A 1,153,433-nucleotide genomic window follows, 5' to 3' on the forward strand; every position below is an offset into this window, starting at 1 on the left:
CACGGTGCACCTATAGAAGTTTTTGAGTGTATTTGTTGACATGCCAAATCTCTTCAAACTCCTAATAAAGTATAGCTGCTGTCTTGCCTTCTTTATAATTGCATCGATATGTTGGGACCAAGTTGGATCCTCAGATATCTTGACACCCAGGAACTCAAAACTGCTCATTCTCTCCACTTCTGATCACTCTATGAGGATTGGTATGTGTTCCTTTGTCTTACCCTTCCTGAAGTCCACAATCAGCTCTTTTGTCTTACTGACGTTGAGTGCCAGGTTGTTGCTGTGGCACTATTCCACTAGTTGGCATGTCACACTCCTGTATGCCCTCTCGTTGCCACCTGAGATTCTACCAACAATGGTTGCATCGTCAGCAAATTTGTAGATGGTGTTTGAGCTATGCCTAGCCACACAGTCACAGTCAAGCTTCGCTACCTGGAGAAAGTAACTGCCTTTGAGTCTGACGATCCCGGCCCGGGTGCTATGTAGCCTCCTCCCTGGTGGGACTGGAACATGCAGTCCATGAGCAGGGTGGGTAGGAACCTTCATGATGTTACTGGCCTTTTCCAAGCTCCTTTCTGCAAATATGCTCTTGATGGTGGGTAGGCTGTTGGCGGAGAGACGTTTGGCACTTTTGATTACACATTGCAGCGCCTTCCTGCCCACCACAGTGTCGTTTCTGAACCATGCAGTGATGCAGCATGTTAGGATGCTCTTAGCTGTACATCTGTAGATATATTGATGTGCACAGACAGCTCTCCAAAGTTCAAAGTAAATTTACTATCAAAGTACATATATGTCACCACATAAAACTTCTAAGATTCATTTGTGGATACTATAGAAAGAGTAAGTTTGCTGATGACACAAAAGTTGGGAGTGTTGTGGATAGTGTGGAGGGTTGTCAGAGGTTACAGCACAACATCAATAGAAAGCAGAACTGGGCTAAGAAAGGGCAGATGGAGTTCAACCCAGATCAGAATGAGGTGGTTCACTTTAGTAGGTCAAATATGATGGCAGAATATAGCATTAATGGTAAGATTCTTGGCAGTGTGAAGCATCAGCGAGATCTTGTGGTCCATGTCCATAGGCCACTCAAAGCTGCTGTGCAGCTTGACAATGTTGTTATGAAGGTGTATGGTGTGTTGGCATTCATCAACCATGGGATTGAGTTCAACAGCCATGAGGTAATGTTACAGCTATACAGGACCTTGGTTAGACCCCATTTGGAGTACTGTGTACAGTTCTGGTCACGTCACTACAGGAAGGATGTGGATACTATAGAGCATATATGTCAAACTCAAGGCCCGCGGGCCAAATCCGGCCCGTGGTGGAATTATCTTTGGCCCGCGAGATAATATCTAATTACTATTAAAGCTGGCTCCAGTAATCGAAGCGCCTATAGCGTATGATATGGCTAATGCTGAGTTTATTCAGGTACCAGGTTTTCAGGGTTTTTAGTGTTTATTCGGCAGTCTTGCTCAGCAGCCTTCTTCATAAGAAACGGAATTTGTAAAGTGAAACACTTTGTAGTTGTAGCAGAGACTGAGACACATGAGAGCAGGCTGAAAAAACGGAGGCAACGAAAGCTGCGTTCGCACGCGTCCGACTGATCCGGCCCGCATGAAGCTGCATTTTGCTCAATCCGGCCCGTGACCTAAAATGAGTTTGACACCCCTGCAGAGAGAGCGCAAGGGAGCTCTACAAGGATGTTGCCTGGATTGGAGGACATGCCTTATGAGAATAGGTTGAGTGAACTTGGGCTTTTCTCCTTGGAGTCACAGAGGATGAGAGGTGACCTGATAGAGGTGTATAAGATGATGAGAGGCATTGATCATTTGGATAGTCAGAAGCTTTTTCCCAGGGCTGAAATGGTGAACATGAGAGGGCATAGTTTTAAGGTGCTTGGAAGTAGGTACAGAGGGGATGTCAGAGGTATGTTTTTCACACAAAGTGTGGAACGCACTGCCAGCGACGGTGCTAGAAGCAGATACAATAGGGTCTTTTAAGAGACTCTTAGAAAGGTGCATGGAGCTTAGAAAAATAGAGGACTATGCATTAGGGAAATTCTAGGCAGTTTCTAGAGTGGGTTACATGGTCGGCACAACATTGTGGGCCAAAGGGCCTGTAATGTGCTGTAGATTTCTGTGTTCAGTGCTTTCTTGTAGGCATACTCAATAGATCCAAGAAACACAATAGAATCAATGAAAGACTGTGTCCAACAGGACGGTAAACACACAATGTGCAAAAGGCAACAAACTGCGCAAGTACAAAAGAAATTAGAAGAAATAATCAATAAATATCAAGAACATGAGATGAAGAGTCTTTGAATGTGAGTCCAAAGGTTGTGGGAACCGTTCTGTGATGGGGTGAGTGAAGTTATCCCTTCTGGTTCAAGAGCCTGATGGTTGAGGGGCAATAACTGCTCCTTCTACTGATGGCAGCAGCAAGATGACAGCATGGCCTGAATGATGGGGGTCCTTGGTGATGGATGCTGCTTTCCTGCGACAGCGCTCTATTCCTGCCAAGAACATTTGGTGTTTGGACATGCAGTCATGTGTAAGCAAACTGGACAGTGGGTAATGGGCTCAGCACACAGCCCTGGGGGGGGATGCATTCAATTTGAGGATGATGAGGAAGGAGGAGTGGCATATATGACAAACAAACTCTTCTCAGGCTTCAAGCGGATACATGTATCGATTATAACCAATGTTTCAATGACAAACTCTATCATCTTCATAGAAGTTTGCAGAGTTTGTCATCGAAATGTGGGTTATAATTTATATCTGTACCCAGCTCGAAGCCCAAGACAAGTTTGTTCATCTGCTAGTTGGTCCGTTCAAAACAGTCCTAAAGAATAGTGATTGCTTCATTGGGACTCATATAGATGGTCCTCTTGGCTGATTCCTCGATTTTCAGCAGTTCTCAGTATGCAGGGATTAACACTATGAAAATGTGGTCAGAGAGGTCATGATGAGAGCATGGGATGGCTTTGTAGGTATTGTGTTTGTGTAAACATGGTCCAATCTGTTTGTTCACCGAGTGGCCATGGTGATGTGTTGGTGAGATTTGGGTAGATTAACATGATTGAAGTCTCCTGTAATTATGAGGACACCATCTGGATGCTTGTTTTGCAGAGAGCCGATGACACCATAAAGCTCTCCGGACCAGGAGACAAGTGAAATAAATGAAAATAATAGCTCATCAGGTGCATTTGTCTCCCCAGCATCAAGGACATCTTCAAATGGTGGTGCCTCAAAGAGGCACCATCTATCATAACACTCAAGTAACACACAATAATTTAGGAAAATAAGAATTAAATCTACAAATGAATTATGCATAGATAAACAAAGTGCATAAATTAAATATTATAGGGTGATGTGTCTGTGCACAACTACATATTGATTAAATGAAAGCACACATGCAGTAGAGGGCTATGCACTAGGGATAAGTAGTTTATTTTAATTTACAGGATGTGGGTGTCACCAGCTAAGTCAGCATTTATTGGCCATCCCTAGTTGTCCTTTAGAAGGTGGTGGTGAGCTGCCTTCTTGAACCGCTGCAGTCCCTGTGCAAAAAAGATACCAGAAAATAGGGAGGGAGTGTTCACGGGTTGGTTCTTTGTCTATTGAAAAATCCGATGGAGGAGGGGAAGAAGCTGATCTAAAAATGTTGAACGTGTCTTCAGCCTCCCGTACCTCCTCCCTGGTGGTAGTAATGAGAAGGGGGCATGTCCTAGGTAATGGGGTACTACTGTGCTTTACACCTGTTCTGGACAAATGTTGTCTTGTTTGATGGTATAAATGTATATAGTTAAATGACAATAAACTTGACTTAACTTTGTTTGTATCAGGGCTGGCCATCCTTTCATTTGTATATTCTGGATTGCTGGACTGGTCCCATCAGGACAGACCTGAACTGCACAGATCATCCAGTTTTCACAATATTAACAGCTCATCCCACCAACAAAAGGCCTTAAGCGTCTGTTAAATGGCTCCATAATTTCACCCAAATAAACATTCCTGTTGTTTCCACACACCGCTCCCCCACCTTCTCTGTTCCTTAAGTTAACTTGCTTTCTCAGTTCTGATGAAGAGTCTTCAAACTGAAACATTAACTGTTTCTGCTGTGATCTTCCAGCTTTTCCTGTTTTTATTTCAGTCTTCCACCAACTAGTTTTGTTTCAGAATCAGAATCAGGTTTAATATCGCAAGTATAAATAGTGAAATTTGTCATTTTGTGACAGCAGTACAGTGCAATACATAAAAAGCTATGAAATATAATAATGTGTGTACACATATATATATATATACACACACATATTTCTCTAGAAAAGGTGTAAAGCACAGTAGTACACAAAACACTCCAGTAACACAATAATTTAACATAGAACATTTAGGAAAATAAGAATTAAATCTATAAATGAATTATGCACAGATAAACAAAGTGCATAAATTAAATATTATAGGGTGATGTATCTGTGTACATATCAATTAAATGAAAGCACGCATGCAGTAGATAGCTTTAACTGGTGGATTCACATTGCAGTGAGAGGGAGGGAGAGAACAGTGTGCATGCATAGACACAGATCAATATGTAGTGCTGCGGGGGGGCGGGTCATTGCTCTAAAAGAAATAGATCCATACATTACACTTCCTCCCCCTTTAGATTAATGCAATATAAAACTCTATACTGTATGTACAAAAAATTCTACTTCCCTTTCATAAACCCATATTCCAAATAAACATGCTTTCATAATAACAATCCATAACAACTTTACAGTTCTAAAGTTTCAGTCTTTTGGGTGGTGGTCTCTTTCTTTCAGGATAGTGTCTCTGGACCTGTGGTGTGACATCAGGTTTGGCAGCTGTCCTGTCAACGATAACGTTCCCATCATGCCTCAGGACCTGTGGAGTGGCATCGGGTTTGGTAGGTGTCTTGTCTAAGACAACGTTCTCAGTTTCCCGTGTCATGTTGCTGTCAATGACATGGTCAACACTGTGAGGTAAGTCCGGTGGGGGTAATATGTCCGCCTTGTTAGATGCAATCGATCTCGGTGTGCTCTTCAGTTGAGTAATCAGTATCTGGTCCACATGATGTCTCCATGTCTGATCTCTAACATCCACTGTGTACATCAGTGGTCCAGTTTCTGTAGCTATCCGACCAAGTGTCCCCTTGTCTTCTCGGTAATCATACAGTAGGACTTCCTATCCAATCACGAAGCTCCTTGCTGATTCACTTGGCAACTGGCTGAACTGTTTCTTCTGTACTTCCCTCCGGAGGTCTGGTTTCAGGAGGTCTATGCAAGATCTCAGATTCCTGCTCATGAACAGCATTCCAGGTGTTTTATTTGTTCCGATACACAAAAGGGAAGTTGTCCACCTTCTGCTATAGAGAAATGTCCTCCTTGTCCATCGCTTCAAAGGACTTCTAAAGATTTGGATAAACCTTTCAGCTAACTCATTTGTTGGGGGGGGGGGTGGTGAGGAGCTGAGTTGAAATGTCTGATGCCATTTGCCTTCATGAACAGTCGGAATTCTTCTCACATGTATTGTGGTCCGTTGTCACTCACAATTTGCTCTGGTAAGCCGATTCTGGTGAAGATAGTCCTCAGAGTGGAGACAGTCTTTGTTGAGGTGGTTCACCTCATTGGTATAAACTCTGACCACTTCGAATGAGCATCCACAGCAATCAGAAGCATGGAGTCCATGAATGGTCAATTTGCACTCTTTACCATGGTAATGACGGCCACTCCCAGGGGTGTAACGGTGCCTGTGGGGGCTCCATTTTGAATTATTTGGCTTCCCAAACAGCTTTTGGCCCAGTATTTGATCTGCTTTGTCTATTTCCTTCTTAACCACCTTGTCATTAGTATTAAGCAGCTGTGACAGCCTCCGGTTAGTGCCACCATTTGGCTGCAGTTGCCTGTTGATGCCACATCGAGAGCTTTGATTGAGTGCCAGTCCAGTTGGATTTTTCTCAACCATTCATGTCTGAAAAGTGCTGGCCCTCCACTTTTCAAAATATAAATCTCTAACTGCTGTGTTTGGCCCCCATACATCACACTTACCTTCAATTTGCCTTTGGGAGACACTTTATTGCCTGTGTAACTCTTCAGCATCACTGAGGTCTTCTCTAATGGTATCTTAGAAAACCGTCTGTTATAATCAGCCTCTGAAATTATAGACAAAGCTGACCCTGTGTCCCAATTCCATTTTCAGTTTTACATTGCACTCATCTATTGTGATCCATATTATTTTGTCACCTGTTTCTGTAATACTATGCAATTCTAGGCATGACAGCTCATCTTCGTCAGACTCGGTAGCGTCTGTTTAATATCTGGTCACTTTATGCATTTGCTCAGTTTCATGTGTGAAACTTTTCACCCTGTGTGTTTTTTCTCTTCGGTTGTGCTTTTTGTCTGACTTGCACACTCTGTCTGTGACCCCGTCTGTGACACTTCCTGCACGTTTTTTCCTAGAACCAACAGTCATTTGCATCATGGGAGGATTCGCCTCATTGAAAACATTTTTGGCTTCTTGCATCATTCAGGGACATTTTGTGCATTTCACATTCTAACCTCCTTTTCTGTAGTTCTGATGCATCTTTTGCTGCGGTCTCCGACGATATTGCAATGGTCGATGCCGAATCTAAGATTAGGTCTGTTTCAGACAATGCTTTGACTATGCACTCCACATACAAGCCTGTCCCTAATGCATCTGAAAGTCCATCTCTAAAGTCAAGTACTGGGAAAGTTTGCACAGCTCAGCAATGTATTCTGAAACATATTCATCCTTTGACTGGTTCCTTTTGTAAAATCCAAATCTCCCAACTATTACCAGCGGTTTAGGGCTCAAATGATTTTGTAAAATTGTAACAATTTCGTTGAACATCTGGCTTTTCAGGAGTTACTAGGTTGCATAAGATACTGTACATCCTTGGGTCCATTAAGCTAAGAAGTGTAGGGGCTTTCTTTTGCTTCTCTATGTTGTCCGCATTATGATACAGTTCTTCATATACAGCTCCCAGCCTTCACCTGCACTATCAAATTTGTCACTTTCCTGACTGAAGCCATCGCCACGTTATTTTCACTTTAAGTTCAGCGTGTCTTTCACTGTTACTATGCACTGCACTCACACGTTTGTTAGCATTTGTGACAGCTTTCTCTGTACAGTTTATCACTCGCTGTTCCGTCCTGTAACTGTGGGTGCAGTTCGTGATATTTTCTGACATCCAGGTTCATCCCCGTCACCAATTTGTTATGTCTGTGCACAACTACATATCGATTAAGTGAAAGCAAGCACATGGGAGATGGCTTTCACTGGGGTATTCACATTGCAGCGAGAGAGAGAGAAATCAATGCACGTGCGCAGACAACAGATTAATACATGATGTGGGGGGGGGGGGGTCATTGCTCTAAAAGAAATAGATTACATATTCTACATACATTACATAGGGTACAGTGCAAATTATCCATTAACACTCCAAATGTGATGAGGCAGGGAGTTCAGAAGCCTAATGGCCTGAGGGAAGAAGCTGTGTCCCATCCTTACCATTCTTGTCTTTATGCATCGTCGTCTCCTACCTGATGGTAGAAAGCTGGATGGGTGGATGGGTGGGATCCTTGGTAATACTAAGGGCCCTGTTGTGGTGAACTACATATACCTGTCTGGACACGCCCCTCTGCTGACTGCTCCTGTGGCTCCTCCCACAGACCCCCTGCTGACTGCTCCTGTGGCTCCTCCCACAGACCCCCTGCTGACTGCTCCTGTGGCTCCTCCCACAGACCCCCTGCTGACTGCTCCTGTGGCTCCTCCCACAGACCCCTGCTGACTGCTCCTGTGGCTCCTCCCACAGACCCCTGCTGACTGCTCCTGTGGCTCCTCCCACAGACCCCTGCTGACTGCTCCTGTGGCTCCTCCCACAGACCCCTGCTGACTGCTCCTGTGGCTCCTCCCACAGACCCCCTGCTGACTGCTCCTGTGGCTCCTCCCACAGACCCCTGCTGACTGCTCCTGTGGCTCCTCCCACAGACCCCCCGCTGACAGCTCCTGTGGCTCCTCCCACAGACTCCCTGCTGACTGCTCCTGTGGCTCCTCCCACAGACCCCTGCTGACTGCTCCTGTGGCTCCTCCCACAGACCCCTGCTGACTGCTCCTGTGGCTCCTCCCACAGACCCCCTGCGGACTGCTCCTGTGGCTCCTCCCACAGACCCCTGCTGACTGCTCCTGTGGCTCCTCCCACAGACCCCCTGCTGACTGCTCCTGTGGCTCCTCCCACAGACCCCCCCCCGCTGACTGCTCCTGTGGCTCCTCCCACAGACCCCTGCTGACTGCTCCTGTGGCTCCTCCCACAGACCACCCCCCTGCTGACTGCTCCTGTGGCTCCTCCCACTGACCCCTGTATAAAGGCGATTGGAGGCACTGCTCCCCCCCCTCAGTCTCCGAGATGCTGTGCTCTGTTTTGATGCGAATAAAAGCCTATCGTTCGCCTCCCATCTCCGAGAGTTATTGATGGTGCATCAACATTAGCAGCATTTTATTAGCTAAATTAGATAAATTGCTGCTATTTTATTAGCAGCAATTTTAAAACATGGAGAGCATTTTACGATCCGACAGATTGGATATTGACCCTCAATCTCCGGAAGCCAGCATCGCTTTTGAACTCTGGCTTGCATGCTACGAATCGTACCTGGAGGAGATTCGAATGACCGAGCCTGCCACGATGCACAGAGTTCTCCGCTCCAGGGTCAGTCCGCGGGTCTACTCCCTGATCAAGGACCTGCCGACCTACCAAGGGGCACTGGATGCCCTCAAAAGACAATACCTGCGGCCGGTGAACACCGTCTACGCAAGACATCACTTAGCGACATGGCAGCAGTGGGCCGGAGAGTCAAGCGCTGAGTTTGTCCGGGCCCTACAGACACTCGTGCGGGCCTGCGACTGCAGGGGACTGACGGCGGAACAGCATGCAGAGCTGCTAGTAAGAAAAGCCTTCGTTACGGGGATCAGGTCAGTGTACGTGCGCCAGCGGCTACTGGAACACGCCGTTCTTACCTTACATTTGGCGATCGAGCTGGCCGACACGCTGGAGGCTGCTCTGCACAAAGCTGACACTGTCCAGGCGCGCACTCTCCCACCGGCTTCGTGGACGCTGCAGTCCCCGCAACCCGCCGGCGAATCGACCTCGGCTGCTGCCAGTCGCGAGTCCGTGAAGTCCCCGCGACCCGCCGGCGAATCGACCTCGGCTGCTGCCAGTCGCGAGTCCGTGAAGTCCCCGCAACCCGCCGGCGAATCGACCTCGGCTGCTGCTGTCGTGGTTTCTCGTGCCCCACAAATGACCAGGAGACGCAGAAGATTCTTCAAGAAGGGTTAAACTTTAATTTGCAAATCAAAGCTGAGACAGTCATTGAGCTGGTTGCTGATTGCCCACCGATCCTTGTACATAGCATTTTTTATAGCAATCTCCTGGTTTAGTTGCATTAGCATATCCAATTGGTCTACAGTTGCGTATCACAAGTACATCCGCCACTATTGTTTCTACTGTTATGCCTGTGGCCCCCTCCTTTTTGAGAATCGCAGGATCGCTATTGATTTGGGTCAGGAGACCCAGGAAATGAGAGAGAGACACGCAGATTCCTCAATGTTTGGAATGTGTCCTGGGCCTCCGAGATACAAAGCCACGGAACAGGTCATTGTCTTTTGGAGACGGAATTGTGTATTGAGTACTGTACTTCACGGAAAGCCCTCAGGCAACGTGGGCTGGTTGGGGGGATGGCATCATTCCACCCTGATTGACATCTGAGACCCTGTGAGTCAGGATAAAAGAGGGTCTGTGGGAACAGCCCCTCACACGCACCAGGAGAAACGCTAGGAGTTCTGTGACAGCGTTTAATAGCAATAGCCGGTGGAGGGCCCACGTGTGTCCTTTCCTGTTGCCCCGGGATTGAGGCCCTACCACAGAAGGTGGCTTAGCTAAGGAAGAGATCACCACCGACGCCATTTCGAAGGATCGACATCATAAAACGGAAAACCGGGCAAGTTCTAAAAACCTCGTCTCTCTCTCCAACCAAAAGCTGCAGCTTGAATGAACTGAGTGACTTTTATATTTCCATCAGACAATACATTATCCCCTAGACAACGATAGAGCTATTTCTTATTGATTATTATTATACCCGCGCTTTTAGATTTAGTATTGACGACGTAGATTATCTGTATGTTTGTATTGATATTATTTTTGTGTATTTTATCAATAAATACTGTTAAAAATAGTACCATCAGACTTCAACAGACCTCCCTATCTTTGCTGGTAAGTCACCCAGTTACGGGGTATGTAACAATTGGGGTTCTTGTCTCAGGATTTGACACCAAATTGGGAGGCCAGTGAATCGGGCTTGTAAGTCCAAACTTGGATCTGGTTACGCGGGTAGCCAGATGGGAAACCAACAAAGATGGATGTGGGGGAATTTATAGAAAACCCGACTCTAGAGGCGCTAGAGGCGGCCACCAAATTGGACTTGATAAATCTGGCGAAAGGGCTAAACCTCGCAGAGGTGAGGTTGTCCATGAAAAAGCGGGAGGTGCGAAGGGCCATAACTCAGTATTATATTGGGAAGAATGTGTTTGCAGCTGAGGTATTGGAAAATATCCCTGAAAAGGTACCAGCTAGTGGGGTGGCTCAGTTGGAGTTGGAGAAATTAAGGTTGGAACATGAAATTAAGTTAAAGCAGCTGAGAAACAAAGGGAGCATGAGCTCCAGCTAAAAGAGTTAGCGGTGAAAAGGGAGCAGGACAGAGCTGAGAAGCAAAGAGAGCATGAAATTCAGGTAAAACAGCTGGAAGCAGCTGAGAAAGAGAAACAGAGGCAACATGACTTGGATATGGAGAAGTTAAGGCAAGAGCAAAGAGTTCAAGGGTCAGACCAAGAGGAGCGGTTTAATGTTAGTCGGGAGCTGAGGTTAGTACCTCCATTCGAGGAGACAGATGTTGATAGTTATTTCTTGCTTTTTGAAAAGGTGGCAGTGAATCAGAAGTGGCCCAAAGAGCAGTGGGTGGTGTTGTTACAAAGTGTGTTAAAGGGGAAGGCACAACGAGCATATGCGGCGTTGTCCATGGAGGAGGGAGAAGCGGAGAATTATGCCGAAGTAAAGGAGGCCATTCTCCGGATTTACGAATTGGTACCTGAGGCGTATAGACAAAAGTTCAGAAACTTAAAGAAAGGGTGGAATCAGACGTATACCGAGTTTGCCTATGAGAAGGGTGTGCTCTTGGATCGCTGGTGTACAGCAGAAATAGTGGAAGAGGATTTTTGGCGTCTCAGGGAGTTAATTCTGATTGAGGAATTTAAAAACGGTGTTTCGGAGGATATCCGGATGTATTTGAATGAGAAGCAGAATAAGTCCATCTCAGAATTTGCTAGGTTCGCAGATGAATATGCCCTAACCCACAAGACAAAGTTTTCCTCGAATAAAAGTTCCCAGAGAGACCGTGGGAACGATAGAGAAAGCCCGCCGGCTGAGGCAGAGGTCCCGCCGGGAGCTAGTGGTAAGGTTGGGGAGGAGAGGCAAGACGGCCAGAGATTTCCGGGCTTGCCCTGTTTTAATTGTGGAAAGGGGGGGCATATTGCATCTAGGTGCTTTGCTCCGAGGAAGGAGACAGGAAAAGGGAAAGCAGCCGTCCCTATTGGATGTGCCGTGGTAATCAGTAAATCGACAAGAGAGCCCCGGGTAGACAGAGTACGAGAAGGGTCTGAGACTTGTATGTCAAACGGAACCATGTCTGTGAGCGAGGGAGATACCCGAGTTCCAGTACGGATCTGGAGAGACACGGGCGCTGAACTATCATTGATCAGCAGTAAGGTACTAGATTTTGGTCGCAAGACGGGAATGGTAGCTGTGAAAGGAATAGGAAAAGGGACGGAAATGGTGCCTTGCATAGGATCATTATGGATTGTGAGCTGGTATCTGGACCAGTTGAAATGGGGGTGCGATCAGAATTCCCAAGAACTGACGCGGACGTCCTTCTGGGTAACGATTTAGCCGGTGGTAAGGTTTGGTCAGCAATGACGCTGATGAGCCGGCCGGTGAGCTTTGCGGTCCCGCCCCTAGTGTCCAAGATCTATCCCGCATGCGCGGTTACTCGCAGCATGTCGAGAAAGGCAGCTGAGAATGAGAGCAGTTTAAATCAGGTCAGTATCGATTTGGCTGAGACGTTTTTACCGACCCTGTACCACGAGGGGGGGGGGGAAACGGAGAATAGGAAAGTGAAAGAGAGTAAGGGAGAGGGGGTAGACCTGCCCTTAGCGAGGAGAAAAGTTCTAGAGGCACGAAATAAAGATGAGGAACAGATAGAGCTGTTAAAAGGTCCAGAGTTGGACATGGATGATCTGTCTGGTTTGGCAGAACTGTTTGAAGAAGTTGAAAATTCTAAAGGTGTTCCCGATAATGAAATGAGGGCAGTCCTAGATGAAAAGGATGCCCTTACCTTGAAGAAGTCTGCTGGGTTGGCAGATGAGGTTGTTGCAGCCCGTGGGGTTGAGTTTACCCCAGAAGGGAGTTGCCCAGAGAGTAGCTGGGAGAATCAGGGGAATTTAGAATTTGGACCAGGTACGGGTATTGAAAGCCTGGAAGGGGCAAATGTCCCGTTTGAGTGTGTCCAAGATGTGGATGCACGTGGTACTGAATCTAGTAATGGAGCTCAGAAAAAGTCTGAGGTATTTGATTCAGTTGAAAAGGAATGCAGTCCTTGTGGGTCAGATAGACTTGGTTCAGTGAAGAAAGGGTTAACCTTGTTAATAGTGGGAAGTGAGAGTTCCCAGGTGTTTGTGCTCGAAGGTGTGTTAAAAGTTAGTGGGGAGATGAATATTATTATTGAAGGAAAAGGGAAATATGTAGTTCCCAAATTGAATGAAGAAAATTTAAAGGCTGGACTGATATCAAAGGCAGCAACCAGGCTACAGAGACAATGGCGTGGTACCACAAAGCCTGTGAATCAATTACAGGTTGAGTTGGAAGGTAACGGGGCCCCACACGCTATTGTTATTCCAGAGTGTGGTGTGAAAAGGCAGAATTTGAAATGCTGTTTGAACAAAGAGGTTGAACTGAAAATTAATAGCCTGAAGGGTCCTGAAGAGAAAACTAGCCACTTGCGTAAAATTAAAGAATTGGGTGGAAATTCAGAAGATGGTCTAAGTTTGGAACACATTGTTGATAAAATAACTCCTATGGAAGGAGCGGACGAAAGCCTATTCCGCCAGGGTACCCAAGCTCCCCATGTGGGAATTAACCGGAAAAGAGGCAAGGGTTAATGGGGACGCCATTTTTAAATAGCAGAAGCTGGTTTTAAGGGATTTCGACAAAGCATGTGAACAATAAAAGACAACCCCCATGGAAGCCTGCCTGTTAAGTTTGAAAGCAACATAAAGATTAATATTTGCATGAACTTTTGTAGTATACCCGTAAGCTAAGATCACAACTCTTTAGTTTTTGTTGGCTAAAGAAAAATAAGACCTCACAATAGGTGGTTATTAAATTGGAGTCTGATGCTACAAGACTTTAGTAAGGTACAAGATGTTAAGATATTAAAGGAAGTGACAATGTAATCGGTAACCATCTAGATACTGAATTGAATGTATAACTGTATTACTCTGTAGAAAAAAAACTTTTGTATGGTGTTAGATTCTAAAATCCTGTAAGACTCTGTATTACTTCGTTTTTACCGATGGTAAAAACGCGTTGAAGAAAGGGGGTGTTACGCCTGTGGCCCCCTCCTTTTTGAGAATCGCAGGATCGCTATTGATTTGGGTCAGGAGACCCAGGAAATGAGAGAGAGACTCGCAGATTCCTCAATGTTTGGAATGTGTCCTGGGCCTCCAAGATACAAAGCCACGGAACAGGTCACTGTCTTTTGGAGACGGAATTGTGTATTGAGTACTGTACTTCACGGAAAGCCCTCAGGCAACGTGGGCTGGTTGGGGGGATGGCATCATTCCACCCTGATTGACATCTGAGACCCTGTGAGTCAGGATAAAAGAGGGTCTGTGGGAACAGCCCCACACACGCACCAGGAGAAACGCTAGGAGTTCTGTGACAGCGTTTAATAGCAATAGCCGGTGGAGGGCCCACGTGTGTCCTTTCCCGTTGCCCCGGGATTGAGGCCCTACCACAGAAGGCGGCTTAGCTAAGGAAGAGATCACCACTGACGCCATTTCGAAGGATCGACATCATAAAACGGAAAACTGGGCAAGTTCTAAAAACCTCGTCTCCCTCTCTAACCAAAAAGCTGCAGCTTGAATGAACTTGAGTGACTTTTATCTTTCCATCGGACAATACATTATCCCCTAGACAACAATAGAGCTATTTCTTATTGATTATTATTATACCCGCGCTTTTAGATTTAGTATTGACGACGTATATTATCTGTATGTTTGCATTGATATTATTTTTGTGTATTTTATCAATAAATACTGTTAAAAATAGTACCATCAGACTTCAACGGACCTCTCTATCTTTGCTGGTAAGTGACCCAGTTACGGGGTACGTAACACTACCCATTGACTTAATCCTGTTCTAATCTACATCTCTTAGCTACCTCTCATTAACACACCATTGTCTTCTACATTCTTAAGATTTCATTCTCCTACTAAATTGGATACATGCATAGCAAATAGCAAGTTCAAAGCTGACTACATAGTTTTGGTTACACAGCAAACAATGCAACTTTTATACTCCAATACTGCCAGTTGTGAGTCCGTGAAGTCCCCGCAACCTGCCGACAAGTTGACCACGGCTGCTGCCAGTCGCAAGTCCGCGCAGTGTTACTTCTGCGGACTCGAAAAGCTCCCCCGAAAACGCTGCCCGGCCCGAGAGCTACCTGCTCAAGCTGCGGAAAGAAGAGCCACTTCGCCAAGGCCTGTGTCCAAAACACGAGCGGGGTCAAGCAGCGCTGCGTGCAAGGCATGGGGATGGCTATCTTGGTCGCTGCCATCTTGCCTGCCCGCCGCATGCGAGGCATGGGGGCAGCCATCTTTGTCGGCACCACCTTGCCCCGCCTCCAACCCACGGGTGCTTACCGGGCACCAAGATGGCGATGCAACTCTGGCCTCCGTGACCCTCGACCAAAGCGCTCCATCAATAGGTTCACGCAGCTTGACGCATACCCCCTACCCCGCATCGCGAATATGGTCAATCAGATAGCTCAGTACAAGGTGTACTCGACCATAGACCTGAAATCCGCTTACCATCAGCTCCCCATCCACCTGGAGGACCACCCCTACACCGCCTTCGAGGCGGGCAGCAGGCTCTATCACTTCCTGCACGTCCCCTTTGGTGTCATGAATGGTGTCTCTGTCTTCCAGAGGGAAATGGACCGGATGGTGGACCAGTGTCAACTGAAGGCCATGTTCCCATATCTGGATAACATCACCATCTGCGGTCACGACTGGCAGGATCACGATGCCAACCTCCAACGATTTTTCCAAGCAACCAAAGCTCTTAACCTCACCTATAACAGGGACAAGTATGTGTTCGGAACCATCCGACTTGCTATCCTTGGGTATGTCGTGGAGAACGGGGTCATTAGCCCTGACCCCGACCGTATGCGACCCCTATTGGGACTCCCTCTTCCCACCACCCTCAGAGCCCTCAAACAGTGCCTGGGCTTCTTTTCCTATTACGCCCAATGGGTCCCTCACTACTCAGACAAGGCCTGCCCCCTGGTCAAGTCCACTGCATTAAAGGGGACATTGCCAAAGCAACGATGCATGTGGTGGATGAGACCATTCCCTTCCAAGTAGAGAGTGACGCCTCTGACTTCGCGCTGGCTGCTACCCTCAATCAGGCAGGAAGGCCGGTAGCATTCTTCTCTCATACCCTTCAGGGCCCTGAAATTCAGCACTCCGCGGTGGAGAAAGAAGCCCAGGCCATAGTGGAAGCGATTAGGCACTGGAGGCACTATCTCGCTGGCAAAAGGTTCACCTTGCTGACCGACCAGTGCTCAGTTGCTGTATCCAGAGATACCGGCCACGTGATAGACACACAACCACCTGGCTGGTCGGAGGACACACCACATGCCAATCAACATTTGGTCCCTCCCAACTAATCAATGCACACCTAAATTATTGGTCACCTTAATTGGATTATCTCGCCCAGCCCCATGCTATAAAAGGTGAGACATGTGCCTGGCTCGCTCTCTCTTACAGACCACCTCATTGAAGGTAAGTGCATTGATTTATGTTTGGGAAGGTCTATCGTTTGTCCTGGTAAGAGAGCCGCAGCTATCCAAGGTCAAGGGGGATAGCTGTTGTAGTGCTTTTCCCTTGTTCTTTGTTTGTGTAACCGTACCCTGTCCCCACACCGCTTCCTGTGTATTGTAGTTGCTTGCGTTGACCCGACTTCCCCTTGTAAATAAATTCCTTATTATTAAAACTGTGTGTGTCCAGGCCTCTACTGTTGAGACTCAAAGAACCAGTTATTTTCCATCACAACAGTTGCGTTCATGTTCAGCAACCAACAGTGGGGCAAAATCAAAAATGATAAAATTTTGAGGTTGAGAATGGAACTCTCCACCTACAACTATGACATCCTGTACTGGCCTGGAAGGCTCAATGAGCCCCCTGATGCCCTATCCCAGGAAGCAGGTGCCAGCACGCAGCTCGACCGTCTATACACCCTCCATGCAGATCTTTGCCACCCGGGGGTCAACTGACTTTACCATTTCGTGAAAGCCTGGAACCTGCCTTACTCCCTTGAGGAAATCAGGACGATGACCAGGGACTGCCAAGTCTGCGCTGAGTGCAAACTGCACTTCTACCGTCCTGAAAAGGCACAACTTATCAAGGCCACCTGCCCCTTTGAGCGACTGAGTGTTGACTTTAAGGACCCCCTTCCCTCCACGGACTGCAATGTCTACTTTCTCAACATAATCGATGAGTACTCACGATTCCCCTTTGCCATCCCCTGCCCTGATACCACTGCCACATCCGTCTTAAAAGCCCTGTGCCAGCTCTTCACTCTGTTCGGATATCACTGCTATATCCACAGTGATAGAGGGTCCTCGTTTATGAGTGACGAGCTGTGCCAGTACCTGCTGGCTAGGGGTATTGCTACTAGTAGGACCACGAGCTATAATCCCCGGGGGTATGGACAGGTGGAGAGGGAGAATGCCACTGTGTGGAAGGCCACACTCTTAGCCCTTAGGTCAAAGGGATTGCCGGTCTCTCGCTGGCAGGAGGTCCTCCCCGAGGCACTCCACTCCATCCGCTCCCTGTTATGCACGTCCACCAATGCCACCCCTCATGAGCGACTCTTTTCTTTTCCCAGGAAGTCTGCCACTGGGACCACCCTACCGGTTTGGCTGATGTCCCCAGGGAAAGTGCTGCTCTGGAAACATGCGAGGAGCAATAAATACTCCCCGATGGTCGAGAGTGTTCACCTACTACATGTGAACCCCCAGTATGCCTACATGGTTTTACCTGATGGGTGGGAGGACACGGTCTCCGTCCGCGACCTGGCACCCGCAGGAGCACCAGACCCCTACCCCGAACACTCCACGGTGACTATGAACCCTGTACCCACCGAGGTGTATACCCACGAGACACCGCGCACACCAAGCCCTACACAGACTCCTCACGACACTCCCATACCGGGCGCCATGCACACGCATGAGGGATTATTGACGCCTAATGGGCTGGCACCTCAAGTCAGGCCGGAGCCAGCACAACCACCGTCACCGGTGCAATCACCACCTGCACTGGTGCAATCACCACCGGTACTACGTAAATCGCAGCGACAGACTCGACCGCCTGATAGACTTGACCTGTAAATATACTTGTAAGAAACTTCTCCCCGTGGGGACTCTCTTTTAAAACAAAGGGGGGGTGAATGTGGTAAACTATGTTTACCTGTCTGGACACGCCCCTCTGCTGACTGCTCCTGTGGCTCCTCCCACAGACCCCTGGATAAAGGCGATTGGAGGCACTGCTCCCCCCTCAGTCTCCAAGATGCTGTGCTCCGTTTTGCTGCTAATAAAAGCCTATCGTTCGCCTCCCGTCTCCGAGAGTTATTGATGGTGCATCACCTGCGTACACGATGCTCCTGATAAATGTATCCTCTGGATGGTAGGGGAACCCCTGTGATCCTCTCTGCTGTCCTCACAGTCCTTTGCAGGAACGTCTGACCTGATGCATACCAGATGGAGACACAGCTTGTTAGGACACTCTCAGTGGTGCTCCTGTAACATTCAGTTAAGATGATGGGGAGAGGGTGGAGCCTCGCTTGCCTCGATCTCCTCAGGAAGTGGAAGCGCTGCTGTGCCTTCTTATTCAGAGAAGTTATATTGAGGGACCAGGTGAGGTAATGCATGATGTGAACACCCAGGGACTTGGTACACTAAATGTACACTAAATCTCCATGGAGGAGCCAAGTATGCGCAGGGAGGGTTGGTTCATCTACACCTTCCTAAAGTCCACAATCATTTCCTCCTCCTTCTTCATGTTCAGACTTAGGTTGTTGAAAAAAGCAAGTTATTTGAAGATCTCCAAATTCTCTTTCTCTATTCTGCATAAGGGTCTTCACTCTGAGATGTTACAAAATTATATGATTGAACACAATCAATATGGATTTGTTAAAGGGAAATTACACTCTTAAACTTTATTGAATTCTTTGAAGATATAGCTAGTAGAGTAGTTGAAGTGTATCTGGATTTTTGGAAAGCTTTCAATAAACTTCCATACATTAAGTTGTTGAACCAAGTTTGGACACATGAAATTGTGTGGGGGGAGGCAAATTAAGAAATTAAGGAGTCATTAACAGAGCTGCAAGAATCACAAATTGGTATGTGGTTACATATGTGTAGTCTGATAATAAATTCTAATCCAACTATGACCTTGCTGAATCCACAACTGCTTGTTAGGTTTCTACATTACAACAGAGGTCATATTTCAAAGATATTTCATGGCTGTAAAATGTTTTCAGAAATCCTGAATTTCCATTTGGGCCTAGATTTTTGATTTGGGCAAAGAAACCCCAAACCATCCCCTCAAAAAGGTAAATTCAAAGGTTTCAAAGGTACATTTAATGTCAGAGAAATGTATACAATGTACATCCTGAAATGCTTTTTCTTCGCAACCTTCCACGAAAACAGAGGAGTGTCCCAAAGAATGAACGACAGTTAAATGTTAGAACCCCAAAGTTCCCCCAGCTTCCCTCCCTCCCGTGCGTAAGCGGCAGCAAGCAACGATCCCCCCTCCCCCCACCGGCAAAAAAAAAGCATCGGCACCCACCACCGAGCACTCAATTGTGAGCAAAGCAACAGCAAAGACCCAGACTTGCAGTTACCCCAAAGACTTCACGTTTCACCCGGTATTTGACATACCACAGGCTCTCTCTCTCCCTAAGGGAGAAAGAGGTGTCTCCGTTTCATAGCGAGATGGGAGACATAAAAAACAACTCGCTGGTTTATGATGTTAAAAGTCCATTACGTCGCTTTTTTCAAGCTCTGTGCCCAAAGATCTCGAGTCTCTGGGCATACAGCCGTAGATTTCCTGACTCCCCCGACAACACACGGATCTCCTGCTGTGACACCGACCTTTGATCTGTCCGTCTCCAGAGCCCCAAGATCATAGGCCTCCAAAGTCGAGCCAAGCTCGTAGGCCGAGTCCTTGGCATGCCAAACAATAGCCAGTTATGAAACCCTGAGAGTGGGTCCCATTCCCGCAAAGAACGTTAGTCAGCGTGTAACTCCAGGTCAGGGTCATCTAAATAAACCTGAAAGTGAAAAATAGGGATATTAAAGATAGAACTGTTTCCGAAGCTGCAAGCAAAGGAGTCGCCGTTTAGCGCCGACATCACTTCGCTCTGCCTCTTGTGACTTTTTCCAGTGCCAATTGAGAAAGAGGGGGCTTAGCCTTCTGTTCCTCAGTTAAGCACTTCCTCCATTATGTTAAAGTGTCTTTTATTACCACATTTAAAAGGGACATTAGAAAGTCATTTTAAAATTGCATGGAGACATAAGCCCAGAGATTCTAATTTGGCAGATATGCTTCCAGAAGCCAGATAGGGTGGTCCAACAATCTACACATCTCTTCTGGCAACAGCTGATATCAATTCTGGGAAACACCCATTCTACATGGATTTCTGTCTTGTTATCACAAAGCATATTGGGGTGGTGAACAATTAAGTCATTCTGATTGTGAATTCTGGCTGTGAGCATAGTTGCCATTGGCAAACAGTAATGTAGACCTCAGCTATGGAAATTTTATGCATGAATCATGAGGTGGACATACAATACTTGTAGCATGCCAGCACAAAATATGTTGCCCAATTCCTCCTACATCAAAAGCTTGAGCAACTACTGAAGCAGGTCGCTTGTAGCTGTCATCTCAACCCAGCCCTACATTCATCTCTGGAGCATCTGAATAACAAAGACACCATACATCTGACTACAATTCAGTGACTTAGCTCTGCCTTCAATACCATGTCCAAACACACTCATAAACGTGGAACACAACACTTCCCATTACAACCAGATCTTTGACCTCCTGCTCAATCAGTAAGGGTAGGCAGCAACACCCCCATCATGATTATCTTGTCCACTGGTGCCTCTCAAGGCTCTGTCCTTGGCCTCCTGATAACAGTTGCGGGGCCAGACTCTGCTCCAGCTTCATCCACAAGTTATCAGAAGACAACACTGTAGTGGGCCAAATATCAAATGACAATGAGTCAGAGTACAGAGGGAGATAGAGAGCTTAGTGACATGGTGTCATAACAAGAACTTTTCCCTAATTGTCAGCAAAAGAGCCGGTCATTAACTTCAGGAAGAGAGGGGGTGTGTGCTAGTGCACAGAGTTTTGTTTATGTCAGTGCTGCTGAGTTTGAAATGTTTGAATGCTTCAAGTTCCGAGGTGTAAACATCACCAATAGGCCCAGGTCCAACCAACTTTCCTGACCATGCCATACACAAGAAAGTGCACCAAGAGATTCTGAATCCAAATCAGGTTTATTGTCACTGACATTAGTTGTGAAATTAATTGTTTGGTGGCAGCAGTACAGCACAGTGCAGGAAGAACAGATTAGTGTAAGTTACAATAAAAAATTAATAGTGGAAAAGAAGAATAGGGAGGTAGTGTTCATGGGACATTCAGAATTCGGATGGCAGAATCATAGAGCAATGCAGCACAGAGGCAGGCTCTTCAGCCCATCTTGTCCATGCTGAACTGTTATTCAGCCTAGTTCCATCGATCTGCACCTGGTCCATTGCCATCCATCCCCCTCCCATGCACGTACTTGAGCGAACTTCTCTTAAAGCTTGCCATCGAACCAGCATTCCAGCTTCCCTTGGCAACTCATTCTACATATGCACCATCCTCTGAATGAGGAAAATCCCCCTCAGGTTCTCCTTAAATGTTTCACCTTCAACCTTAACCTATCACCTCTAGTTCTCAGCTAACTTCAGTGGAAAAAACCCTGCTTGCAGTTATCTATAACCCTCATAATAAACCTCTATCAAATTTTCCCTCATTCTCCTATGCTCCAATGAAAAAGTCCTAACCTGTTCAAGCTTTCCTCATAACTCAGAGGGAGAAGCTGTTCCTAAAACATTGAGTGCGGGTCCACAGGCTCCTGTACCTCCTTTCTGATGGTAGTCATGTGAAGAGGACACGTCCCTGATAGTGTGGGACCTTAATGAGGTTAATGACCATTCTTGAGGCACCGTCTTTTGAAGACATCCTCAATGGTGAGGAGACTTGTGGCTGTGATGGAGCTGGCTTTGCCTACAACCCTCTGAAGCATCTGATGCCCAGGAAGTTAAGACTTTTAACCCTTTCCACCACAGTCCCGTCACTGAGGGTTGGTGTGTATTTTCCAGCTTCCCCTTCCTGAACTCCACAAAGGGTTCCTTGTTGATTGTAAGGTCATTGCCGTGACACCACTCTACCAACCCATCTACTTCACTCCTGTCTGCTTCCATGTCGCCATCTGAGATTCTGCCAACAACAGTGGTATCATCAGCAAATTTATTGGTGGTGTTTGAGCTGTGCCTAGCCGCACAGTCATGGGTGTAGAGAGAGTAGAGTACACCTCTATATCCTCAATTCAGCCTGACTCTGTTGACCCTCACCAACTGCTACAGATGCACTGCTTAAAGCATCCTATTTCATCACAGTTTGATATGCAATTGCTCTACCAGAGAATGCAAGAAGCTCCATGGAATTCTGAACACGGACTCCGTGAGCTCTATTTCCACATTTGCTGCCTTAGTAAACCAGCCAAAATAATCAAGGACTCCTTCCAGCCTACACGTCCTCTTGTCTCCCCACTTCTAATCGGCAGAAGATACAAAAACACAAAAGCATATGGCACCAGGCTCAAGGACATGGTCACAGTCTTTTTCCCAGGATTATGAAAGTCTGAAGCTAAAAGGGCGTAGATTTAAGGTGAGGGAAAAAAATTAAAAGGGAAACTGTTTTGCACAGAGGGTGAACAGAGGCAGTGGTAGAATTGGGTATGATTACATTCTTTAAAACAATTCCTTTTGTACAGGTAGATGGAGATAAAAGGTTTAGAGGGCCAAGTAAAAGCAAATGGATTAACTTGGGCATCTTGGTCAGATACGAGCTGGATGAAGGAGATGTTTCAGTATATAAATCCGTGAATCTGTAATATAATGCACAGTTGAGTCCAGGCATGCAGCTCAGTGATGTGTAACACATGACTAAATGCAACTCCGAGAGTCTTGGATCATCCTTGAGTTGTGCTGCCCAGGAATAACTGAGGAATATGTACCATTCAGGGCACCAAGGATAACTCCCCTGCACCTCATTTATACACTTCCTTCAAATAGTGTCACAGGTTCCATCTGAGGGGTAGATGGGGCCTCAGCCAGAAGGTGATACTCTGTGGCTTGTTAAATTGGGCAATGACATTGTTAAGTTGGTTTAGTGTTCTCACATGTAAGGAAGTACAATCAAAGCCTAGTTTTGCATGCCATCCATACAGGTCATTTCATCACATCAGTGCACCTAGGTAATAAAGGGGAGAAGCAATAACCATGCAGGATGTAGTGTTACGTTTACAGAGATAGTGCAGTGCAGGCAGACATGTTGATATTAAGGAAGAGGAGGAGTTGGAGTGGTTGGTGCGTGGAATGTACTGTCTGAGTCTGTGGTGGAGACTAGTGAAATTTAAGAGACTACTAGACAGGTGTATGGAGGAATTTAAGGTGGGGGGTTATATAGGAGGCAGGGTGTAAGTGTCAGCACAACATTGTGGGCCGAAAGGCCTATACTGTACTATGCTGTACTATTCTATGTTCTATGTTCTGTGACTCTCCATGTTTGATTTATCCAGTGCAACTTAAATCCGCTATCTCATTAAATTCAGCGAAATGGCAAAAAATGAATTAAATGTTTGATTAGAAACCACATTGTTAAATTTCTTAATAAATTTAACAAATAAATTGATAGCTTGTCTCATTGTGATTGAAAATTTGGCTGTGGGTTTGAAGATAAAAATATTTTCAGGAAGTATTTGAATTAAATCAATTTTGTTGGAATTTTTTCCAGACAGACTACAATATGTTAAATTATTGCTACAAACAGTGAAGGGGCAAGCGATGGCGAGGTGAGTTCAGAGGGTGAGTCAAGATGGTGTGTTACAGAATCGTTCCAGATGGAGTTCCAAAGCCCATACAGCTGGCCCAGCAGCAAAGCTGGATTGTTCTGGGCGCTGAAAGGAGAAGTCAGGGCATGGGCTGAGGAGATTTGGTGCTTGTACAACAGACCTGGGTGTGAGGTTGGATCATTCTGGGCACTGAGCTGATTTGAAGAGCTTGAGAATGGCTTCGGGCTGGGCGACGCAATCTGGGCCCGAAGCGAGTCACTGAGCAGTGTGGTCTAGGCCCGGAGCCTTTTGCTGCAGTGGTGCCTGGGTCCTAGTGCGAGGTACAATACGCTGTTCAGACAATTTAAGCGCCAGCCCAGATCGAAGGCGAGAGCCGATCTTCCTTGCTCTCCGCGATATCCTCTCCTCTCTCCAGAGCCTTTTGCTGTTCCGTCATTTGGCCCATTTAAATGCTAGCCCAGATACACTGAAAACATAGGGTGTTGGGATCCGGGGCGAAGTTCTCCGCTAAGGTCATTCATCTCTCTGTATGGCGCTGAGGCTATGAAGACTAGCCCAGCTGTTGTGCTCCGTGGCTGCTAATATGATGAACTGAAAAGCAAGGCTTTGGGCCTACCCTGGGCTGCCCTGGGGTTTGGATCTGAGGACACAATTTTTAGTTTGGATTGTTGTTGTTTGCTTCAATAGTTTGCATGAATTTTGTGTATTTCTTTCTTTCTCTTGTGCATTGGCTGTGGATCTTTTTTTTATTTTTTATTTTTTTTTCTTTAATTTTGCTCTTCTGGGTTTCTTGCTTTGTGGCTACCTGTGTGCAAACAAATCTCAAGGTTGTATAATTTATACATTCTTTGGTAATAAATATACATCAAACTTATGTTGAAATTTGTAGCATGGCTATAATTATGTCAAAGATTGAATCAAAAAGCAAATGTTTAAAAAGTTTGGTTTATGTGAATTCATGCTGTTGTGAAATAATAGAATAAATTTAAGTCACTCAGTTATGAACTCCAGTTTCAATGAAAAAAAAGCATAAGCAGAAGAGTAGAGTGCAAAGCTTTTAATAAGTACTTACCATCATCTTGTGTCAAACAATTCTGAAACAAATTTGAAAGGAATCACTCATAATTCCTATACCTGTGTAAGCAAACACTGTGGATGCTCTGTACCACCAACATCCCATAAATAACAAAGAACGCTCAGTTTTTGTTGCTAATAGATATTTTCAATGGGAAATCAGGAGAAAACTCTTCTGGTCTTTGGAGGTCTTTGGGATCTTTAACACATCTGCATAATCATAAGCCAGACAGATTCTGTGCTAAAATTTTAAGGTGTTTATAATTTTTTTTTTAAGTTCCAAGTAAATTTATTATCTAAGCACAATATGTCACCATATACTACCCTAAGGTTCATTCTCTTGCAGGTATTCACAGTAGGACAAAGACATACAATATAATCAATGAAAAACTACACACAAAGACTAACAAACAACGGATGTGCAAAAGAAGATAAACTGAGCAAATACAAATAATAATACATAAATACCAAATAAGTAATACTGATAAGTAAGTACACTGTAATACTATTATTGTACTTTTCTGTCATTTCCTGAAAATTGAAGTTGGTTAAAAAGATCGATTTCCTCCTAGCTATTCCCTGCACCTGTGTCTGTATCAACAGAGCTTCTTAATATTTTAATCATCATTGATCCCATTCTATTTTTAAAATATATCTACAAATTTCTCCTTTTGACTCAGTTTCAAAAAGTAGAAATTAAAGCCCAAAAATCTGGATGATTTCCCAAAGTTTTGAAGACCAATCCAATGCTTTCAAGGAAGGAAGTGCCATCAACAATGCCAGCATGTATTGTTCAATCCCCCATTACCGCTGACCTGAAGAGGCATATAAAAAGTAAACAGTGGAATTAATTGCTTCAAGGACATTAATGAAGGAAGTAGGTTTTATTTCGGTGATCTTGTAGCTTCGTGGATATTGTGACTGCTATCTGTTTTTGTTTGATTCCAAACTTTTAATAGCTTGAAATTGAATGGGGATGACCTGTTTGAGGGCCCTTCACTTGGAAGTGAGTTTTCATGGAAACTGACGTATGACGCACAATACATGATATTATATAGTCTAGTATCTAGGCAACAACTACCTGAAGTCCAGATTTTTGGCTGCTGGTCTTGTAATTTAACCACTACGTAACCATAATCACCGCTAAACTTGTCTTCTGGTCATCTGTGTGATTTTTGAGCGATATCCAATCTGCAGGCTGGAATTCAAATCAGCGATCCAAGGACACGGATTTAATCTTGAGCTTGGGCACTGTCTATAAAGACACAGGTGCACGAGAGTGTCCCCACAAAATTATTCAGAGTCTGTATGTACTGTATGAACTGTAAGTACTGTATGAACCGAGAGACCTGTAATCTTCTGAGAGTTAAGTCAGTGGTGTTTAGGACTGGTGATCCAGGTATGACCTCTTGAAGGCCATCTCGGATGCATGGAGGCAAACCCGGACTAAACTTGTGTCTTGGAGGGATGCTTGACAGCTGCAGCAGGGCTTGAATGCTATCACCTCCTACAAAGCAGGACCAAGCAACAACAAGAGCAACGAGATTTCCCTCCCAGGTGAGCTCAATTTACCTTATGTAACTTTTCTCGATGGGGCACAGAGGAATCTTCACGAATCCCCAGAGCCCCCGACGATCTTGTGATCTCAGTCTCTGAGGCCGACGTGAGAACATCCTTCAGGAGGGTGAACCCATGGAAAGCATCTGCCTGGATGGTGTACCTGAGTACTGAAGACTGTGCTCACTGAGATCCTTAACCTCTCGCTTGGGCAGTCGGAGGTACCCAGCTGCGTGAAACAGGCCTCACTCATGCTGGTACCAAAGAAGAACCTGCCTCAGTGACTATTCTCCAGTGGGACTTAGATCCACTGTGATGAAATGCTTCAAGGGGTTCATCATGAAACATACCAACTCATGCCTGAGGAGTGATTTGGATCCACTCCAATTTGCCTACCATCACAACAGGTCAACAGCAGATGCTATGTCATTGGCTCTTCACTCGGCTGTGGTACACCTGGACAATGCAAGCATCAGCGTCCTCTTCGTTCACTACAGCTCAGCATTCAACACTATCCTCCTTCAAAGCTCATCACTCAGCTACAAAACCTAAGCCTCGGTACTGTCCTGTGCAACCGGATCCCCAAATTACTCACTGGCAGACCCCACTTAGTATGAATTGGCAACAACATCTTGTCCACACTGACCATCAGCACAGGGGAACCACAGGGCTGCGCGCTCAGCCTCCCGATCTACTCATTCTATACTTACGATCTGGTGGCTACTTACGGCCCCCAACATCTTATTTAAGCTTGCTGATGACCGCATTGTTGTTGGCCAAATAAAAAGGTGGTGACAAATCGGCATTTAAGAGGGAGATTGAAAATCTGGTTGAGTGGTGCCACAACGACAGCCTTGCACTCAATGTCAGTAAAAACAAACAGCTGATAATCGACTACAAGAGGAAGAAGCCAATGTCCATGAGTCAGTCCTCATTAGGTAATCGAGTTGGAGAGGATCAGTAGCGTTAAATTCCTCGTCATTAACATAGCAGAGGATCCAGTCTCCCGGGGACTAGTGCCTAAATCTTAACACAAAGAAGGCACAACAGCTCCTCTACTTTCTTAGAAGTTTGCATAACTTTAGCATGTCACCAAAGACTTTGATAGTGGGAAGTATGCTAACTAGTTGCATCAATGCCCAGGAACGGATAAGGCTACAGGAAGTCATGGTCACAGCCCAGTTCATCACAGGCAAAACTCTCCCTACCTTTGAATACATTTAACATAGAGCGCTGCCACAAGAAAGCAGCGTCCATTATCAAAGACCCCCACCCATCCTGGCCATGCCCTCTTCTCACTACTACAATTGGGCAGGCAATACAGAAGCCTTAGGAACTTCAGCACCAGGTTCAGAAACAGGATCCTGAACCCTAATGAGTATCTTCAATCACTGCTGCTTTGAAGTGATTTTACGACCCTTCGAGGAATCTTTACAACTTCATTTCATAACTTGTCACACCAGACGGTCAGCCATTCTTGTCTGGCACGTGGTGTCAGGATTGGTCTCCTTTCGGATTAACCGGATCACGATATGAACATTCCTGACTCGACCCTTGTATTTTTTTACAAGGCCAAGTGGCTAGCTTGACGCTCAACCTGGCATGGACGGAAAGCATGCTTGGGCGTGGCCTGACTTGGATTCGAACTCGGGAACCTTCGCTCCGGAGTCCAGCACTGATGTCATTGCACCACCCGCCGGCTATCTTTACAACTCATGTTCACATTATGTTTGATTCGCACAGTTTGTCTTCTTTTGCACATCAATTGTTCATCAGTCTTTGCTGTTTATATGTAGTTTATCATAAATTCTATTTGTATTTCTTTTTTCCTCTGTAAATGCCTGAAAGAAAATGAATCTGACCATATACAGTACCGTGCAGGAGTTTTGGGCACATATTGTATCTCTAGCTGGGGTGCCTAAGACTGTTGCACAGTATTTGTCAACGTGGAACGGACAGCGAGTTTGTAAATCTGGCGGGACCAAAAGATGTTGGGAATGTTGAGGGCAGAATGCCGTGTGAGGGGTATGAGACAGGTGGCAGTGAAGGCGTGCCAGGGGCAGGGGGTGGCGTGGGTGTAGATGCACCATCTCTGAGACACCGGGCAAGCTCATTTGATTCCAAACAATTGGCTTATTGATCATTACAGAATGTCTCTCTGGTGCTTTCCACTTCCTCCCTTCTCCCTTCCATTTTTCCCAACAATGATTCCCCTCTCTCTGTCCCCTTCCCACTCTCAGTCCACATTAGAGACCCATATCAGAATCAGGTTTATCATCTCTCACATATGTCGTGAAATATGTTTATTTTTGTGGCATCCTAGCTATACATACAGTGGCATGCAAAAGTTTGGGCACCCCTGGTCAACATTTTTGTTACTGTGAATAGCTAAGCAAGTAAAAGATGACCTGATTTCCAAAAGACATAAAGTTAAAGATGACACATTTCTTTAATATCTTAAGCAAGATTACTTTTTTTTGTTTCCATCTTTTACAATTTCAAAATAACAAAGAAGGAAAAGGGAAAAAACTTTTGCTTCAGGCACCCAGTATGGTCAGTACTTAGTAACACCTCCTTTGGCAAGTATCATAGCTTGTAAATGCTTTCTGTAGCCAGCTAAGAGTCTCTCAATTCTTGTTTGGAGGATTTTCGCCCGTTCTTCCTTGAAAAAGGCTTCTAGTTCTGTGAGATTCTTGGGCCGTCTTGCATGCACTGTTCTTTTGAGATCTATCCACAGATTTTCGATGATGTTTAGGTCGGGGTAATTGTGAGGGCCATGGCAAAACCTTCAGCTTGCACCTCTTGAGGTAGTCCACTGTGGATTTTGAGGTGTGTTTAAGATTATTATCCTGTTGTAGAAGCCATCCTCTTTTTATCTTCAGCTTTCTTATGGACGGTGTGATGTTTGCTTCCAGAATTTGCTGGTATTTAATTGAATTCATTCTTCCCTCTACCAGTGAAATGTTCCCCGTGCCATTGGCTGCAACACAAGCCCAAAGCATGATTGATCCAGCCCCGTGCTTAACAGTTCGACAGGTGTTCTTTTCATGAAATTCTGCACCCTTTTCTCTCCAAACATACCTTTGCAAGGGCCAAACTGCCCCGGGCCATCAGAGGGGCAAAGCGTGCACACACCCAGCGAATCCACAGCCACTTCCAGGACAGCGGCGACACACGGTGCATGTGGAAGGGCATTCAGGACATCGCCAACTACAGGACAACATCACCTGACTATGTGGGTGATGCCTCTTTCCCAGATGCGCTGAATAACTTCTATGCTCGTTTTGAGGCGGAAAATGACGTGGCGGCAAGGAAGTCCACCCCTCCTCCAAATGACCAGGTGCTGTGTCTCACCATGGCCAATGTGAGAAGAACCCTGTGCAGGGTCAACCCACGGAAGGCGGCTGGACCAGACAACATTCCTGGTTGAGTGCTCAGAGGATGTGCAGACCAGCTAGCAGATGTTTTCACTGACATCTTCAACATCTCCCTGAGCAGAGCCACCTTTCCAACGTGCTTCAAGGCCACCACCATTGTCCCCGTGCCGAAGAAGTCTTCAGTGTCCTACCTAAATGACTACCGTCCCATTGCACTCACATCCGTCATCATGAAGTGTTTCCAGAGGCTCGTCATGAGGCATATCAAGACCCTGCTGCCCCCCTCACTGGCCCCCTGCAGTTCGCGTACTGTCCCAACCGCTCAACAGATGACGCCATTGCCATCACCCTCCACCTGGCCCTAACCCACCTGGACAAAAAAGACACATACGTTCGAATGCTGTTCATAGACTTCAGTTCAGCATTCATCACAATCATCCCTCAGAAACTGATTGGAAAGCTGAGCCTACTGGGCCTGAACAGCTCCCTCTGCAACTGGATACTAGACTTCCTGACTGGGAGACCTCAGTCAGTCCAGATCAGGAGCAGCATCTCCAACACCATCACACTGAGCACGGAGGCCCCCAGGGCTGTGTGCTCAGTCCACTGCTGTTCACTCTGCTGACCCACGACTGTGCTGCAACACACAGCTCGAACCATATCGTCAAATTCGCCGATGACACGACTGTGGTGGGTCTCATCAGCAAGAACGACGAGTCAGCATACAGAGAGGAGGTACAGCGGCTAACGGACTGGTGCAGAGCCAACAACCTGTCTCTTAATGTGAACAAAACAAAACAGATGGTTGTTCACTTCAGTAAGGCACGGAGCGACAATTCTCCGCTGAACATCGACGGCTCCTCGGTAGAGATTGTTAAAAGCACTGAATTTCTTGGTGTTCACCTGGTGGAGAATCTCACCTGGTCCCTCAACACCAGCTCCATAGCAAAGAAAGCCCAGCAGCATCTCTACTTTCTGCGAAGGCTGAGGAAAGTCCATCTCCTACCCACCCCCCCCCCCCCCCATCCTCACCACATTCCACAGAGGTTGCATTGAGAGCATCCTGAGCAGCTGCATCACTGCCTGGTTCGGAAATTGCACCATCTTGGATTGCAAGACCCTGCAGCGGATAGTGAGGTCAGCTGAGAAGATCATCGTGGTCTCTCTTCCTGCCATTACAGACATTTACACTACACGCTGCATCCGCAAAGCAAACAGCATTATGAAGGATCCCACACATCCCTCAAACAAACTCTTCTCCTTCCTACCATCTGGGAAAAGGCACCAAAGCATTCGGGCTCTCACAACCAGACTACGTAACAGTTTCTTCCCCCAAGCCATCAGACTCCTCAATATCCAGAGCCTGGACTGACACCAACTTTCTGCCCTCTACTGTGCCTATTGTCTTGTTTATTATTTATTGTAATGCCTGCACAGTTTTGTGCACTTTATGCTGTCCTGGGTAGGTCTGTAGTCTAGTGTAGTTTTTTTCTGTGTTGTTTTTACGTAGTTCAGTGTAGTTTTTGTACTATTTCATGTAGCACCATTGTCCTGACAAAAACGTTGTCTCGTTTTTACTGTGTACTGTACCAGCAGTTAAGGTCAAAATGACAATAAAAGGTGACTTGACCTGACCTGATTTGCTCATTGTGGCCAAAAAGTTCCATTTTAACTTCATCAGTCCACTGGACTTCTTTCCAAAATGCATCAGGCTTGTTTAGATGTTCCTTTGCAAACTTCTGATGCTGAATTTTGTGGAGAGGATACAGCAAAGGTTTTCTTCTGATGACTCTTCCATGAAGGTCATATTTGTGCAGGTGTCGTTGCACAGTAAAAGCAGTGCACCACCGCTCCAGGGTCTGCTAAATCTTCCTGAAGGTCTTTTGCAGTCAAACGGGGGTTTTCATTTGCCTTTCTAGCAATCCTACAAGCAATTCTCTTGGAAAGTTTTCTTCCAGACCTCAACTTGACCTCCATTGTTCGTGTTAACTGCCATTTCTTAATTACATTACGAACTGAGGAAACGGCTACCTGAAAATGCTTTGCTACCTTCTTATAGCCTTCTTCTGCTTTGTGGGCATCATTTATTTTAATTTTCAGAGTGCTAGGCAGCTGCTCAGAGGAGCCCATGGCTGCTGATTGTTGGGACAAGGTTTGAGGAGTCAGGGTATTTATAAAGCTTTGACATTTGCGTCACCTGGCCTTTCCTAACGATGATTGTGAACAAGCCATAGTCCTCACAAGCTAATTGAGGTCTGAGACCTTGATAAAAGTTATCTGAGAGCTCAAATCTCTTGGGGTGCCCAAACTTTTGCATGGTGCTCCTTTCCTTTTTTTTCCACTCTAAAATTGTACAAAACAAAAATAATACACTAATCTTGCTTAAAATGTTGAAAAGAAAGTTTCATCTTTAACTTTATGACTTTTGGAGATCAGTTCATCTTTACTCACTTAACTATTCACAGTAAAAGATACTTTGACCAGGGGTGCCCAAGTTTTTGCATGCCACTGTATGTGCTTAAGACAGTACTGTATATAATAACACATACATACTTTGATAATAAATTTACTTTGAACTGTCTGTGTAAGTTTGCATGTACTCGGTGTGACTGCATTGGATTCATCCAGTGGTTCCTTTTCCCACCCACATCCCAAGGATATGGAATTAGTAAACTGTCCACTTTAATTGACTTTGAATGCAGATTAAAGGAAAAACTAAACTCAGAGGATTAAATGGCGTATGTGAACAAACTGCAGGGGAGAAATGAACAAATACGATTGCTCGCCCAAGAGGAACCCGAGGCATGATATTCAGAACAGCCTCCTCAATCCATTATAGGTTTATCCCTAGAAATGGTACAGGATTTTCATGCATGATTAATGTAGCCCCTGACTGAAATTTAGGCAGAACTCTTCATGTGTTCTGCATCCTCATTTGATATCCTTGTGCAGACAACACCTCCCATGTGGTTCATTAGCTGTCTGCTTCAACAGCATTCTGCTTGAGTAATACTAATTAAAATTCATCTGAACCTTTCAAAGTTTGACGTACACCGTGTCCGCTAGAGGACCTGAACTCATCCGAAATCAGCAATGCGTTTTGCGATTATTAACAATGAATGATTCATTGGAGGGTGTGGCTTTCCTGCACTGGTGACCTTAGCTGAAGCACTAGGGTATTATGTGCTCAGAAGTGGTGGTTTTGTAGGTACTTGGAGAGCCATGGATGTCAGTGTTAGAAATATAGCCCTAAGAATTATGGATTAACTGCAAGAATAAGTGCAACGAGCCCCCACGAGTGTGCAGAATCAGTGGATGAATCCTCAAATCTAATTCAAAGTTCAGAGTGATTACTATCCTGAGATTCATTTTAATGCAGGCATTCATAGTAGAACAAAGAAATAAAATAGAATCAACATGAAAACTACACACAAGCAAAGAATGACAGACAATGAGCAAAAAAAGACAAACCGTGCAATAATAAAAAAATAATATTCTTTTGGCATAATAGTTTGGTCTTAACCTGATCTGGAAAGTTTACAAAAAAGAATTGAAATGACAGATTTTAGAAAACACTATGTATACTTGAACACGCTCATTTAACACTACCTAGTACAGAAGGAGGAAGAGGAATAACAGACAATTACACAGCAGTCAGGCAATACTTGTAAGGATATATTTTCATCAACGACAACAGGATTTAGCACTCCATGCAAGCATATGCAATCCTGATAAGAAGTACGCATCACGCTAAACTTAAAACAGAACACAACCTAGAAAAATGAAGAAATTATCACTATTGAATAAAAAGTTAACCAATAGACGAACATGGCCCTTCATTAAAGACATCCCCACGATCAGAGTCGATTAGGTGTCAACAAGGAAGCGTCAGACACCTGGCTCAAGAGTTGGAGACTTCTTCCCAGAAACTGAGGCATTGCCTCTGGCAATACAGGACCAGGTGGTTAACACAAACATTATCCAAGAAACATAATAAAAGACCAACAAATTTCAGATGACTAATGCAAACAATGCCAAGAAGAAACAGAAACAATCCAACACGTCACAGGATCCTGCACACAATCTGATTACTTACACAGATGCAATCAAGTAGCAAACATCATTCACCAAAATCTTGCTTTAAAATACAAACTCATAAAAGACACCATACCTTACTCTAAATACAAGCCTGATCCAGTTTTAGAGGCAGAGTCCTACAAATTATATTGCAACCAATCCATTAGTACAGATAGAACAATCCATAATAACTGGATGATCCATATCATACGGGATAAACAAGCAGGAACAACTTACTTAATAAATGTAGCCATTCCAAACACACAGAACATCCAGAAATCACTTGGTGAAAAACACCAGAAATAAGCTGAACTGAGAGGAAACTGAAAAACTATGGAACGTGAACAGGGTATACATTGTCCCAATAGTAATACCTATATCTACAACTGGTATCATCCCAAAGGCACTACACAATAACATTAAACAATTAGGCTGACACAGCAATATTTATATACTCCAGACAGCCACAATACTAAGCACCACTAGAATACTCTGAAAGCTCCTAGCAATTGAGAAATGAGTGTGCCCAAACCTCAGGTTTTACCAGCTTGAGCTGAGAAAAAGTAATTATAGATAGATAGACAGATAATACTGAGAACATTAATTTTAGAGTGCGGTAAACTATGTATACCTGTCTGGACACGCCCCTCTGCTGACTGCTCCTGTGGCTCCTCCCACAGACCCCTGTATAAAGGCGATTGGAAGCACTGCTCATCCCTCAGTCTCCAAGATGTCGTGGTCCCTTTTGCTGCTAATAAAAGCCTATCGTTCGCCTCCCGTCTCCGAGAGTTATTGATGGTGCATCATAGAGTCCTTGAAAGAGAGTCCATTGGTTGTGGAACAAGTTCAGAGTTAAGGTTAGTTATCCATGCTGGTTCAGGAGCCTGATGGTTGAAGGGTAATAACTGTTCTTGAACCTGGTGCTGTGGGACCTAAGGCTCCTGTACCTCCTTCCCAATTGCAGCAGTGAGAAAAGAGCATGGCCTGGATGGTGGGAACAGTTTTATCCTCCACTTTCTGGAGACCTTTGTAAGAACTCATACCTAACATTCATCCATTCACTTCATCCTGCTCATGGCAGGCCTTATGCCAAAACACACAAAGAATGCACATTATTCAATCATGACAATAACATTACCAAAGCACTTTGCTTGATATCCTTTGAACTACCTTGCAGGAAAGGATGGCACAGAGCATGATCTGACTACTGCTGAAGAGATGACATTCACAATAATGAAGATTGTTCAAGGCTGAAGCCTTGATTACTGATGAGACTAAATCCATTGAAGATGACTATACAGTCACTCAGAATCCCTCCTTCTATCATTTCACTATTTTCTCATCTCCAAATCTCCGATTATTGTGTAATGGGCGAGGGTATAACATAAGCACTTCCTACTTTCTTCTGTCCTTTCATTATCTTGCCTCTATTCACTTTCAGACACTCCAAAAACTACAGCCTTGCCTGGTTGTGGAGAAACAGTGAGGAGACAGTGCAAAAAACACTATCACTCAATTTCTCAATCACAGCTACTGGTTCTCACGTGCAACCTTGGACATCAGGTAAGTGGTATCACCTGTAATGCCTGTGCTTCAGAAATGAATGTGTCAGCTCAAAGATGGCGTTTTGCAGCTAGACGTATGAAGAGTTGTTAAATGTGTGAAACATCTAGAGTTTTCAACTGCTTTGACAGCTGGCTAAGCAGGGGGCAGATCTTGTAATCAGATTAGCCCACTGGAGAAAATAAACCTAGCATGGGCAGCTCACAACGGATCTACATTCTGCAGTATTATTAGTGGTAGCTGGCATACAGTTGGCAGGCTACATGCATTCTAAACAGTGGGCGTGTGAAAACTGGGCAACTTATACTGACCTGCTTTGGGAGCTACCTCCTGTTGTTAAGAGCTCGGTCTTATAGAGTCATAGAGCTATACAGCATGGAACCTGGCCCTTCAGCCCAACTCTCCCACACTATAAAGGTGGTGAACTGAGCTAGTCCTATTTGCTTGCATTTGGCTAACATTCCTTCAAACTCTTTCTATCCATGTTGTGCATTTTAAATCATTGTACTTGCCTCTATCAGTTCCTCTGGGAGCTCATTCCATATGCTCACCACTGTTGGATTGTGGTGTAGAATAGTTATTTTTCTTGTCGTTTAATTTTCTTATTCTTGGTATTTTTTTTAATATATCATCACCATTACACATGTAATTCTTCTTCTAGCCTGCTGGCAGTTAGGGCAGCAGTGAAAGTCCTCTATGTCTGTCTGTCCATACCGTCGCACACAGATATAGAAGGATTCGTCATTGCCGTTTCCATAGCTAATTTTTTTTGATCAGTCAGAATTGTTAGCCTTGAGCTGAAACCCCGACCTGGAGGACTGGTGGACCACTCTTAGCCTGTCCTTTACCCTTTGACCTGGGTGACCCTACCAAGAGCCAAAGCACAAGGCCCTGACTCCAGCCAACGTAGCTCTCCAGGTCACTGAGGCATGCATGTCTTCAAATCCTACAACAAGTTTGTGATCCACTTGGAGGATACATGCAATTGTTCAGTGAGATCTTCAACGGTTACAGTTGCCTCTATTTTTCTGGAAACTTCTTGATTTCAGTGGCAGGTGTCACATTACTTGAATCTAACAATTTTATTGGTTGACTGTTATCAAAGAAATTTCTAGAATCAGTTGTCCTGTACGAGAAGACCACACTACCTTCAGTCTCCTCTCTTTTCATTTTCTCTTGCAATACTTATTCTTCCTTGCTCTTGTAACACTTAATAAAATGATTCTTGACTTCCGAGGAATCTTTGTACCTCGGAAGGTCCTTCACCACCTTCCGGGTGAGAAACTTGCCAGTCAAATCCCTCTCACTTTAAACCTAGCTTGTCTAGTTTTGGACTAACCTGTCCTGGGGGAAAGACTAGAAACAGTTCTATGTCAGCAATCCTCAGAAGCAAGCAAATAGAAACTAACAAGTCACAATCCACATCTACGTTAATGACTAATTTCAACAAAATAAAGCATCTGAAAGGACTGAAGATTAAATAAATTTTAGCATCACGCTACAGTGATCATGTCACCTCTAATTAGAATTCGTGTTTTTCAATAGTACTCATATGACGTCTTATCCTCATTCAAAGGTAAATAGGTGCGGAGGAGACAGGAGAATGCTCCTAGCCATGGCAACTTGAAGCTGGAAGGATTTGTGTGCAGGCTTTATCTGCAATATACTGTGATTGGCTCTTATTTGAATTTAGTGAGAAATGAATACTGCTCAGTGGGTTGAAGCCAAACTTCCCTTTGGAACCTGGATGATCCTCCTGCTCCCCCCAGATGCACAAAATATTAGCTTTTCAGGTCTCTTCTGGTTCTGACATCTCTGGCATTTCTGGTTGGCTTGCAGCAAACTCACAATATCTGTGGGCAGGCCTCCAGTTAAAATAATAGTTGGTTCTCCACAATGTCAATAAGGTCAAGTCAGCAGTGGTTTCCAGCAATTGTCTATCCCATATGTTGAAAAGTGCAAACTAAAATCAGAAAGTGCCAGAAGAGCTGAGAGCCTCAGTGATTAATCCTTTACTGCTGTAATGGTCTGTCTACTCCGCCAGTTTCCGACAACAATCTGGGTTTTACTGGTGGCCAAATGAAATGAAAAGTGAGAGAGGAGGCAACTCACAGGTCCGTGAGAGAGATTTGAAAAGGAGCGCCCACAGGCTTTCTACATTTTTCTGGAGGCCCAATTGAATCGGGAGTGGGCGGAGGCAACTCACGGGTCCATGACTGAGATTTAAGGAGGAGTGTTCGCGGGCTGTTGGCATTCCTCTGGCAGCCCAACTGAATCGTGAACGAGAGAGAGGCAACTCGCAGGTCTGCAAATGCGATTTAAAAAAGGAAGCATTCGCAGGCTTTCGGTGTTTTCCGGTGGCCCAATCGATTCACAGTTCATTAGCAAGGGCAAATAAAAATAAGGTAGGGACCAGTGGGGCAGTGGGGAGGCTTTGGCTCGTCAGGCTTCAGTGAGGTACTTACCTGGATAGTTTCTTCTTCTTTCTTCACTCTTTGTCTGTAGGCGCATAGTCAGTGCAATGAGAATGGCTCCAGTGGCTGCGTCGTGTTCTTTGTGTGAGATGTGGGAATCCTGGGTAGTGGAGCCCAGAGGAGGGAAAAGATGGAATATGGAGGTTTTAGTAATGATTTTTCAAGAATCATTATATTCTGGTATGGTTCTGAAGGACTGGAAAATTACATATCACACTTTATCATTCTCCCACTCTTTAAGAAGGGGGCAAGGCAGAAGAAAGGAAATAATAGGCCAGTGCCTGACCTCATTGGTTGGGAAGATGTTGGATTTAATTGTGAAGAATGAGGTCTTGGGGTATTTGGAAGCTCTCGATAAAACAGGGCATAGTCAGCATGGTTTCTTTAAGGGAAAATCTTGCCTAACAAATCTGTTGGAATACTTTTGAGGAAATAACAAGCAGGATAGACAAAGGAGAATCACTGGATGCTCTTGGATTTTCAGAAGTCCTCTAAATGGGTGTCTGTCTTTCCCCTACACCTGTGTTCTGTAATTGCCAGCACATACCAAGGCATGTGAAAGCTTACAAGGAGGAGATATGTGAATGGGGTTGAGAGGGAAATGGATCAGCCACGATCAAATGGCGCAGCAGACTCGATGGGCTGAATGGCCTAATTCTGCTCCTATGTCTTATGGGGTTAAAAGTGCCAATGGACTCAAGAGGTTGCAGATGCTGGAATCTAGAGCAAAAGAGAACAAACTGCTAGAAGGTCTCAGCGAGTCAGGCAGCACCTGTGTTTCAGGGCTGAGAGTGCAGAGGGAACCAAGGGGCAGGCATCTTGTTGGTGAGAGGGATGAGTGGAAAAGGTGAAGAAGGAGAGCAGGAATATGTGAGCTAATGGTGTAGGGTAATGTAATTGGGAGAAATGTACTTAGTTCACAACCACCAACATTGAGTTGGGGTTTTGCTCTAAGAGACTGGTCTGATGTGATGACATTGTTTTGTAAGGATTTTTAAGACTGCTTTTGTGTTTAGATTTAGGAGTTCAATAAAATGTGTTATGGGTTTCATTAAACACAAATCGCCTCACTTTGTTTTATTTGCAAAACCTACAGTAGCAGTGGGAAGGGGAACCCAGGATTCCCAGAAAATGGAAAATTCAACGTGCATTTGGTACCATTGGGTGGTAGGCTACACAAGCAGAATTTGAGATGCTGTGTCTGTACAGGGAAGGGTGGCTGAGAAGGGAAGAATGAACTAAGGATTCGTGGATGGTTCTTGCGGTAAGCAGGAAGGGGAGGATGCGAGTGCTGGTAGGATCCCATAGGAAGTGGAGTAAATGGCAAAATGCCCCATGCAGAGGCTAGTAGAGGTTCCACCTATTACTTACCAGCCTCTTTCCGACCCCTCCTTCTCACTATGATACAGTCCCGATGCAGAGTCTCGACCCAAAATATCGACCTTTCCTTTGTCTCCACAGATGCTGCTTGACCTGTTGAGTTAATTGAGCAGTTTAATTTTGCCCTGAAGCTTTTACATTGCTATTCACTTAAATTAGCTTTAAAACAACCAATGGCCTGTGCTCTGGATAGTTGTACAAAAACACAAAGCAATAAACAAAGATACATTGTAGTTCTGGCATTCGCAGTGAATACACTGACAAGGTCAGGGTTTAATTCATTCAGCTGACAAAGTCCTCAGTTAACCTTCTAGTGATGAATACCATTCAGACTGCAGCTTGCCTCTGACACAGTAACAGTGCATACATAGGGCCTTTCATCACTTTCAGCTATCCCAATGTGCTTCACGGCCACTGAAGGACATTTGAAGTGTGATTGCTGTTGTATTCTAAAGAAAACAACATTCAATCTACACAAACTTTTCACAAACAATTGTGATGATGATAGAGAGAAAATTATTAGCCAAGGAACAATGTCTCTAGCACTTCTTCTAAGTAAGTCTTACAGATTTCTTTACATTCAGCTAACAAGACAGATGAGACCTCACTTTAACATCTCCAATGTTGGACTGCAATACCAGTGGGGATTTCTGTGTTCAAATCACTCTTACACCCACAAATTCTGAATCAGAAACAAAAACGCTTCGGCTCAAGACCCTTCATCAGGATTCCACCAAAAATGTTAACTGACCATTTCCCTTCCTAGGTGCTGCCTGACCCGTTAATTTCCTCCAGGATTTTGTATGTCACTCCACATTTCCAGCATCTGCAGTCTCTTGTATCTCTGTTAAAATAAAGACCTGGTCTTGTCACAGCTTGTTGAGAATGATAGTGGATAAATAAACAGCCAACTAGAGGACGAGGGGGTGAGGCTCACTAGCTGTGTGCAAAAGCTTTAGTAACGATGTTCAGCCAGAAGCAAATAGATGAAACATCTTGTTTTCTTCCAAAAATCACAATGTCACAGAAGGGAATCCTCAGGCAGTTAGATTCATTCCTGTGATATCAAGAAAGAACTGAGCGAACTGGATACAGCAAATGCCATGGGGCCAGAAAACTTCTAGGCTGTAGCACTTTAAGACCTGCACACCAGAACTAACCATGTCTCTAACCAAGTTGTTACAGCATTGTGAGAAAGCTGGTGTCTACTTAACAACATGGAAAAGTGTCAGATTTGTCCTTATTTGTTTATTATTTTTAATTTTATTTAGAAATACATCATAGCAACAAGCCCTTCTGGCTCAATGAGACTAGGCCACCCAATTTTACTCATGTGGCCAATTAATCTACTAACCTGTACATCTTTGGAAACCAGAGGACCCATATAGTCATGAGGAGAACATAACAAACTCCTTACAAGGAGCAGCAGGAATTGAACTCTGATTGTTTGCACTGCAATAGTGTTAATAGTTAACCACTATGTTACCACGTCACCACTACCAAAAAAAAACAGGATAAATCCAGTCTAATCAATGTGTTTTCAGACATCAAGAGAGTAATGCATGACGGATTTCACTGTGCTATCAATAAGTACACATTCGTCAAAATGCCATTTGGTTCCAAACCTCATTGCGATCTTGATCTGAATATGGACCAAAGACCCTAATTCCATGGATGACCTGAGAGTGACATCAAGGAAGCATATGATGATGAAGGCATCAAGCAGACCTGGCAAACTGAAGTCAATCAGAATTGACATCCTACCTGGCACAAGGGAAAGTGATTGTGATTGTTCCAGCCCCATAGCATTACCACAGTCAATCATTCCATCCCCATGACATTACCACAGGAATTGCACAGGGCAACGACTTTCTTCCATCATAAGGCCAGAATGGGAGCTTCACTGATTATTGTGTTATTCAACTTGCTGAATAACTCTTCTGAGAATTAAGCCTATACGCAGAAAAACCTAGCCAATATGCCAGCTTGTGTTTAGAATTTGCAGAAAAAAAAGTCTAATTTAAAAAAGAGTCAGGTAATAGCAACGAAGGAAAGCCCAGACACCAAGTCTTGACATTCAATAGCATAACCATTGCAAAGCTCCCCACCATCAACAACTTTGTAGTCATCATTGACCAGAAATTCACCTTGGCTTCTGCACGAATCCTCTGGCTACCAAAGCAGGGATGGGGCTAGAACCCCGTAAAGACCCTACAATCTTCCCACCATATATCAAGCCTAGTTCAGGAGAGTAATGGATTATTTCTCACTTGCCTGGATAAATACAGTTCCAACAAATATATATCGGCAAACCTTCATTGTCACTGGATCAAAGTAAATTTATTATCAAAGTACATATATGTCACCATATACTACCGTGACATTAATCTTGTGGGTACTCAGGGTAATCAGAAAGAAACGCAATAAAATCAATGAAAGACTGTTTACAACAAAGATGGACAAACAACCAATGTGCAAAAGATGACAAATTGTACAAACACAAAAAAGAGAATGGAAAACAAAATAATAATAATACAAAATAAGTAAGTAATCCATTGAGAACCTGAGTTGTAGAGTTCTTGAAAGCGAGCCCCTGGGTTGTGGAATTAGTTCAGTGTTGAGTGAGTGATGTTATCCCTTCTGGTTTAAAACTTCCACCTCCTTCCTATCAGAACTAAACACAATACTCTAAGTGCGGTCTAACCAGGGTTTTATAGAGCTTTAGCATTACCTCATGGCTCTATTCACCAGTTATTGCTGGAAGGTAGCTCCAATCTAACTGAAATTGATCTGTGTCCTTTTTCATCAATGACGTAGGCATAGGAACAGAACTAGGCCATTTGGTCCATCAAATCTACTTCACCATTCAATCATGGCTGATCCTTTATTCCCCTCCTCAGCCGCACTCCCCAGCCTTCTCCCCGCAACCTTAGAATACCGTGGCTAATCAAGAACATATCAATCTCCACCTTAAATACACCCAACAAACTGGCCTCCACATCTGCCTGTGGTAACAAATTCCACAAATTCACCAAGCTAAAGAAATTTCTCTTCATCTCAGTTTTAAATGGACACTCCTGTGTTCTGAGCCTGTGCCCTCTTGTCCTTGATTCCCCCACCATGGAAATCGTCCTTTCCACTTCTACTCTGTCTAGGCCTTTTAACATTTGAAACGTTTCAATGAGATTCTCCCCCCACCCCCATCCTTCTAAATTCCAGCGAGTACAGGCACAGAGTTATTAAATGTTCCTCATATGATAACGCTTTCATTTCCAGAATCATCCTGGTGAACCTCCTCTGAACCCTCCGCAATGCCAACACATCTTATTTTGGATAAGGAGCCCAAAACTGTTCACAATACTTAAGGTGAGGCCTCACCAGTGCCTAATAAAGCCTCAGCATCATATCCCTGTTCTTATAATCTGGACCTTTTTAAATGAATGCTAACTTTGCATTTGCCTTCCTCAGCAACGACCCAACTTGCACTTAGGGTGTTCTGCACAAGGATTCCCAAGTCCCTTTGCATCCCAGAGTTTTGGATTTTTTCCCATTTAGAAAATAGACTGCACATTTATTTCTTCTACCAAAGTGCATGACCATGCATTTTCCAATATTATATTTCGTTTGCCACTTTCTTGCCCATTCTCCTAATCTAGAACCTTTTGCAGCCTTCCTGCTTCCTCAATACTACCTTATCATCATCTGCAAACTTGGCAACAAAGCCATCTATTCCATCATCTAAATACAGCATAAAAAGAAGCTGTCCCAACATTGACCCCTATGGAACATCACTAGTCAATAGACAATAGACAGTAGGTGCAGGAGTAGGCCATTCGGCCCTTCTAGCCAGCACCGCCATTCACTGTGATCATGGCTGATCATACACAATCAGTACCCCGTTCCTGCCCTATCCCCATATCCCTTGACCCCGCTATCTATAAGAGCTCTATCTAACTCTCTCCTGAATGCATCCAGAGACTTGGCCTCCACTGCCTTCTGGGGCAGAGCATTCCACATATCCACCACTCTCTGGGTGAAAAAGTTTTTCCGCATCTCGGTTCTAAATGGCCTACCCCTTATTCTTAAACTGTGGCCTCTAGTTCTGGACTCACCCATCAGCGGGAACATGCCTCCTGCCTCCAGTGTGTCCAATCCCTTAATAATCTTATATATTTCAATCAGATCCCCTCTCATCCTTCTAAATTCCAGTGTATACAAGCCCAGTCGCCCCAATCTTTCGACATATGACAGTCCCGCCATTCCGGGAATTAACCTTGTGAACCTACGCTGCACTCCCTCAATAGCAAGAATGTCCTTCCTCGAAGTCACTGGTAGCCAACCAGAAAAGGATCCCTTTATTTCCACTTGGTGCCTCCTGCCAATTAGCCAAATGCTCTAACCATGCTAGTAACTTTCCTGTAATACCATTGGCTCTTAACCTAGTAAACAGCCTCATGTATGGCACCTTGTCAAAGGCCTTCTGACTGTCCAAATATACAACATCTACTACATCCCTTTATCTATCCTACTTGTAATTTCCTCAAGGATTTCCAACAGGCGCATCAGGCAAGATTTTCCCTAAAGAAAACCATGCTGATTTTGTCCTACCTTGTCCTGTGTCACAAAGTATGCCATAACCTCATCCATAACAAATAACTCCAACGTCTTCCCAACCACTGAGGTCAGGCTAACTGGTCTATAATTCCCTTTCTGCTACATCCCTCCTTTCTTAAAGAGTGGAGAAACATTGGCAATTTTCCAGTCCTCTGGAACCATGCCAGAGTCCAATGATTCTTGAAAGATCATTACTTATGCCGCCACAATCTCTAACGCTACCTCTTTCAGAACTCTAGGGTGCAGTTCATCTGGTCTGGGTGACTAATGCACCTTTAGGTCTTTCAGCTTTTTGAGCATCTTCTCTGTTGTAATAGTAACTGCACTCACTTCTTTTCCCTCACACCCTTCAACATCCGGCACACTGCTGGTGTCTTCCACAGTGAAGACTGACGCAAAACACTCACTTAGTTCATCTGCCATCCTTTTGTCACCCGTTATTATTTCTCCGGCCTCATTTTCTAGCTGTCCTATGTCCACTCTCGTCTCTCTTTTATTTTTTATGTACTTGAAAAAGCTTTTACTGTTCACCTTGATATTGTTTGCTAGCTCGCTTTCATATTTCTTCCTTTCCTTCCTAATGATTCTTTTAGTTGCAAAGAAATGTGTTCAGTCTGTCTCATTCAAAAGACTAACAACTTCAGAGCAAAATGAGCTTTCAGACTTAGCATTCTTTGTACACTATTGCCATGAATAGGAATCCAGATACAGAAGCTAATGGACTCCATTCATGTTTCTTTCAGATCTAATTTATCTCATTTACAGTGAAGATGGCACAAACATTCGGATTGCAAAGTGCAGACGCAGGGGTAGGATGTTAGGGCAGGGTACAGGTAGAGTTTTGAAACCACTCATTTTATGCTGCACCAGAACAATATCAGATGTGTGTTTTCTATACCACATTTCTTTGGCAATAGTTAGACAGTCTGGCAGCCACTTCTAACTGGCATTCTTGCTGAATTTTAATGAGGAGCCTAACGTCTGACTCCACGACCCTGGACAAAATGGGTAGAAGGATATGCCAAGCAAGCTCACTTTGTCTGCACACTTACCAGCAGTCTGCAAAAATACCAACTAAAATATGTCTGGAGTGTACTTATGCATTTGAGAGGAGAAAACTTGGAACAGAAGTCTAGAACTCACGTCCTGAATTGTTAAGGGATTTCAAGGTTAAAAGTAACCGTCACTTTTCTTGGAAAAGTAGTGTTGAAGAGCTTTTGGGTATTTCAATGTGACATTTCAAATGAAAAAAAAAACATATTTGTTACAGTTATGACAAAAATATGAACGAAAAATGTTTTCAATGAAAGCTAACACTACAGCTCAAAAATGGGCCATTTAGCCCATCTAGTGTGTGCTGAATTATTAATCTGCCTAGTCCCATCCACCTGCTCCTGGACCATAGCCCTCCACATCCCTGCCACCCATGTACCCGTCCAGATTTCTCTTAAATGTTGACATCAAACCTACATCCAACACATCTGCTAGCAGCTCGTTCCACCCCTTGAGTGAAGAAGTTCCCCCTTATGTTCCCCTTAAATATTTCATCTGTCACCCTTAATCCATGACCTCTAGTTTTAGTGTCACCCAACCTAATTGAGAAAAGCCTGCTTGCCTTTCCCCTATCTATATACCCCATTTAGTTGTTGTTCGGTTAATTATTTTCAGAATAGGTAATCAGGATCTTGTTTAACATGTTGTATGCAACTCTTTGAAAAGTATCATTATATTACTTATCTCTGTTTTGCGGACACAGTTGGTCAGCATTCAGTACTTGTACCTGGCATGTCAAACCCGCTGAATTCCTCCAACATTTTGTGTTGCTGTGGATTTTCAGCATTTGCTGATGCTCCGGTGTTTAATACTTGCATGAGATTGTCCTTGAGAAGGTGGTGGTGAGACACTCTCTGACCATTGCAGTTGTTTTAGACCATAAGACCTTAACACACAGAAGCAGCATTAGGCCATCGACTCTTCTCCACCATTTGATCATGGATGATTTATTATCCCTCTCAACTCCAATTATATTACAAATACATATTGTTAAGTCTAAAATTCCATGTTCTTGGCCTATCAATGCAAAGGAATTGCAATATACTTCCCATAAGTCTGCTATCTGCCTTGATAGTAGATGTTATGGGATTGTGAAGTGTTGGCAAAAGAGCACGGGAAGTCGCTGCAGTGTAGTTTGTAAATGGACTAAAATGAAGCTACAATGCATTGAATGGATATATAGGGTAAAGTTACAGACAAGCAAATTGCTTTGTCCTTAGTGATAATAGACCACTTCTCTATTGAAACTGCATATATCTATATAAGAATATATTCCATCTCAGTTTTGATATGCTTCATAGATTCCAAAAACACAATTTAACTTCACGAGGAAGTTCTATTCTTGTTGCTCTCTTTGCCTTGTGGCGCATCGGGTGGCAACGTGTCATTTCTTTTGCATCTGTCTGTTTTTTATAAGGCCAATTTGCTAGCTCGACATGCAACCCGGTACAGACAGAAAGCATTCAAGGAGCTGGCCGGACCTGAACCCGCGACCATTCACCACGAATTCCAGTGCGGATGCCACCACACCACCGGTCGCTATCATAAGTTTATTTTCCATTCATTTACTTGACTTTTTGTGCTATTCTTTAGTTTTATTAACAACAGCAAAAGGAAAATTTTGCAGATACTGAAAATCAGAAATGAAAACAGAAAACTCGGCTGGTCAGGCAGCAGCTGTGATTGGCCATTTCAGCTCAATCATCTTTCAGGAGAACGGTGAAAAGTTAAAGGTGAACATCTATGAAGCTGAAGAGAAGAGGTGGAGGAGGAGAGAATGAGAAGGGAAGTCTGTTTAAGGGGTGGAATGCATGAGAAATTAAATGACAGAGCAGTTGTAGCGTGAGGTGAAAGAGGTTGGTGGTAAAGAAATTAAATGTGTAAACGGAGGAAGCAGTAACAGTATTGGAAATTACTTAAGGAGGATACAGCAAATGAGGAAATCTAAATAAATTCAGTTGATATGTATGTGGAGCTGCTGAAGTTGGTGTTGTGCCTGGAAGACTGAACTGTGCCTCACCGCAGACCCTTGAATGAATGCTGACCTTTGTTGGCAGCGTGTTGGAGTTGAACGAAAGAGTAATTGGTCTGGGTTCTAAGTGGAACACAAAGGTGACAAGATGGAATCAAGTAAGAAGCTTTGAGTTGTTAGGAGGAAGAGGTAAAGGGATGAAGAAAAAGGAAGCTGATAGGATAGGATGGAGGACAACAGAAGAAAGGGAAGGAGGGTAAATTATTGTTTTGCCTGTTGGAAGTATTTGAAGAAAAGGAAGGAGGCAAAGGGGCAGGGTTTGCATTTCCTGAAATTATATAGAAGGAGGGGTGATAGTGGAAAAGAAGAATGAACCAAAACATCTCAGACAGAGGCATAAAATCAAACAGAAAATGCTGGAAATATTCATTAGGTCAAGCAACATCTTTGGCGATCTCTGACATCTGCATTCATACTAATGGATAATGCTGATAACGCTGAGTGCCTCACAGAACAGTTTGCATTATTCTAGTGGATATCGCTGTTGCAATTAAAATAAGTCATCTCAAGCCCAGCAATATAGTTCTGAAAGACAATTCCTCATGCCACCACATAATACAAAGCATTTGCAACTTAAGTGAACTGTTGCTTCATCTTTTAGCAAAATATTGCTGAAATTGTTGTGCGCCTAACAGCTTGCATAAATCTATTGGATCTCTGAGACTTGGAATGGGGCAGGAAGGTAATTGTGGTGCAGAGGGTTGGAACCATCACTTTATAACATTGGCGATCACTGATCAGGGTCCAATCTTTGCCATGTTTGTGAGGAGTTTGTGCGCTCTCCCCATGACTGCATGGGTTTCCTCTGGGTGCTCTGGTTTCCTCCCACATTCCAAAGAGGTACAGCTAGGGTTTGGGTTAGTGAGTTGTGGTTGTGCTACGTTGGCACTGGAAGCATAGCAATACTCGTGGATTTTCTGCAGCACGATCTTCAGTCTGTGTTGATCGTGGATGTAAATTGACACATTTTACTGTACGTTTCAGTGTGCATCTATGCGTCTGCTGGTAATGGATTGTATGAAATCCCACCTTCCAACCTCACTGGCCCCTTTCCAGTTTGTGTACTGCTCAAACCGGTCCAGTGAAGATCCCATAGCCTTGGCCCTCCATTCCATCCTGCCCCACCTAGAAAACAACGTTGTTCATCGACTTCAGCTCGGTGATTAGCACGGTCATCTCACAGAGGTTGGTGGGTAAACTGTCCTTGCTGGGTCTCATCATCTCTCTCTGTAACTGGAACTTGGACATCTTTGCAGGAAAGACCAATCTGTCCGATTTGGCAGCAACATCTCAAGCTGAGCACTTGTGCCCCCCCCCCACCCCACCACTCCCCTCCCACCCCAGGGTTGTGTGCTCAGTCCACTGCTGTTCACGTTGCTGACTCGCGGCTGCACTGCCAGATCCAGCCCAAACTGCATCGTCAAGTTCGCTGATGGTACAACACTGACTGGTCTCATTAGCAACAATCAATAGTGAGAGGAGGTAGAGAGGTTTGTCGAATGGTGCGAGAACAACAACCTGAGTCTCAATGTGGACGAGACAAAAGAGAAGACTGTGGACTTCAGGAAGGCTCAAGTCAACCATTCTCCATTGCACATCGATGGCTGTGCTGTGGAAAGAGGCAAGAGCACAAAGTTCTTTGGTGTGCACACAGTGGACTATATAACCTGGACCCACAAAACCTCCTCACTAGTCAAGAAGGCACAGCAGGGCCTACACTTCCTGAGGAGACTGAGGCATGCAAGACTCCCCAACCCCATTTTAACGAATTTTTACAGGAGCAGCATCGAGAATGTCCTGTCTGGCTGCATGATTGTGCGGTACGGAAGCTGCGAGGCATCTGGGCACAAGACCCTTCAGAGGATAGTAAAGGAGGCCAAAAGGATCACTGGGGTTGCCCCATCACCCCAGTTTATGACATTTACCAGGGCTGTCGCAGATGAAAAGACCAAAGCATCGTTGAGGATCCCTAGCACATATCCCAGTCTCTTTGATCCATCAGCGTAAGGAAGAAGGCACAGAAGCCTCAGGACATCAGGACTAGGGCAGCCAGACTGGGTAACAGTTTCTTCCTTCAGGCTGTGAGACTAATGAATACCTTGCCATCGCTGAGATCTCGTCACGAGGACAGAGAGTTGTTTACTGTTTACCTGTGCTGTGCTTTGCTAATGCATTTTGAATTATATTTATTCATATTTATAATATATTGGTTTCGGTGTTGTGTGTGATGTATGTTGTGTGGGTGTACCATGGTCTGGAGTAACATTGTTTCAAAGCAACACACACAAAATACTAGAGGGACTTAGAAGGCCAGGCAGCATCTATGGAAAAGAGTTAATAGTCAACAATTCGGGCCGAGATGCTTCATCAGGATTTCCAGCATCTGCAAATTTTCTCTTGTTTGTAACATTGTTTCAATTGGTTGTGTAATCAGACGACAATAACTTGACCTTGAACTTGAAGTTTTGATGTTTTGGTGGACAAGCTACAAATAAAGCTCCTTGTCATAATCGTTATGCCAATGACAACCTACATGGATGGCAAGAGAGAAGTTCAGCAGACCTGGGGCAGGTTTGCAAGGACAGGCATTGAAGACATCTAATACCTCTGAGCAGAGTGAACCATCACACGGCAGCCATCTGGATATCATTAATGATGTTTTATTTTAACCCAGAAATGACAAAGATTTAAAAATTTTCCATTGTAAAAAAGCATCATTATGATGTTGATATTGGATACCCATGGTAGGGGAAACCATGCAAACTCAAAAATACAACTGCAGATGCTGTGGATCAAAGACTACGTACACAACGCTGGAAGAACTCAGCAGATCAGGCAGCATCCGTGAGAAAAGAGTAGCCAACGTTTCGGGCCGAGACCCTTCATCAGGAATCCCAATGTTTCGGGCCGAGACCCTTCATCATGCAAACTCGTTTGGCTGCAGTACAGATATAGAAGGAAACATTCTCGCATCTTCTACTCAGGGCACTGGAGTTCATATAGGCCTGCTGGGGTCTTTGCAGGTTGGAACAATTTTGCAGATTACTAATATGTACAAGTTCAATTATCATTCAACCGTATATGAATATAGCCAAGCATTCTTCCTGGGCCAGGGTGCAAAACACATGATCAACAGCACATACTGTAGCACATGGTTACGGTTTCACTAAAACATGCAATCACACAAAAAAAAAATACAGCCCAAGTTCCTGATCCAGCTTGTTCTTCCACTGAACAAACACCAATGGGAGGGTCCAACACCTAACCCAGTACGGGTTCCAGTGTGCCCAACAGAGGCCCCTGCTCTCTCCCACCCTGCCTCAGCGTGCCTCTCCTGGACGGCTGCAAGAGGCAACCCTGCAGCTTCGGCCTAGTCCTCGCCACAACCCAGGCGATGCAGCTTCCCCGCCGTCAGGTCTCACCCATGACCCAGAGAACTCGACTTAAGGTATTCTGCATTATCAATGTCCAACAGAGTCTTGCAATCTGAATAAAGATGTCCAAGACAATCACTCACTCCGTTTGTTGGAACGCACACCATCTCGGCACAACAGTATTCAACAAGTCCAGGCAACAACCTAACAAACATACGCAATAAGTCCAGCTCCATCAATGTGGATCAACTCGCTGATGGGGTAGTCCAGCAGTGACTTGCAATTGTAGGAAAGACTTACAAAAATGAACAAATACACTTTTGATGGGACCCAGAGTGCGCCACCCAGTGTGTTTGAGTGCGCCACCATCTTACCAGATGAAAAGTGACTGGACGTTGAATGTCAGCAATTCATGATTTAATGAATCTAACATCTGGATCATGTCAATGGAGACAAAGAAGATTGATTTTGTTCCCTTCATTTATCTTAGATCAAGAAGAACTTATCCACAGTACCCTTGAATGGACAGAAGCACAATGGGCAGCACACTAGCCTAACTTAACACATTCTCGGATTCTTCAAGTGCATCAACTCTTCCTTTCACCAGCTCCAATGATTTTTCCTCCACAACGCTCTAGAACAGGAGTTCCCAACCTGGGATTGACGAAGCCCTTGATTAATGGTGTTGGTCCATGGCATAAAAACAGGTTGGGAAGCCCTACTCTGGAATGGAGAATTCAAGGGACTTACAATCCTCAGTAAAATGTGTGAAGAAGCAAATGATTTTCATGGCCACCCTACATTGCTTCTTCTGAAATGTAGAGAGCAGAGCAGGAAAAGGTAAAGTCAATGCTTTCTTGATTTGCTTTAATGCTCCTTCTGAAATATAGAGACCAGAGCAGGAACAAGTAAGGTCAGTGCTTTCTCGATTTGCTTGCAATGCATCTCTAAACGATATTACGCACAACCACCATTGAAGGGAGTGGATGTTTCAGAATCAGAATCAGGTTTCTTATCATGGGCATGTAACGTGAAATTTGTTAACTTAGCAGCAGCTTTTAATGCAATACATAATCTAGCAGAGGGAGAAAAAAATAATAAATAAAATAAAACATAATAATAAATAAACAAGTAAATCAATCACATATATTGAAAAGATTATTTAAAAAATTGCAAAAACAGAAATACCGTATATTAAAAAAGTGAGGTAGTGTCCAAAGCTTCAATGTCCATTTAGGAATCGGATGGCAGAGGGGAAGAAGCTGTTCCTGAATTGCTGAGTGTGTGCCTTCAGGCTTCTGTGTCTCCTACCTGGTCTTTAATAATAGACGCTGCCTTTCTGAGACACCACTCCCTGAAGATGTCCTGGGTGCTTTGTAGGCTAATGCCCAAGATGGAAATGACTAGATTTACAACCTTCTGCAGCTTCTTTCGGTTCTGTGCAGTAGCCCCTCCGTACCAGACAGTGATGTAGCCTGTCAGAATGCTCTCCATGGAACAACTATAGAAGTTTTTGAGTGTATTTGTTGACATGCCAAATCTCTTCAAACTCCTAATAAAGTATAGCTGCTGTCTTGCTTTCTTTATGGCTACATCGATATGTTGGGACCAGGTTAGATCCTCAGGGGTCTTGACACCCAGGAACTTGAAACTGCTCACTCTCTCCACTTCTTATCCCTATATGAGGATTGGTATGTGTTCCTTCGTCTTACCCTTCCTGAAGTCCACAATCAGCTCTTTCGTCTTACTGACATTGAGTGCCAGGTTGTTGCTGCAGCACCACTCCACTAGTTGGCATATCTCACTCCTGTACACCCTCTCGTCACCACCTGGGATTCTACCAACAATGGTTGTATCGTCAGCCAATTTTTAGATGGTATTTGAGCTAACGCTAGCCACACAGTCATGTGTATAGAGAGAGTAGAGCAGTGGGCTAAGCACACAACCCTGAGGTCCGCCAGTGTTGATCGTCAGCGAAGAGGATATGTTATCAACAATCCATACAGACTGTGGTCTTCTGGTTAGGAAGTCGAGGATCCAATTACAGAGGGAGGTATAGAGGCCCAGGTTCTGCAATTTCTCAATCAGGATTGTGGGAATGATGGTATTAAATGCTGAGCTATAGTCAATGAACAGCAGCCTGACGTAGGTGTTTGTGTTGTTTAAGTGGTCTAAAGCCATGTGAAGAGCCATGGATATTGCATCTGCTGTTGACCTATTGTGTTGATAAGCAAATTACAATGGGTCCAGGTCCTTGCTGAGGGAGGAGTTCAGTCTAGTCATGACCAACCTCTCAAAGCATTTCATCACTGTTGATGTGAGTGCTACCGGACAATAGTCGTTAAGGCAGCCCACATTATTCTTCTTTGGCACTGGTATAATTGTTGCCTTTTTGAAGCAAGTGGGAACTTCTGCCCATAGCAATGAGAGGTTGAAAATGTCCTTGAATACTCCCACTAGTTGGTTGGCACTGGTTTTCAGAGCCTTACCAGGTACTCCATCAGGACCTTCTGCCTTGTGAGCGTCCACTCTCTTTAAAGACAGTCTAACATCGGCCTCTGAGATGGAGATCACAGTGTCATCAGGTGCAGCAGGGATCTTCACAGCTGTAGTTGTGTTCTCCCTTTCAAAGCGTGCATTGAGTTCATCCAGTAGTGAAACATCGCTGCCATTCATACTACTAGGTTTAGCTTTATAGGAAGTGATGTCTTGCAGTCCCTGCCAGAGTTGCTGTGCATCCGATGTCATCTCCAACCTCGTTCGAAACTGTCCCGTCACCCTTGAAATAGCCCTCCGCAAATCATACCTGGTTTTCTGGTACAGACCTGGGTTGCCAGACTGGAATGCCACAGATCTAGCCTTCAGCAGATGACGTACCTCCTGGTTCATCCACGGCTTTTGGTTTGGGAATGTACAGTAAGCCTTTGTAGGCACACACTCATCCACACAGGTTTTAATGAAGTCGGTAACAATGGCAGCATACTAATCCAGATTTAATCCAATGTGATCAATATCAATCAGTTACTATGTTCTGAGTGGTTCGAAGTTCCTCGCATTTTTTTTTACTGCAGAAGCTTGTAAACATTCCAGAAGCTTTAAATGGCAAAAGATAAGGCACCCAGCATAGAGTATCCAACCTTTGTACTGATACTATTAATGATACTGTTGATCCAAATAAAAAGTATGAGTATTGGCCTCCAATGTTTTGGCAGTGTGGTGATTCAAAGTTCAGCATAAATTTATTATCAAAGTTCACATATGCCAGCATATATAACCCTAAGATTCATTTCCTGTGGGTAATCTCCGTAAATACAAAGAAACATTATACAGTCAATGAAAAGCTGCACGCAAGATAGAAAAATAAGCAGTTCAAAAGATAAACTGTGCAAATATAAAAAGAAAAACAATCAAACAAAATAATTATAAATAATTAAGCAATAAATATCAAGAACATGAGATAAAGTGTCCTTGAAAGTGAGTCTATAGGTTGTGGGAACGTTTCAGTGTTGGTTGAGTGAAGTTAGCTCCTCTTGTTCAAGAGCTTGAAGGCTGAGTGTTACTGAACTTGATGGTATGAGACAAGAAGCTCCTGTACCTTCTTCCTGCTGGCAGCAAGAAGAGAGCAGGACCTGAATGGTGAGGGTCCTTGATGATGGGTGCTCTGTTTCTGTAACTGTGCTTCTTGTAGATGTGCTCAATGGTGGGAGGGCTTTAATTGTGATGGCCTGGGCTGTAGCCACTACTTTTTATAGGCTTTCCTATTCAAGGGCACTGGTGTTTCCATACCAGGCCATGATGCAGCCAGTCAGTATAATCTCCACTGTACATCTATAAAAGTTTTAGATGGCATGCCAAATCTTTGCAAACTCCTATGAGAGTAGAGGCACAGGACAGATCCTCTTTAAAGTTGTTCATCCCCTCCACCTCTGATCTCTTGAAGATAATCTGTTCCTGTAGTCAATAATCAACTTATTGTTCTTGCTGACATTGAGTAAGAGGTTGTTGTCATGGCACTACTCAGCAAGCTTTTCAACCTTCCTCCTATATGCTGATTCGTCACCATCTCTGATTCAGCTCACGACAGTGTTGTTGTCAGCAAACGTAAGTATAGCATTGGAGCTATGCTGAGCCACACAGTCATAAGCATAAAGCGAGTAGAGCAGGGGGCCTGATCCAACAGCCTTGTGGTTCCACCTGTGCCAGTAGAGATTGTGGAGGAGATGTTGTTGTCAATCCAAACTGACAGGGGTCTGCAAGTGAGGAAATTGAGAATCCAATTGCACAAGGAGGTAACCAGACCTAGGTCTTGAAGGTTATTGATGACTTATGAGGGGATGAAAACATTGAAAACAGAACTGTAGTCAATGAAGACATCCTGATGTATGCACCTTTACTGTCCTGATGCTCCAGGGTTGAGTGAAGAGCCAATGAAATGGCATCTGCTGTGGACCTGTCATGATGGTAGACAAATTGGAGCAGATCCAAGTCCCTCCTCAGGCAGGGGTTGATATGTTTCATCACCAACCTCTCAAAGCACTTCATCGCAGTGGATGCAAGTGCTACTGGACGATAGTCATTGAGGCAGGTTACCACATTCTTCTTGGGCACTGGTATAATTGGGTGAGTTGTGTCACTATTATAGCTTGGGGCATTGGAGTTTGGAGTTCATTTCCAGTGTCATCTGTTCGGAGTCTTTGTATGTTCTCCCCATGGAATGCATGGATATCCCCAGGGTGCTCCAGTTTCCTCCTACTGTCCAAAAAAGTACCGAGTAGGTTAATTCCGCATTGTAAATTGTCCTGCCATTAGGTTAGGTTTAATCAGGGTTGTCAGGGTTACTGGGCTGCCGCAGCTTGAGGGCCAAAATGGCCTACTCCATGGTGTATCATTAAAATAAAATAAAAAATAATTGAAGCCTGCTTGGAGCAGGTGGGTACCCCAGACTGCCAAAGTGAAAGGTTGAAAATAACCATGAACACTCTTGCCAGTTGATCAGCACAGGTCTTCAGTACCAAGACAGGTACCCCCTCTGGGCCAGATGCTTCTATCTGTTCACCCTCCTGAAGGATGTTCTCACGTCAGCCTCAGAGACTGAAATCACAGGGTCATCAGGGGCCATCGGAGTCCGTCAAGATGCCTCCATGTTTTGTTGGTCAAAGTGAACAAAAAAGGGCATTGAGCTCATTTGGGAGTGAAACCTTGTCACACACGTCGCTTGGTTTTACTTTGTAGGAGGTGACAGCATTCGAGCCCTGCCACAGCTGTACAGCATCCTTCTATGACTCCAGTTCGGTTTGGATTGCCAATTCACCCATGAGATGACTTTGTGATCATCATACCTGGCCCGCTTGTGTTCTACTCGGTCGCCAGACGTGAACACTACCGAGGTGGCCCTCAGCAGATTGCGGATCTATTGGCTCATCTTGTTCTTTTTGGGGAAGACTCCAAATAATTTTGTAGGGACACACAGGTCAAGGGATCAAGAGTGCAAAAAGACAGCTACATCTGAGCACCATGAAGAGTTTAACATGAAACATCTTTTTGAATCAACAGTTCAGTCCCTCCAGTGTATCAAGAAGCCCTTGGATCTGACCGACATAACCAACGTGTCTGAGATTAGCCATATCTCCGTGAAACAGAGAATGCAGTAAACCCTCATTTTCCTCCAATACAACAATCTTGCCCTTAGGTCCTCTACCTTGATCCCTAGAGGCTTTAATTTGCTAACAAGGTACAGGGTAGAGGAAGCGTTACACCTGTTTTCGTCTGGCTTAGAGTCCTCTCTTCCAGCCATAGTGATGCACCTTTGTCCAGTTAAAGATGCTGTACTTGCACTGTTGAGAGTCGAGTCCACAGAATCTTTCAGGATATTGTGAAATCGCTGGCTCATTAATATGGTTTAAAGGTAAATTAATTAAAAGGAAACACAGGCAGTGATAGTAGTTCAGAAGAGGTATATCTAGAAGTTCTATGAGTAGTCCACAAAACATCACCTCCTGTAACTAGAATCATCTTGCCCACTTTTGGCATCTTTTGACACAAATGAGACCAATGAAGGTAAGAAATTTTTAATGAGGCTTTTGTTCATTCAAGGTGGCAGTGTAGCATTGAGATTACTGGTCACCTTTCATGCTAACTCTTAATGTTATCCACATTGTCATATACACTGAAACAAGTTTATTTATCAAGGGAGGAGTTGCGAAAGAGGTGGGACATTGTGGTATTGCTTATGAATAATGCTTTATGTTTGTCAGTTTGGCCAAGAATGTTTCCCAGTAAAACCCCTGAAGCATTATCGTGTAGCTTTGACAATTGGCCTCATCTATCCCATACCAGGTTGAAACACTTCCGTCACTTTAATGGTCACATTGGGTAGTGTTACAAAGCCCTCCCCACCAATGACCCACACCTACAAGGAGTGCTGCCACAAGAAAGCAGCATCCATCACCAAGGTTCAGTTCCAGTCAAGCACCTCTCAAGTCTTCACTATCCAGGCCATTCTCTCTTCCCGCAGCTGCCATTGGGGAGGATCTAGAGGAGATTTAGGTCCCATATCAGCAGGTTCAGGAAGTTATTGCCCTTCAACATCAGGCTTCTGAACCAGCATGGATAACTTCACTCACCTCAACACTGAACTGATTCCATAACTCCACAACTCACGGTTTCAGATTTATTTATTTACTTAGTAAACGCACTGTTTGTCTTCTTTTGTATGTTGGCTTTTCAATCTTTGTACGTGTGTAGATTTTCATTGCTTTGTCTTTCTTTGCTCTACTGTGAATGCCTGCAAGAAAATAAATTACAAGGTAGTATACGGTGACATATTCTGCTTTGGTAATAAATTTGCTTTGAACTTTGATCCTGATTTGTGATCATACCTGGCTAATTTTCTACTTTGTCAGGAAGATGCTGGATGTCAAAGAAACCACTATTGGTGGTGCAGGGCTCTTGAGCACGAGAGTCAGGACATTGTCACCATCCAATATCTTTGTTATGTCCACTGAGTTCTGTGACAGTTTTGCTTAACCACGGGATCTGATGATGGATGCTGCTTTTCTGAAACAGCATTTCATGGTTGGGAGTGCTTTACCTGTGATCCACTAGGACATGTCCACTACATTTTGTAGATTTTCCATTCAAGGGCATTGGTGTTTCCATTCCAGACCGTGATGCATATACTCTCCACTACACATCTACATAAGTTTGTCAAAGTTTTAGATGTCTTCTTCACGTTACAGCCATTGAGTACTAAAGCACTGAAACAGGCCCTACAAGCCATCTAGTCCATGCCAATTTGTTATTCTGTCTACTCCCATCTACCTGCACTGTCCTAGACCATTGCCCTCCATACCCCTCTCATCCATATACTCATCCAAACTTCTCTTAAATGTTGCAATTAAACCCGTATCCACCACTTCTAAGTGAAGAAGTTCCTTCTTAAATACTTCACTTTTCACCTTTAACCTCTGAACTCTAGTTCTAATCTCATCCATCTGCAGTGGAAATAGTCTGTCTGAATTTACCCTATTTATACCCCTCATAATATTTGTATATTAGCTCTATCAAATCTTCCCTCATTCTCTTACACTCCAAGGAAATAATGTCCTCACCTATTCTACCTTTCCCTATAAATCAGTCCTGGCAACATCCTTCTAAATTTTCTTTGCACTCTTTCAATCTTATTGATACATTTCATGTAGGCAGGTGACCAGAACTGTACGCAATACTCCAAATTTTGCATCACCAATGTCTTATATGACTTCATCATAGCATCCCAACTCCTGAACTCAGTACTTTATGACTGCCACTGTACCAAAACCTCTCTTTATGACCTTTATCTGCATGTGAGGCCACTTTCAGTGAGTTATGGATCTGCACTCACAGATCCCTTTGTTCTACCATTGTCCTTAATGTCCTACTGTTCACTCTGTACGCCCTACCACAGGTTTTCCTCCCAAAGCACAACACCTTCAAAGCCTTCACATGTTTCTTATAGTGCAGCAACCAAAACTATACACAACGCTCCAAACTGGCCTTAAGGTGTTAGATAGCAGCAAAATTACTTGCCAAGTTTTAAATTCTATGTCTTGATTTATGAAGGCAAGCATGCCTTACACCTTCTTTATCTGTGTTGCCACTTGCAGGGAGCAATTGACTTGCATCCCAACAATCCTCAGAACATCAAGGGTCTTGTCAATTACAGGCAAACCCCCAACTGTGCATTAGCTCCCTCCTGAGAATTCCGCATCACCTACTTTTCCCATAAGTTGGTGAGTACATAAGTTATTGGCGAGAGGTCTTTTGGTGCGAGTTGGGATATGGATGGCAGGGTTTTCCCTAACATCAATCCTATAGCACTACTGTATTTTACACTATTATTTAATTATACAAAATAAGAGGTAATCTTGTTCCTTGATGGAGTAATAAAGCAATTCTTATAAATATTAATGCAGTAGGTTTCTGCAAGCCCACACAATGATTCACCCACAAATCCAGGTTCAACAAATATCAAATTAAATAGTATTGGGAACTAGACACTATCAGAATGAAATTGCACCATATTATTGTATGGAATCCATTCTTTAGAATAAATAATTACCTTAACCATATCATAGAACATAGAATAGTACAGCACAGTACACCACCTGATCTGACCCTTAAACCCTGCCTTCCATATATCCCCCCACCTTACCATTGTGTACTTTTCCTGCAAGTCTCCGTTCACTGTAACACTTTGCATAATTAAACCAATTGAATGTGCATTGTATCCATTTGTTAAAGAATACTAGTTACATTCCCTTAACTAACTTCCCTGTCTTGGAAAAATTATTTTAAGAATTATTGAGGAATTTGTGCAAAGTTGGACTTCAATATGTCAGGTCTTCTGTAAGACAGGAAACACCTTTCATCTAGCATTTGTCCTCCCACACATAATCTTACACTAGCACAGATTAAACTCTAACATTATTTGTCCATCCAAATTTCAATTATCATTTGACAACCTTTCTCACTCCACCAATGTTTGTGTCATATGCAAACTTACTAATCTGAACTACCTACATTTCCATCCAAATAATTTACAAATAAGTGGTTCCCACCACTGATCTATGCAGAATCTTACTGGTCACATACCTCCAATTAGAAAGGCACCTCTCCGCCACTACTCTCTGACTTCTATGATCAAGCCAATTTTGTATCCAATTTCCCAAATCACTGCTGATTCCATGCAACTTAATTTTCTGGACCAATCTACTACAGCCCTGATGAAAGGGTCTTGGCCCAAAACATTGACTGTTTACTCTTTTGCATAGATGCTGCCTGACCTACTGAGTTCCTCCAGCATTTTGTATGTGTTGCTACTATGAAGGACCTTGTCAAATGCGTTAACTGAAATCCTCAGAGACAACATTCCCTGCCCTACCCTAATCAATCATCAAAAACTCTTATCAAATTTGTGATACATGACCTCTCCTACACAAAGTCATACTGCCTTTTCAGAATAAGTCCAAGCTTTAACAAATGTGAGTTAATCCTGTACAGAAGAATCTTCTCTAATAATTTCAATACCACATACATAAGGCCCACGGACCTATAATTTCCTACATTATGCCCGTTTTATTGTACAAACAACATTGGCTATCCTTTAGAATTCTGGAATCTTGCCTGTGACTATAATGGGTTCAAATATCTCTGTAAAGCCTACAACAATCTCATCTCTTGCTTTCCTGAATAACCTGGGATAGATTCCATCAGGACATGGGCATTAATCCACCTTAATAGTTTTCAAAACACCCAACACCTCCTTCTAAATATTGACATGTCCCAGATAATCTGCACGATCCCTTGCTTTCCTGATCTGACCATTATTCACATTCTTCTCTTTGATGAATACCAATGCAAAGCACCAATGTGGAACCTTGCCTTCTTCTTTGGTTGCACACCTAAAATTGCCTCCTTTCCCCCGCTAGTCACTTTCCCCTAACACATGTATGAAATACCTTGAGAACTTCTGAATCCTGCTCACCAAGGACATTTCATGATCCTTTTTAGACCTCCTAATACTTGCTTTATATTATTAAAAAGCCTTAACTGACTTCAGTTTCCTAGATCTTACATATGTGGTAGCTGAGCGAAGGGCGCTGAGTAGGCTACGGTCTATTATGGATAACTCTGAACATCCTCTACATGGCACCATCCAGAGACAGAGAAGCAGTTTCAGCAACAGGTTACTATCGATGCAATGCTCCTCAGACAGGATGAAGAGGTCAATACTCCCCAATGCCATTAGGCTTTACAATTCTACCGCCAGGACTTAAGAACTTTTTAAAAGCTATTATTAATGCTTTTTGAGATAGTGATTTAGATGCATATCATATTTTTACTGAGTTAAGTATTGTATGTAATTAGTTTTGCTACAACAAGTGTATGGGACATTGGAAAAAAGTTGAATTTCCCCATGGGGATGAATAAAGTATCTATCTATCTATCTATATGCTTTCTTTTATGTTTTAACTAAACATACAATATCACCTATCAGCCAACATTCCCAAATTTTGCCATCTTTAGCTTTCATCCTCATAGGACTATGCTGGCTTTGAACTCAAACCACAAATGACTTCCACACATCAGATGTGGATTTACCATCGTACAGCTGCTCTCAATCTACTTTCATCAGTTCCTGCTTAATACTATTGTAATTAGCCTTCCCTGGTTAAGCATTTTCACTACTCGACTGGTCTTATCCTCAGCTATAACTACCTTAAAATCTACAAAAACTATGATCACTGTTCTCAAAATGCTCCCCTATTGTAATCTCAATCATCTGTCCAAGGTCAGGGTCATTCGCCGATACAGAATCTACACTGGCCCCTTCATTAATTAGACTATCTACACATTATTTCAAGAAAACCTCCAAAATACACCCAACCACCTACCTCCCCACGCATGCACACAGGCCCTTTGGCCCAATGTTGCATGCCTACCAATAAGTCCATCTAAACTAGTCCTATCTGCCTATTTTAACTAAAGGATGATGTAATTTATCAAGTCCAGTTAAAACTCAATTAAAAAAAGTCTGAATTAAGAATGTTCTTTAGCAATTTTGGTTTGCTTTCTTGTTTGAGAGATTTATATATCTGAAAATGACTTTACAGAAACTTTGTAATCTTTAACTTTGTAAATTTTGTTTAAAAGGTTTTGTCAGTGGCAACACGTTGTCACTGTTTCTACATAAGGGGGAGAGAGAGAGAGAGATTACAGACAGTACTGTATTTTCATTGACACCCCTGTGGAAGACGGCACACAGTAGCACCAGTTCAGGTTAGCCAACAAATTAACTTTAAGAGCAAAGTTCTCCCAGTGTTCAAGAGTCAGAGTTAAAATAAGCAATACACTATTTAAAGGCTGAAATGAAAAGTGATTCATCACCCTGTGAGTAAAGTCTTTGGAATTCATTACAAAACATAACAATAGAAGCTCAGCCTATGCTTACATTGAAAACAACCCTTTTTTTTGTAAATTAGAAGAGTGAAAAGATAGTTGGAATAAGGATAGTTGTAAATGGTGTTGTTAACCGACAGCAGAATAGATTCAAGGGGCCAAATGGCCCACTTCCACGCTTACTTTGTAAGTCCTGTAAAACATCTGCCTTTCGACCAACTCCACTAAAAAGAAAATATGACATTTCCCTCACAGTTGCGTTTTTTCATTCATGTGGTTATAACTCGCTAAAAGTATGAATTGAGAAATTGCTATTTTTCCGGAGATGATCAATAATTCTCTCCCTCCACTTGCACTTTAAAAGCTCAAAATACATTGTATGAATAGCACGGTATCTGTAAATCTTTTAGCGGTTGGTCTTAATGTGAAAAAGCAACACGCACGTTTTGCTGTTTAACATGCATCAGTTTCCAGCTGGAAGAAGGGTCGCCAGCGCTAGACGCGATGCAATCTCCCGAGTCGGAGCACGCGTACGAGCGCGCTGTGGCCGTGACGCAACTCGAAGCCCTCGTTAGATTCATTGGTACTGGAGTGGATTAGTAATAGGTCAGAGGAATGCAGCCTCATGCAATGATGGCTGAAAAGAGCTGATTTCATTTCCAGGTGCACTCAAGCGTCATTTACGCACTGCGGCACACGGGAAGAAGGCGGGAAACTCTGTAGGGAGACAGACCGAAAAACGCATACATCCCGTCTCCAGCATCGATATGTTTAAAGTTATTGAGCATAAGTCGGTTGTTTGCGGGGGGGAAAAAATAGTTATTCTGTATTTCTGCTTTGCTTCACCTGAGAATGAGTGCTAAATGGTTTCTGTTTTGCAGTATTCCGTAATCTGTCACGCGATTAAGGATACCAAGGGTGCCCCGCGTTTGAAAGTGGGGCACAAAATAGCTGTGCAAGAGTTCCCAAAACAGCGTGGACATGCGCACCGACACCACCTCCCACCCGCTCCGGCCAAACCATCTCCCGGTCGCCTTAAACACGGGGAACCGAAAGCAAAAGAGAAACGCTCTCCCGCCACGTCCGCACTTCCCAGAGGAATAATCGGTTTCTAAATAAAGGAAAGCGCGCGCGCTAGCACTGAAACCCCGACCATCCTCCGCCACACTCAAATCCGCTAGGTTCCCAGTAATTAAAACGGAGGGGAGGGCGGGAAAGCGAGATGATTGACGGCAGGCGTCGGCAATGGACGGCCGCCGTTGGTGGGCGGGCGTGCGGCGCGGGGGAGGCGGGACTTCCGGCGCTAAGTTTGCCGGGCTCGCCCCTCCCCTGGTGCTGCCCGTCCCCTCCTCCTCCCTGTCGAGGCGAGCGATCGGACGACGAGTGCTTTTTAACCGGACCCGACTGGGATTAAACGGCCAAAGCCCGGCGTCGAGGCCTCTCTCTCTTTTTTTTTTGGTTTTGCGGTATCGGTAGCGGCGTAGCTCCAGGAGTCGGACTCGGAATTTGTGCGTGTGGCGTGTGTGAGAGGGAAGAGTTAGTGCGAGCCGTATCCAGGGCCCTGTCCTCCTCCTTGTTGTTTCCCCGCCGCCGCCGCCGGGGGCAGGGAAGACGCGCAGCGCACACGCTCTCTCGCACTGCATCAGCTTGGCAGTCCCAGGAAGTGCAGGCGAGACCGGCAGGCAGGTGAGAGAGGCCGCTTGGCCGGCGGGAAGGGAGGGGTGGCTGAGGGGGATTTGGACGTGGTGGAGGTGAGGGTGGGGGGGTATTTGTTAATGCGAGGGGGAGGGGGTGAGTGAGGATAGGGCCTGAGGCCCGGGTGCGGGCGGCGGGAGACATGGCGGTCGCCATATTTGCTGGCCGGCCTGCCTCTGGCCTTCACCGTCGAGTTCCCACTCCAGCCCTGGGGCCGGTGAGCCCGATCCACCGGCCTATGCCGTGGGTAGGCCTCGACTGGCGCAGGCCCTCCCCTCCAGTTTTGGCCTTCTACTCCCTTTGCATCTGCTTGATGGGGGTTTGGGGGGGGGGGGTTAAGGCTGAGTGGATGTTGGGAGTAGGTTGTGCAGTGAGCTGACGAAGAACATGTGCTTCCCTCCAATGAATGGCAAGAACTCGACTTCGCACACAAAAAAAGCAGAAGCGCCTTTGCCATGTGTGGCTCTTTTCATATATGTACTTTCCTGGAGGTTTCTGGCTGTGTGAATTACACGAATATTCCTCCATATGTTTGTAGATCCACCTAGCTCTCACTGCAACCCGAACGATTCTTCGTACTTTCGTCCCCATTGTGACCCCTTTCGATAAGTTCCAATTTCCTTTGGACAGCAGTTATTATTCCCCACTTTTACTTAACACATCCCCCCCACAGCCATCCTTTCTCTTCTGTGGGGGGGGGGGGTTAGAAATCCGACTAGGGTTGCTGGCTCGTTGAGTCTAGTGCGATTTAATGATTATTATGAGTCTGTAAAGGCCGCTTGTCAACTTGAGGGTATGAAGATTACCATTTTGCCCACTAAAAAAATGTCAGCGAGACTCGTAGCTGTGTCAGCTAACTACGAGACCGCACTGCGTCTGTAGTTGCCAGAGGCTTGCTGCGAAAAAACTTTTCAGGGATATTATGTAGGCTTTGGCCTACTAGAGTGTTTTACTCTTTCGTTTTAGACATCGAACACTAAAAGTGCCTTGAGCTTTTTGAGGAATACGTAATTACTGAACAAGACCTTGCTTTCTCTTCTCCCCCCATCCCGTTCGTCCGTAATAAACGCTCCAGTTATAGGCCCCCTAAAATGGACTTATCACATCACGACTTCCACTAAAATAATAATTGAATTGCACCAATGTTTCTCTGTTAGATGTACAATGCTCTAATTCTAATTGCAATTTTTCGTCTTCAAAGCGCTGCTTGATTTAAAGAGCTATTTACATTTAAACCTTTGAACTTTGTGCCGTTATGATTGTTGCTGGGTACCTCTGATTAAGAGTTATCTAAGGTTAATATTTTTGAGTGTACACCTAGATTACTTCAGTCTCTTGAGCAGGAGTAGCTGGTATTTTGTCATAAAATTACACAAACGGTGAAATTCTATTTAATAACTTCTGTTTGAATTGGTACAATTTTACTGCTGAAAAGGTGTTGAAATTAGTATATAAGCAAGCAGTTTGCAGGTCATTGTAAGGCAAGATTGAAGTTCAAGATGAATCTACAGGTATTGTTTTACTTGCAATGTACTGATTTAAAATGATAGAATCTGGTTATTTCACAAAAAGGTAATACAGTGTATTACTTCTATGTGCCCTATATTACTTCTATTGGGCTTCTATGTTGCCCAATTATCTAAAATTAATAAAATTCCTATTTAAGCAGTTTGGATTCTTAGTTTATTTTCATTGGAAATGCAAAGGCCATCAAGGGTCATTTTATGTAGAAATTAGCAATTGAAGGATTAGTGTGATGTATGCAGCATGCTTCTGGGGGAAAAGGGAAGAATGAAATGAGGAAGTATTGGTTACATGACAGGTTTTAAGACCATGATTGTATATTGAATGAATAAGGGAGGCAAGGATTGTGCTTGCAACAGACTGAGTTGAATTTCAAAATTGTTAAAAGGTGGGGCTAGAAAGGCAAACCATATTTTAGTAGCATTAAAGAGGCTGTGATGATTCTGGTTTCCCCTTTGTAGTCGCAATGAAAGGTTCCAGCCTGAAATGTCTGCTGTTTTTCAAGCTGAAAGTGCATTTAGATAAATAGAATTGAGGTTGCTTTTGCATCTTTCCCATTGTAAAATTCTTATCCAGGAACATTAACAATCAGAGACTAAACCCCATCGCTGGATTGGAGATATGATCATAATCTTGGCAAGAGGGTGGCTTTTGGCAAATAGCTGGAGTTTTTTGGGAGTAAACTTTAGAGTCTGCAATAATTGAGGAGAAAATTGTCTTCAAGCTGGGAGTAGACATCTCTGAAGTTTATAATATGGGCAGTGTTGTATGGAGGAGCTGAAAGTAAGGTTCTGATTCCTATCTTGAAGCTTGATCAAAGAACTGGATTCCTAGAGGCAGTGAGGGCTCAGTATTAAGTATATAGCAGAGATACTGATGTAATGAATGGATGTAAGATGTGTACAGCTGGAAGGGCTTTGAATTTGAAGAGGCAACAGTATATGGTTAAATTAGAGAATTATTTTGGCAGATCAAGTGTGGCCAAAGCAAAATTTAAGAGACAATTCACTGAAGTTGTGAGAAAGTTGGAGACATAGATGATGGGTTGAAGGAAGAGCTCCTGTAAAATTTAAGCAGCTTTCTTCATGTATTGTTGAAGTATTTAAAATGTAGGGTAACAAAACTGCAGGTGCTAGAAATGTGAAGTGAACACTAATTTTGGAAGTATTTTGGATGTCATGTAGAATCTATGGAGAGAAAAAACAGTGTTCACGTTTCTAGTTGACCTTTGGTTACAGGAATGATAAAAACTTGTTGAAATGTTAACTCTGTTCTTTCCATAGATGCTACATGTGATCTGAACCTCTTGCATTTTCTGTTTTTAACTTTGTTGTGGTGGTAACTATTTTTATAGTGTTATTAGTTATTTAATTAGATGCAAATATAATGGCTGAGTGTATTTGTAACAAGTACAAATCTGATAGTCTTAACTCTATACTTGAGAAAATTGACAATTACAAGATAATGTACTTTGGGGCTCAAACTGAGGAGTTTGTGAATTTGAGACAGCATTTGGTTGCTACAGGTCCAGTGTCAGAATATTCCCTTGCACAGCTCCTGTTCCAAGTTTATATAAGCCAAATGACAGTTTGTGGTGTTGAAATTCGATTTCAGATCCTTGGGCCAGGGAGAAATGGGCATTATTTTCATTACTGGTTTCAGATGTGCAAAATGTTAAATGAGGTCAAGACAAGTCATGATGCTGGTTAACTGGATTCTGTGAAAAAGAAATGAATGACTGATGTTCTGGAATGCTGCTAATACTTGCACTGTAGTTCTGTATCTTCTAGTGGGTTGGCTGTCATACAGATATTGTGTGTATTCAGATATTTATATTGAGTGAATTTACTCAGTTAGTCTGTAGTTCTTGGGGACTAAAATAATGCTTATGCAATGGCTTTGTTGACCCAGTTCTTGCATTTATGGTTCTAAAGATAATGATAGTTGAGAGAAGAATCTGGCTATTTGCCCCATGTCTGTTCTACATTGTTTCATGCCCAGGCCTCAAATATTTTTCATCTGATCTAAGCTCATTGCTACTGCCTTCTTGGATTGGTGATTATTGTACCATCAGGTTAAAGCAGAAATCAGGAACAACTGCATGAACGAGCATTTTTGCATGCTTGCAAACTAAACAAGCATTTGTTAAGAGCTGGACAGCACAGAAATAAGTCCTTTGGCTCAACTCCATGCTGATTGTGATGCATATCTACGCCATTTGCTTGTATCCCTCCACTCCTTTCCTATCCAAGTACTTGTCCAAATATTATTAAAAACTTTAATAGTACTTTACCATTTCTTTTGGTGTCTGTTCTATAACTGCTACCCTCTGAGATAAACTTGCCTTTCAGATCCTTAGATTTCTTCCTTTTCACTTTGAAACTGTTCTCATTTTCACCTGCTTCAGGAAAAAAGACACTCTACCTTGTCTATCCTCATTTTGAAGTTTTGAGGTTAAGTTCTATCTTCATTCTACTTGCATGCTTCTCCAAGTCACAATCACAAATGACAAACAACAATGGTCAGAGGCAGCACTGATCCCTGGCATATACCACTGGTTCCAAGCTTCCACCCAGACAGACACACCTCTACCACTACCTTATGCCCTGCGCTACATGGCCAACTTTGGATCCATTTTGCAACATCCCATGGATGCCATGTCCCCTAACTCTGGAGTTGTAAAAAGTCCTTCTAAAATTAATGTAAACAATGTCTTAAGTTACCATTTCAAAAAAAAATTAGATTTGTGAGACAGGATTTCCCATCCAAAAAGCCATGTTGACTTATCAGCTTCTTTATTTCTATGTGAAACATAAATCCTTTGGATTATGAATTTTAGAAAAAAATTCCAATATTTCTTTATTGTTGCAAAGCTTGCTAGTCTGTGGTTTCCTTGTTTGTCCCTATTGTCCTTCTTGAATAAGGGAATATTACCTACCCTCCAGTTTTTGGTAACTTCCTTGGGTAACAAGAGATGCAAAAAAATCTTAGCCTCAGCAATCTGTTCTTGCTTCCCAAAGAATTCGGTGTGCCCTGTTAGGCTCTGGGGAATTGTACATCTTAACATGTGCCAATATATCTAACACTTCCCCCTTTGCTGATAGAGATACATAAGCAAACCCCTCCTTAAACTCTCCATCTTCCACATCAACTCAGTGAATACACCTACTCTCCCCCCCCCAAAAAAAAAACTTTGTTTTTCCTTTGAGCAGTAGGTCACATTGACTTTTGCTGGGTCCTGCCTTTCGCTGTTGAGATTTGCCTCCCAATTTTTTAAATCTAAACTCTAGGTTCATCCATTTTCTATGAATTTGTCATTGATTCTAAAGGGTTCCTCCGCAGCCACTTTGACTACTTGCTCATCCTCCACTACTGCAACCCTTTAATTTCTTAAACTCTTCTGTAATTTGCCTACATATTTGGCAGAGTTCAAAGTTTATACAGCAACTTGAAAGGTTGCTTCACTTCTGCGATTAAAGGTTACAAGTCCATCTCAATGCTAATGCTCCCTTAAATTGCAAACTTTGTGAATAAAACTTTAGCAATGTTGGTGCTGCTCATTAGGGGTTAAAGTTAGGCTTATTGGCAATTCTGAAGTCTAACTACTTTGAAAATGTAAAATAGAGACATATGGCTTTGTCTTTATATTTCTTGGCTGATGTCATGATTAGTTTCAGTTGCAAAATTTGAGTTTTAGTTGTAATAAGGTGTGTAATGCTGGTTAAACTCAGCAGATCAGGCAGCATCCATGAAGAAGATCTTAGAAAGCCCTTAACTCCGAGTGGCGTCATCGGGACGTTATCCTGACGACATTTTTTTTAAGCAGGCTTTCTTATTTTTACAAGGCTGAGTTGCTAGCTCGATGCTCAACCCAGCATGGATGGAAAGCATGGAAGGGGGCCGGCTGCTTTTGAACTTGGGAACCTCGCTCCAAAGTCCGGTGCTGATGCCACCAGCATCCTAGGGGAAAAAATAAATAGTGGATATTTTGGGCTGAACTCTGTCAGGACTCAGATGTGTAGGCTCATACTCCACAAATGATAGAAAGTGGAGGCTGCAAAATTCATTCAACTTTTGAGCCCAATATGTGATTCAGAAGATCAGTGTTGATCTGTTTCAATGCTAGTTTCCTTTAAGCTATTTTCATATACAAACACCATGTTGTAATTTCCAGAAATCAGTTGGTCTTGTTTGTATCTACACAGTGACTGCTTCCAACTCTTTCCATCTCATCTCACTGTTCTCTTTATAGCACTGAAGCTAGAAGATCTTGTGTCCATCACAATATTACTTTTGAGATTCCTTAATCTAGATGAGGACACGTTCAGTAACCTTGCACTGAACGACAAATCCATCATCCCAGGTTCTGGTGAAACTTTACTACAATTGTATCCTTGGACAGGGAGTCCAGAACTACATGTGTTCCACATGTGGTCTTGCTATACCTCTCTAGAATTCGGGATAGACAGTTGGTTATGTAGCAGATAATCTGTTCTGACAAAATTCTCATCTAAGTGGTTGAAAGTAGATAAATGTCAACTCATAAACTTCAGTGTTTGTGCATCTGAGCATTTGTATGCTTGGGAAATCATGGAGTGTATTTATTTTAATATACTGGTATTTATTATATTCCCTTGTACCTTCTCTCTTCACCCCTTGAAAACTATACAAGTGTGAGGCTCACTTCCCATACGTGTTCTAAAGGCTGCAACATAAGGTTTGAGCCCCTTTTAATCTGCTAAACCTTGGTCCCTAATTTAGGTGTTGATCTTGATCTGGAAGAAATTAATAGTAAAGATGGAAATTTATAGATTGGGAAGTAGTTTAGTTCCATCTTTCCTTTGGGGATGGTAATGGATGAGAGGATCAAAGGTCACCTAGGATAAAGGTGAGTGGGCACTTAGTGATACACCGGGATTCCTTAAGCTTGAACTTCTGTAAGGTTTGTTTTTCCTTGAACTGTTTGCTGATGAGACTAAGGCAAAACTAGTGAGATCTGGTGTTTATATTTTGTGGAATGCTCTATGATCCATGGATGATTGATCCTTTCAAAGGAAACATTGGTAAATGTCACTGTTGAATTGGTACTGTAATTTGGTGATTGTAATGATTACTAAATTATACTGCTGGTGTTCATTGGACATTATGCCTCTTCCTGAACACTTGCAATGTCTAGATATGGTTACTGGGACACTGCTCATCTGCTGTAATGATTTGTATAGTAAAATAAATCAGATGTGGTCTGATTTGTGTTTGATATTATTGAGATGGAGGAAGGGGCAGGAGAAATGCATTTTTTATAGCATTTCACATATAAATGTGTTGTGTTCTGTTTTTATTTTAGCCTTTGAACAATCCACTGATAAAAAGGACATTCTAAGTTTAATTCTCTGACATCAAAAATTGTTTGGCAGCAATATTATACACGTTGCTCAGGACTGTAGAAGTACACATAGTGTATATGAGTCATGTTTACTCATTAACATTTGCTGAATTAGTGGCGAACCTGCCTTCCATGTTTGAATGCTCATTATTGGTGACACTGTGATAACAGCCATATCCATCTATATCAGGCAATGGATCACTGCTCACTCAGTCACCCAGTCTCCATGTGAAAACTTCTTTCAAATTGATCTTTTTAGGTGGTTTTACACTGCATAATTGTGCATGTGTGGAGTACTGTGTAATATGTTTCATGAATTACCAATTGGGTATAAGCTGTTTTGTACAGTGCCATCAAATTTATAATAGCACTTGTATTACTGTGAGCTGCCCTGAGGCTATATTGATAATCTCAAACTTCTAAATTACTGCATGTCGAGCATTTTGAATTCAATGTAAACAAAACAAATGAGCACCAACAGTATCTTAAAGATGCCTTGGTTCAGAGTGCTACTAGATTTACTGCATTCATACCATACTGAATATACACAGTTTGTTTAACAAAGTGCAAGTTGCTGCAGCATATTTAGAAAGCTTGATAAAATGAGTAACGTTACAGGGGAACAAATACAAAATTTTGATTGAATTTTAACAGGTGCAAAGCTATTGTCTTCCAATTATGGATCTCACAATTGACTTCTGGAATGATGGCTGGTAAATACAACTGATACATTTGTTCAGTTAAATGCTAACAAATGGAGACTCATTTTGCCCTACACTTGGACTTTTTAATGAGCAATGTTTTCATTTTGTATTACTGCAGCATACTTTAGGATTGATTGACTTCAGGTCAGGCTTCAGCGGTCCTTTGTTCTTGATTAACATAAATCACGGATAACTAATTGTGGATCTAAAACCATTGTTTACCCATGGTCTTTATCCGTCTACATAATTGTAAAAACTTTTCTCATTTTCTTCAATGATCTTCGTTTTGTCTTTGAATGATTGCAGCTTGAGGTAATGGATTTGAATTTATTTAAATCTTGTATCCATCACACAATATGAGGGAGTAAAAATCTTAATCATGACTCTGCATGTCTAATGGCTTGTAGAAATAAGCTGTCATGTAGCCTGTTGGCAAATGGTCATGTAGCCATCTGGCAAATAGTGCGGTACCATTTGCCAGATGGAAGCACCTGAAATAGTTTATGGTTAGAGTGAATGGTGCCCCCAATGATCTTCCAGAACTTCTTTATCCACCCACTGCTGTAAATACCCTCAGTGGAGGGAAGGTCTTGAGGATTTGGGAGCTCATGCCGAACTACTTCAGTCGCCTGAGGTGGACAAGATGCTGTTGTGCTTTTTTTTGACACAACTGGTGTGATGTTGATTGTCGCGAGCCTGTTTCCATTCCTCCTGTAATCCACGATCAGCTGTTTTGTTTTTTGGAAATTGAGCAAGAGACATTGTTCTGAATGATGTGTGTTCCTGACAAACTTGCAGCTAACTTTAGATGGTTGAACTTTTAAAACTGACTTGTGTAGAAATAAGCTATGTTGTATAAGGAAGTACAGCCATATTACTTGCCTGTGAAACCATGTGGCAGTTGGGAGGCCAGTTTATTAAATGTTGCATACTTAATGTTGGTGGCAGTGTGAAGAATGAATCCTTACCTGTAAATAATACTACTTCCAGTAATCTAGTGCAATGGATATTATTTCATCTAAATCAAGATTGTGCTCCAAGTGTAAGAACTGTTGTCAGTCTTCAGTTTCATAGAAGGTAATGTCCCAATGCAGAATTGCTTTTGAGTTTTGTTTTAGTTTTGCTGGTTTAATTTTAGTTAACTGGGTAAACTTTTGAGGCAGAGTGACATCTTGTATTTGGAATCGAGGGTGTTGTATAATTAGAGATGTAGACTCTGCCATGGAAATTGTGATAACTGAAAGAAGCAACAATTGCATATTGAAGATAAAAATGGATGTAATCTGATGTCTGGCATAATTACTTTGCCATAAATGCTATGGATGGCATAATATCAACATTTGGAGAAAACTGGAGTGTCCCCATTACTGTGGCTTGCAGTAAGTGACTGAGGCAGTAATCTGATTGCATATATTTGCTGTGGATAAAACCACATTTAACTGGAAATCCAGTTGAAAACTTAGCTTTCTCCCAGAGATGTTGAAATTTATTTTAAACATCCATCACAAGTTATCCAGAAATTTTGCTCAAGCTATTGTATTACTCTGTGGCTCAATAAAACCTTGTTGCAATGTGGCATCAACATCTTCACATTCTCCCCAAATTGATCCACCACCCTGTCTGGAGTATGTATCTCCTGTTCTCTGAACCAAAATTCCATATTGGTGTTCAGTTGTTTCAAATGATCAAGATCATCTTGCAATTCTATTTTAAGAGTGGCCAGTGAAGGAAATTGTATAAACTCATGACTACTGCTCAAAAGTTTAGTTCTCCAAGGAAAGTGGTAGCAGCCTCTTTGCATGATATGAGATTGCAGTTTTTTTTCTTGTGACTGCTAGTTTAATTCAGTTTTTCAAATATCTGACAGCTAAAGTATGTTGGACTTGGCATCAACAATTTCTCCAAGCTGCTTATCACTTGGAAATGCTACAGTACTATCAAGAAAAGTGAACTGAACTTCCTTTCGAAATGTGAAGTATCAGGGATTTAATGGGATTTGCAGTGGTAGACTTTATCCATTCTCACCTCTCTGTAGTTTAGCCATTTCAGGCAGATGACCCTACTGCAGTAACTGCAGCCTCTGTGTTATGTTTAATACGCAGGGGTCAGTGGAAGTCGAGCAGAACCAGTCTCCTGCATATTTACTGATTGCCCTTGCTGTAGACAGCACTCCCAATCTGCAGTTTCTGATCTGGGGTTGGATGTTGAATAAGGCTCAGTGGGTGTCCTTGCAGGGTGTGAATGGTGATTTGTGCATGGTCAAGCAGGAGCCGAGATAACAATTGACTTGCCACACCCCTCCTCTCCCCACACATACAGACTACACTGTTTTGCTGTCTCATTTGCATCACCTAGCATATTTTCCCATGAATTTCATCCAATTAAATTACATGTATTTATTTATAAAAGCACTATTTAATTAAAACAGTAAACTTATGGTCCATTCAGAAACTCCTGTGACCCCTAGTTTCTTTTTCACTTGTGCCCCCAAGGAAATACAGGAGGCCTTATGGCCCACGTTGAGAACCACCACTTTTGCAGAGGAGCAGTGAATGCACAGACTAGATGCTCAAGTGGTTGCTTGGATATTTTAGGACAAAACATTATTCTATTATCGTCTGAAAGTCTGGAGCATCTTAGTGACCTTTAATGTAAAATTTCTACGTGCCTACATCTCATTACAAGTTCTGCGTTGATAAAACTAGCCTGCCTGTAGTTAATATGCATCAAGCCAGAATTTTGGATTACACAGCAGGAGATAGGGTATATCATTTGATTTGTCAGATTTCCATTGGTGTAATAATCGCCGATAACTTAAGTCTTTAGGTTCCTCTTGGTGTGTTTGTGGGCTGAATAGTTCTAATTCCTCAGAAATCTTTATATGGCAGGGCACATCTAAATCGGTATATTGGTTTTTGTTGTCTCATGAGTCAATGCATACAAGTCTTTCACCTGATGCTATTCATGCAGATCAATTCATTACAGCGGTGAAGTGGTACAAAGGGAAGACGATGTTAGAAACTGTAGACAATCAAGCTGAAAGGTCATAAGGTGGATTGTGAGGCCAAGAGTCCATTTTATCATGTTAGGGAGTCATTTAATGGGATTGAAGTTGTCCTTGAGCATGGTTGTACATGCTTTCAGGCTTTTATATCTGCCTGATGGAAGAGGAACGAAGACAATATCTGGAATGATTGGGGTCTTAAGAATATACTTGGCTGCTTTTGGGGGTGGGTGGAGTACAAGCTAGGGACACTGTCTCCCATCACTCCATAATGTACTGGTTAGGCACAGGAGTACATTCAGCCAGAGACTCATTCCATCGAGATGCAACACTGAGCGTCATAAGAAGTCATTCCTGCCTGTGGCCATCAAGCTTCACAACTCCTCCCTCGGAATGTCAGACACCCTGAGCCAATAGGCTGGTCCTGGACTTATTTCCACTTGGCATGATTTACTTATTATTTATGGTTTTATATTGCTATATTTCTACACTATTCTTGGTGCGACTGTAACGAAACCCAATTTCCCTCGGGATCAATAAAGTATGTCTGTCTGTGATGGTGAAGCCAGGTATATGTGGGAGGGGGATGAAGTTGAGAAGCTGGGAGCTGATAGTTGGGAAAGGTAAAGTGCTGAAGAAGGAATCTGATAGAAGTGTTCACAGTAGAAAGGAAGCGAGCAGGGAGGTAATATGCAGGTGTGGAGAAGAGGCAAGTGGGGGCAGAGTTGGGAATTGATGAATGGGGAGGGGAAATATCACTGGAAGTTGGAGAAACTGATGTTCATGCCATCAGGTTGGAAGCTACCTAGATGGTGTATGAGGTCTTGCTGCTCAACATGAGTGACCTCATAGTGACAGTCAGAGACTAGACCAACACTTTGAAATGAGATTGAGATGAAAATGATTGCTTTCCATGTGTGTCCATGGTAATTCGAAGTGCTCTTGGAATTTTTGCCTTTTGCTTCTGGATTTTGTACATTTGCTTTGTTACTGAAGCAGCTAAAATGATTCTCTTGGTTTGGCTGGTTGCTCTATTTGACAGGCAGTATTACCTAGTTAAGCCTAAAGAATCGACTTGGATAGCATTTATGGATAAAATTCCATAGCCCAGGGATAAGGGTTTGGTACAGGAAGCTCTCCAGTGTATCTGAGGTGACTTGAATCTCAATGAAAGAGGATAATATCCATGTCTTCCAGAGTCAGAAGGATGCCTGGTAATTATAACTTCAGAGCTCCTTTCCATCGAGCTCTAGTGGATCCTGGATACATCTTTGTCATCCGTGAAGGTGTTCACAAGCTGGGCTTGCCCTTAGGGGGCAGGGCAATATTTTTCTTTAGTGTCTTTTGTCAAATCACCTCAATCTTTTTGATTTAATTACCTTACTTTAAGCTCCAGTAAATATTGACATCACTTGCTCAGTCACTGTATGTGATGGAATAAGCTGAAGGGGTATTTTCTAAAATTAGATTTTATAGAGACATGCAGCACAGGCTCTTGTGTTTGGTTCTGAGCAAATGTAAGAAAATAGTGAATTGTTTTAAAGGGATCCTGAAGAGATGTACCACTAGAATCAAGTTAGAGTGAATTCACTTGTATAGAGGGATCATAAAAAAAGTGACATGGTTCTTGGAGCAAAGTAGAATGTAAATTTGAGAGAAGTGTTGAAGCTTGTTTTGATAGAGTAAATGGGAAATTTATTTCTCCCACCCTGACCTTCCAAAACCCGAGTAACTTAAAAGTAGACACGTCTGGTAATGTTTAAGAAGAATTTTTGCACAAAGTTGTCGCTTTAATCTGGAATGGGCTATTGAGAGTGGATTAAAGTTAACAACAGTACTTTGTAATATGTAGATAAAAATGCAAATGAGATTTAATTCGAATAGTCTGAAATGTGAGATGGGTCAAGTGGGCTTCTCTGTATCCCGTGATGCAAGCTGCAAGGACTTGGATGTCCTGCAGTTAGATGTACTATTGCTCTGAAGTTAGCTGTAGGAGTTTATTATAGAATTCTAATCCACTGCAGTAGACTCCTGAAGCATATTTCTGTTGGTTGAATTAAAGGTTTATTAATACTTCATTAATCCAAAGTAGGCACCATATTCTTTATTAAGATGTCTGTAGCAATCTTGTAGATCCGAAGACTGTTTCAGCTTGTATGACATTTTATATGCTGCCTGGGGCCTTCTAAAAAAGCACTGTTAGTGGCTTATGTATTTTCAAAGTTTCCAGTGGCTCTGTATCACTGCTGAAGTTGAATTTTTTCACAGTTCTGAAATCTTTTAATTTTAAATTCTGCATCTACCTATTTTCTTCCTGCAGATTAACCAGTCTACTGTTGAATCTGCTACTTGTGAGGGGTAGTATGTTTAACAGGTTGGGTGAGCACTCGTACACATGCCTGGCAAAACAAAGATAGCCCTGGCTTTCTGTTAATTGGTTTCTTATTGCAGAAGACAAAACTAATCGTCCAGTCTACATGTTTTGTTTCCTATGTTGTCTTTGCCATTAGATACCCTTCAATTATCAGCTTGTCAGTTTAATTGAGTACTGAGAAGTTGTGGTGATTTTAAAAAAAATTATCTGTGCTACTTTTGAAATAGAATGCCAGCCTACTGACTTGCTCTGTGGCCCAGATTCTGAAAACCAGTGTGCATTCCAAAATTAAGATTTTTGTCACTGTGCAGTTTGAATATTTTGTCTAAATGGTAAAATCTGCTGGAATGAGGTAAGCATGTTTGGGGTTGTTGATATGTTTTGATTCATAACTGAAGTCTAATGGAGATGCTGTAGAATGAATTTCAGCCTTTTGTTTACTGCTCTCATTGCTATATTTAAGCATATGGTGTCTTTCTTAAATTTGTCTTTTTAAGTTTGATCCTGGAAAGCTGCTTATCTCATTGTCAAGTCATAGAACTCAACATCACAGAAATATGCCGTTCGGCCCATTTAGTCTGCTGGACTATTAATATGCCTAGTTCCATTGACGTTCCCACAGACCACAACCCTCCATACTCCTTCCATGTATCTATCCAGATATCTCAATTTTAAATCAAACCCACTTTCCTTGCACCTTGTTCCATACTCTTCCCACTGAGTGAAGAAGTTCCCATAAGCATTTTACCTTTCATCCTTACTTAACCCATGGCCTCTAGTTTTAATCTCATCCAAATATAGTGGAAAAAGCCTGTTTCCATTTACCCTATCAATACCCCTCATAATATTGTATACCTCTATCAAATCTTCCTTTATTCTTTTATGCTCTGGAGAATAAGGTTTCCCAATAATTCAGGTCCTCAAGTACTGGCAGCATCCTTGTAAACTTACTCTGTACCCTTTTCAATTTTATTGATACCTTTCCTTCGGTTGGGTGAACAGAACTGCGCACAGTACTCCAAATTAGGCCTCACATAACATCCTAAATTTCAAGACTTTGCTTTTAGAAGGCCAAAAGCTTTATGACCCTACCTACCTGTGACACCATATTAAAGGAATTGGAGACCTGTACTCACAGATTGTCTTGTACTGCAGTCTTCAGTGTCCTACCTCTCACCATTTAAGACCCCACCCTGGTTTATCTCTTCTCCCCCCCCCCCCCCACCCCCCACCCGTGCAACACTTCACACTTGTCTGCATTAAATTCTATCTGCCATTTTCAACCTTTTTCCCCACACATGCCTCCAATTAGGGAGGCAACTTCTACCACTGTGGCTTCTCCAGCAAGCCAATGCCTAATCCAATTTACTACCTCATCCTGAATACCAAGTGACAGGACCTTGTCAAAGACCTTGCTAATATCTACTGCCTGGCCTTAGTTAACTTTTCTGGTAACTTCCTCAAAACTATTAAGGTTATTTGACATGACCTACCACTCACAAAGCCATGTTGATTCACTCATCAATCTGTCCATCCAAATATTTATATCTGGTCCTTCAGAATACCTTTCTTAAAAAAAACATTAGTTATCCTCCAATCTTCTGGCACCTCACCTGTGGCTAAAGATATTTAAATATCTCTGCTAGGGTCCCTGCAATTTCTATACCAGCCTCCCATAGGAACATCTTAGCCCTGGGGATTCATCCATTCTAATTTGCCTCAAAATAGTTAACATCTACACCTCTGTAATCTGTATAATGTCCATGACCTCATGGATCATGAATGGTCCCTGCTTGTAAGGAGTTGGTAAATCTTCCCTGTGATCGTGTGGGCTTCCTCCAGGTTCTCCTGTTTCCTCCCAGAGTCCAAAGATTGATGAGTTAGTAGGTTAATTGGTCATTGTAAATTATCCTGTGATTAGACTAGGGTTAAACTGGGGGTTGCTGGGTGGTGTGGCTCGTAGGGCTGGAAGGGCCTATTCCACACTGTGTCGCAAAATAAAAAAAGTTTCAGGGAAGAAGAAAATAATTTGCATGCCAGGTGTCCAACGTCGTAAGAATTATTCATAAATGTTTCACACATAATGTTTAATGTAAAATATTATAATTAAACACCATTTTAGGAAACAATTCTTGTTTAATTCCAGCTATAAGTGCCGCACACTTGCAATCGTAAATGAATTACTTATTAAAATAATAGTTGAAGTTTGCCACAGCTAATTTGTAAATTTCTAATACAATGCTGCAGTTAGGAAAATAATTATTCTAATAATTTTAAATTATTAAACATAGATGATGCCTGTTTTGTTCCTGTTAACCCAAAAGCAGCAAATACCACAACTTGTGTCCTACAGTCATATTTTCCAGTGATAAAAGTGTAGCACAAGAACTATATCTCAGTATTTGCATCTATCAGTGCAAAAGAAAATCTGATTTGCCGAACCATCCCATTTCAATGGGGTAATGAGTATTTAAAAAAATATCCTGTCCTTAGCATTTTAAAGCCTGGATTGTGTTCTACCTGCTCCTTCAATCAGAATGTGATCCTCATCTCTTTTATTCTGATGTAGTCCTACTAAAATTGGGGTCAACTCTTAATTCATCACTTTAAGATGGCTTTTTGTTTTCTACAACATAAGATGACTTCATTTGCATACCATTACATTAGAAAAGAATTTATTAAAATTTTGTGGTTTTACTTGCTAAAAGGTAAGTCCAACTAATAAATCCTGTGCTCCCTTTTTTTCTTGAATGTAATGTTACCTCCTTGTGTGGTAGTGAATCATTTGCAGGCCATTCTAGTCCATCTCCCCACTTCCACTCCATTCTGTCTCATCTTCCACTGATGGTTAAGGCCAAACACAAACTAGATGAACAGCACCATGTATTCCATCTGTATCAGCCTGATGGCATGAACATTGAATTCCAGGCAATCAGCTTCCCCTTGTCCCTACCACTCAGCTTCTGATCTACTTGTATCCTCTTGCATACACTTTCTTTCCAACACACCCCTCCAAGCCATCACCCAGATTCTTTCCCATACTATCACCAACATTTGTCCCACTGGGTCCTCTCTCCTCACTCTACTCCAGCCTACCATACCTCTTTCTTTAGCAGATTTTGTTGTTTGCACTTCTTAGTTGCCTTCCAGCCTCTCTTGTTATCTCCACTTTTCCTCCTCCCTGACTTAATCTGCTAATAAGCTCCTCCTCATCTGTATCTACTTATCACTTGGCATCTGTCACTGCAGCCCTCTGCCTCACCTGGCTATCTGCTCAGTTCAGATTAAGGGTCTTGACCTAAAATGCTGACTGCCATTTCCCTCTAAAATGTGCTGCCTGACTCGCTGAATTGCTCCAGTAGCTTGCTTTTAGTTTTTCTGTGGTGAAAAATATTCTCAGTAGTCTTTGGCCATAATGTTGCTTCAACTTCCCTATTACTCATGAGCTGAACTCAGTAGCTTAGTCAGTGGCCTTGGACAAAGTAATTGATTAAGTTGTGGATGTAATGCAATCTAAATGAAAGTGACATTATTGGAACTGGAAGAGCTAGGTATTTATAACTGAATCAATTCTGATACAACTAGTAGCTTCATAGTTGAATGAGCTAGAATTGGTGTTGGCAATAATTTTAAGTCGCTTTTCCATACAAGTTTGATCTGCTATAAATGGCTTGAGGAACCACCATTATAATTTTCAGTGAAAGTTGTCAATTTATATCTGATTTTAAACAAAATTTTGGATGTTTACATCCAGAAATTCAGTTTCATTAATTGCAGATATACTGGAATTTTAGGTAGTCAAATCTGCACTTCAAACAGAATTCAAAAAAATCCAGTGTAGTTGCAAACAGAGCCATTGAGCACAATATTGCAAAACACTGTGCAAATTATTGTTTATTTTACATGTAGCTGCTGTCATATAAATAAACCTGACTAATTGTTGCAAAAGCCTTTTATTCATATGCATGAGCAATTCATTGGCTTTTGCTGTTGCTTCAGTGAGAGGTTGGAAAATCAAAATAAAACAGCAGATGCTGGAAATCTGAAATAAACACAGAAAATGCAGATGCACTGCAAAGCTGATGCCCAGTCTGTTTGGTTTCTCCAGTATAGAGGAGACTGTACTTTCAACACTGAATGTAGAACAAATGATTGGGGAAAAAATGCAAGTGAACTGTTGCCTCAAATGGACATAAGGCAAGATTCTTCATCCCACTGTTACTGACCTGTGTGTGCTTTCTGTGCTGTCACTACAAGGCCTTGTGCAAGTTGGAAGAGCATTACCCTTCAAGGCAAGTTCTGACCTTCTGATTTTCCCAATTTCTGGTCAGTCGCTTAGAGCAGAACCGACTAGCTCTGATACCAAGTTATCCAGTTGTGATAGTGACTCAGTTTTTTTTCTATTAATGCAGCTTGACCTACTGGGTGTTTCTCAGAGACTAAGGTTATGCAATATGCTGCATTGCATTATGTCCCTCTGGTTATCCCCATAGTCAGCTGACCTCTATCCTCCACAACAAATGTGGCTTTACCTTGCACCTGGTTATTCCTCTTCATACTTACTCTCTTCATCCCCTCCCCCAATTTTCTACTCATTTTCTCTTTCCCAGCTATGAAATGTCAGTGACCTGAACTGTTGCTATTCCTCTTTCCATAAATGCTGTCTGAACTGCTGAGTGTATTGTTTTCACTGAGATGAGGGAATTCCCTGCTATTTGTGGTACAGATGTTATATTTGTCCACTTAATCTTGTCGATCAGTTGACAAATCCAGGATTACACTGCAATGTATAGATTAGATCTGTGAAAATTGTTTCTCTTCATGATTCCCTACACTGGCTGTTCCATTTGTAGCCAGTTCAGATTTTACTTTTTAAAAAAAAAGGAAACTGGATGACACAAAGGTTGCAACGTAAAGTGGTTATTGCTGATTGCTTGGGTTCAATTCTATTTGCAACTCAGCAAACAAAGTAGTTACTTTGCTTTCAGGATAGGATAGTGCAAGAACTGAACCCAAGACTTACATTCACTGAAGTTTTAAGAAAATTGGGTAATTGAATGAAATATAAGGTCCTGAAGATTCTAACCAGGGTGGATGTGAAGAAGATGAGAATCCAGTGTTGGAAGTCACTTTTTAAAAGTAAGGTGTTGTCCATTGAAGAAAGGTGACATAAAATTTAAGTAATACACAGAATTATAAAGGAGCTCAGCAGGTTGGCAGCATCTTTGGAGAGGAATAAAGAGTCATTTTTTTGGGCTGAGACCCTTCACAACTGGAAAGGAAGGAAGAAGCTGGCTAAAGGTTAGTTTAAGTTGATTGTGGGGCTGTTTACCTGAACTGGCCACCTAATTTTTTTTTATTCTGCCAGTTAGCCAAATTCAAAGTTGATTTTGTTTCTCAGACTTGTACAGTTAGAGCTCCAGGTTCTAGTATAGGGAGCAAAAGGAAGTATATTTAACTTACGAAAAATGTTTGAATCCAGAAATACTCATGCAGATATTCACTAAGAACCTGCAAAATGTAAGTTGCATTGTTAGCATCATGTTCTCAATTCCAAACACGAGATTCTGCAGATGCTGGAAATCCAAAGCAACACACAAACAGCGGTGGAGGAACTCGGGTCAGGCAGCATATATGGAAAAGAATAAACATTCAGCATTTCAGGCCAAGACCCTTCTTCAGGACTGAGAAGGAAGGGGAAAGATGCCAGAATAAAAAGGTCAGGGAGGGGTAACGAGCTAGCTGGAAGGTAACAGGTGAAACCAGGTGGGTTGGAAAGGTCAAAGGCTAGAAAAAGAATATGGGGATGTATGAAAAATGGGTAGCTTGGGTGGTTAATGATTGGGTTGAGTTCTCTGATCTTGGCAGTTTACTTGCAAACATTTTATTACCATATGAGGAGACAGCAGTGCACTGTTAATTGTGTCCTGTGAATGCTAGGCCATTATATACAGTTGCAAGAAAAAGTCTATGGCTACATTCACACTAGACCGGATAATTTTGAAAACGTCGGTTTTGCGTAAAAACGATAGGTGTCCAAACTATGCATTTTAAAAAAAAAAATCTCTGTCCACATCGAAACGGATATTTCAGTGAATCTCCTCCTACTGGGCATGCGCAGGACACATCTACCGAAAACGAGCGACATGTTTGGTGTCAAATCTTGCTGTGAAAGATGGTGCGTGTTTGTTGTGTTACAGACTAGAAAATCTTAAACAACGGGCAGCTGTTGGCTCTCGCAGGAGGATTTAAAAATTAAAAAAAACAAATACTGAAGCATATGGAGCTCATGGACTGTATGACCCAGCTGACGACCAACTTTGAAAAACTGACTAACTCTGTTGCATTAATAAAGCCCCTTGTTAAATGTGTAAAACATGTCTGCATCAGTATTATCTTGTATTTCCATACAATGTTACACTAGGCTGTTACACATCTATTGTCAGACAAGTACTTGCATAAATAGGTAAACCACCTTCATATGAGCAAGAACAGAAAACAGGGCAAAGTGAGTATACTTATTTATTCAGTAAGTTATGGGTCAAAGTATTTGGTGAGTACATTTCTAATTCTTCTGGCTTCAGTCTTGTTGCCATCTGTTCTGAAATTGTTCAGTTGTGTTCAAGAAAACAATGAAATGGCGCGCTGCCGTCTGACAACATTTTCAGATTTCTCCGGTTACCCCATCCACACTGATCTGCCCAAGCGGCATTTTCAGAAATACACACCCTGGAAAATGTTTCTGAAAAGCTCTGGTTTCGGGGGACGAAAACGCCGTTTTAGTGTGGACGGAGGGTAAAAACAAAGAAAAAAGTCTTTGGTTACGGATTTATCTGGTGTAGTCTGGACGTAGCCTATGAATCCTTTGCAATTACATGGTTTTCTACATTAATTACTCTTCAAATGTAGTCTGATCTTCATGTAAGTCACAGTAATGGACAAACACAATCTCCCTAAACTAATAACACGCACACGCACACACATACACACCCCACCCCCTCTCTCTCTAGGTTAATACCTTCTACGAGAGCGATTTGCAGTTAGGTTCTAATCAATAAGGTCAGATTGAAGGTGTGAGTTGTAGAGGTGCCCTTCCCTAACCTTTTTTTAAAAAAAGGGCACAGTCAGATTACCGACAGACTGCTCCTAAGAAAGGTCTGCTTATGGGCATCATTCCTTGATCAAAGCAACTTTTAGAAGAATTGTAGAGGTTACAAAAGGCTACAAAGGCATTTCTAAAGACCTTAAGTGTTCATCAGTCCACATTAACAGAAATTGTCTACAATTGGAGGAAACTCAGTACTGAATTGAATTGACTTTATTCCTCATATATGAAGGATGTAAGTAATAAAAATCTTTGCATTACATCTGTCTAAATGTGCGATTTATAGTATTTTATAATAAATAGCGTGTACAACAGGACAGTCAATATAACATAGAAATAGAGTTGTTGGTGTAAATTAAGCAATCTAATGGCTGGGCAGAAGAAGCTATCCCAGAGCCTGTTGGTCCTGGTTTTTATGCTGCGGTACAGTCTCCCAGATGGTAGCAGCTGGATCAGTTTGTGGTTGGGGTGACTTGGGTCCCCAATGCGCCTTCAGGCCCTTTTTGCACACCTGTCTTTGTAAGTGGCCTGAATAGTGGGAAGTTCACATCTACAGATGCGCTGGGCTGGCTGCACCACCCTCTGCAGGGTTCTGAGATTGAGGGAAGTACAGTTCCCATACCAGGCAGTGATGCAGCTGGTCAGGATGCTCTCAATTGTGCCTGTGTGGAAAGATCTTGCTTCTTTAACCAAGCTGCTTTAACTTTCTGAGGTGAAAGAGGCGCTGTTGTGCCTTTTTCACCACACAGCTGGTATGTACAGACCATGTGAGATCCTTGGTGATGTTTATGCCGAGGACATTTAACTCTCAACTACTACCCTTCAGAAAAGCACTGTTCTTCATTATCTCACTTAATGCCATGATTTTGTTTGAGCAGGGAATATTGGGAACTCAGCAAACACAAATTAATGTGAATATTTTGTTTCTAAATATGATACTTGTCCACACAACCTGGACAGATTTCAGATGAAGATGGATAAGAGCACAAGACATTGGAGCAGAATTAGTGCATTTGGCTATTAGCAAGTAAGAAAGAGAGTGAGTGGTAGTGTGCAGGGATACGGCCTCTCACTATTGATAGAGAAAAAGATCTGTTGTCAGAACTAGCTGATGTATAATATCAGTCATTCAAATTGTTCAACTTTGAACCAGAAAGATTATTGGGCATTTACCTTCATTATTTATGACAAAAGCTGAGCCTAACAATTTCCCCTCACTAGCATTTGAGTGTGTACCAAAACTGTCTTGCTAACTTGTTCGGGCTACAAACATCCTGCTAGTTGCAGAATTTAACCTTTCAGCAATGTCTCAAGGGCCTGCACTACCACTGGGGTTTATCCTACAGTCAGAAAGTGGTATAAAGTCGGCCCTCCTTATCCGCGGGGGAATTGGCTCCGAGACCCCCCGCGGATACCAAACAACGTGGATGCTCAAGTCCCTTATTTAACCTGGCTCAGTGCAGTGTTCTTTAGGACCCAGTGGAACCCCAGCCCTTTTTTGACCTGTCTCAGTACCGTGGACATTATGAGCCAGCAGTGCAGCTCTGAATCTGCAGTGTTTCTGTTCATGAAAATAATCACGATTGAAAATAAGGTGGAAGTAATAAAGCGATCGGAAAGAGGTGAAACGCCATTGGTCATTGGAAAAGCGTTAGGCTACAGTCGATCAATGATCGGAACAATTTTAATGGAGCATGTGAAAGGCCCTGCCCCGATGAAAGCTACAGTTATTACTAAGCAACGCAGTGGTTTAATTATTGAAATATGTATGTTTCTTAAGTGTTTTATATGCATAGGAAGGTAAAATATGTACGAAATACTAAGAAAAACATTTGACTGCCGCTAAATAATACTGGATGTACCTGTTCCGACTTAAAGACGGACTCAGGAATGGAACTCATTCATAACCCGGGGACCACCTGTACTTTTAAGTCATTTCTAGATTACTTATAATACCTAATGCAATGTAAATGCTATGTAAATAGTTGTTATACTGTATTGTTTAGAAAATAATGACAAGAAAAAATAGTCTGTACATGCTCAAACGAGTGCTGGAGAGAGAACTTCCGGGTTTTCCTGATCCGCAGTTGGTTGAATCCGCATATGCGGAATCCGCGGATAAGGAGGGCTGACTGTCTTTTTTTTTGAAGAATAATGACATAATATCCAAATTGTAGACATGAGATCCAGTCAAATAGTCAAACTTGTTGGTTACCACTAGTGTTTCAGCAGAACTGTTCATTTTTTTATCCCTTTGTTTTCAAGTACGTGCACATCTAGTTAAATTTGCCTTATCTCCCTGCTTCATTAATTGATATCCTCCATATGTGACTACTTTGATCTTGCATATAATTGAAGTGGTAGTGAATGTCATGTTGGTTATCTCACTGCAAACCAACATGGGGAAGTCTGAAAGGACATGACATCTACAGCATCTGATTGGAACCAGTATAGTGGTGGTGTTGTGGGCAAGGTTGGGAAAGGAGGGTTAAATTTGATTTCTACCTGTTGAAAATGTATTTGTTAGCAGTGGCTATATGTACCCCATCTTGAAATGAACTCTGACTCTTGGGATAAAGATAAATTTTAGGTTTTGGCCATGTCAACATTGTAAATAAGGAAGATTGCAAATGTGTAGCAGTTCAAAACCAGACATCCTTTTGTTGATTTAAAAATAATAACCAGAGAATTGCATTCTGTAGCTCTTAACTCTGTGTCTTGGCATTTCCTTCGCTGAGAGTAACTATTATCAGTCTTGCTTAATAAGTGTAAAACAGCACTGCAGCCAAAAAGAAAATGGTACCAACCTGATCTAGCAACAAGATGTAACGATGCAGAATCAGCATGTTCTGTGCAAGATTGTAATCCCACAATGTATTTTGGATGAAATGTTTGCAGAGGTGTCAAGGCTGCTGTTGATCAGTTGGATGCTGAGAGGAAGTCCATCATAGTCATGTTCCAGGACATTTAAGGCACACTTAGCACACTTTGTTTTCATTTTGCTGGATCCACCTAAGCCTCTGAGCTATCTTAGCAAATTTGGTGCACATGCTGTCAGCAAAGGGCAGCACATTGGGTAGAGTAACACTTTAGGCCCTGTTGTGTACTTACTTCCCTCCAAGTCACTTTAATTGAAAGGTTTTGGTGCTTTTGTACACTATACAGTGGATTCTGGTTAATAGGGACACATTGCGATCCATATATTTTGGCCCAATTGGGTGCCTCACAATTACCCATTTTGGCTGCCTTAATTAGCCAAAGTTTCATGGAAATAGTTAAAGGTTTTAAAGATGAATTGCCATTTAACTGTACAACACATTATGTATTTTTTGAAATAAAGCACAAATTATAACATTACCAATATTACTGTTGTCTGTCATATCCGATGGCAGTAAATCTGTGATGGAGATTTTAAAGTGCCCTGGGGCACTTGAGTCTCTTGATCTCAGAAGTCTGGATCCAGAGGATAAGTAGGCATCACAACTGGTGTCCTCTTTGTTTGTAGTGGATGACATGGCTTTTTCTGTACCTCGTCATGCCCTTCATTCGACATTTAGTGTTGCAGAACCACCACCTTTGTCGTTGGATCTCTGTCAATCTCATCTGCCCAGTCTGCTGGAGTGGTCTTTGCATGCTAGGACTGGCAGGTCCCCGTCTTACTGGGGTATGAAACCTGCCAGCTGCCCTCACCTGGTTTAGCCCACTTGTCAAAGTGGTGCACCAGGATGTGGCTGCTGTCACATGTAAGCATCTATTTGAGGGCACAGGTGAGAACTGAAGGTCCATTGGGGGAGAAACACGATTATTGATAACCTTCACATTCTTCATAGTTTGTAACTTGTTGAAGTAGTGAAATCATTTAATTTTCACTCCTGTCTGTTTCTGGCATTTCCAAGTCTGAATACTTGAAAATGTAGTGAGTTAAAGTTGATTGTCCTGCTTATTTCTCCCCAGCTATCAGCGACAAAAATGGCTGCTTTTTGAAAACAAATTCACGCAACTGGTGCTATTTAAACTGTATTCACTCTAAGCACTGTGCAGTGTCCAACAGCCACATGACATGCACCTGACAGTAGTTAGAAAACGTTTCACATTTCCCCTGTCCCAATTAAGTGGCATATTGTCCCAAATAAAAGGGAGTCCTGGCTATTTTCTCAGTTTTTTGTTTTAGTCCCAAATAATTGCCTCAATTTTCATCGATAGCCCAAATAACCATAATTCAATGTATTCATTCAAATGGAATTTCTCCAGTGTATATCTTGTTCCCTAACAAGTACAGAACAATCTGTCCTATTATTGACTGGCTTGTATTTATTGATCAGCAGTACGATCAGCTGATAACAGTGACCTGCTTATGCACTAGAAGTATTTTGAAGTCCAGGTACATCTTAGTCAAATTCCAAAATCTTATAATGTTTGTAGGTTATGTGACTACACTGATAACTGGTTAGTTGTAATTTGCAACTAAGTTCAGAAGGTGTTTTTGGAGTTGGGCAATGAATGTTTGATGGTTTTGAAAATTGCTTTCATGAATGGTTTAAAAAAAAATCTACCCTTGGTCTATTAGATTGTTAATTTTGTAAGTTGTTCAGCAGTTACTTTCCCTGAATTTAATCAGCTTGTATTCTTGTATAGATTAGAAATGCCAAAGATCCTCAGCTGCTTTTGGCATCATACTCAATTCATTTGCACATGCTGCTTTAGCTCATAATGTGTGGCTTTTTATACAATTTTTCATGTATTCCACATGAGGATGACTGACTTGACACTAAAACTTTGTAGAACCATAGAACATTACAGCACAGAAACAGACCTTTTGGCCCTTCTTGGCTGTGCCAAACCATTTTTCTGCCTAACCTGCTGACCTGCACCTAGCCCATATCCCTCCATACACCTCTCAACCATGTACCTGTCCAAGTTTTTCTTAAATGTTAGAAGTGAGCCCTCATTTATCACTTCATCTGGCAGCTCATTCCACACTCCCACCACCCTCTGTGTGAAGAAGCCTCCACTAATGTTCCCTTTAAACTTTTCCCCCTTCACCCTTTAACCCATGTTCTCTGGGTTTTCTTTCTCCCCTAACCTTAGTGGATAAAGCCTGCTTGCCATCACTCTATCTATACCCATCATAATTTTGAATACCTCTGCCAAGTCTCCCCTCATTCTTCTACGCTCCAGGGAATAAAGTCCTAACCTATTCAACCTTTCTCTGTAACTCAGTTTCTCAAGTCCCAGCAACATCCTTGTAAACCTTCTGCACTTTTTCAACCTTTATTAATATCCTTCCTGTAATTCGGTGACCAGAACTGCACACAATACTCCAAATTTGGCCTCAACAATGCCTTATACAACCTCACCATAACACTCCAGCTCTTATACTCAGTACTTTGATTTATAAAGGCCAATGTACCAAAAGCTCTCTTAACTACCCCATCTACCTGTGTCACCACTTTTAGAGAATTTTGTATCTGTATTTCTAGATCCCTCTGTTCTACTGCACTCCTCAGTGCCCTACCATTTACTTTGTGTGTTCTACCTTGGTTTGTCCTTCCAAAGTGCAGTATCTCACACTTGTCCCTCTGCAAGCTTTGAAAACCTTCCTCACGGTCCACTACACTGCCAATCTTTGTATCATCAGCAAATTTGCTGATCCAATTTACTACATTATCATCCAGATCATTGATATAGATGACAAATAACAATGGACCCAGCACTGATCCCTGTGGCACACCACTAGTCACAGTCCTCCACTCAGAGAAGCAATCCTCCACTACCACTCTCTGACTTCTCCCATTGAGCCAATGTCTTATCCAATTTACTACCTCACCATGTATACCTAATGACTAAATCTTCCTAACTAACCTCCCATGCGGGACCTTGTCAAAGGCCTTACTGAAGTCCATGTAGACAACATCCACAGCCTTCCCTTCATCTACTTTCCTGGTAACCTCCTTGTAACTCTAATAGATTTGTTAAACATGACCTACCACACACACAAAGCCATGCTGACTTTTTCTAATAAGTCCCTGTCTATCCAAATACTTGTAGATCCTCCAACTGCTCCTCCAATTCTCGCTGACTATTGGGTGGTCTATAATACGACCCCATTAATGTGGTCATACCTTTCCTGTTTCTCAGCTCCACCCATATGGCCTCAGTAGACAAGCCCTCTAATCTGTCCTGCCTGAGCACTGCTATAACATTTTCCCTGACTAGCAATGCCAACCTCCCACCCTTCATCCCTCTGCCTCTATCACGTCTGAAACATTGGAACCCCGGGACATTAAGTTGCCAACCCTGCCCCTCCTGTAGCCAAGTTTCACTAATGGCTACAATGTTATAATTCCACGTGTCAATCCACGCTCTCAGCTCGTCAGCCTTCCCCACAATACTCCTCGCATTAAAATAGACACACCTCAGAAGATTATTACCACCACACACAACCCTTCTGTTTGTGACTTTGCATGAAACGATAGCATTTATTTTCACCCCCGCTGCACTATCTACCCTGGCACTCCCATCCGCCTGCAAATCTAGTTTAAACCCCCTCCCCCCCAATAGCACTAATAAACCTCCCTGCAAGGATATTGGTCCCCCTGTAGTTCAGGTGTAACCAGTCTTTCTTGTACAGGTCCCACCTGCCCCAGGGACCTGAAATTTCAGAAACCCTGCCCCATACACCAGTTCCTCAGCCACGAGTTCATCCTCCAGAATATCCTATTTTTACCCTTACTGGCACAGGTAACTATCATGAGATTACCACCCTCGAGGACCTGCTTTTTAACTTCCTACCAAGCTCTCTATACTCACTCCAGGACCTCCTCACTCTTTCTTCCTATGTCAGTGGTACCGATGTGTACCATGACATCTGGCTGATCACTCTCCCATTTCAGAATGCTGTGCATGCGATCAGAGACATCCCTGACCCTGGCACCCAAGAGGCAACAAACCATCTGGGAGTCTCTGTCACAACCACAGAATCCCCTGTCTGTACCTCTAACTATCGAGTCCCCTATCAGTACCGCTCTCCCCTTCTCTTCCCCCCCCCCCCCCGCACTGCAGAATTAGACTCAGTGCCTGAGATTTGGCTTCCGCGGCTTGTCCCGAGTAGGTCATCCCCCCCAACGGTACCCAAATCAGTATACTTGTTGTTGAGGGGAATGACCACAGAGGAGCCCTGGTCTGCCTGCCATTTTCCCTTCCCTCGCCTGATGGTAACGCAATTACCTGTGCGTTGTTCCTTTTGCATAACTGCCTCCCTGTAGCCACAATCGATAAACTCATTCTCCCGAATGATCTGGAGGTCATCCAGTTCCCTAACGCAGTTTGTTAGGAGCTGCAGCTGGATGCACTTCTTGCAGGTGTCGTCATCAGGGACACCCGGGGGGGGGGAGTCTCCCTGACTTCTCACATCCTGCAAGAGGAGCATTCCAGCATCCTGTATTTGCGAGTTTTTAAATTATATTACTGGTATTACTAATATACATGCAGTCTTTGGGTTATGCAGATGTTCAGTCCCTGAGAACTGTCTGTAAGCCAATTTTTCCCTCGGGGAGAAATACACGTTCCCTTCAGTTACCTACATTGTGTTGGTCAAAATATGCTGATTTCATCTGATGTTCACCCTAACATTACCTGTAAGTAAGCAAATGGAATCTGTACTGAATCCACTGAGTACTGAGCACCACAATACATTATAATTCTCAAATTTATTTTAAAAATGTGTGGCATAGTTTTCACAGTTGGAAGGGAACATAACCTTTCAAAATCAATTTATTGTCATTGACGTATACCATGAAATTTGTTTTGCGGCACCAGTACAGTCCATTGGATAAAATATACTATAAATTACAGCAAGAAATCTATCTAAGAATTAAGTTGTGCAATAATAGTGAATGAAGTAGCATTCATGGGTTCATTCTTTTCAGAAATCTGGCAGTGGGGATGGAATTGTACCTGAAATATTCTCGTCTTCAGGTTCCTGCACTGCCTCTGGTCGTAAGAGGGCATGTCCTGGGTAGTGGATCCTCAAGTACTGCAAAGGGTGGAGTAGAGGAGAATATTTTCATGTTTAAAATGACTGAAGAGTTTTTATATCACTGAATATTAATTTTATACTCTGATATTAAAACTATTCATAGAGGATTTGGCGAATGAACACACTGAATTCTTCTGTTGTGAGCAGCGCTTCATAGTTCTATAATTCAACCAGGGTACCTGCAGGATTTGTGAAAGTTTTAAATATAGCACCAAACATTTGCATCATTTCTATTTGAACAATTTATAAGAGGAACCTGTTTACAAACCCTAAATTGTTGCAACACAGTTACTTACACCTCCAGCTTTTAGTAGAATTAATGAAATTAGATGAAATCAGCATATTTTGACCAACACAATGTAGGTAACTGAAGAGTTCTGATTACTGTACAAAATATATGAAGACTGCTATAGTAGTTTGCAGCAGGTAATAGCTTATTGCTACATGATTTACCATTGTCTCCATTAATTTTGAATACTTTATATAATTTATTGGCAAGTTAAAATAATCCACTGCTCACCTAGTTCACTATAACCCTTTACCTTCAGGATTTTTCTGTTCTCCAGTCTTAATACCAGCAGCTTTATGTCACTGCTAATGTTCTATAGAATGCACTTGCTGTTTTATAGAAATGAAAACAAAATGGGATTTATTATTGCTTTGAATGGACTTGTAAACTTGAGAGAATTGCTCAATTGATGTTTTAAATTGCAGATTCTTTGACAAGCAAAATTCTCTCTACGGAGCCAGAAAGCAGACGGCTCATGACTTCTGACCAGGACACTAAAGTTGTGGCTGAACCGCAGGTGCAGCAAGTCCAAGAGGTTGTTGACAGTACCCCACTGGTAAGTTGCATGTGTTGGGAATTATCTTACATAAATCATTTGGATCTGTTTTTGTTGGATCAGTTAAAATTTTTGAGCTTGTGAAAACAGCATTAGCTAAAATCAGCTATGGTTTTGTCCTTTAAGTTGACTGTATGAATGTTATGAAAATGATATAATGACTAATAGCACATCAATATCTCAGATGCATTGGGGGAGATAAAGTGAAGCTTGCACCATTATCAGAACACTGTCCTTGGGCATCAAAGATCCAACCTGGCACTCCTCTGCAGCTTTGTGGGAGGTATCTATCTGATTATTATGAGCTGAGGCCTTGAATTTTCTCTGCCATTAGAGTTGCACTTGATAAACTGGCCAAATATCTATCCTTTACATAATACAAATATTAAAACATCTTTGAATGTTAGTTGCGGGAGCTAATTGATTGCTTTGTTTCTCTAAATTATAAAAGTAATCATGATTCAAAACACAGCTCTAATGCACTAAGGGTAACCTGATAAGACTTGCCAAAATAAAGTTCAAAATTTAGGAAAAAAATCTGAAGCTTGTTTTGCATGAGGCCTTAAACCTGAATTTTATTCTAGCTATGATGATGCAATACTTTATAGAAGGCTGTTACTAACTGGCCAAGTTTTTTTTAATTGAATTTACATTCCGATTGTAAATATTTACAAATCTTTTCAGGTGAGCATTCAGATTTTTTTTCCCCAAATGTATTCTTTTACCTGAAACATCAAACTGGAGCTCTTTCTGTTTCCCATCCTCCCTGCAATGAAGTTTCAAACATCAGAATGAAGACAAGTTTGAAGTGGGAAGTATTGAGGTGAAGGACGACTTTTATTTCCTCTGCCAATACCGTTGAATAGTTTGGAACCCTACTTTATACTAATATATAAAGTATTAGTGCAAAATTACATATTGGGCATGGACAAAGGGAGGTATTTTTATTGTACCTACAACTTAATTTGTATGGAAGCATTCTTGTGCTTTAAAGTAAGTCTTTGAAAATTGCTGAGAATGGAGATGAGGTAGTTAGCTGTGCACTTGGCATTGAACTAGAAGCCCTTTGTGAGACTCTGTTCCCTTGTTGCTTGAATATTGAAGTGTCCTTAAAATCATAGAAACATAGAAAACCTACAGCACAATACAGGCCTTTCGGCCCATAAAGTTAAGCCGAACATGTCCCTACCTGAGAAATTACAAGGCTTACCTATAGCCCTCTATTTTAATAAGCTTCATGTACCTATCCAAAACTCTCTTAAAAGACCCTATCGTATCAGCCTCCACCACCATTGCTAGCAGTCCATTCCACACACTCACCACACTCTGAGTAAAAAAAACTTACCCCTGACATCACCTCTGTACCTACTCTCCAGCACCTTGAACCTGTGTCCTCTTGTGGCAACCATTTCAGCCCTGGGGAAAAAGCCTCTGACTATCCACACGATCAATGCCTCTCATCATTTTATACACCTCTATCACATCACCTCTCATCCTCCGTCGCTCCAAGGAGAAAAAGCCGAGTTCACTCAATCTATTCTTATAAGGCATGCTCCCCAATCCAGGCAGCATCCTTGTAAATCTCCCGTGCACCCTTTCTACGGCTTCCATATCCTTCCTGTAGTGAGGTGACCAGAACTGAGCACAGCATTCCAAGTGGGGTCTGAACAGTGTTCTATATAGCTGCAACAATACTTCTCAGCTCCTAAATTCATTTCCACGGTTTATGAAGACCAATATACCGTACGCCTTCTTAACCTGCGCAGCTGCTTTGAGCATCCTATGGACTTGGACCCCAAGATCCCTCTGATCCTCCACACTGCCAAGAATCTTACCATTAATACTATATTCTGCCATCATATTTGACCTACCAAAATGAACCACTTCACACTTATCTGGGTTGAACTCCATCTGCCACTTCTCAGCCCAGTTTTGCATCCTATCAATGTCCCGCTGTAACCTCTAGTAGCCCTCCACACTATCCACAACACCTCCAACCTTAGTGTCATCAGCAAACTTGCTAACCCATCCCTCCACTTCCTCATCCAGGTCATTTATAAAAACCACGAAGGGTCCCAGAACAGATCCCTGAGGCACTCCACTGGTGACCAACCTCCATGCAGAATATGACCCCTCTACAACCACTCTTTGCCTTATGTGGGCAACTAGTTCTCAATCTACAAAGCAATGTCCCCTTGGATCCCATGCCTCCTTACTTTCTCAATAAGCCCTGCATGGGATACCTTATCAAATGCCTTGCTGAAATCCATATACACTACATCTTATGATCTTCCTTAATCAATAAGTTTAGTCACATCCTGAAAAAAACTAAATCAGGCTCGTAAGGCATGACCTGCCCTTGACAAAGCCATGCTGACTATTCCTAATCATATTATACCTCTGAAAATGTTCATAAATCCTGCCTCTCAGGATCTTCTCCATCAACTTACCACTGAAGTAAGACTCACTGGTCTAAAATTTCCTGGTCTATCTCTACTCCCTTTCTTGAATAAAGGAACAACATTCGCAACCCTCCAATCCTCTGGAACATCTCCCGTCCCTATTGATGATGCAAAGATCATCACCAGAGGCTCAGCAATCTCCATCCTTGGCTCCTACAGTAGCTTGGGGTACATCTCATCCGTGCCCGGTGACTTATCCAACTTGATGCTTTCCAAAAGCTTCAGCACATCCTCTTTCTTAATACCTACATGCTCAAGCTTTTCAATCTTCTGCAAGGAGTCATCACTATAATCACCAAGATCCTTTTCCATTGTGAATACTGAAGTAAAGTATTCATTAAGTATCTCTGCTATTTCCTCCGGTTTCATGCACACTTTCCCATTGTCACATTTGATAGGTCCTATTCTTTCATGTCTTATCCTCTTGCTTTTCATATACTTGTAGAATGCCTTGGGGCTTTCCTTAATCCTGCCCACCAAGGCCTTCTTATGGCTCCTTCTGACTCTCCTAATTTCCTCCTTAAGCTCCTTCCTGTCAGCCTTATAATCTTCTAGATCTCTAACGTTACCTAGCTCTCTGAACCTTTAGTAAGCTTTTTTTCTTGACCAGATTTATTACAGCCTTTGTACACCGCAGTTCCTGCACCCTGCCATAACTTCCCTGTCAAATTGTAACGTACCTTTGCAGAACTTCACACAAATATTCCCTGAACATTTGCCACATTTCTTCCGTACTTTTCATTGAGAACATCTGTTTCCAATTTAAGCTTCCAATTGAACCTGCCTGAACAGGTGGGATATTTAGCATAAACATCCATGGAAAAATTTGTAGTACAGTGCCTCAACTCTTTCAATACTATATTCAAATGTGAGATCTGGATGTTTTTGGCTGCCCTTGAACTTTCACAGAGCTGAATTAAAATTATAATAAAGGTTTAATTGATGCTTTATTTCTTAGAATTGCATTGAATTTATTGATCATATTTTAATATTACTGGAGTAACCATTTGCTTATCTAGATGGAGAAATGCATGGATTCTTGTTCCTTGTAGGTTAAATTTTAACTTTTGCCAATATGTTTGATTTTATGATCTCGGGCAGAAAGAAAATGAAAGCAGACACTACTTCCCAAGATAAAGCTGTATTTCTAACAGTTGTCTCCCAATGGTCATAGTGAATTAATGGTTATTTAAATCTGGTGTCCAAGTGTTGGTTAATTTCATCCTGCTTTTGATATTTGAAATCTTAAATCGTGTGGATTTACTTCTACAGTACTGTGCAAAAGTCTTTGGCACGTGTTGAAGAAATCTGCAATGTGAAGATGACTTCAAAAATGAAATGTTTCTAAATATCAAAAAAGACCATAAAGAGCAGTAAACAGTTTTTAAAAAAAATTCTAAAATTAATATTTGGTGTAATCACATTTTGCCCTTTAAAACTGCATCAAACCTCTTGGGTACACTGTCATCTAGTTCAATTTTTAAAAAAAAAATTAGCTGGTAGGCTGCTGCAAGCATCTTGGAGAACTTGCCACAGTTCTTCTCCAGACTTTGGCTGTTTGCTTGCTTCCAGAAAACTTTGATTTTGAAATCAAGGTTCTGTGGAGGCCATGCTATCTGTTGCAGAACTCCCTGTTCTTGTCGCTGAAGATTCTTTGACCATGACCTTGTGTTTGGGACTGATCGGGTGCCTCCCCGATGGCATTAGTGATGAATAAGAAACTGCTTGTAACTCTCAGCATTGAGGATTGCGTTAATTCTGACCAGACCACCAACTCCATTTGCTGAAATGCAGCCCAAAACCTGCAGGGAACCTCACTGTTGGCTGTAGATGCTCGTCATCTAAAGCTCTCCAGTTCTTCTATGGGCAAACTGCTTCACGTTTGAGACGTAATTCAAATTTTTACTCGTCATTACAAAGCATATATTGCCATTGTTCAGTACCCCAATACTTGTGCTTTTGTACGTAGGTGAGTCTCTTGGCATTACACTTCAGGAGGAATAGCTTTTTCTGGTGGCAACTCTTAATATGAAAGACTTCTTCTGACAAGACCTCTCCAGGCTAGAGAGGGGTGTACTTGGGTTCCAGTGGTTTGAGTTCAGAGCTGGTAGTAGTGCTGGACTTCTGATTCAGAGGAGTCGTCAGTTTGATGCATCTCTTGTCTGCTGCACTCAGTTTCCACTATATTTCTGGTCCTCGACCTTCTTCAGAAGTGCGTGAACAACGCATCTTGAGACCTCTGTCCACCACAAAATTTCTACTTGAGAGAGACCTGCAATGGATGTTACGGCCTTCACAGAGTTCTGATTTCAACATCAAAGCTGTCTGGGATTACTTGGAACAACTTGCTATCTGATTTTCTTATCAAACTGCATGACCGTGTACATAAGAGAATTGATGCCGTTTTACAGGCAAAGGGTGATTACACCAGATATTGATTTAGTTTTTCTTCTGTTTACTGCTCTTTAGGGTAGTTTTTGATATTTAGAAATATTTCATTAATTTTGAAAGCATCTACACCTTGCAAATTTTTTTACATGCGCCTAAGACTTTTGCACAATACTTAGAAGTAAATTCACATGATTTAAGACTAAATATCAGCAAGCCTTGTGTCTTGTTGCTATACTCTTGTCATAGTGTCAGAATTGATGATTTGAAGATTAAATTGTCACATCTGCCACACCCTCACATTTAGTTTAGTTGTCCATAAGACATGGGAGCGAAATTAGGCCATCCGGCCCATCGAGTCTTTTCTAATCCTTTTTTTCTCTCTTCCTCAACCCCAGTTCCCGGCCTTATCCCCGTAACCTCTGATGCCATCTCCAATCAAGAACCTATCAGTCTGTCTTAAATACACCCAATGACCTGGCCTCCCAGCTGCATGTGGCAACAAATTGCACAAATTCACCATCCTGGGGCTGTGCCCTCTTGTCCTCAACTCCCACCATGGGAAACATTCTTACCAGATCTACTCTGTCTAGACCTTTCTACATACAAGGCTATTCTGGATTTAGTGTGGTGTAATAAACAGGATTTGATAAGCGATCTTGAAGTAAAGGAGCCATTAGGAGGTAGTGACCATAATATGATAAGTTTTTAATCTGCAATTTGAGACGGATAAGGGCAGTTCAGAGGTGTCAGTGTTGCAGTTGAACAAAGGAGACTATGGAGCCATGAGGGAGGAGCTGGCCAAAGTTAAATGGACGGATATCCTAGCAGAAAAGACAGTGGAATAGCAATGGCAGGTATTCTTGGGAATAATGCACAAGGTGCAAAATCAGTTCATCCCCCAGAGAAGGAGGGATTCAAAGGGGGGAAAGGGGCCACAGTGGTTGACAAAGGAAGTCAGAGATTGCATAGCATTAAAAAAATACTATGACAGAGCGAAGGTGAATGGGAAGACAGATGATTGGGAAATTTTTAAGGAACAACAGAACTTAACTAAAAAGGCAATACGGGGAAAACAAATGAGGTACGAACGCAAGCAAGCCAGGAATATAAAGGAGGATAGCAAAAGCTTTTTTAGGTATGTGAAGAGAAAGAAGATAGTTAAGAACAATGTTGGGCCCTTGAAGAATGAATTGGGTGAAATTGTTATGGAAACAGAGAAATGGCAGAAGAATTTAATAAGTACTTTAGATCTGTCTTCACTAGGGAAGACACAAGCAATCTCCCAGATGTATGGATGGGCCAAGGACATAGGGTAACAGAGAAAATGAAACAGATTGACATTAGGAAGGAAACGGTGATGAGTAGACTGATGGGACTGAAGGCTGACAAATCCCCAGGTCCAGATGGTCTGCATCCTAGGGTACTAAAGCAGGTGGCCCCGGAAATTGCGGATGCATTGGTAATCATTTTCCAATGTTCCTTGGGTTCAGGATCAGTTCCTGAGGATTGGAGAATGGCTAATGTTATCCCACTTTTTAAGAAAGGAGGGAGGAAGAAAACAGAGAACTATCGTCCTGTCAGCCTAACATCAGTAGTGGGGAAGATGCTAGAGTCCATTATTAAAGACGAAATAGTGACATATCTAGATAGCAGTGATAGGATTGGGCCGAGCCAGCATGGATTCACCAAGGGCAAATCATGCTTGACTAACCTATTGGAGTTTTTCGAGGATGTAACCAGGAAGTTAGACAAGGGAGATCCAGTAGATGTAGTGTACCTTGATTTTCAGAAGGCATTTGATAAGGTCCCACATGGGAGATTGGTGGGTAAAATCAGAGCTCATGGCATTGGGGGGAAGATATTGACATGGATAGAAAACTGGTTGGCAGATAGAAAGCAAAGGGTAACGGTGAATGGGTGTTTCTCGGAATGGCAGGTGGTGACTAGTGGGGTGCCACAGGGCTCGGTATTGGGACCACAGCTGTTTAAGATTTACATCAACGATTTAGATGAAGGCATTGAGAATAACATCAGCAAGTTTGCTGATGATACTGAACTGGGTGGCAGTGTGACATGTGATGAGGATGTTAGGAGAATTCAGGGTGACTTGGATAGGCTGGGTGAGTGGGCAGATACTTGGCAGATGACGTTTAATGTGAATAAGTGTGAGGTTATCCACTTTGGGAGTAAGAACAGGAAGGCAGATTATTATCTGAACGGTGTAGAGTTAGGTAAGGGAGAAATACAAAGAGATCTCGGAGTCCTTGTTCATCAGTCACTGAAGGTGAATGAGCAAGTGCAGCAGGCAGTGAAGAAGGCTAATGAAATGTTGGCCTTTATTACAAAGGGAATTGAGTACAAGAGCAAGGAAATCCTTTTGCATTTGTACAGGGCCCTGGTGAGACCACACCTGGAGTATTGTGTACAGTTTTGGTCTCCAGGGTTAAGGAAGGACATCCTGGCTGTAGAGGAAGTGCAGCGTAGATTCACAAGGTTAATTCCTGGGATGTCCGGACTGTGTTACGCAGAGAGGTTAGAGAGACTGGGCTTGTACACGCTGGAATTAAGGAGATTGAGAGGGGATTTGATTGCAACATATAAGATTATTAAGGGATTGGACAAGATAGAGGCAGGAAATATGTTCCAGATGCTGGGAGAGTCCAGTACCAGAGGGCATGGTTTGAGAATAAGGGGTAGGTCATTTAGGACAGAGTTAAGGAAAAACTACTTCTCCCAGAGAGTTGTGGGGGTCTGGAATGCACTGCCTCGGAAGGCAGTGGAGGCCAATTCTCTGGATGCTTTCAAGAAGGAACTAGATAGGTATCTTATGGATAGAGGAATCAAGGGATATGGGGACAAGGCAGGAACCGGGTATTGATAGTAGATGATCAGCCATGATCTCAGAATGGCGGTGCAGGCTCGAAGGGCTGAATGGTCTACCTCTGCCTCTGTTGTCTATTTGAAAGGTGTCAATGAGATTTCTCTCTCTTCTCTCCCCCCCCCAATCCTTCTGAATTCCAGCAAGGACAGACCTAGAGCCATCAAATGTTCCTCGTATGATAACCCTTTCATTCCTGGACTCTCTCCAAAGCCAGCACATCTTTTCTAAGAAGAGGGGCTCAAGTGGTTCACAATACTCAAGATGAGGCCTCACCAGTGCCTTATAAAGCCTCAGCATCTCACCTTTGCTCTTGTATTCTAGACCTCTTGAAATGAATGCTAACAGGGCATTTGCCTTCTTCACCAGTGATTCGCCCTGCAAATTAACCTTTAGGGTGTTCTGCACAAGGACTCCCAAGTCCCTCTGTGTCTCATATTCCTGGATTTCTCCCCCATTTAGAAAATAGTCTGCATATTTATTTCTTTTACCAAAGTGCATGATCATGCATTTTCCAACATTGTATTTCATTTGCCACTTTTTTGCCCACTCTCCTAATTGAAGTCCTTCTGCATCCTATCTGTTTCCTTAACACTATCTGCCCCTCCACTAACCTTATCTGTAAAATTGGCAACAAAGCCATCTATTCCATCATCTAAATCATTTATATACAGCTTAAAAAGCGGTCCCAACACCGACCCCTGTGGAACACCACTAGTCACTGGCAACCAAGCAGAAAATGATAGTTTTATTCCCACTTGCTGCCTCCTACTAATCAGTCAATACTCTAACCATGTCAGTAACTTTCCTGTAATTCTGTGGGCTCTAGCTTGGTAAGCAGCCTTATGTGTGGCACCTTGTCAAAGGCTTTCTGAAAGTCCAAATATACAACATCCACTGAATACCCTTTATCTATCCTACTTATAATTTCATCCTACTTTTTTCTCAAAGAATTCCAGCAGGTTTTTCAGGTAGGATTTTCCCTGGAAAAATATCTTGCTGACTTTGTACTATTGTTTCCTGTGTCACCATGTACTCCACAACCTCATCTTTAACAATTGACTCTAACATCTTCCCAATCATGAGGTCACGCTAACTGGTCTATAATTTCCTTTCTACTGTCTTCTTCCTTTCTTAAGGAGTGGAATGACATTTGCAGTTTTCCAATCCTCTGGCACCATGCCAGATTTTTGAAAGTTCATTTCTAATACCACCATAATCTCTACTGCTACCTCTTTCAGAACCCTAGGTTGTAGTTCATCTGGTCCAGGTGACTTTAGGTCTTTTAGCTTTTTGAGCACCTTCTCACTTGTAATAGTAAATGCACCCACTTTTCTTTCTTCACACTACAACATCAGGCATACTGCTGATGTCTTCCACAGTGAAGACTGATGCAAAATACTCACTTAGTTCATCAACCATCTCCTTGGCCCCCATTATTATTTCTCCTGCCTCATTTTCTAGCGGTCCTATGTCCACTGTCATTTCTCTTTTATTTTTAACATACTTGAAAAAGTGTTTACTATTCACTTTGATATTATTTGCTAGTTTGCTTTCATATTTCATCTTTTCCTTTCTAATGATTTTAAGTTGCTCTGTAGGTTTGTTAAAACTTCCCAGTCCTCTATCTTCCCACTTGGTTGCATGCTCTTTCTTTTGCTTTTACAATAGTTTTAACTTGTCAGCTATGGTTATACTACTTTACCATTTGGATATTTCTTCATTTTTGTAATACATCTGTCCTGCATCTTCCTCATTTTTCCCAGAAACACACACCATTAGTGTTCTGTTGACATCCCTGCCAGCAGCAGCTTCCAATTTACTTTGGCCAGCTCCTCTCTCATACCACTGTAATTTCCCTTACTCCACTGAAATACTGCTATATCAGACTTTCTCCCTATCACATTTCAAGTTGAACTCAATCATATTGTGATCACTGGTTGCTAAGGGTACTTTTACCTTAAGCCCCCTAATTGCCTCTGGTTCATTACATAACATTCAATCTAGTATAGCTGATCTCCTAGTAGGCTCCCCTAATATTTTGATACTGTCTGTTGGTTGCAACTAAGTCCCATCACCTGCCTGTCCTTCCCAGCAGTCTGACTGCATGCTGTCTTTTGCTTTTTACCATCTGTCCTATCCTGAGTCTCAGCACTCCAGGTCCCACCCCCTGCCAAATTAGTTTAAACCTTCTCCAACAGCTCTAACAAACCTGCCTGTGAGAATACTGAATCCCTTCGGGTTCAGGTGCAATCCGTCACTTTTGAACAGGTCATACTTCCCCCAGAAGAGATTCCAATGACCCAAGAACCTGACCCCTGCACCAGCTTGTCAGCCACACATTTATCTGCCACATCATCCTGTTTCTCCCCTTATTGGCGTGTGGCACAGGCAGCAATTCAGAAATTTCTACCCTGGAGGTCCTGCTTCTGAACTTTTTATCTAGCTCTCTAAATTCTCTTTTCAGGTCCTCATTACTTTTCCTTCCTCTGTCATTGGTACCGATATTTACCAAGACATCTGGCTGCTCCCCTTCCCTCTACAAACTGGATGTGATCTGAGACATCCCTGACCCTGGCACCTGGGAGGCAACATGCCACCTGGGTGTCCGGTTCATGTCCACAGAATCTCCTGTCTGCCTGACTATTGAGTCCCCTATCCCTACCGCTCCCTTCTTTCTCTTTCCCTTCTGCACCACAGTCCCATGCTCAGTGCCTGTAACCGTGGCATTCTCCTGGGAGGTCATTCCCCACAAAAGTATCCAAAGCGGTATTATTGTTTTTTGAGTGGAATAGCCACAGAGTTGCTCTGCGCTAACTGCCTATTTCCGTTTCTCCTGACAATCAGCCAGCTACTCGCCTCCTGCAACTTCGGGGTGAATTCTTTCCTGTAACTTTAATCAATTTTCTCCTTGCTGTCCATACAAGCTGAAGCTCATCCAGTTGCTGCTCCAGATCCCTAATACGGTCTTCAAGGAGCTGCAGCTGGATGCGCTTCTTGCAGATGTAGTTACCCAGCAGACTCTGGGTCTCTCAGTTCTTCAGCATCTGGCACGAAGGTCACACCACAGTCATTTGAATGGTACAATAAGAGAGGGGGAAAAAGATCAAAAGGAAACCTTAACAGATGCTTTACACACTAAAGTTGCACTAGCAAACCTGTATGCCCCCAACTTTGATGATGTTAACTTTTTTGAACGGTTTTTTTCCTCACTACCAGACTTAAACTCATACTCTCTTATATTGGGTGGTGACTTTAACTGTTGGTTGGATCCTAAACTGGACCGATCGTCCTCTGTTACCAGACCACCTACCAAATCTGCCTTAGCTATTCAGTCGTTTCTCTCTAATTTTGGTATCTCTGATATATGGCGTTTCCTCCATCCTACGGAGAGAGATTATTCCTTTTTCTCACATGTTCACCATACCTTCACTAGAATTGACTATTTCCTACTCGATAACCAACTTATCCCATTTGCCCACACTTGTGACTTTCAGAGTATACTGATTTCTGACCATGCCCCAATTACCCACTCTCTGAACTTTCCCTCAGAGGAACAAACACTGGCGGTTCGATTCAACTTTATTATTGGATGATGATTTCGTAAAATTTATTAAAGACCAGATAACCTTCTATTTTAACACTAATACATCACCTGAAGTGCCATCCCAGATTGTCTGGGATGCCATGAAAGCATATTTGAGGGGTCAAATAATCTCTTACACAGCAAATCTCAATAGAAGATCCCGTGCAGATCGAGCAGACCTCATTAACCAGATTAAAGATGTGGATCAATTATATGCTCAAACTAAGAACCCTGAATTATACAAGAAGCGCGTTGAACTCCAAACTAAATTTAACCTTCTGTCCACTCAACCTGTCGAACGTCAACTTCTCGAAAGCAAGAGTCGTTTTTACATTCATGGGGATAAGTCTGGTAAATTCCTAGCCAATCAGCTGAGGCGTTCTAAAGCCAAACAACATATTACAAAGATCCGGAAGGAGAACGGAGACTTTACATCGGATCATTTAGAAATTAATGACGCATTTAAAATTTTTTATTCTCGGCTTTATTCCTCTGAATCCCTGAATGACAATATCCCTGTGGATCAATTTTTACAGAATCTGAATATCCCCTCACTTTCATCTGATTTCAAAGCCAAACTTAATGCGCCTATATCACTAGAAGAAATATCTTTTGCAATTTCTGCACTGTCCTCAGGGAAATCTCCTGGACCTGATGGGTTCCCTGTGGAATTTTATAAATCATTCTCCTCACTTCTTTCTCCTCAGTTACTTTCAGTATTATCTGACTCGTTTAACTACGGCAAATTGCCACCCTCTTTCAATGAGGCATCTATTATCCTTCTTTTAAAAAAGGGCAAAGACCCAACAGAGTGTTCCTCGTACAGGCCGATCTCTCTGCTCAATGTTGATGTAAAGATCTTAGCTAAAGTGTTGGCTCATAGATTAGAAACCGTTATTCCCTCCATTATCTCTGATGACCAAACAGGCTTTATTAAAAACAGTCTCCCTTTTTTTTAACATTCGGCGTCTATTTAATATTTTATACTCAGTTCCAACTGGGACTCCAGAATGTGTTATCTCCCTTGATGCGGAGAAAGCATTTGATCGTATAGAGTGGAACTACCTTTTTGCAGTCTTAGAAAAATTTGACCTCGGCCAAAGTTTCATCTCTTGGATCCAATTGCTGTACCTGTGTCCTACTGCTTCTGTTCTAACTAACTTTCAGAAATCCCAAGTATTCAATCTCAAACATGGCACCCGTCAGGGATGCCCCTTAAGTCCCTCTCTCTTTGATTTGGCTATAGAACCTCTGGCGATAGCATTTCAAAAATGTCCTGAACTGACCGGGATTTGGAGAGGGGGTGTTGAGCATCTCCCTCTATGCTGATGACCTACTACTCTTTCTCTCATATCCGTCTACATCCTTACCTCTAATGTTTTCACTTCTTGACCAGTTTAGCCAGATCTCTGGCTATAAACTCAACTTACATAAGACTGAACTTTTCCCAATTAATAAAGAAGCACAAGAACTAATATTTCGTGATCTCCCTTTTAAAGTAGTCCATAATCAATTTACTTATCTTGGAATTACAGTCACAAGGAAGTTTAAAGATCTCTTTCGTGAAAACTTTGTCAATCTTTCATATGCTACAAAACAGAGTCTGGTACAATGGTCATCTCTATCTATGTCCTTGGTAGGTCGTATCAATGTTGTCAAAATGTATGTTCTCCCCAAATTCTTATACTTATTTCAATCTATCCCAATTTTTATTCCTAAATCTTTTTTTGATTCCTTAGACTCTATTATTTTGTCATATCTGTGGCAGAATAAGCGCTCTAGAATTAATAAAATCCACCTCCAAAAATCTAAAAAAGAGGGTGGCATGGCTTTACCTAACTTTCGCTTATATTACTGGGCAGCTAATATACGTTGTGCTGCCTTCTGGTCTTTCTTCCACAGTCAACCTGAGTGCCCTAACTGGGTGGCAATGGAGTTGAGCTCCACTAAAGAATTATCTATATCTGCACTTCTTGGCTCTGCACTCCATAGCAGTCTGCCCAGATCAATAGCTAATCCTCTGGTTAGACACACTTTGCGTATATGGGCTCAGTTCAGGAAATGCTATGGTTTCCCGGGGTTTTCCATTTCTAGCCCTGTCGCACATAATCACCTTTTTTTACCTACCACGTTCGATTCAGCATTCCATGTTTGGTACAGGAAGGGCATTAGACATTTTGAAGATCTCTTCATTGATAACCGCTTCGCTTCTTTTCAACAGCTCTCTGTTAAGTTCAACCTGCCTAACGCTCACTTTTTCAGATATCTCCAAATCCGACACTTTACTGTTCCTTTAATTCCTAACTTTCCTGAAATGCCTGCGAAAAATGCTATGGACCTATTTCTCTCCATTAATCCACTAGGTAAAGGTTTAATTTCAATTATCCAAGATAAACTAGCAGCCTTACGATGGGCCCCTGTGGATAAAATTAAAATGGCCTGGGAGCAGGATTTAAATATCTCCTTATCCGAGGAGAACTGGGACTCAGTTCTCAAATCGGTTAACTCAACCTCTCTTTGTGCTCGCCATTGTCTCTTACAGTTTAAGATTGTTCATAGAGCCCATATGTCTAAATCTAAACTATCTCGACTCTACCCTGGCATTAGTCCGCTCTGTGATAAATGCAAGAGGGGCGTGGCCTCTCTCATCCATATGTACTGGCTCTGTCCTAGCTTGGAGAAATTCTGGAAAGATGTCTTCACTACATTATCGGGTATTCTGAATCAGCACCTAGAACCTAACCCCTTAATTGCTCTGTTCGGTTTTTGGGGCGAGACAGATTTATTTCTGGGTCCGACCAAATGCCGAATACTATCCTTTGCCTCTCTCCTGGCGAGACGCTTGATCCTCCTTAGATGGAGAGATGTTGCCCCGCCCACTCATGCGCAATGGCTTAACGACATTATGGCCTGCTTGGACCTCGAAAAAATTCATTATTCAGTTCTCAATTCGGATTTAAAGTTCCATAAGATCTGGGGGCCTTTTATCGAGTACTTTCATAACCTTCCTCTTGACTAGGGTTTTTTTTCCTTTTCGGTCCCTTGCTTTCAGCTCCCTTTTTTTTCTGGTAGTAGGCATTATTATTCTCTGTTGCTAAGTGTATTCACAGTCTGGGAGTTTGACTGTCCGGACTTATACTCTCTATATTGTGTGGTGGTTGGTCTGGAATTGTTGTTTTTTTTCTTGTGTTGTGGGGTTTGGGGAGGACACTAAGCTCACTTGTCTTTAATTTAGGTGCTTTTTTGTTAAATTCTCTTCCTCTGTAGCATATTGTTATTGTATGCTTAACCTTGCTCTGTATTAATGCTCCTCATTGGGATTTGGGGTTTTTAATTTTGTAAAATGTTCTGAAAAACTAATAATATATTTTTTTAAAAAAACAGATGCTTTACACGGAGCCAATGCCTCTTTTGAGCCTAAGTCCGTCACTTCTATCGCCACTGCTCCACTCCCAACAATGGCCATTCCACTTAACCCTTCTGTACTTTTTATTTAGTTTGTGGAGTTCTGTTGATGGGCTCCGTACAGTGGACGAATGTTCTCTTTTAAATAATTGCAGCCCATCTGCGAGAAACGTCTTGTCTCTTCTTCAAATTTGATTCTTAGAGCACCAGTTTCTGTTTCAGTTTATCAGTTTAGTTCATTCAAATCATTGTCATTGATCATTAGTGTTCTGTTTTATCTTTGTTTAATCATGCACTGATGACATATTCCTACAATGTTATTTGAAAAGTGGTTTATTATTGTTAATTTTAAGGTGCAGTACAACAATTTCTCTAACACTTTGTAAGATGTTTGGAAATCTAAAATGTGCTCTTTTATTGACTTAGTAATGCAGAAGGCATAAAATAAACAACATTTATAAGAAATCTAGAGGTCTAAGACTTGCACAGTACTATATCTAGATTATGAAAATGGAAATTATTTGGAATGCCAGCTGAGCAATGCTACAAGGCTTGAGTGACAGGGGCATATGAATCTTGAACTTGGTGTTAATTATAGCACATGAGTGTTCACTAGCCTGTGCTTTTACTGGACACCTGTTTTGCAGCAGATCCACCAAGGTATAGTCCGATTAGAGAGCAATACCGCAGCTGATTTTAGTTAATGCTTGTAAGTTCAGGGCTTTTGCAGTGACAGCTAAGCATGCTGTGCTACTTTACTAAAGAGATTGTTTGGCAGAGTTTTAAGGGGGTGGGGAAGAGACTAGTTTTGTCCAAAATGTTGAAATGAACATTAAAAAGTTAAGTGAATATTGGAAGCTGAATCCTGGAATAACCTTTAAAAGTATAACTGGAAATGAGGACAGGAATTAACAAGGTCAAATGGTAAGCTGCACTGCAGATTGCAAATTGAAGCAGAAATACAAAGGCTGTTTGAAAAGCAGGCATGTAATCTGGGTCTTATTAGCAACAAATTTTTAAAAAATAATCAGTGCCTGGTGCAAGTAAAATTGCTGCAAAGAAAGTTGAAGTTTTCTTGACATGTTAATTTGAATTGCAAACAAAATCCAAAGTGTATTGGCCTATGACAGAAATACTGTCTGGTAAAATTGAACAAGAGAACGTATTTGGTTGCCAGATATCCGCAAATTGTGCTTGCAGAGTGTAGCTCACCAATAGTCCATGTTATGTGGAGCACATGGTAGAAGTTCCATTTTGTAGTCAATCTTAGTTAAAGCTAAATAACAAAGTGAGGATATTTCTTGGATATTAGTTTCTATCTAGATCCAGAGAATTATGTGATATTTGTACAATTGATCTGGATATGAAACATGATGGAGCATCAGTTTTCTTTCATCTTCCATCTGCTTCAGATTTGGGTTGCTCAATTGACTGAAAGCCAAGCTGAATATGGCCTGGCGATGATCCTTAGACTTTTAAAGATATTGTGCTCTAAATGGAGCAATTGTTAGACTTTTAAAGATATTGTGCTCTAAATGGAGCAATTGTGAGAAATTATACTGTTGCAGGATTTAAAATACTGTATGGTTACCATACTGATGTGCAGAAAATGCTGTTATTTTGATTTCTGTAAGTAATGACAAATTTTGAAAGCTCCTGCTACACAGCCTGGATTTGGAATGGAGACTTGAGTATGGGTGATTACTGATTTGTAGATGCTCTGTTCTTTAATTGTTAAATTTTGTTTATTATAGATAATAATAATAATCTATGTGAAGCTACAGTGGAGTGACCTGTGTTCAATTTTGGTCTCTGTCCCTGTCCGTGTGGATTTGGCTCCATCTTCCTGTGCTATTTGTGTTTCCCGGGCACTCGGACTTCCTTGTGTGCCCCGAGAAATGTTGGTTGATTGTCATGTATTGCTCCAATTGTGTAGGTGATAGATCACATCACTAGGTGGAAACGAAATTATTTTACTGCAACGATTGCGATAATTTTGTGAGCTGCCATAGACTGTGGGTCAAAATAGCATCACGCTATAAGGAAATTAACCATATGGACATAAGATGGAGTCCTGCATGATTCTACTTTACACCCACAGATAGCATGTTACTCCAAAAGGATATGCTGAACCAAAATGTGTGCATCTTATTCAGCATTTGATTTGCAACATCTCTCAACCATTTTATTTCAGGAATGTGACAATTTTGTTAATGGAATACTTTGTATTATTAAGAACTTTATGGAGGTAAATGACTTAATTGGGGGATATTGGCTTCAGTACAAATGTCTAGAGTCATGCTAACTTTTTCAGTCCATCACCTGCAAAATTTGACAGATTGCAAATTATGTTGGAATTCTGAAAATGGCTGTATAGCAGCATGGTGGCATGAGAAATGGGGGGGAATATCTTTGGCCAGAAGGGGAAAAAATGAGGAATGCGACCAAATCATTCATCATTTTTCAGTGCTGGAGTGTTGCTGTCAGTGTTGAAAGGTAAACTAATTTATGGCCATGCAGTCAGCTTTACATCTAACTTAACATAAACAGCATTTCCCAGTAAAGAGAACTAAACTGAATTACAGCATAATTGTGCTGCTAAATCAGATCATGGATGTGATATTTTCCATACTGGCTGTTGGAAGATAGCTTGAGAGTATAACCGTTGAAGGGGTGGAGATTGAATCCTGTTCTGGTCTGAAGTTGGATGCTCAAATATATCAGTAATTCTACCACTGAGGCAGATGCTTAGGCAACAGTGAACAGAACAGAGTTCAGTGTGCATTGATGACGTATTGCAAAGTGAATTCAAATTGAATCTGCCCTGTGCATCCAAACAAAGTAGAATGTTGAAAACAATGTTTATACTGCTTTGGCTGCAATGTCTATTTTTAAGTATTGGGTGAACCCAGAATAATTTCCAGTAGCTGAAACAAATAGGCAAAAAAATGACAAGGTTGATTTTTGCTACCCATATTTTCCTAATTTTGGAGTATATTGGCATTTTGAAAGATAAAGGAAGTGTTATTTTCTTTTTGGGATTCAGAATCTTTCTAGTTATCTTTCATGTGCAATAAATACAGAATTGGGAAGTTGAGAAATGCTGCAGAATGTTCATCTGCAGATTAAGCATTTGACCAGCTTTGCAAGTAGCCTCACTTCTAATATTTTAATGTGGGGAAAAAATTCAAGGATATCAAGATGGTTGAAAGAGTGTGGAGAAAATTTATAGGATGTTGATGGAACTTGAGGACCTGAGTTAGGGAAAAGTTTAGTTTTTTTTCCCCTTGGAGTGTAGGAAAATGAGGGGAGATTTGACAGATATATAAAAATAAACTGAGGGGGAAAGATAGGGTAAATGTAAGCAGGCTTTTTCCACTGAGATTGTATGAGACAAGAAGTAGAGGTCATTGCTTCATTGTTGTTGCTCAAGATAATGAGATTGCGGTGCTACCCTAGTCAGTGCAAAAACAGATATTTACAATGCATGTGGTACAGCTTAAAAATAATTAACAGTCCATATCACTTAAAAGTCATTGGAAAGCTGGAGTGCAGCAGTATTCAGCTACACAACAGCCCTCAAGAAGAAACTGTTTTTCAATCTGGCTGTCTTGGATAAGATGTTTCTGTATCTTCTACCAGATGGCAGGAGATTGAACAGGATGTCCAGGATGGGATGGGTCTTTAATGGGGTTAAGAGCATGGTTCGAACAGAATTGTGGATCATCTCCTGGTCTGGTAGTGGAGTTCAAATGATGTGGTGATCCATCCCAATAGGTTGAGAGTAAAAGGTGAAATATTTAAAGGGAACACAAGGGGGAGTTTCACTCAGGGTGGTATGAGTGTGGAATGAGCTGACAGAAGTGGATGTGGGTTGGAATGTAACAGTTAAGAAATTCGAATAGGTGCATGAGGGAGTGGAGAGCTATGATCGATGGGACTAGACAGCATAAGTTTGGCACAGACTGGATAGGCTGAAAAACCTGTTTCTATGCTGTATTGAGATGCAAGTATTCATCCAGCTCTTGCCCTGGTACTAGAAAACTGAGCTACCTTTACTGGCACTTCAAAAGTTACAAATCATTGTTAACTGGAAAACTCAATAGTTCTGGAGATGGTCATTTTAATATATATCTTGTTTATGTGAGAAACCAAAAGATTGTCAGAAATCTTGTAAGGGAAAGATGGTTTGTCTGAGGTACAGAAGCTATGTGTGCATGGAAGTCATTGCAGTTAATGAGGGAGTAATTCAAATAGGGCAGTTGGAGAGGTGTAAGGTGACCATGATTATTAATCCTCAGACGTGATGCCCCACTTAAGTATGTATTTGAGCAATTTTGGTTACATGTGTTGTGCAGAATTCTATAATTTATCACAGGGATGTTATTACAATAAATTAATGAGACAATTAGGCATAGCAAATATTATCAAAAAGCTTTCTGAAGCAGCCTGTTTGGAGTTCTCATTCACTGAGACTGTGTATTCTTTCCCATCTTTGACTTGGTTAAATTTCTAAGTGACAGGGTCGGCACAGTAGATTAATAGTTAGCACAGCGCTTCACAGTCGGGTATCCTGGGTTCAATTCCCTACGCTGCCTGGAATGAGTTGTATCCATTCCCTACAACCACATGGGTTTCCTCTAGGTGCTCCGGTTTCCTCTTTCAGTCCAGAGACCAATCAGTCATTAATAATTGTCCCATAATTAGGCAAGGATTAAATTGGAAGATTGCAGGATCACTAGAAGGGCCTGTTTTGCACTGCAACTCAAATAATTTTTAAAAATTGCTTTGAGTTATGTATTTTTATATATAAAAAACTACGTACTGCTGCAGCTGAAGTCTGGCAGGAAAACTATGGCTCTAGAAGATTCAGGGAGTCTTGAAAATGCTGATGCAGATATTTACTTAAAGATTATCGTAGGCTGGTGCTGATTCTATAAGAAATAGACTAATTAAATCTGTACATAAAATTGAAAGGTCCATATGGATGCCTTCTGGCTAGGTGTGGATAGGGAGAAGAGAGAACATTGGGGAGGGGAACATCAATTTGAGGAATGAAATAGAAACAATAATATATTTAATCCCAGATGTTTTTCAATTGACTTGTGGCTAATGCAGGTACACCTTTTATTAAAATTGAGTAAGCCCTTGAGATTCTGTGGGTGAATGGTATGTACAACTAGTAAGTAGGAATAGGTGTGAAATGTTAAAAACAATGTTGTAAGATTAGCAGGTCAGACAGTGTTTGAGAATAAATCTCAGATTTTAAAAAAAAAACACCATCAGAATTGGTTAACTTTCATCTTTCAACTCAAATAGGCCAAATAGTCTTGTGCAATAAATTACGGGTTTTAAATTCAATTGGCAGATGAGTTAACTTTTGTGGTTTGAGTTTACTCGGGCCTTCTACTGTGTTTGGTCTGAAGTTGGATGACTTAAGCTTTTTTGGCCCCCAAACTAATAATCACTATTTTTACCTTGCGGGGTGCTGCTCATTGGGTTGATTTCAAAGTGTTAAGAATTGCAGTTTTGTAGACTGTCCAAAAATATTTGGCTCTTGAAGAAATTGTATTAACTAAAATTTAAATTTGATCATGTGATAGGTAATTTTACAATTGTCCGGGTGCTGATGAGGCCACACCTGAGTGTACAGTTTTGTTCCCATTTAGAAGAATGGGAATTAGTATTGAAAGTAAAGAACTTCAGGAAGCATGGCAGGGTAGATGCTGGGATTTTTCCACGTGAGAATCTCAAATGAGGGGACAAAGTAACGTGTGATTTGTCGTTTAAGATTGCAATACAAAGGAAGTTTGGTACTCTTTACTGCAGAAGGAGGGTAGAAGCTAGATTATTGTGGGCAATTAAGAAGGAAGCAGATGATTTTGAAAGTTCAGGAAATAGAGAACCATTGGCAGTTGGTACAAAGGAGATGATCTGGAGCAGATCCGGCAGGCATAATGAAAATGCATGGCAAGTGGCTTACTCATGCTGGTACTTTGTGTTCAGTTGAAATGTACTTTATATCTAATGTTGAAATATTTACAGATCTGTTCACTGAATGATGCACCAAGTCATCCTGTGGCATCTGTTGCCAAATGCTTTTATTTTGTATTACATTGTTTTCTGTGATCTGCTTTCCAGTTTCATGCTTAATTTAGTAGAAATTTATTTACTGTAACTTGTGTTTATCTTGGTTTTTGAGCAGTGCAAAACATACTTTTTAGATTTATAGTGCTCAAGTTTGGCTTGAAATTTCATTGTAACCACTGAGTTGGTTCTTCCTCAACACAGGTTTGCTGTTTGGAGTACTTGTTTGTATTTTCCATGTTGTGCTTGGAAATCCCAGTTCTTGATAAATTTCCAACCAAGTTTTTGGTCGCCCCTCCTCAAGTTTTGGTGTGTACATCTTTACTTGAAGATGTGTTCTATCTCAAGTATAAAGAATAAAATACAAAATGCTTGTTTTGACAGGAGTCTGTGAAGGTTTCAGAGTTGAATCCTAATGCCAAAGTATGGGCAAATCATGTGCTAGAACTGGATGCTGCTGCGAACAATGCCTGTGAAGTTTGGGAAGAGCAATTGGGGGCTCCTGAGGCTTGCCCAGAAGGTAATGGCTCATCTATTAGTACCTATACACATAACTAGCTGCTACCTGTTAGCAATAAAGCATGTCAAATTCAATTTGTCATGCTTGCAGTTGGTTTTGGCAGAGCAGAAATATAATGTACAAATTTTAGGAATTCTGAAACCATTGGCATTGTCTTCATTACCCCCATTCCCACACCCGTCTCCCTCTATCCTCATCCTCCAATTACCCAAGTGGGGCTGACCTCAAACTCAACTTGACCAACTGCATGTTCTAAGGAAAGATGTCCTCTTAATTTCTATCCTGTCAAGACTCCTCTTGCACCCAAGGACACAAGCATGGCCTTTATACCCTTCCTTTATAAAGTATTCTTTGGGTCAGTCTCGTAAAACTTTTGAATTGCTTCCAAGATATTAACACCCTTCAGATATGTAGACTGTATCTGTGCTGGTCCTTCAGAAATCTCATCAATGATGTACAAAAGTGTAACCTCTATATTAATTCCCTTGGCAATAAGAAATTATTTTTAGCTTTGCTACTTGCAAATATCCTTTAACAAATCGTGTACTGATCAGCTCGTGCTGAAACTCAAATTCCTGAGCTCTGTAATCTCTCTCCACTTAGATGTGTACAGAATAGTGGAATTAAATAGATAATTCTTCAGAGCAATTGTTCCCAATATGTAACCTTTGATGCACAATTTGGTAAATTGTAAATTTGGTAATTTGAGCATTTTGGAAAGATGTTTTGGGGTTCAGGAGCCAGAATTGTTATTGTTTTTGTTTTCATAGTTTAAGAAAATGTCTTTTCAATATCCTATTCCATTTGACAGGATTTGAAACCAATGGTGATGCTGGCAAATCATTTCAGAGTCCATCACAGGAGTCCTCTCTGACTGTTCCTTCCTCTGAACAAACTGATCTGGATGCTGTTACACTGCAGTGCTCTGAATCTTATTACTCAGAGTATGATGTTATGCATGGAACCAGACAAACAGGTAACAAAAGACACTGCAATTTCATTATTATCAATCTGATTCTCCTGAATTAATTGCTTTTAAGGTAAATTTCAACTTGTTTATTTTCCACTATCCCTTTTTTGGGGGAGAAAGAGCTGCAATCCGAATTCAATTATGATCTTTTTCATTTTATTGGCTCTGGACTTCCAAATTTCCAAGCCTGTTTTGGCTTGGTTTTTACTTTGAATGCATTGATCTCATTGTCTTTTATTTTGTGCTATTCATGTACACAATGTAGTTCTGTTTGAGCAAACTGGATAGGCCAAATGGCTTAATTTTACTCCTATATTTTATGGTCTTGTGGAATTGCATTCTTACCAGATTACAGTTCAAATTAAAACTTACAAGTTTTTGTGTTGGCACACTTGGCTGAATGAAATACAGCTGTATTTCAATGTTTGGAACTGTTTCAACTCCTTCTGATACTTCAAAGTGTTAAGCTGGTATTTTATTTGTATTTTATTGATTTTATTTAGAGATACAGCACAGATGGGCACTTCAGACCGTTTGATCCACACCACCTAACAGACCCTGATTTAACCCTAGCCTAATCATAGGACAATATATAATAACCAGTTAACCTAACTGGTACATCTTTGGATTGAGAAGAAACTGGAGCACCCAGAGAAAATCCACACGTTTCATAGTGGAACTCCTTGAACAATGCTGGCATTGAACCTTTGAACTCTGTCCTGAGCTGTAATGGATGCTGAATAAATGAGAAATAAAAGCCATTAGGCCCTTTTTGTCCCTAGTCTGCTGTTCATCAATATCATTGATCTTTCATTTCACCACACTTCAATCTCGTATCCCTTGATTCCCTTAATGTCTGCAAACCTGTAAATATTAGACAAACATATAGTTACTGATCTGACTCCTCAAAGGAAAAAAAAAGCCTTGGCTTGAATATCTGCCGACTTAGCTTGGGCCATAATGGCCAGTCCTTATTTTGAATTTATGGCCTTCATTCTAGACGCATAATTCTGCATCTAACCTCTCCAGTGCCATGAGAATTTTCAGTTCAGAAAAATTCTTATTGTTCAAAATGCAGAAGTACGCAAGTCTCATTCTGTTTAATTTTTGTACTGCAAGGGTAACATCCTTGAAATTATAGATCTCTGTACTATGCTCTCTAAAGGATATATAGTCAATAGACAGCGAGACCAGATCTGTACATTATTTAAGGTGTGCACTGTTCAGAAACTTGTATAATTGGAACAAGGCATATCTACTTAATACATTGTTTGTCTTCTGTTATGAGGGGCATGGTAACGTCGTAGTTTGCACAACACATTATCATACCAGTGACCTAGGTTCAATTCCTGCTGCTGTCTGTAAGGAGTTTGTATGTTTTTCCTGTAACTGTGTGGGTTTACTTTGGGTGCTCTGGTTTCCTCCCACAGTCCAAAGATGTATCAGTAGGTTAATTGGTCATTATAAATTGTCCCATGATTAGGCTAAGGTGGGTTGCTGGGCGGTGAGGCTTGAAGGACATAAGCCTAATGTTCCTCGCTGTATCTCAATAAGTAAATTGTGTGCTGTTGACTGTTAACTTTTCCTCTAATGGCTAATGCAAAATATCATGCAGTAGTCTGCTGATGAGTTAGTAAGTCTTTTTTAGATTATGCACTTCCCTTTTTGTTCAGAGCTGTATACTTGAAGGAATCTCTAATGTTCGATAGAAGATTAAACTCGCTCCAATTTATCTATGTAAGCTTTGCATTGGTGTGATTCTGAATTATTAAAATTTACTGGATATCATCTACATATCTGCTAATGTACTAGCTTTTAATGTCTTCTAGGAGGAGGAGATCAATCTCTTTTAGAAGCTCAGACAGTTGGTCAAGAAGACCTGAGGGAATTGCTGAAAAAGACTCTGGAGTTTTGCTTGTCTCGGTGAGTCCTTAATAGTAGCTTTTCAGTGTTTTAACTAAAGGATTTCATGCTCACTGCGTTTATCTCTGTACCTTTTTAAAAACATACACACACACACACACACAAAAACACACAAACACACAAACACACACACAAACACACCAGAATTCTACAGACTTTTTTCTTGGACTGGATAGTTTTACCAAATTAGGAATATAATTACTTCGTGAGTACCTTCAAACCCTCTGTACGCAGTAAGATGGAGTTTTCAGAATCTGTAAAGGTTTGCAGAAGTTCTATATTCAAAGCTTCAATTAATATTCTGTGCTCAAAGCAGTTATCCGCTATCTGCATATGTTTAATGTCTTTCATTGAATGGGACAAGTAGCAGTTAATATATTCAAACCAAAGAATATTCCTATCAATTAACCCTGGCCTCTTAAGTTTGCCCTTTCTCCTCAGGTGTGCTAGTTGCTTTTGAAATGAGTAAGTTATGCAGTTTTGAAAGAGTATTGAAACAACTTGTATGAAGAGCAGAGTTGATAAGCTAATGGGCCTGGCAAACTGACAAAAGAATTTATTTTTGCTTCAATATAAGTGGCAAAGGTACCGATAGAGGAAAATGGTGGAGGCAGATTGAAACATAGTATTGAAATGGAAACTAGCTCAGTGACTGAAAGGAAGGAATCTACAATGCTGTGAGGAATGGATCTGGGGACCAGGTTGTTGGACAGCCCTTGAACCCTTGTATAAAACCATATTGAGCTTGGTGGGACAACTTTCAAGTTGTAGCCATTCTGCTTTTGTGAATTGTTTCTTAAGTTTAAGATGTGAATATTGAAATGAGAACAAATTTACTGGTTTTCGTAATGTGTATTATTATTTTCTGCAGTGAAAATCTGGCCACTGACATGTACCTAGTATCCCAAATGGACAGTGATCAATATGTGCCAATACTGACTGTAGCAAATCTTGATCATGTGAAGAAACTGAGCACAGATGTGGACTTAATTATTGAAGTTTTGAGATGTAAGTATTGCTTTATTAAGTGGTTTTGAAAAACAAAAAATTGAAGAGTTGTTACTGAAGATGTATGTAATTCATTTAGCATTGCCTTTGGTCCAAGTCGATGAGAAGGGGGAGAAGGTCAGGCCAAATCAAAATCGCTGCATCGTTATTTTACGAGAAGTACCAGAGTCGACACCTATTGAGGTAAGAGCAGGGTTGCATCAGAATTCAACAACTACAAATCTTCAAACAATCAAAAAATAGGGTAAGGGGTTTATAAAACTGCATAATGTACAGATGGGATTAGTTTTAGATAGACCAGGTCCAAATGTTAAAGCCCTGAATTGGAGCAGGGCCAACTTTGAGTGATTAGGCGAAAAACCTGTCAACTCTTAAAATGTACGTTCATCTCCCTAGAATTGGGTAAAATGAGTATTACCACTTTTATGAAATTCTTGAGCAATAGTAGCATCCTATTTGCATATTTAGAATTCTGTTTTTGAACAGAAGTCTAAGCAGCTAGCTAGTTTGCATGGAATAGTTTGATAACGAGCTATCTGCTTTTCTCCCCCCCCCCCCCCCCCCAGGAAGTCGAAGCACTCTTTAAAGGAGAAAATTTCCCAAAATTCATGAGTTGTGAATTTGCTTACAATGACAATTGGTTTATTACCTTTGAATCAGAAGCTGACGCACAACAGGTAAAATCAAATTTGCAATAAGAATTTTTAGATTTGTCAATTGCAAAATTATTCTTTGTATGATGGTCTGGGAATTGCTATGGTCTTAAAAATAGCTTTGTATTTAAGCTGCTGCATATTACACACGACCCTTACTACTTGTCCTTTGTTTAAGGTGGGCCCAGATTGAAAGCCTGACTGGTAACTTTAAGTATTGTGCAGCCTGTGTCTGATTTGGTTTGTTCCATAGATGTGATTTTGCACTAATTCAAAGAAGCTGCAGCTAAAAGAAGGCAGTGCCAAATTGGTGCAGTAGAGGGCGACTTGGGCCTGAGATTGAAGTGCACTGTGGCTGCCTAATGATTGATTGTTAGTACAGGATGGTTGAAATGAGTGGTCTTTAATTTATCGGGAGTAATTTTAATGAGAAATTTTAATAAGTAAATGGCAAACTTTGTTATTAAAGCAGTAACTATTATTTTGAAGATTTTTGCAAATTAAACTCATTATTGGAACATGTAGGTTAAAATTCTGAGCAGATCATTGAGGTTGATCATTTTTATGTAGAAATTGTGAAATTTTAAAATTATGCTGCTTGTTGAATCCCTTTCCTTTTAAGGAGACGTAGATTTTACTCACATCTTCAAAGAAAATGTATACGTTGTTAAATTGTTCCCTGCTGATTTCTGTGATTATATTTGAACTTACTTAGCCTTGACCATTAAAGGATTTGATATCTATGCTTTCAGCAGTTTGTTTGCTTTAGTGTTTGCTATACTGTCAGCTTTCATTTCTAAATAGAAAGCCACTTGAATTTTGCCACCACATGAAATAGTATTCTTTCTGAGCATGCATTGTCAACTGAAAAATTTATATCTTCAGCTTGAACATCAATTCTATGTCCTTATAAGGAGTAACTATCTGTGTTCTGACCTGTTTGTTTTGGTCAGGCATACAGATACCTTCGAGAAGAAGTAAAAACCTTTCAAGGGAAGCCCATCAAGGTAAGTGTTTCATACTCACTTAGTTTTCTCTTGTCAGTAATGTGAAATACCCACTTGACTTTGGACCTTTATTTTGTAGGCAAGGATAAAAGCAAAGCCAATGGCTATCAACACTTTTCTACCAAAGAATGGTTACAGACCTCTTGACATGAACCTATACACTCAGCAGAGGTACACATCATTTTATGTGCCTCCTATCTACAGCCCTCAGCAGCAGTTTCCACTTTACAGCCTTCTTGCTCCACAGTCTTGGTCTACAACCCACAGCTACCTGGATCCAACACTGGTAAGCATGATCCATTTGGAAACTCAAAGTATGTGTATGCTATTTGACTTACTAATCTTTTGGAATTTCTTTGAAATTATTTTGGTTTTACAGAAGTATATTCACTCCTTGCAAAGTGTGACCTTTGGCTTTTACAAACTTCATTAATATTTTGGAATAGTCAGAAACCATTTGGATCTCTTAGAATTTCTATAGGAAGCAAAGGCATGTGCTTGGTTTTATTTCGAACCTGTGGCGACCCACTTTCTGCGCAGGCGAACCGGCTCACAAATAGCCAGCGCGCGGGGGGAGACTTTGGTAATGCACCTCTGATGTCGTTTCCGCCTGGAGAGGGCGGGCGCTAGGGATTAAATGCCAGCGCTGTGTGTAGCACATCGCTACAAGCCAATCATTTGTCAGTGGTCAGAACTGCACTTTTTGACTTTGCATTTGAGAGAAAAGGGTTTTTCCTCATTTTGTTTCATTTAAAAAAAAAATCCCCCAAGCTGTTAGGCAGCTTCATTTCACTTCTATTTCATTTTCTTCCATTGGGTGTAGAAGAATTGAAATAAGCTCAGGAGTGACAGTGGCTGGCATTTCTTGGGATAGAAAGTAGCTCAAGTTTCCCTAATTTTTGGCTATTGGCTGTCCCCTTTGCCAGCTGTGTAGAACATTAAATAAGCTTCCAAAGATAGGAACATAAAATTAGTGAAAATCTGACACTTTGATTATGCCCTACCTTGAGCCCCATTTTCCTGCATTTTCCCCATATCCCTTGCTCCAGAAATCTACAGATGTTTTGAATGAACCCACTGAGCTCGGATGGAAGATACCAAAATTCATCCATGCTCTGAGACCCGTGATCAATGACTCATCCCTGGCAATGTCGTCCTCATCCACGCTTTTGAGCTCTGAAGAATTTTGTAACTTTCAATGACATTGCCTCTCAACCTTCTACGTATATGCTCAGCCCGTCTCTCTTTGTACAGTACTTATATGTTTATATATAGTTTGGAGTATGGAAATTCAAATTGGTGTTCTGGGGAAGTCTCATGACGGCCCAATGTGGTCATAGCAAAATGCATCTTTAGTCTTGTAGCAAAGGAAGATAACTTCTGGTTTAAGATGGCGCTAGTGATGCTCAGTGACTGCTTGCTGCTGGCAAAGGAAGAAAACAACTAAATATTACGTAAATCACTTTTTCTGATGAATGATCACTGCAGACTTTAAACTAACTTCCCTGTTGGAGTTGAGCTTTTGAACCACCTGTATAACCTGACATTTTTGTGGTGGGAACTGAAGTCTCAAAGGTGCAGGACAGTTGCGGCGTGTTATGTGCGTGCTGAATCAAGGCGGCGGAGAGCAAGTAAAGAGCTAGTGTTTGGCTGTTTGATCTCGGAGGCAATACTGAGTCAAGGCGGCAAGACGTAGACCTGGGCCTGGGCAAGACGAAAGGCTCAAGGCTTGATTTTAAGCATTGAGCTGAATTGGAAAAGTTGGTTACAGGCCTAATTGAGAACATATCAAAGTGACAGGGCCCAGGTCCCAGAGCAGGGAATGACTTGAAGTTTGAACAATTTAAGCATTGGGCCAGATTGAAAAGGTCAGTGCATCGGGGCTGGAGATGCCGGATGGGCCACTTCAACCCTGGCTCTACAAGTTTTACTCAACTGCACTGAACTTTAGCTCACTGCTCCGCAAGGTTTACTCATCTCTACGCTGAATTGTGGCTATGGCTTGCAACTATCACAGTGTGGACTGCCTTTTGGGAAATTCAGATCTGAATATTGTTTGCTTTTATTGTTGGCATTTTTTTTTTTGCTCTGCACGTTGGGTGTTTGGTCTTTTATCTTTTTAATGAGCTGTTTTGTAGCGGCCTGTAAGAAGACCAATCTCAAGGTTGAATAAAGTAGGCATACTTCATGGCTCCAACAGAATTGAAAACACACTGAACCACAAATCACAGCCTAAAAGTGCTGATTATTTTAAATGGCCATTGGAATCTCAAAGCAAACAGTAAAAAAGCCACAGTCAGTAAAAAGACCTAGGAAGCAAGTTATTTAGTAGTAGAAATTTTTGCCCAGAAAAGGAAAATCCACACAGTTGGTGAGAATCTAATAATACCAGCATGTAAAATTATACTGGGTAAAATGCTAGGACAAGATGCAGTTTGAGAAATTGAAGAGGTTTCGCGCACAATAATGATGACTGGCTCTTTACTTGCAAAGTTCAGGAGGGAAGAGGAGTCCTCAGGAGAGACAGTACGGTCATTGGTGACTGTAGAGGCCAATTCTGGAGCAGCAGAGACACGGAAACAGCTGCTATGTGGGCATTTGGGTAGTAGGATCCTTCCTGCATCTCCTTTTCAGCAGTCGCTTTTCTGGATGCCTCAAAGTTCTTGGCTGCTCCGTGGATCAGTATTCTCCAGCAGTCTCTGTCACTAGCCAGTTGCTGCCACTCTGTGACCCCTATTTGCCTGAGAGCTGCTCCTTAAGTTGGTCTTTGTACCTCTTTTACGGGGCACCACGATCACTCTTGCCCTGAGAGAGTTCTCCATAGAGTAGTGTTTTGGTAACCTGGAGTTGTCCGTGTGAGATACGTCGCCTGAGCGGCAGAGTGGCTTCAGTGCTTGGAAGTTGAACTTTCTCCCGGACCTTGTTGGAGACACGATTCTGCCGGTTGATAGCTGTGATGGAGTGGAGGCAGTGCTGATGGAAGCACTTGAGCAGCTGGATTTGCTTGCGTTACAAGGCCCAGCCTTTGGAGCCGTGTAGCAGTGTTGTGATGACGGCAACCCTGTACATCTGGATTTTTGTGGATGGATGCAGCTGATGGTTCTTCCGCACACGTTTCTGGAGGCGCCATAAGGCACTACTAGCTCTGGCGAGTCAATTGTCAATGTCCCTTACTACTGTAGTGTTGTTGGAGATGACACTGCGCAGGTAGGTGAACTACTCAACTGTGACGAGAGGGTGGTCACCAATGGTGATCTGAGGTGGGTTGTAAATGCCTTTAGGGTTCTTCTGATGGAGGATCATTGTTTTATTCAGACTGACTGTTAACCTGAAAGCCCTGGCAGCCTTGGTGAACTTTGACTGCAGACTGCAGCATGTCCTCTGTGCATGAGAAGAGCACAGTTGTCCACATATAGTAGCTTGCGAATGGGCCTTTGCATGGTTTTTGTTCAGGTGAAAAGGCAGCCACCCTCAAACAATACCCAAGTCGGCATATTGATATGTCACATGATGCTGAAGAGGTTTATTGTGATAAACTGAAAAGCAACAGCTTCTCTATCCAGGTTGATGAGTCAACATATTTCACCAATTAATGTCATGTTTTAGCATTTGTAAGATTTGTAAATCATGGCGAAATTCAAAACTTTTTCTGTTGCGAAGAGCTGCGCAGAACAAGCAAAGGCCAAGATGCATTTAATGTTTTGTCTTCATATCTGGAAACAAAAGGTCTGTCTTGGAGGAACTGTGTTGGCATCTGTACTGATGGTGTCCCATCAGTGGTTGGCCCCATGAGAGGTTTTGTTTCTCCTCTTTAAAAAAAGAGGGAAAAGTCCTGACAGTGTCACAACACATTGCTTTCTTCACTGAGAGGTGCTGATGTTCTGGATGATGCCTCAAAAATGGTTACCTTTATTAACAAAGACCAGTTCACTGGAGCATTTTTTAAAATATTGGGAAACCTGGGCAAAAGAGTACACCAGTCTCCTACCACATATAGAAATCATGTGAATAGCAGAGGAAGAGTTCTCAACAGGGTGCCTGAGCACTAAGGTGTATTGCAGGAGTACTTTCAGGGAAATAGGCCAGGTTTTGCTGAGTGCTTTGAAGATGAAGAATGGCTGTAGAAACTAGCTTGCTTAGCAGACATTTTTCATCATGTGAACCAGTTGAATAAGTCTGAAAAATTCATGGATTTGAAAGGAAACTGATTCTTTAGAAAAAGCATGTTGCAAAAAGAAATCTACTGCTGCTTGGGCTTGAGAGTGAGAAAGGATAAGAAAGTCTTGAGCCTTATTGAAAAATACTTGGAAGAACAGCAGAACAAAACTGAACAGTATTGTCCTCCTGTTCAACTCAAGTGAGGGGCCCTTTCTCTGAATCTTCTGCTCAACCTGAGAACTTCTCTTTGAGAGAAGAGGAAGAACTTTGAGATGCAGTCTGATTGTGCACTCGAGGTGAGAGTTACTGACCTGCCCATGGACAAGTTCTGGATTTCTTTAAAAGAAGAGTATCCTGCCATTCAAGGGAAAAGCATTGGGCATTTTGCTGCTGCTTTCAACTTGCATATGTGAGCGAGCTCTTTCTTATTTAACAAGCATCAAGAGCAAGGACAGAGATTGTCTCATTTCATTTGAAGGTGAAATCAATATGTGCTTACCTCAAATTCAACACAGAATTGAGCATTTCTGCAGCAAAAAAGACACAGGTTTCAAATGTTTGAGCCTGATCATGTCAGTTAGTAAGAAACTGTTTCTTTGGTTTTGTATAAAATTGTTTTAAGCCATCTTTTCATTCATATTGCTTTGGCTTGTGGTTTTTAGTAACTTTATTCAACATTGTCAAGAAATTTTTGTTGTAAATAGCATTAATTATTAAACACCCTTCATTTAAATTAAATCTATGGAGCCTATCTTTAGAAAAAATAAATTCAATTTTGGCTGAAGCCGGTTACTTAACAGAAATTTATTATTTTTGCCTTGTGAGTTTTTTTCCAAGAAAGGTAAGATGAGTTCAACTAGTTTTTCAAGAAAGGTTGGCTAAAAATTCATTCTCTACTCAAAAGAGCCTTGGCACTTATTTTCGGATGATTATTATATTCACAAATTGCTGATCACACTAATGTATAGTGAGCTGTAGATATAATAATTTTTACACTGGGGTTCCCTGAGACTTGAAAATTATTTCAAGGGTTTTTCTGGGGCAAAAAGTTTGAGAAAGGTTGTGCTAGACCATAATACACAGGCAGAATCAGGCCATTCAGCCCCTTGAGTCCGTTTTGTCATTCCATCATCTCATTTCTTGCCCCCCTCAACCCCATTCTCCTGTCTTATTCCCCCATAACCATTGACGCCCTGACTAATCAAGAACCCATCAAATATTAGCTTTAAATGTACCTGTTGACTTGGCCTTCACAACCACCTTGGCAAGAAATTCCACAGGTTTTTGTTGCCAAGAAATTCCTCCTTGCTCTATTCTAAAGGGGCTCCCCTCTATTCTGAGACTGTGCCCTCTAGTCCTAAACTCCCCCACTATAAGAAACATCCTCTCCACATCCATTCTGTCTCGGCTTTTCAATATTTGGTGAGATCCCCTCATTCTTCTAAACTCCAGTGAGTACAGGCCCAGAACCATTCATTCCTGGAATCAAATTTTTTTTGTAGGCTAATGGTGAAACTAGACCAAGACTAGAATATTGTGTTAGAAATAAAAAGATTTGCCTTTGAAAATGCCAGTGTTTTGAATGGACTTTCCGAATCTGGTTTAATATTGGCATATGTCGTGAAATACATTGTTATGCTGCAGCAGTACATTATAAAAAGTTATAAATTACAATAAGAAATATACACACAAAATTAAAAAAAAATTGAGATAGTGCACATTGGTTCATTGATTTTTCAAAAATTTGGCAGTGGGGAAGAAGCTGTTCCTAAAACGTAAATTGTGTATTGCCAGGCTCCTGCACCACCACCTTGAAAAAAGGCATGTGATGGAGGTCCTGATAATGTTGTGTCTCTCATCAACCATCTGATCTTTCATTCCTGTATGCCGCCTCACCACTATCTGAAATTCTGCCAATAGTTGTTTCCTTGGCAAATTAATTGATGGTGTTTGAGTGTGCCGCGCTACAGTCATGGGTGTAGAGAGAGAATAGAGCTTTGGGAAAGTGCACATCCCTGAGGTGCACCAGTGTGGAATGTCAATGAGGAGGAAATGTTATTTCCTATCTGCACTGACTGATCTCCTGGTGAGGATGTAAAGGATTCAGTTGCAGAGGGAGGTATAGAGGCCCTGGATTTGGAGATTGTTGAGTAGAACTGACAGTATGATTGTGTTGAACACTGAGCTATAGTCAATAAACAGCAGCCTAATGCAGTTATTGCTATTGTCCAGGTGATCCAAGACTGAGTGGAGAGCCAGTGAGATTCTTAAAATGAAATATAGATGTTTGTAATTTAGTTATTATTTATCCCATATTTGTGTTTTACATCCAATCTATCTTGTTTAAATGCATTGAATTTACTAAATATCTTCAATTTGTTTGATAGGTGTCTCCATTCCCAAACGCTGGCTTCATAAATGGATTTACTGCAGCCCCAAACTTCAAAACCGCTACAGCCCCTTTGACCTCACTCAGACAATATAACCCTAGAAACAGGTAAGATTTTAAAAATATTTTCCTTCAAAATGCAAAATTAAGATAAGTATAGCATGTGATAGAAATAGATGTGCTGGTAAAAGCCTGGTAGTGATATCGAGAACTGCAGATGGAAAGTGGGTTGCGTGGGGCAAAAACAAAATGGAGAGAAACTAGTGCTCCTTGCCTTTTGCCAACTTTATTCCCCAGTCATTTTGGATTTGCAAGGTTACATCAATCTTTTTATTTTTATATATATATATATATATATATATATGCGCAGCAATATATTTGAATTGGGACCATGGGTAGAATACTTCACCCCTCAAGCCTACTCTGCAATTTAACAAGATGTGGCTGATCTAATTGTAACCTTGCATATCTGTATTCCTCTGTCATTTATTTGAAGACTGTTTCCACTCCCATGGAGGAAGACAATTCCAACAAAATTTTGCCTTAGCTGTCTTAAATGAGATGCACTCTTCCAGTTGTAGATTTTCCCACAAGGAAGCATTTTGTCAATACACACCCTGACAAGGTTCATGATTTTGTTTCAAACTTCTAAGTTCCAAGAAATACAAACCAAACCTGTCCTACCATGTAAGTCATTCTGCCTTTTCCTGTCTTCAGTGGTTTAATATTTGTTCTTAAATAAGGTCACCAATAATTTGCACAGATGTGGTCTTGCCCAGTTCGCTATGTAAATAACATAACAACATCTCTACTAAAGCCTGCAATTCCACCCCCCCCCGGCAATAATCAGTATTATTCTGGATGTTGTAATTATTGCCAACATGCTCAGCTTTTGATCATGCTCTAAAGTCCCCATTCCCCCCCCCGCAATCCACCTGATCATCCTGCTTTGCAATCTGAGCGTTCAGAAAATTTTATGTTACTGCCAAAGTGAATAAAGCTAGTACTTTACCATATTATTCTCAATTTGTCAGATCTTTGCAGTACTCTTATTAATTTTGTTTCAACAGCAAATTTACCGGTCTTTTATTTAGAATCATTGTCATTAAGCACAAAACAGGCCCTTTAGCCCACCTGGTGCATGCTGGCAAAGATCCCTAACTAAGCTCGTCCCATTTGCCCATGTTTGACTCGTATTACTCAAATATTTACTATCATGTATCTGTCCAAGTACTTAATTTTGTTAGTGTACCTGCTTCAACCATTTTCTTCAGCAACTTATTCCATAGACTAACCATTCCCTGGGTGAAAAAGTTGCCCTTTAAGTTCCTCACTCTAAAGCAATGCCCTCTCTTTATTCATTTCCAAATCCAGGGGGAAAAACTGCATTAACGCAATGTCCCTACATGATCATAGACACCTGCTTAAGATTGCCTTTCATTCTCCTGCACTCCAACGAAGACAGCTTAACTCAATCCCTTATCCCAGCAATATCCTTCTAAATCACCTCTGCGGTTGTTTGAGCTTTATGACATGAACCTAATTAATATAACTTGTGAAAAATTGAGGTCCAGCACTGATGTGTGTGGCACCCTTTTTTTTTTGCATCGTCCCGGCCAGGAAAAGACTTTCACATGTGGCTACTCTGGCTTTCTCACATGAAAACTATCTCCCATTCATACCAAAATTTTACTACTTGCACATTCTCTATTGTCGATATTGAAATAGTGTACATCACACAGCTGGGAAATGGTGTCTAATTTCCCCTAGTGAGTCTGCACTAATCAAGTACCCATTAAACTAGAACTATTTTATTCCTCTCACATTCCTTGTGTTTCCCTAGATTTAAACACACTTGGAAGAGAAAGTGTGTGCCCTGCAGCATTTTGAAATGTACAAGAAAATCCAATTTTGTTCACAGCGATTAATTTATTGATATACAGTGTGGAATAAGCCCTTCCTGCCCTTTAAGCTGCACCAGCTAGCAACCCTAGCCTAATCATGGGAGAACTTTACAATGACCAATTAACCCACCTACCAGTATGTCTTTGGACTGTTGGAGGAAGCAGGAGTATCCGGAGGAAATCCACGCAAACATAGGGAGAACTCTTTACAGTTACGTCCAAACTCATTACAAACTTAAAACAAAACTTAAACTTAAAACTAAAGTATATTGAACAGAGTGCTTGCTTGCAAAATTTGTGAAGTGTAAAGTTCCATTTTACGAAATCAGTAACCATTTTGAAGTGTTGCTGTCATTTCTGGAGTTTGCCCCATTTGAAGCTTTATTTTCATGGTTACTTATGTTCCTCTCCTAGTTAATTTGGAATCTTAAGTTGGTATTTAAGCACAAAAAAATCAATAGTGACCACTGTATTTGTATTTTGATAAAAGTAATGTGCGTGTAATATGCTCATTATGGCTACTCGGCTCCCAGTGCATTTTGTCCTTTAAAGATCCTTCTAGAAATTAATTATTATTTGAAATTGTGATGGCTTCAGATCCTATCCTGAACTCCTGGAGGTTTCTGGTTCAGTTTTCCTGTAATACACTAATATCATTCATAGGCTCACACATTATTTGACCTGATATTTTTGATTTGATGTCAGAAGTTGAATACAAGACCTTGGGAAATTAGATGGTTCAACAACTTTTTATATGACTAGCAAAATTGCAATGTATCTAACTCTGCTTTTGTGAAAGTAGTAGTTTTCATAGAATACCTATAAAAAGTATTTACCTGCCCCACAAGTTTTCATCTTTTATTTTTCAACATTGAATCACAGTGGATTTAATTTAGCTTTTTTGACACTGATCAACAGAAAGACACTTCCCATGTCAAAGTGAAAATATCTCTACAAAGTGATCTAAAATTACAACTATAAAGCACAAAATAATTGATTGCATAAGTATTCACCCCCTTTAATATGACACACCAAATCATCACTGGTGCAGCTAATTGGTTTTAGAAGTCACACCAAAGTCTGTATGTATGTATGTATAAGGCAGAGGTTGATAGATTATTGATTGTACATGGTATTAAGTGATAGGGGAGAAGCCAGGAGATTGGGACTGAGGGGAAAATCGATTCAACCATGATGAAATGGGAGAGAAGAGTCAATAAGCCAAATGGCCTAATTCTATCCCTATATCTTCTGGTCTTATAGTTATAATTAGTTAAATGGAGATCACCTGTGTGCTGTCAAGGTGTTTCAGTTGATTGTAGTAAAAATAGACCTGTATCTAGAAGGTCTACCTGCTGGTGAGTCAGTATCCTGACAATAACTACACCATGAAGACAAAGGAACACTCACAAGTAATTCTGCAAAAAGGTTATTGAAGAACAAGTCAGGAGATGGCTACAAGAAATTTTCCAAGTCACTGAATATCCCTTGGAGTACAAAGTCAGTCATCAAGAAGTGGAAAGAATATGGCACAGCTGTATATCTGCCTAGAGCAGACTGTCATCAAAAACTGAGTAACCATGCAAGAAGGGGACTAGTAAGGGAGGCCACTAAGAGACCTATGACAACTTCGAGGGAGTTACAAGCTACAGTGGCTGAGATGAGAGGGACTGCGCACACAACTGTTGCTTCACCAGTCTGAGCTTTACGAGAGAGTGGCAAAGAGAAAGCCACTGTTGGGGGCAGTGGGGGGTGGTGAGCTCACATGAAATCTCTGCCAGACTTTGCCAGAAAGCATGTGGGAGACTCTGAAGTCAGCTGGAAGAAGGTTCTATGGTCTGATGAAACCAAAATTGAGCTTTTTGGCTATCAGACTAAAAGCTATGTTTGGCATAAGCCAAACCCTGTATATCAAAAACACACCATCCTTAACATGATGCATGGTGCTGTGGGGATGCTTCATTGCAGCAGGCCCTGGAAGGCCTGTGAAGGTAGAGGGTAAAATGAATGCAGCAAACTACAGGGAAATTCTGAGGGAAAACCTGATACAGTTTGTAAGAGAACTGTGACTTGGGAGAAGTTATGTTTTCCAGCAAGACAGTGATCCCAAGCATAAAGCCAAAGCTACACAGGAATGTCTTAAAAACAGATAATGTCCTGGATTGGTCAAGTCAGACTCCAGACCTCAACCCAATTGAGAATTGTGGCTTCACGATCCCTATACAGTCTTACAGAGCTTAAGCAAATTTGTTAAGAAATGGGAAACATTAGTGTCCAGATGCACAAAGCTGTTAGAAATCTATCCACAGAAACTCAAGGCTGTAATTGCTGCCAAAGGTGTAACTACTAAATACAGACGTGAAGGGGCCGAGCAATTGTGCAGTCAATTATTTTGTTTAATAATTGTTAATGAATTTAGACCAATTTGTAGAAATTAGTTTCACTTTGACATGAAAGAGTCTTTTCTGTTGATCAGTCTCAAAAAAGCCAAATTAAATCCACTGTGATTCAATGTTGTAAAACAAAACATGTAAACTCCCAAGGAGGGTGAATAATTTTTATAGACACTCTTAACATCCAGGTATGTCATGTGGCCGAATTATTGGCTGCCAAGTTGTATCTAGGACTCTTAATCTGTTCTTTTAGTTGTATTAGTCCCTGCAAATGAAAGGAGGCCAACTAGTTTCAAGTAGATCTATTAACCTACTGTGCAAATTTTGAAGCAGGAAGCTATTAAACATAACGTTTTAGGATGTTTGCGGGTATGACAAATATGGTAGCTCGAAGCAAAGCCAACTCTACTGTCCCAGCTGAAAAATTAAGAGACAATTGGTAATATAATTTAGAGACATAACCTGAGCAGGAACTGCTTTAGTCTGCAGATGATCATTCTGAAAGAGAATGAATGCATCTCCTTTCAGCAGTTATCATATGGGCTGGAAATTAAGTGACCCCAAAGAAGCACGTTGGAATGACAGGCAAGGATACATTTAGACTATTGGAAGTTCAACTGTGCGCACCAGCTATTTGACCTACTGGGATGGCCTGAGCTGGCATATATGATAAATGCATTGCTTTTTAAATATATAATATGCACTTAAGTGTGCATGCCAAATCCGCAGTGATTTTTAAAACCCAAAGAAAATTAATTACAACAATTTTCTTGATCTGTCGTATATTCATGGGTTCTTCAAGTGGAAGAAATCTGCTCTTTATTTTCCAGCATTGTTTACAACTGTGTAAGCTCAGTTTGCATAATTACATATTCTGATTTAGGGTTTCAAATCAACCAGACAGTGTCACACCGTGGATAGATTGTTGCCACTACCAACTACCCCACCTTGGATGGGCTGTGCATGAACCTATAATATTGCTGTATTTAAATATTTGACATGTGCAGAGGTTGCAGATTACTCTGATTCAGTTGAAGGTTTTGATTGCTTGTATTCCACTGCAGGATTGGGTTGACTTTTCGAAGGCAGTTGAATTCCTTTGGAGTTTTGCATTCAAGTCTCTTTAGCTGATTGCGAATTTAAGTTTAATTGAGGGTATTCCTTTATGCCAGGTGCTTTTTCAGCCTGTTTCTGACAGTATATTATGCAAAAGATTTGGCCTTGATCATCCTATTGCCAATCATGTCCATGATAGGTTTGTGTTTGGAATGGTTGGTGATGGAATAATAGCCAGGACGTATGTAGGAGCATGGAAGTGAACCATTGACCATCTCCATTGATCCCCAAAGATGAAGTTTTCTGTGATGAATCCTCCTGGTCATCCAGTGTTGTAAGACCCACAGTTGTACTATCACTGTAGACGAATGATTAGTTATTAAATATTCTGCCTTTCATTATGTGGTCTGAAAACCAGTAAGATCACATATTCTAATAAATCACCATACATTGAATTTGTGATCAGGAACCACAGCAAATCTCATCTCCGCCCCACATTGCCGAGCGCAGATCGTGGACCAGGACTATTAGAGAGCCCAACGATATTTAATTTTTCGACGGATCGTCTATTGAACGGTGTACGAAGTCCTCAGATGCGACCGGCCGGGCCTAATAGGACACGGATCCATAGCAATGCAGCTTATAATAAGAGAGATTTTGGAATTGCCAGGTCAGCGGAACAAATCAATGCTGATTCATCACCCAGCATGGGTCGAGGAAGGTGAGTTTGATTAACCAAAGTAAGGAAGCATAACTATCAAATTGACCCCCATTTTATTTGTTTCAAACATGTGTTAGTCAGACAAAAAATATAGATATTCCTTAACCAGGAATGCTGAACATCCTCCAGGTCAGCCTATACTGCCACCTTGTCCTTTTTCATTTTTACCCTGTAATTAGCAAATAATGATTATGCTCCACGCACATTGCAATTTGAATTCATAGCCAAGAAGGGATCACAGATGTTTGAATTTCAACATTGTTTGAATTTTAAAACAATTGTTTGTAGCAGTGTCTCAACTGATAGGCATTGTTAAACAAAGCAAGCCTTAAAGGTAGACTGTTATGAATTGGCATGTGGAAACCGATATTTATGTCTGAATAATTAAGATTTTATGGATTTCTTTTTCCAGGAAGAATTCGTATGGATACAGGAAGAAAAGAGAAGACAAGTTCACGGTATGATTTTTTTCTTCAGTATTTGAAGTTTTTTTGATTGCCTTAGTTGGTTAGACAGGATGCTTGTTTGTGCCAGCTGGAATTTGATCTTGTGTAACTTGTCTATCCTATCTGACATGTTGAAGCTAAAGGGGTGGGAAATTATTTGAGAGCATTAATATAATGTTGTCTGCAGTTTGCCATGCCAGAGATTCATCATAAATGGTTTGTTGTGTGATCCAACCATGCTAAATATGGATTTTTTAAAAATTGGTCTCATGCAAGTTGTGTTGTCACATGGACAGGCTCCTTGTAATTAACTGCTTCCTTTGATTTGACTTTGGTCCAATGAGAGTAAACCCTACATGTTTATTTGATCTGCACATTTGGACAATCAAGTGTCCAGCTTTCCCTCCGAAGTTCTTGCTGTTGGTATGTTCACATCTGGCTGCACCTTTTGCTATTTATGGTTGCCATAACATGCAATCGGTCATTGAAAAAAGCCTGTAACAAGGGACTGACCAGATAGGAGTGAAGCTGGCATGGATGTCTGGTGGTATTTCATACAATTTGAATGAATACGTTGGGTTAACCATATAGGGTCAAACACGTTAATATATTTGGGCATTTAACCAATACTGCCTTGATAGCAAAGAATGATTGTGAAAGAACCACTTGATTCTCTGCACCCCATTTTCCTTTCCCCTGTTGCTTGTAGCCTTGCCTGCAGCTGGTTAAGCTCTCTACTCATGATCCTCTATTTAAACTTCATATCTCCATATCTTTAACATCTTTAAAATAAAGCCTTTGCTAAAGCATTTGGTCACCTCTTTGCTATGTGTTTTCATGCACATTTCCAATTAGCTGATGATTCAATTGTGGACATCTGGATATTTCACAATATGCTACTAAAGAGCTATATAATCTAATCTGTTGATAAAGTGACATCATTCTACTCAGCACATTCCTTATTCCAAAACATTGGCGAGAGGACTCTAATCCTAAGTGAGACATTATCCAGTTCATTTTCAGCTAATAGCTGAAAACGTGAGAGCATCACGTAGGTGCTTTTTTTCACCCCACACAACTTACTCTGATACATTCTGACCTTCACTAGCAAAAGTTATTTTCTCTGCTAGGAAAATCAGAATTGGGCTTATTACCTAATATATGTCATGAAGTTTTACTGAAAATACAAGACTTGGGGAAAAAAATTGCTGTAAGTTACAAAACTAAAATATTGCAAAAGATGGATAATGAGGTGATGTTCAGGAGTTCATGGATTGTTCTGGAATCTTGATGGGAAAGAGGCTTTTCCTATAATGAGTCTGGGTCTTCAGGCTCTTGCACCTTCTCCCCAATGGTGGTACAGTAGTGGGAATCGGGGCCTGACTCAGAACGAGTGGATCTTAAATGCTGGATGCTGCTCCCTCTTAGAAGTCTTCCTGTGTAAGGAAAAGATGTGATCACAATGGAACTGGTCAAATCTATGATTTTTCGAAGCTTCCTGTGACTGCATTGGATGCTCCATACAAGATGTGATGCAACTGTTCAGAATCCTCTCCACTGTACCTCTATAGGAATTCACAAGAATCTCTGGTGACAGAGCAAATATCTTCAAACTCCTATGAAGTAGAGGTATTAGCATGCTTTGTTCACAATTATATCAATGGGTTGGGCCCAGGAGCTTGAAGCTGCTCACCCTTTCCACTGCTGACTTCAGGAGGACTGCTAGATGTTCTGATTTCCCCTTTATGAAGTCCACAATCAATCCTTGGCCTTACTGATAGCAAGGTTGTTGCACCACAGCTCAACTCACCTAGCTCCTTTTATGCCTCCTCTCAAAATATGTATGCCCCTCCTGAACATTTTTGGTGTATGGGTATCCTTTCATTAATCTTGTGTGCCATTTGCTAACTTGAATAAGGTTGTCCCTGATTTTAAATATTCTACTGTCAAGGTAAGCCATGGTTCTTTTATGCCTCCATCTATTGGTGCAATTTTTTGACATTATATTCTCAAATTCTTGTAGTTTAAACAGTTGCTTCAGTATCAGACATGTACAACATAAGCATTGCAGCCTGTTTTTCAAATGTTCATAGTAATAGTGTTGCAAGACTTTTAGCCCATCTGTTTCATGCTGACCACAGCATCCCCTTGTCTAGTCCCACTTATGTGTTCAGCCCATAACTCTCTAATTACCTCCCCTCCATATGCCTTCTCAAATGTTTAACTGCTATTGTACCTGCCTTGACCACTTTCTCTGGCAGGTGACTGTAGTTAGCTCCCAGGTGTCTTAATCTCTTCCTCCCTTTTATCTGTGCCCTGTAGTGTTGAATGCTGGGGAAAAAGACTATGACCATCCTCCTTGTGTTAGCCAAGGAGAGAGAGTTTTAATTCCACTGTCCAGATGGTCAATACAACCTTGCCCATGTCCCCTAAAAGTCACAATTTGCCCAATGTTAACTTTTGCACATTATATATAAAACATATATTGTTTACACTCTGCTGAGAGAACTTGGTCTTTGTTTCACCTTGGTGACTCAGTTTTATTAACTGAACATTCCTTGTAATCTCAGCCTAGCTCGTCTTTTATAGCCACACATCCCTGTCCTATTCAGCCATGATTTTGTCTTCCCATTTCATGATTTAATTAAAGCACCTGCTATTCGTTGTTCTTTGACTTGGATATAAGTCTGTACACATTTGTAGTACTTAATCTTCCACTTTTCCTTTGTAAGGTTTGATTAAAGTTCATAAGTGCATTTTTTATTTGATTAAATCAATCTAGGATGTTGCCATGTTATTGCACGTAATTAGATTCTCGGATGACAACACATGAAAAAAATCAGAATCTTGTGCTTCGGTTGCCATCTGCTTTTATGACAAATTTTTGTTACAAATTATTTTAAAATTGGATATGTTGGGTAGTTTAATGGCCTCAAGTGCTTAACAATTCTTTGATTTGGTTTGATATCAATGATCAGTTATCAGCTCTTCTGGCAACATTGAATGTAGACTGGATGTTAACTGAATTATCCAGATTTTGACAAAGTTGCATCCTATGGAAGACCATATTGTGAACTTAGCTGTACCTGTTGATAGTTATTGAACATCCAAATGATACTGACCTTGAATCAAATTTGCACTTCATCTTGATTACTCAATTTAATTCCAGGTACTAGAGGTAAAAGCACAATAAACTTAAGACAAAGGTGTCTCACTTCCTGTGCATTTATCAAGATAATCTGATAGGAATCTGGACAATTTTAATTATAGAATGTTGTACTTCAACTTTAAAGCCTGGCAGACCTGTAACATAAGCCATTTAATCGTCATTTTGTGCAGTACTTGGCTAGGCTGAACCAAAGTCTCATATTTATTCCATGTTGTAAGAAATTCCATGTACTAGCAGTTAGAAGCATGTTTAAATTATTGCTGTGTTTTCACGCGTCATCCGCACTGCTGTCTATTTCCAAGGCTGTGGATTCCATCTTGGGTGTTACTTGTGAGGTTTGTGTATTTCTTCATGTGTTTCCTCTGATCTACTAAAACATGCAAATTAATTGGCTCGGTGCAGGAAATAGCAGAAGGAATCAAAGGTGAAATATGTTGCAGAGAAATGAGATCTGAGTGAGCCAAGTAGTTGGCTCCTGCATTGAGGATGAGTAACAGTCACATTGTTAAATGACTTTTTTTTTGGCTTAAAAACCTCCTTTCTATACAAGGATGAAAAAACTGAAGCCCTTTAACAGCTATTGTCTCCGAGGGGGTATCAGAAGCCCAATCAATCTTTTTCCTTGAGGCTAGATACTGGGCATAACCAGTTAAGGAATTGTCCTCAATGTACATTTGCTTTATTCTCGGTCTTGCAACTTCTTTAAATCTCACTGGTTCTTCCAGCGTATTGTGACTCTTCAGGGTTTGTAGGAATAAGCTAAGTTAAATAAAATTCAAATAGTTCTACCAGGCTTAGCCCTTTTTCCCATTGTAGGACATCATTGCCCATTTCTGTAAGTAACAAAATGGCATCCTGAACCACTGCTAAGTACTTGAAGATGCTCCCACACTGTCTAGCACTTGGTGCCAAACTGAATCATAATGCCATTATTTTCAAGATCATCATGGAGAAGGGTAGGTCTGCTCCTTTGGTTGAGATTCTAAATTGGAGAAAAGTCAATTATAATGTCGTCAGAAAGCATCTGGCAAGTATGAATTGAGACAAGTTGTTTTCTGGCAAAAGACTACTTAGTAAGTGGAAGGTCTTCAAAAATGAAATTTTGGGAGTACAGTTTTGCATGTTCCTGACACAATAAAAGGCACGGATAACAGGTTTAGTGAGGCCCTGGTTAAGAAAAAAAGGCACATAACTGGTATAGGCAGGAGGAAGCAAATGAGGTAGATACTTGAGTATAGGAATGCAGGAGGGTTAAAAGAAGGCACGTTTCCTTTGGCAGTCAAGATGAAGGAGAATCCTAAGGGCTTCTGTAGATATTAAGAGCAACAGAATAGCAAGGGACAAAACTGGTCCTCTGGAAATCAGTGGTCATCTATAGTGATGGAAGTGATCTTAAATAAATGTTTTGCATCTGTACTCAGGAGATGGAAACATTCTATAGAAGTGAGGCAAAGCAGCAGGGAGTTCATGGACTGTATACAAATTACAGAAGATGGGATATTCGTTGTCTTGAGTCAAATTAGGGTGGATGAATCCCCAGACCCCGACAGTGTTCTATGATTGTAACTCTTCCTTGATGAATGGAAATTGCTGTTAAGCCAGAAGTACTTTATGGTTGTATGAGATAAATAGCATCTTTCAAATAAGTGAAATGAAGCATTGAGAATGAAATTGCAAAATCCTTTTGCTAAGTAAAACAAAGTAAGCAAAACACTGAAAATATGGAGCACATTTACTGAATAGTTCCACCATGGAATGAGGTAGAGCAGAGGGTTGGTAGTCAGTCATCAGAAGGAAGGAAAGTGAAACCAAAATCTGTAACTTTACAGCATACCCACTTTTTGTGGGGGTGGGGCACAGATAATTTAAAAATGCAATATGTAGAATAATTTCTGCACATGGAGAATTCACAAACTTTTTTTTACTACTTTAGTATTTTGTTGAAACCTTGTTAGAGAAGGATGGCTAAATATATCAGTCACACTTGAGTTCCTGATGAAGGTTTCAGTTTGAACGTCAACTGTTTACTCTTCCATAGATGCTGCCTGGCCTGCTGAATTTATTTTGTGTGTTGAATTCCTTTCTGGTTTCAACCTCTCTGTTGCTTTGGACAGAAAAATAGTAGTGGATTTCTGGAGGATCTAAGATAAATAATGCTGCAGGGAGGAGGATTATGCACTGATTTTGAGCTACTGTTTAATTGAAATTTTAACATTATTTCTCAGTAAAACATTATCAAACAGATGATCTGGTCAGTTTATTGTGAGACCTTGCACAGAACCAATTGGTGTCCATTTCCTATTAGTAGCAGTTACTGCACTTGTAATTCCAAGGTGGAGCAGAACTTTAACGTATCATAGCATATCTCCTGAGGTTGATGCAAAATGACTATTAATCCCTTAGTGCGATTTGCATTCAGTTAGATCTTGTTTTGTAAAATTTTAGGTATTTTGCTCAGTTACACATAAAAGCAACACATGTCTGTGTTGGCCATCAAATACATCTAATCCTATTTACCACATTTGGTCCATCACCTTTTCTGACTTTATTACACATACTCCCCTAGATATTAAAACATTGCAGCCACCTCTCGGACTCTGTGTTCCAGATTACAACCACTGTCTGGGTGAAAAAGCTCTTCCTCAGCCTCTGAATTTCTGTGACCCAATGCAATGTCTTGTAGTTTTCTGATAGTATACTGTCTATCGTATCTATATCTGTTATTTATTTGTATTCCTTTATCAGGTCACTTCTAAGTGCTTTTTGAAAAACTCATGACAAGTAATAGGGTATTGTTTGCAATTTGAACATGTACAATGTTTTTTTTCTTGATCTGATTTTAAGGCTTCATTTCTTGAGCAGTTTGTATCAGGACCAGTTTTAATTCATGATATTTTGGGGACAGGTGCTTATTATAACTAAATTTTATTTTGGCAGAGATCCCAGACACAGTCCCCTCCTCCACCAAAGCCGCCATCACCCAACTTTGAACTAGGATTGTCCAACTTTCCTCCTTTGCCTGGTGCTGCAGGCAATCTGAAGACTGAAGAAGTTCTTGAGAACAGACTGTCCAATGTCAAAGTAATTCCAAAAGAGAAGACACAGATAGTACAGGTATTGTGGTAGTTCTGTTTCTCTGGAGCATTTGTATTGAGGTGATTTGTACATGTTTAAAAGCAAGAACAAGTTCAAAAGTCAGTTTTTCAAGTTTTGTAGAGCAGTTAAGTAATGGTAACTTTAATAAACACAGCAGTAACAAATGTTATAATGACGTTTGACTCTGAGGAGCTGAAATTACAGGTTATTGAATATTCTAGAATTGGAAAAAGGAAAAGTGGGTTGGCATTTTCAGTCAGGGAAAGCATCCATGTAGTGATGAGTAATGAGATGCGTGCAGGGCATTGACCTGGAATTCGGTTGGAGGAAATGAATAACTTGGGAAAGATGGACGGGTATGGCCTGTAGCACTCAAGTCTTGCTGGAGAACAAAGCATAAATTGGGAACTATCAAAGGCAGGAATTCTAATTAATCAAGGCTGATGTTAGTCTGCATGTATATTTGACTAATCGTACAATTCTTAGAGCCATACATTGTGGAAGTTACCTGGGACTAAGCTATTTTAGTTATTCATGTAGTAAGTGGAATTTACAAGACTCCTTACAATAAGGATGGCTATAGGGAATAGTGATCACAGATTGGTAAAATTCCAAAAGTAGCATCAGGATGAATATATCTGGTCTGAAACCAGTGTTCTAAGACATTATAAAGGTATGAAGGAAGCATAAAGTTTAAAATGGCTTGGGAAAATAGCCCAAAGCAAAGGTCAATTAACAAACAGCGGCTGGTACTATGGCAGCGATGTCCCAGCGCTCAGCCGAAATTTATCCCAATCAGAAAGAGGGACTCTAATTTAGGAATTTTTCAGGAACAAGCTGTAAGGGATTTCAAAACTTGAAGGGAGAAAATTGAGTCTGGATTGGCAATTAATAGTGGGGAAAAAAACAGCGAATGTTTCTGTATGTAGAAAAATGAAGAAGGGAGTGAGAGTAAATGTCACTCCCAAAGAGTGACACTGGGGAATTAAGAGCAGGAAACGAAGAAATGGTCGATAATTTAAGCCAATACCTTGAATTAGTATTCATGGTGGAAGACATGACAAAAGTGGATCAGTTTGAAATGGGTGAGAATAATTTAAAGGTGAAAAACTAATGGATATAAAGGTAGACATGTTGCCAGAGCCCAATGCTTTGCAGACTAGTGCCTCTAAGTGGCTGTAGACATAGTAGAACAATTAATTGAAGTTCTGCGAGTAGTATTTTTTCCTTTATAAATGGACTCTAGAAAGATCATCACTTAAGTTTATATTCCAGTCTAAAATTAGTTTTAAGAATTTGCACCATTATTGATGCATCTTTGCTATTATTAGCTATACAGCTTGGAAACAGACACTTCATCTTTACTCGGCCTTGCTGACCAAGTTGTCTACCTGAATTGGTCTCAATTGTCTATTTTTAGCTTGTGTCCCTCTAAACTTTTTCCTATACATGTACTTGTCCAAATATTTTTTTTTAACCGTGCAATTGTCCATATACTTTGTCAGGCAGCTCTGCCCCATGTTTGAACAGGTTGACCCCTTGGGTCCCTTTTTAAAAATTTTCCCCTCTCACCTTGCAGCTAGTTGAATACACCTCTATGTTGAGAGACAGACCATTTAGTTTGTACCCATCTTGAACCTCCATACCTCTATAGTCACTACATTGCCTCTTGCACTTCAGGGAGAAAAGCCGCAGTCTATCCGGTATCCCCTCAAAATCAATCTATCCCGTTCTGGTAACATCTTTCAATCTTTACTAGAATCTTCAGCTTACTTACATCTGCTCTGTAGATAAGTGACCAGAATTGTACACAATAATCCAATGGTGATCTTGCCAATGTCTTTGTACAGTTGTAACAGGACGTCCTAACTTTTGTATTCAGTGCCCTGATGGATGAAGGGAATGATTCCAAATGCCTTAATTATTCTCTATCTTTGTCGTCACTTTCAAAAAAAAATGTGCTTTTACTCTAGGTCTGTCTGTTCTACCTCACATTCCAGGACCCTGTATTTTAGTGTAAGAATCCTGCTGTAATTTTACTTCAAATGCAACCCTTCATTTATCAGTTAAATTTCTTGTGCCATTAGTTCATCCAATTTCCCAGTTTGTTTTAGAGACATTTAATTTTAGATGACTTTCCTTGTTCAGTATTAATATTTTGGTTCACACACTAACTTGTTAACCATACAAATTTCATTCTTATCCAAATCATGAATATGGATGATGAGCAACAATGGACCCAGCACTGATCCTTGTTGCACAATGCTGGTCACAGGCCTCCAGTCTGAGATAAACAGCTTTCCTCTATAAACCTTTAACTCTAACCACCAAGCCAGTATTGTATCCAGTTAGCTAGTTCATCCTAGATACCATGTGATCTCCCCTTCCAGACCAGCTTCTATGTCAAAGGCATTGCTGCAGTCTATGTAAATAATGTCTACTGTCCTGCCTTTATCAATCTTCTGGGCACCCTTAGCAAAAAAAAATCTGAAGCCATGCTGATCCTTAATCAGACCCTGACTTTCCAAACTTAGGTGGATCCTGTCTCTCAGTTGCCCCCTGTGTTAACTTTCCCATCACTGCTGTAAGGCTGACTGACCTTTAATTGTCTGACTTGTCCTTGCAGCCCTTCATGAATAAGGGCACAATATTAGCCTCCCTCCAGTTTTCTAATGATCATCAAATATCATTGGTAGTAGTGATACAAAATCTTTGCCAGAACCCCAGAATGTCCCAGGATACCTTTGGTCAGTCCCCAGGAATTTATCCACCTTTGTGCATTAAATAGAACATAGAACAGTGTAGCACAGTACAGGCCCTATGGCCCACAGTGTTGTGCCGATCCTCAAACCCTGCCTCCCATATAAACCCCCACCTTAAATTCCTCCATGTTAAGACCACAAACACCTCTTATAATGTGAAGGTGTTCTAAGACATTGCTGTTCTCTTCCTTGAATTCCCCAGCTTCTCTAACTGTTACGGTAAATACAGACAACTATTCATTTAAGGCCTTGCCTGTCTCCCATGGCTTTTCATATAGATGGTCAATTTGATCTGTGGAAAGCTCTGCCTCAGAAGGCAGTGGAGGCCATTTCTCTGGATGCTTTCAAGAAAGAGTTAGAGCTTTTAAAGATGGCGAAGTCGAGGGATATGGGGAGAAGGCAGGAACGGGGTACTGATTGTGGAAGATCAGCCATGATCACTATGAATGGCGGTGCTGGCTCGAAGGGCTGAATGGCCTACTGCACCTATTGTCTATATTCTATTGTCTATTGATCCTTATGAGCTCTGTGGTCCCTAGCTACCCTTCTTACTCTCAATAATCTCTTGGTTTTCCCCTTGATCTCTGGCAAATTAGTTATCTGGCATCTTCCTTTTGCCTTTCATCCTCAAGTGCACTCCTGCATGTTTTGTACTTGAGATATTCATTGGATCACAGTTGCTTACACCTGACATTTGCTTCCTTTTTCCTGACCAGAGCCCCAATATTCCTTGTGAATCTGCGTTCCCTAATCCTGTCAGCTTTGCCATTCACTCTGACAGAAACATAAACTGAACTTCCCTGTGACACTTTTAAAAAGCAAGTATTCCTTTACCTGCAAACAGCTTCTCCCAATCAGCTTTTGCAAGTTCCTGTCTAATGCTATGAAAATTATCCTTGCCCAATAACTCCACCATAAAGACAATTTTGTATATCCATTCTAAACCTAAAAGTTGGTCATTGGTCCTAAAGTGCTCCCCCACTGATGAATCAATTGCCTAGCTTCATTTCCTTGAGTGTTATTCTCCCTCTAATAGGGCCGCCAACACATTGTTCAAATTTCCTGGATGCATTCTGGGTGCTAAGGCGAGTGCTGATGGTTGCAGGCCACAACCACAGTCAGTTCAGCACTGAAATAAGTAAACCTCACAGAATTGTGAGCTGAACACTGATTTGCCCTATACCCTTGGCCTTGATTCCTTGATCAAATTGGTCATTGTAAATTTAAAAAAAGTAAGCAAAAACATGGAACATGAACTGCAGTGTCCCCGAAATTGAGTCCACAGCTGCAGGGCAACATGTGCTCCCAAACCTAGCAGTGTGGGTTCCACAACTTCTGCAACAGTAGTAGAGAGAAAAGAGACCGGTCAAACACAGGCTTGCGGCACTGAGCGCTTTTGTCTTTTCTGCTGTCAGCCTTGACAATTTTAATTTCTTTGTTTTAATTGGCACCAAGTAACTATCAGGCTGTGAAGCTGTGTCAACCCCCAGCATTGGCCACCTCGGCTGTGCTTGCACTCAGTCTAGTTCACAGAATTCCCCAGGAGATTTCAAACTGGCCAGGTTGTTTAGTCCATTCAATTACAAAAGGATCTGCCATGATTGAATGGTAGAGCAGACTTGATGGGCCAAATGGCTTAATTCTACTCCTAGGTCTTGTGGACTTGCAGTGATCACAGTTAAGAAAAAGTATATTTATTAGAGTATCTCGTAGTTTTGTGAGCTGTCTGCAAAATGTCACCGTTAGTAGCTGGTGCCATTTTGACCCATGTGCAATGGGATAAAGGAACAGAGGTTTATTGCAAGTCATAGTGCAGTTCTGTTGTGTCAAAAGTTGTGTGCCTGTCACTGCCAGCATTGAATGCAGGAAAACCACATTTTGCAGTCAGTTTTTTCCCCCCACATTTTATTCCAGTCTGAGAATAAATGTTATTACATTATTTAAACACATTGAGAAAGTTTTAAAGATGGTCAATGTCAAAAATACTGAGCTGAATTGTAGCTAAGCAATTATCTGTCATTATGTAATCAGAGCAAGGGGAAGGTTTGGTATTGCAGAAAACAATGTTGTATGGGGCACATTTAGAATATGACGAGAAGATGGGGCAGGAATGGAAAGTAAAATAGCAGTTTTTTAGAAACAGTTCTGTAGGAAACTGAAAGCTTTAAGAATATTAAGAGAAGCTACACTATCGAAGTCCATGAGATACTAAAATAAGTTGCTGTCTACTTTTTTGCGGTTGAGGGAAATAAAGGAAGTGCTCTTGAGGTCTGCCTAATATTTATTCCTCAAACAACATTACATGAAACAATGGGCTTGTGATTGTTCATATTCAAAAATAATTGTGCTCAGTATTTTAGTTGCCAGCAGAAAGATGAGTTGCATAGTTGCTTGACTGTTGCTGTTTAACTACAGGAAGTAGTCTCCTACTTCCTGCAACAGCTATTTTGTGCCTAACTGAGATTTTCTGTCTTTTTAAAGAGTATAAATGTTGATGCAAGTACCAACACTATTCCTTCGGGAATACCTAGGGAGACGTTACCATCCATATCTCCAGCTGCACCGCCAGTGAGTTCAAAGGCCTCCCCTTCACCACCTCATTCTCCAGAAATTCAGTAAGTTATTTAATTCCTCTGAAGTAGTACTGATCATTCTCGAAGCAAATATTGTTCATATACCTTTATGGACGGTTAAATACACTTGAGCATAATCAAAAAGAGCTACACTAACAGAAATTATTGGAAATGTGTTGGTATCTCTTGTAGAATTTGATACACGTGAAAGAAATTGGTTGGGCATCATAACATTGAATGCTGTATTTTAGTAACCTACATAGTTCTTCCTTCTGAAAGATGCTAATTGATGTCTTTGCTCACAATATGACCTAATGTGCTAGCTACTTGAATTTTTCTGTGGACCATTAATTCTCAAAGTTGTACTGTCACCTAAAGTCTGTACAGAATGAGGTTAATGCTTAAAAAGTCCAGAAATACCTGTACATCTCCATTTTATTCCGGTGTTTGGAAAACTGTAATATGTAAGCTGTGTATTGGACTTGGTGTTGAAAGAGAGAAATTAGTTAATCAAATATGCATCATGTTTTTATGGATCTTCCTAATGATTCATTCTCTTGGTATCTACTCCATCATAAAGCTGAGAATTCAACTTTGTTATTTTCTCAGCTGGAGAAAACAGTTCTGGATAACATGCCTTGTTAATGTGTGAATATCAGGTTTATCTGCTTAGATAATGCTTTTAACTCTTCACGATACTAAGCAGTTCTGCTTAGTTGTGTATCTAGCCACCATTCTATCATTCTTAATTTAATTGTAAAATCCCTCCTAACTATGACTGGAGGCAGGTAGCTGAGAGTTAAGTCACACTCCAGGGAACAGCATAACAATTTCAGCCGGCTGTCAGTGGAAGCACTGAGGGAATAAATCACTGCTGGACGTACTTTATGCCTTTTAGATGAGACAAGTGAAGACTGTCTCTTTCCCACCTGGATGTAAGATCCCTGGTTCTGAAGAAAAGCAGAGTTATCCCCTGAGAGACTGAGAGAACGTTTCGCTGAACACCTACGCTCTGTCCGCCAGAGAAAGCAGGATCTCCCAGTGGCCAGACATTTTAATTCCACGTCCCATTCCCATTCCCATTCTGATATGTCTATCCATGGCTGCCTCTACTGTCAAGATGAAGTCACACTCAGGTTGGAGGAGCAGCACCACCGGCTGGGTAGCCTCCAACCTGATGGCATGAACATTGATTTCTCTAACTTCCGTTAATGCCCCTCCTCCCCTTCTTACCCCATCCCTGTTATATTTAGCTTCTTCCCCCCTCTTTTTTCTCTCTCTCTCTCTGCCCATCACTCTGCCTGTTCTCCATCTCCCTCTGGTGCTCTCAGCTTCATCCCACCCCCTCCGGTCTTCTCCTATCATTTTGAATTTCCCCCTCCCCCTCCTACTTTCAAATCTCTTATTATCTTTCCTTTCAGTTAGTCCTGACGAAGGCTCTTGGCCCAAAACGTCAACAGCGCTTCTTCCTATAGATGCTGCCTGGCCTGCTGTGTTTGCTGTGTTCCACCAGCATTTTGTGTGTGTTGTTATCCCTATTGGCCTGTCTAATATTTATTCTTTGATAAACCGCTGTAGTGGGGGACACAGGGAAGAACATCTGCTCATTACTTTATGGTTGCTTTCCTACACTTCAAAAATGCAGAAATGAATTTCAAATGCTATAAAACACATACAAGATCATGGAAGGTGAGGTGATGTAAGATTGGTTATTCATAAGTTTGTAGAGCAATATATGAAGTTTAAATTTTTCATTGAGCAGATGATATTGTTCAAATTAGCCAGCTTATTTGAATCAGAATCAGGTTTATTATCACGGGCATGTGTTGTGAAATTTGTTTACTTAGCAGCAGTAGTTCAATGCAATACATAATATAGAAGGAAAAAACAAAATAATAAGTAAATCAATTCCAGTATACATATATTGAATAGATTAAAAATCTTGCAAAGAATGGAAATAATATATACTAAAACAGTGAGGTGGTGTCCAAGGGTTCAATGTCCATTTAGGAATCAAATGGTAGAGAAGTATTTTTATATACAGTATAAATGAAAGCTCCTGCTTGATATTTCTCTCTTCCGTATCAACTCCCTGCACTCTGATCCCTGAACATTCCCTTCCTTGCAAGAACTTTTGTCACTTTGTATGCATCATTTTTGTTATTGGTTTAATAGTTCCTGGTCTTTTGGTAATTTTTTATCCCAATTATAGTGGCTTAGTTGCAGCTGAGCATGAAATAGCTGCTTACGTATCTGCCATTGTCCAGATACTAAACTATCTTTAACCTATTTTCTCAGTTCACTGGAGACAACTCTTCATAACTTTATTATTACCTTGATTTAAATTCAGGCCACTAATAACGGACCAGAGATATTCTTCCTCATATAGTATCTGGAATTTTAGAATGTTGTGATCACTACACCCTACAAGACCTATTAACATTTCTCTAAAATATTCCTTGCAGGTCCTGTAATATGATCATAAATTTACCTACCACACCACCCTTGCCAATTTTATTAGTCATGTTAAAATCACCCATCATAAATTGCAATTCCCTTCAAACATGCCATTTGCTCCATTTATACTTTGTCTGTTTGTAAGGTTATAGATCATCTGCCCAAATCCCTAACTATGTTCTGGTCTCCAGTTCCACATTTTGGCTGCGGCACTGTTTCCTTGTTCCCTCTCAACGTTTGAAATACAATGGTGCAGGGCAGCGTTTAGAGTTGATCAGAGTTGTTACTGGCTCACAGACCCTGCAGTGAAAAACACTGACCTATCAGGCAGGAACATAGTGTAATGTTTCAACTGAATTTCAGTAGTTCGAGCAGTACTGTGCTGGAGATTAGATTACTTTTTGTTAATCATTGAGTGGACTTTAATCTAAAACTTCATGCAGACACAGTTGCATTACTCATGGCTGTCTTTAGTAGCTTGATTAGTGTCTTGCCTACCTCATGCATCATTCTTTATTGAATCAAGAAATGGTTTTGTTTTGTATTCTGCAGTGGTCAGATTTTGGCCTGCATGAGCTGCAGTAGTTTCGATAGGGAAAGCATTTGTGGTTATTATTGAAACTAAAATGTGTTATTTGTTTTTGTAGTGAAATGAAGAATCAAGAAACCAAGCAGAGAGAGACACAGACTCCATTAGAAAGACTGACCACACCTCTTTCCACTGCAAGTAAATCAGTACAAGTCAATGGTGCAGCCACAGTAAGTGTCCCAGAAAAAGGAAGTTAATATTTTGCATCATTGTACATTCTAGGATTCAGATTCAGTTTCAGTTTGTCATTTAGAAACCACAAATGCAATGCAGTTAAAAAATGAGACAACGTTCCTTCAGAATGATATCACAAAAGCATATGACAAAACAGACTACACCAGAAAATCCACATAACGTTTGGCAATCCCCAATCCAGAGTCCGGAGAGGCTGCTGCGTATTAGTATCGCGCTACCATCTTAGCGCATTCCCCAGAAAGGAGCTCCAAATCCACCAGACAAAACAAGACCAAAAACTAAAGCTACAAGACCTGCACAAAACCACATAGTTACAACAGTGCAAACAATAGCATAATTGATTACAAAAAAACAGACCATGGGCACAGTAAAAATAGTCCAAAGATGTTAAAGGACTATAAGTTCAAAAGAAATCACCACACAGTTTCCACAAGTCCCCAGGGTCCTGACAGACTCTCCATCCCACACCGGCAGCAGAAGGGAATACCCCGCTATGGACTTCCATGGCGCCGCCCGTCTCAGCCTCGCAGACACAGCATACAATGAAAGCTCCGTCAAGCCCAGCCTTGCAGACGCAGCACACACCGAAAGCGACCTGACCACAGCGGACTCCGAGTCCGTTGAACCTCCAAGCCGACGACCATCCCCTCCAACACAGCTTCTCCGAGCACCATCCTCTGCTGAGCGTATTAAGACGGCCCCACGAACGGCCATTGGCAACGCGACCCCAAGGACTGTGGGCCTGTTCTTCCCAGCAGAGTCCCGGACCTCACAGCAGCAGCAGCAACGAAGAAGGTCTTCCTGGAGATTTCCCGATGTTCCTCCGTGCTCCCACGTCCGTTTTCAATCAATTATGATTGCGTACATTCTTAAAAATTTGCAATTTATTCTGTTCTGAGGTGTTTCTAATATTAGGAATGATTGTACATTGGCAAAATGAAGCATAGCATTCTGATAGTCTTATTGAAACCATAAGATATAGGAGCAGAATTAGGCCATTTGACCCATTCGAGTCTGCTCTGCCATTCAATCATGGCTGATCCTTTCTCCCCCCTCACCCCTGTAACCTTTGTTGCTGTGTCCAATCAAGAAACTATCAAGTTCTGCCATAAGTACACCCAGCTGTCTGAGAGGAGCTGGTGAATTCACCACCCTCTGGCTAAAGAAATTTCTCAACATCTGTTTTAAATGAACACCTCTCTATCCTGAGGCTGCACCCTCTTGTCCTTGATTTCCCCCACCATAGGAAACATCCTTTCCAAATCTACTCTTTCTAGGCCTTTCAACTTACGAAAGGTTTCAATAAAATCCTCCCCCCCCCCCCCCCCCCCATCCTTCTGAATTCCAGCGAATACAGACCCAGAGCCATCAAACATTCCTTGTATGATAACCCTTTCATTCCCGGAATCATCCTTGTGAACTTCCAATACCAGCACATCCTTTCTTAGATGAGGAGCCCAAAACTGTTTCCAGCATTCAAGGTGAGGCCTCACCAGTGAGTTACAAAGCCTCAACATAACATCTCTGCTCTAGTATACTAGACCTCTTGAAATGAATGTGAACATGGCATTTGCCTTCCTCACCGCCGACTCCACCTGCAAGATAACCTTTGGGGTGTTCTGCACAAGGACTCCCAAGTTGCTTTGCATCTTAGATTTTTGAATTTTCTCCCCTTGTAGAAAATAGTCTGCACATTTATTTCTACTACCAAAGTGCATGACCATGCATTTTCCAACATTGTATTTCATTTGCCACTTTCTTGTCCATTCTCCTAATCTAAGTCCTTCTTCAGCCTTCCTGGTTCCTCAACACTATCTGTCCCTCCACCAATCTTTGTATCATCTGAAAACTTGGCAGTAAAGCGATCTATTCCATCATCTAAATCATTGATATGCAACATAAAAAGAAGCAGTCCCAACACAGACCCCTGAGGTCATGCAGTCAATAGACTGCATGCATTACACAGTTCTGACTCCAGCACAAAAATGGCAATGCAAAATGTAATCAGAATTGCCCCACGTTTCCTTAATGGTTTTGACAGGATTTTGCTTAAGACTTTGAAAACCTTGCATTATAAACAATACTGTGGAGGTTTAACTTGATATTTGGAAATTTTAAAATTAAAGCAATCTTTCAATGAGTGCTATCTTCCTGATTACAGCCCTTCAGCCCATCTGTCTCTGCCTATATGGGCAAGTCACCCATATAGTTATTTTCAAAGGTAAAGCTTAAAGTACATACGTCACCATATGCAACCGTGAGATTTATTTTCTTGTAGGCATACCAAATAAATCTGCATTAGAATCAGTGAAATACCACACGAACTTGGGCATTCAACCAGCGTGCGAAAGACAATAAGCTGTGCAAATACAAAAATAAATAAAATAGTAATAAATATTGAGAACATGAGATGGAGTCCTTGAAACTGAGTCCAAAGGTTGTTGGAGCAAGTGAAGTTATCCCCTTTGGCTTAAGAGCTTGATTGTTGAGAGGTAATAACTGTTCCTGAACCTGACAGAATCTTGAGACTCCTGTACACCTTCCTGATGGCAACAACAAGAAGAGCATCTCCTGGGTGGTGGTGTCCATAATGAATTGCACTACTCTTCCACAACAATGTTTCATGTAGATGTGCTCAATGGTGGGGAGGTAAAAGGGGCAAGCAGTAACAGAGCGTAATGTTACAGTTAGAGGAAGTGCAGTGCAGGTGGGCAATAGGTGTAAGAGACATGAGGTAGATTGAGGTCAAGAGTTCATCTTTGGCATAGAGAAGAAAGATCTATTCAAGAATCATAACAATGGGGTAGAAGCTGTCCCTGGTGCTGTGTTTTCAAGCTGTTGTATCTTTCCAATGGGAAGGGGGGGGAGAAGAGAATGTCAGGGGTGGGAGGAATCTTTGAATATACTGGCTGCTTTTCTGAGGCAGTGAGAGGTTCTGAAGAGACAGTGGAGGGGGAGTCTTGTTTCCATGATGGATTGTTGACAGCTCTCAAGAAAATTCAGGAATTAAATTATAGAACAGTGCAAGTGTAGTTTATCCATCTTTGGAAATGGCAATATAAGCATTAAAACTGGTACTGAGGGAGCTTGCACTATATTTTGGGATGAATTGTATAGATGGTACTCCTGGTGAGCTAACTTTCTCTCAGATTTGTACTTCAGGTGCCTACAATGAATACAGAAGGCACCTATATTGTGAAATAGACTGTTAATCCTATTGTAAACAATATGAACCTTCATGGTCTACCTGCGTGCAGTGAAGTCTTGCAATTGCCATAAATTAGAGCCTTGGACATGTTTTAATCACATCTAATGCCCACTTCTGTGACTGCTGTAATATTCTTCAATAGTAGGTATTTCCACCAACTTTCAAGCTGTGAACTGGTGTGAATCTTCCTTCCGTCATTTTTCTGCACAAAATAGTGCTGGAAATGGTCATTAGGTCAGGCCACATCTGTGCAAAAAAAAAGGTTAACGTTTCAGGTTGGAGCAGAGAAAAAAGAAACTTGTTAATCTGCTGGAGTGAGGTGAGGGAGTATCTTGGGCAGTACTGAAGTAAACAATGTGGATAAACTACATGAGATCATCTGATCAATGAGTGGATGGGAGCAGTTGAAGCTTGAAAATTTAGACAGAATTTAGGGGTTTGAAATGCAGAGAAGGATGATTGTAGGCTGGGAATGTATTTCATTTCCATAAGGGTGGAGGCAGAAAGAGAACAGGCTCAACTATTAACATGGATGATTGATAAAGGCAGAATTCAAGTTACTTCAACTGCTGCAAGATGCCCAGGCAAATGATTAGGTGGTGGTGGTGTTTCTCCAGCTTGCATTGGACTTCGTTACAACGGTATATCCCACCCTGACTCATCTCTGACCTAATGGGTCAGAGTGGGATGTGAACTCAAGTAATGAGCAGCAGGAAGCTTGCGGTCAATTCAGGCAACACAAGTCCATCCTACTTCACCTGAATTACCTGCGTATTTTCGATATGGCACTGGATCAATGGAAGGCAAGCCTGTTTTGGAATCCCATACAAAAGTATCATTCACTTTTTAAGAGGTGCCCTGAATGAATTATATTTGAAATTTATGAATTTAAAGAATGATTTGGAAAAGTCGTAAAATTTCTTTTTCAAATTGGTTTGTACTCGGAAGAGTCTTTTTCTCAGAGGTACATTAAGCTGCACTCGGACATCTAGAGCTAAGCAAATTTGACATTGCTATTGAAACATGCTGACAGTTTGAAATAACCTCTTCTGGCGCACATGGATATGATTGGGACCTAATGGTCATGATTGATCATGTCAATAAAACTGCACATTTTTTTTTAAGAGCACAAAATTGAAATGCAACTTGTTATTCCTCTGTTAGAGAGATTTAAATTGTTGCATCTTGGCCCGTAACGTCAACTGTACTATTTCCCATAGATGCTGCTTGGCCTGCTGAGTTCCACCAGCATTTGTCTAAATTGAGCATTTTACGAAACTGCCCAATTTAGACAGACATGTTTTAAGTAGTATATTCTGAATTAGAAGTAGGCAAGTATCATGGACATGGTTAAGCTTAGTTTCTGAGGGTGGGGTGGGGAGCTTAAGTGACATACTGGATATTTATGATGTGGTTTGAACCCATGTTCTGAATTGGGAGTTATCATGCTGTTTCTGATAAAAGGTCCCATGAAGGAATATTCAGAATGTTTTGAATGCAATGGGCAATTTGAGATTTGTCATTGAATCAGTGAACAAGATTGTGCAATAAATATTAAGCGTCCAACAGCTACTTTGTAAATCATAATTGAGGAAATGGATGTGTGCATTACAGATTTGTTTAGGAATGTGTTTATTCAGGAAGACATTAGCAGCATACAAAATTTGCACACCATGTTGAGATTTGAAGAGAAATTTAACTTTTGTTAGTATCCTTTTCATGTTGGCATAGCTCTCAGGTGATATTCTCCCTAGAGTTAAGTCAGAAGATCAACCTAATTTTTTAAGTTGAACACACGTTCTTGTTCACAAATGCAAGGAATGCTGTATCAATAAAATGGAAATAATGTCTTCAAATTTCAGCATGGTGTGGGTGTTTCATTTCTGGCAATTATAATTGTAAATTAAAAACCATCTTTTGGATGAAAGACCTTAAATTAAGGCCCCATTTGATTTTTCAATATAAATGATTCCATGATATGCAACATGAAACAGCCATAGGTGTCTTGATTAATTTTCTTCATAAACATGAATTTTTTAAATTTCTGTGATCTAACTATTATAAAATTAAGCATGACAGTAGCTTTTGCAGTTCAAATCGGCTCTAATTTACTCTGAAATTGAAATGAGAAAATGTCCTGAATCACTGCAAGTTCTCCGCATGAGTTTTAAGTTGTTCAAAACATGGCACCGTGGTATCGTAATGGTTAGCGTGACACTATTACAGCAGCTCCAGAGTTCAGTTTGGGTGCCATTCTAGAGGAAGTCTGTACACCCTCTCCGTGGGCTGCATGGATTTTCCCTAGGTACTCCAGTTTCCTTCCGCTGTCCAACGACCTTACGGGTATGTTAATTGGTAAAGTGTCCTGTGATATTTAGGTTAGGGTTAATCAAATTTGTCAGGAGTTGCTGGGGAAGAGCCAGAAGGGCCCACTCAGTGATTTATTACTAAATAAATATCAATAAATGTTTGTTTTCCCTGTGAGAAATTACCACCATAAATAATGCAAGCTCTTGAGATAATTGATTTCTTTGTAATTTAACAGGAACTTCGAAAGCCTAGTTACGCAGAGATATGCCAGAGAAGTGCTAAAGAATCTTTAACACTACAACCACAGAAGGAGCAGAAACCCAACACTGCAGTCAACAACAAAGATGACAAAAAAGCTCCGGAAGAACCAGTTGATAAAGAGTCTAAACACAAAGACCTACCTGTTGGAAAAACAAACCCAGGAAAGCCCAGAGAGCAGCGAAGACAATCGGGTCGAAGAACACCCCCTCAGGGCATCAACAAGCGTACAAATAAAGAGCAGCATACTCCCCCAAAATCACCCAACTGAAGGTGCAGAAATTGTGGCATTGGTTAAAGGGGCTGGTCTGTTCAAGTGTAATTCCCCCTCCCCTCCCCAGGTCTCCCAATCAGAGCACAGAGGTTGTTGAAATAATGGGGTTGCTGGAAAAGTGGTTGAAGGCAACAAAAGCACTTTTTTATTGGGAGTGAGAGTGTAATACTACTTGCCTTAGGGTGCCACTTTTCAAAATTTGGTGAAACATTGTGTAATGTCTACTGTAATTTAATCTCTTGCTCAATAATAGATTGGGAAAAGAATTTTTTAACTAATTGAAGGCAGGGGGAGTGAATGGAACCATGATCAGCAAACTGGCTTGAACATTATGCTGCGGGCCAGAACGTGGTCTTTTATGTTATGTGTGGTTTGTTTTCTGTAATTATACAGGGATAAAATATGGGGAGCAGTAGACGTTGGGTCTGCTTTCATGGTGTTAAGCAGTGTTGCAGGTGGTTTTTCTATTCCACAAATCTATTTAGTGCAGAATGTGATCAGTGTGCGAGTGCTGACATAGAAAAAAATATTTTTTTGTTTCTACATAGAGGCTAGTGGCTTGAAGTACAAAAAAAATCTCAAACCAGTTAGGCATTTGTGGGAATTAATTGGAGTAATAACCTGGATGGTAGATTTTAACAGGGAATAAAAAGCTGTTGAATTTTTCTTTTCTGTTATGGCTGAGTTTCCATTGTTCTTGACGCTTGAGTTTACTTTTGCACTAAGCGGGCAGTTGATCTTTGGACAAGAGTAGGCTACTGTCTAATGTGTAACACATAGTGATTATGAATCACTGCAAAAGACTGGTTTGTGTACCTCTGTGCTCTAACATAGGTGATGACATTTGTTTATTTTTAATGCTCTTTTTCCAAGTGCTTTTTTAAAAAAAGAAACTGAACTCCCAGTCAATACACTGGCATCTTTCTAATTTGGTACTTGCGGAGTACTTGAAATGGGGTGAGAATTAAAGTTTGGAGTGGAATTCCCCAGAATTTTCATGTTTTTGTCTTGCCAGTTTTTTTTCTAATAGCGATTCATCTCTGCTGTGTGTAAAATATTAGATTAGTTGCTGAGTTTTTTTTTTAAAGAAAATATAATGTTGAAGGACGAGTGCACTGAGTCTACTGCCTTCTACTAATATTGCAGGTGATATGTGGATGCTTCTTGTTTTGCTACACAGGAGTATTGGCTTTTTAAATTCCTATGGCTAGTGGTCATAGTAATCCAGACTAACTTAACTGCTTCCAAAGAGAGCAGTACAGCACTAGGCACAAATTTGCTAGTCATAGGAGAAAATGGGTAAGTTATTCCATAAAGGTTATTATTATTTCAACAACTGTGTTCTTTTCATGGTATAAATTAATTTCCATCCAGTGTCAAAATGAGAAACTTGAATTTCATTTTAAACTTGAAAATGACTTTGCCTTAACTTTTGTACGAGACAGATTTAGATGTTGCTATAACTGACCCAGAGGGTTGGAATGGGCAAGATAAGGTTACTCAGTTACATCTACTGTCACTAGTCTTACTGGGTAAATCAGATGTGTGCAAGCTAGCAGTAAATAGCATTTTTTTGTAATATAATTTATGAAAGATCTTAAAAGTTGGGATCCTTTTTTCAGATTGTTAAAAACCCTGTAAATGCAAAGATAGTCAATACTGTATTAAACTTGTGCACTTGGAAGTGTGTGCTTTGCTTGTACAGTTGTAAATAATCAGAACATATAAAAGGTACCTTTAAAAACTGATATAAAATATTGATATTGTTAGCATATCCTCAATGTTGCTGTTGAGCTGGATGTAGCAAAAATTAAGTGTTGTAGTCTGGATTTTTTTTCCTGGTGTGTTAAACTGATCCTGTGCTCACTGCTAAAGGGGAAGTTGGGGAAAATCAGCAGTAAGGTAAATGGCCTTTTAATTATCTTTCCTTTCAATTTCCTCCACCCATTCCCCTAAAAACTAATTGAGCAGGTTCTAAAGAATGACCTGGTAATTTGCATCATTATTTTGAATCATTAACATCTCAGGTAACAGTTTAAAAATGCACACGCCAAACAAGCTGAAATTATGTACGGACTTAAATTTTATATAATCGTGAGGTAGAAAATAATTGAAACATTTGTGCCATTACATTTTCTTTTGCTGAGCGTGCTCTTTCCCCTGGGGTCGGTGTGTGCAGCAGTTTGACAATTTGTGTAGGGTTAAAGTCAACTGTGGGTGAATTTGCTTGGCTGCTGAAAGTACGGTGATCAACGGCTGCATCCAGTGAGAACTGCTCAATAACACAACCAATTCATTATCTTGTAGCCAACTGGTACATTTTTATTGTGATGTTCAGCATCCTGCTATAAGTGTGAGTGCACTATTAATTATTTGCTGTTTTTTTTTAGTAAAGGGCACACAATTACTTGATTTCTGTTACCAGAGCATGGAGTTTGATCATATCTGATTAGACAGTTGTAGTGGATACTGTTATTTTCATAACAGCAGCTGAAATTGAATTATCTGTCACGGTTATGGAGGCTTGCTGTGTTCACACACACAGGTGTAAACGTGAGCGAGGCAGGATAATCTCATGTGGATAAAGCACTAAAACTTAGTAAATCCACCAACATGAATTTGTGTTGCACCTCAATAAAGTTAGATGAAGATATCAATACCACATGATGTATTGTGAATGCCACAATAGTACTGTTCAATTGATATGTCACTGAGCTGTTAACAATATTTGTTGCAGCCAATCATAATGACCCCTTTTGTCTGTCTGCATGTAGTGCAGTTTATAAATGCAGGAGATGGCCATGATGATGCCTGTTGCTGTATTTACTTCAGCTTGTTGCAATTTTGTGTACTGTAACCAATTACACTAACAGTGGACAATTGAAGGGGAGGTAATGGCAGAACCTGCTTTGGAGGATAAATATTGGAAGCATTGAGGGTTTTTTGTTTTGTCTTAAAATGCTGCAATACAAACTGGAATCAAGCTTACATGTAAACTATTGGTAATTTAATTTTTCTTTGTGTCATACAATGCAAAACTGTCTCATTTGAAAATGTAGCTTCTGAAAATAAATTGAGTTAGCAATTGTAAAATCAATTTCCTGTGTTAGTGTTCTCTGCAATATGAATGGTATTGATCTCTATAATGCAACTATTCTATTTCATGCTATCTTATAATATAAATATGATGTTGTAAAAATGACATGCATTTTTAGTTACTTCTGCTACTTTAGGTTTACATTACATAGAGCAAAATGGACTGTGGTAATTTAGCACCCAAAGAACACTGAGTTGTGTGCATTAAATGCACACTAAAGTTCTTAAGCTTTAAAATTGACTGTATTAAATAATGGGACTTATGCCATAGTAACAAATGGTGATGGAAGGTAAATCTGGACCACTACTTCAAGCAGCCTAGGACAAAGCAAAACTGAAGGCATCTTTTGGACTATTCATGTAAATTTGTGTTTTAGCTAATTAACATTTGAATCTCAAGATTGAAGTTTGAAATAAGAATCATTTCAGCAAATTGAGAGAAGTTATTCTAGCGAAAGTTTATCAATTTCATTATATGGAGAATATGATGGGCAATATATCGCATACTTTTTCCAAATATCAAATTCAAACCGGTTTCTTGAATGCTGTTTTGCTTGACTATATTTCTAACTTGGAATTGAGTTGAATTTTTGTTCAATGGTCCAATTAAATATGGTGTGCTTAGACTGGCACATGTGTTGTACTAAATAATTAAATGTTTAATGTATGACTAAAATGGTCTCTTTCATCCTCCACTTAATTATTGAATTTTGTTCCCAAGAAAAATTGATAGGTCTGGTTTTATTATAACTTAATCATGTTCCTTGCAACGTTGTATCATGTTTGAATTGGGGGTTTCTCTTTTTTGGCTCATTGTTGTGAAAATAAAAATTGATGGGTTTGCCTATATGTTGTGCTTTCCACATTGGGCTCACTCATGTTTCTCCTCCCACCCAACTCACTAGGGTTTTAGTCACACAAGTGTTTGAGAATTTAATAACAGCTTGATCTTGGAATCCTCATGAATGCCCACTTGTCCTTTTAAATTGTGATTTAACTGGCTTGGCTGAATTGAACAGTAAGATTGGTTAATTAAAAGATTGCATAGGAATCATGGAAGCCCTTCTGTAGAAACAAAACCAAACTTGAAGCAACTACATAGCATAGCAAAGCAGGCCACTCCAGTAAATTCTTCAATCTATCCTCTTAATTGTTTTCAGTCACAACTCCATCTTTCTCCCATTTTCTTGAAACCTGATGTAGGAAAAGAACGTTTTCTAAATTGAGCTTTCAGTGAGAGAAGCAAGCTTACTGCTCTAAGCCAAGCAGAGATTCAATGGGTCATAGTTTAATTTTTTTTGCTTCAGTTGACTTTTCATTAAATATTAGAAGACCTGGTTGTCACCCTGTCTTGTGCAGTCAGTGAAGTAAATCAAAATTTAGATGTGCAAGTTAGTAAATAAAACTACTTCTAAGCAGGGTTTTCACCCTGATGTGCTGCTAAGGCAAGGAATTGACCTCTGAGTAAGCTTGTTGGCTGTTTCAAAAATAAACATGTGTATATGCAGGATCAGCCGTTTGTATGTCCACATGCACAATGTTACATTACTTTAGCACCAAGTTAGGAATCTGCATCTTTTTGTAATTGGGTCTCTGGATTTTTGGAGCTAAACTTGACAGGTCTGTCTATTGGTGAAATGGGTGTAAATGCACTGAGCTGACCTGCCCAGGCAGAGTACAAGTTGCTGTGGCTTGTGGCTACCTCATGATTTTTGTTCCCAGGAATAATTGAATAAAGTGCACAAACACTGTTTTTGTACACTTGCATACTGTCAAACACTGACTAGAAATGGTCAGTATAAGTGGGTGAAGATTTTATAAACTTATTCGCATCAACCTTTGGGTCTCTTTTATTTAAGAGTGGATCTTCAAGTTTTAATAATGTAGATGTAAATCGACTTGTCATAAGGGTTAGCATTTTAATTCTAGCAATATGCCAGCTGTAAGTCATCTTTAAATCATAGAAGATTGCTTAACTAGAAAATGACTGCATTTCACGTTGGCATCCCATTGTGTTTTCTAAAATGCATTGAGGGTTTATGACTTCAAACTTGGATGGCAAATTCTGGATATCTGCAAAACTTGGGTAACTGGTTAGCCAAGTAACTTGGATAGTTGATGGAGTCAACTGGTAGGGCTGTTGCCTCTCAGCTCCAGCAATATGGGCTCAATCCTGACTTCCAGTGACAGCTTTGTGGAATTTGCATGTTATCCCTGTGACTGCTGTTGGGTTCCCCACACAGGCATTCTAGTTTGCTCCCACATCCCACAGATGTTGGATTAGTAAGTTAGTTATGGTAAACGACCACTGATGTACAAGTGAGTGGTTGAAAATGTGGAGAGAATACAATGGGTGCTTGGTGGCTGGCACAAATTTCCATGCTTTGGCAATTATTTGTGGGAAGTGAACAATGTCTCTCATAGTCTAACTACCCACACCTACAAAATAAAGGTGATTTATCACAGCCAGTTAACCTTCTGGCCAACATATCTTTGGGATTTGGGGAAATCCAGAGGAAGCCCATACAGCTACAAGGAGAATGTGCAAACACCACAGAGATTGAGTTGGAGGTCTTTGGACACGAGGTGGCAGCTCTTTTGGCTGTACCATCTGTTCTGCCTTTTGATTGAGGTTCAAAGAATCCAGGAAAAAAATCTATGCAGAGACAACTGGGAACTCACAGTCGAAAGTCCAGGAGGAACCCTGTTGTGGAAGGAATTATTTCAGTAGTTAGTGTTCAAATTACACTTATAAGCAACCAGAAACTTGATTTATCATCAATATTGTATTTGTAGCCCATCTCTTTATCGAGTAATCCTATAAACTTGGCTGCTTAGTGCAACTGAATACCCTTCCAAAGCGCCCTAGCATTGGGTAATCATGTCCTCAAGCTAATGCTGACTTTTTGTTTATATTTAGAGATGCAGCATGGAGTAGGACCTGGCCTTCGAGCCACGCTGCCCCACCAAATTACAACCACCATGGGGGAAATCTACAATGACCAATTAACCATCAGGTATATCTTTGGATTGTGGGGAGGAAACTGGAGGACTCGGAGGAAGTCTGTGCACTCCATGTTGAGGATGTACAGGGACTCCTTACAGAAACGCACTAGAATTGAACTCCGTAATGCCCCTGGCTGTAATAGCGTCGCATTAACTGCTGCTCAAATGACTTCTATAAATTTGTCGATTTACATCACCATTGTTAGTATAATCTCAAGATGGTGATAAGGTGGTATACAGGAGTGAGATAAATCAGCTGCTTAAGTGGTGTCACAATAACAACCTCACACTCAGTGCCAGGAAGATCAGGGAAATGATTACCCTTCAATCCTCATTAAGGGGGTTAGCGGGTGAAAGGGTGAACAGCTTTCAGTTCTTGAGTGTCAACATCTCAGTATCTTTCCTGGGCCCAATATGCAGCTACTCTACTCCATTAGGATTTTGTGATGATTTGAAAAGATTTTTTTTTAAATTCTGTAGATGTATAATGAATAGCATTCTGACTGGTTGAAGCAGCACCTTGTACAGAGACTCCAATGTACTTGATCACAAGACTGTAGAGGGTGCAACCTGCTTACACCATTGAGGATATCTTCAAGAGGCCCAGCTTCAAGAAGTGGCATCCATCATTAAGAACCCTCACCATCTGGGACAGGTCTGCTTGTTCCTACATTTGGGGAAGGTACAGCAGCCTGAGACCCACATACAAACATTCAGGAACATCTTCCACTCCAGCATCAGATTATTAAATAGTCCATGAGTGCTGCCTCATTCCTTTAGTTTTACACTATTGTAATAGATCTTTGTCCTTGCACAATACTGCTGCAGCAAAACAACACATTTCCCGACATGTCTGTGATAAGTGATTCATATAGATAACCCTCAGCTTGTGCATAACAATTTGAAACCAACAATTTATTTTACAACAACAAAGTAGGTATCACTGTGTTTTTAACTTATTTTACAAGCTTTGAAGCAGATATGCTACTTTTTAAAACTCTACTCTTTTGGTGTACCCTGTTAATTGAAATATTTATCAATATAATTGTATTAATATAATAGCAACATAACTGTTCTTGCAGTTATAAATTGAATAACTTTTGGGTCAAAATTCCCAAGTTTCAACATGCTGGTAGAACTGACTCCAAGATGTTATCTTCCTTGGTGAGCCAGTAGGGGGTGCTCAGAGTGCACCAAGATCTCAGGCAATAACTATTCTAAAGAAGGCATTTTTCTAATGCAAGAGGTTTCATTGCAAACTTTCAGCTCCTTCCTATTTCATATTCATTAAATCATTTTTATTAATCCAATCTAGGATGCTTTTTCAGGCTGCCAAACTGATGGTCATTTTTTTTTGGTGTCCATTCTCTGTACAGGTTCCTCAACAATCACTATTGGCAGGCTGCTAGGTCACTTGCAGATGGAGAGAGACACCAGCCAATCTGAGTTTGGCACCAGCTTATTCAACATGTTTTGCAGCCAGCCTTTGGTTGGGGATCAGTAAAGATCAGAGGAGGATTATAGCATCCCTAGTGACAACTGTGGAGTCATAGAATCCCACAACATAGAAAGAGGCCAATCATCCCACAGTAACACACATGTTGGAGGACCTGAACAGTTCAGGCAGTATCCATGGAGGGGAATAAGCAGTCGATATGCCAATTCATCCTGATAAGTCCACATTGACTTGCAAATACATGTCTTATTAATTACTTTTAACTCTCGACGTACTTGAGTTCACTACCTCCATTCACCTACACAGGCAATTTGCCCACCTACCCATACATCTTAGGGATATGGGAAGAAATTGGAGCACCTGGAGCAAACCCAAGGAAAAGGAGGAAGAATATGGAGAACTCTCCTGGATAGTACCTAAGGTGAGCATGGAAGCTGACTTGCCAGAGCTGAGGAACAGTTCTACTCACTCAGATACTGTGCTGCCAAATGTCGTCTCCAAAATAGGGCTTAATGCTTTTGGGTATGCTTACCTATTCAATCAAATGAATATATGAGGAAACTGCACTAACAGTCTCTCAAAGTGAAATAATAACCAATAATATAATACCAAAAGCTGTTGCCATAACGTTTGTGGTTCCCACTTGTCAAACACTACAGAATATCAGCTGAAATTTGTATTTTTAGTACTTTGCACACTTTTTGGAGGAAGCTGGAAAGTTAATGTCATTCCAGATGTAAAACTAGATGCACACAGGCAAGGTTGACTTATAAAAGGAAAGGAAATTAATTCTTGTCAACCATTTTCTCACCCTGAACTGGCAATGGCGATTGCAAAGTCCATGTAGGAAATTAGTTATTAATAACTCCACACAAATGGTTGACTTAACATTCTTTCAGTTTAAAAGAATGTTTTGAAAATACCAAACAAGCTGAAAATTTATCAACATCAGTTTGTTCAATATTTTCAAGACTTGTAAGTTGACCCTTCTCACCTGCCTGTCATCTCCCTCTGGTGCCCTCCTTCCCTTTCTCCATGATCCATTCTCCTCTCCTATCAGATTCCTTCTTTAGCCCTTTGTCTTTTCCATCTATCACTTCCCAATTTCTCATTCCACCTCATCTGGCATCACCTATCATCTTCTAGCTATCCTTGCACTCTCCGCCTTTTTATTCTGGAGTCTCCTTCCTTGCCAGTCCTGATGAAGGGTCTCAGCCTAAAACATTGTTTATTCCTCTCCATGGATGCTGCCTGACTGCGGGGTTCGTCCAGCATTTTGTATGTGTTACTTTGGATTTCTAGCATCTGCAGAACCTCTTGTGTTTATTTAGGTTTATTAAATGACTCTACAGATATTTTCAACCTGTTAATCTGAGCAAGTCCTCAATGTCCCTCTCCATCCAAGTAAAAGGACAAGACTGTACAGCTATTCTTTGCATCCTTCCCTGTGGACATCAACGACAGTAATGCCCCCTGACAGTAATTCTTGTTTTGCAAGGGTCAGTGAGTTTCTGGTAGTATGGTTATGCCCTTGTATTCCAAATTCAATTGTTCAATTCCTTTCCCAGGACTAGGATGGTATTTCAGTTCATTGTCCAGGGAGTGTTGTGCCCTCTGACATTGTGTTTGGAACTAAACAGAGGTCCTCCCTATTCTTCAAATAATGTAGTATATGATGCTATTTGCCGAAGAGATGGCAGTACTTTGCCCTAGCCAATATTGATCATTGTTTTAACACCTGCAACAGATAACTTGGTATTTTATCTCAATGCTATTCATGGAACAGTGTCTAAACAATATTTCCCATATTACAACAGAGCTAACATGTAATGAAGTGCTTGGGGGCCATAGTTATTTTGTACAGTTACTCATTGTAAGAAATATACCATGATACTTTACAACAATTTGAAAGTCCAAATGTCATGCTGAACTACAAGATTTAATAGGTGATAAACTTAGGCTGGTTGAGGTCACCTGCTCTGAGGAAAGGTGATTCAGGATGCTGTACCAGAGAGTGGAAAGAAAGGATAGTTGCAAAATGTCTGGGGCTTGACCTGTCAAGTTGAGGTTGCAATGGTGAAGTTAAAATCCCATTGTCTTTGGAATGAAGAATGTTCACTCCAGAGCACCGGGTCACTGACCAGCAGCCAGAACAAGCCCCATTGAGTTCTACCCTCTTGACTATGGGCAAGCCAATTCTGATTCCAAATAGTGAAATCACCATGGTTTCCATGCATCTTAATTTACTGGTGAGCCTCCCATGAGGGACCTTGTCAAACGCCTTACTAAAATCCATGTAGACTGTTGTGACTGGTCTGAGTCACTGGAGATACTGAATCTGATGATATAAAGGTCTTTATTCATTATGACAAGCAGATATTCTGGAGGCCCTCTCAGTGGAGTATCCCAAACATCAGATTTTTGTACCCTTAAGATCAAAGATAACAGGAGGTGATTCAATACACTTTCAATAGTTACACTGACATTGCTTACTTCAACACTGAGTCTGACAAAGCTTCCTTTGAGTTGCATATCTACGGTGGGAGATACCTCGATGTTCAAATGTGTCTGGGACAAAGAAATTGTAAATGCATGTCGGTATTTATGTATTTATGCACATTCTATTCCATACCTGTACTTCTAACTATTTTTATATAATTCTGTATCTTTATAATTGAATGTTGTTATGTTGCGCCAACACCTAAATTCTCAGTGTATGTAAATGTACAGTAGATAGTAAATAAAGTTGATCCTTGTTCCTTCACACTGTTCTAAAGGCTTCTGTTGACAGAGATCCCAGACGTCCAAAATAAATGTTGTTGGGGCTGATTCAGAGTACACAAATATCTTAACCATTGGTTGATCAGCTATACCTGGGGTTATGTTTGATGTACTAACAAAGTTAGTCTGGTCCGCAAGCTTGCTTGGACTCGGTCACAATATTGCAAAGTAATGTTGCCTGCAATAAATCAGGCCAATAAACATAACCCCATTGTCTTACATTCAGTTGATGCATTCAAGAATGGGCACTTCACTTTGCAAACCCCCTGCTGTGGGCCAGCGGTCTGTACTTTATAGACAATGATAGCACAGCTGTCCTCTTCAAACTGGTTACAGCTTGCAATTTACATTAAGAACTGAAGGGTGGTTCTTGTTTGAATTAACATCTGTATTCATGTAATCAAGTCAAGTCAACTTTTATTGTCGTTTCGACCATAACTGCTGGTACAGTGCATAGTAAAAATGAGACGTTTTTCAGGACCATGGTTTACATGACACAGTACAAAAAACGAGACTGAACTACGTAATTAAAAAAAAACAGAGAAAGCTACACTAGACTACAGACCTACACTGGACTGCATAAAGTGCACAAAAACAGTGCAGGCATTACAATAAATAATAAACCGGACAGTAGGGCAAGGTGTCAGTCCAGGCTTCAAGTGTTGAGGAGTCTGATAGCTTGGGGGAAGAAACTGTTACATAGTCTGGTCGTGAGAGCCCAAATGCTTCGGAGCCTTTTCCCAGATGGCAAGAGGGAAAAGAGATTGTATGAGGGGTGCGTGGGGTCCTTCATAATGCTGTTTCCTTTGCAGATGCAGCGTGTAGTGTAAATGTCCGTGATGGCGGGAAGAGAGACCCCAATGATCTTCTCAGCTGACCTCACTATCCGCTGCAGAGTCTTGCGATCCAAGATGGTGCAATTTCTGAACCAGGCAGTGATGCAGTTGCTCAGGATGTAATTCCATAACTACAGAATGTTCCGCAACTTGGACAATATCCATGGCTCTACTTCATCAATCACCCTTTATCACCTCTTTTGAGAAGCTCAGTCAAGTTAGGAAAACATAACTTGCCCTGCACAAAGCCACATTGACTGTCCCTGTTTTGGCAATGATCTTCCAATTGCTTAAAATTCCTATCCCTAAAATCTCTCTCCACTATATTCCCTTAATTTTAATCTTTACCTTTCCCTACTGTTGATGTGAGACTCGTCAGTCTACAGTTTCCAACATTTATCCCTGTTTTCCATTAGCTACTTGACAGTACTTCAGGGCTGGAGAGGGAACAAAGATATTGGTCAGGCCCCAGAAATCTCTTCCCTCAATCACCTGTTGTAGATCCCATCAGATCCTGGAGACTTGTCCACCTTCATGTTACTAAAATGCCCCTTCTCCCCACACTACCTCTTGTATCTCCAAATAGCCAAGCAAATTGGCATGCTTCACTCTGATGTCCTGGTCCTCCACATCTTTCTCCCTGGTACTGATGCAAAGTAATCATTTTAGGGTCTCATCTACATCTGGCTCCAAGCACACGCAACAGCTTACAGCACCAACGATCGGGTTTCAATTACTGACCTTGTCTGTAATGAATAATACATGTCTGTAATGTACGCTCTTCTCATAGCCGTTTGGGCTTCCTCCAGTTGCTCCACATTCCAGATGCATGTGGGTTAGGGTTAGTAAGTTGTGGGCATGTTAGTGCCAGAAGCATGGTGATACTTGTGAGCTGCCCTGGCACCTATTTGGACTGTTATTAAGAGAGATTTCACTGCAAGTTTTGACATACATGTAACAAAGCTCGTCTCCTTTATCCTATCTGCTCCCAAGTTATCCTCCTGCTCTTGATGTATGTATAGAATGTCTTCAGATTAAAGATTGTTTAATGTCATTTCCAGTGCACGTGTTGTAAAGGAGGCAATGCAGGACAAAAATGTTAAACGCAATAAACATAAACACGTAAGCTAAGTTTATATGCATTGATTGTGCATCTATAAAGTGACACTGGGCACAGTAGTGTCAGTACATAATGTGACAGGAAATGATAAAGTAGTGGTGGGGGTGGAGGGCTGGGTTAGTGGGTAGAGGTGTTGATCAGCCTTACTGATTGGACAAAGTACCTGTCTTTGAGCCTGGTGGTCCTGGCGTGGATGCTAATGTAGCCTCTTCCCTGATGGGAGTGGGACAAACAGTCCATGAGTAAGGTGGGTGGGATCCTTTATGACTTCACTGGCTCTTTTCCGGCACCTATCTGTGTAGCATGTCTGTGATGGCAGGTAGGCTGGTGCCAGTGAACATAGAATAGTACAGCACAGTAGAGGCCCTTTAGCCCACAATGTTGTGCCGACCCTTAAACCCTGCCTCCCATATAGCCCCCCACCTTAAATTCCTCCATATACCTGTCTAATAGTCTCTTAAATTTACTAGTGTATCTGCCTCCACCACAGACTCAGGCAGTGCATTCCACGCACAACCACTCTCAGAGTAAAAAACCTTCTAATATCCCCCTTGAACTTTCCACCCTTACCTTAAAACCATATCCTCTTGTATTGAGCAGTGGTGCCCTGGGGAAGAGGTGCTGGCTGCCTACTCTATCTATTCCTCTTAATATCTTTTATACCTCTATCACGTCTCCTCTCATCCTCCTCCTCTTCCACATCCTTCCTATAGTGAGGCGACAAGAAATGGACACAGTACTCAAGTGTGGCCTAACCAGAGGTTTATAGAGCTGCATCCTTACTTCATGACTCTTAAACTCTATCCCCCGACTTATGAAAGTTAACACCCCATAAGCTTTCGTAACTACCCTATCTACCTGTGAGGCAACTTTCAGGGATCTGTGGACATGTACCCTATGTACGAGGACATAAAGATCCTAGCCAAAGGCTCAACAATCTCTTCCCTTGCCTCATGGAGCAGCCTGGGAAATATTCCGTCAGGCCCCGGCAACTTATCTGTCCTAATGTATTTTAACAATTCCAACACCACCTCTCTCTCTCTTAATATCAACATGCTCCAGAACATCAACCTCACTCATATTGTCCTCATTGTCATCAAGTTCCCTCTCGCTGGTGAATACCAAAGAGAAGTATTCATTGAGGACCTCGCTTACTTCCACAGCCTCCAGGCACAACTTCCCACCTTTATCTCTAATTGGTCCTACCTTCACTGCTGTCATCCTTTTGTTCTTAACATAATTGAAGTATGCCTTGGGGTTTTCCTTTACCTTACTCACCAAGGCCTTCTCATGCCCCCTTCTTGCTCTCCTGAGCTCCTTAAGCTCTTTTATTGCTACCCTATATTCCTCAATAGCCCCATCTGATCATAAACCTCATGTATGCTGCCTTCTTCCATCTGACTAGATTTTCCACCTCACTTGTCACCCATGGTTCCTTCACCCTACCATTCTTTATCTTCCTCACTGGGACAAATTTATCCCTAACATCCTGCAAGAGATCCTTAAACATTGACCACATATCCATAGTACATTTCCCTGCAAAAACATCATCCCAATTCACACCCGTGAGTTCTAGCCTTATAGCTTCATAATTTGCCCTCTCCCAATTTAAAAAAAAATTCCTGTCCTCTCTGATTCTATCCGTTTCCATGATAATGCTAAAGGTCAGGGAGCAGTGGTCACTGTCCCCCAGATGCTCACCCACTGAGAGATCTGTGACCTGACCTAGTTTGTTACCTAATACTAGATCTAGTATGGCATTCCCCCTAGTTGGCCTGTCAACATACTGTGATAGGAATCTGTCCTGCACACACTTGACTAATTCTGCCCTGTCTAACCCATTGGAACTAATCAGGTGCCAATCAATATTAGGGAAGTTAAAGTCACCCATGATAACAACCCTGTTATTTTTGCACCTTTCCAAAATCTGCCTCCCAATCTGCTCCTCGGTATCTCTGCTGCTACCAGGGGGCCTGTAGAATACTCCCAGTAGAGTAACTGCTCCCTTCCTGTTCCTGACTTCCACCCATACTGACTCAAAAGAGGATCCTGCTACATTACCCACCCTTTCTGTAGCTGTAATAGTATCCCTGACCAGTAATGCCACCCCTCCTCCCCTTCCCTCCCCCCCCCCCCATCCCTTTTAAAGCACTGAAATCCAGGAATATTGAGAATCCATTCCTGCCCTGGTGCCAGCCAAGTCTCTGTAATGGCCACTACATCATAATTCCATGTATGTATCCAAGCTCTCAGTTCATCACCTTTGTTACTGATGCTGTTTGCATTGAAGTACTTGCACTTTACCCTTCTACCTTACTACATTTACACCCTTTATTCTGCTTCTCTTTCCTCAAAGCCTCTCTATATGTTAGATCTGGCTTTACTCCATGCACCTCTTCCACTGCTTTTTCGCTCCGGGTCCCGTCTCCCTTGCAAATTAGTTCAAACCCTCCCGAACCATGCTAGCAAACCTACCTGCAAGGCTATTGCTCCCCCTTGAGTTCAGGTGCAACCCATCCAATCTGTACAGGTCCCACCTTCCCCAGAAGAGATCCCAATGGTCGAAAAATCTAAAACCCTGCCCTCTGCACAAACTCCTCAGCCACGTATTCAACTGCCATCTCCTCCAGTTCTTACCATCACTATCATATAGCACTGGCAGCAATCCTGAGAACGCCACCCTTGAGGTCCTGTTCTTCAGCCTTCTGCCTAGTTCTCGAAACTCGCACTTCAGGACCTCAACTATCCAGAAGCGCTGGACAGTTTTGAATACCCTTTGTGAACCCTTCCTGTCCACCCCAGCACAGTGGAGTTTCTGTACCATGCAGTGCCGTGGTATGCTGTGAAGCTCTCTCTGCAGCATTACTGTAGAATAACACGAGCTCAGATGTGCGTAGCCCAGCTCTCTGCAGCCTCCTCCGAAAGTAGAGCGTTCTAGGTTGTGTGGGACCATGAGAGGTTGTGCACTCCCAGGAATTTGAAATTGCTTGTAGTTTCTACTGCTGTGCTGCTGATGTAAAGAGGGGTGTGATAGTGACAGTTGTTTACATGATTGTATTTAAAATGCACGGGATCAATAGTGATTTGGGCATTTGGATTTAGAATTGACTTGCCCATAGAAAACAAGGAAGAACTCACAGTGGAAAGCACAGTCCCAACAGTCACACAGAGAACAAGGCACATATTGCACATACAGTATAAGATGTCAGTAAAATAGTCAGACAAAAACATAGTCAAAATGATGAATCCATGAATGTTACAGCACGCTGCAGTCGAACACAATACAGCCTGTATTCTGCTGAGTGAACACTGGAGGGCAGCACTGTCTGTGGATCACATTAACTCGGACGCCTCTCACCTGCGTGACATTAAACAGGCGACACCACAGCTTGAGGCCTAGTCCTCAAGCCACACGGCTCCCCCACAGCCCGCCAAAAAAATCAGTGAATTGGACTTGCAGCATTCCACATTAACAACATCCAAACTGACCCTACTGGGCCTGAACACCTCCCTCTGCAACTGGATACTAGACTTCCTGACTGGGAGACCTCAGTCAGTCCGGACGGATCAGGAGCAGCATCTCCAACACCATCACACTGAGCACGGAGGCCCCCCCCCAGGGCTGTGTGCTCAGTCCACTGCTGTTCACTCTGCTGACCCACGACTGTGCTGCAACACACAGCTCGAATCACGTCATCAAGTTCGCCGATGACACCACCGTGGTGGGTCTCATCAGCAAGAACGATGAGTCAGCGTACAGAGAGGAGGTGCAGCGGCTAACAGACTGGTGCAGAGCCAACAACCTGTCTCTGAATGTGAACAAAACAAAACAGATGGTTGTTGACTTCAGGAGGGCATGGAGCGACCACTCGCCACTGAACATCGATGACTCCTCAGTAGAGATCGTTAAGAGCACCAAATCTCTTGGTGTTCACCTGGCGGAGAATCTCACCTGGTCCCTCAACACCAGCTCCATAGCAAAGGAAGCCCAGCAACGTCTCTACTTTCTGCGAAGGCTGAGGAAAGTCCATCTCCCACCCTCCATCCTCATCACATTCCACAGAGCTTGTATTGAGAGCATCCTGAGCAGCTGCATCACTGCCTCGTTCAGAAATTGCACCATCTCGGATTGCAAGACCCTGCAGTAGATAGTGAGGTCAGCTGAGAAGATCATTGGGGTCTCTCTTCCTGCCAATACAAACATATACACCACACACTGCATCTGCAAAGCAAACAGCATTATGAAGGACCCCACACACCCCCTCATACAAACTCTTCTCCCTCCTGCCATCTGGGAAAAGGCACCAAAGCATTTGGGCTCTCATGACCAGCCTATGTAACAGTTTCTTCCCCCAAGCTATCAGACTCCTCAATACCCAAAGCCTGGACTGACACCTTACTGCCCTATTGTCTTGTTTATTATTTATTGTAATGCCTGCACTGTTTGGTGCACTTTATGCAGTCCTGGGTAGGTCTGCAGTCTAGTGTTTTTTTTTTGTATTGTTTCATGTAGCACCATGGTCCTGAAAAACATTGTCTCATTTTTACTGTGTACTGTACCAGCAGTTATGGTTGAAATGACAATAAAAAGCGATTTGACTTGATCCATTTTTCCTCTCAATCCCATTCTGCTGCTTCCCCCAGTATTCCTTTATGCCCTGGCTAATAAAGAATATATCAACCTCTGCCTTAAATATACATAAACACTTGGCCTCCACAGCTGCCTGTGGCAAAGAATTCCACAGATTCACCACTCTCTGGCTAAAGAATTTCTTTTTCATCTCTGTTCTAACAGGACACCCTTCTATTCTGAGGTTGTGTCTTCTGGTCTTAGACTCTCCCACCACAGGAAACAACCTCTCCACATTCACTCTATCAAGGTCTTTCAACATTTGATAGGTTTCAACGAGGTCACCCCTCATTCTTCTTAATTCTAGTGAATACAGACCCAGAGCCATCAGATATTCTTCATATGACAAGCCATTCAATCCTGGTATCATTTTCAAGAACCTCCTTTGAACCCTCTCCAGTTTCAAAACATCTTTTCTAAGACAAGGGGTCCAAAACTGCTCACAATACTCCAACTGAAGCCTCACCAGCGCTCAACATCACATCCTTGCTTTTATAGTCTAGTCCTCTTGAAATGAATGCTAATATTGTATTTACCTTCCTCACCACTGACCTGCAAATTAATCGGAATCCTGCACAAGGACTCCCAAATCCTTTGCACTGCAGTTTTTTTGTAATTTCTCTCAATTTAGTAAGTAGCCAACCCTTTCATTTTTCTACCAAAGTGAATGACTATACACTTCCCAACACTATATTCCACCTGCCATTTTTTTTGCTCATTCTCTTAATCCAAGTCTTTCTGTAGCCTCTCTACTTACCTGTGCCTCCACCTATCTTCATATCATCTGCAAGCTTTGCAAAAAAGGCATCAATATTATCATCCAAATCATTGACATATAATGTAAAAAGAAGTGGTCCCAACAAGGGCCCCTGTGGAACACCACTAGTCACTGACAGCCAGGCAGAAAAGGCTGTTTTCCTCCTGCCAATCAGCCATTGCTTTATCCATGCTAGAATCTTTCCTGTAGTACCACGGGTTCATAGTTCGCTACGCAGCCTCGTGTGGCACCTTGTGAGAGGCCTTCTGAAAATCCAAGGGTCCTGTCGAGGGGTGTCTGCCCGAAACATTGACTGTTGACTCTTTTCCATAGATTATTGCATTCAATTCTGATTGCCCTGATACGAGAAGGATGTTCAGTGTTTGGAGAACGTACAGAAGAAGTTTAACAGGATTAGAGGGCATGTGCTGTTAGGAGAGATTAGTCAAAAAGTCTTGCTTTCTCTGAAACAGCAGAGACTTGAGGGATGATCTGATAGAATCAGTTTTACTACAACTGTATTGTATGATGTGAAATATGTTTTGTGGTAATAGTACAGTGTGTAGACAAAATTACTATGAAGTACATCATAAAAAGAACAAAAAAATGAGGTGGTATTCATTCGGAAACTGATGATGGAGGGGAAGAAGCGGTTTATGAGTTTTAGAAGCATAGTTAGAGTAGGCAGCCAGTCTGTCTTCCCCTGAGTTGAAATGCCTAATACCTCAAGGCATAGGATAAGGCTGAGTGTTTAGCCACTGCTCTATTTGCATTTTCCTTCTGACTGTGAGGCTAAGCACAGCTCCAATGCCATTTGGCTGCTGTCCTTGGCTGAATCAAAGGTGACGAATCAGCATATGAGGGGAGATTGAAAATCTAGCTGAGTGGTGCCACAACAGTCTCTCACTTGATGTCAGTAAGACCACGGAACTGATTATTGGCTTCAGGAGGAGGAAACCAGAGATCCATGAACCAGTCCTCATTGGGGGATCAGAGGTGGAGACTTTGAATTCCTTGGTGTTACCATTTCAAAGAACTTGTCCTGAATCCAGCAATTATGGTCAAAGATAGTGGTCTACTTCCTGAGAAGTTCGCAAAGATTTGGCATCTCACCTGAAACTTTGACAAACTTCTATGCAGTGGACTAGTTGTATCCTGGCCAGCTATGGAAATACCAACGCCTTTGGACGGAAAAGCCTACAAGAAAGTAGTGGAAACAACCCAGTTCATCGTGGGTAAAGCTCTCCCCACCATTGAACACACCTACATGGAACACTGTCGCAGGAAAGCAGCACCCATCATCAAGGACCCCCACCATCCAGACCATGCTCTCTTCTCACAGCTACCATCAGGAAGAAGGTGCAGGAGCCTCAGGACCCACATCACCAAGTTCAGGAACAGTTATTACCCCTCAACCACCAGGCTCTTGAACCAGTCTGGATAACTCCATTCAAATTCACTCACCCCATCACTGAACTGTTCCCACAACCCATCCACTCACATTCAAGGGCTCTTCATGACATGTTCTCAATACTTATGGTTTATTTCTTTATTATTATTATTATTTAGGTTTTTTCTATTTGCAGAATTTGTTGTTTTTTGCATATTGGTTGTTTGTCCATCTTGTTGTGTGTGGTCTTTCAATGATTCGATTGTGTTTCTTTGTATTTACTGTGAATGCCTACAAGAAAATGAATCTTGGGATTGTATATGGTAAGACGTATGCACTTTGATAATAACTTTTCTTTAAAATTTCAACTTTAAGATGAGAGGGGGTAAGTTTCAGGGAGATGTGTTGGACAGAGTAGTGGGTGCTTGGAATACCTGGGTGATGATGAAGACAAATACGACAGTTCGAGTTCAAGTTTAATGTCATTCAACCATTCCTGAATACCCATGAATACAGCCAGATGAAACAGTGTTCGTCTGGGGCCAAGGTGCAAAACACAGTACCGACAGTCACACACAGCACAAGGCATTTATAACACATATATAATAGCAGTAAGTGTACAATCACAGAAAAAATGTAATATAGCCCAATCCCTGAGTGTTAGGTCCTGCAGATTGATGGTGCGTGATATTGTCGGCAAGAACAAGACTGCAGCCGAACGCAATCCGGCTTGTTTTCCACCGAGCGAACACTGGAGAGCAGCACCACAGGAAGGGCCAGTCCCGAATCCAGCATGGATGGTGTGTTATACCACCTCGGGCACCTTCTCTCCTGTGCGGCTACAACAGACAATGCCACGCCGTGAGGCCTAGTCCGCAACATGATCAAGGCCACGAAGCCACCCCCACCCCCCCCACAACATCGCCAGTCTTGCCTATAAGCCAGTGAATCGGACTTGATGATTTCCACATTACCAATGTCCACCAGCATCTTGCGACCACAAGCAAAACACCCGGGACAATCACACGCCGTTGGAGTGCACACCAACTTGGACACCTCTCTGTAGCAGGCAGCAACGTGGTCCACGCCAAATCCAGCTCCCCTGCTGATTGGGTAGACCTGCAGTACTTAAAGCCAAAGGTCAAATGTCCATTTTAATGTCAGAGAAATGTATATGGTATACATCCTGAAATGCTTTTACTTCGCAAAACATCCGCGAAAACAGAGAAGTGCCCCACAGAATGAATGACAGTTAAATGAGAGAACCCCAAGTCCCCCCCACAGCTCCCCCCTCCTGCGCATAGCAGCAGCGAGCAACAATCCTCCTCTCCCCCCACCAGCAAAAAACAGCGCATTGGTAGCATCACTGAGCCCACACGTGTGCTAAGCAATAGCAAAGACACAGACCAAAGTTACCCCAAAGGTTTCACATTTCATCTGAGATTCGACAAACCACAGGTTCTCTCTCTCTCCCTAATAAGGGAGAGGGAGGTGTCCCTCCATTTTCACAGCGAGCGGGAGGCAAAACAACAACCTGCTAGTTTACGATGTTAAAAGTCTGTTTCGTCGCTTTTTTTGAGCTCTGCATCCGAAGATTACAAAGACCTTCAGTCTTCGGGCCCACAGCGAAAGACTTTTTGTCCTCCCCGACGACACAACGAGTCTCCTGCCGTGACACCGACCCTCAATCCACCCGTCTCCAGAGCCCCACGATCTTAGGCTTCCGATCACGACCAAGACTCTCAGGCCAAACCCTTGGCACGTTGAATAACAGCCAGTCGTGGAACCCCGAGAACGGGTCCCATTCCTGCAAAGAACCGAAGCCTGTGTGTAACTCCAGGTCAGGGTCTTCAAAAGAACCCTGAGAGGGAAAAATAAAGACATTATAAAGGAGGAACTGTTTCTGAAGATGAAAGCCAAGGAGTCGCTTTTCGGTGCCATCATCCCTCCTGTTCCAGCAGTATCTGCAACTGTAAAAATAAAATTTTTAAAAAGACAATAAAAGACAACCTGGAGAGGCTGCTGCGAGTGAGCGCACTGCCATCTTAGTGGAAGAGCTGCTCAACAGGCTCTTTGACAGGTACATGAATCTGTCAGAACTGCGAGGATATGAACATATTGTTGGCAGAAGAGATTCATCTGGTTGGGCATTTGATTGCTAATTTAATTATTTTGCCACAACATGACAGACGGGTTCCTTAAGCTGGTTTGCTCATCACATAGAGAGCTGGGACCATGGTTGACCCTGCCCAGCGGAGGGCCTCATTGTAGGCTGAAGCCTGTGCTGTTCTGTTTTACCTTCTATGTTCCCCACCACCGTCTGACTGGTTTCAAATGTAACCCAGCAACCTGCACATTATGGAGTTAATCTGAAATGTCTGCCGGAAATTATCGAAGAAATTAATTTAGTAAATGTTTGCTTCATTATACCTTCACTCTGAAAGCAAACTGCTGACCTTCCACTAATGAACTGAGTGGCAATGTTTAATTGATGACATTTCCTTTTGGTTGCCTCAGGCTTGGTTGAACTTGTACTGCGACTGAAGTCATTCTGGCGATGAAGTGTGTGTCACAGCTGATCTGCATTAGCTTGGTGAACCGGATATGCGTATGAAGTTGTACATCTTGTCACGGTGCCCGACTGGAAGGCTGCACTTACACAGTGTCGTGTCTGCGTTGTGTGGCTCACAGGAACTGAGGCATCGCTGTCTGAAACCTGCATGTCGATTCCACGGCAGTTACCCGTGCGGCTTCGACACATGCCTGACCTTGTACAGTCTTGCACTCTGCTCCTCCTTGCAAATTCCCTAATTCGTAAAGCGTTTAGTCAGTATTAATGATGCAAAACTTTTTATGTCTGCTGAGCAAGGCATCCTTGATTTGCAGAATAAACGACAAGGTTGTTTGATCTCTTGATATGGTTGCCACTGGTAACATTTCTTTTATAGCACACACGATGTTGCCATACGAATGGGGTGGGTCCTTTGGTAGAACTACGTATGTTGCACGGATCACAGTCAGATGCATGACGAGTGGGGCAGGGTTTGCATGTCATTGCTTCCTATGAAACGAAACCTAACAGCAATAATGGATGGAAGAACTCAGCAGGTCAGGCAGGATCTATGGAGAGCAATAAACTGATAATGTTTCGGGCTGATATCCTTCATTGGGCATCAATGGCTGTGGTACTTCACTCCCAGATGAGCTCAACCTTTTATGCACGCCTCGAAAGAGAGAATAAAACGACATCTGTGCAAATCAGATAAGTGTGAGGTGGTTCATTTCGGTAGGTCAAATATGATGGCAGAATATAGAATTAATGGTAAGACTCTTGGCAGAGATGCCAGGATTAAGTTTTTTATGCAGAGAGTGCTGAGTGAGTGGAATGGGCTACCAGCAGTGGTGATGGAGGCAGAAACAGTAGTGTCTTTTAAGAGACTCCTGGATGGATACATGGGGCTTAGGAAAATAGAGGGCTATGGATATGCCTAGGTAATTTCTAAGGTTTCGACACAGCTTTGTGGGCTGAAGGGCCTGTATTATGCTTCTATGTTTCTATGAACTGCTTTTCCCAAAGAGTGGTGAACCTGTGGAATTACTGCCCAATGAAGCAGTGGAGGTTACCTCAGTAAATATATTTAAGACAAGGTTGGATAGATTTTTGGATAGTAGGGGAATTAAGAGTTAATAGGAAAAAGCTGGCAGGTGGAGATGAGTTCTTATGAGACCACAGTTAGTCGGGGTTAGTGATAACTTCTCTTCTGCTGACAGCACAGTTGCTTCTTAAGGATGTGAGTTTCTTCCTCTCCATCATCAGCTTTCTGAATGGTTCATGAACACGACCTCACTATTCCTCCAGTCCACTATTTATTTATCTAAAGTTTTATAGAATTTTTTTTCCACGTTTTGCATTGTACTACACAAGACAACAAATTTCACGACCTTTGTCAGAGGTTATAAACCTGATTCTGAATCTGAAACAGTGGTGGGGACACCATGACCGGCGATAAGAGAAATGCAGAAATCTGTCCAATTAGGAGCGGTGCCTGTCTTTGGCTGATAGAGTTCCCCTTATTTAACTTCCAATTTAAGTCAAAAAGAGCCGGAAAACACCAATGCCCAGGAATGGGAAGGGCCGCAGGAAGTGGTGGATCACAGGGAACACCATTCAGCACATTTACACAGAGAACTGCCACGAGAAAGTAGCATCCATCATCAAAGCCCCCCCCCCCACCCAGGCCATTCCTGCTTCTCGCTACTACCATCAACAGGAGGGACAGAAGCCTTAGGTCCCACACCACCAGGTTCAGGGTCTCAGCCTGAAACATCGACGCATTATTTCTTTCCATAGGAGCTGCCTGACCTACCGAGTTGCTCCAGCATTTTGTTTTTGCTACCCTACAAAATGTTTTTGCTCCTGAATCGGTGTGGAGAACCTCATTCTCCACAACTCTGAACTGGTTCTACAACCTACAGACTCTCTTTCAAGGACTCCTGACAAACTCAAGTACTAAGTATTATTTTTTATTTGCACAGTTTGTCTTTCGCACATTTGCTTTAGTCAGTCTTGTTCTATTTATAAAAACACAAAATGCTGGCAGAACTCAGCAGGCCAGACAGCATCTATGGGAGGAGGTAGGGACACTTCACTCCTGATGAAGGGTTTCGGCCCGAAACGTCATCACTACCTCCTCCTATAGATGCTGTCTGGCCTGCTGAGTTCTGCCAGCATTTTGTGTTTTTATTTATTTCTAGCATCTGCAGATTCACTCGTCTTGCTCTATTTATGTGTAGTTTATTGTAAATTCTGTTGTGTTTCTTTTTTCCCTAAAACTGCCTACAGGTAAATGAATCTGAAGGTAATATGTGGTAACATATACGTTCTTTGGTAATAAATTAACTTTGAATTGTGAACTTTGAACTCTTCATGTTGCATTATGAATAACGCACGCATAAACTTTAGTGGAGAGTTTCATTTAGTTTGCTGGATGGATGAGATGTGTTAGTTGTTATCAATGTTTGCAAGCCACTCCCATTTTTCATATAGTCCTTGCTGAAAAGTGTTATCATGGTTTGATGTTCAAAGTCTGTGCTATTCAAGGATATTTTTCACATAAACATCCAATACAAACTGCAGGAAGATACTTTTTTACATTTGCAACATGTTCAATTTTGTCATTTAAAAAAAATTGGATAGGTATATGGACAAGAAAGGAATGGAGGGTTATAGGTTGGTGGGACTAGGTAAGTGTAAGCGTTCGGCATGGACTAGAAGGGCCAAGATGGCCTGTTTCCGTGCTGTAATTGTTATATGGTTATATACAGTAAATAGATATTTAACGTTTTTAAAAAATATCTTTGTCTTGTAACAATGATATTGTAGCCATCTTGAAAGAGGGCTTTTGAGGTGATGCAAATGTCAAAATGTTTTATCTAATTAAGTCTATATTTTCCTTACTATCATAACGTGGCACCATTCACTGCCTGTGCCAGTATTATACTGTAAGTATTATTTCTTAGTAACACCAGAATATTTGTCCATTACTTAAGATTAGTCTTTCTACTTAGAAAGAATATATTTTTCAGGAAGTTGAAATGTTACAATTATTTGAATAAATATTAATCAAAGATGGTTGTAAAATGATGACAGAGGTATATAAAAATAAATGCTGCTTTCTAAAAACCTTGTTTTAAAATTTATCCCTACAGCCTACTAATTGGCAATGTGTGGTTTGTGAATAAAATATCTGAAAAGTTTGTTGTTTCTCTCTCTACAGGTTCTCACTGACCTGGGATTTCTAACGATTTTTGTTTCAGATATGCAGCATCTGAATGTTTTAAAAAATTGAATTTGTGGAGCTTTGTTCTTTTTATGATACATTGAATAGTTGCCTATCTCGGCAAGTGACCCTCTTATCAGTTTAACTGCTAAAGACTATAACATCATAGTTTTGGTTTCTGGAATGGATTGGAACCCGTAACCACCTATTTTAGAAAGATTCAGTCATTGTCTAGTCTACTCCTGCTCCTTTATAGGTGGTGTCTTTCCCAGTTGTCAGTGGGCATAAGGGGTTCGATGAGACCATGCTTATTGTAGAGGCAAAATAAAATCAAGGCGTTCAGACTAAAACATAACACACAGTGCAGGCTATCGGCCCATGATGTTGTGCCAACTGTAAGATCACTCTAACGCTTCCCTCCCGTATAGCCCTCCATTTTTCTATCAACAATGCATCTATCTAAGAGTCACTTAAATGGCCCTAATGTATTTGCCTCTACCATCACCCTTAACAGCATATACCTTGCACTCACCACTCTTCATGAAAAAAGACTTATCTCTGGCATCTCCCCCATACTTTCCTCTAATCACCTTAAAATTATATCCCCTCATATTAGCCATTTCCACCCCTAGGGAAAAGGTCTCTGGCTGTCCACTCTGTCTATGCCCCTTATCATCATGCACACTTCTATCAAGTCACCCCTCATCCTTCTTTGCTCCAAAAAGAAAAGCCTACCTCACTCAACCTATTCCCTCAACATACGAGGGGTGATTGATAAGTTCATGGCCTAAGGTAGAAGGAGTCAATTTTAGAAAACCTGGCACGTTTATTTTTCACCCTCCCCTGGTGTTGCCACCATGTCCTCGTGGACCTCCTTGGGTGACAAGCCCTTGAGACCGAGGTAGCGGATGACTGCACAAAGGCCGATGTTGTCCATTTTCTCAGACAGTGCTTACTTGCAATTTTCAATTATCTGAAACAGAAATACCACAAAAGTTATTAACTTCAAACTTTCTGCATAATCATTCAAAGAGTTGAACTGCACGTGCATGTTACGAGAGTTATATAACGCATCTCCTTCTACCCTAGGCCACAAACTTATCACTCACCCCTGCTGTGGACACTTTCTGGAGGTCCAAGACGCTGAATTCTACAAAGAAGGAATCCGTATGCTCCACAACCGCTGGACTAAGTGCGTAAGTGTAGGAGGGAACTATGTTGAAAAATAAATGCGCCAGGTTTTCTAAAATTGACTCCTTCTACCTTAGGCCATGAACTTATCAATCACCCTTAGTAGCCTCAAGATTAGGGGGAGTAAATTTAGGTCGGAGATGAGGAAGAACTGCTTTTCCCAAACAGTGGTGAACCGGTGGAATTCTATGCCCAATGAAGCAGTGGAGACTATAAGACAAGGTTGGGTAGATTTTTGCATAGTAAGGGAATTAAGAGTTCAGAGGAAAAGGCAATTAGGTGGAGATGAGTCCATGGCCAAATCAGCCATCATCTTATTTAATGGCAGACAGGTTTGCCAGGCCAGATAGCCTACTCCTGCTTCTATTTCTTATGCTGTTATGTTCCCATAAAACATATTCTCTAATCCAGGCAGCATCCAGATAAATCTCCTCTTCACCCTCTCTAAAGCTTCCACACCCTACCTATAATGTGATGACCAGAACTGAACACAAACTTCCAAGTGTGATCTAACCAGGGTTTTATAGGGCTGCAACATTATGTTGGGGATCTTGAACTCGTTCCCCCGATGAATGAAAGCCAACATACTGTATGCCTTCTTGACAAATCTATTGACTTGTACGGCAACCTTGAGGGATCTGTGGGCATGGACCTCAAGATCTCTGTGTCCCACCACACTGGTAAGATTCCTGCCATTAACCCTGTACTCTGCCTTCAAATGTGACCTTCCAAAGTGAATCAATTCACACTTTTCAGGGTTGAACTCTATCTGCCACTTTTCAGCCCAGCTCTGCATCCTATCAATGTCCCATTGTAATCCTCGACAATGTCCTACACTATCCACAACACCACCAATCTTTCTGTCTTCTGCCATCTGCAAACCTACTAACTCGTTTTCATCCAAGTCATTTATAAAAATCACAGGAGTTGAGAGAAGCGCAGGATTGATAGCTCAGGAGAATAGTTCAGAATGTCTCTGTGACTGTCCGCCCAAGCATTATTTCCCCATGTTTATGTACTTTTAATGAACATACAGGATCAAACAAAACAGATATCATTTGCTTATTTAATCATTTCCCCATGTCCTTGCACCAGAGGTATTAATCTAATCAATGTCTCTGCTTTTCCTTAATCATATCAGTTGGTCCTGTCCTTATCTCATCCCTATCTAGGATATTACAAAGTTAATGTTAATCAGAGTAATCTGACAGTACCTGATCAAATATTCCAGGATGGTTTTTAGAGACATTTAATATTTAATTAACAGAGGTCTCTTACAAACCTCCCTTTCTTCCCTAGCACAATATGTTTCAAGATGTAGTTCCATCCAAAACCAAAGAGAAATTGCTTCTATTTCCACACCAACCCTTGAGTCTAACTCTTAGTTTTGCTAATTCCCCTTCTCCTTATTTGCTTCTACAGTTATCCTTATCACAGGATCTAATTAGACATGGAATTTGTTTGCAGCAGCAGTACAGAGCAAAGATATAACATTACAAGTTAAATTCGTGCAAAGGAAGGAAAAAAGAGTTTGTGTCCATGACCCTTCAGAAATCAGATGGAGGACTTGTTCCTGTATCATTGAGTGTAGGTCTGCAGGCTCCTATGCTTCCTTCCTGAGATGGAGGACATGTCATAGAGTCATAGAAAAACTACAGCACAGAAACTGGCCCATCCAGTCTGTGCTGAACTGCCCCGTGCTATCCACCTGCACTTGGATGATAGCTCTCCATACCCCTCCCATCCATATACCTATCCAACTTCTCTTGAACGTTGACATTGAAATTGCACCAACCACTTGTGCTGGCAGCTCATTCCACACTCTCTGAGTGAAAGAGTTTCCTCTCATGTTCCTCTTAAAAAATTCACCTTTCACCCTTAACCCATGACCTCTAGTTGTTGCCTCACCCAATCTCAGTGGAAAAAGCATGCTTGCATTTACCCCATCTAGGCACCCCGTAATTTTGCATTCCTCTATCGAATTTCCTCTCACTAATCTACATTCTGGGGAATAAATGTCCTAGATGGAAGCCCTAATGATATGATTTCTGGATCATTGGGACTTCTTTTGGGGCCGGTGTGACCTGTACAAAAAGGATGGGTTACACTTGAATCCTAGGGGGACAAATATCCTGGCAGGAAGGTTTAACAGAGCTGTTAGGGAGGGTTTAAACTAATTTGGCAGGGGGATGGGAACCGGAATGATGGAGCGGAGGAGAGGGAAAACAGAAATAGATCTAAGGTAGTGAGCAGTAAGGATGTCAGGAAGGACAGGCAGGTGATGGAGCAAATTTGCAGCCATTGGGATGAGTTGCAGTGCAATAAAGTTGCAGTGCAATCAATGCAAAAAGTACCAAATAATGGACTTAAGGTGTTATACTTAAATGTACGCAGCATAAGGAATAATGTGGATGATCTTGTTGTACAGCTACAGATTGGCAGGTATGATATTGTGGCCATCACTGAGACGTGGCTAAAGGATGCACATCTCTAGGAGTTGAACGTCCAAGGATACACGGTGTAACGGAAGGATAGGCAGGTAGGTAGAGGGGGTGGCATGGCTTTAATGGTAAGAAATGATATTAAATCATTAGAAAGAGTTGACATAGGATTGGAAGGTACAGAATCTTTATGGGTTGAACTAAGAAATCGCAGGGGTAAAAGAACCCTGATGGCAGTTATCTACAGGCCTCCAAACAGCTGCAGTGATATGGACTACAAATTACAACAGGAAATAGAAAAGGCTTGCCAGAAGGGCAGTGTTATGATAATTGTAGGGGATTTTAACATGCGAGTGGATTGGGAAAATCAGGTCGGCACTGGATCTCAAGAGAGAGAATTTGTACAATGTCTACGAGATGGCTTTTTAGAACAGCTTGTTGTTGAGCCCACTAGGGGATCGGCTGTACTGGATTGGGTATTGTGTAATGAACCAGAGGTGATTAGAGAGATGGAAGTGAAGGAACCCTTAGGAGGCAGTGATCACAACATGATTGAGTTCACTGTGAAATTTGAGAAAGAGAAGCCAAAATCCGATGTGTCGGTATTTCAGTGGAATAAAAGAAATTACAGTGGCATGAGAGAGGAACTGGCCAAGGGTGACTGGAAAGGACACTAGCGGGAAGGACGGCAGAGCAGCAGTGGCTGGAGTTTATGCGAGAAGTGAGGAAGGTGCAAGACAGATATATTCCAAAGAAGAGGAAATTTTCAAATGGGGAAACGGATGCAACCGTGGCTGACAAGAGAAGTCAAAGCCAAAGTAAAAGCAAAGCAGAGGGCATACAAGGAAGCAAAAAATTAGTGGGAAGAGAGAGGATTGGGAAGTTTTTAAAAGCTTACAAAAGGAAACTAAGAAGGTCATTAAGAGAGAAAAGATGAACTATGAAAGGAAGCTAGCAAATAATATCAAAGAGGATACTAAAAGCTTTTTCAAGTATATAAAGAGTAAAAGACAGGTGAGAGTAGATACAGGACCGATAGAAAATGATGCTGGAGAAATTGTAATGGGAGATAAGGAGATGGCGGAGGAACTGAACGAGTATTTTGCATCAGTCTTCACTGAGGAAGACATCAGCAATATACCGGACATTCAAGGGTGCCAGGGAAGAGAAATATGTGCAGTCACAATTACGACAGAGAAAGTACTCAGGAAGCTGAATAGTCTAAAGGTAGATAAATCTCCTGGACCAGATGGAATGCACCCTCGTGTTCTGAAGGAAGTAGCTGTGGAGATTGCGGAGGCATTAGCAATGATCTTTCAATAGATTCTGGCCTGGTTCCAGAGGACTGGAAGATTGCAAATGTCACTCTGCTATTTAAGAAGGGGGCAAGGAAGCAAAAAGGAAATTGTAAACCTGTTAGCTTGACATCGGTGGTTGGGAAGTTGTTGGAGTCGATTGTCAAGGATGAGGTTACGGAGTATCTGGAGGCATATGACAAAATGGGCAGAACTCAGCATGGTTTCCTTAAAGGAAAATCCTGCCTGACAAACCTAGTGCAATTTTTTGAGGAAATTACAAGTAGGCTAGACAAGGGAGATGCAGTGGATGTTGTGTATTTGGATTTTCAGAAGGCCTTTGACAAGGTGCACATGAGGCTGCTAAACAAGATAAGAGCCCATGGAATTACGGGAAAGTTGCATACGTGGATAGAGCGTTGGTTGATTGGCAGGAAACAGAGAGTGTGAATAAAGGGATCCCATTCTGGTTGGCTGCCAGTTACCAGTGGTGTTCCACAGGGGTCTGTGTTGGGGCCGCTTCTTTTTACGTTGTATATCAACAGTTTGGATTATGGAATAGATGGCTTTGTGGCTAAGTTTGCTGATGATACAAAGATAGGTGGAGGGGCCGGTAGTGCTGAGGAAACAGAGAGTCTCCAGAGAGACTTGGATAGATTGGGGGAATGGGCAAAGAAGTGGCAAATGAATTACAATGTTGGGAAGTGTATGGTCATGCACTTTGGTAGAAGAAATAAATGGGCAGACTATTATTTAAATGGGGAGAGAATTCAAAATTCTGAGACGCAATGGGACTTGGGAGTCCTTGTGCAGGATACCCTTAAGGTTAACCTCCAGGTTGAGTCGGTGGTGAAGAAGGCGAATGCAATGTTGGCATTCATTTCTAGAGGAATAGAGTATAGGAGCAGGGATGTGATGTTGAGTCTCTATAAGGCACTGGTAAGACCTCAATTGGAATACTGTGTGCAATTTTGGGCTCCTTATTTAAGAAAGGATGTGCTGACATTGGAGAGGGTTCAGAGAAGATTCACTAGAATGATTCCGAGAATGAGAGGGTTAACATTTGAGGAACGTTTGACTGCTCTTGAACTGTACTCCTTGGAGTTTAGAAGAATGAGGGGGGAACCTCATAGAAACATTTCGAATGTTGAAAGGCATGGACAGAGTGGATGTGGCAAAGTTGTTTCCCATGGTGGGGGAGTCTAGTACGAGAGGACATGACTCGAGGATTGCAGGGCGCCCATTCAGAACAGAGATGCAAAAAAAATTTTTTAGCCAGAGGATGGTGAATCTGTGGAATTTGTTGCCACGGGCGGCAGTGGAGGCCAAGTCATTGGGTGTATTTAAGGCAGAGATTGATAGGTATCTGAGTAGTCAGGGCATAAAAGGTTATGGTGAGAAGGCGGAGGAATGGGATTAAAGGGGAGATTGGATCAGCTCAGGATGAAATGGCGGAGCAGACTCAATGGGCCAAATGGCTGACTTCTGATCCTTTGTCTTATGGTTTTATGGTCTACTCTGCACAGTGGACAGTTCAGTCAGTCTTTTGTAGGTAATTCTGAGGTTGGCGTTGTGTCTCAGCCACTAAAGTCTGCCAGTACTTAATGTAATCTACATAGGCTTTTAGACCTATCTCTCAAGGATTTTGCTGTTCCTAAACAGTTAGTCTCTGCCCTTTAGGAGACGTGACTTATAGACAATAGACAATAGGTGCAGAAGTAGACCATTCGGCCCTTCGAGCCTGCACCGCCGTTCTGAGATCATAGCTGATCATCTACTATCAACACCCGGTTCCTGCCTTGTCCCCATATCCCTTGATTCCCCTATCCATAAGATACCTATCTAGCTCCTTCTTGAAAGCATCCAGAGAATTGGCCTCCACTGCCTTCCGAGGCAGTGCATTCCAGACCCCCACAACTCTCTGGGAGAAGAAGTTTTTCCTTAACTCTGTCCTAAATGACCTACCCCTTATTCTCAAACCATGCCCTCTGGTACTGGACTCTCCCAGCATCTGGAACATATTTTCTGCCTCTATCTTGTCCAATCCCTTAATAATCTTATATGTTGCAATCAGATCCCCTCTCAATCTCCTTAATTCCAGCGTGTACAAGCCCAGTCTCTCTAACCTCTCTGCGTAAGACAGTCCGGACATCCCAGGAATTAACCTTGTGAATCTACGCTGCACTTCCTCTACAGCCAGGATGTCCTTCCTTAACCCTGGAGACCAAAACTGTACACAATACTCCAGGTGTGGTCTCACCAGGGCCCTGTACAAATGCAAAAGGATTTCCTTGCTCTTGTACTCAATTCCCTTTGTAATAAAGGCCAACATTCCATTAGCCTTCTTCACTGCCTTCTGCACTTGCTCATTCACCTTCAGTGACTGATGAACAAGGACTCCTAGATCTCTTTGTATTTCTCCCTTACCTAACTCTACACCGTTCAGATAATAATCTACCTTCCTGTTCTTACTCCCAAAGTGGATAACCTCACACTTATTCACATTAAACGTCATCTGCCAAGTATCTGCCCACTCACCCAGCCTATCCTAGTCACCCTGAATTCTCCTAACATCCTCATCACATGTCACACTGCCACCCAGTTTAGTATCATCAGCAAACTTGCTGATGTTATTCTCAATGCCTTCATCTAAATCATTGATGTAAATCGTAAACAGCTGTGGTCCCAATACCGAGCCCTGTGGCACCCCACTAGTCACCACCTGCCATTCCAAGAAACACCCATTCACCGTTACCCTTTGCTTTCTTTCTGCCAACCAGTTTTCTATCCATGTCAATATCTTCCCCTCCCCCCCAATGCCATGAGTTCTGATTTTACCCACCAATCTCCTATGTGGGACCTTATCAAATGCTTTCTGAAAATCAAGGTACACTACATCCACTGGATCTCCCTTGTCTAACTTCCTGGTTACATCCTCGAAAAACTCCAATAGATTAGTCAAGCATGATTTGCCCTTGGTAAATCCATGCTGGCTCGTCCCAATCCTATCACTGCTATCTAGATATGCCACTATTTCATCTTTAATAATGGACTCTAACATCTTCCCCACTACTGATGTTAGGCTGACAGGATGATAGTTCTCTGTTTTCTTCCTCCCTCCTTTCTTAAAAAGTGGGATAATATTAGCCATTCTCCAATCCTCAGGAACTGATCCTGAATCTAAGGAACATTGGAAAATGAGTACCAATGCATCCGCAATTTCCGGGGCCACCTCCTTTAGTACCCTAGGATGCAGACCATCTGGGGATTTGTCAGCCTTCAGTCCCATCAGTCTACTCATCACCGTTTCCTTCCTAATGTCAATCTGTTTCATTTTCTCTGTTACCCTATGTCCTTGGCCCATCCATACATCTGGGAGATTGCTTGTGTCTTCCCTAGTGAAGACAGATCTAAAGTACTTATATGAGTCCTGACGAAGGGTCTCGGCCCGAAATGTCGACAGTGCTTCTCCCTATAGATGCTGCCTGGCCTGCTGTGTTCTACCAGCATTTTGTGTGTGTTGTTGTTTTATTAAATTTTTCTGCCATTTCTCTGTTTCCCATAACAATTTCACCCAATTCATTCTTCAAGGGCCCAACATTGTTCTTAACTATCTTCTTTCTCTTCACATACCTAAAAAAGCTTTTGCTATCCTCCTTTATATTCCTGGCTAGCTTGCGTTCATACCTCATTTTTTCTCCCCGTATTGCCTTTTTAGTTAAGTTCTGTTGTTCCTTAAAAATTTCCCAATCATCTGTCCTCCCACTCACCTTAGCTCTGTCATATTTCCTTTTTTTTAATGCTATGCAATCTCTGACTTCCTTTGTTAACCACTGTGGCCCCTTTCCCCCCTTTGAATCCTTCCTTCTCCGGGGGATGAACTGATTTTGCACCTTGTGCATTATTCCCAAGAATACCTGCCATTGCTGTTCCACTGTCTCTTCTGCTAGGATATCCGTCCAGTTAACTTTGGCCAGCTCCTCCCCCATGGCTCCATAGTCTCCTTTGTTCAACTGCAACACTGACACCTCCGATCTGCCCTTATCCGTCTCAAATTGCAGATAAAAACTTATCATATTATGGTCACTACCTCCTAATGGTTCCTTTACTTCAAGATCACTTATCAAATCCTGTTCATTACACAAGACTAAATCCAGAATAGCCTTGTCCCTGGTCAGCTCTCGTACAAGCTGTTCCAAGAATGCATCCCTTAGGCACTCTACAAACTCCCTATCCTGGGGTCCAGCACCAACCTGATTCTCCCAGTTCACCTGCATGTTGAAATCCCCCATAACTACTGCGACATTACCTTTGCCACATGCCAATGTTAACTCCCTATTCAACTTGCACCCAATATCCATGCTACTGTTTGGTGGCCTGTAGACAACACCCATTAGGGTCTTTTTGCCCTTACTGTTCCTCAGTTCTATCCACACAGACTCTACTTCTCCTGACCCTATGTCCCCCCTTGCAAAGGACTGAATCTCATTCCTCACCAACAGGGCCACCCCACCCCCTCTGCCCACATTTCTGTCCCTACGATAGCACGTATACCCTTGTACATTCATTTCCCAGGTCTGATCTCCCTGCAGCCATGTCTCCGTTATCCCAACAACATCATAGTTACCCATTCGCACCTGAGCTTCAAGCTCATCCGCCTTATTTCTGACACTTCGTGCATTCAGATATAGAATTTTTAGCCCATTTCTCCTCTCTCTGTTTAAATTGCTGCCTATTGTGCTTAACCCAGCTCCCTGAACTCCCTTCGGGCTATACGCCCCTTGAATTTTGTTGTCCTTTCTAAATTTACTTATTCTTTCTGCACATTTAACTCCATGTTCCGTCAGACCATCCCTCTGTACATGTTTCCTCCTTATCATTTGTTCCTCCTCACCTTTCTCTACTACACACTTAATATTCCGGAACTGTGTAGTCCTTACCTGTCCTTTATTCTTCATCTCGCTATCCTCTCTCACATTCTGGATCCCTGCCTCCTGCATACTGCTCATCAAATGTTGCTTCTGTTGTGATTGGTTCATTTAGAAACTGCCAGCTGCTTTTCCCATTGATTAGCTGCCTGGTGACCAGTTTCAAATGTCCCAGGTATAAAATAGCATGTGGAAGAGGCTTGCTCTCTCTTCCTTTGTCTAAGGCAAGCAGTGCACATAGCCATTGGGAAGGTATGCTCTGCACGTGCTTTAATTAATTATGATTGTTGAATATACAGCTTGGTGTTGTCTGTAACTTAGGGAACATGAATGTTTGGTTGAATTTTTGTTTTTAAATAAATGATTAGTATATTTATTTGCAGTCAATGTTTTCTGTCTCACTCGCCAGACCCGCGAACCTGATTCAATGTTACAGTCTCAAGAGACTTTCTCTATGGGTGGAGGTTCCCACTTGGAGAGTGTAACCAAAATTTCATGGCCTGAAGGCAGGAAGACAACTTCTCCGTTTGGTTTTGGAGTTGTGGTGAAATAAAGTTTACTAAATGTGATGGTAACTTTTTTGGATGGTTTAACACTGACGGAAAATTTCAAATATAAAATGCCAATGGGATTTGTGCTAAAGCTCTTTTTCTCTCTCTCTCTCCAGACACCTTATATAAACTACATTTTAGAAGAGCTTGATTAAAATGCCATAAAGGTAAATGTATGGTGTCCTGTTAAGTTCATTGCAAATTATTTTTAACTCTGATTTCTGCTTAAGCACAAGTGATAAGTAAAAATGAACAATTTTGAGATAAACAGCAGATTGTCTCAGAATCGATGGGGATGCAAGCTTGAAACCAGTATTGATGGCAGTTTGAGTTAACAAACCAGCACTTCTTCTCATTTTTGAATACAATTATGTAAGCTGTTGTACTTCAGCTTAAGGCAATTCAAGAGTTTGGCTCCTGTGTTTCCAGTTTCTCCACTTGACTGAAGTCCCACATCCTTGAGCCTTTCCGTTGCCTTCCCAAGGTCTTGGCATCCTGGTGAAAATGTGCTGCCCAGAATCGGACATAATACTCCAGCTGCAGCCTAACCAATGTTTTATAAAGGTTCAGTGTGACTTGTCTTTATACTTGCTTCCTCTATTAATGAAAGCAACGATTATTTTTATCCACAGGCTTAATTTGTTCTACCAAGCACCCTGCAGATCTGCTTCTGTAGCTGCTTTCAAATGGCACCATTTCCTTTGCCTGCCTTCTTTCTCCTCCCAAATGTAGCACTTTGTTAGTGGTCTGCATTAAAATGTTATCTGTCATGTGGCTGCCTACTTCAGTATTCACGCCAACTTTCCACATCACTGCCTTTTTGAGATGTCTTCTTTTATCCCTAACTATGGGCTTCCCTGGACCACAGTTGACAGGGCTGTCAACTATGTTTCCTCAATTTCCTGCACATTTGCTCTCACATCCTTGTCCACCCAGCCAGAATTCCCCACCAGCCCCACCCCCATTCATTTCCTTTCAGCATTATGAAGGGTTTGATGCCTTTGCAACGTCTTGGTTCCAATCTTCTGTCTCCATTGGAAAGACCCCTTCTCAAGCCTGTCTCCCAGGCAACCGGAGGAAATGCAGCGGCTGCTCTTCTGCACCTTCCCATCAGGGACCCAGTCTGACCTTCCAGGTGAGGCAGCGATCTACATGAACTTCTGGTTTAGTTACTGCCTGCTACGCCGCTGGCATTTAGGATAGTGCTAGTTCCATAACAATTGTGACCAGTCAGGGTTGTTAGCCCTGAGTTGAACCCTCGAACCTGGAGCAACAATGGACCACTCTTTGTCTGACCCTCTACCCTTTGACCTGTTTGGCATGGGTGACCCTACAAGGCCCTAATCCCGGCCAACGTAGCTCTCCGGGTCATTGAGGCACGCAAGCCTCCAAACCCTATGACCATGTTGTAGTTCTCTTGGAGCACTTCCAATTTTGATGCACTGCATTTGATCTTCACGATATGGAGGAATCAAATGCAGTCGAGTGGTTGCTTTCTCAGGCAGTCTGATAGGGTGATGATGAACTCCAGTTACCAGTTACTTTAATTCAATGTACCGCTTCCCCTCTGACCTCTCTATTTGGCCACCAATATTGTTTTATGGGTGGCAGGGTGGAGATTCGTATCTACCCGAGGTGGTGTAAGGTGCCCCTTCCCTCTGCTAGCCTGAAGGTCACCCCTGTGCAAGGTTGTAGCACCTGCTTAAACCCCCCCCCCCCCCTGATCAGGGCCATGTGAAGGGAACTGGTGGTGGATGGTCATGTTACAGCTGGTGCATATCACAAGCCCTGGTTATGCAACAACAGGGACCAGGCAGACAGCCTCCAAAGAGATAATGGCTGGAGACACCCGTTGTGAAAGGATACTGCCTGGAAGATAGATAGATAGATAGATAGATAGATAGATAGATACTTTATTCATCCCCATGGGGAAATTCAACATTTTTTCCAATGTCCCATACACTTGTTGTAGCAAAACTAATTACATACAATACTTAACTCAGTAATAATATGATATGCATCTAAATCACTAACTCAAAAAGCATTAATAATAGCTTTAAAAAAAGTTCTTAAGTCCTGGCAGTTGAATTGTAAAGCCTAATGGCATTGGGGAGTATTGACCTCTTCATCCTGTCTGAGGAGCATTGCATCGACAGTAACCTGTCGCTGAAACTGCTTCTCTGTCTCTGGATGGTGCTATGTAGAGGATGTTCAGGGTTTTCCATAATTGACCGTAGCCTACTCAGCGCCCTTCGCTCAGCTACCGATGTTAAACTCTCCAGTTTAAGAAGGCAATGGCAATCCACTTCTGTGAAAAAAAAATTTGCCAAGAACGATCGTGGTTATGAGACCATGATCGCTACCTCATATGACACGGCACATAATGATGATGAAGTTGTCTTAGTGATGTTTGGTGTAAGTTTCTGTTTCTTGAGCTTATCTTTCAGCTAGGCACATTGCATTTATAAAGATACAGCAAGGAAACCGGGCCTTCGGCCTACCAGCTCCATGACAACCATCAGTCACCTTCATTACACTAACCTGATCCTTCTTCATTCCCATATCCTAACTAACTCCCCCTCCCCCTGATACTACCAATTAACAGCGGCCAATTAATTTATTAACCCACATGGCCACAGAGGGCATGGAAAACCCACACCAACAGCACTGGAGGTCAGGATTGAACCCGGATCTCTGACACTGTGAGGCAGTTGTTCTAACAAAATATTTTTTCTTTCAATGTATGTTGGAAATCTGTTTTTTTTTTCCACTTTTCTCTTCTGTCTTGAATTGCTGGTATTGAAATAATATATCCTTTAATAACTCTGGGTTGGACTCGGTCACCTCTTTTCTCCATTCACTCAGATGTGCTGTTGAAAGTATCCTGACTGCTTGCATGATGGTCTGGTGTGGCTATTCAAATGCACAAGATCATAAGAAACTAGAGAGACTAGTGGATTCAGCCCGATGTTTCAGGGGCATAACCTCCCGGGAGTGAAAGGGTTAACATGCCGTACGAGCAGCATTTGAATACTCTGGGCTGTGCTCGCTGTGGAGTTTCTCCTAAGGGGTTGCTCTTAATGGAGAATGCCTGCGCGTGACTTTTTTTAACAAGGGGAGGCTGATGGCCGGGCAGTCACCACACGGTCCTTGACAGATCGGGGTCAGGGCCCAGTGGCGCGGAGTGCAAGACCCCTGGGGACCCTTCTCTGCTGCAGCCACCCTCTGTCACACTGCTGTTGTGATGTGTCGTCGGCTCCCACCAGCTCCACCACTGAGGCCTTGGTTGGATTGCTTTTTGTCTGGAGCCTCCCCTTGACCTTATCGCCATGGCTGGCCCTAGCAGGAGCTCAGCTCCAGCCGGCATCACCCCTTGGGATTTCAGGAACTCACAAGCCTCCCCACCATGACAAGGTGATGATCCTCATTCTGAATGTGAAGGGTGGAAAGACAATGGTGGATTGAAAGTGTGATTACCCTCCAACGACTATACTCCAATAATCGATGGAACTCCAAACAGTGGAAAATGTTCCCAGTGAAGATCATCAACGTCATCCATTATTTATTTGTGAGTAGGCAGATGAGGTGATTATTGGCTGGATTAGATTTGTTTTCTCAAAATTTAATGTAAATTTATTATCAAAGCACATATATCTCACAGTATACTACCCTGAGGTTCATTTTCTTCCAGGTACAAGGAAACGAGTTAGAATCAAAGAAAAATTGCACACAAAGATGAACAAACAACCAATGTGCAAAAGACGTCAAGTTGTACAAATACAAAAGAAAAACAAAATAATAATAATTCTACGCTCCCTGGAGCGTAGAAGAATGAGGGGAGATTTGATAGAAGTATATAAAATTATGATGGGTAAAGATAGAGTGAATGCAAGCAGGCTTTTTCCACTGAGGCTAGGGGAGAAAAAAACCAGAGGACATGGGTTAAGGGTGAAGGAGGAAAAGTTTAAAAGAACATTGGGGGGGGGGCTTCTTCACACAGAGAGTGGTGGGAGTGTGGAATGAGCTGCCAGATGAAGTGGTAAATGCGGGCTCACTTTTAACATTTAAGAAAATCTTGGACAGATACATGGATGAGAGGGGTATGGAGGGACATGGCCCAGGTGCAGGTCAGTGGGACTAGGCAGAAGAATGGTTTGGCACAGCCAAGAAGGGCCAAAAGGCCTGTTTCTGTGCTGTAATGCTCTATGGTTCCAAGTAATATTGAGAATATGCGATGTAGAGTCCTTGAAAGTGAGTCAATGGATTTATCCACTCTGATTCAAGAGTCTGATGGTTGAGAGGCATAATAACTGTTCCTTAACCTGGTGGAGTGGGACCTAAGTCTCCTCTACCTCCTTCCCGATGACAGCAGTGAGAAGGAGCATGTTCTGGATGGTGGGGGTCCTTGATGATGGATGCTACTTTCCTGTGCTCAGTGGTTAGGAAGGTCTTTCCTGTGATGGACTGGATTGTATCCACTGCTTTCTGTAGGCCATTCCATGCAAAGGTATTGGTGTTTCCAAACCAGGCCGTAATGTGACCAGTCAGGGTACTCTCCACCATGCATCTACAGAAGTCTGCCAAAGTTTTAGACGACATCTTCACAAACTTCTAAGAAAGTAGAGGCACTGCTGTGCTTGCTTCATAATTGCACTTACATGCTTTCCCCCAAGATAATAGTTCTGCACTTGTTTAATTTGGAGGAGGCAATGATGTCACAATAACACACCCTTGTGACCTGACCTCAGCAGCGTATGGTCACTGGAGTGTGAGAAAGGGCTTGGTGAAGCTGAGACTTGATGCGCAACATGAATCTGTTTTATTTCACAGTGAAGAAAGTGGAAAAATCCTGAATTAAACCAAAATATGTACTTTAGACCTGGAAATTTTAGCAAAATGGACAGGAGTGGATAAGTCTCGACTCCACATACCCTTTCACCATTTTGCTTTTCATTTTTATCTTCATGTCTCATCTACAAAATTAAATGCCTAAATTTTATCTGCTGGTGCTTTAACCAATCGGTTTGATCAATATGAAAGCAGTGGTGGTTCTTTCCTATTTACCCGCAGCATCCCTCTCATTGTCAGGCATATTTGGGAATTCAACTTGGTAAAGTGGAAGAAAAAGAAGACATGAAGCAAGCTGGATGATCGGTGTAAGGAAGCCATGATATGTTTCTGCAATAGCCCCAGGCTGTATGCAAAATGAGTCCAATGTGGTAACAGGTATCAAAGACACGAGAAAGAGTTATGACCAAACATGTACAAGTATCGTGATCAGATACCTTTAGTTCAATCGGCACAAAATGTGTTTATCCACCGTCTTACCGGAAAAAGATATCAAGTCACACACCCTGTCACTCACTGCTCTTGGTTAGACAAGCAGCCTTCTATATGTTTCAGCAAGACAATCGCAACCATTGCAGTTTAATTGGAAATCCAGTTGCTCATACACTTCAGTAATGTCTCCCTGCCAGGCTACACATTCGCCTGTGTTTCCCTGCTTCTAAAGGAAAGTGAGATCAGTAACTTTTCTGTTTCGGTGCATGTTCTTGGAAAATCCTCAAAAGAAAAGAGCAACTATTTGCTACAGTTAGAGGGGATGGAAGTGATTAACTGAAGATCAGAAGCAGAACTGGGTTTAACACCACTGGCAGAAGTTGAGAAACTTATTGTTTTGCAGCAGCAGTACAGTGCAATACATGCTAAACTATAAATTACAATAATATATAAAAATATTTAAAAATATAAAAATAAAATGAAATAAGTAGTGGAAAAAGAGAGCAAAAACTAGTGAGGTCATGTTCATGTGTTAATTCATTGGCCAATCAGAAATCTGATGGTGGGGGTGAAGCGGTTTCTATTATTTATTTAACCATCTATCCAGTTATCTGTCTATCTACCCATCTATCTACTCCCTCTATCTATCCATCTATCCATTCATTCATCCATCCATCCATTAATCTATTTACTTAGTGAAACAGTGCGCAGGAGACTCTTCGATCCATGCCTCAACCAGCAACGTATGACAACCTGATTAACCCTGACTTATTCACAGGACAATTTACAATGACCAATTAAGCCATCTGGTACGTCTTTGGGCAGTGCGAGGAAACCGGAGAAACCCACACATTCCACAGGGAGGACATGCTGAGACTCCTTACAGAACAGCACCGGAATTGAACTCCGAACTCCAGAATGCCCTGAGCTGTAATAGCGTCGCGATAACCTCTACGCTGTCGAAGCTGCTCGTGAAGCGCAGAGTGTGTGTCTTCAAGATCCCTGTACCTCCTCCCTGATGATAACAAAGGGAAGGGGGCATGTCCTGGGTGATGGGGTTCCTTAATGATGGATGCCACCTTTCTGGGGCATCATGTTTTGAAGACGTCCTCGATGCTGGGGAAGCTGGTGCCCATGATGGAGATGGATGAATTTACTTAGCTAGTAGAATGCAAACAATTGGGATAATTTTTGAACAACATTGGCAGAGCTCTGTGGGTTGGGTATCATCTGTAAGGAGAAAAGAAATGCCAACATTCTGGGTTGAACCCTTGTAGCTGGATAGTTTTATGAGATGGAGATATGTATAGACCAATGGAAAGCAAAATTGAGTGGGGGGGTGTATAATATCCCCTGTTACCCTATCTCCACATTGCCATGAATGGTCTCCAGATTCATCCACCACTCACTTACACACTTAGGGCAATCTGCATGTCTTCAGCACAGGGGTTCCCAACCTGGGGCCCCTGGGGCCCTCGGTTAATGGTAGGGGTCCATGGCACAAGAAAGGTTGGGAACACCTGCTTTAGGAAAACCCAAACCGTGTCAGGGTGAGCGTGCACCTGAGGTCCGGATCGAAACAGGACCATGAGCTGTGTGGTGCTGCCGACTTATTTCAACTGCTCTTTCTGACTTCCCTTTATTTTTTGCCCAGATCTGACAAATGGTTACCAGTTTCCCTATCTTCCTGTCAGTGAGAGAGAGAGAGAGTCTGTTGCACGCCGAACTGTTGGAATGAACAGTGGTTTTTGATGGGCTCAAGATCATGGTCTCTGTGGGAGCTTTACTATTGTTTACAAGGCGGATGGGTGGAGGGGCTGATGCTTTGTTGAGGCCAGTGGGGGGAATGGGAGGAGGGAGGGTTGATGCTTTGTTGAGGCCAGTGGGGGGAATGGGAGGAGGGAGGGTTGATGCTTTGTTGAGGCCAGTGGGGGGAATGGGAGGAGGGAGGGTTAATGCTTTGCTGAGGCCGGTGGGGGGAATGGGAGGAGGGAGGGTTGATGCTTTGTTGAGGCCAGTGGGGGGAATGGGAGGAGGGAGGGTTAATGCTTTGTTGAGGCCGGTGGGGGGAATGGGAGGAGGGAGGGTTGATGCTTTGTTGAGGCCGGTGGGGGGAATGGGAGGAGGGAGGGTTGATGCTTTGTTGAGGCCGGTGGGGGGAATGGGAGGAGGGAGGGTTGATGCTTTGTTGAGGCCAGTGGGGGGAATGGGAGGAGGGAGGGTTGATGCTTTGCTGCTGCTGGTGCGTGTGAGTGGGGAAGGGAAGGTCTTTGGGGTTCTAACATTTTCCTGTCATTCATTCTTTGGGATTTTTCTTGTTTCGGGGACATCTGCGGAGAGTAAGAATTTCAGACTGTATACTGTATACATTCTCTGATATTAAAGGGAACTATTCATCACACTGCCTGTTGCCGAAAGAAGTTTGCAGAACAGTTGTCTTCTGGAAATTTGGATCAACACAAATATCCTTATGCAGCACAGAATGACGTGAATTTAAAACTGGCAATATTTTAAAGTAAGCTGAGATGATTGTTGTGACTGCCGCTGATCTGAGTGGCGTGTAGGTACAGAGTTGCCCAAGCCACTGGACCACCTGTGTATACTGAATCTTCAAATAAAGCCATGATCATCAGTTGCTATGGCAATTTGCACGGCACTATGCATCACAGCAGTAAGCTATCAGGCATTGTGGCATTTACACCACAGCTTTACTGAGCTTTGGGGAGAAACTGTGACGTACAGTCAAAACACAGCCCAACTGGGACGAGGAGTTGGTCTACCCCAGCACTGATACAGTACGCACTGCCCCTGCTTGCTGACTGGGACCTGTGCCACTGTGAAAATACTTGGATGAAGATGCTTTGCTATTTGTAGCACCTCCCTAGTGATCTAGTTAAATTTCATTTGTAGTAGAACAAAGATCAAACTGGTGGAAACCATGTTTAATGCTTGGACTGAATGCAATTAATTAACAGCAGCTAAGCATTTAAATCACAGTGCAGAAGTACATCTATTTTAAGGAGATAATCCTGGTGTTTTGAATTCCCCTAGATCTGACTGATCCCCACTCAAATGAATTAACACATCTCCAGTCAGAATATTTGGCATGTTCTAAAATTAGACTCTGATCTAATCTATAAAGGGGAACATCAGCCACAAGTTCCCACCTATTATCTCCTTTAACCTGATCTGTAAGCACAGCCTTCGAATTTGCTCTGATAACTCTCTTGGAAAGTGTATAACATCGAATATGTCTGATAGATCAATTGTGACTCAAGAGTTGTTGCAAGAGCAATACAGGTAGACTTCCTTAATTTTTTACCTGCAATTTCTCCCATTTTTGTAGATGCCCTATAGAAAGCATTCTATCCAGATGCATTGTAGCTTGGTTCTACCCGAGACCACAAAAAACAGCATAGTTTATCAATATTCATGCATGAAGAACAGCATCTTGGTTGAGACATCAAAAAGAATTTGTTGAGTCTGGAGTGACTGTTCTCCATCAATAGAAGATCAGTAAGAAAGAGTAAACAGGAAAGGTGTGAGTGAAATGACTTGATTTTCTATTCCATGTGCACATTTGTGTGAAGTATATTTCTCTTAAATTTGCAGCTATTTCAGCAGGCTGCCTCTGTTGTCTTATACTTGTATAAGTGTAGGTTTCATGAGTGTGTTACATCCAAATTGTTTCTATTTTAATTGACTTTTACTTGTGTGTGGAGTTTTAATACGACAGAAAGTAAATAATTTTTAAAATTAAAGATGACCTGGAGCCATTAATGTCATGTTCTCAGAATATGTCACATGGAACAATAGACAGTTAACAGCTATAGCTTTCTTAGTACTTAGATTAAGCACTGAGTAGAATGCCCTGGGGAGGAAAGGGAAATGAAGTCAGCTTCTACTCTACTTACGCCACATGTCCAATGATAGAGCAAGTGTGGATGATATTTACTGCAAGGAACATGGAAGTATGATACCGGAAGGAAAAGCAGTCCATTAAAATGGAGAAAATAAATCAATCTTGACAATAGTTGCATTTTGCCCACTGTTCAGAAAAAAACCTTAATTAGAGAATTGTCAAGTACTGCACTTTCACTCTTTACAGGCGAATGACTTCCTTTTTTGTCTACTTCCATTTAGAGGCTGAAGAGGTGCAGCAGCTTATTCAAGACAATTTAAGCTTGATGATTTTCGTCAGAACTTTGGGTTTATACAGCTGAAGTATTAACCTTTGCTTTCTCCATTGACAGTTCTAGTTTTGGTCTTTCTATTAATGGGCAGACGCTGGCAAGCATTTTAGAACTGTTCCTTTACTCTTCCTTAAGTACTCCCATCATAATCGGACTTATTATCTCTGACTTGTATAACACAAAATTTGTTGCAGTATAGTGCATAGACAAAATCACCACAAATTATGGTACCCGTTGGTAGTGTAGCGTAGCGGTTAGCGTGACGCTATCACAGCTTGGGGTGTTGGAGTTCAATCACAGTGTCGTCTGTAAGGAGTTTGGAACTTCTCCCCAAGACCATGTGGCCTTTTTTTACTGGTGCTCTGGTTTCCTCCCACAGTCCAAAGACGTAGAGCTTTGTAGGTTAATTGGTCATTATAAATTGTCCTGTGACTAGGCTGGGATTGAGTCGGGGGTTGCTGGGCAGGGCAGCTTGAAGGGCCGGAAGGGCCAACTCTGTGTTGTATCTCTAAATCTAAAAGAAATTTTAATTCTGCAAAAAAGAGGAACGACGAGGTAGTGTTCATGAGTTCAAAGAGAGATAGAGATGCCTAAAGTGTTTGCCACAGTCTGACGCAGATACTTCACCATCACATCAGCATCTTTGATACTATTAAGCTCTGAAATGTTTGTCTTGAGAAGATGTTTTCAAGTTTCTGAAGGGGGTTGTCACTGTTCGGACATTCCAATATCCAGCAGACTTTGACCCTTTAAGTTGAACATATCTTGCTGTGTAGGGCCAGTTATTTTTCATATTGGAGAATGAGGCTAGGATTTTTCACCCATCTGCGCATGCACAATGTAAATCAATGACTATTGCCAAATGAACAGAATGGCTAATACAATTGTAGAATAGAGTTTGCACCAACAATACTAACAGCAGAATTCGTAACCATAAGACACAGGGGCAGAAACAGGCCATTCAGACAATTAAGTCTGCTCCACTATTCGGTCATGGCTGATTTATTATCCCTCTCAACCCCATTTTCTTGCCTTCCTGTAACCTTTGACGCTCTTACTAATCAAGAACCTGTCAACCTCTGCTTTAAATATACCCAATGACTTGGCCACCACAGCTGTCTGTGGCAATGAATTCCACAGACTGATCACCTTCTGGCTTAAGAAATTCCTCCTAACTGGGCATCCTTGTATTCAAAGGTCCTAGACTCCCCCACTATTGGAAACATCTCTCCAACTCTGTCCAGGCCTCATTGAGATTTCCACTCATTCTTCTAAACTCAGGCCCAGAGTCATCAAATGCTCCTCACATGTTAACCCTAGAACAAGTGATGCAAGGAAGTTTGGATGTCATTTTCATAACTTTTTCTGTTCTCACAGAAATATTTTTTTTACTGAGTAACACACACAAATTGCTGGAGGAACTCAGCAGGTGAGGCACCATCTAGGGAAAAGAGTAAACAGTAGATGTTTCGGGCCGATATCTTTCTTCAGTGCTGGGCATTCTCACCTTTGATAAAAGTGGTGAAAGATTATTGATTTGATAAGTACACATTAGGCTGTGCCGTTGGGTCTTGGAGGATAAGATTTTAGATCTGATCTTCGTCTGTGCCAATGTTTCAGCTAAAGTGATTGGAGCCATGGTTAAAACACTTTATCTGTCATACTTTGATTCCTTTGTCGTGTTTCTTAAACTTTTTATTTTGTAAATTTTATGTTAGAGATTCAGCATAGTAACAGGTCCTTCTGGCTCAGTGAGGTTGCCCCATCCAATTACATCCTTGTGTACAAATAACCTAATAACCTATACCTCTCTGTTATGTATATGGAGGTGGGGAGGGGGCAGAACCAGAGCACCCGTAGGAAACCCACACGGTCATGGGGAGAACGTACAAACTGAATACAGACAGTGGCAGAATTGAACCTGGGGCACTGGCGCAATAATAGCATTTTACTAACCGCTGTGGTACCGCGCCACTTTAACCTCGGGGGTGCGACTTATTAATTCAACACTGATTCTTAAATTGTTAATTCTGCTCCTCTCCCCCTTATTCACCAACATACTGAGTTTCATTCATTGTACAATTAGTTCTCAGTGCTGCTAGGATCTGCGTGTTAGCAAAAGCCCCTTGCACGTATAAGTTAATATGTCAACCAGTCAGGCCCTGCTGACAGTAATTGCAATGAATGTAGTTTTAATTACACTCGGGGGGGGGGGGGGGGGTTGGGGGAAGAAGTTCTTAATGTTTTAAGAAGTTCTTAATCCAAGAAAGGAAGCAACACTTAAAGCCTTTGGAAGGTTCCCTCCTCACTACATTCATGGTTCTCATGCTCTCTAGGGCAGTACTCTGAGATGCTGGACTCTGGGCTGTTTGCTCCATTATAGTTTAAGATGTGGAGATGGCAGGTAATCCATTTACATTGGAGGAGTACTAAAGCTGTTTAAAATGGGGAGATGACTAAATGCTGTGGTACAAGGAGATTTGGGGGTCCAGGTACACGAGACACCTAGCTAGCATAGCTTGTAATTAGGAAGTTAAACAGGATGACAATGTAGCGATGTCTTGTTACAGTTTTACAGGATGGTGGGTTATGCCTGGAGTAGCTTGTGCGGTTCTGGCCTCATTTAAGGAGGGACACATCGATTGTCTGTCAGTCTTTGCGTGTAGTTCTTCACTGATTCTGTTGTATTTCTTTGTTTGACTGGGAATGCCTGCAAGAAAATGAATCTCACGGTGACGTACACTCAGTGGCCATTTTATTAGGTTCCTCTGTAAACCTTCTTGTTAAGACCATAAGACAATAAGATATAGGGGAAGAATTAGGCCATTTGGCTCATTGAGTCTGCTCCGCCATTTCATTTTTCCTCTCAGCCCCAATCTCCTGCCCTCTTCCCATATCCCTTCGTGCCCTGACCAATCAAGAATCTATCAAATTCTGTCTTAATTATACATAAACACTTGGCCTCACAGCTGCATGTGGCAACAAATTCCACAGATTGCCATTCTCTGGTTAAAGAAATTCCTCTCATCTTCATTCTAAAAGGACACCTCTCTATCCTGAGGCTGTGTCCTCTGGTCTTCAACTCTCCCACCATAGGAAACATCCTATCCACATCCACTCTATCAAGGCCTTTCACCATTTGATAGGATTCAATGAGGTCACCCCCTCACTCTTCTGAATTCCAGTGAATACAGACCCAGAGCTATCAGATGCTCTTCATACGACAAGCCATTCAATCCTGGAATCATTTTCATGAACCTCCTTCGAACCCTCACCAGTTTCAGCACATCCTTTCTAAGATGAGGGGCCCAAACCTGTTTACAATACTCAAGGTGAGGCCTCACCAGTGCCTTATAAAGCCTCAGCATCACATTCCTACTCTTGTATTTTAGACCTCTTGAAATGAATGCTAACATGGCATTTGCCTTCCTCACCACCGACACAACCTGCAAGTTAACCTTCAGGGTGTTCTGCACAAAGACTCCCAGTCCCTTTGCATCTCAGATTGTTTGATTTTCTCCCCATTTAGAAAATATTCCACACATTTATTTCTACTACCAAAGTGTATGACCATGCAGTTTCCAACACTGTACAGTATTTCATTTCCCACTTTCTTGCCCGTTTTCCTATTCTTTCTAAGTCCTTCTGCATCCTACCTGTTTCTTCAACACCACCTGCCCCTCCACCAATCTTTGTATCATCTGCAAACTTGGCAACAAAGCCATCTATTCCATCTCTAAATCATTTATATACAGCATAAATAGAAGTGGTTTCAACACTGACCCCTGTAGAACACCACTAGTCACTGGCAACCAAGCAGAAAAGGATCCTTTTATTCCCACTTGCTGCCTCCTACCAATCAGCCAATGCTCTAATCTTGTCAGTAACTTTCCTGTAATACCATGGGCTCTTAACTTGGCAAGCAGCCTCATGTGTGGCACCTTGTCAAAGGCCTTCTGAAAATCCAAATATTCAACATCCACTGCATCCTCTTTATCTATCCTACTTGTAATCTCCTCAAAGAATTCCAACAGATTCGTCAGATAGGGTTTTCCCTGAAGGAAACCATGGTGACTTTGTACTATCTTGTCCTGTGTCACCAAGTATTCCATCACCTCATCCTTAACAATTGACTCTAACATCTTCCCTACCACTGAGGTTAGGCTAATTGGTCTATAATTTCCTTTCTGCTGCCTTCCTCCTTCCTTAAAGAGTGGAGTGCCATTTGCAATTCTCCAATCCTCTGGCACCATGCCAGAGTCCAATGATTTTTGAAAGATCATTTCTAATGCCACCACAATCTCTAACACTACCTCTTTCAGAACTCTAGGGTGCAGTTAATCTGGTCTGGGTGACTTATGTACCTTTAGGTCTTTCAGCTTTTTGAGCACCTTCTCTCTTGTAACAGTAACTGCACCCACTTCTCTTCCTTCACACACTACAACATCAGGCACACTGCCAGTGTCTTCCACAGTGAAGACTGACACAAAATACTCATTTAGTTCATCAGTCATCTCCTTGTCCCCCATTATTATTTCTCCTGCCTCATTTTCTAGCGGTCCTATATCCACTCTCATTTGACTTTTATTTTTAACGTACTTGAAAAAACTTCCACTATCCACTTTGATATTATTTGCTAACTTGCTTTCATATTACATCATTTCCCTTCTATTGATTTTTAGTTGCTCTCTGTAGTTTTTTAAAAACTTCCCAATCCTCTATCTTCCCACTAATTTTTGCTTTGTTGTATACCCTCTCTTTTGCTTTTACAATAGCTTTGACTTCCCTTGTCAGACACGGCTGTGTTATTTTACCATTTGAATATTTCTTCATTTTTGGAATATACATGTCCTACACCGTCCTCATTTCTCCCAGAAACACACACCATTGCTGCTCTGCTGACATCCCTGCCAGCAGCAGCTTCCAATTTACTTTGGCCAACTCTTCTCATACCACTGTAATTTCCCTTACTCCACTGAAATACTGTTACATCAGACTTTACTTTCTCCCTATCAAATTTCAAGTTTAACTCAATCATATTCTGATCACTGGTTCCTAAGGTTTCTTTTACCTTAAGTTCCCTTATCACCTCTGGTTCATTACATAACACCCAATCCAGTATAGCTGATTCCCTAGTAGGTTCAACAACAAACTGCTCTAGAAACCCATTTTCTAGGCATTCAACAAACTCACTCTATTACCAACCTGATTTTCCAAATTGATCTGCGTGTTAAAATCTCCCATGTTCTATTTCCTGTTGTAATCTGGTCTTATAATTTCACACATGACCCCTGACAAAAGTTTGAAAATGTCAAAATGGTCAAAAGGTCCAATTCACACAGAATTCTGGAGAAACTCAGCAGGCCAAGCAGCATCTATGGAAAAAAGGATAGTCAACTGGTTCCACACGGTAGACTTATTCAGAAAGTCAGAAGGCATGGGATCCGGGGAAGTTTGGCCAGGTGGATTCAGAATTGGCTTGCCTGCAGAAAGCAGAGGGTCGTGGTGGAGGGAGTATATTTGGATTGGAGGGTTGTGACTAGTGGTGTCCCAACAAGGATTGGTTCTGGGACCTATACATTTTGTGATTTTTATTAACGACCTGGATGTGGGGGTAGAAGGGTGGGTTGGCAAGTTTGCAGACGACACAAAGGTTGGTGGTGTTGTGGATAGTGTAGAGGATTGTCGAAGATTGTAAAGAGACATTGATAGGATGCGGAAGTGGGCTGAGAAGTGGCAGATGGAGTTCAACCCGGAGAAGTGTGAGGTGGTACACTTTGGAAGGACAAACTCCAAGGCAGAGTATAAAGTAAATGGCAGAATACTTGGTAGTGTGGAGGAGCAGAGGGATCTGGGGGTACATGTCCACAGATCCCTGAAAGTTGCCTCACAGGTAGATAGGGTGGTTAAGAAAGTTTATGGGGTGTTAGCTTTCCTAAGTCGAGGGATAGAGTTTAAGAGACGCGATGTAATGATGCAGCTGTATAAAACTCTGGTTAGGCCACACTTAGAGTACTGTGTCCATTTCTGGTGGCCTCACTATAGGAAGGATGTGGAAGCATTAGAAAGGGTACAGAGGAGATTTACCAGGATGCTGCCTGGTTTAGAGAGTATTCATTATGATCTCTTTGGAGAGAAGGAGGATGAGAGGAGACATGATAGAGGTATACAAGATATTAAGAGGAACAGACAAGAGTGGACAGCCAGCGCCTCTTCCCCAGGGCACCACTGCTCAGTACAAGAGGACATGGCTTTAAGGTAAGGGGAGGGAAGTTCAAGGGGGATATTAGAGGAAGGTTTTTCACTCAGTGGTTGGTGTGTGGAATGCACTGCCTGAGTCAGTGGTGGAGGCAGATACACTAGTGAAATTTAAGAGACTACTAGACAGGTATATGGCGGAATTTAAAGCGGGAGGCTATGTGGGAGGCAGGGTTTAAGGGTCTAAGGGTCTGCACAACATTGTGGGCGGTTCTATGTTCTAATGTTTTGGGGCAAAACGTCGAATGTACTTTTTTCCATAGCTGTTAGCTGGCCTGCTGAGTTCCTGCAGCATTTTGTGTGTGGTGCTTGGATTTCCAGCATCTGCAGATTTTCTGTTGTTTGTGAAAAGGTTCAGTTGTTGTTCAAATCAAACATCAAAATGGGTAAGAAATGTGACTGAAGTGACTTTGACTGTGGAATGATTGCTGGTGCCAGACAGGGTTGTTTGAGTGTCTCAGAAACTGGCAATCTCCCGAGATCTTCATGCTCATCAGTCTCTACAGTTCAGAGAGGATGGTGTGAAATTTTTTAAAAAAAATATCCAATGAGGGATAGTTGTGTGGGCAAAAATATCTTGTTAATGAGAGACATGAGAGGAGAATGGCCACCAGAGTGGTTCAAGCTGACAGGAAGGTGACAGTAACTCAAATAACCATGAGCGGAACAGTGGTATGCAGAAAAGCATCTCTGAACACACAACACATCGAACCTTGAAGAGAATGAACGTACACTCATTAACCACTTTATTAGGTACAGGAGGTACATTATTTAATAAACCCGCCACTCAATATACACGCACTTTGATAATAAATTTACATTGGACTTTCAAACTTTGTATTTCAGCTGTTTAGAGAAGAGCAACAAGGTTAACTTTCAGAAAAAAAAGGACTGTCCAATGAAGGAAGCTGAATAGGTTGGGCCAATAATCATTAACACTGGGGTGATCAGTCACTAACACTGGGGTTGCGAAGAATAATATATCATCTTTGTGAAATGTAAGATCTTGGGGACAGACAAAGCAGATGCTGGGAGGATATTTCCTTTCATAGATTATGGAGAGCCAGGATATTGATTCACAATAAGAAAATGTCCACTTCAATCAGAGGATTTCTTCTCTATAGGTTGTGATTCTCTACACCATTGGACAGTAGCGAATGAGTCATTAAAAATATTCAAAGCTGGGACAGATAGATTCAAGAGAATAGGGCAAAGTGTTCTGAAAAATAGGCGGCCAAGTGAGTCCTGAGGCCAAGATCAATAGATAGATCAACGGAAGAAGTGCTACACCTGCCCCCACACTTCTTCCCTCACCACCATCCCAGGCCCCAGACAGTCCTTTCAGGTGAGGCACCACTTCACCTGCGAGTCAACTGGGGTGATATACTGTATCCGGTTCTCCCGAAGTGGCCACTTATACATTGGGGAGACCCGCCACAGACTGGGAGACCGTTTCGCCGAACACCGGCGCTCGGTCCTCCAGCAGTGGCGGGATCTCCCTGTGGCCACACACTTCAATTCCACAGACCACTCCCACTCCGACATGTCTGTCCATGGCCTCCTCTACCGTCAAGATGAGGCCACATGCAGGTCGATGGAGCAATACCTTATCTCCCACCTAGGTAGCCTCCTACCTGCCGGCATGAACATCCAACTCACAGACCTCAGTTGATACCCCTGCCTACCCCCATCCCTATCTATTATTTTAGTCTGGTTCTCTTTCTCTCTCTTTTTTCCCCCCTCACTATAATCTCCCCTCAGCCCTACCTTTCTTTCTCTTTTATTTCCCATAATTCTCCACCTTCCCCCAGCCCATTACTTCCTAGCTCTCTATTTTATCCCTCCCCCCACTTCTTATCCCCCCCCTTGACCATCCCATGTTACTTCACTCCTGATGAAGGGTTTCGGCCCGAAACGTCGTCACTACCTCCTCCCATAGATGCTGTCTGGCCTGCTGAGTTCTGCCAGCATTTTGTGTTTTTATCAATAGATATTGTCTATGTCACTCAACTGTACATTCAACAGCAGGCTCGGGAAGGAAAATTCAATGCTTACTTTCGCATTTGGCCTGGAAACAGTTCCCTGATTGACCATCAAGAAGGCAGGTGCTGAATAATCATTGAGGTAAAAACCTATTAGACGGTTCAATGATCTGTAAATGTCCATATAAACTTTAACATCCCACTATGACCTGGAATGTGATGGTCAAAAAGCTTCGTCAGAGGACTGAGTTCAAGAGCTGTGAGGATATGTTCAGACCAGACTTGAAGTATTGTGCTCATTTCGGGTTAGGGCGGATGTGGAAGCTTTAGAGAGGGTGCAGAGGAGCTTCATTAGGACACTGCCTGGATTAGGGAATGCATCTTACAGGGAAGGTTGAGTGAGCTAGAGGCTATTCTCTTTTGAGCAAGGGAGTATGAGAGGCAATTTAACAGAGGTGTATAAAATCATGAGAGAGAGAGGCATAATTAGCATGGACAGCTAGTACCTTCTTCCCAGGTATTGGCAATGGCCAATAACAGAGAACTGTTTAAGGAGAGTGGAGTGAAGTGTGGGGGATGCCAGAGGTAGGGTTTTCCACATGGGTTTTCTCCAGGGCTCGGAATGCACTGCTGGGGGTGGTCGAACCATCTAAGAATGTAAGAGATTCTTAGATAGACACATAGATGTAAGAAAAATGGAGGGTTATTGGCCGTATGGGGGGGGGGGGGTGAGTAAGTTTATATAGATTGGTGCGACTCTGTGGGCTGAAGGGCCTGTGAAGTGCTGTGCTGCTGTTATGTTCTACGCTCAGGCACAATCTTCATTTCAAAGGTGTACGAGGCCCCAGTGTCAGAACGCTCCCAGTTAAGCAGCCTCACCCTGTGCTGTTAAGATGATCCTGACAGCAGGGAGTGAAAAATGGTTCTTGGCGTAATGGTGGGTGTTTGGGAGTTCCAGAGGCTGAGTCTGGAGAGAACGCACGGGTGGAGGGCAGCTGGGGTTTGGAGGAAGCCCGACGGTGATGTGTAACTTGCCGCCCCGCAGTGCCAAGGACTGACGGGTATTCAGTGCATGAATAGAGTGCCAAGGACAACCAGTGGGCACAGGGCCAACACTGACCTGGCAGGGCAAGGGTCCCAAAGCTGGAGGCAATACTCCAGCAGTAATCTCACCAACACTGAGTACAGACGTTATTTACTTCTATTCCTTCCATGTTGCAGAGGTGTTGAAGGCAAAGCTAATGCATGCTCAGCCTCTCTGCTGAGATCAGTTAGCGAGAGGCGGTTGAGCAAGGGAGGTGGGAATAATTCTGATAGTTGTTGGTCTGGATTTTAACTGCCAGTATGCTTCTGATGAGGAACCGTGCTGGTGAGTTAACATCTTGTTGGCAGATTGAGGCTCTGATCCTTTAGTTTGGCTTAAATTCCACTGAATGAAGAGTTTCCGTTTGCCAAAAGAGAAAGCTCTTTTTAAAAACCAATCAATCAACTTACAAAAATAATCGCCACCAAGTCATAAATCACAGGAATGGGCCCCTCTGCTCGTCTGGTCTGTGGCTTGTTTACAGATTTTAACAGGCCCTTCTGACCCAATGAGCCTGCACTACCCAATTACACCCATGAGACCAATTAACCTACTAACAGTGCGTCTTTGGAAGGTGGGAGGAGAGCGGAGCACACTGAGGAAGCTTACGTGGTCATGGTGAGAACATAAAAACAGCAGAATTGAGCCCAGGTCGCTGTCACTGCATTGGCAGTCTGATAACTGCCATGTTACTGTGTCATCACATGCTGTGACGTCATCCCCCACCCCCCCCAATCCCTCCAAACCTTTCCGATCCATGACATCAGCATCACTGTGTGGTATGACATGGGCAGTCATGGTCTCGTGACCATGTTTGCTCTTGGCAAACTGTTCGACAAAAGCAATTTGCCATTGCCTTCTTCTGGGCTGTGCGTGAGTGCAGCCATTATCAATGCTCTTCAGAGGTTGCCTGTCTGGCGTCAGTGGTCGCATAACCAGGACTTGTGAGGTGCACCAGCTGCTCGTACGACCATCCGCCACCTGCTCCTTTGGCTTCATGTGACCCTGACCTGGGGCTAAGCAGGTGCTACACCTCGCTCAAGAGTGATCTTCAGTCTAGTGGAAGGAAGGAGCACCTTATACCTCCTTTGGTAGAGCTGTTTCTCCACTCTGTCCTGTCACCTATCCTATCCATGAACCTGTCCAATCACATTTGAAATGCTGTTAATGTAGCTGCTCCAACCACTGCTTCTGGTAGCTCATTCCATATATCCATCACCCTCTCATGTGAAAAAGTTGTCCCCTGGACAACTATTAAATCTGCTTCCTCTCAGTCTATTTCCCCAACCCTGTGACAATATGTGCTGTCTTCTTTTGTACATTGGTTGTTTGTCAATCTTTGTTTGTGTGTAGTTTTTCATTGATTCTGTTGTGTTTCTTTGTTCTATTGTGAATGCCTGCAAAAAAATCAAGTTCAAGTTTATTGTCATCTGACTGTACATATTTACAACAAAATGAACAATGTTCCTCCAGTCCATGGTGTACTTACAAAACGTATACAGTATCACACACAGCACATCAAGCTAAATATTACCATAAATAAGTTAATAGAATATATTTCAAAATGCATGTAGTGCACAGCACAGGTGAATAATAAACATCAAACAGTATGGTAAACTGTAAACAGCTCACTGTCCTAGTGACAAGACCTCAGTGCTGGCAGGGTATTCAAAGAAGCTGTTACCCAGTCTGGCAGTCCTAGTCCTGTGCTCCTGCATCTCCTTCCTGCCAGTAGAGGGTCAAAGAGATTGTGGGATGAGTAGTAGTGATCCTCACCTAATCAGTAAACTCCAAGACCTGGGCCTCAATATCCCCTTGTGCAATTGGATCCTGGATTTCCTCACTTGCAGACCCCAGTCAGTTCGGATTGGCAAAAACATCCCTCCACAATCTCCATCAGCACAGAAGCACCACAGGGATGTGTACTTAACCCCTTCTCTACTCGCTTTACACCTATGGCTATGTGGCTAACTACAGCTCCAACACCAAATACAATTTTACTGATGACACCACTGTTGTGGGCTGTATCAAAGGGGGTGATGAATCACCATACAGGAGGGAGATTGAAAACTTGGCTGAGTGGTGTAATAACAACAACCTCTCACTCAATGTCAATAAGACCAAGGAAATGATTGTAGACTTCAGGAAAGGGAAACCAGAGGTCCATGAACTAGTATTCATTGGAGGATCAGAGGTGGAGAAGGTCAGTAACTTTAAATTCCTGGGTGTCACTATCCCAGAAGACCTAAACTGGACCCTTCATATAATTGTGAAGAATACATGACAGTGCCTCTACTTCTTCAGGAATCTGCGGAGATTTGGCATGTCATGAAAAACCTTGGCAAACTTCTATAGATGTGTGGTGGAAAGTGTGCTGACTGGTTGCATTACGGCCTGTTATGGAAACACCAATGCTTTTGAGCAGAAAATCCTACAACAGATAGTTGATTTGGCCCAGGACATCACGGGTAAAACCCTCCCAACAATTAAGCACATCAACTTGAAATGTTGCCTAGAAATGCACCATTCACCAGCAAAGATCCTCACCACCCAGGCTGTGCTCTTTCCTCGCTGCTGCATCAGGTAGAAGGTAGAAGAGCCTCAGGACTCACACCACCCGGTTCAAGAACTGTTACTACCCCTCAACCATCAGGCTCTTGAACAAAAGGGGAAAACTACACTCATTTGAGGAGTCTTTTACCTTGTTATTTCAAGCTCGTTATTTATTGCTATTTATTTATTATCTGAGTTTGCACAGTTTGCTTACAGTTTACAGTTCCTGATGTTTACAGTTTGCAGATCCTGTTTACTATTACTGTTCTATAGATTTGCTAAGTATGCCCTGAGAAAACAGAATCTCAGGGTTGTATGTGGTGACATGTATGTACTCTGATAATAAGTTTTACTTTGAACTTTGACAAAAAGGATCTCAGGGTTATATATTGTGATGTGGCGACCCACTTCCCAGCGCACTCGAATCGGCTCACAAAGCGGCGCGCGCCGGCATTGAGGCCGGTCCCAAAAAGGGCGCCAAGCCTGCTTCCCCAGCAAGGGGAAAACCCCGCGCGCAGGACAGGACTGCGAATACGCGCCCCCTACAGCATTCCCGCCTGGGGAGGGTGGGAACAGGAAGGCTTTAAAGCGAGGCCGTGAAGTTTGAATAAACCTCTTCTGCAACTGCAGCTCACCGACTACGTGTCGTTATTTCAGCGCTGCTTGTAGCACACCGCTACAGTGACATATATGTACTCTGATAATAAATTCACTTTGAACTTTGAACTTTGGACTGGGCCATTCAGACTGCTGTGTCGTTCGGTCATGGCTGATTTATTTTCCCACTCACCCTATTCTCCTGTCTTCTTCCCATAACTTACGATGGATTTTTACTAATCATGAACATATCAACCTCTGCTTTAAATATACCCAACGACTTGGCCTGTGATCATCAATTCCACAGGTTGACTACCCTCTAGCTAAAGAAATGCCTCCTCATCTCTGCTCTGAAGGGACGCTGACCATAAAACAGCTCAGAATCAGGTTTATTATCACTGACATATTTTGTGAACTTTGTTGCTTTGTGAGAGCAGTACAGGGCATGACATAAAAATCACTGTAAGTTACAAAATAAATCAATAGCGCAAAAGACAACTAACAAGGTGGGCTTTCGTGGACCATTCAGACCTCCGCTAAAGGTAAACACTTCTCCCTACCTACCACATTCAACTCCCTCAGAATTTTGCCTACTTCACTCAGGTTGCCCCTCCAGTAAAGTTCTAGAAAAATGCACAGAATTAGAAAGGGCATAAAATCGGATAAGTAGTGAAAATCTTTTGTCCTTAACAGAGGTGTATAAAGCTAGAGGACATAAGGGATAGAAGGGGATCTATGTAGCAGTGTTTTCACCCAGAGTGCAATTGGAATCTGGAATGCACCCTCTGAGGCTGCCGGAAGCAGCAACCCTTACAACAATTGGAAGTACGAAGGGTGATTGATAAGTTCATGGCCTAAGGTAGAAGGAGTCAATTTTAGAAAACCAGGCGCATTTATTTTTCAACATAGTCCCCTCTTACAGTTACAACTCAGTCCAGCGGTTGTGGAGCATACGGATCTTTATTTGTAGAAGTCGGCGTCTTGGACCTCCAGGTGGTCCACCGCAGGGGTGATTGATAAGTTTGTGGCCTAAAGTAGAAGGAAATGAGTTATTAACTTCAAACTTTCTGCATAATCACCCAAAGAGTTGAAATGCACGTGCATGTAACAAGAGCAGTATAACTCATCTCCTTCTACCTTAGGCCACAAACTTATAAATCACCCCTGCTGTGGACCACTTCTGGAGGTTCAAGATGCCGACTTCTACAAAGAAGGGATCCGTATGCTCCACGACCACTGGACTAAGTGTGTAAGTGTAGGAAAAATTAATGTACTAGGTTTTCTAAAATTGACTTAGGCCATGAACTTATCAATCACCCCTTGTATTTTGATCAGTCTTTGAATAATCAGCAGAAGATTGTGGGCTAAGCATGGACTCTGGGATTAGTATAGATGGGTACTCAGTGACTGGCATGGACAAGTTAAGCTGAAGGCCTATTTCTTATGCTGAATGATTCGATTATCATTCATCATAAATTAGATTATCCCGTAGCCAGCGCACCTCCATTGTGTTGAATCTCCTCTGCTCCAGTGCAAACACATCTTTTCAATAAAATGGTGACCACAACTGCACACAATGCTCCAGCTATTGCCTGACTAAATATTTCAAAAATTGCTCCAAAAACTTCTTGCTCATCTACTCAGAGCTCTGCTTTATGAAGGTAATTATTGCCAATGGCTTCTTCACCACACTTCAGCCATTGTTGGATGTGCACACTTCGTTTCACAGTGTTTTTCCTAGAGCCCTACCCAAGACTGGTGTAGAGAGTCAAAAATGATGGCCTGAATGTTGTGGGACAAACAACTCTGTGATTATCATTGCACAATATTTTCATCACAGTTCAGTCGAATTTAGAAGACCTCTAAATTTATAAAACCTCTTCGAACGCCCTGCGTTCTAATAACGTTGTGCTAACTGCTACAGCCTGAATAAAACCATATATATTTTCCTGCAATTACTACAGATTGGTTTCATCCCTCAATTATTTTCCAATAAGTTTTCTGCTCTTGGGGGGAAAAATCTTTTGTCATTAAGCTTGATTTGGGCTACTTGTGATCCTCTTCCCTAATCAATCAACTCTGCATCTATCCATTTTACAACACCAGCAATAACTGTGTGTATAATTGTATTACTATCGAAGTCCCATTGTAGAGTACTGCCTGCTCCTATACAGCACCATTAGTTACTTCCTTCCAGAGCAAACAGTTAGTCTTTATTACCACTCATTGTTTTCTGTAGGTCAGGTGTCAGTGCACTTTGACATTTGCCATCTTCCCCAGGAGTCCTAAACAGTCTTGATAAATCTTGAAGAGAAAAAAATTACATCTTCCAAAAATCCAAGTTAGCTACTATTTACTGAATTTCACTTATCATGGTGATTTAACTCCTGAATGAGTTCCATTAAATTTTCAGGATGTGATCTGTTATTTCTGAAATGGTACTGACTGTACTCTGATAGCTGTCCACTCTGCATGTTCATTTATACAATCCTGTAGAAAGCCTTCGAGCATTTTCTTCATGATATATTCTGTGAAACAATCCGTAAATAACAGATTCACGCCCTGCATCTCTTTGTTTTGAATAGTTACGTTATGTTTTAGTTTTAGTTGACATTATAATAGTAATTAAGAAGTTCAAGTATTAAATTGTTTCAATGTTTAAGGAGATAAGAAAATATATTAGATAATCAAAATCAGGTTGGTGTCCGATCGCAGGAGAGAGAATTTGTTGAATGCCTATTTGATGACTATTTAGAGCAGCTTGTGCTTGAACATAATTGTGGAAAGGCTGTCTTAGGTTGGGTGTTGTGTAATAACCCAGATCTTATTAGGGAGCTTAACGTAAAGAAACCCTTAGGAGGCAGTGATCATAATATGACTGAACTCATACTGCAATTTGCGACGGTGCAAAGCGTAAGTCACATGTATCCGTATCGTAATGGAATAAAAGGAATGACAGAAGCATGAGAGAGGCGCTTGCCCAGGTGGATTGGAGGAGGATACTGGCGGGGAGGACAGCAGAGCAGAGATGGCAGACGTTTCTGGGAATAGTTCACAAGGCGCAGGATAGAGATGTCCCACAGAGGAAGAAGTTCTCAAATGGCAGGGGTGGGCAACCGTGGCTGACAAGGGAAGTTAAGGACTGCATAAAAGCCAAGGAAAGGGCAAATAAGGTAGCAAAAGTGAGTGGGAAGTTGGATGATAGGGAAACTTTTAAAATCCAACAAAAGGCAACTAAAAAAAGCTATAAGGTAAAAGATGAAATTTCAGTGCAAACTAGCCAATAATATAAAGCAGGATACCAGAAGTTGTTTTCAGTTATATAAAGAGTAAAAGGGAGGTGAGAGTTGATATTGGACAACTGGAAAATGATGCTGGTGAGGTAGTAATGGGGGACAAAGAAATGGCAGTTGAACTTAATGGGTACTTTGCATCAGTTTTCAATGTGGAAGACACTATCAGTGTACCAGAGGTCTGTGAGTGTCAGGGAGCAGGAGTGAGTGCCAATGCTATTACAAAGGAAAAAGTGCTAGGCAAACTGAAAGGTCTTAAGGTGGATAAATCACCTGGGCCAGATGGACTAGATCCCAGAGTCCTGAGAGATGTCGCTAAAGAGATAACAGATGCATTGGTCATGGTTTTTCAAGAATCACTTGATTCTGGCTTGGTTCTGAAGGACTGGAAGATTGCAAATGTCACTCTGTCACTCTGTCACAATGGTTCTCTCAAGTGATGTTCTGTCTTAGTTTGGAGAAAACTAGAAGTCGAACCTTTGAATCTATGTTTGATTTTGAGAAAAGGTGGGGTTCATTTGCTCGTTACTACCATTTGAGTTCATTGTTAGATTTCCTCCACGATCTAATTGTAAATTTTGGTATAATTTTTTTTGCTGGCGGTTTGATGCTTATCTTTAGAAGCTTTTTGTATGATGCATGGCTCCGGGTTGAACATCCATTGGGTTCTTTTTTCTTCTCACTTTTTTCTTGCTTTAGTAGGGTTTTTTTCTTTTCTTCTCTTTCTTTTGTGTCGCCATATTTTTCAAACCTTAATATTGTTTTTTTTCTCTTTTGAGACATTGTAAGTGTTACTTACTTCGATGTACTCTTGTATTTTGGATAATAATAATAATAATAAAAAGATTTGAAAAGAAAGAAAGATTCTATTGTATTTCTTATATTTACTGTGATTGCCCACAAGATAATGAATGTAGGGTGACATAAATGTTCTTCGATCATAAATTTACTTTGAATCTGTGGAATTCATTGCCCCAGACAGTTCTGGAGGCCAAGTCATTGGGTATATTTAAAATGGAGTTTGGTAGGTTCTTGATTAGTCAGGGTATCAAAGATTACAGGGAGAATGCATGACAAAGGTGGCAGGGGAGAGTTTATTGCCCATTCTTGAGTCAGAGAACTCTGAAATAAAGCAATGCAGCAGACTTTATCATTGCAAATCAATGAGTTGTCCTGTTGTCTTCCTCTCGCTGTGAAAGGGTGACACCTCTCTGTCCCCTTACTAGTGAGAGAGAGAGAGCCTGTGGAATGTCGAATTGTTGGGTGAATGAGTACTGCAGATCATAGTCTTTCCTCTAGCTTGCCTGGTGGATGGAGAATGCTGATGCTTTTTTTTGCTGAAGTAAGTGGAGGTGGGGGGGGGTCATTGCTTTGCTGCAGTTTGTGTGTGGAAGTGGGGGCTTTGGGGTTCTAATGTTTTTACTGCCACTCATTCTTTAGGGCACTCTTCTGTTTTCGTGGTTGTGAAGAACAAAAACTTCAGGTTGCATGTTGTATACATTTATCTGAGATTGAACTATTATCTGACATTGAACTACTGAAGGGATTAAGGGGGATAATAAATCAGCCATGATTATAAGGTGGAGCAGATTCAATGGGCTGGAAGGCCTAATTCTGTTCCTAGGTTATATGGAATTATTAGTGTCATGTAAATGTGATGACCATTTACAACTCTATTCTCTATCCTGGACAGGCAATGGCAATATAATGCGTTCCTTGTTATTAAATTTACATTTTATCATTGACCTTGAGATCAACTGGACCAGTTACACAAATTCCAAACCTACAAGAGTGGATCAGAGACTGAATATTATGTGGTGAGTGACTTATCTCTTGGTATCTCAGAGCCTTTCCACCATCCAGCACAACTGGATCTTCTCCATTTGCCTGGATAAGATTAGATTAGATTAGCTTTATTAGCTACGTGTACATTGAAATACGTTATCTGTGTCAATGAGCAACACGGTGTGAGGATTGTGCTGGGGGCAGCCTGCATGTGTTGCCACGCTTCCAGTGTCAACATTGCATGCCCACAATTTCTAACCCTAGCCTGTACGTCTTTGGAATGTGGGAGGAAACCAGAGCACCCGGAGGAAATCCGCGCAGCCATGGGGAGAATGTATAAACTCTTTACAGACAGCGGTGGGACTTGAACTCCAGTGGTCACAAGCTCTGTGAAGCATTGTGCTAACCCCTTTGCCACCGTGCTGCCCCAGAACGAGTGCAATAAATGCAGCTCCTGAAGAACTGAAGATTTACAATGGCATCCAGGCCAAAGCTAGCCTTTGGAAGGTCTATTTGGTCAATCCAAATATTTATTCCCTCTAGGCACAGTAATTACATTGTACTTGATCTACAAAATGCACTGCAATTACTCATCCAGGCTCCTCGTACAACACATCCCAGACTAGTGACCTCTGCAATAAGGAGGACAAAGGGAGAAGGTCCACGGGATCTCTTCCTGCAGTCACCAGGGAGGTGGTATTGAGAAATTTGTTGGAACTGTTTCTGGGTCCAAACAGATTTTACCTTAAAATAAATGGCTTGTGAAATGGTTGATGTATTCGGTCCAATTTTCCGAAGTTCCCAGGGTTCAAAGGAAGTAGCTCCTTTGTTGAAAAGGTGAGGGAAACAGAAAGCAGGAAGCTCCAGGTCAGCTAGTTTAACCCTTCATAGGAGGGAAACAGAAGATACTGTTAAAGGCGTTATTACAGAGCACTTGGAAATAATTCAGGAAAAGTCAATATATTTCTGTAAAAGGGAAATCCGGTCTGATGAAGCAACTTGTGTTGAGGGAAAAGGGAAATGGTATATACACTCAGTGGCCACTTTATTAGCTACACCTGTACACCTGCTTGTTAATGCAAATATCTAATCAGCCAATCATGTGGCAGCGACACAATACATAAAAGCATGCAGACATGGTCAAGAGGTTCAGTTGTTGTTGAGGCCAAACATCAGAATCAGGAATAGATGTGACCAAAGTGACTTTGACCATGGAATGATTGTTAGTTCAATCCTGGGTGGTTTGAATGTCTCCTGGGATTTTCATGCACAACGTTCTCTAAACTTTACAGAGAATGATGCGAAAGACAAAAAAAAAACCATCCAGTGACTGGCAGTTCTGTGGGCAAAAACATCTTTTTAATTAGGGGGATCAAAAGAGAATGGCCAGTCTGGTTCAAGCTGATAGTAACTCAAATAATGACGTGTAACCCTCTCAACAGACTCGTATGCAAATTTGGCTTGATAGTTAACTCTGCTAACAGCCTCGTGACACAGCGGTGAGAAGGCCACTTTTCATAAGTACTATACGTCTGGGGTCAGTATGAATTGGTGTTCAACCATACAGGAAAGCTGGGATGTTCCAATTAACAGAACCTTGATTGAGTGAATGCTGTGTAAATACTGCCCATATACAATTACCGGTCACCAACAAGTGACAAATCATACAGCAGCATAAAATTATAAAGAATGTATATACACTAACTTCAGCTTTATCAAACAGTCACTAAGAGAAAGAAAAGAAATAAAAGGACTCATTACAGTTAGGCCAGTTTGCACATGACCATTGGAGCTCATCTTTTCCAAAATGTGGGTATAACCATTACTGACGGTCTTGACTTCTCACCTCCAATCACCAGTAGAACTTTCCATCTTGGACACCTTCATCTCGTGAAGCACTCTTTGCAATAGTCTTCCTGTCTGTCTTTTGGATCGAATCCTATGGGCTGTTTTCTTGACCTTTTCTTCTGCGCATCTCCTGCTAAAAGACCACAACCCCCACTACTGTCCAACGCAAAACTCTTTCCGCTCACTAGAACCTTCTCCCGGCCCCGCCTTCCTGATTGGCTGACACAACATTCCTAAGTTAAGCAACGTGTCTTCCTATCTTTAGCCAAAACCAAAACATTCTACCAGCAGCTCATGCTGTTTTTACAGAAAACTACTAAAATGAAACACCTCACAGCATAGAGTGGTGATCTGAACACCACACGTCACAAAGGCAGTGTGCAGAAGAGACTCTGAACATACAAGTCGAACCCTGGTGTGGATGGGCTACAGCAGTGGAAAATACACTCAGTGGCCACTTTGCTGGATATAAAAGGTACCTAGTAAAGTGGTCACTGAGTGTATATGTTATCTCGATTTCCGGATGGCATTCGTAAGACGTTGATCAAAGGTTTTTATGAAAAATAAAACCCTGCGATGTATAAATCAGCCTGAATATCAGGAAGCAGAACATGCAGCAATGTTTCTTTCTCCGGTTGGCAATATGTGCCGCAGAGATCATCAAAGCTGGATCCTCAACTTTTTACAAACGGCTTCAAAGTTCAAAGTAAATATGTCACCATGAGTTTCATTTTCTTGGGGGCATGCTCAATAAATCCATAATGGAATACTAACCATAACAGAATCAATGAAAGACTGCACCGCCATGGGTATTCAACCAGTGTGCGAAAGACAGCAACTTGTGCAAATGGAAAAAGAAATAATATTAATAAATAAAGAAGCAATAAGCATCAAGAACATGAGATGAAGAGTCCTTGACAGCGAGTCCATAGGTTGTGGGAATGTTTCAATGATGGGGCAAGTGAAGCTAAGTGAAGTGTATCCCCTTTGGTTCAAGAGTCTGATGGCTGAGGGGTAGTAACTAACTGTTCCCGAACCTGGTGGTGAGCATCCTAAGGCTCCTGTCCTTTCATCTGAAAGCATCAAAGGTATGCTTCCTGATGACATCAAGGAAGAGCCTATCGGTTTTATCCTTCTGATTATTCATAATTTTGTATGTCTGCAGAACTCAGAGCTGTTCATTTCTACCATGAAGTGTCAGGAAGAATCTTTGTTTTCCTTGATGTTCCTGCAATTATAGCAGTGACCCCATTGCAGAGATGAAAGAATTATGAACATATTAGCTTTTTGGAATGATGGAGGATGAGTGATGAGATTGTGAGAGGCATCGATAGATTGGACAGCCAGCAATTTTTTCCAAGGGCGGCAATAGCTAATACCAAAGGACATCCGTTTAAGGTGAGTGGGGAAGAGTTTCGACCTGCATTAGACGGTGGTAGAGGCTGATACAATAGGAATATTATAGGCACGTGGATGTTAGAAAAATGCAGGGTTATGAGCTTTGTAGGAGGGAAGGGTTAGTTCAATCATGGATTATGTATATATAGATTAGCATAACATTGCGGGTTGAAGAGCCAATATTGTCCTATGAATCTATATTGAATCCTTACTTAACTAGTAGTCGGTTTATTTGAATTGTAAATGTTAGAATAATCAGGAGATTTCCCCAGGCAATCTATTGAACCAAATAAAATTCAAATGGCAAAGTTTACTGGCCCCGGTTTAGAGCACTGCTCTAACTGTCAGGTTTAGTATTTTCTCTAAGTCACTTCTGCCAATGTTTATTTACAACAACATAAGGCAAAATGTAACAAAGATAACTATAAACCTTTTGAGTTCTTTGATGTCCAACAATAAGTGGAAAATGTTACACCATGAAGTTCTGATGCTGAAATAATGTTTTGATTCCAAACTGAGTGTCAATGTGATAGTTTTGTTTATCCCTGTCTGTGACCGATGGTTTGTTCTGGTCTACCTGTCTAAATTTGATTTCCAATCTTTTAAATTCTGAGAATCCAGCTGTCCAGTAACTGGTGCTGCCAGGTAAGCCTCAATTTACAGCTGATTGAGTTACAAATTTACATTATCATTCCATTGATGTTTTGAGCTACATGACTTAGATTTATTTATTAATTTTTATTTGTTTATGTAGAGATACAGCGTGGAACAGACTCAGCCCAAGAAGCTGCACTGCCTAGCAACCAAACTATTTAACCCTAGGCTAATCACAGGGCAATTTACAATCCACTGTAACCAATAGCATGCCATTTACAGGGTACACAACGCAACAAAATGCACATATTTTACCCATCGCTTTTGATTTACAAAATTACACTGAGAAAAACATTATTTTCAGGATTGCATCTCTTTTGGAAAGCAAAGAATGGCTGTAATTCTTTCCAAGAACAAATTTACACCAAATTCCAGTTTGAGAAATTTTCCTTCTGCCATTCTAAAGTGCAGTTCCCAAACTGCAATGATAGAAAAATGTTTCATTGGCCTATTTTGCTTGGACTTTTGTAATGTAAATGGTAACTAACAGAGCTAGAATCTTCAAGCTCCTTCCAACTCACACCACTTTCTTACTGACAAATTTGTGCAAAACCTTTGCATCAAAATTCTGGAATTTAACAAGTACCTCCAAGCAAGTCATTTATAAAAAATTATAAACTATTGACGCCCCATGACTGAACCCTGGGGCATGGCTAATAGTATTCCATTCATTAAAATAGAAGATTAATTGAATAAACTCTCAGTTATCTGTGCAACAATGTCCACTGATTAACTTCCACATTTCATAGAAACATAGAAAGCCTACAGCCCTTTGGCCCACAAAGCTGTGCCGAACATGTCCTTACCCTAGAAATACCCAGACATACCCATAGTTCTCTATTTTTCTAAGCTCCATGTATCCATCCAGGAGTCTCTTAATCATTTCCGCCTCCACCACCGCTGCTGGCAGCCCATTCCACACACTCACCACTCTGTTTCCATACTTAACGATTAACAGTAGCTATACTTCATATGTAATTTATTAACTATGGAGTATTTTAGAATGTGACGGATATTCACTGTCCTGGCAGGAGATCTCGTGTTTGCTAAGCTAGCTTTCTAAACAATAGCAGCTGCCACTGCTATTGATCAAAACCAGTTGTAAGTAAACTTCCAATCAACCGTCTGCTTAGTTTGTGGTTGTAAATGGAAAGCAGTCTTCAGTTCTTAAAATGGAAAGCCTGAAGTTAAAATAAAGTATTATCTATAGAAAAGGTATGAACATAGCTCTGTATATAGAAGATTGTCTGTGGAAACTTACTTCATCTGCTTTATTACTGCTCACGATGCAGTATAAAACAATGGACTTGGGTTTGTTTCAAAGTGACAGATTTGGGTTGTTTCAAAGAGACAAGCTGATTCTTAAGTTGTTTAGTTCAAGGAAGTTTGCAGAACAGATGGATAACATAATTTTTCATATCAATAAATGATTTGTTTATAGTTGGGAGTTTTATGCTAGCTTTACGGCATTAATTGTGAACTAGGAACATCAAGCTGAGCCCCATGTCTTCAAAGATGCTTTAGGACCATTTGTGTTAAAAGGATATCTGAGGAAATATCATATACATGTGAAGTCACCCTCGTGTGAGAAACTGCATACATGTAGAGAGTAGTTCAGGCTTATTAGGAATGGGATAAAGAACAGCCAGAAACATGAAGTGAGTGAGAATCCATTTCTCCAGCTTTGTTTTCTGCAACAGATGACTTGTTTTTTTCCATATTGTGGAACGTCTTTTTGGCTTAGAAGAATTGCACCTGTGTTTTGGAAATCCTTTGTCCTTTATGTTTAGGAAATGCTTTGAGCTTTAAAGTTCAAATACATTATTATCAAAGTATGTACACTGTATACAACCTTGAGATTCGTCTTCTTGCAGGCAGCCACAAAACAAAGAAACACAACAGAACCCATTAAAAAAACACGCATACACACCAAACACTGCCAAACATGCAATGTACAAAATAAAGAACAAATTGTGCAAACGATAAACAAGTAAACAAAATAATACACAGAACATGAACCACAGGATGTTGGAAATTGAGTCCACAGCTGCAGAACCAGTTCAGTGCTGAGGCGAGTGCCGATGGATGCAGGCCACAGCTGCAGAGTCAGTTCAGCGCCGAGGCGATTTACCCTCGCAGAGTAGTGAGCTGAACACTGATTTGTTCTTCACCCTCAGCCTTGATGTTTTGATCAAATTGCACAAATAGTAGCCAAGCCCTGCCCCTATTTTCTTGTGTACCCTATCAAGACCCGCAAATCAAATTGTCTGTTTCAGTGAGGTTCCTGCATTCAATTCTGGTCAATCCATTATAGGAAGGACGTGGAGGCTTTGAACTGGGTGCTACAGAAGAGATCTACCTTGATGCCACCAGGATTAGTGTGGTGCATGGCCAAGTGGTTAAGGCATTGGACTAGCAATCTGAAGGTCGTGAGTTCGAGCCCCAGCTGAGGCAGCATGTTGTGTCCTTGAGCAAGGTACTTAATTACACACTGCTCCAGTCTACCCAGCTGAAAATGGGTGCTGGCAAAATGCTGGGGATTAACCTTGCGATAGAATGCTGTCCTATCTGGAGGGGAGTCTCGTACTGTCAGTCGCTTCACACCATGGAAACGAGCATAAACTCTGGCCTAATGAGCCTATAAGGGTCGGGACAGACTTTAACTTTAACTAACCACCAGGATTAAAGAGCAGCTACTATAGGAAGAGATTGTGCAAACTAGGGTTGCTTTCTGGAACGGCAGAGGTTACGAGGAGACCTGAGAGAAGTTTATAAATTATAAAAGGCATAGACAGACAGTAGGGTTGAGGTGCCTAATACTAGAAGGCATGCACTTAAGGTGAGGGAGGTAAGTGGGAAAGCTTTACCAAGGATGTGTGGGGCAAGATTTATTTTACACAGAGTGTGGTGGAGCGCATTGCCAGGGATGGAGGCAGATATGATGTTCTTGGGTGTGTTAGTTGTTAATGCAAAGGCACATTTCACTGTATGTTTTAATGTACATTTGATAAATAAATCTGAATCTTAGACAGGCACATCAATGTGCAGAGAATAGAGGGATATGCACCATGTGCAGGCAGAAAGGATTAGTTTAATTACATGTCATTAGTTTAATTAGTTTGCCTGACATTGTGGGCTGAAGGGCCAGTTCCTGTGCGGCACTGTTTGAGGTTCTATTACCTCTCATTCCTCAAAACCAGTGGGTGCAGATTTATTCTGCTGATCTCTTGTCATAGGGCAATCCCTGATCACATTAGTCAATTTGGGCAACCATTTCTGCATTCCCTCTATTGCAAATATGACTTTCCTTACACAGTAAGATGAGACTTTCAAACAACATTCCAGCTGAAATCTCAATTAGGCCTCACAACCAAGTGGAGGACAAGTAGTACTGATCAGTAAAAAAACACGAAATGCTGGCAGAACTCAGCAGGCCAGACAGCATCGTGTTTTTAAAATTTATTTCCAGCATCTGCAGATTCACTCGTGTACTACTGATCAGTCTTCCTTCTAATCAGATATCACAGTGAAATCAGTTATACCACTTCACTTTATTAATGAATTTATAGTGACGCATTGAAGCTCCAACTGATGACTGAGATAATATCATTTGTTGATGAATACAGCATTTCTTAGGATGATAATCAGTTATGAAAATCACTGGCGCTAATTTGAAAAAAAGGCCACCACCAGCTCAGATTACCAGCCTCTCTTCTTCTCAGGTAGAAGATTACACTTGATTGTGGAAGATTTAAAACTCTATAAGGATCATCACTGATATGTTCGGTGATAGGGAAAAACTCTGCAATACTTTATCTCACACTTAGATCAAAGGCATTCTAATTCATTGTCTAAAACTAACTGGGCTGCATCATCGCATGGTATGGAGGAGCCACTGCACAGGATAGACATAAGCTGCAGAAAGTTGTAAACTCAGTCAGCTCCATCATGGGCACCAGCCTCCCCAGCATTCAAGACATCTTCAAGAAGTGATGCCTCAAAAAGGTGGCATCCATTATTATGACCCCCATTACCCAGAATATGCCCTCTTCTCATTGCTGCTATCTGGGAGGAGGTACAAGAGCCTGAAGGCACACACTCAACGATTCATGAACAGCTTATTCCCCTCTGCCATCAGATCTCTGAATGGACATTGAACCCATGAACAATACCTCACTACCTTTTTTGCACAATTTATGTAATTTAATGTTTATATATATAAAATTGTGAATTACAATACATATACTGTATACTATAATATACAATTATTATATATAATCATTAAATCAAATTAGTTGTGCAAAGAAAGTAGTGAAGTAGTGAGGTATTGTTCATGGGTTCAATGTCAATTAATTCACACACACACACACACACACACACACACACACACACACACACACACACACACACACACACACACACACACACACACACACACACAATGATTCACAACTATTATGTATTGCAATGTACTGCTGCTGCATAACACCAAATTTCACAACATATGCCGGTGATATTAAACCTGATTCAGAGTATGTATGTTCTTGCAACATTTCACCTGTGAATCTTGCCTCCTCTATTTCCCACTCTGGTCCCTTCCCTCACCTCATCTGCCTTTCACCTTCCACTGGGGCCCGCCTCCCTCATTTTCTCCTCTCCTGTCAGATTCCTTCATCTCCAGCCGTTTACCTGGCTCCACCTATCACCTGCTAGTTATCCTCCTTCCTCTCCCCCCACCTTTTTATTTTATGCTTCAAAGAGTTTTATTTTGCCATGATATGCAAACTTAACTTCCATATATCAAATGAGCAACAATTCTACATCATGGAAAGACTGCAACTCATGTAATTTTAGATTCACTTGACATTTAGTTGAGAACACAGGCAGTTATAGAAATAAAATATGATGATTCAATTGGTGAAAAAGCTTGTAATCCTAGAGGTATTTTTACGTCTTTTATTCCACAAATAACTCCCACCACCAGGTTCAGGAACAGTTATTACCCCTCAATCATCAGGCTCCTGAACCAGAGGGGATAACTTCACTTAACTTCACTTGCCCCATCAGTGAAATGTTCGCACAACCAATGGACTCACTGTCAAGGACTCTTCATCTCATGTTCTCCATATTCATTGCATATTTATTATTATATCTTTCTTTTTACATTTGCACAGTTTGTTGTGTTTTGCACACTGGTTGTGCGCCCAAGTTGGTGTGATCTTCCATTGGTTATAATATGATTTATTGAGTATGCCCACAAGAAAATGAATCTCAGGGTTGTATATGGTGACATACAGGTACTTTGATAATAAATTTACTTCAAACTTTTGTAATTAAAGGTCACTTCTTGTAACTAGTTTTGTTTACAGTGCTAATGTTTGAGAATTAAGATTAGTAGAACTTTGAAATATATCAGGGCCAAATAAATGTATAGGTTTTCAGAAAGCTCTGAAACTAACGTTTGCCCATTGGTTGAAAAAACATTAATCACATATGCATACAATCATAATGAGATCGCAAAGTGAATATGATTTGCAGAAGTTATTAACTCCATTGAAACAAAGAAGTCAATATAATAGGTTGGTATTTCAAGTGTATTTTGCAATAACTCAAAACAGGTCATTCTGATATTAGTTAGAATGCCAGTGAAAATGTTTTATGGGTTATTGGGCAACCTATCTTTGAAAAGATTTTGATAAGTTGGTGAAGCTTTATAAAAAGGTAATGGATGAGTCAGGGATTTGTGGCTGTAATCTGCAGTGGGGAGCTGAGAGAAATGAACAGTAATTGCTGAGGAATAAAACTGTAAAAAACATGATCTAATATTCTCAAATGATTCAAAGATTGCTTCCTGTAAGAATGGAATTAGTAGGCATAAAACTTAAAAAGTTTGTTCACAGATTTGACGGTAGTTGTCCATCCCCACTTCCTAATGAGAAGGTTCATGATGAGTCATTTGCTTCAGTCCCTGCCCCTTGCATGGCCCCCAGGGTTATGAGGCAGGGAATTAGAGGCAAAAACAGATAGAGATGCACAAGTGGACGTGCTACAAAATGGAGCATAGTCACATATTGTGTCACAAAATGGAGAACTGACTAGCTGCAGTGGGATTTAACCACATTCCACTGTATGGTCTCATAGACAGGTCTGATCAGCAATGAGACTGCATGAGCCGGATACATGACTTCACTAAATGCCTACGCATTGTTCTGGCTCACAGCATCGCAGGATGACCCAGAGTTGTCTACTTACTGAATGCAAGATGGTTAAACCTTCTCCTTTATATGTAACTAGACAGCCGGTTGGGTATCCATATTGTTATGCTATGTAATCAATTGTTAATCTTATTGGTGTATAGCTAGCTGAGGTTAAATTGGATAAAAGGTTTATGAATAATAGATGTTTCCTTTGTTTTGGACAACAGTCGTCGGGAAGACACATAGCTTTTTAACATAGGTGATAACATCGATACTTATTATAATAGTTAATGCAATAAACCTTTGTCACAAGAAAGAGACCTAGATCATTCAATCACTCAATTCCCCTATTTGTTCAATTATTTTCCTCAGTAATTTCAGTGCTTTAAAAAAAAATTAGAATGGCCTTTCGCTGCAGTGATGCCTGGGTCCTTGTGCGAGGTATGATATGCTATATGGATAATTAAAAGAATATATGGGAAAGACAGAGTGTGAAGATCGGAGGCGAGAACTGATTTTGCTCACTCTGTCGTGATGTTGACACCTCTCTCCATGGTGCTGAGGCTATGAAGACTGCCCAGGCTGCTGCGCTCTGTGTCTGCTAATATGGTGAACTGACACCGAGGCTTTGGGCCTACTTTCGGATTCAAGGACTCATTTTGCTTCAGAATGTTGTTGCTCATTTCTATTGTTTGCATGATCTGTGTTTTCTCCCCACTTTCTTAGTGAGTCGGGTGTTGGTCTTTATCTTTTTTTAATTGGGTTATTTTCGGGTTTCTTGCCTTGTGGCTACCTGTGAGCAAACAAATTTCAAGGTTGTATAATTTATACATTCTTTGATAATAACTGTACTTTGAAATCCTTTGAATAATTGTTTCACCTATTCTTGTCTTCCAAAGGCAGAAGAAACTTTGCAATTTTACATGTGTTTATGAAGATCACACTGTAGTCACTGTACTCCAATACAGGAAAGGCTTCTTCTGAGAAAATTCAGAATGGTATTTCACAGTGAAATTCTACGGACTTTAAAACAGTTCCCGTCGGCCAGAAGTCAGCAAATATAACTCCACTTATTAAAAAAAGGAGGGAGATAGAATAAAGAAAAACTCAGTCCAGTTAAACTGGCATCACTAGTAGGAAAAGGCTAGAATCTATTGTTAAGGAAGTGGCAACAATGCTTTGGAAAAAAATAGACTGTGCAGAGTCAAGATAGATTTATAAATGGTGTTTGTCATGTTTGAAAGACCTGTTTGAGTTTTTGAGGTTATAATTAGCAGAGTTGATGAGAGGAAGCCAGTGGATTTTGTGTATACTGGGGTTTGGTTACTGGACATTAAACACCGAACAGGAATTAAGGGGTTCTTAACAGTTTGTTGGGACTATAACTCATGGGGTGCAACAGTATTGAAGGCTGGGGTATCAACATTCCAGCCATCAAATTCTATCAATTTATACCAATGATTTAAGTGAAGGGACCACAGGTAATGCAGTATAACTCGATCTGGCACACTCAGGACTTCGATGCTACTGGACGGGCTATTGGATATTGGATATTGCTGCTATTAATATACCAAGACACATTTAATTTTTTTAAATTTTTGAAACGTTACACAATATTATGGTTGTTATCCAGTGAAGCTCTTGCGTTTATAAGGAACGGTGCGAAGAGTGTCATGGTGATTTTAAAAATATCACTGGAAATCAAGCCCAGATGAGTTTAAAGGGACTGGGGAAGTGGGGCCCTGATGAGTTTAAAGGTAGTGTTGGAGGTTGAAGTCGTGTTCATTGTCAGATGCTCAACGTTATGCACAAGTACCTGTATGCACAGATGCCATGAAAGACGTACCTGCCCCGGCATGACAAGCACGTACCGGGTATACTTTTGGTGTTTGGAATTTATATTCAGAAACTTTCAGTCCAGCCACCTGTATTTAAATATTAGTAGGGATTCTGCTATTTAAGATGTGCTATCATTGTATATTTAAATTTGCATAGTTACCTGTCTGTATTCAAAATGGTAATTATGGCTATTGAAAATGCAGTTAATCATTTATTGTTCTCGTGTGTTTAAGAAGTATAAAACATCGTATGAAGAGTAGGGAAATAGATTTTTATTATTGGTTTACTATTGTCACATGTACTGAGATACAGGGAAAAGCTTGTCTTGTACACTGTTCATAGAGATCGGATCATTACACCGTGTATTGAGGTGGTACAAGGTAAAACAGTAACAATGCAGAATTCAGTGCAACGGTCACAGAGAAAGTGCAGAGCAGGGTAGACAATAAGGTTCATCAATATAATGAGGTTGATTGTGGGGTCAGGAGTCCATCTAACCATACCAGGGAACTGTTCAACAGACTTAGAACATCAGGGTAGAAGCTGTCCTGAGCCCGATGGGACGTACTTTCAGATGGGGGAAGGAGAAGAGAGAATGTCCTGGCTGCTTTACTGAGGCAGCAAGAAGTATAGACGGAGACTATGGAGGGAAGGCTGGTTTCTGTGATATGCTGAAATGTGTCCACAACTCTCTGCAGTTCCGTGCATTCACGGACCAATCAGTTGTACTGAGCTGTGACGCATCCAGATAGTATGTCTTTTGTGGGGCAAGTAAATCAGACAAAGCAGACCTTTTCTACAATTGACAAATTCACTCAAAATCCTTCAGGAATTATGGTCAGATTTCAAAAGGAAGGGGAAATATCTGCAGATGTTGGAAATCCAGAGAAACACACACAAAATGCTGGGGGAGCTGTGCAGGTCAGGCAGCTTCTATGGAGAGGAATTGACGGTCGATATTTCCCCTTCCTTTCCAATCCTGAAGAAGGTTCTTGACCCAAAAAGTTGACTGTTTATTCCTCTCCATAGATGCTGCCTGACCTGCTGAGATACTCCTGCATTTGGTGTGTGATGCCTAGATATCTATCTGTTGGAACTTAACATTATTCTGTCCCAGTTTATTTTCCTTTGCTTTCAAACTATTTATTTTATTTTTGTATTTGTCTTCTCTAATTATTCCAGTAAAAACATGAGGATTAAAGCTGTTTTCTGTTGCTTGAACTCATTAACTGGGCAGTAAGATTCCGGAGTTTTAATTTTAATTCTGTAGGATTTCTAACCAGAAGTGCCAAACAGACGATCAAACCATGCCTCCTCCTGAGGTCCCCACCATCACAAAATCCAGTTTCCAGTTAACTCTACATGACATAAAGAAAAGGTAAGACCTCTTCAAACAGCAAAAGATCGGACCACATTCCTGCCAATATACAGAAGATCTGTGCGCTGGACGAGCTGTGGCCAAACTGCTCCTCCACAGTCAGAACACTGACACATAGCCCACAATATGGAAAGCTGCCCAGGTATATTGTATCTACAAAAATCAGAACAAATCCAGCCTGGATGAGCACTACCCTAACAGTTTACTCTCAATCATGAACTTTCAAAGATACTTATTCCCCAACAACCTATTCACTGATGTCCAGCTTGGATTTCACTGGGACTGCTCGCCTCAGACCTTATTGATCCAAATTGAGTCATAGATTCATAGAAAAGAACAGCAGGGGAACAGGCTATTTGGCCCATCTAGTCCATGCTGAAACCTTTTAAACTGTCCACTCCAATCAACCTGCACCGGGACCCTATCCCTCCATACCCCTACCATCCATGTACCTATCCAAACTTTGCTTAAATGTTGGAATTGAACTCGTGTGCACCACTTGTGCTGGCAGCTCATTCCACACTCTCATGACCCTCTGAGTGAAGAAGTTTCCCCTCGTGTTCCCCTTAAACTTTTCACCTTTCATCCAAAGTGAAAGGTCCCAAGAGATGAGAGCTGAGGTGCACGTGGCATCAATGCAGCACTTGGTTGATGTGACAGGTAGGAGCTACGATAAAACCAGTCAGTGGATATTGACGCTCACACAAGGGAAGATGGTTGTGTTGTCAGGAACTAGTCTCAGTCCCAGGACGTGGATCACTGCTGGAGTTCCTCAGGGCAGTGTCGTATGCACAGCCATCTTCAGCTGCTTCGCCAATGGCCCTTTCTCTACTGTAAGGTCAGAGTGGGGACGTCCACTATGGGATGATTCCACTCACAACTTCTCAACACATGTAAAAGCCCCACGTTTCACGCAGCCAAACCTCGGTAATATTCAGGCATGGTCTGGTAAATGGCCGGTAACGTGTGTGCCACAACAATACTAGGCAATGTCCATTTCTCCAAAGAGTGAATCTACCTTGATTTTCAACGCCATTACTACATTATGGAGTCCCACACCAACAACACCTTGGGGATCAAGATGACCAGAGACTCAACTGGACCAGCCACATAAAATCCCTGGCTGGTAGAGCAGGTCAGATACTGGGACTTGTGCAGCACCTCTTGGACCCCCAACATGTTTCCAACACGGGCATGACAATAAACATGATGGAATTCTCCCCACTTGCCTGAATCGTTGTTGTTCCAGCAACCTTCAGAAAGACTGATAGCAAGCAAGTCAAATAAAACTACCCTCAGTGGCCATTTTATTGGGAGCCGCCTGTACCTAATAAAGTGGCCACCGAGCGTACATTGTGTTCATGGTCTTCAGCCGCTGCAGCCCATCCACTTCAAGGGTCAACATGTGTGTTCAGAGATGCTCTTCTGCACACCACTGTTGTAAAGAGTGGTTATTTGAGTTACTGTCACCTACCTGTGAGTTTGAACCATTTTACCCATTTCCCTCTGACCTCGCTCGTTAACGAGGCACTTTTCCAACAGAACTGCCACTCACTGGTTTCTTAATTTTTGCATCATTCTCTGTAAACTCTAGAGAACGTTGTGGGTAAAAATCCCGGGAGATCAGCAGTTTCTGAGATACTCAGACCACCCTGTCTGTCACCAACAACCATTCTACAGCCCAAGGCACTTAGATCACATACATTCCTTTCCCCATTCCTGTCTTTGGTCTGAACAATGACTGAACCTCTGACGAATAGTCTCGGCCCAAAACACTGACTGTTCGTTTCCACGGATGCTGCCCGACCTGCTGAGTTCTTCCAGCGTGTTGTGCCTGTCGCTTTGACCCCAGCATCTGCAGAGTATATTGTGTTAATGACTGAACCTCTTGTTTGCTTTTACGCATTGAGTAGCTGCCACACGATTAGCTGATTAGATATGTACATTAACGAGCAGGTGTACCTAATAAAGTTACCAGTGAGTGTGTTTCTGAAATAGCATCTGCTCAATTCCGTACCCAGGGGATGAATTTATGCAGGAAACTATTGGACACAAATACAGTATAGAAACATTTAACAGTGCCACATCAGTGTCCTGCTCATTCACTCTATCTCATGTCGATGTCCGGGGCAAATTTAAGATCTTAACAACACATCCAGTGCAGAGCTTTCATTTAACTTCCGGAATCAGGAATGTAAGTGGAATTTCATTTAAGTTATTTTCTAAACAATGAAGGTATTAGGTTTCTCAAATCAACAATAACTGAAGAATTTCCAAGACCAATGGAGCAGGAAGTCTCTTAAAAAGAGAGTAATCAAAATGGAGCTCTCTCAATGCAAATTTTCACTGAGAGAAAAACTATTTCCCAGCCCAATGGCTTTAGGGAACTAATGGGATTTCCTTTAGAGGGCTTCATTATGAAGTTGGAATGATGGAAGGTTCTAGAAAGGCTGGAGAAGTTAAAGAAGGCAGTGAGGGAGTGAGAAAGGTCTGTATGAACCTGGTACTATGCCATATCTGCAACACTGACTCACTTAGGTAGTAATTATCTAGAACAACTGCCTTGAAGTTTGATGTTTTGAGCGACACGCCCAAAGTGCTGGAGGAATTCAGCAAGCTAGGCAGCATCATGGAAGGAAATAAATGGCTAATGTTTCAGGCCGAGGCCCTTCACAGGAACTGAAGAAGAACTCGGCCCAAGAATTTGACTGTTTCTCTCCACAGATGCTGCCTGACTTACCAAGTTCCTTCATCACTTTGCGCGTATTATTCAAAACTTCCAGCATCTGCAGGATCTCTGGCGTCGAGGCTTGAAGTTTGCAGAGAATCAGATGTAAATCAGTGGTTTCTACGGCGAGACTCAGAACTAATCTGCACTACTGAGAGCTGCAGTCAGGCTTATTCCTTTTCTCCACTGTTGGTTTCTGTATTTGTTTTCAGTATTCTGACCTCAGTTCCTCCCAGCTTGCACGATGATCATCCTGTTCCTGCATTTTAATGCAGCGGAGTTACACGTCTACTTGTATGAACACCATCCTGATCATTTGCAGACAGTGAAGCCAAATGCACACACATGTAATAAACACAAGCGGTTTTGCACATGCTGAAAACCTGATGATCGGTCTTGTTCATTAGTTCAATATTTCCACTTAATATCAGAGAATATATACAATATACAACCTGAAATTCTTGTTCTTCACAGACATCCACACAAAAAAACAGAACAGTGCTCCAAAGGGTGAGTGACAGTAAAAACTGTTAGAACTGCAAAGCCCCCCTATTCCCCCTCCCATGCAAAAGCAGTAGCAAGACAATCCCCACTTACTTCAGCACCCTCCACCCACCAAACAAGAAATTGCAAAGCCCCTAGAAAGACCATGACCTGCAGTACAAGAAAAACTAATCATTCACCCGACAATTCAACATACCACAGGTTCTCTCTCTCCCTAATAAAGGGGCAGAGGCGTCCCACTTTCACAGCCAGAGGGGAGACCAACAAAGACAAATAACTTGCTGATTATGGTATTAAAGTCTGCCACATCATCGTTTTCTCCCCTGAGTCCTCGGACTCAAAAATCGGCAACTAATTCTCCCCCCACCAACGAGAGAGAGAGAGATAGCACACAATTCGCTGAATACAGAGCCCCTGACAGCCAATCCGCTGTTCTGTGCCCTCCTGCAACGCTTCAGTTGGTGGCACTGGCACAGGGACTGCGAAGCCCTCGGAACACCGAAGGCACGCTTGTCTTCTAAGCCGCGTCCTTGGGATGTCAAAAAAATGTCCCCTCATTAGCCCCTGGGATCGGGTCCCAATGCCACAAGGAATCAGAGTTTGAGTGTAGTTCTAGGTCGGGGTTTTGACAGAACCCCATCCACCTTCAAAAGGAAAAAGAGAGATATTAAAGGTAGAAATTAAGCTGTTTCCGCAGGTGAGCTCGAAGGAGTCGCTGACAGGCGCTATCATAGCTTCATCCGCCCATCAAAGGCCTGAAAATGGTCTTGGCCCAAAATGCTGATGTTTATTCCTCTCTGGAGATACTGCCTGACCTGCCGAGTTCCTCCAGCACTTCGTGTTGCATGTACGTGTATGCACATATGCAAGTTACAAGAGGTCTAGGATGGTCTCCGGAAAGCCATCTCACGGGCAAAGTGGCGATTCTGGACTAAACTTGAATCAGCTGTGGCAGGGCTTGAATACTATCACCTTTTACAAGGTGAAATCAACTCACACAGGTTGATAGGGCTTTGCATCCAGGTGAGCCCAATACCTCTATGCTCACTTTGACCATCAAAACATGGAGGAACCATCACAAACTCCCACATCCCTGATGATTCTGTGATTTCAGACTCTGAGACTGATGTGAGAGCAACCTTCAGGAGGGTGAACCCACCAAAACTATCCAGCCCTGTTGGGGTACCTGCCCAAGTACTAAAGGCCTGTGTTGTTCAACTGGCTGGACTGTTCAGTGAGATCCTTAACCTCCCGCTTCAGCAGTCTGAGGTACCTACTTTCTTCAAGCAGGCTTCAATTATACTGGTTCCTAAAAAGAACATGGTAACCTGCCTCAATGACTATCATCCAGTAGCACTTAATTTTTAACAGGTTGGTGAAGAAACATATCAGCTCCTGCCTGAGAAGCAACTTGGATCTGCTCCAATTTGCATCCCCACACGGCATTCATTTCATGGGCTTGTCACTCAACCCTGGATCATCTGGGCAGCAAAGATTCATACTTGAGGACGCTCTTTATCGACTGCAACTTGACATTCAGTAATATCATCCCCTCAAGACTAATCAATAGGCTTCAAGACCTGGGCCTCAATACCCCCTTGTACAACTGGGTCCTCGATTTCCTCATTTGCAAATCCCAGTCAGTTTGGATTGGCCACATCTCCTCCACAATCACCAGCAGTACTGATGCACTACAAACCTGTGTCCCCAATGCCATGTTTAACTTTGCTGACAATATCGCTGTCATTGGCCAAATCAAAGGCGGTGATGAATCAGCATGTAGGAGGGAGATTGAAATTCTGGCTGAGTGGTGTCATAACAACAACCCCTCCCTGAGGCAACACACACAAAATTTTGCAGGAACTCAGCAGACCAGGCAGAACCTATTTAAAGGAGTAAACAGTTGATGTTTCGGGCTGTTTCCATAGAACCATATAATTACAGCACGGAAACAGGCCATCTCGGCCCTTCTAGTCCGTGCCGAACGCTTACTCTCACCTAGTCCCACCGACCTGCACTCAACCCATAATCCTCCATTCCTTTCCTGTCCATATTCCTATCCAATTTTACTTTAAATGACAATACCAAACCTGCCTCTACCACTTCTACTGGAAGCTCGTTCCACACAGCTACCACTCTCTGAGTAAAGAAATTCCCCCTTGTGTTACCCTTAAACTTTTGCCCCCTAACTCTCAACTCATGTCCTCTCATTTGAATCTCCCCTACTCTCAATGGAAAATATTTCAGCATCTGCAGATTTTCTCTTGTTTGTGATTGAAGCCCTTACCCGACGTCAGCATGACCAAGAAGCTGATTATTGATTTCAGGAGGAAGAAACCAGGTCCGTGAGCCAGTCCTCACTGGGGGAATCAGAGGTGGAGAGGGTCAACAGTTTACAGATCCTCGGTGTCATCATTTCAGAAGGGTCACATCGCGGAAGTGCGATTACAAAGAAAGCATGGCAGCACCTCTACTTCCTTAGGAGTTTCTGAAGGTTTGGTGTTTCATCTAAAACTTTGACAAACTTATATAGATGTGTGGTGAGGAGTATATTGGCTGGTGGCATCACAGCCTGGTATTTGAAACACCAATCCCTCGAACAGAAAATCCTACAAGAAGTACATGGGTAAATCTCTCCCCACTATTGAGCACATCTACATGGAGCGTTGTCACAGGAAAGCAGCGTCCTTCATCTGGGACCTCGAGCACTCCGGTCATGATCTTATCTTGCTGCTTCCATCAGGAGGAATGTACAGGAGCCTCAGAAATCACATCACCAGGTTCAGGAACAGCTATTACTCATCAACCATCAGGCTCCTGAACCAGTGTGGATAACTACCCAACTTCACTCACCCCATCACCGAAATGTTCCCACAACCTACTGACCCCACTTTCAAGGACTCTTCATCCTATGTCCTCAATACTTACTGTTTGTTTTTTTAAAATTTTGTACTTGCAGTTTGCTGTATTTCACACACCAGTTGTTTACCCAGTTGGTGCGATCATTCAGTGATTTTATTATGGTTATTGGGTTTATTGAGTATCCCAGCAAGAAAGTGAATCTTAGGGTTTTGTATGGTGACATGCATGCGCTTTGAAAATAAATTTACAAATAAAGAGAAAGAGGGTAGGACCACTCTAGGATAAAGAGGGAACATTTGCTTGGATGAGGAGAATGAGACTGAGGTCCTTAATGAGTATTTTACTTCCGTATTTACCAAGGAAAAGGACATGGAGGACCAGGAGATCAGTGTTGAATCTATAAATATGTTACAGGAGGAGTGTTAGGCCTACTAATGAGTAGTAAGTTCGATAAGACCCCAGGGCCGGATGCGATTTGCCCCAGGTTATGGAGGGAGGCAAGAGACGAGATTGCTGGGGCCTTGACCAGTATCTTTGTATCTCTCTAGGCACAGGCAAGGCCCTGGAGGACTGGCGAGTGGCTAATGTCGTACCTCCATTTAAGAAGGGAACAAGGGGAAATCCTGGAATCTATAGACCAGTGAGTCTCACGTCAGTAGAGAAATTGCTGAAGAAAATTCTTAGGGAGTGGATATATGAGCAATTGGAAACCCATGGTCTAATTAGGGAGAGCCAGCATGACTTTGTGCAGGACAAGTTGAGCCTTACCAACTTGATTGAGTTTTTTGACAAGGTGATGAGATAGATTGATGCAGATAGAGCAGTGGATGTTGTCTACATTGGTTTTCATATGTTTGACAAAGTTCCTCGTAAGAGGCTAATTCAGAAGATTAGGATGCATGGGGTCCACAGCGAATTGGATTCAGAACTGGCTGGTGTATAGAAGACAGAGGGTAGTGGTCGAAAGGTCTTACTTGAGCTGCATGTCTGTAATTAATGTTCTGCAGGGATCTGCGGTCTGTGAAGTGCATAAATGACGTGGTTGAAAATGTAGATAATGGGGGTTAGTAGGTTTACGGAAGATACCAAGATTGGAGGAGTTGTGGATAGTGTAGAAGACTGCCAAAGAAAACAGCACGATATAAGTCAGTTGCAGATATGGGCAGAGAAATGGCAGATGGAGCTTAACCCAAATAAATGTGAGGTGTTGCATCTTGGTAGGGCAAATGCAAGGAGACCGTACACTGTTCAGGGCAAGTTTATGGCTTCTTGTAGGTCGAGAAGGCTTACGGAATGCTTGCTTTTATTAGTGAAGGCATTGAGTTCTAAAGTCAAGAGGTTATGTTAGAACTTTATAGAACTCTGGTTAGGCCGTATCTGGATTGTTGCACATAGCAATGCTGAGGCTTTGGAGAGAGTGCAGAGGAGTTTACCAGGATGCTGCCTGGTTTAGAGTGCACGTGTTATCGTGAGAGGCCGGACAGACATGGGTTGTTTTTCCCTGGAGGCTGAGGGGAGTTCTGATCGAGGTTTATAAGATTATGAGAGGCATAGATAGAATAAACAGAGAGCATCTTTCTCTAAGGTAGAAATGTCTAATACTAGAGGACATACATTGAAGGTGAAAGGGGGTAGATTCAAAGGGGACGTGAAGGGTAAGTTTTTTGGTCAGAGAGGGGTAGATGTCTGGAATGCGTTGCCTAGGGTGGTGCTTTTAAGAGATGTTTAACTAGGCACATGAATATGAAGGAGATGGAGGGATAGAGGCATTGTGTAGGTAGGAGGGATTAGTTTTTGGAGGTTTTTTGATTTACTTTTTAGCTGGTTTGGTACAACATTGTGGGCCGAAGGGCCATTTTCTGTGCTGTACTATGTAAATTTACTTTGAACTTTAAACTTTGCTGCTGCAAGCAAGTTTTCCATTGTACTTCTACCTCACCATACTTATGCATTTGACAATAAACTCAACTTAATGTTTTGAGTCAGATAACCTTTTCCACGAGAAGAAAGAATATTTTTAATGTTGAAAATGTGCAATAAGTTTAAAATTGCTAATTATCCAAAATTAATCATTGAGTTGTGAAATTTACAATATAACTACATGGAATAAATATTGCTTCTCAAGCTAATGTTAAGCTCTGTTTCTCTGTCTCATTCAGCTTTTCCATGGGCCGCAAATATCAGCTTGATGTCCTTTCATTCTTTCTGCATGCAGGAAGTGCAAGAAACATCCTGGGAGATTAATCTTGTTTATGTTGTTAATGGAGCTATAAAAGTTATGGCACTGTTTATACTTTTAAATAGCAAAATTTGTATTCAGAGAAATGTGATTATTGTATTAATAGAATTTTAATGATGCTGTTCCTTTATGTGTTATAGTAAACCATAACTAAGTAGTTTTGATTTGAGCACGATTTAGTTTTTAACTCGTATAAGGGCCTCCTCAAACCAACCCATTTCAGAATCAGAATCAGGTTTAATATCATTGGCAATGTTGTGAAATTTGTTTATCTATTTAAATAAGTAGTACAAAATGAGAGGTATAAGATACTGAGGTAGTGTTTGTTGGTTCCTTGTCCATTCAGAAATCTAATGATGGAGGTGAAGAAGCTGTTCCTGAAACATTGAGTGTCTCTTCAGACTCCTGTACATCCTCCTTACTGGTAACAATAGAAAAATGAAAGGATTGGGAAGCTTTTAAAAACCATCAGAAGGCAACTAAAAAAAATGCATAAGCAGGGAATAGATTAAATATGAAAACAATAATATCAAAGAAGATAACAATTTTTTTCAGATATATAAAGAGTAAAAGAGAGCAAAAGTAGGTAATGGCCCACTGGAAAATGATGCTGGTAGTAATGGGGGACTAGGAAATGGCAGAGAAGCTGAGTAAGTATTTTGCCTTAGTCTTCACTGTGGAAGACACTAGCAGTATGCTGGAAGTTTGAAAGCGTCAGGGGGTGTTGCTATTACCAGGGAGAAGATGCTTGGGAAGCTGAAAGATCTGAAGGCAGGCAAGTCACCTTGACCAGATGGAACACATCCCAGGGTTCTGAAAGAGGTGGCTGAAGAGATTGTAGAGGCATTAGAAATGATCTTTCAAGGATCACTAGATTCTGGCATGGTTCTGGAGGACTGGAAAATTGCAAATGTCACTCCACTCTTTCAGGCAGAAGAAAGGAAAATATGGGCCAGTTAGCATGACCTCCGTGGTTGGGAAGATGCTGGAGTTAATTATTAAGGATGAGGTTTTGGGTAAAATAGGCCATAGTCAGCATGGTTTCCTCAAGGGAGAATCTTGCCTGACAAACCTGTTGGAATTCTTTGAGGAAATAACAAGCAGGATAGACCTTTGACAAGGTGCTGCACATAAGGCTCCTTAACAAGGTAAGAACCCATGGTATTACAGGAAAGATACCAGCATGGATAAAGTATTGGCTGTTTGGCAGGAGGCAAAGGGTGGGATTACAGGGAGCCTTTTCTGGTTGGCTGCCAGTGACTTATGGTGTTCTGCAGGGGTCGGTGTGGGGACCGCTTCTTGTTACGTTGTATGTCACTGATTTGGATAACAGAATTGATGGGTTTGTGGCCAAGTTTGTGGATGGTATGAAGATAGGTGAAGGTGTAGGAAGTGTTGAGGAATCAGGGTGTCTGCAGAAGGACTTAGACAGATTGGGAGATGGGCAAAGAAATGGTAGATGAAATATTGTGCAGGGCAGTGTATAGTCATGCTCTTCAGAAGAAGGAATAAAGGCATTGACTATATCCTAAATGGGGAGAAAATTCAAAAATCAGAGGTGCAAAGAGTCTTGGGAGTCCTCGTGCAGGATTTCCTAAAGGTTAACTTGCAGGTTGAGTGGGTGGTGAGGAAGACAAATGAAATGTTAGCATTCATTTCAAGGCAAATAGAATATAAGAACAAGGATGTAATGCTGAGCCTTTATGAAGCACTGGTGAGGCCTCAGGGAGTATTGTGAGCAGCTCTGGGCCCCTTTTCTAAGAAAGGGTATGTTCACATTGGAGAGGGTTGAAAGGACCTTTACAAAAATAATTCTGGGAACGAAAGGCTTATCATATGAGGAGCATTTGATGATTCTGGGCCAGTACTCACTGGAATTTAAAGAATGGGGGTGGATCTCATTGAAACCTATTGAACGTTGAGAAGCGTAGATATCACGGACATAGAGATGTTTCATATTATGGGGAAGTCTAGGACCAGAGAGGGCAGCCTCAGAATAGAGGGTTGCTCTATTTAGAATGGAAATGAAAAGACATTTCTTTAGCCAGAGAGTGCTGAATCTGTGGAATTCATTGCCACAGGCAGCTATGGGGTCCAGGTCATTGGGTGTATTTAAGATGGAGGCTGGTAAGTTCTTGATTAGTCAGGGTGTGATGGGTTATGCAGAGAAGGCAGGAGAAGGAATTAAGAGGGAATTGGAATGGCCATGATCAAATGATGGAGCAGACTTGATGTCCTGATTTTGCTCCCTTGTCTTATGTCCTGTGTGATGGGGGTCTTTAATGTTGAATGCTGCCTTTTTGAGGCATCATTCTTTTGAAAGTGTCCTGGAAGATGGGGAAGCTACGCCCATGACAATAGAGGCTGTTGTGCATGAAAATCCTAACAGATCAGCAATTTCTGAGATACTCAAACCACCACATCTGGCACCACGGTCAAAGTCGTTTTGATCACATTTCCTCCCCCACTCTGTTGTTTGGTCTGAACTACAACTGAATCTTTTGACCAGGTCTTCATTATTTTATGCATTTTGCTGCCACATGATTGGCTGATACTTGCATTAAAGAGCATGTGTACCTAATAAAATGGCTGCTGAGTATATAGAGTTGTGCAAAAATTATCTCATTCAATTTCTCATAAGTTGCAGGTATTCATGTTTTTTTTTGTGGCCTTTCCTTATAATTCAGTTGGGAAACAGTAAGGATTACTTGAACTAACCTGCCAGCAGGATCGAATCTTGCTGGAAGGGGCGTGTATTAACCATTTAGGATTGCCGATGAGCTGACGAGCTTGCTGAGTCATTTCAGAAGGCTGTTATAAGTCAACCCCACCATCCAGTCTGGAATCACATACACACCATCTCTACAAGACACAGGTGACCTCAGAACTAGTCACCATTACAAAATCTACTTTTAGTAATAGTGACGAGAAAACGGAAGATTTAATTAACTGAATTTTAAAGTCCCCGGTTGTCAGAGCGCGAATCGAACTCCAGACTTCAAAATCAATGACCCAGGTCCCTGGGTACTGGTCCACTAGACTATTCATACTGCTGTTGCACCCTTAAGTACCAAGTTAGACACTTTCTTCATTCTTTTGTGATTGGAACTGAAAGGGCCATTCAATTAAGAGTTTCCAAATAAAGCTCAGAGGTCATAACATAACAACTTTGGAATTGTATTTTACTAATTTGAAATATAATTTATTGTGGTATTGCTCACTGCTCTACATTGTCCATTCAACCGTCGATTTTACAGTCGCCTCTGAATTTCCTATAGGTTTCGCTTCAGTTGCTTTCTGCTCTCCGTGCTGCACTGGTATACAAGTTCCATTCTATCCTACAAGCTGTTTATTTCTGCATTCTGCACTTGAGCTGAAACCTGAGTTAGTACTTCAGTGCTGTTACATAGAAACATAGAAAACCTACCTCACAAAACAGGCCCTTCAGCCCACAATGCTGTGCCAAGCACGTACTTATTTTAGAAATTACCTAGGGTTACCCATAGCCCTCTATTTTTCTAAGCTCCATGTACCTATCCAGGAGTCTCTTAAAAGACTCTATCGTATCCATCTCCACCACTGTTGCCCGCAGCCCATTCCACACACTCACCACTCCCTGCATAAAAAAGCTTACCCCTGACATCTTCTCTGTACCTACTTCCAAACACCTTAAAACTGTGCCCCTTCATGTTAGCCATTTCAGCCCTGGAAAAAAGCCTCTGACTATCCACATGATCAATGCCCCTCATCATCTTATACACCCCTATCAGGTCACCTCTTATTCTCCGCCACTCCAAGGAGAAAAGGCCAAGTTCACTCAACCTATTCTTATAAGGCATGCTCCCCAATCCAGGCAACATCCTTGTAAATCTCCTCTGCACCCGTTCTATAGTTTCTACATCCTTCCTGTAGTGAGGCAACCAGAACTGAGCACAGTGCTCCAAGTGGGGTTTAACCAGAGTCCTATATGGCTGTAACATTCCCTCTCAGCTCTTAAACTCAATCCCACAGTTGATGAAGGCCAATGCACCGTTTGCCTTCTTAACCACAGAGTCAACCTGCACAGCAGCTTTGAGTGTCCTATGGACACGGACCCCAAGATCCCTCCGATCCTCCACACTGCTAAGAGTCTTACCATTAATAATATATTCTGCCATCATATTTGACCTACCAAAATAAACCACCTCACACTTATCTGGGTTGAACTCCATCTGCTACTTCTCAGCCCAGTTTTGCATCCTATCAATGTCCCACTTTAAACTCTGACAGCCCTCCACACTATCCACAACACCCTCAGCCTTTGTGTCATCAGCAAATTTACTAACCCATCCCTCCACTTCCTCATTCAGGTCACTTATAAAAATCACAAAGAGAAGGGGTCCCAGAACAGATCCCTGAGGCACCCCACTGGTGACCGACCTTCATGCAGAATATGACTCGTCTACAACCACTCTTTGCCTTCTGTGAGCAAGCCAGTTCTGGATCCACAAAGCAATGTCCCCTTGGATCCCATGCCTCCTTACTTGCTCAATAAGCCTTGCATGGGGTACGTTATCAAATGCCTTGCTGAAATCCATATACACTACATCTACTGCTCTACCTTCATCAATGTGTTGAGTCACATCCTCAAATAATTCAATCAGGCTCGTAAGGCTTTGACAAAGTCATGCTGACTATTCCTAATCATATTATGCCTCTCCAAATGTTCATAAATCCTGCCTCTCAGGATCTTTTCCATCAACTTACCAACCACTGAGGTAAGACTCACTGGTTTATAATTTCCTGGGCAATCTCTACTCCCTTTCTTGAACAAGGGAACAACATCTGTAACCCTCCAATCCTCCGGAACCTCTCCCGTCTCCACTGATAATGCAAAGATCATCGCCAGAGGCTCAACAATCTCCTCCCTCGTCTCCCACACTGGCCTGGGGTACATCTCGTCTGGTCCCAGAGACTTATCCAACTTGATGCTTTCCAAAAGCTGTTCTGTGGAAGTAATTGGTTAAGATGTTAAAACTGGGACTATGTTTGCATGGGTAGTTGGGCACCAAAAGATACCATTCAGAAAATAGTCCAGACCAACACTTATCCACTGCAGGACTCCCTTCCCCTCTGTGCAATGTGCATTGACAAGTATCCTCTCAGAATGCCATTATATTTGTTTCTTTATTTATTTTACTTTATTTAGAGACACAGCATGGAATAGGCCCTTTTGGCCCAATGAACTGCACTGTCCAGCAACCCACTTATTTAACCCCAACCTAATCACAGGATAATTTACAATGTCCAATTAACTTGTTCAACACGACCCCACCACTAAGTACATCTTTCCCTCTCTACCCCTCTCCGTTTTCCACAGGGATCATTCCCTCCGCGACTCCCTGGTCCGCACGTTCCTCCCCACGGATCTCCCACCTGGCACTTATCCCTGCAAGCGTAAGTGCTACACCTGTCCCTACACCTCCTCTCTTACCACCATTCAGGGCCCCAAACAGTCCTTCCAGGTGAGGCAACACTTCACTTGTGAATCTGCTGGTGTCACCTATTGCATCCAGTGCTCCCGGTGCGGCCTCCTCTACATCGGCGAGACCCCACACAGATTGGGGGACCGCTTCGTCGAGCACCTCCGCTCCGTCCGCCACAACAGACAGGATCTCCCAGTTGCCACCCACTTCAACTCTGCTTCACATTCCCATTCAGATATGTCCATACATGGCCTCCTCTACTGCCATGATGAGGCCAAACTCAGGTTGGAGGTGCAACCATCTGGGTAGTCTCCAGCCCCTTAGCATGAACTTTGATTTCTCCAAATTCCCGTAACTCCCTCCCCCTCCCTTCCCCCATCCCAGTTTCACTCTGCCTCCTCCTCCCCCAGCTGCCTATCACCTCCCTCATGGTTCCGCCTCCTTCTACTACCCATAGTGCTTTCCCCTTACATTCCTTCTTCACCTTTCCTGCCTCTCCCCTCCCTGCTTCCCTCCCCCACCCCTTGATCTTTCTCCTTACTGGTTTTTCACCTGGCACCTACCTGCCTTCTCCTTCCCACCCTCCCCCCCACCTTCTTTATAGGGCCCCTGCCCTTTCCCTCTTCAGCCCTGATGAAGGGTTTTGGCCCAAAACGTTGACTGTTTGTCTCTACGGATGCTGCCCGACCTGCTGAGTTCCTCCAGCATGATGTGCATGTTGCTTTGACCCCAGTATCTGCAGAGTATTTTGTGTCCACATTCTTCACCCCTGCTTAAAACATCAGTCACTGACTACCCCCTGACTCAGCCCTCCTCCCCCTCTCTCCTTCGTAGTGGTGATCTCCCCTCTCCTTTGTTGCAAAGTGAATGAGGTATGTTAAAGTGAATAGCAGAATTCCATAATTCTTTTCTTTCTGTGTTTGAAGAGTCAGCTTGGGAACTGAGAATGTAGGTTCCTGCCTGCAAATCACAGCTACAGTTCCGGGATAACCCATAAATATTAGTGTGAATCCAGTGAAATTTAGGCAAAGCAAGGAGATGAGATCTGAAAATTAAAAGGAAATAGGATAGTGACATAATCGTTTCAACCAAGGCCAACCAATGATTAACCAGTGATACATCATGCAGTGTAGAATGGCATTAACATGTTTTGCTGAGTAATCTTTAATCAAGGAAATGTGTAAACCAGTTGTGATGGGAACACAAGAGATTCTGCAGAGGCTGGAAATCCACGTAACTCACACACAAAATGCTGGAAGAACTCATGTCAGACAGCATCCATGAAGAGAAAGAATGAGCTGATGTTTTGGGTGGAAACCTTTCACCTGGACTCATCAGGTCCTTCAGCCTTTATCAGGACCTAATAAAACGCCATGGGAATTTTTGATAAAATAGAACTTGTTGTTTTTGTTGCTTCATAACCTACCTCATCTAAAGTAATAAACTTTTTGGAGTTAAGCTATGGCTGAGAGTGTATTGCCCCACCATACCTAGTAACACAACTAAGTTTCTAGGGCTGAGAAGGGCACGTACCTAGGAATAGTAGAAATCATAGAAATGTACAGTGGAGAAATAGGTTCTTCATTCTCCCTCATCTATGACAACCATGATTATCTCTCCATGCTAATCCCATTTGCCTGCAAAAAGCCCAAGTACTCCTTTTCTATCCATGTACCCATCTAAATGCCTTGAAATGTATTTGTACGGGTTAGCAGGTTAATTGGTCACATGGATGTAATTGGGGAGCATGAGCTCAATGGGTCAGAAGGGCCTTTTATGGTGCGGTACGTATCTCTAAATACAATGAAATTATAAAGAAATAGTCATCCTCAAAGTAATGAAAGAATGTGTACGTTAGCATATTGAGTATGAAGCAAGATATTTTCTGCCTGAGTACGAAGTTATATGTGTGAGGAAAAGGTAAAGATGAGATAAGATAAAGATGCAAATGTCTGTATGATAGGGCTTGTTATACCCTTGGCTCCAACTTCTGAAACCCTAGTTCCACAATCAAAACAAATTACGTCAGATTACTCAGCACCTTTAGACTCCACCTGCCCTTGCCAAAGCCTGGCCACTCTAACACTGGCCCACTCCAATAACTGCCATTGTTAGTTTCATCTTCTGCACTACTCACTTTGTTTGAGTGGGTCTGAATTGAAGAAATGATTGCTCAGCAATCCAATTGATTTTTCTATGTTTATGCGATGTGAGAAACGAAAATTATTGGAGTACTTAAACCTCGCTCATTCACGACCTATCTGCTTTTGTGGCCTTTCAAATAATAGAAAGTGGTGGATATGAGCTGATAAAGGGGTGTCAATGAGAAATGGGGCTTGATTCTAGAAGAGTGAGGAAAACACTTTCTCACTTTCATGCGGAAGAGAAACAATTCTATTCTGAAAGAGAAGGGTTCAGTTCACCTGGAACCTAGGTTAAGCTGTGTCTCCCCTGAAAATGAAACCATAAGAGATAAAGAGGCAGTGTGTTAGGAACAGATGAGAGAAAATGAAACACATTTCAGGGCGGGGAGGGTTTGTATAAACCTAAACAGACAAGGTATTGTGACAAAAAAGGCAGAGTAAATATCAAAGGCAAATAAAGATAGATTGTGCATGAAAAACATAAAGATAAAGAAAAACAATCTCCGGGAAAGTGCCTCAAGGTGGGAAAATGATAAGGGAAAGAGAGATAAGACACTATCAGCATTTGAAAGTTAGAGAGAAAGTACAAACTCCTCACAGACAATATATAGTGGCAGGTGAATACAGGTTATTGGTGCTCGAATAGCGTTAGGCTGACCATAATGCTATCGTGTTGCCCCGACCAGAATACGGTCACTCGTTTTGTCTTAAAATGGATCAATAACTTTAGCGGCAGATTAAAATAAGGTTACTGCTTCTGCTGAAGCAATGAAAAAATTGAAGCCAACTTTTAAAACCTTTGTTTTCTTTCGATTTCAGGGCTGATTGTCTGAAAAGAAATGGATCGCTGCTTTTTGCTCCAGCAAGCGCAATGTCTGCTGTCACACAGTGGTACACGCCTTAATCAACGCACAAAATGCTGGAGAAACTCAGCGGGTCAGGCAGCAGCTATGGAGGGAAATGCATAGCCGACGTTTCATCTGGACTGAAGTGTTTTGTGTTGCTCCCGTCTTTAATTTCTCCATCTATTTCTGTGTATGGAATGATCCGTTTGGTTGGCACGCAAACAAAACTGTTCCCCTTATCTCGGTGCCAGTGAAAATAGCAAATAAATCACCAGTTTGTACAATGGATAATTCTTTCTCAGGTGCATTGATAGATGCGGCCCTCACAAACGTACATGCAATTTCATTATACAGTATTTCGCTGACAGACACAAGCGTTTCCAGTAATCAACCAATACTCTCACGCATAGACAGACTGTGTCTTTCTCAGATATATTATCTTTCCTTACAGCTACGTTGTATCACTCTCCCATTCGGACGGGAGACAGCTAAATGGTATCATTGCCTCCGTCCGGAACATTGTATCGTACTCCCACGCAGTCACAGCACCCTTTTCACTGACATTGCTTCCTCATGCCCGATTCCGTGCGTCCTTCGCCCTCCGCACTCACTCGCCCCCTCTGGTGGCAGACTCGCTCTGCGTGAGCGCGCCCGGCGACCAGTCGCGTGTGGCGCTATCCCGGGAACGCGCGGGCGCGTGCTTTCACTCCCTCTCCCTCACACACACACACACACACACATACACACACAGACACATACAAGACAGAGTCGGAGCAGACATGGCGGTGGTGTGAAGTGGTGGAGATCCCCCCCCCTTCCTTTACCAACACTAGCACCCCTCCCCTTGTGCATAATATCATGCATCTCCTTTACCTCGCTGTAAAGTGCTGAAGTGTGGTTTCGACACAAAGAGAGAGAATGGCGGATCGCAGTATTGATAGTCTGGTCCTTCCTCTCGAGGTGAGGGCGAAGCTGGCCGAGCTGGATTTGGAATTATCCGAAGGTAAAAGCCGATATTTTCCCCCAACCTTTTTCTCCCTTCATGGGGGCTTCTCTTATTTGCTGCCACCGCGCTCTCTGTCTAAATCTGCCAGTCTTATCTCTTGTATTCAATGCTCACACCTTCACTTTGATTCTCTTACCCCCCCTCCCCTTGTTGCTGCACGATATATTAATGATACCGTGTTGCCTTTCAGCTGAAGCCGTGACACTTCATTGAAGGCGAAGGAGGTGAAAAAAAATAATATTGTCAGGGCTGGGCTTTGCCCTATTCCTCGGCTAACGGTTTTGCAGGATTTCTTTCCACTGATTTGCTGCTGTTGAGGCTGTTATTCCTCTTGGTTTTTGAAATAGGGAGAAGTCAAAATTGGCATTTTGTAAAATGCAACTCGTCGCGTCAAATCGTCTTGTTTTCCATTGGGTGTAACGATTAACAAGCACCAATTTGTCCGGCAAACTTGAGGTCGCAATATAAAAAAAAAATTTGAATTAAGAGGCGTGTTAATCAAGTGTGTGTGTGTTGTGTAATGCACAACAAAGAGATACTCGGTTTATGAATATATCCCAACTAGTACATTGGTGGCAGACGGTATAATTTGACTGTGATGGTGGGAGAGACGGCATAGTCCCGTACTTAACCTTACGTGATGAAAAGAGCTGAAAGTGGGAAGATAATTAGTGTCACTGTGTATTCTGAGGTCGATGTGGCATTCTATTGGGTTTGATGTTTGTATGTAACCTCAACAAATGACGAGTACAATTTTGATTTTTCAAATCAAACCAGCGACTCCCGTTGTCTCTCTGTGATACTTGGATAGCGGTACCTGTAACACATTGGGCGGCGGTGGGAAGGGAGGGGGCAAACCCCTTCCTTCCATTGAAAACAAATGTAATAAAATCTACGTTTCAGACCGACGGTTGCGAGCAGTGTCAGCTCATTAATACCTGTAGATTTTGAGATTTTCCCCGTCACCGCGGTGGATAGGCAGTTCGCTGAAGGCGGGTTCATCGTTCGGAGCCAGGGAGCACGTTCTCCCTTCGGTGGCTTTGTACACAGACTTCCGAAACAGGAATTAATAGAAACCAGCAGCCGGCGGCAGAGAAGCTTCTTTGCCGAATTGTTAGGGATCAAACTGGCAGTGGCGGAGAGACCGATCGCGTTTAACCCTTTGTGTCCTGTCTTTCTCAAACGATGAAGATGTGCACCATTCATTAATCACGTAGTCAAATCTAACAAACTCATCCGGTGGTTGTGAGCAATTCGAGCTGGTTTTAGTCTCTTTAAGACACATTCTGCTTGCTCACTTTTATTATAAACAAACTTGGTGTGTTTTGTAAGATTTGAGCTCCAAGCTGTTGACAATTTTCGAAGAAGTGTAAACGCGCCGGATGTTTTCCCCCTCTCTATTCGAAATCTGATACTTTAAACGACGCGCCGTTTATATCAAAGAGTAACGTTGTGATCTTTCCTGGAAAGTTCTTACGCTCACGTGCTTGTGCGAGGTTGTGTGTGTGTGTGTGTGTGTGTGTGTGTGTGTGTGTGTGTGTGTGTGTGTGTGTGTGTGTGTGTGTGTGTGTGTGTGTGTGTGTGTGTGTGTGTGTGTGTGTGTGTGTGTTGGGGAGGGGGGGTGCTTTTGTCGGGTCACTGTCGGTAACTTTTGGAGAAGCGGAGATCGGGAAGCAGGACTCTCTGATCCAAGTCTCCTTATGAGTTGTGTGGCGGTGTGTGTGTGTATGTGTGTGAATTTGTCATCGCATTGGATGGGATCCCACCAAACTATGTACTTGACGGTTGATTGGGCGCAAGTAGGAAATGAGAGGATACAAAATGTAGCGCTTTTTAAAAATCGTAAACGCGGAATCTCGTGACATAAAGTCGTTACAAGCGACAACCATCCTACGGGCTGATTAGTTGGCAGTTTGAAATTGTCCGTATCTGACCTCCACACTCGGTCTCCTCTCACTGACGGCGCAGATTTGGAATGTTATAGCTGTGGGCTGTATATCATGAAGGTTCTACATAGGCTGAACACTTGACTTTCAAGTGCACAGCTAATGGACGTTGGCATTGATTTTTCGTCCTCCTTTTCAGATTGTGCATTATAAAGTTATTGGAAGCGATTTAACCCTTTTGCAGCTGGGTTTGCAAGCAACATTGCTTACACGTCATGTACTATACGTCTGTTCCCATAATGAGTAATTACTTTTTTTTAAAAAAGCCAGCAACGATAACATCGTAGCCGAGCAGAAAATAAGTCCGGGCGTTGTGAACCAGGCACTAAAACGCAGCCGTTGAAATAGTGACTGTTTCAGAAGTGGGTTGTTATTGTCATGTGCACCAGGGTGCAGTGAAAAGCTTTTGTTTTGCGTGCCAGTATGGAGATCTTTTCACTATATTAGTATATCGAGATAATAAAAGGGGGATAAAAAACATTAGCAAAACAGAATATAGTGTTAAAAGTTAGGGAGAAAGAGCAGGCACAGCCGGGGGCATTGCGAGGCCGAGTATCCAGCCTGTCCTGCGATGTCCGTGTTTCAATGGAAGATGTTCTTAAACCTGGCGGGAGGTGCTTTCAGGCTTCTGTATTTTCCACTGGGGGTGAGGTTGTCCAGGGTGCGTGGGAGTCTTTGGCTGTATTGGTTATCTTTCCAAGACAAAGACCTTGTGAAAGACAAGATGGATTGCGTTCGTCTGCGGTGTGCCGACAACATCCCATTGACTCAGGGACTTGGGCTATATTGTTTTTGAGTGACTGTATATTTATTGCTATCTTATATGTGCTATCTCTGCCTTATGCTGTATAACTGTTGGCACTGGGTTTAGCTCTTTAGCCCTGGAGTAACGCTGTTTCGTTTGGCTGTATGCATGGGTATTCGTGTATGGTTGAATGACAATTAAACTTGAATGTGTGTGTTAAGCATGGGGGGAATAGGTAGTGTGAATGCAAACAGGCTTTTTATTCTGAGGTTGTCCGAGGTCACGGGTTAACGGTGAAAGGTGAAATGTTTAAGGGAAACATGGTGGGGGGGAACCTCTTCACTCAGACGGTGGTGAGTGTGCGGAACCAGCTGCTAGCGGAAGTGATGGATGCAGGTCGGATTTCAACATTTAAATTAAGTTTGGACAAGTACGTGGGTGAGAGGGGTTTCGAGGACTGTCACTCGGATGCAGGTCGATGGGACCAATAAAATCATTCCACGCATTTGCAGGGTGGATGGGCAGGGGTAGAGATTGCCCGGGGTGGGGGTGGGCTCTTTGACTATACAGTATTGTTTACTAAGGCAGTGAGAATGCAGCCAGAATAATATTTCGGCACCGACTGGATGGGCCGAAGGGCCTGTTTTTGTATGACGTGGAGAGAGGAGGCTAATCTTAGTAATTGTGCCGAGCCCCCAACTCTCATCAAGGTGAACATATGGACCTTTTGGCAGCTGAGCCAAGTGCACAGGTGAAGGAGGACAATGTTAAACTGGTGATTTGCTTTCAAAGTCGGGTATCCTTGACACAAGGATGCAGAGAAAACCAGGCTTGCCAGTAGGACTGGGAAAATCTCTGACCTGCCCTTAGAAATGAGAGAGCAGATAACAAAACAACAGGCACAGCCGTCTTGGGTTAGTAAATTCAACGTTTTGGAGGGGGGGGGGGGGGTTGCTTATTCCTGACCTGCACCAGTTGTGTTAGATTTAGTGCATTTGTTCAGCGGGTATATTAGTTGCTTCTCCAACTCCCTTCACATTCTAGGCTGGAAAGTTGAGGCTTTTTATTCCCCCTGGAGTGAAGGAGTCTGAGGGGTGAAGAAAGAGGGGGGATAAAACCACGAGGGGGTAGAAGAAGTGACCAGGCAAAGTTTCTTCCCCAGCGCAGAGGAGTCTAAAGCTGGAGAGCATAGGTCAGAGTGAGAAAGGAAAGATTTAAAAAGGGCTTTTTTTTCACACTGCAGGTGATGGGTATATGGAACAAGTTGCCAGAAGTGGCTGAGGCTGGAATAATTCTAATATTGAAAAGCCATTTGGCCGGTATACATTGACAGGGAAATTTGGAGGGTTATGGGGCAAATAGGGCCAGCTCAGCCTAGCATATGTGAGATGGGCTGAGGGGCCTGTTTACATGTGGTATAGTTTTGTGATGCTATGACACATTAACCACCATAATTTATGAATAATGTACAAGGATCAGAGTGAGGGGAACTCAGCATTACTCCCTGATGCTGGTCCTGTGGGCACGATGAATTGCCACTTTAGCACTCAGCATTTAGCATGGCTTGTTTCTGTATGAATAGGGGTGCCACTTGTTCTATCACACCTGCCCTTAACCTAAGTCTAACAAGGTTATAGAACCAGCTGAATATATATACATATTTGTATTCTTTGTTTAAATGTTTAGGAGTTTAGAAAATGGATAAGTCATATAAGCTTCTTTTGGAGAAGTTTGTTGAGTTTTATCAGTCTTTTTAATTCTTTACAGAAAAGTATTACAATTTCCTCGACTGAGAAAAATGGCCAACTATCTGTGTTTTGAGGTCATAGTGCCTTGTTATAATTTATCTTAGATTTGGGGTATTTTACTTTTAGTTTCCTCCTGCAGAAAACTGTTCTTTGAAAAAGATTAAATTTTAGAAGTGATTTATGAACGACTTTTGTTTTGTAATAAGTTGCTAATTTTCTCTTAATCCACTGGAGAGACTGTAGTTGCTTATTCTTCACTGTGGACCACTTCACACAACGGAATATCCTGGTTGTGCGTAACTCTCATATAATGACAATGGATTTTCCAATCTGCCGATGTCTCTCTCCTGCACTCTCACCCTCAGAGGTCACTTCGTGTTCTTGATGCCCCAGTGGACACTTCGTGTTCTTGATGCCCCAGTGGACACTTCGTGTTCTTGATGCCCCAGTGGACGGGTGTATCGTGAGGCATCATCAAAATGATCATGATTGTGAAGGCCAAGGGCCAAACCTCTGCACTAAGCTTCTTCTGATAGTCTTTGTCATAGCGATGATGGGCAGACGAACTGTTGCTGGTTCTGATATCTTTGGAGAAAGAAAGGGGAAAGATAATTGATAATTGAAAGATAATTGATCTTGCTGCCACATTTGTGTTTTTTAAAAAATATTACTCATCCCTCTTGTGTCTTCATCTACTTGCTATGTCAGTGACTTGGTTAGCCCTCCACCCTGAAACCTTCAAAAATTAATTCAAGACCATTACATTTTCCAAACTTGCACTGACTTCTTACTCATCCATACCCATTTTGCTCACGGATCAATATTGGCTACTGATCCACAAGTGGCTCTCAGTTTAGAATTCCCACCGGAGTTCAAATTCCTTCCCTCCTACCCTCCCCCGTGGCCTGGCTGTATAAACTTAAAGCGGAGAAGGATTCCTTGCCCATTGGTAGCTTGCCTTCTCCATTCTTGGTCATCAGCTTTGGAATATCTTCTTACATTAAGATCCCATTTTAAATGTGTCATAGAGCAATCCAGCATGGAAACTGGCCTTTCAGCTCATCTGTGCTGACCAAAGCACCCACCCCAACGAGCCCCATTTGCCTTTGTTTGCCCAATTCCCTCAAAGCCTCTTCTATTTCTTCTTCTTAACTCCTGCACTCCTACTGGGGCATAGGCCACCAACAGTAGCTCTCCGGAGTTCTCTGTCCCGGGCTGAAGATTGATCAGCCCTCTGGCTTAGGCTTTCACTGCACATACTCATACATCTTCCAGGTGAAGATCCTTCCTCTCTGGCACTTTATGGGATGGGATGCAATGCCAACCCTCCTCCCTTCACAACTGTCCTTGGCTGAATTCTTCTATCTATGCACCTGTCTAGATATTATTTAAACATTATAACTCTGGCAAACCTTTAGCTGCCACTCTAGACATCTATTCTTTTGTCCCTTTGCCCTTGTTGTTTGGCATGCGTCCTGATTCACTTCTTTATGTTACTGCCACCATGAAGTTGCTGGTGGTGGATTCTGAATAAGGACAGAATCGTGATTTTATTGTGGACAACAAATTCCAGAGATCCACTTGTTCAAGATTCCAGAAGAGTTGACAGAGGCTTTGGAGTCACAACAAATCATCTATGCCATCATCAGAGGAGATCAAAATAATAATGGAACGAAACCAAGCAGTGATTTCACATTAGAACCTTGCAATCCTTGTACTTTTTGCACAGTGTTCTAGGGATTCAACATTTGAAATGCTGTTATAATTGGTTACCGGCTGGATAATTGTGATCATGTACTGTGGATTCTCCCGAACTATTTTGGTTTGGGGAAATTAATAAATCTATTAATTCAGGCAAGATGTGCACTTGACAAAGCAGTTCAGATCACTCATTTATGACAATGACATAATTGCAATTTAAAGTTCATTAGGACTGTGCAATCAATGCAAATCAGTTCAGTCCTGGATAGGGATTTGAATTTAATTAAGCTGCATTCTTAAATATTAGTTTGGATGTTTGCACGTCAGGTTGCTGTTTCTCTTGGCCTTCTTATGCAACTCAGTTGAAGGAACAGAGAGAAACATAGATGTAAATTCGTACACCATCAGAAGCAAATCCATTTATGCAAAACTGTCACGTTGGCACAGGAGCTTTACATTGCATGTTCAAGCATCTAAAATTTGTAACCCGTTTTTCACGGCAATGGTGAAGAATTCTCATGGATCATTCTATAAATAGACACATGATAATCCAAATGAGGACCTTAATTTTGGTTATTCATACCCCCATTCAGGAATTGATCTCAATACAGATGAACCGGTTGCTGTTTACACGTGGTAAGGAGGAGTGAAAATATTAGGTTTAATATTTTGTTATTCAGGTACTGGCTGTCTGGGAGTCAACCTGGAATGTGAGCAGGTAGGGGCAGGGTTAAAACTGAACTGCCCCAGCATTGCGCCTGTTTATCTGAGAAATGGTACTCGAATTAAGAGTCAACATGATATTGGTTTTATTTTCACATGTGCAGTGTGCATGTGCAGTTTGTATCGATGCATTTGGCTCGGTAAAGCAACCACAAGAAGCCGCAGGGAGTTGTGGACACAGCACGGCTCATTATGGGAACCAGCTTCCCTTCTATGGACGCTGCCTACACATCTCATTGCCTCATTAAAATAGCTGGCATAATCAAAGAACTCACCTACCCCAGACTTCTCCCCTCTCCTATCCAGGAGAAAGTTCAAAGTTTGAAGTAAAGCTCTTATCAAAGTACGTACGTCACCATATACAACCCTGAGATTCATTCTTTTGCGGGCATGCACAATAAATCCGAGAGAACGCAACAGAATCATTGAAAATTCGGGATCCAACAGGACGGACAACCAACCAATGTTCAGGAGACGACAAACTGTGCAAGTACAAAAGACAATTGTAACAATAGTAACAAGCAAGCACTAGATATCGAGGACATGAGATGAAGAGCCTTTGGAAAGTGAGTCCATAGGGTTGTGGGAGCATTTCAATGATGGGGCGAGTGAAGTTAACACCTCTGATGGCTGAGGGATAACAGCTGTTTGTGAACCTGGTGGTGTGGGCCCTGAGCTCCTGTACCTTTTTCCTGATGGCAGCAGCGTGAAGTGAGCATGTCCTGGGTGGTGGAGCTCCCTGATGTTGGGTGTTGCTTTCCTGCGACAGTGCTCCAGTAGATGCGCTCAATGGTGGGGAGGGATTTACCCATTATGGACTGGGCTGTATCCACTACTTTTTGTACAATTTTCCATTCAAGGGCATTGGTATTTCCATACTAGACCATGATACAAGCAGTCAAAATGCTCTCCACCACACATCTATAGAAATTTGTCAAAGTTTGACAGATGTGCGGTGACAGTATATTGACTAGTTGCATCGTGGCTTGGTACAAAAGCCCAACAGCACATGTCACCTGGGTCACGGACAGCTTCTATCCCACTGTTATCAGACTCTTGAATGGACGTCTTGACTCTTGACCTCTCAGTCTATCTCGTTATGATCTTGCACTTTATTGTTTCCCTGCACTGGACTTTTTCGGTAGCTTTCACAATTTGTTCTGCGTTGTTATTGTTTTTCCCGATTCTAGTTGAATTCACTGTGCAATGATTTGATCTGAATGAACAATATGCAAGACAAGCTTGTTGCTGTGTACATGTGACAATAACATACCAATCATAAACAGTATATTTGATATCTCCTTCCCCCCTTCCCTCCTACCCCCCCCCCCCCACTACCTGTTACACCAGTGGTCCACTGGCAACTGGCGTTTAGGGCAGCAATGAAGGTCCTCTGTCTCTGGCAGTGTTCAGGGCTTCCTTCATCTTGTCAGTATCTCAGTTTGCATTACTGTCAGTCATGTAAGTTCCAGGTGGAGATTCATCACACTCGGATGTAGAAGCATTCTTCATTGCTGTAACAACTTTGTTTTACCCGGTCAGGGTTGTTAGCCCTGAGCTGAACCAGGAGGACCAGTAGACCACTCTTAGTCTGGCCTCTACCCTTTGACCTATTTGGCCTGGGTGACCCTACCAAGAGCCAAAGCATAAAGCCCAGACTCCAGTCAATGTAGCTCTCCAGGTCATTAAGGCACACAAGCCTTCACACCCAACGACGAGGGTAATGTTACAGCTATATAAGACCCTACTTGCAGTGCTGTGTTTAGTTCTGGTCACCTCATTACAGGAATGATGTGGACACTATAGAGAGAGCGCAGAGGAGATTTACAATTATTGGAGAGCATGCCTTATGAGAATGGGTTGAGTGAACTCGGCCTTTTCTCCTTGGAGCAACAGAGGATGAGAGGTGACCTGATAGAGGTGATGAGAGGCATTGATCGTGTGAATAGTCAGAGGCTTTTCCCCAGGGCTGAAATGAGGGAGCATAGTTTTAAAATGCATGGAAGTAGGTACAAGGGGGATGTCAGGGGTAAGTTTTTCACAGAGAGAGAGAGATGGGTATGTGGAATGCACTGCTGGTGGTGGTGGTGGTAGAGACGGATACAGTAGGGTCATTTAACAGACTCTTGGATAGGTACATGGAGCTTTGAAAAATAGAGGGCTATGTGGTAGGAAAATTCTAGGCAGGCTCCAGAGTAGATTAGCACAACATTGTGGACCAAAGGGCCTGTAATGTGCTGTAGATTTCCCATGTTTCTATGCTTCAAGTATTTGTAATAAATAAATCTGAATCCCAGCAGCCTGAAGAATCCAACTGGTGTGTCATGTGATCTGTGACATGAGCCCGTTAGCTGGGACCTAGCATCCTGTGGCTGCCTGAGCTTACATGATTGTGGTTGTAAAATCAGATGCAACTTTTTGTCGGAATCAACAGCTGTCAATAAATTCTTAAATTAGAATCTTCCCCCAGAAACTTGGCTTCTGTGCACTTTGTAATATCGAAAGAGACTGTGTACTATACAGAGTCTCTTTTGTTTATATAATCTATACATTCTTGTGGAATTAGACTTGTTCCACATGCAGGCCGACTGGAAATGGGCAGAAGTTCACCTTCGTGGATAATGCATAAACACTAAAGAGATGTCTAATCTCCTACCAATGATTAGAAATCTAATCACATTATACATCTAACTATACATTTAGATTAAAGAGGGCGCTTCTGTCGGGGAATTGCATCTCCTTTTTATTACACGTTGACCTTTTCATGCTCTGCACATTTTCCGGCTATTTGATTCATCAAGATTTATAGCAATTCTATGTGAACAGAATAAAATTTCCATATTCTTAATACTGCCCATCATTACATTTCAGTGCCAACGTTCCTGCACATCTTCAATCAGAGGTCTCTTGAAGTTTCTTGTAATTACAATGGATTTTAAATTCTTGAAGCTATATATGAGTTCATTTGAGGTGTCTTGATCAGTGAATAAACATTAATAGTAATTAATTTTTCTGTTTGGCAGCCTGTACTTCCATTCTTAGATGTTGCTTAATACTTAGCATTTTCTGTGTTACTCCAAATCTTCCAGTACACAGATAACTCTTCATTAAGATATCTCTAGGATTATTAGGAATAATTCGTGGTCTTCTGATGCTGTAGCCCATCCACATCAAGATTCAACGTGCCTGTGTGTCTTCTGCACACAACTGTTGTAACATGGGATCATTTGAGTTACTGTCACCTTCATGTCAGCTTGAACCAGTCAGGCCATTCTCCCCGACCTCTCTCATTAGCAAGGCATTTTCACCCACTGAACTGCTCACTGGATTTCTTTTTAGTTTTTCTCACCATTTTCTGTAGACTTTTGTGTTTGAAACTCCCAGGAGATTAGCAAAAACCATCCCGTCTGGCATCGGCAATCGTTCTGTGGTCAAGGTCACTAAGATGACATGTCTTCCCCCTTCTGATGCTTGGTCTGAAGCACACCTGAACCTCTTGACCATGTCTGCATGCTTTAATGCATTTGAATTGCTGCCACATGATTGGCTGATTAGATATTTGCATTAATGAGCAGGTGTAAAGGTGTATTTGATAAAGTGGCTACTGAGTGTATCAAGTTCAAGTTCAGTTTATTGTCATTCAAGAGTACACGTGTATATCACCAAGTGAAACAACATTCCTCTTGACCAAGTTGCACAACACAGTTCATATAACTCACAAACAGTAATATTGCCCCTGATAAATTAACAAATAATAAGGTGCATTTACAACACAAATATATACAGTAAGCACATTGGCTTAAGGTATCTGTAGGATTATCAGAAATAAGTTGTTCCCTTTTGTGGAAAAAACAACATTTAAAAATAATATTTGTACCTCGGCTATGTATATTTTGATTATATGATCCCTTGTCACTTCCTTTACTTAATCCAGTTTCAGCTTTCATGCCCTGACTAAATCTTGGATATGGATGCTGGAGCTTAGTCCTGATAAATGTATTGAAGGTATTTTTATGTATTAGTATGGTGAGTTAACTTTAATTCTGGGCCAGCAGAGTATCATGGGAGTCTTGTCGTCATGGGAGAAGTTGGGACACATGGAATAGGTTTGCCATATTTCCTGAAGAGAAACAGAAAGCTGCAGACTGTTGTGATTCTTGGAAGCAATGAGGTGAAGTGGGTGTACAGTTATTGGGAGAAAGAACCCCCATCATAAGAGCATCGAAGCAGGAGGACTTTGGTATCATTCACTCGATAAAACTTTAATCAGGATGAGGGGATTTTCTGTCCAGTGTGTTTTACAGTTAGTCAAGTTCCTGATTCAGCAATTGCATGAAAATGTGGATCACCATATGGTGTGCATTTAGAAGCTGGATTATTTGTTATTGGATTTAACTATTCCATTCAGATTTATTTTCTATTATTGTTAAAGTTTTCAAAAATGTAAGAATATTAATATTACCTGCATGCTCAAAATCATCCATTACTATTTGCATTTTTTAACTAGTCTGAGGTTTCCCGCTACATTCCCGTTAACCTAGCCCCAGAGTTACAATTGGGGATTGTGTGCTCAAAGGCAATTGGCAAGTAATGTGTCTGTACTGAGTTTCAGAATTCACTTTCTTAAAGGAAGAAGGATAGCTGGCATTGCAAACTCCTTATGGTCAACTCACTTCACTTGAAAGCATTTTAAAGTAGGTTTGAGGGTGTTTACCTGACCATTTATGAGAAGCCAAAGGGGGAAAAAAAAGGCCTGAACATAAAGATTAATTGACTGGGCTGGTTTGGGAGATGACAGTTGAAACATCTTGTTTTGTAATTGGAAGGTAATTCCTTTTTTGTAGACTCGGTGACAAGATGAGCTATGCGTTGTTTTGGTTCTTGGCCAAAGTTTTCATGGTGATGGAGATACACTTTCTTCCAAAACAATTTGCATTGAGTTGTTATGTGTCTGTGTCCTGCTAGAGATTGTCTAAGAAGACTGAACAAAACTTTTGTTCTGTTGAGCAGTCGTCCTCTCTGCATTACTGTACAGAGCTGAATCATGGACCAGGGACAGTAGGCACCTGAAAGCCCTGGACCAATATCACCAAATATCCTTGTGAAAAATTTTGAGTGTCAGCTGGAAGGACAGACACAGTAACACCAACATACTGGAGGAGGCCAACATGAACAACATCTCCACTGTGATAAAGCAACACCAACTCCAACCACAGCCACCACTTACTCTTGCCCACACGGTACCAGAATATGTGGATCCCAGATTGCACTCTACAGCCACCTGAGGACCTAACATTAGACAACACATCAGACTTTGAGTGATCGCACTGCTACAGACTGTTGTAAACTAGATTTCTTTGTCTCATCCTCTGCCATTTTCCTGGGTAGATTATAGAAGTTGAAGTTGACTCAATGATTGACTTTCAGATATAGAAAAACACAGGTTTCTATAATGCAAGTAAGTCAAATTCAAGTTCTTGTCATGCGTACAGGTGCAATGAAAAATTTGCTTGCAACTCCATCACACACACATACCACCGTATAAACAGCATTCACAAGAAAAACAAATTGTGCATAAATTATACACAATTTTTACAAGAAAATACAATTGGAGCAGATAAACAACATACAACTTAGAGCAAGGAGGTCATAGTGTTGCTAAGCAGTTGTCATTAGGGTTTTGTGATTCGGTTCAAGTAGGGAAGCAGGTGTTCTTGAACCTGGTGGTGTGGGACTTCAGGCCTCTGTAACCCCTGCCCGATGGGAGCTGTGAAAAGATGGCATGGCCCTGATGGTAGGCACCTTTAATCGTTAGAAATTATATTTTGTAAAGTTTGGAACTTTGTGTCTTGAGACCAGCGAATAAGTATCTACCTCCTCTTGGTTCGTGTTTTGTGGTCTTAGAGAAAACAGACCACACAGGCCGTGCAACATTTCAAACCGGTTTGTTCCTGCGCATCCAACAGATCTATTGACAGAGAAATACAGCTGTAACTGAAGTTGCCTCTAGCTAAAGGAACTTTAAGAACCTACTTTGCATACAAATAAATTGGAGAAGAGCGTAAATATTTTGTCAGGTTGTGAAAAAGGGTAAATTACATTGTGAATAACTTGACCTGTGTGCGGCCTGCACATTTTAGCTGTACTCTCAATTCCTCCCTCCAACTACACAACGAACTTTGAACAGACCCTGTCATGGTTTTAATCAAATTTTCTTCTAGTGGACATTTCCTTAATCCCCATCAATGTTCATCAATAAGGAGGTGTAAGAGTCTAAAGACACCCACTCAACATTTTAGGAACATCTTCCCCTCTGCCATCAGATTTCTGAATGTACCATGAGCCTCGCTATTTTGCTCTCTGTTCACACTTTGGTAACTTATAGTAATTTTTTATGCCTTGTACTTAGTCTTGCTCTTTCAAGCAACAAATTTCATGGCATATGTCAGTGATACATACTGATTCTGACTTTCCGTTGTTGCTAGGATGTCCAATTGTTTTGAGATTAATGGATAAGCAATTTTTTTGTGTAAAGCCTTCCCAAACAAAGTGCACTGAAATTCATTTGGCGGCCACAGGTTGCAAAATGGGCCCAGTGAACTTTGAAGCAGTTTGCTAGTGTTTTCGGTTCACAAACCAGGTAAGCTTGCATAAATGGAATGCCCTTAAGTAATCTGTGAGTCGATGTATATTTTGTTGGTAAGAGGTTGTATGTTTGTGTGTTCCATATGGCTGACCTGCTTATCATGCATATTAGTCACTGTGTCTGAAAGGCCTGCTGAGGAACTGGTTGTCAACATCTGCTAGAGTTGTGAGGCATTGGCCTACATGGTTCTCCCAGTGTGGCAACAGGAAGGGATTTCAGCTTCAGTTTAGGGAAGGGAAAATATTTCATTCTGTCATTTTTTTTCAGACTATGCCATGATTTGACTGCCGCTCAGTGCAGTGCTGGCCAATATACCATAAAACTGTTGAATAAGCACACTTTTTCTTAGGATCAGCGTGCTTTGCTAGAATAGCAGTTTGAAATGTGACGCCTCTGTTGGGCGTCTCACTGGATTGATTTGGTTATGTGAGAGCTCTAGAGCCACCTCAGTCTGCCTTTGAAGGTGTGAAGGTCAAATGGAAATGAAGCTGAATTTTTGCTGTTTTAATGACGTGTCTCTAATCCAAGCTGCAGGTTTCTCCCTTAATCCATGCAGCATTTTATGTGGCTGAAGTGCGTGTGTGTGTGTGTGTGTGTGTGTGTGTGTGTGTGTGTGTGTGTGTGTGTGTGTGTGTGTGTGTGTGTGTGTGTGTGTGTGTGTGTGTGTGTGTGTGTGTGTGTGTGTGTGTGTGTGTGTGTGTGTGTTAGTACAAGCAGGCTATGTGGTGAATAACACAATGTGTCAAATTGGTAGTTCCCTCTTTGACAGAACAATCTAATTGCTGATTTTTTCCAGGGCAAAAAAAAAATGCCCCAAGTGGTCATATATTTGGTTTCATCTGCACTGCATATCTGAAAACCAAAGATCGTCAACTGCCTCATCTTGTGTTTGTGATGGCAATCACTGCATTTCAGAAGAAATTCATTGGATGTAATCTTGGCAGTTTGTAAACTTTTCTCTCTTTTTCTCTCCTTGTGCTCAGACAGACTGATTATTGCCAAAGCAGCTTAATGTATCTATATATGGAATAGTACATTCTAGTTGGAACAGGCAAGATGCCTCTCTTTTTCACTGCATTTCCATTGCTTTTGAGTCACGTTGTTATCTATGTGCCATATATGGATAGTTTATCATTAATACCCCCTAAACTTGGAAAGCCCCTATTTTCTATAATTAATGCAAAAGCAAAATACTGTGGATTCTGTGAATCTGGATTATTTTCATTCATTTAATATTATTTTAGGATAGGCTTGAGAAGGCACTATTCATTGTTCATCCTTAGTTTGTGGCTGCAGTCCTTCTGATGCAGCTGGGTTGGATGGTGTGTTGGCCCAGCCATCCGTAGATGCGGCCCGGCCTGCTGAGTCTGTGTGTGTTACAGTCACGGTGCTCCACAGGGCTCTGTGGAGGTTGTAGGTTATGGGTTTGGGCTGGGCTGTGAGATTAGCCGGGGTGAGGAGCTGTAGAGCATGTGGTACACAGGGTGTCCACAGTGCCCTAGTGGTGGAGGGAATACCCATGGTGGTTGGAGTGCCTAACCACCTACTAATATAATCAGTAAAAACTGGATTTCTCTTGTTTTGACCTGCTGGCAGAATTCTGCTACAAGTTTAGAACATAAGCAATACAGGCCCTTCGGCCCGTGATGTGCCGACCTTTCCAGCTAATTCTAAGATCAATCTAACCCTTCCATCCTTCATTGCCCTCCATTTTTCTATCATCCATGGGCCTGTCTAAGAGTTTCTCAAATGCTCCCGGTGTATCTGCCTCAAGCACCACCCAGGATGTCCCATGCACCCACCACACTCTGTGTTTAAAATAAACTTACCTCTGACGTGACCTACAATACTTTTCTCCGGTCACCATAACATTTCAAGGCTCTGGGTATCTGCCTTCCCCAGTGGAAGAAATGCTCCCGCTATCTTTCTCATCGAATCCTGTCAAAGTTTTGAGGTCCGCTCAGACAGTTCTCTTTTCCGTGGAACAAACTCACTTCATCCTTCCCTAAGTCAACAGCCTCGAATCATTTGTTTCTCCCCCTGCATTTTGCAGTTACTTATTCTATAATGGCAACTTAAATCATACACCAGTGCTCCAAACATGGTGTGATACAAGCTTGCTATCATTTGTCTGTGAATAATTGTCAACTTTCACTGTGGAAGAATATTTATATGAAGCAATGTTGACCCTATTTTGATTTATAGATTAAACTCTCAAGGAGAGCTAGTTCAAAGTAAATTTATTAATAAGTACATATATGTTACCATGTACTACCTGAGATTAATTTTCTCGCAGGCATTCACAGTAGAACAAAGACATACTATAGTATTAGTAAGTGTCTGTTCCCATGAAATCTGCATGTATTAACTGCAAATAACCACAGAATGTGATTCTGTTAATCCATGTAAAATGCACTTTGAGAGTGTTACTGGTATTGATGTTGTAATTGGTCATGTCCATGCCGTTCCCTTTGGAAATTGAAGCTTAATTGTGGGGAAAAAAGATGGGAGCTTTTTAAATCAGTTAATGAAGCCCTATTTTTAGAAAACCAGATTTCAAAGCCAATTTCTCCACAGTTTAATTTGAGTCCGTAAAACAAAGGAGCAGAGTTAGGCAATTCAGCCCATCGAGTCTGCTCCATCATTACATCATGGCTGATTTATTATCCTCCTTAACCCCATTCTCCTGCCTTTCTTCTTGTATCCTTTGATGTCCTGACTAATCAAGAACCTATCAGCCTGAGCTTTAAACATACCCAGTGACTTGGCCTCCACTGCCACCTGTGGCAATGAATTCCACAGATTCACTACCCTCTGGCTAAAGAAATTCCTCCGCATTTCTGTTCTAAAATTGGATATTCCTCTTTCTGAGGCTGTGCCCTCTGGTCCTAATCTTCCCCATTATAGGAACCATTCTCTCTACATCCACTCTATCTGGGCCTTTCAATATTCAGAAGTTTTTAATGTGATTCCCCCCTCATTCTTCTAAGCTCTACTGAATACAGGCTCGGAGCCATAAAAAATGCTCCTCATATGTTAACCTTTTCATTCCTGGAATAATTCTTGTGAACCTCCTCTGGACCCTCTCCAATGCCAGCACATCTTTTCTTAGTTAAGAGGCCCAATTGCTGACAATACCCAAGTCTGACTGATGCCTTGTAAAGCCTCAGCATCTCATCCTTGCTCTTATATTCTAGTCCTCTCAAAGTAAATGCTAACATTGCATTTGCCTTCCTTACCACTGACTCAAGCTGCGAGTTTTAAGAAGTCCTGTACAGGATTTTAGGAGACCTGCTGAATGCTGAAAGTACTAGATAAGTCGGATGTGGAGAGGATGTTTCCTCTGGTGGGGTATCCAGAAGTAGAGGGCACAGACTCAAAATTGAGGGGCGACCTTTTAGAACAGAAGTAAGGAGGAAATTTCTTAGACAAAGAGTGGTGAATCTGTGGAATGCTCTGACACAGATAGTGGTGGAGGCCAAGTCCATGGGTATATTCAAAGCAGAAGTTGATAGTTGATTGGTCAGGACTTCAAGGGATATGGTGAGAGGGCAGGTGTATGGGGTTGAATGAGATCCAGAATCAGCCATGATGAAATGGCGGAGTGGACTCAATGGGCTGAATGGCCTAATTCTGCTCCTATGTCTTATGGACTTCCAAGTCCCTTTGCACCCATGATTTTTCTCCATTTAGAAAACAGTCTATACCTTTATTCCTTCTATCAAAGTGCATGACCATACACTTCCCGACACTGTATTCCATCTGCCAATTCTTTGCCCATTCTCCCAATCTGTCCAAGTCCTTCTGCAGACTCTCTGCTTCTTCAACACTACCTGCCCCTCCACCTATCTTCATACCATCAGCAATCTTGGCCACAAAGCCATATATTCCAAATCCAGATCATTGACATACAACATGAAAAAAGCAGTTCTAACCGTGCTAGAATCTTTACTGTAATACCATGGGCTGATATCTTGTTCAACAGCGTCATGTGTGGCATCTTGTCAAAGACCATCTGCAAACCCACTGACCTACCTTTGTATATCCTGCTTGTTACTTCCTCAAAGATTTCCCCTTAAGGAAACCATGCTGACTTCAGCCTTTTTTATCATATGCCTGCAAATAACCTCGAGACCTCATTCTTAAGAATGGACTCCAACATTTTCCCAACCACTGAAGTCAGGCTAACTGGCCTATAGTTTCCTTTCTTTTCCTTCCCTCCCTTCTTTTAAAGAGTGGAGTGGCGTTTTGCAATTTTCCAGTTCTCAGGAACCATTCCAGATTCCAGTGAGTCTTTAAAAATCATTATTACTGTCTGAGCAATCTCTTCAGCTACCTCTTTCGGAACCCTGGGATGTCGTACATTAGGTTCAGGTGCCTTATCTACCTTCAGACCTTTCAGCTTCCCAAGCACCTGGTCCTTAGTAATACTCACTTCTGCCCACTGACACTCTCCAATTTCTGGCACACTGCAAGTGTTCAAAGTTAAAAGTATATTTTCTTATCAAAGTACATGTGTGTCATCGGAGACTCATTGTCCTGTGGGCAGACTCTGCAAATTTATAGAACAGTAACTATAATAGGATCAATGAAAGTTCAGCCAGAGTGCAAGAAGACAACAAACTGTCCAAATTCAAATATAAATAAATAGCAATAAATAATAAGACCATGAGATAACAAGATAAAGAATCCTTGAAAGTGAGATCATTGTTTGTGGGAACGTCTCAATGGGTGGGGCGAGTGAGTGAAGTTATCCCCTTTGGTCAAGAGCCTGATGGTTGAGGGGTAGTAACTGTACTTGGTGGTGTGAGTACCTTCTACCTAATGGCAGCAGTGGGGATAATAAGAGCAGGCCTGGGTGGTGGGGATAATAAGAGCAGGCCTGGCCGGTGGGGATAATAAGAGCAGGCCTGGGTGGTGGGGATAATAAGAGCAGGCCTGGGCGGTGGGGATAATAAGAGCAGGCCTGGGCGGTGGGGATAATAAGAGCAGGCCTGGGTGGTGGGGATAATAAGAGCAGGCCTGGGCGGTGGGGATAATAAGAGCAGGCCTGGGTGGTGGGGATAATAAGAGCAGGCCTGGCCGGTGGGGATAATAAGAGCAGGCCTGGGCGGTGGGGATAATAAGAGCAGGCCTGGCCGGTGGGGATAATAAGAGCAGGCCTGGGCAGTGGGGATAATAAGAGCAGGCCTGGGTGGTGGGGATAATAAGAGCAGGCCTGGGTGGTGGGGATAATAAGAGCAGGCCTGGCCGGTGGGGATAATAAGAGCAGGCCTGGGCGGTGGGGATAATAAGAGCAGGCCTGGCCGGTGGGGATAATAAGAGCAGGCCTGGGCGGTGGGGATAATAAGAGCAGGCCTGGGCGGTGGGGATAATAAGAGCAGGCCTGGGTGGTGGGGATAATAAGAGCAGGCCTGGTCGGTGGGGATAATAAGAGCAGGCCTGGGCGGTGGGGATAATAAGAGCAGGCCTGGGTGGTGGGGATAATAAGAGCAGGCCTGGCCGGTGGGGATAATAAGAGCAGGCCTGGGCGGTGGGGATAATAAGAGCAGGCCTGGGTGGTGGGGATAATAAGAGCAGGCCTGGGCGGTGGGGCTAATAAGAGCAGGCCTGGGTGGTGGGGATAATAAGAGCAGGCCTGGGCGGTGGGGATAATAAGAGCAGGCCTGGGTGGTGGGGATAATAAGAGCAGGCCTGGGCGGTGGGGATAATAAGAGCAGGCCTGGGTGGTGGGGATAATAAGAGCAGGCCTGGCCGGTGGGGATAATCAGAGCAGGCCTGGGCGGATGTTGCTTTCATACAGTGGCATTTCATGCAGATGTGCCCCGTGGCTGGATGGGCTTGACTCGTGATGTACTGGGCCGAATCCACTACCTTTTGTAGGATTTTCCATTTAAAGACATTGGTGTTTTCATACCAGACCATGGTGCAGCCGATTAGTGCACTCTACACTGCACATCTATCATAGTTTGTCAAAGTTTTAAATGTCATGCCGAATCTCCGCGGACTTCTAAGGAAGTAGAGGGACAGCTGTGCTTTCTTCACCATTGCACTTGCGTGCTGGGCCCAGGACAGATCCTCTGAAATAGTAACACCCAGGAATTGCAAGTGGCTGACCCTCTCCACCTCCGTCCTACTGATGAGTAGGCCTCTGCTTTCCCTCTCCTGAAGTCTGTAATCAGTTCCTTAACATTGAGTGAGAAGTTGTTGCTGTGACACCACTCAGATAAATTTGCAATCTCCTTTCTGTATGCTGATTCTACAGCACCCTCGATTTGGCTCACAACAGCGGTCTCATCAGCTAACTTGTGTATGGTGTCGGAGCTGTGCTGAGCCACACAGTCATAAGTGTCAAGTGAGTAGAGCAGGGGGTTAAACACACAGCCCTGTGGTGCACCTGTACTGATGGAGGTTGTGGAGGAGATGCTGTTGCCAATCTGAACTGACTGGGGCCTACACGTGAGGAAATCCAGTATGCAATTGCACAAGGAACTAGGCAAGGAATGGTAGGCATTCCTTATTTTAGTGTAGCAGTGGTCTAGTATGTTGGGACCTCTGGTGCTACAGGTTATATGCTGGTGATAATTAGGCAGGGTTTTCTTCAAACACGCCTGGTTGAAGTCTCTGATTGTCATTTGAAATATGTTGGGATGAGCTATCTCTTGTCTGGAGATGGAATCGTGCAGCATCATGAGTGCTTGCTTATAGCCTGCTGCTTGTGGTATATAAGCTGCCATCAGTATCACGGACGAGAACTCCCAAGGAAAATAGAGTGGTCTGCATTTGACTGTCAGTGTCTTCCATAGTGAAGACTGATGCAAAACGCTTATTGTTCATTCGCCATTTCTTTCTCCTCCATTCCTACCACTCTATCATCTTCTTCCAGCAGTCCAATATCCACCCTCAACTCTCAGATATATATCTGAAAAAAGTTGCCTTCTGTTGATTTTTACAAGTTTCCCAATCCTCTAACTTCCCACGAAGTTTTGCTCTTTTATATGCCCTCTCTTTTGTTTTTATTCTGTCTTTGATTTCCCTCTTCAGCCATGGTTGCGTCAACCTTCCATTATAACCCAAAGATGAAGAAGCATTCTAAAGGGAGGATGATACAACTGTGGCTGAGGAGGAAAATCAAAGACAGAATGAAAGCAAAGGAGAGGAATGTATACCTCCTGTGTCTTCTAAATTGCTCCCAGAAAGTTCAGTCATTGCTGTTCTGCTGTCATCCCTACTAGTTTCCCCTTCTAATCAAATTTGGCCAGCTGCTCTCTCATGTCTCTGTAATTCCCTTTACTGCACTGTAAAACTGATACATCTGACTTTAGCTCCTCCCTCTCAAACTGCACGGTGAATTCTATCACATTATGATCAGGGTCCCTTAAGGGTTCTCTTACCTTAAGCTCCCTAATCAAACCTGGGGCTGGACCACAAGCTGTTTTAAAAAGCCATCTCATAGGCATTCTAGAAATTCAATTTCTTGGGATCCAGCACCAGCTTCATTTTCTTAATCTACCTACATATTGAAATCCCCCAGGACTATCGTAACATTGTCCTTTTTACCTGCCTTTTCTATTCCATTGTAAATTGTACCACACATTCCGACTACTGTTTGGGGGCCTGAATATAAATCCAAAGAGGGTCTTTTCTGACTTTGTAGTTTCTTAATTCTACCCACAAGGATTCTACATCCTTTATCACTTCTTTCCAGGGATTTGACATCGTTTTTCACTGACAGAACCCTGTCTCCTTCTGCCTGTCCTTTCGATACAAAGTGGATCCTTGCATGTAAAGCTCCCAACTATGATCTTCTTTCAGCCACAATTCAATGATGCCCACAATGCCCATCTTTAACTGTGCTACAAGATGACCTACCTGATTGTGTATACTACGTGCATTCAAATATAACACCGTCAATCCTATATTCATCGCCTTTTGCAATTCTTTCCCCATGTTACAACTCATCCCTCTGACTGCAAATTTGCCCTATTGTCTGTATGTTCTTCCTCACAGTCTCACTGCACACTGTATCTACAGTATACCATCCTCAGCCCTATCACTCTGATTCCCACCCCCCTGCCGAGTTAGTTTAAACCCTCCCTCACAGCTCTAGCAAACCTGCCCGCAAAGATACTGGTCCTTCTTGGGATAAGGTGCAACCCGACCTTTTTGTACAGGTCATACCTCCCCCAGAAGAGATCCCAATGCTCCAGAAATCTGAAACCCTATGCCCTGCACCACTTCCTCAGCCACACGTTCATCTGTACGATCATCCTACTCCTGCTCTGACTAGCACATGGCTCTAGGAGTAATCCTTGGAGGTCCTGCTCTTCAGCCTCCTCCCTATACTCACTGTCCAGGTCCCCTTCCCCCTTTCTGTCTATCTACCATGACCACTGTCTGCTCACCCTCCTTGAGAATATTCTGCAGCTGCTCTGAGGCCTCCTTGGCCCTTGATAGAGGCTGCACACTCCACCCTGGCAACGCTTTCTCAGCCACCGATTCTCCTGTCCATCCCCCTAACTATAGAGTCTTCTACCACTATTCCTCTGCCTGGCTTCATCCTTCCCTGCTGAGACTCAGAGCTGTCCTAGCTTTTGCCTCTGTGCCCTGGTAGGTCGTTTCCCCCTCCCCCAGCAGTATCCAAAGGGATATACTTGATGCTGAGTGGGTGAGGAGAATGGCCAGAATACCCTGCACTAACTGCTTACCCCTCTTCTTTCTGCTGGTGGTCACTCATCTATTATCTGATTCCTACTCATATGAGTCATTAATCATAAAGTAGACTCTCTTTAAAATTTCAATTAAAAGTACCTTTTGCTCTCTGTCATTTAATTGCACACGCGTTCAGTTGCCAAAAGCCTTTTGAGAAAAGGTGTTTTGCAGAGATTAAGTGTTGTGAAAGTGCCAACTTGCAGTTTAGGTAGAAGACATTGTTTTCTGATTTACGTTTCTGACTTTGTTCTGCTCTCTCAACCTTAAAGAGAATAGGTTGAATTAGATCTTTATTGGAGATGTTGCTGTGTAAATCAATGTCATATTTACATGTTGATTGGGGCCCTTCATTGGCTGGGGTTGATGATGGATGTGGTGTCCCAGCTGTCTACGTGATATGCAAGGCAGGGCATTACGATATGGAGAGCAAGCTGTTGCCCATGTAACGGGCTACCCTGCTCCATGCAGCTGGTGAATCCAAAGGAACGGCAGAGACTGATACAGTGGCACGCAGGAGTTGCCAGTTAACGTTGAACTCAGTGTAGGACTGCCTTGGGGACTCCAGCTCCAGATTTATCCTCGGGTTTACTCCCGAAGCCTTCCCCGTGAGTGAGTCTAGCCTCAAGGCAGTGGGGTTTTGTGATCAGAGTTTTCCTTCTCCTAGGTGGGCTGCCAACCATGGCTGACGAACCCCACCTGCCCGAAGAAGAAGTTCATACAATCATAAATCTATCATTGGGAATTGTTTCCTCACTTTAATTTTAATTGTGGCAATATGCAAATTAGAATTTGGCTAATAAACTTGTGTTAAACCTTTTGTAAATTAGTAATGCACCCTCAGCTTGGGGTAAGCAGACCACATGCAGATTTGAAGAGTGGCAAGATTGTGTTGAGGCATAAACAGCCGATTTTATTGGAAAATGCTCTATAAATGCAGGTAACCACCAGGGAGTATTTCTGAAAGGAGGTCATTTTAGCAATTATTCCTCAATTTAAGAGTGGAATTGCGAGGAATCTGCTCTTGTGTGGATTTATTCTGCAAATAAGGAAGGTAGGGCTCAATAACTAGTTTGTTATTAAAAATACTGTAAAGAAACAGCTTGAGTATATCATTTTCTGTTCATATCAGCTGAATTAAGAAGTATAAAATGGAAACAGTGCAGAGTGCACAATGTTGTAGTTGATGACCGACAAGTTGTATATTTTCTTAAATAACTATTTCTAAAGGGCATGAGGATCCTATAGAATAATGCCTTTATTAATTGTGCTTTATTGGAAGTATAAAAAATGGAAACTATTACATAGTTGTGCTAAGTCAAAACTTTTCAGATTCCACTCTTTTGCAGCAAGATGGATTGCAATGTAACTTGTGGGAAAAGTTTGTTAATATTTTTTGCGCACAGTGACCTGTCTAATATATCCTCTTTTGTTGCCGAATACTTCCTGGGAATTTTATTTCTAGATACTGTACTTAGATTCCAAGTAGCTGACTTAGGAGCAGTATGTTTTGTGCTCATCTTTGATGGTTTTTTTTTGCTTAGAATTCCAGGATTCCTCCCATTTAAGAGTTCTGAAAGAGAGTGTAGGTGCTCTCAGAATGTTGCATAGTGTTTAACGTAAGCTAGACATTTCATATAGGCTGTTTCTAACTTGTTGGCACTGGAACACTCATCAATGATTTTCAATGACTTTTAAGGAATTGATACAAACTTTTTTTTTAAAAAGTAGCATAGTTGAACTATCTTCAGAAAGATCAAAGGTACTTTGTGAATGAATAGAACATCAGTGCCAAAAAAAGTCTTATAAAAATGCAGTTTTGACCAGTTAACATTTAAAAAAAAAATCCTCAAATATAAACATAATTTCTCAAAAGATGTGGTTGCTTTTTAAAGTAATATACCCAACCCTGAAATTTAATGGTAAAAGTAAGCATTTCAGAGCAATGTCTTGCTATATTGGCAACCTGATAATCAGACAATCTGGTAAGCAGAGAACCTGATCTGTTATTGGAAAGTTACAGCTAAAGTTCAAACTTTAATTTGCCAGATTTAAGAACTAAAACTAGTGTAAAAAAAATTTAGCAGACCACATCTCCATTCGGGATATGGGTTTAATATTACATTGTGCCTTTGTATATAGTTCAGAGCTATTGATAGGACTGTATTAGCGATGGTGGAACTGTTCACTGACTGAACATAGTTGGCATTTTAGATCTGTTTAAAATTTAGAGGAAGTTTTTTTTTATTATTTTAACAGGATGTAGGTGGTGCTGGCAAAGTCAACATCTATTACCATATGCTGCAGAATATTCAAACTCATGACCTGTTCTGCAAGATATGTTTGGATGTTTCAGTGAAGTTTCCAGTTCCAGTCAAATGCTTCCTGCAGCATTTCACCCCCTGCCCTTCCCTCCCTTCCTTATCACAACTCCAGCCCCATTGAATGCTTAAAGTGGTAGATATGGGTGTGGAATGCTATTCGCTGTCAAATGGAGCTGGTGAGACTCTCAATTGCTTGTGATAGTTAATCTCTGGCACTCGTGACATGAGAATTACTACAAAATAATTATGTTGTCCAGGTCTTATTGTGAGTGGGCACCCTCTGCTTTATTTTGGACTGAGCTTCTGGCTCCTTAAGATTTTGGAAATAAACATGCTAGACAACTGGTGTACCTGTGGGTATGCAGGTAACTCTGGTGTCTATCGATATGATGGTGAGTGGTTGGCTGTGAATTCGGCCGCCTGGTTTGTTCCGTGGAGTTTGCCGGTTGCTGCTGCATTGCACAGTTATCCTTCATCTGAGAAGTTCCTCCCCTCGGCTCCTTATCCAGTTCACCTTTGAATTTGCATCTCTACTCCAACCAAACATCCAAATGGGGAAGGAATGTGATGGAAGTGACTTTGACCGTGGAATGATTGTTGGCGCCAGGTGGGAAGGTCTGAGTGTCTCGGAAACTGATGGTTGCCTTGGATTTTCACATGCAACCATCTCCAGAGTTTACAGAGGATGGTGAGGGAAACAGAAACCCTCACTGAGCGGCAGTTCTGTGGGCAAAAAACACCTCAATAATGGGAGGGGTCAGAGGAGAATGACCAGACTGGTTCAGGCTGTCAGGAAGGTGACAGTAACTCAAATAACCACATATTACAACAGTGGCGTGCCAAAGAGCATCTCTGAAAGCGTGGCATAATGGACCTTGAAGTGACCAGGCTGCAGTCCTGTACCGAATAAGGTGGCCACCGAGTGCATATCCTTACTTGGTTTCTTTTCCCAATGAGCCAAGTTGCTTCTTCTGTTTATCAGCTCTTTCCAAAAATTTCTCACTTAATATGAGCACCTCTATCACATCTCCATTTAAATTCTCCATGGTAAAGAGAACAACACAACCTTGAGGTACAAACTACTAAATCTCTTGGTGCATAACCAAGGCGTGGCTGACCTGACAAGTACTTATGATACCGAGGCCACAGCATGATGGTATGTCAGCCACAGTACTCAGCAATAGTGGTGCTGAAACAGAACCCTTCGGCGGCAAGACAGGAGTCAAACAGGGCAGCGTCATTACACCCACCCTATTTCCCTTCTTTATTGCTGCCATTCTTCACCTCGTTGGCCAAGACCTGCCTCAGGGAATCCCAATTGTGTTTCAGGCCAAGTTCAGTTCAAGGCCAAGAACAAGGTCAGTACCACCACTATCATGGAGCTTCATGGACAAAGGCATCACAGGACACTCTAAAGAAGACCTACAATGTACCCTGAATGCCTTCGCCAAGGCATGTAGAGCCTTGGGTCTTGTTTTGAATATTAAAAAAAAAGTCACAGGTCCTATAACTGCCACAGCCTAACCAGCCGTTTATCCAACCCTCTGTAAAAGTAGAAGATATCGCCCTTGAAAATGTAGCCCACTCTCCCTACCTTGATAGCATTCTCTCCACAAAAGCAGACACTGACTCGGAGTATCACTGTGCAGTGTTAGTGGAGCCTATGCAATCCCCCAGATCAGGAAAGCAGGTGAAGATATAAAGAGTTAAAATAACTTCCTTGCTTTTGTACTTCTTGTATCTATTAATTAAGCCAAGTTCTTGTCCCTTTTTTCGGTCTTAACCAACAAAAAAAACTCTTTAGTGGTTCTGATTTCCAGCATCGGTGGAAATCTCTTGTGTTTAGTGGTTCAGGCAACTTTTATTGATTTTTGTTTCCCATTTTCAGCACTTGACTGGTTTTAAATTTTCATCTTCTGTTGTTGATTCTTTTGCCACCTCCCTTCACAATTAACCCTTTCATTCCCTTTTCCTACAGTTATTTTCAAAATGTGCAATAAAATTAATTTCATCTCAAACAGTGCACTGAGCCTTACTGCATTGAGGGGGGATAGAACTCTGTGACATTTTCTATTTTGTAATCCAAACAGAATCATTATGTTTTGAACTTAATCTACCACAGAATTTGATAAAATTGTATTCCTTTATGTATGCTCAATTTCCTGTTTGGGAACTAAATTATTATTAAGATGCAAAACTCTTGAAGTGAGATCATTTCTGCTTCTTATCCCTTAATTATTTCTGGATGAATAGAACTTTCATTGCTCAAAGTTCAACTTCATACATTCGTAATTGATTAGCATTCAGAGACAAAATACTGTTTGTTTTGCTAATGTCTAGGTTACTGGAAGTGATAAATATCTATTCATAATTTTCTTGAAATGCATTTTTATTGTAGGAGATTTCCATTTCACATGATCTGATGGCTTCATTGGTGCCAAATAGACTGACTTATCTCAAGATGAATTTGCACCAGAACTGTGAGATAACCTGGGTATATAACTTTATCACTGTTAAGTTTCACACAGAGCAGCACCTTCGCACCATCCACAAGCAGGTTTTCCCGGGTACTAACCACTTCAATTTCAGTCCCCATTCCCATTTTGATATATCAGTCTGTAGCCTCCTCTACTACCACGATGAGGCCATCCTCAAGTTGGAGGACCAACACCTCATATTCCATCTGAATAGGCTCCAAACCGATAGCAAGAAACCCCCCTCCATTCCCTCTGCCAATAAAGGCTCATGATGATCTCTGGAAAACATGGATCACTTCTCACATTGGAGCCACCTCCCAGTAAAGGGGGTCATCTTGTTCTGTCTTGATGATGGAAATCCCCACTGACTTCACTCGCACATTTTTTGATCGATGGAAGGAAATCATGTTTAATATTCAAGTCATCCAACTCGGCACGAAGTTCAAAGTTCAAAATAAATTTATTACCATGCACCTGAGATTCATTTTCTTGCGGGCTTTCACAGTAGAACAAAGAAGTACAACACAATCAATGAAAAACTACACACAAAGACTTTCAAATAATCAATATGCGAAAGACACACTGCAAACACAAAATAAATAAACAATACAGAGAGTGTGAGTTGTAGAGTCCTTGAAAGTGAGTCCAGAGATTGTGGAATCAGTTCGGTGTTGGCTGAGTAAAGTTATTCACACCGGTTCAGGAGACTGATGGTTAACCCGGTGGTGTGGGACCTAAGACTTTTGTACCTCCTTCCCAATGGCAGCAACAAGAGGAGAACATGGCCTGGATGGTGGGGTGCTTAATGATAGATGCTGCTTCTTTGTGGCAGCACAACTTGTAAATGTGCTCAGTGGTAGGGAGAGATTTCCTCTGATAGATTGGGCTGTAGCCACTACTTTTTGTCAGTTTTTCCATTCTCGGATATTGGTGTTTCCATACCAGGCCATGATGCAACCAGTTAGGATACTCTCCACTGTTCATCTCTAGAAGTTTGTAGATGGCATGCTGAATCTGTGCAAACTTCTAAGAAATTAGAGGCGCTGTTGTACCTTCTAAACCTCCTGATTTGCCAGGGAGCAGTGATTGCTGTTCTTGTATCTGCTTCTGAGGGTTGGATTACCTGGAGCAAGTACCTCAGAGCATCATCCTTGTCTCTGCAAAATCCTTGATCCACTGGGTGGATAATTGAACCAGTGTTGGCATCCTCTCCCAGGCCAGTGGTCATGGCACCAAGGGTCAAGCTGTACTTCACTGGGCAGGCTTGTGCTGCTCCCAAAAGAGACACTTCATCATGGGACGAGGTTACCAAGAAGATAGGGGAAATGATTCAAGGATGTGTTCAAAGTCTTCTTGGTTAAAATTGCAACGGTCCTACTGACCGTTGAAATCTTTGGCTCATAAGGCGTAGGAGCGGGATTAGGTCATTCAGTCTAGCGTCCACTCTGCCATTTCATCATGGCTGATCCCATATCCTGTTCAACCCCGTACACCCCATGATTGCTCAAAGTGGAGAAAGAATATTTAGGCTGGGGTTGAGAACTTCAAGCCTGTGCACTGCGGCCACACGGAAGCTCTGTGTAAAATGGTGGAAGCAAGGTGTCTCCTTACTAACCATGCTGCTACCTGCCTAATCTGTCGGGGTACCCGCAGTTTCTGCATTGGCCTCATCTGTCACTTCAGAACCCACAAAAACCGAACAGAAAAAAATGAACCTTTGTTCCAAAGTTCTGCCCAAGAAGAACATTACTGAATGATAGAAGTATATATGCAGTATTCAAAACTGAGGTTCCCACAGCTGTCTGTGGGACAATGAATCTCAGGGTTGTATACTGCACACATACTTTCATAATAAATTTACTCTGAGTCTTTGAACCATTTTAAAGCAATATCATATTTCATCCTTGTTGGTTCAAAGATATGCCTTTTCCTTGCATATAATTTCAAATGGCTTGAAGTCAGTTTTGTCATCTAGGAGATGGACAGCTGTCCTTGATGACAACACAATATATTTGTTACACTGTCATTCTGAATTGTTGAAATTCTCATGGGATATCCTGCTGAGATATTGCACAGAGAAAATGAAACAGAGGTACCACCTTTTGCAGAAGGCTTATGTTATGCAGGAGGATACAGGGGAAAAAACATGAGTATTGAACATCTGAAAAAAACACAAAGTAAATCTAGAAATGAAATTAAAGGCCAAAGGGCCTGTTCATGTGCTGAATACTTTTATGAACTTGTATATCACATCATATCTCAAATGAATAGAATCAAATTAATGTATTGATTTTAAAAGCCTTTTCTAAGCCTCTGCTCTGTGATGTAAGTTGTCTCACATCCTGAAGCTCATCTTAATATCCAAGAAGTTCAAGATTTCTTTACTTCATTTCACATTACATTGCTGCTGTGCCTAATTTCATCCCTCTCTCAGACTACTGACCACCAAGTTCAGTTGGTCTTTATCCAGGCATTTGATATCCCATTTATATATAAAAACACAGACTTGATGTTCTAGTTTTACACCATTTGAACAGTTTAAACTCTTAACTCTAACAATGCAGTGATAGATCCCCAAAGCCTACTTAGTTTCAGAATGGTCTTGGTTGTGGAATCTGCATTCAAGTATGATTTGCAGATTTCTGACTCCCACCCCAACCCCTGTCATCGTCTTCTTGGGCACACTCCTGGGACTGAAAACTTGGTGAGGGAAAAAATATATATCTGTTTGTGAATTAATTTAGTGCAGGGCGGTGATGGTACTGCAAAATGTTGGCAGGGTAGAACCTTGCAAGGAGATCACACATCATATATTTGGATTATATTTATTTCTTTGAGGTTATTTTTGAATAAGGTAGTTATTTTTCAAAAATTTTGAACTAATTTGAGTCCTGAATTTAATGGCTTGCAATTTGCATATAGAGTGACAGCAGCTTCCAAGCATGTGTCTTTTGCTACCTAGAAGGACAAGCTTAGTGAGCCCAGTGGGCTGTCCTCTCCAAATATCACACTGTGCCGATTATTACTGGGTCCAGAGCCAAGACTCTACTTGGAGAACCTGGGATAGAGCCATTTTTGCATATGGACTGTAGCTGGGAAACAGACTCATCTTTAAAGGCAACGAGTGGGTGGGCAGCAAATGTGAATGATGCTCACAATCCAATGGAAAGCATGTTGCACCATATAACTCACGTCCGTTTTTACTTGCTGCTGCCCAGTGCCACGGAAGTGCAGGTATTCCCAGGGCAGAAGAACTGCATTGATTGCTGATTGAGTGGAAAACTGTGTCCCTACTCCAATGGCGTTAAATTAAACATATAGGGTGGTGATATAGGCGGTTAATGCAAATGCAAGTTTAAGAATGAATGGAAGTTGAAATGCAAATGACTAATTCTGTGCTCTATGACTCTGTAGGGAAATATGCACAAGTACATGGATGGGAGGGGGATGGAGGGCTATGGTCCAGGTGTGGGTCAATGGGACTAGGCAGAATAACAGTTCGGCATGGACTAGATGGGCTGAAGGTCTTGTTTCTGTGCGCAGTGCTGTATGACTCACCTGTGCCTGACGAGTATGCAAAAAGGAACGATGCAGAAGCTGCTGGGTTGTCAAAGAACCATTCGGTGTTTTGTGTGACACTTCTCTCTCTTGCTCCACTGTTGATTTCTATGTTCCCTGTGCTATGTTCATTACTCGTTCAAAATTACTCTAAACAAATCAACCTATCACTGTCACCGTGCTCTTCCTGTGACTAGCTGCTGATTAATTGGCTGCTTTTTTTTTACACCTACCTTTGTTTTTGCCTTTCGCTTTCCAACATGTGCTTTGATATTATCTACAGAAGTGGGGAGAGATGTAATTATAAACACTGGCCTGTATTTCTTTACAACCTACTTGCTGCTTTCGTTTGCTCCTACTTAAACATTGGTGTTCTCTCAAATGGACTGAACAAGTTATTGCAAAATTGGTAATGAGCTAGATCTTAGTGGCATTTCTCACCTCTTCACAGTTTTGGTTCAATGGTCAATTCATCTTTACTGAGATCCAGGCATCACTGATTGATCTCTGTACAGATTTATCTATTTCTGTTCCACTTTCTCGTGGAACTGAGATTAATTTCCATCTGAGTGCTTTAACGGCCAAAAATTATTTGTAACACTCTCATGCTAACTGTTTAAGAACTGATAATAATGTTCTAATCCAGCACATCCCATTTCAGAAACATTATGTGTACCTAGGCATTGCCTTGTTTTTATTATATTTTATCCACAATTGGCTGTTTCTGCAGCAAATTAACTTTCAGTGTATTGAAAGGGTGAGTCACCGACAGAAACACAAGAGATTCTGCAGATGCTGGAATTCCTGAGCAACACACACAAAATGCTGGAGGAACTCACCATCTGTGGAGAGGAATAAACAGTCAACGTTTCGAGCCGAGGTGGGGTGAATATCCTGAGGAAGGGTTTTGCCCCAAAAAGCCACCTGTTTATTCCACTCAATATGCTGCCTGACCTGCTGAGTTCCTCCAGCGTTTTGTTGATGAATCGCCTTTCTCTTAAAAAAGGTTGAGGGTTTGCTGAAACAGAGATGTTTCAAATCAAAGGAAGGTTTGATAGTGTAGGGAAGAGCAAACTTGGAGCCAGTGATACAAGATTATCACATAGTAATAGAACTGGGAATTTGGAAGAAACTTCTTAACCTCAAAACTGGTGAGAGAAGGGAGATCTTGACAGGAGACAGTATTGCAGATGAATAGTACAGGTTAATGGAATGAAATGTTAGCTAGCTATGAGGGAGAATTACAGAGAGGAATGTGTTGGAGAAGCTTGGATAAAAGGAGTTTGGATTGATGTATAAGTAGGTTGTAAAACCAAATTACCTGTCTCTATTGTATTTTTAGTATAGCTCAGTATACAATATCTCTCACTGCATTTTATTTTAGTTAGAGGTTCAGCAGAGAGTAGGCCCTCTTGGCCTGTCAAGCCATGTCACCAGCAAAGCCTGAGTTAATCATAGCCTATTCACAGGAAAATATGCAAAGACCAATTAACTTACCAACCGGCCCGTCTTTGGACAGTGGGAGGCAACTGGAACACCCAGAGGAAGCCCACAATTTCACAGGATGCCTGATTTGAACTCTGAACCCCAGTGCTCCGAGCTGTAATAGCGTCATGCTGACTGTAATGCTACCCTGGCATCCCAGGGCTTATTTTGATTCTCTTTGCTTTTTTATGCCTACATTTGTCATAGTAATAACCACAAATCTGTGATGTACATAAACTACAGTAACTCCATTTTCCATGATTTACTAGTTTAATGTGCAAATCCCGAAGTGACAGAGCTTGATTCAGGCCCCCTCACCAGGCTTCAGTGCTTCCAACCCTTCCTGTGGAAAGCTTTTAAGAAATTTGCATCATGAGGATTTGCATTTTAATAACGGCATGTGGATATGATTCACGAACATAGCTATGCCCAGATTATGGAATGAAAGGGATGTTATGGTTTCAGTTTTATTTCAGGGTTAAAGCTCCCATCTTTTCTATTTTGTATTTGCTTCATACTGTAAAGCAGAATGTATGCGTCAGGATAGTTTGGTCAACAGATTGATATGTTTTGAACATTAAAACCCAGCTTATGTGTCGGGTGGGTAATTTATCTTTGCCCATGAACTGACTTAAGCACATTCCTGCTCTTAACCCCCAGGGATCATAGTATTTGTTTCAATTCATCTTGATCTAAATTGAGTATGATGTCGATAGATGAAGAAAAGAATCAGCAGTTCTGTTAATGTGGAGTGTTAATGGATGAACATGGTCTATTTGTCCTCAGATTAAGAATTCCCTGCATGAGAAAATCGATCTGGTTACTTTTTGACGGAATTTTGCAATGGCTGGTAATTTTGTTTAATTATCTGAGATTTGATGTACAAACAAGTATTTACTCGAGGGGGAGAAAGCTTTCTTTTTAAAAAAAAGTATTTTAAAAATGTTCTTCTTGAAGAGATGTCACATCATACACGATGTGAAATATTGTGCTCTGCGCAATTTTTATATTGCTGCTCTTACAATAGCAATTATAAGCTTCCAGGAGCCTCTGACGCTCTGCTTTCTTCACAATTACCTGTTCTTAAATTGCTCTTTTGCTGCTTGCTGGAAGGAAGTTTTTTTTTTGTAAATTAATGAGTCATGCCTGCCTACGCTGCAAGATGCCTTACCACGTCTGGAGTAGTCAAAAGCTCTTAAATCCCCGCTGCAAATGAATGCAGCAGAAAGAATTGTCTTTCCCCTGATTTCTGTGGTGAATTTGTGGTTGTTTATTGCTACTCCTTGTCACTGAATCTGACGGTGAAGCGGCTTCATCGGAATTTCAAATTCAACTTGCAATCCCTCCTCTGTGTCCTGTTAAGAATGATAAGTTCCATCTTCAGTTGCATGTAGCTTCACCCTCAGCTTCCTCCCATTCCCTATTTGGGAAAGCAAATGCTCTTCGGCAGTCCTTTCCTCCTGCCTGCTCTTCCCCTGATTCCATCGTTCATGACCACTTTCATTTTCCACCAGATTTACTGTTAGTCTAAGGTCTTGTTGCACCCCAGTGTTGATAGGGAACCATTTCATCTTGAAGTTACTACCTTTGTGTTAATTACTATACTGCTTTAGATGGGCACAAGACTCAGTATTATGTACAAGATGTGAGTGATAATGGGAGACCAGTCTGGGACTTGAGCAGAGTTTTCTTCCCTGAGGTAATGTGAAGTTTTACGATTAACCAAAGGTAACCTGATCAAATAATTCTGTAGTACTGCAATCACTTGATGTTCCCCTAAGGGGTTGGCTGTAGTGGGTCTTCAGTTGGCAGTAGAGGCCGATCCAGGATCCACATATTTGAAGGGTGGAGCACCTGTGTGTGACTTTACATAGGGAGGCTGATGCCCGGGAAGCCACCACAAAGTTCGTGACAGATTGGGGTCAGTGTCCAGTGGCATAGAATGTAAGATGACTGGAGACACTTTAATGCTAACAACCTTCCTCCACCTTCGCAACCGTTGTGATGTGTCATCGTCCTCCGCCAGCTCCACCACTGGGGTCCTGGTTGGATTGTTCTTTATCTAGAACCTCCCCCTTTGGCCTTACCGCTATGGGTGACCCTACCAGAAGTCTAACTCCAGTTGGCATCGCTCTCTGGATCTCAGGAACTCAAAAGCCTCTCCACCATAGGAAGGTGATGATCTTCTGAACATACTCAGCAGGTCAGGTAGCATCCGGAGAAAGAGATGTCAGAGGCCCTTCATCAGAACTCAATTAGATGATAACAATAGAGTGGTTTTTAAGTTGAAGAGAGTCGGAAAGTTTGATAGAACTATGGAAACACCTATGATAGAGTGAGATAAGGTTACAATGAGGTTACAGTCCCTATAAAAAGTATTCCCCCCCCCCCTCCGGAGGCTTACATGTTTTATTGTTTTACAGCATTGAATCACTTATGGATTTAATTTGGCTTTTTTGACACTGATCAACAGATAAAGACTCTTCTGTGTCAAAGTGAAAACAGATCTCTACAAAGTGATCAAAGTTAATTACAAGTATAAAATACAAAATAATTGATTGCATAAGTATTCACCCCCCCCCCCCCCTCAATATAACACACCAGATCATCACTGGTGCAGCCAATTGGTTTTAGAAGTCACGTAATTAGTTAAATGGAGATCTGTTTTTGGAGACCTGTGTGCAGTCAAAGTGTTTCAATTGTTTTTACAAAAAATACACCTGTATCTGGAAGGTCCAACTGCTGGTGAGTGAGTATCCTGGCAAAAACTGCACCATGAAGACTAAAGACCACTCCAAGCAACTCAGTGAAAAGGTTATTGAAAGCTCAAGTCAGGAGATGGATACAAGAAAATTTCCAAGTCACTGAATATCCCTTGGAGCACAGTTAAGTCAATCATCAAGAAATGGAAAGCATATGGCACAGCTGTAAATCTGCCTAGAAAAGACTGTCAAAAAACTGAGTCCTGACGAAGGGTCTCGGCCCGAAACGTCGACAGTGCTTCTCCCTATAGATGCTGCCTGGCCTGCTGCCTTCCACCAGCATTTTGTGTGTGTGGTTGTCAAAAACTGAGTGAGTGTGCAAGAAAAGGACTAGCAAGGGAGGCCACCAAGAGACCTATGAGAACTCTGGAGGAGTTACAAGCTTCAGGGACTGAGATGTGAGAGACTGCACATACAACAACTGTTGCCTGGGTGCTTCACCAGTTGAAGCTTTATGGGAAAGTAGCAAAGAGAAAGCCACTGTTGGGGAAAAAAAAACTCACGTGAAAGTTTGCCAGATAGCATGTGGGAGACTCTGAAGTCAGCTGGAAGAAGGTTCTATGGTCTGATGAAACCAACATCGAGCTTTTTGGCCATCAGGCTAAACACTATGTTTGGCATAAACTAAACACTGCACATCATCAAAAGCACACCATCCCTACCATGAAGCATGGTGGTGGCTGCATCATGCTGTGGGGATGCTTCACTGCAGCAGACCCTGGAAGGCTTATGAAGGTAGAGGGTAAAATGAATGCAGCAAAATACTTGGAAATCCTGGAGGAAAATCTGATGTAGTCTGCAAGAGAAATGCAACTTGAGAGAAGATTTGTCTTCCAGCAAGACAATGACCCCAAGCATAAAGCCAAAACTACACAGGAATGGCTTAAAAACAACAAAGTTAATGTCCTGGAGTGGCCAAGTCAGAGACCACATCTCAATCTAATTGAGAGTTTGTGGCAGAACTTGAAAAGGGCTGTTCACTCATGATCCCCATGCAATCTGACACAGCTTGAGCAGTTTTATAAAGAAGAATGGGGGGAAATTGCAGTGTCCAGATGTGCCAAGCTGATTAATTTAGATCACTTTGTAAAGGATCTGTTTTCACTTTGAGACGGATATTTTTCTGTTGATCGGTGTCAAAAAAGCCAAATTAAATCCACAAGTGCTTCAATGCTGTAAAACAATAAAACATGAAAACCTCCAGTGTGGGGGGGGGGGGGGGAGGGAATACTTTTTATTGGCACTGTAACCTCATTGTCTTGCATTTGGCTAATGCAGACAAGAAATTTCATGGTCACATTCGCTCCCTCAACCCTGTTGTGGGCCAGCAGCCTGCGGTCTCTAACACTGTTGTTTGCAAAGCTGGGCTTTTACCTTCAAACTGATTGTCGTTTGCAATTTACGATAAAAAAAAATTGCTTACAACAAGAATCTGAGCAAGGAGTAGTTGTTAGAAATGTAACTCTGTCAGAAATAACTCTGACCCTAAGGGAAGGCCATGCTGCTGTACTAGAAAGCTGTGTTTAGCAATACGCCTCCAGGGATAGGTACATGGATGGGAGAGGTATGGAGGGCTATGGTCAGGGTGCAGGTCGATGGGATGAGGCAGTTTAAATGGTTTGTCATGGATTAGATGGGCCAAAGGGCCTTTTCTGTACTTTTCTATGACTCTGTCCCCTGGAAAGTGAATATCCATTACACATATGGGATGACCGCTTGGATTCCTGGAATGTGTGAAAGGAGGAGTTGAAAGGATAGATATCATACTTAGTACCGGCTGGTGGCGTAGTGGCATCAGCACTCGGGACGAGAGGTCCCGAGTTCGAGTCCGGCCGGCTCCCTTGCACGCTCTCCATCCGTGCCTGGGTTGAGTGTCGAGCTAGCAACTCGACCTAGTAAAAAAAAAATCCTGGAGAGGGATGGGCTCAGGTGAGCAATCACCAAAAAAGATCGGTGCAGAAAGCTGATCATGCCAGCGCCCTGATGGCTCCACCAGGGCGCACGCGCACACATTTTACTTCCTGCAGTTGCCTTGGGAAGGTCTGTAAGACTGGGAATGATTGGTGGATGCTGAAGTGCAGACCAGGAAATCGCCAAGAAGGAAGGGAAGAGAATACGTCTGGTGGAACGTTGTTGAAGCTGGAGGACTTGCAGAGGCTGGTGTGTGGAGTAGACGGGAACTCTGTTTGTGCTTTGCTCAAGAGAAGAGGCAGTAAGAAAGATGAGGGGCAGTCAGGTTCTCTGTGTACAACATCTTCCATCTTTACTCAGATTTCCAGCATCTGCACTCTCTTGATTTCCTGTAATTTGGTGCATTGATAGACCATGGCCTCTCCACCCTTGACTTCCTCTGACACATATATCAGTGAAGTCTGTCATGAAGTGGGCCCTGTTACTTGGTGGATTTATATTTTTATCTTGCTGTGATTTTAAAAAAAAAATCCCTGAGCTGTTGATAATTTTAATGCCACATTGCATGTATTTCACTTGTGGCAAGAACAGGAAGGCAGATTACTATCTAAATGGAGTCAAGTTAGGAAAAGGGGAAGTACAACAAGATCTAGGTGTTCTTGTACATCAGTCAATGAAAGCAAGCATGCAGGTACAGCAGGCAGTGAAGAAAGCTAATGGCATGCTGGCTTTTATAACAAGAGGAATTGAGTATAGGAGTAAAGAGGTCCTTCTGCAGCTGTACAGGGCCCTGGTGAGACCCCACCTGGAGTATTGAGTGCAGTTCTGGTCTCCAAATTTGAGGAAGGACATTCTTGCTATTGAGGGAGTGCAGCGTAGGTTCACAAGGTTAATTCCCGGAATGGTGGAACTGTCATATGTTGAAAGATTGGAGCGACTGGGCTTGTATACACTGGAATTTAGAAGGATGAGAGGGGATCTGATTGAAACACATAGGATTATTAAGGGATTGGACACACTGGAGGCAGGAAGCATGTTCCCGCTGATGGGTGAGTCCAGAACTAGAGGCCACAGTTTAAGAATAAGGGGTAGGCCATTTAGAACAGAGATGCGGAAAAACTTTTTCACCCAGAGAGTGGTGGATATGTGGAATGCTCTGCCCCAGAAGGCAGTGGAGGCCAAGTCTCTGGATGCATTCAAGAGAAAGTTAGATAGAGCTCTTATAGATAGTGGGGTCAAGGGATATGGGGAGAGGCCAGGAACGGGGTACTGATTGTGTATGATCAGCCATGATCACAGTGAATGGCGGTGCTGGCTAGAAGGGCCGAATGGCCTACTCCTGCACCTACTGTCTATTGTCTATTGTCTATGCATATGTCCATTCAGTATTGGGACAGGAGCGGGCCTAGACAGGAAAACTTTCCACCCTTTAGTCAGATAGAGTGAGGGGATCTGAGATCGAATGCAAACATGGGCAGACTCGTGCTGTATGCATGGCTTAAAATAAATCTTTAAGTTCTGTAATGGTATGCTGTCATCTATTTAAACTGGAACATAGGTCTCTGCAACTCTGTGAATCCCGTTTCCCTGGAGATGCCCAACTCGAAAACCAGATACGTTTTGAGTTGCATTCTATTCTTAAATTAGAAACTCTCCAAGACCAGCTGCAAGGCTGTTGTGTGGAAAAAGTGTAATCTCAGGCCGTGGCCCAGGCCTCGTTGAGTTAGCTCAGAATGCGTTAATGATTGAAAGCACTGCTCTGAGACTTCACAAGGGATAGTGTTGGTGCCATGTGGGGCTTTGTCAGAGCAGGTGACAATACTGAAAGATGAATAAAGTAATTATCTGACATTGATCCCATTGTGGAAAAACCAAGACACTGCAGTATTTCCGACATTGAGTAGAGTTAGCTCAGTGTACTGTGTGACTTCTTAACGATTTAATTTTCCTTCTGGCCTGTGGAGTTCTTAAGTATTTCTGTAGAATGATTTTCAATCAGCGGCATGATGATGCAGAAGTTATAAATGTATTAGATCTCTCATCTCCAATACCTGAAAGGGAAGTGGGACTGAGTTGCAGCCCATGAAAAAAGTTCAATACAGACCGAACATTCTTTCAGTGTCAGACGAAAGGGGCTGGCCATTTAAAGCTGAAGTGTGTAGAAGTTTCTTCTCTCAAAGAGTAGTGACTCTCTGGAAGGTTTTGCCCCAGAGGTTGGAGGAGGAAATATCAGTAGGTATATTGTGGAGATCGACGAATAAATTCAGGGATTTTAAAGTTATAGGAAATCGGCATTGAGGAGGAGTTAAGCTCAGCATTGATCAGTTATGAGCAATCAGGTGGCTCACTCCTGCTCTATTTTCTTGTGTTCTTATAACTCATTGATTCCTTAAAAAAAATTGCAGGTTAGCAAATCTGTTTTACTAAATTCTCTTAATTTGCATATGTTGCAATAAGGCAAATGAAAAACCTATTGTTGAAGGAATGGAAATGAGGCGATGAGACGGCTTGGGCACGTGTGTCATATGCTACCAGAGACACTACCCAGAGCAGCCTTGCACTGAGCGCCAGACGGGAAACGTGAAAGGAATGGCAACAAGGGGACAGTTGAAGAACAGCAGAGGCACGCAGCTGACGTGGGATGTCTTCATTAGTCTGGCTGCGATAATGTGCTCTCGCAAAAGCTTTACCTGCCATTTGAGACACCAAAGAATTAAAGGAATAAGTTAATGTTCATGTCCAGATCAGAGTAAGGAATTATACAAGTTCATACCTATGGGACAGTTTATATCTTTAGAACTTTCAACTAAAACCTTAAATACTAGGAATCTCTTACCAATGTAATTAATTTTAATTGACAGGCAATTGTATTAGAGTGAACTAAGCTTATGGATTGCCTCTGGTAGTTTTGATGATTCATTAAGCAGTTTGCTCTGTGTGCTGTTAACGTTCAGAATAAACTCTGCTGCTTCTAGGAATGAGAACAAATCTCGGTATGAAACCAGCTGCCTCTGCTTCTCTTCATCCGTCTCCTTGGTAAAAGTCCATTTTTTTCTTTCCCTGACCCTGACTGGATGTTGTTACCTCAAATGGAGGAAAATTAGGTGTTGTGGTAGATGGAGGTTTTACGGTGATTTTAATGACCATGATGATGTAGTTATTTCTTTTAGATGATTTATGCTTGTTCCTTTTGCTGTTTGTGTGATTAGTGTGAAGCACAGTTTGTCACAGAGAAGTACAGCGCAGAAACAGGCCCTTCTTCCCATCTAGTCCAGGCTGAAAACCATTTAAACTGCCTGGTCCCATCCACCTGCACCGGGTCCATAGCCCTTCATACCCCCATGATCCATGTGCCTATCCAAACTTCTCTTAAATGTTGAAATCAACCTCACAGGACCACTTGTACTGACGGATCATTCCACACTCATACGACCCTCTGAGTGAAGAAGTTTTCCCTCATGTTCCCCTTAAACTTTTCAACCCTTTAACCCGTGACCTCGGGTTGCAGTCCCACCCAATCTCAGTGGAAAGAACCTGGTTGTGTTACCCTATTCTACGCCTCTTTATTTCATATACATCTATCAAATCTCCTCTCAACCTTTTACGTTCTAGGCAATGCAGTCCTAACCTATTCAATCTTTCCTTATAACTCAGGTCCTCCAGACTTGGTAACATCTTAGTAAATTATCTCTGTGCTCTTTGTACTTCGTTCTCTGGACATAGCCTGAAGATTCAGGGGAGTAGTTTTAAGACAGATGAGGAGGAAGTGCTTTTCCCAGAGGGTGGTGAATCTGTGGAATTCTCTGCCCAATGAAGCAGTGGAGGCTACATCAGTTGATATATATTTAAGACAAGGTTGGATAGATTTTTGCACAGTAGGGGAATTAGGGTTATGGGGAAAAGGCAGGTTGGTGGAGATGAATCCATGGCCAGATCAGCCATGATCTTATTGAATGGCGGAGCAGGCACAATGGGCCTGATGGCCTTCTCCTCCTCCTGTTTCTTACGTTCTTGTGTTCAACCTTATTTATATCTTTCTTGTAGGTAGGTGACCAAAACTACACATCTTAAACAACTTCAACATAACATTCCATCATTTGTGTTAAACATTAAACAAGCCAGGGCATTTTGCTGTTGAATATATTCCTGCCAGTGCGTGAGGAATTTATTTCATCACCGCCCCCAACTCTTCATATTCCTCTGTGGCAAGGCATCTTCATGTCTCAGCTGAATCTCAGACCTCATGATTCACTCTCAACTAATTGCTTTTCTTGGCCTGACATTTCTGTTTTGCCAGCAGTTGAAAACCCATCATATTTTATATTGCATTTTCTCATCTACGTCTGTATTTCCTGCCTTGAATCCAATTCCTATTTTTGTCAAACTCTTTCTGAAGGATGATTAACTGACTTTGCTCTGAATCAGCATAGAAGTAGTTCTAATTGCAGGATCTGCTTTATTAGTTTGCTTTAATATTTGCTAGTACTTGTAGGCTGTAATATTTTTTATAATTGTTGAAAAGTGTCACTTTATTTCACGAAGTTTGGAAAGACAAAGGAAAGTGGATTTGATTCACTGATTCCTGTGATCAGCTCTTCTCTGTTGCCTGTTTATCTTCTGCACCTCTTTTCTTTCTCATGGCTACACAGGCTAATAGGGTGGTTAGGAAGACATTATGGCAATGCTTGCCTTTGTTAGTTGTGGCATTGAGTTCAAAAGTCAGGAAGCTATGTTGCAGCTTTATGAAGCTCTAGTTAGGCTGCATCTGGCATATTGCATGCAGTTCTGGTTGCCCAGGAAGGATAACAAGGTCCCGCATGGGAGGTTAGTTAGGAAGATTCAGTCGCTAGGTATACATGGTGAGGTAGTAAATTGGATTAGACATTGGCTCAATGGGAGAAGTCAGAGAGTGGTAGTGGAGGATTGCTCCTCTGAGTGGAGGCCTGTGATTAGTGGTGTGCCACAGGGATCAGTGCTGGGTCCATTGTTATTTGTCATCTATATCAATGATCTGGATGATAATGTGGTAAATTGGATCAGCAAATTTGCTGATGATACAAAGATTGGAGGTGTAGTGGACAGTGAGGAAGGTTTTCAAAGCTTGAAGAGGGATCTGGACCAGTTGGAAAAATGGGCTGAAAAATGGCATATGGAGTTTAATATAGACAAGTGTGAGGTATTGCATTTTGGAAGGAAAAACCAAGGTAGATCATATAAGGTAAATGGTAAGGCACTGAGGAGTGCAGTAGAACAGAGGGATCTAGGAATACAGATACATAATTCCCTAAAAGTGGTGTCACAGGTAGGGTGGTAAAGTGAGCTTTTGGTACATTAGCCTTTATAAATCAAAATATTGAGTATAAGAGTTGGAAAGTTATGGTGAGGTTGTATAAGGCATTGGTGAAGCTGAATTTGGAGTATTGTGTGCAGTTTTGGTTACTGAATTACAGGAAGGATATTAATAAGGTTGAAAGAGTGCAGAGAAGGTTTACAAGGATGTTGCCAGGACTTGAGAAACTGAGTTACAGAGAAAGGTTGAATAGGTTAGGACTTCATTCCCTGGAGCGTAGAAGACTGAGGGGAGATTTGACAGAGGTATATAAAATTATGATGGGTATAGATAGAGTGAATGCAAGCAGGCTTTTTCCACTGAGGCTAGGGGAGAAAAAAACCAGAGGACATGGATTAAGGGGAAAAGTTTAAAGGGAACATTAGTGGGGGCTTCTTCACACAGAGTGGTGGGAGTGTGGATTGAGCTGCCAGATGAAGTGGTAAATGCGGGCTCACTTTTAACATTTAAGAAAAACTTGGACAGGTACATGGATGAGAGGTGTATGGAGGGATATGGGCCAGGTGCAGGTCAGTGGGACTAGGCAGAAAAATGGTTCAGCACAGCCAAGAAGGACCAAAAGGCCTGTTTCTGTGCTGTAATGTTCTATGGATGTTGAAGCTTTGGAGAGGGTGAAGAAGAGGTTTACCAAGATGCTGCCTGGATTAGAGGGCATGTGCTGTAACAAGAGGTTGTTCAAACTTGGATAGTTTTCTCTGGAGCAGCGAAGGCTGAGAAGAGGTGTAATAGAATTTTATAAGATTATTAGAGGCATAGATGGAGCAGACAATATATTTTCCAAAAGGTTTCAAAGATTCATTTTATTATCAAAGTATGTATACAGTATTCAACTCTGAGATTCACCTTCTCCAGACAGCCACGAAACAGAAAAACAATGCATTGTTGAAAGAAAAGACATCAACACCCCCCCCCCGCACACAAAAAAGAGAAAGAAACAAAAACTCGCAAGCCCTAACCCCCAACCCCCTCCCTCACACACTAAAAACTAACAGACCGCCGACATCAGGAAACACCAACAAGAACATCAACCCCCAAATCTGCAACTCCTCCCTCGCAAAAAAAAACACTAACGTATCGGCAAAACGGCGACAGGGGTCGAAATGTCTAATACCAGAGGACCAGCATTTAATGTAAAATGGGCTAAGTTGAACGGAGATGAGAGAAGCGAGTTTTTTTTACGTAGAGAGAGGTGGCTACCTGGAGTGCATGGCCTGGGGTGGAGGTTGAGGCAGATACGTTAGAGACCTTCAAGAGTTTAGATAGGCACATGAATGTGAGGAAAATGGAAGGATGTAGATATTGTTTCAGCAGAACACATTAGGTTAATTGGCCATTTGATTACTAATTTCATAAAGTTAGCACAACATTGCGGGCTGAAGGGCCAGTTACTGTTTTGTACTGTTCATCGTTCATTGAAGAATAAAACACAGTGAAAGAAAGAGCACAGCAGGATCAGATCTTGGCCCTAATTGTTTACAATTTAGAACCAATATCAAATTATCACTGGCTTAGATGATGTGAAGTGTGTTGCTTTGAAATAGCAGCGCAGTGACCAGACATAGGATTCCTATAAATTTCAAAAATAAACAGTGCAAGAAAGAAGAAGGAATAATGAAGCAGTGTTCGTGGGTCCATAGACTCTTCAGAAATCTGATGGTGGTGGGAAAAAAGCTGCTTCTGAATCGTTGAGTGTTGGTCTTCAAGCTCCTGTACTTCCTGCCCCCATGGTGGTAATGAGAAGAGGGCATGCGATAAGATCATAAGACTAAGCCATAGGAGCAGAATTGGGTCATTCTGCCTGTCTTCTGCTCTGCCAGTCCACCACAGCTGATTTATTACTTTGCTTAACCCCATTCCTCTACCTTCCCTCGTAACCTTTGCTCTTACTAATCAAGAATCTATCAACCTCCACTTTAAACATACCCAGTGACTTGGCCTCCAAAGCCACCTGTAGCAATGAATTCCACAGATTCACTACCCTCTGGCTAAAGAAGCTCCTCTTCATCTCTGGTGTAAAGAGATATCCTTCTATTCTGAGCCTGTGCCCTCTGGTTCTCAGAATCTCCCGCTATTGGAACCATCCTCTCCACATCCACTCTATCTGGACCTTTCAGTGTTTCATAAGTTTCTGTGATTGTTAGGGTCCTTAGTCATTGGTGCTACCTTTTTGAGGCACTGCCTCTTGAAGATGTCCTCAGTGGTGGGGAGGGTTGTGCCCGTGATTGGACTGGCTGAGTCTAAATCCTCTGCAGCCTCTCACAATCCTGTACGTTGGAGCTTCCATACCAGGCTGTGATACAACCAGTTAGAATGCTATCCACTATATATCTATTGAAACTTGTAAGAGTGTTTGGTGACATGCCAAATCACAAACTCCACTGCTCTACTGTCTCTACACCTATGACCGTGTGGCTAGGCACAGCTTAAATGCCATGTATAAACTTGCTGATGACACAACTGTTGTTGGCAGAATTTCAGGTGGTGGCGAGGTGGCATACATGAGCAAGGTAGATCAGCTGGTTGAGAGGTGTCACAGCAACGACCTTGCACTCAACATCAGTAAGATCAAGGAATTGATTGTGGACTTGATGAAGGGTAGGTCGAGAGACCACACACTAGTACTCATCGAGGGATCAATAATGGAAAGAGTGAGCAGTTTTAATTTCCTGGGTGTCACCCTCTCTGAGGAGCTCTCCTGGGCCCAACGTATTGATGCAATTACAAAGGAGGCACGACAGTGGCTATATTTCATAAGGAGTTTGAGGAGAATTGGTTTGTCACCAAAGACACTTGCAAATTTCGACAGATGTTCATGATATATGCCGGTGATATTAAACCTGATTCTAATTCTGAACGAGGAAGAGCTGCTGGTGTGCCACTCTCGGTTCTATTAATGACCTGGAGAAGGGCTGGAATATAAGGTATTCAGGTTTGCTGATGTCACTAAAAGAGGTGGAATGGCACAGTATGATGAAACTGTTGTGTCTCTGCAATGGGATCTAGATAGAGTTGAATGAGTGGGTGAAAACTTGGCAATTGGATTTTAATGTGGGAAGCTGAGGCCACACACTTAAGAGGAAGTTACAGGCAGATAATTATCTGAATGGAAAGAGATAGAAAATCAATGAGTTCAGAGGGATTTCCTTGCTCTTGGGCATGAAGCATCAAAATGTAATAAGCAGGTGCAGCATATAGTTAAGAGAGTAACTGGTATTTAGGGCTTTATTACGAAGGGGTTGGAATTTAGTCATGGGTAAGTTGTGTTGTAATAGTATGGGGTATTGGTGAGGTCACACCTGGAGTACCGTGTACCGTTTTGGTCCCCTTCCCTTAGAAAGAATACAGTAGCATTGGAGGCAGTCCAAAAGGGGTTGACCAGGATAACTCTTGGAATGAGAGGATTGATTTATCAAGAGAGGACAGGTTGGGTGTGCATTCTTCAGAATTTTGATAAATGAGGGATGACATTATTGAAATAGAAGATCCTAAAGCAAATGATTTTGAGATGTTCTCTCGAGTGGGAGAGACTTGAATGAGGGGACATCATTTTAAGATAATGGGCTGGCCCTTTAAAACCACGCGTGTAGAAATTTCTTCTTGCAGTGGGTGACATATCTCTGGAGTTCTTTACCCGGAGAGCTGTGGAAACTAGATAATTAAAAGTCATGATAGATACGATGAGAATAATCAGGGGATTGATTGCTCTGGAGCTTTCGGAATAGAGGAGGAATTGATGCAGTGGGTGGATTAGCCCTCATCGTGTTGAATAGGAGGGCAGGCTCGAGATGTACTCTGCCTTTGCCTTCTACTCCTTCTACTTCAACATTCAACTTTCAGGATTGCTTATCATCATTCGTCAGTGTAAAGGAGAACAAATAATTGTTACTCTGGATCTGATGCAGCATAAAAAACACAATAAGCGTAAAGAACACAATAAATGGAAATAGATTAGTGTGTATATATGTATTATGTATGTACAATATATCGAATGACGCCAGGTATCTGATAGGAAATGATAAAGTAGTAGTGGTGGGGTGGGTTAGTGGGTGGAGGTGTTTAGGGGAGGTAACTTTTTTTTAGTCTGGTGGTGCTGGCATGGATAGCCTCTTCCCTGATGGGAGTGGGGCGAACAGTCCACGAGCAGGGGGGGTGGGATTCTTCATGATATTGCTGGCCTTTTTCCGGCACCCCTCTGTATGTACAGTATGTCCTGGATGACAGATAGACGGGTGCCGGTGATGCACTGGATTTTAACAACCTGTCGTAGAGACCCCCAGTCCGCTGCAGTGGATATTCCATCCCACACGGTGACGGAGCATGTTAGGATGCTCTCAGCTGCGCATCCGTAGCAGGGTGTGAGTATTGCTGCGCACAGTCCACCTCTCTTCAGCTTCTTCAAAAGGTAGAGGCGTTGGAAGATGCTTGTTCTCTTGAGTTCATCTTGTGTACATTTGATCCAGACTTTCTCACCACATTTTTAATCTGTTGTTTTGGCCAAGTAATTCAGCATTTTATGGCTACTCAGTGCTGTTTAGTTGTCAAGACCTCCCAACTCTCCCAACAGAACATGCTTTTTTCTCCTATGAACACACTTCATAATCAATAACATTAAATATTAAATGCCACTATTCTGTTCACATTTGTTCTATGCAACGTTTGTTTCAGAATAAGAATAGAATCGGGTTTATTGTCACCAACATATGTTGTTTTGTGGCAGCAAGACATAAAATTACGATAAATAAATAGTGCAAAGACAAATAACAAGGTGGTGTTTATCGGCTCACAGACCATTCAGAAATCTGATGGAGGAAGGGAAGAAGTTGTTGTTAAAAATGTTGAGTGGGTATCGTTAGGCTCCTGTACTCTTTTCCCCCTCCCCCAGTGGTAGGAAGGCATGTCCTGGATGGTAAGGATACTTGATGATGGATGCTTCTTCTTGAAGCACTGTCTTTTGAAGGGGTCCTCAGTGGCATGGATGGTGGTGCCCATTATGGAATTGGCTGGGTTTTGCAATCCTATGCATCAGAGGCTCCTTACCAGGCTCTGAAAAGGCAGCCAGAAGTTAGTTGCCCACCCTCTCTCTTTTGAGAAAGGCATGAGTGAGTAGTCTTCCAAAACTATGAAATTCAAAGTGTGGATGCAGCATGCAACCCTGAGTTTTGCCTTCCCACAGACAGCCATGAAACAAAGAAACGGCATGGAACCCATTAAAAAAAAAATCAAACGCCCAACGCATTTAAGAAAAAGAACAGATCATGCAAAGAGAAAACAATTTTCATGACCCATGTGAGTGACGATAAACCTGATTCTGATATGGGTCTCTATTGTGGACTGAGTGTGGGAAGGGGGCTGGGAGAGGGGGAATCACGGTTGAGAAACAAGGGAGAGGAGAGGGAGCGGGAAACACCAGAAAGACATTCTGTAATGATTAACAAACCAGTTGCTTGGAATCATATGGCCTTGCCTGGTGTCTCAAGGCTGGGTGTGTCTGCATCCATGCCACAATCCATCCTGGCACTCCTTCACTGCCACCTTTCTCACACCCCTCACGCAGTGCACCACCCTTGCCATTCCCAACAACCTTTGCTCCCACTTGATTTACAAACTCGCTCTCCACTCGGCACTGAAAATGCAGTACTTGCAAAAGTTTTTGGCACCTTAGCCATACATTTGTGCCTAAGACTTTTGCATAGTCCTGTATCTCAGGTCAATACCTAATACCTTCTACTCTGCAGACTCTTCTGTCTAAGATCTACTTAAGAGCAATAATCCGTTACCTCCACCCCAGCTGTGTGCAAACTTTGAAAATTACACTGGCCATTTCACATGGGATCCTTCAGAGAATTAAAACAATTGGACTCCATTTATGAAAATTTCCTGCTCAATTTCCTCAAGTTGGTGCGACAGTGCATTCACACTGCGATGTTAATCACTTCAAAAAGGGCACCCCAAACATGGCTCTGAACCCACCTTCTCATCTCAGGAAACAAAATCAAATTTAGTCTGTTGTTAGAATCTAAATCCAGCCCCTCAAAGTAACAATTCCAAAGCAATCTGGAAAATCTTGAAATAATTATCGAAGTACATGAACAGAAACTAATTATCAATTTTTTTAAAAAAAGCTTTGTTCTTTTCATGAATTAAACATTTAAGGTTGTTTTCCTTTAGCTCTGGGTTCATATGACTCTGCAGTACTGAGTGTTAATCTTTGTCATACGCAAGAGAAAATCTGCAGATGCTGCAGATTTGTACTAAGATCTTGTTTTTGAAGTGTTCCCCTCCCCCTCCCTCCCCCACCACTTTTCCTCTCCCCCTTCCCTCCTCCCCCTCCTCTTTCCCCTCCCTCCATCTCTCCTTCCCTCTCTCCACTGAATTGTATAGTATATTTTCTGTGTGTTAGCTGAACCCATGTAACTGTGATATGACTGCCAGTGAGTTTTTCATTGCACCTGATACTTACCGTACTTGTGCACAAGATCATAAACTTGACTTGAACATTGTCATCCAAATTAAAACTTGGTATTTGGTATTTCCAGTGGGTTTTCTTAATAGTTAGTTTGGTATGTCAAACAGAACAAAACGCAATGCAAACAAGACTGAAACAACAATTTGTGGCAAGGACCAGTCTGCAATGTCATAAACTAGCTCAGAAAATGGTCCTCCCTGTTTTTTAAAAAAGTTACCGGGAAGGTTGAAGGCAAGGCAGTGGAGCTCCCCTGCCAATGGTTTTCTGCAAGGTCTTTGACAAGGTCCTACACGGGAGGTTGGTCAAGAATGTTCAGTCACTTGGCATTCAGGATGAGGAAGAAAATCAGATAAAACATTGACTTCATGGGGAAAAAGTAGAGAATGCTCGTTGATGACCGGAGGCCTGTGACTAGTGCTGTGCCACAGGGATCAGTGCTGGGTCTGTTGTTTATCATCTATATCAGCAATCTGGATGATAATGTAGTCAACTAGATCAGCAAATTTGCAGTTGACACCAAGATTGGGAGCATAGTAGATAGCAAAGAAGGCTATCAAAGCTTGCAGTGGGATCTGGACCAGCTGAAAAAATGGGCTGAAAAATGGCAGATGCAGTTGAATGCAGACAAGTGTGAAGTGTTGCACTTTGGGATTACAAACCAGGATAGGGCTTAGACGGTGAACAGCAGTGTACTGAGGAATCTGGTGGAACAGAGGGATCTGGGAATACAGATTCATAATTCCTTGAAAGTGGCGGCACAGATAGGTAGGGTCATAAAGAAAGATTTGGCACATTGACCTTCATAAATCAAAGTGTTGAGTACAGGAGTTGGAATGTTATGTTGAAGTTGGTGAGGCCTAATATGGAGTATTGTGTGCATTTCTTGTTACCTACCTACAGGAAAGATATCAATAAGATTGAAAGAGTGCAGAGAAAATCTGCAAAGGTATTGCCGGGACTTGAGGACCTGGGTTATAGGGAAAGGTTCGATAGACTAATACTTTATTTCCTGGAGCATAGGAGAATAAGGGGAGATTTGATAGAGGTATACAAAATTATGAGGGGTATATATAGGGTAAATGGAAGCAGGCTTTTTCCACTGAGGTTGTGTGAGACTAGAACTTAGACACCTTGGGTTAAAGGTGAAAGAGGAACATGAGAGGGTACTTCTCCACTCAGAGAGAGGTGAGAGTGTGGAATGAGCTGCCAGCTGAAATGGTGGATTCGGGGTCAATATCCACATTTTAAGAGTAGGTACATGGATGGGAGGAATATGGAGCACTAAGGTCCGGGTGCAGGTGGTTTGGCATGGACTAGATGGGCTGAAGGGCCTGTTCCTGTGCTGTATTGTTCTATGACCCCATATGAAAAGGAGTTTCACACACTTCTATTTTTTGGAAAGTTTTCCACATGTACATTGCTTTTGGAATTGGACCATCATAGAATGTTGCAAAATAGTTGGAGCTTTTATTTTGCTTTGGTTTGAATATTAATCTCAAATCCAGGGATGTTGCCAGAATCGTATAGCGATACCTGTGCCCTATTGGTGATGGGATTAGGCTATTTGGTTCATTGAGCCTATGATAATATTTACTTGGCTCAATGTGATCTTTTTAATTCCAATTCTCTATTCTTTCTCCATATCTACCACTATCAGCCAATAGGTTACAGGGAAGTAAATAGTGGAAATGGGTATTCTCAGAGCTGGCAGAGACCTGATGGGCCTCCATTATATCATAAGAAAAAGTTAAATAATGGGGAAGATAGAAAAGGAAAAAGAAAATATAAGGAAATGAAAGTATTGCACTGGGGGGCAAAGAGTGAGCACATCAAATCACTGACTGTCTGTAAGAACAGTTGTCCAGGTGTATTCCTTGATTGCCGCCTTACTTCCTCAGCTTTTTACCATCTGGTGGTGGAAGTACAGATAATCCTACCTGGTATTTAGAATGAAATAGTTGAAGCAAAAAGGTTGTACCTGCACTTACTGCAGCTGCATGCTGGCGTCTTGCAAGGCACATGCCAATATACTCAGATTCCAGTGCCTCAGAGCTGGGCAATAGACTGACCTCGGTGTACGAATGGAATCAGGAGATGTATGGACAGCACAGCAAAAAGGGTTTTGAGATAGAAGTTCATTCGTGATCTGGGAAGGGTCCAAAGTTCCAGATCAAATAGGATTGATATGGATAAGTACAATGGACAATATTGGCAAGGTGGGCGTTTCTCTGATATATGATTCCATGACTTGGCTTTCTGCTTTATTTTTCTCATTCAATTTTTTTTAATTTTCCTTTACACTCTTGTACTGGAAATGACATTAAACAATCTTGAATTTTGAATCTAAAACAGTGTCACATTTTACCACTCAAGCTATCTCTCGTCCTTTGTGCCTTTTGTATCCTCAGCCAAATCTTTTGATAGATTGTCAATAGATGCAGCCCAAGCAACGATCTCTGTAGTACCTAATAGTTACAAGCTTGTCCCAATCTTTGAACCTTTTATTTGTAACACAATGAGCAGCACACACAAAATGCTGGAGGAGCTCGGAGGGTCAGGCAGCATCTATGGAGGGGAATAAACAGTCAACTTTTCAGGAGTGGTGAAGGGTCTTGGCCTGAAAAGTTGACTGTTCATTACCCTCAGTAGATGCTGACTGACTGGTTAAGTTCCTCTGTCAGTTTGTGAGATTTCCATCACCTGCCGCTGCCCGTAAGGAGTTTGTAAGATCTCCCTATGACCGTGTGGATTTCCTCCGGGTGCTCTGGTTTCCTCCCACAGTCCAAAGACATAACAGTTGGTAGGTTAACTGCTCATTTTAAGTTGTCCCATGATTAGGCTGGGGTTGAATTAGGGGATTGTTGGCTTGAAGGGCCGGAAAGGTCGATTCCACACTGTATGATAATTAATTAATTAATCAATCAATTAATTAATGAATAAATCTATCTATTGATCTATCTATCTCTTGTGTCTGTTAACCAATCTCAGTTCACCCCTGATCCATATGTTTAACCTTTTTAACTTCATTAACCTTGTTCATCAAGCATGAGACATCAGTAGCTGCCTTCTGAAAACCTAAATCAATGACATTCACTGGTTTCCTCTCATCTGTTCCATCAGGTATATCCTCAAGGCTCTCCAATGGATTGGCCAAACATGATTTCCCGTTTTATAAATCAGAGCTGATTCTTCTTAATCTCTGCAGTGCTGGTTGGTTGATGTGTGTTACGTTAGTCAATGTGAATGAAATGCTGAATTTCTGGAACTAGGTTGGAAGCCCCAAAATCAATGTCATCAGCTGAGCTGAAGTGAGATGAAATTGTTTCATGTCCTAGTTTCCAATCTTGACAATAAGCTACTAAAGAACGTAAGAAAACAGAATTGCCACTGGTCTAATGGAGACCATGTGAACTAAAGCTGGTACAAAGGAAATTTCTGAGAAAGAAACAGGAGTGTTTCTGATTCAGAGAGCCTACTATCAGTCATGGGCCAATAAAAATACAGTTGGTACAGAGAGAGGAGATGTTAGAGATTTGGTATAGTGGAGAAAGTAGGGGATGGGAAAGATAAAGTCTATTCAAAAACATGGAGGCATTTGAGAGACTGAGACAATGAATGAATGAGAATTGGAATGAGTTAGAATGTGGATAATGTGAACAAGCTTGAAAAACTGTGAAACAATCAGGTTAGAAATTGACACCAGATAGGTATTAGGAATATTGATAACAGGTTTATTTTCAGATGTACCAAGATAGAATGAAAAATTTTGCTGTGTGTGCCATCCATATGGATCATTTCAAAATGCAGGTACATCGAGGGCGTTCAAAGGGAACAGCAGTTATCACAGTGCAGAATGTAAGTGAATACAGCCCAAAAGAAGAGTTGTGAGCCACTCAAATCTTTTGAGAAAAAGCCAGAGAAATAATTTTATTAATCAAATTACAGGTTAAGAGCCAGACATTAACCACCACCAGAAGTTTCAGTTAGTTGTTTTTGACAAGCTAAATATATTCAACTTTGTTTGGCTGTTGGTGATTGTGATTATCCTTTGCTTCTCAGAAACGCTGGCACTAATTCATCATAATTTACCTTAATAAGGTGGTAGTTAATAGATTAGCTGCATTTTATCAATGAGGCCAGTTGAGTGGTTATTTATTTGTGTCAAAAGTACAAACTCTTGAAGTAAATCTGGATGATCAAAAGTAGTATAAAGGAAGACTGTTAACAAAAATAGTCTTTCTTCCCCCTGGCAGACTGCTAATGAATGTTCCATTGTTTTACAGTGGAATGGGGACCTGGAGCGATTTACCGCATGAGGTACATGAGCCTCATTTACAGTGCTGAAAGCACTTCATTGTTCATTAAAACCATTTTTTTCTTGTTGTTATTACTCAGATCAGGGATAAAAACTTTGCAATAAAATCCATCACTGCATTAAGAAGAATCAAAATTCTTCTCTTCGGTATTCCCCAATGTTTTATCAATAAACATTGTGATTGTTGCAATGCTGGTTGCATCTAGTACTTGCGAGTTGTTTTGTATTAATAAAATATAGTGCAAAATATTGACTACTCAAATCATTCAATAGAATGATCTTTTATGATATGAATAAAATATTGAAGGTTCTTAAGTTTTTTATGTTATCAGGCTGAAATTAATTCTGGGTATTGTTTGATAACTTGATGAATACCATCAAACAGTGTCAATTTTATCAAGCAAATCTAAACTAATTAAATGGTCTTCTCCAGAAGAATTTGTATGTTTGCACAGCATTGACTGCGTTCATAAATGATGCTTGATCACCTCAGCAATGAATGATGTAACAATAATAAACAAGCACATGGAAATTTGTTAGATGTGGCAGGCAATTGTTACTGTACCTCTGCTTTGTTGATCATTTCAATATGTTAATTGTGAGCACCATTTTGAGTGAAGTTACAAGAACAAGATAAAATCTTTGAACTTACTAAATGCACACTTCTCCACTAACGATAGAAAATTACCGTACGCAATCGATTAGTACTTAGAATTACATAGCAAAAATTCCAACCTTGTTCAAGAGACACTTGAGTACTTTGATGGGTGTCTGTAAATTTTTAAGAGGATGATGGACTGATTTACTCTGTCTTATTGATACCTACTTCTGTGCTTTATTGATAACTTCCAAATATTCTTCTGGGCTTAAATAACTGGTATATTACAAGAACAATCCTTGTTCTAAACCTTAGCAAATTATCTGTTGAAGGAAAAAGAGGCAAAATGTAATTGGAGAGAAAAAGCTTCTTACACGCCCAATTTAATTAATGGTTAGAATGAACTCCAAGTTTATTCAATCTCTTGTATTAATGTATCTTCCCAGTTAATTGAGCAGTTTAACTGCTAGCATTCAAGGGTATTCACTTCGCTCAGTCAAAGCTACATTTTAGAAATCGGTTTGAAAATATTACAGTCTTCACTAAGTTTTTGGCAAGCCTTTCTTCCTTTCACAAATTTGATGATGTAAAACATGCCAAAGCACATTGTTATGCAAGTTGTGCATGGTAATAGGATGATAAAAATTGCTTGTCGGACTTGTTCATTCCCTCTTGCTCTCAAAGCAGAGGATAGTTGGCACAGCTTTGAGGAGTGATGTTTTATCACGGTCAAATACTTAAAATATGAACTCATTTGTTTCTGATGATTTCCTCATGGACTTGGCCAAAGTTCCATAGCTGTTGTTGCTAATGTTGGAACCAGGGAAAAATCTATTGGAAGTCAGCAGGGTAGATGATCCTTTTATGCAGGATGAGGACTTATTGGGGTGACTGCATGTAAAATTCAGTTGGTGTTCACCAAAGAGGATACTGGACAGGATTGCACTTGACTTATTCTTGGGACCACATGTTTTTTTCTCCACAACCAATGCTTTGAAAGACCTGGACAGAGTGGGCAAGAGGATGCCTCAATTACTAGCAGAGTTTAGGATCCAAGGAAATAGTCTTAGAATAAAGGGACATTTCTTTAAAAGAGGAGGAATTTCTTCAGCCAGAGGGCTGTGGTGGCCAAATTTTAGGATGTATCTAAAGCAGAGATTGATTAGAAAGAAGGTTAAGGGTTATGGGGAGAAAACAGGAGGACGGGGTTGAGAAGAATGACCCTTGATTGAATAGTGGAGAAAAGTCGATGGGCCAAACATTTTAATTCTTCTCCCATATTTTATGGCCTCTCTGTCAGCTGAATGAACTATATGAATCTCTGAGGCAACAAATTAGATCAAGCTTGTGCTGCTTTCGAGTTGGAGCGGGCTCTGAGCCCCAACCAGGCCTCAGGCTGTGGATTCTCCTGCTCCATAACATTTTTTGACAGCCTTCTCTTGTCAAGGGCTTTGTGTAAATGTTTCACATTTCCCCATTAATCAGAATAATTAAGAATTTCAAATAAACATAAAAAGATAAAAATCGTTAACACTAAAAATAAAAAGAAACAGACCATTAGCTTTTTAATTCAAAGTTAATGACCCCCTTCAATGGAATGTTGTGCTTCTTATGCCAACCATCTACAGCATAAAGTGACAGACAAGATGTGAGCTACATCTTGCCCCTCAGGTCAGTATTTTTGTGCTCAATCTTTGGTTTAGTGCAGCTGAAACCCACCCATGCCCCTGACTCCCAGTGCAAGTGCACAAATCAGAGAGCGCTTGCCAGTGGAAGAGGTGATTATTGTCACGTTTTGGGTCTAACCCTGCCTCAGGACAGATAGGAAGGAAAATGTCTTCGAAGTCAGCGTACCGTGAAGGGACTTTGCAGTGGAGTAGTAAGCTGGAGACACAGGGGCCTGTAGGTGTTGGAATCTGTGGCAACACACAATCCACCGGTGGAAATCAGAAGACTGAGCAGCTACCGCTAAAGGCTTGGGAAGTGTTTTTGGCCTTTAGGGCAAAAGAAGTTGCAGTTTAAAAAAAAGGGGAGGTTTAGTTACAGTTGTATGGAGTAATGATTAGGCCACATTGAGAATTCTGTGTGCGGTTTTGGCCCCCTCCCTTATAAAGGATATACTAGCATTGGAGGTAGTCAAAATATGATTCACCAGGATATCGAACATAGAGCATTACAGCATAGTACAGGCCCTTCGGCTCACCACGTTGTGCCGACATTTTAACCTAGTCTAGGAATTTCTGGGGTGAGAAGGGTGTCCCAGCAAGAGAGACTACATGATTTGAGCCTGTATCCTTTGCAAGAACGAGAGGTGATTTTACTCGAACATGTAAGATCCTAAGGAGGCTTGACAGAGTAGATATTGAGATGTTTTCACTCGTGGGAGTGTGATGAACAAGGAGATATGATTAGGACTGGCCATTTAAAACTGAGGTACAGTAGATAAATATTGCATTGATTTAAGAATCTAAGGACGTGCAGAAATGGCACAGAAAAGGAAATGGTACCATTCTTGATCAGCCATGATCACAGTGACTGACAGGCCAGGCCTGAGGGACCCACTGGCCTACTCCTGGTCCTGCTTACTTGTTTTCTGCCAAAGGAGGTGCGAATATGGGGTGAGAAACAGCTTTAATATCAGTAGGAACCCTCTTGAGCCATGTAATCTGAGTTGCTCCATCATCTAGCTTGTCAAGTGAACAAAGCAATCCTATAATAGTACTTGACCTACAAACCCACTCCAGTCCTGACCTGAATTCTCCTGGTTAAAGTTTACCCCTCAACAGAAGTCTAAAACAGAAGACTAGTTTACTGCAACCGGAAGCAAGAGACGATCTGCAGATGCTGGAAATCCAAGCGACGTGCGCAAAATGCTGGAGGAACTCGGCGGGCCAGGAGCATCTGTGGAAGGGAGTATGGCCGGCATTGAGGGCCGAGACCCTTCATCAGGTCTTATCTCCCTGCCGGCCTGCCTACCTCTGATGGCAGGGGATGGGCAGGCAAGGAGTTAAGTCCTACTGAAGGGTCTCGGCCCGAAACATCGACTGCACTCTTTTCCATCGACGCTGCCTGGCCCGCTGAGTTCCTCCAGCGTTTTGTGCGTGTTGCTAGGGTGGTTTAACTGCTATTTATGCCAGCTTGTTGTGAGTGACTTGTTTTCTGAAAAGCTATAAAGGCTGGTTTTTAGAAGTAGTCAACTGATGCTTGAGTGATTTGCTTCATTGTCGGGTGGCTGGTTCAGGTGAAGTTCCATAAATTATCCTTAACAGCACGGCAACATGGCGGCTAGTGCCACACTTTACAGTACCAGCTGGGAGATTGTGGTTCGATTCCTGTGGTTGTTTGTGAGGACTTTGTACATTCTCCCCGTGACCACGTGTGTTTCTTCCGAGTGCTTATGTTTCCTCCCACGTTCCAAATGGACAAAATGGTTAAAGTTAGTGAGTTGTTGCTGCCCAGAAGCGTGGTGATTTTTGCTGCCCAGCACAATCCTCGCTGGTTTGATTTGACACAAATGATGCATTTCATGATGTGTTCCAAAGTACATGTTACCAGTAAAGAGTGTCTTTATTTTACCTTTCAATGTCCTTCATCCCATTGTTCCCTGATGCTCCACTTTCCTGTCATTTTTCTTGGATATTCATAAATGGTATCCCATTGAGTCAGCAGAGACATCAGAAAAGCAGGTTGAATAATTCAAACGGTGATGAATCTGTTGCACTCTTTGGGTTGTGTCAGAGTAGTTAAGCTTTTTACCCCAATCTGAAATTCAGCAGCTGCCACCGAATTCAGAAGAGCTACATGTATGTCTGGGGTCTTCTGCTGTAGCCCATTCGCTTCAAGGTTCAACGTGTTGTGCAGTCAGAGACACTCTTCTGCACAGAACTGCTGTTATTTGAGTTGCTGTTGCTTTCCTGTCAGCTTGACCCAGTCTGGCCATTCTCTCATTAACAAGGTTCACCCACAGAACTGCTGGTCACTGCATGTTTTATGTTTTTCACTCCATTCTCTGTAAACTCTAGAGATTGCTGTGCATAAAAATACCAGGAGATCAGAGTTTCTGAGATACTCAAACCACCCCATCTGGCATCAATAATCATTCCATAGTCAAAGCCACTTAGATCACATTTCTCCTCTATTCTGGTGTTTGGTCTGAACAACAACTGAACCTATTGACCATGTCTGCACGCTTTCATGCATTGAGTTGCTGCCCCATGATTGACTGATTAGAGATTTGCATTAATGAACAAGTGTACCTAATAAAGTGGCCACTGAGTGTATTCAGCTCAGTATGGGCCAACATGTAAATTCGATTGGGTACACGTTATACAGTTAGTTCTCTTTAGGCTGTCTCTCTCCTGCACCGATCACAGAGAATGACAAGGGAAGTGAAGTTCTGACGATAATAGCATCCCTTCTGATTTTTCTGCTGCAATTTATGCGCGTTCCTGATTTGGAATTCTTCATTACACAGAGCACTACAGTTCATCGCTACCTCTCGTTGCTGGGCCTTGCTTTGTAATTCTCTCAGTGATCATCATGAGGACTGACTGTGGTCCACATCCAGAGGACCAAAAGCCCCATTAAGGTCCTCGCTTGCAGCTGGACTGTCTAAACCTGTTGTGCTCATGTGCTGCGTTGGAGCGCTGACAGCTACCTTGCATAGGTGCGTTTCAAAAATGGCGTCTTTTCGGTCGTATTCAAGCGCACATTATTGCCGAGAGTAATTCCGATAAATGGAGAAACTCGTGCAGAATGAAAGGTGGCGTTAGTGTTGCAGCTTATCGAGCTGCTCCCTCACATCTGCAGCAGTCCAGGTTCAACCCTGACCACTGGTGCCATCCGTGTGCAGTTTGCGTACCCTCCTTGCCACCATACGGGGCTTCCCCAGGTGCCCTAGTTTCCTCCCAAATCCCAAAGTCGTGCGGGTCAGTAAGTTAATTTGCCACTAAACACTCTTGTCCCTGATTGTGTCTTTTTTGTGTGCGAAGGTCTTGTCAGTCTTTTATTTTCCGCCGGTGTATGTGGTTTTGTCTGTGTTGCTGCTGCAGGCGTGGTTTTCATCACTGCAGGACCGCACTGTATGTATGCACTTGCCAACAAGCTGAGTGACAAATGGCCCCTGGTGTGTAGGTGAGTGGTAGAATGTGGGGCATTGGTGGTGGTGGAGGGGGTAGAGGTTGATAGCAGCAAGCTGGGGAGAACGAAATGGGATTATGTAGATGGGTGGTTGACGGTTGAATCAGAATCAGGTTTATTATCACTGACATATGATGTGAAATTCCTTGTTCTGTGCCGGTGGTACAATGCAAGACATTACTATAAGTTACAAAGATTTTAAAAAAAGTGCAGAAGAGGATTAGCCAGGCAGTGTTCATGGGTTTGTAGACCATTCAGAAATCTGCTGGTGGGGTGGAAGAGGCCATTCCTAGAGTGTTGAGGAGGTGCAGGCTGCTGTACCTCTACCCTGATGGCATTAATGTCCCAGATGGTGAGGATCCATAACAACAGATGCTGCCTTCTGGAGGCACTGCCTCTTGAAGATATCCTTAATGGCAGGGAGGCCTACGCCCCGTGATGGAGATGCCCGAGTCTCCAGCCCCTGCAACCTCTTTGGAGCCTCTGTTCCAAGCTGTGATGCATCTGTCCTGGTGCATCTGTGACATACCACATCTCCTCAAACTCCTAATGAAGTATAGCCACTGGTGTGCCTTCTTGATGATTGCATCAATGTGTTGGGCCCAGGATAGATCCTCTGTGATGTTGTCACCAGTTTCTGTGCTTTATGTCTCTTGTACATAAAAGGAAAAAAATGACTGTAATAAAAGTCAGATCTTGATTGATTTAACTGAACTGAACTGATGAAAGAGAATAATGTTCCACATCTATACCATGTTTAGAAGTTTTGACAGTGTTGTCTGTTAATACTTCCTCAAAGTTTGGTTAATTTCTGAACACCAGAAGAAAATCCTAGTGTAACCAATTTTGTGTTCATTCATCAAGAATAAATAATAGTGTTTCCATGTGTAGTCTTGGAAACACAGATACTAAGTGGCATACTTTAGTGCTTGGCTTGTGGATAATTACCACATTTATGTGGATCAAAGGTAGCACTCTGGTCATTTGTCAAATTTAAAAGATACTGCTTAATTAAGGCTGACACCTTTATGGAGTTCTATTAAAGAGACTATACCATTTCCCCGACCATAATTTTGTAGGCTGTTTTTAAGTTCACAGTTGAGGCAAAATCCAAAATCTCTCAGAGTAAATCAAATCTAATTTTGCTCTTTTAAAGATTTTAGATCTAAACAAATACTAGTAGGAGCTGTGTAAGTCAATAGGACATTCTTGGTGAAGCTACAAAACATTTTGATTAACAGCAGCAATGGTCTATCAGATATATGAAATAAAACATAATTATTGCCTACTAACACTGTCATTTCACACATGGTCATGCTGGGAAAATTGTAGCTGTGACTTCTAGTCCACCTACAAGCTTGCCGAATTTTCCTAGAATAGTATATATTATTAGGAGACGTGGAGGGTTCAGCTGCTTATGAGGAAGAATGGCAACAGTGGAACTGACTGATTTATGGGATCAAGCTTTCGAAGGTGGAAAGGCTGTAAGTGATAGTGAAATGTAAAGGTAGGTAGTTTGTTATGTTAAATTACTTTCTTTCCACATAAAGCAATGTGGTACGTTCTGAGTCTTGATGGTATATATTTCATAATCACATATTGTTTAAAATATTTCGAATACTATAGCTAAAATTTTTAAATAATGCAAATTTGCAAGGGAATTCTGAAGCGGTACAGGCGGTGTCTCACAACCCCAGAGACTCACATTTGATCCTAACCTTGGGTGCTGCCTGCGCGGGGTTTGCACGTTCTCGGAGTGGCCGTACCGGTTTCCTGTGGTTGTTCCAGTTTCCTCCCGTGTCCCAAAGTTGTTTGGGTCGGTAGTTTAACTGGCCACCATAAATTACTCCTCGTGTGCAGATGAGGTAAAATCTGGGAGGGAGCTGATGATAATGCGGTTGGGGGGGGAGAGATTGAAAACTGAATTAGTGTCGGGTTGGTGTCAATGTGTGGTTAACGATCAACGTGGATACCGGGGTGAAGTCTGTTTTTCAACTGTATCTCTCTGTGAGAATGTGAGTCACATCTATGAAGAGATGAATAACTATAAATAATAGTCCAGAATCTGTAATCCAACTTACTGCCAGAGAATATCTGTAGTAAGCTTCCTAATTGTTGGGGCATGGGAGGAAGTTATTCAGCCTGTTTTGTCTGTACTGGCCCGATCCTGTCTTATGTTATTTCTCTGCCCATTTGCTATAGCCACTTGGGTCATTTTCTCAAAATGCCCACGCCATTCCTTTTTAAAAGCCCTGAGGACACCACCTGTTGTAGGCCATATTAAAGGTGGTGATGAAACAGATACAGGAGGGAGATTGAAAATTTGGCTGAATGGTGTCATAACAACACCCTCTCACTCAATGTCAGCAAGACCAAGGAGCTAATTGTAGATTTCAGGAGAGGGAAACCAGAGATCAATGAGCCAGTCCTCATCGGATGATCAGAGGTGGGGAGGGTCGGTAACTTTAAATTCCTGGGCATCACTATCTCAGAGGACCTGTCCCGGACCCTTCATATAAATGCAAGGAAAGCACAACAGTGCCTCTACTTCCTTAGGAGGCTGCGGAGATTCGGCCTGACATGAGAATCTTTGACAAACTTCTATAGATGTGTAGTGGAAAGTATGCTGACCGGCTGCATTATAGCCTGGTGTGGGAACACGGGTGCCTTCAGACCGAAAATCCTACAAAAGGTAGTGGATTCAGCCCAGTAAAGGCCTCCCAACCATTCAGCACGTCCACATGAGACAGTGTCCGAGGAAACCAGCAGCTAGTATCTAAGATCCTCACCATCCAGGCCGTGCTCTTCCTCGCCGCTGCCATCAGGAAAAAGGTACAGGTGCCTCAGGACTCACACCACCCAGTCTGAGAACAGTTACTACCCCTCAGCCACCAAGTTCTTGAACAAAAGAGGATAATTACACTCACCTTTTGAGATGATCTCACTTTAAGAACTCTTTATCTTGTTATTTCATGCTCTCGTTTTTTAATTTACATTTGCACAGTTTGTTGTCTCCAGTACTCTTGCTCTATCATTGATCGTGTTTGCAGTTGCTACTCTTTAGATTTGCTAAATATGCCCGCAGGAAAAAGGATCTCGGGGTTGTATGTGGTGACATGCATGTACTCTGATAATGAATTTAACTTTGAGCTTTGATTGTTCCTAGCGCCTCTACCGGTAGGTGTTCCAGATCGGAGCTTAAAACACAAGCTCTTCTTGGCATTTGCTTTGTAGTGGATTCAAAGTTTTCAATCTGTGCCGCAGGACCTTTAAACTGGATACGTCAAAATTAGACAGGCACCTGGAGGAAGTAAAAATGGAGGATTATGGGCTGTATAAGAGGGGAGGTTAGATTGATTTTAGAGTAGGTTAAAGGGTTTGCACAACATTGTGGGCCGAAGGTCCTGTGCTGTATTGTTCTATGTTCGAAAGCTAGTCATGATCTTGTACTTATCTGTAATGAATTTTTTTCTTAACTTTTTTCCCCTACAAGAACAGTCCCATGTTCTTTAGTCGAACCTCAGCTGAAATCTCTCATCCCAGAATGATTTATCTTTCCTGCATTTTCTTTATTTCTCTTCTGGTAAGGCCCTGGGGGTGCTGTACAACAAAAGGCCCAATATTACTCTCTGAAAGTGGCATCGCGGTTACCCAGCGTGAGGAAGGAGGCTTTAGGCAGGCTGGCCTTCATTAGTTGGGGCATTGAGTACAGAAGGTGCAGTTGCGTACAAATATTGTTGGGGCTGCCTTTGGGTTCAGTTTTAGTCACTGTGATGTAGGAAAGATGCCATTAAGTTGCAGGAAGTGGATATTGCCAGGACTCAGGATTGAGTGATGGAGAGAGGATGAGTGGTCGAGGCTTTTCTCATTGCTGTGTAGGAGAAAGGAGTGATTTTATAGAGGTGTACGCATCATGGGGGCCATATTTGGAGTCCGTGCGCATAGCTTTTTTCTCAGGGTTGGAGAATCAAGAAATGGAAAGCAGAGGAAGTGGTTGAGGCAAGTACATTTAACACCATTTAAAAGATACTTGGACAGGTACATGAATAGGAAAGCTTTAGAGCAGGTTTTCCCAATATGTTTCATACTGTGGACCAATAGCATTAAGTAAGGGGTCTATAGATCCCAGTTTGGGAACCCCTGGTTTAGAGGGATATGGGTCAACGGGCAAATGGGATTAGCCTTGGCCTGTTTCCTCGCTCTATGACACTGTAAGTGTGCTGACCAGAACTGGACGCAATTCTCCCCGTTTGGCTTCAACAGTCTTTGTTACTGGTTTGGTATTTTCCTTCCTGTGTGCATCAGTTTATAACTCCCAGTTATACTCTCTACTTTCCCAATATGTTCAGCTGCTCCGTTGGATTAATGCGTGTATACAATAGGTGCCTCTGTTCCCACACACCTCTGAGAACTAGATTGTATAGCCCATGTTCTCTCTCTGCCAAAGTGTATCATTTCGCTCTTCGCTGTATCAAGTTCCCTTGGACAATTGCCTCCTCGTTCTGCCAGACTTGCTGTCAGTTTGAGTTTATTACTATCCTCCAGAGTGCAACATTTATCTGAAATTCATCTGGTAATTGTAATTTTTAAACCTTAGGTGGGATAATGACATGATCAGATTACGCTAATTCACCAGAAACAATATTGGGTGGTGCATCAGCTCCATCAGCTTCTCAATGAGTTAAAAATGCTTCTATAAATATGCACATTGCCCGTCTCAAAATATAATTGTTGACATTATTTATAAAAAGATATGTCTGTTGAATAATCCCATTCTGTCTTTCATTCCCGTAAGTGGCCAGCTAAACACTTGGAAAGGAAAAGAGGATAGAATAGGAAGAGTTGGGTACTGTGGAAGGAGATTTGAGAAAGTAATAAATACTATAATCAATAGAATTGAGTGGTCTATATATGTACTGTAGACTCTGGTTAGTTATAAATAACAATACATTGCCATATCATTAGAATTAGTTACTTAGTGTTGGAGTGTATCTTTACGTGGGTGGATTTATTGAAAATTGTTAGCCATGGAGGGCAGAACAAGGCTGAAGGAATTGTGTTAGGTCAGTAGAGATTGCCTACAGGACCCTGGTGGCAAAATTAACCTGACCCAAAATGCTGTGGTTTCAGTCTCCTTACACGTGCAGATTTTGAGCGGTTGGATGAAGAAAGCTCTTCCCTTTTGGTGATCTTCCAACTCTTGGTGTTGTCTGCGCGTTCTGATTGGTAGCTTCTGCATTTCCACATCTGGTGAGGAATTAGGCACAGCCACACACACAAAAAAAGGATGCATTTTCTAAATACAAAGAATGAAATCTGTGTGAACCCTTGAGGACTGGAGAGTTCCTCACCCTGTCAGCTGTGAGTTGAAGCTGAATGTAACTGGATAGGAGGTATAGTATTTCCAGTTAAAACAGCAGTGTCCTCTGAGCTCCCTTTCCAAAGTACTGTATTGACAATCACAGTGAACTGATTCTTGCATAATGCTTTCTTGTGTCCTTTCTGAAACAGATTCAAATTCAAATGTATTTATTACATGTATATCAAAACATACAGTGAAATGTGTTGTTTTGTGTTAACAGCCAGCACGTCTTAAATTGTTCTGGGGGGCAGCCCGCCAGTGTTGGCAACCATTCTGGCACCAACATTGCATGCCCACAATGCTCCCACAGCCAATACACTGTCATAGGAGATTCACCAATGATTAAAATCTCACTGGCATGTAGGAGGTGATGTTTTGAAATAAGTGGTTTGCACTATTTTAAAAGATTGCCCGATTATTTTTCCCCCTCTCTGTTTACCAATTGCCGCTTTAAGACCAGTGAAGATCACAATTTAAAAGGATGCACTCAAAGTCTGCAAAAGGCAGGTACATAAAAATGCATAAAGTCCTGATGAAGGGTCTTGGCCCAAAACATTGGCACTTTATTCTTTTCCTGCATGACCTGCTGAGATCCTCCAACATTTTGTGTGTATTACTCTGGATTTCCAGCGTCTGCAGAAACTTTTGTGTACATAAAATGCTCAAACTTCACAGTTTTGTATTTGTGGGAATAAATCAACGTGACTTTATTGCTGAAATGCGTAGTGCAAGTCATTTGCAAATTGGTAAATGTTGTTTTCTGTAAAGAATGATTAAATTAATATTTATTAGAACATTAATTCTCTGCAAATATTTAAATTTTGGATCTTGGAACAATGATTCCATTTGGTTGGAGAGTGAACCATTGCAAGAAATCTTTGGGTGAGCCGGGTTGGTTTGCTGGGGTGTGTCAGTCATTGAATTTTGGTTTTATTTAAAATATCCTGCTGAATATATAAAGGAAATGTGTATAGATTGGCCATCATAGCCATGGGGTGATTCACAATAGAGTCTGTGACAGGATCTCATTAGTGTAACACGCTTGTGCTTCTCCTTTGCCTGGTGGTAAATATGCCATCTGCTAGCAGAAATCTCCAGGATCAGCCAGACATGATCGAGGCACCGCCCTCAAATATGTAACTCCTTTCAAACCAGGGAGAGAAACATCAGCCCTTGGGCATAGAAGCTGTTCTTTTTGTGGAAAATACAGACTGAAGCAAAAGCTAAGCAGATGATCCCCAAACTGTTCACGAATATTGAGGGTGCCATGGTTATGGAGTGTGTGATTTATCTACCTCTGGTTCACTGTCCTAAGGGTGATATTTCACGCTGGTGAAGGAGACGTGCACATATGGTTCCTTTTTCCTTTGCCATTTGTGACCTAGATGCTGCTAAACAATGCTGAATTGCAGAACGGAAAGATATTTGAAATCTTAGCAAAAGGTCCTGGAAATAATCAGCAGCTGAGGTGGCACTGGTCGAGAGAGAAGCACTGAATGATTCTGGTCAATGAACTTCCATTGAACTCTCTGCACTTGGGTATCTCTGTTATTTTGATGTCATGTTTACAGCATCTGTGGTATTTTGCCTTTGGCAAGGTTCACTGTCCACTCTCAAATTAAAGATTCAAAGTGCATCAAAGGATGTATAAATTATACACCTTGAGATTTATTTACTTGTGGGCAGCCACAAAGCAAAAAACCTGAAGAACCCAATTAAAAGGATAAAGACCATAACCACTGCAGTGAGAAGGAGGGGAACAAAAGCCACATGCCTGTCATGCAAACAATTAGAGAAAATGATAGCGTTTCAAACCGGTTTGCGTCCTTAAATCTGCTCCTTGGAGCGGATGGAGTAGGCCCAAGCCTCGATCTCAGTTCTTCGTATTAGCAGGGCAAAAATACCGTGAAACTCACAGAGATGGCAGCCGCCGGAGCAGCTCACAGCCTTGATGCCGCAGAGAGGGGAATGAACACGATGCGGGAGCGAGCGATATCAGCCCGACCCTCGCCTCCAGTCCTAGCACCCAGACTTTCTCGTCTATCTGGACCAGTGTTCAAATTCAATTCTCAACTCTTGATAGTTCTGTTCATATGTTGAGACTTCAACCGTGGTGCTGGTCATCCCAGCCAGGAAAACCAATCGGCTCTGCAAGAGTATACATTCAGCGATCACTTTACTGGGTACACCAGAACACCTGCTTGTTAATGCAAATATCTAATCAGCCAATCGCAAGGCAACAAATCAATTCTTAAAAGCATGCAGGCACGGTCAAGTGGTTCAGTTGTTGGTTTAGACCAAACATCAGAATAGGGGAGAAATGAGATCTAAGTGACCTTGACCGTGGATTGATTGTTGAGGCCAGGTGTGGTGGCTTGGGAATCTCAGAAACTGCTGATTGCCTGAAATTTTCATGCACGACAGTCTCTAGAGTTTACAGAGAATGGTGCAAAAAACCAAAAATAACATCCAGTTCTGTAGTTGAAATTGCCTTGTTAATGAGAGAGTTCAGAGGAGAATAGTCAAGATTGGTTCAAGATGACAGGAAGGCGACATCAACTCAATTAACCACATGTTACAACAGTGATGTGCAGAAGAGCATCTCTGAACAAACAACATGTTGGATCTTGAAGTGGATTGGCTACGGCAGCAGAAGATCATGACCCTCAAAAGTCACTTTATAATGTACAGAAGGTATGTAATAAAGTGGCCACTGAATGTATATGTTCCAATGAGTACTCCTCATAATTTGTCTAAACTAGAGAGATTTGTGATGCAGGGTTTTGACCTGAAATTCCAATTGTTTCTTTCCCCTCGTCCCTCACAACAGAAACCACTTGATCTGCTGACTTCTTCCAGGATTGCTTGTTGGAGAAAACACCTGCTTAGTCTTGTTAACCTTGCCTCAAAGGTCAAGAACTCTTCCTAGGAATCAATCTGCTAGATCTTCATTACACTTCTTCTATTCCAAACATATCCACCTTTGGGTAGGGAGACCAGACCTGTACAAAATATTCCAAAAGTGGTCTCACCAGGAAAATGTCTTCACTTTTGTACTCAGATACTCTTGTTATAATGGTCTGCATACTGTTTGCCTTGCTAATTATTTGCTGTACCTACATAGGTTCTTGTAAAAGAACATCCTGGAGCCTTTGAACACCAACACTTTTCGATCTCTCATAACTGAAAAATGCTTTAAGATAGTGGATGTACCTTTGATAATATAAATAATAGTTGAAACAGTTTTAACTTGACTACCTTAACCAGTGTCCAACTGTGCAGAGCATGGATGCCTGGGCTGCACTGTGTGAAATGACTTCTCTGCTGAAGAGATAAGACCATAAGATGTAGGAACAGAAATAGGCCATTTGGCCCATTGAGTCTGTTCTGTCATTTTGTTATGGCTGATCTACTTCGCTCTCACAGACCATCCGTAAGATGGTCTTATGTATTTGGCCTGTAGGTATTCTGAGAGGTCTAGATAAAGTGAAGGCTTCCCCCCCCCCCCCCCCCACCCATGTTTAGGGTGAAAGATGAAATATTTAAAGGGAATCAGAGGGGGAAATTATTCACTCAGAGGATGGTGTGAGTCTGGAACAAGCTGCCAACAGAAGTGGTAGATGTGGGTTCAATCGTAACATTTAAGAGAAGTTTGGATTGATACATGGAAGGGATGGATTTGGATGGATATGGTTTGGGTGCAGGTACATGGGATTAGGCAGATGTTCAGGTCAGCACGCACTAGATGGACCAAAGGGCCTATTTCTGTGCTGTAATACTCTATATACATTTGGGGTGTGGAGGTGAGGAACTGCAGTCACCATTGTTGGAAGCCGTAGCGAGTGAGATTCAGACCAAACTCAGCCTCAGTTTCAAGGCTGCTAATGTCTCTTAGGCTTGCTGACGCTCTCAGCCCAGGGTTGTGGGGAGAAAAGATGCCAAGAGACAAGAAGTTGGATAGAGTCTCTGGAGCAGCCTTAAACCTCTGACCCAAAAGATTTATGATAAATTCTAACTTTAATTGTGGCCATGGACGAGGATTTGAGGGTTCTTGTGTTGTATGGATGGAGTGAAATAACAGGACTTACCATATGAGCACAGCATATAGGAGCAGAATTTCACATTGAGTCTGCTCTGCCATTCCATTATGGCTGATTTATTGTCCCTCTCAAGCCCATTCTCCTGCCTTGTCCCTATAATCTTGACACCCTTACTAACCGAGAAGCTATCAACCTCCACTTTAAATATTCCCAATGACATGATCCTCCACAGTTGTCTGTGCCAATGAATTCCACAGAATTTCCAGCCTCTGGCTATGGAAATTCTTCCTCATCTGTGTTCCAAAGGGATGTCCCTCTATTCTGAGGCTGTGCCCTCTGTTCTTAGACTTCCCCACATCTTCTCTATCTAGACCTTTCAATAGTTCAATAGTTCTATTTAATATCAGAGAATGTATACAATCTTTACTCTCCCCAGACTCAAAGCAGAAAATCTACAAAGAATGAATGACAGAAAAGAATGACAGAATCCCAAAGCCCCCTGCCCCCTGCCATGTATAAGCAGCATCAACCCCTCCCCTTCCCTACTATTTCTAGCATAAAGCATCAGCATTCCCATCACCCACCATCCAAGCAAAGGCAAAGCCCCCAAAGAGAGACCATGGTCTACAGTCCATCGAAGACTAACTGTTCTCTCCAACATTTTGACATCTCACAGGCACTCTCTCTCTCACTAACAAGGGAGAGAGAGATATAGAACATTGAGCATAGAATAGTACAGCACAGTACAGGCCCTTTGGCCCACAATGTTGTGCCGACCCTTAAACCCTGCCTCCCTTATAACTCCCCACCTTAAATTCCTCCATATTCCTGTCTAGTAGTCTCTTAAATTTCACTAGTGTATCTGCCTCCACCACTGACTCAGGCAGTGCATTCCACGCACCAACCACTCTCTGAGTGAAAAACCTTCCTCTAATATCCCCCTTGAATTTTCCTCCCCTTACCTTAAAGCCATGTCCTCTTGTATTGAGCAGTGGTGCCCTGGGGAAGAGGTGCTGGCTGTCCACTCTATCTATTCCTCTTAATATCTTGTATACCTCTATCATGTCTCCTCTCATCCTCCTTCTCTCCAAAGAGTAAAGCCCTAGCTCCCTTAATCTCTGATCATAATGCATACTCTCTAAACCAGGCAGCATCCTGGTAAATTTCCTCTGTACCCTTTCTAATGACTCCACATCCTCCCTATACTGAGGCGACCAGAACTGGACACAGTACTCCAAGTGTAGTCTAACTAGAGTTTTATAGAGCTGCATCATTACATTGTGTCTCTTAAACTCTATCCCTCGACTTATGAAAGCTAACACCCCATAAGCTTTCTTAACTACCCTCTATTCCTGTGAGGCAATTTTCAGGGATCTGTGGACATGTACCCTCAGAACCCTCTTCTCCTCCATACTACCAAGTATCCTGCCATTTACTTTGTACTCTGCCTTGGAGTTTGTCCTTCCAAAGTGTACCACCTCACACTTCTTTGGGTTGAACTCCATCTGCCACTTCTCAGCCCAAACTCATATTGCTAATACTTTGTGTAGTGCTTACTGTCCAGTCCTTTGCTCTGACCATTCATATGTAATAGAGCAAAGAAAACTGCTGACAACATTCATACTCAAATCTATTTCTGGACTGGCATTTTCAGATCTACAGTTAACGTATGCGTTGATTTAACACAAACTCCAGACAAATATTCAGTCAGATGTAACAATTAAAGGAATTGGCTGCGTAGCTCCTGAATTAATGGATTTTATATGCTAAGTTACATTGAAAATTAGCTGACTGTAAATGGACTTTGCTTTCTGCTTTGTATTTGGATGTTGGCTTTGATCGCTTTGCATGGTTGTTTTTCAGTCTCCCCGTTAAATGTCAATGTGTGTATTATAGAGTTATTCTATTAGTAGCCATGTTCCCTGTTTACATTATATTTCCACCATTTAGTTTCGATAAGCATCACTGTATTTTGTTTTGTGTTTGATAGACATGAGATTATGTCAATGGTGCACATAATAGGCTTTGCAAATGATCTTTGCATGTTTTACCATAAGCACAGCTTTATACTGCATTGGTGGCCAATTCTCAGATGAGTGAATTACACAAAGCAGAGATCGGGAACTTTGAGTAATCCTTCTCCTTTATCTGTGACCCCAACAGCTCTCTCAGATTCAGCAATCTGTTCTTTGTCACTGATATTTCTGCAACAATTGGCCCTCTTTGTAGCTAAATTCTTCAAAACAATGTGTCCAGTTTATGTTTATGACTAGGCAGACTGAATTGAGGGCTTTAATGAAAAGGCTTTTTATTCTTCAACGATGGCATGTACTTCATACTTAAAAAAAATACTTTTCAAACTGCTTGCAGCACACATCATAATGCATATTCACAAACTTGATGATCTAATGAGTGTATTAGCATTTTTTTTGTGCTTGTGGCTGCTGTGAGCCTTCGCTCTCAAGTTTCCTGAATTCACATTGAACTGTTGTTGTGTACAACTTCAAACTTTCCCCAGTTTCTTTCCTCTATATATTGAGGGCTTACTTCTACCGCTTTGTAATTGAAACGAAGATGGGAGCGCTGTGAAAATTGCCATATCATTTGAAACTGATGGGCAATAGTATAGAACACAGTAACGGGCCCTGTGGCACTCAATGTCTGTGCTGCCCATGATGGAAATTTAAATTGCACATCTACTTGTGTATGGTCTATATCTCTGTCTGTAAGGAGTTTGTATGTTCTCCCCATGACCACATGGGTTTCCTCCATGTGCTCCAGTTTCCTCCCACAGTCCAAAGACAAAGGTTGAGGTGTTAATTGGTGATTGTAAATTGTTCCATGATTAGGCACTATCTGGGGTTGCTGGGTGGTGAGATTTGGAGGTGTGGAAGGGCCTATCTCAATAAAGAAAGAAAGAAATAATTCCTGTCTGCTCGTGTACCTATCTAAACATTACTGTGGTAGCTGCTTCCATCACCTTCCTTGGCAGGACATTCAGACATTCTTTATGAATGTGTAAAAAATAAAACTTCTGAACGGACCAGGCACTAGACTCCACTCGGGGACATGAGCGCATAATCAATGTGATCTGTGAGCAGAGAGTGTGCCGACACCTGTGTTTGTAATGTGTTTAAGTACACAACTTCCTCAGCTCGTCTCTGAATATAGGCATCACAAGGTCAGCATGCTTTGTTTGGTTCTCGTTCCTCTTGATTACGTGTTCCTGGTGAATCAGCTTCATAAGCCTTTGTAGTGTGTTCTGAAGTTGGTTATGTGGAGTGTTAGAGGATTTTGGGCATGTGATATCAGATTTCATCCAACTGTGGGAACTGGAATCAAAGTTGTATAGCACAAAAAAATGGGTCCTTCAGCCCTCAACCACAATATCCTTCAAGGCCTTGACAATTTAATTGGCCTATTTACTGCCCATTACACATCTGGCATTTAGGGCAACAGTGAATGTCCTCCATCTCTGTCTTTGTAGAAGGATTCTTCATTGTGTTTCCGTAACAATTGTTTTTTGACCAGTCAGGGTTGTTAGCCCTGAGCTGAACCCCTGAACCTGGAGGACCGGTGGACCACTCTTAGTCTGTCCTTGACTCTTTGACTTGTTTGGCATGAGTGAGCCTACCAAGAGCCTTTCGATAGTAAGATAGTAACTATCTTTCCTTTCGGTTAGTCCTGACGAAGGGTCTCGGCCCGAAACGTCGACAGCGCTTCTCCCTATAGATGCTGCCTGGCCTGCTGTGTTCCACCAGCATTTTGTGTGTGTTGTTGTTTGAATTTCCAGCATCTGCAGATTTCCTCGTGTTTGCTCTTTAGATTCTGCAGATGCTGGAATCCAGAGTAACACACAAAATGCTGATTAGTAGGTCAGGCAACATCCATGGAGAGGAATAAAGAGCTGACATTTCAGGCTGAGGCCCTTCATCAGGACTGAAACTTAATGTTTTAGACAATAGACAATAGGTACAGAAGTAGACCATTTGGCCCTTCAAGCCTGCACCGCCATTTTGAGATCATGGCTGATCAACTACTATCAATACCCGGTTCCTGCCTTGTCCCCATATCCCTTGATTCCCCTATCCATAAGATACCTATCTAGCTCCTTCTTGAAAGCATCCAGAGAATTGGCCTCCACTACCTTCCGAGGCAGTGCATTCCAGACCCCCACAACTCTCTGGGAGAAGAAGTTTTTCCTTAAATCTGTCCTAAATGACCTACCCCTTATTCTCAAACCATGCCCTCTGGTACTGGACTCTCCCAGCATCTGGAACATATTTCCTGCCTCTATCTTGTCCAATCCCTTAATAATCTTATATGTTTCAATCAGATCCCCTCTCAATCTCCTTAATTCCAGCGTGTACAAGCCCAGTCTCTCTAACCTCTCTGCGTAAGACAGTCCTGACATCCCAGGAATTAACCTTGTGAATCTACGCTGCACTTCCTCTACAGCCAGGATGTCCTTCCTTAACCCTGGAGACCAAAACTGTACACAATACTCCAGGTGTGGTCTCACCAGGGCTCTGTACAAATGCAAGAGGATTTCCTTGCTCTTGTACTCAATTCCCTTTGTAATAAAGGCCAACATTCCATAAGCCTTCTTCACTGCCTGCTGCACTTGCTCATTCACCTTCAGTGACTGATGAACAAGGACTCCGAGATCTCTTTGTATTTCTCCCTTACCTAACTCTACACCGTTCAGATAATAATCTGCCTTCCTGTTCTTACTCCCAAAGTGGATAACCTCACACTTTAAACACCATCTGCCAAGTATCTGCCCACTCACCCAGCCTATCCAAGTCACCCTGAATTCTCCTAACATCCTCATCACATGTCACCCTGCCACCCAGCTTAGTATCATCAGCAAATTTGCTGATGTTATTTTCAATGCCTTCATCCAAATCGTTGACATAAATTGTAAACAGCTGTGGTCCCAATACCGAGCCCTGTGGCACCCCACTAGTCACCACCTGCCATTCCGAGAAACACCCATTCACCACCACCCTTTGCTTTCTATCTGCCAACCAGTTTTCTATCCAAGTCAATGTCTTCCCCCCGATGCCCTGAGCTTTGATTTTACCCACCAATCTCCTATGTGGGACCTTATCAAATGCCTTCTGAAAATCGAGGTACACTACATCCACTGGATCTCCCCCGTCTAACTTCCTGGTTACATCCTCGAAAAACTCCAACAGATTAGTCAAGCATGATTTACCCTTGGTAAATCCATGCTGGCTCGGCCCAATCCTATCACTGCTATCTAGATATGCCACTATTTCATCCTTAATAATGGACTCTAGCATCTTCCCCACCACCGATGTCAGGCTGACAGGTCGATAGTTCTCTGTTTTCTCCCTTCCTCCTTTCTTAAAAAGTGGGATAGCATTAGCCATTCTCCAATCCTCAGGAACTGATCCTGAATCTAAGGAACATTGGAAAATGATTACCAATGCATCTGCAATTTCCAGGGCCACCTCCTTTAGTACCCTAGGATGCAGACCATCCGGACCTGGGGATTTGTCAGCCTTCAGTCCCATCAGCCTTCTCATCACCATTTCCTTCCTAATGTCAATTTCCTCTGTTACCCTATGTCCTTGGCCCATCCATACATCTGGGAGATTGCTTGTGTCTTCCTTAGTGAAAACAGATCTAAAGTACTCATTAAATTCTTCTGCCATTTCTCTGTTTCCCATAACAATTTCACCCAATTCATTCTTCAAGGGCCCAACATTGTTCTTAACTATCTTCTTTCTCTTCACATACTTAAAAAAGCTTTTGCTATCTTCCTTTATATTCCTGGCTAGCTTGCGTTTGTACCTCATTTTTTCTCCCCGTATTGTCTTTTTAGTTAAGTTCTGTTGTTCCTTAAAAACTTCCCAATCATCCATCCTCCCACTCACCTTAGCTCTGTCATACTTCCTTTTTTTAATGCTATGCAATCTCTGACTTCCTTTGTCAACCACTGTGGCCCCTTTCCCCCCTTTGAATCCTTCCTTCTCTGGGGGATGAACTGATTTTGCACCTTGTGCATTATTCCCAAGAATACCTGCCATTGCTGTTCCACTGTCTTTTCTGCTAGGCTATCCGTCCAGTCAACTTTGGCCAGCTCCTCCCTCATGGCTCCATAGTTTCCCCTGTTCAACTGCAACACTGACACCTCCGAGCTGCCCTTATCCTTCTCAAATTGCAGATAAAAACTTATCATATTATGATCACTACCTCCTAATGGCTCCTTTACTGCAAGATCGCTTCTCAAATCCTGTTCATTACATAACACTAAATCCAGAATAGTCTATTGAACTTAATTTTGCTATTGAACTCAGTTTTGCTATTGAACTTAATTTAAATGATCCTTAATGCATATGTATGATATACACAGCAGATCCGTGTGAGGATGTGAGCTTCACTGGCCTAATTGCCCTTGAGAAGGTGGTGGTGAGCTGCCGTCTTGAACCATGTGGGGTCTGTAGAGTAGATGAATGATGCTGTTAGGAAGATACCCTGCTGTACTCCACTCAGCCTTCTCTTTCATTGTGTTGTGTTCTTCAATGATCATAGAACACAGAACAGGACCAAGCCCTTCGGCCCACAATGTTGTGTTAAACTTAGTAAATTATTAATCTAATGGCCAATTAAACTAATTGCTTCTACCTACGCAATGTCTGTATCATTCCATTTTCCTCACATTCATGTGTCTGTACAAATAGCTCTTACTAATCACTAACGTTTCTGCTTCTACCACCTCCTCAAGTAGCGTATACCTGACACCCACCACTCCCTGTGTTTAAAAAAAAACTGTCCCCTCACATCTCCTGGGAAAAGGGCACCGTCTGTCTAATCTATCTACGCTTCTCGTAATTTTATCAGTTCTCCACTTGGTCTCTGCCGTTCCGGAGGAAGCAGCTCAAGTTTATCCAATGTCTCATGATAGCACATGCCCTCTAATCCAGGCAGCATCCTGGTAAGCCTCTTCTGCACCCTCTCCAAGGCCTCGACATCCTTTCTATATTGGGATGACCAGAACTGTATGCAATACTCGAGCTGCAGCCTGAAGTGAGTTTTATAAAGCTGCAACATAACTTTTTGACTTTTGAACTCAGTGCCTTGACTAATAAAGACAAGCATGCCATATGTCTTCTTAACCACCCTATCACCCTGTGTAGCCACTTTCAGGGAATGATGAGCTTGGACCCCAAGATTCCTCTGCTGGTCGACACTGCTAAGGGTCTTGCCCTTGGCAGTTTACTGTCTCTGTACATTTGACCTACCAAGGTGCAACATTTGGCCGGGTTAAACTCCATCTGCTATTTCTCTGCCCATTTCTACAGCTGATCTATATCCCACTATATTCTTGCCTGTCCTCGACACTTTCCACAACACCACCAATCTTTGTAACATCTGCAAACTTACTAATTCACCCATCTACAGTACATTTTCATCCAGGTCATTTATATACATCACAGACAGCAGAGGTCCTCATACAGATCCCTGTGGAACCCTGGTCTTCTACAAACTTTGTAGGTTATGAGGAGAAGGCTGGAGAGTGGGGTTGGGAGGGAAATGGATCAGCCATGATGAAATGGCAGATCAGGTTTGATGGGCTGAATGGCCTCATTCTGCTCCTATGTCTTGTGGTCTTATGGTCTAACACCACTAATCACAGACCTCCAGCTAGACCCAACCAGGGGTCCTTACCTCGGTTAATGGTGAGGGTCCATGCCATAAAAAAGGTTGGAGACCCCGAGCTAGCTGGAGTAAGAGATACTGAGCTGAGTCTCTGCTCAAAGACCAGTCCCCTTGTGCATCTTCTGTGGTAGCAGGGCCTCGTGGTCTTTGGAGCTGTGGACCACACAATCATGACGATGGCATCTTGGTGAATACGAGTCTCGTCGTGGGTTGAGCACAATATGGCCTCTTGTTATCTGAGGTGTGATCCACTGCTGCTTGCACTATATTGTGTAGTCTGTGTGAATTGCATATGACTTGAGTACCTTTGCCATTTGGGGTCACAGCATGTATGCTGCCTTATCAGGGCACATGCTCACATTATGCAGTGATTCAGTGAATAAAGAGCAATGTCTATAAGCTGTGACTGTTAAACACATGTGACTACTCTGACTTACAGCTGAGCACAATGTACAGTAAACAATGGCTGCTTTCTTTATTGTCATACCCGAGTTACTGGACAAGCTCACAGTCTTAAAGTGGAAATACATGGTGTTCTTGAAAAGGAAATGTACTAACATTGCATAGTAACACCATTTCCCTCTGCTTATTAAGACCATAAGATGCAGGAGCCAAATTAGGCCATTTGGCCCATTGATTCTGCTTTGCCATTTTATCATGGCTGACTCATTTTCCCTCTCAACCCCGTATCCTGCCTTCAGCAACCCCTAATTTCCTACCTTCTCCCCATATCCCTTCATACCCTCATCAACCAAGAATCCATCAGCCTCTGGCTTAAATATACATACAAACTTGGCTTCCACAGTTGCCTGTGGCAACAAATTCCACAGATTCACCACTCTATGGCTAAAGAAATTCCTCCTCATCTCCATTCTAAAAGGATGCTCCTCTATTCTGAGGCTGTGTCCTCTGGTCCTTGATTCTTCCAGCATAGGAAACATCCTCTCCACATCCACTCTATTAAGAAAAAGCTTTCTGATGCTGTTGATTATATTGCTTCACTTCAATGTCTCTCAGTTATGAGGGAAGTTTCCACTTGCGTGTCGGGTAATAGTGATTTCTGGAGGCAAGGCTCTTAGTTCTTAGGTCAGCTGCTTTGCTTTGATCCTCAGATTCACTGACCGTGTATGGTAGAAAGCTGCGTTTCTTACACAACTCTTCAGACCATGTGGTGCCTTGATCATGAATTCTTTTGTAGTGGTCATTTAAAATATCTGCGCGTCGTACGGAGTTTGAGCTTGTTGTATGATTTGTGTGTTTCACGAGGACTGTATCCTTGGGCTATAATGAAGTACACGAGAGTTTCATGTTTCCTGCATTTGTTTTATTGCTTTTGTTTGTGTCACCCTTAAGCAAGTGCTGTTCATCTGTTTTGCAGAGTACCTCTGGAAGACACATGTATGCATTGGTCATGTAAAAAAGGATATTTTCACTGATTGTTACAATCTTTCATAAGATTCTTTTTGAAAAACATAAAATTTATGATTTTATGATTTCCCTTTGATACAAGCTGTACAGATTACTTTTAATGTTTACATAAATCTCTCCAGTTCACCAGTAACTTATGGCCAGCAGATGTGCTTTGTGATGTATGAAACCCAAGTAGGCTGCAAAGCTCTTGAAGTTGCCACTGTTGAATGAAAATCCAAGTAAAGCTGCAGATGCTGGAATTCTGAAGTAAAAACTAAAAAAGGTAGAAATCCTTGGCAGGTCAGGCAGCATCTGTGGAAAAAAAGAAAACCGACCTTTGTACAGCAACACACTCAAAATGCTGGAGGAACTCAGCAGGTTAGGCAGCAGCTATGGAGGGGTCAATATTTTGGGCTGAGACCTTTCTTCAGGGCTCTAGTGATGGAAATAAGTTCTGAGGAAGGACATGTGGTTGTGGTGATGAGTCTAGAACAGCCGAGGAGCAGTGAGAGAGGGTTTCACAGAACTCCTGTCAAAATGAGGAGGAAAACTTCTTCAGGATAGGCTCACGTGGAAGAGAATTTGCAATGGAACAGCAAAACAGAGACATGAGATTCTGCAGATGCTAGCAATCTTGAGCAACACAGACAAGGCAGAGACCTTTCATCAGGACTCTGTTCATTTGCCTCCACAGACACTGCCCGACTCACTGAGTTTCTCTAGGTTTTCTGTGTTTTGCTCTAGATTTCCATCATCTGCAGAATCTCTTGTGCGTCTCTCTCAGAGCTCTGTGCCAGGAAATTGTGTCTCGCAAATCAAGGCAAGCGTTTTGAGGAGGTAACTAAGAAGAGAATGATGAAAGGCTTTTGACAATCTCTCACCTGGTAGGCCTGTTCAGAAGGTCGAGACACAAAATAATCCAAACTAGATTTATAATTGGCTGGGTGATAGGAGGCAGAGTGGGGTAGTGACTGGAATTCTGTTGCAAGTGGTGTACCACAGGGTGCAATGCTTGTTTTCTTTGTAAAATGTATAAACGACTTGGATGAGTATGTTGGGGAAGTCTGATTAATATGTTTTCAGATGACGCAAAAATTAGTGGAGTCTTAAAGTCTAAAGGAACAATAGAACATAGTGAATTGGAAAATTGGGCAGAGTGGTGACTACGGAAATTTAATCTAAGTGGTATGACTTAAAGCACTTTGGGAGGCCAAATTTGGTTAGGACATACTGAGTAAAACTGGTAATGTTAATAGACCTCATGAGCATTGATGTACAAAGAAACCTTTAGGATGCAAGTCCATAGCTCCCAGAAGGCAGAAATATTGCTGGACAGGAAAGTGACAAAGACATATACAATGCTAGTCAAGGTATTGAGTATAAGAGTGGGGACATCGTTTTGAAATTGTACAAAATGTTAGTTACAGCATACTTAGATATTGTCTGTAATTCTGGTTGCCACACCACAGGATGGATGTGGTAGCAATGGAGAGAATGCAGAAGAAATGAAAGAGGAAGCTGTATGTTACAGTATAATGAGAGATGGGATAGGTTGGGTTTATTCTGAATAGAAATTAGGAGACTGAGAGTGGGTGTATGAGGATGTGTGTGACATAGATAGTCAGAAGGGTCCTGTCAAAGGGTCTCGGCCCAAAACGTCGACTGTACTCACTTCTATAGATGCTGCCTGGCCTGCTGAGTTCCTCCAGCATTTTGTGTGTATTGCATGGATAGTCAGAATCTTGTTCCCAAGGTAGAGGAGTGTAGAACTACAGGTGAAAGGAGAGAAGTTTAAAAGAGGAGTAGGTTATTCACAGAGAAGGTGGTGAATATCTGCAACAAGATGTCACAGGAGATGATGGAGGAACATACAGTTACGATGTTTAAAAGGTGTTCAGACCAGTATGTGGATTGGACAGGAGAAGAGAAATATGGCCCCAATTCAAGGAATAATGTAGATAGCCATCATGGGCTAGCATGGACAAAGTGGGCTGTAAGGTCTGATTCTGTGCAGTACTTTTCTGTGAGTCTGTGGTTCTTCTATAACTCAGAGTCGATCTTCATATTAACATTTTTTTCTTTCTATACGACGCTGTCTGACCTACTGAGTTTCCATTGTTTTCTGTTTTAAAGTGTTGAAGGGCTCGTTACTGTTCTGAAAACACCAAGCAGCACCACGGCTGCTGCCTTTCATTTTCAGACGGGGTTTTTTTTGCAGAGGACACACAGGCAATTGCTATACCTAGGGAACGTACAGTGCTCACCAGCAATTACAAACTGGTGATCAGAATCCCGATCAGGAAAGTCGACTCTGATAGCAACCTGGGGTAATTCAGCCTTTAGATAAGTCACTGCAGATTGAACACCACGGATTGCTTGATGCAGGAGATATTTGTTGAGATTGCATTCAATCAAGAGGTTTATCCCTTGAGAACCATTGTTTATACTTATTTATTTTTCATCATCTATTCTTGGCTTTTATGAGCAATAGCTGCGATAACATTGCCGAATGTCAATGCAATATTGTGGACATGGTCTAACACATTCATTGTTCAAACCATAAAACCATAAGACATAGGAGCAGAATTAGGCCATTTGGCCCATCGAGTCTGCTCTGCCATTCCATCACAGCTTATTTATTATCCCTCTCAATCCCATTCTCTTCCCCTCTCCCAGTAACCTTTGACACTCTTACTTATCAACTATCAATCCCTGCTTTAAATATACCCAATGACTTAGCCCCCACGGCCATCTGTGGCAATTGATTCCACAGATTTCCCACTCTTTGACTAAGGAAATTCCTACTCATCTGTTTTAAATGGATGTCCTAAACTCTCCCACTGTAGGAAACATCCTCTCCACACACACTCTCTCTAGGCCTTTCAATTTTCAATATTTTAATGCATTCCCTCCTCATTCTTCCATACTCCAGGGAGTAAAGGCCCAAAGCCATCAAATACTCCTGACCTTACATGGAGAGCAGTGGGGCCCTGAAGAATGCGGTAGAACAGAGGAAATCATAATTCCTTGAAAATGGCGTCAGAGGTAGATAGGGTCATAAAGAGAGCTTTTGGCATGTTTGTCTTCACAAATCAAGTTATAAGGGTTGGGATGTTCATTGAAGTTGTATAAGACATTGGTGAGGACAAATTTGGAGTATTGTGTGCGGTTCTAGTCACCTATCTACAGGAAAAATATCAATAAGATTGATAGAGTGGAGAGACAATTTACATGGACGTTGCCAGGACTTGAGGACCTGAGTTATAGGGGAATGTTGAATAGGGCAGGAATTTGTATAAAAATTATAAGGGGTATTGATAGGGCAGATAAACGCATTTTTTCCCCTTTGAGGTTGGGTGAGACTAGAACTGGAGGTCATAGGTTAGGGGGAAAGGTGAACACGGCCATAGTGGGGTGTGTCAGGAATGGACAGGAGGAGGAGTATAGGAAACTGATACAGGACTTTGTGATATGGTGCAACTCAAACTACCTGCGTCTCAATATCACCAAGACCAAGGAGATGGTGGTGGACTTTAGGAGATCTAGGCCCCATATGGAGCCAGTGATCATTAATGGAGAACGTGTGGAGCAGGTTAAGACCTACAAGTATCTGGGAGTACAGTTAGACGAGAAGCTTGACTGGACTGCCAACACAGATGCCTTGTGCAGGAAGGCACAGAGTCGAATGTACTTCCTAAGAAGGTTGGCGTCATTCAATGTCTGTAGTGAGATGCTGAAGATGTTCTATAGGTCAGTTGTGGAGAGCGCCCTCTTCTTTGTGGTGGCGTGTTGGGGAGGAAGCATTAAGAAGAGGGATGCCTCACGTCTTAATAAGCTGGTAAGGAAGGCGGGCTCTGTCGTGGGCAAAGTACTGGAGAGTTTAACATCGGTAGCTGAGCGAAGGGCGCTGAGTAGGCTACGGTCAATTATGGATAACTCTGAACATCCTCTACATAGCACCATCCAGAGACAGAGAAGCAGTTTCAGTTACAGGTTACTATCGATGCAATGCTCCTCAGACAGGATGAAGAGGTCAATACTCCCCAATGCCATTAGGCTTTACAATTCTACCGCCAGGACTTAAGAACTTTTTAAAAGCTATTATTAATGCTTTTTGAGACGGTGATTTAGATGCATATCATATTTTTTTACTGAGTTAAGTATTGTATGTAATTAGTTTTGCTACAACAAGTGTATGGGACATTGGAAAAAAAGTTGAATTTCCCCATGGGGATGAATAAAGTATCTATCTATCTATCTATCTATCTTTAAGGGGAACTTGAAGGGAAACTTCTTCACTCGGGATGGTAAGAGTGTAGAGCGAAATGCGGGTTTGATTTCAGTATTTAAGAGAAATTTGGATAGGTATAATGATGGGAGGGGTATGGAAGGCTATGGTCCGGGTGCAGGTAGGTGGGATTAAGCTCATTAATAGTTAGGCATGGAAGGATGGGCGGAAAGTCCTGTTCCTGTGCTGATGTGTTCTATGATTCTACATGTTAACTCTTTCATTAGCAGGATCATTCTTGTGAACCTCGTCTGGACCCTCTCCAATGCCAGCACAGATATTACTCAAGTATAGTGAGAGTGCAGTCTCAGAGATGCCTTTCCAGTTCTTTTATGGAATTGTTTTAGAAATTGACAGAGCGAGCATCCTGCCCCTTAAACCTTGTTCATGTATCACTCTGATGTTTGCCTGCAATCTGTCTGCCTCTGGTGGGGTCCGTCAAACATGTCGCAAATGCTCACTCAAAACTGCAACTATCAAAACCTGAGATTACAGATAATATCATGTGTTTTTTATCACTAATTTTTATTGCAACACCAACAAATTACATTCAATACAACCAGTTGCCTGTTACATTTTGACTGTTTAACCCAGCCACCCCCCCACCGTCATCACCATCCCCCCTCCACCCCTCCTCCTCATCCCCACCCCCTCTCCACCCCTCACTCTCCCCACACCCCTCTCCCCTCCACCAACCAACTGAATAGTAGTGCATACACAGACAAAGCATTTTTATTTTAACAGAAGATCTTTTACATTCGATATCAAATTTGTCCACATTAAGATTGTGATTGGTCATGCATCATTTACTCTTGCTGATGATAATTCCAGGTAAGAAATGTCCAAAAAGCTCTGAAGCCAGTGAGTACTTGAAATATCATGAGGAGGTTTCCAATGCTGGACTACAATCTTCTTAGCTGCAGTCAGGCCTGCCAGCCAGATTTTGCGTGTTTTTTCCGTAAGGGAAAGGTGGGAGTCATCATTTAGAAGATGTACAGCGGGGTCCATTGGTAATTATACCCCTGTTAGTTCTGCAAGAGAACTGATAACTTTCCCCCACGAACTAAAAACCCCTGGACATTTCCATACAACATGTATGAAAGAGCCAACGGTTCCGTGCGGGCAAAATGAGCAATATAGGTCAGGAACCAGTCCCATTTGATGTTTAATCTTGGTGTTACAAAATTTCAAGTGTATATACCGAATGATTTGGGTTTTTCAAAGAACCGGCAGCATTATCCCAAATTGCATCCCAGTCTAAGTCTTGTCCCAATTCAGATAAGTCCCTATCCCAGGCTTTCATTCCTGATGTAGGCATATATTTCTGGGAATTTAATTTATCATAGATATATGACAGTATCTGTCTTGGAGCACTCTGTATCCAACTTAAAATGGGATGGTCCTTTAAATCTGACCCCCAGGGATCCAGATAATATGTTAATGGCCTTCAAAAATAGTTTGCAATAGGAGCATTAGTCACACCATAAATGGTTTTGTTATGTTTTAAGAAAATATGTTCTCAACCTCACTGTATAGTTAGTATGGGAAGAATGTAAAGGTTCAATCAGCATGTTAATGGACTTCTCTATTAACTAGTAATGTTAATGGACCTCTCTATTAGTTAGTAATGTTAATGGACCTCTCTATTAACTAGTAAGAATGGTGCAATAAGTTGAGTTGAATATGATGTTCTCCGAAGGGGTTGTCCATTCGTGGGTCTTCAGGTGGCTGCAAAGGCTGATCTGGGCTCCCCGTATTCTGCGGGGTTTCCAGACCTCACAGTCCTGCCCCCTTCGCCGCATGCTCTGATTACCACAGGACCTAATCTATGATGTTAGGGAAGATTCCCTTAATGGAGAACGCCCGTGAGTGACATGGGGAGGCTGATGCGCAGGCAGCCAGCACACGGTCCTTGACTGATCGGGACCAGGGTCCAGTAGCATGGACTGCAAGACAACTGGGGACCCTTCACTGCTGCAGTCTTCCTCTACCTTCACTTAGAAAAATAGAGGGCTATGGGTAAGTCTAGTAATTTCTAAGGTAGGGACATGCTTGGCACAACTTTGTGGGCCGGAGGGCCTGTATTGTGCTGTAGGGTTTCTATGTCTCTATCTTCCGCCAGCTCCACCACTGAGTGCTTGGTTGGATTGCTCTTTGTCTCGAGCCTCCCTTTGACCTTATCGCCAGGGGAGACTCTACCTTTGAGCCAAGTGCCAGATGGCTAAACTCCAGGCAGCATCACTTTCAGGATAACACACACAAAATGCTGGAGGAACTCAGCAGGCCGGGCAGCATCTGTGGAAAAGAGTACAGTCAGTGTTTCAGGCTGAGACCCTTTGGCAGGACTGGAGGGGAAAAGATGAGGAGTAGACTTAAAAGGTGGGGGAGGGGAGAGGGAAACACAAGGTGATAGGTGAAACCGGGAGGGGAGGGATCACTATCGGGATCTCACAAACTCACAAGCCTTTCCGCCTCGACAATGTGACTATCCTGCCAGAAGATAAATTGGTGTGTTGATGTGAGCATTGTAAACTACGTTATTATTGCTGAGTACTCTGATTATCGTGTTGAATTACGGATAGGTGTCGAGGATCGGTAAGCTGGCCGGTGGTGTAGTGGCATCAGCACAGGACCTTGGGGCAAATGGTCGTGAGTTTGAATCCGGCCGGCTCCTTGCACGCTATCCATCTGCATGAGCATCTCGGCTGGTAAAAAAACATCAGACAAATGCGAAGGAAATGGTAAAAAAAAATGCACCAGAAGGTGCGAAAAGGACCAGCAATCTATGATCAGTAGAATTGTCAGTGACCTCTGCTACAGCTTCAGTTTTCTCTATATAGTTGGAGTTCTGATATTTCTGGGATTGCCTAATGCCATAATTACAAAGAATGGCTGAGTTTTGCACATAACCCACTCATTCTTTGCCTCAGCAGATCATTCCGATTTGCGGTGGTGGGTGCCACGGCAACCGCGTGGTTTTGAGTTCTGCTCATCTTATTAATGTCGGTGATCATTCAAGGTAGAAAATCCTGCTCTTTGTTCCTCTCATTCTCTTTGCAATAATATTTCATGACCCTCTACATCATCCGCTCTGTTGATTGAAAGTAACAGCTCAAGCTGTTCATTTGATGCCATCGAGAACTTCCCGTGAAAGCACTTTCAATATGGATCCTTCAGGGTCTGTTTCAGCACCCACTCAACAAGCAAAAAATCCATATCTTGTAGTAAGATAACACAGATGAGTAGTATTGACCAGTTTCACTTGCTTTTTAATTTGTGCGCGATAAACAATTACCTCACACTCCCAAGTGCTGCTGTCGGGTAAAATGTAACACCTTTCAGCTATGTAGTTTTAAGATATTAAGATTGGTTTTATTTGTCACGTATACATCAACACATACAGTGAAATGTGTCAATTTTGCCTCAACGACCAGCACAGTCTGAGATTTGCTGGGGGTGGGGGGCATCCTTCAAGGGTCTCCATGCTTCTGGTGCTAGTGTAGCATGCCCAAAATTTACTGACCCTGACCGTATTTCCTAGGAGTGTGGGAGGGAACCAGAGCACGCGGAGGAAACGGACATGGTCACGAGGAGAATGCACAAACTCCTTGCATACGGTGGTGGGAATTGAACCCCGATCGTACAGGTGGCGCTCTAAAGCATCACGCTAGCCGCTTTGCCACCGTGCTGCCATCGTAAGTAGTATATTGCTCTAAACGGAAGAGATTCTTCAGGTGCTGTAAAACTTGAGCAACACACACAAAGTACTGGAGGAACTCAGCTGGTCAGGCAGCATCTATGGAGGGGAATGAACAGTTGACGTTTTGTGCTGAGGACCTACATCAGGGCTGATGAAGGGTCTTGGCCCAAATCGTCGATTGTTTGTTCCCCTCCATAGATGCTGCCTGACCTGGTGAGTTCCTTCAGCACTTTGAATGAGTGATACTTGTAGTTCTGTTTCTTATTTTCCGAGGTACAAGACGGTTGTAAGAAATTGTGTATAACGTGACAGTAATTAAAGCTAAAGTTCATACTGAGAAGAGCTCACACAAAATGTTGAAACTGACTGCATCTGCATGTACAGGGCTATCATCATTGCCAGTGTAACAGTAAAGGCTTGTTTCTCTTGTCTGCAACAATGCCACCCCCAAACATAATTTAAACAATGCCTGCAGTTTTTATTATCACACTCATGATAGTTGGCTTACTCAGTGTGATATATGTTTCTAGAGATATTTTATTAATAACAATATTAGAATGTTGTGTGATGAACTCTGTCAAATTTACTTGCAGCTTCTTTATCGGTAATCTCGGCTAAATCTCTGCTTAAGCATTGCAAAAGACCCACAAAGGGTGTTTCAGTGAGACATGAGGGAATTGTAGTGTGCATTATCGAGACTCTATCAGCGGATAGCACAGTCCTCGAAAGGAGGCCTTTCCTGCAAATCAGCCGCCTTCTAGTCAGTGCTTTCCTGAAAACCAAAATGCAACTGGCAGTCATTTGAAGTCAGGAGCCAGTGCGTTATTGATCCCTTCCGTAAATTGTGCAGTCTATTTTTAAAGCTGGATTCAAGGAAGTCTCCATTGCACGAGTGCTGGTCGACACATTTAGCAATGGAAAGTGATATCCAGTATTTCCCCTCACTCCATTTTCAGCATGGATGTCGGAGTTCCTGCCCGGTGAATACATCTGCCCTTTATTAGCTCCATGTGATGATGTGCTGAGACACCCAGAGAAATCTGGAAGCTTAAGGAGTTCTTTGGGCACCAAGCTCGGAAAAAGTGATGCAACAGACTTTTAACACCATAAATCGGCGAGTTGTTTTGTTATGCCTCCCCTCTTACTGTGAAACGGGGACACCTCCTTTTCCCTTATTAGGGAGAGAGAGAGAGCCTGTGGTATGTTGAATTACTGGGTGAACAAGTTGTCTTTGGGGTGCTGCAAGTCTGTGTCTTTATTGGTGCTCTGCTGCGCGCTTGGGGGCTCAGTGGGTGGGGGGGGTGCCAATGCTTTTTTTGCTGGTGGGGGAGGGGGGGTCATTGCTTGCTACTGCTTATGCGTGGGAGGGGGGAGCTGGGGGGCTTTGGCATTCTAACATGTAACTTGTCGTTCATTGTTTTTGTACACACCTCTGTTTTCGTTAATGTTTGTGAAGAAAAAGAATTTCAGAATGTATATTGTAAACATTTCTCAGGCATTAAATGTACCTATTGACCTATTGAAACTTAATTGGATGGTTAACAGCAGCTTGTATTGCACATTACACCCCTGAAGCTTGTTATCTCTAGTGAAAGCCTAACGTTATGTTTAAATTTAAAAGGTGCATGTTGTATCATATAATTTTATTCATATAAAATTTATAATATAATTTAATCATAGAAAGGGTGCTCTCTTTGGTTCGTGGTGTATGTTTTTCTTTTCCCTTTCGTTGGGGATAATGGATAGAGAATGATCTTGATGTAACACTTTGAAAATGAGTTATGATTACTGCAAAGCACAACACTAATCTTTCAGTTCCAGGAGAACACTCACTAGCTCTCAGGGTACTCATCGGAACTGTTCCTCACTGTCACATAGCAGCGATGGCTGGAACACCCTGCAGTAGGAGTTAACGAAGGCTTATCAACTATTGATTGATGTGAAGTTAATATTGTTCCAAATGCTTTAAGGGTTTTCATTGCACCTAATGTAGCTAAAAATAAATCTGTTTCCAAATTTCTTAAAAATTTTGTTGAGTCCTGTATGTAGCATTTATCTGAGAGCAACTTCAGTCATTGAAGGCTCGTACCATGTGGTCTATGCCATCTACTTCCAGCTGTTGTCAGAGGCCTGAGGTCCAACACCATCAGCTCCGAGAACAACCCTATCGCTTCAATGTATTCATTTTTGCTTAAAGATACAGCATGGTAAAAGGCCCTTCTGCCCAGCAAGCCCATGCCACCCTAATTACACCCATGCGACCGTACGCCTTTGGAACGTTGGAGGAAACCAGAGCAGCCAGAGGAAACCCATGCGATCACAGGGGCAACGTATAAATAGGCAAAGGCCGTTCAGTCGTTTATCCTTGTATCGACCGGCCCAGTCCTAATCATTACCTCAGCACAGCAGCACTCTGAGCTCTTGGCTCTACAATGGATTTTTGTTTTGTAAGGATTGTGCACGATTTATATTTTTGCCCCGAACGCTGCTTATCTGATGCTGTAAACACAAGAGATTCCGCAGATGCTGGAAATCTTGAGCAACGCATTCAAACTGCTGGAGGAACTCGGCAATCGAGCAGCATAAACTGTGTTGCTCGCTGATGTTGTAAGTTCTTTCCCAATGCACCTTTGCATACATGTACTTTTGCGTATAATAGCAAACTTGTCTTAGACTTTGGATGTTTGGAGATAGACTAAATTGAATCGCTTGCTTGCATGCTGAATTGTGGAACTGGTGTCAAGCCGCTTGTTCCGTGAAGAAGTGTACGTTCGGGCTTTTTTCCTCATTTTTCACTTTGTGTCAGAATTGTGGCACTGGCCTTTTGTGGAGGCCAGGACCCAGTCCAGAGTGGGCAAAGATAAGGAGCTTAAATAGGCAGTAATTGATTTTCTGCATATCTGTCTTATTTTCACATGTTTGCTTCGCTGTCTGTTTGCTGATGTATGCAGCTCAGTTAACAAAGTTCAGTTTGTGTGTGTTTCACCAGATATGACCTTCAGACTCATTTCCTTGCAGGTAGAACAAATAAATACAATAGGATCAGTGGAAAACAAAGACTGACAAACAACTAGTGTGTGAAAGAAGAGAAACTGTGCACACACAATAAAAGCAAATCATATAAACAAATAAATAATACTGAGACCATGACTTGCAGATTATTGAAAGTGAGTGTGTGGGCTGTGGAATCAGTTCAGAGTTGAGATGAGTGAAGTTATCCGCACTGGTTGAAGGGTTATAACTGTTCCTCAGCCTGGTGGTGTGGACCTAAGACTCCAGTACCTCCTTCCCCCCCCCCCCCCCACCCCCCCGGTCAGCAGCGAGAGGGGTGCATGGCTCGCAAGGTGTGGGTTCCTTGGCAGGGCTGTGCTCAGTGGTGGGGAAGCTTTATCTTCTGATGGACTGGGCAGTATCCACTACCTTTTGTAGGCTTTTCTGTCCTTAGGCCGTGATGCAACCAGTCAAGACTTCTTTTGGAAGCCAGATCTCAGTCCAGAATGGGACAAATGAGGGGCTTAAATTGACTGTAATGGATTTTGCTGCATACCTAACACATTTTCAAATGTCTGCTGTCTGTTAACCTAACGTTTGCAGCTCAGTCTACAAGGAGCGACTTGTAATCTCCCCAGTCTGTTGCACTTTTAAAGCATATAGGGTGCTTTCAGCCTAAAATGAGATCTATTAAATCATGTTTGTACAAAATATTGACTGGCTTACAAGTTTACTTCATTTAGGTTAATACTAGGAGTAGCATGTTTCTGATCAAATTAATTCTACTGAAGCGCTTAAATTTTTCATTCCATTTAAAAGATCCTCAGCAAGGTCTCCAAAATACATTAACCTTTGCTTATAGAGATGTATTACTTTTCTTTCCTCTTTCATGTATTGTTGAGGTTTTAAAAATACATTCAGGGCTCATTAAGTTGAGAGTCACTTATGAAACCCTTAAATGAAGATTTAGGTAGGAGTAGTTCTAACAGTGACACAGTGTGATCTTATAATCCAGTTGACCTACATTCTGCCTGGTTTGTTTTCATCGGCTACGATACACACCGACATCCCCTTCGACCACCCCTCACGGCCCGCTCCGCGGTTTGGAATGGAGAGAGAAAAGCTATATCATAGATAGCAGGGTTCAACCTGAATGTACTTTGGTAGATTGCTTTAAATTGGCCCAGGAAGATTTGGGGCATTCCGCTACCAAGCTCCTGGCGTTGTGACATGACCATAAGCTTGCCAATGCATCTCTGAATGAGCCAGAGGCACCTGCTGTTATTCCCCCCACTCCCCAATGGAACATAGGACCTGAGCCAGGCGGCTCGTCTGAGCTCTGGACAAGCTCACATTGCCGGCTTTGGTGAATCCTGGAGGGGGCCTGTGCATAATTCACAACCACCAGCATTGAGTTTAAAATGCTGTATCTGACTTGAAGATGTAACGAGGTGAAGGTCTACCGAGCTTTACGTTCTGCGTTTGGTTGACAATAATGTTTGTTGCTATGATTTTCCTTAAGCTTAAAGCACCTCTGCCGTTTTATTAACTTTTGGCTTAATTTAGTCATGGGGTTGCTTTTGAAGTGCCTCAAGGGAAGACAGCTGTGGTGACAGTAAATATGGTATCTTGCTGTTCTTGGTAGCAGAATGAACGTTCGATGTGCTGAGCCATGCAGGCCCTGGCGAAGAATCCTATGACTGCGAATTGTGGCTTCAACTTAATTGAAAATTCTGAAGTGCATACAATTTTTGCTTTACCAGCTTCAGATTAACGTTCATAATGGGGATGAGTGACTGACATTTTATTTTGCTTTGCTGTTCGATTTAAGTTGGAAGGTCTTTTCAGATGCTTTACACTCAGTGGCCGGTATATTATGTTCCTCCGTACTTAATAAAGTGGCCCACTGACTGTCTGTTCGTGGTCTTCGCCTGCTGTAGCCCATCCACTTCAAGGTCCGACTTGATGTACATTCAGATATGTTCATCTGCACACCACTGTAGTAACATGTGGTTATTTGAGGCTTCACGGTAGTGAATTAAAAAACGCAAACACGAGGAAATCTGCAGATGCTGGAAATTCAAGCAACACACACAAAATGCTGGTGGAACGCAGCGGGCCAGGCAGCATCTATAGGGAGAAGCGCTGTCGACGTTTCGGGCCGAGACCCTCAGTCCTGACGAAGGGCCTTGGCCCGAAACATTGAATGTACTTCCAGTAGTTGCTGCTTGGCCTACTGCTTTCCACCAGCATTTTGTGTGTTGTTGCTCTAGTTATTTGAGTCGCTTTTGCCTTCATGTCAGTTTGAACCAGTCCAGACATTCTCCTCTGACTGCTCTCATTAACAAGGCATTTCTGCCCACAGAACTTTTGCTCACTGGATGCGTTTTTTTGCACCATTCTCTGTAAACTCTAGACGCTGTTGCGTGTAAAAATCCCAGGAGATCAGCGGTTTCTGAGATACTCAAACCATCTCATCAGGCACCAACAATCGTTCCACGATCAAAGTCACTTGGATGCCATTTCTTCCCCATTCTGATATTTATTCTGTGCAACAAATGAAACTCTGTGCATGTTTGGATGCCTTAATACATTGAGTTGCTGCCACATGATTGGCTGATTAGTTACTTGCATTAATGAGCAGGTGTGCCTAATAAAGTGGCCATGAGAGATCCAGAGTAGGCAGTGGAAAAATAAGTCTATTTTATGAAAAATCAAAATCAGTATCAAAGGAATTATTGTTTTGCTTTTTATGCAGTGCCAGTATTCCACCTTAAGAGATCCTCTGATTTTTATGCACCTTTTAGCATTATTTAAGGTAGAGATAATATAATGGCCTCAGAAGATTTATCAAGCTGGAAGACAGTTTTGTGTTCAGAGAGAGAATTGCAATTTCATTATATGGAAGCTAGCCAGTGAGAAATACCAAATGCCTTTTTTAAAAAAAAAATGGTAAGAGCAGTGAAATCCAAGCACTGGAAATTTGAACAAATGAAAAACAGCAATTTGGGAAAAAGTATTGATGAGTAGACATTTCAAAGCGTATTAGTGCATGATTTGATATGTACATCTAGCAGTTGGAATTGCTACTCCACGAATGATTGATGTTCTGTCTGCATTTGCATTTGCTTTGAAAATGTGCTGACTTTGTGAGTTGCTACATCGTGGTTCAGAGGGCATTGAGGTTAAAGGTGTCTTCTATAGTGTATTGATTTTCTTTTATTTCAAGTGTTTTTAAAAAATCGTTTTCCTCTTTGATCCCTCGTCCAGTATCAGATCTAAGGCAGCCAGAGCTTCTGATTCCAGTGTTTCTGTCAGAAAGGCCAAGAAAACCTGATTTTGAGGACTTCCTCCATCGAGTTGATAAAAAGCAAAATTAATTGAACGGTTCTCTGCTCATGCAAAGCACTGGCAAAAATTAAATTTCTTCATCACAAAGTTAAAGAAGTGTGCTGCTTGGTATTGATTTAAAAAGATCATTGGGGATGTGGTAGCTCTTCCAGCTCCTGCTTGGTTGTCCTTGACAACGTGCTGGTGAGTTCTCCTTTTGAGCTATTGAAGTCTGGGGGCTGAAGATGCCCCACCATGTTGTTAGATCCAGTTCGACAACATTCTGAGATGGCACCAATGACGGCTACCGCTCGCTTTGCCCTCCAGCGGAGTAATTCTTAGAGCTTGTTGTGATGTGATGCACTGCCTCCGAGCTCTTTGAAAGAGCAGTTGTGTGTGATTTCAGCAGTGAGTTCTGCACTAAAAATAAGTAGTTAATTACTTGACGCTTAAATGGAAATAAGAAGCGTACTCAATCTGGTGTGTTGTCACTGTATGGAATCTCGCTCTCATTCATCACACATTAACTTCAGTTGAGAGGCCGGGTGACCTACAACAAGGACGTCATTAGTGATCCTCTGTGGCAGCTGGCAAAAGGCATGTTGCCTCAGCCCAAGGGCAGCATTACTTCTAATTTTCTCTCATTTTTAGAGAAGTGCTTGACCTTCATACAACGCTTTGATTGGTGGAGAAGACAGTAGAAACCAAAATTGATTTTTTTTTCTGGTATGGTACTGTGCGATGAACACCAGAGGTCAAAGCTTACAGTCACGTGTGTCTGCTAAGACCTAAGTCGGGACGGTGGAGGCTTAAAGCAAGCAGAGTTTGAACTTCTGTCAGTGATCCACCAATCCTGACAAGTGCACGGATAACTGAGATACAGAGGTAGAGCGTGTTGGAAATACTTAACCAGGTCAGGCAGTGTCTCTGGAAAGAATATCAGAGGTGATTCTCAGAAACTGGAAGGGTAAGAAAGCAGGCTCCTTGCAGAGCGAGAATGAGAGGGATGGAAAGCAGTGAAGGAATACGTACCTCTGACTGGGTAAAGCCAGGATTATGTTGGCAATTCTGCTAATTATGAAGCCAGTTTGCTGATAGATTAATAAAGGCAGTTTAGTATGAGAGAAAACAACAGGACATATATAAATAGGAAATGCCAATCAGAGCTGCTGGTGAGACCTGAAACCTGATGAATACAGAAAATGCCAGGCATGTCAGGAGCGAGAAAAGCTGAGTTAATGCCACAGACAAGATAACCTTGCAGCAGAACTAGCCAGTTCTGATACAAACAGAGGGAGATTTGAGATTGTTGAATTTGATATTTGTCCCGAAGGCTGCATGTGCCCAGATGGACCATGAGGCACTGCTCCTTAAACTTGTGCTCAGCTTCGCGGGAACAGTGCAGTGCAGGACCTAGCAAAACACGGAACTGAGCACAAGAACTGGACAGTAATAATCATTTTAACATTTGATTTTGTTCGCTGCCTTGTAAATACTTGATGTTAGTATTTTGTATGAATAAACTTTTGTAGATTTGTAAAAAAAAGGGAGATTGAGAGTTGAAGTGACAGGATTGGCCCAGCATACTGAACAAAGGTGATCCACTAAGGGCTCACCAGCCTGCATTTAGTTTCTCCAGTGTAGAAGGCACCAATGTGTGTTATATTTAGGATCCATGATGTATCCATCGCATTAGACAAACTATATACAATCAGCCAGACAATCCCGTAAGCAAAGCATAATCAAAGCAACCCTGGCTTCTCCCTGTCAGAGAGATTCCGTTTGCCCCACACCAACTGTAGGATATAGGAGCAGAATTTGACTATACAGCCCATCAAGTCTGCTGTACCGTTCAATCACGGCTGATTTTATTTTCAAACCCATTTTACCACCTTCTCCCTGTAACCCTCAGCCCCTTTACCAATCAAGAGCTTATTAATCTCTGCATTAAATATATCCACTGACTTGGCCTTCATTCCCCCCCCCCCCCCCGCCACCCCAAGCAACAAATTCCAGAGATTCGTTGCCTGAATAAATTCCTCCTCATCTTAGTTTTAAAGAGGTCTAGCTTTGTCCTCAGCCTGTGTCCTCAGATCCTAGATTCTCCTACTAATAGAAACAGTATCTGTGTGTCTACTCTATATTTGACCCTCACCCCTTCTGCCCCTTTGAAACTAATTTTCTCTCTTAATTTTTCCAGTTCTCATGACAGGTCTTTGGCTAGAAATATTAGGTTTTTGACCTGAAATACTCTCTGTCCGCAGCTGTTACTTGAATTGCTAAGTATTTTCAACATTATCCATTTCAATCACTTTGCCATCGTTCACAGTTTAAAAAAATTCAGTCACTGAAGTAAAGGGAATTGCATCTGATCAAAAGCTGCTCACCCTACCAATGACCCATGGCTATGTGGTTGAGTTATCAGTCTTCCGCCACATTATGGAATGGTAGTCTTATGTTAGGATTAATTTTGATTGGAGTAGAGGGGAAAAGTAGATGAAGATAGAATTTTTATTGCAGTTAAGGGAATTAAATGGAAAGCACAAGAAATTGTGCAGATGCTGGAAATCCAAAGCAAAACACACAAAATGCTAGGGGAACTCAGCAGGCCAGGCAGCGTCTATGGAAATGAACAAACAGTTGACGTTCAGTCCGAAACCATCCTGTCACCTGCTGGTTCAAGGTAATTGAAGTCCTTTTTTGTCGTCTTTTCTTTCAACGTAACTTGTAGAACCCAGTAGGCACTTCACGAATAATCTCCTTGGATTATTCCTTCCGTTCAGAAGAAATTGTGAAATAGTAATTGGTTCTAACTTCTGCAGACAAGCAGTAATGGAAGAAGAGGTTCAGCCAATAATTCATTTATGTCAAGAATAATGTCACAATAGGGTTCAGGCACTATTTGGCGGTTTCTGCTGGCTTTCAGTAGAACCCATTTTCCACTCATTCCGCATGGTTCTTCAAATTATTTTTCATCGGCTACCCATTCATTTCCCTCTGGTTAGGCCTAATTGATTCTACTTCCACCATCCTCACAATCAATGGGCATGGATTGTTATTATCTATGAGTATTATGTAAAAAAAATATTCTCCTCACCTCAATTAGTATCTTTTGGACAATATTTTCAAAAGTTACATTATCCAATAGTACAAAATGTTGTGAGTACAGTCAGTCTATCACAGGAAATTCCCTCCCCACCCCTGAGCACATCTACGAGGAACGCTGCCACAAAAAAGGAGCATCCATCATCAAGGATATGCACGGTCCAGATATCATGAATGAGGTACGGGAGCCTTAGGTCCCACACCACCATTTTCAGGAACAGTTATTACTCTTCAACCAACAGGCTCCTGAACCAGCGAGGATAACTTCACACATGTCAACTCTGAACTGATTCCACAACCTGTAGACTCACTTTCAAGGTCTCTACAACTCGTGTTCTCAGTATTACCCCTTTATCGAGCTATCTTTTTTTTTGTATTTTCACAGATAGGCTTCTTTTGCATATTGGTTGTTTGTCAGTCTTTGTGTGTAGTTTTTCATTGATTCTATTGTATTTCTTTGTTCAACTGTGAATACCTGTAAGAAAATGAATTTCAAGGTAGTATATGATGACATTAACGTACTCTAATAATAAATTTACTCTCAACTTTGAACTTTGAAATTTAAAATTGCAGATGGCAAAATGTTGGTGGAAACTGGTTCCAACCGTTTACTCCTTCTAAATTAGTCAGGTCCAGGGCACATCCACCAAGTCAGTCTCCTCTGAACCAACATTGGTTCAAGAACAGCCCAGTTTCTCCAGTCCAACCTTAGCAGGAGAAATCACTTGTATGCCTTGAGCCATTCCCTTCCCCATCCCAATTAGGCCCTTCAGAACATTCTCATGGTGTTTGAGAGACCAGAATTGGATGCAGTACTCCATTTTTGGCCTAACCAGTATTTTATGCAGCTCCCTAGTTTGGTACTGTACATATCTGATTACAAAGCCCAAGGTCCTGTACTCAGCTGGCCAGTGATGATGTGATGTGGCATCAGCACCGGCCTTCGAGGCGAGTGGTCCCAGGTTCGAATCCGACCAGCTGCTTGCACGTTTCGAATCTCCCAGCTCCTTGCATGTTTTCTATCCATGCTGGGTTGAGCATCGAGCTGGCAACTCAGCCTCGTAAAAAAAAACCAGACAAAATGCTAAAGAAACTGCGAGGTTGCCACCTGATGCGCCACAAGAAGCGGGAAGGAATTACAGCAGCAAGTTCCTGTATCACTCTTTCAACGTGCTCCACCATTTTCAGCAATTTATTCGTAAACACACTCAGGTTCCCATGCTCCCTTCAAAACACTTTAATCTATTCTACACTGTTTTGAACTTTCTGACAGAATGTATCACTTCACACTCCTTGAGATTTAACGTTGCTTAGAGCATCTGGTCCAGAATATGACTGCCTTCCTCTTGTGCTGTCAAGAGCAGCAAGTTAAATTATACCCTTGGATCATCAATCACTTTCTCTGTATTTGCATGGCCTGTTGTTAATGCTTTTCCTTGCCTTGAGAAAATAACTGAAATAATGAGAGTGCTTTATGTTTTGGTTTGAACTGTGGTGCTGAAGAATTACTTCGCTGAAACATTTGCCGGCGGTGCGCGCACGTGCGTCAATGCGCTGAAGTGCGCACGTGCCAGGTGCTGATCATCACCTGCTAACTGTGGTAGTGTCGATTGACTGAGGAGGAAGGACGTTTTTCACATTGGTTATTTGTCAGTCTTTGCTTAAGTGCAGTTTTTCATAAATTCCATTGTATTTCTTATACCTGCAAGAAATCGAATATCAAAGTAGTATATGGTAACACAGACATATTTAAACATTTTAATTTTTTTGTAATTTTCATTGAGATCCGGCCCTTCAAGTCACGCCGCCCATCAATCTCCCAATTTAATCCGAGCCTAATCACGGGACAGTTTACAATGACCGATTAACCTGCCAACTGGTACGCCTTTGGACTCTGGGAGGAAACTGGAGCACCCGGGGGTAACCCAGGCGTTCGCACGGAGAGCATGCAAACTCCTGACAGGCAGCGGCGGGAATTGAACCCAGGGCGCCTGTACTGTAAGGCGCTGTGCTGACCGTGTCGCCCCAATGTATGTACTTTGATAATAATCTGAACTTCGCACTTTGAATAGTCAGCGCGTTCCAAAACCGTGGAGTTAAACCTTTGAAATGCTGGCTGGGTGTATTCCCTTCTTGTTCCAGAAAACTTTAATACTGTATCTTTCATGCTTCAAGATCACCAAAATAATATCAGATATTATATGTATTTAACAACTGCCAAGAATGTGTTACCAGTAATATTCCACCATGGCAATCAGATCGAAAGAGCTCACGCACTCATCAAGATACATACGTGTCACCATATATAACCTGAGGTTCATTTTCTTGCGGGCATACTCAGTAAATCGAATAGCCGTAATAAAATCAGTGCAAGTCCACAAATACTGTGCAAGTACAAAAGAAAGTAAAAAAAAGCAACAATAGTAATAATATATAAATAAGGAGTAATTATTGAGAACATGAGAAGAAGAGTCCTTGAAAGTGAGTCTATAGGTAGTGGGAAGAGTTCAGTGATGGGGTAAGTGAAGTTGATTGAAGTTATCCCCTTTGGTTCAGAAGGTTGGAAGGTTGAGGGTTTATAACTGTTCCTGAACTTTGTGGTGTGAGTCCTGAGGCTCCTGTACCACATTCCTGATGGCAGCAGTGAGAAGAGAGCATGATGGGAGTCCCTGATGATGGATGCTGCTTTCCTGAGACAAAGATTCATGTAGATGTGCTCAATAGTGGGGACGGCTTTGCCTCTGATGTACTGGGCTGTATCCACTAATTTTTGTAGGATTTTATGTTTGGGAGCATTGATGTTTCCATACCAGGCTGTGATGCAGCCAGTCAATATACTCTCCACCATACATCTGTAGGAGTTAGTCAGTGATATAGATGTCATGCCAAATCTTTGCAGACTCCTAAGGAAGTAAAGGCACTGCTGTGCTTTCTTCCTAATTACACTTTAATGCTGGGCCCTGGATAGATCCTCCTAAATGATAACACCGAGGAATTTAAAGTTACCGACCCTCTCCACTTCTGATCCATCGATGAGGACTGGCTCATGAACCTCTGGTTTCCTCCTCCTGAAATCAGTAATCTTCTCCTTGGTCTTACTGACATTGAATAAGAGGTTGTTGTTGTGGCACCACTCAGCCAGATTTGTAATCTGTCTCCTGTATGCTGATTCATTACCACCTTTGATTCTGCCTACGACAGTGGTGTCGTCAGCAAACTTAAATATGGCATTAGAGCTGTGCTTAGCCACACAGTCATTAGTGTAAATCGAGTAGAGCAGAGAGCTAAGCAAACAGTCTTGTGATGCACCTGTGCTGATGGAGATTGTGGAAGAGGTGTCGTTGCCAATCCAAATGGACTGGGGTCTGCAGGTGAGGAAATCGAGGATCCAACTGCACAAGGTGGTATTGAGGCCAAGGTCTGGAAGCTTATTGGAAGCTCTGCTCCAATAAGATGGCCTCTCCCTATCCACTTAATTCAGAACCCTTTTTGTTTCACTTCATCTGATCTTCTCTTTCTTCTCCTCTTCAATGAAAACCGGCCCAGCCACATCTGTCAATCCTTGTGATTTTCAACTGTCATCCCAGGAACTATTGTCATAAATGCTCGACTCTCTCTCCTATCTGTTCACATCCTTCTCATAATAAAGTGGCAAAACTGAACATGATACTTCGTTTGACCCTGGTCCACTAGGTTCAGTATCACTTCCCGCTGTCTACGCAGGCCAGCACTGTGAGCATCGAGGTTAATGTTTAATGTATCAAACTTACAATATCTACAGTATGTTGAAGCAAAAATTCCTTGCTGCTGGCAAAGCTGTAAGTTTCAATCACCAAGGTAGAATTCTACTTGAATGTTAGACTTTATTCTCTGCTGCGATTATTGATTTTTAAAAAAGAAAAATTGTTTCTAACCATCAAATATCATACGTACACAACACTGGAAGAACTCAGCAGGTCAGGCAGCATCTGTGAGAAAAGAGTAGCCAACGTTTCGGGCCGAGACCCTTCATCAGGAATGGGGGGGAAGAGAGGGCTGAAGCCCAGTAATAGAGATAGGGGAGGGGGTAGGGCCTAGAGGCGCCAAGTGGAGAACCAATCAGAGGAAAGATAAAGGGAGGAGGGGGAGGGGATAAGCATAAAAGAACTGTAGAGATAAAGAAGCAGAAAGTTGAAAGGGGAGAGAGGCAGAGAGGAGGGACCTGGGATAGGGGGAGGGGGAGGGAATTCATGCCATCAAATACCATGCCAGGTGTTTCTGATATTCCTCTGTTTCTTTTCCTTCCTTACAAGCAGGCAGTATTTCCCCCCCAGCAGCACAAACAAGAACCATGTCCTGCTCAATCTCTGAGCCAGCGTAACAAGCTTTCAAACTGCACTCCCTATTCAGGGCAAGTGTCTTGTTGACTGCCATAGTGAACTTAGTGTGCAAGGTACTGCATCTTGAGCTTTTGTTGAACGCTTGAGTCTCTTTATAAACCACTTTTCAGCATCTGGAATGACATGCAGAGTTTCTATCTGGTAATCAGTTTTTGAGCAGATTTTATAATGGTGGTACAAACGAGCAGTACAGGAACACAAGTTCAAAGCTTTCCTATTACCTGTCACTGATGTTATGAGGTAAACCAGTTTGTGTGTGGCCATTAGAAAGAAATGAAAGGTATAAAATTCATGGCTCAGTGAATAAAAGCTGGCAGTTTATTCTGGATTATTTTGAGCATCAGATGCTCTGGGTTAATTGGTATTGGTTTGTGATGTTATCTGAGCCTCCCAAATTAATGGTTGTTCATGATTATGCTGCTTTTAGAAGCATTATTTCTGAATATTTATGTGGGTGGCTGTTACTTCTTACAAGAAGACATTTCTTACTGATGCCACTCACAGACACTTTGCATTACAGTTCTCTTGCAATGTACTGTACCTGTGACTGAGTTCTTGGCCATAGCTGCTGTACTTCCCTTCGTCAGCTCAGTCTAAGTTTATCATCTGAAAGTAAGGAGGTATCTGTTGAAGTGAGGAAATGGGGGGGGGGGGTGCGTTGGGGTGTGAAGCTAAAAATAAGATGATTCAGATAAGGGAAATAGTCCAGGAACATGAATGCACATCCAGGCCCATCCAGGAATGGGCCAGAGGCATCTGTGGCCCGTGCCAGCTCCCTAGAGACAACTCTCTTAGCTCCTTTGTCCCATTCATACTCCATAGTGTTGCACGTTGTAAAGAACGTAGAACAGTTCTTTAGGCCCACAATGTTATGACAAACTAATTAAAGTAATAATTAAACACCTTTATTGAACTAATCCCTTCCGTCTACACTATGTCCGTATCTATCTATCTCTGCACGTTTCTGTGCTGATCTAAGAGCCCTTTTAACCCCTCTGTTGCATTTGCCACGACTACTATCACTGGCAGTGCATTCCAGGCGCTACCACTCACTGTGTTTAAAAAAAATTACCTTACACTTCTCCTTTGAATTTATCTCCTTGCAATTTAAATGCATGCCCTCTAATATGAAACATTTCAACCCAGGGAAAAAGATACTGGCTGTCTCCCAATCTATGCTTCTCATAATTATATAAACTTCTGTAAAGTCTCCCCTCTGCCTGCACCACTCTGCAGAATACAGTCCAAGTTTGTCCAACCTCTCCTTACGGTGTCTAATCCTCTAATCCAGGCAGCATCTTGGTAAATTCTCTCCAAAGCCTCCATGTCCTTCTTATAATGGGGTGTTTAGAACCTAATGCAACTCTCTGGATCAGGGGTTTCCAACCTTTTTTATAGCATGGACCAATACGATTAACCGAAGTGTCTGTGGACCCCAGGCTGTGAACCCCTGCTCTAGATACAGCCTAACCGGTGATCTATAAAGTTACAACATAACTTCCTGACTCTTGGCTTGGGCCTTAATGAATCGACTAATAAAGGCAAGCATCCAAAAGCCTGAAGTGGGTTTATTTGTACTTTGCATTTAGAGATAAGGCATGATAACATGTTAACATGGCCTTCTGGACCCACTAACCCACACTGCCCAGTTACACACACGTGACCAATTAACCTACCAATTCCTACATGCTTGGAATGTGGGCAGAAACCATAGGAAACCCACACAGTCGAGGGAGAGAATGTACGACAGTGGTGGAATCGATCCCAGTCCACTAACACTATAGACATTATTCCACCGTGCTCCCCCAAACTGGAGATGTTCTCCCTAGTAATTATCTAATTCTCTCTTGAAAACTTGGTGATTCCATTTCCACCATCCTTGGAGGTCGAGAGTTCCGGGTCAAAACCACCTTAGGCAGTTTTGTTCTGAAAGTTTCCCCCTTTCCCTTTGGTACTCTTCATCCAGAATTTTAAACCTGTGCTCCTGGTCACTAAGCCGTTGACCCAAAACGTTAACTGTGCTTCTATAGGTACTGCTGACCAGCGTCATCTGTTTGTTTCTGACTGATAGTCCATCTATTTACTCTCTCTGGGCCAGACCTGAATGTAAACAGCTTCTTCCAAGCTAGCGTATTCTGTGGAGAACTGTACTCGGCTTCTGAAACTTAAACGTATAGCTTCAGTCCCTGACCCCTGACCCCGGCACCCTTTTGGATGGAAATCAATTGCAGTTGAACTCCGTGTGGACCAACTTATGCACTTTCTACTTCATCAGGGTTTCAATTGCTTTTCTTTTGTTTATCTTTGAACGCAAATGCACCCAGTCACATCTAAATTGAATATTTCTTCTCTACCACATGATGGGCTTTTCATTTCTTCTTCCTTCCTGGTTGAACCTAATGATTCACTGGCATAACAACTTTGGCTCTTTGCATGAATTTCTTAATATCATTTAGAGTTTGGTTGAAAATTCTATCAATGGTTGTATTCCTATGAATCCGCACAACGGGAGCCTACAAGCTGACATTAAAACTTGCATGTTTTTTTTTACTTATATGCACAGGATTCATGAGGTTATTCTTTATCTCTGATTGCTTCTCTTTGTGCTTTGATGAATTCCACTCTTGCAATTTGTGACACTGATTTCATGGTCATTATCTGATTTGTGAGGTGGCTGAAACCGTAGCTCAGTTTGCACTTGTTCACCTTTGATATTTAGTCTAATTTAAGATGCTTTGCTCAAAAAGCTCTGTGTTATTCTATACGTCTATAATTAAGGTGTTACAAGCTAAATTGTTTTTTACACGGTTACCGAGCGGATTGGGCTAAGCTTGTGGATAGCTGCAGTCTGTGAAATTAAGAATGCTGCAATATTACACAAGTTAGGACAAAGAATCCAGCAGAAAGCTAATCAATCATTTGTGATTTTCTTTACTCTAGTCACAACATGTGACTTTGAACGCTCATTTGTAGATCATCTTTCATTGCTTCAGCTTATTGTAATGACCTCACTCTATTGAATCAGTTTTGAACTGTAGGTATGGATATGCAGTCAAAAATTAGCTGGTCAGTTTGTAGACCAAAAGATGCAGCAAGCATGCGGAGGCTTTTTTTTAAGATTTGGAGGATAAATGATGGCCAGGGTACTTTTGCAACTGATACTGTTACGGGATCTTTTCAGTCATTGTCAAAGGCTGTGAGATCATGAATTCCTAAACAAAACACTGAATAATTTGACCCATCGTTTCTTGAAATGCTTCACCTTGCAATTACCTCAGTTGACATCAATTTGCCATTCCTCAGTCCATCTCTCCAACTGATGAAGATCTCTTTGTAACTCATTGTAACCTTTTTCATAATCAACAAGACTCCCAAATTTGGCATCATCAGCAAACATGCTAATCCTGCTGTGTACATTCGTTTCTAGTGAATGACTAATTGAATAATGCAACTTAAACTGTTATACATACCAGAGTCACCATCTTTAATGTTGACTATTAAGACGTGTGTTTTTTGATTTTCTTAATATAATTCATTCACATTCCGTTATAATGTTGGGAAGGAACACTCTCGCAGGAAAGCAGCATCCATCATCAGGGTCCCTACCACCCAGGTCATGCTCTCTTCTTGTTGCTGCCATCAGGAAGAAGGTACAGGAGCATCAGGACCCACGCCACCAAGAACAGTTATTACCCCTCAACCATCAGGCTCTTGAAACAAAGGCGGTAACTTCACTTGTTCCATTATTGAAATGTTCCAACAACCAATGAACTCTCTTTGAAGGACTCTTCATCTTCTCAATATTTATTGCTTATTTATTTATTAATTATATTTTTCTTCTTTTTGTATACACATAGTTTGTTGTCTTCTGCACTCTGGTTGAACATCCTGGTTGGGTAGTCTTTTACTGATTCTGTTATGGTTATTATTCTATAGATTTGTTGAGAATGCCCACAAGAAAATTAATCTCAAGATTGTATATTGTGACATGTATGTACTTTAATAAATTTTATTTTGAACTTTGAACATAATAATAATAACTTTATTTATATAGCACCTTTCATACATTAAGATGCAGGCTCAAAGTGCTTTACATAGATTGTAAAAATAAATAAATATAGTCATAAAGACAAATGATATATAGAATAAAATATAATTATAGAAATGTGAACAAAATCAACAAACATTAAATAATCCTATAAGTTAGGCAAATTAAAAAAAGTAGGTTTTTAGAAATGTTTTGAAACATTCCACAGTATGAGCCTGGCGTATTACAGTTGGTAAAGTATTCCAGATCGTTGGCGTATAACAACAAAAGGCCGCATCACTAGTTCTTATATGCTTGGTTCTAGGACCACTAAGCAAACCAGCATTCACAGGTCTAAGATTATAATTTAGGATGGAAGAGTATAGATACTCCAAAGTACATGGAGAAGCTAGATTATTCAGAGCCTTATATACAGTTAAGAGTATTTTAAAATTGTTCCTGAAGGATACAGGCAGCCAGTGTAATGATGTCAAAACATTTTTCTCTACCCCTGATTACCCTTCAGGAGATGATAGTGAGCGAACTTCTTGAATCACTGCAATGCCTTTGATAAGGGTATTCCCACAGTGCGGCTGGGAACAGAGTTCCAGGATTTAGACTCACAAGGAATGCTGATATATTTCAAGTTAGGATGGAAGTGGAAATGTATTATTGCCACATGTACCAAGATATGGGGAAAAGCTTGTCTTGCATGCTGTTCAAACAGAGCTGATCATTGTGGGCAACACAGTAGAATAGCGGTGAGCACAACACTTTACAGAACAGGCGACCCAGGTTCAGTTCCTGCTACTGCCTCCTCTGCACTCTCCCCGTGATCATCTGGATTTCCTCCGGGTGATCTGGTGTCTTGCAGACAGTCCAAAGACTGACTGGTTGGTAGGTTAATTGGTCATTGTAAATTGTCCTGCGATTAGGCTAAAATTAAATCGAGGAATGCTGGGCAGTGTGACTGGAAGGGCCTATTCTGCACTGAATCTCAATAATATTTAAATAATTTAGATATACAGTGTGGAATAGGCCCTTCTGGCCTATGGGCTACACCACCCAGCAGTTCACCGATTTAACCCCAGCTTAATCACAGGATAATTTACAATGACCAATTAACCTACCACACAGTACGTCTTTGGACTGTGGGAGCAAACCAGAGCACCCGGAGGAAACCCATGCATTCCATGGGGAGGATGCACTGAATGGCACCGGAATTGGACTTTGAACTCTGACCCCTCGAGCTGTAATAGTGTCGTGCTAACCGCTACATTACCATGGCGCCCCATTACGCAGTGCATTGAGGTAGAACAAGGTAAAATGTGAGGAGGATGGTGGGAAACCTGGAGATTTTTCAAATGGCTGCTGACCTTGTCCTCCTCAGATGCAGAGGTCTCTGGTCTCGGAAAACCTCCGGTGAGCCTCCGCAGTGCATTTTTTGCAGAAAGCACAGAGAGCAGCCATTGTATGACAATGGTGGAGGGAGCTCATGTTTATGGTGGTGAATAGGGTATCAGTCAGGTGTCAAAGTAAATTTATTATCAGAGTATTTATATGTTACCATGTATTACCTTAAGATTTATTTTCTTGCAGGCATTTACAGGAAAAAAAGAGTTGCAATAGATTTTTTTACCAAAAATATACATAAACCAAACAGACAAACACCAATGTACAGAAGAGGGCAAGCTCTGCAAATAAAAATAATACTGAAAACATTTCTTGAAAGTTAGTCTGTCGTAGAATCAGTGCAGAGTAGGAGTGAATAACGTTGTCCAGGTACATCAAAATGGACGCCTTGGTCCTGGATAGTGCTCTGCATCTTGAATGCTGTAAGACCTGTACTCATCCTGCCAAATGGAGGGTATCCTGTTACACACTTGCCTTGTGGCTTGCAGATGTTAGGAAGGGCTTATGACTTGATAACTGGTTTATTATTGTTACATGAGTGAAGGTACAAGGAGAATCTGTTTTGCATGCCATCCATTGAACTCATTTCACGTTAGTACATCCAGGCAGTACGAGGGAAAAGCAGTAACAGTGTTACAATACAGAGAATGTGCATGAGCAAGAGGTCCATTCGTGGGTCTTGTAACAAGATAGAAGCTGCTCTTGAGCTTGGTGCTTTCAGCTTTTTGCATCTTCGGTGGGGAAAGCTCAGGGTGAGAAGGGACTATTGACTTCTTGTCCAGGGCAGTGAGAAGTGTTGACAGAATCCATGGAGGGGTGTCAGGTTTTCATGACGTGCTGAGCAGTGATTGTCTGTACTTGCTGCCTTTATTTCACTCGCTGCAGGATATCCACCCTCTGACAGCCAGAGTAATCAAGTGGTTTTAATTTCTTTGACTCTCTTTCAAAAAAAAAAGATTTGAAGTACATTTATTATCAAAATATGTATGCAATATACAGCCCTGAGATTTGTCTTCCCAACAGACAGCCACAAAACAAAGAAAAACTATGGAACTCGTTCAAGGAAAGCCATTAAGCCCCAACGCACAAGAACCCCCCAACATCACGCAGATGGAAAAAAAATGAGTAAAAAACACAGAATATAAAACACCAACCCCCAAAGTCATCGAAGGAGCCCAGGCATATTCAGTTTTGCTCAGTTCAGCTCAATCTAGTGCTGTGTCATTTGTTAACTCAGGCTGCAGATCCACTCCACCCCGATCAAAGTACTAATAACATGTTTTTCCAGACAGCTCAGGTTGAATCTAGCTCTGAGCTTCAGGGCTGCTGCTTTCTGCCATTTTGTGCATCAGTGAAGAGAATTCTCAGTTAGCAGAATCCTATCCTGTTGATAAGTACAACATCCAGGATGCAAATTAAGAATTAGTTGTTTCCTTCATTATGGAAAAGGATCAAATGACTCATGAGGTCTCCCGGGGGGGGGGGGGGGGGGGGGGGGGGAGTCAGTGTTCAATAATTTAAAGAAAACAATTTAATTATGGTGTTTTTTAAGGCACAGCCAGATTTCCTCTCTATCACAGAATCTCACAGCATTGAATGAGACCATTTGGCTCATCATGGCTGTGTCAGCTCTCTGGGTGTGCCTTAAATTAATGCCCCTGTGTCACTTCCCCTGGAGTACTGCAACTTTACAATGAAATCCAGCTCCATCCCTCAAAATTCCTCTTCAGTCTGTTTCCATCACCCTGGTCGGCCCAGTGGGCCGGTATCTGTGCTCTGTTGCTCTATGACTGTGGCTCCACATACATATGTATCACATTCAAGATCAGAAGAACTAACTGACTTTTAAATAACTTGTGGATAAAGATGTTAAGGCTTTTGTTGGAAATCTCTCTGTTATACTTTGCTGTCTACCTAATAAGACCTGTAGTTGTAATCTTAAAGTTGTTGACTCCACTATTTCAAGTTCTCACCACCCCCTGGTTTTACTTCACTCCTGGTTTTCATTCCACTGTCCATTCTCTATTGAAACTTGAAGGAGAACCATGGAAACCACAATTATTCATGATCTCTCAAATTTAGTTATGTCAAGGTGTCCTGTAAATGATGAATTATCAGTGTGGTGAATCCAACATGCAGATTCTGAACAAAAATGTTAGAGGCATTAATGAAATGCTAAAGCCAAGTTGAAACCTACTTTTGTTCATATAACTTATGAACAAGTTGATTGTACTTGCATATTTGCAAGTAATCTGTGAAACAGTACATGCAAAGGACAGTAATCCATTGCACTGTAATACAGATTGAAATGGGATTAAAGTACTTTAATTCGCTGTGCAAATACAGTTTATCTGTTAACCCTTCCTCTGTATCATGTGTTAGTTGTTTTCTGTGACAGTTACCTCTTGTAGAATTCATTCAATTAATTTCAGAACTATTACCTGCTACTATCATTTTTGAGAGCTTAATATATTGGATTTTAGGAACAGATGGCAGAGTGTGGGCCAAAAGTCACAATTTAATTCTTGTTTGGACGACCTTTATTGACCACAAAATCTTGTTTTGTAGTTTTATTGTGTTTGAAGCCAGAGATTTAAATTACAGATCTGCTATGCACTTACTGCTGTCTCTCGCTGTGTGATTTTGAAAATGTTTAACTAAATAAAACAAATTACCGTTAAATTCATTTGGGAGTATCCCCTATCAACTCATGCAAAAACTGAATGCGATCATTTTGAAACAAGAGACATGGTTATTCCAGCTGCTGAGTCCACTGTCTGTATATAGAAGTCTGCTGTGGTCTCATTCCCCTGCCATTTCCCCACAGTCCTGAAAATTAATTTTCCTTCCATGCTTATCTGAATACCTTTAGAAATACACTCAGTGGCCACTTTATTAGCTACACCTGTACACCTGCTCATTAATGCAAATATCTAATCAGCCAATCATGTGGCAGCAACTCATAAAAGCATCCAGACATAATTTACCAAGGTTCAATTGTCCTTCAGAGCAAACATCAGAATGGGAAGAAATGTGATCTAATGACTTTGTGGATTTATTGTAGGTGCCAGATGGGTGGTTTGAATATCTCAGAAACTGCTCATCTTTTGGGATTGTTATGCTCAGCAGCCTCTAGAGCAGAAGTTCTCAACCTTTTTTATGCCATGGACTCCTACCATGAACCAGGGCATCCGTGAACCCCAGGTTGGGAACCTTGCTCTAGAGTTTACAGAGAATGGTGTTAAAAACAACAACAAAAAATCCAGTGAGTGGCAGGTTTGTTGGAAAAAGCACCTTGTAAATGAGAGAGGTCAGAGGAGAATGGCCAGACTGGTTCAGGCTGACAGGAAGGCGACAGTAACTCAAGTAACCACGTGTTACAATAGTGGTGTGCAGAAGGACACTTCCAGATGCACGATCCATCAAACCTTGAAGTGGATGGGCTATGGTTCCAGAAGACCACAAGTGTAGTTTCTGCTTCCATCATTCCCATATAAAACCAAGGTAATTTAGTAAAGACCTTGTCATAATCTCTGTACACCACATTCAAACCCTGTTGCCTTTGATCCTTGGAGAACAGAATCTATGGAGCAGACTTGATGGACTGAATGACATAATTCTGCTACAGTGTTTCATGGTCTTATGGTCTCAATGTCTCCAGCCGATCCCTGTAGCTAAAATCCCTCCTTACTTGAGGAATTCTGGTTAAGTTCATGAGCCTTCAAGGAACTTCAAGTCTTTCTTAAAGACCAGAACTAGATGTTCTTGTTATTCTTATCCTTGGGATTGAGGATGACTTACTTCTTGTCAAGTTCTGTGGATTCTGGGGTGGCTGATGAGGCACTGTGGGACCTGCAGGTGGAGCAAGTAGTGCTTGTAAGGGACACCAAGTGGGTGGCTGGGAAGATGGGCACAACCTTTGGTAAACTACATTGGACTTCTGTGCACTTCTGATGAGTAGGGTTGAAGTTCTTAAAGCCGGGTTGAAGTTCTTAAAGCCCAGTTGAATGTTGCTTCACTGTTCTGATTGGCCTGGGATTCCCATGAGCCAGTGGGTGTGATAGACTGATGATGTCTTGCCATAACAAACCTTGGAAGTAGGATGTTTATTTTGATGCTTGAGTGTCGATTATGGGAAGAAATGACTTGCCCAGCAGGAATGACCAAACGCAACTGGGGCCTCAGCACCAGGAATTTTTTTTATTATTATTCATTTATGGGATGTGGGTGTCACCAGCTAAGCCAGCATTTATTGCCCATCTCTAGTTGCCCTGGAGAAGGTGGTGATGAGCTGCCTTCTTGAACCGCTGCAGTCCCTGAGGTGTAAGTACATCCACAGTGCTGATAGGGAGAGAATTCCATGATTTTGACCCATCGACAATGAAGGAACGGTGATACCTTTCCAAGTCAAGATGGTGAGTGACTTGGAGGGCGATTTCCAAGTGGAGCTGTTCCCAGGTATCTGCTGTTCTTGTCCTTCTAGAGTTGGAATAGCAGGATAGCTAGAATGAATAAGTGGCTTGAGCGGTGTTGCAGGAGGGAGGGTTTCAGATTCTTGGGGCATTGGAACTGCTTCCGGGCGAGTTGGGACCAGTACTGTCCGGATGGTCCACATCTGGGCAGGGCCAGGATCAATGTCCTAGGGAGATTGTTTGCTAGTGCTGTTGGGGAGGCTTTAAACTAATATGGCAGAGGAAGGGGAACCCACACAGAAAAGAGGGAAGTGATGCAGAGACCAAAGCTAGAGTTAGTGAAGAAAAAAGTAAGAGTAGAGTGCATAAAAGTAAAAAGCAAAAATTGCATAGGTCACTAGATTCTAAAAGGACAATGAGTATAAGGGCACTTTATCTAAATGCCCGTAGTATTAGAAACAAGGTCAGTGAAGTTGTGGCACAGTTCAGTCCCAATGCACATGATTTAGTGACCATTACAGAAACCTGGTTGCAAGGTGGAGATGACTGGGAATTAAATATCCAAGGGTATCAGGTAATACGGAAAGATAGGCAGGAAGGCAGAGGAGGTGGAATGGCGCTCTTGATTAGGGATGAGATCAGGGCGATTGTGAGATCTACGGAGCAGAATGTTGAGTCCATCTGGGTAGAGATTAAGAATAGTAAAGGGAAAAAAATCACTGGTGGGAGTTTTATTAGCCACCTAATAAAAATATTGCAGTGGCAGAGGCGATTAACCTAGAAGTAACTGAGGCTTGTAAGAACGGAATGGCAGTTGTCATGGGGGTGGGGGGGGGGAAGGATTTTAACTTGCACATAGATTGGGTGAATCAGATTGGTCAAGGAAGTCTTGAGGAGGACTTCATAGAATGCATCCGTGATGGCTTTCTTGAACAGCATGTTAGTGAACCTACAAGGGAAAATGCTATCGTAGATCTAGTCCTGTGCAATGAGACAGGTAAGGATTAACGATCTTGTAGTCGGGGATCCTTTTGGAAAGAGTGATCATAGTATGATTGAATTTTGCATACAGATGGAGGGTGAAATATTTAGATCTAAAACTAGTGTATTATGCTTGAACAAGGGAGACTACAATGGGATAGGGAGGAGTTGGCTAATGTGGATTGGGAGCACAGGCTATTCGGTAGGATAGCTGAGGAACAGTGGAACACTTCCAAAGAGATTTTTCACAGTGCTCAACAAAAGTATATTCCAGTCAAAAGTAAGGACAGTAAGTGTGGGGAGAGCCAGCCTTGGATAACTAAGGAAATAAAAGATAGTATCAAATTAAAAGCTCATGTATACAAAGTCGCAAAGAGTAGGGATTGTGAAAACTTGAAAAAGCAACAGAGAACAACTAAACAATAAATAATGAAAGGGACATAATGAGTGTAGTGGATAGAGGGGAACGGATGGATGTTGTATACTTGGATTTCCAGAAGGCGTTCGATAAGGTGCCACACAAGAGACTTATAAATAAGGTACAGATGCATGGAGTCGGAGAAAGTGTATTGGCATGGACAGTGGATTGGTTAACCGAAAGAAGGCAGAGAGTTGGTATAAATGGGTTTTTCTCCAGTTCGCAGTCTGTGGTAAGTGGGGTGCCGCAGGAGTTGGTGCTGGGCCCGCAACTGTTTACCGCTTACATTGATGATTTGGAAGAGGGGACTGAGTGTAGTGTAGCAAAGTTTGCTGATGACACTAAACTGAGTGGAAAAGCAAATTGTACAGAGGATGTGGAGAGTCTGCAGAGGGATATAGATAGGTTAAGTGAGTGGACCAAGGTCTGGCAGATGGAATACAACATTGGTAAATGCGAGATCATCCACTTTGGAAGGAATAATAGAAGAGCAGATTATTATTTAAATGGTGAAAGTTTGCAGCATGCTGTTGTGCAGAGAGACCTGAGAGTGCTTGTGCATGAATCGCAAAAAGTTGGCTTGCAGGTACAACAGGTTATTAAGAAGGCAAATGAAATGTTGGCCTTCATTGCTAGAGGGATTAACTTCAAGAGCAGGGAGGTCATGCTGCAACTCGACAGGGTACTGGTGAGTCTGCACCTGGAGTACTGTGTGCAGTTCTGGTCTCCATACTTGAGGAAGGATATACTGGCTTTGGAGGCAGTGCGGAAGAAGTTCACCAGGTTGATTCCAGGGATGAAGGGGTTAACCTATGAGGAGAGATTGAGTTGCCTGGGACTATACTCTCTGGAATTCAGAAGAATGAGAGGGGATCTTATAGAAACATACAAAATTTTGAAAGGGATAGATAAGATAGAAGTAGGAAAGTTGTTTCCATCGGTAGTGAGACTAGAACTAGGGGACATTGCCTCAAGATTAGGGGAGAAGATTTAGGATGGAGATGAGGAGAAACTGTTTTTCCCAGAGAGTGATGAATCTGTGGAATTCTCTGCCCATGGAAGCAGTTGGGGCTTACGCACTAAATATATTTAAGAAGCAGTTAGATAGGTTTTTACATAGTAGGGAAATTAAGGGTTATGGGGGAAAGGCGGGTAGATGGAGCTGAGTTTACCGACAGATCAGCCATGATCTAATTGAATGGCGGGGCAGGCTGATGGGCCGGATGGCCTACTCCTGCTCCTATTTCTTATGTAGCGGTGGTGGGTCTAGAAGGTGCTGTCTTAGGAACTCTGGTGTGCTGTTGCAGTGCATCTTGTAGATAGTGCACACTGCTGCAATATTGGTATTTATGCTGAATATGGGTACTTGTTCTGCCTGTGGTTCTGGATTTGCAGAGCTTAGCTGGGGCAGTGTTGGTGGTACCACTCCAGAGCTTAGAGGTGGCTTTCCATGTCTCAGAGGAACACAGGGGAGACCATGAGCATTGTGCCAAGTCTGACCTTTTACTGAGCAGGCCAAAGGCTCTGCTTGTGCACTATAGGTAATGATGAATTTTACCTGAGATATGGGAAGTAGTCTAGGGTTTGTCAGGGATTGCTGTTTCCACAGGTCAGTGTCGTACAGTGATTCAGAATCACACATACCATATAACCATATAACAATTACAGCACGGAAACAGGCCATCTTGGCCCTTCTAGTCCGTGCCGAACGCTTACTCTCACCTAGTCCCACCGACCTGCACTTAGCCCATAACCCTCCATTCCTTCCCTGTCCATGTACCTATCCAATTTTACTTTAAATGACAATGTACATGGAAAAAACACAACAAAATACCTCATTTGCATAATACTCAGTGGGTACCTGGGTGACCTTTTTTGCATTTGTTCAGTGTCGGGCCCATTCAGTCCTGTACTTCACCAGTGGAACATTCAATGACAACACGAGTGAATCTGCAGATGCTGGAGATAAATAAAGACACAAAATGCTGGCAGAACTCAGCAGGCCAGACAGCATCTGTGGGAGGAGGTAGTGACGATGTTCACATTCAATGACTTGGCTCTTGGTCTCTGAGTGTGCGCACTGGCAAGAGCCCACTTCATGCGTCACGACAGCGATTGAAATATGAGGGACCGTAGATCTGAAGTGCTTAATTGCCGCTAGCAGTGTATTTATTGTTTGAGCAGCAAACTACCCAAGATGAAAAGGGCACAGAAGAGAAGCATCAAGTATTTTCACATAATTCACCCATGAAATGAAATTATATCAGCAGTGCATGCAGGGACAGTTTCACTCTCTCTCTCAAAGTTCAGAAGTTCAAAATAAGTGTAGAAGACAACAAAGTGTGCAAATGCAGAAAGAAAATAATAATACATAAATAAGCAGTAAATATCAAGAACGTGAGATGAAGAGTTCTTGAAAGTGAGGGCAAAGGTGGTGGGAACATTTCAATGATGGGGCAAGTGAAGTTACTCCCTTAGTTTCAAGAGTCTAATGGTTGAGAGGTAGTAAATCTTTTTTACCAAAAAGGATGATTTTTCATTTTTCCACAGAACATTGCATTTTTCACGTCCACCATGTCTCAGGGCCTCCCACACCAGCCAATGTTTTCAATTTGGAAAATCACCCATTTTCTCTCTTCCCCAGCTCTGACAGAGTGTTTTCAATTTGTAATGTTAATTTGGTCTCTCTTTTGACAAATACTGCTCTGCTGAATGTTCCCAGCTTTTTCTATTTTTTAGTTTCTGATATCCAGCATCTGCAGTTCTGTTTTAAGGTCTCAAACACTTCGGACCTCAGGCTGTCTTAAGACCAAGTGCCAAATTTATGCAGTAGATTCAGTAAATCCAATTTTCAAAAGACAGATGGGTACATTAATAGGAAAAGTGTAGAGGGCCTTGGCAAATTGCAGACAAATGGGACTAGCTTCGATGGACATCTTGGTCGGCCTGGATTGATTGGGATAAAGGGCATATTTCCCTGCTCGTGTGTCACCAGATCACTGCAAATTACCTCCATCTCATCAGCAGCCTGGCCTCTCAACCTTCTTTGCCTTTCTGATCGGCTCTTGTTAAAATTATACTTCTCATAGTCTATGTCCAGCGCCAGTGATCCAGCTGTGATCAGGATCTCCAATGCCACTTTGCATAGATTTTGTATGTTCTCCCTGAAACCACAGTTGGGTTTTCTCCGGATGCTGCATTTTCTTTGCACATCCCAAAAGTGTTCTGGTTGGTGAGTTAGTTGGCTGTTGTAAGTTGCCCCTGGAGTATAGCAGAACCGGTGGAGCTGCAAAAGGATTCCCATGGGTGTGGAGCATGACTGTGAGGACACAATGCGCCAACGGCCTGTGTCTGTGTTCATCGTAAACTGCTCAGATGATCATATACAAGACTAGCTGAAAGTGCAAATGGATTAACAGTAAACAGCATTTGGCAGGCTGGGATTTTTGAGAGGCATTGTACTCAATGCACGCTTGAAACTTCGCCTGAGAGCACACTACTTAGTGTACTTTCAAATAATTATTTAATATCCCCCTGCGCACAGCTACCTGCTTGTTCTGATGACCTGCGTAAAATTACGTTTTTAATAATTACTTCGAGGTGGGGAGAGCAAGGGTGGAAAATTGTGACACTTGTTATAATCTGTTCTCAGTGGGAATTCATTATACACTGCATCTCCAGCTACTTACAGGTGACCACGGATTAATGCAGGAGTTCATTCGCACAATCTCCCTGAGATAAAGGACAATGCAGGGAGATTAATGACCCACTGACATCACAAGCCAATCCCGTTAATCAAAATCAGGAACTAATTTAAAACTTTACTGGCACCAATCAATGCTAGCTTGGCCAAGTCACGCACCACTTTCTTTATAAAAAAAATTAGTGTGTTTGGGAATTCCAGTGCGACTACACTTAATCTCTTTTAGTGCTTGGCCAGAAGTGTTTTGGCTGGGGTGCCTTCTTACTTTGGAGACCTGAATTTTAAGATATAGGTGGAAAACAGAAGTTTTCAAACATCTACTTTTATTGTAATACTTTATTTTTATTTTTGTTCTTTTTAAATTTTGCAGTACATATTTAATTCAACTATTTTAAAAGCAATTTACTGTTTTTTCCCCTTATAGTATCATGTATGGTATTGTAATGCTGCTGCAAAGTTAACACATTTCACAACATATTCTGATCTATTTTCTGGGGATGTTTGTGACAGTGGTAAGGTAACAATTGCTTTCCCTGAAGACACAAAGATGTAGACATCTAAAATAGAGTTGGAATCACTGAATAGATGTATTGAGTCTTGCCTCAATTTCACATCTGGTGGCTTTAACTTCCCTGCAAAACAACCACTGGACTATTGCATCTTTTTTGAGAAACTGATTGTGTCGCATCACAAACTCCCACACCTGAGTGTTCTATTGTGTTGCTACCTCATTGCCTAACAAACTGAGCTGGTGCCAGTTCTTGGAATGTAACAATGTAAGGGATTCAACCAGTTTCACTTCTTTCCCTTTTTTTTGACATTGTTTCTTGGAATCTACTCTACAAATCTACTAATTAAGAAACATACTTTTATTAATACAATACTCTAGAGTTGTTTGTCTCGTATTCATGTTCTCGAGCTGTTCAGATGACAATTATTCCTGGCAAAAACAATTTTTTGCTTTCTGCTTTATCATCCTGCTCTATTTTATTTTCTACTGTGAAAAGTATGACTTATATAAACCTATCAATACAAACAGCGCCAGTCATGTAATTATCCTTGTGTGGCGCTGTGAACAATGCCAACCAGAGTAGGGGATCATGGTATATATTGGGCGTTTCCTTCAATGCTGTATTGTTCATGTCACACTATTTGATGTGCATTCATTGACTTTGTTGCTATGATAACATGCATTGTCTTTGGTTTATTACTGTCGCCTGTACTGAGATACAGTGAAAATCTTTTGTTTATGTCCCATCCAGAAAGGTCATACATAAGCACATGGAGGGTATCAGGTGGTTTAACTTCTTACACTACCTTCAACTGTTCATGATTTATCCTGACACATTTTGATTGCACAATGTAAATAGTTAAATAGAAAAGTTAAAAACGTTCAGTATTAGAAGTGCTGTCTTTCAGGTTTATAAATAGCGACATGTCACTTCCTTCAATATCATTGTAAAAGATTAATTTTAAAGATCTTTATTTTTTATTTGCACATCACAATTTACAGTGAAATGCATCGTTTGTGTCAACGACCAACACAGTGCGAAAATTTGCTGAGAGCAGCCGGCAAGTGTCACTGTGCTTCCGACGACTACATATCTTCCCACCGGTCACTAACCCTTACAGCTTTGATTTTGAGAGGAAACTGGAGCGCCCAGCGAGGAAACAGCGCCCAGAAGAAACCTGTGCAGCCACGGGGAGAATGTGCAAACTCTTTTTAGACAGTGGCGGGAATCAAACCCTGAGTTCTGGCACTGTAAGGCGTTATACTCGTTGCTATGCTACCATGGTGCAAACATTGTACATCCTTAGAATGTATTTTAATGCTCTAGACTCACATAAAAGAGAAAAGACTTAAGATCTTTTGTTGAAGCTATGTGACAAGCCATGCTGGGTTAAGAAAGCCTGACAGGGACACCTCTACATATGATGAACTTCCATAATATTATTAAAAATCATAAGGTAATGCGTGTGGTCTATGAATGGCAGGACTAGGATTTTATTCTTCTCTCAGTCCACTTTTAGTAATCGTTCTTTTTTATCCGTCTGTTGTACTTTTGATGCCAATGTTATATGGTTACCATATCAAATGTTTTTTGTGTATTTTCTGACTTGTAGACAAAATCGACTCGTAAATTTGTAAAAACAGCACCCACGTTCATTGTCCAAGAATGACCTGTGCTAGTTTTGATGACATCGGGATTCAATGAGCTGATTAAAGAAATGCACAGCATTATTCTCATGCAGCCTAAATCGACTGAGTCAGTTGACTTTTATTGAGAGATTTAATTTACACACATCCTTTTTGATCTCTTACTAACTTGCACATAATCCGGATGTTCAGAGCAACATGTTTACCGCGGAGTGAGCAAGTCACGATCCATTCTGTTAAGCTGTCTGAGAGCAAAGAATTTGAAGATCAGCACCTCAAATCTGGCATGTGGTCAACCAGACAGCAGTGGCTGCCATTTCTGAGACCTGGATTATCTACAGCAGAAGGATACTGTCAATGTTCTCTGCAAAATCCTTCAAATCTATTGGCAGGGTAAATGTCTATATGATCCCAAGAATGAGGTCTTAATTAAACCCAGTCAGCTCCGATAGGTTGGACAGATAACAGACTCCTGAAATGTAATCTGCTCCAAACTTGGTCACGATTGGAGATTACTAAGTGGTCAGGGAAAAAAATTTGAAGATCCTCTTGAATTTCCTTGGGAAAAGTGTAAAAATCCTCACCAGCTAGTGGAAATCCCTGGCCTAAGGCAACTTAAAGTGGAGAAGAACCATTTAAAATATCACAGTGGTTAGTGTAATGCTTTTATAGCACCAGTGACCCAGGTTCGATTGCAATATGTTCTCTCTGATTTGGATTTCCTCTGGGCGCTCAGTTTTCTCCCACATTCCAGAGTCATACAGGGTAGGCAGGTGATTTGGTCACATGGGTGAATTGGGTGGCACAGGCTAATTGGGCTGGAAGGGACTGTTATTGTGCTGTATCTCTAAATAAATAAACAAACAAATAAATAAGGCGTTGGGAATGTAAAGTCCCTTCATCGGGAGTACAGAGTAAATAGTGAAAGAATGCCGCACCTACCAAATATCTGCTTGCCTGCCTTTTGAGGCAACTCCTGTGCTTCCTGGGGCAGACTCTCCAGAACCTATTTATCATCAGCCACCTCAGAACACCCAGGAACAGAGTCGAAGCAACCTTGATGCTGAAGGATTCTCCAAGAAGAATTCTGTCCCTTCCCAAGTCAGCATTTATTACAATGGATGCTTTTAATTGGTAAGTTAGAAAATAATGAATTCCCCACAAGTAATGTTTAACATTAGTTGAAAAAAAAATTTGAGTTGGTCATTCTTAAAGGACCAACTAAATATTCCAAGGCCCACATTTTGTTAATTACAATGTCTCTGAACGATTATGATCCTAATCATATTATGCAGCATGAAGTAGTTAACAGTGTGCTGTATATAAAAAATGTCTGAATATATTTTCTATATTGAAATGTCTGTAAGATCATTTGCATAATGTCAGCAAATAGCACTCTGACATTGGATGTGTGCATTTCCAAAACTGTGGTCAAAGAATAATATTTGGGTATATTAGCGAAGAAATGTGCGTATTGGGTACAGTCTCTGGAAAAGAAAACTGAAGACTTCAGAGCAGGTTTGCTCTACCTGAGAGATTGCTGTGTACTTTGCTTTACAGAAACGTGGCTCATATGGGTGATTTTGGATACAATGCTGCAGCCAGTGGCTTCACCACTCTCCATAAACAGAGGACTGCTCGGAGTGATAGAAGAGGAAGTGTATTCTTTATGATTAACTTATTGTGGTGCACAAACGAGACAGTTCTGTCTCAGTCCTGCACACCCAACCTGGAACATCTAGCGGCAAGTGTTGTCCATTTTATCTGCTGAGGGAGTTTTCTGCCATCACCCTGGTAGCAGTGTACCTTCTGCTCCAGGCCAAAGTCAGGCAAACACTGCGGGAGCTGAGCATTATAATCAGCAGGCATGAAACTGCACCTTGATATCTTCTCTATCATTGTGGAAGAATTCAACCAGGCCAGCTTAAAGAAGTCTTGGAACAGCTACCACCAACGTACCACCTGTCAAACTAGAGGAGCCAACACACTTGACCACTATTATACCATCATCAGGAATGCTTCCCATGCTATCCCACACTCGCATTTTGGAAAGTCTGATCACCTGGCTGTACTCCTGTACACAGCATACAGGCAGGCACCACAGAGCATAGTACCAGTGGTGAGGACCAAGAGGATATAGTCATGGGAGGTGGAGGAATGCTAACAGGACTGATTTGAGTTGGAGGACTGGACAATATCCAGGGATTCATCTGCGAGTGTGAATGAGTATGTCACAGTTGTCACCGACTTCGTCAAGATCTGTGTGGATGAGTATGTACCTTCAAGAAAAATACTGAACATACCCAAACCAAAAGGTATGGATGAACCAGGAGATTCATAGTATGCTGATGGTTAGATCTGTGGCATTCAAGACTGATGATCCAGAACAAGACAAGAAGTCCAGGTACAATGTACAAAGAGATATTTTAAGGATGAGAATACAATTCCAATTGAAGTTAGAGACAGAACCAGATGCACATCAGTTCTGTCATTACTTGCTACGAAGTGAAACCTAACATCAGGAATGACTATGGTGCTTCACTCCCAGAAGAGCTCAACGCCTTTTATGCACGCTTTGAAAGGGAGAATAAAACAACACCTGTACAAATCCCTGTAGCATCTGGTGACCCTGTGATCTTTATCTTGGAGGCTGATGTCAGAACATCTTTCAAGAGGGTGAACCTTGCAAGGCATCAGGCCCTTATCGTGTACTTGTTAGGGCTCTGAAAACCTGTGCTAAGCAACTGGTGGGAGTGTTCAAGGACATCGTCAATCTCTGACTGCTGCAGTCAGATTTTCCCTCCTTCTTCAAAAGGCTGACAGTAGTTGTACCAGTGCTGAAGAAGAGCGGGGTGAGTTGCCTCAATGACTATTGCCCAGTGGCATTCACATCTAGAGTGATGAAGCGCTTTGAGCGGTTGGTCATGGTCAGAATCAACTCCTTCCTAAGCAAGGACCTGGAGTGGCTAAAATTTGCCGATCTGCAATATGCAATCTCACCAGCTCTGCACACAACCTTCGATCACCCGGACAGTAAGAATACCTATGTCAGGCTGTTGTTTATTGATTACAGCTCAGTGTTCAACACAATCGTACTCTTGGTTTTAATCACAAGCTCCAAAACCTGGGCCTCTGTATCTTTCTTTGCAACTGGATCCTTGACTTCCTCACCAGGAGATCACAGTCCGTGTGGATCAGAAATAACACTTTCTCCTCACTGATAATCAACACTGGTGCGCCTCAAGGATGTGTGATTAGCTCACTGCTTACTCTCTCTACACCCACAATTGTGTGTCTGGGCACTAGCGCAAATGCCAACAACACAACTATTGTTGGCAGAATTTCATATAGTGATGGGGACACAGACAGGAGCAAGAGAGATCAGCTGGTTGAGTGATGTAGCAACAACAAACTTACAAGACCAAGGAATTGATTGTGGACTTCAGGAAGGGAAAGTCGAGGGAACACACACCAGTCCTCATCGAAGGATCAGAAGTGTAAAGGGTGGGAAGTTTCAAATTCCTGGGTGTCAACATCTCTGAAGATCTGTCCTGGGCCCAACATATTAATGCAATTACATAGAAGGCTTGACAGCGGCTATATTTCATTAGGAATTTGAGGAGAATTGGTGTGTCACCAAGGACGCTTGAAAATTTCTACAAATGCGCCGTGGAGAGCATTGTAACTGGTTGCATCAATGTCTGGTGTGGAGAGAGCACAGCACAAGATTGGGTAAGAGCTGCAGAAAGTTGTAAACTCAGCCTGTTTCTTTTCCTCTGGCATCATCAGATTTATGAATGGACAATGAACACCATGAGCACTACCTTAGTATTTTTTTCTTCTCTCTAATTTGCACTATTAATTTAATTTAATTTTTATTCATAAGCTTTAGCCACGTATACTTAGCCAGGGTGCCTAATACATTGCATTGTACTGTATTTGTTAAAGTGGAATGGAGAGTGAGTTTATAAATCTGGTGGGAACAAAGGATGTTGGGAATGGCGAGGGTGGAGAGTTGCAGGAGGGATGTGGGACAGGTGGCAGAGAAGGAGTGGCAGGGATGGGGTTAGGAGTGGCGTGGGTGCAGATAAACCCAGCCCTGAGACACCAGGCATGTCAATTGATTCCAAACAACCGGTTTATTGATCATAAGAGAATGTCTCTCTGGTGCTTCCCACTTATTGTAATTTATAGTTATTATTATGTATCACAATGTCCTGCTGCCTCAAAACAACAAATTCACAACATATGCCAATGATGTTGAAGCTGATTCTGAGTTCGGATTTTTGTGTTGGTCTGGGAGGTATTTGCTGCTGAAAAGCTCTGTGAATAGTTGAGCTGCCTTTTCTCAAATGATGGAAAAAGGCATCACATGGAACATCTCTTAACGTCTTAAATACTTGAAGTATCATTGGTCTGACTTGAGGCAAAATACTAACTGGTTGGGTCCATCACATGGTGCCATTGTTTCCCATTTTTTCTGACAGAATGTTGAATCTGTGATGTTTCAGGTGGGACCAGTGTTCAGATAAAGTATTCTTTCCAACTTTCTTCCTATCAGATATCAACAGGCTTTCATTGTATGTAGTTCCAGCATTATCTGATTTAATGCGGTATGCTGAAGTGTGTCCCTAATAAATTACAGCCATGGTTAGAATAACTTCTGAAACTGCTGCGCACGCAGTGTTTCTACAGAGCTATAATTTGGTTGGTTCACCCCTGCCCAGTACACATTGCAGTCATGTCACAAAGGGTTTGGGCCCGAATACACTTGTTTTATGTCTGCATGCACAGCTATATATAAATTCAGCTGTTTGGTATGACTCTTCATGCCAATTGCATTGCTGACATATTGCGCTTCTGGCCAAGTGAAATAGTATTTACTGTACAAAAGAATTCAGTTTGTTGCTCCAACAGCTGTAAACTGCTCGGCATAGTTACAGGAATAGATAATTGCATTCCAGGTTAAAATTTACTCCTGGAAAGGGTGCCCATGCATTAACCAGTACTGAGCAATTCTGTTCTTGGTTGGAATTTTAGATAAGATCGCCATATTTAATTTCTCAAGAAGTGATGGTGTTTTAAATCGTTACCTGAGGCATGGGTGGGCAACGTTTTTCATTTTTTCTGTTGCGATTAGTACGCAAGTGGATTCTCTTCTGGTGCCATAATCGTTGGCGTTATGTCTTGTAACTCTAAGACATAAAACTATTTGAAAGGAAAGCAAGGGAGCTGAGAGATGCAAGTCTCGGATCGCTTTTACTTTAAGCGATGCGTGTGCGTACGAGGCAATGGCGTCATGACGTATGTCAGTCATGCACTTTGTACATATAATCATAACGAATCATTCCAACGAAGAATGCTTAATCAAGCAATATACTGTATTTACAATATTACTCTAATATTCCTGAAATATTAAATACACAAAAATTGGTGTTTTACTTTTCTAGGTAATTAAAGTACTTCATTTGAGTAAGGTTCAAAGTAAATTTGAATATATGTCATCAAATACGAGCCTGAGGTTCATTCTTTTGTGGAAATTCACAGTCAATACAAGAAACACAATAGAATCAATGAAAGACCACACCCAACAGGATGGTCAAACAACCAACTTGCAAAAGACCACAAGCTGTGCAAATACAAAAAGGAAAAAAAATAGGCAATAAGTATAAAGAAAATAAGATGAAGAGTCTTTGAAAGTGAGTCCATAGGTTGTGGGAACAGTTCAGTGATGGGTTGAGTGAAGTTATCCCCTCTGGTTCAAGAGCCTGAGGGGTAATAACTGTTCCTGAACCTGGTGGTGTGGGTCCTGGGGCTCCTGTACCACCTTCCTGATGGCAGCAGTAAGAAAAGAGCATGTCTTGGATGGTGGTGGTCCTTGATGATGGATGCTGCTTTCTGCAACAGCACTCTGTGTAGATGTGCACAATGGTGGGGAGGGCTTTACTCGAGATGGACTGGGATGATTTTTTTGTACTACTTTTTGTAGGATTTTCCATTCAGGGGCATTGGTGTTTCCATACCAGGCCATGATGCAACCAGTCAATATACTCTCCACCACCCAGCTATAGAAGTTTGTCAAAGTTTAAGAAGGCAAGCAAATCTTCACAAAATTCTAAGGAAGTAGAGGCACTACCGTACTTTCTCCATAATGGCACTTACAGGTATATGCTGGACCCAGAAATGATAACACCAAGGAATTTAAAGTTGCTTATATTCTCCATATCTGATCCCTCAAGGAGGACTGGCTAATGGACCTCTAGTTTCCACCTGAAGTCAATAGTACCCTCCTTGGTCTTGTTGACATTGAGTGTGAAGTTGTTGCTGTGGCACCACTCAGCCAGATTTTCAACCGCCCTTCTATGTGCTGATTCATCACCACCTTTAATTTGGCCAAAGACGGAAAACTTGAATGTGGCGTTGGAGCCGTGTTTAGACTCTCAGTCATAAGTATAAAGTGAGCAGAACAGGGGGATAAACACACAGTCTTGTAATGCACCTGCGCTGATAAGATTGTGGAGGAGATGTTGTCAATCCGAACTGACTGGGGACTCAAGTGAAGAAATTGAGGATTCAGTTACACAAAGGTGTTGGAGTTTATCGATTGGTTTTGATAGTATTGAATGTCGAGTTGTTGTCAATGAGAAGCATCCTGATGTCTGCATCTTTGCTGTCCAGATGTTCCAGGTGAGTGAAGAGCCAATGAAATGGCATCAACTGTTGACTAGTTATGATGGTAGACAAATTGGAGCAGATCCAAGTGGCTTCTCAGGCAGGAGTTGATTTGCTTCATCACCAACCTCTCAAAGCACTTCATCGCAGTGGATGTAAGTGCAACTGGACAATTGTCATTGAGGCAGGTTTCCATGTTTTTCTCAGGCTGAAGCCTGCTTGAAGCAGGTGTGTCCCTCAGCCTGTTCCAGATTTGGGGCTAATGTACAAACATTTGTACAAGGACAGCTGTGACCCTGATGAGTGGGGCGAATTAGGGGCAAGGGCACAATTTGCCTACACCTCCTTTTCTTAAACTTTAATACTCGACACCAAACCATTCCTTGAATGTCTACACATTTCACTTAGCATTTAGATTGGGTGGATGGGCATGGTCTTTTCCCTAAGTTTGAGGTGAGAGGAGAAAGATCTATAAGGAATCTGAGGGACATTTTCCACATAAAAGGTGGTGCGTATATGTAATGAACTGCCACAGTTGGTGGTAGATATAGGTACAACTGTAAGTGATATGGGCCATGCATAAGGAAATACGTTCAGATCAAGTAGACAGCTTGGTCAGCATGGATGAGATGGGCTGAAGGGCCTGTTTGCTGCATAACTCAATTACTTTAAAAAGACTTTCTTAATGTAAACATTATAGCAGTGAATTTAAAGATAAAGTCATACAATTATTCATGAAGTCCTGAGCTGAACCTGAACACTTTATTTTCAGTAACTCCCTCATTTGGGGGAAGCCAGTGGCCTCCCCACACCCCTCTCTCTTCTCCCCCATGCTCCCCACCCCTCCAACCAGCCCCCTACTTGTTTTAGATAGATGCATTTCTAGGAAAGGAGGGGATGGAAGATTATCAACCATGGATAAGAATACAGAGTTGAGGTGGCAGTCCGCCATGATCTTGTTGATAAATTGGTTTATTAGTCGAGATTTCTTCAGGACTGGAATGGAAAGGGGGAGACCCCAGAATAACGAGGTGGGAAGGGAGGGAAAGAATAATGTCTACAAGGTGATTGATGAAGCCAGGTGGGTGGGAAAGGTAAAAGGCTGGAGATGAGGGAATCTGACAGGAGAGTAGATGTATTAACTTATTGGTGTCTCTGGGTCCAACAAATCTTCAGGTTGGGATAGTGTCATGTACATTAAGTTTATGTAGTCAAACTAAATAACATTTTAAAGACATCTGGATAAGTACATGCAGAAGAAAGGCTCAGAGGGATATGGGATAACCACTGGCAAATGGGGACTGCTTTAGAAGGGCACTCTGATTGGTATGAACAAGTTGGGATGAAGAGCCCACCCCACCTGGCTTCAACTATCACCATCTAGTTATCCTTCTTCCCCTCCCACCATTTTTTATTCGGGCATCTTCCCTCTTCCTTTCCAGTCCCGAAAGAGGGTCTCAGCCTGAAACGTCAACTGTTTGTTCATTTCCATAAATGCTGCCTGTCTTGTTGAATTCCTCCAGCATTTTGTGCATGTTACTTTGAATTTCCAGCATCTGCAGAATTTCTGGAGTTTCTATAGATTAAGGAGTTCAACCCCTCAAGCCTGCTCTACCAATCAGTTGTCTTTGCAACCCAATCACATTAAATGATTGTATGAGGTCCAATTAGTCTGCAGTTTTAAGGGCAGCAATAACCACTTTAAGGGCAGCAATAACCACTATTTGGAGAGTGAATTCCACAGAGGGTTTACTGCAATAGAGTCCAAGGACAAATATATGTGATAGAATGGTGAAAACTTGCAGCACTAGCTTCATCTGAAGGGACGTTCACACGCTGTAACTAGCTGAGGAAATATGCATCTTTTGGCATTAAGTATGCCTGCCAGATGTTCAGGATCACTTGTCCAGAAACTTAAGATTTTTCAAGTTTCACGGAAAAAATGCTAATATTGTAGAATGAGATCCCTAGAACACTGCTTAAAAGCTTGGAATCTCTAATAGTAAAACAGAAACACAAGTTGCTGGCTCTGTTTGCTATCAACAAGTCAGGTTAAAAGTGCTTCTAGCTCTCTCTATTCATTGTTAAGCGAATAAACACAATTATTTAAGAAAATCGCTATTTGGCAGACCTGAATGTCGATAAATGCTTTATTTGGTCTGGTTTGGCACAGTAACACCGCAGAAAGAATTCAGTGAAGGAAATAATTTTACCCACAACCTTTGATTACATATTGGCTCCAGCAGCCCACAGTTTTGAATCGTTGGCTTCGAGAGATAACACAATTGCAGACCTTTTTGGCATCTACTCTAGAACTCTTGGAACACAAGCTTTATCGCATTATTTCATCATCCATGCTAACAATATACTGTTTGCTCCAAGGTGGTAGGTAGCATGAATTAAAAATCACCATAAAGCGTGGTTATTTTCTAGAATTTTGTGTTGCCTAAGTGATTCATAAACAAATATAACTGTGCTATATTTTTGTGTATTGACATAAATATATACTTAATAAAAAGGGGCTTTTTCTGCTCAAATTTGTTCTGATATTTTGTTTTAAAAATTCCTCTTGTAGGTGGGAACCTTTACTTCCATTAGTGCTATGTAGAGGTACCCATTCTGTGGCTTGCTGTGAACCTGATACGTAGGGCGTGGGTGTGGTGGAGAGACATATAATTTGCAGCCAAATATGATGCAATTTTAACTTAGAAAGCACTTCTGCACCCGTGCTTTCAGTGCAGGTTACTGGCTTTCAGATGAACAATAACGCTTCTTTGTAATTATACCTTGCATAGTCAGCCAAGCGAGATTCGGAACAAAAAGATGTCTAGATTGCGAAGCAAAGACTTGTCCAGCCTCAATGCTGCACTGAAGGGCACAAAACTTATCCACCTCATTGGTCTGAAATGTTTTAAAAATTTTGTTATTTATGGCTGTAATGTAGTCAGACACTGGCCAGCAGACAATGTGTATCTGTCCCCTTTCTTATATGATTGAGAGTAGTTATCCTTTAAGAAAGCGCACAACGGAAGAAGAGGGTGAAAGACAAACTTCTAGCATCCTTCACAATGTAAAGGTGTTCCATGGCACATGACTGTAATGTAATGTGTGAAACAAGCTGTACAGCAAGCTGGCAAAACCAGGAGTATAATCATGATCAATTGTTTTGTTTTTGGTATTAGATTATGGCATGGGAGCAGATGGTGGATGGTCATATGAGCAGCTGGTACATACCACAAGTCTTGGTTATGTGACCACTGATGCCAGGCAGACAGTCTCTGAAGAGTATTAATAATAGCCGGGGTCATCTGTCCTGTGAAGACACTGCCCAGAAGAGAGAAATGGCAAACCACTTCTGTAGAAAAAAAAATTGTCAAGAACAATCATGGCATACCACCTTGTCTTGGATATCTGCTTGAGTGATTTGAGTTTGAATATTGATCATAGAATGTCAGACATAGTACAGACTCTTCAGTTCACAGTATTATGCTGACCCCTTAACCTACACCAAGACTAATTTATCCCTTCCCTTCATTTTTCCCCTGCCTCCATAATTCTTTCATCCATATTTGAGAACATTGCTGCAACATGCTTTGGAATGTTTTCTGCCCCTCTACTGCAAAGATGCTTCATAAATCTAAATGTCTGAACTGAGATTTATATAGAGTTATTTATATGAGGATCTCATCTCTGCGCTGAACTGAGTCTGCGGCCTGTAACGAACATGTTCCTGGATCGGTTGTGACTGGCTTCGTGGCCGTGGACTCACTTTTGCGAACTTCAGTTCTGAGTTTTATTTGCTCACTTTTATTGTTTCCACGATTTTATCTTTTCTCCCCTGCACATTGGGTGTGTGATGGTCTTTTTTTAAATGGGTTCTATTGGGCATCTTTGTTTTGTGGCTGCCTGTGAGGAGACGACTCTCAAGGTTGTATTTACTATATATGCTTTGATAATAAACGTACTTTGAACTTTAAGTGGTTGTTAAAGCAGTTTAGAAATTGACTGTACTTGGAAAGTTCCGTCAGTACGACAGGCTGTTTAATTTTCAGAACATCAGTTGGATACAAAAAGGATCGAGTGCTTTCCTGCATACATGATAAATAAACTCTTCTCGGGCTTCCAACCAGGTATGGGTATTGATTATTTCCAACGCTTTGATGACAGACTCTGCCATCTTCATCAGATGATGCCTGGGCATGTCTAGTCTAGTGGTATTTATGCCCCCATAGTCTGTCCCTCCTGATTGGTTACTTTACTTTATTGTCACCAAACAATTGATACTAGAGCGTACAATCATCACAGTGATATTTGTTTCTGTGCTTTGCGCTCCCTGAAGTACAAATCGAAGTAAATATAATAAAAATTTAAATTATAAATCATAATTAGAAAATAGAAAAGGGAAAGTAAGGTAGTGCAAGTCAGGTCCGGATATTTGGAAGGTACGGCCCAGATCCGGGTCAGGATCCATTCAGCAGTCTTATCACAGTTGGAAAGAAGCTGTTCCCAAATCTGGCCGTACAAATCTTCATGCTCCTGAACCTTCTCCCGGAGGGAAGTCCTCATCCAATCAGGTTTCTGCTCTCCCACCTTCTTTACAATTGAATTCCAGTTCTTACTCAGAGTGAAACCTTCGTCTTTGACTTAGGATTGACTTCAATGGCACAAAACTACCGTGCTGTGACAATGGGACAGCCTGGTAAAGGAAGCCATTGAAATAGAACTAGAGGAGAAGTATTTTAACTAAGTCAAAGGTCTTGCTCCAAGTAAGAATCAGAATTCAATTGTAAACAGTGTGGGAGAGTGGAAATGTAATAGGATGACAACTAACCAATCAGGAGGGATGGACTATGGGGCTATAAATATCACTGGACTAAACATGACCAGGCATCATCCTTGATGAAGGTGGCAGAGCTTGTCATTGAAATGTCCATTATAATCGATACTTGTAAACAACTGGAAGCTGGAGAAGAGTTTATTTATCAATTGGATTAATTTACACAACTTAATTTCATTGTGAAATTAAGAGTCTCAAGAGACACAAAAGACTTTCTACGAATGCTAAATGCTGGATGAAATATTTAGTCCTAATAAAGAGGCTCGGACTGACTATTTATTCCTCTTCATAGATGCTACCTGACCTGCTGAGTTCTTCCAGCATTGTGTGGGTGTGTTACTGACTTCCATCTGCAGAAACTCTTGTATTTATGAAATATTTGGTCAGTGAAGCTGTTGTGTTTATTCAGATGGTTGCACAAATCTGAAAAGGTTTTCATTACACCAATGACTTAGCTTGGACTAGTATCTTTGGATTCCCAGTCTGCGATTCTTCATTTATTTAGTTCAGACTAAATGTGCAGAGCACCATGTGTTGGCGAACAAGTGGGAAACTCAGCAGTAGTCTTAAAATCATAGACTCTTAGAACACTAGGCCCTTTGACCCATCTAGAATGTGCTGAACTAATACTCCACCTAGTTCAATCGCCATTGCCCTCCATACCCCCAACTCTCTAAGTTCCTCCATGGTACTTTGTTGCTGTCCTCCCTGAGGCTGCTGCATGATCCAGGAGTTAAGTCATGGAGAAGTCTGGAGAGTTGTTCTTTGGAGGATAGGTGATGGAGAGAAAAGCAAAGTATGTTGAAAATGCATACTAGTTTTTCAGCTCAATAAATACAAGAGGAGAAAATAGCTTGCCTGATTTTGTTTCTATTTAAACAAAATGATTAATCGTTTTGACATTTGTTAAACTAATGGTTTACTCATGTACTCATGAAGAATTAGATCCATTTATGAGCTTTATAATTCTTGGAAAAGCAATTGTTATGTAATAAGTATTATTGAAATTCAACTAGATTGGATGCATTAATTGAACCAAACATTGTATATTGACTTATTTTTCATGAAAAATGCTAATCACACATGCCACCTTTTCACATCTGTCATCTACGGTAGTGTAGCAGCTAGCATAACACTTTACAGCGCTGACAGTCTGGGTTCAATTCCTGCCTCTGCTGGTAAGAAGTTTGTACGTTCTCTTGATTGCATGGGTTTTCTCAGGGCACCCTGGTTTCCTGCCACATTTTAAAGAGAACAGGTTAGTAAGTCGAGGGTGTGCTACATTGGTACCAGAAACACGCCAACCCTTGCCGGTTGCTCCCAGCATATCCTCAGATTGCTGGTCGTAGATGCAAATGCTGCATTTCACTATATGAAATGTGACAAATAAAACCAATATTTAATCTCCATATCTTTATAGTCTTAAATCCTGCAGAACTTTCTTCTCTGAAATGTGAGTACAAGTTAAAGATTCAAAGTAAGCAAGGTAGCAGATCTTGAGTTAACTTTTTCTCCATTATGAAAACTGTAGATATTGAAGTCTTAAACTAAGCACTTTTAAATTATGTGCTACCTAGATTCCAGTTCAGCTGCATTTTTTTGCCACATAAACCAGAGTGAAATGAAATTGCTTGCTTCCGTGTACATGGTGGTGGTAATAAATAACGCAAATGCAAGAAGAGCACAAAACATTGGTATGGTACTAACTCCGGGGGTGCTACTGAGGCAGTGCAAAAAATGCTAAAGTGACATAACAGAAGAAGTAGAATTAGGGGGTTAAGAATGTGTCAGCACCACTGAAAGGGGATGCGGGAGACGTGATTGCTTCAGGAATCTGATTGAAGTGGGGGAAGAGGCTGTTCTTGAGTTTAGTCAGTCAGGTGTTCAAGCTCCTGCATCTTCTCTTGGAAGGTAGAAGGGAGAACAGGAAATGGCCAGGGTGGCAGGCATCCTTGATGGTACTGTTAGCCTTCCTGAAGCGGCGCACCGTGAAAATGGACTGGATGGAAGGAAGTGATGTGCCTGTAATGGACTGGGCAGTGTTAACCAATCTCTATAGGTTCTGATGATCCAGAGCAGAGTACCAAACTCAGATGCAAACCCGTCCGGATATGGTGCATCTCTAGAAGCTCAAGATTATCCACATGGTGACGTCTTATGCATTTTACACAAATGCAGAATAAGTAAAATCTGCTTGCCATTCTGTGGTAGTAGTGCCCTGTGCAAGGATATGAGCAGTTTCTTTTGCCGGTTGTTATATTGGTTGAGCAAAGAACATTGGCCAACACTCCAGAAGGAATCACATATTTTCATTATCTTTCATCACATCTGAACTGGCATTGAATAGGTATTGGTTGGATGTATTGTTCAAACTATGGTGTTGGATTGGGCTGTGGAATTGTCATTTTCCTTGCCTTTTACTCTTCCTATGCTTGTTTGCATTTTTATATAATCACCAATATACATGCAATACTTCAGTGAGTTTTTCAGTGGTTAAAGTTACCTCTGTGTTTTTCTGGAAACTTTTTGGTTTCTGTGGCAGGTGTCACATTACTTGAATCTAGCTATCTGATTGGTTAATATTGTCAATGGAATTTCTGTTATCAGTAGTCTGGAATAAGACCACTACTTTGTGTCTTTCTCTTTTCCCCTGCTCTTCCCTTTGTCCGCTTCTCTCTTCCTTCTTTGACTCTCACCCTGCTTCTTCTCCCTTTGTCTGCTTTGCCCTTGTAACACTTAATAAAATGATCATAAACAGCAAGTTATATGCCTCCCACATTCCAAAGACTTAAGAGTTAGTAAGTTGTGGGCATACTGGGTTAGTATCAGAAGCATAGTTCTTAACTTGTGAAACACTTTTGGATCACAAAAGCACCAATGGCCTCTCCAATTGTACAGCACTCTATGTTCCTTTGCACTGTCAGATTAGCTTACAATACACGTTGAGGGTACGTGAGTTAAACTTGCAGCCTTCTGTGCCAGATGCAAGAAAGTTGCCAGAGGATTTGTTGAGGCATGAATGTAAAATAAAAATTGAGCCCCAGCATGATTAAAATGATATATTAACAATAATTCTGAGCAGTGCCTATTGTTATGACTTGTCACTAAGTGCAGGATGATAGATTAATTCCCAAGTATCCATAATTATAATGATTATGCAGCACATGGTATTGCTTGCAAGGTTTTATGTACCAGGAAAAGTGAGTTTTATTTTATAGTTAAACCTTCTTGAAGATTCAAATTGTGCAAAAGAAAAGTTGTTTTCTTTTGGGATCAACAATTTACAAAAATATTGATCCTACAAGCACGTTTGCTTCCATATAAGTGAATGCTAATTAAAGTTCTCCATGTTGCGTTTAAACTTCACCAGATTGCATTTGTCAGTCTGTCTACCACATCACCACTGAGCACCTAAGCATTAAAGTTGCTCATTCCCTTGCAGTGTTCCTAATGAAAAGTCAGCGTGCAGCCTGCATTATTTTCTCTGGGTATGAAGAGTTGCGACAGTGTGATAATGTATGTACTCAAAAATCCCCGACTCAAAGACTCTCAGGTTCGCCCATAAATTTTCTGGAAATCAGCAACACTTAATTGTGCTTATCCATCAGCTGCAGAGCTTCATAAGTAAGATCGCTTAAAAAGTATTTTTCTAAATGGGCGTAATCTCTATAAAAGAAAGGCAGTGCCATTATATATCAGCTTTCATACTGTCTCTCCAAAGTAGTATTATGCCAATAATTCTTTTTTTGCTGAGTTAAATGTGACTTTGAATGCAATGTTCTGTGAACAGAATATTAAATAAATAATAAGATGCTGATAATGGTATCAAGAATCATAGAGTCCTGTTGCTCAGGAAGGGGTCCTTACATATTATCCATTTTTGGCTGTATATAATAATCCTATCTGTTCATGTTATGGAACATAGAACAGTACAGGTACATCAGCCTACAATATTGTTCTGACCTTCTAACCTACTCCAAGATTAACCTAACCCTTCCCTCTCACATAACCCTCCATTTCTCTTTCAGCCATGTGCCTATTAGCCTTGATATTTCCTTACAACAGGGAAGCAGACTATTCATTCCACTGGGTCTGTGCCAGCTCCAATTGATCTCCGTAAACCCATTCCAGCCCAGCCTCCCTGTGAGCAATTAACAATCATACATACATGCATCAAACCCTTCTGTATTCTCGTCCCACTCGACTGTAAGTGGGGCAATTGACACTGGCTAATTAATGTACCAGCAGGTGCGCCATCAGGAGCTGGAACCAGGTCACATGGAGAGGGTACAGAACTGTGAGGCAACGGCACCACTTGCTTCACCACTGTGCAATTCATCTCCTGGGCCTTTGTCTTCTGGTGGCCCAGAATTGGGATGTTTGCTGTTGGCCTTGTAGGCTCACAGTAAGAGTACTGTTCCTTTGTAAACATACCAATGTCCACCTGCCTAAACAACCAGCCAATGAGTTTCTAATAGACATGATTTCAAATCTCCTGAGGAAAGTGGTAGTTAAAACAAAAAAGCTACTCATTGTTCAGACGAACACTAATCAACAACCCTGTAGCTAATGCCTTCAGGGAGGAAATGTGCGATCCTTTACAACTCATGTTCTCAGTATTATTAGTTTTGTACAGTTTGTCTTCTGCACCTTGGTTGCTTGTAAGCCTTTATCTGCTTCTGTGCAAGTTTTCATAAAATTCTGTTGTATTTTTTCCTGTAAATGGCTGCAACAGGTGAATCTCAGGGTAGTATATACGTACTATGATAATAAGTTTACTTTGAACTTACCTGATCTGGTTTATATGTAACATGCCGTTGTTATTGAGAAATAGGAGCAGAATTGGGCCACTTGGCCCATCCGGTCTGTTCTGCCATTCCATCATGGCTGATTTATTATCCCTCTCTACCCCATTCTCCTACCTTCTTCCCATAACCTTTGATGCCCTTAATAATCTTGAACCTGTCAACCTGTGCTTTGAATATACCCAGTGATTTGGCCTCCACAGCCGTCTGGGACAATGAATTCTACAGATTCACCACCTTCTGGCTAAAGAAATTCCTCGACTCTGCACTCTGGTCCACTATAGGAAGCATCCTCTCCAAGTCCACTCTATCTAAGCCTTTCAATATTCAGTTGGTTTCAATGAGATCCCTCTTATTCTTCTAAACTCTAGTGAATACAGGCCCAGAGCCATCAAATGTTTCTCAGACATTAATCCTTTCATTCCCAGGATAATTGTTATGAACCTCCTCTGGACCCTCTCCAATGCCAGCACATCCTTTCTTAGAAAAGGGGCCCAAAACTGCTCACCATATTCCAGTTACAGTCTGACCTGTGCCTTATAAAGCCTCAGTGTTACATCCTTGCTTTTCATTTTCTAGTCCTCTTGAAATGAAAGAGGACTAGAATATAATAACATTGCATTTGCCTTCCTCACTGGATACTATGTTAATAAATTTACTTTGAACTTGCCTGATTTGGCCTGTGTGTGACACATCAACGCGATTAACTCTTTAAAATATTCCTTGAAATTACCACTCTGTTTTGGGGGAATGAGGGATGGGCAATAAATACTGGCCGCCTGAGAAATTAATCAAGGATTGCTTATTCACTAGATTTATCTACAATGTACAGTTGATGTTATAAAAACAAACAAAACAGTATGTTTACCAGCAGATTAAAAAAGGAATTCCCCATTCAGTAATTACCTCCCTTAATAATTAGCTGTATCTCAATTAGTAAGCTCATTGCAATTTAACAAGGTGTGAGCAATTGATTGGAACAGCTCATGGCCTTGACTTTGGCGAAGATCGGCAGAGCCTTTGTTACAGGGGAAATACCCAGTGAGAAGGACAAAATCATCAAGTGCTCATTTTGCAATTGACTACTACAGAGATACTTAGTGTCTGATGAGAGAACTGTCCATGCTAAAAGTGTGGGCTGTAATTACAGCTACATTTATATTTAAAAACAAATGTGATTTCAGAATCAGAATCAGATTTATTATCACCGACATGTGATGTGAAATTTGTTAACAGCAGCAGCAGTAGTTCAGTGCAATATAAAATATAGAAGAGGAAAAAATAATAAATAAAATAATAATAATAAATTAATAAGTAAGTCAATTACAATATACGTGTATTGAATAGATTAAAAAGCGTGCAAAAATCAGAAATACTGTGTTTTTTTAAAGTGAGGTAGTGTCCAAGGGTTCAATGTCCATTTAGGAATCAGATGGCAGAGGGGAAGAAGCTGTTCCTGAATCACTGAGTGAGTGCCTTCAGGCTTCTGTACCTCCTAACTGATGGTAACAGTGAGACAAGGACATGCCCTGGGTGTTGGAGGTCCTTAATAATGGACGCTGCCTTTCTGAGACACTGCTCCCTAAATATGTCCCGGGTACTTTGTAGGCTGGTACCCAAGATGGAGCTGACTAGATTTACAACCTTCTGCAGCTTCTTTCAGTCCTGTGCAGTAGCCCCTCCATACCAGACAGTGATGCAGCCTGTCAGAATGCTCTCCATGGTACAACTATAGAAGATTTTGAATGTATTTGTTGACATGCCAAATCTCTTCAAACTCCTAATGAAGTATAGCTGCTGTCTTACCTTCTTGAAAACTACATCGATATATTGGGACCAAGTTAGATCTCAGAGATCTTGACACCCAGGAACTTGAAGCTGCTCACTCTCCACTTCTGATCCCTCTATGAGGATTGGTATGTGTTCCTTTGTCTTACCCTTTCTGAAGTCCACAATCAGCTCTTTTGTCTTACTGACATTGAGTGCCAGGTTGTTGCTGCGGCACCACTCCACTAGTTGGCATATCTCACTCCTATACACCCTCTTGTCGCCACCTAAGATTCTACCAACAATGGTTGTATCGTTGCCAGATTTATAGATGGTATTTGAGCTAACACTAGCCACGCAGTCATGTGTATATAGAGAGTAGAGCAGTGGGTTAAGCACACACTCCTGAGGTGCGCCAGTGTCGATCGTCAGTGAGGAGGATATGTTATCACCAATTGGATAGATTGTGGTCTTCCGGTTAGGAAGTCGAGGAACTGATTGCAGAGGGAGGTACAGAGGCCCAGGTTCTGCAACTTCTCAATCAGGATTGTGGGAATGATGGTATTAACTGCTGAGCTATGGTCGATGAACAGCATCCTGATGTTGGTGTTTGTGTTGTCCACATGGTCTAAAGTTGTGTGGAGAGCCATTGAGATTGCATCTGCCATTGACCTACTGTGATGATAGACAAATTGCAATGGGTCTGGGTCCTTGCTGAGGCAGGAGTTCATTCTAGTCATGACCAACCCCTCAAAGCATTTCATCACTGTCGATGTGAGTGCTACCGGGCGATAGTCATTTAGGCAGCTCACATTATTCTTCTTAGGCACTGGTATAATTGTTGCCTTTTTGAAGCAAATGGGAACTTGCACCCATAGCACAGAGAGGTTGAAAACGTCCTCGAATACTCCCGCTAGTTGGTTGGCATAGGTTTTCAGAGCCTTACCAGGTACTCCATCGGGACCTTCCGCCTTGTGAGGGTTCAATCTCTTTAAAGACAGCCTAACATCAGCCTCTGAGGCAAGGTCACAGGGTCATCAGGTGCAGCAGGAATCTTCACAGCTGTAATTGTGTTCTATATGAGTGGGGTTATGTATTTAATTTGAGAATCGGGCAATTGGTTCACTTCTCTGGTGAAACCTCTGTGTCATATTGATATAATTACTTCTGCACTATGCCAGTTTCAGATGTACTTCCCACTGACCGCCTCACCACATAGAAACTGGTGGAAAGTTATCACTTGCAAGTTCCCTTTGAAGTTGCTCATGGTCCTGATGATTCTCACCAACCTTTTCAGATGTAACATAGAAAGCATGCTCAAAATGAACTCAGCAGGTCAGGCAGCATCTGTGGAAAAGAGTGAACAGTCAACGTTTTGAGCTGGGAAGAAGGGCCTCGGCCTGAAACGTCAACCGTCTGCTTTTTTCCATAGATGCTGCCTGACCTACTGAGTTCCTCCAGTATTTTTGTGTGTGTTGCTTTGGACTGATTTTCAGCATCTGCAGATTTTCTGGTGTTGTAGAAATCATGCCGTCTGGAAGCATCACAGCTTGGTATGACAACTACTCTATCCAAGGCCAGGAGGAATTGTAGAGTTGTGATTGCAGCCCTCTCCATCACACAGCCCAGCCTCTCTCCACAGTTAGACACACACAGATGCAGGAGGAGCTCAGCAGCGCAGGCAGCATCCATGGTTATGAAGGAACAGTCAAAATTTTGGGCTGAGACCCTTCTTTAGGACTTGCTCCCCCCCCCCCAAGTTATTGCGCAAGTAATTGGACTAAAGGTTGAGAGATGAGTGGAACAGCGACCACTGCAGCTGAATTAAATTTAAGTTAATTATTTAATATATATCAGTTATTATGATCACAAGCCTGCCAGATTGTTGTAAATTTGCCATTGCTACCCTGTCTGGTCCAGACCCGTCCACAAAATAAGAGATGACCAAATGACCCAGTCATATTGGACCAGGCTGGGGTAGTTCATGAAGTTGGATCATCAACACTTTCTGAAAGCAAATTAGGGATGAGAATTGACTGTTGTCCTTTCAGTGATACCCACACTTCCTCGGAGAATAATAATGAAAAACAAATTTAAGCATGCTCAAAAAGAACTTAAAGAACAAGGCACCATACTGAGGTTAATTAAGGTTATTTTTGTTGATGGGAAATTTGCAGATGTATTTTGCCAGCTACTTGACCACTTTTCATCGAATGTAAGCTTCTGTTGCCTATGTCATTTAGTCTTTGTTGACCTTAGATGGCCTTAGATATGCTGTGTTTTAAATCAACATCCTTGAAAAATAGTCCCTGAAATGAAACATTAACTGTTTCTCTTTCTGCAGATGCTGCCTGACTTTGTGAGTATTTCCTCCATTTCCTGTTTTCTTTTGTTTTTTTTTACTTCAGGTTTTCAGCATCTGCAGTCTGTTTGGTTTTGTGCAATTGTATTTGAATAGAAGATATCTTCCTGCTTCTGTAGAGTACCTTGCTGAGACTCTACCTGGAGTTTTGTGAGTGGTTTTGCCCTCATTATCAGTGGATGGGTGTTACTGGGAGTGCAACAAAGTTCACTATACTGATTCCCTGGGTTGGTTGCACTGATGTATGAGACAAGTTGGTTCAGTTAGACCAGGGTATAAAGGAATGAGAGGATTGTTTCATGGAGACCCGTAAAATTAGAACAGGAAAAGGCTGGACAAGGAAACAAAAATAATGAGGAACACACACAAAATGCTGGAGGACCTCAGCAAGTCAGGCGGTATTTATGGAGGGAATAAACAGTTGCCATTCAGGCCAAGACCTTTTATCAGGGCTAGTGAGAACTGGTGGCTATCAAGGCAGTACTAGATACAGGGAAGATGCTTCTGAAGGATGGAGAGTCCAGAGTATTTGCCAGCAGTCCGAAGATACAAGTTATGCTATTTTGAATTGATGTCGGAAATGCCTTCGCCCTGTGCTTGTGGAATTCCCTATTGCAGAAAACAGTGGAAGCAGGCAAGTCATTAAGTATCTTTAAGAAGGAAACAGATGTTTCTTAATGCTACAGGGATCAAGGGATATCAGGGAAACAGGAAATTGATATTGAAGTGGATGATTATCCACAATTGTTTTGAGTGTTGAAACTGGCTGAAGGGCCGATGGCTGCTGCTCCTATTTTCCATGTTTTAATGTTGCCGTGGGTTAATGATAAGTATTGTTATACAGTGCAGAACACTTAATGGCATACTGTTAATGAGCAATGATACCAAACATGGAGTGGCACTTAGTGGTATTTGCGGTAATGAAGCACTTTCAGTAAGAGAAAAGTTTAGCTTCTGCTTTTTGAAAATGAGTAAATAAAGAATTGTTTTCAAGACTTGAAGTGAATTATGGGAGTCAGCCTGGTCAAATGCTTGGAATGATACAATTCTCAGAATGGGTGTTGGAATTTTTAAGGAGGACATGTAATTTTTTGATATTTCCAATCACACCTGCTGCCATTGTGGTGCTGAGGAGAGATGGCTGATGTTTTCTGTGAATACCTTTACCTCCCACCTTTCGAGTGATAAGATATTGTTGCCGTAGACCACTTTGCTAGTTACTAGATTTCTGTCCCTCACTCCTCCAAAGTCCAAGCATGAAAACACTCATTCAAACTTCTCATCATCATCGTCACCATCATCATCATCATCATCATCATCATCATCACCATCATCATCATCATCATCATCACCATCATCAATTATCATCTTAATCACTGCCATCAGTTTGGGGTGGAACAGATGCTTAGGTCACAAATGCGGAGTTAAGTTGTGCAGAGTCAAAAGACTGGTTGGCTGCACTAGCAAGAAAGATGGCTCAGGACACAACTGCTCATACTATAGAAAGGTTAGGTTGAGATTCGACCAAAGAACTGAGATTAGGTACCAATTTTTGTGAGTTATTTTGTTCCAAAATGCATGGCTCATTCAGAAAGTAAGGAGGCACAGGATCCAAGGAGACTTTGCTTTGTGGATCCAGAATTGGCTTGCCCACAGAAGGCAAAAGGTGGTTGTGGATGGTTCATATTCTGCATGGAGGTCAATGACCAGTGGTGTTCTGCAGGGATCTATTCTGGGACCCCACATCTTTCTGATTTTTTAGAAATGACCTGGATGAGGAATTAGAGGAGTGGGTTTGTAAGTTTGCTGAGGACACAAAAGTTGGGGGTGTTGTTGATAGTCTGGAGGTTTGTCAGAGGTTACATCGATAGGATGCAGAACTGGGCTGAGAAGTGGCAGATGGAGTTCAACCCAGATAAGAGTGAAGTGGTTCAGTTTTGTAGGTCAAATCTGAAGACAGAATATAGTATTAGTAGTGAGACTCTTGGCAGTGTGGAGTATCAGAGAGATCTTGGGGTCTGTGCCCATAGGACACTCGAAGCTGCTGTGCAGGTTGACAATGTTATTGAGAAGGCATATGGTGTGTTGGCCTTCATCAACCATGGGATTGAGTTCAAGAGCTGTGAGGTAATGTTACAGCTATATAAGACCTTAGTTAGACCCCACTTGGAGTGTTGTGTTCAGTTCTGGTCACCTCACTACAGGAAGGATGTGGATACTATAGAGAGAGTGCTGAGGAGATTTACAAGGATGTTGCTTGGATTGGAGAGCATGCCTTATGAGAATAAGTTGAGTGAACTTGGTCTTTTCTACTTGGAGTGACGGAGGATAAGAGGTGACCTGATAGAGGTGCATAAAATGATGAGAGGCATTGATCGTGTGGATAGCCAGAGGCTTTTTCCCAGGGCTGAAATGGCTAACACAAGGGGGCATAGTTTTAAGGTGCTTGGAAATAGGTACCGAGGGGATGTCAGGGGTAAGTTTTTCACACAGAGAGTGATGGGTGCGTGGAATGCACTACCAGCGATGGTGGTAGAGGCAGATACAATAGGGTCTTAGGTAGGTGCATGGAGCTTAGAAAAATAGAGGGCTATGTACTAGGGAAATTCTAGGCAGTTTCTAGAGTAGGTTACATGGTCAGCACAACATTGTGAGTCAAAGGGCCTGTAATGTGCTGTAAATATCTACGTTCTATGTAAAAGCATTTAAAATGATACTTGCTGAGTTGCTGTTTACTTTTAATATTTTTGGAACACCAGCAAGTGAAATCATTTTCATTACTCATGGTAGGTGCTATCATAACTTGTTTGTTGTTGTTACAAAATACCAGCACTTCTTTGTCCATCACACACCGGCACTACACATTTATACCCTGATTGTAGTCTCTTAGAATTTGTATTAATGTGAGAATTGAATCTGGACTTGTGAAAGTTGTTAATGATCCTTGTGACAAAAATCGTAAATGGGTAAACTTATTTCTGACTTGTTTTGGTGATATTCTGGATGGGATGCTTGTCTCCAATCGCTGCCTGAGCAGTTCTCCCAGTTCCGGTTTACTTTAAAAAAAAATACAGAAAAAAGCAAGGTATAAAATTCAAACTAGAATTCACTAGCCCCAACCACAAAGATATAACGATTAGATAGGCGAAAGGCATCTGTGTTCATTGCTTATTGATTTATTTTTATTTATTATTTATGGAGATATAGGCCATTCTGGCATTTTGAGCTGTGCCGCCCAGTAATTCCACAATTTAACCCTAGCCTAATCACAGGACAATTTACAGTGACCAATTAACTTACCAACCTGTACATCTTTAGACAGCGGGAGGAAACTGGATCACTCGGAGGAATCCCCCGTGGTGACAGTGAGAACGTACCAAGCAGTGGTGGGAATTGAACGCAGGTCACTGGTACTGTAAAGCGTTGTGCAAACCACTATGCTACTGTACTGATAATGGGTAATCAGTGGGTTAAAATACTCTTTTTTTTAACAAATTTTGTGCAGTATTATCGATCATTGGGTGTGAATAAATTTGACAGTTACAATGGTTCTCTGCATGAGATGATTGAAGTCACAACCTCAACATTCTGACTAATTCACCATATAATAAACAGCCATTAAAAAAGAGGAAACAAATACCTTCTCATTTTTTTTTGAATATTACAACGTAAGTCACTTGATGTTGTGATACATCCTAGTATGGTTGGCACACATCAATTTAAACGCCAGCCCAGTTAGACTAGAAAGGCAGGGTGTCAGGACTGGAGGTGAATGACGAGCTGATTTCACACTGTGAGACTACCCCAGCTGCTGTGCTTTGTGTCTGGGAGCTTTGTGATGATTTGCCCAGTAATATGATGAACTGAGACCGAGGCTTTGGGCCTACACTGGGCTACTTTGAGGATTTGGACTCAAGTTGGTACAGAATGCGCTTGTTTGCTTCTCTTGTTTGCATGATTTGTGTTTTTTCTCTTTCTCCGCACATTGAGTGTTAGTCTTTGTTTTTTTAATTGGGTTATTTCAGGTTTCTTGCTTTGCGACTGCCTGCAAGCAGACAAATCTCATGGTTGTATAACTTATACATACTTCGATAATAGATGTACTTTCAATCAATGACATAACCCAGGATCATTGGATATTTCGGGTCTTAACTTTCTAATGTAGATGTGGAAATGAGTGCAAAGTAAATAGCAAGTTGTGATTTGTTTTAGCAACACAATAAGTAATTATAGCAATACTCAGAGGGAATAAAAGGGTGTGGCGTAAAGGTGGGAAAATGGGTGGAAGTTCACCCACAATCTAGGTGAATGTGAGGTCTGGTTCTTGGTCCTGGTGCTTGCATTTGTGGGGGAAGACAGGAAGTTTTAAACATTAAACTATTTGAAATCCTGTTGAGAAAGGACATGTATGTTTGAATGTGGATTAAAATGGATGGGATTGTACCTTACCAAAATGGCCTAAAGATCTAAAAATAAGAAATGATACATGCCATTCTGCCCCCTGAAGCCTGTACCACCATTCGATAAGATCCATCCCATTGTGTCCTTAGACTTGCATTTGTTAATTAAATGCCAGGGGAAAAGGAGTATTTTTTTCACCAAAAAAAACTCTGCAGCAGTCATTTTTTTAATCTGACTGTTGACATTAAGATGTTTGCTACTCCATCTGAAGAACCAGCTTTTCAGGAGTGTGAATGAAAACAAAATAAATATATGGAAATTAAATTCTACAACTCAAGTGCCACATTAGTGGCAATGCCTCAGCTAATAGCTCAGCTCCACAATTTAGTAACTCTCACCTCACAGTTGATTCTCAGTATCTATTCCAAAAGAATTAGTGGAAGGAGGGAAGTATTAAATTGAAATTGGTTTTGAAAAAGAACACTTATCTTGATGACACACTCTTCATTAATTAATGTGATTTAACTGAATGTGTTAATTTAGGAACTATATTAGATCAATTTATTTTGTTTGAAGTGATTGAGCTATTTAATCATCCATTGGATTTGGAAGAATTTTTCAAAATACTCCTATGACTTAATAATTAGTTGCTTGCATTGGAGTCCAGGATTATTCTGGTATGTTGGAAGCTCTGCTGGGACAACAACTTTTCTTTTAATGCTCAAGGCAATACAGTAATATCTTTGGTGTCCTATTTATATCTTGCATCATAATTAAGATATTCATATCAACGTTTTGTGTGTTATTTGTTTGGGGAGGGGGAAACAGGAAGTTAAGTGGATGCAAGTTTCAAGATTAATATAAGCATTTGTTCTACTGTTGCCTTTCTACTTCCTTTGAATTTTGTAGTTTTGTCAGGAATTTGGCCTTAATAAATAAGGGAAACATAGACCAGAATTTGCTGTGGAAAATCATCAGTGCTTATCCTGACCTTGAAGAGTGAATCCCATGAAGAGCTGGCAAGAATTTCCTCTTTTAACATTTCTGTTTTTGTTTAAGATGTTATTTTGTTAGGAATCCCAGAGTCCAGCAGATATTGTACAAGCTGACTGATCAATCATTCAGTGAATGAATGCCAAGAAGCATTCATTTTATAGATGTTATGCAAAATGCTAAGTAAAGATTGGATCATAAATCTAAGATTAAAATAGAAGCTGAAATGTTATAAATAAAGCTATTTAAAAAGAATCTATTCTCGGATTCAGATTTGCTTATTTGCCACATGTGCGTTGAAACATGCATTAAATCGAGTTGTTTTCTGTAACGACCAAAGGAATCTAAAGATGTGCTGGGGCAGCCTGCAAGATTTGCCACACATTCGGCTGCTGACGTAGCATACCCACAATGTTCAGCGCAACGACAGCAACAAACCACACAACAAAAGAGGTCCCTTTCCTCCCTTCTACCCACCCACACACACAGACAGGCCTTCAACCACTTGACAGTCCACCTCCAGGTCTCCCGCCTGCTCTAGACCCATGAACTTGCAGGTATCGGGTCTCTTTTTTTTTTGAGGACTGCATAGTTGTCTCAACATGCCATTAAATACTCAGATCTTGTGGCATAATCTCAGAGTGTTTTTCAGCAGAGATAGTTCATTAAAATAAGTTGAAATTAATTGTTCCTCTGGATTCCACAGGAAGGGTTGGAAGCAACAAAGCCCAGTGAGGAGGTCTCAACCAAGCTTAGTTATTGGGAGTTACGCACATTAAACTACTAAATCATGGAAACTGGAGTTAGTTTAAGCACACGACAGATTTGTTGCTGTTGCTACAACAAATGTAACCAGAACTAAGTGTAAGGGAGCAGAATAAACAGGGTGCCATGGTAATGTAGTGGTTAGAGCGACACTATTACAACTTGCAGTTCAGTTCTGAAGCCATATGTAAGAAGTTTGACCGTCTTTCCCATGAGCACCTGGGTTTCCTTTGGGGGCTCTGGTTTCCTCCATTCCAAAGACGATTAGTAGGTTAATTGTCCTGGGATTAGACTAGGGCTTAAATAGGTGGGTTGCTGGACAACGCAGCTCACTGGGCTGGAAAGGTCCATTCCACACTGTATCTCTAAATAAATAAAAATAAAATAATGACTCTTTGAGCAAATCCGCCTTTCAAGATATATCATGACTTGATCTGAATTAGCCTCAGCTCTGCTTTCTGATTTGATTGCCAAACCTCTTGACTCCATAAACTCTAGAAACTTATCCATCTGAGCCTATGATAGTAACTGTATTAACTACTTCCATTTAATTAAAGATGTTCTCATCAGTTCTATTTTGCTCTTGATTGAGTAAATTCAAATAATCAGAATCGGGTTTATTATAACCGGCATGTGTCGTGAAATTTGTTCTTAGCAGCATCTGTTCAATGTAATACGTAATATAGAAGAATAGGAAAAAAATATAATAATAATAAATAAATAAATTACAGTATATGTATATTGAATAGATTACAAATCGTGCAAAAAAACCAGAAATAATATATATTAAAGAAGTGAGGTCGTGTTCATGGGTTCAATGTTCATTTAGGAATCAGATGGGGAAGAAGCTGTTTCTGAATTGCTTTTCAGGCTTCGGCACCTCCTACCTGACAATAATAATAAAGCTTACGAGAATATCATGTGAGAAGTAGCCAACTGTTCTCATTGGAGTCAATGAGTATCAATAATGTATAAACAAGAGAAAATCTGCAGATGCTGGAAATCCCGATGAAGGGCCTCAGCCCAAAATGTTGAATGTTTATTCCTTTCCATAGATGCTGCCTGGCCTGCTGAGTTCCTCCAGCATTTTGTGACTGTTAATCTTGTGCTGATTTTACAATCATGATAGTGATTTTCATCTTCTGAAACATTGACTCCAAAGGCTACTATGTGAAGTATATCTTTAAAGGGTTGTTTTAATTTTTAATGTGTCTCCTCTACTTTTGAAGATTAATATTAGAGAATCATCTTATAGAAACTATAAGCTCAGGCAAAAATGAATGACCTTCTTCAAGTGACATTATTCATGTATAAACAAGGATTGACTTTTCTAATTGGGTTGTTGCATTGTTGAATGCATCATAACTATCTAGTTGCTTCCTCAATAGGTGTTTAGTATTCATAGAAAGAAAATGGCCTCCTTTCATTTATTTCAGCACTTTGTAATGTAAAGAACATTTCTGCCTTGGCTAAAGTCAAGGCTAATTTATCACAAGTCAAGTAATGTCATTCTAAATCATGCCCTTTTACACATCATGGTGTGTTTTTGTCTAACACATCGAGTATTTGTTACCATGTACATTTCTGTGCAAGTTTTAGGCACTCCAGATATTGTATATGGTTTCGGATGTCATGGCTGCCAAAGAGCCTGGATCTCAACATCATTGAGGCTTTCTGGGATTACCTGGAGAGACAGAAGCCAAAGTCTGCAGAAGAACGATGGCAAGTTCTCCAAGATGCTTGGAACAAGTTACCAGCCAACTTTCTTATAAAACCGTACAGCAGTGTAACTAAGAGAATTGATGCAGTGTTAAAGGCCAAGGGTGGTCACACCAAATATTGGTTTCATTTAGCTTCTTACTGTTTACTGTTCTTTATTTGTAATTTCTTTGATATTTTGAAACTTCTTTTCGGTGTTTTTGAAAGCATGTTTGCTTTACAGATATTTTTTTACCCGTGCCTTAGACTTTTGCACAGTACTGTATACTTGTGATGTCCTCACAACTTCCAGTCTGTGTTTTGGACCAAATGATTTTGGTCCCATTAAGAGAATTGCACAGCTATGAATTGCCTGAAGAGCTTAATTGGGTGTAGCCAGTTGTCAGTTTGCTTGTTCCTGCCAGTGTGGACTGCACCATGCAGATGGATGTTATTAGTTTGTTATGTAAATTCAAACCATTTGAGGACTCATAAATACAGTTATATATTAGATTCCACATGGCTCTGAGATGATTGGTCATAACTAGCGGAAAATGTCATTTGAATCTGTGGTTCCAAAAGATTCCTGTTGGTTTAGCTTTAGTGATTCTTCACCTGTCAAATAATTCAGATTGCAGCCTGTCCTGGTCTGGCGTCATTTACTTCAAACTTAAGTGGTGTGTCTGTCCAGAATTTGTGAACTGTTCGAGTACCCCTAGGGTAATCACAAATATTGCACTGAAAAAATGTTGGATTGATTGCTATTATTGCTGAGAATTGAATAATTCCAGTAATGTGTCTGTGATTAGAAGTATGGCATGAACCAAAATATTTTGCAACCACAAGATGCAGGAGGTACTTAATAAAGTGGTCACTGAGTGTAAGTTTGTGGTCTTCTGCTGCTGTAGCCCGTCCACTTCAAAGTTTGATGTGTTGAGTGTACAGAGATGCTGTAGTGCACGCCACTGTTGTAACGTATGGTTCTTGCAGTTACTGTCGCCCTCCTGTCAGCTTGAACCAGTTGGCTATTCCCCTTGAGCTTTCTCATCAACAAGGCATTTTGCCCACAGAATTGCCTCCCATTGGATTCTTTTTTGTTTATTGTATCACCCTCTGTAAACTCTAGAGAATGTTGTGCATGAAAATCGCAAGAGATCAGCAGTTTTTCAAACCACTCCGTCTGCCACCAACAAGCATTCCGCGGTCAAAGACATCTAGATCACATTACTTCCCCAGTCGGATTGTTGGTCTGATCAAATAAACCTCTTGGCCATGTCTGCATGTTTTCATGCATTGAATTGCATGATTGGCTGATTAGGAATTTGCATTGATAAGCAGCTTTACCTGTGTTAATAATAAAGTGGATGGACACAGAGTATCATTGTCAAAATTTTGTCTGAATCTAAGACCAACTTAAAGATAAGATCTTGTAACAATGACATCAGGAGGATTTGTTGTTCAATGTTTCTTAGCAAAATTGCTGAGTTACTCCTCACGCTCGATGACCTGAGGCTATTGTCTTACAGAGAGTGTCCTGCAATAAATCTGCAATGGCGTTTTATCGGCTTCACAAACTTTTGGCTTTTTGTGATGCTTTTTTCAAAACAAGTTTACTATTTCCACACTGTCAGTGTTGTGCATCTTGCTGCTGTATTCATTAGGAATAAACTCCTAACACATAGATCTCCTTGTGTTGGCAGTCTGATAGGGAACTGCTGAGGAAATTACTCAAACTGATACTGCTACGCTGTTCAGCAAATTCAAGACCATCAACGGCGGGAAATCTTTGGGAGTGAGGCACAAGATCCCTATCTGGATCAGAGTCATAGAGTCGTCCAGTATAGGAAAAGGCCCTTTAGCCCATTCATCTCAATGCTGACTAAGATGTATGTTTAAACTAATCTCCTTTCCCAGTAATACATCCCTCTAAACTAGCGATTCCCAAACTTTTTTATGCCATGAACCCCCACCAATAAACAAGGAGCCTATCTAAACACTTGTCATCCCTATACCTGTCCACATATTCTTTAACTGTATCTAAAATAGTTACCTCAACCATTTCTCTGGCAGCTGGTGTCATATATCTACCACCTGCTACGTAAAAAGAAAGTTGTCTGTAAAGTTCTTATTATACCCTTCACCCCTGACTATAAAACTATGTCCTCTAGTTTTTGATTCCCAAATCCAGGTAAAAAGACTGCACCCATCAATGCCCCTCATAATTTATATCCCTCTATGAGATTACTCCTCAGGTTCCTATGCTACAAGGAATGAAGGCCCAGCCTGTCTAACCTCTCCCTATAACTCAGTCTCCTGAGTCCTCTCAACGTCCTTGTAAATCTTTGTGCATTCTTTCTAATTTAGTGGCATCCTTCCTGTGACGGGGTGACCAAAACTGAACACAACACTCCATGTATGGCCTCACCAGTCTCTTGAAGAATTGCAACAGAAATTCCCAACTTAAATATTCAGTATACTGACAGATGAATGCAACATTTCAAAAACCATTTTCGCTGCCTTGTGACTCTGTGACTCCACTTGAAGAAACCAGTGTACCTGTACTCCAGTGTCCCTTTTGTTCTAAAGCAATTCCCAAGACTCTTCCGTTCAATGCAAAAGTCCTACTTTGAATTGCATTTTGAACATATTGCGCTTCGCCCTTTTTGAATTAAATGTTTGCTATTCCTCAGCCAGCTGATCAAGGTCCCACTGCAGTTCTTGGTACATCTCTTCACCGTCTACAACACCACCTATTTTAGTATCTTCTGCAAACTTAATGACCTTAACTCATATATTCTCGTCCAAATTATTTATATAGATGACATATGAAAATGGGCCCTCAGGAGCCCACTGGTTACATTCTGAGAAACATTCCTCCGCCATTACCCTTTGTTTCGTACCTTTTGGTCAATTTTGGATCCCATTTGCTCATTCTCCTTGGGTACTATGTGATCTCAGGGTTGACACTCTGAGAAATGTAAAATACCCTGTCACATGGTTATTTATATTATTCACAGATCCCCATGCAGTGGATACTGTAGAATACAGTTCTACCAATGGATCATTTGGCATTTGTTCACTTAAATGTCTTGATATTGGAATGGAACTAATTAACAATTTTTATACTTATAGAATAAATCCAAGCAGAGGTGTAAAGTACATGAATTAAGAATGTTGAAAATATTAACAGTGGACCAGGGGTTTATAACGTTCTGGTTCAGAGTGGTTGATTTTGAAGAATGTATAGAATTGAAAAGTTTGGCAAATGACAAGACGGAGGTCTGCAAGGTGTGGACTTCTGAGCCCAAATGGCAACGGCGTCTGTGAATGAAGATCCAAAGCAACCCACACACAAAATGCTGGAGGGACTCAGCGGGTTCTGAAGAAGGGTCTCAGCCTGAAATGTCGGCAAATACAATGGAGGGATTAAAAAGGATCTGAGATAGGCACGTGAAGGTGCAGAGAATAGAGAGACATGGACATTGTGAAGGCAGAAGGGATTAGTTTAGTTAAGGTCTTCACCCGAAATGTTGACTGTCTACTCTTTTCCACAGACGCTGTCTGACCTACTGAGTTCCTCTAGCGTTTTGTGTGTGTTGCTTTGGATTTCCATTATCTGCAGATCTTCTCGTGTTTATAGTGGAGAGCAAAGCTGCCTGAAATGATGATGAAGTTCATCCTCCATAAGTAGTTACCAATGCAGTAAAATGCATTCCACAAAGGAAAGCCAGGAAGCACCTTACTTGTTAATTTTCAGGGTGCATGATTACTGTGTCACTTAGCTTCTGCAGCCTGTTTGCTTTTCTTGCTAATGTCACTGAGATTAGCTTTATTAAGATAAAGCTATTTGACGCATAGCTAAGATTAGTGTTGAGTATAGGAGTAAAGAGGTCCTTCTGCAGCTGTACAGGGCACTGGTGAGACCCCACCTGGAGTATTGTGTGCAGTTTTGGTCTCCAAATTTGAGGAAGGACATTCTTGCTATTGAGGGAGTGCAGCGTAGGTTCACAAGGTTAATTCCTGGAATGGCGGGACTGTCATATCAAGTCAAGTCAAGTCAAGTCAACTTTTATTGTCATTTCGACCATAACTGCTGGTACAGTGCATAGTAAAAATGAGACAACGGGTTTTCAGGACCATGGTGTTACATGACACAGTACAAAAAACTAGACTGAACTATGTAATTAAAAAAGCACAGAGAAAGCTACACTAGACTACAGACCTACACAGGACTGCATAAAGTGCACAAAAACAGTGCAGGCATTACAATAAATAATAAACAGGACAATAGGGCAAGGTGTCAGTCCAGGCTTCGGGTATTGAGCAGTCTGATAGCTTGGGGGAAGAAACTGTTATATAGTCTGGTCGTGAGAGCCCAAATGCTTCGGAGCCTTTTCCCAGACGGCAGGAGGGAGAAGAGATTGTATGATGAAAGATTGGAGCGACTGGGCTTGTATACACTGAAATTTAGAAGGATGAGAGGGGATCTGATTGAAACATATAAGATTATTAAGGGATTGGACACGCTGGAGGCAGGAAGCGTGTTCCCGCTGATGGGTGAGTCCAGAACTAGAGGCCACAGTTTAAGAGTAAGGGGTAGGCCATTTAGAACAGAGATGCGGAAAAACTTTTTCACCCAGAGAGTGGTGGATATGTGGAATGCTCTGCTCCAGAAGGCAGTGGAGGCCAAGTCTCTGGATGCTTTCAAGAGAGAGGTAGATAGAGCTCTTATAGATAGCGGGGTCAAGGGATATGGGGAGAGGGCAGGAACGGGGTACTGATTGTGTATGATCAGCCATGATCACAGTGAATGGTGGTGCTGGCTCTAAGGGCCGAATGGCCTACTCCTGTACCTACTGTCTATTAGATTTATTTGCCTCATGTACATCGGAACAGTCCACCAACATAGCATCCCCACAACTTACTAACTCCTGTGTCTTTGGAATGTGGGAGGAAACTGAGCACCCAGACAAAACTCGTGGTCAAAGGAAGAACACATCAGCTCCCTTATGGACAGCAGTGGGAATTGAACCCTGATCAGTAAAGTGTTTGTGCTGATTACCGTGCTGCTTAGCTGCCCTTCCATGCTTTACGTTTGTAATTATAATTTGCTTGCCATGTTCCCTGCAACTCTGTGTGCCCTGTGTTTGCTGGTGCTCCAGTTACAGCCTTCAGCTTCTCCCCCTTACAGGCAGCCGCAAAACAAAGAAGCCCAAAAGGACCCATTAAAAAAAAGACCGATAAATACCCAAGAGAGAGAAAAAAACAGATTGTGCAAACAATAAAAGTGAGCAAATAGCATTTAGAACAAAAGTGAGTCCTCGGACACGGAGCCCGGAGCAGGCCACACGCTCAGCGTCAGTGCAACAGACAGCAGAGTAGACGTCGGGGAGCAGCAAGCAGAACCGGTCCGACCCTCGCCTCTGGTCCGGACACCGTGCCTTTTCAATCCAACTGGCCTGGCGTTTAAATGACGTCGGTTATTATATGTCATTGTGTAATCCAAGTGCAGAATGTACTTGATATGAGCTTGGCCTCTTCAGAGTTGTAAATGCACATTTATGAAAGCAGTTCATGGTGCTTGTCTGTGAGGCTGTCCCTGGGCAGTAACAATTATGAACTGCATCCAGTAGGTCATCACATTTAGCAATTTACAGTGCATTAAATGTCACCAGAACTGATGCATTCAGTTACTTCTTGCAAAGGGAATGAAAGCAGTCGTGCTTGAACTGTATGTTTCCAGCCCTGTGGCCTTCTAAGGTTGAATTCATGGAAGTAAACACCTTCTTTATGTTAGAAGAGCAAAGATTTGTTTTGGAAATGTTTATGAAAGGAGCTTTTTTTGGTGAAGATTGCGAAGACCTTTTGCAATTTTGACAAAATTGATTCTAGACATATGCCAGTTGATTATTATTGAGGTTATTTGCTGTTGAGGCAAGCCTAATGGCTTGGATTGATAAATTAAACTTGACCTGTCAGGTTCTTCATAACTGACAAGTCTTACCTCCACAACGAATCTTGTCCTCACTGATCTCCTTCCATTTGCGCTAAATGGCCTTTCTTTAATATTTCAGCCCTATGACTATCTGAGATAACCACTCTCTAGATATTCTCTGTCCTAATCAGTAGACCATTGGCAGCAAAGTCCCCAACCTTGGGAATTATCGCCACTCCTCCTTTTAATGGTGCTCCTTAAAACCATTTTCTTTAACCCAAGTTTCATCATTGGCTGTAATAGTTTGCTAAGAGTGCCTTACAAATTGGACTGATTGGAGCAAAGATGGACTGTTCAACTGCAAGAAATTAGGGATCATCTGCGTTTGAACATCAGATATGTATCTCACAGTCTCACAATAGGGACACTGGAATGATTGATTTAACCAATTATAGTGCACTTTAGTGTTGCTAAGATGAGTAGGACTAAGGAGGAGAATTAGACCCATCAAGTCTGCTCCGCCATTCATTCATGGCTGACTTATTTTCCATCTCAACCCCATTTTCCTGCCTTCTTCCTGTAATCTTTGGTGCCTTTTCAAATTAAGAACCTATAAACCTCTGCTTTAAATTTATCCGATGACCTGGCCTTCACAGCTGTCGGTGACAATGAATTCCACAGATTTGCCACCCTCTAGCTAAGGAAATTCCTCTTCTCTCAAATTTGCTGTTGGTAAGTAATTGGCCATTGGCAATGTAGAGTAATTTCTGTGTGACATCATGGTATAGTGAGAAGGAACTGCACAGGTAAAGAGGAGGAATGAGCCAAGAATGTATTGTTCTTGAGAGACTCAGATGCCCTGGAGAAAAGAGAAACCACTGGTGCTGATTATCCAATCTGGACTGAACAGGTCTCAAATTAAGCCAAGCCAGGGTACTTACAATGATCTACCAGGTTCAGGAACAGTTATTACCCTTCAACCATCAGACTCCTGAACCAGCATTGATAACTTCACTCACCTCAACTCTGAACTGATCTCGCAACCTACAGACTCATTTTCAAGGGCTCTCCAACTCGTGTTCTCTGTATTTATTTACCTATTCATCTGTCCATCCATCCGTCACCTTTTGTTTCTTTTTTGAATTTATGCATTTTGTCTTCTTTTGCACAATGGTTGTTTGTCAGTCTTTGTGTGTAGTATTTCATTGATTCTATTTTGTTTTGTTCTACTGTGAATGCCTGCAAGAAAATGAATCTCTGGGTACGATATAGTGACATATACATACTTTGATAATAAATTTACTTTGAACTTTAGTTGTTGTTCATCTGCTTGATTGATGTGCCTGTCCCTGGATTCAGTATCTCTTTATCACCAGCAACCTTTGCTTGGAATAAGTTTAACCTGAAATATTTGCTGCATCAACTCACCAGTGTTACTTTGATGGTGCCATTCTTTGTGTTCCAAGAAGAACAAGAACTGTATCGTGCTGGAAACAATTATAACTTGCATTGTTCAAACATTGCTTTGCTGTTTAAGCAATATTGTTGGCTAACAGAATTGAGAGACACCAAATTAGTGGATTGTGGAAGCTAGTGGTGGCCATTATATGCAGACTTGGCAGCATTGCCCACATTCCAAATGCCAACAAAAAGAAGCTTTTAAGAAATACTGCACTATTTTCATCACTTTTAGATCTTATATGCTTGTGCAAAACAGCAACCCAGCTAAGGTCTGGTTAAAAAAAAACCCGTCGTAATGCGCTGACTTAAGTGTAATGTACTTAACATCCTGCTGTTCATGCCCAGGTGCCAGGCAGATGTAGCCAAGAAAAGCAGTCCCGCACGAAATCATAAATAAATGATGCAACCACATCTTCTGGCCTGTCAACATTTGACATGCACTAAGTGCCAACCAAGAATGCATGCAACATTTAAGAGATGTCACCATCGAAATGGTCTGACTTGTAGTCAGTTAATTTTTAATAATGGTGTTTTGCTGTTTCGCGGCTGCCTGTGGGAGGACGAATCTCAGAGTCATATTCTGTATGCATACTTTGATAATAAGTGTACTTTGATTCTTTGAAAGCCTTAAACAGCCAGATAGGAAAGGAATAAAGCGTTGGAAGTGCCAGCAAACTTCATTCTTACTTCATCCCCTCTTTCCCCCATCCACCAGGCTTCACCTATCATTTCCCAGCTTCTACTCTTTCTTCTTACTCTGGCTCCTTCCCCTTTCCTGTCCCGATGAAGGTTCTCAGCTGGAAACATTGACTTCACTTCCACAGAGCTGCCTGACTTGCTGAGTTCCCCCAGCACTTCGTGTGCATTGCTCATTTTAACTTTGTCGCTTTCTCCATTAGCATACCTGAGTCATGATCTGCCCTCTGACATCCTGAAGGATGATTTATTTTAAACCTTCTACGTCTTCATTCTTTACAATCTGAAACAAGTGGAGAAAGGGCAATGATGAGTGATGTAGTGCTTTGTAGCCTGTGGCAAATGCTGCCACGTCCTGCATGATTGTAAGATGCCATTTAATGATTGTTTTCTTTCAAGCCGTCAGCCTTCTTCAGTTTTTATCACAGTGTGATCTACCTCAAGGCAATGATTTATAACTGAGTAGCTCACTCTGGTCCTTTTTTTATATATATATATATATATATAAGAATTATCTTCCAAGATTATTTTCTCTTTGTTTTGGTGCCTCTCACTTCCTTGCAGCTATTGACTCCTTCCTCTGAAGTTCTTCCACGGGCACTGTTTGGTCTTCTGCGCCATATCAATACATTAGTTATTCAAGGGTAGTCGTTGCTATGGAATATTTGATGGAAGGTGAACATTACATCTGAGCTTTCTCTTGTCTTCGCCAACATCTTCCATTTGCTCTGAACATGATGATGCTGACGCCAAGATAAATCTTCCTGTTTAGGGGGACCAACCCAGGTGGAATTATTCACCACGGTAGGATTATTTTCCATACTGTATGACATCCTGATTCCATTCAGCCCAGTGAGTGTTTACCCGATGCATCTACCCTCCCTGTATCAGCAGTGTGCAGCTTCATTAACTGACTGGGCGTGTCTTGGCAGCCAGTCAGCCACCTCTCTCGTTTCCAGTGCTTTTTAGAACAAATGTGAGCTTACTATGGAAATAAATACTTTGTAAAGTGTTTCTCGAAATTTTCTCGGGGGTGGGGGGGGGGGTGGTTGGTGGTGGTCGGTAGCTGGAGACTCTGGGACAATATTGCGGGAGGCCGGCTCCGGGAAATTTGGTGACTCTGCCCATGTATTCAAGGTGAGTTAGCTTGTTATACGTATAATGAGTGGAGTCCAGTTTTACACGCGTTAGGGCTGAATGCCTGGCTATTATGTTGGTACCTCTAGCTTATTTTTCTATTGCTTTCACTGCCCAGGGCACTTGGTCGAAATGTAGCGAACGTATTGCAAAGCCAAGATGAGCTAGAACAATAAACATCAGGATTGAACATGGGAATATATGTCATTCCATTCCATTCTGGGTGATATGTTTAAGATCTGAAGTATGCAGAGATATAATGACTCTGTTTATTTTGAAATGCAAAGCTAATGGTTCACTTGTACTTCCTTCTTCTTCAGTCCTTTACATTTCCATCCTTCACCTTTATCCTCCCTCCTTCACCCTCCTACCTTCCTCCTCACATGGCTTCACCTATCACCTTCCAGCTTGTACTCCTTCCCCACCCACCCACCTTCTTATTCTGGCTTCTTCCCTCTTCCTTTCCAGTCCCGATGAAAAGCCTCATCTCTCAGACCAGAGGACGCAGCCTCAGTGAACTTGTAGAATTGAATTGACGTTATTCTTTACATCCTTCACATACATGAGGAGTAAAAATCTTTATGTTACATCTCCATCTATATGTGCTATGTGCAATCATAGTAATTTATAATAAATAGAACAGTCAACATAATATAGAGTACACTCAGATCAACGTGAGTTCATCAGTCTGATGGCCTGGTGGAAGAAGCTGTCCCAGAGCCTGTTGGTCCTGGCTTTTATGCTGCGGTACCGTTTCCCGGATGGTAGCAGCTGGAGTAGATTGTGGTTGGGGTGACTTGGGTCTCCTATGATCCTATGGGCCCTTTTGACGCACCTGTCCTTGTAAGTGTCCTGAATCATGGGAAGTTCACAACTACAGATGCGCTGGGCTGTCCGCACCACTCTCTGCAGAATCCTGCGATTAAGGGAGGTACAGTTCCCATACCAGGCAGTGATGCTGCCAGTCAGGATGCTCTCAATTGTGCCCCTGTACAAAGTTATTTGGATTTGGAGGCCCATACCAAACTTCCTCAGCCGTCTGAGGTGAAAAGGTTCTATTGTGCCTTTTTCACCACACAGCCGGTGTGTACAGACCACGTGAGGTCCTCGGTGATGTGGATTCCGAGGAACTTGAAGCTATTTACCCTCTCAACTCCAGATCCATTGATGTCAATAGGGGTTAGCCCATCTCCATTCTTCCTGTAATCCACAACCAGCTCCTTTGTTTTTGCGACATTGAGGGAGAGGTTGTTTTCTTGACACCACTGTGTTAGAGAGATGACTTCTTCCCTGTAGGCCACATCGTTATTGTTTGAGATAAGGCCAATCAACGTAGTGTCATTGGCAAATTTAATTAGCAGATTGGAGCTGTGGGTGGCAATAAACCCATGGGTATACGGGGGTAAAGGAGGGGACTCAGTACGCAGCCCTGAGGGGCTCCTGTATTGAGAGTCGGGGGTGGAGGTGAGGGAGCCCACTCTTACAACCTGCTGGCGATCTGACAGGAAGTCCAGGATCCAGCTGCACAAGGCAGGGTCAAGGCCAAGGTCTCTGAGCTTCTTGTTGAGCCAGGATGTTACTATGGTGTTGAATGTTGAACTGTAGTCCAAGAACAGCATTCTCACATAAGCATCTTTCTTCTCCACTTGTGTAAGGACGGTGTGTAGAGCAGTGGCTATTGCATCATCTGTCGATCGGTTGTGTCGGTAGGTGAATTGTGTAGGGGGCCCAGTTTGGGTGGTAGCAAGCTGCAGATGTGATCCTTGACCAGCTTCTCAAAGCATTTGATTATTATTGAGGCGAGTGCGACAGGATGCCAGTTGTTCAGGCATGTTACCTTGGTCTTTTTTGGTACATGGACAATGGTGGATAATTGGAAGCAGGAGGGCACTCTACACAGAGAAGGAGAGATTAAAAATATCAGTAAACATACCTGCCAGTTGTGCTGTGCACATGCTGAGTACTCGCCCTGGGATGCCGTCCGGTCCCGTAGCCTTGCAGTGTTCCTCAGCCTCGGAGGTGATCAGGTTGTAACGGTGGCTTTCCTCGGAGGCTCAGAGTTAGCGACGTCGAACCTAGCGTAAAAGCGATTTGAGCTCATCTGGGAGAGTTGGCGACACCACTACATTTGGCTTTGAAGTCTGCGATGGTGTGCAACCCTCGCCACAAGTCACGTGTGCTGTTTGTTGTGAATTTTGACTCAATCTTCTCCCGGCCTTGATAGCTTTGCGTAGATCATAGCTGAGCTCTAGTTGATCGCCAGTGATGTAAGCTCGATGCCGCACTGTAAACGCTGCTCGCATGGAACTGTTGATCCAGGGTTTCTGGTTCGGGAAGAGCTTGACTGACTTCTGGGGGACAACATTGTCAATGTACTTCTGGATGAAGCATGTGACTCCATCAGTGAGCTTGGAGACATCCTCAACATGGAAGACATTACATTCGACATCATCGAAGCAGTCCTGCAGCATGTAGACCGATTGGTTGGACCAGCAGCGGACGGTTTTAACTATAGCCACCTCTTGTTTCAGCTTCTGCCTGTACATGGGCAAAAGCAGAATTGAAGAGTGATCTGATTTTCCAAAAGCTGGGCAAAGAGAAGCTTTGTAAGCATTGTGGAAGGGAGTGTAGCAGTAGTCAAGTGTGTTATCTCCATGCGTGCTCACCTGGATAAACAGAGATGAGGAGGAATTTCTTTAGAGAGTGATGAAACTGTGGAATTTGTTCCCACAGGTGGCTGTGGAGGCCAAGTCATGGGTATATTTAAGGCAGAGATTAATAGATTCTTGATTGATCAGGGTATGAAGGGATACGAGGAGAAGGCAGGAGATTGAGGCTGAGAGGAAAATTTGATCAGCCATGATGAACTGGTGGAGCAGACTTGATGAGCCAATTTGCCTCATTCTGCTCCTATATCTTATGGCCTTATGGTCTTAAAAGATTTGTTGGCATTTGAGAGGGTCCAGAGGAAGTTCACAAAAGGAATGAGCTGTTTAAGGGGAACAAGAGCAGGAACTTATTCACTCAGAGGTTGGTGAGCGTGTTGGACGAGCTGCCAGTGGAAGGGATGGACTTGGGTTCGATTTCAACATTTAGGAGAAATTTGGATCTGTACATGAATGGGAGGGGTATGGTTCATGAGTAGGTCAGTGGTCCTAAGCAGATTAATAGTTCAGCATGGACTAGATAGGCTTTAAGACCTGTTTCTATGCTGTAGTATTGTATGACTCTTGGACTATGAAAGGATTAACATATGATGGGTGTTTGATGACTCTGGGCCTGCAGTTTGGAAGAATGTGGATTGAAGGCCTAGGTAAAATGAAGATGAAGAAGATTTCTATAGTGGGGGAGTCTAGGACCAGAGGGCATACCCTCAGAATAGAAGGACATCCCTTTAGAACAGAGATTAGGAGGAATTTCTTTAGTCAGAGGGCTGACTGTTTATTCTTCCCCATAGATGCTGCCTGACCTGCTGAGTTCCTCCATCATTTTGTGTGAAGAGCTTTTATTTGCCTTGGTATTTTATGCATATCTCAGATTCAACCATAGGCATAAGTCTGTTTGAACCAATTTTTTTCCATTAACTAGTTGATCTGCCTCCTTTGTTTGTATTGTTACTTCTTGTAAAATTAACTCTAGCATCTTTTTGAATTGTTGAATAATAAATTTGCTTTGTCTGAGTTGACTGATCGTAATATTCTCAACTGGCTGTGATGCATCTCATCCCGTGTCTGGATGATATTTTGCACACTAATCTAATTTTGCATGATTGGATTCTCAACAAGTTAAATTACCTCAAAAGATTTAAATTTGCAGAGCAGCGAAGATTAAATTGATGAGTGTGCACTATTGCGAACAGTATCTTCAGTAATGGATCTGTTGATACAAGAAGAATTAACGATAGCATTAGCTTGGAAAATTGGAACAAATTTTATATAATGGTTTTAAAAATTATTGTTATCAACTTCTTAAAAGCTTTATTAGATTCCTTTAAAAGCAATTGACTTTATATGATTTTGCTCCCAGATTAGGATTGGAAACTGTGAAAAGCCACATTTGTGGTTGTAAGCTATTGTGCTGTAGATTCTTGGCAAGAGTTTACCTTTTTATCAAGTGTAATTTCTAGGTGATTGGAGGAATGCATGGGGGGAAGCCAGAGGTAAGTTCTTACACAGGAAACCAGGCATAGTGAGGCAAGTACAGTAGAGACATTTAATAGACTCTTACATAGGCACATGGATGACAGTAAAATATAGGGCTATGTACAATATTGTGCAAAATTTTTAGGTACGTATATATAGCTAGAGTGCCTAAGACTTTTGCACTGTACTGTAGTGATTGTTCTGTACTGCTGCCACAAAAAAAAACAAATTTCATGACCTATGTGAGTGACGATAAACCTGATTCTGATATGGGTCTCTATTGTGGATTGAGAGTGGGGAGGGGGTAGGGAGAGGGCAATTATGATTGGCCAAAGCGGAAGGGAGAGGAGAGGAAGTGGGAAGCACCAGAGAGACATTTTGTAATGATCAATAAACTAATTGTTAGGAATCAAATGATCTTCCCGGGTGACTCAATGCTGGGTGTTTCTGCACCCGCTCCTCCCCTATCGCCATTGGCACTCCTTCTCTGCCACCTGTCCCACACCCTTCCCACAGCTCTCCACCATTCCCAACATCCTTTGCCCCAGCCAGATTTACAAGCTCGCTTTCTGCTCCACATTGACAAATACAATACTGTGCAAAAGTCTTAGGCACCTGAGCTGTAAAATATGCCTAAGATTTTGCACAGTGCTCCAATATGGAAAGGTTAGATTTATCTTAGAATCATAGAGTCATAGAATGCTTTAGCACCAAAACAGGCCCTTCAGCCCATCTAGTCTGTGCTGAACTGTTAATCTTGTCTAGTCCCATCGACCTGCACTTGTACCTCTCCCATCCAGTAACCTATCCAAGTAAGTCTTACATGTTGAAATCAAACCTGCATCCACTTTCACTGGAAGCACGTTCTTAGATTAGGTTAAAAGGTCAGCACAACTTTGTACTCTGCTGTTCTGTTCTATGTTCTGTTAATGATTTGCAACCAGAGTAACCATGGTATTGAACTGTATTGAATAAACCATAGATTATCACCCTGTCCCCATTTGAAAGCATTGAATCATAGCTTGATTTAACCTGCCCAATCATCCATTCTTAGTCTAAACAACTGTTGCAGACTGCAAGTTGTCATGTAGTCTTAAGCAACGAGCTGGGCAGGCCAGGACTACATCTATTGAAAAGAATACAGTTGACGTTTCAGGCCAAGTCCTTTCATCAGGACTGGAAGGGAAGGGGAGAAGTCAGGATAAGAAATGGGGGTGGGGAGGCAGGAACAGGAGGTGATAGGTGAAACCGTGAGTTGGGGGGGGAGGGGTGAAGTAAAGAGTTGGGAAGTTGATTGGTGAAAGAGATACAGGGCTGGCGAAGGGGGAATCTGATAGGAAGGCCATGGAAGAAAGAAAAGCAGGTGGAGCACCAGAGGAAGGAAATAAGGGGATGGGGAATGATAAAGGGGGTAGGGGCGCCATTATCAGAAGTTCGAGAAATTGATGTTCATGCCACCAGATTGGAGGCTACCCAGACAGAATATAAGACGTTGCTCCTCCAGTCTGAGTGTGGTCTCATTGCGACAGTAGAGGAGGCTGGAGCTGCAGATTTTCTCTTGTTTGCATATAGTCAAATGTCATGTTGTGTTACTGAATTTCTTCTGTTGAGAAAGAGAGGGAAGCACCTAGGCCTGGTGACCATGCTGATGATAGGGGGATGCAGGATCGATGCTCCCTCTGGCTGAGTCTTGGACCAGGGCACTTAGTTTCAGAATAAAGTGTAGGCAACTTAGGACTGAGATGAGGAGAAAGTCTTCATTCAGACGGCTGTGGACGTTTAAAGCACGGATGGATTGATTTCTGGATATTAAGGGAATCAAATGATAGAATCAGAGAGTCATAGAGCACTGCAGCGCAGAAATGGGCCTTTTGGCCCTTCTAGCCCATGCTGGCCTGATCATCTGCCTAATCCCATCTACCTGCACCAGGACCATAGCTCTCCATACACCTCTAATCATGTACCGATCCAAACTTCTCTTAAATGTCACAATTTAAGAGAACTTTGGACAGGTGCATAGAGCATTTAGATGTGGACACAGAGCATTGACATGGTGTTCGATTAGAAGATCAGCCGTGATTGTAATGAATGGCTGAGAAACCTGGAAGGCTGACTCCTGCTTTTTCTCCCCCACATTCTTATGAAGCATCCCTAGTTAGAATGGTGTGTTGCTGGGAAGGGAGCCTGTAGGTAGTGGTGTCTGTATGCACCTGCTAGTTTTGTCCTTAGTGAAAGAGGTTATATAACCAGCTGGTGGGAAGCTGAGACCATCTGCAGAACGAACAGTCATGTTCGGTGAACCGTGTACCAGACTAGGTTGCCCCAGTATCGAGATAATTGCTTTGGAAGAGGTTTATGTGAACTTGTCGGTTTGGAAAAGTCCAGATAAATTGTTTCACCAGCTGGGAGGAATTTCTGGGCCTGAAGCCGTGGTGAGGAGAAAGTAAAATGTATCCACGCTTGCATGTGGAAACTGCTGCAAGCATTGTGTAATGGGAAAGTGGGTAAAGGTGTCTGGAAGGGAATATTCCCATGAGAATGTCAAAAGAGAAGTTAAAGGAAAGATAAGTGTGATTGTGGTAATGCTATATAAATTAATGAAATGCTAAAAGTAATATGAATATTTAGGATAGGTAGAATGCCATTTCACTAAATAAACATGTTAGTTCTGATTGATCTAAACCATAATATCCATCTAATTTCCTCATACGTTTTCCTTTCTAAATCTTAAATTATTGATTCCTTGTTACACAAACATTAATATGCAAAAAATTTAGTACATTTTTGTTCTGCTCACAGATATCTTTGACTTCCTTTTATGCTACAAGTATTTAATATTTGACTTCATAATTTCCAGACCTAATTGACACAGTATCATACTGGGAAATAATTATAACACTTCCATTTGTTAAAAGTCTTCTGCTTTTTGTCCAGAGAAATAGTGACGTTGTCCTTTAATGATGTCTGGTTTCTACCTCCAGTTGAGAAGTGAGGGTTTGTTCATATGTTGAGGTGATTAATGGAACATGGGAACAGGCTACTAGACATGTGGAGATGCAGGAAATGGAGGGATATGGATCATGTACAGGCAGAAGAAATTTAGTTTAATTTGTCATTAGGTTTGGCATAAACCTCGAAGGCCAAAGGGCCTATTCCTGTTCTATTCTTGAGGTGATACCAAGGTAGTGGACAACTCCTTGAAATAACAAAAACACTCTCTAACATGCCTTAATATCTAGAGCAAAGACGAGGAAATCTGCAGATGCTGGAAATTCAAACAACACACACAGAATGCTGGTGGAACACAGCAGGCCAGGCAGCATCTATAAGGAGAAGCACTGTCGACGTCTCGGGCTGAGACCCTTCGTCAGGACTAACTGAAGGGTCTCGGCCCGAAACGTCGACTGTGCTTCTCCTTATAGATGCTGCCTGGCCTGCTGTATTCCACCAGCATTTTGTGTGTGTTGTTTGCCTTAATATCTTCCTTTTTTTGTTCTAATAAGCTGAAGAGAACATAGAACATAGAAATCTACAGCATATTACAGGCCCTTCAGTCTACAATCTCGTGCTGACCATGTAACCTACTCTATAGACTGCCTAGAATTTCCCCAGTGCATAGCCCTCTATTTTTCTAAGCGCCATGTACCAAAGATAGCTTAAGATAGAACCATCTACCACAGATAGATCCTTTGGATCCACAATCTTAAGTATGTTGCATCCAGATGTACAGGCTGTTCTGCTGCATATATTACTTATACCTACATTTTAATCTGTTGCAATTTTTTACATTGATTTGCACTTAAACATGAGAGAAGGTTTTAAATATTTACTGGCTGAACCATACCCAAGTGCCTTAGAGAGCTGAAGATTGAAAGCAGAACCTCCCCTTTCCTTCGCACAGAGTTTTCATTGCCATCAAACTGTTCACCTTTGCAATGGCTCAGACCACTTGCCGGGTCTTGTGCGGTCTTCGCAGTTGTGAAGGTCATGCCACCATGAACTGTTTCCTTGTGAGATGGTTATCAAAATAGCAAAAGATTTAAGTGATTAGAGATAGCTTTGACAAAATTTTAAATAGCCATTCGGGCAGAGTGTGGAAATCTTCGTAAAGCATTGCAGAGGTCCTGTCCACAAATCCTTTCATATTTTGAATAGCTGATTAAGGAAGGAACTGTAAAGGACAAAGGAAGTGGGAGAGTGTGATTGTATTAATTGCATCGGAGGGAACAAATAGACGCGTAAGTGCAACTGGCTGAATGACTTATTCCTCTGATGCAATATTATTTGACTTTATTATGGTTAGGGCTGAAGCCATTAGCCTGAAAGCATCCTCAGCTAAAAGTGGCTATTTTCTCCTGCGCTTCAGGAAGTATATTGCCATAGCAACACTAGATGTAAGATACTTGACAGATCTTTGCTAGTGAGATTGGAAAGTTAATTGTAGAGTAATGTGGGCAAGTTGCAAGTAGGAGCCATGAGCATTCTGAGGGAAAAATACTTACAAATTTATGGAAGAAACACAAAATATTAGACACTTTGTCTTTGCTGCTTGGGTCAATTTTTAAAAAATCTTTTTTTCCCTTTCAAAGGCCGAAGTAAATTTATTATCAAAGTATTACCTTATCACCTTGAGATTTGTCTTCTTGCAGGCAGCCAGAGGAAAAGAAACTCAATAGAACCCATTAAAAAAAACCCACACAACAAAAACCGTCAAAGTCCCTATGTGAGAAAACAGAACAAATTGAGCAAACAGCAAAAAAAAAATGAACAATTAACACACAGGAAGTAAGTCCGCAGCCCCTGAGCCAGTTCAACACAGCAGCTGGTCCAGGAGTTCAGCGGCTGCAGGCCACAGCCACATAGTCAGTTCCGCAGGGCAGCTGGTCCAGGAGTTCTGGTATTAACTGAGTTTATCCCTTTCTAGTTTACCAGCTCCTTAGACAAGTCATAATTTGCTGTAATGGTTGTACTCTGCATACTGTATACTGTTCACACACAAATCTGAATGGTCAGTGGCTATAAAAGGGAACATCATACAACAGGCCAGCATTAAGAAATAGAAGCAGAAGTGGCTGACGTGCTCCCCTGGCCCTGTACCACAACTAATTACCTATAACTCTCTGAGACAGTTTGCATAGTGTAAAAGATTTTTTTCACATCTTAGTCCCAACTGAATATCAACAACAGAATGCTGGAAGAAACCCATTGGGTCAAGCTTGGATTCTTCTAGTGTTCTGTTTTTGTTTTGTTGCTTTAGCACCTTGTAGTATTGTTTTTTTTATAAGTGGAGATCATTTAACCTTAGACCATGCCTCTTTGTTCAAAACTCACCAGTGCAGAAAACTGCCTTTTGGCATCTGATCTGACAATCCCTCTCGAAGTTTTACACACTTAGTCAGATCACACCTCATTCTTCTAAACCCTGATAAATAGCAGATAAATTTTCATCTATCTTTTCATAGGATAATCTTTTCCCAGGAAGAAATAAGTTACTGTCTAGTAATTTAACTTTTCCAACTTATTAGGAAGTAGCTCTCTGGTCAACACCTCCCCTTGCAACTTGATGACCAACAGATCACAGTCAGTCAGGACAGGCAGCAACACCTCTTAAACTCTGGTGCTCCACATGGTTGTGTCCTGAGCCCCTACTCTTCTCCCTGTACACTGATGACTGCATGGCCATCTTCTGCTCTAACTCCACTTACAAGTTTGCAGATGATGGCACCGTTGCGAGGCATATCTCAAGTAATGATGTTTTGGAGTATAAGAAGAAGGTAAAGAGATAAAGATAAAGAGGTGTTGTGACAATGAACTTTCCCTCAATGTCAGCAAAAAACAAAAGAGCTGATCATTGACTTTGGGAAGAGAGTGACGCACATGCTCCTGTTTACAGGGTACTAAGAGTTTCAAGTTCTTAGGAGTGAACATCACCAATAGCCTGCTCTGGTCCAACCACATAGACATCATGGCCAAGTGAGGTCACCAACACCTCTATTTCCACAATGGAGGAAAGAAATTAGATATGTTTCAGTTTTACTGATTTTTTTACTGATGTTTTTATTGGAAGTGTCCTATCTAGATGCATCACAGATTGGTATGACTGCTGTGATGAAGTGCTTTGAAAGGTTGATCATGGTCAGAACCAACTCCGGCCTAAGCAAGGACCTGGACCCACTGCGGTTTGCCTATCACCACAATAGCAGATGCAATTTCACTGGCGCTCCACTCAGCCTTGGATCACCTGGACAATCGGAATACCTACACCAAACTGCTGTTTACTGATTACAGCTCAGCTTTCAATACCATCAGTACTAATCAACAAGCTTCAAAGCCTGGGTCTCAGTTCCTCCCTCTGCAGCTGAATCCTTGACTTCTTTAACGGGTGACCACAGTCAGCATGGATCAGAAATAACATCTCCTTGCTGACAATCAACACTGGCGGTCCTCAAAGACGTGTGCTTAGCCACTGCGCTACTTGTTCTGCACCCACATCTGTGTGGCAAAACACAGCTCAAATGGCATGTATAAATTTGCTGATGACACAACTGTTGTTGGCAGAATTTCAGATGGTGATGAGGAGTGAGATAGATCAGCTGTTTGAGTGCAACTGTATTCTTGCACCAAGTAAGACCAAGGCATTGATTGTGGACTTCAGGAAGGGGAGGTCGAGGGAACACACACCAGTCCTCATCAAGGGATCAGAAGTGTAAAGGGTGAGAAGTTTCAAATTCCTGGATGTCAACATCTCTGAAGATCTATTCTGAGCCCTACATATTGAAGCAATTACAGAGAAAGCATGACAGTGGTTATATTTCATTAGGAATTTGAGGAGACTTGGTATGTCATCAAAGGCTTTTGCAGAATTTCTACAGATGTATGGTGAAGAGAATTTTAACTGGCTGCATCATTGTATGGTATGGAAGGGGCACTGCACAATCGGAAAAGCTTCGGAAAGCTGTAAACTTATTCGGTTCCATCGTGGACACCAGCCTCCCCAGCATGGAGGACACCTTCAAAAGGCCTTGCCTCAAAAAGGTGGCATCTATCATTAAGGACCCCCACCAGCCAGGACATACCCCCTTCTCAATGCTACCATAAAGGAGAAGGTAGAGGAGCCTGACAACACACACTCAACCTTTTAGGAACAACTTCTTCAGATCTCTGAGCAGATAATGATCCCATGTACACTATCTCACTATTTTTTGCTCTCTTTTTGCACTACCTATTTATTTTTTGATATATATTTCTTATTGATAGTTATTGTTTTTATTATTATATATTGCAAAGTACTGGTGCTGCAAAGCAACAAATTTCACAGCATATACCAGTGATATTAAATCTTGTTTCTGAACCGAACTGCCGTGCCTGTGACTGCAGAGCGTCGTGGACACAGCTCAGCACATTGCAGAAACCGTATGCCCACCATTGGCTTTCTCTATACTTCTCGCTGCCTCAGTAAAGCAGCTGGCATAATCAAAGACCCCAGACATTATATCTTCACTTTTCTCCCATTGGGGAGAAGATACAAAAGCTTAAAAGCAGCTTATACCACAATGCTGTAAGACTATTAAATTGTTCCCTAGTACTATCAGATAGAGTCTTGACTCTTGAGTCTACCTCATTATGATCTTGCACCTTATTGTCTAGCTGCACTGCACTTTCTCTAGCTGTTACACTTAATTCTGCATTCTGTTATTGCTTTACCATTGTTGTTGTTCCTTACTGCCCCTTGTGGCACATTGGGTGGCAATCTAGCAATTTCTTTGGCATTTTTCTTTGTTTTTTACGAGGCCGATTTGCTAGCTCAACTCAGCACAGATAGAGGAGCTGGCTGGGTTCGAACCTGGAACCTCTTGCTTCAAAGTCCAGTGTGGATGCCACTGCACCACTGGCCGGCACTTAGCATGTTCTACCTCAAAGCATTATGTTCTTGAACTGATCTGTATGAACAGTAGGCAAGACAAGGTTTTCGCTGTACCATGGTGCATGTGACAATAATATTCCAATTCCTGTAATTTAACCAGGATTGGTAACTGTCAGATAACCAGTGATGAACTTGGCACCTTTCTTAATTATCAGCTTAACTCCACAATTGATAGAATGAATTACTGTAACAGTGGGGAAGCCAAAGCTGCAGTTTATCTATTCATTGTTTGCACTTGTTGACCTTATGTAAGTGAGGCCATGCCAACAAAACTTCAGATTCCAAAATAAATCCTTCTAATTGATGTTTAGAAGGATATTCCTCTAGTTTATGCTTTTTGCTTGACTATACTGTGTGCACTTTGTTAAAATTGCAGATGAAAGAAATTGAGGTGGAAGATATGTATTAGATTACTGCAAATGTGTTTTTTGAACATTTGTACCGGAGAAGCCATGTAAGTTTTCAGCAGAAAAAACATTTGCTGTTACAAGTCAAATGTGTCTTCAGATTTGGCAAGCAAACTGCCTTGAAGCAGAGTGATGTTGCTGTCATTGTAAAACAGTGTGGATTTTGTCAGTTTTTTGTGGGGAAATTAATGGAATCCAAATCTGAAACAAAGGTTCTGACAAAAACAATTACAGTACTGCCATTTAACTTCAGACAGAAGTATATTATTAGTAGCTGCAGTGTTCTATGTTCAACAATGATGGTTGCTAAGGTACTAATTCCTAGACAAACGCTATAATTATAATTTTGGGGCAGACTGCATCAGTATAGCTAACAGGTTTGTCTTAGGATTCATGGTCATAATTCAGTGTCTTGCCTTGCTACAAGAAAGCTAAGAAGACTCACAAGTACATATGTTAAAAAGGAACCTCCAACAAATGTGAAATCGTAGTTGTGTGTATAATTACAGCCTGGGATTTGTGAATATTACTTGTTGTTCTTAAAAGTCGGCATAGAGAGAATATTCTGATACATAACATTGTTGAGTTATGAGCTTGCTGCTGTTTCTTAGTGTTTTGAAAGGAAGAGGGCAGCCTATTTCTTCTGAATGACTAACGAATGAGGGGAATTGCTTTAGGCAGGGAATGGTGAATCTGTGGAATTCGTTGTTACAGACGGGTATGGAACCCAAGTTACTGGGTATATTTAAAGCAGAGATTATGGATTCTTGTTGAGAGTCAAAGACAGAAGAAAGGGGTTGAGACAGGTAATAAATGAGCCATGATTGATTGGTAGAGTGGACCGAATGACCTAATTCTGCTCCTATGTCTTATGAGACCTTAATTTTTATGTAATTTTCTTTGAGGTTTTTGTTATTTTCTGCCCTCATTAGCTGGACAATTGCATTTGCTTGAGTTACATGGTTATAATGCAAAACAGGTTAACATTTGAGGAACACACACAAAATGGAAGAACTCAGCAGGCCAGGCAGCACCTACGGAGAAAAATATAATTGACAATTTAGGCTGATGAAGGGTCTTGACCGGATACGTCGACTATGCTTTTTTTTCCCACAGATGCTGCCTGGCCTACTGAGTTCCTTTAGCATTTTGTGTGTGTGTTTCTTGGATTTTCAGCACCTGCAGATTTTCTCTTGTTTAACATTTGAGGAGATGGCTCTGAGTCTGTACTCGCTGGAATTCAGAAGAATGAGTGGGGGGATCCCATTGAAACTATTGAATGTTGAAAAGCCAAGATAGAGTGGATGTGGAGAGGATGTTTCCTATAGTGGGAGAGTCTAAGACCAGAGGGCACAGCCTCAGATATTAGAACGGAGATGAGCAGGAATTTCTTTAGCCAGAGGGTGGTGAATCTGTGGAATCCATTGTCGCAAATGGTTGTGGAGGCCAAATCATTGGGTATATTTAAAGTGGAGGCTGATTGGTTCTCTATCAGTCAGGCCATCAAAGCGAAGGCAAGAGAATGAGTTTGAGGGGAATAATAAAACAGCCATGGTGGAATGGCAGAACAGACTTGATGGGCCGAATGGCATGTCTTCTATGTCTTATGGTCTTTGATATCACCTAATTGTTCTGCCTGGTTTCTTGGACGTCTCATTCTCAGGTCACAGTAGGACTACAATCGGTTGGACTGTGTAGAGGTACAGCACTGAAAGAGGCCAGCCTTCTGCTGAAAGGATTGTACTGCGTATTTTGTAGAACTGTCCAGTTAGTCTTTCCTCTCTGCCTGTGAACCAGAAAATCTTTTCCCTTCATATACTTCTCCGGTTTGTTTAATGTTATCTGATTGCACATCCCCTCAGGCAGTGTGTTATAGATCACAAGAACCGTCTGTGCCAAAGCAAAGTTTTTTCATGTGTCCTTCATTTCTTATCGTTAATCTCTGGTTTCTAATCCTACTGCTGCTGAAGAAGTTCCTTATTCACGATATCAGAACACTCGTGACTCTCAGTACAACGAGATCTAGGTGTTCTTGTACATCAGTCAATGAAAGCAAGCTTGCAGGTACAGCAGGCAGTGAAGAAAGCTAATGGCATGCTGGCTTTTTATAACAAGAGGAATTGAGTATAGGAGTAAAGAGAGGGAGAGGGCAGGAACGGGGTACTGATTGTGTATGATCAGCCATAATCACAGTGAATGGCGGTGCTGGCTAGAAGGGCCGAATGGTCTACTCCTGCACCTATTGTCTATTGTCTCAGCATCTCTATCAAACTTCACCTTAACCTGCTTTGCAGAAAGAGCAACCACTGTAGAGAATTGAGCCTTTTAGTAAATCTCCTCCTACACCCCGACGTGCTTCCTGATGTTCAGCACTGGTCCTACTCATGTGTGCTTCGCAAAATAGTGCGCGTGTCTGAGATGCCTAGGATTAGAGTCAGCATGGAAGAAGCCTTCAGCCCAACTCCTCAATGCCAGCTAGGGTGCCCCATCAAGCTCGCCTCATTTGTCCATGTTGGGCCCTTATTCTTTGAATCTTTCCAATTCGCGTACTCATCCAAATGTCTCTTAGATATCATTATTGTGCCTGCCGCAACTACTTTCTTTGGCAGCTCGATCCATATATGCCCCACCCTCTATGTGAAGAAGGTGCCCTCGGGACCCTTTTAAAATCTTTTCCCTCTCACCTTAAACCTATGAGATTGTGGTATCCTTTATCTGCAAAAAGGGCTTTGTGCATTCACCACCTGATTCTATACACATCTTATAAGGTCACTCCTCCTCCTGCGTTCCAAGAAACAAAGTCCTAGTCTGCCCAACCGCTCCCTGTAACTCGGCATTGAATCTTAGCTACGTGCCCAGAAATATTCTTTGCACTATTTTCATCTTAATTCAATATTCAAGATCGGTTATTGTCACTCTTTAATACATGATTATAAAGGAGAACAAAATGAGTGTTCTGATGCTGCATAAAAAAAATAAGCATAATTAACACAATGAAAAAACCAAAAAAACCACAATGAATATAAATAGAAAAGCAATCCTATAAAACGCAATGTTTGAGTATGGCTGTATATACATATAAAGCTGATCATATATATATATATACTGACTGTATGTACATAAAGTGACACACGGTGCAAGCATGGCTGATGTGTATATAGTGGTGGTGGGGTAGTATCCCCACCTATAAAAGCATATTTTCTATAATCATTTGTTCATTATGTGCCATGGGTGATCATGGTCTTTTTGTGACCGTGTTTGTTCTTGACAGATTTTTCTACAGAAGTGGTTTGCCATTGCCTTTGTCTGGGCAGTGTCTTTACAAATGGGGGACCCTGGCCATTACCAATATTCTCCAGAGATTGTCAGCCTGGCATCAGTGGTCGTATAACCAGGGCTTGTGATATGCATCATCTGCTCATACAACCATCCACCGCCTGCTCCCATACCTTCACGTGTCCCTGATTGTGGGGGTGGGGGCAGCTAAGCAGGCTAGCGGAGAGAAGGAGTGCTTTACACCTCCTATGGTAGAGACATATCTCCACCCCACCATCCAATAATAGGGTGACCAAAACTACATACTGGTAAGAGCGGCATCACCAAAACCTGAAGAAACAACACGGAAGAAGAAAGGATCTTTGCTTGACAGGAACAGTTTCTTTATTTGGATCATTGTAAATATAACCAAAGCCTTATGATCTACAAATTTCATGTTGGAATACTGCCCCTTCCCTTAAAAGACTGAGGTTTGGGATGGGATTTTATGCTGGTTTGCAGTGATTGTAAGGTTTTTTTAAATTTTATTTCTTTGAGATACAGCACGGAATAGGCCTTTCCAGCCCTTCAAGCTAGGCCTCCCAGCAATGCCACGATTTAACCCTGGCCGAATCACGGGACAGTTTACAATTAACCTACCAAGTTTGTTCTCATGTGTGGAGTATTTTTGTGCCTGTACTTCGTGACTTTCCCAGAGTTTGCTTCGAATAAGATCACTTGATCAAAGTTTTGTTCATGCAAACAATTGAAATTTGGACATATCTTAAATAGCTTAAAACTTCAATTTAGAAATTGTTGAAATGTTGTCTCCATCTGAAGGCGTACGAAGGCATTATTTGATATTCAATTTGAAAATTCCCTTCTCAACCTTGACTGTTTGGTCACTGAGCCCTTTGCAGATAATAAATCCTGCTGACATTTACACAGTAAATTAATTAAAAATTAATACCATTTGTAACACTTGTCAAGCAGAATCAGTGTACTTTATAGATTTTTATGGAAGCTATATTGGAAAGAGCCCAGAGATAGATCCAATCTGTCTCAAACAATGGTGATGCAACAATGGTTTTCTCAGGTGATGCTATGTCTTAGTTTGGAGAAAATCAGAAGTCGAACTTTTGATCCTTGATTTGATTTTGAGAAAAGGTGGGGTTCATTCGCCCGCTACTATCATCTGATTTGAGTTAATTAATATGGTTTCCTTCCGATATTTCTTTAAGTGGATTTGAGTTGGCGGATTGATTTTTTTTTTCTCTGGAAGCTTGTATGATGTATAGCTCCGGGGTTGTGCTCCCAATGGCTTTTTTTTTCCCCTAGAAAAATTCCTACCACTTTATTTTTTTCTTATTATTGATATATTGCTTAGCTTAGTTAATCAGTTATTTGCTAATTTAATTCTTTATTGTACATAATGACATATTGACTTAATGTTTCTTTTTGTTGTTGTTGATCTTCAATAATAATTAATAAAAAAGATTTTAAAATTTTTAAAAAAACAATGGTGATGCCTTATGTACGAGGGGTGATTCCCATTTTTCTAAACCCAAATGACCATGGCAGCAGCCTGTTTAATATTTGATAATTAGGAGTCATATTCTTGGAGTTCTATAACACAGAAATGGGCCCTTTGAATCACTGCTTCCATGTGTGTTGTACCTATTTGTATCAATCCCATTACATTCTTGGGTTCCATGCCTTGTCAATTCCAGAGTGTGTGATTGCATCTGCTTCCGCCATGTCGTCTGGCAGAGTATTCCAGATATTAACAATGCTCGGTGAAAAAGCTTTCCCCTCAGAATCAGCTTTATTATCACCGACATATGTCATAAAATCTGCTGTTCCTGTGACCGGCAGTACAGTGCAATACATAAAATGCCATAAAGAGTTTTTAAAACAAAAATAAGTAAATCGTGTAAAAAGAGAGCCAAGTAGTGAGGTAGTCTGCGGACCGTTCTGAAATCTGATGGCGCGGGGGAGAAGCTGTTCCTAAAATGCTGAGTGTGAAACTGAAGGTTCCTATGCCTTCTCTCTGATGGTAGTAATGAGAAGAGGGCATGTCCTGCAAGGTGAGGGTCATTAATCATGGATGCGCCTTCTTCAGGCACTGCTGCTTGACGATGTCCTTTGCTGGTGGGGGTGGGGGGGGGGGGGCGAGTGCCAATGACGGAGTTGGCTGAGTCGACAAACATTGAGCATGTTTACACGGAATGCTGTTGCAGCAAAGCAGCATCCATCGTCAAGGACCCGTACCACCCAGGTCATGCCAGGAAAAAGGTACAGCAGCCTCAGGACTCTCAGTACCAGGTTCAGGACCAGTTATTACCCTTCAGCCATCAGGCTTTAAGACCAGTGGGGATAACCTCACTCGCCCCATCACTGAACTGTTTCCACAACCTGTGGACTCATTTCCAAGGATGCTTCATCTCATATTCTCGATATTTATTGCTTATTTATTTTATTTTTTTTCGTTTGTGTTTGCACAGTTTGTTGTCTTTTGCACGTTGATTATTTTTCTGTTCTGTTGGGTGAGGTCTTTCAATGGTTCTATTTGTCTGTGCCTGCAGGAAAATGAACCACAGGGTGACACGTATGTACGTTGATAATAAATTTACTTTGAACTTTGAAATTGGAACCATCTGCAGCTTTGATCCTGTGTATTGGAACCTCAATGCCAGATGGTGATACAACCAGTCAGAGAGCTGAGTAGGAACTTGCTGAGGTCTTTTGTGGCGTAAACAAATTTCCTCAAGCATTTAATGAGGTGTAGCTGCTGGCCTGCCTTCATCGTGATTGCATCATTATGTTGGTCCCAGACCAGATCCTCTGAGATGCTGATGCCCAGAAACTTGAAGCTCCTCATCCCTCCAGGCCATCTCCTTCTCAGCTGAAACCTATGCCTCTTCTTTTAGCCTCCTCCACAAAGGGAAAAAGGGTTTTCACTATCTACCCCATCCTATAGTTCTATGTGCCTCCCTCAGAATCCTTCGTTGAAAGAAAGCAACCCCATTATATCTATTCCCCCATTATAAATGCTCCAATCCAGGCCACATCCTGAGAATTTACAAGCCTGGTAATGTCTGTAAAAAGTAAACACTGGCATTTGCAGAAAGCAGTGGTATCTAACACAATGGGTCTGATATGCAGTAAGTTGAATGCAGCCATTACCAGGGCATAATGGGAAAAAACACACGGATTTTAGAAATTGGAACAACAAGCAGCATGCTGCACCCCTATTGAATCTGCCATCCCGTTCGCTAAGATTACAAGTTAATTGTCAGCTCAGCTACCCTTTCCTGTCCTTGTCCCACATGTCCAGATTAGTCTGGAGTTTAGAAGTCTCCGTCTGAAGATATTTTCCCGAATGCCGACAGCCTTCTATGACAGAAATGTATTACAATCTAACAAAACATGAAGCATTGTGCCCCTTTTCCCATGTCTGCTTGTTATATAAATCCACAGTGGGTATGGACTTAGTCTCTGGGGCAATCATCTGATGTCTTATTTCTGTAACAAAGCTATTTTTCATTCCAAGCTGATATGTGCAGTAAAGGACCACATCTTCAGAAACTGTAACCACTTCTGTGCAGTTTATTGCTCTATCAACCAGATAATCACCGTTAAAGCACCTCATAGCTGCAGCAAAAACACAAACATAGAATAAGATATGTATCTTGTAATTCTGTGGAAAAGAAGTTATAGATGTGACAAGGCATGTGAGCCCTGTCCTTAAGTTCACTTGATCCTTTTCTGACACCTCTGGCCCCTTTCGCGATTTCTCTGTCTCCGTCTCTAGAGACAAGCTGTCTACCAACATCTTTTAAGAACTTACCAGTTCCCATGGTTGTCTTGACTGTACCTCTTCCCAACCCATCTCCTGTAAAAATGCTATTCCCTTTTCTCAGATCCTTCATCTCCAAGATGAGGCTTTCCTTTCCACCACGTCAGAGATGTCCTCCTCCTTCAAAGAACAAGGTTTCCCTTCCTCCACCGTCGCTGCTGTCCTCACTCCATCTCCTCCATTTCCCGGACATCTGCGCTCACCCTGTCTTCCTGCCATCTTAACAGGGAGAAAGTTCCTCTTGTCCTTGTGTATCAGCATCTTCATGCAACATATTATCCTCCACAACCTCCAAAGGGATCTACCACTGAGCATATTTTTACCTCCCAACCCCTCCAAATTTCCACAGAGATCACCTCCTCCATGATTCCGGCATCTATTTGTTTCCCTCCCCCCCCCCCCACCCCCACTGATCTCCCTCCTGGCACTTCGTCCTGCAAGTGGCCTAAGTGATTGACCTTCCCATACACCTCCTCCCTCCCATCCGTTCAGGGTCCCAGGCAGTCCTTCCAGGTGAGGCAACACTTCACCTACGAATCTGCTGGGGTCGACTGGGCTCCCAGTGCAGCCTCCTCAACATTGGTAAGACCCTTTGAACCTCCCTGTTTAGAGAATAGTCTACACTTTTATTCCTTCTACCAAAGTGCATGACCGTACTCTTCCCGACACTGTATTCCATCTGACACCTCTTTGGCCATTCTCATAATCTGTCCAAGTCCAAGTCTTTTGCAGTCTCCCTTCTTCCTCAACTCTACCTGTCCCTATTGCAAACTTGGCCACAAAGCCATCAATTTCATCATCCAAATTACTAACATATAATGTGAAAAAGAGCTTTGTAGTCTTGTTTAAATAATTAGTGTCACAAGATGATGGGTTCACCACTTTTCAAGTCATTTGTGATACAATGTAGGATAATCTTTACTAAAAAATGTGACAAACATTAGAGTAAATGTTGTAGAACAGGAATATGCATATCTGATTGACATTTTAGCAAGGTCAGTGCACTGGAATATTTAACTTGGATTTTGGCCAGCGATCTCCTTTGGAAGTTATTTCTGCCAGTTGGCGTCTGGCGTGGGTCATGCCACAACTGCACAAAGGATATTTTAATTTGAGGGTTTCCATCAGGCTGGTGTCAAAGGATGCAAGCTAGCAGATGGGGTTGCTGCCTGATCAAATGCTAGGGAAAGATCCAATGTCTTCTACCCATTGTGTCTTTCAAACACTGATTACCATTGTTGCAGACAAAGGACAATGCTTTATCATCAGTTGACCAGTTTGGAAAATAAAAATCCTAGTGTCGCCTAGTACATCATGTTTTCGAGCTTCCTATTTTGCTACATGGTGTAGAGCTACGTGCTTGAATTATTGTAAAAACTTTTCAGCATTGACTCCTGATTGAATGTCAGTGAGGAGATTTGTTAAGTATTTGAAGCTGCTTTTTTACCTTCCAATACCTTCCAATTTAAATTTAGTTTGACTTTGATTTAGCTTAATTAAAGTTTAATATTTTCCTTTGGCCCACAGCTGCCGCAAAACAACAAATTTCACCACATACTATGTGTCAGTGATGATCAAGCTAATTCTCAACTGAGCTACCTGGTTGGTTAGGTCTTGTTAAATCTGGTGCACGCTCAAGTATTGTTGCTTGGCCCGGAATTTTATAAATAATGCAATATTTCAGGTTGTAGAATGTCTTTGGAAGCACAAATGATCAAAGCAACCATTATTTGCTTTTACTATCTTTCCTTTCGGTTAGTCCTGACGAAGGGTCTCGGCCCGAAACGTCGACAGCGCTTCTCCCTATAGATGCTGCCTGGCCTGCTGTGTTCCACCAGCATTTTGTGTGTGTTGTTGTTTGAATTTCCAGCATCTGCAGATTTCCTCGTGTTTGATTATTTGCTTTTGTCATTTTGGTGAACAAGTGACATCACTGCCAACTGTAATGCTTTTAAAGGCAGATGTTATATTCTTTCAATGATCTGGAATTCTATTTAAACTCCATCTATAACAGCTATAGGAGTGTTTGTGAACCACTGCTAACTAGGTGTACGCTTTCATCTGCAGTTGCAAACCCTTTGAGCAATGTTAAGTGAAACCCAAGCCTTCATGAAAGTTTTTCGCCAATTCCTTTCACAGTTGTCTAATCCTCATTTTGGGCTGCACAGCAGGAAATTAGAATGGGTGAGGAGCGAAATTATTTCAGACCAAAGTCTGCAAATCCAGCACACTCCCTCCAACCGCTGGTCTGGTCTTACTTCCCATAAAGTGCAAACAGCAGCACATGAAGGATTCTCTGGTACTGTGAGCGTCATCAGCAAAAAGGGCAAGAGGTCATATGCATCAGTTCCAAGCCAAACACCATTTTACCTAGTACATCAATTTGTTGCCTCTTTTTGTTTGCTTAACAAAATCCTGACAGTTTCTTTCGTTTAGGAGGGGATAACCTGTGTTTTGAAGTTTATTTTCAAGTGTAAATCCTACAAAGTTGCTTACCGTACAGCTTTACTTTCTCTTTGCTGATGAGGAAAGAAAAAGTATTTTTGCCATTTCAGTTTTAGACTTTTGAAGTAGATACGAGTGCAAATCAATAGCGAAATCAATTTATGGGAAATCAGAAATTACAGCTCCATTCTCTTTACTTCGAAGCTGATTATCTTTGGACTATTCTTATGGAGACTGATGCTATCAACAGTTGAGTTCAGAACTCAAATACCGTCCTTTGTGGAGTAGGTGGACTGTGACTGTGTCGTAGAATGTATTGCTGATATTTAGTACATTAATATACAGTTGCTGTGGTTTGGATTATTTTATATGAACTCCTGTCTTTGAATAAATGCTTTTAAATGTCTATTTATAACATTAGTTTGAAGTCTCACAAAGTTCATCATTATGGAATAAATCAGCATGTTTGGGAATAGACCAATGTGCAGTTAATGTGGTCTAAAACTGCCTTCTACTACCCATAGTGCTTTCCCCTTACATTCCTTCTTCACCTTTCCTGCCTATCCCCTCCCTGCTTCCCCTCCCCCACCCCTTGATCTTTCCTCTGATTGGTTTTCCACCCTCCCCCCACCTTCTTTATGGGGCCGCTGCCCCCTCCTTCTTCAGTCCTGACGAAGGGTCTCGGCCCGAAACGTTGACTGCTCATTTCAACGGATGCTGCCCGACCGGCTGAGTTCATCCAGCTTGTTTGTACGTGTTGATTTGACCACAGCATCTGCAGTGTACTTTGTGTTGGCTGTAGCGTTTGCCTTTTTCCTTCACTGATATCCTGCCAACAGATTTAGCGATCAAAATGCACAGAGACACAGGTGTCTCTCTCCCCCCCCCCCCCCCTTACAAAGGTAGGGCATTCCTATGAAACCTTTCTTAAGCCGAAATGGTGTAAAGCGAATAACCATTAATTTATATGGGAAAATTTTTCGTAAAAGCGAAAATCCTCCTTGTAATGTGAAAACAGGTTACTAATGTAGGTCTTTTGTAAAAGCAAAGTGGCGTAAAGCGAACATTTGTAAAGTGGGGGACTCCTGTACTTGAATTCACCTAGTTAGCCACCAATTAACTGGTTATCTTGCCAAAAATGTGTTTTTCAGTTTAGGTAATTTTTATTTAATATGACAGCCTCTCTAGTCCTGAAGATTTAATAAGTCTCATATCATTTAATTATTTGTCTCTTGAATTGTTCTCTCTTAACCATCTTTCTTCCATTCTTTTTGCCATCTCTGCATGATTTTTAGTGAAATTACTTTTGTAATCAATACTCAATAATTATTGGAATCAATATTAATGGCTGGTTTAGCACAATAATGTGGGCCGAAGGGTCTGTCCCGGCGCTGTACTGCTCTAAGTAGAGCTGAGTAGGGTCCTTGCTTAATGGTCAGTTTTATAAAGGAAACAATGCAGCGTAGAAATAGTGGTTGCTGTATAGGAAACTGAGGACCCAGTAAGAAGCCCAGAGCATGTTGTTTATCTTGTAAGTATTTGAATGTGAAGATGTTTGGTCTGAAGGGATTCCAGTGAAAATCCCTGGCTCCCACTCGCCAGTGTGAATAATGTGGACAAACTGGAAGTGGCTTCCACAATGCACTGCTTCTGTGACCTCCACAATTCGTTGTATTTTTGTTGTTCCTTCTACTACTATTGTAACAACACTAAATTCAAAGTCACCCCGTCTCTAGGGAAGAGTGCACTTCACTGTTTCCCTATTTTAGATAGAAACCATTCCTGACAGCTTTGTGTCTCATTTCACTTTTATACCAACTCTTTAGTCAGGGTAAAGCCACAATACATCTAGTTTCCCCTTTCCCTCTGCTTTTATGTCTGATATGGTGAGGTCCTCCATTAGTTGAGGTCAACCATGGATATTGTGTCCCAGCCGTCCAAGTGATAATCAAGCCTGGGCAGTAGGCTATGGAGATCAAGCTGTTGCCCATGTAGCAAGCTCCCCACCTCCACGCAGCTGATAAATCCAAAGGAACAGCAGAGGCTGATACAGTTGGGTACTAGCAGCATCACAGGAGTTGCCAGTCAGCATGGAAGTCAATGTAGGATTGCCTTAGGAACTCCAGCTCTGGATTTCCTTGGAGTTTGCTCCAGGAGCAACCTTTGGGAATAGCTACAGGGCAGCAGAGGTTTGACATCAGTGTTTTTCTTCTAGGTGAACTGCCAACCATGGCTGACAAGCCCCATCTGCCCGAAATGACGGGCTTTAAGGCACCAGTAACCCAACTTTACCCCATCTTCTGTCAGTAGAAATGGTTCTGCCGGGCTTAGTAGCTAAATTACACGTGAAGGCCAGGAACTGGACTTGGTTGTCAGTGGCAATTTGAGACACACATCTTTGGGAGCATTTAATTGGTAGTGGAAGCTTATCCCCACTACCACCCACCCCCCAGCTATAATAACCTTAAGGAACCAATATTATAAGCCTGATATAAACCATATATTTTTCTTCCATGTACTTCTCCTGTGGTAATATTACTGAGATTGGAAATTTATCACACTGGGGGAATTAAACCTATTTTCAACAAACAATGTGGTGTTCTACTTCAATAACTTTAAAATAATTTCTAATAATCAAATACATTCCCTTGGGTTTGGTGGCTGAGTAGAATGGTGTGGGTCAAATGGGTTTCATTAATTTCTCATGTTTTCTTCATCAGTCTCCCTCAATGCACTGGAAAGTGCTTCAAACTTTACAGGCCTTATCACTTAAACTGAGTGAGCTTCATTACCTGACCAGCCAGTTTGTCTTCAATGACTTACTGATCGCATTAATGGGCCCACAAGTTGGTTGTAAAATTTTAATTTATGATCCAGTAAAGTACTAGAGCTCTCCTACACTGCAGTTCAAACTAGACTGGGTGGTTATTTTCCTCTCTAGCCTGTAACAGGTATTAATTTTCAGTGATTGACACGAATCCTCTTTCCTCTGATAAATCTGACACCGGCTCTCAAACTATTGCTCACAACCACAAGTTAGCACCTGTCCCCGTCCCCTTTTTATTAATCAGTCCGTCATCTTCTTGTTTGTCCCTGTTCTCCTTTTTCAACACAACCATGTGTTGAACAAAGCACTCGCTTTTTTTAAATTTCCAGGCAGCAGTGCATTATAGAGCACTTAACCACTAAAGCACAGTTTAAAGTGCTCTCACATCTTGTGATGTGGGGAACCATTCAGGTTAATTTGTGCATAGCAAGTTTCCACATAAAGCAATGAGAGAAATTGCCAGATGATCCATTCTAAGGTTTTACCTCAGGAAGTCACTGTTGCCTAGAGTTAAGTGCTACGTCATCCATTAATGCCACTTGAGTGAACAGGCTGTGCCTTGGTTAAATCTCATCTGTGTACCGACTGTTGATAGCGAGTCCTTCCGATGTACCAATTCAAGGTAAATTTATCATTATGGTATGTATATGTCAACATAGGTTCTTAATTGGCCACAGCATCAAAGGTTACGGGGAGAAGGCTGGGGAGTAGGGCTGAGGAGGGGAGAAAAGGATGAGCCATGATTGAATGGCAGAGCAGACCTGATGGGCCAAATGGCCTAATTCTGCCCCTATGTCTTATGGTCTTGTATACCACCCATAGATTCATTTTCTTGCAGTTATTTACAGGAAAAAAGGAAATAAAATAGAATTTTACTAAACATCCTTAGCGACAGGTGAAGTCCCGGAGAATTAGAGGATAGCTAATGTTGTTCCACTGTTTAAGAAAGAATAAACCAAGAAATTATGGGCTTGTGAGCCAGACATCAGTAGGGGGAAAGTTATTCGAAGGTATTTTGAGAGACCAGATATATGAGAATTTGGATAGACTGGGATTGATTGGGGATAGTCACAGGGCTTTGTGTGTTGTAGGTCGTGTTTAACCAATCTTATAGAGTTGTTTCAAGGAAGTTACCAGGAAGGTTGATGAAGGCAAGGCACTGGCTGTTGTCTACATGGACTTCAGCAAGGCATTTGACAAGGACCTGCATGGAAGGTTGGCGAAGAATGTTCAGTCGCTCAGCTTTCAAGATGAGGTGGTAAATTGGATTAGACATTGGCTTTGCGGGTGAAGCCAGAGAGTGATCGCAGATGGTTGCCTGTCTGACTGGAGGCCTGTGACTAGTGGAGTGACGCAGGGATCTGTGCTGGGTCTGTAATAGTTTGTCATCTATATCAGTGATCTGGATGATAATCTGATTAACTGAACCAGCAAATTTGTGGATGACACCAAGATTGGGGGTACAGTGGACAGTGAGAAAGACTATCAAAGCAAACAGTGGGGTTGGGATCAGATGGAAAAATGGGCCGAAAAATGCAAGGTAGAATTTAATGAAGACAAGTGTGTGGTGTTGCACTTTGGGAGGACCAACCAGGGCAGGTCTCACACTGTGAGCGGAAGGGCACCGAGGAGTGTGGTAAAAGTAGGAAATCAGGGAATACAGGTCCGTAATTCATTGAAAGTGGCGTCACAGGTAGTTAGGGTCATGAAGAGAGCTTTTCATGGCCTTCATAGATCAAGGTTCTCAGTTCAGCAGCTGGGATGTTGAAGTTGTATAGGATGTTGGTGGGGCCTAATTTGGAGTATTGTGAGCAGTTATGGTCACCTACCTGCAGGAAAGATGTAAATAAGATTGAAAGAGTACAGATGAAATTTACAAGATTGTTTGCCAGGACAGGATGACCTGAGTTATAAGGAAAGATTGAATAGGTTAGAAATTTATCTCCTGGAGCATTGAAAATCGAGAGGAGATTTGATAGAGGTATACAGAATTATGAGGGGTATAGATAGGGTAAATACAAGCTGCATTTTCTGTTTAGAGGTTGGGTGAGATTACAACAGGAGGTCATGGGTTAAAGGTGAAATGTTTAAGGGGAACATTAGGGGAAATTTCTTCACTCAGAGGATGGTGAGAATGAGCTGCAGGTGCAAGTGGTGGATGCAATTTTGATTTCAACATTTGAGAAGTTTGGATAGGTACATGGATGGAAGGGTTATGGAGGGCTGTGGTCCCGGTGCAGGTCAGTGGGACTAGGGAGTTTAAGTGGTTCGGCATGGAGTCGATGGGCCAAAGGGCCTGTTTCTATACTGTAGTTTTCTATGACTCCAAAACTGACAAACTGCACATAAATGCCTCAGAACATAAGTTGTAAAGAGTCCTTGAAAGTGAGTCAGCAGATCATAGAATCAGTTCAGAGAAGTGGTGCATGAAGTTAACTATTCTGGCTCAGCAGCCTCATGCTGGAAGTGTAACGATGGTTCTGGAACCTGGTGGCATGGGACTTAAGGGTTCTGTACCTTCTACCCAACTTTGGTAGCTTGAAGAGGACTTGGCCTGATGGTGGCAGGCTTTGATGTTGGACTCTGTGCTCTTGTGACAGTGATCCATGTAAATGTATTCAATGGCGGGGAATGATGGACTGGGCTGTATCCACCACTCTCTGTACCCAGGGTGATACTTGTTCTAGTGATGGAACTTTTACCAACTACGCCAAATCTTTCACTTCAGTGAAGGAATGCATCAGGATTCTTAATTACTCGTTCCAAGCCCTGTCATGAGTAAATATTTTAATCATAGTAGCATCATGAATTGTGACTAATCTGTCATCAGGTGATCAGAAAATGCTGATGAACTTCTATTTCTGCGTGGTTCGGAGTTTCGAACTTTAATTATATATTTGTGATTATTCTTAATAGACCTTGTCAAAGGGATCAGTGAAATTTTAAGTGCATAATTGTTCTTCCCCTCCAAATATCATATCAACATCTTTGTTTTAAAATTATTATGGACTGACAGTGAAGGTACATTAAGCAATTCAACTGCTGGTGCTCCAGTTCATCATCTGCACCCTCCCTACATGATTCCACATTTCCACTGAGAGTGCCTTCCTCTTTAGGATAATTGCAGGTTTTGCAGCAATTACTCACATGTCTACACTGATGGCACTAAAATCGTCTTTATGGCTCACTGTTACATACTTCTGGCTTTTATTTTTGAACCTCATGGGTGTTTGCTGAGCTCAAACTGATGGTCCAGGTATCTTTCTGGAAGCTTGCTCACCTAATTATAGTTGATCGCCTGCTATAGTACCAGGAGAATTCTACATCGTTATCAAGAGCCAGCATGCACTATGTATTTTATGATCAGCCAACTGAAAGGTTAAGCAACACATGCAGAATGGTGATCTTGACCTTGACTTTTCCCACCCACTTGGCTTCACCTATCACCTTCCAGCTAGCCTCTTCCTTCCCCCCCCCCCCCCCAACCACCTGTTTATTCTGGCATCTTCCCTCCCTAACACCCGCCTGCCCCCTCTCAGTCCTCAAGAGAACGGTCAGCCTGAAATGGCGACAGTTTGTTCTTTTCCATGAATGCTGCCTGGCCTGCTGAGTTCCTCCAGCATTTTGTGTGAGTTGCTTTGGATTTCTAGCATCTGCAGACTTCCTCGTGTTCGAAATAGAAAGATTTCAGGCCAGGATTTTGCGATCAGGGTAGGCCCTAGGATCATTTGGAATAGTTTTAATATTCCAAATAGATTTTCAGCTCTGTGTGATTCAAAATATTTTCAAGTAAGTTGATTTGGCGGGTGTTCTCAGTTACTGTGCATCAGCTCAAAGCATAAAGCCCAAAAGTGGAACTAAAGATGTTTGAAATGACTGTAGGAATCTGAAGTAACATGTATGGAAACAAAAGGTGAGCTGCAGCATTTTAATGACTAATAGCAAGCTATGCATGTCAATGATAAAGTGAACTACGGAATGTGCTGGATATCTTTAAAAAAGGGAAAACACTGGAATAACACAGCAGCTCAGGCAACATCTGTAGAGAGAGAAGCAGCGTTGACGGAAGTTTGAATTGAATCTTGATTTGCTGGCAAGTTCTTTCTCCCTGTGGATGCTGCCCAGTCTTCTGGGTACATACTGAATTTTCTCGTGAAGTACAGCTGATGGATGGTCTCCACCGTCTGTTTCCTGGCAACACACGCAAAATGCTGGAAGAACTTAGCAGATCAGGCAGTATCCATGGAAATGAATAAACGGTTGACATCTCGGGCTGGGGCCCTTCTTCAGGACTGCCTGATTTGCTGAGTTCCTCCTGCATTTTATGTGTGTAGCTTTGGATTTCCAGCATTTGCAGACGTTCTTGTGTTTGGGAGCTCTATTCCTTGGCACTTCTGTTACCTGACACCGTGGAAAGATTGGTCCAAAGAACCTTGTCTTGCTTTGAATGGCTTTGAAGTTGACTTTGCAATGTAAGGGTTTGTTCCCGTTGACTGAAAATACTTTGATGAAATAGCAGATCAGTAAAATCCTGTTTCTCGTAAAAATGTTTTAAGTGCTGTTTGTTATAGATTTGCTTATTGCAATTATAGATAGCTTTTAAGTGGATTGTTGTGGAGAGTTCCTCTAATTGACAGTTCACAGCTGCAGTTTGTTAAAATAATACAAGAAGAACAGGAAGTACTTATGGAATTTGAAGATGGTTTCAAAATATGAAATAAATAAAATTACTTGTGATACTCAAGAGATCAGACAGCATCAGGGGGAGAGGCAAAAGAAGTTAACATTGCAGGTTGATGAGATTGCATCAGAACTGAAATTATTGACTTCAATATTGTCTCCTGATGAAAATGACTTCTCTAGTAGGAAGATGAGATGCTTGCCTATGAGCTTATATGAGGTTATGTTGGAACGATGTAAGAGGTCAAAGTGGATGGGGAATTAAGTGGCGGACACCTGGAAACACAGGGTTACCCTTGCAGATGAAAAGGGAGTAAATCTGGGAAGTGGTCAATCAGTCTGCTCTTTGTTTCTCCATCATGTTGGCACCACATTTAGAGCACCAGATGCAGCCCTGTATTTTGGAAGCAGTACAAATGTCTTTTTTCTAAATAGGGAGCAAATTCAGAATTCAGAGGTTCAAAGGGACTTGGAAGTTCTAGAGCAGGGTTGCCTAAAGGTTTACTTACGGCTTCAAAGTTCAAAAGTTCAAGGTACATTTATTATCAAAGTATATGCCATTGAGATTCATCTCCTTACAGGCAGCTTAATCCCAAGGTTGTATAATGTATACATATTTTGATATTATGCACTTTGAGTCAGTAGTAAGAAAAGTAAATGAAATGTTAGCATTCATTTCGAGAGGACCAGAATATACGAAGAAGGATGTGATGCTGAGGCTTTATAAGGCACTGGTCAGGCTGCACTTGGAGTATTGTGAGCAGATTTAGGTCCCTTATCTAAGAAAGGATATGCTGGCATTGGCGAGGGTCCAGTGGAGGATTTCAAGAATAACCCAAGGACGATAGGTTTAATGCATTGTGAGGAGTGTTTGATGACTCTGGGCTTGTACTCGCAGGAGTTTGGAAAAATGAAGGGGGTATCTCATTGATAACTATCGAATATTGAAAGACTTAGATAGAATAGACTTGCAGATGAGGTTCCCAATAGTGGGGGTGTCTAGGACTGGAGGACACAGCCTCAGAATAGAAGGGCGCTCCTTTAGAACAGAGATGAGGAGGAATATCTTTACCCAGCAGTTAGTGAACCTGTCGAATCCATTGCCACAGTTGGCCGTGGAGACCAAGTCATTGGATATATTTAAAATGGAGCTTGATAGTTTCTTGATTAGTCAGGGCATCAAAGGTTATGCGGAAAAAGCAGGAGAATGGGGTTGAGAGGGATAATAAATCTGCCAATGGTGGAGCAGACTCGATGGGCTGAATGGCCTATTCCGCTCTTATGATCTAGTGACTTATTCAGTTTCATTGAGATGCTCTGTAGTGAGAAAGTACACACTACTTTTTATATGGTTTAGCTTTGAATTTTTGGAGCTCTATAGAACTTTTAAACTGAAAATGATGGATAGGAAGTGTATAAGTTAGCATAAGTTTTGTTACTCCTGTGTATGACAGTCTCTGTTCATAAGTTTAAAAAACAATGACAAAGAATTTTAGAGCTTTCTTGTAAGAACAGGTCTTCAGATTTGAAGACTTGTTCTTATGCTGTCCTTTGCTTCCCTAATGATTACTCGGTATTGTTGACGTAGTCTACAGTTCAGCATTTATTGCACTGGTAGCAGTTCAGAAATGATGATGTATCTTTCTTAGTTTAACATTAAAGTTATGAGCTTATGCCCTTAAAGATTAATAACAGGTTTATCTTTGGAAAGGACTGTTTTCCCAAAATCAGGAATTCCCATTCTTGGGTCTACAGCCCCCTCGGTTAATGGTGGTAGTCCATGGCATAAAAAAAGGTTGGGAGCGCCTGATCTAATTAATAACTGTGAATACGGCAAAATGTTGCTTAATTTATGCAGATTTTATACAACTCTGTAATATTGCAACTGTCCAAAGCTACAAATGGTTTTATCTAGATTCCACGGTGGTAGCTTTGTGGAATTTGTCTTGAGAATCGTGTTCAAGACGTTCCTATGCACCACTTACTATTTTGTGTGGGGGGGGGGGTGGTTTGATGCAGGGCAGGACGGACTGGCAAGTCAAATGGCTTTTAACAAAGCAATTGAAATTGTTGTTCTCTGTTCATATGTGATAGACTACGTTTACTATTAAAGCAATAATCAAAGAAATGGTTGCAACAGAACTTTGTGTCCACTACAGGAAGTGATGCAATGGAATTTCCTAGGCATGGCTGCGACGAGGAAAGAAACAATGGCATCGCCCTAGTATCCAAACATCCAAGTGAGCTGCACGTAATCACTGACAACACTTTTCTTCACCTAGATACAAAACCTAACTATAATGGTGAGTAAGCCTTCACCCCATCCACAGTTCTAAGTAGGGTAGAATTGTCCTTCAGTACATACTTGTGTTCTTCATTTGATTTCTGTTTGGTTTTTGTGGTTCGTTAGCATTTGCTTGAAATGTACCACACCAAATAGCTTTGTTGTTTCCATCGTACAGTCTTTGTATGGCTCATGCATTAAAAACCATAATTGAGGAAGCATCTCCATGGTCTCCATTGTCTCGTGTACTTCATCTCCAAAAAGCATGCTCTGTATTTGTTGTGATGTATATGTTGGTTAAATAAAATTAAATCCTAGACCTGCTGCGAAGACAGTAGTTGGAATTACCAAGACTCTTGTTACTGTTGACCAGTAATTCAGCTGTTTTGTGTCAATGTATTTGTGGGAGTGAGCACCCTGCACTTCCCTTGGAGACACGCCACGATATTGTGTGGCTCTATTGCACTAAATGGACCAGACTTACCACAGATCTCCCAAGTGAAAACTGAGCAATGACATCCTTTAACCTCATGGCCTGCCACATAACTATTGCAATGAAGATAAAGGAACAACATTCGTTCAGTGAAGAATACAGTAGGACTTACTGAAAGCAGGACCAATACCCGAGGGTGATGGTGCCGTCATGGTGAAGCTGCGGTTTAGGACTATGTGTAATAAAGAGCAAAAAACACAAGCTATAGGCACAGCAAATCTACCTCACAGCCAACAGATCAGACCAAAATTCTCTTGTGAATGGTGATGGACAGTCAAATACCTGATGGGCAGAGAATGCTTTGAGTAATGGTGTGGCTGAAGTATTTACAGATGTTCAGCTGGAAGGAACAGTCTTCAGCCAACTTTGATTCACTCTGTGGGGAAGCAAGAAATCATGGACAACAGTGACCACAGTAAAGGCTATGTCTCAGACAATATCCACACCACAATGGCTGCTCTGCTGAATGAGGCTCGCCTCCCGCCAAGGTGATCCAAATGTGAGAAAACCTATGGATGCTGGAAATCCAAAGCAACACACAAAATGCTGGCGGAACACAGCAGGTCAGGCAGCATCTATGGAAATGAATAAATAGTCTACGTTTCAGGCCAAGACCCTTCATCTGGGCTGATCCAATACAGTTACAAATCCAGTGTGGAAGGTCACTCAAGAACCTTGACCCCATCCAGTACACTGCAGCCACAGTGTGTTGGTGTGATGCTTTTGCGTGTTATCTACCAGATATATTGTAGGTGAACTCCTCATTTGGCAGCACCTCCCAAACCTGTGATCTCTACTACTAAGGTGGACAGAGGCAGTGGAACACCATCATCTGCTAGTTTCACTTTAAGACACGCATACTTGAGTTAAATGAACTCACTGAGCCAGAAACCTGGAACTCCCTACCTGACGTCCTGTGGGAAAAGGTGTTTTATTTGTAGCACGTTCATCAAAACTTCGAGTGAAGTGCTTTGTGTCGCGTCAAATCAAATCAGCGAGGATTGTGCCGGGTAGCCTGCAAGTGTTACCATGCTTCTGGCAGCAACGTAGCATCCAGACGGCTCACCAACCCTAACTGTACGTCTTTGGACTGTGGGAGGGAAATGGAGCTCATGGAGGAAACACGTGGGCACGGGGACAGTGTACAAAGTTCTTACAGACAGTGGCGGGAATTGAACGTCGATCCTACAGCGGGTGATGTAATAGTGTTACGCTAACCCACTACACTACCATGCCATGCATGGAACTGTTTTTACCAGAAGTACTGCAGTGGTCCAAGAAGAGGTCCACCACCACCTTCACCCGGATCCCATGAAATGAATAAAGCCAACTCGAGCATTTTGCATGTTGCACTTTTCAAAAGTGTGTGGTAAGTTAACAGAGTCATGGCTGTTCAAGTGTGCTGTTGCAGACTCAAAAAGACATCAGGATTTGTGTTTCCACTGTGACATTTTTTGCTTGAAAAGGATAACTAAACACGTTAGTGATTCTCCATTTCTTTTGAGTGGCAGGAGGGAGTGTTTTCCCTTTGCTCCTTGGTAAGATGCTCTCCGTCCTTCAAGTTGGAGTTTCCAATTCATCTCTAATGTTTATAAGAGTCATTCCATTATCAGCTTCAGGGAGAGGTGTCCGTGTTTTCTCATCTTGTCTTGGATACAAGTCTTTTGTTCTGTTATATGTTCCATCAATCAGCTGCTGAAAAGGGAGAAGTGTCAGAAATCCTAAACGTGGTGTCGGAGTGACAGGCCACAGTGGAGTGACACTGCAGTCTGAGACTTCAGCTGCTCATTTCTCACTGACACGTAGCTAATCCGAACCCTAAATTAATCTCACACTGTGGAATTACAGGATTATCTTATCTTCACTTTCCAAGTGTAATAGTGTTGGTGTGCTCTGAAGTGCCATTCGCAGTAGAGTAGCACAGTAAAGTTCCTGGTTGAGAATTTAGAATGCTGCATCAAGGGATTTAAACTTAAGTAGCATTTAGGCCAAAAAAAAAGGCCATTAGCTCTTAAAATGTGGGTTTTAAAACCCAGCTGGTTCATGAATATCTTTCCGGAACATAATCTCGCAGCCTTGCACCAAATTGGTTGACTCTTAACCACCCTTAGAAATGGTTTGCACTCAGGAGACAATTAAAAGTGGGCAATAGAATGAGGAGCTATGCTATGCTATGCTCGCAGCATCCACGTTCTTCATAATAATAAAATAGTTTCTAAGCTGCAATATTGAAAGTAGAAATCAGTTACTTTGATTGATACTTCACAACACTCATTTATTGTTGACTTAACAGCTTATGGGTATAAGAAACTGGATTACATATTCTAAAATATACTTTTCTGTGAGTGAATGTGTATTTTTTCCCTCAGGTCATTAAGGATAAACTGCATTTACAGCTGCCATCTCAGTATTCTATCCCACATCTGAATTTTCTAAAAAAATTCTTCTTAGGATATAGACAACAATTATTGCCGATCTCAAAACTAACTTGTGTGTAATTATTAAATGATAATTACAGTCATCGCCATTCCTCTGATCCAGCTGGCATATTGGAACTGCAGCCAGTGTATGTCCCTGTAAAACTCCTGGCAGCTATGTGACATCTGTAATCTGCTTTGAATGGAGGGAAGAGCCTGGACCTTTCCTGGTAATTACTGAAATGCTAATTACTAGAACAGTGCATTGTGAAAGGCTGCCTACTTTCTAGTTTACGTTGTGGTACATCGTAGACTGGAATTTCTAATTGCCCATTGCTGTATGCTCCCCATCCCATGTAAAAATATCAAAGGAGGAGACAGTCCCGAGACGGTATTCAAATTTTAATGATTAAATGGACAGGAACGTGGCACCATTGCTTGGTTTTTGATGATGAAGGTGAACGTATGATTGTCTCCTATTCGTCTGAGGGATTGGAAGTAGCAACTCCACAGATAATACACAAGAAAGGAGAGTCAAAGGATGATATACTTACTGCCCATTATGGTGTTTAGGGCAGCAATGAAGGTCCTCCATCTCTGTCTGTATGGAAAGATTCTTCACTGCTGTTTCTGTTTGAGCATGAGCTGAATCCCTGAACCTGGAGGGCTGGTGGACCACTCTAGGTCTGGCTTCTACCCTTTGAACTGTTTGGCATGGGTGACCCTACCAAGAGCCAAAGCACAAGGCTCTGACTCCAGTCAACATAGCTCTCTGGGTCATTGAGGCACACATGCCTCTAAATCCTATGACAAAGCTGTGGTCCTCTTGGAGGAAAGGATAATATAGAATGCTGTAAAACACATGAAACACCATCAAATGAGTTGCACAGTATGCATTCTACTGAATTTGCAAAGTGAATTGTGGAGGTTTTTTTTAAAGAGGGTGGATCAGCAGCAAAGGAAGTGGACTTGGACAGAGAGATACGGCGTGGAGAAAGGCCCTTCAGCCCATCAAGTCTGTACTGACCAATAACTACCCATCACAATAATAACCATACAGTAATCCCATTTTTTTCATTCTCTCCACATACTCATCAGCTTCCCCCAAATTCTACCATCTACCTACACTTCCCTAGACAATTCATAATGGCTAATTTACCAATCAACATGCATGTCTTTGGAAAATTGGAGGAAACTGAAGCAGCTGGACCAAGCTCGCACAATCACAGGGTAAATAAGCAAACTTCACGAAGAGAGCCCCAGGCTTGGTGCCCAGGCTTGTGCCCCTGTGAGGTTATGCCGTCCGAAGTTTTGTAGCTAAATATGGGTGACTCGCGAGCCTGGGGTATTGGGGCTGTGGGTATGTATGGCGCGAAGGGCTTTGGGTCTGATTTAATGATGTGGTTGATTTGCAAACTGGAAGAGCAGTCACCAGAGGGTTGTGGTGATTGAGGCTGGGTGAAAATCGGTTAAAGATGTTGTAGTAGAAATCGAACTGCAGGTGGTCAGCAGGTCAGGCAATGTCCATGGAGAGAGGTACAGGGGTGCTCTGTTAGACAAAGGGAAGAATAGATACAAACTGAGACTATTTGGAAGGAGAACAAAAAGTATTTTACATAATTAGATGAGTTCTCCAGGGCTGCAACATACCCAGATAAAAGCTGATGTGCCCTTTCTTGAGTTTATACAGAGAGGATTGACCGACTTGCTTTGTCTTCTCTGGGATGTTGGAGGTCAAGGGGAAATGACAGAATTTATAAAATTATGGGAGACCCAATTAGGGTATATCTCCACTGTGTTTTTCCCAGTGTAGAAATGTTGAATACAGATGTAGGTTTTAAAGTGGAAGTGGGAATGTTGAAAGGAGATGTGACTTTGGGAGATCCCCATTCTCTGTGATAACTCCTTCTGTAAGAAGTTCACCAAGCCACACTCCTGAATGACTATGTTAATGAATTAGATCTGCAGCTTGATGACCTTTGGCTCATATGGAAGAATGAGGAGGTGAAAGATTGGAGCCACTGGGAGGTACTCACTCCTAAGTTACAGGAGGCAGGTACCTGGGTGAATGTCGGGAGAGGGAAAGGAAATAGGCAACTAGTGCAGAGAACCCCTGTGGCTGTTCCCCTCAAATAAAAGTATATCACTTTGGATACTCTTGGGTGGGGTGGGAGGGTGGGAACAGGGGACCTACCAGGGAGAAGCCGCAGTGAGCAGGTCTCAGGCACTGAATCTGGCTCTGTGGCTCAGAAGAGAAGGGGAGGAGAAGAGGAGGGTGGTAGTGACGCGGGATTCCATAGTTAGGGGAACAGACAAGAGATTCCATGGACGTGGAAAAGCCATCCAGATGATATTTTGCCTCCCAGGTGCCACAGTCAGGGACATTTCAGTTTGGGTCCACAGCACTCTAAAGGAGGAAGGTGAGCAGCCAAAAGTCGTGGCACATATTGGCACCAACGACAGAGGTAGGAAAAGGGAGGATGTCCTGAAGAGAGAATATAGGCAGTTAGGAAGAAAGCTGAAAAGCAGGGCCTCCGGGGTAGTGATCTCTACATTACTGCCTGTGCCACACTCAAGTGAGGGTAAGATTAGGATCTGGCAGATGAATGAGTGGCTGAGGAATTGGGTCTCAGATGTCTGGATCATTGGGATCTCTGCTGCATAAAATATGACTTGTATAAAAGGGGCTAGTTACAGCTGAACTCAAGGGGGACGAATATCCTTGTGGGTAGGTTTTATGGAACTGTTGGGGAGGGCTTAAACTAATTTGGCAGGGCAGTGGGAGCCAGTTTGATATGGCTGAGGATAGGGCATTTGGTATACAAGTTGATGCAGTGTGCAGTGGGACTGTGGGGGAGGACAGGCAGATGATAGGACAAAACTGTAGTAAATGGGATGAGATGAAGATGAGATGAGATTTGCATGGGGGCAAATTCAAAAGGGGTGAAGAATATAGAGCTGAAAGTGTATTTTGATGCACGCAGTATGCAGAATAAAGCTGATGATCTTGCAGTGCAATTAGAGATTGGTAGGTGTGATGTGGGTATCACTGAGTCATGGCTGAACTAAGATCATAATTGGGAGCGTAACGTACAAGGAAACACATTGTATCAAAAGAACAGGCAGATAAGCAGAGGATTGACTCTGCTGATTTAAAAAAATAATTAAATCCTTAGAAGGAGGTGACATAGGAAGATGTAGACTCCTTCTGGGAAGAGATACGAAACTGCAAGGGTAAAAATATCCTGTTGGGAGTTATTTACAGGCCTCTATACTCTATAGAGTAGCCAGGATATGGGCTACAAATTACAACACGTGAGAGGAAATGTATGCCAAAAGGGCAATGTTATGATAGTCATGGGGGATTTCAATATGCAGGTAGATTGGGAAAATTGGGTTGGTGCTGGATCCCAAGAGAGGTAAATTTTTTTGAATCCCTATTAGATGGCTTTTTAGAGTAACATGGTTGAATCCACTAAGTGGAAGGCCATTCTGAATTGGGTGTTGTGAAAAGTACCAAATTTATTTAGGGAGCTTAATGTACAAGAACCCTTAGGAAGCAGTGATCACAATATGGTAGAGCTCTCCCTGCAGTTTGAGAGGGAGAAGCTAAAGTCAGATGTATGAGTATTACAACGGAGTAAAAGGAGTTACAGAGGCATGAGAGAAGAGCTGGTCAAAGTTGATTGGAAGGGAACACTAGCAGGGATGACAGCAGAACCGCAATGGCTGGAGTCTCTGGGGGCAATTCAGAAGGTGCAGAATACATACTTCCTGAAGATGAAGAAGTACTCTAATGGGAGGATGAGGCAACAGTGGTTGACACAGACAACAATAAAGCAAAAGAGGGCATACAATATAGCAAAACTGTGTGGGAAGTTAGATGATTGAGAAGCTTTTAAAAGCCAACAGAAGGCAAATATAAAAACCATAAGGAGAGAAAGGGTGAAATATCAAGGGAAGCAAGCCAAAAATATAAAAATACATACCAAAAGTCTTTTCAAATAGATAAAGAGTAAAGAGAGGTGAGAGTGGATAATGGACGACTGGAAAAAGAGCAGGAGTGTATGTAATGATTAAAAAATAGTGGAGGAACTTAATAAACATTTTGTGTCAGTCTTCACTGTGGAAGACATGAGCAGTATGCCAAAATTTTAAGAATGTCACTGTGCAGAAGTGAAAGTTGTTGTTATTATTAAAGAGAAGATGCTTTGGAAGTTGAAAGGTCGGAAGGGAGATAAATCATGTGGACCAGATGGATTGAACCCCAGGGCTCTGAAAGAGGTAGTGGAAGAGATTGTGGGAGCAGGCAATAGAAATGATCTTTCAAGAATCACTAAATTCTGGAAAGGTTTCGGAGGACTGGAAAACTGCAAACATGACTTCACTCTTTAAGAAGGGAGGGAGGCAGAAGAAAGGAAATTGTAGGCCAGTTAGCCTGACTTCAGTGGATGGGAAAATGCTGGAGTCTCTTACAAAGGATGTGGTTTCGGGGTATTTGAAGCCACATGATAAAATGGGCCAAAGTCAACATGGTTTACCTGAGGGGAAATCTTGCCTGACAAATCAGTTCTTTGAGGAAATGACAAGCAAGATAGACAAAGAACAGTCAGTAGATGTTTACTTGGATTTTCCAAAGGCCTTTAACAAGGTGCTGCACATGAGGCTACTTAACAAGATAACAACCCATTGTACTACAGGTAAGATACTAGCATGGATAGAAGAATGGCTGACTGACAGGAGGCCAAGAGTTGGAATAAAGGAGGCCTTCTCTAGTTGGCTGCCAGTGACTAGAGGTGGTCCGCAGGGATCGGTGGTGGGACAGCTTCTTTTCATGTTATAAATTAATGATATGGATGATGTGACCAGGTTTGTGGCCGATACAAAGATAGATTGAGGGGCAAGTAGTGTTGAGGAAGCAGGGAGTCTGCAGAAGGAATTAGATACAGTAGATTGGGATAATGGACATAGAAATGGCAGGTGGAATATAGTGTAGGGAAGTGTATGGTCGTGCACTTTGGTGGAAGGAATAAAGACACGGACTTTTCTAAATGGGGAGAAAATTCAGAAATCAGAGGTGCACTGGGTCTTGGGAGTTTTGGCAGGTTGAGTTGGTAGCAGGGAAGGCAAATGCAATGTTAGAACTTATTTCAAGAGGATTAGAATATAATAGCAAGGATGTAATGCTGAGGTTTTGTAAGTCAATGGTTAGACTGCACTTGGAGTATTGTGAGCAATTTTGGACCCCTTATCTGAGGAAAGATATGCTCACATTGGCAGTGGTACAGAGGAGCATGATTCAGGAATGAAAGGGTTAACACATGAGGAGTGTCTGATGGCTCTGGGCCTGTCCTCACAGGGGATTCATTGGGATCTCATTGAAACCTATTGAGTATTGAAAGGTCTGGATAGAGTGAATGTGGAGATGGTGAGTCGAGGACCAGAGGGCACAGCCTCAGCCTAGAGGGATGTCCACTTATAACAGAGATGAGGAAGAATTTCTTTATCCAGCGGGGTTTGGCTCTGTGGAATTAATTGCCACACGTGGCTGTGGAGGCCATGCCATTAAAAGCAAAAGTTGACAGGTTTTTGATTAGTCGGGGCATCAAAGGTGATGGGGAGAAGGCAGGAAGAATGGGGTTGAGAGGGATAATAAATCAGTTATGATGGAGTGGCAGGGCAGACACATTAGGCCGAATGGCCGAATTCTGCTCCCATGTCTTATATACAGTTGAAATGTGTTGCTTAGTAGGTACCTGGAACAGGCTGCCAGGAATGGTAGTGAAGGAGATATGCTGATGCTGTTTCAGAGGCTTTCAGATGGGCACATGAAAATGCGGGGGATGGATGGATACGGATTGTATGCAGGCAGAAGGGATTAATTTAATTAGACATTTTGGGCCAAAGGGCTAATTCTTCTGCTGAACTGTTTTATGTTCTTCACATTTCTAGAATAGTGCAGGAATGAAGACATTTCACAAAGTCGCAGTCCAAACCACAACACAGGCTACGTTCCGAGCACCGAATGCAACATGTTAAATGTGATATCTACTTCACCTGGAAGGTGGGAAGGGAGGAGATAAAATGGCAGGTGTAGTGTTACCTAAGGTTGATTTAGAAGGTGCCAAGAAAAGGTGTAAGCGGAGGAACCAGCAACAGGGTTATGGAGGGAGGGAGATTTGCTTATTTATTGAGATACAGCGTGGAATAGGCCTTTCCAATCCTGTGAGCCACACTGCCCAGCAACCCTTGATTTAACTCCAGCCTCATCGCAGGACAATTTACAAAGACTAATTAACCTACTAACTGGTATGTCTCTGGACTGTGGGAGGAAACTGGTGCCCCTGGAGAAAATCCCTGCATTCCACAGGGAGGGTGTACTGATTCCTTACAGGTAACATGGAACATAACTCCAAACTCTGACCCCCCACCCCACCTAATGTGTAGTAACATCACACTAAGATTGATTCCCATTGAGTGGGGCAGAATTTATGGAGGACAACACTCTACTCATTACAGAGGTGTTGGAATTTAAAATGGTGAGGTTTTGTTGCATTTGTTCGGGGTGTTTGGCCATTTTCCTCTTGTAAAATTTCAGTAACATTGGAGGAATTGCAAAGGACACTCACCAGGCTTAATCCTGGGATGAGACAGTTGTCCTACCAAGAGATATGGCCTTATTCAGAGATAAACAGTACAGAAGTCTTAGGCACACATATATAGTTAGGATGCCTAAGATGTTTGCACAGTACTGTATTTGTCAACGTGGAGTAGAGAGTGTGTTTGTAAATTTCACTAAGTTAAACTTCGTCCTGATGAAGGGTCTCGGCCCGAAACGTTGACTGTTCGTTTCCACGGATGCTGCCTGACCTGCTGAGTTCCTCCAGCGTGTTGTACGGGTTTGTAAGTTTGGTGGCAGCAAACGATGTTGGGAATGGTGAGGGTGAAGCACCACAGGAGGGGTGTGGGCAGGTGGCATAGGAGTGCCAGGGCAGGGGGTGGTGTGGGTGCAGACAAGGTCATTTGATTCCAAACAACTGGTTTATTGATCATTACAGAATGTCTTTAAGGTGCTTTCCCTTCCCATTTTCCCAACCACGGTTGCCCTCTCTCTGCCCCCTTTCCCCTCTCAGTCCACAAGAGAGCCCGTATCAGAATCAGGTTTATCATCACTCACATATGTCATGAGATTTGGTGTTTTTTGTGGCAGCTGTACAGTGCAATACATAAAATTAAATCAGTGTGGTGCAAATGTCTTAGGCACCCTAGCTATATCTGTGTGCCTAAGATTTTTGCACAGTATTGTGAGACCCTAATGGGGAATAACAGGCTAGATGTTGAGGTGTATTCATGAGTGGATGTGTCTCAGAAAAAAGGGACACACCATGCCTGTAAAATGTATTCAATCCCCTTGGAAACTTTCGTGTTTTATTGTTTTACAACATTGAATCACAGTGGACTTAGTTTGGCTTTTTTAGACACTGATCAATGGAAAAAGACTCTTTCATGTCTAAGCGAAAAAAGTTCTCTACAAAGTGATCTAAAATAATTACAAATATAAAACACAAAATAATTGATCACTTAAGTATTCGCCCCCTTTAACATGACACACTAAATCATCACTGCTGCAGCCAATTGGTTTTAGAAGTCACATGAGAAGCCAGGTCTTTATGTATATTTAAGGCAGAGGTTGATAGATACTTGATTGGCTATGGTATGAGGTTGATAGATTCTTGATTAACTATGGTATGAAGGGATACGGGCAGAAGGCAGGAGACTGGGGCTGAGAGGAAAATTGGATCAGCCATGATGAACTGGGAGAGAAGACTCAATGAGCCAAATGGCCTAATTCTATCCCTATATCTTATGGTCTTATAGTTAAATGGAGATCACCTGTGTGCAGTCAAAGTGTTTTAATTGATTGTTGTAAAACTACACCTGTATCTGGAAAGTCAACCTGCTGGTAAGTCAGTCTCTTGAGGGGAGAAAAACTATACCATGAAGACAAAAGTACACTCCAAACAACTCCACAAAAGATTATTGGAGAGTACAAGTCAGGAGATGGATACAAGAAATTTTCCAGGTCACTCAATGTCGCTTAAAGTGACTGTGCGAGAAGGCGACTAGTGAGGGAGGCCACCAAGAGACCTAGGACAGCTCTGGAGGAGGTACAAATCAGAATCAGATTTATTATCACAGACATGTATCGTGAAGTTTGTTAACTTAGCAGCAGCAGTTCAATGTAATACATAATATAGAAGAAAGAAATAAAATAATAAATAAGTTAGTAAATTAGAGTATATTGAATAGATTAAAACCTAGCTTCAGCGGCTAAGATGGGAGAGACTGTACATACAACAACTGTTGCCCAGGTGCTTCACCAGTTGCAGCTTTATGGGAGAGTGGCAAAGAGAAAGCCACTATTGGAAAAAAAACTCACATGAAATCTCTGCTAGAGTTTGCCAGAAGGCGTGTGGGAGACTCTGAAGTCAGCTGGAAGAAGGTTCTATGGTCTGATAAAACCAAAATTGAGCCTTTTGGCCATATGACTAAACACTATGATCAAAAACACATGATTCCTACCGTGAAGCACGTTGGTGGCTGCATCATGCTGTGGGGGTGCTTCACTGCAGCAAAAGCCCTGGAAGGCTTGTGAGGGAAGAGGGCAAAATGAATGCAGTAAAATACAGGGAAATCCTGGAGGAAAACCTGATTCAGTCTGCAAGAGAACTCAGTTTGGAAGAAGATTTGTTTTCCAGCAAGACAATGACCCCAGGCATAAAGCCAAAGCTACACAGGAATGGCTTAAAAACAACAAAGTTAATATCCTGGAGTGGCCAATTCAGACGCCAGACCTCAATCCAACCCAGAATGTGTGGCTGACCTTGAAAAGGGCTGTTCACTCATGATCCCCATGCAAACTGACAGAGCTTGAGCAGTTTTGTAAAAGAAGAATGGGGGAAAACTTGCAGATGTGCAAAGCTGATAGTGACCTATCTACACAAACTCAAGGCTGTAATTGCTGCCAAAGGGCATCTACTAAATACTGACTTGAAGGGGGCGGTGAGTAATTATGCAATCAATTATTTTGTGTTTAATAATTGTATTAAATTTAGATCAATTCGCAGAAATTTACTTTTAATTTAACACGAAGAGTCTGTTCTTTTGATCGGTGTCAAAAAAGCCAAATTAAATCCACTGTGATTCAATGTTGCTATAACAATAAAACATGAAAACTTACAAGTGGGGTGAATACTTTTTACAGGCACTGTAACTGCAAAATGAGGGGCTGTCATTTAAAACTGAGATACTAGATGTTCCTTCTCACAGCTTGGTGAATCCCCGGAATTCTCTGACGGTGGTAGAAGCTGGATCATTAGATGTACTTAAAGTGGAAATGGATAAGTAATGGATTGAGGAAGAAGAAGGGTTTGGAGAAGAGGAATTTAGGGGAGCATAGATGGGCCACAATCCTATGGAACAGCTTATGGCCAACTCCTGCTCCTATCTTCTTGGGTAATAGACAATAGGTGCAGAAGTAGACCATTCAGCCCTTCGAGCCTGCACCGCTATTCTGAGATCATGGTTGATCATCTACTATCAATACCCGGTTCCTGCCTTGTCCCCATATCCCTTGATTCCCCTATCCATAAGACCTATCTAGCTCCTTCTTGAAAGTTCTTAAGGTTTTGTGTTGAATGTGTATGCCGATGTGTTAGAAAGTGAGGACAGGGAACCCATCCTTGTTATGGATGGCAGGAAAAGGTGTGGGAAAGAGAGGAGACTGGTTGAGTGCTCCCTCTACAATGCGAAAGTGGAAGCCAAGGTTAAGGAAGAAAGAAGGAATCTTAAAGGCACTGATGTGTAAACCTTGTCATGAGAGTAGATACGACAGGGCTGGTTAAAATAAGAGAATAGAATGGAGTTGCTACATGAAACAAAGAGGAGAAAATAGCTGGAGCAGACACTGGCCATTTACTTGTTCAATGTTTCTAACATCCATTGATGCCATTACTGGTCCATATCATACTAGTGATTACACTTCAGTGCTTGTGCAAAGCTCTGAAATGCCGTGAGGATGTGATATTTGTTACAGAAATGTAACACCTTTGTTTTGTGGCAAAGCTCATTTTGCAGTTCAATCTCTCAGCAGCTGCGAAGGGATGGATTTGAATTTGTTTTGCATTGTGAATATCTGTCTACCCCAGCAAACAGCCACTGGCTCATTTTCTGTTCTGCTTAAGGTCTACATTTCCTTCCCTCATGGACACTAGAAACTGAACAATCGTTTGCCGCTTCTGGATAAGTGGATTTCTGTACGGATTTTCTAGAGTGCAAAAGGTTCGAACTGATAGAGTACACTTACAGACACACATTGCTCTTACACGAGTGAATTTTCAGTCATCGGGACAAGGCATCGGGACAGAATTCTGCTCCCTGAACTTTCTCAGTAGGGGACGTCAATGTTATATCTGCAGCTGGAGGACACGGGCCAGATTGTGGTTGATCGGCATGTGCTTTGTGTTTACCTTCTCCTCTCCCCGTAGTGCGTGCTGTTTCCTTGCTGCTCTAACCCTTGCGTCCCCGCAGGACAAATCAAAGCTCCATTTCTCCCTACCACCGTCATTTTGCAAAGCATCTTTACAAACCCAGTGTGGCCCAGGTCAGGACTTTGCATTTGATGCTGAGCCCATTGTTAACTTCCAGTTTGTGATTGATAGGTTTTTGTTGACGTAATGCATGAAGGCAAATGGGGAACACTTGGGAAGTGACGTCAAAGGTCATCCATGAACTAATTTAATGGTAGAACAGATTCAAGGAGCAATGGGTTGATTTCCTGCCCCTATCAGTGTCCATGCCATTCAATGAGAAAAGCCTTAGCCTTTGTGGGATCTTAGCTTCAGTTAACTCAAGTTTCTCATTCAAACCATGAGGTGGTTAATCAGAATTTGGCTACAAAAGGCTTTGCGGAACTATGTAACTGAAATAATTTCTAGCAGAATTGGATGGATGCTTGAAAATAGGTGTAGGGAGTGTCATTCAGGCAAATAGAATAATGACATTTAATGATATTTGGAGAAGTGCATGGGTAGAGAAGGTTTAGAGAGAGATGGGCCAAGGGTAGCTCTAAAAGCCTTTTCACATTTCGTCATTTCAGTGATAGTTCTGCTGCATTTAAGGACAAATGGGACTAGCTTAGCTGGTCAGCATTGATGATTTGGGCTGAAAGGCCTTTTCCCATTCTGTATTGCTCCATGACTCTAATAACCATGGATGTGGAATTAGAAAGTGAATCTCAGTTCTAATATGCTGAATGATTGTGTTCTGCAGCTTAATGGTACAGATGAGTTTCTGGATTTGAGGCAGCAAAATACAGAAATGCATTTAGTATCTATAAGTGAAAAGCACCTACATTATATTTGTTTTCATGGGTCAGAAGTACAACTGACATGGAGCTATTTCAACACAATATGTTCAATCTTTCTGTGTAAACATACTGTTTGATCTTTTATTTTGTTAATATGGAAAATAATCTGCTGTTTTTTAGATACTAACTCATCCCAGGTGGCCATTGTAACACATATTATTTAGCCAGAGGGTAGTGAATCTATGGAATTCATTGCCACCAACAACTGTGGAGGCCAAGTCAATGAGAATACTTAAAGTGGAGGTTGATAGGTTCTTGGTTTGTAAGGGAGTCAAAGGTTACAAGAAGAAGGCAGGAGAATGGGGTTGAGAGGGATAGTAAATCAGCTATGATGGAATGGTGGAGCAGACTCGATGGGCTGAGTGGCCTAATTCTGCTCCTATCTCTTATGGCCTTATTCTCTGGAGAGGAAAGAGTTGATTTTGTATTGGATTCGTTTAGCCACAGCCATTGAAAAGGTGTCTTGGTACATTGATATTTATGTGGAATAATTAATTTGCTCATTCTGTTCATGATTACGAAATGTTAAATTTACGTTGAACATTGATCAGATGACAGTTATACACACGAGGTACTGCAGATGCTGAAAATCTAGTATCACCAAAACATTGACCTGTTGGGGCAGATTCTGTGAGCAAATCCCTCGGTATAAATGCCAAGAATTTGGGAAGTTTCAGTTCTGCTACCAAACCAGCCTTGCGGTTAGCCTGATGTATTACAGGGTCAGCAACCGTAGTTTATTTTCTCTTGCTGTCTGTGCGAACTGTGTGCGTTCTCCACAGGATCACGTGGGTTCCTCTGTGTGCTCCGGTTTCCTCCCACGTTCCGAAGATGTACAGGTTAGTAGGTTAATTGGTGGCAGGGTATATTTGGCAGTGTGGACTCAATGGGCCAGTAGGGCTTGTTGCCATGTTGTATCTCTAAATAAATAAGTCGAGTGCTGGAACGCAGCTGGGAAACTGCTCTTCAAACTTGTCTAGCAAGGGAGGGATTTCCATACTTCTGTCAGTGTCCTGAATTTGTCGATGCTAATAGGTGTAAGTGCCAGACGTTTGGCTGGCAATTCCTAGCAAGTTCCGGCCCCATTATTTTGCCAAGTTTGACTACAGTGTTACATTTATTGTGCATCTCTCTCTCTATACAAAGGAACGATGTAACACTGCACACTTCACTGCGGTATGAAGACACTCGGATTTAAATATAAGCTGCATATTTGTAGTGGAAAGTGATACAGTGCTCGGCAGAAATGCAGAGGATATCATTTGGGATTACCTTTCACGTAGGTGGATGGATGGCTTTGTAGGCTGAATTTCCATTTTGGCTTTAAGGAAAGGTTCTGGGGGGAATTGTTGGTTATGCTCTACATAAATTTAAAATTGTCAGAATTAAAATTTCCTCCTCAGAGCAATATATTTTACAGCTGCATGGACCAGCCATTGCTCTGAGCATGAAATTTTTACATGGCCTGAAAACTGAGCGCCGCTTTATATTAACATTTTAGAAAAGAAAATCCCAGCTGCGTGGCACGAAAGGCTATGTGCACGGGAGCATTTCAGTCACTGTGCGGCCGTGCACCCGCACTGCTTAAAGGGAACAATGAATATTGTTGTGTATTTAATATTTCAATAATATTTGAGTAGTCTTGTAAAATATGTTGTTGGTTAAGCATTCTTGTTTGTTTAAATAATTAATAACAGGTTATATGTAAAGTATGTTAAATGCATACATCATCATACTACCGCGTAATACGTAATGATGAAGCTAGACCTGCATTTCAGTCTCCTGTGTGCTCCTTTGAATTAGTGTAGTTTTTTTTGAAGTTACAAAATGTAACAAACATTAATGTACTCTGGGAAGTTTGCTATGGTGTAGGGACTATTTTCAGAAGTAATCTTCTTGAATAATTTTTAAATGTTTACATTCTGGCAAACTGAAGCTCTGTTTCTCTTTCACAAAGTGCTCCCTGAGCTGCTGATTGTTTCCAAGATTTTCTGTCTGTATTTCAGTTTCGGACAGTGGTAACGTAAAATTGTCCTTGCTGTTTTTCTTCCAGGGGCATACTTGGACAAGAAGCCAGATAATTTAAGTAATGACAGTAGAGCCAAGACTTGGAGACCCACAAGTGTTCATACACCTTCACTACATTTACCCAAGCTGCCTTTCCTACCCCACTGCCCAGCCATTGTTATCCACCATGAGACAATGAGGTAAAGGGATATTTCTTCCCAGAATTCAATCATCCCTTTACTGCAGTAATCAGAATCAGGTTTAATATGAAGTTAAATTTGTTGTTATGCAACGGCAGGACATAGCAATACATAATAATAAGAACTGTAAATTACAGTAAATATATATATGTTCAAAAAGTTAAATTGAATAAATAGTGCAGAAAGAGGAAAAAAAGAATAGTGAGGTAGTGCTTATGGGTTCAACGTCCATTCAGAAATTGGATGGTAGAGGGGAAGAAGCTATTCCTGAATCATTGAGTGTCTGCTTTAAGGCTCCTGTACCTTCTCCCTGATGGCAGCAATGAAAAGAGGGCATGCCTCGGTGATGGCTCTGTGTATCTGTTAGCTGGTTAATCATCAGTTGCCCTAAATGTTTCAGGTATCAGATCCTTTCATCCTGTGGCTTTGCATTGGCTGCATTTAAATTTATTTACAAGCTCAAATGCAAGTTTGACGCTGCACACACACAACTGTTGTCCACTCCTCAATCCATCATATTATTTCCTTAGACTGTTCGCTTCAGCAACAGTAAATGTCTTCAGGTTTCGGTGCCTTTACTGCTGAATTCCTGAGATGCTGAGGTTGGATGTTACGAAACCTGGCTGCCGAGATTCTGCTCTTTTTCTCTCGAGCTTGTCTTTCATTCTCTGAACCTCTCCAGCACTCACAGTGGTGATTCTGCTGCTGGAGCACACCGCTGTGGTGTTTCCTAACTTCAAAATATCACAACTAAGTGAAAACGAAATGAACTGGAAGATAAACCTGTGTGCTTTGTTTTTACTTTAAGCGAGGCACCCATGCATGACGTAGTGGCATCATGGTGTATGCAGTTCACTTAGTTTTACATATAACCCGCAGTGAATTATTTAACAAATGAGAATGCTTAATTTAACAATATATTTACAATATTACACAATCATTACTGAAATATTAAATATGCAACAACCATAACACCCACTTACTGCTTCTCTTGGTCTGCTGCTCAAATTTTCTTACAACTTTGTTTATTTTACAAGCTCTGCAACTGAACTAATGACATGCAGACTGATTTGACTGGTTTACTAGCTGGTTAACACAGAATAAAGAATAGTATAGGAACTGGCCCTTCGGCCCACAATATCTGTGTTGAACTAATTAAACTCGTAATTAAATGCGTAACTAAACTAATCCCTTCTGTTTGCACGTCATCAAAATCCCTTCATTCTCTTCACATTCCCATACCCAGGAGCCTTCTAAATACCTCTATTGTATTTTAAACTCAAGGAGTTCTGTAGATGCTGAAAATCCAGAGTAGCTCGCACAAAAAGCTGGAGGATCTCAGCAGGTCACGAAACATCAGGAGTCCTGATAAAGGTTCTCGGCCTAAAACATTGGCTGTTTATTCCTCTCCATAGTTGCTGCTTGAGCTGCTGGAGTTCCTCTGTTGTATTTGCCTCTTTAGATCAACATTATATACAGCTTTAAATCTCTTCACATAACTGTTGACCATTGTTTCACTTTCATGCACCCATTCTGTCCCATCCAGTATTATCTTCTACCTGCCCTGTAATCACCTCCTAAGTAATAGATTATGCCACAAGCATCAAGAACAACAGGCATGTGGAAATACACTGCCTGCGGTTTTCCCTTCATGCACAATTGCACCTTGACTTGGAAATATATTGCCGCTCCCTCATCCTTGCTGGTCTGAATCCTGGAACACCATACCCTGGAGCGCTGTGGAAGTGCAGTCACGGGCAGGACTGCGGTCAGTTTGAAGTGGGCAATGAGTACTGCCAGGCCACTGGAATCTGCAACCAGGAAAATGGTTCCAGTGAGCCCCAACGACCCAATTAACACCCACGTGACCAATTAGCCTGCTTACCCATATGTCTTTGGAAGGAAGCTGAAGCACCCAGAGGAAACCCATGTGGTCACGGGGAGAACATACAAACTCCTTATGGACAGTAGCAGGAATGAATCCAAGTTGCTGGCCTTGTAATGGCGCTAGACTGATCACTACCTACCATACATCCCTGTTTCTTCTCCAGATTCAAGCACCTGCCTTTGGTTGTCTCTTCAATTAATTGGCACTTACCCAATTAAACAAAACTTGCTTAAAAAAAAAATTGCAAGTCTTCAAAAGAAATATTCAGGGTGCAGAGTAGTGCAGCTAGAACCACCACTGCCTCACAGCACAGAGGCCTGTGCTCAGTCCTGGCCTGCTACTGTCTGTGAAGAGTTTACCCGTTCTTCCCGTGACCATGCAGGCTTCCTCCAGGTGCTCTGGTTTCCCCTCTTATCCAAAACACTTCAGGGTTGATAAATTGGAGACACAGAGGCTGAAATCTGGGACAACAAAGGTTCAAAGATTTTAAAAGATTCGAAGTACATTTATTATCAAAGAATATATAAATTATACAGCCTTGAGATTTGTTTGCTCCCAGGTAGCCACAAAGCAAGAAACAGAAAGAACCAAATTAAAGAAAAAATATATAAAATAAAAATAAAAAGACCAATAAATACCCAATATGCAAGAGAAAAAAAACTCAAGTCGTACAAACAATTGACAACCATCCAACCCAAAAATTGAGTTCTCGGATCTGAACCCTAGTGCAGCCCGCAGTAGGCCCAAAGCCTCACTTATCAGTTCATCATATGAACCGACACGAAGCACAGCAGCCGGGACAGTCTTCGTAGCCTCAGCAACGCTGCTGGAGGAAGTCAGCAGGCCGGGCGGTGTCTGTGGAAAGAAAGGAATTGTTAGTGTTTCGGGTCGAAACCCTGCATCAGGACTGAGAGTGTTGAGTTGAGAGGAGCAGTAGGAAGTATAGAAGGGGGAGTATGGTGGGAAAGGAGTGGATTGAAGAAAGGTGTAAGATGAGAGGTAGGGGAGAGGAGTGTGAATGGGGGCAATGGGAGGTGAATGATAGATAGAGGTGGACAAAGAGAGAAAAAGTAATATGGAGAACACACATGAACACACAGGACTACTAGAACTGGACCCTGGAGTAAAAGAAGTGAGACTGTTTATTGCCCCTGGGTGAGTGGTAGAGTCTGGGGATATTCGATGGGAATGTGAGGAGAGTTCAAAATGAGATTGATGTAGGATTAATGTAAAGCTGTTGACTTTGTGATCAGTATGTTGCTATGACTATTTATAATGCTTACCAAAGGCCACATAGGGACACACACTGATCATTGCTGAATAATATCTGCTGTCCAACAGATCGGGTCTCGACTTCTTAGATTTTCATTTCCCTCAGGATTCTGCAATAATGTAACTTATATCAGTAGTAATTCTCCCATAGACACGAGGTACTGCAGATGCCGGAAATCTAGAGCAATACACACAGAGTGCTGGAGGAGCTCAGAAGGTCAGGCAGCATCCATGGATGGGAATAAACAGTTTCTGGCTGAGACCTTCATCAGTCCTGATGACCAGCTGAGCTTCTCCAACACTTTGTGAGCGATTCTCCCATTACTCATCCACCTGATTACCCACCTTTTCCCAATTGTTTTTATTACTGTGGTGTACCCAAATGTGTCAATAAGGATCCCAAAACTCATAATCATCATTAAATGCAGTTTACATTCCTGGGCAAGTCTGTGATTGTACTTCATTTTCTGCGAGAAGAAATTATCTATCAGTGCTGGACCTGAAATGCTGTAGCTCAGTGGCCACTTTATTAGGTACACCTTTAAACCTCATTAATGCAAGTATCGAATCAGCCTATCATGTGGCAGCAACTCCGTGCAGAGACGGTCAAGAGGTAAATGCAGTGAGTCTACGCTTGTCAGATTGGGTTGCTATTCACTCTTTAAGTTCATGAAGAGACACAATAAGCAATAATATTTTTTGCTTCATGACTCTGAACAGATGCCTACTCATGCATGACTGTTTGGGTCTGTTTGTATGCTGTATGTTGTTATGACTATATCTCATAATACCTGCCAAAGGCCATGTGGGGTCAAGTGCTGATTACTGCTGAATAATGTTTTCTGTCCGTCAGATTGGGTCTCTGCTTTTTAGCTTTTCTATCCCCTCGGGATTCTGCAGAATTATTCAAATGAAACTTCTATCAGCAGTAGTTCTCTCATTACTCATCCACTCCTGATTACCCGTCTACTTCTTACTGTTGTTATAACTGTGGTTTTCCCAAAGGTGTCAATAAATTTGCAAAATTTACCCCAAAACTCTCAATCATCATTAAATGTAATTTGCATTCCCGGGCAAGTCTGTGATTGTACTTCTTCATTTTCTGCGAGGGGAAATGTTCTATCAGTGCGGGATTTGTATCAGAATATACGTCTGAGGACTTTTATTAAGTCAGCCAATCAAGTGGATAAAAACATGCAGACGTGGTCAAGAGGTTCAGACCAAACATCAGAACGGGGAAGAAATGTGATCTAAGTGATGCTGATCGTGGAATGACTGTTGGTGACAGAAGGGGTGTGTCTACCCCAGAAGCACCTGGTTCCTGGGATTTTCACACACAACAGTCTAGAGTTGACAGAGAATAGTGTGAAAACCAGTGAGTGGCAATTCTGTGGACGAAAATCCTTGCTAATTGGAGAGATCAAAGGAGAATTGCCTGACTGGTCCAAGGTGACAGTAACTTGTATAACCAACAGTGGTGTGCAGATAAGCATCTCTGAATGCATAGTACAGCAAGCCTTGAAGTTGATGGGCTACAGCAGCAGAAGACAATGAAAATACACTCAGTGGCTACTCTATTCAGAGCAGGATGTACCTAATAAAGTGGCCACTGAGTGCATGTCTCCACTTGTCAGATTAGATTGCTGTTCGTTCTTAAAATTCATGAAGATACAGAATAAGGAAAAGCTTTTATTTTGCTTCACAGCTCTGAACAGATGGCTACTCATGCAACTTGACAAGTCAGTTGCTGCCAATATAGCCTGTAAGATAGCTGATGCCAGAAGAAATTGGTTTAATTTTTAATGGCTATTATTTTTCAAGTTGATAACATTCATGTTTTTGAATGACTGAACAGTCGGCTATCTTCAAAATAATTTGATAATCATTACTAAATGTGCAATTTTTTTTAATGCCTCCATGTATTAAATTATACCTATCCTGAGAATTAGTACTACAACTTACCATTTTACTCTGCACAACATCAGAAAGGATTTGGGTTTGAGTGAGTGATGTTAAGGCAGACTTTTGACTTTGACCTAAGTAGGTCACTACTTTGTGTCATTTGATTTGGCACCCTTTCGAACCAGAGCATGCTCACAAAAGACTCTTCTTATTTCCAAGCTTATGGTAATTGCATAAAGGAGGAAAAAATGAATTCTTTTTTTCATTGAGTCCAAATATTTCACCTCATACGTCACAAGTAAAATTTGGTTATATATAGAGAGTAGCTCATGTCTAAATCTGCCCTTTCTGAAGCAACTTCAAAAAGGAGTTATTTTCAGAGGAGTAGCTATTTATTTGAAATACTTCATATTTCCCATCTGACTATGATGGTGATTATAAACCTTGACAATATAGTTATAGACAGCTTGCATAGCAGTTTTTAGACTTGTTGCAAATTACTGACAAAATGTGAGACTAGAAATAAGCTGACAAACAACCAAAGTGAGGGTGCAGCATTGACCAGGATATAGGACAATATTGTCCACTTGAGAGGGCAGATGGAGCCTCGTCTGAAATGCAGTCAGTTTGAAAATAGATTTTGTTGAGAAATTCTGGTTTCATTTTAGTTGTTGGTTGAGATGGGATTTTAAAAAATTCAATGAAAATATAGTATGTCCTGGGCCGTGTAGCAAGCTACAACACTAACAGCATTTTTGCAGGATCAAAGCAATGCACTTTAAGAAATATCCCAGAAGAGAGATGAGAAGGCATAAGGCAGATGTCCAGGGTTTGACAACTGACGGAAGGGATGCCAGTGGTAGAAGTTGAAAATCGGGGAGGTACAAAAGACTGGACTTTGTGAAGGGTGCAGACTTCAAGAAAGCCACTAAAATGGATAACCAAACTGCGTGTGCATTCTGCAGATGTTGGAAATCCAGAGTAATAGACTCAAAGTGCTGTAGGGACTTAGCAGGTCAGACAGCCTCTATGGCAAGCATTTGGGCCGATATCCTTCATGAATGTATATGAATCCCAGTTTCTGGACTGAACACTTTATTAAAGTGATAATCAAATCAGATCCGTATAAAATTCAAGTTTAATTATCATTTAACCATACATGAATACAACCGAAAAAAAACAGCATTCCTCTGAGGTCAAGGTGCAAGGCATACGCATCCCGTTCAAGATAACGAACACACATACAACAAAATATATAGACCCGGCCCCTACATGACATGACCCTCAAATTGATTGTGCGGTTCCCGGGAGTCCGTAGACGAACACATGCATGCAATCTAGCTTGTCGTTCCACTGATCGGACACTGGGGAAGCATCAAAGGGAGATGCCAGCCCACCAGCCAAGCAAAAATGCCGCGGTACACCACCTCTGGCATCTTCTATCCTGGACTGCAGGAGCAGGCACGCCTGCGGCTTGAGGCATAGTTCTCAGCACAACTGAGGCCACGCAGCTCCCTCTCTGCCTGTCATACCACCAAACAAGGGAACCAGGCTTGTAGCATCTTACATTATCGATGTCCAACAGGGACTTGCGATTGTAAGAGAATCACCCATGATAATCACCCACGATTACACTGCACGCTGCTTCACGCACCAATCCCAACGCCTTTGATGTCTTCCTGTAGCAGGCAGCAACCACAGTCCGTACCAAGTCCAGCTCTTCTGCCAGCAAGCAGCTGACAGCGATCAGCTTTGCATTTAGTGAAGCAGGAAATGAGTTACTGCCTGGTGTGACATCTCTTTTAGTTTGCTCTCACGGAGCCCAGTTGGTTGTGAGAACTTATTGTGCAGTATGGTGTTCTGTGAACAGTAGTACTCTGCTTGGAGAAATGCTGCACATTTTAGAGTTCAAGAATATCTTTTTGTTTACTACTTTAACTATTTTCCCTTATGATGAGAATGTTGGGGTCAAGTTTCATACAAGAGAGTGTTGGGTGTGTGGAATGCTCTGCTGGGGTGGTGGTAGAGGCAGATATGTTTGGGACACTTAGGAAACCTGTTACAACACACACAAAATGCTGGTGGGACGCAGCAGGCCAGGTAGCATCTATAGGGAGAAGCAGTGTCGACATTTCGGGCTGAGACCCTTCATCCTGACGAAGGGTCACGGCCTGAAACGTCGACTGTACATCTTCCTATAGATGCTGCCTGGCTTGCTGCGTTCCACCAGCATTTTGTGTGTGTTGCTTGAAATTCCAGCATTTGCAGATTTCCTCGTGTTTGTGTTAAGAAACTCTTAGATAGGCACGTGGATGATAGAAAAATGGAGGTCTGTGTCGGAGGGAAGAATCTGATTAATTTTAGAGCAGGTTAAAAGGTCAGCACAACACTATTCTGTACTGTAATGTTCTATGTTGTATAGGTTCAACAAGAAAGTAAATATTTAAAAAGATAAACCTCATGAGAAGCAAATGTAGATGAAGCTGAAGTGGTAGAGAAAGATGGCAGTAGTTAAGAACCTCATTGATGACTTTGCCTCAAAGATTACTATGAAAGATAAAGTCTTTGATTTTGATGGTATTAAAATCAATACCAATAGATTTTATTTCACAGGGGGTGATATTATAAATGAAATGGTTTAACTTTTAGAATCACAGGCTTTGAGTTAGCGAAATAAAAATAGTTTCTCAATGAATTATATTTAGCAGTTAGAATTTTAGAATCCATGGTTTGTAGAATATTTGTGCAGTTGAAATTTGTTTGAGTAATTCTAATTGTTAAATTGCTTGGAATTCTATCAAAGAATGAATGAACACGGAGCCTGTCAGTAGTAAAATTCATTGTTTAGTTCGGTGTTGTGAGCGCTAAGGGAGTTGTGTGCGGTTTGTGTAGCTGCCTCACAGCTCCCAGGGCCTGGGTTTGATCCTGACTTTGGGTGCTGGTGAATTTGATGTACTCGCGTTGCCTGCTTTTGTTCTCATCCAACGCTTCAGTTCCCTCCAACGTCCCAATGGCACAGGACCGTTCCCCCATCCCCCTCCCCCCAGGTCAGCGGGTCATCAGCAGGTTCGGGTATCAGAGATCCGGGTGGCCAGGAGGCCCGAGCGACGGTGGCCCCATAGTACATAAATTGTACTGGTTGTGCTGCTGACCTGCTGAGCATTTTGAGCCCTTCCTGATTTTATTTTCTTTCTGATAGCCAGCACCTGCATTGTGTGCTCGGTCATAGAGAAGTACAGCGCAGAAACTGGCCCTTTGGCCCATCTAGTCCATGCAGAACCATTTAAACTGCGTACCCCTGTCAATCTGCGCTGGGGCCGTATACCACTTCTGTTAAACATAGAAATTAAGCTCGCATGCACCACTAGTGCTGACAGCTCATTTCACACTCTCACGGTCTTTGGAGTGAAGAAATTTCCCCTCATGTTCCTCTTCAAATTTTCACCTTTCACCTTTAACCCATGACCTGTAGTTGAAATCCCACCCAACCTCAATGGAAAACCTCATACATAGTTAGCTTCTGTTTGGTGAAGTGTTTTTTTTTCCCTTTGGCTTATAGCTCCACAGCTCAGAGGGTAAGAAATCTCTTGGCCCTGTCTTTAAAAACACCTCATTATGATGAGGTCCCGTGTGCTGTGAACAACAGTTGCACGTCCTATCACTTGATTCTTTCCCTGACAAAGCCTATGTGGGTGATTGCCTGAAGCAGTTGTTGTGAATCCGAGCTAAAGTAATTCATTGGCTCAAGGCAAAGTAGTTAGCCCATTCCCTCTTGCTCTTTAAAAAAAGAATGGTGAGCAAGGGTGTATTATCCAGTGATGATCCCAGGGGCATTGTGAAATAGACTGGTAATCTGGCAGAACAAGGCAACAAGCCAGTGTTTCTTTGGCATCCTACATGTTTACTGACATACTTCAACAGTTAATACTTTTCTTGCCGACATAGTCGTTAAATGTATTTATTTATTTATTATTTCTTTCTTTTTGTATTTGCACACTTTGTTGTTTTTTGCACACTGGTTGAACACCCAAGTTGGCGAGGTCTTTTGTTGCTTCTATTATTTCTATTATGGTTATTATTTTATTATGAATTTATTGAGTATGCTTACAAGAAAATGAATCTCAGGGTTGTTTATGTTGAGATATGTGTACCTCGTTAATAAATTTACTTTGAACTTTGATCTCCAGCAACTGAAGTCATTACTGCAATAGCAAAAAGTTATTTAAAAATTCATGATTTTGAGAACCGAATCCTGATTATAGTTCATTTTTGTATCTGAATCAAAATTGTGCTTTGATGATTCTCCTGTCATGAACAAGTCACTCTGTTATACAACACAGAAAAAGGCCCTTTGAGTCAACTTGTCCTTGCCAACCAAGATCTCTATCTGTTGGTCCCATTTTCACTCGTGTCCCTTTTGGTCCTTCCTATCCACATGCTTGTAAAAATGAATTTTAAACATGTGTCTACAGCTGCTTCTGGCAGCATGTTCCATATACGCACCGTTCTCTGTGTGAAAATGTTGTCCTCTCAGGTCCCTTTTAACTGTTTCCCCTGTCACCTTAAACCCTTCCAGGATTAGACTCTGTGTCTTGGTAACAAGGCTATGATCACCCACCTTATCTACTCCATTTGTGGTTATATAGAACTCTAGACATTTAACTGCACCCCCCCCCCCATACTTCTACATCCTAAGGAAGAAAAGTCCCAGCTTGTCCAAATAACTCAAGCCCTTTAGCTCAGTAACAGTGTGAATCTTTTCCTACTTGCTGACTCCTGTAGTTGAGCCAGCAGAAAGGCACACCAGATATGGTCTCACCAATGCCTTGTACAGTTGTAGCATCTCCTTTACTGAGTTTCTGACTAATGAAGGCAGTTGTACTAAAACTCTCCTTTCACCACACCTTCATGCAGTTGTTCTTGATCTGGTTGATGGAACTTATTATATCTGGTGCTTTGCATAAACCTTGAGCAACAAATTTATGGGATTTCTAGCCCACGAACAATTGTAATTGAATCCTGCATTCAGAAATTAGCTCTATGAGCTCTTTTGTTAGAAGCTGATTAAAAATGCCATGTAAGTATTATTCACTTTACCTGAAGTATAAATAATTTTGTGGTTTCCTCATACGCATAATTAACTAGAAACTTGCTTCTTCCCGTTGAAGCAACATCAATGAAAACAGTAACGCTGGGTGTTTGGTCTGTAGTGGTGGAAATAGTTCATCATTTACAATGATCTTTCTCTTCAGTTTTGTTGGCAAGCCAGCAGTTTTTTTTTAGAAGATCTTTCTCAGAAGACAGTGTACAAAATGGCTAATTGTCATTTTTGTCCTATTGAGCTAGATGGACTTCAGTTTGGTCTAAATTCTGGCTTGTGTGAACTGACTTGCACTCTTACTCTCAGTATAGCTGGGGTGTAGGTCTACCTACTCCCGTGAGGCTCATACTGTGGAGAAAGTATACCTTTTACAAGGCCTGAAGCTGCCTCGCAGGAAGAGGAGGTTAGTCGGAAGTGGAGCTATTCCCAAGCTACCCTTCTGCAAGAAAAAATAACAAAAGTAGGAAATTCAGAACACATTTGTTAACATTTCAGAAATAGACATTATGTCAGAATTTGATCTGATAAAGAATCCATGCAGAAAACATTAAGTCATCTTTTCTGCTGTAGATACAGAAACCTATTGATTTTCTGCCTTGTAAATTTTTCTTTTCAGTTTCCGTAAGTAGCACCTTTGACATGAAAAAACCCTCCAAGATGTCCTCACCACTGACTGCTTCAATGCTCCATAACATATTTTTCAAATCATTAAGCTATGTCTTTGATTTCTGAGTTTTGTTAATCACGTGGTGCCTTTGTCCATTTGGATCAGCATACACGTGTGTATTGTATAGGAGATATTTTCAAATTTGATGACAGCTTTGTAAAAAAGACATTCACGTTTTGTTATTTAGGGATTTAAGAAATATTATTCTAGTCAAGCTTTCAGAGGACCTGATGAGAGAAGGAAAAAATGGAGTTTGCTTCTGTATTCGTAGTGGTTAGAGTAACCCTTCACAGCCCCAATGATCAGGGTTCAACTCCTGCCATCGTCTGTAAGGAGTTTGTACATGCTCCCCATGACCACGTGGGTTTCCTCTGGGTGCTCCAGTTTTCTTCCACTTTCCAAAGATGTGTGGGTTTGTCAGTTGTGGATGTGATCTGTTGGCACGGTGACAGCTTGTGGGTCTTCCCCAGCACATCCTCTGACTGTGTTGCTTGTTGACACAAATGGCACATTTCACTGTATATTTTGACGTACATGTGACAAATAAAGCCAGTCAGTTTTTGACTTGACTGTCAGTTTATTGTGGAAGTCTGCTTGCCTTAAACTAAGGCAAGTACATGAGCATTAGGTTAGCTTTGCAACGTGCAAGCCAAAGACCTTGGAGTTTTAAAAATAGAAAGTGTTTCAAAAGTCAGATTAATGTGTTGGCTTTCATTTCACTGAAATAGTGAAAGTTTGTCCAAATTTACACAGAACCGGAACTGGGCGTTTAGCCCAGCACATTTGTGCCAACCAGTTTAACTAACCCCAAACATGAGGGGGATTGAGGCTACGGGGATCTGGTGCAGAGGATGGGTTCAGATGCAGGGTCTGTCAGCCTTGATCATATCGGATGGTAGGACGGGCTTGTGGGAGATGGTGCTGCAGGCGAGTCCTTCTCTTTTCTTGTGTGACTACTCCCACCTCTGACTCCATGAATAACATGACAGGTAGCTGAAGCCCGTTGAGTCATGGAGTAACTCCAGCAATGGTCCCCCAAAGCTGAGCTGATGGGCATCAAAGGGACAACTTGCTTTGTGAAGGAAAATTTCGTCTGGTGGAGAGTTATACCCAGGTTCCCCTTTGCCTTTAGTTATGATGGGCTCTTGATTCCATTGGAACCAATGCTGCTGTGTGTTAAAGAGCAGTCACTCACCTCAACTCTGGAATTCACCTTTGTTGTGCTTTTGAATTGATTAGGCTGTGACACTGTCTGGAATTGGGTGGCTCTAACAGAACCCAAATAGAGACCTTTAAACAGGTTAATATCAAATTATTGGTCTACAAATCTCTGTGGCTTTCTGTCGATGTTTGCTTAAGTTTGTAGATCTATTTTCAGTGTACTTTCCGTAACAAGGAATATTTATTCATATTGCAGAGACTTGTTTTACACTAATGTCTCTTCCCCCATCCTGGTTGAATGATTAGGAGCTAAACAATGGAAACCTATTAATGAAACAAGTGTGCTTCGAATGCGACAGACCTTTTAAATCTGAATATCATCCTGCAATTGTTCCCAACCGGAGATGTCTTAATTGTTTGCAGTATTCTAGCTAATTGTTGGAAGTGTTTTATAACCGTGAACGACAGTTTGTGTGTTGGTTTTTAGGGAAGGAAATGTGTTTCTTTTTGTCGTTTGTTATTGAAGTAATGTAATACATCTTCAAACAGTGTGATGCAATTCTAAGTGATGTTATGAAAGTGATGCGTATCAGTCGATGTTCCTGGCTGGAGGAAATCAATTGATTTCTAACAATGATTGTAAATAAATTCTATTTAGATCCATGTATGATTAACAGATTTGTTAAGTAGTGCTGTGCCAACTTAGTGAGTTCATGGCATGCTATTTCTTGAACTTAAGCTAACTATATTTAATCTGAAGTATATTAAGGATTTGAAGTTTTTGTTTATTCTTGTTTTAATACTGCATCAGTCTTGTTATGTTTCATTGTTAAATAGATGAAAGTGTTCTGAAATTAAACCTTGAATATCCCATGTGGTAGGGAAATTTCATTAACTCACATACCAACTCCAATCTCACTGCGTCCTTGGCTCTTTGTTCCTGCTATCTCTCCACCACCACTTTCGCTAGCATCAACTTTATCTTTTGAATTTATTTTACAGCCTACAGTTTCTTTGCTCCTTTGAGCTACAGGATTTTTGAACTGTTGTGAATAAGCAATACTCTTCTGATTTCCTATTATTTAGTGCACTGAAGTTAATTGAATTAAATGCAAATGTTAAAATGATCGCAGAAAATCTCCTATTGAATTGTGTTTGGATACCATTTACAATGTTTCCATGTTCTAGAGGAGTGCATGAACCCTGCCATTTTCATTTATATCTGTCTCCACTGGATCTTTCCTAGGTCCAAGGAAGTATACTACAGTATGTAAAGTCTTGTGAGGAACTTGGGCCATGCTTGTTGATTTTTGAGGGCTGATCAGCCTATTGCAAATGGTGGATGATAATTATAGCCTATTCTCGAAAGTCTCCAGTAAAACATTTTTAGTCAAATAAATTTATTATTATTCCTCTCTGCACCTTGTGGTGCATTGGGTGGCAACCTTGCAGTTTCTTTAGCAATTTTTCTGGTTTTTTTTCGAAGGAGTCTGAGTTGCTAGCTCAATGCTCAACCCAGCGCAGATGAAAAGCGTGCTAGGGACTGGCCGGATTCGAACCCGGAGCCATTCGCCTTGAAGTCTGGTGCTGAAGCCACCGGCGGGCTAGTCAAATAAATGCACACATGCTAATTCTGGGGAAATACAGTGACGGGGAAAAAAGCAAGGGAACTAGGATCATGGAGTAAGACATAGAATTATTGTGTATGGCGTGAATTGAAAGATAGACTACATTTGTGTCAGAGAAAATTAAATTCCCTGAACAATAAAAAATTAGGATTCTTACCTCCTGCATCTCCATATTTAACTCCTTTAATTCTCTATCTTCCAGTGCCTGTAAGCTTTCTTTCTGTGTATAAATAAAACCCTTATTTATATAGATATGTTTGCAAACCTAAAGTGGATGGCAGTTTTGATTCTTTGATCGAAGGAAGGTTATATTTGCCTTGGAGGGAATGCAACAAAGGTTCATCAGATTGACTGTTGCAATGGCAGGAGTGCCTTGCGAGGGGAGATTAGGATGACTGAGTTTGCACTCTCTCTAATATAGAAGAATGAGAAGGGATCTCATTGAAACTTACAATATTCAGAGATGACTAGACAGACTGGATGTAAAGATGATATTTCTCTTGGTTGTAATGTCTAAAATAAAATACCACAATCTAAGTAAATGGGAAAAGATACTTGGGGCTGAGATGAGAAATTACATCACTAAGAGAGTGATGATCACTGGAAATTCTCCACTACAGAAGGCTGCCTATGTATTAATGGATATATTACATTTTGAGGTACAAAAGGCATCAAGGGGTGATTGGTGGTCAACTATACCTGCACTGTATGAATGCAAGTTACTATTGAGGGTTATTTTTTTTAAAAAGCAATTAAGCTGAAATGCAGCCTGAGAAATTTATCAAAATCAAAAAGTGAATCAGAAGGTTATCACCCTCCTTAGATGGAGAGATGTTGCCCCGCCCACGCATGCTCAATGGCTTAATGATATTATGTCCTGCTTAGACCTTGAAAAAATTCATTATTCAGTTCTTAATTCGGATATAAAGTTCCATAAGGTCTGGGGACCTTTTATTGAGTACTTTCATAACCTTCCTCTTAACTAAGGTTTTTTTTTCGGTCCCTTGCTTTCAGCTCTTTTTTTTTGGTAGTAGGCATTATTATCTTCTGTTTTTAAGTGTATTTACAGTTTTGGGGGTTTGAATGTCCTGATCTATATTCTCTATATTGTGTTGTGGTTGGTCTGGAGTTTTTTTTTGTTGTGGGGCTTGGGGAGGATACCAATTTTATATGTCTTCAATTTGGGTGCTTTCTCAATTATCTTTTTTGTATTATATTATTATTGTATGTTTATTTTTGCACTGTATTAATTTTCTTCATTTTGATTTGGGTTTTTTTTTCTATCTGTAGCAATGTAGAAAATGCATAAAAAAACTAATAAAAAAGGTTATCACGTGGTGAGCAAGGACTAATTTTCAATAAGTCAATTCTATAATATATCATGTGGCAGCAGTAGCATTCAATTTCTCTGCCATTGTGGCCGTTTATATTGAATAGGCAATTATAATTAAGGTGAAAGATTGTTGAAATCAGTAATGAGCTACACAGATGACTCCACTTGCTGCATCGCGCAGGATTTCCACCAATCGGAAAGTTTCCAGTGAAGATGCATTCTTAAGCAGCAATGATGTGGTTTTTGCCTGCCTGTAGCTCGAATTTCTATTGCCAGGAGTCTTGGTGAATATCAGTGATTTCAAATCATGTGCCAGTCACTTGGGAAGTTAAATTTGGTCTGGAGACCATGGTACTGCTGGGTTTTTACAACAATCTAGCTGATTCACTTGTGTTCATCAGGGGACGGAACCTGCCACTCTTACATGGCTCAATTAACATGAAATCTGAGTTCAAAGTAACAGGCTATCTGCCCTTTCAAATGGTCCTGCAATAGACCTGAGACGCTGGTTATGTAGACAGCAGTGGTTCAAGAGGGTGGGTCACTGCCACCTTCCCAAGGGAAGTTAGGAAATGGCGCTAAATGATAGGCTTTCCAGTGAGAAGCACATTTGATGGATTCCAGTCAACTTGGTCACAAATTGGATCAGTCAATTTGGTCACAACGTAGAGGTCCCTTTTTTATTATCGAACTTCGCTAGTTTGATTGTCAGAGAAATAATCAGCAGAGCTATAGATCTGAGAGAATTTGGCCAAATAATGTGGGTTCAGTGAGGTAGTGAGCCATCCTAAAGGGAAATTAAGTGACTGTATGAGTGCCTTGCATTAAATATGATGCATTTTATACATAATTTATGAACATACAAAGTACTGTTTGCTGATGTGGTACCAAATGAAGGCAGCTTTCCTGGCTAAGAAGGGGAAAAAAGAGGATGTGATGCGTTTCAATGACAATTTGACAGAGTAAGTATAGATGGAAATCAGAAAAGTAGACTGCCTACTGAACCCTGTGGAGAAACCTGAAAGGCAAGAAGTATTTTTCTTCTGAAGAGATCAATGTCGATAATATATGCTGTATTTTCCTTATTATTGACTGTCTGGCCCATTATTCTACACTCATTGGTTACTTTATTAGGTACACTAGTACACCCTGTTATTACTGGTATCTAATCAGCCAATCATGTGGCAGCAACTTAATGCATAAAAACTTTGTCAAGGGATTCAGTTATTGTTCAGACCCAACATCAGACTGTGGAGGAAATGTGATTTAAGTGACTTTGATTGTGGAGTGATTGTTGGCGCCTGATGGGGTGGTTTGAGTATCTCAGAAACTGCTGATCTCCTGGGATTTTCAAGCACAACAGTCTCTAGGGTTTACAGAGAATGGTGCAAAAAACCCCCCGAGAAAACACTCAAAGCTGTTGCGCAGGTTGACTCTGTGGTTAAGAAAGCATACAGTGCATTGGCCTTCATCAATCATGGGACTGAGTTTAAGAGCCGAGAGGTAATGTTGCAGCTATATAGGACCCTGGTCAGACCCCACTTGGAGTACTGTGCTCGGTTCTGGTCACCTCACTACACGAAGGATGTGGGAACTATAGTAAGGGTGCAGAGGAGATTTACAAGGATGTTGCCTGGATTGGCGAGCATGCCTTCTGAGAATAGGTTGAGTGAACTTGGCCTTTTCGCCTTGGAGTGACAGAGGATGAGAGGTGGCCTGATAGAGGTGTTTAAGATCATGAGAGGCATTCATTGTGTGAATAGCCAGAGGCTTTTCCCTAGGGCTAAAATGGCTAACATGAGAGGGCACAGTTTTAAGGTGCTTGGAAGTAGGTACAGAGGAGATGTCAGGATGAAGTTTTTTACGCAGAGAGTGGTGAGTGTGTGGAATGGGCTGCTGGTGACGGTGGTGGAGGTGGATACGATAGTGTCTTTTAAAAGGCTCTTAGATAGGTACATGGAGCTTAGAAAAATAGTGGGCTACGGGTAACCCTAGGTAATTTCTAAAGTAAGTACATGTTCAGCACAGCATTGGGGCCGAAGGCCCTGTATTGTTCTGTAGGTTTTCTAAAACATCCAGTGAATCGCTGTTCTGTGAATGAAAATGCCTTGTTAATGAGAGAGGTCGGGGGAGTGTGGCCAAGCTGCTTCAAGCTGCCAAGAAATTGCCAGTAACTCAAATAACCACACATTCCAACGGCGGTGTGCAGAAGTGAATCTCTGAATGCACAACATGTTGTACCTTGAAGTGGATAGACTACAGCAGTAGAAGACCACAGACATAAAATTAGTGGCCACTTTATTAGCTACCTCTTTTACCTAATAAAGTGGCCAACATGTGTGTAGATAGGGATCACAGATCAAAGTAAATTTTATTATCAGAGTGCATATATGTCACCATATACAACCGGGACCTTCAATTTCTTGTGGGCATACTCAAATCTATAGAATAGTAAATATAATAGAAACAATGAAAGACTGCCAAACTAGGGTGTTCAACCGGAGTGCAGAAGACAACAAGCTGTGCAAATGCAATTATAAATATGTAACAATAAATGAAGAGGCCAAGAGGTGAAGAGTCCTTGAAAGAGAGTCCATTGGTTGTGGGAACAATTGGTTGCGAAATTGAATGAGTTGCCCCCTGATGGTTGAGGGGTAGTAACTGTCCCTGAATCTAGTGGTATGACTCCTTGGGTTTTTGTACCTTTTCCCTGAGGCAGCAGTGAGAAGAGAACATGATCTGAGTGATGAGCACCCCTGACGATGGAGGCTGCTTTCCTGTGACAATGTTTCATGTAGATGTGCTCAGTGGTTGGGAGGGTTTCACCTGTGACGGACTGGGCCGTATGCACTGCATTTTGTAGGATTTTCTGTTCAAGGGCTTTGGTGTTTCCATACCAGGCTGTGATGCAACCAGTCAATGTACTCTCTACCACAGATCTACAGAAGTTTTCTCGACGTTCTAGATGTCATGCCGAAAATTAGACTGCCTACTCAACCCTGTAGAGAATTCTGAAAGGCAAGGAAGTTTTTTCCGAAGATAAATAAATGTACAGAACTGTCTTTTAACACTGATGATATACTCTGTACTTTTCCTTATTATTGATTGTGTGGCCCATTATTCTATTTCAGCCCGATTCCATTACGTAAAATGATGTTTACTGCTTATCTACAGGAAGGGAACATGTATCTGTGCAAAAATTTCCCACTGTGATGTAACTGTAAATGTAGGATTTTTTAAGTGATCTCCTCACTATGCAGTGAGTAGATGCACCAACATCTCCTTAAGTTCCATTGTTAGCTTGTCAAATGGTTTAGCTTTGAACATTTTGTTACAGTGCTTATAAAACAAATCACTGTGCGAAGAACAATTTGCACATCCCAGCATGTTGTACCCCTTTGGAGATTTCAGCTTTACTTTCCCGATGCCGGTTGCAAAATAAAGTTGTCAGACTCTGAAGTGACTGCTGTTTCATTCAATCTTGCCTCCTGTACCAGATAGAAAGAAATAGTTCTCCAACTGTGTGGCTGAATTCCATACATCTGAAACTTAAAGGTTCAGTTTTGGTTGGCAGCTTTCTCTAAAAAACTAGTGCACTGGGTCAAGTGGTTGCTGTTCTGAAGCAGTAAGCAGAGTTGTGGCCAACACTCTCAGGAAGAGGACCACAGTCCACAACCCCCTACCTGGGGTGAGGGTTTGACGGTTTCTCCATGACTTCCTGGACTTTGCACTGACCTGCTGTCAGACTCGGTTTCTGAGTCTTGCTCATTCTGTGGACTCAAGTGGCTCTGCCCAGTTCTGATGGGATTCCACAGTAATAATCTCTCTGATCGTCTGCTAGCCAGTTGAGCCTCCACCCACAAACTCAACAGTTCACACCCCTCATCACCACTGCTTTATTATTTCCTGTCAGAGTCACTCCTGTGCATCTACGTACATATGCTATCTTATGTATTTATTCTCATTGTGTTTTTATAATTGTGTTCTTTACCTACTGCAATTTCTGTGCTGCATCGGATCCAGAGTAACAATGATCTTGTTCTACTTTATACTTGTGCTCTGGAAATGACATTAACCGATCTTGAATCTGAATTCAGAAGCCCCATTCAATGCGATGGGGATTCTTCCGCTGCAGATGGGGGCAGGGGAGTGACATTTGCAATTTTCTAGTTTTTCTGGAACCATTCCAGAATCTAGTGATACTTGGAAGATCATTACTAATGACAATGACCAGAGGGTACAGCCTTAGAATAGAGGGACATCCGTTTAGAACAGAGATGATGAGGAATTTCTTTAACTAGAGAATGGTGACTCTGTGGAATTCAGTGTCACAGGTGGCTGTGGGGGCCAAGTCACTGGGCATATTTAAAGTGGAGGTTGATAGGTTCTTGATTAGTAAGGGTGTCAAAGGTTATGGGGAGAAGACAGAAGAATGGGCTTGAGAGGGATAATAAACCAGCCATGATGGAATGGCAGAACAGAGTTGGAGGGCCAAATGGCCTTATTCTGCTCTTAGATCTTATATCGTAAAAGCTGGAGGAACTCAACGTCAGGCAACATTTATTTGTTCTTTGGTCAGAAGAACAATGAGTTGATGTTTCGGGCCAAAACCTTTCATCGGGGAGCTCATCTGCAGAATCTTTTGTGTTTATAATAAAGAGAATGTCTGTGATTGGTGGTCAATCTGCTTTGGATGAAGGGCCATTGACTATAAATACTAACGTGCATTTGTCCTTACGTGGATGTTGCTTAAACTGCTTAGTATTTTCAGCATTGACAGTTTTTACTTCAGGTTTCTAGCATCTGCAGATTCTTTATTTTTTGCTTTCTTTTAATTACACATCATTAAAAACATTTTTAAACCAATAATTTTTAGATGTATATTTACGTACTTACTGTCTGTTATGCCGCTGATGTTTCAGGCAGCAATGAAGGTCCTCTATCACTGGCGGTGTTCAGGGCTTCCTTCATCATGCCTGTAGCTTCCTCTCAGTTTTCACTACTGTCAGTCAGGCAAGTCATAGTTAGAGACTCAGGAATACTGTCACACTCAGATGAAGAAGGATTGTTCATTGCTGTTTCTATAACATTTTTGTTTGACCAGCCAGGGTTGTTAGCCCTGAGCTGAGCCCCCGAACCAGAAGGACCAGGGGACCACTCTTAGTCTGGCCTCTACCCTTTGACCTGTTTGGGAATGAGTGACCCCCACCGAGGGCCGAAGCATAAAGCCTTGACTTCAGCCAACATAGCACTCCAGGTCATTGAGGCACGCAAGCCTCCAAACCACAACGAGGCTGTGGTCCTCTTGGAGGTTTTGGATGTGTAATAGTTTTTAAATGCCTCCTGAATATCAGGCACATTCAAAAATAATTCAGAGAGCATAATCCTTCCGGACGTTGGCAGGGGTTAAACCGTGCCCCAGCTTTACCCCGTATCATTCTGTTGACACTGATACTCCATTCCCCAGGTCCCAGCTGAAGGTATCCTTGCTCTGCAACCAGTGCAGTGAACACAGGCAGAGAGTGAGGAAAAAACCTAGGGCAGAAATGCTGAGCAACTTCCATTTCTGCAAGCCGCACTTCCAGAGTGTTTTAAATCAAACTTAAATGAGAGCTTACAAAGACTGGTTAACCGATTTGAATTGTACTGTTGCCCAGTTAGATCAGATAAATGAATGAGCAGTATAAAATGCCAGCGTTGTAACTTTGGCTATAACTTGCTTTTAGTCTGATAATGCCAACTGCAGTCAAGACGTTTCACAGCACCAACACTTCATTTAGTCTTGGGTTCAACTGATGTTGATTTAAGATTCTGGAATTTGCATTCCTGGCATGGGGCAATCTTAAATGCACACCAGTCTGCAATTAGTTCAACACTTTGAGAGGCTTCAGAGTTCAATGACACAAAATTAAATTGAGCACTTTATTTAGTAAACTTGAGATGTGAGGCAAAGGCAAAATATTTGTTTGCACTGAAATTAGCCAACACAGACAGCACAAAGCTGTTGGGAAGTTCTCCTTTCGCACTTATGCTCAATGAGTCGCAGTAGAATTTGCAGTTGTAGTTCATAAACTCCTTGGATTATGTTTCTGCATTTGCCATCAATAAATCCTGTTGTTCTGTGCTTCAGCATGAATGTCTAATATCAGTAGGCTAGATAAACCATAAGATATAGAAACAGAGTTAGGCCATTTGGCTCATCAATCTTGGTTGATTTGTTACCCCCTCAACCCTATTCTCCAGCCTTCTTCATGTAATCTTTGACACCCCTACTAATCAAGAACCTGTCAACCTCTGCTTTGAATATACCCAATGATTTGGCCTCCATAACCATCTGTGGCAGTGGATTCCACAGATTCCCCACCATCTGGCTAAAGAAATTTCTACTCATCTATTCTGAGGTGGTGCCCTCTGTTCCTAGACTCCCCCGCTACAGGAAACAGCCTCTCCATATCCAGTCTGTCTAGGCCCTTATTGGATAGGCTTCAATGAGATTCGCTCTTATTCTTCTAAACTCCAGCTAGTACAGGCTCAGAGCCTGTGTGTGTGCCATTTTGTGTGTGTGTGATTCTCTTTATTCTCTTAATCCAGACCTGTCCCTGCATCTTAAAATGTGTTTGTTATCTCTGTATTCCTGTTCTGATGATGGGTCAGCAACTTCAATGATTAAAAATGTTTCCTTCTCCATACACACTGCCTGGCCTGTTAAGTATTTATAGGAAACATCCTCTCTATCTAGACCTTCCAGTCGTTCTCATGGGATCGTCCTCATGAACGTTCTCTGCCCCCTGTCCAATGCCAACACATCCTTTCTTAGATAAGGGGCCCAAAGCTGCTCACCATACTCCTGGCGAAGATGGAGAATGGTTGGGTGGCAGAGTGGTGCTGTTGATAGTGTTGTTCCTTATGGGTCCAGTGACTCAGATTTAATCCTGACAGCTGGTGCCATGTGTGAGGAGTTTCTACATTCTACCTGTGATCCCATGGGCTTTCTCCCACATCTCAAAGATATGCAAGTTGATTGAATTGGCATCTATAGCTTTGAGTTAGTGCGTAGCTAAATGTTAGAATATTGGGTGGGAGGGTGCTGAGGGAATGTGGTGGGAATAAATTGGGATTATAAGCACAAAAGTTTCTGCAGATGCTGGAAGTCCAAAGCAACACACATAAAGTACTAGACAAACTCAGCAGGCCAGGCAGGATCCACAGAAAGAATGGAAATCCAAAATAACGTACACAAAATGCTGGTGGAACTCAGTATGTCAGGCAACATCTATAAAATCTATGAAATTAATAAACAGTTGAAATTTCAGAGTGAGACCCTTCAGGACTGAGAAATGTTATTAGTTAGCATTAGCGTAAATGGACACAGTCTCTATGGAATGAAGGATTTACTTCTGAAACCCAACTCAACTCTCTAAGTTATTCAGGAGTAAAATAATACTCAGCTTTCATCACAGGCAAATATTAGATTTGCTTTGAAAGATGAAATTATAAATATAAGATTGGGAATAATAATTTGTTTAAAAGTAATTTGTGTTCAATATGTGAGCACAAAATTTATATGGTAAAAGTGTAATTTAGATTAAGTTTTAAAATAATCTCTCAGCAGGCTTGAACATTAATGTATTCATTGTTATGGATCATTTCATAATAAGGCCTGGAAAATATGAATAACTCAGTCTTCAGAAGTAAATCATTGATTCAGCTATTCACCCAAAAGTATTAATAGCTTAGTTTTAAACTCTGTATATCTATTCCTTGATTTTTGTCCACAAGATGAAACATTCTACAACTGCAATTTGAATTTTTGATGTATTTATATATTGTTCCAATAACGTATTATTTTCACAACAATGACTGTATGACAAATGGTAAGAAATAGTGGGCATTTGTTTAGATCAAAATTTGCATCCCCTTACAGGAAGAATGTGAAAAATAACACACATTCCCAATCAAAACTAGTCTGGGTAGAGCAATGTTGGTAAAATTGATTTTAGATTGTAGAACAGCACAACACAAGAACAGGCCCTTCAGCCCACAAAGTTGAGCCGAACCAAATAAATTAGCAATCAAATGGCTATCTAAACTATTCTCTTGCCTACACCATATCCATCTTGTTCCATTTTCCTCACCTTCATGTGCCTATTGGAAGGTCTCTTAAAAGTCCTTAATGCTTCTGCCTCTACCACTATCCCTGGCAGTGCATTCTGGACACCCACCACACTCTGTGTGTGTTTAAAAAATAAAAAAAAAATTGCCCCTCACATCTCCTTTGAAATTAGCCCTCTCACCTGAAATGCATATCTGCTCTTTCTGTGCCTGTCATAAACTCTATAAGGAGAGTCTGTACTTGATCTGGCATTGGGAAATGAACCTGGTCAGGTGTCAGATCTCTCAGGGGAAGAGCATTTTGGAGATAGTGATCACAATTCTATCTCCTTTACCATAACATTGGAGAGGGATAGGAACAGACAAGTTAGGAAAGCTTTTAACTGGAGTAAGGGGAAATATAAGGCTGTCAGGCAGGAACTTGGAAGCATAAATTGGGAACAGATGTTCTCAGGGAAATGTACGGAAGAAATGTGGCAAATGTTCAGAGGATATTTGTGTGGAGTTCTGCATAGGTACATTCCAATGAGACAGGGAAAGGATGGTAGTTAAAGGAACTGTGGTGTACAAAGGCTGTTGTAAATCTAGTCAAGAAGAAAAGAAGAGCTTATGAAAGGTTCAAAAAACTAGGTAGTGATAGAGATTTAGAAGATTATAAGGCTAGTAGGAACGAGCTTAGGAAAAAAATTAGGAGAGCCAGAAGGGGCCATGAGAAGGCCTTGGTGGAAAGGATTAGGGAAAACCCCAAGGCATTCTATAAGTATGTGAAGAGCAAGAGGATAAGACATAAGAGAATAGGAGAAATCAAGTGTGACAGTGGAAAGTGTGCACGGAACTGGAGGAGATAGCAGAGGTACTTAATGAATACTTTGCTTCAGTATTCACTACGGAAAAGGATCTTGGTGATTGTAGGGATGACTTACAGTGGACTGAAAAGCTTGAGCATGTAGATATTAAGAAAGAGGATGTGCTGGAGCTTTTGGAAAGCATCACTTTGGATAAGATACCAGGAATGGACAAGATGTAACCTAGGCTACTGTGAGAGGTGAGGGTGGAGATTGCTGAGCCTCTGGCAATGATCTTTGCATCATCAATGGGGAAAGGAGAGGTTCTGGAGAATTGGAGGGTTGTGGATGTTGTTCCGTTATTCAAGAAAGAGAGTAGAGATAGCCCAGGAAATTATAGACCAGTGAGTCGTACTTCAGTGGTTGGTAATTTGATGGAGAAGACCCTGAGCGGCAGGATTTATGAACATTTGGAGAGGCATAATATGATTAGGAATATTCAGCATGGCCTTGTGAAAGGTAGGTTGTGCCTTACGAGCCTGATTGAATTTTTTGAGGATGTGACTAAACACATTGATGAAGGTAGAGTAGTAGATGTAGTGTATATGGATTTCAGCAAGGCATTTGATAAGGTACCCCATCCAAGACTTATTGAGAAAGTAAGGAGGCATGGGATCCAAGGGGATATTGCTTTGTGGATCCAGAGCTGGCTTGTCCACAGAAGGCAAATAGTGGTTGTAGATGGGTCATATTCTGCATGGAGGCCGGTGACCAGTGGTGTGCCTCAGGGATCTGTTCTGGGACCCCTACTCTTTGTGATTTTTATAAATGACCTGAATGAGGAAGTGGAGGGATGGGTTAGTAAATTTGCTGATGACACAAAGGTTGAGGGTGTTGTGGATAGTGTGGAGGGCTGTCAGAGTTTACAGTGGGATGTTGATAGGATGCAAAACTGAGCTGAGAAGTGACAGATGGAGTTCAACCCAGATAAGTGTGAGGTGGTTCATCTTGGTAGGTCAAATATGATGGCAGAATATAGTATTAATGGTCAGACTCTTGGCAGTGTGGAGGATCTTGGGCTCCGAGTCCATAGGACACTCAAAGCAGCTGCGCAGATTGACTCTGTGGTTAAGAAGACATATGGTGCATTTGCCTTCATCAATCATGGAACTGAGTTTAGGAGCCGAGAGGTAATGTTGCAGCTATATAGGACCCTGGTCAGAGCCCACTTGGAGTACTGTGCTCAGTTCTGGTTGCCTTATTACAGGAAGGATGTGGAAACTATAGAAAAGGTGCAGAGGAGATTTACAAGGATGTTGCCTGGATTGGGGAGCATGCCTCATGAGAATAGGTTGAGTGAACTCGGCCTTTTCTCCTTGGAACGACGGAGGATGAGAGGTGACCTGATAGAGGTGTATAAGATGATGAGAGGCAATGATCGTGTGGATAATCAGAGGCTTTCTCCCAGGACTGAGATGGCTAACACAGGAGGGCACAGTTTTAAAGTGCTTGGAAGTAGGTACAGAGATGGCAGGGGTAAGTTTTTTTCTCAGAGAGTGGTGAGTGCATGGAATTGGCTGCCGGTGACGGTGATGGAGGCGGATATGATAGGGTCTTTTAGGAGACTCCTAGAGCGGTACATGGAGCTCAGAAAAATAGGGCTATGGATAACCCTCGGTAACTTCTAAGGTAAGCTTTGTGGGCCGAAGGGCCTGTATGGTGCTGTAGGTTTTCTATGTTTCTAAGATCTCCCCTCAGCCTCCGGTGCTCCAGAGAAAACAACCCAAGCTTGTCCAACCTCTCATGCCCTCTAATCCTGGTATTGTATGAAGGCCAAGTGAACCCCTTTACCACTGAACCCATAAACCCCTTTATCTTTGGGGTTTTAGAATTCAACTGTGATTTTTAAGGTCTCTTTTGGTCATGGACTCACAACTAATAAACCTTGACTTCTGTTACTTGGGTTGCTTTAATGGTCTAAGAACATAAGCAGCTCAATGTTTCCTCTTGGCTCTGTTGCGCTGAGCTTGGCCAACAGTGAAGTTACAACATTTATATTACTATTTTCTCTGGGTGCACGCAAAATCCTGCTGGCGACTTATTGTTTTTAGAGATTTAAGATGTAGAGATAGCGGAGTCAATTTGAAGTATTTTCTGAGGCTCACTACAAGAATCTGGCATGAGGTTTGAGTATTTAAGCTCTGTCAAATCAGGCTTCATAATGCCGAGACATTTGTAAAGTCATGGTTAAAAGTTGATTTATATGGAGCACATTTTCTGCCACTGTATATAAACTACAGATTAGCTCAGCTATAAACAGCATAATATTTTGTTGAGCATCTGTCATGTTCCTTCTCCTGTGACAATTCTTGTCAAACAAATAATTCTGAAAATTTGCCTCGGGAATTAATGAGCTAATCGGCTGCCATGAAACTTAAATTCATGGTTTCTCATAACAACGGATTACTTTTCCATAATTTATTGGCAGAAATAGTGTTTAATTGTATCATTCATTACACAGCACTTCAATGCGTTTATATAGATCTACAAATGATACATCTCTGCATCACCAGGAGCTTGGACAGAATGTTGGTAATGAGACAAGAAATCAAGTGGCACTGAATCAGAATCAGGTTTAATATCATCGGCAGATGTTGTGAAATTTGTTGTTTTGCTGCAGCAGTAAATTGCAATACATAAAAAGTAAGTTACAATAAATATATAGTATATTAAAAATGTTATATACAAGCTGTATAAGGCCTTAGTTAGACCCCACTTGGAGTACTGTGTTTATTTCTGGGCACCTCACTACAGGAAGGACGTGGATACTACAGAGAGAGTGCAGAGGTGATTTACAAGGATGTTGCCTGGATTGGAGAGCATGCCTTATGAGAATAGATTGAATGAGCCTGGTCTTTTCTCCTTGGAGTGACAGAGGATGAGAGGTGACCTGATTGAGGTGTATAAGATGATGAGAGGCATTGATTGTGTGGACAGCCAGGGGTTTTTTCCCAGGGCTGAAATGGCTAATGTGAAGGGGCATGGTTTTAAGTTGCTTGGCAGTAGGTACAAAGGGGGATGTCAGAGGTAATTTTTTTTCACACAGAGAGTGGTGGGTGTGTAGAATGCACTGCCAACAACAGTGGTAGAGGCAGATACAATAGGGTCTTCTAAATGATTCTAGATAGGCATGAAGCTTAAAAAAATAGAGGGCTATGCGGTAGGGAAATTCTAGGCAATGTCTAGAGTGGTTGGCGTAACATTGTGGGCTGAAGTTGCCTTAATGTGCTACAGATTTCGATGTTTCTAAATTAAATAAGTTGTGCAAAAAAAATCAAAAATAATGAGGTAGTGTTTATAGAGTCATAGAAAATTATAGTACAGAATCAGGCCCTTCATCCCATAAAGTCCTGGCCAAAACAACGTACACAATGATATAATTTGATGTGGTAAATCAAGAAAGAATAAGTTTTGTAAGGAAAAGTTTTGATGACTTAGGAAAAGCAAGTAGGAAGTTTCTTGGAATTGCTAATAGATAAATTTATGTAAATGAGATGTGGAGTAAGAGAATTATGTGGTTAGTTCGATGTTTCATCAGTTACTTTAGAATTTAAGTATATGTGTGTATTGAAATCTGGATTATGGAATGATTATTAAAGTGAAGAAGAGAATTTTGAAATATATTCAGCAGAAGAGTGTCAGAGATATGGATGTTGGATGATTACAACTATAATGCAAAAAGTTATTTTAAAAAAACAATTAAAGTTTGTTTTGGCCCACTGTGTTGTGTCAACTTTTTTACCTGCCCCAAGATCTATCTACCCTTCCCTCCCACCTAGTCCTTCTGCCTATCTAAGAGCCTCTTGACTGTCTCTGAAGTATCTGCCTCTGCTACTACCCCCGGCAGTGTACTCCAAGCACCTGTGTGAAAAAAACCTGCCTCTGACATTCTCCCTACACTTTCCTCCCAACACCTTTTCACTATGCCCTCTCATGTTAGCCATTTTTTTGTCCTGAGGAAAAGGTCTCCGGCTTTCCACTCAGTCTGTGCCTGTGATCATATCTTACACGCCTGTCCATTCATCTATCATTGTCCATCACTCCGAAGGGAATTACCCAAGCTGCTTGTGAGACATGCTTTCAAATCCAGGCAGCATCCTGGTCAATCTCCCCTGCACCCTCTCTAAAGCTTCCACATCCTTCCTTGTTTTTGATCCTGGGAATAAATTGGATAAGATGAATAAACAAAAAATATTTCTCTGAGTCAGTGGGTAGGATGTAAACAAAATCACAATAAGACTGAAAACTTTTAGTTCTGTATGAGCCGCACTGACATGTATATGGAAATGTGGCAACTTGAAATCAGAATCAGGTTTATTATCACCGGCATGTGATGTGAAATTTGTTAACTTAGCAGCGGCAGCTCAATGCAATAATAATGTAGGAGAAAAAATAATAATAATAAATAAGTGAATCTTACTTTATATTGAATAGATTAAAAGTTGTGCAAAAAACAGAAATACTATATATTTTTTTAAAAGTGAGGTCGTGTCCAAGGGTCCAAGTGCAAAGGAAGGTGGAGGAATATTTGGTGAAATTATTGCTGGTGTATTGAATGCAACGTTAGAGAAAGACTGGATAAGTATTTGTATCAGAGTTGTGGATGAAATGAGCTGGTGGGGAATTATTTTGCATTGTAAAGTAATGATGAGCAGACAGAGAGACGTATACCTACCAGCTGTGCTGTAGTTCAGGGCCAGAGGTTGAACGTCAATCATTGTTTTATGGATTCCATTTGAAAACGTAGATGCTGCAAAGAGAATTGGGGAAGATTCCATTCACTTCATGGGCAGAGCACTGTTAACACTTAAGCCGCTTTTTATAATGCTGTTTACATTGTAAATACATGCTGGTACTTATGTATTAATGCACGTTTATTCCATATCTGTACTGCTAACATTTTGATATTATGTATTCTTTACTACTGTTGAATGATGTTTTTCGTTATGCGCTGTGCCAGCACGGTCCTGATACATGTGAATAAGTGTTCTCTACGTGGTGAATGAAGTTGATTCTTGATCCTTAATAAAAGAAATAATTCATTTAAGGTGTTTCAAGATAAAAGTAAAAGGACAAATTTGGCCTGATATTGAGAAAACTTTGAGAATTCAATGACATTTCAATGATCTGATCTTTATCACGCCTGGTCTTTAGTTTTAACCTTCAATTTTGCCTTTCTGTCTTTGGTTCAGTCTTTTATCCTCTGTGTTTTGACGATATGTCATTCAGTTCTTAGTTGTTAAAGCACTTACTCAGGTGTCACTTTTAGTACTGACTGGGCACTCTCCGGGAAATATTTAGCCTCCAATTGTCCCTGATGTCAATGAGAAAAGGTGAGTTGACAGACGAGCAATAGCCAGTATTTAGAAGGCAAGGCTAAGATGAGTGAAGGAAGGGAGTGAAGAGGCCCGAGATGACAGCTGGGTGGCAACTGAAGCACCTTGCCCACTGGAACCTCTGGACAGAGGCGCCCGTGAAATCCTTCGCAGTTGACAATGGAAATACTGATTGAGTGGAATGTTGACAAATGGACATCTTGGTTAGCATTGGAATACTCGGGCTGAAGCGCCTGCTTTTGTGCTGAGACACTACGTGTGAGCAAAGGGGAAAGGACGGAGCATTTTGAGATTATTATATATTAGAGGATGGGAGTCGTGAATCATTCTCGCAGCAGAGCATGAATCCTGGAGAATGTTGTCATTATCCAGAGTCCTGTCATCTTTCCTGGTCGCACAATTAGAAAGAAGGAATCTGTACTTTAACTGAAATGTGTGGAAAAACACTCATTTAATGCCATTCAGTTATGCTTTTGCCAAATTAAAGTCTAAGTGATTTATAGCCTCAAGATTCCTGGCAATGCTTCCTACCAATTGGCATATGCACCTAGTACTAGAGCTGTTAAAGCCCTACACAGGAACTCACCAATGTTTAAACCCCAGGGATAAGACAATTCATTGTTTAAGTTTTCAAAGCTGAGTTTCTTCTTCTTTCTCTTTTTCTCTCTTTCACACTCTCTTTCCATCTTTCTCTCTTCCACTCTTTCTCTCTCTCTCTCTCTCTCACTGTCTCCACCACTTCTTTCTCTTCACCGCCACCTCTCTCTCTCTCCCCCGCCTCTCTATTTCTCTCTCCCTTTTCTCCCTCCCCGCCGCCACCTCCCTCTCTCTACTCCCCCCCCCTCTCTCTCTCTCTCCCTTTCTCTCCCTCTCTCTCACTCCTTCTCTCTACTCTGTTTGCACTGCTTGTGCAGATTGTGTGTGTACAGGTCAGTGAGCAGGGCAGCTTTCGCTGTTGAGGTGCTATGCCAAAGCATGCGATATATTGTGAAATTGGCAATTTCTGCAAAATCACACTTTAGTTGAGAGGTATGAATGTTAGCAGCTGTGATTATGCCACAACTGGATTGATCTGAAAGCCTAATGTCCCTCGGGGAAGGAACTCTGCCATCTTTGCATATCTGATACAGATAAGATTCCAGGCCTAGCTGTGTAGTTGACCCTTCACTGACTCTTCCTTTCAGTGACAAAGAGGGGTGGAGAATGAATGCATTACCAGTGATTCCCAAGGTCCCATAAATGAATAAAGGCATGGAAGATAAATGAATATATAGGAAATATAACTGTTCATTTGTAAAACTGTCAGTTATTCCTGGGAATAACGATTAAAGGAGTCTATGGCTTAGATAAGGTGAGCAATAACAGTCTCTATCCCAGGGCAGGGGAGTCCAGAGCTAGTGGGCATAGATTAAAGATGAGAGGGAAAAGATTTAAGAGACCTGAGGGGTAACCTTTAACACAGAAATTGAAGAGTTTGTGGAATGAGCTGACAGAGGAAGTGATTGAAAGTAATAGTATCATGTAAGACCATAAGACATAGGAGCAGAATTAGGACATTTGGCCCGTTGAGTCTACTCCACCACTTAATCATGGCTGATCCTTTTTTCTCCCTCCTCATCTCCACTCTCTGGCCTTCTCCCCGTAACCTTTGATGCCATGTCCGATCAAGGATCTCATCAATCTCTGCCTTAAATATACCCAATGACCTGGCCTCCACAACTGACTATGGTAATAAGCTCAACAAATTCTCCACCCTTTGGCTGAACCTCTGTTTTAAATGGATACCCCTCGATCTTGAGACTGTGCCCTCTTGTCCTTGACTCCCCCACCATGGGAAACATCCTTTCCATATCCACTCTGTCTAGGCCTTTCAATATTGGAAAGGTTTCAATGAGATCTCCCCTCATCCTTCGGAATTCCAGCGAGTATAGACCTTGTGCTGTCCAACGTGCCTCGTATGATAACCCTTTCATTCCCGGAATCATCCTTGTGAACCTCCTCTGAACAATCTCCAATGCCAGCACATCTTTTCTTAGGTGAGGGGCCCAAAACTGTTCACAATACTCAAAGTGAGGCCTCACCAGTGCCTTGTAAAGCACCAGCATCACATGCCTGCTCTTGTATTCTAGACCTTTGGAAATGAATGCTAACATTGCATTTGCAATGTAACAACTACTAGGATAAGTACATGGAGGGATATGGCTGGAATGCCAGAAACTGGGTCTATCTCAGCCCAACTTGGGGCCTCTGGACGCCTCAGTTAATGGTAGGTGTCCTAGACATAAAAAAAGGTTGAGAACCCCTCATCTAGGGGGACAATGTAGTCTGCATGGACTCGTTGGGCCCAGGCACCTGAATTCCTGCTGTATAACTCTGATTCCCTGAGAGAATTTCAGTGGGTTTCATTTCAGAACTGGTCACCGAAGTTAATAGGAGGATTTTAATTTCTGTACCTTGATTCACTTTTTGCTATTTTTGTCTTGCAGTGCCATATCTTTAATATTTTAGTATTTGCTGATTATTGTAATAATGTGGCTGTGGAAATCATAACACAGCGGATTGCTGTTTGGAAGTAGGAATATATGGTGCCATGAGTGTGCCAGAACTCTGCAGGTGGTCCCGGGGGGTGGGTGTGTGTGTGTGTCTGTGTATTCATAGGAGTCCTTCCACACAGAAAGTGCTGTAAACCTCTGATCTAAAAGAATATTGTTTCAGGATCAGCTTCCAAATAACTGTTGCATGCTGTGATTCCATTCCATTGCATCAGCAGCAGCACATTTTGGAACTTAAATGTGTGTGATTTTTTAATATATATATATTAGCACTGTGAAAATTTATGGTGCTGTGGAATTCCTCCCCTGTGGTCATTCTGGAGTGGAATTTTCAAACTGGGCCTTTCCATGAACCTCGTTGCCACACAACTCCCAATACAATAACACAATAACAACTCTTTATAGATGACCAGAATGAGAGGAAATGAGTACAAAGTACAGAGAGCATCAATTTTTACCCTCATGGAATAACTCTAGCAATTTAAATGATTATTTAAGATATACTTTTTTTATTTTAAAATAAAACAGGCTCTGATCAAGTACAACTTCTGTATTTTGTTTTTAATGAGCTAAATGGGTAAATTGATTTGTTATTGTCATATGTACCAAGGTGCAGTGGAAAAACTCATATACTGTTCATGCAGATCAATTCATTTGAATAGTGCGCTGAGGCAGTACAAGGTAGAACAATAACCACGAGCCTATACTCATTTCCACCTTGCCTTTCTGCAAAAAACAGTGATGTGGGTGAGCATATTTACAGATAATTACATGACTGAGTTCCCAATAGAGTTGAATGCTCTATCAGAGATTCAAAGTGCATTTATTAACAAAGTATGTATACAGAATACATCTCTGAGAATTGTCCTGCGGGCAGCCATTAAACAAAGAAACCTGTAACTGTGACCTTATCTGTATTTGTCTCTAGCAGCTTTGACCAAACTAATAGAATCCAGAAAGAATTTTAAAACCTTACTTTTTAATCCCTTGCTGCCCAGTGGCAATAATGTATCCACGGAGTTGGAATTGATTTTGAAAAGTTGGTGTGCCCTCCAGAAGCATTTCATTAGACTGCTGTTTAAGCTGTTAATTTTTAGTTAATTTATTTGCTTTTTTTAAATTATTATTCTGGACAGACACCCAGCAACACAAACTTAGGTTTAGTAATCCAGAGGCCTGGGGTACTGTTCCAGAAGTACGGATTCAAATTCTATCACTTTAGCTGAAAGATCCAAAAACTGATGCTGGAAATCTGAAATAAAAGCACAAACTGCTGGAGGTACTCAGCAGGTCAGGCAGCAGCCAACGAGAGAGTAACACACTTAATGTTTTCGGTGAGAGAGAGCAAAGAAAGTGGAAGTCAGAATCAGGCTTACTATCACCGATATATGTCATGAAATCTGTTTTTTTTTGTTGTGGCAGCAGGTACGGTGAAAGACAAAAGATTACTTTCAGTTGTAATAAAAATAAATAAGTAATGGAAAAAAGGAATAGTGAGGTAACATTCATGGACTGTTCAGAAATCTGATGGAAGAAGCTGTTACTAAAACACTGAGTGTGTGCCTTCAGGCTCCTGTACCTCCTCCCTTATTTATTCATTTGTGAGATAGGGCGTTGCCAACAAAGCCAGCATTTATAGCCCATCCCTTGTTGACCTGGAGAAGGTGGTGAAGAGCTGCCTCCTTGAACTGCTGCAGTCAGTGAGATGTAGGTACACCCACAGTGCTGTTCATTCCATGACTTTGACCCAGCGACAATGAAGGAACGGCGATAGGTTTCCAAGTCAGGATGATGAGTGACCTGGAGGGAGTTTTCCAAGTGGTGGCGTTCCCAGGTATCTGCTGTTCTCATCCTTCTAGGTGGTCGTGGGTCTGGAAGGTGCTGCCTTAGGAACTTTGGTGGGTTGTTGCAGTGCATCCTGTAGATAGTACACACTGCTGCAACTGTTCGTCGATGGTAATACTGACCCTGATGGGAGTAATGAGGTGAAGGTCCTTATTGATGGATGTCACCTTCTTGAAGCATGGCTGTGTGTGTGTGTGTATGAGGGAGATGGAGATACAATAAATTTTAAATTTTGTCTCTTTAAAAAGGGATAAACGCCAGGCCCAATATCAGTACATACAATGCTAATATCGTTCATGCTTACCATGTCAAAACAGATGCTGTTTGGCCTGATGAGTCCCCTCAGGGGTTTGCTTATTTTGCTACAGAAGGACTCTACTTGGCTTAGCCCTGTCATCAGTTGAATGCATGATATATTAGCTTGCAGTTCACAGATCTTCAAATGTTTATCCAAGTGTGATGAGGGTTTCTACCTTTGGCACTGTCTCAGGTTATAAATTCTGGACCCCAGCACTCTTAAAATAAACTATCCCAAATAATCTTGCACCTTTCAGTTAACTTAAATCGATGTGCCCCAAGTTAGTGCTGTCTCTGAAGCAAGCTCCTATTGTTTACCCTCCAAAGGACTCTCATAATTTTATACATCCCAATCAAATCTTCCCTCAAATTCCTTTGTTTGAAAGAAAGAAGGCTCAGCCCGAATAGTCTGTCCTCCTAACAGTAATTCTGTAGTCTTGGCAACATTCTAGAATATCTTCTCTACACCTGTAACCAAGGACCATTGGAACAAACTTTTGACACAATGTCTGCTAGTTCCTCCTTGGATCCATGCAAGGGCTTGGGGTGTATTTTTATGAGGGCCTATGATTTTTTTGTATGCTTTAAAGATGCTCCTAATGTTTCACTCTTTCTCTGTTCACTACCTGTTAATTTCCATTCTTCCTCTTCAATATTAATATCTACACAGAGGGGCCACATTACTCGATACTCCCTGTACGCTCGTGGTCTTCTGCTGCTGTAGCCCTTCACCTTCAGGGTTCGACGTGTTGTGTGTTCAGAGATGCTCTTCTGTACACTACTGTTGTAATGCGTGCTTCTGGGATACTATTACCTTCCTGTCAACTTGAACCAGTTTGGTGCTTCTCCTCTGGCCTTTCTCATACTCAAGGTGTTTTTGCTACAGAGCAACCACTCACTGGATTTTTAAAAATTGTTTTTCACATCATCCTCTGTAGATCAGCAATTTCTAAGGTACTCGAACCACCCCATCTGGCACCAACAAACATTCCACAGTCAAAGTCACTTAGGTCACATCCCTTTCCCATTCTGATGTTTGGTCTGGACAACTGAACCTCTTGACCGTGTCTGTATGCATTTTTTGCATTAAGTTGCTGCCACATGATTGGCTAATTATATATTTGCATTAATGAGCCAGTGTACAAGTGTACCTAATAAAGTGGCCACTGAGTGTATATCATTTCCCAGTTCTGCAAAGGGGAATACACAGTATTCAGCTGCAACTTCACATTTGGACTGCCATTTTGGTGTTTTGTTAGCACAGTTCTTGCCCATCTTAGCCGTAAGTCATAGAGTCATAGAAATGTACAGCACAGAAACAGACCCTTTGGCCAATCTTGTCAGTGCATAACCATTTCAGAATCAGAATCTGGTTTATTATCACTGGCATGTGTCGTGAAATTTGTTAACGTAGCAGCAGCAGTTCAATGCAATACATAATCTAGAAGAAAAATAAATAAATGTAGATAAATAAGTAAATCAATTACAGTATAGGTATATTGAATAAATGAAAAATAGTGCAAAATCAGAAATAATATATATTTAAAAAGTGAGGTGGTGTTCAAGGATTCAATGTCCATTTAGGAATCGGATGGTAGAGGGGAAGAAGCTGTTCCTGAATTGCTGAGTGTGTGCCTTCAGGCTTCTGTACCTCCTACCTGATTGTAACAGTGAGAAAAGGGCATGCCCTGGGTGCTAGGGGTCCTTAATAATTGATGCTGCCTTTCTGAGACACCGTTCCTTGAAGGTGTCCTGGGTACTTTGTAGGCTAGTACTCAAGATGGAGTCGAATAAATTTATAATCCTCTGCAGCTTCTTTTGGTCCTGTGCAGAGGCCCCTCCATACCAGACAGTGATGCAGCCTGTCAGAATGCTCTCCATGGTACATCTATAGAAATTTTTGAGTGTTCTTGTTGACATACTAAATCTCTTCAAACGCCTAATGAAGTATTGTCACTGTTTTGAATGCTTTATAGCTGCGTTGATATGTTGGGACTAGATTAGGTCCTCGGAGATCTTGACACCCAAAAACTTGAAACTGCTTGCTCTCTCTACTTCTGATCCCTCTGAGGACTGAGGATTTAAACTGCCTACTCCCAGTGACCTGCACCAGGACCATAGCCCTCCATACCCCTTCCACCCCTGTACTTGTCTAAACTTCGCTTAAATGTTGAAATTGAGCATGCACGCACCACTTGCAATGACAGCTTGTCCACACTCTCACAACTGTCATGTCCCCCTTAAACTTTCACCTTTCACCCTTAACCCATGACCTCGAGTTGTAGTCCCACCCAACCTCGGTACAAAAAGCCTGCTTGCATTTACCCTATTTATAGCCCTTATAGAAAACTACAGCACCAAAACAGGACCTTCAGCTCATCTAGTCAATACCAAACTATTAATCTGCCTAGTCCCATCGACCTGCACCCAAACCATAGCCCCCCATACCCTTCCCATCCATGTACCTTGTCCATTTTACTGTTTTTCACTTCACATTTAGAGAATTATCTTGAGTTTCATCATGATTAGCGTCGATTTTATCCTTGGCACTCTCTTGCCTTCCTAACTTCCCTGGGGCTCCTCAGGGGACTGTCCTGTCTCCCTTTCTCTTCACCATCTACACCTTGGACTTCAACTACTGCACAGAGTCTTGCCGTCTTCAGAAGTTTTCTCACAACGCAGAGTACTAACCACTATATGATCACGGCCCTTCAGAAGTTTTCTGATGACTCTGCCATAGTTGGATGCATCAGCAAGGGAGATGAGGCTGAGTACAGGGTGACGGTGGGAAACTTTGTCACATGGTGTGAGCAGAAACATCTGCAGCTTAATGTGAAAAAGACTAAGGAGCTGGTGGTGGACCTGAGGAGGGCCAAGGCACCGGTGACCCCTGTTTCCATCCAAGGGGTCAGTGTGGACATGGTGGAGGATTACAAATACCTGGGGATACAAATTGACAATAAACTGGACTGGTCAAAGAACACTGAGACTGTCTACGAGAAGGGTCAGAGCCGTCTCTATTTCCTGAGGAGACTGAGGTCCTTTAACATCTGCTGGACGATGCTGAGGATGTTCTGCGAGTCTGTGGTGGCCAGTGCTATCATGTTTGCTGTTGTGTGCTGGGGCAACAGGCTGAGGGTAGCAGACACCAGCAGAATCAACAAACTCATTCGTCAGGCCAGTGATGTTGTGGGGGTGGAACTGGACTCTCTGACAGTGGTGTCTGAAAAGAGGATGCTGTCCAAGTTGCATGCCATCTTGGACAATGACTCCCATCCACTCCATAATGTACTGGTTAGGCACAGGAGTACATTCAGCCAGAGACTCATTCCACCAAGATGCAACACTGAGCGTCATAGGAAGTCATTCCTGCCTGTGGCCATCAAACTTTACAATTCCTCCCTCGGAGTGTCAGACACCCTGAGCCAATAGGCTGGTCCTGGACTCATTTCCACTTGGCATAATTTACTTATTATTAATTATTTATGGTTTTATATTGCTATATCCTACACTACTCTTGGTTGGTGCGACTGTAACGAAACCCAATTTCCCTCGGAATCAATAAAGTATGTCTGTCTGTCTATTCTCTTCCAAAGTTACTGCTAGTGCTGAACTCTTAGTATGTGCTATAAGCTTACTTTCTTTTTGCTCTGTCCTGTTTGAGTATGATCGTCCTGGGAGCCTAGATTTGGCAGCTCTCTCTTTGCGTTCAGTGAGTACTTGTTTGTTCTGAACCTTCACTATTTCCTCTCTGAATACCTCCCCCAGCTCGAATTACTGTCAAGAAACTTCTCTCAGTCCCCATTTGCTAAGTCATGACTCGGCAGGGAAAATCAGCCTCGGCTCAAGTTAGAACTTTTACTCCTGGCCTGTCCGTGTCCCCAAAGAGCCCGAGTGAAACTGAAATTGGTGGGAAAACTCTTCTCGCACAAATGTAAGGCCACTTAGCTCAGCTTTGGGAGGTTGTGAAAGGAACACAATCTTCAAGTGCTTCAGCAATGGTTCTGTCTCCATTCATCAGTTTGGAAGTGGGCATCATTCCTTGACCAGCTGCTCACTGGCATTCTACTGAATATCTACACCAGCCTTTTGATAGCCTTGGTAATGAACACAACTTACACTCGAATTACTCGATTCTCTCCAGCTTAGCTCGTGCTGACGAAGCCTTTCCTATCTGACCCTTCAAAATGAATATTATTTTCACGTGATTGCACTTGGTTATCTATGACGTTTCCAATTATGAGCGGTGTGCGGAAAACAAGATATCAGCTGGACTGATTCAAAGCCACACGGTAGCGTAGCGGTTAGTGTAATTGCTTTTGGGGTTCGACACGAAGTTATTTGCTGGGGGGTTTGTAAGCTCTCACCTTGATCGTGAGTGTTTCCTCCCACATTCTAAGGATGTACAGAAAGGGTTATTGTGTTGTGGGCATACTATGTTGGCGTTGGATGCGTGGCAACACTTGTGGGCTGCCCCCAGCTGATTCCATGGACCATGTTGGTTGCTGATGCAAAATGATGCATTTCCCTGTATGCTTTAAGAACATTACAGCATAATACAGGCCCTTCGGTCCACAGTGTTGTGCCAACCTTTTAACATACGCTAAGATAAATCCCACCCTTCCCTTCTACATAGCCTTCAAGTTCTCTATCATCTCTAGGCCTACTTAAGAGTTTCTCAAGTGCCACTATTGCATGTTTTGATTTTTTGATGTATGTGCAACAAATAAAGCTAATCTTTCATTTTAATCATACTTTGATGATTTTTTTTCTAACTTCAAAACATTAAACTAATTCAAAATAAGAGACAGGAGCCGGAAATGTGATTCTAACTTCCAGTTTTACTTTAAATGAGATACACACGTATCATGTGGTAGCGTGATGACGTATACAATTCACGTATATATACATATAATCCATAATGAATTATTTAAAAGAACAAGCATGCTTAATCAAACAGTATGTTTACAATATTCCTCAAATACTACTGAAATATTAAATACACAACACTCCTCCCTGCTTAGCTATAAACTCCAAATTAAGAGAGAATGCATCTCAACTATTTACACAGTATATGACATAATGCAATTACTATATACAGACATCCACAGCATAGTATTTTTTTAAATTGCTCCATTCAGGCCGGAAGATTTAATTGCTGTGGAGGATTTCTAACTCTTATGGGATAATGTCTTTCCTAACAATGTGGGGGAGGGGGTCACTCTGCTTCACAGGTGAGACTTGTGAGTGTGAAACAACCTCAGGCTCTGGGGTCTTCTCCATGGTGGTTGTAGGAGTTGACTCTGAGACTGTAGGAAGTGGTTCTGACTGCGGTAGACACCTTTCTTCTCTAATAATTGACTCTGCTCTCAACTGATCGATGTGTTGTCTCCAGATGATATCAGATGCAGTCCCCACTGTGTAGGAGAGTGGTCCAGTTCTTTCCTCAATCTTTCCAAGTACCCATTTTGATCACCTCTGTAGTCCCTCGCCAGGACTGCTCGTCCAGGAGTGAAACATCGAACTCCTTGTTTGAGGAGCCTTTAATTTGTTCAGCTGTTTGTCCTGCATCCTCCTCCTGAGTTTAGGTTTGAGGAGATCGAGTTTGAACACAACATACCAGCATGGCTGGTGAGTAGTTGGCTGTGGAGTGTGCTGCCTTACGACATGCAAGGATGAAATTGGCGAGCTTCTGGGTCGGTGTTAGGGTGGCGTGCCCTGCTGGCATTGCTCACAGTGTGTTCTTTGGACTCTGAACCAACCTTTCCACCGAGCCATTTGTAGCTAGGTGCTACGATGTCTTAATCCATTCATTTTTTAGGAATGACTGAAACTGTTCCCCCATAAACTGTGGTCCGTTGTCACTGACCAAGTGTTCTGGAACAACAGTCCTTGCAAAAGAGGCTTCTCAATACATCGGCAGTGCGCGAGGCTTTGGCGGAGGCTATCGGGAACGCTCCTGGCCACGTTGTAGCTGCATCCACCACTACCAAGAAATTTGTGCCCATGAACGGTCTGGCAAAATCTACCTGAATCCTCTGCCAGGGCAACGCAGGCCAGTCTCAGGGATGGAGAGGTACTGCTCTTGGCATCTTCTGGACACGTTGGCATCCTGAACAGTGCATGGCAAGCTGCTCGATCTGCTGATTTATCCCAGGCCACCAGACATTTTAACCACGCCTGGACGACCGGCAGGTAGCTCCTGCAACACTTCAGCTCTCAGCTCGGACGGTACAACAGCTCTCATCCCCAGGTAGGGCAACCCCCATCAAGGGCAAGTTCATCGAGGCACTAGTAAAAGTGATGGAACTGGAGATTCTCAGAATCAGAATCAGGTTTATTATCACTGGCATGTGACGTGAGATTTGTTAACTTAGCAGCAGCAGTTCAATGCAATACATAATCTAGCAGAGAGAGAAAAAAATAAATAAAATAAAACATCATAATAAATAAACAAGTAAATCAATTACATGTATGGAACAGACTTTAAAAAATGTGCAAAAACAGAAATACTGTATTTTTTTTTAAAAGGTGAAGTAGTGTCCAAAGCTTCAATGTCCATTTAGGAATTGGATGGCAGAGGGGAAGAAGCTGTTCCTGAGTCACTGAGTGTGTGCTCTCGGGCTTCTGTATCTCCTAACTGATGGTAACAGTGAGAAAAGGGCACGCCCTGGGTGCTGACATCCTTAATAATGGACGCTGCCTTTCTAAGACACTGCTCCCTAAAGATGTCCTGGATACATTGGAGATTGTACTGCACATTCCAGCCATCTCGGGTGACTATGTAGACCTAAGACAGTGTGTGGTCTTTTCTAGTTTTCCTTTGGATCATCTCTACCATAATAGCAAGACCTTCAATTTGCATTAGGGAGAATAAGTCAAGAGAGTGTCCTTTTGTAAATTTTTCATTTATTTCTTTTTCCAAGGGCAAATGGGGAAACCCATCAGCATTTCCAGGATTAGTCATCCTCTGAATTTGATCTTGTAATTGTCTCCTCAAAGAAACAGCCCATCTCTGCATTTGTGCTGCTGCAGTTAGTGGAACACCCTTCTGTGGATTGAAAATGGACTCCAGTGGTTGAAGCATATCTTTCCCTTATCCCTCCACCCCCGCTCTCCACTTTCCACAGGGATCGTTCCCTATGTGACTCCCTTGTCTATTCATTCTTCATTCCTCCCGACTGATCTCCCTCCTGGTACTTACCCTTGCAATTGGAACAAGTGCTACACCTGCCCCCTGCACCTCCAACCTCACTGCTATTCAGGGCCCCAGACATCCTTCCAGGTGAAGCAATACTTCACCTGTGAGTCTGTCGGAGTCATCTACTGTATCCGATGCTCCTGGTGTGGCCTCCTGTGTAACGGCGGGACCCGACGTAGATTGGGAGACCACTTCACCAAACAACTACCAGAAAAAGCGGCATCTCCCGGCGGCCACCCATCTCAATTCTACTTCCCATTCCCATTCTGACATGCCAGTCCATGGCCTCCTCTCCTGCCATGATGAAACCACACTCAGGTTGGAGGAGCAACACCTTATATTCTGTATGGGTAACCTCCAACCTCATGGCATGAGTATCAATTTCTCAAACCTCTGGTAATTGCTCGTTTCTTCTCCTTTACCATTTCCCTATCACCTTATCTCCTTACCTGCCCATCACCTCCCTCTAATGCTTTTTCCCCTTCCCTTTTTTCCATGGCCTTCTGTCCTTTCCTCTCAGATTCCCCCTTCTCCAGCCCTTTATCTCTTTGGCCAAATGACTTCCCAGCTCTCTCCCATACAAGTTCTAGTTAAAATGTTTGCACCCCCAAACCAGACTCAAGGCCTCTCTGTCAGTCTCTGCATAATATCTCTCTGTAGCAGTAAGGGAACATTATGCAAAGGCTATGGGTGTTCACATCCATCACTCGTCATGTGTGACATGACTACCCCTGTACCATCAGGTGAGGAGTCATAGGTAGGGTTCACTGGACAATAAGAATCATAATGGTTGAGTACAGTGTCTAATGTCACCATTTCCTTTACCTTTTTGAAAGCCACGCCACACTGCTTTGTCCATTGCCATTCCTTCCCGATCTGTAGTAATGACTTCAAGGTTTGGAGCACAGTAGCCAGGCTTGGCAGAAACCTGATATAGAGATTAACAAAATCCTTAAAAGGGCTGCAACTGTGAGACATCCTTTGACCTTGGGACATCCACTATTGCTTGAATTTTCTCTGCACACCTGTGCAATTCTTCTGTATCAGTAGTGTGACCATAGTATGTGATGCTTGATATAAGGAATTCATACTTATGACGTTGTGCTCTGAGACAGACAGACAGACATACTTTATTGATCCCAAGGGAAACTGGGTTTCGTTACAGCCGCACCAACCAAGAATAGTGAAGAAATATAGCAATATAAACCAATAAATAATTAAATAATAATAATTTAATCATGCCAAGTGGAAATAAGTCCAGGACCAGCCTATTGGCTCAGGGTGTCTGACACTCCGAGGGAGGAGTTGTAAAGTTTGATGGCCACAGGTAGGAATGACTTCCTATGACGCTCAGTGTTACATCTCGGTGGAATGAGTCTCTGGCTGAATGTACTCCTGTGCCTGACCAGTACATTATGGAGTGGAAGGGAGTCATTGTCCAAGATGGCATGCAATGTTTTCTATCTTTATAACACTGTCTTGAGGTTTTGTCATTCTTAGCAGTAACAATGATGTCATCCAGGTAACACTGAGTGCCTGGGCAGCCTTGCAGCACCTGGTCCTCCGGAGTGCAGGTGCAGGTGCTACCCAAAAATAAGCCTATTACAGCGATAAAGCCCTTTGTAAGGGTTCATGCTGAGAAACTCATTGGACTTTTCTTCCACCTCCATCTGTAAGTAGGCCTCAGCTAAGTCCACTTTGCTGAAGTATTTTCCTCCAGAAAGGTTTGCATTGATATCCTCCATTCTGGACAAAGGGTATTCAGTACTGGGTTGATGTTGACCATAAAATCACCACAGATCCTGACAGACCTGTTCTTCTTGGCATCTGGGAGCACTGGTGTTGTCAATGGGCTCCACTCGACTTTGGAAAGAATTCCTTCAGCCTCCATGTGGTCTAGCTCACAGGTTACTTTATCACAGATGTTATAAGGAACCAGATGAGCTTTGCAAAACTTGACATTTTCATTTTAACACTATTTTACCCTTGATACGTTTGAGTTTTCCAAACCCATTCTCGTCGCCAATGTTATATTTTGTAACTTCAAAACATTAAGTTAATTTGAAGGAAGGCATGTGAGTTTAACTTTGTGTTTTAATTTAAGCAGGGTGTGCGCATGTTATGTGGTGGTGTGATGATGTAAGCAAGTCATGTATTTATACATATAACCTGTAATGAATTATTTAAAGATCAAGAATGCTTCCTCGAACAATATATTTACAAAATTACTCAAATACTACTGAAACATTAAATATGGTGTTTTCAACAGTTGTTGCAATTCTTAAGTGTGCAATTGGACTTTGAAGAGAAGATATCTGGGTAAACTTCCCTCAGAGTTGTCATTTTTATGTCATGGGCAGATCACTTCTCCTTGTCTTTCCTAATATGGCTTCTGTGATCATATTTTCTCTTGGTGAAATACCTTAGATCTTGTTGGAAAGCTGTATTCACAGATGTTGCAGAAAGGTTCTGTTCACTCAGTAATTGTTTCCTGATTACAGTTTCTAATTTATACTTCAGCAATAGTCCTTAACACTGAACAACCTTTGGCTGCTGTTCAGCAGGAAAGCTGGTGCATTTCCTGTTTATGTTCGAAGAGTTGAAGTGAATATCTTGAACTGCTCATCACTTAAAACATTGTTATCTTTCAGTTGTGTACTTACTGTAATAATGAAGTTTTATTTATAATGCCCTGCTATATAAATTTATTGGAAGTGATAAGCATTCATACATTTCCACAGTTCATCTCAAAAATATTATACTCCAAAACAGTCAAATTGTGCCTTCACACACACCCTACTTGAGATGAGCTCTGGAAATGCTTCTTAATTTTCGATAATGATGATTAAAAAAATACCCATAAGATTAATCTCATGGCTCAGTAACAGATGAGCTCAGTGAGTATTCCATTGTTCTATGTTGTTCCTAGGACAAGTACTCCAAGGAGAATTGACAATGAATTTAAAGATAAGACAAATTTGCTTTCATGTATCATGTGCTAACCAAAGCCCTTTATAAACAATGGGTTACTTAGTGTGTGCGTGTCTGGCTACTGTTCTCCAGATGCATGGAGATATAGCCATCACTGGGAGAATCCCTCTGCTACTGGAGAGCTCTTTTGATGATCAAACTGCACCATAAAATCTTTGGCATCCACCAGGACTGGGCTTTTAAAAGAAAACACAATGAACTTTATTGGGGAAAAAAAAGTTACCTTTGACAATGTAGCATGCACTTAAGTCTGTACTTAATTATCATCTTATTCTAGTCATAGAAAAGTACAGCACAGAAACAGGTCCTTCAGCCCATCTAGTCCAAGCCAATCCATTTAAACTACCTAATACCATTTACCTGCACCAGGACCATATCCCTACCATCCATATACCTATCCAAACTTCTCTCAAGCATTGAAATTAAGCTTGCATGTACCACTTGCACTGGCAGCCCATTCCTTACTCCCAAGACCCTCTGAATGAAGACGTTGCCCCTCGTGTTGCCCTTAAACTTTTCACCTTTCACCCTTAAACCATGACCTCCAGTCCCATCTAAATGCCTGCTTACATTTACCCTATCTAAACCCTCATAATTTTGTATACCTCTATCAAATCTCCTCTCAATCTTCTACGTTCTAAGAAATAAAGTCCTAACCTATTTAATCTTTCCATACAACTCAGGTCCTCTAGACCCATCGACATTCTTGTGAATTTTCTCTGAATCTTTCTACTTTTTTACTACTTTCCTGTAGGTGGGTGACCAAAACAATCCACAATACTCCAAATGCGGCCTCACCAATGTCTTGTACAACTTCAACATAACATCCCATCTCCTGTACTCAATACTTGTCAGATCTACTGATAGACTCAAAAAATATTGCTTTGCATGCCATTCTTACAGATTATTACACAACATACTGTAAATGAAGATAACTAAATATAGATGAATTTTTTGGTTGGTCCTAAAACCAAAAGAGATAGATGACTTGATAAACTTGGAAACTTGGTTCCTCTTGTGCAATCAGAAGTAACAAACCTGAGTGTTATTCTTGATTCAGATATGAATTTTAAATCCCTCATAAAGAAACTGACCAGAGCAGCATTTCTACACTAAAGAAATATTGCAAGGGTACGTTCTTTTTTGTAATGTACTGAAAATCTGATTTACACCTTTATTTTGAATAGACTAAATTACTGTAATGCACTTTTTACTGGTTTTCCAAAGCAAACTATTGACAAACTTCAACTCATTCAGAATGCCACTGCTAGACATTTAACCAAAACCGGGACGAGGGACCAAATCACTTCCATCCTAACTACTCTGCATTGGCTTTCTGTATCTTGTAGGATCGATTTTAAAGTTCTCTTATTTGTTTTTAAAGCTCTCAGTGGTCCAGGATGGAATACATCACGGAATTGCTTTCATTTCATAATCCTGCTCAAGCGCTTGGGTTTCCTTCCGCTGGTCTCTCAAATTGAAACAATCTCCCTAAAATATAATTGACAGTAATTTTTTTTGAACCATGCTCCTAAGCTGTGGAATTCAACACTTAAAACTATAAGGGATGCAGACGCAGTTGACACTTTTAAATGCCAGCTCAAAACCTACTTATCTCACCTAGCTTTTAACTAACATCTTTTTGTCTTTTATTTTCATGTTTATTTTATTGTAAAGCACTTTGAACTACATCGTCTGTATGAAAAATGCTCTATAAATAAGTTATTATTAATGTTATTATTATCATAAGCTCATTGAGGTAGTACAAGATAACAGTAGGAAGTAGAATATAGTGTTAAGTTTTCATTACAGAGAAAGTGCAATGCTGGTAGACTATAAGGTCCAAGTGCATTGGTGAGTTGGACTGTGCGGTCAATAATCCATCTTTGTCATGGAAGAGCTCTATTCAGTAGTCTTAGAACACTGGAACAGAAGCCTAGAGGTGCATGTTTTCAAACTTGTGTATCTTCTGCCAGATGGAAATGGGAGAGGAAGGATGATTGTGCTGGGAGGAGTCTCTGATTACGTTTATTTATTTAGAGATGCATCATGGAAGAGGCCCTTGAGCAACACACCTATTTAACCCTAATCACACGACGATTTATAATGACCATTTAGGACCATTTGACCCATCATCAATCATGGCCGATCATCTTCCCCCTCCTCAGCCCCACTCTCCAGCCTTCTCCCTGTAACCTGTGATGCTGTGTCCAGTCAAGGACCTATCAAGCTCTGCCTTAAATACACCCAATGACCTGGCCTGAAATTCCACAAACTCACCACCCTCTGGTGAAAGAAATTTCTCCGCATCTCTGTTTTAAATAGATGCCTTTCTATCCTGAGGCTGTGCCCTCTTGTCCACCGTGGGAAACATCCTTTCCACATCTTCTCTGTCTAAGACTTTCAAACTTCGAAAGGTTTCAATGAGATCCCCCCCCCCCCCCCCATCCTTCTATATTCCAGCGAGTACAGACCCAGAGCCATCAAACTTTCCTGATATGATAACCCTTTCATTCCCCGAATCGTCCCATTGAACCTCCTGTGAACCCTCTCCAACGCCGGAACATCTTTTCTTATATAAAAGCCCCAAAACCGTTCACAATTCTCACCACTGTCTTATAAAGCCTCAGCGTTGCATCCCTGCTCTTGTACTTCAGATCTCATGAAATGAATCCTAGTTGCATTTGCCCTCCTCACCACAGACCCTACCTGCCAGTTGGCCTTTAGGGTGTTCCGCACAAGGTCTCCCAAGTCCCTTAACTTTGCAGATTTTTGTAGTTTCTCCCTGTTTGGAAAATAAACCTATACAGTCTTCGGGCTGTGGGAGGAAACTGGAGCATCTGGAGGAAATCTGTGCAATTCATGCAGAGAACATGCAAGCTCCGTGCAAAAGGGACTGGAATGCCCGAGGATGGATTATGTCACACTAATTGCTATGCTACTGTGGCAAATATTGGCTGCTTTTCCGAGGCATCAAGAAGTGTAGACGGAGAGGGGAGGGGAGGCTGGTTTTTATGAAGGGCTGAGCTGTGTCCATACTTCTCTGCAATTTCATGCAGTGTTGGATAGAACAGTTATCATCCCAAGTTGTAATGTATCCATACAGGGTATCCATTCCATGGTGCATTGATAAAATTTGAGAAGATTATCAGGGACATGCTGAATTCCCTTCTGAGGAAGTAGAGTTACTGCTGTGGTTTCTCAGCCATAAAGTCTGTACACGGCCTGGACCTCTCTGTTATCTCCTCTTGTAACAATCACTAAAAATTTCACAGCTACTTTGATTTTACCTTCCCTGACTGAGTATTCCTGATTTTAGTTAAATAAAAATTAAATTATTGCGTACTCCATCTTGCCTTCATCGTCCCAGCCAAATCATGGAATTCCAACTCTAAACTTATCAGTCTGCGTAATCCATATTTCGTCCCTGAAGGCAGCACTTATTACCCACGTACTTCAGCATGGACTAGATGGGCCAAAGGGCCTGTTTCTTTGCTGTGCTGTTCTATGACTCCAAGACCTACCTTAAATCTGTGGCAGCCGTACAGTGCAGGCCATAAAACAACACATTTCATGATGTGTCTCAGTGATAAGAAATTAAAACTTGGTTCTGATTTAGTCAAACTTCAGCTGGTAAGGTAGGTATTAAGTGCTGTCTTAGGAGACCAAAGATGGATAACAGTAGTTGAGGGAGGGAATTTCACAGTTTGTCTTGGCAGATGAAAGCAGAATGACGCATGCATTAATTCAGTTTTTCATTTAACTAAAATCAGGATGTTTTTTTAAAAATCTGATCATACCAGGATGATTCTCCTACAGCAAGTCATTAAGCAGACATGAACCGGTGTCCCGACATTGATGTATTAATCTCTGTTTGTGCTTGACTGCTACTCCCTCTCCGTTGCTATCGTCATTGCTGGGTCTGTAGGGGTGTAATGAATACAATTGCGACAGCCAACACGCTGTGGCATGTGAGACCACAGGAGGCATGGGATGCTATCAGTATTGACGATGGACAGAGGAGAGCGTGCCCACGCATGCACACAGGACGACTGATTTCCCCCCCTTCCCGGTTTCCCCTCTGCTCTGTGGCACTCTCTGGTGGTTACCATGGAGCGAGTGCTTTAAGGCCCTGAGTCACTTCCCAGTAATCATCGTTGGGACGGTGCAGCAGCTGCCAGATTTACGTTCTGCTGCCACAGGGAATTATGCCAGCACCATTGTTAATGAAAGAGAAAGTCTGCAAACCACCCAAATGATTTTTAAATCTATTTTACCACAGAGCCATGCAGCACAGAAACATGTCCTCTGGGCCAACTTGCCCATGACAACCCAGTTCCCAATTTGTTGTTCCTCTGGCCCAGAAAGTCTGTTACCAATTTGTTGTTTCTCTCACAGGTCCCACAGGGTGAATGAAGCTTTTATTTAGCACATTAACAAGGGGGTGAAGTTAAATTTCTAGGAAGATGTACCTGAATGATGTGTAATCATTTTTACCTGAGGGAAACGCTTCCTCAAAACCTTTGCAGGAATTAATCCATGTGACAAAGTTGAGGGCCTTGGTAATTCACGTTTACCTGTCTTCTCTTTTCAACTGGGGTTTTCGCTGTTCTGAAATTGACAGAGACCTCGAAGTGGAGTAGAGATAGAGAGCATAGAACATAGAAGAGTTCAGCACAGGAGCAGGCCATTCAGCCCACAATGTTGTGCTGAACCAGCTAAAAAGCAAATCAAAATCACCCAAACACTAATCCCTCCTACCTCACCAGGTCCGTATCCCTCCATCATCCTTACATTCATGAGCCTATCTAAAAGTCTCTTAAAAGCCTCTAATGTAGTTGCGTTCACCACCATAGCAGGCAGCGCATCCCAGGCATCCACCACTCCCTGATTAAAAAACTTGCCCCTCACATCCCGCTTGCCCCTCTTACCTCAGACATGTCATCTGGTATTAGACATTGACTGTGACAAGTAGCATGTTACCAATGGAGGCTTGAAGGGAGGAAGACCCAAATTCAGGAACCTAAAAGTACGGAAAGTCAGACAGCAGTTACCTTAAAGACAACGTAGAATACAATTTATACATGCAAACTGGAAGATGTACTTTCCCACAGTTGTGTAACTACATTAGGCTGAGTCAACCATAGACAAATAATTGTGGAGCTCTGTACTTTAAAATTCAGACAGTCTAGAAGCATTAACTTGGAACATGGAAAGCTGCTCCAGAAGTTTTCATTTTGACATTGATTTCTATGGAGCTTACTAGGTTATAATGTGTGAAAATAAGAGTGATATTAGGTACTCATTGGGCCAAAAGGCCTGGTTTCTGCTCTCCAGGACTCTGTCATACATGCATGCAGCTACAGTGTTCCGTTTATCCCAAAGTGGAGGCATGACCAAGAGTGTAACCTGTCAACGCAAAAAAAATTGTCAAAAGGAATTTCTATTTCTTCACTTCAAAGTTCAAGGTAAATTTATCATTGATGTTACATGTATGTTACCATATACAACACCGAGATTCATTTTCTTACAGGCATACCCAGTAAACCTAATAGCACTATAGAATCAATGAAAGACTGCACCCAGCAGAACAGACAACCAGTGTTCAAAAGCCAACTACTGTGTAAATACAAAATAAATAATAATAAATCAATAAATGTGGAGAATATGAAATGAAGAGTCGTTGAAAATGAGTCCATAGGTTGTAGGAATATTTTGATGATGAGACCAGTGAAGTTGAGTGAATTTATCCCCTCTGGTTCAAGAGCCTGATGTTTGAGGGGCAATAACTGTCCCTGAACCGGGTGGTGTGTGTCCTGAGACTCTTTTACCTTCTTTCTGATGGTAGCAGTGGGAAGAGAGTATGGCCTGGATGGTGGAGGTTCGAGATGATGGGTGCTGCTTTCCTGTGACAGCGCTCTGTGTAAATGTACTCGATGGTGGGGAGAGCTTCACCAGCAATGGACTAGGCCTTATCCACTACTCTTTGTAGGATTTTCTCCTCAATGGTGTTTCCACACCAGGCTGCGATGCAACCAATCAATACCACACATTAATAAAAGCTTGTTAAAGTTTTAGATGTCACTTACTGACTAGATAGCCTGGACTATTTATGGCACTGCTACAGACGGTTGATGGTTCAGTTGAATTGGTGAGATACACCTGAGGGATTTTAAATATTTTATTTCCAGACTGGATGCCATCTAACTTGTGGGTAGGGTGGTGAATGAAAGATAACAGCTGTCGTGTTCAGAAAAAAAAGGGTAAATTATGCCAAAAGGGCTGCATTCTTTAGATAATTCATTTTGTGTGTTGGGGTGCAAAACATTCTTTTCGACTAAAGCTTCTTAGAATGCGCCGACTCACGTAGTGCAATCACTCAAGTCGAGTATGATGGTCTCTAAAGAGTTTGTCTATTGGAAGGTCCTCAGGTGGCTGTAGAGACCAATCTGGGATACACATAACCGAAATGTTAGGGTGGCTTGCTTGACAAATCGGGGTCAGTGTTCAGTGGCATCGACTGCAGGATGATTGGGGGCATTCCTCCGTCTTCACTGCTGTTGTGACATGTTATCCACAATTAAGAGTTGGATCGTCTCTTGGCCTTACCACCATGGGAAACCCTACCACAAGCTAAACTCCAGATGGCATTGCTGCAGGGATCTCAGGAACTTGAAACCCTCTCCACCACAACAAGGTGACAGCCCTTGGAGAAGCTGACTCATGAGCACTGCAATGCTGTCAGAGTGAGTGAGGGAACCTCCGTATGGTTTGAAAAGAAATTGGTTTGGTTGAAGTTATAGTGCCAGCAGTCTTTCAGCGTATTATGATTTTAAGACCTCAAGAGCAGAATTAAGCCATTTAGCCCACCGAGTCTGTTCCACCATTACTTCATGGCTGATCCAATTTTCCTCTCAGCTCCAATCTCCTGCCTATTCCCTGTATCCCTTCGTGCCCTGACCAATTAAGAATCTATCAGCCTCTGCCTTAAACACACATAAAGATTTGGCCTCCACAGCTACCTGTGGCAGAGAATTCCACAGATTCACCACTCACTGGCTAAAGAAATTACTCCTCATCTCCATTCTAAAAACACACTCCTCTATTCTGAGGCTGTGTCCTCTGGTCTTTGACTCTCCCACCATAGGAAACATCCACTCTATCAAGGCCTTTCACCGTTTGATAGGTTTCAATGAGGTCACCCCTCATTCTTCTGAATTCTAGTGAATACAGGCCCAGAGCTATCAATTGCTCATCATATGACAAGCCATTCAATCCTGGAATCATTTTCATGACCTCCTTTGAACCTGCTCCAGTTTCAGCACATCCTTTCTAAGATAATGGGCCCAAACCTGCTCACAATACTCCAAGTGATATCTCAGCAGTGCTTTATGAAATCTCAACATTATATCCTTGCTTTTATATTCTAGTCTTCCTGAAATTAATGCTAACATTACATTTGTCTTCCTCACCACAGACTCAACCTACAAATTAGCCTTTAGGGTATCGTGCACAAGGACTCCCAAGTCCCTTTGCACCTCAGTTCTTTTGTATTTTCTCTCCATTTAGAAAATTGTCTACCCTTTCATGACCATACCCTTCCCAACACTGTATTTCATCTGCCATTTCTTTGCCCATTCTCCTAATCTGTCTAAGTCCTTCTGTAGCCTCTCTACTTCCTCAAAACAACCTTCCCCTCCACCGATCTTCATATCCTCTGCAAGCTTTGCAACAAAGCCATCAAGTCCATCATCCAAATGACATATAACGTCAAAAGAATCGGTCCCAATCAGACCCCTGTGGAACTTCACTAATCATCGCAGCCAGCCAAAAAAGGCTCCCTCTATTCCCACTCTTTGCCTCTTGCCAATTAGCCTCTGCCTTATCCATCCTAGAACCTTTCCTGTAATACCATGGGCTCATAGCTTGTTAAGCAGCCTCATGTATGGTACCTTGTCAAAGGCCTTCTGAAAATCCTACTACACAATATCCACTGATTCTCCTTTGTCTATCCTGCTTGTTATTTCTTCATAGAATTCCAACAGATTTGTAGAGCAAGATTTCCCCTTGAGGAAACCATGCTGACTACGGCCTATTTTATCAAGTGCCTCCAAGTACCCTGAGACCTCATCCTTAATAATCGACTGCAACATCTTCCCAACCTCTGCGGTCAGACTAACTGGCCTGTAGTCTCCTTTCTTCTGCTTCTCTCCCTTCTTGAAGAGTGGAGTGACATTTGCAATTTTCCAGTCTTCCAGAACCATTCCAGAATCTAGTGATTCTTGAAAGATCATTAAAAACGCCTCCACAATCCCTTCAGCCACCTCTTGCAGAACTCTGGCATGTATAGCATCTGGTGCAGGTGACTTATCAACTTTCAGACATTTCAGTTTCCCAAGGACCTTCTCTCTATTTATGGTAACTTCAGTTACCATTTAGTGCTAGTTCTGCCTTTGCATTGGTAAAGTTAGAGGAACTGAGCTTGCTGCATGCATCATTGTCATGTTGAATGTTTAGAAGAAGACTACTTCCCTTTCTGGATCTGTAATTTTACCTGCCACACCTTGCTTCTCGAGAAATCTTGTGCGTAGCAAGATGGCAAGGCAAGGATTAGTGAGCACCGAATGACATGTGACAGAGAATTTTAAGGATCCATTTTAGTTGCTTTTTATGTGAAGTAAAATGATTATAGGTGGATAATGAATTGTCTGCCAGTATGTTAAGCTTCATGGATTTATAAATGATGTGAAGATACACGTATATATTCAGTTTCCGGCATGTGATGCGTATCCATTTGTGACGATGCTATTTCTCCATCTTTATTTACTGCAGCTTTGTTTGTTTCACTGCTGTAATGTTATGTAATAAGCCTGGTTTATGATTTAATGGAGTGAGACAAGACTGGGAGAGAAGGTGTGTTGAGGAACTGGTACTGACCTGTAGACACATCAGGCAGAAATGGATAACAATACACAGTACATTGCACCCCTGCGTCCACTCCTCCTTCCCTTTCTCCTTTGGTCCACTCTCCTCTCCTATCAGATTCTTCCTTCTCCATCCCTTTATCTTCACAACCTACCTGGTTTCACCAATTACCTTTTAGCTATCTTAATTCCTCTCCTCTCACCTTATCATTCCAGCGTCTTTCCCCTTCCTTTCCAGTCCGGATGAAGGATCTCAGCTCGAAATGTCAATTGTTTACTCCTTTCCGCAGATGCTGCCTGGCCTGCTGAGTTCCTCCAGCACTTTGCGTGTGTGTGTTGCTTTGGATTTCCAGCATCAGCAGACTTTCCCGTATTTATGATATTCAATATAAAATATAGATACAAAGGCAGCCCCTTCTGTGCTATGCCAGATCTTTGACAAAGCTCTTACATTCCCTAATTCTTTCCCTTGCTGCCCACCGTAAATCTTTTATTTTTAGGTACTTATCAAATTCCCTGTCAAAATTTACCATTAGATATGCTTAGATATTTTTAATGTAGTATATTCTCAATTTGGTATGCAATTAATGCAGTATATTATCATAGCAAGATAATAATTTGCTATTTTTTTTAAAAAACAATGATTTTTAATCTCTCCTCTGAAAGTTTTGGTTAGGCGAAGTTCTCTGGATTTCAGTCCTTTTGCTAGAACACACTTTCTCCTTTATGTCTCAGATTTTTCAGTACATCCATTATGCTGTGTGTTTGTGCACAACTACATATCAATTAAATAAAAGCGCGTATTGGCGCGTGGCCACGTGGTTAAGGTGTTCGTCTAGTGATCTGAAGGTCGCTAGTTCGAGCCTTGGCTGAGACTGCGTGTGTGTCCTTGAGCAAGGCACTTAACCACACATTGCTCTGCGACGACACCGGTGCCAAGCTGTATGGGTCCTAATGCCCCTCCCTTGGACAACATCAGTGGCATGGAGAGGGGAGACTTGCAGCTTGGTAACTGCTGGTCTTCCATTTTAAAAAAACCTTGCCCAGGCATGCGCCCTGGAAACTTTCCAAGGTGCAAATCCATGGTCTATCGAGACTAATGGAGGCCTACACACACAACAAGTAAAAACATGCATGGTGTTAACTGGTGCATTCACATTGCAACGAGAGAGAGAGAGAAAACAATGCACTTGCGTAGACAACAGCGCATGCACAGATAGCAGATCAGTACATGGTTCTAAGGTGGGGGGGGGGGGTTATTGCTCTAAAAGAAATAGATCCTTAATCACTTTCCACTGATACTCACTTTCCACCATTTCCTCCCACAGTCCAAAGACATACCAGTTAGTAAGTTAATTGGTCATTGTAAATTGTTTCATGATTAGGCTGGATTGCTGGGCTGGGAGGGTCTATTCTGCACCGTATCTCAATAAGTAAACAGGATGTCCACAACTCACTAACCCAATCTTTGTGATGTCGGAGAAAACCAGAGCAGTCATGGGGAGAATATGCAAACTCCTTTCAGACAGCAGCAGGAATTGAACTTCAATCAGTGACCACTGAGAGTGTAAAGCGATGGCGCTAACTGCTACATTACCAAGCAGCCTTCTTTTCCCCATTCTCAGAGCGGTCTGATCTAAAAACTTCCTGTTTTGTGTTGTGGTGCTACTTCCCTCACCTAGTAGCTAATGCACTGTAAATTTTCTCCTTTCGTTGCTTCAGTTCCCGTTGCTCGTCATTCATCTGGACTCCTTTACAAAATCACACCATTCACATTTCTTTTAAAGTTATGGAATGTTGAAAGGTATGATCCATGGTACCTAGTTGGGTTACATGAGTTTTTTATTGGTTCGGATATAAATTCAGATAATAAACTAAACATCATTTATGTGCCAGCCTGGTAAAATCTTTTTATAAGGTTTTGAAAATGCTGAACTACTAACGCTATCCATTGATTGTGATTGGGGCTATGTTTGTTATTATTTAGAGATTGTTCTTTTTAATCTTCTGTTGACAGTTTGTTGGTGTTTGGTGTCGATTTCCAGCTGTGAGGGGGTTAGCGGGGCTGCAGTGAATTGAGCAACGTTCTCAGGACTTTTCTGCTGCTCAGGAGTGAGAACTTCACTTCTGCTGTGCTGTAGCTCTCCTTTCCTGTGCCTCTGTCACTGTCCATCTCAGACAACTCATCTGGCAAATTGAGGTTCAGTTCCTAACAGAAGATCCTGCAGACGCTGGAAGCTTCAGCAACGCTCCGGTTCTGAATGCTATTTTCTTACTTTTATTGTTTGCACAAGTTATTTCTCAGTCTCTCGCTCTCTGTGCATTGGGTGTTCGACAGTCTTTATTTTCTAATGCGTTCTTTTGAAGTTTCTGTGTTTTGTGGCCCTCTGTCTGTAAAGTGACGAATCCCATGGTTGTATAATGTACACATGCAATACTTTGTATCTTGAGCTTTGAGCTTTAAAACGTCGACTGCTTATTCCCCGCCAGATATGCTGCCTGACTCGTTGAGTTCCTGTGGCATTCTGTGAGTGAGGTTCATCAGCTCGTCCTTCTATGCAGCATTTTTCACTTGAGTATATGCAATTAACAGGTTAACAGAGAAATTATCACATTATTAATGCTAATTAATCATCAGTCCTTGATCTGTTCTCTTTCACCCACAATGTTCTCATACCCCTTCAGCTCCTTTTGTTCACCCACCCAACCTAATCTGGAGTGAATATGTCGTTTCCGCTTTGACCCTTATTCTCCACTTCCTCACAACTCTCTGAGTAATTAAAAAAGTTTTGTCCTTCCATCTGTTTCAGCATACTTTCCTTTAAATCTTGCACTGGGATCTTGACCCATTGACTGATCAATTGATCATCCCATAACCCCTTCATAATGTTAACAGTTTCTATGGTGCAGCAGTATATGTTACAATGAGCCAGTCTTTCTCAAGGAGCTGTTTGTACTGTTGTATTTATGGCATCTGTTTGGTTTGAATCTAATATCTTTGCTGAGGAGTGGGGCTGAATGTTACCGAGCTTTTCAGTTATTGGTGACTAAGGAGGTTTACATTTGATCCGTTAAAACGTCTTTCATGCTTGTAACATAGTCAGAATATTTTGTCAATATAATGAACCACAAAATTTGACCAGTTCCATGATTTTGGAAACACCAGAGCCCTTGACTGGAAAATCATACAGAAGTAGTGGATACGGCCCAGTCCATCATGGGTAAAGCCCTCCCCATCATGGAACACATCTACACAAAGTGTTGTTGCAGGAAAGCAGCACCCGTCATCAGAAGCCCCCACAACCCAGCTCATGCTCTCTTCTCACTGCTGCCATCAGGAAGAAGATGCAAGAGCCACAGGTCTCACACCACCAAGTCCAGGAACAGTTATTACCCCTCAACCATCAGGCTCTTGAACCAAAGGGGGTAACTTCACCCACCCCAACACTGAACTGCTCCCACAACCTATGGACTCAGTTTCAAGGAGTCTTTGTCTCATGTTCTCAATATTTATTTAATTAATATTATTTCTTTATTTTGGTATTTACACAATTTGTTGTCTTTTGCACACCAGTTGAACATTCAAGTTGATGTGACCTTTCATTGATTCTATTATGGATTTATTGAGTATGCCCACATTAAAATGAATTTCAGGGTTGAATATGTACTTTGGTAATAAATTTACTTTGAACTTTTGTTTTACTGTTATTGGTTGATCTTCACTTGTCGTGTTATAATTTGGACCTGGGAAGACTTGCCTCAGTGTTTCTCATGGTTTTTAAAAAATGTTCTGCTCACTATCTGGGTTTTTGAAGTAAAGGTCTATTATTTGTTGTTTTGTAAACTGTACAGAGATTCATTTTCCACACTGATTAATTCCTCCGTCCATTGCATTAAAAGGAGACTGATATTTTAAGTAAAAATAAAACATAATTGTGGAAATACTCAGGTAGACAGCATTGATGAAGAAGAAGCAGTGTTAATGATTCAGTCCTATAGACTTTCAGGATCTGAAATGTTCCTACCGTTTCTCTTTCCACCGATGCCATCTGGACTGCTGAACATTCCTGGTATTTTCTTTGGTTTCAGATTTCCAGCATCTTGCAGTTTCTTGCTTTTCAAATTTAGCGACACTTCACTACATATTCTTAATCTAGAACCATAATGGATACGTAGTTCTATCTTCTTTAATAATGTGGCTAAGAGAAGTTTTTGTGGCTGTCTTGCCAAATGCCAAATATATCTCCCAATATCAAAACAAAATAATTAAATGGTGCATAAAATGTTCATAATTAACAAACTACAAACTAGCATATGCATGACTTGAGGCATTTCAAAGTTTGTCCTCAGTTGCTCCTGCAAAACATGCAAAATAATAGTGACTTTGAGTTCATTGAAGTTAATTGAAATAAATTTTGGAAACTGTCTACAACGCACGATTATATTGTGGGTTGAATTTCTGCACTTATGTGCCAACATACTGAAACAGAATTATAGTTTAGTCACTAAGTAAACAATCTTTCACACTTATGGGATGCCATGGGGTTATTTTACACTCATTATGCAGCTATGATCCTAAAGGTGGGCTGTTGAGAAGTGTAGTTATAAAAATGAAGGACAACGTTGGGTACCTACTTAAACAGGTTTTGGCCAGATAATAGATTTCTTGAATGGATATGGAAGCTTTCCTTCAACTACAGCCCTCTGCTCACTAACTGACTAAATTTCCACAACTCTCTCTTCCCAAAAATCTGCTCTCTTCTGTGAACTGAGAAGCAACACCATGCTTTTTGCCCACACTTTTTGGGACCGCTGATGGTGGTAGGCCTCAGAAAATGGCCCATCCTCCCTATTACAGAATGTGAAAAGGTTAGAGAGTTGACCTTGGAAGGAAAAATGAATTGCAGAGCTGTGGGCAATGAGAAAGGGTGTGGCAGAGAACCAATGTACACGGTGCTGAATGGCTTCCTCCTTTGACTTGATCGTTTATGATATAAAATTGAAAGTTGGCAATGGAAGCTTTTTTTATTAAAAAATGATACATGTCTGGTTTCCAGACTTGATAAAATGCTGAGCTTCTGAATGAAAACATGTAGGTCCTGTGATCATTGGCTCCAGGTTTGATTCTGCTACTAAGACAAATTAGGATCTATGAAGTTGTAAATGTAAGAGCTCCCTCCAATGGTATAAAGCATAATTTATACTGTACTACGCAATGCTGTAATTTGTTTGATATTTTTGTCATTTATAGTAACACACTCAGTATGCTGGAGGAACTCAGCCAGTCAGGCTTCTTCTGTCGGGAGGAATAAAGAGTCAATTGATGATGGGTCTCTGCCTGAAACGTCAGCTCTTTAATCCTCTCCATAGATGCTGCCTAACCTGCTGAGTTCTTCCAACCTTTTGTATGTTTTACTCTGGATTTCCAGCATCTCTTGTGGCTATGCTATTTATGTGCAGATCCATAAACAGACTATGCAGTTAAGTGGAGTAGGAAATAGATTTAAATATACTTAATTATTTTTCACTTTAACTATGTCAGTGCATTGCTTGGGACATCCTACTTTCATTTTTGCTTGTCCTATTTTTCAAAAGGTTTAAGAGGGAAAAAAAGATGATTTTATATAAATTCTGCCTCACTTCAGCACAGTAAACTCCAGAGCATGTGACAGCAAATTAAAAGTTTCCAATACTGTACCATTTTGAACTCCGCTGACTCTCACATCAGCTAACAAATAGACTTTGTTCATCGAAGGATGGTTATTGACCAGGACATTAGAGGTCACATCTCCCTTTTCAATTATATCTATTTGAGGGAGAAGTCATCTGCTGAACATTTCGTCCGAAAGGTGAGACTTCCATTAGCAGGACTCTGCCTTATTAGTGCACTAGAAAGGCAAGCAAAAGTATATACAGCCTCCAGACTCTGAAAGATCGACTGTTAAAGCCCGCTTTGTGTTGTAGCTGTTTTATATTTAAGCACCAGCAATTGAGTATATTGTAATTTTAAAGCACCAGAGTGGCATTTGTGTTGTAAAGTCCGATGGGAAAAGCATTCTCCTATATTCTTAAAAGGTTTCACTGCATGTTAAGTCTCTACCTTAGTGTTTTCAGGGAGGTTTTGTTAACAAGTATTATATTCATCTGTAGAACAGAATGTCATGGACCTAAGCACACCCAGTCAGCAAGAGTAGCACAACTCAAATCACAAGCTAAATGCATATTGTCAGTTAACTGTCTTTACTATGTATCTCTGTCTCTCTATCAAAGAGGCACTGCTGTGAGATTGTTCCGTTTCTAATACTCTTCACCCTAATTCCCAGTTTAATTCCAATTAATGCTAAATTAAGGGGCAGTTTTGTGCTTTGGACTTGGTCTCATTATAATTTAGATTAAGACCGCACACCCTTAATGCAAATTGGCTTTTACGTGAATGCTTTTTTGGGCAAACATGGCAGTTAATTTCAATACAGCAAGGGCTCAGAAACAATAACTGAGTTTGGTCGGTCAGGTTGTTTGAGGGAAAATACTGGCTAAAGCTGAAAGGACGCCCTGCTTGTCTTGGAATAATGCCCTTAGAATTTTGCCGACATTTGAGCAATGATACAGAGGCTTCATTCAAGGAATGCTTTAAAAGACAGCAACAGCACCACGTTCTTTCAGTTCTGGGTTGAATTGTCAGCATTTACCATGTGTCTGCTCTCGGAATAGTGCGTGGGTAAAATGCTCCTAACTGTGCCAAGCTAGCATAGACTGCAGGTGGATAATGGGAGTGAAGCTGAGACGTAAGAAATTAAAGGGGAATGTTTGGAAGACTTGGCTTCATAGAAGAGGAAAAGAGGGGAGGATGCAAGAAGTTCAGCGGAACGCTCATTGAGCGTAAACATGGAGAGTCAGGAATGGAGCTCAGAAAGGGAGATAGGACAGAAGGAATTTTGAATAGGCTCAGTCTACAATTTTTCTTTTGATACTCCTGTCAGAATCAGAATCAGGTTTATATCACTGATGCATGCTGTAAAACTTGGTTTGCCGCAGCATTACAGTGCGATATGTAAAAAGATAATACAGTCGGCCCTCCTTATCCGCGGATTCCACATGCGCGGATTCAACCAACCGCAGATCGGGAAAACCTGCAAGTTCTCTCTGCAGCACTGGTTGTTTGAGCATGTCCAAACTATTTTTTCTTGTCATTATTCCCTAAATAATACAAAATAACAACAATTTACATAGCATTTACATTGTATTAGGTATTTGAAGTAATCTAGAAATGACTTAAAAGTACAGGCAGTCCCCGGGTTATGAACGAGTTCCGTTCCTGAGTCCGTCTTTTAGTCGGATTTGAAGTCGGAACAGGTACATTCGGTATTATTTGGCATCAGTTAGTCAAATGTTTTTCTTAGTATATAGTACATATTTTACCTTTCTATGCATATAAAACACTTAAGAAACATACGTATTTCAATAATTAAACCACTGCGTTGCTTAGTAATGATTGTAGCTTTCATCGGGGCAGGGCCTTTCACATGCTCCATTTAAATTGTTCCGATCGTTGACTGACTGTAGCCTAACGCTTTTCCAATGACCGATGGCATTTCACCTCTTTCCGATCGCTTTATTACTTCCACCTTATTTTCAATCGTGATCGTGATTATTTTCGTGAACAGAAACACTGTGGTTTCAGAGCTGCACCACCAGATCCTAATGTCCACCGGACTGAGCATGTTAAATAAATTCCGGGGTTCCGCTGGGTCCTAAAGACCACCACACTGGACAGGTTAAATAAGGGACTTGAGCATCCGCGATTTTTGGTATCCGCAGGGGGTCTCAGAACCAATCCCTCGCGGATAAGGAGGGCCGACTGTATATGTTAATATAAAATATATTATAAATAGTGAAAAAAGAGAGCAAAATAGTGAGATAGAGTTTATTGGTCCATGGACCATTCAGAAATCTAATGGCAGAGCTATTTAAGTTCACTCTACAAAGTGCAAGCTGCAGTCAGAATTTGAAAAGCTGGAGACCTTTATTTGCATTATATGAGAAATTGGCAAGGGAAATTACAATCTTCAGGCTCTTGAGTTGGTTGATATGCTTTGCCACAGCACAGAAACCTATCACCCCATTGAGTCTGCAGTGGCTCTGTGCCGGAGTAATTTAACTAGTCTTACTTCCTTGCCCTCACCCCATATCCCTGCAAATCTTTTCCATGATTTATCCAGCTCTTTTATGAACACAACAGTAAAATCTGCATCTACTCGTGCACTTTACAATTAAACATCTGCCATGTTTTTGAAAAAATATATATTTCTTTGCTTTTGATTAGTCGCCAATTGCTTTTGTTCTGTGAACCCTCAGTCTTTACCTTCATGCGAATAAAAACAATGTCTCTCTCGTCCGTACCTGTCTGTCTATCTTGTCTAGGTATTTAAATGGTTCTATCAGACCCCTCTGTTCCAAAGAGAACAATACCAACTTTTCATGTCTATCTACATAAACAGAATCAGAATCAAGTCACTAAATTATTATCACTGACACATGCCATGAAATGCATTGTTTTGCAACACAGTACAGTGCAATACAGAGGGAGCAAAGATAGTGAGGTAGTGTTCATGGGTTCATTGCCATTCAGAAAACAAAGCTCCTCATTCCTGAAATGATTTCTGTAGATCTGTCCGGCACCACCTTCAAAGTCATTACATTTTCTGAAATATATGCCTGCAGCTGTGCACCATTCTCCAGCTGTGGCCAAACCAGTGTTTTATAAAAGTTTATGACGATGTGCTCCCACTTTAATGCTCAGGCCGTGGTGGATTTATTTTAACCACACTGTCACTCTACCCTGTCATTTTCAACGACCTCTGCACACATAGCCACCAAACCTCTCTGGAGGATCAGAACCGAGTTTGATATCACTGACGTATATTGTGAGTTGTGTTGTTTTGTGGTAGCAGTACAGTGCAAGACATAAAAAATACTGCAAGTTATATTTACTCTGTATACCTCGGACTTTAGATACAACACTGAGTCGTGTTATCTGCAGAAATTCTCTGGTGACTCAGGAATTGTTCGGTGTATAAAGGGAGGATGGGAGGATGAATACAGATCCTGGTGGAGGATTTGTCAAACGGTGCAAGCTGAATCATCAGCAGATGGTGATGGACTTTAGGAAGACTAAGCCTGCACTGCTCGCTGTTACAATTGACAGTGAGGACATGGATGTGGTGAGGACCTACACGTACCTGGAAGGTGCACCTAGATGACAGACTTGAGTGGAGCACTAACACTGAGCCATGTATAAGAACTTCCTGAGCAGACTGAGGTCCTCTCGGGTATGCAGGCCTCTCCTTCACATCTTCTACCAGTCTGTTGTCGCCAGTACTATCTTCCATGCAGTGGGTTTGCTGGGGCAATGGCATCAACACGGGTGATGCCAACAGGCTGAATAAGCTGGTTAGAAAGGCTGTCTCTGTTATACGAGTCAAACTGGACACACTGGAGGCTGCGGTAGAACAAAGGACCCTACAGAAAAACCTGGCAAATCTGGACAATGTTTCTCACTCTCTGCATGCCACCTTGGCTGAACAGAGGAATAGTTTTAGTACTAGACTGAGCCAACTGCACTGCTCCAATGAGTGCTACATGAGGTCATTCTTACCCACGGCCATTAGTCAACCTATAGCTGGGGAAGTGATGACTTCCTCCCCCCCCTTTAGATTGTTTGAAATAACTTATTTTTTATTCTTGTCTTCTAATATTTATATCTGTGCACTTGTAATGCCACTGTGACGCTGTAATTTCCATTGGGATTAATTCATTTGGCGTCTATAAAAAATATACATTAAAATTAAATAGGTAGTGCAAAAGAAAAGCAAAAATAGGGAGGTAATGTTCATGGTTTGGTTCATTGTCCACTCAGAAATTTCATGATGAGGGGAAGAAGTTGTACCTAAAATATTGACTGTGTGCCTTCTGGCTCCTGTACCTACTTTCTGATGGAATTAATATGAAGAGAGCATGTCTTGGGTGATGGCGGGGTCCTTTGTGACGGATGCTGCCTTTTTGAGACATCGCCTTTTGACAACGCCCTTGATGATGGGAGGCTAGTGCCCACGATGGAGCTGGCTGAGTTAAACAACCCTCGGCAGCTTTTCCCCCTCCTGTGCTGCGGCCCCTCCATGCCAGATGGTGGTGCAACCAGTTAGAATGCCCTGCGTGGTACTTCTGTAGAAATTTACTGGAGTCTTGGGTGACATATCAAATATACTTACTGTAGGCACCTTTTTTTTCCCAATTGTGACTTGCAACTTATATTACTTCTGCGCTTCATTCTACTCACGAAAATGAATCAGCACATCTTTCTCAATATTAGATTTAATCTGGTACTAATCCACCCATGTGGAATCTCCTGGAAGGCAATTACGATCTGCAGTTCACCATGCCTCCAAGTTTTGCATTATATAGAAATAGTATTCTCTGCAAAAATCTAGGTCAATTATATAATTTTTAAAACCTGGGATCCTCATACTGACTGCTGGGAACCCCACTGAACATTTCCCTTTTGTAGATCGTAGGATCGCAAGAGACAGAAGCATTCTCAGGCCATTCTGCTTGCTCTCCCATTTCATCATGGCTGATCCACTTTCCCTCTCAACCCCATTCTCCTGCCTTCTCCCCATAACCATTCATGCCCTGACTACTCAAGAACCTATCAACCTCTGGTTTAAATACGCCTGTATTTAATGATCTGTCCACCACAGCTGACTGTGGCAACAAATTCCACAGATTCACCACTCTCTGGCTAAGGATTTTCATTCTAAATGGATATCCCTCTGATCTGAGGCTGTGCCCTCTGGTACTAGACTCAACCAATCTAGGAAGCATCCTCTCCATATCCAGTCTGTCTGGGTATTTCAATATTCATTAAGTTTCAATGAGATCCACCTGCATCCTTCTAAATTCTGGTGAGTACAGGTCCAGAGCCATTAAATGCTTCTCATACATTAACTCTTTCATTCCAGGAATTACTTTTGTGAGCCTCTCTGAACCATCTCTAGTGTCAGCACATCTTTTCTTAGCTAAAGTGTCCAAAACTGCTCTCAATACTCCAAATGTGGGTCTGACCAATGTCTTATAAAGCCTCAGTATTACATCCTTCCTTTTATATTCTAGTCCTTTTGAAATGAATATGAACATTACATTTGTCTTCCTTACCACTGATTCAACCTGGCAGTTAACCTTTAGGGAATCCTGCACAAGGACTCCCTAATCCCTTGGCACCTCAGGTTTTTGAATTTTCTGCCTGTTTAGAAAATAGTCTGCACTTTTGTTCCTTCTGCCAAAGAGCATGAACATACAGTTCCAACATGGTATTCTATCTCCCATTTCCTTGCCCATTCTCCCAGCTGTCTAAGCCCTTGTGTAGCCTTTCTACTTCCTCGAAACTACCTGCTGCTCCACCTATCTTTGTACCATCAGAAAACTTGCCATAAAGCCATCAATTACATCATCCAAATTATTAACATATAACATAAAAAGAAGCGGTTCCATCACTCACCCCTGTGGAACACCACTAGTCACCAGCAGCCAACCAAAAAAGGCCCCCTGTCAATGAGCCAATCTTTATTCCATGCTAGTGTCTTTCATGTAATACCATGGGTCTTATCTTGTTAAGCAGTCTTACATGTGGTACCTTGTCAAAGGCCTTCTGACACAATATCCACTAATTCTCCTTTGTCTATCCTGTGTGTTATTTCCTCAAAGAATTCCAACAGATTTGTCAGGGAAGGTTTTCCCTTAAGGAAACCATGCTGACTTTGACCTATTAAGTGCCTTCAAATGCCCTGAGGTCTAATCCATAACAATAGGCTCCAAGATCTTCCTAACCACTGAGATCAGGCTAACTGGCCTTTAATTTCCTTTCTTCTGCCTCCCTCCCTTTTGACATTTGCAATTTTCCAGTCCTCTGGAACAATACCAGAGTCTAGCGATTGTTACTAATGCCTCCACAATCTCTTCAGCTACCTCTTTCAGAACCCTGAGGGGTACACCATCTGATCCAGATGCCCGATCTAGCTTTGAACATTTTACCTTCCCAAACTCCTCCTCCCTAGTAATGGCAACTTCACACACTTCTGTGTCCTGAAACTCTCAAACTTCTGGCATACTGCTAGTGTCTTCCACAGTGAAAGTGGATACAAAATACTTATTTAGTTCATCCGCTATTTCCTTGTCCCTCATTACTACCTCTCCAGCATCAGTTTCCTGTTTCTATTCTTGCCTTTCTTTTACTCTTTATATGTCAGAAAGTAGTTTTGGTATCCAACTTGATTTTATTGGCTCATTGGCTCTTTTTCCTCATGACTTTTTAGTTACCTTCTGTTGTTTTTTAAAGCTTCCCAATCTTCTAACTTCCCACTAATTTTTGCTTTACTATATGCCCTCTCTTTTGGTTTGATGTTTTTCTTGGCTTCCCTTGTCAGCCATGGTTGCGTTGTTCTACCTTTGAAATACTACTTCTTCTCTGGGATGTATCTGTCTTGTGCCTTCTGAGTTGTTCCCGGAAACTCCAGCTATTGCTGTTCTTCTATCATTCCTGCTAGTGTCCACTGCCAATGAGCTTTGGCCAGTTCTTCTCTTATGCCTCTATAATTCCCTTTACTCCTCTGTAATACTGATTCATCTGACTTTAGCCTCTCCCTCTCAACTTGCATGGTGAATTCTATCATATTATGACCACTGCCTCCTGAGTGTCCCTTTACCCTAAGCTCCCTAATCAAATCCAGTTTATCACAGCCAATCCAGAATAGACTTTCCCCTAGTGGGCTCAACCACAAGCTGCTTTAAAAAGCCATCTCATTGACATCTATTGGGATTCAGCACCAATCTGATTTTCCTAATCTATCTGCACATTGAAATCCCTTATTTCACTCATAACATTGCCCTTTTGACATGCTTTTTCTATCTCCCATTGTAATTTGTAGAACACATCCTGGCTACTGTTCAGAGGCCTGTATATAACTCCCATCAGGGACTTCTTACCCTTATAGTTTCTTGATTCTACCCACAAGGATTCTACATGTTCAGATCCTGTGTCACCTCTTTCTAAGGTGGGGGTTCCCAACCTTTTTTATGCCGTGAAGTTATACCATTAAGCAAAGGGTCCATGGTCCCCAGGCTGGGAACCCCTGTTCTAAGGATTTGATTTAATTTTTTACCAACACAGCCACTCTACCCCTTCTGCATACCTGCCTGTCCTTCTGATATAATGTGTGTCCTTGGATTTATGCTCCCATTTATGATCTTCTTTCAGGCATGACTCAGTAATACCTGCCAAATGGACTACAAGATCTTCTACCTTATTCTGTATACTGTGTGCAATTAAACATAGCACCTTAATCACCTTATTCATCAGCCTTTTCGATTTTATCCCTTCTGCAACTCCTCTCACTGACTGCAAGTTTGTCCGCTCATCTGCCTGTCCTTCCTGACAGTCTCACTGCAGAGCGCATCTAGTTGTATAACAACTGCCCACGCTCAACCCACTTTGGTCCACATACCCTGCCAAGTTGGTGTAAATCTTCCCCAACAATCCTAGCAAACCTGCCCGCAAGGATATTGGTCCTCCTTGGGTTCAGGTGTAACCTGTCCCTTTTTTTTTACAGGTCATACCTTCCCCAGGAGAGATCCCAATGATCCAGAAATTTGAAGATATGTCCCCAACACTAGTTCCTTGGCCACACAGTCATCTGGCAAATCATCCTATTCCTACCCTCACTGGCATGTGGCCCACCACCCTGAAGGTCTTACTTTTCAAATTTCTATCTAACTCCCTAAATTCTCCCTTCAGGGTCTCCTCCTTTTTCCTACCTATGTATGTCATTGGTGCCAATATGTACCAAGACTTCTGGCCACTCACCCTCTCCTTTAGAATGCCGTGGACCTTATTTTAGACGTCTCTGATCCTGGCACCTGGGAGCAACATGCCATTCAAGTGTCTCTTCCATGTCCACAGAATCTCATGTCTACTACTCCAACTATTGAATCCCCTAACCCTACTGCACTCCTCTTCTCTCCCCTTATCTTCTGAGCCACAGTGCCAGACGGCTGGTCACTGTGGCTCTCCCCCACCCTCCACACCCCACAATATCCAAAGTGGTATTCTTATTATTGAGGGGAATGGCCACAGGGGTATTCTGCACCGGCTACCCAGTTTCCTTTCCCTCTCCTGAAAGTCGCCCAGGTACCTGCCTTCTGTAACTTAGAGGTGACCACCTCCCTGTAGCTCCTATCTATCACTTCCCCAGTCTCCTGTATGAGCCGAAGGTCATCGAGTACCAGCTCCAGTTCGGTAGGGTTAGGGGATTCAATAGTTGGAGTAGTAGACATGAGATTCTGTGGACATGAAAGAGACACTTGAATGGCATGTTGCTCCCAGGTGCCAGGATCAGAGACGTCTAAAATAAGGTCCACAGCATTCTAAAGGAGAGGGTGAACAGCCAGAAGTCTTGGTACATATTGGCACCAATGACATACATAGGTGGGAAAAAGGAGGAGGCCCTGAAGGGAGAATTTAGGGAGTTAGATAGAAAGTTGAAAAGTAAGAAATAACAGGTATTTCAACTCTCTGCACCTGGTGCAGATGTGGTTATCCCAGAGGCTGGAGCTCTCGCCGAATTCTGACATCACACATGCAAGAACACAACACAGCCCCGGAGCTATTCTCTCTGCACTGACTACGCACTAACTGACGGAGAATGAAGAAGAAGAAACTTAGCTGAGACTTAAGGAACAACAGTAGTTCTCTACTCTTTCTCTGCAACTCGTCCCTGAACCAATTTTCTATCCATGCTGCTATGATTCCTTTCGTTCCATGAGTTTTGGCCTTCATGACGTGAGTTATGATGTGGCTCCTTATCAAACACATTTTGAAAGATTGTGTATGTCATATCACCTAGATTTCTCTCTTTCTGTCTCTTCATTACTTCATTCCAGAACTCTTATTATTAGTAAGATATAATTTGCCTTTAATAAATCCATGCTGGCTTTCTTTAACCAATTCATCATCGTCCAAGTGACTACTGGTTTTATTCATGGTAATTATTTCTAAAATGTTTTCTCACTGCTGAGGATCAGCTGATAGTTCTGTAGTTAAACCCTTTTCTAAAAAGGTTTTGTACGTCTGAAGTTGTCAGGTCCTTGGGCACCACAACTGAGCTTGTACGCCTTCTATAGATTACAGGTTCCTTCCGTACCTCAAAGTCAAAGTCAAGTTTGTTGTCAGATGCGCAAGGACATGTGTAATTAAAAATTTACTTGCAGCATCACAGGCACATAGCCGCATACACATGAACTGCACATAAATTATACACAATTTTTACAAGAAAATATAATTAGGAGAAAAAAACACAAAGGCCATTGTAGCACAAAGTGGTTAAAGTAATTATGGTGTTGCAAAACGGTAGTGATTAGGGTTTTGTTGGTTGGATGAAGAACCAAATGGTTTGAAAGGGAATAGCTGTTCCTGAACTTGGTGGTGTGGGATTTCAGCCGACTGTACCTCTGCGTGTCGAGGATCGTGACCCAAAAATGCCGACTGTTCATTCCCTCCGTAGATGCTGATGAGATACCCCAGTTCCTTCCTGTGTTGCTCCAGGTCTCCAGCATTTGCATTTCCTTCTGTCCTGATGTGTCCCGACAGTATGAACGTGAAGCGATTGTTTCTTCCTTTAGGAGAATCTAGGGGTAGAGGTCACTGTTCAAAAATACGTTGTTGCAAATTAAAATGAGTTGAACATATTTCTCTGAACATCCTGATGTTATGGAACACTCTTCCTCAAGCGTAGTGGATATGGTCTTTAAATAATTCTTTAAGGTTGAGGAAGTCATGTTAAGATTGTGCTGGTGATACACAATGACTTTTTGTGGGAAGCTCACAAAACTGCTAGCTAGTCTACTAAATACTTCTAGACTACGATAACTGTAATCCACCGTCTGGAGTTTATTTTGGGAGGTATACTTTTCAATTGTCTGAATGATCTGATTTGAATTGAAGTAACTTTATTACTTACATCCTTCATATACTGTTGAGGAGTAAAAATCTTTGTTATGTCTCCGTCTAAATGTGCAATGTGCAATTTATAGTAATTTATAATAAATACTATGTACAACAATATGACATAGAAATACAATTGTGTCAACATGAATGAATCAGTCTGATGGCCTGGTGGAAGAAGCTGTCCTGGAGCCTGTTGGTCCTGGTTTTTATGCCGGTTTTTATGTCTCCCGGATGGCAGCATCTGGAACAGTTTGTGGTCAGGGTGGCTCGGGTCCCCAAAGATCCTTTGGGCCTATTTTACACACCTGTCTTTATAAAAGTCCTGAATCTGTAGTTCACATCTACAGATGTGCTGGGCTGATGTTTCTGCAGTCACTAAAAGAGTTCAGCGAACTGGACTCTCGAGAATGGCACACCATTGCTGGGGTGAACTTCGGCTGGATCAAAGCATTGGGACCTGGGGCAAACAATGAGAAACGAACCAATGTTTAGCTGGTTTAAGCACTGAGCCAGAGTAAAAGGTTAAAGTGTTGAGGCCGAGGGTAAGGGACAAACTGGTGGACTCCTGGACTGGCCTCAGCACTGACTGGACCCCACAGCTATCGACCTACCCCTTCATTCCTCTCGGTGCTGACTTGGCCCCACGGCTGTGGACTCACTTTCAGGGACTCCACAGTTCACGTTACTTGTTTATTGTTTGCACAATTTGTTCTTTTTATCGCACTTTTGATGCTTGTCAGTCTTTGTTGTGTGGGGCTTTTCGTGGATCATATTGTGTTCCTTTGCTTTGTGGCTGCCTGCAACAAGATGAATCTCAAGGTTGTATATAGTCTGCATACGTCAATAATAAATTTACTTTGAACTTTGCTAAGAAAGAGGGTGAATGGTTACTGAGGCAGACAGGAGCATGTTAACCAAGCTCTTATTAAACGGCAGAGCAGGCTTGAAGGAGCAAGCAGTCTTGATGGGGGGGGGGGGGGGGGGTCTTGGCTTATTCCCCTCCACAGATGCTGCCTGACCTGCTAAGCCCCTCCAGCATTTTATGTGTCTTTCTCCAAGATGTCCAGCATCTGCAGAATCTCTTGTGTTTGTGAAGTGGCTTATTCCTTCCCTCAGTTCATACGTTCAAATGCAGTTTAAATTTGTTTTCTGTTGGCTTTGTTCAAAATTAAGGTCTATATTTCATTTTTATTCGTGAAATAAATATATAATCTATTACAACTTTCTGCTTAGTATAAAGGGAAAATAGAAACAAGATATCACAGTTGGTTTCTAGTAAATCTGAGTAAATTGCAATCTTTCTTTGAGTGTAGTCACTCATTTTTAAGTACAGTTTCTGTTACGCTTACAGGATAAGTCACTGTGAAGAAGTTATGTGGAATGTTGCACTCCTTTGTAATAATTCACACAAAGGTTCAGTGATGTTTCCTATCACCAGCCTGTGTAAATAATATTTAGCTGGTGATAAATCTCACACATGAGTGCTCTACTCTGCAATTTGCACCCTATACTGTACATTTTTCAAAATGCATGTTACCTCCCTGGTGCCAGGGTCAAAAGTGTCACAAAGTGGTAGGAGAGCTTTCTAAAGTGGGGAAGGCTAACCAGACAGAGGCCATGGATCATATTGACGTGACAGCATTGACTACAGAGAGTGATGGGGCCCAACAGCACCAAGTTATGGAGCTGCAGTAGGTATAAGAACGGAGAACAGGACCACTAAGGCTGTAATCTGAGGAATGCAGTGAAGAGTAATTTCTTCTCGCTGACAGTCAACACTGGCACACCTCAGGGGTGTGTGCTTATCCCACTGCTCTACTCTCTCTATACCCATGACTATGTGGCTAGGCAGAGCTCAAATACCATCTATAAATTTGCCGATGATACAACCATTGTTGGCAGTAACCCAGATGGAGATGAGAGGGTGTACAGGAGAGAGATATACCAACTAGTTGAGCAGTGTCTCTGCAACAACCTTGCACTCAACACCAGTAAGATCAAAGAGCTGGTTGTGGACTTGATTTCCAGCATCTGCAGAACCTGCTTTTGTGTTGTGCTCACAACATGGAGAACCTTGCATTTGTCTGCAATGTATTTCACTTGCTGTACTCTCATATCCCAGTGGAACCTCTTCACTTCCTCCTCAATCTCATCTACTGCAAACTTCAAAAGATTTGATTTTGATTCATTTGATTCACTCAAATCAATTATGGATTGTGAATACAAAGGCTGCCAGGTCAAGAATGGCTTGAATTGTGGAAAAATGACTTTGCGAAAGTTCTCCCATACATTTTTACAAGCATTTTTCGAGCTAGTAATAACAATAAAATGTTTTATTTTATTAATTAATTGCAATATTCCATAAATTGAACTATGGCTTAGTTATTATTCAACAAAATGAGAACATTATATATATAGGTAGGTATGTGGATGGTAGGGGTATAGAGGGCTATGGTCCTGGTGCAAATCGATGGGAGTAGGCAGATTAAATGATGTCAGCATGGATTGGATGGGCCAAATGGCCTGTTTCTGTGCTGTACTTCTCTGTGACTCTTTCATGTGTATGTAGAGGAATGCAATATGGTTAGGCGTACAAAATGCATGTGTCTAACTTGCAGAGAAATTTGCTTGCGGACAGTTCTCGGGAATGGAATCCCTGCATAATCTGTGGAGTGTCTGTGGCTGTGGTCAAAGCACCGATCTGTATCGTACTGCACTTGTCACAGCTTGCAAGCCTGACAACAATCTGCCTATTCCCACTCCCTGATTTCTGTCAAATAACCTTTCTCAATCTATGAGTTGATACATCAAAAGTTCAAAGGTCAAATTTAATGTCAGAGAAATGTATACAATGTACATCCTGAAATGCTTTTTCCTCGCAAACATCCATGAAAACAGAGAAGTGCCCCAAAGAATGAATGGCAGTTAAACGTGAGAACCCCAAAGTCCCCCCCCCCCCACCTCTCCCCTCCCTCTATAATTGAAATCAAAATCAGCCATTACTCTAAATTCCAAATCAATCAATTTCCTGTAAGCAGGTTGTACATTCTCCCTGTGACCATATGGGTTTCGTCTGGGTGCTCCGGTTTCCTCCCACAGTCCAAAGACGTGCCGGTTGGTAGGTCATTGTAAATTGTTAGGCTAAAATTAAATCGGAGAATTGAAGGACGGTGCGGCCCGAAGGCTCAAAGGGCCTACTCCACGCTCTATCTCAATAAAGAAATTAATGGTGGAACAGACACCGTGTGCCAAGTGGTTAATTCTGCTTCTATATCTTTCAATTCCACATGCTCTAAACTTTTTGTTCACTCATGCACGTGATCTTATTAAATCCAAAGACTACGCATTCACTAGTTCTCCCTTACCAATTTTATTAGTCGTATTCTCAAGGAACTCCAGCAGATTAGACAAATATAATTTTCCTTTAATCATTCAATGTTGATTCTATTCAATCTTATTATTCCTTTCAAACTGTTCCGTTATTATACCCTTCTTTGTAGATTCCAGTATCTTCTGTACCTCTGAGACTAAGCTAACAGGTTCCTTGTAAATAACAGTGTCACATTCGTCATTCTCCAATTGACACGAATAGGTTCAGAGTTTACTGGAACCTCGGAAGGTATCAACCAGAGTGTTCAAGGCCTGTAAAACTATCTCCTTCAAAACTTTGTGAAGGACATCATCAAATGTTTGGAACTTATGAACTTTCAAACTTGCTAACTTCTCCAGTATTTTTTCGACCAACAGATACAATATTTCCTTCTGTTCTTCATTTTTGTTACTCCCTTGACTCTCTAATGTATTCAGCAGTGTTTGTGTTTGTCCTTCTGTGAAGACAGATGCAAAGTAATTGCTTAATTCCTCTGCTCTTCTTTATAAGTTCTCCTGTCCCCATCTAGTTTTATTATTATGGCTGGTTTGTCTTGTGAGGAAGCAAGTATAACATTCCCTTCAACACACACAAAATGCTGGAGGAAGTCAGCAGGCCAGGTAGCATTTATGGGGGGGGGGGATAAAAGTCCAGTCAACATTTCGGGCTGAAACCCTTCAGTTCGGATTTCTAGCATCTGTGGATTTTCTATTGTTTGTAACATCCTTTCTCTATTTCCCCTTCTTGGCCCTATCTGCCCATCAATGCACCCTCCCTATCTCATCTGTTTCCACCTACCTGCCCCATCTCACCCCTTTTAATACTGGCTATCTTCTCTTTATGCTCTCAGTCCAGATACAGGGTCTTGACACAAAACTTCAACTGCCTCTTTGCTTGCACAGATGCTGCCTAACCTGCTGAGAAACCCCATATTTTGTTATTATTTTGCTCTATATTCCAGTATTTCCAGTCTTTTGTGACCTAGGAGTACTGCCTGATCTTGAACTGGTTTTGTACTCTGGGAGGTCAGATATATTAGCTATAAATTCAAGTTCAAGTTTGAGTTTATTGTCATTCAACTGTACACATGTATACGGCCAAATGAAACAATGTTCTTTCTGACCAATGTGCACAACACAGCACATATAGCTTACTCATGTAACATATGGGTCCACAATCCCTTATCCGAAATTCTGAAACCCAAAAAGTTCCGAAAACCAAAGTTTTTTCACCAACAACTGTCGTCATTCAGGTGTGACATGGCAACGCCAGCAGAGACCGCCAGATGTAAGATGTGGCTCAGCGCTCGTACTGGTCACATGTGCAGTTGCTGTACATTGATATTTTGTGTTCACTGTTGACTTTGTGTTTAATTTCACTGTGACAATGTCAAAAAGAGCTGCAGATACCCCTATGGGTAACAATGAGAAAAAGAGAAGGAAGCATCTATCATTATCAATAACACAGAAAGTGGAGTTATTGCAGAAGCTTGATTTGGTGTGTCTGTGCGGCGTCTTACTGAAGAATATGGTGTCGGAACTACCACTGTACATGATTTACAGAAACAGAAAGACAAGTTACTGAAGTTTTATAGTGACAGTGACGTTCTACATTTATTCCAATAAGTCATTTACCATGTGTTTGATTCGGTTCATTTGAAGCTGTATATATTTATGTTTTACTGAATGTTTTTGTTGGAAATATATTTTTTCTTGTCATTATTCCCTGAATAATACAGTATAACAACTATTTACACAGCATTTACATTGTATTAGGTATTATAAGTAATCTGGAGATGATTTAAAGTATACGGGAGGATGTGCGTGGGTCTGGCGCGCCACCGGGTCCTAAAGTCCACCCGCACTGAGACAGATTAAATAAGGGACTTGAGCATCATTGTTTTTTGGTATCCATGGGGAGTTCCGGAACCAAGAAGGAAGGATTCTGAAATCCGAAAAAATTCTGAATTCCAAAATGCAATTGGCCCCAAGGATTTCGGAGAAGGGACTGTGGACCTGTATAAAGTAATGTTACCACATATGAATAATAAAATGATCTAACTTTAACAATAAATGGTTACAAAAGTCATGCAGATTAGCTTTCCACACATTTTCCCAGCTTTTATATTAGCTAGATGGCATAATCAGAAAGGCCAACAAATGTTGCTTAAAAGCTATTTTTTGTTCCTCAACCAGTTAAGACATGTGAGATTTGTCAATAATGGGAATTCTTTTTTTTCTGTAGTTTGTGCTTTACGTAGATCGCCAGCTGGGAATTCAGATATTCCAGAAAGCAATACCTTTTTTGTATTTTGTATTCGTCAACACAAGAACTACCAATTACAGCTAATTAGTTAGTACAAGAATCTAAATTAAGTGCATTTGGCAATTTTTCAAAATGTTGAGTTTGGCTTTTGTCAGCTGTGGTCAGTAGTGGCGTTCCTTCGTCTGGATCAGAAAGCTGTAAATTCAAGAGTAGCTCCAGGGTCCCGAGCATTTAATCAAGGTCAAGGTCTGAGTGTTATACGGAGGGAATTCTGATTGGAAATGTTTATTAGTGTCAGAATACTTCCATCTGTGTTATGTGTACTACTGTGCTTTACACCCTGGTTCCAAGAAAAGTCTTGTTTCTATATGTATTATATGGTTATATACATTATACACATGTATATAGTTAAATGACAATAAACTTGACTTGACTTCCACCCACCATCATCCTCTCTCCTGTTCATCCACTGATGAAGCCTCTCAACATGACCCTGGGGTTTAGAATCTCCTGTTCTTGGCAAGAGCCCTGCTTTTAAATAATTCAGTTCCAGCTTTGGTGCAGCTGGACAGTAACGTCAGGAGGATTTTGGCTGAGTGGAGCCAGAAAAACTGGAATCTCTGGCACAGACAGGACTTATGGTTAAGTCAAATGGGGTACATTGTCATGTACGGAGAGGAACAGGATACAATGAAAACCTGGTTACAGCAGCAACACAGGCACGCAGGTACAGGCAACCCACACATCATAAATTACTGATGAATTAGGCTAGACGGTGAGGAAAAAAAACAGTACAAAAGCAGACATTAGTTTAGTCAAACCATTAAAGATGCAATGTTTCCTAAATACTTTCTTAAAATAATTTTTAAAAAGAAACGGATTTCTGCAAGCTGACCTGCTGAGTGTTTCTGGCACCTTCAGATCTTATTTCAGGTTTCCTGTGTCCGCAATTTTTCATCTTCTATTCATCTTTGCTTCTGGGGCTACTGGCTGGCACAACTGCCAAGGAGCTGGACTTTTGCTGAATTTCACCAAAATAGAAAACAATGGAAAGGGAATGACTAAACTTTAATCATACTATTGAAATGCTTTTAAGTCCATAAAGAAAATCAAAACCTGTTAGGCCAACTCAATTTTGTTTGGAAACATAACCAGTCCAGACGTCTCTTTCTCTCGGTCTCTGGAAGGGAATGGGGTCAATGAAGTTGTGGCATTAGGTGACTACTGGAAAGCAGGCACACTGCCTCTGAACTCCCTGTGGAGCAGCTGGATAGCAGGAATGTAGGGATGGTGACGTACTTCTAAGTCAGCATGGTGTGCGACTTGAGAGAATTTGCAGATAGTGGTGTTTCTGTGAGCTCGGACCTTTGAGAAAGTTCAAGAGTTCTGGCCGTTGGTAAATAGTTCTTGGTGGTGTTTTGGATTGGTCGTCTAATCCTCCTTGCAAAAGGGAATGAAATAGTTGTTATTTGCCTATACACCCCCCCCCCCCCACCTATGCCTTTAGAGTAGATGGCTTAAAGTGTGTTTGATCATGGAAAGAAAAAAGAAAGCCAAGTGGTTAGCCACTTGATGATAGCCAATCAGCAATTGAGCAAAGCTGAAGGGATTCAAGAATATTCAGTGTGGAGAAACTTAAAAAAAATAGTTTAGGGAAAAAAATGTTTGGCATAAAATGACACCAAAACAAATTTTATTTTAAGTCGACAGCAGCTTGGAGAATTCCTTGGTGCAGTAGTGTTTAAAGTATCTAAGTAGCTTCTTAATTGAGGTTGTATTTTATCATCCAGTCTTTCAACATGAAAGCTTAGGGGCTGCCATGTTACAGAGGCTGTTCAGAACAGCAGCTTATTGACTTTCTCATGAGTGTCTGGTCACAAGATCTGAAGATATGTTCCTGCCCAACATTTGGCCTTTGACATTTGGAAGGGTCTCGGCCTGAAACGTCGACATTGCTTCTCCTGGCCTGCTGTGTTCCACCAGCATTTTGTGTGTGTTATTTGGCCTTTGAACTACTTTACTTGAAAATTGTAGTTTCCTGCTTCAATGTTAGGATGCAAACGTCAAAATGTTTCTTAAATGTACAATTAACAGCAAACTCTTCATGGATTGCTTGATTTTCTTGTTTTTCGTAAGAGTGAACCTTCTTCAGGCATGAACTGATAGACTGCAAGTGAAAAGTGTGAGGCAATAATCACCTCCAACAGGAAGTCCAGCTGCCTACTCTTGACATGCATTAACATTACCATCTCTGAGTCACTCTCCATCAACACTTTGGTGTCCCGGTGATCAGACATTAAATTGGATCAGCCTCATAGATACCGTTCTACAGGAGTTGTTCGGAAGCTGGGTATCCAGTGATGAGTGTCTGAGATCGTGACACACCATCTACCAAGTACAAATTAGGAGTGTGATGGAGTACTCTCCAGGTACACAGCAACAACAACTCACAAGAAGGTTGACACCATGTTCTTGTGGTGGCAACCCACTTGATTAGCACTTCATCTAGTCAGATGAAGGGTCTCGACCCAAATCATGGACTGTCCATTTCCTTCCATAGGTGCTGACTGACCTGCTGAGTTCTTCCAGTGATTTGTATGGTGCATGGAGAGCTAGGTGGAAACTTCAGCATCCAGATTGTTCAAATTATTTATTCATCTTCACTAAACGTGGGTAATTTTATTTCTTTATGGTATTCCTTTGCTATGTTTTGCTGGAATATGGGTAAAGCCATTGCAGAATTGTGTGTATGTGGCCAGGAAATGGTAAAGATGCTTCAGGCAAGAAGCTAATTCTGCTGGGAGCTATGGAAGGGAATGACCTGTGTAATGCTGAGAACTGGGTCCTTACTGATACCTCTTCTAGTCAGACCCAATCACCTCTTCCACTTTTGCGGTTACTACTGCCAGCCTTTGGACTTTTCACTGCTAATTCTGTACTAAATCTGGTTTAGACTTAGTGCTGAATCTGTGCTATATATTCTACTTGACTGTAGGAGACAACAGATAGAATATTTGGTTAACCAGATGGCATTCTCTCCATATCTGTCACCTTCTGCCCTTGCAACCCTTCCTCCACTTCGGAAGGCACTGAGTATCAGAGTGTAGTTTTACTGGAATCCTGGCAGATGTTGTTGCCTTGCCGAGGAGATAATTCATCATGAGTATGTCTAGACAGTAAGTGTTGCCTGACTACTTTCCTTTGCCAGTGAACGAGAGCTTACTCTGAGCCAAACCTCGCTGACCTTTCCACATAGCAAGCGCTTGTGAACGTTAGTTAAAGATTAATTTATTTCCGTCAATGAGGGACCAGAACCAGTAGTAATGCCTCATTTCCAATGCTCCTTCTACCTCATCCTCCAGCTTTATTGAAGAAGAAATTAATATTCAAAGGCCCATGATCCTAAGTTAACACCTCAAAAGTACAGTACTCAAAAGGCTGAGTCCAAGATGGTGGACCTTTCCACCAGGCTAACCATATTTTCATCTCTGATAATTCATTGTTAATATTCTTTCAGGAGAATTGGCTCTAAAAGCTTTATGCCTTTGTAGCCACACTCAGTCATTTTAGGATCAGGGTCAAAAGCTCCATTTTGAATAATATCTCTGTTACCTGACCCAATGGAGTTTATTTTTAATTCAGTTTTCAGGATTGGGACTTCGCTGGCAAGGTCAGCATCTATTAGCTTATACTTACTTTTCCTTGACAAAATCCCGGGTGAGATGGTACTTTGAACTTCTGCAGTCTATTTGGTGCAGATGATCCCTAAAGTGCACTTGGGGCGGTGGTTCTAGGATTTAGACTCGGTGATGACAAAGGACCAGTGAGATGAGACTTGGATGGGATCCTGAGTTAGTTGTGCTCCCAAGCACCTAATTCCCTTGTCTTCTTTGTTTCAGAGTTTTAACTGTAGTGCCCTTTGCAGGTGGGGCACGTTGTACCACTGTACACCCTGACACCCCAAACCCTCTCCACCATCAGTAAGGTACAGTTCAGGAGGGTGGTGTACCAGGATGAGAGCTGCACTAACAACACTTAATATGAATAGGAATCTGACCACGTGAAGGTAGAAGAGATTTGGTGTCATGAGCCTAATTAACTTGGTACAACTAAAGGGGCTGTTCCTGTGCTGTAAGTTTCTGTGTTCTAGGTGAATGAGATTGCTTTGCTGGGGACCAACCAGGGAGTGATGGCCTCATGGTTGCCCTCTGTATCAGTATATAATCAAAGAGGAAAAGAAAGGACACTAGAGGTTTCTTATAGTTCCCTCCCAATGTTAAACTCTCAATGGCCTCTGACGTAGCTCCTGTTTCTTCAAAGGCAATCTCTAACCCAGAGTCCCATCTTGACCTCTGCTGGCTTGCTGACAGTCCAGCTTCCAATGCTGTGACTGTGACTTTTTTTTTGCAGTCTTTTCTGGGCCACAGGGACAATGGCTGCAGCAATGCAGGGATTTGCTGGTTAATTGATGCATCGGCTAGTGGATCATTTTCTGGTATAAAAAGCAGGACTGAATCACTGCTGATGCTATAAATCTGAAGTAAAGACCTCTACGACTGCAGTCTGCTCTGCTGAGAGTATCCAGCATTTTATGGAAATCTGGTTACTTATTTGGAGGCTATTTATAGCTTCAGCAACTAGTATTATATGTAAGATGAGGATTTATGTGTATATATATGTTAGGGCTGAAGCTGATTTGGGTCTTCTTTGTTCAGTATAAGGTTTACCTTGGTGCTTTATATGGTTATAATTGTCATATGGTTATGTGGTTTCGTTTATCACTGGTTCCACATTGTAATGACATTTGATCCTCTAACAACCTGAATTTAAAAATTGAATTTTAACAAGACAGCTAGTATATTTTGTCTTTTAAAAAATTAACGATGTTTTTAGAACTGGTTATAGTTTACATGTTTGTTTCGTCCAAATGTATTTTGATGTTAATTAAGTGAACATATTTTTTTTCTCATGGCACTGTCTTCTCAGCCACTCAGGCCTGACATTTTGCAGCTTACTAAGGAAGAGATATTTAAAAGCACCAGAATTAATGGCAAAATATGATCTTAAAACCATTACTGTTGGCCAGAGTTTCAGAAATACAATAAATACTCATTTGGTATTGATGTTAAAGAAGCCAGTTTTTATTCTGTTTAACAGTTACTTTTAGATTAACACTTGCTACCAGGATCATGTTACCCTTCAATGGGTTGCAATTCATTGTTTTTTTGCCTTTTAGTAAATGAGAGAATTTGCATTTATATTACCCTTTAAAATGATTCAAAGTACATTTATTATCAAAGCATGTATACAAAATACAACTCCCATAGCCACGAAACAAAGAAACACCATGGAACTTGTTCAAGAAAAATACCCAGCGCTCAACAAATATATATTATCATTTGTTAGAAAATGCTTTATTGTTAGTTAAGTTCAGTACCTTTGAAGGGTAGTCTCCACAGCAATGTAAGTTTTTCACTCCAAGCCATAGGTCAGAAAATGTAAATCTATCTTTAATTAAATAAAATTGTAAGAGATGGAAGCTGGAGTAGGATATTTGGCTCCATGTGCAGGTAACTTGACTAAAGCAGGTGAGAAAAAGTTACATTTTCAAATTGTTGCTTTGGTTCTTTCATACCCATCTCAGCTATTTTTGATTTTGTCCCAAGAACACTATTATTGAAATGACTAGATTGTTGCCTAAACCCCATCTGATTTGCATATGGCCTGTGGGAGACATATCCTTTGGAGATATCCTTGGAGGGGTATGGGGGTAAAAGCCTGCACAAGGTATGTAAGTTGGAAGCTCAGATCAAGTTGAATGGAAGAACAGGCTTAAAGGCAAATAGCTTTTCGTTTACATTTTCAAAAACTGCTGTCTTTGCTTGCTTTGGCCAATCCATGACTCTAAAGCACCTTGAGCGTGGCTCTCAACTGCCTCCTTGGTTCTGGAGGAATAAGAAGTGCATAAAAGCTGCTAATATTTATCCATGTTTTCTAAGCAAGATCAGAAAGCAAAGGGGAAGATTTGTATTGAATCCACGGATGATATAATCCTCATTTTATTCATGCCACAGGGTATAATACGTCTATATGCATAATGTTTTCAGTATCTAACATTTCTCAAATTGAATCTTTGATTATGAAATCTGCATTTAATGTCCTAGCCATAAAGTAAGTAAACAGCAACTGTGAGAAATACATTTTCAATCTCTATCATTCACTTCCATGCGTAGAGATGTAGTTCTGAAAATTCAAGTGGCACTGTATGAGAACATAAGACAAAGAGATACCGCAGACGCTGGAACATGGAGAAACGACTCTTCTTCCGAGACGTCACTGGGATGAGCAGCATCTGTATGGGAATTGTAGGGTTTTGGGTTGAAACCCTGTATCAGGACTCATTGTTTTAACCTGATTTATTGACGATTGTTTATTGTTTTTCTCTCCATAAATGCTGAGTCCCTCCAGGACATTGCCAGGAGCAGTAGGTCCACTGGGCCCTTGCCTCTGCCTTGCTATTCGGAAAAGCCCTGGCTGACTCAGTCTGGGCCTCCATCACTTTTCCACATTCTCTCTATTTCCCTTGTTTCCACTATAGTGCAAATATTTGTTAATCGCTATCTTGAATATATTTTCTATAAACCCATATTCATTCTCATCTTTGGGGGGTCCTCCATTGAGAATACATCAAAATAATTGACAACCCCATTCTTAACATTTAACCATTTAGAAGAAAAATTACACTAATTATAATTTCGTTTGGCAGTATGAGTCAGACTGAGTCTCTTCTAAGTTCATCGGGATAGTTTTGGGGACAGGGAGGGGAGTCATGTTAGGGTTTAGGGACAAGGATGTCAGGCAAGATTGTGGTTTAAGCACAGGTATGTGGAGGAGTTACAGCTCTGGCTTTCTGCACTGCACACTCAAAGTCCGGGTAAGAGAGAGTAGAGCAGTGGGCAAAACACACATCCTTGAGGTGCACCAGTGTTGATTGTCAGCGAGGTGGAGATGTTATTTCCGATCTCCACAGACTCTGGTGACAATGTCAAGGATCCATTTGCAGAGGGAGGTGCAGAGGCCCAGGCTTTGGACCGTTTTGGTTAGAACTGAGGGTGTGGTTGTATTGACTGAGCAATAGTCAATAAACAGCAGCATGATGTAAGTACAGGCTGAATGCCACTTACCTGAAAGGCATGGGGCCTGAAGTGTTTCGGGTTTTGGATTTTTTCTGTATTTTGGAACACAGAAATTGGAGTTGACCTTAGGGTTGCGTTCTGAGTCCCCTTCTCTACTCCCTTTATGTCCACAACTGTACTGCCACACACAGCTCCAACCTGCTGATCAAATTTGCAGATGATGCAACTTTGATCGGCCTTATTTCTAGCTGTAATGAGACAGCCTACAGAGGAGAGGTTGACACCCTGACACAGTAGTGCTAGGATAACAACCTCTCCCTCAATGTCCAAAAAAAAAACAAAAGAGCTGATTGTGGATTACAGGATGAACAGAGACAGGCTCAGCCCGATCAACATCAATGGGTCTGCAGTTGAGAGGGTGAGTAGTTGCAAGTTCCTCAGTATACACATCACCAATGTTCTCACCTGGACTGTACACACCGGCTTTGTGGTTTAAAAAAAAGCATGACAGCATCTCTTCCATCTCACGCAACTGAAGAGGTTTGGCATGAGCCCCAAATCCTCAAGGCCTTCTCCAGGTGCACCATTGAGAGCGTCCTGATTGGCTGTATCACCCGCCTGGTAGGACAACTGCACCAACCTTGATCACTGGGCACTGCAGAGTGGTACGGACAGCCCAGCACATCTGTGGATGTGAACTTCCCTACGTTGAGGACATTTATAGTGGCAGGTGCAGAAAGAAGGCCTAGAAGATCATCGGGACAACAGTCACCCTAACCACAAACTGGTTCATCTGCTTCAGTCTGGCAAACTGTACTGCAGCATGAAAGCCAGGACCAACAGGCTATGGGACAGCTTCTTTCTACAAAGCTTTTAAATTCACATGTCTGTACATTGCAACAGAGTCATAATGCGACGATTTTTACTCCCTCACGGTGTGGGATGGATGTAAGATTTAAAGTAATTCTAACTCTAATCTAATGAGATAGGTTGGGAATGCCATCGTTTTCAACTCTGAATTTATGTTCTACCAGTAAGCAGTCTTTGTTGTACGTTTGTTTATCACACATATGTACTTAACAGTAAAAATTATCACATCATTAATATAATGAAATTAGAATGTGTGCAGGGTAACAGAAACAGCACAGTAGCATGGGGAGAGTACCTGAATCAACAACAAACAACGGCAGGCTTTCAGTCTCCACTTTCAATGCTGTGTTTTGATTCAAAGTTCACAGAACTCTGTATTTGTGTTTTACCTTTTATGAAAAGTATAAAAAGACTTGTTCTGGTGTTAGATTTTCATCAGCGACAATCTTTGCAAACTTATTGATGAATTCCCTCATGCTTTGTGATCAGCAGACACATCATCTTTAGAAATTTGTAAATCTTTAGAAATTTAACGCTGTGCTTTTTCTGAAATTTCTGCAACCAGCCTGCTGAATATTCACAATTACCTTCAATTTTCAGTTCATCACGATAGATTTTTGCTTGTTTTGTAATCAGCGTACTATTAAGCAGATATAGTCACTCCCATAACAGATGGATCCATTCTCTCAATACATGTCAAAATCTTCATTTTCTCTTTATGTGGTTTTTCTATTTTTCATTAACTTCTGCTGATTGCATGCAGTATGTGGGGTCACTTCTTAGAACTATCTCTGATACTCAAAGACCCGCGCAGCATCTGAGAACCTTCCTAGCACCTTCTGGAATTTTCCATTTGTGATGTCATGTCAGTGCTAAAAAATTGTTTGGATTTTGGAGGTTTACAGATTTCGGAATTTCAGATTAGGGGTACTCAACCTGTATAACTGATGTCCAGGTGATCTGAGGCTGAGCGGAGAGCCAGGAAGATTGCATCCATTGTAGTCTTATTGTGGTGACAGTGGGTCCAGATCCTTGCTCAGGCAGGAGCTGACTCTAGCCATGACCAATCTCTTAAAGCACTTTATCAGAGTCGATGTGAGTGTGACTGGGTGATCGTTGTTAAGGCAGCTCACCCCGCTCTTCCTGGGCACTGGTATGATTGTCGCCCTTTTGAGGTAGGTGGGATAATTGACGAACTTCCAGTCAAGATGGCACCTGCGTACAGTGTTCCTTTGGGTGACATCTTCTGGATAGATCATGAAACAATATATTTCACTTCTTTTATGTCTTTTACGCTTGCTTTTCATCTTGAATGTGGTTCTGGAACTGTTAGAGCCTGTGATTTGCAGTTTGGAGATCATTTGGGTGTTTCAGTACTCTGTAGCCTCTGACAGGATTCTAGGAGGCAGAGGCAATGAGGTGCAGGAACCACGTGGCAAGAAAACTGTGTTCGACTCCATTTCACCAATTAAAGTGACCAGGGAGATTGAATCATAGAGGCGAGTGTGGAAGGAGTGCACCAGCTGCCTTTTTATTGCTGGGGGATCTCTCTGCTGCCAGAGAGGGGAGACTGCCTTTGTATCATTGATCGCTCACTGCTGGATAGGGAAAGGCCTACCGCTGTGCCCAGAATGCATTTTGGATACGGACTTGAGAAGAAGAAAGCCCTTAACTCCGAGTGGAGTCATCGAGACGGTGTCGTGACGGTGTTTTTTTTTTAGCAGGCTTTTTTGTTTTTACGAGGCCGAGTTGCCAGCTCGACACTCGACCCAGCACGGATGGAAAGCATGCAAGGGAGCTGGCTGGATTCGAACTCGGGAGCCTTCGCTCCAAAGTCCGGCACTGATGCCACTACACCACCAGCCAGCTACATGGACTTGGACTATAGACTATTTTCCAGTCTTACAGTTTTTATATTCTGTGTTTTACCCCCCGATCTTTCTTGTTCTTTTGTGTGCGGGAGTGGGGGATTTGGGGGTTGATGTGTCTATTCCGTTTTTGTTCACTTTTTTGTGCGGGTAGGAGGGATTTCGTGGTTGATGATCGTGCTGCCGTTCTTTTTGTTCTTGGTTTCATGGCCATCTGGAGAAGAAGAATTTCAAAGTTACATACTTTGATAATAACTGAACTGTTTAGCCTTATTTTTTATGTCCTTGAACACTCCTGCCAGTTGGTTGGCATGTGTTCTCAGAGTCCAGGTACGTCGTCAGATCCTGACGCGGTGCGAGAGTTCACCCTCTTGAAAGGTGTTCTAATGCCGGCCTCTGAGTCAGAGATCACAGGATCACCGGATGCTGCAGGGATTCGCATAGACCTAGTTTTATTCTCCCTTTCTAAGCGTGCATAAAGGGCATTGAGCTCATCTGGGAGTGAAGCATAACTGGTGTTAGGTTTCACTTTGTAGGTCATTGGCATCACCTTCCCTTTTCCACCCACCTACCTTCTCTGTCGCCTAGTCTCTCCTGTTTCCTGCCAGCTCCCATGTTCCAAGGATGTACAGGTTAGGATACCTGTCATCTTTTGTAATCCACCCCCCCACCCCCCCCGCCACCACCTCACCTTCTTATTCTAGCTTCTCTCCCTTCCTTTCCAGTCTTGATGACAAGGCCCATAACGTCGACTGTTCATTTCCCTCCATAGCTGCTGAGCTCCCCCAGAATTCTATGTGTGCTGCTCGGTCTTTGTATCGTCTGTACAAACAATCGTGCACACCTCCTTCCATGCCAACTTGCCAGCTGGTTAGTGAGTGGAGATGTATTGCTGCAGAGAATGATCTTCTGGAGGAACTCAGTGGGTCGGGCAGAATCTGTGGAGGTAAAGGGATGGTTGGTGTTTCGGGCTGTGACCTTGTATCATGTCTGAGACTGTAGAGGAACCTTTTTTCTACAGGTCATAATGGAATAGCATCATAAAGGTGACTTAATATGTTATGCACTTCCCAGGTCATCACAATCTTCTTCATGTAATTCAACATGTGAGTAGGTATTCCAGACATTATTGGAATAGGAAAGCATTACAGGCAATTACGTATTGAATCAGAATCAATGACATTTCATTATACATGTTGTTTTGCAGCAGTACAGTGCAGTAGATACTATGAATTGTGTGTGTATACACACACATATATAATTGGACACTCCAAGTCCAAATGGGAAACACCCGAGAAGGTAGTGGAGAATGACAGAGCTAAGATCCTGAGGGACTTCTAAATACAGAGTGATAAGCAGGTACTGGCCAACCAACCAGACATAGTAATACTGGACAAGGAACAGAAGAAAGCTATAGCAATCCCAAATGACAGTAACATTAGGAAGAAAGAGTATGAGAAGCTGGAGAAATACCAGGGCTTGAAAGAGCAGATGGAAAGGATGCGGAAGGTTAAAGCCAGAGTGATCCCGGCGGTGAAAGGAGCATTTGGAGCTGTGACACCTGGACTGCAAGAGTGGCTCCAACAGATCCCGGGAACAACACCTAAGATCTCGGTCCATAAGAGGGCACTACAAGAATGCTGTACCGAACCCTCAAGCTCCCAGGCCTCTGGTAGAAGACCCAAGACTGAGGGAAAAATGCACATACACATCACCCAAAAGGGGTAAGAAACGAAAGTACACATAGTGCAAAAAGCGAGCAAAATTAGTGAGTAGTTCAATGATCATTGTCCATTCAGAAATCCAATGACTGAGGGGAAGAATCTGTTCCTAAAATACTGAGTGTGTGCATTTATGTATTTATTGAGATACAGTGGGAAATAGGCCTTTCTGGCCCTTTGATCCATGCCACCCAGCAAAACCCGATTTAACCCTTGCCAAACCATGGGACAATTTACAATAACCTACTAACCAGTCGTCTTTGGACTGTTGGAGAAACTGGAACACCCGGAGAAAACCTGAATGTTCCACAGGGAGGACGCTGCAATTGAACCCTGAACTCCGACACCCCAAGCTGTAATGGCATCGTGCTATCTGCCGTGCTACCATGGCACCCTGTATTCAGGCTGCCATGCCTCCTCTCTGATGGTAGTAGTGTGAGGTGCACCAGTAATGATTGTCAGCGACGAGGAGATGTTATTTCTTATCCAGACTGGCTATGCTCTCCCGATGAGGAAGTCCAGGATCCAGTTGCACAGAAATGCACCTTAAATGCACTTGCTTGTGTGTATTTCACACTGCTGAATATATCAGCCAAGGACATTTAGAAATATCAGTACCAGTGTTTCACTTGGTCCCCATCCGCCTTTCCTCCTGCGCACCACGATGCCTATGACACAATTTAACTGCTGAGCCTGACGTCATCTATTTCAACCCAGAGAAAGATTAAACTGAATTTACACACACCAAATGCTGGAGCAACTCAGCAAGTCAGGCAGCATCTATGGAGAGAAGTAAACAGCTGATGTCTTGAGCCAGGACTGGAAACATTGACCGTTTATTTCCTTTCATAGATGCTGCTTGACTTACTGAGTTTTTCCAGCATTTTGTGTGTACTGCTCAAGATTTCCAGCATCTACAGAGTCTCTTGATTCAATCTAAGGTTTCATTGTTCCACTTATCTGTATCCTTAAGAACACAAGAGAGAGGAGTAGGCGTAGGTCAAGTGAGCTGACTCGTCCATTCAGTAAGGTCATTACTGATCTGACCTTGGCTTTGGCCCCACTTTTTGTTGCATGTTGCCCGTTAAACTTTAATCCCCAAGGCTAAACATCTATCTCTCTCAGTCTTGAATATATCCAATGTTTCTTCCTTTATTACTCCGGGGGTGGAGTGTTCCGGAAATTCACTGCCTCTGCAGAATAGAAATTCTTTATCGTCTTCTCAAGATCGGTGGCCATGCTTCTAAACTTTGCTGGAACACACATGAATTTCATGCTGATGTGAAATCATGGAGGAACCCCATTTCTTTTCCCTATTGATTCTTGTGCAGAGACAAAAGACACTACAGATGCTGGAAATCTAGAGCAACACACAAAAAGCAGTCAGGGGAACTCAGCGGGTCAGGCAGCATACAAGTGAACAGTCGGGCAAGTTCTGATGGGAGTCTCAGCCCAAAATGTCTCCATAGATGCTGCCAGACCTGCTGAGTTCCTCCAGCTGCTTTGGTGTGTTGTTCTTGTTTGTAGATATAGAGACACATTGTTCACTTGTGACGAGAGCGACTTTGACACTTACAGATGAACGATGATTACCTGGCCGCCAGAGCATGAATTTACTGTAATAGAAGTATTGCAGAAGGTTTTCTGCAGGAAGATTATCCTCACTACAATTGGAGTACTGTAAGCAGTTATGGGCCTCATAGTTAAGAAAGGATGTGCTGACATTGGAGAGGGTCCAGAGGAGGTTTACAAGAGTTACCCTGGGTATGAAAGAGTTAACATATGAGGAGCACTTGATAGCGCTGGGGTCTGTACTCACTGGGCTTCAGAAGACTGGGTGCTGGGGAGGGGGGTGTCGTTGAAACCTACTGAATACTGACAGGCCGAGATAGAGTGGATGTGTCTTTTTTTATGTCTGTTACGGTTTGTTTCTCGTCTTCGATGGGATTTTGGAGCTGGTGTTTTTCTGTTTCGAGATCGTTTGGGTGTTCCAGCGCTCTGCAGTCTCCCAGAGGATTCTGGGAGGCAGAGGCAGCATGAGCAAACCTTGTGGCGAGAAGGCCGCAGGATGCAGTGCAAGCTGACGTTAGACCCCATTTCACTGATTACCGCTTCCATTGTTCGCTGATTAAAGCGACGAAGACGAATGCAGAAGTTTGGAGATCATTCGAGTGCTTCAGCGCTCTGCTATCTCCGAGAGGATTCCAGGAGACAGAGGCAGCGTGAGTGAACCTTGTGGATGCAGGACAAAATGCAAGCTGATGTTTGGCACCATTTTGCCTATTAAAGCTTCCATTGTTCGGCGATTAAAGCTCAAGGGAGATTGAAATGTCGAAGCGAGTACTGGGAGTGAGTACCGGCTGCTTACCTTTAGATCAGTTGCTCTATATTGGAGAGGGGAGAGTCTGCCACTGCACCCAGAGAGTACTGACCAGGTTTTCTCAGCATTTTGGAAGTGGACTTGGGCTATAGACTCTCTTTTATAGTCTTATAGTTTTTTTATATTCTGTGTTTTTTGACAATCATCTTGTTTTTTTTGTGCAGGGAGAGTGATTTGGAGATCGATGTGCCCGATCCACTTTTGTTTTTTAGTGTGGGTAGAGGCATTTGGGAGTCGATGTGCCTGATGCGTTTTGCCCGGTTTCTGTGCAGGGGGGCTAATGCGTTTTGCCCGGTTTCTGTGCAAGGGGGGTTGATGTGCCTGATGCGTTTTCAGTATTTGTGTGGGAGGAGGCATTTGGGGGTCGATGTGCCTTTTCAGTTTCTTTTTTGGGAGGTGGGATTTGGGAGTTAATGATTATGTTGCCTTTCTTTCTTGGTTTTGTGGTTACTCTGAGAATTGAAGAACTTCAGAGTTGTATACTTTGATAATAAATGAACCTTTGAACATGCAAACAATGTCTCCAGTAGTAGGAGAGTCTAGGATTAGAGGACACAACCACTGAACATCCCTTTAGAATGGAGGTGAGGAGTAATTTCTTTAGCTGGAGGGTGGTGAATCTGTGGAATTCATTGCCACAGACAGCTGTGGAGGCCAAGTCACTGGGTATGTTTAAAGCAGAGGTTGATAGGTTCTTGATTAATAAGGTTACAGGGAGAAGGCCTGAGAATGGGGTTGAGAGGGATAATAAATCAGCCATGATTGAATGGCAGAGCAGACTCGATGGGCTGAAATTCTGCTCCTATGTGTTGTGGTCTTTTTTGTCAAATGTACTTGTAGTCAAAGTTCACAAATGGTTTGTAATTCCCTGGATCGCATAACCTGGCTGTGTGGATATACCCTGTAATGGGAAAGTTTTGCTGGTGGGTCCCAAGTTATTTGTGGAAATGATTGAAAACTTTTCCTGAAACACGTGGTTTATGATAGGACAGCTATCTATGATTCAATAGTACAGAACAGAACAGCAGCTTCAGAAATAGCTGCTTAAGAATTCTGAAGATGCATTAATCAAAACCACTTGTTAGAATTTTTTTGGGTTAATTACGAGTAGTTCCCATTTTATTAATTAATCATAGTAAATTGATCAAAGAAATGATGTTTTTTCAATATTTATTGTGATTCCATGTTCAAAAAAAGATTCTGCTTTTGCAACAGAAACAAGTTAGCTTTATAAATAGTTGATCACCTTTTCATTCAGAAAACTAATTATTCCGCGGCATCTTGTCTTGAGATGAATTTGATTAATGAAATCCTGATCAGAAATTCTCTTGCAATACTCAGAGACTTCTATGTGTAATGTAGATAAGGGCAAGAGTAAATTTGTTATTCTGGGTTCATTAGAATCCACATTAGTCACACAGTGTTAGCACTGATACCTAGTTTCAATTATGTAATGTTAAATTGGTTCCATATGTACCTTGCATTCTGCTGTCTGCCACCTTTCCTGACTTTCACGTGTTGATAAATTCAGTGTTCTTGCTAGCCTGCATCTCTCACACCATTCTTCCCCTACTGCACCTCAAATTCCAAATGCAATTTTCTGTCCTTCCTTTCTAAGAAAGTAATTATTGAAGGATGGCCACTTCATTGTCAAGGTAGATTGCAGCTGGAGCAGCTTTCGATGCCAGTGCTTAACGGGTGCTTCTGAATTGAATTGCGTTAGATGTCTCTGGTCAGATTGCGAGTAGACCCATGTTGAGGCTTTACCTGTCCCCTGGTTAGAACTCGCCTACACGCAAGTAATTCTGCAGCTGCTGAAACTCCAGAGCAACACGTACAAAATGCCGCGGGAACTCCTCAGGCCAGCCGGCATCTGTGAAGAGGAATAAACAGTCAAACCTTGGCACTAAGGACCTTTATCAGGACTGGAAAGGAAGGGAGAAGAAGTCAGAACTTCTAAATCAGCCTCATCCCAACTCAATGTTGCATATCACTATCTTCAAAGAACATTTATTTTGCCTCTTTTAACCAGATTACATGATGTATTTGGAGCAAAGTACACATTAGGAGTAGATAAGGCTAGTAAATACCAGAAATGCTGTTATTTTACACATTCAGGGTGCCGCTGTAGTGTAGTGGTCAGCGTAACACTATTTCAGCTCAGGACGTCGGATTTCAGAGTTCAATTCCAGCACTGTCAGTAAGAGGTTTCTATGTTCTCCCCATGACTCCCACAATCCAAAGGCATACCAGTTAGCAGGTTAATTGGTCATTGTAAATTGTCTTGTAATGTGGCTAGTGTTACATAGGTGGGCTGCTTTTTTTTGGGGGGGGGGGTCAGAAGGACTTGTTCCACGTGGTATCTCTCTCTAAATAAATGAATAAACAAGCATTTGATGCGATTCACTTCCTCCTATCTTTCATTGAAGTGACTTGTCTCTGTGCTCATACTAAATAAATCCTGCTTTTAGCCAATCTGTGGTTGCCAGTGCTTAGCGCAGAGGTGTGGCTGTTGGATCCACTCACAAGTTTGTGAACTAAGTCAGTGAATGAAGGTGAGCACATAGGCATCATGCCAATCCAAATAAACTAACCAGGACCTAGCCTGGCTCAAGTAATCACAATGGGTTTTTTTAAACCATGTTTTTGGCTTGATTCAGCCCATTTTGATGTGTCTTCATTCTTCAATATGTGTACAATCTACACAAATCTTTCCAGGGTTGGCAAATACTTGAAAGGCGATACTTGTAAAAAATTTTCACCTTTGTTACAGGCTTGCTAGTAAGTAACCAGTAAGCTAGTAAGTAACGGCTGGTGTGTTTAAAATACTGTGATCAAACTACTTTCAGTTAAGTTTCAAATGCGTATGCTAGGTATCTGAAATAAGAACAAAAATATTGGAAACACTCGGGTCTGGCAGCATCCATTAAAAGAGAAACAGATCCAACATTGCAGTTGAAAACCCTCTGTTTGTTTCTGTTCACAGGTGCAGTCTGATATCACTGAGATTTGGCCAATCTCACGTTGACCAAGATCTATCTAAGCAAGTCCCATTTGCTTGCTTGTATAACTTCTATAGGATGGGGTGAATGGATCTTTCCCAAACCGTCCATTTCAATGAAATGGGCGAGTAGAGCTGCTGCCTCACTGCTCCAGTGACCCAGTTCAAACCTGACCTCACATGCTGCCTGTTGTGCCAATGCTTTCCCATTATATTTTTAGGTGTTAGCTATTGGCCAAGGCAAGGTTCTTTCACCTGAAAGGACCTTGCGTTGTGGCATCACCTGAGGAAAACTGGCCAAGGCAAGTTTCTTTCACCTGAAAGGACCTTGCGTTGTGGCATCACCTGAGGAAAATTTTTCAACAATGGTGGCTCTCCTTTAGCACTGCACTGTAGCATAAGCCTTGTGCTTTGTCACTGGATTAGGAATTTAACCTGTCGCCTTTTGACTCAAAGGTGAGAAGGGCATTGGTTTTGTTGGAGTTAACACCATCAAGAGCCACCTGAATCTTTTTACAGCCCCTTTAAGTTTTTCCAGAAGAAGAGGCAAAGAGAAGTGATAGCAGGAGAAATGTCTACTTGGGCAAAATCCCGGCATCTGCTACTTTTTCTGAACAACTGGAGATGGTAGCAAATACTTCACAGCACAGTGATCGGGGTTCAATTCCCATCGTGCTTGCAAGGAGTTTGTACATTCTCCCCGTGACTGCGTAGGTTTCCTCCAACATTCCAAAGGCATATGGGTGAGGATTAGTAACTTGTGGGTGTGATATATCGAAGCTGGAAGCACCGAACGCATCCTTAAATTGTGTTGGCCTTCAACGCAGTCAATGCATTTCACTTTACGTTTCGATGTTGCGATCTACACGTGAGAAATAAAGCTACTCTCTTTAATCGATATAAAATCCAGCGAATTCCAAGGGGCAGTTTACTGCCCCTTTGGGACTCTCTCCCCCCTCCTTTACCCTGCCCTCCAACCTCTTTCAGAAGGAGAGGAATAAGGCGCCTCTTTCTGTCAGTTCAGATGAAGGGCCTCGACCTGAAACATTGACTCTCCCTCTGTAGATGCTGCTGAGTTCCACCAGCATTCCATGTGTTGCTCTCTTTGGCCGAGTGTGGATGCCTGTGGCACCCACTGAGCCTGGTTTTGCACCTAGGTGTGGCTTGCTGCTGTTCTGTACGACCCAGCGTGGCTCTCCTGTTGTGAAAATACTTGTGTACCATCAGCTGCAGTGAACATTGAACGTGTGAGATTGGATTCAGGATGAAACTAGCTCTTCACCTCGCTTTTTTTTGCATCAGATTTGTGGAATCGTATGGTGGTTTATTGCACCGGTTATGCTAATGGCAGATTTAATTCCCAACCAAATCAGGTTCGAGTTTGCTGTTATTCAACCATGAATAATGTTTACTGCAAAACAAAACAACATTCTTCCAGACCAAGTTGCACAACTCACACACAACACATAAAGTAATATGATCTCAAATAAATTAACAGATAATAAGATATATTCCAGAAGATTGACATTTAGCATAAGGTGCATGTGCAACACAAGTTAAAAAGTAAACAGTATAAAGCTACTGGCGCTTCATATGTGATGAGACCTAGTTGGTGGCAGGGAGTTCAGTAGTCTCACAGCCCAGGAGAAGAAGCTGTTTCCCATTCTAAGAGTTCTTGTCCTAATGCTTTGGTACCTCCTGCCTAATAGTAGAGGATCAGAGAAATTGTGAGATGGGTGGGAAGGATCCTTGCCAATTCAAAGGGCCCTATGTACACAGTGCTTCTGCAGAATATCTTCGATGGGTGGAAGAGATACCCTGATGATCTTCTCAGCAGTCCTTGCAATTGGAAAAATCTTCAGAAAATTGATTTATTTGACAAATTTTGTGCTATAAAAAACTAGGAGTATCTTAAAATTCAACACAAATTTTGTTGAGCAAAATTGTCCAGAGGGTGTATCTGGATGATGGGGTGGTAAATTGGATTAGTAAGTATGCAGATGATACTAAGATAGGTGGTGTTGTGGATAATGAAGTGGGTTTTCAAAGCTTGCAGAGAGATTTAGGCCAGTTAGAAGAGTGGGCTGAACAATGGCAGATGGCGTTTAATGCTGATAAGTGTGAGGTGCTACATTTTGGTAGGAATAATCCAAATAGGACATACATGCTAAATGGTAGGGCATTGAGGAATGCAGTAGAACAGAGTGATCTAGGAATAATGGTGCATAGTTCCCTGAAGGTGGAATCTCATGTGGATAGGGTGGTGAAGAAAGCTTTTGGTATGTTGGCCTTTATAAATCAGAGCATTGAGTATAGGAGTTGGGATGTAATGTTAAAATTGTACAAGGCATTGGTAAGGCCAAATTTGGAGTATTGTGTACAGTTCTGGTCACCAAATTATAGGAAAGTTGTCAACAAAATAGAGAGAGTACAGAGAAGATTTACTAGAATGTTACCTGGGTTTCAGCACCTAAATTACAGAGAAAGGTTGGGCAAGTTAGGTCTTTATTCTTTGGAGCATAGAAGGTTGAGGGGGGACGGTAGAGGTATTTAAAATAATGACGGGGATAGATAGAGTTGATATGGATAGGCTTTTTCCATTGAGAGTAGGGGAGATTCAAACAAGAGGACACGAGTTGAGAGTTAAGGGGCAAGAGTTTAAGGGTACCACGAGGGGGAATTTCTTTACTCAGAGAGTGGTAGTTGTGTGGAATGAGCTTCCAGTAGAAGTGGTAGAGGCAGGTTCGGTATTGTCATTTAAAGTAAAATTGGATGGGTACATGGAGAGGAAAGGAATGGAGAGTTATGGGCTGAGTGCAGGTCAGTGGGACTAGGTGGGAGTAAGCGTTCGGCACAGACTAGAAGGGCCGAGATGGCCTGTTTCCGTGCTGTAATTGTTATATGGTTATATGGTTTATATTTCTCCACTTTAATAATTTGCAGCAAGTTTCTCTGGCCCCCGTGTGTCTCAGCTCAACTTTCCTATTACGGAAGTGATTTGCAGTCTGATATAAAGCATAAGTCTCAAATTGTGGAAGCATGATTTTCCATTTCTCTATTCTTGATGAATTCTACTGTGTTTCATTTCTTCCCTTTGAGTTGTGTTGGCACATCTTTCAAGTGTATAATGAGTGAGTAACGTTTGTGTATAGAAGCATTCTCACTTGCTCAATGCTCTCTAATGACTAGTTCGGGAATCCATTTTGCTTAATGCTATAGTGTTAGGCCGTTGCTCCAGGCTGTTGTGTGTCTTAAGTGAACTTCTGCAAAGTACACTTTCTGTTAAATTTATATCCTTGCAAAAAGGTGAGTACTCATGTTCTGTGACATGATGCCAGTTACATTAGTTTCATTGCTTTCTATGCATTTTTGCTTTAGTTTGAATAGGTTTTCCAGCCCCCTTTCTCTTTCCACCTTTGTTAGCTTGACAGGCTGTAAAGGAGGTGTGATTTTCTCACGCCTGTGGGTATTTCTTTACCTTTCTTTTAATCAGGTCAACTTGAAACCTTTGGCACTGAGAAAATCTGCAACATTTCAATCTGTGACTCTAAAATTGACAACTAAAATTATGAAGAGTGGGCTTGGGGGGGCGGAGGGGGGGAGAGGGGGTTTAGTTCCTCTCTGCTGGACTGGCCCATCCCATCACAAGCAAGAGAAAATCTGCAGATGCAGGATTCCTGACAAAGGGTTTTGGCTCGAAATGTCGACTGTACTATCTCCCTAGATGCCACCTGGCCTGCTGAGTTCCTCCAGCATTTTGTGTGTGTTATTTGGCCAATCCCATAGAGAGTTTATGTTTCAAAATCAGTTAAAGCCAATTGGTTTTAAATATAGAATTTAGTTTCAAGGCTTTACGTCTGCTGAAGCTGAACGGTATTGACCTGAAATGTTGACTATTGACACTGCCCGACCTGCTGATTTACTCCAGCATCTTGTGTGTTGCCCCAAACGTCTCTGCTGTTTTTTCATAGAACAGAGAACACATAGTACAAGCCTTTGTAGATTGTGAGAAGAGATTAAGCCTATAATCTCTAGAGCAGTAATTTTATTTACTGAGATAGAGCACAGAGTAAGTCCTTCCAGCCCTTTGAGCCACGCCACCCAGCAATCTCCGGATTTAATCCCAGTCACGGGACAATTTACAATGACCGATTAACCTACCAACCTGTACAGTTTTGGACTGTGAGAGGAAACCCACGAACAAACTCCTCACAGGTAGCGACGGGATGTTTCAGTGATCTCCTTCTTCAGGGGATTAGCTGGCTAGATGTAGATGAGGAGATGGAATTTCTTCCTAGAGGGCTATCTTGACCAACAGTTCGGGCCTCTCAGCAAGAAGAGATTCATGCGCTCCAATAATGGTGCTTTCTTGGAAATCTCTGTTCTGGAGCACTATGCAGATTCAATTACTAAGAACCTACAAGGCATATGTGATTAGTGCTCGAAAGATCCGCAGTGATAATAAATACCACAGCAGGAACAGAATAATACAGTGTATGGAAGCCATCTCGTCCATGCTGACCAAAGTGCCCATGTAAACTAGCCCCATCATTGACCCAAATCGCTCTAAACATTTCTTATCCATGTACTTAGTCAAATGTCTTTTAAATGTTACTGTACCAACCTCAGCCGTTTCCTTTGGCAGCTCATTTCATACACACACCACTATGCATGAAGAAGTTGCCCCTCAGAGCCCTTTCAAATCTTTTGCCTTTCAGTTGAAAATTGTGGTGGTGACTTTGTGCTTTAATTTGTTATCGTAAGGCCCTATTGTGTGCCCGACCCTCCTCAATAAAACAATGCAGTGACGGACTGTACTGAAAGACAATATGGTCTGTGCTCTTACTATCTCTCCTTTCGGTTAGTCCTGACGAAGGGTCTCGGCCTGAAACGTCGACAGCGCTTCTCCCTATAGATGCTGCCTGGCCTGCTGTGTTCCACCAGCATTTTGTGTGTGTTGTTGTTTGAATTTCCAGCATCTGCAGATTTCCTCGTGTATGGTCTATGTTCTCCTGACTTGACCTTGGGGTCAGCAGAAGATCTGCCTCATCGAAATCCTGCACAAACTAACCCGGGGGGGGGGGGAAGAACTTATTATTTGGGCGATCTCTGTTTCAATGCATAAAGTCATAGAATCATAGAGAAGTTACAGCACAGAAAGAACCCCTTTGACCCATCTAGTCCATGCCAAACCATTTAAACTGCCTAGTCCCATCGACCTGCACCCAAACCACTGGCCTCCATTCCCCTACCGTCCATGTACCTGTCCAATCTTCTCTTAAACACTGAAATTGAACTGGCAGTGTATTCCACACATTCACTGCCCTCTGAAGAAGTTTTCCCTCATGTTAAACTATACACCTTTCACCCTTGACCTCTAGTTGTAGTCCCACCCAATTTCAATGGAATAAGCCTGTTGGCCTTTACCCTATCTGTACAATAAGATATAGGAGCTGAATTAGGCCATTTGGCCCATTGAATCTGCTCTGCCATTTTATCCTGGCTGATCCATTTCCCTCTCAGTCCCAATCTCCCGCCTTCTCCTCGTATCCCTTCATGTCCTGACCAATCAAGAATCTATCAGCCTCTGCCTTAAATATACCGAATAATTTGGCCTCCACAGCCACTTGAGCCAATGAATTCCGCAGATTCACCGCTCCCTGGCTAAAAAAGGTACCCAATAAACTCTGAACCTTGAAACTTATTTACCTTTTCTTTAATCCATTGAACAATGTTTTTCCAATTCTGTCAGCCTGATCTATGATGTTAGTTCTTGGATTTGCAGCCTTAAGTATTTTAACGTGTCGCATGGGCAGCATCTCTTAAGACTGCTTGTTTGAGAATCTCCAGTTCCATATGCATCTTGTTGGAACACATTGTTGCAAAATGATTTTATTCTTAATTCTGAGGAAAAGGATTTTAAATAAAAAATTGTTCAAGTTGATGTTTAACTTGGCTGTTTTCCTGAAAGAAACATCACGGAGATGCCTTTCAATTCCTTTTATGGTCATGAAATGCTATGCACCTTAAAAAAAATTGACATTTGCTCAGGTACTATTTAGAATTAACTTTACAAGAATATATCAGTGCTTTGGAATTGTATATAATTAAGGAATTCCTCGGTGATGGTAGCATTGTGACACACAGACACAGAATGCTGGAGGAACTCAGCAGGTCGAGCAGCATCACTGGCAAAGAGTGAACAGTCGACGTTTTGGGCCGAGATCTTTCTTCAGACTAGGAAGGAAAAGGGGGAAGATGCCAGAATAAGAAGGTGAGGGGAGGGGAAGGAGGCTAGCTGGCAGGATAGGTGAAACCAGGTGGGTGGAAAGGGTAAAGGGCTGGAGAGGAAGGAATCTGACAGGAGAGGAGAGTGGTGTGGTTGACAGGAAAAAAGAGTTCCACCTGCAGGAAGATTTGACAGGCTAGTTGCCTGAACAAAAATGTCACCAATGGATAACATTCCAGAGATGTTTGAGGTAATACATTTAGAGAGGGTTAAAAAAGAGACTAGGAATGCACAGTAGGTAGTCAAATGTTCAGCTGTGAAGGATAGCTGCGTGGCTGGGTGAGTGGGTTTGGTTTTGTGGTTGTTGCTTGTACGTTGGTCGGCGGAACAGTGTCGGCTCGCTATGTCGATGCCGGAATGCGTGGCAACATTTGCAGGCTGCCCCCAGCACATTCTCAGCCTGTGTTGGCTGTTTCACGTATTTCACTGTTTATATATAAAATATTAAATAGGCTGCAAGTAGAGTTGTAAGTATACATTGCAGGTAAGATGGGAAAGCTCATCAGAGCTCAAAGTTCAAAGTACATTTATTATCAAAGTATGTATATGATATGAAGCCTTGAGATTCGTCTCCTTACTGGCAGCCACAAAACAAGAAACCTAATTGAGGACTGTCAAACATGCAATGTGTAGAAAATAAGACAAATTATGCAAACAATAAAGATAAGCAAATAGCATTACAAACTGAAGATAGGTACATGGAGCTTCACAAAATAGAGGGCTATAGGTAAGCCTAGTAATTTATAAGGTAGGGACATGTTCGGCACAACTTTATGGGCTGAAGGGCCTGTATTGTGCTGTAGGGCATCTGTGCTTCATGAAAATGAGTCCACGGCCACAAAGCCAGTCACAGTCGACTCGGGAGCATGTCAGTTGCAGGCTGCAGCCTCAGTTTCGTGCAGAGACCAGTGAACCTCGCCGAGCAGTGAACTGAACCCTGGTCTTAGACATTTCCACGATTGAAAACTTCCTCTCCACATCCAGTCTTTCTAAACCTTTTAATATTGGATAGAATTCAATGAGATCTCCCCTCATTCTTCTAAACTCCAGCGAGTACAGGACCAGAGCTATTATCATACATTAACCCTTTCATTTCTGCAATCATTCTTGTGAACCTCCTCTTGACTCTCTCAAATGCCAGTACAACTTCTCTTAGATAAGGGAACCAAAACAAACAGGGTCTGATCAGTGCCTTATAAAGCATCAGCATTACATCTTTGTTTTTATATTCTAGTCCTCTCAATGTAACTGCTGACATTGCATTTGCTTTCCTTGCTTGTGACTCAACCTGCAAGTTAAACTTTAGGGAATCCTGCACTAGGATACCCAACTCCTTTTGCATCTCCAATTTCTGTACTCGCTCCCTTTTTAGAAAACAGTCTACATTTTTATTCCTTCTGCCAAAGTGCATGACCATATACTTCCCCACACATTCTAGATGTTATGCTTCTGAATTGCAAAGTCTGGAAGCCTTTGTGGTCAAATGGTTACCGGAGACTAGCTCTCTAAAGAACTTTATGGTTTTATCACCATTTGGAATTATGGTGTGGATTCTTGGAGTCTGGTCATCTATTTGAGCAACACTGTGTAAATCTCCATGTAGGAAGAAAGCCCTGAGGTAGAAGATGGGACAGTATCTTCAAGTAATACAAGATGATTTGAAGTTGTGGAGCAGTGAAAGTTTTTGCTTCTGAACCATGTTTTGGGATGGTGTAGGCTTAGTCAAATAGATCTCCAGATGCTTGACAGATTATTTATGTTTTTTATTGCCTCTGATGTAACTTCTTTATAATTCATTTGTTTTAGCATATAGGTATCATTGGTAAGAGCAGCATTTATTGCCTGTCCCAATTTGCTCTCAAACCAATTGACTGCCTGGGTCTTTTCAATGAAGGGCCAACTATACCATGTGAGGTGCAATAGTGGAAAGATGTGCATGGAGCCGGAGGAGGTAGTGGAGGTACTTAATGAATACTCTGCTTCGGAATTCATCAGTGAAAAGGACCTTGGCAATTGTGGGGATGACTTGCAGTGGACTGAAACTCTTGAGTGTACAGACATTAAGAAAAGATGTACTGGAGCTGTTGAAAGTTACTAAGATAGATAAGACGCCAGGACTGGATGAGGTATACCCATGCTACTGTGGGAAGCAAAGGAGGAGATTGCTGAGCCTCTGGCGAAGACGTAACAGAGGATTGGAGGGTTGCAAATGTTGTTCACTTATTCATGAAAGGGAGTAGAGAAAACCCAGGAAATTATAGACCAGTGAGTCTTACTTCAGTGGTGGGCAAGTTGTTGGAGAGATCCTGAGAGGCAGGATTTATGAACATCTGGGGAGACATAATTTGATTAGGGATAGTTGGCATGGCTTTGTCAAGGGCAGGTCGTGCCTTACAACCTAACTGAATTCTTTGAGGAGGTAACAAAACATTGATGAAGGTAGAGCAGTGGATGTAGTGTGTATGGATTTCATTGAGGCATTTGATAAGGTACCCCATGTAAGGCTCATTCAAAAGTAAATGAGGTAGTGGATTCAAGGAGACCTTGCTTTGTGGATCCAGAATTGGCTTGCCCACAGAAGGCAAAGGGTGGTTGTAGAAGGGTCGTATTCTGCATGGAGGTTGGTGACCAGTGGTGTTCCACACGGATCTGTCCTGGGAACCATCCTCTTTGTGATTTTTATAAATGACCTGGATGAGGAAGTAGAAGAGTGGGTTAATAAGTTTGCTGATGACACAAAGGTTGGGGGTGTTGTGGATAGTGTGGAAGGTTGTCAGAGGTTACAGAGAGACATCAATAGGTTGCAGAACAGGGCTGAGAAGTAGCAGATGGAGTTCAATCCAGGTAAATGTGAAGTGGTTCATTTCGGGAGGTCCAATTTGAAGACAGAATATAGTATTAATGGTAAGAATCTTTGCAGTGTGGAGGATCAGTGAGATCTTGGGGTCCATGTCCACAGGACACTCAAAGCTGCTGTGGAAGTTGACAGTGTTGTTAAGAAGCCTTCATCAACAGTGGGATTGAGTATAAGAGCCATGTAGTAATATTACAGCAATATAAGACCTTAGTTAGATCCCACTTGGAGTACTGTGTTCAGTTCTGGTCATCTCACTACAGGAAGGATGTGGATACTATAGAGAGAGTGCAGGGGAGATTTACAAGGATGTTGCCTAGATTGGAGGGCGTACCTTATGAGAATAGGTTGAGTGAACTTGGCCTTTTCTCTTTGGAGTGAAGGAGGATGAGAGATGACCTGATAGAGGTGTATAAGATGATGAGAGGCATTGATCATGTGGATAGCCAGAGGCTTTTTTCCCAGGGCTGAAATGGATAACACGAGGGGGCATAGTTTTGAGGTACTTGGAGGTAGGTATAAGGGGGATGTTAGAGGTAAGTGTTTTACATGGAGAGAGGGGGGTGTGCGGAATGCACTGCCAGCAACAGTGATAGAGGCAGATCCAAGAGAATCTTTTAAGAGACTCTTAACTGGGTATATGGAACTTAGTAAAATAGAGGGCTATGCGGTAGGGTAATTCTAGGCAGTTTCTAGAGTAGGTTACATGGTCAGCATAACATTGTGGGCTGAAGGGCCTGTAATGTGCTGTAGATTTCTATGTTCTTTACTATAGGTTAGACCAATGAAGGATGGAAGGTGTCCTTGCCTGAAGGACAAAAGTAAGCAGGTTTTATGATAATTTGGCAATTTTGCTGCCAACATTCCTAAGACTAGTTGTGAGTGGGTAAGAGTAATATAATTGTGAGCTATTGTGTTGTTGTTACATAGAACAGAAAACAGTATGGCACAGAACAGGCCCTTTGGCCCATCTCATCTGTGCTGACATGATGCCAATTTAAACTAATTGCAGAAAATACGTACACAACGCTGGAAGAACTCAGCAGGTCAGGCAGCATCCGTGAGAAGAGAGTAGCCAACGTTTCGGGCCGAGACCCTTCATCAGGAATGGGGGGGAAGAGAGGGCTGAAGCCCAGTAATAGAGATAGGAGAGGGGGTAAACTAATTGCATCTGCCTGCACATAGTCTATGTCTCTCCATTCCCGACCAGAATCAGATTTATTACCACCGGCATACTGTATGTTCTGAAATTTGTTCTATTCGGCAGCAGTCTATTGCAATAAATAATAATGAAAAAACTGTAAAATAACAGTAAGTATTTATACATTTTTCAAAAGTTCAATTAAATAAGAGAAAAAGAGAGAAAAAAAGTAGTGAGGTAGTGTTCATAGATTCAGTGTCCATTCAGAAATCTGATTGCAGAGGGAGAGAAGCTCTTGCTGGATCATTGATTGTGTGTCTTCAGGCTCCTGTACCTCCTCCCCGATGGTGGCAATGAGAATATGGCATGTCCTGTGTGATGACCCAAAACGGAGACTTAAAGATTCTGCAGATACTGAGAATCTTGAGCAACACGCCCAATCTTGTGGAGGAACTCAGCAGGACAGGCAGCAGCTACAGAAGGAAGAGAACAATCCTGAAGAAGGGTCGTAGCCTGAAAGTTGACTATTCACTTCTTTCCATAGATGTTGCCTTACCCACTGAACTCCTCCAACTTTTAGTGAGTTGCTGCAAATTCCAGCATGTAAACACCAACAGAATCAACAAACTCATTCGTAAGGCCAGTGATGTTGTGGGGGTGGAACTGGACTCTCTGACGGTGGTGTCTGAAAAGAGGATGCTGTCCAAGTTTCATGCCATCTTGGACAATGACTCCCATCCACTCCATAATGTACTGGTTAGGCACAGGAGTACATTCAGCCAGAGACTCATTCCACCGAGATGTAACACTGAGCGTCGTAGGAAGTCATTCCTACCTGTGGCCATCAAACTTTACAACTCCTCCCTCGGAGTGTCAGACACCCTGAGCCAATAGGCTGGTCCTGGACTTATTTCCACTGGGCATGATTAACTTATTATTATTTAATTATTTATGGTTTTATGTTGCTATATTTCTATACTATTCTTGGTTGGTGTGGCTATAACGAAACCCAATTTCCCTCGGGATCAATAAAGTATGTCTGTCTGTCTGTCTGTCTATGTGCTCTTCATTCCTTGCCTGCTTCCAAATGCCTCACACTAATATCTCTTGAATACTTCTTAAATGTTCCTGTAGTTATCCATCATTCTCCTTGCTCTGTAATGATGGGTAATTTAACAATTCTCTAATTGCTTGCTTTCAGCATGTAGGGGCTGATTTTATGTTTAACTTCTGCCTAACAGGTGCATTTTTATAATTATTTACAGTTTAAATATTATGGTGCAGTACAGTTATTCAACAATGCGATGCCTCTTCAGAAATTCAGAAATGATGAAACCTTTCAATCCAAGTATTAACTTCCCTGGCCACCAACCATGTTTTATTGTTTTCTCTCTCTCGGTACTGTCAAGTAACATTTTGTGGTAAAGACCTAACAGAACTGTAGCTCTTAAAATGTTCTCACGACTGACTCTTAGCTTCATGTTGCCTGCTTTTAATTCCCCACCAACCCCTCCTTCTAAACCTTCTCAGAATGTTCTTTTGAAGTATGAAAAGTTAAGATGACCTGCAGCGCTTTGCTATTGACAGGTCCTTGCGGAGATGTTAGAATGCATTTCCGTTGTAGCCTGAACTTGCTGATGAGCTCAGTATGAGTCATAACTCAAAGTGGTGATCCTGAAGTCGGCTCATTAATTGTTTTCTCTGGAGATGGTGACTAACACTTCCTCAGCTGATGTCACTATCGCCAGGCAGCCCCCAGATTGTCATATTATTACTCTTGGTGAGAACAGAACTTTCCCATTTGTTTACTGATATGCCTTAATTCATATGGCAGCAATATCCTTTTGACTCAGATGTTATAATGCTGAAAAGATTAAAACCTAGGATTTAGTTATTATGATATAGAAGGAAGGCATTTAGCTTATCAGGTCTATGCTGGTTTTGAAAAAAACAACCTATCACATATTTTATATAATTGTTAATACAAAGTTCACTGCCCAGTGAAGCAGCATAGGCTACGTGGTAGCATAGCAGTTAGCTTAATGTTTTCTCTTTTTCTATTCCAATAGACAATAGACAATAGGTGCAGGAGTAGGCTATTCGGCCCTTTGAGCTAGCACCGGCATTCAATGTGATCATGGCTGATCATCCACAATCAGTACCCCGTTCCTGCCTTCTCCCCATATCCCTTGACTCTGCTATCTTTAAGAGCTCTATCTAACTCTTTCTTGAAAGCATCCAGAGACTTGGCCTCCACTGCCTTCTGAGGCAGAGCATTCCATAGATCCACAACTCTCTGGGTGAAAAAGTTTTTCCTCAATTCTGTTCTAAATGGTCTACCCCTTATTCTTAAACTGTGGCCCCGACATCGGGACCATGTTTCTTTCCTCTAGCATGTCCAATCCCTTAATATTCCCCATTATGGTCCTCTCTCGCCCCTTCTCCTCACCTGCTAATCATCTCCCTCTACTTCTCCTTCTACTTCCCTTTCTTCCATGGTCCACTGTCCTCTCTTTTCAGATTCCTCATTCTTCAGCCCTTATCTCTTCCACCTATCCCCACTCAGCTTCTTACTTCATCCCACCTTCCCCCTCACCTCGTTTCACCTATCACCTCCCGACATGTACTCCGTCCCCTGCCTCCCCTCCCTCACAGTCCGGCTGCTGCCCCCTTCCTTTCCCGTCCGGCCCAAAGCGTTGACTGTTTATTCCCCTCCATAAGTGCAGCCTGACTTGCTGAGTTCCTCCAGCATGTTGTGTGTGTTGCTGAAGAATCCCAGCATGTGCAGAATCGCTTGTGTTAAAGAAACGCCCGTGATAGGGTCAGAGTTGTTGCCATGATCTTGTACTTGTATCTGATGGAACAGTGTGTTGGTTATGACAAGACTGTATTCCAAGCATTCTGAGAATTAGCTATTCAGGAATCAGTTATTTTTACAGGGCGTGGGCACTGTGCACTGAGTAGCAGATAGCATAATGCTATTACAATGCTGCTAACCTGGGTTTAATTCTGCCAGTGTCTGCAAGGAGTTTGTACGTTCTCCCTGTGACTGTATGAGTTTCCTCTCACATCCCAAGGACGTACAGCTTAGTAAGTTAATGGGTCACATGGGTGTAATTGGGCATCACAGGCTGATTGGCTTGTTGCTGTGCTGTATCTCTAAATGAAAAAAAATAAAATGAATGCAGTATGCTATGATACTTCATATGAAGAAAAATGTACTTTTAACAAGGTGATGACAGCAAGGATTGCCTGGAGGAAGTGGTCAGATATCTTTAAGCTGCTGCAGATCTCATGATAAGGAAGGAGGAGCAACCCTTCAAATTTTGTCTGGGTATCCCCCAACCTGATGGCATGAGCATCGATTTATTTTATTTTGTTTATTTATTTACAGCGAGGAACAGACCCCTCAGCCCCAATGAGTCATTTGCACCACCCAACAACTCACCTATTTAACCCTAGCCGAATCATAGAGCAATTTACAATGACCAGTTAACCTATTAACTGGTACGTCTTTGGTCTGTGGGAGGAAACCGGAGCACCTGGAGTAAACTCGCGTGTCATTGGGAGAACATACAAACTCCTTACTGACAGTGGTGGAGTTGAGCTCTGAGCTCCGATACCTCGAGCCGCAATAGTATTGCGCTAACCTCTACACTACCGTGATTTTTCCAGCTTCTAGTAATTTCTCCTCCTCCTCTCCTTTTCCATTTCCCATTCTGGCTCCCCTCTTACTCCTACTCTTCTCCTCAACTGCTCATCACCTCTGTCTGGTGCCCCTCCTCATCCCTTTCCCCCCATGGTCCGTTCTCCTCTCCTATCAGATTACTTCTTCTTCAGCCCTTTACTTTTCCCACCTATCACCTCCCAGCTTCTCACCACCCCCCCTCCCCACTGACCCGCCTTCCCCCTCACCTACTTTCATAATATCCCCTTCCAACCTGTATGTGTTGCAGCTTTATAAAACTCTGGTTAGGCCACATCTGGAGCATTGTGTACAGTTCTGGTCGCCCCATTATAGGAAGGATGTCAAGGCTTTGGAGAGGGTGCAGAAGAGATCCACCAGGATGCTGCTTAGATTAGTGGGCATGTAACTACGGAGGGACAAACTTGGTTTGTTTTCTCTGGAGTGGAGATCTGATAGAGGCCTATAAGATTATGAGCGGCATAGATAAAGTAGACAGACAGTATCTTTCTCACAGGGTTGAAATGTCTGATACAGAGGGCATGCATTTAAGGCAAGAAGGTGTAAGTTCAAAGGAGATGTAAGGGGCAAATATTTTCCACAGAGTGGTGGGTGTCTGGAATGCACTACCTGGGGTGGTAGTAGAGGCATTAGGGACTTTCAGGAGACATTTAGCTAGACACACGAACATCAGGGGAATGGAAGGACATGGGCATTGTATAGGCAGAGTTTAGCTGGCCATTTGATTAATAATTTAATTGGTTTGGCACAACATTGTAGGCCAAAGGGCCTATTCCTGTGTTGTACTGCCCAGTGTTCGATGTACTCCTTCCCCTTTCCCCTCCTCCTTATTCTGGCCTCTTTCCCCTGCCTTTCCAGTCCTAATGTAGGGTCTGGGCTGAGAATGTCGACTCTTTATTCTTCTCCATAGATGCTGCCTGACTTGTTGAGTTTTTCCACATGTTGTGTGCGTTTTGCTCTGGATTTCCAACATCTGCAGAACCTCTAGTGTTTGTGATACTGGTGTCCCCACAATGGAGTACGGTAGTACAGCACATTCTCCTGATCACTGGCGAAGTGATGATTTATATTCAAGCTGTAATGGTTTGAAGTGGCAGTGTTTCTATGACATCAGGTTTATTCCCTTTAATTGCAGGGAAGACAGGGATAACAGAAGTAAATCAGCTTTGAACTTAAGATAGAAGGAACGCCACCAGTTCGTTAAGATGACATTCAGCTTGTTGGTGACAGTTATTCAGATGTATATTTTGTTCTGGAGTGCTGCATTTCCCTGATGAGTGCAGCTGCGTCAACCCTCAGGAAACCTGGCACACTTCAGAATAAGGCTGCCTGTTTGATTGGTACCTAACAGCTGGCTTAACCATCCAGTGACAGAGCTGTCGTCTTGCTATGGTTGGATGGTGCATTACTCACAGTCCCCAAGATTTCTTCAGGGGCAGCTCCCACACTCAGGAAAATGGTATCACCCAAGTTCACTTCCAAGTTTAAGGATCAAAGCTTCATTTATTATCAAAGTTTACAACTTGAAATTCTTCTTCTCCAGGTAGCCATGAAACCAAGAAAGAAAAAGAAGGCAGCACAATTATCAACCCTGAATCCTGCCTCCCAGCAAACTAAAGCAGAAAGAAGGGTCCTGGCCCGAAACGTCGACTGTACTCTTTTTCATAGATGCTGCCTGCCCTGCTGAGTTCCTCCAGCATTATTTGTGTGTGTTGCTTGGATTTCCAGCATCTGCAGATTTTCCATCGCTCGTGAAAAACAGAATAGGTAGATTGACCTCCAAATTGCTTCTCCAAATATGTCCTCTTGTACATATTTAACTGCTGCAGCATTATCGTAATCGTGGTAATCCCCATCCAGCGACGTGGTTTGAGTATTTTCACCAAAGTTGGAGGGAAACAGAGTTCCTCTTTCATGAAGGCACAATGGGATGGACAGGATAAAATCTGCAGATGCTGGAAGTCCAAAGCAACATACCCAAAACACTGGAGGAACTCAGCAGGCCAGGCAGCATCTATGGAAAAGAGTGAACAGTTGATGTTTCGGGTCAAGACCTTTCATCAACACTCAGTAAATGATGGTTTTCCCAGAGGTAACATATCCTAAGCATGCATTTCTTTTTAAAAAATTGCAAATTCTAACTTACCCCTATACAATGCTGAAGAACAGCTGTTGGTCTGTCAATTATAAGTAAACAGATAAGTCAGCTGACTCTTTATTAACTCTATTGTAGTCAACCGCAACCACACACTGAGTTTGCAAGGACAACTGAATGCAATCAAGGACATTTAATGCATCTTTGGCATTTCACACTCTTAGAATGAACATTTGATTGGCATGGCAATTTTGCTGAACACTGACATGAGAGTAGCCTTGATAACAGGTACAGTACATATTTGTTGAATATAATTGAAAAAATATTTCATTTAAAATTACTAGACTGTTACCTAGAGTTTTTAATAAAATGTAGATTATACACCCGTATTATAAAGTTCACCTGTACAACTGCTTATCAATGCAAATATCTAGTCAGCCAATCCTGTGGCAGCAACTCAATGCATGAAAACATGTAGGCATGGTCAAGAGATTCAGTTGTTGTTCAGGTTGTGCACCATAATGGAGAAGAAATGTGATCTAAGTGACTTTGACCATGGAATGATTATTGGTGCCAGATGGGGTGGTTTGAGTATCTCAGAAACTGCCGATCTCCTGCGATTTTCACACACAGCAGTCTCTTGAGTTTACAGAGAATTTTTTTTGTGGCCTCCGTTGGTCGTGGTCGACCATGGGTACTGCGCCTCTGGTAATCACTGGGAGTGGCCTCTCCAGGGCACAAGCCAGGGCAGAGTTGATATAGAGATCTGTCTGTTGCCCATGCAGTGGGTCTCCCTCTCTCCATGCTGATGACAGGTCCAAAGGAACGACGAAAGTCGATACAGTTTGGTGCCAGCAGCATCGCAGGAGTTGCCGTGGCGGTGCTGGGTACAGCAGTCAGCCGCCTTCGGGTCTCCGACTCCGGATTTTTCCTCGGAGTTTACTCCCAAAGCCTTTCCTGTTAGCGGATATAACTGCAAGGCAGCGGAGGTTTAAAGTCGGAGTTTTCCCTCTCCTAGATGAGCTACCATCCGTGGTTAACGAGCCCCATCTGCCCGGAGCAACTGGTTTTAAGGCCCCAGTGGCCCGCCTTTGCCCCTTCTCCTGTCAGTGAGAACAGCTCCGCCGGGCAAAAGAACCATGCCACATGTGAAGGCCTGGGTTGGTTGTCAGAGGCTGTTTGAGACGCACGCCATGAAGAGCATTTGTTTAGAAATGGGAGCTCGTCCCTACTACCACCTTTCAGCTATGACTACCCTTGGAGCCAAGAGAATGGTGTGATAAATTAAAGAAAACAAGCATTGAGTGAAAGATCTGTGGGCCAAAATGCCTTATCCTCTTGTTGAGAGATCAGAGGGGAATGGCCAGAATGGTACAAGCTGACAGGAAGGCAATAGTAACTCACATAACCATGCATGACTATAGTAGTGTGCAGAAGAGTGTTTTTGAACATATAACACGTTGAACCTTGAAGTGGATGGGCTACAGCAGCAGAAGACCATGAACTTTATTACCATGAAACTCCTGTACTTAATAAAGTGGCCACTGAGTATATATTACTTTGTGGGTTATAGATTTGACTTTATGCTAAGAGTCATGTTGGAATTGAATGCTTCCCATGAAATGGAGTGTTAAACATTTTACAAACCTGACTTCTAAGGGTGGTGTCACTTTCAAGTAAAGAACCACATCTGGGCAGGAAAATAGTAAGTGCAATGGAAAGGTCAGCACGTGTTGCTATTAAAGGAATTATCAAGCAAACAGCTGTTGCTTGGAACAGGATTTTAATAATGTGAATCATGGTGTAATAAACAGTTAATAAATGTATGATATATGTATCTCCTGGGTAAGGAATTTGCATTAGGATATAAATCCTGACAGAATTTACGCAATAACAATTTCAAATATACACTCAATTTAACAATACTAAAAATATAAAAAACAAACGGAGGTTTGAATCAAAAACAGATTGGCTAATGACATTCTGCCGTATTGTGAAGGTATCAATGAAGGAATATTTTATTTCAAAGATTAGCTTTATTTGTCACATAAGACATCAAAACATTGAAACATCCAATGAAATGCATCATATGCATCAAATCAAATCAGCAAGGATGTGCTGGGGGCAGCCTGCAAATGTTGCCATGCCTCCAGCACCAACGTAACATGCCCACAACTCACTCACCATAGCTGTACATCTTGGGACATGAGAGGACGCTGGAGGACCTGGAGGAAGCCCATGTGGTCACGGACAGAACATACAAACTCCTTACACGTGAATTGAATCTGAATCCGTGATCACTGACACCGTAAAGTGTTGCACTAACTGCCACGCTGCCCCACTTTGCTTCTTTACTCTTGCTCTCAGCTGGATGAAGCAAAATAAGAAATAATTGGTTGCTGCTTCATGATGTAACAAATTCTAGCTTTGATAGAGCAGGAGAAGGCTGACTGACCTATCAGTTGGAAATCAGTCCTCTGTGCTTATTTATAAATCTCAGAAGGCAGCAAGATGTGATGGCAGAGTAGATAGTGAAGCATTTGGAATCCTGGGATTCATCAAGGCATAGCGTACAAATAAGAGAGGTTATATTGATATTATCACACCAACTGGAGTATTATGTTTTGGTCGACTCACTTTGGGGAGCATGTGAAGGCTCTAAAAGCTCTTGGAATGATTCCAGGGATGAAAGATTTCAACGGCACAGCTAGAGAGAGAAGCAGGCATTGTTCTCCACGGGAAAGGGAGACTGAGAGGTGATTTGAAAATGCAGTGTAAAATCAAAATGGGTTAAGACAGCATAAATAGAGAAGCTGTTCCCGTTAGTAAATGGTTCAGTGACTAAGGAGTGTAGATAGAAAGTGATAGAAGAGCTACAACAAGGTTGAGGCGCAGTTTCTAGCTGGAATTTGCTGCCTGCCGGTATGGCATAGGAAGAGTCAATCACAGGTGGCATTTGATGGAAGATAATATGCAGGACTACAGGTTAACAGCAGGGGAATGGGACTAACTGGATTATTTACAAAGGGCTGAATGGCAGTCCTGATATAACATATACGTGATTTTATCATGAGGTAAGCATTCAACTGCCTGTACACAAATTAAAATGTGTGGTTTGCACAAAAAGCAGACAAATATTGTGCAAGATGGTTGCTGGGAAATTATTTCTCCAACACAAGAGGAGGTTTTAATGATTTGAAACGTTTTTGTAAGGTTTTATTTGTTTAAAATATATTGATGTTATGTAGGATGGTAGCTGGGATTCAGGTGTTTGATGGTGCAGTGTTCTCTGAGCTTGCAAACGTTTCATCACCAGTCGAGGTGACATCCTCAGTGAGCAGTTGTTGTTTCTGTCTGGGAGTGCTCACGTTTATACAGGCCCTTGTTCTCTTGTCTCGGTCCTGATTGACCACCCCTTCAGTTAACCTTTGAATTCTATTGGCTCGCATTTCTTTGACTCTCAGGGTTTGCAGATGGCATCTATTTTGATATGTTTGTTTACAGATTTATGGGAAGAGAGCCATGCTTCTAAAGGTTCTCATGCCTGCTTCGTGTTTCCCTGCGCCAGAACCTCCACAGTCCCGATTGGAGTGGTGTCCTTCATGTACTGAGATTGGAGAGCTTACATTTTGTCTACCCAACATCACAGGTTAATGGGGTCACAAAGAAAGCTTTTGGCACATTGGCCTTTCATAAATCAAAGTACTGAGTACAGGAGTTGAGATGTTATGTTGAAGTGGTGTAAGATGTTGTTGAGGCCTACTTTGGAGTATTGTGTGAATTTTTGACAACTACCTACAGGAAAGCTGTCAATAAGATTGAAAGAGCACAGAGAAAATTGGCCAGGATGTTACCAGGACTTGAGGTTAGGACCTTATTCCATAGCAAGTAGAAGAATGGGAGATTTGACAGGGGTGTAGAAAATTATGAGGGGTATAGATAGGGTAAATACAAGCAGGCTTTTTCCGCTGTGGTTGGGGGAGACTACAACTGGAGGTCATGGGTTTAGGGTGAAAGCTGAAATGATCAAGGGAAACTTCTTCACTCAGAAGGTGGTGAGGGCCTGTAGCAAGTTGCCAGAGGAAGTGGTGGGTGTGGGTCTGCTTTCAACATTTAAGAGAAATTTGGATAGGTACATGGATGGAAGATGTATGGAGGGCTGAGGTCCATGTGCAGGTCAGTGGGCCTAGGCAGACTAATAGTTTGGCAAAGACTAGATGGGCCAAAGGGCCTGTTTCTGTGCTGTAGTGTTCTAGGACACCATGTTAAAATTGAATCCTTATATAGATTTGTAAACTCTTAAAATTTAAAAAAAACTGTTAATGCACATTTTTACCAGCCCCACTGTCTAGCTGAATTTCTCAGAAATACTGTATCTGGTGCACTGTAGTTACTTTTAGTACTGTGTGCATTGTTGAATGTGAATTTGAGCCAAGCAAGGCTTCAACTAAACATTAGTTTACTAAATAAATGTTGTCACTTCATATCGTTTTCAGTGGTCTGTGGCTGGCTGAGGAATAGATCAAAGCTTTTGGGATGCTTTAAATCAACAGTTAGCTCTTGATTTTTGTGGGCATGTTACATGAACAAATTTGGAAATGAGCTGAAAAGAAAAAAAGAAGTGCTGGAAATACTCAGCAGGCAACCAGCCCGCAGAAATCACGTCGAGTTTCAAACTCTGACAGCAGTTTCCAGCAGAGTTTCACATCCTAGCTCATAAGTCCTAGCAAATGATTTCAGACATACAGGAAGGCCAGTGAAGGTCATTGTGCCAAAAACTTTCTTTCTGACCCCATTAACCCGCGATGTTATGTAGACAAGATGTAAACTCTCAAATCTTGGAACCTGAAGACCAAGAAGGACACCACTTCATTTGGGACACTGTGGAGTTCTGGCGCAGGCAAACACGAAGCGGGCACGAGAAACTTGGGTCACCTTTACTGTAAAGCATTGTGCTAACCACTCTGCTGGCACTGTAATAGCATTACATACTGTTACTGTACTTGCCAACCTGATAGGCACTGGTGCACTGCAGAATTAAATGGTAAGGCAACCATCAACTGTATTTATAATCTAGATCAGGGGTGTCAAACTCATTTTAGGTCACGGGCCGGATTGAGCAAAATGCAGCTTCATGCGGGCCGGATCAGTCGGACGCGTGCGAACGCAGCTTTCGTTGCCTCCGTTTTTTCAGCCTGCTCTCATGTGTCTCAGTCTCTGCTATAACTACAAAGTGTTTCACTTTACAAATTCCGTTTCTTATGAAGAAGACTGCCGAGCAAGACTGCCGAATAAACACTAAAAACCCTGAAAACCTGGTACCTGAATAAACTCAGCATTAGCCATATCATACGCCATAGGTGCTTCGATTACTGGGGCCAGCTTTAATAGTAATTAGATATTATCTCGTGGGCCAAAGATAATTCCACCGCGGAACGGATTTGGCCCGCGGGCCTTGAGTTTGACATATATGATCTAGATTTTCTTTTTATATCCTGCCACTGCCTGTAAGGAGTTTGTACGTTCTGCATGTGACTACATGGGTTTCCTCCAGGTGCCCTGGATTCCTCCCACATTCTGGTTGGTAGGTTGAATGGTCAGTGTAAATTCTCCAGTGATTCATTGGGGGATTGATAGGCGGCGTGCCTAGAACGGCCCGAATGACCTACTCTATGCTGTATCTCAGTAATAACTAAATAAATTTGCACCAAAGTCAAAAGATTAAAACAGAAGACTGTTGTTTATCTGAGCAGCAGAATATTCAGCATGTCCGCAGAATGGCTTTATACGTGCATGATTGACTTTCTAAATCTTTCAGGGTTGACTGGAGAATGTTGAGTTTTATAATGAAGTAGATAATTTTATTTTTAAAAAAGTGCCATATAAGGCAGCCAGTTTTGAATTATCAATTCATATCAACATGCAATCAAACACTAACCAGAAAGTAATAATTAGTTTGCTAGACTGCAACAGGCAATTTAGTATAAACACTAAGGGTATTTTGTAAGCTGCATATTCACAGGATTTTATTCTAACAATTCATTTGCATCCAAGTCATCCAAGCTTGACTGTGACAAATGATTAGATTGAAATAGTTTGCAATAACATTCACAAAGTTAGACATCTTTACCTGTGAGAATTTGGAATATATGGTTGATGGTTGATAAAGATCAAACTTGTTAAACACTCATAGACTGTGCAATTGGATAGAACATGTACATAAAACCTGCTTGAGCAAGTCCCTCTAATGGCCTATTTGGTAAAAATCCCTTCCCGTCATACCACAAAGTGCTGAGCAAGTAAGGCTTGAGCTCGGAGTTAATTAGCTTTAAGCAGGGTTATTTGACTGGGTTACGATTGGCAGGGTCCTGTTCCATATCACTACACACCTGTGAAATTATTTAATGCACACACTGAATAGATTGTGCCTGGTCAAATGTTGATCCTTAAATACATTTTCTTTCAAGAAACTTGTATATTGAAATAAAAATCTGGCAAAGCAATTTTGATCAGATGTTATATACTGACAGAACTTGATTAATATAGTCTGGCCTCTGCTGTTAAGTTCAGCCCAGAATGACCCGAGGTCAATCAGCACTGCTAAATTTGTATTGATGGCTGCTTTCAATACACTCTTTGTAAAAGGTTACCAGACTTATGACAATGGTTCTCCAGAGGCCCAGAGATGTCCGGGCATATTGAGTCTCTTGGCTTTGCAGCCCAGTTGTTCCTCATTAATGTTGTTTGCTTCATTAGCTTTCTGAAAAAATAATTTCTGATGAGTTCTTTAAAAGCCCATCAAGTAAATTACCAAAGATTGGGAGCTGGCAACTGCAGCATAAACAAGAGTGCTGTGCAGCATGTTTCACAGTAGAAACACATAACTTCATGGAGATACTCATGTTTAATGCGATCATAATTCATGTCCCCATAAGCTGGCTATCTTCACAAAGTGTCACCACAGTCTTGAATACTGCAGATATTCAGTGCTGTCATTAGGTATGCATGCACAGCATTGTCTTTTTCAGACCAACAAATCCTCATTAAAAATAAAGCAGATCCGGTGTAAATTAGTTATTTTGTAGTTGTCTCAGTGGAACGTGCTAGTCTGCGATTTTCTTGCCCTATGGACATACTCGACAGAATGAGTTTTGCTGTAACATAAGCTCAAAGTAAATTTATTATCAAAGCGCGTATATGCCACCATATGCAACCTTGAGATCCATTTTCTTGCAGGCATTGACAGGAAAATAAAGAACTATAATAGAATTTATAACAAAGTCCGATAAACCTACAATGTGCAAAAGAATACAAACCGTGCAAATAATAAAAAATTGTAATTGGGTAATACTGAGAACATGAGCTGTAGAGTCTGTGAAATTGGATCTGTTGGTTGAGAAGCCAGTTCAGTGAGGAGCTGAGTGAAATTATCCACACTGGTTCAGGAGGTAAATGGTTGTAGTGTTCTTGAATTTGGTGGCGTGGTTCCGAAGGCTTTTGTACCTCCTGCCTGATGATAGAAGTGAAAAGAGAGCATGGTCTGGATGGTGGGGGTCCTTGATGATGGATACTACTTTATTGTGGCAGAGCTGCTTGTAAATGTGCTCAATAATGGCTAGATTCTGTCTAGATATACATTTGGTGGGGTTTTCTATAGGAAGCCAACATGAAATTTAGCCAAGTGGATTATAAGCACAAAATGGAAACCTATAGAAATGTTCGTTTACCTCATACATTGTTGTGCACGGTTGTTGTAATGTAACAGTTAGTGCAGTGGTTTACATTGCCAGGTGAGATGGGTTCAATTCCCACAACTATCTGCGAAAAGAGGGTATATTCTTCCCATGACTGTGTAGGTTTCCTCTAGGTCAGGGGTTCCCAACCTTTTTTTTATGCCACAGATCCTCACCATTAACTGAGAGGGTCCGTGAACCCCAGCTTGGGAACCCCTGCTGCAGGTTTACTCCCACTTTCCAAAGACGTTTGGGCTAGTGGGTTAATTTGTCACGGGTGTAATTGGGCCGGGCTGGAAGGGCCTGTTACCATGCTGTATCTCAATAAAAATTAAAATGAAGATTGGTGCATGAGGGAATGTTGGTTAATTATTTTTGAAGCATTATTTTGCCAATAGGTACAAGTTGTGGAACTAAAGTTTGGATGAAAGAAAGATGCATTTCAGTTAAGCTCCAGAGTAACGAAGGAAGGGCACAGACATTCACTTCCACTAAGTGCTCCCTGTGTGAGTGAGTTCACATTATTTAAATGCTTCAAATACAAGGGCACAGGCAGACGGACTGCATGCGTGCTTCAAACCTAGACTGCATATTATTGCCTTTTATAGCAAACACAAGACTAATTGCCTGTTATGTTTCAATGACAACAGCAGCTACAATAAAACTGGAATATCGAAAGCTCATGGGCATTTAATTATAGTGTGACTCATACTATAGCTTTGAATTGCAAAAGTGCTTTTATCGAAACTTTTGAATTATATTTTGCAATGTACACACCATGTTCTAAAGAATAATTTATTTATTATTGGATCCCTCTGGTATTGGGAAGCAATCTAACTTCAGCCATGCTAAGCCTCTATACTAAGTATTTCACTGGATAATAAGTAACAAATAGGCTTGGTTTTCTGAAACCCGTTGTCAACTGGAATTAATTATATGCATAAACAGAAGAAAATCTGCAGATGCTGGAAATGCAAAGCAACACACACAGAACGCTGGAGGAACTTGGCTATCTATGGCAAAGAGAAAATGGTTAATGTTTCGGGCTGGGACCATTCTTCGGGACTGGGGAAAAAAGGGGAGAAGTCAGATTAAGAAGGTGGGGGGGGAGGGGAGGAAGAAGTACAAGGTGGCAGGTGATAGGTGAAACCTGGAGAGGGGAAGGGGTGAAGTATAGGAGAGGACAGAAGACCACGGAAGAAATGAAAGGCAGAGTAGGGTCTTCTGTCCTCTTCTATCAGATTCCCCCTTCTCCAGCTCTTCATCTCTTCCACCAATCAACTTCCCAGCTCTTCACTGCCTGGGCTGCTGAGTTCCTCAAGCAATTTTGTGTGTGTTGCCTTAATTGTATGCATGTTTCTCCATGGATAAAACAGAAGTGTTTTTTGCATCTTGTTTTGGAGGAAGGGGTTTAAAGGCTGGCAATGAAGGTAATTTTTAGAGGGATGGCCATCACAGGCAAAACCAAGCACATTTGCAAGAACCGTGCCACAAGAAAGCAACACCCATCGTCAAGGACCCCCACCAAAAAAGCCTCTTCTCATTGCTGCCATCGGGAAGGAGGTACAGGAGCCTTAGGATACACACCACCAGGTTCAGGAACAGTTAACACCCTTCAACCATCAGGCTCCTGAACCAGCGAGGATAACTTCACTCATCTCAACTCTGAACTGATTCCAAACCTGCGGAGTCACTTTCAAGGACTCTACAACTCATGATCTCAGTATTATTTATTTACTTTTTCATATTTCTACTGTTTGCCTCTTGCACATTGGTTGGTTGTCAGTCTTAGTTTGTGCGTAGATTTTCACTGATTCTGTTGTATTCCTTTGTTTTACTGTGAATACCCGCAGGAAAATGAATCTCAAGGTAATACAGGTTGTCTACCCGTTATCCGAAATGCTTGGGGATAGAAGTGTTTCGGATATCAAATTTTTTGGGATTATGGGATTTTGGGAATCTGCCCCTATATAATGAGATAGCTTGGGGATGGGACCCAAGTCTAAACACAGAATCTATTTACATTTACAGCTTATGCATATACCCTGAATGTAGTTTTATATAATATTTTCAACAATATCTTCACAGCACAGAGTAGAGAATAAGCACAGAACACATGGTAATCACTGTAAGTAATGCACGAAGGTCTGGCTATGATGACTGCTGAAAACAAATTGGTGCCAACAGGGACCCACTCAGGGTATGTGGGGTCACTTCTCAGAATTGTCTGTGGTGTTCAGAGACCTGCACTGTGCCTGGGAGCCTTCCCAGTGCCTTGTGGAATTTTCCATTTGTGGCGTCATTTCAGTGCTCAAAAGATTCCGGATTTTGGAGATTTTCATGTACTCGACCTGCATATGGCGAAATATATGTACTTTGATAATAGATTTACTTTGAACTTTTGAACTTTGATAATATCACACACCACAGAAAAAGGCCCTTTGGAGAATGCCTGTGTCGACCATAAACGACTCATTTATAATAATTCCACTTACCAGCTCTCGGTCCATGACCTTCTATGCTGTGACAATTCAATTGCTCAGCCTGATCCTTTTTAAAATACTGTGAGAGTACCAGCTCCTCCTAATCAGACTTTGGGTGAAGATATTCCTCCACCCCCATCTAGGTCCCCATAATTTTGTATAATTCCATCAGATCGCCTCTTGTGTCCTCAGCTCCGAGGAAAATAAACCTAGTCTAACCACTGTGTCAATATACCTGAAATGTTTCATCCCAAACAGCAAGAAAATCACCTTTGCACCCTTTCTGGTACAGTCATATCCTTTCTGTCACACAGTATTCCAGTCCTAGCCAAAGTGTTAAAAAGTTGTTCAATGATCTCCCTGGCCTTATCTCTTAATGAAGCCTTGCATTCTTCACCATCTTACCTGCCTCTCCTGCCATCTTTAAAGAACTATGTGGACACCCCTTCATCGTCAACAACAATACCATTGTTTTTGTGTTGTCTGCAAACTGACTTATTATACCATCGCTGAGCAATCCCCTGAATTTAATCCTAGCCCAATCACAGGACAATTTACAATGACCAATTAACCTACCAGCTGGTATGTCTGTGGACTGTGGGAGTAAACTGGAGCACCTGGAGGATTACCAGGTATTACCTTGAGTTTATGTCCAGAAAACTGACAGGCGTTTGTCATTGATATGCATTCTGTGAGGTTAAAATCAGCAGGTTGGATTGATGTATCAACACTCTAATGGCATTGTGCACTGCTTTTCTGCTGGCTACCTGAACTAAAAAGCCTATCATCAAATTCCTCAGAGAATAGATTTGACAAAAGTATGGAGTTTTGCTTTTCCAAGACATTCAAACGTATGTTTCAGGGAGAACATCATTATTTGCCTCTGACAAGATCAAACAAAATGTTGGTAACAGGGACAGCATTAATCCAGTGGAAAATCGGTGGTTGATCGAAAAGCGACAGCATAAATTTTTTTGATAGGAAATCCTGACTGACTAACTTGCCAGAGTTTCTTTTTTAAGAAGTAACAAAACATTGATGAGGGAAATGAAGTCAATGCAGTCCACATGGATTTTGGTAAGGCCTTTAACAAGATTCTCTTTGGAAAGAACTCAATGGGTTGAGCAGCATCTGTTGGGGAAAAGAAATTGTCAAAATAAAATCAGGACTCAGGGTCTGATACAGGAGTCAACAATTCCTTTCCTCCCACAGATGCTGTTGGTGCCTCTGAGTTCCTCCAGCAGTTTGTGAGTATTGTCCAGAAATTTGTACAAGTGATCCCCTCACATAAAGTGCTGATATTGACTCAGTGGCCATTTTATTAGGTTCCTCCCATACCTAATATAGTGGCCACCAAGAGTACATGGTCTTCTGCTACTGTAGCCCATTCAGAGATGCTCTTCTGCACACCGTTGTTGTAACACGTGGCTGTTTGAGTTACTGTTGCCTTCCTATCATCAGCTTGAACCAGTCTGGCCAATCTCCTCTGATCTCTCATTAACAAAGCATTTTTGCCAACAGCTACAGAGCTGCTACTCACTAGATTTTTTTTTTTGTTTTTCACACCATTCTCTGTAAACTCTAGAGATTGTTGTGCATGAAAATCCCAGGAGATCAGCAGTTTCTGAGATACTCAAACAACCCCATCTGGCACCATCATCCATACCACGGTCAACATCACTTAGGTCACATTTTTTCCCCATTCTGGTGCATGGCCTGCACAACAACTGAATCTTCTCCTTCTTCTTCTGACTTTTAATGACTTTTGGCAGTCTGACCGAACGTAGCATGACCACACCCAACCGGACTGGAGTGTGGTGTAGAGGGTTGCAAAATAATACCCATACCAGTTCTTTATCAAATGAAATCTAAATTACCCCAAAAAGTCCTATAGATTGTAAATAATGAAAGACAATATTGTGAATTAAATTTAAGTCACTTCCATAACTTAAAGTTTTTAAATGAAAACTATCAACCCCCAAAGAGGGTAGTACAGTTGGCCCTCCTTATCCGCGGGGGATTGGTCCTGGGACCCCTCGCGGATACCAAAATTCGCGGATGCTCAAGTCCCTTATTCAACCTGTCTTAATGCGGTGGACCTTAGGACCCAGCGGAACCCCAGACCTTATTTAACCTTTCTCAGTGCGGTGGACATTAGGAGCGGGTGGTAGAGATCTGAATCCGCAGTGTTTCTGTTCACGAAAATAATCACAGTCGCGATTGAAAGTAAAGTGGAAATAATAAAGTGATTGGAAAGAGGTGAAACGCCATTGGTCACTGGAAAAGCGTTAGGCTACGTTGGTCAACGATCGGAACAATTTTAAAGGAAAAAGTGAGAAAGGCCCTGCCCCGATGAAAGCTACAATTATTACTAAGCAACGTAGTGGTTTAATTATTGAGTTTTTGATCCTCCACATCAACCCAACACAGTGGAGAGTGCACTCGGGAGCGATCTGTCTCGAGTCCCGAGAACTTCTGTTCCCGAGCCCAGCGCTGAAACATACGTTCTTAAGTGTTTTATATGCATAGAAAGGTAAAATATATATTATATACTAAGATAAATGTTTGACTAACTGATGATAAATAATACCGGATGTACCTGTTCCGACTTACTTAGTAAAAGAACTTATGATTTTTTTCAATCCCGATGCACGATAAGTCACGCACATCCTCCCGTATACTTTAAATCATCTCTAGATTACTTATAATACCTAATACAATGTAAATGCTGTGTAAATAGTTGTTATACTGCATTGTTTAGGGAATAATGACAAGAAAAAAAGTCTGTACATGCTCGAACAACAAGTGCTGGAAGAGCACTTCCGGGTTTTCGCGATTCGCGGTTGGTCGAATTCGTGCATGCGGAATCCGCGAGTAAGGAGGGCCGACTGTACAGCTTGCATTTGCTTCCTTTCAACCTTATATGCTCCACATTGTAAAAGAATGTGTTCAACTGTTTCAGAATGATGACCAAACCCACACACCCCAGAGTGATGTTTCCCAACAAGATATAACAAATAATTAAGCATAAACTGAATATCTTGACCGTGCCTGCATGCTATCAGGCACTGAGTTGCTACCACGTGATTGGCTGATTATATATTTGCATTAACAAGCAGGTGTACAGGTGTACTTAATTAATTGGCTACTGAGTGTAGATTTGTAGGTCGTGCACAGTTGGAGACCCAGTGTTAATTCCTGTGGCACCTCCAAACCCGAAAATTATCTGCTTATTCCCATTTTGTTTTTTTGTTCAGAAGGATTAATAAATTCATCCTTCCAAATATTATTCACATCAGGGGAACAATAGCATTTTTAATTATTTTAGCTCATTTCTTGCTGTGAAAATGCTTTAAAATTCTTCGCAGGGAAGTTGCCAGGCAAATTATAACTAAATATATATCCAGTGGTGCAGCAACTCGGGTCATTTGTACTTGTCTGTGAAATCTTTAAAAGAAAATTCAGAGAGATTTAAAATGATCTTTTGATGCTGAGTGGTTTCAATGAATATTTAGCTGATGATGAGAATCAAGCACTCTGATGAAAAGACTTTGACTGTAAAATGTTAACAGTCCCTCCTTGAATGGGTGGCTATCACAAAGGGGTCATTACCTTATGGTAAGCATGTGAAAGTCAGCAGGTCCAAAGAAACACATTCAAAATGCTGGAGGAACTCAGCAGGTCAGGCAGCATCTATGAAATGTTAAAAAAGAGTCGACGTTTCAGGTCAAGACCCTTCTTCAGGACTGAGAAGGAAGGGAGCAGATGCTAGAATAGAAAGGGGCAGGGGAAGGAGGCTGACTAGAAGGTGCTAGCTGAAGCCAGGTGGGTGGGTAGGTCCAGGGCCAGAGAGGAGAGAATATAAGGAGAATGGGCCATAGGAGAAAGGGGAGGAGGGGACACGGAGGGGAGGTGATAGGCAGGTAAGAAGAGGTGTGGAATGGAGGAAGTGGGGGGCCATGGTGATTTTATGGTGTTTGGAGGAAAGTACAGGAGGGATGTCAGAGGTAAGTTCTTTACACAGCAAATGGTGGGTCTGGGGTGGGAGCTGGTGTGGTAGGGGCAGACACATTAGGGGCATTTATTAAACACTTTGATGGGCAAATGGATGATAGAAAAATGGAAGGCAAAGTAGGAGGGAGGGTTTAGATTGATCTTAGAGTAGGGTAAAAGTCCAGCACAACACTGTGGGCCAAAGGGCCTGTACTGTGCTGTAATGTTCTGATCTAGATGGTTTTGGCCTGCTGTGTTTTTACTTAGTTGATGCTTACCTGCAAGAGTCACACTACACTGTGAGGATGAATCGGTTAACTGTCCAGTTGAAAATATTGTCGTTAGTTAAAGATAGTAAGCATGGGATCAATACCTGCTTTAATGGTTCACACAATCAAACTACTGAAGCTCATTGTCCAACTCATGCATGACGTACAACTACTAGTCATAGTCCTACAAGGCAAGTATGACTCATTACCTCAAGGAGTAAAAATTGGCTTTCCTGGAATAAACTTAAAGCTCTTAATTGCAAAATAAATTAAGGAACCATGAAAATTCATTGGTATTTAGAAGAAGGTCAGTCAAGATAATTAAACGAGTGAAAGAAAAACTAGACTAAATTGTACTGAGGGATTCTGGATCACTAAACTGGCTCATTCAGTCACTGTGGCTTCAGATTTAACTTAGTTTCAGTTATTTTACTTATTGACAATGTGTTATTTCTGTCTTTGGGGAGAATTGATAATGATTCACCAGAATGTCTTGGAATGGAGGTCTGAATTTGTAAGGAAGGACTGGATAAGCTGACGAAGGGTCTCGGCCCGAAACGTCGACAGCACTTCTCACTATAGATGCTGCCTGGCCTGCTGTGTTCCACCAGCATTTTGTGTGTGTTGTTGTTTGAATTTCCAGCATCTGCAGATTTCCTCGTGTTTGCTGGATAAGCTGAGTTTTTTTCTGACAGGAATGTAGGAGGCTGACAGAGTACCATTGATGAGATGGTGAGGCCTCCATTGGTCAGGGTCGACCATGGCTATTGTGTCCTAGCTGTCTAGATGCACAAACCTGGGCAGTACAATATGGAGAGCAAGCTGTTGCCCGTGTAGCAAGCTCCCCCTCTCCATGCATCCGATGAACCCAAAGGAACGGCAAAGACCGTTAACAGTTTGGTACCAGCAGCGTCACAGGAGTTGCCATTCAGCGTTGAACTCAACATAGAACTACCTTATGGACTCCAGCACTGGATTTTTCCCTTGGAGTTTACTCCTGAAGCCTTTCCCATGAGTGGGTACAGCCTCAAGGCAGCGGAGATTTGAGATCAGAATTCTCCTTCTCCTAGATGAGCTGCCGGTCACGGGCTGTTGAGCCTCATCTGCCCGAAGTGACTGGTTTTAAGGCACCTTTGCCCCTTCTCCTGTCAGTATAAATGGTTCCTCCAGGCTTAGTAGCTAAGCCACATGTGAAGGCCGAGAGCTGGACTTGGTTGTCAGAGGCTATTTGAGTTGCACGTCATTGGGAGCATGAATAGGTAGTGAGAGCTTGTCCCTGCCATGACAAGCTTAAGGAACCAGAGTACCGTGATGCAAGGGTGAAGACAGGATAATCAGTCTTTTTCCCAGGGCAGGGGAATCTAGAACTTGAGGATATAGGTTAAAGTTGAGAGGGGAGAAATTTGAAGGCGATCTGAGGGGCAGGGTTTTGGTTATCTGGAATGAGCTAAGGAAGTGATAGAGGCAGATAGAATTACAATCTTTAAAGGGCATTTTGACACACACTTGGATTGAAATGCATGGAGTGATAAGGGTTTATGAGGCTAATGTGATTAGCATAGATAGGCTCACATTTGGCATGGACAAGGTGTGCCGTATAATTCTATGATTCTATTGGGATATTGTTCTCGCATGCATTGTGGCCCTCATTAGTGTGGCCAGCAATTACAGGGCAGTCCCTAATTGCCTGAGAGCTGATGGTTAGTCTCTGAACAATAGTAAGTAGGGGAAAATAATAAACGATTTACTTAGAAAAGAGTATATATTAGTACATTTAAATTAAAAGTCGAGACTGAGAAACGTAGAGAGGTGCTAAGTGAATGCTAGACAGTATTTCAACTTTAGGGAATTCCTGCTCTTAGCAGTCAGTTCTTGAGTTGGCATTTGTTAACGCCATGCATTTGTTTTTCATTCAAATGTAACTTTTCTTTATTTGCCTTCTGTGTCTGTTATCAGCACCTTTTTTTTCCAGATGGGATCATGAAACCATAAGACTATAAGATATAGGAGCAGAAGTAGGCCATTCGGCCCATCGAGTCTGCTCATGGGCTGATCCGCTTCATCCAGTCATCCCCATTCCCCTGCTTTCACCCCATACCGTTTGATGCCCTGGCTAATCAAGAACCTGTCTAACTCTGCCTTAAATACACCCAATGACTTGGCCTCCACAACCGCTCGTGGCAAGAAATTCCACAGATTTACTACCTTCTGACTAAAGTAATTTCTCTGCAACTCAGTTCTAAATGGACATCCTTCAATCCTGAAGTCGTGCCCTCTTGTCCTAGAAACCCCTACCATGGGAAATAATTTTGCCATATCTTATCTGTTCAGGCCTTTTAGCATTCGGAATGTTTCTATGCGATCCCCCCTCATTCTCCTGAACTCCAGGAAATACAGCCCAAGAGCTGCCAGAAGTTCCTCATACGGTAACCCTTTCATTCCTGGAATCATTTTTGTGAATCTTTTCTGAACCCTTTCCAATGTCAGAATATCTTTTCTAAAATAAGGAGGCCAAAACTGCACACAATACTCCAAGCGCGGTCTCACGAGTGCCTGTTAGAGCCTCAACATCAAACCCCTGCTCTTATATTCTATACCTCTAGATGTGAATGCCAAAATTGCATTCACCTTCTTCACAACCGACTCAACCTGCAGGTTAACCTTTAGTGTATCTTGCACAAGGACTCCCTTTGTATCTCAGCATATTGAATTCTCTCCCCATCTAAATAATAGTCTGCCCATTTATTTCTTGCACCAAAGTGTGACTATACACTTTCCAACATTGTATTTCATTTGCCACTGCTTTGCCCATTTTCCTGAACTATCCCAAGTCTCTCTGCAGGCACTCTGTTTCCTCAGCACTACCCACTCTTCGATCATTGTTGGCAAAACCAGCACTTATTGCTGTCCAAAGCTAATGGCCTCGAGGAGATGGTAATGTGACACTATCTTGAATTGCTGTAATCCCACATCGCTGTTGGGTAGGGTTTGTTCTAGGATTTTGGGCAGCAATGATGAAGGAATGGCATATATTTCTAAGAAGGGATAGTGTGTGACAGTAGAGGGGAACTGGTTGTTATCGGCTTTTCCGTGCTCTTGTTCTTTTTGATGAAACTGGTTACAAGGTTAGGAAATGCTGCCAGAATGGGCTCATTGAATAACTACAGAGCATCTTGTAGATCGAACTTCAAGTAAATTTATTATCAAAGTCACCATATTCTATCCTGAGATTAATTTTCTTGGTGACATTCACAGTAGAACAAAAAAAAACCCCAGCAGAAACAAAGAAAAACTACACACAAAGACTATCAAATTAACAATGTGCAAAGGAAGTCCATCGGTGCAAATACCAAATAACGTAATATTAATAAATACATAATACTGAGAACATGAGCTGTAGAGTCTTGAAGGTGAGTTCATAGGTTGTGGAATCAGTCCTGTGTTAAGGTGAGTGAAGTTCATGTAGAGGACTTTATACAAAAAAGAATTTATCTTACAATTGCACGCTATTAAAAATTAGCTTGGAATATTTAGCTAAATTATATGGAACACAATTAGCTCCTGTATTTGCAAACCAAGAACAAATATTCTTATAGGGCTGCCATAATAATTAATTTTAATCTACTTTTCAGTTTGGTTGTCTCTCTGGTGAGATATTTATCTTTTGTACATTATGTACATTGGAAACTGAGAGATGGTTTAGAACACAAATGGTTAAAAATGATGGCAAGGCATATGCATGTCTGTAAAGCAGCCTTTTTATATTACAATACAGCTTCAGAATAAGATTAATCAGAAAGCTGATAGTAATTATAGGTTGTATCATTGGATTTGAAACATATTGAACTAAACTTTTGTGTTAGACAATTCGATTTAGATGCTGGTGATCAAATATCATTGCAATGGCTAATTGGAATTGATTTGTGCTTTAAGAACAAGAGGAGAGTATAAGTGGAACTTTAGTCTTGCAATGAATAATCCTAATGAAACTGAATTATTTGCCTCTACGTAGAGATGTTCAAAAATGATGAAACTATTTCCAGTTTAACTAATTTAACGCATTGAATGTAGCATTTGAAAGAAATAACTGGAAAAATGTTGTAAGTGTATCAAAGTAGATTTTTCTTCTTAATATGTAGGGGGGTGTTTACAATTTCCAGGTGAAGAAGTAAACAGGCTCAGGGTCTCTATCTTAATCCTCATCACCTTTACATTTGGAATTTGCCTTATGTTGACAACGAACTTGGACTGGTACATTGTTTAGACACAGTTTTCCAATGAAATGGAATTTCATTCCCTTTTATTACCTCACAGCCTAGTTATTTGGCATCCAGTGTAGATTTGCTGACAGTACAGTACCAGCGCTTTGGCCCACAATGTTGTGCCAGCCTTTTAATCCACTTTTAATGTAAGATCTATCTATCCCTTCTCTTCTACATATCCCTTCGTTTCTCTACCGTCCATGTGCCTAATAAAGAGATTCTAAAATGTCCCTGATGTATCTGCCCACCCTGGTAGGACATTCCATGCACTCAATGCTCTCCATGTGAAAAAAATTGTTTCTGACGTCCCCCCTATTCTTTCTTCCAGTCACCTTAAAATTATGCCCCCTTGTATTAGCTATTTCAGACCTGGGAAAAATCTCTGCTTATCCACTATGCCTCTTATCATCTTGTACACCTCCAGCAAGTCACCTCTAATCCTCTAAAGGGAAAAGCTCTAGCTCGCTCAACCTATCATCCAATCTAGGCCACATCCTGGTAAATCTCATTTGCACCCTTTCTAAAACTTCCCCATCCTTCCTACAATGAAGTGACCAGAAATGAACACAATATTCCAAGTGAGGTTTAACCTGGAACAGATATCTGACTCAAAGGTGTGATGGATCCCTGGTAAACTGCAGAGAAGGAGCCAACTATATAATGAACAATTCTGGCTTCTGCCACCTTCCTTTCCAGTCCTGATGAAGGGTTTTGGCCTGAAATATCAACTGTTTATTTTGCTCCTTAAACACTGCCTGAATTGCTGAGTTCCTCCAGCATTTTGTGTTTGTTAATCAACTCTTCTTCCCTCCTTTCTCTTCTTACCCATCAGACCAAAGAACCAGTATTTCTAAGTCCATTGCAGCCAATAGCCAACAAGACAGGGTGGAAAGAAATTGAGATGCTCTTACTGTAGAGGCACAGCTCCCTTCAATGCATGATCTCTGTGGCATAGTTAAAAATGGAAACAAAATATATAATGAATTCTATCTAAAACTTTTCTGATATAGTGTAAAGCGAGTTCCTAATATTTTTCCCCACATAAGCTGGCTACGGAAGTGTCGAAGTCTCCCCACAGGTTACTTCTCCGGAGTTAATTTGCTTCCATTATAAGTCAGGAGTGGCTAAATCATCTTCAGCAAATGAAGTGTTTCTTGTATATCTATTGTAATTAAGTTTTAACATTTATGGTAGCATAAAGCATGAATTATTTTGAGTAATGATCTTGAGACATAAATTCAAATATCACTGTGGCTCCTGGGAAATATAAATGCAGTTATTGAAATCAGAGAAAAAAAAGATTCTGGGACTGAAATATCCATTCTAATGAAAACAAAACCTTTGAATTATCATAAAACCACATATGGAACATCAATGCCCTCTAGGGATGCGGCAGTCCTTAAACCATTCATGCCTATAAGTGACTTCACATTCCCTCTGCTTCAGCAATGAGGTTAACTCTTAACTGGCCCATGGAATGTCTATCAGACCATTCAATTACACCAAATCACCCAAGGGCAATTAGTGATGGTTGATAAATTTTGGCCTTGTCAGTAATGCCTGCAGCGCATATACGGTGGGTGGAGAAACTAGGAGAGACTAAACAACAGGCTGACCTTTCAAATTTGTTTTTCCACTTTTGGATCATCTCCGATATTAAAACGGGAATATAATTGCTTGTAAACGGCATCTAGAATTTATATTTTTTTTGTTCTTCAGAATAAATGATGATTAAAAGAGATGGAAGCAGTGAGCTGAAAACCACAAGTCTTCCTATTTATGTGTTGGATAATAAGATTACTCTCTTTGGGCCAGTAGTAAACGTAGAAACACAGAGAGAGTAATTAACTTAGTACTTCACTCAAACTCCTGTGAAATTGCCCAGAACAAGTGGCAGATGTGAAAGTCATGATACACAAATCTGCAATAGCAGTTTAAGAAATCTATATGTCTTCATCATAGAATGCTTTTAGTGTTGACTTTGCCAAATATCCTCATTGACTTCAGTAGGTTGGATGATGTGCGTCTGACACTTGGTCAGAAACGCCTTCACGTATTTCTATTTAAACAAACATTTGTGTTCAAAGTGCATTTACTATCAAAATATGTATATTATATATGACCTTGAGATTCATCTCCTTCCAGGCAGCCACAAAACCAAAAAAAAACAATAGAATCCATTATAATAGGCCATCAAACATCCAATCGGCAATAAATGGTATTTTTTTTGCATTCTAATGAAAACAAAACCTTCGAATTTTCTTGAAAAAATAACCTTGGAAAAAAAAAGAAAAAATAGAGCAAATTATCTTTGTTCTATTTCCATCTGACTTTGCTTTGAGCCATATCTGTCATTAACTACCCAATGCATGTTTTCAACACATGTTTCAAAGTATTTTTATCACCCTGAAACACTCCATTAGAGGGGGCTGGCAAGCAGTCACTGATATTTGTTAGCTTCTCTTGTGTCCATCTGTGGACAGCTGGTAACAGGTGTTGATGTACAAACTAGGATAGCTCTTTTGTTCTCCACTGCTAGTTCAAACTTTGCTTTTGTTAAATGTTATGCCAGGAAAAGGTATCAAAGATTTGTTCCATTCGAGTGGCCTGGAGAGTGTACCTTTTGCATGCAATCTCTAACCATATTCAAGTTTGCTGATGGCCAAGGAGCTGACTATTGACTTCAAGAGGAGGAAACCAGAGGTTCATGAGCCAGTCCTCATTGAAAGATCAGAGATAGAGAGGGTCAGGAACTTTGAATTCCTCAGTGTTATTATTTTGGGGGCCTGTCTTGGGCCCAGCGTGTAAATGCAATTATGAAGCAAGCATGGCAGTGCCTCTACTTTCTGAGGAGTTGATGAACTTCTATATATGTGTAGTGGAGAGTATATTGATTGGCTGCATCACAGCCTGCTATGGAAACACCAACAAGAAAATCTGCAGCTGCTGGAAATCCAAAGCAACACACACAAAATGTTGGAGGAACTCAATGGGACTGGCAGTATCTATGGAAAAGAATAAACAGTTGATGTTTCAGGCCGAAACACTTCATCTGGACCTTATCTTTTTCTTAAATGGTAACTTCTTATGTACAAATATTCCAGCACCTTGTGTCACTTTACGTATATGCATTCTGTCTATATGTGTATATATATATATATATAAAAGATAATCTTATTTTTTATTATGTTATTTTTTGCTGGATTGGTTTAGAGTAACAATCATTTTGTTCTCATTTACACTTGTGTACTAAAGAATAGCAACAAACAATAATGGAATCTTGAATCTTCATTCACATACTCAACGATTCAGGAATAGCTTCGCCCACTCTGCCATCTGATCTCTGAATGGACATTGAACCCAGGGACACTACCTCACTCAGTTTTTATTTCTGTTTCTGAACTACTTATTTAATTTAACAACTTAAAATATTTACAATATACTTAGTGTAATTTGCAATCTTTTTCCTATATTATCATGTATCGCATTGTACTGCTACCGCAAAATTAAAAGTATTTCCCCGACATATACCAGCGATATTAAACCTAATTCTGATTCTAAATTATAACCCCTAGTTCTGGATTCTCACATGGGAGGAAACATCGTCTCCAGTTCACTATGTTGACACCTTTCAGAATTGTTTGTTTCAATCAAATCATCTCCAGTTCTTCTGAATGCTGGTGAATAGCTGCATGGCCTGTCCAAAATGCGTCACACGCCCATGCTCTGAATGGGCTTATATCCCTTTGCAGCCTCCTCTTCTCATCTTTCCTGTCATTGCTTTCATTAGTAAATTTAACATTTATATCTTCAATGCTTTCATCCAAGTCATTTACATAAATAGTGCAGTGTTGAGGCCCTAGCAGTATTCCTCATGGAATTCCATTGATGGCATCTGCTAGGTTCCAGTAAATATTTTCATGGGAATACTCTAGCTTTCTCATGTTCATATGGCCTGCCCTCTTCTTGAGAATAAATCCGCTTTACCTTTTGATGTGTGATGCGGGAGGAGTAACCTGCTCTTGAGATCTTTCCAGTTTCAGTTGATTTGTTGCTCATTAATTAGACTAGCAATTCAAGAATTGTAAAGAACTATTAAAATCAAATTTCAACAACTGCGCAATTACAATGTATTTGGTTACAGGTCATGATGAAGGAGGGGTTTGATTACTTTCCGGTGGATGATTCTAAAACCAAAGTCCATTTTCCTCAGGCCTTTGAGCAATGTTATTTATTGTTGTCTGTAATCAGCTGCCGTGCTCACCGGTGGAGCTTGCTAAATAGGGCTGATGAAAGGTTGGATGAATTCCATTTCTCTGTGCATTCTGTCCGACATTTTTAGTATTTTCTGTTTTTAATTCAAATTTCTAGTATCTGGTTCTGGTGACGTCATCATCGAGAATGGCAGCTTAAGTCACTAGCTCCTCCAGAAAAGCGCGTATTAAGCCCCGTTATTCCATCAAATATAATATTTTTCGAAAAATATTTGAACTGAAAAGAGGGGCAAGAATGGGGAAAAGGAACGGAAATAAAAAAAGTGACTCTGTGGAGCCTGAGTCCGAGAGGAGTGCAGCGAGCGGCTCTCCGACCCGACCGCGTGCTAGCGAGGCGGCTGCTGGGCCTCGCTCAGTCGAAGCGGCGAATATGTTCGAAATACTGAAAGAGATAATGGAGGTCCAGAAAGAAATAAAGCAACAGCTCCGTGATATTAAGGCAGAGCTCGCCAGCGTTAATCAAAAAATAGCGGTGGCAGAGACTCAAATCGAGAAGGTGGAAGATCGCGTTCAAAACGTGGAACAGATACTAAGCAAGACAATAAAAATAATACATCACCAAGAAGGTAAACTGCTTGACCTGGAGGGAAGATCACGGCGGAAAAATATCAGAATCTACAACGTTCCCGAAGGAGCGGAGGGCTCGTTTATGATGGAGTTTGTTGAAAAGTTACTGTGGGACGCGCTGGATCTTCCCTCAACTATGGAGCTGGAAATCGAGAGGACGCACCGCGTGCTGGTTCCAAAACCTACCCAGGACAGAAAGCCACGCTCTATAATAATTAAATTCCTTCGGTACAGCACCAGACGCAGATTCTACAAAGGGCCTGGGGTAAGAAGAGAGTGTTTCTCGACGATAAATTAATATATTTCGACCAAGATTACCCCCCCCCCCCCCCCCGGTTGTCCTGCAGAAACGCGAAGAATACTCTGAAGTAAAGCGAGTACTAAAGCAAAATACAATTAGATTTCAAACTCCGTACCCTGCTAAACTTCGAGTGTTTTATGACAACGGGACGCGGTTGTACCAGACGGTGGAAGAGGCGACTACAGACATGAAGGCCAGAGGTTTGCCCGTCAGTGTCACCAAAATGAGGGAAAGTCTGACTGAGGAATTATCCCGCTCCGCTTGGGAAATAGTGCGAGAATCGAGAAGGCAGGAGGCGGGAGGAGGCCGAGAGAAATATATCAGGGAGAGACCGGGAGTTGCCCAAAGACAGTCCTCACTCCCTTCAGAAGATCCATAAGTTTTGGCTAACTTTAAAAATGTTGAGAAGCTAAACGGAAGCAAAAGTACACGGTGATATACCTATCTCAAGAAATACTTATTATAATGTGGATTTTATATTACTTAGCTGTTATTCTTTATTCGCTCACTTACTCCTTTTTCCCCACCAAAATGAGAATATATATATACGATGTAATGTGTGTGTATGTATATGTGTATATATATATATATGTGTGTGTGTGTATGTATATATATATATATAGGAGGAGTACACAGGGAAATCTTTTCTGTGTAATGGATTTGTTCACTGACTTTTATGAATACTGCATTGGGGGCCCTCAACTCACAAGTAGGAGGGGTTATCCCCCACAGCTAGACATTTCCTTTAGCTCAACGCAGGGTCATCTACTAGTGACCTCAGCCTTGGAATCACATGTTCGTTGCCATTTTTGTTATTATCTGCGTTTCTTGGTTTGTATTTGTTCAGGGAGTAGATCGATTAAGTTTTATTCTAATTTCAATGGTACATTGACAGATAAACACAGATGGCTAAGGACAAGGTAAAATTCATTTCTTTTAATGTCAATGGGCTATTAAATCCAATCAAATGTAAGAGAATTTTATCCAATTTGGAACAATTTGATTCATACTGGGAAAAATGGTTTAACTACATAATGCCTCATAGGCCTGATTTTATTCTCACAAATCAATGAATCTGTTGTAAAAACAAAAGATCACTCCCTACTTGTACATAGTTCTTCCCTTTTGCTTGTTTTTTCTCTCCACTCTTTTCTATAAGTGTGTACCTCAGATAAATACTTTGTGGAGATTTGTGATATACCTAATTATATGATATAAAGGTACAATGTCTAAAACACATCTTATGGAAATGTTTGTTTGATGATGAACTTCAATAAAAAAATAAATTACAAAACAAATTTCTAGTATTTATGTTACCAAAAAAATGCTTGGCAACCTCCATTTAGCATTCCATCCACAGGAACATCTCCATGGATGGGTTAATTTTTGATTCACTATGTTTTGATTTTGGCTGCTTTAACAAATATTCAACTTACTTGGCATGTAATGTGGTGAACCATTCAACAGACCACAGTATCAACAGTCTACTGCCCCGAATATTCAACTTAATCAGCACATATTGTGGAGAACTATTCAACAGACCACGATGTCAACAGCGTTTTGGAGTACTGGAATCTCATATCTTTCTCATGTTCTCTCATCTTTTTGGCGCTTTCTGCTGTTGTTGCTTACCCTCCCTGTCACACATTCATCGAATTGCCTCTGTTCCTTTGCTTTCTGAGTCTTCAGTTTTCTGCACCAATGTCTTTTCTGCCTAATTTTACTTGGCCCCGTGCCATCTGGTTTCTGTTGCCTTGATAGACTGCTGACACCATTACTTCTGAGCTTCGTATTTAGCTGTGCCCAAGATCAGTCTGATATTAAACAGAACGTGCACTGCAGATGCTGTGGTCAAATCAACATGTACAAACAAGCTGGAGGAACTCAACAGGTCGGGCAGCATCCGTGAAAGTGTTGACTGCTCGTTTCCACGGATGTTGCCCGACCTGCTGAGTTCCTCCAGCTTGTTTGTATGTGTTGATTAGTCTGATATGATGCCCCCTCCAGTTAGTCCCTATGAAGTAGTGACAATAGCCTTCTTGACATCAGCCGTTAGCTTGTGTGGCACTAAAAATCTTGTAGTTGATTTCTTTGGTGTCTGCTAGACTTGTAGGCTGGTACATATCCTAAGCTGTTCTCCAACTTCACCTGGTGACATTGCATTTGCTGCCTCAGTCTTTACAGCAAATTTTGCTTCTGCTCGGATGGAGACTGTTTCTCATGAGTTATTAAGTTTGACATTGAATGTTTCTTCTGGGGAGATACATAGCTAATGGAGTCATAATGCCCTTGCATTTTATGTGCACCTTTAATGTGAAGTGCCTGGGAGTGAATATTTTCTGCCCAGATAATTACAGGTAATAAAATGTATTCAACCAGTTTGGCTGTTCTCTGTGTTAGCACTGTCTGCAGTAACGTCACAGTTATACTTCTGTGGCTCTGTGTATCTCAATGCATTAGCAGCATCTCTGGTGAATAGACCATTGATAGGAGAGACTAAGCCCCAACCAAGTTGATGGCTCTTTTGACAGGTTTCACTGTCAAAGGGCTTCTCCCAAACCCTGCACCTTTTCAATAAGAGCTAAACCAGGAGGGAAGAGGGTGCTGATACTAAGTGTCTGACCCCATGAGGTGATAGGTGTCCAAGTTTGGTATAGGTCTAAAAGTGGATTGACTGATCAAGGTGCAACTGTCCCACCTCCAAACTGCAATGTAATTACTCCAATGTCCAGAAAGCAATATTGGAATCTGTGGACAAAAGGTTGGTGCAATTGGGAAGAACGGAAACATTACCATGGCATAATGCTGTAACTGCTAGAAATTTAAGATGAGAATTTTCGTAGTGCCAGTTATTGAAGTCAATGCGCGTGCAAAGGGGTTGCAATGTGCCTTGTCTGAAGGAAAGTTGTTCTTCCAGCTTCCATTGGCATCTTGTCGTTATTGCATGGAGTCAGATACAATTTGGAATCACTGTGACTGCAGATATTATGGTCAGCTGCTACAGTGCAGATGGTGTGTGATTTTTTTTCACCCGCAATCACGATATAGCATAAGGTTTCAAATGAGCAGTGGAAGCATTATGACATAGACGGCTACAGGCCAGTACTGGAAATGGGATCAACAAAGATCTGTATTTATTTATTTTATTTAGAGATACAGTGCCACTTCCAGCCCAGTGAGCCGTACTGACCAGCAACCCGCTTACTTAACACTGGCCTAATCACAGGACAATTTACAATGACCAATTAACCTACTAACCGGTACGTCTTTGCACTGTGGGAGGAAACCGGAGCATCGAATTACAGACGGTGCTGGAATTGAACTGCGAACTCTGGAACGCTGTGAGCTGTAATAGTGTTGCGTCAAGTGCTGCGCTGTATGAGATGTTTCTGTCCTGAATTATTTCATGACGCCGTAAAACACCTGAATTCAGTGAAGGCAAAAATTAGATTTATGTATAGGTCTTCTTTTGTGAAAATGAAAGGAACACGCCTACTAAAGATGAATAATTTTTGGTGGAATTTCTCTTTCTCATTCACACTGGCTAAATGAATGTATTTCTGACACACCGACTGCTATTGAGATTTCACCTACCGTTTTAAATCATTGCGAGATATTGTCGCTCACGAGAGTGTTGCAATGTGTGGGGTGCTGATTGAAGATCTTGTTGAGTTTTCTTCATGCGCAAATGAAGATGTATATAACGCACACGCAAGTCTTCATTACTGTCATTAGCTAATTGGAATTGACTCAAGTGTTTGCCTTAGTTTCACACAGCAGAAAAAACACTGATAATTTTAGTTCATAAAACTAAAAAACTAAACTAGAAATCAGGTGACAAAGGTTAAACTAGAAGATAGAAGTAAATTCTGAAACATTTTTCCTGCTGGTGCAAATTCATTTATTTATTTTGGAGATCCAGCACGGAATAGACCCTTCTGGCCCTTCAAGCCAAGCCGCCTAGCAATTCCCTGGTTCAATCCGAGCCTAATCATGGGACAATATACAATGACCAATTAACCTACTAACGACTTCATCTTTGGACTATGGGAGGAAACCCACACAGTCACAGGGAGAATGTACAAACTCCTTACAGGCAGCGACCCTAATTAAATGTCCCAACCCAGTACTTTCTGCTTCTTACTCAGATTAGTATCATCTTCAATTCCGCAATTTGGTGTTCTTAAAGTTAAAAGTTAGTGTGTAAAGCTAATGGGAGATTTGATTGAAACTTTACTCAGAAGAACTGATGGGGAAAATGGAGAGAACTATATAGGGCTTTTGAGGTAACTCCTAGAATTTTTGTTGTGGTCTCTTTAACATCCTCTTCCCATTAGCCTCTCATTTCATACCTTTAATAGAAATATTTGGTGAAGGATAATATCTATGGAGGGGTGAGTTGGAATCTTTTCTTTAATCTTTGCAACTCTCCCGCCTTGAAGTGGAAGATTTCTAATTGGTTTTCAGCAGTGGCAGCTACCTCCTCGTATTTTCTTTTTACGTGTAAACTGCATTGTGCACGCGGATCTTAACTAAAACCCGGATTCTTGATGCAGAGTTCACTGGGCCTGAGATTTTCATCATAACCAAATAAATGGTTTTCCATTTTCATCCTCAGGCACTTTTGCAAATTAATATTATTCGGCAAATGTTCCGTGTCTTAACTTAATCTTACCACCTGAATGATGCTATTTTAAGTTTGCAATGAATGAGATGAAGGTTTTGTTGTTCTTCAAACCAGAAGAATTCATTTCCTTACATCCGCCCCATCAATTGCTCTTAATATGGAAATTACAACTAAATCTCTCTTCAACGTGGCAGGGCAGGTTCCAGGGAACACAATACACCACACTAATTTAACAAACTGCGAATGTTGTAAGTCTGAAAAGGAAAGCAGAAAACATGGTAATGGGATCATCTTTATAATCAAGAAAATAGTTCCAATGCTGACTTTTGGATTCCTCTTTTGTTTTTTTCCTTTTAATCAAGTAATTGCTAGATAACTACACAGAATTGAGCATAGAATTGTTTTTTGCTGTGCGAAACCCAGGAAAAAGTGGAGTCAATTCCATTTTGGGTAATTAAGCTAATGGTGTGTGTGTGTGTGTGTGTGTGTGTGTGTGTGTGTGTGTGTGTGTGTGTGTGTGTGTGTGTGTGTGTGTGTGTGTGTGTGTGTGTGTGTGTGTGTGTGTGTGTGTGTGTGTGTGTGTGTGTGTGTGTGTGTGTGTGTGTGTGTGTGTGTTTTTTTTTTTGCAGGTTATGATATTAAAAAGTTAGAATTTAATTCATAAAGATCAGTGGCTAGAGAAATGGCTGTTAGCACAGAATTGAAAAGAATTGTTACTGCAGCCCCGTGTCTGTAAGTTGCAGCCTCATTCGGTGAGAATATGCAAACATCCATAAAGGCAGAATCTGAATCCGAATCAGGTTTACTATCACCGACATATTTGGTGAAACGTGTTAATCTTGAGGCAGCAGTACAATGCAATATATAATAAATATACAAAAAAACTGAATTACAGTAGGTATATATATGTGTATATTAAATAGTTTAATTAAAATAAGTAGTGCAAAAACAGAGATTTAAAAAGTAGTGAGTTAGTATTCATAGGTTCAATGTCCCTTAAGAAATTGGATGGGAGAGGGGAAGAAGCTGTTCCCGAATTGTTGAGTGTGTGCCTTCAGGCTTCTGTACCTCCGTCCTGATGGTAAGAGTGAGAAGGGAACTTGTCCAGGGTGGTGGGGGTCCTTGATGATGGAAGCCACTTTTCTGAGGCACTGTTCCTTGAGGATGCCTTGGATACCAAGGAGGCTAGTGCCCACGATGGAACTACGGTAACTAATGTTATTAACTCTGCAGTTTACTTTGATCCTGTGCGGTAGCCCGCTCCCCGCTCCCCGCTCCCATACCAGACAGCGATGCAGCCTGTCACAGTGCTTTCCACGGTACATCTGTAGAAGTTTTCGTGAGTTTTTTTGTATTTTTACGCATTTTAGAATTAAGTCTAAATTTCTCTTTTATCGTTTAGTTCATGTACCCCACGTCATACTTTAGACATAATACATTTGAATAGAGCACCACAAAATTATTTCATAACTTCTTTCTTGGTACATTGACTGAGTACATTTGGAGAGAAGAAGACAAGGACAGCTTTGCATTGGTTATGGTATGTACTTATCGGCAATCAAAGTGCACAGAAAGTTAGTGGTTTCACTTGAGAGTTCGTATATAATAACTAAAAAATATTGCAAATGGGTCCATGGACTATAAGAACACATGCAGCATTGCAGGGTCTTTAAATTAACTACTAATTCTTATTTGATTGTGTGGGATAGACAAACTGTTGTGCCTTTATTTAAAAAAATGCTTAGAGAATTATTTGCATTCAGGATATGGGAAAAAAGCTGATGTTGTTTTCTTTTCAGTAATGCGGTGGCACATAGTACAGTTTTGTTCTGGTAGTAAGTGATAGCTCCAAGGGGAATACTGATTAATCTGAAGGTGTAAGACCTGTTATTTTTACTGCTGCTCTGTTTCTCCCAATTGCTGTAATTTTCTGCTTTGCATTTAGTGTGACATAGGATTGTCTGGCCCATTAAATAAAGACCATTCAATTTTAGAGTAGTAGGAAGCAGTTCACCAACCCTGAAGGAATTATAACTATGTAATGGCATATAGACTCTATGCATTATTGTTGGCCTAATGGGAATGCTTTTAAATCTCTGGATCCCAAGACTGATTAGGTGCCTGTGGTACTCAGTGTTCTCTTGTGATTGATGGGGGAGCATAATGGAAGGCCACTCAACTGCTAATCCAATGACTAGTATTTTACCTTAAAGTACCAGAATACAGCTGCCTGCGCAAAACAAACGAGTAGAAGAATTTCGAGCAGGGTTTGGCCCTTTTAAGCCTGAACTGACATTCAGCAAGATTTAGGATGGCGGTGAATATTGGTAGCTGGGGTTGAGGCGTTTGATATTGCGGTGTTCTCTGAGCTTGGAAATTAACCATATAACAATTACAGCACGGAAACAGGCCATCTCGGCCATTCTAGTCCGTGCCGAACACTTACTCTCGCCTAGTCCCACTGGCCCGCACTCAGCCCATAACCCTCCATTCCTTTCCTGTCCGTATACCTATCCAATTTTACTTTAAATGACAATACTGAACCTGCCTCTACCACTTCTACTGGAAGCTCGTCCAACACAGCTACCACTCTCTGAGTAAAGAAATTCCCCCTCATGTTACCCTTAAACTTTTGCCCCCTAACTCTCAGCTCATGTCCTCTTGTTTGAATCTCCCCTACTCTCAATGGAAAAAGCCTATCCACGTCAACTCTATCTATCCCCCTCATAATTTTAAATACCTCTATCAAGTCCCCCCCAACCTTCTACACTCCAAAGAATAAAGACCTAACTTGTTCAACCTTTCCCTGTAACTTAGGTGCTGAAATCCAGGTAACATTCTAGTAAATCTTCTCTGTACTCTCTCTATTTTGTTGACATCTTTCCTATAATTCGGTGACCAGAACTGTACACAATACTCCAAATTTGGCCTTACCAATGCCTTGTACAATTTTAACATTACATCCCAACTCCTATACTCAATGCTCTGATTCATAAAGGCCAGCATACCAAAAGCTTTCTTCACCACCCTATCCACCCCTCTGTCCAATTCCCAGCTCAAACATGTGTCCAATTCAACATCTCAATCCTCCTACCCACCACTACCCCACCTCACCTTGCACTTCTCCCAATTGTATAGACACTGCACCATTCCCTGACTCCAGGTAAGGTTGGCTGTGCACCCCTCTGCCCTGACCAATCCGTAGGCTAACTGAGTCATTCCAGAGCTGGTAGAGGAAAGGTCATTCTGCAAGCTTCCTGCTGTGAGGGGGTCTATTCAAACCACATCATATCTTCAATATCTTGCATGGTGGATCTCTGAGGCTGCAGATGAATCCTAGGTAGTACTGGCATACAGCTCTTGACATAATACACCTTAATCCACGTGGAAAAATATCTAATCTTTGTTGCAGGAAGTTAGTTAATGTTGTAATGATACTTACACAATGGCCTGTTTCCGAATGAACAGCCAGATGTACGTATGCTATTGGAAATTATGGGAGTGTCATCCACATATTTACAAGAGGCTGTAGATTCAACTTCGAAAGGGTGAAGCCTATGTATATGGTGATTTTTCAGAGTATGTGTTGCCTTTTACAAAACACAATGACTAAAGCAATGTTTTCACACATCCTGTCAAATCTGGCTGGCAAACAGGGATACCTTATTTGAGTCTAAAGCAAATTTGCATTTTCTGTTCAGTTGAGCCCAAGGTCAATGCATATTAACCAGGCTTGAAATGGAGATTAGGAGAGCACTTCTAGACAAAATATTATTTCTCGTAAATATTGAAATGATTTGGTTGTGGTGAAGGACAGGCCCTGCTTTGTCTGGGAGATTGTGTGTGATAGGCTACCGAGCCAGCAGGCTGAGAGAGCTTTACTGAACCTGCTGTCTCCGCCAGCATTGTCAAACAGGTGTCTTTTCTGCATTTCATTTGCCAAGACAGGGTTGTGAATGGTCTAGTGAACCAAGAACCACATGGGATCTGATGAAAAATGTTCCTGCAGGGCACTGCCAAAAATATTAGCAATACAGTAAACAGCATGCAAAATCTTTGTGACTTTATCAGAGTACTGTATCTGGAAAAGACTGAATCATGCTATTTTACTGAAGGGGTTTTATTCTCTCGAAGTCATCTGTCAGCCAAATGATATTGAATTTGGTCCCTGAGATGAGGGAACAATAATCTTTCTGAGATGATTGGAAGCAAAGAGTGGCCTTTTGTGGTGAGTGAGGGACCCCCTGGGATGAAAGTAGATTGATAAAGGAGCTGCAGTCGAGAAAGACACTCAGTTAATTTTACAAAGAAGCCAGAAGTAACATGTCACGAGGTTGTTATAGTTTGCTGTCTGAATGAATTAATCACGTTATTGCTGGCCTACATTTAGCTCTTGAATTTGTTTAAACAAAAATGAAATATTTACCAAAACTTTAGGAAGCATTGCAAAATAGGAAATAGAATGAGAATAAACAATTTTTTTAAATTTTAATTTACTGAAACTTCTTCATTCAATTCCCATCAAATCTCTACATTCCACTGCCAATAAAGATTTGTGCTCTAACCAATCCTATTTCAACGTGAATTAAGTATAATTGAAACAAAATGCCAGCAGAATGCTGACAGAACTCTGGGTCAGACAGCATTTGTGGAGGCAAAAGGTGCAAGCTGTGTCTAGTTTATCATTGATTCTATTGTATTTCTTTGTTCTAGTGTGAATGCCTGCAAGAAAATGAATCTCAGTGTTCTTGGATAATAACTTTACTTTGAACTTTGATCATTCACGCCGAGACCCTTTCAGATTCCATCATCTTCCTTTCCCTTCAGAAAGAAATTGAAATTTGGGGAATTTAAGCACGTTGGACGTGCCTGGTGCACAGGGCTCCGTGTAGTGGTGTCCAGCAGCACCACACCTTGACTGCACTCCTGTAGCTTTCAGTGGTGCACGTGTGGCTATTCATACCTCACCTGTGAGCTGACTTCCACGTGACTTGAAGGGACCTGTCCAAGCAGGTCACAGACTCACACTCAACAATTCAGGAACAGCTTCATCCTCCCTCCCGTCAGATTTCTGAACGGTCCATGAACCCATTGACGTCAGATTGTGATTCATTTTATTGCACTATTTATTTAATTTTATAATTTACAGTAATTTTATATATTTGTGCAGAACCACTGCCACAAGGTACCAGATTTCAATCATATAAGTCAGTGATAATAAATCTGATTCTCATTCAAATACCCTACTTCCTTCGGACATTGAAGTCGACCATTTGGGCCATTGTATCTCTGCTGTCTATCACAGGAATCCCAATAGTCCCTTCTTCACCTTATTTCTCTGTAACCCACTCTCCTTCATTGGCCCAATTACTCCTCATCCACCTGTAATTAATGTTATTTTTCAATTAAAAAAATTATTAACAAATATTAATATTTGAACCGATTTTCTAAAACACTTAAGTTATTTCAATCCATCTCTGTTATAATTGTGTTAATAATATAACAACTAATGCCCATAAATAAGCAACAAGACATTCTTTTTCCTTAAGTGAGGGGTATTTTCTTTAGCCAGAGAGTGGTGAATCTGTGGACTTTATTGCCACACAGACAAATGTGGAGGTCAAGTTATTGGGTATATTTCAAGCAGATCGTGATAGATTCTTGTCGTTAAGATGTCAAAGGTTACAGGGAGAAGGCATGAGAATGGAGTTGAGAGGCCATGATGGAATGATGGAGTAGACTTGATGGGCTGAATAGCCTAATTCTGCTTCTATGTTTTATGGTTTAAGTGTCCATAATTTTTATTATTATTTCATTAATTACTGATTATCTCTGCTGTATTGCACATTAGAGAAATTTTTTAGAAGATTATCACTAATCTATGCACAAAGATCTGCAGCACCCCGCTGTAGATTCTATTTTGGAACAATAATATTTTTTTAATCAAGTAAGATCATAACCCATGGAAATGTAGCAGTTAAGTTGCTGGACTAGTAAACAACGCATGTTGACCTGCGCCACAAGTATGAGTTTTGCAAGTAGCAATGAAGTTTAAGTTCTAGTAGGTGCCCTCTCTGGGTTATGGCAGGGTTCTGGTCCTGTGAACTGCAACCTGAGCAGCCCACGTCGGAAAAGTGGCCGTAAACTGATTTTCCAGCTGGCTGGTGATGCCTGCCAGTCTCGTTCGTGGTACAGGCTGTGTAGTTGGGCATTTGCAACCCATGGAGGACCTCTGGTTATGTATATTTGGAGTGAAATGTCACTATCAGCCATGGTGATCATGTTCTACAGTAAAACAAATCTGCTACCCAGTCTCACCTGTTAATGACTCACAGTAATGTAGCTGTCCCCTGAAATGGTCAGGCGTGCCAGTCAGCCCAAGGGCAATTAAAGACCAGCTTTAATTGTTGTCCCTGCCTAGGATATTGACATCCCCGTGAATAAATTAACATAAAAAACGATCTTGGGGAAAAAAATATCCTGTTCTATTTTGGTGGTGTGGGTTTCTGCGGGGAGATGTCAACATGAGGCTGATGCTGCAGACATCAGGTTGCACAGAATCAGAGGCAAAGGCCTGATCACTGTGGATAATCTGTCAGCAAATGATGACAAGCAACACACGAGAGTATGAGCAGAGAAAGAAGCCCGTAAAAACACTGACACCCAGTGAACGAAAAATCAGAATCACAATCAGTGCTTATTATCACCGACATGAAATTTATTGTTCTGCAGCAGCAGTGTAGTGCAGTACGTAAAAATTATTGCAAGTTGCAAGAGGAAATTTGTTAAAAAAATATAAACAAATAGGGCAAAAAAAAAGGGAAAATAGGATCATGGGCCATTCAGAAGTTGGTGGTGGAGGGGAAGAAGCTGTTCCTAAAGCATGGAGTGTGTGTCTTCAGGCTCCAGTGCCCTGATGGTGGTAATGAGAAGATGGCATGTTCTGGATGGTGATGATAGATGCTGCCTTCTTGCGGTACCAGCTTTTGAAGGTGTCCTTGATTGTTGGGCGGTTTGAGTCGATGATAGAGCCAGCTGACTCCACAGCCCTCTGCAGCTTCTTTTGATCCTGTGCACTGGAGCCTTCAGACCAGGCAGTGATGCAGTCAGTCAGACGGCTCTCCATGGTACTTCTGTAGAAATTTGCTAGAGTGTGACCTTTCTCTTTGAAAAATGTCGTTTGTTCCTGATGGTTTATGGACGTCAGTGAATCTGCACTGAAGGCAGTGTACTTAAAATGCCATTTTGAATCCCAAGAAAGGGGATCTTTTGACCCTTGTGTGTGTTTTTTCCCCCTGATGCTCTTCATTTGAACCTACCTACCGTAATCTCATTTCCTTGCCTTTTTCCCAGTATATTGCTATTCTTCCCTTTCAATTATTTATCTCTTTCCACTTAGAAGTTGATGCAAGATTTAAGAATAGGGATGGATGTGGGCCTTGCCAAATTAATGTACTAAAAAAGTACAGTAATCCAGTTCTGCAACTAAAATTATTTTTTCTTGCTGTTTGTTAATTGTTAATCTTTGGTCTTTTGTAATCAAAGCTGCTTATTTACTGATTGAAAATCTTTTGTAATGTCACATCTGCACTCAGTAACCCCTTTATTAGGTACAGACATCATCATCATCATTATGTGCCTTGTCATATGATGACCCTGATTGGTCTAGGCAATTTTTTTTCTACAGAAATGGTTTGCTGTTGCCTTCTTCTAGGCAGTGTGTTTAGAAGACGGGTGACCCCAGCCGTTATCAATAATCTTCAGAGGTTGTCTGCCTGGTGTCAGTGGTCGCATAACCAGAATTTGGGATATGCCCCAGCTGCTCATACGACCATCCATCACCTGCTCCCAAGGCTTCTTGTGACCCCGATCATGGGGCTAAGCAGGTGCTACACCTTGCCCAAGGTGACCTGCAGGCTAGCGGAGGGAAGGAGCCCCTTACACCTCCTTAGGTGGAGATGTATCTCCACCCTGCCACCCAATTCATGAGGCTTAGGAGATACCTAATAACGTGACCTCTTAGTGTGTTTCTTATGTTTGTGGTCTTCTGTTGCTGTGGCCCAACCACTTCACAGTTCAGAGATGCTCTTCTGTACACTGGTATTGCAATACCGGGTTATTTCTGTTACCGTTACTTTCCTGTCAGTGTGAGCCAGTCGGGCCATTCTCCTCTAACCTCTCTCATTAACAAGGCATTTTTGCCGACTGAACAGCTGTCAACTGGATGAGTTTTGCTTCTCACACCGTTCTCTGGAAACTCTAGAGACTGTTGTGTGTGAAAATCCCGGGAGATCAGCAGTTTCTGAATACAACCTCATCTGGCATCAACAATCATTTCCCAGTCAAGGTCACTTAGATTTCATTTCTTCCCCATTCTGATGTTTGGTCTGAACCTTTTGACCAGGTCTGCATGCTTTTACGTGTTGAGTTGCTAATATATGATTTGCATTAACCAGCAAGTGCACAGTTGTACTTAATAAAGAGGCCAATCTGTAAAGCAGACTTAAACCTCCTTTTCAGGAAAGTAGCCTCTGATATTCATGATTTCATTAGGCAATGGCCTCTTCTTTGAACTGTTCTGATGAATTGTGGTTGGTATCCTTGGTAAACTGAAGTGCTGAAAACCACTGGTAGAATGCATATTGTGGCTGAAGGATATAGTATCATACTGTACAGCTGAAGGCCATTTAGCACTCTGAGTTGATTCTTCCTCCCAGTCGTGTAGTTGCATAGGTCCATGCCCCCAACAGTTTTGTCATAGTCCTACAAATTACTCTCTGTTCTGCCTTTCCAACTCCCCTTTGAAATCTCTGACTCTTTAAAGCTTTATCTGTCACAAAGAAAAGCATACAGTGAAATGCATCGTTTGTGTCATTGACCAACGCAGTCTGAGCAAATGCTGGCTGTCACCATGCTGCCAACACCAACATAGCATGTTCACAACTCACTAACCCTAACCTGTGTGTGTTTTGGAACGTGGGAGGAAATTGGAGGACCTGGAGGAGTGGTGAGAATGTACAGACTCCTTACAGACAATGGCAGGAACTGAACCCGGATGTTGATCACTGACACCGTTCAGCATTAAGCTAACCGCTACGCTTGTGGAGGGGCGATTGATAAGTTCATGGCCTAAGGTAGAAGAAGTCAATTTTAGAAACCCTAGCACGTTGATTTTTCCACATAGTCCCCTCCTACATTTACACACTTAGTCCAGCGGTCATGGAGCATACGGATCTTAGACCTCCAGAAAGTGTCCACAGCAGGGGTGATTGATAAGTTCGTGGCCTAAGGTAGGAGGAGATGAGGCATTAACTTCAAACTTTCTGCCTAATCACTGAAAGAGTTGACCTGCATGTGCATGTAACGAGAGCTATATAACTCATCTCTTTCTATGTTGACTAGGTGACTATATTTAAAAATAAATGTGATAGGTTTTCTAAAGTTGACTCCTTCTACCTTAGGCCATGAACTTATCAATCACCCTTCGTAGTTTCTGTCTGAGTAAAGCATTTTACTCACATTTTTGTATTTCTTATCTAAAACGTTAAGTCCTTTTCCCCTACTCCATGAATCATCTGTTAAAGGGAATTTTTCTCTACTTCCATCACCTGAACTAATATAAACTTCACACACAAAATGCTGGAGGTACACAGCAGGACAGGCAGCATCTATGCAAATAAATAAACAGTCACCATTTCAGGTCTCAGCCCAAAACAACGACTGCCTATTCCTATCCGTAGATGCAGCCTGACCTGCTGAGTTCCTGCAGCATTTGTGTGGATTTCCAGCCTCTGCAGACTTCATGGTCTTTATTATTATTAACTTCCTTGTCTTAGGCCCCAGGTTGAAGTTTACTCAAGACAATAGAACACAGTATTTTGTAACCCCTTGACCGAGTTTTCAGTCTTTTACTCAACCTCTGTAGGTTTTAAGATAGGTGACGAACAAATCAGAAAACTATTGACACAGGAGTTTGAGATCAGTAAAATTAAGTATATTTGGGGAGATCTTAAATAGTGCATGTGTAAAATCTTGGCTAAATGAATTCGATATGACAAATGTGACATCTAAAGACACATTATTCTTTGAAGTAATTATGAAGTTAATGGATAGGAAAATCTATGAGTATTTTAATTTGTAAAGAGCTTTAAATAAAGTGAGATTGACAGGGAGAAAAGGGTACCACATTGTTTTAAAGGTTGGGACAAGGAAGGACACCAACGTGAGCTGAGAATGTTGAAAAATGCATAGTGCACCTTTAGGAACAGCTCAGAAAGTGGTGCCATTGGAGATAGTCCAAAAAAGATTCACCTGGCTGATTCCTGAGATGAAAGAACTGGGGTTAAGTAGGTTGGGTCTGTATTCTTTTGAACTTGCAAGAAAGAACAGCAATCCTATTGAAAGATACAAGGTCCTAATTCAGTCTGACAATATAATATAAAGATGCTTTCACTCGTGGGAGAATTTTGCCTGAGGGGATAATTTCACAATAAGGGGCCAGTCATTTAAACCAGAGGTACATTGAAATTTCTTCTCTCAGAGATGAGGGAATCTCCGGAATTCCCTGCTCAGAGAATTGCGGAGGCTTGGTGTTTGAAGTGAAGCTAGATAAATATTTGAATATTAGGGTAATGGAGGGTCATGGGGGCTCAAGCAGAGAGAAGTTGAGGTATTGGTTAGAACAGCCATAATCATATCAATAGTGGGACAGGCTTGAGAAGCCTGATAGGCTATTCCTACCCCTAATTTCTTGTATCCTTGTGTCTGTGCAAAGTGATTCTGAGTAGATGAAGATGTAATAATGATTGGTGGGAAACTACTGGTTAAGCAATAGTCCGATTGAGTACAGTAAATCCAAAATCTCTCTTTTTAATTTTATCCGTATTATAGACCCTCCATCCTTCTGTAACTTGAAGTACTACCGTAAAAACGACAGGAGTCATTTGGTTTTTTTCAAAAATCTCCCAATCTTCCACTGGCAAAATTTATTTCCTCGTAAAGCTTGCAGAGTGTTCTTTTTCAGAAGATGGTTTGCTTACTGCTTCAGACATTCCAGAGTGTAGTGCCTGAAGCTGAAGCCCTTCGCCTGCTCTCACATTGGTCTAGGTAACAATGGTGGAGCTGGCACTCAAGGGACTATGCTAAATATAAATTTCTGTCTGAGTTGCAATGCTTTGAAAAGCATCCAAGGTAGCCGATTAGTTGCATATCAAGAGAGACAGAATGGTGTATTTAGCACAAGATGTAATATATCAATTGCTTGTTGGCATTTTCGTAGTCAAAATTGCAAAAATTCCAAACCAGGCCAAAAACTAAATTTATGCAGTTACTTGTGTTCATCGGATTTTAAAAGTATTTGTGTAATGAATTGCCCCTTTTGATATGAAGGGTGAACTCCCTCTGCTTCAGGTTTCTGTGTCTGGTGCATCTGCAGAATCTCCTGTGTTTCCGTCCACAATCGTTGTTATTTGTCGGGTTGTGAGGGTGGTGGAGGGTCTTTGTAAAGGATGATATTGAGCATCTCAGCATGGAACTAGAGAAGCAATTGATCCTTCACCGGGAATGAACATGGCAGTTCTCATCAGACCTTTATATTGATGGCCCTCTGGAGTAAGGCCATTTGGCTCACTGAGACCATATCAGCTCAATGGAAGAGCTGTCCATATTCATCCTGTTCTGTGGAGTATAGCTCAACAAGTAAGACCATAAAACAGAGGAGTAGAATTAGGCCATTTGGCCCATCGAGCTGTTCCATCATGGCTAATTTATTATCCCTTTCAACCCCATTCTCCTGCCTTCTCCATGTGAGCTTTGATGCTCTTAATAATCAAGAACCCATCAATCTCTGTTTTATATATACCCAGTGACTTGGTCTCCACATCCATCTGTGGAAATGAATTCCACAGATTCACCACCCTCTGGCTAAGGAAATTACTCCTCATCTCTGTTCTGAAGGGACATCCTTCTATTCAGAGGCCGTGCCTTTGGTCCTGAACTCCCCCACTACAGAAAACATTCTCTCCATGTCCACTGGGGTGGCACGGTAGCATAGTGGTTAGCAGAACACTTTACACTGCAAGGGAAACTGGGTCCAATTCCTGCTGCTGTCTGTAAGGAGTATGCATGTTCTCACCGTGACTGTGTGGGTTTCCTCCGGCTGCTCCAGTTTCCTCCCACAGTCCAAAAACGTACCGGTTGAAAGGTTAATTGGTCACTGTAAATTCTCTAATGATTAGGCCAGGGTTAAATTGGGCGGTGCAACTGGAAGGCTGGTAGAGCATATTCTGCACTGTATCTCAATAAATATGTACATAACGTAAATCTTGGCCTTTCAATATTCTATAAATTTCCATCAGATCCCCCCTTCCCCACCACGCATTCTTCCAAACTCCAAAGAATACAGGCCCAGAGCCATCAAACACTCCTCATACATTAACCCTTTCATTTCCAGGATCATTCTCATGAACCTCCTCTGGACCCTCCTCAAAGGAATATTTTCCTTTTAAGTGCTCATACAGATTAGAAATGTCACAGGATGTGTTTTTATGCAAACTGCTATTTGAAGGTGAGATTAATGATCGCAGATATTATTGAAACTGATTTAAGCACAGAAATGGAGAACAGTAGTATGGACGAGCAGCCCCTGTTCTAGCACTGTGGACTGAAAAGGACGCTCCTTGCATTTAAAACAGTGTGTGATGCAACACAAGAAGAAATAAACTGTGCAAATAAAACGCACAGCTTTTAAAAACGTGCAAGGATGTTTTTCTCTTCCTTCCCAAGAGACAAAACAAAGATTTTCATTTTATGATCTACTTTCAGGACCTAAAATTCAGGCAGAAGCATTTCAATCTGCATCAAAAGTGTTGACTTTTCTAAACCATTTCAGATAAGCATTTTGGTTGGAATCAAATGCTTAACTCCTTCTATACCATTTAAAAATACGACAATTCATATTTTTGTCCTTTCATTGTTTAGAGAGTGAATTCTAAAGTTCAGGTCAAGTGAATGTACAATGAATTGATATTGGCAACACACACAAAATGCTGGAGGAACTCAGCAGGCCAGGCAACAACTACAGAAAAAAGTACAGTCAACATTTCGGGCAGAAACCCTTCGGTAGGACCGGAGGAAAAAAGATGAGGAGTAGATTTAAAAGGTGGGGGAGGGGAGAGAGAAACACAAGGTGACAGGTGAAACTGGGAGGGGGAGGGATGAAGCAAGGAGCTAGGAAGTCGACTGGTGTGTGGTCGAAGAGTTGGAGAGGAGCAGTGAGAGAGGGTTTACTGAACTCCCGTCAAAGGGAAGATTGAAACTACTTCAGGGTAACGTCCCTGGAAGAGACTTTGCAGTGTAATCGAATCAGAAACAGGAGAACATCTGCAGATGCGGGAAATCTGAGCAACACACGCAAGAAGTGATGCCTGCTGCTCTGCACCCAGCTCTGGTGACAAGAAAATGGTTTCACTTATTTGTTCAAAGCACAAGGGTGCTATTGGTTAAGCCACCACTTAATACCTGTAAATAATTGTCCTGAACTGGTGATAAGCCAGTTCCTTAAGAATCAATCGCAGTGCTGTGGGCCTTGGTCCAGGAACGGATAGCAACTTTCCTCCATGAACTTATTAGAGAACCAGGCCTCCAGAGACCAATGTGGTAACCTAACCACTGCTCTACTTTATTCCCTTCTGTCTGTGCACTAACACTGGTGGTGATGTTGGAATAACGACAAGAGTAATACCCTCACAAATATAATGTTAAATATCTTTAATGGAACCATTGTGGTTTTCATGACTAGCTATAATGCAAATTGTATCTTTCCTTGTCTAGTTGTTATTTTTAAAAAAGGTTACTGTTCTTTAAACTTTTAAATTGATAAGAAACAAATGCCTGTAATTCACTAGTTTTATTTCTGATTTAACATTTTGAAAGCTTTAGACTAAAGGGATTTTTATAGAAGCATTCTGTGACCTGAGGCCTAATCTTCATTTGCAGCTCACTATATTTTGTTAGACGGATGTATCCTCCAGGCTTCGCAGAAGAGCGGTAGTGTAGTGATTAGCACAACGCTTTACAGTACCAACGGCCTGGATTCAATTCCTGCCGCTGCCTGTAAGGAGTTCGTACGTTCTCCCCGTGGCCGTCTGGGTTTCCTTAGGGTGCCCAGTTTCCTCCGAAGTTCCAAAGACCTACTGGTTGACTCGGCTAGGGTTAAATTGGGGGTTGCACGGTGACTTGGCTCGAAGGGCCAGAAGGGCCTATTCTGCGCTGAATCTCAATAAATAAATAACAACTCTGTTCAAACTGTTAACCTCCCTATTCTACAGCTACTAACAGATCTACTATGTGCTTCCAGCGTTTTGTTTTCATTTCAATTTGCCACATTTAATCATTAAATTAACACAGTTCTTACATCTGTGGGTTACTATATTATTTTATTGAACTTACCTCAGAGAATCATAAATATTAAGTGTGGCTATGCTAAAAATAAGCGGGATGAGAGCAGGAAATGGGCCAGATTGTTTACTAGTTGGTTTTTAACGTTGAAAAAGCTTGCAATCTCTTGGTGTGATCTCTATTTTTATATCACTCTGCCTGTCAAATTGCAAGTAGTTTTGCTGACACACTCGTAATTATGCTGCAGTAGTATATTTGCCCACATAGTTAAGAAATTTTTGTATAACAATTAACTGTCACAAACTGAAATCAAAGCAAAATATTGGAATCCCATATTGATGGTAATATGAACAAGTAACAACATTTTGAGCAGAATTTCTTTGTGAGATCTGGTCAGTCTGAAAAGAACAGCTTTACTCACAATGAACCAACTATTTTTGTCCTCCCTTTTCTGATACTGATGGAAATGCTTTCTATTTATAGAGCTTCCATCTTTATTAAATTGATATGATTGGACTTGGTAGATAATTCATTCTGACAGCAATTACAAGTCCATAGCCAATGCATAATTCATTGTTGATTGCTTTGATGAAAGTGCCTGTGTTATTCTGCTGGTGTCCAGCCAGCAAGGATTTAAGCTGTGAATCCTCGACCAGTCCCACTGAAACAAATTGCACCAGGTTTTTATCCAGCAAAAGGATCACTTACTGTACGTGACTGTGGATTCCAGAAGTCTGTGACCCAGCATGCTCTGATTTGGTGCAATGTGCCAGAGCAGCTGTTGTGTTGGCAACGTGTCCAGCCTTGGTACAGAAATTTATTCTGCAAACTCTCATTTAATAATGGCTCATTCTTTCATTTACAGGAGACATCACACAGAAAGGCTATGAAAAGAAGAAATCCAAATTGCTGGGGGCTTACCTGCCACAACCTCCAGGTAAGCTACTTACACGGCAAACCAAAATGAAGTGTGAAATAAAGACTTTAACTTTATTAGCTATCACAATTTGAATAGTGGGAGATCTAGGACCAGAGAGCACAGACTCAGAATAGAAGGACATTCCTTTAGAACAGAGATGAGGAGCAATTTCTTTAACTAGAGGTGGGTGAATTTGAGGAACTCGTTGTCACAGACGGCTGTGGAGTCCAAGTCATTGGGTATAATTAAAGGGGAGTTTGATAACTACTTAATTACTAAGGGTGCCAAAGGTTATGGGGTGAAGGCAGCAGAATGGTGTTGAGCTGGAAAATAAATCAGCCATGATTGAATGGACAGAATAATCTAATTCTGTTTCTATGTCTTATGGAACTTGAGAATCTCTCAGTTCAAGCTGCTGTAATTTTAAAATCAGGTTTTCAGCTTGTTTAAAGTTTGAAAAGAATTTAAACTACTTGAGATAGTTATTTACATTGGTACTCTTTGGACATTAAATATATTGAGCATTGTGTATTAATAGGAAATGTTTAGTCATGAGCAGACTACAGCAAAGTCGACGCCATTTGTTATTTAAGCAATTGAGCACAGTATGGGGAAAAGGAACAGCGGTGTACCACTTGACCCATCATCCTTGTTATAAAGCCATCATGTAACAGAGCATGGAGACAGGCCCTTAAGCCTAACTCATCCATGACTACCATTAGCCTATCTCAGCCAGTCCTGTTTGACAATGTTTGTTCTGTATATAGCCCATTCAAGCTACTCCAGTGTTTGGCCCATCTCTCTCTAGCCATGTACCTGTCCAGGTGTCTTTTAAATGTTGTTATTGTAAATGCCTCAACCACTTTCCCTGGCAACTCATTCTATACATAAACTACTCTCTATATGAGGAAGTTGCTCCTCTAGTCCCTTTTAAGTCTTTCCATTCAAAATTCAAATTACATTTATTATCAAATTATATATATAAGACCATAGGAGCAGAATTAGAGCATTTGGCCCATTGAGTCTGCTTCCCCATTTCATGAAGGCTGATCCAATTTTCCTCTCAGCCCCAATTGCCTTTCTTCTCCTTGTGTGTGTGTGTGTGTGTGTGTGTGTGTGTGTGTGTGTGTGTGTGTGTGTGTGTGTGTGTGTGTGTGTGTGTGTGTGTGTGTGTGTGTGTGTGTGTGTGTGTGTGTGTGTGTGTGTGTGTGTGTGTCCGTATACAACCCTGAAATTCATTGTTTTGCAGGCATAATCAATAAATCCATAGAATAATAACCATAACAGAATCAATGAAAGGCTGCACCAACTTGGGCATTTAACCAGAGTGCAAAAGAAATGTACAAATACAAAAAGAAAGAAATAATAGTAATAAATAAATAAGCAGAAAATATCGCGAACATGAGATGAAGAGTCCTTGAAAGTGAGTCCATAGGTTGTGGGAACATTTCAGTGATGGGGTAAGTGAAGTTGAGTAATGTTATCTTCACCGGTTCAAGAGCCTGATGTTTGAGGGGTAATAACTGTTCCTGCACCTGGTGGTGTGAGTCCTTAGACTCCTGTACCTTCTTCCTGATGGCAGCAGCGAGAAGAGAGCTGGATGGTGGAGGTCCCTGATGATGGATGTTGCTTTGCTATGAAAATGTTTCATGTAGATGTGCTCAATGGTCGGAAGGGCTTTACCTGTGATAGTCTGGGCTGTATCCGTTACTTTTTGTAGGATTTTCCATTCAAGGGCATTGGTAATTCCATACTAGGCTGTGATACAGCCAGTCACTATACTCTCCACTACACATCTGTAGAAGTTTTTCAAAGTTCTAGATGTCATGCCCAATTTTCTCAACTCCTAAGGAAGTAGAGGCACTGCCTTGCTTCCATCATAATTGCACTTCCAGGACATGTCCGCTGAAATAATAGCACTGGCTCATGGACCTCTAGTTTCCTTCTCCTGAAGTGAACTCCTTGGTCTTGCTGACATTCAGTAAGAGGTTGTTGTCGTGGCACCTCAGCCAGATTTTCAATCTCCCTCCTGTATGCAGATTCATCACCACCTTTGATTTGGCCTGTGACAGTGGTGTCGTTAGCAAACTTGGAGCTGTGCAGTCACACAGTCTTGTGGTGCACCTGTGCTGATGGAGATTGTGGAGCAGATGTTGTTGCCAGTCCAAACTGTCTGATGCAAGTGAGGAAGTTGAGGATCCAATTGCGCAAGGGGATTTTGAGGCCAAGGTTTTTGGAATTTACTGATTAGTTTTGAGGTGATGATAGTATTAAGTGCTGAGCTGTAGTCAACAAACAGCATCCTGATGTATGCTTCTCATCTTAAACCTGTCTTTTTATTCCCTGTCCTTGGGAAAAGATTGCATTCACTCTATGAATGTCAGTCATGACTTTATACACCTCAGTATAATGACCCTTCAGTGGTCTATGCTCCAGTGATTAATGTCCTTGCCCAACAAGCTTCTGTAACTCAGGCTATCAAAACCTGATAACATTCTTGTAAATGTTCTTTCCACTTTTTTCGTCTTAATAACGTCTTTCCAAAAATGGTGGCCAAAGCTGTATAGAATCCTCCAGGCGCGGCCTCACCAATGCCTTGTGCAACTGCAACAGGACATCCCAGCTCCCCATATGCAGTGCCTTGATTAAAGTGCCTTCTTTACCAGCTGGTATGCTTGTGTTGCCACTTTCAGGGAACTATCTTCTTGTAGTCCGTTCCCTCTGTTCGATAACGCTGCCTAGGGCTTTCTCAGTCTCTGTGAAACTTCTGCCCAGGTTTCATTTCCCAAAATGCAACACTTCACACTTATTTAGATTGACTGCATTTGCCATTCCTCTGCCCACTTAACCAGATGATCAAGATCTTTCTATAAGATTTTTGATAACCTTCTCCTTTGTTGACAATATCATCTATTTTAGTGGTTCTGCCATTGAATATGATTGCGGCTGAACCTCTACCTGAGTGCACCTTTTCTGCACTAATCTGCGTTCCTTCTATGTTTAAAAATCCAAGACCATCTTGGAATTTAAATTCCTTATGACCAAATCATAATAAAGACAAAAGATGGGCCAAAAGAAATATAGGAGATCTTAAATAATCCTTTTACATCTGTATTTGCTCGGGAGGTGGACACAGGGTCGACAGAAGCAAGGCAAAGTGGCATCAGCTCCATGGACCCTATACAGATTACAGAAGTGGAGGTGTTTGCTGTCTTGAGGCAAATTAGGGTGTTTAAATCCCCAGGGCCTGACAAGGTGTTGCACCTTGGACCCTGCGGGAGGCAAGTGCAGAAATTGCCAGGGCTCTAGCAGAGAGATTTAAATCATCCTTAGTGAGGGGTCAGAGGATTGGGGGATAGCCAATATTGTTCCACTGTTTTAAGAAAGGCTCTAAAAATAAACCAGGAAATTACAGGCCAGTGAGCCTAACATCAGTAGTCGGCATGTTATTGGAGGGGATTGAACATATGAGTATTTGAATGGAAATGGACCGACTTAAGGATAATCAGCATGCCTTTGTGTGTGGTAGGTCATGTCTAACCAATCTTACAGAGTTTTTCCAAGGAAGTTACCAAGAAAGTTGATGAAGGCAAGGTGGTGGATGTTGTCTACGTCGACTTTCGCAAAGCATTTGACAAGGTCCCACAGGGGAGCTTGGTCAAGCAGGTTCAGTCGCTTGACATTCAAGGTGAGGTAGTAAATTGGATTAGATACTCTTTGCAAGTAGGCTTTTCCAACTGAGGCTGGGTGGGACTGCAACTAGGGGCCATGGCTTAAGGGTGAAAGGTGAAGAGTTTAAGGGGAACATGAGGGGGAAAATTCTTCACTCAGAGGGTTGAGAAAGTGTGGAATGAGATGCTCGATTTCAACATTTAAGAGAAATTTGGAGAGGTATGTGGATGGTAAGGGTATGGAGGGCTATGTTCCCAGTACAGGCTGATGGGAGAAGAGCTCAGCATGGACTATATGGGCTGTAGGACCTGTGTCTGTTCTGTACTTTTCTATGACTCAATGCTACAAGCAAGCAGCATGAGCTTACCTCCCCAAGGCCTTCAAGGACGTCCTCATTATCAAACACTCCATTATCTGTGTCTGCACTTCATTTTCCTAAACCAAATCTGGCCAGTTAGCGTGCTACAACCTCCAAATGTAAGTTAGGGACTTATTCAAACGTCTTTCCATTTGAATGCTTAAACCCTGTGCAACGTACTGTACACGTAGAATAGTTGCAACCAGTCTGGTTAAGTGCCGTTTGCATTGAGATAGGCTCCATCCAAGATGCAGTTCCTTCCATGATATACCGGCTCTGTTGGTGGACTTTACAATAGGTTAGTTTAACAGCAGCATCCTCCCTTTTCACCTCTGTTGCAAGGGGATCAGAGAAGTAGCGCAATTATATCCGGAGACTAATTTCCAAAGATGTCATCACAACAAAAACCGTTGCGTCTCAAGGGGAAGGCTCACAACCTCCATTCTTGCTGGCCAACAATGGGCAGAACAAACACCTTCCCATAATTAGTGCTTTCGTGGATGTGTGTTGATGAATAAATTTCATGGATTTGCAAATCTTTTTCTCCCTTTACTTTTGCAGAGATGGTTCACCTTTAAGGCAAAGCATTATAGTTCATACCCTTGTTTGTACTGTGACCTTCCTTGCATGAAACATGAAAAATATCAGTCGTGTAATACTGCAATGCTTACCTCTCACCATCAGTATTATTTGTGAGATTCAATGCAGCCATCCCAAATGAATTTGGCGCAGTGCTCTTGTTCCTCATCTCACTTTCTTTCATCTAACCCCATTCTCGTAAACTACTTCTTTGCTGTCTGAAATAGTTACTCTGCCTCCTCTTAAATCCATCAATAATGTTTGCCTCAGCTATTCTACAAGGAAGCGAGCTCCGCGTTCCAAACGTTTCTATTGATTTTCCATGCATGCGTCAGCTTCAATCATTTAACGATGAAAACAATTCTTTCTGGATTTTATTGGATTTTGAAGATCCTGAATTTTTGGCAGTGATCGATCTCACGATGTGAGAAATGTACCCGACACTGCTAACCTTTACCTTTCACATTTGGGATTATTGACTGTGGACAGGTGGGAGGTGGTGGAATAGTTTTGAGGGAAAGAAGATCAAGCGCTACAAATAATGAACAGAAATATTTCATTCTCTTTTGATTAATGTTTGCAAATAAATGGGCGCAGTTAGTTCAACTATCAATGTTATTTATTTAAGGATACAACTCACTATCAGGCCCTTACAGCCCAGTGAGCCATGTGACCAATTAACCTACTAACCCATGTCACTGGCACTTCATAGCATTATGCTAATTGCTACCCTATTGTGCCACAGCCAATAGAACTAATTATTTTTAATGATCATTGCTGAGATTTTCCTACAGAAAATGATATCTAAATTTGGTGTTTGAATTTCAGATTACAGACAATTGTCTGCAAATAATGTTGGAAAATTCTCCTTGAGATTCTTCGTTAACTGGGGGATTTTTACCAGTTCCAAGTCCTAATAGCTCAAAATAGAGTAAATTGTTCTAAAATAATAGCATCCATTTGTACGCTTGGCCCAGACTCTTAACCTGATCTCCTTAAGTTTCATTTCAAAATTTTCATCTTACATCCTGTTATAGATTACAAGCCATCAATTCTTCACATCTGTCACTTTTGTTATTTTACTTATATTTTGCTTCAGAGTTCACCTTATGGTGAAAAATATTAAACACTTGACTTTTATCTTATTCCCCTAACATTCAGAGGCAGCAGCATCTATTTTTTTTAAAGATTTCTGATGTCGAAGCTATAATTCCCAGATTTACAATCAATGGGGCCAATTTATTAGGTACAGGAGTGGAACCCAGTGTGGTCTTCTGCTGCAGTGGGTCATCCACTTCAAGTTTTGATGTGTTGTGCATTCAGAGATGCTCTTCTGCACACCGCTGTTGTAGCGTGTGGTTACATCAGTTGCTGTCAGCTTAAAACAGCCTGGCCATTCTCCTCTGACCTCTCTCATTAACAATGCAGAACTTCCGCTTACTGGATGCTTTTTGCTTTTCGCACTGTAAGATCTCGAGATCGTTGTGTGTGAAAATCCCAGGCCAGCAGTTTCTGAGATACTCAAGCCACCCCGTCTGGCACCAACAATCATACCATGGTTAAAGTCACTTAGATCACATTTCTTCCCCATTCTGATATTTGGTCAGAACAACAACTGAACCTCTTGACCACGTCTGCGTGTTTTTATGCACTGAGTTGCTGCCACGCGATTGGCTGATTAGATATTTGCATTGATGAGCAGGTGTACAGATGTAACTAATAAAGTGGCCACTGATCGTATGCATTCAAAACGCACAGCATCAGTGTTGACAAGACATCCAAAGTTGGTTCAGTCTGAAAAATCATTGAAGGCAGACAATAGTCAGTGAAAACCATTCACCATCAAATTTACTACTGCTGAGCATTGTTGAAGTACTCAAAGTTGAAAGAGCAAATTAAAGCATTTCATGAAGAATCTTTACAAAAACTATTCAGCACTGCTAGGGTATGGTGTGCATTGGAGAAACGATTTAAAGAAGTTGCTGAAGAGATATAAGACAATAAGCCATAAGAGCAGAATTAGACCATTCGGCCCATTGAGGCTCTGGGGCTAAGGGCAGATGGTGGGACAACAGGAGCAGCTAATATATGGACAGTATAAACTCATTTGGTCTAAATGTGACCATTCTCAGTTTCTGGATAATTAGGTCATCTGAAAGAAAACTACCATCAACTTCACTAGGTCTCAATCAGTTTGGAATGTTTCTACAAAAATTAAATACTTATCCCCAGTAGGTAACATGGAAATTGGTACTTAATAGGATCATCTCCATCAGCTGTGCCTCCACTGAAGTCAACACAATGACTAAGTTGCTGAGTACTCTGCTCCAACGCCACAGGATAGTGAGTTTAATGCTATTGGCTGGGAAAGTATTTCTGTGCTAAGCAGTGCATTTTACATTGGTTGATGGTTTAGCCTGGGTTGCTTCAGACTGGCTGCTGTAGACTGGGATGATATAGACCGGACTGCTTTAGACTGGGATGATTTAGACTGGACTGCTTTAGACTGGGATGATTTAGACTGGACTGCTGTAGACTGGGATGATATAGACCGGACTGCTTTAGACTGGGACAATTTAGACCGGATCACTTTAGACTGGGCCGATTTAGACTGGACTGCTTTAGACTGGGATGATTTAGACTGGACTGCTTTAGACTGGGATGATTTAGACCGGACTGCTTTAGACTGGGATGATTTAGACCGGGCTGTTTTAGACTGGGACAATTTAGACTGGACTGCTTTAGACTGGGATGACTTAGACTGGAACAATATAGACTGGGATGATTTAGACCGGGCTGTTTTAGACTGGGACGATTTAGACCGAACTGCTTTAGACTGGGACGATTTAGACTGGACTGCTTTAGACTGGGACGATTTAGACTGGACTGCTTTAGACTGGGATGATATAGACTGGGACAGTTTAGACCGGACTGTTTTAAACTGGGACGATTTAGACTGCTTTCTCTGAGAGACACAACAATTCAAAAGAATAAAATTGATAATCATTATAATACCAAGATTTACTGACAATTTAGTCCCTTGCTTGAAATCTCACTTGAAGACTCCTTGACTTTGGCAGGCTATTTGTTGCAGTTCCAAAACTACATTACAAAGATTTTAGCTACACTTAAGTCTTCCAGTAGCTCAGTATGTTGATCAAAAGTTATGTCGTGAATATGAATTGTTGAGTTTAATCAAAATTTTGCAGCAGCATTCAAAGACAACAGTTTGAATTTGCTACAGTAACTCAATTTTGCACATACAATCTGTTTGTCAGTTTATATTGAATATTATTCCTGTGGCCCTGTAAGAGGAATTTTATCTTATGACTATGTGCATTCCAAACACAATTGTACATCAATTTATTTAACTGAGAACCAAGGACAACATAAACAGAGTACAATATTATTTTGTCACGATTTATTTCATGAACAAACTGATTGGGGAGATTGGATTGAGTACCTAATTTGAATGGTAGAGTAGCGGTTAGTATAATATTACTACAATATCTGCAACCTAGGTTCAATTCGTCCTGTGTCTGAAAGGAGTCACAATCAGGTTTATTATAATTATCACTGACATATATTGTGAAATTGGTTGCTTTGCAGCAGCAGTACAATGCAATCCATAAATATGCTATAATTTATAATAAGAAATAAAATCACTGGCCATTTTATTAGGTACTGTACACCTGTACACTTGCTTGTTAATTAAATATCTAATCAGCCAATCGTGAGGCAGCATCTCAATGCATAAAAGCATGCAGACATGTTCAAGGGATTTGGTTGTTGTTCAGAAGAAATGTGATGTAAGTGACTTTGACTGTGGAACTTTTGTTGGTGCCAGATGGGGTGGTTTGAGTATCTCAGAAACTGCTGATCTCTTGGGATTTTCATGTACGTCACTCTCTAGAGTTTACAGAGGATGGAGCAAAAAAAACGAGTCATCTGCTGAGCTGCAGTGCTGCGGGCAAAAACGTCATGTTAATGAGGGAGGTCAGAGGAGAACGGCCAGGCTGGTTCAAGTTGACAGGAAGGTGATTGTAACTGAAATCATCACACAGTGGTGTGCCAAAGAGCAGCTCTGAATGCACACATCAAACCTTGAAATGAGTGGGCTACAGCAGCAAAAAACCACGCCAGGTTCCACTCCTGTACAAGTAAATTGGCCGATGAGTATAGACACAGTATTAAAGAAATTAAGTAGTGCACAGAGAGAGTAAAAATAGTGAGGTAGCTTTCATGGGTTCATTGTCCATTCAGATATCTGATGGCAGAGGGGAAGAAGATGTTCCTACAATGTGGAGTTTTTACCTTCACCCTGCAGTTACCTCAGGGTGCTCCGGTTTCCTCCCAAGTTCTAAAGATGTACGGGTTAGTAGGTTAATTGGTCACATGCGTGTAATCGGGCAGTGTGGGCTCATTGGACCGAACTGGCCTATTGCTGTGTTGTATCTCTAAACAAAATAAAAAAGAAGGTAGGCTACAACACACACAAAATGCTGGTAGAACACAGCAGGCTGGGCAGCATATATAGGGAGAAGCAATGTCGACGTTTCGGGCTGAGACCCTTCATCAGGACTAACCGAAAGGAAAGATAGTAAGAGATTTGAAAGTAGAGGGGGGAGGGGGAAATGCGAAATGATAGGAGTAGACCGGAGGGGGTGGGATGAAGCTAAGAGCTGGAAAGGTGATTGGCGAAAGTGATACAGAGCTGGAGAAGGGAAAGGATCATGGGACGGGAAGCCTCAGGAGAAAGAAAGGGGGGGGGGGGGGGAAGCACCAGAGGGAGATGGAGAACAGGCAAACAACTAAATATGTCAGGGATGGGGTAAGAAGGGGAGGAGGGGCATTAACGGAAGTTAGAGAAGTCAATGTTCATGCCATCAGGTTGGAGGCTACCCAGCCGGTATATAAGGTGTTGTTCCTCCAACCTGAGTTTGGATTCATTTTGACAATAGAGGAGGTCATGGATAGACATATCAGAATGGGACATAGCAGAAGGTAGGCTGCTGTGGTAATCTGATGCCATAGATGAATTTCCTTTAAGTTGGACTCTCATAATTGGTACAGGGGTTGATGTGGTCTAGAGTTCTCTGTTTATGTGCAATCAATTTTCCACATCCAAAGCTGCACCGACTTGGAAAGGCATTTCTCTTTACTTCAAGTTTCTGCTTCAAAATTTCAAAAGGTGCCACATAAAGTTTACTACACAGAATAACAGCTCATGGGATCAAGAATAATGTACTGCTGAAGACGGAGGATTGATTATCAACAAACAAAAGTTATGTAACTTGCTGAGTTTCTTGGGGGATGAATGCTAGAACTCAATTGCTTGAAGCTATTATGATTTAGATGGAGACTCTAAGTGTCATATATTCATATTTCCTGATATTATAATTATGGTGAATGGTAGGAGACTTGGGAATGTTTATAAACAGAGTGATCTATGCAAGACATCGTTCCCCGTAAGTGTCACTGGTCATTTGGCTAGTGGAGAAAGCATATGGTATTCCTTATTTCATAGGTCAGGGCATATGCAATGGGACATTATTTTACAACTTTACATACCCCTGGTTAGACTGTACTAGACTAATGTGTGCAGTTCTGGTTAGCACACTCTAGAAGGGGTGTGATTATGCTGGAGATCATGCAGGGAAGATTCACCAGTCGTTGCCTTGATTTAGGACTGTAGACTGGATAGGCTATAGTTCTGTTTTCTCTGGAGTGAAGGAGGTTGAGAGGTGACCTGATAGATATACTGTATATAAAATCATGAGAGGCACAGATGTGGTAAAGAATCCTAGTTTTGATGATGGGGGGGGGGGGGGAAGAAAAGGGCATAGATTTAAGGTGAAAGAAAAGTGAGCTGCTGTGTCCGTTTTTATAACCTGGTCGATACTTGGAACATGCTGTCAGAGGTATGGGGGATCAGATAAATGTTTAAAGGAGATTGGGAAGAAGTTTATTTTACACAAACTGCGGTAGGTGCTCCGAACATGATGTAGGGGAGGTGGTGGAGTAAGATACTTTAACAAAATTTAAGAGGCATTGAGAGAGGTAGGTGAACATACATGGGATGTAGGAATGTAGTCTGTGTGCAGGCAGGTTGCATTAGTTTAAATTGGCATCACAGATGGCACAGACACTGTGTGCCTAGGGGCCATTCTCGATGCTGTACTGTTCTATGCACTACATTTAAGAGACATGGATGGGCACAATATAGATAAGGCATAGTACCATGCTGTTCTAGTGTGGGCAAATGGTACGAGTATACAGTAGAAATGGGGTCCATATCCTTACATTGTCAAGGGGTGACTGAGTGATATCCATCAATGAAAATAGAGAGCAATGCTGGAGGGTGGAGTAGACAGCGAGGAAGACTATCATAGCTTGCAGCGGGTTCTGGACCAGTTGGAAAAATGTGCTGAAAGATGACAGATGAAATTTAATGCAGACAATTGTGAGGTTTTGCACTTTGGTAGGACCAAACAGAGTAGGTCTTACTCAGTGAATGGAAGGGCATTGAGGGGCATGGTAGAACAAAGGGATCTGGGAGCACACTTCCACAATTCGTTGAAAGTGGCGTCGCAGGTAGACAAAGTTGTAAAGAAAACTTTTGGCACTTTGGCCTTCAATAGTGAGGCCTAGCTTTGGGGCATTGTGTGTAGTTTTGGTCGCCTACCTACAGAATAGATGTAAATAAGGTTGAAAGAGGACAGAGAAAATTTGCAAGGATGTTGCTGGGTCTGGAGAACCTGAGTATATGGAGAGATTGAATCGGTTAGGACTTTATTTCTTGTAGATGATTGGGAGGAGACTTGATAGAGGTATACAAAATTATGAGGGGTATAGATAGGGTAAATGCAAGTACACTTTTTTCAAAGTTCTTAAGGTCAATGTTCAAAGATCACTGAGGTTGGTTGAGACTACAACTAGAGGTCATGGGTTAAGGGTGAAAGGTGAAATGTTTAAGGGGAACATGAAGGGAATCTTCTTCACTCAGTGGATCACGAGAGCGTAGAATGAGCTGCAAGTGCAGGTGGTGCATGCAAGCTCGATTTCAATGTTTAAATTTGGATAGGGACATGGATGGTAAGGGTATGGAGAGGTATGGTCCCAGTGCATTGATGGGAGTAGGCAGTTTAAATGGTTTGGCACGGACTAGATGGGTTGAAGGGCCTGTTCTATGACTGTAATTCTACCTAACATACCATCTCAACCAAGGAAATGGCTGCACTGGCCTTTCCAACAAATCCTTGATGAAATTTTTGCCACAAAGGGATCAAATATTTCCTGCTCTTCATCAACCCATACTCAAACTGGATTGAAGTCTGACACATCGGTCTTCGTAAGGTCAGTGGAAAGTACCATCAACGAGTTGAGGTGGATTTTTGCTGTCTGCTGCATGGGTCGAATTGCAATTGGACTAAGGATAACCTGACATATGACTGAACATAAGGAAAGATCTGTGCTTGTGTTAACAGAAGGCCATCAATGAGCCTCTTGTTTATGTACCACTTGGCTCCCTCCTCCACTGCTGGTCTCAGCCTAGAAGAGATGCTCACTCTTCAATATCTTTGCAGGCATTGAGCTGTGTGCAGCCTAACTTAGAGAGGAGAGCAAAGGGGCAGAAAAAAACATGTTCAGCTTGGTGCTGGCCATGAGGAGAAGTGAGACTCAGTAATTATGTGAAGTAGCGTCAAACAGAATTGAGTTTGAATGCAGAATTATGTCAGAAATGTCCATGTAGACCAAACAATTACAGTAAGAGTCACCCTTGCAGACGATGAGTTAAATGTATGATGTGGCATCTGCACAGAGTTAAGAATCAGTAAGCAGCAATGAGTCAAAAAGTGGTGACTTCCACAGTTCCGGCAAGGATACGTCAGAGGCAAGGACACAATTGAGATTAAAGTGGCAAAGGAACCCAGTTAATAGACTAAATCTGCAATGACTCAGTATAACTCCGAAAAGTGTTTATGCATCTTTTCCTCAGTGATGTATTTGTATTGTAATGTAAATAAAATGTGAGATTAGAAGACAGTGATGCCATCACTCTGTACATGGAAATGTACAGACCCTTCAGGCCTATTATAGCCATGCTAGCTGTGATGCCTATCTACAGTAATTCTACATTCAGTCGCCCCTTTATTACTTGCACCTGTACATCCACTCGTTAATGCAAATATCTAATCAGCCAATCATCTGGATGCAACTCAATGCATAAAAGTATCCAGACATGGTCAAGAGGTTCAGAGCAAACATCAGAATGGGGAAGAAATATGATTTAAGTGACATTGACCGTGGAATGACTGTTGGTGCCAGAAGGAATAGTTTGACTACCTCAGAAACTGCTGAGCTCCTGGGATTTTCACACACAGCAATCCCTAGTCTAGAGCTAACAGAGGATGGTCCGCAAAACAAAAATAAAAAATCCAGGGAGTGGTAGTTCTGTGGGAGAAAATGCCTTGTTAATGAGAGCGGTCAGAGGAGAATGGTCAGACTGGTTCAAGCTGACAATGACTCAGATAACCACAATGGTGTGCAGAAGAGCGTTGCTGAACGTACAATGCATCAAACCTTGTAGTGGGTGGACTACAGCAGCAGAAGACCACAAATATACACAAATATGCTCAGTGGCCTCTTTATTAGGTACCTTCTCATTCCAAAACTTTACTACCCTCCTTTAAATTTCTTCCCTCTTGCCTTAAAACCTGTGGCCTCTAGTTCTCCGCTCCATTGCCTTGGGATAAACACTTTGGCTTTCTATCCTTTATGTGCCCCTCATAATCTTATAAGCCTCTGTAAGATCTCTCAATCTGCTAAATCCCAGTGGGAGTAAGCACAGCCGATAACTCCAGCCGTCCATTCCAGGCAACATCTCAGTAAGTCATTCCTGAGACCTGAAGAGCGGTGACCAGAACTATGCACAATAATATTGTGTGGTCTAACTGATGTTCGGAGCAATGAGTAAGAATTTGCTGGAGGAACAATGAGTTGAGCAGCATCAGTGGGGAACTGTTGACAATCTGGGTTAAAATCCTTCAGTACTGTCCTGATGGAAAGTTTCAACCTGAAACATTGACAGTTCTATTCTGCTCACCAATTCTGCGCCACCCACTGAATCTCTTCAGTAAATAGTTAGTTGTGCCAGATTCCCGAATCTGCAGTCCCTCATATCTCTAGTTTGTTTATTTGTTTGTTGGCCTGTTTATTTATTTAGAGATACAGTGGTGTCACAGGCCATTTCAGCCCACGAGCCTGAGCTTCCAATTACACCCATGTGACCCATTAACCTATTAACCCGCACATCTTTGGAATGTGGGAGGAAATCGGAGCACCCGGAGGAAAACCCAGCCAGTAATGGGGAGAACGTACAAACTCCTTGAAACAGCAGTGGAAATTGAGCCCAGGTTGCTGGTGCTGTGAAATGTTAGGCTAACCGCTACGCGACCATGCCGCCCCAGTTGGCATGAACATTCTTGCTTGAAGGTGCTGCGTCTGTAATGGAAATAGTAAACAGAGTCAGCAAAACTCTAGTGGTGTCCAAGGGCTATCTTTGAATTCTTTAACTTTACCCCTGCAGGAAGACGCTCAGACATGCTGAAGCATCCACACCAGGTTCACCCTACTTCATTCCTAATCTGGGGTGCAGTGGGCACTGTTTCTGTTAGTCAGGGCAAGATCCTGCTCAAGTTTAGATATCGACAAGGGATTCATCCATTAAATTTTACTGGGATCACAATCTTCATCAGCAGACGGCAGATTGTAGAGAGGTAAAAAGAGAGTTGTAGTGACAAACACATATAAAAAGCTGAAGGAAGGGCCATGAAGGAAGGAAGGTCGGAGGAAGCTCGTGAAGGGTCTTGGCCTGAAATGTTGGTGGTTTATTCCTTTCCATAGGTGCTGCCTGGCCTGCTGAGCTCCTCTGGCGATCTGTGTGTGTTTCCCTGGATTTCCAGGATCTGCAGAATGGCTTGTGTGTACGGACTGTGGTGACTGTTGCCTTTCTGTCGTTACAGGAGTGGAACCGCCCTTGCCACAAGAGCGGCGAACACCCGTCACGCCATCCTCCTCCTCCAGGTACCACAGACGTCGGTCGTCAGGATCACGAGATGAACGGTACCGATCAGGTCAGCAAGGAGCCCAGCCGTTCCTCTTCCTACACTAGTGACCTGTTCTGTATTTCTGAACGAGTATTTCCTTTACAGCTGTGGAATCGACCCAATTTATCAGGGCTGTAATGATGTTATTAAACACTTAGAGGTAATCCTGTCATCCTCTTAAACCAGACTAAAAGTACCCACTTTGAAATACATATTTTTCATCCAGCACTTTTTTAATGATATTACAGCCATGCATCTCACTTAACTTTCTAAAATTAATTGATTGTTAAAACAAAAGGCCCAATTGAAGCTTCAGAACAAATGATAGCTTAGGAACTCAAGCAAAAATGAAGACATTGCAGCAGAATCATCTGTGTACAGATTATTATACCGTAGTTGCCTTTTATGGTAGGGTTCATCGACGTTTCCTTACGTTTGCACTGAAGTTCCTCAAGTCTCCCTTTGCTACATCACCACATCAGTGATCTCCCAGTCAGCACTCGTTCCACACCAGAACTGAAACATTAAAGCCCTTTCAATATTTTCCTTATGATTATTAGTCCAGGTCTCATCCCTGTGCTATTCTGCCCCGGGTGACGTCATCCATTAGATTTTCCTTCTTCCTGTAAGTTGGACTACTTCCACAGTTTACTATTTCATAATTTAATATATCACTAATGTTGTAATTAACCCCAGCTAAACATGGTTGATAATGAATGATGGCTTCCCAGAAACATTGAAACAAAAGATACCTTATGCAGGCTTCATAATTGCGATTTAGAAACAATTTTATGATGATTGCACACTTGTAATAATTAGTGCTCCACACAAACTGTAGAGCACTTGACGAAATTATGTTTTCCATTTGGCAGTCCCATGAGAAAGGAAAACATTCTAATGTATAATTCATTTTAAAATGTTATTGAAAATCAAGGAAAGCTGAGACCATATCCAGAGTTGAGATCTGAGCTTGACGATTCTGACCATCATGATTTCTTTTTAATTAGCACATTAAATCTTATTTAAATTGTGTTATATTTTCTGCTACCTGGGTGTTTTATTTATTTATTGAGATACAGCACAGAACAGGCCTTTCTGGCCCGTCGAGTCGCACCGCCCGCCTATCCGCTGATTTAATCCTGGCCTAATCATTGGAACAATTTACAGTGACCAATTAACCTATGTCTTTTAACTGTGGGAGGAAACCGGAGCACCTGGAGGAAACCCATGTGGTCACGGGGAAATCGTACAAACTCATTATAGGCAGCAGCGGGAATTGAACCTGTGTTGCCTGTATTTATAATAGTAATTTTTTTTCCCGCTTCACGCTTTGGGGTATGTAATTAATCAAATAATCAAACTTAATTCCTGACATAATAGCCAAACTTGCATCATGGGACAAATAACCAAGAAAAGGACAGCAGGAAATAAAAGAAAGAGTGGGCCATTTGAATGCAGCGAACTGAATCTCCTCAGCCTACCAGTTCCAAAGATACCAAAGAGTGAATAAGTTTTCCTCATCCCAGTCCAAAGTGAGCCGACTCCTTTTTCTGATTCAGTGTCCCCAACTCTTGACTCCTCAGCATCCAAAACATTCACCCATGTCCACTCCAAAGTTCCCTCAATTTCTTTACAGTTGTGCACACCAATCATTGCTCTGAGCAGAAAATGTTTAAATGATCTGAAAACTGCACAGCACTTTAAATGTTTTTTTTGTAATATGTGTACTAGGAGTATTTAGAATGAAAAAATGGCATACTTTTGATTTTATTTATTTTTGGAAGGGTACAATGCAATACAGTACAACAAAGAAAATCTTTCATGTTTCATAACTATTTCTTGTCTGTCTTTGTTACAAATCCATTATCTATAAACACTCTCCTGATTAACTTTGCACCCTGATGAAAGATACATCTTAATCCTCATCAAATGTCCAAATATTCCACTTCAAGTCTGTTTCTGGATTTATATTTGATTGAATTCCTAAGACTGAATCCACGTTCGCAGTCAGCACTAGAAGCTTGAAATGTTCCAAAGATTGCAGTTCTTCAAATTTCTTCATTTCTAAGCATGTAGTTCAACATTTTAGTGAACGCCTTAAGTAAACCAGTCTTAACTTCCTTAGAAGCTACAAATTTGAAATCACAGTATTGCTGCAAAATTTTTGAGGCACTGCTTTCATCATAGTTTGTAATAGCAGCTGAGTATATTTTTTCTCAGTCGTAGTATATTCTCTTTTCCAAATTCAAAATTGATTGCATTGCAGTAGCAACAGGGTCAAAAGCTTATTATTCTCTTAACTCATTGTCAGGAAATCTATTATCCAAGTTGAATGAATTGAATAATAAATGGTATCGCCAAGATACTGTGACCATAATTTGTTAATTTTTGCTTTTGCATACAGCATTGCTGCAATTGTATTCAAACAGCTTTTCTGAAGGAATTTACAAGGTCGTAGCTCATTAATTATATCATTGTATCAAAGAAAATTCTAGCTACATAGCAATGAAGGCTATGTGTGGGGAAGCATTTCAGCTATTGCGCGGCCGTGCACCTGCACAGCTTAGTGGGAACAGTGGTCCTCCTGTCGAGTCCAGTAAAAACTTTGTAAGTTTCAGTGAGATCACTTGTTATTCCTCTAAGCTAAGCTCAAAGAATCCAGACCCAGACCTATTGAATCTGTGCTCATGATCCAATCTTCATTGAACTCCCTCAATGGCAAGTAAATAGTTTAGATAAGGAGATTAAAATTATACACAGTAATTGTGCACAATGCTCCATGTGTAGACTCTGTGAGGTCCTGTATAATTACGGTATCCATATGCTTGTACTGAAATTTTCTTGCAGGAAGGACCAATATACCACTTGCTTCCCACATGTCTGTTACACTTGCATATTAGTTTCTTGTGATTTGTGTACAAGGTCAGCCAGGCTCATTCAAACAGCCCACATATCTTCAAGCTTTCAGCGTTTAAATAAGTAAATATATTTCTGCTTTCACTCTATTGAATCATTAGGGAATTAAAAACCTTTGGGAAAACTCACGGTTACTGGGATCAACACATTTTTTTTTGTTTACTTGAATAGTACAGTAGTAATCTGAAGCAACACTAATCAACTGGGATTTATAACTATGACATGGTCATCTGAGAAACAAAGATTAAGATTCAAAGACTCAAAGTATATTTATTATCAAAGTATGTATACTGAACGCAACTCTGAGATCCGCCCTCTCACAGATAGCCACAAAACAAAGAAACACTGTGGAATCTGTTCAAGGAAACATCCAATGCCCAATGCACAAAAAAAGAACAAATTGCACCAGCAGCAAAAAGTGAGCGAACAACACACAGAATATCGAACATCACACCGGGATCCAGGAGTATTCAGTTTAGTTCAGTTCAGCGCTGCACGGGTAGTACACTGCTGGCCGCTGGGCCATTCTTCACCAAAGCACCCCAGTCCACATTGTTCAATCCGCCCAAAAATAGCAACAAAAAAAAGAGTAACCAGAATCCAGGAACACGTGCACCATAAACCTCAAAGTCCACCGAACCAAGAGGCAACATGGATCCCAAGACTCCTGCACCTTCACCTGACAGCAGCTAGTGAGAGGGAGAGGAAGATCAGTCAAACACAGGCAGTTGGTTTTGAACACCCGCCCATCCTCCTCTCTCACCCTTGTCGACTTCAACCTTGCTCTGCGCCTTAATCAGAGAGAAGCAATGGACTCGATTGTGGGCTTGCACCCTCGGCGCCTCATTTGGAGAAAAGCAGTGGGTTTGTACCCTGTCTCCAGGCTTCCTGGCCTCCAGGCCGCACATTCTGCTCCAAACCTGCTCCCTCGGAGACAGCAAAGCACCAGCTCGCTCCATTGGCCCAAAAGCACACCATCAAAATGTAAATCACAGGTTCCAATCGCACGTAGCTTAGTGGTAGAATCATATTTGAAAGAAGAAGTAGTAAAGTAGCTTTGTGAACTGTCTACTGGACGTCGCCATTTGGTCGCGTTGTTCGCTGGTGCCATCTTGAAGAAGCAATGGAGAAATATGTCAGCAAACCTCAGGATGGCATACCATTGTCAAATTAGCTTCAGGCTAGAGAAATTAGGGTGTAGCTTTTGGCAGGGGCAAGAGGATGCATAATCTTTTGAAAATGAGAGAGCACACAACCATAAATCAATAAAGTTATCCAGACCATGGAAAAAGTGAACACATTTCAGCGATGTGGCAGTGGGGCTGTGGAATTTACTGCCCCAGAGAGCTGTGGAAGCTACTACACTCAATAAATTCAAAACGGAGATAGACATTTTCCTGGATAAAAATGGCATTAGGGGATACGGTGAGCGAGCAGGTAAGTGGACATGAGGCTAGGTTTAGATCAGCCATGTGATCTCCTGGACCAGTTTTCGATAGCCTGGATGGGTCGGAGGGGAATTTTCCAGATTTTTTCTCCTCAATTGGCAACTCAGTTTTTTTTCCCCGGGTGATCACATGGGTTTGGGCGGGATGAATAATAAAATAAAATGGGCGGCATGGTGCCCCTGTTGGTTGGCACTGTTGCCTTGTGGGATTCGTTGAAAACTAGAGTTAAGATTGGATCAGCCATGATCTTGTTGAATGGCGGAGCAGGCTTGAGGGGCCGATTGGCCTACTCCTGCTCCTATCTCTTATGTTCTTATGTGTTCCTGAAAGAATAGAATTATAATGCTGGAATGAAAGATTTGTTCAACTGTGCATGGGATGTTATGAAAAATGTTGACATTATGGAATACAATAAGATATAACAGCATCCAAGAGTTCTGAAACCGTCCATTCAAATTGTGTACTCCACATGCAGGAAAGACTGAACCACAGGAGCTCTTTTCCTCTAGAAGTCGATGTTTACAAAAAGGGCTTTGGAATTGAGGTACAAAAATAACTACAGAAATTAGAACGTTTTGGAGAATTGTAAATGGGAGATAGTTGCAGCAAAGTTTAGAAGCTATTTAATCTGTTGGAATATAGAGGTGCATAAGATGATTAGAGGCATTGATCATGTGGATAGTCAGAGGCTTTTTCCCAGGGCTGAAATGGCTAACACGAGAGGGCACAGTTTTAAGGTGCTTGGGAGTAGGTACAGAAGAGATGTCAGGGGTAATTTTTTTATGCAGAGAGTGGTGAGTGTATGGAATGGGCTGGCGGCAATGATAGGGTCTTTTAAGAGTCTCCTGGACAGGTACATGGAGCTCAGAAAAATAGAGGGCTATAGGTAACCCTAGGTAATTTCTCAGGTAAGGACATGTTCAGCACAGCTTTGTGGGCCGAAGGGCCTGTATTATGCTGTGTAAGTTTTCTATGTTTCTATATTTCTCTATATCTGAGAGGTCTGGTTTGCAGTTCACAGGACCAACTGCAACAGTGAAAGACTTTTTAAATAAAAGTAAATCAGAGTCTGTAAAATAAAAACAAAAATGCTGGAAACACTCTGATGAGGGACTTTGACCTGAAACGTTAGTTCTGATTGTCTTTCCACTGTAATGGCCTGAACTCCCTGACACCACCCAGGTCTCATCATCTATGAAGCACCAATAGCATTATACTGTTAACTTTTCAACTCACATGGTACTTTGTTATTTGTTAATTTATTTGTGGTAATATTACTTTATGTGTTATGTGTGTGAGTTATGACATATATGTACTGCGATGTGTACCTTGGTCCACAGGAATGTTGTCTCATTTGACAGTTTTCATGTCTACTGTTGTATGACAAAATACTTGAAATTATTTCAGGTTTTCAGCGTCTGCAGTTGTTTGATTTTCAAACTCAGTAAAAGCATTCCAAAGAAGATGCATTTTAGACCATAACATGTAGGAGCTGAATTAGGCCATTTGACTCATTGAATCTTCTCCACCATTTCATCATGGCTGATCCATTTTCCTCTCAGCCCCAATCTCCTGCCTGCTCCCCGTATCCCTTCATGCCCTGACTAATCAAGAATCTACAACTTCTGCCTTAAATATACCCAATGATTTGGCCTCCACAGCTGCTGAGGCACTGAATTTCACATATTCACTATTCAAAGGTTCGAAGATTCATTTCATTGTTAAAGAATGCATGTACAATACAACTCTGATATTTGTCTTCTCCAGATAGCCGTAAAATACTTAGAAAGAAAAGACAACTCCCCCCCTCCCCCAGGGAAAAGGAACAAAGCTTGCAAACCCCAAAATAACCCGCACCCTCCCTGCAGAAAAGAAACGACAATAGCAGAAAATCCCCCAACTCTCCCCTGCAGTAAAAAATAGCGATAATAATAATCACTGACTCTCTCATTCAGAGAAAAAACAACGACAGTAGCATCAAAACCCCAAATCCCTCCCTCCGCACCTGCCAGTCAGCCACAAGAGAGACAACACCGAAGAACTGAAGGAGACCAATAGAAAGTACATCCGATAATCATATAAATCTCAGCATGTCGAAAACATCTTTTCATCAGCGTACGAGGAGAGCGGCCACCCGAACTCAGTCCTTCCGTGAAGAGTGACTGCCAACCCTGTCCGAACGTCACCGATCCAGCTGCTGACAGTCACTGCCCCAGTGGTCTCCGTAAACAGTGATTACTGACCATCCTCCCCCCCCCCCCCCCCCCCATATTTATCTCGATGTTTCATTCTCCCTCACCGCTTTGAGATGGAGCCATCTCCGTCCGGTCTTTTCCATGAGTCAGATTGTGTTCTCGGACCTTCTCGGGTAACCGTCTCCGATCTCCTCGAGGCAGCTCACTGGACACAGCAGGGCGCTAGGTCATTCGATCGGGTTCCAAACTGCAGGTTACAGACTCCAGCAGTTTCCGTAGCACTAACAGGATGAAAAGAACATGCAGAAGGTGTAGAGAAAGTGAACTGATTGAAGAGATTTGCTATCCGGAAGACGTTGCCCGAGGAATCATTGTTTGCTGGCGCCATCTTGACCAGAACTCGAGCTAAAGAGAGTGTGTGGGATGTTCATGATGTGAAGCATTCCAACCATCTTGACGTCTGTATGCATATTTTGGTCGAAGTCCACATATAGAGATGCATCAGTGGGGATACACACTGAATGAGGTTGGAAACTACACTGCTTCTGAGGACTAACTGACTTAAATGTACTAGCAAATAATGGCCCGAAACTTGCTGCAAAAGCAATAATATTAGTACTCATATTTTTGGTAGGTCAAATATGATGGCAAAATATGGCTTTAATAGTAAGACTCTTGGCAGTGTGGAGGATCAGAGGGAGCTTGGGGTCCGAGTCCATAGGACACTCAAAGCTAGTACGCAGGATGACTCTGTGGTTAAGAAGGCATACGGTGCATTGGCCTTCATCAACCGTGGGATTGAGTTTAAGAGCCGAGAGGTAATGTTGCAGCTACAGTATATAGGACCCTGGTCAGACCCCACTTGGAGTACTGTGCTCAGTTCTGGTCGCCTCACTACAGGAAGGATGTGGAAGCCATAGAAAGGGTGCAGAGGAGATTTACAAGGATGTTGTCTGGATTGGCGAGCATGCCTTATGACAATAGGTTGAGTGAACTTGGCCTTTTCGCCTTGGAGCGACGGAGGATGAGAGATGACCTGATAGAGGTGTACTGTAGAAGATAATGAGAGGCATTGATCGTGTGGATAGTCAGAGGCTTTTCCCCAGGGCTGAAATGGCTAGCACGAGAGGCCATGGTTTTAAGGTGCTAAGAAGTAGGTACAGAGGAGATATCAGGGTTAAGTTTTATACACAGAAAGTGGTGAGTGAGTGGAATGGGCTGCCAGCAGTGGTGGTGGAGGTGGAAACGATAGGGTCTTTTAAAAGACTCCTGGATGGCTACATAGAGCTTAGAAAAATAGAGGGCTATGGGTAAAGCCTAGGTAGTTCTAAGGTAGGGACATGTTTGGCAAAGCTTTGTGGGCCGAAGAGCCTGTATTGTGCTGTAGGTTTTCTACGTTTCTATATCATTATTTCTGTGTGCAATAAAGAGAGATAATGTGAGTTATGAATCAATCCAAATTGCTGGGTTATTTACAAGGAGACAGTATTGGAAATATTCATTGATTCAAGCAGTGTCTGTGGTGACGGAAAATTCGATTATATCTCAAGCTCATGAGACAGGAAAAGTCAAATTTGTTTTAAGATTATGGAGTGGAGGCAGGGATGAAAATATTCTTTCCTTTTCAAAATATGAATCGAATAAGTTAATTTTGATGCTCACCATAGTTAACATCAGGGACACAAGTTGCATTACTAAGCTTTAACGGGATCAGAGCTGAAATTCTGAGCATCTTTACATGAATTAGCCTTTTTTGCATGCATTTGAATTGAACAGTTTTCTAGATCATTTTTGACCTTTCATGAGAGACAACCACAATGCTGTTAATGGAGGGGGGCACTACCTTACTTTCCCTTTTCTATTTTCTAATTATGATTTATAATTTAAATCTTTATTATATTTACTTCGATTTGTACTCCAGGGAGCGCGAAGCGCAGAATCAAATATCACTGTGATAATTGTACGCTCTAGTATCAATTGTTTGGTGACAATAAAGTAAAGTAACATATAGGGCAGTGCAGGTAAGAATGGTAGTTTGCTGTTTCTATGTTACGTGAAGGAACCAGGGAAGCTACAACCACAATCTGATCCCAGCTCAGCTTTGTAACTTGAATCCAATTTAACTTCTCCAAATGCCTTGGTGGGATTTGAATTGTATCTTCAATTAATAGGTCAGATCTTTGAATGACCTGTCCAGCACTGGGAGGCCACCATATCCCAACTTTGTCCAGGAAGATAGCATTGGAAAAGTGACATTAAAGAAAATAATGTTGGTATTACTCAGCAGGAATCAGTGTTTTAGATCAAAGACTTTTATTTGAAGCAGGAAACGTTAGAGAGCAATGATTTAAGTTGCAGAGAAGGGAGAGTGCAGAGAACGAAAAAAAAAATCACTGATAGAATAAGAGATCAAAAGGGATTGAATGACACGATGTTGGTGGTGGTTAACAACGACTCGTCTGTCTGGAGAAAGATGCGAGTGGAAAGGGATGAATGGGAACAGAGGAAAGAAGGGGCAGTGAGGGGATCTGTTGCAATTGCAAGATATACAACACAACTGCTTGGAATCTGAAACAAAAGAGATTCTGGGTCAAACAGGTTCTCAAAGAATATAGATTGTGAAAGGAAAAGCAAAATAAATAGTATAAAGTCTGGAAATATTTGAGTGGAGGGAAAGAATGTGGATTTCTATGGAGAATTTCCTTCCCTTAGGTCAGTAGAGATGGTGAATTAGTGTTCAAATGTTGTCATTGTTTGAATTGCTAATCCTAACCATATTCTCCTCTGGCAAACCTGCCCTATGGGACCACTCATATCCAGCCGAACATCACTGTCAGATCTCAAGTACAGTACTGGGGATTGTACTCACAGCTTTGATTTGAGAATCTTTCCTCTGCTCTAAGCTGAGAAAGCAAAATCCTCTTGGAAGCAATGGGGATGAAAACAATTTGCCATAATTGAAAAATGTAGTGCACTGTGTTAGATTAATATCCTTGAGTTGTTCCAAAGATGGTTTTGTAAATCAGGCCAAAATGTCAGAATTACTACACTTGAGAGCTTCCCTTATTTTGTTTGATTCCTTTGGTAATTATAAGCCAGTGTTGGTTCATTAGCTGGCTCTGGGTTGATGGGTCTTTGATTAATGAATGCACGTTGTCGTTCAGCCCCCGTTTTGCTTTAGATTGTCGGAAGAGGAGGGGTTAACTTGCTAATGACATTGAGTGCTAAATTACATTTCACCATTTGGAGCTGAAGATCATAACCAAGGCATCATATCAGTTCTACAGTAACACTCCATCGGTCCATTCTGCTGTTGTCGTTATTGTGCCACTTTCCAGTATGATTGGTTACAGAGCTGTGTAGCATGGGAAAAGGCCTTTCAGCCAAACTCTTCCAGGACGACCAAGTTGCCTAACTGAGCAAATCCCATTTGCCTGATTTTGGTCCATATCCATCAAAATAATTCCCATTGATGTACCTGTACAAATGTCTTTAAAATGGCTCATTTGTACTCACCTCTATTATTTCCATATATCTACCACCTTCTGCTTGAAAATGTTGCCATTTGGGTCCCTTTTAAATCTTTTTCTTCTCACCCCTATGGCCTCTGGTCTTAGACTTCCCCACCCATGGTAAGGGACTGTGGCTATTCGCTTTATCTAAGCTCCCTTCATGATTGTATAGACCTCTATGAGGTTACTCCTCAGCATCCTGATCTCCAGGGAAAAATGTTCCAGCTGATCGGCCTCTCTCTATAACTCAAACCCTCCAGTTCTGCTGACATCCTCATAAATCTTGTTTGCACCCTTTCCAGTTTAGTAACAGTCTTCCAAAAAGAGGATGGCCAGAGCTGTATGCAGTATTCCAAGTGTGTCCTCACCAATGTCTGTTACATAAGACCATAAGATATAAGAGCAGAAACAGACCATTCAGCCCATTGAGTCTGATACCCCATTTAATCATGGCTGATCCATTTTTCCTCTCAGCCCCAATTTCCTGCCTTCCCCCTGTATCCCTTCCTAACTCAATATCCTGAACAAAGTCAAATGTGCCAAGCACTTTCTTCACCACCCTGAATATCTGTGGTACCACTTTCAAGAAACTATGTTTATGTAGCCCTAAGTCGCTCTGTTCTACAACACTCTCTATGGTCCTACCATTTACTGTACAAGTCCTGCCCTGATTTGTCTTCCCAAAACACAGCAGCTCAGGCTTATCTGAGTTAATCCCCATCTGCCATTCCTTGGCTTAATGGCCCAGTTGATCAAGGCCCTGCTATAATCTTAGGTAATCTTCTTCACCATCCAATCTACAAGTAATTTTGGTATTGTCTACAAGCTTAATCGCCTTGTCACCAATATTATCATCCAAAGCATTAATATAAATCACAAACAACAGTGGATCAGCATTGATCCCTGTGGAACATTGCTGCTCACAGGCCTCCGAGGTTCAAAGTTCAAAGTAAATTTATTATCAAAGTAAATATATGTTACCATATACAACACTGTGATTCATTATATGTGAAAAACCACACATAACAAGACAGACAGCCAATCAATTTGCAAAAGACAACAAACTCGGCAAATTGCGTGAAGTCAATGATGGCGCTGTCATCAACAAGCTGGAATATGGCATCGGAGCTGTTCACAGCTTCACAGTCATAGGTATAAAGCGAGCAGAACGGGGGCTAAGCACACAGCCTTGTGGTGCACTTGTGCTGATGGAGGTTCTGGAGGAGATGTTGCCAGTCCAAACCGATTGGGATCTGCAAGCGAGGAAATCAAGGATCCTGTTGCACAAGGAGGTCTTGGAACTTAATGACTAATTTTTAGGGGATGATAGTATTGAACGCTGAGCTGTAGGCAATGGAGAGCATCCTGATGGTCATGTCTTTGCTGTCCAGACGTTCCAGGGTTGAGACTAAAAAGCCAATGAAATGGCATCTGCCATAGACCAGTTGTTGTGTTAGGCAAATTGGAACAGCTCCAAGTTCCTGCTCAGGCAGGAATGATGATGATATTTCATCATCAACCTCTCGAAGCACTTCATCATAGTGGATTTGAGTGCTACTGGAGGATAGTCATTGAGGCCGATTTCCTTATTCTTCTTAGGCACCGTATTATTGAAGCCTGCTTGAAGCAGGCTGTGGCTGCGGAAGTGAGAGGTTAAAAGTATTAGTGGACATGCCAGCCAGTTGATCGGCACAGGTCTTTAGCACTTGGCCAGATACTCCATCTGGGCTGGATGTTTTCCGTGGTTTTTCCAATCTGAAAAAAAAATCCTCTGCAACCCTCTGTCACTTACTGTCAGGTGAATTTTGTATCTGGTTGGCTAGCTCACCTTGAATTCCATGTGATCTAACTTCCAGACCGGCTTGCCATGCAGTATCTTGCCTTGCTAAACCCGTGTAGATAATGCTATCCTCATCTGTTTTTTTCAGTTGCCTCTTCAGAGAAACCATTGAAATCATGAGACAAGATTTTCCATGTGGAAAGCCATGTTGACTGTCCCTAATTGGTCCTTGTTTTTCTAAATACATGTATTTACTCTCTGGTATATCTAGTTCAGCAAAGTGGAGAAATAATTAGTTTTAATGAAGCAGTGAAAGAGAAGGTTTGGTATACTCTTCTTCCCCCTTTCTTTCCAGTCCTGGTGACGGGTCTCTGCCCAAAATGTCAACTGTTTATTCCTCTCCATAGATGCTGACTGCCCTGATGAGTTCCGCCAGCATTTTATGTATGTGTTACTCTGGACATCTAGCATCTGCAGAACCTCGTCTTTGGTGTATTTCACCTTTTTAGTAGAATCAGCGGAGTATCTGCATCTTGCTAGGGGAATAAATGTAACTAGGTAGTTTTTAGTAATGCAGCTGATTAAACCCCACGTGTGCATTAGGATCTGACCGTATGAAGACTCTTTTGCATAAGTACTCATTAATTATCTGTAAGTTAGTGGTGAGCCCTTGACATGTGCATTTTTTCATGTGATTTAAGTTCAAAAGTAGATTTTATGTGGATTTACTGTTTTGCAACCTTAATCCTTGCCCTCTCTTTTTTTTCAGACGTGCACACAGAGGCAGTGCAAGCTGCTCTTGCCAAACACAAAGAGAGAAAGATGGCTGTTCCCATGCCATCGAAACGACGCTCATTGGTGGTACAAACATCAATGGATGCTTACACACCTCCAGGTAAATCAAAGCATTTGTAACCTATTGAGTCATGAGTCAAGTTTGCATTCTCCCTCCCTGTAGCAAAGTTAGTAAAATGATCTCCAAGAAATTGCTGATAACCAAAGGAGTGTCCGAGGACCAGGAGGGCAATGATTACTCCTCTGTTAAAGAGCAACAGAGATCCAGAAAAAACGTTAACGGAAACATGGTCTTAAAGATAAGATTGTAAGAATTTGGTTGGAAATTAAGTCATGAAAGATTGCACGAGTGACTTCATGAAGGGTAGATGTTGCAAGTATAAGTTTTTGCTTTTCTTAGGAGCTTGTTAGAAGCAAGGCAGAAGATATAATTCCAGTAAAGTGTACCATATGCATTTCTGAGACTACAGTGCATCTTCCACTGCTAAAATCAGTGTGAATTAATAGAATTATTTTTTTCAGAATCAAAATTTAGTTCGTTTAATTGTCATTTAACTGTTTATGAATGCCCATGAATACAGCCGAACAAATCAGCTTTACCCTAGGGTCAAGATGCGAGGCACTGTACCAGCAGTCACACACAGCACAAAGCACACACAAGTGGTATCACAATCATGCAATAAAAGAATCCCAAAACCCACGCCATCAATCCACAGCCGAACACAATAAAGCCCATCTCCCGCCCAGTGAACACTGGGGGGGCAGCACCAACTCGAGCCTGAACACCGTGTCACATTGCCGCCTGTGTCAGTGATATCACTGTATACGTCATGAAACCTGTTAACTTTGTGGCAGCAGTATGAAGCAATACATAATGTTAGAGAAAAAAACTGAATTACAGTAAGTATATATTAAATACTTTAATAAGTAGTAAATGAAATAGAAATAAGAAAGCACATGGATAGTGTTCATGATGTCAAAATCCATTCAGAAATCGGATGGAAGAAGTTGTACCTGAATCGCTGAGTGTGTGCCTTCAGGCTTCTGCACCTCCTTCCCGATGGTAGCAATGAGAAGAGGGCATGGCCTGCTGATGTGGGTCCTTAATGATGGACGCTGTCTCCTTGAAGATGTCCTGGATACTATGGAGGCTTGTCCCAAGATAGACCTGTTACGTACCCCATAACTGGGTCACTTACCAGCAAAGATAGAGAGGTCTGTTGAAGTCTGATGGTACTATTTTTAACAGTATTTATTGATAAAAATGCACAAAAATAATATCAATGCAAACATACAGATAATATACGTCGTCAATACTAAATCTAAAAGCGCGGGTATAATAATAATCAATAAGAAATAGCTCTATTGTTGTCTAGGGGATAATGTATTGTCCGATGGAAATATAAAAGTCACTTTAGTTCAGTCAAGCTGTAGGCTGCAGCCTTTTTGGTTGGAGAGAAAGACGGAGGTTTAACTTGCCCATTCCTTTTATGATGTCACTCCTTCGAGAGTCGTTGGGGGACTGATTTCCCCTTCAAGGTTAGCTAAAGCAGTGCTTCCGTGGCAAGACCCACCAATTCCGAGGCAAATGGAAAAGGACGCACGTGGGCTGGTTCCACCGGCTTTCGCTGTTACGCTGTTACAGGAGTTCTAGCATTTCTTCTGGTGCGTCTGAAGGGGCTGTTCCCCAGACCCTCTTTTATCCTGACTCACGGGGTCTCAGATGTCAATCAGGTTGGGATGATGCAATCCCTCCACCAACCCCCCCCCTCGGTTCATTGCCTGGGGGCTTCGATGCATCGTACAGTATTCAATACATAATCCCGTCTCCAAGAGACAATAGCCGTTATCAATGGTTCCGCCTTTCGGAGGCCAGGACACATTCCAAACTCTTTGTGGATTCTGCATGTCTTTCTCTCATTTCCTGGGTCTCCTGACTCGAATCAATAGCGATCCTGCGATTCTCAAAAAGGAGGGGGCCACGGGCGTAACAGACCTGACTAAGTTTCTAAGTTTACACTGCTCTCCACGGGACATACGTAGAAATTTGTGAATGTTCTTGGTGACGTACCAAATCTCCTCAAACTCCCTATGAAATATAGCCACTGTTGTACCTTCTTTGTAGCTGCATCGATATGTTGGGTCTGGGTTAAATCCTCAGAGATATGGACACCCAGGAAATTGAAATTGCTCACTCTTTCTTCTTCTGATCCATCTATGAGGACTGGTGCGTGTTCCCTTGTCCTACCCTTTCTGATGTCCACAATTACAAAGTAGTTCTTTGGTCTTAATGATGCTGAGTGCAAGGTTGTTGCTACGACACCACTCAACTAGCTGATCTGTCTTGCTCCTGTGCGCCCTCTCGTCACCATCTGAGATTCTGCCAGCAAGGGTGTATTGTCAGTAAACTTATAGATGGCATCTGAGCTGTGCCGAGCCACGTAATCATGGGTGCAGAGAAAGTAGAGCAGTGGGCTAAGCACACATCCCTGAGATGCACCAGTGTTGATTGCCATTGAGGTGGAGGTGTTATTTCCAAACCACACAGATTGTGGTGTTCCGGTTAGGAAGTCAAGGATCCGGTTACAGTTAATATACAATTTGTTGCCAGAATCCAGATTTAAGTAGTACTTGAAATGTCAGCAGTCCAAGTGAATGTTAGCAGTGACTCAAGAGGATCCTCAGCAGTCCCTTTTGTTTATTTATTCATTTGTTATGTGCTGCGTCGTATGACATGGGCGATCATGGTCTTTCCATTTTTCTACAGAAGAAGTTTACCATTGCCGCCTTCTGGGTAGTGTCTTTACAAGACAGGTGACATGTTTATTAAGTATCTGTCATAAATAATATGGAGCCCAGAATAACAATCACAGTGGCTAAATCCACATTTACTCCAAAGCTAATAAGGGTGATGGAGCAAACAAGATACAGAGGATTTAAATGGGGGAGATAAGCATGCTGACTATAAGCACAGGTGCACCTCCAGTATGCATGCTCAGTCCATTGCTCTACTCTCTGCACCCATGACTGTGTGGGTAAGCAGTGGTACCACTGTTGTTGGCAGAATCGCAGATGGAGATGAGAAGACATACCCAAGTGAGGTAGATTGAGCGGTGTCTCACCAACAGCCCTGCACTCGACATTAGCAAGACCAAGGAAATGATTGTAGATTTCAGGAAAAGGAAACTGGGAGAACAGACGCTCGTCCTTATTGAGCACTCTCCGGTGGAAAGGGTGAGCAGCTTCAAGCTCCTGGGCGTCAACATTTTGGACGATGTATCCTGGACTCAACACGTCAATGCATTGACAACAAAGGCACACCAGTGGCTGTACTTCATTAGGAGATAAAATGATTTGGTATTTCACCAAAGACACTTGCAAAATCGCCTCTAAGCCTCATGTGGAGGCTGCAACGCATAGGATTGTAAGAGGCTTCAAAGAGTTATAGACTCAGCCATCACAGTTACAACCCTCCCCACCACTAAGGATATCTCCAAGAAGGCAGGATCCATCATTAAGGACTCTTAGCATTTGGGACATAACCACTTCTCATTACTGTCATCGGAGAGTAGGTAAAAGAGCCCAAAGACGCACTCAAACTATTCTTCCTCTCTACCATCAGATTTCTGAACGGTCCACGAATCCATGTTCACTACCTTATTATTCATTGTTTTGCATCATTTATTTATTTTTGTAGTTTGTAGATTTTTATATCCTTACACTGCTGCTGCAAAGTAAAACATATCACATCATAAGTCAGTAATAATAATTATGATTTGAGCTGAATTATGGCTCTTCCTCATCTTTGAATTCCATGTTCCTAAACGGGGCCACGATGTAAGCAGAACTTTGCGGCAGTTTCTCGGAGTTGGACTGCGGCCAATCACCAAAAGGGAATTTTAAAAAAGCACGCTGGCCGTTCTGTTGAGTGTGCCAGTGTTTAGAGTGGCCTAGGCTCATCACTCTAATAGCGAGGGCAAGTATCTGATGTTAATCTCTTTCTATTCTTAATTGTTCATTCTCCATCCCTTAGGGCATAGTGTTATATTGAGAATGGCTCCAGGGGCAGTGGTTTGTACTGCACGTGGGATGGGGTAAGTCTGGGAGATGTCCAATCTCCCAGATAAACACATCTGCACCAGGTGCTCTGAGCTGCAACTCGTACAGGAGAATGAAGAGATGACCGATAGGAGCTACAGGGAGGTAGTCACCCTAGGTTGCAGGGGACAGGTAACTGGGTGACTGTCAGGAGATGGAAAGGAAATGCACAGCCCGTGCAGTGTAAACATGTGGCCATTCCCCTTAGTAATAAGTATAAGTTTAGATACTGTTGAGGGGGATGACCTACCAGGGAGAAGTCACAGTGACCAGATCTCTGGCACAGAGTCTGGTGCTGCGGCTCAGAAGAGCAGAGATGTGAAGAGAATAATGCGTTGATAGGACATTCCTTAGTCAGAGGAACAGAGATGGGCGTGATAGAGACAGCTGGGTGGTATGTTAGATTGTGAAGGCAAATGCAATGTTAGCATTTGTTTAAAGATGACTGGAATATAAAAGCAAGGATATAATGTTAAGGCTTTATAAAGCGTGGTTGAGGCCTCACCTGGAGCGTTGTGAATAATTTTGGTCTCCTCTGGAGAGAGTTCAAAAGATGTTCATGAAAATGATTCCAGGATTGAATGGCTTGTCATATGAAGCGAGTTTGATGGCTCTGGGCCTGTATTCACTGGAATATGGAGAGGATGTTTCCTTTGGTGGGAGAATTTAGGACCAGGGACAGAGCCTCAGAAGAGAGGGGCATCCTTTTAGAATGGCGCTGAGGAGGAATTTCTTTAGCCAGAGAGCGGTGAATCTCATTGTCCCAGGCAGCTGTGGAGGCCAAGTCTTCACGTGTATTTGAGGCCGAGGTTGAGAGATTCCTGATTGGCCAGTGCATGAAGGGATATGGGGAGAAGGCAAGACATTGGGGCTGAGAGGGAAAATTGGATCAGCCATGAAGGAATGACAGAGCAGACCTGATGGGCCAAATGGCCTGATTCTGCTCCTATATCTTATGGTCTTATGTATCTGCAACGTAATAGCAAAATAGTAATTCAAATGCTACATTGTAATAATCTTTATAGCACCATGGCATTGAAGAGATTTCTTAATTAAATCATTCGGAGGACATCCATCACACTCCAAAAATGTGTAAAAATAAAGAAACTAAGGCAATTAATACATGTAGTAGCTAAGATTACTTATTATTAGCTGTTAAAATTAAAGTTTGAACAGTAGCCTGAAGCAGGAACATTACAACAATTAGAATTCTGACGTGATAGGCACAGTTTAATCTTAAAATTATGTAGAAATTTTCTCAGTCATGAATAAAGACAAGTATCTAACTGACTGTGACCAATGCCAGCTGAGATCTCTAATTTTCACATGGTAGTGATGGCCAAACATTTGTTGGAATTGGCGACAAAGCCAGAAGTTGCAATGCTTTGTGCTGAAGCTCCCGTGGCACATTTATGTCGAAGTTTACTGAAAGCCCAATGAGGTAACTATCAGTGGTGCGTGCCAACGGCTGACGCACGGCCAAGGTGCAAAATGGATTGAAACAGCAGCTTATTTACTATTTCTACCAACGTACAGGAGAGCAGGAGTTTCACAATTTGTGCATGAAAACAAGGGCAGAGAAAAACAAGTATTGAACTGCCTTGGCCTGCGAGGCTGCATTTACCATCCACAGACACAAGAGATCCTGCAGATGCTGGCAGTCCCGAGCTACACACACAAAATGCTTGAGGAACTCAGCAGGTCAGGCGGCGTCTATGGGGGGAAATAAGTAGTCAACTTTCTTGGGTTGAGACCCTTCTTCAGGACTGGAAAGGAAGGAGGAAGAAGGCAGAATAAGAAAATGGGGGGAGGAGAGGAGTGCAAGCTGGCAGATGATAGATTAAGTCGATTAAGGTGGGGAAGGGGTTGTAGTGAGAAGCTGGGAGGTAATAGGTGGAAAAGGCTGAAGGACAAGGAATCTGATAGGAGAGGAGAGTGAATCACCAGAGAAAGGGAAGGAGAAGACACACTGGAATGAGGTGATAGGCAGGTGAGGAGATGAGAAGGGATAAGAGGGGAGCCAGAACTCCTTCTCCCTGTTTCCGTTCCCCTTCTTCACCTCCTATTCTGAAGCTTTTCTATGTTTCATCAAGATTTCCTCCTTCTAAAGAGTACAGATTCAGATTTTGTCACCTTTTGATTGGGGCAATGGAGACAAGTTTTCCCCCCTCACCTCAAACCTATGGCCTCCAGTTTTAGACTCCCTTATCCAGGGAAAGAAGACTTAATTGAGCTCCTCGTGATTTTATAAACTCCTACCTTGAACTGCTGCATTCTGGCAATCTTTCCCCTTTCCCTCAGCCCAGATGATGCAGAGTTTCAACCCAGACATCAACATGTACCTTTCTCCCCCAACCGTTTGCATGTTGGTTGTTTATCAGTCCTTGTGTGCAGTTTTTCATTTATTCTAATGCATTCCTTTGTTTTACTGTGAATGCCTGCAAAATTTAATAATGTATATAGTGACATATACAGTACATACTTCAATAATAAATTTACACAGTTGCTGTTCTTATCCCTACCACCAGGGAAGAGGTACAGGAGCCTGAAGTACACTCAATGTTTTAAGAACAATGTATTTCCCTTCACCATCAGATTTCTGAATAGATACTGAACCAATCAAGGGACATTATGTCACTATTTTGCTTTTTTTTGCACTACAGTCGGCCCTCCTTATCCGCGTGTTCCACATGCGTGGATTCAACCAATCACGGATCGGGAAAACCCGGAAGTTGAGCATTGTTTGCCTCGCGTCTCATTTGTTCACTACTTGCGTTGTGAGCGAGAGGAAGGAGTTTAAGGCTAGTAAGAGATGGCTGGCTAGCTACGTAAAGCGCTACAGCCTCAAGAACTTAAAGATCACGGGAGAATCGGGATCGGCTGATGCCGAGGCAGCATCAGCGTTCCCAGAAGAGCTACGATGGTTGCACCTGTACTGAACATGTACAGACTTTTCTTTCTTGTCATTATTCCCTAAACAATACAGTATAACAACTATTTACATAGCATTTACATTGTATTGGGTATTATAAGTAATCTAGAGATGATTTAAAATATACAGGAGGATGTGCGTAGGTTATATGCAAATGCTACGGCATTTTATATAAGGGACTTGAGCATCCATGTTTTTTGGTATCCGCGGGGGGTCCCGGAACGAATCCCCTGCGGATAAAGAGGGCCAACTGTACTTAATTAATTTCATTATACACATATATATTGTAATTTATAGTATTTTAAATGTATTGCACTGTACTGCCAAACAACAAATCTCACAACATATGACAGTGGTATTAAACCTGATTCTGGGTTCTCCAAGTGTTCTCTTTTCTTTTTTTCCCAGATTCCAGCACTTGCATTCCCTTTCATCTTCATGCATAACCTAATGTTTTTGGTGCTTCTTTTAACTTCTTCTAGATACCTCTTCTGGGTCGGAGGATGAGGGATCAGGGCAAGGCGACTCCCAAGGAACCCCTTCCTCCAGCCAAGGCAGCCTGAATATGGAACACTGGATAAGCCGAGCGATCCATGGCTCCACCACGTCATCCACCAACTCATCCTCTTCCACGCAGAGCGGCGGGAGTAACGCTGCTAATGCATTGGCTGATGTCATGACACAAACGCGCATCGGTTGGTACAATGTTTATTCATCGCCGTAGCTATTTGCTACTTCATTTAAAGCAGTAATTTACACCTTGGCTTTTTAAAATCAACTTGGGTAACTCGCAGCCTGTGTGATTTTGTTTCTATTCCAAGCATATTTCTATTCTAAGCTTTCTAAAGTCTATCTCTTACATCACAGACACAGGTACTTCAACCGACTGTGCCATTGTCTCAAGCCTATCTGTACTAATCCCTCTTGTTCACATTAATTCTGTATCCCTCTGTGCCCAGCTGCTTGAAGTACCTGTCCAGGTGGATCCTAAAAGCTAGTGTTCCTCCTGCCTCACCTGCTCAGATATCAACTACTCTGTGTGGAAAAGTTACCCTAAGCTCCCGTTTAAACCTTCTCTCTCTCTCTCACCTTAAAACAATGTTATCTGTTTGAGATACCCTGCCATAGGGAACAGACCGTGGCTTGCTGTCCTGTTTATACCTCTCATAATTTTATATCTCTTGTTACTTCCCAGCCTCATTCCCTCCAAGGAAGAAACACCCAGCGTATCCAATCTACATAACTCAAGGCTGCAAATCCAGCCAAACTTTTCTGCAGCCTTATCACATCTTCACTGCGACATAGCAACCAAAACTGCTCACAATGCTCAAGTGTGGCCTATTGAGTGTTTTGTATAATTGTAACGCGACGTTCCAATTCTTGTAATCTTTGCTTTGGTCAACGAAGGCAGGCATGTCATCTGCCTTCTTCACCCCCGACCACCTGTGTTGCAACTTTTGTGGAACTATGTACTTGTTCCCCAAGTTCTCGCTGTACCACGACGCTTCTCAACTAGGGTCCTTTTGTTCATTGTGTATTTCCTGGCCTGGTTTAATTTCCCAAAATGAATCGCTTTGCAGTTGTCTGAGTTAAATTCTATCTGACATTCATTTGCTCACTTTCTCAGTCGATTTGCAGCCTGTTGTGATTTGAGAGCCATTTTTATTCACTGTCCACTACACCACCAATCGTGATGTCATTGATTATGTGCTAAGCCATACCAATCAGTCCTTGCCTCTCCAAATGCAAGTAACTGCTCTCTCACGGAATCCCTTCCAAAAAGTTTCCCAGATCCGATGTTAAACTTCCCTGGCTTTTCCTTGCTGCCCTTCTTAAGTAAAGGCACAATGGGTATCACCCTCCACAGCGTCATAGTGTAATGTAGTAAGGGAACAGGCCCTTCGGCCCAGCTCATCCATTCCAACCATGGTGCTCACCAAGCAAGCATTATTTACCTGCATTTAGCCCAAACTCATGGGCTACTGAAGTAGTCAGTCTTTTGCTATCTCACCCATGCCTAAAAAATGAATATTATATGAATGTTTCAAAGCAATAATGTTGTTGTTTATTCTTTGGATTCTGATTTTTATTAGACTTTCAAAAATGTATGCAACTGTATAATAAAGTGTTTTAAAAAAAAGGAAGAACACTGCGGATGCTGGAAATCTGAAATAAAAACAGCAAATGCTGCAGAAACTCAGCAGACCAGGCTGCATCTGTGGGAAGAGAAACAGAGTCATCACCTCAGGACAGAAAACTTAATCAAAACAGGAGACAAAAGAAGTTTATAAAGAAGCAGGGTGTGTGCACAATGGGGGGAGGCGATTCATGAGGAGCGGGGGGGTTATATCTCTGATGGGGGGAAAACATGATTGTGCTTAATGAGTGAATGGCAGCAGTTGAGTGAGAACATAGAGGAATGAATATAGGTGTTGGGAAACACAGAGTGGGTGGACCTGTCCAACAGGCCGGGCTAGGCATTTCCTAAGAACCGAAGAAAGAGGAGCAGGAGTAAGCCATCTAGCCCGTCGAACTTGCTCCACCATTCAATTAGAACATGCCTCATCTGACGGTAGCTCTTCTCCATAACCCTTCAACCCCTGCTATGCAAAAACCTGTCTAACTGTGTATAAATCAGGATCTTCTTTGCCCTTCTCCTGAGGCACGTATTGGGCACTGCAACAGAGGGGGTCTGCCCCCACACTAGACCAGACGGCTGGCTCTTTAACCTTGCCCACCTAAGGCCAAAGTATGTGAGACTATGATCAGAGATGTGCTGTTTGCTGATGATGCAGCAGTCACAGCCTACACTCCAGAGCTTGAAGGATCACTTCCCCCAGGCCCGCAAGGGATTTAGTCTGACTATCAGCCTGAAAAAGACAAACATCTTGTCATTACCATTGATATCTTCAAACCGGACATTGTTCATCAGTTCACAGACCTGGGGTCTGTCATCAGTGACGGCCTCTCCTTGGATGCAGAACTCGACAAGTGCACCGGGAAGGCTGAGCAACTCTTGTCCGCCTCACCACGTGAGTCTGGAGAGCTCCAAACTCTCACTCAAAACAAAGATGGTAGTGTAGAGTGTTTGTGTCACCAGTACACTGCTGCACAGCGGCAAGACTTCAACAACATACGCGAAGCAGAAGGGAAGGCTCAAGATCTTCTATTTAAGGTGCTTTCGTCGGGCGTTGTGCGTCTCCTGGATATACTGAGATCCTCTCCCTTGCCAGCCTCCCCAATGTGTATACCCTGCTCAGGTGGCGTAGACTATGCTGGTTGAGCCGTGGCTTCTGAATCCGAGCTGGCTTCAGGCAAGAGAACCGCTGGCCACCCGAAACTGCGGTATGGGGACGTGCACACGTTGGACATCGAGTCCGGGGAGGAGTTTGCAGGTGACCACGCCAGATGGAGAAGCACCCTGAAGCGACACCTTTAAGTCAGGCAGGGAAAAATTCCTGAAAGCAGCAGAAGACAAACAGGCCCATTGAAGGGAACGCTGCATCTCCAGCAGAGCTGAGGCCATTTATAGATGCGACCTTTGCAACAGTGACTGCCACTCTCTCATTGGTGTGGTCAGGCACAGACGGCACTGTGCCAACATAGACAGTTTGCAACGTCCATGGCCGAGCTCCATCAATGGAGGGCCACAAAGTCTCTACTGCTTCCTTGGGATTCACAAATCTCTGGAAAAAGCAGTCCCTCCATATCAGTCTGGCCTGCTCAAAATAAAAGCAGGTGATGTTACATAAATGCTCCAGGGAATGGAAAAGGTAAATCTATTCCCCTGGATCTTCTGTGTCCTCCGCTTCTAGAGAGGTAAAGAGCAAACCAGCTATTCCAGTGTCACCGAGAAATCAAGTTACCTGGCTTTGCTGAATTCAATATTGAGTCTGGAATATTTCTTCACTATTCTTGGTGCGGCTGTAACGAAACCCAATTTCCCTCGGGATCAATAAAGTATGTCTGTCTGTCTGAAAGCTTCAACGTTCCCAGATGGGAAGTAAGCATGCCTTTACAGCCTTCTGGACACAACATTGAATTCTACAAGTTGAGGTGACTTGATTTTTCTGTCTGTATTTGTGGTTGTTTGTTTGTTTCCACTTTCTGGGAGTGCTGAACCTTTCCCCCCCCCCCCCCCCCCTGTCTATCCAAGCATACCTTCCTGCGTGGCATTTCACAACTCTTATATTCTTTTGTCTGTATTATTCATCTCTTAACTGCTCCCATTCACTCACTAAGCAAATCAATTTGCTCACATTTATCTCCACGCTCACCCCAGTTTTACCCTATCAGAGACATTCCTCTCCCCCACCTCTCCTTCACCTTAATGAGCCTCTTTTGTCTCCTTCCCAGATCGAACGAGTCTGTGACCTGAAGCGTTAACTCTGTTTCTGCTCCTACAGCTGTGTCCTGAGCTGAAAAGTATTTCCAGCATCTTTTGTTTTTATTTTTATAACAAATTTGTGAATCGTGATGTATTTTATACACTGCACAGGGAAATACAAAGGTAAGAGCAGTTTTTGAGTTATGAGGAAAGTTTGTAAAAAATTGGCCTTTTCATGCAAGTGGTGTTACATAAATGGCTCCAGGGAATGGAAAAGTTACATCTGAAATGAACTTCCACTGCTTTTGAAATCTAACATATCCAAACCATTTCAGGAAGCTGCAGTAGCAGCTTTTGTTGAGTATGTGGTTGTAATGAGATACATCAATACCTTTCCTGACTCGAATCAGAATCAGCTTTAATACCACAGGCATGTAGTGTAAAATCTGTTGTTCTGCAGCTGCTATACGGTGCCATACGTATAGTTTACAAAAAGAAATATCTGTATATGTAAAAAATAAATTAAATAAGTAGTGCAAAAAGAGACCAAGAAAATGTGAGAAAGTGTTAATTGTCTGTGCAGAAATTTGATAGCGGGGGGGAGGGGTGGCGAAGAAGCTGTACCTAACGTGTTGTGGCTCCTGTGCATCCTCCCTGATGGCAGCAATGAGAAAAAGGCATGCTGATTGCACAAACGAGAGAAAATCTGCAGATGGTGGAAACCCAGTGCAACACACTCAAAATACTGGAGGAACTCAGCAGGCCAGACGGCGTCTGTGGAAAGATAGAAACGGGGCTGATGATGGGTCTCGGCCCAAGAAGTCGACTGTTCCTTTCCATAAGTGCTGTCTGGCCTGCTGAGTTCCTCCAGCACTTTTGTGTGTGTTGATAACATTCTGGGAAACACCTTAATGCATTTCACCATATTAAAAGGAAGTTACAGTTGTTCTACAATTTTGCTTCAAGTGTATGAAAAGATAAAATAGCAATGCAGCCAATCTGTAACTTTCGAATGGAAGCATTTTGAGTAAAAAAAATGGAAAACGTGGACATTCATTATGAAATAGCTCCTGTACCTAAGAAGGTGTCCAGAGTATGTTTGTGGTTTGCTGCTGCTGTAGCCCGTCCACTTCAAGGTTTGACACTGAGAGATGCTCTCTCTCTGGTTGTTTGAGTTACTCTCACCTCCCTCTCAACTTGAACCAGCCTAGCCGATCTCCTTTGACCTCTCTCATTAACAAGGCATTTTCTCCCCCACAGAAATGCCCATCACTGGACATTTTTTGTTCTTTGCACCATTCCCTGTAAACTCTGGAGACTGTTGTGTGTGAAAATCCCAGGAGATCAGCAGTTTCTGAGGTACTAAAACCACCCCACCTGGCTTGGATCACATCTCTTCCCCATCCTGATGTCTGGTCTGAACGACAATTGAACCTCTTGACCGTGTCTTCATGCTTTTATGCTTTCAATAACTGCCACGTGATTAGCTGATTAGATATTTGCATTAACGAATAGGTGTAGAGGTGCACCCAGTAAGGGTATTCTAAAAGGAAAATACATCCTGAAAATACAATTAAATAATTTGAATATTTTGTTAGAGGATGAAGTTTGACTCACAGTGAGTGCAAAGTACAACATGGTACTTTTGGATATCACTGTTGGCTATAGCTATATTATCTGTTTGATGAAACTTGATTAGTTAAATGAGTTATTGCCCGCTGAGAAATAAAAACCAGAACCAGCCTTTAACGTATGAATGTGCTGAGCTGTTGGCATCAGGTTCAGAATATTGGATGAGTTGAGGCTGTAGAGGCAATCTATTGGTACAATGATACGATTAAAGATGTCAGCCATAGATAACCAGCTATTTGTGCTAGATGTAATTACAAAAAGTGCTTGCAAAGTCTGTGTTATTATCCCAGTAGGAGGCCAGAAATGCATCATTTGAATACTCTGCTGCCATTTTGATATAATAGATTTAATATGTTGCATGTTGAAATAATACAGTAAGTACAATTGAGTGAAAAGGTCATGCAGATGATCTGTTTCAGTTATTGGCAACTTCAAACAAGATCTGGAACTCCTGATTGAAGGAAAATGAACAGATGGCAATTGTTTTATTTTGTTTCCTGAACATACCATTCCTTTGAATGGGTAGATACACTTGCTTTCTTGCTGGTTGATGTGAAATTTTTAGCTTACGTTCTGAACCCAAATGCAGGAGATTTTGCAGATGCTGGATATCAAGTGTAAAGCGGACAAGATGCTTGGAGGGCTTAGCAGCTCAGGCAGTATCTATGGAGAGGAATAAACAGTTCAGCCCAAAACGCTGGCTTTGTTCCTCTCCATAGATGGTGCCTGACCTGCTGAGTTCCTCTAGCATTTCGTGTGTGTTTCTAAAAACAACGGTGATGTCATGCAATATTAAAAGGTAATTGGCACTAACTTCTTGTTAAGTTGAAATTGTTAATGCCCTGAGTAGTATCACACACAAAATTCTGGAGGAACTCAGCAGGCCAGACAGCATCTTTGGAAAAGAGTAGTCGACATTTTGGGCCGAGACCCTTCATCAGGACTGGAAAAAAAATGAGAAGGGTCTCGGCCAAAAATGTCAACTGTTTATTCTTTTCCAATAATGCTGCCTGGCCTGCTGAGTTCATCCAGTATTTTGTGTGTGTGTTTTGATTTGCAGCATCTGCAGATTCTCTCTTGTCCCTGTGTACTATATTTAATTATTGTATCCATCTTCTTAAAGTTTTCTTTACATTTGTTTTGAACTAGGGAAAGAACTTGGTTAATTCATTCACTAGTGACAGAACACATTGTGTGGGGTACCACGGTAATGTAGTGGTTATAGCACAATGCTATTACAGCTCAGGACATTGGGGTTCAGCGTTCAGTTCCAATGTCACCTGCAAGGCATCTGTACATCCTCCCTGTACAATGTGGGAGTTTTCTCTGGGCGCTCCAGTTTCTTCCCACAGTCCAAAGACATTCTGGTTAATAGGTTCAATCACAAACGAGAGAAACTCTGCAGATGCTGGAAATCCAAACAACACACACAAAATGATGGGGGAACTCAGCAGGCCAGGCAGCATCTATGGGAAAGAGCATACTATGGAAAAGAGTATAGTCAACGTTTCGGGCCGGTCATTGTAAATTGGGGGTTAAATTGCGGGTTGCTGTGTGGTGCCACTCAAAGTGCACATTCCTTGCTGTATCTCAATAAATCAATACATAAACGTGTAGCGGGCTGGATTCGGAGAGAGAGACTCCCATCCGTTCATTCAGTTTTAGAAGTTGATTTCATGAGAGTTTTGGTAAATTTAATTGTATAATAGAGTCAGCACAGGAGTCTGTACAGCGATCCAGTCAGTCCCTTACCCCTGCTCTTTCCCGTAGCCCTGGAAATTATTATCTCTGGTATTGTGCAATTCCTTTTTGAAAGTCCGGATTAAGCCAGTTTCCACTGATCTTCCAAGCATCTGGTTCTTGACTGTAACTACATCTGGAGAAGGTGAAAATCACATCACTAAACCGCCCTACTCTTGCATCTATACCCTTCAATTTTAATCTGCATTTCCTGGCTCTCACACTACTGAGGGCATCTCTCAATTTACACTATTTTAAGTTTTCTCATGTTTGTGACTAAGTCTATTGTGACTGTCTCAATCAAATCACTCTCAAATTGCTTCCTGAAAATGTGTTCTCACCTTTGCTTTTTCAGGAGCTAACGCACAAAATGAGACTTCATTGCACTGTTTGCATTTATCTGGAGATATTGATTAAATATAGATTAGGTGAGAATGAGGACATTCATGGTGTTTCTGAGCAGAACACTCAGTGAGCACACCACAACGACCTGATAATAGATACTTGGGGTTTAGAAAGATATCACAGAGGGGCTTGAGCAGAATCTGGCCACGGTTACTCAACCTACACGTGCTTAGAGAGTTAATAGAGGAGAGAAAGATGAGTTGTTTCACCATTTCCCAAGTAGATTCAAACTCTAAAGAAGCTGTACAGAACACTGGGAATACAAAACAGACTGAGCAGCAGAATTAGCAGGTTGGATTGCACAGATTGTGTAGCTAACGGGTCCCCTGAAAGTCTCCATCTCACTGGTCTGCTTGTGTCAGTGCTGTCTGGATCTGCAGACCAGATAATCGAATTATGCAATACTCTGGAGGTAAGATGCTCTGACCATAGACTTATTACTGAACCCATTATTGTTCGTAATTGACTGGATACATGTTGTATTTGGGCCCTCAGCCCTACGTCAGCCATAGATAATGCAGCCCTGTTCAATTGCACTGGAATGTTCATTATTTTTATCTACTCTAATTGGTGGCAATTAATTAACAGCATGTGATTGTTTTTGTAAGTTTTTATGTTTTAAAAATTATTTTAATGTTTTTCAACTAAATTTAAATTTCTCCGATCTGCAGAGACAGTTAGATACAGTGAGAAAAATCTGCCAGCATAAGGTGTCAGGGGGACATCAGATGGCTGGGGGCAGGGCCGCATTTTTTGCCTAAGGCTGGTGGCTGGCCAGCAAAGGCCCAAGGTCAGAGGTCGGTGCAAAGCACATGGCCATGTAAGGTTAGTGTGGCTGGAGAGGCATCACGCAATGGTGGCCAGGCTGAGTCTAATGCAATCTAGCCCAGCCTCCTATACATTGGTGAGACCCGAAGTAATTTGGGAGATCGTATTGTCGAGCACTTCCACTCTATCCGCCAAAAGTGGGATTTCCTGATGGCCAACCAATTTAATTCCTATTCCTATTCCCATTCAGACATGTTGGTCCATGGCCTCCTCTTTTGCCACAATGAGGCCACTCTCAGGGTGGAAGAGCAAGTACATCATATTCCATCTAGGTAGCCTCCAATCTGTTGGCATGAACATTGATCTCTCCAGCCAGTAAATTTTATTTTATCTTATCCACTTTCCCTTCCCTCTTTTTCTTTTCCCCACTATGGCCTCTTACCTCTTCTTCTGATCTGCCTATCACCTCCCCCTGCTTCCCCTCCTTCTTCCCTTTCTTCTGTGTTCCACTCTCCTAACAAATTCCTTCTTCTCCAGCCCTCTACCTTTCTGACCCACCCGGCTTCACCCGTCGCCTTCTAGCTTTCCCTCCCTCCCCTCCCCCCACCATTTTATTTTGCTGTCTTCCCCTTCCTGGTGAAGGGTCTCGGCCCGAAATATCAACCTTTTTATTCATTTCTATAGAAGCTGCCTGACATGCTGAGTTCCTCCAGCATATTGTGTGTGTTGCTCATGATTTTCAGTATCTGCAAAATCTGCTTGTTCTTGCTTTTTACCAAACTGCTTTGGATTTCTAGCATCGGCAGTTGTTCTATGATTCCCATGTAGATTAAAGTCATTCATGAGAGTAAACCAATTTACAGTTAGCACAAAACAACTGAGTATTAGGGATGTATCAGAGTTTCATCGACAAGCGAACAAATGTAGAGGAATGGGGTGCAATCTCATGCCCTCTTCTCATTGCTACCGTCAGGAGGGAGGTACTGAAGCCTGAAGGCACACACTCAACAATTCAGGAATGGCTTCTTCCCCTCTGCCATCAGATATCTGAATGGACATTGAACCCTTGAACACTATTTAACTATTTTTTATTTCTGTTTTTTTGCACTGCTTATTTAATTTAACTATTTATTATAAATATATACTTACAGTAATTCACAGTACATTTTTCTCTATATTACTATGTATTGCATTGTATAGCTGCCACAAGCTTGACAAATTTCATGACATATGCTGGTGGTATTAAATCTGATTCTGATTCATTAAGAGCTACCAAAAATTGAAAAGTTTCCTTTTCAGTGGATGAAGCGAATGTTTCCTTTGGTGGTGGTGTCTGCGACAACGGGGCACAGCCTCAGAATAGAAGAACGTCCCTTTAGAACGGAAATGAGGAGGAATTTTCTTACCCAGAGGGTGATAAATCTGTGGAATTCATTGTCACAAACAGCTGTGCGAGCCATGCCATTAGGTATATTTAAAGCTTCTTGTTTAGTAAGGATGTCAAAAGTTATGGGGAGATGATAGGAGAATGGGGTTGAGAGGGATAATAAACCAGCCGTGGTGGAATGGGCCAAGTGGCCTAATTCTGCTCCCATGTGATCTTACGTGATAAGTGTGTAACATTACAATTGGCTTTTTAAAATAATAGCTACACTGTGTATAGATTTTCGAGATGGGCAAGTTAGAAGGAATTTGTTGGAAGAGTTCAGGAGTATATCACAAGGAAATTGAGCAAGCTGAAACAAGAACTTAGGGTAAATGACATCTGGAATTCCTTCAATGAGTAAACCTGCTTCCATCCACTTCTGAGATGCTCTTAATGCTTGCCACTCTCTTGATATATCCTCATGTAGCTTGGTTTCATGTTTTGATGGGTAATGATATTATGAAGCACTTGGGGATATTTACTCAAAGTTAAAGTCAAGTTCATTGTCATATGCACAGGTGCAGCGAGAAGCTTGCATGTAGCAGCATTAGACATATGGCATCATATCAGCAGATTTCACTCTTCAGAGATTGTTGGCCTTGTGTCAGTGGTCCTATAATCAGGACTTGTGATATGCACCAGCTACTTCATACAACCATCCACCACCTGCTCCCATGGCTTCACGTGACCTTGATCAGTGGGGGGGGGGGGTTTCATTTCAAACTCACCTGCAATTTGCTCAGCAACAATGCAGGCATTTAACATGAATAAATAATTTTGTTCTAACTGTGTCCTGTCTAGTACTATTTTCACATTGTGTTATTTTTTTGTAAAAACTGTGGCACGTACCACCAGGCTTAAGGACAGTTTCTATCTCACCGTTACAAATAAACATAATTAAACATAAACTTTGTAAATAGGTTTATTATTGTCACATGTACCGAGGTACAGTGAAAAGGGTGTCTTGCGTTTTATCCTTACAGGTCAATTCATTGCAACAGTGCATTGAGGTAGTGCAAGGTAAAACAACAAGAGTTTCAAAGAAAGTGCAGTATAGGTAGACAATGATGTGTTATATATAACGATGTAGATTAGAAGGTCAAGAGTCCATTTTATCATCGTTCAATAGTCTTATAACGGTGAGATGGAAGCTGTCCTTAAGCCTGGGGTATTGTCCACAATTTTTACATGTGAAGATAATACTAGACGGGACATAGTTAGAACAAAATTATTTATTCATTTTAAAGGCTCTACATTGCTGTTAACCAAATTGCAAGTGAGTTTGAAGTGACATATAGAGGATGTGCTTATCAAGTGCAGAATTAAAACACGGAGTTTGAACAAACTGAATGTTCAAAGTCCACCAAACGTTGCTCATTTTTCAAAGCGTTTGGTGGCATTTGTACTGCGCAATGAGATGCCCAAGAAAGTTTTACAGAGCAGAGAAGGTATTATAACAATATATTGCGCATCTACATCTAAGGAATGAGTTAGATTAGTTTTCTTATTGTTGGTCATCAAACTGGAGAATGAGTAAGATCAAAAAGCAAGAAGTGGGCAAGTTAACCTGAGCATTGGTTACTTAACCTTCCTAAGCAAATTTTAGGTTTATTTAAGTATCAGATGTATATACGGTTAACCAAATGGGTTTCAAGAAGGCATTAAATTTCAAAATTGCCTTTAAGCCAGTTAGTTAAAATGTTTATTTTTGTTTGACTCGTACCTTTACTTCCATTAGAAAACCATTCTGCACCTCCAGACATCACAACTTACACCACAGAGCACTCAATACAAGTTGAACGGCCACAAGGATCAACACCTAGAGCAGTCCCAAAGTACGGCAATGCTGAGCTAATGGAAACTGGAGATGGTAAGTTTTAGCCTGGTGACTGGTTTTATTCCATGCTCGGTTTATAACTCATCATTTAACTGGTAATAATGTTTCTGAATTCCATCATTTAATTGGCATAAATGATTCTGAATTTCAAGTGAATGACGTGGATATGATCAACCAGTATAAATTAGCTGTTGTACCTTCAAGTTTCCATTAATGTTAATGACTAATTTATTTGTAAGTTAGATAAGGACAGATTTAATCAATTGATTTTCCTCCTAAATTGGAATTTTTTAATCTACGTGGAAAAAGTGGAGTTCTGGAAGAATGCTTATGTGAAACAATGAATGGCAATGAATCCAGATTGATTTAGAAATGGTGTGATTGGCCCGTAGTGACTGATTCTTGGCACAATAGTTGTGGAATAGACAGTTACACAACTAATTCCTGTTGGCTTGAATTACTGATTGCTGCTTGGAAGTTGTGAAGACTTTCATGTATGTCTCGGTGGCCAATCTTGGAATAGTTTTGATGAGTTCGTTAAGAGTTCCTTCTGTGGATGTCCGTGGTGCATGGTGACAAAGAATAAGAAAGGTACGAAGAGTTACAACAGTTCTTATTGATGTTAAACATGAGAACGTGTTTTTTAACTTCATTGTGGGTTGTGGGCTGTATTCAGTTGAGCCACTAATGAGCCACCTTTACGCCGGCCATCAGTGAGTCTGTTCCAGTCACTGAAAAGGCGAGTCCTTACACCAAGGCAGAAATCAGCAAAGTGTAATTCGGAGGCAAACTGAAAATTGAAAATGCGCTTAATGTGCCTCCTGCCTTGAGCTTTGAAAGCAATATGCATCTCAATCTTTTTAACTTTGCATTTATTAGTAATTAAGTTTGTATTTATTAATTAGCGTTCGTGTCGGAGTTTCCTGTGGGGGTTTAAAGAAGGTTGATATACGATTTTGCTAAATCCAATTGACACCTTGAATTATTGTCATATTGAAAAATATACTCACTGCAGCATCACAGGCACATTGCTTCATAAGTAGCATTGCTAAGAAGTACATAAGTTAAACATAAAATATGCACAATTTTTACAAGGAGAAAAGACACGTCATGTGTTAAGTGGTCTGGTGTTAATCTATATGGATCAGTGTAGTGCCATTTGGTTTAGGAACAATCTTGCAGACACAGCCATGGCATAAAAATGGATCTGATGAATCGGTCCTTGAAGAAACTATAAGTACATTTCAAGAATGAAACTTCAGACCATTTAACCCATCATCCAGCCTGTTTAAGAATATTGAGTCAGGTAACCTTATACATTTGTAAAGCAATTCTGGTGGCACAGTGAACATTCAAAATATTCCTTCACATTCTTGGCTGTGTGCCCTGTAAATGGTTTAAAGACTATGGGAGGTTACTCACTGCAGTGTTACCAAACTCTAATCGGGTCTTTTAGCCACAGTATTTATATGATAGGTTCATGAACTAAGGAAAATGAGCCAGAGAGTCCAATAAGTAATTAATAAGATAATAATTAATAATTAATAAGTAATAAGAAGATAAACAAAATTTTTACTGTGAAGGAATTTGTTGCATTTGTACAGTGTTGATGAGGCCTGACTTGGAACACTGTATACAGTTTTGGTCCCCTTACCATTGGAGACAGTATAAAGGAGATTCATCAGGTTAATTTTTGGGAAGGATGGGTTGGCCTACCACTCTAAGAAAGACTAACTAGTTTGGGCCTGTAGCTCTTAAAGGCTTAGAAGAATGAGGAGTGCTTGACAGGGTAGATACTGTGATGTTTTCTCTTCCAGCCCACTGTGCCGTGCCGCCCCAGCACCCCGACAACCCCAATCAAACCCTCACCTAATCATGGGACGACATACAATGACCAGTTAACCTACAGCACCTGGTACGCCTTTGGACTGTGGGAGGAAACCAGCGGGCCGGGAGAAAACCCACCCACTTCATGGGGAGGGTATACAGACTCCTTACAGAGCGGCACCGGAATCGAACTCTAAACTCCAGAACGGCCAGAGCTGCAGTAGCGTTGTGCTAACTGCTGCGCTACCGTGGCACAGTGGTTAAAGGGGATTGCTAATTCCATGTCATTTTTGTGGCGGTTTGGTACTTCAGTCCATGCCTGAAAGTTGGCTAGATCTTGCTTTGAACTCCTTGAATTACTGAAGGATTGTGAATGGAATTTTACGTTGCGCATACAGCAGAGTACAATGGAATGTACACCGTACGATGGAAGGAAGGGTATTGTTGAAGCAGCTGAAGAATATTAGGCCTAGAACATTCCCATGAGGAACTCCTGCAGCCATGCCGTTGGTTTGGGTTGTTTGACCTTCATTAACAATAACCTTTGCCCTTAGTATGAGATATTTTCCCCTGATGCTAACTGACATCCAATTTATCAGGGCTCCTTGATGTCACAGACCGTCAAATGCTGTCCTCATGTCAAAGTCTATTCCCCTTCCCTTTTTTCCTTTTATTTAATTAATTAATTAATTAATTAATTTTAGAAATTACAAAGAATAAATGTGATATAAAATAGTAAGACAAATAATATTAACCCTCCCCCCCCTTAACTCTTATCTAAAGAAAGGAAAAAAAGGAAAGAAGAGAAAGATTGCCTGGATATCGGAGGATCCCCACATGCTCCATGGAGTTCAAAATAAGTTTAATATTTATTTTTACTTTCCCCCATTACTTTATAATTTTATCTTCAAAGGACCTATGTATTTAATCCTATCTTTTGTAAGTATGGGAACAATATTTTCAAAAATATATCATATTCATTTCTTAGATTGTACGTAATTGCTTTATATTCCACACTTTTCACTCTATCTTGAATTTTTTTGATAATTAAAAAAAAATCAATCCTTGAGTAAGTTTTATGTCTATTTGAATAAAATGAATAATCTCTTTCTCGGATTAATTTTTCTCCATATATCAATCAGGTTTAAATCTTTCATTAATGATAAAGTTAGTTTTGTTACTTTTGATTTTGTAAAAACTTTAGTTGACCTATCCAAAACTGGATCTAAACAAAAATTAAAATCTCCACCTATTAATATTTTATCATATGCATCAGCCAAGTTCAAAAAAACTTCTTGTATGAATTTTGCATCATTTTCATTTGGTGCATAAATGTTCATAAAAGTCCATAATTCTGAAAAAATTTGACAATGTATAATCACATATCTCCCCACAGAATCAATTATTACATTTTGTATTTTAATTGGTAAAGATTTATTAACCAAAATTGCAACTCCTTTCGATTTTGAATTAAATGAAGCTGCAATGACATTTCCAACCCAATCTCTCTTTAATTTCTTATGTTCTTTTTCTGTTAAATGTGTTTCTTGTAAAAAAGCTATATCTCCTTTCATTTTCTTAATATATGTTAAAACTCTTTTTCTTTTCACAGGTCCATTAATTCCATTAACATTAAAACTTAAAAAAATAATTAAATTAATCATTCATAATACCTTGGGAACTTTTTTAAATTCTCCATGTTGCCATGAGTCTCTCCCCAACCATCCAGGCAAAAAAGAAGAAAAATAGAAGAAAGATAGCTAATATATTAAAAAAACAAAATACCCCCCCACTAATGTTGCGATTAAAAAGAACACAACATTACCCCCCCCCCCCCATTTTACGGGTCATGGCAATCGCCATGATTGTACATGTGAAAACCGCAGCCATCGATCAGTAGCTCCTCCAGCTCCCCCGCAAAACAAAAGAAAATATATTAATGAAGAAAAAAAAGAAAATAATTAATGTCTCTACTCCCAATTAATACTCCTTGACTATTTTTTTCCCTTATAAATGTCCATCAAGTCCAACCTTGTTTCAATCTTCATCATTAGTCCATTTCAATTCTATAATTCTTTACTCCTCTTCATGCACATCAGGTAATTCTTGTACAAATTTCTCCGCTTTCCGATAGTCAACGAAAAAACTTCTTTCTTCGTTATCCAGGAAAATTATCAATTTTGCTGGGTAGCTCAATAAAAAAATTTATAGCCCTTTTCCCATAAAGATTTTTTCACTGGATTAAATTCCTTCCGCCTCTTCAGAAGATCATAACTTATGTCTGGATAAAAAAAAAACTCTTTTCCCTTCTATTATCAATGGCCCATTTCTCTTTTTAGCACCTTGAGTAGCCGCCTTCAAGATCATTTCTTTATCTTGGTACCTTAAGCATTTTATCAAAATTGATCTTGGATTTTGATCTTGTTGAGGTCTTGGTCTTAAAGCTCTGTGTGCTCTTTCAATTTCAATTATTTGACTTCCTTTTTTCATTTCCAAAATTTTCGGAATCCATTCTTGAAAGAATTTTATTGGATTTTCTCCCTCTGTACCTTCCATAAGACCAACAATTTTAATATTATTTCGTCTACTAGAGTTCTCAAGCGCATCCATTTTTTCCAACATCCGTTTTCTTTCTATTGTCCAAGCAAGATTATTGTTTTCTATTTTATCTATTCTTTCAGTGTTTTCTTCCACTTTTACTTCCATCTCTTTAACTTTATTGTCCATCTTTTTTTTCCTCCACATTATCGAGTATATTCTGCATCCTTCTTATATCTGTTCTTATAGCTTTTAATTCATTCATCATATATATCAGGATATCTTTTATGTCTCCTTTAATCTCTTCCTTCTTTTCTTTTTCTTCTTCCTCTGAACTTCCCAAAGAGTCTGGTTCTACTTCTGATTCACTTCCAACTGTAGTTGGGATTTGTAGATTTCTTCGCGCATGCGTTGTTCTTGCCGTTTCTTCTTAGAGACCGCCGACATTGCTGCAACTTCCTGTCCCGCATCATCAGAAGTGCCATGCACTTCACCGGGAGGAGATCCAACTTGAGTCCGAGGCTTCGCCGATACGGTTAGCCCTTTTTCTCCGCCGATTTGCGCAGTCTTCGAAGTAGTAGCTTTCTTCTGTTTCAGTTTAGGAGCCATATCAAAAGATAATCCTGAGTTGCTTATAAATAGTTTCTAGTAGGTATTTATTAAGTCTTCTTCATTTAAACCCTATTTCATTACTTTTTACGAGGGAGCTGGATTCCCAACGTCTCGACCCTACGTCATCACGTGACATCCCCCCCCTTTTCTCCTTCAGCTATGCAGTTTATTCTCTCTCACATACCCTTAAGTTCCCTGCTTGCATTTTAAAGCTATTAATAGTCTGAGCCTCTCTCATAAGGCCTAGATTACTATCTCACTACAAATCGAGTACGAATAATAAATTCAGTCTGCAATGGCTTCATCCCAAGAATGAACCAAACATGCCAATAACCAACAAACATGAGGAAATCTGCAGATGCTGGAAATTCGAACAACACACACAAAATGCTGGTGGAACACAGCAGGCCAGGCAGCATCTATAAGGAGAAGCACTGTCGACGTTTCAGGCCGAGACCCTTCATCAGGACTCGAGTTGATGCTGCCTGGCCTGCTGTGTTCCACCAACATATTGTGTGTGATGCCAATAACCAAGTTCTCAAGGGACTGCCCTGTAATATGACAACAGACTTGACATCAAGGAGCCCTGATAACCTCATCAAGTTCCTGAATGTCTGCCTTACCCATCTTCTCATCGCCATAATAGAGCTGAAGTTCCCTTTTTATTGTTATCTACCACCCACAAGCCTTCGCATCCACCACAACATTCTCTTCAACCGCTGCTATCCTCATCAGGATCCTACCACTAAACACATCTTATACTCCTTTCCCCCTCCCCCCAATTCTTGAAAATATATTTCAAGGGGACTCTAATATAAAAGTGTGGCACGTGGCCAAGTGGTTAAGGTGTTGGACTAATGATCTGAAGGTCGTGAGTTCGAGCCCCAGCCAGGGTAGCGCGTGTGTCCTTGAGCAAGGCACTTAACCACACACTGCTCCAGTCCACCCAGCTGAAAATGGGTACCGGCAAAAATGCTGGGGGTTAATCTCGCGATAGACTGGCGCCCTATCCGGGGGAGAGTCTCGTGCTCTCTGTCGCTTCACGCCACGGAAACCGGAAATAAGCACCGGCCTGGTGAGCCTGTAAGGCTCGGGACAGACTTTAACTAATATAAAAGCAAGGATGTAATGCTGAGGCTGTAAAAGGCACTGGTGAGGCCTCACTAGAGTACTGTGAGCAGCTTTGGGCCCCTTGATTAAGAAAGGATGTGTGGACAATGGAGAGAGTTCAGAGAAGGTACACGAAAATGATTCTGGGAGAGAAAGGGTTATCATACGAGCAGTAATTGAAGGCTCTGACCCTGTTCTCACTGGAATTTAGAAGACTGAGAGGAGATCTGATTGAAACCTATTGAAAGTTGAAAAGCCTAGATAGAGTCGATATGAAGAGGATGTTTCCCTTGGTGGGGGAGTCTAGGAACAGAGGGCACAGCCTCAAAATGGAGGGACATCCATTTAGAACAGAGGTGAGGAGGAATTTCTTTAGCCAAAGGGTGATAGGATGATGAATCTGTGGAATTCGTTGCCACAGGTGGCTGTGGAGACTAGATCACTGGATGCACTTTAAGGCATAGGTAAATAAGTTCTTGATTAGTCAGGGTGTAAAACGTTATGGGGAGAAGGCTAGAAAATAGGTTTGAGAGAGAAATGGATCAGCCATGATGAAATGGTAGAGCAGACTTGATAGTCAGAATGGCCCAATTCTGTTCCTATGTCTTAATTCTTTGGCGGAAAAAGACTATTCACCTTAGAGCAACACAAATTAAATGCCACAGGAACTTGACAAGTCAGGCAGCACCTATGGAGAGGTATAAACAGTCGATGTTTTGGGCAAGGGGTTTCATCACTTTATCTTTGCCCCCTCACAATCTGACTCACTTCTATCTGGCATCACAGACAGACCTGTTTTTATTGAACTGACCTGGGAAATTCAAGTGCAGCATAATTACATACAATCCTGCACCTGAGTCCTGTTCCTTTTATCTTGCAATTTCCTCGCAGTGCTGATTACAAGGTCTCTGGGTGCAGGTGCACTGAGGCTCCTCGCCATGGTATCGGCTCTGTCAGCTCCTTGATTCCAGATGATCTGCCCCGACCTCAGATGCTGGCTTATCACGAAGCAATTTTCCTTGCTCCAGGTTGTATTGATATAATCAGCCCTGGGCATTTAAAAATTGGCGGCTTGCATTAAGTTTGCTGCTTTGAAACCTTGCTCCTCTCCATATCACAGGAATCAAGCATCTCTTGGTTTCTCTGGTCTTTCATGCGCTCTGTCATACTTTGTATGGAAGTTTCATTGATGTTGCTGAGGGGAAAGAGACAAGAAAGCTTGAAATTTTAATCAAACAATTCAAGTTTGTGCAAGCTAGGCAATTAGATATGGATGTCCTGCTTCTCAGATTTTTGATACTTGATTCTATGTCAGAGGAACCTGTTCAAGTCCATGAGGCAGCGGTTAGCACTAAAGTTCATAGTCATACAGGAGAGATGTAGGCCCTTTGGCCCAACTGAGCTAAGCCCATTTGCTGCATTCAGCCCAAAATCCCTCTAAACTGGGGGTTCCCAACCCTTTTTTTGTGATGGACCCCAGACTGGGAATTCCTGTTCTAAACCTTTCCTATCCATACACCCGACCAAAGGTATTTTAAATGTCATATCGTACTCAGCTCTATTAAGTAAACTTGAAGGAGTACAAGGAAGTTGCCAGGTCTGGAGAAGCTGAGTTATAAGGAAAGTTTGAATAGGTTAGGACTTTATTCCTTAGATTGTGGAAGATTGAGAGGAGATTTGATAGAGGATTTGAGGGTATAGATACGGTAAATGCAAGCATGCTTTCTCCCACTGAGACTGGGTGGGACCATAACCAGAGGTCGTTGGTTAAAACCATACGATATAGGAGCAGAATTAGGCCTTTTGGCCTATCCAGTTTTCCTCTCAGCCCCCAGTCTCCTGCCTTCTCCCCTTCACGCCCTGACCAACCAAGAATCTCTCAACCTCTGCCTTAAATATACATAAGCGTGAAAGGTGTAAATCTTAGGGGGACATAAGGGGAAAAGTTTACTCAGAGGGTCGTGACACTATGGAGTGAGCTGCCAGCAGCAGTGTGGTTTCAGCATTTAAGAGAAGTTTGGATAAGTATGTAATTAGTAGTGGTACGGAGGGCTATGGCCCCAATGCAGGTCGATGGAACTCAGCAGTTTAAATGGTTCAGCACAGACCTGCTTCTGTGCTGTATTTTTCCATGACTCTATGACATCTTCTGATAGCTCAGTCCATATGCCATCCACCCTCCAGCTTTTGATTTCCGACCTTGGATAAAAGACTGCATGCATTCACCCGAACTGTAGAGTGTATACATCTGTATAGGATCCCCGTCAGACTCCTACGCCCCAAGGAATAAAATCCTGGCCGACCTGTCCTCACCTATAATCTGGTCCCTTGAGTCCAGGCATGTCTTGTAAATCATTTCGCACCCTTTCCCAGTTTAATGGCACCTTTCCAAAGGCAGGGTGACAGGAAGTGAACACAGCATTCCCAAGGTCAGCCTCACCAACATCTTGTACAGCTGTGTAGCGATGTGCTACACACAGCGCTGAAATAACGACACGCAGTCGGTAAGTCGTTTCGAGACTGGTTTATTCAAACTTCGCGGCGCTGGCATTTAATCCCTAGCGCCCGCCCTCTCCGGGCGGAAATGACGTCAGAGGTGCATTACCAAAGTCTCCCCCCGCGTGCTGGCTATCTGTGAGCCGGTTCACCTGCGCAGAAAGTAGGTCGCCACACTGCCATATAACAATTACAGCACAGAAACGGGCCATCTCGGCCCTTCTAGTCCGTGCCGAACGCTTACTCTCACCTAGTCCCACTGACCTGCACTCAGCCCATAACCCTCCATTCCTTTCCTGTCCATATACCTATCCAATTTTTTTTTTAAATGACAAAATCGAACCTGCCTCTACCACTTCTACTGGAAGCTCGTTCTACACAGCTACCACTTTCTGAGTAAAGAAGTTCCTCCTCGTGTTACCCCTAAACTTTTGCCCCTCAACTCTCAACTCATGTCCTCTTGTTTGAATCTCCCCTACTCTCAATAAACTCTCATATATTAGAGAGATTATTATCGATAATGCTTATAGTAGTTCTCTATAGGGCTTGCTCACTGTTCAAATACACCACAAGCAGTAACAACTGTTCACGATAGTTAATGAATGGTGTCTTCAGGAAACAAACTGTAGTTTAAAGAACTTCTTGCAACAGATAACAATGGTAGGGATTCACCAGGATCTGTTTCATTAAGGCAGCAAATCCTGATGGATCAGGAGAAGCAGCAATGATGGAATCACTAGTTTGGTTAAAGGCTCAAGAAAGTGATGTTCTCATTGTTTCAAAATGATCAAAATGTTTTCAAAAAACAAAAAAGTTGGCGAGAACACTACATTATATTCCAATTGGTATGCACAGAGAACAGTAAGATCGCAAGAAAATGTTCAGCTGTGGAATTCAATTGGCATTTCTATTGACGATGTCCACTTCCAAATGAGTCATTCAGAAACACTAGGTTTTTACATTTGTGTTTGAAACAGCATTTGTCTAACTGATGTTGACAACTGCCAGGTGTGTTTAATTTGAGTATAATATTACTACAGCCAGTGCCTCATTACCAATATTTTGTTGTGACTAACCTGCAGTGATCCTTTTTATATTTGAAACTGCGAAAGGAATTAATGTTTGGCTTCATTGCACTGCTTTCAATATCAAGAATTTTCAAATATGCCTTTACATGAGGAAATAGTTGGGAGAATTTTCAGATAGTCCTTCTTCAGCTTAACTTAAAGCAGACCTTATAAGAAAGGTGTGGTCCCACTTTGTCAGGTCATCAAGTTCTTTTAAATAAATCTTTGTAAAATTGATTAGATGATGATTTTTCTTGTTGAGCAGAACAAATACTTAAGTACAAATATTCACAACTATTATCGGTTCAGCAGTTTCATTTCTGCCCTTAAGAAATCCTCCTGCCAGAGGATCTGGTTTGGGCAGATCCAATAGCAACCAGACAAATACATGGAGCGGAAAGTTTTCAAATAGGACTATCTTGGACGGGCATCTTTGTTAGGAGGCTTCATTTGGGCTAAAGGGCCTGATTCTGTGCTGTGTGACTTTGTGACTAAATGCCTTGTACAGTAATTTACTGTAGAGAAGAAGCTGATGTTGCACAAGTTCTGAAGTAGGCATATTCAGCAGGTTGGAATGATTAATCCTGTTGCTCCTTGGTATTGAATGGATTTAGATATTCTTGAGGTTTTTTTGGAGATGTATGGAAATCATTTCCCTACCTCTCATACAGCCAGGTGGCCAGACATATACAGATAGTCCTATCAAAATACAAGTTTAAGTGTCAGAAACCGAAGAGTCGTTGATTTATGCAGCAGTTACCTCTCTGAGTAATCAACATCCAGAACCATAGGCTGACATTCAGCCCCAGTGCCTTCCCGAATACAGTCATATGCTAAGAATCATAAATTATGTAGGCATAAGGACATTCTTTGCGTCTGAACAGAAAGAAGTCTTTCTTTAAGTCTGTGCCAGCTTTATTGAAGAATAATTTTGATTTACCTACTTCATTGCTATTACTCTGCATCTCTTTCAAGATTTTATCCAAACCTCTTTAGAAGGCGACTACTGATTTCATATCCAGCATCAAATCATTAAGTTTATGTCAAAATTCAAACCACTTGTGGAAATAAATTTTTACTGAATTTTTTTTTCCAATCATTTCCATTCTACTCCCTTTGGTTATTGATGTAGGAAAGAATTTCACTTTGCTATTTATTATACTACCATTAAGTTTACAGTTGCAAGGAAAATCCTGGACATCTCGGAATGAGGCCAGTATTACTGTGGGAATAAGTTGGAGATTCCTGGGGGAAGGTCAAGAATTAAAGGAGCAAAACCAATAAGAAAAGTGCAATTAGAGAGCAGAAGACAGATAATGGAGTGTGAAAAGGTCTTCATTGGAGTGGAGAAATCAGAGAGGGTCTTGTTTAAACTGAACATAATTGTGAGGGGACATAAATCAGGTAACAAGGAACTTCTCATAACTTTGAACAGTTACAACAAAGCAATAGGCCCCTTGGCCCGCGATGTTGTGCCAAATAAGTTCAAAGTTCAGAGTAAACTTGTTATCCAAGTACATATATGTTTCCAATAACTATAGTGAAAGACCGCGGCCACAGGGTGGAGAACCATAAACAGACAATAAGTATAAAAGACAATAAGCAGTGGATAGCAAAGGAAAAAAATAAGTAAATAAATGTGCAATAAGTATCGAGAACTTGAGATTAGGAGTGCTTGAAAGTGAGCCCATAGTTTGTGGAATCATTTCTGTGATGAGGCAAGTGAAGTTGTCGCCACTGGTTCAAGAGCCTGATGGTTGAGGGGTAATAACTGTTTCTGAACCTGGTGCTGAGTCCTGAGGCTCCTGTATCTTCTTCCTGATGGCAGCAGCAAGAAGAGAGCATGTTCTGGGTGGTGGGGATCCCTAATGATGGACGCTGCCTTCCTGTGACCACACTCTATGTGGATGTGCTCAGTGGTGGAGAGGGCTTTACCCGTGATGGACTGGGTTGTATCCACTACTTTTTGTAGGATTTTCCTTTCAAGGGCATTGGTGTTTCCATACCAAGATGTGATACAGCCAACTAAAATAGTCTCCACTATAGACGTCTGTCAAAATTTTAGATACCATGCTGAGTCTTTGCAAACGTCTGTAGTAATAGAGGCACTGCAGTGCTTTCTTTGTAATTGCACTTGTGTGCTGAGCCCAAGGCAGGTCCTCCAACATTACAACAGCAAAGAATTTAAAATTGCTGACCCTCCCCACCTCTGATGCCCCAGTGACAACTGGCTCACAGATCTCTAGTTTCCTCCTTCTGAAGTCAATAACCAGCTCTTTGGTCTTGCTGCCATTTACTAAGAGGTTCTTTGTGGTAGCACTCACCAGATTTTCATACTCCCTCCTATGTGCTGATTTGTCACCACCTTTGATTCAGCCAATGACAGCGGTGTCATCAGCGAACTTGAATATGGCATTGGAGCTGTGCTTAGCCACACAGTCATGTGTAAAGTGAGTAGAGCAGGGGGCTAAGCACACAGCCTTGTGGTGCACCTGTGCTGATGGAGGTTGTGAAGGAGATGTTTTTGCCAATCCAAACTAACTTGGGTCTGCAGATGAGGAAATTGAGGATCCAATTGTACAAGAGGCTTTTGAGGCCAAGGTTCACAAGGATGATTCCGAGAATTAAGGGGTTAACATATGAGGAGCATTTGGCAGCTTTGGGCCTGTACTCACTGGAATTTAGAAGAATCCGTGGGGATCTCATTGAAACCTACCGAATGTTGGAAGGTCTAGATAGAGTGGATGTGGAGAGAAGGTTTCCTCTGTTGGGGCTATCCAGAACTAGAGGGCACAGACTCCAAATTGAGAGGTGACCTTTTAGAACAGAAGTAAGGAGGAATTTTTTTAGCCCAAGGGTGGTGAATCTGTGGAATGCTCTGCCATAGACTGAGTGGAGGCTAAGTTCATGGGCATATTTAAAGCAGAAGTTGGTAGATTCCTGATTGGTTGGGGTAACAAGGGATATGGTGAGAGGGCAGGTGAATGGGGTTGAATGGGATCCGGGAACAGCCATAATGGAATGGCGGAGTGGTTTGGATGGGCTGAATGGCCTGATTCTGCTCCTATGTCTTATGATCTTGAATTTTTATTAGCTTTGAGGAGATGATAGTATTGAATGACAAGCTGGAGTCGATAAAGAGCATTGTCACGTATGCACCTTTGCTGTTGACATATTTGCGAGATGAGTGAAGAGCCATTGAAATTAAATCCGCTGTGGACCTGTTGTGCTAATAGACAAATTGGAGTGGATCCAAGTCACTTCTTGGGCAGGGGTTGATATGTTTCATCAACAACCTCTCAAAGCACTTCATCACAGTGGATGTAAGTGCTACTGGACGATAGTCATTGAGGCAGGTTACCACGTTCTTCTTAAATACTGGTCTAATTGAAGTCTGCTTGAAGCCAATGGGTACCTCAGATTGCTGAAACAAGAGGTTAAATATCTCAGTGAACACTGCAGACAGTTGATGAACACAGTTATTTTAGTTTTCAGCAAGGTACCTCATCTGGGCTGGATGCCTTCCCTCCTGAAGGGTGCTCTCACGTTGGTCTCTGGGACTGAAGTTACAGTGTCACTGGGGGCTGTAGGTGTTTGTGTTGGTTCCTCCATGTTTTTATGGTCAAGGTGATCATAAAAGGCATTGAGCTCATCTGGAGGTGAAGTCCTGTTGTCACCTGTGTCTCTTGATTTCACTTTGTAAGAGGCAATAGTGTTCAAACCCTGCCACAACTGTCAGACATCCTTCACTGATTCAAGTTTAGTCCAGAATTGCCACTTTGCGATATGGCGTTGCAGACATCGTACCTGGACCTCTTGTAATTTACTTGGTCGCCTGACTTGAATGCCTCTGACCTGGCCAGGAGCTGATTGCAAATCTCATGGTTCATTTAGGGCTTCTTGTTGGGAAGACTCTAAATGATTTTGTTGGACACAGTCATATACAATTGTTTTAATAACATCCGTGACAACCATGGTGTATTCACTCAGATCAACAGATGAGTCCATGAACATTGCCCAGTCCACCAACTCAAAGCAATCCCATAGCTGCTCCCCTGTCTCCTGCAACCTCCCTTTCGTTGTCCTAATCTCTGAAGCATTGCTCTTTAGCCTTTGTCAATGTGCAGGTGGGAGAAGGACAGCCAAGTGATCAGATCCCTCGAAATGTGCTCTCGGCATGGAAAGGTAGGCACTCCTTCGCGGTGTGTTGGAATCTGTGGTGCTGCAGGTTATATGCTGATGATAACTGGGCAGGGATGTCTGCAAGCAAGCCTGACTGAAATCCCCGACTATGATTTGAAATGCGTCGGGGTGGTCTGCTCTTGTTTGGTGAGAGCATCATGTAGCGTCGGCTGCTGGTAAATGTGAACTGCGGTCAGGATCATGGACCTCTTGATTAATAGTACAGTCAGCATTTGACCATTAGGTGTTAAACGTTGTGGACAGAACAGCTACATTGGAGCACAACAGAGACTTTATCATGAAGCACACACTCACACCTTTTTGCCTTTTATGAAGTTCAGACCATCCAGTGTATCTGGCATACTCTGAGTAAGCCAGGTCTCTGTAAAACACAGAACACAGCAATTTCTCATTTCCCTACAATACATCAATCTTGCCCTTAGGTCTTCAGTTTTGTTCTCCAGCGACTGCATATTTGCCATCAGGATCCTGGGTAGTGGGGCCCTTATCCCTCTTGTTTGATCCTGGAATGGATGCCCCCTCTCATGCCTCCCTTCCAGCCAGGAGTATGATCTTTCATCCGCTTAGAGGTTCCGTAGCCGCTTGGTGAGAGTTAAGTCCACTGAGTCCTTCATAAGATTGTGTTCATTAAGCTGGTTCAGAAATACATTGCTAAAAGGGAAATTACAGGTTGCAGTAAGAGTAATTCAAAAGAGGTGTATTTAGAAGTATGGTATGTAGCTTGCATATAAAGTATCTATCTATCTATCTATCTATCTAATGTCACCGTGGTTCATCAGTGCCATCTGCCAAAAAAACTGGTAAGTAAATGCCTAACAGCTGACACAATGTTCATATCACCTCATTCTCTGCATGTTTATGTGTCTCAAAAATGTTCTATACTATTTGCCTCCATCACTAGAGCCAACAGTGCTTCCCAGGTACCCACCACTCTTGGTATAAACAAAAACTTGTTCTGCATATCTCCTTTGGACTTTGAATTCAATATTCCAGATGTGGCCTAACCAGCGGTTTATAAAGCTGTAACATAACTTACTGACTCTTGAACTCAGTGTGTCTCAACTAATAAAGGCAAGCATGGTATGCACCTTCTTTACCACCCTATGAATCTGTGCAAGCACTTTCAGCAAACAGCAAATGGCACTCCTTAACCCCTTTGCACATCAATACTGTTAATGGTCCTGCTACTAACAGGGTACCATTCCTTTACATTTGATCTCCCAATGTGTAACACCTCACATTATTCATTTTAAGCTCCATCTGCAATTTCTCTGCGCACGTCTGCAGGTGATCTATATCCCACTGTATCCTTTGCCACTCTTCTCCATGATCCACAATGCCACCAATCTTTGTATTGTCTGTGAACTTACGACCCCACCTATCCATGTTTTCAACAAAACTACTTAGATATATCACAAGCAACAGAGGTCAAAGTACAGATCCCTGTGGGACACCACTAGTCAAACCTTCAGCCAAAATACATTCCCTTTGATTGGCAATGTAATAACCAGAAGTCATTAGTTTCAGACTAGAAGAGGATGTTATAGGAACATTTTTTCAACATGGTTGAATTCTGGCACACAGTGCCTGAGAAGATGTTGGAAACAGGTAAATTCACAACATTTTTGTGTTTGGATGAGCTCTGGAAAAAAAAGGCACAGAAGTCTCAGTGCTTGAAAATAATATTAATATTGACATGGCCTTGATAGGGAGGAGAATGGCATGTATGACTGTATGGACAAACTTCAGATTTTCCCATTTGCTTTTCACCAGGGATGCCATTCCATAAATGAAAAGTTAAGTGCTTACATGTGGTTTGTTTCTGCTTACACAATTGTGGTATTAATTAATTTCTCACATTTGAACATATTTTAAGTACGTCTGTGCAACACACGCAAAATGCTGGTGGAACACAGCAGGCCAGGCAGCATCTATAAGGAGAAGCACTGTCGACGTTTCGGGCCGAGACCCTTCGTCAGGACTAACTGAAAGGAAAGGTAGTAAGAGATTTGAAAGTAGGAGGGGGAGGGGGAAATGCGAAATGATAGGAGAAGACCGGAGGGGGTGGGGTGAAGTTAAGAGCTGGAAAGGTGATTGGTGAAAGTGATACAGAGCTGGAGAAGGGAAAGGATCATGGGACGGGAAGCCTAGGGAGAAAGAAAGGGGGAGGGGAGCACCAGAGGGAGATGGAGAACAGGCAAAGAGCGATGGGCAGAGAGAGAGAGAGGGAGAAGATAAAAAAAGGAAGGGAGGGAAAAATAAATAAATCAGGGATGGGGTAAGAATTAAAATGTGTGGCCACGTCCCATTCCCATTCTGATATGTCTATCCATGGCCTCCTCTACTGTCCAGATGAAGCCACACTCAGGTTGGAGGAACAACACATTATATTCCGGCTGGGTAGCCTCCAACCTGATGGCATGAACATTGATTTCTCTAACTTCCATTAATGCCCCTCCTCCCCTTCTTACCTCATCCCTGATTTATTTATTTTTTCCTTCCTTTTTTTTCTTCTCTCTTTCTGCCCATCACTCTTTGCCTGCTCTCCATCTCCCTCTGGTTCTCCCCTCCCCCTTTCTTTCTCCCCAGGCCTCCCATCCCATGATCCTTTCCAGCTCTGTATCCCTTTCGCCAATCACCTTTCCAGCTCTCAGCTTCACCCCTCCCCCCTATCATTTTGGATTTCCCCCTCCCCCTCCTACTTTCAAATCTCTTACTATCTTTTCTTTCAGTTAGTCCTGACGAAAGGTCTGGGCCCAAAACGTAAATTGTACTTCTTCCTATAGATGCTGCCTGGCCTGCTGTGTTCCACCAGCATTTTGTGTGTGTTGTTTGAATTTCCAGCATCCGCAGATTTCCTCGTGTTTGCACTTAAGTACATCTGTTATTTTTTAAATATTTTAATATAATTTGAACGTTTGAATAGCTTTGACATGTCCTTGGTCCAAGACATTTTTGATAGCAGTCAGCTCCCAGGTGATGTGGGATGTGGCTTCCAGTACTTCTACTCGAGGCCTGGTTCACACTTCATGGTCCATTCTTCTCACTGGACATCTAGAGAACTGGGGCTTCAAAGAAAAACCACCACAGCAAACAAGGGTAGTGGCTAGATGGCTGATCGATGATTATCAGGAACGTAAGGTTTCGGAAATTAGTTATTTAATAAGTGAGGTTATTTTGAGGAAGCAACGTTGGCATGCATGTTCAAAATAGTAACAATGAATGTTGCACTTTGACCTGAATGAGGTCACTGCGCACTTGGCTTAGCATCTATGAGAAGGATGAAGTCCATTATTCAATTAAAACTCATATAATTGTCCAAGATGGTGTTCAAACTCCAGATGGGGGCTGGAATCAGTAACTTGTTGGCATTAGAATGAGGGTAGAGAAGATTTGATCGAGGTATAGAAAATTCTGAGGGGTATAGATAGGGTAAATGTAAGCAGGCTTTTTCCACTGAATTTGGCGAGAATAGATCTAGAGGTCATGGGTTAAGGGTGAAAGGTGAAATGTTTAAGGAGAACATGAAGGGGACCTTCTTCACTCAGAGGGTGGTGAGAATGTGGAACAAGCTGCCGGCACAAGTTGTGGAATCCGGTTCAATTTGAACATTTAAAAGAGAGGTTTGTATGGGTACTTGGATGGGAGGGGTATGGAATGCTGTGGTCCAGGTGCAGCTCAATGGGACTAGGCAGATTAAATCGCTCGGCACAGACTAGATCGGCCAGACCGCCTGCTTCTGCGCTGTAATGTTCTATGACTAAGAGTCTATTAAATAACAATTATTGAAAATTAAAAATGTCAAAACTATTTACCTTTTTTATTGTCATGAAGTAGGCTGGTAAAGAGAGGGAGTGAAGATTAAACTAAGAAAACTACAATTTTTATCTTCCCTTTTAGCTGAAGAAATTTCTGAAGTGATTTGTTCAGCTCTGCAGACCAAGCAAATCTGGTTTTAATTTGCAGATTACTAATCTATGATTTTGACAGTGCAACTATAGTGGCAAGACTCAAAGAGAGATTGGCCAAGACCTTGTCCAAGATTGCTATTCTATAACTGTTGCTAGAAGGACATTTCTATAAATATTTGACAATATTTAGTTCAGCTGCGATACGACATGTAGATAAGGAGTTGGCCAAAGTTTAATATGAAACCCGTTGTCAGATGAGATAGGAGGGTACATTTGATTCTATTAACTTGCTTTGGGATCCCCTAAAGACATCATGTTAAAGAAGAGGCTACAAGAGCAGGTTAGATACTGGGAATAATGCAGCCAGAAATAAATGAACTGACCACCACCACTTTACAAACCCAGAGCCTCGCCTTGGAATAAAATACTGGAACTGCCAACAATACAAGCTTCACACTGATTGCAGAAAGAGACCTTCACAATATCTATGATTTGTTCATTAAGTGCTGTGTGAACATGGTCTTTCAACATGTAAATTACCAATGGGTCTAACGTTCATTATTGTAGTTTAATATGTATTGTTGAGGTAGTCAGGTTACAATGCTAATTTCTATTGATCTTGATTTTACTGGAAGTAAGTAGATGGAGAAGGTAGCAATGATGATTTACCAGTTACTTGCTATCAACTGATAACACTTCGAGTTCACAATGGTACGTGCTCTTCAATAGCACTACAGCCAGTCAAGTCGCCTTGACTTGATTGGAGCCCCTTTCAAAGTTAGAACTATTCAATATAATTTACCGGTGAAGAGCACAATTTGCCTTAAGTGTATTAAAATTCTGCTCAGTGGTAAGGGACTGGCACATTGAAGGCTGCAGGAGGACATGCTGAAGCTCGCGTGGGGAAGGGCCTAGCTTAGATTCTTCGTGCTTCGAGAGGAAACACGACGGCACAGTGAATGTAAAGGAAGAGCTGTACCGATGGTGTTGAATTTCCTGTGTTTTCTGATAAAGTGATACCAGCTCTGCAAAACTGCCCATGTTCTGACGACAGACCACCTTATCCTCAATAACTCAATCACTGCACTGAATGCTCTTGTCTAGGAGTACCAGTCAGTAGCCGAGTCTCTGCAAAGATCCAGCAACTCGTGAACACTTTGAAACGGCCAAAGCGCCCGCCGTTACGGGAATTCTTTGTTGATGATTTTGAAGAACTATTGGAAGGTAAGTGCAATCTGTTTAGTTATTGGTTTTTACTTCTGGAATTGTTCGGAATGCACGTGTGCCCCAAAAAAAGTGGCCGGTTCTGGGCTTTACCTGCACTGCAAGGACTTGGTCAAGGTGAACTGGCCAATTGGTTTCATATTATCACACGCACAGAAGTATAGAGAAAAAGCCTTAATTTGCATGCTGTCCAGACAGATCAGGAAAATCAGTAACAGAATGGCGAATACAATGTTACAGTTACAAAGAAAATGAACTGCAGACAGACAGTAAGGTACAAAACCATGACAAGGTGGATTGTGAGATCAAGCGTCCACTAGGGGACCATACAGTTGTCTTTTAACAGTGTAAAGGAGCTAACACTGAGCCTGGTGTTACAATTTTTCAGGCTTTTATATTCACTCTCCAATGGGATGGGGAGAGGGAGTAGATGTTTTTGTGGGAAGGGTCTCTGATTATGTTGGCCGCTTTACTGAGGCTGTGAGAAGTGTAGAAATGTTTTCGCTTTGAGTGAGTTCCGCAGAGAGATCTTCCTCAAGGGTGCTGGCTCTGCTAAGGCCCTGAGCAGCGTAGGGTCTCATCCAGCGTAGGATCACACAGAAAGAGTCATGGAGAAATACAGAGTGGAGACAGCCCCCTTCAGCCCAACTCATTCATGCCAGTCATGGTACCCAGCAAGCTCATCTTATTTGCCCCTGTTTGGCCTAATCCCCTTAAAGCCCTCCTATCCAAATGCCCTATGATAGACACTAAACCACTCACCCCACCATAATTGTCCAAGAATTTAAGAATATTGAACAATCAAAAATTTTTAAATGTAAAATTATTGCAAAAAAGAATGGGAGGCCAATGAGAGTGGGCAGTTCAAATGGTTCGTCATCAACTAGATGGGCCGAAGGGCCTGTTTCTCTACTATATTTTTCTATGACTGACTTTTTAAACCAGAAAACAAAAAACAATGTTCTTAAATTAACTCATTAATTCAAAAATATGCAAATTAGTTTTAATTTACAGCTCTATTTTGGCTGTTGTAAAGTAACTGGGTGTGCTGGACTTGAACCGAATTTCATGGGCAAGATTCTCGCATAACCACGAGGAGATTACAGGTGTTCTCACTCTACCACCGGCTGCACCGTCAGAGTGTACCTGGAAGGATAGTGCACTGATTGTGGAGATCAATTTTACAGAAGTTCAGGGGTTTGAATGAAGAACTAAATTCTAATCTCTCAATTCTCTTGTAGTTCAACAGCCAGACCCTAACCAGCCGAGACCAGAGGGAGCTCAGATGTTGGCCATTCGGGGAGAGCAGCTTGGTGTAGTAACTAACTGGCCACCCTCCCTTGAGGCAGCTCTTCAGCGCTGGGGTACCATCTCTCCAAAAGCACCTTGCCTGACAACCATGGACACAAATGGAAAGCCTCTTTACATTCTCACATACGGTACATTGATATTTCTAGCCAGATCTTTTCTTCTTGCATGAAAAAACAGCAGAAAATTTCAAATGAAAATCAGAAAATGCTGGAAATACTTAGCTGGTGAAGCAACTTGTGTGGGAAGAGAAATTAGATAGATAGATACTTTATTCATCCCCATGGGGAAATTCAACATTTTTTCCAGTGTCCCATACACTGGGAGAAATAAATTGGGTTGATGTTTAACTTTTTTAAAAGATTAAATGTTTCTCTTCACACAGTTGATGCTTGATCTGCTGAGTAATTTCTGCATGTTCTGTTTTTTCTTTTAATTACATGTTTCACTATCTAAAATAATATGATCACAACAAAAAAATTGCCAAAGAATGCTTTCTCTTCAAAGGGGCAGTGATCAGTTTGTTCAGTCCATCTCTCTGGGAATGTAATAGTGTTGAATCATTCGTCCATCTAGGAATGTTATTAAGAGATTTCTGACACTGTTTTGGCAAGCTGACTCGCACCTAGTGTGTAAATTTTCCCTTTTATTTATGTCAGATGATTATTCAATAACTTGACTTTACATATATAGTGAGGCCTATAACTGTGATGAATTATTGGTAACAAGGAGGAGCTATGTATTAGTCATATTATTTTTGATATATTGTATCAATCTTTGCAGACCATTCAATTTCCATTGAAGTTTGACCCTGATAGGAATCTGCTTATTTTTAAGATTTTTTGTGAGAGTTCTACCAGCTTATTTATATAGACACATGCTCAATCATCTGTTATTCAATGTCAATATTACATGGGTTTATTCTTCCATTCTGTTGATTTAGTTGTAGAGACAGTAGCTACATTAAGTATCAGAACCCCAAGGCCATGGTTTGCTGCTGTGCAACTTTTTTAATGATTGTCCAAGGATTGGTTTCATAAGCCATAACATACCAAATTTGTCAGTTCCAGTTGTCCTATGCTCTATCAAAATCAAGTCTATTTATTTGCACAGGGAGCAGCAGAATTTAGTTGACTTGATATGAAACAATAATGATTCTACAGGCAGACTGATGCCTGGTATTTTTCAGCCTGTTGATAAGATAAATTGCCTCAGTTTTGTTGTCCTTGGGTGTGTACAGTGCCAGCAGTGTAGCACAGTAAAGAAGTAGTGAGCTCTGATCTTCAGCGAAGCGTGGGTGAGTATTCCGTTGGAGACTGGAATTCATTCATCAGTTGGCTACACGCATATGTGACCTCACTACTTCCTTTAATGGAATCCTGTATGGAATTGGGAGATAGAGCACTACATTTTGGGTGGGCAGAGAGGAGGTTTAGTTTATCACTGCTGCAGGTCCTTGCAAGCTGCAAGTTTGATAGCAGTTTGTAAATAAATCCTGTGAGCTGTCAGTCTCTAATCCAAGATGGGGGTGGAAGTCAGAGTGAGTAGAAAACATTTCAATTAGGGGAAAAAAATCAGCATCATCTCTTTCTAAGCCTGATACTAACAGTTGCAAATATAAATCAGGGATGAACTTGCTGCAGCCTTACAATACTTTTATATCTCTTGACACCATAGCAACCCAGCCATTTCCAGAAATGTAAATTTGATTGTTGGTTTGATTAAGTATATCGCTATTCATCACTTTCCAGTGACATTTAAATTAATTATGAAATAAGAATCCTGATTATTTTTAATGCCATTAAACTATCCTAATCACATATTAAATCCGTCTCCATTTTGCAGTGGTGTGACTATTGTTTAAAGATGAGATTTTGCAGACCAACCACTTTTACCAGCTATTTAATCCTAGAAATTATTACATTTATTTAACAAGAGATTAGAGGACTGGCTTTAGGTATCCATGAAAACTTTTCTTTTCAATCTTCAGTTAAGTTTCTGTAGGATGTGGGTAAATTTGACGTCTTCTTTGGTGTACAATTGACATCAAATTATTTACAGCTATTTCTAGACTTGCCTACGGATGAAGCAGTCACTATGTCATGGTAAGAGAATGTCACAGGAGTGTGCAGAGCTGATATGAAATTGAGTTTTATATTAGTCATGATTCTGTTTTTTTTGACATTGATTTCCTGAGTGATATTTTTTTCTTTCTTCTTCTGGAATAGTTTATTATAAAATGTATCTATTTGTTATGCCAAAAGTCATTAAATCAAAATTTCTGTAGCCTATTCATCATTGCAAGGTTTTCCACTGACAATGCATGAAACTTAGTGGCTTTGATTTAAGTCTTTCGAGTTTGTTAGTGATTATATTCACATATGTAGGCAGGCATCGAGTTCCATTTTGGAAGAAAATCCAAGTTTGTTTCATTATTATGTAAGTAGGCATTTGGTATTTGGAGAAAGAAAGTAAAATACATGTTTATTTTGCATCTCCTTGTAGAGATGTCAGGCTTTGCCTCATTGAAAACGTCTCTTTGCCAGGCTGAATGCTGAAGAAAAATATGCTCAAAAATAGTTTTTGTGAATCAGCAGAAGGATCTAATTATACAACATTAGCCTGTTAATGTCATTAAATGGCATGTAGTAATTTACCTCCATTTTATGGATTTAGTGTAATGTATTGCATACAATGAGATTCGTTATGATCTCCTATAACCTTGCAAATAACAAATGTCCTTCAGTGACACATATGCAAGGAAGGCAAAGATTAGGAATGTGCTTTGGAATCTGGCCAGGTTTCTTGTAAGCTCATTGCGTTGGCCTGCCTTCCAATGACAAAGGGTGGCATTATCAGACACGTATTCATTACAGTGTTAAGCAGCTCGCTTCAGGGTGGGGAAGAAGATGAATTGAACTGAGAGTTTACGTGGAATGCAAGGTGTCTCTAAAACAGAGGTTCCCAACCTCTTTTATGCCGTGGACTTCTATTAAGCAAGGGGCTGTGGACCCAAGATGGGAAACCCTGTTCCAGAATGAAAGGATAAAGATCATATTTATTACAGTTCGTAGTCTGACTCTATTATTTGCTTTGTTATAGTACGTTCAGCAGCATGTAGTTAGATAAAGTGGATCTTGACTGCACCTTTTGAAATTGTCTTTGGAAGTATTGTATAATTTGAAGCACAGTGCTCTGCAAGGGATGCCAGTTTTACTTGGGACTTCCAGTTATAAGGAGACACCACACAAAAGGCCAAGTTATTGGGCATGTTTAAAACAGAGGTTGATAGGCTCTTGATTAGTAAGGACATCAAAGGTTTCAGAGAGAAGGCGGGAGAATGGGGTTGAGAGGGATATTAAATCAGCCATGTTAGAATGGTGAGCTGACTTGATGGGACTGCTCCTATGTCTTATGATCTCATGGTCTTTAATTGGACTTTCATTCAAGCAACAGTAAGATTGAAGGAGGAATATGGCAGAACTGTCTGAAATAATTAATGTTTTCCATTGGCAATAGTTCAGTGAACTAGAGATGCAGATATAAGGTAGTGTAAACTATCTAAAGATCAAGAGGAAGGCAGTTTAATTTTTTTTTGAGCAGTAACTCTTAGCAATGCAAAGTAGAGATGATTAGGTAATTCCCCTGTCTGTCAAGTGTATTAATGAGAGAAATTTTATTCAATTAATTCATGCAACCATGATTGGTTCATTGCCATTTTTGGAGAAATCATATATGTTTGTTGGGAGAAAGTGGTGTAATTTTAGCTTCCATCATAATTCAGGCAAACCTTGCTTGCTGGCTAAATTGGCCTTCCATGTGCAGTTGGCTATTAACTGCGACTCGTTCCTCTAACCCAACGTTCAGCTTACCGTATGATATGGTGCTGACAGGAAATACAGTTTCTACTGCAGCAGGTTATTATGATCTGGATGCCTGAGAGGATGGGTAAAGCAAAGTTGATAGTTCCCGCAATTAAACTAAACAAAATTAAAGGTAAATATTTGAGGGGCAAAAAGAAATAGTTGGAACTTGAAGAAAGAGCAGGAATTTTTTCAAGGAATTTTTCCAAGGACTAGCACAGATACTATCGACTTGTAGTATTTCAAATTGTAAACCTCACTTTTGTCAGAGTCCTGCTGTGATAGGAAAGACCGAGAGAATAAAACACCTGAACCATCTGGATACGGTTATTTTCCCAGTCTTGCTGGGATATCCAGTATTGGCAAGTATAACAAAAGATTTACTGCAATAACCCTGTGGAAATGAGGGGTAAATTGTCCTGAAATATTTTGATTTGGATCATAATCCAGTACTTGGAAGCAGGCAGTTCAATTTCACGTAGAGCAGTATGTGCACTTTGAAATGCCCACAATCGATTTTACACTTCAATTCAATTGCACATTGCATAAATAAGAACAGTAAATGATTGAATTTCTAGTCTAATCTGTTTCACCAAACACTTAACTCCTATTTTGCTGCCAGACTGATTGCTTAGGTGAAATTTGATAATTGTCATGAAATTGCATCAATTTTGAATGAAGTGCAGATGATGGTAAAATATTATTGCTTTGAAAGGTCACTTCTCTCCATTTTCAGGCTCGTGTATTATTGACCAAGTTAATTGATTTGTTCACTTTGTTTTATTTGAATTGCAAATAAAGCTACTTGGCAAATTATTTATTAGCTTTTAGTCCAAAACCTGCAAACGAATATTAACTGCAAACATACGGAAATAGCAAAAATTGATCATTAGGTCAGATCTTCCGCTTAGAACGGATTGTTCTGTTCCTACCTCCTGGTTGTCACCCAGTTTGCTTGCCTGGGTATTCAGGACTCCCTGGATGTTGCCAGTTCTGAGGCATCTTGGCTGCTCTTCAGAGTCCCAAGGTCCAGAGGTAGCAGAGCAAACTTGCATGGAGTTCTCAGCACATCGGCTGGTACTGAATGAACAATTCCAACAGGCCTGTTTACTTGTGTGGTAGGAATAACTGCAGACAGAAGGATAAGTTCACTTTTAGTTTGTTTAGTTGAAGTGACCCAAATTTACATACTTGCTTTCAATGATGTTTCAGTGTGTTAAAAATTTTTTTTGTTGAATATTTTGTTTGAATATTTTTCAGTCGACATTTCAGGCTGAAACCCTTCATTGGGACGGGAAAGGAAGGGATAAGAAGCCAGAATAAGAATGAAGAGGGATGGAAGCTTTCCAGTCCTGATGAAGGGTCTCAGCCTGAAATATCAACTGTTTATTCCTCTCCATAGATGCTGCCTGACCTGCTGAGCTCCTCCCAGCACCATTTTATGTGTGTTGCTCTATTTCCAGCATCTAAAGAAGCTCTTGAGTTTAAAAGTCTCACTGAGAGTTTAGAAGCCTGGGGCCGGGTGTCAGAATAATCCAGGGTTGGCACTTGCCCTTGGGGGAGCCAGCACAATGTGATCCTCGACGATCACCTTCCACACAAGGGTATGTTCCTAGGGCAGGTGATTGGTGAATTTAGGAGCATGACCGTTCAGCTCAGAACCTCAAAACCACCATCCAGGCAGTTGCTCTGGCAGTGAGTAACAAAGGATATGCTTCATTCTCCTTTTTTTTTTATTGGCTCTTGTGAAGAAGACATTTATAGTGGATGATTTCTCTTGCAATTACAAGGACACATAGTCTGCATGCTCTGCAAGAAGCTCAGTTGATTTTCTGCTGTCCTCTAAGAAATTTCAAGATCAAGGAATTGGTCATCGAGTGCACTGGCATTGTGCCAGGAGTGATGTGTATGGTCTTATTTTCCATTTCAACTTGAGTTTCTGTGAGTGATATGTTAGTATTTCAGCTCCAGTTGGAAAGGTAACCACTACACAGTGGGATATGTTGTTTGCTCATACAGTATTCTGTAACTTCTGCTTGCCAGAGCTATATGCATCTGCTTAACTCTAGAAATATGCTTTGAAAGCGATAGAAGTACACTGACAGAGCGAGGTATTTTCATCCACTTTAGGGGTTGGGTGGGGCTATGCTGGAATGTGCAAACAGTCCAAAGGAGATTCGCCACCTAAATCCAAAGACTTGCGAAGAGAAGCTGTACGGATGTAGTGTGTATTCCCTGCGATTGAGAAGAATAAAGATTGGCTTCGTAAAACATAAGGTTCTAAGGGGCTTAGCAGGGCGGATGTTGAGAAGTTTTCACTTGTGGGAGAAATGTGAACAAGAGGAAGTAAGGGACCAAACATTTAATAGGGAGGTGCTGTGCCAAAGGGTATTGGCCCAAAACGTTGGCTGTACTTTTTTCCATAGATGCTGCCTGGCCTGCTGAGTTCTTCCAGCATTTTGTGTGTGTTGCTTGGATTTCCAGCATCTGCAGATTTTCTTGTTTGTGTATAGAAATTTCTTCACTCAGGCGGAATTGAATAAATGTTTGAATGACTGAGGGATTGAAGGTTATGGGGAATTGGCACAGAAGAGGAGTTGAGGCCAATGTAGAGCAACCACAGTCAAATCAGGTTTGAAAGGCCTGGTGGTCTACTCCTATTCCCATTTTCTTGTGCACTTATTAAATCTCCTTATTCACTTGCATAATATTTTGATGTAGGTAGGGAAACCTTTTCTCTTTTCGCTTTTTGCATGATCTGTCAAGTGTTCATGCTTGTTCAGTGTTGATGTGGACTATAAAGCCATCCTCCTGATTTCTACATAGTGTGGCATGAATTGGATCTTTTATGATCAAGGAAATAAGCATAATACCTACTGTGGCTTTTCTTATTAGTAATCATTTGACATTGCATCTTGCCATCAGGGAAGCTGTGGACAAGAAGTATGAAAGTGGCCTACAACATCCTGCATAAACTGGGCACCAAGCAGGAACCAATGGTCAGGCCTGGAGACCGGGTGAGAATACTGCTTTAGTGTAGCTCTGATCTGCGAGCACTGCTTCAGGGTTCACTCTGTCACTTCCTAACTTCAGTTGCTCTGTGATTTCATAGTTTTGAACCCAGCAAAGGAACATGCGGCTAAATTTCAAGGGGTGTATTTAGGGCAGCGATTGATTGGTAACAGGGTTAAGGGAAATAGCGAGAAGGTAGGAGAATGGGTTTTAAAAAATCAGCCACAATTGCATGGCAGAGCAGACTTAATAGACAAATGAACTAATACTGCTCCTATATTTTATGATCTAATCACGTTCATAGAATAACATCACTATATTCATGCAACATAGACAAACTTAGAAGATGGAGGATGAGATTAAAGATTTAGTTGTTTCACGCAGATGGTGATGAAAGAATAGGGAGGACTGTGAAGGAAGTGACAGGGTTTGATAGTATCGGTATCCGGCAAAGAAAGGTCAATGAAAGGAAGTAAAAATTGTAATATTTACCAGATCGTTCTAATTCAAAGTTGATAATTATGAATCTAATTCTCAGACATCAATGGTTGTTACATTTGTACATCTTCATACAATTTGCTGAATATTCAGAGCTGTGGTTATTCTGACTGGTGCCTGCTGTCCTGTCATCTCAGCCTTTGGAATTCCTGACATTTTACCCACAACTACCTTTCCAGCGTAAAGTCAAAACAGGGCGGGTTGCTGGTGTAAGATTACCACTTGCTCAGGACCACTTGCAGTTTCTCAGATAATGAGATAGCCCATACACACATGCACCAAGACCTTGACAATATCCAAGTTTGACCTGACACGTGAAAAGTTGTGATACGCATTCCACTCAATGACTGTTTCCACTACAGGATCGAGATTACTCCTCTGAAGCCCTTTACAATCCCGGGCAGTGCACATGGTTAGGGCGCCATGGTAGCGTAGTGGTTAGCACATAGCTCGGGGTGTCGAAATTCGGAGTTCAATTCTGGCATCACCTGTAAGGAGTCTGTATCTTTTCCCCATGTAATAGCTTCAGATTCCTCCCACGCTCCATAGACTAGTTGTGTATTGTCCAATGATTAGGTTAGAGTTAACTTGGAGTTGTCGCTGCGTCACGGCTCAAAGGGGTGGAAGGGCCTATTCTGTGCTCTATCGCTAAAATAATTTTTAAAAACTGAACATCATGGAATCAGTATTGACCAGAATTTCAACAGGTTTCTGTAGTCAAAATCCTGTAGCAAAATCCAGATGCTTAGGCTGATTGTCCGGAGTGATGAGTGGCTCTCTCACTCCTTGCCTCTTCAAAGCCCTCTCAGAAGCTCTAAGGAATGCTTTGATGCCTGCAACTCCAACAACACTCGAAAACTTTCACCATTCAGCACAGAACAACTGCACCTAAAGCATTCAGTTCATCCACACTGCAGACGTGAAGGATGCTCTCTACAGGGTGCAGTGCATAATTTCTACGCGCACCTTGAATGTGCCTCACCTGGAAGAAGGGCAGCACGTACCTGCCAAAATTCCCGAGTTGCACCTCATGCTGAATGGCACTATGATCCTTTAAAGTCATCCTTCATTTCTTTGCCTCATGGGAGCTTCTCCACTACATGGGCTGCTTCAGTCCGAGAAAGCTACTGTGGAGCAGCTCTGTTCAGGCCCCATCAGGTCGCTTCTATCCAAAGGTTAATGTTGGGCACTAAGCTGAGAGTTATTTTCCCATGTTGGACATGGTATCTTTGACCAGTCAGAGCACTTTAAAAAAAAATAACCATCTGGGCATTGATTACATCCCTTATGCTCCGCAGCATAACTCAGAAGAATTTAATTTCAGCTCTGCTATTTTGAATATCTCGCGGATGTGGGAGTTATTTAGATAGGAAAGGTTTAGAGGGATGTGCACTCAAAGTGACCAAGCAAAGTCCAAAGTAAATTTATTATCAAAGTACGTATCTGTCACCAATTACTACCCTGAGATTCATTTTCTTGTGGGCATTCACAGGAAAACAAAGAAACACATTAGAATCAATAAGAAACTGCACACAAAGATTGACAAACTACGTGGAAAAAAAAGACAAACTATATAAATTTTTTAAATAAATAATACTGAGAACGTGACTTGCAGAGTCCTTGAAATTGAGTCCATAGTTTGTAGAATTCATTGTTACTGGTTTAGAGGACGTCTTAGTTGGCTTGGACAAGTTGCTCCAAAGGACCCGTCTCCATGCTGTATAACTCCACAACTCTATGACTCCACCTTACAACCGTTCTCTAATATATTTTCTTATCTTAAATGTATTCATGCATGTGTAGATTATATGGGAAAACTGGTAATTCCACTTGATAATTTCAGGTCAGGGTTTAGACTTCTGCATTATGGGCTTTTCTCCTCCGCAATACTTTAAAGCTGCCTTTATTGTTTGCTTTTAGGTAGCCCTTGTTTTTCCGAACAACGATCCCGCTGCTTTCATGGTTGCCTTCTATGGCTGCCTATTGGCAGAGGTGGTTCCTGTTCCAATTGAAGTGCCCCTCACAAGAAAGGTAAGACGAATCCTTCAATCTGATTAACAGTAGCACAGGTTGAGATTACCTTAAATTGTCCCTGTGTCTCTGTGTCTCAGGTCACAGCCAGCTAATGTGAACAAATCTGGACTAAAGACACTTTTTTTTACCATCATCATTGTCTTTTTTATGTTTATAAGTAAATATGTAAGTTTTGCTAATGTAAACAGTAAAAAAAAATCTGCAAGTGGAGAGTCTGCTTAATATTTTGAGTGTGGTCTGTTGTCAGAGTTAGACTTGAAAAATGACACATCTATTAAATTGAACAAAGAGATGGGGGTGGTAGTTGGGGAGCTGAGAGGAAAGGAGGAATAGATGATTCATCAGAGTGTACCCTTAGAGATTCTGCTGAAAGCCTAGAAGTAATGACAATTGATGGAAGATGTATGAAAATCAGCAAGGCGTGAAATCAGTTTGATGGCTGGAAAGGAGAGATTGTTAAAGCATGGAATATAAATGGGAAAAATAAGCTGGAAAGTTACAGCTTTCCACCAGTTGAAACAAGAAAGGGCCAGCCTGCTGAGTTTAGACCAGACAAGTTTATCATCCGACCCAAAAGTTATTTTTCTTTATTCTGAGGTTGTTTCTCTTCCCCTCCAGTTAAAATATTGGAATGAATTTGTCCCAGTGCCGTGCCTAAGAATAACATAGCTTGATAAATTTTCAATAAAAGAGTCTGCAGCTGCTGGAAATCGAAAGCAAAAATGTAAAAATCATGAAACACAGATCAGTCAATTTTAGTGGAAAGAACACAGTCTTGGATAAATTTGAATTGTGTACAAGATGAAAAAATATCGATGTAGTGTGTGCTGTCAGTTTATTGGCTTAAAATATGACTATGTTGTATTTCATTAAATTAGTATCTTTAGCATAATAGTCATAGGAAGCTACAACACAGAGGTAGGCTCTTCGCCCATCCCGTCCATGCCGAACCATTTAAATTGCCTAGTCCCATCGGCCTGCACCTGGACAATAGCCCTCCATACCGTTCCCAACCATGTAACTACCCAAACTTCTCCTGAACAGTGAAATTGAACTCACATCCATCACTTGCACTGGCAGCTCTTTCCACACTCTCAACACTGTATATATTTTACTTTTCACCCTTAACCTGTGGCCTTTGGTTGTAGTCCCACCTGGCCTCAGTGGGAAAAGCCTCATGCATAGGCCCTATCTATGCTCCTTATAATTTTGTATACCTCTATCAAATCTTTCCTCAGTCTTCTACATTCTAAGGAATAAAGTTCTAACCCATTCAATCTTTCCTTGTAACTCGGGTCCTCCAGATCCGACAACATCCTTGTAAATTTTCTCTGTGCTCTTTCAACCTTATTTACATCTTTCCTGTAGGTAGGTGACAAAATCTGCACACAATACTTCAAGTTTTGGGACTCAACAACATCTTGTACAACTTCAATATAACATCCCAACTCCTGATTTTCAATACTTTGATCTATGAAGGCCAGTGTGCTAGAAGCTTTCTTTATGATCCCATCTACCTGTGATGCCACTTTCCATGAATTATGGAGCTGGATTCCCAGATGCCTTTGTTCTACCGCACACCTAAGCGCCCCTACCACTCATTGTGTAAGACCTGCCCTGGCTGATTCTCCCAAAGTGCCACACCTCACACTGTCTGCATTAAATTCCATCTGTCATTTTTCGACCCATTTTTTCAGCTTGTTCGGATCCCGCTGCAACCTTCGGTAGGCTTCCTCACCGTCCACTGTCTTGGCGTCACCGGCACGAAGTGAACTTAAAACTCTGCTCACGGTTTCCACCCCTAAAGTCGAAGGGAGAGAAGAAGAAATGGAGGCTTGACACCTGTTTTTGTTCATATGAAATGACATCCGAAGTATTTGTGGATAGCCCTGCTTATTTGCCATACAGCTAAACACAGTGGTCTCTTTATTAGGTACGGGCGCGAACCTGATAAAGTGATGAGAGTGGAAGCTGGTGTGGCCTGCTGCTGTAGCCCATCCACTTCAAGGTTTGACGTGTTGTGTGTTTAGGGATGCTCAACTACACACCGCTGTGGTAATCTGGTTACTTGACTTGCTTCCCGTCAGCTTGAACTAGTCTGGCCGTTCTCCTCTGACATTGTGAGCTTCACGCAAGCGAGGAATTCCATTGTATCTTGTATATAGCAATGAATTAATCTATTCCAATGCACCTTCAAACAGAAGTTACAGAGTGATTAATTACATAAATAATGCTCCTGTTATGGGCCAAGGAGTGAAGTGGGTGTGCGGAGAACCTCTTGTATTTTTGTGCATCATTTTAGCTAAAGAGAACTTTTTTTTTTCCTGTGCTCATCACGATCTTGACTCTCTGACACCCTAATTAACTGAAAGGAGTGGGTGTTTCAGGGTGGCCAAGGACATTAGCCTGTGAATTATACAATGATTGACAGATAATGGGAGAGCGTTAGAGGTGATCAAGAAGATTTTTCCATGACTGATTAATGCTGGGAAGAAAATAACACCTTGAAAGTGAAGTAGTATGAATCACAATATTGACTCCGGAGATAGATTGTAATGAAACTTAGATTCTGAGGATCCACAGGCTTTACTTCTGTACGTTGTGTTAGTTCCAAGTTGAAGCGACCAGAACCAGCACATTCATTCCCTGGTGCCTTCCCCCTTCCTTTCCGGTGCTGAGGAGGGGTCTCGGCCCGAAACGTCGACTGTTTATTCATTTTCATCGACGCTGCCTGACCTGCTGAGCTCCTCCAGCGTTTTGTGCGTCCCCTGAGCATTTTTCCTCATTTGTGGCCGGCATTAGTTTACTTGAGTTTATTTAAGGGGGATGACAATAGAAAGTCCCCTGCTGCGCAAGCAGAGAAAGATAATGCCTTTTGTGCTGTTGGTCTTTTGTCTAGCAATATTATTACCGCATTCCATTGTTATTTTGTGAAAATAATGAATCTCCCACTTGCTAAGTAACTGATCTATAAAAGATTGGACCACAACTACACACCATCTGTTATCCACATATTGCTGATGTCCCACAGGCATGGTGATGTTACAAGTGCATTATTAACTAATTTACTGTAAGATGATTTCAGGAATTTATTTTTCAGTGTAACATAGAACCCTTTTAGCTGTCACATGTGGTAAGCGTTACTCCTTGGCTGGAACCATTTTTAATTGCTGTGTATGTTTACGGACTGTTACTGAAGTGCGTTTTCAATGCTGCTTATTTTTGATAATGAAACATACTTGAATGCATTCTGTGTACTTCCCCTGCCTAGCCTCCCCCTCCCGGTCTTCTCCTTTGTTTCCTGTAGTTCTGCTCTCACTCCACCTCCTCCCTCACAGAACAGAGTTAGATTTTCCAAAGCTCTCACCTTTCACCCTATGAGCCTCCGAGTTCTGCATATCTTCCTCCATTATTCCGCCAGCTGTATTCTGATCCCTGCGTGAGCCACATCTTCTCCTTCCCACTCCTTTTGCGCCTTCCTCAGGGACCAGTCCCTCCACAAGTCCCTGGTCGGTTCATTCCTCTGCACCCTTCGCTTCCTGACCACTGGCACTTTCCCCTGCCCTTCCAGTCCTTATACCTCCTTCACCACCATGCAGGGATCTAAACAGACCTTCTAGGTGGGACAAAAGTTGACATCCATCTCCTTCAACCTCTTCTAGTCTACTTGCTGCTTCTGATATAGCTGCGCTAGAGCGAGGATGCCAAACGCAGACTCCGTGACATTTTTTTGCAGAACACCTATGCTCAGTTCACAATGGCCGTCTGCCGCTCCACTCTCTCCCTGATTTTGACTCAGAACTTTCACAGTACCTGTACCCCTCACCCTCCCACAGAGGGTGCTTACCTCACTGAGTTCCTGCAGCAGACTGATGAGGGGAAAATGCCCATAAATACGCAATGGGGCTCGCTTACAGAATTTGATCCAAGGGGCGTGAATACTAGAACGCTGTACTCAAAACCACAGATCGACGTATTCGGTCAGTGAGTCAGGGAGCAGCATCATAGCGTACACCAGCTGTAATATCAGGGTGAGGATTAGTAAGTTGTGGCATGCCGTGTTGGCGCCAGAAGCGCTGTGACGCCAGCGGACTGCCGCCAGCTGATCCTCGGGTTCTGTTTATCATTGACGCAAAGTACGTGTTTCACTGTGTGTTTCTGTGTTTTGATGTTTCGATGTACGTGTGACAGATAAAGCTAGTCTTCAATCTTAATCACGCTGCAAGGTTCAATCACCTCGGAGGCTGTGGACTCACTTTCGGCTGCAGTTTGACGTTTAATGTCCTCAGTGCTGAACGTATTTACTATTTTCGCGATTTGATCGAGGTCTGCGGCCATTGACACAGCACCGAACTGACTGACTCGGTGACCATTGACCATCGACACAGAGCCAAACTGACTGACTCGGTGACCATTGACCATCGACACAGAGCCAAACTGACTGACTCGGTGACCATTGACCATCGACACAGAGCCAAACTGACTGACTCGGTGACCATTGACCATCGACACAGAGCCAAACTGACTGACTCGGTGACCATTGACCATCGACACAGAGCCAAACTGACTGACTCGTTGACCATTGACACAGAACCAAACTGACTGACTTGGTGACCATTGACCATTGACACAGAACTGAACTTACTGACTCGGTGACCATTGACCATTGACACCACACTGAACTGACTGACTCGGTGATGGTGACCATTGACACAGAACTGAACTGACTGACTCGGTGACCATTGACCATTGACGCCACACTGAACTGACTGACTCGGTGATGGTGACCATTGACACAGAACTGAACTGACTGACTCGGTGACCATTGACACCACACTGAACTTACTGACTCGGTGATGGTGACCATTGACACAGAACTGAATTGACTGACTCGGTGACCATTGACCATTGACACCACACTGAATTGACTGACTCGGTGATGGTGACCATTGACACAGAACTGAACTGACTGACTCGGTGACCATTGACACCACACTGAACTTACTGACTCAGTGATGGTGACCATTGACCATTGACACGACACTGAATTGACTGACTCGGTGACCATTGACCATCGACACCACACTGAATTGACTGACTCGGTGACCATTGACCATCGACACCACACTGAATTGACTGACTCGGTGACCATTGACCATCGACACCACACTGAACTTACTGACTCGGTGATGGTGACCATTGACACAGAACTGAACTGACTGACTCGGTGACCATTGACCATCGACACCACACTGAACTTACTGACTCGGTGATGGTGACCATTGACACAGAACTGAACTGACTGACTTGGTGACCATTGACCATTGACACAGAACTGAACTTACTGACTCGGTGACCATTGACCATTGACACCACACTGAACTGACTGACTCGGTGATGGTGACCATTGACACAGAACTGAACTGACTGACTCGGTGACCATTGACCATTGACGCCACACTGAACTGACTGACTCGGTGATGGTGACCATTGACACAGAACTGAACTGACTGACTCGGTGACCATTGACACCACACTGAACTTACTGACTCGGTGATGGTGACCATTGACACAGAACTGAATTGACTGACTCGGTGACCATTGACCATTGACACCACACTGAATTGACTGACTCGGTGATGGTGACCATTGACACAGAACTGAACTGACTGACTCGGTGACCATTGACACCACACTGAACTTACTGACTCAGTGATGGTGACCATTGACCATTGACACGACACTGAATTGACTGACTCGGTGACCATTGACCATCGACACCACACTGAATTGACTGACTCGGTGACCATTGACCATCGACACCACACTGAATTGACTGACTCGGTGACCATTGACCATCGACACCACACTGAACTTACTGACTCGGTGATGGTGACCATTGACACAGAACTGAACTGACTGACTCGGTGACCATTGACCATCGACACCACACTGAACTTACTGACTCGGTGATGGTGACCATTGACACAGAACTGAACTGACTGACTCGGTGACCATCGACCATCGACACCACACTGAACTGACTGACTCGGTGATGGTGACCATTGACACAGAACTGAACTGACTGACTCGGTGACCATTGACCATCGACACCACACTGAACTTACTGACTCGGTGATGGTGACCATTGACACAGAACTGAACTTACTGACTCGGTGACCATTGACCATCGACACCACACTGAACTGACTGACTCGGTGATGGTGACCATTGACCATCGACACCACACTGAATTGACTGACTCGGTGACCATTGACCATCGACACCACACTGAACTTACTGACTCGGTGACCATTGACCATCGACACCACACTGAACTTACTGACTCGGTGATGGTGACCATTGACACAGAACTGAACTTACTGACTCGGTGACCATTGACCATCGACACCACACTGAACTGACTGACTCGGTGATGGTGACCATTGACCATCGACACCACACTGAATTGACTGACTCGGTGACCATTGACCATCGACACCACACTGAATTGACTGACTCGGTGACCATTGACCATCGACACCACACTGAATTGACTGACTCGGTGACCATTGACCATCGACACCACACTGAACTGACTGACTCAGTGATGGTGACCATTGACCATCGACACGACACTGAATTGACTGACTCGGTGACCATCGACACGACACTGAACTGACTGACTCGGTGATGGTGACCATCGACACCACACTGAACTTACTGACTCGGTGACCTGCAAGAAGACAAATCACAAGATTATTGTTTTCATATTTTGATAATAAATGTACTTTGAACTTTGAATTTTGAAATCTGATAATGAGATAAAATGGCGCTTTCACCAACTCACCGTGAGGAAGCCATGAGAGATCTGTGTATGGAAGGGTTTAGTTTAATTTGCTTAGTTAAAAAATCCTCGTTCTGTGCTGTACTGCGCTGTGTCCATGCACAATTATTGTCTGTCACATCACACTTCATCTCACAATTATTAGCAAGATGTTCAGATCAAACCTCTTGCAGCTAGTTGACATAGGTTCATGTGTTGTTTGGAGACACAAAGTTTCAAAGTAAATTTATTATCTAAGTACATATATGTCACCGTATACAACTCTGAGATTAAGTTTCTCGTGAGCATGCTCAATAAATCTGTAATAGAAACACAACCATAATAGAATCATTGAAAGATTGTACCAACTGGGAGTTCAGTCGGTGTGCAAAAGACAACAAACTGTGCAAATAGTAAAAGAGAAACAGTAATAAATTAATAAGCAATAAATATCAAGAACATGAGATAAAGAGTTGTTGAAAGTGAGTCCATAGGTTGTGGGGACATTTCAATGATGGGGCAAGTGATGTTGAGTGAAGTTATCCTCTTTGGTTCAAGAGCCTGATGGTTGAGGGGGTAATAACTGTTCCAGTTAACACATTTTAAAATTGTCCTTGCCAGAGTATTAATGCCCAGTGGACTGGAGATTCTGTTCTAGTCAGTGGCCACTTTATTAGGTACACCCGTACACCTGCTCGTTAATACAAATATCTAATCAGCCAGTCACATGGCAGCAACTCAATGCAAAAAAGCTTGCAGACATGGTCAACAGGTTCAGTTATTGTCCAGACCAAGCAACAGAATGGGGAAGAAATGCAATGGACTGTGGAATGACCATTGGGTCCAGATGGGGTGGTTTCAGTGTCTCAAAAATTGCTGATCTCCTGGGATTTTTACGGACAACAGTTTACAGAGAGTAGTGCGAGAAACAAAAATTATCCTGTGAGCGGAATCGCTATGAAAATGCCTTGTTACTGAGAGAGATCAGAGGAGAATGGCCAGACTGGTTCAAGGTGACAGTAATTCAAATAACCACACGTTTACAACAGTGGTGTGGAGAAGAACATCTCTATACGTGTAACACATCAAACCCTGTCGTGGATGGGTTACAGAAGTGGAAAACCACAGCAGGTTCCACTCCTGTGCCAAATAAATTGGTCGCTGAGGGTATATCTGGGCTTTTTACCTCAGCGTCTTGCTCAGTGAGTTCCACATACACTAGCTGGAGAATTTCCTCCAAGATTGTTCTTCTGTCTTGTCCTGATGGCCCCTTAGTTCGAGCCTCAGGCATTTGTAACTTCTGCTACAGCAGCAGAGGTACCTAATAAAGTGGCCGCTGAGCATAGCTCTCAGGCAAAATCGCAGAACTCAAACTTAACGGATGAAGACATCACACAGGAAGAAGATGGCATTGATTCCAAGCTAGTTTTAGTTGATTCTCAGGTGTACAACTTATGAGTGGGGACTGAAGAGAAGCCAGTTTAATATCTTTTTTTTCTGAGGAGGGGCTAAATTGAACATAGTGCAGTGAATCTAATGTTACTTGTGTAAAATTCTGCAAGTTATTAATGAGAAACTCCAGTTACACGGGGAGACTAAAAAAATTGGGGTTGTTTTCTTTGGGGCAGAAAAGGTGAAGGAGAAATTTCAAGAAGTGTTCAGAAGTGTTTTGACAGAATAAATTAAGTGATAATCTGTTCACTGGCAAGAGTGACTCAAGGTCAGCGATTTAAGCCAAACAGCAAAAGAGATATATTAAAACTGGAAAAAAGTAGAATATTTCAGAGGCGAATTGAACCTGATCTCGAGAAGACAATTATCTAGCCATTGAGGAAGTGTAAGGGGTAGCTCATTCTTATAAATAGCACAAAAATCACAACAAGATTCTAAGACTCATTTTGTGCTTTCACATAGCGGAGGATCGACGTGAGCATATACAGCACTGACTGGGAAAAGCTGCAGGGTTCTTAGTAGCTGTCAGTACTGTATCCCAAACTGCTCTTTACATTAGGTGAAATGCTGCTTGCAAAAACACAATCAGTTTTTTCTTCCACAGATGCTTTCATTGAAGTAACTGGTTGGCATAGGCCTTTGCTGCAGGCTGTAGATCCCACCTGCAAGTTTCCAACCCCCTGGTACCTTCCAACCCACACCACCCCTGTCCCCGGCCACCAGTCAGTAGTCTTTTTGTGACTGGTTTTTAGATCCCTTCCAGACCTTCAACAGTGCGTCTCAAGAGGCTGTGTCAGGAGTAGGTGCAGAACACCATCTTGGGTTCGTCAGTAGGAGGAGGCAAAACTACTACAACTATGTGCCTCGTTTGAACACAGAATAACCCTGCTACAGTATCTACTTTCACATTTATGATTATACACTGAATGGCTTTGTGTTTGTACAGGAATCATTCTCTTTAGGTGTGCAATAGATATCACCGAGTATTCCTGCCTCTGTCTCCTGATTCCATAATACATGCACATTCACAGCTTGTTTGTTCAGTAGACCAGTCTCCCTCCTTCCGAAGCACAAAGGGCAGTCCGCTTCATGAAGGTCTTGTACCATGAGTATGTGCCCTGTTTTGTGGCCATTGTAACAGCAGAGCATAGAAACATAGAAATCTACAGCACATTACAGGCCCTTTGGCACACAGTGTTGTGCCAAACCTACTCTAGAAACTGCCTAGAATTTCTCCACCGCATAGCCCTCTGTTTTTCTAAGCTCCATGCACCTATTAAGATATCCTAATGTATCTGCCTCTACCGCCTTCACTGGCAGTGCATTCCACATCATCTTATAGACAAAGCATCATGAATCAATATCCATGACAAGCTAATTTATCATTTCCATCCAGATGATCCATGAACTGCCGACCCTCCGCACGCACCCAACCTCCTGCTTTCCCGCTGATCTCAGTGTCTTATGCTTGCTTATCATTGTGTCCCTCTGTTCTCTGTCATTCCTGAGAACCTCCATGAGTTTATCCACCTTAAACATGGTCTTCACTTGGTGCAGATCCAGGGCGTAAGGCTGAGTCTGCTTCGACTCACGATGTCCCTCGTGCGTCTCCTTCCTGCCCATCTCACTACTCATGCTCCTACAATGGAACCTCTGACTCACAAGCTAATGTTAAAAGTTCCAAGTAAATTTATTATCAATGTACATATCTGTCAGCATATCGTACCTTGAGGTTCATTTTCTTGTGGACTTTCTTAACAAATCTATAGAATAATAACGATAACAGAGTCAATGAAAGACCACCTAACTAGGTCGTTCAACCAGAGTGCAGACAACAATAAACTCTGCAAATACAAAAGAAGAAACAATAATAATAATAAATAAATAATCAATAAATATCAAGAAAATGAGATAAAGAGTCACTGAAAGTGAATCCATAGATTGTGGATTTCAATGATGGGGCAAGTGATGTTGACCCCTCTGGTTCAAGAGCCTAATGGTTGGGGGGGGGGTAATAATCTGGTGGTGTGAGTCCTGAGGCTCTTGTACCACCTTTCTGAGAGCAGCAGCGAGACGAGAGCGTGTCCTGGGTGGTGGGAGTCCCTGATGATCGATGACAAGTTATGTAAATAATAAAAATGTAAGTAAGTAATATGGACAAAATTAGTTGCAAAGTCCTTGATAGTAACATACTATCTTTACCTCCAAGTTATCAGGTTGAACGCCCTAGTTGGGCATTTTCACTCAGAAAAAACAGAACTAATATCAGAAGGCTCTTTATAGAAGGCAACGATTCTCAAACTGTGAAGCGACTCCTGCTTCACTCTTGTATACCCTGTCCTAAGACTAGAGCTGCACAAAATGCTTCAATCTTAGTCTATGCGTGGATTCATAATTACATTTTCATGCTTGTGTCTGACAGTGTAATGGTTTGAATTCATGGGCTTATACATTCAGGGTTATAAACCACCTGCTGGAAGAACTCAGTGAATATATATTGATGTGCTGCTATAAATATCTTGTCAGTTTAAACCAGAGGTTACCAACCTTTTTTATGTCATGCCATTAACTGAGGGGTATGTTGACCCCAGGCTGGGGACCCCTGGAGCCCTTCCCAAAGCTCTTTGCTTTTCATCAATATCCCTTTGGTGGTTCAGCCCATTTTGTTTTAAAGTAGTGATATAGTGTATTTGTGCAAACCATTGTTTCAAGTATTTTTACAAACTAAAGTTAAAATACTCCAGGCCATTTTTCACAAAGGAACATAGAGGCTGTCGAGGCAGGTAATTGGAGACGCCACAAGATGATTGCAGAGATAGGTACCAGTTCAAGACCATCACTACTTCCACTGGAGCAGACATTTTGCTTGGGTTATAAGAAGTGTGGAATGCAAGTGTACGGTTTTAAGCTAGTAAGTCACCCAGGAGGATCATTGCATTCCTCAAAGGAAAGTAGAGTCAGTATTTGGAGCTGCAGCATTTTTAGATGTTTGATTAAAAACATTTGGTAGGATTAGTTTTCCATTTATCTGGGAAGGAGCAGACAGTAAAGTAAGCCTTCCTCTACTGTTAATTTCTTTCCTTTAGCCAGTTAGACTTGCTCTCTGCTGCTAAAGGAATATTGACCTTCCATATAAAAATTCTGGTCACGTTGGTGCCGAGCTGTGGTCTCCATCGAGTCTGTGGCTCGGGCTTACTTGCTTTTTTAAGTTGGTAGGAAGGGATCTGGGGACAGAGAGGAGGGTTAAGGGGTCAGGTTATGGTTTAGGGATAGGGATGTGGGGGAGTTGGAGATCAGGCAGGAATCTGAGCCTCCGAGTTTGAAGGCCAGTGATGTGGACATGGGATGAAGGACATCCATAATCGGATATCGGGCTGGTAGACCAGAGAGGAGAAGGGCTGACCTCCACCTCATTCCCAGGTCAGTAAGTTATTGGTGGGTTCCTGATCAGATTTCCCTGCGGACTGGAGGCTCAAGGGCTGATGACCTCAAAAGGTACACTCAGATTGGTGAAACTATAGGCTTAGTTTTCAGGCTCCTGTCAAAGGCGTGTCTGGATTTTGGGGCCTCATTCCGAGTCCTCATTCAGCATCATTGGCGAATCCTGGGGCCTATACCAAAGATCAGACCCCAAAGGTCAATCAGGAAACCTGAGTCGGTGAGAATTTGAGTCCACTAGTGTCATGAATTGACCTGTATGGATAGATAAGGTTTTCAATGTACCTGTGACAATAGTAAATCAAATTATAATTTGCAGACTAGAAACTCTGAATATCTTTTCATTCTGTAGTTGTTGGACCAGCCACTGTAGTCAAAATACATAATAGTGGGATTGCTCATTGACCACGGTGGCTGGCTTTTGTGTGCTCGGAATTTTGTGTGAGTGAATCCTAGCTGAGTTTATTCAGCTGGTTTTGGGATAGCCTTTTGCCTGGAGCAAGATTTAAAGATATACAGTGGGTTCCGGTTAATTGGAACACATCGTGACCAGTACATATTGGCCCAATTAAGCGGCTGCCCCAATGAGCCGAACTTTCATCGAAGTGGTTTAACAAAAGATAAAATACCGTTTAATTAAGTAACAAATCATGTATTTAAATGAAATACAGAATGAATTAAAACACTACCAATATTACTACAGTGCTATGAAACTGTATTAGTTCTTAATAGTTATCGGCAGAAAAATTCATCCATTGAACACTGCCGTGTTGTTTTGATTGACTGTAAATGAACAAAATCAGTGCAGATTCCTAGCACAGATAATGGACTGCCTTCATTGCCTTCCTGCAAGAAGCAGTGTTGGTCAGTCCAAATGAATAACATAACACAAACACACACACACAACTGATGCTAATTAAAGGCTGTTGGCTCCAGGCACGTGCATTGTGTAACGGCCACACAAGTGCAAGCGATTGACACTAGTCAAAAACTGTTCAATCTTCCGATCTTCATTTTTGTTATAACATTCAATAAGATTGCCTACCCTTCAAATTCTTCATGGTTCCTAACTTGCTGAAGTAGTGAAATTGTTTCATTTTCACTCCCAGCCATTTCTGGCATCTTGAAGTCTGAATGTTTGAAACCGCAGAGAGCAAAACTGTTTGGAATTGTCTTACTGCTAGTTTCTCACCAACCACCAGTGACACAAATCACTGCTTTTTGAATACAAATATACACAATTAACACTATTTAAAAACTCTCACTTTAAGCGCAGTGTAGACTCTTAACAGTCACCCAAGTGCACCTGACTGACACTGATTAGAAGCTGTTTGGCAACAGTGTCCTTCTGCAATAAGTGACATAGTGTCCCAAATAAACCAAGGAAATCCCAGCTATTTTCTTGATTAGTTTTTGTTCTTTAAGAGTTGCCCCACAGAAGTGGCTGTCCTGAATGAGTGATAGCCCAAGTAACTGGAGTCCACTGTAATTAGACGAGGATTGGTTTGGCTCTTGGAGTCAGGAGTTGTTGAAGACCAGCAATAATAGGCATGGCTTTAAAAAACAGAAGACAGTACTTAAATAGAATACTTGCAAAGGATTTCTACACGGGTGAGTTTCTCCAACTCCTGATGCTGTGAAGAAAAGTAGTTCAGGACCCGAACTTTTGAATGGCAGAGGGTGTGCATTATATTACAGTATAATACAGCCCAAAATCTTGTAATCTACTCTTATTATCAATATAACTCTTCCCTCCAACATAGCTCTCCATTTTTCTAACATCCATGTGCCTCACTAATAGTTTCTATCATCTTCTGATGTAGTTGCCTCTACCACCCCCTGGCAGGGCATTCTCTGCACTCCCCCCTCTCTGTGTAAAAAAAACACTCCAGAGTTCAAAGTGAAGTAAGCTGACTTCCCTTAGCCATATTTATGAGTTTATGGGAGCATTTCTCTGTGGTGCATTGCATTCCAGAGTTCCATAAATCGCACAAGTTCTTCTTTGCCTTTCAGTAGACCATTCCATCCAACTGATAGTAGATGGAGCAACGCTAGTGCTTCCAGGTAACAACCCGTAAACCTGCAGAGTGGCCATAAATGGATCAGAGGCAATGTTGCTTCTCCAGATTTGCTCTGTATTGAAAACAAGGGCCAGCATGTGTGGTGAACTACATATACCTGTCTGGACACGCCCCCCCCACCCGGCTGACTGCTCCTGTGGCTCCTCCCACAGACCCCTGTATAAAAGCGATTGGAGGCACTGCTCCTCCCTCAGTCTCCAGGATGTTGTGTGGTGGTTTCTTGCTGCTGACGGTGCTTTCTTCCAGCTAATAAAAACCTATCTCGACTCACGTCTATGAGAGTTATTGATGGTGCATCAGCGTGAAACTTTCAAAGGGTTAAATGTGGATTTGCCATGATAGTATTCTCATACAGGCATGGAATTCAGCCCAAGGATGTCATTATTCAACACATATTTATCACATATATATTTATTAAATTGCAGACTATTGAAAAGTACATGACTTTAAATGTGTATGTATCATAATTATGTAAATTCAATGATTGTAATAAGTTAAGTTATAGTGATTTTGTTTTTATTATAAATATTATTATAAATGTCCATCTTTCCTCTCCCATATCAGCACAAAGATTTTTAACATTTTCAAATTTAAAATTTGAAATACAACACAGGACAGAATTGTTTTTATTCATTTCCCATCAGGATGCTGGAAGCCAACAAATTGGTTTTCTTCTGGGAAGTTGTGGGGTAACTGTAGCTCTGACCAGTGATGCTTGCCATAAAGGCTTGCCTAAAAGTCCAACAGGCGAGATTCTCCAGTTTAAAGGTAATTTTATTTCACTTTGTTTACTCTTTCCACATCAGTTGCATTTTGTTGTCATTAACTTCTCGGACAAAGCTAATTTCAGATATTTCTGTCTTAACACGTGCAGCTCCATGAATAGTGAGGTTCGTTCTCTTGTAATTTCTTCACAATATAACATGACATTCTTTTTCTTTACGTGGTGATTTAATAACAACACCAATGAAAAGTTAAAAGTTGATTTCTAATTTAAAAATTGACAGTCCGTCTTACACGAGGAAATCTGCAGATGCTGGAAATTCAAACAACACACACCAAATGTTGGTGGAAGGCAGTAGGCAGGCCAGCAGCATCTATAGGAAGAAGTACAGTCGACGTTTCGGGCCGAGACCCTTCGTCAAGACTGACCTGACCTGAAACATCAACTGTACTTCTTACCATAGATGCTGCCTGGCCTGCTGCGTTCCACCAGCATTTTGTGTGTGTTGCAGTCCATCATGCATACAGACATAAAGGAAGTTTGAGTCGAGAATTTGTTTATGTGGTATTGTCTGAGCATTAATATTTAAAACAAACATTCTAATGCTAATATTTCAGGTACCTAAGCACATTATTTGGAAGATAATATTCAGTTTCCAAACTGAGATGTATGAAATGTGATAGAGGAATGGATTTGAATTTAATCCATTCACTTCTGGAGACCAACTGCAAATCTATTCTAAACTAATAGGATGTAACATTTCTTCTTAGGCTGCAAGAATTTTAAACAAAGTTAACATTGGCATTTTCAGTTCCAGATGTTTACTGGGCACATTTCAAAACCCTATGAATTTGATAGTAATTGGCAGCCTTATTCAGAAGCTAAGAAGATTAGCTAATGTGGTATATTAGAATTTCACGTGCATTGTAGAGTTGTGCTATCTGCATTTGGATATACAGAAATGCTCATTGAGAGAGCTTAAAGAAAGCTCTATTCTACAAATAAATCATGATAAACCTGGGTTTCAGATGCTTAATTGTTTTGTTATTCCTCTTCTATGTGCATTATTGTGTAAAATATATATCTTTGTATTTCTAATTCTAATGTAAAGAACCAACAAAAAAATCAGGTACAGTAATTTTGCTATTGGTCATTTACTCATGTCATTGTTCTTGTGAATAAGCTATTATAATATTTTCCACAGATTGTACTTTAGCTGGAATATGTATACAGTGGATTCTGGTTAATTGGGACACATTGGGACCTGTACATTTTGGCCCAGTTAAGGAGCTACCCAAATTAGTTAAAATTCCATGGAAATAGTTAAAAAGGTATAAAAAAAGGCAAACTACCATATAACTTAGCAACAAATTATGTATTTAAATAAAATACAGAACAAAATGAAACATTACCAAAATTGTTCCTAATAGTTATCAATGGAGGAACTCATCCAGTATATGCTGCTGTGTTCTTTTGATTGACTACAAATGACCAAAATCCACACACCGACACCTTCTTACTGCCTTCGTACAATGCTTTCAACAAGTGCATCCTCCAAATCTTCATTATCATTGTAATATTCAAGATGATTGTCATTACCTTTAAATTCTTCCTAGTTCCTAACTTGTTGAACTAGTGAAATGATTTCATTTTCACTCCTGGCCACATCTAACCTCTCCAAGCCTCAATGCTTGGTGCTGCAGTGAGCAAAGCAATTCTGGATTTTCTTACTGCTTATTTCTTGCCAACTATCAGTGACAAAAATCACTGTTTTTTGAGACAAACGCACACTACTGACGCTATTCCCAATCTGTTCCCAATAAGTACGGTGTAGTGTCTACCGGCCACACAAATGGATGAAACTGCTGCCAGTTAGAAACTGTTCAGCAACCGTTCAGCAACTGTTCAGCAACCGTTCAGCAACTGTTCAGTCTCCGGCCCCAATTAAGGGACAATGTCCCAAAGAAATAAAGGGAAGCCCAGCCATTTCCATGATTAATCTTTTGTTCTTTAAGAGCTGTCCCAATTAACTGGAATCTACTGTATTTTTAATTTGTTTTATAACAATTATAAAATTGTTAGTTAAAATATGACTTAACTGATTGGAAATATATGCAGCTAAATGTATTGGAGTTTTGAAGGTTAGGCTGATTTTGCCTTTTCTCATTTTCTGTTAGGTTGGCCACGGTTGCTGTGGTTCGTAACAGAATCGAAGCACCTGTCTAAGCCTCCGCGAGACTGGTTCCCTCACGTCAAGGATGCGAACAATGACACTGCATACATTGAGGTGCGGTGAACTGAAGTTCTTAGCAAAGTGCTTTCCATCCAATTACTCAATCAATGTCATAACTAACTTTCAACTTGTAAGGAGTGTGATATTCCAGGCACTTAAAATTTGCTTATGAAGATTGAAAAAGCAATTACATTTTCTCCGTTGCTAGTGGTGTCTCACTGATTCTGGAATTCATCCCTGTGATGTTTAGGGTACATTTATAAACGTGCACATTTGAAGGTGGCTGGTAAGCTAATATTGTAGCCACACAGTCTAAACTACTCACAGATGTTAATTAATATTGTCACTCAGAATTTAAGTCAATTATTTCATAAGAACATAAGAAATAGGAGCAGGAGTAGGCCATCCGGCCCATCGAGCCTGCCCCACCATTCAATTAGATCATGGCTGATCTGTCTGTAAACTCAGCTCCATCTACCTGCCTTTTCCCCACAAACCTTAATTCCCTTATTATGTAAAAATCTATCTAACTGTATCTTAAATATATTTAGTGAAGGAGCCTCAACTGTTTCCCTGGGCAGAGAATTCCACAGATTCACCATTCTCTGGGAAAAACAGTTTCTCCTGATCTCTGTCCTCTGTTAATTTCTGTTAACTGTTGACAAATTTACAGATATGGTGAAAAAAGAGAGAGGTGAACGTTCCGTTACTGCTAATTTCTTTTTGTGTTCCCCTTAGGATGGGAAAAAGCTTTGGTCATTTAATAAAGCAGACATTTTCAATAGGAATATTGAGCATTCATTAGATCATCTTTTTCTTAAGCCCATTACCCTACTGTTCGGGCCCTATCCTCGAAGATCCTTCCTCTCCCAGGGATGAGGTGTTTGGAGTTTCTGCTGGTGTTTCTGTGGCTCTGGGATTTTATGGAATGGGGTTGCTAGACCCATGCCCAAACCTCCTCCTTTCTCAGCCCGGATTGGGACTGTCCATGGCGAAGTTATTCATTAGATCATACATCAGTATAATGCCATGAGGGCATCTGTATTCTGTATGAGGAATCTTCACATGGCGCCAAGCAGAAATGCCTCAGGGAATCTCGTATTCTGCTTCCGTCACCTCAGTGGAGCACAACAGGAGATTCCTGCCAGGAAAATGTCTGAGATTTGCCGTGTTTTCAGATTCATTCAGGCAGTCCCCAGTTTATATAAGGGTTCCATTCCTGACAACTGTCCTGAACCAATTTTTCTGCAAGTGAGAAACAGAGTACCGGGTATTTCAAAGATGGTCGATTAACAAGAACATCTATCAATTGCTCCCCTGTGTGGTTAGATTGTTATCGACTCGGGAGGATTTTTCACATTAGATACCATGGTTAGTTTCAATGGATCTTACTTTGTTTGATAAAGTATTTTACAAGTAATTTGTCAGTTTCCAAAGCAAATATCTTTAGCAGCCACCTGCTGAGGGTTGCCAGGTTAATCTGAAAAGCAATTCTGTCAATTGCTTACTGTGGGGAGCTTGAATGTAAACAACATTTTATTTTAAAAACAGTTTGCTATGTCATCACTCCTAAAGAAATATGCATTTCTGTTACAAGCTTCTCCATCTTGAATTTCTTTTCAAGTTGTATTAAATTAGATTTCTATAAATCAGGTCTCCATAACCTGCGAACCCCAAAATGTTGTTTTTTTCACTCTCAACTTTGTGGAGTGGAAGTAAAGGCAGGAAACTGCAAGTTTCCTTTGGCATCCTGCTATGACATCCAAGCAGTGGCATGGATGAACATTAAGAACACGTTTACGGGCTGGACTTTCATTCTTAACTTTTGTCTGGTCAGAAATGTGTTGGTTTGAAAAAGGTAGATGTGGAGATTTCAGATGCATTTTTCTTTTTTTTTTAAAAAAAAAGCAGAGGGCAGTCCTTATACAACCGAAAACAAAGAAGTTGAATATATTAAATACACTTCTTGCCTCAGTCTTCACCATGGACTGGTATTAACACATTAACCCGTTTAATATCATCGGATATCATATCCCTAAGGTTTTAAATGGGTTAGTGTGACTCTTTGTTAAAAAAAAGGGCCAAGGCAGAGAACTAGAGGCTGGTTAGTTTAATAACTATTATCAGTATGACACTAGAGTCAGTCATCAAAGTGGAAAGAGTTAATCATTTAGGAAAGATGAATTTAATTAAAGCTAGTCAACATGGATTCATAAAGGTAAATCAGATTTGCCAAAATTTGCTCAAATTTGTTGAGATGTAACAGGGAGAATTAATAAAGAGAACCTGTGTTTTTAGACTTCCAAAGACGTTTTGCCAAAGTGTCAAATGGTAGGCTGATGCATAAATTAAAAGCCCGTGGTAAAGGAACCGATTAAAAACTGACTGTCTCGTAGTAAAAACGGAGTTGGATAAATGGGACTTTTTCAGACTGGAAGGAGGTTACCGGTGCAGTAACGCAGGGCTCTGTCCTTTGCACACAATTGATCATTATTTACATTAGTGACCTAGAGGAAGGAATAGTATGCAGAGCTGGTATCATGTCTGCTGATGATATGGAAACGGTGGAAGGGGATGTGATAAAGATATTGTGATTCTGCAAAAAGAGAAAGATAAGATTGAGTGAGTGGGCGGAAGTCTGGCAAATGGAGTTCATTGTACCCTGCGTGAGGTCATGCACTTCGAATGAAGAAATCAAAAGGCAGGTTATCAACAAAATGAAGATGGAATACAAGTGAGCATCACACAGAGGGATTTAGGTGTTCTAGCGCATAAATTGCAAAAAGCTAGCAAGCAGCTTCAACAAGTAGTTCAGAAGGCCAATGACATTTTGGCTTTCATTGCAAAAGGAACAGAATTTAAAACTTGGGCTGTTCTGTTGCAGTTGTACTGGGTGACGCTGAGGCAGTACAAGCTAATTCCAAGGTTGAAAGGGTAATGCTATCAAGAGAGTCTAAATAGTTTTGGTCTCTATAAGAATGAGGGTTAACCTTACTCAAATATACAGTGGTGCTAGAAAGTTTGTGAACCCTGTAGAATTTTCTCTATTTCTGCCTAAATGTGACCTAAAATGTGATCAGATCTTCATGCAAGTTCTAAAACTAGATAAAGAGAACTCAATTAAATAAATAACATTAAAAAATATTGTACTGTACTTGTTTACGTACTTACTAAGAAAAACGATCCGGTATTACATGTTGGACTTGCGTGAAGATCTGGTCATGTTTTGGGTCATATTTATGCAGAAATGGAGAAAATTCTACAAGCTTTCTAGCACCACTGTACAAGAACCTTGACAGGTTAGATAATGGAATACATTCACTGACAGGGGAGTCACAAACAAGGAAACATAATTACAAGTCAAGGGGCTGGTCATTTAAAACTTCTTCCAGCATAAGACAGTGAATCTACCCTGGCAGGTGGTGGAAGTTGGGAGTAGTTAAAATGGAGGTGGATAAATATTTGATAAATCAAGGGACAGAGAGGAATAGAGAAATGACATGGAAGAGGAGTTGAGGCCAGCACGAATCAGACATGACCATATTAAACGGTGAGGCAGACTTGAAGGGTCTAACAGGCACGCTTGCTCGCATTTTCATGTATTCTTATATAAACATCATGTGGAATAATTAGTTTGCATATTTCATGATCTGAAAGAGGTTTGTGATCAGGAAAGTGAAATTGTATCAGCCACATAGAGTCTAGTTCAGTGGAAAGAACATGAAATATAATTCATGGTCACAGACACCTGTTGAGGTTCATTTAAATCTCAAAGGCAGTAATTTATACTTATAATTTTATTTAGAGGTAAGGAGAAAACATATGCTAGATATATTTTTTTTGAATTACTGCATCTTTGGATGCAGAAGCCTGTTTGGAATCAAGATAGAGTTGATTGTGTTAAGTTTTTAAATATACGACAATTTGCTTTGGTTCTATTTAACTATAGTCTTCAATTATACTATGTAATTTGGAAAATCATTGTACGGAGCTTCTGGGAAAATTGTGGCATGGATTAGGAGATTGCTTCTTCAGTTATCTGTTTTTATAGAGATATGACTGATAACATATATATGTAACAGCACAGAAATAAGTATTTTAGTTGAGTTCACTTTGTGATGTTGGAGGCAATTTTGTTCAATGCTCTTGAATTGAATTGAATTGATTTTATTTCTTACATCCTTCACGTAAGTGAGAGGTAAAAATCTTATGTCTCCATCTAAATGTGCAATGAGCAAATTATAGTAATTTGTAATAAATAGTATGTATAGTAAGACATACAATGGAACAGTTAATGTAGATTAGAGATACAATTGTGTCAGTGTGAATTAATCAGTCTGGTGGCTTGGTGGAAGAAGCTGTCCCGGAGTCTATTGGTCCTGGCTTTAATGCTACGGTACCATTTCCCGGATGGAGTAGTTTTAAAAAGTGAGTAAGATTTGTATAACAAAAGTAAGAGGAAGATATCAATAATGAATGTTTGGATTAATGCATCCAGAAAGTGTCAGAATAATGGCAGGGTGGATTGGATTGCTTCAGTGGACCTATTGGAGACATACAGAAGGTTTATCCTAACTGTTCGTAAGGCTGTTAATGTGGAGGAAAGTTGTCTGGCTGCAGAATTGCAGAGCAAATTGCACTGAGTGCTCCCAACTGCATCAACATCCTTGGTCTGTTTTTCATTACTAGTACAAGACTTGTAAGGATGGCAGCGTGCTAGGCGTCACGGTGACCCGAATTGCACTCCTGACCCATTGTCAGGCTCTGACTCAGGCTTGTGCATACACAGAAGGTAAGGCTTCCTCTCCTCCTTCCTATCACTTAAAGCAAGTAAGACCAAAGTGGCAGTGTAACTCAGTTCTGTATGTGGACAGGCGCTAATACCTTGCAATGAAATGTCCTGTATATCAACATAAGTTGGTGCCTATATAGAAAGCGAGAGCTTGTGTGGCGTGTGAATGAATCTCCAAGTGAAACCTACACTCGGTAGCAAATCTAGAACTGAGTAAATTGCAAGCTATTAAAAAATGCGTTGATTATTATCATCAGCCTCTTATCTATTCTCTGAGTGAATGAACCTGAAGAAATTGCTAAAATAAATGGCAGTTGTATGGTTCCCTGCAGTTTTGAAAGTTAGGTCTTTGGAATGCTGACATTATTTACACCACATGTTCGCAATTGTGAACCCAATCCCTACACCCATCAACTTAGATGATTAGGATTTACAGATTGACTTATTTGAAAAATTCTCAATTTGTTCTCTGTCAAAGGATTCACTGGCACTGGGCTTTGTGGTTTCTCATTCTCATTTCTCGTGTTTATGACAGAGACCCATTATGAGGCCCATTATGTCTATGCCGAGACTCATAAGTCACATTCCTCCACATTTCTCTTTCACCTGTTCTTTCTCATGTGCCCTCTGTTCTCTTGCCCCCACCCCCCAGCCTCAGTACAGCAGCTAATTAACCTATCAGGCAGCATGCCTTTGGGTTGTGGGAGGAAACCGGAGCACCTGGAGGAAGCCAGGAAGAGCGTGTGAACTCCACACAGCACCAGAGTTAGGTTTGAATGTGGTTTGCTGAGGCCAGACTTGCTACAATAGTGTGCTGCCCCCCAGTCGGGTTTTATTTTCAAAGTCCTTATTGTAAAACGTGATAAAATATTTACAGTAATCTGGAGCCATAGTGTTTTCAAGAAGATGTCAATAAAATGCTGAATAATTGATTAGCAATATAGCTGGCGTATTTGAAATTTGTTTTGTTCGTTTATGTTCCTGTAAATGGCCATTTGATTTTTGCAATTTGTGACACCTTCAAGACACCACACGTAATAAAACCCAGACTGTTATTTATCAATAATCCACGATCAATCCAGGAGTGCATGCATGAGTTTTGTGCAAATAAAAGCAGTGCATTAATTCAGGGAAGACAGGAAGCTGAATTGATAATTAGTTGGAGCTTGTTTTTTTTCCCTGTAAATTCTTTACCCTCCAAAACAAATACAAACGACCCTTAATTATTAACAATACTTGATCTGAATCAAACTGAAATATGGAAAGTTATAGAAGGAAATGCAAAATATTTAAAATGCTTAGTGGATGTGTCCAGAATCTTTTTAATAAATTCTTAAACTTTATGTCGCAAGGGGAAAATTCTAAAATAATAAAGCTTTGCATTAAAACTTGAGTTCCAAAGTATCATGAGCCATAATACAGAGAAACCGACTGAAAAGTGTACTCAGTAGATCCAGTTCATTCTTGTATTGAGGTTGAAGTCGATGTCTGCTGTTGATGAGGCTGAAGAGCCTCTGCCTTCCATTCCAGTAAAAATAAGGTAAAAACATATTGTAATTGTACAGACTTGATGAAGGGTCTCAGCCTGAAACGTCAACTGCTTATTCCCCTCCGTAGAATCTGCCTGTTCTGCTGAGTTCCTCCATCATTTTGCAGAGTCTCTTGTGTTTGTAAATATGCTGATATTTGTAGTGTTCATTCTTACATATCTGCCAGTGGAGGTATGAAAAACAGTGGAACAAGAACTGAGGTACATTTTGTTGAAAAGAACCAGCACTGAGTCATAACACCCCAAGCATGCACTGTCCCACTACATAATGTGATGAGTAATAAATAGCTGTGTGTGTCTAAACAATACTTCCCTTTAGGAAAGAATGGATATGTGGAGAAAATTGGAGGGAGAAATAAATATATTGTGACGTTTGGATTGAAGTGAAATGTATTCTTTTTTGTTATTTCTCTTCAAAAACTTTACTTCAGCTGAGATAGTCTTATCTTTCTTAAACAGCGGAAACCATTGTGAATGTATTGGATTTTAAGAAAGATGTTGGTTTGTGGCATGGTATTCTTACGGTAAGTTTATTTTATTAAATCCATGCATATAGATACTGCACATCAGAACTTCATGTTTTCTTTGTGTTGAAGATTGTTGGTTTCATCTGACTGATCATTTTACATCAGAGTTTCCTAGGGCAGGAGGAGGTTATATGGTCCAACCAGTCTGAGATTTTTTTTTCTCCCAACATAGCTTAGCTGTCTTTCCCACTATCTATTTCACTTCTTCAGAAACACACAAGTAAAGTTTTAGAATGAGGGTTGGTCTCTTTGGGTTTGTGAGTGATGCTGCTGACATAGTGAAGCTCTTCACATTAGATCATCTTCACACATCTTCTCTCAACTTGTCAGTTGTCCCAAAAACACATATAACATATGATTTCGCTCCTGCAAATAAGAAGTACTGAAATTTTAGTTTCTCCTTTATAAGTATATGATTAATTTTCATAAATAAGAATAGCAAGGTTGGTTTGGTAGACCAGATTTCCTCCTTTTGTGCAGTTATATTTCAGTAGTCTTGAAAAACAATTGCTTTGACTTTATCGGTATAAGACAATATCAATCACTTTTTAATTTTGTTCGTAAACAAGTTCAACAATACTAATTTCTGTTTTAAGCAACCCTGCTATGTTTTGACTGTCATAATCATCAGTATTAGATTGCGTTTAATTTTATCCTTAACTCAGTAATTCAAATTTGATTTGCACTGTAGGCAGTGGAAATTCTAAGTGACGTGAATGGACAAAAAACTAAGTAGAACTCTGAGTGGGTGGTTCCCACAAGGAGGCTTCCACATGTGATAAGTCTGCATGTGAGGGAAGTGGGATTTAGCAGATTCAAGAGACAAATCATCATGATTAAATACTTTGTGACATGAGTATTGCACATTATTTTGATGTAATTCCAAATTCTGTCTAAATCCAGATAATATTTAGAGTTGTTTCTCTTTTTGAAACAAGCGACAATGGTAATGGAGACCTAAGGAAGAGACTTAACTTAAGCGAACTCATTTGTGATATGTTGAGATTTATATTCAAATTTGAACCTGGACAAGATGAATGAAAAAGAGAAGAAACAAAATGTTACAACTGGCAACATCCCTAGGTAGAGAAAGAGAGTAAATGCGACCAACGTTGTCATGAAATGAGGAAGACAGCGCGGTTGTTCTTTGGCGAACTGGCGTCCATCTCAAAGTGTCCGAATGCCAGTTGCTTGGACCAAGAAACCACCACAGAGTATGTGGCCGTTATTTCCCGAGGCACTGGCCTTACTCAAAAGAACTTCCCTCTCATTGCCTCCAGAGTCCTCCAATCCGGCACCACCAACTTCTACCTCAATCCAAGAAAGTAAAACAGGACTGTTTCTTCCTGCTCTAGTCTAAGTCTCTGTTGATCCCACCTTCCTGGGATGTTGGTGATGCTGGACCAGCAGACATTCCAAACTAATGAACTTTAGTTTATTAAAATTGGGACACAATTCTCAATCACATTTTTTTCTATGTTACTATTTGTTAGACTTAAAGGGAGCATTGGGAACAGGACCAGGTAGTTTAAGAGGATTATGAGAACTCGGAGCCTGGAGAGTTGGCAGAGAATCTGTCAACTGTCAACTCCAGAGCTGGTAGTCATAGCCATAGATACCTCAGTAAGGAGAACCAAGGGATATTAGTGGATACCACAGTTTTCAATAGAAGTGGGTTGAAATATTTGGATCTCACCATGCAATAAACTAGGAAGTATAAAGGATGTTTTCTTGATTCGATATTCCAATCTGGAAGCTTATTATGAAATATTTCTGCAAGCTATCTTATTTGGAAAATGTACGATATGGTTCTCAATAAAAGAGACAAAGTTCTACCACAATTTACAATCAGATTGGTCTGCTTGAACATTCCGGTACTGCTGAAACTTCCAAGTTCTTATTATTTCTGTGTAGGAGTGTGGTTTAGTTATGAAAGAATGTTAATTGATTCTAAAATGCTTACCCTTGAAATGAAATGCTTTTTCTGAGTGTATTATTTTCTTACTATGTTTTACTGTGCCCCTCAGAGTGTTATGAACATGATGCATGTAATCAGTATCCCATATTCATTAATGAAGGTGAATCCCCTATCATGGATACAGAAAGTCTATGCATATAAGGGTAAGTGCAGAGGGACTGTTTAACGATAATTGTGCAGAAGGAATTATTTAAAGATTGAATATTATTCCTGATTTCTCATTGAAAGCACATTCTATGAAAGCTTTGATTAACGTATTAAAAATCTGAGCAGACTTTTACTTGAATTTTTCTTTGAAAAGAAAAGCGAGTTTCGAGAGAGGATGATGCATTTCATTCCCTGTAATTTCAGCCAAAGTAGCTTGTGTGAAGTCCAGGGATATGCACTGGGCTTTGGTAGCACACAGAGACCAACGAGACATCAACCTCACCTCACTGCGGATGCTTATTGTAGCAGATGGAGCCAACCCTTGTAAGTAGCTTCCTTTCTTACAAACACCTGCTGATTTAAAGTGAAAATACAGTGTACGTGGTTTGATAATGCAGCTGTCAATGATTCAAATGTAATTTTTGGCTTTGCAGCATAATGCAAAGAATAATGCCCCCAGTACATTCTTAGGTTGTGTTGGTTGTTAATGTGAACAGTGCATTTCAATGTCTATTTTGAGGTACATGTGATAAATAAATGAATCTGAATATGAAGTGCCTAATATTGGACACAGGATTTCCTCACCTTAAAACGTTGATCTGAAAGAGAACAATGATCACGTCCAAATTTATTTTCAGGGGCAGGGTTAGTAATACCTCTCTGGTGTTTTAGGATGCTTGTTGAAGGTTGGCCTTGTCTCCGATGCATCCAGGAGGGTGAGGGTCACTGTTGTTCAGCGGGTAGTGAGGCAGGTTTGAAGCTTTGATTTTTCAGGCCATCTTTATCTCATTCAACCGGTGACCCAGAGGCTCCTGTGGATTTTTCAGTTTGCTCTTGCTACGAGGAAGCACCCTTGATATTTATCATTGGACAACACACACAAAATGTTGGAGGAAGTCAACAGGTTGGGCAGCATCTTTGGAGGGAAATAAACAGTCGACATTTTGAAGCGAGGCCCTTCATCAGGATGATGACGGTTTATTCCCCTTTGTAGATGCTGCCTGATTTGCTGAGTTCCTGCAGTATTTTGTGTGTGTTGCTCAAGAATCCCAGCATTTGCAGAATCTCTTGTGTTGGTTTTGATAGTTAACTGGTATTTATCCAACGCCTTGTTGTGGAACTTGATTGTTGGAGAACAATGTTATATAACGGGGCTAGTTAGATTGAGGACCATTGCTTTCCAGGTGTTTAATGTGAGCACTCTTGTTTCATATGTTTCAATATAGGAGTCAAGGTTGTGGTCTCTGAATTTGCACAAGTATACCTTGTGCACTATTTCCATAAGTAAAGTTGGGTGATGTTTAGTTCTGGGATGGAGATGACAAAGTTCCACCCTGGGGGACCTTTTATGGTTAAAGCACAATAACAAAGAAGATTGAGTCAAAGTCAAATACAAAATCAAGTTTATTGCCACAGAGGGGGGGATTGAAGCGATGACATAGCCTTGTTGAAGGGGTTGGGAGTCTAGGGAATCTTGGTTCAGATCCTGGCTTGCATTGTAGCAGATAAAAATTAAGCCACAAAATCAAATGATTCATATGTGACAAATCTGTTTTGTTTCTTGAAGTCGTGACTAGCGGAATAATGGGAACCAGTGGATTTGGGGGTTTCTGGAATTTTTAAAATGCCTTTGATAAGGTGCTAAACAATAAGATATTAAAAAGTTAAGCTCATTGATACCCTGAGGAGGCAGAGAGTAGAGGTAGTTGGGTTGGTTTTGTGTTGGGCGGCTGTGACGAGTGGGTTGCTGCAGATCCCAGTCATTCATATGCAGCAGCAGTGGTTTGGATGAAGACGCAGGTGTGATACTTGCAAGTCCGCTGATGAAACCAAGCTGGCGAACTGTGTCGGTAATGAGGACGGTGCCGAGAGGCTTCACGGAGATGAAAGTAGTCTGTGTGAATGTGATCTGCAATATAATGTGGAAAAATGTGAGGCAGAATAAAATGACAAATATTCTTCAGATGCTGAGAGATTGAAAGGAGCTGATGTTTGGAGGGACCTGTGTGTGCTGTGCATGAAACACTGAAAGTTAGCAGCACAGTAAACAATAACAAGGCAGATGGTATGTTGGCCTTTATTGTAAGAGAATTTGAATACAAAAATAAATGTGTCTTATTGCATTTATGAGAAGAAGAGTCTCAAGTTTGTATACAGCATACATACCTTGACAATAAATCTTTGAATTGTAAACGGAGATTGCACCAGGTATATTGTGTCCCGATCTGATCTTCCTCCCTACGGACTACAATGAAGGTCGATGCAGCAAAGGTCTATTGATTTGATTGCTGGGATGGGTGAATTCTCATACAAGGAGAGATTAAATAGACCAGGAGTTTACGGTAATCAGAACTGTTCACAATTCAAATATTCATAATTCTTCCAAGGCATTAGAGGGTTAGATACAGGGAAGATGCCTCCTCTGACTAGGGTGCCTGGACTGAGATGAACAGAAAATTAGAGGGTAGTGGTTCTTTGGAATTCTCTACTCCAGAGGACTCTGGAGCCTCTGTCATTTATTGGACAAAAGTTAATAGATATTTGAATAGTCAACGAATTGAGTGAGGGATATAAAATTAAAGTAGGGAGTGACACTGAGGTAAAGGATCTCACATGACCTCATTGAATACTGGAGTAAGATTGCCTGTTACTGCTTTTATTCTTGATGTCTTTTTGTTCAACAATTTGGGCCGGGTCTTGAGCAGTCCAGAAGAGGGTTCTTAGATAGATAGATAGATAGATAGATACTTTATTCATCCCCATGGGGAAATTCAACTTTTTTTCAATGTCCCATACACTTGTTGTAGCAAAACTAATTACATACAATACTTAACTCAGTAAAAAAATATGATATGCATCTAAATCACCATCTCAAAAAGCATTAATAATAGCTTTTAAAAAGTTCTTAAGTCCTGGCGGTAGAATTGTAAAGCCTAATGGCATTGGGGAGTATTGACCTCTTCATCCTGTCTGAGGAGCATTGCATTGATAGTAACCTGTCACTGAAACTGCTTCTCTGTCTCTGGATGGTGCTATGTAGAGGATGTTCAGAGTTATCCATAATTGACCGTAGCCTACTCAGCGCCCTTCGCTCAGCTACCGATGTTAAACTCTCCAGTACTTTGCCCACGACAGAGCCCGCCTTCCTTACCAGCTTATTAAGACGTGAGGCGTCCCTCTTCTTAATGCTTCCTCCCCAACACGCCACCACAAAGAAGAGGGCGCTCTCCACAACTGACCTATAGAACATCTTCAGCATCTCACTACAGACATTGAATGACGCCAACCTTCTTAGGAAGTACATTCGACTCTGTGCCTTCCTGCACAAGGCATCTGTGTTGGCAGTCCAGTCAAGCTTCTCGTCTAACTGTACTCCCAGATACTTGTAGGTCTTAACCTGCTCCACACATTCTCCATTAATGATCACCGGCTCCATATGAGGCCTAGATCTCCTAAAGTCCACCACCATCTCCTTGGTCTTGGTGATATTGAGACGCAGGTAGTTTGAGTTGCACCATATCACAAAGTCCTGTATCAGTTTCCTATACTCCTCCTCCTGTCCATTCCTGACACACCCCACTATGGCCGTGTCATCAGCGAACTTCTGCACATGGCAGGATTCTGAGTTATATTGGAAGTCTGATGTGTACAGGGTGAACAGGACCGGAGAGAGTACGGTTCCCTGCGGCGCCCCTGTGCTGCTGACCACCGTGTCAGACCTACAGTCTCCCAACTGCACATACTGAGGTCTATCTGTCAAGTAGTCCACTATCCAATCCACCATGTGAGAGTCTACTCCCATCTCCGTTAGTTTGTGCCTTAAGATCTTGGGCTGGATGGTGTTAAAGGCACTAGAGAAGTCAAGGAATGTAATCCTCACAGCACAACTGATCCCCTCTAGGTGAGAGAGTGATTTATGCAGCAAATACATGATAGCATCCTCCACTCCCACCTTCTCCTTATATGCAAACTGAAGCGGATCCCGGGCGTGCCTGGTTTGTGGCCTCAGATTCTGTATTATCAGCCGCTCCATGGTCTTCATCACGTGCGACGTCAAGGCAACAGGTCTGAAGTCATTCAACTCCTTTGGTTGTGGTTTCTTCGGTACCGGGACAATACAGGATGTCTTCCACTGTCTGGGTACTCTTCTCTGCTCCAGGCTCATGTTGAAGATGCGCTGTAGTGGTTCTCCCAGCTCAGTAGCACAGGCCCTCAGTAATCGTGGGGAAACTCCATCCGGTCCAGCCGCCTTGCTGGTACAGATCTTCCTCAGTTGACCTTCCACCTGTGCAGCCGTAATTCTGGGCGTGGGCAAGGTCTCCTGTGAGTGGCTATTTTCCTGTGAGGGAAGTAAGCCTGGTGTGGATTTCTGCGGTGAGGATGAGATTGAGCTGTCGAACCTGTTGAAGAAGTTGTTCAGCTGGTTCGCTTTCTCCACATCTCCACTTATGTTCGCCCTCCGCTTTGCACCGCATCCGGTGATGATCTTCATCCCATCCCACACCTCCTTCATGCTTTTTTTCTGCAGCTTTTGTTCTAGCTTCCTCCTATACTGCACCTTTGCCCCCCTCATCTGTACTCTGAGTTCCTTCTGAACTCTTTTAAGCTCCAACCGATCACCATATTTAAAGGCCCTCTTCTTCTGGTTTAGGAGGCCTTTGATAGATAGATAGATAGATACTTTATTCATCCCCATGGGGAAATTCAACATTTTTTCCAATGTCCCATACACTTGTTGTAGCAAAAACTCATTACATACAATACTTAACTCAGTAATAATATGATATGCATCTAAATCACTAACTCAAAAAGCATTAATAATAGCTTTAAAAAAAGTTCTTAAGTCCTGGCAGTTGAATTGTAAAGCCTAATGGCATTGGGGAGTATTGACCTCTTCATCCTGTCTGAGGAGCATTGCATCGACAGTAACCTGTCGCTGAAACTGCTTCTCTGTCTCTGAATGGTGCTATGTAGAGGATGTTCAGGGTTTTCCATAATTGACCGTAGCCTACTCAGCGCCCTTCGCTCAGCTACCGATGTTAAACTCTCCAGTACTTTGCCCACAACAGAGCCCGCCTTCCTTATCAGCTTATTAAGACGTGAGGCGTCCTTCTTCTTAATGCTTCCTCCCCAACACGCCACCACAAAGAAGAGGGCGCTCTCAACAACTGACCTATAGAACATCTTCAGCATCTCACTGCAGACATTGAATGACACCAACCTTCTAAGGAAGTACAGTCGACTCTGTGCTAGTGACTAGTGATCCAGGGCTTATTATTGGGATAGCAGCGAACAGTTCTAACAGGGACAACTGCATCCACACAAAAGTTAATATAGTCCGTTGTGCATTCAGTGACCTCCTCAACGCCCCCACAGAGCCCCCCTTGCAGTACATCCCAGTTAGTAGTACCGAAGCAGTCTCTCAGGGCCTGTTCAGCTTCAGGAGTCCACTTCCTAAAAGAGCGTGTGGTAGTGGGATGCCTCATCACAATTGATTTATATCTGGGCTGTAACAAAACCAGGCCCAAACTTGGCCCAAAATGTTAACTTTTTTATTCTTTTCCATTGATGATGCCTGATCTGCTGAGTTCCTCTGGCATATTGTGAGTGTTGAATTAGTGTTTTTGTTTTTGTTAACCACAGAATGGGTCCAGACTTCTTAGGATTGTCCTTCTTGCATGAGCTATGTAGGGTTAAATTGTTCTTGGAGGTAGGCACAACGTTGTGGGCTGAAGGACCTTTACTGTGCTGTACTGTTCTATGTTCTGTGTTCTCATTGTAAGTGTAAGTTGTAGGCTGTTGCCCTGCATTTAATTTCAATTTAGCAGTAAGAAAAATACAATAGTGCTTGCATAGTGAAATTTAGATTAGTACCTGATTGTTAAAGCTGTTCTAATATTTTGTTAATGTTTTGCTCCTTAGGGTCTATTTCTTCCTGTGATGCATTCCTGAATGTCTTCCAAAGCAAAGGATTGCGCCCTGAAGTAATATGTCCTTGTGCCAGTTCCCCTGAAGCTCTCACTGTAGCTATCCGCAGGTATGTCATCGACTTGTTTGAAAGTTTGAGGAGAAGAGGAAGGGTTTTGCATCTTCAGGTTTGTTCTGGTGACTGGCCTATGCTTGATAAAACTGCAGCTTTCTATTGATCAAGCAATTCAGATATGAACAAGTATCGTTGATGTTAGTATCTACCATATTCCTGGTTTGCCTGTCATTGTCTTTATGGCTACACAGATCCACAGCAGTTGGGTTCAAAGCTGTAGTCTCCTCTATTAAATACTCGGCAGAGGAAGGTGTACATCACACTTTCCAGCATTAACTGAGGAAAAATCAGTGTGGTGTTCAAAGTATTAAATTATTATCAAAGTTCATATATGTCACTATGTACAACCCCGAGATGCATTTTCTTGCAGGAATTCACAGTAAATGCAAAAATACAGTCAATAGAATCAATGAAACACTACCCCCAACAGGACTGACAAACAATCAATGTGCAAACATAGAAAGAACAAAAGGAAAACTAACTAAAAAATCAAGATCATGAGATGAAGAGTCGGTAAAAGTCCATAGGTTGTGGGAACAGTTCAGTCATGTTTTTCATTCTTTTGTATTTGCACAGTTTGTTGTCTTTGCTCTTTAGTTGTTTGTCCGTCCTGTTGGGTGCAACCTTGGATTGAGTCTGCAGGCAAGAAAACAAATCTCAGGGTTGTATATGGTGACATATATGTATGTATTTTGATAATAAGTTTACTTTAAACTTTTGAATGGGGACTCGCTAGTCCCTTTATACCTTTGATTTCTGGATTTTCTCCCCTTTTAGAAAACAGTCTAAGCCTTTAATCCTTCTACCAAAGTGCATGGCCATACACTTCTCTACACTATGTTCTTTGTAGAGAAATATAACACACTTAAACAATCTTTTACTGTTGATCCAATATAAGTCTTCACATCAACTCATATATAAATCCTCTTTAGAACAAAAAATGTGGGACATTTTCCATTAAATATTTAGTGTGTGAATATCTAGAAGGAGAGGTAAGAAAAAGGACCCAAGTGGCAACTTTTTCACGAAGAGAGTGGTGGATATGCAGAACAAGCTGCCAGAAGTGATAGTTATTCATATATGCAGGTACGTGAGAAGGAAAGGCATAGAAGGATATGAGGCAAGAGATCCTGGGGCCAAGTCCATGGTTCAATGAACGTAGCTTCCAAGCCGATAAGGTGGTAAAGAAGGTGTATGGCATGCTTGCCTTCTTTGGTAGCGGTGTTGCGTGTAAGAGTAATGAAGTTATGCTGCAGCTTGTATAAAACTTCAGTCAGTTTGCACTTGGAGTATTGTGTGTCGTTCTAGGTGCCCCGTTACAGAGGTTGTGCAAAGGACGCACAGGTTTACCAGGATGCTGCCCGGATTAGAGGGGATGGGCCATAAGGAAAGCTTGGACAACTTTGGGTTGTTTGCCCTAGAATACGGGGGTGGGGGGCTGATGGAAGACCTAATCGAGGTTTATAAAATTATCGGAAGCATAGACAGGGCAGACAGTCAGAATCTTAACCCCAGAGTAAAAACATGTATGCTTTTCAGATTGGGGGCAAAGCTTGAAAATGCCATGAGGGTCAGGGTTTTCACACAGGGAGTGGTAGATGCCTGCAATTAGTTACCAGGGATAGTAGTGGAGGTGATACCTAGAAGAGAGGGATATTGACAGTACTCGGATATGTAAACTAGGATATGCTTCAATTACTAATCCATTTACAACGATGTTTCTGGGATTTAAGGACCTGCATTATAGGGAGAGGTTGAATAGATTTAGACCTTATTCCCTGGAGGAGAGATTTGATAGAGGAGTGTAAATAGGGAAATGCAAGGAGTCTTTTTCCACTGAGGTTAGGTGAGACTAGAAGTCACAGATTAAGGATGAAATATGAAATATTTAAGGGGAAATCTGAAGGGGAGCATTCACTCTGAAGGTAGTGAGAGTGTGGAACAAACTGCCAGCGAAAGTGCTGGCTGGGGGTTTTATTTCAACATTTAAGAGTATCTGGATAGGTACATAGATGGGAAGGTTTATGGAGGCCTGTGCTGCAGGTGCAGGTCAATGGGACCGGGCAGATTATTAGTTCAGACTAGATGGGCCAGTGGGCCTGTTTCTATGTCGTAGTGCTCTTTGACGCTGATGCACATGAAGAAGACATTTAATGTAAATTGGCATGATGATCCAAATGACACTGTGGGCCGAGTGCTCTCTCCACTGCTGTGCTGTTTTATGTGGGTAAGTAGGCCGAAGTAGACAGCTTGTTTGGCATTGACGAGCTGGGGCAAAGGGCTTGCTTCCCTACTGTATAACTCCATCTCTCTATATTTTAGGCCGACAGATGATACCAACCAGCCTCCTGGTCGAGGCGTTCTCTCCATGCATGGCCTGAGCTATGGGGTGATAAGAGTGGACTCTGAAGAAAAGCTGTCTGTTCTGACTGTACAAGATGTTGGAATGGTGATGCCTGGAGGTATGGCACAATGGAGTACATTTACAGTGCTGCTTTTTCAACTCAACGTGGAGATTAAGCTGATCAGCTTTAAATGCACCGTGCTTTTTAAAATCGCGACTGTGCGTGCATTAAATGTATCAATAATGTTTAGGCAGAAGTCTGTAGAATACATTTCCATGTTAATTTTGCCGAATAGTTGGATGATGAATAGTGAAGCAGTTTAAATGAATAAATGAATGAATTGTTATGTTATGCTAGTGTGATGCTAAGTTGTTGGTGATGTGCAAGTGTTAGATTGTTATTAACAGACTTTAAAACTGAAGAAATAGCATTTCTTCATTCATTATTTTACAACTGTCTAAGTGAGCACTTTAAGCAAAAAAAAAGTGCAGATGTTATTTAAATTTAATTTTACAAAATATAATTCTTGTTTATTTTTGCATATCCCGACAAGGAATGAAATCATAGTAGCAATATTCCACTTGATATCAGAGGTAGAAAAGACAACATTAAGTTGTCCATACTAGATTTATAAAGTGTAGAATTAGACCCAATGGAAGTTAAGTACTGTACATAATCCCATATTCCAGCACTTAGCCAGTAGCCTTTGATGCCAGGTTTCATCTAAATATTTATCCAGTGTTGTGGGAGTACCTCCCTCCAGCACGCCCACAGGTCATACAGACTAGACTTCTATACCCCAATGACCAAAATCATTCTCCCTCAGATTCTCCTCCAGCTGTCTTATCTCTCACTTTAAACCTATGTTCTCTGGCTAGAGACACACCAATTAAGGGGAAATTGTTCTCCCTATTTAAGCCACTGATAATTTCGCCTTGTGCACAATGGGTGTGTTTTTCATTAAAAGCGAACCTGCAGTCTCTCAAGGCCTCTCCATTTTTTCATCTCAATGATTCATTCATCAGAGATTTGTACTAATAGGCGTCCTGGTGCTATGCACAAACACGTTATTGCATTTCAATTATTTTGGTAATTGAACAATTCAAGATGCTCAATAGACTGTGCTACTCAGCTACGAGCTATCCTTTCCACATTGGCCACCTGTTATTCAAGTGCCACAAAAGGCACTGCCTGCTGCCTCCTTAACTTGATCATCTCTAGTGCCTTTATTGAATATATTGCCCTCACTCCAGTTTTAGAAGAGAATGAATCGAGATCTGTTCCTAATATCATCCAGTGCTGTGGGATTTTCTTTCCTCTTTGTCTTAAGTTAAACCCTAGCAATATTTGCTCTTAAAACCAAAATCACCAGATTCTGCAGATGCTGGAAATCCAGAGTAACAAAAATGCTGGAGGGACTCAGTAGGCCTGACAGCATGAATGGAGAGGAAAGAAGAGTCAATGTTTCAAGCAGAAACCTTTCATCAGGACCCTTCCTCTTGTGTTTTGCTGTTAAAATACTGCATGATCACGTACTTCCACCCTTGGCAAGGAAGATGCCCTTCGTCTAGTGTCAGATTCAAAAGAGACCATCTGCTCTTTTTGCACTTTCCCTTTGATTTTGTACCAGCTTATGCCCAGGTTCCTAAATAAGGCTTAAACATGGACCTACTGTATACAGTTTGTCATGGAGATAATTCGGAAACTGTGTAGCTTGGATGTTTGATGGTTGGGTAGAGTTGTTCTCCAATCTTGGCGATTTACGTGCAAGTGATTCATCACCATACGAGGAGACGTCATCAGTGTGTTGTCAACTGTATTCTGTCTTCCAAATGCTTGGTCTTTATATACTTATGAATCAGTTGATTGGTTGTCATTACGGAAACTTAGTTGTAATGTCGGGAGGATCCATGAACGGTAAAGTGGCATGATCAGCTCCCGCTAGTCTCTACCCGTAAAGAGTGAGAGGGGCACAAATTTGACTGAAACTCCTGGCGTAAGCAGACACAGGGCATGCAAGACAATTCCTAGAAGGGTGGTTTTCCTTAAACAATTCTGTAAACAGACGTGCAGACCTCAATCCTATTTGTGTAAACTTAAGAACGGAGAACAACTCAAACCAACCATATATCTTGGAATCTTAATCAATACAATTCTTTGTGTTTCTGCCAGTTCATTAGTATCCTTTTAAATGTACGATGCTTCATATAGTTCTCAATCTTCAGTCTCTGTTCTAGCGATGATTTGCAGGGTTAATATTAACAGTTCTGAAATTAGTATGAAAAGGTTCCAAGTTGCGGAGGAGTATTTAATGAACCTCATTTTCACTAATCGCAGAATGGTAATCACTTTCAGTTCCTGTTTCATTGTCCTTGGTTGCTAATATATCAGTGTACATTATCTCACATTTGTCTGTACCTGAAATCATCTCTGTAGCTAGCTTGTTTAACTTCTCCTTGCTCCTTTCAAGTCCAGAAGGTCCAGTTACACAATTATGTAGTTTGCTGTCTTATTTGGTATTTGAGGCATGTCACTGACTGTTAGTCACTGCCTTCCTTAGACAAATCTATATTTACTTTTCATTAATTATTTATCCGTTTATATATTTGTAGTTAATTTTGTATGAATCCTATTTCACATTATCAAGCGGGCATTCCTTCTGAATGCATTCTGAAAATCCGATGGCTTGGGTCTGCTAATTGAATCAATTTCTGAAAGGACTCCAGAAGACTGGGCCTGTATTGCACTGAAGCCATGGTAACCTGGTGTAATTGATGATATAGCCCCGTAAAATATTCCCACATGTACTTATTACTTGTACATCAACCACCTCGTAACTCTATAGTTTACAACTGTTTCTTGTATCACATATTCCTGAGAGTATGCTGACTATCCCTGTGTATACATCGGAGAATATTTATTTTTCCTTGATAGCTGTCAGAGGTTCTGAGAGCTATCAAGGTGATGGTGAACGGGTGCAGAGGGTGCAAAACGGATTGATTGCAGATGCCGGGAAACTGAACTAAAGCAGGAAATGCTGGATGTACATTCAACTATCAAGGCTGCACTCAGAGATAGAGAAAGAATTAATAACTTGGCATCTGATAAAAATCCTTCACCCTGAAATGTTAATTCTGTTCTCAGACCTTTAGTCAATTGACTAATAGGAATACCTTCCCTCTGTAAACTCACAGATACTTGTCAGGGATACTAGTACAGGCAGATACATTAGGGGCATTTAGACTCTTAGATGGGCACATGGTTGATAGAAAACTGGAGGGCAATGTGCAAGGGAAAGGTTAGATTGTTCTTAGAGCAGCTTCAAAGATCAGCACAACATTATGTGCGGAAAGGGCTGTACTGTGCTCTAAACGTTCCATGTTCTATTTATGAAAGTTTTGTTGCTGAATTACGGTTCCCAGTCCATGTGCCTTTCTGCAAGTATGACGTGTGTTATAATGCCAGAAGATGTCTTGTTACTCTGTGGACATCAGGCGTTGTTCATAGTACCAACTTTAAATGGAAATGAAGCATTGTATTAGGTCTCATTCAAGGGGGAAGTAAGAACTTTTGGAGGGAAATGGTCTGTGGATGCTTCTCATCAGGATCAGCTCTAGATGAAGGGTCTTGCCCTCAGAAGTCAACTCCACAGATGCTGCTTGATCTGTTGAGTTCCTCCAGCTTTTTGTGTATTGCTCCAGGTTCCATCATCTGCCGTCTCGTGCCTCCAAAAGCGCACCTCTGCTGGATTAATTAACAAATTAAGTATAATTGCCTATGCATTGTTTTGCTTTGACTTAATTGATATTAGCTCTGTCTTTGTAAGTTTTGCTGAGTTAATCTTCCTGACACTTGTGCTTCTCTGCAGCTGTGATGTGTGTTGTCAGACCGGAAGGAATCCCGTTGCTCTGTAGAACCGATGAAATTGGGGAACTCTGTGTCTGTTCCATTGCTGCGGGCATGTCCTACTACGGTCTATCAGGGATGACAAAGAACACCTTTGAGGTACAGTCTGTGTCTTTCTTTGCGATCCTGGGGGATTATACTGCAGAAGCAAATGTGGCATTGCTCCGGCAATCGCGGTGTTGAACAGTCTCAAAGATCCCCATGGTTTTTGCTTCCCATTTATACAAATACAGTAGGCCCAGTGGAGCAGGAAGTTGTGGGCCCATTTAGCTGTGGGGTGAGGTGAGGGTGCAAATTTAAGGGGTCAGTGCCCCCGGTAGGTTGGAGGGACAAGTAGGCCAAGAGTGACATCAGCCCAATAGTCAGGAACCTGTTTACTCCCTATATTTTTATTATTTTTTTTACACAGAGTGGTGGGTGCATGGAACACCCTGCCAGGGAGGCAGATACAGTAGGGACATTTAAGGGACTCAGAGACGCACATGGAGGATGTAAAATCGAGGCACCCATGGTGTTGTGCTGACCTTTTAACCTACTCTAAGGTAGATCTAAGCCTTCCCTCCTACATAGCCCTCCATTTTTGAATCATCCGCTCACCTATATATGAGTCACTTTTGTATCCGTCTCTACATTCCCAGTAGCACGTTCCATGCACTCCCTGTGTAAGAACGAATATATATTTTTTAAAAATGCGGCAAGTAGGTTGGAGTCTGGCCTTTGGTGCTATAACTATGTTGGTCTTGCACTAATGGCCGGGGAGCTTAAGCACTGGACAAAAATCAGTCTGCAAATGAACCTGATTATAGTTTTCTTCACATTTTTCTCTTGCTTCATGAAACAGAATTCAAATCTGAGACCATATATAGTTTGCACTGAACAGTAGGCATTAAATGGACCTCTTGCATGTTAATGATGAGCTCTTGATCTCATAATCTACCTCATTGTGCCCCTTGCACCTTTTTGTCGATGTTTGCATTACATTTTCTCTGTAACCGTACCACCATATTCTGCTTTTTCTTTGCACTCCCTGAATTTTGAAATGAACTGTATGGATGGCATGCAAGCAGAACTTTTGGATTGATACATCAGAGTCAGGTTTATTATCACCGGCATGTGACGTGCATGTACAATGCAATGCATAATATATTAAAAACAAAAGAAAATAATAATAAATAAATAAATTGATTACAATATACATATATTCAATAGATTAAAAATTGTGCAAAAACTAGAAAAATACTACATATTAAGAAGTGACTAGTCCAAGCTTCAATGCCCATTTAAGAATTGGATGGCAGAGGGGAAGAAGCTGTTCCTGAATCGCTGAGTGTGTGCCTTCAGGCTTCTGTACCTCCTTCCTGATGGTAACAGTGAGAAAAGGGCATGCCCTGGGTGCTGGAGGTCTTTAATAATGGACATTGCCTTTCCGAGACACCATTCCCTAAAGGTGTCCTGGGTACTTTGTAGGCTAGTGCCCAAGATGGAGCTGACTAGATTTACAACCTTCTGCAGCTTCTTTCGGTCCTGTGCAGTAGCCCCATCCCCCATTCTAGACAGTGATGCAGCCTGTCAGAATGCTCTCCATGATACAACTATGGAAGTTTCTGAGTGTATTTGTTGACACGCCAAATCGCTTCAAACTCCTAATGAAGTATAACCACTGTCTTGCCTTCTTTACAACTGCATCAGTAATCTTGGGACCAGGTTAGGTCCTCAGATATCTTGACACACAGGAACTTGAAACTGCTCATTCTCTCCACTTCTGATCCCTCTATGAGGATTGGTATGTGTTCCTTCATCTTATTCTTCCTGAACTCCACAATCAGCTCTTTCGTCTTACTGAAATTGAGTGCCAGGTTGTTGCTGCGACCACACTCCACTAGTTGGCATATCTCACTCTTGTACACCCTCATCACCACCTGAGATTCTACCAACAATGGTTGTATCATCAGCAAATTTGTAGATGGTATTTGAGCTATGCCTAGCCACACAGTCATGTGTATACAGAGAGTAGAGCAGTGGGTTAAGCACACACCCCTGAGATGCACCAGTGTTGATCGTCAGCGAGGAAGATATCTTATCACCAATCCACACAGATTGTCATCTTCCGGTTGAGAAGTGGAGGATGCAATTGCAGAGGGAGGTACAGAGGCCCAGGTTCTGCAACTTCTCAATCAGGATTGTGGGAATGATGGTATTAAATGCTGAGCTGTAGTCCATGAACAGCATCCTGACATAGGTGTTTGTATTGTCCAGGCGGTCTAAAGCCGTGTGGAGAGCCATTGAGATTGCGTCTGCCATTGACCTATTGTGACGATAGTCAAATTGCAATGGGTCCAGGTCCTTGCTGAGGCAGGAGTTCAGTCTAGTCATGACCAACCTTTCAAAGCATTTCATTACTGTCGATGTGAGTGCTACCGGGTGATAGTCATTAAGGCAGCTCACGTTATTCTTCTTAGACACTGGTATAATGGTTGCCTATTTGAAGCAAGTGTGAACTTCTGCCTATAGCAGTGAGAGTTTGAAAATGTCCTTGAATACTCCCGCTAGTTGGTTGCACAAGTTTTCAGAGCCTTACCAGGTATTCCATTGGGGCCTATGGCCTTGCGATGGTTCACTCTTTCTAAAGACAGTCTAACATCGGCCTCTGAGATGGAGATCACAGGGTCATCAGGTGCAGCAGGGATTTTCACAGCTGTAGTTGTGTTCTCCCTTTCCAAGTGTGCATTGAAGGTGTTGAATTCATCTGGTAGTGAAGCATCGCTGCCATTCATACTATCGGGTTTCACTTTGTGGGAAGTAATGTCCAGCAAATCCTGCCAGAGTTGTCGTGCATCCGATGTAGCCTCCAACCTCATTTGAAATTGTGTCTTCGCCCTTGAAATAGCCCTCCGCAGATCATACCTGGTGTTCTGGTATACGTGACAATGATAAGCCATTACCTGCTCCCTGCTTGCACTGGTACCAGGTGTACAATTCACGTCTGCTTCCAGACGTATCAAGCCTTACAGAATGGTGGATAGTCAGTCCAGTTTGTCTTACGTGACCAGCAAAGCGTTGCTTTCCCTTCCCTGCTCCTGTCCTGTAGTTTCACTCACCTCCACGGTTACCTTTTCCGATCACTATACTGTGACGGCCTTGCGGATACCCGCTTCCCAGCAGTCAGTGCAGTACTGATGAGATGGTCGGGGGCCCTGCAAAGAGACTCCGATGGAAATCACTGACCTTTTGTTTGTCCGTGAACTAATGAGATTCTGACTTTGAACTTTAGTATCATGCCATAGTGTATTTAGTGTATTACATATTTTGGACAAATTTACACATTTGTTCCAATGTTCCAACTTTGTGCAGCAAGTGTTTAATGACTCAAAAATGGCTTGAAATTCAATTTCTGTTTTTGGGAGAAATCTTCTTAGAGAAAAGATGACATTTCTGTACAGTTTGATGAATACAATTGAAAATGATTTCTTTTACAAGAAATTTTTCATTGGTCCTCATCTCTGTGGGACATAATTAAAAATACTCAAAAATTATTTTAAAATAATACAGAACCTAAATTATACATTGGTGAACTGTATCCATTTCCTAATAATGTAGGAAAACTTAATAATCAAGTTCTATATCAGAAGACTTGTCTGTTTAAAAAAAATATATATTTAAAGTCTGTTCAAAACCACAAGCAAGCAGAATTGATAAAACTAACAACAGTAGTTAATTCAATCTGGAGTCTGGGCTCTGGTGCAATTTATTTCAAAGTAGCAAAATTAATGTCCAAAAGCAATTTAGAATACAGCAATATTTCACACTCTAACAAAATCTAAGAGCATAGCAGTGGAAAAAGCCAAGTTCAAGCTAAAGCTCAGATAGTTTTGGTTTTTGTTATATGATCACCCGGGCCATGTTGTCTTCTCATTGATTACAGAAGACATGATCATTGAAGACACACTCAATATTTTAGAAACAGCTTCTTCCCCTCTGCCATCGGATTTCTGAATGAACCCACATATACCACCTAACTTTTATTTCAAAATGTTCGCTCTCTTTTTGTGCTAATTATTTAATTTATTCTTTATATGTAATTCTTATTGAAATTCATAGTTTTTAAAAATTATTATGTGTTGCAATGTACTGCTGCCGCAAAACAACAAATTTCACAACGTACGCCGGTGATATTAAACATGGTTCTGACTCTGATTCATTAAGTTATTTTCATTTTAGTTGCCACAGTCATTTCTTTTGTGGCAGTTGGGTCATTTTTTCTCCAATTGCAGGGTTATTACAGTATTTATTTTTCTTTTTATTACCATTATCTCACTCCAAGTTGCCAAGTTACTTGTTGAAACAAACTGGGCTTCCTCATGATGTTCCAAAGGCGCTCCAAGATTCTCAGAAGGAAGAATTCTCACGTGGTTCGAGTGGTAGGCCGTAACCTCATGTACTAAATACGCAGCTGTTCCATTCTGAGGAAGCCCACTTACTGGCCTAGGAGATCCTGGCTAGGCAAACATCCATAATCTCTATTTCACAGATTTGGATTCAGAATCATTTATTTATCACATGTATATCGGAACATACAGTGAAATGTGTCATGCTCCCAAGATGGGCTGTGGCAGCCACATGTTCCAGCGCCAACGTAGCATGCCCACAGGGTCAGCGGAACAACACGAACAATAACAGCAGCAAAACAAGCTGCTTTCCTCCCTCTCACCCACCACCCTTTCGCACGTATCAACAGGCCTCCAGCCCCAGAACAGGCTGTCTCCAGACCTCAAACTACCAAGCAAGTTCACAGGCTTTGGGCCTTCGACCTCTGAAAATACAATCAGGCCTCTTGCTCACAGACACTGGGCCTCCAGCTCATTGCTACATGACTGCTCCTAACCTGGGACAACAGGCAACTTTATAACATCTCTTCCCATGTGTATGAATTAAAACTTTATCTCTAAATGTAGCAAGATGGGATCTGCTGCCTTGTTTTTGAGGAACAACTTTCTTAATTCGAAATGCTGCAGATGCTGGAAATCTGAAACAAAACATACAGAAATCTCTAGGGAGCAAGAAGCACTTCATAGTTGTTGTTTTTTTCATTGGCTCTTTTAGGAAGGGACACATCATCTCAATGGTATTGAGCAAGTTTCTCAAGCATCTGCCTGGTGTTTGAGTGCATGTCAGGTAGTTGCCACCACACAAAAAGCTTGAGGAACTCAGCAGGTCAGGCAGCATCTGTGGAGGAAAATTTATAGTTGACATTTCGGGCTGAGACCCTTCATCTGAGGACCTCTTACTGTCTTCCAGAACAGCCACTACTGCCTTCCATAAGTTGCCTTCTACTACCTTTGAAGACTGCCCACCGATACTTTAAATTGGATTTATAAAAGGGATTTGATCTCTTATAAATATTACTTTAGTTGTTAGTGCCCTTTCTCTTCATACTGTATAAATACCCATTGTGCAACTTCCTTGTTATGTGACATGTTTTAATGTTCATCTGTTTATTGATTCTTCTGCCCACCACCTTTATTTCCTGTTCCAGATGTTTCCCATGATGAGCTCAGGAGCTCCGGTCAGTGAATATCCTTTTGTCCGAACTGGACTCTTGGGCTTCGTTGGCCCCGGTGGGATGGTGTTTGTGGTGGGAAAAATGGACGGTCTGATGGTTGTCAGTGGGCGGCGACACAATGCAGATGACATTGTGGCAACGGCACTTGCAGTGGAACCAATGAAGTTTGTCTACAGAGGAAGGTCTGTGTCTGTGCTGGCTTGTAGAATGTAAAGAGAGTTTATCCTGCAAACTGTTTTGCTTTGAAGCCAAATTCTGTGTGCCAGCATTAATTGTACAATTCAAGTTGCTGAAAGTAAATATATTGTTGATTGTTTTTTGATGGAAGGTGATGGTCTTACATTTAACTGTTACAGTTCGTAAGTTCGATTATCTCTAAAAATTTTGACTGAGACAAATCAAGTGCTTAGAAATTCAGTAACAAGTGTAGCATTGCGTCCCAACTTCTAACTCAAAGCCTTAGACAATGAAGTTTTTCATGTGGCTTCTTCACCGATCTGCCTACCTGTGTTGCCACTTCTAGGAAATTATGTTCTTGTACCACTATACCTTGCTGTTCCCCAGGACCCTGTATGCCGTGGTCTGATTTCACATATCATAAAGCATCTCCTTGTACTTGTTTGATTTTGATTCCAGTTGCCATTCTCTTGTCCACCCTCCCTATTTTTTTTTAATTATAAGAAGACCATCTTCTTCACTGACCACTCAGCCACCAGTTTTGCATACTTCTTAATCAAGTTGTTTACATTTTCTTCCAATTCATTAACAAACAATAAAGGGCCAAGCATTGATCCCTGTGGCAAAAATCTAAAAGGCAACCACTCTGTCTCCTAACACCAAGCCAATTTTGTAATGGGTTTGCTAACTCACCCAAGTTACCATGTATTCTAACCTTCTGGGCCAGCCGATCATGTAAATTCTTGTCAAAGGTCTTGCTAAAATCCAGGTAGACAAGGTCCAGCATCTTGCCATTGTCAATCCTTTTGGTCACCTCCCCAAAAGCTAATTAATTTGATCATAACATTCCTTTCACATTAACTGAAAGAAAAAACTCATGTATGATAAAATTAAATCTTACAGAATTTTAACTAAATTTTTCATTGACTTGTAATCATCATGATAGTTATTGAGGAGATGGGTATAACATACACATGGAGCTGTTTTGACATTTACTAGTTTAATTACCAACTAAAAAGGTTAAAAATTATTTATTAACTTCAAAAATTTCACTGAGAAGTAAGACTAGTCATAATACCCTAATCTAAAGGAACAATAGTTATAAATAACTGTGAAACAGTTAATTAGGTTAGATATCAGAGTTTATGGTGGGACATTAAGCCTTTTGAAAAGTGACAAGTTTGCATATTGATCCATTTGACTCTATGAGTTAAATCCAGATGAAGGGCTAAAAGATAACCAAAAATAAAGGGAAGGTCACAGTGACATGTATGAATAAGAACAATAGTTGTTGTTGGATTACGCATGGCAGTCATTTAATTTGATTCATCTTTGTTTGTTAACAGAATAGCTGTGTTTTCTATAAATGTTTTGCATGATGAGAGGATCGTAATCATTGCTGAGCAGAGACCAGATTCTACTGAGGAGGATAGCTTTCAGTGGATGAGTAGAGTCCTTCAGGTAAAGATGATCACCAAAACTACATTTGACTCAAGTTTGGCAAATAGGAATCTCAGGGTAGTATATGGTGACATATATGCACTTTGATCATAACTTTACTTTGACCTTCGATAAGTCTCTGACATTTTGACAATGAGCTGAGACTCCAGCTGTTTGGTTGGAGATCATACCTATGGTTTAAAAAGGCTCCTATTATTGTGTCCGGTGATCATTTCATTAACTGTGGAAACTTGGATGAGGAGAGGATTGAGCTTACCAGTGATGTTGCTATCAATAAGTTGTGCAATGAAATCGAATAATAAAATGCAACGCACACACAAATTGCTAGAGGAACTCAGCAGGCCAAGCAACGTCTATGGAAAAGGGTCAACGTTTTGGGCCGAGACCCTTCATCTAGACTGGAAAAAAGTTAGAACAAGAGTGTGGGAGGAGGAGAGGATGAAGTACAAGGTAGCAGGTGATAGGTGAAACTGGGAGAGAGGGAGGGGTAAAGAGCTGGGATGCTGATAGGTGAACGAGAGAAAGGTTTGGACAGGGGGTAAATCTGATAGGAGAGGGGAGAAGACCATGGAAGAAGAGGGAAGGGGGAGGAGCACCAGAAGGAGGTGATGGGCAGGTAAGGAGATGAGGTGAAGGAAGGAAGCGGGAATGGGGAAGGGGGTTGGAGGCTACCCAGATAGATTATAAGGCATTGTGACTCCAACCTGGGTGTGGCCTCATCGCGACAATAGAGGAGGCCATGGACTAACATCTCAGGATGGGAATGCGAAGTAGAATTAAAGTGAGTGGCCACCAGGAGAACTCACTTTTTCAGGCAGAATGTGTAGGTGCTTGGCGAAGTGGTCTCCCAATTGTTGGGTCTTACCACTGTACAGGAGGCCACACTGGGAGCACTGGATATGGTAGATGATCCCAACAGACCCACGGGTGAAGTGTTGCCTCACCTGGAAAGACTGTTTGGGGCCTTGACTGGTGATGAGGGAGGAGGTGTAGGGGCAGGTATGGCACGTGTTCCGCTTGCAAGGGTAAGTACCAAGAGGGGGATCAGTGGGGAAGGACAGGTGGACAAGGGAATTGTGTATGGAGTGATCCCTGCAGAATGTGGAAAGTGGGGGGAGGGAAAGTGGGGGTGCTTGCTGGAAGGATCCCATTGGAGATGGCGGAAGTTATGGAGTATTATGTGCTGGATGCAGATGCTGATGGGGTGGTAGGTGAGGACAAGAGAAACCTTATCCCTGGTGGGGATAATAGGCTGCATGATTTGAGATCAGAATGCATACTGAAGCTGCATCGGCAATGAGAAAGCTCTTGGAATTATACTTAGCTTTTAGATAATTGAAGAAAGCTAAATACAAGAAGAAGTGCTTTCAGATAAATGCTTCCTTTTTGCAAAGTTACAGTTTTGCCAATGTTGTTTATCTGTTGGATCTATTGTTGAATGGAATCCTTTCAAAATATGCTGGCAGGACTTAGACATTGTTGATCATTACACTTCCATCAGCACTGATTTCAGAAAGAGATTTTCTCCTTACACCTATACTGGCAAATGTTTAATTAGCTTCAAGTTAACCTTTGTTTATATTGGTGTCACTTTTATTTTATTAACTTAGATTAGCCAGCGGTTATCTTTGAAAACATGCCTTTTACTGTATATATTGATCATGTTTCTACTGACCACCATCCTTGAGGTTACTCAACAGTGCTATTATTCTGTTATAATGCTTCCTTTGGGGCTGGTGTAGAAGCCTTGTGTGTTGGGCAACAGAGTTCCTCAATCGTAACTTTAAGATATCAAACTTTATTCAAAGAAAACTCATGAAATAAAAACCTTTAATGATAGAAACAATGACAGCAATGAATTGATATGGAAGTAAGCCAAATATGCTGTCCCTCTTCTTCAGATTTCATTCAGATATGTTGATGATGCTTTTAGTTTATTTTTTTTTGACTTGGCAATGAGGAAAATGATTGAAGAGAGTTGTGTATTAATTTTCATTAATGATTTTTTAAAGGCAATCGACGGTATTCATCAAGTAGGGGTTTACTGCTTGGCTCTGGTACCAGCTAATACCCTTCCAAAAACTCCTCTGGGTGGTATACACCTCTCTGAGACCAAACAGTGCTTTCTAGAAGGTTCTCTCCATCCTTGCAATGTGTTAATGTGTCCACACACGTGCGTAACAAATCTGCCCAAGCCAAGGCAGAAACAACCAGGTAAAGATCTTTGCTTCCATAAGCTCAATGTCAAAATACATCCATGAAAAATAATTAAACGGATAACCAGTAATTTGTGTGTAACAATGGGTAGAATATTCTTTTCTTCCTTTTAATGTAGCTTTGTTTATTATATTGTGACTGAAGCACTGAATTAAAATAAATGAAATATGGTTAACAGCTGCATCTCTTAGTCTGGTTGTGCACCAGGTAGTTTGGAGTGTACCACCTTGTATTGACAATATGGCTGCAGACTTACTACTGCTTATGCTTTCTGGTGGGATACTCTTTGCTGACGAGGTTTCTCTGGGATTTCATGCTCACTGCAGAGATCGGTCCTGCTTCGGTAATGGTAGGAAATCTGGTATCAGGAAAGAGAATCGCCCAGGCCAGTGGAAGGGATTTGGGGCAGATTGAAGACAATGACCAGGGCAGAAAGGTGAGTAGAACTGTACTCTGGCACACTCCAAGCGAGACATCTTCTGAGTGGTCTTGACTCCAATTTATGTAAAAATGTAATTGACAAAATTATGGATCACAATGTTGGATAAAGGTCAAAAATTTGCAGCCCTTGCAGTAGATTGCTGCTATGTTAAATGCAGTAAAATCAAACGCAAGATTTTCCTCTGGAACCAAATTAATTCTGCCCAACAATTTGTTTTCAGTGGTAAATGTTCTTGTCTTGATTATGCTGTGTAGTCACCTGAACTGGTGTGGATAACTTCACTCATCTACACACTCACTTCCAAGGACTTTTTAGCAACAGTATTATTTTTATTCACACAGTTTGTCTTCTTTTGCACACTGATGACTTTCAGGCTTTTGCTTATATATAGTTTTTCAAAAAATTCCATTGCATTCCATTTTGTTCCCTGTAAATGTCTGCAAAAAAAAATCTCAAGGTAGTATACAGTAATATGTATGTACTTACATAGAACATAGAAAGTCTACAGCACATTTCAGGCCCAAATGTTGTGCCAACCATGTAACCTGCTCTAGAAGCTGCCTAGAATGTCCCTACTGCATAGCCCTCTATTTTTCTATGCTCCGTGTACCTATTTAAGAGTCTCTTAAAAGACCCTATTGTATCCATCTCTACCACCTTCACTGGCAGTGCATTCCATGCACCCACCACTCTCTGTGTGGAAAAACTTACCTCTGACATCCCCCTTGTACCTACTTCCAAACACCTTAAAACTATGCCCCCTCCTGTCAGCCTTAGGAAAAAGCCTCTGGCTATCCACATGATCAATGCCTCTCATCATCTTATACACCTCTTTCAGGTCACCTCTCATCCTCCGTCGCTCCAAGGAGAAAAGGCCAAGTTCACTCAACCTATTCTCATAAGGCATGCTCTCCAATCCTTGTACTTTGATGATAAATTTACTTTGAATGTTGACGTTTGAACTGATGGGTCGCACCCTTCTAGTATTATAACAAGATAACAATCCCAGTTGATCAGTGTTAGAAATCACCAGCCCTGGTTCTTAGGATGCAGTGTTACGCCACTCTGCATGGTTATTCCTTTAATATAGCTTGCTGATCAGTCAAATTTCAATAGCAATTACTGTGAATTTAGAAAATGACTTTAAATTAAGTCTGACAATTAAACTGACCAGATGTACTGTTTTAACATCCAATGCTGTTTTAAAACTAAATTTTTGCCAGATGTTTTTCCTTAAAGAACATTAATTACAGAGCATTAAAACAGAAATTAATTTCAATGTGATGGACATACAAATAAAATAAACATGTATTCCAATTTTCAGTAAGTGTTAATACTACAAATGTACTTGTCCAGAGGAGAGAGAGCTATAATGTGCACCTGGACAATTATATTAGGATGTAAAGACCAGGCACAACAAATGGTCATAATAGAATGACTTAATAAGATTACCATGTGAAAAGATATTTCATTTCCACCTCAATCTGTTGTTTTTATTACTAAATCCCCACCTGTCTACAATTTCTTGTTTCAATGTATGTTTTTTGCTTTCTTGATTCTGCTCAGTTTGAGTCAGGGGAATAGCTGGGCTGTGGAAAAAGTTATTTCTAACTTCCGTTGTAATCTTCAATTATCGTCTATCAGTAGTGAGGGTTTCAGCAAATATATTAAAATAGCCTGAATGAAATTAACTGATTGAATGAGTGTCTGAGTTTCCCAAAGGCAACATTGTTGTTGACCATTGTTTGCTCGTGTGACTGCACTGAGAGTTGGTCATGTAGAGAAGTTTGAGCTGAGGTTTGCTTTATAGATTTCCAGTAATACCTGATTTGAATTAAATAAACTGTACCAGCCATTCTACACCCATTAACCAAAAGCAGATTCAAAGACTAAAGCATCTTGTGTAGAGCTCTGAAGCACGGTGTTTCTAATTTTTTAGTTTTTCTGGCATTTGCTATCACTCTGCTAAATCTCCAACTACACCTGTTTAAAATAGTCCCACACCTGTATTTCTTCTTCTACAGTTATGACAATGGTTATGATGTTGACTTTTGTTTTCCATGACCATTTAAATCTGATTTCCATCAGTTAGGTGTGAAGGGAAGTTAACCAAAAAAGATGACCTTGATTCATCCAATTAGTTTTGAATTGAATAGATATATCAATTTCAACATAATATCTTACCCATTTTTTCAGAGTGTCAGTTTTTAAACTGTTATCGCTATGTTCTTCTTATAGTTTATGTTTCTGGCTGAAGTTCTACAATGGCGTGCACAAACTACTCCCGACCATGTGCTTTTCACACTACTGAACTCTAGGGTAAGTTTTGTATAGTTTCATTGTTGAATAAACAAAGTTATCCATTCCCTGATGATCTCTGAATAGGTTAAAGAGTCTCCTGTCAATAAAAAAACAAACAAAATATTTTATTTATTTTGTGAAGAATTGAAAAGTAGAGGTAAAATATTAAACAGGCAGAAATGTGGCTTAGACGAGCCAATATATCGTGAATAGTTTTTGTCCAGGTGTAATGGAAGGGTCATAGACTCATATGAGAATGTAAAGAAGTGGAGGTAATAATCTGCATAGATCGAACAAACGCGAGATGTTGGAGGCAAGTGATGAAAACAGACAATATATCGGACCAGGACCCTTCATCAGAACTGGTGAAGAGTCAGAGAGCAGCAGAAATTACAAAGGGGACGCAGTGAGAGAAACTCTCACTGAACTCCCGTCGAAGAGAGGATTTAAACTTCTTCAGGGTAGACGTTCCTCGGAGGGACTTCACAGTGGAGTAGCAAATCATAAACACAAGACATCCTACAGATGTGGAAAATGTGCACAAGGTGCCAGAGGCAAGTCAGGGCAAACAGTCAGAGTTTCAGGCCGAGACCCTTGGTTCCGACTGGTGAAGACTAGCAATGATTGATCAAAGCTTTCAAGATTATGACTACATTTGAATAGGTAGATTTAGTTAAGTTATTTAAAATGTGTGAGGCCAAAAGAGGCCAACAGCATCAGATAGAAGAACAATCTTGTAGGAAATTCTCCAGTAAGTGCATGTGGAACTCCCTACAGCAAGGTGCTGAAGTAAGAAGCCCAGATATGCGCTTAGCGGCCACTTTATTAGACGCATGAGTGGGACACAGTGTGGTCTTCTGCTGCTGCAACCCATCTACTTCAAGGTTCAACGTGTTGTGCATTCAGAGATGTTCTTTTTGCACAGCACTGTTGTAACATTTGGTTATCTGAGTTGCTGTCACTGTCCTGTCAGCTTGAACTAGTCTGGCCATTCCCCTGTCTAATTAACAAGGTGTTTTTATCCAGAGAACTGCCACTCACTGGATGTTTTCTTTGCACCATTCTCCGTAAACTCTAGAGAATATAGTGTGTGAAAACCTCAGGAGATCAACGGTGTTTGATACTCAAACCACCCTGTCTGACACCAACAATCATTCCACAGTCAGTCACTCAGATTACATTTCTTTCCTATTCTGACGTTTAGTCTGAACAACAACTTGACCATGCCTGCATGTTTTTATGCATTGAGTTCCTGCCGCGTGATTGGCTGATTAGATATTTGCATTAATGAGCAGGTGTACATAATAAAGTGGCCACTTAGTGTATGTTGGGAGGTGGAAGTGCACATGAGGGAGAAAGAAAGAGGAATAGACAGAGTGGACAGCCAGTTCCTCTTCCCCAGGGCACCACTGCTCAGTACAAGAGGACATGGCTTTAAGGTAAGGGGAGGGAAGTTCAAGGGGGATATTAGAGGAAGGTTTTTCACTCAGAGAGTGGTTGGTGCGTGTAATGCACTGCCTGAGTCAGTGGTGGAGGCAGATACACTTGTGAAATTTAAGAGACTACTAGACAGGTATATGGAGGAATTTAAGGTGGGGGGGTTATGTGGGAGGCAGGGTTTGAGGGTCGGCACAACCTTGTGGGCCGAAGGGCCTATAATGTGCTGTACTGTTCTATGTTCTAAATAAATTTAGAGGCTTGGGAGGAAGTTCATATAGCACATAATACAGATCTATTGGACCCAAGTCCTGTTTCTGGGCAGAAAATATTAGTTCTAAATTAAATGCTATTTCTATAAATGTAATCATGATCTTTTGTTCAGAATATAAAAGAGAAGCAAATTCTGCTTGATGAACTAATTTTCAGAAGTGAATATCCAAGCTGGGTACTGATGACGAGTGTGAATATTGTTCGTTATTCTTGAGCAATTAAGGTGATCATTGAACCATGAATGAAGTGATCAGAAATCACCTTTTATTTTTGTTTCACAGGGAACAATAGCCAACTCTTTAACATGCCTTCAGCTGCATAAACGAGCAGAGAAAATAGCAGTTATGCTGATGGAGAGGGGACACTTACAGGACGGAGATCATGTGGCTTTGGTATATCCGCCAGGTAGAGTCAGATTATAATTTTTGTTCAAGACCTTTAATATGTCCTTCTCTTCTCGTGGTAAATATAATGTTTTTTAAAAATTAGTTATGTTCAGCTGATGAAATACAGGGAATTCCACTTAATCAATCACTTTTTAACATCGTTCAGGTGGCTTTTAGAGACAACCTTACAACTTAGTTTGGTCTGAAGTCTAGGCTGTGCTAACGTGGGGCTTTGGAATTTAAAATGCAGATACTGAGTTGAAAAATATTTTGTCCTTCATGCAGGGATAGACTTAATTGCAGCATTTTATGGATGCCTGTATGCAGGTTGTGTGCCAATAACTGTTCGACCTCCACATCCACAGAATATTGCGACCACGTTACCCACAGTGAAGATGATAGTGGAGGTAGGTGAAGACTTTAACATTCCTAGTATGTTTCTGTGTTTGAATTCTCAGCCAACTCCTCCCACTATAATTATTGAGGCTGTGTTAGTTCTGACTCCGGTAACAGACATTCTTACTTACTTACTGTGTAATGGGCAGCAATGAATGTCCTCCACCTCTGGTGGGGTTCAGGGTTTTCTTCATCGTGTCAGTAGCTTCCTCTCGGTTTTCGCTACTGGCAATCTTGCGTGTCCCGGGTGGAGACTCAGGAATACCATCGCACTCAAGTTTGTCCAGAAATTCTCTGGGGAATGCTCATGTGCTCTGGAACTCTGTTGAGAAGCGAGTTATGTCAGAATTGTTTCTCAGAACTGATTACTTGACAGGAAGGCGGCATCGGGGGAGAGAGAGCCCATGCCCTTCCAAATCAAAGACCATCATTAGTCTTTCAAACCATTGCACCCATTTTTAAGTAACTACCATTGCCTTCCATTCTATCATTCTGACTAGACAAGTTCAGATCCCCAGGCTTCCAACTGCTTGTAGAACATATTCATCCAGGCTAGATACAGTATGAGCTCGATAATGGTGACGGTGCTGCAGATATGTCCATACTTTACCATCAGGTTGCTAAGAAACAGGTGATAGGTAAATGTCTGTGAATGTTTACTGGCACCGAAAGTTGATGGTACTACACTAAATGATCCAGTGGTATGAGATAAGTTCCAGTGTTGTTAATTGTGATACTGATTTCATTAAATTTGATCATTTGTGAGTTAAACTCAGAAAATAAGAAGAAACCCAACAAGTGTATTGAGGTTTTTTCCAGGAAAGAGAATCCATGCCTTGAACAACTCTGTTTCTCTCAGAATCACTGACCTATGCCATGAAATTTATCGTTTTACACGGCAGTACAGTGCTGCACTGCATAAAATATTACTAAAGGTCGCAAAATGGAGTGTAAAAATATCACGTAAAAAGGGAGCAAAATAATGGGGTAGTGCTGATGGGTTCATGAAGCATTCAGGAGATGACGGTGGAGGGGAAGAAGCTGTTGCTAAAACATTGAGCTTGTTCCTTCCGGCTCCTGTACCTCCTTCCTGAGGGTAGCAATGAGAAGCCGGCATGCCCCCAACATTGCGGGTCGTTAATGATGGATACCCCCTTCTTGAGTATTGCCTCAGATCTCTCCACAGATGCTTCCAAACTGCTGAGTACTTCGAAGGTTCAACGGTTCATTTGTTATCAAAGTAAACAACTTGAAATTCTTCTTTCCCAGGTAGCCAGGAAACCAAGAAAGAAATGAAAGGCAGCACAATCATCAACCCCCCCCAAATCCCCCCCCCCTCCCCACACAAAAACCGAGCAAAAATGGAGCAGGCACATTGACCCCCAAATCTCTCCTCCTGCAGAAAAACAAACAAAATGGAACAGGGACATTGACCCCTAAATCCCCCCTCCTGCAGAAAAAAAACAAACAAAAACAGAATGGGGACATTGATTTCCCCCCCCCCTCAAATCCCTCCCCCCACACAAACAAAAGCAAACAAGGTGGAACAGGTGCATTATTTCCAGCAGTTTCCAGTTTTAATTCAGGTTTCTGGCATCTACACCTTTTCACTTTTAATTTGTTGGTTACACTGGCATGCCTTTTCATGTGCTTACGTTCTCAAATAATTCCATCAACTTCTTTTTTGTGTTTGGTTGTGCTGCTCTTTTTAAAAATCCATTGCAAATTACTTCAGCAATTAGCTTTTTGACTTGATATCAGAAAGCAAACTCCACAAGCAAAGTTTATTTAGTATTAATTAGAATCAAACATTTTGCATGCATATCAAGTTCCCAGGCCATGGAACGTCTACCTTGGAGCATGTCATGGACCTCTCAGGATTATTTTATTTTATAAGTTTAATTTGTAATTGATCAAATTTAATGAAATTGCTTTCACAATTTACAATGCTGGCATTTAACCTTGTGCCTCTGGATCACTAACGAAATACCATGAGGTTTCCTCGGGTGCTCCAGTTTCCTCCCACATTCCAAAGATGTACCGGTTAGTAGGTTAATTGGTCATTGTAAATTGTCCTGTAATCAAGGCCCTCCGCTGGTCGGGGTCGGCCATGAATGTTGTGTCCCAACTGTTTTGTTGATATGCAAGTCAGGGCAGTGCGATATGGAGAGCAAGCTGTGGATCCTGTGCTTTGGTAGATTGCTGGACAGGGTGGCTTGTTGGACTGGTACAGCCTGTCCCAGGATGTATCTCTAAATCAACAACTGTCAGGTGATCATAAGCATCCACTTATGTTTTCTTGCTAACTGTTTTAGTTCATAGGTGCTAGGAAACCTGAAGGTAAAATATTGTAACACGTGATCACCATTATCAAACTGATACCTTGCTCGTCTCTGTACTGGACTGAAACTGTGGCCTGCAACTAGCGGACTGGGCGTTTGACCGTCTTTTGTTTATTGGGTTTCTTTTTTGGTGGCTGCCTGTAAGGAGATGAATCTCGATGTTGTGTAAGGTATACATACTTCGAACTTTGATGCTCAGGCTTGAATTAGTTGTTGGTGTCACCGGTATGCTTTCTGGTTAAATCAGTTCTGTAAGTACCTGAAAGCCAGTAGGTCTGTGTGCCCTTTTAAAATGCACGTCCCAATGAGCCAGTGGATGACAATTTTAATTACTGGGAAACGGATCCCGTGATTTAAATGAATAATAATGATCATGGTTTGTTCAGCGTTCATAAGTGTGGTAACTAGAAATCTTCTGCTTAATTGACCATAGCGATATATATAATTTGAGAAAATTTCTCATTATTTATCTGTGACCTTCAGGTTATGGGGTTATATTAATTTTTGTCCATCAAACACTCTGTTTTATTATGAGCAGACATTCAGACAGTGGAATATCCTTCCAGTGCTTCAAGGCCTTGCTTTATAGTTCATTTATGCCTCAGCAATCCCAATCAATGATGACTTTCATTCTCCCCACTAATGGAAAGGAAGTCATGCTGCTGGTTCTGGAGTAGTGGAGAGGCAATCCACAAAGCAGTTTTCAAATGTATCTGAGCAGAGCACTGGCTCCACAGAGAGTGTGCTGTCTGCTGCTGTATTGAACCTTTCATTACTTTGAGATATCTCCAAGGACTTCGTCATTAATTAAACACCCACAAAATGTAGTCACTGCCACACTGTAGAAAGTGTGCAGACCAATTTGTGCACAGGAAGTAGGAATAAGAGAGGGTAGTTTTCCTCTGGAGACTTCTTCATCTTAATGAGGTTATGCCTGACTCCATGGGATCCACCTTTACCCGATGCCCCTTCAATCTGAATGGCCATACCTTCTCAATATGGTCATTTCACAAATTTCGTTGAATAAACTTCCTGAGAGACTTGTTGAGACAACTTGTGATAATTGAAAACAATATATGAACAGAACTATTTCTTTGCGTAAAAGATATTGGCTGAGGCATTAGTGAGGAGTTTGAGGTAAAGGAACCCTTAGGAGGCAGTGATTATAATCAGATAGAATTCACCCTGCAGTTTGAGAGGTGAAGGTAACCACAGAGGCATGAGAGAGGAGTTGGCCAAAATTAATCTTTTTTTTAATCGAAGTTGATTGGAGGAGGACACTAACAGGTAATGACGACTAAGCGGCAATGGCTGGAGTTTCTGGGAATAATTTGGAAGATGCAGGATTAGTTCATGCCAAAGAGTAAGTATTCTAAAGTAAGGCTGAAGCAATCGTGGCTGACAAGGAAAGAAAAAGACAGCATAAAAGCAAAAGCAAGAGCATACAATATAGCAAAAATCTGTGGGGAGCTAGACGATTGGGAACCTTTCAAAATCCAATAGAAGGTAACAAAGAGCCCATAGTATTACAAGAAAGATACTGGCATGGACAGAATATTGGCTGATTGGCCGGAAGCAAAGAATGGAAATAAAGGGGGCCTTTGTTGCTTGGCTGCCAGTGTCTTGTGGTGTTCCATAGGGTTGGTATTGGGGCCGTTTCTTATCATGTTATATGTTAGTGACTTGGACACTGGAATTGATAGCTTTGTTGTCAGGTTTGCAGACAATAGAAAGAAAGGGGGAGGGGCATGTAGTGCAGAGGAGGCAGGGAGTCTGCAGAAGGGCTTAGATAGATTAGAAGAACGGGCAAAGAAGTGGCAGATGGGATATACTGTAGCACAGAAAAGACAAGCATTTGGTAGAAGAAATAAAGGCCAAGACTATTTCATAAACAGAAAGAAAATTCAAAAATCAGAGGTGCAAAGTGACTTGGGAGTTCTAGTGTAGAATTTCCTAAAGATTAACTTGCAGGTTAAGATGATAGCTAAGAAGACAATTACAATGTTAGCATTCATTTCAAAAGGACTCGAATATAAAAGAACTTGAAGTATCGAGCAGTTTTGGGCCTGATATTTAAGGCAGGGTGTTTCATTGTTTGAAATAGTGACATTAGATCCTTAACTTAAGCATTAGAAAGTGCAACAGAACCTTAGTTTTGCACCTGACCCAGAAGGTGACTCCTCAAACGAGCAACCTTCCCCTCGGACTGTGTTAAGAGTATCAGCCTAAATTTTGTCATCTCATCCCTTCAGTAGGATTCTAATCCACAACCTTCAGAATGCTTTTGCTGATCCATAACTGACACAACAATCGTTCACTTAATGCTCCATTCCACACTGTAATTTTGCAATGTCGGATTTGTCAGTTTGGGATGGAAAAAACTGCATTACGGTCAGTGTAGGTGTGAAGTGAGGCACTGTGAATATAAACCAGACGTGCTTTTCTGTTGTTGACTGCCCCACTCCTGTAAAGGGGAACTGAAACACTGACTCTCAGAGAAATCTCTTCAACTCCCTGCACCCACAGGCCTCGCTGTAACCCACTCCCTCTTGCCTGCTGATTAATGTCATCCTGATTCCCCTCATCCGGGGTTAATTTACAGTAGTCATTTTAACACACGGGCGTTTCTTTGGGATGCGTGAGGAAGCCGAGTTAACGGGAGCAGAGCGACTCTGCTGAAAATCTTGTGCAACACACACACAATGCTGGAGGAAGTCAGCAGGTCAGGCGGCATCTATGGAGGGAAATTAAACAGTCGACGTTTCAGGCCGAGACTTTTCATCAGTCCTGAGAACCCCCAAGCGTTTTGTGTGTGTTTCAGAGAGCATGGTGGTGTGTGAGAGTTAGGAACAAGCTTGAGACACTGGAACTGCACTGCAGTAGCTCTGTCTGTTGTGACATCGTGCACAAAGACACACAGTTATTACCAAGCCTTTTGAAGTTATTGGGGCTTGGAACTGATGGTGTTATGATTCAGAATGTCAAATGTAAGCCATCATTCATCGTAACTGCAATTTCCTTCTGTTTATATAGATTAAATAAACATCAAACTATTCCCTGTCATATAGGAGGGCAGTCTTGCTGTCCCGTTGTGTAAGTCCAGGGTGGAAGCTTTTTTTATGAGATTGCTGATGAACAATTACTGAGGATTATGTCTGTGCTTGCTTACACACAGGCAGAAAAAAGACTCAAAACAAATGACTCATTCTTAGATTAATTATTGAAATGTAATGTCATTGCACGGTACAACTTATTAAAAGCTTTAATGGAATGTAACTCTTCACTTAGAACCCTTTAAAAATCGAAGAGTGCTGCTCTGAAGTCTCCTCTGGCACTCAGTAAGATTAATGGCTTATTTGATCTCGTCCTGAGCCCCATAGAGTTATACAGCAAAGAAACAGGACATTCTCCCTAATGAGCACATACAAACAAGCTGGATGAACTCAGCAGGTCGGGCAGCATCAGTTGAAAGGAGCAGTCAACGTTTTGGGCCGAGACACTTCGTCAGGACTAAAGAAGGAGGAGGCAGGGGCCCTATAAAGAAGGTGGGGGGAGGGTGGAATGTGCCAGGTGGAAAACCAATCAGAGGAAAGATCAAGGGGTGGGAGAGGGGAAGCAGGGAGGGGATAGGCAGGAGAGGTGAAGAAGGGATCTAAGGGGAAGGCACTATGGGTAGTAGAAGAAAGCAGAGTCATGAGAGGTGATAGGCAACGAGAAGAGAAGGCAGAGTGAAAGTGGGATGGGGGAAGGGAGAGGAGGGCCCCTGCCCCCTCCTTCTTTAGTCCTGATGAAGGGTCTCGGCCCGAAACGTTGACTGCTCATTTCAACGGATGTTGCCTGACCTGCTGGGTTCATCCAGCTTGTTTGTATGTGTTTATTTGACCACAGCATCTGCATCTACAGACTTTCTCCCTAACTTGTCTATATTGACCAACCAGTTCCATTCACCTCTAAACATTTTACTGTTTATGTACCTTTCTATATGTCTTTTAAGGTTTGCAATTGTACCCACCTCTAGTAGCTCGTTCCGTATACAGAAAGTGTAGCCTATATTCTAAATGTGGAAAGAATGCAGAAAGCTGAGCCACTAAAGGACTAGGGAATCCTTGTGCAGGATTCCCTAAAAGTTAACTTGCAGGTTGAGTCGGTGATAAAGAAGGCAAATACAATGTTAGCATTATTTCAAGAGGACTAGAATGTAAAGGCAAGGATGTTATACTGAGTCTTTATAAGACATTAGTCAGACCACACTTGGAGTATTGTGAGTAACTCTGGGCACCTTACCTAATAAAGGATGTGCTGGCATTGGAGAGGGTCCAGAGGAGGATCACATAAGTGATCCCGAGAATGAAAGCGTTAACGTATTTGAGTGTTTGACGGCTCTGGGCCTGCACTCACTGAAATTTAGAAGAATGAACCCGTATCTATTGAAACCTATCAAATATTGAAAGGCCTAGATAGAGTGGATTTGGAGGGGAGTCTAGGAATAAAGGACACAGCCTAAGAATAGAGGGATGTACGCTGAGAACAGAGATGGGGAGGAATTTCCTTAGCCAGGGTGGAGGGTTGGGGGGATGATGACTGTAGATTTCATTGCCACAGACAGCTGTTGAAGACAAGTCATTGGGTATATTAAAGCAGAGATTGATAGATTCTTGTTAGTAAGGGCCTCAAAGGTTATGAGGAGAAGGCAGGAAAATGGAGTTGAGAGAGATAGTAAAACAGCCATGATTAATCGACAGAAAAAACTTGATGGGCCAAATGGTCAAACGGCCATAGTGGGTTGTGTCAGGAATGGACAGGAGGAGGAGTATAGGAAACTGATACAGGACTTTGTGACATGGTGCAACTCAAACTACCTGCGTCTCAATGTCACCAAGACCAAGGAGATGGTGGTGGACTTTAGGAGATCTAGGCCTCATATGGAGCCAGTGATCATTAATGGAGAATGTGTGGAGCAGGTTAAGACCTACAAGTATCTGGGAGTACAGTTGGACGAGAAGCTAGACTGGACTGCCAACACAGATGCCTTGTGCAGGAAGGCACAGAGTCGACTGTACTTCCTTAGAAGGTTGGCGTCATTCAATGTCTGCAGTGAGATGCTGAAGATGTTCTATAGGTCAGTTGTTGAGAGCGCCCTCTTCTTTGTGGTGGCGTGTTGGGGAGGAAGCATTAAGAAGAAGGACGCCTCACGTCTTAATAAGCTGATAAGGAAGGCGGGCTCTGTCGTGGGCAAAGTACTGGAGAGTTTAACATCGGTAGCTGAGCGAAGGGCGCTGAGTAGGCTACGGTCAATTATGGAAAACCCTGAACATCCTCTACATAGCACCATCCAGAGACAGAGAAGCAGTTTCAGCGACAGGTTACTGTCGATGCAATGCTCCTCAGACAGGATGAAGAGGTCAATACTCCCCAATGCCATTAGGCTTTACAATTCAACTGCCAGGACTTAAGAACTTTTTTTTAAAGCTATTATTAATGCTTTTTGAGTTAGTGATTTAGATGCATATCATATTATTACTGAGTTAAGTATTGTATGTAATGAGTTTTTGCTACAACAAGTGTATGGGACATTGGAAAAAATGTTGAATTTCCCCATGGGGATGAATAAAGTATCTATCTATCTATCTATCTATCTAATTCTGCTCATGTATGTCGTGGTCATACCCACCATTCTCTGTATTTAAAGTGTTTCCCCTCCGCTCCTTTTCAAGTCTTTTCCTTCTCATTCCTATAACTTAACTTTCCTGTAGTCCAAAAATTTAATCTCCACCTTGAATAGGTTCAATGCTAATACCTCCATGTCTGTCTGGATAAAATTTCCAACCCTCCAAGAGAAGATATCTCTCCGCATCCCAATTTTATGTGGGAAAAACATGTTAATCTGAAATTAGGAGATCCCAGTCTCACAGTACATGGGAGATATTTACTATTGAGTCAAGGAATATTGTGTGCAGTTCTAGTCACCACATTGTAAGAAGGGTATAGAAGCTTCAGTGTAGGTGCAGAAGAGAGTCATTAGGAAGTTGCCTGGATTAGAGAGTATTAGCTATAGTGAGAGGTTAGACAAATTGGGTTGAGACAGACAGAGGCTAAGGAGGGACCGGCTAGAAGTGTTTAAAATTGTCAGATGTAGACAGGACAGATAGTCTGTTCCCAGGGTGAATCCTGTCCTGATGAAGGATCTTGGCCCGAAATGTTGACTGTTTACCCTCCTCCATAGAAGCTGCTTGATTTGCCGAAGTTCCCAACATTTCCTGTGTGATCCCCAGCATCTGCAGAATCTCTTGCGTTTAAATACTAGAGTGCATGGGTTTAAAGTGAGAGGGAGAAAGTTCAAAGGAGATGCACATTACTTTACATAATAAAAATTATTGTGATGGGTGCCTAGAATACAATAAGATGGAATCCATTTCTCTCCATGACCGCTCTTCATAATATTTAAATCTGTACCAGATCTCCACCCAGCCTTCTCTATTGAATCATCAGGATAACTTTATCCTGATGAACCAACTAGGTATCCAAATAATTTTTCACTCCATTGTTAATTCCCACCTGATATTGATTTCCTACTCAACTGAAGAGGTTAGGTTAAAGTTACCCATTACTATTTAGCAACCCAGGCATTGAAATTGGTATTGATTTATTTTTGTCAAATGTACTGAGATACATGAAAAGCTTGTCCTGCATACTGTTCAAACAGATCCAGTCATTGCACAGTGCATTGAGATATTACAGGGTACAACAACAGAGAATAAAGTGTAAAATCCGCAGCAAAAGTACATTTAAACAAAGTGAAAAATCGTAACAAGGTAGATTGTGAGGCCAAGAGAGGATCTTGAAACAAAGGGGATAACTTCACTCAACTTCACTGCCCTATCACTGAAATGTTCCCACAACCTATTGACTCATTTTCAAGGATTCTTTATCTCATCTTCTCAATATTTATTCCTCATTTAGTTGTTTAGATAGATAGATAGATACTTTATTCATCCCCATGGGGAAATTCAACTTTTTTTTCCCAATGTCCCATACACTTGTTGTAGCAAAACTAATAACATACAATACTTAACTCAGTGAAAAATATGATATGCATCTAAATCACTATCTCAAAAATCATTAATAATAGCTTTTAAAAAGTTCTTAAGTCCTGGTGGTTGAATTGTAAAGCCTAATGGCATTGGGGAGTATTGACCTCTTCATCCTGTCTGAGGAGCATTGCATCGACAGTAACCTGTCGCTGAAACTGCTTCTCTGTCTCTGGATGGTGCTATGTAGAGGATGTTCAGAGTTTTCCATAATTGACCGTAGCCTACTCAGCGCCCTTCGCTCAGCTACCGATGTTAAACTCTCCAGTACTTTGCCCACGACAGAGCCCGCCTTCCTTACCAGCTTATTAAGACGTGAGGCGTCCCTCTTCTTAATGCTTCCTCCCCAACACGCCACCACAAAGAAGAGGGCGCTCTCCACAACTGACCTATAGAACATCTTCAGCATCTCACTACAGACATTGAATGACGCCAACCTTCTAAGGAAGTACAGTCGACTCTGTGCCTTCCTGCACAAGGCATCTGTGTTGGCAGTCCAGTCTAGCTTCTCGTCTAACTGTACTCCCAGATACTTGTAGGTCTTAACCTGCTCCACACATTCTCCATTAATGATCACTGGCTCCATATGAGGCCTAGATCTCCTAAAGTCCACCACCATCTCCTTGGTCTTGGTGATATTGAGACGCAGGTAGTTTGAGTTGCACCATATCACAAAGTCCTGTATCAGTTTCCTATACTCCTCCTCCTGTCCATTCCTGACACACCCCACTATGGCCTTGTCATCAGCGAACTTCTGCACATGGCAGGACTCCGAGTTATATTGGAAGTCTGATGTGTACAGGGTGAACAGGACCGGAGAGAGTACGGTTCCCTGCGGCGCTCCTGTGCTGCTGACCACCGTGTCAGACCTACAGTCTCCCAACCGCACATACTGAGGTCTATCTGTCAAGTAGTCCACTATCCAATCCACCATGTGAGAGTCTACTCCCATCTCTGTTAGTTTGTGCCTTAAGATCTTGGGCTGGATAGTGTTAAAGGCACTAGAGAAGTCAAGGAATGTAATCCTCACAGCACAACTGACCCCCTCTAGGTGAGAGAGTGATTTGTGCAGCAAATACGTGATAGCATCCTCCACTCCCACCTTCTCCTTATACACAAACTGAAGAGGATCCTGGGCGTGCCTGGTTTGTGGCCTCAGATTCTGTATTATCAGCCGCTCCATGGTCTTCATCACGTGCGACGTCAAGGCAACAGGTCTGAAGTCATTCAACTCCTTTGGTTGTGGTTTCTTCGGTGGTTTATTATTATTAGTTCTTCCTTCTTTCTGTATTTGCAGTTTTTTGTCTTTTGCACACTGGTTGTATGCCCAGTTGATGTGGTCTTTCATTGATTTCATTATGGTTATTGGATTTACTGTGTATTGAAGGGTTTCATTGGGAAAATTTATCATCTATTGTTACAACGGCATGATTACCCTTCACTTAAGATTAAGCAAGATTGGGAGAGAGAGCTTAACATGACCCTGATAACAGAAGATTGGTTGTGGATTTTGAAGTTGGTTAACTCTTCTTCGATCTGTGCCAATCATTCTCTAATTCAATTTAAAATTGTACATCGTTACTATTTGACAAAGGAGAGACTGTCTATAATGTTTCCTAATGTTGATAGTCAGTGTGACAGATGTAAAACTGAGACAGCTACATTGGCACATATGTTTTGGTCGTGTTCTGTATTGAAACATTTTTGGAAGTCTATTTTCTCTACTATTTCTAAAGTTTTAAAAATTAATTTACAACCTAATAAATTGACAGTTTTATTTGGTATAATCCCTCATGGTATTTCTCCATCAGACCAACATGTAATTGCATTTGTTACATTATTGGCCAGAAGGGCTATTTTGTTGAAATAGAAAGATGTTCCTGCTCCTACTTTGATACAATGGTTCTCTCAGGTGATGTTATGCCTTAGTTTGGAGAAAATCGGAAGTTGAGCTTTCGATCCTCGATTTGATTTTGAGAAAAGGTGGGGTTCATTCGTCCGCTACTATCGTCTGATTTGAGTTAATTAATATGGTTTCCTTCCAATTCAAAGAATTCCTTCCTTTCCAAGAAATGTAACTTTGACTGTGGAATGTTTGTTGGTGGCAGATGGGGTGGTTTGAGTACCTTTAGGTCTTTCAGCTTTTTGAGCACCTTCTCCCTTGTAACAGTAACTGCACTCACTTCTCTTCCTGAAACCCTTCAACATCTGGCACACCGCTGGTGTCTTCCAAAGTGAAGACTGATGCAAAATACTCATTTAGCTCATCCACCATCTCTTTCTTCCCCATTATTATTTCTCCAGCCTCATTTTCCGGCATGTCTACACCCAATTTCATCCCTCTTTTATTTTTTACATACTTGAAAAAGCTTTTACTATCCACTTTGATTTGTTTGCTAGCTTTGCTTTCATATTTCTTCTTTTCCCTCCTAATGGTTCTTTTAGTTGTTCTCTGTAGGTGTTTAAAAGCTACCCAATCCTCTATCTTCCCACTGATTTTTGCCTTGTTGTATGTCCTCTCTTTTGCTTTTATATTAGCTTTGACTTCCCTTGTCAGCCACAGTTGCACTATTTTGCCTTTTGAGTATTTTTGTTTTTGGAATGCATCCATGGTGTGTGCCGATAGATCTGTCTGACTATATTTGTTTTCAAGAAGAGACTGACAATGTGTTTTAGAGAAGGAAACCTGCTCTAGTCTAGCTTATGTGGTTCTGCTCCTGCTTCTCAACACAGATGTTCCTGAGTCATAGATAGCCTGTGACTTATCAGTTGCGTCAAGGTTGAAGCACCTGGGAGATGCAAAAATGTTATGTTTTTAAGAATGCTTACGTCCTTAGACTCATTCTCTTCAAACAATGAATTAAAGTAATATCAATCATATTTTATTGTGACGATCAAGGGTTTTATTTCTGGATACTTTCTAAGTTAAAGCACCCTCAAAAGACCAAGCTGATTATGCTTGGTTTTCTCCATCTGTTGCTTACTGAAGAGAGTCATTGTTTTACAGGTCAGCCGATCAGCATGCATTATGACATCGCAATTGATTGTAAAGCTTCTAAGGTCAAGAGAAGCAGGGGCAGCTGTTGATGTAAGAACGTGGCCTCCTGTTCTGGACACAGGTAGGAAATGTGACTTCAGAAACTAAGTGCAAATGGGGAAAATGCACTCTGTTCCGTGTTTGGTAGGTCACTTTCAACTTATTAACCTGGTTGTTATCGGTTTCTATGATGGGAAGTCCAATTAATATTGCATAAGCGTTCAGTGATGCATTTTAAGCAGTTCTAGGTAGATGCAGTGTTTAAATTGTAATTAAACAAGACCTTGGTCAATGAACCTTCATATTATTCTGAGCATTAAGATAAGGTCAACATTTTCATTAAATACTGTATATATGACTATAAATTCAGAGTCTGAGGATTTATTTTCAATACCTTTATAAATAATTCTTCAATTGCCTGCTTTTCAGGGAACTTTAGGTTTATTTAAGCTGTTCAATGTTTAAACAGTTTATGGTGTCCTGTTAATTCTGACGTTGATGGAGGTACATACAGCGGAACAGCTGTTAGAACTGTTGCCTCCCAGCTTCAGCGACCCAGACTCACTGCAGCGCTGTCTGCGTGGAGTTCGCATGATCTGCCCATGACTGTGTGGGTTTCCCCGGAGTACTCCAGCTTCCTGCCATGTCCCAAGGATGTGCTTTTAGACTAGTTGGCCGTTGTGAATTACCCCTAGTGTAGGTGGTGGATGTTGCTGGGATTGTGGGGAGAATATGTTAAAGGGAAATAGTAGGGGAGTGAGATTGATAGGAATTCCCCAAGGGTTGTCACGGACTCAATGGGCTGAATAGTCTCCTGTATTGTATGGAAGAAAAAAGATGTATAATTTCAGCACATCCCAAATGTTTAGAGGAGTTGACTATGTGGGCCTGGGCACAACTCAGACCCCTGTGTGCAGATGAACAATCACAGCAGGCTAAAGGTATCTCGCCCATCGGATCCACTCACTCTACAATTGGCTCACCACTCTTCACCAGTGAGCTGAAGATGGGGATTTCATCAGGGCTACCAGCCCCAATTATTGAATTTCTACACATTTCAGTGCTTTTTAAATGCGTCTGTTAGTTGCCCCAAAGCCTGAAACCCACAGTTCAATGGAATATTTTGGGGACAGTGCCCTTGCAGTTGTTGGAGAAGCAGCTCGGAGCCTGATCATTTACGGTTGGCCTCTAGGGTGAGGAAGATCAGCTCCCTCTGCCATTGGAGTCTGGGAAAGTAAGGCCAAGTTACTCAAAGTTCCAGGCTGAATACAGGAAAGTAAGGCCCCCATTCTGCAAGGGAAGGATGGGGGAAATATAGAGTTCCGTAATCCTGAATGGTGGATCGGGTAATGTTTTAGTTATTACACGGTCCACTCAAGCTGTTTATTACCTGTATGTCTGTGTGTGCTCAGCAAGGCAGCACATTGGCACATCAATGAAATGCACACCTTGCCCCTTTCCGGTTCTTTAGCTTTCAAATTATGGTTGATTGGTGAAGACAATCAGATGAACCAGGTTGGTTGTGCTCAGTGATTATCCAATGCTGAGTGTAAAGATTGTGTCTGGACTAAATACACTGTTTACTGCCAGAGCTGATGAGGTGTCAATCAAAAAGATAACTTTTCTTGTGGGGAGAAAAAGCATATCAAGTAAATCTGTCCCATTCCTTAAACAAATTGGACAGTCAGTGGCTTATTATACAGATTTCAGATTTGTACATCCGTGCTTTGTGTATTTTCTTTTAACAAACATTGCAGGTTGTCAGTTGCCCTACTTCACTTTATCAGCTTTAACGGAAATTGCTTATGATGGTTCCTTGCAGCTTAATAGTCCACCATCCTCATTGATACTGAATGTTCCCATTATCTGTCGACTTTAAAAGAAGATTGAGACTCTGAAAATGTCTGAAGATGTTTTCTCATGGTTCATTGTGTAAAAAGAGTTTAAAGGCATGATGCTAGGAGTGGATGAATAGCAGTAGCTTATTTATATTATAACATTTGGATCTTGACGTCTCCAATAACGAGAAATAGATCTCTTTTACCTCTTCATATATCAGCAAGGGAAAGAAACTGGAAGTCAGGGTTAAAACAGTGCCATTCTTTTTCACTGGGATGGTGTTTTCATAACTGTACAGCGAAGTTTTAATGTTGAAATTGTTCTCAATTGCTTCAATTAAGGCTGGGGTTTCCAACCTGGTGTCCACGGCTCCCTTGCTTGCTGATAGGGGTCCATGGCATAAAAAAAAGGCTGGGAAGCCCTGAAATAAGGTAATAAAATAACAGCAGGTCAGGGTTTACTTATGTGCAAGAGAAATTCCAAAGCTGAGTAACCTGTTAGGCAAACATCACAAAGAGTTACATTGTCCTACTTTATTTATTGCAACACAGCACAGAATAGGCTCTTCTGGCTCTTTGAGCTGTGCCGCCCAGCTATCCCCCAATGTAATCACAGGACAATGTTTACAATGACCAACTAACCAACCAAACAGTGCGTCTAGGGTCTGAAGAGGAGACCAGAGCGCCCAGAGGAAACCCATCCAGTCACGGGGAGAACGTACAAGCTCCTTACAGAAAGCAGCGGTGGGAAATAAACCCGGGTCACCGTGTCTGAAAAGCATTGGGCTACTGTGCCACCCCATCGCCAATCCATAGGAGACATGAAGTCATTTTATGCTAATTAGCCATTAATTTAATCATTCTTTGTTATGTGCCATGTTGTATGACGTAGCTCTTTACGTGATCAAGGTTTTTCTAGGCAATCTTTTCCGCAGAAGTGGTTTGCCATTGCCACCTTCTGCGCAGTGTCTTTACAAAATGGCTGACCGCAGCCACTATGAATTCTCTTCAGAGTGGTCACTTAACCAGGATTTGTGATATGCGCCAGCTGCCCATGCCACCATCCGCCACCTGCTTCCATGGCTTCACGTGACCCTGATCGGGGGACTAAGCAGGTGCTACACCGTGCCCAAGGGTGACTTGCGGGCTAGCAGAAGGAAAGAGCACCTTGCACCGCCATTGGTAGGGATGTCTCTCCACCCCAACACCCAATTTATTTAATATTAGGTGAAACCGGTTTCCAGTTCACAACATCATACAACTTTTTATTAGCAGCAGTACTCTCAATGGATACGATTAAATATTCCCCTTTCAGCCTGATGTGGCTGAAAAGCACAACTGCTTGCAAGGTCAGTACAGTCAACAAAGATGTCTTAATGCATTTAAACAAACTATTGCTGCTTAAAACCGATGGAAACAACAGCAGTGATGGTCAGAAGCGCCTACGTAGGACACCTCGGAGGAAGTGCGGGTGTAGAGCAGAGTTACAAGTGTGTTTAAGGAAACGGGGTTTTAAACTCCCTTTACCAACTATCTCACTGGTGAACGCACAGTCTCTGGTGAATAAAATCGATAATCTCCAAGCTAGAGTGCTGAATCAGAGGGACATTAGGACCATGCGTGTCCTTTGTTTCACTGAATCCTGGTTAACCCCTTCTGTACCGGATGCAGCGATCCAGATCGACGGGTTTACTATACATCGTCATGATAGATCTACAGAATCTCTCAAAAGCAGAGGTGGAGGAGTATGCATCATGATCAACTCTTCTTGGTGTACAAATATATCAGTGCTGTCCCAATTCTGCTCACCAGACCTGCAATATCTAGCAGTAAAGTGCTGTCCTTTTCACCTACCACGGGAGTTCTCTGGGGTCATTCTGGTAGCAGTTTATATTCCACCTCAGGCCAATGTCAAGCAGGCTTTAGATGATCTGAGCAACGGGATCAACATGCACAAAATAGCGTACCCTAACGCCTTCACCATCGTTTTGGGAGATTTTAACTAGGCCAGTCTGAAAAAAAACACTAAGCAATTACCATCAACAGATGCACTTGTAATACCAGAGGAAACAACACACTGGACCATTGTTACACCATCATCAAGAACGCCTAACGTGCTATTCCACGCCCTCACTTCGGGAAGTCTGGTCACCTAGCTGTACTTTCTACTCCCTGAGGACCAAGAAGGTTTGGACAAGGGTAGCACAGGAGCACCTACAGGACTGCTTTGAATCAGTGGACTGGACTGTATTCAGGGATTTATCTTCGAACCTGGATGAGTATGCTGCAGTTGTTACTGACTTCATTAAAACCTGTGTGGATGAGTGTGTGCCTACAAAGGCTTACTGTACATTCCCAAACCAAAAGCCGTGGATGAACCAGGAGGTACGTCATCTACTGAAGGCTAGATCTGTGGAATTCAAGTCTGGCAACCCAGGCGTGTACCAAAAAACCAGGGAGGATTTGCAGAGGGCTATTTCAAGGGCGAAGAGTCAATTTCAGACGGGGTTGGAGGCGACATTGGATGCACGGCAACTAAGACATTTCTCCTACAACGCAAAACCCCATGGCATGAATGGTAGCAATGCTTCACTATCTGGACAGTGATGAAATGTTTCAGTCATGACTAGATTGAATTCCTGCCTCAGCAAGGACCCAGACCCATTGCAATTTGCCTATCACCACAATAGGCCAATGGCAGATGCAATCTCAATGGCTCTTCACACGGCTTTAGACCACCTGGACAACACAAACACCTACGTCAGGATGCTATTCATCGACCATAGCTCAGCATTTAATACCATCATTCCCACAATCCTGATTGAGAAGTTGCAGAACCTGGGCCTCTGTACCTCCCTCTGCAATCGGTTCCTCGACTTCCTAACCAGAAGACCACTATCTGTGCAGATTGGTGATAATATATCCTCCTCACTGACGATCAACACTGGCGCACCCCAGGGGTGTGTGCTTAGCCCACTGCTCTACTCTCTATATACACATGACTGTGTGGCGAGGCATAGTTCAAATACCATCTATAAATTTGCTGACGATAGAACCATTGTTGGTAGAATCGCAGGTGGCAACACGAGGGCATACAAGAGTGAGATATGCCAACTTGTGGAGTGGTGCCGCAGCAACAACCTGGCACTCAATGTCAGTAAGACAAAAGAGCTGATTGTGGACTTCAGGAAGGGTAAGACAAAGGAACACAGACCAATCCTCACAGAGGGATCAGAAGTGGAGAGAGTGAGCAGCTTCAAGTTCCTAGGTGTCAAGATCTCTGAGGATCTAACCTGGTCCCAACATTACGGTGTAGTTATAATGAAGGCAAGACAGCGGCTATACTTTAATAGGAGTTTGAAGAGATTTGGCATGTCAACAAATACACTCAAAAGCTTCTATAGTTGTACCGTGGAGAGCATTCTGACAGGCTACATCACTGTCTGGTATGCGGGGTGGGGGCTACTGCACAGGACCAAAAGAATCTGCAAAGGTTTGTAAATCTAGTCAGCTCCATCTTTGGCACTAGCCTACAAAGTACCCAGGACATCTTTAGGAAGTGGCGTCTCAGTAAGGCAGTGTCCATTATTAAGGACCTCCAGCGCCCAGGGCATGCCCTTTTCTCACTGTTGCCATCGGATAGGAGGTACAGAAGCCTGAAGGCACACACTCAGCGATTCAGGAACAGCTTCTTCCCCTCTGCCATCTGATTTCTAAATGGACATTGAATCTTTGGACACTTCTTCACTTTTTTTAAAAATATACAGCATTTCTGTTTTTGCATTTTTTAAAATCTATTCAACATACGTAATTGATTTAGTTGTTCATCTGTTATTATTATTATTTTTATTTTATTTTTTTCTCTCAGCTAGATTATGTATTGAATTGAACTGCAGCTGCTGAGTTAGCAAATTTCAAGTCACATGCCGGTGATAATAAACCTGATTTTGGATTCTGATTCTGAAATTACTGGAAAGAATTCCAGTAACTGCAAGACATGGTTTCCTTGAACTTGTAAAGTTGAGGGCTAATTAGGGATAGTCAGCATGGTGTTGTGCGTCAGAAATCATGTCTGTCAAATGTGACAAACAAGAGATTCTGCAGATGCTGGAAATGCAGAGCAACACACACTAAATGCTGGCGGAACTCAGCAGGTCAGGCAGTATTTATGGAGGAGAATAAACAGTCCAGCCTCCTGTGTGACAAGTGTGATTGTTTATGAAGAGGTGACAAGATAAGAAAGTTTGTGCATTCTTCCTGTGTGTGCATGGGTTTCCTTTGGGTGCTCCATGCTCCAAAGACATTCCGGTTACCAGGTTGATTGGCCACTATGAACTGTCCTGTGGTTAGGCTGGGCTGAAATTGGGGAATGCTGGGTGGAACTGCTCAGCTGGCCAGAGGGCCTGTTCTGCACTGTATCTCTAAGATAAAAAATTTAAAAAAAACATCAGTTGTATTGCTGTAGGAGTCCGAGGATAGTAGCAAATGGTAATTTTTCAGACTGAAGGCCTGTGGCCAGCGATGTGCTGCAGAATAGTGATCAGTGACCTCATGGATCAGAAAAACAGATTCCCCTTTTGCTGGTCATATCAACCATTTGGATGAGAATGTAGGTTTCATGATTAATAAGTTTAAGGCTGTCACCAAAATTGATGCTTTAGTGGATGGTGAAGAAGGTTCTCTAAGGTTACAACTGGATAAACGGGCAAAGGGAATTTAACTCATAATTTTGAAGCAAAGCATTATGGGATGTACATTGTAATTGGTAGGGTCCTGGGGAGTGTTGTTGAACAGAGAAACCTCAAGGGTACAAGTACATAGTTCTCTGAAAGTGGTGAAACTGGTAGATAGGGTGGTAAAAAAGGCTTTGGGCAAGCTTGCCCACAGCAATTGAGGGGGTGAATAAAAGAGTTGCGACTTCGTGTTACCACTACACAATACATTCAGGCCTTATGTGTAGTTCTGGTCGCCATGCTGTAGAAAAGATGTGACTAAGTTAAGGAAAGAGATATTACTGGATGTTTCTGAAGCTGGAAGGCTTGAGTTACGAGGAGAGACTATGTTGGCTGGGACTGGTTTCCTAGAGCAAATGAGGCAGAGAGGTGACCTTGCGGAGGGCAGTAAAACAAGGGACATAGGTAGGGTGGACAACCAGGGTCAATTTCTCAAAGTAGGCAAGTCTAAAACTGAAGAGGTAGCTTTAAGGTGGGAGAGGGAAGATTGGAAGGGGACCTGAGGTGCAAGTTTTCAGATAGAAAGTGGTGGGTTTATGTCGAACACTGCCTGAGCTAGTGGTAGAGGCAGGTAAAATAATAACATTCAAAAGACACTTGGGTGGATAGGAAATGTTTAGAAGTGTATAGGTCCAACTTCGGGACATGAGGCTAGCTCTGGTAGTATGAGTGATTTCTGATAGTACAAGGGACTGTTTCCAAGTTCTAACTCTATGACTTCTGTGAAATGTTTATCCCATTAGTTTCACTCCGCTGCCCCTTCAAATATTTCCTTCTCATGTTTTTTTCCAGGTTTGTCCAACAGACTTCCTTCCCTGAAGAGAAGTGGTGTGGCACATTGACCCAATGATAGTTTTGTGGTCACCTTTACAAACCCTTGAATTTTAATTATTTGAATGTGTTGAATGAATTTGAACTTAAGTTCCCCCAGCCAGATTTGAAGTTCTGTTCACAGATCAATGGTCCAGACCTTAGAGTGTTAGTCTAGTAATCACAGCCCTACTGTGCCATATCTCATTTGAAGGCCACCTTTTTAATCTGCTTCTGCAACCCTTTCAAACTGTACTTTTTTTAATGTAGTGACTTATTCTCCTTCTGGCTCTTTTAATAACTACCTTAAATTTTATTTTCTGGCAACTGATCTTCCTGCTAATGCAAAACTATTTTGTCATTGTGTGCTTTTAACAATGTCTCTGAGGTTGAACTTCCCTATGCAAGTTTGAACTGCAAAAAAAAATTAAGAAGGCAAATTATATGTTTGGTCTACATTGCAAGAGGTTTTGAGTATAGGAGCAAGAGAGTCATGCTGCAGATATATATGACCTCGGTGAGACCACAGTGGAATATCATGAGCAAGGTTGGTTCCCTTGGTGAAGAAAAGATATAGTTGGCATAGCAATGGTTCAACTGACTGAATCCTGGAGGTTGCAGGACTGTTACATGAAAAGCAATCAGTTGACTAGTTTTTGACTAGGTTAGAAGATTGAGAGAAGATTTCTTTGACAAATATGTCATCCAGGCAGGGTTAAACAGATTTGATGCAAGGAGACTATTTCTGCAGGCTGTGTGTTTAGAATGAAGAGTCACGGCTTTATGGATGAGTCACTTAGGAGAAATTTCCTCACTGAGATGATGTTAAACCTGTAGAATTCCTTGCCCCAGAAGATGGCGGAGGCCACACTAGTGAGAAGGAGCTAGATAGGTTTTGGATCCAAGAGTCAGCAGTTGGTGATGGAAGGTAGTTGGTGGAATTCATTATGGTGAAGAACAAATCATTGGGTACACTTAAAGCAGATTAGTCAGGGCATGAAAAGATACAGGGAGAAGGCAAGAGATTGGGGCTGCGAGGGAAAATGGATCAGCCTTGCTTAAATGGCAGAGCAGACATGATGGGCCAAATGGCCTAATTCTGATACTCTTATGGTAGTCACAGTATAGTGTTGAAATTAGAGAATTAGCCATATTTGAGTTGAATGGCCTACTCCTGTTACTTTAGTAATGTTTTTGTGTTTCTGTCGATATAATTCAAGTTCATTGCTGTGTGCATGTCATGGAAATGAGCTTTCTGTAGCAGGATCACAGCATGCTGCAAACATGACAAGCTTCAATTATACATGACTTACTCGGCAAGATAAACACAATATTATGGCGTTACTGCTAGTTGAGGCAGATGCAGAGTCCGAGGTAATGTGCAGGGTTTTCAGGTTGGTTAGGGAGGAGGAAGCCATTGTAGAAACATGCAGTGTAGCTCTTCTGGCTGCTGTAGTCCTGCCCGATGGCAGCAACTTTCTCTTGATTGGCTTTGGTGACGTGACTCAGGATCTACATGTTACTGTGTACAGGATTAGCAAGGCAGTCTATTGTGTGTTAGCATGATTTTCATAATTCTCAAAGAAAAACAATTTCCATAACTTTGGCATTTTCCAATGTTCTAAAGCTTGGAGATAAGTTTACCCATAGTCTGCATATAAGTAAAGGTTCATTTGTATCCTTAAATGCATTAATTTCCTTACAGATGATTTGCCAAAGAGACGGCCTTCCCAAATTTACAAACCCTCAAACCCCGACACTTTGGCCTACCTTGATTTTAGTGTATCTACAACAGGAATGCTGGCAGGGGTGAAGGTAAGATAAAAAAGAAGCTTTTGTCTCCTGTCTCATGAGTCTTTGTCTAGATGAAAGCTCACCTGCTTTTATATTGCACATCTCATTCCCATCTCAAATTAAGAATTACGTTTGAAACGAGCTGAGTAAACAATAAATACTGAAGCTGGGTAACTTTGGTACTTCTGTCCATTCAAGGGCATTTATCTGGAGCGAATAGGTGGCTGAGCATATTTGGCTCGGATCTTTTCCACGGTGGAGCAGTAATCCATGTGGGCATGAAGCTAATCAATAAGTTTTCAGCCTGGCCTCAGAGAGAGACTCTGCCAAGTCAGCGTGTCTCCTCACACAGTCATTCAGGATTATTTTCCAGAGGGAAGTTGCTGCAGCCTTAACATATGATTGGGTTTTACTACTTGCAGGCTGCCCAGCACAATCCTCACATTCGATTTTTTTCACAAAACACCACGTTCCGGTGTGTGTTTCGATGTATGTGTGACAAATAAAGATCATCTGTAAGATCGTTATCCCAAACCTGGTTTGTGAACTAATAATGCTGGATGAAATAGAAAGGCAGAAAATATTTATGTATACTATCTCCCATACTTTATTCCCAGATTACATGCCCTGAAATGGATTTGAGTAGCTAAGTAAAAATATATAGAGCATGTTTTAAATTGCATTTTACATGAATTACTGTGTACCATTTTGTATCATTCATCAGCCTCTTTGAAGTATAACTAAATGGGATTTGCTTTTTTCACATCATTGTGATTTTTTTTGTTTACTTGTTTGATGAGCCACTTGAATTAAAATTACATTTTGAGGTATTTTCATTGCCATTTATCATCAGATAATGTTGTTTCCACTGCCTTTTGTTGTGGTTGTTTGCTTTCTTGTACCAGAAGTAGCATTTATTAAGAATAAGGTCCAGCTGGAATGATGTCCTTATTTGTATTCACAATGATTCTGTAGAACGTATTTTTGGGATTGTCATGGTCAAACCAAAATCAGACGGGTCACAAGCTGTGCAGGAGATGAGACCATGCCCAGATTTCTGATTGTTTTGTCCACATAGACACCTTTAAAGTTAATGAAGTAAAAGTTAAAAATAGAGTAAACTTGATCCATATTTAAAACATTCTAAGTACATTTATTATATGAATACGTACATAATATACAACCCTGAGATTTGTCTTCCCCATAGATAGCCACAAAACAAAGAAAATCATGGATCACGTTCAAAGAAACGCCTCTCCCCCACGTGCAAAAAAGCCGCATTGTGCAAAGAACAATTAAGAGTGAAAAATATAAAACACAAAATTGGAAGAGTGCAAGCATATTTTTAATAGATTATAAGACTTAAGTTATAAATTTTAAAATATATCTCTCCAAATTATTATTCAGACCAACTGGGGCAGAGGGAAATCCTAATGATTTGTTAATAGCCCAAGCACTCTGTAATAAAAAAAACATTTGCCTCAGGAGATGTTTGATTTAGGCTATTAAGTACTAATAAGACTATTACCGACCCAGACATTGACACTGTGATGACCTTGATAATCTGCTGAATAAAATATTATATCATGTAGTGAAGTTTCCATCGCTAGCTATCAAGGGATATGGGAAGAGAGCTGAAATATGGTATTGAGATACAGAATCAGACACGATCATATTGAATGATGGCAAAGTAGGGTTGAGGGACTGAATAGTCAATTCCTGCTATGTTACAGCATTGCCATACAAGGGCTTCTGCTAATCCATAAAACAGTTATTACTCTAAACTTTGTTTAAGATGGTGGTACACATAAGAGGCATTTGGGAAATATAAATTATTTTTGAATTATTTAAGATATCAAATTGATAAAGTTATCTTATTTGATAAAGTTGCCAAAGCAATTTTTAATGAAGTGTACCAATCCTAAAAACTTGCCAATAATTATTTTAGGCTTAAAAATTCACAAGCAATTATTGTTTTGCTTCAAACTAAATCTTTTCATATAGGCGAAAGGAGGATTTGTATGTCAAGCACACAGGTCTGTGTAGAAGCCTTGCTGATAACATAGTAAACACTGTATTTCCTTGATGTTTTGTTGTCATATTTTTACTGTTTGTGCAAAGGTACTTGTTAGTGCATCTGTAACATATAACTGTTTTCCTGTTTATTTTTAAAATGGTATGAATGCTTATTGAGATGTCACGAAATGCAATGTTGCTGTAACTGTTTGGTTGATCAATTTGTCACCTGGTGTGGATTGAAACCACACACAGCCCAGGAACGTCTCAGTGTTCATCCTTGTTCTGTGCTGAGCTGTTTCCATCCATAAAAGTTGCCCTCTGCATCCCTCGGTTTTCAAGAATTGTAATTGTGGTTCCTGGTCCTCGTATCTAACCAGTGACTTCTGCTGTAAAGTTTGTGGTTTACACAGGTGAACCTAAGATGCGGATCATTTGGGATGCAACGGTAGTTGAATAGCCCTGTACATATTTACATTCAATGCTCATTTTAAAGAATATCTATGATGATGTATTTATACCGTGGCAAGCGTCAGCTGTCTCCTTTGGTAAGAGCGGGGTTTGCGGGAGAAATATATTTTTGAGCAAACTGTTACAACAGCCTACAGAATGAGATCATGTAAAGATGGAATAATGTCACAGAATCCATTAATCAAATGAGCTTAAAAAAAACAGCAGAGCATCTTATGTCATTTGGAATGTCTGCAGGAAGTGTAATTAAAAACACATTGTAACTTCTCCGGATCAGCTAAATCATTGGATTGTGACATTGTTCTTGCATCAAGACACTGTGGGGAAATACATCTTTTATTTTTGCATTCTTTATATAGCTCTGAATTGACATTCATTGCTACTTTGGAGTTTGGGCAATTTCAAATTCTTAACTGCAAAAGTAATGTTCTTAGTTTTTTATTCTGTAATGGAACAGTTTGCAAACATTCATGAATGTCAAGGAAAGTAGTACAACTACAAAATCCTTTTTATTAGTTTGTACATGTGAATTCTTTGCTGTCTGCTAAATGTTCCAGTTGATGAGCAAATAGTCTTTCATATCTGTGATTTTGCACCCAATCCAGGCCAGGCTGGTGAACTGAAAGACACTGCTGACTTGCTTATAATATATTTTGGTAAAGCCATTCTAGTTTTGAGTGAGCATGGCTGTCACCATCATTTGGTGCTAATTTGGCATTCTGTTGTGAATTAGGAACAGAACAGTCAGATTAAGGGGTGGTTTAATATCACAGTGTGTCCTTGGGTTTGAGCCAAGATATACCATTTACAGAAGATATTAACCAAACACAAATTGTTGCCACTATCTCTGAATGCTCATGAAGAAAGATCCTTCATTTAATCTTAGCACAGAACACTTGCGCATGTAAAATTACCTAAACATGTATAATCTGTGGAATATGATCACTGGGTGGTAGCTTGTGTCCCTGAATTTTTCCCAGACAATAGTAAGAAAGATACAGATGATGACAAATTAGATGTTACTTTTAACTTATAAAAATGCAAAATATTGCTTACTTAAACATTGCAATTAATTTTGAGCTTTTTAGGCACTATTTGCAGAATAAACTTCCCTGAGTAAAGGCATCACTGTTATGGGGAGAAGGCAGGAGAGGTTGAGAGGGATAATGATGGAATAATGGAGCAGACTTGTTGGGTCAAATGGCCCAATTCTGTTCCTATGTCTTATGGTCTTTTGAGACCTTAATTTTTATGTAATTCATAAAAAAGTGCCATTTTTTAGATTTTTGTTGTCTTCTACCCTTGTTACTGGATAATGGCATTTTCTTGAGTTACATTAAAAGATTTAAGGCTTTTGGGTATAGCCGTGTGCAAATTTAAACAATGAATGTACCTGAATTTGCTGCCTTAAGTCCTTTATCTTTATCTGACAGAGTCTTTTTCAATTAACTTTAGGCTTGGTCATATTGAGCTTTGAGCAAATATTATTGGACCAAGGCATAAGCATCTCTTTAATTCTGTACTTCACAAATATACCAAATTATTATCATTTTGCATTAACTACCCTATTACTCCAAGAAACTGTGTGTAGAGTGATAGCAGGAGCCATTAGTCAGGAGGATCATATGCCATAGGTGCAGAATTAGACCACTTGGTCCATTGAGTCTGCTCTGCCATTCCATCATGGCTGACTTATTATCCCTCTCAGACCCATTCTCCTGCCCTCCTCCCCATAAACTGTGATGCCCTTACTAATCAAGAACCTATCAACCTCCACTTTAAATATACCCAATAACTTGGCTTCAACAGCTGTCTGTGGCAATGAATTCCACAGATTTGACACCCCCTGGCTAAAAAAAAAAAGTCCCTTTCATCTCAGTTCTAAAGGGACATCCTTCTATTCGGAGGCTGTTTCCTCTGGTCCTAGACTCCCCTATTATAAGAAATGTCCTCTCTACAACCACTCTAAGCCTTTCAATATTTGATATTTTAATGAGACCCCCCCCCCCCCCATTCTTCTAAACTCCAGTGAGTACAGGCCCAGAACCATTAAATGCTCCTCAAACATTAACCCTTTCATTCCTAGGATTATTCTCCTGAGCCTCCTCTGGACCCTCTCCAATGCCAACATGCGTTTTCTTAAATATAGGGCCCAAGTGCATCTGACCAATGCCTTATAAAGCCTCAGCATTACACCATTGCTTGTAAATTTAAGTCCTCTTGAGATGAGTGCTAACGTTGCATTTGCCTTCCTTACCGCTGACTCAACCTGCAAGTTAATCCTCCACAAGGACTCAAGTCCCTTTGTGCCTCTGATTTCTGGATTTTCTCCGCACTTCCTTCTACAAATGTGCATTACACTTCCCTACACTCTATTCCATCTGCCACTTCTTTGCCCATTCCCCCAATCTGTCCAAAGTCATTCGGCAGACTTGCTGCTTCCTCAACACTACCTGCTCCTCCACCTATCTTTGCATCATCCACAAACCTGGCCACAAAGCCGTCAATTCCGTCATCCAGAACATTAACTCATAATGTGGAAAGAAGCCATCCCAACACCAGCCCCTGTGGCTCTGCTTAATAAGTAATGTTTATCACTGTACCCTGGAGCGTGAGAGCAGGCAGTGACAGAGCCATGACGGTTCTATTCATTGCTGTAACAACACCAGGTCCACTTTAGCCGAAGACACTTCCATATTGCAATCTGTAGGTTAGATGTGAATTCTCAGATGACTTTGTCATTGCCATGAACATGTGACTTTCATTACTCATCACTGGGCTGGATTCATGATCATGCTTAGAGAGTTAAGAGACCTTGTTTCTGGCTGTTGTTTTGTATTTCAAGCATGGGTTCTGGCATGATTAATAATTAAAAGTGTGTTTATTTTAATTTAAACATAACAGTCCTCAAGATCATTGAGGCAGCTTTTCCTTCCCCTATCATTCCCCAAGCTCTCTGCCAAATTATTTCACCTCAAGACACTACTGGAGAAAGATTACAGTATTTTTATTTGCATCGACAATTCCATTGCCCCCTTTTTATTTAAAGAGACAGCCTGTCCTCAAACAAGAGGATGAAATAACTTGGCCTGTGTAGATTTCCATAGACAATTTCAGTATTGGTCACTTTCCATGGAGACACACATGAGAAGTTGTGGGAAAACTACTCCTCTCAATCAAAGTAAGATGACTTCACTGTACTTAACAATTCTTTCTCTCCTAGGGGAAGACCGAAGAGTGAATGTTGATAAAGAAATCTGGGATAAGATTGGGTCGTCCCTCTTGAGATCCTTAACCTTTTGCATTTGCAGCTGTAATAGTTCCATTGTGTAAAATGTAATGGCTTTCTTATGTGCAGACTACTAAGAATTCTTAGTTTGAATTAAATGTAGAAAAACTACTGCTGGGAGGTTGAAGACTCTTACACAGGAGCACCTGGCATACATACACAAGCCTTGCCCTCTATTTCCATCAATCAGTTCACTCATAATGTGAGTCCTTTGATAGACTATTGCTATTTTTATTCATGAAAGCCATCTCTCCTGCTATATGAATGTTAGTCAAGCCTTCAAAGACCTGTTTGAGCCCCTAAAGTTGTTCTTGTATGATCTATGATTTCATATTATTTGAATTTTGTGAATTTAATGTATTTTCTATTGTTAACATTAAAATAATTCGGAGTGGTGTTATGCTTCAAACTAATTTTTAAACTGGTTTAGATATTTTCAAGTATGTGTAGCTGATTGTTTTTTCCAGATGTTACAGTACAAATTATAGATCTTAAAGAATTAAAATATTTCAGTTAACTGAAAACTCAAAAATATAAAATTAAGAAATCAATCTTTAAGCTCATGGTCTTCATTTCATTATATCAGAGGTTTCTATTGTGAATATTTTCTATTATGACCTATCAAAGTGCAATCTGATTCTGCACAGATTGTGATGGTTAGATATCATGTGTAGCTAAAATTCCTTTCTATGTGCATTTTGAAGCTGGTTCATTTTTTGAGGTGAACACCTACAGTTGTACAAATTAGAAGTTTCTCTCATGGCAGTTGCAGATATATATTTTGTAGTGTAATCTATAAATTGCATGCTTAAGGGAGATGACATGCCGACTTAAATTTTAATAGGTGGTTTAAATTACAAAAGGAGATTTAAAAGTTCCACTAGTTGGAATTCTTTTTCCATGAATGAGTGTCCAAAATCTGAGAGTGATCCCTAGCTAAAGTTGCCATCCAAATTGGGGAGCTGACTCAACAATGGATGATGCCAATCAGCTGTGGGAATGTTTGGCAATTCAAGCCATTTAGAATGCATGCTCAATCATGTGACACAATTCAGTCATTTTTAAAGTAACTATGACAATGTGTTGTAGGGAAATAAAGTTTATTTTTCTTTAAGGGCACGCATTACATGGTTTCTGAATCTCAATCTTTTTATCTATAAATGTGTAACCTGTAAATTGGTTAGTAAATTGGTTGGTTAAATTGGAGAAAATACAGTTTTATAAGAGAACTAAAACATTAATTGTTTAAAAATATCTACATGCACTATTTTTGAAATTATTTGAAATTACTCCATGACAGTATAGTTTCTATCTTACACCAATGCACGATGAGGGGTAACTGTCAGTTGTAGAGGAGGAACTTCTATGAAGAGTTGGGATTTCTAATGAGACCCTTCCTTTGCTTGGCAGATGTCCCATGCAGCGACCAGTGCCTTGTGTCGATCAATTAAGCTGCAGTGTGAGCTCTATCCATCCCGAGAAGTAGCAATCTGCCTGGACCCATACTGCGGACTTGGATTTGTTCTTTGGTGCCTCTGCAGGTGAGAAGCAGATGTTAATAAGCACCTTTATTCTGTTCAATACCCGAATAGTCAAGGATGTGGTAAACCCATTGGATTGTCACCATTTGTGTACAAAATTATGAGAGGTCTGGACAGAACGATGAAGAGAATCAGGTTTATTATCGCTGACATATATCATGAAATTTGTTGTCTTGTGGCAACAGTATGATGCAAGGCATAAAAACTACGGTAAGTTTTCCAATGTGGAAGCATTGGAAAGGGTACAGAGGAGATTTACCAGGATGCTGCCTGGTTTAGAGAGTATGCATTATGATCAGAGATTAAGGGGGCTAGGGCTTTACTCTTTGGAGAGGAGGAGGATGAGAGGAGACATGATAGAGGTGTACAAGATATTAAGAGGAATAAACAGAGTGGACAGCCAGCGCCTCTTCCCCAGGGCACCACTGCTCAGTACAAGAGGACATGGCTTTAAGGTAAGGGGAGGGAAGTTCAAGGGGGATATTAGAGGAAGGTTTTTCACTCAGAGAGTGGTTGGTGCGTGTAATGCACTGCCTGAGTCAATGGTGGAGGCAGATACACTAGTGAAATTTAAGAGACTACTAGACAGGAATATGGAGGAATTTAAGGTGGGGGGTTATATGTGAGGCAGGGTTTGAGGGTTAGCACAACATTGTGGGCTGAAGGGCCTGTAATGTGCTGTACTATTCTATGTTCTAAGTTACAATAAAAATTAGTTAATAGTTCAAAAAAAAAACAACATAGTGTTCATGGACTGTTCTGAAATGTGATGGCAGAAGGGAAGAAGCTATCCTAAATCATAGAGCAGCATGGCTGCTTCGCAGTTAGCACAATGCTTTACAGCATCAGCTGTAAAGATCCGAGTTCGATTCCCTCGGCTATCTGTGAGGGGTTCTCTCTGTGAATGTGTAGGTTTCCTCCGGGTGCTCTGGTTTCCTCCCACATCCCAAAGATGTACGGTTAGTGCTAGTGGGTTGTCTCTGAAAGCATGGGTTGGTCAGCACAACCCTCGCTGATTTGATTTAACACAAACGGTATGTAATAAATAAAGCTAATCTTTAACAGTGAGGGTGCATCTTCAGCCTCCTGTACCTCCAGCCTGATGGTAGTAATGAGCAGAGGGCAAGTCCTGCACGGTGAGGGTCCTTAAAGATGGACGCTTCCTTCCTGAGGCACAGCCTTTTCAGATGTTCTTTCTGGTGGGGAGGCTTTTCCCCATGATGGAGCTTTTCCCTTGGTGGAAAGGCAATCAGTGCAGTTATAAGATTTAGGTTAATTGGTAGAAAGTTTAGAAGTCCTCTTTTTGCGGACAAACACTTTCAAAATGGCCCTGAGTGTAATCTTATGCTGGGAGCTTGGCTGGGAACAGAAGTCGTCTTTACATTTAAAAATAGCATGAGTTGTTCGGTCCAAGGGTAGGCAATGGGGGCAGTTTCACTTTTTGTGCCATAGATTTGTGATTAACAATGAGAGAGTGAAACCCTGTGCAGCTGCTTCCCGCTTGGAGTGCTTCTCCTCCCTGGTCATCTGTGTTGAACATCTGCCTGGGGCAGACCTGCTCACTGCTGGGGAATGCAGAAGAAATCCTGAAGCCCAATGTGGGCGGCAAACTGCTGCAGCATCTTTCAAACCAGTTTCCTCTGGGCTCCAGCCAGCTCTCAGGCTGGGAGATCTGCCTGTTGAGACTGAGGCAGGTTAAACTGAGTACAAGGGAAGCGGCCCATCAAAATGAACAGGAGACTTCGACTGCTGGAGAAAGTTTTGATGTAAGTTTTAGTGTACATAATCTGAGGTGTATGATTTTTTTAATAAACTGAATGTTTTCTTTAAATGGGTCAAACAGTCATAGATCACTACAGCACAGAAACAGGCCCTGCAGCCCATCTAGTCCATGCTGATCTGTTTCCTGCCTACTCCCATCATCTAGTGGTGCTTTGCTTTGGTGAGATGAGAGTATTTGGTTTATTGTTGTCGCCTATGCTGAGATGCAATTGAAAACGTGCATCGCGAAGGGAAGAGCAATATTGATTTTCCCATCAAGGTGCACTTTCTCACGGCAGAATTTAGCGCCACAGTTACAGCGAAAATGCAGTACAACTGCAAGGGCTACACCAAAGTAGACTGAGAGATCAAGGCATCGCCTTTAATGTGCAAGAGGCCAGTCTGTACAAGAGTCTGATAACAGCAGGATAGCAGTCAAATCCTTGCATCAGGCAGCTCTTAAATTGCTCCCTCTCAGCATAAATTGTGGAGAGCCACCCTGCCAGCAAAAACTACACCAGGGCCACCACCCATTTGTTGCTTTGGCTGTGGCCAGCGACCTCAGGGAATAGAAGGCCTGTCCTGTTATTTGTTTCACTCTTTCTGACATCCACTGGAATCCACATTGATGTATAGTACTGTGCAAAAGTCTTAGGTGTATATATGTATATATACCTAAGAAAAATTAAGCTTGAGGACTGTGGATTGGCAGACTCATGGAGAGAAGGACAACAACAGAATGGATGTATCTTTCTTCCGATTAACAATAGATCATGTCATCAATAAGGAACCAGTTGTATAGGTGCTAATTGTCTGAGAGGCAACATGATTAATGGCCTGTCTGGTACTCTAATCAATGAGGAACCATTTTGTAAAGGTGCTACTGTTGTGTAAATTTTGGAAACAATGTCTGGAGACTGGCTGACCTAGTGTGATTAGGTTTACTGTATACATTTGTATTGTAATCTTGTGTTGGGGGAGACATTGTGAGAAATAGCTCCCCGTGTTATCACAAAATGAAGACCGTAACTGGTTTTGAGGTCTTTGCCTACTTTGTGTTGGACCGGTACTAAATTCTCTGACAGAGTTTGTAAATCCGATGGGAACTGAGGATGTTGGGAACAGTGTGGAGCACCGCGGGAGTGTCGACTGGCAAAGAAGGAGTACCAGGGGCAGGGAGTGGTGTGGGTGCAGACATACCCAGCCCTGAGACATCAGGCAACAATTGGCTTATTGATCATCACAGAATGTCTCTCTGGCGCTTCGCACTTCCTCCCATCTCCCTGCCCCCTTCCCACTCTCAATCCACAATAGACCCAAATCAGAATCAGGTTTATCATCACTCACATGTGTCATGAAATTTGTTTTTTTTTGTGGCAGCTGTACAGTGCAATACATAAAATTAATATAGTACTGCGCAAGAGTCTATGTACTGCGCAAGAGTCTATGTACTGTATGTTCCTAAGACTTTTGCACAGTATATTTGACCAATCTCAGTTAGATTTCTCAGCACAGTCTTAAAACTTAACATTTAACTGGCATCCTTACAGGTTTGTTAATAACCGTTGGTTTTTGTTGGTTGACACGCATGTCCATACCCTTCATCTAACGCTCTGAGGAAATAATGACCTTTGAGAGAACCTCCCTCATTGGACCCTTTCAGAATGTAAAGTTCATAGCTAAAGTTCCAATAAGGTTCAGATTTATTTATCACATACATATCTAAACACACAGTAAAATGCATCATTTGGGTTAACAATCAGCACACCTAAAGTTGTGCTGGGGGCAGCCCACAAGTGTTGCCACACATCCTGCTGCCAGTATAGCAGGTCCACAAACTTCCCCAGAACAAAACAGACAACGACAGCAGCAAAACTAGCCCCTTTCCCATCCCTTGCACCCAGACAGGTCTCCAACACCAGGGCCACCTCTGGACCTCCAGTTCTTATCCCCGGCTTCTCAGATACACAGACGTTAGGCCTCCAACCTCGGGCTTCACCCCAGGGCTTGCCAATTATGGGTTTGACCTTTAGGCCTGGTCCTGTGGACTCATATGAACCTCTGACTTTTGGAGGGGGGGGGGAAGTCATCAGCTTGTGTTTAATCCTACGTGTGCTGGTTGACAGCAATCAATTCACGGTTCCAATGGCAAGTCACTAAATTTCAAAATCAACCAACAACAGGAGGAGGCCGCTCAGCCCCTCAGTTCTGTGCAACACCATGTAATTAATACCGTTCCCCAAAGTGTTGCAGTTCTTTTCTTTTAAAGATTTATCCAAATGCTGTTTGAAAGCTACAGTTGAAACTGTGTCCACCACACTCTTAGGCATTGCCTTCTAGCTTGTAACTACTCCAGTGAAACTAACAATATGTTGTGTGGTGTAACCTGTAATTTTTAAAAATCATTAATCTCCTTTCCCTCTTCGTTCCCATTCTAATGGGAGTAGTTCTTCTCCATTTATCTGATCTAAACCTGTCAATTCTTTCATAACAGAATCAAATCCTGTCTGAATCTTCTTTGCTCCAAGGAGAAGCAAACCAGATTCTCTAATCTATTTTTTGAAATGAAACAAACTATCCATTGAATTTTTCTGATAAACCTTTCCCACCGGCATCCCATGGCCTTTGCATCTTTTCTAAATGAAGTGGCCCAGGGCCAGGTGTAGGACTCCATTTGTGGTGTGACAAGGGTTAAAGATCAGCTTTTATTTCTCACGTGTAAAACGTAACTTAAGGTGAAATGCACCAATTGTGTCAAAACAAATCAGCGAGGGTTGTTCTGTGGGCAGCCCACAACTGTTGCCATGTTTCCAGCACCAATGTAGCACGTCCATAATTTGCTAACCCTAACACAACGTCTTTGGAATGTGGGTAGAGACTGGAGCGCCTGGAGGAAACCCACACAGTCATGGGGAGAACAAACAAACTCCTTACAGGCAGCAGCGGGAATCAAACCTGAATGTAAAGCGATTCCGCTAACCGATCGGCTACTGAACCGCCTTATTTCAATTTAATGTCTTCACTTTTGTATTTCTTCTCCCTTTACTTACAAAGCTCAGGACTCCATATGTTTCCATATGTACATATGATTCCATACGTACTGTGGAGAGCATTCTGACTGGCTGCATCACCATGGTATGGGAGGGATACTGTGCTGGATCGAAGTGAGCTGCAGAGAGCTGTAAACTTAGTCAGCTCCATCATGGGCATCAGCTCCTGTAGCATCCAGGACGTCTTCAGGGAGCGATGCCTCAAAAAGGGGGCGTCCATCATTAAGCACCCCCATCACCCAGGTCATGCCTTGTTCTCATTGCTACCATCAGCGAGGAGGTACAGAAGCCTGAAGCCATACACTCAATGATTCAGGAATAAGCTTCTTCCCCTCCGCCATCTGATTTCTGAATGGACATTGTACCTCAGTATGTTCAATAGTCATCCTAGAACCTGATGAAATAATGCAGACAGACACTGCAGTACGGCACTCAGGAAACACATGAGACCGGACGCCAAAGCCCCGTTTACTTGTTCCCATGTAGAAGCCGTGATCTTATCAAATCACACAAAGGAAGTTTTTAACCCAATGTCCTTATCAGTAAGGACATTGAATGTTATGTTGTAGTTGTACAAGTTGCTGGTGAGGCTGCGTTTAGAATACGGTGTTCAGTTTTGATAGCATTCCTACAGGAAAGATGCCACTAAGCTAGAAAGAATGCAATGAAGATCTTGCCAGGAACGAGACTCTGTGTTAAAGAAAAAGGCTGAGCAGGATAGGACTTTATTCATGATATGATAGGGGTATTTGAAATCATTAGTGTTGTATGTAGGGGATGTACATATCGAGAACTAGAAGGCAAAGGGTAAAAGTGAGAGCGGAGAGATTTAGTAGGAGCCTGAGGGGCATCTTTTCACCCAGAGGGTGGTCAGCATCTGGAGTGAAGTGCCAGAGGAAGTGGTTGAAACAGGTACATTAACAACATTTAAAGAACACTTGGATGGGTACATGGGTAGGAAAGGTTTAGAAGGTTCCGGACCAAACACCGGCAAATAGATTGTCAGCACAGACCAGTTGGGCCAAAGGGCTTCTTCCTGTGCTGTATAACTCTCTGATTTTAAATGAACATTAGTCTCTCAAACTAACATTCCTTCCTCACCCAACTCCAGCAACCAAAGATGCCGCGTAAAGCCATTTATCTCATTATCAGCAGGGAATGCATTTGCCTTCAGACAAGTAAAGTTCAGAGTCCCCAGTCCCTGCCCATAAAGCAGCACACCAGATTTTCCCACATAATCATTTAGCATTTATGACTTGGCACTTTAAAATTGTGCGTTCTTGATTATCTGAACTATTAAACTGACTTTTCCCCAAAAGTTGAGATCCAACTCTTGTGGTTTTGAAATGTTTGCTTTCCATACACTGTGATTCTTCAGTACAGCAAGTGAAACATTTTGCCTCTTTCAACTTGTGCAAACCCAGGAGTAATTTCTGTACCATGTTGTTTGGCCTAATTAGGTACTAAATTGGAGCCATTGAAATAGCTGGGAAAAAAAACTGTCCATCTTAATTAGCTTTTCAATGACTTTTAAAATACAGCGGATCAAAAGGTCAGACCCAAAGGAATGCTATATTTAATAAAGCATTAACCTCCTAAGACCGTCATTTTCCCAGACAGATTGAAAATGCGTGTAAAGTAACAGATGGCCAAGTTACATTAGGAAAGCAAAGCCCATTGTAATTTAGTTTTAGTCAAACAATTCATGTCCAAACCTCCCCAAAGCTACCGAGAGACTTGTTATGTTCTATTGATCAAGCCACTGACCACCAGTGATGCACAAGAACAAGTGTATGGCTTTGATATTTTAATACTGCCCAGCATAATTTATGTGACATTGATTGATTTGCTTATTGGATTTTAAAAAAATCATATAATATTCTTACTGTCTGCTGTTTTTATACATAATCCTTTTGTCGCTCGGCCTGCGGCATCGGTTCCTTTTATAGATATTTGGCTTTTCTCATTATAGAAATTCTCAGTGTCTAGTACACACACAAAGCCAAGAAGCTAATGACTAATGTTTTCCTGACTCATATTCTGGTTAATCTAGGGGTAGTGGTTTTGATTTTCCCCAGTTTCAAATGCAAACAGACATTATCTACTGGCAATACTGAAGACTGCCAAGTGCATGTTTTTAATAAATAAATTGCTCCCTTGTATAAATCCTTTCTGAATAGGAAACTGTTTACTTTCCCTCCCTCCCTTCTTACTGATTCTTTCACATTTGAGAGCAGCCGTCACTCCTACAGCTCCCAAAGATTCTCGTAGCTCGAAGCTTTCATTCGATTTTGTCAGAAAGGTCCCAGCTTTACAAATTTTCCTCTTGACAGTAATCATTAATTCCTGGCATAATTTTGGTAATTATTGTCTGACTATATTCCTGAACATTAATAAATGTCAATGCTCAGAACTGTGTATATGTTCTAAATGTTTGGAATAAGTTAAGCATTTTATTGCATCGCTGAAACCTATAAGTAATTCTAAATCATTTTCTCCTGTTTCTTAAAAATCTATTTATCTGCACTGTTGATCCCTTCTTGCCAATCTCATATTTAATTATCCTTCTGCAAGATCTTCTGCACATACTTTCGTAAGCTGTATTGTTCATCCCCTTTTCGTTTACAAGGAGGCACCAGAGTACATTCCCTTATGTATCAGTTAGAAGAACTATTGATTAATTCTTACCCTCAGCTTCCTCTCTCCAGTTCCATGTGCTATATCATTCATTGCAATGCATACAGTTCTGGTCGCTCTGTTATACAAAGGATGACGAAGCTTTGGAGAGGATGAAGAAGAGGTTTACCAGGATGCTGCCTGGATTAGAGGGTATTAGTGAGAGGATGGACAAACTTGGGTTGTTTCTCTGGAGTGGCAGAAATTGAGAGGATAATACACATAATGTTCATGATCCACTTGTCTGCTGTCCACAATGCACTTTGGGTTGGCCTTGTATCGCTGGGATATCAGTAAACAGCGCAAGGTTCTCCTAAGCCCCCTGTTCTGGGGTCTGCCTGTTAAGGCATCTTCTGCCTAAGGCATTCTGGGAAATAGGTCTGCAAGTCCAGCCTCTCCCGAATTAGGATAGTTGTGTGGATAGGAAGCTGGCCTGAGCTCTGGTTAACAGTGCAATGCGTAGAAATTCTCACAGTATCACCAGCTTCAGACAAATCATTGTCACAGCTCCAAAAATAAAAAAGGGACTGCCACTTTGTCGCTGGTTTGAGTCAGGCCTGTGGGATTTGAAGGGCCTGCAATGTACAGAGGCCATTAGAATAGGGTCTACTTCACCTAGCAGCTGCGCTCCATCTACCACAAAATGCAGGATTTCCTGATGGCCACCTGTTTCATCTCAACTTCCCATCCCCATTCCAACATGTTTGTCCTCTACTGCCTCACTCAGGTTGGAGGAGGAAATCCTCATATTCCATTTGGGTACCTGCCAAAACTGATGGCATGGACATCGATTTCTCTGACTTCCAGTAATTAGAGTCATAGAACACCACAGCACAGAGAAAGGCCCTTCAGCCCCTCTAGTCTGCACTGAGCCATTAATCTGCCTAGTTACATCGACCTTCACCTGGACCGTAGCCCCCTGTACAGTCGGCCCTCCTTATCTGCGAGGGATTGTTTCCCGGGCCCCCCGCGGATACCAAAAAACGCGGATGCTCAAGTCCCTTATATAAAATTGCATAGTATTTGCATATAACCTACGCGCATCCTCCCGTATACTTTAAATCATCTCTAGATTACTTATAATACCTAATACAATGTAAATGCTGTGTAAATAGTTGTTATACTGTATTGTTTAGGGAATAATGACAAGAAAGAAAAGTCTGTACATGTTCAGTACAGGTGCAACCATCGTAGCTCTTCTGGGAACGCTGATGCTGCCTCGGCATCAGCCGATCCCGATTCTCCCGTGATCTTTAAGTTCTTGAGGCTGTAGCGCTTTACGTAGCTAGCCAGCCATCCCTTACTAGCCTTAAACTCCTTCCTCTCACTCACGACACAAGTAGCGAACAAATGAGACGCGAGGTGAACAATGCTCAACTTCTGGGATCCGTGGTTGGTTGAATCCTCGCATGGGGATCCTGCGGATAAGGAGGGCCGACTGTACTCCTCCCATCCATGTACATGTTCAAATTTCTCTTAAATGTTGAAATCAAACCTGCATCCACCGCTTCCACTGGCAGCTTGTTCAACACTTTCACCACCCCCCCACCTCCTTTTCTGTCTTTCATTCCCCATTCTGGTTCTCTGCTTTTTTCCTTTCTTCCATGGTGCGCTGTCCTTTCCTATTAGATTGCTTCTTCTTCAGCCCCTTACCTCATCCACTCATCACCTCGCAGCTTCTCACTTCAACGCCCCTCCCCTCACCTGGTCTCATCTGTCACCTGCCGGTTTGTCCTGCTTCTTCCCCCAGCCCACCTTCTTATTCTGGCTTCCTCCCCCTTCCTTCCCAGTCCTGATGAAGGATCTCGGCCTGAAACGTCAACGGTTTAATTCCCTCCATAGATGCTGCCTGACTGGTTGAGTTTCTCACACATTTTGAGTGCTTTGCTTTGGTCTGTTTGGTTTATTATTACCAGATGTACCACATTCTGTGTGTGTGTCACTCACTGGGGTAAAGGTTGGTGTGGAGTTGATGGAGACTCTCAGCAAGGGACCTTGGTCCCACTACTATCACCAAAGTAAATTTAATGCTTCTGGAACTGTAATTGGGGGAGGGAGGCCATTTTTGTTAATGTTTTACATAGGAGAGAGCCAGAGTTGTTTCCACATTTTTATCATCAGTGTGATATCTTTGCTGCAGTACCTTTCAGATAATGAGGACTGAGTGTACAATATTAGAAAGTTTCTTCATACACTCTGACTTCAGTAATGTTAAATTAACTTGTATTAAGAAAACAGGACTGAGCATAAAATAAGGACTTGAATTTATCCTGCATCTCTGCATGTCTCCAAATGACCCACACCAATAAAATTGTCGTTTGAAGCACTCAGTTTTGAAATGTTTTGAGCAACAGCCATGAGTGATGGCATTATTAAACATTATTTAAACTTTATCATTTATTGTGACAACTTTTCTTTCCAGTGTCTACTCAGGGCATCAGTCCATCCTAATCCCACCATCGGAGTTGGAGATAAACCCTTCGCTATGGCTCCTTGCTGTCAGTCAGTATAAAGTCCGAGACACCTTCTGCTCCTACTCTGTCATGGAACTGTGCACAAAGGGGCTTGGCTCGCAAACTGAATCACTCAAGGTAAATGATTTTTAAAAAAATTCTGGAACAGCTAATCTTCAAATTCAGTATTTATTCTGCAAGTATATTTGAATACTGTAGGCCTGCTTTCTACCACTGGCATTGTGTGATTAAATGAGATATACCCGGAAAGTGAAGTGAATTCAAACCCTGTAGAGTTACCTTTATAATTGGAAACCATGGGGAAATGAATGCAAAATAAATCTTCAAAGTCTTGAAACTAAGTAAGGTGACAAAATGACAGAAACCATTTCTTATATAAGCATTTCATTGGGAGCAATGACATCTCGAAAGTGCCATCTATTTCCAAACTGTTTATAGAAGATTATAATTCATACAAATTTGCAATTCTGTAGAAAATGACACAAAGGGCAAGAATTTCAATTTTGTGTGTGTGTGTGTGTGTGTGTGTGTGTGTGTGTGTGTGTGTGTGTGTGTGTGTGTGTGTGTGTGTGTGTGTGTGTGTGTGTGTGTGTGTGTGTGTGTGTGTGTGTGTGTGTGTGTGTGTGTGTGTGTGTGTGTGTGTGTGTGTAACATACACCTAGAATTTAACAGAGGATCACTTCCAAAAATATTTATGCACAGGTACCTCTACTCCTCAGGACAAGAGGGGAAGCAGCTCTTCTTCGATCCTGAGTCTCTCTAAGGACAAAGGATAAAAGTGGTGGCAGGGAATTAGTTATGGAAGGGTAACATAAGATGGCAGTTAAGTTGCCGGATTGGCTGTCAGTCTTGAATTTGAATTTCACTATGGCAGTTAGCAAATGTAAATTCAACTGACTAAATAAATGAGGGTTTATTTAATAGCTGCCAGCTTTATGTTAAAAATTGCATCTTGTTTACTAATATACTTCAAGGAAGGAGATCATCTTTCTCTAACTCTATTGGGTTACAGCAAAGTACTTGACTTTTAACTACCTGCGCAAGTCAGGACCAGTTGGGGATGGGGGAATAAATGGTGGCAACTGCAGGGATGTTCACGCCCTCCACAAGAAAGTTTACGTGCCGCCAGCGGAGAAATGTCGCAAATAATATAGAGCTAGACTCCTGTTGAAAACTTTGAGGAACAAACACCAATGCCTCTGCCAATAATCAACAAATATTCACCGCTGAATGGCCGTGATTAGAAGCAAGTGCATTGTGGCAAGTTCAACTAGCAGGCAGGCTCTCACACATTTACTGTTAAAGCCCAAACCCAATTTCTGCCCCTTGGATCATTGTTAATATTCCATAAAATACACTTGTTTCCATTTATTACAGCAAAGTAGGAGGCCATTCAATCTGTTGGGTCCGTGCTGGCTCACAATCCCATCAATTTAATTTAATTCCCAGTACTCGCGCAACTTATTCTCTCTCTTTGCTTGACTGCACTGAGGAATCTCTGGTGACATCATCATTTTATTGAGATGATAGTTCACCATTACGTTTCTTTTATTAGACTTACATTTAGTAATTTGGGATTCACTTGCTGGAATAAGGAATCCTCATCAACTAATATGGGCAATGAAAATGATGAGAATAGGTCTTGAGGAATTATTGGATTGAAAATTGCTGCAAAGGAGAGCTAACCTATTTCTTTTCTTCTAAGTTTCTTTTGATGTTGGGCTTTTTATCTTCTCCACCTACCTTTTCAAAGCATGTCTAAAAAAAGAGCTAAAAAACGTAGCATGTTGCTGAAGATTATGTTATAAATAGACAAGCAAGGGAAATTCTGCAGATGCTGGAAATCCAATGTTGGAGGAACTCAGCAGGTTAGGCAGCATCTATGGAATTGAATAAACAGTTAACGATTCGGGCTGAGATAAATAGTTTTAAACCTATTTAAACGGTGTATAAAATATACAGTGTAAATGAGTAAATTGGCTTGACCCCACTCTATTGTTTCCACTGTACCTGGTACATGTGACATTAATAAAGAAGGTACTGTACAGTGAAAAGTTTTGTTTTGCATGCTATCCGTTTAGATCATCTTCTCACGTTGAGGTGGTACAAGGGAAACACCACAACAGAACGCAGAATACTGTTACAGAGAAAGTGCAGCCAGAGAGGAAGGTGCAAGGCCATGATGAGGCAATTTGTCAGGTCAAGAGTCCATCTTATCATTCAAAGGTGCTCTTCAGTTGTCTTACAATAGCAGAGTAGAAGCTCTTCTCGATCCTGATGGCATGTCCTTTCAACGTTTTCTATCTTCTGCCTGATGGGAGGGGCCAAAAGGAGAATATCTGGGTTGGGTGGGATTTTTGTTTAAGCTATAGACACTTTTATATCTGTAAAATTATACCGAGAGGCAATGTTGCACCTTATCAGACCCCACTTGGAGTCCTGTGCTCAGTTCTGGTCGCCTCACTACAGGAAGGATTTGGAAACCATAGAAAGGGTGCAGAGGAGATTTGCAAGGATGTTGCCTGGATTGGGGAGCATGCCTTATGAGAATAGGTTGAGTGAACTCGGCCTTTTCTCCTTGGAGAGAGGGAGGATGAGAGGTGACCTGATAGAGGTGTACAAGATAATGAAAGGCATTGATCGTGTGGATAGTCAGAGGCTTTTTCCCAGGGCTGAAATGAAACAGAGGAGATGTCAGGGGTAAGCTTTTTATGCAGAGAGTGGTGGGTGTGTGGAATGGGCTGCCGGCAGCAGCAGTAGAGGCGGAAATGACAGGGTCTTTTAAGAGACTCCTGGATGACTACATGGAGCTTAAAAAAATAGAGGGCTATGGGTAAGCCTAGGTAGTTCTAAGGTAAGGACATGTTCAGCACAGCTTTATGGGCCGAAGGGCCTGTATTGTGCTGTAGGTTTTCTATGTTTCTAAGAATTGAGGCTAACTTTCCGTGTTTGAAGCAAAATTATCACAACCTATCATTTTCACTTACTGACTGGCCAGCTACCTTCGGGAAAGCTCAGATTAAGATGCACAAAGAGATGGTTAGTATTACTGTGGATTCTAGGACCAAAAGATTGATCACAGGAAATTCATGGCACAGAAGGGGGCTATTTGTCGCTGTACTGGTCAAAAAAGAGCTACTGATCCTCCCAGCACAAAGTGTACATATCTACAAGTACAGATCCAAGTGCAGTTTAAATGCCTCTACCACCCTTTCAGGCAGTCACATGGGTCTCCTGTCACCTACAGATCCTTCAACGAAAAATCCATACTGATTAGTTTTGATCCTTTGGAAGGAAATAGAGCGCATCCTGATTACGCTCTCTGGCACACTCCTCATTTTACCTGCCGTACCTCAACCTCCTCAGTAAATCTAATACAATTTTGTTTTGAGTTCAAAATTTCCACTCAATAGATACTAGAGTATAAGTGGCAGAATTTGCACTATGACTTTGGTTAGATATCTTTTACTTATTATTCCTTTTGATTACTTGTGTTTTTCTGGGTTTAGACCAGAGGATTGGATCTGTCTCGTGTGCGGACATGTGTCGTCGTTGCAGAAGAGCGCCCTCGAATAGCGCTTACTCAATCGTTCTCCAAGTTATTTAAAGACCTGAACCTTAACCCAAGAGCAGTTAGCACATCATTTGGCTGCAGGGTGAATCTTGCAATATGCCTTCAGGTATGGATTTGTGCATTATAGTTATGAAAACATTTATCATTACAAAGGCTTTTTACTTATGAATAAAAATGACAGACTCTTTAATATTTATTACTACTTCTCAAAACTTTAGATTTGACTGCTCCGGCTCTGTGTTTATTTCTCTGTCAGTGACATCCAGTAATCGCATTATTTTATGCTTCCGTGTGTGAAACTGCAGCTTTTAAAATGTATGACATTTACAGACTTCTGCATTCATGATTTCATAGTACTGCTGAGTCTGTCTAGGGGGTTTTCATGGAGAATGGAGAGTAATTTGTATGCGTTTGTGAGAAGATGGCAGAGGTGGCTTCCAATGTATTGAAGACAAACAAATTAACACATTGCATCTGCATATCAGATGTTGATGTGCCTTGACTCGGAGGGCAGTCATCAAATTATTTTCTGTTTTGTTGCTGAGAAACGCTTAGGACTGTTTCTAGTTGCACATCTCAGGTAGTTTATATGTTCTCCCAAGCAGCTAAAAGGCTCGGAGTTGGAGAGGCTGTGGCTTGGTCATATTGAGACATAACTGAAGGAAGTAACTAAAATAACAAATTAGTGTACTGTTTGGCAACCTGTGTATTTGTATCCTCTCCAGCAATTAATTTGTCCCTGGATCTGTGGCATCTTTGCTCACAGCAGCTTGGATTTTGAGGTCAGTGGCAAGACATTGGCGCTCGAAGCCGATCTCAAGACGCCTGCGTTGCGATTTGAGCAGCTCATTGCGAGACAGCTGTCGCTACCCAATTCAGTGATGTCATCATGCAGGCTCAGCAGCCAATCATATTTCTGTGTTTCTATTCTGTTTTGTTACTGGTATTTAAATGTGACTTTTTAAATCTTTTTGCAAACTGTAGGATAAAAATTGAAGCAGGGACTTAGAAGCTATGACCATAATCATTAAAATAATATATTTTAAAAACTAAAGAACTTTGATGTAATTATCTTAGGATATCTTGGTCTCCACTGATACACAATAAACATTTTAAGGATATTAAGGTTAGTGAAGAGTAGTTTTAGCTTAGTGAGCAATTATAGATTAAGTTATATGTCATTTTACAAGATAATCTGTTTTTTTTACAGTCAGTTGTTAATTTAAAAAGTTGGATGGTATACTTGTCAATTCACTGATTTCTGCTGCAGAGAAATTAAGAAAGAGGGGGTGGGGTTAACAATCTGGTTTTTCAAGCTTGCTCCACCAATCCTGATCCTCCACCTCTGCTCTCTTCCAGCAGCATCCCCAAATCCCACAATTCCTGTAGGCTAACAGCCTCTGCTTTGAATCTGCAGTGATGACATCTCCACAGCTCTCTGTGGTAGAGAGCTCGGAAGGGTCATTTCCCTCTGAGTGAACAAATCTCTCCTACCCTTTTATTTTGATCTGTGCTCCTGACTCTAGACTCTATGATCAGGAAGAATATTTTCCTGCAGCTAGCCCTTCAAAGCCTTGGAGAATTTTGTTTGGAACTAAACCCTATTGGACATGGGACAGCATTGGGACAGGCCACTCTGCCCACCATATTGGCACTGGCCAATGATGCCAATCTAAATTAATTCAATCTGCCTGCACATTACTCGTACCATCATTCACCCCATTCCCATTCTCTGCCTATTCTTGTGCCTGTCTGCATTTCTCTTAAACAATGCTTTTCATATCTCTTCAGTGGTTAGTTTCAGAAACTGAATGTGCCCTGTGCAAAAAGATTCGCCTCTATGTCTCCTTGAAACTTTCCTCCTCTCATCTTAAGCCTACGTCTTTAAAAAACATAGGGTAAGATGAGAGGAGGTAAGAATCAAATTTATACTATTTGTCCTTTCCACTCTGGGGGGGGGGGGGGGGGAAATCTCTGACTACCTACCCTAGCTGTGATTCTCATAATTGAAAAAAACTTGTATTCAGGTACCCCTCAGCCTCTGACACTCCAGAGAAAACAAACCCAAGTTTGTCCAACCCTTCCTTATAGATAATAGACTTGAGTCTAGGTAACCTCATATGCACCTTCTCCATAAGTTCTTTTTCTTTGCTATGGTATAGCGACCAGAAACAAAACCATACAAAATAATTCTAATTGCCCTACCTAATATTTGTATAGCTATAACCTGGCCGCCCAGTCTTAATACTCATGAAGGGAAGCATGCAGTATGCCTTTTTTACCAGCCTATCTCAGAGCTATGGACTTTGACCCCAAGGTCCCTCAGTACATTAGTGCTCTTATAAGTTTGCTATTTACCGTATACTTGCTTCTAGTACTTGATCTACCAAAATTCATCACCGTACGCTTGTTTGGATTAAAGTGAATTTTCTGCCTAAATTTTCAACTACTGTATACTTTAACAACCACCTTCCCCATCCAGAACTTTGAATCAGAATTAGAATCGGATGTATTATCACTGAATATATAACATGAAATTTGTTGTTTTGAGGCAGCAGTGCAACGCAAAGGCATAGAATTACTATAAATTACAAAATAAAAGGAGCCAAAAAGAAAAGGAATAATACCGTAGGGTTGGAGGGTTCATGGACCATTTGGAAATCTGATGGTGGAGGGGAGGTGGCTATTCCTGAATCATTGAGTGTGGGTCTTTGGGCTCCTGTACCTGCTCCCCAGTTGTAGTAATGAGTAGAACATAGTGAGTGTCCTTGGTGGTGGATGCTGCCTTTTTGGGGCACCACATCTTGAAGATGTTCTCGATGGTGGGGAAGGTTGTGCCTGCAATGGAGCTGCTCAAACCTCCAACCCACACTGCACGCTGATGCAAACCTGTGCTTTGGATCCTCCGTACCAGGTGTGATGCCACCTGTCAGAATGCCACACTATATCCATAGAAATTTATATGTCTTTATATTTATGTGATACACCGAATCTCTTCAAACCTCTCACAGTGGCATGCATTCTTCATGATTGTATTAATCTGTTCGTCCCAGTGTGGTCTCTGACATCCAGGAACTTGAGGCCTTTTGCTGACCCCTCAATGTGGACAGTCATGTGTTCTCCTGACTTCCCTTCCTGAAGTCCAAGTTCAGTCCCTTGGTCTTGCTGCCAATGAATGCCAGGATGTTGCTGCAACACCATTCAACCAGTTCATCTTTCTCAGTCCTGTAAACCCCCTCACTGCCATTTGAGATTCTTCCAACAACAGTGGTGTCATTGGTGAACTTAAAGATAACCTTTGTAGACAGTGGAGTAGTGGGCTAGGCACACATCATTGAGGTGCACTTATGTTGGTTGTCTGTGAAGACGAGACATTTTCACTGATCCAGACAGACTGTGGTCACCCGATAAGGAAGTCAAAGATCTGGTTGTAGAGGGAGGTACATAGATCCAGGTTTTGAAGCTTGGTGATTAGTACTGAGGAGAAGGTGGTGTTAAGTCAATAATTAGCTAACAGCAGAGGTGGCAGCACATATTCTTGCTGAACACCACTGTTCCAGTCAGATGAACAGCCCTCTACCATTCCCTTTTGTCTTCTGGACCAAGCCGGTGTTGGATCCAACTTATCAAGTTGCTGTGTGTCCCTCATAACAATCTCCTGGATTAATTCAATCCACGAAGAACCTTGTCAAATGTTTTACTAAGCTCCACATTGAGAGAGATACAAGATTCTGCAGATGCTGGAATCTAGAACAAGAAACAGACTGCTGGAGGAACTCAGCAGGTTGACCATCACCTGTGGAGGCCAAGGGATGGGCAATATTGCGAGTTGAGGGCTGACAGCATTCCCAAACCACCAAGATCCTCCAGCAGTTTGTTTCTTACTTCATGTAGACAATATCCACTGATCTACCCTCATCAATCATCTTTGTCATTTCCTGAAAAAAAGGCAATCAAATTTGAGAGATAGGACCTCCCCTGCACAAAGCCATGCTGTTTATCCTGCATGCCCACGCATTTCCACATGTGATTAAATCCTATTCCTAGGAAGCTTTTACAGTAATTTCTTTATCACTGATATAAGACTCACTGGCCCTTAATTTCATGGTTTGTCTTTAGACACCACTGGCTATTCTCCAGTCCATTAGCACTCTCCCTATGTTTTAAGAGGATGCAAAGGCCCCAACAATCTCCTCCCTTGTATCCTAAAGTATCCTGGGGGTAGATCTCATCAGTCTTATTCAGCTTAATGTTTGTTGAGACATCCTAAACCTCTCCTTAATACTGATATGCCCTCGAATTTCAACATGCCTCTCTTTAATCTCACCATCATCCACCTCCTTCTCCTTGGTAAGTGCAGTAACAGTTTACTCAATCTCTCCTACAGAAAGCTAAAATCCTTTCATAAACCATGGCAGTGTACTAATTCACATGCTGAATATGGAATTCCACATTCAGCATGTACAGTATGTGTGCACTCAAAAAGCTGCCGTCAGATTACCTGCTATAGGCAAGGGATTTATATCTTCATTGTCATTTTCATCACAAATGTTGGGTCATATTGGGTCACATTTCAATGTTTTAATGCAAGATTAACCATAGGTTAATTTAACCATACATTAATTCATAGATCTTAGAATTCTTTCTATGATTAGAAAATATTATTAATGAAATAGTAAAAAAAAATTCAATTCAGAAAAAAAATTAAATTCAGAAGCATTGTGAGAATCCGACGTTTGCGTTTCACCTCGAGGATTTCGCAGCTGAAATTTTCTGTGGAGATCTTATGAACACATGGTTAATACAAAAAATACTGTTTTGCATCCCAAAGCTCTAAAGCTTTATTGCACTCAAAAGTGCATTCGACTCAAATTACACTCAGTGACAATATCTCTTTCCATTTAAGGCATACAGTGGAAATATCTGTTAGAAAATTAACAGTAATCTTGTTAACAGGAGGGCCCTGGAGAAGAGATATGAAGTATTTACTTTGGCTTTTACCTTTACGAGTGATGGGCAGGAAAGCAAAGTACAAGGGATCTATGATTCTCAAGTTGTGCTGTAATAACACTTCCTCTGAATCAGCAAAGTGAAAATATTGGGAAAATAATTAAAAGTTTATTAACTTTGTGGAAAAAACAATATGTCTTAATTTAACCATGATAGCTGTATTTGTATCCTCAGCTTGAGAAACTGTAAGAAATTATTAAGATTCTAAGAATAATATTTGCATTTGATATTTTACCAGCGTAACCCTGTGCCCTCATATTGTGGCCAAGGCACAGTGCTAAAACATTGCAATGTAATTGAATTCATAGCGGGAAGGACTGTGTTTACTTCTGTGCCTTTGTGCTTTTATACAAGGTATCTGAAAACGGGATGTAATGTTGAATCTTTATAAGGCATTGGTCAGACCGTGCTTGGAGTATTGTGAGCAGTTTTGAACTCCTTATCTGAGAAAAGATGTGCTGGTATTGGAGAGGGTTCACAGGAGTGATCTCAGAAATGAAAAGGTTTGATGGCTGGTCTTATACTCACTGGAGTTTAGAGGAATGGTGGGGGGGGAGAATCTCATTGAAATGTAATGAATATTAAGAGGCCTACAGAGAGTTGACGTGGAGAGGATGTTTCCCACAGCGGGGAAGTCTAAGACTTGGGTCACAGACTCAGAATAGCTAGACACCATTTTGGAACAGAGATGAGGAGGGATTTCTTTTGCCATAGGTGGTGAATATGGAATTCATTCCCACAGACTGCTGGTGGAGGCAGTCTTAAATATTGGTTATATTTAAAGTGGGGGTTGAGAGGTAGGCAGTGGATGGTGTCTACGTGGACTTCAGCATGTCGTTTGCCAAGGTTCTTCATTGGAAGTTGGTCGTGAAGATGCAGTCACTTGACATTCGAGATGGGATAGTAAATTGGATTAGGCATCGTCTTTGCGGAAGAAGCCAGCAAGTGGTGGTAGATGTTTGCCTCTCTGACACGAGGCTAGTAAATCGGGAGGGCTGCAGAGACCTGTGCTGAGTCTGTTGGTGTTTGTCGTTTATATCAACGATCTGGGTGATGATGTGGTTAACTGGATCAGCAAATCTGCGGATGGCACCAAGATTGGGGGTGTAGTAGACGGTGAGGAAGACTTGCAGCTGGATCTGGACATGCTGGAAACATGGGCTGAAATATGGCAGGTGGAATTTAATGCAGACAAGTGTGAGGTTTTGCACTGTGGGAGGACCAACCTGGCTAGGTCTTACAAAGTGAGTGGTAGGGCACTGAGGAGTGTGGTATAACGAAGGGATCTGGGAACACAGTCCATAATTCATTGAAAGTGGCATCACTTGGAGAAAGAGGTATATAAAATTATGAGGGGTAGAGACAGGGTAAATGCAAGCAGGCTTTTTCCACTGAGGTCATGGGTTAAGGGCGAGAGGTGAAATGTTTAAGGGGAACATTAGGGGAAACTGCTTCACTTAGAGGTTGAATGAACCACTAGTGCAAGTGGTGGATGCAACTTCGATTTCACCATTTCAGAGAGGTTTGGATAAGTTATGTTTCCTTTAAACATAAAGTCAAACCTGACGTGAATAAGCACAGGCACATTTTATTCTTAACACTGTTCAACACAGCACATGCGACCAGCTCACCATTGAGGTTCCAGATGAACTGCCTGCTTTGCCCACTGGGAAATGAAGTTCTTTATTATGTACAGTGCACACCTAATAACATATCTTCCCCCTTTGAAGAAAAACGAATGCAATAAAATATCCTCATAAACCTGCAGGGAACAATAATCCTTTCCAACAAAGATGTTGACATTGTTCAATTATAATGAGCATTTATAATGAGATGTGACCTGATAGATGTGTACAAGATGATGAGACGCATTGACCGTGTGGATAGTCAGAGGCTTTTTCCCAGGGCTGAAATGGTTAGCATGAGAGGGCACAGTTTTAAGGTGCTGGGGAGTAGGTACAGAGGAGATGTCAGGGGTGTTTTTTATCCAGAGAGTGGTGAGTGCATGGAATGGGCTGCCGGCGACGGTGGTGGAGGTGGATATGATAGGGTCTTTTAAGAGACACTTGGATAGGTACATGGAGCTTAGAAAAATAGAGGGCTATGGGTAACCTTAGGTAATTTATAAGGTAAGGACATGTTCGGCAGAGCCTTATAAGCCAAAGGGCCTGTATTGTGCTGTAGGTTTTTCTATGTTTTTATATACAGTACCTTAATCTCTCATCAACTTTCAATCAGTCTTTGAGGTGGTTTAATTATCATTTCTGATCTCTATTTGTTTCCACAGATGTATAGAAGTTTGGGATATAGAGGGCTATGGCCCCGTTGCAGGTCAATGGGACTGGGCAGTTTCAGTGGTTTGGCAGAGACAATGGTCTGTTTCTATGTCACTATTTTTTTTAAAAAAGGCAGGAGAGCGGGGTTGAGATGGAGAATAAAACAAACATGATGGAATAGTGGAGATAACTCAAGTGGCCAAATTGCCTAATTGTGCTCCTATGTCTTACGGTCTTAAATATCTAAAGTACAAGATGTGTATGACAGATTTACATCAATAAAATTATGAAATCAAATCTGTAATTGAAGATGTACAGTAATGTTAAAATGAGGATATGAAATTTAAGTACAGAAATGAATGAAGTTTTAATATTGGTGCATTTTGGGAATGTAATTGGCAGCTGAAGACCTTTAGGTTATGTGAATCAAAATGCAATGTGTGTACAGAAGAACTGGAAGTCATTATGGATATCCCGTTTCCTGTCTTGTGTTATCATTTGCTAATGAATGAGAAATAAGTGAAGGAAGATGCAAAGGTGTTTGTATGGAGTGTTAACATAGTTGAGAAGGTAATTTGTTTCTGTGTTGAAGTATCTGCTTAATACCACTCTGCATGTGGTATCATGGACAGGATTTTTCAAATTGAGCTTCTTGGTCCAATTTCCCTTTTTTTCCTGACTTCATTGGCAACAGACAGGAACTGTAGTGGATCTGTGGCATCTAGCAGAGTGCTGACATAAAATTGACTGAGGAACCAATAACTCTTGTTATGAAATACATTACACAGAATGAAATAAACATTGGGACATAGTCCATCTTTTAATACTTGAGTACAACATGATATTTACAAAATGGTTTTCTTAAAGCAATGCGTTGCTGAATTGATTGTTCTGAGAAAATGAAGCTCCATGTTTCCAATACCAGAGTCATTGATTGATAATGACGAATAGGTATAGTAGTAGACCCTCCATTGATCAGATCGACCATGTTACGTCCTAGCTGTCTACACAATTCAGAGCAGTACGATATGGAGAGCAAGCTGTTGAATGTGCAACAGGCCCTCTCTCTCTCTCTGCACAGCTGATGAATCCAAAAGAATGGCAGAGTCTGCATATATTTGGCACCAGCAGCATCACAGGAGTAGCCAGTCAGCGTTGAACTCGACATAGGACTGCATTAGGGACTCCTGCACCGGATGTATCCTCAGGGTTTACTCCCGACGCCTTCCCTATGGGTGGCCATAGCTGCAAGGCAGCAGAGTTTTCCTTATCCTAGATGAGCTGCCAACTACAGCTGACAAGCCCCATCTGCCCAAAGCAACTGGTTTTGAGGCTCCAGTAACCTATCCCTGCCCATTCTACTACCAGCAGAAATGGCCAGACTTGGTAGGTAAGCCACACGTGAAGGCCAGGAGCTGGACTTGACTTGGTTGTCAGAGGCAACTTGAGACGTACGTACACCTTTGGGACTACGTAATCGGTAGTGGTAGCTGATCCCCACTACTGCTGCCGACTAGGACAACGTTAAGGAACTCAGCTGCACCTCATTCAGTGAGGTTCAATGTGCTTGGGCAATAGCCGCTCTTGTAATGCAGCCTAGTGCAAAGGATTGGCCACAGCATGCCACCAGGCATGTTACACAGTAACATTGACATGTTACACTCCAACGTATCTCGAGAACTTTGAAAGTTGGAGAGATGGGAGGATATACTATATGGCAAGCTGGTTCTTCTGCTTTCCATCATGTTTGCTGGCTCCTGTTAGGCACGTTTTAATTGTAGGACGTAGAACAGTGCAGCTCAGAACAGGCTCTTTGGCTTACCGTGGCTGTGTTAGTTTAAGCTAATCCCGTCTGCCTTCAAATGGAAAATATATGTATATTAAATAGTTAAATTAAAAATAGTGCAAGACCAGGAATAATATAAAGTGAGGTAGTGCTCATGAGTTCAATGTCCATTTAGGAATCGGATGGTAGAGGGTAAGAAGCTGTTCCTGAATCACTGAGTGTGTGGGTCCAGGCAAATGTACCCCCTTCCTGACAGTAACAATGAGAAGAAGGCATGTCCTGGGTGATCGGGGTCATTATTAAGGATCGTGTGTTTTCGTGGCACCGCTCGTTAAAGATGTCTTAGATACTACCGAGGCTAGTAAAATGGGGCTGATAAATTTTCTAATTTTCTGTAGCTTTTTTCAATCCTGTGCAGTCACGCCCCCAACTCTTTCCCCCCCCCCCCCCCATATCAGACAGTGATGCAGCCTCTGTGGAGGAAAATAATTGCCTTTTTAAACTCCTTTAAACTTCCCCCTGCTCACCTTAAATCTACGCCTGCTAATATTTTAGTATTTCCATCCTGGGAAAAAGACTCTGTCAGCCTACCCTGTCTATGCCTGTCATTTCATCAGGTTGTCCCTCAGCCTCCAATGCTCCAGAGAAATAATCCAAATTTGTCCAGCCTCTCTTTATCGATCGTACTCTCTAATCGAGGCAAGGCCCCGTCCTGGTGAACACTCTGAAGCATCTAGTTCCTTCCTGTAATATGGTGACCAGAACTTCGCAGAAATACTGCAAATGTGCCGAACCAAAGTCTTTTATATAAGAGCAACACTACCTCCTGACTTTTATATTTCTTTACTTTTGCAGCAAGGATGAGATGCTGAGGCTTTAGGAGGCTTTGGTGAGACTGCACTTGGAGTATTGTGAGCAGTTTTGGGCCCCTTATCTAAGAATGGTTGCATCTGCATTGGAGAGGAGCTTCACGGGAATGATTCTGGGAGTGAAAGGGTTAACGTACGAGGAGCATTTGATGGCCTTGGGCTTTTACTCTCTGGAGTTTAGAAGACTGATGGGGGATCACATTGAACCCTATCAAATATTGAAAGGCCTAGACAGAGTGGGCGTGGAGAGGATGTTTCCTATAGTGGAGGAGTCTAGGATCAGGAGGCACAGCTTTGGAATAGAAGGATGTCCCTTGGGAACAGAGATGAGGAATTTATGTAGCCAGAGGATGGTGAATATGTGTATTTCATTGTCACAAACTGTAATCTCTATTTCACTGCATGCAGAGTCAGGTTTAATATCACTGGCATATGTCATGAAATTTGTTGTTTTCTGGTAGCAGTAAAGTGCAATACATAATAAAAACACAGTAAGTTATAATTTTTTATATATATATAATAAAATAAAATTAGTGCAAGAAGAGAGGTAGTGTACATGGGTTCATTTCCATTCAGAAATCTGATGGCAGATGGGAAGAAGCTGTTCCGAAAATGCTGAGTGTGTGTCCTCACACTCCTGTAGCTCCTCCTTGATTGTAGCAATGAAAAGGGGGCATATCCTGGGTGATGTGGGTCCTCAGCGGTGTTTTCGAGGCATCGTCTTTTGAAGGCACCCTGTATGCCGGGGAGGCTAGTGCCCAGAATGGAGCTGGCTGAATTTGCAACTTTCTGAAAATTATTCCGATCCTGTGCAGTGGGCCCTGTGTCCCAGGCAACCAGTTAGAACGCTCTCCACAGTACATCTGCAGAAATTTGCTAGCCTTTGGTGACAAACCAATCGTCTTAAACTCCTAATGAAATATAGCCTATGTCATAACTTCTTTGTAATTGCATCAATATATTGGGCCCAGAGGAGATCTTCAGATATGTTGACACTCAGGAACTTGAAACTGAAAGGCACTGAATATGCCATTGATTTTAATTTTAAAAGTTTCTTAACCTTTTTTGTCAGTGTACTTTATTTGGAGGTCAGCATGGGAAACTTTTGAGTATCTTATGACACTGTTACCTGTGGAGAATGCTTCTGAAGGAACTGTCAGCGTCCTGTGTCTTACTGAGCTCTACGGATTCAGCTTTTCACATTTGAAAACCAACTGTGCAGGTTCAAGTAAATGAGTGGCAGCAATTTTTTTTTTAAGGAAAAATTGCCATAGCTCTGTGTATTTTCACAACCCCGTGACTTCCCAAATCCATGCTGGTGCCTTGTACTTGCTTTATTGTTACAGTTCAATGCATTTTCTCCTTCGCTTTACTTCTGGGACAGCAATTGTAGTTGGGATTAATATAAAGCAATACGAGCTCTTTCTTGGGCTGTCTATTCATTCCAGTGACTCACAGGATGTTGCTCTGCCAATCACAAATTAATATTGTAAAAGCACTTAATAACACGACCAATTGGCATCTTCCTCTGTGGATAAAAATTGTTTCTGTTGCTTAGCAATGCGTTTCTATGCTCTCTTCCTACATTGTGCTCCCAATGAGTAATTGGTTGAATTAGTTTCTTCTTGCCGTAGTTGCACCTCACAGTGAGCCTGGTTCTTGCTAATGCCCAATGTAGAGATGGGAACATGCTATAGAAAAGGAGGCCAGGTCACACATACTTGTGGGAGCAACACACTATAAGTATTGGAGGACTCAGTAAGTCAGTCAGCATCTACACGCAGTGACCACCTCACTTTTACCTAAAATAGTGGCCACTAAGTGCATGTTTTTGGTTTTACGCTGCTGTAGTCCATCCACTTCAAGGTTCGACATGTACGTTCAGCGATACTCTTCTGCACACCACTCTTGTAAAGCTTGATTGTTTGAGTTACTGTCACTTTCCTGGCATTTTGAATTAACCTGGTCATTCTCCACTGACCTCCCTCATTAATGAGGTAGGTTCACCCACAGTACTGCCTCTCACTGGATGTTCTTTTTTAATTTCTTACGCCTTTCTCTGTAAACTCTGGAGACTATGAGGTCAGCAGTTTCTGAGATACTCAAACCACCCTGTTTGGCACCAATGTCAATTCCACTGTTAGAGTCACTTCGATCACATTTCTTCCCCATCCTGATGTTTGGTCTGAACAACAACTGAACCTCTTGGCCATGTCTGCACATTTTTATACTTTGAGTTGCTGCCACACGATTGGCTAATTAGACGTTTGCATTAATTGGCAGGTATACCTAACATTGAGTCCACTGAGTGTATCGAGGGGGAATAAACAGTTCGCATTTCAGACTGAGACCCTTCATCCCCTCCATAGATGTTGTCTTACTGCTGAGTTCCTCCGGCATTTTACATTGTTGCTCAAGATTTCTAACATGTACATTGTATTTATTCATAGGACTAATTCAAGCTGCAGGATGCAATACTGCAAAATAGTTCCTAGGAATCCTTAATGTTCACAGTTTGTGAAGAAGCATTGCTTAGCATAATACTCCTGACTGCTGCAGTACAAGCTGTACCATTACTTGGTACAGAAACTGCTCTGTGATGGATAGGAAGACTCTACAACTGGTCGTTGAAAATACCCAATGAATCACCGACAACAGTCTACCCACCATCAGGGACATATATAGAGAAATGTACCAGAAAAAGGACAGTAACATGAAAGATCCCACACATCCTGCTCATGGACTGCTTGTCCCACCCCCATTAGGGAAGAGGCAATGTCGCATCCATGCCAGGACCACCAGACTCAAAAACAGTTACTTTCCTCAAGCCTAAGGCTGATCAACACCTCCACCCACTAATCCACCCCTCCAAGGTTGTATATAGTACACTTTGATAATAAATGTACTTGTTTTTTTTATTGTGCTGCATCAGACCTGGAGTAACAGTTATTTCATTCTCCTGTACACTTGTGTCCAGGAAATGTCATTTAGCAATCTTGAATCTTGACCAAGACTTATCTCAAAGGAACATTTTCCCTGTGATCATGCTCTCCCATTTTCAAATGTGCACTCCTAAACACTGCTTTGTACAGCTGTCTAATGGATGACGACAGTTAGAATATCTGAACAAAGCATTGATGCTTTGATGTGATAGATACAAAATGGTGGGCCAGATATACACAACGAGGGAAGGAAACTTGTGCAGAGACCTGTTCATTTTTTTTGGGTGACTTTAGGGAAATGTGGACATTGATCACTAGGTATGATCAGTTGACCATCTCTATCTACCCTCCAAAAGGTGGAGATGAGCCTTCTGAAGCACTGTGGTGTTTCTGATGAAGGTTTTTGACAGCATGTCTGAGCAGGGATTTTCAGCATTTTGATCTAATGTCAGCAGAGGAAAAACTTTAAATTTTGCGAACTGGAGGGCATGTAACTCCTGTCCTTAACTGCCTTGGTAGTAAAGGATGCTTGTTTTGGTTGGAATAGTCCAGGTGCGTAATTGCAGTCATGGTTTCCTGGTGGTGAAGATTTAGGTTGGTGGTTAGAGTTACTTACTTTAGGATAACCAGCCTTTGACCTACTGTTGCGCCCAACATATTTATATGGCTGATGCTACTTCGGTGAAACTAATGTTACTGTTGCCTGAATATTGTCCCAGGTCTTGCTGCATGCAGATATTTTCTGAGGTTTTGATAAGTCAAACAATGATGGCTTGGTCAAAGGCCGCTATTCAGAAACACTCCTGTAGTACAAAAAATATCAGAGATTTTACAGTTAACTGCAAAGTAGTGGCTTTATGGCTGCTCTTACAAATGACAGAAAAGCTTTGCAATCGTTGTTTCCTGTCCACAATGTAAAATTACAAGCAGAGTTGCTACATCACAAAGAGACACCAATCCACCAAACTGTACTAACTCGGTCTCTTTCCTTACTGCCCTCTGCCCTCATTCTCCCTCGTCCATTCCCAATCCACCTTTGGAAGCCTTGATTGACACCGTTAAACCATCTGACAAGCTGTGAAATCTGGATTGCTACCAACCACGATCTAAAAAAAGCTTTTATCTTCTCATCTGCCTTTGCATTTTCCCTGTCATTTAGAAATTGCTCCCCCAGAAGTCAAGCTATGTTCTTCTCTCTATTTACAGCACCTCTTCCTATCCTTATCAAAACTCCACTCAACCTTTCTTGCTGTACACAAAACACTCCTAGCTTAATCATTTATATTTTGAAGTTTCCTTCAATTGGGATTGTAACGTTGAATCAGTTCCGCGGGTTTGGCGAGTGAGAAAGAAAACACTGACTGCAAAGTATACTAATCATTTATTTACAAACAGTAAAGTTTAATCAAACATTCATGTTCCCCAGGTTACAGAAACTACAAAGCTGAATATTCAACAAACACATTTAGTTAAAAGTGCACCCAGAGCATACCTCCCCAGTGGCTATGAGCACCACCTGCCTTAAACAAAAGAGGAGAGAGCAAGCCCCTCCTATGTGCTATTTTATACCTGAGACATTTGAAACTAGACACCAGGCAACTAACCAATGGGAAAAGCAGCTGCTGTTTCTAAACTAACCAATCACAACAGAAGAAACTTCTGACAGACAGAATAAGCCAGGCCCCCCCACAAGGCAGGGATTCAAAACCCGAATTAAATTTATTATCAAAGTACATACATGTCACCATCTACAACCCTGAGATTTGTTTTCTTGTGGGCATTCACAGTAGATCCAAGAACTACAATAGAATCAATAGAACACAATACAGTGGACAAACAACCAGTTGCAAAGGACAACAAACTTTGCAAATACAAAAATAATAATAATAAATAGCTAATTAGTAAATATCGAGAACATGAGATGAAGAGTCCTTGAAAGTGAATCCATAGGCAGTGGGAACAGTTGAGTTATGGGGCAAATGAAGTTATCCCTTTCATTCAAGAGCCTGATGGTTAGGGGGTAATAACTATTCCCAAACCTGGTGGTGAATCATGAGGCTCCTGTACCTCGGTCCTGGGTGAGAAGAGAGCATGACCTGGGTGATGGGTGTCTCCAATGATGGGTGCTGCTTTCCTGCAATGGCACTCTGCGTAGTTGTGCTCAACAGTGGGGAGGGCTTTACCCGCAATGGGCTGTATCTACTACTTATTGTAAGCTTTTCCACTCGAGGAGCATAGGTGTCTCTGTACCAGGCCATGAAACACCAGTCCATATGTCTCCACCACACATCAATGCAAGTTTGTCAAAGTTTTAGATGTCATGCTGAATCTTTGCAAACTTCTAAGGAAGTGGAGCTGCCTGAGTGGTAATGGCGATTTTACATGCGGGGCCCAGGACAGATCCTCTGAAATGATAATACTGAGAAATTTAAAGTTGCTGACTCTCTCCACCTCTGATCCCCCGGTGAGGATGGGCTCATGGACTTCTGGTTTCCTCCTGAAGTCAATAATCAGTCCTTTGGTCTAGCTGGCATTGAGTGAGAGGCTGTTGTTGTGGCACCACTCAGCCAGATTTGTTTGAAATGAAAGGTTGCCAAGAGTCTGTGATGTTCAGCTGCACATATTTTATCTGCTGTGGGCCTATCATTTATTGGGATTGTATGTTTTTCTTAAAACACGTTGAATCTCATCAAATCTTTTGAGTTATACTGCAGCCATATATGTTTGACAAATGCCATTCAGACCCTGCAGAAATCAAATAAAAGCAACAAGCAACAGTTACTTTCCATTTCCCAAGCAGTGAAGTGGGGTGTTTACAGATGATGTCACCTCAGCTTGTCCGAGGCTGCCTCACTTCAAGCTACAAGAAAACATGAAGAGTAATAATAACTGTTCAGCTGATCAAATCCAGATCTTCCACTTAACACAGAGGCAAAAGCTACTGGAAATGTTCAGCATGTGCAGAGAGAAAAATGCCTAATATTTCAGGTAGTGGCCTTTCATCAGAATTCAGGTCATTGAGCAATGACCTATGTTCTGACCTGCTTTGGATCTGCTTCCTGGAGAAATAGAAATATCACCCAGTTGATTCTCTGTGCCATTGCATGCCAGGGGGGCCGTGTGTTAATTTTGGACCATGAAGAAAATGGGGGTGGGGATTTCCTTATGAAGAAAGTGTCCAACCGAGTTGCATATCTTCTTACATATTTCCTGCGGGCAACTTGGTTGAGAGTAGCAGAACAAAATATTATATACATAGCTGGAGACAGGGAGATTTGAAGATAAGGGTGAGAGATAGGTAATTGGGGAAGGGGAGCACTGTCATGAAATCATTGTTGAAAAGGAGCTCTCCAAACTTCCAACACTTGACCCACAGCCACAGAGGTCACAGTTCTTCAAGACATTTCCAAGTACATTTTCAATGTAACGATGGTTTGTACTCCTACCAATCTTTCAGTCAGTAAGTTGCAAACTATTCCCACCTTCAGAGTGAAAGAGTTTATCCTCTTTGCTCCTTCCAATTACTTTGTAACTCTGATTCTTTATCCCTCTGTTAAGGGAGATACATTCTTCCCATTTATTCTACCAACGTTTCTGATTATTTTATACAGCTCAGTAAAGACTTCTCCGTTCCAGACAACATTCCAGCTTCTCTCATGCTGTAATTTTCCAGTCAATGCCATCTCCACTTCACCCTCTCAATTTGCTCTCTTATACTTGATGACTAGGCCTGGGCAAACTGCCCATGGAGTATTATTAGTGTTGGGTACAGTGCCAGCAGTACCTCCTTGTGTTCTGTGCTGCTTCCTGACAAATAAAAGAAAGCATCCCACGTTCCTCTTTATTATTTTTAAAAAATCTGTTCCAGTACTTCAGGGATTCATCAATCGCAAAGGCCTGTTTCTGTACAATACAAATCTGTGTTCTCAGTCCCAATACTCAATCCCCTCATCCGAGAGTCCATTGCCCTGATGAATGAAAGCAAACATGCTTCTTCATCATCCTAATTACCTGTGCCCCTAGGTCTCCGTCTTCTGCATCACTCTCCAGAGACTACCATTTTATTATGCAAGAACGTGATAAGATTTCAATGAAGTACACACCCTGCATACTGAATTTTATGTAGTGCTTTTTAAAATACGTTACAGGTGTACAGTAGTAATGAAGTTGAATTCAAGAATGTCTTCATTTTCCAATATTCGTCCGTAGAGATCCTTATGTTCTTAGCTAATCTGATTGTTACTTTCTAGTTTATCTATTTGCCGACATGCAGTGGCTTCAGTTTTAAAAATCTTATTCTTATTTCCAAAGTGCCTTGTGGGCTAGTGTGTCCCTATTAACAATGTCATCTATGGCTGCAGCACTCTGAGGTATCTGAACAACTTCAGTACTGACCTCTTGAGCAATCCCAAATTTAACAGCTTCACCAGTGGTACATGTCTTCAACTGTCAAGGCCTCTGACTCTGGAATTCTCTCCTCGATCTCTCAACGTCTTTTCTCTTCAACAAGTTTGAGAGAGGTTAACCTGCTTTGACCAAGCTTGCGGTCAACTGCACTGTTTCCTTTCAATGAGTATTTGATAAAAGTCTTGAGAAACATCTTCAAACATTTTGCTCCTTTATATGAATATATCAATTAGTTACAATTCAAGCAATCCACCCAATTATCTTGATTAGGAAGCAGTCTTGATGTTGGGGATGTCCTGGTTTGCTCACTCTGTTAACCAACCTCCACGTTGGCTCTAATTTTTCTAAGGAAAGCGACTTGAATATCTCTGAGGAAAGGGCATTTGCCAGAGATATCCTTTAGCTAATGAAAGAGATTCCTGTCTGATGTCACTGATTCTCTGTAATCTCTAGAGATTGTTATGTATGAAAATACCAGGTTTTGAGATACTCAAACCACCTAGGTCTGGCACCAACAATCATTCCACGGTCAAACTCACTTAGATCACATTTCTTACTCCTTCTGATGTTTGGTCTGAACAACAACTGCCCCTCTTGATAACATCTGCATTCCTTTGTGCTAGTGGTCACTGACCTTTTTAAGCCCAAGATCCCCTACCTCGGTCTTAGTGAAAGGCGAGATCGACTAGTTACACGCATCTGCATCGGGGCAGAAAAGACCGGCAGTAAAACCCGCAACCCGGAAGTAGAAACAAAGTAGAAACACCAGGGGTACCCACCCTTTTTTGCACCGCGGACGTGTTTAATATTGACAATCTTCTTACAGACCGACAGATGGGGGTGGGGGTGGGATTGGTGTTAAACACGACCGGAATACAACGATACAGGTTCCTTATGTCCAGTCTATTCCGCAATTTTGTGGCTCTCGGCACTTAGTTTCTGTCCCGCTTGCTCACGTTTTTGCCACCGAAGCAGTTTTGATGGCTTCATTGCCTTATTAGACAGCCTCCTGGCCTGAATTGCAGCCACCTCCTGCCTGCCGCCAGATGCCTTGGCCAGGTGCAGCTGGTCGTGGGTGGGGTGAGAGGACAAGGTGAGGGCCGGAGGTCCCCATGCTGGGGCCGTGGCAGTCGCAGTCCGGAGAGAGCGACCGACTGAGCGAGGAGTGTGACAGGGAGTGGGCCCGCCCCCCCTTGTAGGATCTATTGGCCGACAAAAGTTTGTTTCAGTAGATCGCAGCGCGGTAGCTGCTCTGCTGCTTACGAAACCTTGAGCCCGAATTAGGTCGTCTGCGAATATTTTAACACCGGCTTCCCCATGAACATTCGGTGTGGTGAACAGGTTTAGGGGCAGCGCCCATCCGTCCATGCTTCGGGCCGGTAGCAACGGCGCTTCCCGCCGGCCGCCCGAGGCCAACCAGAGATCCCTGCAGCGAGGGTATCACTGCGTTCAGGCGACTGATGACCGCACGTGGGTTCAAGTTCAACAGTGGCCGTGACAGGGACTGAGGAAAGGTGCAGCTGACTCATATCGTTTCCTCCCGGCTCGGTGGCTGGGGACCACTGAATTACACTGTGTAGTGCGTGGCGGGGGAGCTACACGCATGCACACTGGGCAGAAAGAATGGAACTAAAACCCCGCAACCCGGAAACAATCTCTCAACAGTATTTGTGTATTTATTTTTCTTTTTTTTTCCGGGATCTACTGGGAAAGTCTCAAAGATCGACCAGTCCAATCGACGGGTTGGCGACCACTACTTTATGCATGGAGTTGCTGAGAGATGATTGGCTGATTAGATATTTGCATTGGCAAGCAGGTGTACCTCATAAACTGAGCACTGAGTGTATATTACCCCCTGAAATTGACTAACATTACTTGGTTACCTTGGGGGCATCCACATGAATTGTCAGTTCACCACTGTGACAGGCACACATTGTCGGTTTCATTTGCTGAAATGAGTGAAAAGGTTGCATCATCCTTTCACTGATGGTAAACATGGTGGATTAAGTGAGATGACTGGTTTTCCTTCAGAATAATATTCGAGTTAGAATTTTTCTTTCTTACATCCATCTCAAAACATGAGGGAGTAAAAATGTTTATGTTGCATTTTTGTCGCTATGTACAGGCAATAAGGAAGGGAAATGAAGAATATTGAGATGTATACATAATTGTTTTGTATATACAGTCAGATACACAATCATATCAATGTGTACTGATAAATCTGATGGCCTGGTGAAACAAGCTGTCCTCGAGCCTGTTGGTCCTGGCCTTAATGCTACGGTACTGTTTGTCAGATGGAAGTCACTGAAACAGTTTGTGGTTGGGGTGGCTGGAGTCCCTGATGATCCCCCAGGCCTTTTTTACGCACCTGCTGCTGTAAATATCCTGAATAAAGAAAAGTTCATATCCACAGATGCGCTGGGCTGTCCGCACCACTCTCTGCAGGGTCCTGCGATTGAGGGAAGTACAGTTCCCATACCAGGCGGTGATGCAGCCAGTCAGGATGCTCTCAGTTGTGCCCCTGTAGAAAGCCCTGAGGAGTTGGGGACTCATGCCAAACTTCTTCAGCTGTCTGAGGTGGAAGAGGTGCCGCTGTGCCTTTTTCACCACACAGTTGGTATGTACAGTCCAAGGGAGATCTTCGGTAAGGTGTAGGTCGAGGAACTTGAAACTACACATCCTCTCAACCATGGTCCCATTGATGTCAATAGGGGCTAGCCTGTCTGTGTTCCGCAAGTAATCCACCATCAACTCCTTCGTTTTTTTCGACATTAAGGGAGAGGTTATTTTCTCAGCACCACTGCACCAGGCTGTTGACTTCTCTGTCTCATCATTGTTGGAAATAAGGCCCATCAAAGTCAGGTCATCTGCAAATTTGATCAGCAGATTGGAGCTATGCTTGGCAACAGATATAGGGCATAGAGGAAACACGAGGAAATCTGCAGATGCTGGAAATTCAAACAACAACACACACAAAATGCTGTTGGAACACAGCAGGCCAGGCAGCATCTATAGGAGAAGTACTGTCGACGTTTTGGGCTGAGACCCTTCATCAGGACTAACCGAAAGGAAAGATAGTAAGAGATTTGAAAGTAGAGGGGGGAGGGGGAAATGTGAAATGATAGGAGAAGACTAGAGGGGGTGGGATGAAGCTAAGAGCTGGAAAGGTGGTTGGTGAAAGTGATACAGAGCTGGAGAAAGGAAAGGATCATGGGACGGGAGGCCTCAGGAGAAAGAAAGGGGCGGGGAAGCACCAGAGGGAGATGGAGAACAGACAAACAACTAAATATGTCAGGGATGGGGTAAGAAGGGGAGGAGGGGCATAAGATGTTCTATAGGTCAGTTGTTGAGAGCGCCCTCTTCTTTGTGGTGGCGTGTTGGGGAGGAAGCATTAAGAAGAAGGACGCCTCACGTCTTAATAAGCTGGTAAGGAAGGCGGGCTCTGTCGTGGGCAAAGTACTGGAGAGTTTAACATCGGTAGCTGAGCGAAGGGCGCTGAGTAGGCTACGGTCAATTATGGAAAACCCTGAACATCCTCTACATAGCACCATCCAGAGACAGAGAAGCAGTTTCAGCGACAGGTTACTGTCGATGCAATGCTTCTCAGACAGGATGAAGAGGTCAATACTCCCCAATGCCATTAGGCTTTACAATTCAACTGCCAGGACTTAAGAACTTTTTTTAAAGCTATTATTAATGCTTTTTGAGTTAGTGATTTAGATGCATATCATATTATTACTGAGTTAAGTATTGTATGTAATGAGTTTTTGCTACAACAAGTGTATGGGACATTGGAAAAAAATGTTGAATTTCCCCATGGGGATGAATAAAGTATCTATCTATCTATCTATCTATCTAACAGGAGTTAGAGAAGTCAATGTTCATACCATCAGGTTGGAGGCTACCCAGCCGGTATATAAGATGTTGTTCCTTCAACCTGAGTTTGGATTCATTTTGACAGTAGAGGAGGCCATGGATAGACATATCAGAATGGGAATGGGACGTGGAATTAAAATGTGTGGCCACTGGGAAATGCTGCTTTTTCTGGCAGACCGAGCATAGGTGTTCAGCGAAAAGGTCTCCCAGTCTGCGTTGGGTCTCACCAATATATAAAAGGCCACACCGGGAGCACTGGACGCAGTATACCACACCAGCCGACTCACAGGTGAAGTGTCGCCTCACCTGGAAGGACTGTCTGGGGCCCTGAATGGTGGTGAGGGAGGAAGTGTAAGGGCAGGTATAGCACTTGTTCCGTTTACAAGGATAAGTGTCAGGAGGGAGATCGGTGGGAAGGGATGGGGGGGACGAGTGGACAAGGGAATCGCGTAGGGAGCGATCCCTGCAAAAAGCAGAAAGGGGGGGGGGGTGAGGGAAAGATGTGCTTGGTAGTGGGATCCCGTTGGAGGTGGCGGAAGTTACGGAGAATTATACGTTGGACCTGGAGGCTGGTGGGGTGGTAGGTGAGGACAAGGGGAACCCTATCCCGAGTGGGGTGGCGGGTGGATGGGGTGAGGGCAGATGTGCAGGAAATGGGAGAGATAGGGCATAGAGGAACAGGCTCAGGGCACAGCCCTGGGGAGTTCCTATGTTGAGGGTCAGAGGGACAGAGGTGAGGGAGCCCATCCTTACCACCTGTTGGTGATCTGACAGGAAGTCCAGAATCCAGCTGCACAAGGCAGGGTGAAGGCCAAGGTCTGTCAGCTTCTTGTCATGCCTGGGGGGAATTATCATGTTAAATGCTGAACTGTAGTCCAAGAACAGCATTCTAACATAAGCATCCCTCATCTCCAAGTGAGTGAGGACAGTGTGTCGAGCTGTGGTTGTGGCTTTGTCTGTTGGTCGATTTGTGTTGGCTGGCAAATTGTAAGGGGTCCAGTGTGGGTGATAGCAAGCTGCCGATGTAATCTTTGACCAGCCTCTCAAAGCATTTGCTTATTATTGAGTTGAGTGCGACTTACAATTTTCATGACATTGTAAAGTTTCTATAAAATCATAATAACTAGCATAAGAGGAAAATTAATTAATTGTTAATTGATTGAATGATATCAACTTTCTGACAGTCATCTGCTCACTTCTAAAATTAAGCATTTGAGGAACCAGACTAGTTGAAAAACTATGCAATTTATTACCCTGTAAGGGCCATCTAAATATTTATGAGGTTGTTAAACAAACGGCTGAAATAGTTTAGGAACAAACCATACTCTGCTGGAATGTAATTGAATTTGACTTGTGGTTGTCCTCAAAGCAGGAGTGTGCTGTGAAGTTCTTGTGTTGGTTGTTTGAGGTAACAATTTAAACCTGAGCTGAGGCAGAGTGTCACCTGTACCATTCTCCTCTGGGGCAAGCTCACGAGCTGAATCACCAAGCCTTCTAAGTACAGGAACATCCACAAGTACACACAAAAATATTGAACTGCTGGTGGAACTCTGTGGGTCAGGCAGCATCTGTGAAGGGAAATGGACGGCCGATAACTATCTTGCTTTTTTATTAGGTCTACTTTCCAAATCAAAGGATTAAAGCCTGGGTGTTTGCATTTCCAATAAAAATATCACATTGTTTGTTAGCTTTTAAATCTAAAACTTTCTTCCTAGAGTTTAAACTTGCTTAATTTTTAACTCTGTGTTTGAAGATTAATTGTCTCCTTAAACTGTTCTTTGATGTCTCTTTCTGGTAGCATATCATGTTTACAGTTTCTTTTTTATTGAGGATGCATTCCTGTTAATTTTCTTACTTGGTTGATGACAGTGGAAGAAATTGAAACAAATAATCTCCCTGCTCAGCTCGAGTCAGTTTTGCTGCCGTATTCTTCACAAAGGTTAAATGGGGAAAAGCGCCTACTAATTTCAGAAAGGATGGTACATTCTCTACATCTACATCATCTGCACCTGAGTCTCTGTTAGGGACTAGCCTGCATGTTCAGTCTTTGCTGGGATTTAATAGTCGGATGATGCAGTGATCAGGTATTAGGCCATTTATGGTAAAGGATGTTCACCGTATAAGGGGTGAATCTGGATGGACAAGATCCTGGTTAATTTGATCACCATTGCATTATTTCTGCTAAATTCTGCCATAAAAAAAAATCAGAAACAGTAAATGGTATGAAGAAATTTTCCTAGAATCTTCTTAAGTTATTTATTTAAATGAGACTTGTTAATTTTGGTAATATTTTCGCTCTTTTTCTCCCACAAGTTCTTGACCTTGGATGTACAGAGAGTGTTTACTTGTGTAGTTAGAGGCTCTTTCAATGCCCCAGGAGGGAAGAAGAATTTATGTAAACTGGATGAGAGATTTCCAGTTTTGAATTCCATTCAAACACAGGATTTAAACCAAATACAGTGCAGCACGCTGGTTTATGTTTCTGCTTTGGCACTTTTTGCAGGAAAGGTTTTACTGCAGGGATTAGAACCCTTCAACTTCCTTAATCTGGACCCAGAGGATGTTGTTGGTGACTAAGAACATCCCAGATGAGGGCTCAATGGAACAAAGTACCATTTATTTTTCTAAAAGTGAACGCTTTTCTTTTCCTAACACCAACAATGTACCCCCTACCCACACCCCGCGCCGACTTATTGATAGAAACATCAGGGAAGCTCACCATCGGTATGTCAATGCGGCAATAAGGGAGAGTTTAAAGAGTGACAACACCAAACCCTTCTGGAGTTTTATTAAATCTACAAGGCAAGAAGTTTTTGGAATTTCTTCTCTCTCATCCGGGGGCCGCTTTGTATCTCTTGCTGCAGACAAAGCACAAGCACTTGACAGTTTTGCTCTGTGTTTACAAGTGAAAACGTGAATGAACTCCCCACTTCAGAGCCCGGCAATGGCCCAGACTTGCCAGATCTCATTGTAACTGTAACAGGGGTTAAGAAGTTTCTTGAGGAATTACAGCCTAAGAAAGCCCCAGGAGCTGATCAAACACCAGCCATGATTCTGAGAGCTGTGCTCTTTGTCTAGCTCCTGTTTGGCAAAAGATATTCCAGAAGTCTATTGATACTGGGACATTACCGGACGATTGGGAGTGAGGTATTGAGAGTATTCTATAGGCCCCCTGGTAGCAGCAGAGATACAGAGGAGCAGACTGGGAGGCAGATTTTGGAAAGGTGCAGAAATAACAGGGTTGTTATCATGGGTGACTTCAACTTCCCTGATATTGATTGGCACCTGATTAGTTCCAATGGTTTAGACAGGGCAGAGTTTATGCCCAGGATGGATTCCTGTCACAGTATGTTGACAGGCCGACTAGGGGAATGCCAAACTAGATCTAGTATTAGTTAACAAACCGGGTCAGGTCACAGATCTCTCAGTGGGTGAGCATCTGGGGGACAGTGACCACCGCTCCCTGGCCTTTAGCATTATTATGGAAAAGGATAGAATCAGAGAGGACAGGAACATTTTTAATTGGGGAAGGGCAAATTATGAGGCTATAAGGCTAGAACTTGCGGGCGTGAATTGGGATGATGTTTTTGCAGGGAAATGTACTATGGACATGTGGTCGATGTTTAGGGATCTCTTGCAGGATGTTAGGGATAAATTTGTCCCGGTGAGGAAGATAAAGAACGGTAGGGTGGAGGAACCGTGGGTGACAAGTGAGGTGGAAAATCTGGTCATGTGGAAGAAGGCCAAATACATGAGGTTTAGGAAGCAAGGATCAGATGGGTCTATTGAGGAATATAGGGTAGCAAGAAAGGAGCTTAAGAAGGGGCTGAGGAGAGCAAGAAGGGAGCATGAGAAGGCCTTGGCGAGTAGGGTAAAGGAAAACCCCAAGGCATACTTCAATTATGTGAAGAACAAAAGGATGACAGGAGTAAAGGTAGGACCAATTAGAGATAAAAGTGGGAAGATATACCTGAAGGCTGTGGAAGTGAGCAAGTTCCTCAATGAATACTTCTCTTTGGTATTCACCAATGAGAGGGAAATTGATAACAGTGAGGACAATATGAGTGAGGTTGATGTTCTTGAGCATGTTGCTATTAAGGGAGAGGAGGTGTTGGAGTTGTTAAAATACATTAGGATGGTTAATTCCCCAGGACCTGACGGAATATTCCCCAGGCTGCTCCACGAAGAGAGGGAAGAGATTGCTGAGCCTTTGGCTAGGATCTTTATGTACTCGTTGTCCACGGGAATGGTACCAGAGGCTTGGAGGGAGGCGAATGTTGTCCCCTTGTTCAAAAAAGGTAGTAGGGATATTCCGGGTAGTTATAGACCAGTGAGCCTTACGTCTGTAGTGGGAAAGCTGTTGGGAAAGATTCTTAGAGATAGAATCTATGGGCATTTAGAGAATCATGATCTGATCAGGGACAGTCAGCATGGCTTTGTGAAGGGCAGATCATGTCTAACAAGCCTGATAGAGTTCTTTGAGGAGGTGACTAGGCATATAGATGAGGGTAGTGCAGTGGATGTGATCGACATGGATTTTAGTAAGGCACAAGGTACCACACGGTAGGCTTATCCAAAAAGTCAGAAGGCATGGGATCCAGGGAAGTTTGGCCAGGTGGATTCAAAATTGGTTTGCCTGCAGAAGGCAGAGGGTTGTGGTGGAGGGAGTACATTCAGATTGGAGGGTTGTGACTAGTGGTGTCCCACTAGGATCAGTTCTGGGACCTATACTTTTTGTGATTTTTACTAACGACCTGAATGTGGGGTTGGAAGGGTGGGTTGGCAAGTTTGCAGACGACACAAAGGTTGGTGGTGGTGTAGATAGTGTAGAGGATTGTCGAAGGTTGCAGAGAGACATTGATAGGATGCAGAAGTGGGCTGAGAAGTGGCAGATGGAGTTCAACCCAGAGAAGTGTGAGGTGGTACACTTTGGAAGGACAAACTCCAAGGCAGAGTACAAAGTAAACGGCAGGATACTTGGTAGTGTGGAGGAGCAGAGGGATCTGGGGGTACATGTCCACAGATCCCTGAAAGTTGCCTCACAGGTAGATAGGGTAGTTAAGAAAGCTTATGGGGTGTTAGCTTTCATAAGTCGAGAGATAGAGTTTAAGAATCACGTGGTAATGATGCAGCTCTATAAAACTCTGGTTAGGCCACACATGGAGTACAGTCGGCCCTCCTTATTCGCGGATTCCGCATGCGCGGATTCAACCAACCGTGGATCAGGAAAACCCGGAAGTTCTCTCTCCAGCACTCGTTGTTTGAGCATGTACAGACTATTTTTTCTTGTCATTATGCCCTAAACAATACAGTATAACAACTATTTACATAGCATTTATGTTGTATTAGGTATTATAAGTAATCTAGAAATGACTTAAAAGTACAGGCAGTCCCCGGGTTATGAATGAGTTCGGTTCCTGAGTCAGTCTTTAAGTCGGATTTGAGGTTGGAACAGGTACATCCTGTATTATTTAGCGTCAGTTAGTCAAACGTTTTTCTTAGTATGTCGTGCATATTTTACCTTTCTATGCATATAAAACACTTAAGAGACATACGTATTTCAATAATTAAACCACTGTGTTGCTTAGTAATAATTGTAGCTTTCGTTGGAGCAGGGCCTTTCACATGTTCCATTAAAATTGTTCCGATCGTTGACTGTAGCCTAACGCTTTTCCAATGACCGATGGCATTTCACCTCTTTCCGATCGTTTTATTACTTCCACCTTATTTTCAATCGCGATCATGATTATTTTCGTGAACAGAAACACCGCGGATTCAGAGCAATGCCAGGTCTTAATGTCCACCACACTGACCATGTTTAATAAAGTCTGGGGTTCCGCTGGGTCCAAAAGTCCACTGCACTGATTCAGGTTAAATAAAGGACTTGAGCATCCGCGTTTTTTGGTATCCGCGGGGGATTTCGGAACCAATCCCCCACAGATAAGGAGGGCCGACTGTACTGTGTCCAGCTCTGGTCGCCTCACTATAGGAAGGATGTGGAAGCATTGGAAAGGGTACAGAGGCAAGTACCAGGATGCTACCTGGTTTATAGAAAATGGATTATGATCAGAGATTAAGGGAGCTAGGGCTTTACTCTTTGGAGTATGAGAGGAAACATGATAGAGGTGTACAAGATATTAAGAGGAATAGACAGAGTGGACAGCCAGCGCCTCTTCCCCAGGGCACCACTGCTCAATACAAGAGGACATGGCTTTAAGGTAAAGGGAGGGAAGTTCAAGGGGGATATTAGAGGAAGGTTTTTTACCCAGAGAGTGGTTGGTGCGTGGAATGCACTGCCTGAGTCAGTGATGGAGGCAGATACACTAGTGAAATTTAAGAGACTACTAGACAGGTATATGGAGGAATTTAAGGTGGGGGGGGGGTTATATGGGCAGCAGGGTTTAAGGATCAGGATCACATTGTGAACTGATGGGCCTATAACGTGCTGTACTGTTCTATGTTCTATGTCCCATTGGTTGAAAGCGAATGTCGTTCCAATTTGTAAGAAGGCAGAGCGTACAAATCCAGGAAATGACAGACTGGTTTCACTCACTTCCACCCCTTGTACAATTCTTGAGCATATTATTCACCGTCAGATTATGGGCCATCTAGACAGACACAATGTTCTTACTCACCACCTTGTGACACGCAACTTGCAGGGCTGATCAACGACTTAGCAAAGACCCTTGACAACAGAAACCAAGCAGACTCGATCATACTCGCCTTCAGCAAGGCATCTGGCACAATCCCCCACCAGAGATTGCTACGTAAGCTTGAACATGTGGGCATTAACAACAGCCTTCTACGTTGGTTAAACATGTCCTTAGCAACAGACAGCAACGTGTGCTTCTCGAGGGGGCAGAGTCCCCTGAATCTCCAGTAACATCCGGAGTGCCCCAGGGGACCGTTTTGGGACCCTTACTTTTTCTCATTTACATCAATGACTTGCCAAATATAGTCAAGTCCAAGGTCAGACTCTTTGCAGATGACTGCATAATCTACCATGAGATTTAAAAATGACCAAGATGCTCAGCTGCTGCAAAACGATATTGATTCATTATGTCACTGGGAGTCTCAATAGCAAATGTTCTTCAACTCATCTAAATGTTATGCTATGCATATCAGTCACAAAGCTAAACCAGTCAACACGACATATAACATGAAAGGAAAGATTCTTGAACCAGTCACCCACCACCCATATCTTGGTGTTGAAATTAGCAAGGATCTTAACTGGCATGCCACATCAATCAGCTTACAACCAAAGCAAACAAAATGCTGGGTATCCTGTGAAGAAACCTCCACTCATGAAGTAAATCCGTCAAGGTCACGGCATACAAGACACTCGTCCGTCCAGAGCTTGAGTATTGCGCGGCCATATGGGATCCCCATCAAGCTAACAATAAGAAGTCCATCAAAAAATCCAACGCCGTGCTGCTTGCTTTGTGCTAAGTGATTACAGCAGGAAATCCAGTGTCACCAACATGCTCTCTAACCTTCAATGGGAACCACTTGAAAACCGACGTACTAAACTAACCTTAATCTCCATTTTCAAAGAAGTTCACAACATCACTCCATCAAACATCTAAATTCATCACAGGGTCAGTTCAACTGGACAGCAGACTGGACCTTACACACTGGAAACCCCTCCATTCAACAAGATTTGCTCCCAGTACGCCCTCTACCCAAGATCAACAAGAGAGTGGAATCTGCCGCCAGGCCTGCGCCATATTTCCGACATTAGTATTTTTAAAGATAGACTCAAACAAATCAATTTAGGGGACGTAACTGTCACGCCGTTCACACTGACTGCATGTTATAACAACCGTCTGGCAGCGCTTGCCCAGTACCAAGCAGAAGCACCCCTGAAATCAGTAGATCCTCAGCAGTTTTCCCCTGTACCCAGAGTAAATCCTGGGCTGTTTAAACTGTGCCTCTGGACTGCACGGGAGTGCAGCAGAAGATTTACAATTACAATCAGTAATTGAATTCAGGACTTGGGTGCTTGTTTACCCACAGGTAGGAGGCTTGGACTTGTTGGCATTGAAGGACGTAAGTCAGCACTCAGCAGCAAAGATTGTGTTGAGTATATCTAACACAGGTGTATTGAAACTAGCTCTGAAGTAAACACATGTCTAAATTAACCCGAAAACAAGAGGTGGCTTGTTCTGCTTGTGAATTTTCCCATTTCTATACTAGAGTTTTCTTCATAGTAATTCAGAATAAAATTGTCAAATGGTTCTAAAGTTGGAGCAATATTTTGTGCCCCTCACAAGGGGGATTGAAACCATATGCAACTTGTTCACTCCGAATGTGTAGAAAACAGAGTTTCTACTGTTGCCAGACTGGGCCATACTTGAGATGCCTTTTGTGAGGTGCAAGTGTGGTAACCATGGCACCATCCTACTGGTACTCTTGATATGTCCTGTGACAAACTGTTGCTTTGAACAAATTCATTAAAAATAATCGTAGAACTATTAGCATGTTCATGTTGTGGGAATGTGATGAAGCATTTTAAAACTTTGTGTTTTACATTTTGTACTTTGTAGCTCTTTGTTCTTAATTTAATAGCAAATAAGATGTTGTGCAGATCACCACACGTTTGAGACTTGTTATTATTTATATATTGAACTCTTGTAAGTTGTTTCTTTTTTAACTGGTTGGCTGGACGTTGGTGCTTTCAGAAGCCCATTGTTTCCGTCAAATTATGAGTGCGTAGGTTTTTTATCTTCTACTTGGGGTCTGGAGTCCTGTTTGGGTCACATTGTTAAAGCTGGCATATTTCTTCCTCATCGGGTATTAGTGAAGCAGATAGGTTTTTAAGCCATTCTGGCAGTTTGGTGGTTACCGTTAACGTCTCCAGATCTTTATGTTTGTGCTCTGGACTGTTTCTCTTATGGTTTAAAAGGGGCAGCATAGTAGCATAATGGCTAGTGTAATGCTTTACAGAGCCAGCTTTTGAGGTTCAATTCCCGGCGCTGTCCATAAGGAGTTGGTTTATTCTCCCGTGACCGCGCAGGTTTCCTCCTACATTCCAAAGGCATACAATTAGGGTTGGTGAGATGTGGGTGTGCTTTGTTGGTGCAGGGAGTGTGGCGAGACTCGTGGGCTGCCCAGCATGATCCTTGCTGATTTGATTTTACACAGACAACACTTTTCACTTCATCTTTCAATGTACAGCTGACGAATAACCCTGACCTTTTTCTCTGCAATGCCACAATATCCCTTATCACAGTGGAAGGTAAAATGTGAATATCCTGCTGCCTGCTCACATTGATGCTGAGAAGGTTTTGGATAATAAATACCTTTTAGCTTCGCTCAGTAGGAAAGGCTTGGAAGTGAGTGAAGGCCCCACAGATGGCAGGTATCAAAATTTCTAGCTATTGAGAGAGCTATTACAGCATTGGTAGGCATTGAAAAATTTACTTTGTACTGGAATTTATGAATTATAATTTATTTTTGCTCTTTCTGAAGTTGCTCCCAATAATCTAATGAGCAGATAAATATTTCACAAAACATTGAATGGTGCAGCAAAGGAAGAGGCCACTTGAGCCACAAGTTTGTGCTGGATTAATTAAACTAATGACACCTAATCCCTTCTGCCTCCATATTGTCCATATCCCCCCAGTCTCTGTGTATTCATGTGCCTACTCAAGAGTCTCTCAGACACCTCTATCATAATTGCCTTGAGCATCATCTCTGGCAGCACATTCCAGCATTTGCCCCGCATATCCCCTTTGAACATTCCTCCTCTCACCTTTAATTACATGCCCTGAGGAAATGATACCATTGCCCATGAGGGCAGGTATGTTTATTGTCTAATGCGCTAGAGGAACTCAGCAGGTCGGGCAGCATCCGTGGAAACGAACAGTCAAGGTTTCAGGCCGAGACCGAAGGGTTTCGAGACTGAGACGTTGACTGTTCGTTTCCACGGATGCTGCCCGACCTGCTGAGTTCCTCCAGTGTGTTGTACATGTTGCTTTGACCACAGCATCTCCAGTGTACTTTGTGTTTATGTATATTGTCTACACTCCTCTTATGATTCATACTCACAAACATAGAAGATTTGGCAACAGTCAAGTTTTTTGGTCTGTTTAATCATTTTAATTTATTTTTTGGTTTCATGAATGAACCAGATGTTGATGACATCTGGTTTGGGGCAAATTTTATAAGAAATCTTGCCATTCGCTCGGCATTATTAACACATTCAATAAATAGTTTATGAAGGAATGTAACCTGCATTTTGTTATGAATGGCTTGTAAACTTAAGGAAACATTTTTGAACTCTCAAACACAATCCATCCACTATTAGCAAATAGATCAGCAAAGACCCGATTGTGAAGGCACTTACTTTTGTTCTACTAATGACATTAGGTTGGCTTAAGTATGGAAGGATTATCTTGTATCATATCCTTGCACTGTTTGGTTGCAATTACAAACTGAACTGCTGGTGCTTTTCATTCTGCATATTAAGTATGTCTTCTCATTTGACTGTCGTAAGAGTGAAAACTACTCCTTGTTCTGATGCATTTGTTCACCTATGTTAATCATCTTTTTCCTGCATTAATTTATCTAATTGCTTTTTGTCAACGTGCAATTTTATCATTGTTTGCATAGTTTGTGTTTACAAGTTTTGTGGCCAATTAAGAAATGAAAATCTTAAGGTACACTAAGAGTCATAGAACACTGCAGCACAGAAACAGGCCCTTTGGCCCATCTAATCCATGCTGAACTATTATACAGCCTGGCCCCATTAACCCATACCCAAGATTATAGCCTCCAAGTACCCTTCCATCCATGTATGTACCTATCCAAATGTCTCTTCAATGTTGAAATTGAACCTGCCTCTACCACTTCCTCTGGCAGCTCGTTCCACATGCTCAGCACCCTCTGTGTGAAGAAGTTTCCCCTCATGATCCCTGCAAGCATTTCACTTTTTATCCTTAACCCATGACCTCTCGTTCTAGTCTCACCAACTTGAGCGGACCTAAAACTATGAGTGAATCAACCACCACTATTTTCAGTGTGGATACTTTAAAATTTGATGTTCAGTCGTTAAAATCGAGTCCAACTCTTCGTGACCTCATGGGCCATAGGGTCCATAGGGTTTTCATGGCAAGATACAGAAGTAGATCGCCAGGCTTTTCTTCTGCCCAGGCTGGGACCCAGCTGGATTTGAACTCAGGACCATCTGCCTTGAAGTCCAATGCTGATGCCACTACACCACCAGCCGGCCCACTTTAAAATACTGAATGCATATTTCAGCCCATAAAACCAGATTATGGAAATTGTGTCTTTATAAGACTTACATATATATATTTGTAAAAAAAAGCCTTTATTGATAATATTTTCATGTGATGGCTTCAGCTAAAAGTTTATTTCAAGCGAACTTAATTATGAAGAAAGACACTGCTTATTTCCTAATCCCTTGATGTTGTTGATTGCAGGGTACGTCAGGACCTGATCCCACAACTGTTTATGTGGATATGAGAGCTCTACGGCATGACAGGTAATTGGAACAATCATAACCAGCTATTTTGAATGTATCGTTAACATTTTCCCACAGGTAATCAATAGATTTGAAAATTCCTGCTGCATATATGCTCACAGCTGGCTGCCAGCACAAAGTTATATGGACGTGCTAGGGCAATTGTAATATGATATAAACACCCAATAGCCTGCAGCAAAATGACTTAACCTGGAGTGGAAAAGTTTCCATCTACATCTTTAGACATAGCTTGCAATGGAGTTTGAATAACTGAGCTTCCCTACCACTGCCTTTCTTCAGCACATTTGATTACTGGCAAATTTTAGAGAATTTTTAGTCATAGAGTTGTACAGCCAAGATGTATATTCAAGCTAATTCTATTTCCCAGCACTTGACCCATGTCCTTACAAACTCTTGTCAGTTGTATACCTGTCAACATACTTCTGGCATGTTTCTGAAGTACCTTGATCTATCATCTCTTCTGACAGATTCTGAAAGGATGGGTACATTTTCTATCATGCACAAAAAAGTTCAAAGTAAATTTATTACTAAAGTACATTTACGTCACCATGTACAACCCTGAGATTGTTTTCTTATGCACATACTCAGTAAATCCATTATTGGATAATAGCCACAATAGAATCAATGAAAGAACTCTCAGAATTGGGTGTTCAGCCAGCCTGCAAAGGCAACAATCTGTACAAATACAAAAAGAAAAAATAATAATAAATAATTAAGCAATAAATATTGAGAACATCAGATGAAGAGTCCTTGAAAGTGAGCCCATAGGTTGTGGGAACATTTCAGTTATGGAGTAAGTGAAGCTGAGTGAAATTGTCCCCTTTGGTTCAAGAGCCTGATGGTTGAATAATTGTTCTTGAACCTGATGGTGGTAGGTCCTGAGGGTCCTGTTCCACCCTCCTGATTGTAGCAGTGAGGAGAGAGAGAGAGTAATTTATACTTTATTTATTATGTAATGTAATGTACTACCATCTCAAAACTACAGATTTCATGACATATGTCGATGATAGTAAACCTAATTCTGATTATAGTGGTGTTCACCAGTGGTCTTCCACATCGATCAGTGCTGACACTTCTGTTTGTGGTGTATTTAAATGATTTGGACAAAAATTTAGATGGGCTGATCCGTAAGTCTGCAGACAACACAAAATCTGCAGGAGCTGTGAATAGTGAGGAAGGTTGTCAAAGGACACAGCAGGATATAGGTAGGTCATTTGGACATATAGGCAGAGAAATGGCAGATGGAGTTTCACCCAGATGTGAGAGATAGAAGGCCAAATGTAAGAGGAAAATATAGAGTAGATAGCAGTACCCTTAAAACATGATTGTAGAGTGAGATCTTGAGGTGCTCCCTGTAAGTGGCATCAGGTGGATAGGGAGGTAAAGAGGGTGCATAGCATGCTTGTCAAGGCTTTCAGTAAAAAATTTGGCAAGTCATGTAACAGCTGTCTAAATCAGGAGTGTTGTGTACAGTTCTGATCGCCATACTATAGGAAATGTGGAGGCTTTGGAAAGGTGCCGAAGAGATTGACTAGGCTGCTGCCTGGATTAGAGACTATTAGGTATAAGGAGACATTGGACAAACTTCAGTTGTTTTATCTGGAGCATTTCAGGCTGCATGGCAACCTGATCAAAGAATATAGAAGTACAAAAGGCATAGATAGGAAGATAACCAGTCATTTTCCCCCCAGGTTGGAAATGTCAAATATAAAAACTCATAGAGTTAAGGTGATTTAAAGAAAACTAGCGAGGCAGTTCTTCTTTACATTGAGAGTGGTAGTTTTTGCTATCACAAAAAAAACTAAATTTCTCAACATGTGTTAGTGATAATAACCCTGATTCAGATTCTTCTGATTTTGGTAGGCACTTGGAATGTGCTGTTGGTGAAAGAGTAGCATTTACGAGGCCTGTAGACAGGCACGTGAACGTGCAGGGAATGGAGGGATGGATGTTTAGGTGGATGGGATTAGTTTAAATCAGCTTTGTGGTTGACACGTTCATGGTTGGCCAAAGGGTCTGTGCCTCTGCTGTATTTTTCCGTCTTCCATGTTTGTAAGGTAACTGTAAATTCTGCTGATTTCAGATAGATTTACGTCAGTGGATATTTGAGTGTGGTTAGCCACTTCTTTGGCTAACAGGAACATGATGGGCTGAAGGATCAAGGCTGTTCAATGTCATTTCTTGTAAACAAGTGTAAAGGAAAACTAAATAATTGTTACTCCGGATCCAATGTAGCATAAAGAACGTAATAATAATTTAAAACGCAATTAATATAAACACAAAAGATAGCTTAGATCTGTAGACTGATTGCGTGTTCATAAAGTGACACTGGACATAGGAGTGTCTGTACATAGAGTAACTGACGGGAGGTGATAAAGTAGTGAAGGTGGGGGGTTAGTGTGTGGAGGTTTTGATCAGCCTTACTGATTTTGTGTCTGGTGGGTGGTCTTGGTGTGGATGCTGTGGAGCCTCCTCCCTGACAGGAGGGTGATAAGCAGTCCATGAGCAGGGTGGGTGGGATCCTTCGTGATGTCACCAGCCCTTCTGCAGCACTCTTCTGTACGTTTGTCCTTGATGGCAGGTAGGCTGATGCCGTTGATGCATTGGGTAGTTTTGACTGCCCTTTATAAAACCTGCCTGTCCCCGCAGTGCGACTTCCGTACCAAGTAGTGATGCAGCTTGTTAGGGTGCTCCTTACTGCACGTATGATGTGAGTATGGACGTGTGTAGTCATGTTCTCTTCAGCCTCCTCGGAAAGCAGAGCTCTTCCTAAACACAACGTACACTGCAGGTGCTGTGGTCAAATCCAGACGTACAAAAAAGCTGAATGAACTCAGCAGGTCGGGCAGCATCCGTTAAAAGGAGCAGTCAACGTTTCGGGCCGAGACCCTTCGTCAGGACTAAAGAAGGAGGGGGCAGGGGCCCTATAAAGAAGGTGGGGGGGGAGGGTGGAAAACCAATCAGAGGAAAGATCAAGGGGTGGGAGAGGGGAAGCAGGGAGGGGATAGGCAGGAGAGGTGAAGAAGGAAGCTAAGGGGAAAGCACTATGGGTAGTAGAAGAAGGCAGAGTCATGAGAGGTGATAGGCAGCTAGAAGAGGAGACAGAGTGAAGGTGGGATGGGGGAAGGGAGAGGCAGGGAATTACCGGAAGTTGGAGAATTCGATGTTCATACCAAAGGGCTGGAGACTACCCAGACGGTAGATGAGGTGTTGTTCCTCCAACCGAAGTTTGGCCTCATCATGGCGGTAGAGGAGGCCATGTATGGACATATCCGAATGGGAATGTGAAGGAGAGTTGAAGTGAGTGGCAACCAGGAGGTCCTGTCTGTTGTGGTGGACGGAGAGTAGGTGCTCGACGAAGCGGTCCCCCAATCTGTGTCGCGTCTCGCCGATGTAGAGGAGGCCGCACCGGATGCAATAGATTACCTAAGCTCTTCCTAAGCTTCCCTGATCGTATGGGATGTCTTCTGGGACCATGACAGGTTGTGCGAGACGAGCACTCCCAGGAGTTTGAAACTGCTCCCAGTTTCCACTATTGTCCCTCTGATGTAATCACATTGAGAAAATACGTAAAAATAATAGGGTTGTTTCGTGAAGGTTTCAATTTCCCTAATATAAACTGGGACCTTCTTAGTGCAAGGGGTTTAGATGGAGCAGTTTGTTAAGTGTATCCAGGATGGGTTTTTAAATCAATATGTGGACGGTCCAATAAGAGAAGCGGCTACACTGGACCTCATGTTGAGTAATGACCCTGGCCAGGTGACTGACCTTTCAGTGGGTAAACAGTTAGGGAACAGTGACCATAACGCCTGAACTGTCAGGATAACTATCGATAACGATAGGTATGGTCCTTGCTGAGAGTTTTAAATTAGAGTAGGGCAAATTATGAGGAACTTCGACCCATGATGTTGTGCCAAACTAATTAAAACAGTAATTTAATGCCTAATTAAGCTAATTCCTTCAGTCAACATGGTGTCCATATCCCTCCATTCTCTGCACATTCATGTGCCCAGCTAAGAGCCTTTTTAATCTTCTGATATATTTCTTTCCAAAGTATACAGAAGAGGTTTACCAGAGTGCTGCCTGCATTGGGGGGGTGTGAGCTGTGAGAGATTAGATGAAGTTGGGTTGTTTTCTGTAGAGTAGTGGAGGTTGAGGGGAGACATGAAAGAGTTTTATAAAACTATAGGAGAAAAAGATTGGCTAGACAATAAGAATCCTTTTTTCCAGGTTAGAAATGCCAACTACTAGACAACGTTCATTTAAGGTGGGAGGAGGAAAGTTAAAAAGATGTGCAAGGGAAGTATTTTGCGCAGGGAGTGGTAGATGCCTGGAACTGGCCGAGTGGTGCAAGTCGATACAATTGTGATGTTTGCAAGGCTGTCAGACGCCTGAATGTGTAGAGAATGGAGGGATGTGGATCATGTGCAAGCTGAAGAGGTTAGTTTAATTTGGCATCATATTCACCGCAGACATTGTCGGCCAGAGGTTGTGCCAATCTATGTGCTTAAAAAAAAACTGGAGAAATTAATAGGTCTAAGGCTTGTTTACCTGCATCCCAAGATTTTGGAAAGGGTTTCTATCAAGATCAAAAAAAAATTACAAGGATGTTGCTGGGACTTGAAGAGTTACATCTTACGAAAAGGTTGATTAAGTTAGGACTTTATTGCCCAGAGTGGAGGAGAATGAAGGGAGATTTGATGGAGGTATCCAAAATTATGAGGGGTATAGATAGGATAAATGCAAGCACACTTTTTCCAGGGAGGTTGAGTGAGATTAGTACTAAAGGTCATGGGTTAAGTGAGAGAGATGGAACATTTAAGGAGAACATGAGGGGGGACTTTTTTGTTCAGAGGGTGGTGAGAGAGTAGAAAGAACTGCCTGTGGACTAGTGAATGTGAGTTCAGTTTCAATATCAAAAGAAATTTGGATAGGTACATGGAAGGGAGAGGTATGGAGGGCTCTGGTCCATGAGACTAGGCAGAGTAATAGTTTGACGTGGACTAGATGTGCAAAACATAGGACATAAGACACTATAGCCAGTGCATGCTCTTTGGCCATGTTGTTGTACTGACATTTTAACCTACTCTCAGGTTAATCTAACACTTCCCTTCTACATAATCTTCATTTTTTATTATCATCCAGGTGTGATAAATGCCCTTAATATTCTTCCTCCAGCACCAACCCTGGCAGAGCATTCCACGCACTCACCACTCTCTTTGTGAAACAATTTACCTCTGACATCTGCTCTGTACTTTCTTACAATCATCTTAAAATTATGCCCCCAGTATTATTCATTTCCACCCTGAAAAATGCCTCTGGCTATCCACCTAACCTACGTGTCTCATCTTGTACACCTCTATCAAATCACCTCTCATCTTCCTTCATTCTAAAGAGAAAAGCCTTAGCTCACTCAACTTACCCTTATAATCCAGTCAGCATCCTAATAAATCCCCTCGGCACCCTCTGAATCTTCTACCTCATTTCTACAATCGGGTGACTAGAACTGAACACAATATTCCAAGTGTGGTCTAACCAGAGTTTGTTAGAGCAGCAACATTACCTCACAGCTCTTGAACTCAATACTCCCCGACTAATAAAGGCCAACACATCATACACATTCTTAACTACCCTATCAACATGACACATCGACACATTTCCTTCTTCCAGAATTCCATGGATATAATATCATTTCTACAGACTGGAAAGTAGCAAGTGCATCCCCACTATTTAATGAAGGAGGGAGAGAGAAAACAAGAAATTACTTAACATTTTATCCAATATCACTGGTGTCTATTATTTTAAAGAAGTGGTGACATAGCACTTGGAAATAATATGTAATAAGATTTGGCAAAAGTCGACGTGGATTTATGAAGGAAAGATTACAATCTCAGCTTTTTTGGATTATGACCAACGGAGTAGAAAAGAGAGCAACAAGTAGATCTGGTGTATTTGGACTTTGATAAGCTGTCGCGTAAAAATTATTTTTTAAAAATCACATATAATTTGGGCTAATATGATTTGAGGATTGATTAACAGATCAGAATAGAAATAAATGTGTCTTGTTTATGTTGGGATTGGGGTGCTGCAGGGATTGATGCATGACCATGAGCTGTTCACAATCTATATCAGTGATCTGGATGAGAGAACCAAGGGTAATATATCCAGGTGGATAATGATACAAAGCTTGTTGCAATTGAGTGTTGTGAAGAGGATGCAGAGAAGCTTCAAAGGAAGGTAGACTGAATTCGGTGAAGATGTGGCAGGTGGAATAGTATGAGGAAAAGGGTGAGATCATCCACTTTGTAGAAAAAATACAAAATAAATATAAATAAGGTATTTTGCAGATGCTGGAAATCCAGAGCAATATGTGCAAAATGGTGGTGGAACTCAGCAGGTCAGGTAGCATCTATGGAGAGGATGACCTTTTGGGCCAAGACCCTGCATCAGGCAATAGATTTAAAGATTTATATGTCAATAGATTTAAAGATGTTGATGTTCAAAGAGATCTGAGTGGCCTTGTCTGAAAGTTAACATGAGGGGAAACAAGCAGTTAGGAAAATAAGTAGTTAGTCAGTCTTCACTGCAAGAAGATTTGAGTATGAGTGAAGACATCTTATCACAATTACTTACAACTGGATTGAGACTGCACCTGGAAAACTTTACGGGATCTCATCTCTTACTTAAGGAAAGAAATGTTTGTGTTAGATGAATGTTTGTCAGACTGATTCCTGGAAGGAGGTAGGATTGTTGTCCTAAAAGGGGACATTAAATGGGGATCTCATTGAAACCTAGTCTTATGAGGTCTGCCAGGATAGATGTGGAGTTGTTGTTTCTCCTGGTTCAATCTCAAAATAAGAGATTGACTGTTTGGGACTGAAATTAGAAATTTCTCCAGTCAGTGAGTAATGAATTTTTTGAGTTCTGCCTACAAGAAAACTCTGGAGTTTCAGACAATTTATTCAGTACAATAATTGATAGATTTTTACAGACAAAAGATGCTGAAGTCTGAAAAGAGAAACAGAATGCTAAAGACAACAGTGTGGTCAAACAGCATCTGTGAAGGCAAAAGATGTTTTTAAGGGAATCAAGGGATGTTGGATTATGTAGCGACATGGTAGAACAGAGATGATCTTATTAATGGTGGGGCATTAACAAGTGTCCAAATGGTCATCTCCTACTTGTGTTCCTTACTTTCTTCTGCGCATCAAGTGAAATTCATCCAAAATCAGTTCAGCCACTGTAGTTTACAAACTTTTGCACTGAAAACCACCTTTGCCCATAACACTGGGAACCCCCAGATCAAACTGCTGAGCATGGAGTTTCCCCTAATTGTGCCCAAGTCCCTGCCTGCGGGAGGGGTTGTAAAATTAGCTATTGATCATGTTTAAAATTTTATAAAATAATAAATTATAAATTTTGGTTGAGACCAATGACACTAGGCATCTTCCTGATTCTTTGAAAGCCACTTCCCATTATGGAAAATCAGGTTAGTCACAGGTTGTAGACCAGATCCTACGATTAAGGTCCTTATTAGGGGTGAGGTTTGATTTATGAAAACGTATCAGGTTACCACTCCTCGATACATTAAGGAGTATTTTATAACTCACACGTCTGTGCTGTTGCTACTAGTTCACAGATGTTTTTGATCCTCATATCACAACAATTTTGAGTAACAATTTGAACCATAGAGCCACAAATCAGGAACGTAGTGTGCCTAGTTGCTGGATCTCTGCTCGTGCCAGCATTGACAACTCCAGTTATTTTCAAAGGGTCACCTTAAGAGGCTGTCACTGGTGATGCCCTATTTTTAATAAGTGGTTTTGATTGGAAAGGTCTGCCAAAAGCATTACCCGCTACAGGACGGTTGAATGCTTCTGTCATTATAAACCACGGCCGATACCCTCGCATTGAATTTAACATCTTTGTTCTTGTTTGCGTTATTGATTGGGGAAAGTGATTAATGAAAAGAGAGATGCTTGGAAGAAATAGCTTACAGTACAGAAAAGGGCCCACTGATTATGTCAGCATTGATATTGTCATGTGTTATATTGATTCAGCAACGAATAAACTATTAGGAAAGGATGGATGAAATGAGGTAGAGCACTCAGTTAGAATTTGTTTAAAATTGAGGATTTCAACATGTACAGCAGCGAAATTCAATAATGTATTAACTTGAATAACAATTTATTTACTGTCTTAGTAGGAATTTAAAAAATGCTGGAAATATTCATTGTATCAGACAGAATATGTAGAAAGAGAAATATTGTTAATATTTTGTGTGTATTGCTGGAAATCCGAGCAATACACCAAATGCTGGAGGAGCTCAGCAGGCCAGGCAGCGTCTGTGGGAGAAAATACAGTCACCTATTTTTCTCCAGTCCTGCTGAAGGGTTTTGACACGAAATGTCGACTGTACTTTTATCAGTAGGTACTGTCTAGGCTGCTGGATTCCTCAAGCATTTTGTGTGTGTTAATATTTCCAACTTGGTGATACTTCATTAGAATTTGATGATCCTTCATTGGAACAAAATACCGTAGATTTCGCACTACAGAGCGCACCTGATTAAAAGCCGCTGGCTCTAATTTTAGAAAGAAAATCAATTTTGTATTTGTACAGGCCGCACCGGATTTTAGGCCGCAGGTGTCCCACGTTGTAATATGAGATATTTACACAGAAAGATATTACACGTGAGGATTTTTTAACTTTTAATTAAATCCATATGGTAACAAACAAATACATATTGCAAATGCTTTTTTTCGAACCGTGCCTGTAATACGGCTACTTTTAAATATACATACGTATCAGTAACACACAAATTACTTTGCATATACATTCCAATATCTCCTAGCGACTGGTAAAAATATATATACTGCAGCCTACCAGGAAAAGTTATTGATCGCCTTTAACTTAAAAGCAGCGTTTTGGCTCCGCCGCTCCCCCCCCACCTTCCCGTTTATCGCAAACCGGTATTTCCCACAAGACGCGGCGAAACCGGATGTGACGTCTAGCATTCCGGGCTGTAGTACAGAAAACATACTAACAAATGAATTACTAAGCGAAAATATTATAAACTAAATAACTGCCATAAAGGCAGCACAATGCTTTTCTTCGAGTGTTTTCCATGTTGATGAGGGTGAGTACAAATGACTGATTTACAATAATTTAATTGTGAAAGTGCGCTTGATTTATCATACAATTTCATTGGACCTCTGTGAACTACTCATCAATTTTATTGGTCTACTGTTACGAGGCAAAATGTTTTTGGCGGCATGAAAAAAAATCATGCATTAGCCGCACCGTAGTAAAGGCCGCAGTGTTCAAAGCTGATCAAAATGTGGGAAAAAAGTAGCGGCTTAAAATCCGGAATCTACGGTAGTTTTTTTTTACTTTCAGTTTTCTAGTAATTGAAGTTTTTCTTGCTTTTTGACTTCTTAATAAATTCATCCCAGTGACGAGGGTTTTAGTTTGTGGTAATATAACTTGCAGAGTATTGAGTAGAGGAGAAGTTCCATGGAACAAGCTTAAGCAGAAATGATTTACTGAAGTGAATATTATCTGGTTACAAATTATGAACAATATAAGAAATGCATGATGGAGTTTGCACAGAAACTCAACTGGGATAGATAATTCGGAAGATCCTTGAAGTGAAAAAGAATTCAATACACTTCACAAAGATGGCTGTAGGTAGATGAGATAGAAATATATGAATATATTTAAGCAGTTGAACAGAACTACGATAAATGAATTACCGGTACAAGCAAATGTGTTACCATCCACTTGGAACTTAAAAAGGATCATACAAAATACTCTTAAGTTATGAAAAGGGAGGGACGTAGAATATGTGTGTACAAAATGGTCTAGGCAGATACAGAAGAATGCTGTATTCTGTGGATTACAAAGGGATGGAGCTAATCAAAGCCCTAGTTAGACTCGACCTAACAGACATCAAACAATTTTTGCCTCCTTGGGGAACATTCACTGACCCCAGAAGGCATGTGCCATCTATTTTCCAGATGATCATTGTGCAAATACCAACATCATCCTCAATTCTTACTCGAATGCATGTATATTTTTATTTTTGCCTTGTAATTAGGCCTGATAAGATTGAGGTTTTAATTTTTCACATTCTGTCTTCAGCTAACGTAAAGCTCGATAGTGACAGCTCTCTTGGTATTTTTCAAGACACTTTGTGGAACTATACAGAAATGTATTTAAATCTTAGTTCTCTCAACAGAAGACTGTGTTTGTTGCAATGTGATTTACCTTTTGCTGTGAGTTTTGGGATATAGATTCTAGTTAATTGGGACACATCAGGACTAGTAAATTTTGGTCCAGTTAAGAGGCTGCCCCAACTAGCTGAGGTTTCATGGAAAGAGTTTAAGAAAGACAAATTACGGTTTAACTGAGTAATAAATTAAGTACCGTAGATTCCGGATTTTAAGCCGCTACTTTTTTCCCACATTTTGAACAGCTTTGAACTTTGCGGCCAATAATCCGAAGCGGCTAATGCATGGTTTTTTTCATGCCGCCTCGTAAACATTTTGCCTCGTAACAGTAGACCAATAAAATTGATGAGTAGTTCACAGAGGTCCAATGAAATTGTACGATAAATCAAGCGCACTTTCACAATTAAATTATTGTAAATCAGTCATTTGTACTCACCCTCATCAACATGGAAAACACTCGAAGCATTGTGCTACCTACCCTACTTAGTTTAAACTATATTTGTTTTCTGTACTACATCGCGGGATGCTATGACGACACACCCGGTTTCGCGGTGTCTTGTGGGAAAATGCCGTTTGCGATGAAACGGAAAGGAGGGGGGAGCGGATTACGCGAGCGGCTTTGGATCCGAGCGAAATCTGCTTTTAAATGCCGTTTGCGATGAAACGGAAAGGAGGGGGGAGCGGATTACGCGAGCGGCTTTGGATCCGAGCGAAATCTGCTTTTAAATGCCGTTTGCGATGAAACGGAAAGGAGGGGGGAGCGGATTACGCGAGCGGCTTTGGATCCGAGCGAACTCTGCTTTTAAGTTAAAGGTATCAATAACTTTTCCTGGTAGGCTGCAGTATATATATTTTTTACCAGTCGTTAGGAGATATTGGAATGTTGTTCAGTAAAGAAGTATACGCAACGTATATTTAAAAGTAGCCGCGTACGGGCACGGTTCGAAAAAAAGCATTTGCAATATGTATTTGTTTTTGTTACCATATGGATTTAATTAAAAGTTAAAAAAATCCTCACGTGTAATATCTTTCTGTGTAAATATCTCATATTACAACGTGGGACACCTGCGGCCGAAAATCCGGTGCGGCCTAAAATCCGGTGCGGCCTTTACATTTAAAAAAATGATTTTATTTCTAAAATTAGTGCCAGCGGCTTAAAATCAGGTGCGCTCTGTAGTCCGGAATCTACGGTATTTAAATAAAATACAGAACAAATTAGAACACTACCAATAATACTAGAGTACTGTGAAACTCTATTACTTCCAAATAATTATCGGAGGAATTCATTCAGTGTATGCTGCCGTATTCTTTTGATTGACAGCACAGGCACTAGTGCAGATTATAAGATGCCGCCTTTGTCTTCCTGTATGAGTAGTGTCAAAACTCACTGACTTTTAATTCAGCGCCTGTCGACCCAAATGAATATCACAAGCGTATGCAACTGATGCTATTTGAACACAGTTGCTCTGAACACAGTGAAGTATTTTAAAGGCCACAAAGTGCACACAACTGACACTGTTTAGAAACTGTTTGGTAACAGTCTCCTGTCCCAATTAAAAGGCATAGTGTCCCAATTAAATGAAGGGAATTCCGTCTCAATTAGTTTTGTTCTGTAAGAGTTGTCCCATATAAGCGGCTTGTCCCAATTAACTGATGGCCCAATTAACCGGAAAGCCCTGAATTTGAAATTGTTCAACCGAATTAAAGTGAATCTCTTTGTGAAAAGCAGTTCCTGGCAATGTGCCAGTGACTGACAGAAATTATCCCTCATGTATATAATTTTCTTAATATACGACCCTTACAACTGACCGACATTTAATAGCACACAGTAGCCAATTCATTACATTAACTTTCCAAGCAGGCATTCTTTACAACTGGCTTGATTTCACCGTAATCAGCGTCAGATGTAGCCTTTTATTTAATCTTTAATTCTGTCATTGGTCTAAAGGAGGAAGTATTCGGATTAAATGCAACACTGATCCCAGAGCTGCCTTGCACCCTTCCTGTACATTCCAGAAGTCATGTACACTTGTCAGATGTTGAGTCTTCTCTAATGATCTTATTTGTTAATCTACTCTCAACACCGGCTGGCTGAACTAATCTGAAATAAAGCATGTCAGTAGTCAGTATGAGACATAGTCATACAGCATGGAAACAGGCCCTTTGGCCCAACTCATCCATGCCAACTCTGTTGCCCAATAAGCTTACACCATCTGTCTGCATTTGACCCATGGCTGCCTAGATCTCTCCCACCTATGTTCTTCCCCAGCCGGCTTCAAGATGTTGCTAACGTGCCCTCTTCAATCACAATTGCTGCCAGCTTGTTCCTAATCTGTATCAGCCTTTGCATGAAGAAGCTGCCCCTGATGTCCTCCTTTTAAACTCTCACCTCTGATCTTAAACCCCTCCTTGGGGGGGGGGGGGAACAGATCTTTCACAATTTTCATAACTTTATGAGGAAGGAGGAAACAAATCCTGAAGAAGGATTTCATACAGAAATATCCGTAGATGCGGCCTGACTTGCCGAGTTCCTCCAGCATTTTGTGTGTGTGTTGCTTTGGATTTCCAGCATCTGCAGAAGCTCTCGTATGTACAATGCATTGGTGCTCAGAATTGGTGCAGAGTGAACTTCAACTCTGAGCAAAGTTCAGCCCTGGACATGCAGTGGAAAAGTCAATCTGAAAGGAATGGAGTTGAATTGCTGTTTATTCTCAAGTTTTTATTTATTTAATTGTTCCTTGACCTTTTCCATTACTGCCTGACCTTTATAAATATCTTTCTTTCCACATCTTTCTTCAATCAGGTTTGCGTGACAGTTTGGGGTGGGTCTCGTGGAATGCGCTCTTCACTGACATTTTTATATATATATAGTTTTTGGTTCACTCGCATATTTTGCTGTTTAAGTTACAAAAATATTTCTACAGTCTCTGTGCATGGGTTATTAAGTTTATGCAGTAGCAAAGTTCCTCATTATCTGAAACCATGGTCTCCATGAAACCTGTGCCATGTAACCCAGTTTGTTGCTGCGTTGGTAGTCCACTAAGCTAACACCTCAACCTGGATTGCACTGGGGGAAATAAAAACAATATGTGGATACTCAGTTGGGCGATAGAACATTATAGCACAGTATAGGCCCTTTGACACATGTCATCATCCCAACCTTCTAACCTAAGATCAATCTAGCTTTCCTTCCTACATAACCCTCCATTTTTCCATCATCCATATGCTTATCTAAGAGTTTCTTAAATACCTTTAATATATCTGCCTCTATTAACACCCCTGACAGGGCGTTCCATGCACTCACCACTCTCTGTGTAAAGAACTTACTTCTGACGTCCCTGTATACTTTCCTCCTTAAAATCGTGCTCCCTTGTATTAGCCATTTCCGCCCTGGATAAATGTCTCTGGCTATCCATTCTATGAGTGCCTCTTATCATCTTGTACATCACCAACAAGTCACCTCTCATCTTCTTCCACTCCAAAGAAAGAAGCCCTAGGTCGCTTCATAAGGGATGTTGAATCCACCACAGGATAGATGCCCTGGATACTGTGCTGGTTGTCCATACCAGGAGGAGCAGATCACACTGCCTGATGAACCTACACACAAAGCCACTCTATGGACCTGTGAGATAAGATCCAAGCCAAGGAAACAAACCTGGCACCGAGCAAGGTGAAAGAGGCAGGGTTGAGGATTTGCCCTGGCTCGGTTGCAGAACTTGAATGGGTCCATGAATTAATAATAAATCAATGTGGAGCAAACCTCTATAAGAAGCTTAGTGAAGTTTCAAATTCCAAATAACTTTGTGAAATGAGAATAAAACCAATAAACTTCCCAGAATCACACTGGGGAGGGAGGAGGTGAGTCAGCGTACTGCTGATTAAAAATAAAACATGGGGTTGGAGTGAGGTAAATCATGAAAGATACAGTCAATAGACTCAGTGATTTGTGATCAAGATCCACATGGGTATTGTGGACAAAATGGAGGGGCAGATAGTGTTGAGGAATCAGGTAGGATGCAGAAGGACCTAGACAGATTAGGAGAATGGGCAAGGAAGTGGCAAATGAAATACAATGTTGGAAAATGAAATAAATGTGAAGATTATTTTCTAAACAGGGAGAAAATCCAAAAATCTGAGATGCAAAGGGACTTGGGAGTCCTTGTGCAGAACACCCTAAAGGTTAACTTGCAGGTTGAGTCGGTGGTGAGGAAGGCAAATGCCATGTTAGCATTCATTTCAAGAGGTCTAGAATACAAGAGCAGGAATGTGATGCTGAGGCTTTATAAGGCACTGGTGAGGCCTCACCTTGAGTACTGTGAACAGTTTTGGGTCCATCATTTTAGAAAAGATGTGCTGGCATTGGAGAGGGTCCAGAGGAGGTTCATAAGGATGATTCCAGGAATGAAAGGGTTATTATACAAGGAACATTTGATGACTCTGGATCTGTACTCACTAGAATTCAGAAGGATGAGGGGGGATATATATGTACAATGTCTGAAATACATCTTATGGAAATGTTTGTTTGATGGCGAACAATAAAAAAAATAAATTACCAAAAAAAAGAAACTTTTTGAATATTGAAAGGCATAGACAGTAGATGTGGAAAGGATGTTTCCCATGGTGGGAGAGTCTAGGACAAGAGGACACAGCCTCAGGATAGAGGGTCGCCCTTTCAAAACAGAGATGCGGAGAAATTTCTTTATCCAGATGGTGGCGAATTTGTGGAATTTGTTGCCACATTAAGCTGTGGAGGCCAGGTCGTTGGGTGTATTTAAGGCAGAGATTGATCGGTTCTTGATTGGACATGGCATCAAAGGTTACGATGAGAAGGCTGGGAACTTGAGGAGGAGAGAAAAAAGGATCAGCCATGATTGAATGACAGCAGCCTCGATGGGCCAGATGGGCTAATTCTGCTCCTATGTCTTATGGCCTTATGCTCTAAAATGGATCAGTTTTGTGCTGCATAATACTGCCTCTGTGGTACAAGGGTGTCTGGGCAGTGAATCATAAAGGACATAATCAGTGGATGAAGTGAATTAGGAGGGACTTGGGTGAGCTGAATCAGGAGGGATCTGACAGTGGGTGAGGTGAATCAGGAGGGATCTGACAGTGGGTGAGGTGAATCAGGAGGGATCCGGTTGTGGGTGAGGTGAATCAGGAGGGATCTGACAGTGGGTGAGGTGAATCAGGAGGGATCCGGTTGTGGGTGAGCTGAATCAGGAGGGATCCGGTTGTGGGTGAGGTGAATCAGGAGGGATCCGGTTGTGGGTGAGGTGAATCAGGAGGGATCTGACAGTGGGTGAGCTGAATCAGGAGGGATCTGACAGTGGGTGAGGTGAATCAGGAGGGATCCGGTTGTTGGTGAGGTGAATCAGGAGGGATCTGACAGTGGGTGAGGTGAATCAGGAGGGATCCGGTTGTGGGTGAGCTGAATCAGGAGGGATCCGGTTGTGGGTGAGGTGAATCAGGAGGGATCCAGTTGTGGGTGAGGTGAATCAGGAGGGATCCAGTTGTGGGTGAGCTGAATCATGAGGGATCCAGTTGTGGGTGAGGTGAATCAGGAGGGATCTGACAGTGGGTGAGGTGAATCAGGAGGAATCCGGTTGTGGGTGAGGTGAATCAGGAGGGATCCGGTTGTGGGTGAGCTGAATCAGGAGGGATCCAGTTGCGGGTGAGCTGAATCAGGAGGGATCTGACAGTGGGTGAGCTGAATCAGGAGGGATCTGACAGTGGGTGAGGTGAATCAGGAGGGATCCAGTTGTGGGTGAGGTGAATCAGGAGGGATCTGACAGTGAGTGAGGTGAATCAGGAGGGATCCAGTTGTGGGTGAGGTGAATCAGGAGGGATCTGACAGTGGGTGAGGTGAATCAGGAGGGATCCGGTTGTGGGTGAGGTGAATCAGGAGGGATCTGACAGTGGGTGAGCTGAATCAGGAGGGATCCGGTTGTGGGTGAGCTGAATCAGGAGGGATCTGACAGTGGGTGAGGTGAATCAGGAGGGATCTGACAGTGGGTGAGGTGAATCAGGAGGGATCCGGTTGTGGGTGAGGTGAATCAGGAGGGATCTGACAGTGGGTGAGATGAATCAGGAGGGATCCGGTTGTGGGTGAGGTGAATCAGGAGGGATCCGGTTGTGGGTGAGGTGAATCAGGAGGGATCTGACAGTGGGTGAGATGAATCAGGAGGGATCCAGTTGTGGGTGAGGTGAATCAGGAGGGATCTGACAGTGGGTGAGGTGAATCAGGAGGGATCCGGTTGTGGGTGAGGTGAATCAGGAGGGATCTGACAGTGGGTGAGGTGAATCAGGAGGGATCTGACAGTGGGTGAGGTGAATCAGGAGGGATCCAGTTGTGGGTGAGGTGAATCAGGAGGGATGCAGGAATGGCAGTGACCTATTTATATGAGCAGACTCCCACAGCCAGTGGAATAATAATCTGATAAAATCTTCCAGTGGTGTCTTTGAGGAGTGGTATTTGCCAGTGAAGAACCGATAGCTCCCCAGCTGTTTGTCAAATATTTCCACTGGTGAGCGTTGCATTCTCCCGAGAAGGCACTTCGTATCTGCATCTAACATGACCTTCCTATTTCTGAGAAGGGGTGAGAGAAAACAAAGAATTGTAGAGCATCACACAAGAATTATAGAGCAATTAATCTAACGTCAATAGAAGGGAAGAGGCTGGAAATGATCATGAAGGAAGTGATAACATGGCATTTGAAAAATAATATTTAGATTGGGCAGGGATCAGCACAGGCCTGTGAAAAGGTAATCGTGTTTGACAAATGTTTGTTTTCAAGGCAGTAAATCTGTAAGGTGAAAATCAATACAATCTGTATGTGCTGGTAAGGTGAAATAACAACACAAAATGCTGGAAACACTCAGCAGGCCAGGCAGCATCTGAGGGGAGAGACTTAAAATTAATGTTTGAAGTCCAAGACCCTGTGTTGGATAAGTATACTGTATTTAGACTTTCAGAAGGTGCCAGGTGCCACTTAAGATTAATAAACAATTCGAACCAATGATATTGCAGGATTTGGTATACTGGCTTGTTGTCTAAGAGTTGTTTAATAGCTAGAATGGAGGAGTTCTGCAAAGCTATTTCCCTGTGTAGAAGGAGCAACATTGTGGGCAATGAACGTTGTAGGCTAAGCTGGAGGAGGTGCAAGCCAATTGCCACCTCACATGGAAGGACTGCTTGATGATGGGAAGGGAAGAGGAAAAAGGGCACGTGTTTCTTTTTACTCATTTGCATGGGAAATTCCCTTGAGAAGTGACGCGAATGGGTGGAGATACAAAGGAAAAAGATAACAGGCCTGTTGGGATGCTGATAGTGGTGGCATTGACAGAAATTCCGAAGGATGCTACAGGTCAAGTTATCTGAAGGAAATATTTAGAGACCAACTCTTGGGAAGCAGGAAACGTGAATGTCATGCAGTGAACTGCATTGAAAGATTTAGAGAGAAGCAGCTAGTCCCAATGTTGCTTGGTGTGGTATGGCCACTTTCTCAAAAGGTGAAAGAGAATTGACTATAATCACAAGAGATTCTGCAGTTCCTGGAAATCTTGAGCAACATACAAAATGCTGAAGGAACTCAAGCCAGGAAGCATCGATGGAAGGGGATAAATAGTGGGCTTTTTGGGAAGGCCTTTGGCCCAAAACATCAACTATGAATTAACTCTAGTCTTGAACTGTAATCTTTAGTTCTGTAGAATGGAAAAGCCCACAGAATGTAGGAACATAGAAAACCTACAGCACAATACAGGCCCTTCAGCCCACAAAGTTGTGCTGAACATGTCCCTACCTTAGAAATTACTAGGGTTACCCATAGCCCTCTATTTTTCTAAGCTCCATGTACCTATCCAAAAGTCTCTCAAAAGACCCTATTGTATCCACCTCCACCACCGTTGCTGGCAATCCATTCCACACACTCACCATTCTCTGCATAAAAAACCTGCCCTTATATCTCCTCTGTACCTACTCCCCAGCACCTTAAACCTGTGCCCTCTTATGGCAACCATTTCAGCCCTGGGGAAAAAGCCTCTGACTATCCACACGATCAATGCCTCTCATTATCTTGTACACTTCTATCAGGTCACCTCTCATCCTCCATCGTTCCAAGGAGAAAAGGCCAAGTTCCCTCAACCCGTTTTCATAAGGCATGCTTTGAACATGGGACACAACCCATTCCATCTTAGGAAAAGCCCACCCCACCACTGAACACATCTACAAGGAACGCTGCCACAAGAAAACAGCATCCATCATCAAGGATCCGCACCATCCAGGCCATGTTCTCCTCTCTCTGCTGCCTTCGGGAAAGAGGTAGAGGCCCCATCGCACCAGGTCCAGGAACAGTTATTACCCTTTAACTATTGTCGTGGTTACTTGAAATGACCAGGAGATGCAGACAATTCTTCGAGAAGTTTAAACCTTTATTTGCAAACAAAGGCTGAGGCAATCAATGAACTTGTCACCGAAAGCCCACCGAGCTCTGGTGTACAGCATTCTTTATAGTAATTTCTTATCTCAGTTACATTTCGGTTTCATCAGCATACCCAATCAATTTTTAGTTGCATATCATCTATATATGAATTAATTAATCGCTTTTGCCTAGCCCGCGGTGCGCCACCATTATATTTCACCCATTCGCATTGGGGCCTTATTCGTGGCCAAGATTATGTTTTCCAGACAACCTCCCTCACAGTACATTCCTGCTCGCAGCATCCTGTCCACCACCGTTATCTCGAACTAAACAAAGGCTGAGTGTAATACATGGGGTACATCGCAGCTAATAGTGTTGCTAACCAAACAGGTGTTCTGTAAGTGCCATAATATGCAGCTAAGAGAGTACAAAGTATCTAGTGAAAACAACACATAACAAAATGTGTCTAGTAAAATAATACATATTAATATTCAGTACATAGGAGTGATTACATAGTGTAGTAAATAGCTAGTACATAGTGATTATATTTCAGGTATATATAATGATTATGTCAGGTATATTTCTCAATACTATCAGGCTCTTGGATCAGTGTAGATAACTTGACTCATCTCAATACTTAACTCATTCTACAACCTGTGGACTTATATTCAAGGACTACAATGCATGTCCCCAATATTATTTATTTATTTATTTATTTATTTATTTATTTATTTTTAAAAAATTATTATTTTATTATATTTGTATTTGCATAGCAGCTTGTCTTCTTTTACACATTGGTTGTTTGTCCATCTTTGTGTGCAGTTTTTCATTGACTGTGCTATATTTCTTTGTATCAACTCTGAATGCCCACAAGTGAGTGAATCTCAGTGTAGTTGGGCCATCAGGGCAGCTGCTCGTTTGGGACAACTCTTAAAGAACAAAAATGAATCGAGAAAATTGGCCCTTTGTTTATTTGGCACACTGTGCCACTTAATTTGGGCAGGAAATTTGCTGAGCAGGTTATAGCTGGCATTATTTGCGTGCACTTGAGTGGCCTTTAGACGCTGCACCATGCTTAGAGCGAACCAGTTTTTAAATAGCATCAGTTGTGTGTGTTTGTATTCAAAAACCAGTGATTTTTATCACTTGTAGTTGGTGAGAAATAAGCAGTAGGTCAATTCAGAAGTGTTTTGCTCATGGTGGTTTCAAAAATTCCAGCTTAGAGATGCCAGAAATAGCTGGGAGTGAAAATGCAACGATTTCACTACTTAAGCGAGTGTTGTGTATTTAATATTTAAGTACTATTTGAGTAATATTGTAAATGTATTAATTGATTAAACGTGCTTTGTTGTTTAAATTTATATGTAAAAGTACATGAAAGGCGTATATCATTATGCCATCACATCATAAGCGTGCACCTTACACTAATAAAACAAACTAAAGACATGTTATCCCCAGTTCCGTGTTTTTCTTTTGATTAATTTTATGCTTTGGAGTCATAAAACCTAACAGTTTTAAAACGAACTACATAGCAGATTAGGAGCAGCACACACAAAATGCTGGTGGAACACAACAGGCCAGGCAGCATCTATCGGGAGAAGCACTGTCGACGTTTCGGGCCGAGACCCTTCGTCAGGACTGCAACGTGTTCTTTCTTCTCAAGGGGGGAGAGAGAGATGTTTGAGTTTTACAAAACCAGCACTGCCTGTTTTTTCTTTAGATATTTGAGTTAAAAAAGGCAAAAAATGGATGAAATTCACGTGTTCATAAACAGTGAGTATCTGGAGATAATAAAAATAAAATTTTAATAGCTGGATACATCAGAAAGATAGGCGCACACCATTGGATAACAGATAATTGCTTGATGTATCCTAAATGAACTGAGCATTTTGAAGCAAATGAAATAACCAGTGAACACCAAGTGCTTGTTTTGCTGAGCGAAACAGGTGGAAAGGCTTAAAGTTTGTTCAGAAGTTTCACTGCTGCAGCCAAACTGCCAAAATGCGTTTTGCAGATATTGTGAAAGTAATGCAGGAACATTTAGAACCAAAACCATTGTTGATTGCAGAACACTTTGGGTTTCATAAGCAGAATCAAGAGGCAAGGGATTCCTTTGCAGCTGACATGGATGAATTGAAGAAATTGTCTGAGCATTGTCAGATCAGTAATGCACATAATGATACATAGAGATTGTTTAGTTTCTGGAATCTTACAAGAATGCATTCAAAAATGGCTCCTCACTGAAGCTCAGTCTCTCAGTGTATCAAAGTGTTCTACAATCGACAATGGTTTTGGTTCTAAATGTTCCTGCATTTTCAAGAGCAGATAACATTTAAAAGAGCAGTTGAAATTGCTGTATCAATGGAAACAACACCCAGAGACACAAGTGAGCTGCAGTCAAGAATGAAAGTGAGCATGAACATTACTGATCATCAACCATTAATGTCCATTTTCAGTCCAGCCGCATGAATACAGAGATGGGCTCTTTTTCTTGGAGGACACAGTTACGAAATTGAATTCAAGAGGATGACTAAGCATGGAAATGCTGATGCATTGTCCTGTTTACCCTTAGAAAAGTAAATGCCTGGAAAATATACAGAAGAGGACCCTCCTCTTAATGTATTCTCCCTAATGCAAATCAAGAATCTCCTTCTTACAGCAGAGATGATACAAAGGGAAACCAGATAAGACCCCACAATGCCTCAAGTCCATGTGGCCACCCAAGATAGCTGGCACCTGCAGAAGAAGTTCACTATTACATGAGATGCATTCTATATTGAGTTGGAATTTATAGCTAAGCAGGGAGGAGAGTTGTGCATTTAATATTTCAGTAATATTTGGGTTATATTATAAATATATTCTTTGCTGTTTGCATAATTGATTACGGGTTATATGTAAAAGTACTTGAGTGGCATACGTCATTACGCCACCATGATATAAGTGCGCGTCTCACTAAATAAAACAAACTAAGGACATGTTATCCACGGCTCTGTGTTTTTCTTTTGATTAGTTTTATGTTTTGTAGTTTAAAAAAAAAATAACAGGAACTACAGAGGCTTTGAAGGTATCAGCAATTATCTTGAATGTTACAATGAAAATGTAGATCTGGAGGATGCAATCATTGACGGCATCGTATGAAAGCAGTCCGATATCTTAGTGTGTGTGCTGATTTTGTTTACCATTGGATGAATTCCTCTGTCAATAACTATTAGGAACTAATACACGGTTTTATAGTACTGTAGTACTATTTATTGGTAGTGTTCTAATTTGTTCTGTATTTCATTTAAGCATATAATCTGGTACTCAGTTTTCATTTTTTATACCTTCTTTACTATTTCCATGAAACTTCAGCTAATTGGACAGCTGCTTAATTGGACCAAAGTGTACCAATTAAATGGAATCCGCTGTACATGTTGACATATACATACTTTGATAATAAATTTACTTTGAACTCTTGAAAATTAACAAAACAGACAGCAATGCTAACAAAAACTCTCAGACAAGCTGTTGGAAAAGTCTGTCCTGGTGGAACAAATCAATTAACTAAAATGTGGAAGACAAGGTTTTGAATGATTACTGCTGTTCAAATTACACAGATCACTGGAAGACAAAGCACAGTTATTGATGTGTGCAAATGGATTGAGTCTGATTGAAGTATATCTATTGGAATTGTATGTCTATTGATTAGCATAATGATTATTGAGGGCCTACGATTCCACGGTACATTTAACAAATAACAAAAGTTTATTGCAAAAATCTATTGGGAACTGTATTTAAATTTTAAGCACGTATAGCATAAATCTGAGTTCTAATTGAATGTATACGTCTATGGTGGGGAGAGAGATGTCACTTAAGATAATGGGCAATCAAATCTTAATTGGTGAGGACTTACAAATAACTCAAAAATTGATAAATGAAGTTTATGAAATCTTGTTTCCATTATTATCGGGGTATGAGATAGGGAAATTGCGGACTATGGGTCAGCAGATTGTGTAGAGTTATTGATTCTAAAACTATTTAACAAGTATGTAAGTAGTTACTGTGATAGTGGTCAAAAATATTATGAGGTTGAACACAATGTAAAAAGGGAAGACCCAGGGTTTGATAAACACAGTTTGCTTTTCCTATCATTGTTTGCCTTTTTTTTTGCTTTTAATATAACTTCAGACTGTGTAAGCAGACATTGGAAAAAATCTTAAAACACTGCTATTGAATAAATTTGTGGAATTTTTAACTTGTACAACACGGGCGTGACTATTAGCAGAAGCCTACACAACATCCCCTTTGTTGCTTACAGGGTCCGCTTAGTGGAAAGAGGATCTCCTCACAGCCTACCACTAATGGAATCCGGAAAAGTGAGTAACAAATTCTTCTTTGAAAAATGGATTTAAAAACAAGAAGCAAATAGTCATGTGTTTGCAATTAAGTGCGTTTTGATATTTTCCAGAAACATGCTGGATTTTATGCTTAGCCAGGTGAAGGATGTATGTTTTGAAAGTTTCCAATGTATTAGAAAGGAAAAGCTGAAACGAAAGCGGGTAATCTTCAGATGGGCACACAATATTATATCATTCTGAACGCTGGCCAGCTTTGTGCTTGAGATTACAGTTGAGTTTCTCTCGTGAAGTTTGTTCTTCTCCATGAGGACCTAATTTGAAAGTAGTTTAAAAACTAACATCATGTGAGTGTTCTGGAGTTGGCAGAGCTTGGTTGGGTTCAGCCAAAGTTGGAAGGGAGTGTGTTTTGGCAGTTCTTCGCTCAATGTTTAATGAAAACATCCTTGTTGTTTATTTATGTGGAAGATTAGCTGCCTTCATAGGAATGTCATCCCCGAGTGTGGAAGTGGTGTTGTCCTGTACTGAAATTCACGCCTGACATAATCCAATGAAGGGGTAGTGTGCTGATTGCAAAGGGACAGGAAAGAGTCAGACAGTCATTCAATATTGAAAACGGACCTTCAGCCCAACTCATCCATGTTGACCAATTTGACTAACTGAGCTAGTCACATTTGCCTGCATTTGGCCCATATCCCTCAATCTTTCCTATCCATCTACCTGTACAAACAGCTTTAAAATGTCACTGTTTAGTTATTTAGAGGGACAGTGCTCAATAGGCCCTTCTGGCCCTTTGAGCCGTGCTGCCAGCAACCCACCGATTTTAACCTTAGCCTAATCATGTGATAATTTACAATGACCAATTAACCTACTAACTGTTACGTCTTTGGACTGTGGGAGGAAACCAGAGCACCTGGAGGAAACCCATGTGCACACAGGAAGGAATGTACAAATTTGCTTACCCAGGACACCAGAATTGAACTCCCAACTCCATCTGTAATGGCGTCGTGCTAACTGCTACGCTACCGTGGTGTTCAGACTTGCTAATTATTCCAGCTTCTGTCCCTTCCTATGGCAGTTCATTCCATATACACACTACATTCTGTGTGGGGAAAAGTTGCCCCTCAGATCCCTTTCAAATCTCTCCCCTCTCGCTTTAAACTTGTATCCTCTAGTTTTAGACGCCTCTACACAAGGAAAAAGATTGCGGATGTTTACCTTATCTGTTCCCATTGACCTGCTCTGAGACCATAGCCCTCCTTTCCTGACAGTCACCCAGGTCCTGTAACTTAGGGGTGACTACCTCCCTGTAGCTCCTATCTATCACCCCCTCAAGTTTCCCATATGAGCCAAAGGAAATGGAACTGCAGCTTGTTCTCCGAGCGGCTGCACATGGTGCAGATGTGTCAATCCAGGAGTATGGAGGTCTCCCAGAATCCCCACACCTCACACAAAGAACACGACGCAGTCCCTGGAGCCATCCTCACTGCACTGACTGTGTACTAACAGATGAGGAATGAAGAATTGTGGTTGCAGTTATGAGCAGATTATTGGGAATAAGGATTTTTATTTTCATTTGAAGTCAGGAAGTTGAAAGATCTAAACTGAACCGTTATGGTTGTGATCACTAATGATGAAATTACATTGTTATTGGCAGTCATGTTTTGGAAATTACATTTTAAGAATTCTCAGTAGTGCTAATGGTTAGTTGTGCAAGTTCAGTTTAGGAAACTGCCAATAATTCAGCATGTAGAAATGTATGATAGTGCCCAGTGTGAACTTGTGTTTACTAAAACAAAATGGATCAACTTTGTTCGGCATATACATTCACATGTATTAGGAATTGGCTGTGGTGTGTTGGCGTGACTTGCAACATAAAACAATAACATTTAACAATTATAAAGAATAAAGAATTATATAAAAAGTAATGTTAGAAGTTAAAGTACAGATGTGGATTAAAATCTGCATAAATACATAAACACCAGTGTGTTTATATTTTAATACAAGAAGCATCATGAACAAAGCGGATGAGCTTAGAGTGTGGATCAGTGCTTGGAGATATAACGTTGTGGCCATTACAGAGACTTGGATGGCTCAAGGGCAGGAATGGTTACTTAAAGTGCCAGACTTTAGATGTTTCAGAAAGGTCAGGAACGGAGGAAAAAGAGGTGGGGGTGTGGCACTGTTGATCAGAGATAGTGTCACGGTTGCAGAAAAGGAGGAAGTCATGGAGGGATTGTCTACGGAGTCTCTGTGGATGAAGGTTAGGAACAGGAAGGGGTCAATAACTCTACTGGGTGTTTTTATAGACCACCCAATAGTAAAAGGAATATCGAGGAGCAGATAGGGAGACAGATTCTGCAAAGGTTTAATAATAACAGGGTTCCCGTAGTGGGAGATTTTAATTTCCCAAATATCGATTGGCCTCTCCCTAGACCAAGGGATTTAGATGGGGTGGAGTTGTTAGGTGTGTTCAGGAAGGTTTCTTAACACAATATGTAGATAAGCCTATAAGAGGAGAGGCTGTACTTCATCTGGTATTGGGAAATGAACCTGGTCAGGTGTCGGGTCTTCAGCGGGAGAGCATTTTGGAGATAGTGATCACAATTTTATTTCATTTACCATAGCATTGGAGAGAGATAGGAACAGACAAGTTAGGAAAGAGTTTAATTGGAGTAAGGGGAAATATGAAGCTATCAGGCAGGAACTTGGAAGCATGAATTAGGACAGATGTTCTCAGGGAAACGTAAGGCAGAAATGTGGCAAGTGTTCAGGGGTTATTTGTGTGATGTTTTGCATAGATACGTTCCAATGAGACAGGGAAAGGATGGTAGAGTGCAGGAACCATGGTGTACAAAGGCTGTTGTAAATCTAGTCAAGAAGAAAAGAAAAACTTACAAAAAGTTCAAAAAACTAGGTAATGATAGAGATCCAGAGGGAGCTTAAGAATGAAATTAGGAGAAGCAGAAGGGGCCATGAGAAAGCCTTGGCGAGCAGGATTAAGGAAAACCCCAAGGCATTCTACAAGTATGTGAAGAGCAAGAGGATAAGACGTGAGAGAATAGGACCAATCAAGTGTGACAGTGGAAAAGTGTGTATGGAATCGGAAGAGATTACAGGGGTACTTAATGAATACTTTGTTTCAGTATTCACTACAAAAAAGGATCTTGGTGATTGTAAGGATGACTTACAGCAGATTGAAAAGCTTGAACATATAGACATTAAGAAGGAGGATGTGCTGGAGCTTTTGGAAAGCATCAAATTTGACAAGTCTCTGGGACTGGACGAGATGTACCCCAGGATACTGTGGGAGGTGAGGGAGGAGCTGCTGAGCCTCTGGCAATGATCTTTGCATCATCAATGGGAGCGGAAGAGGTTCCAGAGGATTGGAGGGTTGCAGATGTTGTTCTCTTATTCAAGAAAGGGAGTAGAGTTAGCCCAGGAAATGATAGACCAGTGAGTCTTACTTCAGTGGTTGGTAAGTTGGTCGGGAAGATCCTGAGAGGCAGGATTTATGAACATTTGAAAAGGGATAATATGATTAGGAATAGTCAGCATGGCTTTGTCAAAGCCTTACGAGCCTGATTGAATTATTTGAGGATGTGACTCAACACATTGATGAAGGTAGAGCAGTAGATGTAGTGTATATGGATTTCAGCAAGGCATTTGATAAGGTACCCCATGCAAGGCTTATTGAGAAAGTAAGGAGGCATGGGATCCAAGAGGACATTGCTTTGTGGATCCAGAACTGGCTTGCCCACAGAAGGCAAAGAGTGATTGTAGAAGGGCCATATTCTGCATGGAGGTCAGTCACCAGTGGTGTGCCTCAGGAATCTGTTCCGGGACCCCTTCTCTTCGTCATTTTTATAAATGATCTGGATGAGGAAGTGGAGGGATGGGTTAGTAAATTTGTTGATGACACAAAGCTTGGGGGTGTTGTGGATAGTGTGGAGGGCCGTCAGAGGTTACAGCGGGACATTGATAGGATGCAAAACTGGGTTGAGAAGTGGCAGATGGAGTTCAACCCAGATCAGTGTGAGATGGTTCATTTTGGTAGATTAAATATGATGGCAGAATATAGTATTAATGGTAAGACTCTTGGCAATGTGGAGGATCAGAGGGATCTTGGGGTATGAGTCCATAGGACACTCAAAGCTGCTGTGCAGGTTGACTCAGAGGTTAAGAAGGCATACAGTGTATTAGCCTTCATCAATCGTGGAATTGAATTTAGGAGCTGAGAGGTAGTGTTACAGCTATATAGGACCCTGGTCAAACCCCACTTGGAGTGCTGTGCTCAGTTCTGGTCGCCTCATTACAGGAAGGATGGGGAAACTATAGAAAGGGTGATGAGGAGATTTACAAGGATGTTGCCTGGATTGAGGAGCATGCCTTTTGAGAATAGGTTGAATGAACTTGGTCTTTTCTCCTTGGAGCGACGGAGGATGAGAGGTGACCTGGTAGTGTATAAGATGATGGGAGACATTGATCATGTGGATAGTCAGAGGCTTTTTCCCAGGGCCAAAATGGCTAACATGAGAGCGCACATTTTTAAGGTGCTTGGAAGTAGGTACAGAGGAGATGTCAGGGGTAAGTTTTTTGCACAGAGAGTGGTGAGTGCGTGGAATGGGCTGCCAGCGATGGTGGTGGAGGTGGATACGATAGGGTCTTTTAAGAGACTTGTGTATAGGTAAATGGACCTTAGAAAAATAGAGGGCTATGGGTAACCCTAGGATGTTTCCAAAGTAAGTATATGTTCAACTATTCACTATGTAAATTGCATTAGAAAAAGTGGTTTAGTGTTTACCGTCTAGTGCAGTGACAGTGGTAATATGGGGGGGAGGGTTTACTAGAATGGTTGATCAGAGAAGGCATGAAGTTTTTGTCCTAATAATCCTATAGTGCTTTCCAGAAGGGAGCTTTTAGAAAATGCAACTAGCAACTTGCAGGCGGGTCGCATCCGCAATGATTTTTCCTTCCATTTCTTTGTCACGACTGATGCTATGTTTTGTGAACTGTCTTATAGATCCTGCCTGGAGTGAGAATTATCATTGCCAATCCTGAAACGAAAGGGCCGCTGGGGGACTCCCACCTTGGAGAGGTGAATTGTCTGTAATTTCTCTCTCTACTTCAAACCAATCTCTTTGTGATGCAATTCAACTTATGTTATGAGTGGCCTATTAAATTGTTCAGTGGGCTATGAAATGTTATTGCCGTCACAGTGTGCACCCACTCTGAATGGGTTAACGCACACGAGCTAGTCAGTGGAGTTCTGAGAAAGTTGGGTTTGCAGCTGTGCGGGATTAGCCTTGTTTAGGAGGATTTCACAGGCGTGATATCACTGTCTTTCTCTAGTTGGCTTTGCACATGCGTTCTAGTACCTCTCAGTGCTCACTGCCTCAGGCCAGACCAACATCAGATAGATAGATAGATAGATACTTTATTCATCCCCATGGGGAAATTCAACATTTTTTCCAATGTCCCATACACTTATTGTAGCAAAACTAATTACATACAATACTTAACTCAGTAAAAATATGATATGCATCTAAAATCACCCTCTCAAAAAGCATTAATAATAGCTTTTAAAAAAAGTTCTTAAGTAGTTTACCTAAATACATTGAGTCCTAACCCCGGCACTTTAACATATCTTACTCCTGGCGGTTGAATTGTAAAGCCGAATGGCATTGGGGAGTATTGATCTCTTCATCCTGTCTGAGGAGCATTGCATCGATAGCAACCTGTCGCTGAAACTGCTTCTCTGTCTCTGGATGTTGCTATGTAGAGGATGTTCAGGGTTTTCCATAATTGACCGTAGCCTACTCAGCGCCCTTCGCTCTGCTACCGATGTTATACTCTCCAGTACTTTGCCCACGACAGAGCCCGCCTTCCTTACCAGCTTATTAAGACGTGAGGCGTCCCTCTTCTTAATGCTGCCTCCCCAACACGCCACCACAAAGAAGAGGGCGCTCTCCACAACTGACCTATAGAACATCTTCAGCATCTCACTACAAACATTGAATGACGCCAACCTTCTAAGGAAGTACAGTCGACTCTGTGCCTTCCTGCACAAGGCATCTGTGTTGGCAGTCCAGTCTAGCTTCTCGTCTAACTGTACTCCCAGATACTTGTAGGTCTTAACCTGCTCCACACATTCTCCATTAATGATCACTGGCTCCATATGAGGCCTAGATCTCCTAAAGTCCACCACCATCTCCTTGGTCTTGGTGATATTGAGACGCAGGTAGTTTGAGTTGCACCATATCACAAAGTCCTGTATCAGTTTTCTATACTCTTCCTCCTGTCCATTCCTGACGCACCCCACTATGGCCGTGTCATCAGCGAACTTCTGCATATGGCAGGCATAGGAACAACCCACTTGTTTCTTAGAGTTTGTTCATCTGAGCTGCTGATTTACATTTAGCCTTGCTTTATAATTGAGGGTCTTTCGGACCTATCTTTCTCACTTAATCTTAACTTTTTGGTTACAGACGTTTCCTCAATTACTGTTCGATTAAATTGTCATGACTGAGTTAGATTTTCTGATCGCACTATCTATGAGTCCACAGCAAATGTCGCAGGGTCAAGTGGGGCTCTTCAGGTTGCACTCGCAAAACTCCATCACCCTCAAACAGTGTCACCTTGACATCCTCCTCCCTCACCCCTCACCTGCCAGGTCAGACAGACAGACATACTTTATTGATCTCGTGGGAAATTGGGTTTCATAACAGCTGTACCAACCAAGAATAGTGAATATAGCAATATAGAACCACAAATAATTAAATAATAAATTAATCATGCCAAGTGGAAATAAGTCCAGGACCAACCTATTGGCTCAGGGTGTCTGACACTCCGAGGGAGGAGTTGTAAAGTTTGATGGCCACAGGTAGGAATGACTTCCTATGACGCTCAGTATTACGTCTCGGTGGAATGAGTCTCTGGCTGAATGTACTCCTGTGCCTAACCAGTACATTGTGGAGTGGATGGGAGTCATTGTCCAAGATGGCATGCAACTTGGACAGCATCCTCTTTTCAGACACCACCATCAGAGAGTCCAGTTCCACCCCCACAACATCATTGGCCTTACGAATGAGTTTGTTGATTCTGTTGGTGTCTGCTACCCTCAGCCTGCTGCCCCAGCACACAACAGCAAACATGATAGCACTGGCCACCACAGACTCGTAGAACATCCTCAGCATCGTCCGGCAGATGTTAAAGGACCTCAGTCTCCTCAGAAAATAGAGACGGCTCTGACCCTTCTTGTAGACAGCCTCAGTGTTCTTTGACCAGTCCAGTTTATTGTCAATTTGTATCCCCAGGTATTTGTAATCCTCCACCATGTCCACACTGACCCCTTGGATGGAAACAGGGATCACTGGTGCCTTGGCCCTCCTCAGGTCTACCACTAGCTTCTTAGTCTTTTTCACATTAAGCTGCAGATGATTCTGCTCGCACCATGTGACAAAGTTTCCCACCGTAGCCCTGTACTCAGCCTCATCTCCCTTGCTGATGCATCCAACTATGGCAGAGTCATCAGAAAACTTCTGAAGATGGCAAGCGACATCTGTTTATTGTAATTGTAATGAATGAAAGGAAGACTTCACTTGTAAGGCCCCTTTAACAAGAAGTTTAGAGCTGGAGATCCCTGTTGTAACATAGGTCACAAGGCAGTGAGATTGTGCACAGCTAGTTCCCACTAAGTATAATGTGAGAGGACCAAATATTCTGTCAGTGCTATTTTGCCCTGTTGTCCTGGAGATGTCAGCTAACTCCTTCACTATTCTTTCCAAGACCACTGTGGGTATTTTGCGTGGGTAAATGCAGCAAATGGCTTGGTCTATTATCTGATATGAAGAGAGCATCCTCTCTCCTTCCTACACTCTAGTCTCCACCAGAGCTGAAGACTCTGGAGCAGGATTTGAACAAGAAGCAAGAGTACCCCCAGTTAAACTAAAGACGATGTTGATTAAATTAGATTCTGAGTTTCTATAGGAAAAAACTAACTTTACACTTGTATCTGCCTCTTGGAATATCTCTGGCCTTCTTCCAGCTGGGCCAATTTACTTTCCTTATGTCTTTCATGGTTCATTGAGCTGTCTCTCTTCTTCAAGCACTGGGACATCCCTGTAAAGTGGGGTTTCTGTTTAATTTTGTGAATTAAGATTATAGAATGACATGGATTTGTGTGAATGTGAATCGTATGTAGCAGACACAGGCCCTTTGGCCTAATTGTGCTTTTCATCTAGCTAGTCCCGATTTCCTGCATTCGGCTCAAATCCCTCCAGGATCCTCTTCTCCATGTACCTATCCAAGAATTTCTTAACTGATTCTATTGTCCTCCCCTCAACCACTTCCTCTGGCAGCTCATGCCATATGCTCACTGCCCTCTCCACGAATGGTTAGCGCAACAGTATTACAGCTCACTGCGTTCAAATTTGGAGTCCAGTTCCGATGTCATCCGTAAGGAGCCTGTACATTCTCCCAGGAATGCATGGGCTTCCGTCAGATGCTCCAGTTTCCATCCACAGTCCAAAGATGTACCCGTTAGTGGGTTAATTGGTCATCATTGTAAATTGTCCCGTGATCAGGCTGGGGTTAAAATTGGCGGATTGCTAGCAGCGTGGCTCGAAGGGCCAGAAGGGTCTATTCCATATTGTATGTCAATACATGAAAATACATTTTAAAAAGTTGCCCCTCGGGTCACTTTTCAAATCTTTCCCCTCTAAACCTATGCCCCCTAGGTTTGGTCATCCATGCCCTGGGGAACAGACCATCACATCTACTTTATAATTTCTTCTCTATAAGGTCCTCATCCTCCTAGAGCCACTGAGCTGGGGGGGGGGGGGGGGATATTCCCTTCCTCTTATTGGATATTAATGTTGCTATGCGAACACCAATTTAATTTGAAGACTGAGGAAGTTCTCTTCTAACTATCATTATTTCTCTCCAGTGTGTCTTTTTAATTTTTTCATCCTTTAATTAGTTTTTAAATTTTCTTCTTTGGATCTTACCGCTCACTTCGACTGTACTTTTGTGAACATTAACATATCTGTTATTTATGATATTGAAGGCATTGTGGAGATTTGCAACAGATTGCAAATACAGTATTTTTGCTGGACTGAGACAAAAACAACGATTCACATCTTTTTCCCAAATGAACAGATTTGGGTTCACAGTGCTCATAATGCGAGTGGATATTTCACCATTTATGGAGATGAATCTCTTCAGTCAGATCATTTCAACTCCCGCCTCAGCTTTGGAGATACGCAAACCGTCTGGGCTCGGACAGGTTACTTGGGATTTCTTAGACGGACGGATCTTACTGATGCCAACGGAGGTAAGGGCTGGCAAGCACAACCAGATGACACATTTTCATTATTTTTTGTTCAAAGCCACGGAGTTGTATGCATAGAAAAAGACCCTTTGGCCCACAGGTTTCATGCCAATATTTATCTCCATCTGTTTTAGTTCCATTTACCTGCATTAAGTCCCTTCTTTGCCTATTCAAGCGTCTGTCTAAATGTTGCTTAAAAGTAATGATTGTATCAAACTCCCCCAACTACTTAGCAAAAAATACTTGTTTTCCAAAAAAAACCTTTCCCTACAAATTCCCTTTGAAACTCTTTCCTTCACCATTAACCTATGCTCTCTTGTCTTTGATGCTCTACCATAGAAAAATATACTGACTGTCTACCCTATCTAAACCATCTGACCGTCTCCACTCTGCACCCTCAGACCTGTTGCACTGATTTCAACTCGAAACATCAATAATTCCCTTCCTCCCACAACTGCTGCTTGACTCATTGAGTTCCTCCAGTAGATTTGTTTGTTGCACCAGATTCCAGAATTTTCAGTCCCCTGGGTCTACCCTGTCTCTGCCTCTTATAACTTTATAGAATTCTATTGGGTCACCCCTCAGCTTCTTTCATTGGCAGGAAAACAAGCCAGCCCATCCCATTCTCTCCATGGTAAAGTCCTCCAATTCAGGCAATGTCCTAGTGAATCTTCCCTGCACTCTCTCCAGTGCAACCAAATCCCTCCTGTGGTGTGGTGATCGGAACAACACACAATACTAATCAGTAATGCCGTCTAATCAGTATTTTGTAAAATTGCACCAAAACATTCTAACTTTTATATTCTATGCATTGACCAGAGAAGGCAAACCTGCCCTAAGCCTTCCTTACACCCAAGACTGCCACATTCAGGGATCTGTGGATTTGAACTCCAGGTGTTTCTGTATATCATCGGTCCTTAGCACCCTACCATTTGATGCCTATACCCTATATTCCTAGTTTGTGAAAGGATACAGCAGGATATATGAGTGGAGAAAGGACAGATATTCCTTAATCTAGCCAAGTGTGAGGTGTTGCATTTCGGGAACTTTACACTATTGTGCAAAAGTCTTGGGCACATATATATAGCTAGGGTGCCTGAGATTTTGCACAGTACTGTAGTAATTTTATGTATTGCACTGTACAGCTGCCACAAAAAAAAAACAGATTTCATGACATACTGTATGTGAGTAATGAGATATGGGTCTCCATTGTGGACTAAGAGTGTGATGGGGCAGGGGATAGGAATCCTGGTTGGGAAGAGGGGAGGAGCTGGAAGCACCAGAGGGACGTTATGTAATGATCAGTAAACCATTTGTTTGGAATCAAATGACCTTGCCTGGTGTCTCAGGGCTGGGTGTGTCTGTACCCGTGCCCCCCCCACCCCCCCAGCAGGCACTCCTTCCTGCAGTGATCCACCCTCGCCATTCCCAACATCCTTTGCTTCCGCCAGATTTACAAACCTGCTCTCCCTTCCACATTTAAAAATGTCTTTTTTTACAGAGAGTGGTAGGTACCAGGGTAAATTGTAGATGCATACAGTCCATGTCTTATGAGGATTGAGCAGGGAGAGTTTGTGCGAGCTTGGAGTGAAGAAGTATGAGAGGTGGCTCAATAGAGGTGTACAAGATGATAGGAGGCAAGAATCGAATGGACAGCCAGCGACTTTTTCCCAGGGTGGAAATGGTTAAACATTAAAGTGTTTGGAGAAAAGTAAGTGGGGATATCAGATAGGCTTTTCACACGGAGAGTGGTAGGTATATCAAATCCACAGCCATGGTGGAGTTAGAAGCAGATACGTTTAAGAGGCTCATGGATAAAAGAAAACTGGAGGGCCACAGTATGTGGGAGATTGCTCTGGAGTAAGTAAAACAGGTTGGCACTATATACTGTGCCCTGCTACTTGACTTCCCAAAGTACATCAGCTTGTACCTGTTGGAATTAAATTCTATGTATCAATGCTCTACCTATTTTTCCATCTGAGCTACATATATCGTGTTGTAACCTTAGATAACTTTCCTGCTCTCCATGATGCCAATTTTCATATCATCAGCAAACTTACTAATCATACCTCCAGCACTCAGGTTGTTAATGCAGTGGATTCAAGTTAATTGGGACACATCAGGACCAATACTTCTTGGCCCAATTAAGTGGCTGCCCCAATTAACCGAAGTTTCATGTGAATTGTTAAAATGTATAACAAAGACAAGCAACCTTTTGACTGAATAATAATTTATGTATTTAAATAAAATATAGAATAAATTAGCACACTACCAATACACTACTATAAGAATGCATGTTAGTTCCTAATAGTTATCGACAGAGGAATTCATCTGCCATGTTCTTCTGATTAACTGTAAATGAACAAAGTCAGCGCAGACATCTAGTGCACATAATGGACTGCCTTTATGTAATGCTTTAGATGATTACATCTTCGAATTACATCTGTCATTTTCATTGTAACATTCAAGATAATCATTAATACTTTGGTAACTCCTACCTTGTTGAAGCACTGAAATCGTTTAATTTTCATTCCCAACCATATCTGGCAAATGCAAGTCTGAATGCTTGAAACCATAGTGATCAAAACATTTCGGAATTGTTTTACTGCTTATTTCTCGCCAAATATCGGTGACAAAAATCACTGGTTTTTGAACACAAGCACATGAGACTGACGCTATTTAAAAACTATTTGTCAACGGCCTGTGCCCCAATTATTTGGCATATTGTCCCAAATACACAGAGGGAATCACGGCTATTTTCTTGATTTAATTTTGTTCTTTAAGAGTTGTCCCAAATAAATAGCTGTCCCGATTAGCCAATGGCCCAGTTAACTGGAATCCACTGTAGGTGTCATAAACAGCAAAGGTCCCAACACTGATCCCTGCAGTACACCAACAGTCACAGGCATCTAATTGGAAAAGTGCCCTCTGCCATTGTCACTGCCAGTTTGGGTCTTAAGCTGGCAGCGGGCTCACCTTGGAGCCCATTTGTCTTAACCTTCTGCACCAGCCTACCTTGTCAAATACCTTACTGCCTGCCTTCACCTATCTTCTTAGTTCCATCCTCAGAAAACCCCAATGAAATTGATGAGACTGCATTTGCTGTGCACAAAGCCATATTGCCTATTCCAAATCAGTCGCCGTTTTTCCAAGTGTACTCCCGTCCTATCCCCTAAATGCCCATAAGCCAGCTCACTGACTAGTAGTAAGCTGGTTTTTCCCTGCTTTATTCTTAAATAAAGGGGCAACATTTGCTATCCTCCAGTACCTCACCTGTGGCCAAGAAAAAGCAAAAATCTCTAGCAGGGCCCCATATATCTCCTCCCTTGTTTCCTGTAGCAACATGGGAATGACCTCATCTGGCCTAGAGGTTTATCAAACCTTATGTTTTCCAAAGCATCAGAAGCTCCTCCTTCTGAATACTGGCTTACTTCAGACTCTCTGTGTATCCTTTCCCCTACTCACATCCTTCTTTGTGAGCACAGCCTCTTCATGGACAATTTCTCTAACAGCACAAATGGATGACTTTTCAGATATAGGCCAAGAGCTGTCCTGCAGTTTCACATCACCAAAAACGTCAGGCACCGACCCTCTCCAGTAAGAGAACACTTAGCTCGTTCACCTTGACATTCAGCAGTAGTTCCAGAAACTCATCAATATCCTGAGCATCGCTAATGCCCCTCAGTGTAACTGATGGCGGCACAGTAACGTACTGGTTAGTACAACGCTATTACAGCACCAGCGATCTGGGTTCGATTCAAGTCTATAAGGAGTTTATACGCTCTCCCTGTGACTGTATGGGTTTCCAGCCACGTCCCAAAGATGTAGAGGTTGTAGATTAATTGGTCACATGGGCGTAGCTGGACAGCACGCGCTCAGTATCAGAATCAGGTTTAATAGCACTGGCATACATCCTGAAATTTGTTGCTTTGCGGCAGTAGTACACTGCAATACATAATCTATAAACCTATAAATTACAATATATATATATATATATACATACACATATACATATACATACATACACACATACAGGTGTCGTCCCCCCCCCCTACAAAGGTAGAGCATTCCTATGAAACTTTTCTTAAGCCGAAATGGCGTAAAGTACCATTAATTTATATGGGAAAAATTTTCGTGAAAGCGAAAATCCTCTTTGTAACGCGAAAACAGGTTACTAATGTAGGTCTTTTGTAAAAGCGAAGTGGCGTAAAGGGAACATTCGTAAAGCAGGGGGCACCTGTATAATGTATAATTAAATTAAATAAGCAGTGCAAAAAGTAAGTGGTGTACATGGGTTCAATGTACGTCCAGCAATCTGAGAGCGGAGGAGAAGAAGCTGTTCCTGAAACTCATTGGTCTGGAAGTGCCTGTGCTGTATCGCTGAATAAATAAATAAATGAAGCAGCCGCACGACAAGGTGGCTGTAAGAATGGATCAGCAGTAACTGAGCAGTGAGTGCCCTCCTGACGTCCCATCACCTACAGTGGTGCTAGAAAGTTAGTGAACCCTGTAGAGACTTCTCTGTTTCTGCTCAAGTGTGATCAGATCTTCATGCAAGTCCTAAAACTATATAAAGCAAACCCAATTAGATGAATAACACAAAGCATTATACTTGTTCATTTATTTATTAAGAAAAATGATCGAATGTCACATGTATTTGCTGGAAAAGTATGTGAACTTCTGGGGTAATGCCTTCGACAAAAGCTGTTTGGAGTCAGGTGCTCCAGTCAATGAGAATGAGATTGGAGGTGTGGGTTGTTGAGGTGCCCTGCCCTATATATAAAAAAATACACACAAAGTCAGGTTACTGGCAGAGCCTGCTCTTCTCAAGAAAGATCTCTTTATGTACACCATTCTGCCATCAAAGCAACTTTCAGAGGATCTTAAAAAAATTACTTGAAGCTGGAAAAGGCTGTGAAAGCATTTCTAAAGACCTGAGTGTTCATCAGAACACAGTAAGAGAAATTGTCTACAAATGGAGGAAATTCAGTAGGTTGTTGCTCTCCCTAGGAGTGGGCTTCCTGCAAAGATCACAACAAGAGCACAATGTTCAATGCTGAAAGAGGTGAGAAAGAACCCAAGGGTAACAGCAAAAGACCTGCAGAAATCTCTAGAACTTGCTAAAGTCTCTGTTCATGTGTCCACTATATAAAACAGTGAACAAGAATGGTGTTCATGGAAGGACACCACGGAGGAAACCACTGCTCTCCAAAAAAAAACATTGCTGCACGTCTCAAGTTTGCAAAACACCACCTGGATGTTCTATAATGCTTGTGGGACAATGTTCTGTGGACAGATGAGACCGTAGTTGACCATAGATGTTTGGAGGAAAAAGGGCACTGCACACCAACACCAAATCCTCATCCCAACTGTGAAGCATGGTGGAAGGAGCATCATGGTTTGGAGTTGCTTTGCTACCTCAGGGCTTGGACAGCTTGCAGTCGTTGAGGAACAATAAATCCAAAATTGTATCAAGACATTTTACAGGAGAATATCAGGAAAGCTAGATAATACAACAAGAGAATGATGTGAAAGACAAGAGTAAATCAACAGAATGGTTTAAAAAGAAGATGATTCATGTTTTGGAAAGGCAGAGTCAAAGTCCTGACCTTAACCCTATAGAAATGTTGTGGAAGGACCTGAAGCAAGCAGTTCAGACAAGGAAGCCCAGCAACACCCCAGAGTTGAAACAGTTTTTTACAGACGAATGGTCTAAAATTCCTCCAAGCCGATGTGCAGGACTGATCAACAGTTACCAAAAACGTTCAGCTGAAGTTATTGCTGTACTGAAAGCAAAGGTTCACATACATTTCCCAAAAATTACATGTAATACTGGATCATTTTTCTCAATAAATAAATGAAAAAGTATGATGTTTACTTTGTGGTATTTATTTTATTGGGTTCTCTATAGCTTTAGGACTTATGTGAAGATTTGATCACATTTTACGTCATATCTATGCAGAAATAGAGAAAATTCTACAGGGTTCACAAACTTTCTAGCACCATTGTATGTAGCCACAATTTAGTAGTGTGTAGCTGCGTGCCTGCATCTCCAATAATACTCAGGAAACAGGCACAGCACTCCAACAATCATCTAGTCTTCACTGTGTCCACAGCACTCCAACAATCATCTAGTCTTCACTGTGTCCACAGCACTCCAACAATCATCTAGTCTTCACTGTGTCCACAGCACTCCAACAATCATCTAGTCTTCACTGTGTCCACAGCACTCCAACAATCATCTAGTCTTCACTGTGTCCACAGCAATCCAGCAATCATCTAATCTTCACTGTGTCCACAACACTCCAGCAATCATCTAGTCTTCACTGTGTCCACAGCACTCCAACAATCATCTAGTCTTCACTGGGTCCACAGAACTCCAACAATCATCTAGTCTTCACTGTGTCCACAGCACTCCAACAATCATCTAGTCTTCACTGTGTCCACAGCACTCCAACAATCATCTAGTCTTCACTGTGTCCACAGCACTCCAACAATCATCTAGTCTTCACTGTGTCCACAGCACTCCAACAATCATCTAGTCTTCACTGTGTCCACAGCACTCCAACGATCATCTAGTCTTCATTGTGTCCACAGCACTCCAGCAATCATCTAGTCTCCACTGTGTCCACAGCACTCCAGCAATCATCTAGTCTTCACTGTGTCCACAGAACTCCAACAATCATCTAGTCTTCACTGTGTCCACAGCACTCCAGCAATCATCTAGTCTTCACTGGGTCCACAGCACTCCAACAATCATCTAGTCTTCACTGTGTCCACAGCACTCCAGCAATCATCTAGTCTTCACTGGGTCCACAGCACTCCAGCAATCATCTAGTCTTCACTGTGTCCACAGCACTCCAACGATCATCTAGTCTTCACTGTGTCCACAGAACTCCAACAATCATCTAGTCTTCACTGGGTCCACAGCACTCCAACGATCATGTAGTCTTCACTGTGTCCAAACCTGTGTACCATCGCTGCATTGTAAGGTTTGGTCCATTCATATTTTGAGTATTAGGCCCTGTAGCTAAGGAAAGACGTGTTAGCCTTGGAGAGGGTCCAGAGGCAGTTCTTAAGAATGATCCTGGGAATGAAAGTCTTTATGTATCAGGAGTGTTCAATGTCTCTGGACCTGTACCTGAGAGAACACTCAGAAGGATGAGAGGGAGGGGAAGAAACACATTGAAACCTAGTGGATACAGAAAGGATGCAATGAGGATGTTGCCATCAGAAGGAGGCACAGCCTCAAAATAAAGAGATGAGGATGAATTTCTTCAACCAACATTCAGCTGCCAATACACACTACTTGAGTGGTGGATCCCCTCTCCCTACCAAGGATTCCAGCTAACAAAGTAGCTTAAAACACTGTTCATTTTTTTTACAGTGATACACATTTAAATCCAAATAACACCCTTTTAAAACACATTTAAAACTCACAAAGGATTTATATCTTAAACATTTCCAAATTACAAACCATTTCTGAAATACAAAGCCTCTCTACAACATAGAGCAGTAAGGACAAAGCACAAAGCCCAATGAATAAAGGATTTTCAAAACACAGGTATAATTCCTATAAAATTAAAAGACATACCAAAATGCAGGCAAACAAGTTGTCCGTTGCAGAAACTGAACTTGGAGGAATGGGTTTTAATTCATCCATTTTCTTCCAGATTTCCTGATGTTCCTTTATCCCATTCCTAATGAGCCTGAACTGGTCTCTACATTTATACCCTTTTTCTCCCACTTGAGTGACTTCACACGTATATGATATTTCCTCAGATACCTTTTTAATACAAACAGTCTATAAGCTTCTTTTGGAGACATAGTTGGATACACATCAGGTATTTGATGTGCTAAATGATATTTTTGTTTAGTCTACAAGTTTCCTTGAACAAAGCAACTTAGGAGTCAGCTTGTCTGTTTGAAACAACCCAAATTATAGCCACCCATTCTCTTTTATTACACTTAAGTAAAGCAGGAGCAGTGACTAGCATTTGTTTTCTCACAGACAGAGCATCTGCAAAGCTGTTCTATGGACAATACTTGTTTTAACTTTAAACTAATTAAAGCCTTCTCTTTACATTTTAAGAACTGAAAACTAACTCTTGTTTTACGACCAGGATTTAAACAAACCGTTAGTCAGTAGTTCACTTCCAACTAACTGTTTTGATCTTTCAAGTGGCAGATGCTGACACTTGAAAGGCAGCTTAGCAAACTGAGAAAGAAAGCAAATATCCATCACTGATACAAGGATGTCCCTTTCGACCAGAGATAGGAGGAATCTTTTTGACCAGGGAGTGGTGAATCTGTGGAATTCATTGCCGCAGACAGCTGTGGAGGCTAAATCATTCTGTATATGTAAACAGCACACACAGAATGCTGGAGGAACTCAGGCGGCATCTAGGAAAAGAGTATACAGTCGATGTTTCTGGCTGAGACCTTACGGCAAGTACTGTACTTTTTTCCATAGATCCTGCCTGACCTGCTGAGTTCCTCCAGCGTTTTGTGTGTGTTGCTTGGATTTCTAGCAGCTTCCGATTTCCCCCTTGTTTGTGATAGATGGCAGTTCTTTTGCTACTGCTGGGATTGCCTTCCCAAACACCACCAAAGCAACCGCAGCAGCCTAAGAAGCTCGAGGGAAATGACTCTGCCTAAGACCACTATGCTCCTTGCTGCTTCGGGAAAGCAGTTTACATAATCAATGACCCTTCCCAGCCTGCCATTCCCTCGTCTCCCCTCTCCCGTCAGGCAGAAGATGCAAAGCCTGAGAATGTGAACGGCCAGTATCAAGGACAGCTTCTATCCCACGTTATCAGATTCCTGAACAGACCTTGCATACGCTAAAAGATGAACCCTTGGTCTCCCAATCTACATCATTATAGCCCTTGCACTTCATCTTCAACTGCGTTGCAATTTCTCTGTAATTTCAAATCTATACTCTGCATTCTGTTTTCTTATTTCTACCTCAGTATTCCTATACTGATCAACATTTGGAATAGCTGAGTTTGATAAAAATCAATGATTTGTGTTTTGTTAGAACGCCATGATGCATTATATGTTGTGGGTGCGTTGGATGAAGCAATGGAGTTGCGAGGAATGAGGTATCACCCCATTGACATCGAAACGTCTGTGATTCGCGCTCACAAGAGCATCACTGAGTGGTAGGTTTCTCTCAGCCTGGAGAACAGTTTCTGCACAATGCAAATATATATATATATATAGCCTTTAATGCGCTTTGGCCCATTCCTGCAAGTCAGGAAGTTGGCTTGTTCATGAGCTAACTCTGGTCTGTAATGATGTTAAGTTCCTTAACTATATTTGAAGTTATTTTCTCTGGTCATATCATTGTCTAATGGCTAACAGAATGTACTTGCCTTAAATTCTGATGACCTTTACCTTCCCTCAAAAAGTGACCTAACAATTGAGAATTCAGTGCATTTCTCCGTTGTGGCTTCATTCTGTTAGTCATAAATGAAAACCTGTTCCTCAGAGGATACAAATGTTTTCCAAGGAACATACAAAGGGTATAGAGGAATTCATCATGTCAGACAGCGTCTGTGGAAGGAAGTGAGCAGCTGATGTTTTGGACTGGAGCCTTCATTTAAAATATCAGCCGTTTATTTTCCTCAGATGCTGCCCAACCCTGCTGCCAGAACAGAGTTTTGACCAACGTGGTTTTGACAGTATGTATGGTATACAGGTTTGGTAGAAGAGAACCACACTGTGATTCATTGTGTTCTGGCCTCCTCTTTGCAGGAAGCGCTACTCAAGGCTGTAGAGATTTAATATGCTTTTTTACAAGAAATGTGTGGAAAATAAATGCCAAGTCACAAAAGAAGTCAAGGAATGCACTGATTGAGTAAGCACTCAGGCAGAAGGGAGATAGATAGGAACAAATGCCTTCAGCATAAATAATTTAATGGATATCTACTTGCACTGTGGCAGGAGATATGGTCACAGCACATCTGAGTGACTGCTGAAGATGAACAAGGTCACAATATACACTCAGTGGCCACTTTATTAGGTACACCTACTTGTTAATGCCACTATCTAATCAACGTGGCAGGAACTCAATGAATAAAAGCACACAGACCTGGTCAAGAGGTTCAGTTGCTGTTCAGACCAAACGTCCGAATGGGGAAGAAATGTGATCTCAGTGATTTTGATATTGGGATGATTGTTTGTGCCACATGGGGTGGGCTGAGTATCTCAAAAACTGCTGATCTCCAGGAATTTTCACGCACGACAGTCTCCAGAGTTTACAGAGAATGGTACGACAACCATAAAAGAGCATCCAGTGAGTAGCAATTTCTTTCACCAAAAACGCCTTGTTAATGAGAGAAGTCAGAGGAGAATGGCCAGACTGGTTCGAGCTGACAGGAAGGCAACAACAGTGGTGTGGAAAAGAGCATCTGTGAACGCACAACACATCGAACCTTTAAGTGGATGGGCTACAGAGGCAGAAGACCATGAACATGCATTCAGTGACTATTAATTACATACTGTACCTAATAAAGTGGCCACTGAGTGGATAAAACACGGCTTTATTCTCTACAAGGTACAGTGTAGATTCCCAGAATTCACAGGATAATGGCCAGAATTGAGAAATTAGCTCTGGGAAGAGGGATTCATGCTGCCACAAGAAGTCAATGACAAAGACTTAAAAACAAGAATAAGAAAAGGGTGTTTTCTTTGCCAGAATCAGTATTAGGTTAAGGTTAGGGATATGTTGTAGTGTAGTATGGGGTACAAGAGGAAATGCAGTCAATTTGTTTCCTGCACAGAACAAGTGTTTACTTCTGGTGAAATTGGAAAGTGAATTTCTACTTAAATCCAAATGATTAATATGAGTAAAATTGTCAATTTAATATTAGCATACAAATGTCCTGGTGAAGGGTCTCGGTCCTATACGTTGACTGTTTACCCTTTTCTGTAGATGCTGCTTGGCCTGTTGAGTTCCTCCAGCATTTTGTGTGTGTTGATACGAATATGGACCCAGATTGGGGAAATTTCCATCATAAAGTTGAGGCAGTGTATTCTGTCTGTTGTGGGCAGGATATGTAATTGAAGCTGATGAGGATACATAGTTAAGGGGAAAGGCTAGGATGGTTCTAGTCAGGAGTAGGCACAGGGCATGAAAGCTTGAGAGTGACTCTGAAATAATGAGGGTATAACTTATTTTATCCTCTGTACATTTCCAGTATTGTAAACTGTGTGGCTATTTCCTTCTTTATAGTTGCCAGATTTTAAAGTTTGCAGGTAACACCAAACTTTGCAGGGTGATGGTGGAGTTCTGTAATTGGTGTGTGCACAAAGATCAGGGGTTTCCTGTGGCCTGGAACAGTTCATCCTATTATTAGGCACTGGAAACCTGGTGATAACAATGGAGCTGCTTAAAAATGTAATTAGTCAAAAAAGGAGAGTTCAAAGTTCAAGGTAAATTTATTATCAAAGAATCTATATGTTACCATATATTACATCGAGATTCATTTTCTTGCAGGCATTTACAGATTTAAATAAAAAAGAAATACAATAGAATTTACCAAATAAAAGCTATAGGTAAACAGACATGGACTGACAAAACACCAAAAGGAAATGAACTGCAAATAAAAAATAATACTGAGAATATGAGTTGTAAAGAGTCCTTGAAAGTGAGTCTGTAGATTGTAGAATCAGTTCAGAATGGTGGTGGGTGAAGTTATCCTCACCGGTTCAGGAGCCTGATGTTTGTAGGGTGTTCCTGATGCTGATGGTGTGTACCTCCTGCCTGATGGTAGAGGCAGGAGGGGGCATGGCCTAGCTGGTGGAAATCTTTGATGGATGCTGCTTTCCTGTGGCAGTGCTCCACGTAAATGTACTCAATGTGGGAAAGACTTTGCCTGTGATAGACTGGCCTATATCCATCACTTTCTGTGGACTTTTCCATTCCTGGGGCACTGGTTGAAATCCTGCAACGGAAACTAAATTGGCAAGCATATTGGATAACAATGAGGTGGGATAACCTCGGCAAACCAGGTCCTGATTAGAATCAGGGTTAGGTCAAGGCTAGGGACATGTTGGTAGGTCACAGCAGGAAACAAGAGCAGTTTCCCACATGGAACAAGTGTTTTCACTTCTGGAGAAACTGGACAGTGAATACAAGACGGATAACTGCTGAAAGTATTCGTTTAATCCAAATTACTATTTCAAAATAAAGCACCACCGCTACTTCCTTATTTCTCTCTTTTTGCTTTCTTCCAGTGCGGTGTTTACCTGGACAAATCTTTTGGTGGTCGTCGTGGAACTGGATGGATCGGAGCAAGAGGCTTTGGACCTTGTTCCTCTGGTCACTAATGTGGTTCTGGAGGAACATTACCTTATTGTAGGAGTTGTAGTTGTGGTTGATGTCGGAGTGATCCCAATAAACTCTCGTGGAGAAAAGCAACGCATGCATCTAAGGGATGGGTTTTTGGCAGACCAACTCGATCCTATCTATGTGGCCTACAACATGTAGCCTCTTGCTTAAGGCTTCCTTCAACTATGTGTGTGTACATATGTAAAAAGAATTCTTGGTGTTCACCACAAACGGTGCAGAAACCAAAAGACAAATAGCCACTCCAGAAGGGCCTTTCTGCACACGCAAGCACTAGTGACTCGTCACAAAGATGTGAAACTTTCCTTTGTACCACAAAGACAATGATTAGTACACAGCCCTTTGAAGGTCAAAATCCCGTCATGGAACTGTTTCTTGCTTGTTGGTTGATTAACTGCTTTTAAAGTAAGTGTACTATCTGCGCTCTGTATTTTTAAGTTATATCAGCTGAAGTTGCTTACGTTTTTTAATCTGCCCTCTAAGGGGGTGCTTTTTATGTATTCACATACTGTGGCAAAAGCAAGTATTTTAAGTTGTTGATTCTTGAGATTTGGTCAAAAATTGTCGAAAAAATGAGTTGTAAACAAGGAACCTTCTACCTAGGGATGACTGACTGAAGATATTTTATTCCTCCTTTTTTTCTTGTATGTCTGGTATTTGATATTAAGAGGTACGAGAGTAAAATCTACCCTATCGGCACCTTAGAAGTTGCAACCAAGTCATGAGCTCCCTCTTAAACCGGAGCTCGAGGAAACCGTGCAAGGGCAGTCAGGAGGAGTCTGCTACCTAACAACAGGGGTGCAGATTGCAGGCATATCCAACAAAAGGGTTCAAATACGTTTTCAATGTGATGATTATCATTGTACTACAAAAAAAGGAGAAAACTACCGAGTAACTTCATATCGTGTAATTATGTACAAAACAGTTTTAATTTATTTTGTTCTTTAGAAGTATATTAAGAGAGAGACATTTGAGAATGTTTTACTCTTTTAAATGTTTGCTATTAAGAGGCAAAGTGTTGCATTATTTTATGTGGATAGCTGCACATCTGCACACTATATTCGAGGTAACTCATCAGATCTATGGTTTTACCAATTGAAGAAATATTGAGAAAAGCAGTAATTCTGACTTGCATGGTGTCCCGGTTTTTAAATGAACATAAGGTTGTGTTATTCACTCGGTCCACCTCAGAGGTGCAGTAATCTCAGCACACGATGTGGCGTCACGCAAGCACCTTCCATCGGAAGATAGAGTTTGTGAAAAGATCTGTGGACATCTTTATGCTTGTGAATTAACTGAAGTTTAAAGTGCACTAAAATATTTTAAAAAACTCAATAAAAAATTGTATTGTGCCAGATTGGCTGGTGTTCATTAATAACTTTGTGTTCGCATGTGCACACATACACTGACGATTGTTAGACTCTCCACACGTGGCAGGTTACACAGAGTAGACTGTGTGGTTGTCAGGATGTGCATGTACTATCCTGTGTGTTTCAGAGTCCAAGCTATTTATGATAGTTTCAAACTTTCTACTGCTGCTAATAATCATGTTTATAATAAGAATTTTTCTTAACTTTTTCTTAAACTGTTAAGAAAAAAGTTCAGAAATTAAATAACTGCAAAAGAGCCATTTTTCAAGTAAACCTTTTTAATTATAGAAACTTATGTACAAGAAATGGTGTTAATTTTTTTTACAGTTAAAATCTTTACAACAATGTTGTAAAAAATTAAAACAAATATTTGCAATAAAATGTCAGAAACTTAATTTTTTTCTGTCTAATAAGATGCAGCATGCACACAAAATGGTGGCTGGCACCTTTGCTCTTACTCCATTTTGTCATAACCCTATGTTTTATTAAAGGTCAGTTGCCATGTGTCAAGCCAAATGTTCTCCCGTATGCTTCAAGTTAAGAGAACGAATCTGGTCGACAGTCGGTTTCTTTGAGCTCTTGGAAATATTGCTGGGTTTGCAATTAACTGGTAAGAAGTGCTGGATAAGCAGGGACAAGTTGACAACATTTTAAAAATTCATTCAAATGCTAAATTGTGTTCTGACAGCAGCACTGCAGAAGCTTGATAGAAGATTCACGTGTCTAGAGTCGCAGGCTGCCTGGAGCTGGTTATGAAGCTTCGAATACTGCCTTAATGCGTGACTGAACCCTTGCATATTGAATATCGTCCAGTGTATGTAAGCAGTGTTTGCCATTACTGGGGAACAAACTAAAGTGAATTTAGTGAACTAAAGTGACAGTCCCACAGAACCAAATCCAGCACATTAGGTATTATCACCTTAGCTACATTTAATTTTGATGCCAGGTTTGTTGTATCCTCTGCTACCTGCCATTTGTAAAGAGAGTCTAACATTTACTATTTGTAGTAAAGTAGGTTTCTTGTTCTGTTGTGAGAGTGGAAGAAGCAACCATCCAGAGTCCTACCAGACTCAGCAATAAAGAAGGCTTGTCCCGTATTAGAAAACTTATTGTAGATAAACCATGCATTAGAATGTATAAAAAAAAACTGTTTGTCTTGTGATCTAGTGCTTTGAAGTTAAAGAAAACCATGTAATCAAAACGATGCACATGCACAAAAATGGAAGGTACATGAAGATCATACAATATCAGAAACAGGATCAGATTCCTCACGGTGCTTGTTATTATTATCCTGCTTGACACTTTACCCAAGGGAGGACTGTCCCTTTATCAGTTGAATGTTGGCAGCGTTCAGTCATAAGGTCTAGTAACTGGTAGAGAATGTCATGTACTCAACCAATCAGAATGGATTTTACTGTGCAAAGGACAGCAATCTTTCTTGTATGTTAAACCACCAGTACGCTTTGTACATCTGTGATAACGCCTGTTTTATATTCAAATGAACAAATAAAAGCTTTTATTTTTGTTGCTCTGAAAACAATTCATCTGTCTTCATTCAACACTCTAAATTTCCTCATAATGGGCTTAATGAGCTTACACTCTTGACTCTTCAAGTTGCTTTCTTGAGATTAGACAAGAACCTTTGGCAGTGGAGTTCTGCTGGTTGTTGCTTTGCCTGAATGCAAGATCTGCAGAATGACATTTTATTTTAGGAAATAGGCACCATAAAAATCAGAGATGGCAAAATGTACACACAGTCTGGTATAACAGATAATATCAAATTGGTTCTAAAAGCTAGTAATTAAATTGACCAGTCCTCTGAAAAATTAATTATGGCTTTGACATATATTCAATCACACTTTGTCTTACTGGAAGTTGATTTATATGTAATGCAATTAAATTTGATCGGTCTGTACACCTTCCTTCTGTAAGGTTGTCTCTGTTTTCTGGTTCTAGACATTATGGGGATTGAACATTTATCAGGGTAATTTGTGTACTGTTATCAAATTTTGTCTCATTGGGATGCTGTATAAAAAGACACTATTATATACGGTAAACTATATACAATCTTCAGAGTTGAGGTATTGGTTTCAATAAATGATCCACCAAAACTTTCAGTTCTTTTTCCTGTGTTGTCCATTTTGTTTTGTTCCCATCCTCTGGTCCCAATGCCATACATCTGTTTCATTCAGTGCATATGCTTGTCACCATCCTGCCTTTCTGGATTCTCTTTAATGAGATAGAGCAAGGTTAAAATCGTCCTTAAACTTCCTTCTATAGATATGATTTGGTCTGAGGTGTAGAAAGAAACATCTGAAGTTGTGTTTGCACTGCAAGTGACAAACAGTCCCATCTTTTTTGGTACACTAATGCCTTCAGTCACAGTAAAAACTTCCTTCCAGTTCAGGTCGTTTTTAATCCCAGACAGAACCTGGCCTGTCGTTTCCAGCATTTTGTTAAGGTTAAATGTAGGGTTGCGTGCCATCAGAACCTTGGGCACCAGCTCTGTTTTGTAATGTTTCACTTCTGATCAAGGATTGATTGGTTGATTTTACTGAATTCCCGTCAAGTCTGCTTCTACATTTAAAGTGCCCTGTTTGCCTTTTAATTTCCTATCAGTCTCTGTCAAATCTGAGAATTCTATTTCAATACTTCCTCTGCTGGGGAGATTGATTTGATAATCACCTGAGCACACAGTTGTGTGTTAGTATATTTGTGATTCCTTCAATAATTTACCACCTTGCTTTTAAGATCTATAAATACACCGACATCCTCATTTTTGCCTGCAGCTTGCAGCTGTATTTACAGGAACACTTGACATTCCTTTCAATATTTTCTTCACGTTTGATATTTTCAGATTTTAAGAAACTGGTTAGGAGAATTATAGAATAAAAAATGGAATATTAATCAAAACATCTACAACCAGTAAATTGCTTTAACTAGAAGTTTAAGGTAAAAAGAAAACTTGTATAGCTATTGGTGTTAAATCTTCATAGTCACTGGTTAGGTTTTGAATCTCCATTTGTGACACATAGGTGTATTTGTTGCTGTGAAAAACTGGCGATATTACATACATTAGAAAGAAGTGCGTTAATTACATTGGAGCAAACTGGGTAAGGTGGCAGGTCCCCTCCCTGGAGGGGAATGAACCAGTTTGAATTTGATTTTAAAAAGCAGTTTGCAATTAACATTTTTTGCCAGCAAACTCACAAATAGTCAAATTTTTGTATTTTACTTCACAACCTGTCGTTCGTTTAACAGCCAACCTCTGGATACTGATCCGCTATCATAAACTCTGCAGTGTTGTTTCAGTTTGAGCAACACACAAGCAAAGTCAGTTTATTTTGCCTTTGTAAACTATATTTTCGGAATTGGAATTGTACAATATTTGGAATACATTTATGTGTCTTTTTATGAATAAAAGTTTTGTTGCTACACATTAGAACTTTGTACGTCTTTATCTTCTAAACCTTGCCCAACTTTCTTGTTACTGTTATCAGCTTATCACTGGCATGATCTTCTTTTCTCAAGCACCAGTCTGGTCTCTTTCAGAATCAGTGCTACTCTGCTCTCCAAAATCCATTCTTGACCCATCCACCCACTGACTCCTTCATTCTCTGACTCCCCCTTTAAGCATTTTCTTTATTTTAAGCATGTTAGTATCTCCAGGCTCCAGACTCGGATGCTACAAAGCTACCAGACAAATTGGGAATGATGTACTGTCAGTTTGTGATCTTAGTATACAGCCTTTTGTACGTCAAACTTGATATACTTAGAACACAGGAACAGCCCTTCACCCCACAATGTTATGCATTTGTTCATTATGTGCCATGTCGTATAATGGGTAGATCATGGTCTTTCCATGACCATGATGGTTCTTGGCCAATTTTCCTACAGAAGTGTTTGCCATTGTCTTCTTCTGGCTTGACCCCAGCCATTGTCAATACTCCTGTCTGATTGTCTGCCTGGCGTCAGTGGTCACATAATCAGGACAAGATACGCACCGGTTGATCATATGACCATCCACCACCTGCTCCCATGGCTTCACATGGCCCTGATTGGGGGCTGTGGTCTAACCAGCTGCAACACCTTGCCCAAGGGTGACCTGCGGGCTAGTGGAGATAAGGAGTGACTTATACCTTGTTTGGTAGAGATATATCTCCACCCCTCAACCCTAGTATGTCATCTGGTATTAGACATTTCTACCTAAGAAAAATGTACCAACTCTTTACTCTATCTGTTCTTTTATAGATTTTATCAGGCCTCTCCTCAGCCTCCACCACCCCAGAGAAAACCAACCACATTTGTCCAAACTCTCCTTTATGCACATGCTCTCTGATCCAGTCAGCATCCTGGCAAACCTCTACTGCACCTTCTCCAGAGCCTCCACATCCTTCCTGTAATGGGCAATCAGAAATGAATCATACCAGAGTATCACAAAGACACAGCCCAACTCTGGTTAGGCTTCAGCTGGGCCTAACTAGAGTTTTATAAAGCTGCAACGTACCTTCCTGATTATTGAACTCAAGTGTCTCAATGAATAAAGTCCAGCAAGCCACTGGCACCTTTACAACCCCATCGGCCTCTGCAGTCACTTTCAAGGCCCTGTACCCCAGGTACCTCTGTGTGTCCGCACTGTTAAGGATCCTGTCATTAACTGAACACTTTCTCTTTACATTTGATCTCCCAAAGTGCACACCTCATTCTCAGCTGGATGAAACTCCATCTGCCATTTCTCTGCTTATATCTACCACTGATCAATTGCTATAGACTATCCACAACATCACCAATCAGGCCACCACTCATGTGCAATTTCCACCCAACCTGCCCAATTGTAGATACAGTTCCCACTTCATTCCTTCTCACCAATCATGACCAACTCCAGGATTCCCCAGGCTTAGTCCTTTGACTTCCTTCAGTCCCTTGTAGGTTTAAATCATGGGGTTCCACGTGTTTTTTTTGAAAGAACGCTGATTCATCCCCTGCATTATTTTTCTTGATCCTGTGACAATCTTCAAGCTGCCATAGAGTCTGGAAAGTGACAGGTGACACTAGTTCCATCATCTCCCTCTGGTGCCCCTCCTCCTTCCCTTTCACCCTGCCATCACCTCCTATCAGAGTCCTTCTTCCACCGATGACTTTATTGTCTCCCCCCCCCCCCCCCACTCATCCACCTCCTCCCTTACCTGGTTTTACTCATCACCTACCAGCTTGTGCTCCTTCCCCAACAACCCCCACCACCAGATTTTTTATTCCGCCTTCTTCCCCTTTCCTTTCCAGTCCTGATGAATGGTCTCAGTTCAAAACAGCGACTGTTTATTTCTCTACATATATACTCCCTGACCACTAAGTTCCTCCAGCATTGTGCATGTGTTACTCTGGATTTCCAGCATTTGCAGAATCTCTTGTGTCTACGATCCCAACCAACCATCTTGTATTTTCCCACCAACCGCAATTCTTCATCTATCTCCAAACACCAAAGTTAAAACTGATCCTCCTCTTCAAATCCACCAATAAACTCCATGTGGTCAGCGAGAGTACATTCACCGACGATAACAAAATGCTTAATTCCATTGATAACTCCTCAGACAGCGAAGCAGTGCTTCTCAGCACACATAACAATTGGCATCATTGAAGTATAGGCTGATAAATGACAAGTGGCATTTACACTGGAGTAGTACCAACCCAGCAAGCAGTTTAGCTACTACTCAACAGACATTCAACAACATTGTCTCTGAACGCTCAGGAATAAAGTGGAGTAGTAGGAAGTGAAGGAGTGTGCAGGGTTCATTAATGAGCAGAAACTTAATCGTACCTACCTTAGAAATGCAGTAATTATAAACTGAGCCCAAGTTTTGACTACCAAATATCTTCCACCATCTACAACATTCAAATCAAGATCTTGAAGGCATTTGCTCTATATGTGTCCAGACAAGCAGCTCCAACCAACCTTGAGAAGCTCATTATAATCCAGAATAAAGCAGACAGCTCCACAGCATCCCATACATCTTCAGCATTAACTCCCTCCATTACAAGTCCAAGGTCAATGCACCATCTCCAAAGTACTGTATATTCCACCAGCTCAAAACAACTCACCAAAGACTTTCTAATAGTAGCTCTCAGATCCGCAGTCTCCTCCACCTAGGATAACCAAGGCAATAGGTATTAGGAAATATAACGACCTGCGTGGTCCCTTTCCCCAACCAACCCAAATCATGAATAGCACTAACTGGGATATGACATTGCTCCTTGTTACTCTGTCTAAATCCTTGTCTTACTCAACAGCACAGTGGCTCATCAACTTTTTGGGGGAATTTAAGGATGGAAAATTAATGCTGCATTTGTCAATAACCCCAAGCAAACAAAAATTATCTTAACTTTTATGCACTTTTTGCGAGAATTATCTTCCTCCAGTAGTGTGAAGCTTCTGGCCATCTCCATTCCTTAAATTGACAGACTAAGCTGATTTTGCTGTACAGAAGATTGCTTAATGTTAGTCCAATTTCAATTCAGCTGATAGTCTAATTTCATTGCATGTAACTCAGTACTACTAAAAACTTGACAAAATTTTTGGCATCCGTTAGTCTCGTGAGACCATGGATTTGCGCCTTGGAAGGTTTCCAGGGCGCAGGCCTGGGCAGGGTTGTATGGAAGACCGGCAGTTGCCCAAGCTGCAAGCCTTCCCCTCTCCACGCCACCAATGTTGTCCAAGGGAAGGGTACTAGGACCCAAGCAGCTTGGCACCGGTGTCGTCACAGAGCAATGTGTTGTTAAGTGCTTTGCTCAAGGATACAAACACTGCCTCAGCTGAGGCTCGAACCAATGACCTTCAGATTACTAGCCTTGTCCACTAGGACACGCACCAACCTATTGACAAAATTACAGTTCGAACATTGTCTCTACATCAGTCATCAACTTAAAACATTAGCATCATTACTATTTAAAAGAATTATTATAGTCCCTACTTTTTCAAAATTGCATTCTTAATTTTTTTTTAATGGATGCAAATATTGGGGCTTGTGGATGTGAATAACCACAATGGCCAATTGTACACACCATAGGTGCTGTTGACTATTAAATTTTATTTCTACAACATTTTGTTTTTTGCTCTGGATTTCAGCAGTCTCTATCAAGAATGCATGTCATCCAGTCAAACTGCATGCCTGGAAAGGAGTGATGTTTCAGAAACTATCCTTGGGTTTTGGCTGTCAGTGACAAAAGTGATGATGAACAGTGAATACTGATGGAATTGAGTTTTATTACCAAGAGTCATGGAATTTCTTAACCTGGTTTTACTTTCTTTGTATAAATTAAAGCAATTGATTTGTTCAAAAGTTGGACAAAGGCTGTAATTAAGCTGTGGCATTGAAATGTCTGATTAAGCAGAATGTCCTTCACTTTGTGTGTGCATGCATGCATTTGGTTTGCTGGCATTGTGATTTAACTTCTTTTTCAAACTTCATTCGAGTATCATTCATAGATTTTAAGGATCACAGAAGGTTGCACCAAAGTACAGGTCCTTCAGTAGATGCTGTAGACTGAGATGATATTTAAGTGTTTTGCTTCAACTTTCAGAAGTTCCACTCAGCCAGCTTGGAGGTTTGCTGTGCTCATTACTGCAGATTTATCTTTAACAAAGATTGAACTTCCATAAGTTTGGCTAGGGGTGTCAATAGCCAAGTGCATTCCTGGCACATAGGGTTGGTTGTTCAGCCTACGAGCTTCTTGTATGCACAAGAGGTTTTAAGTTTGCCAGGATTTCTGCTTTACTGTGGCTGAAAGCCTTCGATGTTGTGGCTAACGATTTTCATGATTTCCAGTGGGCCAAGGGTTTATCCTTTTACCACCCACTGGATCACTTGGTCTGCCGCGTGATGTCAGGATTGGTCTCCTTTCAGGCTAACAGGGTCACGGCGTGAACGTTCCTGACTCGACCCCAAATCCATCAATAACTCAAATTCCACCTGAGAAATCAAGAAGCAGCTCGGAAACTCAAGAATGGAACACCATCGGACTCCAATTTACCTGGGCGTGACACTGGATAGGACACTCTCATTTGCCACCCACATCCAAAAGTTCTCTTCAATTGAGAGAGTTGGCTCTCGCAATTCTCTCCTGAAAAAATTAGCAGGCACAAAATGGGGAGCTAATGCTCACACACTTCGATCAATTGCCCTAGCACTCTGCTACGCACCTGCAGAATACTGTGCACCTGTGTGGGGCAGATCAGCCCACGTGAAGAACATAGGCCCGTTGCTTAACGAAGCCTGCCAAATAATCACAGGCACACTGTGCCCCACACTCAACATTATTTACAGACTTGCAGGCATTGATCCCCCAGAGATCTGAAGACACACTACAATAAAAATTGAAAAAGGTAAACAGAACTCGGATCCACGGAACCTACTACATCATCATATGCCAGTTTCCAACCTCCTAAAATGGAGGAAAAGCTTTGGTACAGTGGAGGAGCTACCACACGGAACATCCCCCCAAACATACAGGATTGATCTCTGGCAATAAACAGAAGCCAGAACCCCACCAAACAATACAGTGCAGGACCTTTCTGTATTGCAACTTAGAATCAGGAGCCATTTATTCAATCTTTCAACATGTTTTGGAGAATGTTTCACATGGAAGATGCCCAGATTAAGTTGTCACCAGTGTTGGAGAAGTGAAGGGGAAAGAGACTACAGTTCATGCTCAAGGATTTTTTGTCTCTAATCTACACCAGAAATCCAGGTACTGACACCAATCCCGTTCACAATTTTACCAAAGAATACCAGCAAATATTGTAAAACACTAGGGAAAAGATTAGATGTAAAATAATGATTTTATGTTCAAGTTTAGAACAAAATTGATGTACATTTCTTGAAGGCAGATGTTCTTTTAGGAAATGACTGGTGATAATAACCACATTATTTCCAATATTTTGATAGTATAAATTCAGTCATTTAAAAGTTGTAATTATAATAAAATTACATTGTAACAGAAGAAAGGCAGTTTATTTTGTTTCTAAAAATAGATCTAGAGACAAATAGATCTGACGAACAATACATTTGGGCTTACATAAACATAATACATGGATTTCCAACATCAAATCAGTAGAAAGATATGACATAGGATCGGAAGATGTTGAATCCTTGTGGGTTGAGTTAAGAAACTACAAGGGTACAAAGACCCTGATGGCTGTTGTATACAGGCCTCCCAATAGTGGCTGGGATGTGGACCACAGATTACAACAGGAGATAGAAAAGGCGTGTCAAAAGGGCAATGTTATGATAGTCATGGGAGATTTTAACATGCAGATCGATTGGGAAAATTAGGTTGATAATGGATCTCAAGACAGTGAGCTTGTTGGATGCCTATGAGATGGCTTTCTAGACCCTAGACCCTACTTGGGGATTAGCTATACTGGATTGAATGTAATGAAACAGAGGGGATCAGGGAGCTTAAGGTAAAAGAGCCAAATTAGGCTACCTGGAACGCAGCAAGCCAGGCAGCATCTATAGGAAGAAGCACAGTCGACGTTTTGGGCCAAGACTCTTTATAGACAATAGACAATAGGTGCAGAAGTAGACCATTCGGCCCTTCGAGCCTGCACCGCCATTTTGAGATCATGGCTGATCAATTACTATCAATACCCGGTTCCTGCCTTGTCCCCATATCCCTTAATTCCCCTATCCATAAGATACCTATCTAGCTCCTTCTTGAAAGCATCCAGAGAATTGGCCTCCACTACCTTCCGAGGCAGTGCATTCCAGACCCCCACAACTCTCTGGGAGAAGAAGTTTCTCCTTAACTCTGTCCTAAATGACCTACCCGTTATTCTCAAACCATGCCCTCTGGTACTGGACTCTCCCAGCATCTGGAACATATTTCCTGCCTCTATCTTGTCCAATCCCTTAATAATCTTATATGTTTTAATCAGATCCCCTCTCAATCTCCTTAATTCCAGCGTGTACAAGCCCAGTCTCTCTAACCTCTCTGCATAAGACAGTCCAGACATCCCAGGAATTAACCTCGTGAATCTACGCTGTACTTCCTCTACAGCCAGGATGTCCTTCCTTAACCCTGGAGACCAAAACTGTACACAATACTCCAGGTGTGGTCTCACCAGGGCTCTGTACAAATGCAAGAGGATTTCCTTGCTCTTGTACTCAATTCCCTTTGTAATAAAGGCCAACATTCCATTAGCCTTCTTCACTGCCTGCTGCACTTGCTCATTCACCTTCAGTGACTGATGAACAAGAACTCCGAGATCTCTTTGTATTTCTCCCTTACCCAACTCTACACCGTTCAGATAATAATCTGCCTTCCTGTTCTTACTCCCAAAGTGGATAACCTCACACTTATTCACATTAAACGCCATCTGCCAAGTATCTGCCCACTCACCCAGCCTATCCAAGTCACCCTGAATTCTCCTAACATCCTCATCACATGTCACACTGCCACCCAGCTTAGTATCATCAGCAAATTTGCTGATGTTATTTTCTATGCCTTCATCCAAATCGTTAACGTAAATGGTAAACAGCTGTGGTCCCAATACCGAGCCCTGTGGCACCCCACTAGTCACTACCTGCCATTCCGAGAAACACCCATTCACCGCTACCCTTTGCTTTCTATCTGCCAACCAGTTTTCTATCCATGTCAATGCCTTCCCCCCGATGCCCTGAGCTTTGATTTTACCCACCAATCTTCTATGTGGGACCTTATCAAATGCCTTCTGAAAATCAAGGTACACTACATCCACTGGATCTCCCCCGTCTAACTTCCTGGTTACATCCTTGAAAAACTCCAACAGATTAATCAAGACTCTTTGTCAGGACTGAAAGGGTCTCGGCCCGAAACGTCAACTGTGCTTCTTCCTATAGATGCTGCCTGGCCTGCTGCGTTCCACCAGTAATTTGTGTGTGTTGCTTGAATTTCCAGCATCTGCAGATTTCCTCATGTTTGCATTTTCAAATTAGGCTACCTGATAGTTTCCCTCATGACTACATCTGCAGGAAGTGAACCCAACTTTAGCTTCTGACTGACTGGGTCAAGGAGTCGGAGCTGGAGTTGGACGTACTCATGATTATTCAGGAGGCTGAAGATATTATAGATGAGACTTTTGAAGAGGTGGCTATGCCCAGAGTCCAGGCCTTGGACAGTAAATGGGAGACCTCCAGGAGAGGTAAGGGGATTGAGAAATCAGTGCAGGGTTCCCCTGTGGCCATTCCCCTCATCAATAAGAATACCTCTTTGGACACTGCTGGCGGTGGGGGGTGAAGATGACCCATCGTGGTACAACAGCAGCAGCCAGGCTAGTAGCACTGTGGCCGTTCTGATGCTCAGGAGGGAAGGGTAAAGTGTGGGAGTGATATGGGACCTGATAATTTGCGGGACAGTCTCGTTCTGTGGCCACAAACAAGGCAGCAGGATGGTTTGTTGCCTTCCGGTTGCTAGGGTCCAAGATACATTGGAGTGGCTGCAGGATATTCTCAAGGGGGAGAGTGAACTGCCAGAGGTCAGGGTGCATATCAACCCCAAAGACAGGCAGAAAAGGGAAAAGTCCTACACAGCGAGTACGTAGAGTTAGGAAAGAGGCTGAAGAGGAGGACCTCCAGCGCCATGGGCTGGTGCAGGTAGGAATGGGACAATAGCATGGATGAATAGGTGGCTGAGGAGATGGTGCAGGGGGCATGGTTTCAAGTTCTTGGACCCCGTCTAGGGTAGGTGTGACATGTACAAGAAGGACGGGTTGCGCCTGAGCTGGAGTGGAACTAATTTCCTGGCCAGGAGGCTTACTCATGCTAATCAGGAGGCTTTAAACTAGTTTTGCAGGGGCTGGGAACCGGAGCACCAGGTCAGTCAGTAAAGGATCAGATGGGTGTCAGGGAAAGTATTGAATCAAAATAACAGTTATGATGGGTCAGAGAGTTTGAAGTGTGACTATTTTAATGCTAGGAGTATTATGGGTTAAGGTGATAAACTTAGAGCATGTATCAGTACATGGAACTACGATGTTGTGGCCATTACTGAAATTTGGTTGAGAGAGGGGTGGGAACGGGTGATTAATGTATGAGATTTTCAATGTATTAGAAAAGATAGAGAAGGTAAAAGATCGGGGGGGGGGTAGGAAGAGTTGCACTGCTGATCAGACACAATATCATAGCTGCACTCTGATGGGGGGACATAGTAGACGGGTCAGAAACTGAGTCCCTTTGGGTGGAACTCAGGAATAGGTAGGGTGCAATTACACTGATGAAATTGTATACAGATCCCCTCCCCCCCCCAATAACCACCGGGACATTGAGGAACAGATACGTAAACAGATTAAGGAAATGTGTAAAAGTAATAAGGTTGTTGTCTTGGGGGATTTCAATTTTTCTGATACAAACTGGGAGGGGCTTAGATGGGGCAGAATTTGTTAAGTGTATCCAGGAAGGTTTATTAAATCTGTGGACAGTCCAACACGAGGAGGGACCTGGTGCTGGATACCATAGAACCATAGAACACTACAGCACAGTACAGGCCCTTCAGCCCTCCATGTTGTGCTGACCCATATAATCCTTAAAAAAAAAGTACTAAACCCACACTACCCCATAACCCTCCATTTTTCTTTTATCCATGTGCCTGTCCAAGAGGCTCTTGAATACCAATAATGTTTTAGCCTCCACCACCATCCCTGGCAAGTCATTCCAGGCACTCACAACTCTTTGTGAAAAAAATTTACCCCTGATGTCTCCCCTAAACTTCCTTCCCTTAATTTTGTACATAAGCCCTCTGGTGTTTGCTATTGGTGCCCTGGGAAACAGGTACTGACTATCCACCCTATCTATGCCTCTCATAATCTTGTAGACCTCTATCAAGTCCCCTCTCATTCTTCTATGCTCCAAAGAGAAAAGTCCCAGCTCTGCTAACCTTGCTTCATATGACTTGTTCTCCAAACCAGGCAACATCCTGGTAACTCTCCTCTGCACCCTCTCCATAGCTTCCACATCTTTCCTATAATGAGGTGACCAGAATTGAACACAATACTCTAAGTGCGGTCTCACCAGAGATTTGTAGTGTTGCAACATGACCTCTCTACTCTTGAACTCAATTCCCCTGTTTATGAAGCCTAGCATCCCATAGGCCTTCTTAACTACCCTATCAACCTGTGCAGTGACCTTGAGGGGTGTATGGATTTGAACCCCAAGTTCCCTTTGTTCATCCACACTCTTAAGTAACTGACCATTAATCCTGTACTCAGTCTTCTGGTTTGTCCTTCCAAAATGTATCACCTCACACTTGTCCGGATTGAACTCCATCTACCATTTTTTCTGCCCAGCTCTGCAGCCTGTCTATATCCTCTTGTAACCTTCGACAACCTACAGCTCCATCCACAACTCCTACAATGTGCCTGGCCAGATGACTGACCTTTCAGTGTGTAAGCAATTCGGGAACAGCGACCACAACTCCTTAACTTTCAGGATAGCTATAGATAAAATAGGTATGGTCCTTGTGGGGTAGAGTTTTAAACTGGAGTAGGACAAACAACGAGGACTAGGCAGGAGCTAAGAAGAGATAATTGGGAACCTCTTGTTTTCTGGCAAGTCTACATCAGATACGTGAAGGATGTTTAAAGACCAATAGCACAGAGTACAGAAAAAGTATGTTCCTATTAGAAGGAAGGACAGCGATGGAAAGACAAGAGAGCCTTGGGTGTCCTGAGAGGTGATGAAGAAGAAAAAGGGAAAGTATGTAAAGCTTCAGAAGCTGGGATCGAACAAAGCACATGAGGAATATAAATAAGTCAGAAAAGAACTAAAGAAGGGAATTAGGAAAGCCAGGGGTGGTGGGTGGGGTGCCCATGGCAAGTAAGATTAAGGTAAATCCCAAAACATTCTATACATACATCCAGAGCAAGAGGGTAGGACCATTTAAGAATAAATTGTTGGAGAAAGTTCTTAGGGATAGGATATATGAGTTTTTGGAAACCTATGGCTTAATTAGGGAGAGCCACCAAGACTTCGCGCAGGGAAGGGTGTATCTTACCAACTTCAATGAGTTTTTTCACAAGGTGATGAGAGAGACTGATGAATGTAGGGCAGAGAATGTTGCCTACATGGATTTCAGTAAGGCGTTTGACAAAGTCCCTCATGGGAAGCTCAACCAGAAAACTTAAGACGCATGGGGCCCACAGTGAATTAGCTGTTCAGATTCAGAACTAGCTTGCGCATAGAAGACGAAGGGTAGCAGTTGAAGGGATATATTCGAGCTAGGAGGTCCATAATTCACAGTTTTTAAAAATCATATATTGCGTCGGACTACTGTCTCAAAAGCAACAAATTTCATGACACAACCTACACAGATTGAAGAGGAGGAGGTGCTTGCTATCTTGAGGCAAATCAGAGTAGATAAATCCCCAGGACCTGACAGGGTATTCCCTCTGACCTTGAAGGAGACTAGTGTTGGAATTGTAGGGGCCCTGGCAGATATATTTAAAATGTCGGTATCTACTGGTGAGGTGCCGGAGGATTGGAGGATAGCTCATGTTGTTCCGTTGTTTAAAAAAGGCTCTAAAAGTAATCCGGGAAATTATACATCGGTAAGTTTGACGTCGGTATTAGGTAAATTATTGGAAGGAGTACTAAGAGATAGGATCTACAAGTATTTGGATAGACAGGGACTTATTAGGGAGAGTCAACATGGCTTTGTGTGTGGTAGGTCATGTTTAACAAATCTATTAGAGTTTTTTGAGGAAGTTACCAGGAAAGTGGATGAAGGGAAGGCATTGGATGTTGTCTACATGGACTTCAGTAAGGCCTTTGACTAGGTCCCGCATGGGAGGTTAGTTAGGAAGGTTCAGTCGCTAGGTATACATGGTGAGGTAGTAAATTGGATTAGACATTGGCTCAATGAGAGAAGTCAGAGAATGGTAGTGGAGGATTGCTTCTCTGAGTGGAGGCCTGTGACTAGTGGTGTGCCACAGGGATTAGTGCTGGGTCCATTGTTATTTGTCATCTATATCAATGATCTGGATGATAATGTGGTAAATTGGATCAGCAAATTTGCTGATGATACAAAGATTGGAGGTGTAGTGGACAGTGAGGAAGGTTTTCAAAGCTTGCAGAGGGATCTGGACCAGCTGGAAAATTGGGCTGAAAAATGGCAGATGGAGTTTAATACAGACAAGTATGAGGCTTTGCACTTTGGAAGGAAAAACCAAGGTAGAACATACAAGGTAAATGGTAGGGCACTGAGGAGTGCAGTAGAACAGAGGGATCTAGGAATACAGATACAAAATTCCCTAAAAGTGGTGTCACAGTTAGATAGGGTCGTAAAGAGTGCTTTTGGTACATTGGCCTTTATAAATCAAAGTATTGAGTATAAGAGTTGGAATGTTATGGTGAGGTTGTATAAAGCATTGGTGAGGCCGAATTTGGAGTATTGTGTACAGTTTTGGTCACAAAATTACAGGAGGGATATTAATAAGGTTGAAAGAGTGCAGATAAGGTATACACAGATGTTGCCGGGACTTGAGTAACTGAGTTACAGAGAAAGGTTGACTTTATTCCCTGGATTGTATAAGAATGAGGGGAGATTTGATAGAGGTATATAAAATTATGATGGGTATAGATAGAGTGATGCAAGCAGGCTTTTTCCACAGAAGCTAGGGGAGAAAAAAAAAAACCCAGAACATGGGTTAAGGGTGAAGGGGGAAAAGTTTAAAGGGAACATTGGGGGGGGGGGGGGGCTTCTTCACACAGAGTGGTGGGAGTGTGGAATGAGCTGCCAGATGAAGTGGTAAATGTGGGCTCACTTTTAACATTTAAGAAACACTTGGACAGGTACATGGATGAGAGGTATATGGAGCGATATGGGCCAGGTGCAGGTCAGTGGGACTAGGCAGAAAAATGGTTCGGCACGGCCAAGAAGGATCAAAAGGCCTGTTTCTGTGCTGTAATGTTCAATGGTTCTATGTGGGTGTAACTAAAACTGATTCTGATAGTTTTGAGAGTTTTCTGTCTTCAAAAGGTTTTAGAAAATACACACAAATGATGTTCTTTCAACAAAGCTATTTGATGGCCTTGTTAAGATATGCTCCCCGGGTAAGCATATGGAAACTTCTGTAGGTACCATGCAATTGTAACAAGAAAAAATGTATTCAGTCACCTGCTGTCTCACAGTACTTTGAGTTCTCACAGATTCTACTGGGGTACTCCCAGGAGGTTCCATCAGAGTGTCTCCATCTGAATGTCGGCTCATGTTGAATAAAGAACTACAGTTCCGGTTTCTCTATGGTTTACACACTGTCTCCACACAACAGGAACAATATTGTAACTCTATACTTGTCTACTCTGTTGCATTATATATCGGTCTGCTTAACTCCATCTCATTCCCCTGAGTCAGAAGGCCTCAGATATAAGCACCCTGTTCATCATACAGGAACTGATCCAAATTCATTTTGCTTTCCTTGGTTCAGTATTTGGAATGAGGGTGAATTTCCTCTGGCAATGAGACTCAAAATTGCAGAAGTATGATCACACTGTTACAATGCTTTTCCGGTGTTTTATTACATCTCACCTCATATTTGAAAATGTTTTGCCCCTTTGAGAATAATGCTTGCAATACAGTTGCCCTCAGTTTCTTCACAGGTGACAGTTATCCCTGTAGTGACAATGTCGCAGATTTACCTCCAGTAAACTGAAACACTAATAACGTGACGCTGAAGTGGCTGGCTAGATCACTACTGCCCTCTACTGTCAGGTCGTGTCTCATTCCCAGACAGCTGGAAGATCAGCTTTATAAAGTAAAACATTTTGCCTTGACATATATTCAGTTGTGCTGCTACTTTTCAACTTTACCAGAACCATGCAGTATACTCCATCACATTAGAACTAACTTTGCATTTTTGGCTGAACAGCATAGTCTGCGATGACAACACAGCTTCAAATTATAAGCAGATGCTGGCAATCCAAAACAACACACACGAAATACAGGTCAGCAGGTCAGTCGATGTTTCGGGCCAAGACCCTTCTTCAGGAATGGAAAGTAAAATAAGGGTGTGGGGGGGGGGGGGAGACGACAGAATAAAAAATTAGGGGTTAGTAACACAGTTTCACTATACCTGATCTTTCACTAAGCTTTTTATTCTTGTGGTTTCTTTGAGCACTCGGGCTTCTGTTTCCAAAGATGACAACTGCTCCATTGAGACCAATGATCAAGAAAAACCTGTAAGAGGATACGTTATTTAGCCAACTATGAACTACTAGAATCAGATAAAAGCACAGCATTTGTAAAATGATAAGAGACTGGTTCAAATGGACCGCAGTGTCCTTTTAATCCATGTGGGTGCAAAGTATGTTGGTTTTTATTCCAAAGGGTCTTGACTAAAACATGATCAACTGTAAATGAGTAGTTATTGTCGAAACCACACCTGGAATAATGTGTAGTTTTAAGCTCTGGTCCTAAAGATATACTTGATACAGAGTGTCCAGCACCTCTGGTGAAGAGACTTGTAGTGTCCAATCTGAGACAGCTCACTCACCTTTGGTTCCTGCTGGACACTCAGCCTCTCACCTGTGGCTCCAAGTAGCTGCTTGGTTGTAACAGCCGCCACTCCCCGGTACACTGCTTTGACAGGCAGGCTAAACCAGCAGAGGGCAGCTGGCAGACCTTATAGTGCACTGAGATAAGGGACATCCCCGTCCTAGCATGCAAAGTCAGCTCCGGCATGAGATTTACTCTGAGATCCAACAGCCAGGAAGGGAATTCTGTAATGTGCCGTCGAGAGAAGGGCATGACGAGGCACAGAAGCAGTCATTGTAACAAAGGTAGACCCCAGTAGTGACGACTGCTCGGACCACTGGACCCAGACTTCCAAAGTCAAGAGTGGAACAGCTCAGTGGCTTTTCCACGTTTAAAATACCCCCTACACAGCTCATCAGATACAACAAACACCTACCTCTTGTTGTGGAGGAGGTACCTGGAATGTGCTGTCAAGAGTAGTAGAGAAAGTAGATCTGCTACAGGCATTCAATAGGTTTCTAGGCAGGTACATGAATATGCAGGGAATGGAGGAATAAGGATTATGTGCAGGTAAACGGGATTAGATAAATTTGGCATCACATTTGGCCTAGACATTGTGTTGTACTGTTTAATTTTGTATGTAATGGTACATCGTTCCTACAAGGTGATGTGAGTGGTTTAGGCCTCCATACTCCAGAATTTAGAATAAAAGAGCAATGCACACAGGATACTGGAGGAACTCAGCAGATCAGACAGCACCTATAGAAATGAACAAACAGTCAGCGCTTTGGGGTTGTGACCATTCATAAGGTTGGAGAGGAAGGGCGAAGGTGGCAGAATGAAAAGGTGGGGAAGGGGAAGTAGGACAAGCTAGAGGGTGATTGGTGAAGCTAGGTGGCTGGGGATGAAGAAAGAAGTTGGGAGGTGATAGGTGGAAAAGGCAAGGAGAGGGGCACGATGGGGAGGTGACTGGCCCCTTGCCTCTTCTCCTCACCTGTTTGAGTGGGGAATAGAATAAGAGGGAGGGGGAAAGGGAAAGAATTACCAGGAGAAATTGATGTTTGTGCTGTCAGGTTGGAGATTACCAAGGAATATGAGGTGTTGCACCTCCAACCCAAGTGGCCTCATTTCCACAGTGCTGTCTAACCTGTCAAGCTCCCCAGCATTTTGTACGTTGCTGTGGATTCCAGCATCGGCAGAAGCTTGTGCTTAGAATAAAAAGCCTTTATTGAAATACGCAAGTTGTGAAAGAGCTCCACAGCGTAGATGCAGGGAAGTTGTTTCCACTGGCTGAGCCAAGAACTAGAGGTCATAGCCTAAGAGCGAGGTGTAAGCCATTTAAAACCAATGGAAGGACACACTTCTTCATTCATGTGGCAACACTTCAGAATTCTCCATCTGAGAGATGAGAGCTCAGTTATAGGGTTCATTCAAAGTAGCAGAAAATATATCAATAGGATAGAAAGAATGCAGAGAAAATTTACAAGAATTTTGCCAGGATTTAAAGACCTGCATAATAGTGAAAAGTTGAATTGGTTAGGACTTCATTCATTGGAGCATAGGAGAATTAGGGGAGATTTGATTGAGGTATCCAAATTTTTAGGGGTATAGATCGGTAAATGCACAGTCCACTGAGGTTGGGTGAATTAGAGGTCATAGGTTAAGGGTGAAATATTTAGGGGAACTTGAGGGGGTATCTCTTCACTCAGAGGGTGGCAAGAGTATGGAACGAGCTGTCAGCGGAAGTGGTGGATGGCGTTTCATTTCCAACATTTAAGAGAAGTTGGGTACATGGACGGGAGGAGTTATAGAGGGCTATGCTCCAGGTACGAGTTGATGGGATTATGCAAAATAATGGTTTAGCACAGACTAGATGGGCCAAATAGCCTATTTGTCTCTGTGCTGTAGTGCCCTGACTTTAGCAGCCAATACATTTCTGGATATTATAGGAATTGAGAAATATGAGGATACTACAGGAAAATAAAGCTGGAGGTACAGCTTCAGTCATGAACTAAATGAATTGCAAACACCTGCCACCTGAAACAAACCACACTCAAAGCCCCATTGATGAAAGGGATCACCACACAGATAATAGTTTTAAGAAAAATCGAGAAAATGCTCACAACTTCCTTGAAGAAATGCAAAACCCACTTTAACTTCTGACCCACGACCACAAAGTGGTCATTAACTTCTTGGTACAGTTTTGAGAGTCACAAGGCCTTACACAAGTGGCAAAAGAAGCAGGCCACCTTTCAAACTACCTGGCCACTGTCAATCATTTCTGCACCAAATGCAAGTCTGCCATTCCCACATTAACCTCCCCTGAACACACAAATCCAAAGCAAGTTGTCCTCAGTCTTAAGGGCACTCACAGTATTGGTTGGAACTTGGATTGTGATTGCTGCAGCAGAGGCTGAGGGGAGACCTGAGAGGTTTCTGACCGATGGAGATACAGTAGATAGTCAATATTCCCTATTCCACCCCCCCCCCAGAAATGCTAAAAGTGAGAGTACAAAGCTTAAAGGTGAGAGGGGAAAGTTGAAAGGTGTGTGCGGTATTTAAAAAACACTAAAAGGTGTGGCCAAAGGAAAGGGACACAATAGGGGCATTTAGGAGGCATTGGACAGCCACCTGAATGTGCAAGGAATGGAAGGAATACAAATCATTTGTAGGTAGAGAAGTTCAATTTGGCACCATGGTCAGTACAGACATGGTGTGCCATGCGACCTGTTCTTGTGCTGTTAATCTTTAAGCAGTAAGAAAGCTCTAAAAGGGATTGTAGGATAAGTCAAATACTGATTTTATTGTGTTTTATTTAATTTCATCTTATAAATGGCCTTATCCTTCAACCTCAAGGCCACCACTTTGAAGAATTGCACAGCAGTCTTGAAGGACCAGATGAACTAATCTTGTGTTGAACTCCTACATCATTGTTTTTATATGGGCGTATAAACTGCATGAAGGCACAGAGATAGCGGGAATGGAACATTGCAGTGGCTGTAAGTCACAGGCCAGCTTGAAAAGGCAGAATTACAAGTTGAGTCACTAAATCTGGTAAAAGTGAATTCTACCTACAGTAGTCAGAAAATTTGCTGCACTTAACTGATACATGGAAAGGATCTTATTCAGCTTGCGTGCAACCGAGCCAGTTATTGCTGTTCGCTCTTAGTGCTACTCAAATGCCAAACAACTGCAGCAGGTTCTTTGGGGAGGGCGGTGAGGGGAGAGAGGAGAGCAGTGGTTGGTAGATTGGCGGGGAGGGAGGAACAACAACTAGGGAATACTTAGGGAACAAATATTGTTAATGACAAATACCAGACATGATGGATAAAGCATTCAAGCTCAGAAGAGACAGGAAGTGCAATACTTGGTGCTGCCTAGTATAGATAAACAGTTTATAGAGCAGCACCTGGGAATAAGCACCCAGGGAGAGTGGGTGCTTTGAATTATAGAGTTCCCAAACTCTTAGAACAATTCAGCATAGTACAGGCCCTTCAGCCCACTACATTGTGCCAACATTTTAACCTTCTCCAAAATCAATCCAACATTTCCCTCCCACTTAGTTCTCCAGTTTTGTTTCATCCATCTGCCTATCCAAGAGTCACTTAAATCTCATTCATCTGTCACCACCACCACCCCTGACAATATGCTCCATTCACTCACCACTGTAAAAATACCTACCTCTGACATCCCCTTGTACTTAGCTCAAGTCACCTTAAAATTATGCCCTCTCATATTAGCCATTTTCACCCTGGGAAACGGCCCTAGTTGAAAACTCCAAGTAAACTTACCTTATATACCACTATCAAGTTACCCCTCATCTTCCTTCACGCCAAAGAGAAAACCCTAGCACAACTCAACCTTTCCTCAGAAGACAGGTTCTCTAATTTGGGTATCCCAGTAATTCTCCGCACCTTCTCTAAAACTTCCACATCTTTCCTATAGTGAGGTGACCAGAAATGAACACAATACTCCAGTTGTGGGGTAAGCAGAGTTTTACAGATCCGCAACCTTGCAGTTCTTGAACTCAATCGCCTAATAAAGGCAAACAAACCATATGCCTTTTTAACCGTCCTATCAACTTGTGTGCCAACTTTGAGGGATCTATGGAAGTAGACACCAAGCTCCTCCTGTTCATCCACACTAAGAATCCAGCCATTAACCTCAGTCCTGAAGAAGGGTTTCAGCCCAAAACACAAGTCATTTCCAAAGCAGCCTGACCTGCTGAGTTCCTCCAGCACTTTGTGGGGCATTAACCTTACACTCTGCCTTCAAGTTCAACTTTGCAAAGTGCATCATTTCACATTTTCCAGATTGAACTCCATCTGCCACTTTGCAGCTCTGCATCCCATCAATGTCCCTTTGTAACCTTTGACAACGTTCTACACGATCAGCACCATCAATATTCATGTCATCTGCAAACTGACTAACCCACCCTTTTAAGTCATTGAAATACAATATCACAAAGACTAGAACAGATCAGTTGGTGACTCGTAGAATACCAAGTATCAGGAAGTATTTCCAGTGGAGTCCAAATGGTGCAACAAATCCAGCAAGGCAGTAACACAGAAACTGGAAGCTCCAGAGAAAGACACAGAAAACAAAACTGGACAGTCTGTTAAGAAAAATGATGAAGATGAAGCAAACCTGGTTGAAGAGGAATGCGAAGACAAAAATCCTACGTTATGTCATACTTTGGAATGAATTCAGAGTGGTTCACTGAAGAACAAATTACCAGCAACAGACCTTAGCATTAACATTTATGTACAATTATAAAATTACACATTGCAGAAATGTTGCAAAAAATTTAAAAACAAGCACAATTTCAAAATGTGCATATTAATACATCCTCCTTTGCAAGATTCAAGTCAATACATTTGAATAATAACTTACGCTGACTACTAACCTTGGTGCTTGTGAACTTTAAAACCTTGCTAATGGAAGACTTTACAGCAAGAATGCATTAGTTTATTTTGCAAATTCTGACTTATTAACAAACATTCAATGCATTAGGTGCAAATAAAGCAAAATTAAAATAGTGAAAATACTTAGAAAGTTAGCTAGGATCTGTGGGGACCGCAAGTGTTAAGATTTCAAATCAACAAATACAAAATGCTGGAGCTCATCAGGTCAGGCAGCATCTATGGAAAAGAACAAAGAGTTGATGTTTTGGGCTGAGAAGTTCCATCAGAGCTGGAAGGGAAGGAGGAAGAAACCACAATAATGTGGATGGAGGGGAAAGAGTACAAGCTGGAAGGTGATAGGTGTAACCAGGTGAGGGGGTATAGATGTGAGGGAGAGGTGGGGGGGTGACGAAGTGAGAAGCTGAGATGGGCGAAAAGGGTAAAGAGTTAAAGAATTAATTGGCTAGGAGAGTGGACCATGGGAGAAAGAGAAAGGGAAAGGGAAGGAGATAAGAGAAGCAGTAAGAGGGGAATGGTAGAAGATGGAGGGGGGGGGGGAAGAGAACTACTGGAAGTTAGAGGAATCAATGTTCATGCCATCAGGTTGCAGGCTATCCAGATGGAATGCGAGGTGTTGCTCCTCAATTCTTAGTTTTTAATAATTCTTATTTACTCTGCCCAAATCTTATTAAGTGTGCTTCAGCTATAAGCCCACAGGAAACTGCAGATGCTGGAAACTGAAGCAAAAACCAACTGTGGGAGGAGCTCAACAATTCAAGCAGCATGGGTGGTGGGGCGGGAGAGAAGAGGGAGAGTCTATATTTCACACAAAACACTGGAGGAACTCAGGTCAGGTGGCATCTACAGAGAGAAACTAAGTTGAGATGTCTGTCCAACAATGGTTGATCTTGGCCCAAAATATTATCTGTTCACTTCCCTCCATTAGATACTGCCCAACCTGCTGGGCTCTTCCTGCATTTGGTATGCATTGCTTCTGATTTCCAACAACTATGGTCTCTCATGTCTCTAACGTGCTGATAAACTGCTTTGAAATGGTCACAACAAAAATCTGATTTAACAAAAAAAAATTCATGAAGCAAATTAAAAGTCTCGATGGTCAAACGTTCACACTCTACATTGAAAGGTTTCTGGGACAATATTGCTCTTTGAATGGATTGACATCTAGATAATCAACTGAAGTAGACCCACCTCTCCTGATGGGAAGACGACATTGCATCAGTCCTTGCCAATTATTTTTATTTTATATATTTATATATAAATAAACACCAAAAGTTAAACATTCAAAGTACATCTCTGAAATACATTTATTGCCCAATGTAAACACAGATGATTTAATATATTGCCAGTAAGAAAAACTTACAAAAAAGCCCAGAATTTGCCATGTCCTAATTGAACTGCCATGTGATGCCACACTAAAATGAATAAATGTGCAGAGTGGCTAAACCTTACATGATGGAGTTACAAATGGCAACTATATTTCGCTATGAATTGATTTTAACGCATCTAAAACAATCCAAGAGCAGGTCAATTTAGTGATCATTTAAAACAAAATCAGGCCACAGTCATGTTTAACAGAGTGTTTATACTGCATAATTTGAAGGTGCTATGGTGTCACCAAGACATGAAAACAGAACAGTCAAAGTTACACGTGTCTTACTTTCATGCAGCTACTAGTAAAAGGTTTAAAACAGCCTTTGGAATGATTCTATATTTAAATTATTTTCCATTTTCTGCAATATCACAAAACATTTACTGGTATATGTTTTGTACCAGACACTCAGCAAGGTACAGACCCACCACAATCACAATGTCTTTTATAAATGGATTGACATGCAGTTACGTAATTCTGTCTAAGGTGACAAGGACTGTAAGCAAACAGGCAGCAAGAGCTAAATACAATCCAAAAATCTAATAGCTGCTGAGAAAACTAAGTGCTTCATTTTATTTTATACAATTCAACTGCAAGACAGACAATCGCACAGATATTCAGTGAACACTGGTGCAGAAAGCAAAATTTACTGTAATTTTTCTGTTCATATCTACTGGTACATAAAGGTAGTATTTGGCAATTTTACATGCGTGTGGACTCATTTGGGTTAGGAAATAAAAGAAATGTGCAAATTACAAAAACAGAACTAAATGTTCATTCCATCTCTAAGGTCCAGCTCATTAGAAATCCCATTTCCCTGCTTTAATACATGATCAACATTCAATTTTTTATTAATAAAAGTAGCATACGTAAGAAAAATATAAAAAAGCAGAGTTGGGAAATATTAACAGTTATTTTTTTTAAAGCAGGTTTATTACCTGCTAATTCAACCCTGTCCCGAAGTACTGATCACATGACCACTGATGTAAAAGAATTTAAAAACACACACGAAAAGGTATCTGGTTACAATTAAAACAGGCCATCTTAGTTCGGCTCTCTGATTAAAGTGGGTGGGGTGGGGGGAAACTAAGCTTGTAGATTAAAATGCTGGTGCAAATGCAAAGCAAGATTCACAGAAACATGGTTCTGAAATAAAACCAGCACTGTCTGTGAAAAGGAAACTGTTTCTTAGTATGGCTCTTGAGAAGGAGAAAACTTTCATCTTTTCCGACGACAGGTTCGTTTGTGCTCCGCATGCCAGTGCTCCTGCTGACATTTGATTGAGCAGTAAGAGGTGTTCCAGCAGCAGTGGTACATGGCTTCTTCCTCACAGTTGTAGCACTTAAAAGAGAAGGAAAGGACAACATTACTTATAATGCTTGGTGAATTTACAATACCATTTTAGTTGCAAGAAATGAACAAACTCTTCCAACATTTCTTCTATAAAGTGGTAAGTATTCTGTGATGCCATGTAGTTAGCACCATTTTAAAGAACTGCAATTTATCTTCCGGTTCTGATAGGCCATGTATTGATTAGAATTGTCCTTTAAAAATTAAACTGAAAAATGAGACAAGAGCATACTGTACCTCTGGATTTCTTCTGTGATCAAATATAAAATGCTTCTTTATACCTGTTGATAACCGAAGTTGCAAGCCACAATATTACCCCTAGAGGGCCCTGATGTACAAGCTACAAGTCAACTGAAGTATGCCAGCATTGCCAACAGATGATTGACTAATGCTTCATGTAGTCAAGCCGTCAGCTGCACTGCACGTGACTGAGGCTGATATTACGCACATGTTTTTAAGTAACATCCCCCATTTACTGTACAGTCATTTGTTACCCTGCTTCTTATTGAAAGTTGTGGTAAACTGACTTTTGCATGCTGTTCAATGGACATCTGCTTTCCTGACTGGGCATGGTTTGATTACAATACTTACAGAACTAAATGAGGAAAAACCCTCATTTCCAACCCTTTGGATAATGAAGTGTTATTAATAGTCTGTTTTCAATACAACCATTCTTCAAGCAGGTCTCTTCAGCAGTAATTTATTTTGAAAGCTGTTGAAACTGAATTTTTGCTCTAAGTTTAGCAAAATAAAATACCAATATTACTAAAAACACTTAGCCACGTGTGAAAATATGACAGTCAGAAAGGCAGTTTGGTAACGGCCTGGCAATTATAGATCTGCAAGCCAACAATCAAGTTGTCAGAAAAAATTAGGGATGGGCTAAACAAATATTTCGACAGATAGGGATTAATCAGTGCAAACTGGAAGGATTATCAGCAAGTCTGTAGATGACCAAGACTGGTGGAGTTGTTGACAGTGCGGAAGGTGCTGTTAGGCTACAAGGCAACATTAATCGCTTGGTGTAAAAGGCTGAAATACATAGTTCAATCCTGGTAAGTGTGATGTGTTGAATTTTGGGAGTACTAATGAGGCTAGGACATACATCGTGAAGAGCAAGGTCCAAGGAATACATACGTATGCAAGTCCTTGAAGGAGGCAGTGCAATTAAATTAATTCATGGTTAGTACTCACTCTCCACTGTATATCAAAAAGTGGAATAGTTGATCATTATTAGAATGCACCTGATAAGAACTTGGCTATATTCAAATTGGCTGTTGTATTTCTGATATTTTAATGTCATAAAAGATGCTGCACAGACACCAGTTTAAATGTTTTGTACTTACCCACTGCTTCTTTTTGGTCTGCGAGATGAACTGCTTGTGCTGTGTGGCCAATTTTTTGATCTCTTCCATGAATTCCTCTTTGCACTTTTCCTTCACTTGTTTGCATTTTCTGTCCATTTCGGCCTGCATGTTGACAACAGCTTTGTTCACCGCCTGACGCTTCTCCTCCTCCATTTCACTGCGTAGCTACAGACAGACATTTTAAGAAACAAAACTCATTCAAGTTTAATCACGTTAATCTCTTTAAAAGGTGTTCAACTATGGAGCACCTCACTAGATATCAAGAGACTCGCCTGTTCATCGTATAATCTGTTGGCTCAATTACATACCAGTCTTCACTGAAATCGGCTGTCACAAACCTGTTAGTTTGCAAAGTGGTTGGCATGCCATCAGAGAGCAAATACAAAATGATCAGAATCAGATTTAATACCACTAGCATATGCCATGAAATATGTTTTGCGGCAGCAGTTGTTTGCAATACAAAATGATTAAAAAAAACTACAAATGGCACAGTAAATTGGCGCAAAAAGCAAAAAGGAAAAAAAAATGAGGTAGTGTTCATGAGTCCATTGTCCATTTAGAAATCTGATGGCAGCGGCAAAGAAGCAAATGTTGGGTGTCTTCAGGCTCCTATATACCTCCTTGATAGTAACAATGCAAAGAGATCATGTTCTAGGTGATGGTGGTCCTTAATAACGAAATGCCACCTTTTTGAGGAATTGCCTTTTGAAGGTGTCCTCTATACTAGGAAGGATAGTGGCCATAATGTTGCTGATTGAGTTTACAATTTTCTGCAGCTTTTTCTGATCCTGTGCAGTGGCCCCTCCATACCAGTTGGTGATGCAACCAGTTACAACGCTCTCCACAGTACACCTTTAGAAATTTGCAGAGTCGTAACATACCAATTCTCCTCAAACTCCAAATGAAATATTTGAGGCTGTGATGCCTTCTTTGTGATTGCATCAATATGTTGGGCTCAAGGTACTGTAGACCTTCAGAGGTGTTGATACCCAGGAACTTGAAACTGCTTACCCTTTCCATTGCTGATCCCTTCGATGAGGACTGGTGTGTGTTCCCTCGACTTCCCCTTTCTACAGCCCACAATCAATTCCTTGGTCTTACTGACTGAGTGCAAGGTTGTTGTTACAACACACTTGCTGATCTCTCTCCTGTACACTTCCTGGTCATCATCTGAAATTCTGCCGACAGTTGTGGGTGTAGACAGAGCACACATCCTTGAGGTGCATCAGAATTGATCGTCATAGAGAAGATGTTACATATTTCTGATCGGCACTGACTATAATCACCCGGTGAAAGTCAAGGATCTAGTTTCACAGAGAGGTACAGAGGTCCAGGTTTAGGAGCTTGTTGATTAGAACTGAGAGCATGAGCTGTGATCAATAAACAGCAGCCTGATGTAGGTATTGCTACTGTCCAGGAGATTGAAGGCCGAGCAGAAAGCCAGTGAGATTGCATCTGCCATTGACCTATTGTGGCACTAGGCAAATTGTTTAGTCAGGAGTTGATTCTGGCCATAACCAGCCTCTCAAAGCACTTCATCACAGCAGATGAGAGTGCAACTGGGTGATAATCATTGAGGCAGCACACCCTGTTCTTCTTGGGTACTGGTATGATTGTCAACCTTTTGAAGCAGGTGGAAAACTCCATCTGCAGCAGTGAGAGATGGAAGACGTCTTTGAACACTCTTGTCAGATGGTTGGCACAGATTATCACGTCCCTACCAGGTATACCATCACTTATGAGGGTTCACCCTCTTAAAAGAGATTTTGAAGCAGACTCCGAGACAAAGACCACAAGGTCATTTCAGGATTTTTCCACAGTTGAAATTGTAGTTAGGACTGCTCCCTGCTTTTTGCTTGAAGTTATTACATACTGAAGATTGTCTACAAACACCTCTAGGAGGACAGAATCCACACTGTAATTTGGACAGAATCCACTGGAAGCTAGTTGTTGAGCTGGACCCAGTCAATTAATTTTTGTACAATAACAGTTGGGAGAACACTGTCATTAAAACAAAATATGATCGCAATATAGCAAATGTGTCTGTCTTCTTCCCAACTATGCATGGTAAGATTGCAAATTTCTTCAGACAAGCTTTGAAATTCATTAGGCAATTTCATTTGTCGCAGAGGTTTTTCTAAGCAACATTGTTGACATTTTATTGCTTAGAAGTGGTAGCAAAGTTGGAAAGACTCAAAGAGCTCTCACACAAGGATAAAGTTGAAGTTGAGGGGATCTGCAAAGTGTTCCTACAGCAAATTCCATCCAGTTGTCTGTCTCTAACGAATCTGCTCCTCAGTTCTTGGTTGTCAGTGAGTCGGCTTTGTGTTTATCAATTGTTGATATAGCTTTTATAGCTCAGGTCTTCTGCTGGATTTCTGCATTTAGGCACCTGTAGAGCTGTTACTTTTGCTTGAAGACCAGTGATTAACTGGATCAGTGAATTTGCAGATGACACCAAGTTTAGAAGTGTAGTAAACAGTGAGGAAGACTATCAGAACTTGCAGCAGGATCTGGACCAGCTGTAAAAACGGGCTAAAAAAAATGGCAGATAGTATTTAATGCAGACAAGTGTGAAGTGTTGGATTTCGGTAGGACCAACCAGGGTAGGTCTTACAGAGTGAATGGTAGGGCAGCAAGGAGAACTGTAAAACAAAGGGACCTGGGAATACAGGTCCATAATTCATTGAAAGTGGTGTCACAGGTAGATAGCATCATAAAGAAAGCTTTCAGCACATTGGCCTTCATAAATCAAAGTTTGAATACAGGAGATGGGATGTTATGTTGAAGTTGTCTAAGACGTTGGTGAGGCCTATTTTGGAGTATTGTGTGTAGATCTGGCCAAGTATCTACAGAAAAAATGCAAATAAGATTGAAAGAATACAGAGAAAATTTACAGTGCTGTTTCCAGGACTGGAGGACCCAAATTACAAGGAAAGTTTGTATAGGTTAGGACTTTATTCTTTGGAATGTAGAAGATTGAGAGGAGATTTAATAGAGGTATACAAAATTATGAGGAATTTAGATAGGGTAAATGCTTTTTCCACTGAGGTTGGATGGGTTAAGGGAGTAAAGTGAAAAGTTCAATGGAAGAAGACAGTTTAAATGGTTCAGCATGAACTAGATGGGCCAAAGGGCCTGTTTCTGTGCTATACTTTTCTATGACTACTGAAGCTACCAAACCAGGGATAGCTTAGGTTTTCATTAACTGGTTGCTCAATTTCCTGATCATTTTTATCAAACCAGCCCTGGTACTTCTTGCTGCAGAAGCTGGGAGTCACTTTGCAGATGCTACTTATGGCAAAATTCAGGGTAGCTAATAAGCTGTGAACTAAGTGCTTCATGCCGGCAAAGAATTGACAAGCTTGCCTGGAAGCAGTTATTTTGTAGGGTTAATCAATTATGGCACTGTTTCCCAATCTCAGACAGACAAGACTTGCGTATTTCCAGCAATGCTTGATTTTTACTATAAGCTTTTCTATAGCTTCAAAAACAGGCATTAACAAGAACAGACAATCAGTTCCTGAAGGCCGTAATTTCATGACCATAACTCTGTAAATGGTACACATACAAGAAGTCTTCAACTACTAAATTTCAATGTCACTTGCTAATCTGTAAATAGAACTCTTAAACCAGATCTTGGTCCCCTGTAATGGAACATCTATACTGGATCAAAGCCATTTATTATGTTTCTGACTGGAGAGATATTTGCATTCTATAAATGGTTTAGAACATACAAAGGTAGGGAAAAGATACAGCAAAACTCACTCTGCCTTCCAAGTGAAGCCAAATACATTCAAACATTTGTTGCCCTGGGACATTGAAGATATGTGGTGCCCATAGATGCAAAAAAAATTTATCTTCTCTCCCTACCTATCCCCTCCCCCACCGACACTTGAACTTCAATTATATATTTATATAGTTATAAATAAGTATACTTGTATAATGAATACAACTAATGGCACATTTTATGCTGTATGTTTCAAAAGTCTGAGGATTTTAGTTTGTCACACAAAATGTTACAGATGTTTCCAACTGTAATTTCAATGTTCAAATAGAAGGTTTGAGACAAAATTAACCCATACCTTTTCTAATGCTTCTCTCACAACTCGCTCCGTCTCTCTTTTGTGCTCTGCTTTCACACGGTCTTTAAATTCATTAAATATTTTGGTGTACTTTTCATGACACATGTTTTGACAGGGGATGTCATTAGTCTGGGTGCTCCGATGTAACATTCTTGGTGAGGAGGCACTTGTCTTTTTTGTTTGTGTTGCAATTGAAACTTTCTCTGGTTGGGGTGGCACTGTAGGTATTTCTTGGCTGGAACTAACAGCCTCAATTTCAGGTTCTGGTTCCTAAAACAGAAGAAAAAAAATCATTAATAACATTAGAACTATGCCTTCCCATACCCATTTCTATTATTATAGAACAAATTCTTAGTGTGTATATAGGGCACTGGGAGAAAATTTTATTTTGTTCTAGCTCAATGGTTAAATAACTGGACCTGGAATCCAGAGATCCAGAAGGATAATACAGGTAAACAAGTTCAATCCCAATCTCAATGCCACATTCCTGTGCTAACCTCATTAATATCCAAAAACCTATCCGACCATCTTGAAAGTATTCATCAATTGAACCTCCAAACCCACTTGGATAGGGAATTTTAAAACTTTACCTTCTGGAAGATGAAACTCAAGATAAATTGTTAGATTTTAACATATTATTTGTATTGGTTTATGACTGTCACATATACCAAAATACAGTGAAAAGCTTGTCTTGTATACTGTTCATATAGATTAAACTGTTACATAATGCACTGAAGTAGAACAAGGTAAAACAGTAACATTGCAGAATAAAGTGTAACCGCTACAGAGAAAGTGAAAGATCATAACAAACAAGATTTTTGAGGTCGAGTCCATTCATCATACAAGAGGTCTGTTCGAGAGTCTAATAACAGTAGAGTAGAAGCTATTCTTCAACCAGGTGGTATGTACTTTCAGACTTTTGTATCTTCTGTCCAATAGAACAGGTGAGAAGAGAAAATATACAATATGGGTTGATACTCAAAAGTCAACTTTTGCACATTCTGCAAACTTCTTTATCCTGATGCAAAGCCAAGCCCTGTGCATCTCCACTGCTGACAGTCTTCAAGTCACAGAAGCAACAGTGAAGCAGCTAAATGGGATTTCAAACAGGATGCCTGTACTGGAGAATCCCAAGATAATAGATGGAGAATTATTTTCTCAATCATCCTGTCAGATCAGCGATGCCCCATGTGTCTTATTTGTAAAACTGTACTGTCTAGTGAAGCCATGAAACCATCAAGATTTCAGAAACACTTTTGTAAAAGACACACTGAAAACGCTACTCAGTTCCAGAAGATGAAAGAAGCATTTGAAAAGCGTTGCACACTCAAGTAATTTGCCAAGCTAAAAATGACCTTGATAGTGGTCTCAATGCTTCTGATAACATGTCTAAAATGAAAGCAAAGTGTGGAAAATCTCATACAATTGGTGAAGGATTAATAATGCCTGCTGTATCAGAAGTGCTCACCACTGTTCTCAAAATGGATACCAGAATTTTAAAATCAATTCCTCTGAATATTAAATCTAGCTCGTTGCGTTGATAAAACAAGTGAAGACATTCAGCATCAACTATGCAGAGAGCTACAAAAATAAAAACAGAATTTGGGATAGAACTGTATGAGTCAACTGTGCGAGATGAGGCTTTGCTAATGGCATAGGTAGAGTTTATCAAAAATGGAACAGTTCATGGAGATTCTCTTTTGTAAAAGTAAAAAATATCAACAGAGTATCAATCTACAATGAGCTCAAAATGTATATTGAGGATAAAAGTACTCCAATTAGGAACATGATTTCTTGTGCAATAGATGGAGCACCATATATGACAGGTCAACATGCTGGTTTAGTGCCATTTCTGAAAAAAGAAATACCAAGTCTGTTCGTAATTCATCGTTAACATCTCGTAGCCAAAAACCATAGCTAGTGACTTTTTTCCACTCATAAATCTTGTAATATCTATCAACAAAATTAAGCTCATCCATTAAATAGCAGAATATTTCACCAGTTATGTCAAGATAATGATGAAGAGTTCAAACATTTGCTTCTTCACAATGAAGTACATTGGCTATCAAAAGGTTGATGCTTAAAATGTTTCTTTGATCTTTTTGATACAGTGGTTGAATTTTTGCTCAAAGTCCACAAGCTTGGGAAACATGATTGAACTTGTTTGTAGAAATGTGGCAAACCTAGCCAATCTGTATGACAAATAAACATTCTAAATATGAAATTGCAAGATGAGAATTTCAATTTAAGTCAGGCAAAAAGTGCAGTGTCCACTTTTATCAGAAAATAGGAAATGTATAAGCAAAACATTAGGAGAAGAATGTTCTCAAAGTTTTCCTGCATGGGAAGTATGGCACTCTTTCACAGACAGAGATCTGCAAGAGTATGCTTATACCTGCAGTCACTGAAGGAGGATTTTCTGAATCGATTCAAGATTTGGAATGATCTCCAAATTCCTGACTGGGTAATTTACCTATTTCTTTGCAAAGTGGAAGAACAGGAAGAGAGCTTGCAAGAAGACACTACTGAAATTCAGGAATGCTGAAGCAGCAAAAATGTTTTCCAAAAATGTCAGCTTTTGTGGTTTGTGGCTACATGATCATACGAAGTTTCCTGGTCTTTGAAGAACCAAACTGCTCTTCATTGAATTTCCATCCTCCTACCTTGTTGAAAGAGGCTTCAGTGCAGTGCAGTGCATCCTCAAAAAAACAGAAACCACTTGGATATTGTTATAGAACCATAGAACATTACAGCACAGGAACAGGCCTTTTGACCCTTCTTGGCTGTGCTGAACCATTTTTCTGCCTAGTCCCACTGACCTGCACCTGGACCATATCCCTCCATATACCTCTCATCCATGTACCTGTCCAAGTTTATCTTAAATGTTAAAAGTGAGCCCACATTTACCACTTCACCTGGCAGCTCATTCCACACTCCCACCACTCTCTGTGTGAAGAAGCCCCCCCCCTCCAATGTTCCCTTTAAACTTTTCCCCCTTCACCCTTAACCCATGTTCTGTTTTTTTTTCTCCCCTAGCTTCTGTGGAAAAAGCCTGCTTGCATCACTCTATCTATACCCATCATAATTTTATATACCTCTATCAAATCTCCCCTCATTCTTATACGATCCAGGGAATAAAGTCAACCTTTCTCTGTAACTCAGTTACTCAAGTCCCGGCAACATCTGTGTATACCTTCTCTGCACTCTTTCAACCTTATTAATATCCCTCCTGTAATTTTGTGACCAAAACTGTACACAATACTCCAAATTCGGCCTCACCAATGCTTTATACAACCTCACCATAACATTCCAACTCTTACACGCAATACTTTGATTTATAAAGGCCAACGTACCAAAAGCACTCTTTACGACCCTATCTAACTGTGACACCACTTTTAGGGAATTTTGTATCTGTATTCCTAGATCCCTCTGTTCTTCTGCACTCCTCAGTGCCCTACCATTTACCTTGTATGTTCTACCTTGGTTTTTCCTTCCAAAGTGCAAAGCCTCATACTTGTCTGTATTAAACTCCATCTGCCATTTTTCAGCCCATTTTTCCAGCTGGTCCAGATCCCTCTGCAAGCTTTGAAAACCTTCCTCAGTGTCCACTACACCTCCAATCTTTGTATCATCAGCAAATTTGCTGATCCAATTTACCACATTATCATCCAGATCATTGATATAGATGACAAATAACAATGGACCCAGCACCAATCCCTGTGGCACACCACTAGTCACAGGCCTCCACTCAGAGAAGCAATCCTCCACTACCACTCTCTAACTTCTCCCATTGAGCCAATGTCTAATCCAACTCACTACCTCACCATGTACACCTATCGAATGAATCTTCCTAACTAACCTCCCATGCGGGACCTTGTCAAAGGCCCTACTGAAGTCCGTGTAGACAACATCCACTGCCTTCCCTTCATCTACTTTCTTGGTGACCTCCTCGAAAACCTCCAACAGATTTGTTAAACATGACCTACTACACATAAAGCCATGTTGACTCTCCCCACTAAGTCCCTGTCTATCCAAATACTTGTAGATCCTATCTCTTAGTACTCCTTCCAATAATTTACCTACTACCGACGTCAAACTTATTTCCCGGATTACTTTTAGTGCCTTTTTTAAACAATGAAACATGAGCTATCCTCCAATCCTCCGGCACCTCACCCATAGATATCGACATTTTAAATATATCTGCCAGGGCCCCTGCAATTTCAACACTATTCTCCTTCAAGGTCCTAGGAAATATCCTGTCAGGTCCTGGGGATTTATTTACTCTGATTTGCCTCAAGATAGCAAGCACCTCCTCCTCTTCAATCTGTATAGTTTCCATGACCTCACTACCTGTTTGCCTTATTTCCATTGACTCCATGCTAGTTTCCTTAGTAAATACAGACACAAAAAAACCATTTAAGATCTCCTCCATTTCTTTTGGTTCCATACATAGCCGACCACTCTGATTTTCAATAGGACCAATTTTATCCCTTACTATCCTTTTGCTCTTAATATACCTGTAGAAGCTCTTTGGATTATCCTTCACCTTGACTGTCAAAGCAACCTCATGTCTTCTTTTAGCCCTCCTGATTTCTTAAGTATTTTTTTGCACTCTTTATACTCCTCAAGCACCTTATTTGCTCCCTGTTTCCTATACATGTCATACATCTCTGTCTTCTTCTTTATCAGAGTTCCAATATCCCTTGAGAACCAAGGTTCTTTATTCTTATTCACTTTGCCTTTAATCCTGACAGGAACATACAAACTCTGCACTCTCAAAATGTCTCCTTTGAATGTCTCCCACTTACCAATCACATTCTTGCCAGAGAACAACCTGTCCCAATCCACGCTTTTCAGGTCCTTTCTCATTTCCTCAAATTTGGTCTTTTCCCAGTTTAGAAACTCAACCCGAGGACCAGATCTATCTTTATCCATGATCAAGTTGAAACTAATGGTGTTATGATCACTGGAACCAAAGTGTTCCCCTACACACACTTCCGTCACCTGTCCTAACTCGTTTCTTAATAGGAGATCTAATATTGCATCCTCTCTAGTTGGTATCTCTATATATTGATTTAGAAAACTTTCCTGAACATATTTTACAAACTCTAACCTGTCTAGACCTTTAACAGTATGGGAGTCACAATAAATATGTGGAAAATTAAAATCCCCTACTATCACAACTTTGTTTCCTGCAGTTGTCTGCTATCTCTCTGCACCGTACACGTGGGGACTTAGGCTTTTGCTGTCACAAATTAAATCAGATATCAACACACACAAAATGCTGGTGGAACACAGCAGGCCAAGCAGCATCTATAGGGAGAAGCACTATCGACATTTCGGGCTGAGACCCTTCATCAGGACTAACCGAAAGGAAAGATAGTAAGAGATTTGAAAATAGTGGGGGGAGGGGGAAATGCGAAATGATAGGAGAAGACCGGAGGGGGTGGGATGAAGCTAAGAGCTGGAAAGGTGATTGGCGAAAGTAATACAGAGCTGGAGAAGGGAAAGGATCATGGGACGGGAGGCCTCAGGAGAAAGAAAGGAGGGGGGGGGGGGGCAGCAGAGGGAGATGGAGAACAGGCAAGCAACTAAATATGTCAGGGATGGGATAAGAAGGGGAGGAGGGGCATTAACGGAAGTTAGAGAAGTCAATGTTCATGCCATCAGGTTGGAGGCTACCCAGCCGGTATATAAGGTGTTGTTCCTCCAACCTGAGTTTGGATTCATTTTGACAATAGAGGAGGCCATGGATAGACATATCAGAATGGGAATGGGACGTGGAATTAAAATGTGTGGCCACTGGGAGATCCTGCTTTTTCTGGCGGACCGAGCGTAGGTGTTCAGCAAAACGGTCTCCCAGTCTGCGTCGGGTCTCACCAATATATAAAAGGCCACACCAGGAGACCGGACACAGTATACCACACCAGCCGACTCACAGGTGAAGTGTCGCCTCACCTGGAAGGACTGTCTGGGGCCCTGAATGGTGGTGAGGGAGGAAGTGTAAGGGCAGGTGTAGCACTTGTTCTGTTTACAAGGATAAGTGCCAAGAGGGAGATCGGTGAGAAGGGATGGGGGGGGTACGAGTGGACAAGGGAGTCGCGTAGGGACCGATCCCTGCGAAAAGCAGAAAGGGGGGTGGGGAGGGAAAAATGTGTTTGGTAGTGGGATCCCGTTGGAGGTGGCGGAAGTTACGGAGAATTATATGTTGGACCTGGAGGCTGGTGGGGTGGTAGGTAAGGACAAGGGGAACCCTATCCCGAGTGGGGTGGCGGGTGGATGGGGTGAGGGCAGATGTGCGGGAAATGGGAGAGATGCGTTTGAGAGCAGAGTTGATGGTGGACGAAGGGAAGCCCCTTTGTTAAAAAAAGGAAGACATCTCCTTCGTCCCGGAATGAAAAGCCTCATCCTGAGAGCAGATGCGGCGGAGACGGAGGAATTGTGAGAAGGGGATAGCCTTTAAACCAGATATTTTAGCTTGCTAAAAATCATCAAGCTCAAGGATCACATTGATATTGAAGCTGCTGTACAGCACACAGGTACTGTTTAAGCTAGGTTTAAAGACAAATAAAAATTTAAAGCATTATCTTTTTTCTCATGTTAACATATAGCCTCTGTACCTCGCTCTGCAATTGGATCCTCCACTTCCAAACCGGAAGCCCACAGTCTGTGTGGATTGGTGATAACAATGCTGATAATCCTTGCTGATGATCAACACTGGCGGACCTCAAGGATGAGTGCTCAGCCCACTGCTCTACTTTCTATATACACATGACTGTGTGGCTAGGCATAACTCAAATACCATCTATAAATTTGCAGACGATACAACCATTGTTGGTAGAATCTCAGGTGGTGACGAGAAGGCGTACAGGAGTGAGATATGCCAACTTGTGGAATGGTGCTGTAGCAACAACCTGGCAGTCAACATCAGTAAGACGAAAGAGCTGATTGTGGACTTCAGGAAGGATAAGAAGAAGGAACACATACCAATCCTCACAGAGGGATCAGAAGTGGAGAAAATGGGCAGTTTCAAATTCCTGGGTGTCAAGTTCTCCAAGGATCTAACCTGGTCCCAACAGATCGATGAAGTTATAAAGAAGGCAAGACAGCAGCTATACTTTATTAGGAGTTTGAAGAGATTTGGTATGTCAACAAATACACTCAAAAACTTCTATAGTTGTACTGTGGAGAGCATTCTGACAGGCTACATCACTGTCTGGTATGGAGGGGCTACTGCACAAGACTGAAAGAAGCTGCAGAAGGTTGTAAATCTAGTCAGTTCCATCCTGGGCACTAGCCTACAAAGTACCCAGGACATCTTTAGGAAGAGGTGTCTCAGAAACGCAGCATCCATTATTAAGGACCTCCAGTACCCAGGGCAAACCCTTTTCTCACTGTTATCATCAGGTAGGAGGTACAGAGCCTTGAAGGCACACACTCAGCAATTCAGGAACAGCTTCTTCCCCACTGTCATCTGATTCCTAAATGGACATTGAAGCTTTAAAAAAAAATTATACAGTATTTGTTTTTGCATGTTTTTAAAAAATCTATTCAATATATGTAATTGATTTACTTGTATATTGTTATTATGTTTTATTTTATTTATTATTATTATCATTATTATTTTTCCTCTCTCTGCTAGATTATGTATTGCATTGAACTGCTGCTGCTAAGTTAACACATTTCACATCACATGCTGGTGATAATAAACCTGATTCCGATAGATATGATTTTACACTATGTGGGTGTGCCAGAAAATATTGTGTCTAAGAGGAGTGCTGGCAAGCATGAGAGTGGTTTGGGGGGTGCTGGTTAAAAAAAAAGGTTGGGAAAACACTGGTTTAATCTTTTGGAGATAATCCTAGTAATAAATATCATGACCATTTGTTGCACTGACTCTGTCACAAATAAATCCGTTCTTGTATAATATTCCCAGTACAGTCTCACCTACAAAATGCAGATGTGCCTGGCTGTTAACACAAGCCCAGAGTTACACTTTAAAAAGTTCAAAGTTCAAAATATTATCAAGGTACATATGTTTTGACATACAACGCTGGCAGAAATATCCCCAGCAGCTGTCCAAAAGCCCTGGGATAAGGCCATATCACTGGCGCCAAGACCAGGTGTTGAAGGCAGTGGCGGAAAATATCTCCTCAGCCATTAAGAACAGTCTGCTAACCCAGAAAGCCCATAGCCTTTGCCAAAGCTGGAGACCAAGCACAGCCTCGGCCCAGATCACCAGCAGGTTTGCTTGTCACAGCGTCTACCTTAGCAAGCAATTAAAGTTCATCGCATCACCACTGTAGCCGGTGGTCATGGTAGAACCAGGAGCTGGCAAAGCAGCTGCAAAGACAGGGATGGGGGGCATGATGCGAGCCTATAAAGGTGGGGTGCAGAGGTTTCGCTGGCTGCTCATTCTACAGAAGCTACTCTCTCCTTGGCGTTACAGAGGCTGTAAAAAATCATCACAACCGTCACAGAGCGAGCTTTCAGTTGACTATGGATCAAGAAGTGTGAACCATGGACCAATATTTCTTGGAACACAAGCTGGGGCTGGGTCACCTGGGTGAGGGTTTCTTATGTTTGAAGACAAAACACCTGATGACTCCAAGCACATCCTAGGATCAGATTCATTTTCTTACAGACATACTCAATAAATCCATAATATAATAATGACCATAACAGAATCAATGAAAGACCACACCAACTTGGGCATTCACCCAGTGTGCAAAAGACAACTGCAAACACAAATCAGAGAAATAATAATAATACACAAGCAAAAAAATGCTGAGAACATGAGATGAAGAGTCTTTGAAAGTGAGTCCACTGGTTGTGGACTCAAGAGTTCAATGATGGGGCAAGTAAAGTTATCAAGACCCTGATGGTTGTGGGGTAATAACTGTTCCTGAACTTGGTGGCGAGAGTCCTGAGGCTCCTGTATCTTCTTCCTGATGGCAGCAGTGAGAAGAGAGCATGCCCTGGGTAGTGGTGAGGTCTCTGATTTTGGATGCTGCTTTCCTATGATAGTACTTTGGATAGATATTCTCAAGGGTAGGTAGGGCTTTACCCTGATGGACTGGGCTGTATCCACTAGTGTAAGATTTTCCATTTCAAGGGGATTGGTGTTTCCATACCAGGCTGTGATGTAGCCAATCAATATACTCTTCACTACAAATCTGTAGAAGTTTGTTAAAGTTTTAGATGTCATGCCAAATCTTCACAAACTCTTAAAGTAGAGGTGCTGCTGCTTTCCCTTTGTAATTGCACTTTAGTGCTGGGCCCAGGACGGGTCCTCTGAAATAATAACACTGAGGAATTTAGAGTTGCTGATCCTCTCAACCTCTGAGGGCTAGCTCATGGACCTCTGACTTCCTCCTCCTGAAGTCAATAATCAGCTCCTTGGTCTTGCTGACATTGAGTAAGAGGATGTTATGGCACCACTCAGCCAGATTTTCACTGTCCCTCCTATATGCTGATTCATCACCCTACCTTTGATTCAGCCTAAAACAGTGGTGTCGTCAGCAAGCTTGAACATGGCATTGGAGCTGAGCTTAGCCACAAAGTCATAAGTATAAAGCGACTTGAGCAGGGGGCTAAACACACAGCCTCAATATTGGAGAAATTGTTGTCAATCCAAACTAACTGGGGTCTGCAAGTGAGGAAACTGAGAATCCACTTGCACAAGGAGTTATTGAGGCCAAGATCGTGAAACTTATTGATTAGTTCTGAGGGGATGAAGGAGGATGAAAATAAAACAGCAGAGCTTAAATAGGAAATGAAAGCTGTGATGTAATGGGGAAACTGCACAAGACCTTCATATACAAGTGCACAAATGGAGAACTATAGACAGCTTCAGACTCTCTGAAACAATATTGAGGAAATAAAATAGATACAGTGCAATTCACTGGGGCACGGCCATATGTGCCATAATTTAAAAAAAATTAGTTTTCAAACTGAAGTAGGAGCAAATTATTGGCATGTTAGGGACAAGTCTTAAGATAGAACAGATCATTTCCAGTGATTCAAAAATCTAAACAAGGCTACAGAGATACATGATTAAATGAGAGATACTTAGGACAGGAAAGGAAATGACTACTTAGAAGGTTGTGGAATGCCAACTCTACAGTTACTTGCCGAAGCAGAGAACATATTGCTAGTACAGGGGTTAGAAAAGTAAAAATCTGTGGGAGACAAACAGCTACAGGGGTGATTTAAACAGAATATAGAACAGTACAGCACAGAACAGGTCATTTGTGGCATGATGTCCGTGCAAGCCACAATGTTAGTTTAAACTGCATATCTGCTTGCACGTGATCTATATCCCTCAATTCCCTGCTTGTTCATGTGTACATCTAGATGCTTCTTAAACATTGTGAACATTTCGGCTTCTTCCACCTCCCCTGTCAGCATATTAGGGGAACCCACCACCACTGGAGAAAACTCTTGCCATATAAATCACCTTTTAACTTTCCTCCTTTTGTTAAAGCTGCATCCAAAGTATTTGAGAATACGTACACAACGCTGGAAGAACTCAGCAGGTCAGGCAGCATCCGTGAGAAAAGAGTAGCCAATGTTTCGGGCCGATACCCTTCATCAGGAACGGGGGGAAGAGAGGGCCGAAGCCCAGTAATAGAGATAGGGGAGGGGGGTAGAGCCTAGAGGCGCCAGGTGGAAAACCAATCAGAGGAAGGATAAAGGGGGGGAGGGGATAAGCATGAAAGAACTGTAGAGATAAAGAAGCAGAAAGTTGAAAGGGGAGAGAGGCAGAGAGGAACCTGGGATAGGGGAAGGGGGAGGGGGAGGGGGAGGGAATTACTGGAAATTGGAGAATTCAATGTTCATATCACCAGGCTGGAGGCTACCCAGACGGTAGATGAGGTGTTGCTCCTCCAACCTGAGTTTGGCCTCATCATGGCAGTAGAGGAGCCCATGTATGGACATATCTAGATGGGAATGAGAGGCAGAGTTGAAGTGGGTGGCAACTGGGAGGTCCTGTCTATTGTGACGGACGGAGTGTAGGTGCTCGACGAAGCGGTCCCCCAATCTGCGTCGGGTCTTGTCGATGTAGAGGAGGCCGCACCGGGAGCACCGGATGCAATAGACAACTCCAGCAGACTCGCAGGTGAAGTGTTGCCTCACCTGGAAGGACTGTCTGGGGCCCGGAATGGTGGTAAAGGCGGAGGTGTGGGGATAGGTGTAGCATTTGCGCTTGCAGGGATAAGTGCCAGGTGGGAGTTCTGTGGGGAGGGAACGATCCCTGCGAAAAGCTGAGAGGGGCACACAGGGAAAGATGTGCTTGGTGGTGGGGTCCTGTTGAAGGTGGCGGAAGTTACAGAGGATAATATGCTGGATCCGGAGGCTGGTGGGATGGTAGATGAGGACAAGGGGAACCCTGTCCCTGTTGTGGTGACGGGAGGATGGGTTGAGGGCTGAAGTGGAGGAGATGCGGGTGAGGGCATCTTTGATGACGCCAGAAGGGAAACCACGATCCTGAAAGAAAGAGGGCATTTGAGAAGTCTGGAACGGAAAGCCTCATCCTGGGAGCAGATGCAGCGGAGAGGGAGGAACTGGGAATAGGGAATGGCATTTTTGCATTGGGCAGGGTGGGAAGAGGTATAGTCAAGATAGTTATGGGAGTCAGTGGGTTTGTAGAAGATGTCAGTGGATAGTCTGTCTCCAGAGATGGAGACCGAGAGATCAAGAAAGGGGAGAGAAGTGTCCGAGATGGACCAAGCAAATTTAAGGGCTGGGTGAAAGTTAGAGGCAAAGTTGATGAAATTGACGAGCTCAGCATGGGTCCCAGGACCTCCTGGTTGCCACCCACTTCAACTTTGCCTCTCATTCCCATCTAGATATGTCCATACATAGCCTCCTCTACTGCCATGAGGAGGCCAAACTCAGGTTGGAGGAGCAACACCTCATCTACCGTCTGGGTAGCCTCCAGCCTGGTGGTATGAACATTGAATTCTCCAATTTCCGGTAATTCCCTCCCCCTCCCCCTATCCCAGGTCCCTCTCTGCCTCTCTCCCCTTTCAACTTTCTGCTTCTTTATCTCTACAGTTCTTTCATGCTTATCCCCTCCACCTCCATCTTTCGTCTGATTGGTTTTCCACCTGGCGCCTCTAGGCCCTACCCCCTCCCCTATCTCTATTACTGGGCTTCAGCCCTCTCTTCCCCCCCATTCCTGATGAAGGGTCTCGGCCCGAAACGTCGGCTACTCTTTTCTCACAGATGCTGCCTAACCTGCTGAGTTCTTCCAGCATTGTGTACGTATTCTTTGATCCACAGTATCTGCAGTTGTATTTTTGTGTTCCAAAGTATTTGACATTTCTCCCAAGGGAAAAAGGGGCACCAAGGTAGCAGTGCAGTACGCACAATACTTTTACAGCTCAGGGTGGAGTTCAGAGTTCAACCCTGTGTTGTCATTGGACAGAGTCCAGAGAAGGCTCACGAGGATGATTCTGGGAATGAAGGAGTTGATATTTGAGTGTTTGGCAGCTTTGGACCTGTACTCATTGGAATTTGGGGGGGGGGGGGGGGGGGAAGGGAGAGAACTCAATGAAACCTACTGAATGATGAAAGAGCTAGATAGGGTGGATGTGGAGAGGATGCTTACTCTGGTGGATGTGTTCAGAACTAGAGGGCACTCCCTCAAAACTGAGGGACAATCTTTTAGAACAGAGGTTAGGAGGAATTTTTTTTTTAGCCAGAGAGCAGTGCATCTGTGAAATGCTCTGCCACAGTCTGCGGGTGAGTCCAAGACAGTGGGTATATTTAAGGTGAAAGTTGATAGCTTCCCAACTGGTCAGGGCATCAAAAGATATGATGAGAAGGCAACTGTATGGGGTTGAGTGGAATCTGGGACCAGCCACGACAGAATGGTGGAGCAGAGTCAATGAGCTGAATGACCTAATTCTGCTCCTCTGTCTTATGGTCTAACGCGGCATCCACTGTAAGAAGTTTATATGTCCTCCCCGTGGAATGCATAGGTTTCCTCCAGGTTCTCCAGTTTCATCCACAGTCCAAAGATGTACTGGTTAGTAAGTTAATTGATCATTATAAGTTGTCCTATGATTAGGTTAGGGTTAAAATCAGTAGCTTGAAGGGCCAACTCTGCAATGTATCTCTAAATAAAAATAAAAAAGTTAAAAAAAATCTACTCTGTCTATGCTTCCCAATTTTATACCATTTAATCAGGTCTCAATTCAGCTTCTGACATCCCAGAGAAAACAATCCAAGTTTGTCCAACCTCTCCTGTGGGAAATAGGCAAACACAAGCCCAACACCATTGACTGCCTTAAAGATGGCAAGCAACAGTGATCACTTTAGCCGAATAGTCCAAGTTGCAATTTCCATGCAATTCTATGTGACTGATTTTCTCCATTTTAAGTTTTTGCATTAAGAAAATGCTGGATCAGAATATAAAGAGTTTTAGCTTCCCAGACCATCACAATTTAGGTTAAGCTTACGTCATCTTTGGCATCCGAGTGCTGACTCCGTCTGGACTTCTTGCTCTTGGGTTCTTGTGTGTTCTTCTGCTACAAGTACAATAAATATCATTTCACATTTGTAGATTCTGAACCAAGGTAATCTGTAATCAGCTTCCATCATACTAGATCTGCAATACTTTAACCTAACCGTAATCACAGTAAAATAAAGTTTTATCATCAGTCAGTTAATTTCTTGTGCCAGAAACATACTCATTATGTGAAGTAAACATATGCTTATGATCTTTTGCCAAACATGGCATTAATGATGATGTGTATTTAAAGAAACATCATTTGCAATTTAAAATCACCACATGTACCATATCAAAATTACTCTTAGAAGTCTGAGCGGTTTCAAGTGAGTTTTGGATTCAGCACTTCGTGGTGCAATCAACCATTTTAGTTTAAATATTCTGCATTCCTCTGCTACCAGTAATACACGTAGATTTACTGTTTTTTATATTTATGCTGGAAGCTTAAACTTTATGACAGCATTACTGACTTACCGACTTCTATATATAAAGCAATCAGCTAATGACGTCAGTTGTACTACGGTACTGAATATTGAGAGTACTGCCATTAAAGACTAGAGTACACAAGTATGGCATTATCATGGCTGTGAGTGGTTTATGTTAGCACTAAGACTGAAAATCTATTATGAAAATCTAGTTCAATTCAAATCCAAGGGCTATGCCTTTCGATCTGGAGCAAGTGCATTACCGCTATACCTGGAAGACTCATCTAGGTTCCTAGACAATGGGAAGGGAACAAGTAAAAGAGATGGACGCCACAGTTAAGGGAAATGGAAGACCTCTGAAAAGTACTGATGTGGGAAATCTTAATTCATAGAAATTGAAAGCTCCTTAAAAGGTGTGAGGTGGTGTAGTTGCCTGAGAGTTTATAATGCACTGATCACAAAACTTAATCCCCAAGATAGAAATGTCAAAAAGGAAATGTCAGATATGGACATGGGAACATTGCAACAAGATGAGAATTGGCAAAGGGAATGAAATCTCAGTTCTGAAAATACTTGTTCATCCCAAAGCAGCAACTGGCAAAGAGGGTAGAAATAGTGGTACAGTAAGTGTTTGCAATGGGAAGGAGAATAATAGGTTTAATATATGCAAGATTGAACTGGAGAAAGTTGCATTTTGTCCAAGATGAGACGGCCAGCAACTAGCTGAACTGAAATAGGAATAAGTAGCCAGCAACTGCCTGAAGGACATTAATGACCCAGAAATTTCAATAAACCTGTTAAGTATTTTGGCCCCTTTTTTTCTAATTCTAAACAAAATATTATTTAGTTCACAACCTGCAATGACAACATTAGGAATCCATCATCTCAAGTTTCTGCCGAAACTTCAAATCTACCACTTCCAATTAACATCTGTCAGCCTCAGAAGAGTAGTTCCCACTAAACTTCTAAGTAGTTCCCAATATCCTCCTCATGTCTACACATTGTGGTATGAAACAATCTATTCTAAATTTCCCTTCCCTTAAAAGAAAACACATAGCAGTACTGGTGTTCCAAACCATTCCAAGAAAGCATCCTTATTGATTCAAACATATCTTTAAGTTTGGTTCCAAATCACTATTTATCTGCTCCAACAAACTAAAACATTACATATGTTTAAAGGGGAACTTGTTCCTTTCCGAATGCTCCTAAGTAAAACTGTCCATATTAGAAACACTAAGCATACCTGCTCATTACTTGTGGAAGAGATGCTGGACTCTGCTTCTTCATCCATTTTATCTTCTGCTTTATTCTTCCAGAACCTCCCTTCACGGACAAAGCGCTGGTGCAATTCAAGCTCATCACAGGCTTTCTTCCAACCAAGACTCCTTTTTACTGCCAGCTGATGAACATTAACACAAATATCCTGGATATTCTCTGATGGAATCCATGCCCTGTAGCCAAAAAGTCCATCTCTTCATTAATCTACAAGGCTAACAATTTAACAAGTACAGCTTAATAAACTTTTTATTGCCACAGTTTTAAAAAAAATATATAGTGAAGGAACCTTTGTGGTACAACTCAAAACCACAATGCAAAATCTGTGCCAATGGCTTGTTAAATGGCAGGTATCTGATCTTAAGCAGCTCTCCTATATCATATTACCGTAGATGCCGGATTATAAGCCGCTACTTTTTTCCCACGCTTTGAACAGCTTTGAACACTGCGGCTTTTACTACGGTGCGGCTAATGCATGGTTTTTTTTCATGCCGCCAAAAACATTTTGCCTCGTAACAGTAGACCAATAAAATTGATGAGTAGTTCACAGAGGTCCAATGAAATTGTACGATAAATCAAGCGCACTTTCACAATTAAATTATTGTAAATCAGTCATTTGTACTCACCCTCATCAACATGGAAAACACTCGAAGAAAAGCATTGTGCTGCCTTTATGGCAGTTATTTAGTTTATAATATTTTCGCTTAGTAATTCATTTGTTAGTATTTTCTAGTTAAAGTTAGAAGTGTTTTAACTATATTTGTTTTCTGTACTACATCCCGGGATGCTATGACGTCACATCCGGTTTCGCCGCGTCTTGTGGGAAATACCGGTTTGCGATAAACGGGAAGGTGGGGGCGAGCGGCATTAGACCCGCGCGAGAACGCTGCTTTTAAGTTAAAGGCGATCAATAACTTTTCCTGGTAGGCTGCAGTATATATATTTTTTTACCAGTCGTTAGGAGATATTGGAATGTTGTTCGTGCACTGTTCAGTAAAAAAGTATACGCAACGTAATTTGTGTGTTACCGATACGTATGTATATTTAAAAGTAGCCGTGTTACAGGCACGGTTCGAAAAAAAGCATTTGCAATATGTATTTGTTTATGTTACCATTGTTATGATACCAGCCCCCTCCTTTGTGAGAATTGCAAGAGCCCTAGTGAAAGGGGTGGTCAATGACCCGAGAGAGAGAGCAAGAGAGAGAGAGAGACAGGGTGAATGGACACAGGAAATGGAAAGACAGCAACGTGCTGGATACCGCATTCCACTGGGACAAAAGCTGGGGACTGTGGCATTGTTCTCAGGAGACACCTGGGAACTGCAGACGTGCCAACTCGCAGGGACATTGTAAAGCCCTCGGGCAAAGTGGGCTGGTTGAGAGAGAGATTGCATCACCTGCAACCTGATTGACACCTGAGATCCCGTGAGGCAGTATAAAGAAGGGTCTGAAAGAGGACGACCCTCAGACGCACCAAGGAGACACCAAGAAGCACGATACCGCTTCCCGTGGGAACGGGAAGCCATTTTGAAGTAAGCCACGTGCGTTAAATTCCGAATGCGGGGTTTGTGGCTGGAACCAACGGAAGATCGCTTTTAACTAACAACGGGGAAGATCGCTCCCCTGATTCCACGGATGTTTTTGGGCAAGTTTTTCCGTTTTATCTCTCTCTCTCTCCAACACGTGAAACCAAAAGGGAAAAGCCTGCAGACTTCAGAGTGACTCTTTATATTTCCAATTGGACTCAGTATTATACCCTAGACAACGAAAGAGCTTATTTCTGAGTGATTATTAATGTACCTGCGTTTTAGATTGAGTATTGACGCATGTTATCTGAATGTTTGTATTAACCTTAATTTTTGTGCCCCTTTATTAATAAAACTTTTGAAAATAGTAGCATCCGACTCAGCTGATCCATCTATCTTTGCTGGTAAGTTACCTGGTTACGGGGTTTTCGTAACAAGTGGGGTTCTCGTCTCGGGATTTGACACCAAAAAGGGGGAGGTCAGTCAATTGGGATTGTAAGTCAAAAAAAATAATAATTTGGATCTGGTACGCAGGTAGCCAGACAGAAAAACCAGCAAAGATGGACGTGTGTGAATTTATGAAAAACGCGACTGTGGCGGCGCTAGAGGTGAGCACCAAAGCAGACTTGTTAAATTTGGCGAAGGGGTTAGAGATGGAAAACGAGCAGGATCAAGCTGAGAGGCAAAGACAGCATGAAATTCGGATCAGAGAGTTAGCAGCAGCCGAGAGAGCGGCAGCGGGGAGAGAAAGAGAGAGGGAGGAGCTAAGGAGAGAGCGGTTTAATGTTAGTCGGGAGCTGAGAGTAGTACCTCCGTTCGAAGAGACGGATGTTGATAGTTATTTCTTGCTTTTTGAAAAGGTGGCAGTGAACCAGAAGTGGCCACAAGAGCAGTGGGTCGCGTTGTTACAAAGTGTGTTAGCAGGAGGGAGGATTTGGGCAGCCATGATGCCGACCCGCCGACCGGCGAGTGCGGTGGCCCCGCCCCTAGAGTCCCAAAGCTATCGCGCATGCGCGGTCACACGCAGCCTGTCCAGAAAAGCAGTGAGCAGTTTAAATCGGGCCAGCAGTAATCTGGCCAAGATGTTTTTACCGACCCTGTACCATGAGGGTTCCGAGGGTGGTAAAACAGAAAGCAGTAAAGTAAAGGGGGGTAAGGGAGAGGAAATAGCCCTGCCCTTAGTGAAGAGAAAGGTCCTAGAGGTAGGAACTAAAGTTGAGAAACGGATAAAGTTGTTAAAATGTCCAGAGTTGGACATGGTTAATCTGTCTGGTTTGGCAGAATTGTTTGAAGAAGTTCAGAGTTCTAATGGTGTTCTCGATGGTCCCGAGAGTGAAATGAGGGCAGTCTTAGAGAGGAAGGGTATCCTTGCTGTGGAGAAGTCCGCTGAAATGGCCGAGGAGGTTGTCTCAGCTCGCAGGGTTGCGCCTTCCCCAACGGGGGGCTGCCTAGAGAGTAACTGGAAGGATCGGGGGACGTTAGAATTTGAAAAAGGTACGGGTATTGAAAGCCTGGAAGGGGCCAATGTCCCGTTTGAGTGTGTCCAAGATGGGGGCGCACGTGGTGCTGAACCTGGTAACAGAGCTCAGGGGAAGTCTGAGGTGTTTGATTCAGGGGGACGGGGCGGCCGTCTTTGTGGATCAGATAGGGTTGGTTCAGTAGGAAAAGGGTTAACCTTGGTAACCGTGGGAAGTGTGAGTTCCACGGTGTTTGTATTCGAGAGTGGGGCCAAGGTTAATGCCGAATTTAAGGGGGGAATGAGGATTGTTATTGAAGGAAACGGAAAGTCTGTAGTTCCCAAGTCGAAGGAAGAAATTTTAAACCTGGCAGATCGCTCACAGAGTGAGTCGGGAAATAGCGGGGCCCCCCACTCTATTGTTACGCCAGGGTGGGGTGTGAAGAGGTTGCATTCGAAATGCTACCTGAAAGAGGAGTTGGAATTAAAAACAAATAGCCTGAAGGGTCTTGACAGTTTGGGGCATGGTGTTGAAAAAATAGCCCCGATGAACGAGGCGGGCGGGAGTTCACCACGCCAAATTACTCAAAGTCCCAACGGGGGGACTCGCCAGAAAAGAGGTGACGGTTAATGGGGATGCCATTTTTTTTAAACAGCAAAGCAGGTTTTACGGGTTGCGCCAAAGCCTGTGAATAATAAAGACAGACCTTTGGAGACCTGCCGGCGAAGTAAACCGACCGAAACGGTTAGTATTCGCATAAACTTTTGTAGATGCACCTAAGCTAAGATCACACCTCCGCAGTTTTGTTGCTGAAAACAATAAATAAATAGGTGGTTATTGAATTGAAGTCTGATGCTACAAGACTTTAAGATATTAAGATGTTAAGATATTAACTAAAGGGGCACTGTACTTGTTAACTGTTTAGATGCTGACTTGAATGTATAACTGTATTACTCTGTAGTGAAAAGAAAAGCTTCTGTATTGTATTAGATTCAAAATTTCTGTAAGACTGTACCACTCTGGGTTTTAACCGCTGGTAAAAACCTTTTTAAGAGGGGAGGTGTTATGATACCAGCCCCCTCCTTTGTGAGAATTGCAAGAGCCCTAGTGAAAGGGGTGGTCAATGACCCGAGAGAGAGAGCAAGAGAGAGAGAGAGACAGGGTGAATGGACACAGGAAATGGAAAGACAGCAACGTGCTGGATACCGCATTCCACTGGGACAAAAGCTGGGGACTGTGGCATTGTTCTCAGGAGACACCTGGGAACTGCAGACGTGCCAACTCGCAGGGACATTGTAAAGCCCTCGGGCAAAGTGGGCTGGTTGAGAGAGAGATTGCATCACCTGCAACCTGATTGACACCTGAGATCCCGTGAGGCAGTATAAAGAAGGATCTGAAAGAGGACGACCCTCAGACGCACCAAGAAGAAACACGATACCGCTTCCCGTGGGAACGGGAAGCCATTTTGAACGAAGCCACGTGCGTTAAATTCCGAATGCGGGGTTTGTGGCTGGAACCAACGGAAGATCGCTTTTATTTAACACCAGGGAAGCCAAATCCTCTGAGGCTGAGGATTTGATTCATAAAGACAACGGCAAGTGTTCTCTTTTCCTAACAATCTCTCTTCTCTCTCTCCAACACGTGAAACCAAAAAGGGAAAAGCCTGCAGACTTCAGAGTGACTCTTTATATTTCCAATTGGACTCAGTATTATACCCTAGACAACGAAAGAGCTTATTTCTGAGTGATTATTAATGTACCTGCGTTTTAGATTGAGTATTGACGCATGTTATCTGAATGTTTGTATTAACCTTAATTTTTGTGCCCCTTTATTAATAAAACTTTTGAAAATAGTACCATTGGACTTCAACTGACATATCTATCTTTGCTGGTAAGTGAAACCAGTTACTGGTTTCATAACACCATACGGATTTAATTAAAAGTTAAAAAATCCTCACGTGTAATATCTTTCTGTGTAAATATCTCATATTACAACGTGGGACACCTGCGGCTTAAAATCCGGTGCGGCTTGTACAAGTACAAAATTGATTTTCTTTCTAAAATTAGAGCCTGCGGCTTTTAATCAGGTGCGCTCTGTAGTACGGAATCTACGGTAGTTATTCCACAGGAAATAAGAGGAAAGGAATCAAAATTTACCCATGGAATTTTCAGTGGACAGTTAAAAAGGTAAGAACATCTTCAACCAGTTGATGTATAATATAGCATGCAAGCATTGCTACACAATGTGATTTAACACAGTGTTAAATCACAATTGCCATCAGTACTTTTTAGAATTAACAGTTGATTAATGGATGCAGGAAAAAAATTAAAAATGGCCAGAAGCTTGATTTAATTTAAAAAATAATTTTCCCCATTTACTCCTCTCATTTTATTTGGAAGTATTTAGACAAAGCATATCTGTAAAAAAATATTCAAACTCAAGACACAATTTCAACTTTGCTTAACTTGTGAACTCAGCCAACAGCAACAACCCTAAAGTGCTTCAAGACAACAGCAATTTGCTTTTTTGAGAGACTGGGTAACAAGCTTCCACCCAGAGAGAAGATGTGCCTCAAAAAGATAATTCAGCACAAATGATCAACTTTAGACAGAGGAAGCCAAAAGAATGAGTTAGTCTTTATTTACATTAACTGAAGAAACAATATTGTCAGGATTTTTCATTACAATCTGTGATTAAATAAGGAGACAACTGATTTGGCTTTAAAAACACAGGTACATTCTACTCAAAAAGTATAAGTATCTAAATGTTGGAACATTCGTCTGCAGGGAACGAAAGAAAAATCAAAATGCTTGAGATAGATTACCTTTTATTAGAAGGAAGAAATGTTAGAAATTAAACATTTTAAGATGCAGAGGATGTGGAGGGATGGAGGTAACAAAATTAACATGTGAAATTTTAAAAAAAAAGGCTGAAAACCAGAATTTAAAAAGGAAAAACCTGATACAAACTTTTAAAATGTTTATAAAATGACGAGGAACATAAATAAGCCGAATAGTCAGTAATTTCCTGGGCTAAGGGAGTATAAAACTAGAGAATACAGGTTTAGGATATGAGGGGAAAGATTCAAAGGGGATGCAAGGGCCAAATTTTTCTCAGTGGATGGTGGGTACACAGTATGAACCGGGAGAGGAAGTAGTACAATTACAATGTTTAAGAAATACTTGGACAGGAACATGGATGGGAGAGGTTTTGGAGGGATAAGGGCTAAACAGGTAAATGGAACTAGACCAGATAGGTCTGTTTGTCGGCATAGAGCTGTTAGCGTAACGTTGTCATATCTATGCAGTTAATACAGATAAATGATGGTCCATTAACAGTTTAGGATTCCTGTATAAACTTAAGTTTTGGTTCTACTACCTAATCTTCACTGATCTTCCCAATTTTATTCAGATGTTCACTGGCTATGTGTGAATTTGCTATAACTTCCCAGCATAAACACTGGGCAATTTGCCTGCTGAATCTGCAACAAGTCAGCCCTGGCACAAACTGTTAAACCAACTATTTCAATGAAGAACAACAGTTAGAAAGATTAGCATTATTTGTACATTGAATCTGTGAAATGTGCTGTTTGTATCAAATCAAAGAGCAAGGATTGTGCTGGACAGCCTGCAAGTGTCACCACACTTCCAGTGCTCGCTAGCTTGCCCACAAATCAACATTAACTGTACACCTTTGGAATGAGACCGGAGCACTCAGCGGGAATCAAATTCCACTTTTACAGCTGCCATTGTACAACGCTGCGCTACTACACTGCTAGGAAAACCCCTAGATAAGCATTGAGCTATTAAGGGCTTTAAAATGTCTCAAAAGACAAAAGTAGTATTTCATTAATTAATTAATTAGTTCTGTATGTTTTTGATACTTCTGAATTCCACAACATTCCAGCTTGACAGTTGACTTAGCCAGGGACTGTGCACATCATGTAAATAAGCCCCTGGGGCTGCAGAGATCCTTGTCATTTAGACTTGACTCCAGCATTTGTAAAAACGCAAGTTAAAACGTACAGGAAAATTAAAGATATTTTGCTAACAGACTGCAGGGAAATAGTGATGGTTTGGCATCTGCTCACTGGGCCCTGGCTCTTGCTCTCCCTCAAACACACCAGGGCACAGCTTCCGAGGTGCCTTTATACTACAAACTTCCTGGAAAATCTGCACTGCGTCCCATTTGAAAAAGTAATTTAAAGGTGTTGGAGTACTCATTTAAAAAAAAATCTAATTGTCAAGAAAATCTCAGACTAAACAAAGTCTTGATCCCAAATTAACAAAATGGTACTGTACCATGTTGTCATGAAACAGGCACCAAATTCAGATCTAACATTCCTGATTGCGTTTGGTGGGGCAAACTGATATCTCAGAATTAATTATCTTGAGGGGAGTTTAATCAATGGAATCCCACAACTAAAATTTACCTTTTTGTCATGTCATTGTTAGTTATTAGAAATAACTTGGGGGCAATCCTATGCACCTCAATGACAAATAGCACCAACTATTTCCCACAGACAAGGCCGTGTAAGTAAAGACTATACTTTATAAGAAGATTTGAGATGCATGCCAAACAATGCAGTAAAAGGGTTTTGCAAAATAAGGGAAGGAATGAGTCAGAAGTGGACAGAGCCAACTGGGGAAGCCAGCCAATCAGCTAGCTAGTCAGCACTAATCTATGCAGTTATAGCTTTGTATCTTTTGTCAAAGTTGATTTGATTAATTTAAGCAGCTGATTTGAGTCAATATTTATAACATTTCTATCAGCCAGTGTTCCATAGTAAAAATAGGCATATTTTTAAAAAGTATATTTAGTTTGCATCATAAATGTCCATTTTCAGTCCAAATATGCATGAAGATGTGCTTTGTTCCTAAGTGTGGAGACAGGCCATACGTATTTGCTTACAATGACAAAAGTAAAGGTTCAATTATGAGAAGATCACCATCAAGTTCAATATTCTAACACATCTTTCTGTATTTTAATGTAAGGAAACAATTTAAGATGTTATGTACTGCGGTATGGTTCAAATCTCAATCCTGAAAATAATTAGTGTTTTTCTTTTAATTTCTCAGTCTCAATTGCCTCCAGGTTGATGTAAAATTGGGGCTTTTTAATTCCCTCTACCACCACCTCCCACAACACAATTTAAAAATAAAAAGCCCTTTTAAAAAGTCTAAAGCCAATTCACAAAATACTTTCCTGTCTTTCATTAAGAGTTTTTTTTTTAAAAAAAGCACCCTCCCACTATGAGTATGACCTCATCAGTTCTATGCTCCTTTTGTGTGAGTTGCTCCAGCATTACTTCTGGAACAACATACACAAAATGCTGAAGGAACTCAGAAACCCAGGCAGCATTTATGGTGGGAAGTAAACAGCCAATACCTCAGGCTGAGATCTGTCATCAAAACTGGAAAGGAAGAGGGTAAAACTCAGATTATGGTGATGGGAGGGGAAGGAAGACTACATGGCAGGTAACAGGCAAGACTAAGTGAGGGGGAAGGTGGGTAGGTGGAGGAGGAGGAGGAATGAATTAAGAAGCCGGGAGGTGGAAGAGATAAAGGGCTGAGAAGGAATCTAGTAGAGGACAATAGACCTTGGAAGAAAGGAGGAGAGGAACCAGAAGGAGGTGGTGCACAAGTGAGGTTAACCAGAATAGGGAGTGGAAAGGTAGACAATGGGGAAAGTGGGGGGGGGGGGGGGAGGTGGGAGGGGAGTTAAAGAAGCTATAGAAATCAATCTTCATGCCTTCAGGTTGGAGGCTACCCAGATGGAATTGGCGTTGCTTCTCCAGCCCGAGTGTGGCTTCATCATGGCAGTAGAGGGAAAGAATTAAGACATACTGGGACAAAGTGAGTTAAGTAACTCTCACAGGATATATCCTCAGAAGCTGTGGGCAGCAAGGGAAGAGACTGCTGGGGCTCTAACAGATGTTTGCATCTTTATTAGCCTTATACAACACATTAGAAGTCTGAACAAGAGCAGATGCTCCCTTGTTCTAGTACAGTGGGCATAATTCAGGAAAATACAAGCCAGTCAGGCTAACATTAGCAGCTGGGGCTCTGATGGATGGGTATTCTGTTCACTGTACTTAGCTATGATCAATTCAGTCAGATTACATAACAGGCAATTCTTCAGTCAGTGACCAGGGTGTACCCAACTTTTCTCAATACCTCTGATGCTTATTTGTCCTTTTATGGGTCGTTCGTGAAACTTACTGAATGCTTGCTCTTTCACCTCACCTAAACCAGTGTAGATGGACTTCCCAGTTCAGCCACTGACAATAGAATGATATAACAGCCTCTAACTGATTTAAATGGTAACAGATGGCATGCCAAGCAAGTTCTGACCTGACAAGCAAATGTAGTAGAGCCATAATATGCAATGTTATTACATCCAGCGTTCCTGAAATAGGTTATGCCACAGTCAGCTAACATGCTTATCACAGGCTCATCAGCTCCAAGTGAATAAATCAATCTGCTTAAATTCAAGTATCGTATACTCTCTTTCAAGACCATATTTTTAAAATTTTGTTTGTATCTATTGTCTCTTCAAAGGATTTGAAAAGTAACAGATTGTGGCGACCCACTTTCTGCGCAGGCGAACCGACTCACAAATAGCCAGCGCGCGGGGGGAGATTTTGGTAATGCACCTCTGACGTCATTTCCGCCCGGAGAGGGCGGGCGCTAGGGATTAAATGCCAGTGCCGCAAAGCTTGAATAAACTAGTCTCGAAACTACTTACCGACTGCGTGTCGCTATTTCAGCGCTGTGTGTAGCACATTGCTACATTGGTGACCCCGACGGTCCAAACGGGATTTGGACCAAAGATGACCGACTCTTCATCTGTTCACGCAGTTTCGCTAAAACTGCCGACTTTCTGGACGCTGCGACCACGCGTGTGGTTTAGCCAAGCAGAAGCCCAGTTCCAGATTTGGCAGATATCTTCTGATTCCACGCGTTACTACCACGTGGTGAGCGCCCTTGACCAGGAGACGGCCGCCCAGGTTGCGGATTTCATACAGTCGCCCCCGGAAGGAGGCAAATATAAAGCATTCAAAGCGCTGCTCATTGGGACCTTTGGCCTCTCACGGCGTGAGCGGGGTGCCCGCCTGCTTCACCTGGACGGTTTGGGAGACAGACTGCCGTCAGCATTGATGAACGAGATGCTGGCCCTGGCTGATGGACACAAGCCCTGCCTCATGTTCAAGCAAGCATTCCTAGAGCAACTGCCCGAGGACATATATCTGCTGCTGGCCGACGCAGATTTCAGCGACCCCCAGAAGGTGGCGGCCCGGGCAGACGTGCTGTGGAAAGCCAAGAGGGAGAGCGTGGCGTCCGTCAGTCAGATTACCAGGCCACACGCCCAACAGCGGACCAGACCAGGCCCGGCAGGGGGGCGCACACAACGCAGAGGCAGGAGTGAGGAGGCCAGTGAACAGTGGTGTTTCTATCACCAGCGGTGGGGCACAAAAGCCCGCCGTTGTCGCCCGCACTGCAAGGGCCAGGGCCAGCTGCCGCTAATGACTATGGCGGCTGTCCACCAGGACAGCCTCTTGTACGTCTGGGACAAACAGTCGGGACGCCGCTTCTTGGTCGACACTGGAGCGGAAGTCAGCATCTTGTCCCCGATGGGGTACGACACCCGCAACAGGAAGCCAGGACCCACCCTGAGGGCCGCAAACGGCAGCACGATACGGACCTACGGCACCCGCACAGTGCAGCTGCAGTTCGGTGCCAGCCAGTTCACATGGGACTTCACACTGGCCGCAATGGCCCAACCACTCCTGGGGAGGGATTTCTTGTGAGCTCACAGCCTGGTGGTCGACTTGCAAGGGAAAAGACTGGTACATGCTGAGACTTTCCAGACGTTCTCCCTGGGTGAAGCCAAGTTGCCGGCCTCACACTGTCGGACAACGAATTCACCAGAATCTTGGCGGACTTTCCATCGATTCTGGCACCGCAGTTCACGGCAGCCATGCCCAGACACGGGGTTCAGCACTGCATCCCAACCAAGGGACCACCCCTCCACGCCCGCGCACGAAGGCTCCCCCCGGAAAAGCTCCGCCTGGCAAAGGAGGAGTTCAAGAGGATGGAGGAATTGGGGATCATACAGAGGTCCGACAGCCCATGGGCCTCCCCCTGCACATGGTGCCCAAAGCAGCCAGGGGTTGGAGACCGTGCGGCGACTACCGCAGACTGAACTAGGCTACAACTCCAGACCGCTACCCCGTGCCGCACATACAGACAAGACTTTGCAGCAAACCTGCACGGGGCAAGAATATTTTCCAAAGTAGACCTCGTCCGGGGATACCATCAAATCCCGGTGCACCCTGAAGACATCCCCAAAACAGCACTTATCACCCCGTTCGGCCTGTTCGAGTTCCTCCGAATGCCGTTCGGCCTGAAGAATGCCGCACAGACGTTCCAGCAGCTAATGGATGTGGTGGGACGTAACCTGGACTTTGCGTTCATCTATTTGGACGACATCCTTATAGACAGCAGTCGTCGCCAGGAGCATCTGTCCCACCTCCGCCAGCTCTACTCCCGCCTGAGTAATTTCGGCCTCACAATCAACCCGGCCAAATGCCAGTTCGGTCTCAATACCATCAACCTCCTGGGCCACAGGATTACCAAAGATGGGGCAACACCTCTCCCCGCCAAGGTAGACGCGATCTGCCACTTTGCTCGGCCCAACACGGTCAAAGGCCTACAGGAGTTCGCTGGTATGGTGAACTTCTACCACCGTTTCCTCCCCTCAGCAGCCTGTATCATGCGCCCTTTGTATACCCTGATGTCGGGTAAAGGCAAGGACATTACTTGGGACGAGGAGGCCGTGGCCGCTTTCGTTAAAGCCAAGGAAGCCTTGGCAGATGCCGCGATGCTGGTGCACCCCAGAACGGACATTTCGACCGCACTCACGGTGGACGCATCCGACACAGCAGTCGGTGGGGTGCTGGAGCAGCTCATTGAGGGGCGCTGGCAACCCTCGGCATTCTTCAGCAAGCACCTACGACCACCCGAACTCAAGTACAGTACTTTCGACCGGGAGCTGTTGGCACTGCATCTGGCAATCCGGCATTTCAGGTACTTCTTAGAAGGCAGGCCGTTCACCGCGTTCACGGACCACAAACCGTTGACCTTCACGTTCACGAAGGTGTCTGATCTCTGGTCGGCTCGCCAGCAGCGACATCTGTCCTACATCTCCGAGTACACGACGGACATCCAGCATGTCTCGGGAAAGGACAACATCTTGGCCAGCTGTCCAGGCCCTGTCCCTGGGGGTGGACTATGCAGCACTGGCGGAGGCGCAGCAGGCAGACAACGAGATGCCCAGCTACAGGACTGCAGTCTCGGGTTTGCAGCTGCAGGACTTTCTCGTAGGCCCAGGTGAGAGGACCCTCCTGTGCGACGTGGCTACCGGCCAACCTCGCCCCATTGTCCTGGCAGCCTGGAGGTGGCGAGTTTTCAACTCCATACACGGTTTGGCGCACCCATCTATCAGGACAACCGTCCGGCTGGTCTCCAGCAAGTTCACGTGGCACGGACTTCACAAGCAGGTCAGTGAATGAGCCAGAACGTGCACGCAGTGTCAAACAGCCAAGGTGCAGCGGCACACTAAAGCCCCGCCGCAGCAGTTCGAACCCACCCACCGGAGGTTCGACCACATTCATGTGGATATCGTGGGCCCCCTACCAGTGTCCCGAGGAGCGCGGTACCTCCTAACTATGGTAGACCGGTTCACGAGGTGGCCAGAGGCGGTCCCGCTCACTGACACATCTGCCGATTCCTGCGCCCGAGCACTGATTGCAACCTGGGTAGCACGCTTCAGGGTACCGGCCCACATTACCTCCGACAGAGGCACCCAGTTCACCTCCAGCCTGTGGTCGGCTGTGGCCAGCCTGTTGGGAACACAGCTACACCACACTACTGCCTACCACCCACAGTTGAACAGACTAGTGGAACACTTCCACCGTCACTTGAAGTCGGCTCTCATGGCCCGCCTGAGAGGACCTAACTGGGTGGACGAGCTTCCCTGGGTCCTGCTTGGAATTTACACAGCGCCCAAAGAGGATTTGCACACCTTGTCGGCCGAGTTGGTGTACGGCGCACCCCTGGCCGTCCCGGGAGAGTTCATACCAGCCCCAAGGGGGCAAGAGGAAGAACCCGCAGCAGTCCTGGACAGACTACGCGAGAGGCTTGGCAACCTGGCCCCCGTACCGACTTCACAGCACGGACGGACCCCGACCCATGTACCCAAAGACCTGCAGAACTGTAAGTTTGTGTTTGCATGAAGGGGCGGACACCGGGCACTGCTACAGCGGCCGTACGAGAACCCGTTCAAGGTGATCAACAACAACGGGTCCACGTACGTTCTGGACATTGTGGGAAAGAGGAGGTTTTCACAGTGGACAGACTCAAACCAGCCCATGTGGACTTGGTGCAGTCGGTCGAGGTTCAGGCACCGCGCGGCACAGAGGCAGACCTCCCAAACAGATCCAGACTGTGGCCATTGGGGGGTGTATCGCTGGTTCTGGGGGGGGGGGTTATGTGGCGACCCACTTTCTGTGCAGGCGAACCAGCTCACATATAGCCAGCGCGCAGGGGGAGACTTTGGTAATGCACCTCTGATGTCATTTCCGCCCGGAGAGGGCGGGCGCTAGGGATTAAATGCCAGCACCGCAAAGTTTGAATAAACTATTCTCGAAACGACTTACCGACTGCGTGTCGTTATTTCAGCGCTGTGTGTAGCACATCGTTACAAGATTACATTACTCCAAACTGATAATTCTGAAACAGATGGGGACGCCAGACTCTACAGTAAATTATCAATGAATTGCTAGAAGTGTAGACGAGTGAATTTCTTGCTTCTATCATAACTTTGGATATTAGAACTATGAATCAGGCAATAAGTCAGTAAGACTAACATCCCCTCTTATTTTTGTTTTCCACAAAACTCAATGAGTAGGGTCCAACAATTTTGCTTACACTTTTTATAAATAAAACTTAGAGGACAAATTTACAAACACTTGCCACGGCAAAACGTTACCACACAAAATGGAGCAGCAGCATCTGGAAAGAGTCAGATCTCAAGGGTCTATGGGAGTAGACAGAGGTCATCTGCTATGAAAAGGGAGTAGTAGAATACTGCTAGTTACCCACCTGACCCAACACCTACCACCTAGTCCACAGGTCTCATAGATGATCATTCAGCCACCTGAGAACCAGAGAGGTCATGCTCGAATTCAGGGGACAACGTAAGAAATACATGAATATAGGTTAAAAATCAAAAGTGGGCTAAGGAATGGAAGATGGAGTTTAACTTGGACAAGCTGGAAGTGATGCATTTAGGGAAGTTAAATCTGGTCAGAAAATGGTTAATGATGGAGTCCTGCAGTATTGTAGAACAAAGAATCTAGGGATATCAAAATGTAGAATGAAAACAGCCAGACAAGGTGGTGAGGACCGCAAATGTCACAATTGCTTTCATTGAATGGAGCACCAAGTACAAGAGCTGGGATGAGGTATTACAGCTATACAAGACATTAGTAAGTCTGCATCCAGAATACTATGTGCAGTTCTGGTCACCATTCTATAGGAGGGATGTGATTAAGCTAAAGAGTGCGGAAAGATTCTGCCAGGACTGGAGGGCTTACATTAACAAAGAAAGTGGACAGGATGTGTCTGTTTTCCCTGGAGCAAAAGAGGCTGAGGGGTAATTTTAGAGATTTTTTAAAATCATGAGGGGTATAAGATGGTCTGTCAGTCTTTTACCAAGCATAAGGGAGTCTTGCATGAGGGAGCACAGGTTTAAGCTGAGGTGGGAAAGATTTAAGAGGAATTGACAGGAAACTTTTTTTTACATCACACAGTGGTGGGTATATGAAATAAGCTGCCTGAGGAAATGGCAGAGGCAGGTACAAATATACTATTTAAGATATTTGGACAGTTATACGGATAGGAAAGGCTGAGGGATATGTGCCAAAGAGCTGCTTCTGTGCTGCACAACTTATGGAGTGTTGTGAATACTCAGTGGATCAGGCTGCACCTGTAGGAAGAGAAACAGAGTTTCTAGCTTTAAGTTACTACCATTTTCTGGTTTTATTTTAGGTGCCCAGCATCTGCAGTTTAAAACTTTTCACATTAATATGGGTGAACAAAATACTGGACAAGTTTTGGGAAGTAGGGACTTGAATTCAGCTACAAGAATAGACCTCCTGTGGAAAGCTGAAAATGTACTGCATGAAGATAGGAGTAAATTTTAAAAAATACTTAGGAAATAAACTGCCTTGAGCTTAGGCCAAACAAGCAGAACAAGATGAATTAAATTTGCTTAGCTTTGATTTAAAACAAAATAAAGTAGTAACCCAAACTAAAACAGGAGTGAAAATATTGTACCTCTGATGGTGATGTCCAAAGAAGCGCACGTCTACCTGATTGTCTTGACGTTGCATGACTTTGGCAGGCCAAAAACCAAACCCCTTCATCCGTGCCCAAACCAACTCATGATTGGGAACCTAAATTAAAAAAACAAAATTGCCACCTTATACAAACAACTGAACAGCCCAATTCCTATGCAAAATCCATTTTTGCCAGGAGTTGTGAACCAGCTTTTAACCAGGATTCAAAAGATTAAAGATAAGGGATACAATCTGCACTGAATAAACTGAAAGGGTTACAGCCCACAAGGTCTTAAAATTAAGGGTCGCAGTTCTCAGTGAGTAAAATGGGAAATAGCCGAGCCTCCTCCTCACAAGTAAAATGAGAAGGGATGCAGTAATTAAAGTGACAGCTTGAATGTCTGTGAGAATCAAATTCTCAATCAGTAAATTTGAAGGGAAATAGTTTACAGGGAAACAAAAGGGTAACACTTATTCCTTTAAGCTGGCATAGACTCAATGGCCTAAAAGGCTTCCTATGGTAAGAGGAAAAGTCAAACCATTCCTACAAAATAAAAAAATCCAAATAGAGCAAGTAACTTGCAAATACACCAGCCTAATACTGCATTTCTCTGCAACTGGCAGAAGGAATGTGAATGCCACATGGGGAAATGAAAGCTTGGAATAAAGCTGAGAGACTTGTGGATCAGTTACACAATCATGAGAAATTGCATTTATTATTTAAATATAGATTAGTTACCATACCCAGTTAAAACAGGTTCTAGGTCACAGAAGGCAAAACAGGGAGGGAAGGAGGAAGGAAATTATTGAGGCTCATATTTCTCTACTTTTTCTTTAACTCCTCTGGCTTACAGTGTAGTGCAATGTGACTGTACAGCAAATAGAATTTAAATAGGAACCATGAGATATTACATTTAATCATGGAGAGTTATGTACATACTGAAACAGGGTCTACAGTACAACCAGCCAAACATTTACACGAATAAATCATTAATTCCAATTTTCATTCTCCCTTATTCTCACTAACTCACTCCCCACAGATTGTACCACTCGTAAATGGGAGGATATTGAATGGGGTGAAAGACAGAAAAATTACAGTAGTCTTAAGTGTAGTAAGGGAGGTCAACATGGCAGTTAAAAAAACCATAGAAAAAGCTGTCCTTTATTAATCAAGAATATGACAGCTGTCAAACTCTGGGCTAGAAATGAATATAATGCTAGAAAAGATACAGCACTGAGTACTATACATAGTTCTGACCACCACATTAAAGGAAACATATAATTTCACTAGAAAGAGTGCAGAGGAGATTTATAAAGACACTGTTAGTATTGAAAATTGCAGCCACAAAGGAAGATTATGAGTGTCTGGGTTGATCTCCTTGGAAAAGATGGCCAAGGGAAGACAATTGATCTGAACATAATTAGATTTAGAGTAATTGATAAAACAATTGTATGTGGTGGGAGGCGTCGGGGGCAGTAGGGGAAGAAAATGGAGAGAAAGAAATGAAGAAAACCTTAATCATCCAAAAAAAAAATTGGTGCCACTCAGGAACTCTGTAAAGATGGTAGAGCAAAACAAACCTCAGCACATTTAAAAAGTTATTTGGACATGACCTTGAACAACAGTGACCCGAATGGTATGGAAGGTGAAATTCGGCTACACAGTTCTTTTTGACCAGGAAAGGCAGGGGTTGAATTTATGTCCTTCAGTGGTGTAAATTCTCTATGGTTTTACGACATACAAATCAATTAACAAAACTCACTTCAAGACAGCTGCAAGCATATTAGGAATATTGCTACTTCATTTATTTTGTTAAAAATTCAAAGGATACACATTTTATTAAGCACAACCTCTTGTACGCAGCACATTTGGTAATAAGTGTATGATTTATTTTAGATTACTTTTAAACTTTTATTGATAACTGTAAATAATACCAGTAGGTTAAAAAAAAACCTTTCCAGATGGTGCACAGTTGGTCTAAAGATGAAAGTACTCTCAACCCAAGTATACAGATTTTTAAACTTTGTAAATCAGTGAGTTGTTTGTTAGGTCTCCCCTCTTGCTGTGAAATGAGGACACCCATTAGGGACAGAAAGAGCCTATGGCGTGTTGAATGACCGGGTGAATGAGTAGTTTTTGAGGTACTGCAAGTCTGTGTATTTATTGATGCTTTGCTGTACGCTTGAGTGCTCAGTGGAGGGTGCTGATGCCTTTTTTGCTGGTGGGGAGGTGGGGGGGGGGTCATTGCCTTACTGCTGCTTGTGAGTGGTTGGGGAAGCTGGGGAGGGGGGAACTTTGGGGTTCAAATGTTTTAACTTTCATTCATTCTTTAGGGCACTCCTCTGCTTTCGTGGATGTTTGTAAAGAAAAAGAATTTCAGGATTATATTGTATATATTTCTGACATTAAATGTACCTATTGAAAGTTGTGAGCAATTTTTCAATGGGTTCTTATCCTCTGAAGGAAATTATAAATACCTGATGCTCTCACAAAAAACTCCGAGGTGTCGCATGCAAGCATAGAGAGCTTTGACCTTTTAATTCTCAAACTTTAATGCAGTGATACAATATATTAGCATTCTGTCAGTGTAACCATATGACTTGGATTCCAGATTTCAAAAAAGACAACTCTTGTAGTACGTTATGTCCCTAGATCACCATTTTCAAAGCTTCCAGTCTATTAACACTGCATATACACTGATAACATGAAACAAAAATTTTAAAGAAATGGTATACACTCAAAGTATGTGGATGATATGCAAAAGTAATTGAAGACCCCATACTAATGAAGCAGCTTTTACCATCTTTGGATACAAGTCAGTATGGAATAAACTTCACATAAAATTGTATCTACTGTCCCCACATGTTCAATATTATAAAATTATCCAGTCTCCAATGCCAATAGTACATTGAGTGAACAATTAAACTTAAAAGCAGCAATTAATCAACTTACACAAGGATAGCAGAACCAATTCTCTGGTCGTGCGTTGGATAAGTAGAAACAATTCTTGCAGAGCTGAAGTTCTGCTAACTGGAAAATGAAAGAATTAATGAATAAAATAAAAAGCTTGGAAGCACTTTAAATCCCTGATCATATCTTAGATTAATAAATTGAATTGATTAAAATATTAGTTATAATTAAGTTACTGAAATGTAGAAATTACATCTACTGTAAATTTTAAAGAATGTTCAAAATTTGGTGGTCAGGAAGCATTTTTGGAGAGTGAGAAAATAAATATAGATTGCCCACTGAATATTTCGTACAATTTTAATTAAATATTTTTTCAATAACTATTTTTGCATCAAAACATACAAAAAAATGAGACTGAAACACAAGATGCAGGAGAACCTGAGCTGTTAATAATTATTTTATGTAAATAATCTTCTCTTCCTTAAGATACTTACCCTTAATAACTGTGCTGAGCTTCAAAATTATTAAAATGCTATTTTGCCTTAATTATATATTATACAACATTTTATTGAAAATGTTAGAAAAAATAAAGTAGCCTCCGACCTGATGGCATGAAACATCAGTTTCTCTAACTTCTGGTAATCTTCCCCTGCCCTCTTCAATTCCCTAGCTCTAGTCTCTCATCTTTTCTCCTCACCTGCCTACAACCTCCCCCAGTGCCCCTACTCCCCCTTCTTCCACATTTCATTCTCCTGTCCCATCAAATTTCTTTTTTGGCAACCCTCTATCTTTTCCACCCGTCACCTCCCAGCTTCTTTCTTCAGCCTCCCTCCCCCACCTAGCTTAACCCATCACCTTTTAGCTTGTATTCCTTCCTATCCCCACATATTCTTATTTCGGTATTTTCCCTCTTCCTTTCCAGTCCTGTAGAAGGGCCTTGGCCCGAATCGTCAACTCTTTATTCTTTTCCATAGATGCTGCCTGACCTTCTGAGTTCCTACAGCATTTTGTGTGTGATGCTCTGGATTTCCAGCATCTGCAGAATCTCGTGTTTAAGAAAATCTTACTTTAATTTTAAGTTAATTATGATGAAAATTCTTGATCGAACTTTGCTAATATTTAAATGTGTGAAAATTTATTTTATCTTATTCTAGTCAATGCACTACATTATGATTTGATCTGAATAAACAGTATGCAAGGCAAGCTTTTCACTATAGCTTAGTGCATGTGACACTAATAAACCAATATCAATGCATAATAAATTGTATTAAAATGGTGGAAGAAATAAATGGGCAGACATTATTTCGATGGGGAGAGAATTCAAAATGCAGAAATACAAAGGGACTTGGGAGTCCTTGTGCAGGATACCCTAAAGGTTAACCTCCAGGTTGACTCGGTTGTGAAGAAGGCAGGTGCAACATTGGCATTCACTTCTAGAGGTATAGAATATAAGAGCAGGGATGTGATGTAAAGGCTCTGCAAGGCACTTGTGAGACCGCACGTGGAGTATTGTGTGCAGTTTCGGGCTCCTTATTTTAGAAAGGATATACTGACATTGGAGAGGATTCAGAGAAGATTCACGAGAATGATTCCAGGAATGAAAGGGTTACCATATGAAGAATGTCTGGCAGCTTATTCCCTGGAGTTCAGGAGAATAAGGAGGGGGAGGGGGGGATCTCAGAAACATTCTGAATGTTAAAAGGCATGAACAGATTAGATATGGCAAAGTTATTTCCCATGGTAGGGCATTCTAGGACAAGAGGGCACGGCTTCAGGATTGAAGGACGTCCTTTTAGAACTGAGATGCAGAGAAGTTACTTTAGTCAGAGTGTGGTAAATCTGTGGAATCTGTTGCTACGAGCGACAGTGGAGACCAAGTCATTGGGTGTATTTAAGCCAGAGATAGATAGGTTCTTGATTAGCCAGGGCATCAAAGGGTAGGGGGTGAAAGGGGGAGTGGGGATGACTGGAAGAATTGGATCAGCCCATGACTGAATGGTGGAACAGACTTATGGTCTTATTTCAATACTTTACAACTCAAATTAACCAAGGTACAATGATATCCACCTTGGAAAGGGGAGGCAGAAAATGTAAGAGGAGTTGAAATAAAAGTATCATTGAACATAAAATTAAGCTGGGTAATACTATTAATTAAGTCTAGTAACACTATAATTGTAAAGCACAACAGCTGCAATTTTGTTAAGATTTTTTTTAACTTCAGTGGGCAATAATCTCCACGGAGAGGGAAGCAGATCTATATTTTTGAGGTATTCTTCACTCCCCAGAGACACTGCCGATCTGAGAATTTTGAACATTCTTTAACAATGCAATTCAAGAGTCAATGTGAGAACTATTCTTTCATCAGATCAGAAACACTATTTGCTTGCAGTTACTGTTTGCATTATGTGTTTTTTTCATTACACATTGGGTGTTTGACAGTCTTTTTATGGGTCTTTTTTGGTTTCTTATGGACATATCTTATTTTAAAAATTCTCTGCACATTGGGTGTTACTTATTTATATACAGGGTTTCTTTGTTTAGTGGCTGCCTGTTAGCAGATGTATCTCAAGGCTGTATAACATATACATACTTTGACAATAAATATATTTTGAACTTTGAAGTTAGATTGTGGTTGAACAGGGGCGATCTTCTGGAACAGAAGGAATTTTTTTTTTAGCTCAAAGAGTGGTGAGTAGAGGCCAAGTCTGTGGGTGTATTTAAAGCAGAAGTTGATAAATTCCTGATTGGTCGGGGCATCATGGGATATGTTGAGAGGGCAGGTGTATGGGGTTGAATGAAATCTGAGATCAGCCATGATGAAATGGCAGAGTGAACTCGATGGCTGAAAGGCCTAATTCTTCACCCATGTCTTATGGTCTTGTGATAATTCAGTATTATTAAGAGGAAAATTTGTTAAAAAAAATAACTCCCCCCACCTAAAATTCTAAAATGATTGGTTCAATTTTATTTTCCACAGGTTTAAGCCTGATGATTGTACAAGACTATCAGGTATAAATACACTATATTATGAAATAATTCAGGGCATGGTATTCTTACAGTAAGCTGGTCAATCTTTATGACACTTTTCATCACTACTCAGCCTTGAACCTCAGGAATAAATAGGTAGGTGAGATTCAACCACTACTGTCATGTTACCTTGTATACTGATTGACCAATACAAGCTTCAAATTATACACTGAGATCTGTTAAAATATGAAACAGCATCTTGGACTTCAGCTACAAATGACCCCAATCTACAGTACAATGGTAATTAGAACATTAAATGGTATCATACTAACTTCTACCATGAGCCCTGTAAGACTCAGTTGGATTTCAAGTGCCTAATCTCACAATAGTTTTAAAGAAAAGCCAGTTAAAGTACAATTAAGTAGAATTAGAAAAGCTCTAGACAGCCACTCATCCAAATCCAATGTGTGTTCCATATAAGTTAAAATGTCTCTGAATAATTAAAACCATGCCTCTGACTGCACACAGATGGATAATGAACTGTAGATGAGAATGTTGGCAAAAATGAGTTCAAATACAGTTTTTACATTAGCATAAGCACCGATGGATTCTAGGATTTGTGGCTGTGTACCATAACTGTCTTGACAGAAATTGGTCCAAGTATAGCTACTGAGTTTGGCAAGAAATTTATTGTTTTATTAAATTGCTTCATATTTTACAGCTTACCTCATGGCAAGTGTCTTTGAACAGAGCCCTGGCTACTTCTGCCTGGTCACTATCAGCTGCCAAAAGAGAGAGGCAATTCAAAAATTATACTACTTATAGTAACACGATACAATATTTCTTACAATGGAAAAATTAGCCAAATGACTGGAAGAAATTAGAAAAAAAAGAACTGACCAATGAAGCATTCTTGCCTCAAGAGACAAACTACAGGTCCAGAGATTCAAACACAAAGTTTAGGCCAACATTAATTTTGGAACTGAATTGTTAAGTCATCTGAATCCTTGCCTATTCTAGTGTACATGAAACAATCCATTTGTTGAGAAGCTCACCTGGTGTTCTGAATAACTTTTCTACTTTGGGAGCAATACCAAGCAATTTGGTTATCATAGCTCTCAGCATTATAACAGTAACTATACATTAAAATGCTGTGGAAAACTTACAAAGTATTTTCCTTCCTATAAATCAGCATTTAAAAAAGAGGGAATCCAAATTAGAAGGCAAGCATATTAAGAGGAAAAGGAACACAAAAGAAAAAAAAAACTGAGGAACCAAAATTACTTTCTATAGTTAAAAAACGAATGGATTTTAAAACAGTAATAAATGAGTCTGGGGCTCCATATGGTTTACAGTCACCATTTAAAGCACTTCTGGAATGAAACAGGAAAGCATGAAGGAAATAAGGAAGCCTTCATTAGAGAGATCACCATAGCCTGAAGAGAATTTTGTTTGAAATAGCAAGTTATCATTTATAATAATGTGAATACACAGAGCACCAAAATAAAAGAAAGAAAACTGATGGGTTGACAGAGTTATAAACAGCTACATATGAAGCCACAATGTAAATTTACAAAACAAACAGAAAGCAGCAAGTTTCAGCACACCAGATCAGGACATTTGTGAGTGACACCAGGACTGGAGATGTAAGGGACAGCAAAGTAGGCTATCAAAGCTGGCAGCAAGATCTGGACCAGTTGGAAAAATGGGTTGGAATTTAATGCAGGCAAGTATGAGGGGTCACATTTTGGGAAGACAAGCCAGGGTAGGACCTACACAGTGAATGGTAGGTCACTGAGGAGTACGGTAGAACAGAGGGATCTGATAATACAGATCTATTTTTCCTTGAAAGTGGTGCCATAAGTAGATAAGGTTGTAAAGAAAGCTTTGGCACATTGGCCTTCATAAATCAAAGTATTGAGGACAGGAGTTATAGGGAGTACAGCGGAAATTTACAAGGATGTTGCCAGGATTTGAGGACGCGAGTTATAGGGAAAGGTTACATAGGTTAGGATTTTATTCCCTGGAGCATAGGAGAATCAGAGAGGGTTTTGATAGAATAGTAGCCGAAAGGCCCTTTTCTGTGCTGTAGTGCTCTGTAACTATGAAAACAAATTACAGATACTAGAATCTGGAGCAAAAAAAACCCAAACTGTTCTAGGAACATCTGCAGAAGCTAAATGTTTGGGTCGGGCCCTGATGCTGTGACTTGACCCAAAATGTCAACAATTCCTTTGGTTCCACAGATGCTGGAGCAGATTAAAAAAAAAATTTCAACACTTGCCAACTGGGATATTTTCCCCAAAATATTTTTTGTTACGAGTAGTTTGTAGTTACGAAGTAGTTACGAGGAATGTTGACGAGGGTAAGGCAGTGGATGTAGTCTATATGGACTTCAGCAAGGCCTTTGACAAAGTTCCACATGGAAGGTTAGTTAAGAAGGTTCAGTCGTTAGGTATTAATGCTGGAGTAATAAAATGGATTCAACAGTGGCTAGGTGGGAGATGCCAGAGAGTAGTGGTGGATAATTGTTTATCGGGATGGAGGCCGGTGACTAGCGGGGTGCCTCAGGGATCTGTTTTGGGCCCAATGTTGTTTGTAATATACATAAATGATCTGGATAATGGGGTGGTAAATTGGATTAGTAAGTATGCTGATGATACTAAGGTAGGAGGTGTTGTGGATAATGAGGTGGGTTTTCAAAGCTTGCAGGGAGATTTATGCCGGTTAGAAGAATGGGCTGAACGTTGGCAGATGGAGTTTAATGCTGAGAAGTGTGAGGTTCTACATTTTGGCAGGAATAATCCAAATAGAACATACAGGGTAAATGGTAGGGCATTGAGGAATGCAGTGGAACAGAGAGATCTAGGAATAACAGTGCATAGTTCCCTGAAGGTGGAGTCTCATGTAGATAGGGTGGTGAAGAAGGCTTTTGGAACGCTGGCCTTTATAAATCAGAGCATTGAGTACAGAAGTTGGGATGTAATGTTAAAATTGTACAAGGCATTGGTAAGGCCAAACTTGGAATATTGTGTACAGTTCTGGTCACCGAATTATAGGAAAGATATCAATAAATTAGAGACAGTGCAGAGACGATTTACTAGGATGTTACCTGGGTTTCAGCACTTAAGTTACAGAGAAAGGTTGAACAAGTTAGGTCTCTATTCATTGGAGCGTAGAAGGTTGAGGGGGGATTTGATCGAGGTATTTAAAATGTTGAGAGGGATAGATAGAGTTGACGTGAATAGGCTGTTTCCATTAAGAGTAGGGGAGATTCAAACGAGAGGACATGATTTGAGATTTAGGGGGCAAAAGTTTAAGGGAAACACGAGGGGGTATTTCTTTACTCAGAGAGTGATAGCTGTGTGGAATGAGCTTCCTGTAGAAGTAGTAGAGGCCAGTTCAGTTGTGTCATTTAAGGTAAAATTGGATAGGTATATGGACAGGAAAGGAGTGGAGGGTTATGGGCTGAGTGCGGGTAGGTGGGACTAGGTGAGATTAAGAGTTCGGCACGGACTAGGAGGGCCGGAATGGCCTGTTTCCGTGCTGTGATTGTTATATGGTTATTATATGGTTATATATGAATCCATTCTCCTTTCAATATTAAATGCTCTACACTATTGTACAAATGAGTCATTTTTTATTCTTCATGAAAATGTAACTCTTATTTGACAAAAAATAGAACAGTTGAAAATAAGCAGAAAAATACAAGCATACGTTATTTTCCACCATGACATATCTAAAATCAAAATTAAATTTTCATGTTATTCAGATTCCTCCTGAGATGAAGGAAGATGATGCACTAAAAATTTTCCAAAAAAAAGTGGATTGCTGTCAAATGATGGCCCAAAAGCTAACCTGGCACGACTATCAGAACTGCAGCTAGAACACATGAGTAGCTAAAGATGACACCCACCTTCCAAAACTAGCTTCATTCCTTCCCTGATAATAGAGAGCAAGCACAAAGGAAAAATCACTTTGTCATGGATTCAGATGGACTAGAATGCTGTTCATCTAATTTGAATTGAATTGTGGGTTAATTCCAATAATATTAACTGCCTACTGCAATGCAAATAAGCAGAATAATTAATTAGTAATTAAGTGCATATAAGAATAATCTCACCTCCATAGAAAAGTATGGTATTGTGAAGAAGCAATTGGGCATCGGCTTTAAACTCGTCAAAACTTTTGTATTTGTTTTCATTCAATTTCTAGAAAAGAAATTAAAACAATTTTAAAGACATCATTTGAGCAGTAAAGCATTATTGATTTAGCATGATAAGTAAACCAAAACCGGTTTTGTACAAAGGGATTACAAACTTATCTGTATTGATATTGAGGGAAACCTATTCCATCCTAAGTTTCAACTTTAAAGCATTGAGCTTTGCCTACTGCAATTTTAGAACTTTACTTTATGATGGTAGACTGCATAGCTAAGCAACATCAAAACCGGAATTCTGGAGACAGCTGCTCAAGATCAAACTACTCAATAGGCTGTAATCTGCACATTGTTCCTGTGCTTGTCCTTCAAAACTTATCCACTTAGTCCAGAGAAAAAGTTTATAGGAGTAGAATTAGGTCATTTGGCCCATCGAGCATGTTCCGTCATTTAAATAGGGCTGATTTTTTTCTTCTCAACCCCATTCTCCCACAACCTTAAACCCCTTACAAATCTAGAACCCATCATCCTCTGCCTTAAAGCAGGGATACCGGTCGCAGCAGGGATGCCGAGGAGCAGATTGGGAGGCAGATTTTGGAAAGGTGTAAAAATAACAGGGTTATCATCATGGGTGACTTTAACTTCCCTAATATTGAGTGGCACCTGATTAGTTCGAATGGTTCAGACAGGGCAGAGATTGTCAAGTGCATCCAGGACGGATTCCTGTCACAGTACGTTGACAGGCCGACCAGGGGGAATGCCATACTAGATCTAGTATTAGGTAACGAACCAGGTCAGGTCACAGATCTCTCAGTGGGTGAGCATCTGGGGGACAGTGACCACCGCTCCTTGGCCTTTAATATTATCATGGAAAAGGACAGAATCAGAGAGGACAGGAGAATTTTTAATTGGGGAAGGGCAAATTATGAGGCTATAAGGCTGGAACTTGTGGGTGTGCATTGGGATGATGCTTTTGCAGGGAAATGTACTATGGACATGTGGTCGACGTTCAAGGATCTCTTGCAGGATGTTAGGGATAAATTTGTCCCGGTGAGGAAGATAAAGAATAGTAGGTTGAAGGAACCATGGGTGACAAGTGAGGTGGAGAATCTAGTCAGATGGAAGAAGGCAGCATACGTAAGGTTTAGGAAGCAAGGATCAGATGAGTCTATTGAGGAATAGAGAGTAGCAAGAAAGGAGCTTAAGAAGGGGCTGAGGAGAGCAAGAAGGGGGCATGAGAAGGCCTTGGCGAGTAGGGTAAAGGAAAACCCAGAGGCATTCTTCAATAATGTGAAGAACAAAAGATTGACAGGAGTGAAGATAGGACCGATTAGAGATAAGGGTGGGAAGATGTGCCTGTAGGCTATGGAAGTGAGCAAGGTCCTCAATGAATACTTCTCTTCGGTATTCACCAAGGAGAGGGAACTTGGTGATGGTGAGGACAATATGAGTGATGTTGATGTTCTGGAGCATGTTGATATTAAGGGAGAGGAGGTGTTGGAGTTGTTAAAATACATTAGGACAGGTGAGTCCCTGGGGCCTGACGGAATATTCCCCAGGTTGCTCCACGAGGCGAGGGAAAAGATTGCTGAGCCTCTGGCTAGGATCTTTAGGTCCTCGTTGTCCATGGCAATGGTACCGGAGGATTGGAGGGAGGCGAATGTTGTCCCCTTGTTCAAAAAAGGTAGTAGGGATAGTCCGAGTAATTATAGACCAGTGAGCCTTACGCCTGTGGTGGGAAAGCTGTTGGAAAAGATTCTTAGAGATAGGATCTATGGGCATTTAGAGAATCATGGTCTGATCAGGGACAGTCAGCATGGCTTTGTGAAGGGCAGATCATGTCTAACAAGCCTGATAGAGTTCTTTGAGGAGGTGACCAGGCATATAGATGAGGGTAGTGCAGTGGATGTGATCTACATGGATTTTAGTAAGGCATTTGATAAGGTTCCACATGGGAGGCTTATTCAGAAAGTCAGAAGGCATGGGATCCAGGATTGGCTTGCCTGCAGAAGGCAGAGGGTCGTGGTGGAGGGAGTACATTCGGATTGGAGGGTTGTGACTAGTGGTGTCCCACAAGGATCGGTTCTGGGATCTCTACTTTTTGTGATTTTTATTAATGACCTGGATGTGGGGGTAGAAGGGTGGGTTGGCAAGTTTGCAGACGACACAAAGGTTGGTGGTGTTGTGGATAGTGTAGAGGATTGTCGAATATTGCAGAGAGACATTGATAGGATGCAGAAGTGGGCTGAGAAGTGGCAGATGGAGTTCAACCCGGAGAAGTATGAGGTGGTACACTTTGGAAGGACAAACTCCAAGGCAGAGTACAACGCAAATGGCAGGATACTTGGTAGTGTGGAGGAGTAGAGGGATCTGGGGATACATGTCCACAGATCCCTAAAAGTTGCCTCACAGGTAGATGGGGTAGTTAAGAAAGCTTATGGAGTGTTAGCTATCTAAGGGATAGAGTTTAAGAGTCGCGGGGCAATGATGCAGCTCTATAAAACTCTGGTTAGGCCACACGGAGTACTGTGTCCAGTTCTGGAAGGATGTGGAAGTATTGTAAAGGGTACAGAGGAGATTTACTAGGATGCTGCCTGGTTTAGAGAGTATGCATTATGATCAGAGATTGATGGAGCTAGGGTTTTACTCTCTAGAGAGGAGGATGAGAGGAGACTTGATAGAGGTATACAAGATATTAAGAGGAATAGATAGAGTGGACAGCCAGCACCTCTTCCCCAGGGCACCACTGCTCAATACAAGAGGACATGGCTTTAAGGTAAAGGGAGAAAAGTTCAAAGGGGGATATCAGAGGAAGGATTTTTACTCAGAGAGTGGTTGGTGTGTGGAATGCACTGCCTGAGTCAGTGGTGGAGGCAGATAACTAGTGGAATTTATGAGGCTACTAGACAGGTATATGAAGGAATTTAAGGTGGAGAGTTAAATGGGGGGCAGGGTTTAAGGGTTGCACAACAACTGTGGGCCAAATGGCCTGTACTGTGCTGTATCGTTCTTTGTTCTTTAAATACATCCGATGAGTTGATTTCAATGGACGTCTGTGGAAAGGAATTCCACAGATTCACCACCCTCTGACAGAAGTAATTCTCTTCAGTTCTAAAGGGATGTCTCTTTATTCTGAGGCTGTGCCCTAATGATCCTAGACTCTCCTAGTCCACTCTATCCAGGCATTTCAGTACCTGTAAGGATTCAATGAGATTCCCCCTCTCAATCTTTCTGAACTCCATTGAGCCCATGTTAAGCTTTTGATTCCTGGGATCATTCTTGGGTCAGCGCACCTTGGGTCAGCAATCTACAGCTCATTACAGGCCCTTCAGCCCACAATGTTGTGTTATCCATGTACTCTTTATACCAAAGCACATAATCCCCAAGCTGAATTCCATCTGCCACTCCTTTGCCCATTCTCCCAACCCATCCCAAGAACTTGTGCAGACTCTTGGCCTCTGCAATATGATCTATGCCCTTATCTATCTGTATATTCTCTGCAAACTTGGCCACAATGCCATCAGTTCCTTCATCCTGCTCATTAATGAAAGCTGCAGTCGATGTTTTGGGCTGAGACCCTTCAGCAGGACTGAAGAAAAAAAAGATGGAGTCTGTGTGTCACTGCTTTCTTGCTTTTTTTTTGGTTTCCCACTAACCTTTGCCATATTGTACGTCTCTTCTTTAGGTTTCATGCTGTCTCAGACTTACTCAGTTAGCCAAAGTTGCTCATCCCTTCTCTAAGTATGTTTCTTCTTCCCTGGGATGAAATTCTGCTGGGTTTCCTAAAATTACCACTCCCAGAAACTCCTGCTATTGCTGCCCCACTGTCTTCCCAGCTACAATTCCCTTCTAATCAACTTTAGACAGATCCTCCTCATATCTCTGAAGTTACTTTTACTCAATTGCAATACAATTATATCCAATTTCAGCTTCTTCTTGTCGAAGATCAGGAAGAATTCTCTCATGTTAGAGTCACTGCCTCCTAATGATTCCATCACCTCAAGTTCCCTAATCTGGCCTGCCTCATTGCAAAACATCAAATCTAAAATTGCCTGTTCTCTAGGGGGCTTTACCACAAGCTGCTCTAAAATGAGAAAAAATTCATCTATTTAACCTTAGATTCCTTCCCCCACTTGTATCAGAAATTTATTTGGAAAGTAAAAACAGAAAATGCTAGAAACACTCAGCACGTTAAATCATGTCTGTGGGAGGCAAAACAGAATTAACACTTAGAATCATATTCAAGTACAGCACAGACATCTTCGGCCCATCTAGTCCACAGCAAACCTATTTAAACTGCTTACTCCCATCAACCTGTAGCAGGACCCCCCTCCAAACCCCACTATCCATGTACTTATCCAAACTTCTCCTGAATGTTGAAATCGAGCTTGTATGCTGGTAGCTCATTTCACACTCTCATGACCGTCTGAGTGAAGAAGTTTCCCCTCATGTTCCCCTTAAACTTTTCAGCCTTAAGCCACGACCTCTGGTTGTAGTCCCATCCAACCTCAGTAGAAAAAGCTGCTTGCATTTACCCCATTTATACCCCTCATGATCTGTACATCCCTTTCAAATCTCCTCTTAATCTTCTATGTTCTAAGAATACAGTCCTAATCGGACTGGTTCAAATTTGTTTACTTCTTTCCTGTAGGCAGTTGACCAAAGCTGCACATTAACTCCAAATTAAGCTTCAACACATCTTATACAACTTTAACATATCATCCCATCTCCTGTACTCACTACATTGACTTATGAAGGCCAATGTGCCAAAAGCTTTTTTTATGATCCTATCTATCTGTGACACCACTTTCAACGAATGATGGACCTGTATTCCCAGATCCTTTTGTTCTACCACACTCCCCAGTGCCCTACTGATGACTGTGTAAGATCTGTTCTGGTTGGTCCTACCGAAGTGCAAAACCTTGCACTTGTCTGCATTAAATTCCATCTGCCATCTTCTCTCACCTTCTGAGTTATACAGGCAGACTCAGTGCCAGAGATTTGACCGCTGTGACTTTTCTCTGTTAGGTCATCCCTCCCCAAAAGTATCCAAAGTCGTATACCTGGTGTTGAGGGGGATGGCCACAGGGGTACTATGCACCAGCTCAAACCCTTTCTCCTTCCTGTCAGCCAGTTTCCTGCATCTTGGGTGTAACTACCCCTCTACATGTCCTACCTATCACCCCTTCAGCCTCCCGTTCCAGCCCCACTCCTTAACGCAGTTGGTTAGAAGCTGCAGCTGGATGCACTTCTTGCGGTCACCAGGGACACTGGAGGTTACCCTGCCTTCCCACATCCCGCAAGAGGAGCACTCAACTACCCTGCCTGGCATTTCCACTGTCCTAATTGAGCAGATATAAAGGGAAGTGGAGAAAAATTACCTAGAGCTTTTCTTCTTTGCTTTTTCTGACTGAAGCCTTTCTCAGAAGCCTCAAAGAGCTAAAAACTCAAGATGACCAATCTAACTGTCCACTCCGATCGATAGCTGCTGCGATGGCTGCAGTGTTTGCTGCCTGCCTTCCTTTAGATTGCTCTTACTAATCAGCCCCAGATTCCGACTGGTTGCTGGCCAGAGCTCAATTATGCTGCCATGATCAGGTCAGTGGACCTGAGAGAAATCCCCTCCTCTCAAACTTCTGATGTCTAGATTGATCACTGGTCAGAGCTCAACCGAAAAATCAGAGACTTTTTGTCAGAATTCAAATGAATTGATTTCTCTTCCAACAGAAGAGGCCTGACCTGCTGAGTATCTTGTTTTTAATTTAAAATATTTAGTAACCACATTTTTTTTTTTCAAATTTTAAGTGCATCTTCCTCCTTCATCTCTGAAAATTGTGCAATGTACACAAAATCCTTTTTCCATGCTTCCGCTGACAGCTGGGCAAGTTGTCCGGGTAAGTTTCTGTTAAGTTTCCCCTTTTCTTACTGTGTCAGGGGTACTTAGTGTAGTTTAAATGGCCGTTGTGTGCTCTTCATGCTGGATGTTGGAGTCCCGGGAGACCCAGAGACTCCCAGGGAACTACATCACGTGAAGTGCATCAGCTGCAGCTCCTTAAAGACACTGTTAGAGATCTGGAGCAGCAGCTGGATGACTTTTGGCTTATACTGGAATGAGGAGACCATTGATTGTAGTACAGGGAATTAGTTACCCCCAAGCTGCCGGAGGCAGGTAGCTGGGTGACAGTCAGAAGGAATGGGAAGGTGGATAGGCAGTTAGCACAGAGCACCTCTATGGCCATTCCCTTTAGTAATAAGTACACCTTTTTGAATACTGTTGTGGGGCAGTGGGGGAGAGGGGCGGGACAAAATGACCTCCCAAGGGAACACCACAGAGACCCAGTTTACTGGCAATAAGCATGGGTCCATGGTGCAAAGGGAAAGAGGGAAGCAATAGTGACAAGGGACTCAATAATCAGACGAACAGGCAAGAGATTCTGTAGATGTGAATGGGACACCTGAATGGTAAAGAAACATAGAAAACCTACAGGCCAATACAGGCCCTTCGGACCACAAAGTTGTGCCAAACATGTCACTGCCCTAGAAATTACTAGGCTAACCCGTAGCCCTCTACTTTTCTAACCTCCGTGTACCTATCCAAAAGTCTCTTAAAAGACCCTTTTGTATCCATCTCTACCACCATTGCTGGCAGCCCATTCTACACACTCATGACTCTCTGAGTAAAAAAAAAAGTTACCCCTGACATCTCCTCTGTACCTACTCCCCAACACCTTAAACCTATGTCCTCTTGTAGCAACCATTTCAGCCGTAGGAAAAAGCCTCTGACTATCCACACGATCAATGCCTCTCATCATCTTATACACCTCTATCAGGTCACCTCTCATCAATGTATTTAGTCACATCATCAAAAAATTCAATCAGGCTCGTAAGGCACCACCTGCCCTTGACAAAGCCATGCTGGCTATTCCCAATCATATTATACCTCTCCAAATGTTCATAAATCCTGCCTCTCAGGATCTTCTCCATCAACTGACCAACTACTGAGGTAAGACTCACTGGCCTATAATTTCCTGGTCTATTTCTACTCCCTTTCTTGAATAAAGGAACGACATTCACAACCCTCCAATCCTCTGGAACCTCTCCTGTCCCCATTGATGATGCAAAGATCATCGCCAGAAATCTCCTCCCTCACCTCCCACAGTATCCTGGGGTACATCTCATCCAGGCCCGGTGACTTATCCAACTTGATGCTTTCCAAATGTTCCAGCACATCCTCTTTCTTAATATCTACATGCTCAAGCTTTTCAGTCTGGTACAAGTTGACACTACTATCACCAATATCTTTTTCCATAGTGAATACTGAAGCAAAGTATTCATTAAGTACTTCTGCTATTTCCTCTGGTTCCATACACACTTTCCCCCTTTCACACTTGATAGGTCCTATTCTTTCACGTCTTATCCTCCTGCTCTTCACATACTTGTAGAATGCCTTGGGGTTTTTCTTAATCCTTCCTGCCAAGGCCTTCTCATGGCCCCTTCTGGCTCTCCTAATTTCCCTCTTAAGATCCTTCCTGTTAGCCTTATAATCTTCTAGATCTCCAACATTACCCAGCTTTCTGAACCTTTTGTAACACTTTTCTAACTTGTCTGTTCCCATCTCTCTCCAATACTATGGTAAAGGAGTCAGAATTATGATCACTATCTCCAAAATGCTCTCCCACTGAGAGATCTGACACCTGACCAGGTTCATTTCCCAATACCAAATCAAGTACAGCCTCTGCTCTTGTAGGCTTATCTACATACTGTGTCAAGAAACGTTCCTGAACACACCTAACAAACTCCACCCCATCTAAACCCCTTGCTCTAGGGAGATGCCAATCTATATTTGGGAAATTAAAATCTCCTATCATGACAACTCTGTTCTTATTACACCTTTCCAGCATCTATTTCCCTATCTGCTCTTCGATATCCCTGTCACTATTGGGTGGCCTATAAAAAAAGACCCAGTAAAATTACTGACCCTTCCTGTTCCTAACCTCCACCCACAGAGACTCTGTAGACAATCCCTCCATGGCGCCCACCTTTTCTGCAGCTGTGACACTATCTCTGATCAACAGTGCCACACCCCCACCTCTTTTACCTCCCTTCTCGTCCTTTCTGAAACATCTAAAACCTGGCACTTGAAGTAACCATTCCTGTCCCTGAGCCAGCCAAGTTTCTGTAATGGCATGAAGGAGGTGTGGGATGGGATGAAGATCATCACCGGATGCGGTGCAAAGCGGGGGGCAAACATAAGTAGAGATGTGGAGAAAGCGAACCAGCTGAACAACTTCTTCAATAGGTTCGACAGCACAATCTCATCCTCACCGCAGAACTCCATACCAGGCTTGTCTTTCTACTCGTCCTCCCTCTTACTTCCCTCACAGGAAAATAGCCACTCACAGAAGACCTTGCTCACGCCCGGGATTACGGTTGCACAGGTGGAAGGTCAACTGAGGAAGATCTGTACCAGCAAGGCGGCTGGACCGGATGGAGTATCCCCACGATTACTGAGGGCCTGTGCGACTGAGCTGGGAGAACCACTACAGCGCATCTTCAACATGAGCCTGGAGCAGAGAAGAGTACCCAGACAGTGGAAAACATCCTGTATTGTCCCGGTACCGAAGAAACCACAACCAAAGGAGTTGAATGACTTCAGACCTGTTGCCTTGACGTCGCACGTGATGAAGACCATGGAGCGGCTGATAATACAGAATCTGAGGCCACAAACCAGGCACGCCCGGGATCCTCTTCAGTTTGCGTATAAGGAGAAGGTGGGAGTGGAGGATGCTATCACGTATTTGCTGCACAAATCCCTCTCTCACCTGGATGGGGTCAGTGGTGCTGTGAGGATTACATTCCTGGACTTCTCTAGTGCCTTTAACACTATCCAGCCCAAGATCTTAAGGCACAAACTAACGGAGATGGGAGTAGACTCTCACATGGTGGATTGGATAGTGGACTACTTGACAGATAGACCTCAGTATGTGCGATTGGGAGACTGTAGGTCTGACACGGTGGTCAGCAGCACAGGAGCGCCGCAGGGGACCATGCTCTCTCCGGTCCTGTTCACCCTGTACACATCAGACTTCCAATATAACTCGGAGTCCTGCCATGTGCAGAAGTTCGCTGATGACACGGCCATAGTGGGGTGTGTCAGGAATGGACAGGAGGAAGAGTATAGGAAACTGATACAGGACTTTGTGATATGGTGCAACTCAAACTACCTGCGTCTCAATATCACCAAGACCAAGGAGATGGTGGTGGACTTTAGGAGATCTAGGCCTCATATCGAGCCAGTGATCATTAATGGAGAATGTGTGGAGCAGGTTAAGACCTACAAGTATCTGGGAGTACGGTTAGACGAGAAGCTAGACTGGACTGCCAACACAGATGCCTTGTGCAGGAAGGCACAGAGTCGACTGTACTTCCTTAGAAGGTTGGCATCATTCAATGTTTGTAGTGAGATGCTGAAGATGTTCTATAGGTCAGTTGTGGAGAGCGCCCTCTTCTTTGTGGTGGCGTGTTGGGGAGGCAGCATTAAGAAGAGGGACGCCTCACGTCTTAATAAGCTGGTAAGGAAGGCGGGCTCTGTCGTGGGCAAAGTACTGGAGAGTATAACATCGGTAGCAAAGCGAAGGGCGCTGAGTAGGCTACGGTCAATTATGGAAAACCCTGAACATCCTCTACATAGCACCATCCAGAGACAGAGAAGCAGTTTCAGTGACAGGTTGCTATCGATGCAATGCTCCTCAGACAGGATGAAGAGATCAATACTCCCCAATGCCATTCGGCTTTACAATTCAACCGCCAGGAGTAAGATATGTTAAAGTGCCGGGGTTAGGACTCAATGTATTTAAGTAAACTACTTAAGAACTTTTTAAAAGCTATTATTAATGCTTTTTGAGAGGGTGTTTTTAGATGCATATCATATTTTTACTGAGTTAATTATTGTATGTAATTAGTTTTGCTACAATAAGTGTATGGGACATTGGAAAAAATGTTGAATTTCCCCATGGGGATGAATAAAGTATCTATCTATCTATCTACATCATATCTCCAAGTACTGATCCACGCTCTAAGCTCATCCACTTTGTTCACAACACTCCTTGCGTTAAAATAGTCAGATCTCAAACCTTCGGTCTGAGTACATTCCTTCTCTATCACCTGCCTATCCTCCCGCACACGCTGTCTCCTAGCTTACTCTATTTGTGAGCCAGCCACCTCTTCCCCAGTCTCTTCAGTTTGGCACCTGAGAACATTTCTATCATATACAAACCTTTGATTTCTGTCCATACATGCAGTCTTCACATGACCTTTATCCTCCTCCATGTCACTATCTGCTCTAACCCTTTGGTTCCCCTCCCCCTGAAAATCTAGTTTAAACCCACCCCAGAGCAGCACTAGCTAACCTACCCACAAGGTTGTTAGCACCCTCCAGTTCAGGTGCAAATCATCCCGTTGGAACAGGTCCCACCTTCCCTGGAACAAAGCCCAATTGTCCACAAACATGAAGCCCTCCCTCCTGCACCATCTCCTTAGCCACATATTTAGCTGCATTATCTATGTTGCCTCCCAGGTACCAGGGTCAAGGACATCTTGGACTGTGTCCATAACATTTTGTGGAGGGAGAATAGCCAGATGTCTTGGTACATATTGGTACTAATGACATAGGAAGGAAAAGCAAAGGAGGTCATGAAGACAACATTTAGAGAGCTAGGTACAAAGCTAAAAAGCAGGACCTCCAGGATAGCAATTTCTGCATTGCTACCTGTGCCACATGCCAGTGAGGGTAGAAACAGGATGATTTGGCAGATAAATGCGTGGCTGAGAAGCTGGTGCAGGGGGCAGGGCTTCAGGTTCTTGGAGAGGTATGACCCATACAAAAGGGATGGGTTGCACCTGAACCCAAAGGGGACCAATTTTCTCACAGGCAGGTTTGTTAGAGCTGCTGGGAAGGGCTTAAACTAATTTGGCAGGTGGATGGGAACTGGAGTGAAGGGACTCAATAGGACAGATTGCAAAAAAAAAGCAAAAGGTAGCGTGCGATCAGACTATCAAGGAGGGCAGGCAGATGATAGGACAAAATTACGGCCAGCAGGGTGCGTATCGGTGCATTCCAGATGCAGAATCAAAAAAGGGTAGCAAATGCAACACTCAAGGTGTTATATCTCAATGCACAGAGTATAAGTAATAAACTGGATGATCTTGTTGCACTATTACAGACTGTCAGGTATGATGTTGTAGTCATCAATGCATTGTGGCTGAAGGATGGTTGTAGTTGGGAGCTGAATGTCCAAGGTTACACATTGTATCGGAGGGATTGGAAAGTAGGCAGAGGGGTAGCATGGCTCTGCTGGTAAAGAATGGCATCAAATCAATAGAAAGATGTGGCATTGGATCAGAAGATGTTGAATCCTTGTGTGTTGAGTTAAGAAAGTGCAAGGGTAAAAGGACCCTGATGGCTGTTATATATAGGCCTCCCAACAGTAGCTGGGATGTGCACCAGAGATTTCAACAGGAAATAGAAAAGGCATGTCAAATATACATTTCATATTATGATAGTCATGGGAGAATTCAACATGCAGGTCAATTGGGAAAATCAGGTTGGTAATGAATCTCAAGAGAACAAGTTTGTTTAATGCCTACAAGATGGTTTTTTAGAGCAATTTGTTGTGAGCATACTGGGGAATCAGCAATACTGAATTTGGTGTTATATAATGAACTAGAGGCGATTCAGGAGCTTAAGGTAAAGAAACCCTTAGGAGGCAGAGTGCACAATATTATTGAGCTTAACTTGAAATTTGATAGGGAAAAAAGTAAAGTCTGACATAACAGTATTTCAGCGGAGTAAAGGAAATTACAGTGGTATGAGAGAGGAGTTAGCTAGTGTAAATTGGAAGGAGATACTGACAAGGATGACAGGAGAGCAGCAACGGCTTAAGTTTCTGGGGAAAATGAGCAAGATGCAGGATAGATGTATTCCAAAAATGAAGAAATATTCAAATGGTAAAAATAGTACAATTGCGGTTGACAAGGGACATCAAAGCTAATGTAAAAGCTGAAGAGGGCATACAACAAAGCAAAAATTAGCTGGAAGATGAAGGATTGGGAAGCTTTTAAAAATCTATAGAGAGCAACTAAAAAGAATCATTAGGAGGGAAAAGGTGAAATATGAAAGCAAGCTAGCAAACAACATCAAGGTGGATAGAACAAGCCTTTTCAAGTATATAGAAAATAAGAGATAAGAGTGGATATAGGACCACTGGAAAATGAGGCTCGAGAAAATAACGGGGGACAAGGAGGTGGCAGATGGTACAAATGAGTATTTTGCATCAGCCTTCACTATGGAAGAATCAGAATCAGGTTTACTATCAACAGCACGTGACGTGAAATTTGTTAATTTAGCAGAAGCAATCCAATGTAATAAATAATTAAGCCGAGAAAAAAAATAAACAAGTAAATCAATTACATATATTGAATAGATTTTTAAAATACACAAAAATAAATACTGTATATTAAAAATAAGTGAGGTAGTGTCCAAGGATTCAATGTCCATTTAGGAATCAGATGGTAGAGGGGAAGAAGCTGTTCCTAAATCGCTAAATGTGTGCCTTCAGGCTTCTGTACCTCTTACCTGATGGTAACAGTGAGAAAAGGGCATGCCCTGGCTGCAAGAGGTCCTTAATAATGGACGCTGCCATTTCTGCGACACCGCTCCCTAAAGATGTCCTGGGTACTTTGTAGGGAAGTGCTCAAGATGGAGCTGACTAGATTTACAACCTTCTGCAGCTTCTTCCAGTCCTGTGCAGTAGCCACTCCAGACCAGAGAGTAATGCAGCCTGTCAGAACGCTCTCCATGGTACAACAATATAAGTTTTTGAGTGTATTTGGTGATACACCAAATCTCTTCAAACTCCTAATAAAGTATCGCTGTTTTCTTGGCTTCTTTACAACTACATTGATATGTTGGGACCAGGTTAGATCCTCAGAGATCCTGACACCCAGGAACTTGAAGCTGCTCGCTCTCTCCGCTTCTGATCCCTCTATGAGGATTGGTATGTGTTCCTTTGTCTTACCCTTCCTGAGGTCCACAATCAGTTCTTTCGTCTTACTGACGTTGAGTGCCAGGTTGTTGCTGTGGCACCACTCCACCAGTTGGCATATCTCACTCCTGTATGTCCTCTTGTCACCACCTGAGATTCTACCAACAATGGTAGTACCGTCAGCAAATTTATAGATGGTATTTGAGCTACGCCTAGCCACACAGTCATATGTATATAGAGAGTAGAGCAGTGGGCAAAGCACACACCCAAGATGCGTCAGTGTTGATCTTCAGCGAGGAGGATATGTTATCACCAATTCGCACAGACTGTGGTCTTCCACTTAGGAAGTCAAGGATCCAATTACAGAGGGAGGTACAGAGGCCCAGGTTCTGCAACTTCTCAATCAGGATTGTGGGAATGATGGTTTTAAATGCCGAGTTATAGTCTATTATCAGTATTCTGACGTAGGTGTTTGTGTTGTCCAGATGGCATCAAAGGTTACGGGGAGAAAACCGAGGAATGGGGCTGAGGAAGGGGGGAAAAGGATCGGCCATCATTGAATAGTGGAGTGGGCCTGATGGGCTAAATGACCTAATTCTGTTCCTATGGTTTTTTTTTGACAATCAAGACAAATCTGTGGTCTGAACTTCGAGCTCTGCCACTGGAATCAGTTTTTCTCCATTTATCAAAACCGTTATAATTTGTAATACCAAATTTCCCTTCAATCTTCTCCACTTAAATACAAACCCAATTTCTGTAATCTCTCCATGCTAACGAAGCCTTTGATTCCTAGCTCTATTATTCAAGTGAAGAACTTCCAAAGATACAATGCTTTCAACTAATCATTTTCTACCCACCTCCTGTATGCTGGCAACGTCTATAGGTGTGTGTACCAATCTTCTGTACATTGGATGCTTATTTTCCTTTCCCTTTTTACCCAGTTCTGTAGCCTGCAAAAATAACAAGATAAAAACAACTCAAAACACAGCCCTTCAAGTTCCGAAGCACAGAAAATTTACTATTCAGCCACTGGAAATGTACAATATACTCTAAGTGCCAATTTATGCTCTACATAATACAAATTGCCATTTTTATTTACAGTGAATACAAGATTAGCAAAAACCAATTTTGATCTTCACAAATGAGAACCATGTTGAAATATTAGGAATAGGATGCCAGCAGTTCTATATGGTATGCTACTTTTCACCTCTTAAAAGAAAAATTGCAGACCTGTGTGACTTCAGTACTAGGTGCAATTTTTTTTTTTTACTGAAAGCAAACACTGGCATGGAATCTAATTCCATAAAAGCATCATAGACTTCACTGTGAATTTAGAAACCCTACATCACATGATCTGGAGAAGTGACATTGTGAAGTACACAATATAGCAACCAAGGTATGACCTTAATCAAATACACTAAACAGGACTTCTAATATTAATATATTCTAGCAAATTGAGCTACCTGCAGTAATTCTACAAATATTCTTGCGAATTTCAACAATTATATCTCCAGACCAGAAATGGGCCCTTTCTCTCCACCATGTCCGTGCTGATTGAGATGCTTATTTATGCTAATGCTATTTATTTCTATGCTTTTTGCCCCCAACACCAAATACCAATCCAAATGTCTTTTAAAAGTTGTAAATATATCTGCCTTCACAGGACCTCTGGCAACTCACTTCAGGTATTCACTTCCAGGTGTGGAAAAACTGGCTCCACAGATCTCCTTTAAATTTCCCCCCTTTCAAGAACAGGCCCCCAGTCCTTGGGGTCGTGTTGCTGATGGCCGTTGGTGGGGGCGCCTTAATACGCTCGGCAGAGGATGGTGCTCGGAGAAGCTGTGCCGGAGGGGATGGTCGGCGGCTCGGAGGTTCGACGGACTCAGAGTCCGCTGCGGTCAGGTCGCTTTCACTGTGTGCTGTGTCTGCGAGGCTGGGTTCGACGGAGCTTTCATTGTGTGCTGCGTCTGCGAAGCTGAGTCGGGCAGCGCCGTGGAAGTCCATAGCGGGGGTATTCCCTTCTGCCGCCTGGGATGGCGAGTCTGTCAGACTTCCCTGGGGACTTGTGGAAACTGTGTGGTGGTTTCTTTTGAACTTATAGTCTTTTAACATCTTTGGACTATTTTTACTGTGCCCATGGTCTGTTTTTTTTAATCAATTATGCTATTGTTTGCACTGTTGTAACTGTATGTTGTGACTATGTGGTTTTGTGCAGGTCTTGTAGCTTTAGTTTTTGGTCTTGTTTTGTCTGGTGAATTTGGAGCTCCTTTCCGGGGAATGCGCTAAGATGGTAGCGCGATATTAATACGCAGCAGCCTCTCCGGACTCTGGATTGGGGATTGCCAAACGTTATGTGGATTTTCTGGTGTAGCCTGTTTTGTCATGTGCTTTGTTGATATCATTCTGGAGGAACGTTGTCTCATTTTTTAACTGCACTGCATTTGTGGTTTCTAAATGACAATAAACTGAATCTGAATCTGCCCTCTAGTCAGAGATACTTCTGCTCCTAGGGAAATGACTTTGACTATATCACATCTGCAATCTTCATGATTTTATACACCTCTAGAAGCTATGTTTTATAACCTCTCACCTATATTCTGACAATCTATTCAATCTCCTTAGAATTTCAGCACTCCATTCTAGACAACATCCATTTGAATCTGTTCTGCACTCGTTGCTACCACATCCTTCCTGTAGTGTAGTGACTAGCATGGTACACAATGCTGAGCACAATCTAAGCAATGTTTTGTACAGTGGGAACATGATGTCCCAACACAATATCTCAGCCTATATAAAGGCAAGCATCCGTACCAAATGCATTTTTCACCACCCTATTACATGCACCATTACTACCAGGGAGATACGAACTTGTACCCCAAGGTCACATCAATGCTTCTTAGGTCTCCAGCATTTATTTTATGTGTTACCAGAATTTGACCTCTCAAAGTGCATTAAGTCATATTTATCTGATTTAAATTTAATTTGCTACTGCTCCACCCAGGGAGATTGTGATTCCTGAATTTTCCCTGATTTTTGAATTGTTGAGCGTTCAAAGTTTCATTGCAATTCAGAGGTTATCAATTCCTGAAACAAGAACTTTGAATCCAAAGAATGATTTTCAGAAAAAAAAACTTTATGCAAGTTTCATTGAACAATTTACTAATCTTAACATCTAAGTAACCATATTGATTGTAAAAGCAAGTTACAAAAAAGGTGACTATGCTTATTTTTAAATAAAACAATAAGGCTTTCATGATACAAGACCCAGGATTCCCCCTTAATGATAAATACCAAGCAATCCTACAATCACAGCTCAGACAAAATAATGATTATTCAAACGTCCCTTTAATGCAATGCTCAGGCAATCCACAAACAAGAATACCATGCTCTACCAGATGAACCCTAATCATTAAGCACAATGACATTTCTGCAATTGATTAGTTGCCATATGCCAACATAATGATATCTAACAGTCATCCTCAAAGCATAATGATTTGTTCCACAAACAAAATTCCAGTTAATGAGACAGTCTCAATATTTTTAGTCTAATTTCTAAAACTCTGATAATATTTTTGGTAACAGAAAAGCACCTTCAGAATCTATTGCTTGTTAGTTTGATTAGAATTAGATTCGGAGAGATGGACTGCAATGACTATAAGAATCCAATGCTCTTCTGGCTGCAGCTTAAGAAGATTGGTTCCTACTCATTTTTGTTTATGATATGTGTAAATGTTTTTCACCTCCTTTCTCAGTCACCACACAAATGCAACATTCATGTGACTAACCACATGCTACTGAGTTCACCTATAAACTGAAATGAACAATAAAAAGATGGTTTCATTTTGGGAACCAAACCACTAATTCCATTCTCTGTTCAATCTTCAATACAATACACAGCATTATAACTGCTATCTTCTGCATGCATGGCCTGGGAAATAAGGTTTCCATTACAATCACAGTAAACCCTATCTAGTTTACTTGCAACAAGTGAAACCAGCAGTTTTGAACATTGATCTCTGACCAGTAACCTCGTAGGAGATTCACTATTCTTGAAACACAGTCAGAATTTGTAATTGTCAAGAAACCATAAGCATTTCCAATGTTCCTGGTGACTATACAGATGCAGTGTCCAGCTGTAGATACTGATGGCCTGCATCAAGCAGATGGACTTGGAACGAGTGGTGTGCGGGAGGGGGAGGGCGAGGGCAAGGGACTGTGTCTGTGTGTGTCTATCCAGCATCTTGGAATACCCAATAACTTTCCTACTACTGATGTCAGGCTCAGCCTATAATTTCCTGGCTTATTCTTACAGCTTTTCTTAAAGAAAAAGAAACATTAGCTATCCTCCAATCCTCTGGTACCTCACCTGTGGCTAAAGATGCTTTAAATATCTCTGTTGGGATCCCTGCAATTTCTGCACTTGCCTCCCACAGGTCGAAGGAGTACCTCGTCAGGTTCTGGGGATTTATCCACCCTAAATTTGTTTCAAGACAGCAAACACTTCTCCTGGGTCCATTACCTCGCTGCAGCATTTCCTCACATCTATAGACTGTGTTCATCTGCCGAGTAAATACAGATGCAAAAATATCCATGTACAATCTCCCTCTCTCTTTCAGCTCCACACATAGATTACCACTCTGACCTACCAGAGAACCAATTTAGTCTATTATCCTTTTACTGTTAATGTATCTGTAGATACCCTTAGAATTCCCCTTCACTTTGTTTATTAGAGTAACCTCATGTCTTCTTTTAGCCCTCTGGATATCCTTAAGTATTCTCTTGCATTTCTTACACTCAAGTACCTCATTTGTTCCTGCTCATACCTATTATACACCTAATTTTTCTCAACCAGGGCATTAATATCTCTCAAAAAGAGAAGGTTCCATAAACCCATTAACCCTTGCCTTTTATTCTGACAGTAACATAAAACTCTACTCTTAAAATTTCACTTTTGAAGGCCTCCCACTTAACTAAGTACACCTTTGCCAGAAAAAAACCTACCCTTATCAACTTCTGACAAATCCTTTCAGATACCATCAAAAATGGCCTTTCTCCAATTTAGAATCTCAACCCAAGGTCCAGACCTATCCTTTTCCATAAGTACCTTGAAACTAATGGCATTATAATCACTAGATGCAAAGTGTTCCCCTACACAAACTTCCGGCACCTGCCCTGACTCATTCCCTAATAGGAGATCTAGTATGATAGATAGGAAGGCAAGCTTTATTGTCAAGGTTTCTTGACAATAATAAACAAAAAGGACACCAAAAGATTTTTTCAGATACATACACATATGAGAGAACAGATATTGGGCCACTGGAAAATTAAGTTGGAGAGGTGGCAATGGGAGACACAGAAATGGCACACAACCTAAATATTTTGTATTAGGCTTCGCTGTGGATGACACTAGCTGCACACCAGAAATGAGAGAACATCAGGGGACAAAAGTGAATGTAGTTGCTCTTACTAAGAAGGTGCATTGGAAGCTGAAAGGTCTAAAGGTAAATAAACTTCTGACCAGGGATCAGGGACTTCCAGGGAAGTGGAGATTATGGAGGCATTAGTGGTGATCTTTCAAGAATCACTATTCTGGAATTGTTTTGGAGGACCGGGAAATTGCAAGTGTCACTCCACTTTAATGGGAGAGAGGCAGAAGAAAGGAAATTAAAGGCTGGTTGACCTGACACCAGTGATTGGGAAGATGCTACAGTACATTTTTAAGGATAAGTTTTTAGGGTACTTAGAGACACATAATAAAGTAGGCCAAAGTCAGCATGGTTTCACAAAGGGCAAATATAGCCTTACAAATTTGTTGGAATTCTTTGAAGAAATAACAAGCAGAATATACAAAGGAGAGTCTGCGGATGTTGTTTATTTGGATTTTCAGAAGTTCTTGAAAGGTGCCTCTCATGAGGTTGCTTAACAGAGCCCGTGGTATTACAGGAAAGAAACTAGATGGAGAGAAGATTGTCTGACTGGCAGGAGACAAACAGTGGGAGTAAAAAGGTCTTTTCTGGTTGGCTGCCAGTGACTGGAGGTGTTCTATATGGGTTGGTGTTGGGACTACCTCTTTTTAGCTTGCACGTCAATGATTTGTATGACAGAATTGATGGTTTTGTCACCAAGTTTGTAGTTAATATGAAGATCGCTGGTGGGGCAGGTGGTGTTGAGGAAGCAGGAAGTCTGCTGAAGGACTTAGACTGGGAGAATGGACAAAGTTGCAGATGGAAAACGGTGTAGAGACATGTATGGTTATGTACTTTAGTAGAAGAAAAAGGTGTAGACCATTTTCTAAATGGGGAAAAAATTCAGATGTGCAAAGGGACTTGAGAGCCCCTGTGCAGGATTCTCCAAAGGTTAAGTTAGTGCTAAGTATAACTGCAAAGTTAGTATTCACTTTAAGAGGACTAGAATATAAAAGTTGTAAAGTTGGAGCTTTATAAGGTGTTGGTCAGACCTCATTTGGAGTATTGTGAGCAGCTTTGAGCCTCTTATCCAAGAGAAGATTTGCTGGCGTCGGAGAGGGTCACAAGAATAATCCTAGGAATGTAAGAGTTAACACTGAGTGTTTGGTGGCTCTGGCCTGTACTCACTGCTCACTGGAGAATGAAGGGTGGGGGGGGGGGGGGTGTGGAATTTCATTAAAATCTATTAAATACTGGAAGACCTAGATTGAGTGAATGTGGTGAGAATGCTTCCTGTAGAGGGGGAAGTCTAGAACCATAGGGCACAGCCTCAGAATAGGAGGACATCCCTTAAGAATAGAGATAAGGAGGAATTTCTTTAGTGACAGGGTGGCGAATTAATGGAACGCATCACCACAGGTGGCCGTGGAGGTCAAGTCATTGAGTATAATTAAAGTGGAGATTGATAGGTTCTTGATTAATAAGAGCTGAGAGATATAGTAAATCAGCCATGATGGAATGGTGGAGCAGACTTGACGAGCCAAATGGCCTAAATCTGCTCCTATGTCTTATGATCGAGCCTCGGGAATACTGCAGAACATAGAAACTTAAGGGAAGTATATAGTTCCTTGGAAGTGGCAACATAGGTAGACAAGGTGATGAAGAAGGCATATGACATGTCTGCCATCACTGGACAGGGCACAGGAGTTGGAAAGTGATGTTACAGATGTACAAGACATTGGTGAGCTAACCCCTGGAATACCAAGTACACCTCTGTCACCATACTATAGGAAGATATTAATTACACCAGAGGATGCAGAGAAATTTCATAATGATGGCTTGAGTTAAAAGAGAATGCATGCTCTGGGACTTCTTTCCCCTTGAGCACAACAAGCTGATGGCTATACAGCTCAGAGCTGTATAAAATCTGGAGTATTGATAAGTTGGCTGGTCAAAATAATTTTTGCAGGGGAAAGGAGTGTCTAAATCTAGAAAGCACAGGTTTAAAGTGAGAGGGTTAAGACTAAAAAGGGATCTGAGTAGCAGTTTTTCCCCACACGGAGGAAAGCGGGAAAATGGAATGAGCTGCCAAAAGATGACATTTAGAGATGGGTACCATTACAACTCTTAAAAGACATTTGAACAGGTCTTGGATAGGAAAGGTTTAGGAAGGTGTAGGCCAATAGCAGGCAAATTGGATACTGCTCAGGGAAGTACCTTGGCTGGCATGGACAAATAGGAAAAGCTGTCTGTAATCTCTCCTGTCAACACTCATCACCAATGTACAAAATACCAAAGTTATCATGGGTATTTATATTTTGTGTTTTGATTATTGCATTCTTCATCCTAATTTTTTTTTGTATTACATTGGACATGGAGTAAATCATTTCATTCTCCTTTGCACTTGTGTACTATCAGGAATCTTGTTAAACAATCAGGAATCTTGAATTAACCGTCTTTTACCCCTAAAAATGCGAGGACAATTTACTCCTAATCACCAAGTGTAATCTCTGCCACCAACTGCAAAAACACCAGCCAACATCAAACACAAGTGAAAGAAAATTAAGTTCCTACCTTTCACTTGGGTCTTGAAGAAACAGAACTATTGAGAATTCCATTTCTGCAACTTTTACATTAGGAATGCCAGAGCAACAAGATATTTGCCCTAAAAACCTTCCACCTTTCCATATAAACCTGTTTATACTGTACCAAAATTAAAAAGTAAAATCCAAACATTGAGAAAAAATGTGAAACTGATCTATTAATAGGAACTTGGATATTTGAAGCATTCAAAGTATGGTTGTTGGCTGCTTGGCAACAAGCCACACAAGGTTCTTTCACTTAAATAGCCTTTAATCTGTCGGCTACTCTTTGTGATCTCAACACAAGAGTATAAACGTACAGAAGCAAGCCAGCTGGCACCTTAAGCCCTTTAAGCCCTAGTTCCATTTTCCTGCAATCTGTCAATCTTGATCTGGAATGAACTCGGTAACAGTAGCCACAACCCTCCAGGGTACAGAATCTCAGATTCACCATCCTTTCCGTGAAGAGATTTGTTACTTCAGTCATAAATTGTGACCACTTTTTCCTGAGTCTGTGACCCCTGGATCTAAACTCAGCCTGGAAAAATGACCTCCCCATGTCCCTGCAAGATCTTCTTTGATCCTTCTAAAATGTGGAAAATAAAGGCCTAATACACTTGCTGACACTATAAATCTATTAACCAAGGAACCAATCTAAAGAATCTTCATATTCCTTCCAAATCACGCATATCCTTTTTTTCAGGCAAGGAGACCAAAACAGTAACAATACTCCAGGTTCTGATCTCACTAAGGTCCCATATAATTGTAGCAAGACATTGTTACTTCCTCATTAAACATTTTGTAATAAAGGCCAACATACAATTCATCTTCTACACCACTTTCTGCACCTGCAAGTTAGCTTCATAAATCGCTTGATCACAGAACAAGTGCAATATTCACATAATTAACCATATTGCAAAAGTGATGTTAAGGTGATCACCTAAAATACAAGTACTGAAAAGCCAATGGTTCTAGCTCTGGATCCAATCAAATTGGAAATTTTATTCTCCACCCAGGCTTCAACTCTGTCAGTATCATATACTGCCTTATAACTTTAGTACCTCCTGCATGTCTAGCTTGGGTAATCAAGTTATAACTGCAGCCAATGTTAATGTCATATAGATAATCTATAAGGAGAGCCAGCAGCTTTGAACTTCATTAGAGATTCACTATTACTAAAACAGTGACCTGGTATCTGCAGCAGTAAAGACACTGCCAGCACATTTTATCATCACTACCGAAAATTGACTGATCTCTGCTATCCATAGTTTTCTCAACAACAACAGACACACACACACACTCACACATACATATGTTGCCCCTCCACGCAACACCCCACCCCACCCCATCAGGTTACAGAATATCCAGCTCCCATAAACTGTTTAATAGTTCGCAAGTCGGAAATGCAGCCACGAACCAAGATCCCATGTGGCAGAAGGCAATTGCAGCAGCCAAACCACTAGGTCCAGTTGCTCCCAAATGCTCAGCCGTAGGTTCAGGCTGTACAGATGTTAGGCATTCATAAGCTGGGAAGGACTTGCAAGATTAATAGTTCAACAGGAACTAACTTTTTAAAAAAATATACAGTATTGTGCAAAAGTCTTTGGCACCCTGATTTTTTTTAAATATACATAATTTTTGCTTCAGCTGTGTTTTTTTTTCCTTTTGTATTAGTGTGTCAGTAGAAAAGAGCAAATTTTAGAATTCCAAACATTCATTTTCCAAAAAAATTAACTATTTGATCTATATGACATTAAAACTTAATTACTTTGTAGGCATAGAGCCCAGTGCATGATTAAACAAAGATAACAAACAGGTGCTAATGATCAATGACAATGGGCTGAATGAACTGAACTGATAACTGATGTAGAAGGAATCAAACATGAAGGACAACAAAACTAAAAGGTGAAAGTGCAGCAGATTGAGTTTAACCTCAAATTATCAATCCTTACTCCATGGCAAAACTGACCATAGCAACAAGACACAAAGTGGTCATCCTGCATCAAACTGATGTCCTTTCCAAATCAGAATGGACCTCTGATTTCCATTGCTCTCTGCTCTAAACGCACAAAAACCACTGGAACCCAAGTACTGTATACCCCTCTGGACTTTGCATAAGTCTTGTCAGAAGTGGTCATCAGGGAAGAGTGGCTGCGAAAAGTAATTCTTCAAAAGTGGAAACAAAGCCAAGAGATTGCCTATGCACAAAAACACAAGTACTGGGGTGTTGAACAATGGTAGCAAGTAATCTGAACTGACAAGTCAAAATTTGAAATTTTTGGCTCAAATGAGAAGTAGTTTGTCTATTGAAGGCCTGGAGAACTCTTTGCAGTTTGCTGTTCTTTATAGTAATTTTTTTTAGATAATTAGAAACTTCATTTTTGAAAGCATCTTCGCTTTATAGGATTTAAAAAAAATCATACATGCCTAAGACAGTACTATATGAACTATCATTTAGATAAAGGAAATAAATCTTGCCTGTTGAGATTTAGTTCTAAATTATACATTTAAAAGAATTGCTTTGGGGATGATGTGCTACCACTTCAATTTAATTTTTAAAATGATTACTTAAATATTGATATTTCTTTCACCTCTGATCAGTCTAGGGAACAAAATACTACAAAGATTATACTGCACGTTTATCACTTTCCAATCTGAAGCCTGAAAGAAGTCTTTTGGCCTATTTGACACCAAGACACGTGGTCAGATTTCTCTTGATCAGCAAGTAGCATGATGACTTTGTCACTGACTACAAAACAGAGACTAGTATTAAATTTATATGAAATAATCAATTCCTGTCCAATTAAGAACTTGTTATATCATGTCCCCAAAAGCTTTCCATATCAAACTGATTATACTCTACCACATTAAAATTAAAGTAAAAGGTGAAAGTCAAACATTTGAAAAATCAGTGAATCATTTTAAAATAACAATGTGAGGAAGCTGGAATTAAGAATATTTCTAGTATTCTTATGTGACTAATGACTGATTTATTTCCATTGATGTTGCCTAACTTGCAGAGCTCCCCAGTTATACATTCTCAAATACAGCCACTTCATACAATCTGTTTGACAAGAACCCATAACATTACAGGAAAGATACTAGCATGGAATGAAGTTTTGCTGACTGGGAAGAGGCAGAGTGAGCATAAATGATGCTGCTGGTGACTAGTGGTGTTGCGCAGGGGTCGGTCTTGAGACCATTTCTTTTCACATTAGATGTCAATGATTTGGATGACGGAATTGACAGCTTTGTGGCCGATACAAAGATATATGGAGGGGCAAGTAGTGCTGAGGAAGCAGGGAGTCTGCAGACTTAAAGACAGATCAGGAGAATGGGCAAAGGAGTGGCAGATAGAATATAATGTAGGGAAATGTATGGTCATACACTTTGATAGCAGGAATAAAGGCAGAGACTATTTTATAAATGGGGAGAAAATTCAAAAATCAGGAGGTGCAAAGCAACTTGGAAGTTCTTGTGCAGGATTCCCTAAAGGTTAATTTGCAGATTTGAGTTGGTGGTGTGGAAGGCAAATTCAATGTTAGCATTCAATTCCACAGGACTAGAATATAAAAGCAATGATATAATGCTGCGGCTTGGACAGACTGCACTTGCATGAGGAGCTCACAGTACTCCAAGATGTGGTGACATTGGACAGGTACCAGAGAAGGTTCACAAGAATAATTCTGGGAATGAAAGGGTTAACACATGAAAAGCATTTGATGACCCTTTCTCCTGTTCTTGCTGAAATTTAGAACAGGGGTCTCCAATCTTTTTTGCACCGCTGGGGGGGGGGGGGGAGAGGTGGTGGTGGTGTTAATCACGATTGGAATATAGGTGGTAAGTCAACTATAAGCGGCTAATACACTCAATTTCATTTCTAAAAGAGTTTATGTAACGAATTTAATATTAAGTACACAGCACATATTTTCCTCGTATGAACATATAAAATCATTGCAACACAACAGTGAGAGGACTAGAAAAGGGCTGGAGGTCCCTGTACCGGGGCTGTGGCAGTCCGGAGAGAGTGACCGACCGAGCAAGGAGTGCAACAGGGCGCACACTCGCCCCCCACCCTTGTAGGTAGGTAGGATCTATCGGCCGACAAAAGCTTGGCTTGAGGGATGACTTTCAGTAGATCGCAGCGAGGTAGCTACTCTGCTACTTATGAAACCCTGAGCCCGAATTAGGTCGTCTGCGAATATTTTAGTACCGGGTTCCCCACCAACATTCGGTGTGCTAAACAGGTTTAGAGGCGGCGCCCATCTGACCACGCTCCAGGCCAGTAGCAATGGCACTTCTCGCTGGCCGCGCAAGGCGGCCGGTTACCCAAGGCCAACCAGTGATTGCTGGCACTAGGGTATCACTGCGTTTAGGCGACTGATGACCTTGCGTGGGTAATCACCTCATGTGCGTTCAAGTTCAAAAGTGTGCGTGACAGGGAATGAGGAAACCTGCAGCTGACTCATTTAGCTTCAGATTGCCAAATCATATCATTTCCTCATGGCCCGGTAGTTGGTTTAGCAGAATGAGTGGGAATTCCCATTGAGACATATCTAATATTGAAAGGCCTAGATAAAGTGGAAATGGAGAAAATGTTTCCTCAAGTGGGGAAGTCTAGAACCATAGGGCACAGCCTCAGAACAGAGGGATGTCCTTTTAGACCAGATGAAAAGGAATTTCTTTAGATAGAGGATAGTGAATCTGTGGAATTCAATGACACACACAGCTGTGGAGGCCAAATCATTGGGTACATTTCAAGTGAAGGTTGATAGGTTCTTAATTAGTCAGAGCATCAAAGGTTACAGGGAGAAGGCAGAAGAATGCGGTGGAAAGGGATAATAAATCAGCAATGATGGAATAGCAGAGCAGACTCGATGGCCTAATTCTGCTCTAATGTTTTATGGCCTTATATTCTTATTCAAAGTACTGCTGGTTGCTTGGGAACAAGACAATTAAGTTTCTTTTTAGTTATATGGCCTTTACCCTAATCTAACCACTATTTTTTGTGATTAGGAACATAATCAAGCCAAATGGCACCTTCAGGCCTTTGAGCCGACTCTGCCATTTAGCAGATCATGGTTGAACTTTCAATCCAGTTCCACTTTCACGTACTATCACCACCTTTTCCTTGTTCCCACAAATCTGTCAAAACCTTAGCTTTGAATGAACTCAGTAAGTTACAACACTCCAGGGTACAGAATCCCAGGGGTTTACCATTCTCTCAGTTTAAAAATATTAACACCGTACATACCATTTTCCTAATATTATATCCATTCAAAGGCAGCCAGAATCTTATAAATAACATTTCACAACTTGCTATCATGCAAAAATAATCTGTTTTTGTTCAAAATTAATAACCAGTTTGCTACATTATAATCCACGTTTCACTTACTCAGATTGTCAATACCCCAAAGTTTCCCTACATACAATCCCACATGGTTTTATGTCATTCATCAAACTTGAAAAACAAGACGCTCAAATCAAATCACTGATATAAATGGCGATCAACTGGATTCCAAACCCCAATTCCTGTGGTATTCCACGAAAGAGCTTCAGAAAAAAATGTTTATTCCCACCCTTTGCTTTACCTGTTAATCAATTCTCAATCCCATGCCATACAATACCCAAAATTTCATGTGCCAGCTCATTCATTTGTTACCTTCCAATACACAGAAAAAATTGCAAAATTGATAGAACTTTAGAAGATGATAACCAATGCATCCAATAACTCTTTAGTAACCTCTTTCAAAACTCTGGCGTATATAGCCTTTAGGTCTCTCACACTTCTCTACATTATTGAAATAATGTCAATGTGGAATGCCACTTACTAATATTCTTATAATACAATTTTTAATGCAACTTATAATTTGATTGTGATCAATAGAAAACAGCTGTAGAACAAAATCATATTCAACTCGTTAAACATGGGTTTTACACCACAGAATCCTCACTAGAAACAATTACTCACCCGCTCCTTCATGCGAGAAACAATGTAACCCAAATATCGGCCCATAGCTTGCTTGGTTGTGTTCTTCTTTTTCGTGCTCTATTGCGATGGAGAAGCAACATCAGTGAAGAATTACTCACTAACTCATCTATTGAATACAATAATCAGAAACTAAATTTCTCTGATCTGAATGAGCTTGTCACTCAAAATGCAAATGCAGCCAATGTTACACACAATGATACAATATCACATTCAAGATGGAGAAAACAAATCTATCCCAAAAAGTCTTTTTAAATGAATCTGAAACCAAGCGGTGCAGGTATCTGATCATAAACACAAGAGGATCTGCAGATGCACGGGTGAAGTGGCAATTCCGGACTAAACTTGAATCAATGAATAATGTTCAACAGCTGTGGCAGGGCTTGAATGCTATCACCTCTTATAAAGTAAAATCATGTGACATAGGTAACAGCAGGGCTTCACTTCCAGATGAGATCAATGCCTCTGCTTGCTTTGACTGTCAAAACACGGAGGAACCATCACAAACTCCCACAGCCCCTGATGACCTTGTGATTTCAATCTCAGAGGCTGAACACACGAAAAGCATCCAGCTCAGAAGGGTTACCTGGCCAAATATTAAGATCGGTGCTGATCAACTAGCTGAAGTCTTCAGAGATAGTTAGCCTCTTGGCTCGGCAGTGAGGTACCCACTTGCTTCAAGCAGGCTTCAGTTATTACAGTGCCTGAGAACATGGCAAGAACCACCAGCTGGTGTGGTCTTTCATTGACTATTGTGGTTCTCAAAGTCAAAGTATATTTATTATCAACGTATGTATATTTTATACAACCTTGAGATTCGTCATCTTACAGGCAGCTACATAACAAAAAAACCAAATAGAACTCATTAAAACAAAAAAAAACTGTCAGCCAACTTGCAAAGAGAAAAAAATAAATAAAATACATGCAAACAATAAAAGTAAGCAAATAGCATTCAGAACTGAAGTTCACAAAAGTGAGAACACACTGTGATAGTTGCCAGCCGCAGGCACAGTCTGGTGCAGAGATGAGTAAACCTCATGGAGCAACAAGCTGAAGTTCAGTGCAGAGTCGAGTAAAGCTCACGGAGCAGTGAATTGAGATAGTCTCGACAACCTGCCTTTTTCAATCTGGTCTGGTATTTAAATTGCCCAGACTTACTGTAGCTCTTGGACCAGGACTTTGTTGCTTCAATACGCACTTGGGCTGCTGGCCCTCTACTTCAATTTGGCCCATGCTCAACTTTTCCAATTCGGCTCAGCCCTTAAATCGATCAAACCTCGGGTCTTTCCTCACTCTCAGGCGCGGGTCCGGACCCCACTGCCATGTCTCTGTATTGCCTCTGCTCTCCTCGCATCACCTCCAAGGCTGCACAAGCCAAATACTGGCACATTCCCTGCACACCGGCCCGGTCCCCGCTGCCTTGATTCAGCCCGTACTCACCACGCCTCAACCATCCTGCACTTTTGAGACTTCAGCTCCCACTGCAGAAATGCCAAGTCGTACAAGTGGTTCAAAATCTGAACTCCAACAGGGAAGTTAGTCTATTGTTTGCAGTGATCGCTTAGCAGGAAAGTGTGATTAATGAAGTATTTAGTTGTTCCTTTGCCACCAGCAAGCAGTCACTGAGCTTTACAAACGCCATCTTAAACCGGTTATTAAACTAATTGAGTACGCACAAAAGGAAATGAATCTTAGGGTTGTGTACGGTGACACATGTACTTTAATAATATATTTACTTTGGATTTCCAGCATCTCAAAGTTCAAAGTAACACACAAAATACGAGAAGAACTCAGCACAGCAGGACCTAATGAAGGGTCCCAGCCTAAAACTTTGACTCTATTCCTTTCCACAGACGCTGCCTACCCAAGTTCCTTAAGCTCCGTGTGCACAAGTAGTTGTATACATGACATCAGAACAAAATCCTTCTGGCTTATTGCATGTAGACAGCCATCCACAACAAGAGCCGTGACTTATTTTATTAATTTGTATCAACACTCCCCAGCTTTGAAATGTTCTAAAAATATCAGTGAGTTTAGCTGGTTACACAAAATTATCCATAATTCCAATGCCTACTGAATCTCATACAAGCTTTATATAATGACCACACACAACTTTCACTAATCTCAAGTATCTAGAACCTAGGACCTCCAATTCCACTCTGCATATATTGCAGTTGCCATCATGAACAGTCTTGTCATCAAACATCTGAGCTCCACACACTAACTAGATCAACCTTCGGAAAGTCTCTCTTGCTCCATAATTTTTCAAATTTGAATTTTTACCTCACATTTTCCCATGATAAAGACTATTAGGGTCATTGAGTCTTCATTGGTTCTCAAAGTAATTCCATCAACCCCAAAGCCTCACATTTCCCTGTAAGAGAAAAAGTTTGCCACGTCCTTCAACACTACCCAAGCTTCCCCAAGTATCAACCTACAACAGTGACTGGTTACAGTAACCTCGTTTGACTGCGTGTGGGAGGAAACAGAAGCAACACAACGTACAAAGTGCTGAAGGAACTCAGCAGGCTAGGCAGCATCTATGGAAACAGTAAACAGTCAACTTTTCAAGGTAAGACCCTTCTCCAGCATTGGAAAGAAAGGGAAGTAGTTAGAGAAAGGAGGTGGGGGGAGAGGTGAAGTAAAGAGCTGAGAAGTTGATGATGAAAGAGATAAAGAGCTGGAAGAGGGGGAATCTGATAGGAGAGGAGAGCATAGAAGAAAGGGAGCAGCACCAGAGGGAGCTGACAGGCAGGCAAGGAGATAGATTGAGAGAGGGAACAGGAATTGGGGGGGATGCCATCAGTTTGGAGGTTACTCAGATGGAATACAAGGTGTTGCGCCTCCAGCCTAGGTGTGGCCTCATCATGGCAGAAGAGGAGGCAATGGACTGACATGCAGGAATGGAAAGTGGAAGCTAAATGGATGGCTACAGAGAGATCCTGCTTTTTATGGGGTAGAGCATAGATACTCGGCAAATCTGTCTCCCAATATACGTCAGGTCTCACTGAAATACAGAAGGCCACACCGGATACAGTAGATGACCCCAACAGACTCGCAGTTGAAGTGTCACCACACCTGGAAGGACAGTTTGGATCCCCGAATGGTAGTGAGGGAGGTGTAGCACTTGTTCCGCTTCACCAAGCACCTATGCTCTGTCCACCAGAAAAGGCGGGATCTCCCTGTAGCCACTCACTTCAATTCCACTTCCCATTCTGACACGCCAGTCCATGGCCTCCTCTACTGCTGCAATTAGGCCACACTCAGGCGGGGGGAGCAGTACCTTGTATTCTACCTGGGTAGCCTCCAACCTGATGGCATGAACATTGACTTCTCAAACTTGTGGTAATTCCCCCTCCCCCTTCCCAATTCCTGTTTCCCTCTCACCTAATCTCATAACTTGCCCATCACCTCCTTCTAGTGTTCCTCCACCTTCCCTTTCTTCCATGGTCTTTTAAAAAAATCAGATTCTCCCTCCCCCAGTCCTTTATCTCTTTGACCAACTTTCCAGCTCTTTACTTCACCCCCTCCCCCTCTCCCAGTTTCACCCATCACCTCCACCTTTTACTACTTCCTCCCTTCCCCCTCTCACCTTCTTACTCTGACTTCTCCCCTTCCTTTCCAGTCCCAAGAAGGGTCTTGGCCTGAAACTTAAGACTGTTTACTCTTTTCCATAGATGCTGCCTGGTCTGCCGAGTTCCTCCCAGCATTTTTTGTGTTGCTTTGGATCTTCAGCATCTGCAGATTGTCTTGTGTTTGGGAAACTGAAGCACAAGGCTACAGGGAGAAGGGGCAAACTCCACAAAGATAGCATTTGAGTTCAGAACTAAACCTAGATCACCAGACTTCAGAGGCCAAAATCAGCTGCACCACTGTGCTTACCCATATTTAAAACCGTACTAAAAAAAAGCAGAGGAAAGATGCTGTTAGGCTGCAAAAGGTACAGACAAGATTCACAAAGATGTTACTGGAACTAAAGGGCTCCAGTTACAAGGAGGCACTTCCTAGAGCATAGGTGGCTGAGGGGTGAGCTTAGAGAGATAAATAAAATCATGAGGAGCATTGAAGTAAATAGTCAGTTTTGTAGGTGATACAGCCGTCATCAGGTGGTACCTGGAATTTCCAGTTGGCGGACAATTTCCCTCCATGCCGCTCTGACATATTAGGAAATCATGTTCATGGCAAGTTACAGCAGTGTTTTGCCTTTGCCTTCTGCTGGGTGAGTTTAAAGAGATCACCACCTCTTACAGTGGATGACCAGGACGTCTAAGTGCCTTGTCATGCTCTTAGCGCTCCACTAACACCTGCTGGCCTGCCTTCTTGACCGTTGGACCATTAATTGGTCTCTTCCGCTCAATCTGCCATGGCCAGACTTCACACGCTGGGATAGACAGATCCCCTATCTCACCGAGGGCCGAAGACCATCGGCTACCCTCACCTGGTTTGGCCCGTCTGCCGAGCCGGTTTACCGGGGTGTGGCTGCTGCGCGTGTTACAGCTACTTGGAGCCACGGGTGAGAGCTGAGTGCCAGGTGGGGCCCAAAGGTGGACGAGCTGCCCTGAAAAAGGGCACGGCAGGCCCCCCCCCCCACCAGAGGTGTTACCCCTCCCTAGACACCCCAGTACAGTAGCATAGTGATTAGAGCAACCACCTTACAGCATCATCGATCACTGATCAGGGTTTGATTCCTACCACTGCCTCTATGTTCTCCCTGTGACCATGCAGGTTTTCTCCACCTGCTCTAGTTTCTTCCCACATTCCAAAAGGCATACAGGCTAGTAGGTAGGTTAATTATTCACATGGGTGCAATGAGCACAGGCTCATTGGCCCAGAATGCTGAATCTCTAATACCATAGGGAGGTGTCATTAAACTGAAGAGGATGCAGAACAGATTCACAAGAAAGTTGCTGGGACTGGAGGGCTTTAATTAAAAGGAGCAACTATAGGCTGGGATTGTTTCCCTGAAGCAAAGGTTATTGATGGGCAACTTTGACAATTCACCTTACTTTACAAAAAAAAATTATAGTCTCCCCCCCCCCCCCCCCCCCCACAGCGCAGTAGAGTCCAAATCTAGAAGGCATTGGTTTAAGGTGAGAGGGAGGTGGTTTAAAGAGGGTCTGGGGCAGATATTTTCATACAAGAGAAGATGGTATCTTGAATGAGCTGCCAGAGGTAACTTTGGAGGCATCTGGACAGGTACTTGAATGAGCAAAGCTTAAAGATATTGAATTAATACAAATGCCTGAATAGATACAGCCCTATTTCAATATCATATTGCTGTAGATCTACGGTAGTAAATGGGGTATTCATCTGGCTGAAAATGTGCTCTACAAGGAACTAGAATATTATTGTCACTGTGAGGTCAAGCATTCATCTCATCGAGTTAGAGAACCATACAGCAGTCTTGGAACAGTGAGTAGAAGCTGTCCTTAATGTAAGACACAATGCAAATGGTGGAAATCCTGAGCAATCAGATTTGTGAGGCAAGTGTTTGCTGTTGGTAGGTATCTGAAATGCACTGCCAGGGAAGATGATAGAAGCAGATACAATATCAACTTTTAAGAGTCATTGAAGCAGACACACAAATAGGCTGGGAATAGAGGGATAACTATCAGATCATCTTAGTTCGGATTACTATCAATACTGGCATGGACATTATGGCCTAAAGGATCTGTAGCTATTACTTTCAATGTCATCAACTTTAAATCTCCTGTGGTCAACATCACTTGCATTCTTTCACCCACTTTCAAGCCAAGTCTCCAATTTATGCACAAACCTAGAGACTGACATCTGTTATAACACTCCATTCCATCAATGGCAGACTTGTCATCAGCAACATCTGCTACTGTCTCCCATCTTAACCATTATGAGGCAGATCATGTTTTGTGGAGTCCAAAGAATGTAAACTTGATCATAGGCATCATCTAACAAACTCTGGATGCAGCTGAATTATAATAAGCTCCTGAGTCTTACTGCATTCTGCTAAAATGTCTGCAATCATTCATAAATGAAAGCATAACCTCAACTTCCTTTCCTCAATTAGAAACTACTTCCTTAAAGAGTTTCAGCAAAAAAGCTAGACTCTTTACTATTCTATTTTGAGTATTATTTCATTTGCAATGCACCTTTACTTGCACATTGGTTGTTTCAGACTTTACATCCAGTTTACCATAAAAAGTATGGTATTTTCCCTGTAAATGCCTGCAAGAAAATTAATCAGAAGGTACCAAGTGGTAACATATAGGTGCACTGATAATAAATTTACTTTCAAATTTGTACTTTGATCTCAATAAAAATATAAAAGACAGGAAATGCTGGAAATACTCAGCTGGTCAGGCAACATCTATAAAAATATAAATCAAATTAATGTATCAGATTGGTAAACTTCATGAATTCCCCGTGCCTGACTGACCTTTTGAGTATTTACTGTATTTTCTTTTGTTTGTTGAAGTTCTCTTCCTACTCTCCTCGATGAACAAGGGGTAAGTAAACAGCTTACTGACTTCAATGGGGCTTAAGCTGGGAACCCCTGCCTGATAATTACTGTAAATTATTTCTCCAGTCTTTGCCATTCTCATCTTAAGTCTTAGATGGTGCATGCCATTTCATTCAAGCTCTTGTCATCCCTCTAAACTGTTCCAATCCGAACCTATTTCTGACAAACATCCTCCTTCTTGACAGAGCTTCCTTAAGCACAACCATTCTTAATTTGATAACTACCATCACTGCCTTCCTAATTCCATTTTAGGAGAACAATCTATCTTTCTCTTCAATTCCATCCGCAACCCCTCCCCACCCCCCAAGGGACTCTCTCCAATACTACTATTCTTTTACAGGTAACAGGTACGCATTTGTGCACATCATTCCAGGCTATGCCTTACAAACATTCTGTACAACTGTTAACAAAACCTTATTCCTGAATTCCAGCCTCTCTGCAAAAAGGCCAATATTCTATTTGCCCTCTGGACCTCTTGTTGAACCTGTCTGCTAACTTTGCATCTCAGGCACTTGATCCTAGCAACACACACAAAATGCTGGAGGAACTCAGCAGGCCAGGCAGCACATATGGAGAAGAGTAAACTGGAAGGGTCCTGGCTGAAGGGTTTCAGCCCAAAACGTCGACTGTACTTTCCCCCCCCCCCCCTCCATAGATGCTGTCTGGCCTTCTGAGTTCCTCCAGTATTTTGTGTGTGTTGCTCGAATATCCAGCATCGGCAGATTTCTAATTGCACTCTAGATTCTATTTGCAGTCTCTTTTTCAGGTAATATCCACCCTTTTGATCTCTCACTAAGTGAAGAACCTTGCACTTCTGTACATTAACCTGGCAAGTGAAGTTTTTCACCCAATCACTCAATATCCCTTTGTAGTATTACAATGTCCTCATCATAACATGCCATTCCACCTCTTCCACATCAGCTAACTTTTCATTCTATCCCTTCCACTAGGTCATTAATGTAAAATGCAATCAAGTGAGGATCAAGAACCAACCCTGTGGTTCTCCACTACATACTTCCCTTCAGCATGTAAAGGACCATTTATTCCAATTCTTTTCTATGTGACAGCTAGTTTTCAATCCATGCTAATGTTCTTCCTCCAATGCCCTGGACTCCAATTTGTGTACCAGTTTCCTAACTGACACCTCAAATGTCTTTTGGAAATCTAGTACTCTACTGTATATACATGCTCTTCTGTCACATCCATAAAATAATTCAAGCAAATGTTGATCGAGTTGCCTTTCCCATAATCATGCTTACTAAATTTGACTGCATTCTGTTTCCTTAAATGATTCGTTATTTCATACTTTATTATTTGAGCTAGCACCTTGCCAACAATACATTAAATCTAACCAATCTAAATCTTGGTCCAGCCTTCCATCTTCCTTTTCGAAAAAGGTATTTACATGAATCTTTTTCCCCAATCTTCTGATACTCTCCTTTAATTTACAAGTTTTGAAAAATTTCAACCAATACACCTTTTTTTTTGCTTCAGATTTCACAGGAGCTGCACCCAAAATCTGACCTCTTACATTCTCTTGATCTACTACTCCTACAAACCACTTCCTTTAAAACACTTGGATACAGGCCACTGGGTCCCAGCAATTTGGCCGTTTTTAACCTAGAGTTTATATAATCCTTTATACCTTGTGATTGATATTGTTACATGTCAATGTTTTTTTAAATTAACCGCAAGTATCATTTAGGCGCGTGGATGACGTCATTATAACAAATGCATAGAGGTTCTTTCTATTCGATTCAAGAGGATTCTGGAAAATTTCATCAGTTAAACGGATTCAACGAACCGTGAGCTACGAGGGGGTGAACTGAGTTGAGTGAGTTGAAGAGTTCACTACAGCAGTGGGCGGTCCCAATATTTCTCCGTGTCAGATGATTGTGATAATTTGCGGCACACAGCGCATATCGGATACGTGCCTGTCACTTTGTAGGATCCATACTTGGATTTCGGGAGTATTCTGTGGCAAACACATTTTGTTAACCTATACATGGATTCGGGTGGCTACGTGGCGACCACTTGTGTTAAGGAATATGCCACCTTGTGATATCCCTACGTGAATTTTGGAACTTGGGAGTCACCTTGTTATCCCTGCATCGACTTCTGGAATCTTCTGTGACTGTCATCTTGTCATTGTTATATGGATTTATGAACCCTTCCTCACAGACACCTGTACCTGTTCCCGTGGGTTTTCAGAACCTTCTGGATTGTCATCCTAGGACTCTGTTTAAATTGTCAATATTTTGGGTTGAGTAAGACTTGGGAAGAACTGTTTCTAGACCTCCACAGTTTGTGAGCTAAGATGCAATGCACTGTTAATTTTTGGTTAGGAGAGTAATTGTTTTAATTGACTATTAAATTGAAAATATAGCTGTTTAACATTAAAAATCTGTGTCTGTAGTCTATTGCTGCTAGCACGTAACAATATTTTTCAAGCTCCTCCCTGTTATTTGAAATTAACTCATTTATTACCTTAGGATATTGGCAGTGAACAATGATGCAATTTGATTTAGCATTTCTTTATTTCTTGTTATTCACTAGCCTCATTCTAGGTGTCCCACACCTATCTTTGCTATCTCCTTCTGATTTTCAAATGCACATCAACTAATTGTCTGTATGATTACATGAAAATTCTCTCTCAAATTATTATTTTTTTAAATAGCATCTCACTGTTGGATTCTGTAACTTCCCAGTCCTCTAGATTATTCCCAGCTCTGATTTTAATCCTGTAGGTTTTCTCCAGCAGTCCAAAGATGCACCGATTAGTAGACAAACTGATTATTGTAAATTACCCTATGATTAGGCTAGTGTTGAATCAGGGCTGCTGGGATAGCGTGGCTTGAAGGCCGTAAGAGCCTATTCAGCATCTCTAAATAAACTAAATAAAATCCTCAAGCTGTATCTATCTCTCTGCTTTCCACCTGATGCTCACTGGGGGTTCTCGATGCCACATTCTATCAAGTGGTGCCTTGATATCAAGAACAGTCATTTTCCTTGCTTCTGGAATTCAGCTTTTTGGTTTACATTGGACCATGGCTGGATGAGATCTGAAGGCCATGGCCTTAAAATCCAAAAGGAGCATTGGTGAATGAGACTCTTGGGTACTAGAGCTGAAACATTGTTGAGTTCCACCATCTATCTATCCATTGCTTTTGATGGCATTTTGATACAGCAAATCAAAAAACTCTGCAGACATTATTTATTGAAACTGTTTACAGAAAATTCCAGAAACTCAAGGCAAGCAGCATCTATGAAAAGAAAATGAAGTAATTTTAGGTTGGGAACAATTCAGAATCAAGTCCGAAAACAAGATCATCTAGATAGCAGATAAGGTGGAGTAGGCAATAGGTGGAACAAAGCATTTCTCTGATAGAGTGAATTAATGTAGCTGTAAAAAGGGAAGAACTTTTGTTAATATCCTATCCTGCTCTTGTTAAGCTCTCCATTCTATTCTCTCAGTTCTTCCATCTGTCACATTTGCTCCAATGTTATAACATTAAACTAATTCCCACTTGCCTCTGCTTTCAACAGATCGTCCTTCATAATTTCTGTCAGGTCTAACAAGATTTCAGAAGTATGTACATTCTCTCCCCCACTTCAGCATTTTAAAAGAATCACTTAAAAGAATCTGTTCCGACTTCACTTTCCTGTGGAACGAGTTGCTATACCTATTCATCCACCATTACCTTTATCAATGTCAAAAGGCCCAGTCATTTGGTGTTTACAGTATGGCCCACTGCCACAGTGGAGAAACAAACTAGAGTCTGGGTGATTGCTTTGTAGAATACCTGCACTGACCGCTTTCTGAGTCTCCTGCAATACTGCAAGCTCAAGGAACATAGTAATATTAATGTTATTTTTTGTTCTCCCTTAGAATAGAGGACACATCCAGCATGACCTGCTAAGCAGGTTCCCTCCACTCTGCATTTTGCAATTTCCAGATTCTTTTGCTTGTGTTCGTACCTACAAAATGCTCCCATTCACTTATTAGATAACCTAGTTTATATCTTTATCATCTTGGTCATTCCAGTGTTAACTTATCAGAGATAACTGTTCTCCACCCCCTTTTATTAGCTTCTTTTGCTTCTATTTCCATTCCGATAAGAGCTCTCCAACCTGAAATGCTGGCTTACATTTTTAAACTGCATAAGTAACCTAACCTGCTGAGTATTTCCAACATTCTTTGAGTTTTAGATTTCCAACATCCAAACTGTTTGTCTGATTTTCTCTGTTTGCATCAAGATTGGATTTTTTGCTCGCCACCCCCCTTTTCACTTTCCTTTTATTTGTATATTCTGGAATGTTGGTAATGTTCCAGTCGTTCAAATTTTGCACTTTACAGATTGTAACCACATCATTTCCCTTTGTTCCACACGTTGCTCTCTAACGTCGGTAAAGGTCCCTTTACCAATGTTTTATCTTCAGTTCAGATAAAGAGTTAGACTTAAAATAATAACTGTTTCTCTGCCCTTGAATGTTGCCTGACCCGCAGAGTCTTACCTGCATTTTCAGTTTTATGATTTCATGTGGAATTAATCTAATTAGTCTTCCTTGGAGCTCTGGCCATCACTTTCCCACCCTTTTTTTACTCATGGAAATTTTCTCAAATCTGCAGCTAAAGCACAACCACTTCAGAGGCCTCCCAGTACTCAATGACTTGCCTGTCTGCCAAGCTTTAACTCCAATTTATTCTCATACTATTGCAATTGGCTCTTCTTCAAAAAACCCCAGTGGTTTATACCCTTTACCTTAGCTGTTCTGAATTTGATATTGTGTTGCAATTGCCCCAATATTATTTGCTCTTTTTCTCCCCCACCAACACATTTCACAAAGGCAATTCAGCAATGTCACATTTCCCATTAAGCCAGAAATGTACTGATGTTCTCCCATTTCTTATCCTATTAGGGTAGAAATTCAATGATTCATACAATGCAGAAGAATCTTTTGGCCGTGCCTACCAAGATACCTACTTAAGCTAACCACAACTGTCAGTGCTTGTCCCATATTCATCCAAAACTTTCTTAGCAATGTACCTGTTCAAGAATTCTTTATAAATTGTAATTTTACCCGACTTATTCTATTACTATTTTAAAGCTGATAGAATTATAGTCACTGGCCCCAAAGTGCTGTCCCACTGACATCAGACACTTGCCCTGCCTCATTTCCTAAGGTCAAGTGTAATGCCTTCTCCACAGGGGCCATCAACATGCTGCATCAGAAAACTTTCCTGGACATACCTAGATTCTGCCCCATCTAATCCTTAGCACTATGGCTAACCCTGTTGATATTAGGGAAGTTAAAACTCCCTTCCTATTGATCCGACAGCTATCTGCAATATCCACACATACTTGCTCCTCTAATTTCTGGTATTTTATTCTACCTTTATATTGTTAAAGCCTTTCCATATCACTACTCTGGGTTTTTGCATAATTTTGTAATTTCCTAAAAAAATGTTGGCAAAGTATAAACTAATTTGTGGATTAACAATATCTACTGTTTAAGCTCTGAACTTAAGAGTATATCCTTGATTACTCCAAGGAATTGCCTCTTCTGCACTGTAATATTCCCTTTAGTTTACACTGTTACTGCAGCTTCTTCCCCTACCCGCCACCATCACCACAGATTTCCGGACTACTTTGTATCCAGAAATATTTAACACCTTTCTTGACTTTAAAAAAAATATAAGCACACCTCTGTTATTGTCAATATTCACAATATTGAAATTCCATGAAATTAATAACACCCTGCAGATCATCAGCCTTGCTTTGTGAATTCATACACCTGCGTTGTAAATGCCCATAGACCCCAGACTTCCCTTTTTGGCAAAAGAAACCTCAGCCAACCTTTTTTGTACCTACCCACTGCACCGGTCCCAAATCATTGTTACCTTCCTATGCCTAACCCCTGCTAGTTTAAACTTCCCCCTATAGCATTCACAAATCTTTCCTTGAGGACTTCCTTGCAGTTCAGTTAACAAAACAATCTAATGCTGACACCAATGGAAGACAACGGCAACTAATTCAAATGTATGAAGTGCCGAAATAAAATTTCTTGCTGAGATAAATTACACCCATTTTCAAAATTGCAATAGGCATTCAAGAAATTCAGACAATTATCATTCCAGCTCTCTAGATAATAAGCATCTCTGGTTATATCAGCATTGTATTAAGCATTCTGAAAATAAGAAACTGAAAATGGGTTTGCATCCCATCCCATTAACCTTAACTACTTGTCCTAAACATTCTCTAGGCATAGTTCTCACTTTATAAACTACATACAATGCAAGTCACTAATGCAGAATTGATTATGTTTACAGGCTATTAAATATAATTGACTCCAAATTGTTTTTATATTTGCACAAACTTCATGAAAATTCAGGAAAAAAAGATCACTCAAAATTAAAGCTTCCTATATTATAAACTGCTGTACTCACCCTACACACTTGGCACTGCCAATGTGAACTGCTATCTTGCGGCCGGAATTCATCAGGTAGACATTTTGGGTGATACACACGGAAGCAGGAATCACAAGTCAGGACCTCTCCAGCCATGTGACACTCCATACAATACCAATCATGATTTTCTGCATTCCAGTCCTGCAATAGAAAGGTCATTTAATTTAGAGCAAACCAAAACACATCCAATACAAATAAACTTCTAAGTGAGCAGAGACACATGGGGAGAAGGAAGGAAGGAAGGAAGTCAGAGGGAGATTTAAAAAAATTATGAATACTAGTTGTGAAGATTTGTAACATTTGCAACAATGGAATTCAAGTCATTTTGCAAACAGTCTCTAAAATTACTTTAACACCAAAATGACAATTCAATTCCTCAGTGTGGAGTATACTTAACCGCTTAAATTTTACTTGGGCCATTATTACAAATATGATAGGCAAACTAGCATGATTATGTATTAAGATTTCTAATTTCTCTCATGTTTTTTCCAAATGCAGCAAAAATTAATTGGCATATAGATTAAATCTTTTATCATGGAGACATCCATGTTAAAATCCAATTGTATAACTAGGCCACAAATAGCCAAGAAAAAAACTGCCTGATCCAGTTAGGAATTCTCACATGTTTTGCTTTCATTTCAAAATTTAGAATTAGCAGGGGTTTTTTAATAGCTTTTTAAAATGAGAAAAATGTTAACAGTACTAATCAGCCATTCTCCTCTGTTGACCAGTGTAAAATTTGCTCACTGGCTTCCAAAAGACATTGATTTGAACAGCTGTATAGCCAGTTTTAATTTTACATGTTCCCAAAAGGTTCACAACAAACAAAGAAAATTTTAAGGTGGCTAGCTTAATGGAGGCACAATTTTATATTTCTGTAGTCTGTTCTGATATTAATGAAGCATTTTGACAAATATCACACATTTTTATCCAGGAAGCAGAAATACTGGAACACATCTCCCACAGGTTCCTGGATACAGCAGGAAAGGGAAATAGCTGATGAAAGCAGCGTATCGGATGTATGCTAATACTAGTGATTATAATAGGCAGCGAACAGAGAATAGGAACCAATTCCTAAACTCTACAGAGCATCAGATAAGCCCCAGCTACAGTATCTCTGGTCCCCCCACTACAGGGAGATATAGCACCACAAGAGAAGCAAAGAAGATTTGCAAGAATGTTTCAGGGATGTAGAATTAGAGATGGCTAAGATAAAGTTGCTTATTTTAAAATAAAGGACACCAAAAGGAAAATTTAACAGATGGATAAAATAATGGGGAACTAGACAAAGTAGTCTTGAGCTTGCTGCCTGGAAGAGTCAGGGTAGAATCCCTCAGCATATGGCTGGGTAAGAATTTGAAGTACCAGAACCAAGAGGGCCACGTTCTAATAAAAATAGCTCAATTTTAACTCTTCCAATGAATCCAAGCTGTAGTTGTAGTGCAAAATTGTAACTATTTCATGAAGCTGGTTCATTATCCCTTGCGGTTAGAGCACAGTCAGATCAATCTCTGTAAAAACTTGGCAAAAATAATGTTCAAAAGGAATAACTTAAAGGGCTAATTGAGCGAGGCTGTCAGCAGGTAAACTGGCATCAGCCATGTGTGAGGCTTTTAAAGACAGGGAAGAGTTTAAGGCCAACATGTTCCTATTGGAGTGAAGGGCAAAGTCGGCAGGAATAGGGAGATTAGGGAACCCTGACTGACTAGCTTCAGTCAGGAAAAAGCACGAGTTATAGACAATTATTTAGGAGTACTGTTGAAGAAATCTGGGGGGAGGGGAGGGCGCAACATGCTGCATGATTGGCTGGGTTGGAAGGTTAGATCACATGGAATCCAGGGCAATCCAGAAAACTCAATACAAAATTGGCTTGGTGGAAGGAGTCTCAAGTAGTAATGGAGGGTTCTTTTTTTCCAGATAGGAGTCTTGTGACAAGTGGTATGTCACAGGGTTGAGAATTAGATAAGAATATAGGTGACATAATTATCAGTTTGCTGAGGCTACCAAAATTGATGGTGCAGTGGACAGTGAAGGCAGCTAAGGTTACAACAGGATCTCGCTCAACTGAGCAAAGGAAGCAGGAAAGTGGAAAATGATGCATTTTGGAAAGTTAAATGAAGGCCGGTCATACACAGTGAATGGCAAGGCCCAGGGGAATACTGTACCTCCTGGTCTCTCTTTTCCACAAGTACATCATTCCTGAAATTGTCAACTGAGTTAGAAGGTGGCATATGGTACACCTGCCTTCATTGCTCAGGGCACTGAATACAGAAGCTGAGCAATCTTGTTGCAATTTTTCAAGATGTTGGCAATGCACTTGCACGCAGCACTGATTGCTATGCTGCAGAAGTAATTTGAATAAGCTAAAAAGGGTGCAAAAATTATTCACAAAGATGCTTCTAGACAAGATTTCATAAGCTTGGACTATTTTCACCGGAGCAACGGAAGCTGAAGGGTAATCGCGCGGAAGTTTACAAAATGATGGTTAATTTATTGTCTTGAGGGTTCCCAAGGGGCAACTTATCCTCCTCCAGAGGGTGATAGCTCTACAGCATGAGCTGCCAGAGGAAGTGGCAGAAACTAGTACAATCACAGTGTTTAAAAACACTTGAGGGTACATGGAAAGGCTTAGGCAGATAGGGACCAAACACACACAAATACAAGTAGTTTAGATTAGCTTAGGTAGGTAACCTGGTCGGCCTGAACAAATTGAGTTAAAAGGGCAGTTTCTGTGCTACACTACTCTATGACTCTGAGGACCTCAAAATCCAAGCTTCAACTGAGCAAATATTAAGAGGAAAGAATTTTTTTTAATCTAATACAGTAATTAGTATTCTACAATTTAAAAATTTATTTTGCTACAACGCAAAACACATTAACAGACTAGAACTGCTTAAAAATATTTACGATCAAGTTCATCACCCTTGGCGCAGTCTTATCCTCAAAGCATCTTGCATTCAAGACATTTGCCTACCCTTTGATTCTTGTGAAAGACACTGATTTACATTAATTTTTAAAGCTAGAGTGCTGGAAGAAAGTTAAATTTAAACTTAAAACCATATACTAAGCAGATATTTTTAGCCAGTGCCAGAAACTATGTTAGTAGCTCATATAATTTATAATTATTCGTTTCAAATTTATATCTCAATATTTAACACAATGTTATTTTCAGAAAACACTATGCAAAAGAAAAATTCTACTTGGTTTCACCTTTAATAATTAAACATTTAGTATTGACAGTTAGTCTGAACTGCATCAACTTGGCTTGCAGTTTCTTTAAAGCTCTGTAGCTAAACTTGCTTGGCAGGAGTTACCCATTATGGAAAATTGGTTATCATCAGCTCCCTGTAACTAATGGCAATAAACATGATTATCATGGATTTTATGGTTTTTTCCGTATTATTTTGTTTTAAAGCTGAAAGCCAACAAAACACATTGATATATGACTTGCAATTTTTAGGCTGTAATAGCGCCAAACTACTTATTTGGAAACAAATGAACAGCAGTTACATAATACTGAAAGCTGCAGTATACTACAAGAAATGTTTCTGCAAAAACATATTTTTAAAAAATACCATTAAGGTATTTATAAAGCACAAATTCTTTTATTTGATTAAATAAATTTAGCCCAATTTTCCTAAATCATCATTGATTGCATGATTATAGAAGTATTATAGAAGTTGTCTTGAACACTGAAAACAGCTAGTTTACAAGGATGTGCCTACAGCACTAGTGACCAATCTTGCAGGCTTACTTGGGTTGTAAAATCACATACGACTGCACAGGATGATGCACTTCAGATGACCTAAAGAGAGTAGGCACAGTCTAAGTAAACATTCAGAACAATTTCTCCGTGTTATTGTTTTTGTTCATTTTACATCAGATCATCGTTTCTTAAATCACGTTCCTCCAAGAGGACTGTTAAAAATCATGATTATACTGTAATATAGTGCAGCTTTACTTTCTTTAACATTGATTTTACATCCTTGCAGGCAACTCTGTTCTTTATCTTGATAGATAAATTCTTTTCAGCTTCTATAAAGGCACTCTGAACAGAAGTGGCCAATGCCAGATAATAATAATGCTTACAATCTCATCTCCAGGTAGCCAATATCCTTCCTGTTCGATGCCTGCCTTTGAACCCTTACAGCCCACAGTCAATGTTTCCACAATCAGGCCATCTTTTACTGCGAGACCTAACTGTCGATTGGCGTCCTTTGGATGCATACTGTGAAGGCGAGACATAAACCTATTGGAGAAACCACAAAGACCGCCATAATCAATCACTGTTAAAGTGGAGTGTTGCCCAAAGAGAAAAATTTTAAATTTTAAGTCTTTTAACCAACTTCCCCTCAATTTATTTATTTTTAAATACAGGTGCGCAGACCAACTATTGCTCTGAGAAAGAATTTTTAAAAAATATATACACAGCCTGAAAACTACGGGGACTTTAGTGTTGTCATAGGCATACCATAAATATTTAAAATGAAACTGGAAAAAAAAACTTTTCAGTTTATTAATTGAAGGGTATAATGAAATACAAGAAAATCTTCCACATTTTGTAAACGTTTTCTTGTCTGTTTTTATTTCAGATGCATGGCAGCATTTCGGCTACTGTGCGGCCGCATACCCGTGCAGCTTACAGGGAACAGTGCTCTTAAAGAAATTCAGCTTTTACTCTGTGATTGTAATCTTTCAGTTTTCTGTCTGATTCTTGAAGTCGCAGTGTAGCAAATATATACATGAGCAAACTGCATACCAAAGAAAGATTTCCAGAGCTCTAATTATAGTTTAGTCGATTTGCAAATCTCAATATTAAACAATATAATTAATTGCTTCTATTTTCCCCTCAATGACTGTAATTAGTACTGTTATAATACTGCTGCAACAATTAATCATAGAATCAGTCGCTTGAACTTGGAATACATTTCTCAAGAGTTAGTGGGCTTACATAAAGATGAAAATTTGAACCACCTACAGCAAGACTTCAATTCAGCACCCATGAGACTTTGTGCTAGACTGTTTTAGTGCAGTTGCTTTAAATTGAAAATCTATTAGCAGACATGTTCCAGACTTTAATATTCAAGCACACCACTATTTCATTTAATAATGATAATTTTGAATATTAGTAGAAGTAACATTTAAAATAACTAAATTTACCTGTGAACTGTTGAGTTTAAAGTGAGTGGTAAATATACAAGTGCTCCAGGTCCTGGCCCCAGCTATAACCTACTTACCTTTCTGCATACCCAGCACATACTGGCCCCCAGGTTCTGGCTGCACCCCAGCACAGCCTGGTCCCCGGATCACAGCTGCACATCCTGCTTGCAGTCTGAACCCCTGGTTAACATTCCTGACTAATGATGGAATCAGATGCTGGACCAGGATTATTGGAGCTTCTTGCAATAGCAACAGTAACTGGCATACACTACTTAAATGTGCAGTGTGGTATTTATATAACTGAACATCACTACAGGTGTCCCCGCTTTACTAAAGTTCGCTTTACGCCACTTCACTTTTACGAAAGACTTACATTAGTACCTGTTTTCGCTAGCTGAAAGAAATCCGGAGGATTTTCGCTTTTATGAAAAGAGGCTCCCGCTTTAAACTTGTGATCACCCCGAGAAAGACTACCATGACCATGAAGCCTTGCGTGGGCAGGTGTGTGCGCATGTGTGCACATGCCGATTTTTTTTCCTACAAGTCGATTTTTGGCCAAATCTTCCCGATTCTGGTAAGTGAAACTACACTGTACATACATTATTTCTACTTTATATACACTGTATTTATCATATCATTCCTGATTTTACTATATGTTACTGTTATTTTAGGTTTGTGCGCTACTTGGTAGGTTATTTTTTGGGTCTGGGAATGCTCAAAAAATTTTCCCATATAAAGTAATAGTAACTGTTTCTTCGCTTTACGCCATTTCAGCTTATGAAAGGTTTCATAGGATCGCTCTACTTTTGGATAGTGGGGGAAACCTGTATTACATAAAGTAACCCATTTCAGCTTTTTAAAGCTTATGCAGAATGTTTTTTTTGCTAAAATTTTACTCAGTCTATTTTGAATAAAAAGAACATAGCATGCAGGCCCTCTACATAGACTTAAGCAAAATATTAGCACTGGGGCATTAAAAATACCATTGCATTGATGTAAGCACTCTCAATTCAAGTTTAAGGATTGCCTTCTTACATATCACAGTGATCAATACCAATCTCCACCAATATCACCAAGATTTATTGTGCTTCTTTCAAGGAAGTTAGCCACTGTTTCCTTCTATATGCAAATAACTTCACAAAGTACATCTTTGTCACAAACATACTTTGGGATTCCAGGGTATTACACAATGAAGCTCCTTCTTAATAGCGTGAAGTGAAAGGACTGATGGTACTTCCCTGGGAAGCTTATTAATAGATTATTTGTTGGAAATTTAAGTGAAAGTCAATAGGGTATATTAATATAAAGTCAATATAAAAGTATGTCAATACAAGTATTAACTAAATCAAATAAATAATTTTATCACAGACAGTGGAAAAACTTCTGGTATAGCATTCATACAGATGAATTCATTACAACAATGTGCCTTGTGGCAGCACATTCCCTTAAGACACTCAATCCCTGACATCTTCCACAACTTAATAAGAACCTGGTCCCAAACGCACATTCCCTCTTACTTGCAGCAATCTTTCGCACCCAACTTCCTCTACCTTAAAAATCTGACTTAAAATTAGAGGGGAAAATATTGCCTTAACCACCTTAAATAGGCTGCCCCTCGTTTGAAACATGACCCCTAAAACTAGATTTTTCATGAGAAAATAACCTCTCCATATTCACCATGTGGAGAAGATTCAAGATTGCTTAATGTCATTTCCAGTACATAAGAACAATATAATTGTTACTCCAGATCCAATGAAACACAAAAGAATAATAAAAACTATAAATATAAGATAGCTTATATACATTGATTGTATGTACATAAAGTGGTACAGGAATATCCTCTTCTTTCAACCCAGTCTCCTCCCAATCTTCTAAACTACTGTGGATAAAAGGGTAGTCAGCCCAACTTACTTAATAAGACAATAGGGTTTTAATGAACACTGAACTGCTAAAAAGATGATTAATATTCTACACTGCACTCCAGATGTGTTCTCAACAATGCTCTTTACAAATGAAAGATAACCTTCATAATTTTGTGTATTTAGTTACTCTCAATTTCTATGTTTTTCCAAATTACTTTGATTTCTTGCATATTCATCATTAAAACATGTTAGAATACACACATTCCTCAACATCTCACAGCTCTGCATTGTTTTTAAAATAGCGAGCATCTGCATCTTACACCATCCCTCAACCCTATGGTATTCCTGAACATGAACCCCATGGTATTCCAGAAGGCAATGGTAAGCTGCCATCTTGAACCACTCCAGTCCAAGGTAGAATCAGAATCAGGTTTATTTCTCACAGATTTAAATGACATGAAACTTGTTGTTCTACAGCAGGCATAAAGCAAAAGGCGTAACACAAGTTTTAAAATAAACAGGGCATTCAAAAAAGGAATAATACAGGTAGTTTTCATGGATTGTTCATAAATCTGATGGTAGAGGGGAGAAGTTATTTCTGAATCTTTGGTTGTAAGTTTTCAAGCTCTTGTACCTCCTCCCTGGTAATACCAAAGGTGGCATATCCCAGATGGTGAAGGTCCTCACTGATGGCCACCACCTTTGAAGTACTGCATTTTGAAGAGGTCCTTAGTTGTGCAGTGGGTTGAGCTCATGGAGTTGACCGAGTTTACAATCCTTTACAGCCACTTACAATCCTGTGCACTGGAGTGTACATACCAGGCTAGGAAACGACCAATGAGATCTATAGAAATTTGTAGGTCTTTAGTGACATCACCAATTCACACAGACTGTGGTGACCAATGAAGTCAAGGATCCAGTTACCAAGGGAAGAATGGAGGTCCAAGATTACAAAGCCAAAGATGAATATTGAGAGGATGATAGTGTTGCATGTCAAGCTGTAATTGATAAACAGCAGCTTGACATACGTTTTGCTTTTGTCTAGGTGCTCAGAAACAGAGTGATAAGCCAGTGAGATTAGGTTTGAGTAAACCTATTGTGGCAGTAGGTGAATTGCAGCACATCCAGGGCCTAGCTTGGGCAGGAGTCAATTCTAGTCATGACCGATCTCTCAAAGCATTTTCTTACCCACAGTGCTGTTATGGAGAGGTCCAGGATTCTGGCCCAGCAACAGTAAAGGAACGGCAATATATTTTCAAGTCAGGATGGCATACAACTTTCAGGCCATGATGTTCCTAAGCTCTTGCCACTCTTATCCTCCTAGCTAATAAAGGTCATGGATTTAAGAAGGTGCTGTCTAATGAGTGCATTCTGCATATGGTACAAACTGCTGCTATGGGGCACCAGTAGTTGAACAAATGGTGGAAGGAGTGTCTATCCAGTACATTCTATGTCCTGTATGGTGCTGACATTCTTGAGCATTGTAGACGTGGACAATATTCCATGAGTTCAACTTCACTGCATCAAATTCCTGAATTAAGATTTTAAGATGGTGGACAGACTTTGTAGAGTTTTTAAGTGAATTATTCATTGTAGGATTCCTAGCCTCTGATCTGTCGTTGTAGCCACATTGTGTTTATGGTAGTCAGTTCAGTTTCTGGTGATTGGTAACCTCAAGGATTTAACCAAGTTAATGCCATTTAAGTCATACAGTGATTGCTGGATTTTTCCCTTGTTGGATGTTGTCATCGCCTGGCAACATATTTCTATCAGCCCAGGCCTGGCAGAATTGGGATGTTCACTGCTTTGTTATCTGAGAAGTAATGGATAGGGCTGAACATTCTGCAATCAATAAACATCCCTATTCTTGATCTAATAATTAAAGGTAATCAATGAAAGAGCTGAAGATGGTTGGGTCTTTGACACTACCCAAGAAACTCCTGCAGAGATGACCTGAAGCTGAAATAACTGATCTCCAACTAGAACAACCACCTTCATTAGATTTCAACCCTACTCACCCCATCCCCAAATTCCCATCTTCATCAGTTGAGCTAGGACTCTCTGATATCATACTTAATCCAATACTACCATGATGTCAATGATGACTACTTGCATTTCACATCTGGATTTCATTTCTATTATCCACATTTGGGCTAATAGTGTAACGAGCAGTTGTTAAGCAATTGCCACCTGATAGCAATATAATTCACACATTATATTCCATTTACGAAATCTTAATCCAATTAATCTTGCAACATCCTGTGTGGGTTTCCTCTCATAGTCCAGGGATTAATTTGGTAGGTTAATTTGTCATTGTAAATTGTTCCGTGATTAGGCTAGGATTAAATCGGGAGTTACTGGGCAGCACGGCTTAAAGGGCCAGAAGGGTCTATTCCGCATTGTATCTCAATCAATAAATAAAACCCTACAGTTCTCTGCACAGCTTGCTTTCCTACCCACTTTTACATTTTTACTTTTTCATATTTAAGGAACCATTTTCGGCTGTCTAAATAAAATTAGGGTAAAATGAGAAATTGCCCTTTGAAGAATTGATTGTTATGAAAACAGAAATGATTGCACAAAACTTGAGAACTAGATTACTTAAAGGTAATGGGAAGATATAGAACAAATCATCTGACAATACAAGTAGAATTCATTTTTGAGAATACATACAGAAAGTCAGAATTTGCTGTCTCACTCAAAATAGAGCCATTTTTTGGTCATGGAAAAATAAGGTCACTGATTATGGATACAAGAATATGGGCACAATAAAAGCCAGATCAGAGGGATTACTGTTCAGCTCAATAGGCTCTGAAAGCACTTTTAGCCTCCCAAGGGAAAAAGTACTAAAAGGAAATTGAGAACATATGTGAACTTAGATTCCCAACTCATCACTTCATGACCCTCCACTAATGAAAATGATGGAAACTGCCCAAACACCTGTAGTTATCGCCATTCCAGATTGGCGTATGAATGAAAATGTGGAGAAAACTGGAGGCTGAACTTGCATTTAATACTTATGATATCTGGAGACAGCAGTTCTATTTGAAGAAGTCATTATAGCAATTTCTAAGAAGAACATTGTACAGAAGAACATTGCTGCCAGTCTAAAGTTTTCTAAAGACCAGGTGGATAAGCCAGAAGACTACTGGAAATATGTTCTGTGGACCGATGAATCCAAAATAGAACTTTTTGGCTTAAATGAGAAGTGTTATTTTTGGTGAAAAGCAAACACAGCACAAGAACCTCATCCCATCTGTGAAATATGGTGGTGGCATTGTCGTGGTTTGGGCCTGCTTTGCTGCCTTGGGACCAGGACAACTTGCCATCATTGATGGAACTAAGAATTCTGAACGGTACCAGCAAATTCTACAGGAAATTGTCAGGGCATCAATCCATGAACTGAAGCTCAAGAGAAAGCTGGTCATGCAACAAGACAAACAACCCTAAACATACAAGTCAATTTACCAAAGAATGGTTAAAGCATGAGAAATCTCACATTTTGGAACAAAAGAGTTAAAGTCCTGACCTTAATCCTACATAAGTGTTGTGGAAGGACCTGAAGCAAGCAGTTCATACAAGGATGCCCACCAACATCCCAGAGTTGAAGCAGTTTTGTAAGGAGGAATGGCCTAAAATTCCTGCAAGCCGATGCACAGGACATCAGTTACTGAAACGTTTGGCTGAAGTTATTGCTGTACGATGGAATGATGCAGCTCTATAAAACTCTGGTTAGGCCACACTTGGAGTACTGTGTCCAGTTCTGGTCGCCTCACTATAGGAAGGATGTGGAAGCATTGGAAAGGGTACAGAGGAGATTTACTAGGATGCTGCCTGGTTTAGAGAGTATGGATTATGATCAGAGATTAAGGGAGCTAGGGCTTCAATCTTTGGAGAGAAGGAGGATGAGAGGAGACATGATAGAGGTGTACAAGATATTAAGAGGAACAGACAAGAGTGGACAGCCAGCTCTTCTTCCCCAGGGCACCACTGTTCGGTACAAGAGGACATGGCTTTAAGGTAAGGGGAGGGAAGTTCAAGGGGGATATTAGAGGAAGGTTTTTCACTCAGAGAGTGGTTGGTGCGTGGAATGCACTGGCTGAATCAGTGGTGGAGGCAGATAAATTTCACTAGTGTAAGAGACTACTAGGCAGGTATACGGAGGAATTTAAGGTGGGGGGTTATATGGGAGGCAGGGTTTGAGGGTCAGCACAACATTGTGGGCCGAAGGGCCTGTAATGTGCTGTACTATTCTATGTTCTAAAGGGGTCACACCAGTTACTAAAAGCAAAGGTTCACACACTTTTTCCAACAAATACATGTAATATTGGATCATTTTTCTCAATAAATATGTTTTTGCTATTTAATTGGGATCTCTACTTTTAGGACATGTGAGGATCTGATCACATTTTAGATCAAATTTATGCAGAAATAGAGAAAATACTAAAGTTTCTAGCACCACTGTACATTCTGTTGTCAATTTCCAAAGTCATAATACAGCGATGTTAAAACAACAAGTACAGATAGAGGACCAGAATTTGTCAATATTGTATACAACTCAAAAAAGTTAAATTTTATTGTGAAATAGGAGACAATTCAATACAAGTCATTGATAATACTTGCACAAATATGAGAGGAGAAATGCAGAAATCTAATCCAAAAAAGCATACAACATTGAAGCATCAACTACTCTCGAAACACAAAAGGCATTTAGGAGCCCATGCAGTATTGTGACATACAATAAAATCCATTTAATAATGAGTGAAGCTCACCTAATGTGCACATCGCACTCACTTAAATAGTGTAATTATTAACAAATAATTTTTAAATGTTTATTTGTAAAGAAAAAAAAATGAAAATCATTTCAAAGTGGCAATGCATCATAGATTCCATCAATAACAAATTCAAAACTTCAATAAGTCTCCGGTAATGGTTGTAGGTGCACTGTTCACATTGCCTCATTTGATTGCCTTATCTGTACAATTTTCCAGTTGTTTTGATCACATAAGCAAAAGTTCAAGGACTGCAAAGCATGCAGGCCATGGTGTTTGAAATTCTCAAGCGGGCCATCTTCAACAGAACAGGAAACAGAGTTAATGCTACATGAAAAGGACTAACTGATGGGTGGCTAATAATTAGAGCATCATGTTATCTCTAACTGGGCAGAAAATTCCGAGAATTTGGTTATTTCAGATTTCTGCAGTAAGCCAAGTCTTCCACGGATCAGTGTCATGCACTTTTGCCAATACTAAAAAAAAAATCAATGATGAATACAGCATCATGTCTTTTGGTCTTAAAGACAGCAATGCAATAAATCACAATATATTGCTTCTCACACTTCATCCCATCAATACCTACTCACTCACTGAAATTTCCTTTCATATTTAGCCACTGCTGACCATGCTTACATCACCTTATCAGGCACTATGTCCCAGATCACTGCCACTAGGTGTACCTAGAAGCTATGACCTGGAACATTGCAACTCAAGCACCTTGGGCACAAGGAGGAAAAAAGTATTCTCTTTGTGGATTACCTTATTCTCAGGTCACTGTCATGAGACATCTACCTTTAGTCATCAACACTGAGCTTACAAAGACATCAGGGGGCATTGAATCCAAATCAGCACATTTGGTTTTATTAAAGCCAGTGGCCTACTAAAAACAATTACTTCAAAGAACTGCACGACTCAGGACTGTCTGATGCAAACTCTCTGAAATGTTATAAATTAAATTGTGTTTTTCCCCCCCATGAAGATTCATCACAATACTTCTCCACACTATATTTTATAGGGGCAATGGAAGGTGAAGTTGCTGAAGTAGTCATGATCTCTTTGTGAATGGGTCTCAAAGACAGACACAAGTTTGTTGCAAAGTTTTAAGAATAAGTTTTGCTGCATCAGAATATATACTTATAAATAGAAAAAAAAATGACCTGCTCATCCACAAGTAATTTTCTGCTATAATTTGTACATTATCTTGTCATCTACATTCCTGCTTAGAACACAAGGAACTCAAGAGTGAGAAGTAGGCCATTTGGCACCAAGTCTACTTTATCATTTAGTATCTCAAGCACCATTTTCCAGCATTATCGCCATACCACTTGATTCTCCTCATTTATGATCATATGCCAGTAGTTCGAGAAACAGCCAGAAATGCTAGACGAGATAAATAGAGGATTCAAAGGTATTTAACAGAAAATATGAGAATTAGACACTGACCAATATTGCTCCTTCAACTATTACCAAAAATAACTTGTTTATACACTCAATTGCTTTTTGAAGTGCATTGGTTCAAAAAAAAACATGTGGCAGTTATATACATAACTCCAACTGAATGTGAGCAATAATTCAAAGACTACAGTGCTCTAGGATGTTATCATACATAAAAACAAAGCACAGCATGACAATCTTCTCATTTTACACTAAGTTTCAATAAAGTATTAAAGGCAAGCCATCAAGAATCTGATAACACTGAAGGTTTACATCACCCAGCAATACAGAGTTTGCAACATTTGCTGTGAGTAATGGAATGATTTAATTTATAAATCTGAATTACAATAATAAGTTCTTAAGAAACAGGAGCAGGACAATGTCAATTGGACCCTCAAGTCTGCTGTAGCATTTGATAAGATCACAATTGATCCAATCTTGATTTTAACATTCCGCCTCCACTTTTTGTCCATACCCCTCCAACCCCCTGCAGCTTTAAAATGGCTGTCAAATATATAGAATGCAAATTTGGACATTTTTGTAGGAAATACCCAAGACTTAAAATAATGTTAATGTGAGTATATTGGTATTTAAGATACCAGAGTGCCTAGAATGCAATATCATAGTAATTAAAGCAAACACGAGGAAATCTGCAGGTGCTGGAAATTCAAGCAACACACACAAAATGCTGGTGGAACGCAGCAGGTCAGGCAGCATCTATAGGGAGAAGCGCTGTCGACGTTTCGTGCTGAGACCCTTCGTTCAGTTAGTCCTGACGAAGGGTCTCGGCATGAAACGTCGACAGCGCTTCTCCCTATAGATGCTGCCTGACCTGCTGCGTTCCACCAGCATTTTGTGTGTGTTGCTCACAGGAATTAAGAGTTGAATTGCTTTACAAGCTAATGCCATCTTGTGCCTAACAGTTTAACATGGAATTGTTTACATCAGTCTGGCTAGATGACAAGAGTAATGACATACCACACAGGCTCTAGCTTCCTCACAATCTCAAAGATGTGTGGGTTGCTAAGTAAACTGACCACTATACATTGTGCGTTGTGTTGTAGGTGAGTGGTAGAATCTGGGGAGATGATGAGAATACTGGGAAAATAAAATGGGATTACTGATGGTCAGCATGGGCTCAGTGGGCTGACTGGTTTAATTTTATGCTGTATTAATATGATTTTTCAGGTGGGATTTGATAAGTCCCACTAAAAAAAGGCTGTTTTATAAAACTGAGGCCCATAGAATTATGCAGTCAGCAGTAACAGAAATAAGAAATTAGCTTAATGGCAGGAAGCAGAGCAATAGTACTACTACATGTTGACTCAGACTACAGAATCATTGGTATCAGTGTCTGAGTGGCTAGTGCTGCTATTTTGATATATTTTTGATGACTTGGATCTGGATGTGCAGGGTAAAATTTCCAAATTTAGATGACACAGCACGGTAAAGGAAAACTTCAAGCAGACATTGACAAGCTTGCTAAATGGACGACAAATGGCAGATCAAATTTAATAGGACAATTTGCCAAAAGAATGCAAGAAAAAGGCTAACAAATACAGATCTACAGGGCATGCAGGAACAGAGATCCCTACATGTACATGTATTATTCTTTACAAGTGGTGGGGATATTGAAAATGCAGGTTGAATGCAAGATCCTGGGATTCGTGCTGTTATAGGTTATATCACAGACCCTGCAGAATTCACCAGTAAGCTTGTAAATGGAATATTGCAAATAATTCTGATCACAATACTTATGGATGAAAAGATTCTGAAGAGGAAACAGAAAATACTTGCTGAAATGGCTGCAGGAATAACAGAGTCCAGCTTTATGTTTACGCTAATGAAGCTGGGGACGTTCTCTGTGAGGTTGAGAGGATACTTGGTTTTGAATAGATAGATATACAGTTTATCAGCTATTCCACATCAGTAGAAGGCCCAAAGACCAGGGGCACAGATTAAAAACTAATCCTGCTAGAGAAACAAGAGATACAAGGAAAACATTAATTCTGTTTCCAGCATTCTTGCATATAAATTCAAAACAGGTTGTAAAGGGGAACTGCATACACTTATGAAAAAATAAGGGCTCTGGGAAAATAAGAGGAGTGCTTCAGTAGGAACGGGCACGTATTTGGACCATACTTTGCCTTGGACTCAATAGGTCTATGCTAATATGCTTAAAATTTTCTATTCTGCCATGCACTAAGAGCACAATATTATACTTTAGGAAAAAAATTAACCTGCGTCATAAATGCGCCGATTGCTAAATGTCAGTCTTCCGGAATATTTTATTATTTAATTTATTTGAGGCAATATTACTTCATGTGGTGTGTGTGAGTTGTATGTACCGTGCTGTGCACCTTAGTCCAGAGGAATGTTGTTTCATTTGTCAGTATACATGTACATGGTTGAATGACAATAAAATTGAACTAAAGTCACTGTCAAACATCCAAAGTAGTAATTAACAATTTCCAACACAGGACAAAGTGCATCAAATATAGATAGTAACTAGAGGAAAGTATTAATATTAACACAATTTTTTTGTCAGTAGTGAAAATAAAGAATTGTTTCCACAATTGGGTATCTTACCACAGATTAGAGATAGCATAAAGCAAAAAATAATATGGTACATTGAGATGCTGGTTCCTTCGAGGCACTACTTACCAAACTGTTCTTCTAGTCAAATAAAATGGTATCAGAAGCTGGAAATGGATATTCTAATTGGCATATCAATTGATGCACCTAAATTATGCGTATTTAGACTTATAGTATGGCAAAAAAATGCTATGAACTGTTCATATGGAACATTTGTTGAATGCTCCCAATATATGACATTGCAATTTAAGTTTGTTAACAAAAATCTCAATTCAAAATGGCATCTTTTCCATCTCTAGCTTTTCATTCCCAAGACAGCTGGGCTTTCCTTCCCATCATTAGCCCAAATTCACATTTGTTGTACTCCAAGACACTCTCTAGCAAATCAGAGGCAATCTAACATACCTCCTCCTAAGAACTGCACTATTCCTTCTTCAATACTCATTCACTGATTGCTCAGGTTGATCTCAGTACAGAAATTCAAGTGAATCAGTTTAATCACCATGATTGTACAATGGTTAGCACAACTCTATTATAGCTCAAGGCTTCTGACTTCAACTCCGATCTCCTCTGTAAGAAGGTTTACATGTTCTTTTCATGTGTGCACAAGTTTCCTCCAGGTGTTCCAGTTTCCTCCCACAGTCCAAAGACATACAGGTTAGTTGGTAAATAGTCCTGTGATTATACCAGGGTTAAAAACTGGTGGGTTGCTAGGCTCAGTGGGCCAGAAGGGATTGTTCCATGCTGTATCTAAAATAATTCTTAAAATGAGATCTGAACTATATATTAGATCCATTACTAACAACATTGACCTGTTCTGTGAACTACTCCTTACTTCTCAATACAGCAATTTTTCATAAATTTTATGACTGCATTTTTATGTAGTATATAACTCAGTTCTCTGAATGCTTTCTAGCTTACGGAAAAGTAGAAATGAAGCCAAGAGGCTGAATCAGCCTTTTATTATAATTAAAACAAAAACCCAAAATACCCTGTATTTGCCCACTTATCCTATTGCTGGATCCAAATTATCTAAACTCTAGCTTGCCTTGAACAATTTTTAAACCTTTTAGTTTTACAGATACTTAAAACAAGTAACTGGCAATGTATTGTAATGTATTACAATACATTAAATGCCAGCCCCATTATGCGTGACAATTTTATGGATGCTCCTTATGTCAACTCTACTTGTGTTATTTTTGTACCTGTATTTTAAAGACTAGAAATGCAGCCTTTTGCACCCCCTTCCTGTAGTCTCCACCCTACCATAGAAAGGCTTTTGTATTTCTTACTACTATTTCTATTAGCTAACTTCTAAAAATAGATTTAGCTTATTGATTTTTTTCCAACAAAGTGAGATACGGGAAAGGAAATTGCAACATGTGCACCACGATTAGATTAGCACAGAAGGCCTTCTCTGTAAGTTGTATGTGTGGTGATCTTGTCTAAAATACAATATCAAATGAGAAAGGGCAATATAGAATTTAGAGGGAAATTCTGAGCTGTCCTTACATTGAACTTACATTGAACATTAATATAGATTGAGAGCTGTTTAAAGTATATGGAGTGCTTAATTTCATAAATGTATGCATAACAAAGAAAAAATATTAAAGTTTTTGAGAGTGTAAAAGATTTGCTTATTATCAGGGAATAGCCACCTTGGAATTCATAAGACTGTAGATTTCAATTTAAACTTAATTCACCAATGCTGTATTCAGAGGATGTTACATAATGGAGCAATTGTTTTTCTAGACTTTTAAACTAAGCTCTCTAGATCGGTGTAAATATACTACAGTATTATTTTGGAAAGTTATATCCTTACAGATATTATCTCCCCTCACCACCAAGCCCCAAAATAGAGGACTTGCTATAGGTGGGTATGTCACTACATTTCCTATATAATGGGGACGACACATCAAAGTTTCCCACTGATTAAAGGGCACTTGTGGGATGTTCAGGGGTGCAGAAAACACCACACAGAAACAACTTGTTTCCTCCTACCAAAACTGCACTCCAAACCCCCCTCCCCCACCAAATATCACCTTCATTCTAGTACTTCAAGAGTTTGTTGCAATACAACTTAATTAGTAAATGGATCCAGCAAAACGCTGTCTTTGCCATTCTTTGGGCATGGTAAAGTACATTGAATATCTAAGCGATGACAAGGTGTTGAGTCCAGCAAGCAAGTCTTTGAAACTCTTAATTGAAAGATACTGAGTTTTTGAAGCCAGAGGTACAAATATTCAAATATGTCATACAATATGGATTTGCACTCCTGGTCAGCAAAGGATTGAAAAAAACAAACACATGATGCAAGACAGACCAGAATTTTGTAGTAATAAATTATGGCTTTGTTTTTGATAGCAGCAGGCTGAAGTTATTTCCTTTCCATTATTTTGTGACATTGCACATAGTTTTTTTTGGATTTGGGCAAAAGAAGATCAACTGTGGAGTTTTGTAGGTGTACAATTACATTTTGCGAAGTAATCTATACAGTGGTCAGCTATCGGAGAACTAAAAATTAACCAACATTGATGTTATTGGTCATGAAATATCAGTCCTGGCAAAATAGTTTCCAAATTGTTTTAATGCTATTGGATTAGAGATTCACTGTGTTTGCATTCAACCGGTGTTTTCAGTATAGAACTACTTCACTATTCATGACCAAAATTGCAGGCCAGAAGTTGCAAACATTTTGGATTCTTCTCTGTGTGTTTCTTGACTTTAGACATCAATATTCTTATTCTTTATGCAGTTTTCTTATTGACCTTTCAAATCAACTGCCTAACCTGGTGAGAACTACCCATTTACCCTACCCTAGTTTACTATAGTTGGCTACAACTCAGACTTCTGAACTCTTCAGCATTTGGAGAGAGTTCTCACTGGAAAATGCTCTGTAAATTCATCTACATTTAAGTGCATAGAGTCAATGAAGCAGTAAAAAAAAAGTCTGAGGTAAGGCACTATTCCTAGATTAGGTGCCAAGGTCAAGACTGACAGGTTAGAAAATGAGTCCAAGAGAACAGGTACACATGGTACAAGGGGTGGAGACTTAAGAGGCAAACCACCTTAGTAATGAAGTCAATATGGTGATTGCAACAACAAGTTAGGAAAGCTCATTATAAAGGCTTCCAAGAAGGCAGAAGCATTATCAATTCAATATCTTAAAGTGGGTTGACATAGGTAGATGTCACGATCTTGCTGAATTCCGCAGTTAGAATGCAGCAAACAAAAGGTAGTGGAGAGAGCATTAAAGATTTCAGCCTTGTCACCTTTCTTTTTGTAATTCAAACTTTCCAGGAACTACTTTTAAAACAAAAAAAAAATTAAAGACATACTTTGTTATCCTGTCCAAATTTGCAATTTGTTTCTGATTTCGGATGACTTCAATAGCATTCCAGAGCCGCTGGACCACTTGAGAGTCTGACAGCCTCCGTTTTGTTAGACGAGCCATGGTCTTATCTAGTCAGTGAGCTGCATCAAAAGAATAAAAACAACAGGGTTAGTCAAGAGTAGTGGCACTGAGCTAAAACCCTGCTCATTTATTCAGTTGCAGAAGGCTAATAAAGTGAAGATTATGATTGCGGATGGCTTTTCTTTTTATGGTGCAAAATACCAAAAAAATTTGTATGCAAAATCATTATACCTCTTGGTTCTTGGTCCTCCAAAATATTCCGCATGGAATTTAAACTGGAGGTGGCGGAGGGTGGACTTGAGGAGATTTTTGAAGAAGAGCTGTCTTAAATTTAAATTCCCTTAAAAATTGTGGAAGTAATGGCAAGTAATTTGAAAGGAAAACAATCCAAAGTTTGGACATGCATGAAGATATTGCCCCATAACATTAAGGGCTTTATATAGACTTCACAAAAGCTGGCAAATTTAATTCCTGCATATAATTTTTAATTGCAACTTGAATGGAAAAGTATTGCTCATAACATAGCTATTGCGTTACCTTTAGAATAACTGGTTGTTACTGGAACATTACCAATTTTTCCATATCACTATTCCCATGCCACCCCCGAGTTACGAATGCCCAACTTATAAACATGCCTCCATACAAAGGATCTATCATAACAAATTCAAATGTCTGACATACAAACATTCATTCCTACAACTGGCAGAAAAGGATTCTTCTCTCTTTTAGTTAGTCTTTTTAAAAAAAATCAGTCCTGTGTGCATTTAATGCTATTCATTGCAACACTGTGGAGGTAATGATGACCAAGAGTGATGTTAGCATATTTTCAGACTCTTGGCCAAAATCTACATGGATCCCTGTAAAAATTCGTTATCCAAGGACAGCCTGCACCCTTATGTTTCTGGTCTACAGGAAAGCCCAGCTAACAAGAAACAGCATCTCAAATGAAACAAAATATTCCACAGTTCTCCAGGTGTTGCATTATTAAACACCAGAAGGTTAGGGCAGATATCCAAAACCTACCTCTGATCAAGTTTAAAGGTAAACCATAAAAGTGAATAGAGGTAGAGAAGTGGTCATTCTAAAGCTCAGTCGATGGAAGTGAAAGAACAATCACTAGTGATAGAGGAATTAACATTGGGGTTACTGAAGAGGTCAAAATTGCTCCAAGAGAGGTACAGGTATCATTCCATAAAATTAGCCACACATTGGAAGTGGCATGAAACAGTGCTTGCCTTTATCGGTCAGGATACTGAATACAGGAGATGGCGTTTCATGCTATAGTTGCACAAGGCCACATTTACAGAACTACATACAGTTCTAGTCACCCTGTCTTCAGAAGAGTGCAAAAATCTGAGGACATTACTGAGACTGGAGTGTTTGAGTTACAAGGAAGGGCTGGATATTTCCTGCTAGACCATAGGAGACCAAAGGGGTGACATGGGAGGTTTACAAAGTCATGAAGAGAACTGAGAAAACACACACACAAAATTCTGTGCAATACAACTGTATGATTTGGGGGGGGGGGGGGGGGGTTGGGAGGGAAAAGGAGGTAGGGTTCAAAGAAAATAGAGATTGGAGGGGATACAAAAGTCAGTCCCTGATGGTGTACCTGACTGGGTATTGAAAACCTATGCCTACCAACTGGCTGGAGTGTTCAAGGACATTTTTAATCCCACACTGCTTTGCAGATCCCAGTTATTATGAAGCCCTTTGAGAGATAGGTCATGGCTAGAATTAACACTTGCTTAGGCAAGGAACTATACCTCCAGCAAATCGCCCATCACCACGAATCTACAGTGGGCAATCTCACTGTTTCTCCACCCTACTTTGGAGCACCTATGCAATCACCAAGATTACATCAGTTTGCTGTTTATCTACAACTCAGCATTCAGTACCAACCCAATTAACAAGCTTCAAAACCTGGGCCTCTATACCTCGATCCTCGGTGATAACATCTCCTGTCAACACAAGCACACCACAAGGATGCATTCTTAGCCCAATGCTCTAAACTCTATACACTTCTGACCAAACACAGGTCAAATGGCGTTTATAAAACCTCAGATGGTGACAAAATGGCACACTCGAGTGAGACAGATTAGCTGGTTGAGTTGTGCTGCAACAACAATCTCGCACTCAGCGTCAGCTAAGTCAAGGAAATGAATATGGACTTCAGGAAGGGCAAGTCAGGAGAACACATAGCAATCCTAATGGAGGGTTCAGCGGCGAAAAGGGTGAGCAGCTTTAAATTCAGGGGTATCAACATCTTGGCAGACCCGTCCTGGGCCCAACACATTAGCACAATCACAAAGATGACTCGCCAGTGGCTCTACTTCATTAGGAGCCTGAAGAGGTTTTTGCAAATCTGTCAATAAACAGTGGAGAGCATCCTATCCATGCATGGAAGCTCTAAAGCACAGCACGTGAAGCTAGAGATTTGTAGACACCGCTTCATCATGGGCACAACACTCCTCACCACTGAGGACATCCTCAGGAAGACAGCATCAATCACCATACAAAAGAAGTCCTCTTCTCATAAATCAGAGAGGTGATACAGGAGCCTCAAGACCCTTACTCAGAATCAGAAATTGTTTCTTCCCCTCTGCCAGCAGAATGGTCTATAAACACCATATTATCATTCCTTTATTTTGCACTGGTTTTGTAATTTAGTGCAATTATAAGTCTTAACACTATTGCCACTACAAAACAAATTTCATGTCACAAGTGAGAAAATAAACACCATCAACTTGCAGGTTCCACCTCAGCAAGGGCTTGCATGCTTTTACAACACACTTTCAACTTCTTCATTGTAAAAAGCACTTGCCTTCCCAAAGTTAGGTTTAAGGCAAGTGGTAGGAGTGTTAAAAGGGATGAAGGGGAAAGATTCTTGATAGATAACTAGAAGGTGATGGCAAAGGTATTTAGAGAGACACTTAAATAGTGAGGTATCAAGGGATTCAGTCCCAATGATGGCAAATGGGATCGGCGTAGATCGTCAAAATGGATGCCATGAACCAACATATTTCTCTACCTCTCAAATCCTTCTTTAAAACAAAATCCATTTACTTAAAAAAAAAGTGTTATTCATTCTTCTTGCCAATGTGTATCTGTGTATAAATCCACACCATCCACTACAGAAATAGTAGCCTTAATTTCATTCTCTTCACATCCCACTTCCCCTCTTGGTTTATATTCTGAAACACTTAAAATTAATTTTTCCTCTCCATAGATGCTGCCTGTGCTTCTCCAGCATTCTTTTATCTTAGTTTTCCAACATCTGCAGCATTTTACACGCATTATTTTATGATTGGTTCATATATTAGGCTGGAAACAGCCGCGTCTCAACCCTGATCAGTGTAGTACTTCATTAGCCAATCCGAAAAAGACCAATTTACACCCACTGCTTTTTCTTCATTACCAATGCTCACTAACGCATTACTCAGCTGCTACAGTCCTAATCTTGTTCAATATTCACTTGTGACACTATCAAAATTCTACTGAAAATCCAATATACTCAATCCTCCATCTACCCCACTAATTACATCTTCAAACGCTTTAAAAGTTTTGTCAGTGATTTTCCTCTCACAAATGTTGATTCTGCTTAATGCAAATTGTTAAGTGCACCATTTCCACATCAATAATCAACTTTTTCATATCACTTTTAAATACAGTCAAGGGAATCGGTGCAAAAAAGATGGATCATTTCCCAATATCAGAAGCTAAAACGGCAAATTTCAAAGCAATAAAAATCACTCAAAAAGAACATATTACCCCTGAACTTAGAAAAATTGGACTAATATAGCAAATCAAAAAAGTATATACATTTGGAACTGTATGCCCAATATATCATACATTAAACAATAGTGGCTAGTTTGAATTCACACCAATAAATAAAAGATTGTCTCAAAGCCAAGAAAGGAAAATACATTCAGTGGCCCCTTTACTAGGTACCTCCTTACCTAATAAAGTGGCCGCTGAGTGTATGTTCATGATTTTCTGCACACTACTGTTGTAAAGCATGGTTATTTGAGTTACTGTTGCTTTCTTGTCAGCTTGAACCAGTCTGGCCATTCTCCTCTGACCTCTCTCTTAAAAAGGCAATTTTAATTTTGCCCACAGAACTGCAGCTCAATGGATTTTTGTTTTGCACTATTTGCTGTAAACTCTAAAGATTGTTGTTCATGAAAATCCCAGATCAGCCGTTTCTGAGATGTTCAAACCGTACCATCTACCACCAACAAACCTTCTATGGTTAAAGTCACTTGGATCACATTTCTTCCCAATTCTGATGTTTGGTCTGAACAACAACTAAATCTTCTCTTGTGTCTTTTAATTGTGGTTGGCAGTCCAACTTAAAGGGTGCATTAACACCACCAACTAGATTGGATGATATATTAGGAAAACACAAACATAAAACTGAATCCAGGTGTCTCCAAGAACTTATCGCACTTTGAAGTAGTGCTGAACCAAGAGGATGTCCTGCATTTCCTTGCCAGCCAAGACCAGCAGCAATGACCAGAGTGTTCTCTCCTCCACTCCCACCTTGGCGACCACTTCAAACCAGCCAACAGGGTCTCTTTCAATAACTGCATCTCTCCCTTCCCCTCAACCTCCAATCTTGCCAAACAACTCTCAATCACATCTACTACTGTTCATCCCCTCAGCTTTCAGTCCTTGTATCCCATATATTGTTAGCAATTACCTTCCCTCTAATTTTGTCACTCCAAACAAGAGTTCAAAAAAAATGACAACTGTAATGGGGTGATTTTCCTTCCTTTCCAATAAGGAAATTAAGCTTGTATGAGGCCACTTAACTCATCATGCCCAATGCTATGCCAATCCAAAACTAATCACCCTGACTTATCCTTAGAAACACAGAAAACCTACAGCACAATACAGGCCCTTTGGCCCACAAAGTTGTGCCAAACACATCCATACCTTTGAAATTACTAGGCTTACTTATAGTCCTCTATTTTCCTCTGCTCCATGTACCTATCAAAAAGCCTCTTAAAAGATCCTATCATATCCGCCTCCATCACTGTTGCCGGCAGCCCATTCCACACACTCACCACTGAGTAAAAATCTTAACCCTGACATCTTCTCTGTACCTACTCCACAGCACCTTAAACCTGTGTCCTCTTGTGGCAATCATTTCAGCCCTGGAAAAAAAGCCTCTGACTATCCACACGATCAATGCCTCTCATCATCTTGTACACCTCTATCAGGTCACCTCTCCTCCTCCCTCTCTCCATGCAGAAAAGACCAAATTCATTCAACCTATTCTCAGAAGGCATGCTCCCCAATCCAGGCAACGTCCTTGTAAATCTCCTCTGCACCCTTCCTATGGCTTCTACATCCTTCCTGTAGTGAGGCAACCAGAACTGCGCAAGTACTCCAACTGGGGTCTGACGAGGGTCTATATAGCTGCAACATTACCTCTCGGCTCCTAAATTCAATTCCAGGATTGATGAAGGCCAATATACCATACGCCTTCTTAACCACAGAGTCAACCTGCGCATCTGCTCTGAGTGTCCTGTGGACTCCGACCCCAAGATCCCTCTGATCTTCCACATTGCCAATAGTCTTGCCATAATACTAAATTCTGCCATCATAATTGACCTACCAAACTGAACCACTTCACACTTATCTGGGTTGAACTCCATCTGCTACTTCTCAGTCCAGTTTTGCATCGTATCAATGTCCCGCTGTAACCTCTGACAGCCCTCCATACTATCTACAACACCTCCAACCTTTGTGTCATCAGCAAACTTGCTAACCCATCCCTCCACTTCCTCATCCAGGTCATTTATAAAAATCACGAAGAGTAAGGGTCCCAGAACAGAACCCTGAGGCACTCCACTGGTGACCGACCTCAATGCAGAATATGACCCATCTACAACCACTCTTTGCCTTCTGTGGGCAAACCAGTTCTGGATCCACAAACCAATGTCCCCTTGGATCCCATACCTCCTTACTTTCTCAATAAGCTTTGCATGAGGTACGTTATCAAATGCCTTGATGAAATCCATATACACTACATCTACTGCTCTTCCTTCATCAATGTGTTTAGTCACATCCTCAAAAAATTCATTCATGCTCTTTAGGCACAACCTGCCCTTGACAAAGCCATGCTGACTACTCCTAATCATATTATACCTCTCCAAATGTTCATCAATCCTGCCTCTCAGGATCTTCTCCATCAACTTACCAACCACTGAGGTCAGACTCACTGGTCTATAATTTCTGGGCTATCTCTACTCCCTTCCTTGAATAGTGGAACAACATCCGCAACCCTCCAATCCTCAGGAACCACTCCCATCCCCATTGATGATGCAAAGATCATCGCAAGAGGCTCAGCAATCTCCTCCCTCGCCTGGGGTACATTTTGTCCAGTCCTGGCCACTTATCCAACTTGATACTTTCCAAAAACTCCAGCACATCCTCTTTTTTAATATCTACATGCTCAAGCTTTTCAGTCTGCTGCAAGTCATCACTACTAGCACCAAGATACTTTCCCACAGTGAATACTGACATAAAGTATTCATTAAGTACCTCTGCTATTTCCTCCAGATCCATACACACTTTCACACAGTCACATTTGATAGGTCCTATTCTTTCACATCTTATCCTCTTGCTCTTCACATACTTGTAGAATGCCTTGAGGTTTTCCTTAATCCTGCCCACCAAGGCCTTCTCATGGCACCTTCTGGCTCTCCTAATTTCCCTCGGGATCAATAAAGTATGTCTGTCTGTTCTTAAGCTCCTTCCTAGTAGCCTTATAATCTTCTACATCTCTAACATTACTTAGCTCTCTGAAACTTTTACTTTTCTTCTTGACGAGATTACAGCTTTTGTACATCACGGTTCCTGTACCCTACCATTACTTCATTGTCTCGTTGGAACGTACCTATACAGAGCTCTACACAAATATCCCCTGAATATTTGCCACATTTCTTCCGTACTTTTCCTTGAGAACATCTGTTTCCAATTTAAGCATCCAATTTCCTGCCTGATAGCCTCATGATTCCCCTTACTCCAATTAAACACTTTTCTAACTTGTCTGCTCCCATCTCTCTCCGATGGTATCGTAAAGGAGATAGAATTATGATGATTATCTCCGAAATGCTCTCCCACAGAGATCGGACACCTGACCAGGTTCATTTCCCAACATCAAATCAAGTACAGCCTCTCCTCATGTAGGCTTATCTGCATACTGTGTCAAGAAACCTTACTGAACACACCTAACAAACTCCACCCCATCTAAGCCCCTCGCTCTAGGGAGATGCCAATTGATATTTGGGAAATTAAAATCTCCCATCACAACAACTGTAGTCTTCTATTATTACACCTTTCCAGGATCTGTTTCCCTATCTGCTCCTCGATATCCCTGTTACTATTAGGCGGCCTATAAAAAAAACCCAGTAAAATTACTGACCCCTTCCTGTTCCTAACCTCCACCCACAGAGACTCCGTAGACAATCCCTCCATGGCGCCCACCTTTTCTGCAGCCGTGACACTATCTCTGATCAACAGTGCTGCGCCCCCACCTCTTTTGCCTCCCTCCCTGTCCTTTCTGAAACATCTAAAACCCGGCACTTGAAGTAACCAATCCTGTCTCTGAGCCATCCAAGTCTCTGTAATGGCCACTGCACATCTCCAAGTACTGATCCACGCTCTAAGCTCATCCACTTTGTTCACAACACTCCTTGCGTTAAAATAGACACATCCCAAGCCTTCAGCCTGAGCGCGTCCCTTCTCTATCACCTGCCTATCCTCCCTCTCGCACTGTCTACAAGCTTTCTCTATTTGCGAGCTAGCCTCTTCTTCCCTAGTCTCTCCAGTTCAGTTCCTACCCCCTAACAATTCTAGTTTAAACTCTCCCCAGCAGCCCTAGCAAACCTCCCCGCCAGGATATTGGTCTCCCTGGGATTCAAGTGCAACCTGTCCTTTTTGTACAGGTCACTCCTGCCCCAAAAGCGGTCCCAATGATCCAGAAATCTGAATCCCTGCCCCCTGCTCTAATCCCTCAGCCATGCATTTATCCTCCACCTCATCCTATTCTTATTCTCACTGTCGCGTGGCACAGGCAGTAATCCTGAGATTACTACCTTTGTGGTCCTGCTTCTCAACTTCCTTCCTAACTCCCTGTAGTCTTCTTTCAGGACCTCTTCCCTTTTCCTACCTATGTCATTGGTACCAATATGTATCATGACCTCTGGCTGTTCTCCCTCCCACAGCAGGATAGCGTGGACACGATCAGAAACATCCTGGACCCTGGCACCTGGGAGGCAAACTACTATCCGAGTTTCTTTCCTGCGTCCACAGAATCGCCTGTCTGACCCCCTAACAATACAGTCCCCATCACTACTTCCTTCCTCTTCCCTTCCCTACCCTTCTGAGCCATAGGGCCAGACTCTGTGCCAGAGGCACGGCCACTGCCGCTTCCCGCAGGTAGGCTGTCTTCCCCAACAGTACTCAAACAGGAGTAGTTATTGTCAAGGGGTACAGTCACAGGGGTACTCTCTAGTACCTGACTCTTCCCCTTCCTGACTGTGACCCACGTGTCTGTCTCCCGAGGCCCCGGTGTGACTACCTGCCTATAACTCCTCTCTATCACGTCCTCTCTCTCCCTGACCAGGCGAAGGTGATCAAGCTGCATCTCCAGTTCCTTAACTTGGTCCCTCAGGAGCTGCAGCTCGACACACCTGTTGCAGATGGGAGAGTCCAGGACCTCCCACATCTGACATTGAGCACAGAAAACTGGCTTCACACACATACTTCCTACCTCGCCTCAACCCATTACCACTTAAGCCCACTGAGCCAAAGCCCTTTCACTCTACTGCCCACTGGATATGGCTGCATTCTTTTTAAACCTTTCGCGCTCTACTGGTTGACGTCACGCGCCTGTGCAGTCTCGCCTCTCTTTAACCCAAGTAGTGAAAAAAAAGTCCCTTCGCCCCGAAAAATTAGCAGTTCACTCGCAGCCTTCTTGCTCCGAATGTTCTTCTGGAGATTTTCCTCCCATTTCAATAACCAACCCATTCTTAGTAATGTACTCTAAGGGGCTTCAGTTGTTAATATGCCATTTCTCATAAAAACGAGTGACTGTTCCCTCAACAATTACCTACCCACGCAGATTCATTACATCGTTGCATCAAGATAGCCGTGGTAGTGTAGCGGTTGGCATGACGCTATTACAGCTCAGGACTGAGCTCTGAGTTCAATTCTGATGCAGTCTCCAAGAAATGTTATGTTCTTACCGTGAGCACATGTATTTCCTCCTGTTTCTCCCCACATTTCAAAGACATGCTTTGAAATGGTTATGGTTAGTAATTAGACATGGTTAGTAGGTTAATTGGTCATTGTAAATTGTCCTGTGATTAGGCTAGGATTAAATTGTGGGTTGCTGGGCAGCATGGGCCTCTATCTCTAAATACTGATTTTTCACATAACCATTCTTCGGTGCATAAGAATTTAAAATTATATACTCTTACCAGTTATCAATAAACCAGAAAAAATGTTCTCTCAATATTTCATGATAAAATTCAACAGAAACACTATTATCTTGGGTTTTGTCTCCTTGTGCAGCACCTTAAAGTGAATGCTGCCTTTCTTCTTGAGATCTCTGTGATCTGAGGTAACGAACATGTCTGAAGTAACATCTCAGATTAACTGGGTTGCCAAAGTTTAACACTGAGTGAAAAGCCAGCCAAGAGAATGCTGGATTAGTCAAATTTGGAGAAGGCAAAAGCACATCTAGGCTCAGATAAAATAAGGTGAAGGTAGATGACACTACTGGGCAAGTTACTAAAAAGAATACAGGATTACAAACTCAAGGTCAAATGATGGTGACAGCTGTACAGTCAGAATGCAAAAGCTGGAGAAAATACAAGCAGCAAACCAAGAGCTGAGTGCAAAGTGAATAACTGCAATCACTCACCTTTAAAGGCTTCCATTATCTACAAGGTGCAAACCACAAGTGTGGTTAAATACTAAGTCAAATGAGCGCCAATGCAAAGAAAAAAAGTGATGCACTTAACAACACCCAGTCTCATTAATTTGTGTCTTATTACCAAGTTCAGATTCAACCCACTCCATCAACAAAAGAGCATAGCTGGGGCATATGCAAGCTTCATAAAACACTAAAACAACTCATCTAGGATACTTCAAAAGCAGCGACTTCCAACACAGTATTTAGTTAGGAAGGATAAAATAGCAATGTCATAAATATAGTATCATCTTGCAGAACTTGAGCAAGCTTTGGTGCAAAACTGCAGCATCATTCTTTCAGCATTGTCAAAACAATACCCAGGAACACTTCACCCAGAAGGCTACAGTGGAAGATCTATCACTGTGACCATTGCTGCATTTTTAAGGTTGACTTAAAGGTCAAGTTTAATTGTCACTGAACCATACATGAATACAGCCAAATGAAACAGCGTTACTCTAGGGGCAAGGTGCAAAACACAGTACCAACAGTCATACACATACAAGATAGCAAGTACGTAAAAGAGTCATCCTGAAAAATATAGTCCAAGAACTTGAGTCCATGAATGTTACTGCCATCTGCAGTTGAATGCAATATAGTTTGTCTTCCGAGTGAACATTAGGGGTGGGCAGTAATGATTCCAGCTTGGAAGCCAAGCTAGACTGCCCCGGCACTTCAGTGGTGCACACTGACTTCAATAGCTCTCGCCTGGGTGGCTGTAAACAGGCCACGCAGCTACCCCTACCATCAAATCAGTGATTTCAACTTGCAGCATTCCACATTAACAAACCCCAACAGGATCTTGCCGATCACAAGGAAAGCAACTGAGATGGTCACTCCCCGTTAGACTGTGCAACGTCTTCAAGCACCGACTCCTCCAACGCCTCTCTGATGCAGCAACAGCATGACCTGCACTGTCCGTCTCCTTCAGATTTCCCACTGAGCAAATAGCTGATGGGTGTAGACCTGTAGTATTTTAAGTTCTTAATGTCCAGCAGGGTCTTGCAATCATAAAAAAATACTTTTACAGAAAACAATAAAACCTTTAGATAGCCCACTGTGAATGAGCACACTGCCATCTTACCGGATCTGATAAGATGATAGCATTCCATCTATGGTAGACCATAATCCAAGAAAATCTGGTCACGGGCCCACTTTCCACCACTATGGAAGTGCTCATTTCCAAAAACAAGATCAAGATACAAATTCTGCAGAGTCCATATGGTCAAAACTAACTTTATAGCCCATTTTTGTAAACAAGTCTGCTACGGTCTTAAAGTTCACCAAACTGGATATAATGATAGTTTGAATTAAAAAAAAACACTATTAGCACTAACCCCTCTTAACACAGGTCAGCCCACAGTTGAAGAGGTTCTCAAACTTTAATGATCCAAATTCTTTTCCCACAGATGAATCAAGTGTTTCTAATAATTTGTTTATTTCAGATTTTTAGATTAGGTTGTAAATATTTTCATTAAGCCCTGCATCAAGCAGATAATTGGGAGCAATATTCTAACTCTATTTCGCCATTTTTAGAACGATCAGAATTATTTCACAATACTCTTACCAGACTTTCACAAACTTCCTGGCAACCCCGCTTATCAGATCCAAAGACAAATTTAATATCCAATAGGACTTTAAGGCAACACAATCGCTCAACATTTATATACAGTGACATGCAAAAGTTTGGGCACCCTTGACAAAATTTCTGTTACAGGTAGTCCCCGAGTTACGAACAGACAGCTCATACTTATGAACTGAGGAAGGAGAACGCCGTCCGCCATTTAAAGTCGGATCCCGACGCCGTCCTCCATTTTAAGTTGTTGCCGTTGACACTAGTGAGTGTTTAACTTTGTATGTGGCTTAAAATTTTCTTAGTAAGATTCACCCTGACCCCCGCCCCCCCCCCCCCCCCCCCCCACCGTTCCGGTCGGCTGGTGGTGCAGTGAGATCAGCGCCGGGCTGGAGAACGGAGGTTTCTGAGTTCGATCCAGTGACAGACTGCTCCCATGCTGGGTTGATGTCGATCCGGTGACTCCCGTACCATCCGTGCCGGGTTGATATCAAACTCGCAACTCGACATCGTTAAAAAAAAACACTGCCACCTCCAGTTTAAATTCCCACGTGGAATATTGTGGAGGATCAAATACCCAAACCCAGCACAGCCCCCACTTGTCCCATTCAGCCTGTCTCACTGCGGTGGTCGTTAGGACCCAGTGGACCCCGGGAGCCGGCGGAGCTCGGGACCAGCCGCCTGCAGCGTTTCTGTTCCATTGACGGAGTCCCGTGGTCCTTAAGACCCAGCGGACCTTGGGAACCGGCGGAGGTCAGGACCCGACGCCCGCAGTGTTTCTGTTCCATTGACAGGAAGCGATCACGATTGAAAATAAAGTGGAAATAATAAAGCGTTTGGAAAGAGGTGAAACGCCATTGGACATTAGAAAAGTGTTAGACTACAGTCGGTCAACAATCGGAACAATTTTAAAGGATAATGGATAAAGTGAGAATAATGGAGCATGTGAAAAGCCCTGCCCCGATGAAAGCCACAATTATTACTAAGCAACGCAGTGGTTTAATTATTGGAATGCATACGATTCTTAAGTGTTTTATATGCATAGAAAGGTAAAATATTTACTATACGTAAGACAAACATTTGACTAACTGACGCTAAATAATACCGGATGTACTTGTTCCGACTTACGTTCAAATCCAACTTAAATATGGACTCAGAAACGGAACTCGTACGTAACCCGGGGACTGCCTGTACTGTGAATAATTAAATGAGTAGAAGATAACTGATCTCCAAAAGTCATAAAGTTAAAGATGAAACATTCTTTTCAACATTTTAAGCAAAATTAGTGTATTATTTTTGTTTTGTACAATTTTAGAGTGAAAAAAAGGAAAGGAGCACCATGCAAAAGTTTGGGCACCCCAAGAGATTTGAGCTCTCAGATAACTTTTACCAAGGTCTCAGACCTTAATTAGCTTGTTAGGGCTTTGGCTTGTTCACAGTCATTGTGAGGAAACGCCAGGCGATGCAAATTTCGAAGCTATATAAATACCCTGACTCCTCAAACCTTGTCCCAACAATCAGCAGCCATAGGCTCCTCTAAGCAGCTGCCTAGCACTCTGAAAATTAAAATAAATGACGCTCACGAAGCAGAAGGCTATAAGACATCAAAGCATTTTCAGGTAGCCGTTTCCTCAGTTTGTAATGTAATTAAGAAATGGCAGTTAACAGGAACGGTGGAGGTCAAGTTGAAGTCTGGAAGACCAAGAAAACTTTCCGAGAGAACTGCTCGTAGGATTGCTAGAAAGGCATATCAAAACCCCTGTTTGACTGCAAAAGACCTTCAGGAACATTTAACAGGCTCTGGAGTGATGGTGCACTGTTCTACTGTGCAGTAACACCTGCACAAGTATGACCTTCATGGAAGAGTCATCAGAAGAAAACCTTTCCTGCATACTCAACATAAAATTCAACATCAGAAGTTTGCAAAGGAACATCTAAACAAGCCTGATGCATTTTGGAAACAAGTCCTGTGGACTGATGAAGTTAAACTTTTTGGCTGCAATGAGCAAAGGTATGCTTGGAGAAAAAAGGGTGCATAATTTCATGAAAAGCACACCTCTCCGACTGTTAAGCAAGGGAGTGGATCGATCATGCTTTGGGCTTGTGTTGCAGCCAGTGGCATGGGGAACATTTCACTGGTAAAGGGAAGAATGAATTCAATTAAATACCAGCAAAATCTGGAAGCAAACATCACACCATCTGTAAAAAAGCTGAAGATGAAAAGAGAATAGCTTCTACAACAGGATAATGATCCTAAGCACACCTCAAAATCCACAATGCACTACCTCAAGCTGAAGGTTTTGCCATGGCCCTCATAGTCCCCTGGACCTAAACATCATCGAAAATCTGTGAATAGACCTCAAAAGAGCAGTGCATGCAAGATGGCCCAAGAATCTCACAGAACTAGAAACCTTTTGCAAGGAAGAACAGGCGAAAATCCTCCAAACAAGAATTGAAAGTCTCTTAGCTGGCTACAGAAAGTGCTTACAAGCTGTGAAATTTGCCAAAGGGGGTGTTACTAAGTAATGACCATGCAGGGTGCCCAAACTTTTGCTTTGGGCCCTTTTCCTTTTTTGTTATTTTGTAAATGTAAAAGATGGAAATTTTAAAAAGTAATCTTGCTTAAAATACTTAAGAAATGTGTCATCTTTAACTTTATGCCTTTTGGAAACCAGGTCATCTTTTACTCACTTAGCTATTCACAGTAACAAATTCTGACCCGTGGTGTCCAAACTTTTGCATGCCACTGTAGCTTTTAGAGTCTTTCAAGTGTAGCACTGCATTACATGTGGCTTTAAAAAAAAAGCAATCTACAGTCTGCTACAACTATTTTCATACTCCAAACGTTTAAGAAAGGTCACCGGAAGTAGAAGGGTGGTGAGCAGGCTCACATAGATGTTTGTCATACATGAAATTTAGTTTTCCTGGTTGAAAAGCAGTATAATGAGGTATTAAATGCATTTATCTGCTTGTGTAGCTTTTAGAAATGTAAAAGATGCAATATATAACATCATGTAAATAGGAAGTTGGAAATGATAAAGCTTTGTGGTTAGTTCACACTAATGAGTACAGAAATGCACTACTTGCATTTATTGCAATAACAGCAAAAGAGCAAGCTTCTTTTCACTGCTATTGCATTTGACTTCACATTATTCACAAGCACACTTGTGGCTACTATTTTTAAAGCAATTATTAGGTTTTTTAAAAAAAAATTTAAATTGAATTTTCAAATAGGTTACAGAAAGAAAAAAAATTATCAACCCTTCCCCCCCCCCCCCCCAACATATCCCTATAGAAAAAAAAAGAAAAAAGAATGCCTGGATATCGGAAGATCCCCACATGCTCCATGGAGTTCATAATAGCTTTAATATGTATATTTATTTCTTTCCCCAGATAACCAATATTTTTATCTTCAGAGCACCTATATATTTAATCCTATTTTTTGTAAATAAGGGTGTCAAATTTTCAGAAATATTTCATATTTATCTTAAATTATAAGTAATTTTTTCAAGTGGAATGCAGCTAAAAATTTCATTCTTCCAACGATCTATACTTAAGTATGAATCCGATTTCCAAGTAACTGCAATAGCCTTTTTGGCTACTGCCAATGCAATTTTTATGAATTCTTTCTGATATTTATTCAATTTGGATTTCGATTTTATCCCTTCAATATCGCCTAGTAAAAATAACGTTGGATTATGTGGAAGTTGTATTCCAATAATTTGTTCCAGTAAAACTCTTAAATTTGTCCAAAAAGGTTGAATTTTAAAACAAGACCAAGTAGAGTGTAAAAAAGTACCGATTTCTTGATTACATCGAAAACATTGATCAGATAATGATTAGGTTTTTAAATCAATGAAAATAAAGGTAAGACCAGAATGAAGTTCACTGCGGCTAGAATGGCAATTTCTCAAGTAACGTCCTTGCATTTCAAAAATTCTCACAAATGGAACAAATGAAGAAGCAATTTTATCAATGGTTCCAGAAGACAGATGGGTGGCTAATGTTCGGTTGGTGTTCGGCTAGTGACTGTTGATGTTGTGTACTAGGATTCTCAGTAGGCTTTTAACAAGGTGCCACACGAGGCATCTTAACAAGCTATGAGCCCATGGTATGACAGTAAAGTTGAACATGGATAAAGCAGTGGCTGATTAGCAGGAGGCAAAGTTTGAGAATAAAGGGAGCCTTTTCTGACCGGCTGCGGTGACTAGTGATGTTTCACAGGTATCCATGTTGGGATAGAAGTTTTTACATTATATGTCAGTGATTTGGATGATGGAGTTGATGGCTTTGTTGCAAAGTTTGCAGACAATATGAAGACAGATATTGGGGCAGGTAGTTTTGAGGAAGCAGAGAGGCTACAGAAGAAGATAGATTAGGAGAATAGGCGAAGTGACAGATGGAATAGTGTCAGGAAGAAGAAATGAAAGGGTTTTCCAAATGAAGAGAATACAAATAATGGAGGTGCTTCACAAGATTGCCTAAAGGTTAATTTTGCAGGTTCAGTCCGTGGCAAGGAAGGCAAATGCAATGTTAGCATTCATTTCAAGAGGACTAGAATATAAAAGCAAGAATATAATGTAGAAACTTTATAAAGCATGGTGAGGTTTTATCTGGGAGTATTGTGCCCCTCATCTTAGAAAGGATGTGCTAAAACTAGAAAGGGCTCAAAGGAGGTTCACAAATACAAGTCCAGGATTAAATTGCTTGTTATATGAAGAGTGTTTGATGGCTGAGCCTGTATTAACTAGAAATCAGAAGAATGAGGGCTGAACTCATTGAAACCTACTGAATGGTAAGGTTTTGAGAGTGGATGTAGAGAGAATGTTTCCTACAGTGGGAGCGCCTAAGACCACAGCACACAGCCTCATCATTGAAGCTGTGTTTTTAGAATGGCAATGAGGAGGAACTTCTTTAACCAGAGAGTGGTGAATGTGTAATTCATTGCCACAGGAAGCTGCGGAGGTCAAGTTTTTATGCGTATTTAAAGCTGAGATTGACAGATTCTTGATTGATCAGGGAATGAAGGGATATGGGGAAAGGCAGGAGATTGGGACTGAAGAGGAAAATTGGATCAGGCATGACGAAATGGCAGAGCAGATGATAGACCAAATGTCTTATGTCCCATGTCTCATTGTCTTAAAATGTACATGATTAGGAAGTTTTCAGATTATACTAAAGTGAAGGAAGCTCTTGATCAGCTAGAAAATAAGCTAATGGCTTTCAATTTAGATGATTTGAGACACTGTATTTTGGGATGTCAAATTAGGGTAGAACTTAAGACGTACAAAAAAGCTGGATGAACTCAGCAGGTTGGGCAGCATCCGTTGAAAGAATTTCTTTCAACGGATGCTGCCCAACCTGCTGAGTTCATCCAGCTTTTTTGTATCTCTTGATTTGACCACAGCATCTGCAGTGTACTTTGTGTTTACTATAGGGTAGAACTAAGGCTGATTTATACTTGCGCAAACGGGCTACGCCACAGCCCTGATTTTCACTTCTGCATTGCTCTACGTGAGTTTCTTCGTGACAGACTCAGACAAGGAAATGCATTTCAAACATTTTCACATGTCGGCAGGTAGATTTGATGATTTGGTTCATCTGTTTCGCATCGGTGTACAGACATGGCGGAGAAGAAGCAAATGGAAATGCATAGGAGGAAATGCGATGCTACCAAGCGAACCAATCACAGTTGTTGCGGTCTGCGTCACCGCGATGCGTGAGTTACTTTTCTCAGGAGGTGCACGTCACCCTATGACGTAGGGTATGCAGTACCTATGGCACAGATGCAACGCACAAGTATAAATCAGCCTTTACAGTGAAAAGGAAGGATCCTGGGGAATGTTGTAGAACAGAAGGACTTAGGAGCACAAATTCAGTTTGCTCATAATCACAGGTAGAGGTGAAGATAGTGTATGGGATGCCCGCCTTCAATTGGAGTATACCAGTTGAGATATGAGCAATTGTACAAGATGCTCGTGAAGCTGCATTTGTAGTACTATACTAGGTACAGATCTGGTTATCTTGACACAAGAAAGACCATTAAACTGCAAATAGTGCGAAGAATATTTCAGAATGTTGGCAGGACTCGTGGGCCTGATTTATAGGGAGAGGGCAAGCAAGGAATTATCATTAGTGTCCAAGATTGCCAGTGACCTCAGGAGGTGTACAAAATCAAAAAACAGGCATATATAGGATGAATGTAGTGTTTTTCCTCTGGGAATAGGTATAAAAAACTAGAGATTTAAGAAGCGGGGCAAAGAAGCGGAGACCCACGGAGCAACTTCTTCAGTGTGTGTACACATATGGACCAAGCTACCTTAAGTAGTTGAGGCAGGTGCAAATGTCACTCAAGACATCTACATAAGCACATTGATGGGAAAGGAAGTGATAGGAGCCTAAATGGGCATATTAGGTAGGCACCTAGTTCAGCAAGCATTAACAATGATTCAAAAGGAACAGTTTCCATGCAAATTATTCTATCCAGGAAAAGCTCATCCATAGCATGAAAAAAAAAGCCCCCAGATTCAAAGAACCTCTATGTGTTTGCAAATCCAAAAGGCAGAAAGGCAAGTTTAACCTGCAGAAATTTCCAACAGGTGCTTAGCAGTAACCAGACATAACACCCTGGTTTACTTGCTAATATTTCCTAAACAAGGGGAAAACCAAAGGAGGAAAGCTCATTAGACTGGGTGATTCAGTAATAGTCCAATATTCCAGGTTTAATTTCTAGTCCATTGAGAGTCAATAGGACATTGCACCTGATTAACCCTCACTCTGCAGTACTGACTAGATTAGCTCAACTGCAAAGTCTTACTGAAATGTGTAAAACCAACTATCTGATTAACTGGCAAATACTGGTGACACACAAGTTCAGGCAAAGTTAGCCACTGGGCTGATGATATTTCAACTGCTGGATCACCAGCAAAATGAGTCAATTGCAATACCACTGAATACTATCAGGCAGATCTAACAGGCCTGAAAGTTCCAGACATGAAACTAGATCTTTCCACAGCTGCTTCCTGTCCTTAGTGTTCCCTGTACATTGTTATTTGGTTGATACAAGACCATAAGATGTAGGAGCAGAATTAGGCCACTTGGCCCATCAAATCCTCAGATCTTAGAATCTACCACCATAGAAAACTTCCTCTCCACATCCACTCTATCAAGGCCTTTCACCATTCAATAGCTTTCAGTGAGGTCACCCCCTCATTCTTCCGAATTGCAGTGAATACAGGCCCAGAGCCATCAAATGCTCTTCATACCACAAACCGCTCAAATCCACAATCATTTTTGTGAACCTTCTCCAGTTTCAGCACATCAGGCTTTGACAACATTCATCAGGAGTGCCAGGATTTACCACCACATTTTCCTTCTGACACCACCAACATCACTGAAAACAGTCTTTAACCAATTCACTCTTTAATTTTATGAAGTGGTCAAGAGCACTAGATACAGCAAAAATTATAAGATCAAACACTTTAGAACTAGCTCAACTTCAGAAAAGCTATTCAATTATTGAAACTAAAGATCGAGCATGGACATAGAAGATGAAACTCAGACTACCCATGTTCACTTCTTTTAAACTCTCGCCATCTACGCAATCCAATGTCTCCTTGGGTACTATGGGGCGCAAAATATGCCGACTCATCATAGAAGAGGATAGCAATGGGATCCAAATCAAATGGGGGAGTGGGCAAGAGAATGGCAGAAGGCATTTAATTCTAAGCACGAGGTATTACACTTTTGGAAAATAGACCAGGGCAGGTCCTGCACAACAGATAGTAGGACACCGAAGAATCTTTTAGAACAGACCTAGGTGCACAGGTATGCAGTTCCCTGAAAGTGGTGACACAGGTAGTCTGCACCCTTTCCTATGTTCTTCCTATGGCTGTGTGACCAGAACTGCACACATTACTCCAAGTATTGTTTCACTAACAAGTTGATATCTCAACTCTATATATTGGTGAGACCCGGCGCAGACTGGGAGACCATTTCGCTGAAAACCTACGCTCAGTCCACCAGAGAAAGCAGGATCTCCCGGTGGCCACACATTTTAATTGCACGTCCCATTCCCATTCTGATATGTCTATCCATGGCCTCCTCTATTATCAAGATGAAGCCACACTTAGGTTGGAGGAAACAACACCTTATATACCGGCTGGGTAGCCTCCAACCTGATGGCATGAACATTGACGTCTTTAACTTCCGTTAGTGCCCCTCCTCCCCTTCTTACCCCATCCCTGACATATATGTTTGCTTTTTTCTCTCTCTCTGCCCATCACTCTGCCTGTTCTCCATCTCCCTCTGGAGCTCTCCCCCCCCCCCCCCCCTTTCTCCTGAGGCCTCCCATCCCATGATCCTTTCCCTTCTCCAGCTCTATATCACTTCCGCCAATCACCTTTCCAGCTCTTAGCTTCATCCCACCCCCTCCAGTCTTCTCCTATCATTTCACATTTCCCCCTCCCCCCACTACTTTCAAATCTCTTAGCATCGTTCCCTTCAGTTAATCCTGACGAAGGGTCTCGGACCTAAACGTCGACAGTGCTTCTCCTTATAGATGCTGCCTGGCCTGCTGTGTTCCACCAGCATTTTATGTGCGATATCTTAACTGTCGTACTCTGTGTCATGCCCGATGAAGATTCACAAGGATGATAAGGACTTGAGCTATAAAGAGACACTAGATAGGCTGCTGTTTTTCTTATGGGATTTGGGTTGTTGAGGGATGACCTGGAAGAAGCATGTAAAATCATGAGGAGCACAGGTAAGGCAAATCGTCAATTTTTTTCCAGGGTAGGGAAGTCCAAAACTAAAAGATTTAAGGTGAGCAAGGGAAGGCTTAAAGGGGACCCGAGGATGGTGATGAGCTGCTAGGGGAAGCTGCTGAGCCATATACGATGTTTAAAAGACATTTGGACAGGAATCTGGACAGGAAAAGTTTTGAGGCATGTAAGCCTAATGCAGGCAGATAGGACTTGTTCAAGTAGACACCTAGGTCTACATGAAATAGTTGAGCCAAAGGACCTGTTTCTATGCTATACAATACTGTCTCTAATATGCTTCATTCTCCAAGCTTCATTTTTAGGTACAAGAATCACTCAGGAACATTTACATTCAGTAAATTGGGGAAAAATAAGTACAAACAGGAGGGCTTCAAAAGTGAAATTTTGAGAGTACAGAGTTTGTGAGTTCCTGCCAGAATAAAAATGGCAAGAATGACAAATTTAGGGAACCTTGGTTTTTGAGAGCTATTGAGGTTCTGGTTTGGGGGAAAAAGTGCATAGCAGATACAGGCAGGTATTTCAGGAGTACAAGAAATGCAAGAGAACACAAAAGAAATCAGGGAAACTAAAAGCTCCAGCAGACAAGGTGAAAGAAAATCCAAAGGGCTCCTATAGATATTAAGACCAGGGGACAAAACTGGACCTCAGGCAGATCAGAGTGAAAATCAATGCATGGAACCAAAAGAGATGGGGGAAGATCTTAAAATTAATATTTTTTGCATCTGATTTACTAAGGAAATGGACAGAGTCTATAGAAGAGAGACAAAGCATCAAGGGAGTCATGGAGCCTATACAGATTACAGAAGAATCTGAATCAGGTTTATTATCACTGGCATTTGATGTGAAATTTGTTAACTTAGCAGTGGCAGTTCAATACAATACATATGGCAGATGGAGTTCAACCCAGGTAAGTGTGAGGTGGTTCATTTTGGTAGATCAAATATGATGGCAGAATATAGTATTAATGGTAAGACTCTTGGCAGTGTGGAGGATCAGAGGGATCTTGGGGTCCGAGTCCCTAGGACCTCAAAGCTGTGGTTAAGAAGGCATACGGTGTATTGGCCTTTATCAATCCTGGAATTGAATTTAGGAGCCTAGAGGTAATGTTACAGCTATATAAGACCCTGGTCAGACCCCACTTGGAGTACTGTGCTCAGTTCTGGTCGCCTCACTACAGGAAGGATGTGGAAACCATAGAAAGGGTGCAGAGGAGATTTACAAGGATGTTGCCTGAATTGGGGAGCATGCCTTATGAGAATAGGTTGAGTGAACTCGGCCTTCTCTCCTTGGAGTGATACAGGATGAGAGGTGACCTGATAGAGGTATAAGATGATGAGAGGCTTTGATCGTGTGGATAGTCAGAGGCTTTTTCCCCCAGAGCTGAAATGGCTGCCACAAGAGGGCACAGGTTTAAGGTGCTTGGGAGTAGGTACAGAGGAGATGTCAGTGGTAAGTTTCACTTTAAAAACACGCAGAGAATGGTGAGTGCATGGAATGGGCTGCCAGCAACGGTGATGGAGGCAGATACAATAGGGTCTTTTAAGAGACTTTTGGATAGGTACATGGAGCTTAGAAAAAGTAGAGGGCTAGGGTAAACATAGTAATTTCTAAGGTAGGGCCATGCTCGGCACAACTTTGTGGGCCAAAAGGCCTGTACTGTGCTGTAGGTTTTCTATGTTGCTATAATCTAGCAAAGAAAGAAAAGAAATAATAAAATAAAATGTAATAAATAAACAAATCAATTACATATATTGAATAGATTAATGTGCAAAACAAAATACTGTACATTAAAAAGTGAGGAGTGTCCAACACTTCAAAGTCCATTCAGGAATCCGATGGCAGAGAAGAAAAAGCTGTCCTGAATTGCTGAGTGTGTGCCTTCAAGCTTCTGTATCTTCTACCTGAGAAAAGGGCAAGCCCTGGATGCTACCTTTCTGAGACACCACTCCCTAAAGATGTCCTGGGTACTTTTGTAGGCTAGTGCCCAAGATGGAGCTGACTAGATTTACAACCTTCTTTCGGTTCTGTGCAGTAGCCTCTCCATACCAGCGATGCACCTGTCAGAATGCTCTCCACAGTACAACTATAGAAGTTCTTGAGTGTATTTGTTGACATGCCAAACTCCTAATAAAGTATAGCTGCTGTCTTGCTTTCTTCATAACTACATCAACGTGTTGGGACCAGGTTAGATCCTCAGAGATTTTGACACCCAGAAACTTAAAGCTGCTCACTCTCTCCACTTCTGATCCCTCTGTGAGGACTGGTATGTGTTCCTTCATCATGCCCTTCCTGAAGTGGTGGTGTTTGCTGCCTAACAAGGTGTTCCCTCTGACCCTGTGGGAGCCGAGTGCAGAAATTTCGGGGGCCTTAGCAGAGACACTTAACCATATAACAATCACAGCACGGAAACAGGCCATTCCGGCCCTCCTAGTCCGTGCCGAACTCTTAATCTCACCTAGTCCCACCTACCCACACTCAGCCCATAACCCTCCACTCCTTTCCTGTTCATATACCTATCCAATTTTACCTTAAATGACACAACTGAACTGGCCTCCACCACTTCTACAGGAAGCTCATTCCACACAGCTATCACTCTGAGTAAAGAAATACCCCCTCGTGTTTCCCCTAAACTTTTGCCCCCTAACTCTCAAATCATGTCCTCTTGTTTGAATCTCCCCTACTCTCAATGGAAACAGCCTATTCACGTCAACTCTATCTATCCCTCTCAAAATTTTAAATACTTCGATCAAATCCCCCCTCAACCTTCTACGCTCCAATGAATAGAGACCTAACTTGTTCAACCTTTCTCTGTAACTTAAGTGCTGAAATCCAGGTAACATCCTCGTAAATCGTCTCTGCACTCTCTCTAATTTATTGATATCTTTAAACATCCTTAGCTACGGGTGAAGTGTCGGAGGATTAGAGGATAGTTAATTTTGTACCATTGCTTAAGAAAGACTAAGAATAAGCCAGGAAATTATAGACTGGTGAGCCTACAATCAGTAGTGGGAAAGTTATTGCTAAGTATTCTAAGGGAGCAGTTATACTGTACAAATATTTGGATAGACAGGGACTGATTAGGGATGGTCAATGTGGCTTTGTGCATAGCAAGTCATTCTAACCCACTGTTTAGAGTTTCTCAAGGAAGTTACCAAAAAAGTTGATGAAGGCTAGTCAGTGGATGTTGTCTAAGTATACTTTAGCAAGGCCTTTGACAAGATCCCACATGGGAGGTTGATCATGGCAGCTCAGTCATTGGCATTCAAGATAAGCTCATAAATTGGATTAGAAATTGGCTTCATGTAAGAAGCCAGAGAAGCTAGATGTTCATCTCTCTGACTGAAGGCCTGTGACTAGTGAGATGCCATAGGGATCATTGCTGGCTCCGCTATTGTTTGTCATCTATATCAATGATCTGGATAATAATGTGGTAAACTGTATCATCAAATTTGCAGATTGGGAGTTTAGAGGACACTGAGGAAGACTACCAAAGCTTGCAGTGGGATTTGGACCGGCTGAAATATGGCAGATGGAAGAGTGAGGTATTACAAATTGGGAAGACCAACCAGCATAGGTCTTACACAGTGAGGCCACTTAGAGTGCTGTAGAACAGAGGGACCTGGGAATACAGATCCATAATTCCTTGAGAAAGTGACATCACAGGTAAATGGAGTTGTAAATAAAGCTTTTGCCACATTGGCCTTCATAAATGAATTGAGTACAGGAGGTAAGATGTTATTTTGAAATTGTATAAACCATTGGTGAGACCTAATTTGGAGTATTGTGTGCAGCTTTGGTCACCTACCTACAGGAATGATGTAAATAAGGATGAAAGAGTGCAAATCCAACTTTGTATTAGACTCCTGATGAAGGGTTTCGGCCGGAAACATCGTTACTACTTCCTCCCATAGATGCTGTCTGGCCTGCTGAGTTCTGCCAGCATTTTGTGTTTTTATTTATTTCCAGCATCTGCAGATTCACTCATGTTGTATCAGATTCACTCTGGATCTCGTGTACTAATTTTCTATCATACTGAACCTTTGAAATGCCTTACTAAAGTCCAAGTAGACAAATCTACCATCATGCCCCTTAGTCCACTGCAAATCAAAAAAAAAAGAGGAGACAAAGGGTGCAAACACTCCACCTTAATACATAGGATGCATTTAGAAATTATCTGCTTTATTCCTTTTCCTGTAGCCTAATCCAGCAATGTTTCCTTCTTTGCTGTCTAACCACAGAACTGTCCATTCTCAAGGATCAATGTGCCCTAACAAAGATCTAATCTAGCAACCTGATAAAACAGCAACTGATCTTTATGAAACTTTACACATCCCTCTACTTCAAATGACATGAATTATCTAATGCAGTACAAAGTCTGACAAGTTTTATAATGTGATCAAGACTTGATAACTGGCTAATAACTGCAAAAAAAACATTTTTGAAGTGCTTAGACATGCAATGAAAAGTTGACAGCAAGAAACACAAACCAAGGCTCCTTTCACCATTTACAACAGCATGCCAGGCAAATGTGAACCTGTCTCAAATATTGTGAAGCAAATGTCAATACCTGTTAATCTAAAATGCACACCAAATTTGATGCCCAGATTACTTTTGATAACTAAATAACCAAGCACCGATGAAGCTGAATTCCTCAGATAGGCTGGACTACATCTGCTCAGAGCTCTACCATCAAATAATTGAAAAGGTTTCAAGTAGCAGCAATGCCCAATTATTTTTTTCTGCTAACAGACCATTGCCTCTGCAAATACACAAAACATTCCTCACAGAGATTCAAATCTTTAGGACTAATTGAGGTTCAACTTGTTGCTAACGCACTAGTCACATGTAATCAGTAGCAAGATAACATCACACAGAACTGATGTGTTGAAAAAGCAAAGTTTTATTGCAGACTAATTAAACAGAACTTTTCTTCAAGTGTAAAACCACAGTCAGTGTCTCCAAAGGCCTAGAATATCAAAAGTAATACCAGATCTTAAATTACAATATGAATCATTATTAGTCCATTGAAAGTTGTGGAATCTTGCTCTTTGTTGATTGGCGAGACGGAAGCTATAATACTAATTTTACAAAAGGTTCAAGGTTTTAGAGACATCTTGAAATGAGTCATTCTGCAAAACTAGATGACTAGATGACAAAGACAGAGCAATTCCAAGTCAGCTAACGATTCTTCTAAACTCCCAGTTACACCTCCCCAAGCCAATTTCGTGTTTCATGTTTCCTTATACATTTACAGTTCCTCAAACCTAAAAGACATTGAATAACAACTACAAGGCATTTTGGTAGATATCAAAGACAATGCAAAATGATCAACACATGAGATTCTGTCATTGCTGGAAATCCCGAATAACACAAAATGTTGGAGGAACCAGTACGTTAAGCAACATCTATGGAAAGGAATAAACGCCTTGGGCCAAGACTGTACAATTAATGAAGTTTCAGTACAGATTATTTCATTCACCTATAACTAGAGCAAATAAAACTTGGAGTAACTCAGGTTGGGCAGTATCCGTGGAAATTGAACATTTTGGATTGAGACAAAAGATTCAAGATAGTTTAATGTCATAAATGAAATAATTACTACTTCAAATCTGATGCAGCAAAATAAAACAAGTTAAAGAACACAATAAAAAAAACCTAAATGCACAAGATAGCTTATATACATAGACTGATTTACATTCATAAAGTGACACTAGGCAAGAGTGTCTGTACCCAAGGTGCTGATAGGAAGTGATAACGTAGTGTAGCGAGGGGCTGTGGAAGGGTGGGTTAATGGGTTGAAATGTTAATCTGCTTGATGGCTTTAGAAAAGTAACTGTTTTTGAGTCTGGTGGTCCTGATGTGGATGCTATGTAGCCTCCTCCTTAATGCGAGTGGGAGAACAGTATGTGAGCAGAGCAAGTACAATCCTTCATGATGTTACTGGTGCCTGTGATGCATTGGACAGTTCTGAATACCCATTGTAAAGCCCTCCTGCCTACCACAGAGCAGTTTCTGTGCCACTGATGCAGTATTTCAGCCTGTTGGGATGCTCTGCACTGCATCTGTGGAAGGACATGACCACAGATGTGAGTGAGTATAAACAAAGGGGAGATACAGTGCTTATAAGAAAGTATTCACCCCCCCCCCCCCCACCCTTGGAAGTTCAAGTTTTACATTGAAGTTTTACAACATTGAATCACAGTGGATTTAGTTTGGCTTTTTTGACACTGATCAACAGAAAAAGACTCTTTCATGTCAAAGTGAAAACACCTTTACAAAGTGATCTCAATGAATTACAAATATAAAACACAAAATAATTGATTGCATAAGCATTCACTGCTCTCCCCCACCACTTAAAATGACACACCAAATCATCACTGGTGCAGCCAATTGGTTTCAGAAGTCACATAATTAGTTAAACGGAGATCTGTTTTTGGAGACTGTGTGCAGTCAAAGTGTTTCAATTGATCGTAGTAAAAATACCCTTGTATCTGAAAGGTCCAACTGCTGGTGAGTCAGTATCCTGGACTGATAAAAAGACCTATCCACAGACTCAAGGCTGTAATTGGAGCCAAATACATATCTATTAAATACTGACTTGAAAGGGGGGGTGAATACTTTTGCAATCAATTATTTTGTGTTTTACATTTGTTTAATTTAGATCACTTTGTAGAGATCTGTTTTCTCTTTTATATGAATCTTTTACTGTTGATTGTGTCAGAAAAAGCTACCGTAGATGCCGGATTATAAGCCGCTACATTTTCCCCCACATTTTGAACAGTTTTGAACACTGCGGCCTTTACTACGGTGCGGCTAATGCATGGTTTTTTTTCATGCCGCCAAAAACATTTTGCCTCGTAACAGTAGACCAATAAAATTGATGAGTAGTTCACAGAGATCCAATGAAATTGTACGATAAATCAAGTGCACTTTCACAATTAAATTATTGTAAATCAGTCATTTGTACTCACCCTCATCAACATGGAAAACACTCGAAGAAAAGCATTGTGCTGCCTTTATGGCAGTTATTTAGTTTATAATATTTTTGCTTAGTAATTCATTTGTTAGTATTTTCTAGTTAAAGTTAGAAGTGTTTTAAGTACCCAGTATATTTGTTTTCTGTACTACATCCCGGGATGCTATGACGTCACATCCGGTTTCGCCGCGTCTTGTGGAAAATACCGGTTTGCGATAAACGGGAAGGTGGGGGCGAGCGGCATTAGACCCGAACGAAACGCAGCTTTTAAGTTAAAGGCGATCAATAACTTTTCCTGGTAGGCTGCAGTATATATATTTTTTACCAGTCGTTAGGAGATATTGGAATGTTGTTCAGTAAAAAAGTATACGCAACGTAATTTGTGTGTTACCGATACGTATGTATATTTAAAAGTAGCCGCGTTACAGGCACGGTTAGAAAAAAAGCATTTGCAATATGTATTTGTTTATGTTACTATATGGATTTAATTAAAAGTTAAAAAATCCTCACGTGTAATATCTTTCTGTGTAAATATCTCATATTACAAGGTGGGACACCTGCGGCCTAAAATCCGGTGCGGCTTGTACAAGTACAAAATTGATTTTCTTTCTAAAATTAGAGCCAGCGGCTTTTAATCAGGTGCACTCTGTAGTGCGAAATCTACGGTAAATTAAATCCATCATGATTCTTCAATGTTGTAAAACAACAAAACACGAAAAGTTCTGGGGATGGGTGGGGTGAATAATTTCTCTAGGCTCTGTAGATCACGGAACCAGTAAGAGAGACAGCATGGGCAAATGGGAACAATGGGGGGAGGGGGAAAGCACCAGAGGACCCAGTGGCAGCAGCATGTGGGTGATGGACACAGTCAGTCTAAAGAAGCTCCCATTGCTGGAATTCAGAGAACAATGTGCTGGAGCAACTCAGTGGGTCATGCAGCATCTATGGAGGGAAAGAAATTGCTGATGCTCCCTTTTCTACACCCACTCTTCCACCTTCTTGAGGAGCTTGCGGGTACTGTTCTCCAAATAATTCCTGGACTCAATAGCATGTGGGTCCAGGAGCAACAAGATAAGCCAGATGAATTTGTGACTGAAGAGCTCAGATTTCTGAATCATTAGGATCTTCTGGGATCAAGGTGACCTATGCAAGGATGGGTTGCAAATGAACCAGAGGGGAACAAAAATCCTAGCAGGGAAATTTTGCAAACAGGGAAGTTTAAACCAGATTGGCATGTGTTGGGAATTTTGAGAGCCAAGTCGGTGAAAAGATGGGTATATGCAACAACCAAAGCATAAAAGCTTAGTAAATAGAACAGCAATATTTATTGTAAAAGAGCAAATTGCATCTATTTCAATGCACAACCTTAAGGTTGTTATAGCCAAGGCTTGTAATGGGGATAAGCTCTCACCACCCATTTCCCTTTGCCCTACTGAGGTGCAACACCTCACATTTATCAGGGTTCAACTCCATTTACCATTCCTTTGGTCCATACCTTCAAATAATCTCGGTATCATAGGTAAATTAAGTAACCTACCTGCGTCTCAATATCACCAAGACCAAGGAGATGGTGGTGGACTTTAGGAGATCTAGGCCTCATATGGAGCCAGTGATCATTAATGGAGAATGCGTGGAGCAGGTTAAGACCTACAAGTATCTGGGAGTACAGTTAGACGAGAAGCTAGACTGGACTGCCAACATAGATGCCTTGTGCAGGAAGGCACAGAGTCGACTGTACTTCCTTAGAAGGTTGGCGTCATTCAATGTCTGTAGTGAGATGCTGAAGATGTTCTATAGGTCAGTTGTGGAGAGCGCCCTCTTCTTTGTGGTGGCGTGTTGGGGAGGAAGCATTAAGAAGAGGGACGCCTCACGTCTTAATAAGCTGGTAAGGAAGGCGGGCTCTGTCGTGGGCAAAGTACTGGAGAGTTTAACATCGGTAGCTGAGCGAAGGGCGCTGAGTAGGCTACGGTCAATTATGGAAAACTCTGAACATCCTCTACATAGCACCATCCAGAGACAGAAAAGCAATTTCAGCGACAGGTTACTATCGATGCAATGCTCCTCAGACAGGATGAAGAGGTCAATACTCCCCAATGCCATTAGGCTTTACAATTCAACCGCCAGGACTTAAGAACTTTTTAAAAGCTATTATTAATGCTTTTTGAGATAGTGATTTAGATGCATATCATATTTTTTACTGAGTTAAGTATTGTATGTAATTAGTTTTGCTACAACAAGTGTATGGGACATTGGAAAAAAAGTTGAATTTCCCCATGGGGATGAATAAAGTATCTATCTATCTATCTAACCCACCCATCTATATTTTCATCCAGGTCAGTTACAAAACAGCATAAGAAATAGACCTCCAATTCAAAGTCCCCTCAGCCACTACCCTGTCTTCTAAATGCAAACCAGTTCTGAATCCAAATAGTTTCATTCATTTTACAGATGCTTCCTGATCCATTATCTTTAAAAGCAGCTTGCCTTTTATTTAAAAACTTTTAGATTCCAGTATCCAGGTATAACTTTCATTTTTAAAATCACATCTACTTTGTCAGGTGTACCTTTGCATATTCTCCTTTGCAACTATCATACAATTTCAAAGCAAAACAGCTTACTATTCTTCAATTAAATATTACTTATTTGCTTGTAATCTGGTAGCTAAAATTAGTTGATTGGTCAGCATGTGGGGAGGGAGCAGAATAGCCCCTGTGTTGGCAGGACTGATGTGTGGTATATTTTTATAATTCCTTTCACAACCTCAAATGTCTTAATGCTTTATTGCCAATTAATGTTTTCTTTGAATTAGTCACTACTGCAATGAAAACATGGAGAGCAATTTCATGCATTGTGAGCTCCACATACAAAAGTGAGAATGGCCAAATAAAATGCATTTTTGATATGGCTTGAGGCACAGAAGAAACCAAAGCTGCCCTACTCTTTTCAGATTAGTTATGCATCTTATCAAGGGGACAATCTCTGCTTAACAACTAATCCTACAGTACATCACATCACTAATAAAGCAGGACACCGTACTGTACAGAATGATGGCCTGATTCCATGCACAAGAGCCAAGAATGTTATTTGAACCCACAAGTCTTTTTCTACTCTATCCATGGCTGTGCTTGTTTAGAACAGATGGGAGACTGCATGGAACATACCACTGCTTTCAACTAAAGGTTTAAATTAATATGGTGGAGCACTCTCAGAAAGTCTTCTGAGAACTGGCTATTATTGGAACAATTAAAAACACAAAATGCTGGCAGAATTCAGCAGGCCAGACAGCATCTATGGGAGGAGGTAGTGACGGTGTTTCGGGCCGAAACCCTTCATCAGAAGTGAAGTAACATGGGATGGTCAAGGGGGGGATAAGAAGTGGAGGGAGGGATAAAGTAGAGAGCTAGGAAGTGATAGGCTGGAGGGAAATGGGCTAGGGGGAAGGTGGAGAATTATGGGAAATAAAAGAGAAAGAAAGGTAGGGCTGGGGGGAGATTATAGTGAGGGGGGAAAAAGAGAGAGAAAGAGAACCAAACTGAAATAATAGATAGGGATGGGGGTAAGGGGGGGCAGGGGTATCAACAGAGGTCTGTGAGTTGGATGTTCATGCCGGCAGGTCGCCTTATTGCGCAGGTCGATGGAGCAATACCTTATCTCCCGCCTGGGTAGCCTCCTACCTGCCGGCATGAACATCCAACTCACAGACCTTCGTTGATACCCCTGCCCCCCCTACCCCCATCCCTATCTATTATTTCAGTCTGGTTCTCTTTCTCTCTTTTTTCCCCCCTCACTATAATCTCCCCCCCCCCCCAGCCCTACCTTTCTTTCTCTTTTATTTCCCATAATTCTCCACCTTCCCCCAGCCCATTTCCCTCCAACCTATCACTTCCTAGCTCTCTATTTTATCCCTCCCCCCACTTCTTATCCCCCCCCCTTGACCATCCCATGTTACTTCACTCCTGATGAAGGGTTTCGGCCCGAAACATCGTCACTACCTCCTCCCATAGATGCTGTCTGGCCTGCTGAGTTCTGCCAGCATTTTGTGTTTTTATTTATTTCCAGCATCTGCAGATTCACTCGTGTTGCCTTTGTATTATTGGAACAAGCTCAACTACCATTTTAGAAACAACATAAAAGAAAACATGGATATTAATCTACCAGCTTCAGCCCTCTAAATCAGCCAAAAGATCTCAAATTCAGACAATTAGAAAACCAATAATCAAGAATGATTCTATGAATTTATAAAATCAGTTGCAATTTATCTAAAAATCTATTAGATCAACTATAACAAATGCCTGGGTCCAATAATAAAAAAAGATTGCGATGGCAAAGGATATCATTCACCTCATCAGATACTGACTACATTCATCCCATTCTATTCCCCCCACCCACCCCACTCCAAACTTTGTCACCCATTATATTAGGGGAAAAGTAATCAATTAAACTACCAAATTATCTGACCAATCCTATTTTTAAACTCCTTAATTTGTATAAAAGCTCCAGTGCCCCCCTGGTGAGAAATGGTCTTCTCTCAGAACTGGAAAAACTCTTTAAAGTTTATGCAGTGATTCAATTCGTGTGTTGTATATTAATCCAGATGACAAATATCTACTGTTGCCCAAAACAAACTTTCAGACTATTATCTCACTGCTGAGCAAAAAACTGCTACATCTATTACAAAAATAACCAACCATACAAATCCTCACTTGTCACAGTCATCCAAAGCCAATAGTTGAAAGAAGAGTTCCAGATTAGCTTTTCAGATCTTTCTTGCATCATTGTCCACCAATACAAAAGCCCAGATCTACATCTCTTTCCATTTCAAGGCTAAATTCAAATCTGCTTTCTTTCCTAATCATAACTCCTTACTACTAGTTTTAGTAAAAATGTGTAAAATTCTCATTAGACTAAAAGAGCCAGCGTTTGTATTGTATAGCTGTATGATTTCAATTACAACTCCCCACTCTCATCTTATTTATTTATCATTGTATTTTTATTTATAAATATTTAAGTCTCTCAAATGATGTTTGTGGTAAAATTTTCCATGTTTTATTTTTCCTTTCATTTTGTTCTTCTAGTATGTATAAGTCTACTGTTCACCTGCATTTTAATAATTCACCCATCAATGGAAACTACTTTTGATGATTCTGCCTTTGCAAAACCTTTCAGATTCTTAACTCTGCATTTCAGCAATAGTATAACAAATTTTTGAACCATGCACAACCCCAGCAAATCGATCTTCATTGATCCTTTCGATAGTAGCATTCTCACTTCAGAAGGTTATGGGCTTAACTCCCATCCTTTAACTTATAGAACTGCATTCCCCCCCAAAAATAATCACTTTTTAAAGCAACAATTAAAATAACTAATGCTAATTAAGCCTCAAATAAAGTCTGATCCCAGAGGGAGAATAGTTGAAGAGTACACCACAGATTGACTGCACAGTCTAACAGTATGGGATGCTTAGAACAACTATCATTGCACAAAGCAACTAAAGAGAAGCAAATTTCTTTAAACCACATACAATTTATAGATTAGGAGTAGGTTACTCAAATTTGGGTAATAAAATCACAGCTGATTTGATTAATCAAAACTCCACATTCCCACTGACTGTGGTAATCCTTTACATTCCTTCAAAGTACATCAAAGTATCTGTGCCGTATACAACCCTGACATCTTCCTGCAGGAAGCAACAAAATAAGAAAACTATGGAACCTGTTTAAAGAAAAACATCAACCCCTCCATGCACAAAAAAACAAATTGCACAAACAAAATGAAAAACGTAGAATATAAAACACAAAATTGAAAGAATCCAGGCATATTCAGTTCACCTGCAGGCTGCCTTCATCAAGATAGCAACAAGGAACGATCAGAAGCACATCATAACATGAACTACAAAGTCCAATCCACAACCCTCATCAATTAAACCTTGCCCAAGACCCATAACTCCAGTACCACCATCTGACAACAACGAGGAAGAGAAAGACTGTCTTACGTAGACACCCACTAAATGTGGCAGACTAGCCACATTTGTCAGCCTTAAATAAGACTCTGCTTTTGAGAAAGAGATCCAAGAGTCAACATTGAGGAAAAAAATGGTAGTACCCCCATTTTAAAACAATAACCATACCTCAATTCTTATAGAAGTGTTACATATTTTCCATGTGTCAATACCCTTCAAAATCTTGTACACTTTAAGTTGTTCACAAGAGGCTGAAAGCTTTAAAAGCTTTACAGATGAAAGTCTAAATTAACTGGCATTTCCCTCAAGACAACCTGCTCATTTTAGGTTGCAGTCAAGTAAGTCTCCAAACTATTTAAAACGCATTAATGATATCTCTTAAATAATGAGACATCTGAAGTACTGTCCAATATAATCAATTCCCCTATCAATAATTGATACATCAATTACCTTCACACTCCCTCATAATGAACGATACACAAAGAATCCCAGATCCATTCTCATCTGAGCTCTGCAATCTTTCACCATTTTAGATATTACGGTCGGCCCTCCTTATCCACGGGGGATTGATTCCAAGACCCCCCGCGGATAGCAAAAAATACGGATGCTCAAGGCCCTTATTTAACCTGTCTCAATGCGGTGGTCTTTAGGATCCAGCAGAACCCCAGATCTTATTTAACCTGAATCAGTGCGGTGGACTTTTGGACCCAGCGCAGCTCTAAATCCGCAGGGTTTCTGTTTTGTCACGAAAATAATCACGATTGAAAATAAAGTGGAAGTAATAAAGCGATCAGAAAGAGGTGAAACGCCATCGGTCATTGGAAAAGCATTAGGCTACAGTCGGTCAATGATCGGAACAATTTTAATGGAGCATTTGAAGTGAAAGCTACAATTATTACTAAGCAACACAGCGGTATAATTATTGAAATACATAATGTTTCTTAAGTGTTTTATATGCATAGAAAGGTAAAATATATACTATATACTAAGACAAATGTTTTACTAACTGAGGCTACATAATACCAGATGTACCTGTACTGACTTCAAATCCGACTTAAGGATGGACTCAGGAACGGAACTCGTTCATAACCCGGGGATTGCCTGTACTTTTAAATCCTCTCTAGGTTACTTATAATACCTAATACAATGTAAATAGTTATACTATTGTTTAGGGAAAAATGAAAAAAATTAGTCTGTACATGCTCAATGACTGCTGGAGAGAGAACTTCCGGGTTTTCCTGATCGGCAGTTGGTTGAATAAGCACATGCGGAACCCGCGGATAAGGAGGACTGACTGTATGCTGTTATTTAGCAGGTGAAGCAGTATCTGTTTAAGGAAATAGACAGTATTTGTTTCAGGTGGAGACCTTCATCCGAACTGAAGGAGTAGAGGGTGGATAGCTAGCATTTGGATTCTCTTGGATTATCGGTAAAGGATAAAGAAGAGATTCGGCAGATGTTAGAAATCTTCAGCAACACACACAAGATGCTAGAGGAACTCAGCAATTTAAGAGCTTCTAGGGGAGGGAAACAAATAGTTGACAGTTTAGCTGCGAAGTCCATGGATGCTGATTGATCTACCGAGTACCTTCAGAATTTTGTATTGGTCTGCCTCTGCAGAATCTCTTGTGCTTAGGGATCATAACTACATTCTTGGTGCCACTGCCCTGATGAGTAATTTACCTGCTAGTTGCTCCTTCCATCCAATTCCCAATGTACAGCTACTGTTGGGTTGTTACTTGCCTCCACAAAAGCAATGACCCACTTAACTCAATCATCTCGATGGCTCAATATTAATTTCCTACATTCACTCTAACACCAGTACTTACACTGAACATTTTAAAATTTTCTTCTTGTATTCCTGCCCTGATTTACCTCAGCTCTCCATCCCCACAATCTTTTAGCCTATTTGCCGCTTTAAATCCTGTTCAATCTACTGACTTGATCTCCTTCGTTGCACAATTATACATTTATCTTTAGCTTTTTGGTTAACCACAGGTGCTTGGTTCTTTCCTTAGAATTTACTTTTCTTGGAGCGCATCTTGATTCCTTAGCCAATTTTGTGAGTTTATTTTAGCTTGCTCTTCATGCTCTTATAATTGCCCTTATTTAGCTTAAGTATTTTAGACCCACTCCCCTTTCTTTCAAAAATAACATTCAAGCGTATTTTGATTGTTTCTACCTGAGGTACTTCCACTACGAGATCATTAATAATATTAAGTGGTATAGGCAGAGAGAGGAGAGAGGGGGGAAAAAAAAGGAAAAAATAATAAACAAATAAATAAGGGATGGGCTCAGAAGAGGAGGGGGGGAATTAACGGAAGTTAGAGAAATCAGTGTTCATCTCCCTTTTTTTCTTTTCCCTCTCTGCCCCTCTCCTTGGCCTGGTCTCCATCTCCCTCTGGTGCTCCCCTCCCCCTTTCTTTCTCCCTAGGCCTCCCGTTCCATGATCCTCTCCCTTCTCCAGCTGTGTATCCCTTTTGCCAATCATCTTTCCAGCTCTTAGCTTCATCCCTCCCCCTCCCGTCTTCTCCTATCACTTCAGATTTTCCCCTCTCCTTTCAAATCTCTTACTATCCCTTCTTTCAGTTCGTCCTGACAAAGGGTCTCGGCCTAAAACGTCGACTGTACTTCTTCCTATAGATGCTGCCTGGCCTGTTGCGTTCCACCAACATTTTGTGTGTTGCTTGAATTTCCAACATCTGCAGATTTCCTCGTGTTTGCGTGTCTTCCTTTGTGGTAACTGTTAGGGGTCCATGCAACACTCCATTAACAAATTATTGCTTTTACTTCTCATCTCCACACAATTATCATGACTTCCCGAATTTAGATAATCTCTTTACTGAGATAATGCCACCATTAATTTACAAAGCCATTCTTTCACTTTCTCCTAACTTCCATATTTTAAGTTTACCCTTTAATATCCAATGTAGATCGACCTACAGCATAGCTCTAACTGGTAAATGTTGAGTACATTGGATGCTTGACAGTTATGGCAGGGCTTAAATACCATCACCTCTTATACAGTTAAATCAAGCAACATGGGCAACAGCAGGGCATCACTTCCAAATGAGCTCTATGCTCAATTCCACCATAAAAAACATGGAGGAACCATTGCAAACTCCCACAGTCCCTGATGATCCTATGATTTCAGGATATGGTCAATGCAAGCAGTCTTCAGGAGGATGAACACCTGGTGCAGACGGGGTACCTGGACAAGTATTAAAGACCTGTGCTGGCTGGAGTTCACCAAGATCTTTACCCTCTCAATTCGGCAGTCTGAGGTATCCATCTGCTTCAAGCAGGCTTCAATTATACCAGTGCCCAAGAAGAACGTGGTGACTTGTCTCAATGATCATCATCCAGCAGACTTGCATCCAGAGTGATAGAAACAGAAAACCTACAGGACAATACAGGCCCTTCGGCCCACAAAGCTGGCCGAACATGTCCTTACCCCATAACCCTCTATTTTCCTGAGCTCCATGTACTTGTCTAGGAGTCTCTTAAAAGACCCTATCATATCCACCCCCACCACTGTCGCCGGCAGCCCATTTCACACACTCACCACTCTCTGCGTAAAAAACTTACCTGACACCTCCTCTGTACCTACTTCCAAGCACCTTAAGACTGTGCCCTCTCGTGCTAGCCATTTCAGCCCTGGGAAAAAGCCTCTGACTATCCACATGATCAATGCCTCTCATCATCTTATACACCTTGAAGTGCTTTGAGAGGCTGGTTATGAAACATATCAACTCCTGCCCGAGACGTGACTTAGATCTGTTCCAAGTTGCCTACTGGAGCAACAGCTCTAACTCAACCATGGAACATTTAGGCAGCAAAGATACATACAGCAGGATGTTCTTATCCACTACAGCTTAGCATCAATGCCATCATCCTCTCAAAACTAATCAATGAATTCCAAGACCTTGGTCTCAATACCATCTTGTGCATTTGGATCCCTGATTTCCTCACTTGTAGACCCCAGTCAGTTCAAATCAGCAACATTTACCCCATAATCGCCATCAGCACAGACGTACCATGAGGCTCTGCTTAGCCCTCTTGACTGAGTAGTTAAGTACAGCTCCAACATCATATTCAGACTTGATGACAACACAACTGCTGTAGGCCATATCAGAAAAGTTGGGGATGAATCAGCAATTAGGAGAGAGGTTAAAAATCTGGCTGAGTGGTGCCACAGCAATATCTTACTCGATGTCAGTAAGACCAAAGTGATGATTACTGACTTCAGGACAAGGAAACCTGAGGTCCACGAGCCAGTCCTCACCTGGGATCAGAGGTGGAGAGGGTCAGCAACTTTAAAATCCTAGTGTATTGTTTTGGAGGACTTATCCTGGGCCCCAGCATGCAAATGCAATTATTAAGAAATCACAGCATAACCTCTGCTTCCTTAGGAGTTAGCAAAAAATTCAGCATGATATCTAAAACTTATAGTTGAAAGTATATTGACTGGCTGCATCACAGCCTGGTATGAAAACACTAATGCTTTTAAATGTAAAGTCATGCAAAAAGTATTGGATAAGGCCAGTTCATCACAGGTAAAGCCACTACTGAGCACATCAAGAAGGAACGTTGTCCCTGGAAAGCAGCATCCATCACCAGGGATCGCCCCCACCACATGCTCTCTTCTCACGGCTGCCATCAGGAAGGTGGTACAAGACCCTCAAGACTCATACCACCAGGTTCAGGCACAGTTATTACCCCTCAACCATTAAGCTCTTGAAACCAAGGAGAGAGCTTCATTTCAAAAAGCAAACACCAGGAAATCTGCAGATGCTGGAAATTCAAGCAACACACACACAAAATGCTGGTGGAACGCAGCAGGCCAGGCAGCATCTATAGGGAGAAGCACTGTCGACGTTTTGGGCCAAGACCCTTTGTCAGAATTAACTAAAAAGATAGTAAGAGATTTGAAAGTAGGAGGGGGAGGGGACAATGCAAAATGATAGAAAAAGACCGGAGGGGGTGGGGTGAAGCTGAGAGCCAGAAAGGTGATTGGCAAAAGGGAAAAAGAGCTGGAGAAGGGAAAGGATCATGGGACGGGAGGCCTAGAGAGAAAGAAAGGGGGAGGAGAGCACCAGAGGGAGATGGAGAACAGACAGAGTGATGGGCAGAAAAAGAAAAAAAGGAGGGGGAAAATACCAAATATGGGATGGGGGAAGAAGGGGAGGAGGGGTATTAACGGAAGTTAGAGAAGTCAATGTTCATGCCATCAGGTTAGAAGCTACCCAGCCAGTATTTAAGGTGTTGTTCCTCCAACCTGAGTGTGGCTTCATCTTGACGGTAGAGGAGGCCATGGATAGACATATCAGAATGGGAATGGGACGAGGAATTAAAATGTGAGGCCACTGGGAGATCCTGCTCTCTCTGACAGACAGAACGTAGGTGTTCAGCACAACGGTCCCCAGTCTGCGACGGTTCTCACCAATATATAAAAGGCCACACTGGGAGCACCGGACGCAGTATACCACACCAGTCCACAACCTATGGACTCACTTTCAAGGACTCTCCATCTCATGTTCGATATGTACCGCTCATTTATTATTACCATTTCTTTCTTTTTATAATTGCAGTTTGCTGTCTTTTGCACACTGGTTGAACACCCAAGTTGGTGTGGTCTTCCATGATTCTGTTATGGCTATTATTTTATAAATTTGTTGAGTATGCCCGCAAGACAATGCACCTCAGGATTGTATATGTGAGGGATGTACTTTGATAATAAATTTACTTTGAACTTTAAGTCATTGGATCTTATCCGCTGCCTTTAAGACTTCTATTCCCTGTGACACGCGTCATCATTTCCATTCAGTTCTCTTAGACCTACAGTTGTTACGAGTATTGTCACTACTTCCTTACTCTTCCCTGGAACACTAACATGGCTTATGAACAGATCATCCTAATGGCACAACTTCCATTCCCCCCCAGTTACTATCCCAGTACCATGTGAACCCACTTTTGCCACACAAATTTTTGAGCCGCATGCTTCCAGTGTATGCACCTTTTGCCAATTACTGAGATTTGCTTTTTTTTTTTAAAAAAGACGTTCCTCATATTGATCACGCAAAACCTTAGTCCTATTGGTACAAGTATTAGAGCAATTAGACCCTCCCCCTCTAACGATGAAACCCAATGTTATTTGTCTACGATCAGTACAGACAATCTACACTTTAAAATGAGGCTTGAAATGTTTAGACAAACACATGGGGAAAATCCAAGGATATGGACATTATGTAGACATAGGGGGATTAGATTACTTGCCCATTTCATAACTAATTTATCTGGTTCAGCACAACATTGTTGACCAAAGAACCTGTTTCTGTGCTATATTGCTCTATGTTCTAGTCATTCTACCTTAAGCCACTCAAAACTGGAAAATAAAAACATAACCAATCGATATATTTTTTTAAATTAATGAAATTTCTTTATCTGCTCCAGAGAGAACAGGTCAATTTCCCTAGTCTCTCGTGTCACTTTAATATTGCATTTAATATGCTCTGACTTATGGCACTTCCAGGTACCTTTTTGAAGTTTTGGATTTGATCAGAAAGTTTTTCCTTTTTTCCTGCTTTTACTCTCAAGATGAACTGCCCAGTTTTTTTTCTTTTTCTTTTATTTTGTGTGTTTTCTTTTGTGTTTTGGGGTTTTCTTTTCAATGTACATTTCAATTATAAAAGTTTCTTTATCTTTTTTCTTCTTGTTATGGATAAGAGGAGAATCAATTATCTTTTAAATTATGTACTATTAGATTAATGCTATGTATGATCGTGATAATTTGTATTTTTTCTTTTATTTGAATTGTTAGAGATGGATTTTTGAGACAATAAAAAGATTGATAAAGAATATTGCATTGTGAAGTTCAAAAGCCCTATTTTTACATATCAATGTGCATCTCCTGTTGCAAATTAGCAAAAAGACTTAAACCACTCGAACAATGGCATTTCTAAAATTGGTGGTTTCTTTTTAATCTGTGACCAATTCTAGATTCTCCCACAACAGAATACAGTCGACCTTTACTAATCCGACTACCTATAATACGGTTCCTTCAATAATCCGGCACTGATTTCAAATTTTCTGCACAACTTTAATTTCAAATTTCCTGGGCCACCGTACCAATCTGCTGCACATTGTTTTGGTTGCACTAGATCTGTTCATGTGTTGGTGCGCTCCTGTAAGCACAGACAGGCGATTCCTTTTCTTTTTTTTCAATATTTTTATTCAGAATAAAAAAACCAAGATTTGCAGAGTGCAACACATAGATACATCTCAACATAACTTGTGTACATTCACATATTGTAATAAATGAATCAACAAGTTATAGATACCAGTAATAGAACCATTAACAAAAGGTTTTAAATTTAAAAGATCGTCCAGTAAATTTTTATCAGGACCTATAGGAAAAGTAGTTAATTGGAAACATAGGAAATCTCTCATTTGAAAGTATCTGTAAAAATGTGTTTTTGGGAGTGCAAATTTATTTGACAATTGGTCAAATGAAGCAAGAGATCCTGAGATAAACAGGTCCCAAAAACACTTAATACCTAGTTCATCCCAATCTTTAAAGACTTTGTCAGTCATGGAAGGGATAAAAAAAAAATAAAGGAGAATGGGAGATGATAATGAAAAATTGGCTTAACCAAAAAATTTCCTAAATTGAGCCCAAATCCTTAAAGTTTGCTTATCTGTTATCAGTTATTTTATTTGCTGAAAAGAGTATGATCCAAGAAGAGAGACAATAGAGGATTTTTTTTTTTATTACAGAATTAACTTCTAAAGGAGATCCATGATGGGCAATCTTTACGATAAATATAATAGGACCAGAAAGTAGTATTCCTTATATTGGCAGCCCAATAGTAAAACCTAAAATTGGGTAGGGCTAATCCACCCATCTCTTTATTTCTTTCTAGGTAAACTTTACTTAAACAAGCTTGTTTATTATTCCAAATATAAGATGTTAAAATTGAATCTAAAGAATCAAAGTAGGTCTTAGGAATAAAAATAGGTAAGGCCTGAAAAAGATATAAAAATTTAGGAAGAACCTTCATTTTAATCGAATTGATTCGGCCAATTAGGGATAAAGAAAGAGGGGACCATTTAGAAAGCGTCTTTTTCACATAAATAAATTCTTGAAGTTTTTAGTAATTGTTACACCTAGATATGTAAATTGACTTGTAACAACTTAGAATGAAAATTTGGCATTTGATGACATTAGGTCATTTAAAGGAAATAGCTCACTTTTATGTAGGTTCAGCTTATATCTTGAAAAAGAACTAAACAGGGAAATTAAAGAAAGAACCAAAGGTAAAGAAGTTTCAGTGTTAGAGATAAAAAGTAAAATATCATCAGCGTATAATGAAATTTTATGAGTCATACCTTCCCTTAATATACCAGAAATGTCCTTAGATTCTTGAAATGCTATTGCTAAGGGTTCTATAGCTAAAGCAAAAAGTAAAGGACTAAGAGTGCAACCTTGTCTAGTTCCCCGCTGTAATTTAAAGGGCTTAGAAATTCGGGAGTTAGTAATAACCTGAGCGGTATGAGACAAGTAGATTAATTTAACCCAACGAATAAAATTAGGCCCAAAATTAAACTTTTCTAAAGTCTTAAAAAGATAATTCCACTCAATCCGATCGAAGGCTTTTTCTGCATCTAAGGATAATATATACTCCGAATTTTTTTGGATGGTGAATATATCACATTCAATAACCGACATATATTAAAATGTGAGTAACGATTTTTAATAAATCCTGTCTGGTCATGTGATATAATAGATGGTAAAATATTTTCAAGTCTTCAAGCTAAGATTTTGGATAAAATTTTTGCATCAACATTTAATAAAGAAATCGGTCTGTATGAAGAACATTCAGCTGGATTTTTTTTAAGAATAAGAGAAATAAAAGCTTCATAGAAAGATTGAGGGAGTTTACCTGATTTAAAGGACTCTGATAAAACAGAGGATAAATAAAGTGTAAGTAACATAGTGAAAGTTTTATAAAACTCCCCAGGAAAGCCATCAGGTCCTGGGGTCTTACCAGAACGTAAAGCACGTATAGCCTCAGCCACTTCTTCATTGGAAATAGGCTGATCTAACTGTGTTAGACTATCAGCAAACAATGTAGGAATGTTGATATTACTAAAAAAAGCATTCATATAGGTATCAGTTGAAGAGTCAGACTGATACAACTTAAAGTAAGTCTTTAAATATGTTGTTAATTTCAGAATGGTCGGATATCTTAGTTCCATTATCTTTAAAATTTCTGTGATTTGACGATTAACTGTAAGAGATTTTAAGCAGTTGGCTAATAAACTACCAGTTCTATCCCCGTGAATGTAAAATTGAGTTTTATCTCTCAACAGCTGTCATTCAATTGGGTAAGTCAGCAGAAGATTATACTTGGATTGGATTTCAATACGCTTATTATATATACTTGGATCTGGAGATAGGGCATACTTTCGATCAAGATCTTTTAATATCGCTGCTAGGTCAGACCTTTCTTTGTCAGCTTTTTTCTTTATATAGGTAGAGTAAGAGATAATTTCTCCACAAATATATGCTTTAAAAGTATCCCAGACTATATTACCAGCAGTATCTCCTTTAAAACTTTCTTTAAAGAAAGAAGTAATATGGTTTTCCAAAAACTGTAGAAAATTTTTATCAGATAACAATGATAAGTTGAAACGCCAACTTCTATTTGGTACAGAGTAAACAGATAATCTTAAAGCCAGAAGCACAGGTGCATGATCAGACAAAGCAATCTCCTTATAATCACAGGATCGTACCAGTGGAAGCAAGTTTCTATCTATAAAAAAATAATCAATCCGAGAGTACATATGATGAACCTGAGAGAAATATGAATATTCCTTTCCTTGAGCGTGTAAAAAACGCCACACATCGAGAATACCACATTGAAATAGAAAAGATTTTAAAAGTAGGACTGAATTATTAGTGACAGGGGTTTTACTTGAAGAGCGGTCTAATATAGGATCAAGCCAAAAATTAAAATCTCCATCCATCACTAAGGAATACCAATTCAAATCAGGCAGAAAAGAGAAAAGACATTCAAAGAACAAGGAGTCATCTGTATTTGGAGCATATACATTCACAAATATGATTAGTTTATTCTCAAGACTACCTGAAACAATAACAAGGCGCCCATTTGTATTGGAAATTACATTATGTTGAATAAAGGATATATTCTGATCAAACAGGATAGAGACACCTCTCGATCTAGATTGAGAGGGTGAGTGAAAATGTATACACTTTCATCCTTTGAAAGAACGTGAAATATCATCTTTACAAATATAGGTTTCTTGGAGAAAGATTATACGAGTTTTAAGTTTCCGGATACAAGAGAAAATCTTATTTTGTTTAACAGGGTTATTTAGACCTTTCACATTAAAACTGAGTATATTAATAAAAGAATCCATCAAGTATCCTTTAGTAATGTATAAAAGGTAATCACAGACATGTAGATAGTGAATAAACAAAACAGTAAAAACATCCAATCAGCTTTCTGGAAGAACCCATTTCCTCCCTCCCTCCCCCCAAAGACAGAAATCAACCAAGGGAGGCTGAAGACTAAATCTAACATTCCCAACCCAAAACTCTGGTGGCTCCAGAAAATATCTATGTATAGCTGTGCTGAATAAATTATTGTACATACATACACACATATACATACATACACATACACAAAAAAAAAATCAAAGTAAATAAGTTCGTTATTTACGGGAAAAAACCATGGGAAAATATAAGTATTAGACTCGGTAAAAAGGAAAGACAGATAAGGAAAATCAATAAGTAAAACAACGTATATTTGCGGGTGCAAAAAAAGAGTAAAGAAACAAATAGAAAATAATTAGAAAGGGAAGCAGTTTAGATAGCTTCCTATGTGACTAATTTAAGGCATTCAAGGGAGAACAAAAACAAAATGACAAAATGGCAAAATAATGAAAAAAACCAAGAACCAGCAATAAGAAATATAGAATATTGTATTCTATTGAAAAACTGTAAAAGACCAAAAGGTGTATAAATAATCAAAAGATAGGAAAAATCTGAGTGAATTTAAGGTAAAGCAAAACACCCTATAGTTTCATTCCTCAGTAATTATTACATGTACACCCTACATTATTACTTTCAGTCAAATAGACAATAGACAGTAGGTGCAGGAGTAGGCCATTTGGCCCTTCTAGCCAGCACCGCCATTCACTGTCATCATGGCTGATCATACACAATCAGTACCCTGTTCCTGCCCTCTCCCCATATCCCTTGACCCCGCTATCTATAAGAGCTCTATCTAACTCTCTCTTGAATGCATCCAGAGACTTGGCCTCCACTGCCTTCTGGGGCAGAGCATTCCACATATCCACCACTCTCTGGGTGAAAAAGTTTTTCTGCATCTCTGTTCTAAATGGCCTACCCCTTATTCTTAAACTGTGGCCTCTAGTTCTGGACTCACCCATCAGCAGGAACATGCTTCCTGCCTCCAGTGTGTCCAATCCCTTAATAATCTTATATGTTTCAATCAGATCCCCTCTCATCCTTCTAAATTCCAGTGTATACAAGCCCAGTCGCTCCAATCTTTCAACATATGACAGTCCCGCCATTCCGGGAATTAACCTTGTGAACCTATGCTGCACTCCCTCAATAGCAAGAATGTCCTTCCTCAAATTTGGAGACCAAAACTGCACACAATACTCCAGATGGGGTCTCACCAGGGCCCCATACAGCTGCAGAAGGACCTCTTTACTCCTATACTCAATTCTTCTTGTTATAAAAAGCCAGCATGCCATTAGCTTTCTTCACTGCCTGCTGTACCTGCATGCTTGCTTTCATTGACTGATGTACAAGAACACCTAGATCTCATTGTACTTCCCCTTTTCCCAACTTGACTCCATTTAGATAGTAATCTGCCTCACTGTTCTTGCCACCAAAGTGGATAATCTCACATTTATCCACATTAAACTGCATCAGCCATACATTTGCCCACTCACCCAACCTGTCCAAGTCACCCTGTATTCTCATAACATCCTCCTGACATTTCACACTGCCACCCAGCTTTGTGTCATCAGCAAATTTGCTAATGTTACTTTTAACCCCTTCATCTAAATCATTAATGTATATTGTAAACAGCTGCGGTCCCAGCACCGAACCTTGCGGTACCCCACTGGTCACAGCCTGCCATTCCGAAAGGGACCCGTTAATCGCTACTCTTTGTTTCCTGTCAGCCAGCCAATTTTCAATCCATGTCAGTACTCTGCCCCCAATACCATGTGCCCTAATTTTGCCCACTAATCTCCTATGTGGGACTTTATCAAAAGCTTTCCGGAAGTCTGGGTACACTACATCCACTGGCTTTCCCTTGTCCATTTCCAAAGTTACATCCTCAAAAAACTCCAGAAGATTAGTCAAGCATGATTTTCCCTTCATAAATGCATGCTGACTCGGACTGATCCTTCTACTGCTATCCAAATGTGTCATAATTTCCTCTTTTATAATTGACTCCAGCATCTTTCCCACCACTGACATCAGGCTAACCGGTCTATAATTCCCTGTTTTCTCTCTTCCTCCTTTCTTGAAAAGTGGGACAACATTAGCCACCCTCCAATCAGCAGGAACTGTTCCTGAACCTATAGAACATCGGAAAATGATTACCAATGCGTCCACGATTTCTACAGCCATCTCTTTAAGTACCCTGGGATGCATACCATCAGGTCCCGGGGACTTATCAGCCTTCAGACTCAGTCTATCCAACACTGTTTCTTGCCTAATATAAATTTCCTTAAGTTCATCCTTTACCCTAGTTCCTTTGGCCACTATTACATCTGGGAGATTGTTTGTGTCTTCCCTAGTGAAGACAGATCCAAAGTACCTGTTCAACTCACTGCCATTTCCTTGTTCCCCATAATAAATTCACCCGTTTCTGTCTTCAAATTACTAAAAGGTAAAAATCAACATAACACTGAGAGAATATAACGTATTGTTTAAAAAGAGCTGCGAAAAAGTAACATTAGAGGACCCATATAAAGGCGGAAAACAGCAAGAGAAAATGGATGCAGTCTGCCTGCATATTTTGCATAGTTTGAAAGATAACAAGGTGCCAGTTACTTAATCAAACAAATGATTAAGACTTCGTAAAACCAAGAAACCTTGTTATCAACAAAGCGCCAATTACTTGATTGAACACCTAAAATTACAACATTTAGCATAAAGCAACTCAAGGTTGAATTTAAGAATGGAGACCATGTAAAAATTTCTTAGCTTCTTCAGGCTTCGTAAACCAAGAAACCTTATTATCAGAAGTAGTAACCTTGAGTTTACACGGATCTCTGAGAGAAAGGCGGCAGCCAAGCTTAAAAAGATCAGACATGACCTCTTTAAAAGCCTGTCTAGCTCTTAGAACTTCCGGTGGATAATCTTGAACGATCCAAAACTGTTGATTACGATATTGTAATATGCATTTCTTCCTTGATTCACGACGGATCTGTTTCTTTAATCTGATAGTCATGAAAGCAAATGATAATTGAGCGAGGTTTGGCAGGATCCCAATTAGGCGGGGTAACTCGGTGAATGTGCTCAAATTTTGGTAGTTCCGATAATATATCAGGGAATAAATCTTTCAGCATTTGAGCGCAAAAATTGATAGGTTGATTACCCTCCAGTTTTTCAGGAAGCCCAAGAATTCTGATATTGCACCTTCGGTTCCTGGTCTCCAAATCTGTAAGTTTCTTCAGTAACGCGTCGTATTTTTTAAGTTGTTCCTTAGAAATTTTCTTGAAACCTGCGATATCCTTCTGCAACACCGACAGAGATTCTTCGTGTAGCTTAATACGAATTTCATGGTCATTCACAGTCTGCTGTATACTTCCAAGTTTCCGATTAAGCGTTTTCAGTTCAGATTTAACCAGGTCGAAGGAATTCTGTAACAAGTCAAACTTGAATTCCAAGTCATCCAGTTTATCGAGTCTTTCTGACATTTGTTGAAACATTTCAGTCAAAGTCTCTAAACTAGCCTCTTTTTTTGAGTGTTTTCTACTCATGGTGCTCTCACCGAGATGTTAAACTGCAAAGTAAGCGAATAATTTTGGAGCATGTAGCTACTGCAACCTACTCCATTACATCCACCAGAAGTCTCCAGCAATTTCTGCTTGTTTTCCTGCATTAATACCATTGGCTCTTTTTTTTAGCCCCAGTTATGGGCTCAGTGAGTAAAGGAAATGCATCTCGTGCTGTGAAGTGAAAACATCGCACATTATCCATTAAAGATAAGGTTGAACTCTTAAAAAAAACTGGACAGTGATGTATTGGTGAAAAGCTTGTGCGAGTGTTACAACATTGGCTCTTCCACAGTGTACGATATAAAGAAACAGAAAGATAAACTGCCACTTTTTTTTTGCTGATAGTGGCTCAAAGAAACAGATATCTGTAAGAAAACAATGAAAGACGGAAAAAGTTCGGAACTAGATGAAGTGCTGATAATGTAGTTTAATCTTTGTGTAAGTGAAGGTGTTGAACTATCTGGAGGTATGGTGAAGGAACAAGCAAAAGTGTTTCATGAAGAACTAGGTCCAGATTAGGAGTGTGACTATAGTGAAGGCAGGTTTCATTGGTTCAAGCAGCGTCATGGCTTACAGTTTCGTGCAGTGTGTGGTGAAAAACGTTCAGCAGACAAGGAAGCAGCAGCAGAGTTTGTTGATGAGTTTGCCAAGTTAGTCTCTGATGAAAAATTAAGCCCCAAGCAGGCATACAATGTTGATGAGACTGCTTTGTATTGGAGATGTACACCAAGAAGAACACAAACAACAGTAGATGCAGAATCAGAGAGAGACCAAAATATATGAAACATCTTACCTTGGAAGATATGTTTAAAAAAAAAATTCTAGAAAAAGTGCAACAGGGGAGCTAACACTTCAAAATCCAGTGCCATCAACTTCTGCTCACCCAGATGTGCTGCCACCAATATCAATAGTTTTTGAAGAAACTGTTGTGCCAGTTTCAGCACCAGTTCCTGATGCTTCACTCATTTTTCAAGATGAAGATGTTGATGATGGCAACAACCCCACACTTGCAGACATGCAACTTTGCCTGAAGGTATATTAAATGTCTCACTTTAGAAGCAGAAGTGCTCAACTTTTCTGTAAAAGTTAATTCCTGTACATTTACCTGTGCCCTTTATTTTATCTGCGCCTGTACTTTATTAAAATTTCACTTGCTACTCATTTAATCTTTCTGTTTCATTATTATCTAACTTGTACTGATTTACATGATATTTTAAAGGTATGATGAGGTGGTTAGCTATTACTTAATGCGATCCTTCTGTAATTCGGCATTTTCACTAATCCACCATGCCTCAGGTCCCAATAGAGCCGGATCTGTGCAACCTTGTCAGATCTACCCTGTTACCAGCAAACCGGGCTCAATTCCTGGCACTGTCTGTAAGGAGTTTGTACACCTCACCACCGCTCCCCCCCCCCCCCACCCCCCCATGCTTCCTCCCACAGTCAGAAGATATGCCGGCTGGTAGGTTAAGTAGTCATTGTAAATTGACCCATAATTAGGCTAGGGTTAAATCAGGAGCTGCTCAAAGGGCTGGAAGAGCCTATTCTGCACTGTATCTCATAAATTTGAGCAAATTTCTCACATTCTTCCAAATTTCTCTAGGTAAAAGCCTAGCCAAGTACAAATGCTCAAGAGTTACAATCAGATTGCCTATTTAGTTTGGCACATAGCATGCACCTGTGCACAAACACACCACACCAAGGAACCATGTAATTTTAGCAAATTAATACGAGCAATTTTCAGTCTCAGTTGGGTACACGGGAATTTGTTTTATCAGGTCAACTGTATATATGGTAGAAAACGAAAAATCTCATTACAATATTGGTTGCATCTTAGGTTCACTTTGGTGCCATTATATGCAGTATTAGAAGGTGTCAATTTTAAAATATTATGCTTGCACAATCATTTTTTTTTAAAGTAGAATTTTATCTGGGTCAACAAAAATACATTAAACAGCTTTAAAATTATATAGGAAAAAAGGAAAACAGGACAAAAGCCAGCTCCTTTAACTTCAGAACAAGAGGCAACAGTAGCACAACAACATAGCCCTCATAGCTACAGGTACAATTTATGCAACTGCAAAGAGACAGACACTCAGCACTTTACTCTTGACAGGATTGAAGCTGACAAAAAAAAAAGTTCCTAGTGAAAGCTTTGCCAGTTTGACACAGATACTCCCTCCACAGCTGCAACCCAGTCAAATATTGGGCCATTCAATGACCCATGCAATTTCCTATTTTTCACAACCCTTTCTCCAATGCTCCCCTTTCACTTACCTTTTCTACTTTTGTCCTCTTCAACAAAGGATAAAGTAAGGTAAAGTGGGAATTACATGAAATCAAAATTGGCTATTTAATACTTACTGGACAACAGATAGCTTGTTGCACATAAAAGGTCAGAATACAATTTCCTTCATATTGCTAACAATCTATGTTATAAAAAATTTTAACATGTTAAAATATATAGTAACAAAAAAAAAAATCACATGAAGATGAGGGAATCGACCAAAAGCCTGAGTTGAAAAATCAAAGCTGCAGATACTCAATAAGCAAATTTCACGTTTGAAGTTGAACACAAACACGGCTAGACTGTGGGACAGGCTTAAGGGGCTTTTCTCCTCAGCTCAAAATCTGCCTCAAGCTGCAGCACCTCTTCCGTGTCAGCACACCATAGCAGGAATTCCTCAATTCCCCCCCCCCCCCCCGAAAAAAATTCATCCAAGAATCTAGTCTCCACTGTCTGGCTTAGAATTCCAGAGTGTGTCCTCTGCAAAAAGGAATTGCATATACTTCAGTTTATGAACCACTGTTCACAATCACTCCCCTAATGGAAAAATCTTGCTCTGTTATGGTCATATTTCAATAGGATCACCTAAACTCTGAAGAATACAAATCAGATTTCTTTAGCAATTCATAAAAATAACCCCCCCTTAAAAATTTCACCTCAAATTTAGGCACAGTGTTAGCTAGGAATGAGAAACATTGTACTTGGTATGAATTTAGGTACCTTTTAATCGCTGAGAAAAGTCGGGTCACAATGGAGAACCCTTAATTGAAATTTGTTTAGCAAGTCTGCTCTGGATAAATTTATGCAGAAACTACAGGGGATCACTATTTCCACCAACAATGGTTCCCAAATGAAGATAATGTCAATAACAAAATAAGGCAGAGAAAACTAGCACTATAAATATTCTTATGACCTCAAAAGAGCACCAAAACACTATAACAATTTAAGTACTGTTATAGTATAGTCACAGTTATTATATAGGAAGCAGCCAATTTAGTAGCAAGTTCCCATGAACAGCAGTGCAGCTACCTACTATTTTATGCCAAAATACCAAACAATGCAGCCTCAACTGCAGTGTGGTTTAGATTGTTTTGATTAGATTAGTGCCTCTAATCAAAGGTTCACAATGCTGTGCAATTTCACTCAGTGTCCAGTTGTGTGAACTGCCAGTAAGGCAAAAAAAAATACACAAAGCGTGTAGGGGGTAAAATTTATTAGTGTCACACTGAAGAAGAGTTCAATGCAGAGTTGAATTTTGGTAACATTTGGGCACAATAGGCACCTTGTCAGCAACAGTGAGTTACAGCAGTAACACGCTACGTAAAGAGCTGCGCCTCACAAGACTTATTGGCAAAGCAGCTTTACAGCTGTCTTCAGCACAACATTGTGCTTTAGGCACTGCTTGCCATTTCCGATATTTCAGTGGCACTGGCTCCATTAATTTTAAGCATGAGTTTAAGTCTTCATTGACTGAGAGTTACTTACAAACCTGAGAAATCAAATTTGGAGTGTTCATGGTGAAAACCAATATTCTGAAGGTATATCATTTATGACCACAGATAAAATAACATGAGCATACCCAAGGTCACAAATTTCCTTCTATTTCAATTATTATTGATTTAAAATAAGACAAAAACCAATTGGGTCCTGTTACTTCACTGGCAAATCACCATGCTGTTGATAAGGTGATCTTATCATTAGGTTTAATTATTAACTGTAGATTTGTTCACATCTGTTGCCTTGGTTAATTTCCACTACTCAATGACCTTATGACTTCCACAGACAGTAGAAAATAAAAGTAGTAAAGCTGTCTATCACAAGGTCATTTGCAACTATAGCTCTTGTCTTGTAATAGTTTCCTGCTGGCTTGCTGACATTATGAACTCGAGATAAAATTGTTTTTTCAGATTCTATATATTTTTGCTTGTCAGTTGCAATAACTAGCAGTGGACCCTGGTTGACATTTTACTTAAAGAAATATATACTATTTATCACCCAAAAGCATTTGTTAGATTTTAATGGCCTGCACATAGCAAGAGAAACCAATGTTTTTTTTGCATAGATGCTCAAATGTTCAAAGACAAGGAACCATACAGCATAGGAACAGGTTTTATGGCTTAGAGTGATGTGCCATATTAGTAATCAATTGCCTAGCTAAATTAATTCCTTCCATCAATTTCAACTTTTACTGTATGCCCATAGCTTTCACTTTCCAAATCTCAACTTCGAATTAGTATATTATTTTTGATAACTCTCCAATGAAAAAGCTTGCACTAGTCGCCATCTAAACAGGTACTTTAAACAGCTATCCTGCAACAAAGCTTTCAGATACCACAAGGAGGTTGGTGTCCAAACTTAATGAAGAAAGGAAGAAACTGCAGATGCTAGAATTTAAACAAGAACATGATGCTTAGTAGATCAGATTGCAACTGTGGAAGAAGTCAGTTAATGTTTCAGATCACTGACCTTACATTAAAACTGAAAAAACACACCCAACTTCTAACTTAAATTGCCAGACAGGAGGCAAATTGGTTTATTACTGGTAAATTAGTTTAAATATACCCAATGACTTGGCCTGCACAGCCATCTGTGGCAATGAATTCTACAGATTAACCACCCTCTGGCTAAAGACACTTTTCCTCATCTGCATTCTAAATGGACATGCCTCTAATCTGAGGCTGTGTCATCTGGTCCTAGATTTGGCCACTATAGGAAACCACCTTTCCACATCCACGCTATTCAGACTCAAAATATTCAATAGGATTCCTCCCCCCCCCCCCCCCACACAAACAATTTTTCTAAATTCCAGCAAGTACAGGCCCAGAGCCATCAAACACTCCTCGATGGTTAAACCTTTCATTCCTGGGATCATTCTCAAGAACTTCCTCTGGATCTCTCCAATGTCAGCACATCCTTTCTTAGAAGGAGGGACCAAATACAGATCAGAATACTCCAAGTGTAGTCTGACTAATGCCTTATAAAGCATCAGCATTGCATCTTTGATTTTAACATTAGTTCTCTCTAAACGAATGCTAACATCGCATTTGCCTTCCTTACCACCGACTCAAACTGCAAGTTAGTTTTTAGCCATTCACAGTACAACAAAGAAAAACTACAAAGACTGACAAGCAACCAATGTGCAAAAAACAAACTGTGCAAATATAAATAATAATAAATAAATAAATGCTGAAAGCATCAGTTGCAGTCCTTGAAATTGAGTCCATAGGTTGTGTTCAATGATCAGTTCAGTGTTGTGGTGAGTGAAGTTACATATGTTGGTTCAGGACCCTGAAGGTTAAGGTTCCTTAACCTGAAGATGTGGGACCCAATGCTCCTGTACTTTTCTCAAGATGCTTAACAGGTATGACAGCATCAATAGTATTTTGTTTCTACCTGAAAAGTCATTGATCAATAAATACAAGTCGCAAACTGTCCACCAAAAGACAGGAATAAGTGATCATAAAATTAATGAAACACCACAAGTTAAATCTCTCAAACATAAACAGCTTGACAGAATTACATTCACTTTTCTCAGTTGTATCTTACAAAGGTCTGATGGTATAAGATACTTGCACGTCTATAAAATCTTAATTCTAAACATAGAATTAGTGGGAAGCTCCCAAATGTCCTCCATTTTTGCACCAAGAGACATCGGAATGAATATAGGCCAATTATTAAAGTTTTTTGGTCAATAAGGTGAATTTTGCTAGTAACTAGAAAGTATTCAATCAATACAACCACCTACTGACTGAATTTACTGCAATTCCAGTTGCTCAGAGCTCCTAAAATCACAAACAGATTTTCAGACACAGCAGGAAACAGTCGTTTTTCTGATGTTTTATTGTTTTAAACAAAAAAATTATGTCTGGTGAGGCTGTGTTACTTCTTTAAGTATGATTCTGTGGTACAAGTTCAATCACATTAACATCCAAAGACTTGTCTGATCACAAGTTAATAATGTGTTTAATGGACATGGAAAACTTGAAATTTTAATTTCTGTACTTTATGTGAATTCAACACCACTCTCAAATCCCAAGTCAATACAATGACTTACGCCTCTTCTTTTGCAGTTCAATGAGACTGGCAGGAAAATTTCAGCACTTGCAGACATAATAAATATAAGAAACAAAATAAGAATTAATGAATGAGCACACCCAACAGGACTGACAATGACCAATGTGCAAAAACAACAGAAAAGGGAGAAAAATAATAAATAAGCAATACATAGAGAAAATGAGATGAAAAGTCCTTGCAACTGAGTCCATAGGTTGTGGGAACAATTCAGTGATGGGGTAAATGAAGTTAAGTGAAGTTATTCACTTTGGTTCAAGAGCCTGGTGTGGGTCCTGAGGCTACTGTAGCTTCTTCCTGATGCAGCAACAAGAGAGCACAGCCTGTATGGAGGGTGGCCTTGATGAGACACGTGCTGCTTTCCTGCAACACTCAGTGCTGACATCTTCAATGGTGGGAAGGGCTTTATCTCTGATGTTCAGGACCATATCCACTACTATTTGTAGGAATTTCCGTACCAGGGCATGATGCAACCAATATTGTCTCCACATCCATAAAGTTGTCAAAGTTTTAGGAAACGTGCTGAATCTTCACAAATTTCTGAGAAAGTAAAGATTTTCTTTGTAATGGCATTTGCATGCCAGAACCAGGAGAGATCCTCTGATAAAACAGATGAATTTAAACTTGCTGGCCCTCTTCACCCATGATCCTCCGATGAGGACTTCTGGTTCCCTCCTCCTCAAGTCAATGATTAGCTCCTTTATCTTGCTGACATTGAGTAGAGAGGTTGTTGTGTGGTACCACTCAGCCAAACTTTCAATCTCCATCCAAATGCCAACTCATCACCACCTTTGATTCAGCCATCAACAGTTGTGTCGTCAGCAAACTCAAATATGACATTAGAGCTGTGTTTAGCCTCAGTCATAAGTATATAGTGAATAGAGCAATGGGCTAAATATACAGCCTTGTGGTGCAGATCCATTCTGGTACAACTGCCAATGGCTACACAATGACAAGCATCACCAATGACTGATGAAGGGTCTCAGCCCAAAACGTCGACTGCTTGTTTCAACGGATGCTGCCCGACCTGCTGAGTTCATCCAGCTTATTTGTACGTGTTGACTGTTCAATCTCATGTGTCTCCGCAGAAGGAAAGGGCTTTACAGTAGTATACCGTAGACGTTAGCAATTGGAAATTTTTTTTAAAAATCAGTAAGTGTTTTTGTTGCTATCGATGCTGTATGATCTAAATATGCCCAGCATTTCGTCAAGTTGCCATTCATGTTCAACTCCAATGACTAGACACCTAAGTGATACAATACATGCTATCTTTTGGGGCTAGTTAAAAATAGCAACACTAGGCTGATTAAGTGAAGGCAAAATTTACTTTATCACTCCAATGTACAATAAGCAATGCTATCATTTCAATGAGCTGTTTAAAAAAAACCACATGAAATGTCATAATTTCCCAAAAATATAGCTAAATCTGCCCATGTCCCAGTCACTATTAATCAACTGATATCCAAAGAATTAATCTATTCATTATTCCATTGCAATAAGTGGAAACAATGCAGTTGCAACTACTTCAACATCGAGCAAGCAATGAAACAGATGGAGATCGTAGAAGGTGTAACTTCAAGTCTTTGTAATATCAATGGGGAAAATAAAGCCTTTGAATGGCAGTCATGCAGGCTACAAAAATGATTAAATCAAGTTTATGGAAGAGAGAATAAGAGGTGACAGAACAGGTTGGCAATACCAATTCTCCTGCTAATCTCACCCTCTTTGCCTGGTTAGTTACTCCTCCGCATTCTGTCCGTGGTCTAGTTTCCCCCAGTAGTTCACACACTGATCTCCCGTTCTGCAGTACTTGGGAGTTCAACATTTACACATTCCAACAGTAAAACACAAAAAAAAGAAAATCGCGAGCTTGGCTAATCAAAACAATCCCTTCAGTTAGCGTGCTCTACTGATTTATAACTCAAAAATAAGGATTCTAAGTACATTTCAAATAGTTTCATTTATTTTCACTCACACTGTTACATCAGTTTGTAGACAGCAGAATGGCCCCAAAAGACCCAAGGGACATTTGGAGGCATCTTAAAATAATGCCTGGGTTAGTGAGAGCAGGCGCCCTACACCTTACGCAGGCAACACCACTGGTGGGGAGACATTCTTTTATATTCAACTGATCATGGAGCATGCAGGCACTGATCTACGGGTTTAAATAAGGCATTTGTTGTGGAATAAAACTGCAGGATGTCAGAATCTCTGTTATAATTATGCTTTGGTCATGTGATTATCCCCCCACCCCCAACAGTAGAATTTCCTGGACCTTCTAGGGCAGGCAGAGGCATATTTAACCCTCAGTCTGGCTGTGATAGAGAGCTGTGCAGTTTGAATTTAACGGTTGGTGAAGTTATTTTGAAAGTTAAAGACAAAGTGGGTCATGGAGAAAGCCTCTGTATATTTGTAAAATTTTTGTACATGTTTGTTTTCATTTAACACACACAAAATGCTGGTGGAACGCAGCAGGCCAGGCAGCAATTTATAGGAAGAAGCACTGTCGACGTTTCGGGCCGAGACCCTTCGTCAGGACGTCGACAGTGCTTCTTCCTATAGATGCTGCCTGGCCTGCTGCGTTCCACCAGCATTTTGTGTAATTTGCTTGAATTTCCAGCATCTGCAGATTTCCTCATGTTTTTGTTTTCATTTGTCTATTTGCAAATACTTTTTCTTCACAACTTTTTGGGTAGCTTTTGCACTTTTTTTTCACATGGCACCAAATAAAACCCCTTGCACTAACGTGCTGTTGCAGCTTACCATTCATTTCCCCCCCCAACTGGTGAACACGCTTACCCACCACGCGATAGGGAGGTGCGACAATAGGAGTACCACTGAACTGCCAGGACTAATATATATACACACAGACACACACACACACACACACAGAACCACAGGTTGAGCTGGGCAATGTCTAAAAGGTAGAAAAAGAGAGTCTTTGGATGAGTTGCATGAATACCAGCATCAGCCTTAATGTCAAGCTGGGTGCGACGAGTTCAGTCAGATCTATTGGTAGGCTACATCAACCTATGCATGACTACAATGAGGAGTCTAAATGGAAAGAGATACTGAACTCCAGCCTATAGTTCGTTAGTTCATCCATTAAAACCCTATTAAAAGCCATTGTATTTGTAGCTTTCCTATCAGGGAGTACTTGAGTAATTTCAATTAAGCCATAAAGGTATGACAAAGGCATGATTATTGACACATTAAATAGCTTTTCTTAAGGACACTTGTATTCTATTGGCAACACTTAACCTTAATTATTTTTAAGCAATCCTGCCACACTCAAGAATTAATCATTTTATTAAGAGATACAGCTCATGAAAACAACATTGGCTTTTTAGGACAAATTTACCACAGGTGAATAATGAAATCAAATTCCTTTAAAATTCAAATCAGGCTGGTGTTTTTGACAACATTCTTGTTTTAAATTCAGAACAGAATCAACAATGAATTCTGTATACTTCACCCCGAAATACCTGCAAAGTTATTTTTATTTAAACACAATTGATGCACAATTTCATCTCAATTCAATTTAGTTGAAATACATTCCCAACTTTGTTGCCCTTTGGCAACTGTTTACAGTAGAAACTTTATTCCAGAGTGAACAGACAGGGTAATAAAACCTCTAGTGTAAACCACTGTTGTCCTTAGGAACTGGGAGCCAGTGTTCCACTCCCTGCTGTGTTGTAAATCAGTACCTATTTAAGGGCCTCCTATTAATTATGTGCATGCAATCCAAGCTTCAACACTGAATAAAATAAATTTTACTTTTGTTCCATGGTCTCTCATGAAAGTTAATCTTATCTGACCCTACTAGAATCATTACAACTTCTCATATGTATTCTCCCACTCTGGCTTGTCAACACTGATTTTTTAATAAGTAGATAGCATTTTCCCTCCAGCTGATATTTCCCCGAGTTAAAGTCTCTTCTACACAGTAACAGAAGCTGCAGTTTATCAGACTCTCCTCTGAAAGTTGCACGTTGAAGAGAAGGCTTTGCCTTAGATGTGTCAGACCCCAGTGTCAAGGGCATAGGGGGAGAAAAACATAGCCTATGGAAGTGCATAAGAGTAAAGAAACCAGAAAAATACATTCATGATAAATTTCAAAGCACACTTTTAGCAAGACAATTCCTTTTAGTTTTTTTTAAAAAGTAAGAAAATCACATCAACCATGAACTAATTCAATTTTCCATTCTTCACACAGATGAAGAAAAATGATAGATGCTGGAGAGGGAGCGGGTGGTGAAGAGCAGAATGTAGAAAGAGCACTGTTAATAAAATCTCACAAGCTACAAGTGATATCCAGCATAGGTCACTGACTGCAAACTCAGCTTAATGGGCTCAAGTACACAGGATGGGGTTGTCAGGTTATGCAGGCTTGACACTGCCATAATGCAAATGTAGTGATTTTAACTAGGTCAGAAGATTAGCCTGGACACTTCCCTTGAGGCAACTGCACTATTACAGGAAAAACTCAGACAACACAGATAGTCAACATCAGGCACCCTAAATTAGTGAGATGGTATTATCTGTGGCTTGAAAGGCTGACAAAGCACAACCAAAGCAGCTTTGTTTTATTTGTATAAAGAAAATTTTAGCAAAATGTTAGCCCAATCCAAACTGACTTATGTAGGAGTGATTCTGAAATCAGACAGGTGCAGATGTCAAAATTATAAATTACTGTTAACATTCAAAAAATTACAAGGTAAGGAAAAGTGAGTGTCTGCAGAGCAGGAATGTGCAGAGAGGACTGGAGCCATTTCTTTAAGGACTTTATACACCAGTTTAAAAAAAACACGAGATTGGCCTATTGGGACTCATCTGTATAGCGGGAGATTGCCTGGGTGATAAGTAACTAGGGTTAATTAGCAAGGGTCAATAAAAATTAAGTGGGGTTTGAACACAGAGGTCATTATGTGAGTGGATGGTGTTAAGAGTAGTCAGGCTTTGACTCAAAAGGCACAGACTAGAACTTAAATTTAAGTTAGAGGTACTGTATAACAAGCATGGTAATTCAGGCAGCGGAATAATCCTCCTGTGAGATGGGAGATTTCAGTGTGCCTAACGGTCTCCTTGGTGATGGCATCTGCAGGAAGTACACCCAACTTCAGCTCCTGACTAATAAGGTCAAGGAATTGGAGCTGGAGCTGAACGTACTCAGGACTTCTTAGATGAGACTTTTACTGATGTGGTCACACCCAGAGTGCAGGCTTCAGATTACAGACAGGTGTCCACCAGAAGTGAGGGGAGTAAGCAGTCAGTGCAGGGCTCCCTTGTAGCCATTCACTTCAACCACTTTAGATACAGGTGGGGTGGGGGTTTGTGTAGTGGGAGAGAAACAAGGATGGACCATCAAGGCACAATAGCAGCTGCCAGGTCAGTGGCACTCTGTGGCTCAGCAGGGAAGGGTAATAAAGCAGAGCAATAGTGATAGAAGACTCAACAGATAAAGGGGAAGGACAGCCAATTCTGTAGTAGTGAAAATGAAGCCAGGATGGTGTGTTGCCTCACAGATACTAGGGTCCAGGACATGTCAGAGCAGCTGCATAAGACTCTCAAGAGGGAAGGTAAGCAGCCAAAGATTGTAGTGCACATTGGAACTAATGACACGGGTAGAAAGAGGAAACAACAAAGGTCTTGCGCAGCAAGTATGGGGAGTTAGGGAAAAGGCTGAAGGACAGGACCAAGGTAGTAACCTTTGGATTATTCCCAGTGCCACATGCTAGTCAGGGTAGGAACAGGATGGATGGTACAGATGAATGAGTGGCTGAGGAAGTGGTGTAGGGGTCAGGTATGACCTATACAAAAAGGACAGGTTATTTCCGAACCCGAGAGGACCCTTCTGGGCAAGTTTGCTAGAGCTGTTGGGGAGGGTTTAAATTAAATTGGCAGGGGTTTGGAAACCCGAGTGTTAGGGCTGAGGATGGAACAGTTGGTATACGAGTCAATGCATTGTGTAGTGCAACTGTAAGGAAGAACAGGCAGTGATAGGACAAAACTGCAAGTCAGTGGGATCAGAAGTGTAACGTGGGAGCAAATTCAAAAGTGGTGATAAATACAGGACTGAAGGTGTTATATTTGAATGCATGCAGTGAATGAAATAAGGCAGTGATCATGTAGCACAGTTAGATTGTGGCAGGTATGACACTGTGGACATCACTGAGTCATAGTTGGGAGCTTAACATTCAAGGATACACTTTGTTTCAAAAAGGACAGGCGGTGGTGGTGTGGTTCCGTTGGTATAAAGTGAAACCAAATCTCTAGAAAGAGGTGACATTGGATCAGAAGATGTAGAATCTTTATGCATAGAGTGAAGAAACTGCAAGAGTAAAAAGAACCTGATGGGAGTTATATACAGTCACCGAACAGTAGTCAGGACATGGGATACAAATTTCAATGGGAAATAGAAAAGGCATGTAATAAAGGGCAACGTTATTATAGTCATGGAGGATTTCAATATGCAGGTAGATTGGGGGGGGGGGGGGGGGAGAGAGAGAAATCAGCTTGGTGCTGGATCCCAAGAAAGGGAATTTATAGAATGCCTACGAGATGGCTTTTTAAGAGCAGCATGTAGTTGAGCCCACTGGGGGAAAGGCAATTCTAGAGTAGATGTTGTGTAATGAACTTGATGTGACTAGTGAGCATAAAGTAAAGGTACCCAGAGAAGACAATGATCAGAATTACCCCTGCAATTTGAGAGGGAGGAAATAAAGTCAGGTGTTAACAGTGTTACAGTGGCATAAAGGAAATTACACAGGCATAACAGAGGAGCTGTCCAACGTTGACTGGAAGGGTAAAAGACGTGAGTGGATATTAGATCACTGGAAAGTGACGCTGGAGAGATAGTAATGAGAGACAAAGAAATGGCAGACAAACATTTTTACATCAGTCTTCATTGTAGAAGACACTAGTAGTATACCAGAAATGCGAGTGTCAGGGAGACAGAAGTGAACGTAGTTGCTATTACTAAGGAGAAGGTGTTTAGGAAGTTGGAAGTCTGAAGGTAGACAAGTCACCTGGACCAGATGGGCCACACCCCAGGGTTCTGGAAATGATAGCTGAAGAGACTGTGAAAGCACTAATGATCTTTCAAGAATCATTAGATTCTGGAATGGCTCTGGAGAACTAGAAAACTGCGTGTCACTCCACTTTTCAAGGGAGAGGCAGAACAAAGGAAATTATCTTTATTTCAGTGGTTGGGAAGATGCTGCGAGTCTATAATTACTGATGAAGTTTCAGGGTATTTGTAGGCCAAATGCAGCAAATTTTGCCTGACAAATCTGTTGGCATTCTTTGAGGAATTAACAGGCTGGACAGACAAAGGAGAGTTAGTGAATGTTGTGTACTTGTATTTCCAGGAGGCCTTTGACAAGATGCTACACACAAGGCTGCTTAAGAGCTTATGATATTACTGGAAAGCTACTAGCATAGACAGAAGACTGGCTCATTGGCAGGAGGCAAAGAGCAACAAGGAAGGGTCAGCGGCTGCTAACAAGTGTCAGTATTGGGATTGCTCCTTTTCACATTATATGTCAATGATTTGGACAATGGAATTAATGGCCTTCTGGCTAAGTCTACAGACAATAGAAAGACAGGTGGAGAGGCAGGTATTGTGGAGGAAGCAAGGAGTCTGCAAATGGACTTGGACAAATTAGGAGAATGGGCGAAGTGGCAGATGGAATATAATGTAGGAAATGTATGGTCATACACTTTGATAGAAGGAATAAAGGTATAGAATAAATTCTCAATGGGGACAAAATTCAAAAAATCCGAGATGCAAAGAGACTTGGGAGTCCTCGTGCAGGATTCCCTAAAGGTTAACTTGCAGGTTAAGCCAATGGCGAGGAATGCAAATGCAATGTCAGCAATAATTTTGAGAGGACTAGAATAGAAGACCAGGGTTGTGATGCTGAGACTTTAAAAGGCATTGGTCAGGCTGTACTTGGGAGTATTGTGAGCAGTTTTAGGCCCTTATCAAAGAAAAGATGTGCTGGCATTGGAGAGGGTCCAGAAAAGGTTAACAAGAATTAATCTAGGAATGAAAAGGTTTGATGGCTCTGGGCCTGGACTCACTGTTCAGAAGAATGGGGGGAGGGGGATGAAGAAGGGAAAATTCATTGAAACCTATCAAATACTGAAAGACTTAGTTGGAGTGGGTGTTTCTTATAGTGGATAGTAGAGCATAGCCTCAAAATAGAGGAGCATCCATTCAGAACAGAGAAGGTATTACTTTAGCCACAGGTGGTGCATCTGTGGAATTCATTGTCACTACAGCTGTGGAGGTCAAGTCACTGAGTATATTTAAAGCAAAGTTTGACAGGTTCTTGATTAGTCAGTGTCAAAGGTTACAGGGAGAAGACAAGAGAATGAGGTTGAGTGAGATAACATTAGCTATGATGGACTAGCAGACCACACTCAATGGGCCAAGTGGCCTAATTCTGCTCCTATGTCTTATGGTCTAGCCAGTAAAAAAAATATACACAGTAAACAGTAGAATATGGCTCAAAGCCCAGCAATGAATGCCCTCCTACAAAATTAAATCTGAAGTAGAGGTGAACGAGAAACTCCACAGAACCGGACCACACAGTTTATCAAATTTGACAAACAAGATTTGTGATATAATACTGGCAATCAGAAAACCATCATAATTCTAGTAGCAATGCTCACAGTAATGCTAAAGATGCAGTTTCTCCAGGTAAAAATTAAGCTATTAATTGATACCAACTAAATAAAGATTCACTATTACAATGTGTGCAAGAGCAAGTTACGTTTTCCAGGCTCAAGTACAATATGTAGTCACGCAGTGGGTGCTCGAATAAGAATGAAATTTTATACAGTCGTACAGCATGCAAGCAGGCTCTTCAGCCTGACTTCTATTCCATTCCTATCTAAGTGATTCTGAAATATTTTATTATCCCCCCCCCCCCCCCAACAGTATTCCCAGTGTGGAACAAATTGGCCATCAGATTGCCTTTAATTCTTTACCTTCTCACCTTAAACCTATCCTACTCCCACCCTTGGAACCATATAACTCAATCTCTGTCCCTCAATTTTCTATATCTCCACAAATTCACTCTTCAGCCTCCCATATCCAAGTGAGTACAATCCCAGCTTAACCAGTCTCCCCTTATAACTAAATCCTTCAATTCCAGGCAACATTCTGCTGAATCTCTTCATTCTACTGGTACATCCTTCCAGTAGTGAAGTGGCCACTGTACACCATACTTAAAACAGATACACAAGAGACTCCAGATACTGGAAATCTGGATCAAAGTATAAAATACTGGAAGAACTCAGTAGGTCAGGCCATCAAGGAAATTGAGCAGTTGGCCTGAGACCCTTGGTCAGAACAAAACTTCAACTACTCATTTTCCTTCATAGATTTGGTATGAACTAGAGTGGCCAAAGAGTACTACAGTACAGAAACAGGCTTTCTGACTTAAGATGTCGCCTGGCCCACTGAGTTCCTCCAGCAGGTGTGAAACAATACTTCAAATGCAATATAATCAGTTTTAGACTCCTTTTTGCACAGAACAAACACCAAAGTTGGTTAACAAGCAGAATTATAAAATGACAGATGAAATATGAACTACTGGGTTTAATAATGAAAAGTTTTGTCAATATACAAGCATTAGGACCAAAATGGACCCAGTTTTGCAAACTCAAAAGGCTGAGGAGCACTCAATGGAACATACAAGTTGATAGTAAATTATCAGTAACAGAAGTAGGTAATGAGGAATGCTGCTTTCAGAGTCTGACAAGGCATAGTAGTGATAAGAACCAAGACCTGTATCCTTATTAGTATTGGTATATTATTGTCATATGTATCAAGATACAGTAAAAGGCTTGTATGTCCCATCCAGATAAATTATTCCATTTGCAAGTCATTTGAGGTAACAGAAAAGGAAAACAATGCAGAATATAATAATATAGTTTCTGAGGAAGTGTAGACAAGTGCAAGAACCACAATGAAGATAGGAAAATCTAGAGTTCATCTTTTAGAAATATCAAGTGCTATTCAGAGTCTGATAGCAGCAGGACGGCAGCTATCCTAGAGTCTGGTGGTACATGCTTTAAAGCTTCTACATCTCCTGCCCAACAGGGGAGGGGAGGAGAGAATGACCTAGGTGGGAAGGGTCCTAAATTACACTGAATGCTTTCAGAGGTAGTGAGAAATGTAGATGGATTACTGGATAGGAGACTGGTTTTCATCAATTGTCCGAGCTGTTTTTACAACGCTGCAAATTATTGCAGTTTTGGGCACAGGTGTCATGCCATGCCAAGCCCAGCCCAACTATGATGCATTCAAATAGGATTCTTCCTACAGGGCATCTGGTAAAATTAGTAAGAGTCATCAGGGACATTTCAAATTTCCTTAGCCTTCTGAAGTGGAGGTGCTGATGTGCTTTGATTCCACTTTTTAAATCTTTACCATCAGCATTCCATTCCAATGGCAGTCCAGCTGGCACAAAAATACGAGGTAGCAAAGCAGTGCCTTGTGAACTACTTCATAGATGGTTCATGAAAGGAAAAAAACACACCATAATCAAAAGAGATCAGGAGAAGCATTGCTATTCACATCTGTTTCCAGTTGGCACATACTCAGTTATTTCTGTTTCACATTTGGACTTTTTACTTAGGATGTTTAATTACATTAGAGTACTATATAAATGCTGAGATCATAACCTACTGAACTTGAATCACAAGAAAGGAAAATGGTAGCTACGGAAGAGGTGAGGTTACTAATTGGAAGGGAGAGGCTCAGTCAAGATAAGACTTTAAAAGGCTCGCCCATTCTTTTTGAAAGAATTCAACCATATATCCCAATTAGCTTATCCTTAGATTTATCCTTAATTTCAGCTGCCTACCTCTTCCATTATTTGAAAGTACATTCAAATTGAAACTCCATTTCTAGGAGTAGCAGTAAACTTACAAAAAAAAATTCAGTGTTTAAACACTAATGATAGTCCGAAAATCCATAATGTAACTTGCATTACTGATGGAAATACATGACCACTTACTTCCCTGCTACACATCCAGATGGATCACTCAACTACAAATGATCAGTTCTATCAGCTGTATTTACTTACGCGTGGTTAATTTTTAAAAACAAATTTGATATTCCTGTTATGCAAATTGCAATACTTTTAAAGTTTCTACTCAATCTCCTCACCTCTGGCCATTAGCTTAAAATTAATGCAAATCCAGATATTGATAAGATGTTTCCACAAGAAAATATTCCAACTGCACTCAAATGGGTCAAACCAGAAGTCTGATATTTCCAGGCAATATGCACACATTTGACCCCAAGCACACTTCATTACTGGATCAGACACTAGGTTCAATATAGCAAACATCGATTACAAAATACCAAAGGAAAAAAAAACTGTTTCTTACTCTGTTGCCCAGATTAACTGCTTAATTTGCATCAACAAACTCATGGGATATTTTGACAAAATCTTGAAACATTGCCAAACTTGGAATAGTCCAAGCAAAAGCTTCAAAATTTAAAATAAAGTAATTAAAGCAACAATGCTTGCATGCCATGGGTACCATCTAAGTTTCTGAATGCTGATATGTTACACTAATCACTCAAAGAGAATTGTTAGTCATAGAGACCTATAGCACAAAAACAGGCCTTTTGGCCCACCTAGTCTATGCTGCACTGTTATTATGCCTGCTCCCATCAACAATTGCTTTGATATATATTTACATATACATAGACCTGTGATGTTAAAAAAAAAGTCTGGCTTTTGATTGTACTCTGAATAAAAACTAATGTTTTGATCTTGGTAACGGTGTGATTCTCTGACAATGTATAGCTGGGGCAAAGAGCAAAATGATTTTTTGGCATTGTTTCATTTAGTAACATGTATACAATTCTACAATAAAAATATGGGGGTGCTGTGAGGGACAACATACCAGAAACATTGTACTCAAAACAATTTGAGACATGACACAAGCACAACAGGAGACTTTGAGATTATTCTTACTTCCTTTTCCCTCTGGGTTTTGTGTCTAGCTCTGTTGCAAATTAACTGATAAAGACCAATTACTGTTTAGTCAATAGTTATTATTTTTGTGTATATGCCAGTGATATTAAACCTGATTCTTAAAAGTATGTACTTCTCACTACTGAATTAACAGCAAGTCTTTAAAAGGAATGGGATTATATACTTGAAGCAGACAAAACATGAAGCTACAGCAAAAACACTGGAGGTTGAATGGATAGGCATTTGCAAGAGAAGGCACAAGAGTAATGCACAGAATATATTTTCTCCATCTAGTGATCCTAAATATGATCCTTAATTGCACCAAGCTCAAGACAAACACAAGAGGCATTTGCACACCATCCATTATATCAGACCAGTAGTTCCCAATATTTTGAATGTTGACATATTCAACAAGGCAACAACTTGTTCACTCTCCAAATTCACTCCCAGATTCATACTTTCTGCTTTTATGTACACTTCAGCAAATTTTTGATTATTTTTCCAAATTCATTGAGCCACTGTGATTTTTGTTGTTTCCATCCAATCAAAGAAACTTTTGAGTAGAGAGAGATGCCCAACAGCAAAGGATTATATAAGCATGTCAGCATGGATATTTTTACTAAATTCTAGTGAGAAAATGCCACATGACTATACAGCCCATGATGATAGTTTCAATTGGTAAAACAAACTTTGATAAAATGCAAATATACAATATACATGACATTCTACTAGCAAGAAGGAACCACCTGTGTGACTGGATTACATTGTACCTGATTAATACAGAATCTAAATTCCAACAACAAAGTATTTCACTGCATTGTAATCATATGAACACTGATGTCAAGCCACAAAAAGGAGACAGGTTAAATAATTAGAAGCTGGTTAGTGGCTCAGCCAAGCCATGAATTTAAAAAAAAGGATTGACAGGTCTAGTACAAAAACTTAAGATTTTAAAGCCCTAGAGATCTGAAAATATAGCTGTCACTAGTAGGGTGAAGCAACACAACTGAAGGAATAGAGTTGGAGATAATAGGATTTTTGAAGGCCTGCAGAGTTGAAAAGTGTAATAATGCGAAGATTCGAAACTCTGAAGGACACTAAACTCAAGAATAAGAAATTCTTGAACAGCAAGCCAATACAAATACAGGGTGAGGTGAACTGAAATACTGTTAGGCCATGGGCCAGTTTTAGGTGACAAATGAGATGCTCAACTGAAATTGTCACTTCAGCAAGATAACAAAGGCATAGATAAAGAGGCCAGGACAGGAACAGAACATGAAGTAGAAACATACTGTGGCTTGGGAAGCTCAACAGGCACAAAGAGTCCTGTTCAGCAAAAAGAGTAGTCAGGGAAGCAGATGGAATCAACAAGAAGAAAATAGTTAGTGGCAATTGAATCATCCTAGATCTTTCCAATATTTAGGTGAATTGCAACTCATCTACACTGACAGCTTGACAATGTAGAGCTGGCAGGGAGGAGGAAGAAGGTGTCAAGAGATTGCTGACTCCAATCTAATTACACAAACTGTGAAGGAGATCAGGAGTTGGGTGTCATCTACACATACCCTTCACTAACAGTTTTTGAAAAAGTGATATAATATGCAGACTATAAAACAAGATCAATGACAGACACAGGAGTAGACATAAAGTGTGAAAGCCCGAAGAAATTTAAGGTACAGGAAACTAAAATAAGCAGGATGGGATAACCATTAGCAACAAGTAAAACAGTAGCGAAAGCTTCAAAGCTATAGTAGGCATGACATTTTTCACTTAATTTATGGGACTACTACACGCAGCAGGAACTGAAGGGTGTATTTCAATCCTAGAATACATGCCTGACAGCATTAAATGCGGTTGTAAATGCAGCACACGTAAAAGTTTTTCCAAACACACATAAAAGATTTACCCGAACCTCCGGGAAAAAAAAACCCAGATGCTCACTGAACTTAAAGCAGTAGCGTGCCTAAATATGAAAACACCTTGATCTCCATTCTGTCTTCCAAAATGCGAAGATAATTTATTGATTGACACCCCTCTAAAAAGTAGCAGAACTCGTGCGACCAACATTATAAATGCAATCTCTGTGCCCACCTCCCCCACATGCACAGGCTGGCTGAAGCTATTGATTTTGGGCTTCAAACTCTTATCGTCAGGGGACAGTGGAATGCTCGTCCGATGCCCCGCTCTACTCCCTACCCCTGTTCACTCTGACTACCCAGAAGCGGCCAGCGGACGGCGACAACCGCCCTCCCCACGATCAATTTCCCGTCAACTTAAGACTCCTCGCTCAGAGAGTCTGGGAGGAGTGGAAATGATGCAAAAAGAAAAATCCACCGCAGTAAAGTGAAATAAATAAGACAAAGAGGGAGGAAGGCCTAGTCACCGACAACTGGGCTGGGTGCTTCCCTCTGATGGCCCCCCGCCCCTACCCCGGCTCGACGGTGACCCGAGAGGCGAGGCTCCAAGCTACAGGGCTCAGCCGCCATGTTCGCCGCACCGAACGAGCGACCCGGGCCCCCCGTTCCAGCCGCCGCGCTCACCTTCGCCACTCCTGCTCTGGCCGCGATCCGCCACCCATCCACCGGCGACGCCAGGCCGTGGGATCCGCCAAGCTTCCTACTGGAGGGAGGGGGCCGCAGGAGTCAGTCTGCGGCTCCTTGCTCCGTTCCGCCTTCGCCGACTCTCCCTCGGGCTCGGCCTACCTTCCACATAAACACCGAAGGCACGGCTCAGCGGCAGCCGGCGCCCTCCGCAGGCCACGTCCCCGCTCAGCAACCTCCCTGCCTACCAACCGATCCTCCTCCAATCCGACATCCCTCCAATCCGGTGGCGCAACTCCGAACCTCTCCTCCAATCCGATCCCTCCTCCGCTTTATTCCTTCCTCTAATTCGATGTCCCCTCTAATCCAAACATTCCTCCAAATCCAATCCTTCCCTCCAATCCAGGCACTCCGCCAATCATATCACTCTAATCTGATCCCTCCTCCAATCGAAAGGACGTCCAATCTGATCACTCTCACCCGCTCCTTCTTCCAATCTAGGTAACTCTTCCTCCAATCGAAACTTTCTTACAATCCAATCACTCCAATTCGAAATTCCTACAATCTACTCCTGACTTTGATCCCTTCTTCAATTCGGAATTGGTCTAATTCGATCACTCCTATTCAATACATTTGGGTTTGTAATGTGCTGTGCTTGGGCAACAAACTACTAGATCATGGGTACTAGCCTCTGTAGTGTCCAAACAATAGAAAATCTGCAGATGCTGGAAATCCCAGCAACATTCACAAAGTGCTGGAGGAACTCAGCAGACCAGGCAGCATCTGTGGGAAAAAGTACAGTCGGTGTTTCAGGCCAAAACCCTTCAGAAGGTCTGGAGAGAAAAAGCTGAGGAGTAGATTTAAAAGGTGGGGGGGGGGAGGGGGAGGGGACGGAGAACCACCAGGTGACAGGTGCATCCAGGAGGGGGAGGGATGAAGTAAAGAGCTGGGAAGTTGATTGGTGAGAGGGGGAAAAGGGTATGGGAAATGGAAAGTGGTGGAGGGGTTGGGGGTCATTATCAGAAGTTTAAGAAATCATGACAGTGGAGGAGGCCATAGATGGGCATATTAAAAGATCCAAGACATCTTCAAGGAGCAGGGCCTCAGAAAGGCAGCATCCATTACTAAGTACCCCCACCCCGGACATACCCTCTTCTCATTGCTACCATCAGGAATTGAATTGACTTTATTTCTTACACATATGAGGAGAAAAAATCTTTATGTTACATCTCCATCTAAATATGCAATCATAGTAATTTATAATAAATAGAACAGTCAATGTAATATAGAGTACACTCAAATCAGCGTGAGTTCATCAGTCTGATGGCCTGGTGGAAGAAGCTGTCCCAGAGCCTGTTGGTCCTGGCTTTTATGCAACATTGAGGGAAAGGTTGTTTTCGTCACACCACTGTCAGAGAGAAAACTTCTTCCCTATAGGCCACTCGTTATTGTTTGAGATAAGGTCAATCAATGTAGTGTCGTCGGCAAATTTAATTAGCAGATTGGAGCTGTGGGTGGCAATACAGTCATGGGTATATAAGGAGTTAAGGAGGGGACTCAGTACGCAGCCCTGAGGGACTCCTGTATTGAGAGTCAGAGGGTTGGAGGTGAGGGAGCCCACTCTTACAACCTGCTGGCGATCTGACAGGAAGTCCAGGATCCAGCTGCACAAGGCAGAGTCAAAGCCAAGGTCTCTGAGCTTCCTGTCAAGCCTTGAATGGAACTATGGTGTTGAATGCTGAACTGTAGTCCAAGAACAGCATTCTCCAGATGTGTAACGACGGTATGTAGAGCAGTAGCTATTGTGTCATCTGTTGATGGGTTGTGTCGGTAGGTAAATTGTGTAGGGGGACCAGTTTGGGTGGTAGCAAGCTGCAGATGTAATCCTTGACAAGCCTCTCAAAGCATTTGGAACATAGAAACATAAAAACCTACAGCAAAATACAGGCCCTTTGGCCCACAAAGTTGTGCTGAACATGTCCTTACCTTAGAAATTACCTAGGGTTACCCACAGCCCTCTATTTTTCTAAGCTCCATGTACCTATCCGGAAGTCTCTTAAAAGACCCTATCGTTTCCACCACTGCTGCCGGCACCCCATTCCACGCTCTCACCACTCTCTGTGTAAAAAAGCTTACCCCTGCCATCTCCTCTGTACCTACTTCCAAGCATCTTAAAACTGTGCCCTCACGTGCTAGCCATTCCAGCCCAGGGAAAAAGCCTCTGACTATCCACATAATCAATGCCTCTCATCACCTTGTACAACTCTATCGGGTCACCTCTCATCCTCCATTGCTCCAAGGAGAAAAAGCCAAGTTCACTCAACCTATTCTCATAAGGCATGCTCCCCAATCCAGGCAACATCCTTGTAAATCTCCTCTGCACCCTTTCTATAGTTTCCACATCCTTCCTCTAGTGAGGTGACCAGAACTAAGCACAGTACTCCAAGTGGGGTCTGACCAGGGTCCTATTTAACTGCAACATTACCTCTTGGCTCTTAAACTCAATCCCATGATTGACGAAGGCCAATGCACCATATACTTTCTTAACCACAGAGTCGACCTGCGCAGCAGCTTTGAGTGTCCTATGGACTCATACCCCAAGATCCCTGTAATCCTCCACACTGCCAAGAGTCTTACCATTAATACTATAATCTGCCATCATATTTGACCTATCAAAATTTGACCTGCCATCATATTTGACCTACCTCACACTTAACTGGGTTGAACTCCATCTGCCACTTCTCAGCCCAGTTTTGCATCCTATCAATGTCCCACTGTAACCTCTGACAGCCCACCACACTACCCACAACACCCCCAACCTTTGAGTCATCAGCAAATTTACTATCCCATCCCTCCACTTCTTCATACAGGTCATTTATAAAAATCATGAAGAGCAAGGATCCCAGAACAGATCCTTGATGCTCAACACTGGTCACCGGCCTCCATGCAGAATATGACCCGTCCACAACCATTCTTTGCCTTCTGTGGGCAAGCCAGTTCTGGATCCACAAAGCAATGTCCCCTTGGATCCCATGCCTCCTTACTTTCTCAATAAGCCTTGCTTATTATTGAGGCGAGTGCGACTGGATGCCAGTCGTTCAGGCATGTTACCTTGGTCTTTTTTGCTACAGGAATAATGGTGGGTAATTTGAAGCAGGAGGGCACTCTACACTGGAAGAGGGAGAGATTAAAAATAACAGTAAACACACCTGTCAGTTGTGCTGTGCACATCCTGAGTACTCGCCCTGGGTTGCTGTCCGGTCCTGCAGCCTTGGGACTGTCCACTCATTGGAAACATCTGCGTTGCTCAGCCTCAGAGATGACAAGGTTGCAGGTTGAAGGAAATGCAAAGGCCTGAAAGCACACACTCAGCGACTCAGGAGCAGTTTCTTCCCTTCTGCTGTCTGATTTCTAAATGGACATTGAACCCATGAACTTTTTTATACTGTATATTAGTTCTGTTTTTGAACTATTTTCAATCTATTCAATATATATACTGTAATTGATTTACTTGGTTATTTATTTATTTGTTTTTCTTTCTATATTACCATGCATTGTACTGCTGCTGATAAGTTAACAAATTTCATGACATATGCTAGTGATATTAAACCTGATTTTGATTCTCAACTGGCTTGCCCATAGCAGACAGAGGGTAGTGTTTGAAAGGTCTTATCTGAGCTGGAGACCTTTGATTATATAACCATATAACAATTACAGCATGGAAACAGGCCATCTCGGCCCTTCTAGTCCATACCGAACGCTTACCCTCACCTAGTCCCACCAACCTGCACTCAGCCCATAACCCTCCATTCATTTCCTGTCCATATACCTATCCAATTTTTTTAAAATGACAAAATCGAACCTGCCTCTACCACTTCTACTGGAAGCTCGTTCCACACAGCTACCACTCTCTGAGTAAAGAAGTTCCCCCTCATGTTACCCCTAAACTTTTGCCCCTTAACTCTCAACTCATGTCCTCTTGTTTGAATTTCCCCTACTCTCAATGGAAAAAGCCTATTCACGTCAATTCTACCTATCCCCCTCATAATTTTAAATACCTCTATCAAGTCCCCCCTCAACCTTCTATGCTCCAAAGAATAAAGATCTAACTTATCCAACCTTTCTCTGTAACTTAGGTGCTGAAACCCAGGTAACATTCTAGTAAATCTCCTCTGTACTCGCTCTCTTTTGTTGACATCTTTCCTATAATTCGATTAGTGGTATTCTGCAGGGATCTGAACTGGGACCTCTGCTATTTGTGGTGTATATAATGACCTGGATTAAAATGTAGATGAATGGGTTTATAAGTTTGCAGGTGATAGGAAGACTGGTGTTGTAGTGGATGATGTAGATTACTGTACAAAGAATTCTCAAAGATATCGGCAGAGAAATGACAGACGGAGTTTAGCACAACCAAATGTGAAGTGTTGCACCTTGGTAAGTCAAATGTTTAGAGTTTTTTGAAGAAGTTACTAGGAAAGTTGATGAAGACAAGGCAAAGGATGTTGTCTACTTTTTGGTGTTGCTCAGGGAAGCTATCTTGGTCACCTATTGCTCTCCTTATACATGTTTCCCTTAGGAGACATCATTTAGAGAGTAGAAACTTGATTTCCACAATTATGCAGATGACACACAATTGTATATCTTGTTGGACCTTGATGATGATAACACCCTATCTTCTCTGACTTCTGGGATGGCTACAATAAACAAATTGGGGGAGAAATAATTTCCTAACAGTAAATGAAGATAAAAATGAAATTCTTTTGGTTGATCCTTGATAAACTCCTTTATAAAATTGTGAACATGTTCCCCCTTTGTAAAATCAGAAGGAACAAACCTGGAGGTTATCCTCGATTCAGATTTTAATTTTAAATCCCACATAGAGAAAGTGACCAGAGCAGCATTTCAACACTAAAGAGATATTGCAAAGGTACGTTCATTTCTGTCGAATAACGATGCTGAAAAATGAATGCATGCTTTTATATTGAATAGACTAGATTACTACAATGGACTTTTTACTGGCCCTGCAAAGCAATCTATTGACAAACTTCAACTCATTTAGAACGCTGCTGCTCGACTTTTAACCAAAACCAGGATGAGGGAACATATCCTGTCCTAGCTACACTGCATTGGCTTGCTGTATCTTTCAGAATTGATTTTAAAGTTCTCTTGCTTGTTTGTAAAGCTCTTAATGATCTGGAACCAGATTACATCAGGGAATCACTGTCATTTTATAACCCTGCTGGAGCGCTCAGGTCTTCTTAAATTTAAACAAGATAATTGACAGTCAGCTTTTTTGAACTACACTCCTAAACTGTGGAATTCAATGCCTAAAACCATAAAGGATGCGGACTCAATTGACACTTTTAAACGCCAGCTCAAAACCTATTTATTTCACTTAGCCTTTAACTAACATCTCTTTGTCTTTTATTTCCATGTTTATTTTTATTTTTTATATTTTATTTTCATGCTTCTATTTTTATCGCATTGTAAAGCACTTTGAACTACATTGCCTGTATGGAAAGTGATCTATAAATAAAACTACTACTATTATTATTATACATTTAATTGGCTTAGTACAACATTGTGGGCTGAAGGGCCTTTTCCTGTGCTGTACTGTGCTGTACTGTTCTATGTTCTATGTTGTAATTCTATTCTTCTCCTATCCCTTCCCTGTTTTCCAATCCTCAATTCTAATCAAATCTCTAAAATACAAACTTACTTGTATTTCTCAGGAGGAGGCTATTTGTTTCATTATTTCCTTGCTGGTTCCAAGGGAGAAATTCCATCAACCCTGTTACCACTTTTCTTACTTCTCTGTATCAATCTGCAGTTTAATTTCTTAATCACATCCTTTAACTGCCTTGGCATTCTTATTACTATTGCTAGGGTGTATATCAAATTTAGTTTATGGGCAATTAGATATTCAGAGTCTTGTGTTGGAAAATTGGAGGGAATAACGAATGTTGAACATTATTGATCTTTTAGTGTGCAATAATATTTCAATGATAAATTTCAAAAGGAAATTAAATAAATATTTGCTGGAAGAGGAGTTGGGGAGATTGAATGGGGTGGGGGAAAACTAAGTGAAGGAACTGAAGGCTGCAGGAGAGGATGGGGAAACAAATTGGAGGAGGGATAGGGACTGAAGGCTTTGGCAAGTGGCTGGAGAAGGGGTTGAGGATGAGAGCAAATAAATAATTATATAATTCCATAATAATTGGGACAAATGTAAAATGCTGAAAATACAAAAATAATCTTTATTCTATGGGTGTGGTAACCCAAGAACGGCAGTAGTGCTGGAAATGGCGTCCTGCTCCTGTTCCAATATCCTCTCTGCTTTCAGGAGTGGGATATATTTATGACCTGGTGTTTAATATTTGTCGGGCATCATATTTCTTTCTGGTTTTTTTTAGTTTTTATTTTCTATAATTTGGAAGATGCCCAAGTTGTTTACAGACCTCCCCACTGACATCACAAAATCACACGTTTTGAAATTTGTTACTTTGCTACAGGCTTACTATTTGAAATATGCAGTCACTTAACCATTGTAATTATATTGCTCTGTGTAGGCCTGTTATTCTTTGACTGAATCTGCTTTCGCTATCCCTCAGGGCAGCGAATTCCAAATCTTAACTATTCAGTGTATGTAAAAGATATCTCTTATGTCACATTTGAGTTCTTCAGTTTCAAGGTCTTTGGTTCTATTTTGCCTTTAAAAAATCTTCGTTGTTTCCATTTTTTTTCTCCACTTCCTGAAAACAGAGAAAGTACTAGAAAAGAAGCATACTCCTCTTTCAGGTGCCCACAAGACATTCCTATCACAATTGAGAGTAAAAATTATTTTCCTTTTATTAACATTGGAAAATTGGCACAATTACTGTAGAATCATAATACTGTTACAGTAAAAGGAATGCTAATTGGACTATACAGTCTGTACAACTCTTTATAAAAGTAATCCGGTTAACAATCTATTCTCCAACTCTCTCCATGTAGCCCTGCAAATTCCTTTCCTTCAAGTATTTTGAATTTGCTTCCAGGCAACGAATTCCAGATCATCACTTTCATTGCGTGAAAAAGGTTTTACTTATGCCACCTTTAATTCTTTTAAATTTGAGTTCTTTGGTTATCAATCGTCCTGCCAAATGAAATGGGTGATTTTTATTCACTTTGTCCAAACTGTTATGATTTTCCATTAAATAAGTTCTCAATCGTCTCTGTTACAAGAAAAATAACTCCAGATTCTTATCTCTATCAAAATAATTGCAGTTTCCCGTTCATAGGATCACTCCAGTAAATGTTCTCTGTGATCTTTTTAAAGCCTTTACATCCCTCCTAGAGTGCAGAAATGGACCCATCATTCCAGTGTACATCAAGGTCCTAAATTACCTCTTTGTTTCTCAATTCTATCTATATTTAAACCATAAAATCCCGTTTGCATTTTGAACAACTCTGTAAGCTTTAAAATTATAGATGGATGCCTCTCCCCCCCCCCCCATGAATAATTTTCTGTTTTTTTTCAATTATCAGCCTAATAACTTCTAGATAAAAAGATCAAGTTAATTTTTAAAAATCATTTTGGCATCCCACAATCCTTGCCCAGCTTTATCAGATCAGGTGTACCTCTCTAAAGAAACATAACATTTTATTTAAATGGATTCTCACTAATATAAGATGGGGAGATGATCCTTCTGATGTTTTTCTCACTCTGTGGATAGCCAATCATTTTTCGGACCCTCCATGTGATGTGCCAGATGCCTTTTAATAGAAAAGAGTCCATTATGGGGAGCAAAGCAGATAAATATCTCCTTAAGCTTAAACTTGTAACACAGATACTTATAACACATCATAGATTTTAGGAATTTATAGCAGGAAGCGTCTTAAACAATACTATGTTGACTTATTAATGTTTTGGTTTTGTGGATTTGGTGATTGACTGTTGTGTCCTTTGCCTAACATTGAAGCAAGTTGAAGGTAAAGGATCTCCTGCTTATTAACATTAATATAGATGCACCCAAGGATGTGCGGTTAGCCCACTGCTCTACTGTCTCTACACTCATGACTAAGTGGCTGCACTCGTAACACATAAATTTGCTTATGACCCCACTGATTTTGGTAGAATCTCAGATGGTAACAGGAGTGGGACCACAACAACTTTGTACTCAATATCAGCAAGATTAAAGAATTGATGGTAGACTTCGGGAAGAGGAAGTTGGGAAAACACATACTAGTCCTCATTGAAAGATTAATGATGGTAAAGGTGAGCAGCTTGACGTTCCTGAGCATCAGCATCTCAGAGGATCTAACCAAGGTCCAACACATTGATGCAATCACAAAGAAGGCACACCAGTGGCACTACTTCATTAAGAGTTTGAGATATTTCAGTATGCCACCAGGGATTTCTATGGCTGTGCTGTGGAAAGTCTTCTGAGCTTGTATGGAGGCACCAATGCACAATGGCAGAGCAGTATTGACTCAGCTGGCTTCATCACCAGCACAACCCTTCCCACCATTGAGGACATCTTCAAGAGGTGGCACCTCAAGAAGGGTGCTTCTATTTCTAAGGATCTTCACCATCTGAAACATGTACACTTTTTGTTATGACCATCAGAGAGGAGGTACAGGAGCCTGAAGACCCACACGCAATGATTGAGAAACAATTTCTTTTGTTGCACCGCAAGAATTCTGAAAAGTCCATGAACCTAGCAACACTACCTCGCCAACCCTTTTGTTTATACTATTTGTTTTATTTGTTGAATTTATAGTAATTTTATGCCTTTGCATTATGCTGCTGCTGGAAAACAACAAACTTCATGTCATATAAATCAATGATAATAAACCTGATTCTGCTTCTGATATGGTTCCAGGTTTGGTCTCCAATCTGTGCTGAACCTTGTAATGCAGTCAAAGGTTGCAGGGACCAGAAGGTTTCCCTCTGGGATTCTAGGTTTGAGAAGCAATAAAACAGGCACAGGGGTTATTGAAAGAGATAAGAGAGAAGATTCCTGGAGACTTGATGATGATTTTTGTATCTTCACGAACTACAGGCAAGGTCCCAGAGCACTGGAGAGTAGCTAAACGTTGAAGAAAGGTTATGGAGCGAATCCAAGAAATGGTAGGCTGATGGGCCTCAAATCAGTGGTGGAAAGCTACTGGAGAGGATTCTTAGGGATAGGATTTATGTGCATCTGGAAAAACATGGCCTAATTAGAGAAGGCCGGCTTGGTTTGTGTGGGGATAGGTCAAGCCTTATTAACATGTACCTTTTGCAAAGGTGATGAAGATGATTGACCAGAGTACAGCAGAGGATGTGGTCTACCTGGACTTTAGTGAGACAATTGACAGTCCTTCATTGTAAACTGATTCAGCAGATTGAGGTGCACGGGATCCATCGTGACTTGGATTCAGAATTGTCTCGTCCATAGAAGACAGCGAGTAACGGGAGAAGGGTGGACCAAGATGAGTGATGTTTCCTATGGATCAGTGCTGGGATCTTTATTGTTTGTGATCTATATAGATAGGTGGACCATGATGTTCAAAATGTAGATTGGTGGTTTGGTAAGTTTGTGGATGACAGAAAGATTGGTAGAGCTGTGAACAGTGTAGAAGGTTGGGAATAGATACAGCAGGATATAGATCAGTTACAGAGAAAAGTGTGAAGTGTGAACTTTAGGAAGTCAAATATAAGGAGTAAGTATACAGTTACTGTAATTCTAGGGCCTTTAACAACAATGGTGATGGGACTGATATTGGGGTCCAAGTGCATAGCTCTGTAAAACTGGCCATATACATAAACAGGATGGAAAAAAATGTTGGGCACTGCGCATTAGAATAAGACAGTCATGTTGCAGTTCTATGAAACTTTAGTTAGACTGCACTTGGAATATTATGTGCTATCATAAACATTCCATTACAGGAAGTGATGTAGAAATTTTTCGGAAGAGTGCAGAAGATGTTTACCAGGATGCTACTTGGATTAGAAGGTATGAGCTATAAGAAGATGTTGAACAAATTTGAGTTGTTTTCTCTGGGAGTATCACCGTCTAGAGGGGAGACCTGAAAGAAACTTTTAAGATCATGAGAAGTATAGATAGGGTAGAAGTGTCAGCTACCAGAAGTTATGCTCAGAGGGGGGGGGAATATGCTGACAGGGTAATGATAGAACCAGATCTGAGAGTAGCATATAAGACACTGTTAAACACATTAATATGCAGGGGATGGAAGAACATGGATCATGTGTAGGCTGCAGAGATTTAGTTCAATTTATCACAGGCATCATGGGCCAAAAGGCCTCTTCCTGTTTTGCACAGTTCTACGTTCTATGTCCTAAAGTCATAGCTCCGGAAAAATATTCAAAACTGGAAAGAATGCATGTGACAATTTTGTGCAAAGAATGGTCAGGTCGTTTGTGATACTTTACAGAGTCAAATTGCTTGCTGACTCTCATTTACACTCAGTGGTCACTTTTTTTAGTCATCTCCTGTATCTAATAAAGTGGCCACTGAGTTTTATGTTCATGGTCTTTTGCTGCTGTAGCCCATCCGCATCAACGTTCAATGTGTTGCTCATTGAGAGTTGTTCTTCTGTACACCAGTGTTGTAATGTGTAGCTATTTGAATTTCTATCTCCTTCTTGCCAGCTTGAACCAGTCTGGCCATTCTCCTATGATTTCTGTCATTAACAAGGCATTTTCGCCCACAGAACTGCCACGCACTGGATGTTTTTTGTCTGCACCATTCTCTGTAAACTCCAGACACTGTTGTGTTTGAAAATCCCAGGAGATCAGCAGTTTCTGAGATACTCAAACCATCAACAATCATTCTGCATTAGCCTCCAATGTGATTGACCTTATATTCCATCTGGCTAGCTTCCAACCTGATGGCATGAATATTGATTTCTCCTCGTTAAAAAAAATCCCTCCCCCTCCCTTTGTCTTCTATTCCCCACTCTGGACCTGTACCTCTTCTTACCCACCTACATATCGCTCGGGTCCTCCCTTCCTTCCCTTTCTCCAATGGTCTCCTCTCCTCTCCTATCAGTTTCCTTCCTCTCTAGCCCTTCCTTTCCCACCCACCTGACTTCACCTATCACCTTCTAGTTAGCATCCTTCCCATCCCACTTCCTTTTCAGTCCTGAAGAAGGGTCTCTGGCTGAAACACGGACTGTTTATTCTTTGCCATAGAAGCTGCCCAATTTGCTGAGTTCCTCCAGCCTTTTGTATGTGTTGCTTTGGATTTCCAGCATCTGAAGACTTGCTCGTATTTATGATTTTCTGCAGTCAAAGTCACTTATTCCTCATTCTAACGTTCAGTCTGAACAACAACTCAACCTCTGGACCATATTTGCATTTTTTTATACATTGAGTTGCTATTAGACGATAGGCTGATTAGATATTTGCATTATCAAGCTGGTGTAGAGATGTATCTAATAAAGTGGTGTAGATATGAATAACAATGACATTTACATATTACTGAAGGATAGATGGTGGCTTTGAAATGCTACCATCTCTAAAAAGGCAAGAAACAGGGGCAAACATTTTGTAAGTAGCTCCAGAATTTGCAATGAGGATTGCTGGTCTTTATTTGAAAATGTAAGTTCAGAACTTCACCTCATTTTCCTCATAGAATAAAGTCTTTGAAAATATTTAGAAGTAAGCTTTGCAGGTTGTTAGTTTGAAATTAAGCCAGCACTGTAACTCTAGCTCCTTTTAGCATTCTCTCCGTGGCTAATGTGCTAAAAGTGAATAATGTCGGCTGTACTTGACTAGAGAGTCCCGTTCTTGCATTGTGATTGCTAACTGCTCGCTCCTGCTGTCATCAGGTGGAGACAAACAGGTGCAGCTTTTCTCAGGGGAGACCACATTCAAAAGGTGACTGACAGTTTCCTTCCAGCCAGGCCTTCGTTAGACACCCGATCAAACTGTGCAACAAGTGAGGCCCTACCCCTAGCACACCGTAAACAAGTTCAGCACAATGAACGTGTGAAGTGATAATTATGGAGTTGCAGACAGTGAGAAAGTTGACAGGGTGTTTCAGCAAAGAAGTGTTAAGACAACAGGAGGCGGGTTGTGTGTGTTGGGGGTGGGCTGCTGAGCTAGGTGTTTAGATTTACATTAGCATACGACATTTCAAAGTCTGTTTATTTATTGGGATAGTACAGAATCGGACCTTCTGGCCCTTTCATCTGTGCTTCCCAGCATTCCCCAATTTAATCCTAGCCTTGTCCTGGGACAATTTACGATGACCAATTTATGACCGGTACACCTTTTGACTTTGGGAGGAAACCAGAGCACCTGAAGGTAACCCACGTAGACACAGGGAGAACGTAAAACTCCTTACAGGCAGCAGTGTCCAAGGCTATCGCCAACAGGGTCAAGTCTGCACTGGAGCAGGTGATCCACCTGGACCAAACCTGTGCTGTACCGGGCAGGAAGATCTCAGACAGCCTCGCGCTGCTGAGGGACACCATCGCCTACGTGCAGGACAGGGGGGTGGACGCCTGCCTGGTCAGCTTGGACCAGGAGAAAGCCTTCGACAGTGTATCGCACACGTACATGGTGGATGTACTCTCCAAAATGAGATTTGGGTAGCGAATCCGGAATTGGATCAAACTGCTCTACACGGACATCTGTAGCGCAGTCCAGGTCAATGGGTGGGAAACAGACAGCTTCCCCATCAGGTCTGGAGTCAGGCAGGGCTGCCCCCTCTCCCCTGTCTTGTTCGTGTGCTGCATAGAACCCTTTGCTGAAGCCATCAGGAGGGATGAGGGCATAAGAGGGGTGACGCTTCCAGGCAGTGGAGGGACCCAAGTCAAAACCTCCCTGTACACAGACGATGTCACCGTCTTCTGCTCTGATCTGAGGTCAGTTCGCAGGCTGATCAGCATCTGCGGACAGTTCGAGCAGGCGTCGGGGGCCAGGGTCAACCGCACGAAGAGCGAAGCCATGCTCTTCGGCAACTGGCCCGACCGATCCAGCGTCCCCTTCACCATCGGGGCTGATCACGTGAAGGTGTTGGGGATCTGGTTCAGAGGGGCCGAGGCGTGCAACAAGAACTGGCAGGAGCGGACTGCCAAGGTCAAACAGAAACTAGGTCTGTGGGGAGGGCGCTCCCTATCAATAGCGGGCAAGAACCTGGTCATCAGGTGTGAGGTGCTCTCAGGGCTGCTGTACTTGGTGCAGGTGTGGCCAGTCCCCCGCTCCTTCAGCTCGGAAATCACCCGAGCCGTCTTCAGATTCGTCTGGGGATCCAAGATGGAACGGGTGTCAGACAGACCACCATGCACAAGTCCCTGGACAGTGGGGGCAAAAATGTCCCCAATATCGCCCTCACCCTGATGGCCAGCTTCGTGTGTGGCTGCATCAGGTTGTGTGTGGATCCCAGGTACGTGGGCACCAAGTACCACTACATGCCCAGGTTCTACCTGTCACCCTGGCTATGAAGGATGGGTCTGGCCCCTTTCCCGCGCAACACCCCTGTCAGCTGGTCGTTGCCGCCATACCTGTCCTTCGTAGAGAAGTTCTGTCAGGTCAACGCCTTTGACCACAGGGCCATCAGGCAGTGGTCAGCACGTAAGGTCCTGCAGGCACTGCAGGAGAAGGACATGATGGACACAGTGGGGTGGTTCCCTGAGCAGACAGTCCAGTTCATCTGGCAAAATGCCTCATTGCCAGACCTCAGCAACAGGCACCAAGACCTCGCCTGGCTGGCGGTGAGAGGGGCCCTCCCAGTCCGATCCCTCCTGTATGCCCGGGACGTCGTCTCCACACCCCGCTGCCCACGGGAGGACTGCAGTGAGGAGGAGTCGGTGACCCACCTCTTTGCACACTGTGGGTTCGCGGAGAAGGTGTGGAGGAGGATGGAAGGGGCAGTGTCGAGGTTCATCCCCAGCAGTTGTGTAACAGAGGACTCGCTGATCTACGGGCCGTTCCCGGGGACGCACACTGAGACCAACATCTGGTGCTGCTGGCAGATCATCAACTCGGTGAAAGACGCTCTTTGGTCAGCCCGAAACTTGATGGTCTACCAGCACGTGGAGATGTCCGTGGGGGAATGCTGCCGACTGGCACATTCTCGGCTGCAGGAGTACGTGCTGAGGGACGCACTCAAACTCGGTGCAGCCACCGCAAGGGCCCGGTGGGGAAGGACCACAGTCTAGGGTTCTTCTCCCATGGGAGTTGAGGTGTGAGGGGTTGGGGGTATACCCCCTGAATGTAAATATGAAAGAACAGAGTGCCACGTGGGTGGCAAAAAATTTTGAATTTTGAAAATGTAAAGACAGTAATTGAAACAACTGTAAAAAATGGAAAGTCATTGAATGGTTATTGTATATAATTTTATTTTTGAATAAAGTATATTTTAAAAAAAACAGTGGGAATTAAATCCCGGTCACCTATATTTTAAAGTGCTGTGCTAACCACTACACTACTGTACTACCCAAGTTCAAAGTAAATTTATTATCAAAGTACATATATGTCACCAAAAACTACAGTGAGATTCATTTTCTTGTGGGCATACTCAATAAATCCATAATAGAATAAACAAAAAACTCGGGCATTCAACCAGTGTGCAAAAGACAATAAACTGCAAATACAAAAAGAAATTAGTGGTAATAATAATAATAATAAAAAATAAGCAATAAATATCGAGAACACGAGATGAAGAGTCATTAATAGTAAATCCACAGGTTGTGGGAACACTTCAATGATGGGGCAAGTGAAGTTGAATGAAGTTATCCCCTTTCATTCAAGAGCCTGATGATTGTGGGATAATAACTGTTCCACAGCTTGGTGGTGTGAATACTAAGGCTCCTGTACCATCTTCCTGACGGCAGCTGTGATTCCAGCAGCAATTTCTGCTTATGGAGAAAATAAAACAGGTGAGAGTGCAGGGGTAGAATAGTACTTGGGGTAAATAAAGTTTTACATTTTTCCCACAACTATTCTCTTGCAGTATTTTTATGAAAAGTTGGAGAAGAGATATAACCAACTTGCACTGTCAGCAGTCATATTTGAAAGTTTATATTCCTTGCTTTTGTCCAGGAGACTCACATGTACCACTTTTAACAAGAATCAACATTAACATTTTTACTTTAGATTTGTTCAGTCGGATCTAATGTCCTTGCATAATGCTCCTAATGTGCAGAAAGACATCTTAGCTTGATTTTCAGAACAGAGGGAAAGCACGATCTAGGGGGGAAAAATCTGGAGCAGAACTGAGAATATGACTGAAACTTTGAAAGAGTTGTAAAAAGTTGAGAAAGTGAAACAGTGGCATGTTTTATTTCTTCACTTTGGAAACTCTATTTCAATAAAATATCAGCAAAAAGGGTTGTATACAGTATAATTTAATTCTGCCCATGTACAAATGCATCTGATTTTCTTGTCTCTAAATTTAACGGAAGAAAATTCTAGCAGTTTCAATTATATTTGCCATCGTATTTTCCTTCTGCAGATTTGGTAGGGTAGCCCTGGCGGTAGAAGAGAACATTCTAAAGTATATTTTGAATAGGTGGTCATTCTCCCATGTTGCTTAATGAGTGTGAGAATGTCCTTCGCATGAGTTGCTAGTCTGATAGGGGAGCACAGATGGAGGGATGTACTGAGGGAGGTCATTGCTTTCAGAGGTACCTTGAAGGGCACTTTGCGCAGGATGGTGCCACCAGTCCAACGATCTTATTGGCACTACTGTCACTGAATTCTGTGCTCTGGACAAATGAGATAAGTCACCTCTCTGAGGGAATCAATGAATGCAGAAGTAAGATTCTCGTATCTCCAAAGTTCAGAGTAACTTTCGGGGCCACTGCATCCTGTTTCACATGAATAAGAGAATGTTGGTGGGGTTCTGAAAGACTGTGCAGCCCAGTTAACCGAGGTGCTGACAGAAATATTCAACATCTCTCTGGGACAGTCCGTTGTCCCCTAGGTTTCAAGGAGCCAACCATCATTCCGGTGTCAAAGAAGGTGACAGTAACCTGTCTAAGTGAATATCATCTGGTGGCATGAACATCAACCATTATGAAATGCTTTGAGCAGCAGGTCATGGAGATCTTGAAAGCCTTTTTCCCGGCTACATTGGACCCTTTCCAGTTCACTTATTGCTCAAATCGATCCACTGATGTTGCAATGGCCTTCATTCTCCACTCTGTCCTGTTCCAGCTGAACAATGGCATCTCATATGTAAGGCTGCTGTTGACAAACTTAATTTTGGCGTTTAACACCATCATACCCTAGAAACCCGTAGGAAAACTGCCAACACCTCCCTCTGCAACTGGAGTCTGGACTTCTTAGCAGGAAGTCCGTATGGACAGCAATGTCTTTAGTCCCATTACGCTGAGCACTGGCGCTCCCCACCGCTGCGTGGCCAGCCCGCTGCTGTCGCAGGATTCAGCTCAAGATGCGTCATCAGGTTTTGCAGATGACGCAGCTGTGGTTTGCCTCATCAACAACGACGATGAGTCAGAATACAGAGGGGAAGTGGAGCGGCTGGTGGACTAGCATGAGAACATCGATCGAACTCTGAACGGGGAGAAGGCTAAGGAAATGACTGTGGAGTTTAGGAAGGTGCAGATGAGCTGACCCCCCTCTGCGCATACATGGCTCCTCCATGCGGAGAACTGTGCACCAAGTTCCTGGCAGTTCACACCATGGATGACCTCACCTGGTCCCTCAATATCACCTCCCTGAACAAGAAGGCACAGCAGTGCCTCACTTCTTAAGGAGATCGAGGCAAGCAAGGCTCTCCACCCCCTCAACCCGGATCTTAACTGAATTTTACAGGAGCACCATTCAGAGTGTCCTGACAATCTGCATTTCCATCTGGTATGGGAGCATACCAGACCACACCAAAGGACTGTGAGAACAGCTGAAAGGATCATAGGGGTCCCTATGATCCATTGGGGACATTTATCAGGAGCACTGCGTACACAGGGTCCTTCGTATTATCAAGGATCCCACCCATCCATCCAGCATCCTCTTTAACTTTCTACCATCAGGTAGGAGATTCCAGTGCATAAAAACAAGAATGGTCAGGATGAGAAATAGTTTCTTCCCTCAGGCCATTAGGCTTCTGAACGCCCTGCCACATCACAGTCAAAGGCTCACCGGGTAATTTGTTCAATATTTAATTTATGCACTTCACTTTGTTAAGTTATGTGTAATTCATTTGTAGATATCATTCTTACTTTCCTAAGTTATTGTGTGTTATGTGTACTACTGTGTTTTACACCCTAATCTGGAGAAACGTCTTGTTTGATGATGCACAAGTATATAGTGAAATGACAGTAAACTTGACTTGAATTTTCTGATCTTTTCAAGTAGAAAGTTCCTCACATCATCTGTCTGCTAGATAAGTCACAGAACAAATAGAAATGCAAAGGACTGCAGGCCAAACATCCAGGATATTCAGAATGCCAGGTCTTTCTTTTCCTGGTGAATCGTAACCCATAGAGTGGACACACAGAAGCAGTAAATTCTCTAACTTCGATGGAAGGAGGGAACAAATTAATGACACATTTTTCAGTTTAGATCTTACCTGGGCAAAGTCCAACATTAAAATAGCGTAGAAGCACGGAAAGGACAAGGATATGAGTTCAGGGCTTCCTGACATTGATGTGGACTACAGTTCTTTAAATGAACTCTTTTTAATGTTTGTTCTTTTAGAAAGGCACATATTATTAACTGAATGTTTTTTTGTTTGCTTGGCGTTAACTATGAAAGTTAGTGTTCACATTATGAACAGCTGTCAGCTCCTGTTAATTTTCAAGTCTATTTGGCCACAGTATGAAGTTCTATGACACTATAATTTAAAATGCTCCATCTTGAACATCGATCTCCATTTTATTTCTGGTTTCCCCATCCTTCCTTATTTCTAGTTAATTGCTGTCTTTGTGGAAAGAGCTCAGATTGTATTTTGATCTGTCTGGTCTAATCTCAGACTGGCTCAAAATCTGGTAAAATTTAAATAACCAAAAAGCATTGGCACATCCTTTATGATTGGTACCACAAAATAACTTCTGAACTGGAAACCCCTCCCCACTATTTGTAGTTGAGAAGTAGGATCAGCTTCCTATATTGGTATATGCCACAAAAACATACATAAAATTAGTATTTTAATTTCGTCCCTGGATGTTCACTGTCTCCAGGTGTATAAGATGTTGTAATAATAAGATAGGCAGATGGTTAATTTGTTTACAGGGTCCCAGGAGTAGATTGACATTGCATATAATTAGATTTCAGTTCTGATAAACAGCATTTTATACTTTATGTTGAACTAATTTGTCTGCAGTAATAGTTTTCCTGTTCTTCATAATCACTGGAATAATATTATAACCATTGTTAGGTCAGTTACAATAATTCCAAGTGAATTGTGAAATTGATTTATATCTGTTACTGTGATGCAGGGCTTTATAACAAAGCCAAATGAACAATAATGTACATATTCATGGTGGGTAACATCATCTCTGCCAATTAAATGCTAGATAACATTCCATTTCACACAGTGCATTGAGGCAGAACAAGGTAAAGCAACAACAATGCAAAATAAAGTGTAACAGCTACTGAGAAAGTGTAGAGCAGGTAAACAATAAGCTGCAAGATCATAATGAGGTAGAGTCTGAGGTCAAGCGTCCAATTTATCATACTAGGGAACTATTTATAACAGCAGAGTACAATCTGTTCTTGAACCTAATGGGTCATATTTCTGCTCTTTCCCATTCTCTGCCTGATGGAAGGAGCAGTGGGGAGAAGAGAAAACGTGCGGGGTGGATGGGGTCTATGATTATGCTGGCTGCAGCACCAAAGTGGTGAGAAGTACAGAAAGAGTTCGTGGCGAGAGGCTGATTTCCACGATGTGCTGAGCTGCATCCACAACTCTCTGCAGTTTCTCTGCTCACGTACAGAGCAGTTGTCATGCCAGGCCGAGATGGAACTAGATGGACAAAAGAGATCTGAGGGGTAAGTTTTCCACACAGAGGATGCAGAGTATCTGGAGTGCGGTACCAGAGGGGGTATCGGAGACAGATATCATTACAACAGTTAAAAGACATTTGGCCAGGTGCAGGCCTCATATTGGCAAATGGGATCAGCATTGATAGACATTGTGTTCATCAAGGGTGAGGTGGGTTGACAGATTTTGTGCTATGAAGATAAATGTAATAAGCCACAGACATACAAATGTCTGTTCATATGAAGCTTTTTACCAAGATATTTTTAAAAAATACATTAACCTTTTTGTGGGGTATCCAGGGAGGGGTAGCACCTCTGGTGAGGGGGCTTGTCATGTCCATTCTGAGGCAGCTCATTCACCTTTGGTCCCCACCGGACACTCAGCTCTCACCCGTGGCTCCAAGTAGCTGCTGGCATGTGACAGGGGCCACACCCTGGTACACCACTTCAACAGGCAGGCTAAACCAGGTGGGGATAGCTGGCAGCCTCCTACCCCGGTAAAATAGGGGTATGTACGTGAAGTCAGCTCTGGCATACTGGGCGCATGGGATCTATAGTGAGATCCGACTACTATGTAGGTGGTAGTGCAACAGTCCATGGAGAGCGAAGCGTACGACAAGGCACAGGAGAAGTCACAGTTATCCACTACAGTCAAGGAGCACCCCAGTTTGTGACGCTTGTATGTCACAGTGGACCCGGCCTTTATGAGGTTGGGAGATTGGAACGACCTCCGTGCAGCGCCCTTTTCACTTTAAAAACTCCCCCGCACTGGTTTCCTGTCACTGTCGGATACAATGGACAACCACCATAACCTGCTTGAAAATGAATAACGAAATGTTCTTTTTAGTGGCAGTGCTTGAAAACTGATATCCAGTTCAGAAGGTTATAGTTTCCAATCCCCTTCTGAAGATTTAGGCTCGCAAGCTAGATCCTAATGAAGGACCTTAGGACCAAAACGTCAACTGTTCAATTTCCATCTATGGATACTGCTTTACCTGATGAGTTCCCCTAGTGATTTTTATGTGTTTTGCTTAAGATTTCCAGAATCTGCTGAATCTCCTGTGTCTTTGAAGAACAGGTGTTAGCCAGCAATTAATTCTTAATTGAGATAACTAAAACCAGATTTTTTGGTTTCATACTGTTTGCAGGACATTACTGCTGTATTTCCTTGCATCATGGTCATTACCATTAGTTCAAAACTAGGAATGCAAAATAAATGAGCAAATGCTGACCATACAGTATTTTGTGGGTCAGGCAGCAACTTTAGAAAGAGAAACAATTCCAATATCAATACAAACTGTCTACAGAGTTTTCTTTTGCCAAGCAACAATATACAAATCAAGAGTCAGATTCTTATCAGTGAATTCTGAGGGATTTATTTTTGGAACAGGGTTAATAAACCAAGGGAGTAGATTTCCAAACCCTGGACTCCAGATGCAGAGTTGTAGAACTGTGGCAAGTTTACCGAATTGCAAATCTCCAATGCAGCTAACCAATGGTGTAATGAACAGAGAGGGACCTGGTTAGTAAAGAAGCCCCTCAATTCTTGCAGTAGTGTACCATCCAAGGGGTCTACTTGAATGCAAGAGTGTTATTGGTTTTACAAAATGTAATTGAGCACGACTTAAAGTATTGTAAGAGTGAAAATACATTGCATAATTTATTCTTGTGAATATTTTAAAAATTATTAATAAAGTTTATTTGGAAATATAAAAATATATAGTTTGGTGTAAATGTACAGACAAATTTCTAATTGGTCTTTCATTCCCCACTAGGCAAAAGAATTTAACTATGGTTAAGAAAAATCTCGAGAACTTATGCCTTGAAATGACTGAGCTACACTGGGAAACCACATACAACTACAGTATAGTACTGGCAGTAAATACAAAGGGAAGCAGTATTTCTTTCTTGAAGCTTGTTAGAATGTGACCTTTAATTATTGAATCAGCTTTGAAAATTACAACAGGGAATTTCTTTATTACTAATATGTAAGAAGCAAAAGAACACAGTCAAAGAATTTCATTTATCAATGTTGTTTTCAAGTTATTTCCTTCTTTGGTAGAAGGAATGGCAGTGGTACAGAAATGGAAGCCTAGTGGTTAGTGCTTGAAATGCTAAAATTGCACTGGGTATAAAGCCAGTCGGGATCTGTTTATTTTCCAGGCAACACAAATTAAATTTCAACACTGTATTAGTGGCATCAAGGGTTGGATTTATAAAGAAACTCCTGCAACAATTCATCGCATGGAAATTAATAATAGCTCCACAAAGCACTTAGTTTTTGTAGCTGAATCCCTGGTGACTTACTATGTGGCTCTATATACATACACTTTTCAAAAAATGTTTGATTTTCAGCAGTGGGAGCCGCAATCTGCTCTGTATTTTATATGTTAATATGCGCAGAAGCTGTATTTCTTGCCAAGGTAGGAGTGTCATCTGAAGCAGTGGGGCGTGAAAAGGACAGCAAGGTGTTAGCAGAGCTGTGCTTTATAAGCATCAATATGAGAGATAACAAAGAGTACAGTTTCCATACATAGAAATACATTATAAATCATATAAATACATTTTTTCTGCCTCTGCCATAGATATTTTGAGCTGCCTTTCTATTCTGCTAGCAATATATCAATCTTTATTTCATCAGAATGACAGAGTATTCCATCTAGGGGTCTTTGCTATGTCTTGCACCTAATTTGATCAGCTAAGGTTGGGTTACGCAAATAGGCCTTGGAGATCCAGTTTGGGAGACCCATGTTAAATGTCATATAATTTCTATATTACAAAGTGAAGCTCAGAAACAGAATCATTAACAGAATTGACTAAGGATGCAGTGACAATGCTATTACTGGACAAAAGTGAGGATGAATTGCCCAGACAGTTATAATGCCCATATCGCAGGAAGAGTCTGATATTGAGTATAATTTTTACGTAACTATACACCTCTTACTACATTCTCTAGATAAAAAAGATACTTTGCTTTTATTGGCAGAAGTTGTAGAAGTTTGGTTTCCTCTGATCCTTAAATTCACTCTGCTTTCTTAGGATATTGGTTTTGTTTGTTGTATAATAGACAAATTTGATCAGTTACACACTGTACCATTGCTCCTACATGACTGACTGGCACTATATTGTCAACAAGTACTCTGATAATCTAAATGTTTTTATTTTTAACATTCTGCTTCCTTCATTGACACATCTCCAGACCAATTTTGCTCCTTTATTTGACCCATTGCCACCCTCTTACAATCATCATTAAATTTGTCATTTAATTTTGTCTGGCCTCTGGTAAATTTCAGTTTTATTCTTGGGATAATTGACATCACAGTCAGGACAGACTGGATAAATCATCTAGTGGGGCTTTATGGGTGGAAGTAAGGAATAAGAATATATATAGCCCCATGTTAATGAGGAACAGATTTGTAGAGAGATGGCAGACTGTTGCAAGAAATATAAGGTTGTCAAACATAGGTGATTTTAACTTTCCACATCTTGAGCGAGATTCCCATACCATAAAAGGACTAAATGGGATAGAATTTGTCATGTGTGTTCAGGAAAGTTTCCTTAATCAGCACATGGAATACTTGATCTCCCGAGACAGGGCAAGTGACAGAAGTTTGTGTAGGGGAAGACTTTGCATCCAATGACCATAATGCCATTTGTTTCAAAGTAATTATGGAGAAGGATAGGATTGGTCTGCAGGTTGAGATTCTAAATTGGAGAAAGGACAGTTCTGATCAGATCAGAAAGTGTCTGCAAGTTTGGATTAGGAAAGGGTGTTTTCTGGCAAAGGTGTACTTGGTAAGTGGGAGGCCTTCAAAAGTGAAATTTTGAGAGTGCAAAGATTGCATGTGCCTGTTAGAATACAAGGCAGGGATAACAGGTTCAGCAACCCTTGGTTTTTGAGAGATATTGAGGCCCTGGTTAAGAAATCAAAGGATGTGCATAGCAGGTAGAAACAAATGAGGTACTTGAGGCGTATAAGAAATGCAAGAGAACACTTAAGGAAGAAAACAGGAGGGCTAAAGGAAGCCATCAGGTTGCTCTAGTAGACAAAGTGAAGGAGAATCCCAAGGATTGCAAGAGACAAAATTGGTCCTCTGGAAGATCTGTATTGTAGTCTATGCTTGGAGCTAGAAGAAAATGGGGAAAATCTTAAATTTTTTTTTGCATCTCTATTTATTCGTGAGATGGACACAGAATCTATAGAAGTGAGGCAAAGCAGCAGAGGTCAAGGTCTCTATACAGATTACAGAGGAACAGATGGTTGCTGTCTTGAGGCAAATTAGGAATGATAAATCTCTAGGGCTTGACAAAGTGTTCTCTCAGACCTTGTGGGAGGCAAGTGCAGAAATTGCAGGGGCCCTAGCAGAGGCATTTATATCATTCTTTGCAACAGGTGAAGTGCTGGATGATTGGAGGATAGATAATGTTGTTTCATTGTTTAAGGAAGGCTCTAAGAATAAACCAGGAAATTATAGGCCAATGAGTTTGGCATAAATAGGGTGAAAATTATTGGAAGGACAGGGACTGATTAGGGATAGGCAGCATGGCTTTGTGCATGGTCGTTTGTGTCTAACAAATCTTACAGAGCTTTTGGAGGAAGTTACCAGGAAAGCTGATGAAAGCAAGGCAGTGGATATTGTCTACATGGACTTCAGCAAGGTATTTGATGAGGTCCCATATGGGAGGTTGGTCAAGAAGGTTCAGTCACTTGGCATTTAAGATGAGGTAGTAAATCGGATTGGACTTCGGCTTTGTGGGAGAAGCCAGAGGGAGGTAGTAGATGTTTGCCTCTCTGACTGGAGACCTGCAAATAGTGGAGTGCCACAGGGAATGGTGCTGGGTCCATTGCTGTTTGTCACCAATATCAATGACCTGGACGATAACGTAGTTAACTAGATCAGCAGATTTGTGGGTGACACCATGTTTGGAGGTGTGGTGGACTGTGAGGAAGACTAACAAAGCTTGCAGCCAGATCTAGAATAGTTGGAAAAATGGGAGATGGAATTTTATGCAGACAAGTCTGAGGTCTTGCAGTTCAGTGGGACCAACCAGGGTAGGTCTTGCACAGTGAGTGGTAGGGCACTGAAGAGTGAGGTAGGATAAAGGGATCTGGGAACACAGGTACATAATTCATTTAAAATTGTGTCACGGGTAAATAGAATCGTAAAAAAAGTTTTTAAGCACATTGGCCTTCCTAGATCAAAGTATTGAGTACAGGAGTTGGGATGTTATGTTGAAGTTGTATGAGACACTGGTGAGGCCTAATTTGGAGTATTGTGTGCAATTTTAGTCACCTATCTACAGGATGGATGTAAATGATATTGAAAGAGTACAGAAAAAAATGTTTGGAGGACCCGAGTTAATAAGGAAAGATTGAAAGGTAAGAACTTTATTCCCTAGAACATAAAAGATTGAGGGGAGAATTAATAGAGTTTTACAAAATTATGAGGGGGATATAGGGTAAATGCAAACAGACTTTTTCCACTGAGAATGGGTAAGGTAAGACTACAACTAGAGGTCATGGGTTAAGGGTGAAAGGTGAAATGCTTAAGAGGAACATGATTAAAATTTAGAGGTTTATGGAGACTACTTCCTATGGACCATTATCTCAAATTGTTTGAATGCTAGCCTGATGTCCAGGAGAAAAAATATTTTATTTAAATAGTTATTTAAATATTGGGAAGACAGAAGTCTTTGTCTTCACTCTACATCACAAACTCCATTTGCTCTCCACTTGCTGGAATTCCATTCGCCGAAGAAAGTATTATCCATCGTCAAGGACCCCCACCATCCAGGCCATGTTCCCACCTTGCTGTCGCCATCGGGAAGGAGGTACAGGAGAGTCAGGTCCCACACCACCTGGTTCAGCAACAGTTATTATCCTTCAACCATCAGGCTTGCGAATCAGAATCGGGTTTATTATCACCGGCATGTGTCATGAAATTTGTTAACTTAGCAGCAGCAGTTCAATGCAATACATAATATAGAAGGAAAATAAATAAACCAATTACTGTATATGTATATTGAATAGATTAAAAATCATGCAAAAACAGAAATAATATATTTAAAAAGTGAGGTAGAGTTCACGGGTTCAATGTCCATTTAGGAATCGGGTGGCAGAGGGGAAGAAGCTGTTCCTGAATCGCTGAGTGTGTGCCCTCAGGCTTCTGTATCTCCCACCTGATGGTAACAGTGAGAAAAGGACATGCCCTGGGTGCTGGAGGTCCTTAATAATGGACGCTGCCTTTCTGAGACATTGCTTCTTGCTGATGTCCTGGGTACTTTGTAGGCTAGTGCCCAAGATGGAGCTGGCTAAATTTAATACTCTCTGCAGCTTCTTTTGATCTTGTGAAGTAGCCCCTCCCTATACCAGACAGTGATGGAGCCTGTCAGAATGCTTTTCACAGTACATCTATAAATGTTTTTGAGTGTTTTTGTTGACATACTAAATCTCTTCAAACTCCATATAAGGATTGGTATGTGTTCCTTCGTCTTACCCTTCCTGAAGTCCACATCTTACTTTTCTTACCTTTCATCTTACTGATGTTGAGTGTAAGGTTGTTGCCGTGACACCACTACACTAGTTGGTATATCTCACACCTGTATGTCCTCTCATCTTCATCTGAGATTCTACCAATATGGTTGTGTTATCAGCAAATTTTTAGATGGCAGTTTAGCTATGCCTAGCCACACAGTCATGGGTATAGAGAGAATAGAGCAGTGGGCTAAGCACACACCCCAGAGATGCGCCAGCATTAATCATCAGCGAGGAGGATATGTTATCATCAATCCACACAGATTGTTGTCTTCTGGCTAGGAAGTCGAGGAGCCAATTGCAGAGGGAGGTAAAGTGGTGTCACAGCAACAACATTACCCTCAACATCAGTAAGATGAAAGGTAAGAAAAGTAAGATGTGGACTTCAGGAAGGGTAAGACGAAGGAACACATACCAATCCTCATAGAGGGATCAGAAGTGGAGAGAGAGAGCAGTTTCAAGTTCCTGGGTGTCAAGATCTTTGAGGACCTAATCTGGTCCCAACATATTGATGTAGTTGTAAAGAAGGCAAGTCAGTGACTGTACTTTATTGGGAGTTCGAAGAGATTTAGTATGTCAACAAAAACAAATTTTATTTCATTTATCTACTGTGTATGCCCACAAGAAAAAGAATTTCAGGGTAATATAAATGTGACATATACATACTTTAATAAATTTACTTTGAGCTTTGAAATTTGAGCCTACTTCATTTCCCTTTCTGACAACTGTATGATCCTTGGTATCATGTTTGACTACAAGTTTAATACAGACCTTACACCATCATAAAGAAAGACTCTTCCACTTCTCACACAGGAGACCACTTCTTGACGAAGGGTCTTGGCCTGAAACAGCGACAGTGCTTCTCCCTATAGATGCTGCCTAGCCTGCTGTGTTCCACCAGCATTTTGTGTGTGTTGCTTGAATTTCCAGCGTCTGCAGATTTCATCTCGTGTTTGCTCTTCCACTTCTGTATGATGGTCTGGCATCACTCTTTTCTCAAATCACTTAGAACAGAAACCCTCACTTTGAAGTTGAAGTCTCAGAGTGACTATTCTAATGATAATGATTCCAAACTGCCTGTGTTCAACTCACACAAGATCCAGTTCACTCATTCTGTGTTTGAGGACATTGTTTCTGTTATCAGAGTCATTGTTCAAAGAGGAAAAAGACCATCCAGTCCACCGAGTCTGTACTGACCATCAAAATTCATTTGCATTAGTTCAACACTAATCCCAGTTCATTGGTAATAGTCATAGACCACTACATCACAGTAACAGGCTCTTTGGCCCATCTAATCCATTCTGAACTATTCACCTGCCTAGCTCCATTGACCTGAACCCCTCCCATCCATGTATTTATCCAAGCTTCTCTTAGATGCTAAAATCAGACCTGCATTCACTACTTCCACTGGCAGCTCGTTCCTGAGAAAAGAAATTCTCCCTCATGTTCCCCTTAAACATTTCACCTTTCACCCTTAACCCATGACCTCTAGTTCCAGTCTCACCTAACCATAGTGGAAAAAGCATTTACCCTATCTATACCCCACCTTCTCTCCTCCTTCCTATTATTCCTATCAACTACCTCTCACCAACGTACTGCTCTCAGACAAGTGACTACTTAATCCACCAACTAGTGTGTCTTTGGAAGGTGGGAACACTTAGAGGAAACTGATGTCTTCAGAGGGAGAATGTGCAACTCCACACTGACAGCAGCTGAGGTCCAAATTGAAGCTGGGTCACTAAAGTTGAGACAGTAACTCTACCATTTGCCTCACTGTACTGCCCACTCTACTGGGAATGCTACATAGTGATTCAATATTTGATTCCTTGCTTTTAACAGCACTCCATGGTCTTGCTGCTCTTCACTTCTACAATCCCCCAAACACAAAAAGACAGAGTTCAACTGGAGGTACTGACACCACCCCCCCCCCCCACCCCACCAAAAATAGTTATGTCCTCGTGACTGTGAAAATTATTAAAACATTATTAATGACACAGTATTCAAATACATGTTGTGACTTCAGGACTCCCGATCCATTTGTAAATGGAAACAGCATATCTCACCACGGGAATGGACATAACACTGTTTCTCAGGCGCATCCGCTGTCAGCCTAGCTAGGGGTTTCCTGACTCTGAGACCTCCTTATCTCATCTTCAGCTTCTCCAGCTTCAACGACTCATTGTGACTTTTCCTGTCTACTAGAGAATGCCTCCCCCATCTACCACTCGTACCTTCTGGCGGCCCAGGACCCGCGCTCCATGACTGAACTTAGTTTCCTTCCGATTAAACAGATGTTGACAAACATCTTCAACCTCTGCTGGTGCTAACCAGTGAGACCTCTCTCAGAAAGGTATGTTGTCTGTCACTCCACTAGTGTAGCAAGTACCCTTGGAGCAACAAACATCAAACTTGTCTATAGAAGAGGCACCATCACATTTAAACACCTTGTCAGTTAATCTCCTTTTCCATTCCTCAGCTATTGGTGAATCTCCAAGTTGAATGACTTCCATGTCAACTTCCTCAATCCAGGAGACTGCTTCTCTTCCATTTCCCCCAGAAAACTAGACGCTACCATCACAGGAAAAAGATGGGCAATCAGCATTCCACATTTGAGGGTAACTTCTCTTCAATAGACAATAGGTGCAGGAGTAGGCCATTCGGCCCTTCAAGCCAGCACCTCCATTCAATGTGATCATGGCTGATCATCCACAATCAGTACCCTGTTCCTGCCCTCTCCCCATATCCCTTGACTCTGCTATCTTTAAGAGCTCTATCTAACTCTTTCTTGAAAGCATCCAGAGAATAGGCCTCTACTGCCTTCTGAGGCAGAGCATTCCATAGATCCACAACCCTCTGGGTGAAAAAGTTTTTCTTCAACTCTGTTCTAAATGGCTTACCCCTTATTCTTAAACTGTGGCCTCTGGTTCTGGAATCCCCCAACATCAGGAACATTTTTCCTGCCTCTAGCGTGTCCAATCCCTTAATAATCTTATATGTTTCAATCAGATCCCCTCCCATCCTTCTAAATTCCAGTGCATACAAGCCCAGTCACTCCAATCTTTCAACATATGACAGTCCCGCCATCCCGGGAATCAACCTCGTAAACCTACGCTGCATTCCCTCAATAGAAAGAATGTCCTTCCTCAAATTTGGAGACCAAAACTGAACACAATACTCCAGGTGTGGTCTCACCAGGGCCCTGTACAAATGCAGAAGGACCTCTTTGACCCTATACTCAACTCCCCTTGTTATGAAGGCCAACATGCCATTAGCTTGCTTCACTGCCTGCTGTACCTGCATGCTTACTTTCAGTGACTGATGAACAAGGACACCTAGATCTCATTGTACTTCCCCTTTTCCTAACTTGACACCATTCAGATAGTAATCTGCCTTCCTGTTCTTGCCACCAAAGTGGATAACCTCACATTTTTCTACATTAAACTGCATCTGCCCACTCACCCAACCTGTCAAAGTCACCCTGCATTCTCCTAACATCCTCCTCATATTTCACACCACCACCCAGCTTTGTGTCATCTGTAAATTTGCTAATGTTACTTTTAATCCCTTCATCTAAATCATTAATGTATATTGTAAATAGCTGCAGTCCCAGCACCGAGCCTTGTGGTACCCAACTAGTCACTGCCTGCCATTCTGAAAAGGACCCATTAATCCCTACTCTGTTTCCTGTCTGCCAACCAATTTTCTATCCATTTTAGTACCCTACCCCCAATACCATGTGCTCTAATTTTGCCCACTAATCTCCTATGTGGGACCTTATCAAAGACTTTCTGAAAGTTCAGGTACACTACATCCACTGGCTCTCCCTTGTCCATTTTCATAGTTACATCTTCAAAAAAATTCCAGAAGATTAGTTAAGCATGATTTCCCCTTTGTAAATCCATGCTGACTCAGACCGATCCTGTTACTGCTATCCAAATGTGCAGCTATTTCATCTTTTATAATTGACTCCAGCATCTTTCCCACCACTGATGTCAGGCTAACTGGTCTGTAATTCCTTGTTGTCTCTCTCCCTCCTTTCTTAAAAAGTGGGTAACATTAGCTACCCTCCAATCCTCAGGAACTGATCCTGAATCTATAGAACATTGGAAAATGATTACCAATGCATCCACGATTTCCAGAGCCACCTCCTTAAGTAACCTGGGACGCAGATCATCAGGCCCTGGGGATTTATCAGCCTTCAGTCCCAACAGTCTACTCAACACCATTTTGCTGCCTAATGTGAATTTCCTTCAGTTCCTCTGTTATCCTAGGTCCTCTGGTGACTATTACATCTGGGAGATTGTCTGTGTCTTCCCTAGTGACTACAGATCCTAAGTACCTGTTCAACTCGTCTGCCATTTCCTTGTTCCCCATAATAAATTCACCCATTTCTGTCTTCAAGGGCCCAACTTTGGTCTTAACTAATTTTTTCCTCTTCACATACCTAAAGAAGCTTTTACTATCCTCCTTTATATTCTTGGCTAGCTTACCTTCGTACCTCATCTTTTCTCCCCATATTGCCTTTTTAGTTATCTTCTGTTGCTCTTTAAAAGTCTCCCTATCCTCTGGCTTCCCACTCATCTTTGCTATGTTATACTTCTCTTTTATTTTTATACTGTCCTTGACTTCCCTTGTCAGCCAAGGTCGCCCCCCTACTCCCCTTAGAATCTTTCTTTCTCTTTGGAATGAACTGATCCTGCACCTCCTGTATTTTTCCCAGAAATACCTGCCATTGTTGTTCTACTGTCTTCCCTGCTAGGGTATCCTTCCAGTCAATTTTGGCTAGTTCCTCCCTCATGGCTCCATTGTCCCCTTTGTTCAACTATAATACTGACACTTCCGATTTTCCCTTCTCCCTCTCAAATTGTAGATTAAAACTTATCATATTATGGTCACTACCTCCTAATGGCTCCTTTACCTCAAGTTCCCTTATCAAATCCGATTCATTACACAACACTAGATCCAGAATTGCCTTCTCCCTGGTAGGCTCCAGTATAAGCTGCTCTAAGAATCCATCTTGGAGGCACTCCACAAACTCCCTTTCTTGGGGTCCGGTACCAACCTGATTTTCCCTGTGTACCTGCATGTTGAAATCCCCCATTACAACCGTAGCATTACCTTTGCGACATGCTAATTTTAGCTCTTGATTCAACTTGCACCCTACATCCAGGCTACTATTTGGGGGCCTGTAGATAACTCCCATTAGGGTCTTTCTGCCCTTACAGTTTCTCAGTTCTATCCATACTGACTCTACATCTCCTGATTCTATGTCACCCCTCGCAAGGGACTGAATTTCGTTCCTCACCCGTAGAGCCAACCCACCCCCTCTGCTCACCTGTCTGACCTTTCATTAGGACGTATACTCTTGAATATTCATTTCCCAGCCCTGGTCCTCTTGCAGCCATGTCTCTGTTATTCCTACATCATACTTGCCAATTTCCAACTGAGCCTCAAGCTCATCCACTTTATTTCTTATACTTCGTGCATTCATATATAATACTTTTAATCCATTACTCCCCTCGCTTCTCACATCGATCCCTAGTGCACTTGGCCATACTCTCCGATTCCTTCCTGAGCTTGTTCCTGACAATTACTGTCATCCTGTTTGCGGAGACCGACGAAGATTTCCGCAGTTTAGGTCTCACCAGATAAGATAAGCATGACTCTTCTTCATGATCATCAGGATCATCGACCTGGGTGGCCAAGGCATTGGGCATTCCAGCGAAGTTGGGGGTTCCCATCACTTTAGCTACTCCTCCTGGATGTAACATGACAGGTTTAGACTGAGTGTAGTACACAGCTGCTTGTTTCTGCTCATCATCCTGCTTAGAAGGAATTTGAACCTTCTCGAAAGCAGTTCTGAACACAGGGTGAATGGACAAGGTTTTCAGAAAGTTCTGTCCATGTCTCTGCTTGCATTCTCCCATAAGCCTTCTCACAACAGCAGTATTTGCTCCCACAAGAATGGAAGCTCCACCCTCTTCAACTGGATCCAGTGGTGTGTCCATAATCTCAGTTACTCCAACATCTGCTTCTGAAAACTCCAGTTTGGATGACGAGTAACCATTCTAAATCTCAAGGACATTGTCATAATGGGGGGTGCAGGGAGTGGATCCAAAAGCAAGACACAGACACTGAACTACCAGGAACAGGACTGGGCATGAGAGGGAAGCAAGGGAAGGGAGGAAGAAAGGACACTGGACATGACAAAGGGCCCAGACGAGACAAGGATTCCAGGCCTGGGCTAGGACTAGACAAGGATAGCGGAACCAGGACATGGAACTGGGAACTAGGAGCCTGGGCTTGGATTCCAAGCCAGAGACTGGACAAGGACCCAGAACCTGGGTCTTGACTCAGGCTCGGACTCCAGAACCAGGCGAGGACAAGACATGGCTACAGGACGAGGAGAGGCAACAGGACTGGACGTGAGACTCCTGGACCAGACAAGGGAACCCCAGCACAGGACAAGGGAATCTCAGCACCTGGCTGGGCAAGGTACTCCTGGGCTAGGCAAGGCACATCAGCAAGACAAGAACACAGAGCCTGGGTCAAGGGAGAGACAAGAACATGGAACACCAAGCCAGGACCCCTCCTTGGATACAGGACATAGGGCCAGGACTCATTACACAGAACACTGAACACAACAAGACAGTTCCCAACACTAGGAAGCAGCAGAACAGCCAGACCTACCTAGCAAAGGCATGGACGCAGACAGATAGTTCCAAACAGGGCAAGGCAAGGCAGGGCAGGGCTCCAGGCAAGGGTAGCCAGGGCAGGGCTTCCAAGGGACAGCTCCCTCCCTGTCCCTTGCCTCTGTTGGGTAAGCCAGACTGGTTGCCATTACCCTGCAGTTGATTCTGTCCCTTCCTGTCTATTGAGTTGTGTCCCGCGTCCTGCCCAGGAGTCTCCAAGAACTCCAGGAACCCAAGTCTCTGCCTGGTTTGGGGGTCTGAGCCTGAGTCAAGGCCCAGGCTCTGGGTTTGTGTCCAGTCTCGAGCTCTGAGTCCATCCCAGGCTCCTTGTTCCCAGTCCCTCGCCCTGGTCCTGCTTCCCCAGTCCTGTCTGTGACCTGTCCTGTCCTTTAGTTTTGTCGTCCTGTTCCTAGTACCTCAGTGTCTGTGTCCTGCATTTGGGTCCATTCCCAACACCCCCTTATGACAAAGACACTATTCTGCTTTTTGAAAAGTTCTGCTCCTCATGTTTTCCTCTCTAACCTCTCTGGGTAACTGGGTAAAAGATGGAGGAGGAAGTATCTTGCAGGTCAATCGAATAGGTAGAGCGATCATGTCATGTGACTGTGTGCCCTTCACAACTTGCTGCATCCTCAAGCAGTTTCTCTCAGACAGTTGAGTGTCCCTTTTGTGACACAACCAATGCAGCAGTTTCTCTCAGACAGTTGAGTGTCCCTTTTGTGACACAACCAATGCAGCAGTTTCTCTCAGACAGTTGAGTGTCCCTTTTGTGACACAACCAATGCAGCAGTTTCTCTAACCTGAAAAGGTAGGCAGACAGCTGCTCTTCTTCCTAGAACCATAGAACATTACAGCACAGAAACAGGCCTTCTGGCCCTTCTTGGCTGTGCCGAACCATTTTCTGCCTAGTCCCACTGACCTGCACCTGAGCCATATCCCGCCAAACCCCTCTCATCCATATACCTGTCCAAGTTTTTCTTAAATATCAAAAGTGAGCCCGGATTCACCACTTCATCTGGCAGCTCATTCCACACTCCCACCACTCTCTGTGTGAAGAAGCCCCCCCCAATATTCCCTTTAAACTTTTCCTCCTTCACCCTTAACCCATGACCTCTGGTTTTTCTCCCCTGGCCTCAGTGGAAAAAGCCTGCTTGCATTCACTCTATCTATACCCATCATAATTTTATACACCTCTATCAAATCACCCCTCATTCTCCTACGCTCCAGGGAATAAAGTCCTAACCTATTCAACCTTTCTCTGTAACTCAGTTTCTCAAGTCCCGCCAACATCCTTGTAAACCTTCTCTGCACTCTTTCAACCTTATTAATATCCTTCCTGTAATTAGGTCACCAAAATTGCTCACAATACTCCAAATTTGGCCTCACCAATGTCTTATCCAACCTCACCATTACATTCCAACTCTTATACTCAATACTTTGATTTATAAAGGCCAATGTACCAAAAGCTCTCTTTACAACCCTATCCACCTGTGACACCACTTTTAGGGAATTATGTATCTGAACTCCCAGATCACTCTGTTCTACTGCACTCCTCAGTGTCCTACCATTTACCTTGTCTGTTCTACCTTGGTTTGACCTTCCGAAGTGCAATACCTCACACTTGTCTGCATTAAACTCCATCTGCCATTTTTTTTAGCCCATTCCTCCAACTGGCCCAAATCCTTCTGCAAGCTTTGAAAATCTTCTTCACTGTCCACTACACCTCCAATCTTTGTATCATCAGCAAATTTGCTGATCCAATTTGCCACATTATCATCCAGATCATTGACATAGATGACAAATAACAATGGACCCAGCACTGATCCCTGTGGCACACCACTAGTCACAGGCCTCCACTCAGAAAAGCAATCCTCCACTACCATTCTCTGGCTTCTTCTATTCAGCCAATGTCTAATCCAATTTACTACCTCTCCATATATACCTAGTGACTGAATCTTCCTAACTAACCTCCCATGCGGGACCTTGTCAAAGGCCTTACTGAAGTCCATGTAGACAACATCCACTGCCTTCCCTTCATCCACTTTCTGGTAACTTCCTTGAAAAACTCTAATAGATTGGTTAAACATGACCTACCACATATAAAGCCATGCTGACTTTTTCTAATAAGTCCCTGTCTATCCAAATACTTGTAGATCCTATCTCTTAGTATTCCTTCCAATAATTTACCTATTACCGATGTCAAACTTAACAGCCTATAATTTCCCAGCTTACTTTTTGAGCATTTTTTAAACAACGGAACTACATGAGCTATCCTCCAATCCTCTGGCACCTGACCCGTGGATATCGACATTTTAAATATATCTGCCAGGGCCCCTGCAATTTCAACACTAGTCTCCTTCAAGGTCTGAGAGAATACCCTGTCAGGTCCTGGGGATTTATCTACTCTGATTTGTCTCAAGACAGCAAGCACCTCCTCTTTAATCTGTATAAATTTCATGACCTCCCTACTTGTTTGCCTTGTTTCCATAGACTCCATTCCAGTTTCCTTAGTTAATACAGATGCAAAAAACCCATTTAATATCTCTCCCATTTCTTTTGGCTCCATACATAGCCGACCACTCTGATCTTCAAGAGGACCAATTTTACCCCTTACTATCCTTTTGCTCTTAACATACCTGTAGAAGCTCTTAAGATGATCCTTCACTCTTACTACCAAAGCAACCTCATGTCTTCTTTTAGCTTTCCTGATTTCTTTCTGAAGTATTTTCTTAATCTTTTTATACTCCTCAAGCATCTTATTTCCTCCCTGTTACCTATACATCTCTCTCTTCTTTATCAGAGTTCCAATATTCCTCGAGAACCAAGGTTCCTTATTCTTCAAACACGAGGAAATCTGCAGATGCTGGAAATTCAAACAACACACACAAAATGCTGGTGGAACACAGCAGGCCAGGCAGCATCTCTAGGGAGAAGCACTGTCGACGTTTCGGGCTGAGACCCTTCGTCAGGACTAACTGAAAGGAAAGATAGTAAGAGATTTAAAAGTATTTTGCCTTTAACCCTGACAGGAACATACAAACTCCTGGAATGTATGTCTAAACTTCATCCTAAAATTGGCTGCACTTTCAGGAGAGCCAAAAGTATCTTCCAGAGCTTGAAAGTAATTAGCTGTGGTGGCTAATAGATTTTCTGCCTTTAGGAACCTCACTATATCAACCACTAGACACTTTAAACTCTCTACCAGTCTCTGTTTTTTTTTGTATTATCTGAGCAGTGCCATTCATCCAAGTAACTGAGATGTCTGCTCTGCCCAAGCCTCATATTCTTTTTCAGAATTCAGCACTTTTACAGAAGTCATCACTCTAATTAGCAGATCATTAAGGGCTTCAGATATCCACCCCACTCAGAACACACGCACTAAATGTGGATAGTCTCTTTGTATCGCACCAAACCTTAATCCCTGTGGTGTCCATAATAAAGTTCCTTTCCCCGACACTAATTTAAACACAGGCTTAAACACAGCAATTCTTAAAAAAACATTCAAACAGCATCTGAAATCTCTGGATGAAACTCCCACAAAATGTAGCCCCCTCACCGGGCTCATATGCAAACTTGGCTCGTTAGCTAGCTCTGCTAATGACCATGTGACTCAGTGGTGAACAGGTCACCTTGTAGCGGTGTGCTACACGCAGCACTGAAATAACGACACGTAGTCGATGAACTGCAGTTACAAAAAAGATTTTATTCGAACTTTGCGGCCTCACTTTAAAGCCTTCCTGATCCCACCCTCCCCGGGTGGGGATGCTATAGGGGGCACGTATTCACAGTCCTGTCCCGCGCGCGGACTTTTCCCCTTGCTGGTGAAGCAGACGGCGCCCTTTTGGGACTGGTCTTTATGCCGGCGCGCTGGCTATTTGTGAACCGGTTCGAGTGCGCTAGGAAGTGGGTCGCCACATAACCCCCCCCCCCCAGAACCGGCGATACACCCCCCAATGTCCACAGTCTGGGCCGGACTCTGTTTGGGAGGTCTGCCTCTGCGCCGCGGTGCCTGAACCTCGACCGGCTGCGCCAAGTCCACATGGGCTGGTTTGAGTCAGTCCACCGTGAAAACCTCCTCTTTCCCCCCCAATGTCCAGAACATACGTGGACCCATTGTTTCTGATCACCGTAAACGGCCCCTCGTAGGGCCGCTGTAGCAGTGCCCGATGTCTGCCCCTTCGTACAAACACAAACTTACAGTTCTGCAGGTCTTTGGGTACGCAGGTTGGGTGCTGCCCATGCTGCAAAGTGGGTATGGGGGCCAGGTTGCCGAGCCTCTCACGTAGTCTGCCCAGGACTGCTGCGGGTTCTTCCTCTCACCCCCTTGGGGCTGGTATGAACTCTCCTGGGATGACCAGGGGTGTGCCGAACACCAACTCGGCCGACGAGGTGTACAGATCATCTTTGGGTGCTGTGCAAATTCCAAGCAGGACCCAGGGAAGCTCATCCACCCAGTTAGCTCCTCGCAGGCGGGCCATGAGAGCGGACTTCAGGTGACGGTGGAAGCGTTCCACCAGGCCGTTCGACTGTGGGTGGTAGGCAGTTGTGTGGTGCAGCTGTCTCCCCAAAAGGCTGGCCACAGCCGACCACAGGCTGGAGGTGAACTGGGCGACTCTGTCGGAGGTGATGTGGGCCGGGACACCAAAGCGGGACACCCAGGTGGCGATCAGTGCCCGGGCGCAAGATTCAGAGGTGGTGTCGGTGAGTAGGACCGCCTCTGGCCATCTTGTGAACCGGTCCACAATAGTCAGGAGGTGCCGCGCTCCTCGCGACACTGGCAGGGGGCCCACGATATCCACATGAATGTGGTCGAAACGCCGGTGGGTGGGGTGGAACTGCTGCGGTGGAGCTTAGGTGTGCCGCTGCACCTTGGCTGTCTGGCAGTGCATGCACGTTCTGGCCCATTCACTGACCTGCTTGCGGAGTCCGTGCCAAACGAACCTGCTGGAGACCATCCAGACGGTTGTCCTGATGGAGGGGTGCGCTAAGTTATGAATGGAGTTGAAAACGCGCCACCACCAGGCTGCCGGGTCGACGGGACGGGGTTGGTCGGTGGTGACGTCACAGAGTAGGGTCCTCTCACCTGGGCCTACGGGGAGGTCCTGGAGCTGCCAACCGGAGACTGCAGTTCTGTAACTCGGGATCTCCTTGTCTGCCTGCTGCGCCTCTGCCAGCGCCTCAAAGTCTACCCCTTGGGAAAGGGCATGAATGTTAGGGTGAGGGAGCGCGTCCGCCACGACATTGTCCTTACCTGAGACGTGCCGGACGTCCGTCGTGTATTCAGAGATGTAGGACAGATGGCGTTGCTGGTGGGACGACCAGGGATCGGACACCTTCGTGAACGCAGAGGTAAGCGGTTTGTGGTCCGTGAACGCGGTGAAGGGCCTACCTTCTAAGAAGTACCTGAAATGCTGGATCGCCAGGTATAGCGCCAACAGTTCCCAGTCGAAAGCACTGTATTTGAGCTCAGGTGGTTGTAGGTGTTTGCTGAAAAACGCCAGGGGTTGCCAGCGACCCTCGATGAGTTGCTCCAGAACCCCACCGACTGCCGTGTTAGATGTGTCCACTGTGAGGACGGTAGGGACGTCCATTCTGGGGTGCACTAGCATCACGGCGTTTGCCAAGGCTTCTTTTGTTTTGATGAAAGCGGCGGCGGACTCCTCGTCCCAGGTAATGTCCTTGCCCGGACCCGACATCAGGGCGAACAGGGGGCGCATGATTCGGGCAGCTGAAGGAAGGAAGCGGTGGTAGAAATTTACCATACCCACGAATTCCTGAAGGCCTTTGATTGTGGTGGGTCGGGGGAAATGGCGGACTGCGTATACCTTAGCAGACAGAGGGGTTGCCCCGTCTGTAGTGATCCTGTGGCCCAGGAAGTCGATGGTGTCGAACCCGAACTGGCATTTGGCCGGGTTGATTGTCAGGCCGTATTCACTCAGTCGGGTGAAGAATTGACGGAGGTGGGACAGATGCTCCTGACGACTGCTGCTGGCTATGAGGATGTCGTCCAAATAGATGAATGCGAAGTCCAGGTCGCGTCCCACTGCGTCCATTAACCGCTGGAACGTCTGTGCGGCATTCTTTAGGCCGAACGGCATGCAGAGGAACTCGAAAAGGCCGAAAGGGGTGATGAGTGCCGTTTAGGGGACGTCGTCCGGATGCATCAGGATTTGATGGTATCCCCGGATGAGGTCTACCTTGAAGAAGATCCATGCGCCGTGCAGGTTTGCTGCAAAGTCCTGAATGTGCGGCACAGGGTAGCGGTCCGGTGTTGTAGCCTCGTTCAGCCTGCGGTAGTCGCCGCATGGTCTCCAGCCCCCTGATGCTTTGGGCACCATGTGCAGGGGGGAGGCCCATGGGCTGTCGGACCGCCGTATGATCCCCAATTCCTCCATCCTCTTGAACTCCTCCTTCGCCAGTCGGAGCTTGTCTGGGGGAAGCCTTCGAGCGCGGGCGTGGAGGGGTGGTCCCTGGGTCAGGATGTGGTGCTGTACGCTGTGTCGGGGCATGGCTGCCGTGAACTGCGGTGCCAGAACCGATGGGAAATCCGCCAGGACTCTGGTGAAGTCATTGTCGGACAGTGTGATGAAGTCTAGGTGTGGGGCTGGCAACTGGGCTTCACCCAGGGAGAACATTTGAAAGGTCTCGGCGTGGACCAGTCTCTGCCTCGGCAGGTCAACCAGTAGGCTGTGAGACCGCAAAAAATCCGCGCCCAGGAGCGGTTGGGCTACGGCGGCCACTGTGAAGTCCCACGTGAACTGGCTGGAGCCGAACTGTAGCCGCACCGTACGGGTGCTGTAGTCCTTACTGTGCTGCTGTTCATGGCCCTCAGGGGGGAACCTGGTGCCCTGTTGTGGGTGTCGTAACTCGTCGGAGGTAAGACGCTGATCTCGGCTCCGGTGTCAACCAAAAAACGGCGTCCCGACCGCTTGTCCCACACATACAGGAGGCTATCCCGATGGCCAGCCACCATAGCCATCAGCGGCAGCTGGCCCTGGCGTTTCCCGGGAACTTGCAGGGCGGGCTACAGCAGCGGGCTTCTGCGCCCCACCGCTGGTGGTAGAAGCACCACTGTTCGTTGGCCTCCTCAACCCTGCCTCTGGGGCTAGTGGGCTCTGCGGCCGGGCCTGGTCTGGTCTGCTGCTGGGAGCGTGGCCTGGTGATCTGCGCGATGGACGCCCCACTCTCCTTCTTGGCTTTCCACAGCAAGTCCGCCCGGGCTGCCACCTTCCGGGGGTCACTGAAATCCACGTCGGACAGCAGCAGGCGTATGTCCACGGGCAGCTGCTCTAGGAACTCCTGCTCAAACATGAGGCAGGGCTTGTGTCCTCCGGCCAGGGACAGCATCTGGTTCATCAAAGCCGACGGCGGCCTGTCTCCCAAACCATCCAGGTGCAGTAAGCGGGCAGCTCGCTCGCGCCGTGAGAGTCCGAAAGTCCTTATGAGCAGAGCTTTGAATTCCATGTATTTGCCGTCCGCTGGAGGAGACTGTATGAACTCCTCAACCTGGGCCTCTGTGTCCTGGTCGAGGGAGCTCACCATGTAGTAGTAACGTGTGTCCTCCGAGGTTATCTGCCGAATGTGGAATTGGGCTTCTGCTTGCTGGAACCATAGGTGAGGTCGCAGCGTCCAGAAGCTTGGCAGTTTCAATGAAACTGCATGAACAGATGTGGCATCGTTCATCTTCGGCCCAAATATCGTTTGGGCCGTCGGGGTCACCAATTGTAGCGGTGTGCTACACACAGCGCTGAAATAACGACACGTAGTCGATGAACTGCAGTTACAAAAGAGATTTTATTCGAACTTCGTGGCCTCGCTTTAAAGCCTTCCTGATCCCGCCCTCCCCAGGCGAGGATGCTGTAGGGGGCACGTATTCACAGTCCTTTCCCGCGTGCGGGCTTTTCCCCTTGCTGGTGAAGCAGACTTGGCGCCCTTTTGGGACTGGCCTTTGTGCCGGCGCGCTGGCTATTTGTGAGCCGGTTCGAGTGCGCTAGGAAGTGGGTCGCCACAACCTTTCATAAACAATATACATCTGGAGTCGGTATGGTTTGAGGTTCAGCCAAACAGGAACATCATGACATTTTGATTAAAGAAACCTTGATATGAGCGAATGCTGTGTAAATACTGCCCATACACAATTATTGGTCGGTAAAAAATAACAGATTTGATTGGAAGAAGTGAGCAGACCCAGTAGCTCGTCTTCACGCAAGGCTGCTGAAAAGGTTCTGGGATGAAAGGGAGTCACTGCCTACCGAAGCTGTCATCAAAGAAGTGGTTGTCAGAGTAATGTGAGTCAGAGTAGTAGGGCTTTGGCTCATCAGGGCTTCGGTGAGAATGGGCCCAGGCAAGAAAAGGAGGTAAGTTACTTTCGTATCTCTTTTTTCCTCTAACTTAAGAATAATGGGTATGACTGCAAGGCAAATTTGCTGCTCTGGATGTCTGGGAGACTTCCAGCCTCCCTGTCCAGGTGCATTGAGCTACAGCTCCTTAGAGACTGAGATAGGGAACTGGAGCTGCAGATCAATGACCTTCGGCTTGTTAGAGAAAGTGAGGAGATGATCGATAGGAGTTATTGGCAGGTAGTCACACCGGGGCCATAGGAGACTGATAAATGGGTGACTGTCAGGAGAGGAAAGGGAGAGCATCAGGTAGTGGAGAGAACCGCTGTGGTCATCCCCCTTAACAATGTACTCCATTTTGAGTACTGTCTGGGTGGGGAACTGACCTACCTGAGGGAAGCAACAGTGGCCGTGCTTTTGGCACTGCCTGGCCCAGAAGGGTAGGGAATGGAAGAGGATGGCAGCAGTAATGGGGACTCTACAGCTAGGGAGGCAGATAGGCGATTCAGTGGGTGTGAAAAAGAAACATGGATGGTAATTTGCCTCCCAGGTGACAGGGTCCGTGATGTTTCTGTACATGTCTACAATATCCTGAAAAGGGAGGGTGAGCAGCCAGAGGTGGTGGTACATATTGGTACATAGGTAGAAAGAGAGAGGGGGTCCTGAACGCAGAATACAGGGAGTTAGGAAGGAAGCTGAGAAGCAGAACTTCAAGGGTAGTAATCTTGGGATTGGTGCCTGTACCACATGACAGTGAAGATAGGAATAGAATGAGGTGACAGGTAAATGTGTGGCTGAAGGTTTGGAGCAAGGGGCAGGGATTCTGATTTTTGGATCCTTGGGACCTCTTCCAGGGCAGGAGTGACCTGTACAAAAAGGACAGGTTGCACTTGAATCCAAGGGGGACCAATATCCTGGCAGGGAGATTTGCTAATACTGTTGGGAAGGGTTTAAACTAGATTTGCAGTGGGTGGGAACTGAAGCGAAGAGGCAGAGGATGGGGTCATTGCCGCACAAGAAGGGACAGCTTGTAGGGAGTTTGTGAGGGAGGACAGGCAGATGATAGAGCAAGATACACTCAGCCTGATGGTTTGAGATGTGTCTATTCTACTGCAAGGAGTATCATAAACAAGGGAGATAAACTTAGAGTGCGTATTAATATGTGGAACTATGATGTTGTGGCCATTACAGAGACTTGGTTGCCTCAGGGGCAGGAATGGCTGCTGAGTATGCCAGAGTTTCAAAAAGAGGACAGGGAGGCAGGCAAAAGAGGTGGGGGTGTGACATTGCTAATCAAGGATAGTGTCAGGGCTGCAGTAAAGGAGGAAGTCATGAAGGAATTATCTACTGAGTCGGTGTGGGCAGAAGTCAGAAAGAGGAAGAGGGAAATAACTCTACTGGGTGTTTTTTATAGATCCTCCAATAATAACAGAGACATTGAGGAGCAGATAGGGAGGCAGATTCTGGAACAGTACAATAATAATAGAGTAGCTTTCTTAGTATTGTCTGGCATCTCCTTAGAGCAGGGGTTTAGATGGGGTGGAGTTTGTTAGGTGTGTTCAGGAATGTAGATGAGCCAACTAAAGGAGAGGCTGTACTTGATCTGGTATTGGGAAATGAACCTGGTCAGGTGCCAGATCTCTCAGTGGGAGAGCATTTTGGAGGTAGTGATCAGGACTCTATCTCCTAGTGCTGGAGAGGGATAGGAGCAGACAACTTGGGAAACATCTAGTTCGGGTAGGGGGAAATACAATGCTATTAGGCAGAAGCTTGGGAGCAGATATTCTCAGGGAAGTGCATGGTAGAAATATACAAACGTTTAGGAAAAATTTGCATGGTGTTCTGCATTGGTATGTTCCATTGAGACAGGGAAAGGATGGTAAGGTTAAAAAACCATGTTGTACAAAGGATGTGGAAAATCTGGTTAAGAAGAAAAGAAAAGCTTACAAAAGGTTCAAGAGCCTAGGTACTGATAGAGTTCTAGAAAATTACAAGGTTGCCAGGAAGGAATCCTAGGAATGAAATTAGGAGAGCCAGAAGGGACCACGAGAAGGCCCTGGCGAGCAGGATTAAGGAAAATCCCAAGGCATTCTACAATTATGTGAAGAGCAAGAGGATGAGCCGTGTGAGAATTGGACCAATCAGCTGCGATAGTGGAAATGTGTGCATGGAGTGGAGGAGGCAGTGGAGTTACTTAATGAATACTTTGCTTCAGTAATCACCAGGGAAAAAGACCTTGGCAATTGTGGGGATGACCTACTGTGGACTGAAGCTCTTGAGGATATAGACATTAAGATGAAGATGTGCTGGAGACTTTGTAAAGCATTAAGTTAGATAAGTTGCTGGGCCTGGATGAGATATAGTCCAGGCTACTGTGGGAAGAGAGGAAGGAGGTTGCTGAGCCTCTGGTGATGATCTTTGCATTATCAATGGGGACAGGAGAAGTATCGGAGGGTTGGAGGGTTGCAAATATTGTTCCCTTGTTCAAGAAAGGGAGTAGAGATAGACCAGGAAATTATAGGCCAGTGAGTCTTACCTCAGTGGTGGGCAAATAGTTGGAGAAGGTCCTGAGAAGCAAGATTTATGAGTATTTGGAGAGACATAATCTACTTAGCATGGCTTTTTCAAGGGCAGGTTGTGCCTTATGAACCTGATTGAATACTGTCACAACAAATCACTTCGATGAAGGTAGAGCAGTGGATGCAATGTATATGGATTTCAGTAAGGCATTTGATAAGGTTTGCTATGTGAGGCTCATTCAGAAAGTAATGAGGCATGGGATCCAAGGAGACCTTGCTTTGTGGATCCAGAATTGGCTTGCCCACAGAAGGCAAAAGGTGGTTGTAGATGGTTTATATTCTCCACGGAGGTCTGTGACCAGTGGTGTTCCGCAGGGATCTGTTCTAGGACCCTTCCTCTTTGTGATTTTTATAAATGACCTAGATGAAGAAGTAGAAGGGTGGGTTTGCTGATGACACAAAGATTGGGTGTGTTGTGGATAGTCTGGATGGTTGTCAAAGGTTACAGCTGGACACTGATAGGATGTAGAACTGGGCTGAGGAGTGGCAGATGGACTTCAACCCAGATGGACTTTAACACCAGAGGGCATAGGTACAAAATTAAAGGAGGGAAGTTTAGGGGAGACATCAGGGGTAAGTTTTTTACACAGACGGTTGTGAGTGCCTGGAATGACTTGCCAGGGATGGTGGTGGAGGCTAAAACATTAGGGGTTTTTAAGAGCCTCTTGGACAGGCACATGGATGAAAAAAAATGGAGGGTTATGGGGTAGTGTGGGTTTAATATTTCTTTTAAGGATTGTATGGGTCGGCACAACATGGAGGGCTGAAGGGCCTGTACTGTGCTGTAGTGTTCTATGGTTCTATGGTTCTAAGTGTGAAGTAGGTTATTTTGGGAGGACAAATTTGAAGACAGAATATAGTATTAATGGTAAGGCTCTTGGCAGGGTAGAGGATTAGAAAGATCGTGGGGTTCATGTCAATAGGACACTCAAAGCTGCTGCGCAGGTTGATAGTGTTGTTGAGAAGGCATATGGTGTGTTGGCATTCATCAGCTATGGCACTGAGTTCAAGAGCCTTGAGATAATGTGACAGCTATATAAGACTTTGCTCAGACCCAACTTGGAGAACTGTGTTGGTCACCTCACTACAGGAAGGATGTGGATACTATAGAGAGAGTGCAGAAGACAAGGATGTTGCCTGGATTGGGGAGCGTGCCTTATGAGAATAGGTTGAGTGAACTTGGCCTTTTTTCTTTGAAGTGATGGAGGTTGAGAGGTGACCTGATAGAGGTGTATAAGATGATGAGGGGCATTGATCATGTGGATAGCCAGAGACTTTTTCCCAGGGCTGAAATGACTAACATGAGGGGGCATAGTTTTAAGGTGCAGAGGGGATATCAGGGGTAAGTTTTTCACACAGTGTGGTGAGTGTGTGAAATGCACTGCCAGCAATAGTGGTGGAGACGAATACAACAAGGTCTTTTAAGAGACTTAGATAGGTACACAGGACTTAGTAAAATACAGCACTATGTGGCAGGGAAATTCTAGGCAGTTTCTTGAGTAGGTTACACGATCAGCACAACAGTGTGGGCTGAAGGGCCTGTAATGTGCTGTAGATTTCTATGTTCCATATAGAGAAAAGATATTTAATAAATTCAGCTTTATCAAACAGTTATAAGGAAAAAGAAAAGGGTTGATTACAGTTAAACCAACTGTAATCAGAACCTTTGAAGCTCATCTCTTCTAAAACTGAGTGTTCAGGGGTGTATCTCTTACTCACACACTAGACCCATGGTCTGCATGAATATACACACTGTATATACGCTGTGTATAAAATAGTTAAATTAAATATGTAGTGCAAAAATAGAATGGCCGAAGGGAAGAAGCTGTTCCTGAACATGTACGCGCGTGCGCGTGCGTGCGTGTGTGTGTGTGTGTGTGTGTGTGTGTGTGTGTGTGTGTGTGTGTGTTCAGACTCCTGTATCTCCTTCCTGACGATTGCAATGAGAAGAGGCCATGTTCTGCTGATGGAGTCCTTAATGATGGATTCCACATTTTTCAGGCACTGCTCCTTAAAGATGTCCTGGGTGATAAGAGGGCTAATGCCCATGATGGAGGTTATTGAGCACAACTTTCTGCAGCTCCTTTCGACCCTGTGCAGTAGTGCCCCCCCCCCCCCCATTTCAGATGGAGAAACAACCAGTTAGAATGCTTTCCTCCTTTAACGTGTTCCAAAAGCCTCCCGCTTCTCCTCCATAGCCCACGGTAAATATTTTGTTCCATTAAATCCCCATAAAATTCCAGGAGCATATTTTTACTACATATAAATAGAACTTGTTGTTTTTCCCAAGTTGCTTTAAACATGCAGCTGTTAGCCATAAAATTTGATGTTCATTCAAGGTAATAAAGTTTATTTGTAGGAATGGTCTAGGTTATAAGCCTGAGTGGAGAACTGAATGGGGTAGTTGATGCGAAGCAATGACGTGTTTCTAACCCAAAGCCTATAAAGAGTTTTAACCTTTCATCAGCTAGAAACCAGCAGAGGTCAGCAAGGAACATAAGGATCAGTGAACGGGATGACGGCAAAAGGCTGTGTGGAAGAACTTTGGCTGAGTTGTAGTTGAGATCATAGAACACAGAACAGTGCAACATAATCCAGGCCCTTCAGCACGTGATGTCGTGCCAACCCTTTACCTACTCTAAAGTCAATCTAACCATTCCAATCTACGTAGCTCTCCATTTTTCTATTATCCACATGCCTATCTATGGGTTCTTAAATGCCCCCATGTATTTGCCTCTACCATCACCTGATTCCACCCACCACTCTGTGTAAAAATCTTATCTTTGGCATCCTCCCTATACTTCCCCTCAATCGCATTCAAATTATGCCACCTGGTATTATCCATTTCTACCCCGGGAAAAGGTCCACTCGATCTATGCCTCTTATTATCTTTATTAAAGTTGCAGATGGATGCTGGGAGACAGGAGCTGAGAAGGTAGGTGAACTGCAATAGGGACAGAGGAGGGCTGGTTGATAGATTAAACCAGAGGGTCAATGGACGTGCACTGAGATACAATCAGATGGCTGACTCAGTCTTAAAGAGCAAGCATGCAGATGGTGGAGAGTTCTGAAGGCCTAGGCTTGAAAGTGCAGGAAAGGAAGAACCAGGTTTGTGTCTGTATTAAGTTTTTTTGGGGTTTTTTTTCCAGCAAAGCCTAATCCTCCATTGTGTTGGCGCATGGCCTAGTGGATAAGGCGTCGAACTATTAACCTGAAGGTCACTGGTTCGAGCCTCAGCTGAGGCAGCGTGTTTGTGTCCTTGAGCAAGGCACTTAACAATACATCGCTCTGTGACGACACCGGTGCCAAGCTGCTTGTGTCCTAGTGCCCTTCCCTAGGACAACATCGGTGGCGTGGAGAGGGGAAGGCTTGCAGCTTGTGCAACTGCCGGTCTCCCATACAACCCTGCCCAGGCCTGAGCCCTGGAAACCTTCCAAGGCGCAAATCCATGGTCTCATGAGACTAACGGATGCCTATAATCCTCCATTGTCTTGGATCTCCTTGCCTGGACTAAGACCTCGTTCTTTCAACCCCATGTAGTAACTGGTGTGCAATGACCTCTCCCACATTCAAAGAATTTACCAGCTGCCATCTTCTGCCCACAGGCATCTGGGAGTTGTGGTGAACTGCACAGTAGAGGAGTTGAGGCCAGCGAAGTCCAGCTATGACTACATTGAATGGCAGGGCAGTCTACTCCTGCTCCCATTTTCAGAATCAGAATCCACTTCAATATTTCACAGCACATATCACAAAATTTATTAACTTTGCCGCAGCAGTACACTGCAATACATAACAATAGAAAAAAAGATGTGAATTACAACTCATGGGTTCAATGTCTATTCAGAAATCCAAATGGCAGAAGGGAGAAGGCTGTTCCTGAATCATTGAGTATGTGTCTTCAGGCTTCTGTACTTCCTTCCTGATGGCAGAAATGAGATCAAGGCATGACCTGGGCGATGGGGGTCTTTAATGATGGATGCCACCTTTCTGAGGAATCGCTCCTTGAAGATGTCCTGTATGCTACGGGAGCTGATGCCCATGATGGAGCTGACTAAGTTTACAGCTCTCTGCAGCTTATTTTGATCCTGTGCAGTAGCTACCCCCGACCCCATACTAGACAGGGATGCAGCCAGTTAAAATACTTAAAATGCAGTCTTTGGTGGCATACCAAATCTCCTCAAACTCCTAATGCAGTATAGCCATGATCGTGCCTTCTTTGTAGTTGCATGTTGGGTCCAGAATAGATCCTCAGAGATATTAATACCCAGAAACTTGAAATCACTCACTCTTTACACTTTTGATCCCTCTATGAGGACTGGTGTCTGTTCCCTTGTCTCACCCTTTCTGAAGTCCACAATCAGCTCTTTGGTCTTACTGATGTTGAGTGCAAGGTTGTTGCTGCGACACCACTCAACTAGCTGATCTATCTTGCTCCTGTATGTCCTCTTGTCACCATTTGAGATTCTGTCAACAGTAGTTGTATTGTCAGCAAACTTATAAATGGCATTTGAACTATGCCTAGCCACACAGTCATGGGTGTAGAGCAGCGGGCTGTGTACGTATCCCCGAGGTATGTCAGTGAGGTGGAGATGTTATTTCTGATTCACACAGATTGTACTCTTCCATTTAGGAAGTCGAGGATCTATTTGCAGAGGGAGGTAGAGAGGCCCAGGTACTGGAGCTTTTCGATCAGAACTGTAGGGATAATTGTGTTAAACGCTAAGCTGTAGTCAATAAACTGCATCCTGACCTAGTTATTTGCATTGTCCAGGTGATTTAAGGCCCCATGAAGAGCCATAGGTGAGTGTGCTACTGGACTTGTGGTGCATTCCTCAGAATTGGAGTGGAGGTAAGCCATCCTTAATCCTGAGGGTATTTCCTGGGGTGAGGGACTTACCCCCGGATAGCATAGCTTGTTTCCCATTGGCTGTGAGAATTCTCAAGGCTCTCGAAACCACTGGAATCACTGGCAGAGTGAGCATTTATTGCATCTCCCTGAATGTTTTGCAGTTGTGGAAGTGAAGCACCCTATTGAACTTCCACATTCCTTATGATAAACATTTGTTAACTATGAGACATGAAATTTCATTGTAATGTTAACATTTCTAACCGGCCTCATTGGAGAGGCCTGGTTGTTAACCCCGTTGCTTTGGATTTGTATCAGGATTCAGATATTTAATATTTTTACCAACTCTCACCTGCCCATGATTAGGGATTATGACTCACTTCCTTAGGATCAATGGCAAAAGAACATTTGATGAATTTATAACCCTAAATTAACACCAGCAACCGTTAAAAGAACAGGAAAAATACAATCAAGTATTTTACTCATTGCATACATCCATCTGGAATTATTAAAATGTTCTATGACAGGACCCAAAAGGAATGACACATGTTATATTTGACTATAAGAGAATTACCCATTCTGTATCTTGCGACCAAATGACATAATTATCATTAATTACACCTACAATTTGATTAATTTAAAAAAACTGAGTCGTTATAAGCACCTCCATTTAGGATTGAATCAATTCGGAATCAAAGTCTGAATCTGAGCAAGACATAAAACATTCAGTTACAAAAAATAAATAAATAATGCAAATGAGGAATAATGAAGTAGTGCTCATGGGTTCATATACCATTCAGAAATTTGATGGTAAAGGGGAAAATGCTGTTTCTAAAATGTTGAGCATGGGTCTTCAGGCTCTTGTACATGGCCCTCGATGGAAGTGATGAGAAAACATGTCTTTGATGGTGAAGGTCCTTATAACACCACCTTCTTGACATATCAAATCTCTTCAAACTCTTCATGAAGTATAGTCACTGTTGTGCCTTCTTCATAATTTCATCAATGTGTTGGGTCCAGAATAGATCCAAGCCTGTCGACACCAAAACCTCCAGGCATTGTGATTGGGCATGGAAAAGACAGAGAGTTTCTGAACTGCGAAAATAAAACAGTGATGGAATAAACCAAATCTTAAGTCAAGAAAGATCTGATAACAAAAAGGAGGCATATGTGTATTCAGAGTTAGTGCTTTCTTTTGCGTTGCTGTCCAACACAAGTAACAAGGCTACCAAATAAGCATCCTTTGTTGTTGACACAAGATGCTAGATATCTTCCCTCCATTCCTTCAGTTCAGATAGAGGGTCGTGACCTGAAGCATTGACTTAATAGTAAACATGAGGAATTCTGCAGATGCTGGAAATCCAAAGCAACACACAAAAAATGCTGGAGGAACTCAGCAGGTCAGGCAGCATCTACAGAAGAGAATAAACAGTCGACATTTTGGGCTGAGACCCTTCTTCAGGCCTGGACCATTGACAGTCCAATTCCTTGCTCTGATGCTGCTTTACTCACTGAATTCCTCCAGCGGTTTGATTTTTGATTCTTTATTGATGTTAATTAACACACAACTAACAGTAGTGACTGGTAGAAGTCATATCACATAGTACATCTAGTCCTTAAAGGTCTACACACATCTATACCCACATCCTGTACTGACACTTTCTGACTACAGACAAGCACATAATTGGGCAGAGTTGGGTACAATCTTGGTCTTTTCTTAAGTTGTCCTTTAGCAAAACACCTTATTTTCACAGGTCCATCTCCTAAGCTCTTTGTCCTTCTTTTGAGCTCCCTCTCATCTTCTCTCCCTTTCCTGCCCCAACTCCAACTCTTACACCTCCCTCTGCTCCCTGCATTCTCCTTTTCTCCTCCACTGAACCTCTAATTGACACTTTTCCCACTCTCCATCTTTCTCTCTCTCTCTTTCCTAGTTCCTGCTCTTCTACTCCCTCCAGTCCCACTTTCTCCCCTCACCTGTTCTGGTGTCAGCAAATCAGGGCCCAGATGAGAAGACATTTCTTCTCCCAAAGGGTGGAGAGTCTTTGGAAATCAATATCCTAGAGGTTCTCCAGAAAATGAATCTCACGGTATATTTAAAGCTGAGATCATTAGATTTTTAGATACTAAGGCTATCAAGAGATATAGGGTCAGTGCAGGAAAAAGGCTAAAGGTCAACTACGATATTCAGCAGGCAAAAGGGGCTGAAAAATTCTTTCAAGCTTTAATTACCTATGTTCTTAAAAATACTTAACTGCTTTAAACGAAGAAATTAACACTTCGGAAAACAAAGTAATTTATTGGAGATCTGCACAAATCTTCAACAGTGTTGTTCAGGCCTCCAATGTAGTCATAGACAATTTACAATTTGTAAGATTTATGAATTATCTATCTCACAGCAAAATAGACTCATAAATGAAACACAACATAGTGGCTTGAGTGACTTAGTAATTATATGATTTAAGGCAATCTCCTGAGGCTGAACCAAGGAGAGAAACAGTTTAATCTCATTCTCCATACTTGGTCTATAGCCCTGCAGGTTATTGCATTTTGAGTTATTCTGCATCCACCAATCTTTCAGAAAGTCATTCCCAAAATCCTATCAACCTCTCGTTTTGTTGAGGAAAACATGTGGTTGGCCTGCTAGTTACCGAACTCCTTGAACTGAAGTGAGCTCCTTGGACTTCTCAACAAACTCATGCCTAGATAGAGGTGGGATTAAAACTAAAGCTAAACACACACGTGTACAAATATATATTCACACACACACTGTCTCAGCCGTATACACACACTCTCTCTCCTCCCTTTCCCTTTCTCTCACACACACAAATTCACATACATGCATGTATAAGCACTCATGCAAACTCACTGTCTCACACACACACACACACACACACACACACACACACACACACACACACACACACACACACACACACACACACACACACACACACACACACACACACACACACACACACACACACATCAAAAAGACAAGAAATGATTGAATGCCAGAAACCACATCAAAACATGAAAGAAAGGAAAAGGGAAAAGACTAGTGTTTAAACCATTCATGAGACTGAATAGATGTGACTATAAAGAGGAAGGTAGATTTGAGATGCCGAGTCTGAGGAAAGATGAGTCAATATTTGGCGCTGAAACACCATCAAACAAAATTCTCTTGAGACTGCCTGCTCTCTGATCCTGCTCTACTTTGCCACTTCCTTCAGTTCAAGGGACTGCATTAAATTAGCAATTGGTTTATTACTGTCTCATGTACTGAGACAGTGAAAAACTTTTGATTGCCTGCCATCCAGACAGATCCTCCATGAATAAATACATTGAGATAGTGCAAAAGGAGAAAACAGCCGAATACAGAATATAGTGTTTGAGTCGAAGAGGAAGTGCAGTGCAGGTAGACAGATCAAGTGCAAGGAGCATGCTAATGTAGATTGAGAGATCAAGAGCAAGGGGACATCTGCAGATGCTGGAAATCGAAAGAAACACACACAAAAATACTGGAGGAACTCTGCAGGTCAGGCAGCATCTGTGGAGAAGGGTAAACAGTCAACGTTTGGGGCTGAGACCCTTCATCAGGACAATGAAATACAGACAATGGGTCTCATCGGGATGAAGGGTCTTGGCTTGAAACGTCGACTGTTTACTCTTTTTCTTGGATGCTGCCTGGACTGCTGAGTTCCTCCAGCATTTTGTATGTGTCATTTGAGAGATCAAGAGTTCTTCCTTAGCACTCCAAACAGTCCCCAACACATTCTGAGCCTTATAAATATCATTACTTACTTTAATTTTGTTACTTTTTATTTCCTCATGTTAATAGAACTTTATCCATTCATTCATCTCCATTTTTAGACAATAGACAATAGGTGCAGAAGTAGACCATTCGGCCCTTCAAGCCTGCACCGCCATTCTGAGATCATGGCTGATCATCTACTATCAATACCCGGTTCCTGCCTTGTCTCCATATCCCTTGATTCCCCTATCCATAAGATACCTATCTAGCTCCTTCTTGAAAGCATCCAGAGAATTGGCCTCCACTGCCTTCCGAGGCAGTGCATTCCAGACCCCCACAGCTCTCTGGGAGAAGAAGTTTTTCCTTAACTCTGTCCTAAATGACCTACCCCTTATTTTCAAACCATGCCCTCTGGTACTGGACTCTCCCAGCATCTGGAACATATTTCCTGTCTCTATCTTGTCCAATCCCTTAATAATCTTATATGTTGCAATCAGATCCCCTCTCAATCTCCTTAATTCCAGCGTGTACAAGCCCAGTCTCTCTAACCTCTCTGCGTAAGACAGTCCGGACATCCCAGGAATTAACCTCGTGAATCTACGCTGCACTTCCTCTATAGCCAGGATGCCCTTCCTTAACCCTGGAGACCAAAACTGTACACAATACTCCAGGTGTGGTCTCACCAGGGCCCTGTACAAATGTTTCTGTATAAATTCAACAAAATCAAAGGATTATAGAATGTTTATTGCCTGGATGAAGACTATTTGGCCCATCATGCCTATGGTAGCTCTTTACCAGAAAAATCCTCTCCTTCAAGGCACCAGCCCTTTCGCCACTGGCATTATAAAATTTCCAAATACTTTTGGTAAGATACCATATACAAAGTTCAGCTATTTGTGACAACAGCCTTGTAATCTATCACCTTTGTCTTTGCAGTTGATAATATTGCTAAGTTTTGTGCCTTCCAGCTTTTTTCACTCAAGTCACTTCTATTTTGCTTGTACTTCATTTATACCTGGTATCTCTAGTCCTTGAGCCATGCAGCAAAGGGAACAGCCTGCCTTTAGGGGCAGCACTGTTAGGGTAATCGCTTTACAGCACCAGCAATCATTGATCGGGGTTCAATTCCCGCCGCTCTCTGTAAGGAGTTTGTATATACTCCCTGGTTTCCTCTCAGTACTCTGGTTTCCTTCCACGTTTAAAAAACACTCGGTTATGGTTAGTGATTCATGAGCATGCTATGTTGGGTTGCCCTAGCACGATCCTCAGACTGTGCTGGTCCCTGATACAAACATGATGCATTTCACTGTATGTTTCGATGCACGTGAGACAATTAAAACTAATCTTGTCTTATCTTATCCATTCTGGTCATACCACTCATTATTTTATTGCCTTTAATAAAAACTCCCCTCAGCATTCTGTTCTTTGAAGAAAAGAATTACAGTTTCTCTGATCTATCCTTGTAATGGTAGAGCTTCATTACAGAAACCATGCTCATAAATCTTTTCTGGATCATCTCAAATGCCTTCAAATCTTTCTTAAAAAATGGTGATTCGAATTGAACACAATATTCTAACTAGGCCTGCATTACTGTTTTAGAAAGTTTCCACATAACTTCCCTGCTTTAATATTCTATCAATGAAGCCAAGAATTTTGTAGGCTTTTTTTAGCTCCTGTCTCAGCCTGTCCTGCCAGTGGGGAGATGTGTCGATGAACCTGTTCAAAGGTGAAGGGAGTTTAACAAGTATGACTAGATGCGTTGCACTCAGGGTGAAATAACTGGCCCAATCTCACCAGGTGCTCATGTACCCACATCCCTCTGCTTCATCATCCCTTTCAGAATGGGATCCTTTATTCTACAGTATATTACTTCTCTTCATTCTTCCGACCAAAATGCATCACGTCCCATTTCTCCAGATAAAACCTCATCTGAACTTTCTGCCAGCCTGTTTGTATCCTGATGCAATCTATCACCATTCTCTTTGCAATTGATAATAACATCAAGTTTATGTCATCTGCAAATTGGGAAATTGTGGTCTGCACCCGAAAGTCAAGTGAATAATATAGATCAAAATAAAAGCAATAGTTCTAAGCCTGGGAATTCTGCTGTTTATTTTCCTCCAGTCTGACAAAAGTATTCACCACAATATATGTTGTCTGTTACTTGGCCAAACTTGTGTTCTCTGTAATGTCCCTTTTATGCCATGTATTTTAACTTTGCTATAACCTGTTACATGTACATATTAAAAACCTTATGGAAGTTCATGTATATCATTTTGATTATATTTCCTTTTTTTGTTACGCTATCAAAACATTCTGTCTGATGGTTAAATATGATTTTTCCCATGAACAAATCTGTGCTGGCTCATCTTAATTAATATACCTTACCTCAGGTGACTACTAATCATGACAGATCAATGTTTCTAAAAGTTTTCCTCTCACTGAGGTTAAACTGAGGTTATATTTGTTGGGCTTGACATTCCTCTTTTTATTGAACACAGAGTAATTATTGCTACCACCCTGTCCTATTGTACCATCCCCATATAGAAAAATCATTGTCAATCCCCTTACCGTTTCATCCTGTGCTTCCCTCAGTACTGTAAAGAAAATACTGAGTGAAGCTTGAGACCTATTTGGATGCATGACAACTTATGGTGGGGTTTGCATGCTATTAAGGTATAACCTAACAGCTTAAATGGCTGTGATGCTTTATTCTTTGATGTGCTCTATGCCTTTTATGCTCAATTTGAAATGGAGAATAGCACTACGCCTGTGTGAATCCGCAGGGAGGCCCTGTTATCTTAAAAGCTGGTGACAGAACAGCCTTCAAGAGGGTGAACCCTCACAAAGCATCAGGCCCTGACAGTGGCTTGTGTACTGAAAACCTGTGCTGACCAACTACCTGGAGTTTTGAAGGAAATCTTCATCCTCTCTCTGCTGCAGTCTAGGGTTCCCACCTTCTTCAAAAGAGCATCAATCAAGAGACGGGTGAATTGCCTCAGTGCTAATTACCTGGCAGTACTCACGTCTACCGTAATGAGAGGCAGTTACGGATAGAATTAGGGATTGCCTGAACAAGGGTCTGACTGCTGCAATAGCAGATGCAGTCTCACTGGCTCTCCACTTGGCACTGGAACACCTACACACAGGCTGCTGTTTATTGATTACAGCTCAGTGTTCAATACTGTCATGCCCTCTGTGCTAATCAACAAGATTCAAAACCGGGGACTCTCTACCTCCTTATGCAGTTGAATCCTTGACTTCCTCTTCAGGAGATTACAGTCAGTACAGATCAATATTAACCTCTGGCTGACAATCAACACAGGTACACATTAAGGATGCATACTTAGTCCACTACTCTACTCTCTCCAAACACAGTACAAAGACAATCTATAAGTCCACAGATGACAGCACTGTTGTTGGTAGAATTTCAGATGGTGATAAGGAGGCATACGGGAGTGAGATAGGTCAGCTGGTTGAGTGGTGTTACAATAACAATCTTTGCACTGAATGCCAGCAAGACCAAGGAGGTGATCGTGAACTTCAGCAAGGGTAAGTCGGGAGAACACACACCGATCCTCATTGAGGGGTCAGTGGAGGAAAACATGAAATCTCCAAATGTCTGGGTGTCAACATCTCAATGGGTCTATGTTGGGCTCAACACATTGATGCAATCATGTAGAAGGCTCACCACTGGCTCTACTTTGTGAGGAGTTTGAGGAGATTTGGTATACCAAGAAAGACTCCTATAAGCTTCTACAGATGTGTCGTGGAGAGCATTCTGATCAGTTGCACCATAGCCTGGTTTGGAGGCTCCAATGTATAGCATTGAAAGAGACTGCAGAGGGTTATAGACTCTGGCAGCTCTATCATAGGCACAGGCCTCCCTACCATTAAGGACATCTTCAAAAGGGAATGCTTCAAGAAAGTGGCATCTGTCATTTAAGACCCTTGCCATCTGGAATATGCCCTCTTTGCATAACTACCGTCAGGGAGGATGTACAGCAGCTTGAATACTCATATTCAACAACTCAGAGGCATCTTATTCCGTTCAGCCAAGAGATTTCTGTATGGCCATTAGCACATGAACTCTGCCTAATTATTCTTGAACCAAAGGGGGTGACTTCACATGCCCCATCACTGAAATGTTCCCACCACCTTCTGTTGTTCCGAGCTCAGACTTCATATGTTCTACCTTTGCCCCTGAGTTTTGGTTTTTGAGGCAAAAAAATGGAATTTGCCTCAAAAGTACTTGAACAATCTCTTCTTTAAAGGCAGTTCATTATTCTATTAGAGTTTTGCCTGCCAAAATTTGGTTCCAATTAATCTCTGCCAGATCTGCTCTCAGACCATTGAAACTGGCCTTCCTCCAATGAAATACTTTGATTTTATATTACACTTTCCCCTTTTCCGTTGTTAATCTCCAATCATACGAGGTTATGATTGTTATCTCCTAAAATTTCCCTAAACTTAAACTTAATTCCCCATTAAACTTAATGCACTCAGTCCATCTCATTCACCAAAATCAGATCCAGCAAATCAGTTATCCCCTTTGGTTCAAGAGCCAGATGGTTGAGGGATAATAACTGTTCCTGAACCTGGTGATGTGTGTCCTGAGGCTCCTGTACCTTCTTACTAATGGCAGCAATGAGAAGAGAATATGACCTGGGTGGTATGGGTCCCTGATGATGGATGCTGCTTTCCTGAGACAACACTCCATGTACTGTAGATGTGCTCAATGGTGAGGAAGGTTTTACCTGTGATAGACTGGGCCATATCCACTACTTATCGAGGATTTTCCATTTAAGGGCATTGGTGTTTCCATACCAGGCAACATACAACCCGTAATGAATTATGTAAACAACAAAGAATGCTTAATCAAACAATATAATTACAATATTACTCACATATTACTGAAATATTAAATACACATTACCACTGCCGTTTTTTAGCTCCAACCAAATAGATTCTGTCTTTGGATAATGAAGAAATGATGAAAACGGAGCAGCAATCAGAGGCTATTAATGTGTATTGTGAGATTTTATGAAGATGGGTGGAGAGTGATGACAGAGTTTTGAAACAGGAATAGGGTTTGAAGAGAGGAATCCATTTACAATATTAATGAGAGTGGAGGCCAAGAATCTAAATGTTGGCAAAAAGGGACCACTTGCATTCTCATAGTCTGAGCATTTCAAAGTTCCAAAACAAATGAAAAGGCATTTCAATGGGTGCAAGAGGAGATTTGGATAAACTGGTAATATGAGGGGGCACTACATAATGAAGTTTTGTATTGTGGTTGTGTTGCTACAATCGCTAATTTAATCCATTTGTATTGATAGCATTATCCTCTTTCTTACTGGTACTCTGTACTGGACGCTCCAGGCTTTCCTTTTTGGAGTGTGTCTATGTGATCACTGGTCATGCAATTCTTCATGTCTTACATATGGCTAATATCCAGCTTAATGAGACCTAGAAATGGTCAAAACAAATACTGTTGCATAATGTGAAAGTACAGTAAGTTAAACAAATGCATTGCTCAACATATGGTAATGGAAGATTTGTTAATAATTCCTGAAGTAATTTTCTATAGTCACTTTGCTCAATGATCCCTTGATCTGCAGATAAGATCTCAGGCTTGGTTCTCTCATGGTTGATATGTAACTAGCAAATCTCTTTCTTCTTTTCCTCTGAGCACGTGAAAAATAATCTTTTAAAAAATTCTTTTCTAAAATGGCCAACTTCTCCACAACTGTAAGTTAACTGATGCAGAAAGTTTCAGAGTTCTTCATGGACTTTACACCAAAAATAGGTGGAATGACACTGGCTAACAATTATAAGACCATAAAAGCATAAGACATTGGAGTAGAATTAGGCCTTTTGGCCCATCAAGTCTGTTCTGCCATTCAATCCTCCCCCCCCCCATTAGCCCCACTCCTCCCTGTAACCTTTGATGGCATGTCCAATCAAGAACCTTTTAAGCTCTCCATAAATACACCCAACGACCTGGCCTCCACAGCTGGTTGTGGTAATAAATTCTACAAATTCACTGCCCTCTGGCTAAGGAAATTTCCCCGCATCTCTGTTTGAAAATGACGCCCCCTCTATCCTGAGGCTGTTCCCTTTTGTCCTAGACTCCTCCACCAAGGGCAACATCCTTTCTACGTCTAATCTGTCTAGGCCTTTCAACATTTGAAATGGTTCAATGAGATCTCCTCCCCCCATCCTTCTAAATTCCAGTGAGTACAGACCCAGAGCTATCAAACATTCCTGATATGATAACCCTTTCATTCCCAGAATCATCCTATTGAACCTCCTGTGAACCCTCTCCAATGCCAGCACAGATTTTCTAAGATAAGGAGCCCAAAATTGTGAGGCCTCACCAGTGTCTTATAAAGCCTCAGCAGCACATCCTTGCTCTTGTATTTTAGACCTCTTGAAATGAATGCTAACATTGCATTTGCCTTCCTCACCACCGACTCACCCTGCAAGTTAACCTATAGGCTGTTCCACACAAGGACTCCAAAGCCCCTTTGCATCTCAGATTTTTGGATTTTCTCCCCATTTATTTCTACTGCCAAAGTGCATGACCATTCATTTTCCAACATTGTATTTCATTGGCCACTCTCTTGCCCATTCTCCTAATCTGTCTAAGTACTTCTGCAGCCACAACACTACCTGCCCCTCCACCAAGCTTCATATCATCTGCAACCTGGCAAAAAACACATCTGTTCAATCATCTAAATCATTGATATACCGCATAAAAAGAAGTGGTCCCAACACTGATTCTTGCTGAACACCACTATTCAATGGCAGCCAACCAGAAAAGGATCCTTTTATTCTCACTTGCTGCCTTCTACCAATCAGCCAATGATCTAACCATGCCAGTAACTTTCCTGCAATACCACGGGCTCGTAGATTGGTAAGCGGCCTCAGGCGTGGCACCTTGTCAAAGGCCTTCTGGAAGTCCAAATATACAACAGCCACTGATTCCCGTTTATCTATCCTACTTGTAATCTCCTCAAAGAATTACAGCAGGTTCATCAGGCAAGCATTTCTCTTAAGGAAACCATGATGACTTTGTCCTATCTTGTCCTGTGTCACCAAGTACTCCATCACCTCATCCTTAACAATTGACTCCAACATCTTCTCAACCACTGAGATCAGGCTAACTGGTCTATAATTTCCTTCCTGCTTCCTTCCTCCATTCTTAAAGAGTGGAGTGACTCTGGCACTATGCCAGAGTCCAATGATTTTTGAAAGGTCATTACTAATGCTTCCATAATCTCTACCGCTACCTCTTTCAGAACCCTAGGCTGCAGTTCATCTGGTCTGGGTGACTTAGGTCTTTCAGCTTTTTGAGCACCTTTTCCCTTGTAATTGCAACTGTACTCACTTCTCTTCCCTCGTACCCTTCAACATCTGGCACACTGCTGATGTCTTTCACTGAGAAGACTGATGCAAAATACTCATTTAATTTATCTGAAATCCCCTTATCCCTGTTATTATTTCTCTGGCCTTATTTTCTAATAGTTCTATATCCACTCTCATCTCTCTTTTATTTTTTTACATATTTGAAAAAGCTTTTACTATTCACATTGATATTGTTTGCTAGGTTGCTTTCATGTTTCATTTTTTTCCCTCCTAATGATTCTTTTAGTTGCTCTCTGTAGGGTTTTAACAGCTTCCCAATTTATCTTCACACTAATTTTTGTTTTGTTGTATGCCCTCTCTTTTGCTTTTACATTAGTTTTGACTTAGCTTGTTACCCATGGCTGTACTATTTTGCCATTTGAGTATTTCTTCATCTTTGGAATACATCTATCCTGCATCTTCCTAATTTTTCCCAGAAACGCAAGCCATTGCTGCTCTGCTGTCATCCTTGCCAGCATCTCCTTCCAATTTACTTCGGGCAACTCCTCTCTCATACCACTGTAATTTCCTTTACTCCACTGAAATACTGCTATGTCAAACTTTACTTACTCACTATCAAATTTCAAGTTGAACTCAATCATATTGTGATCACTTCATCCTAAGGGTTATTTTACCTTTAGCTCCCTAATGACCTCCAGTTCATTACATAACACCAAATCCAGCATTGCCGATCCTCTAGTGGGCTCAATGATAAACGGCTCTAAAAAGTCATCTCATAGGCATTCAACAAACTCACTCTCTTGAGATCCATTACCAGCCTGATTTTCCCAATTGAATATCCCATGAAATATCCATGTTGAAATATCCCATGACTATCATAACATTGTCATTTTGACACATCTTTTCTATCTCCCGTTGTTATCTGTGATCCACATACAGATACTGTTGGGAGGCCTGTAGATAACAGCCATCAGGGTCCTTTTACCCCTGCAGCTTCTTAACTCAGCCCACAAGGATTCAACATCTTCCGATCCTATGTCACATCTTTCTACTGATTTGATGCCATTCTTTCCCTGCAGAGCCACACCACCCCCTCTACCTCCCCTTCTATCCCTCCAATGCAACATGTAACCTTGGACAGTAAGCTCCCAAATACAACCATCCTTCCACCACAATTCAGTGATGGCTACATCGTACTTGACCATCTGTAATAGTGCAACAAGAACATCCAGCTTATTTCTTATACTCCATGCAGTGAGATATAACACCTTGAGTACTGTATTTGCTACCCTTTTTGATTCTGAATCCCTAATGCACTGATTGCGGCAGTATTGTCCTATCATCTGCCTTCCCTTCCTGACAGTCTGACTGCATGCTACCTTTGCTTTTCTTTAATCATTTGTCCTATCCTGAGCCCCTTCACTCTGGTTCCCGCACCCCTGCCAAATTGGTTTAAACCCTCCCCAACAGCTCTAACAAACCTGCTGGTGAAAATATTGGTTCCCCTGGGGGTCAGGCGCGATCTGTCATTTTTGAACAGGTCATACTTCCGCCTGGAGAGATCCCAATGATCCAAGAGCCTGAAGCCCCGCCCCCCTGCACCAGCTTCTCAGCTACGCATTAATCTACCAAATCACCCTGTTTCTACCCCAACTGGCACGTGGCACAGGCAACAATCCAGAAATTACTACCCAGGAGATCCTGCTTCTCAGCTTTCCATTTACGTTGAAGTGGGATGAAACAGAATCAGAAAGGCTATGAGTTATTGACCTGGGCTTTGGACTTCACTCATCAGAGACATCTCCACTCCACCTTCCACCAGCTCTGCAGCTTAACACCCTTCATTTGTCTCCTTTCCAGTCTTGATTAAGGGCATTCAACCACAAATATTTGCCCTCTCTTGAGTCCCACTAACCCTTCTGATCTTATCCGGTTAGAGACATTCAGTTTGTTTTACCCATCTTCCCTCCTTCTAAAAGCCAACTTGTTTTTCTCTTGCTCTCAATTTTGATGAGTTGTTAACTGTTTCTCTTCACACAGATGTTGCCTGACCAGATGAGCATTTCCAACATTTTCTGTTTTCACTTTAGGCTTTCAACATATGATTTTTAAAATTTTGGTCAGATCTCTCAGAAACGTTAAACAGCAGCACAAGAGGTTGTTACCTGTGGATCCGAGGTTGTAAAAATTGATCGACTTCCGTTCCATTTTTCACACTGAAAGGACACAAGTCTGGGGTCTGGATAGGTTCTGCGAGAGGGAGAGGGTTTTCAAGTTAGAGAGGTCAGGAGTCAGAGGGAGATGGTCAGAGCACAGGCTGGGTAGTAGAAGGACTGGGTAGAGGGTGGGGCTGAAGCAAATGTTTGGCTGCCGGAGATCATTGAGAGGAGAGGAAAGGTTGTGACATCAGTCAATCAAAGGTGTGATATTCCAGTGTGGGATTCCAATCAGCTATAGAGTCATAGGGTCATAGAAAGTACAGCACAGAAACAGGCCCTTTAGCCCATTAGTCCATGCTGAACCGCTTAAACTGCCTACTCCCATTGACCTGCCAGGACCATAGCCGTCCATACTCCTACTATCCATCTACATGTCCAAACTTCTCATAAATGTTGAAATTGAACTCACATGCACTACTTGGACTGGCAGCCCATTCCACACTCTCACAACCTGCTGAGTGAAGAAGTTTCCCCTCATGTTCCCCTTAAACTTTTCACCTTTCACCTTTAACCCATGACCTCTAGTTGTAGTCCCCCCCAACCTCAGTGGAAAAAGCCTGCTTGCATTTACATTATCCCTACCCCTCATTTGTATACCTCTATCAAATCTCCTCGCAATCTTCTACATTCCAAGGGAATAAAGTCCTAACCTATTCAATCTTTCTATATAACTCAGGTCCTCTAGACCTAGAAACATCTTTGTATGTTTTCTCAACCTTATTCCCAGTATATCTTCCTGTAGGTGGGTGCCATTTTTCAGCCTATTTTTCCAGCTGGTCTAGATCCCACTGCAAGCCTTGATAGTCTTTCTGGCTGTCCACGACAGCACCAATCTTGGTGTCACCCGTAAATCTGCAGATACAGTTAACCACACTATCATCCAGTTTGTTGATATAAATTAATAACAATAATGGACCCAGCACTGATCCCTGTGGAACTCCACCAGTCACAGGCCTCCAGTCAAAGAGGCAACCCTCTACTACCAGTCTATGACTTCACCCACAAATCCACCGTCCAACTTACTACCTCATCTTCAATTCCCAGCAGCATGCCAGCAGGCGGGGGAGTTGTGTGAACGTCACAGGATGAGAAGGGTTAAGTGTTGAGATTGTTGTGGGTGAGGGGCACTGACGGGGATGGAGACAAGTGGAGTCCCTTTAAGGGGATCCATCTGAAGTCAGTTCCCAATACTGTTGTTATAGTTAGTCAGGAAGGTCCCCTTTAAGACATGCAAAAGAAGGGCTGAAGTAAGCCTGCCAGCTTTGTGTAAGAGAACACGTTGTATCTAGTGATCAAAATGCAATTAGTTTCAAAATAAAAATGCAAAAAGATAGGTCTGGTCTGTGGGTTGAGATTCTAAATTGGAGAATGGCCAGTTTTGATGGTACCAGAACAGATCTGGCAAGTGTGGATTGGGAAGCTGTCTTCTGGCAAAGGTGTACTTGGTAAGTGGGAGGCCTTCAAAAGTGTAATTTTGAGAGTACAAAGCTTGTATGTGCCTGTCAGAATAAAATGCAAAGATAACAGCTGTAGGGAACCTTGGTTTTCAGGAGACATTGAGGCCTTGGATAAGAAAATATGGGGACATAGCAGGTATAGGTAGGTAGGTAGGAACAAATGAGGTGCTTATGAAGTACAAGAAATGCAAGAGACCACTTAAGAAAAAAATCAGGAGAGCTGAAAGAAGGCATGAAGTTGCCTTTGCAGACATGGGCGTGGTGAAGGAAAATCACAAGGGATTCTACAGATATGTTAAGAGCGAAAGGATTACAAGGAACAAAACTGCTCCTCTGCAAGATCAGAGTGGTAATGTATGTGTGGAGCCAAAAGAGATGGGGGAGATCGTTAATGAATTCTTTGTATCTGTATTCACTCAGGAGACGGACACAGAGTCTATAGATGTGAGGCAAGGCAGCAGTGAGGAAATGGACTGTATACAGATTCCAGAGCAGGAGGTGTTTCCCGTCCTGAGGAAAACTAGGGTCGATAAATCCCCAGGATCTGACAAGGTGTTCCCTCGGACCCTGCAGGAGGCAAGTGCAGAAACTGATGGGGCTCTAGCAGAGATATTTAAATCATCCTTAGCGACAGGTGAGGTGCCAGGTGATTCGAGGATAGCCAATGTCATTCCGCCATTTAAGAAAGGCTTTAAAAATAAACCAGGAAATTATATTAATAGTCTGATTAGTAGCCTGAGCCTGATATTAGTAGTGCAAAGGTTACTGGAAGGTATTCTAAAGGACTGAATCTATGAATATTTGGATAGATATGGATTAGGGATAGTCAGCATGGCCTCATGTGTGGTAGGTCATATCTAACCAATCTTATAATCTTTTCTGAGGAAGCTACCAGGTAAGTTGATGAAGGCAAGGCAGTAGATGTTGTCTGCATGGACTCTAGCAAGACATTTGACAAGGTCCCACATGGGAAGTTGGTCAAGAAAGTTCAGTCGCTTGGCATTCAAGATGAAGTAGAAAATTGGGTTAGACATTGGTTTGCAGCTGAATCCAGAGACTGGTAGTAGATAGTTGCCTCTCTGACTGGAGGCCTGTCATTGGTAGAGTGCCACAGGGATCGGTGCTGGGTCCATTGTTGTTTGTCATCTATACCAGTGATCTGGATGACAATATGGTTAACTGAATCAGCAAATCAGTGGATAAACCAAGATTGGAGGTGTAGCGGACAACAAGGAAGGATATCATGGCTTTCAGTGGGATCTGGATCAGCTGGAAAAAATGAGCTGAAAAGTGGCAGATGGGATTTAATGCAGACAAGTGCAGGGATTTGCATTTCGGTAGGGTGAAGTAGAGTAGGTCCTTCACAGTGAATGATAGGGCACAGAAGAGTGTGGTAGAACAAAGAGATCTGGGAATATAGGTCAATAATTCATTGCAAGTGGTGTCACAGGCATATAGGGTTGCAAAGGAAGCATTTGGCGCATTGGCCTTCATAAATCAAATTATTGAGTACAAGAGATGAGATGTTATGTTGAAGTTGTATAAGACATTGGTGAGGCCTAATTTGGAATATTGTGAACAGTTTTGTGTCATCTACCTACAGGAAAGATGCAAGTAAGTTTGAAAGAGTACAGAGAAAATTTACAAGGATATTGCCAGATCTGGAGAGCCTAAGTTATAAGGAAAGATTGAATAGGATAGGACTTTATTCCTTGGAACATAAAAGATTGAGAGGAGGTTTGGGAGGTATACAAAATTATGAGGGGTATAGATAGGGTAAATGTAAGGAGGCTTTTTCCACTGAGGCTGGGTGAGTCTACACCAGTGATCATGGGTTAAGAGTGAAAGGTGAAAAGTTTAAGGGGAACGTGAGGGGAAACATCTTCACTCAGTGGATCATGAAAATGTGAAATGAGCTGACAGCACATGTGGTGCTTCTGAGCTCCATTTCAATGTTTAAGAGAAGTTTGGATATGAATATGGATGGCCCCTGTTCCAGTGCAGGTCAATAGGAGTAGACAGTTGAATGATTCAGCATGGACTAGATGGGCAAAGGGCCTGTTTCTGTGTTGTACTTTTCTATCTATGACTCCATCTGTGTGAGTGGCTTATAGATAGCACTTGCCAGCGATTAGCATGTGGAAATTGTAATATTGACACTATTGACAGCGTCGACTTTAGAGCTCAGTGATATTCACAATGGGGGCAGAGTTCAAGCCCGGGTTTGAGAGACGCAAGAGAATGCACATTCTGGAAACGTGGAGCAATAAAAAAAAACCAAGCTGCTTGAAGTTCTCAGCCGGTCAGGCAGCATCTGCAGAAGAAAATTGACTGTTCATGTTTCATAAACACCAGAGATTCCGCTGATGCTGGAAAAGCAGAGCCACCCACACAGACTCAGTAGGTGAGGAGGCAGCATCCACAGGAGTGAATAAAGAGTTGACTTTTCGGACTGAGACCCTTCGTCAGGAGCATCTGGATTTTTCATCCGGTCTGGGCTTCAGATCTGTGCTAAAAGACTACTGATATGTTATGTATATTCATATGTGTGTAATCAGCCGGGGTGGTCTCTGGTCAGCTCCTCGTAGACACGGGATGCATTAAAAAATCTTGTTTGATTTTAGTTTAGTTCTACTCAAATACTTTGAAGCAGACTGGGGGAGGGGTAGGAGGATGTGAGGCAGAGAAAATGCTGGGCAAAGCACAGTTACCTGTCTTGGAAGGTTTTGATGTTGAGATACAAACCAGAAGTACATTCCATTCTAGCTCTGAAGATTTTGTTAGGTTGATAAGAATAGTGTCATGCAAAGCTAAAATATACAAGGTTGCTTGACTGATTGCTTTACCCAGAGTCACATCAATCTCCCAAAGGAACAGGTATTGGCTGAAGAGACGTAGGTGTGTAATGCCCATTTCATGTAAGCTCAAATCTTTAAAGTGTGATCTTGGTTTCCTGTAATGGGTATAAGTATTGAGGCTTCATACTAGCCCTATCACACAGGCACAAAATCTTGAAGTGCCACATGATATTAAAGCTTATTCCGTTCTTGATTTTGGATTACTTGAGTCTAAATCTCACCAAGTAGCTACTTGGGTGCTTCAGATATGCATTCAATATGAACATTGTTGGTGTTCAAAACTCTAAGCTGTTATAATTCCATTTCAGTACCAAAAGAGACTGTATTTGATTGGAGTAAATGCTTCAGATTTGAACACAAAATGTAAATTAGTCAAATACAGCAACATATCAAGGGCACCAATCATTGATAAATTAGCCATAAAAATAGAATTGATTGTTTCAGGGAAGCAATGTAACAGTTTAAAGTGATTTTCCAATTATTGTAACCACTCATAAGATATTTATTGAATAATACTCAGTGGTTCCTTTATTGGGTACAGGAGGTATCTAATAAAGTATTTCTGTATGTGTGTGGACTTCCGCTGCTGCAGACCATCCACTCCAAGGCTGAATGTGTTGTGCATTCAGAGATGCTCTTTTACTCACCGCTGCTGCAATGCCTGGTTGTTTGAGTTACTGTCACTTTCCTGCCAGCTTGAATCAGTCTGTCCACTCTCCTCTGCCCTCTGTCATTGCCATGCTATTTTCACCAGCAGAACTGCTGATCACTGGACGTTTTCATTTGTTTTTCGCACCATTCTCTGTAAACTCTAGAGACTGTTGTGCAGGGAAATCTCCGTTTCCGAGATACCCAAACCACCTCATCTGGCACCAAAATCATTCCACAGTCAAAGTCACTTACATTATATTTCTTCTCCATTCAGATACTTGGTCTGAACAACAAATGGACCTCTTCACCATGTCTTCATGCTTTTATGCATTGAGTTGCTGCCACATGGTTGGCTGATTAGATATTTGTATTAACAAACAGCTGTGCAGATATTCCTTAAAAAGTGGGCACAAGCCAAAAGGTTGAATAATTAGGAGACTTTTGTTAGCTCTATAATTTTACTGGATCTTGATCTCCTTTCAAGTGTCCAAGTGTCAATGATTGAATTTATGAATAAATGAGACTGAGATATTTATGCTGTCAATATGGAAATCTGATCAATATAGTTCTCTGCAGTGTCAAACGTACAGGAAGTATTTCTTACCTGTACAGGTCAGATCTGCTTGACAGCACAAGCTAGGCAGAAGGAACACATATCTAGTTGTTGTTATTTTTTGTGCCTTATGGCACATTGGGCAGCATTTTTGCCATTTCCGTAACATTTTGACTGTTTTTTTTATGAGGCTGAGTTGCTAGCTTGATGCTCAACCCAGCGCGGATGGATAGCGTGCAAGGAGCCGGCCGGATTCGAACTCGGGACCATTCGCCTCAAAGTCCGATGCTAGTGCCACTACACCACCGGCCTGCTGTACATATACCATTATGAATGGAAAATGTGTTTATTTATCAAAGGTGGTGTTTTTTAACTGTAATTTCAGTCATTCTGTTTTCTCGTAGTAGCGTTTCAGGAAAACAGGAACAGTTTCTTCCTCTCTACAATCAGATTTCTGAATGGACAATGATCCTATGATCACCACCTCAATATTTTGCCCTCCTTTTGTTGTCTGGGACAGAATGCTTCAGTTATGAGCAGAGACTGTGATTGTTCTCCTTGACAACTGAAGGCTATGAATCATAATCAGGTTTATTATCACTAACATATGTCATAATAAGAATTATTTTATGGCAACAGCACAGTGCAAAATATAAAAAAAATATTCTAAGTTATAGCAAGAAATAAACAAATACGGCAAACGAGGAATATTGAGGAAGTGTTCACGGGTTCATGGTCCATTCAGCAAAGTGATGACTGAGAGGAAGAAGCTGTCCCTAAAATGTTGAGTATGTAACTTCAGGGTCCTCTACCTTCTCCCTGATGATAGTAATGAGAAGAGGGCATGTCCCAGATGGTGAGGGCCCTTAATTATGGATATGGTCTCCTTGAGGCACTGCTTTCTGAAGATGTCCTTGATAGTGGAGAGGCTTGCTCCCACGATGGAGCTGGGTGAGTCTGCAAACCTCTACAGCCTCTTTCAATCCTGTGCATTGGAGCCTCATACCAGGCAGTGATGCAGGTGGTCCGAATGCTCGTCACATTACATCTGAATCAACTTGCTAAGATTCTTTGGTGGCATACAAAATAACCTCAAAGTATAGTGACTGACATGCTTTCTTCATGATTGCATCAATATGTTGGGCCCAAGATAGATCCACAGAGATGATGACACCCAGGAAGTCAAAACTGCTCACCCTTTCCACCACTGACCCCTTCCTGAAGTCCACTACCAATTCCTTGGTCTTACAGATGTTGAGTGCAAAGTTGTTGTTGTGATACCACGCGACCATCCGATTTATCTCACTGCTGTATCTGAGATGCGTCAATCATCTGAGTCGTCTTCTGAGATTCTGCCAACAACTGGTGTCACTGGTGAACTTTGGTAGATAGTAAGGTGTAACGTGAGGAGTTGGAGGTTCAGAATGATTTCACCTGGAGAGGAGGTCACAATCTGGAATGCACATCCTTAACTTGTGCTAGAGGCAGCTACTTTCCCAGCATTTACCAAGTACAGTATATGATGAGCACTTACTCCATAGTAGCCTATGGACTAAGTGCTGGTAAATGGGATCTGTTTCTCTGTGCACATGATGATTGGCAAGAACATTACCGGCCGAAGGGTCTCTTTTTGGCTCTATGACTCCATGACTTAGCTAATATTAAGAAATGTGAGCAGGTAGATATAGAACTGAATTCAGGTTACCTAGGCAGGCATCTTTCAAAGCTCACAGATAGTATTACAGGGAGATTTCTTCAGGCCAGGCAGCATCTATGGAAAAGAGTAGACAGTTGATGTTTCAAGCCAAAGCCCTTCATCAGGACTGGTAAAAAGAGATGAGAAGTCAGAGTTTCATAAGTGGAATTAAAATGAAGAGGAGTCCATTTCAGCTTATGTGACTGAATTGAAGAAATTAACTCCTTTACAGGAGATGTGGCGTGCAAATAGTGACTGGATCTCCAAATCAAGTTGCAGCCAATCACATCCCCACAATGCTGGTCCTCCTGTGTTTGCCACACACAAGCCCAATGTGGCTTGTTGTTTGTTGTAAAGGCTCCTAACTGAAGCACAACTTACATTTTAATCAACAGTTGAAATAGCTGTATCAATGGAAACGGCAAACCGATACAATTGAGCTGCAGCCAGGAGTGAAAGTGAGCATGCATAAAATTACAGCATCATGATGGAGACCTGCCTGGCTGAAGACTTTGTGTTATGATTGTGGCAGGGGCTCAGATATACCAGACAAATGCAGATTTAAATAGGTAACTTGCAGAAAATGCCGCAAAGTGGGACATATACAAAGAGCATCTTGGGTAGACAAAAATAAATGGAGTACGCAGGGTAGAGAAAATGATAAAATGTAATGTTGCAGTTTCAGGAAGAGCACTAATCTGCATGCTGTTGATGAAAACTCAAATATATCAAGGGTAAAATTGTGTTAAATGAAAATGCCACATCCAAGTTTTGCAAACCCAGCCCATCTGGTTCCTTATACCATCTGTGATAAAGTAGCCAGTGAGTTTGATTGCGTGGAGGCAGAAAGAATTTTTTTCGAGGTTGAATGCAGTCCATGGGCATCACCAGTGATCCCAGTAGCCAAGAAGTGTGGGCTTGTCAGGATCTGCGGTGATCTAAGGTCACCATCAACCCAGTACCGAAAATAGATCAATACCCTCTGCCCAGAATAGAGGATATCTTTGCAAATTTTTTCTGGAGGAAAACACTTCAGCAAAGTGAACTTAGTTAGGGCCTATTTACAGATGGTGATAGAAGAAGAAACCATAAGATCATAAGATATAGGAACAGAATTAGCCTATTTGGTCCATTGAGTATGCTCTGCCATTTCATCATGGCTGATCCAATTTTCCTCTCAGTCCTAATTTCCTGCCTCCTCCCCATATTCCTTCATGCCCTAACCAATCAAGAATCTATCAACTCTGCCTTAAATATACATAAAGATTTGGCCTCCACAGCTGCCCGTAGCAAAGAATTCCACAGGTTAACCACTCTCTGGCTAAAGAAATTCCACCTCATCTCTGTTCTAAAAGGACGCCCCTCTATTCTGAGGTTGTGTCTTCTGGTCTTAGATTCTCCCACCATAGGAAACAACCTCTCCACATCCACTCTTTCAAGGCTTTTCAACATTCAATAGGTTTCAATGAGGTCACCCCCCCCCCCCCCAATTCTTCTGAACTCTAGTGAATACAGGCCTAGAGTCATCAAACACTCCTCATAGAAAATGCCATTCAATTCTAAAATAATTTTTGTGAACTTTCTTGAATCCTCTCCAGTTTCAGCACATCCTTTCTAAGATGAGGGGCACAATACTCCAAGTGAGGCCTCACCAGTGCTTTATAGTTTCAACATTACATCCTTGCTTTTATATTCTAGTCCTCTTGAAATAAATGCTAATATTGCATTACCCTTCCCCACCACAGGCTCAACCTGCAAATAAACCTTTAGGGAACCCTGCACAAGGACTCCCAAGTCCCGTTATGTCCAGTTTTTTGTATTTTCTCTTAATTTAGAAAATAGTCAACCCTTTCATTTCTTCTACCAAAGTGCATGACCATACATTTCCTGAAACTGTATTCCATCTGCTATTCCTTTGCCCCTTCTCCTAATATAGATTATTCGCCTTCTGTAGCCTCTCTACTTCCTCAAAACTAATTGTCCCTTCACCTGTCTTCATACTGTCTGCAAACTTTGCAACAAAACCATCAATTCCATCATCCAAATCATTGATAAATAATGTAAAAAGAGTCGGTCCCAACACAGACCCCTATGGAACACCACTAGTCACCAGCAGCCAGTCAGAAAAGCCTTCAGTTATTCCCACTCTCTGCCTTCTGCCAATCAGCCACTGCTTTATCCATGCTAGAATCTTTCCTGTAATGTCATGGGCTCATAGTTTGTTAAGCAGCCTCCTGTGTGACACCTTATCAAAAGCTTTCTGCTCCGATATCTTATGGTCTAATGCTGTCTATATACTGCACAGTTATTGGTCGCCAAGAAATGACAGATTGTACACCAGCATAAAATTATAAAGGAATTATACCAATCATTCAACTTTATCAAATTATTAACAAGAAAAGAAAAGAAAGATTAAAGGGCCCATTACAGTTAAATTAGTCTAAATGTGCACATAAACATTGGACACGAGGAAATATGCAGATGCTGGAAGTTCAAGCAACACACACAAAATGCTGGTGGAGCGCAGTAGGCCAGGCAGCATCTATAGGAAGAAGTACAGTTGACGTTTGGGGCCGAGACTCTTCGTCAGGACTGACATTAGGTAGATCTTCCTTTCTTGGAATCCTTCATCTCACAGAACATCTTTCAGGAGGATAAACCCTTGCAAAGAGTCTGTGCCTGATGATGTACGTAAGGGCTTTGAAAACCTGTGCCAAACAACAGGCAGGAGTGTCCAAGGACATCTTCTATCTCTGACTGCTCAGATAGAGGATTCCACCTGCTTCAAAAGTGCAACAATCACACCAGTGCCCAAGAAGAGCATCATGAATGCCTCTACTTCCTCAGGAGTCTGTGGAAATTCAGCATTTCATCCAAAACCTTGGCAATCTTCTTTGGATGTGTGGTGGAAGGTATGCTGACTGGTTGCATTATGGCCTGGTATGGGAACACCAATGCCTTTGAGTGGAAAATCCTACTAAAGGTAGTGGATTTGGCCCAGTACATCAAGGGTAAAGTCCTCCCAACCACTGAGCACATCTACATGAAATCATCCACCATCAAAGACCCTCACCACCCAGGCCATGCACTTCTCAGGCAGCTGCCATCAGGTAGAAGGTACAAGTGCCTCAGGACTCACACCACCACGTTCAAGAACAGTTATTACCCATCAACCGTCATGGTCTTGAACAAAATGGTATAACTACACTGATTTAAAGATTCTTTATCTTGTGATTTCATGCTCGTTATTTATTGCTATTTATTTATATCTGCATTTGCACAGTTTATTATTCATTGATCCTGTTTACAGTTATTGTTCTATAGATTCGGTAAGCATGCCTGCAGAAAATGAATCTCAGGGTTGTATGCAGTGACGTGTATGTACTCTGATAATAAAATTTCACTGTGATCTTTGAACTTTAGAAAAGCAACGTGAGCCAGTAGCACTCACGTCTACTGTGATGAAGTGCTTTGAGAGGTTAGTCATGGCTGAAACCAATTCCTGCCTAAACAAGGACCTGGAGCAAGGTCTACAGTGGATACAATCTCACTGGCTCTCCACTCGATCTTGGATCACCTGGACAGTAGTAATGCCTACACTAGGCTGCTGTTTATTGACTACAGCTCAGCATTCAGCACAATCATACCCTCATTTCCAATCAACAAGCTCCTCAACCTGGGCCTCATACCTCCCTCTGCAAATGGATCCTCGACTTCCTCATTGGGAGACCACAGTCTGTGCAGATTGGAAATAACATCTCCTCATCCCTGATAATCAACACTAGCATACCTCAAGGATGTATGTTTAACCTACTGCCGTACTCTCTTCACACCCACAACTGTGTGGCTACATTCAGCTCAACTGCCACTTATAAATTTGTTGAAGAGGCTATTATTGTTGGCAGAATTTCAGATGGTGATGAGGAGGCATGCAGGAGCAAGATAGATCAGTTAGCTGAGTGGTGTCACAGCAAAAACATTTCACTCAACATCCGTAAGACCTAGGAATTGATTGTGGATTACAGAAAGGGGAAGTCAAGGGAACACACGCTAGTTCTCTTTGAAGGATCAGAAGTGGGAAGGGTAAGCAGTTTCAAATTCCTGAGTGGCAATATCTCTGAGGAACTATTCTAGTCCCAACATATTGATGCAATTACTAAGGAGGCGTGACAGCGGCTATATTTCATTAGGAGTGTGAGGAGAATTGGTGTGTCACCAAAGAACTCGTAAATTTCTACATATGTACCGTGGAGAGCATTATAACTTGTTGCATCACCATCTGGTGTGGATGGGCCATTGCCCAGGATCAGAAAAAGCTGCAGGAAGTTGTGAACTCAACCAGCTCCATCCTGGGCACTCGCCTCCCCAGCTTTGAGGACACCTTCAAAAGACGAAGCTTCAAAACGGCAGCGTCTATCTTTAAGGACCATCACCACTTAGGACGTGCCCTCTTTCTCACTGCTGCTATGAAGGAGGAGCCTGAGGACACACACTCAACATTTCAGGAACAACTTCTTCCCCTCTGCAATAAGGTTTCTAAATAGACAATGAACCCATGATCACTACCTCAGTATTTTACCCTCTCCTTTTGCACAACTTCTTTAATTAAATTTTCTATTTTTATATTTACTTTTTGCATTGTATATGTTTATTATTATGTATTGCAATGCACTGCAGCCACAAAACAACATACTTCATGACATATGCCAGTGGTATTCAAACTAATTCTGATAAATCAGCCGTGATGGAACAGGGGAGCCGATTCAACGTGCTGAATGGGTTAATTTGCTCCTGTGTTTTATATTTTTTGGTCAACTTTGGGACTCTCGGCCCACGTGAAAAGTGAACTTTGGGCCAATTCACATTATTTTTGTTACCAACACAATAACATCTGTCCTGATCAATAATAATATGAGATGAGTTTGACTAAATTGCTTAACTATATTTTTGTTTCCTTCTAAGAACAAGACTCAAAGAACAAAACCATAGCCACAGCTAAATAAGACCAATTGATAAGTGAATAAACGCATTTATCCATCTATCAATTTATTTATTTATTTATTTATTTATTTATTTATTTATTTATTTATTTAGATACAACATGAGATAGAACCTTCTAGCCCTTCGAACTGTACTGTCCAGTAACCTCCAAATTAACCCTAGCCTAATCATGGGACAATTTACCATGACCAATTAACTTACTAACTGGTGCATCTTTGGACTGTGAGAAGAAACTGGTGCACCTGGAGAATACACATGCATTCCGTCGGCAGGGCAGACAGATTCCTTACAGATGATACTGGAAGTGAACACTGAATTCCGACGCCCCAAGCTGTAATAGTGTCACGCTAACTGCTAAGCTACTGTGGCACTCATAACAGATTAGGCAGAGCATGTGGAACTCATTGCAACATACTATTGTTGAAACGTCTTCCCTTTCTTTCTAGTGGCTTCTGTAAGTTTAATTTAATATTTGTAATCTGCTCCGTCGTCTTTTCAGAATGAGAGATAACTTTAAAACAATATCTCCACTGAATTTGTATTGATGGCAGGAGTGATAGTGTAGTACCTTGTATGATTAGATTAGCACAATCACAGGTAGGTTGTTTGATATACCACCTGTGCTTTAAGTGGTCATATTGCCTATGTCTTTGACCAGGATTAGAACTGCCCATACCTCTGAGGCTGGTGGAGATTCACACCTTCAATCTTAGAAACATACGTTCTGATGGAGAAAGGGAATAGTGATAGACTCCCTGGGCCTTCAGATTGACACTATCAAGCCCACATTTTTACACTCATTCCATCTAAATGTATTTTATCCTACCCCATTCCCATTGACTCCTCCCTCCCACCCACAAGTTTCTACCATTTGAAATCACACTAAGGGCACCTTACAGAGGGCTGCTAGCCTACAAATCTGCATTTTGTTGGGATGAGAGCAGAACTGGAGCACCTCGAGGAAACCCATTTGTTCACAGGCAAGATTCACATGGGCAGCATTGGAGTTCAGAATCAAACTTGGGTTGTTGCAGTTAACCGAACAGTTAGTGGTTGAGGCAAATCGTTTAGATAGGTTTAACAGGAAACCCAAGTGCATGCAAGGCAGCAAAGAGAGGATGGTTATGTCGTCAGATGAGAGGAAATGAAGCCTGTGGTTGCATCTGATATAGACTCTTGGATTGAATGACCTGTTTCTCTGATGACACTTCTATTTGGTGACAAATATTTTCTTTGCCCTTACCGTTACAATTGATTAAATAAGATTTTGTAAATTCTTTTTTTTTAAAAATCTGCAAATTTTGGTAATCTGAAATAAAACCAGAACCTGCTGGAAATTCTCAGCATGTTAGGCAGCATCTTTGGAGAGAGAAACAACTAATATTTCAGGTTTTAGATCATTCAGCAAAACTGGGAGCAAGAGAAAGCAAAAGCTTTTTATTTCAAGAGGAGAGGTGATGGGTGATGGATAACAGAATTGGATTGTATGACAGAATTGATGGTTTTGTGGCCAATTTTGTGAATGATACAAAGATAGGTAAAGGGACAGGCAGTGAGCAAAGTTCAGAGTAAATGTATTATCAAAGTACATATATGTCACCACTTACAACCCTGAGATTCATTTTTTATGGGCATACTCAATAAAGCCAGTTACCATAACAGAATCAGTGAAAGACTGCATCAACTGAGAGTACAAACAGTGTGCAAAAGCCAACATACTGCGCAAATACAAAAATAAAGAAAGAATAATTAATTAATAAATAAATAAGCAATATGTATTGGGAACATGAGCTCAAGAATTCTTGAAAGTGAGTCCATAGGTTGTGGGAACATTTCACTGATGGGGCAAGTGAAGTTGACTGAGGTTATTCCTCTGCTTCAAGAGCCAGATGGTTGAGGGGTAATAACTGTTCCTGAATCCAGTGCTGTGAGGCCTGAGGCTCCTGAATCTTCTTCTTGACGGCAGCAGCAAGAAGACAGCATGTCCTAGATGACAGATACTGCTTTCCAATGACAATACTCCTTGCAGACATGTTCAATAGTGGGGAGGGCTCCACCCGTCAAGGACTGGGCTGTATCCTCTACTTTTTTTTAGGAATTTCCGTTCAAGAGCATTGGTGTTTCCATACTAAGTTGTGTTGCAGCCATTCAATACCCTCTCCACAACACACCTACTGAAGTTTGTCCAAGTTTTAGATGTCACGCCGAATCTTCACAAACTCCTAAGGAAGTAGATGTGCTGTCATGCTTCTTTGTAATTGCACTTATGCACTGGGCCCAAGACAGGTCTTCTGAAAAGGTAACACTGAGGAATTTAGTGACTGACCCTCTCCGCCTCTGATCCTCTGATGAGGACTGGCTCAAGGACCTTTGATTTCCTCCTCTTGGTCAATAACCAGCTGATTCATCACCACCTTTGATTCAGCCTGTGATACTACTGACATAGCTTGAATATGGCATTGGAGCTGTGCTTAGCTACAGTGTCATAAGGGTAAAGCGAGTAGAGTGGAGTGCTAAGCACACAGACTTGTGATGTACCCGTGCTGATGGAGATTGAGGAAGCAGGGAGTCTGTAGAAGGACTTGGACACATTAGGTTAACTTGCAGGTTGAATTGGTACTAAGGAAGGCAATTGCAATATTAACATTCATTTCAAGAGGATATAATGCTGAGGTTTTATATTTGGTCAGACCACGTTCGAAGTATTGAGGGCAGTTTTTTGGGTCCCATCTCTAAGAAAGGATGTGGTGGCACCAGTGACGGTCTAGAAGAGATCTTTTCTAGAGGAGGAGCCTTCTCTGAGGATCGTCACTTTGTGGTGATGGAGAGTCTCCTGAGTTCCTGCGATCCCAAGAGTGATGCCGTCTGGCACCCATAGCGGTAAGGTTAAGGGGGAGGATCCAGGCAAAGGTGTCAATGGTGGAACGGGCAGAAGGTGATGACACATCACAGTATTAGTGAAGGTGGAGGAAGGATGCCACAATGAAGAGTCCCCAGATGTAGTACACTCCATACCACTGTACCGTGACCTGGATCTGTGTAGTGGCCACCTGTGTATCAGCCTCCACGTATGAAACAAGGTCACGCACAGCAATTCTCCATTGCGGGAATCCATCCTAACATCCTGGATTAAACCCCAAGGCAATCAGCAAGTGATGAAGCGGGCAGGACTGTGAGGTCAGTAAGCCCCTAATCATGAGCTGGCACACTATATGTTGGGGTTTTGGTCGCTGCGCTCTTGGCCTGAGACACTTTGGCGGCTGCACTCGTGATTGAGCAGCCCTGCTTAGGAAGCACTCCGTTCACCGCACTGGAGAATGGGTCTGGGAAAGGGGTCCTAAAACCCTCCTGACTGGATGATCGTATCCAGAGGGATCACCATATGCAAAGAAGCATAACCTTTGGAACCCGGACTGTGTATGCTCTGACAGGATAGTGCAACAAGTGATTGACCAGAGGGGGAAACTGCGATTATCTCTAGAGAATTGAGGAGATGCCAGAATGATTTAGCTGCTCCTTCTGGCAGACAAAGGGCAGGAGGAGAAGGGTGGTTACACCTTCTTCTGGAAAGGGAAGACAGCTGAAGAGCCTAGGATTCATGGTGTTGGGTTTGCAATAAAGAACTAGCTTGACTGTTAACTCTCTGAACTTCCCTTGGGTAATCAGTGAGTGACTCATGACAATCCGTTTGGTGTTTGCCAACAACCAGATGGCAACTGTCACAAAGTGCTCAGGCACCAGCTCTGGACTCACATGAGTATGATAAAGTGGCCTTCTATGCCTCTGATGCTGCTGAGCATCCCCAAGGAGAAGATAATTCTCTCAGGGGACTTCAATGCCAGGGTTGGTCGGGACTTCAACTTTTGGAAGAATACCACAGGAAAGGAAGGCGTTGGCAACAGCAACTCAGTGCTTTTCACCATATGTACTGAGCACAATCTTATCATCACAAACACTCTCTTCCACCAGAGAAAAAAACAATTCAAGGCACCTTGGCAGTACCCTGAATCTAAACAGAGGCATCTCATTGACTACGTCATTGTCCGAGCTAGGGACCGCCGTGATGTGAATATTACAAGGGCCATGATCAGCACTGATATCTGCTGGACAGATCGTCAGCTGATCCACACCACCATGTTCATCAGACTCATGAAAAAGAGGAAGGTTCATAAGAAGCAGATCAGACCAGGACTAAAACTTGAGAGCCTGTCTGACACTGCCAGCCAACAGCACCTCCACACCTAGTTTGGGGAAAATCTCCAACAGGAATATCTAGAGGATATCGAAGAACACTGGAGTCTACTTATATCCATCTTCCTTGATACCTGCAAAACATCTTTGGATACAAGTCCAGAAAACATCAATATTGGTCTGACGATGCAATAGAACAACTTGTCTCCAAGAAAAGGAAAGCCTTTTGTGAATGGCAGAATGACATCAACAGCAAGGCCAAAAGAGAAACTTACACCAGAGTCAAGGTAAATGTCCAGCACAGGGTGAGGGAGTTAAAGAACTCTTGGTGGACTGAGAAAGCCCTGTAAATCCAGGGACTGGCAGACTCTATTGACGTGAGAGGCTTCTTCAGTGCCACCAAAGCAATCTATGGTCTAAACTACTGTGGATTAAACACCCTGTGCTCAAAGAATGGGAAGGACGTTAAAAGAGTGGAAGGATATCAGCAATCAATGAAGAGAGCACTTTCAAGACCCTCTTACCCGTGGTAGAACTGCTGAACCACGCATTAACCAAATCCTCCAGAGACCTGTGAGAGAAGGCATGGGGGAACCTCCCAGTATGAAAGGGGTCCATCAGGAGCCTGAAAAGCAACAATGCTATTGGTCCTGATGGGATCCCAGAAGAGATCCTCAAGGAAGGCGGACCAGCTCTCCTGTACCACATACATACCCTGTTTCTGAAGGTCTGGGAAAAGGAAGAACTTCCCTCGGAGCTCAGGGATGCTCTAATAGTGACCACTTCAAGAAGGCAGACAAGGTAGATTATGGCAATTACAGAGGCCTCTCCCTCCTGATCAACAACAGGCAAAGTGCTGGCACATATCCTTGTTAACAGTCTCCTTCCGCTGTCTGAAGAAATGCTCCATGAATATCAATATGGCTTCCGCCCATCTAGAGGTACAACAGACATGATCCTCGCAGCATAACAATTTCATGAAAATACCGTGGACAAAGGCAACCCATGTACTTTGCTTTCATAGATTTGACAAAGGCATTTGATACAGGAGACCATCAAGCTCTCTAGTGTATACTATCAAGACTTGGCTGCCCTGATGAGCACTTATGAAAACTGAGGTTACAGCATGATGGTATGTCAGCCACAGTACTCAGCAATAGTGGTGCTGAATCAGAACCCTTCAGTACCAAGTCAGGAGGCAAACCAGGTTGCATCACTGCACCCACCCTATTTGCCTTCTTTATCGCTGTCATTCTTCACCTCAATGGCCAAGACCTGCCACAGGAAATCCTGATCGTGTATAGAATGGACAACAGGCTTTTCAACCTTAATCAGTTCAAGGCCAAGAACAAGGTCAGCAACACCACTATCATGAAACTTCAGTATGCAATGACAATGCCATCACAGCACACTCTAAAGAAGACCTCCAATGTATCCTGAATGCCTTTACCAAGACACATAGGACACTGGATCCTGCTTTGAATATAAAAATGACCCAGGTGCTATATCTGACACCACACAACCAGCCATTTAAACAGCCTTCTATAAGAGTTAATAAAATATTAATTTCTCTTTCATCAAAAATAGGCATTGACTCAGAGATCAACTACAGCCTGAGTAGTACTACTGGAGACTCTGCGAGATTTATGAAACGAGTCTTTGATCTACAGGTCCAAAGAAAACCTTTGGTCTATGGAGTGGCTGTCCTTCCTATATTACAGTATGGAGCTGAATCATGGACCTCCTACAGTAGACATCTGAAAGTCCCTGGAACAACACCACCAAGGATCTTTATGAAAGATTTTGGGGATCAGCTGGGGCTAGATACACTAACACAAGCATTTTTGAGAATTCCAGCATGAATAGCACAATAAAGCAACAGCAACTTGGTGGATAGGTTATGTCATTCAGATGCCTAACTCATGTCTCCCCTAACAGATCCTTTACTCTCAGCTGAAAGAAGGTCAGCAAGCCATTGGTAGGCAAATGAAACATTTAAAGATATCATGAAAATCAGCCTGAAGAAATTCAACATTACTGAACAACCCAATTGCTAACCACACCCACCACTTACTCATATCCACACTGCACCAGAGTATGTAGATCCTGGATCGGACTCTCCAGTTGCCTGAGGACCCTCCATTACACAACCTCTTAGGAGAACATCTTACTTGACTTGAGTGATCACACTACTGGTGTTGAGGAAGCAAGGAGTCTATAGAAGAACTTGGACACATTAGCAGAAGGGGAAAAGTATGATTCTAGCAGCACACACAAAATGCTGGTGGAACGCAGCAGGCCAGGCAGCATCTATAGGGAGAAGCGCTGTCGACATTTCGGGCCGAGACCCTTCGTCAGGACTCAGGTCAGGTTCGTCAGGTCTCGGCCCGAAATGTCAACAGTGCTTTTCCCTACAGATGCTGCCTGGCCTGCTGTGTTCCACCAGCATTTTGTGTGTGTTGCTTGAATTTCCAGCATCTGCAGATTCCTCGTGTTTGTCTTATGATTCTAGCAGGCTAACTTGCAGGTTGAATTGGTACGAAGAAAGGCAAATGCGATGTTAGCATTCATTTCAAGAGAACTGGAATGTAAGGTATTGGTCAGACCACTTTTGGAATATTGTGGACACAGGAAATTCTACAGATGTTGGAAATCCAGAGCAACACACAAATAAAAATGCTGGAGGAACTCAGCAGGTCAGACAACAATTATGGAAATAAATAAACAGTCGATAGTTTTTGGCTGAGACACTTCATTTTCTCTCTAATCTGTTGTTGAAAGTGAGGTTGTAGGACATGCTCCTGCATTCCAGTCCATATGTCAGAATCAGAATCAGGTTTCATCTGGCATGTGGCGTGAAATTCATTAACTTAGCAGCAGCAGTTCAATGCAATACATAATCTAGCAGAGAGTAAAAATAAATAAAATAAAACATCATAATAAGAAATAAACAAGTAAATCAATTACGTAACACGAGTGAATCTGCAGATGCTGGAAATAAATAAAAAACAGAAAATGCTGGCAGAACTCAGCAGGCCAGACAGCATCTATGGGAGGTGGTAATAATGACGTTTCGGGCCAAAACCCTTCATCAGGAGTGAAGTAACATGGGATAGTTGAGGAGGGATAAGAAGTGGGGGGAGGGATAAAGTAGAGAGCTGGGAAGTGATAGGCTGGAGGTAAATGGGCTTGGGGGAAGGTGGAGAATTATGGGAAATAAAAGAGAAAGAAAGGTAGGGCTGGGGGGAGAGATTATAGTGAGGGGGGAAAAGAGAGAGAAAGAGAACCAGATTAAAATAATAGATAGGGATGGGGGTAAGGGTGGGGGGCAGGCGTATCAACGGAGGTCAGTGAGTTGGATGTTCATGCTGGCAGGAAGGAGGCTACCCAGGCGGGAGATAAGGTATTGCTCCATCGACCTGCGTGTGGCCTCATCTTGACGGTAGAGGAGGCCATGGACAGACATATCGGAGTGAGAGTGGTCTGTGGGACATGTCGGAGTGGGAGTGGTCTGTGGGACATGTCGGAGTGGGACTTCTTATCTTATCCCTCCTCGACCATCCCATGTTACTTAACTCCTGATGAAGGGTTTCGGCCCGAAACGTCGTTATTATCTCCTCCCATAGATGCTGTCTGGCCTGCTGAGTTCTGCCAGCATTTTGTGTTTTTTAAATCAATTACGTATATTGAATAGATTTACAGAAGTGCAAAAGCAGAAATACTGCATATTAAAGAAAAAGTGAGGTAGTGTCCAAAACTTTAATGTCCATTTAGGAATCAGATGGCAGAGGGGAAGAAGTTGTTCCTAACTCATTGAGTGTGTGCTTTCAGGCTTCTGTACCTCCTACCTGATGGTAACAGTGAGAAAAGGGCATGCCCTGGGTGCTGGAGGTCCCTAATAATGGATGCTGCCTTTTTGAGACACCACTCCCTAAAAATGTCCTAGGTGCTTTTTAGGCTAGTGCCCAAGATGGAGCTGACTAGATTTACAACCTCCTGCAGCTTCTTTTGGTCCTGTGCAGTAGCCCCTCCATACCAGACAGTGATGTAGCCTGTCAGAATGCTCTCCACGGTACAACTATAGAAGTTTTTGAGTGTATTTGTTGATATTCTAAATCTCTTCAAACTCCTAATGAAGTATAGCTGCTGTCTTACCTTCTTTATAACTACATTGGTATGTTGGGACCAGGTTAGATCCTCAGAGATCTTGACACCCAGGAACTTGAAGCTGCTCACTCTCTCCACTTCTGATCCCTCTATGAGGATTGGTATGAGTTTCTTCGTCTTACCCTTCCTGAAGTCCACAATCAGCTCTTTTGTCTTACCGACATTGAGTGCCAGGTTGTTGCTGCGGCATCATTCCACTAGTTGGCATATCTCACTCCTGTACACCCTCTCGTCACCACTTGAGATTTCTTACTTGATTAAGAAAAACAGAACAAAATTGCTCACAGAGACACGAGAGACTGCAGGTACAGCAATCTGCAGCAACATGCAAAGAGCTCAATGCGTTGACCAGCATCTATAGAGGGACATAGACAATTGAGGTTTTGGGGTGAGAATTTTCATCTGCCTGACAGACAGAAATGATCACTCCTGATACAAATAGTCAGAGTGAGTGAGCAGTCTGAAGTTGGAAAATTTGCTATTCAATCCAGCAGGCTGCTGCACGTCCAGACAGAATATGAGGTGTTGCTCCTCAAGTTGGTGAACACGAGAGGTTCCGCAGCTGCGGGAAATCTTGAGCATCAGAGAATGCTGCAGGAGCTCAACAAATCCGGCAGATCTATAGATGGGGATGATCAGTCAATGTTTCAGGCTGAGACCCTTTATCAGTACACTGATGATCTGGTTCTGATAAAGAGTCTCAGCTCGAAACATTAACTGTTTATTCAGAATCAGGTTTAATATCCCTGGCATACATAAGTCATGAAATTTGTTGATTTTACAGCCTCAGTACATTGCAATTCATAGGAATAAAAGCTATAAATAATAATATGAAATTTATGTAAAAATAAATTAACTAAGTAGGTCAAAAAATACTGAGGAAGGGTTCATTGGTTCATTCTCCATTGAGGAATCTGATGGCGAAGGGGAAGGGGCTGTTCCTGAAAGGTTGAATAGAATAGAATGGAAATTTACTGTCTTTCTCAAGATAACGGATTGCAGTGCTACTCCAGTCCATGTGAAATAGCTATTTCAATACATGTGGTATGGTTTAATTAAAAAATACAACATTTATATGCAACAAGTGTTCGATTGTCCAGAGCATTCAAAGGCCATTGGTGCAGCATTATTCATCTGCACAATAGCCCTTGCGAAGAAGTTGATTTTCAGTCTTACTGTCTTGGCTAAGATGTTTCTGTATCCTTTTCTAGATGGCAGGAGATTGAACAGACAATGTCCAGGATGGGATGGGTCTTTAATGACATCACAAGCATGCTGTGGGCATCAAGAGTTGTAGGTTGTCTCCAGGTCCAGTAGTTGAGTCCCAATGATGTGCAGAGCCGTCCTAATTGCCCGTTGGAGTACTTTGTGATCTGTCTTGCTGCAGCTGGAGTACCAGATTGTCATTCCATATGTCAGTGTGCTCTCTGAGACACATTGATAAAAGAAGGCCAGCAATTTTTGAGGCAGATTAGTTCTCCTCAAGTACCTCTGGTAGTGTAGTCGCTCTTGTGCCTTCACTACTATCGAGGTTATGTTGGTGGACCAAGAGAGCTCCTTGGTGATGTTCCTCCCCAAAAACTTGAAACTGGAGACCCTTTCCACTACTTCACCATTTATGAATAGTGGGGCTTGTTCGGGAACTCTTGCTTTCTTGAAGTTAATTATCATTTCTTTTGTCTTCTTGAAGTTGAGCGATAGGTTGTGGTTCCTGCACCAATCGAACAGTTTCAGCACCTCCTCTCTACATGCAGATTTGTTATTTTTGTAATTAGGCCAACCACAGTCATGTCATCAGCAAAAATGATGATTGAGTTTGTAGCATGAGTAGGATTGTAGTCATAGGTGAAGAGAGAGTAGAGAAGTAGGCTCGGTACATACCCTTGCAAGGCATTGGTGGGTGATACACACTTACCTGGTTTGACCTCCTGGGTACAATTAGTGAGGAGTGTGAGTCTTCAGGCTCCTGTACCTCCTCCTTGATGGTAGCAATGAGAGGAGGGCATGTCTTGGGTGATGAGGGTCCTGAATGTTGGATGCTGCCTTTTTGAAACGTGGCCTTTTGAAGGTGTCCTAGATGCTGGGAAGACTTGTGCCCATGATGGAGCTGACTGAGTTTACAATCTTCTGCAGCTTTTGCCAATCCTGTGCAATGGCCCCTCCATACCAGACGGTGATGCAACTAGTTAGAAACCTCTCCACAGTACATCTGTAGAAATTTGTGAGTGTCTTTGGTGCCATACTAATTCTCCTCAAACTCCTAATGAAATATAGCCACTGTCTTGGTAATTGCATCAAAATGATGGACCCAGGATAGATCCTCAGAGATGTTCATACCCAGGAGCTTCATTTCCATGGATGCTGCCTGACCTGACAAGTTCCTCCTGCATTTTGTGGAGTATGAGAAAGAGTCTAAGAAAGCATGTGTGGGCACTGGAGGAGATCCAGAGGAAATTTATGACATTGAACCCGAGAATGAAAGTGTTAACATATGAGGAGTGTTCAATGAAGAGGTACGGGGAGAAGGCAGAAGATTGGGGCAGAGAGGAAAATTGGATCAGCAATGATGAAATGGCAGAGATGGGCCAAATGGCCTAATTCTGCTCTTATATCCTACGGTCTTATGGTTTTTGGCCAGTACTCACTGAAGGTTAGAAGAATGTGGAGAATCACATTAAAACTTACTGAATAGTGAAAGGCCTTGATAGAGTGGATGTGGAGATGGTATTTCCAATGATGGGGGAGTCTAGGACCAGAGGGCACAACCTCAGAATAGAAGGATATATTTTTAGAACAGAAATAAGGAGGAATTTCTTTATGGTTGTGTCATTCGCAAATTTATAGATGGCACTTGAGCTGTGCCTAGCCGCACAATTCATTGCCACAGATGGCTGTGGAGGCTAAGTCTTTGAGTATATTTTAAACAGAAGAGGTTGATAGGTTCTTGATTGTCAAAGGTTACAGGGTGAAAGCAGGTGAATGGGTTGAGAGGGAAAATAAGTCAGTCATGACTGAATCGCGGAGCACACTCAATGGGCCAAATGGCTTAACTCTGCTCCTCTGCCTTATGGTCTCTAATATGAGTCAGTGGGACACTGCAAATACTGGAATTTGGAGTAACAAAGTCAGTAGATCGAGCAGCAACTGTTGGGGCAGGGTTGGGTGGGAGGGAATTGCTGACGCTGTGAGTGGAGACATCAGGAATGAAGTGCAGAGGCAAACTGGTCAGCACACAGAGAAGGGGAGTAGTGAAAAGATGTCCAAACTGATTGGTTGGCCGAGGAGGGGTATAAGATGTCAGGCAGATGGCACCGGGGGAGGGGAGCGGGACTGGAGTTGGGAGAAAGCGGCAGGAGATTGATAAATGCAAGCAGTCAAAAAGAGGGGAAAATATATCAAGAGGCAGATGGAGCCAAGTGGGGTGAAGGTGAAGGAGACAGCTGGATAAGCAGCAACAGGGCATTATCCGAACTAGATTCAGATAAGCAAAGGAGGTGATAATGGGAACCTTCAGGGGAGGAAGAGGTGATAATGGAAACCATCAGGAACGATGTAACCAGAACCAAATAGGGGAAGGAGTTAATGGGGCAGTTACACATACAGCATACTTCTTTGTCTCTGAAATCAGTTGTTGATAGTAAGGTTGTAGGACATGCTCCAGTAGTCTAGTCTATATAAATTGATTAAAAGAAAAACAGAACCAAATTACTCACACAGACACAAGAGACTGCAGATACAGGACTCTGGAGCAACACACAAAGAACGGGAAGCTCAGCGTGTCAGCCAGCCTCTATAGAGGGAAATCGACAGTTGATGTTTTGGCTTGAGACTTTCAGCTGACTGGCAGACAGAAATGGCCACTTCTGATACAAAGCATCAGAGTGAGTGAGCAGCCTGAAGTTGGAAATTTTCCTACTGAATCCAGCAGGCTGCAGCACTTCCAGACAGAATATGAGACGTTACTCCTTGAGTTTGTGAACACAAGAGATTCTGCAGGGGCTGGAAATCTTGAGCAATTCACACAGAATGCTGGAGGAGCTCAGCAAATCAGGCAGCATCAATGGAGCGGAATAATCAGTCAACATTTCGATCTGAGATCCTTCATCAGGACATTAATGGTCAGGTCCTGATAAAGGGACTTGAATCGTCAACTGTTTATTCTCCTCCATAGGTACTGGCCGACTTGCTGAATACCTCCAGCGTTTTGTGCGTGTGCCTCAAACTTGTGTTGAGCCTTGTAGAGGAGGCTACAGAGAGAAAGGTCAGCATGAGAATGGCGTATAAGTTAAAGTAGCAGACAACTGGAAGGTCAGATTCATTCCTGTGATCTGAGCATGGCTGCCCCTTGAAGTGATTACCTGATTTGCATTTGGTTTCTCCAAAGTACAGGACACCACATTGTGACATCTGAATTCAGTAAACTAGACTGAAAAAGGACAGGTAAATCATTGCTTTGTCTCGGACTGTTTAGGTCTCTGGATGATGGGAAGGGATTTCCACCAGCTTCATTAGCCATGTATTGAAGCGAGCCAGATTCAAACTTTGAGGCCAGAGTTCTGGTGTTCAGCCCACTACTCTATACTAGCCCATCCTGTCTGCCTGTGCTTGACTCACCTCCCTAACTTCTCGCTACTAGCATCGGGCAGGGGGTGCAGGAGTCCTGGCTCTGATGCCACCAGGTCTGGGAACAGTTGTTGCCCTGCAGTCATCGGGCTCCCGGACTGGTTTCACTCACCTTATCGCTGAACTGTCTCCGCAGCTGTGGACTCACTTCCGGGGACTCTGCAGCTTATGTATTATTTGTGTACTATTTTTAATCATTTGCATTTGTCCTCTTTTTGCACATTGGATATTTGTTGTATGTGGCTTTTCGTGGCTGCTATTGTGATTCTTTGTTTTCTCAAGGTTGTATATGTTATACATACTTTGATAATAAATTTACTTTGAACTTTGAATGTATTCCTCTCTATTCTGCTTTCAGTATTTCAAAGGGGTTGCTCCCTTCGCTGTTCCATCCTCTCCGTAACTCTCCATCTGATGGCACTTTCTCATGCGACCGCAGGTGATGCAACTTTTCCCTTTCCCTGTCCTTCCTGCCATTTGCTTTGTGTGAGTTCTAAGAAAATGTTATTTGACTGGCAGGTTATTGTCACCTTACGTTTGTAACTTGTGCTTCAGGCTGCTCCAGATAGATCAGTCATGCTATAAACAAAAGCTAATTTGGTTGGAGACCAAATGCTGTTCAGGTCAAAAATGTCATCTGGCACTTTGCAAAGTGCTTTGAAAAAAGCAGGTCATGTGACTAGCAATGCCTATCTCATTAGTAAGTAACGGGTGTATTCTACATTCACGGTCACACCGGACAAGTTGAGGCCTCAGGCCTTCAGGGACAGGCAAGTTGTTGTGGAGAGGAAACACAGGCTCATTTTCCCTTGTCAGTTTGGCCATACTAGATAGGAGCAGAATTGGGCCATTCAACCCATTGTGTCTGCTCTGCCATTCAGTCACGTCTGCTCTGCTTTCTTAACTCAATTCTCCTTGTAACCCTTAACCCTCTTCTCATTCAAGAAACATTCAAACTCTGCCTTAAGTGCACCCAATGACTTAGCCTTCACCATCATGTGGGTACCAGCAAGCTCAAGTCAACTTCTGCTCCACCCTTATAAGACTATTGAATGAACTCTTGTTGGATAAGGTGGACTCTTGACCTGACAATCTACTTCACCATGGTCATGCATCTGATTGTCCGCTTGCACTGCACTTCCAAATATTTATCTATCTCCACCTTAGGTATATCTAATGATTTGGTCACCACACAATCAGAAGCAGAGAGATCCAAAGATTCTTCTGAGAGGAAAACAGGTGAGGACAAGAGAAGGGGGAATTCAGAATCAGAATTAAGTTTCTTATTGCTGTCCTATATGACATGAAAGTTGCTGTATTGTAGTAGAAATACAGGGCAAAGACATAGAATTGCTACAAGATACAAAATAAATTGTGCAAAAAAAAAAGCATCAGTGAGTAGCATTGATGAGTTCATGGTCCAATCAGCAATCTGCTGACAGAGGTGAAGAAGTTGTTCCTGGATCACTGAGCATAGGTCTTCAGGCTCTGGCGTCTCCTCCTTGATGGTAATGAGAAAAAAAATCACTTCCCCAGCTGCTGAGGGGCTTAGATGATGGATGCTGCCTCCTGGAGGCATAGCCTTCTGAAGATGTCCTCAAGGGTGGGGAGATTTCCCATGATGGACCTGACTGACTCTATAGCTCTCATAATCCTGTGCATTAGAATCTCCTTACCAGGCAGTGATGCAACCAGTCAGAATGCTCTCTACTCTACATGTATAGAAATCTGCTAGAGTCCTTGGAGTCCAAACTAAATCTCCTCAAATTCCTAATGAAGTAGAGCCACTGGCTTACCTTCTTCATAATTGCGCCAATATGTTAGGGCCAATATAGAACCACAGGGATGTTGACAGCTAGGAACTTAAATCTCTCACCCTTTCCACTGCAGTCCCCTCAATGAGGACTGGTGAGTGTTCTCCCAACTTCTCCCTCCTGAAGTCTAAGATGGCGCTGCTGAAGCTGTGCGACAGCTCACTGGTAGTTCAGATGGCAAGATCTAACACCAAAAATTTTACTAACACCTTTTCTGAGGTAAATTGTGGTCAACTATTATCACAAACAATGAAGAAGCAAGTGGAGGCAAAACTGATGGAAGGATGGGCTATGCGGGTGCATCACAAAACCGAGGGGAAATGTGTTCAAGATGGAGTTCGTGTCGCTGTCCCTGTTGGAGTGAACGATTTGGAGAGTCGATGCGGAATAGTTTCAATGCCTGTCCACCTAACCCAGATGCGAGGTAGGATCACTTCAAGTGTTGTGCTGATTTGATGAGATAGAGAATGGCTTTCAGCTGAGTGGCCCAAGTGTGTCACTGCGCCAGGGCCCGGGTCCTAGACTGAGGCACTACCCATGGCTTGGACAATTTAAACCCAGCACTGATAGATTGGAAAGCCCAAGTGTTGGGACTGGAGGCGAGGTTTGGGCTGATTTCAATCGTTCTCCTGTGAATTTCATGCCTATCTTCGGCAGCTGTCGGCTCTGCGAGTTTTGCACTGTTTTTACCTCACTAATATTATGAACTGAAATGGCTGATATGAATAGGCTTGGGCCTACTCCAGTTGCTCCAGGGAGCATATCTAAGGACTTGACCTGGTTCGGGATGCTGTCATATTTGCTTCTATTGTTTGCATGATGTGTGTTTTTTTTCTCTTTTATGATCTTTTTTAAAATTTATACATTCTTTGATAATAAATGCCCTTGAATCTTGAATCTGAAGTCCACCGTCAATTCCTTGGTCTTGCTGACGATGAGTATGAGGATGTTGGTCCACCACCTCTCAGCCAGGTGATCTATCTGACTCCTGTACACCTCTACATTTCCACCTGAGATTTTACCAACAATAGTGGTGGTGTTTGAACTGTGCTCATCCACACAGTCCTGAGTATAGAGAGAGGAGAGCAGTAGGCTGAGCATGCATTCTTGTGGTGTGCCAGTCTGATTATTGGCAAGGAGCAGTTATCACCTATTTGTACTGACTGTTGTCTCCCGAAGTCAAGGATCTAGTTACAGAGGAAGGTACAGAAGCCCAGGATGGGAGGCTTGGTGACTAAGGCTACATCCACACTACACCGGATAAATCCATAACCAAAGCTTTTTCTCTTTGTTTTTGCCCTCCGTCCACACTAAAACAGCATTTTCATTCCCCGAAACCGGAGCTTTTTAGAAACGCTTTCCAGGGTGGGTATTTTTGAAAACTCTGCTCAGGCAGATCAGTGTGGATGGGGTAACCGGAGAAATCTGAAAATGCTATCAGACGGCAGCGCGCTATTTCATTGTTTTCTTGAACGCAACCTAACAATTTCAGAACAGATGGCAAAGAGACTGAAGCCAGAAGAGTTAGAAATGTACTCACCAAATACTTTGACCCATAACTTACTGAATGAATAAGTATACTCACTTTGCCCTGTTTTCTGTCCTTGCTCGTATGAAGGTGGTTTACCTATTTATGCAAGTACTTCTCTGACAACAGATGTGTAACAGCCTAATGTAACATTGTATGGAAATATAAGATAACACCGATGCAGACATTAAAACATTCATACATTTAACAAGGGGCTTTATTAATGCAACAGAGTTAGTCAGTTTTTCAATGTTAGTTGTCAGCCGGGTCAATCTGTCCATGAACTCCCTGTCGGTTGCCTCCGTACACTCCAGTGTATTTGTTTTTTTTTAACTTTTAAGTTCTCTTGCTTGAGAGTCAACAGCTGTCCGTCGTTTTAAGTTTTTCTAGTCTGTAACTACACAAATGCGCACTTTAACGACGAGATTCGACACCAAACATGTCGCTTGTTTTCGGTAGATGTGTCCTGCGCATGCGCAGTGGGAGGAGATTCGCCGAAATCTCCGTTTCAATGTGGATAGAGATATTTTCAAAAACGCATAGTGTGGACGCCTATCGTTTTTACGCGAAACCTGCATTTTCAAAATTATCCGGTCTAGTGTGGACGTAGCCTAATTCTAAGGGATGATGAACAACAAGCTCTAGTCAATAAACAGCTAACTGATGTACAGTATGTTTTGCTATTGTCTAGATATTGTCTAGACATTGACGGCTCCTCGGTAGAGATCGTTAAGAGCACCAAATTTCTTGGTGTTCACCTGGCAGAGAATCTCACCTGGTCCTTCAACACCAGCTCCATAGCAAAGAAAGCCCAGCAGCGTCTCTACTTTTTGCGAAGGCTGAGGAAAATCCATCTCCCACCCCCCATCCTCATCACATTCTACAGGGGTTGTATTGAGAGCATCCTGAACAGCTGCATTACTGCCTGGTTCAGGAATTGCACTGTCTCGGATTGCAAGACCCTGCAGTGGATAGTGAGGTCAGCTGAGAAGATCATCGGGGTCTCTTTTCCCGCCATCACGGACATTTACACTACACGCTGCATCCGCAAAGCAAACAGCATTATGAAGGACCCTATGCACCCCTCATACAATCTCTTCTCCCTCCTGCCGTCTGGGAAAAGGCTCGGAAGCATTCGGGCTCTCACAACCAGACTATGTAATAGTTTCTTCCCCCAAGCTATCAGACTCCTCAATACCCGAAGTCTGGACTGACACCTTGCCCTACTGTCCTGTTTATTATTTATTGTAATGCCTGCACTGTTTTTGTGCACTTTATGCAGTCCAGTGTAGGTCTGTATTCTAGTGTAGCTTTCTCTGTGTTGTTTTTTTTTATTACGTAGTTCTGTCTAGTTTTTGTACTGTGTCATGCAACACCATGGTCCTGAAAAACGTTGTCTCATTTTTACTATGCACTGTACCAGCAGTTATGGTTGAAATGACAATAGAAGTTGTCTTGACTTGACTTGATGTTCTAAAGCAGAGTGGAAAGCCAGGGAGATTGTACCTGATGTAGACCCGTTGTTGTAGTAGGTGAATTGCGGAGAGTCCAGAGTCTTGCTCAGGCAGGAGTTAATCCTTGCCACGACCAAACACTTGAAGCTCTTCATTACTGCTGATGTGAGTACCACCGGTGGACAGTCATTGAAGCAGTTCACCCTGCTCTTCCTGGGCACCAGTATTATTGTTGCCTTTTTGTTGAAGGTGGGAACCTGCTTCAAAAGCATGTACAAAGGATGGAAGGTACAAGCAAGAGGCTGAAAGTCAATAAGTGGAACAAGATAAGGGAGAGATAATGTGTAGATGGATCCAGATGAGGAAGGGGAGGGGGACTTGAGGGACAATGGCAGGAGGACGATAGGTGGAAAAAGTGTGTAGTTGTGTATATCATCTCCTGATAGATAATGGTGTTGTCCTTTTTTAAATAGTTATAGTGCCCATTGCAGACAATTACATCATAAGTCTGCAGACAGTGACACTGACCCTTTATTGTTTCTATACATGCAGTGGCAATGTTGGTTCCAAGCTATTGATATTTCCCCTTGGAAAGCTAACTTTCTAAGTGTACGATCACAAGAAAATTGGAAGTAAGCAAGGTTTCAAAATACTTGGGCCACATTAAGAAAGTGAAAGAAAGGAAAGATTAGCTTCATTTGTCCACATTGAAACATGTAGTGAAATGCATCATTTGCATCAAATCAGACCAACAAGGACACTTGCAGCCTGCAAGTGCCTCCATACTTCTGGTGCCATCTTTAGCATGCCCATAACTCACTAATCCTAATCTGGAACGTGGGAAGAAACTAGAGCACCTGAAGAAAACCATTGTGGTCATGGGAGAACATCTCGGACCAGAGGGTATGGCCTCAGAATACAAAGGCATCCCTTTCGAACAGAGATGAGGAGGAACTTCTTTAATTAGAGGGTGAAGAATCCTTGGAATTCATTGCCACAGATGGCAGTGGAGGCCAAGTTATAAGGGTACAGTATATTTAAAGCAGAGGTTGACAGGTTCTTGTTTAGCAAGGTCATCATGGGTTATGGGGAGAAGGCAAGAGAATGGGGTTGAGCGGAATAATAAATCAGTCAGGCAGAGTAGATTCGATGGGTTGTGGCCTAGCTCTGCCCTTATGTCTTATGGTCTTATTAAAGTTGTTTCAGGGGATAAGAATAGAAATGTGGGGGATTAACAGAAAAATTATTGATTAGTTTGTGGAGGGATGGTAGTCTGAAAGGCTTCTTCCTATGCTGCCTTTCGGGTTAATGAGTTCAGTTTGTGGGGCTGATAACATCAACATATGCACATTAAATGGTCGAAAATTCTTTAAATGTCATTCACTGATCAATTGTCAATGAGGTAATGATCATTGATTGTGATGGTGGCCTTGACAACGAGGAAACTGTCAGTGTACATTTTGAGAGCTGGATCAAGTTTGGCAGTGATGACCTGTGATGTTTTGAGGTAAGTCACCTGATAGAATACTACAAACTAAAACATTCTGTAAAAATTGAATAATATTCAAATTTAGATGCACTGCTGCTCCTTTGTATTATTGAATAGGCCCAGCTGCTTTAAACAGAATATTTGCATATGCAAACTTTATTTAATATTTAATAATTAAAAGGACTTTTACACAATGAAATGTTTTGTCTTTTGCCACGTGGATTAATGTTGTTGCCATGTACAGTGAATAATACTTCACAGTATTATACCTTAAGCAATATTTTACTGCTTCAGAGTAAAGTTCAAAATAAGTTTACTATCAAAGCACATATATGTCACCGTATACAACACTGAAATTTGTTTTGTTGTGGGCATCCACTGTAAATACTACGATAGAATCAATGAATGATCATCCCAATCGAACATACAAAGAACCAATGTGCAAAAGACAACAAATTGCAAACACAGAAGAGAAAGAAATGTGACAATAACAAATAAATAAGCAATAAGTATTGAGGACATGAGATGAAGAGTCCTTGAAAGTGAGTCCATGGGTTGAGGGAACAGTTCAGCGATGGGGCAAGTGAAGATGAGCAAAGTTATCCCTTTGGTCCAAGAGCCTGATGGTTGATGGGTAATAACTGTTCCTGAATCTGGTGGTGCGGGATTCTGAGGCTCCTGTTCCTTCTTCCTGATGGCAGCAATGAGAAGAGAGCATGGACTGGATGGTGGGGGTCCTTGATGATGGGTGCTGCTTTCCTCTGACAACGTTCCTCTGCGGATATGCCTACTAATTCATACTGAGTACATCTGTTTTTGCACGGTAAGATCGTGCTTTTTAAGTGCAGAGTTGCCTACTGTAAAGTTAATTACTAAATTGACTTTACCCAATATTTAACAAACACAAGAAAATCTACAGATGTTGGAAATCCAGAGTGCACAAAATGCAGAGGAACTCATCGGGGCAGGCAGCATCTATGGAAAGGAACAGAGAGTTGATGATTCAGGTCGAGATGTAAACATTTTTGATGTATTTATATACATGCTGTGCTCTATTATTTATAACATAGGAATATAATACTGGGGGAGCACATTGTGATTAAAAACATTCTGCACTTATATCATGATTTCATGATCTCTGCATGTCACAGAGCACTTTAGCCAATAAAGCACTTTTGAAGCATACTTACAGCAGTAATGTAGGGACAAAACATCAGGGAATTTCTGCAGAGGAAATTCCCACTGATATATACGTGGAATCACTAAATAATCTGCTTTAGTGATGTTAGCTCAGGGAAAATTATTCACCAGAGCCCTTCTCTTGTTTGAGATAGTGCCCTGGGTTGTTTTACAACCAAATTACTTGGAATTTATATGGAAAGGATCTAATAGAAATAGTTCAGCAGTATTGTCAAAAGCCATGCTTGACAAACACATAAAATACTTGAAGAAATTAGCAAGTCAGGTGGCATTTATGGAGAGGAATAAACAATTAGAACATAGATCATAGAATAGTACAGCACAGTACAGGCCCTTCAGCCCAGCAATGTTGTGCTGACCCTCAAACTCTGCCTCCCATGTAATCCTCCACCTTAAATTCCTCCATATACGTGTCTAGTAGTCTCTTAAATTTCACTAGTGTATCTGCCTCCGCCACTGACTCAGGCAGTGCATTCCATGCACCAACCATTCACTGAATAAAAAAACCTTCCTCTGATATCCCCCTTGAACTTCCCACCCCTTACCTTAAAGCCATGTCCTCTTGTATTGAGCAGTGGTGCCCTGGGGAAGAGGTGCTGGCTGTCCACTCTATCTATTCCTCTTAATATATTGTATACCTCTATCATGTCTCCTCTCATCCTCCTTCTCTCCAAAGAGTAAAGCCCTAGCTCCCTTAATCTCTGATCATAATGCATACTCTCTAAACCAGGCAGCATCCTAGTAAATCTCCTCTGTACCCTTTACAATGCTTCCACATCCTTCCAGAACTGGACACAGTACTCCGTGTGGCCTAACCAGAGTTTTATAGAGCTGCATCATTGCCCTGCGACTCTTAAACTCTATCCCTTAGAAAGCTAACACTCCATAAGCTTTCTTAACTACCCCATCTACCTGTGAGGCAACTTTCAGGGATCTGTGGACATGTATCCCCAGATCCCTCTATTCCTCCACACTACCAAGTATCCTGCCATTTGCGTTGTACTCTGCCTTGGAGTTTGTCCTTCCAAAGTGTACCACCTCACACTTCTCCGGGTTGAACTCCATCTGTCACTTTTCAGCCCACTTCTGCATCCTATCAATGTCTCTCTGCAATCTTCGACAATCCTCTACACTATCCACAACACCACCAACCTTTGTGTCATCTGCAAACTTTCCAACCCACCCTTCCACCCCTACATCCAGGTCGTTAATAAAAATCACAAAAGTAGAGGTCCCGGAACCAATCCTTGTGGGACACCACTAGTCACAACCCTCCAATCTGAATGTACTCCCTCCACCATGACCCTCTGCTTTCTGCAGGCAAGCCAATTCTGAATCCACCTGGCCAAACTTCCCTGGATCCCATGCCTTCTGACTTTCTGAATAAGCCTCCCATGTGGAACCTTATTAAATACCTTACTAAAATCCATGTAGATCACATCCACTGCACTACCCTCATCTATATGCCTGGTCACCTCCTCAAAGAACTCTATCAGGCCTGTTAGACATGATCTGCCCTTCACAAAGCCATGCTGACTGTCCCTGATCAGACCATGATTCTCTAAATGCCCATAGATCCTATCTCTAAGAATCCTTTCCAACAGCTTTCCCACCACAGACATAAGGCTCACTGGTCTATAATTACCTGGACTATCCCTACTACCTTTTTTGAACAAGGGGACAACATTCGCCTCCCTCCAATCTTCCTGTAACACTCCCGTGGACAACGAGGACCTAAAGATCCTAGCCAGAGGCTCAGCAATTCTTCCCTCACCTCGTGGAGCAGCCTGTGGAATATTCCGTCAGGCTCTGGGAACTTATTCGTCCTGATGTATTTTAACAACTCCAACACCTCCTCTCCCTTAATATCAGCATGCTCCAGAACATCAACCTCACCCATATTGTCCTCACTGTCATCAAGTTCCCTCTCATTGATGAATACCGAAGAGAAGTATTCATTGAGGACCTCGCTCACTTCCACAGCCTCCAGGCACACCTTCCCACCTTTATCTCTAATCGGTCCTACCTTCACTCCTGTCATCCTTTTGTTCTTCACATAATTGAAGAATGCCTTGGGGTTTTCCTTTACCCTACTCGCCAAGGCCTTCTCATGCCCCCTTCTTGCTCTCCTCAGCCCCTACTTAAGCTCCTTTCTTGCTACCCTATATTCCTCAATAGACCCATCTGATCCTTGCTTCCTAAACCTCATGTATGCTGCCTTCTTCCACCTGACTAGATTTTCCACCTCACTTGTCACCCATGGTTCCTTCACCCTACCATTCTTTAGCTTCCTCACCGGGACAAATTTATCCCTAACATCCTGCAAGAGATCCCTAAACATCGACCACATGTCCGTAGTACATTTCCCTGCAAAAGCATCGTCCTGATTCGCACCTGCAAGTTCTAGCCTTATAGTCTCATAATTTGCCCTTCCCCAATTAAAAATGTTCCTGTCCTCTCTGATTCTATCCTTTTCCATGATAATGCTAAAGGCCAGGGAGCGGTGGTCACTGTCCCCCAGATGCTCACCCACTGAGAGATCTGTGACCTGACCCGGTTCATTACCTAATACTAGATCTAGTATGGCATTCCCCCGAGTCGGCCTGTCAACATACTGTGACAGGAGTCTGTCCTGGACACACTTAACAAACTCTGCCCCATCTAAACCATTGACGTTTTAGGCCGAAACTGCTCATCAGATCTGGAAGGGGGGGAGGGGGGGAACAGATTAAGAATGTAGTGGGAAGGGAAGGAGAACCAGCAGGTAAATGATTGGTGATATGGAAGTTGCAGTCAGGCAAGGATAGCCTAGAGCAGTTGTAGTCAAGTGAGATCTTTGAAGTGATACCTCTGGAGACAGATGAAATAACAAGAATGATGTAAAACATACCCAACAACAAAGGCACTATTGTCTTTACTGACTTCAAAATATCAGTAGCTTTTTGCTCAAAGTCTTATGCCTCTATTGTCCTTACTAACTTCAAAATGTCATCAGCTGTCAGCTTGAAGTTTTGATTGACTTTAACACCTCTATTATGAATGGGGATTGATCTTGCGAGTAAGGAGCTCAAACATATGCAATTTGCAGTAATCAATATCCACATCTGACAGGACTATTCTGTATAAAAAGAGCAGTTTTCTGTTCAGAATTCAGAACAATGTTGGTGACACGGTCCCAAGCTGTTCTCCTTATACACAAGTAGATAAAACGTACATTTGAGTTGTATGAGTGTGTGTGTTCTGGGCCCAGTTATTTTAGACCAGAAGAGACCATTAGACACAGGAGCAGAAGTAGGCCATTTGTCTCATTGAGTCTGCTCCACCATTCAATCATAGGCTGATCCAATTCTTCCAGTCATCCCCACTCCCATGACTTCTCCCCATATTCCTAGATGCCCTGGCTAATCAAGAACCTATCCATCTCTGCTTAAATACATCCAATGATTTGGCCTCCACAGCCGCTCGTGGCAAGAAATTCCACAGATTTACCACCCACTGACTGAAGTAATTTCTCTGCATCTCAGTTCTAAAAGGACGTCCCTCAATCCTGAAGTCGTGCCCTCTTGTCCTAGACTCCCCTACCATGGGAAATAACTTTGCCTATCTAATCTGTTCAGGCTTTTTAACATTCTTAATGTTTCTATGAGATACCCCCTCATTCTCCTGAACTCCAGGGAATTCAGCCCAAGAGCTGCCAGACATTCCTCATACAGTAACCCTTTCATTCCTGGAATCATTATTGTGAATCTTCTCTGAACCCTCTCCAATGTCAGTATATTCTTTCTAAAATAAGGAGCCCAAAACTGCACATAATACTCCAAGTGTGGTCTCATGAGTGCCTTATAGAGCCTCAACATCACTCCCCTGCTCTTATGTTCTATACCTCTAGAAATGAATGCCAACATTGCATTCACCTTCTTCATCACTGACTCAACCTGGAGGTTAACCTTTAGGGTATCCTGCACAAGGACTCCCAAGTCCCTTTGCATCTCTGCATTTTGAATTCTCTCCCCATCTAAATAATAGCCTGCCAGTTTATTTCTTCCACCAAAATGCATGACCATACACCTTCAAACATTGTACAAACACTTTGTATTTCATTTGCCATTTCTTTGCCCATTCCCCTGAACTATCTAAGTCTCTCTACAGGCTCTATGTTTCCTCAACACTACCTGCTCCTCCACCTACCTTTGTATCATTGGCAAATTTAGCCACAAATCCTTTAGTACTGTAGCCCAAATCATTGACATACATCGTAAAAAGCAGCGGTCCCAACACTGATCCCTGTGGAACTCCTCTGGTAACCAGCAGCCAGACAGAATAGGATCCCTTTATTCCCACTCTCCATTTTCTGCCGATCAGCCAGTGCTCCAGCCATGCTAGTAACTCCCCTGTAATTCCATGGGATCTTATCTTGTTTAGCAGCCTCATGTGTGGCACCTTGTCAAAGGCCTTCTGAAAATCCAAGTGCACCACATCTACTGCATCTCCTTTGTCTACCCTGCATGTAATTTCTTCAAAAAACTGCAGTAGGTTAGTCAGGCAGGATTTTCCTTTCAGGAAACCATGCTGGTTTTGATCTATCTTGTCATGAGTCTCCAGGTAATCCGTAATCTCATCCCTAACAATCAATTCCAACAACTTCCTGACCACTGATGTCAGGCTAACAGGTCTATAGTTTCCTTTCTGCTGCCTCCCACCCTTCTTAAGTAGCGGAGTAACTTTAGTTATTTTATCTTGTTGTTGGTGATGACAGTTACTTGGAGGTTTCGCCAAGATGACTGACCCTTGGCGTTGTAACAGGGAAGAAAGGAATTCAGTCCTTTATCCTAAGCTGCTCATATCTGAACAAGGGACCGAATCTGCTGCTGGAAAGCAAATTTCCTCCAACGTGGAGTGGTCAATGTACACTACCTTAGTCTCCAACATAGAAAACCTGAAGTGTTAAAAAAAAAGACATGGTTGTCCTGGGCCGGTTGAAGTCCTGCATGAGGTGTTGTCTAAGCGGAAAAAACAAACAACTTAAACAGACAGTACCAGAATCTGAAAATAAATTAGATGCCTCTAATTCTTTGTATCTCCAATTAACATTACCACAGAACCCATACCAGGAGCCACCTTCTGATTATCTGGGACCGTCTGAGATTTGACTACCGTTTCAAAATGTAGAGAACTACAACTGGGTGTGGAAGTGAGTACTGATTCACTGGATGAAGATCCCATGGCAGACATACAGGATCTCATGACTATAGTGCGGGTCTGTACCCTAAGTGTGCATCTTCAGGACTGGATGGGCGCCTGGTTCAAGTTTACAGACCACTGTCTATCTCTGAATTACAGACATAATTGAGTCAACACCTCATTCTAAGGAGGGAGAAGACAGGTTAAACATTTCTTCTCATCTGTAAATGTTATTCTCCAAATTTTGATGAATTATATGTAGTAATGGATGCCTATTTGGGGACAATTATATGGAAATAAGTTAAAAGAGGGCATTGAATGTCCAAGACAGGCCCAAGACATTGATCTGAATACACCGTGGGTTAATCTACTAGAACTATTGAGAAAACGTTTTCCTCGCATTGTAGATTAAGATCTTCCAGTTAAAATGGCGCTGTTGAACGCGTGAGACAGCTCACTGGTAGTTAGAAAGGCAAAAACCAATTAGCAGGAGTATTCAAGGACATTTTCAACCTCTCACTGCTATGGGCGAATGTTCCCACTTGCTTCAAAAAGGCAACAATTATACCAGTGCCTAAGAAGAGTCATATAGGCTGCCTTAATGACTATCGCCCGGTAGCACTCACATCGACAGTGATGAAATGCTTTGAGAGGTTGGTCATGACCAGACTGAACTCCTGCCTCAGCAAGGACCCAGACCCATTGCAATTTGCCTATTGCCACAATAGGTCAACGGCAGACGCAATCTCAATGGCTCTCCACACGGCTTTAGATCACTTGGACAACACAGATATCTACCTCAGGATGCTGTTCATCGACTATAGCTCAGCATTTAATACCATCATTCCCACAATCCTGATTGAGAAGTTGCAGAACCTGGGCCTCTGTACTTCCCTCTGCAATTGGATCCTCAACTTCCTAACCGGAAGATCACTATCTGTACGGATTGGTGATAACATATCCTCGTCACTGATGATCAACACTGGTGCACCTCAGGAGTGTGTGCTTAGCCCACTGTTCTACTCTCTATATACACATGACTGCATGGTGAGGCATAGCTCAAACACCATCTACAAATTTGCTGATGAAACAACCATTGTTGGTAGAATCTCAGGTGGTGACGAGAGGGCGTACAGGAGTGAGATATGCCAGCTAGTGGAGTGGTGCCGTAGCAACAACCTGGCACTCAATGTCAGTAAGACAAAAGAGCTGATTGTGGACTTCAGGAAGGGTAAGACGAAGGAGCACATACCAATTCTCATAGAGGGATCAGAAGTGGAGAGAGTGAGCAGCTTCAAGTTCCTGGGTGTCAAGATCTCTGAAGATCTAACTTGGTCCCACCATATTGATGTAGTTATAAAGAAGGAAAGACAGCAGCTATACTTTATTAGGAGTTTGAAGAGATTTGGCATGTCAACAAATATGCTCAAAAACTTCTATAGTTGTACCGTGGAGAGCATTCTGACAGTCTGCATCACTGTCTGGTATGGAGGGGCTACTGCACAGGACTGAAAGAAGCTGCAGAAGGTTGTAAATCTAGTCAGCTCCAACTTGGGCACTAGCCTACAAAGTACCCAGGACATCTTCAGGGAGCGGTGTCTCAGAAAGGCAGCGTCCATTATTAAGGACCTCCAGCACCCAGGGCATGTCCTTGTCTCACTGTTACCATCAAGTAGGAGGTACAGAAGCCTGTAGGCACACACTCAACAATTCAGGAACAGCTTCTTCCCCTCTGCCATCCGATTTCTAAATGGACATTGAATCTTTGGTCACTACCTCACTGTTTTTTAATATACAGTATTTCTGTTTTTACACATTAAAAACAATCTATTCAATATACATAATTGATTCACCTGTTTATTTATTAATTATTATTATTATTTTATTTATTATTATGATTATTTTTCTCTCTGCTAGATTATATATCGCATTGAACTGCTGCTGCTAAGTTAACAAATTTCACGTCACATGCCAGTGATAATAAACCCGATGCTGATTCTGATTCTGAAAAACTTTGATTTAAAACATCACTAAAAACACCTTTTTTGAAGTAAATTGTGTTGTTATTGCTGCAAAGAGCGAAGGGGCAAGCAATGGCAAGGTGAGTTTCGGCCGTGAGCGGAGATGATACGTTGCAGAATCTATGTAGATGAAGTGAGCCATTTGGAGTGGAGAAGTCGGAACAGTGGAATTCCGATGCCCATACAACTGGCCCTGGTGTGAGGCTAGATTGCTCTGGTTGCCATGCCGACTTGAAGAGCTTGAGAGCAGCTTTGGGCTGGGCAGCAAAATCTGGGGCCGTACCAAGTCGATGGACAGCATGGTCTAGGCCTTGAGCCCTTCACAGTAGCCGGGTCCTAGTGCGAGGTATGATCCTGTATTCAGACAATTTAAGGGCCGGTCCAGATTGGAGACGAGAGCCGATTTCACTCGCTCTCCGTGATGTTCACTCCTCTCTGCAGGGAGCCAGAGCCTTTTGCTCTTCTGTTGTTGGGTTAATTTAAACGCTGGCCCAGAAAGACAGGGCATCAGGATCCAAGGCGAGTGCCGATTTCGCTCGCCCTCTCTGATGGTCACTCCTCTCTCCACGTTGCTGAGGCTGCTGTGCTCCATGCCCGCTAATTTGATGAACTGATAAGCGAGGCCTCAATTTGGTTCAGAATGATGTTGTCTGCTTCAATTTTTTTCTTTCTCTTGCACATCAGATGATGGTCTTTTATTTTTTCTTCTTTAATTGGGTTCTATTGGGTTTCTTGCTTTGTGGCTACCTGCCATAGTGGGGTGTGTCAGGAATGGACAGGAGGAGGAGTATAGGAAACTGATACAGGACTTTGTGATATGGTGCAACTCAAACTACCTGCGTCTCAATATCACCAAGACCAAGGAGATGGTGGTGGACTTTAGGAGATCTAGGCCTCATATGGAGCCAGTGATCATTAATGGAGAATGTGTGGAGCAGGTTAAGACCTACAAGTATCTGGGAGTACAGTTAGACGAGAAGCTAGACTGGACTGCCAACACAGATGCCTTGTGCAGGAAGGCACAGAGTCGACTGTACTTCCTTAGAAGGTTGGCGTCATTCAATGTCTGTAGTGAGATGCTGAAGATGTTCTATAGGTCAGTTGTGGAGAGCGCCCTCTTCTTTGTGGTGGCGTGTTGGGGAGGAAGCATTAAGAAGAGGGATGCCTCACGTCTTAATAAGCTGGTAAGGAAGGCGGGCTCTGTCGTGGGCAAAGTACTGGAGAGTTTAACATCGGTAGCTGAGCGAAGGGCGCTGAGTAGGCTACGGTCAATTATGGATAACTCTGAACATCCTCTACATAGCACCATCCAGAGACAGAGAAGCAGTTTCAGCGACAGGTTACTATCGATGCAATGCTCCTCAGACAGGATGAAGAGGTCAATACTCCCCAATGCCATTAGGCTTTACAATTCTACCGCCAGGACTTAAGAACTTTTTAAAAGCTATTATTAATGCTTTTTGAGATAGTGATTTTGATGCATATCATATTTTTTTACTGAGTTAAGTATTGTATGTAATTAGTTTTGCTACAACAAGTGTATGGGACATTGGAAAAAAGTTGAATTTCCCCATGGGGATGAATAAAGTATCTATCTATCTATCTATCTAAGCAAACCTATCTTAAGGTTGTATGATTTATACATTCTTTGATAATAAATGTACTCGAATCATTGAATCTTTGATTGGCATAAGATACACAGTGTCATGCAGACAATAGACAAAAATATTAATGAATACATGGAACATGAGTGTGGTGCAATTCCAAAATATTCTGAATTACTGTCAGAAGCAGGGACCCCCATCTTGGTAAATGCTATTGAGAGGGGGCTACAGCCCAGGTTAGAAGAAATGTTCACTAAAAGTTGTGTGGGATGGGCGGGGGAAGAATTAAGCAAAGTAGTAAATGTTTTACAGCCTTGCCAGAGGCAGTTACAATATCAAAATATTAGGACATGAGGATAAAATACTTGTATCCACAGCGAGGGCCACCTCGCAGGGTTGGGGCAGTGGGTGCAGCAGAGGGACGGGAAAGAGATGCCTGTTGGGGCTGTGTTTTGCTTGCAGGCAGTTTCACCACTGGGCTCGAAGATGCCTTTGGCACCAAGGCAACTTTAAAGGCAGCCAGCTCCTGCCTCCACTGCGGACTACATAGCTTACTGTAAACAGTCCATTTCGACAACATCCCTAGCCTCCACTGTAGGGGTGTCACACCCAAATCCTGCACGATGTAAAGCTTTCTGAGCCTGTTATTCCTTTGACTGTAAATCAGACTTCTTTAATTTCTTGAGCCCTTTGCATCTTGCACCTATAACCTCCTAGCTTCTCACATCATCTCTCCCACCCCTCACGTGGTCTCAACTATCATGCACCAACTCGTACTTCTCCTGGCCTCACCTTCTTATTTGGCCTTCTGTCCTTTTCCTTCCCAGTTTTGATGAAGGGTCTCACCCCAAACTGAACCGTTTAGTTCCCTCTTTTGAAGCTGCCTAACCTGCTGAGATCTACCAGCATTTTGAGTGCGTTGCTCAAGATTTCCAGTATCTGTAGAACTTCTTGCGGCTCCATAAAGTTAAGCTTTAAAGAGTGCTTGATCAGGCAGGGAATAGAGTGTGCAGGCAGTTGGGATTAATTTAAATTGGTACCAGGGTTGGATCAGCCATTGTGGACTGAATTGTCTCTACCAGTGCTGTACTGTTTTATGTTTTATGAAGGGGAAAACAAATTGGATAGAATCTCATTTAAGTTGATGTATCTGTTTAAAAGAAAATCACACCCTATGGTGAAATGATTTCAGGGCTGGTAGAGCCCAAAGTATTCATGGTAGAGCTAACAACTCACCAGCACGTTTATATCAGCTGCACATCTCAGAATGATAGACTGGTTAATAAACAGCAGATTCTGCAGATGCTGGAAATCTTCAGCAAAACACAAACAAAATGCCGGAGGAAATCATCAGGTCAGGCAGCATCTAGGGAGCAGATTAAACAGTTGATGTTAAAGGGTTGAGACCCTGTGGTGAACTACATATACCTGTCTGGACTGCTCCTGTGGCTCCTCCCACAGACCCCTGCTGACTGCTCCTGTGGCTCCTCCCACAGACCCCTGTATAAAGGCGACTGAGGCCTGTTGCCCAGCCTCATTCTCCAGGATGTAGTGTTGTTCATTCTTCCAGTCAATAAAAGCCGATATCTCGCTTCTTACGTCTCACAGTGAGTTATTGATGGTGCATCAGACCCTTCATTAGTGAGTCCTGTTTATCCATCAATCGTTTATCCCCCTCCATGGATGCTGCCTGACTTGCTGAGTTCCTTCACCATTTTGTGTGTGTTGCTGGTTAATTGGATTTGAGATTATGT

At 41.8% G+C, this 1,153,433-nt stretch overlaps 3 protein-coding genes and 1 long non-coding RNA gene across 11 annotated transcripts; 2 read left to right on the forward strand and 2 right to left on the reverse strand.

The window, feature by feature from the left end:
- Nucleotides 1-19,270: 19,270 nt before the first annotated feature.
- On the reverse strand, nucleotides 19,271-62,296 carry LOC140731479 (uncharacterized). Its single transcript, XR_012099851.1, has 5 exons — nucleotides 62,068-62,296; nucleotides 56,809-56,969; nucleotides 39,104-39,205; nucleotides 37,724-37,832; nucleotides 19,271-19,755 (listed from the first exon to the last, which is right to left on the reverse strand). It is a non-coding gene; the product is annotated as an uncharacterized lncRNA (long non-coding RNA).
- A 654-nt stretch (nucleotides 62,297-62,950) lies between these two features.
- On the forward strand, nucleotides 62,951-156,241 carry larp4b (La ribonucleoprotein 4B). 2 transcript variants are annotated; one of them, XM_073054848.1, is made up of 17 exons: nucleotides 62,951-63,310; nucleotides 92,166-92,296; nucleotides 113,490-113,625; nucleotides 114,437-114,601; nucleotides 116,425-116,518; nucleotides 117,390-117,526; nucleotides 117,606-117,709; nucleotides 118,093-118,203; nucleotides 119,133-119,186; nucleotides 119,266-119,472; nucleotides 125,732-125,841; nucleotides 131,553-131,807; nucleotides 132,220-132,265; nucleotides 138,360-138,536; nucleotides 143,762-143,895; nucleotides 146,958-147,069; nucleotides 152,848-156,241. In XM_073054848.1, the coding sequence occupies exons 2-17, from the start codon at nucleotides 92,216-92,218 to the stop codon at nucleotides 153,139-153,141; spliced, it is 2,217 nt and encodes a 738-aa protein (XP_072910949.1). In that variant the 5' UTR covers nucleotides 62,951-63,310; nucleotides 92,166-92,215; the 3' UTR covers nucleotides 153,142-156,241. The 2 variants fall into 2 exon arrangements, with proteins under 2 accessions (XP_072910949.1, XP_072910950.1); XM_073054849.1 differs by lacking the exon at nucleotides 131,553-131,807 and having other exon boundaries at nucleotides 62,952-63,310.
- Nucleotides 156,242-246,254: 90,013 nt separating this feature from the next.
- On the forward strand, nucleotides 246,255-851,739 carry LOC140732346 (disco-interacting protein 2 homolog C). Of its 4 annotated transcripts, XM_073054850.1 has the most exons (39): nucleotides 246,255-246,531; nucleotides 431,774-431,917; nucleotides 600,020-600,091; nucleotides 614,708-614,818; nucleotides 627,412-627,537; nucleotides 634,950-635,162; nucleotides 646,504-646,635; nucleotides 665,471-665,590; nucleotides 666,832-667,029; nucleotides 673,687-673,778; nucleotides 676,192-676,302; nucleotides 690,747-690,870; nucleotides 693,004-693,113; nucleotides 697,749-697,851; nucleotides 699,860-699,924; nucleotides 701,955-702,048; nucleotides 702,257-702,376; nucleotides 707,975-708,089; nucleotides 710,418-710,557; nucleotides 714,309-714,445; nucleotides 719,880-720,088; nucleotides 721,430-721,544; nucleotides 723,557-723,758; nucleotides 724,088-724,197; nucleotides 726,442-726,522; nucleotides 728,496-728,619; nucleotides 728,886-729,007; nucleotides 741,434-741,545; nucleotides 750,550-750,659; nucleotides 756,518-756,616; nucleotides 757,825-757,955; nucleotides 767,865-768,033; nucleotides 771,426-771,596; nucleotides 804,101-804,162; nucleotides 827,107-827,164; nucleotides 832,167-832,241; nucleotides 836,303-836,477; nucleotides 845,515-845,638; nucleotides 848,718-851,739. In XM_073054850.1, the coding sequence occupies exons 1-39, from the start codon at nucleotides 246,447-246,449 to the stop codon at nucleotides 848,968-848,970; spliced, it is 4,914 nt and encodes a 1,637-aa protein (XP_072910951.1). In that variant the 5' UTR covers nucleotides 246,255-246,446; the 3' UTR covers nucleotides 848,971-851,739. The 4 variants fall into 4 exon arrangements, with proteins under 4 accessions (XP_072910951.1, XP_072910953.1, XP_072910954.1 ...); XM_073054852.1 differs by lacking the exon at nucleotides 756,518-756,616; XM_073054853.1 differs by lacking the exon at nucleotides 431,774-431,917.
- Nucleotides 851,740-872,441: 20,702 nt separating this feature from the next.
- On the reverse strand, nucleotides 872,442-1,049,261 carry zmynd11 (zinc finger, MYND-type containing 11). 4 transcript variants are annotated; one of them, XM_073054855.1, is made up of 15 exons: nucleotides 1,048,917-1,049,259; nucleotides 980,585-980,720; nucleotides 965,510-965,669; nucleotides 961,400-961,561; nucleotides 948,438-948,515; nucleotides 935,337-935,429; nucleotides 921,401-921,488; nucleotides 918,004-918,059; nucleotides 914,353-914,430; nucleotides 911,398-911,516; nucleotides 895,982-896,189; nucleotides 894,264-894,332; nucleotides 880,795-881,064; nucleotides 876,689-876,874; nucleotides 872,442-875,333 (listed from the first exon to the last, which is right to left on the reverse strand). In XM_073054855.1, the coding sequence occupies exons 2-15, from the start codon at nucleotides 980,698-980,700 to the stop codon at nucleotides 875,211-875,213; spliced, it is 1,806 nt and encodes a 601-aa protein (XP_072910956.1). In that variant the 5' UTR covers nucleotides 980,701-980,720; nucleotides 1,048,917-1,049,259; the 3' UTR covers nucleotides 872,442-875,210. The 4 variants fall into 4 exon arrangements, with proteins under 4 accessions (XP_072910956.1, XP_072910958.1, XP_072910957.1 ...); XM_073054857.1 differs by lacking the exon at nucleotides 948,438-948,515 and having other exon boundaries at nucleotides 1,048,917-1,049,261; XM_073054856.1 differs by lacking the exon at nucleotides 980,585-980,720.
- Nucleotides 1,049,262-1,153,433: the final 104,172 nt, after the last annotated feature.

The sequence above is a fragment of the Hemitrygon akajei genome, chromosome 8 (assembly GCF_048418815.1).
Source record: "Hemitrygon akajei chromosome 8, sHemAka1.3, whole genome shotgun sequence".
NCBI classification, from domain to species: Eukaryota; Metazoa; Chordata; class Chondrichthyes; order Myliobatiformes; family Dasyatidae; genus Hemitrygon; species Hemitrygon akajei.

Excerpts from the sequence above, each read along its gene's own strand:
- larp4b (XM_073054848.1), top strand. The coding sequence starts at position 92,216 with ATGACTTCTGACCAGGACACTAAAGTTGTGGCTGAACCGCAGGTGCAG. Across the intron at positions 92,297-113,489 it reads TTGTTGACAGTACCCCACTG|GAGTCTGTGAAGGTTTCAGA; the intron begins GTAAGTTGCATG and ends TTGTTTTGACAG. Across the intron at positions 138,537-143,761 it reads AGAAGACACAGATAGTACAG|AGTATAAATGTTGATGCAAG; the intron begins GTATTGTGGTAG and ends GTCTTTTTAAAG.
- LOC140732346 (XM_073054850.1), top strand. The coding sequence starts at position 246,447 with ATGGCGGATCGCAGTATTGATAGTCTGGTCCTTCCTCTCGAGGTGAGG. Across the intron at positions 723,759-724,087 it reads GCCAAGGCAGAAACAACCAG|AGATCGGTCCTGCTTCGGTA; the intron begins GTAAAGATCTTT and ends TGCTCACTGCAG. Across the intron at positions 756,617-757,824 it reads TCAATCAGTTCACTCATAAT|ATGTCCCATGCAGCGACCAG; the intron begins GTGAGTCCTTTG and ends TTTGCTTGGCAG.
- zmynd11 (XM_073054855.1), bottom strand. The coding sequence starts at position 980,700 with ATGGCTCGTCTAACAAAACGGAGGCTGTCAGACTCTCAAGTGGTCCAG. Across the intron at positions 948,516-961,399 it reads GGCAGTGCCAAGTGTGTAGG|AGCACGAAAAAGAAGAACAC; the intron begins GTGAGTACAGCA and ends CCATCGCAATAG. Across the intron at positions 896,190-911,397 it reads TTTGGACATCACCATCAGAG|GGCATGGATTCCATCAGAGA; the intron begins GTACAATATTTT and ends TTTTGGCTACAG.